Source organism: Camelus dromedarius, chromosome 15 (assembly GCF_036321535.1).
Source record: "Camelus dromedarius isolate mCamDro1 chromosome 15, mCamDro1.pat, whole genome shotgun sequence".
NCBI classification, from domain to species: Eukaryota; Metazoa; Chordata; class Mammalia; order Artiodactyla; family Camelidae; genus Camelus; species Camelus dromedarius.
Genome location: NC_087450.1, coordinates 22,264,797 through 23,247,702, shown reverse-complemented (window position 1 = coordinate 23,247,702; position 982,906 = coordinate 22,264,797). Strand labels below are relative to the sequence as shown.

The 982,906-nt window shown below is 36.2% G+C and overlaps 1 protein-coding gene, 2 long non-coding RNA genes and 3 pseudogenes across 4 annotated transcripts; 3 read left to right on the top strand and 3 right to left on the bottom strand.

Moving 5' to 3' along the window:
• The first annotated feature begins 6,171 nt into the window (after positions 1 to 6,171).
• On the top strand, positions 6,172 to 6,657 carry LOC105097258 (large ribosomal subunit protein eL21-like). The gene has a single exon (XM_064494228.1). The coding sequence runs from the start codon at positions 6,187 to 6,189 to the stop codon at positions 6,622 to 6,624; it is 438 nt and encodes a 145-aa protein (XP_064350298.1). The 5' UTR covers positions 6,172 to 6,186; the 3' UTR covers positions 6,625 to 6,657.
• Positions 6,658 to 142,714: 136,057 nt separating this feature from the next.
• Positions 142,715 to 407,673, top strand: LOC116157488 (uncharacterized). Of its 2 annotated transcripts, XR_010384173.1 has the most exons (5): positions 142,715 to 142,905; positions 144,195 to 144,285; positions 267,477 to 267,554; positions 358,331 to 358,403; positions 407,118 to 407,673. It is a non-coding gene; the product is annotated as an uncharacterized LOC116157488 (long non-coding RNA). The 2 variants fall into 2 exon arrangements; XR_004141589.2 differs by lacking the exon at positions 142,715 to 142,905 and having other exon boundaries at positions 144,091 to 144,285.
• On the bottom strand, positions 373,108 to 847,160 carry LOC105097232 (uncharacterized). The gene is made up of 6 exons (XR_837910.3): positions 847,005 to 847,160; positions 727,771 to 727,861; positions 454,553 to 454,739; positions 453,522 to 453,615; positions 374,357 to 374,480; positions 373,108 to 373,395 (listed from the first exon to the last, which is right to left on the bottom strand). It is a non-coding gene; the product is annotated as an uncharacterized LOC105097232 (long non-coding RNA).
• LOC105097233 (proteasome maturation protein-like) lies at positions 533,186 to 534,065 on the bottom strand (annotated as a pseudogene).
• Positions 555,644 to 591,411, bottom strand: LOC116157376 (large ribosomal subunit protein eL28-like; annotated as a pseudogene).
• An 11,839-nt stretch (positions 847,161 to 858,999) lies between the features above and the next one.
• LOC116157377 (lethal(2) giant larvae protein homolog 1-like) lies at positions 859,000 to 863,995 on the top strand (annotated as a pseudogene).
• Positions 863,996 to 982,906: the final 118,911 nt, after the last annotated feature.

The following is a 982,906-nucleotide window of genomic DNA, read 5'->3' as shown; positions in this document are numbered from 1 at the left end:
AATGGTAATAAATTATTTAATCTCAGTGTTTTCTTCAAAATGTTTTTCCTAAATTGAGTAGATTTCTAATAGTCACTAAATATCATAGTGCTCCTGTGTGATGACAATATACAGAAGACCCACTGTCTCCAATATAAACAAAGCATGTTGAAATACGCTCCTAATGAGGGATTTAACATTCAGAGATTCCTCAAGTCACACTATCTTCTGTTATAATGGAGCTAAACATTTAAAATGATACTTAAGAATATTTAAAAATAAGTTATTAAACCTTTCATATAGATTAAACTTCAATTACTTAGTAATCAAAAAGGAATATACTAGAGGGGAAATACTAAAGAAGTGGAAAACTCAGCCTCTGTATTTAAGCTTACACATTGTTGGGGGAAGATAATATACACATATGTCAAGACATAGATTGGAAAATATGCATATACACACATGTGCTCAGGCAAAGCACACACATACTTCCTGGAAATCACTAAGAAGACTGGAATAAGACTTCCTGTACTTAGCATTAGCCCATACTTTAAATGACATAGTAGATGGACAGCCCAGGACCTGAATCTTGCTAATGCCCAATATGTTTATCAATAAAAGCGAATGGCACCCTTCTCTTATATACCAGTTTGTTAGTTTATGACCTCATTTTCCCTAGAAAAGTTAATTTACATACCTTGGCAGAATAACTTTACCTGCCTTAAAGCTGACAGACTGACAATCAGAATCTAAGCTTTTAAAATGAATGCCTTAAGTTTCTAGTGCATGTTCAAGGCACTTGGAAAATTTAGATCTGTGACATCCAGCAAAATGCTTAGGTCAATGAACTTTTAATGAATGCTTGCCACTACCATATGAGTAAACACAGCTTTGGTTCCTGACTCATCATGCTGACTGTTCTCAAGAAATACATGGAACACTAGTATCTTGGATGCCAGTGGAAACTACCTTTATCCTTGAGATCGAGATAAGTTTGCTTCAAACATCCATGTCCATGATCTTGAGGAAGTGGTAAGCCTCCTAATGGCTTCTACTGATTTCCAGAGTTTTCACTCTGTGGTAAATTTGCTGTTGCCTCATCCCCCTTCACCTCAAGTGCAAACCAATCCTCCACTAGAAATCTTGTCACCTGTTCTTGGAAAGGATCTGCCTACTTCAGTCTGGCATATCAAAGTAAATGCTCAATGAGCTCATGAAGCCTTTAGGAGGAAACTCATATACTGACTTCAAAAAGAAAAATTTCTCCATCTCATTACACAATTAAAGGACAGTATATGAGGTAGAACTATATGAAATTATCAATATCTGACCATCTTTGGATTATAAAAGCACCAATTTCATATGGTTAAGATTTTTGGTAGGAATAATTACAAAAGAAGTTGGTGTTGTCATGTTGGGCTGCGGCAATGTCAAGTATGTGCAGCACTGAATAGAGGCCTTTGGCTTAGTGAGCCGACTTTGGGCGGGCAAGTTCAGCATCTGACTCTATAATTAGCTCCAGGCATTTGAACAGCTGAACCTCCACGAGCCTCAGTGTCCTGACATGCTGAATGGAGATAACATCTTGCCAAGTTATTGAAAGGGTCCTAATTGCCTCCCTAGTTTCCAAGTTCAATGACCTCGACAGTCCACAGGGAACAATGGCAAGTCCTTTAGGGCAAAGGAGCCTGGACCCATGAGCTGTGGCAATTTACACCACTGGGCTGGGAGAAGGGACTGCATCAACACTTAACCTACCACATAAAGAGATTCTAACTGCACGTACATACTTTCAAGGTCTGTTCTTTACATAACATTCAGCCTTCCACAGGCCTTGTCGTGACCAGTCACAGATCATGATTATGGGAGTGGAGAAAAAGGACATTTGTCTGAATTGCACACAGGAACAGTATGTTTGAAAAACAATTCCCACAACTATTTAACCCTATATTTGTTTTTCATGTCACTATAGACACATCTGAGAATAGTTTCACTTCAAAATAGCAGAATGAGTATCTGCTACAGCTTCCCCCTCTTGCCTTGAACCCTAAAAATGACTGAGGAGATACTTAATGAATTCATAATCCCAGTAGAACATTAAAAATAGTAGACTTAATGGACTGGCAGTTATGATGAATTCTTTAAAGAAAGGAGATGAACAGTATCTTGTTGAAAAATGGATCCATAATTCAAAGTATATGCTGGAGGGCATTATTTACAAAGGTGGCGTGGTGGCAAGGGTGTGCCAGACAAGGAAGAGTTTAACACATGTGTTGTGTGGGACCCTGGGATAACTGACAATAGCCAGACATTTTGACTCCTGCACGTAACTTCTCCCTCCTTGGGTCAGGCAGAGGAGGAGAGATAATCACTTCCAGGCTGGAATAGAGAGGAAGCATATCTGGATCAGAGACACGGTGCGAAGTCTTTGGATTGGTAACACCCAGATCCTTAGCTATTGACACAGCCTGTCTAGAAGTTTATCCCACCATCTCCTCTGCACTTAACTTACTTAATTTACAGAGGATGAAGTAGCTCCCCAAACCAGCATCCTGACCTGCTTCTTCAACCAAGTTGTAGAATAAACACAGCGGACTAATAAGGAAATTTCAATACCAAGATGGGTATACAACCGAACCTCATCCAACATTTCTCTCTCGCTTCACTTTCTTTCATTTCCTTCATCCTTCCCTCCTTCTCTTTCTTAGCTTTTTAATTGCCCTATTTTATACCAGTTTAAATGTTAAAGCTTCCTCAAAATCATTTGGAAATAAAGATAAATCAGTATAGTCTCACTTCATCGAGATTTAAGAATGTCCCTTTAAAACCCAAGATCCTCTCATTTTGCAGTAATGTTTCTCACAGTTTTGATGCCCAAGTTAAAATTCCATTTGGTCTTATTACCAAGAAGGTTTTTGTTTCCTAAACCAGAACCTTCAGTTTTCTAGATCCTGTTCTACAGTGATAGCATACAATATACATCATAATTGCCATGGCAACAACAGATTCATATGCTAATGAGGAGTGCAGTTTTATAGAAACACAAAGAACCTGGAATTAGCCTCTGATTCTAGGGGCCATTGCTGGGTATGGACTAGCCTGCGTGAGCTTAATATCGCATTTCAGAAAGGTCTTACTCAAATCTGTTTTCCCTTTGCAAAAATCTGGGTTAGGCAGGAACGGGTTTCTGACAGGCCGAGTAACAGTCTCCAGGGTATTTTTTCTTTAAACCATCGCCATTCCCCAGGCTCAGCCTAGCTCCACTACTCAGCAGTGAATACACTGACTGGCCACCCAAGATTCATTTTTCTCTTTTTTTCCAAGACGGTTTTCCTTTGCTTTAGAAAGACACTGCTCTTTCACACAGTCCAAGAGAAGTGGAAGAAGCTGTTTCGAACTCCAGAGCTGAATCCTGATGATTGTATAGCCTAGACTCAAAGTCCATCTTGGTAATCTTATTTTACTTGCTAATAATCGGTTCAGGAAGCCAATCTTCACCCAATCAGCACATTACCATGTATTGCTAAGTCCCAACTGTGGCAACATGACTTAGCAAGTCTCATCTAAGTTCCTGGGGAAGAAATTTTACTTCATGGGAAGGGGAGAGGTTATTTATGTTTTTTCTCTTGTTAGGTGTGCTAAGGAAGAGCTGTTTGCTGCATGCAGCCATGTAGACTGTCATTGAGAATTCGTCCTGAGGAGAAAGCATACACACGTCAAAGGGTAGGGCCAAGAGAATGCGGAGAAAGGGAGCTGAAACACTGACTATACCTTGTCTGGAATCCAACCCAGCTTCCAGACTCTCAGAGAGATCCAAATTTGCCCTATTGGTTTTGATTTGGGATTCTGTTACTGACTACCCAAAATCCTACTTAATAATACTACATACTTCAAATGTTATGAATTGAATATTTGGTCTGCTGATGTAGAAAACTGCAAGATAATTAAATAACTGATCCCTTTAACTACTATCACAAAAGAGAGGGTCTATGTTATCTCTATGTAACAGAGTAAAAAGAAATTGGCAAGATGGTGGAGTAAGAGGATGTGGAGCTTACCTCCTCCAACAAACACATCAAAAATACATCTACACATGGAACAATCCTCATGGAAAACTAACTGGAAACTGTCAGAAGGATTCCTATACAACCAATACTGTATGAAAGATACACACATAATTGGGTAGGATGAGAAGGAAAGCATTGGGTCAGGACCTGTGCCCCTGGCAGAGGACCAAGAGGAAAAGGAAGACTACACAGGCAAACACTTGCCCTGGGGAGTGAGCAAGTCAAACCACAGACTGGGTATCCCAGTCCTGGAGTCCTAGCTGTAGGAGACAAGCCCATTTGGCTGCCAGAAAAGCATTGGGACAGACAGAAAGACTGGAGAAGACTAGATTCCAGTTCTGAGGAGCACATACATGCTGGCTTGCCCCCCCAGGCATGGCAGAGAGAGGTCCCAGCTCAAGCCAAGTGAACGCTCCCACCCTGTCCACTCCATGCCGTAGTCTATCACTAGATCTGGGGTGGCCACAACAGGGGAAAAGATGCTACCAGGGGCAAAGTCTGAGCAAAGCCCCAGATGCCTATACAGGCAGAACACTGGACCTCTGTAAATGCATGAGCTCCACTTGCTTCAGAACCTCCCTCCTTTGGGGCACAGGCCCTAATGTGGGGAGAAGGGAAAACACACACTTAAAGGGAACAGAGCTAATTGAGCCCAAACCTCAGGTCTTCTATTTCAGCAACTTGGCAGTAGACTCCACTCCTGATAAGTCAGTTACAGCCACTGAGTAGAGAAGAAGTCTCGCCTCACACCCTTCCCTGGGCTCTAGCTCCTCTATCACCAGCCACACCCCCAACCAAGGTGAGAGCTGCCAGCACTCCCTGAGGAAAGACGTGACTGGCATCCACATCGAATTCAGCCCTGCCGCAAAGGCCCTGGGCACACAGTTTCCATAGGTATACTCCCACATAAGAACACCCCTTCAAGACCAAAATAGATAACTGTTTCACCTCAATTCATAGAGACAAAGAAAGTTAAACATGAAAAAGGAGAGGGACTACTCTCAACTGAAAAAGCAAGAGAAAACCTTTGAAAAAATAATGAAATAGAAATAAGCAATTTACCAAACAGATAATTCAAAATATTGGTAATAATAATGCTAACTGAATTAGGGAAGAAGACTGATCCAAACACAAATCATTTTAACATGGAACTAGAAATTATAAAGAGGACACAATCAGAAAGAGATTTATTCAGTATCTGAGATAAAAAGCCTGCTAGAAGCAATGAATATAGACTAAATGACACAGAAGAATGTATAAGTGATCTGGAAGACAGAATAATAGAAATCACCCATCAGAACAGCACACAGACAAATGAAAAAACATGAGTGCAACATATGAGATCTTTGAGATAACATCAAACATGCCAACATTTGTATTACAGAGGTTCCAGAAAGAAACAAGGGAGGTAAGACTTCTAAAAAGCTATTTGATGATTTATGGCTGAAAATTTCCCAAACTAGAAGGAAATAGACATCTGGGTACAGGGAAGCACAAAAGGTCCCAAACAAGATGAACCTCAACAGACCCACAAGTCATATCATAATTAAAATCGCCAAAGTTAAATATAAAAAGAGAATTCTAAAAGCAACAAGAGAAAGAGTCATATACAACGGGAACCCCATAAAGCTATCAGCTGATTTTTTGCAGGCCAGAAGCGAGTGGCATGATATATTCAAAGTCTTGAAAGGGAAAAACCTGCAACTCAGGATATTTTACCCAGGAAGATTATTATTTAGAATAGAAGGAGAGAGAAATAATTTCTTAGACAAGCAAAAACTATAAAGTAGGTACTAAATCTACCTTAAAAGAAATACTGAAGGGTCTTCTATAAATAGAAAAGAAGCAAGAATACATAGGAAAGGGAAAATCCCAAAAGGCAAATATATAGTAAGGACTGAGTATCACTTAAACCAACACACAGATTAAAAGACAAAAATCTGTAAAAGCAACAATAATGACAATAAACAGTTAAGACATATGCTTAAGATGTAAAATGTGACATCAAAAAGAAAAATTGGGGGAGGGGAGTAAAAATGTAGCTCTTTTAGAATGCATTTGAACTTACATGACTATCAGTTCAAAAACAACTGGAAAATTCCTTTCAGCCGGAACCACCATCTTGCAGTAATTCATCAAAATGATGAACACAAAGGGAAAGAGGAGGGGCACCTGCTACATGTTCTCGAGGCCTTTTAGGAAACATGGAGTTGTTCCTTTGGCCACATACATGCGAATCTGTAAGAAAGGTGATATTGTAGACATCAAGGGAACTGGTACTGTTCAAAAAGGAATGCCCCACAAATGTTACCATGGCAAAACTGGAAGAGTCTACAATGTTACCCAGCATGCTGTTGGCATTATTGTAAACAAACAAGTTAAGGGCAAGATTCTTGCCAAGAGAATTAATGTGCGTGTTGAGCATACTAAACGAGTGAGGGAAAATGATTACAAAAAGAAGGAAGCCAAAGAGAAAGGTACATGGGTTCAGCTGAAGCGCCAGCCTGCTCCACCCAGAGAAGCCCACTTTGTGAGAACCAATGGAAAGGAGCCTGAACTGTTGGAACCCATTCCTTAAGAATTCATGGCATGAAAGGTGTAAAGAAAATAAAAGACCTGCACTGTAAAAAACAAAAAACAAAAAACCTGGAAAATAAAGATTAAAATGGCAGTATGTACATACCTGTCAATAATTACTTTAGATTTCAATGGACTAAATGCTCAAATGTAAAGACAGAGCGGCAGATTGGGTTAAAAAAAAAAACCACGAACCTGAAATATGCCACCTACAAAAAACTCACTTTGGGGTGAAAGACACACAGACTCAAAGTGAGGAGAAGGAAAAAAGATATCAAGCAAAATGAAATGATAAGAAAGTGGGGATAGCAATACTTACATCAAACAAAATAGACTTTAAAACAAAAACTATAATAAAAGACAAAGAAGGACATTATATACTGATAAATGGATTAATACAGTAAGAGGCTATCACACTCATTAACTTATATGTGCAGAACACAGGTGCATGTAAATATACAAAGCAAATACTAACACATATAAAGGGAGAAACTGACAATACAATCATAGTAGGGGACTTTAAACACCACACTGACATCAATGGACAGCTCATCCAGATGGAAAAATCAATAAGACAACAGTAGTATTAAATGACACTACAGACCAGCTGGACTTAAGTGAGAGCTACAGGGTGTTAATTCCAAAAACAGCAGAATATACACTCTTTTCAGGTGAACATGGAACATTCTCCAGGATAGATAACATACTACGGCACAAAACAAGCCTCAATAAGTTTAGAAGGATAAAAATGAAATTAGAAATCAACACCAGAAAGAAAATGGGAAAAGAACAAACATGAGGACATTACATGCTACTAAAAAACCAATGGGTCAATGATGAAGTCAAACACATTTCAGAAAATACCTTGAGATGAAGAAAATGGAAACACTACAAAATCTATGGGATGCAGCAAAAGCAGTTTTAAGAGGGAGGTTCATAGAGATAACAGGCCTTCCTTAAGAAACAAGGAAAATCTCAAACAAACCACCTAAACTACCACCTAAAAGAATTAGAAAAACAAGAACAAAGAAAGAGAAAATCAGCAGAAGGAAGGAAATAATAAAGATCAGAAAGGAAATAAATGAAATACAAACAACAGAAAAGAAGAAACAAAGAGTTGGGTTTTTGATAAGCAAAACTGAAAACCATTTAGCCAGGCTGACCACAAAGAAAGAGAGAGGACTCAAATAAACAAAATAAGAAATGAAAGAGGAGACGTAACAAACAATGCCACAGAAATACAAAAAAATCCTAAGACAATACTATCAACATTTTATGCCTACAAATTAAAAAACGTAGAAGAAATGGACAAATTTCTACAAACATACAACCTTCCAAGACTGAGTCAAGAAGAAACAGATAATTTTAACAGATCAATCACTAGAAGTGAAGTTGAATTTATAATAATTTTAAAAAAAGTCCCAGGAAACAGACAACTTTACAGAGAAATTCTGACAGACATCTAAAGAACTAGTATCTATACTTCTCAAACTCTTCCAAAAATTGAAGAGGAAGGAACAATCCCAAATCATTCTATGAGGCCATGAGCACACTGATAATAAAACTAGACAAAGACACTACGAAAAAAATTTACAGGCCAGTATCTTTGATAAATATGGGTGTAAAATTCCTCAACAAAATATTAGCGAAATGAATCCAACAATACATGAAAAGGATCATACGCATTACAACCAATACTACAGAAATACAAAAAACCGTAAGACAATACTATGAACAACTATATGGAAACAAACTGGACAATTTAGAAGAAATAGACAAGTTTCTGGAAATATACAGTCCACCAAGACTGAATCAGGAAGAAATAGATCAACTGAACAGCCTAATCACTAAAAATGAAATAGAATCAGCAATGAAAAGCCTCCCACGAAACAAAAGTCCAGGACCATCTAGATGGCGTCACTGGGGAATTCTACCAAACATACAAAGAAGAACTCATACTGATGTTTCTCAAACTCTTCTAAAAGATTGAAAAGGAGGGAATACTCCCAAACTCATTCTTTGAAGCCACCATCACCCTGATACCAAAACCAGACAAAGACAATACCAAAAAAGAAAATTATAGGCCAATATCATTGATGAACATAGAAGCAAAAATCCTCAGCAAAATATCAGCAAACAGAATCCAACAACATCAACTACACATAAAAAAGATCATATACCATGATCAAGTTGGATTCATCCCAGGGACATAAGGATGGTACAACATACACGATCAATCAGTGTGATACAACACATTAACAAGAGAAAGGACAAAAATCATACGATCATCTCAACAGATGCAGAAAAAGTATTTGATAAAATTCAATACCTATTTATGATTTAAAAAAAACTCTTACCAAAGTGGGTATGGGGGGACATATCTCAACATAATAAATGCTACTTATGACAAACCCACAGCCAGCATAATACTCAATGGTGAAAAGCTGAAAGCCTTCCCACTAAAATCTGGGAACAAGACAAGGATGCCCACTCTCACCACTTCTATTCAACACAGTTTTGGAAGTCCTAGCCACAGCAATCAGGCAAGATAAAGAAATAAAAGGGATCCAAATTGGATGAGAAGAGGTAAAATTTCACTACATGTGGATGACATGGTACTATACAGAATGTAGTTTGGTGCAGCCATTATTGAAAACTATGAGATTCCTCAAAATACTAAAAATAGACTTACATATGATACAGCAGTCCTATTCCTGGGCATATATACAGAGGGAACCTTAATTTAGACAGATACATGTACTGCAATGTTCACAGCAGCACTACTTACAATAGCCAAGACACGGAAGCAACCTAAATGTCCACTGATAGATGACTGGATAAAGAAGTCGTGGTATAGTTATACAATGGAGTACTACTCAGCCATAAAAAATAATAAAATAATGCCATTTGCAGCAACATGGACGGACCTAGAGATTGTCATTTTAAGTGAAGCAGGTCAGAAAGAGAAAGAAAAATACCATATAATATCACTTTTATGTGGAATCTTAAAAAAAAAGAGACAGACTTATTTACAAAACAGAAATAGAAAACAAACTTATGGTTACTGGTAGGGAAGGGGGTGGGAAGGGATAAATTAGGAGTTTGAGATTTGCAGATACTAATATATATAAAATAGATAACAAATTCATACTGTATAGCACAGGGAACTATATTCAATATCTTGTAGTAACTTATGGTGAAAACAAATATATGTATGTTCAAGTATGAATGAAGCATTATGTTGTATACCAGAAATTGACACAACATTATAAACTGACTCTATATATATATGTGTTTTTGTGTGTGTGTGTGTGTGTGTGTGTGTGTGTGTGTATATATATATATATATATATATATATATATATATATATATATATATATATATAATGAATAAACAACCCTAAAATCTCCACACAAAAACTACTAGAGCTTGGGGGAGGGTATAGCTCAAGTGGTAGAGCGCATGCTTAGCATCCATAAGGTCCTGGGTTCAACCCCCAGGACTTCCTCTAAAAATAAATAGGTAAACCTAATTACCTCCCCCCTAAAAAATAAAAAAAATTTTAAAAAAGAAAACTACTAGAGCTAATAAAAGAATTCAGCAAGGTAGCACGATACAAGATTAACATATAGCAATCAGTTGCATTTCTTTACACTAACAATGAATTAGCAGGAAAAGAAAATAAAGAAACAATCCCTTTTAAAATTGCATCCAAAACAGTAAAATACTTAGGAATAAATCTGATCAAGGAGGTGAAAGAATTGTACATGGAGAACTACAAAACATTGATTAAGGAAATTAAAGATGACTTAAAGAAATGGGAAGATAGCCCATGCTCTTGGATTAGGAAGAGTCAATATTGTTAAAATGGCCATACTGCCCAAAGCAATCTACAGATTTAATGTGATCCCTATCAAATTACCCAGGACATTCTTCACAGAACTGTAACAAATAATCCTAAAATTTATATGGAATCACAAAAGACCCAGAGTTGCCAGAGAAATACTGAAGAAAAAGAACAAAGCTAGAGGAATAATCCTCCCAGACTTCAGACACTACTACAGAGCTACAGTAATCAAAACAGCATGGTATTGGCACAAAAAACGGACATATGGATCAATGGAACAGAATAGAGCCCAGAAATAAACTCAGAGACTTTTGGTCAATTAATCTTCAACAAAGGAGGCGAGAATATACAATGGAATAAAGACAGTCTCTTCAGCAAGTGGTGTTGAGAAAACTGGACAGCAACATGCAAATCAATAAAGTTAGAACACTCCCTCACTCTATACACAAAAATAAACTCAAAATGGCTTAAAGATTTAAATATAAGACATGACACTCTAAACTTCCTAGAAGAAAGCATAGACAAAACATTCTCTGACATAAATCTTAGCAATGTCCTCTTGGGGCAGCCTACCCAGGCAATGGAAATAAAAGGAAAAATGAACAGATAAGACCTAATTAAACCTGTAAGCTTTTGCACAGCAAAGGAAACCATAAGTAAAACAAAATAATAACCTATGAAATGGGAGAAAATATTTGCAAATGATGTGGCTGACAAAGGTTTAATTTCCACAATATATAAACTCATACAATTTAATAAGTAAAAAAATAAACCCAATCCAAAAATGGACAGAAGACCTAAACAAGCAGTTTTCCAAGGAAGATATATCAATGGCCAATAGGCACATGAAAAAAATGCTCAATACAGCTAATTATCAAAGAATGCAAATCGAAACTACAATGAGCTATCACAATAGCCAAGACATGGAAGCAACCTAAAAGTCTACTGACAGATGACTGGATAAAGAAACTGTAGTATATTTATACAATGAAATACTACTCAGTGATTAAAAAAAAGAATAATATAATGCCATTTATGGCCACATAGATGGTCCTGGAGATCTTCATTCTAAGCGAAGTAAGTCAGAAAGAGAAAGAAAAATACCATATATCACTCATATGTGGAATCTAAAAAAAAGAAAGAAAAAAGGACATTAATGAACTCCTCTACAAAACAGAAACAGACTCATAGACATAGTAAACGAACTTATAGTTACCAGGAGATAGAGCATGGGAAGGGATTAATTTGGTAGTTTGAGATTTGCAAATAATAACCATTATATATAAAAATAGATAAAAACCAGATTTCTTCTATATAGCATGGGGGACTATATTCAACACCTTGTAATAAACTTTAATGAAAAAGAATATGAAAACGAATACATGTATATATATATATATATATACACACACACACGACTGGGACATTATGCTATACACCAGAAAATCACACATTGTAACTGACTATACTTCAATTAATAAAAAAAGATTTTTAAAAAAGGATCATACATGATGATGAAGTTGGATTCATTTCAGGGTCACAAAAATGGTTCAACATATGCAAATCAGTCGATGTGATGTACCACCTTAATAAAGGGAAAGACCAAAAAAACTTGATTATCTCAATAAATACAGAAAAAGCATTTGACAAAATTCAGCATCTATTCACGATAAAAACTCTCACCAGGATGGGTACAATGGGAACAAATCTCAACATAATAAAGGCCATTTGAAACAAAACCCACACCCAGTCGTGCTCAAGAGTGAAAAACCTGAAAGCATTCCCAGTAAACTGAGGAACAAGACAAAGACGCCTACTCTCACTACTGCATTTAATATGGTATTGGAAGTCTTAGCCACAGCAATCAAATAATAAATAAAAAGTATCCAAATTGTAAAGGAAGAGGTAAAACTGTCACTATTTGCAGAAGACACAATACTCTATAGAAAGAATCCTAAAGTCACCACCCCCAAAACTATTAGAATAAATAAATTCAGCAAAGTAGCAGGATACAAAATTAATATACAGAAATATATTATTTCTTTATACTAATAATGAAATATCAGAAAGTAAAAAAAAAAAAAAAATTCCATTTAAAATTGTGTTAAAAAAATACCTAGGAACAAAGTTAACAAAGGAGGTGAAAGATTATACGCTGAAAACTGTAAAACATAAAGTAAACTGAAAATGATTCAAAGAAATGGAAAGATACCCCATGCTCTTGGATTGGAAGAATTAATATTGTTAAAATGTCCATACTACCCAATCTACAGATTTAATCTAAGCAATCTACAGATTTAATGCGATCCCTATGAAAATACCCATGGCATTTTACACAGAACTAGAATAATCCCAAAATTTATATGGAATCACAAAGGCTGCGAATTGGCAAAGCAATCTCAAGATAAAAGAACAAAGCTGGATGTATCTTGCTTCTAGAGTTCAGATTATACTACAGAAGCTACAGTGACCAACACAGTATCATACTGGCACAAAAACATATAAATCAATAGAAGAGAACAGAGCCCAGAAATACTCATGCACCTACAGTCAATTAATCTATGACAAAGAGGCAAGAATATACAATGAAGAAAATACAGTCTCTTCAACAAGTGGTGTTGGGAAAGCTGGGCACCCTGATGTAAATCAATGAAATTAGAACACTCTCTCATACCATATACAAAAGTAAACTTAGTCTAAATGGTTTAAAAACCTAAATACAAGACACAACATCATTAAATTCCTAGAAGAGAACACAGGCAAAACATTCTCTGACATAAATCACAACAATATTTTCTTAGTCTCCAGAGGTGAAAGAAATAAAAGCAAAAATAAACAAATGGGGCCTAATAAAATTTAAAAGCTTTTGCACAGCAAAAGAAACCATCAACAAAACTAAAAGACAACTTACGCAATGGGAGAAAATATTTACAAATGATGTAAACAACAAGGGATTAATATCCAAAATAAAAAAACAACTCATACAACTCAGTATCTAAAAACCAAACAACCCAATCAAGAAATTGACAGAAGACCTAAGTAGTCATTTTTCTCAAAGAAGACATACAGATGGCCAACAGGCACATGAAAAGATGGCTCAGCATCACTGATTATTTGAGAAATGCAAATAAAAACTACAATGAGATACCACCTCACACCAGTCAGAATGGCTAGTATCAAAAAGTCCACAAATAATAAATGCTAGAGAAGGTGTGGAGAAAAGGGAACCCTCCTACATTGTTGATAAGAATGTAACTTGGTCCAGTCACTATGCAGAACAGTATGGAGCTTCCTTAAAAAACTAAAAATAGACCTACCATATTCCAGTGATCCCACTTCTGTGTACAGATCTGGAAAAATGAAAACTCTAATTTGAGAAAATACATTCATTCACCTCAATGTTTATAGCAATGCATATGACTGGCTTAAGAAGAATTGGTATACAAATACAAAATGGAATATTACTCAGCCATAGAAAAGAATTAAATATTTCTGTTTTCAACAACATGGCTGGACCTAGAAAATATTATGCTTAACTAAATAGGAAGAGCAAGACAAATACTATATGATAGCACTGACAAGTGGAATTATAAAAAAAAATAATACAAATGGATCTATATACAAAAAGACTCACTGACACAGAAAACAAACTTACAGTTACTAAAGGGGAGGGGGAAGAGGGACAAATTAGGAGTATGGGATCAACAAATACAAGCTACTATATATACAACAGATAAGAAGAATTTACTACTGTATAGGACAGGAATATCTATTCAGTATCTGGTAACAACCTATGATGGAATATACTCTGCAAAAAAGAAAAATGGAATCACTATGCTGTACACCTGAAACTAACACAATATCATAAATCAACTATAATTAAATAAATAAATAATAACCCAGTCATAAAATGGGCAGAGGACCTGAATAAGCATTATTTCAAAGAATATATACAAATGACTACCATGCCCATGAAAAGATGCTCAGTGTCACTAATTATTACAGAAAGGCAAATCAAGACAACAATGAGCTATCACTTCAGACCTGTCAGAATGGCTATCACCAAGAAGTCTACAAATAACAAATGTCAGTGAGGATATGGAGAAATGAGAACACTTGTCCACTATTGGTGGGAATGTAAATTGGTGCAGCCACTATTGAAAGCAGTATGGAGGTTTCTCAAGAAACTAAAAATTGAACTACCATCTGATCCAACAATTCCACTCCTGGGTATATATCCAGAAAATATGAAAACATTAATTTGAAAATATCCTTTACCCCACTGTTCATAGCTGCACTGTTTACAATAGCCAAAACATGGAAGAAACCCAAGTGCCCATCAACAGACAACTGGATTAAGAAGTTGTGTGTGTGTGTGTGTATATATATTATATATGTATATGTGTATGTGTACACACACACACACACACACACACACACACACACACAATGGAGTATTATTCAGCCATAAAAAAGGATAAAATATTGTCATTTGCAGCAACATGGATGGACCTAGAGACTACTATGCTTAGTGAAATCAGATAATGAAAAATTCTGTATAATATCATTTATACATGGAATCTCAAAAATACAAATGAACTTATATGCTAAAGAGAAACAGCCTCACAGATATACAAGACAAACTTGTAGTTACTAAACAGGAGAGGAAGAGGGGAGTGGCTATATAGGGGTATGAGATTAACAGACACAAACTACTATGTGTAAAATTGATAACAAGCACTTACTGTGCAGCACAAGGAAGTATAGCCATTATCTTAAAATAACCTATAATGGAGTATAATCTGCAAAAATATTGAATCACTAAGCTGTACACCTAAAACCAGTACAGTATTTAAGTCAATTATACTTTGATAAAAAAAATTACAAGTAGAGCTTCATGGTATTCCTCATTCCTTTTGCTTCCCCACCCTCCTCACCATCTTATCTCCTGACCTTTCCATACTCCAATTCATCTGGGAGAAGAAATAAAACAATGCTGAGGCAGAATCTCAACAGTAAAAGACAACTGCTTGCAGCAATGCAGTAGGGAGAATGAGAGGCAGTGTTTCAGACCCAGCTATGCTAGGGGTTAAGGAGAGAGGGGAGGAGGAGATGGAGGGACCAGGACGGTATGCCCAGGCTGATGTGGATGAGAGAGGGCCACTGAGACGTTAAGAGAATCCTAGCAATTTTAGATTTTCCAAGAATAAAAGTAGACCAGAGATGTTAATAGAACTCTGGACTTTGAGTTTGCCAATTTTTCCAAATTATAAAATATTTCAAAGATTTAGTGAAAACAGAGGATGTTTTAACAAATGCTAACATTTTGCTAACATTTGATTCACTCTTACCAGAAAACATTTTTATAATACCTCTTTTGAACTTCCTTTCTTATTCATCTAGAGGCAATATCTGTTCCAGAGTTTGTATGTGTCCTTTCCATTCATAGTTTCATAACATAAATATGTGCATACATATAGAAAATTGTTCATGTATTTTGTACATTTACAGAAATGTCATCCCCCCATAACTTTTTCATTCAACATTTGAGATAGGTACATGTTAATTCATGAAGATCTAATTCATATTTTGAAATTGCTGCCTAATTTTTCATTGTAAGAATATACTGCGATTTATTATTACCCAAAGTATCGGTTAGGTTAGTTTAGATTATTTTGCTATTAAAGATTATTTTGCTATTATAAGTAATGCTCAATGAAAACTAGTGTGTATTTCTCTCTGTTCACCTGTGCCAGAGTTTCTAGAGTATACACATAGAAGTGAAATGGCTTGTTCACAGGGTGTAAATATCTCCAACTATAAGATATTGCCTGACTGTCCTCTGGAGTGGTTGTGCCTACTTACCAGTAGAGGAATCAAGGGATCTATTTCCCCATGTACTTAACGTTTGGCACATATGACCTTTTACAGTTTGTGCTGATCTGATAGATACAAAATTTTTAGTCTGCTTTACCTCTAATCGTGAGTGGTATTAATCATCATCATGTTTATCAGCCTATCAGTTTTCCTCTTGAAATCCCTGTACTTTAACCGTTTGTCTACTAGGTTTTTATTTTCTTTAGAGCTTTGAGGGTTATATGCATTACAGATATCTTCTCCAATTTTTTTCACGGTATTAAAATTCTTATAAAGAAGCCTTTAGTATTTATGTACTAATTTTTTTTGTATTCTCTTATGACTTTTGCTTTTTTGCACTTTAAGAAACTCTTCTTAAGGAGATAGGCCAAGATGGTGGAGTAGAAAAACTCTGAGCTCACCTCCTCTCACAGGCACACTAAAGTCACAACTATTTGCAGAACCACCACCAGTGAAAAAGACTAGACTCTATAGAAAAGATCTTCTGTAACTAAAGATACAAAGAAGGAACCACAATGAGACAAGCAGAAGGGGTGGAATCATGATATAATCAAGTCCCAAATTCCCTGGGTGGGCAACCACAAAATGGGAGAATATCTACAACTGCAGAGGTTCTCCCAAAGGAGTAAGAAGCCTGAGCCCCGTTTCAGGCTCCCTAGACCAAGGGTCATGCAACACAAAGAAGAGACCCCAGAGCATTTAGCTTTGAAGGCCAGTGGAGCTTTCAGGATTCCTAGAGGGCTGGAGGAAATAGAGACGATTGCTCTTAAAAGACAGACAGAATCTCACACCCTCTGAGACCCAGGGAAGATGTAGTAATTTGATAGGAACCTGGGTCAGACCTACCTGCTTATCTTGGAGTCAGGAGGAAACTGCAGTTCACCCTGGGGACACATATGCTGGTGGTAGCTATTTTGGGGAGCTTAGGAGCTCACCATGCGGACACAGGTGCTAACAAGAATCATTCTGGAATCCTCCCTCTAGTTAGTAGCCCCAGAACCCAGCTCTGCCCTGGCCCAACAGCCTGTAGGCACCAGTGCTGGGACACCTCAGACCAAACAACTGGGCATGAACACAGCCCCACCTACCAGCAGACAGGCTGCCTTAAGTCCCCCTGAGCCTAAAGCCATCCCTGGAAACATTCCTGCCCAAAAAAGGGCCCAAGACATGGCTACACACACCAGTGAGCAAGCACTAGAACATAAAATGTCACAGCCCTCCAGCCAGACACTCTGGGTCCCAGCTCTACCCACCAGTGGGCAGGCACCAACCCTGGCAACACCTGGATTCTGGCCCTGTCCTTCAGATAGCCTGCTCCAGCCTCAGGACCAGCCTTCTCCAACAGTGTGCAGACACTAGCTGCAAGAAAACCAAAGCCCTGCAGTCTGTGGACACGGCTCATCCGCCAGCAGGCCAGACCCTGCCCTGGTACCGGCTGAGCTCAGGTTTCATTCACCGTCAGGCCAATACAAGCTTCAAGACACCTGGGACACTGCAGCCAACTGTTTCAGGAAACAGCCCAACACACTAGTGATCTGACACCAGCCCTGGGCCCCTGGGCCATGCAACCAGACCCCAGGACCTGGTTCTGCCTGCCAGTAGGCTGGCACTAGCTCCAGAACCTAGATTCACCCACCGGTGGGTGAACAAAAGCCCTGGGGTCTCTGGGACCCTGACTTTGCCCCCCAAGTAACTCAGCAATAGCCCCAGGGATCCTGGGGTTCTAGTCAGCTACCTCCTGACCTGGTCCCACCAACAAGCAGCCAGTAGCCTCCACAGAATGCAGAACCTGGCAACCAACCAACCAGGAGCCAACCAAGCCTACCATGGTCAGTCCACATAGTCCGTCTGCCACAACAGAAAGACCTACACAGCCCTCATAGGGGAAATCCTTAGAGCATATAGCTCTGGTGACAAGAAGGGAGTGCACTGCTGGTATGCACAGGATGTCTCCTACAAAAGACCACTTCCCAAGGTTGCAAAATGTAACCAATGTACCAGACACATAAAAATGAAAACAAAAATTTAGGCAAAATGAGGTGAGAGAGGAGCATGTTCCAAATGAAGGAACAATATAAAATCCCAAAAGAAGGACTAAGTGAAGTGGAGATAGGCTATCTACCTGAGAAAAAGTTCAGGGTAGTAATTGTAAAGATGATCAAAGAACTCTTAAGAATAGATGCACAGAGATAGAACTTAGAAGTTTTTAACAGAATTAGAAAATATAAAAAACCACCAAACAGAGAGGAAGAATATAACTGAAATGAAAAACACACTAGAAGGAACAACAGTAGACTAAACTATACAGTGGGATGGTCAGCAAGCTGGAAGACAGAGTAGTGGAAATCACTGTACTGAACAAAAGAAAGATAAAAGAATAAGAAATGAGGACAGTTTGAGACTTCTGGGACAACATCAAACACATTAATATTCATATTACAGAAGGAAAAGTGAAAGAAAGAGACTGAAAATATAATTGAAGACATAATGGAAGAAAACTTCCCTAACCTGGAAAGGAAACAGACATCCTTGTCCAGGAAGCACAGAGAGTCCCATAAAGGATTAGCCCAAAGAGGAACACATTGAAACGTAATTAAAATAACAAAAATTAAAGATAAAGAGAATATTAAAAGCAGCAAGGGAAAAGCAACACATTATGTACAAGGGAATTTCCATGTCTATCAGCTGACTTTTCAGCAGAAACCGCAAGCTAGAAAGCAGTGGCACAATGTATGTAACATGAAAAAAAGGAAAACCTAAAACCAAGAACATTCTACCTAGCAAGGACCTCATTCATATTTGATTGAGAGATCAAAACAAGCAAAATCTAAGAGAATTCACCACCACCCAACTAGCTTTACAAGAAATGTTAAAGGAAATTCTCCAAGTGAAAAAGAAAAGGGCACAATGAGAAACATAAAATTTATGAAAAGAAAAGGCTCATTGGTAAAGGTAGGAAATCAAAGCACAAAGCTGGTAGGAAGGTTAAAAGTTAAAAGTAGTAAAATTGTCTGTATCCACAGAAAGCAGTTGAAGGATACAGAAAACAAATGTAAAATATGTTATCAAAAACAGTAATTGTGAGGGGAGGACAGAACAAATGCAGGATTGCTAAAATGCATTTGAAATTAAGAGTTCAGCAACTTAATCACATATATAGAGAGAGAGATGAATACACATACACACACACACACACACACACACACACACACACTGCTATATATAAACCTCACGGTAACCACAAACCAAAAATCTGTTACTAGATACACAAAAACCTAAAAGGGATCCAAACATAACACTAAAGACAGCCATCAAATCACAAGAAAACAAAAGAAGGAACCTACTAAAAAAGACCTGTAATAACAACCCCAAAACAATTAACAAAATGGCAATAAGAACACACATACCAATAATTACTTAAATGTAAATAGACTAGAGGACCAAAAGGACTTCCAATCAAAAGGCAGAGTGCCTGAATGGATACAAAACATGACCCATACATGCTGCCTACAAGAGACTCATTTCAGATCTAAGGACACACAGAGACTGAAGGTGAGACGATGGGAAAAGGTATTCCAGGCAAATGGAAATCAAAAGAAAACCAGAGTAGCAATATTTATATTAAACAAAATAAACTTTAAAATAAAGACTGTTACAAGAAACAAAGAAGGACATTACATAATGATCAAGGGATCAATCCAAGAAGATATAATAAATATAAATATATATGCACCCAACATAAGAGCTCCCAAATATGTAAAGCAAATATTCACAGACACAAAGGAAGAAACTGATAGTAACACAATAACAACAGGGGAATTTAACACCCCATTTATGTCAATGGACAGATCATCCAGACAGAAAATCAATAAGGAAACACTAGCATTTAATGACACATTAGATGAACTTAATAGATATACAATGATAGATCATTCCATCCCAAACCCACAGAATATATACATTCTTTTCAAATGCACATGGAATATTCTCTAGGACAGATCATACGCTAGGTCATAAAAGAAGCTTTGGTAAACTTAAGAAAATCGGAATCATATCAAGCATCTTTCTGACCACAACACTGTGAGACTAGAAATCAACTGTAAGAAAAAAACTGCAAAACAAAACAAAACAAAAACATTTGGAAGCTAAACAATATGCTCTTAGACAACCAATGGGTCACTGAAGAAATCAGGGAGAAAAATAAAAAGCACACCTAGAGACAAATGAAAAAGAAAACAACAACCCCAAATCTATGAGATGCTGCAAAAGTAGTTTTAAGAGGGAAGTTTAAAGTTATACTGGTTTACCTCAGGAAACAAGGAAAATTTCTAATAAACATAGCTTTACACCTAAAGGAGCCATAAAAGAAGAACAAACAAAACTCAAGTAGAAGGAAAGAAATCATAAAGATAATAAAATAGAAACTAAAAAACAAGAGAAAAGATCAATGAAACTAAGAGCTGGTTCTTTGAAAAGGGACACAAAATTGATAAACTTTTGACTAGAAAGTCAAGTCATCAAGAAAAAATGAGACAGCCCAAATCAATAAGACCAGAAATGAAAAACTAGAATTAAAACTGATACCACAGAAACACAGAGGACTGTATTTCTATGAGACTACTACAAACAATTATATGTCAATAAAATGCAAAATCTAGAAGAAATGGACAAATTCCTAGAAATGTAAAGTCTCCCAAAACTGAACCAGGAAGAAATAAATAGTAAGAATAGACTAATTACTAGTAATGAAATTGAACCAGTAACTTAAAACACTCCGAATATACAAAAATTCGGGACCAGATGGCTTCACAAGTGAATTCTACCAAACACTTAGAGGACAGATAACATTTATCCTTCTCAAACTATTCCACAAACTTGCAGAGGCAGAAAGATTTCCAAACTCATTCTATGAGGCCACCATCACCCTGACACCAAAACCAGACAAAGATATCACAGAAAAAGAAAATTACTGGCCAATATCACTGATGAATACAGATGCAAAAATCCTCAAAAAATATTGGCAAATCAAATCCAACACTACATTAAAAGGATCATACACCATGATTAAGTGGGTTTTATCCCAGGGATGCAAGGATTTTTTCAACATCCACAAAATCAATGTGATATACCACATTAACAAATTGAAGAATAAAACCCATATGCTCGTCTTAATAGATGCAGAAAAAGCTTTTGACAAAACTTAATATCCATTTACGATAAAAATTCTCCAGAAAGTGGACACAGGAAACATACCTCAACATAATAAAGGTCATATATGACAAGCCCACAGCTAACATCATACTCAATGGCGAAAAGTTGGAAGTGTTTCCTCTAAGATCAAGAACAAGACAAGGAAAAAAAAAAGAACAAGACAAGGATGCCCACTCTCGCCACTTGAAATCAACATAGTATTGGCAGTTCTAGTTACAGTAATGAGTCAAGAAAAAAGGAAGAAAGGAAGGAAGGAAGGAAGGAAGGAAGGAAGGAAGGAAGGAAGGAAGGAAGGAAGGAAAGGAATCCAAATTAGAAAAGAGGAAATAAACCTGTCATTGTTTGCAGAAGATATGCTATACATAGAAAATCCTAAAGATGGCAACAACAAACTACTAAGCTCATCAATAAATTAAATAAAGTTGCATGACACAAAATTAATATCTGTTCTATTTCTATACACTAACAATGAACTATCAGAAATTTATCAGAAAGATAAACTAAGGAAACAGTTCCATTTATAACTGCATTAAGAATATCTTGGAATAAACATATCTAAGGAGATAAAAGACCTGTACTTGGAAAACTGTAAGACACTGATGAAAGAAATTGAGAATGACACTAACAATGGAAAAATACATTGTGTTCATGGACTGGAAGAATTAATATTGTCAATATTGACCACACTACCCAAGGCAATTGACAGATTTAATGTAATCCCTATAAAAATACCAGAGGCATTTTTCACAGAATTAGAGCAAATACTTTTAAAATTTGTATGAAAACACAAAAGACCTCAGATAGCCAAAAGAATCTTGAGAAAGAAGAACAGAGCTGGAGGAATTACGCTCCCTGAATTGAGACTATATTGTATTATAAAGCAACAGTAATCAAAACAGTATACTTGCATAAAAATAGACACGTAGGTCAATGGAACAGACTAGAAAGCCCAGAAATAAGCTTACACACTTACAGTCATTTAACCTATGACAAAGGAGGTAAAAATATACAATGGAGAGATGATAAGTCTCTTCAATAAGTGGTGCTGGGAAGACCGGACAGTTACAGGTTGAAGAATGAAGTATTCTGTAACACTGTATATGAAAATAAACTCAAAATGGATTAAAGACCAAAATGTAAGACTGGAAACCATAAAACTCCTAGAATAAAACATAGGTAGAACACTCTGACATAAATCATAGCAGTATTTTTTTGGATCTGTCTTCTAAGACAAAGGAAAACAGGCAAAAATAAACAAATGTGACCTAATTAAACTTAACAGCTCTGCACAGCAAAGGAAACCATTACACACACACAGAAAAAGATAATCTACTGAATGGGAGAAAAAAATTGCAAGTGATATTGACTCATAAGAGATTAATATCCAAACTATATAAACAGCTCATAAAACTCAGTATCAAAAAAAAAAAACAATAAAAAGTAGGCAGAATATTTTGCCATTTGCAGCCCTTCATCCGCTTTTTTTTTTTCACTTCAGAAACCAGAATTTTATAACTGGCAGAGACATTTTCATTACATCAAAAACAACAAAAAATACCTAAAAATAAACTTAACCAAGGAGGTTACCTATACTCTGAAAACCGAAATGACACAAAGAAATGGAAAGATTTCTTGTGCTCTTGGACTGGAACAGTCTACACTATCAAAATGGCCACACCACCTAAAGCAATCCACAAATTCAACACAACCCCCATCAAAATACCTGGGACATTCCTCACAGAACTAGAACAAACAATTCCAAAATTTATAAGGAAACACAAAAGACCCCGAACAGCTAAAGCAATCTTTTGTAGGTCTCTCTCTCTCATTTTCCCCCCTTTCTTCCTTTTGTTCTCTTTTCTTATGGTTTGATGACTAGAGAAGGTCCTAACATTTGCTGTAAATCTGGTTTGGCCGGTGCTGAAATCTTTTAGCTTTCGTTTATCTGTGAAGCTTTTGATTTCTCCATCAAGTCTGAATGAGAGCCTTGCTGGATAGAGTATTCTTGGTTGTAAGTTTCCCCCTTTTCATCACTTGAAATATATCGTGCCACTCCCTTCTGGCCTGCAGAGTTTCTGCTGAAAAATCAGCTGATAACCTTATGGGAGTTCCCTTGTATGTTACCTGTTGCTTTTCTCTTGCTAATTTTAGTATTTTCTCCTTATTCTTAATTGCTGTCAATTTGATGACTATGTGCCTTGGTGTGTTCCTCTTTGGGTTGATTGTGTGTGGTACTCTCTGTGCTTCCTGGACTTGGGTGATTGTTTCCTTTCCCAAGATGGGAAAGTATTCAGTGATTCTCTCTCCAAAAATTTTCTCAGGTCCTTTCTGTCTCTCTTCTCTTTCTGGGACCCCTGTAATGTGAATATTAGTGTGCTTCATGTTGTCCCAGAGTTCTCTTAAACTATCCTCATTTCTTTTCATTCTTTTTTCTGTTCTGAAGTAGTGATTTCCACTAATCTGTCTTCTAGCTCACTGATCCGTTCTTCTGCCTCATTTAGTCTACTCTTGGTTCCTTCTAGTGTATTGTTCATTTCAGTGATTTTATTCTTCAACTCTGTTTGGGTTCTTTATATTTCCCAACTCTTGCTAAAAACTTCACTCTGTGCTCCTATACTCCTCTTGAGTTCTCTGAACATCTTGGCCATTATTGCTTCAAACTTTTTCTCCTCCCTCTTTTCTATGGGTGAGTTGTGTTCCATTACATATATGTGCCGCATCTTCATTGTCTATTCAGCTGTTGATGTGCACTTAGGATGCTTCCATGTCTTGGCAATTATAAATAATGTTGCTGTTAACAGCAGGGTGTATGTATCTTTTGGAATTAATTCTTATTTTGTGGTTGGCTTTATTCCTTTGACAACTATGTAAGTTTAAAAAGCTAAAGCTCTAAACATTCTTAGAACCAATGAACAGTATATATATGTAAGTGTTAAAAATATATGTGCAGTAAAAAAAAAAAAAGAGAGAAATGGGCTATCAAGCCATGAAATACATGGAAGAAACTTAGAAGACATATTACTAAATGAAAGAAGCCAGTCTGAAAAGGCTGCAAACTGTACAATTCCAACCAAATGACATTCTGGAAAAGGTACAGCTACAGAAACAATAGAAACATCATGGTTTCCAGGGGTTTAGGGAGAGAGAGGGAGGAATGAATAGATGGAGTACAAGGGATTTTTAGGGCAATGAAATTATTCTGTATGATACTATAGTGGTGGATACATGTCATTATGCATTTGTCAAAACCCACAGAATGTACAACATCAAGAGTGAACCCTAATGTAAACTAAGGACTTTGGTTGATAATAATGCGTCCATGTTGGTTCATTGATTGTACCAAATATGCCACACTGATAAGGGATGTTGAGGGTAGGGGAGTATATATGTGTGGATGGGGAAGGCTATGTGTGAAGTCTCTGTATTTTCTGCTAAATTCTGTTGTGAATCTGAAACTGCTCTAAAAAAATAAAGTCTATTTTTTTAAAAAGTGGGCAAAGACCTGAATAGACATTTTTTGAAAGACATAAAGATGGCCAACAGGCACATGAAAAGATGCTCAAATCATTAATCAGAGAAATGTAAATTAAAACTACAGTGAGACATCACCTCACACCAGTCAGAATGGCTATCAAAAAGAACACAAATAACAAATGTTGGTGAGATTGTGGAGAAAAGGGAACCCTTATACACTGTTGTTGGGAATGTATATTAGTGCAGCCACTGTGGAAAACAGTATGGAGGTTTCTCAAAAAAGTAAAAATAGAACTAACATCCATCCAGCAATTCCACTCCTGGGTATGTATTTGAAAAACCCACAAATCTGAAAAGATAATTGCACCCCTATGTTCACAGAAATGTTATTTACAATTGCCAACATGGAAGCAACCTAAGTGTCCCTCAACAGATAAACGGACAAAGAAAATGTGGTATATATATGCAATGGAATGCTACTCAGCCATAGAAAAAGAATGAAAAATTTGCCATTTCCATCAACATGGAAGGACTTGGAAGGTACTATATCAAATGAAATAAGTCATAGAAGACTATTGTATGATATTTATATGTGGAATCTAAAAAATAAACTAATGATAACAAAATGAACAGACCCAACAAACAAACTAGTGGTTATTAGTAGGGAAAGAAAAGGCAGGTGGGGTAAGATGGGGGTAGAGGACCGAGGTACAAACTACTATGTATAAAATAAGCTACAAGGATATATTGCACACTATAGGGAATATAGCCAAAGATTTTATAATAATTATAAATTGAAATAACCTTTAAATACTGTGAATCACTATGTTGTATACCTGGAACTTATTTAATATTACATATCAACTACACCTCAAAAAAGTCTTCTTACCCTGAAAATATAAAGCTCTCCTATGTATTCTAAACATTTTTGAATTGTGCTATTTATGTGTGTATCTAACCAGCTCTAATGTATTTTTGTGTAAATATAAGGTAGGTTATATAAAATATAAGGTAGGAATCAAATTTTATTTTCCATATTATACCAGAATCATTTACTGAACAGCCTATCTTTCTGCAGTTATTTGTAGTTCTACCTGCTATTTATCAAGTTTATATATTTATACAAGTGTATGTGAGTGCATGTGCTTCTGGTTTTTAGATCTTTATTCTGGTTCATTGATTTGTTTGTGCCAACATTTCACTATTGCTTTGAATACTGCACCCTCTACAAGGAGGGCTAGGAAAGACTGAAGAAAGAGGCAGTCACTACAGACTGGTAGGTGGTGGTATTAACAGCAACGGGAACTTACTTAGGAGGCTTGTCTTGGGCAGCTGCAAGACAAATAATCTCTTAAAATCTTCAAAGTTGATATAGAAGCCTTAATGGGGTTCAGTCACGTATATTGTCCAGATGGTCTCAATGACACACTGCTCTCTCATGGCTGTGGTTCTGAAAATAGCTTCCACTATGGGAATGGTGGATAGAATTTTCATGGGTACAGAACCTCCAATTGCCTGTGTCCAGCTTGTGGGTCAACCAGTGGTCATGTCTTCTGGATGACCTCTAACACTACTCCTCATGACTGGCTCTTACAATCTTACACAGGCCCCTCTTCCTCAATGTGCCCTGAGAGGCTAGCAAGGAGTTCCACTAGCATGAAAGTGGCTCATTTGGAAGCTATCTGGCACTGGAGGCAGACACCACAATAGTAATAGAGGCAAATGCAAGAGAAACATAGATTAAAATACTGTAACCTAAAAGAAGTAACAAGTAACAATTTGTTTCCACCAAGAGCCTCATGATCCAAACCACTAATCTATAAAATCCCTTAAACTGAAGGTTGGATCACTCAGGGCATTTGCTTATATAATTTAATAAAGATGACCCATTAACAGACTCAACAGATATGAATCTATTTGGATAATGGCACAGGTGACTCCTTGCAGGGCAGTAATAATGTCTAAGGCCATCCTATTCTGGAGGACAACTTTTCTCTGAACATGTCAGTGTTCAGTAAGGTCAGGCTTTGTTGGTTATTGTTTAAGGCTTGCTAGGTGAATATGCAAGGCTTTCTATGTACATATGCAATGATGTCCTCCAGGCCAATGGAGGGAAGAAAAACAGCGGTCAAGTGATCATACCAGTGTAAAACAGAATGTGTCCAGTCCACCTGACCTTGAGAGGAAGGTTTGCGGCTTCAGGAAGTTGACCTAGTAGTGTGTATCACACATGTTGTCAGGGGGAGGCAACACCATCAGGTGTGAGGGGATAGACTCAGGGTGGGATAGGCCAGACTGGGACCTCAACTTCTCCCTTCTTCCAAAGGTGCATGTTCCATCTCAGGTATAGTGCATTTCAACAGCTCTGGCTTGCAGCAGGACCATGCGACCCCAGTGGAGACTGAGTAGTTTCCCCTCACCCAGGGGTGAGAAGTAATTCACCCATCCTGATGGGAGGTCCCATTGCAAATTCCAGTAGATAATGCCCTTCCTAGGCATGATAGGACCTGGCATTCTCAGCAACATTCCATGTTGATCCACGGTGAGAGTTGGGGTTGTTTCCCATGACTTCCATACCTTTACAGCACTGAGTGTAGAGTGTAGTGACCCAGTACAGACAGGGGTTTCCAGTCTGGCATTTGGGGCAACAGGCTCTACTGGTTGATCATTCAAATGTATTAAAACCTGGGATAGTACTTTAGTCCACTGCACGAAGGTAGTTTTACCTGTTAGTAATTTTATCTACTGCTTTAATATTTCATTCTTTTCTGCCAACTCTGCCACTTGTAGGTTATAGAGGAGATAGAACCCCCGATCCCATTCAATGTCTTTTTTATTTTTATTTTTTTTGGCTTTATGGCCTTTGAAATGTGATCGCCAATCAATGTCTATTTGATGAGGGTATTCATACATGGTACTCAGCTCCTCTAATCCCCAGTGGTGGCAGCCTGGGTTCGGCCAGATGCAGTCTCCACGCAAACCAAGGCACATTTAGAACCTTCACTCAGAGGGAGAGGGCCAGTATAACCTGCCAATCCCTCCACTGTTGGGAACTCTGGTGGATGGCACCAGACTCCTTACTAGTTGCCTTGGCGGTTGTTTAGAACACACAGAATATACTATTACTGCATTAACCAAACCACTGTATTTCAAGGGCAATCTGGTATTCTTGGCAAAATGCCACTCACCCAGGTGCTATGACAGATGTTCTTTCTATTCACCAAGTCTGCTATATCTACTGAAGGGTCAGATGCTAGAGCTCATATCCAGCCTAGGGCATGTTTCTTGATTGCCAGGGAGTGTCAGTGCCTTCTGAGCTGGGATGTGTAAGACACTCAGGACTGCCTCAGGCTCTTGACCAAATGTCTTTCCACCAATGTCTTGAACCCACAAGGACTTATTTATGATTATTCACCCCTAAGCTTCCCATTGTACAAACCCTTTAAAATAGTCCAATATCAAGAGGTGACAAGATGGAAGAGTCTACCACAGCCCACCGTCTACCACAAATACACTGAGAATTACATCAACAAACCCACTGAATTGCACAGAACACCTACTGAACTCTGGCAGAATGTCTCTTCTTTGATATACAGGAGGATTCTCACAAAATCCAGTAAGAAAAAAAAAAAAGAAAATTGGTGTGGGACCCGTCCTGTGGGGAGGGAGCGGCAAAGGAAGAAAAGCACCCTCACACTGGGATGCATCCTCTCCAGCTTGGAGGTTAGCGGGGACAGAAGAGGAGCTTCTGAGGCTAGGAGGAGAAGGTAGCAGCCACTGGACAGACAGAACTAAAAGAAACTGCCACAGAGGGTCCCTGCGATCCCCAGCCCTAGGTGTGAGCCAGCAGGGATGAGCCGGGACTGGCTGCTGGAAATTGGCAGTGAGCCTGGGGAGAGGGCTGGGGCCCACTGCACAGAGGCAGCTTCAGGGGACTGGAGGGTGGTGTGAGCTCTGGTTGGGGGTGTGCACAGAACAGAACAGCCTGGAACCCTCATGAAAAAGCACTACTGCTGATGTGGGGAGGGGGGGCACAACGCAGCCACACCACAGCCCCTGTCTCCACTTGGCTCCACTGTTGGTGCGTTCTCCCAAGAAGAGAGGTGAAGCTTTGTCATAGCCATTGCTGCTGCAGGGAGGCAGGGCTGAAAGCTGAATCCATACCTAGGGCCCTGCAAATTCACAGGGACTGAGATTTGTTTATAGCCCCAAGCAGAGAGGGTGGATTTGCTCTGCTGGTGCCACTGGGACAAAAAGGCAGTGAACAGAGTTCTGGCACACTGTGGAGGCCAGTATGCGTATTTACAACAGGCCACCTTACCATACTGTATGCAGATGCAGGATTGGGGTCTGCACTGACCTTGTGGTGCACCACAGATTCAGGTGTGTGACTACACACTTGCTATGGCAGGTCCTAGTCTGACACTGTCAGATCTGCACTGAGGTTCTGGGAACCCAGAACCTGGGGGACACAAGAGTGAGTGGCTGACATTCCCACAGCTAAGGTGGGGACAAAGGCAGCACTTTGTAAGCTTGCATAACAAATGACAGACAACACCACAGAGGGCACTTCCCAGTGGACATCTTCTGTGGACGTATATTCGGCAACTCTTCTTCCCAGCTGAAGCACTCCAATCCTGCCTACCACACACCATAGCTCAGAAATGGGTCTAGAAGCCTCTATTCCAGCAACAGGGGAGCAGACTTGGCCCCTGTCAAGGCTGTGACAACCATAAAACAAAAAGGAGGCCCCGCTCAACAACAATCAGAGCAGACTCTGATCACCACAGCACCAACCACACCCCCAATCAAAGGGATAACAGCCAACACAGAAAGATGTGGCAACCATCTATACTAAGCACAGCGCTTGCAACAAAACTATTAGATGCACACAATCTACACAGGAAATCTCACACTAAATTAAAAAAAACAAAAAATAAAACAGCCCTACAAGGCCATAGTAGATAACTGGTACTCCTAAATCCATAGAGCCAGAGAAATATAAGTAAAATGAAGAAGCAGAGGAACCACTCCCAATTAAAAGAACAAGAGAAGTCCCCTGAAAGAGTGAACACTGAGATAGACCTCAACAGTCTGCTAGATTCTGACTTCAAAAAAAGGGGTGATAAAAGCACTGAAGGAAATAAGAGAGATTATGAATAGAGACAGAATACTATGAAAAGGAAATAAAAAGTATAAAGAGGAGTCAATTAAAAACAAAAAGCTCAATGGCTGAGATAAGAGCTGAGCTAAAGGCAGTCAAAAGCAGACTAGATAGAGCAGAGGAATGAGTAAGTGACTTAGAAAACAGGATAACAGAAGTCATCCAATCAGAACAACAGACAGAAAAATAAGTAGAAATCAGTTAAACCAATATAAGGGACCTATGGGATAATATAAACCTTGCCAACCTATGCATAATAAGGGTCCTAGAAGGAGAAGAAAGAGAAAAGGGGATTGAAAAGGTATTTGAAAAAATCATGACTGAAGACTTTCCAAACCTAAAAAAGGAAACAGATATCCAAGTACAGAAAGCAAAGAGGGTCTCAAACAAGAACCAAAAAAGACCTACATCAAGACATATTACAATTAAGATGGCCAAAGGTAAAGATAAAGAAATGATTCCAAAGGCTGCAAGAGAAAAACAAAGAGTCAGTTACAAGGGAACCCTCATAAGGCTTTCAGCTGATTTCTCTACACAAACACTGTTGGCCAGAAGGGAGTAGCAAAATATATTCAAAGTCCTGAATGAGAAAAAGCTGCAACCTAGTATATTCTACCCAGCAAGATTATCCTTTAGAATAGAGGGAGAGATAAAGAACTTCACAGACATGCAAAAATTAAACAAATTCAGCAATACTAAATCTATCCTAAGAGAAATACTGAAAGGTCTACTCTAAATAGAAAAGAAGCAGGAAGCTATAGAAATGAGAAGACCATAACTGGAAATGTGGTAACTACAATGAGTTGCAAGAGAATAAACATGAGGATGTTAAAAAAAAAAAAAAAAAAAAAAGACATGAAAATCATAAAAAGTGGGAGAGAGGAGCAAGAAAATGTATTTTTTCTCTTTCTTCTTTTTATTTCCTTCATTCTTTTTAGGATGTGTTTGAGCATACATGACTACCAGTCTAAAGCAAACAGATAATAATAATGGGCTAACATACTTAAAAAAAACAGGGTAACCACAAATCAAAAGCATAAAATAGTCCAAAAACCCAAAAGAAACAAAGCTAACACAAAAGAAAATTATCAAACCACAAAAAGAAAAACAAAAAGGAGAAGAAAGGAACAAAGAAGAAATATCAAATCATCTGGAAAACAAAGTTCAAAATGGCAACAAACACACATCTATCAATAATTACTATAAATATTAATGGACTAAATGTTCCAATCAAAAGACAAAGAGTGGCAGGTTGGATAATAAAACAAAAGCCTACAATATGCTGCCTACAAGAGTGAAGGACACACAGAGATTTAAAGTGAGGACTGAAAAAGATATTTCATGCAAATGGAAACAAGAAAGTGGGAGTAGCAATACTCATATCAGATGAAATAGACTTGAAAACAAAGGCATAAAGAAAGATAAAGTAGGACACTATATAATGATCAAAGGAGCAATACATGAGAATATTATACTTGTTAACACATATGCACTCAATATAGGAGCACCTAAATCTATAAAACAAGTATTAACAGACATAAAGGGAGAAATTAATGGGAATAAAATAATAGTAGGAGATTTTAACATCCCAGTAACATCATTGGACAATCTTCCAGACAAAAAGTCAGTAAGGCAACTGAGATACAAATGAAACAATAGAATAGTTGGACTTGGTTGATATTTTTAGGACTTTACATCCCCCAAAATAGAATGTACATTCTTTTCAAGTGCTCATGGGAACATTCTCGAGGATAGACCACATACTTGGGCACAAAAGAAGCCTTAACAAATTTAAGGGGACAGAAATAATTTCAAGCATCTTCTCTGACCACAATAGCATGAAACTAGAAATCAACCACAGAGAAACAATTGAGAAAAAAATGACAGCATAGAGATTAAACAACATGCTACTAAAAAAATCAATGAGTCAATGATGAAATCAAAGAAGAAATTAAAAAATACCTTGAGACAACAACAATGAAAACACAACCACACAAAATCAATGGGATGCAGCAAAAGCAATCCTACGAGGGAAGTTCATAAAGATGCAGTCCTTCCTCAAAAAAAAAACAAGAACAATTTCAAATAAACACCCTAACAAGAATTAGGAAAAGAAGAACAAACAAAACCTAAAATTAGTGTAAGGAAAGAAATAATAAAGACCAAGGAGGAAACAAATAAAATAGAGATTAAAAAAAAATACAAAAAAATCAATCAAACCAAGAGCTGGTTTTTTGGAAGAGTAAACAAAATTGACAAGCTTCTGGTCAGGCTCACCAAGAAGAATAAAGAGAGGACACAAACAAAATAAGAAATGAAAATGGAGAAATTACAACCAATACTACAGAAATATTAAAAAGTCATGAGAGAATACTATGAACAACTAAATGGCAATAAATTGGAAAATGTACAAGAAACAGACAAGTTTCTAGAAACATAGAGTCCTATTAAAATTGAATCAAGAAGAAATAGATCATTTGAACATACCAATTACTAGAAATGAAGCAGAATCAGCAATTAAAAACCTCCCCAAAAACAAAAGTCCAGGACCAGATGACTTCACTGGGGATCATACAAAGAGCTCATACCAATCCTTCTCAAACTCTTCCTAAAGATTAAAAAGGAGGGAATACTCCCAAACTCATTCTGTGAAACCACCATCACCCTGACAACAAAGCCAAAGACACTGCCAAAAAAGAAAGCTATAGGTCAATATTATTGATGAAAATAGAGGCAAAAATCCTCAACAAAACATTAGCAAACAGAATCCTACAACATATAAAAAAGGTCATACACCATGATCAATTTGGATTCATCCCAGGGACACAAGGATGGTTCAACATATGCAAATCAATCAACACCACATCAACAAGAGAAAAATCACTTCTCAATAGATACAGGAAAAGCATTTGATAAAATTCAACACCCATTTATGATAAGAACTCTAATCAAAGTGAGTATAGAGGGAACACATCTCAACATAATAAAAGCTATTTATGACAAACCTATAGCCAGTATAATACTCAATGTTGAAAAGTTGAAAGCCTTTCCACTAAAATGTGGAACAAGACAAGGATGCCTACACTCACCACTTCTATTTAATATAGTATTAGAAGTCCTAGCCATAGCAATTAGATGGAAAAAGAAATAAAAGAGATCCAAATTGGAAGATAAAGAGGTAAAATTGTCATTATATGCTGATGACATGATACTATATATAGAAAATCCTAAAGACTCCACACAAAAACTACCTTAGCTGATAAAAGAATTTTGTGAGGTAGCAGGGTAAAGATTAACATACAGAAATCAGTTGCATTTCTTTACACTAACAATGAAATATCAGAAAAGGAAAGTAAAGAAACAGTCCCTTTTAAAATCATAGCCAAAAAAACCAAAAACCAAAAAACAAAAAAACACTTAGGAGTAAATCTGACCAAGGAAGTGAAAGACTTATACTTGGAGAACTACAAAATATTGACTAAGGAAATTAAAGATGACTTAGAGAAATGGAAAGATATTCCATGCTCTTGGATTGGAAGAATTAATATTGTTAAAATGGCCACATTACCCAAAGCAACCTACAGATTTAATGTGATCGCTAACAAATTACCCAGGACATTCTTCATAGAACTAGAACAAATAATCTTAAAATTTATATGGAATCACAAAAGACCCAGAATTCCCAACGCAATACTGAAGAAAAAGAACAAAGCTGGAGGAATTACCCTCCCAGACTTCAGACAATATTACAGAGCTACAGTAATCAAAACAGCATGGTTTTGGCACAAAAACAGACACATGGATCAATGGAACAGAATAAAAAGCCCAGAAATAAACCCACAGACTTTTGGTCAACTAATCTTTGACAAAGGAGGCAAGAAATATAACAGAGCAAAGACAGTCTCTTCAGCAAATGGTGTTGGGAAAATTGGACAACAGCATGTAAGTCAATCAAGTTAGAAACATTCCCTCACTGCATGCACAAAAATAAACTCAAAATGGCTTAAAGACGTAAACATAAGACAAGACACTGTAAACTTCTTAGAAGAAAACACAGGCAAAACATTCTCTGACATAAATCTTAGCAATGTTCTCCTAGGGCAATCTACCCAGGCAATAGAAATAAAAACAAAAAAAAAACCAAATAGGACCTAATTAAACTTATAAGCTTCTGTACAGCAAAGGAAACCATTAACAAAACAAAAAGACAATCTAAAGAATGGGAGAAAATATTTACAAAAGAGGAGATTGACAAGGGCTTAATTTTCAGAATATATAAACAGTGCATACAACTTAACAAGAAAAAAACAACCCAATCCAAAAAAAGACAGAAGACCTAAACAAGCAATTCTCTAATGAATATATACAAATGGCTAATAGGCAGATGAAAAAAATGCCCAACATCACTAATTATCAGAGAAATGCAAATCAGAACTACAATGAGGTATCACCTTACACCAGTCAGAATGGCCATCATTCAGAAATCTACAAATGATAAATGCTGGAGAGGATGTGGAGAAAACCCTTCTACCTGCTTGTGGGAATGTAGTTCGCTGCAGCCATTATGGAAAACAGTATGGAGGTTCCTCAAAAGACTGAAAATAGACTTACTGTATGATCCAGCAATCCCACTCTTGGGCATATATCCAGAGAGAATCTTAATTCAAAAAGATACATGCACCCCAATGTTCACAGCAGCACTATTTACAATAGCTAAGACATGGAAACAAACAACAGATGACTAGATAAGGAAGTAATGGTATATTTGTACAATGAAATACTACTCAACCCTAAAGGAGAATAAAATAATGCCATTTGCAGCACCATGGATGGACCTGGAGTTTGTCATTCTAAGTGAAGTAAGCCAGAAAGAGAGAAAAATACCGTATGATATCACTTATATGTGGAATCTAAAAAAAAACAACAAAAAAGACGAACTTATTTACAAAACAGAAACAGACTCAGACATCAAAAACAAACTTATGGTTAGCAGGAGGGGAAGGGGGTGGGATGGGATAAACTGGGAGTTCAAGATTTGCAGATACTAATATATATAAAATAGATAAACAACAAGTTCATACTGTATAGCACAGGGAATTATATTCAGTATCTAGTAGTGACTTATGGTTAAGAAGAATATGAAAACAAATCTATGCATGTTCATGTATGACTGAAACATTATGTTGTACACCAGAAATTGACACATTATAAACTGACTATACTCTTTAATAAATAAATAAATAAAAACTCAAAGTCCACTGTCAGTACAATGCATTAATGGCCTGTGCTCCTGAGTGATCATCAGCCAAACTGCTCTGAGTTCAGCCTATTGGCTGCTGTGGTTCATTCCTGTTTCAATCCAGGTAGGGTCAGCAATGGGCAGTATAGCGACTGCAGTCCAGGTGGGCAGTTTGCCTCACCTAGACCCATCTGTATATGGGGCATCAGTGGAAATTTCCCCTACTCCCTTTCAATGGGCTGCAGGGGCTGCCACAGGAATAGGGGCAGGGACATTTGGGGGCTCTACTCTGCAGGGACTAGTAGCACCATTTCTAGAGATGGTGGGCTGGTGTAGAGTGCTCCTCTGCTATAAAACGGGAATGCCACTTCGTCAGCGTGGAAGTTTCGCCATGGCAGAGGTGGGTCAATGGAACACATTCTCAACCTACACCTTTAGAAGGGAAGTTCTTACCATGATATGCTTTTCCTTCCTGAGAGGCTCTACTGGCAGGAGTGCTGTGTACATGGCTAGGACTTATTTGCTCTATAGGGTGTATCAGTTTCTGCCCTCTTCCAGAACTGGGACCAAAATGCTAAGGGATGCTCTCCTTCTCTTGTCTCTGCCAATCCATACCTTCTGGAGTCACAGATACTTCTAACTCAAAGGGTAGTCCTGCTTGGGAGAGGCCCAGAGCGTTAATCTGTCTGTTTAGAATTTCTGCCTTATCAAAGGCAATTTGCTGTTCTATCCCCTAGTCCTACACATGCCCCCCCCTTTTTTTTTACCAGGAGGTACAAGGGATTAAGGCACTGTGCCAGTAGCGAATAAAAGTCCTCCAAAACCTCCAAATTGCTACAGAGGCTTATCCTCTTTTAATTCTTAGGATTTGGATAGGCTTGCACATTATCAATCACAACTTCTGAGATAATGTACATCTTATCCAACTCAATGATTCAACCCAAAACTTGATGGTGCTGACTGGGCCTTGAATTTTCCATGGGTTCACCACCCACTCTCTCCCTTACAGCTGTTCCAGCAAAGTATGCAGAGCGGCCTGTAGCAGAGGCAAGCCTTCACATGTTAACCTTGTATCAATGTAATGGGCCATTTTACTGACATGGGGAAGGAGAACAAGGACAAATTTTGGGCTGCCATCCAAGGCATGTTGTGGGGCTGTGCAGGCAGCCTTGGGGAAGCACCAGAAAGGTCCATTGTTGCCTGTCCCTTATGAAGGCAAAATGATCTTGTGACACAGCCACCAGGGACAGACTGAAATAAGCTTTTGCTAAGTTCAATACAGCATGGTACACTCCTAGTATCATGGCCAACATATCTAAGACGGTGGCAATGTTAGGCACAGCTCCGTGTATGGGAGCACTACCTTGTTCAGTTCTAGGTCGTCCAAGGTCACCTGTCATGAGCCATCTGACTTCTTGGCCAGCCATACCAGGTTGCTGAAAGCACTCTGGATAGGGTGTGCAATACCTGCCTACTTGGTGCAGTTCTTGGGTAGTTTCTCCTATTTCCTTATGTCCCTCAGACAATGTTTATTGTTTGACAGTTCAGATTTTTCATGAGGTCAGTAGAATTTACCGGTTCCCTGTTAGAATTTTCCCTCAGTATTGGTTTAAATATTCTACCCCACACAAGAAATGCACCTGTAGAGGTTTGCAGAGTTTGACCTTGTGGGGTTTTAATGCCCAGTATGTCCTCTGGTATTGGAGAGATAAAAAGTTGTATACTCATGGGGGAGAACACCCAATTTGCAGTGTCAAAGGGACCTTCCTGACAATAACCTTTTGCCCTCTGTAAGCGAAAATGGCAATGATGGGACTAGAAATATTCTGAGTTACTATACAAGCTTTTGGGGGGGGGGGGTAATTAGGGTTTTTTTTTTTTAAGTAGAGGTACTGGGGATTGAACCCAGAACCTTATGCATGCTCACTAAGCATGCGCTCTACCATTTAAGCTCAACATGAGGTTTTCAATTGCCTCCAATGGCCCTCACCTTGGGGCAATCTTGGCTTGCATCCTATATCCATAGTGGGATGTGGGAGGCACCCACTCTGAATAGGATGGGTTTCTGAAGCCTGGGCTGGAGCAGGTGAGGCATCAGGGATAGCAGGGTCAGGTGGGGCAGGTCTGAATTGTTGTTCAGGTTTTAAGGCTTTCCATAGGCTGACCAACACAGCGTTGGGTTGCCAGTTTACCTTTTCAGGTGAGGTCCTGCAGCAATGAGGTCAAACCACATTTGCTTCCAAGTTACTTTTAGAGTCCCCTACAGCAGATGGGATAGTCTTTTGGCTTTTGAGCTCCCTGTCTTGGGTCTTCCCCACAGTCTGTACTCGTTCACAGGATTTGTCAGTTTCCCCCAGATAAGCAATAGATTGCCTAAAGTCATCAGTGTCCTGCCCATGACTGAGCTCAGCATGGATATGGGTTTTCCATGCTAGGCTGTCATTCCTGCAGTGAATGTGGCCCAGTCGGATCAGGGCTTTCAAAGACAGGGCCATCTGTGCTGCTGTGTCATTCTCAACTCCTAAGAATTCGTTGTACCTCCTTAATAGATTTCCAAGGTCCCACATGCCCAAGGAGATCCCCTCACTGGGTCAAGCCGCCCTGCAGGCTGGAATAATCCAGTCTATGAAGGGGTGAATATCTTGAACTGCCCCACCCCACCACCAACCCCTGCTGGGGGCAGGGTAATTGGTGATGTTGCCCATTTTCTCTGTCTCCTACTGGGCATCCCACAGCTGCATTAACCATGCCCGGATACTTTCCCTGGCTTTTTGCTGGGCCTTGGCAGTTACATCAGTAAGCTCACTGGGAGTATATTCTCTCATCACGAACGTTTCCGGCTTTGGGGGCAGCCCTGCTGGCTGGGGTGGCTGTTCTGTGCTTTGGCTCTCCTTTCTACTAGCGGTCCACTAGCACAGGGCATTTCACCATTTTTGTCAAACACAACACCCTCCTCTTGGCTCTGCTCACTTTCCCAGAAATTTCACCTCCTGGCATCCCTATCAGGTTTTGTCACAAGCATTCAGACCTTAATCTGCTGCAGCTTGTGCCAACCTAGCTTTTAAAGAGGGCACACGAATGTCTCCAACTTATCTTGCTCTCCTACAGTGTCTGTCAGCCTCGACCTCCAGAATAGTGGACAACCCCACGTCCTTCTCTAACCACAGCTCTTCTTCCACCTCCAACTCCAGCCTCTAGCTGAGCACCAGTGACCACAGAACTGCCCACAGCAGAGCCCAGCCCTCTCTGCAGCCACGTGTTGCCCCTCTTTGCCGCAGTGCGCTCTGTGCATTTCCTCAAACAAGCGTGTTAGACCAGCTGGTGTTTTCAGGAAGTCCCTGGACTCACAAAGCAGTCCACAGGCATTTAAATACAGGCCACCCCTTCCCACACAGAGGTCAAAGGCCAACTCAGGATTTCCTCTATGGATGCCTCTTTCCCAAGACCTAATTCTCCCATCTCCTGGCTGACTTGACAACTGTTAGCTCACAAACTGGCTCCTGTACACGGAGGGCATGGAGAGAAGGGAGAAAGAGGCAGACCACGCCAGCCTGGTAGGTGGCAGGTTTAAAAAGCAAGGGAACTTACTTATGAAGCTTGCCCTGGGTGGCCGGAAGACGAGTAGATCTCTATACCCACCACCAGCATCTTGAGTTTATTTAGAGGACTTAACTGAGGTTCAATCATGTATGAGGCCCAGATGATTTCAATAACACATTACTCTCTCAAGACTGTGTCCTTGAAAATGGTTTCAGCTGTGGGAATTGTGGGCCAAAGGTATATTCCAAGGATAGGGGAGGGAAGGAGGGGTGGGGCTGCTTCTGATTGCCTGAGTCCAGCTCCTGGATTAATGGTCACACCCTCCCCACGTCCTCCTCCATCGCTGTTTTAATTACCTAATTACTATGTCTTTTGTGTCTTGATATCTTGTTCTTCTTTAGTCTTGACTATCTTTATCGTCCATATTGGTTTTAGAGATTAATTTATGAATTTTCATAAAAGTCCTGCTTCAAAGTTTGATGGGAAGTGAACTGGGTCTATCTATCCATCCATCTAGAATATTGAGTTTTTCTATCCATTAATCTTTAATTTATTCATACCCTTTTATAATGCTTTGCAGTTTCATTCATGGAGGTCTTACATATCTTCTGTTACATTTATTCCTAGATGCTCTATAGTTTTTGTTGATTTTGTGAATGGGGTCTTTTTTTCTATTACTTTTTTTTCCTATTTGGTTTATTACAGAGGTATGAGAACTTCTTATTTTCTTTTGTTGATGTTTTATCAAGTAAACCTGAGAATGGTTAATTTGTATATCCTGTTGAATCTCCAATGTAGACAATTATGTGATTATCTAGTGATAAGTTTGTTTCTCCAATTATAATTCTTATAGTTGTTCACTTTTAGCATAGTGATTAAGAGCTCAGTCTTTGAAATTAGACTGCCTGGGCTCTGACTCATTGTAGCTGTGTGACATGTAATCTTAATGAGCTTCATATTTCAGTATTCTCATCTGTATAATGGAGATAATATCTAATTTACATATTTTTGTGATGATTACATGTTATTATGTGTAAGTCACTGGAAACAGTGCTTTACACATAAATAAGCTTGCAATAAATAATACTATTATCATTACTATTATTTTTGTCATTGTTACGACAAAAGCAGCTGAAGTATTGTGTAGAAGTGGAACCTGGGATCACTGGCATCCTTGCATTTTTTTCCAAAAGAAAAAGTGCTGCTAAGCCAAAACTGTTTTTTGCCACGTAAGGGTATAAATTCTATGGCTTATTTAAGTGCTGGATCACATTTGAAATCCTTCCCTAAAAACACTCATGGCTTTCTAACAAATGCTCACCTGTAGGCATAGATGGATCATCATTTAAGTCAAAGGAAAGTGGTAGATCGTTCACCGTCATGAGAATAGATCAGTCTATTTACCTGCCTATTTGGCTTCCAAAGCATGTGGAGCTTTCTTCAACACACAGAAATTTGCTTCTCATATCCTGGCTGGAGAGTGTCATCTAATTTTTCTACCATCTAGCTCTTAATAAAAGCCTGAGAAAAGTTCCATTTAGGAAAAGTAAAGTACTCTCTATTTTTGGTAATTTAAAATTGTCAGTAAAACGAATCAGATCACCAGAGTTTGCCACATAAGCTTGGCTCACAGAATCATCTTCACTCAATTGTATTAAACATTTAACGAAGTACCATTTCACGAAATGATCATATGTTTACTGTAAAAATATTACCAGGTATAATGTCCACTGAACAAACAGGATCTCTCATAGACAATCCTAAGTAAAAAATTAAGTCTAAAATTTATAACTGGGAAATATTTGTCTCATATAATGAAGTAATGAGGTCTTTTCCATCTCTTCTTTGGTGTGTTTAGACTTACCAGGTTTGGCCTTTTGGCTGGCTGTCACGAAGTCCAGAGCCACATTTAGAAATTCAGTCATATAAACAGCACTAACCACAACTTGCATCTTTAAATTCCTACTGTTTTCTCAGTCCTTATTTTCCGTTTCTGATTTATTCATCTCCATTAACCATTCTAGTGTCTTCTTTTTGTAAGCTTATTGCCTATTTTTGAAAGAACAGTAGTATAAATCCAGGAACTTAAAAATGTAACCATCAGGCTTTATCAAATGTCTATCAGGCCACAGGAACAGCATTAAGGAAATTCTAAATCAACTACAATAAAAACAAATCAAAAATAGAATAACCCTGCCATGAACTAAGGAATCTTATCTCTTTTTTACCTTTACTTTTAATTTACTATGTGAATGTATCTTTCATCTAAAAATTGGAACAATTATACATATTTTAATTCAGTTAATTTGCATTTATGGCAGAACAGAGAAGTGACTGAGTTCAAAATCACCTGAATTACCTCTTCCTTTAGTGAGTCAAGTCAAACATAGTTCTCATTCTTTTCTCAGATGGCATGACTATTTCTAAAATGTTAGCATGAGGCTTTTATAAAAAAGATATCTTTGCAGACAATGTACATTGACTTTTTCCTCCCCAGGACTCTCTCCAACTCACAGCAGAACCCTCATTTCTTTCATCTTGAGCAGTTTCCTTAGCTCCCCAAGGGAAGATGGTGCAAGTTGGGGCCAAGGTCTCATGATAATGAACACATCTTTTTTCATGTTACAACTCAAAATTGACATTTATATTGAATGTAGTGTATTCAGATTGCAGAGGAAAAAGACAACTTGAAAAGAGATTAAAAAAACAAAGAATTCAAATTAGTTTGGCTTGGTAGTTAAAATTCTAGGCAGAATAGCAGAGAGAACTGACTCTTGATTTTTTCCTGTGTCCTTTTCCTCCATATTCTTTGCCTTAAAATTATTCAGGAAATCTACTTGCTGCAACTTGGTGTCTCAAGTGACTGACAGCTCCCAGTGAGAGAATCAGTCAGTTTCTTTTTGTTTTGATGAAGATGTGGATTAGTGCACACATTTTCTCTCCTGGACTGACTGCTCTAGTGACCTGAACCATTTGCTGAGGCCTTGCTTAGCAGACACGAGCAGCAACGGGGTGACTGGGCCTTGAACCAGGTGCCGTATCTTGCTGATGACATTCAAAGAATCTGATACTTTGAACATTGTTCAATTCATCATAATTATGAGGATGGAACTTAAGGGCAAGAATGACTAGGATAACCATGTACCCAGTGCAAGTGGTACCTACGTAGTGCCTTTCTTTATTCTATCTTTTCTTTTAAGGAAAATGGTCAGAGTTGAAAATATAAAGGCCCAGAAGGCTGAAAATTGACAAGCACATTCCTAAGGGCTTCTGTTTTTCAGCAGTAAGGCTTGCTTGTCTATCTTAGGTTAATTCACTAAATCTACTTAAAGTCAATAAAACACTGTGCCCTTTTAAAAAATTAAAAACATGTCACTAATTCACTAATTAATCTTGACCCTCTTGGTTTGTTCATTCATTCATTTAAAATCCAACATGTATTTGAATCTATGAGTCACTAATTAGGTTAGACACTAGGGATGCAGCGGTGTGGGCAATCCAGTCCTTCCACTTAGGCAGTTGATACACTACTGGGGAAAATAGATTTTGAACAGTAATTGTCCATGAATTGAGTAGAAAGTACAAGGTGCTGTGAAAGTTTACAATAAAATGTTTTAGGTTGAGTTTCCCACAAGAAGACTCTGGGACAAAGATTCTTGTGTTTGGAAAATGCTCTCTGGAGAAACCAGGAAAGAAATGGGGGGAGAGTAAAAAGAAGGGCGGATAAGCCAAGCAAGGGCCAATTTATGGAGGGTAACTTAGCCTGATGCTGCAAGGGAACTATGGAATGTAAACGTCCTGAGTCAAGGCAAGAAAGCTGAGCTGTCATCCTGACACACCGCCTGTCACCTGTAAAGGACTGGATGCAGAGGAAGGGTGTGGGCGTGTTGGTAAGAATGTAAATTACAGATACTTCCAGCTTTCTGTACTGGTAGAAAGTGGCTCTGGTAGCCTGAGGACAGTAGGTCACAGTAGAATGACAGGTGTAGCCCATGGGAGGCAAAATTGCATAAATGCTGGGAGCAGGGCAGACAGAAAAAATGAAGGGGTCGAAGGAGGATCTGGGCATAACATGAACACTTTCTATCAGTGTTGCACCCTTGTCTTGCTCTGATCATTTGCATCTAACATTAAGTATACCCCACCCTATCATAGCTGACATTTTTGACTCTGGCCCAAATGCTTGTTCAGTCTCTTTGAACTCTGTGGGTTTGTGTTTTCCTATTGGTATGTCTTGTAAATTTTTTTTTTTTGAAAGGTGGACATGATGCACTGGATAAAAGGCCTTTAGTAATGTAGTGGTAAGGTGTGGGGGGAGGGGAAGCATTCTATGATGCTTATGAGTCCTATAATTAGGTGTAAGTCTTATAATGAGCCTGCACCCCTAGACTGTGAATTTTACCAGTGCTTTTCATTTTTTTTCTTCCCTTGCATGAGACAGGATGGCTGGAGGGGATTGCAATTGTGTATTTCCCTTCCCGCAGATAGGCTGGACTCTGGTAAAATAGTTTCACCTGAGGGCAGGCCTTGTTAAGAATACCAGAATTCTCTGGCTTTCTTTTGCCCTCTCCTGTGGGAAGCATGAAGAGATTTTTCTCTGACATTCACTGTGAGGACCTGTAGAGCTCCTGGAGGTAAAACCTACAAAAGTGTTGGGCACCCCCATGACTGGGCCCCCGTGGGCTTTTAAATTCTCACATTTGGCCACGCTGAGCCTCCAGCAATTCATCAATTACAGGTCAGATGCTCCTACCCTGCGCTGGCTCGCATGGAGGTTACTGCTCGTAGGTTTCTTCTCTAGTAAGTTGTGATTCTGTATATTTGCCTGTCTGTCTCCCCAATTTGGGAGGGCAGTAGTTTGCCCTGTGATCTCAGTTCTCTGGTGGATCTAAGATGAGTTGTTGACTTTTTAGTCTGTTCAGCTTTTTACTTGTTGGAGTGGAGCAATGACTTCTAAGCTTCTTACATGCCAGACAAGAAAGCAGAAGTCCAAACCCCACTTTTTAATCAGAGTTTGATCTATTTAAGTCTAATTTCTGGCTACAGGTTTTCTGAGCAGGGACATGTCCAGCCTTCTAGTTGCTTATGTCAAACCCTTTCTCTCTCCCTCCCTCCATCAGCAAATCCCATGGTATTACCTTTCAAATATTTCTATTAACCCACCACTTATCATCTCCACAGCTACTTTTCTGGTCTGTGCTACCCTCACCTACATAATTGCAACTGATCTCAAGTGCCTTTTGAAAATCTCAACTGCAACATAACAGTTCAAGTTATTTAACATGGCAGACAGAGAAGCAAGCTATGCCTAAAAAAAAGGGTCAATGGGACTGAAATTAGATAAAACCTCTCCATCATCCAAAAGCAAAGAAACTAAACCGATAAACAACAACAAAAACAAAATCTCATAAAACCAATAAATGTCAAGAACAAAGGACAACAAGAATCCACCCCATGCTGCCATGGTCTGTTTTATCACAACTATTGTTGTAAACTCTTCTACAGAAAGTGAGTTTCATGGCAGTATGTCCAATTTCTAGCTTAAGACATGAACACATAAAAACACCAGAAACACCTTCCCCACCGAGCCATGGAAAAACATAAGAAATAAACAAAACATTATAACATGCATATAATTGATATGAGTACAAATAAGAAAGCAGAGCCTATGAAGCTATAAATTATTCTCATTTTTAAAATCAAGCAATTTATAGCAAAGTAAGTAGAAATTATTAAGTACTAATGCTTTAAAAAATACATAGCAGTCTAGTATCTTCCAATCAGCATCTGAAATTAAATACCCAAGGCATACTGACACTTTATATGCACGTATTAACTTATTATGTCAGTTCTGATTTCCTACAGAAAGACTTCAATCCTGAGTGAAAGATCAATGGCATCCAGTAGGGATTCTCTCTAATTACCATTTCTTTCATGGTCTAAAGGGACTCTTCTGACTGGAGAAGCAACTAACATTTTATTTTGACAGTTATTTGAATAATAATAAGTAATAGGAGGCTCTTGACACACTACGTTTATGGTTTTGGAGAACTTATCAGTTGAGAAATGCATTTTGTATAGCTTCAGTAGAATTCAGTGGGGCCACTACTTAGAAATAAAGGGGGTTATTAGAAGATATAAAAGCCACTTCATTTTACAGTGATGCTTTTGCTGGTGGATCACACTAGGGACTCCATTTCGTTACATTCCAGTCTTCTCACTGGGAGTGAACCATTTCTGTTTTCACTGGTAGGTCAAGCCTTCTGATCACTTTTCAATCCTAATTATTGTTATTATTTCTGGGGTGTGTGTGTGTGTGTGTGTGTGTGTGTTGTTCTGGAGGTCCCTAGCAGAACACATCAATTACTCCATGATGACAGATCCCACTGATACTTCTCAAGCCTGTCACCCAATGTACCGTTAAGGACTAAATCACAAACGTGAGGTAGAATTTGGCACTCTCTCTTGTTTTTGGCCTCTCTGTTACACAAAAGCAGCTTGCATTGAAGTTCAATTCCTCCTAAGAATTTGATCTTTCCTCTACTCTCCCCCCTCAACTGTCATAACCATAGGATTAGAGTGGACGGCAGCTGAGGCAGCAGGCAAAGGAGAGGAGACACTACACTACGCTTAAGACCTGGTTCATGTGTCAAGCTTTCCTTCTTCCCTTAGAAATGATGCCCTTCACCTGAGTCCATGGGCCCTGACTAGTTCTGAATGGACTGCAGTGGTTATACCAGCCTTGTGAATTCGTACAAACATTTTGTGGGTATATGAACTTATCTTGGGGCATTTCAAAATCCCTCAAAGGTCAATAATCATAACAAATTAGCTTTCTGTCACCTCAAGAAAATATGGCTAGTTTGTCCATCCCATCAGTTTTGCTGACATGCTGGGAATTCTCTGAATTCTACAAATTTTGGTCTAAACTGAAATGATTCTCCACTTCTACCTCCACCGCTAACACCATGTCCAAATTATTTGGCAGGCAGCTAGTTACAGCAGGAGATGATATCTGATGATGTTTTAGGAGTATTGCTTTGAGGATAGGCAGAACTGGACTTAACTCCCAACTCTACCACTTTCTAACTGACTAGCCTTGGGCAAGTTACATAGCATATCGAAGTCTAAGTTATAAAATGGATCTAAGAAGTATACGTATCTCATAGGGTGGTTGTGAAGAATGTTGGAAACACATGGAAAAATACACACTTAGAATAGATGTTAAAGTTCATGCTTCAGATTAAAAATAAGTACCTAAAAATATATTGATGGACTGATTGACTGAATCAGCCCTTATATCTCTTCCCTGCCTCTTACACATCCTCAATAATACTCAAAAGGCAGGAAGTAACAGCTGAAAACTGAATCCAGATAGAAAATGTCCCCTTGTACCTACAAAACTTTCCAAACCTCTGACATTAAGCAGAAAAAAAAAAAACTCTGAAAAATGAGGAAAAAGATATTTAGAAAGACATACTCAGGCTCTACCTGCCTTTAACAAACTCAGATTCTCCTAGATTAGGTTCCTGGTTACTTTACCATTTTGTATGCATAAAATATTATTAATAGTAGATTGTAAACACATTTAGAGCAAACATTGAGTTTTACTCTTTTTTTTTTTTGCAAGCAATCAAGCAAGCACATTGTCTTATATTAAGATTTAAATAATACCAAGTTCTGATGCTGTGGGAGGGACATGTAAGTATTAAATATTAATAAGTGTCAAAATATTTCTAGAACAAAAGTGAATGAGATCATGTTGGTAGTTAAGTCACTGCCTTTTAAAGATAGATCTCCTTTAAATGTCAGCATTATTGGGGAGCCCAGGTGTCTCTGTGTTTAAGAGACATGGAAGGAGATGAAGCTTTCCAGCTGGATGGTCCTGGTTTCCATATTCAACTGTTTAATGGGCACACTTCAGGCCAAGCACTAAACATCCTTGTGCTGGTGCCAGTGGCAGGTGTCTCACCCTAGCCACAGAATTCCACTGCACCCTCCATTCTGAGAAACGCTGACTGCAGAGAGTTGGCTCAGAGTAAAATGACAACCCTGCGATTAAGGAAGAAAACTATTTTCCAGTTGGAATGAACTGGGAGACTTTCTTCCACCGGACTGTTTCCACCAGCATGCTATATATGATTGCAACCTCTAAGTTGCCTCCTTTGTTACCATCAACTTCTTAGTCTATACATTAGTCACTCCCAGATCCTCACAGCTGTCTCTACAGACAAACCCACAGATGAGCTCAATCCCAGTTCCTAACTGAGGAAGGAAATACACTTATTAATATTTTAATACTTTATGTCCCTCCCACAGCATCAGAACTTGGTATTTAAATCTTAATACAAGACAATGTGCTTGGTTGCACAAAAAAAAAAAAAAAAAAAGTAAAACTCAATGTCCTATCCTACTTGGGCCCAGCCATAACCACTCCAGTCATGTGTCTCTGCAGTAGTCAGGTCCAGAGTTTCATTATACAGGGGCATGCCTTAGGACCTGTTCCACAGGGTCACATTTTTGCTTAGACTTCCCACTTTTGTTACCACATCTCCCTCTATAACTGAATGCCCTAACTGATGATTGGATTTTGGTTTAACAGTTTGTCCAAAATAGGTTTCCCTGTAATATATTTTGATACTATGGTGTAGAAATTCTGAGCACACTGGACTGGATTTGGACTAGAGATATAAATCAGATTAAGTTTCAGATTTTGTTTATTCAGGAGATTGGAAAACAAGGATTTTCCAGTTTTCTTCTATTTTAGTAAATTTACCTATTATATATGGGTTTGATTCTGTTTGAAGAGATTCACTAAAGATTTTGATAGGTAACATATAATGGTCCATGATAATACCACACGGTTCAGTTTAATTCAAATAGCTGGATGGGGACTTTCAACAGAGATGGTTAGAAACAACTCCCATTGGTCCTTCCTTGTTCTCTGGCCTCTACCTGCATCACAGATACATGACATCAAATTGTCAGGATGTGTCACATTCCAGATCAGACAGGCCTGGTACTAAGAGGCTATAAAGTCACAGAAGGCACACCTATGCCTTGAGAAATCAGTCTTCGAATAAAAAGAAACATGCTTTTTCTCTGGAGGGTTGCCTTCCTTTCAAAGAGCAAGTGCCTGATGTTCTTACAGTTTTGCTTTTTTGGTTAAATATTATGAGAAGATGTAAGACCTTTTTATGTTCATCAGAGAGCTCCACTCGTACTTCCAATGCTAGCCTAGATCGAAAGGCTGAATACCCCAGAGACAATAAGTATAACCATGGCAAGTGACTGCAGGGGTGTGAGAGTGTCACTCTCTGGAAAGCCACTGGTTGAGGGAAGTAATGCAGAGCAGGGCAGGAGCTGAGCCACCGTGTCTGCCACCTACCTCTTCAGATTGTCCTCTTGGCAGCAGATAAGGCATCAAGAGTGGAGACCCAGAGCACACAAGTCGCCATTCTCTGTTGCTTCCAACACCTAAGATCAAAAGGCAGGGGAGTCAGAGAATGTTTATCTAGGCCTTCCAGCCTGGCTTACGGTATATCTAGCCTTGAGGATTTCCTAGTGGAATATCATGGTTCTCAGCTTGAGTTAAGGATCAGAACTGAAAAAGCAGAAAGCTTTTTTTGGTTGTGATGTTGCTGATTTTATTCTGGTTCTTCTGGGAACCCACTTGCAGCAGGAAAGGTTGCTGCCGAAAATTAGGGATTCTTTAATGTTCACGTGCAGAAGAATCACCTGAGTAGTTTTTCAAAATGGGCTTCACCTCCAGAAATTCTGATCTGGCAGCTCTGGTTTGTGGCCCACAAATCTCTATTTTGGTGTAAGTACCCTGAGTAATTCTGACCTGACAGTCTAGAATCGGTTTGGAAAACACTGAGAAAGCAAAGCCTAAATGCTTATGGCTTCGCTGGTCTCATTTCACATGGTTTAGGCACTCATTCTGGAAAAGATACTTTTTTTTTTTTTTCAGGTATAGATAATGGAGGACATAGCTCTAGGGCTATCCCAAGAAGGCTATTTCCCTGCAAACTATCTTCTGACTCTCAGAATAAGCACAAGAGTGTGGCTCAATTGGGAATATCATGGCAGCAGGCTGGAGGAATGCAATTATAGCATGTTGTGTATTTTCTGGTACTGATTCAACTTCCTGAGGAGCTCTTCATCGCTGGATATGGAAAAGTGACCCGAAGTAGGAGTCAGGAGACTTACTCTCAGGTTCTTCAAATATGCGTGACGTTGAAAAAGTCACTTCACTTTTCTGAGTCCTGGTTTCCTCATACGTAAAGTTCAAAGATTGGTGTCGACTATTTTAAGATTCTTTTAAATTCTGTCATATGTATGTGAGTGTACCTTTATGAATTTTTCTATCTAAAAGAAAGAGTGAGCACCCTAATATTCTTACATTATTGCCATGTCATTCTTGTCATCATCATTTTCTTCCCCCCAAAAGAAACTGTATGGTGCTTAAGACGTCAAGAAAGTGACCTCACAGCTGACAGGGCAACAAAATCTATTTGTTTTACATTTAGCAAATCCTCCTTACCTATTTGATCTTTTATTTCCCTATTCCCACTTGATAACATACATAGTATTTTGTTCCTGTTTGGATGTGGTTATCACAATCTTATGTATTCAGAAGGTAGCAGAATATAGTGGGAAACAGCATAACATAATTGCTAAACATGTGGACTCTGGCCATAAAGACCAGATAGAGATTCCTGTTTCTGAAACTTAATGGCTATTTAAATGACGAACCACTCTAAGTTTAATTGCTTCATCTATAAAATGGGTATAATAGTAGTAACTATCAAGTAGAGTTGTTTTGAAACTTGAATGAGATTATGCTTGGAAGTAACTTAGAGCAATGCTCAGCACCTAGCAAGATCTCAATAAATAAAACACGTTTGTATACACCAGAGATTCTCAAAACTTGCTGTGCAGTAGAATCACCTGGGAAGTTTTTATTACACGGCAATGTCTGTGCTCCACCTGAAACTAATTAAGTCAGTACTTCTCAGGATGGAGTCAGGGCCGAGGTCTAGTCTGAAAGCTTCCCAGGTGATTCTATGTGTGTGGTAATGGTTGAGAGCCTCTGGTATTTACCAGAGGAATAGAGAAATCAGAGAGGAGACGATTCTTTTGGCTTCTCATGTACATATGACTACTAAGACACGGTCAGTACAGCTGATGACTTCCCCAAACACGCAGGAGAGAGACCTTTGGTAATCACTACAGTGTTAGTCTACACTACTAGTCCCTGGCTGGAGCCCCAGAGCCTGAACCACCAGCCGCCACCCCGCCTCCCCAAACATCCCCCAACCCCTCCGCCTTCTTGTTTAGCCGAGTGGAGCAAGGTGAGAGCACAATGAGCCGGCCCAGATTCTCGCCCAGCCGTCCCCAACACCCACCATGAACCACTTGGAGGGGGCCGCGGTGGGTGGAGGTGACTGTCAAGGCGGCCGGTGAGGAAGCGAACAAGTCGGCTGAGGCCTACCTGGAGAACCCAGAGGTGGAGGAGGAGAAGCAGCAGCACTCCGTGTGGGCCGGCCCCGTGCGGGCAGCACCGTTGAGGACCTCCGCGCCCAGCCCGGGGAGCAGCAGCAGGAGGAGGAGCAGAGCCGGGAATGCTTGGCGTGCTTGGCCAGCACAGAGACCGGCTTCCACAACCACACGGAAACGTGACTGCCGCGGCCCGTGACGGCTACGACGCAAAGCGCGCACGGGACCCCGCGGACGAATCATGTCTCTCACGTACGGCCCTGACGCTGAGAAGTGCATGGAGCAGGCGCCAGAGGAGCACGCGGAGGCCGAGCACGCAGAGGCCACGCCGAGCACGCAGAGGCCACGCCCCGCCGCGCACTGACCAATCACCTCCACTCGCTGGAGCAGGAGGAGCCGTGAATGCGCAGAGGCTTATGCGGGCGGCTGGGGGGTCTCCAGGAGCGCTGTAAGAGGAGGGCCGGGATGTGCCCAAGCTGGACGGTTAAAGGTCTGTGGGTGCTCGAGGAGGAATGCGACGAGGTCGTGGACCGTCAGGGGACTCTGGGCGCGCGGCTGCACCACTGTGACCAGAGCTCCGACTGCGAATCCGACAACCCTGAGGAGGCCGAGTTCGCGCCAAATCCGCGCTTGGATGGCTAAGAGCAGGAGGAGGACATCGACCAGATCGTCGCCGAGGTCAAGGAGAGTTATGTGCTCACAGGGCCTTGACAAGGTGGCCAAGGACATGCCGGAGGCCAAGCGTAACCTAGAGCATGCCCCCACCCTGGTCGGACAGTTCCGGGCTTCAGGCGCTGGTGAGGCAGCAGCGGGTGGCGGGCACTGCGGCGGGTGAGGCGGCGCAGTCAGTACAGCAAGGAGAAGAGGGATGCCATCTTGCTGGCCATTAAGGACATCAAGGAGGCCCTCGACGAGCTGAAAACCGGGACCATCCGTTCGCCTTACACCGCCGAAAAGCCCAAAGAGCCCATCTGGGTCATGCGCTGGGACGTTAGTCCCACCAGGGATTGTGGTGACCAGAGGCCAGTGGATGGAGATGCTCAGATGACGATACTGACTACAGAGGACACCCTGCGTTTGTTTGTGGGTCTGCCTGCCCTGCTAGACCAGGAGCTCCTTGGGCACAGGCAGGGATCTGGGCTTTCCCAGACACTGTCAGCACTTCCATGTTGAAAGAATGGCCCACATCAAACTCAAAACAAACAAGCAAGAAACCCCTAAAAACCTATTATGCAGTAGCAAGAAAAGAATACATGTTGGAGAGTCTATTTTAGCCTGTAGAGGCCAACATACTGTTCTGAGTTTTATGATCTCTGGTTTTGAGAGGATTTTTTAATGATCCTTCTGGTCCAGTTACTATTAAAAAACACAGCACAACAAAAAATAATCTAGCAAAGCTGTGAGTTATATAAGGAAGGTGACATTTTCCTGAGTGTGAGGGATGATGGGTTGGGGCCTCTTGGTGGTCTAGTATGGTTTTTCACTGTTTATTGGTCCTCTGGTCCAACTCGGAGCACAGAACAGGCCCAGCAATGTTGGCTTGATTCTTGGGGACTTTCCCTCCAGTGAGGGCCGTGAGGGGCCACTTTGGCAGCCATTACCTTGGGGAAAGCTCTGTTTCCAGGCTCAGACCTCCACTGCTGTGATCGTAACAGTTTTAAGCCTCAGTTTGTCTGAATGGATAAGACAAATGCCAGACTTCTCTAGAAACTAAGACTTGGCGGCCATTCTTTTCAAGAGCTCACCTTGGAGAGGATCCTGAAACTCTGACGTGAGTTCTGATAAATGAAGTGATAACGTTTTGGCTCACTCAGGTAAGATAGCTGCATACGTGATGTACTTGGATGGGCTCTGACCTTCTGCTATTTCTACAGGAGGCTCTAAACATTTCTGTCGCAGGCTCCAAGTTTATGCACTGAATCCTCATTGAGGAGTGGGATTTGAAGGCTGCACAGTACAGAGTGGAGGGACATAGGGTATTTATGGGCACAAGGAGAGCGAGGTGAGTGTTGGATAGTGTGTGGGCAGTGAGAAGACGGTAATTGCCTTGTGGGGACAGGATGGAGCAGGACTAGGGGGAAACCATAAAGCCACTTCACAGCTGATGAGTGGCTCTCTCGTTCTTATCTTCCCAGCAGCCCTTCCCCTCTTCTGACATCCAAATCAAATAGTGTTAGTGGGCCTGTCCCCATGCCTGACTGTTGATCCAGTGATAGGTCTGGAGGTCCAGATGTGACTCAGGGAGAGCCTATCAGAGTCATTTTGGCAATTGATACAAACAATCACAACCAGATGCCGACGATGACTCTGTGTCACCAGAAGGAGAGAGTATGCCTTACAAGGAAACAGACATGGGAGTAAAGAGATGAGAGAGGGAGGGAGAGCCCTGAGAATTTCTGTGGTTCTAAACCTGGCCCACCGCTTCTTCCCAGCAACGTGAGCCGTCACTTCCCTTTTTAGGCCAAGTTAGATGAATAGAGTTTCCATCACAGAAAGTTTCAGAACAGTCCATTTCACAATTTTGACAAGAACTGGCCCTCCACAGGGCAGTTAACAATAGAATTTTTTCCTCAGAATTATCTTGAATAGGCTGCCTTTCCTAACAGAAAAGTCCAGGAGCAGATGGTTCATCTAGAACTATTTGCTTTGTGGGCAGTTTTCTGTGGCCTACTCTTCACATTTGTCCTGCGTCTGGTGGATTGAAAGCTCCTCTTTGCATTCCGGATTTAGACCCAGAACACCTCACCTCAGGGCCTGACAGAGACCTTTTCCTACCCACTCATTCTTAGCTGCGGCAGTTCCCTCACTGAAATGCTGCCCTGTAGCTGGTGCTTGTATGGAAGGTGCAGGAGAGCAGATCAGGAATGGACCAGTCAGTGCATCTAGTGAGCAGACGCCTTCCCAGCCTGTTTTACGTCCTCTTCAGGGGAACCCAGTGCTGATGCTGGATCCAGGAACTTAAATAATCCAACAGGGGCATTTCTCTGGGGGTAGAGAGAGCTCTTCAGAAGGAGACATACTATAGATATTGTGGTTGGACAGAGATAGAAAGAGCTAATTGAGGAAGAGCACTGAAAACAGGTTTTAAAGGAATTTAACCCACCGCTTCACCAGCATCCTGGTGCCACAGTGGTTGTGCACGGCTCCTGGGGATTGATTTAGAGAGGCATGGTTTAGAAGGGGGAGTTTTCCAAGTTCTGTCCCGGAAGAGCCTTAGAGTAAATGTCAGGCTAAAAAGTGGTGCTTAACCTACTGGGCATATGCCATGTCTAAACAGATTTTGTTTGTCACAGCCAGGGAGGAGGTTGCTACTGCCATCAGTAGGTAGAGGCCAGAGATGAACTAAGCATCCTATAATTCACGGGACAGTCTCCCAAACGACCTGGTCCTAAATGTTAATTGTGCTGCAGTAGAGAAACTGAGCTGAAGCTATTGGTGACACCTGGGAGATGTGGGGAGCTCAAGGACAGAGAGATTCCCTTTACAGAGAGTCAGAGATAGGATCAATGTCAGGACCAAGAGAGAGTTTGTAGTTAAAGGAAGAAAGTGTTAAGGGAGTGCAGGTCAGGAACACAGAGGTCTCATGATAGCAGTGAGTTGTCTGTGTTGGTTGGTCTTGTGTGGGGAGGTTGAGTTTATTTAAAGGTCTGGAGTAGACTTTCATTGTTTCATGCACAGTTAACGAGCTAAAGTAATTCACTAGAGTCATTCAGTAAAGTAATTGAGGGCAAGGGCCACTTTTTCTTTCTTCCTGTATCTTTGGTGCCTAGCACAGACTAAACTGGATACGTTGCTGTTAATTGAAAGGAAATGAATGGAATGATATGTCACTCCTTCTGCAAAACATACATGCATTTTTACATATAAATATAAGGATATTTACATACGTGCATGCATATATATTATTTTGTGTACATACTTTGGAGGCATAAAATCTGAGTAACCACCTGTGCATGTACTATGAGACCTAGAGTAAATCATTTAAACTTTATAATCTTAGTTTATTCATAAGTATACAAAAAGATAATACTAATATTTATGTCGCAAGGATTTTCTTTAAACTTTAAAAAATTGAGATAAGTCACATGCCATTAATTTACCTTTCTAAAATGTACAATTCATTTGTTTTTAGTATACTGAAAAATATCACCACTAGCTAATTCAAGTACATTTTCATCACACCAAAGGAAACCCTGTACCCATTTACAGGGGCTAATGGGTCCCCTTCCCTGGAAACAACTAATCTACTTTATGTCTCTATAGATTTCCCTGTTTTGGACATTTCATGTGACCATAATCATACAGTATGTGGCCTTTGGTGTCTGGCTTCTTTCACTTAGTATAATATTTTCAAGGTTCATTGATATTATAGAACGTTATCAGTAATTCATTCCTTTTTTAAAGCTGAATAAAAATCCACAGAATGGATGTACCACATTTTGTTTATATAGTCATCAGTTGAAGGACATTTGTATTATTTTCAGTTTTGGGCTATTATGAATAATGCTGCTGTAAGCATTTGTGTACAAATTTTTGTGTGAACATATGTTTTCTATTCTTTCGGAATTCTAACTAGGAGTGGAATTAGTGGGTCATATGGTAACTATATTTAACCTTCCATGCAACTGAAAACCAATTTCCGAAGCAGCTGCACCTTCTTACATTCCCACCAGCAATCTAGGAAGGTTCTAATTTCTCCACATTCCTGACACTTTTTTGGTCTATCTTTTTGATTTTAGCCATCCTAGTGGGGATGAAGTGGCAGCTCAGTGTGGTTTTGATTTGCACTTCTCTAATGACAGATAATGTTGAGCATCATTTCACGTGCTTGTTGGTCATTTGTGTATCTTTGTTTGGAGAAATGTCTGTACAAGTCCTTTGCCTATTTTGTAATTGGTTTGCATTTTTGTCGTTGAGTTGTTGCATGTATTTTGGAGAAATTTATTTAAAAAAGAATAGTTGATATTCACAATGTGGTGTAGGAGTGACTTCAGTTGGTTTCAAGTTAGCAGAGAAGGCATATGGCCAAGGACACCATGTAGGATAGCCTCTTCTTGTTGGGCAGAGGTCACCAGCCAGCCTATAGATGGCTGCTTTTTGGGTCAAGGGTTGGTCTTGGTGCAAAAAGCTGTGGTCTTATGATCTAAAGCATGGAAATCTGTGTATGAAAATGAACCAGCTAATCTGTCTGAAGAAATGTTTTGAGTTGGTGGGTACTCGGGGTATAGGTCTGGAATAATGACAGTTTTGTGAGTTTTGATTTGCTCTATGAAGAGAATGGTACCCAGAGATATGAAGGATTTTGCTCAAAGTTATGCAAGATTTGGTATTAGAACCAGGCCTCCTGACCTCCCAGTTCAGTATTCATGTCATGTTGTCATACAATTTCTGCTTTACTTCAAGAAGATTTGATGAAAAAAACATTCTGGTTCATCAAGGAATTTGAATGGGCCTTTGGAGGTTGTTATAATAGAAGGTCTAGAACAGAGAATTTTTAAATTGTTGTTATTTGGGGCTAGATTTAATGCAAAGAAAATTTCATCAATTTCCTGAACAAAACAGTTACTCTGTGGCCAGAGACAAGTGTTTTTCATCCATAAAGGCTGTATGACTGGCCTCTCCCTGGGATTCCGGCATCTGTTCGGGCCACACCTTAACTTTTTGCCAGCCAGTTGGAGCTCACGGGGCCTGTCTTTCATCAGCCCTTCTCTTGTCCCAGATACAGAGGACAGGTAAAGCTGTCTTCCTCTGCCTTTTGCTGCAGAACTCTTAGGGGCTCTGACCACTAAAGGGATCTGAGGTTGGCTTGCCTCGAGGATACTAATTAATAACCCAGCACCCTCATCCTAGGTTTCATGACCTTCCCTGATTTAGGCTGCTTGAAGATTCGAACTTATGGCTTGACTTTTCATAGCCCCGAGAGGACACATGCTGTAGAAGAAAATGTGTGACCTGGAGTCAATTCTGTCACTTACTGTCTGGGTGTTTGGGGGGATGTTATTTTGCCCCTCTAAATCTTTCCAGTGGGGTAATATTGTGATGCTTAAACAAAATAATAATAACAAAAAGATGCTTAAAGAACCTAGAGATGGGTTTGGTATGTGTGTGTGACACAGTATTTTTTTCCCCATTCTTGTAAAACATCAGTTTGTGGGAAGTTTAATTCTCTCACCCATTTTCAAATGCAAAGTAAGGAAGCAGTTTAAGTGTTCAAATCTGCCCAGAATGAAAATATTTTCATTAGGTTTTTTCTTTGGTAATGATAATGATGACTCAGTATTGTCCTGGTGATGTTGGCAGTTTTCTGGCTGCCATCCAGGCTAGGCTAAGACCAGAGTACATCTATGGGAAGAAAGGAAGAGAAGATCAAAGCAGCTTAAATCTGTGATTTGATCAGGGATGGTAGTGAGAAATAAGAGAAGGCCCAGGGCTCAAGCCCAAGGACAACATTCCATCGCTCCTTCAGTAATTATTTATTGAGCACATCCTGTGGGCCAGAAGCAGGGTAGGTTTGGCACTGGAGCTTGAGTCACAAACACATAGTAGCTTGTGGTAGACTAATTGCTAAATTGATTCCATTTCCACTCCTCCCTGTATCCACACCTTTTGCAATGGGATCTTGCAGCTGCCCTCTTCCTGAACTCAAGAATATTTTTCCACCCCTTGAATCTGACTTGGCCTTGGGATGGGCTTAGGCCAACAAAATGCAGCAAAAGTGACGATGTGTAGTTACTCTCAAACCTAGGCTTCAAGGAGTCCTGCACCCACCCCTTGTTCTCTTGTAATCCTGCCTGGGCATTTTGTGCTGGGGGATGAGAGAGCACATGGAGAGAAACAAGGGATCCCGGCCCGTAGCCAGTGAACTTCCAGAGCAGAGCTGCTGACTGCAGATCCCTAAGGGATCAGCAGGGATCAGAAGAATTGTCCAGCGGCTTCTAGAGTAACAGGCTGTGATTTTTAAGCTACTGAGTTCTGATGTGGTTTATTATGCAGTGAGAGCAAACTGATCTAGAGTTCCTGACCTCAAGAAGCTTAGAATCCTCTAGATGCAGAAGCCAGATTCAGGTTTGCAGAACAAAATAACCCCCACCATGACCTCTCAGAAGACCATAGGAAGCCAAAGTACTTCCCCAATCCAGTGTTCAAGGGCCAGATTGTTAGGTGTGACCAAACCAAGGGAGCATGTGCAAGGTGAGTAAAGATTTACTCTTCCTTTATAGGGACGGAGGCAGAGAAGTGCCCTAAAAGACGGAAACGTTAGAGCATGTCACATTATTAAATTTAGCATGCACTTGATAATATTCTTGCAACCAGGTGGTGCCCGTGGGCATAATTTCAGAACTGTGGCTCAGGTCTCTTGAGCCTAGAAATTCCATGAAGTGAGTGCTGCTCTCTCTAGTGTAAGTCGGGCCTCAAGATCTGGAAACTTCCTTCATGAGCTTGCTCTAAGAATTTTGAGTGCTGTAGCAAGTTCTTCTTTGAAAGAAAACATTTTTAATTAAATTGTGCGGTAACATATTTTGATCCTCATGATAGTTCAATAAAAACATTGTCTACTCCAAATATGGCTCGATTTCCTAATAAAATGACAGATCCTGTGACTCCTCTGTAATTCATGGAGTTGAGTCAAGTAGATTTCCAGGTAGTATTCAAAGCCTCTTGTAGTACTATAGCTCTATTGTGATAAGCAAAATTCAGATAATAAGCAAGTGGCTGATTGAGGCTTGAGGAGATTTTCATTTTATGGGGATTTTCATTTTTAATAGTGTTTGTTGCTGAAGGATTTGGCCAATATACCAGCTTCAAGGCTCAGATTTTTCTTTCACCTGAATGTGAATTTGCTTTAAATTGTATTTAAATAATACACTTACTACTGCTATTACTACTGCTATTGGGCACATGCCTGCACTGTGCTGTTTATCCTTATAGTAAACTTTTGAAGTTGAAGTCATAGTATTATCCCTATTTTGCAGATGAGAAAATTGAGGTTTAGAAAAACTTAGAAAGTTGCTTAGAATGACAGAGATAATAAGAGTATAAACCTGTATGTGAAGTCAGGATTCCTGGTTCCAGGTCCAGTTTTCTTTTGTTGCTGTTTCTATAAAACAGAGATGGGATGTTTCTCTTACCATTCTCCAAAGGTGAAGGGAGGTCAAATTATATAAATGTTTTAAACTATCCATTTGAGTATAATGTATTATTAAATGAGCTTGACAAGAGACTTTAAAAGACACCATCAAGGAAAGAAAAGAGATGAGAGAGGAAAGAAGGAGTTCCTGATGGTGGAAAGAATAGGAAGCTACCAGACATTCAGTCACTCATTCATTCACTTGGCAGGTATTAATTGAACATTTATTATATGCTAAGAACTCCTCTAGTCACTGAGAATACAGTGAGGACTGAAAGAGACAGGGTCCCTGATTTTGTGAAACTTTCTAAATATGAGATCCATACTGTAAACAATTAAATAAGGAAGTTAGCAACTGTGGTAAGTTCTTTGAATAAAATGACTATAGTGATGTCTTAGAGACCAGTCGACGGTGGCCAATTGTGATAGTCAGAGATGACCACTTAGAGGAGGGGACACGTGAGCCCCCATAGAAATGTTTTTTCATGGTAAGAATAATGATAATGGCAGGGTTTTTTTTTTTTTTTAATACAACTTACCACTATCTTCTTCTTAAAGTCTTCTCCTCTTCATTTTTTGACTTCTTAGTTTCACACTTAACTGGAATTTCCTTCTATGTCAGCCACTTTTGCTGGTGAGGATGAGATCTTCCTCCACCCAACCTCAACCTATTGGTGAACTTTAGGAACATGTCCAGAACAGCACTCTTTAATTTCGCCCTCAAAACCGTCTTCCACATTTCAGAAAATGGCAGGGGAGCCCACTCCCTCACACATGGAGTCATTCTTGAGACTTCCATTCTTGAGACTGACCAAAACCACCACACTATTGATATCATTCACTAAAAGGTGGGTAGATTTCAGTCATGAAACCAGGGTATTTTACTTATTTATAATCCTCACTCTGACTTTAATGAGCTGAGTTTTTTCATTTCCTTTTCACAGTTAAGAAATCAGACTCAGAGAAGCTAAGCAATGCATTTAAGGTTGCACAGCTGGTAAGCACTAAAGCTAGATTTTATCCCAGTTTTTGTCATCATCTAAACTTGACACTCTTTCCAATATTACTATATATTTTCACTTGTTTCTATCTGCCAAAGTTTTCTAAAAATTTAGAACTTAATGGTTATCTGTGTAAGTGGTATACTAAATATATTTATATATAGACTCTTTTCACTTCTTTTCCAAGCTGAGATATTTTGAGGGTATTTTATCCACATGTTTTTATTTTCTGTTTCTTTATGTCAAATTACAAATGTCAGAAATAATTAAACAAATCAGGGATTGGCAAATTTTTCTGTAAAGAGCCAGATAGTAAATATTTCAATGCTTTGTGGACCATATGTCTCTGTAACAGCTATTCAATTCTGCTGCTCTAATGTGAAAACTTTCACAGATAATATACAAATGAATGATCCTTTCCATGTTCCAGTAAAACTGTATTGACACCAGAATTTGAATTTTTATAAATTTTCATGTGTCTTATAACAATCTTCTTTTTTCCCCCTATTTAAAAATGTAAAAATTACTCTTAGCTTGTGGGTTATACAAAAATAGGCAGTGGACCCAATTTAGCCTGTAGGTCATCATTTCTTACCCCTGAGCTAGATCAATATTCTGGAGATTCCAGGATGGTTTTGATTTTCTTAGTTTTTCTTAGAATTTCAAATGCTCCGGGATGTGTTTTGAAATCCCTAACTCACCAATTGAGTGGATTCAGAATTAAAGACACTTGATATCTCTTGAGCACAAATTACATTTGCTCTTCAGTTGTAAAAGGGGACAGAGCATTAGGGGGAAATATTTTAATGATTAAAATTCAATTATAGTACCATTTTCAGTGCCACCTACTGCTTAAAAGAGTCAGATCGATGAATTCACATTTATATAATGCCCTTCCCACAGAGTCTTTACCTTTCTAATAACACCTTTGAATATAAAATAAATGTCAATGAAAGTGAGTGAAATAAGAAGTGAGATGGCTACTAAAATGAAAAATGCCCACAGTGAAATCAGGTGGCGCTGGTGAAGTAAACTAAGACTCTTTTGGTCTTTACTTTTCATTGTTGGCAAGAATTTGACACTTGAACTGCAGACCTTCCCTCCAGATGTTTTTTTTAATCTACGTAATGGTATACCTTAATCTCTAAAGAAATAGTGAGAAAGGTCCTAGCTGAAATCCACTTCTGAACCCTAACAAGAGAACATTTTCTTCTATGTTTATGCAAAACACAGCATGATTCAGCCTGATAAGGTTTGAAGGGAAGGCAGCGTGGTTTACCACATGGAAGGTTTTCAACCTGAGGAACACCAAGAAATTGTGGGTCTGGTGGAGGCATGGGCGGCAGGGGCAGCTGCAGGGCCAGAGCTTTGCCTTCCAGTAGCTCTGAGGAACCCAGACATCCCCAGAGAGATGAAAGGAAGAAGAGAAAGACTTAAGAGGGAGCCCACGTCGGGATACCTGGTTCTCCCTGACATTATCAGGTGAGACCACGGAGGCCAGATACCCTGAGGACGAATGCCCGATGAGACTTTGTTTCATTCCAGAGGCTGGCACAGGGCTTCCAGGGTCAAAGATAGACAAGGAAGCACTATAATGACTAATGCTTGGATGAAGATTTTTACAGATAGATATTTGTGCACATCCTTGATTATTTCCTTATAAAATATTTCTGTAAGTAAATGTTTTGGAAGAAAGGATACATACACATTTGAGGTTTTATTTCAGAAGTGTTTTATAGGAAGATTGAATCCAATGTACATTCCCTGTAGCATAAGATAAGAGCATTTGCTTCTTCACACACTTTGTTACCCTTCCACACCCTTATTAACATGCACATGGTACCAGTGTTTATATATATATATGTAATTTATGTGTATTTATTATCATATATATTCATTATTCAGTACATATTATTTTACTATATGTTATATATATTTTACTATGTATGAGTATATGTATTATTTTAATTATCAGTTTAATAGGCAGTAAATGGAATTTTACTGCTTATACTATTTTTATATTTACTTTGGTTACTGGTGAGTTAGATTTTTTTCATATGATTATCAGTCATTTGTATTTCTTCTTTTATATATTCCTAGTCTGGTTCCTCTGATCACTTTCCTATTGTTTCATTAACTTAATTATTAACCTCTATGAGCTTTTATATGTTAAACTTACTAGCCCCTGTTTGTTTCATCTCTCATAATAAAATACATATATTTTATTTCTCCTAAATTCTCATTACATTTTTCTTTTCTTTATGGTTGTTTTTAGCTGTACATAAGTTTTAAAATGTATGTAGTAAAAATATCATACTTCTTCTTCGATTTCCTGCTCTGCTTTTAATCTTAAAAAGCCTTTTGTCAGCTTGAGAGAAGATATACATCACTTATATTTTATGTTATTTTATTAGATATATTTCCCCCTACTATTTAGCTCTTAAATCCATAAATTTACTTTATGACAGTGGATTGCCTTTCATTTGTATATAAGTAGTTTGCATTTGAATCTGCTCCATCTTTGGCGTCTTTCTTTTGTGTCTGTGTGCTGTCTGTCAGTGCTGTAGAGATATGCTGGCACTGCACTGTTTTCCATATTACTGAATTGTCACAATTTTTCCTTATTTGTTAAAACTGACTGGCTCCTTTACATTCCCCTGAAGTTGCAGTCTTGAAAGTGTAATCCCACATCCTTTCTCCCGCATTTTCCTCTGCTTAGCAGAGTGACTTGTGGAGTGGTTTTATTGACGCCCCCAGATCTGTCCCACGGAATGATGGAGTTGATGGGGATTCCCATCCTCTTTGGGGCATCTGCTTCCTGGAGCAGCCCCTATCCATCACCTTGACAGGCATGTGGATAAACCTCCAAGTGCCTAATGTTCTCTCCTCTATTTTAAGAGTTATATTTGTAAGGTTTTTATCACAGGAAGATAATTTGGAGGATGTTTAGATCTAGGTACCTATTTTTGTAGGTATAATTCTAAAAATGCACCCCACCCAAGATTTTCTGCCCTCAACCCTGTGACTGTGAATATATCACACCCATGAAAATGTCGTTATCTGTCAAAAGAGACTTTGAAGATATAATCAAAATACTAATTAACTGACTTTAGGGTTATTATTCTGGATTATCGGGTTGGGTCTAATCTCATTACATAAACCCTTTAAAAGTAGAGGGTTTTCTCTGACTGGCAGTAGAAGGGGAAGTCAGAGGTTTGAAGTATGAGGGAGATTTGATGCACAATTCTGGCTTTGAAGATGGGGGACCATGTGCTAAGGAATGCAAGTGGCTTTTAGGAGCTAAAAGCAATTCTCGACTGATGGCTAGCAAGGGAGTAGGGACCTCAACTTTACAATGGCAAGGAACTACATTCGGCCAATGATCTAAACAAGGCTGGAAGTGGGTTCTTCCTGTGGCCTCTAGTTTAGAGTGCAGCTTGTCTGACACCTTGATGCTGGCCTTGTGAGACCAATGCAGGCAACCACAGAAACTGGGAGATATTAAGTGGGGGTTGTTTTAAGTTTGTAAGTTTGTGGTAAGTTGTTTTGGCAATAATAGAAACCTCGTACAATACCCATTTGAGGGTTTTTATTTTCACAAAGGCACAGATGATACATCACAGTGGGTAGGGGGGTAGACTGTGATTTGGAACCCATGTCTTCTCCAAAGAGGGGTGACAGAGGGCCCCTTTTAGAAGCCCCAGCTATGAGCCCCAAGCTTTAAAGGTCCCTGACGAGCACAAACACTATTAATAATGGTCGGTGGACCTTCATTTATACTCTGTTCCAGGCCCCACAGGTGACCTGGGCAGGCTGGCACAGGGTTATGATGGGTCTGACCCACTTCCTGATATCCAACTGTACATTCTCATCATATAAAAGGAAAGTCAAAAACCATTCTTTTGGTAGCTATGTTTAATTAGGCTCCAGAAACTTTATTTGTGGGTTTCCTCCAAAAAGACTCCAGCCTAGGGTGTTAGCCTTTGATTTCTGGATGTCAGTGATGGTCTGGGAAACCAAATTAACTTAATGGGGATAATTAGTGTTTGTCAGGCTTCCTTAACTAGGCAGGGCATTGTTGCTTAAACTGATCCCAGGATAATGTTTTCCAGAGGGTGTTACTGTATAGTTTCTGACATTGAAGATTTTTAGCATCTGTGGTGTTCAGCCAGCTTTCAATTGTGGTAATGAAGGATGTAGTTAGTGGACCATAAGATGTTTCTCGTCAAGGACAAAGCACAGCATCACAGAACCTTTGCGCTGGAGCAGAGGTCACTTCACAGTTGTGGAAACTGAGGCTCAGAGAAGTTAAGTGATGCGGAGTAAGTCATACCACTGGTTACCAATACAGCAGAGGCTGAATGCCATTGTCCATCAGGCAGTGATTCACTGAGCGTTCTCCCATGCTCTGGACAGAAGGCATGTAGGGTTAGAGGCAACGCGAACAAATGAGCCGTAGGTCAGAGGTGATGTGAAAGGGAGTGTTATTTAGAGTCTGGTGTCACTTTCCACGCGATTACTTCAGCTCTGTCACTTGGATCGCCATAAAACCATCCGCTGATTTACCCTGGGCTTCTGGCCCTGTCTCATAAAGGCATTTTTGTAATTCTCACCCTAGATCATCCTCTGGGATGACAAATAACATCGATCATTAAAAATGACGTCTGCAATTTTGCAGCCAGGGAAGACGATCTTTTAAAGCTGTCAGTGAAACAAAGGGGATTTTAGGAGATGCTGATGCAGTCTCTTTAAAATCTTTGAAAGTTCTAAAGCATAAAGATGAACTGTCCATTTTGGAACGGAGGATTAATCGTGTGCTAAGGCCTGCCCCCCCAACACCTCGCTGTCAGTGGAGGTGAGGTTTGAGGCAACCAGGGTTCCCTTAATCATTAACTTGCTGAATGGCCTACCTAGGAGTCAGAGGAGTTAATGGGCTTCCTCCAGAGCTGGAAGAATGGAGGGCTAACAGGGAGATGGGGAAAAACTCGCTGTCTGTTATAGGAAGAGGAGGTGGGAGGCAAAGCCACACGGAGAGGTGAGGGAGACAGAGACACTCAAGAACACCACCTCTGCTCTGGGGCTGGTGGCTATTTAAGCAATGAAACCAACCCTGCATCACAGACCCTCAATTTTACAGAGGCTGAAGTCACCTTAATGACTGGTTATTGTCTCCTCTCTCCTTCATTACATTTTCCAGGACATCAAAATTGCTGAATTGTCAGCCATATCAATCTCTGCAAGTCTGTGAAATATAAAGGGGAAGAAAAGAAAAGAAATTTAGATGTTCATTTTCCAAAGGAAAAAAAAAAGGAGTGAGAAGATGAGAGGAGTGAGCTTGGTCCTTACGGCCTTTTCTCACCAGAGGCAGGGAGCTAATTAGTCTCAGTAAGCAGAAGCTCAGAGCACCGGGACTAATGAACAGACTTGCTCCCTCCAAGTGGAAAGCAGGAATCTTGGAAACAGCTGCAGAAGAGCTGAGGAGATGCGGTTGCCTGGCTCGGGAGGCGTGGTGGTGCACCTGAGGGACACGGGAAACTTGGGGGCCACGTACCTGAGTGAACTTTCTAGATGACTGGTGCAGTAGTGCAGACTCAATGCACATCACCCACACCAGTTTTGCATCTCCGTGCCAGTCCCAGATAGGCTACTTTATTTATCCCATCGGTTAGTTTTTAGAGGAAACTCTAACTGCAGCCATTGTTGCACCAGCGTCTGAGCAGCTGATGGATGACCTACATTGTCAGTCGCACTTGGTTCCTTGAAAGCTTCCCCTGATTTGATGTTTTCTTGTTCTGTTCTGCAGTGAATTGCAGGCTTGCTGCTGACCTCCTGCAGTCCTTGGGATTCCCAGGCTGGGGAGCAGGAAGGTGTGCAGTCAGCATGTCAGACTCTGGGGCAGAAGTCAGCACAAGGGGGTGGAATAATTTTCCTGTGCTATTGCTTGCTGAGTTGGCATTTAGTGTAAATACCTCCTGCTTCCAAGATATCTCTTCCATAATTACCAAGCATGATTCTATTTTCAGTGCAATAGCTGAGAGGGTGTAATTGGAAACCACAGAGGCAGATTATTTTCTCTTTCTTTAAGAGGCATTTTGCTATCATCACAGAATCTTTTGCTCCCCCCTACTCGTACCGTGTACTTCCCATGCTGAATAAGAACAAGTGCTAAGATTCTTTCTGCCTATAGGTTATATTGCTTAAAAACTGCAAAAGGAGGGAAACATGGTTAACCACGATGGCACCAACATTCCCTTCAGCTCGGCTAAATTTTAGACAGGTGTCTTCCTGACTGTAGGCCTCTGACCTCACTTTTCTTGGAGTATTTACTTTTAAAAACTTGAAATTGGAAGTTCTTTCTCTGCCTCTTAGAGATGTAAATCTTCTGCAGCCCTGGAATACCTTCCTCGAGGATCTGGGAGTCATTCCTTTGAAACACAATCAAGAAAGACAATGGCCCTATCTCCCAGTTTCTGAGGGAGGGTGAGTCTAACTTTGATTAGTGACAATTAGCAAACACTGAGGGCCAATCTTGTTGACCATTCTCCCCTCAACACCCTGCAGTACTTTCCCTCTAGCTAACACCACTACTTAAAAGCTTTTTTGTTTTAACAGAGTTGAGTGAATCTCTTTTCCCCGTTGAAATGATCCTTACCACAACAGCAATATTCTTGAATAAAAAGTGTTCCTTGCCTTCCTTTAACTTCAAGTTTAGCTGGATTCTGTACTGAAATATCTCTCTCCTATTGAAGTAGCTCGAATAAAACCTGTCTTGTCTTTTTAAACAAGCGTCAGATGGAATTTTTCTTTTCACATGGTGCACCTGGAATGTCACATTTCCTTTTGCATAATATAAAAAAGGCACACCTCAGATATTATTTGTTAACTTACGGAAACGGCCCTTGGCTAAGCCACCCAACTGCTATGAGTTAGGGATATTTATTTCTGATTAAAGAAATTACTTGCTCAAAAAATATCTACCGGGTTCCTACCATTACTAAGCACTGTACCTGCAATAGTGAGCAAAGATAGACATGTTTCCTGTTCTCACAGGATTTATTGTATGAGGGAAAAAATAATTAAATAACCACACAACTAAATATAAAATTGCAAATGTGAAAAGTGTGGTGAAGGGAAAGTATATGGTTTTATAAGAGCATGGGTTAGGGTGAAGATGATCTCATCAGGAAGGTCAAGATTTCCCTGAGGTAGTTAATTGAGTTTGAAAGAAGAGTGACAGGGTTGCCATATATGCAGGCAGAGGGGATATCATGTAAAAGGCCCCCTTTGAGAATTATGAGAAGAGAATTTGAGAAGGAAAGTCAATCAGGCTGGAGTGCAGACTCTGTGTTCATGTCAGTGATGGTTAATAATATCTGGTCTGGTCAGAGGTCAAATGCCAGTCCTGCCCAACCACTTCTCCCCACTGATGCACCTGGTTCCTTGAGAACTCTCTCCAGCCTTTGCTTTTTCTTTCTTTAATCAGTTCTTGACCCAGTTGGAGTCAGTTTTGTTCTCCATTCATCGCTGATGATTTGATATTTTAGATGATGTTCTGGTGACTCTGCATTTGACCCCTCATCTCCCATACCTCAGTTCTCTGTCACCAGGAGGCTGATTTTCCAAGTCTGCATCACCTAGGCTCCCTTGTTGATTTGTTGAGTTCACCTGATGCAAGTAGACAGGCAAGAGGAAAGAGAGGTTGGGTTTGAGTGATTGCTTTGTGCTGAGTTTCTAGAAGTAGTTATATCACTTCATCAGTACAGCTCCTATCCTATCAGGAAGGGACTAATTCCACTGAGCTTCTGTAGCACTGTTTTATCCTTTTACTTCTTCAAGCCTGGGTTGGTAATGGCTTCCAGCTATTGATGGGCTCTGGGTGCCTCAACACCCCCCTTTTTTTAGTGGTGCCTGTATATCTATGAATATTCCTTTTATTAAAGTTCTTGTGTTGTCTGAATTTGATTTTGTTTCCTTCTGGGATCCTCACTGACACAGATGATGTCACTAAAGCTATCTTTGTTTATGATGGTATTTCTCTCTTGCTCCACCTCTACATTGATAATTAGTCTTAATTATTTATATACTAGTCCCTGGTTCTTGGACAGATGCATCCTCACCACTCCATTTTCCTGCCTTGAAAAGGAGCACAGTGCTAGCCCGACTCGTGAGGGTTGTTTCAGGGTTAAATAAATAACTGAGTGACTGGAGATGAAGGGCTATGAAAGTACGAAAGTGTGAAATTAGATTGTAAAGCAGTACATGGCTGTGAAGGCAAGAGGCAGATTTAAGTGCTGAATGAAATACTGCAACACAAACTAGAATCTGTTCGTTCATAAAATGCTCTTGAGATTCCAGGAGAACCCAAGAGTCTATGGGATGTGATGTGAGACTCCCTTTCACAGTGAAACAATCTATATTTCAGGAAGCAGCACTAATATTTATAAAGAGGAATTGCTTTGTTCCTGAGGAGATGGAATTTTAGGGGGGGATGATGAGGCTCTGTTTATGGGTGCAGACTTGTCAGGAAAAACCAGAAGCAGCTACTTATGCTTGGCATATGGCAGAGAGCAAAGAGAAATCTAATGTAACCAAGGGTATCCTTTAGGTTAGGAGATGTCAGGGCTAAGAGGCCAGCATTCTGAGACCCTCAGAAGTTCCCCATCCAGTGGGTAAATACTGCACAGGTATTTGTGGCATGGGAAGGCCATGCCCTGAAATGTAAGTCTCTAGAGGGATGTAACGCTGTCCTTGTACATAAACCCATCAAAGGATGGCATGGAATCCCTCCAAGGGCTCTGGAAATGCAGAGCACATTTACCCACCTGCACTGACTGATGCTCCGTAATTTGGAGAACCTCTAGACTGTGGCCCGGTCCATGGATGCGGCCCTGGGGCAGAGAGGGATGTCACAGCCACCCAGCTCCCACTGTGCTGTGCCTGATACCTCTCTTTCCTATTCTCAGAGGGAGAAAGTGCAAGGTGATTCATTTTATCCTTGTCAGACACGTGCCCTCCCTGGCATAGGGGATGGAGAATACGCGTTTCAGTTACTTTAGTGGGAGGGAATGTCGAGGTTTTCTGAACTCAATTAAATACATTTACCAAGAGGCTTTGATTTTGACAGTTTTGAAAATGGTGATTAAAGTTTTGCTGTATACCTTCTTGCTTGATTTTGATCAATACTGTCTTATACATTCTTTTGCTCTTCTGCATCAGAAAGTAAGACAGGAAATCACTGAAAATTTTTCCATGGCTACTTTGTGTTGAAAAAGCTACTCTTTTGCCTCCGGGGGGAGGAAGAATGGAACTTGCAGGGAAAGTGTAATAATTCTAGGATAACTTCCCACCAGAAATAAGCAACCAAGATAGTGTGTTTCTCATGAGTAATTTTTTTAGGGAAACAAAGTTCCCTTCACTTTGATGAAGTGATGTTATAGCAAATGATGTGAATAACAATAGACTTTCTTTGTTAGTCAGCCATGTGGTCACTATTGGGAGACCACACAGTGCTGGGCACAGCGGTCTAACTCCACACTCTGGGATTAGTTCAAGCTTTTGTTTACAGCTTAATACTATAAAACTCCCAATATAGCCATCTGTCCTCAGGAAGCTCTTTGAGCTGAAGAGACCAAACTTCATAATGACACCACATTCCCAGCCTCCTTCTGATGGGATTCTTCCACAGCCTACTGAGAGAAGCATCCCTCAGGGGTCCTACAAGTCATTGTCTAGTTATTCTGCCAACTCCTTCATCATGAGGGCACCCCAGATTCACAGCAGGATAATTGCTCATTTCCCCCTTTCTTCTGTAAGATGACACTAGAACTTTACTTTCCTCATATTTTTCTATTTGAAAAAGACAAAACCACAAGCTATATCTCAAAAATCCAAGTAGCAGTTGACTCAACAGGTTCTATAATCAGAGTACTTGCCATGGACTCCTGACCTCACAACCTACTGGTTGTCTGACTTTGCTGAGAGGGAGCTGAATTATAGAAAATATATATTTTCAGTTTACTACAATCAAATTATGGCAGTCCCCTCACATATCCTCTAGATGAGCAGTTGCTTCTATTTTTCATGTATCAGAACATCACAATCAATTTTTCTTATGAATGTAAAGTCTTCTTGTCTCCTCCTCACCGGAGCCACATAATAGTGATATTAATAACATTAACAATAGCTAAACTTTATTGGACACTTACCATGTTTAAGGACCTCTGGAATTAACATAAATAATTTAAAGTAATCTTCTCAAGAATTCTATGAGGAAGATACTATCACTCCAGTTATCCAGGCAGAGAAACTGAAAGAGAAAAGCCCGCACAGGGGTTTGTACCACTAGGCCATTTGTCTCATGGAAGTCTTCCAGCTTCCAGGCCAGGGGTCTGGGATTCTTTTCCGGCGGCTGATCTCAGGCCAAGATTTAGTGACATTCAGACCCACCCCCTACCTTCCCCCAGGTCGTTACAGTGGGTACCACTGCTCCTATTTTATAGAGGGGAAATAAAATTGTATTAAAAAGATGAGACTTGTGCTTACATACTTTCCCCTTGGCCCTCAAAATGATTAAGAGTCCATTTATAGCATAAGGATAGAGTAAAAACTTGGACTCAGGTTTAAATTTGGAAACTCCAAATAGGGCTGTAACTACTTTTCCTAAAAATGAAGGAAACTTGGCAAGCACAAAATTAAATTTGTCCAGTCCCGGAAATAGCACCTTAGTTATGAGTGTGGCTCTCCACGAAAGCTCATAAATTAAATGGAAGCCTTCCAGCCCCACCCCCTACACACACACACGCACACACACACACACATACACAGTTTAAATCTAGTAGCTGAATTGGGAGCGTGTGTGTTACAGCGGCTACACCTGCATGGGGTGAGGCTGTGGGCGTCCTGGGACCCTCCCTGTCTGTGGTGGCTGAGGCCTCCCACCCCCTTGCCAGTGCTGGTGAGGAAGAACAGGCTTCGAGACTGTCCTGGGGGGAAGCTCAGTTTCACCCTGAACCTCCTGACTGTGTTTATGCACCTTACCTATGAGATGTTAAAAATCCTGGGAAGAGCATTCCTCAAGATCTTTTGAAGAAACTGTGGGGAGAGGATGAGTGAGCAATTGCCTTTTCTCTTTTTCTCCTCTTCTAAGGCCTCTTCTGTGTTCCTTTCAACTTCCAAAAGAATGACCATGTCGTGGGGTCATAGGGGGAATTCCACCAAACCTTGCCAATCAGTCCCCTTCTCCCTCCCTACGATGGTTCCATCACCGCTGAGTTGTCTGTTTAGTTTGGGTTCTGCTTCCAACCAGCCAGGTGTCCCTGGATAAATCACCAAATCTCTTTCCATGCCTCAGTTTCCCTGTATAATGCCCATGCAAAGCGCATCAGACTTGAAGTCATAGGATCCGTGCTCCTATCTCAGCTTTACCCCTTACTATCTCCCTGGTGTTGGACAAATCACCTTATCTCTTTGAGCCCCACCTTTCTTATCTGTATGTAAAGGAATAAGGAGCACTACATTCCACAGTTTTTATTGTTTTTATGAGGATTAAATGCAGGACACACACACACACATATACATATGTGTAAATATATATACACACACACCCACACATACACACAAAGATATATGTATACACACATGGATACGCACGTAAGGATATATACATGTACATACACACACATGTGATGCTCTTTGTGCACTGTAAAGTTCCACGTAGATATGAGATTGATACCACGTTTGTTGTTTGCGGACCTAGTGATGCCTACTCTGAGAGGCACAATGAGCTCTCCTGTTTTCTTCCCACTTCTTTGTTACAACTGTACTAAAGCTCGTGAAAATGGATCGAGAGCCAAGTTCCCTGGCTGCCCATTAAGTCAACAACCACCAGATTTTATTCCTTTCTCAGCTTTTTTGCTTCTCAGGGGATTCATGTAAGACAGAGGCATTAATATGACATAGATGGCTGTAAAAATGGCCCTCCCAGACCTCATAAAGGAACCCATGCTGGGACCCCATGCAACCTCAGTTCTCAAAGCTTAGGTTAGGATTTCTGTGTTGAACTTGTACCCAGCAATGCATTTTCATAAACAGAAATGAGAATTCTTTCTCGAAAGTGACAACATACTGTTAGAATGAAAAGAAACTAGAAGTGAGATTAAATAGAAGCTTAAATAGAAGGCTGTTTTCTTCCATCATGACTAGTAGGTAAGTGACACTTTAAACAGCACTTCCTAATGAAGAAGCTTCACCCAACTCCTCATCTTCTTCCTTTTCTCTTTTAGCTTTCCTTTTTTTCCCCTTCCTCCCTCCCTATCTTAGATACCTCTGCACTCACTTTTTAGGAAGGGCTATTGAGTACTGGGGGAAAACTTTGCCAAGGCAAACTGATTCTTCATTTTGATCCTGGCTAGCATCTCCCACTTGGCCCGCTTTTACAGTTAAAGACAAAAGCAAAAACAAAGCTGCTCCGGCTTTTTGCAGCAGGGATCCCGGTTGCAGGAATGAAAACTCCCTCCTCCTGCCCTCCTTTGTGATGGATGCCCTGCATGCCAGGCTACCCCTCTGTCTGCTCAGCTGCCCAGGCTTAGTGTCTTACTTTTGGGGAAGAACTGGCCTTCCTATATCTATTGTCTTTGATCCATTTGCAGACAGGTTTTGGGCTACTTGAGCTGCCAATCTCCCAGGCACCTTTTCTCCATTTATGCATGAAAAGAGCACAGAGAGATAAATCCCTCAAAGCATTTAAAGAGATTCTGATATTATGTCCCATCTGGAAACTGGGATTAGGGATCATTGCTAACGGCTCTCTTGAGTCTGAAAGGAACTCATGAGGTGGTTTCTAACTAGATCTCCCAACAACCCTCCCACTTGCCCAGGAAATGCCAGCATGCCCAACGTCTGGTCTCAGCAAAGCTGCACAATCACCAACTACTGTACGAGCACTAGTCTTCATCTTCTTCCTCAGAACATATCTCTCTCTATTATTACAAGTTATTGAGTGTAGTTCCCTGTGTTATACATTAAGACCTTGTTGTTTTTCTAGTTTATGTCCAGTAGTTTGTATCCGCTAATCCAAAACTCTTAATTCATCTCTCCCCCTGAGGATTTTCATTCTAAGTCTGATTTCAAATATGAAATTTAAACCTCTATTATAAATTTGTCTTTGTGACAGTTATTTCAGTAGAGAGGGGATGGGAGAAGGTTTTGAAGAGTAGGGGCACTCAGACAGTGCCTCAAGGGAGACAGTGAATGGAGGTAAAGTCTGTGTCAGTCTTCTTTATTGGAAAGTAATTTGATGCTGAAGGATGAGAGGTCTACTGTTGATAGGGGCTATTATCTCATTTTTCCTGTCAGACTACATGAGAGTTCCCCAAAGTATATTCCTTAGGGCACATGAGAAGCATTTTGGTCCAACGTTCTTGAGAAGCACTCAATACTGGTTCTCCTTTCCATAGATTCATAACGTGCTGGAGCCTGTCAGAAGTCCTGCACTAAAGAAAACAATTTAACCTAATATTTCCTCAAATGCTGTTCACAGAAAGCCTTCTTTCTATGATAAAAAAAAATATATATATAACACCCCCGGGATCAAGTGTTGGGACATGTTGGTTTGCATCATCTATTTCTAGGAGACTTAAACCATCCTCGGTTCAGGCTAGGGTCAAACAACCAGAATCATAATCTGTTACAGAGAAACACGAGGCAGAATTCTGGAATAGCATCAGACTGAGGATGGAAGCATAGCCTCCTCAGGGGTGAGGTCAGCTCAACCAATCACAGAGCTCCAGGGAAGAGGCCAGAACAAGCACCAGCATCTTGAGTGGTGTCAGCTCTACTCAAGAAGACGCACCTGAGACAAAGGCAGAGCTGTCTTCTGACACAAGCTCCTGGGGTGGGAGATGTCTGGCCTTCTCCACTGCCTTATTTCATGGGAGAGTGAAGAAATGCCTGCCGACCACAATTCCTTTTAAGGAATATGCAAAAACAGTAAGAAACGTACCAGTAGTAAACACAGCCTGTTCAGATGTCGCATGGTGTGGTAATCTTTACCACCCCTCTGCACCCCAGCCGAAACCTTATGAAAGTCTGCTGGTACATGTCTGGAACTGTGCTCTTTAGCCTCTATGAGTCATATGTTTATTTGGTATATGATTTGGGTGTTTGAGAAAGATTCTAGTGAGGCTACTGACAGCCAAACAACCTAAGTCCACACATACGAGCAGACTACGAACACACAAACACAGTCCATAACAGTTCCCATTCAAGGATCTGGGCAGGCGCACCATTCACGGATATGAATAGTATTTGGCCAGCGACCCGGGGGCTCTGTCCAGGTGGGCCTTTGCCATTGCCACTGGCATCTCTTTGTAGCTGGAACAGCCAAGCTTCCCCAGTGACCCTGCAGCACAGGGCTTTCCCGCGTGAAACGCCACTTGACCAGGATCTCAGATGATGAAGAACCCAGAGGGGTGATTCAGGGAGTGGGCTGAACTCAGCCTGAAGTTTTGTTCTTGTCTTTTAATGTTTAATAAGAGAATACTATGTGTTTTAAGAGCTCCATCAATGGCCTACAAGTAAAGCATGTGTCACTGGTCTCTAGTCCTTCCGGGCCTGGTATTTTTATGAACTGTGGTTGTGTTTGTGTATAAAGAGAATGTAAACTTCGCTGTTCCACATCTCGTGGGCTTGTTCTTATGATTTGTGATCTGTAGAGCTTAAGAGGAAAATCTGAGGTTGATATATTTGGGTATGTGTGAAAATACTCGTGTTTACAGATGGATACAGAGTTGTGCTGTGCTTGTGCTAGGAGTGGGAGAGAGTCTTGAGTGTGGAGTGAGGGTGCTTACAGTGATGTGTGCCCATGATATATCCTTGACCATCTATGTATACTACTTCATTTAGAACTAATTTTACAAAGTGGTAAAGTAGACCTAGAAAGATTAATAAATGTACCGAAAATTAAAGGCAATAGAAAGCAAAACTAGGGTTTGGACCTAGGACCGTGTGCTCCAAAGTCCATGCTCTGTCTCCTGCTTGGCACTGGACTGAATCAAGTTGGATGTCACTTTTTTATGCATTCAGGTCAGCAGGTGGTGGCTGTAGGTCCTTTTCTCGCCCTTGAGCAGCTCTGGCGGTTGAGCTGTTGTTCGTGGGCCGAATTGTCCCGAAAGCGTCAAGAGTAGCCCTGGGAACCTGAACCCGGCAGTGAGCCACTGCTCTGTTTTCTCTCTTGATGGGAGTCTCCTCATGTCGCTTCCACACATTCTAACTTTGCTGGACTGTGTCTTTATGCAGAACACTAATTCCCGGAGGGTCCTTGCTTTTAGACGTGGATGACGTGAAGATAAGAGATGACATCATTAACTGTGGTTTCTAATCCAGGGAAGATACGGAGCTCCAGAGGCAGAGGCTCAGCCTGGAGCTTTGAGCCTGGTCACATGGCTCCCCGCCTCCGCTTCTCACCTTTCTAACAGTATAAGGTGTTTTGAAGACTAAGCTCTTTGGCCCTGTGGTCTTGAGATTTTAGTGTCTGTTGATTTTCTTGGGGGAAGGATTCATGCGAGGGTAAGAGAATTTGGGGCATAGATTAGAGTTTAACAAATCATGGACCAGAAACGTCCTTTGAAGAAAGGTTCTGTTCAATTCAAAGAATTTGAGGTTGAGGCTGAGATATTTGACTTTAACTTGATTGGAAACAATGGACTGAAAACAAAGATGTTTTGGAATGTGGGGTTAAAGGAGAAAGGAACAAAATTTAAAATGTGAAATTATCATCGTTAAAATATCAGACTTTGTCCAGTGATTTGTCTGTTGCTTTTCTCTTAAGGGCTGGTGTGTTTCAGGCTTTGACTCTTAGTGTTTAGGATGAAATATTTGTTGAACATTCTTATTCACTGAGAAGGAAACTGGTCATGCTTTTTTTTACATTTTCATTTTAAAAGAAACTTCTCTGCCTAACACGGGTAACTTCTAACTGTGCTTCAAACTCCCAGAGGAGCTATTCACTCAGGAGAGAAAAAATACAGATGTGGTCTGAATATGGCCACTGGTCTGATTAATTTCCTATCATGTACATATTACTCCTGAGGGGACTGGCGTGATCACACTATCTGGATATGGGCTTTACTGTCTGATTGGAGTGCAATAATCTCTCTAAGTTCAAGCTGATTATAAAAAGGAGGCAGAAAATGGCATGAAATACCATGTGGCAAGTGTATAATTCCAAGAGGAAAGTGAGGAACTTTAAACACATCTCTGTATTTCCTTCCAAGGTGGGTTTACAATCCTACCCAGACCTACTAGGTAAGGCTTTTGTGAAGACACCTGGACCCTTGGCTTACTTTGCCCTTAACTATCATAGACAGATTGAGACCTCTAGATTTGAGGACCCTATTCCTCTCCCCACAGCGATTCTGATACCCAAAATGCATTCAAACTCCTGGTCTAAAGCTGGGTATAGTGTCATACCACAGAAGCAAACCCTGGATGGGAAAAGATTTTGCAAGGAGAGAAATGACTCCTTTGGAGGTTTGCTTTAATATTTCTGTGCTGGTTTCATTCATTCATTTGATATTCAAAGTTATACTTTTCCATTGCCACTGTATACCTTAGATTCTGATAAATGTTAGAGATTAAAATATTAACTAGATACTGATCCTAACCTCACAAGGTTAGGATAGATAAACTATTACCAAGCAGCATGATTCATTTACTGATAGAATTATTTACACTGTGCTTAGGTTCTACAAAAGAGGGGGCCAATAGACATAGTGACTAAGTTGGATCTTTGTTAAGATTTCATTAAAATATAAATGAAACAGAACCCATCAGATACAATTACAGACCAGTTCCCCCTTCTCATTCTCGATCTTTTCTCTATGTAGAGGAAACTGAGTCTGGAAGGACAAGTTAGAGTTAATCAAATACACCAGTGGAAGCAAGTATTATAGGCTACGGAAATGAGATATATTGGGCATGGAAGTGTGAGGGAGAATGGCTTATCTCAAAAACTCCACTAAGGTCAGTATGGCTACCAAGAATGGGAGCTTGATGGGGAGGTGGCAAACGTAGAGCTGCAGAGACAGATAATGAAGGATGTTCATGTTTGGGATGTCAATGATGGAGAGCCCCAGGGACATAGTAAAATTAAAAGAATGTCACAAACAGATTAATATTTTAGAAAGATTATTCTAGTAGTTGGGTAAAGGAGGAAGTGGAGGGGCACCACTGTCACGTTCTGGGTAGAGATATGAAGTCTCTCAGACAGTGGTCCTCTCCATCCTGGCTGCATATTTGCAACGCCTAGGGAGGTTTTAAAACCCTGATACTGGCCAGGACTGGTGAATTCTATCAAATATTTAAAGAAGCATTAATGTTAATCCTTCTCACACTCTTCAGAAAAAATTGAAGAGGAGGGCACACTCCCAAACTCATTTTACTAGGGCAGCATTATCCTGATATGGAAGAAATAAAATTATCTTTATTTGGAAAAGATAGGATCTTGTATATAGAAAATATATTTTAAAAATTCCTGTTTGTAAAATAAACACACAGAAATCAGCTGCATCTCTATATACTAACAATGGACTATGTGAATAAGAAATAAAGAAAACAATCTGATTCATAAAGCATTAAAAACAATAAACATTTAAGAATAAATTTAACCAAAGAAGTGAAAGATCTGTACAATGAAAACTATAAAATTTTGATGAAATAAATTGAAGAAGACATAAACAAGTGGAAAGATATCTTGTGTTCATACATCAGAAGAATTAATATTGTTAAAATGTCTATACTACCCAAAGCCATCTGTAGATTCAATACAATTCCTATCAAAATTCCAATGGCATTTTTCACAGAAATAGAAAAAATAATCCCAAAATTCTTATGGAACAACAAAAGACCCCAAATAGCCAAACACAAAAAACAAAAACAAACCATAAGAAAGAAGAACATAGCTGAAGGAATCGCATTTATTGATTTCAGACTACACTATGAAGATGTAGTAATCAAAACAGTATGACATTAGCATAAAAATAGATACATAGAACAATGGAGCAGAATAGATGCCCAGAAATAACCCCCTGTATATACAGTCAACTAATATTTGACAATGATGCCTATAATACTCAATGAGAAAAGGATAGTCTCTTCAATAAATGATATTAGGAAAACTGGATATTCACATGCAAAAGAGTAAAATTTTATCCCTATCTTACACCACTCACAAAAATTAACTCAAATGAGTTAAGGACCTAAATGTAAGATCTGAAACCATAAAACTCCTAGTAGAAAATATAAGGAAAGACATTGGTCTTGGAAATGATTTTTTTTAATAGAATACCAAAAGCATAAGAAACAAAAGCAAAAATCAACAATTGGTACCATATCATATTAAAAAGTTTCTGCACAGCAAAAGAAACAGTGAACAAAATTAAAAGACAACCTACTGAATGGGAGGAAAATATTTTCGAACCATGTATCTAATAAGAGGTTAGTATCCAAAATATATCAAGAATATACACAACTCAATGACAATAGCAACAACAACAAAACCCTTCAAACAATTCAATTAAAAACTAGGCAGAGGAACTGAATAGGTATTTTTCCAAGGAATACATACAAATGACCAACAGGTACATAAAAAGGTACTTAATATAACTAATCATCAGGGAACTACAAATCAAAGCCACAATGAGATATAAACTCAAACTTGTTAGAATGGCTATCATCAAAAAGACAAGAGACAGCATGTGTTGATGAGGATGTGGAGAAAAGGGAATCCTTGTGCACTATTGGTGGGAATGTAAATTGGTACAGCCACTATGGAAAACAGTATGGAGGGTCCTCAAAAAATTAAAAATAGAATTACCATATGACCAAGCATTCCCACTTGTGGTGTATATTCGAAGGAAATGAAAACATACCTGTACTCTCATGTTAATTGCAGCATTATTCACAAGAGCCAACCTTAACTGATTCCATTCAATGGATTAATAGATAAAGAAGATGTGGTATGCGTACACAGAATGGAATATTATTCAACCACGAGAAGGAAGGAAATCCAGTCATTTGCGACAATATGGATGAAACTCTAGGGCATTATGCTAAGTGAGATGAGTCAAACAGAGAAAGACAAATACTGTACTGTATCACTCATATGTGTAATCTAAAAAAGCTGAACTCATAGAAACACGGAGTGGATTGGTGGTTACCAGAGTATGGGGGATGGGGGCATTTGGGGAGATGTTGATCAAAAGTTACATACTGCAGTTAGAAGATGAATATGTTTTGGAGATCGAATGCACAGCATTGTGATTACAGTTAACAATTCTTAGTGTTATATACTTCAGAGTTGCTAAGAGACTAGATCTTAAATGTTCTCACCACAAAAAGAGAAATGATAATTATGTGACATGATGGAGGTGTTAGTTAATGCTCCAGTGGTAATCATACTGTAATATATTCATGTGCCAAATCAACATGTTGTATACCTTAAACTTACACAATGTTATGTATCAATTATATCCCAATAAAAAAGGTGTACAATGTAATGGTTTGATACATGTACATATTGCAAAACGATTATCACAAGTTAGTTAACACATCCATCAGCTCACATAGTTACAAATTTTTCTATGTTTTATGAGGACTTTTAAAATTTACACTCTTATATTTCAAATATACAATGCAGTATTAACTGTAGTCACCATACTGCACATTAGATCCCCAGAACTTATTCATCTTATAACTGGACCCTTTGACCACTTTCAACTATTTTCCCCACCCACTCCGACCCCTTGCCCCTGTCAATCACCGCTCTACTCTCAGTTTCTATGAATTCAGTTTTTTTAGATTCCACATATGAGATCATAACAGTATTTGTCTTTCTCTGTCTGACTTATTTTACTTATCAAAATGCCTTCAGATTTTATCCCTGTTGTCACAAATGACTGATTTCCTTATTACTAAATAATATTCTAAATAATTTCATATATATATGTATATGTATATGTATGTATGCCACATCTTCTTTATCCATTCATCCATCAATGGACACTTAGGTTGTTTCCATGTTGTGGCTAAGAAATACCACTTTTGTGCTGTTTTGCTCAATTTGGAATATTCTAGGTGAACAAATGCATCTCAAGACTTCTCCCTGAAGGGCTGCAGGGGACTGGCTAGTGAGAGCTGCAGGTCAGAAGCTGTTCTCAGAGGACAGTCCAGCCCCAGGCTGCATGACAACAGAATTTATTTCCCAGTGGTATAGACAGGCTTTGTTTTAGATGCAGGCCATATAGACTCTTCTGAAAAACTGTTAATGTATTTTTTTGAATCTCATACTTTAAACCATCACCAAATAACATAAATGACACAAATATTCACACTGACACTAATACATACAAGAATTTGTTGAGAAATTATTATGTGCCAGACTCTGGGATATGCATTTTACATGCACAATCTCCTTTAATTATCAAAATAACTCTATGAAGAAGAGTATTATTATTTACAGTTTTATAGCACAGACTGAGGTGTTGAAATGTTAGACATCTCAGGGTCACAAAGTCAGGGAGCTAGGACTGAATCTGGGAGCACGATCTCAGGGTTGGTAGTCGTCTTTTACTGCCTTTGCAAATATTGTGGAGTTTTCTTTCTTAGAAATCCAAATATCTGAGTTGACTTCCTTTTACTCCAGGTCAAAGTATTTATACCTAGATGACTAATGCCATGTGGACTGAGCTAATCATGTTGGGTCCTCGGTGCAGACCTGTGGGCACGAGGCCAGCACCAAGAGGCGTCCTGGCTCCCCATTCAGAGCTCCATACATTTGAGTCAAAGAAGATGCCTTCAGAGCACATGGGAAACTCCACATGTTAGGCTGGAGTTGGACTCAAGACCAATTAGGCCTTGAAATTAACCTATCCTAGAAGAGCACGTATCTTAAAGAGGCTCATTTTAGCCCAGAATCACAATGTTGCAGGGATATCCTAATTTTCACAACTTCAGATGGTTTAATTCTTCTAAGCAGTTTAAAAATGGTACTTTAAAGAGTCTTATAAAGCCTGGTGAAAGCTTGATGAAGAGAAGCATGGGTCAGTGTAAAAGTCTACGCTGGCGTTGACCACTCAAGTCAGTCCTGGATTTGAAGACCTGCTAAGAAGCTAGAAAGTAGACTCTAGGTCATGACAGAAATCTTCAGGCCTGTCCACGACACTTACTTTTTTCCTTCTAACATTTGAGCGTTTTATTACCCATCTCCTTCTATCCAGAGGCATGAATTGTTTCAGGGAAGCTGAAAATACACATGTGCTTAAAATAAAAGTCTCATCTACTTGGCTCATATCTGAAATTCCTCTAGCTTGAAGGGAGAAGATGAGGTAGGAGGGGAAGAGGTTCTCGGGTTGAGGGAAAGTCAGAATGAGGACATTAGAGAGGCTGCGAGAACAGGAGTGTAACGTATTAACAGTTTTGCTTGTTCATGATTTCATGCATTGACAATTTATCGTTCGGATAATGAACTTATATTGATTTTGAAGTGAGCCCTGCTTTAGTAGTCATAGGAGGAAAACCTTTGAAGAAAATGAATATTACCATGCCGATTGTAAGTGCAAGAGAAGCATCGATCAGCGAACTGATTAGAGTAGGCACTTTCGTTTTTATCAGAGTGAGTCTAGAGAACCCTTAGCAGTTAGTTGCCTTGCACTGACCTCAGCATCTAGCAGTGGTCTAAGTGACTCAGTTCCCCTCTGCATTCCTTCTTCTGTCATCTCTCCAAATAATGGGGTGATATGAGAAGGAACAAACAGCACTGTAGGCAAAAGCCCTGGAAGCAGGGCTCAACCTTCAAAATTTAATATACGGTATTATGTCACTAAGTCCATGACACTTAGTTAATCATTTTGAATGTGTATCTGAGCACATTGTACTAGCTTATCAGTGCCAGTGATGTAACTCTTGAGAGTAAGTTAAAAATAGCACATGGGCAATTATGCAGCCTTCACTGGACTGTGCATATTATCCTCAGATTGCCTGGCAGCATGCTGTCTTGGAACGATTCCAGAGAAGTCGTTTCTTTGTACTCTCTGCCATCAGAACATCCCAGAAAAGCGTGATTTCAGGATCTGGTAACATGATGCTGCTACTCTTACACAAAGCTCAGAGTTCATGGGATCCAGAGATAAGGTAGCCGAAACAAACTCTCAAAACATATTTCATTCAAAAAAGGGTGAATCTCTCTAGAATATGCCCGGGATTTACTTTTATATTGCTCAACTCCAAGGGAGAATATACTGAAAACACTTATGACCGTGCTATGAATGAAGAATGGTTCCAAGTGACTCAAATATCTGTTTCCAATTTCATAAATTCAGAGAAGTTCTCAAACCTCAAGTAGAATGAACAGATATCCACTCCAATTTTTCAGACCAGGGAGCTGGAGGCCACAAATAGCTCAAGGTTCTCTCTGGCCCAGTGAGCTGCTTGCATTTAATAAATGTTCAGTATTAAAAGCATCCAAATGTGTGCTGATCTGAAACAAACCTAGAATGCCTGCTTCTAATCTTTGCCTTTTCCTTCCGACATCGACTTGAGTGATTCTTTCTTGGCTTTCTCTGTCACGTAATGCTGGCACTAACCAAAATCTCACTTGAACTTGTTGGTGCACAAGGAATTCATCCAGAAACTTCCTCAATTTCTCAACCTGCAAAATGAGACACACATTTAAATATAGGATTTTAACTATCAAAAGTTTGAAATGCCTAATCATCCCTCTTTTCTCCAGTCTTAAAAATCACGTTATTTTATTTGTTGTCTTTTTAATCTAAAAGGAATATTTTTATATTTGAAGTCAATCAGTGGATTTTAAACATCTTTATTGAGTAACAATTTGCATACCAAAATATTCACCTACTTTACGTGTGCAATTCAGTGATTTTTAGTAATGTTACAGTTTTTCAAACATCCTCAAAATTTTAGGATACTTTTATTAACTTTATTGAAAAGATTCATCATGCCTATTTGAATTTTCTTGGCATCTTTGTAGGAAATCAATTGAACATAAATGTAAGGGTTTATTTCTGGGCTCCCAGTTGTATTTCATTGATTTATATGTCTATGCTCAGGCCAGTGCCACATAGTCTTGATTATAACAGCTTTGTAGTAAGTTTTGAAATCAGGAAGTATGAATTCTCCAACTTTTTTTCATTTTTAATATTATTTAGACTATTCTAGGTCTCTTGAAATTTCACATAAATATTAGGATCAGTTTGTCAGTTCTTAAAAAAAAGCAAGATTTTGACAGATTGCATTGAATTTACAGATCAATTTGGGAAGTATTTTCAACTTAATACTAAGTCATACAATCCATGAACATTGGATGTCTTTCCATGTAATTCAGTCTTCCGTAGTTTCTTTGTATGATATTTTATACTTTTCAGTATATATCTTATATTTCTTTTGTTAAATTTATTCCTAAAAATTTTATTCTTTTTGATGTTACTATAAATGAAATCAATTTCTTAATATTATTGTCAGATTGTTCATTGCTAGTGTATAGAAATACAGTTGTATTTGCACACTGATTTTTGTATTCTGGTATTTGCTGAACTATTTTATTAGTTATAATATTTATGTGCATGTCTTGTAATTTTTTATATATGAGATTGTGTCATCTGCAAATAGAGATAGTTTTATTTCTTCCTTTCCAATAGTGATTACTTTTATTTCTTTTCCCTGCCTAATTGCCCTTTTTAGAAACTCTAGTACAATGTTATATGGAAGTAGCAAGAGTGGACATCTTGTTCCTGATTTTAAGGGAAAAGCTCTTAATCTTTCACCATGAAGGATGATGTTAACTGTGGTTATTTTGTAGACATCCTTTATTAGGTTGAAGAAGTTTCTATTTTTGTTTTTTAAATAAAAAGATGCTGGATTTTTGTCAAATTTTTTTTCTGCGTCTATCGATATGAGTATGTGGTTTTGTCTTTTGTTCTATTAATATATTGTATTACACTAATTGATTTTTGTATGTTGAATCAACTTCACATTCCTGGGATAAAACTCATTTGGTTATGGTGTATAATCCTTTTTATATGTTGCTAGATTCAGTTTACTAGTAGTTTGTTGAAGATTTTTGCATCTATTTTCATGAGTTATTAGTCTTTTTTTTTTTTTAATTCTGTGTTTTTGAATTCTGTCCTTTTATAATGCATTGGAAAGTGTTTCCTCCTTTTCTATTTTTTGGAAGAGTTTGTGAAGTAGTAGCATTAATTCTTCTTTACATATTTGCTAGAATTCACTAGTGAAGACTTTTGGATGTGGGTATTTCTTTGTAGTAAATTCTTAAATTACACATTTAATCTCTTTATTTGTTATAGGTCCATTCAGGTCTTTTATTTCATTTTGAGATAGTTTGGTGGTTTTGGGCTTTCAAGGAATTTTTCCATTTCATATAAGTCATCAAATTTGTTGGTATATAATTCTTTGCATTATTCCTTTCTAAAGACCAGTAAATTATTCCTTTCTAAAAATCAAAGATTATTTCTGCAAGATCAATAATGGTGTTTCTGTTTCATTCCTGACTGGTAATGTGGGTCTTCTCTCTCTCTCTTTTTTTCCCCTGATCAGCTTAGGTAAACGTTCATCAGTTTTTATGGATCTTCTTAAAAATCCAACTTTTTGTGTCATTGATTTTCTAAATTGTTTTTCTATTTCATCTTTTTTGTGTTTTATTTGTGCTCTAATCTTTGTTATTTCCTTCCTTCTCATTTGTTTAGGTTTAGTTTGCTTTTTTTCCCTAGTTCTTCAGATGGATATTTAGTTTATTGATTGAAATCTTTCTTCTTTTTGTAATACAGGTGTTTACAACTATAAATTTCCTTATGAGGATTGCTTGAGTTGCATCTCATAAGTTTGATATGTTGCGTTTCATTTTAATTCATTTATTTTTTTTCTAATTTCCCTGTGACTTCTTTAACCCATTATTATTTAAGCTTGTGCTTTCTATATACTTCATCTTTTTATTACCTCTGTTCCTCCTTTACTGTCTTCTTTTGTATTAAGTGAATATTTTCTAGTGTAACATTTCAGTTCCTTTAATAATTTGTTATTTGTGGTAAATAAATAATGACACCAAGTGATATCCATGTCCAAATCCCTGGAACCTATGAATATGTTACTTTACATAGCCAGAGTTGAGGATCTTGAGGGTGGGAAGTTATCCTGGCTTATCTGAGTGAGTTCAGTGTAATCACAACAGTCCTTGCTACACCCCTCTTGTTCTTTCTGCTGGGGATGGGGAGGATTTTTAAGATCATATGCCTTCTCTTGATCCTGCAATCCCAGGCTGAGTGCTTAGAGCCTCGTATTTGTTTTTCCTGGAGCAGTGCTCTGAAATGCTCACGTCTGTGTGTCTCCTCCCAATCCTGCAGTCAGGCTGGCTTTCTGCACATGCTCAGTAGCCATCTGCAAAGGCTCATACTTGCTATCTGCAGAACACTCAGGGGGCTGGCTATGGGAAGTGGGAGAGGGTGGGAGGTGAGATATGGCACAGAGCATTAGAGGTACCAGTGGGACAGTTTACAGGTCCACAAGTGAGTCATCCCCAGTGGCTCATGGGCTGGTTTCTTGATGGAGTCTGCAATGCAGTTAATAGGACACATGGCCCTTTGTGGTTCCAAGCACTGGTTGCTGTAAGTCCTGCCTGCTCTCAGCATGCTGGGTGGGGTGAAAAGGAGGTGGGTCACTTTGGAAGTGTCCCACACAACTGGGGAAACTGGGCATTCAGTCACTGTGCTCTCACATTCCCTCGTGGGGCTGGTTGAGGGCTGAGGGGGTGTCTCTTGGCACTGAGCCATGCCACCTTGGGGGAGGAGTGACACAGGCAAAGTAAAACTTCTTTTTACCTTCTTCAGTGAGTCTGTTCTTTGATGTTTTTTTTTGCTCTAATGATGTGCTGAAACTTCTCTGCTGTGCTTCTGGACTCCTACAAATATGCTCTCATTTGGGGATGGTTGTCAAAATTGGTGCACTCTGGGGAGATGAAAATATAAAACTCTTCTGCCATCTTGCTGACATCATCTATACCAGTTTTTAAATATTTTGATTATCAGTCTCTAAGGTGGTGAAAATATGGTCTTGGACCCTGTGTTCAGGTTTCTTATTTTCTTTTCAGGTAACGTGGATTTTACCCTCTTCCTGATATTTTAGTTATTTGTTTATTAAGTTTAGCAGTTAAATTTGATGTAATCCAAAACCATGCCTGAAATTTAATAAAGTGATATTTGCCTTTTAAGCCAGGGAGTCTTCTTCATCACCCAAAGAGTGCCAGAGTTATGTCTTTCTCCCGCTGCTCCTATTGTGAAGGACAGTAGAATTTCATAGGAGGTGTTAACAATTCTAAACATAGTGCTAAAGAAATTCATTTTACTCCTCTGCTGGGAGGTGCTGGTGGGGGTAGGGAACCAATTAACAAGGAGAAAGGGGGCAATTATTAAGTGCATAAGTTTCCCAAATCAAATTAGCACTTAAACACAGAGGCACATGAACTTCTCATCTTTAGATATATCACAAGTTTCCTTTAAAAAATGCTGGGGGAAAAAAAAAGCTGCAGTGTCCCATACTGAGGAGATTTAATTTGTAAATGCAGGAGATTCCCATTCTTACTAGAAAAGTAAAACCCTATTAGTAAATTCAGTAAATTTGGTAAGTCTATTAAATTCAATCCATGTAACTACCCTTTTTTGTTTGCTTTCTCCCCTCTTCTTCTGTATGCATTAAAAAAAATGTTTATAGGTTCTCCTTTTGGGTATTTAACTCTTTCTCTGGTTTTGGAAAATTCCTTCAGAAGTTACTATAACATGAAGGCTCCTCTGATTAGATTACTCCTTTGTCACTTGCCTCTAAGTACTATTTTAACTTGAGCTGTCATTATAGAAGTCCTTGAGGATTTTCCATTCTTCCTTAAGTGTCTGCTCTTTGCTAGATATGTTTAAGTCTACATTACACAGTATCTTCCCTGCCCATCCCCAGGCTGCTTTGTTGTAGCTGGAAAATGCTTCCCAAATGACTGATGTAGGGCTGTTCCTACTGCTATAAATTTAATTAATCTCTGCTGTTGACATACTTTCTTCCATGCTTATAGTTAATGACTTTGTGCTGGATTGTAATAAATTTATAACTACATTTTAATTTTCTTTCTTGAGTTTTGGAAAGTTAAGGGCTCTCCTCTGTGAAGTTCAAATGCTTTCTGAGGACTCTGGGGCTGTGTCAGTGACACACAATGTGGTTATCTAGTTACAATTCCGAAAGTCTTGCAAATCAGGTCTCGAGATCCAATTGTCTTCTTTAGATATTTAAGTCATCTTGGCCAAAAAGCTCCATTTTTACCTTTCAAATAATCAATATCTGTCCATCCCTGTAATACAAATATCTGCAAAGAATATAGCTGCAAAGGGAACTTTTCTTACTAGCCCCTCATCCACTTCACTGCTGCAGCTACAAACTTTGGCTCAGTGTTTGGAGAAACCCTATTAGTCCTCCCTGCAGCATCCTGACTCTTGAACTACTCCTGTTCTCCCTCACTTCCAGTGCCGATTTTTCCCAGAAAACTGCATTGGTAGAAAAGGGGAAAGTGAAGACTGTATGACAGGGAGATACTGTCCATGTGCCACGAGGCATAACTTTTCTGAGCTCCTGTTCCTCCTCTTACTTGCCTCTATATGCCATCTGAAGGCTGGATTATCACCCATTATACAGCTCTCCCTCCCTGAACCATTCCTGTTCTTCACCCCATCATAAGCTCCCACCCAGTTTCTTAACACTCTGAGAGCCTGCTGTATTAATTAGTTGGGAACCGTTAAATTTGCAAATTAAAAACACCTTAAAGCAAACTGATAAATAGTGCTGGGTATTTAATTTACTGTCACAGAACTAAAGGTCCAGGAGTATATGGCTTCAGGCCAGTTTGATCCAAGTGCTCATATTCTGTCATTTCAGATATCTCTATAGTCTTATTACAATAGTCTTAAAATTTGACTAAGCAGGGTGCTTTCTCCTATTGAACACACAGAGGGAAAATAATTCACTTTTCCCTCAGTCACTGCCCTACAAGCTCATCTACCCTCCCCTGTGAGCAGGAAAATCTCCACACTCGTTGCTTAAAAGATGGGGAGGAAGTGTGTTTGGGACATGATGAGTTGGATTTCCAAATGCATTTTCTCACAGAAATCTTTTCCTTGTTTGCACTTACTTAAGTTCTGTCTTGTTCCCAAAATAATTTAAGGTGGAAAAGAAAGATTGTTGTACATGGCAGTGAGCTTCAAAGTGCTCCTGAAACAGTATTTCAGGTATTTTGTAAGTTAAATAGATTTCTGTAGATGGGCTGCCCAATGTCCAATCACCATTTTTGATATTTTCTCAAAGGGACCTCCGTCCCAAGTGAAGAATGATTTGCAGGTGGAATTTTTTAGCACAATCTGGTTAGACTCACAGGAAACAGCCTTAAATTCTTTTTCATGTCAATGGCTAGCTGAATTTCACTGGGAATTCTGTTAGATTTTCTTATTATGTTTGTGCAAATGCTTTATTGAATAAGCATTTGATCCCCTTTTTTCAAGCCCAATCCTTAGTCTAGATGAATCTTATTGTTCAGTTTTTTAGCTAGCTCATTACTTCAGTATTGGAATTTAATACATATACAACAGTATTGACTAATTTCTGCTAATGCCCACATACTTTCCCTCCCCAAATATAAAATATGCAAAATGTCCAAATAGCCTTAGGGCTCACCAGTCTGTGAAAATAATGAGTTCATGTTAGAATTTCTATTTAGACACTGTCCTACCTGCTCAAGCAGGAACTCAGCATCTCAGAAAATCCCCTTACTACTACCACTATACCCCCTGTAAAAGCATTCTTGGGAATTCCTAGGGAATATTCTCCTGCAGGTTAATAAAGTTATGTCCCCCCAAAATCCATTCTTCTACCAGATTTCTCAGTTTTAAGAGATTGACATCTGAAGCCAAACTATCTGAGTTTGAATACTGGTGCAACCATTTAGCTGTGTGTTCTTAGGCAAGTTGCTCACCTTCTCTGAACTTCAGTTTGTTATCTGGGAAGTGGAGATTGTTTTAAGGTTGAGGTGATGCATTTGGAGTGGCTGGAGAGCATCTGGCATGTGTTAAGTGCTCCATAAACATTAATCCCTTCTGTTACCCACAGTAGCTTCTGCTGCTGCTTCTCTGTTTTAAGGTTCTTGCCCTGAGTACTAAATACATGATTCTTGAAATCTGCAAATCCAGAGGCCGTCAGAAGAATCAGTGCCATTGTGTATTCATCACAGAAATGGAGAGAAAACTCCTGCTCACATTTGGCTCCAGTGCTATCCTTGGAGCTGGTTGGGGTCAAGGTCTCTTCTATTGCTCATCTCTCCTCCAGACTCTTGGGCATCAAAATTTACCTTTTGGCAGGCTCTCTTCACTTCATGAAAATCAGTCAGTAGGACCTGAAGCCTGAGTGGAGATTAGGGTCAGCACTGAGATCCGGTCCAGCCTGTGACAATTTCAGTGACCTCCCCCTCGTGTCTGTCATGAACTCTGCACATTGGAAGGAACCCTTTTCTCCATTATATTTTCTACCCATAACTTATCTTAGTTTTAGTTGTCCATGTATATTGAGTTAGTGTACTGAATTCATGTAATTCAAGTTAAAACCTCTTTGCACTTGTATAAATACTTCAGTTTATTTTGTTTTGTTAATCCTCAGTGGGTTCTGGGTTTTTGTTTTTTGGTTTTTTTTGCCTTCAGAAAATGGTATTTAAAAATAATTTAGTTAAGCAGAATAACTTAATTATTTTTGAAATAAAAGGAACAAATTTGGTAAATAAATTTTTAAAAACTATTCAAATGTTTTAATCTTAGAATAACTATTTTTGACTGATTTAGTATTTTATTTATTTTAAACCAGCTCCAAGGATATACAATATCTTATTTTAAAATTAAGATTGCTAGAACAATCTAGACCCCCATGAAATCTTTTAAATAGGTAACTAGCCCCTATGGAAAATATTTGGAAGCTGCTTCAATTTTTGATATCTTATAATTCAGAAAGGTAGGAGAGTGTAGTGTCATGACTATGTAAGAGGACTTGGGGTAGCTTACCAGATTTGAATCCTGGTTCTACTATATAGTACATGGGTATCTTGGGCAAGTTACTTAACCTCTCGGTACTTCAGTTTCCCCATCTGTAAAATGGGGATAGTAGTAGTTCAGATGTCATAGGATTGCTGTGAAAATTAAAACAGTTAATATATATCAAGTGGTCACAGTGCCTGGTAAATAAAAGCACTTAATAACCATTGGCTGTTATTATTAACTATGCCAAAAACAATGGACAAAAAGAACATTCTTTTGACTGACTGACTTAACATTTATTATGAGTCCAGCTGTTTTCCAGGAACTGTGCTAGATTAAGGACTACAAGGCAACTAAGATAAGATTCCTGCCCTCAAGGAACTAATAGTGTTGGATTCTAGAATTTTCAGATCATTGTTTCCTTTTAAACATTTCATTTTGGAGAATGTTCATGAATCTAGCTTATCAAAGAGATGGCTATTTTGAAAAGAAAAAAGGTATCTTTTTAATAAATGAGGAATTTTTAAAAAGTATATGCAATAATCATTATTTCTTTTTTTTTGGTTCAAAATATCTAGATTTCAGGCATAGATAGCTATTCAGATGAATAACTTTGATGAGATCAAGTGTCTAGGAAGAGTTAATGCAGCTGCAGAGAAAACTATGCTTTAATCTTCCTAGAATTCATTAAAATAATTTTAAAATTAGCCTTTTGAAGATAAATAATTTCCACTTAATGCAATATTTTATAATTAGCATTTTCACGTTTATTTAGCATTTCCATCCTTCAAAGGATAGTAAGGTTTATTTAAACTTGAGTGGTACAGCTAAGTTTAAATAACTAGGAACAATACTTTTCTATCTTTTGCATAAAAGTCATGTTCATTTCTTGAAATTCAACATCATCAAGAAGTCTTAAAATGATACAAATTGGGAAATAATTTAGTTTCCCAATTATTACTGAGATCTTATGAGAAAGACTGCTAGTCAATCTCTTGGGATAAATGGAAGTGAATTGACAGGAAAGGGTGCACACGTGAGTTTTGGAGAGAACCTGACCTTGTGTCAGTCTCTCAACCTTTCCTTCCTAACAGATGAATGTCATTTGCTGCGTCAGTGGTTTGAAGTCAATAACCATTGATTCTCTCCTTTGGGACCTCTTGTGCTTACAAAGGCGATATTTTAGAATGAGGACACAGTCTGCTGATGAGTAAGTGCGTATCTCTAATGATAATAGCAAGAAATTTTACTTTGAAGCTCTGAAATTCAAAAGAATTATTGCTGCTCTGTTCTTTTTAGTAGTTGCTGAACAATAATGGAACATAATTCCCAACTACACTGAAGGAAAAAAAGGTTACATCCAATAGGAATTTTAAAATGTTTGTGTTCTACAATATATCACTCTTGCTCTCTTTGGAGGGCAATTTCAAAATGCTGACCCTGGTATGAAACTTGGTAGAACAACACCTTTTCAAGTGAGCCTGTTCATTTATGTCTAGGTCAAAAAGATATACAGGAGTTTAGTTTTCAGCCCAGGTACATTCTCAGATGTGAAATGTGTTGTGCTATTTTAGTGTACCTTGCCTTTGGAGTCCTTACTCTACTATTTGGATGCTTGCTTTGCCTGGACGAGTTATAACATTGGCCTCATGGTTGGTTAAAATCAGCTTCCAAGTGTGATGCACAAGTGTTGGCCTTTTAATCACCACTTCTTTATTCTCTTATTCTTACATCTTTCTAGTTGCCGTATAGTATATAAGAAAAATCATGGAGAACTGGGGTAGCTCTTCAGTCTTTGGCATTGAGGTCTTAGTGGATTGCTGTTAAAGATAGCTGGGCTGGACAATTCATGGGTCTAATTCCACAAGGTAATGTTGCTTTCATCATTAAGGTGTGAATCTTGGTTCCAAGTAGGAGCTATTAGAGATGGTGGTGACCTCCAGCTGGGTTACAGGGACCTGGAGATATGGCCCATTGAATATGAGCTTGTTTGCTATAAAGTCTACTTTTACCTTTGGGTTATTTTTTTGCCAAGATGAAGAATGATTACTGTTGCTGAATGTAAAGTGTGTGTGAGTAACAGTTCTCCTTGCCCCAAAAGTACATTTTATAGTTCAGGGTAGAGTTAGTATTTAAATAGTTTGACCCTTACTCCTCATCCTTCCCCCCAAAACCCTCTGAAATTGAAACAAGCGCAATTAGCAAAAACCTAATTAGATGAGACAGCTACAGTATGCTTTGTAGCACCCTGTCAAAGCATTTGTCACACCATATTGTAACTTATCTTTTAATATGTCTGTCTTCCACTCCAGACTGTGACCTTCTTAAATCAGGGATTGTGTTTTACTGCTATTTCATCAGTGCCTGGATTAAGTTCTGTCATGTAGCAGATATTTAATATTTAATAAGTGAATGAACAAGTGAAAAATAAATGAATGAATGAGTAAATATGGAGTGGATCACTTTAAGAAATATTTTGTCACTGTGTACTGCAGAGATGTCTCCTAAATCCAATGAGAAAGCATGATGTTTCTCAATCTAATCAACAGTATATGAACAATAAGTGTAAAACATGCATATGGATGTTTAAAGAACCAGTTGCTTGAACCAAGAAGATAATACCGAAGAGCATGAATGTTTTTGGTTTGCAGCCATCATGGTTTTCAGATAGTTAAGTTTTATCCAAAGTGAATATATTTTCCTCTGTTATCAGAGTTGGTTTCTGAGTTTGGTTAATGTGAGTTTACTCCACAGAATCTGACCACCTTCTGAGAGACTGATAAAATTGAGAGCTGGATCAAGAAATCTCAGCTTAAAGACATGTCTGAGTAGCCAATGGGCATCTTTCAGATCTCTTATGTATTCTAGTTCAGAGTGTTTATAAACACACTAATTTTACAGGAGCCTTGTACGGTACTATTCATTTCAAATCAAATGAATCCAAAGAAATTTAGCTTGAGTTCAGATACATAATGGCATTAATAATAATTGGAAGCAAATTTCCAATAAATAGATATGGATACCTTTACTTCATTCATTGTAAGATTTAGTAATCTCATTGACTTTCCATTTTCTTAAGTGAAATGACCAGGTAATAAAACTTGATCTGGTTGATTTGATTGGTTTGGTGGTTAATTTTTGTATGTACATTTGAGGCTCTATAAGAGACTTGCTCAAGGTCAAAATAAAATTTGACTAGTTAGATGAACTATCTTTTTGAAAAAATTGTTTATCCCCGCTTGAGTCTTATAATGAGCATAGAGACATAAAACTCTGTTTAAGAGATAGTTGCCTCTTGAGGCCAATTCTGTTCCTTTGATAGAAAGGAAACCAACATATACTGAGCAACTGCTCTTCGCCAAATGGTATGTGAGATGAACAGATAGGACCAAATTGTGTGCTGATAGGCCTTCTATATCTGAGAGTAAGTGAGCACCATGCTATGCTTTCACAATAGGTTTCTCTGTGATTTCTCATATAATCCAAGTTTATTTATTATAGAAACACAAACATAGACATAAATATATACTGAGTATTTGCTATGTGTAATCCAGATTTCCAAGATTGCAAATCCTAAATTAAGCTATATAATTAATGCAGTCCTCATAAAATAGCAACATTTTGAGACACCTGACAAAATGATATTAAATTTAAGCAGAAAGCTTAAATATGTGACTTTGTTCTCAAATCCAGTAGAGCTGATATTATAGTTGGGAGAGACACAAATGTAAGCAGATGTATAAGTAAAATACATGTATAATTTTTAGGTAGTGAGGAGTAATGTCCAGAAAAATTAGGCACAGTAAGTGAATATGGAATGCTATTCGTGGGGCTTTAGTTTTAAATAAGGTCTACAGAGAATACCAATGAGATAAGTATTATTATTTTCATTTTGTAGAATAGAAATCTTACACTTCCAGGCTTTGTGAATGGCTATCTGAAATTCAGTATTGGTTCAACAAAAGTTTGATTTGGATATTTGAGATACTGAAATTGAACTCCAGCACAACCAACTTGAAATATAAAATCAAACCAACAAAATATAACAAATGTCTTTGATAACAATTCATGAAATCTTTACATTTAATAACTCACTGATCAAAAAGAAAATCAAAACCTTGATTGTGCAATGTTTATAAAATAATGAAAATAAAAACAATAAGTTTCAGAACCAATGGGATATACTTACAGTTCTGTATAGCACAGTTCCCATAATCTTAAACTCCTAAATAAGAAAGATTAACAAAGTGAATTAATTATTCAAATCAAGTTGTTGAAAAAGATGCACATAGAGAAAAAAACTAAATTTGTTATGAGTATCCTACATATTTTCTCTAATTCTATTTGAAAACCTAGACAAAATGATATTTTTTTCCAATTAAAAAACCTCATAAATACTAAAATTAACTTAAAAAGATGTAGGGAAACTAAACAGTCCCAAAATCCAAAGTGATAATTGAGAAAATTATTTTTTATTCTCCAGAAACATCATTCTCAGAAGACATTACAGATAAACTCTTCCAAATACTTTATAGAGTTTAGAAGGAAATAATTCTAATACTGTTAAATATTTTCTCTCATATAAAAAAGTTTAAATTGATACAAAATTTGACTAATGATAACAGAAAGGGAAAAACAAAAATGAACAACTTTATTAACCCATGGACACAAAAATGCAAAACAAATTATTGGCAAATAGATTAGAGTTATATGGAGAATGCCTTAACATTTGGAAAACTAGTGATAACATTTACCAAATTAAAAGATGGAGTAAAAAATACGATCAATTTAATAGATGATAAAAATGCAATTTTTTTAAAGCAATATGTATTTCAAATTAAAACTTTTAAAACTCTTTAATATGGAAATGGAATCTTCATTAGCATGTGATAAATACATGTGTTAATTCAAAAGCAAGCATCAGGCTTAATATTGAAACACTAAGATATTCCTGTTACATTCAGGAGAAATACAAAGATACTCTTTTACTTTGTTATCATTTATTATTTCTCTGGAAGTACAGCTACTAGATTCATCAGACAAAAATTAAATTTAGATGTATAAATATTGGGAAGTATGGGCTAATTTTAATTTTGCAAATGATAGCAGTATGAACCTGAAAGCCCTAAAATAATCAACTAAAAGCTGTTCTAGAAGTAACAGAGTAAAAATAAATAACCAAAAAGTTTTCTATATACAAAACTATCATTTTAGAAACACACAGTTTCTATATGTTCTCTATAACAAGTGGAATAAGAAAAGCAGTACTACAAAGAAATCTCACGAGAAGAGATTCCTGAAATGAAGAACTACATCTATGTGGGGAATGGACATGAAAATTTGGTATAGAATTCCTTACATGGATATATGTCCCTGTTAAGTTAATGAGTTTCAGGAATGAAGACATAATTGTTCAGGCACCAGAAAAAGCTAATCACTTCCAAAAGAGAAAAAATTCAGACAGACCTCAGACTTCCGTAGAGCAACATTCCACGCTGAACTATAAATGAGAATTGTCTGCATTGTGCTGTCCAGTATGATAGCCACTAACTATAAATGGCTGTTGAGCTCTGGAAATGTGGCTAGTTCAAACTGAGCCATGCTGTGAGTGAAAAATACATGCTGGATTTTGAAGACTTACTGTAAAAAATTTTTTAACTCTCATTAATCATGTTTTATGTTAAATACATATGAAATGATATTTAGACATATTGGGTTGAATAAAATATTGAAATTAAAAAATAAAAACATAATGGAATAAGATATTTAATATACAGCGTCTGCAAATAATTACCAATTTGTAGAACTTACGTGAGAAAAACAATCTTTTTTAAAGATAGTAAAGAAGAATTAAATTAAGAGAAATACTTTGGATAAGAACAATATATGTTTAAAATGTATATTTTCACAAATCTTTCAGCATGCCAGCAAGATTGCTTTCAAGAAAATTTGCAAAATGGTACTAGATTTCATCTGGAATGATAAAGAGTAAGGTTAAAATGAAGGATTGTAAATGAGAAGAGTAATGTGGAAAAATAAGCCCTACTGGATATTTACATAAAGTATAAATCTAGAGAACTTGTAAGAGTTTATTACTGATTTAAGAAAGGACTGAAGAGTATGGAAGTAAAAGTAAAAACTATATGAAATAGAGTTAATATATGATAAAGGTAGGATTCAAATAAATGGAGGGGGGAATTGATTATTTAATAAATGATGTTCAGTAAATTGACATAACATTTGGAGACCTAAAGTAAGATCACTACTCACTTCTTAAACTAAAATGAGTTTCAGATAAATCAAACATGACATAAAAAATAAAACCATGAAAGCAATGGAGTAAAACATTCGAATATTGCTGTAGTAAAGTAAAGGGCTTCTAAGCATGATACAAAATTTGGAGGTCATGAAGGGAGACTGATAAATTTAAGGACATAAAGATTAAATCCTTCAGTAAAACAAAATACTGAAGTCAAAGCATGAATGACAACCATGGAAAAAAGTAATTGGGAAAGCATATGAGAAAGGACTAATTTTATTTTTAGTAAAATATTCATAAATTAATAAGAAAAGGTAGCTCAGCCCTATAGAAATATGAACAAAAACATAAAGAGGTAATTTACTAGGATGACCATCACAACACATTTGTAACAAATACATGCACAAAAAATCTGGCAATAATCTAAATATCTATCAGTTATGATTCACACAAATAATAGAGCAATATTGCAAAAATTTTATTTAAAAATGAGATAGGTGTTTTTCTTTTTTGTTGAAGTATATTTGATTTAAAATGTGTTAGTTTCAGGTATACAGCAAAGTGACTCAGATATGTATATGAATATGTAGAGAGAGTTTCTTTTTCGGCTTCTTTTCCATTATAGGTTGTTGTTACAAGGCATTGAACATAGTTCCTTGTGCTATACAATGGGTCCTTGTTATTTATCTATTTTACACATAGCAGTGTGTATCTATTAATTCCAAACTCCTAATTTATTCTCCCTGCCACCTCACCTTTCCCCTTTGGTAACCATAAGTTTGTTTTCTATGTGAGTCTGTTTTGTAAATAAATTCATTTGTATCAAAAAGTGAGGTAGATTTTTTAACAAATATGGACAGATATCCAAACTACATTGTCATGTGAATAAGGGACCTATTCACAAGTATGCACAAATTTATTTTACTTGGGAAAAAGCAGGGAATTTCTAGCAGGATAACTCTATTAGCACCATTTGCAGTAATGCTCACTTAATGCAAAGTGTAATGGGTCTATTCTATAATAGTTGATTATTTCAAAAGTCATCAAATTAAATAGAATTTAAAGAGAAAAGAAAGGGGGCTATAAAGACTGCAGTGTACATAATTAAATACATTACATTGATTTCCTATAAAACTGATTTTGTGTTAGTTTTTAAGAGTATTATGTGAATTTAACATTTTGTTTTGAAGACAGGTGTTTTGAAATAATGGAATTCATTGTGTAACTTTCTAATAGACTCATATAAAACATGTAAAAGCTAAATTATTCAGTTTACTATTCCATTGGATTCCAATGCCATATTCTAAGTATAAAGAAACATCTTTAATTTAAAAACAGTGACCTTTTCAACTTACTGTGTTTTTTTTAGCTTCATGATAAATTTTCTATAGCTGTTCTTCTTGTAGAATAAAAGAATAGTTATCTTAAATCACTCCATAGTTGTACCTATTTCATTATAAGAAGAAAAATATATAGTATACTTTTTGAATTTCTGAAATTTTAATTTCTGAAGGTCTCTAGAGAAAAAAACTTTTTCTTTTGATACCTTGCCACTATCCATCTTTGTTTTCAAAATTTTAAAAAGATATAAATAATTCTCACTCCTTCCTTCTTTGTAGAAATATTTTTTAAAAATACTCTGCCTTCAAATACAAATCAAACATAAACCAGAGAAATAAAATGTATTCAACCACTGAATTAATAATACCATTGAATTAACAATAGTTTACTAAGACCTTGAAAATTAATTCAGCACCAAGCTTTTTATCCTTCCCCCACCTTTTTTTTCTCAGATCAGTTTTATATAGCCATAGTTTAATAAGCAAGTAGTTTCACAAAAGAAATTATTATTCTGATTCTGTTACTAACAGCAAAGCCTTAGGCAGTTTCAACCATTTTAAGTGGCTTCTGTTTTTCTACAAGTTTTTTGGAATCGGCTTATTATAACTAGGTAGGATGGCGCTATCCTTCCATTTTCTACCTAAAGAAATGGGAACCCAGTTCAGAAGTTACCACTCTGAGGTGAATCAGTGCAGGTGAATCAGTTCAGCAGGGTGGATGCTGGGATCCCTTCAGTTCTCCCAGTTTTCTCTCTGGTTTCAGATTAGCACAGATGCCTCCAACTTAAATCTATCACAATTCTTTATTTCAATTACAGAAATCTTGGAAATTGAATAAAAAATTTTAATGAAATAAAGTGAATGTAGTTACTTGAGAAAAAAAATCTTTTTTTGAAAGCTGTGACTGATTCTCTATTGCCAAGTTTTCCAAAGAACATGCATCTGTAAACAAATGTCTCCAGATGTTCAAAGGCTATGTGAAACAACTTGGTGGGAGAAATTAGTTTGCCAATATCAGAGTTAAAAAAAAAAATTGAACAGTTATGCTTTTTTTTTTTTTTACTAAAAATCTTTCCTATAGCTAATTTATATTCTAATTAGTATGGTGAATGTCCCAGATGAAAATATATCCCAGACTTATTTGACCATGGGAACTATGTTTTCCTCTGTGGAACATCTGTTCAGTAGAACAAATTTGGGTAATACTGATGAGCATACCTTCCATCATTTAAAAAAAAAAGAACTACCTTAATAATTTGACTTACAGCAAAATCTCCTGTAAAATAAATTTATACTTTAGAAAGTTAATCTACATTATCACCTTTTATTGGAATAAGAATAACGTATTTTATGATTTTAGTTAGAGGCTTCACAACTAACTGATAGAATCATTACAGCTTGGAGGTGCTTCTGTCAAGGACTCTGTTGGCCAAGTTGCTGTTCTGCATTTCTTTGATGAGAGCTTTGCTAATCATTAAAAGTGCTGAGCACAATGGCTGAGCCTTGTTATGGTCTGTAGGCTCTGTCCAAAATTTCAGCTATGGAGGCAGTCTGGATGTGACCGCTGGCTCTAGAAGTCATGCAATCTGCCCACCCACAGGCAGTGATTATTTTGGCTATGCAGTGAGCAGATGGAAAAAAAGAGAGAGAGAGATTTAGGCATTTTCATATGTGAATACTACGTGCTATTCACTCTCAGAAGGCTCTCTACAAGTACTATGATACCTGTAATAAATTTGAAGCCCTAAGCTCCTTTGTCACTGCTCCTGGTATTGTTAGGGAGTTTAAACTGTCACTATTCTTCGGGCCTGAGGTTTTCCTTAAATAGCCCATTTATTTAATGCTTATTTGAGAGAAATTTTTTTTAAATCTTTTCTATTTTTTTCCTCCCACATATTTAAAGTCAGCTTAACATTGTGAAGACTCTCAGGCAGTTGGGTTATTCTGTCATTTGGCAGCTTAGTTTTCTGCTTTTTATACATATCTGTTAAATTTAATGTCTAAATGATAGATTCTCTACCAGTATTTTATTATTTTACTCAAAAGATAATTCCACCGTGTTGTCATCTCAATTTCTATGATCTACCACTTTCAATATATGTCTCCAGAAAACTTCACTCTTAGCTGTGTCTTATATACAGCAAATGGGAGGTTGGTTCCTATTTGTAACATTTCCTAGATTCTAAAAACATCTTTGATATGAAGAGGAACAGAATTCCCATTATGATTCAAATAAACAGAAGGGATATAAACGATCTAAAGCAAGTCTGTAAGTTTAGTCGGTGACTGTCTATGTGATGGAATTTCAGGGATCTCGCAACACTAAAAAAAGTCTGTAAACAGTCTGTTCTATGTAATGGGGTTTCATCTGTTTGTTCTAAGCCGTTTGATCAATGTTAAAACGTGCACAGGATAGATATGCAAACATATACATTTAAGGATTTCAAGCAAATTGATTTAAGAGGAAGATTGAGTAGGGGAAGAAACGGAAGAGACTGCAGGAGGACTGGGGACACCTAATGTCAGGAACAGTGAGGAGGCTATGGAAGAGAGGGGCTGGGGACACCAGACCCAAACAGTTCCACTTTGTTAAGTGCCAGCTCTGCATATCTCACTTAAGTCTCCTGAAAAGGAAAACATGGCCAATACTGCTAATGTGGGTACACTGAAGAGCATATGGCTCCTACGTTGTCACTTTTTAGTCAGGAACACTTTAAATTTGGGGATAGGGTATGAGAAATACACTGGCTAATACACTGCTAAGCACCGCTCTTGGATCTTGGGCTTATTTTTACTGGAAGCTGGGCTGAAAGTCTGAACCCAGTTTTCCTGAGTTGTCTGAGGGGCTTGGGTTTTGGATTCTTTGAAGCTGAGATCTTTTCTCTCATCCAGAGGCTCTTCCCTTGGCTTCCCACTTAAAGTCTCTGCCCCTCGTCACTGAATTTCAGGGCTGTGTGTTCTAGGGGAGGTAGGCTGAGAGAAGGAGGCTGGAAGTGGTGGAAACTGAGGACTTTGAATCTGTGAGGCTTATTTTTTTGGAGGGGGCTGGGATTCTTGTGCTCCAACCCCATGGTGCCTGCCGCCATTCAGCCTTTATCAAGAACACTGGTGTGCTACTTACCACCAGGTCTTTCTGAGAGGAGGTCGGCGGAAACCCATGCTGTTCTTTCCCAAGCTTGAGCCTTTTGAACTTGCAGGTGTCTATGGATGGCATCAGAATTTTAGCTCCCTCATTTTCAGTTTAAATGTTCCACATCCCATGTGTCATGTTAATTCATTTTATTTGCAATGATCGTTTCTCCTCAAAAGAAAATCATTTAGGGCTGGATATACACAAACTAGGGTTGTAAGTTTTCTAGCAGGACATTTTAGTGACTTTATAACATCAGACTCATAGTACCTTAGGGGAAGGAACCTTTGAAATCATCCAGTCCTATTCATTTGGTTCAAAGATGAAGAGGCCGAGGTCTAGAGAGGTGAAGTGCCTTCTTGAGGGCATCAGAACTAGACAGGAACACAAATCTTTGAGCCCCAGCCCCGTGCTTTCCCAGCACCTCACACTGCCCTCGGTGCATCTTTGTACGGATTTACCCCACCTCAAATAAAAAGAAAATGTTTCCCTTAGAATACTCTAAACCATCAGTGCTTGTTATAAAGATTTAGTGCCACAAATCAAATTAAAATGTGCAAAACAATCACACTTCAGTAAAGATCAGCATTAGCTTGTTAACACATGAAACTACTGTAATTTATTTGCAATCTGAAAAAAAAAATTTAGAAAGTATTAAGGATGTAAAAAGTTGAAAGTCTACAAAATGCCAAGTTGTTTTGAAGAAATAGAAGGCAGGAATTCAAAGAGAATACATCTGCCTATGTCAGTCCCTGCTTACTCAGCTACCTGCCTACCCACCTGTTCCACTGGTGAGCTTATTCTCATGTGTCCCCTCCCTGCTCATTCTTAGCTTCACAGAGCCTTATGAAGCCAAGAGGTTATTGTCCAATAAAGTTCTACTCAGCGTGAACAAAGTAATTCTTTAATTAAACACACTGTCATGCTTATTTCATAGATTATCTTCATTTTTCTTTGATTTGATCTTCACTGCTTTCAAATCTTGAGGTGATTGATTCTCTTGGCTTTTTGCATCTGATTCAGAAGACGTTCATTCATCTTAAACCAGCTTACCTTGCCCAAGCTCTCTTCTCAATATGCTACGCTGAAGTGGCCTTGGGGCTTGAAATATCCTGGGTGAGGATATTTTGCATAGAGAGGACAAATAGATATAGCAGCATACTTTTAATTTTTTTAATTTATATCTTTCTAATCTAATATTCCATGTGGCAGGTTGGATTCCCTGGGAAAATATTCAGAATGAGATTACTTTGGGAGTTTATTGAGAGTGTTCTAGGGAACCAGACCTGTGAGAGGATGACGGGAATTCTCTGAGGGAAAAATTAGAAACAGGAGAGCTAGGCCTGTATACTCACATGTTTGGATGTGAGTTTCCTCCAGATACTGGAGGGTGGAGGTGTGACTTAGGATAGAGGCTCTCTTTAGCTTAGATAGCCCTCTTCAGCCCACGGTGAGGCTCAAAGATAAACTCAGCTGAAAGCCATCAGCTGCCAACACTTGCAGGAGGTGGGGAATGGGTGGTCAGTTGAGTCCTGAGGTTGATCTAGACAGGACAGCACAGCACCCACAATAGCGCACCGTTCGTGTTGCTGTAACTTTCATATAACGTGCTCTGGGAAAGCTCCCCCTGTATTCTCCTGGGCTTTTCCTAGAAAAATGACAAGAGAAGATTAGTGGGATGAGCTATAGCTCTAGCTGCTTCAGCTGGTCTCAAGGCTACAATTTACCGTTTCTCTTTTCTACGAGTCATTCTAGATTCCACTTAGGTTTGGCTAGCACCTCTTCATCCAAATGGCTTACTTGCGGGGATGACTCAGACTCTAATCTCTGTGGGTTCTGGGCCTCGGATAATATGTTCTTCACAGTATGTGGCTGTGAATTTGCCCATTTACAATCAAAACTGTGCCAGAGAGACACTGATAAAGTTCATCTGCGTGCCAGCACGTTCTTCCATACCTTCGTTCTATGACAGCAGTTGTACTTCTTCCTAATGATTAAGCCAGTTACCCCTGCCAGGATATAACTCCTTTCTTTGCCAACTGGTCTGTTAATACAAGAAACATGAAGTGAATGGGCAGCATCCCTAGCTTAATGTTCAATGGCAGTCTTGCTGTGTCCCATGGTGGAAGCATTCCTTTCTGGGAATCAGAAGTTTTAAACCTGCAGAGCACTGCATTGAGGGGAAGGGAAGCACACATTCCTCAGGTGGGTGGGTCGCTGAAAGTGAGAGTAAGCTGGGCCCCTCCTGTTTCCACCCTTTGTTTCCTGGATCCATGTTTCTACCTATGGGAAAGACAGCCCCATTAATAGGGCATTGATTTTGGGTATTATATAACATTCTGGAGGAAGAGCCCCCATTTTCCTGGGGTGATATGTACAAGCTGGTGCTTGAGCTGTGCTTGAGCTGGGCCATTCCATTGCTCTACGAGGTCAGCATCTTCCAGATGGCCCAGTAAGTGATAGCACCGGTGGATTCCTGGTCACCTGATCGTTACAAAGTACGTGGGATCCTGTGTCAGTGGATCAAACACTGCGTAAGCTCTTGGGGGAGTGAGGGGAGATAGGTCCTGTAGTCAGGAAAGGCAAACCCACACTTGCAAAGTATGCTGATTCCACTCAAGTTGAGTTACTGCTCCTTCCAGTGTGAAGAAAATCCAATCTGATCAACTAGTCAAATCTTTACTGGAGAGAACCTTTCAGTGTTCCTTTTTTGAAATCCTGGGGTTTGTTTTGGGGAAAAGAAATTTCAGCTGGGTATTTTCGACTTTTCTTGTGTTCTTATTTTAATTCTGCCACTTACAGCTCTGTAATGTTCTAGGCTAGTCACTTTTTGGGTTTTTTTTGACCTTAAGCTTTTATATTAGTCAGTGCATGATCTCTGCCCTGCTCCTTCATACAGTTATTGTGAAACACACAGACACTCTACTAATATGGAAGGGATAGTTTTATAGAGATATCGTGTCTAGGGATAAGAGAACAATGGGGAGAACTAGAGAAAAAAACAAAAAAAAAAACCTTTTTCCCCCTCTTTCAAACTGTGTCCCAATCTGCTTATTGTCATGATCATACACATTTTACAGAAAAATAAGGAAAATGCAACTCGTTAGTTTTGTTTCAAAACAAACAGAGGCTGTGCCTGCATAGCAACCAGCAAAAGATGGAGAAGGGCAGATTTCAGCTGATGGTCCAGATGCTTGCTGATACTCAGTGTAAACAAAGCCGCTGAGCGGTTGACTGACTCTCCCATTCATCACCGAGACGCCTGGCCTTGTGTGGACAAAATTGCAAGTTGATGATGGAGAGAGAAAAAAAAAAATCCATATAGACAGGAGAACAGAATTATACATAATTCCAGTCCTGTATGTTTGAATGTAAATGTCTCTCTCTGTACTCTCATAATAAATGTGAGTCTTAGGCAGCCTATTATACCAGCAGGGCAGCCATAAAGACAGTAGGGATATAAATGATGACAGGATAAACAGTCTTCCATTCTGTTGCAGATAATCAGAGGGGAGCCTTTTAAAATAGAGTATTCCATGAACCTTGCCAAGTTGGTGCGTCTGTACTTATTTCATCGTATGCTTTTTCAAACTGTGGTCTCTCCAGAAGGCATGTAAATCACCGCAATTACTAAAGGAGGAACCCATAGATCCCTGCTTCTTTTCACAGATCCTTGCTTTTTTTCATAGCATGAGAATGACAAGACTGGAAACCCCTCAGAATGTGACACCAATGAGTAAGAAAACTGACTTGAGGCTTTAATCAGTGCATCCAGCTTCCAGAGCAGGATGGGATGCTTGGGGGATTTGGGCTCATTTATATCCCCATGCAGTGAGGGGAACAAAACCCTAATATTTGTCTAAAGGGAGGAACACGTAAGCCTTCTCAGTCCCTCCTTTTTCTTCCTCTCCTCTTCTACTTCTGTAGACTTCTGGGAACTTTGGAAATGTGATTGCTTATTTAAAAAATTAATTTATCCAGGGTTATGATTAACCAGTTGTTGGACAGGCAATCTGTCTTTTCTTTTGAGGTCTTTCATCTGAGCTATATTTGCTATAAATATAAATTATTAGACACACATGTAATAACTTGAAGCACAATATAACTTTAGGTTGAGTATTTATTGATCATTCAGCATGTGCTTGTATATGTATTAGGCACCCAAGAACCTACCAAGAGCCTCAAGAAGTAGTTCCTGGTACTTGGCTGTCTCCTTCTCTCTCATTCAGTCCTCAACGTCCTGCAATATGACTTCTGCTCCTACAAGTTGGTTGAAATTTTTCTTGGCAAGGTCAGTGATGACCTCTTTGTTGATAAATTCAGTAGACAATCAGTCCTTACCATATTTGACCTCTCAGCAGCATTCCTTACCTTCTTGTTAGAAGCCTCTTCCCTGGCTTCTAACATACCATGCTACCTGGCTTTTCTACTACCTTTCTCTGGTGCCTCTGTTTTGATCCTTAGCATGTTTTTCCTTTCTCTGCCAATCCCTAAAATGTTGGTATTTTTCAGGATTCTTCTCTAGGCTTCCTCCTCTCCTTTTTCCTCCCTCCCCTCCTCTCTCTCCTCATCCTGTTCAACCTCCCTGAGTAATCAGAGCCATTCCAATGGCTCTGCAATCCCTAATCCCATATCTACAATACAGCTCCTTATACATCTGATTGTTCTTAAATTCATGCTTTCATCAGAATCCTCACATCTGGACACTATTCCACATATCAAATTCCCCCTTGAATAGTTTGACTTGGTTGTCTCCTAGGTACTTCTCTTACAGTGTAACCAAGGAAAAATTCATCATCTTCTCTCACAAATTTGACTCTCACCTGTTTTGCATTTTTTACGGAATGGCATTAAAATCCAATTCATATCATAAACTGGAAACAGGAGGGCACAGTTAACTCTTCTTTCTCTCAAAATCCATACGTTTGACTAATCACCAAGTTTTATGAAATTGAACTAGGAAACATTTTAAAACATATTCACATCTCTCCTTTCCTCTGCTAATACCCTAATCTGAGTCTCAACATTTATCCCTAGATTAGCTCCTCACTTAAGCATGCAAAATTTGGAAGAGAGGACAGATACAGTCATTTTTAGGAAGAAAGTCTCAATGTTAGCCAAACTGGAATAAGCAAGTCCCCACAGAATGAGCCACAGCATTTCTTCATGTTTCTCTTATGTTCACCTTTCCCATAGAGTTGGCTTCAGATGGAAATTTGAGAATCTCTTCCATCTGTGATTTCCTCTTCTCTTCTTTACTTTTCCAGCCTTATCTTTTGCTCCTCTCCAGCACCTTCAACTCAAGTGCCTTAAATTTCTTGAGGTTCTGATAATGGCACCTGTTTCTATTCTGAGTTGTTACCAAGTGCAAGCTTGTACTGCTCACCACATGAAAGGCCAATAAATTGAGGGATGTGTTGTTGGGGCAAGGAACAGTGACTTTATTTGGAAAATCAACAGACCAAGAAGATGGTGGACCGGTTTCCCAGAGAACCATCTTGCCTGAGTAAGAATTCCAGCTTCTTTTATACTAAAAGGGGAAGGAGTAAAGTCAGACATTTCCTGTTTCCCATCAGCGTCCAGAGGGGATGGATGTATTAATTTTCTCCTTCCTGCAGTCATTCACAGATGGGCCTGGTCAGGATGTTTCCTGTGAGCTAAACAAAGGTATTTTAGCTAAACACTGATTACCTCGTAGGCACAGTTCCTGGGATGGGCCATTATGTATAATTTAAGCTTATAGGCAACATTCCTTTAATGATTAACTTGTAGCAGAAGCAATAGAATACAAAGGTTAAAGTAAAAGAAACAGATCCAATATGGAGTCAGATATGTTCTCCCCTATTACGATTGACTGTAGATCCTTACTGTGTCATGGATGGAGAAATTTTCAGGTATTTCAGGTGCTTCAGACCATAAACTAGACAAATACACTTTTCTTTCATCAGCATTGAGTGCTTCTCCTGGCATAACTTTTCTGTATTCCTATACTATCCAAATCTTCCTGTCTCGTATTCAGAGGATGAGGGAAGGTGGTGTGACTTCAGTATTCTGTTCATGGTTCTGCTTGCCTCCTGTTTTTCCCCTGTTCAGTATTCTCTTCCCTTTGTAGTCAGCACAAGTCTTCTGAAAGGTAGGTTCAATCATATCACTTCCCTGCTTCACACTTCCATGGCATCCCGTTGCCATTAGGGTAACCATTAACCTCTTAAAATAGAACAGCTGTCTACTTCTTTTCATACTTTGTCACTTGCCACACCCTTCTTCTTTCTCCCAGCCCCAGCTACCCTGCATTCTTTCAAGCTCTGTGTCCTCTAGTTCTCTGTTGTCTCTAGTCCTTTGCACATGCTGTTCCCTCTGTCCCGATGCAGACCCTGGTTGGAGTCATTACAGTCTCGTTCTTTGGCTTTAAGTGTTCTTCCTCATCTTCAGTTCTCCTTCTTTCCACAAGTAGATAGATGAAAATGTGAATTAGAATCTCATATGGGTATTTGTTTAGATTCTGTTTTATGTTGTGTTTTGTCTATTGAATCTTCCCAATAGCAACAAACCTGAAATTGAATTCCTGGTTTCCTATGAATAAGCAAAGCACCTCCTGCTTAGGGAGTGCTTTTTTTCCCCCTGTGCTCAGTTGGCTGATGGTTGTCTTCAGATGGATGGCAGGATCTGATTTCCAGCTAGGGTCTTGCCAGGAGGTCTCCCAGCTGTGGGAGTAAAGCCGTAAAGATGCATATGGGGACAGCTGCAGTGAGCTGGGAACTGGTATTTCATTCTCAGTGTTGGTGCTATAGAGGTGTGACTGAGCGATTGTTTTAGCACAAGGAATTAAATATCTGTCAAGATACTCTGCAGCATTAGCATAGAAAAAAAATTCACTCCTAGGAGTTCTCTGGGCTTAGATTCAATGAGTAGTTATTGGCATCATTATTTAGCAGGAGAATTTCTATCAACAGATTTGATATTTCTTTGGTTCCTAACTTAAATTTTTTTTTTCTCCTGCTAGCAAGAAGGATGTTATTATCTGTTAGATTTGATGGTGGAAGCAAAGCAGAAGGAAGCAGAAAATATGACATCGTATTTAGGAAAGGAAACAATCCCAGGAGAAAGAATTGGGTAAACTTGATAGGTTTTCTAGTTTATCTTCCTGCGAAAGTATTCCTACGTCCCTAACCAATCGTGTTTTTGCTCTACCTTCTCTATGGTACGCCTTGAAAATCACTTTAATCCTTAAAGAAGCAGAGTTAGCACAATGGCTACAATTTTTACCAGCTTTATAACTGATTCTCATAATTCTTCCTAGAGTTATGATGGGTCTGAAGGAAATTGACAGCAGAAGACAAAATAAGAGACACCATTTTACATCTAGGAAATGGCTTATTTAAATCCTTACTTTTTTTTTTAAAGCCATGCTAACCTCTTTCTGAGGTGTTGAAACATAAAAAAAACGAAGTTTTTGCACGTGTGTGTATGTGTGTTTGTTTGTTTGTTTTGCTTAACCTTCATTTGAGAAGGTTTTAATGAATTCTTACCCCTCAGCAATGGGTATTTTTGAGTCCTGCTTGGTAGCATGGTATTACACGCATAGACTCTCAAAAACCTTAAGGTATCTGTTTACCAAGAAGCATCGAGTGATCCTCTAAGCTTCCATCCGGCTCCTGAGAGTTCTGCAGTGTTCAAGATTTATGTCCAATTTATGATTATATTACTCACATACTAAGCTAACATAGGCAATGAAGTCCGGGAGCATTAAGCATGTTCATTTAGGCAGTCATTTCTGTCTTATCTATTAGCAACATTTATTAGAGGGCTAAGCAAGTTGCTGAAATGAGACCGATTCTGGCTTAATTTTATTTCATTTCCCTTGTCTCCACTTAAGTAACGGGCATTAACTAGCAATGAATTGACCAGGCCTCTGGCTGAGGGATGGAAGGAGAAAGAAGAAAAGTAAATGGCTAGTTTCTTCCTGAGACTGGTCAGACCTCCTCTAGGTGATAGGCATTGGTTCTGTCTTTCTGGGAGAAGCTGAAGTTTTATCTGGAGAGCAGGGGAAAATACATAATAAGGGATAAATACCACATATTGTTTTTATTGCAGTTGAGACGGTCTTGATTGTTGTTACTGTGCTGCTTAGGCTCAGGACTGGAGGGCTGGGGGTACATGCAGCTTGGGAGTAGGAAGAAGCATCTGGCTCGCGTGTACACAGCATTATGCGAAAGTCTCGTATGCCCACACTTCAGACAATTCTGACAGCTGCTGGGACAAACTATTTTTCCAGTATAATTATACAAAGCCAAACAGTCAGCAGTTGTATATACCATTGTGAATTGTGTTCCAAATCTTATTCTCTCTGAGATACTCATTTTAATGAGCCAAAGATGCTCACTTAAAAAAAGACAAGGTTTTGCATGTAAGCAACTTCAAAGATGTTTTTATACTATCTAGTAGCATTACCATATTTCTTCCTGAACATATTTTGATTCCAAAGTTAGATTCTACTATAGCCAAAACTCAGGTCTTCAGTGTCAAAATGCTCTATTATAGTTAGTTCTTGAGAGCTTGTTGTCTTGATCCACCAGGAACAGACTAGATTTTGGGAATCATGGCAAATAGAATCTTTCATGATATTTGTCTTCGGTTTTTTGCAGGTTATACATTTCTAGGTGAATGAAATGACATGATGATAAAGATTTTGTTTCCGCTTAACTATTTGGAACCAAGGGTGCTATAAGGCAAAAGAGGCTCAAAAAATTGACACAGTCATTGAATCTATCTATCCATTAATTTTAGATTTTTTGCAAACTTCTCATTCTTTCTGCTGCCTTGTAGGAAGCACAAACCAGTGGCACAAATAACTAATGACAGAAGCTAAATGAGGTATCCTTTCCCTTAACGCTCATTGAGACCTGTGCACACCTGCATTGTAGCCATAACTTTGTTTTGTAATTGTGTGTGTCTTCCTTCGAGACTAGAAGTTGACATACTATGGTCTGCAGGCCAAATCCTGCCCATTCTTTTTTTTTTTAAATAAAGTTTTATTGCCACACAGCTCTATGAATCTCTTTGAGTATGTATTGTCCATGGCTGCTTTTGTGCTGCGGAGGCAGAGATGAATCATTACAACAGAGACTGTAAAGCAGCAAAGCCCAAAGGTGAGACCTCTGTGGGAAGGAAGCAAGAAGGATAAGCGTGGAATCTTCATAGATTCAAACCTGAATGCCTGCACTATCTGTGAGATTAAAGTCAGTGCCATAGAGCAGAGGGACTGAGTCACCTGCAAATTACATCAGTAGAAAGAGTTCCAGGAAGGACGCATGCTAGGGGCCACCATTGTAGAGGGCAGAGTCTTTGGGAGAAGACGAGAAAAGACTGCTTGCTTGGACTTTTTTGACCTCTCTTTTGGTAGCAGTGGTCATTAAAGGTCTGAGTGTGTCTTTTGCCAGACAGGGCTTAATTGAAGGCTAACCTGGGCCTTGGGAGTAGGGGTGAGGGTGGGATGGAAGGAAGCAAGAAGGCTGCTTGACTGTCTCAGGGCCCTTTGAATTCTAGACTGTTCAGCCTTGATGGGTAGGGAGCAGGTGAGGCTTTAGAACAGAAGCCCTGGCTGTGGTAATGACTGCACACTTGGCTGGTACAGATTCTGTGTCACCTCTTGGAATTCACACTGAGGCAGTGAGGATTTGGGTTTTGGGTGGTACTAACTGAGCCAGGGAAGCCCAAACATCTGCCAGAGCCAGCGGTAGGCAACCTTAACAGCCGGCAAACAACCTATAAATCCTGCCTGCCTCAAATTGCACTAACATAGCTTTTTTATCTAGTGGGTAGGAAATAAAAAAAATTTACCCACCGTATTAGCGTCCAGAAGTTTTTATGAGAAGAATAAAAAAATGACAGTGATCCAAGAAATATTGCAATATTGCAATCACTTATTAAAGGGGAATAATGTGCTTGCAGAAAATATTTAATAAAAAGAGTATCTAATGGGGTCACTGAGTTTACTGACTGTCTGTGATGAATACTCAGCCCCCTAACAAAATATTATAATTAATGTAGCTAAACATGTACACTAGTTAGCATATATAGCAGGATGGCTCATTGATTTGGCTCAGCATAGAATTTCATTTTCTATTATACATTTTTTTTCATTTTTTAAGATGAACTAGAATCCTAATATTATGAGTCTCAACTAGGAGGTTGAAGTATTATAATCAAATGATTTGATAGTCTCAAATAACCTAAAGCTATTCCCAGATTGTTTATTGATTCCTTCTGACTTATTTCCTGGCATTGTTATTCTTCTCATCTTCCACTGTCCCTCCAACCGGAGAGCACCACGGCCAGTGTATATTCACAAGTAAGCACTGAGAGTAGATGAGAAACCTGCAAAGCTCCATTCAGTTTCCAGGACACCAGAGTCAGAATCACTGTGCCAGGTTAGTCATTTACTAAAAGGCAAAACTGTTTTGCTTTGGATTCTCTTGTTACCACCTGAGGGGGTACATTGAAATCTTCTGAGCCCTTTGTTGTTCTCACTCGTTCTGTTTTTCTTGAATGATGAATGCACTAGGTTTGTTTTTATTACAGTTTTACTCAATAAACTCTGAAATTACAATATGGAAAACATATAATTACGGAAGCAAGCAAAGCAATAATCATTTTGTCCAAGACACCAAAAGCCTACAACTGTGGCAATTAGTGTGGCACACCTTGCTGAGATGGTATTTGCATAGTGTTAATGCCAAAGTGATGCTTCCGTGTGGCTCAACAGAATAGAAGGTATTATAATCCAAAATGACTTGCAAATGACAAGCTACAGAAAACCAGCAGGGTCTCTTAGGTGACCAGCAAATTTATGCATCTTCCCTTCTGAAATCACTTGCTTTAGTTTGTTTTTTTTTTTTTTCATTTGTTTAATCATCAGTGAATGACTTTCATAATATTTCTACCATGACTTTTTAAAGCACTGTTCGTTCTGATAAATGTCATATACTTCATTTTGTTCTCATAACATCTCTTTAAGGTGAATATGGAGATATTTTTGCTTTCAAATGGCTTCAGTGTTCTAGATAATTCAAATGATTTGCTGAAGACAGTCTGAAAGTGTTGTTATCACTGAGTGACATGAACTTGGCTTCTGGCTTCACATTTTTCCCCTTAGTGCAGGGAGAGTCACTGTTAGTCACTATTTACCTGCCTCTGAAGTTCTCTAGTTTCTCTTTCTCTCTCTCTTTTTTAATCCTAGCTCTACATAGATACAAGTTTGAAAATACTAAATTATATTTAGTCTCATTTTCACAATGTAAGTGAAGCCGATTATATCTGAATCCTTCTCGGCTTTGATTTAATTGCTTTTCAAAGTCTTGGAAAAATAAGATCTGCGTACATGAGAACCTTTCATTAGTAACAGCGATAGTTAACACTTAGGAGTCTACTGCATCCTGAATACTCTACTGAACCCTGTACGGAGGGAGGGCTGTATAGAATAGGAAACCTGAAGCTTAAAGACATTTGAATAATTTACTCAAGGTTACATAGCTGAGTAAGTGATAGAGCTAGGATTCAAACCCAGGCATTCTGGCTCTAGGGCCCTGATACTGCGTATGGCTTTGTTAGAGCTTGGTTGCAAGTTTTACATCTAAATGGATATGAATTTCTGTTTAACTAAATAGAAACTGGCATAGCAGACAGGTAAGAGGATGTATGGGCAGGTGGGGAGTACATGTGGTACCATGATGTGTTCCAGCCAAAGTGTGTAGAAGGAAGGGAGTGTCAGAGGGTTTCTACATATTTCTACAGAGCTCTTCTAAACTCCATGGTCATCTTGGAAAAAAACTGAAAGGAAAACAAAGAGAAGCTCTGTGGCCTCTGGATATCTTGTTTTTGTAATCCTAATTACAGAATATTGTGCTTTTGAGGGATTGATGTTGGTCTTCGAAGTTCTCCTTTCCCATCTCCACTGAAATGTGACCAATGTGATCACACCCAAGGGGCAGTTAGCCCCTTTGGTAAGTACCTGAAGTCTGCCTTTTGTTTTGACAAGGTCACATAAGTCTCAGTGGTAATTGCATTTCTATATAGACTTATAACCTATTTTCTTGTCTTTTCCATTATATTCCTCTTCTATTCTTGTGCTTTTCCCTAACACATTGTCGTGCAGATATACTAAACTGGAGCAAGGGCGTGAAAAGAATCCATAGGTCCTGTGTAGCCACCAGGATAACTAAAGCAGGCCAGCATGCTGGGGGTACTGGCCATAATGGAGCCATGGACCAGACCTATGGACATGAGACTGTTCATGCCTATCAAAGCACGGCCCAACGATGACGGTTCAGTGATTCCGTGCATGGAGAACAGTGTGTAAGAGCTCCATGCCTCACAGTCATTGAGACAGACTTACTTTAATGTCATTGGAAAAAGTAAATCAAAAGTATTCTAGGTGGTGGAAAAGGAATGACGTTTTTAAGAAATTCTGTTCATAGTGCCTTGCATACTGGTCAAACCAGGATACTAAACAAAAGTTCTGTTTCCAATTTCTAGGCTTACACAGCTGTTTGTATTGTCCTTGCCATAACATTTTCAACATGTAGTGGACCTCTCTCATATAAAAATTAAGCTGTCTAACTTCATCATGGGATCCTGTCTGAGCCCTGGAGCAATTCTGTAATTACCAGTTAGTAAAGGCTTGTCCTGCTGTGCACTTGTTTTTACCTGACCATAGGATTGTAAGAAACCAGAAAAATATAAAGCATCCCCAAATGATCCTGGTTTGATATTTACAAAGACAAATATGATATGATTGTTTCAAAGAAAGACACACTTTTAACCCTTTAAACAGCACTAGGATTTTTCACTATTCCAATTGAAGCCAAGAAGTGAAAATACCTACGACTTCTTATGTCAGTAGACCTTCATTCCTGGGGAGTTTTGTATAAATTATTTTTGACAACCTCAACCAGGGATTAAACTTCCTTCAAAGAATTTGCAAACCTTGCTTCATGTTTAAAAGCTAGAAATGGGTCTCTTTTTATTATGGGGACTGAAAAGTTTGGTTTACCTTGTACTCAATTAAAGCAAGATCTTTTATACAAACACATTGCTCTGTGATGATTTCTTACCCCTCTCCGTATTAGTGGTATTGTTTTGTATTGTACTATTTTGAGGAGATAATTTGATGTCTTATCTTTCAAGCTTCTGAAGATCTATTTTTATTTAGTTATCTGGCAGTCTAAAGTGGGGCCCTCGTCTAGGCAGTATGTATTTGTTACTGTAAGTTGTGTAGATCAGGTAATTAGTTTTTTTTAATAGAAATCTATTTATTTGGAACTTTTGTGGCTCTAGTTCTGGGGCATGAAAAGGATTAGTAGGAGCAGGGTCTACCCTTAACAAAATTGGAAAGTTCTAGAACTTCCTATTTAAATCCTTTAGCTTTATATTTCTTTTCTTATTCATTCAGTAGGGCCCCTTCTAGTCATTGAGATACATCAGTGAACAGAGATTTTTGTTGTGTCAGCTTCCTCATAAACTTTTTTTCACTTTTTGCCATCACTCCCTGTCTCTGTCCCTCTTTTGGGTTCACTATTCATAGAGCAGATATTTTTTGAGTATCTGTAATGTACTCAGTACTATCCTAGTCCTCCAATGGTCTAGTTGCTTTCTCAGATGCTTTTAGGGAAGGAGTTGCAATAAACCATATATTCTCAAATGTGAATTGAAGCCAATTTTACCTCTTTCTCTTCCAGGGATAATAACTCTGAAGTCTTACATGAGTGTAAAGGTACTGGATTTTACTAAGAGAATTTGGTGTTAATTAGGAGATGGCTAAATTATTGGTCTTAGAATCTACTGTTTAAGGGTGGGTGCATAGCCTCACTGATGAATAATCAGCTAATCAGAAGCTTGAGTGAATGGAATCTTAGGAGTCTTGCTCTGTTCCATTTGCTGGAAAAGCTGAGGCCACAGACATTTTGAATTGCCAAATGCCTCACATTAAATGTGTATCAAAACTCATATCAGAACCTGGCTTTTCTGGACTCTCAGTCTGATGTGTTTTACTCTACCTTGTTGGGTATGGGAAGAACCTAAAGCAGAATGAGTCTAGAGAGAACTAAAAGACTGAGAATTAGACCCACTCTGGAATTTGTAAGTGTTTGATGTAGACAAAAATATGGGAGACTTCATAGCTAGCTGCATTTAAGGGTATAAACAGCATTTACAGCAAGAATTGTGATGACCGACACTACTGATTGAAGACATCAAAAGAACAAACATGTTTTAGTTGTACCATGAAGATTTGGGTGAGATATAAAAAATTCCCTGATGTTAAATGTAGGAAAATATTTCTGGGGAAAAAGATGGATCTATATTTTTGAGAGATATTAAAAAAACCCCTAGATATTCACTTGTGTATGTGTGCCTCTGTGTGTGTGTGTGTTGTACACCTTCTGTTCAAATGCAAGGAAGAAAGCCCATTATATAAGTCAGGTGAAATTGGGGCTGGACTTAGAATCCAGCTAGCTTGTGGGATCCCTGAGTTGTGCAGAGCACAGCCTGAGTGAGAAGCACTGAGGCAGATCATAATTTGGCCAGAATAAATTTACCTTACGGCAGAGAATGGCTTCATGAGAGTGCTTCAGCGCTGATGTTCTAGGAAGGGCTCTCTGCCTGCATATTAAGAAGTAGTTTGGCAACGTACGTGATACTCAGCATCATTGACTCATGCCCTTTTATTTCAACTAAATTGAATAATCAGTGCTTAACATAAGGCCCTGCACACAGTGGGTTCTTGACAAATATTTGCTGAACAGAGGCTGTTCTTTGGTACAGTAGAGAGCTTTATTTCTCTCAATGAGTTGGTGAGAAGCAATGACAAGTCAGTGGCATGGAGTAAATTTTGGCTTCCTCTACTCTCTAGACAGTGTATTGGATTTCACCCCATGGGATGGCTGCCAAATTTCACTGCTCTGTTTGTCCTGGTAGCCTGGGCAGAAGCTGGGATGGCTGTGGCAGCAGAAACGTGAGACATAGACCTGGGGCCAGCCTGACTCAGTCAATATCTTCTTGCTCACACCTCAGAAATATTTCCTGTGTTAATGTCTTTGCACAGTCATGAAGGAAGGAAGGATATTTTTAAAAGAGTGACTTATTAGTATGAAATAGATGCCCAAGTGTGCTCTAGACTGGACCTAGTTTACACCAGAAGTTTCAAAACTGATTTATCTTGTTTTCCTGTTCTTGGATAATTGTGGGGAGGTGATTCCAAGACATTACGGATTTTTTTTTTTTTTTTTGGATATTGACAAGTCAATCTATCATTGAGTGTGTGACTTTGGAGAGCAGTAAGTAATTTTCCTGGGCTCACTGACTTTTAGGGATCTGACAAATATTTTCAGAACTGCCATATAAAGAAGATTGTATCTTTACAGACAGAAGGACATTTTGCAATTCCCCCACTCCCTGCTCCATCCCCATGAAGTGTTTTTGTTGTGCTTTTCTCATCCTTTTTTCTTCTTTTTATTTTATTTATCATGCAAATAGCACAAAATAACAAACCAGACATAAAAAACAAAGAAGGAAATATTACCACTCAATTATAGAAAATGTCTTAATTTTTCAGTTTTTCTTTATAGATTCTGTGTTTATACAAATACTACATAGTATTAATCAAGCTGTAGACAGAATTATGTCTTTCATTTTGTTCAATATTATGTATACTTTCCATGTTAAATGATTTTCATAAGTCATCATATTAGTGGTTATATTCTTTCAGTAGATATGTTATATTTTAAGACTTTCTCTATTGTTTGATACTTATTTCGAGAGTTTCCAAGTTCTTCTATGATTAAAATCACTGAAATGAATAATTTAACACAGGTAATTTTTTCCTTCTTTTAAAAGCAGCACAACATAGAGATGCTCTCTTTCCTAAAAAGATTTACATTTTAGTGGTGATTGACTTGAAATAAAACAAGTTGGGTAACAGTTGCTATAGCAGCTTCAAACAATGAGAGAATGACAATGGGGTATTCCTGTTGGGTCAGAATGTTTTTTTCTCAATGTATAAAGGAAGTGATGCTGTTACCAAGTCTTGAAAATGTGTTGATTTTAGCTAGGTGTATGAAAGCAGAGGGAATTCCAGACACAAGGAAGAGTATTTGTGTAAGGGCATGGAAGTCTAGTAAGTTCTGGAAACTTCAGTTGTTAGGAACAAGGCTTAGCTCCAGGGTTAAGGTGGGACAGGGAGGATGGAGAGCCTTGTGTGCCCAGCTTAGGAACTGGATACTGTCATGCAGGCAGTGATGGTGTTCCTCACAGTGATGGCTGTAAGTAGAGAAGAGATATAACATGATTTCTATGTTAGAAAGATCTTTTTGTCAGCCTTAAGGAGGAGATATTTGAGAATGACAAATTGTTGGAGGTAGAGAAACCTATATTAATGTTGATACTTCAGATAGGAAGTGAAAGGAGCTTTGGGCACATCGAGTTTTATGTGTTTGCAGACTCGGGAAAGAACTAAAGATTTTTAAGTCAATGGTCATTCATTCTTCCTAGTACCTTTTTGTATTTTAAAATTTTCAATTATATCATGAATTCAACAATTTTAAAACAGTTGAATGGTGATGTTTTTCCTTTTTTATTTTTTTTCTTTTGCATTGAAGTCTAGACAGGTTAATTAAGAGGGATTGAAAGGCTCAAGGTAGGGAGTCCGGCTAGGAAGCTATTATGATACAAGGATGACGTCTTGAGGGTCTGGAATAATGGGAGGAGCTGTGGGAATAGAAAAGAGGAGATGGATGTAAGAGTTACTACAGAGGTAAAATTTATATGTTTTCATAACTGTCAATATTAGGCAGGGCTGTTTGGAGGCTGAGGTTTTAGATAATGAGGGAAGGAAGAAAACTCACATTTTAAGCTTTTACCATATTTCAGGAAATTTCTAGATATTTTCATAGGTTCAATCATTCAAAAAATTTTCTTGAGCACCTGCTGTGAGCCCAACACTGTTCTATGGGCTTGGGATCTATTAGTGGACAAAGCAAAGATTCATGCCCTTGTGTATTTTACATTTTAGAGACAAATACAGATGATAAACAGGCAAAAAAAAAAAAAAAAATAACAGTGGTACATAGGTATATAGTACGTTAGAAGTCCATGTGATTGATATTCTCAGTTTTCTTCTCTAGGTTTATTACATCTTTTCCTCTTCCTGCTCAGAGCTCTGGAACTCTGAGTTTTACAGATGAATCAATGGGCTCTTTTGCCTTCAGACCTCCAATTAAGTTCAACCAAGGAGAGGCAACAAAAGGAAATCAGAGCCTGAGAGGAGAATGAGAGCTGTTCTTTTGGTCCACTAATGTTGATAATGGCTGGGCTTATCTAGCAACAGGCTCAGCTCCTGTAAGATGCTCTCTCCTACAGGTTTCTCAAGGTTCCAACAAACTACCTCTTCCTTCCTCACCGTTTTAGCCAAGAGTGGCACTAGAGTCTTGTTATTTCTAGCTTGATGTATTTCAACATTCATAGTTAACTTCCCTTTTATTTGCCCAACAGCCCCTTCACTCCCTTCCCCCCATTTGAGCATACCATTTGTTTTCTATCAGCTTTGACTGGTGTTAAGTGATAAGTACCAGGTTAAAAGAGAGAAAAAAAAATAGAGCATGGTAAGGATTGTCAAAAGGGAGAGGATAATTTGCTGTATTAAATAGGATGGTTATTTGGGTTTCATTAAAAATGTGAATTTTAAACAAAACCTAGAAGGATAAGAGTTGAAAGCATTATTCAAATGAATATCTGGCTTAGGATCATTTCATGCTGATGGAGCAACTATAAGAAAGGTGCTAAGAAGGTGCTGGTGTATCCTATTATGTTGAAGAAGCAACAGAAGACAGCGGGACTGGAGCATAGTGAGTGCGTTGGCTTGTAATAGTAGAAGATCAGAGACCATGCAGGAATTGAAAGTCATTGTAAATAATTTGGCTTTTACTCTGATACTGGGAGTCACGGCATAGTGTTGAATGAAGGAGTGTCACGATTTGACGTATTTTAACAGGATAGCTTGGATACCTAGTTAAGAATAGCTTCAGGAGGGGTGAGGGATTGAAGGGAGGAGACCCAGTTGGGGATGATCATAGTAGTTTTCTTGGAAAAATGATGGTGACTCTAACCCTGGTGATATCAGAGAAGGTGGTGCAAATTGGTCAGAGCCTAGGTACAATTTGGGGTATGAGAGATCAGGAAGAGTAAGAGATGACTTCAAGGTTTGTGTCTTGGACTGTTGGTAAGGTGGGCTTGTATCACCTCAGATGGAGTCAGGGGAGATCAGTTTGGTTTTGGACATGCAGAATTTGAAATGTGTAATTGATATCTCCAATTGGAAATCACAAGTAGGCAGATCTATGATCTGGAGTAATAAATTGGGAGTCATTGTGTAGATCGGTATTGTCCAATACCATAGCCATTCCCCACATGCACTAGTACATTTAAAGTGCTCCACAGACTCATGTGGTTAATAGTTATTATGTTAGATAGTGCACACATAGAATATTTCCACTAGAGAAGAACGTTATAATGTACAGAGATGATCTAGATGGTATTTCAAGTAATTAGGCTGGATGAAATTGTCAAAGGAGTAATAAGAGAAGAATAGAAAAGACAACCATGGGGCAATCAAATACTGAGGGATTAGACTGGAGTTGGAAGCACTACAGATTTGAAAAGGAGTGAACAACAGAGTATAAGGTAAATCAAAATGGTCTGATGAAAGTGTGTCGTTTCATTCTCATGAAAAAATTAGGAGGCATTAACTGTTTTCAGTATTATTTAGATGAGAAAACTGAGGCTCAGAGAATGAAAGTGCATGTTTTCTGTCATACAACTAGTTTTGGAAGAGTTGGGATTTGAGGCCAGAAAGTGTGGAAATCCTCCTTTCGGTGGGATCTAGCTGGCTGTATATATGATGATGGTTATTTCCAGCTGGTGTTTTCTCATCAAAGATGTCTATTCTGGTGCATTCCAGACATTGATTCAGGTCTCAAGGATCCATCTAAACATGTAGACTCTATTGACAACAACTGCCTCCAATTATGACCAGGTTCAATTCCACCCCAACTTGTTGTCATGCTTATTGAGAGAGAGTGTTTACTTTTTTTCCCTTCAGTTTTATTGAGATATAATTGCTATATAATACTGTATTAGTTTTAGGTGTGTAATACAACCGTTTGGTGAATGTATATATTGCAAAGTGATTACCACAATAAGTTCAGTTCACATCCATCATCTCACGTGGTCACAAATTTTTCTTCTCGAGATGAGTACTTTTAAGATCTACTCTTGTAGCAACTTTCAAATGTACAGTATAATATTGTTAATTATAGTCATCATGCTGTACATTATACCCCTGGAACTTATTATTCTCTCATAACTAGATGGTACCTTTTAAGCACCTTCACCCATATTGTTCACCTCCCACCACCTACCTCTATGAGTTGTTTTTTTTTTTTTAGATTTTACAGTAAGTGAGATGGTATTTCAAGTAATTAGACTAGATGAGTATTTGTCTTTTTCTGTTTGACTTATTTCGCTTACCATAATGCCTTCCTTTATGCATAAGGCCCATTAATATTGTCACAAATGGCAGAATTTCCTTCTCTTTTGTGTCTGAAAAATACTCCATTGTATATATGTATATATCACATTTTCTTTATCCATTCATCCATTGATGGACACTTCAGTTGTTTCCATGTCTTGGCTGTTGTGAGCAATGCTTCAATGAACATGGTGGGGAATACTTTTTCAAGATAGTGATTTTATTTCCCTTGGGTATATATCCAGAAGTTGAATTGCTGGATCATATGGTAGTTCTCTATTTTAAATTTTTTGAGGAACGACTATACTGTTTTCCACAGTGGCTGTACCAATTTACATTCCCACCAGTAGTGCACAAAGTTTCCCTTTCCTCTGCATGTCTTCACCAACACTTGTTATCTCTTGTCTTTTGATAATAGCCATTCTAAAAGATGTGAGGTGATAGCTCATTGTTTTTATTTGCATTTCCTTGATGATTAGTGATGTTGAGCCTCTTTTCATGTACCTGTTGGCCATCTGTATGTCTTCTTTGGAAAAATGTCTATTCAGCTCCTCTGCTCATTTTTAAATCAGATTGTTTGCCTTTTGCTATTGAGTTGTATGAGTTCTTTATATATTTTGGATATTAACACCTTACCAGCAGGTATTTGCTCCCATTCAGTAGGTTTCCTTTTCATTTTGTTCATAGTGTCCTTGGCTATGCAGATGCTTTTTAGTTTGATGTAGTCACCCTAGTTTATTTTTTGCTTTTGTTACCTTTGCTTTTGGTGTCAAATCAAAAATATTATTACCCAGACAATGTAAAGTGTCCAGGTTTGCTTTTGCATGGCCCACCTTCCCTAGGTTTGTCACATGAGGAAAAGAGGCTTACATCTTATTGACTCACAAAGTTTTAAGATTGCTACATAAAGGACTTACTGTGTTGTCCGATTTGGTATTTTTTATTATAGAACAATAGCATCATTTATGTCTTAGTTTGAGTTTCTTTTAAAGCACATCCTGAAATAAGGACTTGGATGCAAGTGGCTTGGGAGAAGATCGTGGGAAGCAGAAATGAGAGGGTGAGGACAATGAAGCAGAAAAGGGAGAAAAGCTAAAAACGGTTAGTTACCTCCATGGGCAAAGGGGTTTCCTCTATCTAGAGTCAGTCTGATTTCCTTGACTCCCACTAACCTTAGTTGAGAGTTGACCTTGGGAAAATTAACTTCCCATAATTCTGTGCTATGCTTATGCACAGTTTAAGCTGTGTTCTCAGTTTCTCCCTGAACCAGGAAAATTTGAGATGCTGCAGTTTGTGTTTGAGGTAGGACTCAGGCACTGTGCATGAAACTGTCCACTAAAGCCATGTAGAAATCAGGGGGGTGGGAGGGGCGTGAAGGACCTATTAGTGTGTAATACAGCTGGGAACTGGTGTAATTTGGCTGTTGGTAGTTAGTAATGAATATGGGATTACATTATCTTCCCTTAAAATAGTACTTGCTGTATGTAAATATACTGGCTCACACTATCATTTATTTATCTGTAAGACAAAATAATTATAAATATAAGTTGAAAAGAAACTTTCCAGGCTTTCAAATTAGACACATCACTTTGGAATCAGAGAAATTGAGTTATAGTCTTAGTTTTACTGCTTATTTGCTGTTGGACTTTGAGGAAGCTAGTTATTATTCTTGCACATACATCAGTATTGTAATCTGTACAATAGAGATAAACTTATTTACCTCATGGGATTATTGGAAGAGTTATACAACATGCACAAACCTAAACATACACACACATGTCAGGCATGGACCAGGTACTTAATAATTGCTGGTTGTCCTTTCTTTTGAAAAGTTGTATTCACTTAATTCATTTTTATTCCTGAACTCATTTTTTCCTTTTTGAATGTGAAGTGGAGACATGCTGGTTGGCATTAACAGTAAAAAAAAAAAAAAAAAAAAAAAAAAAAAGGATAAAAGTGATGTAAAATTCCATTAGATTAAATAAAGAATATTGAGCTTTCATGAATAATTTTGAATTTAAGTTATGGCAAAATGAAAAAACTATATGAACAAAGGAAAAATATCATCCTATCCAAATTTTGTACTAAAAAATTCATGCTGCAACCTATTTTTTCTTTTTATGAGGTTTAAAAAGATGCAAGAATATAACCAATCTACTTCTACTTTCCGTTTACTATAATGGGAATATTGTTGATTATAAACTTTGAATTTTCTATTAAATATCTTCTTATCTGCCTTGCTTTATTACACACTCATCCTTCATCTTTTGTTTGTTTGTTTGATTATGGCCTTATTATCTAGAGATGAAAAGAGAAGATAAATGCCAATAAGTCTAAATGTTGAAAGGTCAGGGTATTCACACACATACACTATTTCACTGTTCGGTATCTCTTTTGACTTTCAGATATCAGATTGATGTGCTATTTTCTCTTCTGAAGGCAATTTTTAAGATCATGAAAGTATGCAAAGGACATGAAAATGGGGCCTGGTTAATTCAGAATTGAGAGCATTTTCAGTTCATGGGCAGTGAGAAAGAATCAAAGTGCTGATTTCACTGGCTGTTTTTGTAACACTGCAGGTAATAAAAGCATCAACATAAATTCTGGGTTGGTTTTGTTCCCCACTGAAGTTTTGCTCTAGGGACTGATGGATCTCTTTGCATAGCTGTGTGAGTACTGTGTGGCCATTTGGCACAAATGGGAGCTTGGTCTTAGAAATCTTCACTTGTGAAGAATGGAATCAGCACAGGGGACAGAGTGGGTGTGGGTTAGGAAAGGAGGAGAAGAACTGGAGCTCTTCAGTCTGGGATGTTTCTGAATCGATATTTGCTGCTGTTGTCTGCCCAATATATTTCCATTTGGGTATCTGCTCCTTCTCTATCTCAGAATTTTGGTCAAACTGTCAAGTACCCGGACTTCTGTCCAAGAGAGTAGCTACTAGGGGTCCAACAATTGTAAAATCAGAGGCAATTAGAAAAAAAATTTGATAAATTTGACTATACAAAAGTTTTTCAAATGCATGAAAAAATCATAAGCAAAATCCAAGACATTTGATAAATTTGGAGAAAATATTTTCAAGATATATCACATATAAAGGGTTAATATCCCCAATACATGATAAAACTTGTGAAATTAGAAGGGGAAGAAAACCTTGTAGAAATTAGGAAGAAAGTATAACAAATAATTCACAATAAAAATAGCTTTTAAACATAAAAAGTTTCCAATTTCTCCACATCTTTGCCAACATTTACCTTTTATTGTTTTGATAATAGCCATGTTAACTGCTGTGAGATGATATCATTGTGGTTTCGATTTGCATTTCCCTAATGATTAATAACATTGAGTATCTTTTCACATACATATATTCATTTATATGTCTTTTTTGGAGAAATGTCTATTCAAGTTCTTTGTTTATTTTAAAATTATTATTGTTATTATTATCATCAGTATTACTATTGAGTTGTAGCAATGAGCCTGGAGGAGATTATGACAAGTGAAATAAATCAGTCACAGTAGGAAAAATACTGCATAATTTACTTATATGAGGAACCTAAAATAGTCAAATTCATAGAAGCAGAGAATAAAACAGTGGTTACCAGGGGCTGAGGGAGAGAGAAATGGGCAGTTGTTCAAAGAGTATGAATTTTCACTTATGTAAGATGAATTAGTTCTAGAGATCTGCTATTCAGCATAGTACCTGTGGTCAACAATACTGTAATGTGCGCTTAATAAAAGATCTACTCTCTTAACAAGTTTTTAAGTGTTCTTACCATAAAACACAGAACAAAACAGAACCAAAAAACCCAAAGGGACACAGAGAAATTTTTGGAGATGATGGATATGACTATTACTTTAATTGTGGTGATGGTTTCATGGGTGTATGCAAATGTCTAAACTCATCAAATTGTATACATTAAATATAAACAGTTTTTTGTACCTCAGTTATACCTCAGTAAACTTGTTTGAAAAACAATAAAGCAGAACAAAACAAACAAAAACATAAAAGACATTCAGCTTCAGGCATAATTAGAAAACTTAAAATTACACTGTGATACCAATGATCACCTTTTCCAATTGGTGAAAATTAAAAAATATGACCAGATTCTGTTGGCAAGGCTGTGAGTCAGCCAGCACTCTCATATATTGCTGGTGGGAATGCAGATGAATATAACTCTACAGGATGGGAATTTGGCAACATCTAACAAAACTATATATTCATCTACCTTTGGACTCAATTAATTTCACTTATAAGACTTTTCCTTGAAGATACACCTCCAATAATATAAAGATAACCATGCACAAAGTTATTCAGTATTGTTTGGAATTGCAAACTTTGAAAACATTAGAAATTGGTTAAATGAACCATGATACATTGGCACAATGGAGTGTAATGTACCTGTAAAAAGAAAAAAATGAGACAGCTCTCTAAAACTGCTATGTAGCAATTTGTAGGATATATTATCAAATTAAAAAAAAAACAGAACAAATATCCCTTCCAAGATACATTATTAAGTTAAAATTGGTATCTATACAAATTAGTAGGCTATCATTCATGTAAGAAAGGAAAATAAGAAAATATACATATATATACATGTATTTATTCACTTGAGCAAGAAGAAACACTGAAGACATAAAACAAACACTAATGATGTAGATCTTATAGAAAGTAGGTGAAAGTGACAAGGAGAGAAAGGGACAATTAAAACAGTGTAGAGGGATGACGCCAACACTTCTCTGAACATACCTTTTGCTTCACTTCTGACCTTTTGAAACCTATCAGTTTATCATACACTCAAAAAAAAAAAAAAGATTAAAATTAACTTGGATACAAGGAACTCAACAAGGGAAAAAACCCAGAACCAAATGGAACTATATATATTGCAGTAAATAGCATCACCACAGTGAGGGAGAGAAAGAGAAGAATTAACCCAAGTGACTTCGAACAATAGCATTTTGACGAATATACTCTTACGGCTAAAGATAAAAAGAACTGTATACAAATATTGAACTCCAGTTCGTAGAATTGTTTTTCATAAGTGTATAGGTAAGCAATTCTGAAGCTCTTTTGTGTGTATTCTAGAGTTAAGCAAATAAATAAATACATTGTGCATAATAAAAGCCAGATTTCTCACTATCCAAGAAAGAAGTTAGAGTTAAGGAGAGGAGGAAGGAGCTGGAATAAATCTTGTTGCTCTCAGAGCCCTTCAGCCAAAGACCACCAGGAACATTTCTATAATTGACTAGTTTGGTTTCTTTTTCCTTGCAGTGAGGGAGAACATGCTTTAGGGAACCATAGGGTGTCTCAGAGAATATTGGAAAGAACTATCATAGGATTTGGGCATTTGTTGGAGATGAACTGAGTGAACGTCAGAGGAAGTGGGGGTTCACTCTAGATTGGATGCTGTCAGAAAGGGAGGCTTTCCTCCCTTTCCATCTTTGGGTACCTTATTAATTGTATTTATAGGGAAGGCAGACTACAGTGAGGATAAATCTGTGATTGGAAAAGAAGTAGCAGCCGCTTCTGTCAGCTAGGAGAGATTTGGTATTTGGTGGGCGGCACAGGGACCTTGTTTTTGTCTCTGTTAGGAAAAATATTATGAAGTGGTCTTGTTTTGTTTCACTTTGTCATGGTCTCAGAGTAACCTTTTCCAATACTGGTATTCTGTGAGATGGCTTATGTTCAACAGGAGAGTAACGTGGCCTAGCTCTGAGTGCTGGGCAATTATCAGTAGATCAGAATTGGAGGAATCAGATGAACTCATGATTTATATGCCCCAGTATATATTTCTTAGCTCTGTCCCTGAAAGGGTCTAGAAGCAATGGCACAAAAGCACAAATGAGCACACCTCTCAACCACATCTTGGTTTCTAAATATTGATCTCCAACAAAAGAAATGAGATCCTTGGAAAAATGACTGATTCTGTGGCTGGAACAGAGAGATTGTGTGATGAGACTGGAACATAGTGTGGGGCCAGAAAGTAAGGAAATGCTCAGAAAATGATTGAGTTGTATCAAGAAGACACCGGAGCCAACTTGAAGTGACTCTCAGTGGCTGAATTGTAATCCATACAATAAAATAAGAATTGATGACACTTATTATTATACATAAATAATTGAATAAATAGATGGATAAATAAATGGAAGATAAAGATCTTCATTATTATTTAATCCAAATAAGCATAGAAGGAATGATAGAAATAGAAAACCACTATAGGATGTTTTCAGGCAAGAATCATCAATTAATGCTAAAATTAGTAATGAGAGAGAATATTTACAATCTCGAAGTATCTTCCCATAAGATACAGTGGGAAAGTTGTTACTTTACAGTGGAGAACGATGGAGGACACTACCAGTGATAAATAAATTGACATCATGTGTCTCCTAATATGATTCACTGAGAAGGACACACATCACTTTCCTGATACTTGTACAAAATATGTGTAAACTAAGTTCAATAATGAGAAAATAGTAGACAAACCCAAATTGAGGGACATTCTGCAAAATAATTGGTCAGTACTCCTTAAATGTATCAAGGTCATGAAAGACAAAGAAAGAATGAAGAATTAGTTCAGATTAAAGTAGACTAACAAGATATGACAAATACATATCTTCCTGAATCATTTTGGAAGAGGAAAAGCATATTAGTTATTAATTGGCAAAATTAGAAAGAGGTCTTCAGATTTGGTAATAGTATTTTACTAATATAATTTCCTTGGTTATTATTATTGTACTCTGGCCCTGAATGATGTAAATATTTGAGCAAATGCAGTCATTCACACACACACACACACACACACACACACATTTTTTGTTATTTTTGTAACTTTTTATTTTTAAAAGTACTTACAAATTAAAATTTTAAAAATGAGTTTGATTTCTGAACCTTTAAAATGGTAATCACCCTCCATAGTCTTTAGAAAACATTTTTACGCTTGCCACATGCTTGTCACATTTGTATGGAGCATTTTCTTGTAATGTTCATGGACACAATTTGAAGAAGAGAGCATATCTTCAGGAAGTGCTGTTACTCAGTAAACATTCATTTAAAAATTTAAGGTACTCTTAATATGAAAGAAATGGAAGTCTGCAGATATCATTAAATGATTTATATTATAGTCATCAAAGAGTCCTTCAAAATTACGTTAATAATTTTTTTAATAACATAGGGAAACCCTTTTTCTATGAAACAAAATTTTCCAACATACTGACAATAGATCCTTTTGAGTAAAGGTATGACAATTTTTTTAAATCTAAAACTTTATTTTCCACATTTTTATGGAGATATAATTTACAAATGCATAGTTATGTAACAACCATAGTCGAAGAACAGCTTGATCACTGCCAAAAATTCCCTTGTGCTGACCGTTGGTAGTCAACTCTTTTTCCCAAATCCCCTTCTGGCAACCACTTCTACCTCTATAGTTTTGACTTTTCCAGTATCTCATTTAAGTGGAACCATATAACATTTAGCCCTTTGAATTTGGCTTGTTTCACTTCACACAAAGTATTTGAGAATCATCCATATTGTTGCTTATATCAGGATCTCGTTCCATTTTATTGCTGAATAGTATTCATTGTATGGTTGTGAAGGAGGATTAATAAAAAGCTGCACTTAGGCTAACAGACTGCTTATTCTTATGCTTGCCCTTAAAAGGGTCAACTGACCTGACTGACTGGTTGCTCTCACAGTTCCAGGCCTATTGTTAAAACTAAAGCTATTGATCTTATTGATTCTACTTTATTCCAGTAATTGAAATTAATAATCAAGCTTGGTCTCTGAGTCCTTCTCCAAGGAGTCACAGGACTGTAACCTTACAAAATAGCCTGAATTACCAAGAAGATGACACCTTGAGTGCTTACGAGATAAAGAGATCTAACCGCTGGCCTCAGAAGAATTGGTCTCCTGGAGACATCATGTTGCCATTCTAAGTCTTCTGATGAGAAAATGATTCTGTTGCTTCTTATGAATGCTTTATTGTTTGAGCTATGGCTATATAACCACCCCACCCCATATCCAAGGTGGATTCACAGTTTTGAAGGTACTAGCGTGCTGTGAGTCCCCTTTGACTAGCAAAGCAATAAAATTGCCTCTTTTCTTCTAAGCTCTAAGACCTTGTCTCTGGGTTATTTGGCTTGTCAGGTACCGGGGCCGATCTTTCTGCAACAGTTAGTTGTATTACAGTTTATTCGTTCATTCATCACTCCAAGGACATTTGGATAGTTTCCAGTTTTATCTTATTATGAATACAGGCAGTATAAAAATTCGTGTAAAGTTTTTGTGTGTGTGCAAGAATTGCAGTGATGGTTAATTACGTCTTTAGGGCTTTCACCTTCCCTGTTGGTAACATTCATTCAGGATTCGATATCCTTCCTCACCCATTGACTCTCCATCAGCCAGGGCTCCCCATTAGCTCAGCTTGCCTGCGAGAAAATAAGTAAATCTGTTAAATTTGTGACCCCTTCCTGTGGACTGGTTTATCCAAATGCCTCAAAGTCCTTTCAGGAATACCATAAATACTATAGGTTACAAATTGTAGGCAGTATTTTATCCCACTCAGTAATCTCTTCTGCTTTGTTTATGGTTCTGGTGCTATTCAGTCAGATAATCACAATGACCTGGTCCTTCTGACTGCAATATCATTGCTGTCCAGGCTGTGACATTTAAATAAAGGTCTTATCACTATTCATCTATAAGCAAGCTCCTGACAGGTCCCCTCCTTAGCATGATATGCAAAGAGCTTCCCAGTCTGATACTATCTTTCCAACCTTATCTCTTGCCTTTGTAATCAGTGTATTCACATTCACAATATTGCTCTTTCCAGTTTCCTGTGCTTTTGGTCTTTGCATATGCTGTTGTCTATACCTATAATGCTTTCTTTTACTTTTCTAATAGGGTAATGCTTACTAATCTTTCATAATCCATCTTAAAAGCCTCCCTAAAGTTTTTTCTCTGTTCCCTCTATTCCCAACCTGGACAGGTTAAATCATTCTCTCTTTTCTCCAAAACATCTCACACATTTTGCCATTATCTTTTCAAATTCATCAAATTATATTTGGTTATTATGTCGCTTTTCCTCTAGTAGAAACCTAGCATAATTATTGAGATAAATTAAATGTTAAGTTGAATGAATACAAGTGAATGAATATATGAGACATAGGGGACATATTTTTGCTGGAGAAGACAATCTGCTACCACTCAAATGGGTACTATTACAAAATAGTCTACTCTGATTATGAGGATGACTGTTTGCACATAGCTTATATGACTTCTATGTTGTAAATAAATTTACTTTTAAATCTGAGTTCATTCTTGGTATGCATTTTTCCAAAGGCAACTTTGGGTTAAAAAAAAAACTCCATAAATTCTAAATTCTAAACCACATTCCTCTCAGTTAGTCTATAGCAGTGATATGAAATGGCTGTAGGGAACTGTTACCGATAGATGCAACCGGTGTTCCAGGTTCTTGTCTCGTCCCAGAAAGAATTCAGAGACAAGACTTAGAGGTTAAAAAAAGGTAAAGTGAAGATTTATTAAAGGATGGATAGTACACTCTCAGGGGAGAGCGGGCAGGCTCAGGTGAGCGGCTGCCCTGAGTTTCTTTGGCAAGTTAGTTACATAGGCTGTAAAAATGAACGGGCGGAATATTCATTGGGGAGGGAAGGGTTTGGGGTCATATTCCCTGATTATCATCCCAACTCCACCTTCCCAAAGGGAGGAGGGATTTTTGTCCTTATTTAGTCTGGATCGGAAGTGTCATGCCTTCGGTGCATGATGGGTACGTCTGATCTGTAAGGCTAATTTTATTGAAATGAGGGCATAATGAGCAAAAGGTTACATTCAGACACTAGAAATTCCTGCCTTTCTCACCTTTCTTTGTTCTTCTCCAGGCCACTTGTCATCCCAAAAGGCATAATCCCTTATCAGCCCCAAGGTTCCTGCTTTTCTTTCTCTACCCAAGGATCCCTGCTGCTTACATGATGTATGGTTTCCTGCATTTGGCCTGTGTCCCCCCTTTCTGCCCAATTCCTGCCATTTGGTCTGTGTTCCCCTTTCTCTAGCTATCTGCCTGCTCTAACAGAACTATACATTTAAATAGTGACTTAAGTTAGATGGTAAGAATAAGAAACTTTATTTCATGAGAGAAATGTGGTTTAGAATTTAGAATTTATAGAGTTTTTTTAAACCCAAAGTGTCTTTGGAAAAATGTTTTCATAAACATAAAGTTATATATATATATTTTTTAAATAATATTATTTATGTTATGTAACATTTCACTTTAAACATCATTTATGCTTTGGAATTTAAGTTACTGTGAAACTACCTGGAAAAAAACAAAAACACCCCATCAGACTCCAAGTGTTGACAGTCTTTTTCTTCTGTATAGTGACTATATTCTTACAGAAACTATATTCCTATGTTAGAAGTAGATGACACCATTCACGAGTCTGAAATTATAAGCCAGTACACCTCTAGGCATTTCTCAGGTGGAGAAACTGGAGGGTAATCACATTTGCACAACTTTATGTGCTATAAGCTTGACAGATTTGAGTGGACTGTACTGTTTTCTAAGAGATGATTTATATTCTTATCTTCAGGATACAGAGATCCTTACTCTGAACTGACTTTTTAAATGTTTAGCACCGTGTCGACTGAAATGCACAGCCTAAAAGTTGAGAGTTATGTTTTATTTGGCGGCATTTCTGAGGACTCAAACCCCTTCGAGCCCGGGATGACAGCCTCTCAGATCGCTCTGAGGGACTGCTCCACCGAAGAGGTTGGGGAGGAGCCAGGATATATAGGAGTTTTACAACAAAGACTAGGTAGTTGGAACATTAAAAGATTACTTGTTAACTAAAGAAAACCAGGCATCTCAAGTTACAGAATTTAGTGCTTTTCTGTGTATGGGGGGAAGCAAACGTTTGAGTTCATTGAATTCATTCCTTTGACAAGCATCTAGCTATCTAGTGCCAGTATCCTGTCCTTTCTTATGCTGAGTCCCCTCAGGGTGCATCATTGCAAGTGGTTACAGAGGCTGGGCGGCAGGCTTGTCTTCACTGGTGGGTGGTGGCAGCCATTGATGACTTGATGGCTTCAGCATTCCTTGTTTACTGATATGGCTCGCAGTATTTTTCGTTTACACACCAAAACAACAACTACATTTGTAAAATGTGCAAAGAGGAAAGCCAGGTTTGTTTAATGTCTTAAATGCTCTTCAGGTACTTAGAGAGACGAAGAATGCATTTTTCCATGTGTCTTTTTGTTTATGAAAGTCTTATTATTATGACTTTACATAGCACTGTTTATAAACGTTTCTGTGTGTGTTTGGAAGCGCCAGCGTGTACATTCAAGAAGATGCAGATGTTTGCATGTTGCTACAGAAATGTTAACGTTAAGTGCTGTCTTACCTTATTAGTCATCAGCTTCTGGATTTGTGTTTTTCTTTTCACAGTTGAACTTGTGATTGAGGCTGGAGAGGCATGAGGAATCCTTGTACAAAGTGAAGAAATGATAAAAATGCAATGGTTTAAACTGATGTTCACAATGTTGTGTGACACAATGGGGTGGCCGGTCAGTGAGCCAGTGACACGCGGGTTGGTAAAAGAATTTACCAGAGGTTAAGTATGTGAACGAAAATACTGCAACCATATCAGTAAACAAAGAATGCTGAAACCAAGTCATCAGCGGCTGCCGCCACCCCCCAGTGAGGACAGGCCTGCAGCCCAGCCTCTGCAGACACTCACAATGGTGCACTCTGAAGGGGACTCAGAATAAGAAAGGACAGGATACTGGCCCTAGATAGCTAGATGCTTGTCAAAGGAATGAATTCAATGAGCCCATGTTTGCTTCCTCCCATACATAGAAAAGCACTAAATTCTTTAACTTGAGATGCCTGGTTTTCTTTAGATAACAAATAATCTTTTATTGTTCCAACTACCTGGTCTTTGTTGCAAAGCTCCTGTATATCCTAGCTCCTCCCCTACCTCTTCAGAGCAGTCCCTCAGAGCCATCTGGGGGGGTGTCATCCTGGCTCAAGTCCTCCCGCCAAACAAAACATAACTCTCAACTTTTAGGCTGCGCATTTATTTCAGTTGACAAGTATAAGAATAGAAAGGAGTTTAGTAGGGGACCACTGTCATAGACAACCGCAGGCCACACAGGGGAGGGGCACCTGTGTGAGCGCTGAGGGCTGGTTATTGGGGTCTTTTATAAGGTCAGGTCGCAAGGTACCTGATCAGCTTGTGCACAAATCTCTGTCTGTAGGTGAGGTAATACGTTTGGGGTCTGTGAAGGGCCGTGGGGTTTGCCTCTGGTAAGGTAGGCATTACCTGGGGCTGTTAGTTTGTTAGGGGAAACACTTCCAGTAAAGAATGTACTTTATCTGAGAGCCCAGGAATGGGGGTCGCTGGACTTTGAAGGACGTCAGTGGGCCCAACACACAACACTTAACTCTTTAGGTTCTAAACCAAGCTTAGTCATAAATTTCTTATCCTTGAGGACTAGGTAAACATTTAATATGCCTCTTTTTTTTTTCTTTCCAGGGTATAGTTTGATCTTGATATTGACTGAAAAATATACCAAAATAAACTAAGGGAAAACAAATTTTTCTTTTTTTTTGGTCAGTCTCCTTTATATCCTCTATCTAAGAGGTTATGAAACCTAATTGTGTGTTTTCTATGCAATGATCATCATACTGAAAAATGAGACAGCCAGTCAGTCTGTGACACCTAACAGTCCAGTGATACACTGCAAAGGGAATTTTATATATGCCACGTTTTCTTTGCATTTTGAAGTCTGTATTTAAGAAACGAGACTTTAGTGTAGTCTCAGAGATGAGATCAAAAATGCCTCCAGGCCTCCTTAAAGTTTTAGTGATCTGAGAAGGTTTCTTAACTTTTCCTGCTGGTGTTAGTGTTTCAGCAAAGCCCCTGATTCTCGGGAGGTTCACTGACCCAGAGAAATGGAGACCAGACCCAGGGATTACACTTTCCATTTTTATTAAAAGTACTCTGTCCTTTCAGAGTCCCCCTAAATATTTGTGCACCAAGAGACCTTGGCAGACTGAAGCTCTCTAGAAGGATTTCACTGAGGAAGAGGCTGGAGATATATATTTTCATAGCAGATGGTGTTTGAAAGGATGTTCATTTTCTTCTGAAGCCTTAACATACATATTTACTTACTTAATATGAAGAAAACACTGCCACCTCATCCCCGGTGCAGAAATTAAATTCATATGGGAAAACTTTTTCTCCTATATTGAGAAAAGAGAATTAAATAGAAATGTCTCTGGGGCAGGGGACATTTTGATTCAAGTTCCTACTAAGGTATAAAAATAGTCTTTTCCCAAGAGCAGTTTTGGATGGATCAAAGAAAAGTAAAGAGAACTAGAGGACACCAGATGGAAGAAGGAAAACGTATCATAAAATTGGTGGGAATGGAGAGGAATGGGCTGAGAGGCTGGAGAACTTACAAGCCAGCTGTGAAGACCATTTTATATGTGTGTACTCTGGCCTTTTCACACTGCTTACACTTAAAGCTGGCTATCAACTTTGTCACTATAGCTATGGCTATTATTTAAATATTTGTGCCTCATAGATAGCTGGGAGTAGTTGCTAACTTGGTGCTAGACTGGGATGACTGTGGTCATTTTTCCCCTACATAGAACTTGGGCACACTAAAAAGAAATTATGCTTGAGGAGATCCTTCTAAGTGCTTGAATTTGCCATTCATGGGACAGTGGTACATACAATGCCTAGAACATTCACATTTCAGCTGACTTGGCAATTGACTAATTATACTTAAAGGTGGGGAATCATGATTCTTTTAGACCTCTTAGAGCCAAGTGGACATAATGGAAAGTTCCAGAAATCAGTTAATACATTTGAGACACGTAACATAAGAATAAAAAATGTATTTTAAAATTGTAACATAAAATACAGTAGGCTTGGTCCTATTGATGAGAAAGTCTTTATTCACAAAGTATCATTTAAATGGATGATTTTCAATTCTGTTCTCAGATTTTTTTTTTTGCAACTGAACAGTTAACTTTCTTTTCTGTCTTCTAAACATAGGAAATGCTACTTTCTGTACTGAGCCATAATCAGTACACATGTTAATGTGGACAAGGCACCACTCCCTGATCCGCTTTTCTTATTTTCCCTGGTCGCCTCAGCCGGCCACTTAAAGTTCTGACAATGAGAACAAATCTTCATTCCACATTTTTTCTTGAGTGTTTGCTATTTCCAAGGCACTATGCTAGATAATCCAAAAATAGCATATTCATGTTTTCTGAAAGCTGAGAGCTGGGAGGCGAGGCTAGTCAAAATATTCATAAATAACTTGGATTCATAAGCTGAACACAATACAGAACAATGAAATATTTACTGAGTATCTACCGTGTAATATATACTCTGCTAGGTGCTCTGGGTGATTAAAAAAACAAAATAAGTGGAGTCTGTGAACGAATGGGGGTGGGGGGATGGTGCATTCACACACATGAAACACAGACTGGTAGGAACCAAAATAAGTGAGTAGAATCTGATGAGAGGTCATCAGAGAGCTGGATTTATGGCAAATATGTAATGAATACTTAGAGATTGAAGAAAATTGGGGGTAATCAAGGACTGTGGAGTAGCTCTAGCTGGTGCTTTGAGAATGACAGTCTGGTCAAGCAGGGAAGGAGGAGGAAGCTCTCTGGGTACGGAAGGGACAGGAGCAGAGGTGAGGAATTAGGTGTGTGCTGGCATGACTGGAAATGAGAGAGGCTAAGGTAGGAGAAATACCAGCTGGGAGCAAGAAGACTTGGAAGTCAGGTAATTAGTACAAGGTCGTTCTGCTAAAAATAAATGGGCTTGGAATTTGAACCTGGAAAGTCTGACCCCGACTCCTTGGGCGGGAGGTGAGGCTGCACACATGAAAATTGTGGTCTTGAATTTGGGCTCAGTGATTTGACTATAATTTTGTAGATACCTGGGGAACGTATTAAATATTATTTTCTTGTCTTTCTACTATGAATATTAGGAGCTGCCTAATATTAAAGTTGTTCTCTTTTCCAATATTAGGGAAAGCGAACTCTGAATGCAGAGAACTCAGTGTACTGAAATGATGATCTTATAAATGGCCTCAAGAATTGGGAAGTAACTTTTTAACTTAAAATTCTCATATTCTGATTTATGATAAATAACATTACAATTGCGTGCTTTTATTGGGTTTCTGCTGAAGACTCTTAAGGTTCATAAGAGGAATACTTTTAAGCTGAGATATAACTTGTTTGAAGTTCTTAATATGTGGAAAACTTATTTGTAGAGTTTCAACTAAACCTAATAAGTAAGTGTGAGGGATTGATTTGTGTCCCTTCAAAGTTCTTATGTTGAATGAAGCCCTAACCCTGAATGTGACTGTATTTGGAGACAGGGCCTTTGAGGAGGTGATTAAGGCTAAATGAGGTTATAAGGATGGGACCCTAATCTGATAGGGTTCAGTGCCCTTAGAAGAAGAAGAAGTGACACCAGCGCTCACTCTCTGTCTCCTCTTGCACAAAGGAGACAGGCTGTGTGAGGACACAGTGAGAAGTTGTCTGTCTGCAAGCCAAGACTCACCAGAAACCAACCCTGATGATGCCTTGATCTTGAACATGGGGCCTCCAGAACAGTGAGGCATTATTAAGCCCTAACATAGAAAGCTCACCTTCATAGGCTGTCTGGATTGACATACTGTGAAACATCAGGAAGTCAGTTAACTGTCTTGGAAAGAGAACCCAATGTGAAAATTATGGACAATGTCACTTGGGGTGACGTATGTTTAAAAATAAATGTAATTACTGCCAATGAGAAAAAGTTGAAAACTGTTGGCCATTTTTTGTTTCATTTTGTTGTAGTTTATTAACACAAGCTTTAATGAACTCCTTTGGCAGTATTATTATTCTCCTGCTGCAGCTGACTAAAAATCTAGGGCAAATTCTAGCAATAATTGTGTTGAATCTCTTCAGGGAAAAGTGAGAGTGATAATACTTATTAAACTTTCCAATGGTTTGAGTTAGCAGAGTTTTTTTTCAAAGACTGAATAGTTTCACTTTTTGCTCATTTGAAGGCAAGCAAACCTGAGTCATCTGAACTGGAAAAAAGTTTCACTTTTCACAGGGAGAACTTAAAAAGGGAGAAATTATTTTGAAGAAGATGCAAATTCTTGGGTATCTGTGTGTCTAAGCTTACTTGGTAGCTCAGTGTTGGGTCATATGGCATCTTTCCTATTCTTGTATTTACAAATGCTGAAACTGTGCCTCAGTACCTCAATGAAGACATGACAACTTACACTTTTCCATAGTTTCTAAGACTCTGGGAAAAAAATCTAGGCTGTGCCCATAGTTAATAAAGCATTTTTTCCAGATCCATATAAAGCCATTTAAATCATTTGGGTTCTCATACAAAAATACAGAAAATTGAATGTCTTGCTCTATAGCATAGGTAATACATAAATTTGCAAGAAGACATAAATAATTTTATGCTGATATAGTCTTTTAATATTGCTAATTTCTTCTTTAATTTTCTCCCTCTTACATTTAAGATACATAAAATACCCAGATTGGTACAGAGATTTAAACCAAGCTTCAAATTGTGAGGAAAAAAAAAAAAGTTTTAAATTTGATTTCTGATACAGTTGGGGGTTATTCATTATACATTTCCAGATTTTATGTTATTTAAAATCACTTCTCTACATAGTCCTGGCTATTAATCTGTGTAATAACTTTGTCTGTCATACTATTGTAATCAGATCTTTTAGATTTATTTACTCTTTTATTTTGAAACATGTTTCCATTATTTTCATTCAAGTAAATTTTTTGGGTACCTGATAGGTACTTAGTAAAGTTCAACAATGAGTTCTAATTATTTCAAGGAAAACAGAACATTTAACAAGATTTTAAATATTCCTATAGGCAAAATGAGTCTTATAGTAAGCATATGTTGTTTTTGGCTGCTCAATATCCAAGGATCCAACCATCTTTCTTATGATGGGATAACCCTAACAGTAGTGGTAAGTGGGCCCTGCCTCTCACTACAGAAGTGAAAGGGGTAGATAATTCTTTGACTTCCTGGAAGCTAAAGTGTAGGCAAGTATCAGAGCCTGGCTAAGTGGACATTACAAATGGAACATTCAATATTAAGGGACTCATTCAAAGACAAAGGGAGTTGAGTTCACTCATGGAGTTGTCCTAGTGGGTTTTCAAGTGCAACAGAGTCCACTGCTAGATGGATGAGTGTCAGAGATGATGGTATCCATCCATACTGCTCCTATGTGCTATCTTGGCTGCACTCTGGTTTCCTTTATTTCTTCTCCTCCTTTACATCTTTCCAGTGTTTCTGTGAACTATCTACTATCCTTTTGGTAAATTGGTTTTCTGTTTAATTAGAGTGGATTTCAGATATTTGCAATCAAGGAGCCTATTACCTTCCATCATCAGGGATTATTATTATTTTAAATGCAGGTGAAGTTAACCAGAGTAGTAATAACTTTCATTTGTACAGCCCTCTAAAGGTATTTTTGAAGCACTTATACATACTTCTTTAATTTTATCCTAAGAAGATTACTATGAAATGGTCAGGAACTACTATCTCTAAATGATTAAGCTATGGCACAGAAAACTTAAATGACTTGCCAAAGGAAGGATATCTACTCAGGCATAGAAAAGAATTTATAGTCTAGATCACCTGACTCGCAACATCACATTTTCCCATATTTGTTTCACATTAGCTCATATCAGGATTATGCTAGTAAAAATCTTAAGAAACCTAAAAGAATAGCCTAGATACATTTTAACTCAGCAAGTATTTATTGAATGAATCTTTACTGTGCAGAATTTATTGTTAAAAAAGCAATAAAAACAAAATGATGAATCAGTTAATGAAGCTGTCCCTACTCTCTAGAGTCATCAAGGAGCTGGATCTTTACATAAATAACTTTTATACAATACTGACCGCAGAAGTGTTATGAGAGCACTGAAGAATCCCCCCCACCCTGGTGTGGAGAAGAGGCTGTTTGATCTGGCTTTCTAAAGATGAACTGAATTTTAGTAGGCATTTATGGGGTCTGAAAAATTTTTAAGGAATAAATTCTGAAAGGAACGAAAGAGCTAAGTGAAGAGTGTGTGGTAGGATTTGTTCAGGAAAAATCATGGAGTTGGTTTTGTAGCAACTTCGCAAAGAGTATGCCCTGAGTGAAGACAGTGGAGATGGGACTTCAGATTAGGTCATGGTGAGCCTTGAAAAGCCTTACTTTTAAAACTCATTCTCCAATGCAACAGTTTCAAGTAATCTCTAAGGAAGTGTTGACCTGAAACAGATCGACTGCCAGATATTTCTCCAGAAAAGATAGATTTATTTGGGACCAGCAGAGAATTGCAGTTTGGAATGTGCAACTGTGGCCAGCCACCTGCAAGTCCCTGCAGGCAAGGAAAGGAGAGCACTTTTATAGAGAGGACTAGGGAGTTGGGAGAGCTACAGGCAACAGAGTTCATGGCTTTTCATTGGCTGAGTCATTGCCAGCAAAGAAGAGGGGTCTCTCTTTCTGTTGGGCTCTCCAATCTTTGCAGGGTGTGAGAGAACCCCTGCTGACCTCCCAGCTCTATTTAATTGATGTTTCTGTTTATTCAGTTTTTATGAAGTTTGTTAAAATGAAGTTTCTCAGGTCTCATTTTCAGAAGTTCTGTTTATTCTGCCTGGAGTAGAGCCTAGAGTTTGATCTTAACAGTAACAAATGCAGGTGCTGCATAGTTGCTCCCCAGTGAGAAACGCTGACTTATGTTTTGTAATACATTGTCTTTATACCTGTAACCTCTGGTAGGTCTGAATGTATGAAAAAGGAGCAATGAAACAGTCTATCTTTACTGTTGCCTAATATCATTGCCGAATTTATTCACTCACTCAGGTGTGTTAATGGGTTCTGTCTAGGAGCTGGAGGTATGGTCAGGGACCAAACAAAGTGCCTGCAAGCATAGAGCTTGTGTCCTTGTTGGAGGCGAGGTAGAGATTGTCTTGTACCTTGTATCTTCATTATGAAGAGAAATAAGAAGAGGAGTTACATTGGTGGAGGGGTATTGTTTTCACAGCAGTGATCAGGAAGGGGCTCTCTGATGTGATATTTGAGTAAAGTCCTGAAGGACATGATGAGGGAGTCAATCTGGCTGAAGGAACAATAAATATGAAGACCCTGAAGAGGAATTTGTCGGGGAAAAACAAGAGTCCAAGAGGAGGAAAGAGGAAAGGTGTTAAAGAAAAGCACTTAAAGAGGTAGGGAATATCCGATCTTTTATGTCATGGTAAGGCGTTCATTGTATTCTTAGTATCATGGGAAGAGGATTTTGAGTAGATGATTTATTATTTTAAATGATCATGTTTGCTGCTCTGAGGAGAAGAGACGGTTGAGAAAGCTGTGTTGAGAGGTGAGGTGATGGTGGCCTAGACCAGGTTGGCCTAGACTACAATGCCTATAATGATGCTTCAACCCCTTTACATGATATATGTCTTCAAAATATGTTTATAGTGTTCTATGGTATTTTCCAACACCAATGAACAATTCTTGGATTCTCTGGACACTGATTATGTGCTACAATTCAAATCAATTCTGATACTAAATCCTCAGACCACAAGAATATCCTCACTTTAGATGCCAGTCACAACTATTGGGTCCCCAGGTTACCCACACTTTGTCCAACTTAGCTGCTAATCAGGGTTTCCACACCCACACCCACACCCCCTTCCCTGAATTCAATAATTTGCTAGAATGGCTCACAGAACTCAGGAAAACAGTTTACTTTCTATTACTGGTTAATTATAAAGGATACAACTCAGAAACAGCTGTTACCAAACCAAACTCTGGTCCACTCTCCCATCTGCAGCAGTCAATCTCCTGACACCCTATTGTAGTGAAGGAAAGATAATGTTTATTTCAGGGTGCTACACAAGGAGAACTAACAGTTCATGCTCAGAAGAGTGGAACTGCCTGGTGGCTTTCAGGGAAGGCTTTTAAAAGACAACATTTGGGGTGAGGGGTGCAGCTTGTGGACTTTTTTCTGATTGGTTGATGGTGAGGTAACAGGGTAATGTTTTGGGGATCTTAATCATCAACCTTCTGGTTCAAACCAGTCTGAAGTCTACATGCTTGTGGTCTAGCATGGAGTCACCATCCTCCACCTGGATGGGGGTCTTAGGTTCTACAGAACAACTCACAGATACCGTCAGATTATTATGTATATCCCTTGAGGAGGAACTAGGACTCTGTTTTGTCACTGAGCCATTGTTTAAGCTTTTCTTGCTTGACTGCTTTTCTTTTGTTTCAGTTTTCCCTCGCTTCCCTAATTAATGACTTCTTGAGTCTGCTCTTTGGAGCTCAGGGAAGGCCTAGAAGACTGAAGCCTTTTTCTACCAACAGAAACAGGGGATATGGAGGGGCTTTTGTAAGTGGGAGGGCCCTGCAGTGTCCTGCTTGGTTTCAATCTCCCCTTTCTTTGATATTCCTTAATCCTGAGGGAAACAGAGGTGGGACAAAAAAGGGAATAAAATTTTGGATAGAAAGGTTAATCATAAACTCATCAGGGGAACTCGGTTTTAGGGAGACTTGGTTTCACAGCCAAATGGTAGAGATGCATTGGGCAAGTTATAGGGGAAGATTCCCATGGGGAGGAGGGACTTCCCCTAAGGAAGTTAAAGCTTCCGTGCTGTTTCTAGACACAACACCCTCCCAATCTCTAGATGTGTTCACTGACTTGGTGGTTCTCTGAATGCTATCATTTAGGAGTTTTTACAGTGCTTCCATTACATAGCAATGATTGATTAAACCATTGGCTATTGGTGATTAAACCCAATCTCCAGCCCCTTTCCCAGAGATCTGAGGGTAGGGCTGTAAATTCCAATCCTCTAGTCACATGATTGGTTCCTCTGGCAACCACCCCCCATCCAGAAGCTATCTAGCCCCAACCACCACCTCCCAAGAGTCACTTCATTACCATACACTAAGGTATAGTTGAAAGGGGCTTGTTATGAATCACAAAAGATGTTCCCTTTACTCCATCACTCAGGAAATTCTAAGGACTTTAGAAAGTCTGTGTTAGGAACTGAGGAAAAAGACCAAAATATGTTTACTCTAAGTACAAATAGTGGTGGGATCATGCATTGGCTGAGGGCTAGCCTGCTTTGGGGGTACATTTCTGTAAATACTGTCCACAGTTCACTCTATGTAGACGACTGTTGTTGGGGAACACAACCGGGTGGCTGGTCGGTGAGCCAGCAACACTTGGGTTGGTAAAAGTATTTACCAGTGATAAAGTATGACAATAAAAAAGGGTCTTATTAGACTATGCTGCCATAGACAACTGTGGGCCACACGGACAAGAGGTGCCTGTGTAAGCCCTGAGGGCCAGTTGTTGGGATATTTCATAAGGTCGGGTCACAAGGTGCCTGATCGGCTTGTGCACAAGTCTCTGATTGGTTGTATGTACGGTAAGAAATTTAGGGTCTGTGAAGGGCAGTGGGGTTTAAGACTCTCATAAGGTGAGCTGAAACAAACCAGCCTGAGCTATTGTGAGATTAGGCATTACCTACGGCTATTAGTTTGTTAGGGGAAACACATCCAGTAAAGAATGTACTTTATCTGTTGCGGGATCACAGACAGACATCTGACAGCCCAGAAATGGGGGTCGTTGGACTTTGAAGGATGTCACTTGGGTGCGCCCACAACTATATACTAAAGAAAAGGAAAGTTTTAAACATTCCTATAAAAGGACACATTATAACTTCTATAACTTAAATTTTAAAATACATCCATCAGGAAATGTCATATTTACTCTAAATTTTTGCTGAAATCCAACCTACTGCTTTCTGTAGAACCATATGCTTGTTTTACAGGATCTAATAAAATGGTCTCAAAATTATGTTAGGATTTCATCTGCTTTACATGATAGTTCTATTTGTGGAATTAATGTCAATGCCAATTATATTAGAGAACTTGTCTCAAAATCACCAAAGAAAATTAAGATAGCCATAACATTTACAGAGCATGAAGGGCAATTTGACTTAAGCAACAATAGTAGTCACTGAATGTTAGGGTTTTTCAATAATGGTACTGAAATAAAATGTGTTGTTAAATGCTTTCCACATATGTGTTAATTGTAGAAATAGGTAAGCTTTCAAGACTGAGAGAATGGATAGAAATAAAGGCAATTGTGTACTTGCCAAAGATAATGATTTCAATTAACTTGAGAAACTATGATACAGTGTTTATTTACCACGTTGAAAAATGAAACCTCTAGTTTGGCGTTATCTATGGCACAAACCCAGTGATACGGGGCAAAGAGGGTTTAGTGTGACGCCTGTAGAATACTTACGAATTTATGGAAGAAAATTGTAGGATGGTTTTCAAGTTAGGCAATGTAACTTGTAATAGAACATTCTTTTCCCCGGGATAATAAAACTGGAAAGCGAAGATAAGAGCAAGATGCGGTCACACTAGTACTCCTGACTTTCCATCCTGGAGGCTGCGCGGTGCCGAGAGCAGGCGAGACTGCAGGGCTAGAGAGGCTGTTCACAGCCGAGCGGCCCCGGAGGCCGGAAGTGCCTGGTACCCAGCAGGCGTTGCAAACCTTTGGATCCGGTCTCCCACCTCCAGTCGTTCCGGACCTGTGTCAGAGTGGAGCCCAGCGCGTCAGGACCGTTCCTGGCGAGCAGCTTGGTATCTTCTCCGACACTCTGGGCGTGTGGCTCTGACGGCTTGTTATTCCGTCTCTAAGAGGTCGCCAGCAACCCGAAGAACAGGGATGAAAGGGTGCTTTCTCCGCTCCATGGTTCCAGGACACAGTCTGAAGCTGACTCGGGTATGAGGCTGCCTGCGGGCGTGAGGGGGTTTCACACCTGACTTAATCCATTGTGCTGGAAACAGACGAAGCAACCACGCCTGGATTATTCCAAACAACTTTTATTTCCTCAGTTTCTTCCTTAACCCTGTGGAACAAGAAGCTGCCGCTGAGGTGGGCGCAGTATAGGGGCTGCCTTCTTTTCTAGTCTCCTCCCCTCGATATAAAATACAGATGTAGGTATAGAGATATAGATGTAGATAGATAGATATTTCTTGTGGGGGAAAATACCTATGATTAATTTTAATCTAGTTAATGTGCAGTGAAAACTTGTTGTAAGGAACTCAATGTAAGTAGGTAATACGGATAAGAGCTCAGGTGCTGGAGTCTCGTGGTTTCTCAGTCATGGGTCTACAACTTATTAACTGTGCGACCTTAGGGAATGTTATGGACTGAATGTACTTGTCCCCTCAAAATTGGTATGTTGAAGCCCTAACTCCTACTGTGGCTGTGTTTGAGGATGAGACGTCTAAGGATGTACTTAAGTTTAAATGAGGTCCAAAGGGGCAGGCCTTAGTCCAATAAGGTTAGTGTGTGTGTCAGAAGAGACACCAGAAAGTTCTCTTTCCCTCTCCACCTCTCTCTCCTCTTTCCCTCCACAGAGCAAAATTCTTTTAATGTGTATTTTGACCTTTTTTGAAGGTGTGACTCAGATGTGACCCAACTGATGAATATTGTTTGATGTTTTCAAGGCTCTTAACTTGTACCCTAAATAACTGAATGCAAATTGTTAGTGAGACAATGACAAGAAGATAAAACAAAGAGTACAGAGTATATTGTCCATTTAATTATTTTAGCCCCAAACTTCAATATGAAATTTTGACTACAACCGGTTTGATTTTTTCTTTTTTTCGATGAGTTGATGTTTCAATGTCCTGGAGACAGAGATTGAGTTAATTTAGTAAAGCAAAGGTCAAGTCATTTATTTGTTGTCATAGAGGAGGAAATGAGTAATTGATTTGGTTAATATTATATTTTTTTAAACTGGTAATCCCTGTGAGTTTTAGACAAAACCTCAATGCAGTCAGGGGTGTTATTACTAGTTGATACTTCAACACATTGACGTAGATCATTGTATTGGCAAATTGCTTACTGCATTAGGTGGTTCTTTAATAAAATGGGACCTAGATTGAAAGTGGGTGTGCTTGTATGGGTTGATTGGAAATGGTTGGTGGGGAGGAGCCAGTTGTCTTCAGTTGTTTGACTGACTGAGCTAATAAAGTTCCTGTTTTTCCTAAAAAAATTCCTAGGTTGTTGCTGTTGCCTTTGAGGACAGGATGCAATTCTTGTAAGGAAATAAGAAGCCTGAGGATACAGAAAGAGTATTGATGAAAAGACAAGGTAGGTAAAACAGATTTCTCTGAAAAAAATATTTATTTTTATATAATTTCTCTCCCTCTTAATTACCAAGTCTGGTTAGTTAGAGGTAGAATAAGAAAAATTTGGAGAGAGAAAGTGGGTTAAGAGTTTCAGAGTCATCAATAAGTAAGTTGTGTGTGTCTGTTTGCATGTTTTACTGTAATCTTACAATTCTGGAGCTTAGTAGCAGGAAATTCTATAATGAATCATAGATATAGTAGTATTTTAATAGTATAAATTGTATTCTCATGATGCTTATAATAGAATAATAAAGTCTTCTAATGAGCACTAGAAAAATTCTAAATATTAAACCAAGTAATGAAAAACTGTAGTTTTAAAATAAAACAGTTTATAATACTGTAATTTATTTGACATCTTAATTAAATTATCTGAACTTAGTATTATAAGTTCAGTGTGTAATTAGATCATTCCTTTGCCTGAGAAAAAGATAATTCTTAAAAAGTTCTTTCTCACTTAAGTTATTATGAATAAAAGATACTAATGTACTTTATATGCACTTTATTAAGTCGTGCATAGGCAGGGGCAGAGAGAAAATCAGAAAACTTAAAAAAATGCATGCTAAAAAGTGATGCAAAAGTTGTTTTGTATTGAGTTCCCACCCATAAGTATCTGAGAGAGAATAAAAGTAACTAATATATCCACTTTTTAAATATTTCATTAAGAGTACTAGAAAGAAATGAAAAGACAAGAAACAACTTACTTCTTTGTAAACCGAGAGAGCATATTTGACTGCAAGCTTTTAGTATCTACAAAAGCTGTTTGAAGGTGGTATTAATATCCATTAATATTTCCCAAGCAAAGCAAGGCAAATCAATGGGAAAAATACTGCAGTTCAGAACATTTGGTAAAGCAGCTGTTTTCAAAGAGATATTGTAAGTCAATATCTTTATCAGTAATAAACATTAAAAAGAACAGAAAATACACTGAAGTTGTAAAATGTGAAATTCCTAGGAATAATCTCAACAAAAACATGTAAGACCATATGAGCAAATAAAAAACCTATGAAGGAAATAAATAAAATAATATTTTTTTCTCTTTTGTATCCCTAATGCTTTGAAGAGTGCTGGATTCATAGCCCATGAATAGTTGTTGAATAGCTGGTGAACCAACCTTGTGGAATATGTAGAAAATAGTTTGGGAAGTGCTTTCGTGATATAAAAATATCACAATGTTGACATTCAGTATATACGTATAATACATACAAACAGTGAATACATATGTGTATATATATGTGTGTGTGTGTTTACTATAAAATGAATATCCTTTTCAAGGTTGCATCAGCATTCTACATTAATAAAGGTATGTCATTCTAGTATTTAATCAAATAGTCAAGACATTGTTTTCTTTAGTCATTGATCCATCAGTCCACTGATCTTTTGATCTGTTGATCCATCCTTACATGCATACATATAATTAAGTTTTTTGACTTTTATAAATGTAATCTGGTATTATCAGTCTGTCTCAGTAAGGGAAACATAAATGGTAACCACAGAGAGAGTTGAAAAAAATAGAGTATTGCCATCAAAGTCTAGGAAAGGGAGAGTTTCAAGGAGCTGAGATGAGTCCATGAAATTGATACAGAAAGATTATGTCTTGGTAGTATTCTGTTGGTTTCATAGCTTAGGATGCTACTGATGAATTTCAAGATAAGTTTCAGTAGGTTCATTAGGTGCGAGCCAAATTCAGTTGAATTAAAGGTAAGTAGGGTGAGTTCAAAGTAAGGATTTGAAGATGTGGCATCCTTATCAGTACCACTCTTACAGCTGGGAAAGAGTGGCCTCTGCTCTCAGACCTACATTATTAAAGGACACACATATCACAAGCACATAGATTCTCAAGTTTGTTAAAGGACACATGAGCAGTACTGTTATCACAGATCTGTAACTCAGTGCTCAGGAACACAACCTAGTTGTGATAACCAAAAATATCTCTAGACATTGCCAGATATCTCCTGGAGGACAAAATTGCCTGGTTGAAAACCACTAGTTTCATCTTATGATGACCCTTGTTGTTAAATATTGTTCACCACTGAAATTACATGCCATACAATTATTTTACTGTCTTTTTGTATAAATTTTGTTTTTATTGGAGTTAATAACTGCATTGTATGTATGTCTTCGCTTCATTGTATACATAAATTCACTGACAGAGTTGTAAAATACCTCTTAATATATCATTTCAGTTTTCCTGCTCCAGTATGGACTGGTTGCTCTCTCAGTCAGATATACAACTGTCAGTTTGCAACTTCTCCTTGTCATACTAAGAATTTCTATACCTTCCTAATCTGATAAAGGCCATTTCTTGGATTCATATGTATGGGTTATAAATTGCCCTTGGCTGCTCATACATAAAAGACACCAAAACAACAGGCGCTTACACAAGCAATGAGTTGACTTTTTGCTGGTATGAAAGTAGCAGAGAGCTAGTTCTCTGCAGTTATGGTAGCTCCAAAGTCATCAAGGATCCTGGCTGCTTGTCTCTGTTACTCCATGCTCATGCATGGTTTGGATGGTCAAAAAACATCTGCTCCATCTCTGCTGTCACATCTGCACTCAAAGCAGGAAACGGGAGCAAGAGGTGGGGAGAAGAGAGGAAGGGTGCTTGTATAAAATTTGATTTGATTTTTGTATAAAATCTGGTGTTGGAAATAACGTTCCTTTAGATTAAAATGTTGAAACCATTCCCTCATTATCTCTGGCTGTCAGTGTTGCTATTGAAAAGTCACATATTATTCTGATTCCTTATTCTTTGTTACCATTTTTTTTCCTCCTCTGGTTGCTTTTAGCATCTTTCCTTTATCTTTACTGTTTTTAAATTTCGTGACAGTCACCTTGGTTTGGATTTTTTTCATTCATTGTGCTAGACACTTGGAAGATGTTTTCAATCTGGAAACTCAATTTCTTTTGGACAATTTTCTTGTAATATTTCCTTTTAAAATATTTTTCTCATTTAAAAATTAAAAAAAATTATTGGTGTATAGTTGACTCTTACAGTATAATATTTCTTTGATAATTTGCTCCCCTCTACTTTTTCTGTGCTTTGACTCTGAATGTTAGTGCTCTAATTAGTTGAATGTTGGAATACCTGGATTGATACAATGATTTTCTCTTTTTTTCTCCTTTGTTTTTCAGTTATTATCTTTTTGATTCTGTGTTTCTTTTTCTTTTTTTTTTTTTTTTTTTGGTTCTGTATTTCTGATAAATTTTTCCAATTTTATCTTCCAACCCTTCTCTTGAATTTCTTTTTTTTTTTTTTGCTGTCCAGTTATATATATATTTTTCTTGGTCTCTGTTTCTATTTTATAGCAATCTGCTTTTACATCACGATTTCAATAACTTCTCATTTCTCTGAGACCATTAACAATAAAGTATTCATACTTTCTTCAGCTTTCCAAGGTGCCTTTTTCCTGTTTACTTATTTTCTTTTCTGTTTTCATTAAGGAACATCCCTCAAATATCTTGTAATGCTTTGATAATCTCTTCTTTTTTAAAAGTGAGGTGCTTAACAGGTAACTGGAAGCTCTCTGTACAGAGTGTTTCATCTTCTTATAGCAATATTTGCTAGGAACTTTACCATTCTTTGGGAAAAGCCTAAAGTCAATATCTTTAGATATATATTTTTTCCAGTAGTATTTTTCTAATTTTGTAATATATGACTAATGTGGAGGATTTCCTATTCAAATTATTTTTAGGAATTACATTGCTTGACTTGTGAGGCACTGTGCAACATATTTTCTGCTATAAATTTAGTGATATGGCCTTATTATTTGGATTGTACTGACTGTACTGTAGTGCATTTCGCACTTTGCCTTAATTTAGCTCAGTATATGCCCATTAAGTGCAAGCCACTTCTCTGATCTCACAGTGTTTCAAATGCCGTATGGAAATAGTTGCTTTTGGTTTTTGATTATTTTGAAAGGCATCAGTGAAAAGCTGTGGTAAAATATAAGGTAGAATCCCTGCGTAAAGGAAATTACTCTGTTTCAGCTACCGTATCATGTGTCTTAAAGAAATGCTTACTCATATTATTAAAATGTATGTTGCATTGTATATCCCAAGTGTAGAAGACTTTTTTTGCGCCCTAATGAAATAGATTACACATAACCAGATAACAGCAATGAGATTTGGCTTTAAATTTTCAGATGTTAAGGAAAAGAAAAAAAAGAAGAAACGCAGAAAGTTTAACAACCTTTATTTGTATTTTTTGAGAAAAGGAAGATGTGAGAACAGTTTTTTTTCTGGCAAAAAAAAAAAAAAAGAGTGGAAATTTGTTTCTTGAGTCCTTGTACAGAGAACATCTAGGAATAAAATCTTCAAACCTAAAGAAACATTGTCCCAAACTAATGGTTCTTGTATCGACCTTTGATAGAGGCAAAGAACATTACATTAAGTTGTGCCTTAGTGAAAGCAATTCTTTGAAGGGCTGAGATAATGTGGTAAGTGTGCTTTACTGTCTGATGGTTTGATACAGGAATGGAGCTTAGGGAATCAGACAAAAGGATGTCAGCACATTCATTAGACTCCAGTATCATGAGTGAAGGGAAGCTTAAGATTCTATAAAATTTCGATAGGTATTCAGGAGTGTGAAATAATCATCATTATATCCCTGTAACTGAAATTCTTTATGGTGTTTATACTTTGTGATAGAGTCTCAGGTTTTCCTAGATTTGGGAAAAGATATCCATTTTTATTTTATTGCACACAGAAAAATTTATTCTTGTTGATATCCAGGAAGCTGAATAGTCAGAAAGTAGACGAATGAGTTGGATACATATATATATTCTTTTAAAATAACCTCCCAATTCAGAAGCATAGATTAAAAGACTTGTGGTTATGAATTTGTAGCATAATTACTATTTTCTTCCAAATTCAATGCTAAAAAATTTAGACAACTATCTTCATCTACTTGGACTGCCATAATGAAGTACCATACACTGCATGGCTTAAACAAAAGAAATTACTTTTATCACAGTTTTATAATCTAGATCAGGGTGTTGTATGGTTGGAGTCTGGTGAGTACTCTTTTCCTGACTTGTAGAAAGCTGCCTTTTTCCTGTGTTCTCACATGACAGAGATAGCAAGATCTCTAGTGTCTCTTCTTATAAGGGCACTAATTCCATACTGAAGGCCCCACCCTCTTTGCCTCCCTGAAACCTAATACCTCTGAAAGGCTCTGTCTTCAAATACCATTATATTGGGGGTTAGGGCTTCAACATATGAATTTGGGGTGATACTTTTCAGTCCATAGCAACAATATTACCTGACTTTCCATGTCGAGTATTCTAGGTGACTCTTCTAGATTTCCCAGCAACCAGTGTTTGCAAACCATGATATGTGGCCATCTGTCTGTCTGATTGAAAGTACCTGGGTTCATTCAGGAGGACTTATGCCTCCTACTTTGGCTGCCCCTCCCTGTTTTTTTTTTTTTTTTTTTTTTTTTTTTTTTTCCAGAAAGATCATAGCCAGCAGACTCATTGTTGAAGAAATCTGGGAATTTTTGAGAGAAAGTTAAGGATCAATGTAGAATTTCTAAACAGACCCTATATCAAACATACTTTCTTACCCACTTCCCATTAAACATAAAAAGAAATACATAAACTTATCATTCTAACTGGTTATTACATTTCTCTTTTACCTAAACATATGCATACATATAATGCAATATATGTAGAAAAATGTCCCCAATCCTTTTATTTTGCAGAGTTCATGTGAAACCACAAAAAAATGTAAAATTTATCACATTCCTTTGAACAGAATCTCAATTTTTAAAATTTCTTTGCCACTAACTTCAGGTGGATGCTAGAACTAAATACGTTAGGCATTGGCATCTGTATCTGTGAATGGCCATTTGTCCCCAGAAAAGGAGCTCAAATCATGTCAATAGGATTGACCACATGTAAATGTAATGCTTAGTCTTTGATGTAGAAAATAGAGTGGTAACTTTAAAATAGGCTTACATCACTTCACATTCTTAAAATACATTGTTTAAGTTCTTGAGACCAAAGCAGTGGAAGAGTGTGACTGGTTTCATTTCTATATGTGCTATCTGCAGACTAAAACAGTGTTTTGTTTTGTGGGTGGTAATAAATATGTCTTAGAATTCATGTACCTTATTGTTTGTGTTTATAAGAGCTAGTTAGGTTAGAAGAGTGAAGATTGATTTATATTCATCTGTAGGTGTCTCGTTGGGCTGTGAGTTCTCTGAGTGAAGGCTTTATAACATTTGACTCTGTGCCCCCAGAATAGTTTTTGCATGAAATAAGGACTCCATAAATGATTACTGACTGACTGAATAAACCTCTCCAAAATATCTGAACAACTACATAATTATGTTCAATGTTTTAGTTTGATTTAATGACCAATAGGGATAGCTCATGGTCAAATAAATTGATGTGCATCAAATTTAGAACAACTTACTTTGTTTTATAGCAACTTATTTTATAGTAACTTATTTTGTTTCTGTGACAATTACTTATAAGGCTTTCTATTCATCTGAATTAAAGACCAAACCCATACTTCAACCAAAATATTAGAGAAAGCTTTACTTTCTTGTTGCTAGTTTATTTTCTTTCTTTTATATTATTTTGAAGATTTTTGAAGATTACCCTGAACTCAAAAAGTATTTCCAACCTTATTGAAGATTCTGGATGGCAAGTCCTTGATTGAAAAATGCCAGTGGTGGTTAGTTAGTGTTGGCTATTTCTAATGCACTTGTAGAACATTAGAAACCTCAGGTTTCTTTTTAAAAATTACAAGTGCATTTTCACAGAAACTCTTAAAGATAGACCAAGATGATTACGAAGTCAAGGTCATTTTGCAAGGGTAAAATTCCTTATTGAATTCTAGTTAACCTGAGCATTCTGGTCAGATGCCAAGTCAGATAATTGCTTTATACTCTGGTAAATTTCCTTCCTGGGTTAGACTGCATTTACTTAATTTTCTGATTTCTTCTAGGGGTGAATAACTGGTAAATATTGGTGATGCTTTATCACAGACATGGTTGTAATCTGGTTATGTGAGAAGAGAGATATGTGTGAAAGTTGTAGAATTTTGTATCTTTTTTATGTTTCGTTTCTGGGAGTTAATGAATTCATGGCACTTCTTGGAGTTTATGAGTTCAGTTTGGTGGAGGAGGATTCAGAAAGAAATACCTTATTGCTTTATCTCAAAATGGAGAATTGGGGTTCCTGCAGATGAAATGCAGTAGTATATGATAGCAATATCATCATAGCAATTATTTATAAGCAAAGCCTAATCAACCATTTCTGCAGGTGTTAGTTGTGGCAATGTCAGGAGTAGATGAGGAGAGTTTATTAGGTGACTGAATAGTGCGGGCACCATTGCCTTGTGGTTAGAATGGGATTCACACAGCGTTGGTTTCAATTCCCAGTTCTCTCTCTTAGCAGCTGTGTTCTTTTCAACTTTTCAAGTTACGTTTCAGTGTCTTGCATGTAACAGTTTTACAATAAATAGAAGTTATTGTCATTAGCCAATAAACCACTAAGGTGCTTTTCTGAAATATTCATAGTTTTCCAATCAGTATTTGTCTTCAACATTTTTAGTTAATGTCAGACTGAGTGCTTTGTCGGGGTGAATTCTTTATTCTGTGATTTTTCCTATTCAATTAATCCGATATCCTTCATTTTTGGTTTACAAAGCAGAAGCCTCTAAGGGTTAGAGATACAAATGTTTGCATACTATATATTTATATTTTTGTTAGGTGTTTTAATAGAAGAAACATTGAAAAAAAAAAACCTCCTAACTGTAGGAATATGGCCATTCCTTCTACATTTTGGTCATATATTCAGGAAGATAGTTATGGTAGCTGATAGAGAAATTAATGGTCCCTGAGGTGCTGGTCTGTGTGTCTTGGAACATATTCAGATTTGCCGTATAGATTATACTGCCTGTTTAATTTTACATAATGGAGGCACAGGTGGGATTGAGTTTGAAGAGGAGTAAGATCCTGAGGTTTCTTACTCATCTTTTCATTTGCTGGGGAGTAGGAAGGCCATATATAAACCAATCAAGTCTAATAGATATGTTTGGTCTGGTCTATTCTTGAGATTATCTTGAACTTAAGTCTTTGATTCTGAGGTCAGAAATTCTAGCTTTGTTATTTATTACCTCTGTGACCTCCTATGAGTTACTGGAGTTCTCTGGACTTAGTGTCTTTATCTATAAAATGTAGTATGTTCCACATTGTTATAAGTTTTATCTGGAACTCTGTTACCTAGATCATGCAAGGAAAGTCTTGTTTTAATTCATAGTGCAAATTGTCTGTTCAAAAAATGATTGATGGTCTCTGAATCAAGTTTTTGAGACCTAAGAATGCAAAAAGGCAACTGAAAGTTGTTGAGTAAGCTCATACTGTGTATGAGATAGATGTTGGACAATTATTATATACGTTTATCTCATTTAATCCACCTAGCCATCATGTTGAGTAGGTCTCCTTATCTTCAGGTACCGGGGGTAACTAAGTCTTAGGCTAATTTAGTAGCTTGTTCAGTCACACAGCTAGAGGCTTATAATGCCAAAACTTTACTCAGATTATCTATTATCAGACACCAAATTCTATCCTCATGGAATGTATTATGTTCTTGGGTCTGTGTTCTTTGCTGCCACCAAAATACTTCATCATTTCCTACTGATTGATATTCCTTCTTATGCTGAACTTGTTTGTTTTACTTTAGCCTGCTTACCTGCTTGATTTAGGGTTTGTAAGTATGTATCTATCCATTTTAACTGTCAGGAAATCCATGCTATTGATTTTCTGGTTAGCAGATGTAGTAAAGAGGAATGTGATTTACACTGGTTATTTCACAGCATTATTGTTTAACTTCAAAAGTGAACACATTCATTTCATATGCATTTAATAAGTGAAAGATCAGTGGTCTCAGATTCATTGATATCTTCTCGAAAAAGCATCAAATATTACAGAGATTTACTAATATTTTTCTCATTAAATCACATATGAATTTATTCTATACAGAGGCAAGGCCTGCATATCTGTGGCAGAATCAGGCATGGCTGAAAGATGAAGTCATTCCTAGTTGCCAGGGAATATTAGTAATATGACTCCCAAGAGTGGAATTGCTGTTATCTCTGTGTCCACCTGCCAAAAGTCTCATGGAGAGGGCACAGAAAACTAGAAATTCTGCAGCTGCAATAATATGTCAGCTCCAGAATGATTTGAAATTGGAAAAAAAGCAGAATTATTGATTTTGAGATATTTTGATATGTCAGTTCCAGCCTTGACCAAATCCAATCTTTAATGAAAAATGGAGAATTCAGACACAAAGTAAGTTAAATTAATTTGTTGTTCTCCCTCCCATTTATAGCTAAATTTATATTTTCTATTTGAAGTTGGTGGAAAGGTAATGCAAAGCAAATATTTCATAAACTTAAGTAGATAAACCTATATACAGAATGCAACTAAGTTTGGTGTTTAAAACAATGTTTAAAAACCTTGAAAAGCTTTATTAAAGACTTAACATAGGCAACACAAAAATAAATTGCTTTTATATTTCAGGTTATAGATAGATTGAAAATAAAATTGCCAGTCATTCCAGAGTTTAAAGCTTCATGGATAGTGTTAAACCCGTGCTTGCCTCTTATTAAACAGAATTTATGTAACTTGGGAGAATACAAGTGTGCTCTTGGCTCTTTGGATGTGGTCCTTTTGGATTCCTGCCCTTTACCACTCATACACCCTGCCCAAATCGCAGCAAATAACCCTATGTCAGAAGGAAAACAGGAACTACTTAACATAAATTCTCTCAACTTTCTGCCCTACTACCCATTAATTTATCTACTTTTATATACTCCAGGTATAGAGGGAGAGGGCCAGGACTGGTTGTTTTCTGGTGCTCTGTGCCGCATCCTCTCCTGCTACCTGCCTCTAGTTCCTTATTACATCTTTTATCATTCGACCTCTTCTTTGGTATTAACCTCTCCCACTTCACTGGTTCCTTTTTTCAATTTATAAATACTCATTAATTCACCAGCTCTTTACTAAGAATCTGTTTGGTAACAAGCTCTTTTCTAGGCACTGGAGATATAGTACTATTTGAAATAGACAAAAATATCTGCTTCCATGGAAGTTAGATTCTGATGAGTGGAGAAAAGATTTAAAAAATAAATAAATAATATAAGCACATGATGGTAGGGACTAATGAAGAATTCACTACAAAATAAGGTAGTCTGGAAAGGCTTCACTGAGAAGGTGGTATTTATACAAAGGAAGCTAGAGTGTGGAACACGTAAATCTTGGGAGGAACATTTTAGCAGAGGAAACATGAAATAGAGAGGAGCATGCCTGCCATATGCAGAGAGCAACTAGGAGGTGGAGGTAACTTGAGCAGTCAGTGAAAGAAGGTGGTGCAGACTGTGCAGGGCATTTTTGGCAATTATATGAACTGTAAAATAATAAAAAAATATATAAATTATAAAGTAAGAGGGGAAATAGAATCATAAGAATGCTCAATTAATGTAAAAGCATGCAAAAAAGAAAATAAAAAAGAACAGATGGAATAAATAAATACAGCTAGAAAGCTGTAGATTTTACTGCAACCTATGAGTAATCACAAAGATGCTCTAAACCCCCCAAGTAAAAGACATACACTGTTAGATTGGGTGTAACAGAAAGACTCAATTCTATGCTCTCTACAGGGAGCCCATTTTAAAAATAGAAAAAAAAAAAGAATAAAATATTAGGATTGAAAAATATATACCATGCAAATAATAAAAAGAAAGCTAGAATTAAACTAGAAACAAATAATAGATTTGTACCCAAACCCCAAAAGTACCCAAAGCTCACAACCCTCTGTTGACTCACCTGTGATCACCTCTAGCTATGCTTCTACAACTCTCACATCCTATGGCTAAGGGTCAGCAGAGGACTATTACTGAGTCCTCTGATCCACTCCTCATTGGCTTTAGCTCTTAATTTCAGTCATGCTCCTGTATTTTTGACTTGAGATTCATCTTGATTTCCTTATCTTGATCCTTGGTATAATTTAGGACTTTGGATAAACCATACCATTGTCTCGTTTTGCTCTCCACTGCTGTGAGTGGGATGCCCCACACAACTGTGACCCCCAAACCCTCAAATTGCCACCCACATGCTTGATCCAGACCCATAATATTAACACTTGAAAGGTGTTACCCAGAAGAGTCAGTTACTCTCTAGTTTACGCTCTTAGTGTATCTTGCTCATAATTAAATGAAATAGAGTGTATAAAGAGTTTGTGCAATCCTCAGCATGTGGCAAGTTTGCAATAAATATTCGTTGTTAGTATTAATATAATTTTTTTTGTCTTTTTCTTGTGATTGTTATATTGCTATATTTGTTCTATTTTAATTTTTGGCTTTCTATTAAACTTGTTTAACTTTTGTATTTACCAGGCCCCAATTACTCAAAGTATAAAACTGGAGTTTTCTTCAGATTTCTCTGTTTTTTTTCAAGTCATTGATTAGTATAGAGTGTACCTCTTGAATGTCTATCATGTTTTTATCATCATCTCTGTTCCTATTGCTCCCATCTCTTTATGCCTTTCCTGAGCTAATGCAATGTTTTCCTAACTAGGTTCCTTTTCTTGAAGTCATCCCCTACCATAATTCCAGAAGTAGATATCCAAGATAGGATATGATCTCATGTGTAAGACACATTATCCATTCTCACTGGGAACGCCATGAATCCCGTCATTGTATCCTCCTTCTGAGTAACCAGTCTCACGTCTGATTATTTCATCAAATGCACTCATCAGTGCCACACTACTTGCAGTTCTTCCAAATTACTTACATCTTTTTGCTTTTGTACATATTTTTCCACAAGAAAGCTTTCCTGTTTGTTGGTGTGAATGCAGTGTAAATTCCTCCTCATTTCTAGAGCCTTCACTGATAGCTAACTCCCGTTCTGTCCTGTTTAGTAACAACACTCCAGATATCTCATTCTATGTGGTACTCCTTTTGGTACTTAACAAGTATATTACTGTTTTAAATGCCTGTGTCTATTTTCTCCTCTAGCTTTTGAGTTCCTTAAATTCAGGCATGGCTGGAATCTTATTAATCTGCTTCTCCAATTCTTTGTCCAACCCTGGACACATGGAAGGTTTAAATAAGAATGATTGAATAAATAGAGTGCAATAGAATGGGCTGAGCTAGTTTCAGTAATTTCCCATGAAACTTTCCAGACTTGTAATTCCATATGCTTTGAAATTAAGTGAAGACAAAGATCAACTTTTAAAATTTGTTCAGATTATCTAGATGTATAAAACAAACCAAATATTATGTAGTTTCTTCATTTTCAAAGAATTAAACTCATCAATAAATTCTTTGTCTGGATTTTCTAGCATTGTACCAAATGTAGTCTGTAGATATATGTGAGTTTAAATGTTTTTAAATATATGTACACATGATTTATTCTTTTACTTCCAAAAATTGGCAGAAATTTGAAATGGCTATCAATCTTTGGCTGTAAAAAAAATGCCTTCTGTGCATAAAATTGTAATTCTATACTTGTGAGTGTTGAAATCATTACAAAAGACTCTCTGTAGTAGATACAGTTATTATCTCTATTCTACACACAAAACAAAGTCCTGAAGATTTTAACAAATTTACTCGAAATCTCACAGTTGTTAAATAATGGAGCTGGAATTTCTATCCAGTCTTATGCTGGAGCTTGTTTTCTTTACCAATGTAGCCTATTTACCCCCTAAATTTCACAGAAAAAATATGAATAGTTAAAAAGCATATGAGCTAAATCATAGTTCAGTGTAACAACCTGGAATATTGTGGGCAGTACATGATTATTGCCCAAAGAATGGTAAAGACGAAGTCTTTGGGTTTATTTTGGTACTGTATAGTACTCTAAGACCACCTTCTATCTCTTCTCTTATAATGTGTCTCCTTTAAATACTCCCCACGCAACTCCAATTTGATAGCAAAGTCCAGAATTATGCAAATTTACTCAAAGAATTTTTCCTGTACACATTTTAAAAATGTACTGATTAAAGTTTTGCTTTTTTGGAATACATTCATACACTAATCCCCTGCTTGTATGTTTAAATCAGTTAGCCTACCCACTTGTGCATCAGGCTTAAAATGATAGCTTTTGTTGAATTTTTGCCAAGTAAATCAGTCTAAAGTTCTTAATATCTAGCAAATGAGTGCCAATCAAATAGCCTTACAGTAATAACAAATGTCTGGCTGTGACCTCTGAAAGACAGCTTTTTAATATATGTTCTTGCATTACATCTTCATTTTTTCCCTTATTTTAATGTTCCACTCCATGGTACCTTAGAAGTTCACAAAATTCCAAAGTAACTGCATTCAGTCTGAATGAATAGGATTCTGAAGATTGATGATGCAGCCATATGACTGTATAAAAGTGAAGTCATGTGATGATGATTTTCTTTGATTGTAAGAAAAAGGCTTTTTAGAAAATCAGTTGAGCATTTTTCCTCCCTGTTTCAATGTAGATCACTACTTTAGTTATAGCTTACATTAGGTTTTGTATAGAAAAAAAAAAAGGAAGTTTTGTTTAGAAGTGCTTTCCGTGGTTGATTTCAGTTGTACTGAAAGAACAACTTCAGTAGGAATAATTTTAACCCTAGCTTTCCCAAAGAATTAACAATTTAAAAATATAAATAACCTTCAAATAAGGGCATTAATTCCATGAGTATTTAGACTGGTGTAAACACTTTTAATTCAAGGTGAGTCTTTCTAGGAGAAATTGATTCAGATGGTTTCATGTATAGACTTCATAAAATCTGCAATACATATAAGGGCATAAGGCAGGAAAGAAGTAAGTCTCAGCCTTGTAAAATAACTTTTATTTGCAACACAAGATTTGAATACAGGTGGTGCAAATCCCCAAGCAAAAAGTGCACAGTCAAGTTTACAATTTTATGAAACCTCTTGACTGTTGGAGTTTATTTTGAACATCTCTGATTTGATTTTCCCTTTGTGAATCTGTTTACAGAGAGGCAAGAAGTCCTTGATGTGAGAAATTTGTTACTTTCCAAAATAGCTTAGTACATTTTAGATACGGTGGTGATTGCCTGATTGACTCCAATATCTGTTGTAATGTGCAATTTAATTTCTCTAGCACCCAGATTATATTAAACATTGAAAACTGCCATATTGTTTCAGAGTTTTTAAATAAAAAGGAGAACCTCATCCATAAGAATTTCTGAAGTGCATGTCCTTGCCTGTTAGGATGTAAATGTAGATGCAAACCCACTAATTTGTGAGTCACATGGCGATGGTTCTAATTCTGAGGATGTTACCTCTCTCAACTTTAGTTTTTTCGTTCCTAAAAGAGAAAAACATGCCTATATAATATGGCTGTTTTGAGTAAATTTAAAAAAAATGTCAAAGAGTGTTGCAGATTACCCTTATAATGCAAGTGTTAATCATCAGTCATTTTTCATAGTAAATATATAATTATCAAGTTAATCTTTGTTCAGCCAGAAAGTCATTTCTACTTTTCCTCTTAATATCTAGGTTTTCATTTGCTTATTAGCATCTAAGGAAATATTCCAAATCTGGTTAATTCACCCTTTTTCTGATTGAATGTTGGCACTTCACAATTGGTCGCTACTTACTTAATTCCAACTTTTGGAAACTCCCAAGCCTCAGTCATCTACTTGAGTAACTTCTGGTTGAGTTGAAACCTACATTTGAGACAACTGAGTGTTTTAAAAACACAAATTTCTTACAGATTTGGAAAGGAATCCCGAAGTCCGAGGGAGAATAATTTAATATTTGAGTTTGTCATCCTTTACTAGGATACCATCATTTAATAAAATATTTTAGAGTTGCTTTTTTGATGTAAAAGATTCTGCCACACATTAACAGATCCTAACATCTTTGTAATGGATTGCTATAAACAGCTTATGAAAAGAATACTACCAAAAGACATTTTTTAATTGATTTCTTTTTGATCTGGACATCAGTCGATGTCTATAATGAGACCTGCTATGTTAAAAAAATTATGGAAGAGTTGATTAACTATTGACAGAAGGTAATCCCAGATTACATGAAGAGTAAAGTCAAATTAGAGATGGCAGCTGAATTTAATAAATTTGAGAGCAGTTGGAAAAAACCACAATTTTATGAAAACATAATAGTCATCTTGAGGTCTCTAAAGCTGAGACAGTGTTTTAAAATGCTTTTATGTACTGTATTAAGCCTTACAGAACACAGTATTTATCAATTTTCTTATTTTATCAATTAATTGATTCTAAAGAAGAAAGCAAAAACCTACATTGTATTAGTTTTTGTGTCAGGAATGAAGAAAGTGCTATTTTAAAATTAGCTACATGTTTTCTGCATGTACATACAATTAAAAAGTGTTGATAATAAAATGTTGCAATATGAGCAGTTTTAATGCAGTGTATTTTTATTGTTCACTCATCAGAAATTCATCGCCAAGTAATATTGACTTATTGGGTCACATGAGCAAATTCTGAAGCTTTGAACTCCTTTGTATCTAAATGAGATGACATCTGTTGAGTTGGGTAGGAGAATTCTCTGGATGGTATTGCTGGGTTGCCTAGCAATCAGTCACGTGGTGTGTTTGGGGAATTAGGTAATGAACAAGAAGTCTGACAAGAGAGAAGCCACGAGATCTTTTACAAAGGCTAATTATATGTACATTAGCATCTGCTTTAACTTCTGCTTGAGTGTATAAAGTAATTGAAACTAGGCCAACAGTACTTTTGGATAAGCTTTACTATGGAGAAAGAGGGATCTGGCGACAGATGTATTGAGTTACTCATATGACACTTTTAGAAAATAAAGATCACGTTCTTAGTAGATTTCTGAGAATCCAGGAAGATATTCAGGTGTCTGTAATATGAATTGTAATTACCTTGGGTAATAACATTTGAAAAGATGTTCTTTGGCATTATTATCAGTAGAAAATTTCAATTCACATGTTTGATTACACTTAATTAAGCAAGTACAGGTGTAAATTAATTTTATTACGCTTACTTCAGTTCATTGCAATTCACAGATACTGTTTTCTACAAATTGAAAGTTTGTGGCAATTCTGTGCTGTCAGATGATGGTTAGCATTTTTTTGGGAATAAAAGTATTTTTTATAAAGGTAAATGTAATTGTTTTTTTTTTTAGGCATAGTGCTGTTGCATGCAGTAGACTACAGCAGAGTGTAAACGTAACTTTTATTCGCACATGGAAACCAGAAAGTTCTTGTGACTTGCTTTATTACCATATTTGCTTTATTGCAGTGGTCTGGAACCAAAGCCATAATATCTCCGAGGAAGGCCTGTATTTATGTCTTTAGATTATTATTCTCATCATATAGAGTCTTTTCCCAGAAATTTTGTGACTCCTTGATATAAAAAAGTTGTGTGACAAAAATACAGAAGCCATCTAACAAAATGCTACTTATTTTACTATTGCTTGTGTCTGAATTAGGTTAATGCTAAAATTCTTAGACTAGTTTCTTTTTTTTTTAACATTTTTTATTGATTTATAATCATTTTACAATGCTGTGTCAATTCCAGTGTAGAGCACAATTTTCCAGTTATACATGAACATACATATAATTCATTGTCAAATTTTTTTCGCTGTGAGCTACCACAAGATCTTGTATATATTTCCCTGTGCTGTACAGTATAATGTTGTTTATCTATTCTACATTTTGAAATCCCAGCCTATCCCTTCCCACCCGCTGCCCCCTTGGAAACCACAAGTTTGTATTTTATGTCTATGAGTCTGTTTCTGTTTGTATTTATGTTTTGTTTGTTTGTTTGTTTGTTTTAGATTCCACATATAAGCGATCTCATATGGTATTTTTCTTTCTCTTTCGGGCTTACTTCACTTAGAATGACATTCTCCAGGAACATCCATGTTGCTGCAAATGGTGTTATGTTGTCGGTTTTTATGGCTGAATAGTATTCCATTGTATAAATACGCCACATCTTCTTTATCCAGTCATCTGTTGATGGACATTTAGGCTATTTCCATGTCTTGGCTATTGTAAATAGTACTGCTATGAACACTGGGATGCAGGTGTCATTTTGAAGTAGGGTCCTTCTGGATATATGCCCAGGAGCAGGATTCCTGGGTCATACGTTAAGTCTGTTTCTAGTCTCTTGAGGAATCTCCATACAGTTTTCCACAGTGGCTGTACCAAACTGCGTTCCCACCAGCAGTGTAGGAGGGTTCCCTTTTCTCCAGAGCCTCTCCAGCATTTGTCATTTGTGGACTTCTGAATGATGGTCATTCTGACTGGTGTGACGTGATACCTCATTGTAGTTTTGATTTGCACTTCTCTGATAATTAGTGATATTCAGCATTTTTTCATATGCCTATTGATCATTTGTATTTTTCCCTTGGAGAATTGCTTGTTTAGGTCTTTTGTCCATTTTTGGATTGGGTTGTTTGTTTTCTTCTTATTAAGTCGTATGAGCTGCTTATATATTCTGGAGATCAAGCCTTTGTCGGTTTCATTTGCAAAAATTTTCTCCCATTCCGTAGGTTGTCTTTTTGTTTTACTTATGGTTTCCTTTGCTGTGCAGAAGCTTGTAAGTTTCATTAGGTCCCATTTGTTTATTCTTGCTTTTATTTCTATTGCTTGGGTAGACTGCCCTAGGAGAACATTTTTGAGATGTATGTCAGATAATGTTTTGCCTGTATTTTCTTCTAGGAGGTTTATTGTATCTTGTCTTATGTTTAAGTCTTTGATCCATTGTGAGTTTATTTTTGTGTATTGTATAAGGAAGTGTTCTAGCTTCATTGCTTTACATGCTGCTGTCCAGTTTTCCCAACACCATTTGCTGAAGAGACTGTCTTTATTCCATTGTATATTCTTGCCTCCTTTGTTGAAGATTAGTTGACCAAAAGTTTGTGGGTTTGTTTCTGGGCTCTCTGTTCTGTTCCATTGGTCCATACGTTTGTTTTGTACCAGTACCATGCTGTTTCTAGTACTGTAGCTCTATAGTATATTGTCTGAATACTGGGAGAGTTATTCCTCCAGCCTCTTTCTTTTTCTTCAGCAATGCTTTGGCAATTCTAGGTCTTTTGTGATTCCATATAAATTTTAGTGTGATTTGTTCTAGTTCTGTGAAATATGTCTTGGGTAATTTGATAGGGATTGCATTAAACCTGTAGATTGCCTTGGGCAGTTGACCATTTTAATAATACTGATTCTTCCAATTCAGGAACATGGGATATCTTTCCATTTTTTAAAATCGTCTTTAATTTCCTTCATCAATGGTTTATAGTTTTCTGTGTATAATTCTTTCACCTCCTTGGTTAGATTTATTCCTAGGTATTTTATTACTTTGGGTGCTATTTTAAATGTAATTGTTTTCCTATTTCTTTTTCTGTTGATTCATCGTTAGTGTAAAGAAATGCAACTGATTTTTGAACGTTAATCTTGTAACCTGCTACCTTGCTGAATTCTTCGATCAGCTCTAGTAGTTTTTGTGTGGACCTTTTATGGTTTTCTATATATAGTATCATGTCATCTGCATATAGTGACACTTTTACCTCTTCTTTTCCAATTTGGATCCCTTTTACTTCTCTCTCTTGCCTGATTGCTGTGGCTAGGACTTCCAAGACTATGTTGAATAGGAGTGGTGATAATGGGCAGCCTTGTCTTGTCTTAGATTTTAGTGGGAAGCTTTTGAGTTTTTTCACCATTGAGTACTACTCTGATAATACCTGTCATTTAATTGGTGTGTTCAGAACATCCATCTATAAAGTGATTTATTGATATGATTAGATTATTATCTACCATATGTGTAAATTTTAATTGTATTTGTTTTTACTTCTTTCCCCCTTCTTTTTCTGTCTTTTCTGGTTTTAAGTATTTTACATGATTCTATTTTATTTCCTCTCCTTAGTGTACCAATTATACTCTGTTTTATAATTACACTTAATTTTTAGAGCAGTTTTAGGTTTACAGAACAATTGAACAGAAAATACAAAGTTTTCATATACTTCCTTCCTCCCATCATTTCTCTTACTATTAGTGTATTGCATTGGTGTGGTATGTTTGTAACAGTTGGTTAACCAATATTGATGCATTATTATTAACTGAATCCATAGTTTACATTAGGGTTTACTCTTTGGTTGCACGTTCTATGAGTTTTGATAAATGCAGAATATTATGTATGTACCATTTTAGTATCTTACAGAGTAGTTTCACTTCCCTAAAAATTCTCTGCTCTCCACCTATTGCTCCCTCCCTTTTCTCTTTTCCTTCCCAACTCTCTTCCCCTGACACAGCTGAACTCTTGGCAACTGCCAGTCTTTTTACTGTCTCTATAGTTTTGCCTTTTCTGGAATGTAATATTGTTGAAATCATATACTGTGTAGCCTTTTCAGACTGGCAGCTTTTACTTAGCAATAGGCATTTGAGGTTTCTCCATGTCCTTTTGTGGCTTGATGACGTAGTTCCTTTTAATCATTGACTAATATTCCATTGTATGAATGTATCATAGTTTATTTATCCATTCAGTTATTGAATATGTGGAACAAACCTCACATGGTTGTGGTCTATCTATAATTATTTTTATATATTGTTATATTTGATTTGCTAATTTTTTTGAGGACTTTTGCATCTATGTTCATTACACTTTTTTTAATTCTTATTTTTATTGAAGTGTAGTCGATTTACAATGTTAAATTCATGTGTACAGCAAAGTGATTCAGTTATACATATACATATATATATGTTTCAGATTCTTTTCCATTACAGCTCATTACAAGAAATTGAATATAGTTCCCTGTGCTATACAATAGATCCTTGTTGTTTATCTATTTTATATATAGTAATGTATCTATTTTCTTTTTAAAAATATTTAGTGGTTGCCTTACAGGTTACAATATACAGTTTTAACTATAACCTAATTTCATTTTCAAATGACATTTGTACTGCTTTACATGTAATGCAGGTGTCTTAGAGTACTTCCTGTTCCTCCCTTCTGTCCTATGACCTTGCTGTAATTCATTTCATGTGTCCATATGCTTTGATCACTGAGTACATTGGTACTATTGTTTTTTTAAACAATTATCTTTTAAGTAAATTATGAATAGCAAAAATATAAGGTCTTTATTTTACCTCTTCATTTCACTACGTTGATTCACTATTCTGATCTATGTTATTCTTCTCCTTGAGGAACTTCTTTTAATATTCCTTGTAGGGAAGGACTGCTGTCAATAAATTCCTTGTTTTGTATTTGAGAAACTCTTGGTTTCTTCATTTTGGGAGGATAATTTCACTGGTTATATAATTCTAGGTTAGTGGGGTTTTTTTCCCTCAACATTTTCTTATTCCTTGCATGGTGGCTGGTGAAATATATGTACTATAATTGTTATCCTTGTTTCTCTAGAGATAAGATTCTCTCACCTTCCTTCTTTCATGATTTTCTGCTTGTCTTTTTTTCGTACAAATTGAATATGATATACCCAAGTGACTTTTTTTGTGTGAGTGTCTGTGTGTATTGCTTTGTATTTTTTGAGTTTCTTCTTGATCTTTGGTTTGGAGTGTGTTTGTAATTTTGGAAAATTCTGTTATATTGCTTCAGATATTTTTCTGCTAACTTCTCTCTTTATTCTCCTTCTGACATTCTGATTATGTATATGTTATCCTTTTGATATTGTCTCAGAGTTCTTGGATACTTTTTTTTTTAATTTTTTTTTTCTTTTTGCATTTTAATTTGGGCAGTTTCTCTTGACCTATCTTCAAGATTACCGATTCTTAATCAACAGAAGAAGAAAGTAAAGAAACAATCCCCTTTAAAATAGCACCCAAAGTAATAAAATATCTGGGAATAAATCTAACCAAGGAGGTGAAAGAATTATACACAGAAAACTATAAACCATTGATGAAGGAAATTAAAGAAGACTTTAAAAAATGGAAAGATATTCCATGCTCTTGGATTGGAAGAATCAATATTGTTAAAATGGTCACACTGCCCAAGGAAATCTACAGATTTAATGCAATCCCTATCCAATTACCCAGGACATATTTCACAGAACTAGAAAAAATCATAATAAAATTCATATGGAACCATCAAAGACCTAGAATTGCCAAAGCATTACTGAAGAGAAAGAAAGAGGCTGGAGGAATAACTCTCCCAGACTTCAGACAATACTATACAGCTACAGTCATCAAGACAGCATGGTATTGGTACCAAAACAGACATATAGACCAGTGGAACAGAATAGAGAGCCCAGAAATGAACCCACAAACTTTTGGTCAACTCATCTTTGACAAAGGAGGCAAGAATATACATTGGAATAAAGACAGTCTGTTCAGCAAATGGTGTTGGGAAAACTGGACAGCAGCATGTAAAATAATGAAGCTAGAACACTCCCTTACACCATATACAAAAATCAACTCAAAATGGATCAAAGACTTAAACATAAGACAAGATACAATAAACCTCCTAGAGGAAAACATAGGCAAAACATTATCTGACATACATTTCAAAAATTTTCTCCTAGAAGAAATAAAAGCAAGAATAAACAAATGGGACCTAATGAAACTTACAAGCTTCTGCACAGCAAAGGAAACCAGAAATAAAACAAGAAGAAAACCTACGGAATGGGAGAAAATTTTTGCAAGTGAAACCGACAAAGGCTTGATCTCCAGAATATATAAGCAGCTCATACGACTCAATAAGAAAAAAATAAACAACCCAATCCAAAAATGGGCAGAAGACCTAAACAAGCAATTCTCCAAGGAAGACATACAAATGATCAAAAAGCACATGAAAAAATGCTCAATATCACTAATTATCAGAGAAATGCAAATCAAAACTACAATGAGGTATCACCTCACACCAGTCAGAATGGCCGTCATTCAAAAATCCACAAATGACACATGCTGGAGAGGCTGTGGAGAAAGGGGAACCCTCCTACACTGCTGGTAGGAATGCAGTTTGGTGCAGCCACTATGGAAAACAGTGTGGAGATTCCTCAAAAGACTAGGAATAGACTTACCATATGACCCAGGAATCCCACTCCTGGGCTTGTATCCAGAAGGAAATCTACTTCAGGATGACACCTGCACCCCAATGTTCATAGCAGCACTATTTACAATAGCCAAAACATAGAAACAGCCTAAATGTCCATCAGCAGGTGACTGGATAAAGAAGAAGTGGTATATTTATACAATGGAATACTACTCAGCCATAAAAACCAACAACATAATGCCATTTGCAGCAACATGGATGCTCCTGGAGAATGTCATTCTAAGTGAAGTAAGCCAGAAAGAGAAAGAAAAATACCATATGAGATCGCTCATATGTGGAATCTAAAAAACAAAAACAAAAACAAACAAACAAACAAACAAAAACAAAGCGTAAATACAGGACAGAAATAGACTCACAGAGAGAGAATACAGACTTGTGGTTACCAGGGGGGTGGAGGGTGGGAAGGGATAGACTGGGATTTCAAAATTGTAGAATAGACTGCACTGTATAGCACAGGGAAATATCCACAAAATGTTATGATAACTCACAGAGAAAAAAATGTGACAATGAGTGTGTATATGTCCATGAATAACTGAAAAATTGTGCTGAACACTGGAATTTGACACAACATTGTAAAATGATTATAAATCAATAAAAAATGTTAAAAAAAAAAAAGATTACCGATTCTTTCCATATACTTGTCAAGTTTACTCATGAGCCCATCAAAGCATTCTTCATATTTGTTATAGTGTTTTATTTCTAGCATTTCCTTTTGGTTCTTCTTAAGAGTTTTCATGTCTCTGCTTACAATAACCGTCTGTTTCTGTATTTTGTCTACTTTTTCTATTAGAGTTCTTAACCGTTTAATAATATTTAACTCTCTTTGATAATCCCAACATCTAAGTGACATCTGGTCGGTTCTAGTTCTGGTGATTTCTTAAGTTTATTTAGACTGTGTTTTTCTTGCTTTTTTGACATGCTTTGTAGGGTTTTTGTTGTTGTTGTTGTTGTTAGATCCTAAACATGTTATACCAAATACTAGGAGTTGAGGCCTTGAGTGTGAGGAGTTATGATAATCTGGCTAGGAGTTGGGCTGTACTTACTGTTTTTTTGTGGCTACAGGTGCCTGGGACTTTGGTTTCCTTGAATCTCTTGACTGGACTTTTTAAAGAACTTCTCAGAGAGATTTGGTACCTTATTACCGTTTCCGCTGTAATTCACTGTTGCTATACTGGCTCTCTGTGGATGTGAGAGTAAGGTATTGGGGAGTGGAAATGTTCTATAATCGTCTCATTATATCTCAGGGTTTTAGTAGGTTCATGGGGCTGTGACCTTCACAAGTGTTTCTCAAGGAGTGTCGCTGCTGTTTATTTTCTCCACTCCCTACTCCTTCCTTTGGCAGAAACATTCTATTGGTTTCAATAGTAACCAGTCTATTTCCTTGAAGCCCTGAACCTGTTTGATAAATTTTTTTTCTTTAGTTGAGACAACAGGCAGGAAGGGTCTGAATTGGGTGGAATTCCCTCCTTCTAGCTGAAATAAACCTCTGGTGAAACCTTTTCACCTGGAGAGTAGGCCTTTGTTAAAGAGAAGTTTCTGGGCTTATTTCACAAATATTGTCTTCTCCCCCCTTGCCAAAGCCATAAGGGAATTTTTCTTGAATCCTCACTGTGAGAACCTAGTAAGATTCCTTGAGATAAAGCCCCCAAAAGTATGAGCACTCCTAAGATTGCAGCACTAAAATTGTCACTCTAAAGCTAGTCTACCCTAAGCCTCCAGAAATTCATAAAAATGACAGTTTAAATGTTCCTACTGAAATGTGGTTCCAGTAGCATCTTCTCCAGTTAGCAAATCTCTGTTCTGACTCTCTGTGTGGTCCTGTCTCTATCCAGATTTGGAAGTGGTAGTTTTTCATGAGACTTCAGATCTCTAATGTTTCCAAGAAAATTCATTGATTTTTCAGTTTTCTAGCTTTTATCTGGAGCAGTAACTTCTAAGCTCTTTACATGAAGCTGAAACTTGATGTCTTGTCATGCCATTTCTAGGGTGTCTTTGGATATTTGATTCCTCCTAGAATGCAGTTTCAAAATTACTCTTTAGAACTTACTTCAAATATCACTACCTCAATGAAATCTCCTTTGACTGTTTTTTTGCCCACTTTGCATCACTTAAGGGTTATTTGTGCTTTCTTGTGGCTCCCAAAATATCATCCAAAATATTAGAATGTATTTACTATAATACTTACTTTTTACTAATAAATATATTTGTCTCTTTTACTGTGACCGGTATATTTGATTTATATCTGTATTATAAGTGTTTAGAACACATGCCAGTACATAGTACACTCTCAGTAAATACTTGTTTAACAAGTAAATTCATGATTACAAATTATAGGGCTTAATTTTGTATGCCTCTCCATGTTTACAAAGTCAGCCTCTGCATGAATTTTGGTCTAATTAACCATAACCTGGTATAGCATGAGAAAGTTTCATGTACCTGTATATCTGCGTACTTTCCAACCAAAACCTTATAGCTAAATCGATAGACGCTTTAGGCTATGCCAAGTATTTGACATGAGGACAACTGAATTTATGTTCCTGTTCTTCATCCCACCTTAGGTGGTAGTCAGAAAGATAGAAAAATTATACAATGGAAGGTTTGATCTCAAGCAATTTAATGAAATGATGCGATTTTGAAACATGACATTTAATTATAATTTACAATGCAAGCTGCTATACAGCATATTGTTTTATGTAAAGCTCATTTTAAAAAAATGTGTACATCTCTCCCTAAGTGTAGTAGGACTTTGTTGTAAGGACTGTGTTATATCTTGTCTTCCTCCTCTAAAACACCAAATAGAGTGACAGGTGGACATTAGGCACTTGATGAGTCACTTTCATAACTGGACATTAATCAGTTAGCCTAATGTTCAAAGTAAACTTTTTTTTTGAATAGTATCATAAAATTATTACTGTAAATGCCATCTAAGATTTGATACTTTATTAGGTGTCTTTATGCAAAGTAAGGCATCCCCTCTGGCCAGCTAATCACTAGCTCTAAATAGAATGTCAGTTTCTGAACCTATACATCAGAGCATCAATTGGGAACATGAGACCATGACAGGTTTTACTGTAAAACACTGGATGTATTCCCCATGTACATATGTTCTTCAGTATTAAATTTCTCAATCGCTTTACAAATAAAAAACAGTGCTTTTAGTGGATCTGCCAAAAAAATGACAATTTGAATTATTTATGGATGATTTAGATCCTGGGGTAATTTCCTGCTTGAATATTTCATGTGATTGACTGTAAATATGAAAGGAGAGAGAATTGTTAGGCTGATTTTTCTCATTCTGAAACAAATCTGTGCTTTCATATTGTGTAATTTCCCTTAGGAATATCCCAGAAATAAATGGATTGGATTGCTACATAGAATGACTGGAAGCTGCAGTTGGATAATGTTTTAAATTTTTAATTATTTTTTATTGTTTTAATGTCTGCTTCTGTTTATCTCAGCTCCAGTATACATCACTCAGAACTGTCACTCATCTGTTTCCAGCAATTTAACAAGACTGATCACGTAGGAAAGGTTTATCAATAGTAGAACTTCATTTGAGCAGCGTTTATGATTGACTGATGCTCAGAAACAAGATGACCTCAATATACCAGTCTTAGTGTTATAAAATTTTCTAGCAATGAAAGATCAAAATAATATAAAGATGAAATAAAAATACTCTGAAGGGAGAAGAAAGCTTATTTGAACATAGAAAAGCAAAAGACTAATTTAGAAGCCTTCAAATCTCCTGGATTGGTCTGAGTCACAGTGTTAGGCAATAACTAATAATAGTAACATTCATTTTAGCTGAATTCAGGTGTACTTCCAGTTTCAGTCCTAGCTGTTTCTTAGTAATGGCTCAATTCAACCCTGTATCCTCTTTCACATTTTTTGAGCCAGGCCAGGTGGCTGGCTCGCCCTTCCTTCCTTCCTTCCTTCCTTCCTTCCTTTCTTCCTTCCTCCCTCCCTCCCTCCCTCCCTCTCTCCCTCCTTTCCTTCCTTCCTTCCTTCCTTGGATTAATTTAACTATTTGTTTAAAGAAATAGTCTGAAGACTATAGTTTATTGGTAGGAAAAATATAAAGCATATAGACTTTAAAGATTATTTTGTTTTGACTTTATAGTAAATAGCTTTATTCAAGTAACATGAGTAGTTTTATAGGGCTACTAGAGGAATGCATTCTGTGGAAATGTTGTTTTGTCTTCAAATCTGATCATATGTCCCTAACATCAAACAAAAAAAAAAGGTAATAAAAGAATGCAACTTGGGTTAAAGTTTTGTAGATTGCATCTGATTTATTGCAAAGTAAGTGCTTTTATTTACCTCTTCAAGGAAATGCTTGAGCAGGGTAGGAAAACTAATCTCTCTCTGTTTCTCTTTCTCTCTCTGTCATGGAAGCAAACAGTACATTAGCTTATTTTCTAAATAGAATCAACTAAGAAAATGTCTCATTTTATCCTGTAGGTGCAGTATTATTTTTTATTGCTCTAGTGTAATTTTCAGAAAGCTCCATTAATAAGAAGCCATCTGCATTTAGTCACAAGATCATTAATGGAGAGTTTTCTGGCATTGTAAGTTCTTTCTTAAGTGCATGATTTCTGATCAGCCTTTTCTGAGAGTAGGCACCACACTTTAAATTATTAGTGGGCTGTCATAGACATGTATCTCTTATCTTAATGCCCAGTTGAGAATCATGAACAGATATTGCAGAAATAGTTGTTGATAGAAGAACTTAACCAGACTCAGGAATGGATCACATTTAACATGGATTTAGGGAATCGAGGTGAATCTTGCAGTATTGCTCCTACTTATCCATCATTCCTACACATTACTTTTAGGTTAAGTCATTTTAGGCCTCTGATAACAGGCAAACCTGTTCTTCTAGGGCTAACTCATTGCTTTATGTCCTCTTTTAACAATATAGCAGTTTATCTGATTAGCTCCTGTCCTCTAGAAGATGGTTTTTCATACCAAGGGCTGTGATCTATTTCTAGTTTATAAAACCAGTTTAATGGATCTTGACTAGCATTTCTTTTTAAATAGGCTAGACTAGATCATGTCGATTTCAGAAAACAAATTAAAGGTAAATTATTGTTTTGTGAATGTTGAGTATTAATGACATATAAGTATCATTATTGTACCTGATGTTTCTTGAATGTTGACTATATGTCAGGCATTGCTATAAGTAATCTCCAAGGGTTAACTTACTTAGTGTTCCGAATGCTGCTTTAAGTTGCGTTACGTAGATAGTATTACTACTTCTGCTTTCCTGGTGAGAGAACGGAGGTACAGATATGCTTAGTAACTTGACCAACGTTGTTCAGCTTAGTAAGTGACAAACATGGGATTCAAATGTAGACTCTCCAACTATGAAGCTGTTAAACACTACAGTAAATTGCTTCCCATGTTAAGTGGGATTGAACCTAAAGAGAAATAAGAATTGTCAGCTTCAAATTTATTTTTAGAGATGACTACATACAGCCACATCCTCCTCTAAAATAAGTTTCAGACAATAGGCAGGCATACTGGATCGGGGCATTCAATACCTAACCCATTCAATATTGTAAATGAGTTTTTCACAGAAGGTTTTAAAACTGTCTACAGGTTAATGAGCTTGATACAATAGACTTGTAGACTTATAAAAGAATGGTACTGGCTGACTAGAGAGCTGTAAATTTAGCTCCTCTGAAGTTGACATGTTGTACAACTCAGACTTCCCAATGTATTGAGTTTTAAAATGACAATAAGATTTAGAAACATTTACTCGGATGCTTTTAACTTTCTTCACAAAGGCCCCAAGCTCATTAGAAATACAAACAAAACTCAAATCTTTCAAACTTCACCCAGATGAAGAAGGCTTTTTGCTGCTGATACAGCAACCTGAAGTGAAGAGGAAGTGATTTGTTTGATATTTTCCCTAAATTACACTGTACAAATTATGCTTCTATCTACTCTAATGCATCTATCCCTTGGGGAGTGCTAACAGGCAGCCAAGGCAAGCCAAGGTGAAGTGGCTGGAAGGTTTCGGTGCTGAATTCTTCAGCCTTTTGGGAGCTGATCTTGTCCATCTCTCTGACATGTGCTCTCTGCATATCAGAAAATGTTGTTGATCACATCAAAGCGTTCATGAATCCAGTGATTTTTTTCTTTACCAAATGTTCTGTTCTTTTTAGATCTTTGTCAGTGGTGTCACAGCTGAGTGAGCAATTCCTAGCTTCCTGAATTTCCCTTGAGAGCTAAACTGTCAACATCTATGTTCATCATGGAAACCTTCAACTTAAGAAAAATAATCTGATTTTAATCATGGTTTTATATGTAAAGTGAAGCTTCTATAGATCTTTCAGTTTTCTGAATTTGTCCCCTTGTGAGTTTAGTTAATGCAATTTTGCTAAATGATTATAAATCCCCAAAATGAAATTTTCCTTTTGTTTTGCTTTCTTCCTTCTTCCTTTCTTTCCCTTTGTCCTCACTTTCCTTTTCTCTTTCCTACCTTTATACCCACTCTCTTATTTACATTTTTGGTCATTACTTTCTTTCAACATTTATTGAAATACTGCTATGTGCCAGACATCATGGGTATAACTATGGATGCGAATGTCTTTGCCTATGAAAGACTCACATTGACCTCTTGCTATTTATTCTTAATCATGAAATAAGCAGCTTCCTTCATTCATTGCTTTTCGCAAGATCACTGCTGCCCATCCTCTGTCTCCTGCCCTCTCCATGTACTTGTCTGATTCATGCCAAAGTACTAGGAGTGTCTGGTTGGGTTTATTCTGTTTCACATGCCTGGAAATGACAGTTAGCTAGATTATAACTTTGATTTTGCTTCAGAGGAATGAAAATGAATCTAAGTTTAATAGAAGATACAATGAAGAAGAAAGAGGCTTGGAATTCAGTCCTGCAGAATGATGCTAGGGAGACAAAATTTCTGCTCATTAACCTAACGTGGTCCCTCATCCTCTGTCCAGTTGCTTGAGATCATAAATGTTCTAGTAGGAGTAAAAACTTTGGATGTGTATTTTTAAAATCTGTTGAATACGTTTGATGGGTTATATCGCCCCTTACCACACTTCACCCCTGTCCATTCTCTACATAGTCATTAGAGTTACATTTTAACATACAAATCTGATAATACTGCATCACTACTTAAAACCTTTTTGAGGCATCTGATTGCCCAAATATAAAAGGCAGCTTTGAATGTTAAGCCACTCATATTAAAGCCCTTGCAACCTCTGCAGTCTTCTATCTTGCTCATTTCTCCTCTTTTTGCATCACATGCACTCTATTCCCTGAAGGTTCCATGTAATTTCATACACTTACGTCTTTGCATACCTGCTTTCTCTATCTGGAATTTCCTGTTCTCTCCATTACTCATCTACCTGAGAGAGCCAGTCTCCTCTGATGATCTTTTTTGAATTTCCCAACTATAATTAATCAGTGACTTTTTGGTACTTCTGTATCTTGTAGTTCTTTTTTTTTTTATTTTTGCCCTTCTCATTTTGCTACATAATCACTTTATGTACATTTGCTTTTCTATTACACTGAGCTCCTTGAAGGTAGAGTTTCTGTTTGTTTTGTTTCTGTATCTGGTTGCCTTATCGAATACTTTATCCATCATTGGTAACCAATAAATGTTTGTATTTCTGTAATTAATTAATATAAATTTGTATATTCTGCTTATAGCTGGTTTCTTTTTTTGTCTATAACTATCTTTATTTTCCAAGAAAAATTAATAACAAGTTTTATAAATACTCACATACTGTTCTAAGTTACTTGCATTCCCTAGGATCCCAACTTGGACTGTCATATACTCCTCCTTATTGGTAGCCTAATGGACAATTAGTGTTCTGACCTAATACGTTAAGTGAAGTTGAAGTGAATGCTAACTAGATCAGTGAGCTAGTAGTCTACCCTTTATGGAATATCCCCATCTTTCAGCTACTCTTTATTAATTATCAAGCTGACAGATTTAAGTTAATGATGAAAAAGTCAATAGTCTATACACTTCTTTATGGTTTTTATTACTGTCATCGGTAACTCAAAATGTGTTTTCATATGCACAATCTCATTTAATCCTCAAAACTACCCTGTGGGTAGAATAGGGCAAATTTCACTTACAAAATTTCTAAGAAATTCTGCAACATGCAGAAGGACAAGGTTGTAATATGCCATCTAGTTGAGGCCTAGGGAAGGCTAGCTTGTCAGTTAGGTAGGTCTTCACATGGTGACATTAATTGCCTGGGAGAATCCTCTGTCTTCTAGGCTTTGGGTTTTTAAGCTTTGGGCTCAGAACACCGATGATCTGGTATGTGAAGAGGAAGATCAAATGCTCGTGGGCAGTCTCACATATATAAAACTTTCAGATTCTGATTCTGATGATTAAAACCAGAAGAATTTTTAAAAATTTTACATTGAAAATAAATAATCACTGAGATAGGATAAATCATATCTATTAGTTAGTGTACTTTCTTTGTGTAGACAAAGCTACATGAGTTTCAAAATTATAAACTGAAGTTAGCTTTTAAAACATTACTGAATCCAGACAAAGAGAATGCAAATATGTGCTTCACCCATTTCTCCACAGATAAAGCTGCCATTAGGACAAGAGAGGTCACATCCCTGAATATTTGGCTACATGGTCACTCTACTGTTGATTTCTTCTGTGCCAGTCTTTTTTTTTTTGTTTTGTTTTTGTTTTCAAGGCTGATTTTTTTTTTTTAATTGACATTCTCTGTATCAGTCAGGGTTCAGCCAAGATTTTAAAATCACTCCATGTATTGAAATAGAAGGAAATTTAAAACACTTAATTGTTCAGTAACATTCTGTGATCACAGAACGGAGAACCCAAATGAAGTATAACAGAGATTAGCACTAGAAGGAAATAGCTACCATTCCTAGGGCTAGGAGGCTACCTGTTTCCAGAATCAAGAAGTGAGATTCATCTTACGAGAGCCAAAAGCCCAGTTGGGGTGAGGTTTGGCTTATCAGAGCTGAGTCTCAAAGGGTGGACTATTTATCAAGGAGCTGTGGAAGCAGTAGAGTCACTGCAGAAAGATATTGCAGCTGGCAAAAAGAGAGAGTGGAAGAGATACAATTTCTCCCTTCCTCTCACCTTCTGACCTTCCTCCAGTGCTTTACAGTGCCTGGAACTACTTGGGAGCCAGACAGCAAGGGTGGAACTGATGACAAAATGGCACGGGTTAGCAAGTCTTCTTTCTTTAGACATGTTCAGACTTTAAATTTCACTAGCAGGAAATTTGCATAATTGACTCTGTTTGGGATTCTTCATTCTTTGCAAGTTTGATCAGACTGATATAGCTAGCATATTTTAGGACATCTATCAAAGAGTATTTTTTATTGAAGTATAGTTGATTTATAATATTACATTAGTTTCAGGTGTACAACAGTGATTCGAAATTTTTATAGATTTTACTCCGTCTTAAGTAATTATAAAATACTAGCTGTATTTCTTGTGCTGTACAATATATCTTTGTAGTTTATTTATTTTATACATAGTAGTATGTACTTCTTAATCCCCTACCCTTTTCTTGCCCCTTCCCCCTTTCCTTTCCCCACTGGTAACCACTGGTTTGTTCTCTGTATTCGTGAATCTGTTTCTTTTTGGTTGTGTTTAATAGTTGTATTTTTTTGATTCTCCATGTGAGTGGTAATATATAGTATTTGTCTTTTTCTGTCTGACTTATTTTACTAAGCATAATAACCCTCCAGATCCACCAATGTTGTTGCAAATGGCAAAATTTCATTCTTTATGGCTGAATAATATTCCATTACAGATACACACACACACACCACCTCTTTATATTTATATTCATATATTTATATTCATCTTTATATTTATATTCTTCTGTTGATGGACCTCTTTATATTCATCTGTTGGTGGACACTTAGGTTGCTTTCATATCTTGTCTACTGTAAATAATTTAGGGTGCATGTATCTATCTTTTTAAATTACTGTTTTTGTTTTCTTTGGATGTATATCCAGAAGTCTAATTGCTGGATCATATGGTAGTTCTATTTTTAGTTTTTTAAGGAATCTCCATACTATTTTTCATAGTGGTTATGCCAGTTTACATTCCTAGCAATGGTGTACTGGTGTTCTCTTTTCTCCAAATCCTCATCAGCATTTGTCACTTGTAGACTTTTGGGTTATAGCCATTCTGACAGGTGTGAGGTGGTATCTTATTGTAGTTCATTTGGATTTCTCTGATGATCAGTGATGTTGAGTATCTTTTCATGTGCCTTTTGGCCATCTGTATAGATTCTTTTAAAAAATGTCTATGCAGGTCTTCTGCCCGTTTTTAAAATCAGGGTTTTTTTTTTATATTGAGTTGTATGAACTTTTTATATATTTAGGATATTAACCCCTTATCAGTTATATCACTTGTAAATATTTTCTCCCATTCAGTAAGGTTGTCTTTTTGTTTTGTTAATAATTTTCTTTGTTGTGCAAAAGCTTTTAAGTTTAATTAGGTCTCATTTGTTAATTTTTACTTTTGTTTCCTTTGCTTAGGAGACAGATCCAAAAAATATCACTGCAGTTTACGTCAGAGGATGTTTTGCCTTTATTTTCTTATAGGAGTTTTATGATTTCCGGTCTTACATTTAGGTCTTTAATCCATTTTGAGTTTATTATTGTATATGGTATGAGGAAATGTTCTAATTTTACTCTTTTACATGTAGTTCTCTAGTTTTCCCAGTACCATTTATTGAAGAGACTGTCTCATCCCCATTGTCTATTCTTGCCCCCTTTGTCATAGATTAATTGACTATATTTACATGGGTTTATTTCTGAGCTCTCTATTATGTTCCATTGATCTGCGTGTCTGTTTTTGTGCCAGTGCCGTGCTGTTTTGACAAGATTGCTTTGGCTATTTGTGGTCTTTTGTGGTTCCACATAAATTTTAAGAATATTTGTTCTGGTTCTGTGAAAAATGTCATGGATATTTTGATAGGGATTGCATTTAATCTGTAGATTGCTTTGTGTAGTATGGACATTTTAACAATATTAATTTTTCCAGTCCATAAACATGGGATATCTTTCTATTTTCTTTTGTATCATCTTCAGTTTCCTTCCTCAGTGTTTTATAGTTTTCAGAGTGTAGGTTTTTCACTTCCTTGGTTAAGTTTGTTCCTAGGTATCTTATTCTTTTTAATGTGATTTTAAATGGGTTTTTTTTTTTCTTGGTTCCTCTGTGTGGTAGTTCATTATTAGTGTATAGAAAAGCAACAGATTTTTGTGTGTTAATCTTGTATCTTGCAACTTTACTGAATTCATTTATTAGTTCTAATAGTTTTTTGGTGGTGACTTCTATATAGAGAATTATATTATTGGCAAATAGTGACAGTTTTACCTCTTCCCTTCTGATTTAAATGCTAAGAAAATTTAAAGGCAATATACATAAGATTATGAGATTTAAAATACTGTTTCCTTCCCTAGTAGTGTATGTTTCCCAAACCTGAAAGAAATGCAACCCCCCTGCCCCTGGAGTCTGTGCATAAGTTTACATTCAAGAAAGGACCGTGCTTGTAGAATTGACATCCTGTTATCCTGGTAGTGGTAATGGATTCTGATGCCTTTATTAAAGTTCTAAGGAGGGATCGGAGGAGTATTAGTGGGAGAGCTGTGCAGCAGTTATTGTTGATCCAGACAGTTCGGGTCAACCTCCCTAGCTGACATAAGTGGTCCAACTGTGGGTATAATAGCCTCAATCCTCATGGATTAAAAGTGTACATTAAAGTTAATATTTTAGTGGGGCTATTGAATTCAAGGATGGAGTAAGGTGCTGCTTGTACATTAAGATTCCAGGAAATTCATAAAGAGCCCTAATGCTCTAACAATGGGAACTGTCACATTGCTCATGACCTTAATTGACATGCTTAGACATTTATTTCTTTGACAGTATTTTCTTCACTGATAGAATGAAAAAAATCCATATAGTATAATAATCATGATTTTTGAATATTCTTTAGTGAGAAAGCAAAAGAATAGCTTATTTATATGATGTTTTTAAGAAAAAAAAATCAGTGCCTCTTCTGACACTTAACATTATACCTTGTGGAAAGGGGGACATAATGTTTAATATTAGAACTGTCTGTGAAATCCTGGATGTGTATAATCACTTTACTTGTAAAAGATGGGCAAAATTACTTTGAAGATCACGTCTACTTGAGGTTGTGGATTGGGGGGAAGGGAAGGAGCATGGAACCTTAGAACAAAACTGGAGTGTGGTCCACAGACCATCTCCTTTTTGTTTTATCCAGGAAATTGGAGCTTTCACTAGAATGTAAATATACTAGGTCACTAAGCACACCAGTTAGCTCAGCTTACGTTTTACATGTAGGAAGACTTTCTCTGTAAAAGAGGCAACATGAGACTTTCAGTGTAGTGCAAGCTCTTAGCTCCTGGCGGACATCGTTTTGAGTAACATCATGTCAAGCAGTGTGAGAGAGCCAGGAAAAAGCAGTATCTGGGGGTGGGGGGGCAAGGGAAAGCACAGCCTGTGTCACTTTCAGTTAGCTCTAATCAGATGGGTTTCTTTATTCAGATTGTTAAAACTACAATCTATAACCTTCAATTATTGATTCTTATTCTGTCCTTCAGCCATGGGACTTAGTCTTCCCCACTTCTACCCCAGGCTAAAATCCTCAATTCCTTTCATCGTTCTCCATAATACTTGATATTCAGACCTTTTGTCATCATCTTCACCATGTTTAGAATGTAACATGTTTTATCAAGGTTGTACTCAAAATGATGAACTCATACTTGTTCTAGACACATACTAACTGGAATAGAGAACATGGGGACTATTTTTCCTGGATGCGGTGCCTCTACACCACAGCCCATGCTTTCATGTTTGTTGGTGATTACATCTCAATTCTTAACAAGAGTAAGTGTACAGTTAACCGAATCTCCATGCCTTTACACTTTTTTCATGTGAACTGGAGGTAACTTAGATTGCCATCATCTTATGAAGATAATAATAGGATTTATGCTTATGAAGCTGATGTTTTTAAACTTGCTTGCTTGATATTTCATTCCTTATTACTGACAAGTAGGTTACTTTGATCTGTCTTTCTGATCTATCATTTATCAACCATTCTGAGATGCTGGGGTATCGAATAAATTGTCTGCTTCAAGGTTCTATCAAGGCATTTAAACAAAGCATGTGGAATTATGTTACAAATACCTTATCTATTCCTTCAATGCTATAATGGGATTTATGTAATTGAAAATTCTTGCTTAGGGACTAAAAGCGTAGAATTTTTCATTAAAAATCAACTGCATATGTGAGCATTTATTCATTTACCCTTGTTTATGAATGTCATCAAATTGCAGAAGTTGTTTGCAAAAGAAGTTTCTGCATATTTTTGGAAAATGTTATTTCGCTTACTAAAATCTCAGTTTTATTTTATGTAAAACATAAGTTATAATATTCACTTTATAGGAATGTTTTGAAGATAAAATAATCTGTGATTAATAGTAATTTCAGTCCACAAATTTCCATTTGTGATAAATATCTTCTGTGATTAAGTTTAATTTGAAATCTGAGTCACCATTCATTGTACTAGTAAGAAAGGCAACATTAGTTATACTTGAGGTTTGTACAGATTAAAGAAGAGGGGGGATTTTAACGTGAATTTGAAGGAAGCAGAGCCTTACTTGGAATGATTGAACCAATCCGGTTGTGGCAGTTTAGATGATTCAAGAAGAAAGGAGAGCAGGCAGAAAAGATATTAGGTAGGAGAGGCCAAAGTGGGTTTGAAACTAGAACTTATTCTAGAGTGCTTGAAATATTGACTGTGCATTGAGAAGAAAAAAGGAGAAGAGTAAGATGGGAATGAACTTCCTTTCACAGCTGTTTAACCCCGACTACTCTAGGCTGAGTAGGGAGGTTCTAGTTCCTCTGCAGTTGAATGGTTGGGGGGAATGAAATTCTTTTGAGGAAGAAAGTGACACAGTTACCTTCATGTTTTTAATGGAACATAAAGATAATGGGAACAACTGTAGGCATGTTTGGAAAGGAGGTGCTTGAAGATAGGAAGCCCCATTAGGACACATTACAGTGGTCCAGGCAAGTGATGCAGAAGGCTTGGACTAGAGAAGTGATGGATAGAGCACGAAGGAGACAATACTGAAGGGAACCTGATGGGTTCTTTCTGATAGTAAAGCACTCTGAATAGAGATGCTCATCTTCATTTTTAGAGTCTATTCCTTCTCCCACTTCAGTAAACTGTCTTGCAGATAGCCTTTTGGCTCTCCTGGAGAGTCTGAGTCATGCCTTTTCTACCTCCTACCAATCTTCCTCTCTGGCCTGGAACAGCAGTTTTGTTTCTTAGTGAATGCAGCCATTAGGAGAAATTGACTTACAATCATTGTGTAATGGGAGTTAGCAAAATAAGTTTAACTTAAAGATATATTTGGAATATACAAGTTATTTTATGATCATTTTATGCCTTTATAATTTAAAAATCAGTAGCTAGATAAGGCTAAATAAGTATAAATGGCATTTGTATTTGTTATAGTTGAAGGTAACTAAATAATGTAATTGATTCTTATTAAGCTCTGAGATACGTAAACTAAATAAGGCTGTGAATGATGTTCCCTGGGTACTAGTATTAAAATTGATAGAAACCAGAAGAATATAAATGTAATATGCCATTAATTGTTTATAGGTTTTTAAAATCATATCTAAAATTTAAACAAGAATAAGACTTACAGATCACATCCTAGGATAGTCTCGTTTGATCCTCAGAACAAATGAGTGCTGGGAAGGCACATATTATTTTCCCAAACAGAGACTCTGAAGATTCTGAGTGAATTTTATAACCGTTTCCCAAGCTGGCCAGTAACAAATGAGAACTTTACATTGTGATTTGTTGTTTTCCATGTGTTTTGCACACTGCACTTTGCTACCTACGTTATTATATTAGTCAGGATACACTAAATTTCAATTATTTGCATCTATCTATCTACCTATCCATCTGTCATCTCACACTTGTTTATCAAGTGCCGGCTGGAGGCTCTGCTCTATGCTTTCTTCAATCCAGAACACCAGGCCAACAGATGAGCCCTGAGCTGGTGCATGGCTGGTTATCATGACAGAGGGAAAGAGAGTATGGCAAAGCTCATACATTTTGAAAGCTTCTACCCTGAGTGACACACAGCCTTAATGTCTCCATGCCATTGGTTGTAGTTTACATGCCAAGTAAATTACACAGTTACACCTCCCTTTAGGTGAGTAGGGATGTATGTCCTTCCATCTGTCCAGAAAGAGAGCTGGACAACTTGTAAACTTACTAATTACTTTCATAATTGTTAAAAGTCAAAATTGAAAAATTAATAAAAATTTAGAAAAAACATTTTTGTTTTAAATAAAACAATAAGTTTGGCTTTTACCCAGAGTTTACATATTAAATGATGGTTCTGTATATTTTTTAATGAGCATAATTTCTTAGCAACTTAGCATAGGAATTCCCAAAGTGAGAACTGTGTAAGACGGAACCTTTGAGATGCTCTGTGATCCAAGGTTATATACGTTTTGACACTCTATCTCCCATCACTTTCTTGGAGAGTCAGTTACTTTACTATTTAAAGCCCAAGAACTCTTGATGAAGTTCCAAACTCATTTGAAGACACCCCTCCTTGTGTTTGTGTGTGTGTGACATCCACTAGCATCCAGACAGCACAGGGCTCCTTGGGAAATGGTGCCCAAATCCTTCTTTAAGGTCTCCCTTTCCTTAATCCTCACATTCAGTGTGCCAGGAAGTCCACTCAGAATTATATTTTCCTGAGTTTTAGGCTCAAATATTGTGAAAAGTTTATTATAATAATCATCTTAGCCATGTGCCATACCAAGTGACTTAACTTTTTAGAACCTCAGATTCCTTGTTTATAAAATGGGTTTAATAGTTGCTGTGAGGATGGAAGAAACAACATGTAAAGACCTGACCCAGGAGGCATTTAGTTTTGATTTTTCTGTCTTCTCTTCCTTTCTGCTTCCACTTCCATATTGGGAAAATAAAAGAATGCAAATGATTTGCAGGGTTTTTTTTTTTTTTTTTTAACTTATTTAACTAAAATATTTTATTTGTGTGTTTCTTAAAGATAGCCAGCACAGTAGTGGTAGAATAAGCCACCACACACTTTAAGTTTGCTGACTTCTTGTAGGGAACGTTAGAAGCAGAGAGCACTGAGCCAGTGGAGTATGAAAGTCATGATCTCAGACACTAGCATGTGTCAAAGATAGTAAAAGCTAAAGGACTTTTGTCAGCAAGGCTGACTGCCACTTTCCATAATGAAGACGCATTTCTAAAACGTACCTTGAGTAGTTCCCCAGAGCAGGCAATCAGAAGCATCCCATTTCCTATTTAGATTTGCTCTACTCTAGTCTGTCTTTCCTGGTAACAAAAAGAGAGAAATATTTGTCAGGATAAGGATTACTTGTTAAAACTGATTTTTAAGTGGATTTACCTTAGGGGCATTTACAGAGTGAAGAGGCTCTATATGGGTCTTTGGGCTAGCATAACAGATAAAGGCAGCCACCAAAATAAATATAATGAAGCAAAGCAAAAATAATAAAAATAAAAATAAAATAATGAAGATGTTAGAAAATAAAAGCTTTTTTGCTGTACAATGTCCAGGGGGTGGGGAGCACTGCAAGACTATGTTGTTCTGGAATCAACTGTATATTTCCAAATCTGGCTCAGAAGCAGTTTATTCTGAGATGTAAGAAATTAGCCTATTTCCTCTTTATGCCATATCTGGGCCATGGAGACCGTGAAGGAGGAGACGGATAGTGAAACCCATTTAAGGACTGGGTTCCAAATCAGTCATCTACAAACCCGAGCAAAGAGTTTGGACCTCGTGTTCTCTTGTGCAATAAATTCATGCTAAATAATCTTATATTATAAGGTGAAGGTAAAAACTTCCTTACCTTTAAATGGGATAAACAGAGAGTGTGGGGTGTGTGTAGCAGGAAGTGGTGGGATGGGGATTGGGAAGAATAATGATATCTTTTCAGAAGTACCCGACTCTAGTTCTCTGAGGCCCAGTAGATGTGGGCCCTTCTTTCTTAGAGTTTTTGATTTTGTCCTTAAGTTATCCTTAGCAGTGGACCTCTGTTTCTTTCTTTATGCAAGAAAGCTTTCCCCTGACTGTGGTGTCCCCTGAAGGCGGACATCATCATCAGTTCTAGGGAGTCCGGGAGTGATTTTCTAATGCTAATTTTAGGCCTGTCCCCTGGAGCTGAAGGTTCATAGAGCCAAATATAGAGAAGACATCATTTCCACTCTGTAACATTGATGAAGAACACATCATAATAGCTGCAAATGATGAGAAAATGTGAACTTCTCCTCAACAGAAAAGGCTCCAAAACTACCATAGAAAGCACAAACTAAGAGATTTAGCATCTGGCTTGGTGACCTATTGATAATTGCCCATTTGTTTATTGTCTTATTTATTCCTCCATTTATCAGACATTGGCTAAGGTCTCCTATGTGCTCTTTAATGTAATGTAGGGAGAAATTCATTGCAAAAAAACATGCATTGCAGAGCCAGGCAGTCCTGGATCCCAGACCTGACTTTTTTTTTTTTTTTTTTTCTGGAAACTTATTTGCCACACTATGTCTTAGTTTTTCCACGTGTAAGAGGAAGAAATAAACATTGTAGCATACTCTTAGTGGATTAAGAGATATACTTAAAACCATGTAGCAAACAGTTGTATCACACAACACTAGCTAATTCCGTTTGCTTTTTGATGTCTTTCCTTATGATTCTGGAAATGATGCAGAAAGGCTGATATGGTTTCTGTCCTTGAGGAACTGATTGAAACTGGTGCTACTCAAAAAGCATGGAAAGACTTTCGAATAGGTTAGACCAGAAGCACTTAGCATAGGAACACCGAAATTATAGCATGTATATGAGGGGAGTAAACATGCCTGTCTTTTATGTAGTTTTGGAGTTACTGAAGCTTATCACAATTCCTGTCACTTAATGCTTTCCAGTAAATACTGAATGGATAAATGAGCCTGAAAGAAATATAGATCAAGCACTAAGTCATTTCTAATGAGGGAGAAATGATTTCTTATATATAAGGCATTGAGGTCAGGCACTTAGGACACAGATTCTAAGACTGGGAGTTGTGTGCAGAGATGTTATTAGAGATGATCTCAGGATTAACATGCACAGGAGAAGAGAAGAAAGCAGGACTGGGCAGGGAGAAGTTAGGCTGTGTGATACATTCATGGCAAAGGATTCAGTGAATCCACTGGGATCTCAGAAACTAGTACAAGGTTTTAGAATTTTCCTGAAACCCTCACATTGACTAGACATGTAGGCTACTCTTGAGAAGTGGATATAACCATTAGCTGAGGGAAAAATCATGATAGGACTGACAGCTGGGGGCGATCAGAGTGCAGGCTTTTCAGCAGTAAGGAAAATAGGTCTTTATTACTGACGGGGGTGGTCTGTGGGTGCGGTGGCGTGCACCACCGTCTACCCTCCTTCTGGTCAAGTCTACTTCTTCCTGTATATCGGAGAACAGCTATTCCAGCTGTTGGTTCACCTCTTTTCCTCTGGAAATTTATAATAGGAAGGTTAATGAGATGACTACAGACTCTGCTGCTATAGCTTTTCTTCACATGACAACTAATACTTGTCATCTTCTTCTAGCATCCATTCAGTCTTCACCTCAGCCTTAGCCAGAAACTCTGCTGCTCTCAGTGGCATACCTGCTGATGTGACTCAGAGTCTCATTTCTCATATCAAAACTATAATGAGGTACACTTTGTACCAGTCAGAAGGACCATCATTAAAAAGTCTACAAATAACAAATGCTGGAGAGGGTGCGGAGAAAAGGGAATCCTCCTACACCGTTAATGGGAACATAAATTGGTGCTGCCACTATGGAAAACACCCTGGAGGTTCCTTAAAAAAACTAAAAATAGACTTACCATATGATTCAGAAATCCCACTCCTGGGCATATATCCTTAGGAAACTCTAATTTGAAAATATACATGACTCCAGTGTTCATACCAGCACTATTTACAACAGCTAAAACATGGAAACAACCTAAATGTCCATGGACAGACAACTGAATAAAGAAGATGTGGTATATATGTGTGTGTGTGTATATTTTTTTTTTGCTGAGTGTATATATATATGTGTGTGTGTTCCATTGTGTGTGTGTGTATATATATCAGCAATAAAAATGAATGACCTAATGCCATTTGCAACAACATGGATGGACCTAGAGATTATCATACTAAGTGAAGTAAGTCAGAAAGAGAAAGTCAAATACTATATGATATCATTTGTATGTGGAATCTAAATATGACACAAATGAACTTATTTCCAAAACAGAAACAGATTCAGAGACATAGAAAACAAACTTACTGTTACTAAAGGGGAAAGAGGGTAGGGGAGGGATAGATTAGGAGTTCAGGATTAGCAGATACAAACCACTCTATATAAAATAGATAAAGAGAAAGGTTTTATTGTATAGCATAGGGAGCTATATTCAATGTCCTGTAATAAACCATAATGGAAAAGAATATGAAAAAGAATACATACATATGTATCACTGTGCTATCTACATTATAAATCAATATACTTTTAAAAAAAATATTGTTCCTGAGGGCTCTGAGCTTCTTGTCACCATGCCCTTCTTAGACTGTGGCTGCTTCGCTTTTCTATTTAATGTCAAAATTGGACAAGTAATTAACTAGAGAATCCCAAGTGGACTGCCTGAGTGTCAGATATATTCTTCTCTTACCCCATTACATAACAGCAGCCTTAGCTTCTCTTAATGATCTTTAAATTCTGCCAGAATAGTGACTCTTCTTGCCTGCTGGTCCTTTGGCATTATGTAGATCCTGACGTGCCTGCATAGCCAGCATATCTTAAAATTTTACACTTATTCTAAACCACCAGTGAATAGATTTGAAGGGAAGGAAAGTACAGATTTCCCAAGTGGACCACTCTGTTGTCCCTGAACCCAGGTATTCTATCTACTAAAGGCATGGCACCATGTGATGCCCACTGTTTACAGTATATAATAAATATTGGAAGATGGCATCCCTTCTTCACAGAGTTTGATCTTTGGCTGGTATCTCTGCTGTGCCTTCAGTAGGCTATTATATTGCTATGTCAGACTAGTAGCTTCAGGTTGGTAAGATTTTTTGATGGGACCAGGGGATCTCACAGTGATGTGCCCATTGTCCACCTCCTCTACTGTAAAGTGTGTTCTCTGATCTGATATGATGTTACATAGGATTCTGTGTCAGTGGGTAGAACACTTCATAAGCCCTTTGATGGTGGTGCAGGCTGATGGTAGCAAAAAGAAAATTCTTATGTGGATTGTGTCTATTCTAGCCAAATGAATCACCATCTCTTCCAGGGTGGAAGAAGTTCAATGAGGTTAACTTGCTCTCAAGTGAATGGTTGGCTTCCTTGGGGAATGGTCCTGGGTCAGGGAGTCATTATTCCATTATGTTCACTACATGGTACCACATGGCATCCTTTGAGCCCATATGGCACCCTCAGGTCCTTGTCTTGCTTCTGTATCTAGGAGAAAGAAGCACAGGGATATTTTCCAAGTCTGGGAACACAGCTTCCAAATTTCCAGTCCTCTTAAGTATGCTATGACAAGTCATCCCTTGTCTTCAAAAATGTAGGAAACATGTTGTCAAATAATCACTCCTCTCTTTCTATCCCAGTCTAGGAAAACTTTCCTCTCTCTTGCATATTTCTAGAACTCTTTTTCCTTTATCCCTTCTCCTTGAAGATATCTAGAAATATCCTCTCAGTGAGTTTATATCTAGACAAATAAAGGAATAGCTCTTGATTTCAAACTGCTTCTGATGTTGGCCCTGGAAAAAACAAGTTCCAAATGCAAGAAAATACTAAGGGCCTGGCTACCTTATTGGAGAGGGAGAAGGAAAAATACAGCAAACAAAGTTTATGTTTGACACATTGGGAAATATCAAGCTAAAGTAGTCCAGTGTTATAAATCCAACAGACAGGAGAGACTAAGGGAGAATAGTTTAGAGGGGTGAGATGACAGGCAAAAAAAGAATTTTAGGGGCAAAAAAATACCCTGAAGTTCACGGAACCCAACTCTTTCCATTACAAAAGGGTAATCTGAAGTTCAGAGCCAGAACCAAAGTCCAGGGCTCTTGATTACCAGCCCAATCTCCATTTCTGACTCTTACTTTCATGCTTTGGATGACTACTTTTTCTTGTTCAAACATTGGTGAAGAGAGATGTGCTGAGTTCTTGGCAGGTTGACTGTGAAATTCATGCTGCAACCAATTTAAGGTTTAGATTTTTTTCCTAAGAGCACGCTCCTATCAGACCACAAGGAACTGTGAGATATGATCTGCAGTCATAAATCAAACTGGAGATATTTAAAAAAGGCAGTGTTTGTATTGTGAAAATGAATGAATTGTAGTGCTATGTACTGACGAAAACCTCTTTTTCCCTTCCCCTTCCTTGCTGAAGCTGAAGGCAGCTGCATAATAAAAAGTGACCCTTTGAAGCCAGCAATGCCAGCTTCCCAAACTTGATAAGAATATTTAATTCCTTTATCACCAGACTAGGCTTAAAGGAAAGTATATTTCAGACATAAAGAGACCAGGCAAACGGTACTAGGGCTCTTTCTGTTTCTGCCCTACCTGCCAGCATTTTTGGCATGGCATCAAACAGCCCTGTGTACCCCAGCCCAGATACCTGTTGAGGGAATGGATATTTTAAAGAGGTTACCTTCAGTTTCAGTTAGCTGACTGATAAATGAAGACTGTGGGGCAATGTCATCTTCATTCTCATGTTAAAATGACAGCAAATATGTGAACATGCAAAGGTAGGTGTATGTAGTAAACTTTTGTGTTTCTTTGTCTACCCAGATTCCACTCCTGCTTCTTCTAATATTAGAACTGTAATTCCCTTTGAGGAAATTATGTCTTCTGCATTATGTGTAGTCTGAGTATTGCTCTCCATTGATATGCTCCATACAATCCTGATAAAATGGTCAATGCATAACTCAGGCTGAGGCAGAGAAACTCTCCAGAATTTTAATCTTCACTGGCATGATACAGGATGGAAAAATGAATGGAATTGATTCATGTAAGAGGCTGACTCATTCTAGCACAGCGTTACCTGATAGATATTTCTGCAGTCATGGAAATGTTACACCTCTGTGTGAGCTAAGTACAATAGCCATTCGCCACATGAGACTACTGAGCATAAAGTGTGGCTAGTGTCACTCAGTAACTGAATTTTTAGTTTTATTTAATTTTAATTAATTAAAATTTAAATAACCACACTTTTGTCGTAGCTCCTATATTGAAGAGCATGGCTCTAGGAGATCTCCCTGAAGAAATCGTGGGCTGGAACACACTATCTGGCTCCCCAGATCATATGGCTCTTTCTCTTTTTGAACCTGGTTCTTTGGTTATTTCTTTGGTTTTGTGAGCTACCTCAATCCAATTTGTTATAATAATTTCCTCCTTTTCCTAGTAGCTAGAAACAATTTTGTTTGCTTGCAACCAAAGAACTCTAAGGGCTTAAGTGGGGAAATTTACTAATTTACTGATGTATCAGTAAGTTAAATATCTGTGTATGTCAAGGACTGAGCTAGTCTTTGGGGATGAAAAGTTATAAATAGATATCATCCTCATCTTTCAGGAGCTGAGACTAATGAAGATAGAAATATAAATAGTAATAATGCAATGAGAGAAATCAAGTAGTTACAAAGAATTTTGGGGTCCCATGTTTCATTAATATAGTACAGTGGGTTGAATAGTGGTCTCCCCAAAAGTTAAGTCCACCTAGAATCTGTGAACATAACCTAATGTAGGTCTTTACAGATGTAATTAAGGATTTTAAGATGAGATTATCTTGGGTTTAGAGTAGACCTTAAATCCAGTGACACATGTACTTATAAATGACAGCCAGAGGAGAGACATAGGGAGGTGAGGGGAAGGCATTTGAAGATGGAGGAAGAGATTAGAGTTTTGCTACTACAAGCCAAGGAAATATCTAGAGCCACCAGAAGCTGGAAGAAGCAAGAATTGGTTCTCCCCTAGAACCTTCTGGGGTAGTATGGCCTTGCCAACACTTCGCTTTCAGACTTCTGGACTTAAGAATTATGAAATAGTATATTTAGTTTATTTTAAGCCATCAAGTTTGTGGTAATTTGTTATGACAGCTCTAGAAAATTAATGTATATAGTAAGATGTTCTGTTCCAGCTCTAGTACCAGAACACTGCCTAAACAGCCTTCTGGTTTGTCACTTGGATAGCCAACCTAGATTTCAGGGATGCTAGACCCTCTTCACTACTGCCACATGTTAAGTAGGCTTGTTCTGCAACATAGGTAGGACACATCCATCTTATCTTTGAGTCTTGTCATTTAATTGTAAGTCCCACGAGGGAAGAGATGTTTGTCCAGTTTGTTCACTGCTGTATTTCCAGCACCTAGAAGAGTGTCCAGCACACACTAAGTTTTAAATAGGTAGATAGATGATAGATAGATAGATAGATAGATAGATAGATAGATAGATAGATAGATAAAGTAAGTAAGTAGAATTTTTGCTGCTGGATCCTTCCACTGGACCTTGCCAAACTTTTCTTTCTCTTGCCACATCCACTTTCAGTATTAGTGCTAATCTTAGTAATGTTCAAGTTCACTCAAGTTCTTCCTGGGTGAATCATATTTAGACTGCTGATTACTACTTATCCAAAAGAAATACAACCATGGACTGACTTAGTCATCCCTACCCCAAGCCCAGATGGTCACTAGATTCTTCCACTCCTCTACCAAACCAAAATATCTTGAAAGGGGTAATAGCAAAGAGCATCTCTGGATCATATTGAAATAATCACATCTTGGTGAAAACTTAGGGATTTTTCCTGCTGTATTTAAGCAGATTGCTTTGATCAATATATTGTTGAACTAATGCCAAATTTATTTATTTTCTTAGACTTTCTACAACCTCAAGCATGATTTCAGAGTTATGTTATATCATGCTTTATCCTTCACATCACACAAGGTATACTTGAATTCCTGGCGCTTTTTTCTACAAAGAGATCTTCAGATTCTCATCAGATTTTATTGACTTTTTCACCACATACTTTTGATTGTATTTTTTTGCAGCTCATAAGGCATTTAAATAACTAGTTGTAATGGCTCACTGTGCAATGACTTGACACAGCAATAAGTTACAGCCTAATATTAAGAAAAAAAAGGTGTTTATAAAATAGATACAAACAAGCAATGGACAGTTCAATGGACAGGAGCCATTTAATGCAGGGGTAATCATTCTACTTCCCTCAATAGTCTACAGTACTGTAATGCCCAGTAAATGACTCAGTCATCAAAACAGACTTAGCTTTTATGCTTTGTATATTATATTTAAACTAGAGAGGTAGAAAATATGTATTTTTAAGACTGTCACAAACTCATTAATTAAAAAGAAATAGTACTTGAAATGGGAAATCTTGCTTATGGGGATAATCCCCTTAAGTATTCTTGCTGAGAAGGACTGGGAAGCTCCAGGAGCTCCAGGAACAACAGCAGGCCTGCCAGGTATGAAGACTGAAGGTTCTGAAGATGAAGAAATCAGGTTGTCATGTCAAACTGGAATATATACTATGATTTGAAACACAAGTAAGAGGTCATTGAAGGTATATGGGGGATTATCTCCAACCTGTTAGACGGATGGTTCCCTTCCCTCTCTCTCTCCCCTCATATCCCTCTCCCTCACACACACACACAAACACACATGTAGAAACATTCAGGACCCCATCTTTGGGGTTTATAGGGCCTGAAGCAACCTTGTTATATCCCTCTTTATCCTGGCACGAAGACAGCCTATCTGAGGTAGAGTTATGAAACCGTTTGTTCTTGATTTCAGCCCCTGTGGCTTCCATTGTACTTACAGGACCCATGCTGCCTCCTTTTCTCTCTCAAGGTACCCCTCTCCTCTATTGGATTCCGTGTATTATTTACAGTCATTCTTCAAATGCTACAATCTCTCCAACTCCAGTCTAAAAATAAAAGCTCTGATAGCATCAACCCAAGTTTACCTGAAACATATTTCATATTGACCCCATGATGTACTATCCCCAGTATTATTATCTTTACCTCTAATCATAGATTTGTCCCATTGAAAGAACCTCAGACAATAAAAGAAGAACTTGAACTCTTGAAAGAGATGGAAGATTTAAGTGTTAAGGAATTTCATATCAGCCAACTGGCTGAGAAACAAACATCAGTTTTGGGGTTAATATTGAGGCCTCTTGTCTTTAGCTGGATGTGTTAGAGCATTAGTTATTACTATTACTGTTATTACGGTGCTGACAGTGGCGGTGAGGGTAGAGTGATTACGTGGTTATGGTGTTAAGGAAAATTGTGGATGCGGATCTGACAAGGTCATCTTCTGCATTGGATGGTTTGGGATCTTTACTCCTTAAGAAGTTACATTCCTCTTCCACTGTGAGGAAAATACATAAGTACATATGATTAAATGAGAAATATTGGGAATTTTTATCCTCTCAGTTAGGTTCATGGCCTTAAAAGCCTTTGATCATATAACCATCTGTCACCATTCAAGCTGATAGGTGTTTGAAGTTTACTTTCTCATAAGGACTCAGTGCCATCTCTCGTGAGGCTGGCTTCCACTTCTGCCTAATTGATTTTTCACCTCTCATTTTTTCACCTTAGAGACATGATAGGGAAAACTGCTCTCTTCCCACAGAGTTACATTTTTAAATCGTTGTGATATAGCTATTTGTTAGATTTGAACTAGCCACTTCTCTCAGATATTTGTGGGTTGAAATAGTCTTCAACAATCCACTATAATATGGTAAGGAATTCCCTTCAGCTAAGGGTGATTCCTGTCCTCTTGTCACATCTTCAGTATCTTACAGAAAGTCTAGAGATATCAAGACTTTAGAAGATTTGTCAGCTGTTCCTACTACCAGAAACACAGGTTTCTCATCATAAATTGGCATACTATGTGATATGACTCCCAGGGTACTGTTCTGTCTTTAAAAGATAAAAAGTCATTAGATTTAGTGAAATCAAAACTGGAGAAAAAAATACTGTTTTCTTTCATTCCACCTGGCCTTCATGTATGGTTATCCAAAATTAATATTTTAAGTTTCTTATGTTGACACTTAATCTTAAACAGCAGAAGAGGGCTTAGTGGTTTGAGGCTTGGTATTCAGCTTTTCCCAGGTTTGCCTTTCACGAAAAATTCCATTATTGCTGCACTAAATGGAGCAATTTATGAAAAATTTAATCAAACTTCTTTCACAGAGGAAAAAGAATAAAGTCTTACTCTGTCATGTTGCACAAATGGTGTATTTTCTCTTTCTAAATAATTAGGCACCAGGGATACTTCTGAGTTGGTTTAGTGGAATGCAGATTGTGATTAAGCTAATATTTACTGAGCAAAAACTGCATGCCAGACTGCCACATTTTTTAATGATACTGTTTAATCACACGGTGTAATAACTATAGCTACAATATATAATTGCCAGCTACATGCCAGACAATTTTTGCTCATTTATTGATGTTGCCCAAAGCTATGCATTCAGTGCGTGCTGGAGATAAGATCTGATCTTCATTTTGGTTAGTTCCACAGCCTGTGCTCTAGTATTTCTGACCCAGGGCTGCCTGACCAAATAGGGTAGTTTGACTTTCCCTTGATTTGTACCACTCTCCTCTCATGATATCTCTCCCTGAATTTAATCTACCAGGAATTCTCCTAAAGCTGATTTACCCATTAAGATCATTAAAACACTCAACTGTTTAAGTGACTCTTCCTTGCAAAGATGCTCCTGAGAGGCTAACCTCTTAAGCCTTTCTTGGCTAAAAGTACAGGAGGATGAGATTTGAGCCAGGTCCTGGGACAGTGGGATGCAGGCAGAGTGACTGTAAGATGTGATGGTAGGTACTTGGCTCAGCAATGGAGAGAGTCATTACAGAAACAGCTGGAGAAATCCAAGGCAAGTCCCTGGTGCTTCATAATTTATAGAACAGTTCCTTTTCTGCTTTGCATGTAATCAGAACTGTTCCACCAAGATAACTTACAGGTCCTTGTTACAAGTTTATTATAATCTCTTCCTTTACTTTTCCTTTATTCTTTTAACTGTTCCCAGTTTATATGCCTCCTTTCATCAGTTTTGTTGCTTGAGGCTAGCTCTTGTAGGCATTCTGCACAAACTTTTAAACATGGCAATTTTCAATGGAGTACAATTGTTTGAAGTTAATAAGTTCTTCCAGGGAAAGCATTTTACAGTGTCTATCCAAGGTGACCATACATCTCATGATCCTACTTTTTATCATAGCAACTGAGGGTAAATGGGAGATATAACCCCCAGGAGATACTCATCTAGTAAAATACAGAACAAATGGGTAGGGTCCAAGAGAGTAACTGGAATGTGAATTCCAGAACCTCTTTTCATTTGTATAAGTTGGTGTTGGTAGTGGTGTTAGTTCTCTTAAAATCATTCCTGGTAAGAGAGCAAAACCATGTTTGAAATCTGGCTAGGTTAATTGCATGGAAAGTGTGGAGTTGGGCAATTGAGGACGAGAATATCAGAAAAGTGGAATCTATTTAATTAACAAGAATTTATTCAATATTTACTACATTCCTGGCACTGTTCCAGGCTGCATATTAAGCTAGTGCTATGGGACATACTGTAGTAACTTTGGGTTTTCTTTAGTGGCCCACTTCTCCCCCTACTGGTCCCCTTCCTCTCAGATGGTTTACTTTAAGAATTTTGATTTTGTTGTGTTTATCCAGAATTTTCTAAGGTATTGGTAAGAAATTATGGAGAAATACCTTTTAAGGGTATTTACAATTTTAAATAATTCTACAAGACCAGTTTGATCGATGGGAAGGACATTAGCTTTGGGATGAGATTGGCATTTTTTATCTCTACTTTACCATTCATATACTTCTGCCTTTTGATAAGTCATTTATCTTCGCTAATCCCAAATGTCTCCATCTATAAAATGGAGACAAACATCGTCTGGGTTGGTGTGAAAGGTGAAGATTAAATGAGATAATGTATGTATTGTACACAATGTGCAGTACCAAGTAAGGGCTCCATAAATAACCCTCACTGCTGTACTCTTCTATTTAAGTCACCCAGAACAGAGCTTAGAATACATTAAAATCACTGTAATTCTTATTCCACTTCTCTTCCTGTTAATATTCAAGACCTGAGTCTAGGGTTGGAATTTCTGTCCCTGTAACTGGGAGAAGTTGATGCAAATTTGGCTCAAAGGAAACAGGAGGAAAAGAAAGAGAAGTGAAAGGAACTTTCTGAGACTCTTCAAATCAAACCAGCTGTGACCTTAAATCCACTTCGAGTTAAGCTCTATTATGCTAGTGGAAGATTTCAAAAAGGCGGTTTTTCTTTCCTTTACTGTCTTAAAATGTGCCTGGGCAGAGAACAAACAGGCAACCTCTTGACTTTATTTTCTTAGCTGAAACCCACATACCTAGACCTCCAAATTTGACTAATAATATAGCTATGTTGTTTGGAGAAACTGTAATTTCTTTTCTTTATCAATAACTAAATTGTTTTCCCTCTCAACAACCTTCCATTGTTTAGTTGGAGGGTGGCAGGATGGGGGAGGGGCTCTTTTAGTCATTTCCTATTTCAAATATCATCTGTCCCTGTAATTTATATATACAGTCCCTACAGATTTTGCTTAGCACCCCAAGAAAAGAATGCTCAGGCTTTCAGATTTTAGTTCTTCCTTACAGTTGCAGCTTCCTTCCAAGATGGTAGCTGAGTATTTGGGAGTAGAAATATGACTTACGTGATGTCATGGAGGAGGGAAAGACTTAAGAGAACTTGGGGATAATGTGGTGTGGTTTTTCTGGTCTCGGGCACAGTATTTTCTTTCCTCCCTTGTTGCAGTTTGCTCATCTGTGTTGGTGGCTGGAGGACGTAGCTGATGTTAACTCACAGTCCTTTCTCCCTTCCAGGGTCAGCTTCATTCAGCCTTGCCTGAACCCCACCTTGTTCTGCAGACCCTTTTTAGATCTGGAGTGTCTCCCTGTCAGCCAGGCACCAGGAGTCTTCACTTCTCATCCAAGCCATTTTGTCTTACTCTTGGGATCCTCTCTATACGTTTTCTAACCAGACTCCCAGATATTCCTGGGTCCTGTCTATGCCTTATGGGTATCAGCCTGTGCACGATCATGGAATCGGAATGTGTTTTAGTGATTCACCATCCTAAGCCACCAGATTTACTTTTTACACTTGTGGCTATGAGACTTTCTCTTCTCAGAATTCCAGAGGAAGAGTGGATACCCTCAGTATCAGTATGATTACCTCATTAACTCTCCCTTTCGGAGCTGAAGACTGAAGAGGGGAAATTGAGACATGTGTCTCTATTTTCTCGCCTGACTTTCTCCCCTCTTCTTCTGCCCATGACCCCTAGGACCAATTGTGCAGGCTTTTCCTTATACCAAGTTTCAGTTTCATTATTGAGCCTAAATGAGGTTGAATATTTCACCCACTTTACAGGGAGAATTCTATAATGTGTCTTCTCATTTTAGCCTTTGATTTGTTAAATGATAGCTAAGGGAATAAAGCAATTTCTGTCTCTAAGAAACCTGCCTTTCGTGCCTATTGGTGTGCCCAAGAGGTGAAGTACTGACTCTACTGCTTGAGAACACTATGATTCATTTAAGTGGAAGGGTTCAATGTAACCGTGATAAAAGGGGAAGTTAAAATGCACTTAATGTATTTACAAAAAAAAAAAAAAATCTCCATCTCCTATTATGTCTTTGGTTTGAAAATCCAATGATTTTTCCATTGTGTGTGTCAATTAATTTTGAAAAATAAATCAATCACATATTATACTGGTATGTTAATGCATTTTTCCCTATTAATGCATAATCTCATGGAGACCAAGGACTGTGATGAAAAATGTGTCAGCACAGTGTTTGCTTTGTAATAGGTCTTCATTAAATATTTGTTGAGAGAATTAATACATGATAGCTTTTGCCAGGTCTATACTGGCCAAGGACTGTGATGATATCCCAAGAGGAAACATGTAAAACATAGCAACTGCTTTGATATGACATTTTCAGAGGCTTTCATTTGTTATTCTTTTACTATTGGGCATTGCTTGTGGCTTATTTTGTCCTTTTGCTTTTCCTACCTACCACTTCTCTTTGGTGAGAAGAAACATGCTTTTGGCAGTTGAAACCAAATCCAGTGTGTTTTTATTTCCTTTCCACTTTAGGCATTAAACTTTTCACAGTTTTTGAGTTTTGTTCTGGTAGTCTTTTGTTTCTGCAGTCAGCTTCAAGTCTGAAGGCAAATAATTGTGTAACTCATCTGTACAGCAGCTAACAAGTATCTGCTTTATATGAGCAAGCCCTACCCACTGCTAACTGGGGGCATAACAGAGATCATGTCTGTTATGCTGCAGCTTCAAAATGTCCCAAAGGAAAAGCAAAGTGCATCTGTAACAGCAAAGTTAGAAGAACAAAAGGAAATATACTACCACTTGTGAGCCGAAAGAGTTCCTGCTAGCATATCTGTTTCGAAAATCCTACTATTCATTTTAGACTGAGTCTGTATTTATCAAATATTCTAGATAACAGGAGACAAAAAATAAATTTTTTTCTGAATCATCAAAATAATTAAACTAGTGCATGATTACCTTGGCTTTCTACATATTATTTCCTTTTAATGAAACTGACCTAAGAGAATTGAAGGAATGAATAATTAAGTCATGTATTTATTCCGTAAAAATTTATTGGATGCCTAGTGTGTGCTGAATGCCCCTCTAGGAAGAGGGGATGCCAAAGTGGAAAAAAGAGACTCTGCCCTTAAGAAGCTTATTTTGTAGTGGAGGCAAATATAAAATAAAACGATTTATTATATGGAATCAAATTATTAAATAGTTACTGAATGTTTACTGTATCTCAGTGTTTGCATAGTGCCATAATACTTAAAAGTTGGTATACCCGTGTTTTTTTCCTTTAAAACTCAAGGTCTGTCTTAACTAAACCTAAGCTAAATGTGAGGGAATTAGAAAACCAATACAATTTGTACCATTTGTAACAAATATAAAAGGAATAAAGAGAACAGTATAGTCATCAGACTCTAATAATAATAATTTAATTTAATTTATTACATTTAATTTATTGCAGCTGTTCACATCAAGAGGCCATTTGCATTCATGAGAACTCAATAAGATTGGTGGGTCACATATGACTATCCCCATTTGTAGGAACAATATGAGACAAGGAAGGGTAGAGCAACTTGCGTGTGTCTTAAGGTTGATAATTAGTACCAGAGCTAGAACCATGGTGTTGGGCCCATACTCAGTATTTAGACAGGGCGAGGGGAGGGGAGGGTGTGCCAAGAGAGCCAGCAGTGACGATGGCACAGAGCTGGTTAAAATGGGGTATAAATGGAGTCTCAAGATACCAGGTTTTTCATGTTTTGGATCTGAAGAGATAAAAACCATGATCATTCCTAAAGACTCTTCTAACATCAACATATATTATTCCTTTCTAAAGAAATATCATTCCCATTACTTACTCTTCAAGTTTGATGGAACAGATTTTTCCGCTCAACGAAAGCGTAACTATTTTTGGAGAGCAGTTTTCTATTTCTGCAACTCTGATCTCTCTTTGAAACTTAAGTTCTGCCTCTCTTACTTTTTGAAGAACAATTTCACCTGAAGTTTTTATTTTACCTTCAAAGTATTATGTGTAAAGTAAGTTCATCATCATTCTTCTCAAATAAATTTCCTTTCAAAGTATGTTTGTGGACAGAATTATTCTCCCAGTTGCTAAGGATGAAAACTTTGAAGCCATTCTTGCTGCCTCCCTCTTTTTTATTCTCCCTTTTCTAAGAGCAGCCAATCACCAGTATCTTCTGCAATTGCTAATTAACTCCTTTTCCATTCCACTGTTCTCAGTCTAAAACAGAATTTTATTACTTCATTGTTTGGATGACTTTAATAACTTCATAGTTAATTTTCTCCATCCCTTTCAGTTCATCACACAAACCCAGATAGCAGAGTTAGTACACACACACACACACACACAACACACACACACACACACACATGATTATTATCAATCAAAAGTGATACAGAATAAAGAATGGCTATTAATGTGTCACTAGTCTTTTTTGTTGTATATTTGTCATAAGCAGAGGTATCATGTCTGTCTTGTTCACTACTTTATACCCAGCACCCAGAACAATGCTCATGGACATACTCTAAGATGACTTTCTTGCCTCATGGTATTTTGATCTGCCCCCCTTGACTGTGGACAGGACTTGTGACCTGCTTATAACCAATATAATATGGCAAGGAGGTGGAATGTCATTTCCACAGTTAACATGATATAAGATTGTAACTTCCGTCTTGCTAGCAGACTTTGATTATTGACTCTCCCATGCTGGCTTTTATAAAGTATGCTGCCACATGGATAGACCCACATGACAAGGAAATTAGGGTCATCTCTGGCTGACAGCCAGCAAGTTGCAAAGGCCTTTATCTGAGAGCTTATAAGCATCTGAACCCTATTGATAACCACATAAGCTTGAAAGCAGCAGATCCTTCTCCATTCAAGCCTTAGATGTGGCCCCAGCACTATTCAATGCCTTGATTGCAGTCTGATGAGAAACGCTGAAGCAGAGGACCCCAGCTAAGCCATGCTGGGGCTCTGGATCTGCAAAAATTGTGAGATAATAAATGTGTGTAGTTTGAGACTGATAAATTCATGGTAATTTGTTATGCAGCAATAAATAATGCAATGCCTTGTATCTATTCGATAGTTCATAAATACTTGTCAATTGAATATATGAATAGAATATTCTCTTTGTATCTTTATAAATGAGCATTCTATATAAATATTTAAATAAATATTACACAAAATGAAAAAAAAAAGTACTTCTTAACATTTAAGAAAACTTAATTTTAAAACTGGGACCTTCAGTCTCAGGGCATTTTCTTTCGTGTTGGGTAATTATGATGTGGTAAACGGAGTAGCTTCAGTTATTTCAGTTTTTGCTTTTGAATTCTGATTGTTGTTTAATGGCTAAAATCTCTGCTGTCATTGAACATGTTTAATTAAATGTGTGATCTATACTTTTACACACTAGTTAATTAAACCTATGTCTGTAGACATAAGGTGAACTCTCTTTTTATTTTCTCACAGAGACTTTGAAGTTCCAAAGCCGTTTTTGCCATAATTCTTAAGGATGCTTAATTAAATTTGTACTGTTTTCAAATATTCTCATTACCAATAGCATATTGCACTATAATGCTGGACATGCATAAAGAAAATCAAATTATAAATTGAAATGCTGCAAATATACATTAAAAATTAAATTCTATAGAAGTTACTTTAGCAAAGACTAATGACAGAAGATGTACCTTAATATTTCAGATTTTCTATAAATATTAAAAAAATCACAGTTCTCTTGGGAAGAAGAAAAGGTTTCAACACACTTAACATCTACAAAATATAGTGACATAGGAGGAGTACATATTTTTTATTATAAGTATTAAAGGAAAATATTCAGGAAGCAGTATGCTTACTACCAGGTTAGAAGTGGTAATTATTGTGTGGGCATCAGCTATTTCTGGAAATTTTGCAATAGCTTTAAATGACTGCTCCTCTGGCACTTAGGCAATTTTTTGTTTGCTTCTTCTCCTATTCCGATTTGTTTTCACTCTATCCCATCCCACCAAACCCTTGTGTTTTCCATTCTACCATTATTGTGATTGTGTTTAGAACCAATCATTTCACACAGAAGACAATTTTGAATCAATTAAATATGCCTTGAATTAAAAAATAAATGAAACGGAGGATGAGAGTGTATTTAGCAACAGTCCTTGTTAAAAAGAAATTCTTAGTTGAAACCCTAATTTCAAAATGTAACCTGGAAAGAAATAGTAAAATTGGACAGTATGTCATATTTGAGAATACAAATGGACAATTAAGCCTTTGTGTTTAACCATGATTAAAGGAAAACAAATACAAATTGCAAATTCAATTTTCAATCCAAGTAGTTGTTGACAATCTTTTTCTTTTTGGTTCAAATGAAGTAGAGGTGATACTTGACGGGAGGTAAACAGATTGGTCTCATGTAGCATTTTGTAGAGAGTGTGAATTGTATGGTCAACCAAGGACGTTATGTTTGACACAGAGAAACTAGGTTAGATTTCAAGAAAGAAGAGATTATTTAGAAAGTGGGACAGTTAGAGGAGAGTAGAAAATAAAAGAACCTCGGTCTTCCCTAGCTCTTAGTCTCTCATATCTTTTTAATTTTTAACAGCTTTATTGGAATAAATTTGATATACAAAAACTACATGTATTTAATGTGTACAATTTGATGAGTCTGCATATCTTGCAAACATCCATGATACCATGATGATCAGGGGACAGACATATCCAACACCTCCCAAAGTTTCCTTATGTCCCTTTGTTTCCTTTTTTTCCTGTTTTTGTTTGTTTGTTTTAACATGAGATCCACCGTCTGAACAGATTTGAACTATAAATACTGTATTACTAACTATAGACACTATTTTGTCAGCAGATATCTAGAACTTACTCATCTAGGATAACGGAAAACTTATTCCCTTCAAAAAGCAACACCCTTCTTCCCCCAACCCTCAGCTCCTGGTGACCACTGTTGTGTTCTCTGCTTTTATTAGTTTGACTATTTTATATTTTAGATAACTCATATAAATAAATCATGCAGTATTCCATTCTGTGACAGACTTATTTCATTTAGCATTATGTCATTTATCTATGTTGTCACAAGTGGCAGAATTTCCTTCTTTTTTTAAGGATAAATAATATTTCACTGTATGTATATACCATTTTTAAAATCCATTCATTTGTTGATGGGCAGTTGGGTGTTTCCACAACTTGGCTATTATGAATAATGCTGCAGTGAACATGGGAGTACAGATATCTCTTCAATATTCTGATTTCAATTCTTTTTGGCTTATACCAAGAAGTGGAATTGTTGGATCATATGGTAGTTCTATTTCTAGTATTTTTTATGAACCTACTATTGCTTTCCGCAGCTTCTGCACTATTTACCATTTCTTTTAGAACTAATACGCAAATTAAGTAGAGCTGCAGGATATAAACTCAACATGCAAAAATCAGTTGTGTTTCTGTCCATTAACAGTGATCCATTTCTTAATTCCTAAGAAAACAATCCCATTTACAATAGCATTAAAAAGAGTAAAATACTTCAGAATAAACTTAACTGAGGAAGTGAAAGACTTGTACACTGATAACTATAAAACATTGATGAAAGAAATAAAAGGAGACACAAATAAATAGAAAGACATCCTGCATTTATGGATTTAAGACTTAGTATTGTTAAAATGTCCAGACTACCCAAAGCATCTATAGATTCAAGCTGTCCCCATCAAAATCTCATTGGCATTTTTTAAAACAGAAATAGAAGAAAATACTAAAATTCATATGGAACCACAAAAGACACAGAATAGTCAAAGAAATATTGAACAAATCTGGACACATCACACTTCCTGGTTTCAAAATTTACTATAAAGTTACAGTATTTAAAACTGTATGGCTCTAGGATATAGAACAATGAAATAAAATAGAGAATGAAGAAAAAAATCCACCAATATACAGTCAATTAATCTTTGTCAAGAGTGTCAAGAACACACAATAGGAAAATTTGACAAATGGTGTTGGAAATACTGCATATTCATATACAAAAGAAGAAAAAGAAATTGGACCCACATCTTAGATCATTAACAAAAGCTAACTCAAAATGGATTAAAGATAAATGTAAGACCTGAAACTGTAAAACTCCTGAGAGGTAACATAGGGTAAAAACTTCTTGACATTGGTCTTGGCTATGATTTCCTTGGATATGACACCAAAAGCACAAGCAAGGAAAACAAAAATAGACACATGGAAATAAATCAAACTAAAAAGCATTTGCACAAACAGAAAACAATCAACAGAGTTAAAAAGCAACCTACAGAGTGGGAGAAAATATTTGCAAACCATATGTCTGATGAGTTAATTTCTAAAATATATAAGGAACTCCTCAAACTCAATAGCAGAAAAATCCCAAATAACCTGATTTTAAAATAGGCAAAGAACTTACACATTTCTCCAAAAAAAAAAAAAAAAAAAAAACAAACCCAAAAACAAAAAATGGCCAACAGGTGTATGAAGGTGTTCAATATCATTAATTATCAGGGAAATTAAATAAAAACTACAGTATCACCTCACAACTATTAGGATGGCTATTATTTTTAAAAGATGGCAAGTGTTGGTGAGAATGTGAAAAAATTGGATCCCTTGTACACTGCTGTGATTAATGGGAATGGCCATTGGCAAGACTAGGGCATGGAAGAACCATTTTATTCATATAACAAGTCCTAGAGTACTTCTGTGGTCCACGTTAACCAGATTGATAATCTTGAAGTTTCTAGTCTTTCTATTCCCTGAACTGATTCTACTGGGGGCCTCTCAATTATTAACAGATTTTATGTCCTAGTTTATGGCCAGGATAAAATTCATAGTTTTATTTTAACAGGTGACATCTGTTTACTTTTCTTTTGTTCATTCCCAGCTGGTGAACATTTGTTGAAGATCTTTCAGTGTGTAATTTCAGGTGAAACCTGATACTTCTTTAGGAAACATATCTATCCCAAGCCAATAAAAATAAGTAGTTATTAATTTTGTGATTCATTTTCATGGGCTTCATATTATGATCACTTTTTATAGAAAAAGATAAATGTAAATACAGTATTACTTTTGAGTTGCTTTTTTTTAATGGTGGGGATGAGTTGAAATAAGCTATGGAATATTAGAAACAGGACCTTAAAAATTTCTCAGTCCACTTACTTTGTTTATTGGGACAGGAAGGCTTTTAGTAGCCCAAATTAACTTAGTGAAAGAATCAGAATAATGTAAACACCTGTGTTAGAGCCCAAGTCGGCTATCCCCAGTCTCTGTCTCTTTCTATATTCTGATGTTCCTGTGGCCATCTGTGGGTTATTATCTTCATTGTCATACTTTTTAAAAGTACACGGTAGAGTACTACATCACCTTGTCAGGCATCCATTGATACACATTTGTATAAATAATGATTACTACTCTCAAACGATAGTATCCTTCCTTAGATCCAGGCAAGAGAGGCTCTCTGCCCTGGGCTCCACTCTAGAGGGTGCTGTTCTGGACTTCCTCTAACTAGGCTCCTTTCTACAGGACTTATACTTCTTGGCGATTCTGCTGTTAACTGAAACTCTAGAATTTCCTTCTCCAGTTCAGGGCCTGTATGGGCCTCTTCACTGGGAATGTCGCCCTTACAGTAGATGGCATGAATGACTCAAAGATGATCAAAGAGCAGCTGATTAATGGTTTTGTGGATGGAATTGGCTGAACAGACTGAGAATTCTATATGCATGCATGCTAGGGCTCTCAGTCTGTGGAACAGAGCTATGTGTGTGAAGAGATTGGAACAGGCAAGAATGTAAGTGCTGGGTACCCCCATGCTACCATATTTCAGCAGAATGAAGAGCTCAAGAATTGTAAACATGTACATGGATTAGTGGAATATTGGAAAGTATATTTATCAAAGCAAGAGAATATAATGTATTTTACATAACAGTTTACTAATTTGATTTTAAAAGATCTTTAGACATATGGTACGTCGGCTCCTATTTGTCCTTTCATCTTGAGCTGACAAATGTTAGGGGAAGAATTTACTTCTGAAGATTGGCTTTTGGCTCTAAAACTGGCAGAAATGCAATTTTGTATTCATGCTTAAAATTGTACCTATAACTTTGATATTATTAGAAGAATTTGAAAGGACAACCAGATTCAGCTGGGCCGAACTTGACTTTTGAGAAATTACAGAGTTTACTGGTACCCATGGCCATGTTCCAGGCAGATTTAGTGGGAGTATTCTTAGGCTGGTATAAAGTAAATTATAATAATAACCCTACTGTGACTGGAAAAAAAAGCTTTAAAGTACAAGTTATGGCATTCCTAATTCTTATAATGAAAATCAGGCCCAGGATCTGATTATAGGGTAGCAAAACTGCAAAGGAAAACTGAATTCACAGGCTCAACAGGTCTCCTGTGTTAAATTCAGAGTTGTGATTGTAAGTAGGATTCTCAAAACCAGATGGAGACATATGCAAGAACAAGCCTGAGAATATTAAATTCCCAAATCCCCCTGAATACTCAAAAGGTATTAAAAGCAGCCTTTCCCTTTTGCCGAAATAGCATGGCCTTCCCTTGCCCAGAGACACTGTATTGACTTCAGCTGAGACAAGTGCCTCATAAGATGACACTTATTCTCCTTGAGATCTGCTTCCACTCAGTCCTTCTAGGGCAATTATCAGGGACAAGTTTCTCAGTGTAGGCTCAGGAGAGAGATAAGGTCCCTGATCTTTAAGAAAGTATCCTGTCAATCAAAGGAATTGCAGGGTGTGGCAGGAACATACAGATCAGATGTAGAAGTAATTACGGAGGATGTCAGACCTGGAAAGCAGGATATTAGACTGGAAAGTACAATTTATTTACATGGTGGTTCTCACCCATGACTCAGATTTAAATGTCCTGACAAGCAAGTAGCCCTGGTGATTCGCCATGATGACTCTTTGAAGCTTAGGCATGAGGATTTAAAATAAATTAGGTATAGAGCTGAAGCAGATATCAGAGATTAAAAAGGTAAGAAAGTCAAAATGGACTTACTGGGAAGGATCTGATAGGGAAAGCCATTATCTGATAGGTTTTCCAGAAGTGCTCCCTAAAGGACACAATTCCGCCTCTAAGTTAATAGGAAATACACTGGTCAGTGGTGGGGAGGGGAGGCAGTGGAATTATCAGATATGAGGTGGACGCAATTGCCATAATTGGCATTGATGGACAGAATGGCAGTCAGGATGCCCAGGGCATAGGGATCTGTTGACAAAGGTTAGGAGATTATGAGTCCCAGGTGTGCAATAGATTGACAGTAGACCATGGCATTTCTTAATTTGTAGTAATAAAGAAAGTGACATTAGCCATTAAAATGGAAAATCATGTCCTCCCAATTTCCAGATTAAAACAATTCAGAAACTCAGGCTTCGTTGATTGAAGGAGATCCTAAATCCTCAACATCACCAAAAATATGTATAGTAAACAATCCATTGTTTTGTTCCCCAAAAGATCTGTGGCCTTTGTCAGGTGCCCTGGGAAGGGCAGTACCCAGACTTCTCAATGTGGGGTCTGAGCTGACACTGACACAGAATATCTGAAACAGCATCACAGTTTTCAGTTACAGAAGCCTATGGTGGACCATTTGTAGCAGTGAGTACCATAGCTTGTTTTACTAACTTCCTTGCCTGAAATCTTTTTGGATATTGTGTTTCTGTGACTTGTACTTCCTCTTCTGGAGAAGTGAGGTCATCTTATCTTCACAAAAATGGAGAGTAATTTTGCTGTATGGGAACCAGATAAAATGAGAGGGTACAAATGGATACGAGTGATGCAAGGAGTGGGCTGTATCGGACACCTTTCTAAGTACTACCTCAACTGCTTTTGACCTCGTCTGCCCCAATCTGTGGTCACTCACTTTACCCCGGGTGCTGTGATGACACTTCACATGGTATCTCCTTGTCTCACGCCTGTACTCTGTTTCTCTTGCCTCTCCCCTGGGGCTTCCTGGTTTCCACTGAGGTGTGAAATGCCAAAGAATATACTTGACACCTATACGTGTACAACCCTGAAGTTGAACTTTTGACTGAGATGAAGGGGGAGATTGGTAAATATGTTCTTAATACTTCTCCATCTGGACAGACTCTCTTAAAATGCAGTTGTAAATATGCCCTCTCAGAAGACAGACCTACTAGATCAAACAAAATCAGTTGTGCTAGATTTCGAACAGTGATCAGTTCTATAATACTTGCTTTCTTATTTATTCTCTTTCCTTCAGTATCTTATTCTCCATTTCCTACCCTCCTGCTTTCCTGGAATTTCTCTCACCAATAAAGTATTATTAACATATACATTTTTGCCTTAAGCTCTGTTTCTAGAAAAAGTAAGCTAATATACTATCCTATGCCTCAGACATATGTATCTACTTTTTATATCTGCACTGATTTTTATTCCTTTTGGAGGGGAGGTGATTATGCTTGATTATTTATTTATTTAATGGAGGCACTAGGGATTTAACCCAGGACCTCATGCATGTTAGGCATACACTCAACCACTCAGCTATAACCTCCTCTAATTTTTATTCTTATTTGAGTAGTAAAACTCCTGATCATAAAGTCTTAGTTCAGTGTGTTCTATAAAGTTTGATCCACTGAAGCAGAGTTAATTATTTTCTCCATGGTGTTAGAAACTTAACACATACATTTATAATTGTATTTATCATATATTTTATAGTGGTTTGTGTTGCTGATTAAACCATAATCTCCTTGAGAGCCATGTTTTATGCTTTTTTGGATTCCCAACATCATTAATGATCTCTGGGACATAGTATGTAATCATCATTTTTTATGGAATGAATTAATGAATTAATAAAAATTTGACATTACGACCATGTTATAGTTTAATGGTTTGTGTGAATGCAGAGAAATGTCTAAGAGCTGAAGATTTATACAGTCTTAAGCACCTATTATGTAATTATATGTATTTATTATGTAATTATATACATATGTTGAATGCCCCAAAATATCTTATTTACAGGTACGTTTTAAGCTACCTGTCTAGCTGTCTGTCTCCCACCTACCTATCTCTCTATTGTCAGGGTATACTGTCCCTTTGAAGATGAGAAAGAGAACAGACAAGTGCCATTGATAAAGCAATAGAATATGAGGTTACTTGGTCAAAGTCAAGACACTGTATGCTTTGAAGAGATGATTTTTATTGCTTTATTTAGGAAGTGAGCCTACATTACTCCTTTGTTTGGACCTGGTGTAGTTTGGTTCTGACAGAGACTTTGTTGTTATAATGGTCTCAATGTAGTACTTAAACTTAGAAATAGCAAGTCTGAGAAATGACATCATTTTCCCCAGTAACTGAGGTTAAAGAAATAAGAATAAAGAAATTTCATTTGACTCTTTAGATTCTTGCAGCTTCAAGTCAATACTGGATTCCTGGCACATATTAATTTATTCAAACATTTCCCTCTGACATACCTTTGCTCCAGCCTCCATAACCACCTAGTATAATTGTTATCATTCTGATTTGTAGGCCTCACCTCTCACTTCTATGCCACAGGCTACTTGCTAGTCCAAAGCCAGTCACTGCATAACTCCCATAGAGTAAAAGAAATGTCCACCCACTTACAGAGCTTCATCATTTATTGGCATATTTTGCTTCTCATCAGTCAGCTTTCTTTCAGATTTATCCCTCAGGCTTTTGCCTCCAAAATGCACCAAAAGTGGCATCAAATCCTGGGTACTTCAGTAGTACAAGAACTTGGGTGTCTGTGCTCTAGAAAACAGTTACCACTTATTACATTATTATAAATGTTCAGAAAGTATACAATAATAATTTTGTATCCAGTGGAAAATATACCATTAGCATGTAATTATTCCCTATTGAATTTATTTCTGATCTGAATGTATTATTTATGGGTGAGAATAAAGGGAGAAAATTATTCCTTGTTTTGGTTCAATTTACTTTATGATTTATCCAAACTACTTAATTTAGCTCTTATTTTTTTTGAGGACTGCACTTTGAAATAATGCATCCTGGAAAATATCTGCACTCTTTGTCCAGAACATTTATGTGGAATGAATTAAAACTGTTGAAGTCTTTATTGAATTCTTTCATTATCATGCATTTAAGCGATTTCTCAGTTCCTGTCAAGGTACCTAATATTCCTTATTCTGAGTTTGATGTAAAATGCCACAAAACAACTCTAGGAGAGAGTGGACAGTCTTCATACTGTCCGAGAGAAGAAATCCTCATTTATGATGAAAAAGCTATTTACTTTAGGTTTGTAAGCCCATCATCTGTCGTTTGCAATTTTCTATTAGTTATGACACTTTAAACAAAAGAAATATAAATAGATGGAAACAGAAAATCAATGAGTATGATCACTTTATTAATAAAAACTATTGTAAAAGGGGCCACATAAGTTTAGGAAAACAGAACTCAGAGTTGCATTTGAAGTCCTACAGGTTTTTGACTGCATTTCCCATGCTCGCAAATGCTGAAACAGTAACATTCTTGATGGCAGTGAACAAGAAATGCTTGATAAAGTAATCTACTTGCAAAACATGATCTAACCTTGTTCTGTTTTTCACACTGTCTTTGTATCTACACAGATAGAAGACTTTTTTGTGCTTCTCAGACAGATTAGGCCCCAGAAGGGAAGTGCATGGGCAAGCAATGAAAACAGCTTTGGAATTGGCTGGCTTGTTTGTGAGTTGCCCATTCTGACTACCATTGCTGTTAGGCTCAAATCTGATACTGGTGGTGAAATGAAAGGGTGAGGACATAGGGGTTGAGTTGGTAAAATTCAGTGGCAAAAAGAGGAAAGGGAGCATACATCCTTAAGGACAGCATGCTACTTCTGATCTTGGGTTTAGGATTGAACATCTCCCCCATTTCACAGATAAGATTAAACCAATTAAAAACATCAATATGCTCATTGCGGAGATTTTCTTACCTTTCTCTAGTGTATAACCTCCTACACTCCTTGTCTGTCATTTGTTGCTTTATACTAAGATGGAGCTTCTCAAAAGTGGCTCTATTGACATTTGGGGTGGATTAGTTCTTTTCTGGGGAAGTTGAGGCTGGGCTGTCTTTAGCATTATAAGCTATTTAATGGCAACTCTTGATTTTTATGTACTACATTCAGGTAACACAACTCTCTTCTTCCCTAGTTATGACAGCCAAAAATATCTCTAGACATTACCAAATATCCCTTGAGATATTTGCAAAATATCCCCCCAGATTGCCCCTTGTTGGGAACCACTGTACTAAAAGAATAAACAACTGCATTAAGTGTGGTGATCTAGCTGCTCTCCTCAAATCTCAGCTGCTCAACATGGTAAAAGTTTATATTCTGCTCAGTTTACCATCACATGCAATTATGCCTGGTCAGATGGCCTTACATAATGTAATTAAGGAAAATAAGCCCCCTACATTTCACAGATCTGTCTTCCTCGAGGGCTTTGAGTCCTTTTTATCCAGTGAATAGAAAAAAGAGCAGGGGAAAAGCTTGCCCAATTATTAACTACTTTGGATAGATATTGATATGCACACATATCTACTTAGATTCCATTGAGGAAAGTAGTCATCAGCATCACAAAGATGAACATAAACTGGGAAATCCAGTCCCTAGATAGGCAAGCACTTCAAAGCAATTATTCCACCTAAAAAAGAACAACATATAAGTATTTTGGGGAAAGCAGTGGTATGTCACTGACCATTTTTTGCTGCATAAACCTAAAATAGTTTTTTTTTTTTTCCTCCATGTACCTCCTGTTGGGGCTGCTGATAGATGTTTGAGAGAGTAACTAAACTGAGATGCCACTGGGCAGAAAATATTTTAAGATACCCTGAAGAGAAGGAAAAACAATCTTAGAAACCTACAGGCACTATAGTTCCACAATTTGACTAATGATAAACATGATTTTTGAGACATTTAAATATCTACCATGTTGCACATTCATTAAAAGAGAATTTATACAATATAGTGGGTTTAAAAGAACAGAAGTCTGAGTTTGGATTTTAACTCTATCTTTACTGGGTTGTGATTTGGGCAAGTCATTGAATTTTCCAGCATGCTTGTTTGGCATATGTAAAATAGTCATAAAAGCACTTATCTTAACATTCTTACAGGGGAGTCAAAGGAGAGTTATAAATATAACTTTATTTGAGAATCTCTTCATTCTAGCTAACTTCAAAGTATTATATTTATATCACACTACTTATTATGGGTTACTTTGGGGAGCTGGTGACTGATCACATATTGGTCCACTGTCCAGTAGAGAAAGGGATTCTGAATTACCTGAAGACAGGAAGGCTGAGAGGTGGCATGGCAATCTTGTGAGCCCAGTGAGCATTAGGACTTATTCATGGAGACCTCAGTTTAGGTTTATAAAAGGAGTCTCCTCTATGAGGTAGGGACTATAAAGACTTCTGTGACAATATTTGGACTATAATAAAGGTGAATTTTTACAGACCAGAGTATTCTCTAATGGAGAGTAACCACCAATTAGGTCTTGATTTTTGAACATTGGATGCCTCAGTAACATCTTTGTTACAGGGCTCTCAGGGGAACTATCCATGGTTCTGATATTCTGTTCTCACCTTTCTGCATCTAAGGGCCAGTATCTCTATTCTTTCTTTCTTTTCATTTTTTTTTACATTTTTTTGTTGATTAATAGTTATTTTACAATGTTGTGTCAAATTCTAGTGTAGAACACAATTTTTCAGTCATACATGAACATGTATATATTCATTGTCACATTTTTTTCTCTATGAGCTACCACAAGATCTTGTGTATTTTTCCCTGTGCTATACGTTATAATCTTGTTTATTTATTCTGCATTTTAAAATCCCAGTCTGTCCCTTCCCACCTCCCACCCCCTTGGCAACCACAAGTTTGTAAGTTTGTATTCTATGTCTATGACTCTGTTTCTGTTTTGTATTTATGGTGTTTTGTTTTGTTTTGTTTTGTTTTGTTTTGTTTTGTTTTGTTTTGTTTTTTAAATTCCTCATATAAGCGATCTCATATGGTATTTTTCTTTCTCTTTCGGGCTTACTTCACTTTGAATGACATTCTCCAGGAACATCCATGTTGCTGCAAATGGCGTTATGTTGTCAGTTTTTGTGGCTGAATAGTATTCCATCATATAAATATACCACATCTTCTTCATTCAGTCATCTGTTGACGGGCATTCAGGCTGTTTCCATGTCTTGGCCATTGTAAATAGTGATGCTATGAACATTGGGGTGCTGGTGTCATTTTGAAGTAGGACTCCTTCTGGATATATGCCCAGGAACAGGATTCCTGGGTCATATGGTAAGTCTATTCCTAGTCTTAAGGAGTCTCCATACTGTTTTCCACAGTGGCTTTTCTTGCTCCCCTCTCCCACTCTTAATGATTTAGATGTCTTCTTTTACAATTTTGTGTTTATTCTTTTTGTAATTCATGGCAGTTATCTCCTTTTCCAGTTATAATTTTCTCATTTTTGTAGCATCCTGCTTCTTTTCTATGGAGTAGATCTGTGAATATTTCTTTTAGCATGGGTTTAGTGTTGCTAAACTCTTTTAGTTTTTGCTTATCTGTGAAGTTCTTTATCTCTCCTTCTATTCTAAAAGATAGCCTTGCTGGATAGAGTATCCTAGGCTGCATCTTTTTTTCATTCAGGACTTTGAATATATCTTGCCACTCCCTTCTGGCCTGTAGTGTTTGTGTAGAGAAATCATCTGAGAGCCTTATGGGGGTTCCCTTGTAACTCACTCTTTGTTTTTCTCTTGCTGCCTTTAAGATCATTTCCTTATCCTTGACTCTGGCCATCTTAATGATGGTATGTCTTGATGTGGGTCTGTTTGGGCTCTTCCTGTTTGGACCCTCTGAGCCTCCTGTACTTGAATATCTGATTATTTCTTTAAGTTTGGGAAGTTTTCAGTCATGATTTCTTCCAATACCTTTTCAATCCCCTTTGTTCTTTCTTTCCCTTCTAGAACCTCTATTATGTGTAGATTGGCATGCTTTATATTATCCCATAGGTCCCTTATATTGTTTTCATTGTTTTTTATTTGTTTTTCTCTCAGCTGTTCTGATTGGGTGCTTTCTGTTGTCCTATCTTCTAGGTCACTTATTCGTTCTTCTGCATTATCTAGCCTGCTTCGTACAGCCTTTAGGTCAGCTCTCATCTCAGCAAATGAGTTTACTAATTCTACTTGGTTCTTCTTTATAGCTTCTATTTCATTTTTGACATATTTTATAACTCTAAACACTATTTCTTTTCGTTCCTTCAGTACTTTAATCAGTCTTTTTTTGAAATCTTGATCTAGTAGGCCATCAATGTCTATTTCCCTGATCGTGCTTTCAGGGGATTTCTCTTGATCTTTTAATTGGGAGTGGTTCGTCTGCTTCTTCATATTGCTCATATCTCTCTGGCACTGTGGTTTAAGGAGTATCAGTTATCTAGTTCACCTGGAGATGATGTGCTCTTAATGATTTTATTGGGAGGTCTTTGTGTCTTCGCTCTGTTTCGCGAACTCAGCTTGCTGTTTCCAGAGGCCCTCTATTGGCACTCTCATCTGTGCTGCTCCCAGTGGCTGTCGGCTAGCAGATTGTGCTCCCTCCTAACACTGGGTCAGGAGCTGAGCTCTTACCTGGTGGGTGGGTGGGTCACTCCCCTCCCAATGCTGCAGTCAGATGCTGTGCTCCAGAGAGGCAGGTGGGCGGATCATGCCCCCTCCCAGCACAGTGGTCAGGTGCTGTGTTCCTCACAGGAAGGCGGTTGGCCTCCCACCCTCTCCTGGTGCCGGTTGCTCCACTGCTTTGTGCAGCTGCCTGCTCTGCCTCGGATCAGCACCCTGAAGGCAGGCTTGGGGAAGACTGCGGAACAGCCCTGCCCCTGCTCTGTGCCAAATCTCAGCTCCTTGTTTGTCTTGGTGGCGCAAGTTCTCTGAGGTGCCAGGGAAGAAAGATCCTATCTGCCTCGGGCTGTAAACAAGTCTCAGTCCTGCCCAGGAGGTTGCGGAGCTCCCGGGTCTTGGCCACCGCCCCGGCGCTGCGCACAGGAGGAGATGGCGGCTGTGGCTGCGCCCCGCCTCTCTTCTTGCGAGATGCACCAGTAATGGCAGTGCAGGTCTGAGGAGACAAAGGTTATGGTGCCCCTCCCCCCAGGGCACACCAGCCGTGTTGCTTTGCTTTTTTTCACAATTTATGGGGGACCGAGGTGGTTCTGCTCTGTATCCCTTCCCAGCCATGGTGCAGCACCCTGCAGTCCCCTGGGACTGCCTCAGTGCAGCCGCCCCAGTCCTCTGCCTGGCTCGGGCAGCCTGTCCCGGCCCCAGCTGCTGGCTTGCGTCTCGGGCTGGGTGTTGTGGGGACCCTTTGTGCCCATTTAACTCAATTCTGTTAGTCAAGGGGTGCTTGGGGCAGATCTGAGCCTCGGAGGTTCTCCTTCTGTCCCGCTGGCCTCTCTGTTGGAGGGGGGGACCCAGCAAACAAGCGCCAGTCCTCCTTTGCCACTTCCCCCTGCAGTATAGGTCCCTCACTGTTTTGCTTTTTCTTTCTTTTTTCCTTTTCTCCTACCAGATTTTTGGCGTCTTTGACTTTCAAAGAGGGTGATGTTCTATCGGAGTTCCGCAGGTGCTCTGGTTGGCTGAGTAGGTCCGTAGATGTGAGTTTTGGTGTATTTGTGGGAGAGGGTGAGCTTCAAGCGTCCTTCTACTCTGCCATCTTGCTTCTGAAAGCCAGTATCTCTATTCTTGATACAATATTTGCCTTGAATATTGTCCTCCTGATTATAACTACCCTTAACATTTCTGTGCTCTAGACCAAAACTAATCTGTGAAACCATTCATATACTTTGAACAGTTTCCAACCTAATTCCATTAACTTTCATAAGTTAATGAGTTAAACAGCTGCCTGAATTAATCAATACCTAGCTTGATCTTCACATTCCCCAAATTTGCCCGAGATCTACCTTGATCTTCACATTTCCCAAATTTGCCTGAGACCTACATTCTGGCTTCAAACTGGATTCATTACACACACACACAGACACACACACACACGCACACACACACACACTCTCACACATTGCATATAGCCAAAGGTCGGAGAACTACTTTCATAAGGAATTGCAATAAATACAGTGTAATTCACACTAATTTTTATGGTGTGTGACTTTTTCAGTATTTAAGAAGAACCTGATTTTGAAACACAGATAAATATTAGTAATAGTTTGATATATTGTGTGAGCAGTGATTTAGTTGTAAATTAATATTTCTCCTGATTGTTCAGGTTTCTTATCTTAGCCAAGAATCCCTGTAGACTCATATAATACTTTTAACAGGTGATGAAATCACATAGCCTATTTTAATACTTACTATATTATCTCAGAGTAAATGCTCTACTCTGGTAATAAGGAAAGGAAAAATAAGAGGTCTGTTTTTAGCATTGTGGCTTGATTATTTTCTTCAATGCTCTTTAAGAATATCAATGTTTTATTTATGCCAAGCGCATGAAACACATTACCTGTACTAAGAAGAACTGTATTTTGCAGAGTTGATTCCTCTTAAAGAGTGAGTTTTAATAGCCAAGGGCACAAATAAACCAACTTGAGGAGTATTGATCAGGGAGAATTGCAGCATTGGAGCTGACTGGAAGGTGCACTTTTGCTACTCAATTAGAATCAACTCTACAGCTAAAAAAAAAAAAAAAAGAAAAAAAAAAGTAGGGAGAATCCTTAAAAATACAAAACAGAGCATACTAGGTTTCCTCTGTATGTGGCTAGAACCCATGATTGAATATGGAAGGGAAGAATACTACCTAAGTGATAGTAGCAAAACATATTCATTGACAATTACTGCTTTCATTTTTACCTTTTTTTTTTTAACTGGGTGCCATGTGAACATAGATAAAAATTATTTAAATTTTGGCCTCGTTTTCAGTGATTTAAATAGCAGACTCAACTTAAAGATAAAAATAATTTCAAGACACTAGGATGATTAGTTTAGTTTGACAATAGGCCTGTATTGTTGATTATACGCTTTGAGTTGTGCAGGTGCTTTCATTTCACATCTGGCAGTTTTATTGTTTACCCCATATATAATTGAAGTCCTATGGAAAAAATTATTGTTAAAGAATGACACTGCCACTTCTTAAAATCGTGTAGCATGTGGCCGTTTTCTTTCCTGCATATCTATGTTCTTTCCTAAATGTTCTTTAAGTCAGCACTTTCCAAACTTTAATGTGCATGTGAGCCATGTATGCATCTTGTTAAAATGCAAAATCTGATAGTAGGTTTGTAGTGGAGACTGAGATTCTGCATCTCTAACAAGCACCCAGGTAATGCTGACGCTGCTGATCTGCTGAATGTAGTAGTGAGGTGTCAGCCTATTATGCAACAGCTATTATGTATATAGCTGTTATAGTCTGCTATTTGACCTTCCTTTTTAAAGACCAATAGGGATGGTGAAATGTAATGATTAAGACCATGGGCTGCCGTGTCAGGTGATCTGAGTTTGACTTCCAGCTTTCATCTTTACTTAGCTGCGACCAAATTATTAATTCTTTCGAGCCTTGTTCCCCGTTATATAAAAAGTGGATAATGTCGGGTGCTATTGCATGAAATTCTTGTGTTGATTGCATGAGATAATGCTTATAAAGTACTTAGCTGGCTGATCAGCACATAGTAGGAACTCTAAAATATTAGGCACAATCATTTATATTTGCATTTATATGAAATTGAAGGGGCCTTTATAAATTCTGTAGTGTAGCCTTTTATTTTTGAAGCTTAGAATATTGAGACTAAGACAAACTGAATTTTCTCAGATCACTCAGCAAGTGCTGGTTAATAACCTAGATAGATAGCATATCAGAGGCAGGATCTGAGAGAAAACTTGGAAGGATTAAGACATTTGAAATAAAGCTCATTATTTTTGCAGATGTATTAGTCAAAAAATAAACCCAGCATATACCATATTAATAGATTTTTATATTTTTATGAATACACTTCTATTTTTTCAACCATCATTTTATTTGTGGTATTTCAAACACTTTATGATGTAGCTCATACAAATTTTAGAGCCGTTTTAGTAGAGAAACTCTTGAAGTGCAAACAGAAATTTATGACATACTTCTTCAACAGAATAATTGCTTGGCAGATATCATCAGATTCTTTTATACTTAAAAAAAACTCTTGTTCATCTTGAATTGGATGTCTATCACTGGCTGTAAGAATCAGGAGATACGCATTTTAATTCTATTTGTAACTCACTGATTGTGGATTCTTGGGTAAGCCAATTTATCCCTGGCTCAGTTTCATTAACTATAAAATATCTGTTTTTTCCTCCAAGCATCAAATACAGTACTGGGTGTTGATCAAAAATATACTGTTGGATTATCATCAATATGAGTTCGTTATTGTAATAACACATGTTCAGAAAATGACTAAGGCTGTCAATGACATAAGCACTTTTGTATAGGGAATCCTATGTCAGTGACTTCCATAGTGATAGAAAGTGAGGACCCATTTCTTTGTGTTAAAAACACTGAGAAATTGGGTAGCAGCTGTTGACACTGCACAAACTAAGTTAATCATACATGTGTAAACCTATGCATTTCCTTTAGGAAAAAAAGAGTACCCTACATCATTGTAAAACATGGTAACATTAACTTTATATCCAGCTGAATTTCTAAAAATGAACTTCAACATTATTACTGTGCAGATGCAAATTGTCTATGAGGCTTTCCAAAAGATTTTCTCAGGATTTGAGTTGGGGCTATATTTTTAAAAATTCTATGCTTTTATGTTTTTTCTCTCTCACAAAATGACATACAAATGCAGACATGAATGAACAGAAAAAAAAATGGTCTCAGTAAAGTGATACTTAACTTTTCATTAGAGATGAATTAATATCTATGGACTTACTTTTACCTCAGGTATGTCTTGACAGGAGATGTGTTTCAAAATTCTGGATTATCTGAGGGTTTTTTTTTTTTCCCCTGAGAATGTTTTTTCCAATGAAGATCAAGATTTATCTAATAAAAGTTTATTGTATATAAAGTTGGAAAAGCATAAAAAACTGTGATTTCTTTCCATTCCCTCAAGTAGAGGTGCCAGAACTCTTTAGGCAGCCTTGACTTGTTTGTTTCTGGAGCTGGTACATTAAAACTCCTTTACCTGTTAAGGATGCCATCTTTCAGCATTCTCCATGTGCCTGGTGCTATTAGTTCTTGAAGCCCCATCCCTTTCACAGTCATTTGTCCCTCTGTGAGTCACTTAAAAATAGCAGATACAGCTGTTGCTTTTACTTATAACTGTCCCAAGGTAACAGTTGGTGAAAGTGTAAAGAATATCTTTAGAGAAAATTTTGGCACTTGGAATAGAAAATACAATATCTTTCTAGGTCTACTTCTAAAAGAATGCTGCCATTCTGAATTAACACTTTTATTCAAAGTAAAGGACTGAAAGATGTCGTAGCCTCCTTGATTAAGCTCATTTCTTAATTTAGAAGATTGTTATTTTTAAAATAGTGTATAAAAATGTGCAGAGTGGTTATACCAGGGTTTTCTGAGTCTGTTTTAAAGTCTGTGAGAAAGGATGTACAGGAGTCTTCCTTGTTTACGAATATTCCCATAAACACATCAGCAGTCTGCCTAGGCCCTGGATAACATCTTCAAAGTTGCCTTAAACAAGCCTCAGACTGCATTGTCAATTAGGGAAATAATTTTTTTTTAACAAGTAAAAATAGGGTTTGCTTATTGCTCAATATGTGAAGTTGTCTGAAAAATATTCAGCAAAGATACAAAGTAAAAGAAAGCTTTTTTCATAAAGTACAAATTAAAATTAATTTTGCAATAATCACAAAATTTAGTTTATTGCTTAATATAGATATAGACCTTTTGATTTGAATCATAGGGAAAATCTGGGATGTTGTGTGTTTGAGCAGTCTCTCAGAGTACATGCCTGAAATTTAATAAACTTAGAAATAAAGGACCTCTCCCAACAAATCACTTTTATTTGACGCCTCAGAGTGAACACTGAGATCTGACAGATTTGAGGTTAGCATGTGAATGTGAAAAATACCAGTTTTGTAAGTGCATAGGGAAACATTGTTTTGCCACACAATGATGATCTATTGAAGAAAGTAACTACTGTACCAGAAAGACTTAGTTTCTTTGATGTATATATTCACTGGGGTCAGGACTTGACAGCTGATTCATTTAGGGAAAAATCACCATTAATACTGAAATTCTTAAACTTCAGCTGCAGTTGGCTTTTAGAGTCAAACATGGGCCCAATTTGAGCTAATATTAGTACAAAGACCCTACAGCTCTCACTGCCAGACTGCTTTACATAATCCATAAGAGCAGCTGTATAATTTGAATTTATTCTGGAAGTTGGCTTAGATCAGAAGTAATATCTGTCACATAAAAAATGGCTTGATAAGCTTCCTATGTTGCATGTTTGCGCAGCAATGATAGCTCATCATCTTGGAATTATCAGTGGAAGGGACTGGGTCCTCAAGACCTGCTCAATTAGTGTTTTCTTTTACAAGGCACTAAATCCCCTGGAAGGCAGGAGCTTACTACTCAAAGCAGATCCTGAGACAAAGCATTAAGTAATCATAACTCATAATAACAGATGCTGATATTAAGACATTATTATTTATTCTTTAGGGAGATACGTTTCAGAGATTTTTTTTTCCCCCTCACAGGCTCTGATTTTCACCTTGGCAAAGTGATGGTCTCTTCCCTGCCTGGGGTCTAACATCCTCCTGACTGGGAACTGATGTAATGAGGCAGGAAAAAAAGTCACACTGCTATTCCTGACTGGGGGTACTGTGGGCTCTGTTGACTCTACAGTCTCTTGACTGGTAGCTGTTAAAAGTGAGACCAGGTTTTCTACCATTCTTTTCACAGCTGGACTCTGACTTGAGATTCACAGAACAAATTGCAGGAGGTAACAACAACCAGGTCTTGCACTCCACGTACTGCCTTTACCTAAGGCAGCCATTTTGTCAACACCTACGTTTTACTTCTTCTGCGTACATAGGAGGGAAAAAATACAGTTGATCCCAAACGAGTTCATCAAAATTCAGAGGTAGTTGTCAAGAAAGTTAGTCTGTCAAAAAAAAAAAAGTAAGGAAAAGCTAGGGTAAGAGTTCATTTGCAAAATGAAAAATTGCCTCAACTTTCTCTTTCCAGGCAAATTTGTAATGTGCTGTTTTTCTTTGGCTTAAGGTACAGCATACCTTAAGCCAAAGTAGAGAATTAAAACAATTGTGTTAACTATCATAGGCAGTGAAATCAATTGGAGTTTTATAAGACACACACACACTGCTTTATTGTATATGCAATGTTGTATATTGCATATGTGTATTTCTAAAATATATTCCTATATAATGTATATATGTGTAGCTATAATTACTTCTTTATACCCACTTTATGTCCACATAGATCAATAACTTAATTTTGGCCTTTTGAATAATTAAGATGAGAGCTGCTATTTTAATGCATTTCTGGTTTGGGTTTGTTACTGCCATATTTATTTGCAAGTACTTTGTTTCCAGCTGGACAGTAGTTTTTGTTCATTCCTTTGTTGCACTCCCTTTATAAGTCAGGCCCAAAGGAATATATTCTTTAGTAAGCAACCAGCGCCACTCTGATTACAGATAAGCTAATTGATATTAAAAATTGAGGGAGACAAGGAGTGCTGCTCTGAGACTCTGCAGGCATTAGAGACACTGGTTGCCCCAGTTTCCCCTCTGAAGCTGCAGTTCCTTTGTCTGCCAGGCCTTGAGAGCAGGAGCAAGGTGAGTGAGGGACAGGGCTTATGTAAACACGTGAGACATAAATATTAATGTCAAAATCATAATGGTATAGAAGATGAACAATGGACTTGGAGTTCACTAGTCCAGTGTTTCTCAAAGTGTTGTCTGAGGCCTACCTGTCAGCATCAGCACTTCTCCTTACCGAGTCAGGCTCTGTGGGGTTGCGGGCCCAGGCTACAAGCACACCAGGCAGTTTTTACTACACACTAAGGTGTGCAAATCACTGATTCTAATCTAATATTCTTTCTAGGAGTATTGATTTAAATTAGTTACATCATCATCACTATCATCAGCATCATAATAGCCTGGATTTATTGAGAATTTACTCTGCAGGGCCCTGTGCTTTTCATGCTTTATCTTCTTTAATCTTCACAATAGTCCTATAAATTAGGATCATATAAGCTATTATAAGTAAAAAGAAACAGGCCTAGAGAACTGAGGAACTTTCCCAAGGTCACAGCAATTAGTAAGTGATAGAGACAGAATCTAATCCCTCTTCTGCATGACTGCAGAGCCTTTGCTTAAATACTTTGTAGGTAAAAATTTTAAATAAAAAGAATATTACTTTTTGTAGAGACTCAAAAATAGTGCAAATGAATAGGAAATGTTTCAGGGAAAAATAAAAATAACTCACATACGTGAAAGTTAGTCTGAATAGCATAATCTTATCTGGCCTGTTGTATTAACAGTAATATCGGAGTCAGCCACAGATTAGAAGAAATGTACATGGGCATGTGGAAAGTGGAATAAGAACAGCATAAGATGCCCTAAAATTTCCTAGGGAAGTTGGAATTTGCATAGGCAAATGTCAAACAAAGAACAGTGAAGGATCTTGTGGGTGATTAAGTAAAATATCTTTGGTCTCAAATTTTAACTTTTTTGTTTGTAAATCCATATTGCCTAATGCAGGGTATGCTATATAATAATATTCAAAATTATTGTTGAGTAAATTGAATTGGGTGTGAAATTGGAGAGTAAAAATTAACTGTGAGAAGCCATCTTGGTAGCTTTTCTATTATGATGTATTGATGGAGAAGCAGCTTCTTAGGACCTGTTATGCCAACAGTAAGACTACATCTTACTGAAGATTGTATTTAGGGAATGTGTGAATGAAACATTTTAAAATATAAAGGGGGATCAGGGAGATCATCATGAGATGATGCTAAGAGACTTTAAATGCATGCTTCATTAGTAAATGTTAATGTCAAAAAGTGGTCTATATTGAGATGGGCTAAGATCATAAGTTCAAAATTCAGTATGATGTGGGTGTTAATAACTTGGATGTTAAAGTCAGAAAGACCTAGTTTCAAATCATAGCACTCCACAGTCAAGTATGCACCAGGTCAACATACCTGACTTCCTCATTTATAAAATATGGATAGGAATACCTACATTATTGGTATGTGGGAGGGTGTGAATAATATAACATCTCAAAAGTCAAAATTATAGAAGTAAAAATATAAAAAGAAAATGGGACCATCTGATATTTTAGTCAACACAAGCACATTTGTGTGTATGTGTGTGTGTGTGTTTGTGTGTGTGTGTGTGTGTGTAAAACATGCTATATGATATTAGAAATATGTTGTTGCTACATGATACTGAACACCAGATGAAAAATTGGATGAAAATTAACCAATCATTTCTGATTATATAAACACCCAGATGTTTGGCATTAAATAGATAAAACATCTGGCTCGTGAACTGAAATTTTTACTTTTCAGATGCAAGCTGTGATGATACTACTTGGTGTATATTTTTATAAAAATAACAGGCTTATGAATCTGACAAAAGAAATGTATAAAGCTGGGAAAACATTTCAATTTTAGGTAGATTTTAATCTCACAATTAATTGTTACTTTCCAATTTCACACTGAATTCTATTTATTCAACAATAATTTTGAATCTTATTAGATAGCAAACCCCTGCACTAGACAATAGGGATTTTAAAATAAACTAACAAAAAACCACCCTGCCTGGAGATAGGACACTTTTGAAGGAAGGAAACACGTGTTTAATACAATAAAAATGTATCAATTAGCATTGAAGTAGCATCAGGGAGGCACAGGCACACAATAAAGGAGCCCCCCTCCCCTCTCCCAGCTAGAGGAAGTGGAGAGAAGGAGGGTCTGTGGGGACTGTCAAGAGGAAGACGATGTTGAAGTTGGGTAATAAAGACAGAGCTGTGTGCCAGGAGGATTGGGAGGTAAAACTAGGTTTTTCTGACTTAACATCTAAGCTATTAACACCTACATCATACTGAATTTTGGACTTATGACCTCAGCCTATCTCAATACAGATCACTTTTAATATTAGCATCTACTAATGAAGCATGCTTTCAAAGTCCACAGTCTTGTATACCTAATCTCCTCTTTAGTAAAATATGGATGGGGATACCTAGATTATTGTTATGTGAGAGGGTGTGAATGTCCTATATATAAGATCTCAAAAGTCAAAATTATGGAAGTAAAATATAAAAAGGAAAATGTCTTTTGACTTTCATACTAGTCTTTTAAGTGGCTGGTCCACTGTCTGTACTAAATATTCACCTTTACCAGTAAGAGTTTTTCTTTTATATATTTCTTATCTCTAGTTATGGTTTTTCTTCTCCACTTAAAGAAGACCTGTAACATTTCTTGTTAGGTTGATTTAGTGGTGATAAACTCTTTTAGTTTCCACATGTCTGGAAACTCTTTATCTCTCCTTCAATTCTGAATGATAACCTTGCCAAGTAGAATATTCTTGGTTGTTTTTTCCTTTCAGCATTTTAAATCTATTAGGCCACTCCCTTTTGGCCTGCAAAACTTCTGCTGAAAAATCAGCTGATAGCCTAATGAGGGTTCCCTTCTATGTAGCTCATTGTTTTTCTCTTGCTGCCTTTAGAATTCTCTCTTTCCCTTTGCCTTTTTTTTTTTCTTGTCAATTGTGATATGTCTACTGTGGATCTCTTTGGACTCATTTTGTTGGGAACTTTCTGTGCTGCATGAACCTGGATATCTGTTTCCTTCTCCAGGGTAGGAAAGTTTTCAACTATTATTTTTTCAAATAGCTTTTACCCCTCTTTTTCTCTCTTACCCTTCTGGGACACCTATACTGCAAATGTTAGCATACTTGATGTTGTCTCAGAGGTCCCTTAAATTATCCTCATATTTAAAAATCCTTTTTTTCTTTTTTAAATCTGTTTAGCTTGGGTGATTTCCACTACTCTTTGTTGGGTAGATTGTTTACCTCCATTTTGTTTGCCCTATTTCTGAGGTTTTGTCTTTGTTTGTGTCTTCATTTTGCCTATTCTCTGAGTTTATTTCTATATATCAGGTAGGTATGCTATGTCTCCTGACTATGGAGCAGTGGCCTTATGTAGGAGATTTCCTATGGGGCCCAGCAGCGTACTCCTTTCCCTTCTGTCCACTAGAGCCAGATGCTCCTGGGGTGTTCCCCTGTGGGCTGCATGCGTTCTTCTATTGTGTCAAGGCTGATTTTTTAGGTGCACTGCTAGGTGGAGCTGACTTCTGCTGCCTGCAAGGCCCTGCCTTGTGCTGTTGCTGTGGACATGTGAGCACACTACGTGAGGCCAGGCAGAGAACCACCAGAATAAAAGTAGGTGGAATGATTCTCAGGGCTGAAATGTGGTTGAGAATAGTTCTTGTTCTTACCAGCTAGAGAAAATACCTCATAATAGTTGAATATTGAATAGAGGAGTGAGGCCAAATTAAACCTAGAATAAAAATTGTTTTGGAGCTTCCTATCAAATCTTAAAAACAAGCTTTGAAAGTGTCAAATTGTTGTCGATTAACAGAAAACAGCACAAAAATGCAGTAAAAAAAAGAAGTAAAAATACATGTTCCATCACTAGGAAAAATGTTAGTCTGTAAAAACAGAACAGAAATTATAGAGATGATAAACTAGACAAGCATGTTTACTCCACATATTCAAGATGGCAGAAGAAAGCATGAAAAACAAGAAAGATAAAAATGACCAAATAGAACTTTTAGAGATGAAAAGTATGTCTAAAAGGAAAAATACACCTCATGGAATTAATAGTAGATTAAATACTACGAAAAACCAGGTTTGTAAAATTGAAGTAATAGATGCTGTTCAGAATGAAACAGAAAACTGACTGAAATAAAATGAACAGTGGAACGACATATGAGGTCTAATATATATATGCGATTGGAGTTTGAGAAAGGAGTTCATGGGGGAAACATTTAAAGATATGAAGGGTAAAATTTTATAAACTTGAAGACAGTGAGCCCAGAGAACCAAGAAGCTTAATAAAACCCCAAGTAGTAGAAAAAAAAAAAAGAAGAAAAAAAAATGGTGATGAAAACTACAGCAGGGCACATATAATCAAATTGCTTAGCAAGTGACAAAGAGAAAATCTTAAAACTACCTAGAAAAAAAGTTATGTACACAAGTTAAGATTGACAGTTTACTTCTTGTGAGAAATAGTACAAATGAAAGAAGATTTTCTTAAAACAGTTTTAATATATTAAAAGAAAAAAAGCTGGCAACTTATGATTGGATAATCGACAAAATATTTTTCAATATCAAAGGCAAAACAAGGACTTTTTTAGGCATATAAAGCTGAAAAAATTTACCAGCATCAGATCAGTACTGTAAGCAGAAAATCATTCCATCAGAAGGAAAAGAGATGGAAATCAGTATTGACAAGGGCACAGTAGAATAAATAACATTGGAAATGGTAACTATGTGAGTAAATATGAAAGGCTTTTTTCTTACTTTTAATACTCTTTGAAGGGTAATGGACTGTTGAAGGTAGTAGTTGGCAAGGTAAGTCCTATGGACCTAATATGTCCCTACAACCTGTTTTTTTATGGCTTGTGAGCTAAGAATAATTGTACATATTTAACAATAATAAGACATAAGCAAAAATGAAAGAAGTATGTGCAAAAGACTTCATGTGACCTACAGTGTCTAAAACATTTACTATATGGCCTTCTATTAAAAAGATTCCCAGTTTAAAGCAAAACTACTAATATATTGTGACATTTATACCATTTGGAAAAGCAAAATGTATGAAAATAACAGGACAAAGTCCAGGAGAGGGGGAATGGAATAACAATGCCACAAGATTTTTCTACTATCCTCTAAGTGATACAGTGTAACTTAAAGTTAGATTGTGAAAAGTTAATTGTATAAGTTAATGATAATTAATGATAAGGGAAACATAGATGAATAGTTAATAAGTCAGTAAAGAAGATACAGTGTTCTAGAAAGATAACCAGTTATTCCAGAAGATGATGTTGAAGAGGAAGGAGGATACAAAGATCAGAATAGCCAAATAAAAATGAAAGCAGGATGGTAGAACTAAACCTAAAAATATTAATAAATCACATTAAATATAAATGGTCATGACACCCTATTAAATGGCATATATGCCCCACATTGCATAAAAAAGCAAGATGCAAATATGTGTGGTATTCAGTAAGCCTTTTTCAAACATAAAGACACAAATGATTCAAAGTGAAATGATGGGAAAATGTACTCAAGGTTAAACTAATATAAAGAAAGCTGGAGTGACTATATTAATATGAGATGAAATTTAAAGCAAAGAATATTGCCATCAATAAAGTAGACATGTCTTTATTGATAAAGAGCATATAACAATCCTAAATATGTACCTAGTACCAAAATTTATAGATAAATGAAACAAAATTTAATAGAATTGAAAGGAGAAATGGACAAATTCCCAATTATGGTGAAATACTTATACTTGATAGGAACAAAACAAAAATAATTAAGGATTTAGAAGACTTGGACAAGATTATAAAGTTTAACTAATAAATAATTTTAGAACCTTCCACTCAGTAGTAGCAAAATACACATTCCTTTTAAATACACATAGAACTTTTACCAAGATAGATCATATCATGGTCATAAAGTATATCTCAATAAATTAAAAAGTATTCAAATCATGCAAAGTATACTGTATTACAAATATAGGATTAAGTTAGAAAACCATAAGGGAAAGAAATCTGGAAAATTCCCAAACAAAATAAAACAACATCTGTAAGTAAGACTTAGATCAAAATAAAAATCAGAAGGAAAATAGAACATATTTGGGACTGAATGAAATTGAAAACAAGACATATCAAAATTTGGGGGATGAAGTTAAAGTAATTTAGAAGTTAAAACACGTTAGTGTAAAAAAAAAAAAAAGAGTCTCAAATTGTGACCTAAGCTTTCTCCTTAAGACATTAGAAAAAGAAAAGTAAATTTAACCCAAAGTAAGCAGAATAAAGAAATAACAAAGATAAAAACAGAAATAAATAAAATGGAAAACTGAAAAGCAAGAGTGAAAAATCAATAAAATTGAAAGGTTTTTTTTGAGAATATCAAAAAACTTGATAAACATTTCAGTGATCTTGATCACAAGAAAGAAGATATATTACCAATACCAAGATGAGAAAAGGAGCAATGCTGTAGATCTTACAGACCTGAAGGGGATCGAAAGGGAAATTTATAAACAACTTTATACCAACAACTTGAAAACTTAAATGATATAGACAAATTTTGTGAAAGACACAAACTATCAGTTCTCACTCAAGAAGAAATAGGTAACCTGAATAGCCCTATATCTATTAGGGGATTTGAATTCATAGTTAAAAACTGTACCACACAGAAAGCTTCCAGTATCAAATAGCTTCACTGAGGAATTCTACCAATCATTAGAGGAAGCGACAATACCAACAATATTAGCACCTAGAACATTTGACACATGGTAATTATATAATAAATATTTATTGAATTGATAAATCTATTTTTAATATCTCTCTCTACATAGACATTTATTTATAGGCACAAAGCTATGTATGTGTGTTTCATATAGTTTTCATTTAGTGGCCAGTATTTAGTTAGACATTTCTATAGATCCAAAAGGGGTATACCTTAGATTCATTACTAAAATGCACACCTACAGAACATAAATTTTTGAATTTGAAAAAAGGAAGAGATTACACACTTGGCATCCCACTTTGCTCTTTCTGTATTATAAAACTGCCCTACATTCATTTCTGTACTACAGAAGTAATCATTTGTTATATGTGTATATGACATGTGTATGTATCTAGAACACTTCTTATTTATTATAATAAACCATACTGACTTTGCCATTTTCTTACCAACTGGCAGAATCACATCTGACCCAGATAGGAACATTGGCCCAATTGCATGGCACATTTAACAAAACAGTTTTATCGCCTTGTTATATTTTTGGACTCCAACAAAGGAGGTGTAATGATACTCACATAAATAATTTGTGGGATTTGATTATTTTGCTTTTTATCCCAGCCATGCTGTGCCTCAAAGTTTATCTATATAATAGCAACTGACTTGGTGTGACATTTTCTGAAACTTTCTTTTCTGTTTGTTTCAAAGCAACTCTTGCTAAGGTCATTTAAACAGATGTCAGTTTTAATAGAGCAAGGATATGTTCTCAGGGTGTATCTAAGAGATCAATTATAAATGTTCATTGAATTTTGTTGATTCTGAAAACTACCCATCTAAGTAAAAAATATTTATCATTTAATATAAATGAGAGCAAAGTTTGAGATGGGAAGGGGATTTGTGGATGGAAATTTCAGGAGTTCTGTCTAGGGAGATGTCCAATACTTAATATTTATTTTTAATGTAATATTAAAATAAAGAAACTTTTAATTGTATTCATTTCAAATATCAATAGTTTAGATTTAAAATTATAGTAAGTGTAAAATTGGATCTTTATATTTTTTAATTGTATAGGTTTGGTTAAGAAGAGAACAGAGGAAATGATAGTCTGCAAATTGAACTTGACCTCTTCTATTTGCTTTTGCTTTATGCTCAGATTTCCTAAGTTCTGCTTTTAAGAAGAAAGGTATATAATTATATAAAATTTATAAGAAAAATCATATACCTCTTCCTTCTAATAAAACTTTTAAAGAATGAAATAATGATAGGAATATTAGCACTAATATTAGCACTTTGATGAGCACTAGAGGATGAGATTGAAGCTGTAGTGCCTACATTATCTTATATGCTAAAACACTCATACATTATCAGCATATGTGGTAGGTTGCAATGATTGCCTCAATTATTTAAACTTCCATATTTCCCCGCCCTTTGCCAATTGGTTTCGCTATTCCTCTAAAAACAGGTAGCACCAGTTCTATTATACCTCTTCAATTGGGTAGGCTTTGTAACTTTATTTGGCCCATTTCATAACTTAAATCTGGGTTTGTGGCACTCTTGTTTTCATATTTGTTTACTCAAGCATTTTGGATTTGGACAGTTAAGTATTATTTTCTGTACTTTTATGGGTTTATGTCTTATTTTTTGTTCCATGTTGTACATCTTATCTTTTATTTCACAGCACAGGCCTAGCCCTGAGGGCTCAAGTGACAACCTTTTGTGGCCTCTGAATGATCAGTTGGTCATTGATATGTCTATTCCTATTTGGTTTTTCAGTGTATTTTTCTTTGTGATCTGAGGAATAGCCTTGAGCTCTTCTTTTTTTTTTTTTCTTCTCAATTTTGCTCTGTGTAAACCTGGAGAATTTGAATAAATGTGATTCACTTCGTAAGTATATAAGTATACCTAGAATGAATTGCATTTCTTTTATTCTCAAATCTTGATCATGATTTTGTGTTGAACTCACTGCTAATAGTGTATCTGGGTATGCAGATATAAAGTTGATGTGCCATAGAAACTCATCTCTCAGCCACAGGGTCACAATGATATAAATAAATGTAACAGCTGCATTGTTAAAAGTCAGGGCTCCAACATGGAAAGATGATAATAGAAGCTGTTTAAAATGGGGTCATGAAATATCAATTTAAAATGCTCGCTGTCAGATAGGCAACACTGCTGCTGCTTTCAGTCAGAGGAAAGCATATTGATAATATTCTCTATTTCCCATATATGTTTTCAACTTTGAGAGTGAGAGTTTGCATCAAAATCTCCAAAGGCATTTTCCCAAGATTTAGTAATTTCATTCCTCAGCCCTTTGAAAAATGACAGCAGCCAACTTCCACTGTGAACATTTAACCAAAGCATATTTTACCAGATTGGGTCATGTTTTTGAATAAGTAAGGCTTTTTATTTATTTATTCCATAAAGCACCTGTTAGTTTTTCTCTAGTAGCATAAGGTCATAGTCTAAGACTCTAAGATTTCCCAAAGATATAATTGAGAATAGCTGGGCCATCAAGCAGGTTGCTTTCCGAGGACAGCCTTGCATTGCTGGTCATTACAAAGTCAGCAAATGTGTTACTGTCTCTTTAAAGTAATGAGGCTTCTATGTGTCTACAATATGATACTCAGGCTTTTTCTTGTTTTTTTTTTTTTTTTTTTTTTAATTTCAGCTTTATTGAACCATAGTTGACAAATAAAATTGTAAGTTGTTGAAGTGTATGTTGTGGCAATTTGATATACATATACATTGTGAAAGGATTGCCCCCATCTAATTAAAACACATCTATCACCTCACATACTTATCTCTTTTTTGAGCACTTTTTAGTTCTACTCTCTTGGCAAATTTCAGTTGTACAATACAGAATTATCAACTATAGTCACCATGTTATACGTTAAACCCTCAGACCTTACTCATCTTACAGCTGAAAGTTTATATCCTTTTACCAGCCTCTCTCCCTGTTTCTAACCCCAGCAACCACTTTTCTACTATTTCTATGAGTTGGACTTTTTTTTTAGTTCCAGATATAAGTGATACTGATACTTAAGACTTTTTCAATCCTCAGTGAATGCTTTGATTACCTACCTTTCTTGGTTATTTAAAAACTTATTTATTGGCAATTTTCAAATTAATCATTTTGTAAACAACTGTTCATAAAAGCAGAATTTTCTCATGGTCATCTAGGTTTACAAAAATTTTGAGTGGCTCTGATCCGAAGTATTTGTCAGTAGTAAGCAATAATTCACTCGCTTACCTTAATTCCAATAAAGAAGCCTTCTTAGCTATGACCCAGTGTTGTCTAGCTGGCTAACTCCTAGTATCTAGTGAAAATAATTGTATGAAGTGGAGAAGCTGTGTCTTGGTGGCCAACAGCATTCTATGCCTGCTCTTACCCTCTCTTCTTGGTTTCCCAATTTTTTCATCCTCATATTGTGCTCAGAATCCTTCCTTTTGGTTGAAACTAGTATATCAAACTTGATTTTCAGAAAGCAGACATTAATTACCTCTACTAATTTTAGGCTGTAATCACTGGGGAAGGCCCTCCATATTAGCTTTTGAATTGGTTAGCATTTATACATATTTATTTTCCTCTTGGCCATTCTCACCATGATTATTGTCTATAGATTTTCAGAATTACCCTCTCTTCCAAAAGCCCCTCACTTTGTAACTGACTTCCTGCTGTTCTTGACTCAGGAGTGTTGAAGTCCCATATTTAAGTGGTGAAGCATTTGTTTGTGACAAACACCATATGTCAGAATTCTTGTACCTGTCGAAGAGAGGCCTTGCAGGACCTGACACGTGGCGTGTCTGCATATGGGTTGTTCTGGATGATCATTCGTAATGATTCTCAAAGGGAGTATGAGTAATTTACATATCAAAGGTCCTATGTCAGGGATGTATATTAAGTACTAAGCTCACCAGTATTACATTTTGGATCAGGGAACTTCTTCAGGGACCGTATCTCAATTTTTAAGGCATTTCTAGTAAAGACAACTTAAGTAAGTGCATTGGTAGACAGTGCCACCTTTTATATTTGAAGATGACTGCTGACTTAGAGTCAGATCTCATTCAGTCCTCATTATAATCCTGAGCCAAGTATTAGGACCCACATATTATGACTCAAGCACTGTCCAGCAGGCCACAGATCTGGTGTCCCATTATTTCACTTTGCCTCAGATATGACTCTCAGATACTAATTTATTAAACACCCATTGTGAATATATATCAGAGTGTTTGTGTGTGTGTGTGTGTGTGTGTGTGTGTGTGTGTGTGTGTGTGAATATAAAGCTGAGTAAAGAAAGATGTCTTGTGGTGGGGAAGTGCTTGCCGGTGGCCCTGTGATGTCTGAGTACATCACATCTGTTTAGGTGAGGTTGGCACCATAGACCACCTTTAAGAATCTAGCTCAGCATTTTCCAATATGTATTTTGGAGAACAAAACTAGTTTTTTTTGTTGTTGTGTTTGCTACTAGATTTCTCAGAACATTTGTTACTACTAATGTACATAGTCTACAGAGGAAAAAAACATATATTTTAACATTGCCCAAATTTATTTAGTCACACAATATCTTTTTGCACAGAGGCATAAAATGACTCATGGCTTTAGAGTTTAGGGCTTTGTGCAGTGCACTCCAGAAAACACTAATCTAAGTATTTTAAAACCTGGAGAAAACCCCTATTAAATTAGGAAGGAGGACGGTAGAGACAAAGTGTAATAGAGCCTCCGGGGAGGATCTTGGTTTTGCCTAAATATTATGTCTCACTGAGTGTGAAAGAGAAAATAAACTATCCTCACTTCAGCCACCATAATTGCTTTGGTAGAATCATGGTAACCTAGCAGCGTAGTCGCTTTTTAGTGTTTGAGTTTTGTTCACATTCACCATGTTGCTTATGGACCCCAGACCCACTACTGTTGTGACTTCCTTTACTTCCATATTGCTGATGTTTTATGTTTGAACTTCCAGTTTATTTCTCTTGATTTGCCCAACTTCTGACTTTTCTTCAGGTCTAGCAGGGTGGGGAGGATTAGCCCTTGTAGACGCCTGGCCCCCCATCTCACCTGTGCATTCTGGTTGCCCCTGTCCAGTCCCCCTAACACTCTAGACAAACCACATTTTGACATCTGGTTCTTTGGTTCTTTCTCTCCAATTCTTTTACCTTAGTCCACCTAACTTGATTCCAGCTCCTTCAGATCAAATGCTCATATTTAAGGCTTGACCCCTTTCATGTGGACTTTAATTTCCCTGTTGAGTTTAACTGCAAAGAGTAAAAGATAGAGAATGAAGTAGAAAAAGTTCTTTAAATGACTGTCTATATTTTCTTGATTAGCATATCAAGAGCCCTTTCTTCCCTAATAAAACTCCAAAATGATGGATTTAGTTGAGGGACAGGAATGCAGATGAGCACTTGTGAGGCGAGGGCAGTGGGAGTAAAACCAGAGGTGTGCTGCAGCTGGCTCCTTTTGGCCCACAGAGCCAACTGTTAGATTTCCATGAAATATGAAAGCTGGCCATTAAACTCAGCCATTATGAAAGATTAAATTATATAAACATAATTAAATAACTTATGTTAAAAACAAAGGTAATAAATACTCAAAACTTATCACTTCCTAATTATTTCATTGTATGTTACTATTATATATGATCAGGATTATTTATATGTATCATATATCCCTGGTAGAAATATTATACAATAGTATGCTCTTGTACATGTTCTCTCAATTCCATGGTTAGGTTAGTAACTTGAATTTGGCCATGGGGGTAGTATTCATGCCACAGAAATCAGCAAATATTGCACAACAAGGCTTAATTTATTGCTTTATTGATTATCTAGACCAGAAATTTGCAAATTGTTTTTTTACCTTTGTATCAATAAAACCATTTACCAAAACAGCAGGCTGCCCAGATCTGGCCCATCAGCCAAGGGTTGCTGATCTTAAGTCCAGGTTTTAGAAGACGATGCTAAAATGGTTATAATGCATTTTTAATTAGAAATATGTTATATCTGTATTCATTACATTGTGAATAGCACAAAAAATTCAGAAAATTTCCTAATATTTAAACTATTATGCCATTTGGCATGAAAGCTACTAGCATCCTTGATGAATGAATACCATTCTTATGTATGTCTTCTATGTTTCACTTTCTTGTTACTCATTAATGTACATGAAAATATCATCCAGTATTTAGGTCAGAACTATACTTGTTTATCAGTTACAATAATAGATTGGTTATGGACAGCAGAGTTTGGCAAAAACCAGCCAAAACCTGTGAGAATCGATTGGTTATGTGGACTTATATTATTTTTATTATTTGTAAATTGTGTGCTATACATCCTTTAAATTGGTAAAGGATTTTTGTACACGTATGCATATATGTATATTTTTTCTTAAAGAGTCTGTTGTTGAACGTTTATCAGTTTACCATAGAAAAGAAATCACATATGGGAGTAATTGATAGTAGCCACGGGAAAGAAAGAAGGTGTGCTTACCTTGGAGTACTCAGACAGAAAGGAAGAGGGTGCTTTGGAGAACATGAATTTGGCATGTTCTTGGACAAGGACTCAGCATTCCTCTGGATTGAGGTCGCGAGGGTAGGATCATTGCACTCTTAGCAGGCCAAGGTGAAATTATCACCATAAGAATGTTAACATACAAAGAAAACACCTAATGCCACACTTTGCCTTGAAGTAACTCATGTGTTGAGTAGAAGTTGAAATCCAGTATATGTACTATACCAGCATTTTCACTTAGTTTCAATGGGAAAAATACTCCACCTGTCTAACAAACAGCTTATATATTTTGGGAAAACATGTCTTTCATAAAATAATCTGAATTTTAAATGATTAAAACACACTGTTTCTCATGTACAGCATGCATTGGAGATTGCACTTTTACTTTCTTTTGTTATTATTGTCTTCAACACTGACTAACTTTTTAGAATCTACTTGTTAGAACATCCTTTTCTTTCCACAGCTTCAATTAAAATGTGGCGTGGCTATTTTTCAACGTTGCATTACACAGTGGCTCTAGGCTGTCTGCATGCTGATGATTCATGATGCATATTTACCTGGAAGCATAAATTTAATCCTGAGCCAACTTCCTTCCTCTGGTCTATTTTCCATAATGGTGTCTAGGATTGTGAGTTTAGGCATGTCTAGTTTATATTAATATTACTTAAAGCCTGAATTTAGGGAATTGTTCCTGTTGCCTAAAGGGATGTTATTTATCCTCAAATCAGATATCAGTGATTTTTCATTTTGATTGGGATTGTTGTTTAGATTACTCATCTGACATCTTTCCCTTCCTGTCTCACTCATATTTCGCCTTCATTATAAAGATTATTCAAAGTTGACTATGCTGCTATTCAACCATCCATCACAGTTGCTGGGCACGTTCCCAACATCTGATTATTAACTATCACTTTGCAAAACAGAGCCTATATATTTTTCCTTCTTCCAAACCTGCAATAATAGCATCTCTAATTCCAGAAGGAACCATTTGCTATTCTCCCGGTACAGTTTTTCACCTCGTATGTTGTTGCTAGGAGTTGGCAGTGGCAGCAGTCTAGCTCCTTGGCAGCTTGGTAAGAGCAGTTTAAGGAGTGTAAATGGTGTTTGTTTAAGGTGAACAAAATGAAGGATGTCTTATGCAGTGTTGTTTATAATGAAAATAAAAACTTTCTGTGCTAAATGCCTAGTTCAGTAAGCGACAGTGCATTCTAGTGAAACACTATAAAAATAAAAAAGAAAAAGGAAAAATAATCATGATATAATAGTGAAAATGATGGAGTTAAAATTATATGGACACACTAATCCCAATTTTATAAATATATGTTAAGTGTGTTTGTGTATTACTGATGAATAAAAAGATTGAAAGAGCATTGAATAATAATCATTATTTTCATTGAGTAATAGATTATGAGTGATTTTAATTTTCTTCTTTAGTTTTTTTTCTGTAGTTTTTCAAATTTCTGTAATGGTCGTGTCTATTTTTATAGTCAGAATTTAAAACATTATTACTATAAAAAAGGAAATTTCCAAAACCAAATAATAACAGCTGTCCCCCCTCCTCCACTGGCTGAAAAATAAGAGGAAGTCTGCTTAAATTACTCAGATTTTCTCTTGAGCATTCATGGAACCATGGATCCTTTATGATACAGAAAACCATTTTTTTCCTTGAGTCTTGAAGCAAGAATGAAAAGGAGGAATGAGGCAAAGATTATAAAATGTCTATGAGGCAAATGCTGTTGTACCACTTTAGCTCCTAACTGCATTTCATTGGTAAAATATCTGGAAGATGTGGGAACTTTGGTGATCAATATGAGTCATACCCATACTATCTAGCATTCTGGTTAAAACCTGGAAAAGGATAGGTCATAGTTCATCACCAACAAGAACCAAAAATTTCCAGTGGAAAGTCAGGAATATGCCTGGCATCCAGAGGTTAGTGCTCTGGGCCATGGTAGATTCCCTCCCATGGACTTGTCTTTTCCTGTTCCTCTCCCATGAATCCTACTTTATCCTACGTTAGGCTCAATCTGACAAATTGAGTTTTACACCCTCTCTTTTGAATCTGCATCACCAAGTCGCATTCCCTGATTGTTCACATTATTCAACATATAGTAAAGGGATAATGAGGCCATAAGAAGAGAAAGTGTCTCTTTTACTGAAGAGATAAATGTCATAGCATAACTTGTGCTCACTGTGATGTCAGAAAACCTCTTCAGAATAAGGTTTAGAACGGAGAGGGATGATGGGGATAAAAGGAATAGATGGAAATGGGATAGCGGTGAAGTAAAAATATCTCATCTGTCCACAGAGGATTGGGTGTCTCACTGTTTTACAGTTGGGGTGAATGGAGATCTGACCCATGTAGAAGCATTACTTCATGAAAATGGAGGTGAGAATGGCTATCTTCCATCCTAGGCTTTGACCCCAGACTCTTTTAGCCTTGACTTAACTCCTTTAGGATACCTGAATAATTCTTCCCTTATGAGAAATTTCTAGTCATTGCTAATTCTTCTTTTAAGAGTTATTTTGTTGTCTCTTGGGAGGCAGTGTATACATTTATTTCTCAAAGACTTTCTCTGTGAGAAGCATTTGGTATTATTAAGAACTCATTGCTGGACTCCTTATTTCCAGAAAGTTAAGATTCTTATTGATTTTACTACTGCAGCTAGATTGATTTTAAAAATCAAAATATCTTCTTGTTAATGCAAAGACTAATAATGATGAGTGAATCTAATGATTTTTTAGCAGATGGTCCTATACACAATGGTCTTGTACACCATTAAATCTCTAATGATAAAGGTGAGTGATGTGATAGTAAATAATGAAGGTGGGCTGTTTCTCCTCTTTATCCACATTCCAGTGTTATATTTTTTAAAAATGAAGGCAATCTCTGAGATAACATACAAGGAGATCCTTCTCTCTGGTCTTAGTTACTGCTCACCTGAAGGCTAGAATAAAAAAGCCATCTCATTTCCATTTGATCCAGCTGAGCTCACAGTGAGTGCTGGGTGTTGAACATGTCTCCCTTGTGACTCCAGTCAGGATTTTGGGAGTGTGTGTACCATCTAATGGTTTAAGCAATGATGTGGGCTCTGAAGTTACCATCTCACTGACCTTTACGTACATTCATGAAACAGATGAACAATGGGTCAGGATGGAGAGTTTTATACTCACTAGATCATAAAAATTTGAATGATGATTTGTTTCAACTGAGATGGAAAATAAAAAGCCAATCTATTTTTGACTAGTCCCACTCCTTTCATCATTACTAGCTCTCCTATTAACATCATTTGTGATTTTTATTCTGTATTTTGATTTTTTATTGTATATTGTGCAAGTGCAATTTTTAGGCTTAGCCTAGGGGTCCCACCTTCTCCACCTTTTCTGGTCTAAAGATCAATTTATTTTTCTTTAAAATTTCTTTGTTCCTATGCTTTCATCTCTTGAAATTTTATTGTTGTTTTGTTTAAAGAAATTCTCTTTAGTAATATTTTTATAAAAAGTCTAAATATTCTTAGTCCTATACATCCTTATGCATATTTTCATTCTGTTCTTATGCTTGAATACTGGTTTTAAGTTATTTTTCTTAGAATACTGAAGACATGATTTCATAGTTTTCTGGAGGCTGTTACTGACAAAAATTCTGATGACAGTTTGATGTTCACATGCCAGTAGATATTTTTTTTTTACTTTTTCTCCACAGAAAATGTTGACTTCTCTTCTATTTAAATTTTGGAAAATTCACCATAATATGTCTGTCAGTGCTGGTTTCTTTTGTACTCACACTATATTCAATCATCAGACTTGGGTTTTTATTTGACTTTATTTATTATTATTCCTTCCTGTCCATTTCCTTTGAATTTGTCATCCTGAAACACATAATTGATGGGCCTTGAAACTTCTGGATCTCACCTCTCTGTGTCTCGGCTTTTCTCTCATGTTTATCCTCCTACAGGGCTTGCCTCTGCTTATGATGGGGAGGGATGTGGTGCAGGGCCCAGTGTGTGCTTGGGTTTGCCTTCTAGTGTGAGAGCTTTCTGTCCCTCCAGAAGCTGTAAAATACCTAGGATAGCTGTGCTGCTTCTTTGGTGCCTGGGCTTCCTCCGTGTCTGAATTGATACTTCACAGAACTGCTTTAGTTATTAGGCAGCCATCCTTTTTGATTTTCTGTCTTTTTAGAGGCTACTCTTGCCTCTCAATGCCCGTGTAGACTGTGAGTCCCCCCTGGACAGATGGTCCACAGGCTTTCAGACAGCGGTTTTCAGGGCATCAGACTACGGGCAAAAGACACTGCTCTTATCCACTCTGCAGGTTGGAGACCAAGCTCTGTGAACTTGGCAGTGCTCAATGCAGTTCTTCTCTTGTTACCACAATGCCTGCCTCGTCGATCTGTGGGCTCCAGGCTTGGAATTTCTCTGATACTTCATTGGGCCTCTGATGTTTTAGGTCTATCTTTTTTACCCCTGCTTTTTCCTATCTGTGATGTGGGCTCTGAAGTTACCATCTCACTGGATCATATATATATATATTTTTATATATATATATATATTTATATATCTCCATTTTTTAAAATATTTTAAGTTGGAGGGGACATAGACATTTGGGCTCAGTTCAGTATTCAGACCATAAAAATTCTGAGACAGCAGGCTACATGCTCAATGAGGTTCTTCAGCCTCGCTGCCTGTTCAGAAGGCAAATCCCCAGTTGAGGATTTGCCCCCAACGTAATATGGACCATCTCTCTCCTTGGAGCTCCCTTCTCAGATCTACTACAAAACTTGGAAGCTCTCTAGAGTAAACAGAGAAACATCCAAGTTACAGTAAATGCTTTACTACCGTCTGGAACATACAGTTCTTTTCTGTAATACTTTTACACCTAATATCTTCTTTCACTCATATACTTCCTGAACTATGAAGTATTGCTAACTCTGTTTTGTGGCTGGGTGAACTGAGATACATCTTACATTTGTAAGAACCAGGGCAGGACTATAATTAGAACCCAAATAACCTAATCTGCTAGGTCAGTGGCTCTTACTGCTTTTGCAGAGTGTCACATATGATGGTGTAACCTCACATATTCACCACATCCCCCAGGTTTCCTGGCACTCTGATTTTATCATTTGAATAGCTGAGTGGCATCTCAGGGTCTGTTAATATTTGGACTAATATGAATTACTCTGTTTAAAAAGTGATAGTAAGCATTTACTGAGCACTCATTGTCAAGCAGGGTACTAGTGCTTCACAGGTATTAACTAAATCATCCTTACAGCCGTCAGTTGAGATAGGGGATGGTACTATCATCTTCATTTTATAGATGAAGAAGCTAAGAAAGAACGAGATTAAGTACTTCCCAAGGTTAGTCTCACTGCTGATTATGGGCAATGCCAGGACTCCAACCGTCTGACTCTAGAGCCCATGCTCTAAACCAGGGACTGGCGAACTAAAGCCTCTAGGCTCAATTGGACCAGCTACCTTGTTTTTGTTTTTGTTATTTTACTGCCCATGAACCAAGAATAGATTTTACATTTTTTAATTGATTATACTTTAAATGGTTATATTAGTAAGTATGTAATATCCTCAGTTTTGCTTCTTGGCCCCACAAAGCCTGAATCATTTACTCTCTGGCCCTTTAAAAAAATGTGTGCCATCTCCAGGGAGTTTAACCATCAGGCTGTAATTCACACATTCCTGCGTTTTATTATGAGTTACAATTAGTTGGGCATTACTCACTCTTAACAGGTTGAGACCGATAGTTAAGAAATGCTGCACTAAGATACACTATGGAGTCCAGACTGCATAAACAGGCAATTTGTAGCTTTTACTTTTTCTCCTGACCATTTCTTCCTCCCTCATAAATAAAGTCTTAATAGGCTGTGGTTTTTTTTTTTTTTAACTATTGGAATGAATTGTTCAAATTTCTCCTTCTCTAAATGTATCCAGTTTTTCGTAAGGAGTCAGAAAATAATTATGCAGAGACAGGAAATCTGAAAATAATTAAAAAAAACTGTGCTTCAGGAGCTCAGTTATTGTTTTCAGAGTCCATTTAGAAATTAATCTGGCAGCAGGAAGGCTCTGGAGAAGGAGATGAACATATGTCTGGCCTGAAAGCTGGAACAGGCTTTCTGTGTGGGCTTTGCAGGTAGGTCCATGCCAAATCCCACATTTTAATCATAGAAGTGCTTGCTAAATATGCAGTTAGGGCAAAAGAAATGATTTATAAAGAATCTTTTCAACATAATGTGTCACAGATCATAGTTTCTTGGAAAGATAATAGCTGTTTGGTGTTGGGGAGTCTAGACACTTATATATGGTTAAGTAAATTTGAAAAAAATTTGGTTAAGCAAAGTTAACAAGTTTTCTTGGTCAGAAGTTTTCCTAGAGGTCATAATATGCTAATGTCCATTATCAGTCCATAAGTAGAGTATGCAGCATACAGTGTTTTCTACATTTACTAGATGATGAACATTTTTGTTTGTTTGTTTGGTTTTAATCAAATAACTTGTGCTCCAGGGAACACAGTTTGGGAAACACCGGGAAACATAGTGACTTGCTCTTTTCCACATTCGAAGTTTTTACTGCCTAGTGAATCAGTGCCAGTTGATAGAGTCAGAGCACCATTCCTTCTGGATATCACGGAACAATATTTATAAATCCTCATTCTCCCATTCCTCTTTCTTATTTTAGATGCCATGCAAACTACCAGCCCTCTGTGTGCATTTGACATTATATCATTCTTTTCCATTCCAACATTTTTTATAACCACAAAATTTTCAAGTTGACAAATCATTCCTCATTGCTTTTCTTCTTGATTTAACTGCCTTGTGCACACTCAAGGAGTTACCTTAATCTAATCAGCTGGTTCTCTCTAAATCACAATGTAAAATACTGACAGTTAATTTTTACCAAGGTGTTGAGTTTCTGCTAACTTAGATCTCAGAGGCCTTCTGTAAACCAGTATTTAGATTGGAAGGTTTATGACACATTGCAGGGAGGTAAAAAACTTTTTGTCAACTGACCACTTGTTCATCTATAACATAAAGGGCCATGCAAGGCAAATTGGCAGCTCTTACTTTTGAAGTTCTATTTTACATTCTACCCAGGGATTGTACAAAATAGATTTTGATGGCTTCCTTTTTTAAAAGAAAGTTACTGAATTCTCTAAATAAAGATCAGTACCATCTACCCTGACAACCTTTGGCAATCCTGTCCCACCCCAGTGTGGCAGAAATCAGCATTCCCTGTTTACAGTGGGGCTCCAAAAACCATAGCAATTTCCTTGTGCACATCAATTTCTCCTTGCGGTGGGCAGCCTGTCGCTATAATCAGATCTGTCAGCTCTTTGCAAAAGAATTGGAAAGTGTCCTTACTCATGTGGAAATCTAACAGTGACTTGTTGTCACTCCCTCTTGGCGGCACAGCCCCAGGCTGTCAGCGTGGTGTCCGGTGTCATACAGTTTCATTGGGTAGGGTCCTTGCCTGGGGAGAAGCTGTTCAACTGGGCCACTTTGCTCACTCTTGCAGAATTCATGATCTAACCACTGCCTTCCATCTCATGATTGACTTTAAGAAAATGAGGTTGCCAAGTCCTGCTTGTTATAGTCTGTCATAACTAGTACAAATTCTAGCATCATAATTCACATAATGAAAACCAATTAATGAAAACAATCCAGCTATTGGTAATACATCCATTATGATTTCCTTGTACCATGAAAAATGTGGTACCCTGTTGTAGTGAATTTTTATCCTATGTCTCTACATTCTAATTAGAGATTGTACCAAATGACAGGGGTAAGTTTCTTTTAAAAGAAATTCAAAATACATCCCAGGCAGTCATTTTCTTAAGCATTAGCTGGCAACTAATTGATTTTTAAGTTTTTTCTATTCAGCTCCATTACACTTTACAGCTCAGTATATTTTGTACCCTCTCACATTTTATAGAAACAAGATACCTGATTTCTAGCTTTTTAGCAGAATTGTTCAGCAAGTATATCAATTCCTGTTAATATAGTTGTTAAATATTGAGATCATGCTGCATGTTAAATGAAATCAATTTTCAAAGTAAATTAAATCTCAAAATGAAGGTGGGTGTATCTTTCCACATGAAGGAAGAAATGCAAAGAGAGTTGCATGTATAATCAGATCTTGGGGAAATAAACTGGATTGTCTATGGGACAGGTGTATTATGATGCAACAATCTTTTCTTTCTCAAAAAGCCTTAAAAAGTAAAATCTGTCTAGTACAAGTTCAAACATGGAAGGCAAAGATAGAGATTTTGAGAATATAGTGATTTTTGTCTGTCAGTCGGCTGTTTTTGCTTTAAAAGAACATCTATATTGGTCTACAGTTGAGTAAAACCAGATTCCTAATTCATTTCTTCCAACCAGGAGAGAAAAATGGGCTTAAAGTAAGTAATATCTAAAAAGCAATTTTTACACTTTAATTAGCTGGTTCTAGCTATAGTTGGATGGACAGGATTCAAATACAACTTTTAAGATACTGAATGCTGTAGTCTTCTATTAAACTCACATTGTCTGTTGCACTCCTAAAAAGTAGGTTTAAACCTTATATCCATTATTTCTCTCTTCCTTCCCCAGTTTTCTTTTCTATGTAGAGAAAACCAAAAGTAAGAAAAACTTCTTACTTGTGCAGTGTGAAATAATAGGATAACCCACCATTGTTTTCTATTTCAGTGTGGCAATAAATCAAATGATTATGCATTACATAGGTTACAGATGATGGGATATGTGAAAACCATCTTATGTGTAATTCATATGCTCATTGAACAAGATTGTACAAAAAAAGCTGACATTCTTACTAGTTCTGTGAAGTGGTGGGGTAGCTTAACGGAGGCCTCATCCAAATGTCTGGAATCAGGCTAGGGTTGACACTTAAATTAGACATATGCTTTTGACCACATCACTTAAACTCTCCTAGCCTTCTGTTCTCATTAGAGTGGAACAAGGAAATTTACTCAATAAGAGATATGTCTGTTCTACCTTGAACAGCAGAATGTTAGAATTACCTAGGACCGTAGTTACCATCTGTCTAATGCTCTTATTTTTACAGAAGAGGAAGCGGGCCTGAAAATATACAGTGACTTTTACAAGAACTCAGATTTCTACCATAATATGACCATTCCTGTAATCTGGGTATCTTGCTGCTCAGTTTAATGATTTTTCTGTCTATACTGCACTGTCTTCTGTCTTCGAAGATCACAGGAAATTGTGTACATTAAAGTGCTTTATAAATTTTAATATGTAAAATATAAATGTATAGAACGATTATCTCCAGACTGATATCAGAGCATGGGAATACCTCCCTAATTATGCTGATTTATAATCCTCTGTCTGGAAAACTTTTGGGTATCAGCATCTTAGAAGTCCAAAGTCTTAATCTTTTTGATTGTCTCTGTAAAACAGAACTGGTAAATTAAAAACAAAGTTATCAAAACAACAATTCTAGATCCTTTAAAATTGGGCCCCTTGGAAAACCAATCAAAGCTGTTTGATAAAGGTAAATACCCTTAAATACGCATAAACCAGCCTCTCCTTTCATTGTTGACAACTCAGGCTAGATATATAACTTGTATATTGCTGTGTGCCTTGTAGGAGACAGATTTTTATTGCAAGGCAAGTCACATCACTGCCAACATTTATAGCTGCTCTGTCACTGTAGGAGTGACAGGCTGACACCTCCCAGATGCCTGAATTTTTCCCCCAGTGTTAATAAACAATTGGGGGTGAGGGTGTAGGAATGAGGTGAAATAATATTACTGTCCAGGCAGTTAATGCTAAAGAAACATTTAGATAAAGGAGGAGCTGTCTTGAGCATGTAAATAGATATCCAAAGGCAACATTTAAGATTGAGAGTCTAACATCTCTTTAGAGGCCCCTCCTTAGCGGGGAAAGATTTGAGTCTCTTTGGTTGCTGATCCTTTGTGTACTGCCAAAGACGATACCCCCTCTTTCCTGTCATTGACTTATTTTGGCTCAGTTAAGGGTTTGGGAATAAGAGTTTTAATCTTATATTGAGATATATAACTGCTGGATCGTACAGCTGCTTCATTGTCTTCTGAATGTGTTTAAGATTTCCTCCTCACAAATGTTTCAGTGAGAGTTGGGTTTATTTTTGTATTGCTAAATGTTTTATTATATATGTAAATGAAATTTTGGTCAAGAAAATTAGAATGGAAATATTTTAAGGTATGTAAAGCTCTTAATCCATCAAATTATTTTGGAAATAAAAAGATCTTCCCTCCTGTGTGCTTATTGTTTGCCCAAAATTATATATACCTTACATAAATACCACAAATGTGCTCGCAGAGACTTAACACTGTCCAAAATTCATTTTTTATAGACTTTAAAAAAACTCCCACATACTCTCTTGCATATAATAAAATATTCTGTACTTCCACAGACATCTATTATCTGCTTTTCATCTGTATTGCCTTTTAGTGGTATCTAGAATTATCAACTAGATTAAGTATTGCTTTTCTTTACTCTGTAACAGCAGCAGAAGAGCTTTTAATTTACAAATTAAATGTACATGCATTTATCTTTTCTTCTTTTTTTAGCCAAACTCTGTTGACAGTGCCTATTAAGAGTTTACTTTTCTGAACCCAATTATCTTGTTAGGAAGATACTCTTAGATTTCTGAGCTATATTGATGAGATTTGAAATAGTACACTCCTTGCCTCTTACTGGTGGCAGGGACAGTCTTTAAGCAGAACTGTCCAGTTTAGTGTCTCTGATTAATATATTTCAGTAAGTTTCCCTCTGGGTGTGTTAAGTCTTTTAGAGGAAAAGTATAAGTGTTTAAAAACACTTGGATAAAGAATACTCATATATATATGTGTATGTGTATATATATATATATATATATATATTATATACACACACACACAGGCAAATCGCTGGCCTTCAGTCTGGTACAGAAACAGTTTGGGGCTGTGCCACTTTTGGTTTATGGCTGTGAACACCTATTGTCTGCGAATCACTATGCTGACTAACGCTATTTGAATTGATGAAATGTTTGCTTGCTTGGTTGATTAGACCAGTCTTATTTTAATCTGATACCTTTGGAAGGTCTATAAACTCTTGAGTTGGTGGGCTCAGATTAGTATTAGTATTAGTGCTTTGGGAACTTATGAAAGTACAGATTAGAAATTTGTTGGGAAGGGGCAAGATATTCACCTTCCAAATGCATTGTGAATGAGATTTCTGTTTTTTGTTTGTTTGTTTTATTTTTATGATTTGTCCTTCACTTTTCCCTGGATCATTACATCTTATTCTAATTAAACTTCCTTCTTCATTCAGGGTCCACACCCATAAAATCAATTAAGCAAATTAAAATGAATTATTCCTTATCGTATCTGAATAAGGTAAGGGGTGAGTTTTCTCATGATTGATTCTTCTCAGGATTTATAAGTACTCATCCCAGATTTATTTCAGAAGCAAATAAACAAATTAGTGTATAATCGAAAAGCATTTAACGGAATCCCGTGGAGAATTTCTGAGTTTCATGGCGTCTTAATTTTTAAATTTCATTCCACAAACCTCCATAGAAGGGCCGCTTGAGCCCTGATACGAACGTGTTGGGTGTTTTATTTGATGCTGGCCCTGTCCTCAGGAGGGACTGGGGATCCACAGACAGAAAACGAAATCACCTCTAGAGCCAAGGCTGCAAAACTGCGTGAGATGATTGTGGTATTACAGATGGTGTGTCTTTATTTTGTGGATAAAGAAACTAAGAATTGATGTTATTTATTGTAAGCCCTTAAAAGGAGGGGAAAGAAGCTCTTATATAATGATGACTAATGCACTGTAAAAACGGTTATTTTGGCATAATGGTGATGTGTTGTTCCTTTGCAGTTTTGTCATAGTTTCCGAGCTATTAGATAAGTATGTCAGCAAAGTTGCATTTGCTTTTACTTTCAAAAAAACTTAAAGCAGCTCATTATTTGTGTTCCATTTTCTATGTCTTCAATGAAAATGATGTCACCAGCACTTAATTATTTACAATTGTACCACCATCTTCACAGTCACCCAAGTGAACTCTTGAAGCCAGTCTGGTCTGCTTCAGCAGACTGTGGAAACCTGTTATCTCCTCTGAGATTCCTTTTGCATCTGCCCCCTTTTCTGTATCATCACTGCACCCACATTCTTCAAACCCCATCTTCTCTCGGCTGGGGAGTGCAACAGGCCCATTGCTCTCTCCTTGTCTTGGATCTGCCCCCACTCCCATTCATACCCCCATGAGCACTTCACTCCTCCCCATACAAAGTTCTCTGTCCCCCTTAATCTTCAGCCTAAACTCCTCGAAAGCCATTCAAGCTTCATTCAGTAGCTCAGCTCTCCAGTTGCATCTTTCACTATTTATTCCTTCCTACTTTTAGATTTAGAGTTTTTGAACTATTTATAGTTTCAAGATTCTATCTGGTTTCTGTGTCTTTTCTCAGGCTGCTCCCTCTCCCTGAAACACTCTTCTCCAGCCCCTTGGTTTCATGCCCCATTGACCCTGCTGACTTTTATTCATTTTTCAAAACTCTCCCTGAGAAGAGATGAATCACTCCCTCTTCTGAACTGAGGTCTCTAACTTGGTGCTTAGGAGCCAGACTGCTTAACACCATCTTTCAGGAGCTGTGTTACCTTGAATACGTTATTTTCTTTCCCTGTGCCTTAACCGAGACCTCATATTTAAAATAATAGTAAGTGTCTCCATCATTGGATAGTTATCGGGATTCAGTAAAAAAAATAGAAAGAGTACTTGTTATACAGTAAGGGCTCAATAAATATATCTATTATTATTATTATTATTAATTACCAAGTTATATATTCAGTTATTATCACATTTCATCCTGCATTATAAATTATTTCTTGATACTTCAGTATCTCACATACTTTAATGGGGACTTTGAAAGCAAACACAGCATTTTAGTCATCCTTACATCTTCAAAAGTTTCTCTAAGTCCAGTAACATAGTAGACAGTAGGTATGAAGTACTTCAGAAAGAACAAAATACTGCGTATGTGGCAATATCATTCTCCCATGAGAAAGAAAGCACAAGGAAGACTCATGAGCGATGAATTAAGAAGAGTTAAATTTGATATTGGTTTAGATTTTAACATGTACCTTGTTTAGGCAAACATCAGAGTATGATTACATTTTCAAGTTAAGTGCCTCAAATGGTGGAAACACAGAGTGTTCCATAATTTACATTTTCTGTTGGCTAACACGCAAAGCCCATCAACTCTCGCAAGGAACTCCAACTTTTTAATATGAAGTCCCTGCTGTGCCACTAAATGCCTGGCGCCCTGCATCCCTTCTGCTAGGGCTACACTCCTGCTATCACTGGTGCATTGGACACATTGCCCCATAAGTCTGCATGTGTGAATCCATGGGATCATTCCCCCAAAACCCATACACCCTTCTAAGTTTTCATCCTCCTACCAGAATATCCATAGCCCCCAGAAGCTTCTAGGGCCTTGGTAATGGCGTCGGGCCTCAATTTTTCGGAGTCCTTCTCTTCAACAATAAACGTAGTCTGTACTTGAAGTAGGATTGCTTGGTGACAGGAACCACACTAGAATTCCAAATAACTGAGTTAAAATGATCTTTTAAAAATAATTTGCAAATTGAGCACAGTCTACCTTGCTAAATCCATGGGAACTGATAATTGAGAATAGATTGTACATTTCTTCAGACTGTACCTTTTTTTGTAAACTCGTAAGAACCAGAAGAGCACAGGATCTTCTTCAGATGCATTTTTGAAAACTTTGTGCATTGTCCATGGAAAAGTGTAAAACATTTTAAATACATGATTGAGCTAAGATTCTGTTTGACAAGACAGGAAGAAGAGACACGGGATTAGGGATTAAAATGAAAGTAACACGATTATAAACAGCAACCATGAAACTACAGAAGAAAAGCTGGGCACTCTGAGCTGATATATAGCTCAATTCACGTGTCTCAGTGGTCCTTTTGAGACTGAAAATTGTCAGAGACTATGAGATTGAGAATAAAGTCAGAGCCTACTTCAAATGAGGCTCTTTATAAGTGCATTAAAGGAGGGATGCAGGGAAAATGGCTTGATGCAGCAGCTCTAAGAATGAGTATTTACTGCATAATTTACAAAACACACTGATTTTAGTGGGGTTATTTGGTTTTAGTGAAAATGAAAGGCGAAGGCTTTTTAATAGTAATAATAATGATAATAGCAATAAAAATAAAAACATCCTGACGGTGTTTTAATAGCATCTATGTTTTTTCTGTAACTCCAGGAAGAAGAGCTAATGATGTACATGTAACTTTATCATGTTAAATGAGAAAAACAAAAACGAAACAACTGAAAATTAGCTATTGGCCTGTGGCACATTCCTGAATATCATGCTGTTTTTGGACTTCGCCGCAGGGAGGGAGATATATTACTTTGGGTATGAAAGACTGTCCAGTGCATTAGCTATGACAGGATTACATAGACAGGTATTCAACTGAAAATAGGAAATTTTGCATACATAGTGGGCTTTGTTTCATAATCAATTGCTGCAATTTTCTGGCTCTGTTATGATATGAAGTTCCAGTATGAATGTGAGGCAAATGCTATGAGTAGGTAAAAAAAAAAAAAAGACTCCTGTTGACAGTAAGTACAAGATAACATATGAAACTGGGGGTGCACATACCACATGGCTGGTTAATCTTCAAGGCTCATTTCATGTCAAAAAGCAGAGCCAAGTGAGAACAGCCCCTTCCAAATCCAGACAGCCACACAAAAGCCAACAATCCAATGCAGCATTATCTCATCAAGCAAAGCTGTTTCCCCCTGATCAGTCTTGAGTAAAATAAAATGATGTTCATTTTTAAAAAAATACAAGATTGGTGAAATTCAAGAAAAATGTTGACATATATTCAGCCTACACCATTGCTTCCTTAGCATGAGCTGTTTTCAGGAAAAACTGCAATTGACACTAATTAACACTAATTACTCATCTTAGTCTCATTCTCTGAGTTTTTCTGGCCTTACCAATATGTACTGTTCAAGTTCAATACTTATTTGAGGACTAGAGAAGTTTTTCAGCTCAGTTCTAATACATGCTACTTTCTAATCAGTGTCAGAAGGAAAAGGAAGTACAAATGGGCTGTGGTCATATAACAACTGAAGTATGCCTAGGCCTCAGGATAGGTTATAAACTTATTAAAGACTTACTGATTTATTATGGAATTTATTCCAGCATCAATTTCTGTGTCAGCATAGTTATTATAAGTAGACAACATTGACGCTATTATTACTGCTACTGTCCTTTTTATAGGTACTATCTCTGATACTATCCTATTATTATTGATACTAGCTGTATAGTATCTTTCCTTTATGGTACTCTCTGTATTTAAAACCATAAGTGACTCCTACTTGCCCACTGAGTTAAGAATAAGTTTTCCAACTTAGGGATTAGAAGCTCCACAAAAAACACAGTTCCATCCTCCCTCTCCAGCCTTATTTTCTTTAATTCCCTTGTTATACCCTGGGCCCCCCGCTAACTAGACCAGTCATGACTCCCAGCTTACATTCTAACTAATGCATTTTCTTGGTTTTAAATATATTTTCATCATGTAAATACTTACATGTGATTACAGCAGGCACAGCTTTCTGGTTTATACCTAAGCACATTCTCCTGGAAGCTGCGTACTTAAGTCTCTCTGAATTTTGTAACTCATTTTCTGCTTAACTTTAATATTGTATCATGGTTTCCATCATGCACCTAATAAGGACTGCTGAATCAGAACTGACCATTTGACAGCCACAGTGGGGACTTAGGGCTTTCTGGGAAATTTTGTCACAGCGTCTGCTATTCAGTTCCCAAGAGGCCGTTCCAATCTATATCGGCCTATAAACATGGCTTTTTCTCTGCCATGATCCAAACCTGGTCTAGTTTGAAACTTTATGACAACTTTCATAGACAAGGATTTAATGTAATAGAAACTTATAATTTTGTCGTCTTACCATTTAGTGTTTGTTCCTTCTTCTCTCAGATCTTTTCCACAAGATACAGCAGATCTGTGTTTCTGGAGATCTTCTTTAATTTAAACCCTATTCAAGCTCTAACTCAGTTTTACTGTCTGTGTTTAGTAAATTCATTACACTATATTCTTAACACAATCAATACATCAAATTTTTTGTTGTTGTTTAATAGGATTAGTCACTGGGCCTTTGTACACATGCTGCACTCTAGCCCCTACCGAAGTTAAACCCTTGTGTGGCTAAAGGTGTATGACACCGAAGAGCAAACATATATGTTACAAATATCCATATGTATAATGTCCTGGCAAAAAAAATTTTGATTCACACAGCAGATTCTGTTGAATGACTTCTGTGGATGGGGAGCATAAAGGGGCAGGAGTTTATACACACCGATTCCTCAAGAGTGACAGGTAAAGTTGACATACCCTGAGAACCAGTTGGTGGTACAGCAGAAGTGAATGATGTAAGTGATAGTCTTTTCTTTTCCTTCCTCCTTTACTCTAAACACAGAGAAATAAATAATCACTGTGTTGAAAACCTGCGAACACATTCTGTGTTCTTGAGATATCATTGCATTTTATGACTGAACTTAGGCTGTTCACCATGTGCATACTTTTAAGGTGGTGGAGCTCTGTATGAATTAATTCACCTCCAAGGTGGCTAAACAACAAGAGTTTAGAGCATCCCCTCTCCAAGATACAGAAAGGATAGCTTTTTGGGAACACTTTATTCCCACAGGACTGGTTTACTTTTTTTTGAGTATTCGGACCTTAATGCTCTGTGAGAAAGAAATTGCTTTGGAGAGAAACAGTATGAGATGGTGAATCAGTGTGAGGTGGTTTCAGGCAAGGGGATAAGCAAGGTAATAGCCTCCTTTATCATTAATATTTATTCAGAAAGCCATTCAGAGTGTTATAATCAATGTCTGCCATAACCCTCCAAAAAACAGAAAAAAAGAGGAATTATGGCATGGAGAACTTCCCTACAGAGAGATTGCCTGTTCTTTTGAAGAGTTCTGATCCTTCAAGTGAGTTCCCACCAGTACAATCCAACAGCTCCCAGGACATTTCTAACAATTTTCTGGGTGGCAGTTTACATTTATCAACAATTGCTATGAAAACTCAAAATCGAGCAAAGCATAAAACTAGAGATATAATACCCACTAGACTGATCAATAACCATAGGGACTATAGCTTCATGCTTTTCCTTCCCAAACACACATACGCATTTTAGGAGAAAAGTTAATAAAACTGTGGGGATTGGAAAAGTTCTTCAGAATAGGAATAAATTATATCCTGACTATGGAGGCAAAAGGGTGTAAGGGTGCAGGGGGGCTGACTTGACATACACGGATGTGTCCAAGCACATCCCAACAAGTTAAGGATCACATTAAACAGAGCTTGGTAACGTTCTCTCAGGTAGGTGTTATTATTACTGAAAAGGAAAGAGATGGGTGCTCAGGGCAAGTCAGCCTCTTGGCAGAACCTCACAATATTGGAACACAGGAAAGAATCTTATATTAACTTTATTGTCCCAGAAATTCGGTTTTGCCAGGGCACACAGTTCAGTCACGTTTAGGGAGACTGACAGAAGCTAACCAAAGTTTAAGGAAAAGAACATGGAAGGTAGCCCAGTCAAAGGATTTACAAAAGGCACATGGAGCTTATACATTTTTAAACACCTGTATTTCTGAAATATGTGCACTGGTTATGCTTTGAAAGAACAAATGTGTGCAAAGATTATTTTACCAGGTGAAAGAGAGGGCCTGTTCACTGCTTTGCCATCTTTCCTACTGTGAAATTATGGTGCCATCAGAATTTGAAGTGGCTAGTTTCCTAGGCCAGGTACAAACTTTCTTATAAAGTTTGCTAGGAGAAGACTTAAAAGGCAATTTTCTTTCCACTTTGATATTCAAATGAGCAATGTACAGACGTCAGCTGTTCTCTCCCTTTCTCTAATAAGATGGCAGGAAATGAGTTTGGTGATTTTTTTTTTTACACTGTTGATTATCTAAAATACTGGAATTTGCAGTCCTTTAAGTTTCCCTTTGAGCAGCCATGAAATTAGCCATGTTTTGCCTGTGTATAAGGCAGTATCTTTATTGTCCATTAGCTTTGGTTTCCATCAGCAGCTATTGCTGTTTTGGGGATGTGGCTGTCCCTAAGCCCTGATGGGGCCCAGGCCTGTGAGTTCTGAGTCTCTGAGATGCTGGTTGTGCTAGAATAAGCTGGGGAGCCTGGCAGACCTGCCAGTTCACTTGCAGAGCCTCGGCAGTTCACTCTTGTCTCTGTGAGACAGAACATTCCGTGTTGGTACAAGGCCAAGGAGCCCACAGCTGTGACTGATCAGCTGGTGTGTTCCCTTAGGCTTTTCCAGAGAAACTGAGGTGGGTGGAAGTGTGCATATTGAAAATTTGGGTACAGATTTTATGTTTCGCAGTGTTCTCTGGCTTAGAGATAAGGACAAAGTAAGAAAGCATGTTCTTTCCCTTTTCTGGGACAGCATCACCCTGGACATAGAGAGGGGAACAGATTTTAGTCTTTTTCTTGGGTTCAGAAAAGTTTTATTTGTGAGGTTTTTTTTTTTTTTAATGTTTTTGTCACTGTTTCAAATAACTGTTCTTAAAGTTCTGTGGGAGTTTTGCTTATCTTGGCAGATTCAATGTCAGAAGGCATATATCAAGCTTGATAGCAACTCAAAAATAGCGAGACCCAAAATGTTTGAACTTTCTTCTAAGTGACATCTCTTAATAATGCGACACATTTAGAAATATGGTTATAAGGTTTTCATACTCATCCTAGGAATGCAATATTTCTGTGGGATATGGAGAACAGAAATCAAGCAGTTTTCCTAAGCTGAGGATTTATATATTGCTTTTAAAGTAATTTTTTATCCCCAAGAAAATGTAATAGGAATAGCAGAATTGTGGGACCCCCATAGAGGTGGTGTCTGGGCAAATATATCTTCATTTGTTAAGTTGTTTACATGTTTATAGCAAACCTCTCTCTCAGCAGCGAGGAGAGAATCCCTACTCAACCAAATTGTGCCTTTGCACAATTATTCTTAATGTCCAAGTAAGCAAAAGGAAGTTGCATATTCATTTCAAATTTATTATTTGGCTTACTGTGACTAGAGACATACTTAACTATGATGTTTCAAATCCATGGATTATTTTTTAAAAGTTTTGCCAATTTTTTTAGAAATGTGGAAAAAAAACAACTGGGAAAATAGGAAAAGTACTGAGCTATGAAAGACAGGATAGGGAGAAGTAGAAGGAGGAGAAAATGAGAGATTGTTCTCTGTAGTTAATTAATGCATTTGTCTAAGACGAAGTAAAAAAAAGTGGTTTCCCTTAAGCACGTAAAAGGTGCCCAGATTTTATCTAATATTAAAAATCACGGCATGTGTCAGAAGGCTGTCAGGACTCTGAGATAATATTAACTTTCATTTCCTGGCAGTGCTCTGCCACTACTGATTTTACGTTTAACAGAGTCCATTTCTTCATCTTGCCTTCAGAGTCTCTGAATTTAAGATTTATTGATCTGGTGTCAGTCAAATATGTTTTATTTTCTGAGTCCTTGCCTCACCTCACTGTCTGTAGCCCCTGGAAGACAGGACACTGTTAACACTGGTGAATGTGTGTGAAAGCTTGGCAAGGGAGGGAGGAAAGATTTAGCTGGGGGTCAGCGTGAATGGAGCATTAGTGCTAACTGAGGGAGTTCTAGGTCATGGAACTTCTTGGTCATGGTTCTTCGCCTACAGAGAGAGTGGATGTGGCCAGAAGGAGATCCTCTAAAGCAGCACAGGCATCAGAAGATAGAACTAGTGGCTACCCTGCTGGGGAAAAGGACAGCTTTTTGCAGGGGGGTGGGGGGTGATAGTGCAATATTAGCATTTAATGAAAAAAGTGAACATAATTTATTTAACAAAATTATCAAATCTTAATGTTTTCAAATACTAACATTTGAACAAAATGTATCCAGTGTGAAGTTATGAAAAAATATAAAAGTTAAACAAAAATGTCATAAATATAAATTACTAGCTACTAAGTGACATCTCTAGACTCTGCTGTTTGTTTGGACTCCATTCCTCTCCATCCTGGGAGTAGTGAGGTTACTCTGACATGTAACCTCCCATGGGATCTGTCCATTTGATCTTCAGCATCTTCCTGTCATTTAGCTCCCCCGAGTGGAGTTGTCACCAATATTGCCTCTGGGTAGCTCATCTGCTCTGGCTGGAGAGTCTGGTTTTATTTCTTTACTCGCCATCACCAAAGAAGTGCTCGTGGCCTTAGTCTCTTCTCTTCCTTCTCAACTGAGGCATCTGTGCAATACACTCCTCCAGCCTGCAGCATCCCAGGCTTTTTGTGGGGGGCTGCAGTGAGGTTGGGGGAAGGATATCAAATGTTGCAGGAGCTTAGTGACAAAGAATGGTAGGAATGGCTTGCAGTGAGGATGTCAGGAAAGAGGATGGGACGGGAAGCGGAAGAGGAGGCCATTAGAGACAGAGATAAAAACGGCCAGCTAAGTTGCTGACCAGTGCCTCAAACATTTGCATGACCACAACAAAAGTACCAGTGTTTTGGGTTTTTAAAAATAGCTGGGTAAAAGGTGGTGGTTTTCGATCTTGGCTGCACACTGGGAAGCTTACTTAGAAATACCAAGGTTTGGGTCGCACTCTCCAATAGATACTGATTTAATTGTTCTGAGTTGTGGCTTTTAAGATTCTTAAAAATCTTCCTGAGAGAGTTCCAACATGCAGTCAGTGTTAAGAATTGCAGTGCTAAGTGAATACTAGGATTTTGAAAATCAGTATTAAACTGATAAATGAAAAGTACAGATGTACCTTTATTTCAGCCAAAGGGATACAGGCTTATCTTTAAGGAGCATCTTCAGGTGCCAGGCATGGTGCTGAGTACTATTACCTTTTTTATTTTTACAGTAATACTGTAAAGTAAGAAGAATCAATCCAGTTTAAGGTGAAGAAAGTGAGGCTTAGGGAGAAGTAATTTGCACAAAGTGACACTATGTGGAGGTGAAGCCAGCAGCTCGAACTCAATCCTAGGTCTACACAATCTTTTTTCTTACCTTTCCTTTAAGACACAGTTGTAAACTGTAGCTTATCACAGATTGACTGAAGACCTGCATTCTTTTGTGCCTTATATCTAGGGATAAGAAATGAAATCTGTAGGTTCTAACCACTATAATCTATAAGGTTGTTCAAAATCAGGAGTCACCAAATGACCCTATGTTTGTTTTTGTGTGGCTTGTGAGGTAATAATAGTTTTTACATTTTTAAATGATTGGAAAAAGTTAAAGAAGGATATTTCATGGCTCATAAAAATGAGATGAGATTCAGAATTTGGTGACCACAGGTAAAGTTTTATTGGAACACAGCCGCACTTATTGGTTATGTTTTATCTGTGGCTGCTTTCACACTGCAATGGCAGGGCTGAGCACTGGTGACGGAGACCATATGGCCAGCACGGCCTGAAGTATTTACTATTTAGCCCTTTACAAAACAAGTTTGTTGGCTTCTGCTCTAAAGTAAAACCTGACAGAAAAATCTTAATGACCAAAACTGACAGTGGAGAGAATAAAAAAATGTATAACAATATAAAACCATTTACAAGGCTCTTGGAAGGTATAAGCTACCCTAGTGCATTTAAGTATTGGTTTAAAAATCATTAAATGGCCCTGGGATTTGGTGTTGATATAAATGTGAAGCAAAAGCACCATGAACCATTATTCACAGAAGATTAGTCATGGGAAAAGGTAAAACTTTTATAAATGATGTCACTAGCAACTCAGAATTAAGTGTAATAACTCCATTCATTTTTAGCTTTACTTATAAATTAAGTAAATCACTGCATAATTCTGTTACTATTTTTGCCGTAAATTCCCCCCCCACCACCAAATTTCTACTTTTTAACATATTGGTGTATTCATCAGTGTTTTCAGAATGTACAAATTCAGTAATATTTGCTGTAGCAACTTATCAGAGTTTCTCAAAGTACCTTCCTTAGATCACATGCATCCAAATCATCTAGGATGCTTGTTTCAAATACAGATACCAGGGTCCCAGGCCAGACCTACTGATTAAGAACTTCTGAGAGCAGGATTCTGCCTTTCTACAAGCTCCCAAGGTGAATCTCATGCACCCTGTGGAGTGAAAGCCCATGCTACATCATGGGTGATTATATTCAGTTATACTAAGAACACAGATTTAGAGGAGCAGGCAAGCAGGGTGTAGAGACTCCTGCAGGGAAGTGGAGCAGTATCAGGATCCTGTATTCCCAGGGTGTATGATCAAAAGCAAATATGGAAACCATCTTGCTAATAAGAAGTAGATTCATCCAAGTGGACAGAGAAATAATAGAAATGAGGAAGCTCATTAAACGAATGAAGGCTGGGATGGATTGCTGCTAGTTTTTTTTTTTTTTTTTTTTCCTGCTTTATCAGAATATGATTGATCTAAGAGCCATTTCCCATCCTGGCATCCCTTCTTCATCCTAGAAATGGCCAAGTGTGCCAAACCTTCTGTTTGTTCATTCAGATCTATTCGCCATCCCTTTCCATCCACCCTGTCCTCTGTCTGGGCAGGCTGACCTGTTCAGACTGCATCAGGAGGGTCCCCTGCCTTGTGGTTTCTAGTTGAGGCTGTCAGTGGGGTGCCTCAGAAGGAGATCAGAGACAGGGAGGGGAGTGAGGCCCCCTCATTGTGTAACCCATCTGGCTAGTCTTTGGACTGAGTGTCATTGGTTCTGCTCAAGGTGGCTTTTTCTACATAATACTCCACTGCCAGGCTCTGTTACATGTGTTTGCCTTGTCACTTTGGGTCTGAGGGCAGTACTGACTCCATGGTTGCAAGCCTCAGGTTAACTGCAGAATCCTTTATGTTTCTACAACCTGTCCACATATTTATTTTAAACCCTCTTTGAATTATTGTGGTTTGACTATAACATCTGTTTTCTGTTTGGACCCTGCTGAAACAGCAACCAGATGTCTATAGGCAGGATCCAGAAGGAGAGAGGGCATCATCTCCTTGGTGAGCAAAGGTTTAGTTCATCAAGTATGACAAGTTCCTTGCCTCAGAGACCTCACACATACTCTAACCCCTGCCTAAGACCCTATTCTCTCCACCTGTTTGTCTGGCTAACTCTGGATCATTTTTAAAATGTCACCTTGAATGTCAACTTCTAAGAGATTCCTCAAATGGTTCCCTCAAACTAATTTAGTTCCCCCTGCTATACCTTCTCATAATATGCTTTATTTTTCCTTAGTTGTACTTATGCATATTATAAGTCATTTATCTTATATTATCTTTGGTCATCTCTCACACTGGATTATGATCTCCAGGAGGGCTCTGATGATTTTGTGTTTAACACTTGCTCTTTGCAAGTGCTTATTTGATTTTTGTTGAATATGTGAATGAGTAAAATATGGCTATCCTAGCAAATTCCACTGTTACCCCTTCCCCCTGAGAAAGATTGTGGCATATAAACTGCACATATACAGCATGCTATTTTCCGTACCTCAGTAAACCCACACCCTTTCACGTGACCAATTATGCTAGTGCCCACAAGAAAGTCTAAGTTTCAGGTGAATGGCTCTACTTGTCTCCAAAAAGCTTGCCTATTTTATGAAACATTTGCTGTAAGAAAGGAGGCAGAAAACTATGAAACAAACTGTCAATAATTGACAAAGTAACAATAAATCATACAAAGCAAGAACAATTGCATGGTAAGTATAGGACTGGTGCTGGATTAAGCTCAGTGAGTGTGCATTTACTTTACATTTTCCTAAATGATGAGAAAAAGATCCACTGGGTCCCCACATTCTAATTTCTGTGTGGGATTTCATATCTTGCAATGTTTTGTAAATAAAGATTAAATTCCACCCTTTTCTTTAAAACAAAACAAAACAAACACTTCCATTCTTTCCTTCTCTCCGGAGTATTTCTAATCAGAGGCATTAGCAGACATCTACTTACAATAAAAGATTTCTCCTTAGAGAATCAGGGTGCCAGAAGTTTTTAGATGATACATTTGACAAAGCTTGACAAAGCTGCAAGTTTTCATTTACTGTGATAGTCTCTTTTGAGAACTTAGTTACATTTTCTCGATGAGTAGCCTGGATTAAATGAAGAGGGGAAAAAAATGAATCACTCCAAATATTTGGAGATAGACTAACTAGTAAGAATTCCTCTTGATGATGCTTCATTTATTTTCTCCATTCCAGCACCTTATCATGTGTGGATTTTAGTTTCTTTGTAGCCTAAGTCTTTGGAGAACACAGATGTGAATAAGTAAGTTACCCCTACAGCTCCATATCCGTCTTTCTTTAATTTGCATTCCCGATTTCATCCATTCACTGTCTCCAAGCCATTTAATTTTTCTCTTCATGGAACAAAATGTCCCATCTCCAAGGACTCATCTCTTTCTCTTCCTGAAGGACTGCAGTCAGTGCAGTTTCTCTTGCCAGCTGCCACCTCATGCTGAGAAATCATGCAGATAACTACCCTTCTCCAAGTCATCTCAAGCCCAGAGAACCTCTTTCGGCATTGCACCAAATACCACTGTGAAGAAAAAGAAAATCTATCAGAATCTTCCTGCATTTCAGTCTGGGCTGACCTTCATCCCTTGTGAGTAACTTCAGGGATCAAGAAGAAAACTATTTAGGTCCTGTCTACTAATTTGCTAATACTTAGAATTCCTTTGTTAAAGACTTAAATTCAGCTTAGTATTATAGACCCTGTTCAAAAACAATTTCCCTCTGTGAGATAACACTAGTACATTGTTCATTGACATTTCAGTGTGAATAAGATTGCCATTTTGCATTTTGAAAGTAGATTTCCAAAGGAGTAAAGGGCAAGAAAACATGAGGACCTTATATTAAGCACAAAGAGGAGCAGAAGGGGGACACTTGGACTCTCAATATAAGCAGCATCTGCTTTTGCTTCCATATGTCCCTTAACTTCAGTCTCAATTTCAACTAACTGTTGTTACATTTTATCAAGTATTGAAGGTATTCCAAATAAAATAATATGCAGTGAATTTTCTCTGACTATGGCCGAGCCAGAGAAATACCTACTTCATTATTAATTGTTCAAGGTATGCATATGTTACAGAATATAAAAATGCATGTGTTCTAGACTTGTCATTATTCATATTTTTTTCTTAACATGAGTTAAAACAGTATATAGATTCAGCATTACCCAAAGCAGTAGGATTTATAGACATGTAAGAATACAACAATAGTATATGTTATTTTGTAGTTACCCTTCAGAAAGTGCAAACAGGGACATTTATTAAGCACTTCAAAATTTGTATCTCCATCTAGTGGTTACTGATGGAAATAACATGTTTTTAAATTGATATTTTATGCATGGGGAAAAGATAAATTGAAAAGTTCTTGGTCATTTTTTGTGTGTTACCAATTCAGTTATATTTTGATATGGAATGGAAAGTCCAAAGTAAAGCTAGACATGCAGTAGGCAAAGGGAAGCCACGTACTGTTCTACAACCCATGAGCAGTGGAGTGGGCAGAAATTATTCAGGGTGGGGCAAGCCAAGAAATCTTATAGGACAAAAGGATGAGTGGTTTGTTTTGAACATGAGGAAGCGGGTCAGGGAATTACTCCCACTTGTTCTTTTTTTCTGAGAACATCACCTGATGGTCATCCTTCTCCATGGCTTCAGAGTCGATCTCCTTGGTGACAAAGAATGTTTCTGAGAGAAGTCATTTTTGGGATACAAAAAAATTCCCTGGTTTCCTTAAGTGTCTCATTTGAAATCCTAGTGAGTGGAAATATCAATAAAATTTTGTCGTAAACTGATATAAGCACAAAGAATATCTGCTTCCAGACTCTGAGGCCGCCAAGGAGAAACAGTTGAGAGAACAACTTGTTCAAAATGTGTTTAAGTTCCCTGTCCCAAATTTTCCCAGAGCCCTTCTTATGTGAATTCCTTCCCCTGTAGGGTGGAACAAGTTCCTGAAAGAGATTACTGGAGTTATTTTTTTAATATATAAAAGAAAGACAAACCTGTTCCCATTTTATCTTTTTTATGTGATAAAAGAAAGGATTGTTTAGGTTTATCAGATATCATAGAACTTGCATCCCTCTATGGATGGGGAAACATAGTAAGTCTAATAAACTGACCGATCATAACATTTATAGATTCACTTAATTTATATAAAATTTCATACTGTTTATTGTGAGTCGCTTCAGTGCTGGAAAAATCTAATAGAGACCTTACGTATGCAGTTCCTTCGACTTTGCTTGTGCTTGCAAAAGACAATAACCTGAGAAAGCCATTCCTCGAAGAACTTATCCCAAATCCCATGGACAGCTAGGACAATTTATATTTTCTAATTTAGTTTTGAATTTCTGGCTTGAACTCAATTTTGATTCTTGACCTGAGCTTGCTTATAGTCACTTATAGTACAGTAGTGATAGTGACAATACCCTAATTTTCCTTTGAATAATATTTTTATTCACTCATTTATTCTGATTTGATTAAAATAATTATTTCTGGATTCAAATGGCTTTTGGCTTTAGCACATAGTTTTCTGTCTGTGCTTTCATTTAATAAGTGCTCATTTATCATGTTATACTACCATGTCTGGAGTTAGGTGCTGGGGACACAATCATAATTGTGGACCAGGTGGGAGAGACTTTGTAGGAGTTGCTTCTTCAAAAATATCTATGTGAAGTGCCAAAACTACAACAACCCATGACATAATTAATGTTTACTCTGATGACTTTTTACCTTCTTTTTAGTTTTGGAAAGATTTCTGCAGGGAGCTAGCTCTATACCTTTTCAGTCATAACTGAACCCTCCCTGCAGGTCTCTGCCTGTTATAAAAGCAGTGTCCTTCCGCCATCTCTTACCTACCCAATTCTGTCCTTTTGAGGGTAGCTCACATTGTCACAAAGCACACCCATAGGCCTGAGCCTAAGCAGAACTATTTTGGGGGTTATAGAGTGAGCTTGAGCACTTAGGTTGGGGTGTCCCCATTGCAACTGAGAGGCCCCCTGCAGGGCTGGACAGAGCCTGGTCAGGAAGTAAGAGGGTGTGAGCTGCAGCTCCCAGTGCTGTCAGGTAGAGGATCATGTGAAGGTAGGAGGACAGAAGAGGTTTGTCAGTCTAGTAGCTCTAGTGACAGCTTTTAAATATTTAGATACATTTTATGTTGACTCCATTCATTGTCTGGCCCCAGCCGAGGTTAGGATGGGCCTGGTAACTGCTGCCCGCGTGCCGCCTCTGCTCTGCCCCCGCTCTTCTGGGCGCCCCTGCCTCTCCCCAGCTCCCCTGGCACTGCTCCTCCTCCCTGGCTGCTCTGCTGCTGCTTCTCTGGCACCAGGGCCTTTCCTGCTGTTCCTCTTAGAAGGTTCAAGAATCCTCCTGTTACAAAGGCTGTTTGGGAAGCACGCTCTGCTCCCAGTTTGTCTTTAATGTTATCTTGCAGAGGTGAACCAGGCTGTACTGCATGTGCTCTTATTTTGAAAGAGGCAGTGAGTGAAATACCTCTTTCTGGTTTTATATACAGACTTCACAGGACTCAGATATGAGTCTAGTAAAGACAAGAGACATATTCCCATGACAAGAGAGTATTATCCTGTGAGGAGATCAAAGTTAAGTAATTTGCCTAATGACATACAGAAGTAAGTGACAGAATTATGCTTAAATCTGTGTTTCTAATTGCAAATCTAGGGCTCTGGATGTGATACTAGGCTAGCACTTGGTTTCATTTCATCCACACTTAATTACTTTCTTTTAAATTATTCTCTAATTGTTTTACTCATGTTTATTTGCCTTGTCTCTTAAGACTGTAAACATCTGAAGGCAAAGTCAAACATTGTCAGGGCATTATATCTCCCAGAGCACATAGGATAATGCTCAGAAAATAGTAGATGCTCAGAATAAATTACTGGATAGCATAAGCTTGGTCTTTGTGTTACTAATCTGCTCTATCAAAGACAAAAAAGTCTTCAGTGAGGAAAACCTAACTCAAGTCCCTGCAACACTACTTACTATTTGTGAGATCTTGGACACATTGGTTAATCTAAGGCTTTATTTCTTCATCTCTAAAATGGGCATGGTAAAAAAAAAATTACCTAGTGGAATGATTATGATAATTCAATGGTATAACAGGTAAAGCACAGAAAACATAATATGCTCTTAATATACTAGCTAGCCCTATCCTCATCATCATTTTCTAATAAAATTTCAGAAATCACTTTGCAGGTAATATTTTGCCATTTTACCAAGAAGTCAATTTGCCTAAAAATCAGGGACAAGAATCTGCTTTAAGACTGGTAAATGTGTTAGCAACCAGCTGTCTCATTAACTTCATTAACTTCATGAATATTTTAATGAAGTTTACAGCTCCAGTAGATCTATTTCTTCATTAACATCAGCTGTAAAAACTTAGCAGATACCTGGGAGATGATACAGATTGTCCAGTGGCTCATGGAGAGCTCAGGCATAATCATTTCTGGATGGAGTGGGCATGGGTGTCAGATGGGCTGAGTCGGCATGAACAGGAGAACCAGAGCCACTGCTTCTGCTCAGCCACTCATTTTTACAAAGACATTCAGCACCACTCAGGGGCATTATCTGCAGCTCTGGGTCCCACACTTACTGTTCTTTAGTAAGCCCATTCTCACACAACAAAAAATAAACCATGCTCCTCTCTTACATAAGAACTAGTCCTTGTTTTCCTCTTTTTGAGGAAAAAGTTTCAAAAGCTCTTTTTATTGTAAATGGGATCCACTGGGGTCCATATTACTACCTCATCATAACCCTAGAAATCAACACTTGTATAGCACCTCATAGTCTTAAAAAAAGAAAGCACCATTTAAAGATAAATTGTCCCATATTTCCACTGTTCTCCCCATTGTATACAACTCAGTGCTACATACATGCTATGCAAACCAGAGCAGGCAGATCTTCCCTCAGACTGCTCCCCATTATGCTTGCTTATCCCCCACCAAGAGTAGAATTCCTCTGCCGACAGGCCACCTGCCAGTTGGAGAAACCTATTTAAAGAATTGATTGCAGTTCAAGGCCTATCTTTCAGCTCCAGCTCTAGATGGTTTATTGTGCAAAATAAAAAGCTTGGGTATTCAGCCAACGGAGAAAGTAGAAACCTCTTTGTTTGTTGACGGAAATAAAATGTGTCTTGTCATAGATGGTGATATCACATATTAATCACCCCTGCTGGGGAACAGGGGCCCTCTGGAGCCGTGTGCCGTAAATATTGATGTGATCACCCTGAACTGGCAGGACGCCTGGGGAGCCAGGAGAGGTCTACATAAAAGGATTTGCATGAAGGTGCACTCAACTGCTTTCCACTGTCCTATTTTTCTGCTTTGAAATCTGTGTATCTCCAATCTGATTGCTTCCCCATTCAGCCTCCCAGAGTTTGAAAAACCTTTCCAGATATTCCAGGAGTAAGGTTGAATCCCCTCCCTCTTTTCAAGAAGAATACAAAATCTTTTTTTATCTTTTACACTTTATATGGTTTTTGACAGAAATCACAGCTTCCCCCAGCTGGCTGCCTATCCGGGGGACTGAAAGGTTGTCTGGCATCGGCTGCTGGTGATGAAATGTCCAGGCTATTTCAGCTGTAGGGGCAGAATTTTATGCTGTGATATTATTTTCTGTTCAGGGGACACTTTCCAATAATCAAGTTGACAGTCCTTCTTAAAGTTACATGCCGACCAGAAGAAAATTGCTCTGTTTCTGAAGACTGAACAAATGCTGATGCTCACAATGGCAAAGTGCCAGTTATCTTGTGGCATATTTGTTGTTGTTTCACTGCTGTTTACAGATCCTTGCCAATCACAAGCCATAGTCTGAATTGTGACCAGACTGAAGTCGAATATAGAGTCCCTTCATTGAATTATAAGGATGTATTCAGCAACCTGCACTGTGTATGATTTCTGCAATAATATGTTTTATTTCTTTTTATCTAACAGATATTTACTGAGTATCCAGTATATGTCAGGCACTATTCTGGGTACTGTGGATGGAGGGTTAAGCAAATGGGGCAGACAGACAAGGTTCTCTGCTGTCAATTTCTGTTCTCATAGTAGGACCTCCCAAAAGACAAATAAACAAGGAACACATCAGTTAAAGAGACTATTCAGAACCTTGAAGTAGAATGGGAAACTGGGTGGTTACTGTGGATGGGGTAGTCAGCAGTAGTCTGAAGTGTAAATTTTTGAAAGCTACCAGCAGATTACAGATGGTGTGAGAGATTGTCCCAAGCAGAATGTGTAACTCATGCAAAGGTTTTAATGCAGCAATGTTAGGCCCTTTTGAGGAACAGTTTGGTCAATACTTTTGAATATTTTATAATATTAAATGACAAGAGAGGCAAATCTGACTGAAGGTATGTAAAAAGAGAATGCAAAAGAAATTGGGTGGAAGCAATTCTTTAAGAATATTTCACAAAAAAAAATAACTGTAAGCTCTTCAACAAAAGCCTGGACAACTAGGACCAAGAGCAGATGACGAGGCCACCCAGTCTTATCTCAGATGAGAATTCTGTTGGTAAGAGAAATTCCAACACATCCTCTATCTCAAAAGGCTCTCCTGGCACCCTTAGTTTGGATGATAGTTCCCCTCATCTGTATTTGTTCTTAGTGCTTGGCATAATAGTTAATAAATATTGAGTGCTCAGATTTTACAGATGAAGTCACTGAGTAATCCATTGTGAAAAACTTGATTCCTTACCCCAAGTTGGAAATCTAGACTAGCTAGAAAGCTGTGTAGAATGTCCTGTCCTGATCTTTATCGCTTTTGCCATTCTGAAGAACTTGGAGAGAGACCTTTAAGGCAGAAGGAGGGATATGATTCAGAATTTTGCTTAAAATTGATCTAGACCTTTATTTTTCAATATTTGCAGATGAACACCTTATGAAAAATGCCAGTGAATAGTAGTAACTAGGCTAACTTAATTTGTCTTTTTTTTTTTTTTGTGATCTCATAAATATGCTTAGTCCAGGAAAACTAAAGATTTTTTTACAATGTAGAGTAAAGCATGCTTCAGATTACTCTCTCAGGGAAACATACATTTAAAAATAGGTCAGATTGACTAAATTTGTCTGACTTTTTTACATAGGGGGATTTTATGCGCAGTAAATTTTTGGGTTTAGATGTTTTCCTGGAACCTAATCTATCACATTCCCCCCAAATTTCTGCATGGAACATGAGGGTTATCCTTGGGAAATTTCTTTTTAGAAATGGTCTGGGAAATGCAATTAGGCTTTTTTCAGTGGGGAAGTAGCTCAGGAAATTTTCTGTATTCAGCGTTTGAAAATGACTACTAAAAAAAGTTCTTATATTTAAATGACAATTGACAGCTTAAGAAAGACAGGTTGGATCCCTGTGCCTATCTTCAGAAGCTTAAAGTTAAAGAGATCAAGTAATTCTGACTGAAAGCCATATTAAAAAAATCTGGCTAATGTGGGAAATAGATTATAGAGTCTGATCACAGGCTTTATGCAGAAATTGGATTTCATATATATAACGTGAATTGCACAAAGCAATCTATCCAACAGGGGAAGAATCTGACAGTACTTAGAGATTTCATTTGGAAGGGTTTGAAAACATTGGGTATTTCAGTTTATTTTAAGTGACAGATGAATTGGAGAAGCTAAATATTTGATATCAAGGATTTTTTAATTGAACAATTATATTAAATTATTTAAAAACTTTCTCAAGCAACTTTGGCAAAGCTGTAGGGCTTTGAATCAATTCTGTTCTTTGCAGAGCATTCTGTTTCTATTCTGGATTGGTGAGACATTGAATGTTTGTGAATATTTCTGATCTCTACTGAATTTTGATTGAAAAAGAGTAATAGACATTTTGATACTATGTTTTTTTTCCCCCCCTTGGGTCTTTTGGCCTTTCCAAAATAGAACTGTCGATTGAATTAAATCTTTCACTGAATACTTTCTAGTTCAAGAGCTTATATTTGAAGAAGCATGACAAAATGAGTAAAACAAGGTCCCTGCTCTTAAGTTATTCAGTCTAGGGGTAGAGGCATCTTTCTATTGCCTATTGATTATCACTATCTGAAATTTCTGTATCTTCTCAAGTTTATTCTGTCCCAAACTGAATTTAATTCCCCTCTTGGTTCACATTAGTGATGAAATATAGACTGAAATATAGAAGTCATTCTTGAAGCCTCTTTTTATCAACCCTTCACACTCAGTCATCAAATTCTTTCAATCTGTCTCTTCAATATGTCTTAAACTTTGTTTTTATTCTCATGTCTAAGGACATAGTTATTGCTCTGAATTATAAAAATAGTCTCCTAAATAATTTCTGTGTACATGTATGTATATAAGTATAAAGTTATCAACTATCTTTTCTTAAAATGTTTTGTCCTCATTTTAACTAAATTTTTATTATTGTTCACTTGAGAAATAATGCTTGATTATGATGCAAATTTAAATAGGAATATAAATAATAATGACTCCAATTTCTTAAATGATTATGAGGCTCATGTGGTGTTCCCATGGCTTTATGCACATTCTTTCATTCATTCTCACAATAATCATGTCAGGTGAGTACTATTTTGTATCTGCAGTATAAAGTTAAGCATATGATATTTAAAGGTTTACTTTTTACAATAAAATATAATTTTTTATGAAAATAGTTTTTATTTTTCTTAGTTCTCAAGTGAAGTATTTGACTCTTTTAGACTAATTCTAATGTATTGCTTGATTGATTAATTGAAAGTTAGCTGAAATGCAAAGTCAGTCAACCTGTGTTTGACAGTGGCTGCCTTTGATAGATTCTTTTCCCTGATTATGTCTGTCATTAGAAAGATACTCTGACAACAGTTATACAATGTTTTATTGAATATTCTACCACATGGCAGGTATTCCCTAAGTTTTTGGTCAGTAAATGAAGCTGAAAGACTAGTTGATATGCTGTTATATAGGTCAGGAGTGATGAGAATTAAGAGAGAGTGGAATTTTATATGAAAAGGAGAAGGCAGATATTATGGGCCTATAGAGATAAAGTGATCAAAATTTGGTGATAAAAGGAAGTGCCCAAGGAACTCTGGAACTTTAAAAGCAACTAGGAGAATAGTAATGTTGCTGGTACAGCAGGATGATGATTTTCACAGGCATCTGAAATTGATAGAAGCTTTGAATGTTTGAGTCCAATAATACAATAGTTTCGTCTGTTTATTTTGTTCATTTTTGAAGTGATTATTCTTTATTTCAAGAAATTAATGCAGGTTTCTCCTAGTTGTGTCATACTTTCTAAATAACTTCCAGTCCCCATCCCACTATCAGTATCTATTAAAGGAAAGTCTCTTGTAAAAATAATTTAGACTAGCATGCTTTTTTCTTACAGGCATTAATACTTTAAACAGACGTTTTGATTGCAGAATTGTATTAGTGTGTACAGCTTAAACCAACACGCATTTATTATCTCAGAGTACAGCTTAACTGGGTCCTTTGCTTAGGGTATCATGGCCCACAATCAGTTGTTGTCCAGGTGCTCTGATATTGGGTGTGTATTTATTTACATTTGATGAATCCTCTTGATGAATTTACCCCTTTATCATATATAATGACCTTATTTGCCTCTTGTGACAGTTTTAAACTTAAAGTCTGTTCTGTGTGATAAGTTTAACTCCCCTACTCACTTTTTGCTTTTTCTATCCCTTCGTTTTGAGCCTATGTATATCCTTAAAGCTGAAGTGAATGTCTAGAAGGCAGCATATAGTTGGGTCTTGTCTTCTTGTTTTTTAATCCATTCAGCCACTCTATGCCTTTTGACTTGAGGATTTAATACATTTACATTTAAAGTAATTACTTACAGTTAGGGACTTAACTAATGTCATCTTATTATTTTATGGCTGTTTTGCAGTTTTCTTGTTCCTTTCTTCTTTTGCTGTCTTTCTTTGTGAATTGATGGTTTTCCAAAGTGAAATGCTTTGATTCCCTTCTCTTTATCTTTTATCTGTCAGTTGCAGGTTTTGCCTTGTGCTTAACCACGAGACTTGCATAAAACATCTTATGGTTATAATAGTCTGTTTTAAGCTAATAAGTTAACTTTAATCACATATGAAAAAAATCTACCCTTATACTCTCTCCTCACATTTTGTTTGGTGTCCTGTTTTACCTCTTTTTGTATTGTCTATTCATTAAAATTATTGTAGCTGTATTTATTTTAATTTTGTTCTTTAAACGTTTTTTATTAGTTAAATGATTAACAACACCATTTTACAGTATTAGAGTATTTGAATTTGATAATATACTTACGTTTATCAGTATGTTTTATGTTTTCATATCATTTCATGTTACTAATTAGAGTCCTTTCATTTCAGCTTGAAGAACACCTTTCATCATCTTGTAAGAAACGTCTAATGGTGATAAACTCCATTCTTGAAAGACAACTTTTCCAGGTAAAATATTCTTGTTTGGTAATTTTTTCTTTCAACAATTTGACTCTATTAATCTCACTCTCTCCTGGCCTGCTGGGTTTCTGCTGAGAAATCCATTGATTTATTTATGGGGTTTCCCTTATATATGAATTAATTTTTCTCTTGTTAACATTTCTTTCTTTCTTTTTTTTTTTAACATTTTTTAATTGAGTAATAGTCATTTTACAATGTTGTGTCAAATTCCAGTGTAGAGCACAATTTTGCAGTTATACATGAACGTACATATATTCATTGTCACTTTTTTTTTGGTGAGCTACCACAAGATCTTGTATATACTTCCCTGTACTATACAGTATAATCTTGTTTATCTATGCTACATTTTGAAATCCCAGTCTGTCCCTTCCCACCCCCCGCCCTCTAACATTTTTTTCTTCGTGTTTGATTTTAGACAGTTTTATTATAAAGTGTTTGGAAAAGATTGTTTTGGGTCAAAATTTTGGCATGACCTGTTGGCTTTATGAACTTGAAGATCCAGATTTCTCCCTGGGTATAGGAAGTTCTCAGCCATTATTTCTTTAAATAAGCTTTGTGCTTTATTTTTCCTCTCTTCTCATACTGGGACTGCAGTGATGTATAGATTGTTTCTTTTAGTGGCATTCCATAATTAAAGTAGGCTTTTTTTAATCATTTAATTTTTATTGTTGTTCTTCTGACTAGATGGCTTAAGATGATTGTCTTCTATTTCACTAATTCTTTCATCTGCTTGGTTGAGTCTATTGTTGAAGACTAATGCATTCTTCAGTTCAATCAATGTATTTTTCAATTCTAGGATTTCTAGTTTTAATGGTTTTTATTTTTTTGTTGTTCAACTTCTCATTTTGTTCATTCATTGTTTTCCTAGTTTTATTTAGTTGTCTACCTGTGTTTTCTTGTACACTGAATTTCCTTAAGAGGATTATTCTGAATTTTTTTCAGACAGTTCAGAGATCTCCATTTCTTTGAAGTCACTCATGGGTTTTATTAGTTTCCTTTGGTGGTGTCATGTTTCTTTGATTATTCATAATCCTGTGGCCTTGCATTGGTGCCTGCACTTTTGAGGAAACAGACACCTCTTCCAGTCTTTACAGATTGACTTTGATAGGCAGAGAGCCCTTCACCAGGCAGCCTGTCAAGAGATTCTGGGTGGACTGTCTGGTGATGTCCACAGGTAGGCTTGCTGCTAGTGTCCTTGGGTGGGCAGGTCTGGTGCCTGAGTCGGCAAGTGGGCAGGCCTATTTTTTGTGCACACAGGGACCATCATGGTGCCTGGACCCTTGTGGATGGGACTAGCCCTTGAACCTATGGTGATAGGTCTGGGACCTGGGTCTTCACGGGCAGGCTTAGATCGTGGGTCCACAGGGCCAGTCAGGACACAGGGACCATTGGGGTGGGCCTGGAATTTGGACTTACTTCTCTCTCCTTCTCCTATGGGGAGAGTATCTCTCTGTGTGTTGGGCTGCCAGGGCTTAGGAAGGGGTTATGAGAATAATGTGAATCTATCTTTCCTACCTCCTTGATACATCTTTTCTAATTTCTGTGCTACACTCAGGTGCTGTAATTCCTTACCTGGAATTCTTGGCTCTCATAAAATTATTTTTGCGTGTCGATAGTTGTTTAAGTTGATGTTTCTGGGGATAGGACAAGCTTTAGGAATTCCTGTGCTGCCATTTTGCTGAGATTGCTCTCCGCATATTTTAGTTCCTGTTCTTCAATCTCAGATATTATTTCCAAGTATGGTTAAAAAAGTAAGCTAGCTAACCAGAGCCAAAACAAATAAGCAAACAAGCAAATAAATAAACACAACAGAATCTCAAGCCATTAGGAGAGTCAAATCCAGAAGAAGCAGAAGTGTAGTGTGTAAAGGCAACAGGACCCAGTGAAGTATTTATCATCTCAAAGTCTTTTGATGCTTTCCTGCAATCTCCAGTTTTTTCACGGGTATGTTTTTATCAATGCAACTTGGTCCATGAAACAGGAAAAAGCGAAGATGTCCCTTGGAAAGATAACTGTCTGCTCATTAGGTGTTTAATTTAAAAAAAAGTTTTATATTATCTTTCTTTTGCATTTGATTGCTGAGTAATTGAGTTGTGAGGAGATATATTATTGAGTGAGGAGGAGAATCATGTGAGAACAATCACAGATCCTTTGCCTGAAATTTCTTTTCTTTTTTGATAAATGCCTTCAGTCCTCATAAAGAGTCTTGTAGTGGTGAATTTCAAAATTTCTAGTTGTGCTTTGATTTATTAAGGTAGTAACATGAGAAAAATCAAGTTGTAAAGATGTTATAGAAAAATTTACCAGTTAGGATTTCCTTTTGTTTACCTGTTTAGAAGAAAGATTTGTGATATTTAATTATCAACTGAAAATGCTATCTACTGATCCATTAGTTAGGCATGCAACTCTCACCCTTTTTATCAAGTTTAAATAAAACAGACCCAAACTATTTTTATTTGATCTGAAAAATAATATTGCAAATCCTGTCTAGAATCTTTGAAAACTGATTGAGGCTGTATTTATGTAACTCATGGTGTATACAAAGATTATGGACTTATACAGATAGCAGCTTTGGAAGGATTATTTTAATTTAGAAGTGTCACACTTACGAATGAATCACTTGATGGCTGAACTTATGATATGACTAACACATTATTTGCTAAGTATTCAACTTTGTGTTTGTGTATGAATAGATAGGTTAAAATTTTATTTAATAGTGAATATAGTTGTTTGGATAATATTTTCAATCTCTCCTTACTAAGGATTGATGACATCCTTAGATACATTAGGTCCAGAAAATATTTCTGTCATGGTCCTGAGTATGTCATGTTTTGATGTTCTGAGTTGATGTTATCTCAAGAAAGTTATTCTGAGTTTCCACCCTGATAGAGGTTATGTTGAGGGAGCCATTGCAGATTGTATTCAGTCTCTTTTTGAAGGTTCTCAGCTGTATTCCTATGATCCTACCTACTGTTTTGCCTAATTTTCTTTTTTTAAGGTGTTTGAGATGTTAGAATACAAGGAATTTTTGTTTTGTTTTGTTTAGTGTATTCTTCGCAAAAGGCTATGTATGACTGCCCTAGAAAGTAATCATTTCTCTGTGCTGTTCAGACAGACATTCCAGGCTACAGATTGTGTTCTCATTATTTTGGAGGAAAAGAATGACTTCTAGGTTGCATGTTCTGAAAACAGTGGGTTGCAATATTCATGAAACATTAAATCAATATTCCCTCCAGTTTTACTATTGAAGTACCAGGTAAACTATTATTTACCTGGTTCATTCCAATGTGCTTGTGAGATGACATCTACAGGATTTGTAAGTTTTTTAAACTAAAGAGGAAAATTGTATCAGTATTCATAAGTGCTATGAAATGAGGCAATGTGAAGACAAGATCTGGGCGTTTGAATATATACACCAGAATTCATTCCTTCTCCTCACTCTGTTCATTTCCGTATACCTAGATCCCTATTCTTCCTCTGTACCTGACGTCTTTTCTTTTATCTTGACTGTTCTCCCTTCTACTTCTCACAATAATTAGATAACATGTAGCTCTCTGGCCCCAGATTTAAAATTTAATAATTTTGTTATTTTCATCTCTTACATCCTGTTTAGTAATTTTACTTTAGGAGATAGTACTGAAAATAATCCCTTCAAGTTGACATGCTAGTAATAGCATTATACTTTGAGTTTTTTTTTTTTTTTTGAATTGTTGACTTTTAAAACTAAAAACTAAAATGTTTAATTTAATTAACCAATTAATTTAATTTAACAATTTAATAAATTGTTTTAATCTAAGTGATATTTTTTGTAACAGAGGGGTCATATTGGCTCCATAGTAAGTCAAATATAGATAATGATAATAAGTTAACAATCCTTTACCTGTAGGATATCTGCTTAATTTATAGTAGTCTGGAGAAGTAGCTCAATGCCTTAATCTTCCTCTTTTTAAATAATTGCTTGGTGTCATGTTCCATTAAACCCCTGCAATGTGAATTTGAGCTCTAATAATAAATAATAGAAATAGAAAATAATAATGAGATATAGATAAAATCTTACTATTTTAGCAAAGGTATGTTACGTGAACTTCTAAATTTTCATATTTTATAAGGAATGTACTCTATATAGAATTTACAGTGGATGCCTTTAATTATATCGAATGGATCCTGAAGTTAAATGTGAAAACTGTGGAAATAGCATAACATGATTAGTTATTAACATTAATTGAGCTCTCATTATGTGAGATGCATGGTACAAAAGAAATAGAAATTCAGATGCAGGCTTCCTTGCAAACTAATCATCTAATCGGGAGATAGAACTCGTAAAAAATTGTACCCAATCCTGAATTTCCATGCCTAGATATCAAAGGACTAATGTTATTAAACTTCATATTTGTATAATACTTTGAAATGTATAATCTGTTCTCAAATATGATATCTCTTAAGATCCCTTAGGATACTGTGAGAACTACAGGGTGTGGTAAAAGAGCATGAACATTGGTTTCAAATGGAGCTGCTTCTAAATCCTGCTCTGCCTCTTAGAGATGGAAACATCTCTGTGCTTCTGTTTCCTCATTTGTATAATGGGGCTAATACCATGCCTTTTAGTGCTGATTTGAGGGTCATAGGAAATGATATCAGATGCTCCTTGTAAGATGGTAACCATTCAGTAGGTGACCAAAAAACATGTGCTCGTCTCATTATCCTTATTTTGCAGATGAGGAAACTGAAACCTTTGCTTGGGACCAGGTCCTTGGTCTCCTGAACAAGATCAAGGGGCCCTGTTCATTATACCGCATTGTTAGGATTGTCATGTGTGCTTAGTGTTCTGAAGGCTCACTGGAAAGAGCACCTTAATTCTGAGATTTATCAGTTCTTGTTATTGATCTGCTCTAGAGATTTTGCATCCCAGTGCTCACTTTGATAAAGATTACCTTATTTGATAAATTAAAATGTATGTATCTTTTGTTCCCCATCCACAGATCAGTTTTTTGGCACTTGACAAAGTGTTTGATTCTTTCAGCAACACTATGAGGTCCACAGATTACGTTGTATCTTGTATATCTTATACAAATTCATAAGTATCATTGCCAATGTCTCTACCATGTATCAAAGGGAGTTGACAAGGAGTGGAGGTGACTAGAGAAAAATAATAAAATCAGTGGGAAGGTAGTAGGGCCTTACAAAGGTCAAACACAGAGAAAAAAATATCAAGAAAAATATGTGGGTATGTGTATTGGCCAAGGCCATGAATATGCCCAAATTAGTCAAGAAACACACCAACTTAATGGAAGATGTGGAGCTAACCATACATACACAAAGTGTGGGCATGTGACCTGCCTGGGCACATTCCCTAATTTGATATATTTCTTTGGAAGACCCAATGTGTTACTGATACAGAAGCCTACTTACTGACCTTAAGGGAGTTTTAAGAAATATAACATTAGCTTTATATACCTTTATCATCCTTATCAAATGTGTTTTGTGTAGATATACTACCTTTTTCCTGGATATCTTTGGGACAGATATATTGAATAATACTGCAGTGAGATTTGTCCAAGTTCTCTAGGTTTTAAGAAGATGGTGTCTGTCTCTAAAGTTATTAGAAAAATGATCGCTTTTGTTCATGCCTGATTACTGTATATGGGAACTAGAAAGAAAAAGAAAAAAAAATTCTAGAAATAAAATTGTCTTCCTACATAGGCAGCTGGAAGGGAGACTTCCCACCTACAAATGTCTTCTTTAGAATACTTACAAGACTTTTTCTAAAATGTAATATAGCAATGTCTTTGTAGAGTTTTCCATTGGATTTTAAGTGAACAGAAGTCAGGGAACTACTGAAGAATAAACAGATTTTTCTCCTTAAAGTGAAAATTCTTTCCATTGTTTTGGCTTGTCTCCATTCATGGGCTGCGAGGTTTGTAGTTCTAGCTTCTTAGCAAACTTACTTTGAGAAACAGCTAGATCCACAGTCTCTCTGTGCAGTAGATATTCAGCTGTATATTTCTCCAGATGACCAGTGCTTTGAAGAAAGCTAAAATATTTTTGAAGCTCAGATGCTCACCTGGGAATATCTGAGATTCTGAAGATTTAATAGCAATGAGATATTCCCCGAAACTCTTAAAGTAGAAAAGTAGAGATATTTTTTAGATATGTGCTGAGTTTATGAAAATAAATATAGTTCTTTGCAGTATAGCAGTCATATCTAAACACCATAGGATATTGAGCTAGAATAACCTAGAGATCATTTATTTTAACTCCTGTTATCACAAATGATGAATGTGAGACTCAAAACGGTGAAGGTGAAGGTGCAAAGTTATATAACTAGTTATTGGTCATAACCACAAATGAGTCATAATCATATCTCAGGCTGTTTCTTTTTCAGTGTATGATGCCTTATGCACACCTCTCTTTGAAAATAGGTATTTAGCCCAGAAGAAGAATTTCCTTAGAAGTCTAATTATGTGAGGATTACAAGTCTAAGAGATAGGGATAGCTCAGTGTCAACTCATTGATCTGGTGCAGAGTCTCAATGAGTGTAATTGCTATACAATTACAGAATCATCAGATACCAGTATTAGGTCTTTTCATCTTAATTATTTGTAGACAAGGTATTTTATTTTCCTCTTCATATACAGACATGACCTAAAAAGCCCCTTACTTTTTATACTTCTTTAAAAAATTCCAGATAGAGATTCGGTTTTCTCACTGGCATCATTCTATGGAAAACTCATTTTAACCATTGAGAAATAAAGTGGCTTTATTCCAGCCACCTTGATGTCCCCTGCTGGGACCTTCCCAAATACCAGAATCACATAGAGCCTGAAATCAATTATGGTTGACATAGGTATCATGTTGTAATCAGACTATATAATTAAACAGTTTAATTAACATTGCTTCATAATGTTTGCTAACAATGAAACCAAGTGGTAGCTGGATTCTTTCAAGAAGCATTTAGTACAATTCTGGCAAACTGAGGAGAACTTAGATGCAAATAAAAATCACAGTCTTTTCACTTTGCATTTTCAGCACATGCCACCTTGTACTTTATTTATCTCATACATTTTTTGTTGAAATTTGCTAGGATATGCAGATAAATTAGTTAGAGATTGAACTATAAAGAAAAGAATATAGATTGGAAACGTGAATTAATGTGAAAGACTTACTTTAGAATTCATACTTTAAATATCCATGTTCAAGTTCTTTTTTGAATGAGTTCTGTTTTATATGCAAATTAGTGTTTCTATGTGACAGTTTGATTTTATAAATTATGATATGACTTTGCCTCTTTGATTCTTAGTTTTCCCATCTGTAACATGGAGATTGTGATAATTCCAACATCTCTAGAGTGTTAGATAAAAAAACAAACAAAAACTATGTACTTGAAAACATTTTGTATGTTTTCAGAATACTTAGGTATATATTTATGATTACGTACTATTAAGGAAGCAATTTGATGAAATGATAGCTAGTTTTACCTCCCACTCCCAAATTCTACAGCACCCACTCTGTATCATCTAACACATCAGCACTTCCTTAAGGAGCCAGTCTGTTTGTCTCAGGCCAGTGGACTTACTTTTCTCTTGTCTTCTACCCGCTGTAGCATGTTAATTAAAACACTGATCATTATTTATTTTTGCATTTCCCTGCACGTGTCTAGCTCAATGCCTGGCACTCATTCAGTGAATAATCTTGTTGCTTCCAAACCAAGGAAGTTTATACTGCTCTGTAGCTATCTTTGTATAGCATATTATGAAGAGCCAATACATTCGCTGATCAAGTTATTTAAAACCTTACTTCTAAGGTCAAATTCTTAGTCACTTCTCCATCCACCAATTTTTACTATTTTTCAAAAAAAAAAAAAAAATGGAAGCAGGAAACATCACTGAGCAGTCAAGGAATGGGTCGATGACTGTAAACGTTTCCTCTCTCTACTCCTGATAACTTGGTAGCAGCTCTCAGTTCTTAACTGTGTATTGGCCAAGTGTTGAAATGTCTCTGTTGTTGAATTTATGAAGCAAATCTTGGTTTTCATCTCTTCACACCCGATCACCCACATCCACTAAATAGAATGACAGTAGTTACCATGTATCTACTTCCTTGTAAGAACCTTTAAGATTGTCTTTGCAAAGTATTTTGAGGCCATTAAGAGAGAGATACTCCAAATATATACTGGTATTTTCTCTTCCTAAATTTCATTGCTCATCTTAAAAGTTAACGTTTTCTTTTTGGCATTGTTGGGGATAGTATTATAAACTAGCAGACAACTTTTCAGTACCATGTTGTCAAGCCCCCATGCTCTTTTATTGAAGGAAGAGGAAAGCATCTAAATTTGTTGAAATATTGACTTCGTTCTCAGTAAAGTTCAAATGTCTACAATGTTGTCTCTGAAAGCATAATACGGAAACAGCACAACACTCTTTAGAAGATAAAGTCATTCAGAGCAGCAACTCACAGGCGTCAATGGTAGTCTCCTCTCAGAGCTCAGATGCTCCTTTGTTATTAATATGAGGGTTCTTGTTCTCAGCCTAACCATTTTCCTCTGGGGCTCTTTGGAAGAGAAGGTAAAGTTTCTCACATGCTTTGCTAGCCAGGATAAGCCAGATAAAAAAGAAAACACAGGCAATTTTCCTGGCACCATTCCCATTATCTCAGTTATAATGTAGGTATTTATGGTTCACATGGCCTCAGTGCCTCTTAGTCTTCTAACAACACCCCTCACTATGTTTCCCTCCTCCATCTTTTTCTTCCAATAAGAAGTCTAATCTTTTACAACAGCTTCTCAGAAACTTTCACTGACACTCCCTGCCTGCATATAAAATCTGAACATCTTAGCCAGGCATCCAAACCCCTCCATGGGTTGACCCTAACTTACTTCCTGGCCATAAGTCTCATTTTTACGTTAGGTGAATGGGTGTTCTCCACAAACTATTCTACTCAATGCTTATTTAAACTGTTCTTTAATTTTCCATGTTGTATATTTTTGCTGTTTTCCAGCCTCTGCTTTTCCTGTCACCAGAATTATAGGCCTTGTTAAAATCCCTCTTTTTCAACCAAGCTAGAGGGGAAGTGGCCCCTATATTTGTGACAGTTTAGTACCACCCTTTAGTATAGCCTCTATTGTTAGTATTGTGATTGTTTCTGTATGTGTCTTACATCTACTGTACCAGAAACTCCATAGGGCAGAGTATTTGGATCAAGCATCCTTATCAGCCTCACAAGGTCATAGTCCTAGTCTGTGCTTGAATATGCATTTACTTGAAGATGCCTAACAGTATTTATTGTACCACTATGGTTAGTGTTGCAGGCCTTGCACCAGAAATTTTGAATATGTTCTTTTATTAATTTAATAACTCTTCATGATGATACTGCAAGGTAACTACTTTTACTATTAATTTTTTAAAAAGGGGGAATCAAACTAAGACCCAAGAAGAAAATGAAGTGACTTGCCAAGGTCATAGAGTCAGAGTGTCTGGGACAGAGTTTTGAACAGGTTTGTCTCACTCTGGGAACTTCATCTCACTAATGCTTAGGCAGGGATTCTAACATTAAAAACAAAATAAAAAACAAAAGCAAAATCATTTGTGCAAAGCCTGTCACACTGGTTTGTGAGACTAGAACCCCCCAAACTCCTCAGACAACTTGAGTATGAGAAATATCCAGAAATTGAAACATTTCAAGAATCATCCCTTGTCACAGATTGTATGTATGTACTAAGATATATTTAGGGTTGGCTGTAAACCAACTTGTAAGTGAGGAAAAGATTGTGTTCTACATGCTTATATGTCATTTGCTGGGGCATGGCCTGACTTACATGAGTCTCTCCGAAATTTCTCAGTCTGCTTTATATGGTTCCCTGGGAGCCCAAGTTCAGAGCCAATTTCTGAGCCAGTGTCAATCAAAGCTGGCCCTCTGGGTCTTAGAATTCTGTCACCTGTCTTAGATCTAGTAACTGGGTTGTAATTGCTAACTCTGAAATTATTTCCATGTCCCTTTTGCTGTCAGGCTAAGTCTTGGTACATCTGAAACTGAAAGCGATGTCTTTCACAGGAATACAGCAAATGCCTAATAAATACATAATAAGTCTCATAGTCATCAGAAGATGAAAATTAAAAACGAAAATAAGAGACCATTTTACACCCAGTGACTAGATTGGCAAAAATTAAAATACTTAGCGACTGAATGTTAGTGAGGATATAGAAAATATGTACACTCTTGGACAGAGTAAATAAATCTTTATGTTGGTATAAACAGTTTGAAAATATGTTGGCCTTAGCTTGTAAAACTAAGTATGGACATTCATTATAACTAAGCAGTTCCACTTGTTAGTATATGATGTTTTCAAACTTTTGTGAACCAGACCCACATTACATTGTACACTGTGATCCCACTACTATCATAAATATATAAATATACATGTTTATAGGTATATAGAAGTAACTGAAACCAATTTTTATGGAATTACATTTCTATTCTGTTCTTTTTAAAAACATGAAAAACTGTTGATAGTAACTATATTGATTTCATTAGGAAGTGATTCATGGTATGAAAAGTCTCACCTCACAGAAACTCTTGCGCATATACATCAGTGGCAATCAAAAAAAAAATTCCAGGGAAATTCACTGAAGCAAATATAAAAATAAAATTTTGGAAACAACTCATAAGTTGACTCATATTGACAGGAGAATAGAAAAATACATAGTTGTATAGCATAATGAAATAAATTCATCAGTAAAAATGAATGAACTACTATGTACATTAACTTGTATGAATCTTAGAAATATATTATGTGAAATGAGTGATTTCAGGTTACTACATACAGTATTATTACTTTTGTTAACTGCAAAACAGCAAGATAGAAGGATTTATAGTGTATGGAAAAATACACTGAAGGTAAATCTCTGAAAAAGTGGAAGCCAGTTGCCTTGGTAGAAATGGGGCTATGGTAGAGTAGACAAAACTGAAACTGGAAAAAGTACACAGGAGTTTCAATAGTGTTTTTAATATTCTAGCTTTTAAGCTAGGTAATGAATTGACGGATGTTTATCCTATACTATATAAGATGTACGTGTGTGTTTGTGTGTATGTTTTGTATGTATCAACATCACATGATACAAATTTAACACAAAAAATGTTTCTTGTTGCCCATGGCGACAGCAGATAAGCCCAAAAGAAAATATGAAGCAGAGGTATTTTATTTTTAGTTACTGACTTAATGGTCAGTATAGGCCATCTAATTAAAAATGACACAAAGTGCTACTCCCATAGGAATATTGCATATCTGTATGAAAATGAGGGAACACATATTCTTTGGTGTATTTTATCTGTTTCCTGCTTTACAATACTTTTAATAAAATGCCATTACAAAAGAAAATCTCATATATTATCTCAAATGCTCTGAAGTTCTTATATTTTACAATTAAAACAATATTTATTGGTTTTTACTAATTCTTGGGGGGAACTGGAAGATACTCTGTTAAGACTGACCTTTATTTGCTTCTTAGCTATAGCTGAGTTGCGAACCTCTGGGTTATTAATTATTAGTAAAGATTTTGCATGTCATTAGGTTCATCCTGTTCTCAAAAGCCTTTTACTTCAGAAAATCAGTTCTTCTCTCTTTTGAACTGTAATGTTGGTATGAGTAGGTAGGTTTTGTGAACATCTGGGGTGCATTTTGTCTTAATAATAACTAACTGTGGTATTTTGAGAACTAGTGCTGTTAAGTGTGACATTTGAGGCTAATTCTCTTCTCCTTCAATAAGTTATTTTTTGGTGTGAATTAGTAATGTGAACTGCACAAAGTGAAGAAGAGATTTAGCAGTCTTCTAACTAATTCAATCTATGTAGACTATCTGTAAAATAAAATAAAATCTACTTTCCTTATAGAAATTCACTTTATGTAACCTTGGATGTTTTTCTAACAGTTGTTACTTGAAACCAATGTGGATGATGTATAAAAGCAGAGTGTATATCAGTTATTTAGAACTTAAAGCAGAAAAGTTATCATCTTAAATGTATATGGCACTTCACACTTTCCAAAGTACTTTTTTCTTTATCTCATATGTTACTTGAAGGAAGGGTACAAATAATGCTAGAATTGTAGGTTAGTTTTCAGTATTACCCTTACAAAGATAATTTAACTTATAATGGAATTACTTTGTGAGGAAATTTTACCCCTGTGAGTAGTATACCATAATTTTAGATCACTATGTGGAATGATGTGTGATTCATCCACATTAAAAGGTAATTAGCTTTTGTTTTATAGTTTTAATGGGAAATTGCAGCATGAATTTTGTTTCTGTCTTGCTAGGAATGTAATTGGTTACTTTGAAAATTGAAAATTTTCCCCTACCTCACATTAAAAATGAAAAATTTCCCCTGCCTCACATAGTAATAGTAAAGATATTGCTAAAGAGAGCTGGTCCACAATTTGAAATAAGCTAGTTGTAGAATATCCTAAAATAGGTAATACTTGTTTATTCTTCCATCTTCCCTCTTGAAACTGTTCTTCAATTTTACCTTTTGGGTAAAAATTATGTTTGTTTAACGAGTGTTTAAATAAGGAGTGTGGCTACTGCTTAAGATACATAATGTAGGAAAATAATGGAAGGCATTAAACAAAAAACCCAAGAAGCTCTGTGAGCTTTGTACAGGATAAATACTAAAACAAAGACAAACAAACAAACAAAAAAACAAATAAGAGAAAAGAAACACTACCAACACATCATAGTCAGACTGCTAAAGGCCAACAAGAAAGAGAAAATCTTGAAGGTATCCAGGGAAAAGTCACATTACATAGAGAAGAATAAAGGCAACAACAGAAATTTTAGAAAAAAAAAATAGTGAGGATGACTGGGAAGAAATGATGAAAGCATCGGTGAGTTGTAGGACAACTTAAAGAAACCTTAAAAATGTGTAATTACAAAGGAGTGTCAAAGGAGGTTGGGGATTCGGACAAAAATTGTTTGAAGAAAAAAAGGGCTAGATTTTTTTTTCTAAATTTGCTGAAAATTATAAAACCGTAGATCCAAGATGCGCAAAAACTAGGAACATGAGTAAAATTATACAGCAATATTCATAATTACATTGATTAAAATCAGTTATAAAGAAAAAAATATTTACAAAAACTACAGGGAGAAAAGGCTAAAGGAACAAAGACATGAATGGCTGCAGACTTCTCATTGGAAACAGTGCAAGGGAAAGAACAGTGGAGTGACATCTTTATGGGCTGAAAGAAAAAAATCTGGTCATCATGGTTTTAGATCCAGTAATACTACTCTCAAAACTGAAGTGAGTGATGTCATCAGGGGTGGCAGAGCAAGGTCTTCCAAAAATCTACCTCTCATAAAAGAAATGAGTACACTGGCAAAATTTGTCAAAATAAAAATTTTCAGATCTCTGGAAATTAACCTAAGTCTTTCAAAAATCTGACAAGTGTTTATTCAAGAAAAATAGCTAAATCTTGGTAAGAATAGTTAGATTTGTGGTATTTAAACTTGTCCTATTGCCATACCCCTCTCCCAGCTCCAAAGCTGTTTTGAAAATCAGCCATTCCGTAATCATCGATATAAGCAGAAGGTTAGTAACAACTGGACAGGGCAGAGAAGGTTTAGAGCTTCCAAAATCACCTTTCTTAGTAGAGCATTGTAGTTATTTGTACTGTCTGGCAGTTCTTTGGAAGCACTCATGTACAGGATTTCTCTTTGTTTGACCTTACTTATACTTGCTCTGAGTGAAGAGTCCTTTCCCTGGGGGCATTTGTCAATGGCAGTTGTTTTATATCATAGCTGCCAGAGGTAGTGGTAATAGTTGGGGTAAACAATAGCTCAAAAAGAAAAACTTTAAAAACTTTAAAAGGAAAATCAGGGCAATGTGGTATTAGTGGGATTAAAAATCTCAAATGGGTTCCAGGGAATCTAAAAGACCACAACACCTGCCCAGAGCTGTGTGTATGCCTAGAGAAGACTAGAGAAGACCCTAAACTCTCAAGAAGACCTTGAGATTTCTTGCAGAAGCTGAAAGTGAAGACTAAGGCAGAGTTATGAGCTGTTTGTCTGAGCACTGATGTTGTATCCCAACACATACAAAGAATCCATCAGCAAAGGCTGTGAGACCTACTGGTTCCAGTTATTTAAAAAAGTTCTGTGCACTGATTAGCTGAGCTGATGAAATTAAATAAAAATTATGGATTTAAAAGGTATAATCAGTGAAATAAAAGTGGGACTCAACATTTGAGCTTGCAGGGGAAAAAAAAAAACCAGTAAAATCTGTTTGGTCAATTGAAATAATCTAATCTGAGGTGCAGAAAGAATAAAGAATGAGGAAAATGAACAATGACCTGTGGGACACAATCGGGGGTCCCAAGATATACATAATGAAGAGTATGTGTAAGAGAAGAAGGGAAAAAGGCAGAAAGGATATTTGAAGAAGTAATGCCTGCAAGCTTTTCAACCTTCATGGAAAACACTAATAAACATATTGAAGAGGCTTAACAAACTATACTTAAAAAATTCAAGTTAATCTACATAGAAGCATCAAAATAAAACTTTTAAAGACAAAGAGTGAATCTTAAAAGCAGCAAGAGAGGAGTGACTCAATATGTAGAGGGGATTTTCAATAAGATTAACTGCTAATTTCTCATCAGAATCTGTGGAAGAACAAAAGCAGTGGGTGGGCATGTTCAAAGTGCTGAAAGAAAAAAAAAACTGTCAGTCAAATATTCTTTAAACAGTAAAACTGTCCTTCAAAAATGAAGGGAGAAATTAACCCATTCCCATATAAACAATTACTGAGAGATTTGGGTACTAGAAGACAATCTACAAAAAATACAAAATTAAAAAAATTTGTGCTTCAAAGTATACCCTCAAAAGAGTGAAAAGATGATCCACAGAAAGGGGAAAATACTTACAAAGCACAAACATGATAAGGGACTAGTCTCAAACAATTTAACAAACTCTTAAAATTCAACAGCAAAAACATGAATAACCCAACTTAAAAATGGACAAAGGATTTGAATAGATATTTCTCTAAATAAGATATAGAAGTGTCCAGTAAGCACACAAAATAGTAAGGATGATTTGTCATTAGGGAAATACAAAGCAAAACCCCAGTGAGATACTACTTCACACCCACTAGGATAACTGGAACAAAAGAGATAGATAATAACAAGTATTGGTGAGTATATAGAGAAATTGGACCCTCATACATTGCTGATGAAATATAAAATGATCCAAGTGCTTTGAGTAACAGTTAAGTAGTTTTCCAAAGTGTGATACTTAGGATGACCATATGACCCAGCAATTCCACTCCTAGTTGTATCCTCAAAAGAAGTGGAAACATATTTCCTTATAAATACTTTCACAGAAGTGTCTGTAATAGCATTATTCATAATAGCTAAAAAGTGGAAATAATCTCAATGCTCATTAATTGATAAATGGATAAACAATATTAATGTTTAACTGTATATTTTGATCTAAACTGTTTCAAACACTTGTTTGTCATCTTTCTATTTCTACTAATACTGGTGGGTGTTACTAATACTTCATATTGTTTTAATTTACATTCCTCTGACTAATGATTTTTCTCTTGTTTTTCTTTTCTTATTGATCATTTATATATATATATCTTTCGAGAATCGCATGTTCAAGTCTTTAGCCCATTTTTACACTGAGTTTTCTGTGTTTTCCTTTGTAATAGTCTTTAAAAATTATATATTCTGGATACAAATTTTCTATCAGTTGTTTATTGCAAATATCCTCTTCCAGTGTGCGCCTTACTTCTTCTCTTCTCTAATGATACATTTTCATGAGGTTGCAGTGTAGTCTTATTTATTCATTTTTGTCATATGGTTAGGGCATTTTTGATATATCTAGTTCTGCCTGTAAAGTGCCATTAAGTCTATATAGGTACCCCCACTATTCCTGACTCAAAGCCTTCTAAATTAAAACTGGAGAGAAAGTGGAGTGATGTTTGTCCTGCTCTTTGGTCACCCAAAATGTTTTTCTTTTATTGGATATCATACATAAAGAAAAATACACAATAAAGATGATGTTCAGTAAATTATCACATGAAAATACCTGATCAGCATTGTTGGCAGTAAAGTGAAAATTACAAGAACGCCAGGAGCCCCTAACATACATCCTCCAGGTTATTAAACTCACTATTCCATCAGCAATTTGTGAAATTTCTGGTTGCTCTACATCTTCAGGGATATGTATTATTGTCAGTCTTTTTTTGTGTTAGCCATTCCAGTGAGTATGTGGTGGCATGATATTGTGGTATTAATTTAGAGAGAATATATAGTGAAATTTGACCTCATAACTTTCTTGGTACTTCAAACCTAATTCTCTGGATATCCCAGAGATTCTGAAAATTGCCAAATATCATGAATCTGTTTAATTTCTATTTAAACTATTTAGAGTGTTTTCTGTTGTTTGCAGCTAAGAATTCTGTTCATATTGAGGTGTTTCAGCTCTTGTTCAGAAGAATTCCATCATCCACTGTATTCTTCCAAGTGAGACCATGAATCATTTTAATTCTATTCTATTTTATTTTATTCTAGTCTATTCTACAATAACACCAAGCCATGCTTAGAAAAAAATACAAAAAATACATGATTCATCTATACCCACTGTGTAGCAGCATTATTACAAATGTAATCTTTTCATCTGTATTAAAATACTTATTAACAAACTGCTAGAGTCAAAGCAAAGTATTTGCTGGAAAAACTAAACTCATAAGGGGAACATGCTGAATATAAGTATTGTAATCTTTGTTTCTTACCCTGGTTTCAGCAAAGAATTTAATGATGTTTCTCCCTTATGAAAAAAAAATATTCTCTGATAGGATTATTAATGAGCTGATGTATAATGGAAAAACATGGAGGGGGAGGGAAGAAAATTCGAGGAAAACTGAACAAAGGCAAGAGCCTTGCAAAGATTCTGTGGTGTAAGGGACATAAATTATTCTAGAACTCAGAGAAGCCAATGTGTCTAGAATGCAGAGAACTGAGAGGACCGTGATGTTAAGATGAGGCATAGTAGAAGCAAGACCTTACAGGCCCTGAAAGGCCATGTATCCATGGTCAAAATTCCAGGGATTTTGGTCTTCATTGTAAACTCAGTAGGAAGCCAATGGATTATTTTAATAAAGAGATGGTTGTATGATCTGATAAAGTTAGGTTTATAATTTTTAAATGACTGTCTATAGGGCAAACAGTTATTGGAAGGGGTAAGAGTAGACATAGGGAAGCCAGTTAAAAGGCTATTGCAGTAGTGTAGGAGAGGGCAGTGTAGGAGAGGCACTGTGGTGGCTTTCAATAGGGTGGTGGTAGCGGGAGAGGAAAGAAAGGAACAGAGATGGCATAAATTCTGGATGAAGAGCCAACAGGATGGACTACTGGATTGGACTTGAAGGGAAAAAAAGGACTCCAGAATACCTCCTGAGTTTCTGACTTGTATAATTGATAGTTGTTGATAGAAGTTGATAGTGTTCACTGACATAGAGAACACTAAGAAAGAGAAGAGCAGATTTGGATATGGCTCATTAAGTTATCCCAGTAGAAAGGCCATATAGAGATTGGAACATAGAGTCCTGAAGCTCTGAAGAATGGTCTAGCCTAGAGATTAAATTTTGAGAATCATCAGTACATGAATGGTAATCAAAGCCTTCAGTGGGGATGAGATTCCATGGAGAGAAAAGTTTTGAATTGTAACAGAGAAGGGATAAGTCTGAGTTTTGAGTTACCAAGAGAATACAAGGGGACAAGTCTGTAAAAATGATAAAGGAGAGCATAGCATCATGTACATCAATGAAAGAGAATCTTATAAGTGAGAGTGATGAGCAGTATTGAATACTACTGAGAAGTCAAGAAAAAGAAAGACTGTAAAATGGCACCTTTCTGCTGATAGTATGTGTAGAGTTAAAATGATCTATTGTTCACGTCAAAGTGTAAGGGTGCTTTAGTCCATACTTGCTTAGTGGTAAAGAGAGGAAATGTATATTCCTGTGCAGAACATTCTGAAGTGTTATTAGTTTTCTGGGGCAAATGTGGGGATACAACTGGTGACCTTGGGAAACATTTCCACGGAAAAAAGGCTAGAAAGTAGCCTTGGAGGTACTGACTGGCACTAGCGCTAAATTAGATTTCTCCTGCTGTTTCATTCTCAGCATGTTCTCCATGGCAACCAAGTTTAAATGGTTCTACTAGGTGAACAGGTCAATACAATTACAGCCATTTGTCTTATTACTCTTATTTGTCATATTAGAAAGCCCACGTTTTAGTTTGGTAGCCTATTAAGATTTGGTCAAATTTCTTGTAATCATTTTAATTCAAGCTTTTAAAACTAATTTTGCAAGCAAGGAAAAAATATATCTTAAAACTAAATTTGAATGAGGAACAATTTTCACCATATAAATTAGGAATCAAGTTTTGAATAGAAGAATATAATGAATTTTAACTATAAAAACATATTACGTCTCACTGGAGAACACAGAGGGCTAGATTAAAAAGCTGTACAAATCAAATAGTAATTAGAAGTAAAACACATGACTTTGTGAAGCTCAGCACACTCTTGTAAATCTATTTTTTCTTATTAAAGACAATTTAAAAAATCAGTGAATCATTAAACTGAAAACATAAACGTAACATGTTTTATTTGTGAAAGATAGTATCATTCATTTTAATCTTCACACATACTACCCAATACTGAAGCAAAAAATCCCTATGTAATATTTTGACTGACAAAGTGGAGATGGTTATCCTAAACTATCAGGCAATGGACTTCAGGCAGTGGAGTTGCAAATTACATGATCATTCATGCAAACCTATAAGATGGTACTAAAACCTGGCACAGGTCCTTTTTTAGCCCATGTACTTTGCTATGTGTGGTGTGACATAAGAGATATTTTTTCTGTCACTATTTGTGTGTCAACAATTTTAGCCAAGTGTTAAAATGATTTGGTTTTGATTTTGAGGAACAAAATAATTGTAAGAGTCCAGTATTTGTTAATTTATAATTAAAAAATGCCTTCTTGAGATTTTTTTTTAGTTTTTTCTAAACTGAATATTCTATTTGTAATGAAAATAAAAATATCAACTTTTCAACTCAATTTAATTTTAGGTCTCAAGAAAAATACAGGCTGAAATTGCAGCTTTAGAAATCATGTGCAATTAATGGATCACAAAACTGAAAAAGAATTAAAGCCTAAGTATTCATTAAATATTTACTACATTTCAGGGTTTTATTTGATTAGCTGATGTTGATTTCAGGGAAAGATAATACAAGTTCAGATTTATATCTGCCCTGAGCTACTGATTATTGTGGATCATTTGTTCTGAGCATCATCTGAGTTTGCAGATGTTTAACTGCTCCTCCAGCATTTGTGACAAAACAAAGTAAGATTGCTTGCTCATGGAAGCAAACAATTTGGCACAAAGTTTCTATTTTAAGCTAATGGATTCCACTTGGGACAGTGGTGCTCTAAGTTGCTGGGAGAACCAAACACTTGACCCACCAAAGACTTCAATACAGTTTTTTGGTATAGATTTTTTTTTTTTTATTGAATGAAAGATTCTTTAAATTCTGTAGTTAAAATTTTCAAAAGTTGCACACACATGATTTCATATAATTCCATAATAACTCCTTTTATCCCCACCCCTATATTTCCCCTCCTCCCTTCCCTTTCCCTGCCGGTAATCACTATTTTGTTCTCTATATTTGTGATTCTGCTTCTTTTCTGTTTTGTTAATTAGTTTGTTGTGTTTTTTAGATTCCACATATAAGTGATATTATACAGTATATCCGAAAAAGAAAAAACAAGAGCACTAATTCAAAAAGATAATATGCCCCAATGTTCATAGCAGCATTGTTTACAATTGCCAGTGTATGTAGGCAACCTAAGTGTCCATCAACATATGATTGGATAAAGAGAAGATTTTATCTCACACACACACACACACACACACACACACACACACACACACACACACACACACACACACACTATGGAATACTACTCCAGCTGTAAAAAAGAATGAAATTTTCCCATTTGCAGCAACATGGATGGACTTGGAGGGCGTTAGGCTAAGTGAGATAAGTCAGACAGAGAAAGGCAAATACTGTTAAGATGTTAGTATTTTGCAAATCCTATCAGGGAGAGATTTCTATGTTTCTGGAAGACTGTGAAGATGGCTGGCCAGACTTAATATCTCCTCCTCCATTTCATTATATCCTACTGTTTCAAATTATGCTGTTAACACAAGCCGAAAACTCACATGATTACGACTTGGTGAAAGTTTTTTGGTTTTAAAGTACCTCTTTTTCGCTCTTGCTCTCTCGCGCGCGCGCGTGCTCTCTCTCTCTCTCTCACACACATACATGCACTATGTACATGTACCATAGATTCTGTGAGCTTTATTCTACCACTAATTTGGGCACATTAGCAGAATAGACAAATATTAGAAGCATTGGAACTAACAATAAAAATTGAAGTGGGGGGAGAATGTTGTTCACCTTGTATGTTTTCTTTTTATATTGCTTCATGGTCTATGATTAGGTGAAGCAGAATGAAAGATATTAACATTGAATTAAAGTTTATATAAAACATATATCAACAAATATATATAATATAAATAATATGGATACATAAAATATATCTAATAAATATACATGTATATAAAACTCATATAAAATATAAATCAATAAAATTTATATAAAGTTTAAATATATAGTTTATTTAAAACACATATTTTAAAGTGTACAGTTTATTTCACAGTTGCACATGTATCACCAAATCAATTGTAAAACATTTCATTGCTTCAGAAACAAACTCCAGATCTCTATGCCATTCCCTCTCCCTCCACCTTCGCAGTCTTCTGACAACCACTAATCTTCTTTATATCCTACAGATTTTACAGTTCTAGATATTTCATATGAATGGAATCATATCATATCATATGTGGTCTGGCCTTTTATAACTGGCTTCTTTCACTTAGCATAATGTTTTTAAGGTTCATTCATCTTGTAGCCTTTATTAGGATTTCATTCATTTTTATGATTGAATAACATTCTACTGTATGGATATACCACATTTTATTTATTCATTTATCAGTTGATGGACATTTAGGTTTTTTCCTCATCTTTTGGCTGTTATGAAAAATGCATCCATGAACATTCACATACAAGATTTTACATGGATGCATGTTTTAAATTTTCTTGAATGTATATACCTAAATGTGGGATTTATGGATCCTATGGTAGCTTTTTTATTTTTAATTGTTTGAGGAACTGCCAGACTGTTTTCCAAAGTGGCTGAAACATTTTACATTCCTGTCATGAGGGTTAAAAGCTTTAATTTCTCCACTTCCTCCCCAGCCAGTATGTTGTAATATCTGTCTTTCTGACTAGAGTCATCCTGGTAGGTGTAAAGGCAATCGTTATGTTTGATTGTATATACTACCCTGCTTATTTTAAGTTGGGTCAAAGTTAAACTCTTAATATTAAATACAATCCTGCTTTATTTTTCTTGTGTTTAATTTTTTAAAATTTTTAATGAATGCCATTAGTTTACAGACTAATTTTTTTTAATGTTTGAGTAAATATTTTTTGCTTTATCCCATTACCAGGAATATTCAGTGGACTGCTATTATGGATCACATGTTTGTGTCCCACCCAAATTCATATTTTGAAATCTTAATCCCCAGCGTGATCATACTTGGAGATGGAACCTTTGGGAGATAATTAGGTCATAATGATGGAGCCTTCATCCGTCATAACTGAATTAGAGCCCTTATGAGAAGAGACGCTAGAGAGCGCTCTCTCTCTCTCTCTGTCTGTCTGTCTCTCTCTCTCTTTTTGCCCCGCCTTCCCTCCTTCTCCACCACATGAGGACATAGCCTGGAAGAGAGCTCTCCTCAGGAATCAAATCAGCCTACTCCTGACCCCTTGATCTTGAATTTCCAAGCCTCTAGAACTGTGAGAAATAAATTCTTGTGTTTAAGCCACCCAGTAGTTGGATTTTTAAAATAGCAATCTGAACCATCTAAGACAACTATAGTAAATTTATTTTTCTAGAATAATAGTAGTTGTAGTTTGGTGTTACTCCATGTGCTCTGTGTAACAGTAGGTCTAAATTTGACAATGGGTAAGAGAAATTTTAGAATCTCCCTATAGTCTAAAAATAGCAGTGAACTTAAGACAGACAGAAGTTTACTTGGGGAAAGACTTGTGTATATGTGTGTCTAGGGGTAAGGGCAGGGTAAGTATTTTCTTGTTAGGAATTATCTCCAAGAATAAATTAATGTATCAGTTATAACACATTCTACTTAGACTCTATTTTGACCCATTCAAATACATGCCTTTTGAAGGTGTGAGGAGACATTTCTTTCATGGGGTGATAAGAGTGCAGATTACATCCTAACAATAACCAATTGTCAAATAAGGGGATGAATATGTTTAGAAGAGGCATTTCAAAAACAGGTTACAATCCCAAGTCCAACCCTTTTATGATAATATTAAAATAAAGTTTAGTGAAGAATTCCATTGAAGATTGATAATAAAAAGAATGACAGTTTCTAGGGAGGAAATAAATTGGTACTGTTTTTCTTTTATATTTCATGTTTATCAAAAGGATGACATAAATTTCAAATGCTAGGGATATTTTATAATCAATTAAAACAACTGTTTACTTTAAACTAAGGTATTTTATATAGCATGCATAGGAAATATACATTATTTTTCTCTTCTGACTATGATCATAAAGTACTTTAGTAAGAGAAGACTTCTTCGTGTGATACAACTCCCACAGTAACAAGAAAACTATGCTTTCCACTAAAGTTCAATGTTTATTGATAATAATTAACATCAAAATGACCACAGAAAGACTATACACATCATTTGCTTTATTTACTCTTTAAAATCACCTTAATAATTTCATCCACAGTATTTGGATTATATTTGAGGCACATTAGAATATTTTAATGTAATTTACATTGCAAGTAAAAGAAATTCCACCGTCTGGTCTTATGTGTATATATCTAATAAGTTCAAGGCAATTTTTCTACTCCACCTTCCCTTTCCTTCCCTCCATCCCAACCTCCCTTACTCCTATTGAGTTTATTCTAGTTGAGAGAAAAGATAATTAAAATATTTAACAAATAAATATGAACATATACATAAAGTAAGGAAGGAGATGAAGGCTGCAGGAGGGTTTTGAACTAATTAATAATAACATCTAGTCTGTGTTTGAAAGATATCACTCTAGTTGCTTTGCAGAACGTAGATTGTGGGGGTAATTGTGGAAGCAAGATGCCTGCTGAGAAGTTATTGCAAGAATTCAATTGAGAAATGCTGATGTTTTGGACTAGAGTGTAGGCAGTAGGGTTAGTGGGAAGAATAGTATATTTTGGCTACAGGAAGAGAAAATGAAGAGTCAAAGTTGGCCTGTATGCTGGTGTGGTGATGTTATGGTTATTTTGTGCGAGGGTAAAAAACCAAAACAAAACAAAAACCTGATGCTATATCTACTATGTGGACAAAGAAAGGAATATGGGTAATTTTCCAGTTGTAGAAGATTATCATAGAATTAACTCAATGGGTATGTGATAAACATCAGGTGATGTCCAGTGGTTGTATGATTTTTGTCAGCTCACATTTATTTTCACATTTCCCTGTACATTTTCATAGTTTTCTGAAGGCAAACAGAAAGCAGATTAAGCAGGAACTTTGTAGAAATGCCACTAGACTCACTCATTTTGGTATTTCTGTAGTAGACATTAGAACACCCTCTGCCAAAACCATGCAGGATCCAACACATTGAGTTCAAGATGATGGAAGCCATTTCAACATGTGCCAAAATGATAGCTTTCTGGAAGCAGAATTGAATGGAAGTATCTTAAACTGACCATTGGTTTTAGAAAGTGAAAGAAATGTCATGTTACGTATAACTGTGTCTTCTTTACAATTTATAATGTAATGAATGTTTAACTAATGGTTAAATTGTCAAATATTAAAAAACTGCAAGATTTGTATAAATTCCATTGTTCATGGAATATTTTATTGGAACAAAACTTTGCTTTCAGTGAACTTGAAATTTTAAAAAATGTGACATCCTGAGTGCTTCCTTAAGCAATGTTACTAAATATAACAGAAATAGTCTTGCTTTTAGACGTTTGCAATCTCTTGCTGCTGACTACTGCATTATTTTGAAAGTTAGAAACTAGAATAAGGGTAGAAATAAGCAAAAATAAACTACAAGGCTCAAGTTCTCCTGCCTTGAGGAGTCCAGATAACAAATGTCTGGGTTAATTACCTTTTATTTAGAGTGAGATCCAGGATTTTACAAGGTTCCCCTCTTGAAGTATTTCTGATGTTTCCATGTAATATCCCACATTCCATAGGTATTGCTAGCTCTATACTAGGTAACAAAGTACCAAAACTTTGTATGTTTTTGTAAATAAAGTTTTATTGGAATGCAGCCACTGATAGTCATTTAGAATGTTGACAAAGACATTATGACCCAGAAAACCAATGTTTCCTATCTGGCCTTTATAGAACAAGTTTACTGATCTGTGGGCTATACCATGGATCCAGGCCTCCCTGCTCTGCTTCTGCTGTTGTCTTCTCACCTCTCCAGAACTGAGCAGTTGTCTCTGGACTTCACCGTGCTAGAGGCAAGAACCCCAGACCTGAGATCCAGAAATGTGGCTAAGACCAAATAGTGATACTTAACAAAGATGCATGAAGCCAAGTTAGGATGTTGGCTTATGAGAAAGGAGGGCAGTGACAGCGGGTAATATTCTTTTTCCTGATCTGAGTGTTGGCTGCATAGGTATGCTTGGTTTGTGAGAATTCATTGAGTTGCACACTTAAGATATATAGATAACACAGTTTAACAGAAAGTTGAAACTAAGTACCGAGAGCTTATGTATAAGATGAAGAATTATAGAACTGACAAATACAAATTTCAAGCAGGGTTATATTTTACTCAGTCATGGGCCATGCTTCTCTGGTTTGGATGCCCCTGCAACTCTTTTATTGGAGGCAACTTTTTAAACTTAGTATATTAAAAAATTACTAATTTAAGTATGCCTTTGCTGATATGGTAATCTCATTAGGCATGGGCCATGCTTCACTCTTTGAGATGCCCTTCTTTCTCATTCTCCTTAGCTCAGAGCTGGGAGCCCCACTCAGTTGTACAGAAGCTCCCATATGCCCTTTACCCAAATCCAGACTCCTCCCTCCCTGCTTTTCCCAAAGAAAGGAAGCAAAGTTTTCACCTCCATTCAACCTCATAATAATCCCTACAGTGATACAAGGGTAATTACAGTGAATTCAGGCTCTCACATTATTGTGCAGAATTATTGTCTGATTGTCTTGAACGTCCATTCTGAATAAAATTTACCTTTAACATGAAATAACTAAAATGCCTGTAAAAGCACTCTCCCCACCCAGGAAAGAGAAAGTCAGAGCGTCATTGACCTCTGTGATGGTATTTCATCCATACCCTGAGCATATGTTTTCTAATGTCCACTTTGATAGCCTTAAAATACCAGTTTGCTCATCATGAGAAACTCATGGATCTTTCAGAAAATGGTCAGTGGAGTGTTAACATAAATTTAAGAAACAACACTCCATCTTTTATGATGCATTGCTTCTTGCTTTGTGTGAGAACCTGTGCCTGGGCGGCTTTATAGAAAAGTTATACTAAGCAGGTACCTATTCTAGGGTGCAGTACCCAAAAACATTCTTAACAAGAACCACTGTGTTTGGGTGTAAAATAGTTACTTAGAAGCATACACACTGATGAAAACAGCACTTGGCTACTATGGCCACAGTTTAAACTGAGATAGTTTCCCAGCTGCTACTGTTGAAAAATGAAAACCAAATTACCCTGACAAACTAAGAAACAAACACAAATACTTTGGTATACTTAAAATGATAACTGTTCACTCTGAGTCTGTCTCCCTTGAGTGCCTCTTGGTTCACTCAAATTTAAATCTATGGAAGCTGGATCATGAACCCTCACTGATCCTTGCACTCAGGAATCGCTCCAGGTGCCTCTGCCTTTTCCCTCCTCCGCAACCCCCTCCCCCACACATACTATTTATTAAGAACTTGTCCTTCCTTAATCCCTCCTAACTTTCCATCATCCTGGTTTTGAATGAGTTGTCTTGGATTTAAGGGCTTTACCTGGGGTGCTTCCCTGGGACGCTGTTTCCAGTAATCGTTAGCTGCCCTCACACTTGAGCCTACAGACCTGAGGTGAGTTACTGGCCTAGAGGTTTTCTTTAAACACCAAGTAGTGTTTTTGTTTGCTTGTTTGTTTTTATTTTGTTTTTTAAGGGAGTTCGGAAAGCTGACATTGCTGCTTGAATCTTCATCTCATATTGCCTCTAACAAAGCTGTTAATTGTTGTCTTTGTAAATGGCTATTCTTCCCGGCAGGTTGCTTAGAACTAGAGTTAACGCTGTAAAATAAAGCACTTTTACATTTATAGATATAATCCTCATAGTCTAAGGAGCCCTGTTCAGTGTGGATTTAGATTTTGGGCAAGAGCTGCAAGTGACGTATCATTCTGTAAGTAAGATAAAGGCATTGCTTATGTTCTCCTAATTATTAACACCTGTGCTAGCAGTAGCAGCTAAAAGTGTGCATGAAACAGTCTCCACTCACAAAGGTCTCAGGCTAGGTTGCTGTCTGGTTGGAATCCTAGGAGGGCTATGATGAAGCAAGCAACTTGTCCCAGTTTTCCCAAGACTGAGGGATTTCCCAGGACATGGACTTTCAGTAGTAAAACCAGGAGTCCGAGGTAGGAACAGCTGGTCACCCTGCCGAAGAGATTTGTTTACTTTCTTCAAAACTTTCTCTAAAAGGAGATTCTAAAATCTGTGGGAAAATGTAATATAAAGGATGTTTTAGGATAGAGCCAAATTAAGTCTGTCTGGCTGTAATCACCCCAGGGATCGACTTTTTCTATAATGACTTTGGAAGCCATATGGTTTTTATTGCAACAACTCAACTCATGCCATTGTAGCATGAAAGCAGCCATAGATAATACATAAATTAACATGTGTGCCTCTGTTCCAAGAAACTTTACTTACAAAAATATGCCATGGCTGGATTTGGCCAACTGGCTATAGTTTGCTTACCCTGGAACCAAACCCTTCTTATTTTAAAATTGTTTCCCATATATAGTCACCATATATGTCCATATATATTTAGGTATATACAAACAAATGTCACTATTTGGTTTACAAGGGTTATCAATATTGTTGCCATCCTAGCTCTTTATAGAAGATGGGTCATAGAATTTAAATTTTGCAAATAAAATATAGGAACATGTAGAATATAGGGTTACTATATTAAAATTATTGTGCTAGTCTAATCTCTAGGATCATTTTTAGCTTTACCTCTTACAATATTCTGATGTATTATTTATTTACATAGAAGTGTGAGAAGGAAGAACTGTAAATGGAGGCTAAATTAACAATAAACAGTTGACCCTTGAACAACCCAGATTTGAACTGCATGGGTCCACTTAGATGTGGAAATAACCTAAATGTACATCTACACATTGTGGATAAAGAAAGAAATGATATATACACACAATGGAATATTATTCAGCCTTAAAAAAGGAAATCCTGTCTGTAACAACATGGATGAACCTTGAGGACATTACACTAAGTGAAATAAACCAGTGACAGAAAGGCAAATACTGTATGCTTCTGCTTACATGAAGTACCTAAAACAGTCAAATTCCTAGAAGCAGAGAATGTAATAGTGGTTGCCAAAGGCTAGAGGTTAGGGAATTAAGGGGTTGTTTTCAAAGGATATAAAGTTTCAATTATGTCAGATGAATAAATTCTTGAGATGTCCTGTGCAACATAGTGCCTATAGTTAACAATTTCATTTTGTGCACTTTAAAAGTTTGTTAAGAGGGTAGGTCTCATCTTAAGTCTCTTATCACAAAACAACACAAGATGAAACAAAACAAAACAACAAAGCAAAGGGACACAAGGAAACTCTGGGAGATGTTGGATATGTCTGTTACCTTAATTACAGTGATGGTATCACAAGTGTTTGCCCACATTCAAATGCATCAAATTGTACACGTTAAATTTGTGCAGTTCTTTGTGTATCAATCTATCTCAATGAAGCTTTTTTAAAAAAAAAACTAAAAATTGACCATCTTTCAGATTGCAGGTCAAATGTTGCTTCTTTAGACCATTCTTCCCTGACCTCCCTGAATAGGTCAAACTCCCTATTTTAGAGTCTCACATCACAATGTTTCTTGCCTTTTTTTTTTTTTTTAAAGCATTTGTCATAGCTACAGGTTTGTGATATTTTACTTGATACTATAATTTTTTTCTTTTTCATGAGCCTATATGCTTCATACCTTTTAAAATTGAAGTATAGTTGCTTTATAGTATTATGTTAAATTTTAGGTATACAGCATAGTGATTCAGTATTTTTGCAGATTATAATTTGTTATAGATTATTATAAGATAATGGGTATGATTACCTGTGGTATATAGTTAATCCATGTTGCTTATCTATTTTATACATAGTAGTTTTGATACTGTAATTTTTAAGGGGTGTCTGTCTGCCCCTCTATGTTATAAACTCTAACAACACAAGTTCTCTAACTGGTTTTGCTCACCACTTTATACCCAGAAAGTAGCACGGTACCTAATACAGTGAGCATTTAATCAGTCGTTGAATAAAGGGATACTGAATGAGGGAATAAAGAGATGAATGAAATTTTAATTTGAAAGAAATAAGAAACCAAATTGTTAAGAGTAAGGGAGGATTTCTTTTGGTACAATCAGTATTAGGAGAAATTTTGAAAGAAGGAATTCTGGCTTGTCACTGCTATGTAAACATTTAAAAATTTGTGTTGGAGATACAGCTGGCTAAGATTATCTTTGCTTTTTAATTATAGTGCACATTAATAGAGAAACATGCATTAGTATATAAAATGATTCAGATCCATAATGGGTTTTTACTATGATAATGTTTAGTGGTGTAGAGAATTTAAGCCTAACTTCCCATTTCCATAGTACTGTATTATTTGCTGATCAAGATATTGACAACCAGTTTCATGATTAAAACTTAATCTTGTTTTCATTTGCTGCAGCTGCTGTTAGCATTTTTTCTTCACAGATATGAATGTTATATAAAGTATTACTTTTCTGTAATAACGGGGAGATTAAAGCTGTTTCTGTATTCAATATGAAGCTGAAGTTGGGATTCACTATGGATTATCAATCACTATGTGCGTGTGTCAGTTAAAGGCAATTTGCATTCAGAAAGTTGTCTTTCTCTTTCCTTGAGACTGTCATGAAATAGGGCCAGAAAAATGTGCATCCAGCTAAGAGAAACGATGATAGAGGATCTATGGACCTTATTCTAAAAGGTCCTCACAAAACTGCCTAAAGAACTGCAGTGAAAAATAATCAAAACAGCTGAGGGTTTTGCTTGATTTTTCTCTGTTGATGTTTCTAGCAATCATGACATCTGTTCAAATGCTTGGCTACTGAGCTAAATTTAAGAAGAGCTGGACTTCAATTTTGTTTAAGTCGTTAAAAGTCCATCTAGGCCAGTGTTTCTCACTCTTGGTTACACACTGGAATCACCTGGGGACCTTCAACAACCACCAATGCTGGGAACTACCCCTCAGGACTGGCTTAATTGATTTGAGATGTGACCTGGGCAGCAGGAGTTTTGAAAACTCCCCAGGTGATTCTAATGTGCAGCCAAGATAAAAGCCATTGATGCAGGACAGTTCAGACTAGGAAGGACTTAAGAGAAATCTGAAAAAACAGGCTCCTCTTTGTATGATGCTGATTTGCCTTTTTATTTCTTTATAACTATTATTCAAGGAGTGATCCCCAGATTAGCAGCATAGGTATTACATGAAGGCATTTAGAAACGTAGACTCCCAGACCTACCAAATCAGAATCTATATTTTAATAGGATCCTCAAGTGTTTAAAATGAACATTAAAGTTTGAGAAATATGTGTTTATAGTACATTTATTTATTTATTTATTTTTGCTTTGCTCCTTCCAGCAAAAGCAAGGAGCCTTCTTGTCTTCTGCTACTAAACGGACATCAGATATGACGGGAATGGCTGGCCATTCTTTTTTTTTCCAAAAATAGCTGATCATTTATATTGTCTCCCAAGGCTTCTAAGTCAGAAATTCATGTCCAGTCTGCACATTCTGAATTTCTTTGAATATAGAAATATACTTCTAATTATGAAAAAATATCCTTTTATATGTAATTTCAAAAAAATAACCTACTAGTTTTTATTAGGCATAGTTTCCTTGGTGGTGAGTATAAGATCGTATGTTAAAGCATTTAAATATGTATTGCAAGTTCTGGTCCATGCTTTTGCTGAAAAATATTTCAGGAATTCAATGACATTTTATTCTGAAGACTGATGTTTCAAAGATAAAATGCTTTTGAATGCTTTTAATATTTTATCCTGTTTTGAACTTTCAACAAAGAACATTCTCTCAGCTCAGTGTTATCTGTGAAGAATGCTTTGGAGCTTTCAGATACCCTTCTGTTGTAGAAATAGGGTAATTTGTATCTATCTAAGTGGATGGTTTTGTTATTTAAGTCAGTCCTGTAGTAGAAACATTGTGGTGCAGCTTTATCCGTCTTTACAAATTATAGTTTAATGAACCAATAATAATACATTTTAAGTAGTTCTGTCTCTCTCTTTTTTTTTGTCTCTTTTGTTTTTGAATTAATTGTAGAGCAGTTTCTTGTATGCTGAATCAGCACTTGTTATTAGTACTGATCCCCGCCTAAGTTGACATTTCATCTACTCCATTCTCTTTCCTTAACAGAACAGTATGACTGTACTCTATAGTATAAATTGATAGGAGTAACATGGTGACATGGAACAAGCTTGCCTGGTATGTATGCTGCAGTGACAAAAATGAATTGGTTCATCATCAGGAATGATGATGTGGTGTCGAATTCCCAACCGTGTGGTTTTCTCACACATCTTGTGACATTTTGCTGTAGTCTGTTCATAGCTAAGTTGGTGTTTTTTCAGTAGTGTAGTGCTACTGGAAATTATTTTCTGTAATTAAATTTGTCATGCATGGTAAGGAGATGCAGGGGCCTTTTGGAAAAGGAAAACCTTTGGCAGACTTGTTTTGACTTTGACACTAAGCTTATTTAGTGTGAAATAAAGTCAGCATGGACATGGTAAGATTGACCAGTCAGCATGGATATGAGGATTGAACTCCCTCACTAGAAGGGATTTTCACATAACGATATAACATGATACCATATTCTTAATTCCCTGACCATTATTTCCTCCTATATTATGCCACATCAGAAGTGGAACTCTCTCAGTTTCATGATTTGTAGAACATGGTGTTCATGCTGCTCAACCCTTTTAACAACTTCCTTCTTTATCATGCTTTAGAACCTTCACTCTCTTCTGATTTTCACCCTTTAAGTCACACATGAATTCGTGCTCTCTGCCTGGCCTCTTGGACCGTTGATTCATTCGGATGTTGGACCAAGGCTTTTCAATTTTGCCAGTTTACCTAAACCAGCTTGTTGTGCTACAACCCCTAGAATCCCCCAGGCTAGAGCTTCTTGACCTCAGATTCCTTTTAGTCTTGGAGGAGGAATTGGACCCAATATGATCTCTGCAGATTTTGGATCTTGTGCTTGTCTTGAGTTAATGGCTAAAGCTCAAGAAATGAAGCACTAACATTGGATCTTGGGATGGTTTCCTCTTTAGGTAGAGCTCAGGTTGCATTCCTGGCCCTACTGATGTGAAACGCAGTGAGATGAACCACTTTTCAGAGCCTGTCTAGGCCTTGTGAAAATGCTAAGCCATGTATGTGATGAAAAGATGAGCAGGACCGCTGCGGATTTTAAGTTTCATCATGATTTAATAGCAAGTCATTGTAAATTCCCTGGACTTGGCTCGCCTAGTAAACATTTACTTTAAGGGAGAGAACTGTTTCTGATTTTTGTAGGGAACTACTCTTTTCTGTTTGCTGAAGTCTTTGTTTAGTATTTCACCCTACCCCAGTCCAGACTTAGAGCTGAGGGCAGGGATTTGGGGTGTTTCTATTCAAGTGTGTGAACCTAATGGCCCTCAAACTCATGTCTGCTTGGAAGCTGGTTCTGGAAGCCACACTAGGAAAGGGAACTCTTATCATCACATCCACCTTTAATTTTGGAAATGCTACCTCCCCAAAAGCCAGATACCTCATTAGAGTGTGATCTGGCCTAGGATAATTATAGTGAGCCAAAAGCTCAGCTCACACCAGGTTCTGCTACATCGGCTTAAGCCAATAGAAGCACTTTATGTAGTTAGCAGGTATATCAGTGCTCATGATTATAGGACCTGAAAATTCAGAGCACCTTAGGGCAATTTTCATTTGTTTTAAATGTAATATTTAACTGAGCACTTACTATGCCAGGTACTGTCTTAGTCACTTTGCGTATATTATTGTGCTTAATCTTTACAGCTAAGTTGCAATGTTTACTTTATCCTCTTTGCATATGAGGAGATTCAGGCTTAGAAATGTCACACAACCAGTTAAAAGTTTATTTAAGTATTACCTGATGGAACTAGTATTTGATTCAAGAGTTGTCTGATTTCAGAGCCCTAGTTCTTAACCACTGTGTGGTTCTGTACACCAGGAAGAGCTTAGGAGGCCTCCTCTAAGATGGAATGTGAAAAACAAGCTCACTTGGAAAAGCTTGCATCAAAATATTTCACTTGTCCATAGAACATTTTTAAAACATTGAAGACTACCTGCAGAGATTTCTGGTGATAATACATCATTGCCTATGACAATTGGTCCTTGGTCACAGTTTCAAATAACTTGAGAGGCTGCTGCCCATTCGTTCATCCTTTACATGTTACTGGAATATTGTTTATCCAGATCTCATCTCCAAGCTATCTGGCTCAAATATTGGCAAGACTGCCCCAGTGTTGGTTGGCACCTCATTGGATATAACCCATTTTATCTTCTCTGTTGACCCACCAAATTGTCATTCCACTTATCAGTAAGACCTTCTATTACCACATAGTTTTAGATATCAGATGTCTAACTACAGTTTTTCTGATTTGACATTCTGAGGCCCTTATCACTGATTAATGACTGCAAGTATACCAGCTAGACACTTGATACTGAGAGGGCCTTAGGTAATAGTGTAGAGTTTCTATAGTAAGACTTTCTCATTATTTCTCACTATGCCTACATTCAGAAAACTTACTTTCAGAGAAACTCAAGCTTTTATTCCCAGTATCCCTGACCTGATATCTCATCAACCTGTTAGTATGTGGGGAACTATTGCCTGGTCAGAAGTTATCTACAGTATGCAAAGAGGAAGTTTGAAATGTGGGCTAATAGGTAGCATGACTTGTGTCCATGGTTTCTCAGTGAGATGCTCTGTGACCAAGTAGAGTCTCTGTTTTTAGTGTAGGTACAAATACTGTCCACCCACAAAGAAAGGTGAAGGTTCCTTGATCTCCATCACATATTCTCTCCTTATTAAGGTAAGAAATCACAAACATTTGGTGCATTTGTCATGGCTTTCTCTTCTTGTGTCCATGAGAGTAATAGCTAATCAATCGTGGTACTGTATCACCCTGAACTTGGCTGTAACCTCTCATTCTTCACCAGCTCACATTCTTCATCAAGAGCTTCTAGCAATTGATAGGGATTAGCATATAAGGTGAAAACTCCTTACCATTCCCTGCCATTTCAGAGTGATGAGATAGATTTGGCTGTCTCCCCTCGTCTTTATTTCAGTTTTGCTATCTCTTAGTCTAGCTCTTCTATTTTACTTGCTGCAGCTCAGCCTTCTTCCCTTCCAGACTCCTGCTGTAGTCTGCATCATGTGGATTTCAGTGACCATGCCCTTCTCTCCCAGTTATCCGGAGTTACAATCAGAAATCTAGTAACCACTACATATGTCTCCCAGACCAAAAGGATTTTATAGTAAAAAATCATTTTCATAAACTCAATATGACTAAAGCTATCAGTAAAATGAAATAAAAAAGAGATACTTCATGAATTTAGAATGAGAGCAAAATAAGAATGAACAGCAAAGCTAATCAAGAGAGAAAATGATTGAGGCCAACATACATGAGAAACTGTTATGATGTGCTGTTGCTGAGATGTCTTCTTTTTTTCTTTTATTCATAAAGTAATAATTATTATATTGTCTAATTAATTCCTTCCTAAAATCATCTTGTATTAAATAATAAACTTTTTCCTGAGTTAGCTTTATTCTCTCTCCATCTTACTGGAAGAAATGGTTAGGAGAGTATAAAGGCTGAAGTAATTTAAAAAATTCGATTTTCTTTAGTTAAATTACTCTCTGATTATTTTCACTAAGGTTCCCTCAAATAAACAGGTTCAGATGTTCTATTCAAATCTTCTCACTATGCAAGTAGGCTCCAAAATATCTATCTTACCTAAACTTTACTTTCAGTATTTCTTGTTTTCATAGATACAAAGGAAATCAAAAGAAATCTTTCACTGAATCTTTTGACTTATTTTTTTAGGACTGAAATTTCCTTTCAAAAAGATACTATTTCAATGATGTTTCATGTCTTCACTGTGAATGAAAGGTCAAATAGAAAAAAAACCAAACTGTTTTGTTGTGATCTTTCAGAAGTACATATTTTTGTATGCTCCTCCTGGCAGATTCTTTCAGTTTCAATGAGGATAATTTGGAGTTTTATTTAATTGGTGCACTGGAACGTATTTCTCAAAATTAGGCTCAGAACCAGTCAGATCAAATTGATTGGATCTTAGACTTTAGAAATGTGAAAATTTCTCTGAAAAAAATGTTATAAAAACGTATGCCTATTTTAAATGTAATGGCTTCATTTACATAAATAGATGTTATTTATCAAGTAGAAATTTAGTCTAACTTTTTTTCATTAAGTGACTTTAAAAATAGTATGCATAGGTTATGATTTAGGTTACAGGGACTTGTCTGTTTTTGTTTCATTCTATCATTTTATTTATCATCTATAAACAAAGACTAATTTCACTTTCGTCAAATCTCAGAATGCTAGAAGTATCAGATAAAGGCTACTCCTTAATCGCTTGATTAAATTATTGAAGAAACATGCTGGTGTCTCTTTAATCACAAGAGACACATTACTTGTTAAGAAGCAAAAGAAGGTAGAAACAAGATTGGGAAGTGGAATAAATGTTCTTGTGGCAGTAACAGTTTTAGGGATTAAACTAAATTGGATAAATTTACTACTTGTATTATGCCACTAATGTGATGTTTCTGTATGGATATGTTCATGCAGTGCATTATGTAGTTACATATAAGGCTCTAAGTGAGCCTATGCATAAGAACCTTTGTTCTTTTCGTACTTATTTTTATGGAATGAGAACAGTAGTTTCAAAAGAAGTGAAAAATAATCTGATGACCCTTAGTAACCTAAGTATATCATTTTTTTTCTTCTGTTCTTTCTGCCTGTTAGGATTATAACAAGGTTAAAATGTAACCAAGCAACCAAGCATGTCTTTCAGTAGATGAATGGATAAACTGTGATACACACTTCCAGACAATGGAATATTATTTAGCACTAAAAGAAAATAAGCTAAAAAGCCATGAAAAGACATGAGGAATCTTAAATGCATATTACTAAGTAAAATAAGCCAATCTTCACAGCCTACCTACTGTATAATTCCAACTATAGTACATTCTGAGAAGCAAAACTCTGGAGACAGTAAAAAGATCAGAGGTCAGGAAAGAGGGAGAGATGAATAGGCAGAGCAGAGAGAATTTTTAGAGCAGTGAAACTATTCTGTGTGGTATGACAATAGTAGATTCATGTCATCATACTTTTGTCCAAAGCCATAGAATGTACACCAAGAAACTTACAGTAAACTGTGGATTTTGAGTAATAATGATGTATCCTTGTAGGTTCATTAATTGTAGCAAATGTACATTTCTTGTGGGTCATGTTGATGGTGGGGGTCTATGCATGCCCAGACGGGGATAAAGGAGTATATGAGAACTCTGTACTTTCTGCTCAGCTTTTCTGGGAACCTAAAACTGTTATAAAAAATGAAGTATAAAAGAAAAAGAAATTAAATGTAACCAGTTAATATTATCATACCTAGGAAGCCTGGACATAGTTACAGTGGTCATATTTTTAGAAAGAATTATATGGACCTGTGGCTTATCAAAGAATTGTTTTCTCATTTGTGAACTCATTTATGGGCAAAGGATACACTTTAAGTTATATTATGTCTGACTTGCTAAGCCATTTATATAGAATTGAATACTATTTCAAAAATATCTACATACATATATAGTTATAGATCAATTAACACAACATTCGAATTATTATTTTATAATTAATATGCTATAAATATTGATATATCATCTTACTATTATCTGAAGAACTCAATTTACCTAGAACTATTTATGCTTATTTTCTTCAATTTATATTTGTCCTTCAGTAGGATTTCCTGGAGAGACTTAACAGTCTCCATGGCCATTTCCTTTTCTGATGCATCCAAACTGTTTTAGTTAATTAAATGTAGGCTTTAAATTTCCCTGATTGTACTTGGTAGAGCAAATATCTGTATATTTTTCATTATCAGTGAGATGGATTTTCATGATAATGAATAAAACAAACACTTTCTGTTATCTTTGACCTATAGATGCATTCTTTGACTTAATTGGTTGCCAAGTTCTCATTAAGCTGTCTTAAAGGCACTGTAAATATTTTGATGTGACACCTTGGAAAAAACATAATGTCTTGTTCATATCTTTCCATTAAGAATTTCTCCTCTATACACCCAACCCAAACTATCTGAGATGATTGATCATTAATAATCAGGTTTTATCTTCTAAACATTATTGTGTCCTGATATGTGTTCTATGGGCCTCAGATATTAATAGATAGTATATGGAAATATTATGTCATCAAGTATATCTTGAAAATACTGAATTAGGTAGTTTCTTTTTTTCTGGGTTCTTCAGGTCCTTTAATTTGCTAATGGGCAAAATAAATCTCCAAGCCAGAATAGTACAGTGTATTTTACCTAAGTGTCATTTTTCTTTTTGGAAGAGCATCCTGCAGGGTGAGTATATCATGGATACACTTTAGAAAATGTTCATCTAGAATATCCAGATAATTAATGCAGATGTTACTTAACTGTTTCACCATTTCTAAGTTACAGTGAATTGTTTTTGACAATTTTCCATCTGCAATTGAGTAGTAAAGTCTCAGAGAAATTTTCTTCTCCTGAATCATAATACAAGCAGAACAGTCCCCAAATCACTTTTTTAAAACTGATTTGATCTGTATCTGTTTTATAAATTATGAATTATAATAGAAAACTGGTTTATGAAACATAACATATATTACACCCTGATGTTTTCAGAAATTTTCACAAGAGTTGGCATTCTCAACTGATTAAAAAAAAACTCAAGAGAGAGTGGAAAATTATTCTCTTAAGAAGAAGCTATTAGCCTCAAAAATGATGTCCAATTTATCATAATTGGTTTGCCCTGTTCTTCTACAAAAGGGAGATTCTAGTGTCATCACAAATACTCTAAAAGCTTGAAAAATCTATGTTTATGATTTTTTTTAACTGAAAGAATAGCAGATGCATTATTAATACTATTATGGGGAACTCTAATCTCTTTCACTCTAAACTTGAAAAAAAGGGATTCTGAAGTTCAACTATTATAATCTATCCACAAGTGATATTATCAGCCATATATGAGAGGGAAATAAGAAAATTTAAGTAAGTGGTCAAAGTGTCTAGAAACGGTCAATACTTTTTATTACAACCGGTACCAAGATGAAGTGACCTCGTTATAATCTCCAGAGGACACGCTGACATACCATTTAAATTTAAATGTATTTATGTGGAAAAATATCCAATTTTTCACCAGTTTGGTGAAAAACTATATTTTTGCAATTGAGTTTTAGCCTATAGAGTGACCCAAAGTGAACTGCTTATCAGGGGTTCCTGGGGAGATTATGAAAGTTAAAAATACGAGTGCCTCACATTTGGAGATTCTGTTTTAGTAGGTTTGGAATGGGTCTCCCAAATTTATATTTTTAACCAAATCCTTAATGGATCTTTATATAGCCAGCCTTGTGCTGTAAAAGCCTGAAGAGCCAGAAGTGAGCAGCATTTATCTGTCAGTAACTGGAGGAGAGACCATGAATCTGGTGAACATGGATATAGTCACAGGAAAATCATAATCTGTGTGTCAGGAATAATCAATCAAGTTGCCAGAGAACTCAACTTTCCTTTATTAAAGCCTTCAGTTTACTAATTCAATATACTAAATTTTCAGATAACAGGAAAGTTTCATCTTGGTTGTCACATGAGTACTGTGATTAACTCAAAGTCATATTATCCATCACCGAATAATGAACTCAGTTAACTTGATTCATTGACTCTAGACCTGACAACAATAGAACCTGCACTATCAGAGAGCCTAACCCTGTGTGAGAACAAATCCATCAAGAAAATGACACTATGGGGCTCCTGCCTTGTCATGAGGGGAGAAAAATTTCAGCTCCCTCACCCCATCCTAATCCTTTGTCTACCATCCTCTCCTAGATATCAGATCACAGTTGGGTTCCCTGAAAAGCAAAGTAAGATGAAGACATTGGAAGAAAAACTAATAATAATTGGGAAAATTATTTCCATTATTGGAGCTGTTATTGTTGTTGTTGTTATCATTATAGGTTCTCCTAGTTGTTGATTGGGCAGATCTTGCCCCTTTTGCTCTTTGTAGCTGTACATAAACACTAAAGTATACAGAATGCAGTAGAAGGGTGGCGTATTTTTTTTTTTTAATCAGTTTTGTTATTTCCTTTTTGCGTTAGCCGTTGGGCCAGATTATTGATCTTGACTAACAAATCAAAATGGATTAGCTTGCTCTTGAATCTTAAGAGGCTTCTCTGGCAGTCTCTTAATATTTCACAGAGACATATCATAGAGCTGTGATGGACCTCCAAAGCCCTATTCCAATTCAGTGCTCATTTCTGTTGCTGTTTTCCTCTTTCTCCACATCTACTGCTAAGTCTCATTTCCCCAGTCTCTTGCCATAGATTGCTTGTCTGTAATGAAGCTCCATCTTAGAAATGTCAAATGTTAAAGAGGGGGAAAAACATGGTAGAGTTGGCCATTGAAATTCCTGGGGGTCTCACATTCATAAAGCACACAGATTTTGCAAATTCATCAACTAAACTTTGAATTAAAGTTTCTGTGGTCTTCTGGCTCTTGTCTCTGGGCAACTCTATGTCTTATTTTTCTGTTCTTTCATTAAATTGAGATTATTTCACTATATAATATAATAGTGAATTTTTGGAGAGGTTCATATATTTCTATAAGACAAATAATCCAAGTCAAGTTTTAACCTTTAAAATTTTAGTTGGAAAATAGAAAATGAATCATTAACTTAAGAGAATATTTTAAGGTAAATATTTTGTTTTCACTGATATATTATCAAATTCCAAGGAAAAGATTTTACTTGTAAAAAATGGATTAAATATGCAGACTATCCACCAAATGTTCTGCTTTATACTTGTCTCTTTGATAATTTGATAATGAATAAACATTGAGGCATTTAACCACATAATTAATATGTATACTTTACTTTTACTCCAATCCTGTCATCTTATCAGAAGATAAAATGAATAATATTCTTAGTACCAGACTTTGCCTGAGGAACAAATTGGTGCTAGAATATGTTTGAGAGAAAGAAGATGAAGTAAAAGTAATCTGAAGGAAAGATTTCTAACTGTTCAATTCTATCCCAGCATAAAGATATTCTATTTATATTTTTAGAAACACTATAAAACGAAAGCAAAACCAAACAAAAAGACCACTGTAATTTACTTTTTAGCTTGTAAGTGACTTTATTTTTTAGCTTGTAAGTGACTTGAGAAGAATACTGTTTTTTTCCACTTAAACATCAATTAAACATACTTTAACCACTTGCTTGTGACCTGCTTGTGTGAGTTACTAGGTGTTGTTATCCATTTCATCCTATGTTAAGAGAGTACTTAAAATATTCCTTTTAAATGTGAGAAAATAAAAGACAAGATACTCAATAAATTCCCCTTTCTTACACAGCTAGCTGTGTAGCTGCATAGACATACACAAGGTCTTCTGTAGATGAGGTCTCATGGCCAGAATTTTTGGCTTCCAGAATCCATGCTTTTTACTCTATACAACATCTTTCAATTACATTGTAATACAGTTGGTGTGGAAAGGCACATAATTCATTTATTCATCTAACATTCATTGATTATTCTCCAAAAGCTTAGCACTGTCCTAGGTAATTTGGGGGAATCACAAAATAAGACAATGAGGACCTACCTTCAAGTTATAGATATCTATAAAAACAGAAGGAGAAATGAATATAAGTGAATAGGTGCCTATTTTACTTACCAGTGATACCCAACTGCTTTTGATGTCTTTCTGGTGATTGTTTCCCAGAATGTTAAGCAATCCATCTCACATCTCTCCACTTGCCCCTGATTTTGCAGTTGTGGTGACAATAGCTAAGTACAGCACTTGATTAAATTATCAGGGTGGCTAACTCTTGTAACAAACAACTCTAAACTCTTGTGGATTAAGACAATGCAACACAAATTCATTTCTTGTGGCAGCATATAAAACAAGTTGAGGGGACGATGGGGAGAGAGAAGCATAGTGAGCATTCTGCTTTAATCACTCAGGGACTCAGTGTCTTTCCTTTTGTGGTGTTATCTTCTCTAGGTGACCTGTAAAATTGAACCTGAATGAGGAGAAAGGATGATGCAGAAAAGATTTTTATGGGGTTACTTTTCATTAACATACCATTTGTTGGAATGTAGTTGCATGGCCCAAAATAAATGCAAGGAGTTGGAAAATGTACATTAACTGAGTTTCCAGTAGGAAGATAGGGTGACTCTATGAATACACAAACATTGACTCTGCCACAAATACTTTTGCCCCATTGTTAATTTAAGAGGTTTAACAGAAAATAATACCTAAAATGAAAGTCAAAAATTAGTTTTGTAGGGTATTTGTGGGCACGGAGAAATCCTGGAGTTCTCATCTTTGAAAAATCCGTACACCCCAATTCTATTCTCTCATATACCCTGTCTTCTGATACTTTATTTCTCACATAATCTGAGGCAGGTGTCCGGGAGAATTTACATCTCTGTTAGTCTCTCCGAGTTCCCTAAAATGTACTTCAAGACTGAGGTTCAGAGGTCTTCAGGGATCCTCTTTTATTTCTGTCTCAGAGAAAGTGACAGATCTGTCCAGTGATACTGTCTGTCACTTACTCATTTTTTTAAAAAATCTGTGTTCAGTGTCTACTCTGTACTATGAATTAAGGCTGAAGGGATTATACACACACACACACACACACACATACACACACACATATATTTCTCTATAGAGGAAATACTCTTCCCACTTCCACTCCCAGTACAAACGATTCTGGCGCCTCCACTTAGAACCTTCTGTGATGCCCCTATCCTGCAATAGCAATTGTGTGTTGAGACTTTACCAGCTTTATAGGATGGAGAAAATCATATGAACCCTCTCTGAAGTCTCCAGGGAGAGAAAAAAAATTGATCTCTGTTGATGAATAGGAGTCTTTTTGTTTTCCTTTGTGCTTAACACTTTCACTGTCTTCATCAGAAAGTTAAATCCTATTTAAGTTGGGCTTCCCTGTGGCTTTTCTGACCACGCAAATCTCTTGTACCCCTTTCTATCTGTTCCTAAATAAAAATTGCTACACATTTTATAAGAAATGGCATGAGTAATACGTTGATATAGTTCTGTTGACACTCAACTAGGAAATCATTCTAGAAGTAAATAAGGATGTGTTCATTTAATGCCATAAGGTGCTTTAAACAAGGAAGAAGGAAATAAACTGTGGGTTAAATACCTCAGTCCTGTAGTAGTCAAGGCCAACACTTTGCAGAGAAAATTATAATTATGTTTCAAGAGAGCTATAGCCAATTGGTGTGAAGCTGGCTAATATTGATGCCAACTGTAAGTCAAGAGTTGATTAACAATTTGAAGAATTACTTTTAATTTTTGTTTTATTCCTAGAACATTAAAAATTTAGATTCTTCAAGCAATGATTAACTTGATTAAGGTGTTAATAGCCAAAATACGCATTAATTTTATTTCTAGTTCTGAAATATAAGGATGTAATTTTCTAGCAGGCTTATGAAATTTAAGCATGGTTGAAGTTATAATGGACACTAATGACATGTAATCAAGGCTGAGTCTGTTAGCTAAATAAACAATTTTAATTCCTGTTTGAAGTGTAAACAGAGTGTAATTCATGAATTTAATTTGGTCCCTACTTGGATTCTGGCTGACATTTTGTCTTTATCCTAGCTATTAGCATGGTGAAAATGTTTTCAAATGTTTTTCTGTTTTGTTTTTGTTTTGGAAATTTTTTTTCTGGTTGTAGGGACTCTTTCTTTAAAACTTTTCATAAGTCATTGAAATATTTTATTTGACAGGGTAACTGTGACCCACACTCCAAGCAGTAGTTTTAAAACCTTCAAAGTAAAAGATGTTCCATTCAGCAAATTTAACATCAAACACAAAGATTAGAAAAATCTGCTTCATCCACTGTGTTTTGGGGTAGAGCCTGAATAACCCATCAACCAAGAGCTTTAGGAAACATATTTTCCTCTGGAATAAGTGACTGTCATTTTGTGTCACAATATATTAAATCATTCCTTCATCTGTGATACCAGATGAACTTCCTTTGTTGAACCAAATATCAAGAATTTGATTCACTGCCCTTCTAATAAATATTCTACATAAATATGATTCTTTATCTCGTAAATAACGAAAACCCTATCCAAGGTGGCATCAACAGTTTAATTGGCTCACGTAACTGAACCATCCAGAGATAAAACATGGGACTAAATTTGTTTAACACATTTGCAAGGCTGAGACCCCATTTCTCTATGCTCATTCCTCCCAGGGTTGCTGGCTTTGTGCTCTGGGGGCCTCTTTCAAGGTATCTAGATGACTGCTAGTTTCAGGGCAACAGAATTTTGTGTTTATGTTCACTAGGAGGGGAAAGGGGGTCGCTTTAACCCAGCCAAAATGGGGTGCTATGTTTTATGCTATTTGGGCCAAAACAGGAAACTGCGATGAATTTAGGCTGAATTTATTATCCATCCCTAAAGCAGTAACTGCTAAGAGAAGTAACTGAGTCACCTTGAGTTCTGGGTAATCAGTTCTTAAATGGTAAAAGAGGGTCTGAATAGAACATTAAGAATACCAGCACACATCTAACAAGTGCTTCATTTTCTGGCTACTTCTGAATTTGATGCATTCTGTTCTTAGAATAACAATGCTAGAATTCTGCCCATAATGTCAAAAGTAATTTTACTATAAATCCTAAATGGGACAGAGCCCCCACATTAGTCTGATGTCCACTGAACTTTACTAACTATTAATTTTTAAGGTACACAGCTTGTGTAGCTTTCAGGTTGAAGAATGATATCATAACACCAAAAATACACACAAAAAATACATATCTTTCCTCTTAATAAAGTAAGAGAAAATGTAAAGGAAATCAGATATTGCATGAAACTTTGGAAATTTTTAGAAGCAAATGTTCTTGTTCCTCAGGGAATAGCAGTGGGAGGAGCCAGAAGAATTTGATTGTTAGAAAGCAAACCAGCTCTAGTGTTAAAGTGGCATAACATTTTCATTGTACTTTTGGAAATAATTTTATCTTGCCTTGAAAATGTAAAATGTTTAAATTTTTTATACACTTTTAAACTTTCATGTTGTGGGTGTGCTGGAAATAAATCTTCAGAGGTATTTCAAAGGCAATTAAGTAGAGTTTATGAAAAACTATTAAAATTATAACATTTGATCCTATTTAAGACTCTGCAACACATAAGAACAGGGGATAAGATGTGAAAAAAAAAGATGTGTCTTCTGGTGAACAAAATAGGAGGCCATAATAATTAAGAGGAAAATAGGAATATGTTGTTACCAGATAGATCATAGGCATTCCTAAAATAGTGACATTTTGCAAGGATTACATGAAAGTCTAGAGAGGCAAACCTTCCTTGGAGTACAGTTAATCACACATGACACGACTTTGTTCTTTGTCTTCCCTAAGTGTAAGTACACACAGTGAATTTATACTACCCACTCTGTCATTCCTTACTTACCATGTGGATAAATATGTAAAATGTTGCTAATATTCAAAGTGCTCAGGGAGTGTCGGAAATCTGCATCATTATAAATTGTTAGTGTGAGTGTAGCTTCATACGGATTTTCCTGAGAATGACTTTAATACATATAAAGATTTAAAAATGCATGTACCATGCAGTTCCACTTCCAGAGATTCCTGGAGTGGTAATTGGAAAATGAATGTGAAAAATATAGAGAAGATGTTCAGCAAAGCTTGGCTTATAAGCATGAAGAAATGAAAATAACCCATGCAATAAAATAACTGTTACAGTTAAATGATGATGTAGTTCAATATTTATTGGAATAGAAAGGTGCTAAATGGTTTATCTACATTGATGAATGGATTTAATGTGATCTCCAACCAAAAATTCCAATAAAAAGTAAAAATATAACGTGAGCTAAAATTTTTTAAATGAAGAATAATTAGAAGGTACTAGTCTTGCCACATATAAGCACAGAAAAGAAAGAGAGAAAGGAAGAAAGAGAGAGGAAGGAAGGAAGAAAGGAAGGGAGGGAGAGGAATAAAAAAAAGCTGAGACACTGAGTACTTACTTTACTTACTGCATTAGTTTCATGTTGCTGCATAACAAACCACCCTGAGATTTGGGGGCTTTAAAGCACAATCATTTATTATGACTCCTGAGTCATGACAATGGCCTAATTTCAGCTGGTCTCTCTAAAGAGACTGTGGATTGGATGGTTCTAGAATAATCTAGACCATCCTCATCTGAGACAGCTGAGTTGGTCTGGGTGTATTCATCCTCTGCTGGGACAGGTGGACTAGGCTGGCTGTCCTGGCTGTCCTTGTGGCAACGACAGAGTAAAGTAAAACAGCAGAAATGCAGAAGTCTTCTTGAGGCCAAGACTCAGAATTTGACACCATAATTTCTGACACTTACTGTTAGCCCAAAGTAAGTCACAAAGGCTGCTCACAGGAAATAATATAGGGATTACAGAGTTATAGACTGAAGGGCATGGATAAAGGGTGAAGAACTGGGGCCTTAATACAATCTATGAAAAAACCCATGCAACAAATTACATATTTTTGTAATGTAGAGAGACTTCTTATATACATCAACAAAGGGTTAATTATTCAAAAAAAATGTGCAAAGAATAAGAAAATGCAGTTCATACAAAAAGGGAATACAAAAGTCTTATAAATGTATAAATTCCATTAATAAACCTCAACCTCATTTATAATTAAAATAATGCATATTAAGATAATGAGATACTTTTTCTTACATCCAAGAGACTGATGAAGTTTAAAGTTTTGGTATTAGATTGCGTTGGCCAGGGTGTGAAGATCCACAAACGTTCCCATTTCCTTTTGTAGAAATCTAATTAAGACTTCAGTGGAAGATAATTTGGTAATATTCATCATAATATGAAATGGTGTGTTTTTTAAAAATGGTTTTACTTTTAAGTACATGCTCTCTGATTATACAGGTATACATGAATAGATATATGAAGGGGAATGTTAAGTGTTTAAGAGCAAAACATGAAACAATTCAAATATTCATCAATATGTTCATGCTTACATACCATATGGTGATTAATTTAGTAGTATACCTTGCAAGCATTGTTAATGAAATAAATCTGTATATTGTTTTCTGAGGTTTCTTTGTGTTTTAAAAAAGAATTTCAGTTTAAATTGAAGGTATCTGAAATTGGAAATAGTTTTCCTTTTACTATGTAAATGTTTATACTGTTGATGTTTTACCATGCATAATTGAAAATGACCATAAAGAAGCAGTGTGCATGGCGAATTACTTAGTAAAGCAGTGAGTGAACAAAGCATTATTTAAGTACCAGCCTTTTTCTGCAAAATTATATATGCAAAGACATATGCACATAGAAAAGGCTGGAAGGTTGTTCACCAGATAATTAAAAGCAGTTTTAATGAAATGTCATGTGATATTTACATTTTTCCTGTACATCATGTTTTTATTTTTATTTTTCAAAGAGCATATGTTAACCTTCTAGCGAAAAGTTTTGTTTATTTTTTAAAAGGATATATTTTAAAATCTAAATCCACAAATGGGGAACCGTTGAATATACTCCTTTAATGGTCATTTAACAAAATTTCAGTGCCTGATCACTCTGTACCAGGAAGTGTTCTAGATGCTGCAACTGCATAATTTTAAGGAACTACTGTTTTAGGAAGGGAGTTAGACAGTGAACAACAGAAAAGAAAATGAAGGAGTAATATAGTTTCATATGGTGATTAATACATTTCAACACTTAAGAAACCACCCAATTTGCTTCTGCCTTCCCCCCCCCAGTTTTTGAGACAAATCTCTGCTCTGTCAGCCATTTGCACCTACAACTTGCTCTAACATTGTTTATTAATTGACTGTCTACTTTATGAAAGGCATTATGCTAGGTGCTGAGGATATGACCTTTAATGAAATATGTATTACCTCATGGTGTTAATGTCCTCCCTTGATGTAGCAGGCAGTTTTTTCTGTTACGTTTCTCAAAAGAGGAATTTGACCAGATCAGTGGTTCTCAAATAGGGGATATAAGAGTATTTAAGCATCATTTGGGAATTTTATCAAAGTACACATGGCAGACTTACACCTCCTTACTTTCCTAGACCCACACCATTCTTCTGGATCTGAATCAATGGGAGCAGTATGTGTGAGTGGATCCTAAATTTTAAACACTCCCCAGATGACTGTGATATAATTCCCTAATTGGAAACCACTGATTGTGATCATCAATATGGTCCATTTGCGCTCCAAAATAGGACATTGTTTTAGCTTATTGAGGCAGCCAGTGGGAAAAAAAGGAAAAAAATAAGTATAAAATTTGTATCTATGTCTTGGTTAGATAATAAATAATTTCTTTGAAAATAGTAGTTGGAATTACTCCTCCAAGAACTGTCAAGTATGTTTCTTCTTTTTTTTAAATTGAAGTATAGTTAGTTAACAATGTTGTGTCAGTGTCCAGTGTACAGCAGGGTGTTTCAGTCATCCATATACATACAATAGTCCTTTTCATATTATTTTTCATTATGGGTTACTACCAGATATTGAATATAGTTCCCTGTGCTATACAGATGAAACTTGTTGCTTATCTATTTTATATATAGTAGTTAGTATGTTTCTTTATGTTCAGAAATAATGCTGCTGACCACTAGAAGCAAATGTGACTTCAAAGTCCTTGAGCAGAGGGAACAAGACTTTCTCTTTGCATGTAAAGCTAGGGGCAGAACAACTTCCTGGTTCAGAAGAGTCGATGGGAAGATGATCATTGTTGGTTTCATCATTTGTATCATGAAGATAAAGCTACCAGTTGAGTTACTGGTTTACTGAAGCACAGTTTTGGTCACAGTTCTTGCCCACAAATATGGGCAGCTTTGGAGTTTCACTTTTCCAGAAATGAGAGAGATGAGGAGGGGTGGGGAAGGGGGAGGTAGAAGGAAGAAGGAGTTGGGGGGAGGGGAAAGAGGGAAGGGAGAGTCATGGACTAAGTGCACCTCACTGTCGAATTTCATGGGTTATCTTCAGTCCGTCGGCAAACATTGAATATCTACTGTGTGTTCAATGTTTAATTCAGTTCATTGCCCTCTTTTCTTTGCCTTTGTCTGTCCTGCCTGGGTCTGGCAGCACTTTGGACCCTGAGTTCCAGGGCACATGGTGATGTTAGAGAGAGTGGTGACCTGGAAGATGCCTGGGACCCTGAAACCTCTGTGTAACCACCTCTAATTCCAGAATATTCATCTCTGGGCTCTTATTTAAGAGAGAAATACATTTCTACTTGCTAATTTGGTACTATTCAGGTTTTCTTTTATGTACAGTTATACTAAATCCTCAGTGATAGAGATACTTATATATGTATGTAAAGGAACCATGACAGACAGTTTTTGGTTTGTAAATCTAAATGGCATTTTCACAGGAAACTCTTCTTATCCAAGAGAGGCTCTCAAATTTTATGGTTAAGTTAAAAAAAAAAAAAAAAACCTACACACATTCAGCAATGATTAAACAATAGCAGAAGTATTTTCATGTAAAGATGAGGCTAAAGAAATAAAATTCAAAAAATAGAACGGTCTATAAAACTTTATTATGTAGTAATAAGAATAGCAATGATAATTCTAACATTAAAATTTTAAAGAAAAATATTTACAGTTGAGTATTAAATATATAAACATTTATATCACTAAAATAAACAATGCAGGGTTGCAAAAATCTATTAGCAGCATTTGCTTTATGAATTAGTTTAGTGTTGGATTAAGGACAAGATTTTTCCACCTAATGCTGTTTCTCATTCTTAGATAACTATTAATAGGTCACCTTTCTAATAGAATGGTCCTGGTTGTCTGCTAAGTATTTTAATGTGTTGTGATTAATTTGCTTGGACAGAGAAGTAGAGTAAAACAAAAACCCCAGCATTGAAATGGGATGAGATGTTGAGAGATGTGGGATTGTTAGTCAGACATGGAGGTGTCTTATTTTGACACAAAGCTCTCTGTCTAACCATTCTGAAGGGATAATAAAGCACAAAGCATGTGGTCTGGAGTCCTTGACAGGAGGGACACTGTTTGATTAATGAGATGTGATGTATAGTTGATTGATTTTAGAGCACATTTGGTGGTTTTCACAAGTGATCCATCTTAATTTTGGATATATTATCAATATACTCAGCAAATGTCATTGGCGATGCCTGTTACAATAGACGTGTTTTTCTTATGAAAAGTCTTAATTTTTGCCATAATTCATTATTTGTGTCTAGTTCAGACCCAGTTTTATGTAATTTCCCATAAATATTGGTCTTGATAGCAATACAGAGAAGAAACTCTTTTACTACTATCCTATCTTTGTTAATATTAAATCTAAATACTGCTATATAGTAACAGTACATAATTGAATCCGTCACATACTATGTTAGATTAGTTACAAATTATATGGGATTTTTTTGTATATCTGAGGGCTTGCTTCTGGACTATTCTGTTCCTTTGGTTAATCTGCATCAGTGCAGTACTAAGTTAATACAGTGTAATAGTAATAATTGATATCTGATAAGACAAGGAACTTACTGCTTTGCTTCCTATTAAATACTCAGGCTCCTTTAGGAAAGTTGATTTCCCACATTAATTACAGAATCAGCATTTTTAATTCCTCCCCCAAAAGTGATTTCTTAAAAACTAGAATTATCACTAATTTGTAGATCAATTTTTGAAGGAATGGTGTCTTTCTAATTGTAAATATTTTAATCCACGAGTAAAATACATAGATGCATTGATTTAGGTGTTCTTTAATGGTTTTCAATAAAATTTAATCATTTGATCCATAAAGTCATTGTGTATCTTTTTTCCAGATTTATTTCTGGATATGTTATATTTTGGTTGTTTAAGTTATATTTTCTATCTATTTATTTGTAGTGTAGAGAAATATAATTATTTTTGTAGTTTGATTTTGTATTCAAAATTTGCTAGTCTCTCTTACTAATTCTAATATATCTAAATTTTGGGGGGCCAGCTATGTAGAGCAAGGATTATAAACTCCAGCCTCTGGACCAAATTCTACCTGTTCTTTATTTTGTAAATGAAGCTTTATTGAAACACAAGCACACTCATTTGTTTATATATTATTTATGGCCATCTGCATGATACAGATTTGAATAGTTGTAACAGAGACTACAGGGACAGCAAAGCCTAAAATATTTACTGGCTTGCCTTTTATATAAAATGTTTGCTAACCTCTGATGTAGACAATAATATTCACTCCCCTGCCTCCCCAAAAAAGACACACAAACATGTTTTCTTTATAATCTTTACACCTTAATTATTCTTAATATAATGGTAGGGCATCTAATATGGTATTGAATTGAAAGTGTTCATATTGGGTAAATTTGCCTTGTTCTTACACTATACAGAATTGCCTTCACCATCTTGTCATCAAGTATGCCTTAATACAACTACCTAGGTTGTTACCGAAAAATCGGCCTCTGTACCCTGAAAGACAAATTCAAACTCGGAGACAGAGTCCTTGGGAGCAGTGGAAAAGAGCAGCTTTATCGCTTTGCCAGGCAAATGGGAGTCACAGCAGGCTAAAGCCTCAAAGTCTATGAACCCATTTGGGACTGGGGTTGAGGTTTTGTAAAAAAAAACACCATTCTTCTCTCTGTTTCTAAGAGTTCGGCCTTTTAGATTCCACATACAAGTGATACAGAGTTTTTATCTTTATCTGTCTGACTTATCTCAGTTAGCATGATGCCCTCAAGGTCCATCCATTTTATTGAAAGTGGCAAGGTTTTCTTATTTTTTCATGGCTGAGTAATATTTTGCTATGACTATAAAATATAAATAAATCAATATCTCACACCTTCTTTATCTCTTTATCTGTTGACCAATACTTAGGTAGTTTATATATCTTTACAAATGTGAATAATGCTGCAAAGAACATGGGAGTGCAGATCTCTCCTGTTTTCATTTTCCGTAGATGTATACCCAGAACTGTGACTGCTAGCTCATTTGATAGCTCTATTTTTAATTTTTTGAGAAACCTTCATACTGTTTTCCATAATGACTGCACCACTTTACATCACCACCGACAGTGCACAAGGATTCCCTTTTCTCCACATCCTTGCCAACACTCGTTACCTCTTATCTTTTTGGTGATAGCCATTCTAACAGGTGTGAGGTGATACCTCATTGTGGTTTTGATTTGTATTCCCCTAATAATTAGTCATGTTGAACACCTTTTCATGTACCTGTGGGCCATTTGTATGTCTTGTTTAGAAAATGTCTACTCAGTTCCTCTGCCAATTTTTAAAATCAGGTATGTATGTATATATGTACGTATGTATGTATTTGCTATTGAGTTGCATGAGTTCTTTATATCTTTTGGGTATTAATCCTTTATCAGATATATGATTTAAAAATATTTTCTCCCATTCTGTAGATTGCCTTTTCATTTTGTTAATGATTTTATTTGCTATGCAGAAGCTTTTTGGTTTAATGTAGTCACACTTGCTTTTGTTTTTGTTGCTAAAGCCAGTGTCAAAGAGCTTACCCCTGTTTTCTTCTAGGAATTTTATGGTCTTAAATTCTTAGGTCTTAAATTTCAGTCTTTAATCCAATTTGAGTTGATTTTTGTGTATGGTATAAAGTAGGAGTCCAGTTTCACTTTTTGCATGTGGCTGTCAATTTTTCCAACATAATTATTGAAGAGACTGTCCTTTCCCCGTTGTATATTCTTGGCTCCTTTGTTGTAAATCAATTAAAAGCATATGCAGAGGTTTATTTCTAGGCTTTCTGTTTTCTTTTATTGATCTGTAGGTCTGGTTTTATGACAATCTATGTATCTGGTTTTGATAATTATAGTTTGTGATATGGTTGGAAGTCAGGAAGTATGCTTCCAGCTTTGTCCTTCCTTATCATGATTGCTTTGGTTATTCTGGGTCTTTCATGGTTACATAAGCATTTTAGGATTGATTTCTATTTCTGTGGAAAATGGCATTAGATATTTGATAGGGTTTGCATCAAATCTGTAGATTGTTTTGGGTACTTTGAAATTTTAACATTATATTTTACCAATCTGTGAGCACAGAATATTTTTCCAGTTCAGTTTCTTTTTCTCAGCTTTTCACATTGCAGTATTACTTAAGCTGTGGACTTCTCATATATGGCCTTTATTATGTTGAGGTATAGTCTCTCTATACCCCCATTGTTGTGAGTGAATGATACTCATTTTGTTGTGATGTGTAATACTCATTCACTTGCAGATGTTGAACCACCCTTTCATTCTTGGAATAAATCTCTGTGATCATGATGTATGATCCTTTTAGTGTACTGCTAAATTTGCTAATATTTTGTTGAAGATTTTTGCATCTTTGTCCATCAGGGATACTGACCTGTATTTTCTTTTCTTGTAGATTTTTGTCTGGTTTTCGTTCCAGGCTAATGCTGGCCTTTTAAATGAGTATGGAAGTGCACACTTCTCTTTTATTTTCTGGAAGAGCTTGAGAAGAACTGGTGTTAATTCTTTTTCAAATGTTTGGTGGAATTCATTTGTGAAGCCATGTGGTCGTGGATTTTCTTTGTTCAGACCTTTTAATTACTGATTCAATCTTACTAGTAATTAATCTCTTCAGATTTTCTGTTTCTTCATCATTGAGTCTTGGTAGTTTGTATGTTTTTAAGAATTAATCCATTTCATCCAGGTTGTTCATTTTTTCTAGTTCATAGTAGTCTCTTATGATTGTTTGCATTTCTGTAATATCAATTGTAATGTCTCTTTTTTCATTTCTACTTTTATTTATTTGAGTCCTCTCTCTTTTTTCTTGGCAAGTCTTACTAAAGGTTTGTCTAATTTTATCATCTTTTCCAAAACCAGCTCTTACTCTCATTGATCTTTTCCATTTTCATTTTAGTCTTCATTTCATTTATTTCTGCTCTGATTTTTGTTATTTAGTTCCTTCAACAAACTTTGGGCTTCATTTGTTCTTTTTCTAGTTCCTTTAGTGCACAGATGCAGAATAAAGAATAAAAAAGCAAGGGAAAGACAAGCAAACATATATCTAAACACTTCAAAGCCTATGAATAATTTAATTAAAATTTTGATTAGACAGATTGTCAGTGTCCTCCTTTGTAAATTCATGCTGTCAGTTATTTTTTATCACCAAACAACATGGGACAGAACTTCTAGCTATAACTATGTTAATCTTTAATGAGCATCACAAAATAATGAATCATACACATATTTTTAAAAATATGCCATCTTAGAATTTAATATCTTAAAACTTTGTCCATGGTTTCTTAAATTATGTACACCATCATACAGTTATCAACAATATATCTTCACCGTTTCTCAAATGAGCTTGTTAAACACAAAGTAAGATACTGTTTTAATCTCTAAATGTATAAAATTTATTCTAAAATTTATAACTACCTCTACACAATATCCAATATTCAGCATTAATTGATGCAGCAAATCAAATACATTGTGTAAAATGATTTTTTCAGGGAAATCTTGTTGAAGGTGTGCATTATAATTGGTACAAGAATATATTTAGAGCAATTCAAACATAATTTAAAAATAGACAAGTAGAATTACATTATAATGGTAGGCTATCCTACTCCATTAGACATCTCTAGTAACCACATAGACAAGAATCATAAAGGATTGTTATGCTATGAATTCTAGTACACTTACGATTTTTGAAAACAATTCAAACTTACAAGGTCATCCTATAACTCTAACAAACCAGTTCACCTTATACTATTCTTTTCCAAATAATCATGCATCTGGAATGTTTTATGGATTGTAGAAGGGTAGCAGTACTATTTCAGTCAGAAAGAAAAATCTCACACACATGAAAGAAACCTAACATTTTAAGTTATCAGAGTTAACAATGGTTATAAATGAAGTCTGTTCAAATTTTCAGGAAAATAAAATGGAAACTAATTTTATTTTTATTTTACTCTTTTGATTTTTTATAAAATAATGACTAGGAAGTTGCTTCATTTCTGCCTAAGCAATAAAATGTTTAGAGTTAAGAAATTGTCTGGTGAATTCATAATCATAGACAGATAACAAGGTAATTTATGTAAAAATGTTGAGAGACTAGATATACAAATGGACAATGGCCAGACTATATCTGAAAACAGAATTCTGGTCACAATCTGCAGCAACCTGACTTGTAAAGAAGTCAGACTATCTCTTGTAACAATCCAGGAAACCGAACAATAACCCTTGTAATGATTTGTGCCCAAGTCCAGGACTTAACAAATGATAACCACCTTAAGTTTTGTACCAGCTTTCAACTGGGACCAACGAGAGAAAGTCCAATATCCACCTCTTACCAATCACACATAGGATGCCCCACTTCAGGTTAGCCCATTTTTAGTTTCCCCATGCCAACTGTCTCCAACTAAGTTATACCCTAAATTCTCCCCTTTTTTACACAGTATGAAGCTTTCTGATTACTCTGCTTGTCTTTCAGTCTTTGCCAAATGCATGGGATGGTGTCTGACTCTCTTGCTATAGGAAGCTCTAAGTAAATAGCCTTTGCTTGTTCTCGTTTGGTCAGTCTTTATAACCACAGTGTAATTTACACAATTGTCTGATTTGTGAAAGAATTTATAACATACATATCAGACTTCTCTAATGAAGATAAATATGAATTAGTTATTGTGTATACCATTGTTAACCCATGTGGTTACCAATAAAACTTACTGATTCAAAGATTTTAAACAAGATTGTCATCATTTAGGCTAGGATTTCTTGAGTACTGGCTAGAAGCGTATCTCTGAGATAATACAAAGGACTGCCTTGTTAAATCAGACTCATATGATCAGAGACCTTACCCAATATTAAGCTTTAATTATGGTTTCAAGGATACAAACAATCAAGAGATGAAAAAAGTAGAAAGACATCTACTTTTTACTTTGAAATATCTTTGAAAACATGTTTTTATTGAGGTAGTTACTTTTCATTCATATTTTATATATAATTAGATGACTCCATACAATAAGATTTAAAAAAAACTGTCTAATTTCTGACTTTATTTTTATAATATTGTTAGAAAAATAGTACCAAGCACAAGGAAACTGTATTAGTGAAATATGATTAGAATCTGTCATTGACTGTCTTATTCTAATCTTTATCACTATTTGAGGCATCTTCTCTCCCCAGACCCTTCCTGTGTGAACATCTATGGAACTATAACTGTAGCTGTGTTCTTAGAATTACCCATTAGCCTTTGTAATTCAACTCTTTAAGACCAGTGACTTCATTCTTTCAATATGGTAAGTTCTGGGACCCTATCTACTTTTGTTCTTTTCAAATGAGGCTTAGCAGAGCATGTTGGCCTTTTTTGACCAGGTGATAATTAACTTCTATTTCTGTCTAGGATTCTTTCTATTCAGACATTTTACATTTCTGAATTTCTGTAATCAACACATTAAGTGAACTTAAAATGTTGATAGCAGAAATGCCTCTATGTTTCCCTTCAGAAAGTAACATTGTTCTAAAAGAGGGCTGCCAGTGTGTCCCAGGCTTCCAAAAAGGGTTTAGACACAGGACGACATTATCTGAAGCAAGTTAGGATTAAAACCCTTTTTTTTTAATGAGAAAAAAATAATATGAATGCAAAGAACCTCAAAGGCTGTCTATCCAAAATCTCTAACTTTGGGAAGAAAGAAACAGAGATTCAGAGAGATTTCACAGGTTGGACAACATACCAGCTCTCTTAGTCCTGTCCTGAAACTGCTGCTTTATGTGTTCAAACTATTTAGTAAGCAGCTTCCCATGGTGGAGACAGATCGCCTAATTGTCTTCCATGTCCAAAATGGATGTGGACATTGTCAGGGAAACTCAGGTAATTCCAGTGATCTTTAATTAGCTGTCTCTACAGATCCAAGTTAGTTTCATATTGTAACATTTCCCAGGCAGGATGCCAGGATCAGAAAAATAAAGCAAAGTCTTCATTATATATGACAGTGAACTACGGAAGTAACAATGACAGCTTGAAAAGAGTAAGTACCTGCATACACAGAAGCAATGGCATGGAATACACTGAACATGATTTTTTTACAGTGCATTTCAAACAATTGCTTTCCAGAGTGGTATTTTGTCTTTTCTTTCTTAAAATAAAAGGAGATACAATTCTGAATGGCTATGGAAAGCTTTATGACACTCAATTATTATTGAAGAGTTTATTTTTTATTCAATGAAGAGTAGTTCTACGTAATTATCAGTCTTATTGCACAGATATATGTCTACATCAGAAGAATTCAGACATTTTTATTCAAAGCAAACATCTAGGGCTATTTGAATTCTAAAGTTTGCAAAGTTATGTATGCCAAACAACACTAACAGTATTAGAAATAATTCATCATAGTTAACATTTTTCTTCTACTCTTCATTTCAACATATAAGATAGAGCACAGAAATTAATATTGTTACAAATGTAACATTTTCAGTAACTCAAAGGTTAAAAAAAATTGGCAATAAAAATAAACATGTGCAAAGGAACAATAGGTAATGAACCCCTCTCCTACTATAAGTTTACAGATCATGCTGTTTATCTCGTAAAAAATAACTGTTTACTAATTTGGGAAGTACCAAATCTGTCTAAAGCATAGACAAATATTCACTCTATAAAATAAAACAAATAACTGATCAATCTTTTTAGCCTCCACATAATGGTATTTTGTGTCTTAATATTTCTCCCAAATCATAAAACACCTAAAAATGGTATGTTATAAAATGTTATTCAGAAGATACAGTTCTTTCAAGAGCAATAATTTAATTTTCTTAAATCAGTTGTTCTGCTCTGAAACTATTGTCCTAAATGAAAAAAGTAAGATTATATAAATCTTATAAGTAGATCATTGGTGTCCCCATGTTTTTCATGATTTCATCATTGGAATGCATTTCACAGCTGTTACATGCAGTGTATGTATATGTAAAGAGCACTACATTTGCTACTATTTCTTCCACTCTACATGACAAATTCATTTCACATCTCTTCAACTAGTGTAAGTGTTTTTATAAACTGTAAAAAAAAATTGTGTGAAAGTAATTTTGAGAGCTTCAGCATAGTTTCCATGGCTACATAAAACACTTTACTGGTGTAGATATAATCTAGAAAATTTCAGTTGTTGACTTTTATTCACATTATTTATTTGAGCTGAATTACCAAGAATTATACTCTGAATATTTAACAGGACATAGTTTAACAAGTCCATGTAATCTATGTATCATACTTTTTTGGATACTTTAAATCTATAAAATCTTTCCTTTTTTTCCTTTCATTTCTTTTCTTTCTTTTCCCATTCCCGTCTTCCTTCCTTCATTTTTTCCTTCCTTCCTTTCTTCTTTCCTTCCACCTGGTAATTGAATTGTAAAATGTTGGGGAAAGTCAAACATTAAATGATTGATTTCTACAACTGATGTCTTGAGAGTGTGGTCAACAGTATTTCTGTTATAGATCTGATCTGTTTATTGCAGAACAGTTTAGCAGTTGTGTATGAAAGGACTCTGTTCTGCTCTAAGATCACTTCCAGGCTTCTCTTCATTTTCACGTATATCTTCAGAGATTTATGCATTTATGTTTGAAGAAGCAAAACGGACCTAAATTAGTACAGAATAAATGGTGTCTTACTGATGCCAATATCAGGAGATGAGCAACCAGTCTAGTACTACAGGTCAAGTTAAGGAAAGAACTAAAGTAAAACTTCATTTTTGCAAATTAATTTTGTTGAATATGTCAATTCAACTACTATTTGCTTATCTAGAACAAGGTGTATGGATTGGGACAGGGGCCTTTAGTTGGATGTAGCACACTGCAGCACCCTGATAAACTACTTGGCCTCAAGGCATTGTCTGCCAGTGCCTAGGATGTTGAGAAAAAGAAAAGCCACCATACTGCACAGTTAAGAAGCATTTCACTTAACATGAAGAAGGAATCCTGAAGCCAAAGTGACTGGAACATTTCAGGAAAGGAGATTTGAGACTATCTAGTTGTTTGCTGGTAGGGAGAGAAAGAGGGAGAACAGAAAAGTCTAAGGCAATAGTCCCCAAACATGTTTACCTGTTAGCATCACGTAGGGAGCTTTAAAATGATACATATTCCCCAGTCCCACACCAGACAAATTCAGTTCCAGTTTCTGAGGTGAGTCCCTGGATTAGTCTTTTAAAAAGTCTACCTAAATGACTGTAATATGCAGCAAAAACTAAAAACAGCTTTGAGCTCTGTGGCCAAAAGTGATATCGCATCTATTCATGGTATAGGATGTATACTTTGGTCATTAGTAATTTGACATTGCTTTATTAGTGCATTTCATTTAGTTTGTTTTGCCGTGTTTTGTTTCTGCAAGTGACTTTTTTTTTATAACATCTGGATGGATAAGTGTATATTTGACTCTAAGTAACTAACCTTCGTGTAATTTGTTGACTTTGTTGCCCTACTATAACAGTTGTATTTAATTAAGTTACAGTGGTTTAATGGTGTCTTACAGGTATCATATATCTAAGTTACCCACAAACTTCTCCACACCGTCATAATCAATGGAGTCCAGAAAAATAGTTTATTTAGGATGTAATGTAATTTGTAATTACCTCTTTGAATAATTAGAGCTTCCTTATGGGGTGGGCATGAAGGGGTTATAGATGTGTCACAAGGTGTTGATCCCCTCTGCTCCCTTAAAGACAGAGTTGAGTTCAGGTGCCTAGAAATGGCTGACCTTATATCTCTGTCTGTAAATAACTTTAAGTCTCTTTCAGAGACAGTCTGATAAGAGACATCTAAAAACAAAACCCATGGTCAACAGGTACAAACAGAATGAACGAATTAGCTACCATCCTCTTGTATAATTAGCAAAACCAAAGAGATGCTCTCCCACCTGAACATCTACTGGAGTTGCAACTACCTAGCGCTCAGCTGCACAGGGAGTATAATGGGCCTTATGAGAGCAATCAAGGAAGCAAGCACTGTGTGCAGGCTAAGCAAGACTGACAGGGAAGGTGGCAGTGAGGCAGGGTGGAGCTCCTGCCAGGTACGGGGCTTGGCAGCAGCCAACTTTAATCTCATTTCACATGTATTAAATATGTGTTGTGTATGTGCACACATGTATGTGTTTATGTATTTGTATATAAGAAAATATACTGTTTTTCCCACTGGGGTTCCTAAAGAAGCCTCCAAATTCCCTTCAGTTTGCATTAGTTTACCATAAGACTATTACCACTTTCTTTGCCATGACTGAAAAAAATGGGAAGCACCAATATAGTTTAATGTTAAATCTATCAGAAGCACTATGAACAATACAGATTGTCACAGTCAAGGTGATAGGGTTATTGTATTCCTTGGCTATCATTTCATAGAGTATATTTCCAACTTACTTCATCTTCTTTCTACTACAAAACCACTCATCTTTGACTTTTGGAGGACCAATAAACTCAGCAACTTGCAGATCTTTGGTTTTAATAGGGATACAATTTAAAAAGAGTATATCAAATTCATCTTAGGAGACACAGAATTAAGTATTATGTGGTAACATGTTATATGTTAATTATAATACACATTATAATATATTATATGATATAAATATAATTAAATATATAATGAATTGGAAGGAATATTCTGAAGTGACTAGATGTTTGAAGGCAAGACAGTAAGCAACCAGAAATTAGACTACTACTTTCAGTGCTATTTGTGATTCTCAAAGTCATCTAAGTTTTAACTGACAATTATAGAAACCTTTTCTGAGCCAACTTGGAGTAGACTATTAATCAGTATTTGTCTTAGAAGATTTTTATAATAACTTAAAAAATAACTATAGAAGGAATAACTAAGAGAACTCCATTCACTTACAATTCAACTCAATTCAGCAGATATTTATGGTCTGTTAAGGGAATAGAACATGGAATGTTTCAAAGCCTTGATAACATCATTTGCTAAACATACTATGAATTGGATTATACAAGGAATTGTATAATAGGTAGGACAATGATTTATTTTTCCCAGACTTATATTTCCCACTTGGGAGACAGAAATAAGTCTAGTAAAATAAAACTGAAAGCAGATAAAGCCTTTTATTGCTTTCTAAGTATATTCTTAGTTTCTTTATTTCTCTACAGAGATTGGCCTATTATTGTCTACACAATCTAAAGTTTCCTCAGTTATGTCACTTAAGACCTAAACCTCCACAAAATGAATACATACTCATTTGGCTTTGTGCCTTCTCGTTTTGTGCCTAATCTCCTTCTCTGACTCCTCAGTTATGACCTTACTATTTAAGGGGTCTTATCTAGCCACACTAGCTTTGAGGTGAGGACACACTACTAGTCATATGCTCTTTAGTTTGAGACAGTATGCTCATTTTACCATTGGTATTTATATTTTAAAATCTATCTTCAAAAATGAAAGTGTCATAGATACAGAGAACAAACAGGTGGTTGCCAGAAAGGGTGAGAGAAATAGGTGAGGGAAACTAAGAAGTTCAAACTTCCAAGTACAAAAGAAATGAGTCACGGGTAAGAAGCGTACAGTGTAGGGAATGAAGTCAATAATAACCTAATATCTTTGTATGGTGACAGATAGTAACTAGGCTTATCATGGTGATCATTTTGAAATGTATAGAAATATTGAATCACAGTGTTGTACACCAGGAACCAACGTAGGGTTGTAGGTCAATTATACTTCAAGAATAAACAAACTCGTAGAAAAAGAAATTAAATTTGTGGTTACCTGAAGCAGGAGGTGGGGGAGGTGGAATTGAATGAAGTCAATCAAAGGGTACATATACATACTTCCAGTTAGAAGATAAATAAGTCCTAGGGATGTAATACAACATGATAAATATAATCAACACTGCTGTATAGATGAAAGTTGTTAGGAGAGTGAGTCCTGGGAGTTCTCATTACAAGGAAATTATTTTTTTCTTTCTTTTTTTTTTTTTTTTGTGTGTGTCTATATGGGATGATGGATGTTTACTAAACTTACATGGCAATCATTTCATGACGTATGTTACTCAAATCATTATGCTGTACGCCTTAAACTTATACAGTGCTTTATGTCAATTATATTCCAGTAAAACTAGAAGGGAAAAATGAGAGAATGTAGAATATACTCTTTAAAGGACTTACATAGTTTAAAAAATGAATTTAAAAATTCTTGTAAAGGGCTTTCTTTGAATTTAAATTCATGGTTATCTTGGTTCAACAATTCAGAAAAATAGAAAAGCACATATTTATCCAAGAAATATCTGATCAGAGGTTATTATTTAAGAGTAAAGTATTAGAAGCTACAAGTTATAAATAGTATATATAACTTATGATCAGTTTAAGTTACACATTTCAATAAATACTATTTTGTAATCTTCGAAATTATTCATTGTTCATTGTTTTAATTAAATTGTTCATTGATTTAATTAAAATAAAACATATTACTCATGTAAAAATCCTGTAAGTTACTTTGTAAAGAGTCAAGTGTTCTTCCTGCCAAATATTATTTTCAAAGAACCATCATTTTTCAAACTGCTTTACAACATTCCACATATTTTGCTAATGCAAGGATTATTATTCTTCCAGTAAGTACATTTTGATGAGACAGAAACCAGATGTAGACACTATTATTTCCTAAAGCAACGTATTTCCAGACTCTTAAAGAGATCCATGAGTTCCTGATATATGAGAAGCAAGTTATTTATACTAAAGACCTCAAGAACATTATAAAATACTTAATAATTTTCAGTTTTGCAAATAAAATTAACTTGCTAATGGTTTCCTATTAATCATTTTGTCTCCACAAAAATATACAGTGAATAACGTGTAAGTTGAATGTGCTATATGCTCCTTGGTAAGAGAAATAAAAGATACAATTAGAGAATCTAAAAATTAGCAGCATTGTTGTTCTATTAGTTTGCTACGTAAAACAAAATCACATGTAAAGTAAATCTTGGGTATTACTGAAGACTCAGACAGTAGCTTTAATAATGTATACAGGTTTTGTTTGTTTTTGTTTTTGTCTTCATGATGATTATAAATCAAGTGATCTTTTAAATTCGTATACAACTGAGCCAGTCAATTCTCCTCAGGTAGCTAGGAAATACTATTACTCATTGATCAAAGCTTTCAGCAAATCTTAACTGCTTGTCAACTGTTCAACAGCTGATTTCATCAGTTATTTTTCAGCTGAAGATAAACGTGCATTCCTTCTGCATTACTCATCCAGTTAAGAGTGCATTTTTCATTGCATTTTTAAAAAGATTCACTCTTTCAGATGTGAGCAATGTAATTCAGTCATTGAAGGTATATTGCCTTTTCAATGCATTGGAAATAATAGCCTTTAATTATTTACAAATATTTAACTAGATTTCAAAATAATTTTCCCAATAGATTTTTTAAAATTCTAAAACATGATTCTCCCCAATGATTTTTTAAAAATACTTATTCTAAGCACAATGGAGAGCTTAAAAATTATCTGTGTGATTAAAAATATTTAGAAGCATGTTTTATTTGGATACTTAATGCCAAAGTAGTATTTTTACCTGAATTATCTAGATAGTAACATTAATTATTTATTATTCTCTAGCCACAGTCTACCTCCATGATGGGAATAAGTTGTCTGTTGCACAGATGAACATGTGCATATTTTTCTACACAGTTTTTCAAAATCTAATAAATAGCATAATCATTCTTTTCATGTAAGCCAAGCATACTCTAAAATTGCATGTCGTTCCCAAAGCAATAATTGAATTAATTATTTTATCTGAAACTGTTGGGTTAAGACATATAGAGTAATGATGCTTTATACAATATATATCTGCACATAATATCAATATAAAGCCAATTAAGAAATGAAATTCCTATGCTCTGTGGTTTCTTTTTTAAAAGCCCATGCCCCTGTGACATACGATCTTTCTTTAAATATGGTGTGGATGTATTTCTATCACCATTTCAATGCCACAGTAAATTTAACATCATCCCATGGTTGACATCATGAAATTACAGAACAACATAGTGCCATAGATCAGAGATGGATGGCAAAGAAACTGTCTAAACATAAAATCCGATATTCTTTTCCAAATTTAAGACAAGGCTTAAATGACTAAGTATTCCCTTGTGAGGCTTATAAGCATTTTTCCAGGGCATGTGGTCCAGTGTTCTCAGAGGCATGGGTGATGCTTTTGTGCTTGTCTTCTGTGGTGAAATCAAGAAGTTTGCGTAAGTTATTTTATTTTGACTGAGATTTCCTTGAATCCTGGGAGTCTTAAATAATAGGAGCAATAACAATTAAACCACCTCCTCTACATTTTGTGAATAGGCTTTGGGCTAGGACACTCCCTTACTGCTTGGCCCAGACCATTTACGATTCTGACTCAGCATTCACTTCTTCTTGCACTGAGACTGGATTAGCCAGTAGTGAAATCTTAGGGTCTTCTTGGTTCTTTTTTTAAAGCAAGTACCCTGTCCTAAGCATGCCCTGTGGCTCTCTTACACTCAAGTGCTTTGAATGTCCTCCATAACTCCACAAAGAAATTCTCTCCTGGGCTTTTCCTCAGAGGATTTAGAAGGCCTACTGTGTGTCTCAACCATAATCTTTTGCCCAAGCAAGCATGGATGTTTTGATCGCTTACAGTATTTTTGGACAATACCCACAATGTATCCTCCCTTCATGGGTTCTGAGTTAGATGAAACAGTAACAGGAAACTTGCATCAATCCTTCAGGTCCCCAGACATCTTAAAACAAACGCAATACTTTGCAAATAAGATTTGTTTGGCTCCCTCTGGACCCAAGGACCAGAGTCTCACATTGGAAACATGGGCTGCCATCTTCAAGACTTCTGTAGGGCTGGGTAGGGGATGGAGAAAGCAGATTCTTTCTACATTTAGATTTTTAAGTGAGATTTTTCTTGATTTGGTATCCTTTTGATTACTGTGAACTTTTGACTGTTTCCAGATTTGACAAAATTGTTTTAACCAGTTTCTGGTTGTTTTCTTGATGTTTCTGTGAGTGAATAATGGGAGTTTGGAGCTACCTGCTCTGCCATTTTGCAGACAGCTATTATTATTATTTGAACTATTGTCTCAGTTGGGAAAACCCCCTGGAACTTACTGTCCCTCAATCTCTCTATTTTATTCCTATTTATTAGTCTCCTGCTGTATTTATTTCCCTCATTACCCAGATTAAGTTTAATATTGCATGATTTCAACCACTTTTTCCAAATATCCTAAATTCCCTTTCTCTATTCCCTTTCTATATTATACTTTTATTCTTACTGCTTTTGCAATTGCCCAGCTATGGATGAAACCAGGCAATTGCTTTCTCTTTTCCAAATGTGGGTTTCTGGCTCTGACCAGAACACCACTGAACTGTTTGAAATTGCTGTTAATTCCTGGTCTAACCTCAGTTGGATTCCAACACTGCTCTGCTACCTTCCTGTGTTTCTCTAGTTTGTTTGCTTTCTCATTATCTACCTTTTACATTTTTCTTAACATCGTTTCTTCTTCCCCCTTGCCCTCATTAATTACTTTTTTTTTTCACCTAACAAAGAAAATAGATATCATCAGGTAGCAAGATGTTGACTATTGTACACTTGGTCCATAAAGCAGATTACATTTGCACCCATCATGTACTTTTTCCTGCTAACAAAATCAAAAATGTTTCCTTTTTCCCATCCAAGGCTAAATCTTCTACATCTGCAGCCCTTCTTCATATATCTTAGTGACTCTGACTCTGTGTTGTTAATTACCTACTTGATTTGCCTAAGCCAGCTTATACTGGCTCACGACAACTGATGGATGAATTTTAAAGAATTTGGTCATGTTCATTGGACATGATAAAGAAATAAGCTTCTGCTTGGTAACTGTATTTATCTTAGCACTGGGTTTATAATTACTTTTAATTAAGTATGTTATTTATTTTCATTATCTAAAATTAAACAGTAAATATAACATTATTACTGTCCCTAAGAAAATCTCTAAATATGTGAAAGAGATTAAGAGCTGAACTTGAATGAACATTACAAATACGTGTGATCTTGAATAATCATGAAGCATTTCGTAGTTTTAGATTGTGTAGGATTTTAGTATTCATTGAAAAAGATCTGCGTGTAAGTGAACCCATACAGTTAAAACCTGTGTTGTTCGAGGATCAACTGTAAATAGATAGATAGATATAGACATATTTGTTTTTTTCTTTTAAAAGGGAAACTAGCTTTAAAACAATGATATCCTATATATATTCTGAGTTTACTGTATGTTTTAAGTGCTTTGAAACTTTGTATGCTCATTGAGGCAGAGATCCCCAAATTCTATCTATTCTTTCCTAGTAACAGTATGATGATCTTTTTCAGTACAGCAATGTGTCCAGTTAAAAAAAAAAATCACCATTTCTGAAGTTCCTTTGCAGCAAGGTGTAATGATGTGACCAAATTCTAGCAAATAACTTAAGCAGAAATTGTGTGGGACTTTAGAAAAGCTAGAATGGTGGAACTAGAAAGAGTAAAGGAGCTCCAGAAAGTAATCTCTTTTTTCCCTAGACTTTCTGTGTATCTAGGGACTGAAAGAAGAATGTCCTCCCTCTTTTTGTAATTTTTCAAAAGCATTAAACATTAGATCCCATTTATGAGAATTTTGCACTGAAAAAATAGAGGAGTGGAAACTGAGTAATTATCTTCCTCCCATATCATATATTTTCCTTCTCCTGTTAATTTTTAACCAGTATACTGGCTAAGATGCAGTGTTTTAATGATGAGATATTTTGTGTGGTTTTGGTTCACATATCCATTCAACAGAACCAAACATTTTAAGGTTTTAATTTTTTGGATGGTGACCAAATTATGTTTATATTAAATTAGATCAGACTCTTTTTGATTTATATATTTTCTAATTTATGTCCCATTTTATTTTAAAAAGAATACAAATGACTTACAAATAAGTGTAAAATGTAGCAACATGAAGTAAATTTAAATAAACTTAGGAAAATGAATAAAGAATAAATTAGATTAAAGAAGGCCTGGGAACCAGAGCATGACTAGTTTCCAATATCCCTGGCATCAACTCAGATGAACTTGCAAGGAGCAGCCTGTATGTTTGAGGATACATTCTTGAAAATACAACAGGAAGAGGGAAAAATAATACCTAAATATTTAATATCTATATTGATGTTGTCCAATGAAATAGCCACATGTGATTTAGACACTTGATATGTGTGTGGCTAGTCCAAATTGAACAGTCCTACATATAAGATATACTCTAAATTTCAGACCTAGAATAAAAAAGAATGTAAATATTTCATTAAGCTTTATAGACATTACATATTTAATGATAATGTTTTTAAATATTATATTAAATAAAATATATTATTAAAATTAATTTTATCTTTTTTTTCATTTTGAGTGGATACTAAATATTTAAAATTACACAGGTGGCTTGCAATTGCAATTCATTTTATTTCTTTAGGGCAGCACTGGTCCATATAGTAAAACAACTTTATTACTCTAGGAAATTACCTCTATACCTAATGCAGGCAGTCCTCACTTTGCATAGTTTTTGTATGCCTGATTTCAGTGTCCATTATTTTAGTTTAGTTAACTAATACTAGTCCTCCAACAGCATGATCCAAATTTTAGTTACTATGAAATATTAACTATGAGTTACTGCATAAAGCATCAACTTCACTGATAGCTATTCACCCCACAAACATCTGTGTATATCATGTTCAGTGACCAATCATGACACTTCCTGCTCAGCCTTTTGATGATTGGTTACTGCACATCTGTTTCCAGACAGCTTGCCCAGACAGTAAAGCATGTACTTGTGTTGCCTTGCCTCTAAGTGATAACCCATGTGACAGTTTACAAAGTGAATAATCAAAAGACAGAGTAGGCCAACAAAGGTGAAACTGCAGTAAATAAACAAAAAATGGTAACGTTGCAAGTGAAATTTTAATGAAATGTATATGGAGTCATTAAAAAAAAATGGCTGGTTATGGAAATGCTGGCACTGCCATCATTTGAGAAATCTAGTTAGGCAGTCAGAGGAACTTAGTGAAGGCCGACTTACAGACATAAATGAGGAAACTGGTTGGGATGAAAAGGATGCAGAGGAAGTGTTGCTGTCAAAACTTCACACTAATGGAACTTTCTAAAATTATTTTACAATGCTGAAAGCAAAGCATAAAGAGGAATATGTGTTGGAAGCTGATGCAAACTTAGAAAGTAATATATGACAGTTTGCCAAGGCGTATGAAATGTGCTTGCTCCCCATCCTAAGTTATAAGGTGAGAGGAAGGCAAACACTTCAACTACTCTTGATAAGTTTTTTTTTTTACAAAGAGGTAAAACATACCAATTTTCAATGTTTCTAATGGTTTAAATTCTAGTATACTTAATATTAGTTTTACTAATTTTTAAAATTTCCTATATATTTACCCTTAAGACTAAGAACATTTTAATGTTTTGGCAAAAAACTTTAAAGGTTACAGAACAATAAAAAAATTCTATGTTGATTATTAAGAGAGCTTTGCACAGTTCTAGCTTTAATGGTCATTTTTACAGTCCTGCCATCAGGCAAAGTGAGGGCTATCTGTGTTAAGATCAGAGAGAAATATTTTCTGAGGTTTCTAATAGAAATGTTATTTTAATGTTATTAAAGGCATCTTAATTCTTTACAGTAAAGTCAGTGACCAGATCTACTGGATTGTTTTTTGTAACACTCACCAAAGTGCTCAATGGCATCAATGTAACAAGGGAGTTCCTTGATTGGACACTGTGATGAGATCCAGGGTGTAGCTAGCTCACTGATCTTTAGCTCTTTATTCAGTGATAGATTTAGAAGTGGATTATCAATTCTTATAAGGCAAATTTTATGAACGTAATTTATTTCTAAGCATAAAAATGGGAGCAGCAGAGAGTTCAGGATTATGTTCTAAAAGATATACTTCTGCTGGAATATTCTGCTGTAAGTGAAGTACAAAGTGCCTTATGTTTTAACAACCAGTAGAATAATACAATTATTAAATTAGATTAGCTATTAAACCAGTTAGAGGAATATTGATGGTTTTAAAAGGTGTGCGTATGCTGAGAACTGACCTTTCATGTCAGTTTTTCTTTCTTGGTCTGAAATGCTGAGCCAGCCAAGTAAGATTTGGTGTCAAGACAATGGTGTAGGTCTGTGAGTACTGCTCGTATTTGTTTTTGTTTGTTTGTTTAAGACCCTGGTGAGTATCCCTTAATATTGGTAAAACTGAGCACTATCTGGAGTATTTATTGGTTTCACAGCTCATTTTTCCATAGAGAATTACTTTACCTCAGCATGTTAGATTATATCTGAAAGTTATCTTCTCCCCCTTGCCATTAACTTTTCCCTTTATTGGCTATGGAAAGTTTTCCATTTTCAATATTTTGACATGAATTCACTCATAGGACCTTTACATGAACAATGTGAGATAGGGTGAGTATTTTTATTACCCTTTGTCAGATGAAGACAGTGAGACCACAGGGAATAGTGTGACTATTTGTGACGTCCATGAGAATACACCTGGCAGATTTCCAACTGCTGGGAGCTTAACTGACCGAGGACCCGAGCTTCTTCCTCTGAAATCCATCACGGGAATGCTAAGGAAGGCTCATTCCTAGGTAACGTGAGACTCCTCAGAATAGCTGGCTGTGGTTTGACGACTCTCAATGACAGTCTGGGGCGCTTTCACCCACCCTTGCTCCCCTCTCTCATTGTCTAATGGCTTTCTCAGCCTTTCCAGCCCCTGCCCCATTTTCTTTCCTGCAGGTATTTCCACTAATAAAATTAGATCAGGAAGAGCTTCTTAGCTGACTTTCAGAAGGTGAACTCTTGCTGGCTTTCAGAAACACAAATGCAAACAAAGAAACTTGATATTGGAGATTACAGCTTGCTGTATCAGCAAAATGCAGTGTTTCAGGAGCTCAGAGGGAAACCATTGCAACTATCACACTCTGTTTACTTCACATCTACCTGCTGGAGGAGAATAATGGCTTCTTTCCCTCTTGAACATTTCACATTTCTTAAGAGGGTTTCTTATTGGTGTAACTAAACTAGAACCCATTAGGCAAAGGAGCCTAGGAAATGGGGTCCAGCCCCTGACATGTAGGAAAAGTGTAGAAGGTGGGGTTTGGTGTTAAGGACATATACATGATAACTTTGGTATTCATAGTTAGAAATAATTCAGGAAGTGTTGCTGAAGACAAATTTTTTTTAGCTTGACGTACTTTAATTTCTTCCCTGCCATTTTATTGTAGATTTTGTTCTTTAAACTTGACTCAAGATGGGTCACTGAAATTCCTTAAAATATGACTTATCTAAAGTTCAGCATCCTTTTATTACCCAAATGTTTATCTTTCATTTACATGCATTTTTTAAAGTTTTTTTATTAAAATTTTTATTTTAATTAAAAGGTAATTTTAGAGTCACGTGCACTTGTAAGAAATAACAGAGATCTCTTATACCTTTACTTGGTTTCCCCCGATGGTGACATCTTTTTTTTTTTTTTTTTTAATTGAAGTATAGTCAGTTTGGAATATATCAGTTTCTGGTGTACAGCATAATGTTTCAGTTATACATATATATATATATACTCATTTTCATATTCTTTTTCATTATAGGTTACTACAAGATACTGAATATAGTTCCCTGTGGTATACAGAAAAAACTCACTTACGTATTTTATAAATAATAGTTAATATTTGCAGATCTCAAACACACAATTTATCCATTCCTACCTTGTTTCCCCCTGGTAACCATAAGTTCATTCACCATGTCTGTGAGTCTGTTTCTGTTTTGTAGATAAGTTCATTATTGTCTTATTTTTTCTTTTTTTAGATTCCACATATGAATGGTATCATTTGGTATTTTTCTTTTTCTTTCTGGCTTACTTCACTTAGAATGATGATCTCCAGGTCTATCCATGTTGCTGTAAATGGCATTATTTTATTCTTTTTTATGGCTGAGTAGTATTCCATTGTATACTGCAGCTTCTTTATCCAGTCCTCTGTCGGTGGATATTTAGGTTGTTTCCACATTGACATCCATTCTTTTCTAGCTTCCATAGGCTCTATAAGTGACTGTTGTGCTAATATAGGAGTAGATGGGGTTAGAGAGAGCTTCTTTGTATTTTATAAGGCAAGCGGTGTTTATTTTTCCAATTTTTCTTTGTGTTTTACTAACCTTTTTTCTGGGTGTGTGAAATGGTGGTAATGAATACTTGAACATTTAATCTTTTACTGATATCTTAGTTAAGGAAAAAAAAATTAGAGCATGGTCCTTATCCTTAATGGTACAGTACTTTGCAATTTCTCTTTTTATCAAATCCCCAGACTGACTCTCCTGTTCAAAGATTCGTTTAATTACCGAACATGTGCTGCCTTTAAGTAATTTATTATTCTAGTCTCTGGGAATATAGTGGTGAATAAGACAAAATGTCCCCTGCTCTTGTGGAACTTTAATTTCTAGTGACAAGAACTATCTATAGTTAAATTAAATGAAAAAAGAAAGGTAATTTCAGACAACAATAAGCTCTATTAATAAAATAAAACATGAAAGAGAGAATTGCTGGGTCTGAGCACAGCATAGTTAAGAACACTGAGCTGAAGAGTTGTATTTATTTGTGACCTGGAAGAAAAGAAGTTTCTGACTACTAAGGGACGGTACATTCTACACAAAGGAAGCAGCATATGCAAACATCTTAATGCATATTTCCTGGCAGAAGAGAACATGATGCATTTAGGAATGAAAAAGGTCAATATGACTGTATCAGAAAGGGACAAGAGAGAGTTAAGAGAGTTATGAAGAATGAATTTGGACAATCAAATCAGAACCTGTAGGGTTCTGTAACCATGTGGAGTTTGTATTTTATTCTAAGAGCAAGTGCGCATCATTATAGCAGTGAAAACAGAAGTGTTAACATGTTCTAATTTGCGGCTTTAAATAAAAAAATAGGACTAAAATAAGTAATCCATGTTTTTTTAATCCAACTTTTATTTTATGTAACTGCTACATTTAAAAAACATTTATTAATCATTTAAACCAATATAATGAGCATTTTATAATGGGCTTTGGTTGTATTATTTTTACTAATACATATAGTACTCTCTCACAAAAGTATTTTAAAAATCTGATGGTTTATTTTTTTTCTGATTTGCAAAACAGTGTGCTAAAATTAGAAGACTACAACAATAATGAAAGTTTAATTGTTGCTTGTAAACTGCTTGAATATTAAAGATGTATTGATTACTTGTCCTGGAAGTCTCAACAACGATCCAGACTGATATAAGTCCTTTGTGAATGATCTTTGTAAGAAAAAAATTACAAAGTGATAAGAGGTAGAGAACAGGGAAAGTGCTACAGCAGGGAAGGGGAGGCAGTAAGCACTTCATGAAGAAATCCATCAGATAACATAACAGAGTTCGGCACCGGATATTACTTGTATTAGCCTGCTGGAGCTTTCCCATCAGAGAGCTTTCCCACAGAAACCCCAGCCCAGAACATAAGGATACAAACTCTTCCAAAAGCCTTTGTGCCAGTGACTTGAGTGAAGGACTCAGGGTCATGAACTTTGGCCCCTCCCCCCACTGTAGACGGCACTCCCCTTGCACAGCCCATCTCCCTGAGTTTATGTCCACTCAGCAGTACAGTTTCTGTGCCGAAAGTACTTCCTTCCAGCACATTATACAAAACAAATATTCAACATATGAAAAATGTTAAGTCCCTCCAGAGGAAGATGAATAGCAATAAATATTAGCATCCTCTTTTCTAGACTTAAGTTTAAGAAGCAAGGTTGGCAGGCAGACAACTGCAATGCTGAGACTTCAGAAGCATTTTCTGGCTGAGCTAAAGAAACTTCCATTTAATGACTTCACTTTCACACTTCCTTTTCCTGTACTCTTTCAGAATGTGTTTTAATTTATTCAATCAGAATTGTTGAATGTCTGTTTTATGGGGGACAATTTGTTTTCAGCATTGAGTTGCATATACAGTAAGCTGAAGTTAAGTATGTATGTGTTTGTGAGTTTCTGAGTGCCAGTGTATTTATTATCAGGGTGACATATCTACTCATTTATTATTTTCTCTTCTGCAGCAATTTATTTTTCTTTTCTAGAACAGTTTGTTTAAAAGGTGAAATGCTGTATTATTAGAACTATTTTATGAAAAATAATATATAGCTTATACAAATTGCATTTTGATTTGGAACAAGAATAAAATTCTACCTAAATAATTTGATTTCCTTTTAAAATGAGTATTATATGAACTGAAAAGCTTACCTTTCTTACTTAGCATTTATTAAAGATAAATGCATGTTAAATTTTTTGTTTCAGGTGTGTAACTACCCCCATTCCAGTACCAGTATTGTCCCATTAAACACCTAGCGTATAAATAAAAGAGGGTTACCACTAATTTCACTACCAGAGACAGCATGTATACAACTGGATAGAAATCTCAGATCTTAAACCATGTCTCACTGAAAACATAACTTAAAACCCTAACATTACATATAGCCCCTAAACATTTTGCTCTTCTTTCTGGCCAAAAGTCATACTTTCAGTATTGAATGTTTAACCAGGGGTCTTTTCTACTTCTGAGATATAATCTCTTAGACAAGGTATTTGACTTCCTGCATCAGTCTTGCTTCTTCCTTTAGAATATAAATAATAATGCTTGCCATCAGTCTGTCTTAGCCATATAAGTTGTCTTCTTATAAAAAAGCTTGAAAGCAAGTCTCATGGAGCGGTGGATTAAAAGGCACAATTCTCAGAGGAAAACATTGGCAATTTTTTAATGATGGCTTTAAAAGAAAGCACAACAAATTATTTCTTACCAAAACCTAAGATTTTTATTTACACATGTCCTGCATATAAGCAAGATTTCTAGAATTTAGTGGTGTATGTGAAACACAAAAATACGATTTAAAAATTATGTGAATAACGATTGTCATACTTTAAATATCAGACATTGTTCTGGCGTTATTAAAAGAACTGCAAAGCCAGAGTGGGTAAAAAGCCTTTGATTGCTTCTGCAGTGGTTTCATTTTAAATACCATGTGCTATTAAATTAAATTATGAGGAACAAGAATAGGATGTTAGTGGAGGGCAGTTTGGGATGGCATGGTAAGCACCTTTGATGCCCTCATAAAAACACAAAGCAATGTTGGATAGAATTTAATGGAAAATTAAGAAGACATAGCTGAGCTCAAAACAAGGATACATCTCCAGAGATCAGAAATGGAAAAGAGAAACAAATCAGTATGTGATGCTGAAGCCACACCCAGCTTGGCAGGAGCTTTTCCCGGCAGAAAGTGGAAACCGAAAGTGCTCCAAGTCAAGTCTGACTCAGGACCAAGCCCTTTGCTTGCATCCAGAACTGAGATCAATTCCCCAGATGTATAAAATAACAAAAATAATGAAGTATTGTTTTTCACCTAATACCCTGATCTACAGCTTTATTAGAAATGGTGAAGCTAGGGAAGCGAAGGATGGTGATGAGAAACAAAATCAAGCCACTCTCTAGTTCAGCAAATTGACCAATGACTTCTCCAATGAAACAAGGATGAAGTTTTGAAATACCATTGTAAGAATTGGCTATAGACAGGGGACACTGCGGGCTGGATGCAGGCAACTCTAAAGCTACTGGATAATAGGTGAGCACAGAAGAGGAGAAGAAGTCGGGGCGGGGGGGGAGAGGGAGAGAGAGAACAGTGAAAGCTTACTACTCAAAATAAACACGCACACCAAGATTCCAAAGTAAAGGGATAATCAGTCAATCAATCAATTTCAAAAATGAAAGAACACCAACAGAATCAACAATATGAATTTGAAGTTACTCCAGATATAATTAATTTTAGGAGACAGTATGTTTAAAAAATAAACTTAAATAACATACTTAAGATGTTCACATATGAAGACATAATCTCTAATTAAAATTTAAAAAGGTGATAAAATAACCATTAGACCTGAAGAATGGATAAATTAAAAGATAATACTGTATAAATCACCCAGAATGAAGAAAATAATAAAGATAGAAATGTGATAGAGCAGTTAAAATACATACTAATAAGAGAAACAGAAGGTAGAAATGAATAAATAGAAGAAAACAGTATTTGCTTTACACTGTCTAAATAATAAAAATACTAACATTGTATAGTGACAGTTCAAGAAAATAAATTATATATGAACTTCATTTTTAAGCATTAAGTTTTAAGTAAACTACTTGTAAATAGAATTCAGTAATATATTTTAAAAGTACATTATTACTTCACATCAGAAATTCAAAGATTAGTCAACCTTAGAAAATGTATTGAAGAAATTCACAGTTATGGTTGGGCAATTCACAGAAATGGAAACCTGAATGAATAATAAATATTTAAAACAATGCTCAACTTCACGAGTAATCACGGAAATGAATTTTTTTTTAAAGTAACATTTCAAATCATTAGATTGGCCAAAATTGAATTATACCTAAGTGTTGTAACAATGGAGAGAAAGAAGAATTTTCATATATATATATATTTTTTTTTTTTGGTGGGAAATAAATAAATCTTACAAAAATAATGTTTAAGAGAAAAAGAAGTTTAGGAGGGAAAATGTGCTGCCTGTCACAATTTATTTAAAGTTTGGAAACTTCAAATACTGTTGTATGTAGACTAGGTATAGATATGTTTTATTGTAGAAGTATAAAACCTACATGGGAGGAGAGCAGAGGAATTGGATTAGAGAGGGAGGTTAATTGTGTTTGTAATATTCTACTTCTTTTAAAATGACAAAAAGCGCATGTGAGAAATACTATGATAAAGCTAAGTGCTCCTCACATTGTCTTCTGTAATTTTCTGTATGGTTGAATTATTTCATTTATTTTAAAGGTCAGGTGTGTGAATTGGGAAAAAAATCAGATTTTAATGAAAAATGAGTTAAATAAAGCATAAAATAGATGAAGACTGGAAAATCATTTTCTGCCAAGTTAGAGTAACATGGTTCCTCCAGTTTCATGCTTTACAGCTAAATAGATTTTTATTTCTTCTTCTTGCCTTATTATAGTAGCTAGAAATTCTGGTCCTATGTTGAATAAGAGTGGTGAGAGCAGAATCTTTGCATGGGTCCTGATGTTAGAAAGAAAGCATAATATGAATGCTAGCTCTTTTGTTATTGTCCCACAGGTCCCTGAGACTCTGTTTTTTTCATTTTGTTTTGTTTTGTTTTTCAATTTTCTCCCTGTTCAAATTGGGTAAATTTTATTGATCTGTCCTCCAGGTCACTGATTCTATCCTCTGTCATCTCTACTCTACCGTTAAGCCCATTCATTGAGTTTTATTTTGGTTATTGTATTTTAAGTCCTATAATTTCCAGTTGGATGGAAACTGTTCTTCAACAAACAAATGGTTAAACAGGCTGTGGTACATCCATATCATGAAATATTGCTCATCAATTAAAAAAAATTCACTATTGATACATGCAACAGTTTGATGTATCTCCGGGGAATTATGCTGAGTGAAAAAAGCTAATCTCAAAAGTTTTTATATATATATAGTTATTGAAAATTATAGCCATGGAGAACTATTTCAGTGGTTGCCAGAGTTAGGGAAGCCAGGGAGAGAGAGCTATGACTGTAAAATGGTAGCAGGAGTAATCCATGTATTAGAACTGGTTGTATCTTGATCGTGGTGGTGTTCACCCAAATCTACACATGTGATAGAATTGCATAGAACTAAATATACACACATATACCAAGGTTTAAAGTAAATCTAGTAAAGATGAACACATGACAATCTAAAACTTGTCCACGAAAATCCTTCAGTAGAGTACTACATGCTGCTAAGTATAACCCTACATAAGACAGTTTGTTGGTGAAGTCTACAGCCTTCAGCTCTCAGCTTTGAAAGGTAGGAGTAGGACAAAAAATAGTTTGTTGTTCTATATAATGAAGTAAGAAAAATTTTAGAAATTTATGGATTGATAAAGAAAAAGAAGGTGAGACAGAATCAGCGAAAAGTGATTGGTTGAGAGAATATGTAAGGAGTTGAGAGAGGGAAATCACAAAATAGAAGCATTTTTGGAGACTCAAAAATGAGGCAAGAGGCAGAGTGAGAAGTTTCTGATGGTAAGTATGTAAATAGACTCCCCTGACTTAATTTCAAGTTGTTTCCTGGCTCTCTCTCTACACACTGACTACTTCCTACCTGCTGCCCTGCCGGTTCCTCCTGCCTTTATATAATCTGCACTGAGTGACTAGTGTTTGGGGCAGGAGCAGGACAAGAAAAAGTAATTTATTCTGTAAGTGGGTTCATTCAGTGTCCTCAACAAAAAGGTCAGACTACACACACGCACACACGCACGCACGCACGCACGTGCGTGCGCAATTCAGTAGAAGGAGGAAATCAACCAGAGAATCTCCGCATATTTTGTTTTGATGATGTGTGTGTATCTGAATGTGTAGAAGGAATTTTATTTAAATATTATGGAACAGGGTGATCCCAGCAGGCTGAAAGAATCCAGATGCTTGATAATCCTATAGTCACACCTTGCAGATTTTCATACGAATCTTCCAGTTCCAGCCCCAACCCAACCCCCCGCTTCCCTCCCGAGTAGAACACCTCATGTATTGTTAACTAGTGGTGCACTGGCAGGGAAGATGGAGAAACAGGGCTTTCCATTGTGACGGACTCCAACTCAGCCTTGTGAATTCGAGGTAGCTTTTGAAGTAGAATACAACACCATGAGCATGAACTTTTCTAGAGGATTCTGGCTTACTAGTGATCTGGACATCAAAAATAGCACTCAAATCCTTATTTTGCTATTTAGGGAAAGAGGTGAAGGTCAGCAAGAGTTGAAGGGTTTACTGTGTGGCCCTCCTCAATAGATCTGCAAGTGCAAATCTCAAAAAACTATCAGGATATTTCAGGCTAGAGAATTAAAGGGAAAGCAAGATATGGCTCCATCTTGGTACTATATAAATAAGAGTCTACTGAAAATCTCCCTGTTTGGATTGACTCTTCCCTCCATGGAAATACTGATTAAAGCGTAGAGGAAATAAAGATGACAGGGAAGAATGACTTGTTTTGGAAAATTTTAGGGACGCTGAAAGAGGTATCTTCAATAGGAGCTAAGAGAAAATCTAAGACATACACAGTCTTTTGCCTCTGTCAGAAAAAGCTTGTGTTTGAAGTACAGTTAGAAAAATTCCTGGGAAGCATGTTAAGACTCTCAAAAGAATTTGTGTGTAAGGTGGGTGTGTACTTTATGGTTTAAAAAGAACACTCTCAGTTTAGGTAGAAAGTCTCTCAGACATCTTTAGATTTCCTCGCTTTTGAGTCTCCAAAGGTTTTCTGCTGCATCATTTTTCTCTCTACTACTTTAAGACAGTGGTTTTAAAACTGTGATTTGAAGAGCTCTAGGAGTCTATGCAGGTCCCTCAGTGCTGAGCACACACAGTACAAGAGAGAGGCAGCGAGCACCACACCATTCTACCAGAGCAGGTCTGCTCCAGTAGCTTTATTTGTTTATGCTTCTAGGCATCGTTTTCTTTTGACTGAAAAAAATGAAGTTTGAAAACAAATGTACTGGCAAATCCCTAGATCTTTAACAGTAACGTTAGAAAAAAATGTGTCAATATGCTTTGCTATAAAAATGATATTCATCTATAATATATCTTACTGGAAGCTATACAGTAAGATGAGAGTCCACATTTCAAAATGTGAGGAGGAAAAATGATTTCATAAGTAAGCTGATAAAAGCAAATACTAGGTCTGAAGCTTAATCTGGAATTTGTATTTCTTATAGCTTATCAGTTTTGATTCAACTAATGGAAGACTGGAGAAAAAATGCATTAGGTTTGATATAACACTTAATAAATCCACAAATCCAATCAAGGCCCATACTGAAATAGTAATGTTTTATTAGTAAAAATATAACAATACAAATTAATAGTGTTTTAGGTATACTTAAAGCTATGTTAGCCTTCTTAATGTTATTCCTGTATATGAAATCAGGACAAATGGTCAGGGGTGTTTATCATGAGTATAGCTTTGTATCCGGTAAAAGGAGCTCTAAAATTTGGGTAGATCTTGTGAGAGAAGTGTGTTCAATTGACTTTTGAAGTGAATACTTTCAAAATGCCAAAGAAGAAGAACTGTTTCCAGAATATAAGGATTATAATCCCATTGTACTCCAGCCTAGCCAGAACACTACTAAAATCTTATATATTGTGCTTGATCACATAATTTAAGAAGATCATTGACAAACTGAAACATGATCCGAGGATAATTGACAAGTTCATAAAGCATCCTAGGACAATGGACTACCAGGTCATCTGATGGGCATTAGAAAGGATTTCAGTGGAAAGCTTAGTCAAGAGAAGCCTTGAAAGATGGTCGTAGAAATTCTGTCTCTTTTCAGTCATAATAGACGACTGTAAGAGAATTAAACGTATTAGCCAGAAGACAAAAATAAGACTAACAATTGAAAGTTTTATCAAGAAAATTATCTGATAATACAAAATTTATGAACAGATGTGTTAAAAAGTAGAATGTGCTCCCTCCTGAAGTCCTACATTTCTTTTCATAGATACACACAAAGTACTAAATTTGAGATTTTTATCTGTCCAAAATGTTGGAGAGGAATTCCTATCTTGGAAATGGTTTGTCCTAGATAAATTCAAAGTCCTTTCTAACTCTAAATTTATATAAATTGTGACTATCATTCTTTGAGAAGTGCTTTTTAAATATTTTAGGACTCTTTATAATCCAAGATTTTTAAAAGCCTCTGTTATGTTACATGCATTAAGCATGCATTTTATTTACCTTATCCTATCTCATGCCATTCTCATGTCCATTCATTTAGTAAATATTTCTTGAACACTGTCTGCCTGCTAACTATGCTAGTAGGCACTAGGCTGATACACGCGGGGCTCAGGTGCCAGTTATTTGGGAAAGACTTGACAGGGAATAGTGATGCTGGACTAAGGAAGAGTGAAATGGAAGACTAAATCTACACAGCACATAGGAGTGCATTGTACAGGTAGACACCTGGGACTGATCCCACTGGGACCTCTGAAGACCCCGAAGAATGTATTTCAGAATCATCTCCCCAGGAGACAGAATTGCAGAGAATTTATCCACAGGATCCAATCTCTCATTGGTCAAGCATTGCCCCATGACAAGCCATCACCCTCATGTGTATCCGAACCATACTTGCATTAAAGCCTGGCAGATTTCATCAGCGTTTTAGTCATGCAATCAGAGAAGCCTCAGGGCAGAAAGCAAAAGATCCACAGTGCAGCTGATGGGAAGTGCTCCCAGTACACCTGTGTGGAGCTAGCTGCCGTGGCTGTGGCTGGATGAAGTGCTGGCCCAGAGGACAGTGGGTAATCTATGAGAGGAATCTGAGTCCATGCTTACCCCTGATTCAGCTCTTATACATGGTAAGAATTTAGTCCTTTTACTTTGCTGTTTCTCTACTCCTTCCTTCTCTCTTTCATATCTCTTAAGAGGAAAATATCCTCAGATTTTCTTTAGGAAGAAAATTTGTGTGAACTGGTCTAGCCTCTGTCTACGAATGGAGCTCAGGGCCACTCTGGCACATCTAAGGCCCAGGCAGAAACTTTGAAATGACTACTTAAAGCCCACTACTTGAAGCTGTAGGCAAATCATCTTGCTATTTGCGATATGCAGCATAGATGTGTGGGTGGGTGCTGGGGATGTTTGTCTTTTCATTTACGTGAAAAATGAAATAAGAATACTGGAGGTGTGTAGAAGAAAAAATAAGTTGACATTATAGATTCAATATGGATGGGCACTTTTAGATATCTTAAAAGAAAAAAAATATTATCAGAAACATAACCACATCCAGAAATTGCCAGTCTTTTGTTTGTGCCATTGGAATGTTATAGTCCCAACTGTGACTCTTAAAAATATAAACATTGTCGTCTTTTGTTGTATTTTGGCTAAAGAGAAGTTTAGATGTTTCTTGTAGAAACTATTTGTGGATTCTGAGGGAGAAAAATGTGCAGCCATTTGTCTTGCTGATATTCTGTAGTTTAAAATAGTTTGCAATAATTTTAAAAAGAGAGAACAAAACTAAATTACTATCACTTACTTCCTGTTAGGAATTTATTATTTAAAGAAATAACTTGCAACTATGAAATCAGAATTTTCCTTCATTTTTGAAAAAAATTACAAGTTGACTTCCGGAATTTTTTAAAATGTACTCTTCATGTGTCATGTTAATCATGGGTGACCTTTCAGAGCCTGCAGATGTATCGGTGACATTCATACATACATTTCTTATAAAAGGTCAGGACAGAATTCCTTTTTCTGCTTACTTTTGAATGGAAAGATAATAATTTCTAAGAATCATTATCAGAACTGCTATTTCTAGCAAGATGCATTAGAGAATCACTCAGGTGTTTTCATGTTTAAAGTATATCTGAGTTCATACAGGAAAGAAGCAAATGTTTTGTGAAATCCTCAGAGAGGTCCATAGGGTAGAGGAAGAAAGAGAGGAAAAGCATGAGCAGGAGATGGAATGTGCTGACTCTGCACAGAATAAAGTCACTAGAAGCAAAAAGAGGAGACAGAATTTAATTTAAGTACCATTCTTATGGTGTGTGTTCACGGAGCCCCGTCTCTGAATAGGCATCATACTGCGTTGTAATCTTTGGATTAATTTTCAGAATTTCAGTCCATATTGTTAGACGTGAGACACTAGAGGGGTTGGAAAAATGGCTAATTCATTTTATCAGAGTGTATGATAATTGTCTGTTTGACGTAAGGAAACTACGGTGCCTTTGGCTATTTTTCAGGCATGAAGAATAAGCATGAAGTCATCAAACCTGTTTTAAAAAGCCTCTAAAAATAGAGTAATGAAAAATTATAAAGCCAGTTTTCAACACTTTTTGGAAGATCACCATGTTTCAAATGAATAATGTCAGACTGGTCTGTTTCCATTTTGTGAAAAAGGAAAAAAATCTTTCTTTTTAATGTGGAGAGAAGTTGTTGAAAGTTTGTTACTGCAGACAAAATTCCTTTCTAGACATTTGGCTTTTTATGGAGGAGGGGGAGTGCAGCGTTTGTGGTGAGAGTAGTATTGGGTAGTGTTATCTAAATGTTATTTTTAAACGGGTTATTGTTTTAATCAAAGGCTTTAATAATTCAATAGAGAACATACATATTAAATATATTGATAACACCAGGTGAAGAAGCCTCAAGTCCTAGAGAAAAAAATTAAGATATTTAATTGACATTGCAGAAGTCTATAGAAAGGTTATGTTTCAGTAGAATAAAACACAGGGAAGTGAGAATGTTTGCCTAGAGAAAGTAGCCAAATAAAAAATGAAAAATAATTCCTCCGACCTGGTACAGCAAGAACAGTTTCTATGGAAATAGAACAAAAGGTGATTCTATCACAAACATAGAGCCTTGTGCGCCAAGATAATTAAAGAGGGTGCAGGAGCCCATTTGACCTGGCATATTAAATACCTTTAAATATCCTCTCCTCACAGCAGCCAGAGAGATGTATTAAAGTCCTCTAATAAATGTCTATGGAATTTAAAATAAAACCTTCACATCACAGGCTACCTTACCAAGCCCCGCAAGATCTGGTCCTGCCAGCCTCTCTCATAAACGCCTCCACTTTCATTGCTTATACAGCTCCAGCCTCACCAGCCTCTTGGCTCGTTAGAAAACAAAGTCTTTTCAACTTAGAGCTTTTCCTCTTGATACTTCTCCTTAATAAGCTCTTCATAAAGGAGATTTTTGCTCCTTGTCTTCATTCTGGTCTGTGCCTAAATGTTACTTTCTTAGAAGACCTTTCCTAACCACATGTTTAACAACTCCCCTACCCCTACGCCATCCCACCCTCTACCTATTATCCTGTTTTATTTTCTTCATTATATATATCCGTATCTAATGCTATATTAAGTGGCTTGAATTTCCCAATAAAAATCCAAGCTCCATACCCACCGGTAACTTTTCTTTTATTCCCCTCTCTTCTCCTGTCATTCAGAATGTGGTTGACATCATATAGGACAAAAAAAAAAAAATGTTGAAGGCATGACCATTTGTAAATTAGCCATTTAGAGAAAATGAAAGCTCAAGAAGAGAAATCTCCCTTCCTGCCATGAAACTATCTGTATGGGTTTTAATGTATTGAAATGAGTTCTTGAGGGACATTAAGGAAGCATAATGAATGTTGAGTTCATTTAAGATGATTTATTAAATGAAAAGGTATAGATTAGGTGCACTCTTTTTATTTCCTTCTTGGATTTACTTGTGATTTTGTTTTCTCAGACCCACCCATCTCCCAGAGAAAAGCCCTATTTATCTTCTTTTATCCTGAAGTCCATTTAAAATGTCCAAGATTATGGTTAAAAAAAATAGGGACTTTCTTTCAATTTTTAAAAATTTGTATGGAATTATTTTGGAATAAAACATTAAGTTGAAGTCATTTGTGACATTTCAGTTTAATATTAAAAGAAAGACTTTTTGTCATGGTAAAAACATCCCTTTTAAATGTATCACGTTATGGATATCAAACAGTAAAACACAAGAACATTATGAACGCAAGTTCTGATGAAATAACTCATGATAATCTTTTATCTTTAAGCCATTTTTCTGCATAGGTTTTAAGGCACACATTTAATAGGAATAGAAAACTGTTCACTTAGGAAATTAGAAAAAGACTCCTTTTCAGTATCAGGATACTAAGAATTCTAGTTCTCTATGGATTGCACTATTTGTTGGAAAGTTACATAGAAAAGAGCGTCCCTGCACTGTTCTACCACTGTGAGTATCGGTATTCTTGATGGTATGCCAGAATTTGTTAAAGCTGATTTAGTCCAGGCTGTATTCTGTTTGAGTTCAAGACTGTATCTTCTACTAGTGGAATCTACATGAAACTTAGTAGATCTGTTTTCTAATTTATTTTTGTAAGGATATACATTTCAAGATATTGATTGCTTAAAAATCTAATAAATGTTTTTCAAACAGAATTTATATTCTGGATTAAAGTAGGTATTACCTGCTGTTGCAACCTATACTACCAGTAAAACTGAAAGTAAGTGACATATCATAGTTCATTTTAATATAGTAGTAATTTACACTTCCATTCTCAGTAAGCTTGTATGTAACAACCACCAAGGACATTTACAATAATGAGAGAGTTAGTGAAATCATATACTAAGAATTATTATTGAAGGGGCTGAAAAGCTTCTTAGCCCCAGTCAGTGATGCATAAAGGAGTTGTCTGCCTGCCTTTTACAATTTCAAAGTGGAATCTTTTAGCTAATGTTTCTTTCATCCTTTTAGGCCTTGCAACCTTCATGCATTTATTTTCTCAAATTTTATGTGAATATAAACTGTATCTCTTCCATAATACATGGCTTTAGTACCATTTGACTTTAGCTTATTTTGTTCTTTCTTTTTCTTTTCTTTTTTCTTTTATTTATTTATTATTATTTTTTCTAATGGCAAAGAACCTTCAAAAGCAGCAAGCATCCCTTGATTATTTCTAGCTATCCATGCAGATTTCTCTGGTCACACACTGAGAAAACCCCATAATTACAGGATATTTATGACAGCAGCACTGCTATTTCAAGGAATTACATTATAGTTCACACTAAAAATAAAAGGGCAACACATTTTACATGCTGGTAGCTGGTTTCCCTTGATAGATGCACTTGCTTTTTCTATAGACTTAAATTTATCCTTCACCATCTGCTCCTCAAGTATTCCAGAAAAATACAATATTGCATCTGAATTCCCTTGAAAGTAAGTTATTCTTCCTCCCTATAGGTTTCTTTGTCGGGTTCATAGTCTTACCTGCATACAAATGCCCGATATTTGGGGAGCTCTCGTAATTTTGTACTTCAATTTAGAGAAAACTCAGGAGGGCACCTAGTCAGTCACTCCGGTAATGGCTGGGCATGATTGACAAGATGACGGAGGCATTGTGGCTTGTAAAATGTAAATGGTGGCTTGTAAAAAAGTTATTGCTGAAGCAGCTATATGGTTTTTATTTGTTTTTCTTTATTCATTTATTCAGTCTTTCAACAAAAATCCATTAAAATAGTTTTTCTTAAAACCCTTTGGAAAGAATTGTACAAATCCAACTTACATACAATAAGTCAGCGTGTTTGTTGCCATCATTTGCAGGAGGCTTACAGGACACCTATACCCTCTCTACCTAATGCAGTTTCCCAGTCCAGGTGGTACAAACTAAAACATTGGTCCTTTGGTTTCTTTTAGAAGAGTCCTTTAAGAAAAAGCCAAACCCATAAGTAGCTATGTTAATTCTTTTTATGTGAGGAATTTCCTAAACAATAGGGCTTCAGGGCAGGCATAAGGTCCTTATCCTTGGAAAGGAGGAGAGAGGCAGGAGAATTAGATTCCGAATACTGGGAGCGCTGGACCTTGTATGTAGTCTACAGTCAATAGACATTTGTTGAGTGAATATGAGAGGTAAACAAAAAACTGTTAAGATAAATCTGCCCTATTATAAGATATCGCCCTGAGGTAGTCTTTTTTCTAGGCATTCTCATTTTTACTTTGACTTTCAAATTCAACTGAAGTCCTACTTCTTTTCAGTCACTGGACTCTATCTTAAGAAAGAAGATGCTTCATCTGCATTTGATATTGATAACCTCCCAGGGGTCTCAAAGCAGTATCATACCAATCTTGATGTGAAAACAACTAAGGAATTTCCTGTGTATAATTAATTAGTCCTAAAACACTTCCACATTAAAAAATTAACCAGAGTTTACTAAAAAGTTTGCAGACACTTAGAAATGGTGCAGTTTGTGTCTCAAATTGGTGAATGGCTGAGCAGGTGAAGGAGTTTGCATTTGACCTGATTATCTAGGGATCAGATGAACCTGTTAAACTTCCCTGATTGTTCATTTGTGAAATAGTAAGTTCAGAATTGATGTCGCTGGAGTCACCTTTCTCACTCTGTGACTCTGACTGCAGCTCTCTTCTCCGTGGGCATAGAACAGGCAAGTGTTCAGAGGCAGAAGAGAGGAAGGACTCAAAAGCTCCCCACTGTGACTTTTGGCCTAAAGTCATGTGAGAAGGGTTCCAACAAGTGACCCTGATTGTTGACCTCACTTCCTTGCAAGTACATCACAGAGAGAATCGTACTTTACCAAGGGCATTGTTTTAGTTGAGAACAATTGCCATATTTGGCACTTAGTGTTTTTCTTTTCTTTGCTTATTTTTGTATAGCAAATTGGAAAAAAGCCCCACAGTTTTATTTTCGCATTATTTTCTCAAAGGATCTGTTTAGAATTATAATTTTAAGGCTGAATGAGACCTCCAAAGCAAGCTAGTCTTTTTCTAATACATAAATCCCTTCTTGCAGCATCCACTAAAATGATGTATCAGCTCAGGTACTTTAAATGACTTGGAACTTACTGCCTCATCAAACATCTCATTCCACTTTAGCAGCTTTGAATGTAAGAAAGTTTTTTTTTTTTTTCTTGAGTTGAAATCTGTGTCCCTCACCCCTCTGTAACCTGAACTCATTAGTCCTAATTTTGCTTTCTGGAAGTACACAGAAAAAATAAGCTCTCATCTTCTTGATAGCCTCTTACATATATTAAACTATCTACTATATACTAACAGGGTCCTTTTGAAATAATCATTCCAAGTTTATTCAACCATTTTTTCTTTTAGAATTCACAGATATGCAAGTTTTTAAGAAATAGAAGGAATTTTAGAAATCATCTGGTCTGTTTTTTTCTACAAAGACACTTATATCAGATACTAATGCTGGAGAGGATAAGAGTACAAAGTGCACAGTAAGATCTAGGCCTTTCGTTCAGTCTCATTATCCTTGTGATTCCAGAACTTAGGACTCCTCTTCCTGGAGTTCTGTGAAGGGAGCCCCAGGTTAAATCTGGTGGCTCTTTTTTTAAAATCTTTCTTTCCTCAAAGATTTTATCAAAGAAGCCTTATTACTTTTATTTTAGAAACACTGACATAGTAAGAATTTTAATCTAAACTTGGCCTGAAATACGAGGTTTCAAATACTTTCAGACTTTTCAAAGGGCAGCTGCTATGTATGGACTGAATTGTGTCCCCTCAAATTTATATATTGAAGCTGTCACACCCAATGTGATAATATGAGTACTTGAAGATGGGGGCTTTGGGAGGTAAGAAGGTTAAGAGGTTGAGAAGATGTCATGAGAGTAGGCTTCATGGTGTGATCATTGCCCTTTATTTCAAGAGACACCAAAGAACATTTGTTCTCTCATATTCTTTCTCTCTCTTTTTTTTTCCTCTCTCTCTTTTTCTCTTTTTTCTCCTCCCCCTCCTCCTTCTTCATCTTTCCCACTATCTCTTTCTCTCTCTCTCTCTCATCATGTGAGAACAACTAGAAACTGACCATGCTGACCTGGCATCCTGATCTAGGACTTCAAGCCTCCAGAACTATAAGAGTGTAAACTTTTGTGGTTTAAGCCACTATAGTATTTTTTTTATGGAAACCTGAGCCGACTGAAATAGCAGCTTTGGTCTAGGCCAGTTGCTCTCAGGCAAAGGCGATTTGGCAATATCTGAACCCATTTTTGATTATCACAATTTGGCAATGCTACTAGGATCTAGTGGGGAGGAGCAAGGGATGCTGCTAAACGTTCTATAATGCACGGGAGCGGTACCCACAACAAAGAATTGTTTGCCCCAAAATGTCAATAGTAGTGGGGTTGAGAAACTCTGGACTTGGTTACCAGTCGGGGTACCTCCATGGAAAGTTTGTTATTCATCACCATTTGTTATACATCTTTTAAGTGCAGCATATGAAACACTGTCATAAGAGGAATTGCCTTTCTAAAATAAAGGAGGCTAGATGATTTTTCTCTTTTCACCAACTCTGTAGCAGTTTATTATGATCTCAAAATAGATATCTTGTTCTTATTTCAACAGGATCTTTGTCGTCCTGTGAATTAGGTTGATTATCTAATGTCTCAAATAATTGCAGATAACAGGACCTTTAACCCTGAAGCTGTCTTTCAGATACTGCTTGTATAAGTCAGGGTTACCCAGAAACAGAACCAATAGGATGTGTAGATATAAATATAGATGTATAAAAAGTGATTTATTTTAAAGGAATTAGCTCACACAGTTACGGAGGCTAGCAAGTCCAAAATCTGTAGGCTAGGCGAGCAGGCTGGAGATCCAGCCGAAAGCAGTTGCAGTTTAAGTCCAGAGGCCATCAAGCTGCGGAATTCCTTCTTGCTTCTCACTGAGGGGGAGGTACAGTCTTTTGTTCTATTCAGGCCTTCGACTGGCTACCCACATTGTGGAGACCAATCTGCTTTACTCAAAGCCTACCAATTTTAATGTAAATCTTATCCAAATCACCCTTACAGAATTATCCAGGATAATGTTTGATTAAATATCTGTCCCTGTGGCCTAGCCAAGTTGACACAAAAAATTAACAATCACAGTGCCTCTTTCCTAGTTGTGTTGTACCCCGTCCTGTGCTCACTCTGGACCTCTTTAAAAGTGTGTAGAAGAGGCAGTGACGCATAAGATGGTGACAGTCTCTACAAAGAACTTACTTTCCAACCGCTGCGGTGGCTTGTGATTTAACCCTTGTAGAGGTAGATGGCAAGTGCCAGTTTGTAGTTGAAAGTCCATTTGGTACCTGATTCCATGTTTTATTTTGCATTTATTTCTGACCTGCCTTTGTTCTCATGCTGGAGAAGACAACAAGGCTCGCCTGTGCTGGGGGAGGGGGTTCTCACCGAGGCCAAAAGGTCCACCTCAGCCTGTAGATAACCCCAAGGACTCTCTGACCCTTGACCTGAGATCCAGTGGACTTCCTTCAGTGAGCAGTGATTTGGGTAGGAGATTTCTAGGAGTGGAAAGCGTAAAAATCACCTTTTACTTGTGCCCTCATGAGTAATAATGTTTCACTTTATTCCCTTACAGAGGTTTGATTTTATTGGCTAAGATGGTGTTAATGTTTTCCTCAACTTGACTGAACTTTAGGGAGGTGTTGTCCTCTCTATATTCCTCTGACCTGCCTTTTCTTAGAGCATTTACTTCAGAAAATTTGCAGTTGTAAGTTATTTCTCTGCCACATTGAAGTGTATGCTAAGTAAAATGAGTCAGACACAGAAAGATAAATACAAAACAATTCTTATCTCATGAGAAATCTAAAATAGTCAAGCTCATAAAGTAGAAAGTAGAACGTGGAGGTTGGTATACCTAACTTTTGTACATAATTTATATTTGATGTTTTAGATGATATAATTCCAAATCTTTATCTGAATTAAAAGAAAAATACAGAAAAAATATATCAGGGATAGAAAGGATGATCAAAATGTCAGCTGGTATCACTGATATTTTCTGGTATCACCCTCTTAGATGGGCTAGTTATGATTCTCAACCTTGGAGAAGTGGCCCTCTGTGGGAGATGTCCTGTGCATCCCAGCAGTACACTCCTCTTTTGTCACCCGAGGGGCAGGGTCGAGCTGGTCCCAATGTAGAATTTGGCCTGTGCTTTTGGATTCCTTCCACAGGCTTGGGGCTGTTTTTTTCTTACTTCTGGTATCTGCCCCCTGGTGGATGAGGCTGGGCTAGAGGCTTATGCAGGTTTCCTGGCAGGAGGGGTTGGTGTCTGCCCACTGCTGGATAAAGCTTGGCCTGGACCTCTGGTGGGTAAGGCCCTGCCTAGAGGCGTTTGCGGCTCAGAAAGTGTGCTGATGGGTGAGGCTGTGTTTCCACCCACTATGTTGTTTGGCCTGAGGGTTCCCAGCCCTTACTAAAGCCTACAGGCTGTTGGGTGGGGCTGGGTCTTGGGTGTTATTAATCCAATCAAGTTGTCAGCCTCCAGGGAAGCTCATGTAGATGAACACTCCCAGAATGTCCATCACCAGCTTCTATGTCCCCTGGGTGAGCTGCAGCAGTCCCCTAACTACCCAGGAGAACTTCCAAAACCAGCAGGCAGGTCTGGCCCAGGTTCCTATGCAGTCACTGTCTCTGCCCCTGGACCTGGTGCACTCAAGATCCCGTGCACGCTTCCCAAGAGAATTAAGTCTCTGTCTCTCCCAGTCCTGTGAGGCTCCTGAAGTTAAGCCCCACTTGCCTTCAAAACCAGATGTCCTGGGGTCTTCTCCTCCCTACTGCTGGAACCCTGGTCTGGGGAGCCTGACATGGGGCTCAGAACTCTCACTCCTGTGGGAGCGCCTCTGTGACTTAATTGTTCTTCAGCTTTTAGGTTGCTCACCCAGAGGGCATGGGGTCCGACTATATTGTGAGCCCACCCCTCCTACCTTCCTGTTGTGGTTCTGTCTCAATGTTTCCGGTTGAAGCAGATACTTTTTGCTAGACTCCAGTCTATTTTCTTGATGGCTGTTCAGAAGTCGGTTGTGGTTTTGTTGTAGTTGCAAGGAGAGGTGAGTTCTTGGGCCTACTACTCTGCCATCTTGATTCAATCTCTAGTATCACCCTCTTAGAGACAGGGCTTAGTTCCATGGTCAAATGGCCCTACAGCTCTCTTACTTTACTTATAAGGTATGGAATAAGACATCTAAGGGAAGACTTATATGTCTAATATATAACGTATGTGATCCCATTCCAAGCAATTGAAGTTTTTTAAATGGCTGTAATATAACCCTAATGAATTAGTACCCAAGTCATCGCTCTTATCCCCTGGAATTCTCTAAAACCAAATGCATTGCTTTTCTATTCTTGTCAAACATTTTTGTCAAAAGTTATACACTTCAAGAGCTTATCTCCTTCGGTTTATTTTAAATGCGGTGAAAAAAATCAGTGGTTTCCGAGTTAGTTGTCTATTAGAATCAGCTAAGGAGATTTTAAAAATGCTGACTTGGGGGCTTCTTTGTAACTGTGGACAGTAGCAGCTGCAGAGCTACCCAATTCCCTACATTTTCTTCCCAAATTGCAAAAAACATTTCATGTGTGTTCAAACATTCACAATTACATAGCAAATTTTTCTGGTTGGATATATGTTCTAAACAACTGTGTTCCTTAGAACAACACACACACACACCCCACCTACAAGAGTAGGAACATTTTTTAATGGTTACTCAAATTCCCATTTTATGAGAAAAAAAATTGTTGGTTATATATAGAAAGTTCACTTCCTTTCAGTCCTTTGTGTTCTTGAGGTGTGGTATTTGTATAGTGGTCTGAAATTTTAAGTGTACAATACAGCGAGCTCGACAAGTAGCGCCCATGTAACGCAAACTCTTAATGAAGATAGAGCGTTTTCATTACCGCACACACACACACAAATCCCTTACCCCTGAGGCTGCTGTTGTTCTGGATTTTTTTTCACCATGGATTAGATTTGCCTGTTCCAGAACTTCATAAAAATGGAATCATACAATATATACTCTTTTTTGTTTGCTTTTGCTCAGCATAAATTTGATATTCATCTATATTATGTCATATAACACTAATCCTTCCCTTTTTATTTTTGGATACTATTCTATTTTTAGAATATAACTCAATTTTTAGTATCCATTCTCCTTTTGATGGGCATTTGAGTTATATCCATCTTGGGGCTATTATGAACAGCCTCGATAGACATTCAGATGTAAGTTTGTTTGTTTGTCTTTATGGACAATTAATTTTTATTTTTCTTGAGTGTGGAGTTTTTGGGTCATATTGTAAGTGTATATTTAAGATGACAAGAAACTGCTAAACATGTTGCCAAAGTGGTTTTACTGTTTTTATATTCTTGTCATCATTATATCAGAGTTCCAACTGCTGCACATTTTTGCCAAAATATCTAACTGGCAGTCATTTTAAATTTAGCGTTTCTTTCTGGTGTGTACTGGTATCACACTGTGGTTTAATTAGCATTTCCCTGATAACTAAAGATATTATGCATCTTTATGTGTTTCTTAACTATTCATGTGTCTTTTGAAATGTCTTATTTAATTCTTTCCCGTTTTAATTTTTTTTTTTATTATTGTTGTAGGAGTACTTTGTATATTTGTGACTCAAGTTCTTTGTCAGGTATATTTTTTCTAAATGTTTTCCTCCCAGGTGATTTACACATTTATGTTCTTATTTTTTCTCTAGGTCGTGTTAAAAGTTCAGACTTACTCAGAATCATATAACAGAACTCTCCTTGAACTCTCTGAAGCAAAAGAAGGTGAGTTTGGGGGATTTACTGTAGAAATATAACAATATATTACAAACTAAAAAAAAGAGAGATACTATCAGGCCTCAGGAAAGAACTAGAACAATAGACCGTATGCCAAATGGTTAACTGTTTCCTGTTTCTGTCATCACATCTCTGACTAATTCTCTTTTTCTGCCTCCTTCTTCTGTTTATAAGAATCATTGTGATTACCTTGGGCATATCGACATATGCTAGGGTAACGTTTTTGACTTAAAGTTAGTTGGTTACACCCTTAATTCTACCTGCAAACCCAATTCCCTTTTGCTGTATAACATAACATGTTCATTCACGTGTTCCAGGAATTAAGATATGGGCATCTTTGCGGGAGTCATTCTGCATATCACAAATGAATTTCTCTTCTCTAAGACGAGAGTGCTAATAATTAAATGCCTCAAAGTATGTAGTTGATTATAGTAATATCTATATTCAGTCTTAATGAATTTTCATACTGCCTTTGAGTAAAGGCAGATTTATATAGAGAGATATATACTGCATAGTGTGTAGGCTGATTCAAAAGGTAAGAGGAAAGGCCACGAGGTGTGAGGGTTGGGTGCTCAGATTAGAGTAAAATTAGGTACATACTCCATAGACAGTGTTGGCCATCTCCAAAGAGGAGGGAGAGAGAAAGGTGGCCAAATTATTTTTAAAAGATGGCATAGATAATAACTGCCCAAAGGAGGCAGGATTTGAGCCCAAGTTAGGTTAACTCTTGTGTTCACAGTCTAGTAATTATATTAGACTCTTCTACAGCAAGATAGTTCAGATTCATTTGGTTCATTTTATGAAGTACTTGAGAAATTAAAATTCCAGAAAGTATTTAAATATAATGAAACTAGAAGTAGTGGTATAAGACATATGTGTGTGGGGGGGCATAAATTGGCTGTCCTGTGACTGAGGTACACCTCTTTGGGAAGCGCTAGTCTATGCAGTGGGGAAATATGGCTGCTGCTGTTGCATCTGGACTCTGGCAAGGTCTTCCGCCCTTGAAATTTCTCCTATAAGAAGCAAAGCCTGTGAAGATAGAGAAAGTTGAAAATGTAAATCAGCTGGGAGGGAGAAAATGTCCATGTTCTAGAATAGAAATGCCTCCTTCCAAAGCTCTTCTGACAGCTACTGTGGAAAGCCTCAGGTGGGACTCAGGGTCCTGTTTAGGAGCTGGAAGGGAATCCCTTGCAGGGAATACAAAGGTGAGGAAAGGTAAGGTCATCAAAACTCAAGGAAAATGTCACAGTTTTACATTTTTTGTTGTTGTTGTACTTATATATCTGTTTTTTCTAATAGATCATTTAAAATCTTGTGCCTTTTAAAAATGGTAAAAGAGGAAGTGTGCCTTTTATTTAGCATGGATATAAAATATTTGATATTGTTTATTCAATGTAAAACAGTTTTCAAATTCTTCAAGCTGTATGAACCACATCTATTGAAACCTTTTGCATTAATTTCCTTCCATGGGCCCCTTCATCCTCCAACCTAGAAATAAACAGCCTTATCTCCTAGTTCCTTAACGTTTTGCCAGAATATACTACATTTTTCTTCATATATTGATCATCTGTTGAAAATAATGGGAACATCCCAATGGTTTTCCCTTCAAGGGTGTGAGAAAAAATAGCTGTAATTTTTCTTAATTGATTACTTGGAGCAATGATACTAATTCACTGAAAATGGCACTTGCTGCTTCAAAATGATGTCATTAATGGGAAAGGAGCTGCCCCGGCCCCCTCCACCGTGTTCCCCATCACTGTCATCACCACGTAAATACAGCCCTTTGTCCCAAGTGCCCTGCGTCTCTCCTATGCCCACTCTGGCGCCAACACAACATTCTGAGCCTACTTTCTTGAGTTCATTCTCAGTAAGTCTTCAGACTAAAAAATTATATTATGAGTCCAGGTATGATGTTGGTTTTGTAAAATAGTTGTGCTTTAACCATAACTTTGAAAGCAGCTTTTAAAAAAGTGGCAATTATTGAATTATTGAAAATGTATGCATTCCTACAAAATTATATTTAAGTAAGTTAATTTCAGATCTTTGTTTTAGAAATTCTGTATTATAAATACAGAGATACCCAAGTCCTAAAATTTCATCACAGGACAAATGAATGTTCCATTAATGATTTGGAAATCTTACACTTTTATAAAGTCATAAAGATAAAATTTCTCTGACCTATGCCCAATGATATAAAAATCGAGCAATAATTTAGAAGATAATACTCTTTGATTCTTAATCAAAAATTTCCTCCTTGTGGAGCAAGAATGTAAAAGCAATTATGAAATCTAGTTTTCAACAGTCCAGTTATTTCATCTAGACTTGTATTTATTATAGGTAACTTTCATATGATGCATATATCTTAGCTCCATCTTTAAATCTGTACAACTCAAGATAACCCTTTATATTGACACTACAGGATCATATATCTTTTATTCACATTTTCTTAAGCTTCTTAATTACAGTGTATTCACTGTAATGTAAAGAAGTTTTCTCATCTTAAGCTTTTAGGAAAAAAATATGACATACAGAAGATATATTCACTTTATTGTAGTTACTCATCACTACCATATGTGGCTTCTGGGGTCACTTTGGTAGTTCATGGTGCATTTTTCCACATCATTTTATATTATGAGGAAGAATGTGCACAGATGTGCATCCATTCCAAAAACTAATTCATAATCCACAGATTATAGGAGGAGGCTGAATTGAAATTAAAATTTCTTATAGAATACAGATGCAGATTTCTTATTTAGAGATGTCTAGGTAAAATAAAATATATCAGCAAAAGTATGATTATTCCACATCTCTTTTCTAGAGGCAACTCTTGATACTTTTTCTAATTATCTGTCTCCTTGTCTAGTTTTTTTAAATTTAAATCTTCAAACATCCCATTATTTAGCTTTTAAATAAGGTCTCCTCTGCTACTGAGTCAGCTTTGCCTCCTTCAAAATTCAATCTGATTAGTTTGCCTGTTTTTATTCTGAGATCATATTAGGAGCTTTAAACTGAGTTTTAACCTTATTCTGAATTCTTACTCTGAATTATTCTGAGCTCACTTTGAGACTTTGAGTAAGGACATTTTCACAGGATGATTCTGGAAATAGTGTTGCTGTGTGTGATGTTAATATTCTAGAATATAAATTAGACTTTGGGGACTCTTGAATGTTTGGTAATTTGAATTTGCATTTTTCTTTCACAGAGATGGATAACTGCCCCAATATCATAAACCATCTCAGAGTCAATAAGTTTATTTCACTGCCAGTCTTTGTACATTTGACATATATTTTGCATCTTATTATAAGATAGGCAGGTTTTTAGTTGTAAGTTGTAATGATCATGTTTGTCTCTGTGATATGTCAGGATTTCCAAAAAATAGAGCTTTGAAACAGACTAATTATCATTTTTTAAAATAAATGTACACAGATTGGAGATAGCCAGTCCTGAGAATTGTACATTTTGGATATAATGACAGGATTTGCCTTCTGCCAAGACAGATAATATTTCACAAACAAGACTAAACATTTCAATAAGTTGATGTTTGAACCTCACTGTTAAATCTTCTGTGACGACAACTGAATTAGTATTTTAGTGTCCAAACAGGCAAATGATAATAGTATTCTCTCCTGTTCAAACAGGATTGTAAGCTGAATAAAAATATTAGTTAACAGTTCTGGGTTCTATTGAGAGAATGAAGGCACATCACGGAGAGAGGACAAAGAACTCAAATGGTCACAAGCACAACCTATCTTTTTATTGATTAGCAAGAAGTGCCCACCAAAGACCATTGGCTTTTTAAATCAGAACAGAGCAGTAGACAAGGTTCTGGAGTAACCTTACATGGAATCACTGCCTATCAGAGATACAACTTTTCATACAGATTCCATCCCACAGTAGACTGTGCATTTAAATCTGCCCAAGAGCCCCAGAGACAGTGACTCAGTTCCATGACCTGCTAGCTTAAATGTTGTCTCACTTGATCTTCACTGGTTTTCCAATTTCAGGCTTATATATTCCTGTTTATTAATTCTTTTACTAAGCTGGGAGACTTTTGGAAGAGAAACATAGTAATGAATGTGTATCTTTAAAGTATAAGACACAAAAATTATTAGTACAAACTGTACAGATGAGAAACCCAAGAGTAAGGAAATTCAAAGAACTTGCTCAAAATCACAGATTATGGAAATATGAATTTAAATTCAGTTGTATGTATTATCAAGGAACGGATATTCCTTATATGCCAGCATAGCCAGAAAAACTTGTGACACAGAAAACCATATCCTGCTCAAATCTTCAGTCTGTGGCATTCATTCACTATACAATTTTATGTGATCACATTTCAGAAACATATGGACTAAAACAGAAAGGCATTTTAACTTCACATCAATACTCTATGTTTTTCTACAAAGGAAAACAATGCTATGTTACTGAGGGTGATATAAGATTGTGAATAATAAATAGCTGAAGATAATGGTTTTAGAAGATTGTGAGTTCTTTGAAATCTCTTCTGCAATCCAAGAGTAAGCCTAAATTCCAAGATGACTGAATAAAGTTTATTTTAGAGCATTCATATTTTAAGACAGTATTATAAGGTTTTCATGAGTTTTTTATTGTGATTTACTCTTAACATCAATTGACATAAGTGTGCAAAATAGCAAATTTTTATTAATTCAAATGTAAGTTGATGAATGAGTCATTGAACTGTTTCCAAGACTCCACCTTGAAGGCCTATCAACCTACAATATACATTCCCATTAGTGGTGGTATTAATTATGCTGAGCCAGTTATATATATATAACTGTGACTACAGATGAATTTCAATATACAAAACTCTTCTCAAGGGCTTTAGTGGTATTAACATTTTTTGATTTTTGTTGTCATGTATGTTAGTGCATTTTTGTGAGTGATTCTTGTATTTAGTCCTGTTGAGAACTGACATAAGCTAATTTGGGCAGTCATGGTTATCTGGTTCTTCTTTCTAGGTAAGTATTGGTAGCCTCTTATGATTTGAAATAGAACTCTTTGTCCACAATGTTTCAATTAAATTATGTGCCAGGATGAATTCTACCACACATATAAATGTTTAATTTGTTGTAAGTTTGTTGAATTTCCAACTTTGAAGAGTTTTGGGCTGTGAAATCGCCATATCTATATGTGTTCTTTGTTTTTCTATATTTCTGGAAAATCCTCATATTTTTAGCCCATCTTATTTCTACTAATAAAATCATTTTTATCATCCTTATGCTAATTAACTAACTATCCTGCTCTTCTGTTATCTATGGTTGATGTTTGTTTTGGGTGTTCATAGACTCCTAACTGTACTCTTTAAATTGCTCTTGACCTTGAAGTGTGTATTTTGAGTAGATTATGTCAAATGTTAACTAACCACCACTAGGACATTCATTAAAGTGGATTCATGCATAAAGGCACATACATACACATACCCTACAATATCCATGCTTCAAATAAATTACAGATAATATAAAACACCTTGGGAAGAAGTCTCTTCTTTAAAATGAGGAGAAGTTTTGGGTATCCTTTTAAGCTACATATTTTGGAAGTTTCTCAAAGTTTCTAAAATAAGTATGGCAGCTTCCTCTAGTTTCCTGATGTGCTACAGATCTTTTTCTGTTATATACCTTTGGATATTTTAAGTTATCCTGTTATATAATTTCAATTTCCTTGACTTTTGAAGATAATCTACTAATATTGAGTATCTACTGTGTGTCTGTGGGTCTACTCATATGAGTCATGTCACTATTTACATTTTCAAAATGACCAACTTAACATATTAATTTAAAATTTCTAGATCAAAGCATTTATTTTAAATCATCTTGATCCTACAAAAATGATATATATTCATATATACAAATATATATATATAAACATATACACACAAAATAACTCATAAAATATTTATAAAATATTTTAGAAACATTTATGTCATACTTAAAATTTTAGATATATATTTATATATTTTATATAAGTATAAATTATATCCTTACAAATTATATATATATACTTTAAATATTCAAAAATGCTAAAATTCAATTAGGCTTATCTAATATATTATAATTATATATAACCATTTTTAAAAGTGCCTATGTGATTTTTTTAATTCAATAAACAAATTTGAATGCTAAGTTTGTCCAACTTAAAAATCTGTATGATAGAAAAATAATGTAGCATATATTGTCTAGTTTATAAAAACAGTATTGCTACTATAATGGATAATTCAAAGTATTCGGGAGAAAACATAATATTTTTGTCTCACATATAAAGTGTTAAACAGATATAATCCATATGTGTCCATATATTTGTCTATACCTATCTATCACCTGTCTCTTAATCATTTCTGTTAATGAATAACTGACTGCTCCATAATCCTTTCTCCATTTCCCATATTTCACTGAAGGTGCTAAGTGAGATGCTCTCTTTCCCAGTTATGGGAGACCATGTGATTGAATTCTCGCTGATGTGATACAGGAAAAGCTTTGGCTTATCTGATAAAAAGAATAGATGGAGCTAGTACTGCCCTTCCTCCTTCTTAACTCACCACCTTTAATGGACGTGTTATCTTAGAGGCTGAACCAACTATCTTGCTAAAATTAAGAGAAAAACATAGGACAAGAAAAAGTCAGTATGCTAGTAACAGTGGCACAGAAAGATAGAAGCCAAGGCCTTGATGATGTTAAGTAGCTGAACAAATGCCAGTAACTCCCTTGCCTCTGGACATCAAGCTTTGGGTTTAAGTCGTCAGTTACTTGCAGCTATAGTCATTACAGTTGATTGTGTGTGTGTGTGTGTGTATAACTTATAATTTCTCCAAAAAGCTTTATGCCTTTGTAATTTGATTTTTTTCTTCAGCTAGATTACTAATTATAATAAACTAAGTTTAACTAAAACTTAATTTTTATAGAGCAGTCTTAGGTTCACAGAGAAATTGAACAGAAGGCTCAGACTTCCCTCATACCACCTGTCCCCACACATGCATAGACTCCTCCATTATCAAAATGATGAATTGATGAATCTACATTGACACATCAGAAAATCAGTTAATTTTGATTGACATCTGAATGACCATAAGACTAATTTATACTGAATATTATAGTTTAAAATAATCTTATTTTTTTGTTGTTCTATTTCTGGATATAAGATCTTTTCACTAAATTTCTAACAATTATTGCCTAGGCAGTAATTGCAAGACTATTTATCTGTCCCTCTGCTCTAAATCTAAATATTTGTTTGGCTGCATAAGTTAAATCAATTTTTTTTTTCTTTTTTCACTGAAAGAACACATTAGCCTACTATAGAATTAGTCTTGGACAGAAAAAAAAATGGGGATATTTTTCCTCCCAACAATCATAGAATTTTTGTATACATCTATAGAACTGAGCAGCAGGCATCATTAGGTGACTTCAGCTGGCCTAGAAATACAGAGTAATAAGAGAGTATCTGTATTGAGTATATGAGTATATCCATAAGAAAAACTTAACATCACAACATGCAAAATGATGCCCAGTGAATGATTCTTCTGGACCTTATATACTTACTGGCTTCTTGTTTTCATTGAAAGAGATGTAAAAGCATCATTTTCCATTGTTCTTCATGTTCTTTTTAACCTACTCAGCGCTTCCTTATTGTAAATCATCCATCCATCTAGGAAACAAGTTTACATAGGCTCACAACCACCAAAATCAAGGGGAATGGGAAATTCCCAACTACCTTTTCACTTCTCCCGATGATGCACAGAGAAAGAAAAACAGCTTCTAATGTACAAGCCCCATTTAAACTTTCATTGTGTCTCATAAAAGCTATACATGATTGAGTGAAAAATATTAAATGGCAGTTGAATTCTTTGCCAAAATCCTATGTATCACAGATTAAACCCTTTGGGGAGAGTGATTCTAACAGTGCTTTGTACCCAATATTTAAGGAAGTGGAAGTAAAGAACAGTGCTTGGTTTTCTGATGTTTTATTAAAAAATCGCCATAAGTTGCACTAAAACAATTATTGCTTCTTCCTCACCCTAAAGGGACAAGTTACTGAATGTAATAAGTAGCTCAGTTCTCTATTTGAGACACATTGTAAATTGGTGCTTATGATTTTTTAAAATTATCATTAGTCGAAATTGTCTCAACAGCCGTCTTTAAAGACTTGGCTCTTGCAAAGGCAGTGATTCATGCTCAGTTATGAAGCTCAAACACAGTACATTTACTACCTAAAATATTTCTTTGCCAAACAGAGGCTGATGCATTGAGCCAGTTGTCAGAGTAATAACAATCAAATAAAAATGAGTGAGGAATAGAGGAGTTCTGCTTGTTTGTTTGCTTTGCCCTAAAACATTATTTAGGTTCTTTTTCTCTCAGAAAGAAGCACTTCCATTGTCTTTACCTTGCAGTCATCTTTTCCAGGATTATCATAAAACAAGTATTATTGATTACTGGCTTCCTTTTTTGTTGGTGTGTATTGACCACAAAAATAAACTTCAATTCCGTGTGGTGCAGTCACTAACTTAATTAATTAAGGCATTAATTAAGGATTCTGGGAAGGAATTAAAGTATTACATTTTAGTAGTATGTGTTACTATTTTTAGTGTTCACATGTCAATGTTAAAAGCTGAAAAAGAAGTGTATATATGTGTATGTGTGTGTGCGTGTGCGTATAGGTACTTATAATAAATTTATTATAGCCCCAAATCATATTAGTTATCAATTGCTATTATAAATAATAAAAGTAAATCACTTTAACAGCATGCTTCACATAGCAATATACAGAGATCTCATGGATTTACTTTGTGAATGTAGACAGCTTTGAAAATTGGTATGATATGCTTTGGGATTCCATATATTCATCTAACAGAGTGGCTTACTTCTAATTAAATTACAAGCTTCTTATTTATGCTTCTTGTTATTCTATAAAGTATTTTTAGAAAGTGCATGGATTAATCAATTAACACAGTGTTTCTCTTATTCCAAATGCATTATTAGTTGTTTCACTGAGTTTAAGAAGCACTATAAAGTGAACTCGTAGAATTAAGCATGACTTTACATCTAAACAAACTGTATTGTGTTAGATCAATTCAGTTATATAACTACCTAATGTAATGATGAGAACTGGGCTAAGTCCTATGGGGGAAATTAAGAAAAGCGAAACCTGTTCTTGGTAATTTATTAGTTAACTGAAGAGAGCAGAAATTACCTAAGAAACTGTATGATAAGTTGTAGAATATGGTGCCAAATGAGAAGAGATATTTGGTAGCACTGATCTCCCACCAACTACTCTTGTGTACTCATGCGAATCTTAATCCAAGATTGCTGGATTTTATTTATCATATGGCTCTATCCCACTTACACCTACACTACATTCCCCCAAGAGATCTAAAACAAAGGTTTTAATAGGTTAATTAGGGAAAACAGGATTATTTATAAAGGGTAAAAAAGATGAAAAAAACCCCACTTCATTGTTTGTTCTCTTTACACTAAGAATATATATCTATAAATGAATCACTATGCTGTACACCAGAAATTAACAAAACATTGTAAATCGACTGTGCTTGAATTAAAAAAAAAAAAGAATGTAGTTGGGAGGGAACTGAAATTCAGTGGAGGTGGGAGGATCCCAGGTGGCTGATCTCAGGAGGTGAAAATAGTGACTGTGATTACGATTGCAGGCACCAGGATAGGTGGGATAGTTAGAACTCTGTTGAACCACTGAAGATCTCTGCCTAGATCAACTGTTCGTGGGGTTCTTAAGAGTGAAACTGTTATGTCTCTAAGGTCTTAACCTGATTTACATAACCAAAACTCTCCAGATATGGCAAACTAAAGAATAGGTCTGAGATAGCAAACCTGAGAATTATGGATCCTCAACCACTTTTCGACCTGAGGTAGTCCATCAACTGAGCCTTGTGTGAAGACAGAACTACCTGTTTTGGAAGATGGATCTCAATAGAACACTACAAATACATATAATGAATTTCTCCCTAGCCTTCCTCAGAGTTGCCTAGAGCCATTTTCCTGGCAAACTGTGTCCTAGGAAAGCTGTACCTTAGTGTCTTCATCAGTAAAACGAAGTAATTATGGTCACTATCATATAAATTGCTTTGAGGATTAAGGAAAATATAATACCTCTGAAGTACATAGACTGATACTTGGTTCATAATAAGAGTTTAATGATGTTAGTCATCATTATTAAAATTCAACTTTTTACAACTGTTCTTCTCCTCAGGAAATGTGCCATATTTGTATTTTAGGAGTTTTTGCTGTTAGCTATAAAAAAGAATGATTATTTAAAGGCAAGTTGAAGCACCAAAATGGGCCAGTGTGGAAGTTGTGTGATGGATGTTTTTAAAAGTCCCTCAAATTGTCCCCTGTTTAATTAGAACTATGCTTTCCTTGAACTTATGATTGTCCCTGTAGATAAAGCTTTGTCTCAGAAGAGGTAATCACCCTCCTCTAAAATTCAGTAGCACTTCTTTTGTATCACTAATTGCATTGCATTATAGTTAGCTGCTTCTGTGTATGCTTCCCCTGAAGATGAGCTCCTTATGATCCAAGGGAAAATGTTACAGGAGACTTGGGGGCAGGAAATCGGAATAAACATCTACACTCCTCCATTTAATGGCCTTTGCATTTTACCTTGCAAATACCATTTTCCTTATATTTCAAGTGGAAATAACAATATAATCCAAGTCCCTCTCTGTTAGCCTTACATTGTTATGTGGTGAAATGGTAAGAGCCTGAGATTCAGAGTCAGCCCTCTCAAGTTTGAACTCAGCCCAGCCATCACCGTCAGTGTGACCTAGCTGATTTATCCACACTCCCAGTGTTTCTGTTTCCTCCTCTCCAATGCAAGGTTAATATGAGGATTAAGAGGACCAATTCGTACAAAGCACTGAGAGCAATGCCTAGCACGTAGTGATTGCTCAGTATATGTTAAATTACTAGTGAAAAAATCAATTAATATACACATAAATGTTTCATAAACTGCTAATACAGATATTCATTATTAGGACGAACTGCTTTAAAATGTGAATAAATGAACAAGTTAATTAATGAACAACTCTTTTTACTTTAACTATATGATATGTATTAATTTGTATACATATATACATATATTTTTTTTAAACCAGAGAAGATTAATGTATTTACAGGTCAATTCTGCTTTCATAACTGTTTAAGACTGAAATGGTGAGCTACAACTTCACATTTGGAATAAGTTAAAGATGGTTACATCTAGCCTTAAAAAAGCCTGCTATCCCTCAGGGTGTCCTTGACTTGGACAGTCAGGGTCTGGGTTTACAATAGGCGAGAACCGGTCCTCTCCTCACCGTATGCTCTCTTGCCAGTTGTTATAACAGCCACTACTGCCCCTTCCCATAGTTCTGAGGCAAGAAACATTCTCTCTCTCTCTGTGTTTTTATATAGTTGAATGCAGTGGTTTTTCTTCCTTAAAAAATAACATTTGTTTAACATGCCTGATGTTTTAGAAAGAAATTTAACACAACAGTAAAAGTGTCCTTACAGGTTAATATTTATATTTTTAGAAAATCATTCCTTTAAAAAACACTCCATTTTTCTGTTCTTGAAGACTGTATGTTGTTTAAGTAATTTGCAATATAACACTGAAGTGGTGTTTTATATGCAACTTAAATAACTTTTTATGTTTTATTCCATGATTTTATATAGTGCCCTACTGACATTTGCCATCCATATCTGAAATTCCATATTATTGCTGGCTTCATAGATTGCAGCAATAAAATAGTATGCAAGATTGAACATTTACCACAAATCTCAAAAACCTGCAGGAGGAAATGGGCTCCGAAATGTAATGTTTTAAAATGACTTAGTGAAGCAGGGATTTCAGTAAATTTCATTTGCTCAAAAACTGCTAAAATTGCCCAGCACTTAGAATAATAAATAGAACTAGACATTTGTAATTAATACCTAACTTTAAAATAATTCAGAGCATTGTTATTTTATGTAAATGCCTTTGAAATATAAATATATCTTGTTCTAATGGAGCTTATGATTTTTAAAAATCCTAATTTAATTTTCTTTATATTTACTTTTATTAAAAATACTCAAAAATGTAATGAATTACATTATCAATTAACAATATAATCATGAGACCATATTATGTATCTGTAGTCTCCTTCTTAAATGCTTTCTTAATAATACTTTTTTGTCAGTCTACAGAAATATGCTTATAGGTCTTACCAAAAACCCAGAAACCAAAAAACCCAGAAAGATCTCTAAAAATACCATAAAGTGCAACAAACTAAACAGAATTGGCTTATTCTGAATCTTTCCAAATGATGGTTTCCAGGTTTGCAACTGGGACTTTTTGTTTTAATAGTCAAATCCTTCCTTTATATATATATTTTTCTTGAATTTATCATTTACAAAACAAATTCTTATCTCCACAGCCAGACTATTAAGTCTGACTATTAAGGTACTCAGAGGAATAAGAGGTCATCGAGTGGAGTACTGCTAATGTTGCTTTTTGGGATAAATGTTGTGTCTGGAATTCTTTTTGGAGCAGGCAAAGTAAAAATAACTAAAGCATAGATGAAAGTAAATGACAAAAATACACAAGTGCTGTTTTAGACTAAATATGAGTCTATATTTACTTGTTCTTACCTCTCATCTGAAACTGATGAAAACTAGATCATATTCAAAGACCCTTTCAATTTTAAAATAAAAAGTTTTCAGAATATTCCTACATCACAAACTGTTTAAATTAGACTTTGGAGCTTGGTGGTATTAAAGATCTAATTTGACTCATGTGTTAACCAGCTTCCAAGATGGTCCCCAGTGGTTTACACTTCTTGGTAGTCACATCTTTGTGTATCCCCTCCCACATTGTACCAGCTTTGGTCTGTGTGACCAACATAGCACAGCTGAAGTGATGATGCTATGTCATTTCTGAGATTAGATTTTTAAAGCATGGTGGCTTCTCTCTTGGGCATGCTCGCTAAGTTCCTCTCTTGGGTCACTCAGTCTGGAGGAGGTGATCTGCCAGATCCTGAGTGAGCCTTTGAAAAGGTCCATATGGTGTATAACTAAACTTTGCTGCTAACAGTCGCATGAGTGGATTTAGAAACAGATCCTCTAGCCCCAACCAACTATGGCCCTACCTGTTAGCTTGGCTACAAACTCATGAGAGCTTCTGAGCCAGAACTACCCACTTGAGCCTTTCCCAGATTCCTGACCCTCAGAAAATGTGTGAGGTAATAACTTTTTAAGTGTCTGTGTTTGGGGTGATTTGTTATACAGCACTAGGTAAGTAATACAACTCACAAAGGAAAAAACAAGGCCCCAAATTTCACACCCTTCATAGCAAATCAGGATCAGTGAACTGGCCATGGATAATTAAATGGCTTAAGGCCCACAAGCAAATCATTTTGCTCTAAAAGGAAATGTTTCTCATATGCATATAAAAGTATTTGATCTATATTCTTAATCTCATGCAACAGCCCTCTGGGAAAGCCTCTCTGAGATGATCCTGGGATCTCCTATATTCCCTGGTCCCACTGTGTACACATACACATTTATCCCAATTACATAAATTATTCTTTGTTTATCTTCTTCATTTCTAGATTGAAATTTCTTGAGGACAGGGACTTTCTTTTTATCAATTGTAATTCCTGTTATATAGTAGTTACTTAATATACATCAGTCAAATAAATACATGTCTGAATTACCATACTGTAGTTATCCTAAGATCCAAGCAAGAAATAAAAATCGTTTTAAAGTAAAAGGAAATTGTCATCATAAGCACAGTTTAGACAAAAAGAAATTGGACAGTCTTAAAGGATATTTTCCAGACCCACTGTCTGTTAACAGTTGCAGCCCCCAGGTTCCATGCCTCCTTGCTCCAGAGGGTCCTGAATGCATGCTAACAAAACTTGTCTATTTTCTGCTTATCTCTCCCTGCCACTCTTCTCTTGATACATTTCCTTAGCTCTAAACTTGTGATTCAAGATTGCATTTCAAGGACCCCCCCCCCATGCCAATCCACATTTTAAATTGAAATACCTTAGAAGCAGAACTACATATACACATCCCTAGCTGGGCTATCTAGCAGTGTTGGTGTGAACCATTAATGAGTCCTTTTTGCTTCTCACCCCGGAACCCCTGGATTACACATCTGTTGGCAGGCACCTTGGTATACAGATCACCTGAAGCCACTGCACCAGGAAACAGAACCTCCACATTTGCCAAATATGTGGCCAGACGAATCATTTTGCCTGAAATTCTAAGGAAATCACGGGAAATAAATGGGAAGTTCAAAATAAATTGACATTTTATTTTATTTAGATAGAAATATCATTTCTGGTATTTCAGATTGAGTCATCATTGACTATTAGCAAGGCTGGGTCTTAATATCTATTTGATTTAATAATTGATTAAATACTTGTATTTATATTCTACCATCTTCTTTTCCTAAAGAGTTGCAGGTTTCCTAACTTAAAGTGAGCAGATAACATTTGTGTTTCAGTTAATGGCTGATTTGTGTGTTGGATGCAAAGATTCCACCAGTGATTTATTTCATTAAGTCAGTAATCATTTCAGCTGCAATAACCTTCAGTCACAGGCAGCTAATGCTGCAATAATGATTTCTGAGAAAGCTAATGCTAGAAGCCTCTAGCCATATTTGCAAATAAGTCCATGTATCATGATGTTCAAAGATTGATCCAGGGAGCACAAGTCTTTGGTGACTTTTGCAGCATAGCTTGCAGACAGTAATTTTTAGAGAGCGTAAAGATTGATTAAGGAGAAGAGAAACTAATCACAGATTCCTCCAGTCTTATAGTTTTAAAAGACTATGAAAGATGATGGTGTGCATACCATACAACTACGATTATCTTAAATTAGCTCACTTAAGGCCAAAGTAGTAATGTCAACTATCAGGTTTTATTTTTATTTTATTTCACATATCTAAAATCAGTGTTGGCGGAAGTAGGTCACTCATTCTGAAAGACAAATGGAAGACAGAAAATTATACAGAAGTTATTTTCAAAGTACTGCAGACTCATTGGCATTACGTATAAAAATTCCTCTCCAGTCAATTATCTGATAATGACGTGGATAAGCATTTGGCTAAAAGTAGAGTGAATGCCTTTTTAAAGAAAAATACAAATAAGCCGGCATTTCCCAGACCCTCTTTGCTTTAAATAATAACCAAAATATGTTAGTACTTCTAAATTAAAAGTCACAGATTTTCTCTTCAAAGCTCAATTACTATCAGCATTTTTTATTATTAATATTTTGAATACTATGAAAATAAACACTTTTTTCCCCTTAGTTTAACAATGACCAAAGCTTGTAGATTAAGGCAAATGAAGGTCTGTTTCAGTGGGTTTTTGAAATCAGCTTTAGTGTCTGAGCTACTTTTTGCATTTGTGTCTGTATGTTTTTATGCGCATAGTTTTTCATTTTAAAAGTGGAAAATTGCTTCATCTGTAACACTTAACATAGCATTGAGAATGAATCCATGGTATTGAAAAAATGAGGTCATCTGGATGCTAATGACTTGCAAACTCGTATTTGTTCCAAAACTGTTCTCTGAACTTCATACAAGCAACTACCTACTTGGCATTTCCACTCTGATGCTTAAAGCCATTCCAAACTCAAAATATCCAAAATAAAACACATGTTCTCCCTGTCCACCTCTCTCCTTCTCTAATCAAAGCTGTCAAACAACTATTACGGCCTCTTAAGTGTTCCCTCAGCATACACTCATGCTCTCTTCCAATTCTTCCACTTCCTGCTGTCTGAGCTATCTTTTCAAGATGCAAATCCGATTATGCAATCAGTTCAGAAAACTCACTGAAGTTTGAGACCTGTTTCTTGATTATTCTTAGATTCTTTTACTTTTAATTGGTAACTGGAGATAAAGAAATCATACATGAAAGTTCAGGAAAGCAAGCTTACCTTTTTTCCTCCTTCTTTCTTCATCTTTTGGCTCATAAAGGAGAGTCAGTGATGGGTGGGAAGGACCTTGCTCATAGATGAGACCAGGCTTCACAGTCTCCCTCTCTGGCAGAAGCTAGTACATCTTAAGGAAGACAAGGAAAATAAAAGAGGTAGTCTCAAAGCTTGATGGTCCTCAAGACTTTGGGTCATTGTCCAATCAAGGGAGAGATAACCTTGCCTTAAGCTGGTCTTAGTGGTGTTAGCAGAGACCAGGGTACATATTCTCAGTGGGTTAAAGGATCTCCATAGATGAGGCACAGTGTTTCTTTGATTGTGAGGCTATCTGCTGTAGCCAAAGTTCAAGAAGTTTTTGCTGGATATTCCTAGCTTCTTGACTCTAATCTTCATATGACTAATTAGTGATAATTCTCACTTCCTCAATTTTATGCCCAGAGGCGTCTATTAATTAGTTAATAGTCTGAGTGCAAGTTTAAGGGGGTCTTTTTACCTGACGTGAAAAGTAGCCAGCAAGCCAGCACCGGTCTTTCCTCCACTGATTATTATAATACTCAATACTTAAATTACCTTTAGGACAAGGAGAAGAAAAATCCTACCATAGTTTATAATACCCTTGGCCTTTTAAAATTTCTAAACAGTTTTATGCTTCTTTTAGTCTCAGAGCTTGCAAATGTCGTACTATGTGTGAAGTACCCTCTACCTTCATCTAGTTAATGTATCCTTCAGGTCTCAGGTTTAGTGTCATTTCCTCATCCAAGATGAGGTCCTATTTCTGCATTACCTGTGTCAGTGAACTCTTCTACTGCAAAACATTCACTGCTGTGTTTATACTTGTGATAATTTAATTGATTTACATCCCTACTATTAGAATGTAAGTTTCATGTGGCCATAGGTCACATATATTATGTGTGTAGTGCCTTATACACAGTGTGCTCAATGAATGTTTGTTAAGTGGATCAATTCATTTAAATAAGAGAACAAAAATAAATCTTATAAATCTGTAAACATACATAACAAATGCAAAAGTATAATTTTACATAGGTATTGGTTATAGGCAGTTAGATACTGGAACAATAAATGTCTTTGTTATATATCATTTAAAAAATATACCTTATTAGAATATAATAGAAAAAGAAATGGGATTATCAGAATTGTGCAAATAAAGTATTGTGCACCCTAATATTAATTTCAATTTGTAGGGTTAATAGTAACTATTTTTAATGTCTAGAAATTGAATATATTATAAGAATGAGACAAAATCAACTGTTTTCGAAATGTGTATGATATCAGTAAGTCTCCATTACACAGGTTTCACCAGGGGCTGAAGTGAATGAAGGCATTTATGCCATTTTAAGTGTACTGATAGAGGACTCCAGTCAGGACTCAGCTTCATTTCAGCACTATTTCTCCTTCCTCCAATGAAAAAAAAAATTGAATAAAGATATATAGAGTATTTGAAAATCTAATCCATCTACACTCTTTCAGTTGTATCATAGCTGAAGCCAAAAGGAATTTTGACAAATAGCATGTTTCCCCCTGCTTTTCTCCGTGTGTTAATAAGCAGGATTTCTTTTACAACACAATTAAAGCTTATTTCACAACATAACCAAATGTTCACAAGGATTCTGAGGTAAGATTTAATGTCAAAGAAAGCCATTGTCCAGTGCAAAATCAATGACCTGGTCAAGTTAAAGACATATTTTAAACCCAATTATGTTGGATGGCAAGTCTAATGAGACCATTCAACACTATTATCGTATTAGACATAAATTCAACCACCAGCGTCAAACATCATTAGTTTTAATTGCTTGGGGATTTAGAAATTCATTTTTATGAAATATTGTTTTGTTGAATACTGGGAAGATTTTTTTCACTTATTTCCCATAATTACCATTAGGAAAAGTATAAAATTGTTGCATCTACTATATTATAGAAAATTTTAAAACCATGGCACAACTATGCCAAGAAATTAAAGTCTAAAAAAACATAAAATGAGCTTGAAGAAGAAGTTGAATGCTGTAGTAGAGATGATGAAATTATTTGGTTACTATATAATATGAGAGAAAACATTTAGATTCAAATATACAACCTGGATTAATAGATTTAGGATAATGCCTATTTTTTGGCAGGTGTTCAATAATAATTGAAATGAACATCACAGATGTTACAATATTTTTGTCTTTTAATATTAAAATCATTTAATTCTGCCTAGCCTGTAGCATAGCACTTTGGTGTTTTATCAAGAAAATTATATTATAAGAAATCATGTGTTGTATCAGTTTAGAATTTGACCAAATTACCTATACCTGGAATATCCTGATAATTTAAAAGTATTTAAATTATTCTTTGCCTGTGATATTTATTTTGCCTGTGATATACTTTGCGTATATAAAGATAGAGAACTATAGATTTTTCATTTCTTGCCTTTTGAGTTTGCATAATGCTCAGATCTATTAGTCTCTTTTATCTTACTCTTTTCTATGTGCTTCGTAGGTAATAGCATTCAATTTACTTTTAGGAAGAGCTATAAATTATGTAACAATTCCTGCCTACCCCCTTTTTACTACTAAACTAGACCTTTTTCCACCTCAGCAGGAAACGATATTGTGTTATGACAGAGTGGTGTGTGAAAATAAAATATATGGACTTTGGTTTTTGAACTCCAAACCCACCATTTTAGAAGGGTAAAGAGGCTGACATCTGAGCACAATATATTCTCTCATTGCCAGTGACCATTACCTCCCATTACAAAATGAGGTTGTCCTAGGTTCCATTATAAATTTTCTTCAGTGTTTGTAACTCAGCTATAAAACAGGCTCTGAGACAGAAACTCAACATGGGGATTCAGCTCTGGGGTGCTTTATTTTAATTCTAGTTTAGTTTAAGTTGGATAGCTATTTTGCAATAACAGGAGAGTAGTGGGGGGAAAAAAAGTAAATATGGCAATGTAGCATGTCTGTTTCTGCATTCCTGTAGCTAGGAAATTAATTTTTTTCTAAAATGCAGGTTTTTTTCGGATTGTTAGTTGGAGACACAATTGTATTGTTTAAAGGAGAGATATTAAAAATCATTGAATAGGCAAGAAACTAACACTCCAACACACTTAGATGAAAAATAACTAGTGTCTTCCTGTAGGCATTTATTTATTTTTAAGATTAACAAGTCCGCATGTAGCCACTGTCAACTTATCAGGTAGATAAATATTTTTTACTAAAATAATTTTAAATGCATAAAGTTGGTAACTTAGTAGAATGCAAAATGTTTGTTTATATAAATTTTCAGTTTTTTACAGATAAAGCCAATTCAATATTTAGGCTGAAGGCTAAGGTTATTCAAACTATGTAATTCAGTACCAATTTTCAGTAAATAGTTATAATATATAATATAAATTTGTATTTATGGATTTATATCTCTCCAATTTTATATCTGTGTTGGAGTTATCAACTTCAAGAGAATAATTATACAAATTACAAGAATAAAAACTGCAAAGTGTAATATAGTTTCTTTTTCACCATGTGGTTGGTTGTCCATTTTTGCAAACAAGATACATAAGTTGTACAACAAGTTGTTGACTTTTCTCTTTCTAGTCTCTTGAAGGAGTTTATGTAAGATTGATATTTATTCATAAATGTTTGGTAGAACTTTTTGTGAAATCATCAGCTTTGGAGTTTTCTTTGTGGAGAATTTTGATTGATTGGTTTCTTTGTTTCTACTAAGGATTTAATTTCCTTAATGATTATGAGAGAATTAAGATTTCCTACTTTTGGTGAATTTGTTAAATGTATTTTTGTTGGATTGATAGAAAAAAAGAGTTAACAAAGAGATTACTTAAATTGATTTTCTGTCAAGAAAATATTCTGTTGTAGATCAAAGTTTCACCTAGCAGGTATGACCAATTAAATCTTGGGACACTATTCTCAGTGCCAACTAGGAATTATTATCATAAATCAGTTATTTGTAGCACTTAAAGATTGCTGTAAACAAAAAGAAATGGTATGTATAGACCTAAAATGACAATTTTGAGGGAAGGCAGCTATGTAGAAGCAAGTTGGAGCTAGGTTGTATGATTGTTTAAAACCCATTTATTTGAGACATTTTAGGCATTCTTTAACAAATATGATGTATAAGTATTTAAAACTCTTGATAACTATAGATTAAAGGTTCTCATCCATAGATGAACAGTAGGGTCACCTATGGATGCTTTTAAAAAAATATGGATGCACAGTCTAAACCAATTAAATGAGCATCTTAGGGGTTGAGGCCTGCCATCTGTGTTTTGTAGAAGCTCCAGACAGTAATAAAATAAAGAGAAGTCTGAGAACTATTGATACACATGGACTGGTAAATGACTGCTGTCAAGACAAAATGCATCGGTTGAGATACCATGTTTTTGTTACTGAACTATGACACGTTCAAAGTAAAGTATGGGATTGAAATATGATTTTCATGTTTCATCAGTATTGTTACTGAGCACCTTCTCTTACCTGAGACTATTCAAGACACTAGGAACAAGGCAGTAAACAGTCAACTTTCTGGTCTTATGGAGTATACAGTTGGGTTGTGGCAAAGGAGGAGGAGCAAATAAGAAAATTCAAATATTTATAAGTGTTGTTTGGGTGAAGGGATAGACATTGTACATGGAAGGTCAGGGGAGCCCTCTCTGGGAGTTAATATCTTCTGTTTAAGGGACGGGAAAGAGAGGCTGTGATGGGATTATAGCAAGGGAAGATGGCACAACAGTAAGTAGAAGTCTCCTCATAGCAGGTCTTGTAGTTGAAGCCAATGAGTTTAGATTTTTTCATTCAGAGCTTTTAACCCAGGGGAGTATATAGTTTGATTTACACGAAAAGAATGGGGGCCATCCTGGGCATAAAGTGAAGAATAAATTGAAGATGAATCAGAGAGGAAGCAAGGAGACTAGGTGAGAAGGTGTTCATGTGCTCACAGAATAGGTGGTTTTGACTTGGATTAGAGTGAAAGCGTGGAAAGAGGTGGGAAGATAAAGAAACGTTTTGGGAGTTTGACCTTACAGGACTTGCTGAAGAATGTCATACCAGGACTGAGAGAAAGAAAGGAATACATAATGACTTCTAAATTTTTATCTTCAGCAACAGGATAGGCACTAAGGTGATGAAGACTGAAGGAGGGGACAATTATGTGAAGAAGATGAAATACGGAGTATAATTTTGTTTTGCCAGTGTCAAGCTTGATATTCCTAATAGAAATCCAAACAAAGATGTCTGGTAGTCATTGGACATGCAGGTCTAGAGTTTGTTCAAATAACAAAGACAAGCCTGAAGTAGAAGTTTTTGAGTCAAATATATTGTGATAATTATGGCAGACTCCCACTAAGTAAAAGAATGAAAGTTATGGAGAACCTGTTGAGTCCCAGAGACTGTAATGAGTGGGTTGCTGCCCAGAGAATCTGGGGTTGTCTTAGAAGAAAAATAGGTCTTAGGAAGAGTTTGGATGTACATAGAAGTCAGAAGTCAGGAAAAGTTTGGAGGGAGTTGTCAAGAAGCAGAAAGATTAGGCAAAACAATGAGTCCTAACTCAGCAAACAGAAAAATTGAGTAAATAACTCTGTGTATAGTCTGGACAGCATTTCTGTTGGAGCTTTTATCTTTCTGATAGAGCTGGAATAAATTCTGGAAATCATGTCCCAAAAGAGAACTAGGGAAGCTGACCAACTGGTTTATTAACTAAATTAATGTAGCCAGAAATAAGGATAGATATTGACAAGATACTTTGGAAACTGAAAAAAGTTGGGCTAATCAGATATTCCAGATAAAGATTTAACTTTCCACTTCACAAAATTCTGTAGATTCAGTTAAATGCAGTAATATAGTTGATTTTGCTGACCAATCAAAAAAGTACTTTCCTTGGAGGAAAACTATTTACCAAACCTGGAAATATACATATATACATACATATACAATATATAGACATATACAAATATGTGTATCAGCAAGTGATCCTAGAACTAGTAAACAATGCAAACAAAAAAATGCAGCAGAGCAGTTAAGTAAAATTAAATTTTCTGTGCAACTTGAACTCATGGGCATGTAAAGTCTACTGTATTTTCCCCAAGCTGTGTTTTTATGTCCCTAAAGTGAACAAAGATTCTATTATAGAGTATGTCTGTGATAGTAAAGGGAGTAAAATATTTTATACAAATAAATATGTGAGGGAAGTCCTTTGGATCTGAGGTTTTGTATTGTTTCTGGCATGATTTCTTTATATAACAAAGAAGCCATCTGTAGACATCTGATTGGTTTCTACGTTCTTAACAACAGCAAAAAGCTTAATGTTTTTCGCACATTTGCAGTGTTCTTGTATTTCAGATTCAACACTTGTGAATTGCACAGAATGTGTTGCATCATCAGAAAATATTCAAAGTAGGAAAATTTCTGCTTTACATATAGGCAGGTGACTATAGTTTTGAGGAAATGTTGGTATTTGCCTATCAGGCCAGTTTGGGAGATCAAAACTTACCTGGATTTTTGTTTAATTTTCAGAAAATACAATATAATATTCAGTTAGTGTTTGTGTATTGTCTACACAGATAAATAATGAAATTAATTTTTATGTGTCAGCAAACACAAGAAAAGTAAAAAAAAAAAAAAGTACTTATTTTTGGTGTGATGTAAACTCAGCTGTTAAGAGGGTATATTGTCTATGTGGAAAATAGATAAGCTGTTGGTTTCTTATTTCCTGCCTCTTAGTCATTAGGGCTGGCATTACATGCAAGGAAGAAGAAAGTGAGGTACAAAATTCATGTTACTCAGCTTTTCTTGTAGGTCACAGTTACAGTAAAAGGTATAAGAGCCAAAAGAAAGCTTGATTAAAAACTTCCCATCTGAGATTAGAGTTGTCTTAGATTTCTCTTAAGCCTATTTCATGACCCAATAACTAACAACCCTTATATGTGTGATCTCTTGTATTTTATTACTAACATAATTTAAATATGGCTGTGTTGGCAAATGTAGAAATACCCATTTACTTCATCGTAGTGTGAGTGGGTTCTAAAGTCAGATGTAACCGTTGTAGCATCTGGTAAGAAACAGAGCTGGAAAGTAAGCAGATAACCATATGCAGGTACTAGAGTACCTGATTCAGGAAGTGACTGGCATTACAGAAAGCTAATGGAGGACTGCTCTGTGTGTGATATCCAGTATCTACTCAAAAAGAAAGGAAGGAAGGAAAGAAGGCAAGAAGAAATGACTACTTCTACCTATTTAGATATTTTGGCTAGAATATATCTCCAAATCATTAGATACTGTATTAATTTTTCAATAAGTAATTTTGAGCTGTGTGTTGTAGGCACTCTTAGTCACTTTCCCATTAGCTGCTACATCCATTACCTCCTTCCAGTAGAATGTAACTTTAATGTGTCCAGCCCCACATAATGTACCACAGCTGGACAAAGACAATCACAGTGTTGTTCTACCCCTTTGACAGATAGTCAATTTTCCAGACTCCTTTTCTGCTACCACCAGCCACGTGAACCATTCTCTCCAATGAGACTTCGCATAATCTCTTGGGATAGGGGTCTTCTTTAAGAAATGTTATGTTCCTAAAAAAGAGACAGATGTGATAGATAGGCACCTACCTTCACTCTTTTACTGCTTTGATTGTGGAAATGATGCCTGCATATTCAGTAGCCATCCTGAGCATACAAGGTAATAGCAGACAAGTGGATATGAGCTAAGTTAAGCAAAGCAGAAAAAAAGAGCTCTGACAACTAAAATAATGCTTGCAGCATTTTACCTCCAGACTTTTATTATAAGTGAAGTATAGTTTAAGGACTATGAGTTGAATATTCTGTTAATGTATCTAGTTGAATTTCGGATATATTCTGGCAGAATTATTTTTAAGAATATGTGTAGAACTCTTTGATTCCAAAATTCTACCCAGTTCCACTTGGGTAATGTTGAAAGAGAAACAGTCATCCTATGTTTGAGTTACTTTGATTCATAATATCCAATGAAATCATGACACACTCATCAGTTTCTGGTCCTGTGATTATATTAGGTTCAGTTTCATTAAACATAGCTGTTTCCTCTGCACTATAAAGTAGAATCTAGAATTGGTTTATTTATTTGCCAAGATAAACCCTTATTTTTTTTATTAGAAGAAATAGTTGTGTTTTTTTCTGTGAAAAATAATGACTGTTACTTTCATTGTGTTATGTGATTATAGTAATGCCTTTGATGATACTTGAATATTGCTGTGGGATTTTAAAAATATATCAGTATTTTTTTTAGAAGAGGTAGAATCAGGAATACATCCTGAAATTTCATCTGGCTTCAAAGATGCTCAGAGAACTTCTTTAGAGATGGGCCTGAAATCACATCATAAAACAAAGAAATAAACATGTATATTTACACATACCACATTTTCTTCATTCATTCATTCATTGATGGGCACAGGTTGTTTCCATATCTTAGCTATTGTAATAATGTGCAGTGAACATGGGAGTACAAATATCTCTTTGAGATAATGATTTCTTTCCTTTGGATATATACTCAGAAGTGGGAAAATGGGAATGCTGGTTCATATAGCAATTCTAGTTTTAATTTCTTGAGGAACTTCTCATAATCTTTCATATAGTAGCTATACCAGTTTATATTCCCACCCACAGTGTACGAGGTTCCTCTTTTCTCTAATCCTTGCCGGCATTTGGTATCTCTTGTCTTTCTGGTAACAGCCATTCTAACAGGTGTGAGGTAGTGTCTCATGGTTTTAATCTGCATTTTCCAAGTGACTAGTGATGTTGAGCATCTTTTCACGTACCTGTTGGCCATCTATCTGGATCCTTTGCCCATTTTTAAATCAGGTTCTTTGTTGTTTTGCTATTGAGTTGAATGTATTCTTTATTTTGAATGTTAACCCCTTTTTGGATATATGGTGTGCAGGTATTTTCTCCCATTTGATAGGCTGGTTGTCTTTTCATTTTGTTGATATGTTTCCTTCATCGTACAGAGGCCTTTTTGTTTGATGTAGCTTCACTTGTTTATTTTTGCTTTTGTTACCTTTGCTTTTGGTGTCAGATTCAAGACCAATGTCAAGGATTTATCCCCTAGGGTTTTTTCCTAGGAGTTTTACGGTTTCAGATCCTGAGGATGAAGTTGAGTTCCCTCTTAATCAATTGTATGGCACTAAACTGGGAGTGGGGTTTATGGCAAGAGCGTGCCTTTTCTACCTGTTTCAATGTGGGCATTTTCTCATTCACCCTGTCAAAAGCAGCTTCAAAAGTTTAACAGATAATTTGAGCAAACATTGATTCAAATTAGCACTAAATGGGAATTGGTTAGGAGTGCTCCACTGACAAGATAACGGCAAGAATTTATATAGAGAAAACTCAGAAAAAAACAAGGAAATTGACTGGCTATAGTTTAAGTGGTCGCCTTCTCTGGGAAAGCCTAGTTGGCTGTTTGTCATTGGTTGTCCTTAAGTTTTGATTTCTTAACCTTGAGACATTTACAGGCTTAGGCTTTGTGGAGCTTAAGTAGGGGACACATCACAACTCATTCTGAAATGCCAGTATTACCTGCATGCTAAGATATGACAGTCACCTCAGTCTGAGGGTCTCTTTGTTAATTAATTTAACAAACCAGTACATGGGAGCCCCTCAGCTAGTTTCTGAATGTCTTTAGAGGGAATTACTCCTTGAATAGCTGTGTCTGTGGGAGCAGGGGAGCTCAAGAGCCTCCTGTGTCACCATTTTAGCTGACCTCCACTCTAATTATTTTTTATTTTTCATGTTGCCAGCTTTGGTTTGCTATAATTGTTTTTAGAGATACTGGTCTACAGTTTTCTTGTGATACCTTTGTCTAAGTTTTGTATCAGGCTGATACTGGCATTATAGAATGAGTTGTGATGTGTCCCCTCCTCTTCTACTTTTTGGAAGAGTTTGTAATTATCCAGCCTAGAACTCAATAAACCCCTTTAGTATGCAAGCTCAAGCTTTTCTTCAGATAAGGGAGATTTTCTTCTGTATTGTTTCTAAGCATTGGCTTTTCTTCATCTATTCCTATTTATTCTGATTTTATACATTGGGGCCTATTACTATGTGTCTCAGTATTTCCTTCATGATTTTCCTTTCATTGCTTTACTTTGAAATACTTCTTCTTCTTGATCTTCCTGGTCACTAGTGAAGAACTTCTCTTCTTTAATTCATGTAATCATTTTGCTTTATTTTTCAAAAACATTTTTATCTTCAGGAAATCTGAAAAACTGGGTCACTTTACTTAGTCACAAGGAGAATATGGTTTTGGTTTTATTCAACCATTTTGAAAGCAATTTTTATACATGAATGTTCTTCTAAGAGCTAAGGATGAAAATACAATAGGTAATGAAACAGATTTCTGTGAGTGCCTAACTTAATGGGGGGAGGGTATCTCTGAACTTAAAAAATTTAAAAGGCAAAAAAGAACAATTTATGTAAGAATCTATAGCAATCTTGTGAAGTTTGGCATTTTGTGATGAGATCCAACATAGCATGTAAAAAGCCTAGAGGCTTTCTGTTCTTAAATTTCTATGAGACCAAGTTTGGGAATGCTAGCTTCCCCTCAACACATAGAATAGGGCTGAGTTTCCCTCATTTGATTCTTTAGTGGTCATTGGGAAAAAAAAAAAAAGATTCCAGAGCATGCTTGTACCACTATCTTATGCTCTAATTATCAGATTTTAATCTGAATATATATATAGTATGTATGTATGTATGTGTGTATGTATGTATGTTTCACATATGAATGTCCTCAATGTCATCATTAGTCTATTTCAGTGCAGTTCAGTGCATGCGTTGGTTACTGATAAATGTGTTTATGTTGAAAAAAAAAATTCCAGCCTACAAAAAATTACCAGTGTTTATGAAAGAGTAATTTACTTTTGCTTATTATCGTTTTTTAAAGAACTTTAAAAATTAGTTTTATCTGCTCAATAACATGGAGAAATATTTGTTTAATTTTTCAGACAATATGACACTTAAAACCTTACTGCACATAAACTCCTTGTCAGAATGGTATTAAAGCACATGCTATAAGAGCAAATGCTATTAAAATGAACATAAGGAAGAAATACAAGAAAAATGACACATTGAGGACTCTAAAACTCTCTGTTCTCACACAAATCATACTTGATAGCCAAACTTATTTCTTTCAATTAGTTTAATGTAATTCCACACACAAAAGATGCTGTAGCACTGAATTTAGTCTATATTTACTTACTTGAGCAATATGATATGATATAACTTTATGATTAAAATCAGAGCCTCCAGTTACACAGTGGAAATCGGTAATGTGGTTTTAAAGATACTGAAAAAGCTGATACCACTTGCCATCTCTTAAAAGAAAGACCCTTTTACTCCCCACTGAGTATGAACAACACAGGTCAGTCTACTGTCACATTCTGATATACAAAATGTGGAAGGGACAAGCAAGTACTTGGATCTTATTTACACAGAGCAGATGACTAATTTATTCACACCATTCTGACTTTGTTGGTTCTTTCCATGTATGCTTGTTTATATATATTATTTTCTTCTATTTCATCTGAGTTTAATTGCTTTTCTTTGACTAACTTCTTGAGATGGGTATTAAAATCTGATTTTCAGATTTTTTTCTTTCTAATATGTGTACTTAATGCTATCAGTTTCCCTCTAAGTATGTTTGTGGCTGAATGCCACACATATATACATTTTACTTTCATTATCAGTCATTAAGATATTTTAATTTTTTATTAAAATTATTTTAAACCATGTTATTTGAAAATATATTCATTAATTTTGGAAAGAAAGTTGTATCTGTACTACTGATGTCTAGCTCAATTCATCTGTGGTTTGAGAACATATTTACAATCTAATTCTTAAAAATTATTTAAATTTATGCTATGTTTAAGGATATAATCAATTTTATAAATTTTTCTTTTGTAGTTTCAGAGAATATATATATATATATATATTGTAGTTATGGTTACAGAGTTACATATATGTCAAATAGGTTAAATGTTTTTACTTCTGTTTTTAAAAATATTATATTCCTTTAATGCTTTTTTATTAAGTTGTGATGAGTGCATTATTTATAAAATTAGAATGTTGTAACATCCCAGTGTATTGACATTTATTATTTGGACATGTCACTCTTTGTCTGCTTATCTCCTATTAGTGAAGCTACACTTCTTTTGATTGGAGTTTCATGTCTCTTACTGTCAACTTTTCTGTATCCATCTAGTCAAGGTGTATCATTTTTTCCCTCATTTTTTCATGGAAGTATAGTTGATTTACAATGTTGTATTAGTTTCTGGTGTACAGCATAGTGATTCAGTTATACATATATAATATATATATTCTTTTTCATATTCCTTTTCATAGGGTGCATCATTTTTAAGCACCATGCTGTTGGATTTCTACTGGATTCCCTACTTGACAGTCTTTAATTGGCTTAATATTTAATTATTTTGTATTACATGAATCATTTTTATCTAAATCTATTTTGTTTTAATATTGGTTTTTATCTTTTATTTATTTTGTGTTTCTTCATTACCTTCTCTCTTTTGAAGTATTAATTACTATTTATCATTGCATTTCCACCCCAATTAATATATTAGTAAATCATTCTACCAATATTCTTTCAGAGATTGTTCTAGATATTGAGTGTTTATCTTTGCTTTATTCAAGTATAATATAATTTAGGATTTTACCACATTCTAGACAATGTAAAGAAAGATCTTTAAAAATGGAGCACCATTTAATATTCTAATATTTGTGCTATTATCGTATTTTAATTTCTTTTATATTGTAACCAGCATACAGATTATTAGTTTTATTATTATTTCAATACAACCACATATTTGAGTTTGTGTTGCTGATCATCCCTTTTGCATCTCCAATTTTTTTTTCAGGGATAATTTTTTCTGAAGTATTTCTTTTCAATGAGAGTTTGGTAGTTATTAATTAGCTCATTGTTGTTGTTTTGGAATTTTTAAAATTTTAATAACATTTTCCATGAATATAGCATCTTTGTTGTTAATTTCTTTTTGCACTTTGATGATGTTATTTCATTTTATTTTGGCTTCCATATTTTATATTAACATGTAAATTCTTAGACTTATTGTTGCTATCTTGAAGGTAATTCATCTTTATTTCCCTAGTGTCTTAATTTTTTTCTGTATTTTTCATCACTTTCTATGATGTGATTGGTTTGATTTATTTATTTTCTCTATCTTTGTCTTCATAGTACTTCTTGCATATATGCTTGTTATTTTTGTTGAATTTCAAAAATAGTCAGTCATTATGTGTTTTATTATGGTTCTGGCCCTCTCTCCACTTTCTCTCCTTCTTGACACGTTTTCATGGTGTCTCTTGTGTCTCTTATTCTGTTTTCTGTATTTCCCATCCTTTTTTTCTCTGAAAATTTCAATCTGAATATTTTTTGTCCTACAGATTGTCTAGTTCATTTATTCTTTCTTGAGCTGTGTCTAATCTGGATTTATACCTATCTAATTAAGTTTTAGATAAGTTTTCCATTACGTTCCTGTTGTAGTTTTCAGGTTCCTATTAAGTTTTCCATTCTGTCATTATAGATCATGTTCATAACTTCAATCATGGTCTGGATCTCCTATAGATTCTTTTCGTCTATTCAGTCAATTTTTGTTTTTATGTATGACTGCTTTTTTAACAACTTTATTGAAATGTAGTTCACATTCCATTTAAAGCATATAATTTAGTAGGCTTAGTATATTTACAGAGTTGTGCAACTATCACTGCATCTACTTTTAGAACAATTTCATCACTCCAAAAATAGAAACTATAATTAGTGGATATGGACTCATTAACAAGACTACAGTTGGTCTTTGAACAACGTGGGTCCACTTACATGAGGATTGTTTTCAATAAACATGTACTACAATACTACAGAATTCATGGTTGGCTGAATCTATGAACATGAAACCACAAATATAGAGGGCCAACTGTAAAGCTATATATGGATTTTCAACTGTGCAAGGGTCAGTGCCCCTAACTCCTGTGTTGTTCAAAAGTCAGCTGTAATTTTTTTCAGTTTCAATTTGTTATGTATGAACATTTGTATAGACAACCTAAGACTCTCAATGACATTAGCCCCCTCCATAAAGATCTGAGGTTGAAATCATGTAGTAAATTTCCATCATTTTGCAGCTGAAGACAGTCAGACATCCGTGGTACATAGATGAAATGACCAGTCCGAGATTCTGCTCTAGCTATTGACAGAAGCAGAATGAAAGGCTCATTTGTTTTAGTTCTAATCCACAGATCCAGATAAAATATACAGTATATAAAGAAAGAATAAATATCAAATGAAAGAAATTAGAATATGTAACTGTATTAAGGATGTGAAAATGCATTGTTTTGGGACTATAAAAACCAGTATATCTATTTTTTGTTTCTTTTTTTTTTCTTTTGTTTTTTACTTTAATATTTTGGCACTTAACGTTAAATTTCTTTTTTTACTGTATTATATTTCACTGGCTTAAGAATTCATTTTATAGTCACAGAAATTACATACCTACTTTCACAGTGGACAGTTTTATTAGGCATGGTTAATACAAATTTGAGTTGTAATTTTAACTTTGAGAGTACATATAAATATGAAAGGAATAATTAATTCATTAAAAGCAAACTTAATGTCAATTATGTTTTTCCTTGCAAGTCTAGATATAAAATACATCATCTTTTGCGAAATGACTATGCATTCAATAAAATGACTGTGCATTCTGGTAAAGTAGTAGTAACTTGTTCTGGTACGAAATAAGGTCAGGTGAAAATTTTTACATAATCAAGAATTTAATGCAGTATCTTCATTTCCACAGAACAAATATATTAAAATATCTTGTCATGTTAAGATAAAATATGCTTTTATTTTACAATTGGTGCAATCTGTAGAGAAAACTGACATGAACAAGCAGATAGTATTAAAGTTACAGAGCATGTTATTGAATTAGAAGTAAATAGCTATGCTTACAAATAAGTTATGCTAGAAAATTCAGCTACCACAGAATTTAGAATAATGAAGTTATATTTTAGACTGACTTAAATCGAGTCCTGATATATTATGTAAATAATTAAGAATATATAAATGTTAATAGTTCTAAAACCTATGAGATTATAGACTGAGGTATAAATTTCTATCACTCTTTGATATTGTTACCATTGCTGTGGAAATTTTTAAAATTCATAATTCATTGTGCACATTATGCTTTGATTCTTTTAAATCTTTTGGTCTTCAGTTAGTGAAGTCTATTTTCTGTAAATATGTATGTCAACAACAAAATTTTAATGATTTCTACTTAGTTAAAATTACAATAATTATTTTATTATTGTGGTAGGCAGAATTCTAAGCTGATCCCCATGATTTTTGTTCCTTCAAGTTAAGCCCCTGATTAGGTTATATTACACGGCAAAAGGATCTTGCAGATGTAATTAAAGTTTAATCAGTTGACTCTGAGTTAATCAGAAGGGAGATTATCCAGGCCAGCCTAACCTAATCACCCAAGCCCTTAAAAAGGAGGTTTTTGTTGGTTGTTTATCAAAATTAGATAGATTCAAAAAATAAGAGAGGAAGGATTTCCACTGCTCTGATGGAGGGGGCGGCCACTGGGCAAAGACCTGAGAGCAGCCTCAGAGGCAAGGGCTGTCCCTAGGTGACAACTAGCAAGAAAATGAAGACTCCAATCCTATGACCATAAAGTAATGACTCTGTTAACAACCTGAGGAATGAACATGACATTTTTCCAATGCCTCAGGATGAGAACTCAGAGCAGCTGAAACCTGAGTGTCAATTTGTCATACCCTGAGCAGAGAACCTAGTCATACATGGCTTGGAATTCTAATCTACTGAAACTATGAGATAATAAATAGGTGTTGTCATAAGCTGCTGAGTTTGTGGTATTTTGTTATGCAACAGTAGACAACTAATACAATCAGTAAAATTTGCTGCTGGGTTGATGAAAATCCCTTATGCATTCAAAGAGACGAGTTTCAGAGCATTGACTCTGTTGGCTAGTTTAGAGTACTGGGTTGTCTGCAGATAGGATAAGTGAGGAGCTTAGTGTGTGATGGAATGGGGCCCCGAGGAGGCTTTCCCTGAGTCCTGATTCTGTTTGAATCCTCACATTAATATAAATAAATGATTTAGAGAATTATAGCATATAGAATCTTCCTGGGAAAATTCTTGGAAGCAGAAATTAGCTTTATAGTCGTTAATTGGTGGGAAGTTATTACAGACTAGAAGCAGCAGCTTTTTCTATGGGCAGTTCCTGAGTAAAGAGAGAAAGGAGATCTTTTAAGAACTTAAAACACCAAAAATAATGAATCCAAATCTGGTTGAGAAGTGAGAGGCCCAAAGAGAGTGAGTTTAAAGAAGTTGATAGGGAAAACTTCCTATTACTTTCTATAACTGTTACAGAAAGAAAGTGCCAAAGCCAAACAGAAGACGAGGAAGAAGTATTTTGGTTATATTTAACAGAGACTTGTAGCACCTCAGTGAAAATAAGTAGTTAATGGGAGTTTTTTTTCAGGCACTATAGTAGATGCAGGGATAATACTTTGGGAGTAAACTAACTCTTGAGTTACACCTGTAGGTGATACTATAACACAGGTGTATACCAGCATAGTCTTGAATAGCTCCATTATCTTGGCAAATGGGAAATATAATGTATGTATCTTTATAATATAATATACATGCAAAATGTAGATAATATTTGCTAATATTTAAAACTATAAACATCTCAATACAACTCAATACCAAAAACAAACAACCCAGTCAAAAAATGGGCAGAATACCTGAATAGACATTTTTTTCCAAAGAAGATATATAGATGGCCAACAGGCACATGAAAAGATGCTCAGCATCACTAATCAGAGAAATTGGAATCAAAACCACATTGAGTTGTCTGTCACCTCACGCTTGTCAGAATGGCTATTATCAAAAAGTCTACAATAACAAATATTGGTGAGGATGTGGAGAGAAGGGAGCCTTTCTACAATGTTGGTGGGAATGTAAATTGGTGCGGCCACTGTGGAGAACTGTGGCAGTTCCTCAAAAAGCTAAAAAATAGAACTACCATATGATTCAGCAATTCTACTCCTAGTTAGAAAAAGGAAAAAGGAAAACTTTAATTTAAAAAGATATATGCACCCCAATGTTCATAGCAGCACTGCTTACAATAGCCAAGATATAGAAACAACCCACGTGTCCATCAACAGACATATGGATAAAAATGAGCGAATATTACTCAGTCATTAAAAAGTGGAATTCTGCCCTTTGCAACAACGTGTATGGACCTAGAGAATACAATGCTTGATGAGCTAAGTAAGACAGAGAAATAAAAATTCTGTATGATACCACTTTTATGTGGAATCTGAAAAATAAAACAAATGTATATAGAAAAATAGAAACAGACTCACAGATACGGAAAACAAACTAGTGGTTACCAGTGGGGAGAGGCAAGGATGGAGGGGCAAGATAGGGGTATGAGATTAAGACTACAAACTACCATCTGTAGATAAGCAAAATAGATAAGCAACAAGGATATACTGGATAGCACAGGGAATTATAGCCATTTTTTTAAATAACTTTTAGCCAATTAGCCATTATTTTGTAATAACTTTTAGTGGAGTATAATGTATAAAAATAATGAATCACTATGCTGTACACCAGAAATTAATGTTATAAGTCAGCTATACCTCAATAATGTTTTTAATTAAAATATTTTAAAACCTCATTTGCATTCTTTTTAAAACCTCATTTGCATTCTGATTCTGTTTTATTTCATTCATTTTCTTTCTTACTCTCTGATCTTACTATGCAAGTCAGAAGAATTTACTTAAATATCCTACTAGTTATGTCTTTGGAATAACATTAACTATCATTCTTATTTTCTGGCTTTAAAGTTTCTTTGGACTGTGTTTTCTCGTTCATCTTATATTTGATTGATTTGAATATACAACTAATATTGTCTTTTTTTTTCCTTTAATAAGGAAAGCATTTATAAGACTGGACTTTATTTGGAGTAAATTTTGACTGTATACAACAAAGATTGAGATACATCTTTATTATTATTATTATCAGATATAATTTTCACTTCCTTTTTGGTATAATCATTAATCTGCAGAACTGTTGAAAAGTTACAGCAGTAAAGGTAAAGTTCAAATTAAGACTTGTTGACAAGGATAAAACAGATATGCAATCATCTGGGCAAAAAAAGCATTTCAGGTGTAACTACTGCCAAGGTCCTAACGTGGAAAGAACTTGGTAGTATAGAAACAGAACTAAAGGTATACAATGTGTTCACAGTCCCTAAATAAAGTCAGGTTTTTTCACCCTATACCTAAACCTTTGCACCAATATCTATTCCAATTTTGTGTACTTCTTGAAGGAATGTGGAAATAAGCTCAACAAAATAAATTCAATTTCTTATTGAACAGACAGAGAGACAAGGCCATTAAGATGGATCATAGTAAACATGTTTAAGGGAAAACTTGCTCTCTTCTGCTAAGGCACAATCAGGTAAAAAAAAAAAAAAATCATCTCCCTAGTTAGCCTAGAAGCTTTCATCAAAATGTAAAAATATAAATAAAATCTGTTTGATAAGGGATGATCTGAAAAGGAGGAACCTGATTATTGAATTTTATTGTTAAGTAGGATTGATTTTTGCCAACTACTCCGAGTAAGTTTCTTCAATGCTAATCTTCATCACCACACAATAAAACAAACCCATTTTGATGTAGTAGATATAGACACCATCTTGCATCCCATCAAAAATATAAAAAAAATAGAATTAAACTTTATTTATATTTTACTCTTTTCTTTCTTGGCAACAGAGGATGATAAATTTTTAGAATAAACATTTGGTTCAATTCATCAGCGTATGTGTTCAAAAGATTCTAGTTGTCTCTTTGACTACTTGTTGACCCTAATTCTAAGGAAAACACAGTGCTTAAATGTGTAGTGGACTAATCTCTCAAAACCTGAAAATCAAATGCTTTTTTCAAGAAAACTCAGGAAGTATAAAGTCACTACCTCTTGCATTGGTTTCCTAGGCTGCTGTAAAAAACTACCACAAACTGAGTGACTTAAAAAAAAAAGAAAATTTTATTCTCACAGACTTCTGGTGGCTAAAAATCTGAAAGCAAGGTGTTGGAAAGGTCATTTCCTTTACAGGGGCTCTGAGGGATAGTCTTCCATGCTGCTCACCTAACTCCTGGCAGTTGACACTAATCATTGGTATTCCTTAGCTTTTAAACTGCATGTGTCCAAACTCTGCCTCTGTCATCACATGACATTCTTCTTGTGTGAGTCTGTGTCCAAATTCCCCTCTTATTATAAGGACTTCAATCATTGGATTTAGGGACCATCTTAATCCAGTATAGCCTAATCTTAACTTGATTTACATCTGCAAAAAGCCTATCCTTAAATTAGATTACATTCATCTAGTGAATATGATCTAATTTAGATCAGGGGTTAGGCTTAAACATACCTTTTTGGGGGACACAATTCAACCCATTTAAATTTAGTCCATTTAACCTACAACTTAACTTCTCTCAGCAATTGTATTAGTCATGGCTTTCCAAAGAAACATATATGTATGGAATGAATTTGTAGCTGAAAAAAATTTATTTAGGGCTAGCTGTAAGGCCTTGTCAGGTTATAGTTAGGAATTTAAACATGGTTTTGTGAGCATCAGCTATTTATAGCAAGGAAGCTATTTGTATCAGCTAAGCATTTTTTGAAATGTAGCTGTTTTGAAATGTGGAGGATATATTGAGGACATTAGTGGTTGGTGTCAGGGAAAATTGTTAGAAGGTTATTTCTGTGGTCATTCAAGAACAGTTGAGGGGCTGAGCTATTGGAGTAGGTGTGAGAATGTGAGATAAGATAAATAGGAGTGATCTCCTTCATGAGCCATTAAATTTCATGTGAAGAATCAAATGCCTATTTAAACATTAGGTAATAGATGAAGCATCCCCAAAATTGTTGACAAAGAAGGTAAACTTCATCATTCAATAAATGTTAAGCACCTTCTTTCTACGAAGCATTTCACAATGACAGGATCTAATGTTGTGATAGTGTCACAATATTTACTCCATCTCCATTTTCACCTTCTTCTAACCTGCCTTCAGCACAACAATGACAAAAGCATTGGCAGAGGATTTTAAGCTCTGTACTGGAAGCCTTCTGGGATGCTCAGGATAGAGCAGACTGAGAGAGGTGAGGTAAAACAACTAAAGTATTTTGCTGACCATCCCTCTTCAAAAGAGGGTTCATTGAAAGGTGAAATTAAAATCATTTTTTAAACAATGTCTTCTGGTTGCTATGTAAAATGATGATATTACAAATGAATTAGTCAACTTCAGACAAATGCTTACACTATCATTTAAAAATTCTTTGAAAAGTGATAAATCATGGGTACCTTTAAGACAGCTGTAGCCTTCTAACCTTAAAAATCTATGACTTGTTGCTAATTGGTACTGACAATTTCTAACTATACCTCTGACTCTACTCTTCAGCTATTCAATGAGAATTGAGATTTTTCAGTAATGACCTCTTCATTTCCTCATTTCCCTAGATCTTCTTTTAGCACAAGTTCTCCATTTTAGCTGAGTTATATTTCCAGATTTTTATCTATATTAAATTGTATGCCTTTTTCCTCTACAAGAGTATTAACCCAGATATATTTGTATGCAGTTATACTTCTCTTTGTTAGCTGTCTTTTCCACTTAGTCCCTTTATTTAAATTTTAAAGTTATAATTTCATTAGTATGTTTTAATTAATTGGCTTTAATATCTACTGTGAGGCTCTAGCAACTTTCTCTGCATTGTTTCAGAAGTTTCTTACTATTATCATTGCTGAATGTTTCACAGTTTAATATTTCCCAATGATTCATTATATATTTGATATTTTAAGAGTCTATAAAATATAAGACATAAATGTAAAAAGAAAATTTCAGTTTATGGAGTCACATACAGTAGGGGTGTTAGAGATGTCCCTGATGTCTGTATTGAGCTGATTGAGGGGTCTATGAGACTGGCTGAGGGATCCCTTTTCAATACCCGATCTCACATGCCTCTAGTTGTGCATTTTAAAATTACACACATGACTCATTGTGCATTCTGTGTTTAAGCATCGTTGTCACTGGCTCCTAAAGTTCTGCAGTAGCACTGAGATCTGCCTTACAATTTAAACATCAGGCAGTCTAGCTTTCTCTCCAGTCGCTCCTCCGCCCTCTCTTCCAGGGCTTCCCTTTCAGCACTTTCTATGTGGTACTTTATTACATTAGCAACAGGAAGCTAATACAGACGCTGGTACCTGGAAATGGGGTGCTGCTGTAACAAATGCCCAAAAATGTGGAAGTCACTTTTAAAATGGGTATTAGGTAGAGGCTCGAAGTTTGAGGAGCATTAAAAGAAAAGCCTAGATTTCCTTGAACAGACTGTTAGTATAAATATGGGCATTAAAGGGGATGCTAGTGAGGTCTCAGAAGAGTCAAGAGGCATAGTAGGGAAAACCTGTGTTGTCTTAGAGAATACTTAAATTATCATGAACAGACTGTTGGCAAAATATGGACATTAAAGCCACTGATGGTAAGAGTTCAAAAGGAAACAAAGAAATGTCACTGGAAACTGGAGGAAAGGCTATTCTTGCTATATAATGGCAGGACATTTAACTGAATTGTTATCTTACAGTTGGGTAGACAGTTGAAGTTGTAAGTGATGCACCTGAATATTTAGCTGAAGAGATTTCCAAGTAAAGTATTGGAGGTGTGGCTTGGTTTCTTTTTTCTATACTAAGAAGTGAAAGGAAAGATATAATTTGAGGGATGAACTGGTAAGCAAAAATGAGCCAAACCTGCCTCAGGACTTGATCTGGGAAATTCTCATATTATTCAGATTTCAAAAAATGCTAATATTAAGGATTCATTATCAGGAAAGCATCCTCTGGAAATAAAGCCAAGGGTGTGGCCAGACAACATTTTGCTATTGCCTGTAACGGATCAAAATGTCATAGTAACAAATCACATAGAGGGCTTTTTTAATAGCTTATGCATATAAGCCATGGATTTCCTAAGTTATCTGAACAGAAGTCAGTAGTGATAAGATTGTCCAGAAAGATCTGTGGAGAAGACTCTCGTCTAGCAGAATGAATCCCCATGACATATGAGGGAGACTATCAAGGTCCTTGGGAATGTAATACCAGCAGAAATGCTCCCTGCTTGTACTTAAAGGACAGGAGAGGAGACGCAACTACAAAAGCAGAAGTGAGAATGATCTAACTACAAGCCAAAAAATGTCGACAGCCTCTAGAGGCTGGAAAAGGCAAAGAAGAGATTCTCTCCAGAGCCTCCAGAAAGAACGAACTTTGCTAACACCTTGATGTTAGCCCAATAAGACTGATTTTGTACTTTTGATTTTCATGAATGTATGATAAGTGTGTGTGTGTGTGTGTGTGTGTGTGTAGGGGGGAGTTACTCATTTTGTTAAAGCAGCAATAGAAATATAGATTTGATTGTTACAGATTTGATTCCTTTGGAATCATTACTACATAATTGGATGAAGAAAGGTATGAATGGATCCTTTTTGGGTAAGGGTGCTGGGAAAAATACATTGCAAACAATTATTTTTATATAATGGCAGCAGGTGCTTTTGCCAGGTTATTGTCAAGAATGTTTAATCCTTGTTAGAATGTCAGCTACCTTTCTTATTCTTACTGTTTTCTCCGGCACCTCAAAGCACCAGTGTCTGGCCATGTGAGGCACACATAAATAGTCATCGACTGGAATATGTGAATGAGTGAATAAAATAATGAATGAATGAGTGAACTGTTCATTATATCTTAAATTTTATTTTAATATTTTGCCTTAGCACAATATTTTCATTGTTGGTTATCTTTAATGACCTTATATATTAAATAGAGTTCTATAATAATTAGTTGCCTCAACATTTTCCCCCTGTACTTGATCCTCCTTCCAGCTTATTCTTTCTAAAAGAAAGCTCAGAATATCACTTTCTTGCACAGTAACCTGGAGATCTAATGACTTAGCCATTAATAATACGCCATCTAAGGCCCTTTGACTCTAGGGTCACTATATTTTTCTAGCTAAACTCACTATTTCCTTACAAATACTCTATTCCAAATACTGCTTCCTTACCTTGAACTTCCCCACTCCATCTCATCTACTTGGAATGTTTTTTTTCCCTATCACTACCACCTCTACCTGTCAAAATTTCCTTTAAGCTGCCTTTCTTAATCCCTTCAAAAGACATCTTTTTCTTCTTTGAACTTTTTGTACTTGTAATAATAATAATTTGTGTGTCGTTTCTCCATATTACCTTCTCTTCTTTAGCTGGTAAGCTTCTTAGGAAGAGGAACCATACTTTTCTCAGTTTATCTTCTGGGAGTACTTAGAACAGTATGGTACTGGACATAAAAAAGTTCAATCCTGGGCACATCCATTTATTACAAGAATCTAAATTCTACAAATTTCTTAGTTTATAATTATCCCCCCTTCGTCTCTGTGTGTGAGTGTCTTCGCGTGCACATGCGTGTGCAGGGTTATGGCAAAGGAAGCAATTCTGGAAATAATTGAGAGTTTAAATTTTCTTTAAGCTTGTAATGAACATTTGGTGAGGTGAGACCTTCATTTCATACTCCTATTTTATCAAAATGAATTTCAAGTATTTTAGAAATTCTGGATTTATCCATGTAGCCATCATACCAAATTTCATGTAGTTAGTTCTAGACCAAACAGGGCATACTGAATCTTATCCAAAATAAGGTATTACACTGGATAGTCTTCATGAAAATAAAGAAAATCTCTATACTTGTTAAACTATGGCTAATTTGATTGGAATTTCAAAAAAATACTCTAAAGTAGGAATCTTGGTGTTACTGGTTGGAACTCAAGATACTGAAATAATTTAAGTATGTAGATTTTGGCAAACTCTAGGGATTACTTATTTATGTATTTACTTTTAAAATTTATGAAGTCTTATTAAATCTACTCTGTTCACATGATCTCTCAGAAATTTAGCACTAAGCACTTTTTTCTTTCTGCCTCAAAGTACTTTGATAGCAGTCATTTGTAAGAATAGTCTATAAATACTGACTTCTTAACAGGGCATCTTATTGAAAACCATGACTTTTTATATAGAAGGACTTTAAAAAGAATCAAATTTGATCTTTTCATCTTTCTAGTGAAAGTTTTCCACTGTCAGCTGGCCCCAACAGCCTATTTCATTAAAGATACTGTGAATAATAGTGAATATGGTTTAATAATAATAAAATAACCATCCCAGTATCTATTAAAGTAAATTTTCATTCCTTCAGGTCTTATCAAATAATTTGGATTCCAGATTAATTTAGTTAGGTACTATATTGACATTTGCCTTATCTTTTGTTACCCAAAATGGCTGTTAGAAAAAGAATTAATGGAAAGCCAATGTAGAAAAAGAAGGAGTAATTTTATATATTGTCTTCAAGCACACAAAAAAACTTGCATAGGAAATTCTCAGGCCCTTATAATGGGAATTTACAAGTGGACTATTGAAGTCTGACAGCATTCTGAGTGATGATTCTTTCTGTTTTCTTTGTATGAGGCAGCTCCAAAACAATAAATCACACACACATTGTTCAACATTCTGACAAATTTAAACTGTCACATTATTGTGACTCATCTGGAAATTTTATTTGATTTATAATACTGATGGATGCATCATTTTGTAAACATTAGTTTTTCTGCAGGGAAATTATAGGAAGGAGATAGCCTTTGTTTATGTCTGTTTAGGCCCCTTAAAAGCTCTTTGACCTTGGCCAAATTCTTTTATTTATCTGGACTCACTTTTCTCATCTGTAAAACATCTATTTCCTTCTAGATATTAGTTGCCTAATTTGAAGTAAACTAAAATTGTTTGAAGCTTTCCTGAATCCCTGTATTTATTATCAGAAACTGTGTAGAGGTTCTGTATTCTTTAAATATTTGTACTGTCTTGTGTACACTTTACTTCCCTTTTAAATAAACCATAGTAGGAAAAAACTCCAAAGCATTTGTAGTTCTTTGCCAGTGTCTTAATCCAGTGGTAAGACAAATATTAAATGCAGAATATTGAGGTTCTGTGGTATAACAAGGTATACCATATCCCTATGAGTAAGGGAAATGATCTAACAGGGTGGGTGACTGTTAATAAATACCTGTATTCTCTTTACATTAACAACATATTCCTTCAAAAATGACTATATTTCTATGTGAAAAAATTCAAGTAAAAATAGTAGTAAGTGAAAAGGATCATATGAGATGGCACATGCGTTACGGGCACTAGCCCTGTGTGGGTTATTACTGTGTCTTATTCCTATTTGACTGATGAAGATATTGGGGTTGAGAGAACCCAAATGCACTGCTCAGCATCACTTAGCTAAAAAGTGGGCACCTTGTTGCCCATGCTTTTATCACTGTGTTATAACACTGCCCAAGATATGTATTGGCAGGAAAAAAAAAGTAAAATATTGTGTATTTTGGATGATGGATGGAGCGCTTTGTTAAAGAGACAGACTTATTCTGCATCTCCTTGGCACTTTCTGTAATAAATCTTTCCATTTTGTAATAAAATTTCTATTGTCTCATGTTTTAAAATACTACTTTTCTAAGACTGAAATTTAAGAAAAGATCGCCACCTTGAGTGATTTACCTGCAGAAAAATAGTTCTCTTCAGTGTTAATCAGTGATCACACATGTAAATACATACCAGTCTCTTCAGTTTATTAATTTAATTATGTAAAATGAAATATTCTGTTTTGCCCATTCATGTTAGGAATCTGTTTACTCACATTAAAAGAAATTCATACATAGTTAGAACTTACTTTTTAAGTAGAAGAGAAGAAATATGTTTGCTAGAGTGCTGATAAATTCACAAGATACGTTCTTCAGTGTTTGCTATTTTACAGTTCAAATAAGTAAAAAATTGGCACGATTAAACAAAACATATAAATAAAAGAATTTTACTATCATTTTTCTTAGATTTTCACTATTTTTTAAGTCGTGAGCTTCCTTTTATGGCATGGCACTAGCCCTGAGACTGAGAGATGGAACATTGTTGTTTTGTTATATTAATTCTGCTATCTGTTAAATTAATAATTAGCACTTATAGCTTTGAAATATGTATTCCACATTAGAGCTTTTGTAATTTTTTTGATTTAGAACCATATCTTTATGGAGCCCATCAATATTATGCTGTGTATATGTGTGTGTGTGTGTGTGTGTGTGTGTGTGTGTGTGTGTGTGTGTGTGTGTGTGTGTATCCCAAGGAATGACTGTGGAAAACAGTCATTTATTATAAAAATATATATTACTCTTACTTCAGACTGAAGTACCCTTCTTCTTCTAAAAGCAGGCCACAGCCAATAACTGCTTGAGTCAAGAGCCTGGTCATTTGGGCAAAATGTGGGCCATTTCTATTTTAGCTCCACAGCTCCCTGTAGGGTTGGCTGAATCCACAGGACCTGCATTGTAACACATTTCTCCCTTGACCCTAATAATCATTCCACACATTCAACTCTGCCTAAGATTCTTCTTTCCTGGAGAATACTCCAACTTGCAACACAGATCAGAGAGCTGAGGGAACTCAGAGAAGACAAGCATTGTAGAACACACACACACACACATAAAATTATTTATCCTCCTTTTGTCTATCTGTCACATCATATTGTTTGGCATTAACTCTTTTTTTCCTTCACGTTTCCCTAATTATAAATCATGTGGCAAACAAGGACCTACTGTGTAGCACAGGGACTATATTCAATAGCTTATAATGGAAAAGAATCTGAAAAAGAATATATATATATATATATATATATATATATATATATATATATATATATATATATATAACTGAATCCCTCTGCTGTACATCTGAAACTATCACAATATTGTAAATCGACTATACTTCAATTAAAAAATCATGTTATAATAAATACTCTTATGTAAATTTTGTGCATGAGAGTTCCTCTTTTAGTAGCTCCTAGGACAATTTTGATTAGTACAAAATTGAATCATGTTTATAATTTTGAAAAGTAGAACAATTAAATACATCTTTATTTGTGGATAGAAAAGCTGTATTTTTAATATAAACTGGTCCAATAAAGTGTCTTTTATTGAACAAAAACCAAAGGCTAAATAATATTCAATTTATTAGAATAGGTTTTGTGAATTAGAGTAGATATTAAATTAATCATGGGCTTTTCATCCAGGAGCTTCATTTTGGGAAGAGTATAGAATTTCATAAACCTGATCTCTCTTGCCTTCACTTATTTGTACTCCATTTTTTTCAAAGTAATTAATGAGTCTTGGAAATCATAAAATATTAAGGCAAAAGTTTTTCAAACTTTTGAGATAATTCTACCCTATTAAAATTTTTCTAACAAACAACTCATAATTGGCTTTACTAGTTTTTATTGTCATCTGTAATACTGAAGCAGACACTTTAAAACCAAATTTAACTATGCTAATTTACTTTTCTGGATGATCTGTAATGCCTGGAATTGTTGGGTTTTTATGGCCCGGAATGTTGTCTGTGTAGGTAAATGTTCTAAGTGAGCTTGAGAAGAATGTATATCCTACTGTGGTTGGAGTATTCTATAAATATGAATTAGATCAAGTATATTGATAGTTCTGTTCACCTGTATACTTCCTGACTTTCTGGATGTTCATTCTATCAATTACTGACAGAGGTATAGTGAAGTCTCTTATTATAATATTGCATTTGTTTATTTCTTCCAGTTCTACTAGCTTTTGCCTCATGTTTGTTGATGGTCTGTTGTTATGTTGTCATACACACACACATATACACACACACACACACACACAATGTTTAGGATTGTTGTCTCTTCTAAGAGATTTGATCCTTTATCATTATCATTATATAATGTCTCTCTTTATAACTGATAATTTCCCTTATTCTGAGGTCTGTTTTATCTGAAATTAATTATTCTAGCTTTTTACTAATTTCATTAGTGTTAGCAGGGTATATATTTCTCCATCTTCTTACTTTTATTCTATCTAAACATTTATACTTAAAGTGGATTTCTTGTAGACAATATAGTTGAGTCTTATTTTTTATAATCCATTCTGACAGTATTTGTCTTTTATTTGCTATATTTATATGAATCATACTGAATACGATTACTGATATATTTGGATTGATACCTATCTAGTTTTCTATTTATTGCATTTATTCTTTGGTCTTACCCCTCCCTCCCTTCTCTGGTTTAAACTGAGCATTTTATATGTTTTCATTATATCTCCTTGATTAGCATTTAAATTACATTTCTTATAATAATAAATTTAGTGCTTGCCCTGGAATTTCTGTTATGCACTTAGACTAATCAAAGTCCCTCTGCAAATAACACTACTATTTGCTTATTTTTTTCCTCCCGTTCCTTCTGACATTGGTGCAATGCATTTCACTTCTCCAACAGTAAGTGTTTTTACTATTATTACTTTAAACAGCTAACTTTCAGATCAATTAAGAATAAAAATATTTATTTTACTTTCATTTTTCTTTCTACAATATTTTTAAACATCAGTTTCTGATCTATATCATTTTCCTTCTCTCTGAAGAACTTCTTTTAACATTTCTTACAGAGTAGGTTTGCTAGTGATAAATTCTGCCAATTTTTGATTGTCTGAGAATCTATTTCTACATCACTTTTGAAAGATAATTTCACTGGACATAGATTCTACATTGATGATTTAAAAAAAAAACACTTTAAATATTTTATGTCACACTCTTTTTACTTGTGTGGTTTCTGAAGGGACCCTTCTGTAACTCTTGTCTTTATTCCTTGAAGCGTATGAGTTTCCTAGGGTTGCCATTACACATCACCATACTCTGGGTTGCTTAAAACAACAGGAAATTTTTTCTCATAGTTGTGAGGGCTAGACGAATGGAAACAAGGCATGAGCAGAGTTGGTTCTTTCTTAAAGCTCTGAGGTGGAAACCATCCTATGCCTCTCTTCTAACTTCTGGTAAGTGACAGCGGTTTTTGAAATTCTTTGGTTTATAGATGCACCGCTTCAATCTCTGCCTCCAGCTTCACATGGTGTTCTTTCCTCTGTGAGTCTGTGACCCAGTTTTCTTCTTATGAGGATATCACTCATTGGCTTAGGCCTCACCCTAATCCAGTATGACCCCACTTTAACCTGATTATGCCTGCAAAGACCCTATTTCAAAATAAGCTCACAATAATAGGTACCAGGAATCAAGACTTCAGCGTATCTTCTGGGAGGACACAGTACAGCTCACAGCAGTAGGTGAAATGTCCTCCCCTTTAGCATTATTCAAAATGTTTTCTTTGTCTTTGGGTTTTGCTTTTTGAATAGGATGTAACAGGTATAGATTTCTGTTCCTTCTTTATTGTTTTATTTTGTATTTATATTGCTCAATGTTTTCTGAGCTTCCTGAATCTGTAGTTTAGTGTGTATGACTAGTTTTAAAAAAATTCTTTGTCAGTATTACTTCAAGTATTTCTTTTACTCTGTTCTCTATTTTCCTTCTCGTATTTCTGGTATTCCAATTGTATATACATTTTGAAAATTTTCCACAATTCTCAGATGATCTGTTCTTCCCTCTTCCCCTCCCCCCACCATTCTCTCTATATATGAGTTTGGAAAGTTTCTATTGACTAGTCTACTCTTAGTCTCCAGAAAGTCATTTAAATACCATTTAAATGTTCTTATCAGTTTATGGCTGCAGTGACTTCTGCTTTAGACAAGCACAGCTAAGCTGTGACTTTCAATTTATCTGTCTTTTTAGATATCATGGTGGTGGGCAATTTGCCCTGCAGCCTCATTTCTCTGATGGTTCCAGAAAAGTTTACTGATTTTTAGTTTAATTTTTTTCTTGTTTTGAAGATTGGACTATGACTTCTAAGCTCTTTATATAGTGGAGCTGAAACTGGATGTCTCCACTTTTTTTTTTCTCTCATAAAACATTTTGTATTGCTTACTTGGATCTCTTTGAGTACTCAGTATTTGAAGTATATAGCATTGCTATCTTGCTCTTACAACAATTCAGTTATCAATGGAAACATATTCTTTCACATATTAATCTGCTTTTTCTTCTCTTGGTTCCCACATTCCCTTAAATATATTTGTTGCTCTATATGTATTCATTAGTTTAAGTCAAACTCTTCATATTGCTCAAGTTTTTAAGCTCAAAGTGAGCAGTGAAAATTGGAAAGTATGTTTGTTCCAGCCGGCCATGTATTTTCTGCTGATGTAAAGGAAGGGCAACTCCCTCATGTAATTCTCATCCCATGCAGAAGTATACACCCAAACCCAACAGCAAAAAATATCATGAATACAAAATGCTAAAAGCCAGACCATCGCAGGAGCTCGGTAGGAATACTTACTAGCATAATTACTAACCAGCATTTTGAAATTCTCACCAACATAACATGTAAATAAAATGAGTGTCATTATAAAATTGTTAACAGAAAGAAATTATTATTACATTATAAACTTTTAACTAATTACACCTCAGTAGGTATTATGATTATATAATCATATAATCCTCTAGAAGATAGCAAGTTACTAAAATTAAACAGAGAAATTGATGTCAGATAGAAATAAGATAAATACACAAAAACAATAGTTTTATCTTTTTGTGTGTCTACTTAAAATAGCCAACTGGACATGGAAAAATAACTTCACTCACAGTAGCACTAAAAGCTATTAATATGTAAGTGTAAAAGAAGCAAGATAGATCTAAAAGTGCTAAATGGTAAAAGCTATATATGATTTTACTAATGAAAGTGAGGACTTCAACAAGTAAAACAATATAATACATTCCTACTAGGGAGGACTCGGTATCATCAAAATAGCAATGTCTAAATTAACACATGTAAGTAATGCATTTGCAATTAAAACCAAACAAATGTATGCATTTAACAATATGATTCTAAAGTGCATATTTCAAAAGAAGTATAAAAAATTAAGAAAATGATAAAAATGAATAGTTATGAGAGGGCTGGTCTTAAAAGATATCAACGTTTAAGTCATGGCCAATTTAATCAAAAGTTTGGCTCAGAAACTAGCAAATAGATCAAATATTTATTCATTGCCAGAGGAACAAAATAGACAATCTATAATTTCTCTGTGGGAATCCAATGTGAACACATACTGAATTTAATCTTGTAAAAATTCATTTAATAAATGATATTGGAACAATTGGCTATCTAATTGATAGGATAGAAAGTTGGACTCCTAAAAGTTTTAAATAAAAAAATTAGAATGTAACTCCTTTAGTAAACTAGAAACCCCTTACGCCTGTGAAGGCATGATAGACATATTATATTACCAGCCCTCTCCCAAAACTGTGTATGACAGATGCTGCAATAAATAAACAAGAAAACTGAGACTGACAAAATAACTACAGTGTCTATGAAATCCTATGAATTAATAAGAAACAATGAAAAAAGGGAAAATTATATAAAAAGACAATATCAGAATAGTCAAAATATACTTGAGAAGATGCTCGATTTCTCCACTAGTCAGGGAAATGCAAATTAAATCTATAATTACATTTGTAAAGCCACTAGATTGTCAAGTGCATTATTGCTGAGTGTTAGCAGGATATGAAAAAAACGTATCATATACATTCCTGATATGAACAAAAACTGTTACTCTCTGGAAAAGGCAGGAAAAATACTTCTATATGTTTTATATTGGCATAATAGAAGGAAAGATATGCTGATTTCTAAATAAGATTACAATGTCACTTTGATTTTCTGGCTTCAATCAGATCAAGGCATCCCTCATTTATAGTCCTTAGTTAAGAAGATGACTAAAATAGGAGTCTCCTAAGGAATCTTAGTAAGAATAAATAAGAGTACAGACTTGGCAAACCACTTCTGTAAGATATAATACACAATATGGATTTTGATAGTCTGTAGATGTGTAGAAAGCCATTATATAAAGCTTGGTTGAAGACTGATTATATTGTTTAATCCAGAATAATAACGCTAGAAATTGTGTTCAGTAAAATGCAATATAGTTCAAACGATAATAGTTTTAGCTCTAGCTGTGATGAAAACCCCACTTTCTTTCAATATAGACATTTAACAAAAACAAACACTACCATTCTGTATATTTTGAAATACACATTAGTGTGCTCTGTGTCACTTGTGTGCACATTTTCTAAAGTTGATGGAGAAAATGATTTTATGTTCTGTGGAACACAAAGCACAAAGTGAGTGAGTAGTGCAACTAAGAGTCTTATTTAAGTTCCTTTTCCATCTGTAGGGAGACAGAAGAGAGTTGAATTAACTGACTTGAATAAGGTAAAATACAGCAATTGCAATATGTCATAAAAGAACAAGGAAAGTAAGGATCAAGGAATTTGCCTCCTATTGGCAAAGCGAAAATTAAAATAAGGAAATAAGTTTAAATAAGGGCAATATGATGATAGAGCAGGTAAAGAAATCCTCAGGCTGTTAAGTGAATGGGTGCTGGGCGAGTGGAAGACAGTTTTAGTAATTCCTGCCTTCTGGTATTCACACTCTGATGCAGCTCTCTCCCCTTGAGTGTGGGGTGGACATAGTGATTTACTTCTAATGAACAGAATACAGAAAAACTGATTTACCTGTGTTTGATGATTAAGTTAAAAATCATGACTTCTTTTTACTAGTATTCTCTCTTATGTTGGCTCGCTCGCTCTCTCTCCCTCTCTCTCAGTTTCCTCATTTTGATCAAGAGGGCTGTCATTCTGAAACAGTCCATGTGGCAAAGAATTTATGGCAGCTTAGAGCCAACAACTTGGAAGGAACTGAGGCCTCTCAGTCCATCAACCCACAAGAAATGGAATCCTGCCTGGGTTCTCTTGGAAGAATTTTCCCCAACTGAATCTTGAGCTGAGTGTGGTCCTGGGCTGAGATGTTGATTGCAGGCTTGCAAGAGACCCTGAAGCTAAGGAACCAGGTGAGCCATGCTTGGATTCCTGACCCATAGAAAACATGAAACTAAATGTGTGTTGTTTAAGCCATAAGATTTAGAGTAACTTGTTATGCAGCAATAGGTATGTAATATAGTATGTGCTCTTAGTTAAATATAAGGGGAATTATTATGACATGATTTATGAAAGCTTCATGAAGAAAAAGAATGAGCTGAATCTAAAAGGGAGAATAGTATTAGTTGTTGTCCAGTTAAACTTGGCACATTTTTAAAATGGCCATGATTAGCTGAAAATAATACTTGGAAGAGCTAAAAGAAGACAAGCATTAATTGGAATGAAATGAAGGGGACTGAAAGCAAGAAAAGTTTAGCAATTAAGAAAAGATAGGGAAATCATAAGATTTTTCAAAATGAGAGGGAGATGGAGAGAAAGAGGAGGAGGGCAACGGAGAAGGCAGAGGGAGAGGGGAGAGAGGGAAAGGTAGGGGAGAAAGCATTAGATGTGGATATCTTAATTTCCATATGTATGGCTTTTAAAACATTTTCTAATTTAGCCATAAAAATAGGTATTTGGGTTACTATGAATGGTGAGCAGTTTATTTGAAATTAAACATCATTAAATAGGATTCTGAAGTGTGTGTGTGTATGTGTGTGTGCTTGTGTGTTTCACAGATGCTATGTTATGAAAATATTCAAGGTATTTTAGTCCAGAAATCCTGAAAGATTCAAGAGGAATCCAGAAATACTTGTGAGTGGTTCCTCTATACTCCATTCCACTTTCACGAGTGTAAAACACTCATGTAAGCTCGCTCTGTGACTAGTGTAAAGCACTATGCTTTGTTTTCAGACACTGAAAAGAATGTCTTCATGGTGACTATCTATACACTTCAGTGGTGGGACACCAGAAAAACCAGACTCTGAGGATACAAATGTGTGCAATTTATTGATTGAAATTATAAGCATCTATATTAATTCATCTGTTTTCCTGCTCCAGTCTTTTCATGCTGTTACATAGTTAACAAAAGATGATCTCTAGGTGGTCAATAACATCTACTCTAAAAGGCTGTGCTGTAAAGATCCATAATCTTACCTCACTAATCTACCTAATTTTGTTGTTCCAACTGTATTTCAAGCAGCAGTGATCTTTGCCTACTTTCAGACTACTCTGCCTTCAGTTAGCAAGGCAGCCATGTGGATCAGGGCTGCGCACTCCAGACAAAAGGTAAGAATCACTTGGCGTATCCATCAATGTAATAACTCAAAGACTTCCTTTCCAGATATTCTGATTCTGAAAATCAGTATGGGGACCCAGAATTTTACACTAGATGGTACTTACAATTAAAGGAGTTTAAGCAACACTTAGGAAGATGATCAGGAAGAAGAAAAATAACAGCAGTTGTCATCAGAAAAATGTGTGTATCCTTTAGCTGAATCTTAGAAATCCAGATTATAACATATTACAATGAAATAAGAGTTGGAGTAATTTCTGAAATTTTATGCTTCTTAAACTTTGAATTTTAAAACAGAAGAGCATTTTAAAAACAGATTATTGTATCACTTTTATGGTCTCTGTGGAAATCTAAGAAAAAAACTGATTAGTAAAGGTTAGCATCTCAGAAGAAGTTTTCAATAAGCAGTAGAGCAGAAATAAGCAAATAAAGAATAGTCTCTCTGGATTGGAGACCTAAGTATTACCTTTATTTTTGGTAGAGGCCAAGGTAGAGCATATAACCAAGTGGCCCCCACTCGGCACTGAATCAAGCAGGCACACCCTGGGAAGAGCCACCTCTGCAGGAATAATAACTAGTGCTTTCTCCAAGTGGAAGGTAGACCTGGTTCTATTCATATCATTCCTAGTTTGTTCTCAAATTTACAAATCAGGTCAATGACTGCTTCTCTTTAGGAAAAGACTGAGGAAAGGGGCAGGGAGGCCATGAAGGAGTTTAGGAGCAATCTCTCCTAGGGGACACCAGGAGGAGGGGGGAAAACGTTCCCTTAAAAGTAAACACATGGAAACTAGTCAATATCTTTACTTAGACCTTTGGATTATCTCTTTTAAGTGTTTTTTAAATCATGATTTCTTCAACTCCTACACCCTCTTACTAATTATGAAACATTAATTCTGAAATTTCAGCCAGCCATAAGGACATAATTATACACACAAAGTGAGCATAACCTGCTAATTAAGATAAAATTATGTGACTGAACTAGTGTCCCTATTATTATCTCAGTGATCCAGTCTAACAATGTGTATTATTGCATTTTGTACTGTATTAATATGCATAGAAGACAGAGGGTCAAGGAGTCTGTAAGGAATGAATCAAAGCCAGAATCTCAAGGAGACAAGAGGATTTAGAAATTATCCTAGAGAGTCTACAGAAGAGGCACTGTGCAGACTTTGTAGTGGAAACAAAGAGAAGGAAATTATTTACCAGCCACAACTCATTGAAATACTTGGAATACTCAGAAAATATAGAGTAGTTCTTTGACAGGGCATGAGGATAGAAGGTAGAGGTGATGGGAGGAAGGCTTAAGAGGAGTTGAAGCCCCCTCTTAATGTGTTGAGGACAGAAGACTGGAGTGTTTATGACAACCTTAGGAATGATTTCTTCATTGTGTGGGCTAGTGTCTTTAAACTGTTCTTTTCCCCATGAGCACTTATTTGTAAAAGTTTTAAGACTATAACCCTAATCATTACGTTTACATCTGTATGTTTATAGATAGAGATATCAAATTATATAATATCATCAAATTGCCTGATTAATTGTTTTCAGTAAAGTTTAATATAGAACCTTGGATTTTCTGCTAGGTAATTAGAATTAGGAAAGTTGATAGAAACTAATAGGCTAATAACAATGGCTGGTTTGTATAGAGTAAAATATTTGACTATCCTAATCTAAATCCTTTGTCAAAAAGCTATCTAAAATGCATAAATTTAAATACATATACATATAGTAAGGAGAGTTACTTTCTTCCATGATAACGGATAAGTGATTTGTTTCTGTCCCTTTGACTCTCTCTTATACTTCACATGCAATGTATTGTAGTAACTATTTGTAATGGCACACTCGTACCTTGGTCCATGCGTGGTCCATTTTAATTTATCTAGTTAATTACTTAAAATGCTGTAAAGCACCTTCAAACATATCACTAAAATTTAGCTCTTTTATGTGAGTTTTGCCACCTAATAGCTTAATACTTATCATCTAAATGGAAGGCTGAATCAGGTTGCTGACTGCTACCAGCGTAATTGTTATACGTTAGAAGAAAATGTTCTTTACTTTTTCACACTGATAACATTTACTTCTTAAAAATTGAACACTCACTTACTTAGTGGCCACATGCCTTCTCTGCAATTATTTTTTAAGTCTACTCTATTTTTAAAAACTAAATGCTAATACTGTAACATCAGAGGATTTAATTTATATTCATGGAGATTCATACATAATCACATTGATTACTTCTACTTAACACATTAAATAACTTGTTGACTGGCATAAAGTCTTCAAATGCTCAACATGAAAAATGACCAAATGAGATATTTTTCGAGTTAAGGAGTTGAAAAAAATCATGTAACTTGCTTCAATTTGGGGGGCTAATAAACCTGTGATAGCTGTTTCATTTATTATTTTGTCTTTTCAATGAAGACATAACACGTCCATGTTTTTCTCTCAAATACAGTAATCAAACTTTCTTCATTCTCATTTCATTTTATTGTTAAAGAATCTGGAAGCTACCCATAACATAAAGCATTGAGAGCAAACCGTTTCAAATAATTTGTTCTTTGAGAATTTATTTTTTATCTTTTCCAACTCCAATTTTTTTGTCCTTGCTTCGTTTTTTAAAAAACTTTTTTGTGATGCTAGTAGCAAGTTCAGTTTCAGAATCAATTTTTTAATATATGTTTTAATATAAACATAGATTAGAATTTGCTTTAAGAATAATTTAGAATAAGGTAGTTGTAAATTGGGTTATATTCCAAACTCATTTAACTTTTCTATACCCTTCTAACGTTGGGAGAGGCTGTGTCAACTAACTCTATGACATAATGGATAGTGACCCAATTTAGTAGACAAATTGGCCTATAAAAGAAGGAGAGGGGAATAGAAATCAAGTGCATAGGTTCTGACATTTAAATATAACTGCTATTTCAACGTGTAACATTGTAAATGTAGTAGATAATATTCCAATGCACATAGAGTATTCAAAGTTTTCTAAGTGTTTGCTTTGGTAATTTGGTAACCTCTCCTCTTTCTCAGTAATGAGGTGAACATTTCAGGCTTAACCAGTACGTAACTGAGACAGATACTAACTGTATGGGCAAGCCAAGGGGAAGGAAGCAGTTTGGCCTTTGTAAGGGCAAGCCAGAAGAGGCATCATAGAACTTTAGTACTCAAACTGGTTGTAAATGATGAACATAAAACAATAGATGGAGGTAAAAAGAAATAAATATGCAAAATCCCAGGGGAATAACAGAGCATGACGTATTAGGGAAATTTTGAGAATTTGAGTAAAGCTTTATAATATGTCTCTGCTAGAAATGCTACATGCCCACTCCAGCGACCCTTCTGCTCCTGTGGAATCTTCCTGAATGATCAAAAGAATTGGGTTAACAGTTACTGCAGGCATTAACAGTGAATGAAAGTATCTCCTAAAGTTGGATATTACATAATATGTGGCATCAACTGGACCTGATGCCCTCACTGGGGCTAACTTAATCTGGGGTTAATGCATCTTTAGGTGAGACCAACAAGAGAAAGAATACTGTTATTCTTGTTGCAGATCCAGAAACTATAGTGAAAATCTGAGGTGTTGTTAAACACTCAACCTCCTTTTACATCTCAACTGGATCCTGAAGAAAATTGCAGTCCCTGGGGTTTCAGTTTATCTCATGAGCTGGTAAGTTAGTCTGTTGGTGCTGCTTCACGGATGCAGGAGAAGGCATGAGACTCCTGGGTCAGGGGTAAAGGACTTTATCACTCACAGCAGCATGAGCACCATATTTGCATCGGTTCTTCTTTTTCCACTCATCCACTGGAGCCAATGCAAGGGGGCCCAAATAGATGCTGCATGTGCAATGAGTTGCACTACAGGAGAAAAACACGGAGCTTGGAGAATTTACCAACTTAAGGCAACCACAAGTGGTAAGCAAGCCTGCCCTTTGTCCCAAAGAAAGATATGACCTCATCCCTCAGGGCTGCTTGCTGTAAACACAGTCCTGAGAAACGGCTTAGGTATGATGCTGTCAGGGCTTTGCATGCTTGGTAACACCTACTAAGACTTGTAGGAGTGTGACAGGTTTTGGAGACAAAAACATAAGTAAGATTGTGGAAGTAAGTCCACATCTGGAAGGTCACCCCATGAAAGACTGTTCTACTTTCATTCCTTTATTTAGTTAGTTTTGCAAAAATAAAATGTCCCTGGATTTCTCAGTGTTTCCATAAAATCCCTTAGCCTCCTGAGACATGGAAACATTTTACTCTTCACATATCATGAGAACTAGAGCTATCGCTGTTTATCTTGTAAATTGTTTCATCTAATAGGATAATAAAACTCTATTTCCCCAAGAGAGCCAAGGGTGGGCCTGGACTGGGTCCCTAGGTTCAGCTGCAGGCTGCCCTGGCGGCTGGAACATTCTCTCCCCAGGTACATACTGACATTTCAGTAGGAAAAAATCCCCAGATAGAGGGGGCAATCTGGTTCTTAGAGAGATTTTTATTTGTATACCAAAGGATTGGAGGCCTTTTCAAAAACCTTCTCAGGAAGGGAGGGAGAGAGCTGCATCCTCCTTTATAAGCAGAGAAAAACTGTCTTACTTCCACTCTCACCTGTGGATGGTTGGGCTGCTTATGTAGGAAAAAATTCTATCAGCTCTTTTCATGTCACCTGATGATAGGGGTAAAAGAATCAATGTATTTATCATTTACTGTGAGTTGACAGAAAAATCTGTCTGTAAGCCAGAATATCTCCTATGAGCAGTTCAGGGAAAATCAATAAAGGTAAATATTTTAAAAACCAACATTAGTCAGTTTTCAACAAATATCTATTGATCATCAATTATACGCCACACTTGGTTTTAAGGCCAAAGATAAATTAGAACTAAAAGGAGCATATTCCCTAACATGGGGTTTGTAGTTTAGTCAAAAGATGTCCAGTGAGCAAAAATGACACTAAAAATGGACTATTATCTATTCTTATGAATGCTACAAAAATAAATATAAAAGTGAATCAGGTTGTTGTGAAGGATAATGGGGAAAATCCAACTTAGATTACTATAAGGCAAGGCTTCTCTTAGAAATTACTTCACAGCACTAATATATATTAATAAAGAAATACATCCATGCACTCTTTTCTCTCCTCCCTCTTCTAGTTTGAGCACTACTTTATCCTAGTGCCTAGGACAAGGCCTTGAACATAGTAGAAAGTTAGGAAATATTTCTGAAATGATGAGTAAATCACTGAATGAAAAAAAGCCATTTAGTCATTCAACGTGAGCCCTAAAGTGTAGCAGTTAGTCAGGCCAAGATTGGAGGGGAAAGCATTCCAGATAGGGAAAAAGCGTGTTGAAAAACCTTGGGGAAGGAGTAAACAGGACCTTATTGGCCATGTTAAGGATTTTGTATTTAACTCAAGAGTGATCATAATAAATTATACATTTTAACAAGGGTACAAGAGGATGCAATTTATATATTTTTAAAATGTATACAGGCCATTAAGTGGACAGCGGATTTTCTGAGAGCAAGAAGAAGTAGGAAAGTCATTTCGGAAGTTCTCCATTAGGCCCTGGTTGACAGGAGAGGAAGGTGACAGTGGACAGGGAAATAAGTGAGCATACTGAAGAGAAGACTCCTACATGGAGTCAGTGAGAATTGCTGATGGGACTGAGGAAGAAGTTGGCATCACCAGTGTTAAGTATAGAAGACAGGAATCTGCTGAAATGTGAATGTGTGGTATAGTTCATTGAGCTTTGAAAGGACTACTCAAGAATACATCCAGCCTTAAAATTAAATCCATTGAAAAAAGTAAAATGTAAGAAGCAATGGAGAACACATTAATCAGCAAAATATCGTACAAATGCTTATTACTACCTATAATATGTGGCTTATTTTGTAGGTGTTTTTTAACATGCTGAAACTAAATTTTCAGAAAACAATGATTTGCAAGATGGCAATGGAAGTATTTTAAGGTTAGTTAAGCATAAGATCCCTTGGTGAAAAACTTTGGATTATGCCAGAAATACATATAGTTTAAATATGTATGTTGAAATTTTAATTACTAAAAATAAAACCTGTAATACCCAAACCAACAGATGAAGTTAAAAAAAAAAAAAAAGGAAAGTGAAAAGAGAGAGCTAAGATTCAAATGATTTAGAAATGTTCAAGGCTAAATGGGAAGATAATTTTGCATAAACAAGAAAAGGATATACATGAGGATAAGACAAGGTTACAAGATTTGAAAGCACAATTTACTATCTTCTCAAGGGCAATAAATACCAATTTGAATTATTAACAACTTCTTTAAAAAGTGCAATTAGTTAATTGAAAAAGTATATAAAGATACTGTGTTTTAACATATGTGAAATCTACTAATTTCTGATCACTAGCTTTATAAAAACAGTGTATGGTTTGGGATTTTGCTCTTAATAGGGACTCCACATCACAATTGAAAGAAAATGCTGTACCTGCAGGATGAAAGAAAAGAGGTGATGTTTGCTTTCTTAGCCTTCAAATGGGAAACCAAAGAACTGGAGACTGAGAGAAAGAGACACAGAGAGACTTCACCATATCTGAACAAGAAATACTGCTCTGTTCCCATCAAACCCAGACACAATAGAGAAAATCATAACCTTGATAGACTCATTTGCTCTAATTGCAAACTAGACACTTTTACAGATACAATAGGAACACAAAAGATCCTCCATGTCATGGAAGAGGGTGTTGCCAACAATTCTGTTAGTACACTCATTAGAAGGACACAAGTCCTTAGTATCTTTTTCATGATTGTATCCTTTTGCTCATTCCTTCACCAAGTTATGAGTCCCAAATTTGTTTCAACCTCATCCCACATTTGAGCCTAACTATTTTAAATGATAATAACCAGGTAGCTTGTGATTACCTTGTGCTTTAAATTACTTTATAATGAATTTATATTTTTCACACAGTCCTAAGAGGCAAGTCAGTGTGCATACAATCTCTATTCTACAGATGAGAAAATGATGACCTGGAGGGGTGAAATGTCTCTCCTATGTCTACAAGTCCTAGGAGGGGAAAAATCAGGGCAGGTCTCTGATTCCCTAACATCAAATTTGGTTCTCTTTCTGTTAAAACAAAGTACATTTTATACAATATCACATGATTAACTTGAACTATAAAGTTGCTTTGGTTAAAGTGATTTATAAAATAAAGGACTTAGAGCGTAATTACATGATTATAGTTTTATATTAATAAAACCACACTATGAAGAGTAGATTTGATTTAAAATTAGTACTTATGGAGATGTGCATTAATAAAATATTTTAATAATAAACATGAATAAGAGCTAAGGGAGTGAATTCAGCATATGGAGACACTTGTTCTTAGAAACCTGATTAGCTCTAAGGATACTAAATCTTATCACTGGGTAGAGTTCTGCTAGTAAAAACTGAAGATTTCTTTCCTAGTCTCTGTGCTTCATGTAATTTGGTTCTTAATACCCTCAAAACACAGATCAGTGTTAAAACAAATGAGTGTTGGCATCAGCAACTGTTGCCCAGGACCTGGGCCATGCAGGTACCTAAGCATTCAGTATCTGCTGACATGCCTTTCCTTTTCCTAGTCTCCAAGGGCTACCGGGACAGGGGATGAACTCCCTCAGTTCTCATCCTTACCTTACCCTGACTCTCCTGTGGTTCAAACTGACAAGAAGCTTTGAAAGGACAAATTTTTTTTTTCCCTACAAACTCTCTAGAGTACCGATTCACAAACCTGATTGTAGCAGCAGAATCTCCAGTGAGCTATCTGGAAACACAGATGTGTAGTCCCCACATTGACACACTGACTTACTAGTGCTAGCATGTGCTTTGGGCACCTCTGTTGGTTTAAAAACCCTCAGAATGATTTGGTTCTCAGGATGGGAACAACTATTGCACTGTCAAACATCAGCTTAGGGGGCTGGGGACTGACTCTCTTACCCTGTCTTTTAATTTCTAGATTCTTAGCCTGTCACTTTAGAAATACTCCAATCCCAAAGGAGAGATAGCAGTTTTTGTTAAACAAAACTCAGGGCATTCTCTGGGCCATGTTTTCATATCAGATGCAGTTAATGTTCCTGACAGGAAACACCTCATCATGGCATTGTCTACCTACTGCCTAGAACACAACCAGTCAGGTTTTACATTTTCTTATTTCTTTTCAGCTTAATTGAGAAGCTAATTTGGACAAGGTTCAAATTATGAAAAAATATGATTTCTATCACTCCCTTTTTCTGTATGTCTCAGAATGTCCAGTAGTAAAAAAAGAGTCACCACTAAACATGCCAATGATTCTGAGTATTCACATCTATCTTCTTTTACCTTTGGGATGTATTTCCTTTCAGGCCCCTTCTGTCCTTGAGAATAGGATTCCTACAATTTAAATACCGGTTGGGAGGAGGTAGCAGTCTGCTTAAGCCTGAAGCCTAAGCCATGTACCTAGTTTTAAATGAGAGCCAGGTGTAGGAGTTGTGGGGTTCAAGAGCAGTGAAACACAAAGTCTTACTTTGATTCTGTCATTCCTACAGTAACCTCTAAAATGCAAAAAGAATTTCTATTTTCCGTAACTGGAAAAATACAGACAGTTGTGGGTAAGAGATCTTTAAAAATTTATACCCACCTGTAGTTTTGATACATATTTAATATATTTTATTGGATTTCACAATGCTGCAGTTTATTTTATTAAAGATTCATTCATAATATCCCTCCAAGATTTTCTCAAGCACGGTAAGATATAAACTTCATGGAAGGAGAGATTATTGTGAGATTTGTTTGTGGCTGCATGGCCAGTGCACACAACACTGTGCCTGACACATCACAGATGCAAAGTAACTGTCCATGGCATGACTGAATGATGGCATCTAAATAAAAAGCTTTCAGAACCTTGGCTGTAAGCCGCATGGGTCCCCAGTCCTTGTTATTATTAATTTCCTTCATCTTCAGCCATTTTAAATATTTTTGAATGCCCTTTAAACTTAATAGAATTACTCAGAAAGTTGTCTTTATTTTCCCTGATAGCACCCATTCTCACTGTCCAGTGTTGGTTCTGTGTTTGCAAATGATCTAGGTTATTCTGAATAATATGAATAGTGCATACATAAGTGTAACTCACTGTGTCTATCCACAGTCCTTATCTTTTCTGACCTTTCCTCGTTAATAGCATGGTAAAGGTGTAAGAATTAGAAGGTTAAGCAGCTGGCAAATGAGGTCACATAAACATTTAGAGCAGAATTTTGCTAGTTCCATTAACGACCACCTCTGAGTAGGCTGTATTTCAGATACTCACTTGGGAAGTTCCCTCCACTTTGTATGCTTGGAGGTGTCTTTGGCCACCTCAGTTTGATTATGGGACTTTGGCACTACTGCCTTTGTGATGCAGTTCCTTCCACTGCTAAAAGACATCGTCATCTTTCTAGGGCACTATCCGTCATATATTCACCCCAGTAGCTCATTCTCTCATGGCTTCTTCCCATCCTTCTCAGCCAGAGTTCTGATGCTTCCTATTCTTTGGAGGAACTGACTAGAAGCAAGTTATACCTCTCTAAATTGTGCTCATTTAGCCCATTATCTGTGTTTAGCTCCCAAGGTCCAAAATTCTCTAATCTTACTATAACTCACTCACTCCCAAGTGCATGTGTTTACCACCAGGATAGCAAACTGGGGACACATCAGGAACAATCACCACTAAACATGCTGTCAGTGATGCACTTTACTGCAGTTTCCTTGTAACACTGGGACGGTCCTCTTCCAGGGCATTTTTTTTCTGTGTTTTATCAAAATAAATGTTCTGTTGCAAACCCCTATATCTTCAGACATGACTGAGATTCTTATCATTAGATTCTCCATAGTCCCCATGAGGGGCAGGGTACGTATTTCTCTCTATATGTAGATATTTATCTCTTATATGTACATGCCTATCTCTGTGTATCTATGACTCTATGAATTTATCTATTATCTGTCATGTATCTATCTGATCTGTCGTCTAATCTATCATCCATCTATCTGTAACTATTTCCTCCTTAGGAAGACTTGCCTTATTAGTTTTGTGTCACTGCTGACCCAAAGTAATCTGACTTCCATTGGAGATTTATGTTGAATGCAACTTCTGTAAAAGTTCTTGTCCAGCATGTCCTTAAAAAAAAATTTTTTTCAGTGAGCTCTCCATTGAACTTAATCTAAACACCAAGAAAGAAAAAAATGGCATTTAAGCCATTTAGAGTCTGAAATACATTTTTCTTATTTAACATACAAGTGTTTTGATATATCTCAAGTTTTGTTATTTCATTTCTTAATCTTTTTATTAGGAATTACTTTCACGGAAGGATTACTGATATAAACTAATCATGGCAATGATAATATAGAGATTAATTTTATATATTCACATTCCCTTGTATGAGCTAATAAGATAAAATTTTCATACAGTTGATTTTTTTTCAACTTTATTCTCGAGTATGACTCAGTAAATCTGATTTATAGGGCAATTATGCAAAACTCTTTATTATCACTTTGGATTAAGAGTGCTCTAGGAAATTATCTAATAAAATGGTGATTAAGCCCCAGCATCTCCTCCAAATGAGAGCTCTGGTCTTTATTCATTCTTATTCTATGCCCTATGCATAGGGTTTCAGTGACGTCTGGGAAATTTTCTCTTGGGCCCTAAATGACTATCTCTATGAAACAACAACAAAAACTAGCGGCTGCCAAAGCTTTGAAATCCATTACTCTGTAATGAAATCCATTACAATCCCTCATCTGATGTATTTGACATCTAACTTTTAGAAACCATCAAACATATGGACAATAAAGTATCCTGCAGAATTTTTCTCTGTTATTAATCTCAAATCATAGCAGAGGGTTTAGACAAATGTGCATGTATCTGGACTTCTAGAACTCAAGAGATGACTAACTAAGGAAAGTGGGACTGAGATTTGCTTCCACTCAGTGTAAGCCAACTCAATTAGCCATCTTCTAATTGTGTTTTTACCTCTGGAAGACTCTGGGACAAATGGCTTGGCCTGTGAAGAGATCTTTTGGAAGGCCACATTACTCAGGATTTTACGCATATGAAACCTCCTTTTTGTTTGCATATCTTTTAAAATAATTTTTAAATGTATGTACCCACTGATATATTTTAAGATGACTGAAAATGTTTTATTAAAAATTTAAATAGCAAGAATAGATTTATAATTTGAAACTATACCAATCTTTTAAAAAATATTCTGTGACATAAAAATGCTATTATTTATGGCTTACTATTATTGACTTAAATGTATATAAATGTTTTAATAATAAAATATTTTACAGTGCTCATTTTTCTTCTTTAACATATTTAGTTTACACTTAGTCCACAGAAGTTTATTCTAATCTGATTTTATTTTGAGCTTGAAAATCATCTTTTATCATCCTATTCTATTCCTTTGCAACAAGAACATATATATAAACTTGAATTCTGTATATTATTTTGTATGACCCAAAGTTCTAAATGTTACGATTTTCTTGTGAATTTCATCATTGAATATTAGAACACATCTCATTAAACAACAGAAATATGTAACATTTTTTCAAGATAATTATTTAACATAAAAGTGAAATTTTACTAGAAGTGCATCTCTTTATGAGGTAGATGGAGAGTTATAAAAATTGATTAAATTTATCTGTGGACAGATGTTAATTTTTTATTGACTATCACATGACTAAATATTAATTTTTATATTTCTTTCATTATTATAAACTTTGAAAGTCTTATTAACATAAATCATTAGATAAGAATAGAAAGAAGTTGTTCATATGCCAAATATCACATAGTGATTAGTCATCAAAAATTATTTTTAATTAGGTAGATGCTGAGAGCTCAGTTAAGCCCTTAATCAATTTTGTTGAAAATAAAACATTGAAACAACCTACCTTGCAAAATAATTTGTTAATCATTAGAGTTATTTACTTTCTCAACATTCACAGCAATGTTTCTAATAATTCTTTTTTGGCAGTTAAAAAAGAAGCCCTCAGAAAGAATTCATACCATGTCTTGACAGTAGGCACATTCTCAGGCAGAACAGTTTTAGGAAAGAGACATAGAGGAGTTGAAATTTTTGAGTTTAAGTTACTTAAATCTCTTCATGCCCATGAACTCAATGGATGCCTGCAACCACATTTAAAACTAGTGAAGCAGAGAACTGACCTGAAAGGATTTCTTGATTTCAGGCTTATAAACTCTGAATTAAGTGAGGCAGGAAAAAATCCCCAGAGCCATGAGGACTGGCAAAAGATTCTATTTAGGTTTTGGCTATTTACACTTTTCTAAAAAAAACTGTTGCCTTATATGTTCCTCAGACCAAGGGAACATACTGATTCTTGACAATGCACTTCTAATAACCCTGCTCAATGTCACCTGTAACTGTCTGTACATAAGCTAAAACACTACAAAACGTTACTTTTTTATATAATTAAGCTCAGTAATACTAAATTCCACATTTGATTTTCCCTTGCCTTAGAACAGGTAGTAGGAGCAAAGAGTTTAAAAATGAAAGAGAGAGAGAGAGAGAGAGAGGGAGAGAGAGAGAGAGAGAGAGAGAGAGAGAGAGAGAGAGAGAGAATCAATTGTTTTCTCTTAGCCAGTATAAATGTAGCCTCAAAATGCTAATGATATTTCATAGGCAAGTTCATGAGCTTTTATGTATTTTTTAAAACAGACTTTATTTTGTGGAGTAGTTTTAGGTTCACAGTTAAGTAAAAAGTACAGCTGACCTTGAACAACAGGGGTTTGAACTGCATGGGTCCACTTAAATGTGGATTTTTTTTTTTTTCATAGTAAACAGGACAGTACTGTATAATCTGCTGTGGAAACTCTAAGAAGGGAGGGCCAACTGTAAAGTTATAGATGGAAGGCAGTGCCCCTAACCCCAAGGTTACTCAAGGGTCAACTGTACAGAGATTTTCCATACCCACGTCCTTATAAATGAATAGCCTCCTGTATTGTTAACATCCCCCATCACATTGGGACATTAGTTACAATCAGTGAACCTACACTGACACCCAAAGTTCATAGTCTGCGTTAAGGTTTATTCTTGGCTTCTAAATTCTATGGGTTTGGACAAATATAGGGGACATGTATCCACTGTAATAGCATCATAAAGAGTAGTTTCATTGCCTTGAAAATCCTCTGTGGTCCACCGATTAATCCTTTCTCACAAACCCTAGCATCCATTGCTCTTTTTTACTGTCTACCTTTTCCAGAATGTCATATTTGGAATCATGTAGTGTGTAGCCTTTCCAGATTGGCTTCTTTGACTTTGTATTATGCTTTATGATTCCTCTACGTCTTTTTATGTCGTAATAGCTCATTTCTTTTTAACACCAAATGATACTCCATTGTCTAGATGTACCACAGTTTATCCATTCACCTACTGAAGGACATCATGTTTGCTTCTCAGTTTTGGCAATTATGAATAAAACTGCTGTAAATATCCACGTGCAGGTTTTTGTGTGGTTATAAGTTTTCAACTCCTTTGGAAAATTACCAAGGAACGTGACTGCTGGATTGTAAAGTAAGAGTAAATTTAATTTTGTAAGAAACTTCCAAACTGTCTTGCACACTGGCCGTAACAATTCTGCATTCCCACCAGCAATGTAGTATCCGAGTTCCTGTTGCTCTTCATCCTTGCCAGTATTTATTGTCGTCAGTGTCCCACATTTTGGAGATTCTAAGAGTTGTGTAATAGTATGTCATTGTTCTTTTAGTTTGCATTTCCCTGAAGATAGTGATGTAAGGCATCTTTTCATGTATTTATTTGCCATCTATGTATCTTCTTGGTGAGATGTCTCTTAAGGTCTTTGACTCATTTTTTAATAGAGTTTGTTTTACTTTTATTGAGTTATGTGTTTTTTGTTTATTCTGCATAATAGTATTTTACCAGATATGTCTTCTTCAAATATTTTATTCTAGGCTGTGGCCTGTCTTTTTATTCTCTTGACAATGTCTTTTGCATAGCAGAGTTTTTGAAATTTGAATGAAGCCACGCTTATCAGTTATTTCTTTAATAGATTATGCCCTTGTTGTTGTAGCTAAAGTCATCACTGTAGCTAAGGTCATTCCAGTCTTCTTATATGTTATCTCATAGGAGTTTTATAGTTTTACATCTTACATTTAGGTCTGTGGTCTATTTTGAGTTAATTTTTGTGACTAATATAAGTTCTGCATCTAGATTTATGTACATGCACAAGCGGATGTCCATTTCTTCCAGCACTGTTTGTTGCAAAGACTTCCTTTGCTCCATTGTACTACCTTTGATCTTTTGTTAAAGATCAGTTGACTATATTTATGTGGGTCTATGTCTAGGACTTCTGTTCTGATTCCTTGATCTATCCATCTCTTCCTTTGCCAGTATTATAATGGTTTGAATACAATAGCTTTAGAGTTAAGTCCTGAAGTCAGGTAGTGTCAGTCCTCAACTTTTCTCTTATACTTTAATATTGTGTTGGCTATTCTGGGTCTTTTGCCTCCTGATATAAACTTTAGAATCATTTTGTCAATATCTACAAAATAACTTGCTGTGGTTTTGATTGGGGTTGAATTGAATCTTTAGCTCAAGTCAGGAAGAACTCACATCTTGACAATGTTGAGTTCTTATCCAGGAACATGGATTATCTCTCCATTTACTTAGTTTTTCTTTAATATCTTCCATCAGAATTTTATAGTTGTCCATGTTGTACATATTTTGTTAGTTTTATACCTAAGTATTTTATTTTGGAAGGTGCTAAAGAAAGTGCTACTGCATTTTTAATTTTAAATTCCGCTTGTTCATTGCTGGTTTAAAGCAATGGACTTTTGTATATTAACCTTGTATCCCACAACCTTGCTGTCATCCGGTATTAGGTTTTTTTGGTCAATTCTTTCAGATTGTCTACATAAAAAAGCACATCTTCTGCAAAGTTTTATTTTTGATTTCCCAATTTGTATGCATTGTATTCCATTTTTGAGTCTTACGGCTTCCAGTACCATGTTGAGAAGCAGGGATGACAAAACATCCTTGCCTTGTTTCTGTTTTAGTGGGAAAGCTTTCAGTTTCCTGTCATTCAGTATGATGTTAGCTGTAGATTTTTGTAGATATATTTATCAAATTGAGGAAGCTCCCCTGTGTTCTTGGTTTACTGAGAGTTTTTATCATAAATTTGTGTTGGATTTTGTCAAGTGCTTTTTTGCATCTGTTGATGTGAACATGTGATTTATCTTCATTAGCTTGTTAATGTAGTGGATTATGGTAGTTGATGTTCAAATGTTGAAATGCTTGCAATACCTGGGATAAATCACACTTGATTGTGTATATGTTTATATGTTGTTGGATTCTATTTGCTAATATTTTGTTGAGGACATTTTCATCTGTTTTCATGAGACATGCAGTTCAAGAGTTCAAGGCAGGTTAACTGGCAACAAATTACCTTTTGTCTGTCAGAAGAACTCTTTATTTATCCTTCATTTTTAAAGGATAGTTTTGCAGGGTACATTATTCTAGGTTGGTAGGTTTTTATCTCAGAATGTTAACTATTCCACTCCACTTTCTTCTTGCTTTCATGGTTTCTAAGGAGAATTCAGATTTAATTCTTATCTTCGCCACTCTGTAGGTAAGGTCTTTTTTCTCTCTAATTTCTTTCAGGACTTTTTCTTTATCCTTGATATTTTGTAGTTTATATGATATGTCTAGGTGTAATTTTTGGGGGGGGCCTCTATCCTGCTTGTTATTCTTTAGACTTCCTGGATCTGTAGTTTGGTTTCTGGCATTCATTTGGGGAAATCCTCAGTCATTATTCTTTCAAACATATCTACTGTTCCTTCTCCCTTTCTTCTTCTGATACTCCCACCACATGTATGTTATAACTTTTGTAGTTTTCCCATAAGTCTTGGATATTTTGTTCTGTTGTTGGTAGATTTTTTTCAGTCTTTTTTTCTCTTTGCTTTTCAGTTTTGGAGATTTCTATTGAGATAGTCTCAAGCTCAGAGATTCTTTCTTCAACTGTGTCCAGTCTACTAATAGGTCATCAAAGTCATTCTTTATTTCTATACAGTGTTTTTGATCTCTAGTATGTTTTTATTTTTGTTCTTTCCTAGAATTTCCATCTCTCTACTTCCACTGCCCTTTTCTTACATGCTGTCTTTATCCATTTGAGCCCTTAGCATATTCATCATAGTTGTTTTAAAATCCCAGTTGGATAAGTCCAACATCACTGTCATATCTGAGTCTGGTTTTGATGCTTGCTCTGTCTCTTCAAACTGTATTTTTAGTTGTTTAGTATGCCTTGTAATTTTATTTTAATAGTTGGACATGATGTATTGGGTAAAAGGAACTGTTGTACATATGCCTTCCTTCGTAATGTGCTGTTAAGATATGGGGGAAAGAGAAGCATTCTATAGTCCTTTGATTAGGTCTCAGTCTTTTAGTAAGCCTATACCTCTAGACTGTGAACTTCACATGTGATTCTCATTTTCCCACCCCTGCTCATGTGAGACAATGGCTAGAGTAGACTGGAGCTGGGTATTTACTTTCCTCCATGTGGATGGCTGGAGACAGTTGGAGCTGGATATTTACCTTCCTTGAGGTCATTAAGGTTCTAATAAAATCCCAGCAAGCTAGGCTCTGGTTAAATAGCTCCTCCTGAGGGCAGGCCTTGTTAAGAACAGAATGCTCTGGTGTATTCATAGTTCCTTTTACCCTCCCTCTTCCAGAAGCAGAAAGGGATTTTTCTGCTATTTGCTGTAAGAATCTGCTAGAGCTCCAGGAAGTAAAACACAGAAGTTTGCATACCCCTCGTCCCGCCCCTCCCCCTGCCCCGGCTGGGTTCCTCTGGAGTTTTTATCTCAGATTTGTCCACACTGAGCCTCCAGCAACTCGTCAGTTAAGAGTTCAGGTTTCCCTATCCTGGCACCTGATCCCGTGCAAGTTTTTGCTGGGGGGTTTCTGCTCTGGTAAGTTGTGATGCTCTGTATTTGCCTGTTCCTCTCTCCAGTTTGAGGGGGCGGGACGCTGTTGGCCCTGTGACCTCACTCTCTAACATATCTAAGAATTATTAACTTTTCTGTTTGTTCAGCTTTTTATTTGTTAGGTAGGGTGGTGACTCCTAAGCTTCTTCCATGCTGGACAGGAAATTCAAAATCCTTTTAATTTTTTATTCCCTTTTAAGATTAAAAAAAAATCTGAGTCTAATTATAGATAAAAAGGAAAAATTGTGTTTTATATTCAGGAGATATATGTATATGTATATATTTCATGGAATTTCTAATTAGAAAACAAATAAAATAAACATCATAGGAAACTTTAAATTTGGAGCTACTTCAGAAACACCTCTAACCCTTGAAGGGTAGAGCAAAGACATCTAACTCATGCTGCCTGTGCCATTTTGCCTCTAACATCTGTTTCTTTATCAAGAAGGTTCATCTACAGAAGAAATCTAAAAGATAAAAGTGAGTAATAAAAGATAATGTTTTATACTGATAACCTATTGCTCAGATTTATTGTTAAAAGTGCTAACAGGGCATAAGAAACCTGCAGATAACTCCAAGTGAAATGGATGATCTTTACACACTTTGACCAAACCTATTTAAAGAGAGAATTGAATTCGGCAGGATGGGGTATATATAATTGCTCTTTGGAGCACAATTCATCTTATCTAATAGTGCAGTTAATTCTATAGCAATCCCTTAGCCATAATCAGTGTTGAGTATTCCAGAAATCCCAGTCTCCTATGCATAATTCAAGAAAACAAACCAGTACTTTTAGATTGTCTTTAGTGTAAAAATCTAGATCTAAATTTGCTGTTGTAAACTCAGTGCTCCCCCTTCACTGATATATGAGAGATATATTTGTCTACAATTCAAGGACTAGGTGGTTTAACCTTTACTTTCCTGCTTTATGATTTTATAATACTTCTTTTTACAAATACCAATATCAAGTGTAGGTGGACAATCCAGATGCTGCTGCCACTCCCTTGTGTTTGGCACCTGGCTTCACATAGTTCTGTCATTCCCACATCACTATAAGATGCCAGAGCTAAGAAACCAGGTGGGCCAACCACTCATCAGTTTCCATCTGGGGATGGGATTTTGTTTTTTCTTGTACATTTCTCATTGTCAGTGTTTCTCACGTGCCCAAGGCCACAATGTCCATCAGGATGATTGCTTTGTTTTCACTCTAGAAGTGCAGTTCTTAACCTCAGTGGAGCTTTAACAAGTGCTCATGCCCCACTTCCAGATTCTGATCATTGGTCTGGAGTGTGTCTTAGCCACTATAAGTTTGTAAAGCTCTCCAGGACATTTGAATGCACTCAACAAAGTTGAGAACCACTGATCTAGAAGACTCTAGAAGGTATGAGGAAGAGAGGTATTGTGTTACTATTTCTTAAAGAAACTATAGTTTTATACTTGCAAAAAATGTCCAATTTTCAAGCACAGGGAATTATTGAAAGATGCTTACTGTTTTCCCCACAAATTCAAGTGGAGAGGAACTATTCCGTCTTAGAAAGTGTTCACTCTCTGACCTCACTGTAATAGCAGTCATTGATTATAACTGCCATATACAAGGCCGACTAATATGTTATATTCTGGCCTACTGGGGCTTTTGAAATCCCTACAAAAACAGTATATGAGAGAAAGTTGTTTCAAATGCTACTGAACATTTTAAACAGCATTTTTGAAACAAAGATAGAATGTGGTGTGACACACATAGATGTGTGAATAATGATATGAAACAGTAAAATTCTTTGCTAATAGGTTTGTTGGATATGATCAAGGGCTGAGGAGATTTATGAAGAGATTTTAATCAAATAGTTTTTATTGTAGTTTCATTCATGTGCTAAACATACCCAGTTCTAATCGGTGTGGATGCCGCATGATGATGTCCTTAAATAACAGATGTAGGTGCATACAGGGCACGTGGCTGACCAAATGATGAGCCCGAGGAACAATAAAACTATATGATGAGTTTGAGACCCACCTGGGCCTAGGCACCCTTCCTGTCTTAAGAGAAAAATTCCTAAGTGGGAGAACTTCGACTTCTGATCTTTTTTGTAAGAGAGATTCAAAGAGCAGACAAATGTCATGTAGGAACGTTGATTAATATAGCAATGCTAATTGTGACCGCATTATCTAGTTTTCACCTAGAGAACCCTGCAATGTGGAGACATAGGGCATAGTAGTGAGGTATTTTGATTGGGAGTTTGGATACAAGAAAGGTCAGAATGCAGGACAGACTTCAGAGAGTCCTAGATGTTACCTGACTGCAGCAGGCAGAGCGGGGAGCAGCGGGGAGAACGTCAAGGAGGATGAGAAGGAACTCAGGGATCTGAGCAAGCTAATCTCAGAATAAGAGCTAGGGGTACAGAGGTGGAGCGAAGGAAAGGAAAGAATAACCTCCTACTTTATGTTTAAAGGTAGCAATGTATTGGGAGCGGGGGGTGGGGGGGACAGAATGTAAAAACTCACTACCTAATAATTCCTGGAACCCACTGAGGCTTTTAATAATGAGTAAGAGTTTTATGACAAAGAGAGAGAGAAACAATATGGCACTTCTCAGAAGTAGTTGACTTGGGGTTAGAAAAAATTACACTTTACCGCAATTCAAAGTGACTTTTCCTCTCTTTGAACCAACTCTAGCCCCTCCTTGCCTGCTTATCAATTCTTATCCTAACATCTATTCCCAGATGATACTGGATCCCCAGTCTAAACCGTGCTCTCCTCGAGAGCAGTGGCATCTCATTCACCTTTTATTTCCCTGGTCTTTACATAGTCCCTGATGTATGAAAGGCTTTCAGTAAATACTGAGATTAACTGCACTGAAAGAACCCTGTCTGCACCTTGATCTCCTCTTTTTCCAAGCTGAGTAACATTAGGCAGAATCATTGTTTGCCCATGTAAGCGCAGACTGTGGGAGAGCCTCAAGCAATGCACTGTCAATTCCGCAGAGAGCCAGCATTTTGGTTACCAACTGCATTTGCATCTATTAATGCAAGATGGCCTAATTAAAGTAGCAAATTTGTTTGAAAGCATAGTAAAGTAATAGCCATGAATAATCCTTTTGCTTCCTGTCATAATGATAGAGAGAAAAGGAGAAACCATTTTTATCTCCTGAGATAAAATGCTTGATCTCAGTGTCAGTGGTTTCATGTATTAAAAATCTTGACATTAATATTGAAAAAGAACATTGAATCTATTAGTAATCTGGACCACAGGAGAACTTCCAAGTTGCTGCTAAATACATGGCATGTTTTCATAATTCTAATCAGCTAAACTGCTTAAGTGAGCGATACTGTTTAAATTAGAAAATTGAAATTTTGAATTATTTTTCTGCAAATTTGCTACTGCTTTCTTGAGAAAGCTGAATTCGTGTTGGCTGCCAAAATTCTTCATAGCCACTGATTGTGTGCTGTTTATAATCAATTTGTAATTTTCCTAGCTGCTTCCAGTAAGATACTAATGCAATCAAACTTAAACTGTTTTCTTTCCCATTCATTTCTCATCCTGGGTCAGGCTATAAAGCTCTTTTATTAAAATAAGCCAAGTTGTTTAACTGCATATATGTAAGTTTGGAAATCCCATCCTAAGATAGTAAAGAGATTTTTTTTTTTGAATTGGGACTTCATTATCTATATGATGTACAATGAGGTATTTATTGTTGATATACTTTTATGTTCTAGCACGTTTGTACTAGGCAGGATGTAGGTAAGGGGTATAGAATAAAGTCTCTGACATTTACAGACTGACTTGGGAGACAATAATACATGTACAAAGACCAATAATATAAAACAACATACTCTCAAAAGAGTACCAGAGGCCGTCATTTCTCAAGAGGAGTGGTTTTCACTGAGGTGCTGGGGTCATGTCAGAGTACACAGGATTAGAGAGCAGGGTAAGTGGTGAGAAGGCAGTAACATGTAAACTCTTCTCCCCTTCAGGTGACTCTGATCCTACCCCTTACTCAAAAGTAGAGAGCTATTGTAAAAACAGTTTAGTAAGAGGGAATTCTCATTTATGTTGAAAAGACCCAAGTATAAAATTAGAGAATTTGATGTATTCGAGTAGAAATTCTTAGGACTAGAAAGTAGGCAGATGGAAAACTGAAGGACAGGTCATTCTGGCTGCAGGAGGGAAAAAAAAAAAAAAGGAAAATGAAAAACAAAACAGCAACAACAAAACTAAGAAGAAACCTTTGGGTATGGTTATGACCTGGAATAATTGAGCAGGGGAAGGCTAATAAAAATGATGAAAGTAGTCTGAAACACATGGATTTACAGTATTTTGATATTCAAAGATCCGAAGAGGCTTTGTCTCAAAAATAATCCTGTGAAGACCTAGATAGTAATGGTGGAGCTCTGAGTATCAGACATCACCGAGAGTAGACTGGAGCGAGGACTTTTTTCTTAGATGTGACTAGAGCAATTCAGACTTCCTTGATGGTCATCAGAGATTCCACATTTAGTATCAAGAGAAGCCCCAAAACTGACTTCAGACTGTGTCCCACCATCTGTGATAACTAATGGAGGTTCTGGCTTCACCATTCTATGCAGCTAATGGATCACACCAGTTAAACAGCTTCTCATTCAGTCAAACAAATGGTCTAATTGAATCTGATGCAAAAACTTACGTCTTACCAAACATCTTTTTGGTTTAAGCCTCATTTGTCAGATCAAAATACAATGATCCCCGTAACTGAGTAAACAAAACTGACTTCATCGGTCATTGGGTGGGAAGAGCTACTAAACTAAGGAAACAAGTTTTGTGGGTCTCCCCGAGCAGAACCGTAAAGGGCTCGCTTAGGGTTTCACAGCAGTGGTGCTACTGACTTTTTGGACAAGATAATTTCATTGTGAGTGTGTGAGTGAGTGAGTGAGTGAGTGAGTGAGTGAGTGAGTGAGTGTGTGTGTGTGTGTGTGTGTGTGTGTGTGTGTGTGTGTGTGTGTGTAAGAGGTGTCCTATATGTCGTAGGATGCTGAGCAGTAACTCTGGCCTCTACTCACTAAATGTGTGTTACCCAGGCAACTAGAGTGTGACAATCAAAACTGTCTCCTGATGTTTGCAAATGCTCCCTCACAGATAAAATCACCCCTGGTTGACAATCACTGGGCAAGATAAAGGAAAAAGAGAACACCAATCTAGCAACGTTCTGAGTTTACGTCTTTCATTGACCTATGAAGCAGATTGTAAACATTTTTCTACAAATGACCTCTATATGATTTAAGTCTCAAAAGGGAAGATACCGTTCTCAGAGCGGTCCAGGATGATATGAATAAGTCTCTGACAGCCATTTGGAAGTGCATGAGAGAGGCTTAACTGTTTTTTTTTCTTTAACAGCCCACTTTATGGCCCTCTATTGTCCTTAAAAGTACCGAAGAGGTCAACAGTGGGTTATGTGCTAATAGCTTCCAGGTCTTCACCACGTATACATTAGTCGAACAGATGTTCTATGAAGTGGATTTAGATGAGTGTTCTGGTTCAGTCTGAGCAGAGCAGAAGCAGTTTATTTTCCTTTTGTTGAAGAATGAGTTTTTGTGCCATCTGACAAGAAAGCTGTTATGCAGCATCATTTAACACTGGAGCCCAGACATCTGAAGATGTGAGATGAATAAGAATAGCTGCAGTCATGTAGGATGGAACGAAGAAGACCCTTCAGAGCCAGCACTGATGACTCCCTGATCCTGACTAGGAGAACAGGTCCCAGAGACCCCCAGTGTCTGCGTTTCATAACCAGGGCGCTCTTTCCTTTAACTTGCATATGGATTATTCAGCTGTTCCTGCAGTATTGCTCAATGTGCAGCAGGAAGCGTGAGCAATAGCATATACTCTTCCTCGGCATACCAGCAGGAAAGTGGGGCCAGTCTGTTTTCCAGGAGCACCTAGGCCAATGGACCCAGTCTAGGTTGTTGTGCTTGTTGGGCTTATGCTGTGGTATAGATCATCACAAGCCAGTATTAGAGTAACTTTTGGATTGGTGGCTTTCCTTTAATATCCTGGATTTTCCTATGCATATGTAACAGCATCATCTTGATGAGATAAGGAAATACGGTATAAAAGTTAATATAATATGCAAAACTGACATTATGAATTTCTCCACTGTTTGAAATGATGTCATGATAAATCTCAATATTATAAAAGGATTTCTGGATGTGTCTGATTTAAATGAAGTCTTTTCATGAAAGGTGAGGTGGCTTAGTATGAGATATCAGCTGCAAATCTGATTTAATTCCATCCTATTCTTATATACTGATACAAATTTGCATATGCAATATATTTGCACGTCACCATAGGCACTGTGGAAATTAGTAGAACTTGTTGATCCACAGCGTCCTCCCTTCTTGCATAGATAGATAGATAGACAGACAGACAGACGGACAGACAGATAATCTTTAACCTCCCCCCTAGTTTCCTGCATCCAGTCACTCATCCTGGCCAGCCTAAATAAGAACTACAGCTAATAGCTATCTTCTCCTAAATTTTATCTCTGTCTTGTTTACCTTCCTCCTTTTAAAGCCATAGTACCCTAATCTAAATTTTCTTGCTCCATCATGCACGAACTCCCCCTACATCTTCTGTCTCTTCCTTAAGTGGCCTGTCACCTCACATTAACAGATACTTGACTTTTCTCCCTTGAAGACATTTCCCATTGGGACTCTAATGGAAAGAATCTCATTCACTTCTTTGAACTAATGCAGAACTTTATTGTTGCCCATCTAAATTTCTGATTTGGGTATTAGTTCATTTACACCATGGTTTCCACATTCTTGTTTTACTCACATCCAAACTTCAATGAATAAATCTATTTTAGCAACACTTTGTATGAAAGGAAAAAAAGTTCTACCAGTTTTTTATTACAAGTTTAATAGTAGCAACAGTATGGAATTGGTACCTCCATAAAGCTAATTTGTTTGGAGATGGCAAAAATAGACAGACGGTGTAGCATAATAGGGAGATTTTAGCTTCCAATTTATGTTGAATTTCAACGTCTAAAGTTGCTTAAGCTCTGGCAACCACACTTTAAAGAACAGATGTCAAAACCTCAAGACTGTAGAGAGCAGGCAAGCCAGAGTGGTGGATATATCTGGAAAGTATGTCGAATAAGGAAGATATTATTGTATTCAAGGGTTATGATTTTTATATTTAGCTATATTTCTATATAAAGTTTAGACATGTAATTCTGTATATAAGTAGCAAAGAGAACTATGAATAGTTGGGAATAAAAGAAGAAACCGGATCAAGGGCAGGAAGGAATCGGAAGGTGGCTAAGAATAACAAGCACTTAGAAAAAGAGTCCAACAAGGAGCTCCATTATCGTGGATCAACTACACACAAGAAGAGGAGAGTTTATAACACAGATTCAGTGTCTCCTGTTCCGCAAGTCGGAGCCTCTGGATGACTGCGCTTGCAACAGTGCATTGCCAGTGAGTCACACTGACTAAGGGACAGCATTCTTTGGACAATGCTTAATAGGTTAAGCAGGAATCTGGGGAGGTACCAAAAGAGAAGTTGGAAGTGAAGAGAAAAATAAACAAAAGGAAAGTCCTCCTAGACTGTGTGCTAATGACTGGAGCCTGTGGTTGGACTGAGCCTTATTACTTACTTCAAATTCCAGGTCATGGTATAAATCAAGCATTTTCAGCAGAAGAGTTGAAGAAATGAGCAGTGTTCAACTATGAGAACAGAAGATATTAAAAGCTACCATCAAAACTAAAGGTCTGTCATAAAGAAATCAGATTAGACCATCCTTAGACCCATTCAGTGGATTTCCCTGCTCTAAGCCATGTGATTTAGGAGGCCCTGCAAATCACATACACACAAAATAAACGTTTTAGAGCTATTCAGGCACCTCTGTCCCTCAGAATCTCACATGCAGTGCTGCACAGCTCAACCCACAGCCAGACATTTGTTTTGTGACTAATTCTTTCAGGCCTCTAGGAAATTCTTCACATTTCTTGCCCTGTATCTTCAAAACAAAAGGCAACTGTGGCTGAAGGTTTTGAAGGTTTAGATTGTGCTACTAACCCCTTTGTAAGTCACTGCTTTGAACTAAAAAATGAATGTCAGCTGTGGAAACATTTGAGTAAGAGCAGAAAAAAATGGAAACATTTGTGTAAGAGCAGAAAAAAAATTAACTTGTGATTCCTTCTTCTCCAATAGCAAGAATACAATGAAGTCTTACAGAATGAAGTCTCTTTGGCTGGTTGTGCTAAGCACTTTTTTGCCTGCTAATTTTTCCAGTCTGTTGTTCCAGAGATAGTCATCAAAATAAAACAACTAGATTGATTTTAGACAAGATACAAAATGCAATAGGAAAAAAAAAGTGAAACAAGGGTGATCTTCAAATAAAGAGTGAATCATGGTCTTGGGCAGAAACCAAAGTTTAAATTTACACTATTCACATTACTTGGTATAAAATCTTATTTACTTTAAAAAATATCAGTAAAGGTTAGCAAAAAAAGTTAACAGATCTGAGTGGGAAAAAATGCAATATGTGTAACATTCCAATAAAAAATAAGACAATTAGAACAAGGAAATGAACACCATCCCCAGGACTATGAAGAATAAGATTAATGTACAAATAATCTCAACAGTGATTTCTATAGAGACTATTTTCCGGCAAGTATAGATCAAAGTATATGAAGAGAAATTGGAACAAATTGGGCACCATACTGCTATTTTCATTTTCTTTATAGTATCCTAGCATTGAAATTTTGAAAGAAGAATGCAAGCAATAATCTATGGAACTATATGCTGCTTTAAGAAGTGGTGAAAACAGCAATCTGAGAGAGCAATTTATAAGATGGAATTAACATGTTTTGTAATATTTTCTGGGATGGTGATGCTTTACTGTTTGCTATCCCATTGCAATATTTGAACATACTATTTAAAAGCTATAATTTCCTTTTTAACATCACTTTCAATTTAATAATTTTATTAGCAATTCTAATGACTGCTGCTGAGGAGGCTACAATTTTCCATATTGATTACAAAATAACTAAGAACTATTAATAACTCAGTATTGGGAGCTGAGGGTAGTGGGAGGAGATTATCTAAAAAGGGGCATGAGGGAACGTCTCAAGAGTGATGGAAATATCAAATAACTTCATTATTTTGGTAGTTACACGACTTTAAACATTTGTTGAACTCATCAACTATACACTTAAAAAAAGTGTAGCACATTTTGTAAAGTAAACCTCTATAAAATTGCAACATCTATTCTTTGAGCTCTAATATAAAATCATAATAATATACCTTTATTTCAAAAAGTGATCTAAAGACCATTTGATTGTTTTTAAAGTTGTCTAATGTGGTATTACTGTCTAGAAAACAAAAATACGTTAAAATTGTGATTATAACAATAGTTAATGATGTGGTTAAAATGAAGGCAAAGATTACATAGAATAAATATAATTTATGGATTATTTCCACCTTAACTTACTAATCATCCAAAAACTACTGACCCATCAATAATTAGATATCCAGAGAAACATAATGAAATTAAGTTTACTTATAGCTTACATTTTGCTGTCTTTCAGTCCACTAAAAATGGTATCTTAATACATAAATTTCCATTTTTCCATTATGTAGACATTTTTCAGAAACAGAAAACTGAAAATATTCTATGTATCAATTGTGCTAGTTTGACTGTAACTTTTACACAAAAAGTATGCGATCCTTCATGTGCTCTGTTGTTTCACAGGTCCCACAAAATAAGGAGACGAGGGTCCGAGGCTATTTATTAATGAAGCTATTCACCTTAATATAATCTGTGAGGCTATTTACTAGTGAAGTAGTTTCAGTTCCAACATAAAAAAGAACATGTTAGCCATTAGTGCTGCCCCAAACCAGAAACGACAAACTCTTTAGGTTGAATATGCCCTGTCACTCGGAAGATTCAAGTTCAGGTTGAACAGTTACCAAAGAAAGATGTTTTAGATTTCTTGCATTAGAGTATGGTGGATAAATGGCATAGAATACGTTAAACACCAAACGACCTTCTGAATACATTGATATTTACTGTTTATTGATTACTAGATACTGTGGTAAGCACCTCTTAGATATTAATTCATTTAAGTTTTACAAATTTTAAGGAAGCCCAGTCTGAGAGAAATTAAATGATTTTCCCAAGATTAGCCTGCCAGGATATTCAGAATCTGGATTTGACTTCTGGTCTATAAGCTCCATCAACCATGCTATATTGTTCATTACATAATACTGCCTTTCATTTATTTATTGTTTTTAAAAGGATGTTTCCTCTAGAAGACATTGTAGCATCCTGTCAATGCCTTGCTATATCCTCTGAGTACTCACCTATTCCCTACATTCCAACCCACCTTTTAGCACATCTTCCAACGTCCAGCACCTGCAACTTTTTGCCAGAGGACTCTCTCTGACCCAGGAATTAGCTCTGCATACACAGGCGGAAGATTAGAATTACCAGGGAACTGACGTTCCTTGGGAACAGCCTCCTGGCCAATGACTGATGGGTCTTATATGGTAAACACCCTACCATTTAACACCTCTACTGGGAAAATTCTGACGTATGTGCTTCCAAAGTTCCCCAGCAGAACTGAGCTTCCTTCAATTTACTTGGAAAATTATACCTTAATTTATGTCATATAATACAATATGTTCTATAAAATGTATTATAAATATATAGGCTTGATATCTTAATAGAAAAATATATTAACTGGTCAATTCATATCATACAGTTCCCAACTAGAAACCTAAGTAAAGCTGCAGTGCTTCAAGTTATTAATTTCCTATTGCCAGTCTACAGTGTGTTCAGAATTATTCAACGTAAGATTTCAAATGATTCAATCTAACATTACCACAAAAAAAATTTTATCTTAAAGAAGTTAAAGGTAGCTTAATGGAAAAATGTTTGAAAATACAAAATTGGCAATAATTGTAAATAGGTCTTCCATCTAAATTTTTAAGCCATAGTCTAAAATATAATAATAATAGAATGATAGCCATTCTTTTGTACTATAGGTATTGCATTTCAGGTAGTAAAGTATTTTAAGATGTTTATTTCTTATTTGCATAAAATTATTTCCCTTTCAAATCTTCAGTATTAACTAACTCTACATATTTATCAAGTAATCATTAAATTTTAGAATAAATGAAATAGCTTATAGTGCCTAGTGTAGTGCGTGGTACAAGTTAGTGCCGGACAAGCATTACTTTCCTTCTCCCATTTCTGTTGATTATTTTTATTGTCAGTAAATAAAAATTTAAAAAAAAAGAACTGCAGTTAGAAAATGAGATTATGTAATAAAGCTCATTTGAATCAAATTATCTTTATATTTATATGCTCAGGGAAGTCGAAAAGAGAGGTACTGAAAGAATCGGAGGATTGTTGCACTGGACCCCGTAACTTCTCATTTTCCTAAAGGAGAAGATTTAAGATCCGCAGCTCTCAGGAGGTCTAGACCACGGCATAGGGACCCCCGGTGGCTCCGTGAAATGTGGATTTGTTGGGAGGACACACAACATTCTGATCCTTCCATTCTCAGTGTTCACCAGCCCACTTCCATGCTGAAAAGCGATGTCTCTAAGCTAAAACTAGGTATTTATCTGTTTTTCATTAGACATTTTAAAATGTATCCTTTTAATGCGTAGTCTTTTAATTGCTCATTTATCCACTTTCTATAAGCATGTTTGGAGCAGTCACCTTGGGGTTTAGCCCAGTGTTTTACATGAGACTTATATGCTGTATTTTGGGAACACTAATTCTGTGGTATGTTAATAGAATCACGAGAAACCACAAGATTCTGTGGACACGTAAGTTTGGAAGTGCTGTGATACACAAATTCAGCCAGTCTGTTATTTAGTAGTGGTAATGGCTGAGAGAAAGACAGAAAACCTCCGCAAGAGGTGGGGGGTGGGGGACAAAAAAGAAAGAAAAAGAACCAGCAGTGAATAAGAATCTTAAGACTTGTGGGCCTCATACCGTATCTGCATATCTTGGGAAACCTATACTAATGCTTGAGCATAAGCTTTAGCATAATGTGGTAATTATCTCAGTTTTAACTTTTTATTAATGAAGAAAATAGAAGAGTGAAAAAAAATTATTCACCCTATGGAGTATACCTGGTGAAAAGATGACTAACAAAATTGCAGGTTGTAGCTCCATGTCCTCCGAATTCGACAAAACTAAGTTGGAAAGCCAAATCCTAACATTGCTACCTTGATAATAAATCCTGAGAGTATATGTGAAAATGGTATGAAGATAAGGAGATGATAGAGAAGTGTTTATAAAATTTAAACATCAGGCAAATAGAAGGGGTGATTATGAAATTTGGGAATAAGAATACTAATATATCTTTAAATTAAAAGGAGAATAACTCTTAAAAAATAACCATAGAGCTACCTAGGAAAAACTCTCACTACATAATACGGCATTTAACCTAAGAAGTGTATACTTTTTAAGACATTTGCAGGATTTGAATGTTAATTGTTTTCATGAATGTTTCATGTAATGAATATTCATGTTTAAGCAACTTTGGAAAGGAAATACAGGGGATAAAATCAGGCAGGATGTCATTTATTCTACCCCACATAATTCCATGCTCCATGATTGGAAGGAATTAGAAATGCATGAACTTGACTTACTCCTGTTGGTAGGAAGATCTCAACCACTTTTCCAGAGTGAATACTTTGTATATGTCCTGGCTCCAGAGCAGGTAAACACCGCACGTTGAGGAAAGTTACACTGCCCCAAAGAAAATGAATTTCCTCATCTAATACTCCTTTCTATCAGCTTTTAAAAGTTTATAGAGTAAGCTATCCAAACCATCTCACAGGAAATTATTTATGGCAGTTATTTTGTTTCTAGTTGTCACTCTATGAATATTACTAAAATTGAATGAAAGCGGTAATTGTTAAAAGAACACTCTGACTTGATTTCAAAGTATCACAAATGTTGATACCCACAAGAAATCAAAGTACTACACGCATGTTGTGAAAAATCAGAAGGAAGGGCTGCTTCTACCTAGTCCTTGCTAATTCTTTGGTATTACTAATTGGTGTTAAGCTCTTCCTTGCCTATAATGTTGAGTGATTTAACCCTTAGAATCTATGTCTCCACTCCAATCACACACACGCACACGCACACGCACACGCACACATGCACACTTGAACCTGCACCTTTCCCCAAAGTGAGAGAAAGGAAATACACATTCTCTAAGATAATAAGAGAAAGACTAGACTCTCTATAATAGAATATTTTTTGAAGCATTAAAAATTTAAAAAAGCTAAAAGGTTTATATCTATAGAAAATGATTTTAAATATAGTATATGTGAATAAAACCAATGAATGAAAGTTGGTTGAGTGTTTTCTTTGAAGTTTGGAAAAATCTGCCTACTAGTAGTATAGAGGTGAAGATTAAGAAACTAAGATAGCATTTGAAAAAGAACAGTAGGTTGATTAATAAGGAAAAAATACAGGCACACAAGAAGAGTACTGGCTAGACTGAACTGACTTTTTCCTCTAAATCTGAGAGAGCAGAGCAATAAAATGAACCACTCTTTCAGTTATTATTACTCCATCGTTATCACTACTAAATGCTGTTAATGTAAACAGAACAAACAAAATCTCAGCCCAAAATGATTCTACTTACTGTAATTTTCATAATTAAAACAAGGAAGTCACTCTATGCACTGAGTGCATCACATAATTTATCATTTAGTCTGCACAGCAACTCTGTTAGGCAGTCTTCTTACCTGCTTTCAGGGGAACCCTGAGGTGACTTAAGATTCCTAGTCTCTCATCATTTGGAAGATTAAAGATATTTGAGATATTTGTTTATTGCCTGTTTGTGGTGGTACATTCAATGAATCAATTTAAAAAGAAGGTGAAAGCTTATGCTCCTGAATGATTTTCTGTGGATGTGAGACTTAAAGTTGATAGAAATGAGAAAGTACAAAATAATAACAGTAATAAGCACATAAAATAGGTTTACATATTTAAAATTCACAACACAATGGTATCCTCATTTTACAGATGAGAAAGCTGAGGCAGAGAATTAAGCCTAGAAGTCAAGCAAGATTAAGGAGATTTTAAAAAATCAGTGAACAATTTGAATCTTCCAGAAACAGATATTTAACCTATCAAACTGGATTTTTCAAGTTACAGATAACCTCAGGAACATGTAAAATTCTAGAAAGCACCAGTATCAAATTTCCCCAGAATTGGAAGAGTATCTCCTGGGAAAGCACTCCCACTTTGCACACTGAGCCCTTTGGCTTCAGCTAGCTAAATGTGGAGGTGCTGTGCACTGCCCTGGAAACACAGCTATGAACTTCTCTGACTTTGCTACACACAAAAAGGTCACATGGGATCAAAAAGCATTACTTTGCCTGAGATGAACTTTTCGTCTTTCTGGTTATTTTTTAAGGGGCCCATTTCTTCAGAATGGAGTATTTATGATAGCTGTAGGAACAAGGAGATTTAGAACACAGTGTTTCACATCTTTCTCTGTTATTTAGAGGATGGTGTCAGAGCAATAGTATATAATGAAAACTGAAACAAATGGTCTATTCCACTGGGCCTACATATGTTCATATTCTGTGGAGCTATGTGAAGGCAACATACGACATTGTCATATCCTCAGATTTCTTCTTTACCTTCCCAATTTCACCGCTGCACATTGTTACCAAACAACAACAACAACAACAACAACAACAAAACAGGTAGAGTGCTATCCTAAAAAAGAATGGAGGAGATCATTTAAAATATAAAGAAGTAATAACAATGCCATAAACTGAAGAAATTACAGGAGGTGAAAACTGGCAAATGTCCACTAAACTGTAGTATGATATCATTAGTGATTTTGAAGACCGTAAAATCAGTGAATACAAAGACTGAGGAGAAAACGAGAGAAAATAAAAAGATAGATAACAAATGTACATTCTTTAAAATAATTTTGGTCAGGGGTGGTCAGAGCCCTAGCTAGAATGGGTAATAACAGTGAGTGCAGTGTTGTTTGTTTCATGTTGGGAGAGAGTTGAGCACAGAAGGCACGGAAGCTACTGGAAGGAGACACTGGTGGAGACAGAGAAAGGGAAGCAATGGGGTGTGATCCTTAGCAGAGGCACAGGGTAAGCTTTGGATGGAAGGAGGGGCATTATTTCCAAGGAAACCAAAATAAAGCAAAGAAAGGCTGATTGGATGAAATGTACAGGGATGTTCATAAAGTGAGAGGATTTAAGGGACTTCACACCTAAAGGACTCCATAGCCATTAGGAAATAGGAGCCAAGGACATCTGCTGAGAGTGGGAGGGTGAGGTGGCAGGGCTGAAGGAGTGGCAATAATACAAATACCAGTTGAAAGGAAAATTTCCTAAAAAATATGAGCACACAACTGAGGCTGGAGATAATGTAGGTGTAACAGTTTCAGGACAAACAATTGATCTTTCCTTCAGGACTTAGCAATGTGAGTGTAGGGACTGGAGAGATGAACAGTTGGATTTATACAAGGTTGTTACTTTTCTGGGATTATCCAAGTGGGTAAGTCATTTTCAATAATGTGTGGTAATTTGATATCGAAAATGAATGAGAAAATAAATTCAAAGTATCTGCAGCTTTGGTTGCTGTTGCCGGGATCTGGGTCAGGGGTTGTGTTGGAGGGGCATCCCTGGCCTCTGAAATCACACCTTCCGTGCATCTGTGTAACTAACAAGCCAGAATCGCAGAGTGGTTACTCGCATGGACGCTGTAATCAGAACACTTGGTTTCCAGCCTTGACTGACACAGCTGTGTAGTATTTCCAGCTGTGTAATAGAGGATCAGTTTCTAAGTTGTTCAATTTCTATGTCTTTAAAATGGAAATAAAGTAATTGTGCAAACCTCATGAAGATCCCTTGACCTAATACCTACAATAGTGCCTGCCTGGTCACATTAAGCATTCTCTAAATGTTGGTACTAGTTAGACTCAATGACAGCCCCTTCCTCAAATTCAATGCAATCTCCAAATGATGAAAGCAGAGAGTTAAACATATGCAAGGAATGAAGCCAAGACATAATTATTTTATTTTTCTATTAATGTTATAAATAATACATGAAGTATTCAATCTCTCAATTCCATTAACTACTGAATGTGGATAAGATTCAGTGTTAATTTTTTAAAAGCAGTTAGTTTGCTCCACTAGTGACAGAACCTATTAACTTATTGCCACTTATTCCATTTCTTTATACATGGACAAAATCTTAATTCAACTCTGAATATAGCTGTTTCAATAGCTAAGAGAGTAGCTTTATCGCCAACTCATTAGAAGATCACTTTTTTAAATTCCCTGCTGAAATATGATATTTTAAAGACAAAGGGTCTGCTAGGTAGAGCAGAGTACAGAAATTTGAAGAGAATGCTTTTTTTTCTCTAATCAGAGGTAATGGGGTGCTTAACTGAAGATGACTGGCAGATCCTTATACACACACTCATGGGACAAGGGAACAAGCATTCAATTCCTAAATGCCCAATGCTCCCTTCTGTTTCACTGGACTACTAGTCTTGGAGAAGCACACGGGTGTAAGGTTGAGTTCAGGAGGCAAACTTGCACAGAGATTATAATCAGATGTCCTGTTCCGAGAAACTGGACATGTTAGAAATGTAGAAATCACAGGCCCCATTTTAAACCTATCAAAAGAGTTCTGCGTTTCAACAGGGGGATCCACACACACATTCATGTTTGAGAAGCACCGCCTGGTGAAGACGTTCACGTTCTCTGGCAAAATGAAGACTGACCTAAGGTCTCAGCATGCTGCCTTTTCTATGCCTTTGTTCCTGACCAACTAGAACATCTGTGAAAGCAGATCTGGGAACTTGAGAACAAGTCTGGAAGGCACTCTGCCCCTACCTGCCTCCACGTCCCCTCTCCTTTCCCACGTCTGAGTGAAAAAGATTCTGTGTTCACGTACCTCCTGACCTTGCTTCTCCTCAGAAAGTGATGGATTTTTGGTTGAAGAAATAGGATGCTCATGTTGTGGGTACCAGCACAGCTCATCAATTTTAGCAACCACGGATTTTGAAAACAAAATCATAAAATATGTCTGAACATACAGTTAGCAGACCACGGATAAATTTTCCTATGACAAAAGCATTTTTTAAACCTACACATTTGTCCAAGGTGATATGTACTTTATCGATAAAGACAGTTGTTGTGTCAGGTTGTCACACTAAGCTGATTTAAGGGAACAAGAAGGGATGAGACAACACAGCCCAAACATACTTGTTCAGTGCTATGAATTAAGTATTCCTTGTTTTATTTGTTTCACTGGCTTATAAAATCTTAACATTTAGGAGAGACAAGGGAATAATGAATTTGTTTCTCAGACCAAGATTTAAAATGAGGTTTGAGTCTGAAGCTGCACTCAATTATCTTTGATGTCTTTTTAAATAATAAATCAACTCTTTACTTTGAAAGTTTTTGATAAAACTAAAATCTTACAATTGAATGTGAATGAATTTTTTCTTCGTGAAGTCTAAGTGGCAAATGTCTGAAATAACATTTCAGTGATGTATTTAAATGATAGTCCCTGAAGACTAGGGTCTTTAAATATAGCAAATTGTAGATTTCCCATTACTATATACCATATCAATTTCTAGAACCACATTCATTCTCTGTATTACTATGGAGATGAATTGAACATTTTTTCAGAAAACAACCCATTGTTCTTGCCTTGGTATTTCTTCTGTGGATTAATTTCCATCTTAAAATTTACTTTGAAGTATGAGGTTAAGGAGCAAGTTGAGAAATGCAAAGAAAGCCAGAGTGAGATGCTGCAAAAAATAGCATGATTATGAATAAACTGTAGCAGTTAATCTGCAGTTTTGTTATCCTGTCTATTGAGACTTTAAACAGTATTAGATAATCAGACCTCGGGGATTCGAGAATTATTTGAGGCTTGAGGTTAAATGTTCACATTATAAGGGTAATTCAGTCACTGTTTCATATATATGTATATGTGTATGTATAAATACCTTTACATACATATCTATCTTTGTATCTGAATGTATTAACAGTTCACCAGCCACTGAGAAGCAGCAGCAGTGCTTCTCAGCCCTGAAAGAAATGCAGTGTCCAGGCCATCCCAGCCCAAGTGAATTAGAAATATTTAGGGATGTGGCCAGTGTATCATTATGAAAACCAAACAAACAAAATACTCTCCAACCCTCATGCTACTAGCAGTTAGGGTTGAGATCTACTTCCATCACTCTGAGGACACTCATGGGTTAGTATTTGATGTATATAAAATGGAATCCAAACTATGAATTTCGAAAAAAGAAAACTGTACTTACTTCTTATACACAATCTCAGGGTATAGATTTCAAATAGGTAAAAAAAAATCATCTTAAGACACTGTGATCATAAAATCTCCAGTTGACTGAAACACTGGTTTAATATAGGAAAAATGTGTCCTGATGAAATATAAGGACACCTTTCTTTCAGGGGAGAACACAAATGCATTGTTTCTCACTCCTATTAGTGCAACTGAGATTTTATTGCCTTTTAAACTTTATATAGGGGAGAATATAGTCTTGTAAACATCCTTCTAAGAAAATCAGAATACAACTTTCAGCTTGGATAGCTCCATTCACAACACAAATATATAACGAGTTCAGAATATGAAAACGGATTGTTATATTTTGTTTGATGTGATGGTCATTAACTAAAACATCATTAACTTTTTTCTTATAATGCTCAATTTTAAAATATTTCAGCGAATTTCATACTAAAGCCTTTTATATGGCACTGAGCTGACTTATTATCTATGTTTATGGCTTAGTGACCTGTCCCATGTTCCTGAGGAGGCACTAGAAAATACATAGGTACTTGGTCTATTAGTTTACCAAATATTTTTGGAAATGTAGCTTCCCTGAGGTAGCTTCTCTGTGGCTTCTTTATTGATATTCATAGCAAAGGAAATACACATATTTGCAAATAGATATAGACCCCAAATAAATCAATATGCTTTTTTTTTTCTAATTTAAGAAATTTGCTTTGAGAATTTAGAAAGGCAAAGAAGCAAGAACCCCACTGGAACAAGTTTCTTTTTAAGACTGTAGTTTGTACATTCTACTTCAACCAAGTAGCTTATAAGAGTTTCACTTGTTTTGAATGACTTGAAGATAATATCTAATGTTAGGTAGGGAATACAAGGATTATTTTTATTTTTAAATGAGTAACTGCAGAATCTAATGCCTCTAGTTTAATGTAAAATATATAGGAAAAGAAAATGCTTTTTTAAAATATAAAAACAGGAATGACTAATACATGTTCAGATGAAAAGGTGTATACATATATATATATATATTCATCCTTCTCATATACGTGTGTGTATATATATGTGTGTGCGTGTGTGTGTATATGTATATGTGTGTGTGTGTGTGTAAAAATACACACACACACACACATCCCATTTTATCTGAATGTATTAACAATTCACCAGCTGCTGAGAAACAGCAGATACTGGGAAAGTAAGCAATGACCAAGAAGGTGAGAACACACCACCACTGCAGAAGCCAGTGAGGATCCTGTAAGCTCTACCATATATCAGAGACCCCCTATGGAAGGAGAAGGGAAAGGGCCAGAAAACAGATTTAAAATCAAGAATCTGAGCTATCCAAAAGAATCTTCCCAATCCACAGAGACCGAAACATGACTATTTGCCAAGTTTAAGTTGAATTTAAACTATATCTACCTACCTCCAGAGGGTGAGGGGCTGGGAGGGAGGATTGTAAGGGTAAAAACTGCAGCTGTAGGAAATAAAAATACACGTGAGTGTGTACAGTGAGTGAATTTCCTATATATCTGTAATTGCAGTTGTCCTTCCAGACTTCAGCTTCTGTTAAAGTCTTAGTCATGAAAAAACTGTAAGGTAGCTAAAAGTTGTTCCAATTTATTTCTTGTAGCTAATCATTTCACAAGTGGACTTTTATCACTTGAGAACAAGTAGTAGAGGTGACATATTTGTGTTTTACTGCCATAGCAACAGTGCTTCTCTTGAGACAAGGGCAATGTATTTTTGGTTCCTTGTTCTGAAATCATATGTTTACAAACATACAGCTTTATGATGATGTTTTTCAGTTTAATTGCCTCAAGCAACGTGCTGTGGACACTGTGTATGTTACCCAGATAGCCTTATCAGGATTGAAGGATTTTTTCACCCAGTTTGGGGGAATTCTGCTTTTAAATAACCTTCCACTGGCAATCCTTTGGACATTGTCCTCAGCTAAAGAAAGCCTTCTTATTGAAGGTCATCTCCCCATTCCAGGCACTGGTTAATACAAGGATTTAAGATTTGGTTTGTTACCCTAGCTTATGACAACTCTGAATATCCATGCCAATTTCAGAGCTTGCAAGAGGTTAGTCAGAGCCCAACTTCGCCTTCTACCCAAACCTGATTCTTTTCCATTCTCCTCAGGCATTAATTCTAAGAACACTGCCTACTGAACTTCCTACATGAAAAAAATCTTCTTAGAGTATGCTTTATGAGTAACTTGTCCTGCAATGTTTGTATCTAGTAAAGAACATGGACTGGATCATTTGCTACCCAGCCCATGGTGAGGATCCAAATCATTTGGGGTAGGTGGAACTCGGATAGCTTCTGTATAAGTGAAATTGTTAAAAATTTTATTGGTGGTGAACTGGAGAACTAAACTGATTGATGGAAATGTACCAGCAGGTGCAATATAGCAAATGTTTGAGAAATATGGGAGAAGTAGTATTATAAGGATAGTGGGGTTCGATGACTATTGCTGGGGGTTATGATGCTCTGGAGAAAGCAAATGAAGGTCTGGGGGTTATTACTTGTCAATTAGAATCTAACTATAAAAGCTAGAGGGGCTCCTTGTCACTATATAACGGCCCTCCTTCCAAGATACTAAGCTCAGGACCAGGACAAGGGAAAAACGGGGAGAAGTAGCCCAGCTCCAGGGTATGTTAAACCTAGACAAATCTGATATGCCAAGTTTAGAGCCCTGACTGGGAAAAAAACAGGATCCTGAGATATAGTATCTTCTGGGTTCATGTCCTTGAAAATCTTGATTCCCCAGAATCCTTTGAACTCTTTGGATCCCAAGAACTTACCCACTGCTATTTGTTAGAAGTTAGTGTTCCCATTTGTATTAAAGAGAACCTCTCCTAAGACACCATATGGTCTCCTCAGAATCTGAATTTCCTTTTCCTTTTAGAAAATAGTTCAATACTAGAGTTATTTCACACCGTAATCTGGCCACGGAAGTGACAGGCTTGCAAAGGGAGAAAGGGACTCTCTTACATCACAAGAATCTGCAGGACGAAACCAACCATCCTTGGAAAGGAACTGGGAAAATATTATAGAACTAAATTCAGAGAGAATATACAATTACATAATGTAGAGTTTATTGATGCAGGGGAATTGTTTTTGGAAAATATTCTGGAAAAACATTCTCAGAAAGACTGAAGGAAATGGTGTTAGTATTTTCTAGGATATCTCCCAGATGCTTGAAGAAAATGGCCAAGAATAAATGAAAGGATTGCTATGGCAAATGACAGTCAAAGAAGAAATGGTTCAGAGAAAGGGGCATACAAGAGTGGATATATGATGGAAGGTTGAAAAAACTAACAGAAGAATATGTTCTTCAGGAGGGCCAGGAAGATACTATATCTAACAAAGTAATAAAAATATGCCCATTAGAGAGAACAGTCTTAGAGCCTACAGTCTAAATGTAAGCTAGGATTCATGGGAGGAAGATGTTGAGAAATGGTCTCATTGATAGGAATGGGGATTGTACGTTCCCAAAATAATGAGGTCCAGGTGATGATTCTTAACAGTTTAAAGTAAGGTTGGCTCACTGATTCTCATGGATGGCAAGGTTGGGATGACAACAGAAGAGCATGGCAAGCAGAGAACCATAGATATGGCTCATATAACACAGTTTTCTTGGGATCAAGATAGATGTGCACCCATTGAGGGTATTGTTCAATCTCTTCAACAACAATAACAACAATACATCAAGGAAGGATGATCAAGGGAGGTGACTTAAGGCAGCCATTTCAACAAAATGTCTCAATCTCTTGTTCAATATCTAGATGTGAGCCAGTTTTCCAGCTCTGAACTCACTGAATGAAGGACAGACTTGATCCCCAAGAGGCAGTATCCAGCAGCACTCCAGCTGTAATGATTACCTCATCTTTTCCCAAAGAGACCTCCAGCCATTTACTTGAATAACCATACTTTGGGGGAAAAGGACTACCCAAACATTCTGAGGATTGCTGCACACAAGAGCTAAAGAAGATATTAATACTCAAGACCACAAATCATCTTCATAGTCTCCCTGTGAGGGTGAGAACACACAGATGCCAGGTAATAAATTATGTCCTAGGATAAGTCAGCTCAAAATGTGTCCACTGGTTCCAAGACTCACCTGTGGTCCTGCCCTTAACTGCCAAATTTGTAATGTCGGTAAACATTCTTGACAATTAGCACAATTCTTCTATTAGTTCCTTGGCCTATAAGATACAATTATGGTGGCAAAGGCAAAATGGAAGCCTCCGACACATCCCCCTGTCACCAACTCAGAGAAGATGGTGACAATATTCCAGGTGAAATGGCAGAGATAGGTACCACCTTAAAGATATGAAGGAAGAAGAGGCTGCATCTTCTTAATATCTGTATTTAGTTCAGCAGGCTTGTACCAAAAAACAGACAGAGCCTGGAAATTATTAGAGACTATTACAACTCAACCAAGAAGTGGCCCCAGTTAAACCTACTGTGGAAGACATGATATCTTGGCTAGAGAAGATTGTTATCATCTCATATAGATGGTATTTAGCCACTTATCTCCCAAACATGTTCTTTTCCATCTCTATCAGAAAGGAAGAACAGAAACAGTTAATATTCATTTGGAATGGATAGCAGTATTCATTTTTGGTTTTGGAGCAGAGCATTGCTAACTCGCCCATCCTCTGTTATAATATGGTCTGAGGAAATCCAGACCGTGTGTTCGTCCTGTAGAACATCAAAGCAGTTCACTATGTTGATGACATCATGCTGATAAACCTATATAAACAGGAAGTGGCAAGAAGAAAGAAGGCTCGGTAAGACACGTGTGATCCAGAAGGTGGGAGATAAGCCCTGTGATGACTCATGGGTTTGCTATCAGTGAATTTGTAGGGGACTGGTGGTCTGGAGCATGTTGGAACATTGCTTCTCAAGTACGGGTCAGATCATTTCATCTCACACCCCAACACAAATAAGTTCAATCCCTGATAGGTTTATAGGTTTAGTTAGGTTATGGAGGCAGCATATTCTACACCTGTTAGCATATTCTGTGGCTAAATCATATATATATATACCTGGTGACACGAAAAGCTTCCAACTTTGAATGAGACCCATAGGACAAAGTGGATTCTAAGCATAAGTAGTATCTGTGGTAGAAAGAGATATCATGTGGAGTTTATAGCATTTCCCAACATAAACAATATAAACTAAGGATTCTGGAGAAATATCATGCCATCTGCATCCAACTTTTAATAAAAATTTTAATTTATATTAATTTTAATATAAATTCATTTATATTATATATTTTCATATAAATACATATCCAGATCTGGATGTAGCTACATAAATATACCTATACCAATAATCATATCTGTATACCTATGTCTTGCAGGCTGTGTCTGACCCCTACTAAAGGTATTTTTAAAATCCCGATTCATGTTCAAAACTCCTCTAGTGTAGCATTGCTGCCACACTTGAGAACATTTTAAAGGTCTTTAGAAGCAGTTAGTTCAAAGTGTGCACTCACATAAAGACTAACGGTTTATTAGAAAACCCAAACATTCAGGTACTTCTGAAGACCTTGTGCATAAGATGACCAAATTATCTTTTTTCCCTTTCTTTCTTTCTTTTTTTAAGTCCAGAGGACTCAAATCTCCATGGCGTTTTAATTCAGATGAAGTGAATCTTGGTTCTTTAATGATGGTTGCTCAGCCATCTCCTAGATACCTAGATACGGTCCTTCTACAAGCAAAATATACACTATTTCCTAGGTAACAGCCCCACCTTTTGGATCAATAGCTTGACTTACTAGTAGACCTTGAGATTGTGTATCTTATCTGCCTTTTCTCCGTAGTTTTTTTTTTTTTTCCCCTACATCTCTGATTGTCTCGTGACACAAAAGCCATCTACCCTTCATTTCTTCAGCAGTCCTTCCAGTGCTGGATCTGGAACGTGTGTCGGTACCATGTGAGAACTAGCTTCCCTTTCAAGTCAAAGAAGGATTATTAATCATGAACACAGTTTGCTGAAACCTGCTGCTTGCAGGGTGAGGAGGGATGTTTGTTTGCCATCATGGGAAAGTTTTCTTACCCCACAGCCTTTCACAATGAGTTAAACAACCCTTAATGCAGCAAAGAAAATGACTAAAAAGCACACGAAGTGGGAATGATCAGTCAGCTACACTCTTCTTCCAAACAGCTGTTTGCATTACACGAAAATAACTTAAATAAACATTCCAGAGATTTTTCTCAGCCTTCAAACTTACCGTTCTCATTCCCTATCCAAAATGAAATCTTTTTTTCTGTGCCGTATTTCAACTGTTTGAGAAATAGATACTTGGGTAGTGAAAATATTCCAAGATAATTTCCTTGATACCTCTGGAGAGTCTCCTATTCCTCTCTAATTTGGAGTCCTTTTATTTCTTTTTGTTGTCTGATTGCTGTGGCTAGGCATTCCAACACTGTGTTAAATAGAAGTAGTGAGGGTGGGCATTCTTGTCTTATTCCTGATTTTAGAGGAAAGGCTTTCAGCTTTTCACCATTGAGTGTGATGTTACATGTAAATTTGTGGTAAATGACTTTATTATGCTGAACTATGTTCCCTCTGTACCCACTTAGATGAGAGTTTTTATCATGAATGGATGTTGAATTTTGTCAAGTGCTTTTTCTGCATCTATTAAGATGATCATATATTTTTATTCTTCAATATGTTAATGTGATGTATCACACTGACTGATTTATGAATATTGAACCAGCCCCATTTCTCTGGGATAAATCCCACTTGATCATGGTGTATGATCCTTTTAATGTATTGTTGAATTTGGCTTACTAATATTTTATTGAGGATTTTTACATCTATGTTCATCAATGATACTGGTCTGTAATTTATTTTTTTTTGTGGTGTCTTTTTCTGGTTTTGGTATGAGGGTGATCCTGGCTTCATAAATTGAGTTTGGAAATATTCCTTCCTCTACAATTTTTTAGAATAACCTGAGAAGGATGGGTGTCAATTCTTTGTCAAACGTTTGGTAGAATTCACCTGTGAAGCTGTCTAGTGCTGGGCTTTTGTTTGTTGGGAGTTTTTAAATTATTATTATTACTGATTCAATTCATTACTGGTAATTTGTCTGTTCATATTTTCTGTTTCTTCCTGGTTCATTCTTGTTATATACATATATAGATATATTTAAAATTTTTCACAAGTAATCACTTTTAAAAGGACCCTTGGATTATTCTGTGCTTACCAAATAATCCAGGATAATCCTCCCATCTCAAAACCATTAACTTTATTACTTCTGACGTCCCAATTGCCATGTAAAGTCACACATTCGTAGGCTCTGGAGATTAGTTTATGAGCATCTTTGGAGTCCATTATGTTGCCTCCCATCCCCTATTCAGTATTTCGAGATGAGTAGCGTTTGACCTGGCTACACATGAGAAAGATGTATAGAGTTTTAAAAATACCCGTTTTGGAGCCCATCTCTAGAGGCTCTGGTTTAACTGGTTTAGAGTCAAGGCCCAAGGATCCGTATTTTTTTTAAAGACTCCCAGTTTCACCCTATGTGAAGCACCATGTCCATTATACAGTATATAATGATTCTCAAATTCTCTGCCCTGGCTGTAATTCCCAAGAAGAAATTGTATTCAAATATAATTCAGTTTGACCTCAATTACTCATTTATTCTACCCATTCTCACAAAAGTTAATCCCCCTTCAACGTGCCAAGGTAAACTCAGAATTTCCATATGCCCTTTGTTAAAAATATTAATCTTCACACCTAGTTTGGCCCCATCGCCTCTGCAAACTTTTCTTTGTAGACTCTCTCCCAAGTATTATCTTTCTCTTCTGAGTTTCTACTTAGTTACTATTTATACCTATTAGTACTGCTTGCTTGACTCGAAGCAAGTTGCTTACATCGCCGCTTTGACACCTTACAAGAAATGACTTGTATCTTGGATTGCTTTTCTGTACTTCGTGAACAGAGGCACCTGTCATTCTGGGTGTGGATATTTGTTGCCACAGAACATGGCTCACTTTCCTAAAATATCAATTTCCCTGAACATTGGGGAAGAGTATTAATGGTAATAATAAATTTCATAAAAGATGATTAAAATTTAAATTATTTAAAATAAAATCAGCATTGCATCAAAACCAAAAGGAATAGTGATCTGAACATATGTTTTTCAGACTCCGTGGTGTTTGTGATGAATACTATTCAGTCTGTAGAGAAACCTTTTGAAGAAAAAATGAGAATTGGCAAGGTAACTTCTATTCCTAGATTATGGGATAACAAGTGTAGAAAGCAGGGTGTCTAGAGAGCCCACAAACAACAGCAGAGAGGGACTTTGGTCAAATGAAAAATTGCAAAATAGTAATTTCTTACTGGACAGAGACTCAGTGGGGATCGTCAGGAGAGTAGGGAACAAGTGCTCTCAACCCTTAGGCGCCTACCTGCCTGTCTGTCTCACCCTCACCTTTTTGTCTCCCCCCCCCATTTCACGTGTCTCTTCTCTCCACTGAAAGATACTGCTCCCTTTTCCTTCAAAATATTCTTAAAAGACATGAAAGTTGTTTGTTGATAGGCAATCTCTGCTTTCATCCCTGCAACCCAAATGTCCTTGGGGAAAATAACAAACAAGACAAAATGATGGCTACATTTTTAGTAAAGGGAAAGAAAAATGTACACAAATTAAAGTCTCAATAAACTTTGTGCCTACACATTATATAAAACACTTCTTGTCAATAATACTCTCAGGTAAGTATCATTATGAGATACAAACTGCTCGGTCCCCAAACATTTAGTGAGTCTAAATATAAATGAACCCATTTATGGAAAGCTAGCTTTGTGACCTGGGTCACTTCTCTGAGCCTCAAATTTTTCACTTATAAAATAAATATGTTAGACCAGGTGATCTCTTAGGACACTTCCAAGGCCCAAATCTACCTGTATGCTATTGAAACTAGGTGAAGAAAAACAACTGAGTGGAAATGAAACCATGTGAAGAAAAACAGCTCAGTGGAAACAGCGACTTACACAAGATTTAACTTACTTCTTCCAGAGATTCTTCATTTTAGCAGGTTTTATGTCATGATGGGAACAGATGCTGTTTGACTTTGTGATTTGAGTTTAACTGATTTACAGGCTTACGGGGCCCTGCAGCGAGTGGCTTCTTCTTTAAGCAGGAGAGAATTGCTACTCTGCATCTTTAAATTCTCTGATATGAAATTATGCTTATGTATCATGCTGAAATTATAATTGTCTTTCTGATTTTCCTAAGGACCCACCCTTGGCCTGCTTTTCCTCTGTTCACTCTTGTCAAACCCTTTCCTGGAATCCTCCATCACCTCCTTTTAGAAAACTCTAAAGGGTGTCTGTCCACACCCTTTTCCTGAGTTCATCCTGTGGTTCCATCTACTTGCTGGACATCTCCACTTTTATAATCCATAAGGACTAAAACTCAAAATGTCAAAAATAGATTCACTTTGTTTCCCGTTATTCGACTGTGTCATCTTTCTGTGATTATCATTTGCATCGTCTCGGTTACTAAGTCTGGAAAACTGCTGTCATGTCAGAATTCTGCCTTTCTCATGCCTCTCTGTGACTAACACAATTGCTAGGAGCTCTGAAGAGAGATGGCCTGGGTTCAAATTTCACCTCCCCTGGCTCCCTAGCCACGTGTTCTTGGGCCTCACTTACCTCTCTCTGCAGTGGGTTCACAGTGCTTCTCTTAGGCTTGTCACGAAGATAAGGTTAAATAATGTATGTGGAGTTCTTGGCACAGAGTCATCACCTAATAAATGAAAATGATGATCATAGTTGAATTCCAGATGCCTCAATATTTTTCTCAACCCTCCATTCTCACTTGCATTCAGATAACCTGAACTTTCTTTGCCTCTAACATAACCTTTTCCCTGATTCTCTTTTTTTGTCATTTTGACCCCCTATTTATCATACCAGTCTCTGGCTTCCCACTTTATACAGAATAGCTTTCCATTTCTGATTTTCTATTGAATGAAATCAACATTCTTTAGTCTAGCATGCAAGAACACTTGTGATCTAGACCAATGTTCTTTTCCAAATTTATTTGTTACATTTCTATTACCTGTAACTTAAATCCAAACAACTTTAAATGTCTACTTTCTTTCCACGGTGCTATGTAAATTTCCCACATTCTTATTCTCTCTTGCATGTTCTCCCTGCCAGTATCTCCATACCCATGATGGAGCTCAAGTCTTAGGTCTTTATTCCCTCATCATCTGGGAGTCTTATGGAGTGCCTCATTTTTCATCTTCACAATGTTGTGGTATCTGTATTTTCTTTACTAGGGGGTCTGGATCTCAAACATGATTAAGTTATTTATCTCTTTAGTAACGTAAGATCTGGGACTCAAATCCAGAGCTTACGAATTGAAATCCAGATTCTTTCTTTCTTTCTTTCTTTCCTTTCTTTCCTTTCTTTCTTTCTTTCCTTTCTTTCCTTTCTTTCTTTCTTTCTTTCTTAATTCCTGCAACCCACGGAGGGTAGATGGAGTGCATTCAAATTCAGCAAAACAATGTGACAAACCTGTATCTGATACCTCGAAAAAGCCTGATCCATGGGTCCTACTCTGATTCATGCTATTTTTAAACAAAACAGTGAATTCAGTTTGCCAGGACTGAGTATCAGCCTCTACATGCCGCTCACGTTACCCCCGACGAGGAAGAACGGCCCCTCTGCAGGCTTCTCACCAGAGCGTCACAAGCCTGGGATGTAGAATCCACGCTGCCAACTCGCATAGAGGAATTGTGTTGTTCCTCTATAATTTGTTGACTTTCTCCCTGGAGTCTGTTATCTCTGGATGATTTTAGTCTTGAAAAGAAGACAGAGGCAGCAGCAGGCGTATGAATGTTTGTTGACAAATGCTGCTTTCTTGTTCTGTAACACACACACAAAAAAATACATAATTGACAGTTGCATTTTGCAATACTATGAAAAGAATTATTCTTGTTTAAGAGTAGAGAATATTGAGAAATTAAAAAAATATTGATTAAGAGTTTCTTAATCTGGGTGAGACAGGCAATAATTTACTAATGAATTTGACCTGCTATATTTAAAATTATTTATTTTATTTGGTTGCCAAAAGAGCTGAAGTATGAGTTACAGCTGTATTTATGCAATTTTTCTGTCTGTTCTAAATGTAGAAAATAAAATTAATTTATGTTAACTTTATATAAATTATATATTATTTATGAATTTATTATCAAAGAAAGTAATTAAAATTCAGTGTAAAATTGAGCAAGGTCAATTAATAATTTGGGAATATCAAAAGCAGAGACAGATTAATGCTTCACAAAGCCTGTGTACTAAAATACCTGTAAAGGACAGAAAAATATAAAATTGCAAAAGACTGGGGGGGAATCAACCAAAAGTAAACATACTAGCAAATAGTTCACCAGGTAGGAGATGTACAGAACTATAGAATTTAAAATCAGAAGCAGTGGGAAATACTTGTTTTGCTCCTGAGTAGACTCAAAATTGCAAAAATTGAAGCAGTCTTACTAGGAAACTCACAGCTTCCTTCACCTTCTGTCTCCCAGCTGAGAGTCCTAGAATTATCGATGACAAGAGAACTGAAAAACCATCCCTCTCCCTCGTTTTCGTTCAGTAAGAACAATATCCTTTTCTCTACCTCCCCATTTCACATCCATCAAAAGCTCTACATGGGTTTTCATCTCTGGATTGCAGCAAACACACATAAACACACACAAGTGTTAAATTAAGTATAGGTATATAGTGTTACTCATATTTTGGAGGGAGGGGGGACATGAAATGCTGTGTTTTTTTTTTTTTAAGTTTCCTAGTTTGGAAAGAATAGAGAAATAAAATTGATAGTAGTACATAATGGGAAATGTAGTTTTTGTGTGATCTGGGCCACTTTTTAGTGATCAAATCTATCAGAAAAGAACTTTGCTGAAACAAGCAAAAGTACTGTAGTTGAAATCTGTTTAATAGCACTGGTTTTGAAATCTATCTTATCCTTAAATTTTCTATATTCTAAGGTGAATTGGGAATAATGCCTATTTACAGGTTAATAGTGACCAAGGCTGAAGGGAAGCCTAGTTCTTCACTTGATAGCAAACATGGGTCTGTTATAGTCCTCAGATTGTTCAACAATCAGTAAACAAATAAATAAAATAATCCAAAGTGAAACATATGAAACATACTTCAGGACCAAGAAATATTTAATACCATCCTTGATAGCTCAAATAATAAAAATGCCACTGAAAATTATTTTTCAATAAGAAACCAAAAAAAAAAAAAAAGAATTGATTTTGTAGTCTCAGTATGATGCACTTGTACATGAACCACAAATGACACTTGCTTAGAACTGTGCCTGGAACATGGTAAGCATTCAGAGAATTGTAACTATTGTTACTAGAAACAAACAAGACATTACATAATGTGAAAAGAGTCAAACCATCATGAAAGTCTAGCTATCATGAGCACATGTGCACCTAACAGAAGCCAAAAATATGAAGCAAAAACTCATGGAAATAAAACATGGAATACACAATTCAATGATAATACTTGAAAACTTCAAAACCCCACTTTCAATAATGGAATACATGTTAGTGGTCCCAAACAGATGCATAAAGCAGCTTAGCTGGTAGTGGGAAAGTGGGTTAATAGAGTAGAGGTTCTTCACGATTTCCTGTTCTGAGAGAAACAATACTAGCTTTAATTAGGACTGAAAAAGAAACCACACACTGCAAAATAATAACTAGGGAGGTGATCTCTTTCCTCTAATATAATGATACCATTTGAAGAGAGCCACAGTAGATTAACAGTTTTTACCCCTTTTATTCACTCCTTCCCAGTGGTGAGTTTGAGGATATGTGTTAGACATGACAGTGCCCTTCAAATACGTCCACGTTCTAATCCCTGGAACTCGTGAGTATGTTCCCTTATATGTCAAAAGACACTTTTCAGATATGATTATTTTAAGGATCTTGAGATGGGAAGATTATCCTGGATTATCCAAGAGATCAGAGTAATCACAGGGTCCTCATAAAAGGCAACCAAGAGGTGTCAAAGAGGGAGCAGACAATGTGATGAGAGAGGCAGAGGATGGAATGATGAACTTTCGAAGCTGAAGGAAAGGGGCCGCAAGCGAAGGCATGCAGCTGGCTCGCAGAAGCTGGAAAAGGCAGGGACGTGTGTTGTCCCTAGAGCCTTCACAAGGAACGTAGTCTTGCCGACACCTGGATTCTAGGACCTCTGAACTCCAGAACTGTAAGATAACAAATAGGGGATGAAGTATTCAGCTAATAAGTTTGTGATGATCTTTACAGAAATAAGAAGCTAATTCAGGAAGATTGTATCATGTCTGTCCCTTCTCTCTGTTCTTTTTACCTCTTTGTGATCTGCCTTCCTGCAGAGAACATATGTTCTGTTCTGCTCTTTTAATGAAATTTATTTTTCAGGCAGATGACCCTGGAAATCATTGATTTTTAAATCCTGCCAGGGACAGTGATTAGATAAGTATGTCCAATTTAGGGTTAAAATATTATCGATACTATTTGGCTAACAGACTTAATGCCATGTTCTTCAACACAGGCATTGTAAGTAACAAGTTGATTTTTCGTACATATCCATTTGACTCCAGTATCTGTTTCTCACTTTGTTTCCAATTCAGAAGGGTGAAAAATGATGCCATCTATTTCAGCTCTCTCAAACTCCTGCAGTAACCTCACTGGTTAGCTAACTGTTAACATAGTTGGTGACCTTGAGCAAGTGACTCAAACTATCCATGTCTTTGTCCTTATCTCTAAAATATGACTAATAATTTCTTGCATCTTAGAGTTGTTACAATGGTGAAATACATTGATGTTTGTAAAGTACTTAAATTAGTGCCCGCCATACAGAAAGTACTCCATCAATGCTGACTACCTGCTCTTAGACTGTAAAGTCTTAGAGAGCTTCTTTAATAACTATCTTTTATAGGCTTATATCATAACACATGAACTAAGTCCTCAGTAAACAAGACTGAAAGATGATTCCCTTTAGCACTCAGTAGTTCTAAATAGCTAAATCTCTCAGAAATGCTTTTATTTTATAAAATGTTTCAAATACATCTCTTCCCACCTGCCAATTTAGCTCACTTGAGTGGAAAAGGAAACTCAAAAAGTATCAAGCCTGAAGGAATATTATCCAATTTTTATTTCCTCTTCACTACCATCAGTGCTCAGTCTGACTTAAAAATAATGATTCACTGGAATCATGGCCATAGTTACTTTCAGCTTTGAGTATGCAGTGGGGGAAAAAGCAGGAAAAAAACTAAACCTAGCTAAGAAAGCATACCAGAAGAAAATATTTTGGAAAGAGGACAAACCAAGGTTTTCAGATAGCCATCAGCTGCTTTATGTTCTTAAATATCAAATAATACATTTTAAAAATCAGTTATCTGCTTAAACGATAGAAATGTTTTTCTTTTTCTGCCTTATGTTTACTGACATATCAATTTGAAGATCATGAGGTAGAGGTAATATCTTAATCACTGGAATTATGATTTTAACGTATTATTGAACACAGTGTGACAGACAGAATGTTTATGTCGGGCAAATATAGCTAAAGCTGTTCAAGAGCAGAGTGCCTCAAAACAGTGCAATTGCTCTGGATAGCTGTCTCTTTGCATAAAAATCATAGATGATTATCAACCTTCTCTGTCCTTGTCATGCTGACACTACCGATAGCATAATATTAATAATATACACATTGTAGATCTTGAGGTTGTTTGAGAGTGAATTACAGACCTGGAAGGACCTCACAGGGTCATCCTAAGTACAGCTGTTCTTTTATGTCATCTCGAGCCCTTGCCTTAGGAAAAGCTTTCCAAACAACTTCTATTTCTCTTGTTTGATAGAAGGTCAGGAAATAAGCAGGGTTCTCTCTACGTATCTGTTAACAGAACTCTGGATCCTGTTTTACAGCTAAAAATTTAACTTATTTTGACAGCTTTTTCAACATAAGTTTAGGAATTTATTTATTAGATACTCTAGAAAGGATGCTATTATCCAGTGATTGTTTAACATAATCTTTTTCATATTTTATTTCAGTACAACAAATTTTAAGAGACTAACCAGATTTGAGATGGCACTGGAATTTTTTGTTTCACTGAAAATTCATTTGAATAAGAGACTGTGTGTATGTATGTATCCCCTCCTCCAAAATAGTACAGTACCAGTATTTACTAAAGCAGAAATCAAACTAAGATACTTAAGATGAAGAATTTTCTCACTGATGCAAAGTAACAAAACAATCTAAGATTGTTGGTGGTAGTTGACTGACATGTCTCTATATTTGGCTAACTGATGGGAATATTGGTAGATGGGATAAATTAATGATAAATGGCAATCTTCTTCCTCTGTTGAGTGACTCAAATCCTCTTCCTCAGTTTTGAGCAGTTGCAAAATACATTAGAACAATTTTCCCTCCTTTTCTCATCTATCAACTTCACTCACACATCTAATGCTTGAGAAATACAGCAATTCCCAATGTATCTGTGAAGTCAATGTTGCGTCAACATCCATATGATAAACTGGACAGGTGACTTGTGAGCAGGATCTGAAGACTACAAGGTGGAACATCTCTTTGTTGAAATAAACTTGCACTTATGCATGGTGAATTCTACTCTGGTTAAAATCATTATGTTTAACTGATGGTAAGAAATATATGATGGCTCAAATGAGTTATGTTATCTAAAGTAATATTTTTCCTCAGCTTTACTCTTCTTTTTGTTCAACATACTTTTGACTCAAACCTTTTCACTTTAAGTCAGTTTCCTGCAGCTGGTGTTCGTAAGAGATTTTCTAACTTTTTATATTGTTTTAAAGTCTTTTTATAATTTACATGTAGTTGGCATGGAGTAGTTTATCACAAACTTCAGAGGCACAGCAAGTTTGTTGAACTTTCACTTTAATCAAGATACATTTACTCATGAGAATCAGGAAGAAATCCTGAAGGTAGTTGTCTACGGAGTTGGGAGGTTTCTTTCAGGTATCATTTGACTGTTTAAATCTAGCAGGTTTGCATAACTAATCCCACTCTTGCTATAACAGGCTTAGATTATGAAGGAGTTTTATGGAAAGCTATTGGAAACTGTTTTCACCACAGCTGAAAGAAACATTCCAAATCTCTGCCTTTATATGACTGCGAAAAAAATAAAAATAAATAATAATAATATGGGCTAGTTCATTCATTGATTCAGTAGCTAGTAAAGACTGCATCTGTATAATTGCAGAATTTGCAAATAAGAAATCTCATTTTCTTATACTGACTCCAATTCACCCTGACTGATTCCTAAATCAGTCTTCCTCTTCACCAGATGCCTGCCACCTTATTGCCATATATGTCCCAATCAGCTGGTATTTACATTTTAGACTCGTAAATCCTTGACAGCATTTTATCAATGTATTGCAGGTAGCATGGTGCAATGTGAACCTTAGGATTATCTAGAATGACTAACTTCACCTTATGACACGGCCTCTCCTAACTCTCCTTTCTGTGTATTTAATGTAGCTACTCTTCCATGTTATTGAGCCCCTTGGTCCCCTAATCTATCCTTTTTCCTCAGTCTAATGCCCATCCCTTTTTAAAAACCCATTTTCTCCCTGCTAACTTTCACATACTGACTAATCCATCCAGCTCCCATTGGTAATCATTCAACCCAGTACGCTCTGTTCCCTTGCTTGCATGTGTTTTATGCAGGACTTCCTTTGAAAATTACAAACCTGAAACAGTCTACACTTCAATTTCCACATTTTGAGAAATCTCAGATCTAGCGCTTGATCAAACTATATCCATGAATTTCCAGACCTTTATTTTCATTTTCCCAGTGAACAGTCCCACCTTTATGTTTCACAGACATTGAGAAATCAACATATTCAAAATGTTTCCCCTCCATACCGTCTTCTCTTACATCTCTACCTTTGGTTAAGGGAAGGAAGCATTCCCAGTTGTAACTGACCACAAAGTACTACCTATCACAATAAACTCTTATTAAAGAAATGGCATTTTAGAGCCTCTGTTTATGTGTTTACGTATAATTTATTCCAGTTGAATTTGCCATTCAAGCCCTTATAATACTTGTGACATTATACAAATATTCTGAAATGTATGTCATATGTTTCCAATGAATAATAGCAGTAATTCAAGCAATTTAATATTATATATTGCTTAGAAATAAGAGTAAGGAATTGCATTTAAATAAGAAAGTCAGTTATATTAAGGAGACTCCCAAATCATTACCATCTTCTTGACTTTGCATAACATATTTATCATAGATATTATTTACATTTTTCTTTTATAATACAATTCTAGAAGAGAGGCTTTACACTGAAATACATTCATTTTCTAGAAAAAGTGTGTATCGATTTTGACAAACCAGTCTGAGACATGTTCAGAATTTTAAATAACAAATAATATTTTTTCTAAGCATTTATAAAAAAATACATCTCTCAAGTCTCATTCTCCTTGCTGAAGATTAGTCTTCGAAGAAGAGAGAATACTCCTCCCTAAAATAATAATTTTGTATTTTTAATTTACTTCATATTTTGATTAATAATCCCATAAGTTAAAAAAATTAAATCAGCTTTTATCTTTAAAAAGAAAGCTATAAAATTTTATATATATATAAAATATATATATAATCTATAAGATATATATATATATACACACACACACACCCCCCAAATATAATGATTAACTGCTGTCATATCAAACTTAGAAAATCTTTTAACTCTCATTCCATTAATACAAATGCAGGAAGCAATAAAACTCTCAAGGACTTTAAGTTTTTGCCTTTTAATTTTCCTTATGTTCTGTGACTTTAATATCCTACATCATTTTATGAAAGAACTGTGTCCCCTAAATCATTTTTCAGATATTTTACTTCTAATGAAAAGGCGCATAGCTATCATTTAACAATAGCTTGAAGGTATGGTAACTCAGATCATGGGCAGTAAAGTTGAAAGCGGTAACATCTGTTAATTTCCATATATATGTTAGGCACATAGTGCTTAAGATACACGACAGTGATCCCTTTGAGTTCTTGAATTTTGTGTCATTCACTGAAACAACCTAACACTGATTTGTGCAACACTGTTTAATCTACTAGAAACAGCCTATTTTCTTTCCATGATGGATGCTTTCCTTCCAATACAATTTCTGAGCTTCAAACAGGAAACATAATGTTGCCCTGGATGCTATCTTATGTTCTAGAAAAAGCAAATGATGCTAAATTCATGTCCAGAAATGGTACAACAGTACGACTATCATGTAAGGACCCTGTGTATTCAGTCAGCCAGCTGGCTTTGCTGTTCACTAGCAGGGTGACCTTTGGCAAGTTGCTTAACTTCTTAACTTAAAATTGGGATAGAGGAAGAAATGACGGCTAAGTAGGAGGATGGGGAGTCATCTCCCCCCATGAATACATCAAATATGTATCTACATGTGGAACAATTCTCACTGAAAACTAACTGGAAACTGGCAGAAAGACTCAGGTACATTCAAGGCTGTAAGAAAGCTGCAAAAGGAATCAGGTGAGAGAAGTGATCAGGTTGGAACCTGTGTCCTTGGGACGGGACTCAGAGGAAAAGGGAGAAACACAGGTAGAGTCACCCTGGGGCGCCCCAGTCCTGGGTCTCACACAGGTAAGACGAACACACTTGTCTGGTTGGGCAGCCACAGGGACTAACAGGAGGGCTGTGGGAAGCCCGGACTCTCCTTGTGAGGAGCTGGCTGTTGCGAGACAGGGCAGAGGGCAGAAGGAGGTCTGCCCTAGAGGCGGCCAATTTCTCATGACTGCGAAGGCACAAGCCCCCAGCCTGAGCTGAGCAAATGCTCCAGCCCTGCTTACTTCACCTTGCAGCTCCCCAATGGAGTGATGCTGCCACAACGAGAGAGCGAGCTTGACCGTGAGACAAAGAGACAACTTAGACCCAGGGCTGCACCTGAGTGTGGCTAGGGCAGTCACTGCTGACCCTTACACAGGCAGCACATTGGGGTGGTCCCAATCTCCGACAGCAGCTGGACCACCGTAGTCCACACCCTGTTACATGCCAAGAGACCACACAGGCCCCGCCTGCCCTGCGAGGTGGCTCCACTACGGGGCAGGGGCAGGTGCAGCAGAGGCTGGGGGTAGTCATCGGCTGTGAGGGACAAAGGAGACTGAGAGGAGCGGGGGCTGCCAATGCTGGCACGTGAACAGGCAGCACATCAGGGCAGCCTAGATCTCTATATGCGTCCAGCCACAGTAGCCCATGCTCTGTCATGAGCCAAGAACCTGTAGGGACCCTCTTGCTTCATCATTGCTCCCCTCTGGAGCAAAGGGTACTCGTGCAGGGACAGGGGAGAGCACACACTTAAAAGTGAACAGAGCCAGCTCAGACCCAACCCTCAGGGAGGGCTTCGGCTCCAGCAACTTAGGGTCTGATCTCACCCTCAATAGGGTATTGACAGCCCCTGAGCAGAGGGGAAGACCCTTCTTCCACCTGACTCAGGCCATAGCCCCTCCATCTCCAGCCTCACCTCCTATTAAGGTGATAATTGCCATCACACCCTGAGGAACAAGATACCTTCTGTTCATATCAAATCCAGCTCTCCCACCAAAACCACTGGGCAAACACAATTGTATAAGAATACTTTCACATAAGGACATCACTTCAAAGCCACAACAGGTAACTATTTCACCTAAAAATTTATATGGAACTACGAAAGATCCTGAATTGCCAAAGCAATCTTGAGAAAAAAGAACAAAGCTGGAGGTATTTCACTTCCTGACTTCAATTACAGAGCTACAGGAACCCAACCGCATGGTACTGGCACAAACACACACACACAGATCAAAGGAACAGAACAGAGAGCCCAGGAATAACTCACACACCAATGGTTAGTTAATTCATGACAAAGGAGGCAAGAATGTTCAATGGAGAAAAGACAGTTCATTTACCTGGGAAATAATTTGCTGGGAAAACTGGACAGCTACATGCAAAAAGAATGAGATTAAAATATTTTCTCATACCATATACAAAAATAAACTCAAAATAGATTAAAAATCTAGATGTAAGACCTGAAACCATAAAACTCTTGGAAAAGAATATAGAACAAATGGACAAGCTTTTGCACAACAAAGGAAACCATCAGCAAAATGAAAAGACAAAAAGACAACCTATGGAATGGGAGAAAATATTTGTAAATATGACTGATAAAAGGTTAATATTGAAAAAATGTAAACAGCTCATACAACTAAAATTTAAAAAACAACCTAATTAAAAAACAAGCAGAAGACTTGAATAGACATTTTTCCAAAGAAGATATACAAATGGCCAACAGGTACATGAAAAGATGCTCTACATTGCTAATTATTAGTAAAATACAAGTCAGAACCACAATATGATACACCTGTCAGAATGGCTATCATCAAATATTTACAAATAACAGATATTGGCAAGGATGTGGAGAAAGGGAACTCTGGTACAGTGCTGGTCAGAACGTAGTTTGGTGCAGCCACCATGGAAAACAATATGGAGGTTTCTCAAAAAACTAAAAATAGAACTAACATATGATCCAGCAACTCCACTCCTGGGTATATATTTGAAAAAGATGAAAACATTTATTGAAAAAGATACATGCACCCTAATGTTCAAAGAAGCCTTATTTACTATAGCCAAGATAAGTGCCCATCAGCAGATGAATGGATAAAGAAGATGTGGTATACACACACACACACACACACAATGGAATATTAGTCATAAAAAAGAATGAAATTCTGCCATTTGCAACAATGTGGATGGACCTGGAGAGTATTATGCTAAGTGAAATAAGTCAGACAGAGAAAGACAAATACTGTATGTTGTCACTTATATATGGATTCTAAAACATAAAACAAACAAGTTTATATAAATAAACAGAAACTAACTCACAGATATAGAAAACAAACTAGTGGGTTATGAGTAGGGAGAAAGGTGGGAGGGGCAGGTTGAGGGAATTCAGAGTTAGGAACTACTATGTATAAATTAGATAAGCAACAAGGATATATTTTACAGCACAGTGAAATACAGCCATTTTTAAATAATTTTAAATGGAGTATAATCTATAAAAATATTGAATCACAAAAATTAATTCAAATATAATTGAATAAAATCGAGATAATAGTATTCATTTCATAATCTTGTAAGAATTAATGTGTTTATATAAACTGTTTAGAATAATGCAGAGCACATAATGCTTAATAAATATTAGTTAATACTAAATTTTAAAATCTTTATAAAGGAAAAAAATGAGCCATGTATATATATTTCAACTTACGTAATTTCTCATTTGCCCCACTCTAACAGCCAAGCAGCCCACTTGAGGAGATATGAGTGTCCGGATTTTTTTGAACATGTTGCTGTTGTTGTTTGGTGGGGGTAGGGGAGGAGTGGGAGTAGGTAGAGCTGAGAAGACTACATCTTACTGGTGACCCTAAGAAGTAACTTTAAATTAGATGATTCAGCTCAAAATGCTTCTTTCCAACACGCATAAATTGTGGGCAATGACTCTATTCTTCATCTATATTTCTTTCAGAACAAGCTTTGTTTTTTTATTCTTTTCTAGCTTGTAAATAAACCAAACCGGTTAGAGAAGAGGGTGGAATAATTATCCACAGATCAAGCCAGGAATAGTATTATCACAAGTTGTCTGTGAATGGGCTGTCTAAATTACCCCAGGAAATTTACAGCTCAGCTCATGGTCCTAGGTACAGATGGTAACACACTGAATGGCTAAAAAAAGGAGATTATGGACTGCAAATGGTGGCTTCCGTATCTAAAGCTAGGAGTGAAATACAGGGTGGACAATGAAAGGCAGTTCAAGGCATAATTTGTGGATCGGTAGGAGTAAGATAATGGTGTCGTTTAAGTCAACACATTTTACTCACCAAGTGCTAAACTAACTCCTTTATTGCCTTCAGCTTTAGTAGATTAAAGTCCTTATCTCCTATATGACAGTATCTCCTATATGACAAAGCATAGAATCAAAAGCTCCTCAAGTTAAACTGTAAAATCTGCCACTGTCAAGGAAAAAAAACAGACGATCCAAGCAAAAGTGCACAGTGCTTGATAATGTTAAAATAATTAAACAAGGAAGCTATTAGCGTGAGGTAGCTGTTAATGCCGTGGAATCTTGTACATGATTAGATGTATAGTAATAGTGTGTTCTCCACTTATTTATGCCTGTTTAATTCCAATGTTTTTGATGTATTAGTGCAGCCAAGAATATTTCCATTAACATTCCAGTAGATTGTATCATATATACTGGATTTCAAGTTGACTATATTTTGAACCTATTGTAACAGCTTTATTGAGACATAATTTACTTGCCATTTAATTTACCCATTTAAACTGTATAAATCAGTGATTATTAGTATATTCACAGATATGTACAAGTATCACCACAGTTAGTTTTAGAACATCTTAGTCACCTTAAAAAACAAAATCCATACCATATAGTTATTCTCTCGCCATTTATTCTGTCGTATCATCAACCCTAAGCCACCACTGTCTCTACAGATTTGCCTCCTCTGGGCTTTGTACATAAATGGAATAATATGATATGCGGGCTTCCATGACTGGCTTCTCTCTCTCAGCCTAATGTTTTCAAAGTTCATCCACATTATAGCATGTATCAGTGACCCATTGCTTTTTCATGGAATTATATATTCCATTGTATGGATCTACATTTTTTTATATCTATAAATTAATGGGCATTTAGATTGTTTACACTTTTTGACTATTAGAAATAATACTGCTATAAGCATTTATTACAAGTTTTGGGTGGACATACATTTTTATGTCTCCTAGGTGTATATGCAAAGGAATGGAATTGTTGGGTCATATGGTCATTTTATGTTTAACCATTAGAAGAACTGCCAGAGTGTTTCCCAAAATGGTTGCGCTATTTTACATTTCAACCAGCAGAGCTTGAGAGTTCCAATTTCTCTATATCCTCACTAAAATTTATTATTTGAAATTTTGAGTTTAGCCATCCTATTGCATGTCAAGTGGCATCTCATTGTGAATTTGGTTAGCACTTCTCTGATGACTAATGATGTCTAGCATCTCTTCATATGCTCTGTGTCTTATTATAGACATTATAAGAGATGTCTATGCAGATCCTTTGCTCATTTTTAAACTGAATTGTGTATCTTTTTTATATTTAAATGTGAGAGGTTTTTTTTTTATATATTCTAACTGCAAGTCCTTTAACAGACATATTATTTGTAACTATTTTCTCCCATCCTGTAGGTGGTCTTTTAATAGTGTTCATTGAAGCAGTAAAGTTTTAATTTTGATAAATTCCAACTTCTCTATTTTTTTGTTGTTGTTCTTTAAAAGCTCAAAAGTTTCATCCCTATGTTTTCTTCTAAGAGTTGTAGTTTTAGCTCTCACATTGGGGCTTTTGAGTTAATTTTTGTGTATGGCGTGAGGTAAAGGGGTCCAATTTCATTCTCTGGCATGTGGTTTTCCAACTGTCCCATTACCATTTTTTGAAAAGATCATTTTTTCCCCCATTGAATTCTGGTAGGACCCATAGACACATGCTTATTAATGAGATCTCAATCCTATTTAATTGATCTTTAAGTCTATTTTCATGCCAGTACCACACTGGCAAGCATCACTATCCTGACTAATACTTCTCTGCAGTAAGTTTTGAAATAGGAAAATGTGAGTTTTCTTATTTCGTTCTTTATCAGGATTGTTTTGACTATTCCAAGTCTCTTGTAATTCCATGTGAATTTTAAAACCAGGTGATCAATTTCTGTAACAAATCCAGCTGACTGGTTGGATTACTTTGGTGAAGTTTATTTCTCCCATGCAGTATAAAAGTCTTTGACATTGTTTCTCAGGGGACATAGCGTTGGGTATGCCCCCAGTCACTTTGGGATAACATCGCCTTCAGCAAGACTCTTTTCTTATCCAGACCCATCTGTTAAGTGGTACTAATTACTGGCTCGTTGTCTATCGTTCACAACAATGCTGTGGAACAAAAGTTGTTCAGACCAATTCAATCAAACTCAGACTCTTTTAAAGAGATAGTCTTTTGGTTAGTGTTTGATATTTGTCTTCACCCATAAAGGCTTCTCCCTGCTGTTTCTTTCCTCATTTGTCTCTTGCAGATAAGCCTGCCTACAGCCTATATCCTCAGTGAATCGATCTCATCCCTGTCTTTCATGACAGTCTCCACTATTTTTGACTGCCCTTAGATTTAAACTTCTCCAAATTCTGTTGCAAATTAAGTTACTTTCTTTAAAAAGAGATTAAGAGCTCTCTGCAATATGGCCTGTGCTTCCCTGGGCAAAAACTTTGGGCCATGGCTCTCATGCTGAGGGTGGGAGAATGGTACACTTCTCTCTGAGTGACACTCAATTTAGGAACAGGACATTTTGTTGGAGTGGGAGAGCATCAACTCCAGGTCTCCTTTGCTTCCCACTCCTGATGTGGAATTCCTGCTCCATAAGTCAAGGCAAGAGAGAATAGGACCCTAGTCACCTCAGTGCTGTCTCATCCATGGTAGAACCTTTATCTCATAAGTGAGGACTGGGTGGGAGAAGACATCCCCCAGTATCGCTGTTCCACATTTCTAGAACTAAACTTCAAAAATAAGTAGCTAGGGGCAGCAGGAGAAAATATGATGTCTAGGTTCTTCTAAATAGTCCTCTAACTAGGACCTGTAGGTAGTGGGGGCTCTTATGTGCTTGGCTGTGTCAGTATGGAGTTCGAGTTTCCATCTCACTCACCTGAGAGAGGGGAGAGACGGAGTGAGTCTTAGTTCAACAATCACAGACTCTTACTCTTCTTACTGAGCTTTAGCAGATTTTCTTGAATACATATTTCTTTATTTGTTATATGTCCTTAAGACCATTTCCAGAGATTTTAATGGTTGGGATTTTACTTTTAATAATTTTCACCAGTTTCACTGCAGAGCATGTCCACGGAGCTCCTCACATTGCCAGACTAGAAATCCTTTCAAGTTTTGAGTTTTGTACTAACAGAAAGTCTATAAGGAATGCATTGAAAATACTGTTTGCAGACTGACGCATTATATTACTTAATATTGTTTAAAAATGTGATTTAGATAACCTTTTTCTATCAAGAATTTTAAAATTGTTGTTGTATTTTCCTTTATTGTGAATTTAATATTAATATCATAATTGAACATGAGCCAAGAGATGTTCTAGCATTTTTGTTGCATATTGTTTTATAGCATGAAGTAGTTGCTATTAAGTTTTGAATATATTACTACTACTCAATTTCAAAATATATGTCAATACTTTTCATACAAATACTGAAAATTACCTGGATACTTTAAAATAAAATAAGTCCCTGCTCTGCCTCCTTTTTAAAAATAACCTACCTAGTTCAGAATTTCCCAAACAGAAATCCTATTATGGTCACTGAACAATTTCCAATGTTTCAAAAATAATTTAGCTACCTAATAACAGCATCAGGTTGCTTTGCTTTGGGATACAATTATTTTAATTAAGCTTACACATAGAAGTTATTGAAAAAAGAAAGGAGATCAGCTTAGCTATTAAGAATATTATTCCCATTTCTGAAATTCATTGTGTGGTAGGGAACAGTAAGGAAAGAAATATTTGTCTTGTCTATCATCTTAATTTTCTCCTTATGTTTTCTCCTATTGTTGAAAAAATATATTTATACAATGAAGAATGCAGGTTTTTCTAGTTCCTCCTGCCTTACTTTTACAAAATATATATATATTTTAAACATAATTTGTATTTATTGAGAAATTTGGTACTAAAGAGTCAAGAGAGAAATGAGATTTTTAAAAAATATAACCACTTAAAAATAAGATTTTATAACCATTTGCATTTCTCTTCAAATAATGCAGTTTGGAGAAAAACTTGGCAAGTACTTCTTGCGGAGATGACTGCATTCTTTTTCCTGCTGATTTTATATTTCAGTGGGAATTTTATTAGTATTCTTTGGGAGAAAGTGATGGGGGGGGTCTGAAATGATTAACTGATATATTCTGGTGTCAAAAAGGGAACTGAAATCAGATGATTTTTACTTTAAAATAATCTGCCGGAGAAGGATTTATCATTCTCTGGAGATACTCTCTCCAGAGAATCCAGATGTGTCAATATTTGAAACTGGAAGTGTGTTCTCCTAATCTATCTTAAGGGATATATTTAGTGGATTCATTTTCTCCCCTTTTTATACAAATTACGTTTTTTGAACTTTCACTCTCATCTATATTTCTACTAAATTATTTATAATTAATTTTCATAGGAAAAATGATTGTTGATTACTATTTTCCTTCCTGTCCTGTCATCATTTTAATTCACTTTACTGTTAGTTCCAGGTGACTGGTACTTGTTTACTTAAGAAGAGCTTGCCTCCTAAGGATTTAGTTGTTTCTTAGTCTAGATTAATATCAGCACTAATCGATAATTAATGTGGAAATTACTTACAATTAATAAAATTCCTATTATTTTTCTATTCAATCACGTCCTTACCATTTCTTGAAATATTGATCCTAACTTAGTTGCTATAAATATACCCACAGTGCACGTGTGCACACACATGAGCTTTGTCTCATTGCATTTATGGAAATGTTCCAAAGCTATAGAATTTTAAAAAGTTACCATACTATTTTCAGAGTCCCCTGAAATTAAATATACAGGTTTTCAAGATGACTTTCTTTGATGCACGAACACCCCAGGAAATTTATATTAATATTAATATCCAGATATTAAAATATTTGCTATCTTCAGTTACACTTGCTAAAATTATAATGACTGTCAATCACTTAAGGAGTGATGTAATTCAGAGGTGATCCAGCATTCAAAGTGATGAACCTTTTCTCACAAATGTTAAGTAAAAATGTTTCAGTAGCAGCAAATAGGCATCACTGGAGTGTGTGAGCAGGTGTTATAACAGGACCATAGCTTACAGTTCATTTCAAAATAGAAAGTTACTTCTTAAAAATAATGTCCCCAGCTGTATTGGGCTCTTAGCTGCAGTGCTTTATCCTACATTCTCCTGCATTCAAATACATCATGTGTCTGCATTTAACCTGACTTTGGTACTTCCAAGATAATTATTTCCAAAACAAGCACGCACAGAGCTCTGTGATCAGGACATCAGGCTGCACACTGATTTAAGGTAGGTAGTCTTCTCTGAAGAAGCTTATTTGACAGAAAAACAGGCTATGTATAATCACAGTCTACAAAAAAAAGGCAGTGCCACTGACACTAACATTCATAATAAAAGTTATCATTTGTAGTATATTCTAAATATTTTACAAAGAATATTTAATACAATTCAATAACACATCTAGGTACATATTATAATACCCATTTTATAACTGAGAAAACTAGAGTTCAGAAAGATAAAAATAAGCTACTTAAATTCACACAACTAAGAAATTGCAGAACCTGAATTTAAATTCACTGTATTTCTCTCTATATACACTGCCATTCAGAGCAGAGTTCCGGTTTCTCCACTCTTTGTTTTACAATTCCTTTACTATCCCTGAAAATATTCCTGCCTTTCTTTTGAAAAATATAATGCCACTCTGAGGCAAATGCTATAAAACATCTTCCCGGTTTTCTCCCACATTCCCAATAGGTTTATCACTTTTGCGTGATATGCTTCTTTCACATCACACACCTGCCTAATTTATTTTCCACTGAATACCAGTGATGCCTTCTTCTTAGGACTCTTAACTAGCAGGACTGTAAGTCCACGGTACAACATCAAGTTAAGTAATTTACAACTAGTCATCTGAAACCCTGGGCTCTCTTAAAATACATGTTGATCTTGTGTTCCAAAGTGTGTTTTAGAAAACAAAATTACCATTTCCACATAGTCTACCACAGCACTATTGTCCTTCCTTCCTGCTGCCTTTCACATTAGCCTCTTCCTTCACATTCCTACTGCCACCACCTCTTTTAGACAATTGTTACGTAAAACATGGATAGTGACAATTGTTATGCAACTAGATTCTATTCATTTCTAGTTTCTTCTCAATGCAGTCCACCTCTGAACACTCTGTCAAGGCAGTCTTCCTGCAGTAACTTGAGGCGATCAGCAATATTCTATGTCTGTATTATCTCCAGCCTAACATCTAATCTCCTTCACTTGGTAGCAGATAAAAATTCAAATATTCAGTTAACATAAAAGAAAAAGTAAATGTCCATTAAAAAAGCAGAAATGAGAGGGAGTAGAAAAAACTTCTGGTTGAAATAAAAATCTGTGCCCTATTTTTGAAGCATAATAAACAAAATTTAGCAAATAATCAAAGTACAAAGCATTAGACCAAGATTCTTATAGACTGAATTGTGTCCCCTCCTTCAAATTCATATTTTGAAGTCCTAACCTCCAGTGCCTCAGATTATATTTCAAGATAAAGTCTTTAAGAAATAATTAAAATAAAATGAAGTCATCAGGATGGACCCTAATCCAGTATGAGTTATGTCCTTATGAGACAATGGGGTTAGGACACAGACACATACAAGAGGAAGACCACATGAAGACACAAGGAAAAGATGGCTATTTACAAGCCATGGAGAGAGGGCTGAGAAGAAACCTTCCCTGTTCTTGAACTTACAGCTACCAGAATTGTGAGAAATACGTATTTTTTGTTTCAGCTACCCAGACTATGGTTCCTTTTTATGGCAGCCTTAATAAATTAATACTAATGTTCACCTTGAAGGAGTTTATTATACAGAAAGACAAACCTGAGAGAAGACAAATGTGTTCACGATTGCCAACTGAGTACCAAGTGTAGTATTTTTAAAAAATATAAAATACTCCAAATACGCCTTTTTTGAAGTTAATCTTAAAGAGATACATTAGGTTGCCGCTATAAATAGAAAGAATGGAATATATGGAAAGGGATTTATTTTTGTTAATGGAAAAAACAAGCTTCAGAATAATACAAAAAATCTTAATTGCATACATTACAATAATAAAACACCTTCTAAAGTGATTTTGATTAATTTATTTGCATATTCTCTTGTGAAGGAAAAACTGGGCTGGTCTGACAAGATAACTCACAGGTCTAGGAATGTGAGAGAGAGGCTGGGCTGGGCTAACAAGTCTAAGTATTGGAATACTGATCTGAGTTCTGCTAGACTAACTTGTAAATCTAGGTTAATTAGTGTTGGTTTGCTGTTTATGTATTTTTGCTAGCCAGCTGGATTTTCAAAGATACATATCTGGCTTTGGAATGTTGGTTTGCTGCCTCCCCGCCTCCACTTTTGTGATGATGCTGCTGCTAAAGCTGTTCCATGCCTATTGGCCAAATACCCCAAGCTTGTACTTTACCCTATAAAACCTCATGTGCACATCTTGAAGGTGCTCAGAGCTTCGGAGCAGAAGCCCCTTCTGAGCCCGCCGGCGTAATACATCTGAGTACTCCAACCCTCCGAGTGGTGCTTGTTTCTTGACTGGCCTGTCGTTTCCATAACACTCTTGGACATCACAGTTTTTTAACAATGCCATATCTTATAATTCATTTCAAATTAGAAATTTACTTTTTAAAAATTGTGTCTTTCAAATGAATTGTTTCCCTTTTTAGCCTCTAGGAAGTTTGTTTTATTTGTTCTTACTGGTTATATGCTCTTGCTGGTTACATGTTTTTATTATACATAATCTTTCAAGTGACCTTAGATAAATTTTTCATTATTTTATAACCTTTTCCAAGTATTTTATTCCTCTACTCTTACGGTTTTTATTTTGACCAAAATTAACTTATTTTCCTTCTTAATCCTGAAATTACCCTGCCTTCTTCTACTGGGAAGATGTTAATTGAAAAGTTGAACATAACCTGAGGAAAATTGGAAGCACATGGCTGTTTTATTGCATTATCGACACTGTGTGTGATTTCTGAGTTACTGGTGCAATCAAAAAACATTAAGCAACTTGTTTATTTCCTTGATTCTAAACTGAGCACTGTAAGCTCCCCGAGGATGAAGACTCTATCTTTACTACCTTATGTCTAGCACCTTAAACAATGCTGGATATATGATTGAATAAATGAAGAAATAAATAAATTTTGTAGATATTTTCCACAAAGTTGACTAAGCAAATACTATATGCTTAGGACTAATATAGTTGATGTAGAAATATTTTTAAAGCAGTTTTTATAATTTTAAGAAAACAATTTTCTACCTCAATTGGGAGATATTTTTAATAGATATGAAAAAATAGTTGAGAAACTTAAAAGGGAAAAATAGGTCATTGAGGCTATGAGTGCTGAAGGACCTTGGTGTACAAACTGTGGTCCATGGAGCAGCAACACCAGCATCACTAAGGAGGTTGTCAGAAATGCAGCATCTCAGGCTGTATCCCAGACCTACAGAAATAGAACCTGTCTTTTCATAAGATCGGGTGATTTCTGTGCACATTCATATTTATGAAGTACTCCTAACAGATATTAAATAAGTGTAGATATTCAAAATGTGCCCAAGAGAGTTAGGAAAGACCTGATATGGAAGGGACTCGGTGAAGTCATGTAACTATAAAGTTACGAAGAATAACAGACATGCTCCTGAACTCTAAGAACTTTCTAAACATGAACTGAAATTGTACAGAATGAGTGTTTTTTCTTATAGTTGATTCATTTTAAACAGTTTATTTATATTCATTGAAAATAAAAAAAAAATAATTATCCTGGTTCCATGCTTTTAATGCTTGACCCATCTATTCCAATATCCTGAATACTCCCTTATCTGAAGCTTTTTTAATTGATCTGAAGAGCAGTCAGACATCATTTAGGATTGCATCAACTGAGTGGTGCAATTAGTTGATGTGAAATTAATGAAGAAGCAATAGAAGCAACATACAAGGAGAGGATTGATGGCCTTAAGTTTGGCACAGGTAAGTTATTAGCTCCAAGTCCCCTGAAACTATTAATTGCCCATTTATTTTCCTGAACATATACTAGATGGAAGTAGCATTATGTTTCTAGTTGCGCATTTGTTTGAGGCACTTGAATCAGAATAATTTGAAAAAGGCATAAAATGTAGATAAAATCATAGCTAAGTGTAATTTTTGACTAATCGTATTCCTGTATTCATATCATCTTCTAACAGATTAAATAATTTTCACAAATGACCTTAACACTGATGACCATTTAAGAAGCCTCTGCTTACTGGTTTAAAGATAGCATAAGGTGTTAAAAACAATTTAGCCGATTATTGATTAACTGAGAATTGATGCTATTTTAGCTGCATATGGTGGAGGCTCAGCATTTCATAAAGCCAGTATCAACTACACGTGTTAATTGTGGAAAATAATGAACAGGTAACACAAAATCAAGAATAATCCAAAATCCCTGTAGACTTGTCATCAAAATGCAATGAATGATTTTTCAAATCTGTCTTGCCTTTGCAATTTCCTTCTGTAAAGTCGTATTAAAATGAAAATTTAATTTCTAATCAATACAACATGATGGTTGGTTACTAGAATTATATAAGGAATGCCTTGCTACATAGGATAGAGAAGTTAATTTAGGGTAGAAATGTTTGATTATTATAATAACTACCTTAAAATTTTATAATTATGTTTATGCATGTTTATAGATTTAATCTCTGATACAAGATTTTGACTGATAGAAATCACACTGAGATTCTGCAAGAATGTGATGACCTTGAAAAACAAAAGTGCCAGTTATTTTACCAGCAAAATGAGTTTAGTCAGGAATAGCAGAGAATTGCCCTTTGGGACACTATTGCAAACCACTGCAAATCATAGGAAAATCCTAAGTACAGAAGAGCAATGTTTGCTTTCACAGAGGAGAAATGAAATTGGGAGGGGCTGTTTCAAAGAGTCCAGGGGGGTGACAGCTTCTCATTGGCTAGGCTGTTGCTGGGCAAAGAGAAGCAAATCCTTCCTCCTGCTGGGGTCTGAGTGGTAGTGCAGGAGAGCTCCCTCTTTACGGCTCCTCAACTTTATTTTAAATGTTTCTTTTATTTATTTTCATAAATGTTACTCTTAAACAGGGTGTATGATTCCTGAATATGCTTTATGCTTTAGAAGAAAGTGATTTGTAATAAAGACATTTTTAAATGAGGTTTCCCAAACATTCCATAGTTAATACTTCATGTTTCCTTATGAATATACCATTTTTTCTTTAGACTACAGTTTTTAAAGTTTAACTACTGTCATTATAAATGAAGATTGTTTTGATTTATTATAGCTTCTCCCTATACAATGAGTTTATAACAGATACTGGGATTTGAGACTTTTTTTAAAGATACATATGTTTTGGTTTTCTGTTCTAGATTTTTGTCATTATACAATAATTATTACTTCTTAATTGGGTATTTTACATTTAAATGGAATTGTACTTAACCTCTGGCATTTAACTCTCTGTTACTATATTGAAAGAGCAAGTATTAACTTTCCAAGCACTCATCAATCTGCCTTCCTGTAGTTGATATTGAATTGTATTATGTCATGACAGCAGAAATAATATGTTAATGATTAACCATGAAGCATCTAATTAAAAAACTAAGTCCAAAAGTAAGCTCATTTTAATATCAATCTTTTTTTTAAAGCAAAACTTGAGATGAAAAACAAACTGAGCATGATATTATAAATTACCTTGCCCTGCCCATTTGCTTTAATATTTACATTTAAAATTCAATGACTTTTCATTTTGAAAAACTAGAGTGGGCTCACCTACATAACCCAATGCTGGTGATGCCACAGAAGTAAGAGAAGTCTCCGGTATCCCAGAATCTAACAACAATTAAAAAGGGCAGGGGGCAGAGAAGAATCCCCTTAGGAAACAGAATGTGTGGAAGATAATAGTAGCTTAGAAAAAGGAGAAAATGTAACAGATGGAAAAGGGCATGCAAACACTTCCCTTTCCTCTCTGTTGGTTTGTTCCACATTGTCTACTTCATTGCCTAATTACAGGTTAAGAAAGCAGCAATGCCGGGCCAGACAGCCAGGCTGACAGGGAAACATCAGGGCATCCTGGGATCCTAGCATCACTATAATCATATGTGTGAGTAGCTGGCCCATGCCTGAAAGTTTGCTTTTCTACATCCTCCTTGGCTTGAAACAAAATGCAACCTTTATCCTTTATCTGGAGCTTTCCTCTCACCCCATTTCTTAAACACCAGGAAGAGAGGCTAGGTCATAGGGTTCATTGCTTTCCCTGATATAACATTGTTGGTCATGAAAGCTGAAAATTGCAAGGAAATATGAGGTGAGGATGGAAAATAATGTGTCACCAGTGAAATTTCAAGCTCTATGGAAGACAAGTAAGAAACAAAGTAATATAGAGTACCCTATCAAACAGTGTGGGGCAAAACTTATGTTCTAACACTATTGTAATGTGTAATCGCAGTGTAATGGGAGTGATGGGAAGGGAAGGGAAGGCAGCTGAGACAATATGATACAATGGAAGCAATACAATGTGATGCATTACCATGCTGGCTATGTTGGTATATCCACTTACCCTCCATAACTTCTTGCTCAACTTAAGAGGACAAAAATGGCATTTTGTGTCTCTGATGTCAGTGTCAGATAAGACCCCATATCAAACAGTCCTCAAAATGTTTTCAGACTCTGGCAAATGGCTGCAGGTATTGGTGGAAGCATTAGAGCATGCATTTTCAATGAATGCGATAGTACCTCAAGGTGACAACAATTGGTTCTTGGCAGTGGGGGAAGGGACTGCAAAAAATTCTTACACTTAAAATGTATGTGTATAAAGAACAGATACACATGCAACTAGGGCCACCTGTGTCACTGGTGATGCCCTGTTGAGGTGGGAAGCCCCATGAAAAAGACAGCAGGATCCCCAGGCAGGGCCACTACCCTCCTGCCAGCACCATCTGGTTCCCTGACCCTGCGGCATTATCTCACTTTTTAAACTCTGAAACAGCTTACTTTTAGGAAAGCAGAACTTATCCCTAAGATTCTATTGGTTCCCTGAGTTAACTCTTGATTGGTCCATTTCTACAAAGCTTGTTCCTAATTAGTCACCTTTGTTATACCTTATTTGCATATGATGTTACAAAATATTGCAAAGTCTAGACTGATAGCCTATAAAAGCCTGTGTAAACCTACAGACAGGGTCCAGAGCTTGGAGTGTTAACTCCTCTGGGCCCACTAGCATAATAAACCTGAGTTCTCCAACCCTCTGAGTGCTGCTTGGTCTCTTGCCCAGATCCAGGTTGCTGTCACAACTGAGCTATAACACTGAGCTATAATACTGAGCTGTAACACACTTTGCTGCAACGCTGTGCTAAATGAACATGCAAAGCTCCTTATTCAAAAAGTAGGGGAAAAGTGCCACTAACAACACTAAAATATATGGCTTTTTCCTTTCATCTGCAATCTAGCTCTCTACTTGTCAAGGTGTTTATTTGCTATTTAATGTTATTCAAAGTAAAGAAAAATTAAACATTTAAATTTGGGGATAAATTTTTCCATCCATTTTCCAGCCAACATGAGGAAGTAACTAAATAAAACTTCATGAATAAAGGCATCTGTTGTGAAATTATTTGTAATAGTGAAAACAAACAAAATGTCCAACCAGAAGAGAATGGTTAAATAAATTTTTATACTCACATTATGTTAACCATTGAAAGGTATGTTTATACAGAGGTAGTTATGAGAAAGTACTTGATGAAATTAATAATAATAGATAATAATTATGTAAAAATATTATCCGAACTATGAACAAATATACACCCTAGCTCCTGGCAGAAATAAATACTGAACCTCTCTGCGTGAAGTATCCTCAATTCAGACTCTTCAGTGCTCCAACAAATCGATTCAATAAACTATGAACTAGAAAAGAATTACAAAATGCAGGAGCTAACCAGCAACCATGAGTAAGAGTATTTCAGATCTAGTAACTTCCACATATAAAGGGTAAAAAACTACCTTGGGTATCTTTGAAGAAACAACAAAGTAAATAAATGGTGACTGACAAATAAGAAAACATTAAAAATGATAAAAAAAATTTTTGATAAGGAACCAAATAGAACTTCTGGAGTAAAAACGTGATACACAACACATGACATAATGATACGTAACGCAAAGTAAAAGAGTGCATATTCAAATGCTGCTGAAGAATGAATAAACTACATGACAGAGCTGAATTTTAGACGGTATGCTCTCTCAAGGTGGTCCTTTATTTCCAACAGTCTACATGCTTCATATTTGAATTGGAAAGCAGAGGAGTGGATTCTGCAAACATCCACTTGAATAGGATTGACTACATCTGGACTCATATGAAGATTTTCTGAAATACTCCTTTCTTTGGTCCTGATGGTTTTATTTCAAGATTTCTCTTCCTTTTGTGCTATGGACAGAACTGATATGAAGAGCTGTTCTGTTTATATTAGTGTCCTGCACTAATGTATTCTCATTGCCTGGGGCCTTGTTTTGAGCCAATATGGATGTCAAAATTGATTCTGTCAAAGAACGCCTTTAGAGGAGTTCATGGTGACCTCCACATGGAATATGAAAGTACACGGCGTTGTCCAGGCAAACTCCTAGAACTGTAGGGTTGGAATGTAAAGAACAAGTAAGTCTGCAGTGTAAGCAACAGTTACTCCTTTAGTTTTGAAATGCAGATCTCTGAACCACAACATGCCGTGTCGGTAACAAGGGTGTCTTCACTTTTTCACATGTTCAATAGAAGGCTTGAATGAAATAGTCAGACGATCTAGAACAGTCCTGACACATGGTATTTGCCTCTCAAAAATAATGAACAGCACCTTCTGACCCTAAACACAGAATTAATTCAAACTTCCATAATAGAAACAAAATAAAGGAGGGAAAAAACTAACATTTATGGAGTACATCCTCTGTGCCCAGAACTGTGACAGATGTTTTATTGTTTATTTCATTTTAGCTCCACAAAGGCCTTAAAGGTAATAGTATTTTACACTTGGTAAAAAGAAGACTTAAAAGTAAATAAGGTAATAAGTAACAGAGAGCTGGAGTCTATGACTCTGATACAATACTGTGTGATTTTAAACATTAAAAAGTCCACAAACAATAAATGCTGGAGAGAATGTGGAGAAAAGGGAATCCTCCTGCGTTGTTGGTGAAAATTTAACTTGGTGCAGCCATATGGAAGACAGTATAGAGATTCCTTAAAAAACTAAAAATAGAGTTACCATATGATCCAGCAATCCCACTCATGGGCACATACCTGGCAAAAACTCTAATTTGAAAAGATACATGCACCTCAGTGTTCATAGCAGCACTAATTACAATAGCCGAGACATGGAAGAACCTAAATGCCCATCAACAGATTATTGACTAAAGAAGACATGGAATACTACTCAGCCATAAAATGAATGCAGTAATGCCATTTGCAGCAACATGGGTGGACCTAGAGATTATCATACTAAGTGAAGTAAGTCAGACACAGAAAAACAAAGATCATATGATATCACATATGTAGAGTCTAAAAAATAATACAAATGAACTTATTTATAAAACAGAAACAGACTTATAGAGAAAACAAATTCATGGTTACCAAAGCAGAATGGGGTGGGGAAGGATAAATTAGGAGCTTGAGATTAGCAGATACAAACTACTATATATAAAACAGATAAACAACAAGGTCCTACTATATAGCACAGACAACTATATTAGAAATCTTATAATAAACTATAATGAAAAAGAATATATATATGTATAACTGAATCACTGTGCTGTACACCTGAAAATAATACAATATTGTAAATCAACTATACTTCAATAAAAAATACAAAAATAAATACAAATTTAAAAAATTTCATAGTACTGCTATGAACATTGGGGTGCATGTATCTTTTCTTATTAGAAAGTCACACAGGCACCAGGAAAGGCACTCAATAGAATTACCTTTATTATATCTTATATTGGATACTCTAGCCATCTTATTAAGGCAAAAATTAATTAAAATTATCATAACTATTTGAAAAGAAAAATGAAATTATTATTACATAGAGACAATCTGATTTTAAAAGATCAAAGTCTTTGAACAAGGAATTCTAGTGCTAAGATTTTATTATTTTGGAAAACTTGCATACTGAATATAAGTAGAAGATCAAAGATTATCATTTTAGCATTGTTCATAGCAGTGAAAAATTGAGAAACATGTAAATGTTAGTTACCAGAGTATTTGGCAAGTAACATTAAATTTTGTAATTGGTTCAGTAAAAACAAGTGGAAAGATTAAATGAGCAGTTTCATTGAAATACCATGCAAAGGGTATCATCTCATTATCAGATGCATTCATGTGTGTGTTTGTGTGTGCAGTGCATGCAGGGGAGTTAAATAAAACACTCCAAGAAGATGCATGTCAAACAGTGGGTAGAGGGTAACTCTGGTAAGGAGAGCAGTCATTCACATATTTGGAGAGAGGCAGGAGTTAAACAGAGGCTTCCCTCCTTTGCACTACAACAAATTATAAAAAAAGTATATGTTCAAATAGTAATTCCTTTTTTTTTTTGAAAAGGAGGCACATAAAGTAAAGAAAATAATGAAAAGCAAAGAAAGCAGATAACAATATAAAAAAGAAAAATATAAATTAAAAGGCCAACAATTATATTAAAGATGAGTAATCTCACTAGTAATGAGAAACATATAAATTAAAACAGTGTTGATATATACTGTTCACCTAAAACATTTTCACCCTTAAAATAGGTGGGTAAGAAAGAAGAAAACTAGATGATCTGAACCATTGTCTGTAAGAGGATAAACTGGTCCAATTTCCTTTGAAAAATTATTTGGTAATATCCATAAAAATTAAAGAAAAAAGTATACCATTTTAGTAGCAAACACATTTTTAGAAGGTTTTCCTACACATACGCAGAAAGACACATGTAAAGAGATACTGAGTATCACCATTGATAAGAGTGAACAAGAAAATGCTTACAAGTTGGGGAATAGTTAAATACACTGAGCAATATTTAGTTCACTTAAAAGTTAGCAGCAATTATGAGATATAAGTATGAGGGAGCTCCAACTATACTAACATTAAAGATTATCCAGATACTTGTTAGGTTAGGGGGGAAAAAAAGCATGACCCCAATTGTATTAAAAATGTTAACTAAAACTGTGTATATTCACATACACTCCTATTGATTTTGATGCATTGGGAAACACTATCATTAGCAGTGTTTATTGCTGAAGGGGTGAGTTGGGTTGAGAAAGAATGAAGCAGTTCCATCACTTTTTCCAGTATCAAATTTTACATTGTTTACTTTTATTAGGATTTATTCTTCCATTATACGGAGAATTAAAAATAATCAAAATAAAATTGCAATATAATCTCATAGAGAAAAAAATAACATATACATTGATAGGTAGCTGAGTTTTTCTTGCATTCTGGGTGCAAACATATACTTTTAAGCATTTTCCTCCCCATGAATCCAAATGCTTCATCTCCATTTTTAAAATACACTACTCATTTATTTTAACTTCCTTCCCCCACAGTGTGGCACTTCCCTCTGATACTAATTTCCTCCACTTATGTTTTTCTTCAGTTTAAGAAGGTGCAAGAAACAGAAAGAAAAGAAAGTGACAGGCAGGTAAAAAGACGTGAGCAGAATCTGAGACTATCCTAGTAGAAGCCATGACATTCCTGGGTTGGAGACAAGGGACTTTATTAGTCATAACAGTAGGATTATTAAGTGTATTAGTTTCTTGTGTCATTTCCCTGGGAAATGCAGAGGGCCAAGTAACACCTGTACATACAGCAGGTTACCCTACAGGAAAGGAACCCTGAATTTACAATAGAAATATATTATAAATGATCAGTTAACACACCTGACACTATTTGTGTCTGCCAAGGTTTCTTACTATACAAACATGTTTGAAAAGTAGCTTGGAACAAAAAAGAAAGTCAGTGCCTCTCCTTGCAAGGCATATGTGCTGAAATATAAAAGATGAAAAAGCTAGTCATTTTGAAGAGTTGCTGTCTGAGACTGTTGCAAGGGTCTGTCATGTTACTAAACTGTAGACGCATGTTTCTCATAATATCTTGTACTACTTAAATGGGTGAACTTTGATAGTATTTTAACAGAGGTTTAGAAATACACAGAGAAGGAAACTAATTATGGAAATTCTTAAGAGATGGGTAGAGGGGGGAAGTTTACTGAAATTTAAGACGAGGGGCAATTCACTCTTAGTAGTGAAAAAAAATCGTAAGACAATACTTTTAGGTAGAAATAAAAAAATATTTGGGGAAAATGAATTATATTACTCTGTATTTTGTGAGACTGCACTAAGAGGTTGAGAAGGAAAGGGTTAACAACATTTTCTTTTAAACTCAGTCTTCCTTTCTCCTGGAAAATTAGTTAATTCCAGGGCTGTATTTAGGAAAAGATGCATATTTTCAGAAACCTGGAAGACACCATCTTCACCAAGTGGGCAAGGTTTACATCACCAGAACATCATTACTTATTATGCACCTCCTAATAGATGCACTGAGAAGGGCACAACTTCATTTCTGTGATAACTCACTGAAAACACACATGCTTAATCCAGTCGTGAAAAAGCATCAGCCAAATCCAGATCATGAGACATTTCACAAAATAACTGACTAGCCCTCTTCAAAAGTTTCAAGGTCATGATAGACAAGGAAAGATTAAGGAACTGCCATGACTGGAAAAAACTAAGAAGATGTAATAATACAGAAACCTGGATTGGATCCTGAAAGAGAACAATATTATTCAGAAAATTGATAAATCCTGAATAAAGACTGTATTTTAGTCAATAATACTGCACTAATGATTAATTCTTAGTTTTGTTAGTTATACTGTGGTTACGTAAGTTATCAGGAACAGGCGAAATGAGAGTACATGAGAACTCTCTGTACTATTTTTTTGCTTCTTCTGTAAATCTAAACTTCTTTCAAAAAATATTGATATATGAAACCAAGAGGATAAATGAGAAAACTAAGCCATAATTTCATGTATATTGGAACATCTTGGTAGATTATTAAATTAATGCCCCTCGATGAATCATACCTCCCAGTATCCACACCTTCACACATTGACTCAAGCCTCGGCCATGTGATTTGGTGTGGCCAATGACAAATCAGCAAACATGAGGCAAGCAGAGGCTTGGTAAATACTTGAGCATTGGTATCTGAACTCCCAGAACTCTGCTAACACCACGTACTCCAGCAGGCTATTCTGCTGGAGGGGCCGGGTGGAGGAGAATGAGGCACCACAGACAGCAAGCAGAGGTAACCATCAGACATGTGAGTGAGACTCTCCTGGAAGACCCAGCCCCAGTCAAGTTACCAGATGACAACAGCTACAAGAGAGACCCCAGACAAGACCAGCAGAAGTACCACCCAGCTGATTCCAGCCCAATAACTTGTGTTTGTCTTAAGAGATAGATATAGATATTATTCATTCTGGCAACTGCTCAACTATGTGCATAACTTGATGTATCATTTGGGTTGAATAGAGTGAATATAGTAAGCAACAGTTTGTTTTTTTTTTTAACATGGATATGCACCAGTTTTAGTCTAACATATTTAAAGTCAGATTAATGGTCATAGTGTCTTAGATGTCCTGTACTGTGGGGATTTTCTGTCCTCTACTTCTGAATAGTGAAGGTGAATGACATCTCTAAACAATGGACCACTTCTGGTAGATGTCTGTAATCAGTAGGTGTAGGAAGAAAAGCTCATCTCTGTGAACAGGAAATAGTGTCTGTTTGGCTGTTGTCTACCTGCACTTATAGCTGCTCTTCTTTATTCAGTGCAAGCCTCTTGTTATAAAAGGCATGATAAATTAATGGAGTATTCAGAGCTATTTCTTAAAGATGTGGCCTCTTGATTGTAACAACAACAAAAACAAGTTATGACAAATTTGCAGGCTTTGGTCAATATTTTATTCTGGATTCACAAAATCTATGAGCTAAAACCCCTACCTGCAAATATTTCCAATTGTTTAGTCTCTTCTTATAATAACTGTGCAAGGTTTCTCTGACAAGCTCTGATTCAGGGAAATAAATGAGGTGGGTTTCTTTCAAGAAGCACAGACAGCTCACAGCCTCTAAGTTCAGCTCTCAGGTATTTGGATTGTTGCTCTTTTAACCCTGTGCCTCTCTTGGTCAGTATCAGTATCATCAGCTCTTCTTGGAGGGGAAGCCCTTGGATTCCCCTGAAGCCCAGATCTCAGGAAGAAAACATCAGGTTCTTGGGTCATAAGTCATCTGTCTTTAAAGACACGGAGAACTATGCTTGGATGCTTCCCTCAGGCCTTCCTAAGATAGATTCCTTTGTTACCAACTACTCTTTTCTTTTCATTTTAAATGTGTTTTTTTCTTTGAGAGCTGTTACCATGCTGATACAGAAATAATAAAAGAGGAAAATAAATTGTAAATCACTTTTTTTTTTTCAAAATGATGTTTCAAATGCTGCATTCTTTCAATAAAGAAATCTTATTTGATAATGTGTATATGGAGTAAAAGTCAAATATAAGCCCACCACTATTTGCAGATGATGTGGTACTGTACATTGAAAATCCCAATCTACAAATACATTATAATAATTAAGAAGATAATTTGGCAAAATCGTGGGATACAAGGCCGATATACAAACATATACCAACTGAACTGACTATAAACTAGCAACAGAAGTTTTGAAAATGAGATATTAAATGATACTATTTAAGATAGCTTCAAAAATTATCAAATGCAAAACCACAGTGAAATACTATCACACATTCATTACAATTTAAAACAAACAAAAACATCAAACATTGGTGAGGATGTGGAACAACTAGAACTCTCACAGCTGCTGGCTGGAGAGTAAGTGTGAGAACAAATCTGGAAATAGTTTTGGTGATGTCTTGTAAACTAGTCATCTTTTCTATTCCCTTATAAAGCCCACTTCTAAATACTGACCCAATAAAAATTAAATTATATGTCCATACAAAGGCTTGGGCTAGAACGTGCATAGCAACTTAATTCATAATAGTGCAAAACTGGAAATATCCCTAAGCAGGAGAATGGATAAACAATGGAATATTGCTAAGCAATAAAAAAAGAGCAAGCTAATAGTATACAGAATAAGAAACAATATGTCCAATATAACTTTAGTTTAAAGATGCCAGGCACGAAACAGTGCCTAATGTATGATTCCATTTATATGTGTATAAATGTATATATGTATAAAAAATAAAAAAGTGTTTGCCTCAGGATGATTAACTGGGAAGAGGCAAAGAGTATATTCATAGGGTGATGGAAATATTCTGTTTCTTGTTAGGATTGTGGTTTATACCAAATGTAAAATTTATCTAAAAAAAGAACGGTTTAAAAAAAAAAAAAACCTCTTGAACTTTAGTCAGAAGTTAATAGGTTTGCTTTATACACTGGTATGGACTAGAAATTCTGAAGACATCTCCTCCATATTTTAATTTGATTAAATAAGGAAATACGTTGAGGATAACGGTAGACAAGACTTTACTACTGGACAAGGGAGTTACACATATAGAAAAGGGGAAAACTACATAATGTATTTCTTTGGTGTCTAAATATTATTTTTCACTACAGGAAATCGAATCAGGATTCCTTGGAGAAAAAAGCCTGATTCAAAGATGGCACAGGGAAAATGCAGAATGTGCCTAGAAGCCTTTTATTTTTAAAAAGCAACTATTTAGAACTAGTATGATAAAGACTAAGCAAGACCTCTACAAAAAAACTACAAAATATCACTCAGAGACAGATAAAGAGACCTAAACAAATGGGAGGGCATAACATGATCAAAAGATTGAGCAAGTTAATATTAAAAACATTCCAATTGTTAAAATATTTATTATAAATTCAATAAACTCACAATAAAAATTTCAGGAGTCTGTGTCTATACCTGTGTGTGTGTTTTGTGTGAGTGTTCGCATTTGTATGCATGTAAATTCTGAAACTTATTTGGAAATACAGAAGACCAAGAATAGCTGAGACAATCTTTAAAGAACAGTAAGTTGAAAAATTTATACAACCAAATATCAAAGATCATCATGAGGCTGTAGTTGTTAAGATGACATGGCTTTGGTGTGAGGACAGAATAGACACTGGACTTGTACAGACTCTGTTATCTTGTACAGACCTAGTTATCTATGGAATTTAATTTTAACATAAGTGACAATGAATTAGAATGAGGAAATGACTTTTTCTCAGAAATTACGCTGAGACAACTGGATATCCATTTCGAAAAAACATCTCACAGCATACACAAAAAAATAATCACAGTTAGATTGTGAACCTACATATCAAAGGTAAAAAAAAAGTTTCTAGAAGAAAATATAGGAAACTTACCATCTCACAGTATGTAAACATTTCTTAAACAGTAAACAAGTGCAGTAATAAAAGAATAAATTAAATTTCATTAAAATTGAAACCTTTTGTTCTTCAAAAGTTTTTTTATCAACCAAAAAGGCCAGCTATAAGGTGGAAGAATATTTTTGCAATATATTTGTTTCACCAAGAATTTAAATAATACACACAAGTTCTTATAAATCAATGTAAAACAATAAGCCCAATTTAGAGAATTGGCAAAAATATTTAATGGGAACTGCAAAAAATCTAAATGGCCATGAAAGATATGAAAAGATGCTCAACTCCATTACTCATCATTACAGTGTGAATCATGAGCTGTCACCACATAACCACAAGAATATCGAAAATGCTAAAGAATGACAATATCAAGTGGTGTAAAGAAAGACAAATTTATACTTTCACAGACTCTTCGGGGATATGTAAACAGGTGCAATCACTTTGGAAATCTATTTGGCAATATATAATAAAGCTGAACAGAGGTTATTTTAAAACCCAACAATTAAACCTCTGGAAATATGTTCATGAATGCACTGAAAGACATGTATAAGAATGTTCATAGAAATTTTTGCAGCACCCATAAGTGTAGCAAAGATAAATAAGTTGTGTTATAGTAATATACTGAACACTACTTAGCCATAAAATTATAGATTTCTATGCACAACAATGTTCTTGAGTGAAAACTCAGATACAGAAGTGTACATATTGTATGATTTCATTTTATAAGATTCAGAAATTGGGAAAAAGCTACAGTAAGGGAAGTCCCATGAGTGATTACCTTTTTTTTTAAGGACTTGGAAATGCATTAGAAATTTCTGTGCTGCTTATACGATTTGATTTTGATCTAGGTGCTGGTTACATAGATGTTTTCACTCTGTAAAAAATTATATATGCTGAACTTATGATTTGCAGACTTTTCTGTACATGTTATACTTCAGTGCAACTTTACTTCAAATAAAATGTCCACCAAAAAACTGTCAGGACCAAAAAGCAATAGAGTAAAGTTGTAGGATATAGTATCAATACACAAAATGTGTGTGTGTGTGTGTGTGTGTGTATGTATCATATGTATCAATATATCATATGTATCACATTAAATACATATATATATAAATGGAATATTTTTCAGCCATTAAAAAAATGAAATCTTGCCTTTTGTCACAACATGGATGGAACTTGAGAGCATTACACTAAGTGAAATAAGTCAGACAGAGAAAGACAAATATCGTACGACCTCACTGATACGTGGGATCTAAAAACAACAGCTGCTGCAGCACCAACAGCAAAACCCACGGATACGGAGAACAGACTGGAGGCAGGGGATGTGGGGAGTGCTACGTGGGTGAAGAGATTTAAAAATTATGAACTTTCAGCTATAAAAAAGATCACAGGATGTAATGTACAGCATGGTTCTACAGTTCATAATACTGTAATGTATATTTGAAAGTTGCTAAAAGATCTTAAAGCTTCTCATCACCAGAAAAACATGCATAACTGTGCTTGGTGAGGAATATTAACTATACTTATTGTGATGATCATTGTACAATACATACAAATATCGAAACATTTGTTGTACACTTGAAACGAATACAATGCTATATGTTAATCATATCACAATAAAAAGAAATCTTAAAAACAAACAAAATGTCCACAACTTCCCACCCCCAATGAAATATTCTTGTTTGGGGCTGGACTTTTGTATGGGAAATAGCTTCAAGAAGATATGTCTCAGCAATTAGAAACAGGATAATGAAGGAATGGGAGAAAATATTTCCAAAAGATGAAACAAAGGCTTGATCTCCAGAATATATAAACAGCTCATACAACATAGTAAGAAAAAAAAACAAACAACCCAGTCCAAAAGTGGGCAGAAGACTTAAACAAACAATTCTCCAATGAAGACATATGAATGACCAATAGGCACATGAAAAAATGCTCAGTTTCACTAATTATCAGAGAAATGCAAATCAAAACTACAATCAGGTATTACCTCACACCAGTCAGAATGGCCGTCATTCAAAAGTCCACAAATGACAAATGCTGGAGAGGCTGTGGAGAAGAGGGAACCCTACTACACTGTTGGTGGGAATGCAGTTCGGTGCAACCACTGAGGAAAACAGTATTGAGATTCCTCAAAAGGTTAAAAATAGACTTACCATATGACCCAGTAATCCCACTCCTGGGCACATATCCAGAAGGAACCCTAATTCAAAAAGACACCAGCACTCCAAAGTTCATAGCAGCACTATTTACAATAGCCAAGACATGGAAACAACCTAAATGTCCATCGACAGATGACTGGATAAAGAAGCTGTGGTATATTTATACAAGGGAATACTATTCAGCCATAAAAAACAACAGCATAATGCCATTTGCAGCAAGATGGATGTCCCTGAAGAATGGCATTCTAAATGAAGCCAGAAAAAGAAAGAAATATACCGTATGATACCACTCATGTGGAACAAAAAAGAAAAAAAAAAGAAGAAGAAGAAGGCAAATGAACTTAAATACAAAACAGAAACAGACTCATAGACATAGAATACAAACTTGTGGTTGCCCGGGGGGAGAGAGGAGGGAAAGGAGAGACTATGAGTTTGAGATTTGTAGATACTGACAGGTATATATAGAATAAACAAGTTTATACTGTATAGCACAGGGAAATATGTTCAGGATCTTGCAGTAGCTCATGGTGAAAAGAATATGAAAATGAATCCATGTATATTCACATATGACTGAAAAATTGTGCTGTACACCAGAAATTGACACAACATTGTAAACTGACTATAACTCAATAAAAATTTTTAAAAAGAGGATTAAAAAATAAAAAATATAAGGCAAAAACACACACACACACAAAAAGAAACAGGATAATGAAAAAACCCACAAAAGGTGCTTCCTTGCATTAGACACCTCCAGAAACTGGTTCTTTGTTGAGTAAACCAACTTGTATATTCACTCTGTCACAATCATCTAGTGCTTCACTGCTTCTGAACAAACACTGAGCCATCGCTCTGTAAAGTGCACATCCCCTTTCTTTTTCTTTGGCATAGCAGTTTCAGGGAGTTCTAGCTTAAACGACCATTTTAGATCCCATCCCGTCCATACAGGATTCACTTATTTCACTAATCAGAAACAATACTGACCTCTGAAATTTCTTATTCATAGTCTTCTGACCAATGAATTTCATAATGAATTATGCTTTTGTTGTCACATACTATACTGGTTTCTTGAATTGCTCTTTGCATTTTTATTGTCGTTTAATATTTTGCTCGTCTAATATTGTACCCTCAAGTAGAGATTGTTAACTTCTTAAAGAGAGGACTCCATCTGGAAATCATTCATGTTCCTCATCGTAGCTCATATTGAGGGAAAGGGGATTCCTTGAAAGGATGTCAGGTGAACCCTCGAATGTACAAAATCTGAATTACAGTTCAGGCGAGAAATGCAAATTAAATAAGATGCAATTTCTTATATTTCCAAGTTTCTCATCTAATTAGGGAATGTTTTAACTAACAGTATGTCTCTCTCGACCTTTCTGCCTCTCTCCTTCTCTCTTCCACACACACACACACACACGTGTATATAAAATATGTAAAATAATACACTATAAAAATTCCTCCTGTGAATTAGATATATACCAAACTTCAACCAAAATCTTATCATCTTCAGCATCTTCTGAAATACAACTTTGATCCCACATCTATGAACTTTCTTACTTTCCTACACGCCCTATAATGATGGACAAATAGAAATGAAAGCACACAGCTCCCCCTTCATTGCTTAATGAAGTCAACATATTCAACAACCAGTTTTTGAGGCAGAGACATCAGGTGCAGCTTGTAGGTCTGTTTCAGGGCTGGCTGTTGATTGAAACTTGAAGGATGAGACTTCAAACTGAACACTGGGAGAGAGAACTGATTTATGTTACCTCATCAAAAGACAAACAAGGTGAGATTTTTGTCATTAATGAGACATAGGCTGAGTCCCTTTTCAAACTAAGCTGCAAAATATTTGTAAGTGTTAATGAAACTATTTTAATAATTTTTTAGAGTTGCAAATGTATTTATCTATCAAGATCTAAGTTAACTGAAGCCTCACTTGGAAATATGATTTTCTAAAATCCTGCATTCTAGAATTCAGATCTTAGCTGCTCTGTGTATATACAAATAATAAAGAATAGCCTAGCTTTCCAACTCTTTTTAGTTTTTCTTCCTTCAGCAAAGAGAAAGTGACAATCTCCTCTCTTTCCTACTCATTAGTCATAGTATATGACTGGAAATATTCAACTGCTTTGCCCATTTGGTTGTAGCCCAAAATGCTAACGTTGAGCTTTCTGCTTCCCAATAAGATCAAAACTATTTTTAGATTCCTAAATTAGATGAAATATTTTTTACAAAGTAATCACAGAGCTACAATAGGAAAACAAAAAATATTCTGAATTTCATGGGGACTCAAAGGTTTATAAGATAATCAGCACCAGAGTTAAAACATCTTAGGAGAAAAATTGGTTGGGATGGTGTAGAACTCACCTCCCCTCCATGAACACATCAAAAATACATCTACATGTGGAAAAATTCTCACTGAATACTACTGGAAACTGGCAGGAAGATTCCTGTACAACCAAGGCTGTAAGAAAGATCCACACAGAATCAGGTAGGAAGGGAAGAAAAGTGATCAGGTTGGGACCTGTGCCCCAGGGAGGGGACTCAGAGGAAAAGGGAGATTACAAGGGGAAAGATCCTCCTCAGAGAATGAGCCACATGTTGGGCACGCAGGTCCAAGCAGGGAAGACAGGCCCCCTTGGCAGGCTGGAGGGTCGGTGGGACCAACAGGAGGGCTGAGGGAAGCCTAGACTGGGCTCAGGAGGAGTGTGCACCCTGAGCAGGGCAGAGAGAGCAGACTGACACTGCACGTGGCTGACTGGTTCCCCACGACTGCCTCGGCATGTGCCCCACCTGAGCTGAGTGACAGCCCAACCCCACTTACTTCATGCCACAGCTCCACGTTGGAGTGAGGGCGCCACGGCCAACGAAAGAGCTCAGCCTGGAGGCACAAGATGGCTTAGAACCTAAACGTCTAAGCAGGGCGTGGGGAAGCCATTACTGGACCTTAAACATGCTTGTATCAGAAGCACTTACATCAGAAGTTGCCCTGACCTCTGTCTGTGCCTGGATCCCTGGAGCCTGAGCTCCATCATGCTGAGAGCACACATGGACCCCTCTTGCTCCAGCCCTGCTCCCTTCTAGGGAAGGGCACTGGTGCTGAGAGGGAGGAGCACATACTGAAAGGGAACAGAGCCAGCATGAACCCAACCCTCAGGGCTGTAAGTCAACCCTAGACTTGACCTCTGTATCATACTCAGTTTCATGCTTGGCGGCTTGAGCATAAATTCCACTTTACACCTGCAGGTGCTCAAGTTCCCCAAAATTATCCAGCATCTTCTTGGCTTTTAAAACTTGTTTAAGTAGCCATTCTGTCTTCACTTAGCCCTTTCTTCTATAGTCAAAGCATCCATACTAACTTCAGTGATTACTCATAGGCCACACGATGTAAGGACTTGATGGACTAAGATTATCTCACAGAGCTGGAGCTCACAGGAATAAGGTCCAGAGACAAATTGACATTTTCTGTAATCCTTGCAGTTCCAACCCAGATTTTCAGAAAAGGATTGATGCCTCACAAAATGATTTTACAAAGAAAAAAAAAATTAAGTTTCAGGATATTAATGTCTTCAAGCAGAGTTAAATATATATTTAGTTAACAATACTATGGATACTTTTTTGAACTTCATGGAAACCGAATCTAATACTGAACTTACAAAAAGTCTCTATATTTTTTAATGGTTTGACACAAATCCATAAAACACTTTAAAAAGTTTCATATAAAGGCAGTTCAATGTGTCTACAAATGCTATGATTCTTTATTGAACCAAATATGATTATTTGCAAATAATTTTAGTTATGGCTTCTTTCAATGTGACACATATTAATTTAATTATCTAAGTCTAATTTTTCCCCTAAGTTAGAATCTATTAAGTGAACACATTATATGGTAATAGCATTGTTTCACAGACCATTGTAGAGAATCTTTGTTCTTTGTCTGAGAGTAGTCTCAGGAAGGATTAAACTTGGTTTGCCAAAAGGCATATAAATAGAACATGAACTATAAGGTTATGCTGACAAGCATCCATGACCTCTTGCAGTAGACACCAGCAGATGATATAAACCTTAAAAATTATACTTTCATGGGGCCTTCGAAATAAACTCTTTTAGTTTAGGTGAGAAGTCTGGGGCTCAACATGATTAAGTTGTATAATAAAAAGACAAGCATCAAATTTTTTGAAACAATTCTTTCTAGACTTGGTTTCCAAAACATTTCCATGCATCACCTCTTCTAAGAATTTTGAAGTTTTATAACTGAATGTAGATATCTTCAAGCTAAGGAGTGTAATTTGTATCCAGAGGTGGCAAAATCACACAGGAAAAAATATCAGTGAACTTCAATTCAGAAAAGTCATGTATTCATTCTGCCTTTACAAGAATTACTATGACCCTGTGAGGGTAATTTCATCTCATCTGCCTTTATTACTTTGTGTGTAAAATAAAACCATTGCACCTGAGGTGCTTTCCAGTTGCATGTTTTTAAAATGTTCTTGAGATGCCATTCCAAATTAGCAAAAAATCAATGAGGGAGAAATAACATCTTACAAGATGGAAATATAAACCTAAACTGTAGTGTGATGATTCTTTGTTCAAGTAACATTCTCGGCTAATCAAAGGAAAACAAATTTTCCTTATGATTGCCTTTCTTTGTTGCATCCACTTAGATATTAATCTAAGAAAGTCCTATGAGTCTATATTTTTAATCTTCTTTCATATATCTGACCTTTAATATGTTTCTTTTTTTCCTAATTTTCCTGAAGAGAAAGTCACTGAATTTATAAATTAACATGAGGACATGTGCAATTGAATGTGCTTTTCCATTTTCAGTAACCTTTTCCTGGTAAGTGCATTAAAGTGCATTGTCAGTGAGGCTTAGGAGCCACTCAGGAGAGTCAGTGAGTCCAGGAATTTACAAAAGGTCATAGATTTTATTGAGATTCACTTGACAGTTTGTTTTTCTTACTTTGAAACTGCTCCATAAAACTCACTGTTGTTAGTAAAATGGTTTGTCATAGATTAATTTATACAGCGTGGATCTTTAGATCTAATGATTTATCATTGCAATTGAAATCATTTTACCATTAAAATCAAGTGGGAAAATCATATTTCATTATTAAGGATAATAACTCCAGTAAGAGGAGACATGTCCAGAGGATGCCAAAAACAGGAAAGAAGTCAACTATATTCTAAGTGGATCTAATTATTTATTTAGCCTAACATGATCCCAGGGTACTAATTTAATTTTTTTTTTTTTACTTAAATCAACTGCTTGATTGGGTCAGCCATCATTTTAAAGATAAATATATAATGCTTTAAATGAATAAAATGTATCAACCTTTTTGGGGGGTTGTAAACCAAATTCACATTTATTTTAAAATCTAGAAAAATGATCTAGCTTAACTTTCTGTATACTCTCTTATGAGCTTCCTAAAGTTGGTTGAGTATTTTAGTTCATCAAACTTGCAACTTTCAACAAACTTTTTACAATTTAAAAATTAAAAAAAAAAATAGCTATCATTAATCACATTGTGAAGTTTCATAAACCATTAAATTTATGGCCAAAAAGATATTTTATTATTGAGTCAGTATTGAAATTTAAAAATCATATTTCATTTAAAATGCTTATTTATTCTTAACATCCTATAGCTAAATTTAGTTAGCACCTTCATTAACAGAGCTCAATTTACAATTTTAAATCTTCATTAGTGGCGCTAATTAGAGCCTGAATTCCTCAGAGATATTGTAAAAATGTCTGTAGGGGTGTCCTTTTGAAGAGAGTGTTAGCTTTGCTGACCCTTTCCTATAATTTTTAGAAATCCACATTTCTTTGAAACAGTTCATTCTATGAATCAAAAGAGAAGAGTAAATCTCTCTCAGAAATTCATTTAATTTGATTTTAATAGTTCTGTTAAAATTTTAACTGTTTTAACAGATCATAAGCTTTTCATGATTAATTTATTGAGAAAATTTCTATTAAAAAGCTCTTTCATTCTCCCTCACATCAGTGTAATCAATAATAAAAACAGTTAATGCTAATCAATGTTCTAGGCTCATCTCTCTCCCTTTCTCTCTCTCTAAATCTATACATAAAGATTACACCATTCTAGAAAGTACGTAAGTTTATTATATTTAATGTAAGATACCATTGTATCATTGGTTGTAAGACCTAAGATATACCATTTCTATGTGTCACTAAGGAAGAAACAAATCTGACATAGAAACTATTACATTAATTGTGAGCTACAGCAAAGGCATTAGAAAATGAAAAATGTGCACTTTACAATCAGTGATAGTATTTATCATTCCCATTTTACACATAAAGTAACTCTATGAGGAACAGCAGGATTATGTCACTTGTGTAACAGCACAGAGATAGAGAGTGATGGAGCTGAGGTCTAGCTTCAGGGTCGCCAGACATCAACTACCTTACGCTTTCTCAGGTACAAAAAGAACCTAGTTTAACCCTAGGTCAGGAGTCCAAAATGTCTGGAAGAGAACAATGGGGCCAAATCTGTCTGTGCTGTGATAGAAATGGTTCTAGTATCTGAAGTTTTAAAATCACAAACAAAGTATTTTTCAGATTTCACATTTTAAAAATTGAGTTTTAGGTATAATCAGCTATTAAAAGATATTCTGTGTCAATTAAAAGTGTTTAATATGGTTGATGAGATAAAATTTTATTTAAATGAAGTGGGGAAATTACTGACCAAGCTAGCAGGACAGGACATATATTTATGATGTAATTTTGGTAAAAATACATATATATGCACATATATACATATACGTGCAGATAAGTCTCTAGAAGGATATTTATAGTAGCGTGCTGGTAAAACGGCTTAGAGCTGGGGGGAGGGGGCTGCAGACTTGATTTATAGCACTTGCTGGTTATCATGGTGTAAATACTCCCACCATGGCAATCAGCCCTATGGTAATCAACACAACTCCAACGGGACATCACTGAAACCATAATTGGGCAAAGATGTGCATAAGTAAGTCTGGGGACACCAGGACCCGGGTCCAGCACACCTCTGGTTATGTACTAAACTAAGGTGTTAAGTGTGGTGATCTCTGGGTAGAAGAAATATAAAGATTTCATTTTTCTGCTTTTATTTTGCTTATCTACAATTTCATTTATTTTGTAAGGGAAGTATGTTACTACTGTTTGTGTGTGTGTGCGTGTGTGTGCGCGTGCGCGCACGAATCAGGAGAGGACTTTGCCTCCTTAACTCTCCTTGGCCTAGAGTGTGATGGCATTACATTATAAATCAAGGAATTAGAATCATTGTATCTGAGAAATATTGTCTTAATGAGGCAGGGGGTGGTTATAACATCCTCAAAAATATTTCCTGATAAAAAAAACTATTCAAAATAGCTCAAAAAAAATCTAAAAAGAAGTCAAAGGGGTATTATTTTGTGGTCCAGGCTTAAGAAATGTATCAAGGAGTTTATTTCTGGGCATTGAAATACTCCTGCCCCCTGCATGACATGTATTCATAAAGTGCTTTTTAAGAGTATTTCTAATCTTTTCCCTTTGTATGGTACAATAAAGTAACAAATACTCAAGAAGAATATGGAAAAATAATCTTCACAATTTAAAAATATATTCAGTCAACCAAACCAATCGTGGGTTGGGTATTTCACCACTAACTTGTGAAAAAATGTGAAACATGTATGACTCACATTTCCCCAGGTCTATTCCCAGGACCTTATAATCCTAATTTTGAAAAAGCCTTGAAAATTAGCATGAGGCTTAGCCTTAAGACTAAAATATTATTGACCTAAAGCAGCTTTTTTCAAGTAAATATTTTAAATCCAAATGGAAATGTATCTCCATAACCTACTTTATCACCAACAGAAGAGTTACTGCTGTGATCGGGGGTCACCCTCAAAAAGGTAGTATCATATGTACTGGACAGATCAATTCAGAACTTCAAAAATCCATCTTAAAACATTGGTTAAAAAGTCTGTCTTAAGTACCATTTTTATGAAATGGGTTTTTCTTCCTAAATCTCTGCAGTGTGGTAGTAAAAGAACATCTATTTCATTGTTTAGCATTTACATGTGTAAAGCCTTTTCTGAATTTATAGCCTTTTGCCAAATTAAAGGTAGAATTTAAAAACTATTTCTATTATTCGTTTCCATTATGAACCTGTGCATATATCTACACCATGTTCTCATCATAAATATGGAGATGAATTAAATGTACTTAAAGATACGGAATATTAAAAGAATATGCTTCAGGAACTTTGAAGATTAAGATTCTCTCATCATTGAGTGAATTTATTTCCAGGGAAAAGATTTTATATGTGTAATCTAAAAGAAAATAGGAATATATACAAATTATGCACCCTAAGTAATGCATTTTAGCAAAGGGAAGAACAATAAATATTTAATAAAAATGCAAATATGAAGCCAGGCAAGGTGGTATTTCAGCAATAATTTTAACCTATAGAGTTCACGTCAAGAATTAGTTCTTTAACAATTCATCCTCATATCAGAAATGGTGGTGGAAGTGGAGAGGACTTCAGGAGTGGGAAGGGAAGAAATAGATAAAAATGACTTATTTGTCTGTGGCCAGTGAGTTACTTCCTGCCTTTCATCCCTCCAGATTAGTCTTGTCGGTTGGATTTCTGTTGTTTTATTCCAGAGGCACAATGCCCGACAATTTTTACTGTATAAGAAGCACGGTGTTACCATGATCCCTACATTATATAGTCAGTTACTCTTGTCACAAACAAGTAGAGAATACTAATTATTTCTTTACTGAAACAGAGCCTTCGAACTGAAAGTAGCAACCTTAGTTTTAGCTCAGTGAGTGGGGTGAGCGGAGAGATCCTGCATTGCATTTTAAGACAACAGGACAATGAGAAAATGACTACAAAGTCCAAGACACAGACAGTGAGTTCTGTTTGTGTTGGTTTTGTTTTACTATAAGTAAAACATTAAATGGGTATTCTACACTAATGAGGGGGCTAGATGCAGTTAGGTGTTTACTCTAAAAGAGTGCAGTTATTACAGAGAAAATATAAGAAATTTAAAATTAATTATTACTTAAGTGTTTTTTTTTTTGAATGATTTGTATTTATCTTTTCCAAATATCTGGTCACTTCCTGTTTGTAAAAAAGTCTTTGTAAAAGTAAATTAAATTACTATACAAAACTGACAGTCTCACTTTGTAAAATTGATTGTCCTCAGCCAATGTGTTCTTAGAGAATATATAAATAGAATTGCTTATATATCATTAATTTCATCATATTCAGAATAATTCCATTACTTTTTTAAAAATAAAAATTAATTTTGGTTCTGTTTTTGATTAATAGTAATTTTAAAAGGTGTTGATATGATAGACTACCCAGTATTCTATGTAGTAATGTAGTAATCAAATTTAAAACTTGATTTACTATTAGCTTTTCCCTTAGGCTTGTGACTGCAGGGAATAATGACTGACAGTTGACTTCTTTTGGGTATCTCTGTCTTGTGCATCTTTTTCAGACTCTCTGGAGAGGGTGTGGAGAAAAGGAAACCCTCCTACACTGTTGGTGGAAATGTAGTTTGATGCAGCCATTATGGAAAACAGTATGGAGATGCCTCAAAAAACTAAAAATAAACTTGCCATATGATCCAGCAATCTCACTCTTGGGCATATATCCAGAGGGAACTCTAATTTGGGAAGATAACATGCACCTCAGTGTTCATAGCAGGACCATTTACAATAGCCAAGACATGGAAACAATCTAAATGTCCAGCGACAGATGACTGGATAAAGAAGTTGTGGTATACTTCTACAATGGAATACTATTCAGCCATAAAAAAGAATAAAATAGTATCATTTGCAGCAACAGGATAGACCTGAAGATCGTCATTCTAAGGGAAGTAAGCCAGAAAGAAAAAGAAAAATCCCATATGACATTCCTCACATGTGGAATTTTCTTCTTTTTTAATCCCGTTTTCTCTCACTTTTCTTGTCACTTCACTTGTATACTCTGTCCACCATGCCAAATGCCAACATTTACATGACTGTCTGAGTTTCAAGTGATGAGAGCTAGGTCAATAAACCTCTGCTCTCTCCAGCAAGCCCACCTCTATATTAATGTTGAAAGAAGTAACAAACATTTTTACGAAACAAATAAAAGAATTTCCTAAAATATAAGGCTTCCTGAAAAATCATACTGGAAAAGAAAAAATAAAATGTGTCTTGTTACAATTTTTTAAAAAATAAGCCACTTTTTGCTGATGGAAAATTAAATATTTTTGAAAGATTATAATGCTAACGATCTCAAAATGCTTATTATGACAATGGTGATTTACACTGACAATGAATCTACCACTTCTAGGCTGGAAGCAAGGGTCAGATGGGAGAGGTGATTATAAGGCCCTAGGGGTCATTTACTCTAACCTTTTAATGTCTAATGAGATATTACTGAGGCAGTTCAAATATCTAAGATAAAAACAAATTGGTTTATGCCATATCCAAAGTTGGTAAAGAGAAACCAACTAGATAGTTCTTAAAGGAATTAACTCCTTTTATATAGCCACACTCAGTCAAGGTCACTTTTTTTAGTAAATTTCTGAATTTTTCCCACTCCACAAATCTATTCTGCCTCTCCAGTATAGTATTTGCATTTCTCAAAAATCATCAGGGGAAATTTGGAATTTATGAGTTTTGGAAAGAAATGTATCTCCCATATATTCCTAAGAAACTGGTTCTGAATAAACTTCAATTCCCTTTGCAGTTTCACTTTTTTTAGAAAATATCTGGGAAAAACTATTCAGTCACATTTTACTTTTTTACAGCATTCACACTTTTGCTTTGTCTACTGGCAAAAAAATGCACAAAATGAGAGCTGTGAGTTTCAGTTTTATTTGGGCAATTACTGAAGACTGTAGCCCAGGAGATAGCCCAAGCTCTGAAGAACTGTTCAAAAGAAGTGTGTGTGTGTGCGCGCGCGCGTGTGTGTATGTGTGTTGGGAGGGGTGGGAGAGGGTATATATGACTTTGGCAAAGGGGTACGTGCAGTCAAGCACGCATCTTGGTAGAAGGTTACTGCTAGTCAGGAGGAACAGATATCCCAGTTAGCGATTTTACGGCTGGTCTGTGTGTCAAGATGCAAGAATCCAGGTTCATAAATATTTTCTCCTCAAATGTTTCTAACTATGTACGGTACAGTTTTGCCTGTTTTCCCAGAGCACACACAGAATGCCTCATCCTGATCTTGGCTTTGAATTCCTTTCGGGGTGTCTGCAGTGGCTAATGACTTGACTCTTACAGAACTGGATGGGAGGCAACATTTTTTGTTTTACAGTTTCTACAAACTATGTACACAGAAACTTCCTTGAGAAATAGTTCTACAGATTTCTTAGCTATTTTCCATTTTGAGGAGATAGTAGAAAAAAGATTTCCTAAAGAACACAGGGCAGTCAAAGGACGTTCAGAGGAAAATGAACAACTGTGATGCATTTTGCAAGTGCTAATAGTTGGCAAGCACAAGTAGCAGCTTAGAATTCACACCTATTTGTTTTTCTATGAAAGTTTTAAAAAGGAGACAAGAGAAAAGGAAAAATCTGACTTGTGGACACAAAAAGAATGAGAAAAGGAGGATGTTTAAGTATGAAAAGATTTGTCTCTCTCATAATTTAATCTCAGACATTCCAAAAAATGCAAGACATTATTTTAAATAAATGCTATTTGTTTTCATGACATTTAATGGACTTGAGTATGCTTGTGTGGAAACATACTGTCAGAGAGGAAGAAATTTTCCTCTGCCCTTCTAGGTTCTTCTGACTGGACTAACTAAGAATTCAATTGACAAGAGACAGATTAATAGGAGAAAATCAAACAAATTTAATAGCATGTTTACATGGGAGAGACCCAGGAAAACAGTAATTCACCAAAATGACTGAAACCATCACCTTAAATATCATCTTCAGCTAAAGACAAAGGATGTTGCAGGTAAATGGTTTGCGACTTCTAAGGGGAGAAAGGCAATTCACATAAGGATGGAAAAGCAGACGTTTGGTAAATAAATGTTTGCTGGGTCATGTGGAGACAATGGGACACAGAGAGGAATTTTAACAGACGTTGCTAAATCCCCCCCGTCTATACACCTAGTTCATATTAGAGTTATCTATGGTCATAGCTCCCTTCCTGGCACAAGTCCTCTATGTTCTTCGAGGCAGTTGGGGGGGTGGTCGGAGTGTCTTCCTGAGTCTTTCTCTGGGCCTTGATTTCAGCTCAAACTAATCTGCACACAGAGACATTCTGGGGCGGCAAATCTGGTTCCCCGGCAGTTCTCTGTCTCCTCTAATCAAAATATTTTAGTTTGTCAAATTATTACTCCTAAGGATCAAATACTACACACATACCTTTTTCATGAAAAGGCCAGGTTTCTATATTTAAAACACCACTAAAAGTCATCAAAATTTGATTTTGAATATTTGATTCTTTTCAATACTTTAAAGTTAAGATACTAAAGAAACATTTGTACTTAACATTTTCTTTAAAAACTCCTTATTTTTCTGACTTCGAGAATATTATTCTGTGATATCTGTATTTTTAAAAGATGAGTCAGCTGTCCTATGCTTAGAATTTTATCATCTCCTGAAAACTGAAAGTACATTTTATTCAATGCAGTGTTTCTGCAATGACTGGTGTAAGTGGGTTCCAGGGTTATCCTAAGAATTATGTTTAAATTTAAACCTGTAGTGATGGAGAATTTTATAGCTGTACCAGGTTTCTTAACATTCCCCAGTATCTGATTTGGGCTAAGGACTCAAATTGAATTTCACAGTTTGGTAAGAAACATTTGGCTAATGTAGAGGAAAAAATTAGTAAATACTCACTTAAATTAGCCTGAGTCTTATCGCATCCTTGGTTTCCCATGAAGCTGAGCATGACAAAGGACTGTCCATTCTTCCTGCTCCCAGTTTCATTCATGACAGATACAGAGCAGGGAGAGAACTGCACTGGGGTCAAGGGAGACATTTTTTGGTCTCAACACCAACTGAAATTTTCTAACTTTGCTTAGGCCTCTGTTGTTTCTATGAAAAATACTAATTCCAGGCCACACAAGCCCAGTTGTTCTGTATAGTGTTAACTAGTTTCATACTGAGCGTTGTAAATGACAAACCAGCACAATCTTTGAGCTATAGAAATACATTTCTTAATTCTCTGACTGCTGTAGAAAGAAAAGTGATGAGGGAAGGGATTTAAATAGTGTTGATGTCACTTCCTTGGCATTTCAAATGAATATAGAGTCACATACAAATTATTTTAAATCCTTATTATCATATCTGAATTCCATGTAAGATCTCTGATAATTTCTGAAGATAAGACTCAGGACTGTGCTTTCAAGCTGCTAAATTGTTGTGATAATAGAGATTTTCATTAAGCCTGGGAAGGTTTTAGTGAGGCAGGCACTCTGTAGAAATACTGTAGATGAGAACTAGGGTGAGATACTACCCTGATGGCTTATTGAGTGCAGTTTAAGTAAATTAATCATTGCTGCTGCCACTGACATGATAAAGTTGTTTGGCACAAATAAGGGCATATATAAAATCGATGGGCAATTTCTTTGGAATTACAATTGAGATGGGATGAGCTGCCAAGATTCCTTTTATGGAGCAATCTCACAAGTGTTCTCTTGGGCTGAAATTCTTGTCAGATGATGTTAAACTGAGGCTCTGCTACTTGTTTAAAACATGCACATCTAGAGCACACACCAGCTGAAAGCAGCCAGGAGATGTCAGATTCTGTCCCTAATTATTTAAAACAGAGTCAATTCAAATAATGGAGAAAGACCCCTGGAGTGGGAATTAGAAGTCTTGATTTATTATATCAGCTGGATCTGTATCATTCAATGTGTGATATCTGCTAGGTCTTCAAACCTGTTTGGGCCCCACTCTCTCATTGAGAAAAGTTCATTTAAGTCAGTGATTTTCCACCTTACAGTCTGTTGTGGGTTGAACTATGCCCCCAAAATTATATATGTAAGTCCTAAACCCTATTACCTCAGAATGTGATCTTTTTTTGGAGGGTGAGGTAATTAGGCTTATTTATTTATTTTAATGAAGGTACTAGGGATTGAACCTAGGACTTCATGCATGCTAAGCATGTGCTCTACCACTGAGCTATATCCTCCCTCTCCAGAATGTGATCTCATTTGGAAACAGGTCTTTGTAGATATAATTAGTTAAGTTAGGATGAGATCATACTGGAGTAAGGTGGGCCAATACAATGGTTTAAATCTGGAATGGCAGTGAAAAATGGGACAACTAGTTACTCAGGAGTTGCAAAAAGATGTCAGTAAAATACCAATTCTACTATGATAAATTAAGATCAAGTTTTATAAAAAGCATGACTTAACTAGTCTTTTACTAGAGATAGCACAAATTTTAAAAAGTGTTTTGGGGATTATACTTACTTTAATTACTAAATAATCACAAGTCATATAATTTTTTTTTTTTTTTTGATGGGAGAAAAATCCCAGTATATTTAGGCAAAGAAAGAACTACACTGTGGTAGGCTGAATAACGGTCTCCAAAGTTATCCAGGTTCTGAAACTTGGAACTGGTGAATTTTATTTTCATGGCAATTGGGACTTTGCAGATATGATTAAATAAAGGATCCTGAGAAGTTAATCATGGATTATCTCATTGGGCCCTCAGTGTCACCACAAGTGTCCTTATATAAGGACTAAAGAGGGAGATTTAACTATGAAAGAGGTATAGGAAATGTGATGACTGAATAAGAGATTGGTGTGATGCAAGAAAGAGGTTATCGGCCCAGAAATGCAGGAATCTTCCAGAAGCTAGAAAAAGGGAAAAAAAAAACAGATTCTCCTCTCAGAGCCTCCAGAAGGGACCAGTACTGCTGACACGCTGACTTCAGCCCAGTGGAACTGACTCCAGATTTTTGACCTCCAAAACTGTACAGTAATAAATGTGTTCTTTTAAGCCACTAAAAGTCACAACAACGATAGGAAAGTAATAACTACAGCATTTCTCACACTCTTCTCCCTGAATTGGGATTCTCTTCCCATCCTATATAATTCCCTCTTCCTCTAAGGCAATACAGGCAACCTTCAGCCAGTTGACTCCAATTCTTTCCAACCCAGTGAGTTGCTTAAGAATAAATGATTCACTAATAAATAAGGCAGACTTTTGTCTTTGCTCTACTGTAAAGGAGGCAATTTTCCACTTATTTAACCCAAAGTAATGAGGGTAGATGCATACTGTGTACATCATGAATAACCAGGAGGACTATGAATAAGAAATACGAATGTCATCGATACACTCAATATACACGGACAACCTGCTACCATTAAAACTATCACTTAGGTGGAATGGTTTTGTGAAACCTTTTGAATCATAATTCTTATATTAGGTGTTGTACAAACAGAAGCTTTAAACTTATCTAAGTAATTGGAAATATATTCACTGAAATAATAATGTTCGTTCCCTTTTCCAACCTAAAAGTAAAAATTCCATGCACTTTAAGAGATCCCGATACATTTGGAATCAGCAAAAAGCACAGGTTATCTATTTGGTGATTGTCATTAATGGGAGTCAAATTAGTTACATGAATAAATGTCCAAAAAAATTAAAAGCTATTTTCTGGCTCGACTCTCATTCTTGTTGAAATGAGACATAATTCTCTTGAGAAAAGATAAAAGGAGATCAATTTTCTTTGAGGAATTCAAGGTCATGTTATAATATTGTGAAATTTTTTTTAATGAAGGGAACAATTTTATTCTATTATTATATCACCACATTATGCTAGTAAAATGACAAAATATGAAGAAAGAACAGATCAAATGGATAAAAACCCATGATAAAGAGAACATTTAAAAAACAGGAAGAGGGAAAAAGACACATTACATACAGGGTAAGACATAAAGACTGCAAACTTCTTGGGAACAAAGCAAGTCAGAAGTCAATGAAACAGTATTTTTCAAGTGATAAAAACTGCCACACAAACTCAACAAACCTTCTCTAAAGCATTTGCAAGTCTTTTGAAAATCTTTTGAAGGGAATATAAAGGAAATTTTTCTCCAGCAGACCTATATTATAAGAAATGTTAAAAGAAGTTCCTTATGTGGAAAGCAAATGATAGCAGATGGAAACTGGTTCTATACATGAATGAACAGTTCTGGAAATGGTAAACACAGGAAAAACAGAAGACAATTGTATTTTCATTTGATTTCCTTAAAAGATAACTAACAGTTGAAAGCAAAATAGCAACATAACATCTGTTTTATAACATATGGAGAAGTAGAAGGTATGAGGATAATAATACAAAAGATGGAAGAGGGTACAGAAAGAATGTTGCTAAAAGTTTATCACAGTATCCTCTAAAGACTACTATTCTACTCCATGTAGAGGAGAATGTGACAATTCAAGTATATTTATTGTAAGCATTAGAAAAGTTCTAAGTCACTATAAGTACACCTTAAATTAACACATTGTATGTCAAATATATTTCAATAAGAAAGAAAAATCACTAAAAATAAAACATAGTACTAACAGTCCAATAATGAAGGCAAAACTGAATACTAAAAATAATACTCAAAGGGGAAGGGTATAGCTCATATAGTGCATGCTTAGCATGCATGACGTCCTGGATTCAATCTTCAGTACCTCCATTCAAATAAATGAATAAATAAATAAAAATAATACTCAAAAGAAGATAGGAAAAGAAAAAGAACAAGGAATAGATGGTCTATGTAGAAAATTAATAACAAGAGAGTGGCCTTCAACCCAAATATATTAATAATTACATGAAATTAAAATGGTCTAAATACTGCTAATAAAATTTTTTGTCAGAGTTTTTTTTTAAAGAAACAAAAACCATTCTATATGCTTTTACAGAAAACATGCTTTAAATAAAAGGATACAAATAAATTATAATTAAAAGAATATAAAATGATACATAATACAAACACTAATCATGAGTTAGCTGGAATGGCTTCATAAATATTACTCCAAGTAGATCTCAGAAAAAAGAATATTATTAAGGATAAAGAGACATTTTATAACGTTAAAGCATTTATTGATCAAAAAGAAATAGCAATTCTAGACGTGTATGGTTTTGATAATATGTCAAAGTACAAGTAGAAAACTAAGAAAACTAAGGAAGAAACAAATGAATCTGCAATTAGTACTGGAGATTACAATTCTTCTCTCAACAATTAAAAAAAAAGTTGATACAAATTTAGTAAGAGAATACAAGACCTAAATAGAACTGTCAACCACATGGACCTGATTAGTATTTTTAGACCAAAATTCTCAACTATAGCAAAATATACATTCCTTTCAGGTGAACATATAACGTTTACTAGGAAATATCATAACTCGTTCTCAATAAGCAAAACAAATCTCAATAAATACAGACCAAAATAGAGCTAAACTATAGTTATAGTTAACAAAAAGACCCCTAGAAAATCTCCAAATATTTGGAGATAGAAAAATCACTTGTATGAAAGCCCATGGATCAAAGTAGAGGCCACTAAGGATATTAGAAAATAGGTTGAATTGAACAGTATTAAAACACAAACACCAAAATTGTGAGATGAAATTAACACAGTGATTAGAGGGAAATTCGTAACTCAAAATATTTACACTGGGAACCATAAAGGTCTAAATCAATCATCTAAATAGCTCCCATATGTAACTGGAAAAGGAAGAACAAATAAAACTTTAGGAAATGAAAAAATAAAGTTAAAAATGGAAATCATAAAGTGGCAGACAAAAAACCAATGAAACAAAAGCTGTTTTTTAAAGATATTGATAAATATCTACCTAGACTAAGAGAAGATCCGAAAGACCATTATCAAGATTAAAATTAGAACATCAATGTAAATTATAAAGATGAGGGAATATTTAGAAGGTATTAACAATTTCATGATAAAGTGAGATATTGAGATAATCAAAAGAAACAAGGAAAACAAAATATGAGTAACAAAGAACATCGGGAAACAAGAAAAAACAAGATGATGTATTTAAACCCAAACATATCAGTAATTTCATAAAGAAATATGGTCTAATTCATCAAGATTTGGCAATAGATATGAAATAGAAACATTTTTGGAAAGACTGCCTTACTAAAACTTCTTCAAGAATAAATGCAAATATCAATGGCCTATAAGTATATTAAAGATATTGAAGTACAACTAAAGACCTTGGAGAAAAGTCAACCCCAAACTCAGACATCTTTATGAGAAATTTCTGCCACACGTTTACAGGAAAGATAACACTAATCCTACCAAAAATCTTTTGGAAAAAAAGAACGGGAGGACGTTTTCTAACTTATTTTCATAGGCCAGCATTATCCTAATGCCAACACCAGGCAAAGACATTATCAGAAAAGAAAATTATTAACTTACTTATTCATGAACATAGATTCAAATATCTTTAGCAAAATAATAGCAAATTGAATCCAGCCATGTGGAATTAATCTTAGCAATGAAAGGTCAGTTTGACAGAAAACTGCATCAATTTAATTTACCACATTAACAGAATAAAGGAGAAAAAACATATGATAATTTCAACTGATGCAGAGAAATCATTTATCAAAATTATAAACCTATTTATGATAAAAAGTCTCAGAAAACTAGAAAAAAACAAAAGGCATCTACCAAGAAAAACTACTGAACAACTGCTTAATGATAAAACACTGAAAGCTTTGTCTCTGTGGCTGAGAGTAAGGCAGCTGGATGGAAATTCACTTGAAAAAACAACAGTAACAACTCTGATCTTTACCTCTTGTCAGAACCCTCCCCCACAAAACTTCTAAATCATTTGAAAGTATACTAAGTTAAAACTATAAAACTTCTATTAGGAAACACAGGATATTATTTTTGCAAAATCAGGTCCGTTTGTTAAACTGTAAAAGATAAATTGAATATCAAAATTTAAATTTCTGCTCTTTGAAAACCAGTATTAAAAAGTTAAAAAGCAGGAATCTACAATATTTATTTCAGAAGGACTGGTATCCAAAAATACATATGTATGTGTATATACATATATAAATATATATATATATATCAATTTATATATATTTACCTTCTACCACTCAAAAATAGAAAATCAAGCAATTCAATTAAAATTGGTCAAAAAGACAATCAAGAGATATTATGAAGAGATTTTTACAAGGATACAACTGTTCTACACACTGATTCTTGTATTGATTACATAACTGTATGCCTTTGTCAAAACTCATTGAACACTATAGAGAAGCAAGTAAATTTTACTGTATGTAAATGTATCAATATATTTGAATAGATACTTGCAAAAAGAGTTATGTAGGCCAACAAGCACATGAAAAAATGCTCAACACAATTATAATTAGGAAAATTCAAGTTAAAACCAACATACTCCTACTACATGACTAAAATTAAAAAGACTAAAAACACCTAGTGTCGTCAAAAATGTTGTGAAGCAACTGCAATTTTCATTCACTGCCACTAAAGTGGTACAACCACTTTAGAAAACAGGCAGTTTCACATTAAATTGCATATACACTTACCACGTCACACAGCAGTTCAATGCATGTGTATTTACTCAAGAGAATGAAATTAAATTAAAACCTATGTTCGTGGAAATTGTTAGACTTAAATAAGCACAGCACCTTTATTCATAATGGCCCCAAACTGAAAGTAACTCAATGTCCATGGACTAGTGAGTGGACAAAAAAATTTTGGTATATTCATATAATGGTATTCAACTCAGCAGTCCCCAGAAACAAGCTGCTAGATATGCACACCCTGTTTGAGCTGCTAAAACATGCAAGTGGAAGCCAGATGCAAAGGAGTCCATACTGTAAAATCCCATCTGTGTGTTATGAGAAATAGAGAAACTAAATTGTAGTGATACAAAGCAGATTAGTGATTTCTGGGAGGCCAGTGGTGGGGGAGCAGGGTATGAAGTGGGGATTGCAAAGTTCTCAAGAAAACTCTCTGGAGTGATGAAAATATTCTGTATCCTGATGCAGTGATGGTTATAGGAGTGTAAACTTTTGTCAAAACTCATCAAACTGTATGCTTAACGCAAACACATTATATTGTACGTATATTCTATACCTTAGTGATATTGATTCAAATAGCATTTTTGCATGCTTTATATGCTTAAATAGAAATATCTATACAAATATGCAAAAGATATAAAGAACCAAAATGCTATTTGAATCAATATTATTGAGGTATATAATACATATTTCTAACAGAAAAATTAATTAGTCCTTTACACTTAATGACACTGAAACTTTACTTCTAACCTTGTTAATTTGATTTTCAGTATTTTCATATGGAAACTTCGAACAATTTCGAATCTCTTATCTACTACTTTTTGCTTCCTTCTTCTTCTGTAGCACAGGGAACTATGAATGATGTTTAACTGAAGTGCTTTCTGCATGGGCTCCAGCAAATAACCACCCAAGACAAAAGTGTGACTGGGTGTGAGCCTTCAAATGTTTCACTGGATGAAATAGCATAAACAAGTTCTGTCGTAAGGGAAGTTTGTATTCACTGGATAAAATCGGGTATGGAGTTTTTCACATGTCAATACTATTGTCTTAAAGGAAAGCCAGATAAACAGACCTATAAAGTCCTCAGGAAATCCTGTGGACAGCTTTGTTTTGAGCAGCACATTGAGATCTTTTAAGCTGTTTTCATTGACATATTCTTCCCCAACATTTACTTTATTGAGTCGAAGCCCTATTGAAACTGGATGGGAGTCAGTGCATCCTGACGAGTGAAAAGCAGTAAGAAAAAAGAGGTATGGCAACGGAAGAGGGTGATGGCAGCCAGGCAACCACCTGTCATGAGTATTTGAGATTTTTTTTTCCCAATGATTTCAGCCTGTTGAAGGCATCTATGCTTGCACATGCACTGAGACATATGTGTTCAATTGCTAGTTTTGTTTTTAGAAAGTATTCTAACATTGGAATAAACACATCACGGATTTAGTGACTGGAGAGCAACAAAAAAAAAAAAAAAGGAAAGGAAAAGTCAGAATTGTGCTTGTTTAGGGGTGTAGGTGATTTTTTAACATTATGGAGATAAATTTAGATATGAACACCTATGTGAGAGAAAATTTAAAAACCAAACAAATAAGCACAGTAGACACACACACACACACACACACACACACACACACACACACAAACAACAAAAAATTAGGCAGGTCTTGCTTCTAGGAAAATATGGGTATTTTAAAACCCACTTAAATCCATTCACCTATTTTGATGGAAAAATAGATGAAATTTTAAAGATAAGCAAAATCTTGCATCAGTCCTAGATGCTACTGAAGAGATACATCCAAATGCACAAATTGGGGGAAACATTTGCTGCATGCAGTGCAGAGTCAATCAGATCCAAGAAGATTTTACAGAAAATATTTGTCAAAGAGTGACCTAGCCTTCTGGGAAAGAAAAAAAAATTGAAGGAGATTTTGAACAAGACAAACACTGAGGATTGCAGGGATAAGTACCAAAGATGGAGAAGGGCTGAGATAATGACAGAAACTTGCTGTAATTTGTAAAGGGGCGTCATGGTGGGTCAAAGGAGCTCAGAGAGTGTAAATATCACAGGTGGCAACGAGGATGCCATTTCAAAGTGAGTAGGTGCTGGTAGACTTTGATCCAATATGAAGTCCCACAGAACGGTTAGCACCCTGCCAGGGCTATTTCTTGGGGGTGGCAGCTTTGGAGTTGTGTTTCCCTAGGACCAAGTAGTGTCATCTACACAAGCACAATGCCTTAAAAGAGGCCAAAGATACGCCGGACCCAGAACTGCTTCCCTTTTTTTTTTTTTCTTTTCTGCTCAAGACAAGCCCCATGCCTTTGCTTCATGCCTGAAGCAGGGCAAGCAAGCATGATATCACCATTCCTATCACATTATAAAACAATCACCCCAAGAGAGAGCTCTACTTTCTTCACAATACTGGCATCCCTCCCAGGCAACCAGACCTGGCAGGTGGAAATGTAAACTCGATGCAACATTTAGTGTATTTATACTGACTCAACAAGCATCTGGAAACACAAAAGTAAGCATCAGCTTAAAATCCGGGAGCAAGAATGCTGTATGTACTTTCAGTTTTAATTTACCTCCCCTGACTACACTCTGTGTAGACCTCAAATGCTTTCCAAGGTGAAGCCACCTAAAAAACATCTCTGCTGTTGAACTAACAAGAACGAACAAATCATCAAGGAAAATGCTGACAAATCTGATTCATTAAAACTTGAAACTTTTGCAATAAAAAAGACACCATAAAAAAAAGATAAACCAGAAAAGGATTTGTACATTGAATTTTAAAACTCTTCTAAATCCTTTACAAGAAGGCCTTAATGTTTTTCATTCGCCTCAGCTTGACTAAAGTTTAAACGGGTTTCTTCCTGACTGTCCTTTTACACAGAACCACATCCATAACATCCTCAGGCATTTTCCACTAGTTTATTGCAGAGCTTAAAAACTCTTCCCATTTTTGTTTCAGTGGAATTGAGTTCCATTACTTTCTTCTAGGGCAATAAGTCTTGAACAAAGTCTTTCTTACCTGTTTAACTTGTCCAGTGAAATTTCTCATTTGCAGATCAGTAAGAAAAAATTAAATATGCAATAGGAAATGGTCAAATGACTTCCTCCAAAGAAGTGTGAATTGCTAATAATTATTTGAAATGACGCTCAATTCCAATAGGGAAACGCAGATTCAAAAGACAGTGGCATATAATTTAACAGTCATAAGGTTAGCAAAATTTTAAAAGTCTGTGGATATAAGTAACATGCACAGTTGATTTTAGGGTAAACAGATACAATTACATTAAGAGTAATTTTACAATATTAGCTTAAGGTGAAGAAGCCCATATTCTAAGGCCTAGCAATTCCACTAGTAGGTATGGACACTAGAGAAAGTCTCACAGACATGAAATGTGGACAAGAAAAAATGTACAAGGAGATTTACTGAAGCACTGCTGACAATATACCAAAAATGGAAAAATCTAAACACATATCAATAGAAAAATGGATTTCATACATCCATAGGTATGAGTATTATACTGTAGTTTGAATCAGCTACATTTACTAACATGGAGAGTTTGCAGCACATAAGAAGGACTGAAAAAAAGTAAGGATGATTGCATGATAATAAATACATGAATTTTAAAAATCTGCCCAGCCATATTAAATAATATTTGCAGATATATACATACAATGTAAAACTATAAAAAGCATTTTAGAAAATTACAACCACTGAATTTGTTACAGTAGTTATTTAACATTGGTAAAGCAGAGTGAGAAATAAGAGGTTTCAATGATCTTATGTAAATAAATGAAAATGACCTAAATGACCTTGGTATAGAAAGAAAATCAGCTACCATTACTTACAAGTGGCAGAGATTCAAAGGAACAGAGAGGAGTGGGAAAGATTTATAGTAGGAAAAAGAGAGGGCTTTAGGAATGCCCTGATTGGAAGTTGTTGGCATAGGGAAGCTGGGGGAAAGCTAAGTAAAATCGGGACACCCTATGTAACTATTTAGGGAACTATATTTGACTTTTTCCAGTTTGTCCTAAATTGGATGTGGAGACATAAATTGGGAAGCTGTCAGGTTTTCATCAAATCCTGGCTATTTGGAGCCCCTTGCTACAGGAGTTATTATTTGTCTCCCTGGACTGGTTGCGGCAGATGGTGGTTTGGCTTTGTGGGCTGGTTGCTGAAGGTTGTGGGTTAGAGTTGTATTTTTATATATGGTCTGACCATTGTCCGTTTGTCTATACAGTCTATCAACCTGTAAAGTTTTATTTATTACGGAAGACTCACCCTATTCATAGAGGACAAAATGTAATTTCATGGACAAATACTTAAAGTGACAAGAAGTATAATTTCATATTAATAAAAAAATAAAATCTAAAATTAAGATATTATCACCATGTATATTTTGGTATTTGGGGGAAATTGCTGAAGGTTATCACTTATATGCTTGTACATATAAGTACAATTCCTAGGCTAAAACTCTACATGTGTTTCTAAAATGTGGATTCTCAAAACATATAGCTCAAGACATTTTTGGTATTCATAATGCACACTATTATGTGATTAAAAATAAAATTTTATTAAGATAGATTTTCGTAACTGAGCACTGTAATTGGGGCTGGACAATGCAAGTAATGTTATTATGTTTATCAACATTCATTTCCTTTTTTCTTTTATCTTTAATATTTATGGTCAGAAATTTTTTATATCAACTGTTTTGAATAGCTGATAGCTGTTAGACAAATGATTGTTTTGGCCCTTAGCTAGTATAGTATGGGTGTTGATTTATAGTAGTAACTTTTGTGAAAAGAGAAACATAATTCTGGTGTAAAAATTGCTATTTTTAGGAGCCAAAGTTATCTATTTATAAAATTGATGTTTCTTTGAAAGAAGTCTTATTATTATCAAGCTGAGAAACAAGTATAACTTCATATCTGGTAGAGCATTATAGTCCATTTTGATTTCTTACTTGATTTTATTTTGATGTTGTAAACTTTCCTTAGAGGAGAAATAGCAGGGGTTGTTATTGAGGAAATAATTACATCTTATAGAGGAGCTGATTGATTTGAGGAAGTGGCATGAGGATTTACCAATGGTTTGGCTTTTTTTTTTTTTTTCTTATAATCTATCTCTGATACTTGGTATGACTGAAAAGATAACCGTAGATGATTGCTACTAGGATCTTGTGAATTTTTGTTGGTTCCATTTTTAAGGGGACAGTGCCCTAGTCATCCAAATGGTATTAACAGGGATTGAAAATTATCTCCTTCCCTCTTACTCAGCTTCAAAATCAGGTCAGGTTGTTCTGTAAATGAAAACCCAACTGAAGCAGTTTCTCTTATCTTCTTCTTTGGCTAATCAGGATCTAGACTTCAAAGCTAAAAATGTAGTCTTTTTCAGGAGCAATACAATCAGTGCAGACAAAAGTAAAACCCACAGATCATCTTTTTCAAACTTTGAAACTAAAATGAAAAGGCCCATTTAAATTCCATGGATGGTGAGATGTCATACTAATCATAGAAATGTGACCCATGGGTATAATTTTCTCTGATATGTTTGTTTTAAGAGGAGTTGGCTTAGTCATGCAGTCATTAAACTGAGATAACTTGAATGCATTTTGTTTTAATAAAGGCTGTATATACTTGCGGCAGGCCCATTCAAAAGTCACAACACATTTCCATGAATATGTGTCCTTTATATGATAGAGCTGGTCAGCAACAACCTTCTAAAATCTGTTTTAAAGAGCAGTTTACATCCCGGTGCATCACGGCTGAGCACTTGCCTTAGAAATCTAAAGACTGACCACATTTCTATTTTATCCTCCATGTAGAAAAAGAGAGAGATTTTTTCATTAATATGAGAGCATTTTTTAAATCTCGGGAATATGAGAGAAATAATACTTCAAAACATGCCTGTGTCCTCAAGAACCTCAGGTTCAGCATGGAAGACAAATTCATAAATTCATGATTCATAAACTGTATAAGATAGTATTGTAAGTACTATCCCAGAGTTTATGGTACCACAGATAAGGAAATAATCAACTCTCTAGTAGAATTGATTAAAGCATTGCAGGAAAAGCAATTTTTAATATGAATTTGGAATTATGAAAAAGAGCACAACAGACAAAGGTAATGGAGAAAAAAAAAAAAGAAGAACCTTTAGGCAGAGGCAAGAAAGTCCTCCAGAAAGCATGAAAGGACACTGTGTATTTGAGGAAGTTCAGATAGGCTGGGGCATAGAACCTAAATTGAAGATAAATTGTGATAGACCTTCCCTGACAAGATAGAAAATATGAATATTGGCTTGTAGGCAATGAGCAGCCAATAAACGTGACCATATTAATAATTTTTTTATTTTTTTTAATAAATAAAAGTTCACATATGTCAACTCAAAAATTATATTACATGATAAGAAACATACTTTTATAACTTTTTTTAAAAAATGTGTAAATACAGCAGGGAAACTCCAGGGAATCAAACCTTGGGTTTGAATTTCACAACCAAGAAGGCATTCAGTTTCTTCACAATTATAAGTCTACTCCAACAGGAAACCTCGCATTGAGAATTCTCAGAGATCCCCTGGAAGTAGCTGATCTTTGAAAGCAGACAGCTGATCCAAGATTTAGGAACAAGTGAATGACTTCAAATAGTAAATGGCTTCTGCCCAAAATGTGGGACTAACAGCTCATACCTAATTCCTGTTTTCTCTCCGATATGCTTGATTATAAACATTCTCCTTCTGATTTTCTACAGACCTCTGGTTGTTGTCCACTCATAGTGATGCTTTTTCTCTTTACTTCTTTCTTTACTATAATTGTTCATTTAGAACATTCTCATTCCAATGCCACTGCCTTCAGTCTTACTGCAGCTGAATTTGCCATCTATCACAAGTCCCTAATGATAAATAAAAAAACCTCTGGGCAATGCTGGACTCATCAAATGAGACCATAAAGAATTACACCCAATAGCATTTCTACCTTCACTTAACATGGACAAATGATGCTAAAATAATAAAACCACCGCTTTGTTAGGGTCTCTCTCCCCCAGAAAAAGAACATACTATTAAAATCTATTGATCAGACCACAGGGAATTCTAAATTTGAATTCAACAATCTTCAGAGAACAATGGGCAAACAGTTGCCATCTGGAAAAACTAACAGAGGTCATATATGTAAGCCCAGCTAATGTAAGGCCTTGATTCCAATCTTGCATTGTGAATAATTTTTTTTCTATTAAAAAATGGAAAATTTCCAGATCATATATGAAAATAGAACTCTGTCCTATAATTTCTGCAGCAACCAATACAGGAAGCCAAATCTTCCTTATGCAGCAGTCAGCTCACACTAGTCAGGATTTGTTCAATAACTGATAGCTTTTTGGCCCTGTCTCTGTTCTGAGACCAAGCAGACAACTGAATATGCTTCCCAAACCAATTATATCAGTTGCTTTGCTTCTAAATAGAATAATTCCAGCTTCTCCAGGCCAACAATCTTCAGACCATATGTAAATCCTTCCCTTTCTTTTATTCTACCTTACATTTGAGTCTCTGCCAGACACAAGAGATGGTGGCTGATTCCCTTGCTATATGAAGCGCTAAACAAACAGCCTCAGCTTGTCCTCATCTGAATGGTCTTTTATTTACACAAGACCTTTATTCAAAATTTCAAAATTTAAACGGGATGAAAATTGTTTCTGACACTGTAAACCCACATATGGAAAAAGATACAAAATATCAGAATTAAACCTTTGAATGGACTTAGAGAAATCTATTGAATAAAAGGTATAGTGTTTTATTTGTTAGAATTGCATACTTTTCTATAAATATTACATATTCATGCACAAATCGTATGTTGGACTCTCCTTACCAGTATTTTGAAGCTATACATATGAATACAATATATATATATACACATCTCTGTGTACTGCATGGTCACTTGGTAAAAATCATCCTATTTGTTCATGGATGGCTTTTCCAAATTTATTTAGCTTCTCTCTCCCTGATAAGTGTTTACAAAAATTACAAGTAGAAATAAAATTTAAAACTTTAAAAAGAAAAAGCTTAGAGGCATAAAATATTATTTCTTTCATGGGTTTGTTTATTCACTTAGTTTTTATTTATTTCCACCATTTTCTAAGAATTCTGCTTGTTTCTAAAATAGAAAGGCAAAAAGACATGGCCCTGAACTCAATACCACCAGTCTTCAGTGAGAGACCTGTGTATATAATGAAACATCTAGCAGTATGAAAATTCCATTGTATAAAAAGGGAGTACACACAATTGTACGTACTAATTAAATGTACTAACGTACTAAAAGAGCACATCGAGGGATGGTATACTTTTCCCACAACATCAAAGATGGCTTCATAAAAGGATTGGTATTTGAGTTCCATCCTTAAAGATACAGTAGGAGTTTCTAGTTGGAGAACAGAGAGTATGACTAGATTTTGCACACAGTGGAGGTAGGAGAAAACCAGTGCTTTCAGTGAGAAGTGAGTATGCCAGTGTGACTACACATAATAACATGGTGGGGAATGTGGGAAACCTAGTCTAGGAAAATATGTTTGAGTCTGAATTATGAAGGGCCTCACGTGCTGAATTAACACTTTATCTTAAAGGAAATATGGAGTCATTAATGTTTTTGAAGCAGGATACAACACAATCATATTTCTCTCTCAGAATATACTGCTGGGGGGACGGTATAGCTCAGTGGTAGGGTGTTCACTTAGCATGCAAGAGGTCTTGGGTTCAATTCCCCAGTACCACCATTACAAATAAATAAAGAAAAATTTTTAAAAATATATACTGATAAAATTGAATAGTGATTAGTAATATAGAATTTGAGAGATGTCAATTTATAGCTGCAGTAGGCAGATATATAATGGTCCCCCAAAGATACTTATGTTCTAATCTTTAGAATCTGTGAATATGTTAGGTTACACAGCAAGAGGTAACTAAGCTTGCCAATGAGCTGACCTTAAATAATAAAAGATTATACTGGATTACGCAGATGGGCCAATGTAATCACAAGCTCCTTTAAATGTGGAAGAAGGAAGCAGATGAGTTAGTGTTAGAATGAATGCAATGTAAGAGAGACTTGACTGGCCATTACTGGCTTGGAAGTTGGAAGGGGGCATAAACTGAAGGATAAGGGCAGTTTCTACAGACTTGAAAAGGCAATTACTTCAGAGTCTCCAGGAAAACCCAACCAACATCTTGATTTTAGCCCACTGAGACCCAATTTGCACTTCTAACCTCCAAAACTATAATACATATGGTATTGTTTTAAGTCACTAAGTTTGTGATAACTTGTTAAATTGGTAATAGGAAACTAATACACGATCCCATGTGTAGATAGGTGTGACCTTTGATAAATTACTCAACTTTCTATTTCCCCAATTGTAATACAACATAAGAATGTTATTCCATTTATCTTCCAGGAAAATTGAAATAATTACTATGCCTATTCTTGGTGTTAAATAAATAATAGGAGGGAACAGAAGTAGTAGTAACTGTAGCATTATCTTTATCTTCATCATCATTGAACATTCTGTGAATTATATTTATATTGGTAAAATAAGAAAAATCTATAAGTTTTTCAATAGATCTTATGAGACTGAAGTAGGTTCTAAACAAAGGTAGTACTGGTGGGGTTGGTGAGAAGAGAGAGATCTGAGAAGTATTTTGGGGAAGAATCAAAGACTTTTGACAGGTTAGAAACGGATGTAAAATGTAGACGGAAGACCTTTATCTTTTCTCTTGGGTGACTGAGTGTATTTCACAAATAGCAAAGCGGTTGAATAAATCATGCCACAGTCTGATACGTGAGCACCTGTGTAACTCAGGCTGAGAGCCATATGAGAGGCTGTTTCAAATGCAGTCTTTTTCTACCTTCCGAACGTATTAAAGACATGAAAAAATTCTGTCCTGACTTCCAAGAAGAACTGATCCAGCATCAGGTAAGCCCTGCTGTCCACTGTACATATGCTGCAAGATCTTCAATGGCATCTTAAAGTCTATTTAATAACTCCATTAACACCTTTTTCTCTCTGGTAGCCTGACTGCCCACATCTTTAATAAAATGCTTGTCCACACGATGATCACACTGCTTCTGCTAGTTTTAGGTGCCTGAATTAATTATCTTCCCCAAATAGCTTCCTTTTTAACCTAGGGTTTGAACAGCAGAGTTTCTTTGTTGCTATGGATTCTAGGCACACAACATTTTGTCAACCCTTGAACCTAATCTCCTTCCCACTAACAGTTGCTCAAGCAAACGTCTTCCTTTACTTCATTTCTCTGTTAATAGACAAATACTTAAATATTGAGAACATATCTGGAATCCTGCTGAAATTAATCCTTGGACTTCTGCTGATTTTCATCAGTATAAATGATCTAGAGAAACAAAATGACTGTGAACTAGCTGGAATTACTAATCAGCCAAAATCACAGGGGAGGAGAGTAGAGGAAGCTACTGCCAAACACAGGTGGGGTTCACTACGCCCTGTAGCCGAGAGGGCATGTGGTAAACAAGACATGAAAGGCAGCCTTGTGAAGAGCTCCGCACGTTGGGCCTAAATGATTAAGAAATAAGTAGCGCCAATCAGTTGAATTGCGTGACGTCTGGAGCGTAATTATGGTTCCGTCACTCCAGAAGGGTGTGAACTGTGTGAAGCTTCAATTAGACCAGTAAAAAGGATAAGACCCACTAATACGGCACACTTAGAAACAGGTTTGCATTTCAACTTAACTTTCATAAAAAAGTACTGATGAAAGAATTGAGGTATCAGGATTTTTGTGTGTGTGCGTGTGTGTGCGCGTGTGCGCGTGCGTGTGCACATGCACACCCTTATATGTTTGGAGTTAAAAGGGTACCATTTTATAAGTTTTGACACATGTATACACCCATGTAACTAGCAGTCCATAAAATATATATATATACATGTATTTCCATCAACCTAGAAAGTGTTCTTGAGTCCCCTTAAATCTCCTTATCTCCATAGGAAACCATAGTTCCTATTTCTACCTCCGCAGATTAGTATGGAATGATCCAGAATTTCATATATATGGAATCCTACAGTGTGTATTCTCGGTTTGGCTACTTCTACTCTGCTTTTGGCTTCTGAGATTCACGCATATACTGTTGAGTTTAATCAGCATTTCATATCACAATTTGTTTATCCATTCTCTGATGAGGGACACTTAGACTGCTCCTAGTTTGGGGCTATTCTTAAAAAAAAATAAAAACCCTCTATGAACTTTCTTGCACAAATTGTCTTTTTTAGGATATATGTTTTGATTTATGTTATAATCAGGTCATAGAGTTGGAAAATATTTAACACTATAAAAAATAGCCCAAAATGTTGACAAAGTAGTTGTACTAATTTATATTCCTATAAGCAAGACCGAGAGTTCCAACTAATCCATGTCCTTGCCAACATTTTGTGTTGCAAGTTTTTACATTTTAACGCTTCTACTTGGTGTGAAATGATTTCTCGTTTTTAAATTTAATTGTACGCCTATGAAGACTAAACGTGTTAAGCACCTTTTCCCTTGCTTTGGGGCCATAAGTCTTTTGGTCAATATAATTACATTATTTGTGATTTCATTATTTATTAAAAGGGAGGAAAAATATATATGCAATAGTTTGTCAGATAAAAATATTGCAATATTTCTTCTAGTTTATAATTTTCATTTTCATATTCTTAACAATGTCTTTAGACAGAAGGAATTTTAAGTATATTTACTTTTTTTCTTCTTCTAAACAGTGCTTTTCTCATTGTAAGAAATCCTTGCCTATCCAAGGTCACAAAGGTATTCTCTTATAGAGGCTTTCTTCCAGAAGTTTTAGATTTAATTTGTGTTTAGGTCTATGACATATCAGGAATTAAATTTTGCTTGTGATATTATGATTTTTTTTTTCATTTTTCCCCTTAAGTTTATCTAATTTTCCCATTCACATCTGTTGAACAGACTTCTCTTTCAACTGGTTTGGCACCCAGGTAGGAAAAAAATTAATCAACAAGATACATTCTGGCCTATTTCTGGGGCCTCTATTCTGTTCTATTCACCACTTTGTCCTTACGCTAACTACTCCAAGTAAATTTACCTTCGTAGTGTAAGCCCTCCAACTTTAATATTATTTTCAAATATGCATATAAAAGGTTTCTTCTTTCCTTTGTTTTCTCTTTTATATAAATTCTAGAAACAACTTAATTTCTGTTTTTTAAAAAAAGCTACTTTGGGTTTTTATTGAGATTGTGTTGAATCTACAGATCAGTTTACAGAGACCAGCATCTTACTACTTAGTCCACCAGTCCACAAACATGGCATATCTCTTTATTTGCATGTCTTCTTCAATTTTTTCTAGTAATGATTTGTGTCGTTTTCCACGTAGAAATTTCACACGTTTAAAAATTTATCCCCACTATGTCTGCAAGTTTGTTTCTGTTTTGTAGATGAGTTCATTAGTGTCCTCTTTTTCCTTTCTTTTCTTTTTTTTTTTTTAGATTCCAGGTATGAGTGATATCATATGGTATTTTTCTTTCTCTTTGTCACTTCACTTAGAATGATGATCTCCAGGTCCATCCATGTGGTTGCAAGCAGCAAAATGTCATTCGTTTTCATGGCTGTAATATTACATTGTATAAATATGTCACATCTTCTTTATCCATGCATTTGTTTGTTGATGGACACAGGTTGCTTCCATATCTTGGCTATTATAAATAATGCTGCTGTGAACACTGGGGTGCATGCATCTAAACACTAAAAAAAGTTCATACATTTGAATCTCTCTTATTAACTGCATGTACATGTATAGTTATTGTTTCCTAATGAATTAAAAATTTCCCTTTCTATCTCTGGAAGAACACATTTTGAGGCTCACTTTGTTGTTATTTAACATAGACACAGCAGTTGCCTGTCTTAAGTATGATGTGTGTATGGTGTATCTGTTATTTTCCAATCTGTCTTTGGTTTTATATTAATGTATGCATTTTTTTAATAGGATGGAGTTAGGTCCCTCTTGTCAAGTCTGATAATCTATGGCTTTTAATTGGAATGTTTGGCACATTTACATTTTAATTACTTATTGATACATGTGTGTTGTTATCATTTTGCTACTTCTTGCTGATGTTTGTCTCTCTGATTTTTGTTTCTCTCTTCTGCTTTCCTTGACTTCTTTTGGGATAATTGGACGTTAGTATTCATATAGTATTTCATGTTAATTTATCAATTTATTTTTAGCTATACTCATTCATTATATTATTTATTGGTTGGCCTAGATATTACAATATTAATTCTTAACTCCTCACAGCCTTCTTAGAGTTAATATTGTATCACATTATATAAAATACAAAAATCTTAAATCAGTATCATTCCCATTTAATCTTCTCCAGTTTTTTGTGCTGTTTTGACACATACTTTGCAGCAGAAAGCAAGCTATCTTTTAAAAATTAGATAGATAGTCTTTTATGTTTATCCACATATCTACCATTCTCAAGAGCTTTTTGGTCAATCCTCAAAATCTTATTTTCCATTTGATGTTATTTTTCTTCATCCTGAAAACCTTCGTGTATCATTTTTTATAGTGCAGTTCTGCTAGTAGCAGCTTTTAACCTTTCATTTATCTGAAAATATCTTTATTTGGGCTTCAATTTTGAAACATAGTTTTACTTGTTATACATTCTTCTTTGATAGTTTTTATGCTTTTCATCCCCTTTAAAGATACCATTCCATTTCTTCCAGCCTCCATTGTTACTAATGAGAAGGCAGCCATAGTTTTTACCCTGTTCTTTATATGTGACATGTCTTTTTATTCTTTTTATTCTGGCTGTTTTCAAGATCGATCGATCGATCAATTGATCGATCAATCTCTCTCTCTCTCTCTCTCTCTCTTTCTCTCACTCTCAGCTTTCAGTAATTTGCTTATGATACGTTGAGGTGTTATGTTATTTATACTGCCCAGGGTTTGCTGGGCACCTTGGATTCTTATGCTTATGATTTTACTGAATTTGAGAAAGTTTTGGACATTTGTTTTGTTTCTTCAAATACTTCTCTATGCTAATGTTTTCCCTCTTTCCTTATGGATTCCAATTACAGTATAGATGTGTTTACTAACTGATATTCTCCCATGAGTTAGAGAGGCTCTGTTTAGTTTTTCCTATTTTTTTTTTCAGATTGCATATTTTTATCTGCTTTTGTTTTGTACATTCTGTTCATTTTTGCTTTGTTTTGCTGATTTTGGACTCGTTAATTTTGTTAATTCAGTTAATTTTGGACCTATTGTTAATAACAGATCCTTTGTTTTGTCCATTCTGTTAATTTATTTAATGTACTTTTCAGTTTCTGGTATTTGGCTCTTTTTTTACAATGCCCTTATCTCTCTTTTTTTGACATTTGATGGGCTCTTTAAACACTGAGGTCTTCCATTCTTCTTTAACTCCAGGAAGTTTATCTTGCATTTCTTACAGTATTTCTTCCTGTGAATTTTAAAAACTTTTTTCACTTTTCTTTTAAGATTTTCAATATTCTTTTACTTCCTTGTTTCCTTGTGGAACAGTTTCTCAATCTAATCTCATTACCACTAACTCAGATGTGTCTGTCTCTTCCCTGCATCTACTCTGTTTATTATTCCTACCATTAAATTTTCATTCTCATATTTTTTACCTGACCCTTTGTGTTTTATATTGTCAATATTGTCTATCTCCTTTAATAGAATTCTTATGTTGTCTTTTCTGCTTAATTTTAGTTATTGATCTATATATTCTGATGTTTCTGCTTCCAATACACCCTATTCCTTCAAACCATTAGAGAGATTCAGCATTTGGGTAAACAAAGTTTTCTTAGGTTGAGCTTTACCAACCCTAGTTGTCTGGAGCAGAGTGAGGGATACTCAGTCCTAACTGTTTAACCAAACTCCATACTCCAGCAAGATTTTTCCAAAAATGCTGGCAATCGAGCAAGTTTCTGCAGGAAAGTGGAAGAGGAAAAATACCTTATGGTATATTGGAGAAGAATAATAACTGAACTGAACTAGCTTTTTGCAATTTATGTTTTCAATATCCACCAAGCAAACTTCTGCACCAAACTGGAGCATTCAAATTCCAGCTCAAAAGAGCTTTCTCTCCCTCGGAGAACTTCTGTTGGTTGTGATGTTGCTTTCTGGATTCTATGTTTCCTTCTATAATTTCTCTAGGGTTAATTCTGGGGAAATAAGTAGCTACTCATTCTAATTCTTATTCCTAGCAAGTATCAGATCTATCATTACATATCTTTACACTAAAACTGGCACATTTCCTGTAATATAATAGATATATAATAAATGCTTTCCAGTGAGGAAGTAGAATTCCTTTTTCATCTTGCTTCTCAGGGGTTTTGACTTCCTGAGATTTTTCTTTTTTTCCCAGTTCTACACTTCCTACTCAATTCAAGCCTCCCTCAAGCTTAGCACACAGTTTCTGAGCTAGGTTCCTAAATTTTACACATATTATGCTTGCCTCACTAGTTTTATAGCACACGATTTACTAAATTTATTCTCTCGGGCTTATATAGAGGAACGAATTACTTTAGCTAGAGAAAATGTGATTTTAATCAGTTAGGTCAATTGATTGCTTACGTTGAGCTTTGTGACAGAGTAAAATTGATATTTATTGTTAATTGTCAAAAACTGCATTCAGGACCAGGGAGTAAAATGTAGGTTTGCTGCATCTATATGTGTGTGGAAGTGGCAGTTAAAGAAGACAAGACTCATGTATCTGATGTTCCTTGACATTAATTTATGAAAGGATAGTTGCCTCTAATATATTAACAGCTCAGAGTGTCAGAAACTATATTTTTAAATTCTTAATTATGAAATACCCATAAAAAATTAAATGCTGTAAAAATAATAATTTTGAAAAACACCTGCATACTCAGACAGGTTAAGACTTTAAAAATTATATTATTTAGATGTTCCTTATATTATTCTTCCCAATTTATCTCCTTAACTATCCACTCCATGTTAAGCTGTATCCTAACTTCAGTGTCTTTGTGCTACTTTACAGTTTTCCACATATTTGTGCATCTTGAAGCAATATTGTGTTTAATTTTGAAGCTTACAAAATTTAAACTAATGCAATCATATCGTAAGTATTATTGTATAAGTTGCAACCTTAGGTTAACATTATATTTTTTATAATTCCTATCAATGCAATACTTCTGGGTTTTTTTTTTCATTTTTACTGGAGTAGACTGTTTTCTTATATAAATGTATTATTTATTTATGTTTGATTATTTATAGACATTTAGTTAGTTAACTAATATTTAGTTAAAATGGACAATACTACTTAAAATACTCCTTTATGTGTCTTCCATATAAACATAAGAATTTTTCTAGGGAGAACTCCTAGGTCATAAGCTATCTTCATATTCTACTGAAACAATTATTCCATGGTTTTCTATACTGGCTTCTGATCTCCCAAGTCATCTCACATGTCTTTATTCTCAGTCTAGAATGACCCAAATGAATCATTAAACAGAACTCACTCCTTATCACTCTTAATCACTTATGCTATTCCCAAATCAGAGTTCTATCAGAGAGAAGTACTGCATAATTAGATATGATTCTAAAAAAATCAATGCATGGCTAATTTGATCATTTTGGCATTCTTTATAACAAATATTCTTCACTGCCCAATTTATCCAGTTATAGCAATTGATTCTGATAACATAGACAGCTAAATTAGATTCTTAAATATGTCTAAATGCTTCAATCACATTTCTCTTCCATGGACACATAGACATCTGGTCTCTATAAAGCAGAACAGAATGAGTATTTTTACATTAGTACAAGATCATAATTTTTTATGGGTTTTCACAATGAAGGAAGATACCTGCTGGCAAAGAGATTTTCCACCTAGATGTCTATCATTTGCACGGAAGGTTTATGGGGGAGAGAAAGTTATTTTCACGTGTTGTTTAGGAGATCTTTCAGCCTGGTTTTTTGTCTCCTCTTATTATATTACATGCTCAATGTATATTTCTCTGAATATTATTCGTATAGCATATTAATACCATAAATCCCTTATCTCATAACTCATTAAATTTGAAGGTTCACGACTGGATTAACAATATCTTCAAGAGGAAGTAAAAAAAATTATGTATACACATTTTAACTACCCCCAGATTGTATATTTTTATCCACAAAATTACATATTCCTTTTTTCTTCAGTAGTCTAATTTAAGTTTCAGTGTAAGCCTTGCTTACATTTAGAGCATAAAGATTCTATTGTTCTGAGCATATTTTATGTGTCTATTGGCCATCTGCATTTCCTCTTTGGAAAAATGTCTATTCAGTTCTTCTGCCCACATTTTAATTAGGTTGTTCATTTGTTGTTGTTGTTGAGTTATATTAGCTGTTTATATATATTGGATATTAACCCCTATCAGTCATATCATTTATAAACATTTTCTCTCATTCAGTAGGTTATCTTTTCATTTTATTGATTTTTTTGTTTTTTGGGGTTTTTTGCTGTGCAAAAGCTTTTAAGTTTAATTAGGTCCTGTTTGTTTATTTTTGCTTTTATTTCCTTTGCTTTAGGAGACAAATCCAAAAAAATGTTGCTACAATTAATGACAGAGAGTGTTCTGCCTATGTTTTCCCCTAGGAGTTTTATAGGTAGGAGGGGCAGACTCACAATATAATCAAGTCCCACACCCTCTGGGTAGGAGACCTACAAACTGGAGAATAATTATATTGCAGAGGTTCTCCCCCAGGAGTGAGTTCTGAGCCCCATGTCAGGCTCCCCAGCCCGGGAGCCCTGCACTGGGAAGCCTAGCTCCCAGATCATTAGCATTGCTAATCATCAGGGAAATGCAAATCAAAATCACAATGAGATATTACCTCACACCTGTCAGAAAGGCTACCATCAAAAAGGATACAAGTAACAAATGTTGGTAAAAATATGGAGAAAAGAGAACCCTCCTACACAGTTAGTAGGAATGTAAACTGGTGCAGCCACTGTGGAAAAAAACCAAGAACAGAACTACCATATCACTGAGCAATTCCACTGCCCAGGTATATCTGAAAGAAACAAAAATGAAAAAGATACATGCACCCCAATGTTCACAGCAGAATTATTTACAATGATCAAGCTATGGAAGCAACTTAGTGTCCATCAACAAATGAATAGATGGAATACTACTCAACCGTAAAAAGAATGAAATATTGCCATTTGCAACAACTTGGATGGATTTGGAGAGTATTATGCTTAGTGAAATAAGTCAGACAGAGAAAGGCAAATACTGTATGATATCACTTATGTGTGGAATCTAAAAAATACAACAAACTAGTGAATATAACAAAAAAAAAAAAAAGCTGAGGGGTGGATTAGCTCAGTGCTAGAGTGCATGCTTAGCATTCATGGAATTCAATCTCCAGTACCTCCATTAAAAAAAAAAAGAGAAGCACACATGTTGTGCTTCTGTGTATACTAAAAAAAAATAAAAGTGTAGTCACTGGTACAGAGAGCAAACCGTGGTTACCAGTAGAGAGAGGGAATGGGAGAGGGGCAACAGAGGGGCAGGGGATCAAGAGGTACAAACTATTATGTATAAAGTAAGCTACAAGGACATACTGTACAATATGGGAAATATATCCAATATTTTATAATAACTATAAATGGAGTATAACTTAAAATTTTTGAATCACTATATTGTACATTTGTAACATATAAAATTGCACATCAACTATACTTCGATAAAAAAAATTCTATTGTTCTATATTTGGCCATTATTGGACACCACATTTATCAAAATACGTGCATGCATACAGATTCTTATTATAAAGGTCAGCAAAATATTGCCTGTGGACCAAATGTGACATATCATCTGGTTTTGTAAATAAAGTTTTATTGGAACATAGTAACACCTATTCATTAACATATTCTCTATGGTTGTGTTGGCATTTTAATACAGAGTTGAGAAGACAGAAGCCATACGGCCAACGAAGCCTAAAATATTTACTATCTAGTTCTTATAAAAAAAAAAAAAAGTTGATGCTGCCTGCATTAGTATATCAGGATTGACAATATAATTTCAAAGAATACTGGAAAAAATGGAATTGTTTCTGAATTTCCCTCTTAATCTTGTTGCTTTCTTTCATTTGCTCATTTAACTTTCTCCCCTTAATTTATGAATCTCTGGATGTTAAACTGGCCTTCTTAGAAACTAGTGGGATTTTGATTGATAGATGTTTGGAATCTGATTAATATTTGGTTTCAGCACTGAGGTAGTCATTTGAGCTGTACACCAAGTATTCTGATTCTTTCCCCCTGGGCATGTAGCAGGAGTACAATTCTTCGCTGGCTTGAAATGAGGTAAAGCAATGTAACATGGGTTGGCCAATAAAATATGAATGGAAATAAGACATAATTTTTTTGGACAGAAGTATAATATTCCCAAATTTATTTTTTCCCCGCTACTAGGGCACTCAAATGGCCACTAAAGTCAGAGCCTCTTTGCTGATAGGTAGAGATAAGGAGTGAGAAATAAGCTTTGTTGTTTTAAGCCATTGAGATGCTGAGACAGTTCACTACCAGAAGCATAGCCATATTTATCTTGATTAATACAAAAACTGGTTCAAGATGTGGGATGTTGCCACTGCAGGGAATGGTGGTTGGTGAGACAACAGTTTATAGAGAATGGGAGGATGGTGATCAGTGACAAGCAACAATAAAACACTTGGTAAAACTCTCACCTATAGTAATTTGAGTGGTAGACAATGTACCAATGAGCTTACAGCTTTAGGTGAAGAGACTGGAAAACAGTATGTTAATATTATAAATTGGTGATTAGAGGAGTCCTTTGACAATATAATAACAGATACTGTAAATTCAGAAAGTAAATGGTCAATTTTCAAACAGTATTGAAAGAGAATAGAAGAAAATCCAGAGATGTAGAGTTTAAAGAGTTAGTAGGAAAAAAAAAAAAGGCTTTTGAGCAGTAAGTCAAATAAAATGCAAATAAAAGTCAAATAAGTCTAATAAAATTCAGCCAGCATCACAGTAAAAGTAGATGAAATCTTTAAATGTCACACTTAATCACCCAGTGTTAGTCAAAACCTCTTCCATGGGTTTAGTTGTTTCCGAGTTAGTCTTTTGAATCTGACAAAATTGTTCAGAGAAAAAAAAGACTAAACGTACAACTGGCCGTGTAATCTTGATAGGAAAGGAGTGTCACTTCTGGGAAGAAGACTCATGGGTCAGTGCATTTCACAACATCCTGTCTTCCTGACCTCAGTAACCGCAGATTACATATGTCTAAAATGAGTCTCCATCATCCTGGGTCCCTAAATGACTACTGAGTAGAAGCCCTTCCTGATTCACAAAATACAGGTAAGATGAGAGTGGTCAACTTTATTAAGCAACTGAGACTGTGGATTTTCTTTGTTTCTTCACCATAACACAGCCTATCCTGACTCCAATCATTGCTTATCTTAGAAAGTTTATTACCTAACCTAAAACACACAGTGATTCCCATTGCCTTAATTGAATACAAGAAATGATAAGTAATCCAGAATATCATAATTTTATCTGAATACTGCATCATGGTGTAATTAAAAAAAACATTTCAAATAACAATTGTCAATGTGCTTTAGACAAAAATGTCCAGGAATGCATGTGCAGTTATGCAAGTTGGGTTTATTATCATTTATTATCAATGAGGAAGAACACACACATGGAGGACAGTGGTGTCTCAGTAAGAAGTTGTTAAAAAATACTTATTACAGGATTTAGGCTTTGGTTAGTGATTTGGGGGAGGGTCTACAGTAGCAGGATATGCTTTAGGTTGGATGCTGTCAGAAAGCAGGGGCAATTCTACGAAAAGTTATCTCAATAAATTCTATCTATGGGAAGAAAAAATTAAAGAGAAGATAAGGTTGTCATTGGTAAAGTAGCAGTTAATCATTTTGGTCAAGAAAGGAAGCATTTGGTATTTTCTGAGTTGCACAGTGACTGTTTCTGTTTGTGCTTGGACAAAATTATGAAGTGGTCTTGCTTTGTCTCACTTATCTTGGCCTCAGAGTAACTTTGAGATTAAAACTCTGTGAAATTTTTTTATATCTAATAGAATAACATAGCCTAGATGTAAGTGCAAGGACATTTTTTTGAATGTCATAGATTGCTCTTTTCTTTTTCTTTTTCAACCTGAAAATACAAATTCAAGTTTGAGATACCGTTTGATATCACCAAGAAGATAAGTTAACTGTGGTTCTAATAGGATAAGAAATATTTTTCATACATGGTTTAAGTGTCCACATGTATAAATAAGATGACTATATTACAGAATATTCTTTTTTATGGAATGGGAACGTTTTCCCCTTCAAATGTATTTCTCCTCCAGTCTTTCCTGTCTCAGTAAATGGCATCTCCATTTACCCTATTGCTTATGCCAAAAACTTTACAGTTATTCTGTTTTCTTTCATTTCCTCACTCTACACATACAGTCTATCCATCATCAAATGCTGCTGGTTCTACCTTCCAAATATATTCCAAATGTCACTGTTTTTCATCACCTGTTATCATTTGGCCCATCAGTTCTCAACTATACTGCCATAATACGTTTTCTGACCTTCCTGCTTCAACAAGAGGAAGCAGGGGAGAGAGGGGGAGGAAAGAGAGAGAAAGAGAGAATATAAAATAGAAAAAATAAGGAAAGACTATTTCTAGTTGGTTACCTAAGGTATTGGGGAATTAGGTTGAAGCATTTTAGTATATAAAGTGCATGCTTTAATATACATAGTCTTATAAACTTGATTTTAATTGAATAATACTTTAATAATTACAAAACACAATTAAATTGAAATGTAATCACCAAACAAAATTTTTAAAGGACTTTTCCTATTCACATCTATTGGAAAGTTCATAAAACAATGACAACCTGGTAGCAAAGAATATTTTTAGTGCCCATACTTTGGTCTCATATCATTTTCCTATAAAATGAACCAAAGTTCTTTTAAAGTGCCAGTGACTGTGTAATGTCTGCATGGAAGCTTTTTTCTTGGATAGCGAAAAAAGAGATCTCAAACTCACTGCTAGGGTCGTGCCAAAGGACTCAGTAGTAATTGAAGAGTCTCACTCTGGGTGAAGATGGGGAAATTTGAGCATCAAAAAAGGTTCTTTAAATACCTAAAATACATTTAAATACACCAGTTCATCATGATGCTAAAAAACGCTAAGTGCTCATTGTTTGAATATTCTGGTAAATTGACTCATTATGATGTGAAGTAAATTTAAAAAATTAAATATATATCCTACCATTTTCTACCATAACTGTGTTTTTGGTTTTTGTTTTTGATAATCACACAGCAGACAAAAGAGAGAGAATTTCAGATAATAAAATAATAGGATAAATAAACTTATATTATCATTCTATATACTCTAATGAATCAATCTAGGTATTAATCAACAATTACTGTTAACATCAGAAAACAAGAAAAACAGATATTATGTGCCTCATTTTAGATAAACACAACACTATTATCTATGAAATAGCATTTTTAGAAAAAGAGAAATTGATAAATCTGAATTACTTCAAGCCTCCAGTTCTAATCTATATAAACATACATGAGAGCGTTGGTTTGCATATTTGGGAATTTACCAGGTGAAATCTGAAACTGGCCCCTATACAGGGAAGGGAGGAAGAGATCTGAGAATGAGGCAGAGCACTCCAGATGGGTAGGTGGTAGGTTTAATAAGCAAGGGGACTTAGTTACCAGGTTTGTCCTGGGCAGCTGCAAGACGAGTAGATCTTCACATTCACCCACTAGAATCTGAAAAGTTTATTTAGAGGCTTTAACAGGGTTCAGTCATGTACACTGTCCAGATGGTCTCAGAAATACATTTCTCTCTCAAAGCTGTGTCTTTGAAAACAGCTCCAGCTGTGGGAACAGTGGGTGGAACCTACATTTAAGGACAAAGGAGGGGTGAGGAGACTCTGATTGCCCAGCGCCAGCTCGCAGGTAACTGCTGGTCACATCCTCTCAATAACTCTTCCAACAAAGAGAGAAGAGCATGTTAAAGGACACATGAGGGATGCAACCAGCAAAAAGTGAACTACAGGATACGGCTGATCTTGTTTCTGATTCAACGAATAAGCTTCAAATAATACAGAAAAAGAGAAAGATGGAGAGAAACAGAAACTGTGCCCTCTAACTAACAAGGCCCATCAGGTGAAACAAGATGACATACTGAGAACACCCAGCTTGTTCTGCAGAGTACCAGAGAAACCCCAGATAAGGAGACAACTTGCTGACAGTCCCTGACTAAGCCTCACACACAGGAGCACTGAGGAACTAGAATGACATAGTGAACTTTAGACGTGACAGGACAAAAACCCACTGCGTGTTGCATAAGGAACCCTGCTGAATTTGCACATGCAACCCATGATGCGGTATGGAGAACAGTCACACCTGCACAGAGAGTTCCTGAAACTTGCAATTTGCTTTCCACCAATCATCTCTGGGCCTCCTCCCCGCTTGCTCCCTGCTTCCATGATAAATCCCCCCATTCAAATCTTATCCAAGAGACAGATCTGGTCACTGGCCTCCCTGCTTGGGTGCCCTGAAATAAAGCCTTTTCTCTCTGCAAAAGATCGTTGCCTTGATATTTGGTCTATCCATTGTGCAGAAGCCAAGGAGTCACTTGCTCTGCTATAAAACCTTTAGAACCTAGTTGGTTCCTGATTTTAAAAAAAGAAATTGTAAAAATAATTGTGGTATTTGTGAGAAATTGGAAAAACTTAAACAATGATCAAATCTTTTCTGATATTAAGAATTTATTGTTGAATTTTTAGAATAATAATGATATCATGGGTATCTTTAAAAGAAGCTATTAACTTTCAGAGAAACATACTGAAATATTTACAGAAGAAATAATACAGCCTATATCTGCTCAGAAATGATAAGAGGAAGTAGGTAGGTGTATAAATGAACACATGATTCCAGGTATTGATTACTGTTGATGATGGGTAATGGTGAAGAACTTGACTATGTTCTTCTTTATATTTCTATATATGGTTAAATTTTTCTACAATAAATAATTTAAAATAAATATAAAACCAAAGCAACATAATATAAAATATATAAGTAAAGTTTATGAGATAAGAAAACTCAATTGTGTTCCTTTAGTTATCAGGTCATTTGCTAAGTGTTTTGAATTTAAAATTAGACAAAATGTCATATTTGAGGTTTCATGCCTTTAGTATATTTTTTGTTGGTAGAGCTGTTTTCACAGCAGTAGAATTTACATTTTTTGGCAAAACTTCTCATGTGTCAGTACTTTTCATGTTGTACACATCAAATTACAATAAAAGGACAACTATAAACAAGATGCAGTTCCTTAACTATTTTTAACAGCCCAACTATATCATAGTAAGCCAAATCTATATTCCACCATCAAGTGGGGTTCTTTCATTACTTCAGTATGATGGATCATTAAGAGTATCTTAAAAACCAGTAGTTTCATCATTACCGCTCAAAACCCAGTGGAAGAATTGAGCTAGGAAAAAAATGGAAGATCCTGAGCATGCTGCATCACTTCAAATTCCATTTGTAATTTTTGTAGTGCAAATAGACTCTGAATGTTTCTTAATGTGGATAAATTCATTTTATTTAGGTTGAGCATTTTATTTTGGTATATTAGTCAGCTGGGGCTGCCATAAAAAATACTACCAACTGGGTGGTCTAAACAACAGACATTTATTTTCCCAAATTCTGAAGGTTAGAAGTTTGAAATCAAGATGCTGGCAGGACTGGTTTCTCCTAAGGCCTCTGTCCTTGGCTCACAGACAGCTGCGTTCTGTGTCCTCACACGGCCTTTGTGCTTGCACATGTCTGGTGTCTCTTCCTCTTCTTATAGGGATTTAAGTCACTGGATCAGGGCCCTTATGACCCATTTAATCCGAATTACCTCCTTAAAGGCCCTGTCTCCAAATGTAGTCACCCTGGGAGCTAGAAATTCAGTATACGAATTTGGGGGATACAATTCAGTATACAATAAGCTGAAACTTTTTTCTAATAATTCAAGATGATGCCTAGGAAAAAGTTAGTTTTTCACACAAGAAAAACCTTTCTAAAGATCATGATTTTCAAAAGGTCCAATGGCTAAAAGTTCAGTAACTGAAACACTATCCTTTAGCTGAGATCTAAGTCCTCCAGCATCCATTTTTCAGCCTGCTCTGCACACAGCCTCTCAGCCCACTGATGTCAGCCAGCCACTCACTTCTAACTTAGGGGGTTGATTCTCCACATCTGTTGGCATATGTTTTTTTAAAAATGTGCACGGATTTGTGGTCAAAATATTTAAAAGTTACAGACAGCAAATAAACATATGACAAGATGCATTAGGGAAATGCAAATTAAAGCAACAAGGAGATACCACTGTACACCTACCAGAAAAGCTAAAATCCAGACCACTGACAACACCAGATGCTGATGAAGTACGGAGCATCAGGAATTTTCATTCGTTTCTGGTGAGAATGCAAAATGGTACATTCACTTTGGATGACAGTTTGGTGGCTTCTTACAAAACTAAACATATACTCTTATCATCCAACCCAACAAATGCACTCCTTGGTATTTACCCAAAAGAATTAAAAACATATATCCACACAAAAAACCTGCACATGAATGTTTACTGCAGCTTTATTCATAATTGCCAAAACATGGAAGTGACCAAGATGTCTATCAGTAGGTGAATGGATAAACTGTGGTACATCCAGACAATGGAAAATTATTTAGCACTAAAAAGAAATGAGCTATCAAGGCATTAAAAGACATGGAGGAAACTTACATGCATATTACTAAGTGAAAGAAGCCAATCAGAAAAAGTTACATAACGTATGATTCCAACTATGTGATATTCAGGAAGAAAGAGACAAAACTATGGAGATTTTTCAGTGGTTGCCAGGGCTTAAGAGGAAGGAAGACATGACTAGGCAAAGTACAGAGTATTTTTAGGGTAGTGAAAATATTCTGTATGATATCATAATGATGTATACATGTCATTATGCATTTGTCAAAACCCATAGAATGTACAACACAAAGAGTGAATCCTAATGTAAACTATGGACTTGGGTAAATATGATGTATCAATGTAGCTTCACTAATTATAACAAATACACCATTTTGGTGAGGGGTGTTGTTAATGGGGGAAGCTATATATGCGTGGTATATGGGAAATCTCCATACCTTCTGCTTGATTTTGCTGTGAGCATAAAACTGTTTTTTTTTAAAAAGGCTGTTAAAATAATTAAAAATTTTAAAAGTTTTAAAAATCTGAATCCCATCCCTTTTATTTACTGTATGATTTTGAACAAATTAATTAGTATCTATGAATTACCTATATAGTCCAATATACCTAAAATATATCTATCTATAAGATGGAATGATAAAAGTAATTTAATTTCAGAATTATTAAGGATAATTAAAAATGAAACAATTAAGATTTTATAAAATGCTTTCAAATACTGATTTATACTAAATTGATGGGAGACTTTTGGCTCAAACATCAGTAAGAAACAAACACTATAGATAGGAGGCCATTTATTTCTTTATACTACTTCTCTAAGGGAGATCATAGAAATATTTATTTCTACTAATTATAGATTCTCAAAATCTATATATAAGTTCTATGTTTATAATAAGCCTTCTCAATTTAAGAAAATATCCCTGTTTTGATGAAGCAATACATATTCATGGGACAAATTTCAAACTTAAGTAAATCTCATACAGAGAAAAGAAATTCCTCCTACTTCCATCTTCATCCAAGTTCTATCCCTGGAAGTAAGCACTGTTCCCAACGCCTTGCACAGATTTACACAAATGCCCCATACATTATACACAATGAACGAGAGTGCTGGATTCTAGAGCTGTTACTAATCATGTTGAATAATCATTGTACAGATACTAGCCAATGAGAATGGATTTGGGCCTTAGCACTAGTCAGGGTCCTGAGGTCCCCTTATTACTACAGTTGCCCAAGGCCAGTAGGTTAATAAGTGGGTGATGTTAGGGTAGGAGCTACGCAGTCATTACCTAAACTCTGTGCTAGGTTTGTGGTGCTTATAAAAGAGTAAAAAGGAAAAGTAGTGGTGTAGAATGAGAGTTGATAAAGGTACATATTATGTTATCTATTTCGTAGCTTTTGCAGAAAAAAAATTTTTTTTGTATCACAGATGTTATACTTAAGGTGTGTGAATATATATATATATATATGTGTGTATATATATACACACATATATATATTCTATTTAGGTAATCTAGTTTCATCAGTAAGAAATTGGTAAAATATTTTCACTTAAAAATAACTAATTTGCCAGAGCAAGGTATTAGCTCCTTTACATATCTTTCCCCAAATTTTCAAAACATCATTTCTAATAAATTCATAAACTCATTGTATAAAGAAACTGATGCTTAGAGTGATTAAGAAGTTGCCCAGAGCCGTGAGCTAGGATTTATCCCACATCTATGGGATTGTGATTTGGAAAACTAAAAGTTTTTAATTTGACTAATCAGCTTTATTAATGCTGAGTCTCTGAGTAAAGATTTAATTTATTCTCATACCTAAAATTAGAATTTTTTAATCTCTAAGAAGTTTTACTTTGATTTTCTTTGTTCCCTATACCCATCTTTCTCCCTGGCCCTCTCCCTAAACCTCCTAAAAATTGTCATTTTCTAGGATTTCAGGATGAGACTCTCTGTACAATCACATTTTTCACCTTTTCTAACTTTAGAAACGGTCAATGAGAATTTTAGACAGCTTTTCTTCAGATTCAATTTTGATCATATACAAGACTCAATCAGCCTTCTCAGGTCCTTTCATGAACAGGCTCAGAAGTAAGGCACGTTAGGTTTGATGTATTTCAAGTCTCATATAATGCACTGTTCACTTTCAAATGTCTTCATGCACAGCTATTCTCTTTCTATACCTCAAAGCCAAGAGAGGCATTCCTCTAAAAGAATTTCCCAACCTACCACCATTAATTCCATATGAATATGTTGAGGAGATAATAGAGAGAAATCCCCAAAGGAAACACCACTCGCACAGGCTAAAGCAAAAGAAAATATCAGGTCACATTTGTCTTCTTTTCTTTCACTGACTTATCATTAAGCACAGATATTGAAGGGAAAAAAAAAACCCCTAAGAGACAATATGTGATTTCAGAGCTTTCTGCCTTTCAAATAACTTATACTAATTGGTGTGCCCATAGACAGTACGATACAACGGAAATCATAGTGGCTGGATGAGCTCCAACTCTCACTGACTAACGGATGATCCTAGGCATCCATTCACTAGTCTCCAGATTCAATTTCCATAAAACCATCCTAATATCTATTGGGGCTACTTAGAAGCTTCAGTGATACATATAAAATGTTTCATAAACTGCAAAGCACATAAAATGGAGAGTATATTATTGCTGAGAAAGGTATGTTTTTTGGTAAGAAAGTTTTGCCACAAAACCTCATTCCTTGTTCACTGCACTTACGGATCAACTCATTTTTATTTTTAACATTTTGTGTACTTTCCTTTCCAATCTTTATTTGAATTTTACATCATAACATCCACAGTCATGGGAAAGTAAAATAAAGAGAACACATTAGCCTGATTGATAGCTGGAGATTGACACGTCTCATTGTCAGTTTGGTAGAGCTGCACGTGGATCCCAGCTCAAAATTTGAAATCTCCCTCAGAAATTGTGTGCTAACTTAAATCGAATTGCAATATATTTTCATAACTTTGTGATCTGGTTGAATTTGGTGCATCTGAGGTGCCAATTAAAGTTGAATCCAGGCCCTGTCATTTTAGATGTCCCATGCCTGCGACCAATGGTACAGTGGTGTCATTTTGCAGTATTCTCAGTTGGTACACGAAACTATCTGTGATTATGGGTCATCTGATAGTAAAATGTCATGATATTCTTAACAACACTGATGATAAATATACTCCTAAAAAAGATAAGATACCTCAAGTCTGAGAATTGTGTTATATAGGAGAATATAGGATTTGAAATTAAGTGCAAATCATTCAGGATTATTTCCACTGAAATTCTAAGCTCCGTAATAAATTTTGTTTTCTCTCAGTTTAGGTAATCTGTACTTTTTTCAGAAATAGATTTTAAACGAGTAAAGTGTTTCACCTTCTTGTAAGTTATATACATATATATATGTGTGTGTGTGTGTGTGTGTATGCATATACACATATATATGCACACATATATTTTTCCAGAGAGGGGAAAATATTTGTAAAGCTCATCAAATAGTAATTATCTAAAAATTTTACTTGCCCTGCCTTATAACTTCTAAATGATGTCTAATGTCTATAATTTTCTACAGTTTTCTGATATACCTGTTGTTACTCATAGTAATGTCATTAATTGAGACAGTCATGAATATAGTCTTGACACTGGAATGCAACTTTTTTCTTCTTTCATTGATGCAAAAAACATGTTCATCAACTAGCATTTTAATGTTGGGAACTAAGATATTAAAGGCCTTTGGTACTAACATATTCACATCGTATTCTTGATTTTCTCACTGAAAGGATGAGAACCCTAAACTTTTAGTAACTAATAGAGTCCCTCACATTAACACAGCAACCTATAATTACATTCTGAAGTAAGAATGTGCCCTGTTTCAGGTCTTAACCATCTCCTTCCTCTGATACATCAGAAGTTCAGAGATTTTTTTTTTCCTTTACAAATGAAGTTAAATAGTTCCCATGATGGATTTCTATCACCTTTTTGAGTTTTATTTGCCATTGCAAATCTCTCACCCTGAGTCACATTCACACATGCATTTAGTGTTTCTGTAAAGTTTCTGGGATTTTCATTCTGGAAAGTATTAGTCTGAAGATGACTCATAGCAAGTACTCCATGTCTCTGACTTGAACTCTCAACAATAACATCTCTAAAAGGGCTGCTTAGACCAGACCTTGGCTCCTCAACATTATTCTCCAATAAAAGGAGTTAGTTTTCCCAGGAAAACGGCCAATGTCAGAGCTGGGGCACAGAAATGTACAACTTGACACTGGAACATCTTGAGTTGGCAATAAATAAGAACATACACAAAAAACAAATAGAAGGCATGTTGAAAGAACACAAGAGCCAACTGAAAGGAGCTTCCAATGGCTAAATCTGGCATAAATTTAGCAAAAAAACAATGATAATATTGGATTACAAGAAACAGAATAAAACAAATATATATTAATCCATACTAATATAAATGAATGAACGAATAAATGAATAGATAGTTACATAAATACAGGAGAAAAAATGGTTCTTTGTGTATAGGAAATTCCAATTAACAAATGTAGGAGGAATAAACAAAATAGAAATTTACCATTAGATGAGTACTACCATAATAGCTGTGGGAGGCAAGACTATCTATGGATACTAAAATAGGTGAAGGAGAGCATGATGAGAAACAGGATATCTGGATATTCTTAAAGTATCTCCTCATTAGAGACATGTGAATTACAAAAGAAGAGTTATAACTTTTACAGTGAAAAAAAAATGGTCGACACTTTAGCCACGTGATCAAAGCTAGTATTACCATCAATAAGACGCAGTGACCATATGCCCTTCCTGAAGTGGTGCACAGACAAGAATATATTATTTCTGTGGTGCTCTTGCCAAAAATGTATAACCTCAACCTAATCATGAGAAAACACTGCACAAACCCAAACTGAGAGCTATTCTATACATAACTGGCCTAGAGTCTTCAAAAATGTCAAAGTTATGAAAGACAAAAAGAAAAGAAAGAAAAAACAAAAAGACTGAAGAAATGAGGAATTGTCCCAGATTAAAGGAAAGTAACACAGAATGAAAATTAAACAGTGTGAGATCCACAATTGGATCCTGAATCAGAAAAAGCCCATTAGTGGGAAAAATGGCAATATTCAAGAAATGTCAGTGTATTATTTAATAGTACTGTATCAAAGTTAATTTCTCCTTTTTGATAGCTTTATAATGTTTTTTTAAGACATTAACATTAGGAAAAGCTGGGTGAATATATAAAGGAATTCCCTTTATTATGTTTGCAACTATTCATAAGTCTAAAATTATTTCAAAATAAAATTAAAAAAATAAACGTCTGCTTTTGAAGGTTTCCCTCCAAAACCTCTACAGTTGAGACAGGATATTGAAAGATACCTTAAGAAACTAGATCCTCTGAGATGATCTTTTCAATCTCAAGTAATATGAGGAGAACCTTGTAAAAGAGAAAAAATATCTGAAGTTTATTAATACATTCTTGTTCTCTACTTCCGAAATGCTGTACTGAGATTGTTCAATACCATCTTTGGAAACCAGACTTTGAACCATTACTCTTCTGGCTGTTCCTCTGGCTGCCTGAAACAGGCTGGAAGTCCATTGAGTCTCCAAGTCTCGTTGGACACTATCATACCGCCTAGCAGTGTCCTTGGAGCATGTCTCCCGCTCCCCTTGTGAGTGTCTCCATTTAGTTCCTGGAGTATCTTTGGGTGTAAAATGTTCCCCAAAGGAGAGGTGCAAACAAAATTGTATTTGTGTGCCCATGTCATGTTACCATTGGGCTTCGTGTTTTCATTCCCCAAACACATTTAAATAGACTTTCCACATAGGCAGCTTTCTAAATAAAATACGTATTAAAACATTTAAAAGCTCAGGTCAGAAATACCTCAATAGAATCTGGTATTTAAATAAATTACATTTGTTTGTTTTTTCTTGCCAGGAACCCCTAAAGAAGACGTGTTCAGGGATAGTATGCTCATCTCTGCTTTACATCCTTATCTCTTCCCAACAACCAACTACTTCAAAAAGCACTTGCTAGAATAAAGTATGTGATACCTACAGTGCCTGGTGGCCTGACTCCTACAACCATATCTAAACAGAGTTCTGTTACAGCAGTTTCATTAGGAAAAATTCTTGATGTTTCCTGATGTTTCTACCCTTTTTCTCATTAAAGGGTAATCTTTTATAAGATATATTTGTATTTAAGTATATATTCATATAAATTCATGTATATATGCACATTTATATATATATACATGTATATATCATATGTCATAAATATCTTATATTAAAGCAACTGTATAGTCACCTCATGCTCTAAAATCCTTTTAAAAGCCCCTCTTTTGTTTAGGATAAAGTTTAAACTATTTACGAACTTCACAATCTGTCTTTGACCTTTCTCTTTTACTTTAACTATTAGTAAACGCCTACATAAAATTTGTAATTTAGCTTTCTCCATTCATAGTTTACATAATTCCAGTTCTATTTATTTTTAACATTTACAAGACATCTTTCTACCAACTTCTCCCTTCTCTCCATTTATTTTTTCTTTGAGAATTGGGCAGATTTAATACAACTAACTCCATGAAGACTGATGAATTCCAGTCCTTTTTTAACTGCTTTTTTCAAACTACTTCACTTTTAAAAATGTGGTTAAAGACACATACAACACATGATGTGAAATATACCGTCTTAAATTTTTAAGTGTGCAGGACAGTAGTGTTAACTAAAGCACTGTTGTACAGCAGATCTCCTTTTACAAAACTTGTTTGTCTTCTTGGCATCTTCTTTCGTGTGTTTGTTCAAATTTTTTGCCCATACTTTAAGTTTTAAATAATCTCAGTCCTCATTTTAAATATGAACTTAATTTGAAGCCTTAAATCCTTAAAAAATAATCATATACACTTTCAGTACCTTTTTCAGTGTCATAATTAATCTAGATATTTTAAAATCTCAGTTCCAATGCTTCCTAAAATGCTATCACATCCAACAAAGGTACGTGTGTGTGCGCGCGCGCGCGCACGCACATGTGTGCATGTGAAGTTTTAAATAAATGTGATGGAAATTAAGTAACAAAGAGCAGATTTTAGCCCCTTGAGTGCAGAAGAGTGAGTTATGATTTTCCTTTACTGTTACTTATTATTTAAATGAAACAAAATAATAGCTAGTTTTAACTTTAACAGCACCTATTATAATATGTTATAGATGTAAAAGAACTGAAAAGAGAAGTTGATGGACTCTCTAAAAAAAACTAATTGCAATGGCTGCCTAGTGTACTTGAAAGAACAAAGAAACCAAATAGCCGGAGGATATTTTACCATTGGTAGGACTACCTTTTATTCATTGTTGTATTCTTAACAACTAACAGAGTCCTTGGACACAGTAGATAGGTAGTCAGCTAGCATTTGTGGAATGAATGGACAAATTTCAGAAAGACTAGAACCAAAGCAAGATATAAAAAGATAAGAGAAAGCAGAGAGAAAAAGAAAGGGTGGTGAGAGGGTGAGAGAGAGAGAGAGAGAGAGAGAGAGAGAGAGAGAGAGAGAGAGAGAGAGAGAGAGAGAGAGACTGATTTAATCCTAGCATCAGCATCCTTCCTGCTTCCCAGAGCTAAACTTGTGTGCTTATCACACTCTCTGCACTCAAACACATCTCAACTTTCAAGGCCAGTCCTGATATGAAGCAGAAAGTGTTGAACAGCCCTTCCTCCATAGCTTGAATGGGCACCATCATTCTTATAGATTATCTGACTCTAATATGCATCTTAATTCTGATCATTGGATTTCTCCTTCATACTCAAGGCCCAGCCTCATGCCAACAGCCACTCGTAATTGCGCCAGCTCTCATCTGCTTTTCTGCCTTAGCTAGTGTTTCTGATGTCTGGTTCCATTATTCCCCTCGTACTCCTGACTCTTTAGAATTGAACTCTGTTGTTCTTTCAAGTCTTTTGGATCAGAACCTGCTCTGTACCCCAGCAGGTTTCTGTAGTCCAGTTACAGAAGTGGTAGGAGTTTTGTTTAGCTGTCTCCATTTCTAAGAACAGTTGACCCTTGAACAGCACAAGTTTGAACTGTTCACATCCACTTACGTGTGGATTTTTTTCTATAGTAAATTCTACAATACTACACAATCCACAGTTGGGTGAAATCAGGGATTCAAACTCTTAGATAAAGAGGGTCGACTACAAATAATAGGTGGATTTTTGATTGTGCAGAGGGTGTGCGGCTCTAGTTCCCATGTTGTTCAAGGGTCAACTGCACACATTTCTAGCTATTGTTAGCAATATCCCTCTACCACTCCCTCCTCATTGCCAGCTGGTTGCTGGAATTGCATTCTGCTTTTACCTGACGCTTTTATATTAATATTAAACTAATATTAATATTAAACTAATATTCTATGGTCAAAGGCTACAGCTCTCACCCTTGATGTCCATAATCAATTAACGGATGTAGTTCCAGGTCTCTCACCCTTTATTTCTGCTCAAAATTATAGTAAATAACTGGGCCAAGCTCTACCCATCCCACAGTGATTTAACATTCACATTCCCGAAGAAAAATTTTACACGTTGAAATCTTAATAAGTAATACAACACAGTGAAAAAGAGCATCAGCTTTGTAGTCAGACAAGCCCATTTCTAAATCCTCCCTCATGACCCGTAGTAGAGAGAATAATGGCCCCCCACGATGTTCACATCCTAATCCCCAGAACCTATGAGCATGAGATGTTACAAGCCAAAGGAGAATTAAGGTAGTAGATGGAATTAAGGTTGCTAATCATCTCACTTCGTGATAGGGAGATTAGCCTGGATTATCTGGGTGGACCAATATAATGATCTTTATAAGTGAATCAGAGTCTGAAGTGTTAGTGTCAGAATGATGTGATGTGAGAAAGACTCAGTCAACCATTACAGGTTTTGAAGACCAAAGAGGGCCAAGGATGTGAATGCCTATACACACTGGGAAAAGCAAGGCAATGGATTATTTCTTAGAAGAATGACACCAGAAAGGAAAGCAGCCCTATGGTCATCTTGATTTTTAGCTCAGTAAGACTGATCCTGGACTCCTGATTTACTGACCTGTAAGATAATGAATTTGTGTTGTTGCCAGACACTAAGTTTGTGTGACTTAGCGGCAAAAAGAAACTAATAACCAAATTACGAACTGTGTAGCTATGAGCAAGTTACTCAATGATGCTGAGCTCCAATTCCCTCATTTAAATAGGGCTGTTAATTTGGTTGATAACACTGTGTAATAAAACTGAAATTTGCTAAGAGAGTAGAACTTAAATCTACTTGCAAGTAAACAAGAGATAAATATGTGAGGTGATGGATATTAATTAACTAGATGAGAGAAATCTTTTCAAAATGTATTTGTATATCAATTCATCATGATGTAGACTTTAAATACCTTACAATTTATTTGTCAAGTATACCCAATAAAGCTAGGAAAAAAAAAAAAACAAACCCAGGGCTTTTAGAGAAAATAGCTGTAGAAAAAAAGGAACTTTATAAACAAACAAACAAATAAATAAATACTGTTAATACTATGTTTCATTAAATCTGTACTCCATTATTAGTAATTAGACATAAACAGATAAAACACTATTTATAAATGAATAAAATAACTGCCAATCTAACCTTGGTACAAAGCTTTCATCACATTTTGTATTTTTGTTTTATACACATTTAAAGAGTTCTCTTAGACTTATTTACATTTAGATTTTATCATATATCACTCTTGTGCATACACAAAACTTAACTATAAAAAATAGTTAAGTTACTACTAAAACATTGTCACTTTCAATGTCTAATTTTTCTGAACTGTTTTACAAGTCTGAGTCATAGATGTGCATGCTTTATCAAAAATATTGTTCTTTCTGCCATCAAGAACATTTATAATGTGGCCTTACTTCAATAGGCTTCAAGTTTTTCTTCCAGTCCACTAGTACCCACATATAAGTTTTAATGTGCACATGTAGGCAAGTCAGGATTGCCATCTGACCAAACAGGGATTGCAAAATGCAAACTGATTTGGAGATTTATGGCCTAAACACAAAGGTATAAAGACTTCAGATTTTTAAATATATTTCTCTTTCTGAATGCTGGTTTAGTGTATTTTCATTCCCAGTTATGTTTTTCTTAGTTTCATAAATCCTCATGCACTCAACAGTGTAATAGTCAACAAAGGAAATTCGGAAAAGAAGGCTAATTCTTAATTTTTAAAGTGGCTAAGAATAATTAATGTGGATAGAAGATCAAAATTAGAATTATTTTTAAATCTATATGTATATCTATCTTTTTATATACACACACATATATATATTTGTATGTATAAACTTATAGAGAGAGATATATGTGTTTACACATATATATCAATAGATAACATAGATATAATGATAGAGATATTGATATCAGGATATTTTTGTTCTCTTTCCATGCAAAACCAGTGAAAAATGAAGAGACATACTTGAAGATAAGCAGTATTTCACAGTCAATTGCTCTCTTTTATTCAATTTGATAACTATGTGATTTAGCCACATTGTGTTTGTTCTTAAGTTTTTTAGGGTCTCTGTTGAATCAGATGCGTGCAGAAATAAGACACATGAATTTATGAAAGAAACATATTGATTGAAGTTGGCAAGTGTGTCAGAGCAGAGAAGCACTTTTGAAAATAACTAGCTAGAAGAAAAAAATTGAATTAAAGAGTTATATAAGCACGTATTTTCTTTATTCTTTTTTTTTTTTATCACTTACAGGTTTTCTGAGTGTATATAAAATAGTGGTCATATTAGGGACATACTTTTTTTTTAATAGAAATCATAGTTCCAACTAAGGAAGAGTTGAAAATTAGTTTATTTACATATTTGTGATAGAAAGTTAGTTTCAAACCATTTTCTCCTCATATAAACAAAAATTGAGAATTGCTGAATTATTAAGTATAATTGGAATAGTGATTAAAATTAAAGTTAAAATTCACAAAAACTATCTTGTTTTACCCTTATTAGCATGAAATCTCAGAATTACACAAACTCTCTCAAAATATTTTCTTGTTTAGCCAGCCAATTAGAATTATGGTTAACTCATCTAAGACAAAATAAACTTCAAAGAGATGATACGCTGGAAAAAGTTCAATAGATGTTTAAAAACTGTAGAAAATCTATACTTATCAGAGTACATGTTCACAAGATTTTAGGTAAGTAAAATCAATTTTAACTCACCAAAGAAGAGTTTAAATAAAAATTTCAGTATATTTTCTGCTTACTTCCGAGATAATCTCCTAAAAGATTAAAATATTTTCCACAATGGATGTAACTCTTCCATGGTAATTACATCTATCATTTTAAAATAAGCACCCCTACAAAAAGGAGAATGGGAATGAGCAAGCAACACATAAAATACAGAAGATAAATGCAAATACAGATTTAAAATATGGTTCATTTTCACTTGGTTATTTATTGATGTTTGACTGCATTGAAAATACTATTCCTCGATCTACCATTTGGTTTTGTAAGAAATTTATCAACAGAAACCTCAATTAAATAAAGTCAGGAGACCAGAAGGGGGCCCTCTCATGCTCTGTGATGATAGCGGAACCCAACAGGAAAAAGGCTCCTTTTCTTAGCAACATTTCAGCCCAAGAAAAGCCATGTACTCTGTTTACCTCAGCCCTTCCAAATCCCTTATAGAAAAATTCTTATATATTTTAATTGTTGATATTCTATACATAATTTGAAGTACAAACATACTTACCATTGCTTGGGTAAAATTTTGTAACAATTATGATTTTAAAGGCTGCTAATGATATATAATAAACATGGATAATTAGCTTTTAAATGTTTATAGAAAAATAAATTACCAGACTATATAAAAGTTGAGAGAACATTAACATTTTAAAGAATGTTACACATATTTTTGAGCCAATAAATGTAAAAAAGTAGAAAATTTTATTCATAAAATGTGAAAAACTATAAGGCAGAATATGAGCATTATATTATATAAAAATTCTTGCAGAATCTCTGGTATGCTACCATTCAAAATATGAACAAATAATTTTTAAAAATTTTACTTTAACTTTTCAAAATAAAACCTTATATGAGAAATTCTACATTGAAAAAAATCCTAAATTTATGCCACAGTTTAAAATAAAAATATTTAAATGCAAAAATATATATATATTGACAGTATGAGGAAAAAACTATTTTTAAAAAAATGAGATGCCCAAAAAAAATCCCGCTTACATCTATTTTAGTGAAATAGAGCCATTATTGTCTTACAGCACAAGTGCAGTATATTTAATTTAGCAGCACAATACACTGAGTTTTTATTTTTGTTGCATAGTAATGCAACATTTTAAAAGTTGATTACAAATTTTTAGTAATAAAATTATAAAACTTATAAATATTGTTGATATAAATTTTGATAATATTTTATTCTTTTATTTCAGAGTTCATTCTATCAGTGGATGATACTTGACTTCACACTAAACTTCAGTGAAATGTTTCTAACTATAAGCTTTTGGTGTTTGGCCAACATGTGCATTTGGTGCCAAAAATACGGTGCATTGTCTTTCAAACAAAAAATGAAGTTATTGAGGGAGATGAGCAAAGATTCTCTGATACCTTGAGGTAAGAAGTTTAAATTTGCTCTACCTTCTATGAAGAGCAGTTTGGGAAAGTGTGCTTAAAACAAAGCTATACTAAACTTGAAACATGAATACAAGTTGAAAGAAGAATACACTATGAAATAAGTTATGCAGATAATTATTCTCTAGGAATTTATCTAAACATAGTTATTATTTGATTTATGCAAACATATGAGTATAAGAAAATATTAAAAAGTACATTGAAAGGCTAGTCTTTATAGTCCAAAAATCAAACATAAAAACAAAATTTTTAAAAAACCGTATTAGTCAACAAAACAACACCGTGCAGTCATTAAAAATGGAAGAATTTTCATTAAATAAAATAATGTTTCCAATACACTAAGATGACAAAATACATTAAAAATAGTATGTACAGGACAGTGTCATTTTTATAGTTCTATTAGATAGCTATCTAATTATTAGTAATAATTAGATAATTATTAGTAATACTCCATTTCACTCAAACTATTTCTTATTGGATGAATATTATACCAATCTCCACCTATAAGGTAGTTACAGTTCTACTGGCTTCTGAGGAAAATATTAAGATACATTCTTACTTAAATCTAGAATCTGATTTATACAGCACCACTGATGAAATTCATTCTGCCCTGAAAAACTATGCCTCCAGAAAACCAGAAAACAATTTCTTTGTAAATTCCATTGGTGCTGCGTTCCTACATCAATAAGATCTTGAAGACAGAATTTTCTCATATAAAATTTTCAGTTTCAGTATGTGCTTCATTTGGTGACCACATATCTAAGATTGTCAATATTATCACCAAGGGGACACCAAATCACATAGCTGAATAACTTTATAGAAACTTCTCATATCTTGGAGAAAATGAAAAGAATATCTTCAGGTTGTATGGTAAGGGTCAGAAAGTCTCAAAGATAAATAAAAGCTACTTCAGTTCCATCTTTGTAAAGAAGAAAAATCAAACACTTTACTCCAATTCAGCCAAGAGTAGGAACATATGTGATAGTTTATAAACTTAACAGCAATTTCTCTAATAGCATGTTTTGACTTCATGAAGTACAAAAGCTCCATGTGAATCAAACAATCAAAATGTAGTACAATGACAGATGAAGATGACAAACATTTTTATATACATATTCACAATTTATGTCAAAAATGGCATCTGGGAAATTATACCCATTAGAATAAAAAGATGATATCCTAAAAACACACAATGTAGACCAGACTTAGATAAGTGGGGTCTTTTGCCTGTATGTTCCCCAAAGGACTGATCTTGCTACATATAGTTTATTTATTGGTTTAATTGCAACTCGTGTTACCTTCCAAACAGTTCTTTTAGTCACTATGTTGGTTGAACAAAAGAAACATAACTTCCAAAAATACACTGTATACTTTATTTACTTATAAATTATTTCTGTTGTCAAAATTTTATTGGAATAGAAACCCTCTGGTAAAATAGTTGAGTTTCTTATAAGGCATCTGTTCAGCCCCAGAACGTTAATGAAAAACTTCTTGGGAGGGTTCAGGGAAAATAATCTCAAATATGTACTCTAAGCTTTTAGAAACCTGAAGCAGCCTTTTATTTTAGGAGAGTAGAAAAATAATGACAGATAATAAACTGTGCCTACTTATTCGCACAACCAAAGAATTCAACAGCAAGGGATCTCTCCTTGGCTTTATATGCAAAAAACCTGCTTTAACTATATCCCTCCTCACTAAATAAACTAGCAGTTTAATCATCAGGTTGATAATTCAGACCTCAGGGAAAACACAGGAAAACACCTAATAATTAGTTCTATTAAATTAAATAAATGAACACTCATATTTTAGTGGTATTTTCCTTAATACAGTATTATAACAAACAGACATTTTAACCTCTATGCCAAAGATAAGTAGGTGGAAACATGCCTAGAATAATGACTTTACAGAATAAAAGGCTCTGGTTTCTTTAATTATATAAGAAAGGTGAGAGAGATTTAAAAAAATTTTTTTGTTTGTAAAGTTATCACTTCTCTGTAATATTTCACTTATTCACTGGAGAACACTACTTTTCCCCCAACAAAATGTATTCTGACCCCAAAATCTTCATATTCTAAAAAATGGTTTCATAGAAACAGTTTGCCAGCATGTTCACTGTGTTTTGTTCTCCAAACTTATCCAGATGGAAACAGAGTAATACAAAAAACTTTCACTTGTTGATCCATAAGTGTAATTATAAAATTCCATCAGCAAATTAAAATTCTGGGAAAATATTTATTTTAGAAAACGATCTGTGTGTCCTTAGGTATTTGCAAAAAAAAAAATGTTTGAGTAAATTGATAACCCTTTCCTTCGGCAAATTTAATTCCTGTAAGTCCCAGGAAAAGTTGAAACATTAAAAGAACAAACTTGTCTTTAATTTTTGTATTAACATATGTATTAATTAGGTTTTGCCATATGATAATACTATATAACAAAAACCCTAATATCACAGTGGCTTATAATACCACATTAATTTCACACTAACATATCTTCTGGTTAGCTGCAATTCAATTGATTTGTTCTGAGCTTGGACAGGCCAGGTGACATTATCAACCTTGGGCTGGGTTCAGGTCTGCTTCACATGCAGTCATTCTCTACTCCAACTGAAAGGAGCAATGGATACATGGGGGTGACCTCTTCTCCCATTGCCATGCCTCCCAAAGTCTCAGCTCAAAGCTGGCACACTGTCACCACTGATCACATCCACCGGCCACAACCAGACATTCAGCCAATCATTGTGAGTCCAGGAGGTGGAAGAGAAGGCAGTGAATACTTGCTGAACAGTAGTCTAAGCTACTACAATGTGGATGAGTTAGTTCAAATTCTCTACTAGAGGAAGATAAAATGATAGATTCTACCTCTGTGACCAATATTCAGCAAGTCTGAGGGGAAATGACACAATTGAGCACTTTGCCTATTCAAAGACTTACACTTTGCTGGGGTGCAGAAAATAGCATTAAAGCATTAAAATACAATCATCTCTTCTATTTGCCAAATGGTCTTGGAAATTTAAAGTGATATTAATGATAACAAAGTCAGAGCCAAAGTAATGCTCAATGTTCTTCTTAATTAGAAAAAGGCTTGTCATAATTTCATTGTCAAAATACAAAAATGAATAAAATTGCAGAGGCTAGCATAATTTCTCTGTTCTTCAATCTAAACCTTTTTATTTTCATCGTTATTTTTTAAAAAAAATAAGAAAAATGACACCTATGTTATGATATTTGTTAATTCAAGTTTAGTTAACTGTATAACATTTCTGGTTGATAAATGCAGTGATGAAACATATTTTTATTTTCCATTATAGAGATCAAACACTTGGCCCTTCTGCAAGGTCCAAGTGCAATTCCTTTTTTTTTTTTTCTTTTTCTCTCCCTCTCCCTGGCATTAGGTCAATATGGCCTATTAGTATTCAAGGTAAAAAGATGATTCCAAATAGAGAATGACAAAGTTAAAGTTGTTTCCTGACTTCATTATTCATAATGTTTTTAATCACTAAAATACTGTTTTCTATTTAGAATGCTAAGCCACCTTCTACAGCATGCTACTTGATTTTATTAACTGATACACATCTTGCTGGATGATTTTGTACTTAATCCCCCTTCTATAACCAGCTAATATTCCACTTCCTCCACTAAGCTTTTTCCCGATACAGTGACCTACAGTGATCTCACCTGTCTCTGACATCTTTTGGCTTTTGTCAACACTATTATTTTTCTTGGGTGCTTATGTGTGTATGTGTTATTCTTTCAAGCAGAAAGACTGGTTATCTAGTGCTACTTAACTACTAGCAAAAACAGTAACAGTTATTTATCAGTCTTATCTGCTATCTTTCTGGAGTTAACGACCCCAGCTAGGCAGTTGACCTATGGGGTCTTTCATGCAGTTGTAATCTGACAGTACCCTGGGCTGAAGTCATCTCAAAAGCCACCTCAGTTAAGTGTCTGGAGGCTGAAGCTTGCCGCAAGTGAGAATCTCACTGGGAGCTCTCAGCCAGAACACCTACATGTGCTTTCTTGATGTGTCTGGGATTTCCACACTTCGTGGCAGCTGGATCCCAAGTGTGGATGTCTCAGGCAGAAAGGCAGGTGGAAGCTGTGTTTTCATTTATTAACCAGTCTCAGAAGTCACACGCCTAGACCTCATTTTAAAATGACATTCTAACCTTATCTCCTTGCCCTACATTGCTTATACCTCCTACCCAAAGGGGCAGGGCTAATAAAAATTCTGATTAATAGATAAATGAAGTCAATGTTTTGATTCGTGTAATTATATTTGCCTAAGGCTTATGTTACTCTTTCAATGTCTATAATTTTCCATAGTTAGCTTTTTAATTAACAAAGACACATTATAAAATGAAATTTAATTGGGTATTTTCCTTTACTCAGCTTTAATAATTAAAACAGAGAAGCTGAAAAAAAACAGATTTGAATCCCATTATGAAGCAGATACCAGCTCCATGATTAACAAGGCCGTATAGAATTTGTCAGGATATAACGGAAAGCTGTACTCTGAATTATACTTAGAGATAAAATTTAACATTCAGAATAATCAAATTCTCTGGAAAAACTAAGGACTTTGGTTTTATGGCAGTTCAACTTATTAACTGGCTTTCAAATATTAAGTAGACATTTTAATTTAGATCACTTGTGGATATAATGTACTTTCCATCAAGTTCAAGGTCCTCACATGCATTTATGTCTGTTGTTCACAGCTCTGGGGTCCTGGATGAGACAGTAAGTGGGGGCTAAAGCTCATTCCGTTCTCTGTCTGCCAAGTCATATACCTTTAGCACCAGGCTGTTCAGTGTACGTTTATGAGGTGCTCTTCTGGATTTGCATTAAAATGACACCATATGGGTTAGTGGAGCCCCTGGTATGAGACGTGTTGTCACAGGAATTTTCCTCAAAGGAAATGGTGTCATAGAAAGGCTACTACAGTCCTGGCATAACAAACAGAGGCAGTTTGGATCTTGGCTCTGCCACGGACAGTACTGTGACTTTGAGAAAGTGATCCAACCTCTCTGAGCCTTAGCCTCCTCACAAATAAAGTGGAATGTCAGTTCCTATCTTCCAGAGCTGATGTGAGGAGTGGAACTAATCCATGAGAAGCATGAAGTACAGTGCCTCATAGAGCAGAAATTACTGAAATAGCACCCATGATAAATTCTAAGAGGAGTGTTGTCTTAGTGTTTTAATCCTTGGTTCTGTGTTTGGTTTTTTGATAGATACAGAACTCTATAATTTGATTTTAGGCACATAAATCACTGGTTAAAGTCACAGTAAGAAGAAAAAAAGAAAGAAGTATGTTATAATTCAGTTCAGGAAAAACAATCTTGAACCAAATATTCATAAATATTTGTGTCAGAATTAATCAGTTTGGATTTTCAAAAATTAGTTTCCTAATTTTCTATATATAGTCAGCACTCGGCATCTGCAACAGATTGGTTCCAGAACCGCCCCAAAATACCCAAATCCTTGGATGCTCAAGTCCTTTATATACAATGGCATAGTATTTGTATATAAATTATACCCATCCTCCTGTATACTCTGTCATCTCTAGATTACTTATAATACCCAATGCAATGTAATGTTATGCAGATAGTTGTAAATACAATGTCAATGTTATGTAAATAGTTGCCAGAGCATGGAAATTTCAAGTATTGTTTTTTGGAACTTTCTGGAATTGTTTTCTTTTGACTATTTTTTCTGCAGTTGGTTAAATCTGCTGGTGCTGAACCCATGGACATTGGAGGCTGGCTGTAATTTTCAAAATCTAGCTTCCTGCCACAGAAAGAATGATAAGATCACATCCTATGATAACTTCATCTAGGTAAGCACCTTGCCCAGTGGCAGGATCCAGTTAGATCCTGGTTTGACCTCACTCTTGATTAACTACACCTTGCTACAAATGCAACAGATTCATCAGAAGGATGACTCACGGTTAAAAATAAAGTTAAAATAATAGCATAGATAAGATATATGCTTCTACTGCGTACAGGTAAAAAAAAAAAACTCTCAAGTGTGTGTTTGGAACATAATCTGACTGAATCGTTGCCTTTTTCAATGATGCACCTCTAATTATCCCTGTGGCTTCAAATTTTAATTAGGACTATTTCACAATGGAAAATGACATGATTATCTGTTTCTTAATAAACAAGAGGTGATTTAAAATATTCTTCAAACAAATATAAGCATGCTTCATAGACAACCACAATTTAAATAGTTTCACAATGCAGCCCCCAAAATATAGAGTCCTTACCAAAGCATTTAAGTACTGTCTTATCTCTTCTAGCTCATCTTGTGTGCTTGTTTCCCTTGCTTATGTGCTATGGTCACGCCAATCTTTCAGATCTTCAAAGGTATGCAGCCGTAGGACCCCTGTACAAGCTGTTCCCTCTTTCACTAATGCACTTCCTCCTATACTTTGCATATATCATGTCTCAACTTAAATCTCCATTCATGAAGATGCCTTCCCTGACACAGGGTTAACAAGTCAATCACTGTGAGCTTTTGTCATAACTCTCATTGCAAACAGAAAGCATGTATTTACTCTCTGATTACTTGTGTTTTCCCATGCCTCTTCCCACTAAGCCATATTTGTTACCTTCATTTGTCTAGTGCCAAGCAAACAGCAGGTCCCTCATAAATGTCTGTCACATGAATATACAAATAAGAGGATACAAAACTGTAAAAGTTTGAATATGTACAAATTAACACAAATGAAGGTTTGGAGAAAAATCTTCACAAATAAATACAGCATTCATATGGAAGAAAAATCTGAAAATAGATGAATGTTTCAAAAATAATGAACCATGAATCTCATCAAAGAAAGTAAAGTAATAAATGCCACATAACCAACTATGCATATGTATGGCTCTCATGACATCATTGTTTAAAGTAATAAAAAAATTAAAATTTACTTAAATGGTTAATTTAATCTGTAAAACATTTAATGCAAAGAATCATACCCCACCATTAAGAATGGGTGGAGATTTGGGTTTCTTATCAGGGAGAGTTGTTCAGGATGTATTTATAACTGAAAATCTAGAGTATAACCATTGTGCCTCATACAATTCCACTGAAGGGATTAGGGGCAAGACTGACAAGAATAGGAAATATGTTTGAACAATAGGACTATAGGTGATTTTTCATTCTTTATCGATTTTTGCTTGCTTTCTGTTTTCTAGAATTTTCTATGAATACTGGATGAGAGAGAGAAATTGATTTTAGCCCTGTATGCCTTTGGCACATCTCTTTTTGCTACCGTGCTTTTCTGCACAATCCCTTTAGATGTGTGTCTTCTCTACCAAGGCATTTTACCAAGTATACTGAGGCGCAATGTTTACCCTCAAGGACCTGATAGTCATATCGCTGATAAAGCCATATAAGGGATTCATGTGCAATGAATCCAAGATCTCTGATACACAGGCAGTGAGAGAACAGAGTCTCTCTGAAGAACAGTGCTTAGTTTCTCAGATAACTTCCTCCATCCCCTACTTCTTACTCGACGATAGTGGTGCCTTTCTCTTTGGCTCAGCAATACCTCCGGATTTGCCACCGAAGGACCTCAAGCACATCTTCCTCATTTAGTACCACAGACTCTTCTAAGTCCCATTTTCCACCCCCTCCCCTTGGCTTTGCTCCCGAGAATACTTCTTTGCCTTCAACCCATAGTCATTCTAATGTTAATGGGCCCCCAAGCAAGTTCTTCTGTAAGATACCAGCTTCTCCTGGATGACTGCCCCAGGGAAAACAAGGGTGGCTGAGAAAACAGCCTCACAGCTCTACCAGTGAAAGCATGAAGCAGTAACACCTTTGATGTAATGAAGCAGAACCTCTGACTGGACAGGAGAAACTTTCCAGGAGGCCCCTTCCCAGAGCCACAAATTAGAAGGCAAGGAAGCTGTCATTTATTAGATGTGCCTCTCCCCCTCTCTAGTCTTTACAATCAATATAATAAGCTTTAAAATGTGAATATTCCTTTTTAAAATTAAAAGAAAGTATCGCTCTCACAGCTGTTCGCTGAAAAGACATTAAGAGGAAATAATCTTGTGGTTATATTAGCTTCCTTAATTCCAGCACTAAGCTAATTATCTATCATCCCCTTCTGTGAGACAGGAAAGAGAAAGCTGCTGTAAGACAGCAGGGAGGGTCCAAAACACGAAGATGCAGAACTGCAGTACTGCGGCATCACTGACGTGAGCACGGCAGACTAGCTGGCCTTGTATGCTAAGGCTTCTTCACAATCCAAATCCAACTTTGCTCTGGCTGTAGTTTACAATGACCAGGTGGCTTTTTTTTTTTTTTTTTTTTGAGAAAAACTGGCTGACATCTTTGTTGCTTTGGAGGGCAGTGGCGGAGGGCTGTGCTCAAGAGCTCTTGGTGGAGCCCGTCTGCCTCCTCTTCACCATCACTACTTCTGCTGTGCTGGATGGCGCTGGCTCCATGGGTGGAGACCCCGCTCAGATCCCAGAGCTACTTGATTTTGCAGATAATGTGCTGGATGCTGCTGAGGGTGGCAGAGGAGTTCTTGTTGATGGTGGTCTGCGGGTAGGAGGTGGCGGGCTTTGCCGGCCGGATCTCCGCTTCACCACCACAAGGCCACTTTTGCACACCACAGTCTTGCGGTAAATCAGCCAGTTGCAACGTGAGGAATTGTGGGCCTTCGGATTACTGAGGTAGTGCCCTATGTCTGCTTGTTCTTCTTGACCAGGAAATTGGAGCAATTCCACATGACCATTCATCGCAGATGCGGGGACACGGTGACAGCTCCTTTTCCGGCAGCAGCCAGAGAAGGAGAGAGATTAAATGTTGATAAGGATATGTATGGGTCTTGTGGCCAGTGTAATTTGCAGGACAGGGACAATAGTCCTAAGGTTTCTGGTCAGTTAGCATCCCATTAGGGTTGACAGTAAAATACTGGATGCCCAATTACTTTTGAATTTCAGGTAAGTGACAAGTAAGTTTTGTACTGTACAAATACTGCATGGACATACTTACACTAAGTAATTATTTATTATTTACCTGAAATTTGAATTGAACAGGTTATCCTGTGTTTTTAAGTGCTAAATCGGCAGCCTATATCTAATTCACTGGCCTTGTCGAGGAAATTGGGCGTGGAGAATGCTGGAGATCCCTGTCTAACAAGACAGAGTTGTCGGCCTTACTCTCTTTCTCAAATCCTACCCTCCTCAACCCCCCAAAAAATACATTAGCCTTACTTCCAACCTCATTCTCAGGAGCTGGCAGGGGACTGGAACCAATAACAGGACATCCTCATCCATGTTACTGCTATGAAAGTTACAGCAGAGTTTTACGAAATAAACAACTGGTGATCCCAGAAGCACAGGAGCAAAGGGTACTGCTGAAAGAAAGGCTCCACTTAAAATTAAAGCTAAGTATGCTCCATTTCTTTTTATTGTGCTTATAGTTCCTTATATATTCTTTCATTCAAAAATAAAATGGCTAAAGTCCCTTCAAGTCACTTAGCAGTTTAATATCAAGATATTATTTAATATTCTAAAAGGTAATCTTAACTGCAGGATGTGTGATAACCACAAAGCCTGTAAAACATATCTAGATTATACAAGTGAATTTGTTCAGGTAAACTTGAAATGAGATCACTAGCCTGGCAGTAATCAAATGCTACTACACCGGAATCGAAAGCACCAGCATCCATACACACTCTGTGTGCTCCTTTTTAAAGCATTTAAATCTTTGGTCTAACTTGCTCCTTGAAGACCTGCTTATAATAAATGGTGCTTGAAATTTTATCCAAGTCTTATCCATAGTATATGAAACTCCAGTCTTCTCCCAAGACTTAGACCTAAGTTTGTTTTTTGTTTTTTTTTAAGTTAGGAGATTTTCTAAGGATAAGCAAAGGATACCTATGTTATCTCCTGCTTCTCTCTTCTTCCATCTCCCAATAATTCTCAGAAATGGAAATTGGCTTTTTATGATTTCCTTCTATAGGAGAGGTGTTCTTGACATTTTAGGCAAATGGATATCTTGCCTACACTGTGGCTCAAACTATGAAATGGTTCTTCATTGTTTGATTCTAGATGCTCTTCAAAGAAAAGGTAAAAAAGAAGAATTTGGAAAGTCTACCCAAGGACAAAAATGCCACTATTTATACTTTTTAATACCACTATATTTTTCCATACATTCTCTTCTTAATAAGCCCTATTTCTTTTATAAATCTTCATTTCCTCCAAAAGTCACAGATGTCTCAGACAGAAAGGCGCCAAGGTTAAAATTTCACAAAAGCAAGTAAGAAAATCACATTAAGGATTTTTAAAAGTCACGGCTGATACAGCATCAGGGAAGAGAAGAAAATTTTTAAACAGTTAAAAAAAGCTATTTGTGAGGGCTTTAAAGAGACAGCAGACTTCCTAATTGGCAGCAGTGTGTCCATGAACTGCAAGCTTAACCCCCCGTCTCCCCTACCTTGGACATGCTGTGGACTTAGAAATAAATGTATTTGCAAACTACCTTTTAGAACTTAAACCACTTTGGGAGTAGATGGACTTCTACATTTAATAATGTAAACAATCTTTAAAACAAATCCAACATATAAATTCCTATCACGTCTACTTTGAGAACCGTGGCTTTATTCTGACAAAAAAGAGTCAAAGTTATAATCTACTCAAAAGAAAATCAAATACTCAGAGAGGAAAAGGATAGAAGTAAAAATTTAATAGTGTTTCACTGAACAGCTGTACCAATTCTGAAACTTTTCTCAATATATTCAAACGAGAATCTCATTAACAAGGCAAAGGATTCTGGGAAGATAAGTGGATCGTAAAATAAAGCAATTTCAAGAAACAATCCACAATTAAGCTGCCATATGTGTTCCCTCTGTATGAGTGATACACAATACATAATGAGGTAAGGGCTACGAACATTTCAGAGACTTTCTATTTTTACCATGAAAGTCTTCCAGACGGTCTAAGGGTTTTGAAAAATATCAACTTCTCTTGAAAGTTTTCTTTGTTGGCTTTGAGAAAGATATTCCTTCATTGCTAGGCATTGACTCATGTGATGAATTACTGTCACATCTGTTTTCCCTTTTTAAGTTCAAGCAAAGGAAAAGAGTGACAAATTCTAATTGGTGAAACAAAGGATCAGATTTAACCCATGTATTTCAAATTTGTCCCTAGATGACTTTTGACTACAAGTGAAAGTAAACTTTTGCAATTATGGAGAGTCTTGCTGGGCCTCTATCCACTCCACAAGTGTTTCCAGCCCTCCACCTACTCAACAGATGTATATTAAGTGCTTACTGTGAGCCAGGAATGCTTACAGCGACAAGGAATGGAAGACCAACATTTTACTTCATAGGACAATCCACCCAACATTATCAGAATACACCTTCTTCTTAAACACACGCGGAAAAAAAAAACAGCAAAAAAATTCCCTGCTATCATAGAGATCCCTGGGGGATGGGGGTGTGGATGGACAACACATGACTTATCTGGGAAAATGAAAGAAGTAAGGGAGATAGTGTTGTTGATGGGTGGCAGGGCAGGTGCTCTGAGTGCAGTTTTAAGTATGATGGAAAAGGAAGGCTGCACTGAGAAAAAAGCTTGTGCAAAGAGACCTGAATTATGTGAGTGAACAATCCACACAGATATCTGAGGGAAGAATGTACCTGACAGACGAGACAGGAAGTACAAAATCCTTGAGGTGGTGTGCGCCAAATGCTGGAGCAGAAGTGAAAAACAGGAATTCCTGGACGTCGTTAGCGGGAACATAAATGTTACAGTCACTCTGTCAAAAGTCTTTTGTTTCTTTATAAATCTAAGTGTATATCTTCCCTATATAACAATTCTCATCCTAGATATTGACCAAGAGAAACAGAAACATACGTCCACAAAAGGATTTGTATAAGAATGTTCAAAGCAGCTTCATCCATAACAAAGCAAAACTGGAGAGAACACATATGTCCATCAACTGGTGAATGGATAAAAATAATCTGTGGTTTATTCATACAGTGAAATACTATAGTAATAAAATGAACAGCTATTGACACATGCAAGAACATAAATGAAACTCAAAATATGCTGAGTAAAAGAAGCCTTGTCCAAATTATTTCATTTATTTTGAGTTCTAGAACAAGAAAACACATCTCTAAGGTAGGAATTAGAACAGTGATTGTTATTGGAGAAAGGGGTTAGAGGCTGACTGGGAATTCTTCTGTGCTGATGGTAACATTTTATGTCTTGATAGGAGTTTAGGTTACACAGTCGTATGCAGTTGTCAAAGCTCTCTGAAAGGTATATTTATAACTTTTGTATTTCCTTGTGGGTTAACTTCACATCAAAAGAGAACATTTTTAAAATGCTAATCAGATAACTGACATCAAGCTAATGATATTCATGCCGAAGTGTTTAGGCGTAAAGGGTGCTGGTGTCTGCAACTCTGAAGTTTATGTAAAACAAGATGAATGATGGATCAATAGCCAGATGAACGGAGTATGTGGTATGTATAGAAACATTCATGGAAGAATCTAGTTTGCGGATGCAGAGGTTTTCAAGGTAAAAATTCTTCCAACTTTTATGTAAATCTGATATTTTCAAAATAAAATATTGAGGTACTTGCATGGTGCCTTGTGGAAGTTCTCCTCGGGCTCATTGGGCTAGAAGAACTTTCCAGCTGCTCCACGATCACAGTGGATGCACATAAGGGCAGGGAACTGGGGAGTTACCGGCCCAGAAAGGGACGGGGCAGAAACTCAGAAGTTTGTGCTCAAAGAAGGCCATCCAAAAACTGCATTCACCCTGTTCATCTACTCAGTTGAGCAATGTGGTTTGGCACCAGAACCAGGGTGGGGAGTTGTTAATAACTAGTCATCCTCCATCCCTCCTGGATGCCTCAAGGAAGACCAAGCAGATTTGTCACTTTCACCACTGCCAGTCATTTTTCTAAGACCTCTAACATGCACTAAGGCATCTCACCTCCAGAGTAACTCTATATAGTAAGTACAGATACCTACAGGCAGACAGAGGCACAGAAAGGTAAAGGAACGTGCCGAAACCTGTAAAGCTAGGAAGTCGTAGAGTCAGACTTCAAACTCAGGTGGTCTGGCCTCAGATTCTTGGCCCTTCATGGCAACTCTAAGCTTCTTTGAAGTTGAGATACTCACAAGTACTAATCACTCTTCCAGGCCCATTTCACAAGTCTTTTCTTGAAATCTTCATTACAAACTTGCTGGATAGGTATGGTATTTTCACACACACACACACACACACACACACACACACACACACACATAAACACACACACACGCACATACACACACACACACGCATCCCTTTTTTTTTTTTAGTGAGGGAAAGAAATCTCCTCAAAGTTGCTCAAGTGGAGGAACTGAGAATCCAATGCACATCCTTTAATTTATTATTATTATTGCTTTTTATTTTCTTTATCTGCCACTTAGTTATTCAACAACTATTTATTGCACACATATTCTGAGCTGAGGATACCAGGATAATAACCAAATATGGCTCTTGGAGCTCAGAATGCAACAGGGGAAAGAGATAATGTAGAAGCAACAGGATGAGAGAATTTCAACACGCAGTATGTGCCATAAGCACGTGAAATGGGATTAGACACTGGGTGGTATCTGAGGGATGGGCAGATTTAGCTGGTTTGGGCAGGCAAGTCCTCTTGGAAACAATAACTTTCAAGCTATGGCCTGAGAGATGAAAAGGAACTAGCCTATGTGAAGAAATTAGAGGAGAATGTTCCAGGCAGAGGGACCAGCAAGGACTACGTCCTGGAGGGCAGGAAAGAACCTGGGGTGTTCAAGGAATGGGAGGAGGTCCGGGGGTCTGGGACATAATGTGTATGGCAGGAGTCAGCGAGGGATGGGGAGGGGTGAGTCTCAGGGATATGACGGATGAGGGTATGAAGTGGCTGTGGTTTTAATCTGTTTTTCCCTAATGATTAATGATATTGAGCATATAATGCTCATTGGTCATTAGAATATTTTTTGTGACGTATCTTTTGCGAATATTTTGAAGTCTTGCCAATATTTTAAATTGGATTGTTTGCCCTTCTTGTCACTGAGTTGTAGTTTCTTTTTATATTCTGCAAGTTCTTTTCAAGTACATAAAAATGTTAAGGTTTTCTCATAGTCTGTGGTTTGCTTATTCATTTCCTTAATGGTGTCTTTTGAAGAACAAATGTTTTAATTTTAGTAAGTCCAATTTACCAGTTTCTTTTTCCTTTTAAGTGTAGTATATTTTGTATGCAGGCTAAAAAATATTTATCTAACCCAAAGTCATAGAGATACATTCTTATGTTTTCTTCTATAAGTTCAGAGCTTTAGCTTTTTTCTTTTGGTCTGTAATCCTGCTTTAATTAATTTTTATAGGTAGAAATCAATGTTTCTTTCATTTATCTTTTGGCATTATGGCTATCCAGATGTTTTAGCATCCTTTGTTGAAAAATATTTCCTACTCTGTTTTTCTCGAAACTCTTTTCTCTAATTTCTAAATATAGATGTTCTTCAAGAATTAATAATAATCCCTCTATTATTACACTCTATTCTTATATGTTTTTGCCTTTTCCCATGATTTTCAATGAAATCTAAATACTGATGTTATCTAAATATATATGGGCACATGAATACTTTCCCCTGGGTCTCCAGATAAATTAGTTCAACTGTCTATTTGACATCATCCTTCAAATGTTTCAAAGACATCTTAAACTTAACATAACCAAAACCAGTCTTAATTTCCGCAATTACAGAACTGCTCCAACCATGAGTTTTCCTCCTATCCACAAATATCATCACCACGCTCTCAGAAACCTAGGAATTATGCTTAATTCATTTCTTTCCTTATTGTCCTCAGCCAATAACAGTATATCTTCAAATTCTTTCTCCCAAATCATCTGAAGCCCAACCACTTTTTAAGATCTGCCCTGCTGTCTCTTCAATACGCACACACGACTACTCTCACTGGACCGCTACAGCCGCCTGTTAACTGGCTCTCATACTCACTCCTGCCCCATCTCTAATCCATTTCTCTCAAAGCAGCAAAAGTGATCATTTAAAAATATACATTGTATTATGTAATTCCCTTGTCTAGAATTTTTCAATAACTTTTACTCAATAAATACGTATTAAGCATTTGTTGTGTGTCAAGCATTGTTCAAAGCACTAGGGATATAATGGTAATTACAAAAAGGCATGGTTCCTAACTTAGTTAAATTTACATCCATCCATTCTCACACACACACATACCCTTATAAAATGTTAGCTTTCACAAATATATAGGAGAGTAAAAACAGTGTGCTATGAATGCCTTCATAGGAATTTTATATGGTTAGGAAACAAAGCCAGGTTCCTTGGGATACTGATTATTTAGCACAAATTATCTAAAAAACAAGAACCCAGGCAGAAAGCTATGCATGTAAATGTGCAGATTTAAGGTATGCTAAGGCATGACAAGGACACGAAGACGGAAGGACAGACAATTAGGACAGAAAGCAAAAGAGAGCAAGATGAGTTTTGAGGAAAAGGAATGAGCCAAACTTGCAGGCTTTGTGAAGTAGTGTTTCTTTCTTCCTGTAGAGGGTATATTGAGAAGTGAACAGAGTAAATGTGCACAGAGCTTTGGAAGGTTTCGGCAATGATCTAGAGAAAGTGGGATGGTAGCTCTTTCCTGCTTCAGAACCCGAACACTTACTGCCTGAAATGGTCTCCTCTACTTACCAGGTCTCAGATTAAATGTTCCCTCTTAAATGGAGGCCTTCCCTGACCACAAAGAAAGTAAAATGCTTCTCGCTCAGACCCATTATTTTCTATCATCACTTTGATGCTTCCTTCCCAGGATTTTCACATTTTGTAATTAGCATTTCTTGTTTATTGGTTTATTTCTCTCTCCAGCACTAGAATGTTTACACCAGGAGGATCAGGAGCCATGTCTGTCTCTTTTTGCCAGCTTGTAAATTATCACCACATGTGCCAGCAGCTGCTTCATGGTTGTACTCAAAAATGTTAATCGAATGAAGCAGTATGACCATCTTCAACATGTTAGCAGCTTTCCCCTCTTCATGCCACTTTAGTTCAAGTATGCTCAGTTACACCTTTCATCAACTGCCCCACACCTACATGTCACGTGCTGGGCAAGTTGTTAGGGATGGAATAATGACTTCCGAGACCACGTGCTGTCTACTAATGATTTAGAGCAAGGGTTCTGGAACCAGTCTGCCTGGATCTGGACTTCAGTTATTCTACTTCTCAACTGTGCGATGTTGGGAAATTTACTTGACATCTCTGGATCTCAGCCATCTGCCAAATGGTGATATTAAGAGTTCCTCATAGCAATGTGTAAGAATTAAAAGCCACTTGTGATTTTCAGCTATTATTCATCCTACTGGGCAAAGCAGAAGTTTAAATCAAATTACTGGTTTATTACAAATGTGATATGTGTCAAGAAGGAGAATTACAGGATACATGAGAATACACAAGAGATTGACAATGTTTATTATTATATAACTAGCAGTTCTGCTATTAAGAGGAAAGTAAAAGAAAAACCTGACTTATTTCATATTCAGGTTCATCCAGCCAATGCATGTTAAGTAGCTGAGTTGAAGAATGCTCTGAAGTCTCAAGTAAAAATTCTACTGTCCTGAAAACAAGGTAATTGCTGAGTGTGTGTTTATGTGTATGTAGTAATCTCATATATCAGATTTCACATATATCTGTATAGCTTATTTATTGGCAAATATTGCTGTATACTCAAGCACTAAGTGACTTAAAATAACAATCATGAATTCTCACTAATCCTGGGTCCACTGGGAGGTTGGCTGATCTAGGCTGGGCTTCGTTGGGGTAGCTCTGTACCTCATGTGTGTCTTTCTCTTCTGTAAACAATAGTCTAGTCAAAGAGTTTTTCTCATGGCTAGGGCAGAAGCTACTCATGCAGACAGAATCCCACATGAACTCTGAAGCAGCAAGTTGTCACTAATGCATCATTTTTTTTTGGAAGAGAAGGTCTCAGGGCTGAGCTCAAAGTTAAGGAGTAGGTAAATAAACTCCACCCTTTTATGGAAAGAGCTGCAAAGTATATGGCAAGTGACTTGGATACAGGAGGGATGAAGAATAGGGGCTTGGATACAGGGAAGAATGAAGAATAATTCAATTTACCAAACCTGCTCAGTTTGTTTTTCATGTTTCTTGTACAGAGGCAGGAATGCTGAATGTGGATTTGACAAAGAAAGATATATGGGACAACATACACCATTCTATCATGTGAGAGTTTATGTGTGATTGTAAGTAGACTTTTAATTAAAATAGACGGATAGGAAGAATTAAAAAGAAAGACAAGGCAATATTTTTTTCTTTGAAATTTAAGATAAATGCCACTAGTTCTAGCAACTATTTTGTAGGTATATGACAGAATAAAGAAATGAAGCATCTTATGTAACTTATGATGATCCTTTTACAAAATGGTCCCTTATTGCACAGGGTATTTTTAGTAAGATAAAGCTATTTTTCTTTTTTTTTCCTTATCCCAACTCAAGTGCTATTTCTTATGGGATTACTCTGGGCAGCCAAGTATTTTATAGTTTGATGGTGCCCTTGCAGGACCTTTTCTTACATAAAAGACACTTTTAGAAAAATAGTTTTATTCTGTATTCTGTAATTGCCTCGATTTCTGGCTGGTTTTTCCCAGGCTGTGCAAAGAAATCTAATCAAGTTTAGAAACTGAATTATGTTCTCTAGCTTCTATCCTAAAATGTCTACTTTCCTGTTTTCTTCATTTGAGAGTACTTTTTTTTTTAAAAAAAAACCTAATTTTCCCAGTTTCTATATCTCCTTTAACTTACAAAACCACTGTATAAGACAGTACATTAATATGTGAATTTTAGTATAAAAACTTACCAAAGTAGGGTTATTCTAATGTCTTCCCTCCCCTAAGAACAACTGCTTTATGTAACATATCAAAAGGAAAAGAAAAATTTCTAGATGATGTTTTAATTCTGTTACAATGCCCAACTGTCCAAAAATAAGAGAGAAACACCCACTCTGAAAAGCCCTTGCTTTAGGAGGAGGTAGTAAATCTTAAATGTTTAAGCCTTTCTCTTCTTTCTAGTCCTCCATTGTTTTGCAAAGCCCCTCATTCTAAGGTCTCAGAGAACTCAACGTGACTAAATTCTATCAACATGAAGCATAGAATTACAGTCAAGAAGGGACTTGAGAGTTCACTTACTCTACTTCTTTTGTTTAATTTAAGAAGAAAAACTGAGTTGAGGGGAGAGGGGATCAAGTCTGTCAAGAAAAGACCTAGGGCTGTGGCCACAGACAGCCATAGACACAAATAACCATTTTTACCTCTCAGTCTGTGTGGCTTGGAACAAATAAGCTAGTTCATTTCAGTTTCCCTGTCTGCCAAATGGGGATAGTAACAACTCCCTTGAAGTGCAATTGTGAGGATTAAATGAGAAAGCATATATTCAAAGAACCTTGGCTATCATAGATCCTCCCTAAGGGCATATAGCTAGTTAGTTTCAGATATGAGAAACCAGAAATTCTTCACTTCCAGTCCGGCTACCTTTCCCATCGTGTCTATGTTCACCCTGTTCAAGGGGTGTACAGTTTATTGGTAACATAGGAGTCACATGTAGAACTCTTAAACCACCACTTACACAGATTGTACACTATGAGAGATTAAAGAGAGACTTGCAAGTGTCTGTAAAAAAATGAGCTGAGATACCAGTGCCAATAATAGACATTCCTGGTGTGTGAAGACTGTAAGTGAGCATATTGAGATCTCTCTCCTTCTCCCTCCTTCTCTCTCTCATGCACGCTCCCGATCATGACAACACATATTTCCACAGTTTGTCATGTGTGTCATATTTTAACATATCAGGATTATATGAAAAAGAAATGAATGAAATCCTAAAAGACAAAAATCCAAGAGTTTTTTTTTTTTTCTTTCTTTCTCTCATTCCCTTATGCAGCTAGAGTTTTTCAATTCAGAGTGTTTTGACATCCCAGTAATGACTGTAATTTCCTGTTAGGGCAAACACCTCGCAGAGTTGATTCTGTTGCAGACCTAAAATGAGGTGCTATTCATGATAAGTTCACTTAGTGATAAGTGAATTTCCATTGAAGAACATTTGAAAGAGAGATTCACAGCTCTCTTTCACTAGTTTCTGTGCAACCAAAGCTATAACCAAAACTCATTCATGTCTAGCACCCGTCAGGTTTCTTTGGCTTGATACATTTCATCAGACATTAGAAAGTGTTTTTCACCCCTGTAACATTGCACCACGGCTCTATATCGTAAGGCCCTCTTTATAGAAGTATTTATTAAACACTTTCTCTATACCAAACGCTCTGCTAGGAACTTTACAGATGTCATCCAATTTAATCCTCACAACAGGCAGAAGAGTTAAACATCATGATGCTCATTTTACAAAGTGATGACAGTTTTAAAGAGCTCTAATATCTTATTCTAGTTGATAGAAGTTGTGATGTGAATTGACCTTTATCAGATGCCAAAGCCCATGCACAGAGATTGAGTTCCTAAGGAAATGTTATCATTTACTGAATGCTTATAAACTGCCAAGCATTGGGAGAAAAATTTCACAGATGATCTCATTCATACATGAGCTTCATCTAATAGGAGGTCTACACTCCTCGACATTTTGTGAACTGAAATACCCCTAGTGATTACACAAATCACAGTCATCATCGCCTACCAATGTTATGTTTTATTAAACCCTATTCACAAAGAGAATTTACTTGCAGATCAATGTAATTTAGCTGTTTTCTAATCTGCAGTCATTTTAAGAATTTACTTTTAAAAATTTATATATACATACCTACTTAAATCTTTAATAAATGCATAAAAACATGTATCTTGGATATTTTATCATACTTTTTTCATTTTCTACATGGAAATCTTTTTCTCTTCTTCCCTCATCCTACACAGCTCACTACCCCACCCAAAACCCAACTACTGCTAGCCCATATAGCCCGTGTTTTCCAGAAAATATATGAACGTATAATATATATGTATCTATGTGTCTAAGTACATTGTCATTTTTCTCATTCCCATATTTTCCCCATCAAATATTATGTATTTGTTCTTATAAATTTTAAAACATATTTTCCACTTAGGAAAATTATTTTATTTTATATATTCATACCAATCAGTGCCAAATAATTGTGATTCTGACATTTTGGCCCAATTTCTGATTTTAATTGAAGCGGACCTAGAGATTTGTATTTGGAACAGTATTTGCTGCTATTGTTGGTAAATAACCTTTCTTACAGTTGAGTAAGCCCCACTTTTCTGTTGTACTTAATTTTTTTAACTTAGAAATGTTTTGCTGAATTTTATCAAATGCCTCTTCAATATCGATATTTTTAATCTTTTTAATGTGATTTGTCTTCACATTCCAGGTACGTCTTTGGACTTCTTATTTTCTTAATGAGTCAACTAATGGGTCCCTTAAGTGAGAAATAGAATCTTCCCTTGGTATCCATGTAGGATTGGTTCCAGGACCCACTGTCTATACCAAAATCCGTGGATGGTCAAGTCCCATGTTTGCTCCTCCAATTCATGATTTTGCATCCATGGATTCAACCAACCATGGATGGTGTAGTACTGCATGTATTTACTGAAAAAAAATCCTTTATAAAAGTGGACTTGCACGGTTCAAATCCCTGTGCAAAGGTCAATTGTGAAGAATGGTGTTTTTAAGTCGTTAAGTAACTTTTCATGAAAAGTAGCCCTATTTTCCTTTGCAATCAAAGGACAATTGCAACTAAGCAACTTGGAACATGACACTTTCATTTTTGGCAAATAATACAGAAAATAGTTACTAATCAGCTGAGTTGCTTCTGGCTTCACCCCTGCCCCAAAGGGGAACTCGTCATTCTTCCAAACTCCTTGCTCTTATTTCTACTGTAGCTTTTAGTACAATATACTTTAAAGTATATGCTAGTATATTTACATCTCACAATAAAATGTGTATCTTTAGGGGTAAAATTCTTTCTTTTTCTGTATGTCAGTGCCTTAGCACAGTGCCAAGCACATCAGAGCTCTTCAATAAATAGTTGTTGAACAGAGCTTTTAATTTATTAGCCCCTGTCTCTAGAATGACAGAATGAGATAGAAATGCTGAATAAACTAAAGTGCACCTTTGATGACTGCTTTCTTACAAGTTAAGTCTTTTCGAAGAGAGTTTCAAAGTTAACTCATTCTCTAAGGAATTAAGAATGTTGTTCTGGTGACAAGGAAAAATTTGCTGTAATTCTGGCTGAGCCATAATGAATTCTGTACCATCTGTTAAGGATTAAAACGAAATAGAAAAGCAAGGAGTGGTAAGTGTACTTAGATTATAGATCTAATCAATAACATGTTCAATTTACTTAAAATGTCTGTAATATAAAATTTTAACTGCTGTTTTATATTTAGAAACCTCAGCAACCTCTCTCAGTAAGCAGTGCTCAATGTCTCCTCAAAAAGAGGCAGGATTATAGGAAGTTAAGATGGGGTGAGCCAAATCACAAAAGAGCCAGTGCATTTTACTGGATCTATACAGTCTGGTGATGTGATGTCAATCACTGGAATCTTTCTATTGACAGGCAGGTTATATTTTGTACATAAAGGAAATGAGGTCTTGTATAATTCAGATATTTCCTAGGATTTTATCCCAATCCTTTATGTATTTTTTTAAAAAAACTGGATTCTGTAGTTCTACCACTAAAATTTAATTTAAAATAAGTTTATTTGGAATGTCCTTCTAGAGTCATCTGTGAAATTCACAAATTTAAATATTAATAAAGTCATAAAATTTCCTTCTACCACTCTAGACTGAATAGTTCACATGGTTTACGCATTGCACCCCCCACACATCCCAAGGCTCTGTCCTTCAGAAGCTTGAAATCCTTGGAGAAACACACAAACACATACAAAATCCGATTTTATATTCTAAAGACAAATCTTTTTCTCTTCTATTTTGATATCTCTTTGAGACAGAGCAAAAGCAGAAAGTATTCCTTGATTTGCTGCAGATAACCCAAAACAAATTAACAAAAAGTTTAAATGCCTAAACACACACCTACATTCCTAAACCATATCCTTTTTCCAAACACCCAAAATATCACTCCAAAATTGCAGAAATCATTCATTCACTCACTGATTTATTCCATCATTATTTTTGAGTATCTATTATATACCAGGAACTATTTGAAAAGCTAAAAATACAGTGATGAACAAAACAAGTCCAAAATCAAAGAGTTTACATTCTAGAGAAAGAAAGATAGTCTGAATATTTAAAATTAAATATATATATATAGCCATGTTCAAAACTAAGGTAAAAATTTACGTGCACAAGAGCACTGACCTACTGTGGCAACCAGGGACAAAACACAGACATCCACGGTACTGCAGCACTGGAGGCAAGTAGCAAGGGACCAAGACTACTTTACAAGAGGAATTGAAGAAAAAAGAAGACTCATTTATTTTGAAGGCTTGAATACTTCCTGAGCTTTTATCGCTATTGCTGTTCGGATGCTCAAATCTTCCTATACAGGCAGGTGAGGGCGCGGTGATCCTTCAAGCAGGTTGGCATAAAGTTGGTGCTTGGTCTCAGAGCAAATTCAAAGCCCCACTGATGATGATTCACATCAAATTAAGGAAAGGAAAAGAGACGCCTAATCCAGGCATTCCCCTGACTAACCTCCTCTACACTTCAGATGTCTTACAACTGATTCAGAGTGAGCACATTTCCTGCCTTATGAAAAGTCTGATATTTATGGTATTATTTTTCTGTTAAGAGGAGAGTTTGGATGTTATGTGTTGTATGTGATTTTTCTGCTATAGGTGGACAGTTCAGATACAAATGTCTCCCATCGTTTTACAACCAAACACGGGATTTATTTTCTCACTAGAAGAAAGATCATTTGCTAACAGCATTAAGGAAGAAAACTAGATGTACAAGGATGACCTGCCATAAGCTGGTGAGGAAAGCACAGCAAAGAAATTTATCGAAGGCCTATCAAGCAGTGGTGGAGGGGGTAACCGAGATCTGCTTCCATCATCTGACTTTAATGACTTTGTATTTTATCTTAAAACTCACCTGCTTATGTGGGAGATGTTAATAAAAAAAAAAAAAACCAACATTACGGATTTGGCATAATTAAATCCTTCCATCAGCGATGCATTATAGCTGTGTTCTCCGTCTCCTGGACTGAGGCCCTAGCAGTTATTTAAAATATCCCTTAAAATAAATCTCTTGAGTTTTAGATATTAGTTTAAATCTCAAGCTTAGCAAATCATGTGGTTCCTCCTTCCAAGCACAGGAGGGGATCAGTTTTACATAAGACTTGGTATCAGATATACTGACAATCAGATTGCATGCCTTAATAAGTCTGGATGTTATAAACATGAAAGAATGTCCCAGGGTACATTCTATTTCTACCAAAAATCTAATGAACATATTGATATGGAGCAGACACAGGTTGAAAGGACAAATGGTATAGGAGACACATCTATGGACCAGACACGTCCAACCTTGAAGTTGCTTATGATCTAATGATGGAAATTCAACATAAACACATGAAAAGTTATATTACAATTATCTTAGTAGGCTTGACAATACAGACCAATCTTGACTGATTCCCCCCAAAAAAAGCCAAACTAACAACTCTGTTTTAGGGGCTCAGTAGCATTTTACAGTTTTACTGAACTTTCTCAGTATGTCTCCTTCTAAGTACACGTTGATAAAGTTTCCAAAGGAAAGCGTTGCTAATTCTATGAGAATGTCCTGTGTATGACTCACTCAAAGCACTGGGCATAGTTAGAAGATGACAGATTTCCATTACCAACAGCTGTTGAAGCTCTTGCTATATAGTCCCTCGTTAGACATCTCATCCCAACAGCAATTATATTATAGCTTCTTTGACTGTAGCAGGTGCCACAGCATGTGGGGCACATTGGTACTGTTCGCTGATCTGATCCCATTTGCTGGCAAGGTAAGTTGTTTTCCCAGTTCTTTGAGTCAGCTAACTCGTCAGGGGCCTCCGATGAGCCGCTAGGGATGCATGATCCTCTTGAAAATGCCTGCTGTGATGAGTACTCACTGGAGACCTGAGACTAGCTTACAAAATACTATCTATAAACTGCCTTCCATATGGAGGAATGGGAGGTGGAAGAGAAACATTACTCCCCCATTAACACTGTCTACAGAAACGTGTTATGCAAGAGGCTTTGGGCTTTCCTGCTCGTTCCCATGTGAACTCTGATTCAGAAGAGCATGCCTTGAATATACCCTCTTCGAGCTAAAGAGGTTATAGGACAAGTCCTCACATAAAACAATAACAAGATGACTAGTAAGTCACATTTCTCTAAATTTCTTTGTATGTTTTGGCACGCTCCACATTTTCACATTAGTAATAATCTCACATTCACAGGCATCAAAAGATAATACTTTTCAGCTTTCAAACTGATGGGCTTGGTGCTGCTTTCCATAATTACTGCATTCCTATCTTTGGATTTACATTTTGTTCAGAGTCAACATTTTCTTCAAATTGTTAAATAGCTCATCAGGAGGATGTCTCAGAGGTATTGACCAAAGTCAAAAAAATCAAAATAGAGAAAAATAGCAAGAGTTTGCTTATCTATCCATTCTTTCTTCATTCATTTAGTAGATATTTTTGTGTATATTTACTATGCTCCAGAAGCTTATGTTCAGTGCTGTAGATAGTAAGTACAACTAGCCTGGGATCTGCCATCACAGAACTTAAATGTTTGGAGAAAAATTTTAGACAGTGATACTAGACAAGAAATTACGGTAAAGGCACCATGTCCCAACAGTGGGGCGGTGATGAAATACTGGGAGGAACAGAAGCATAGAGCATGGAGATTTTCTATGGAATAAAAACCAGATGGAACCACATTTTCAGAGTTGCAGAATTTGGTTCACATTTGCCAGATATGAAGAATTCAGGCTGATTCCCAGGAAAAATCTATGGGACTCTTTGGGGCCTTGGCAAAGAAGATGTGCCTTCACAGAAAAGAGCTTATTAATTATGAAGAGCCCTGCCACAGCACTTAGGGAGGAAGCAACCTTATGGATAGAGTAGGAGAAGCACTGAGCAGATTGCTAAAGCTATCACAGAAAAGTTCTCCCTAATACCAACATCTCAAAGGATGGGATTGAAATTTTCTGACAGGCAACACAAACCGTCACAGTGGGTTATATATTATCACAGACAGCTTGTTCACCTGGTTTCAATTAGACTTTCCAATTATGTGAACAAATAAATACAATTTTATAAGATTTATCTTATTTTAAGAGATGAATAGTGATATAAGAAAGAAAAAAAGGCCTTGGAAACTAAGAAGCAGTGACTTTAACCCAGGAGAATAATGAAGAGATATCCTACATAAACATCTGTGCATCAACCAAGAAAGCAACATATCCCATTTATAGCAGAGTATTCTGTGGGGAAAAATTTTAAGAAAAGGTTTGCACACGATAAATCACATTTCCAATATAGCAGAATACCTTAGTGTTATGAAAAAGGTAAACATTCTATAAAAGACAAAAGAAAGTGTAAACAGAAGTGTAATGGGAAAAACAAATCTATAAAAGTGGTTCCAGGTACATATATAAGCCAACTAATTTCTGACATGCTTTTCACTTAAGAAACATTTATCAAACTTTGACTATGTACTTACAATTCTAGGAAGGTGATTGTATTGATGAACAAGATAGACAAGGTCCCTACCCTACTGAAGTTCATACTCTAGAAAAGGAAAATACATATTAAACACATGAAAATAAATGCAATCAATTCAAACAGTAATAAATGTTATGAATACACTTTTAGTGTTAGCTTAACGGGATAGAGAGTTTATAAAGAGATGGGTGTCACCTTAGATGGAGTGGTCAGAAAGGCTTCTCTGTGGAGAATGAAGAATGAGAAGAAACCAACCAAGCTATAGTCTGGAGAAGGAGTAATACAGGAGGAGAGAAAAGCTGAAGCAAAGGCGTAAGGCAGTGATGACGTCGGCATATGCTAAGAACAGAAAGAACAATCATTGAGGCCAGCATGTAAGGGAAAAGGAGAGAATTGTATGAGTTTAGGTCACAAAGGAGGACAGGTGCTGGATTAATGTCAGGCTGTGGCCAGAAGTCTGTAGGCTGTTCCACGGTGAATGTCAAGCAATTGCAGGGTGTTATGTTTGGGAGCGATACAATATGATAAGTACATTCAAAGCATCACTCACATTCCCGTATGTATAACAGAATTCGGGGGCAAGAGAGAAGCACAAGACCAGTGGTACATCTGCTACACCAGACCATGTAATTTGTACCAGGTTGGCAAAGTGTAAATGAAAAACAGAAGTGATATTAAGCATATATTTTTAAGGCAAAATTATCATATATTTTATCTGTTAAAATTGTGACCCAGTGATTTATTAAAACAATATAGTTTTTTTTCCTATTCTAAACTAAGACAGCTTCTCTTTAAAACGTAAAATATCTCATTTAAATATTGCTTCCTTTTGGTATTTTCACATCTGTTTCCTTACTCTTCCCACATAACACTCTTTCCTAATTTTAAAGACATGTTCATTCATAATTCTGTTAATTAGTGTCATTCAAGTTGAAAAAATAGATATATTCAGGTTACTTTGGGTCATATAAAAATATACAACATTCTTGTGTAAAATATATAAAAATATACATAAAAATATGCCCCAAGTTGGCCAAGCAGCTGCAGACAGTTCTTATAAATGCCTAGAATAGCTACATCTTTCCTTGTTATAACTGCAAGCCTCCTGACCCAAGTGCAGATCTGGAGACACAATTGCCATGTCATCCAATAAGATACGGATATTTGCTTAAACTGTCTTTATTGCTTGAATCTGGGGTTAACTATTCCCCCAGCTCCAATCTCCATCTTTTTATACCATTGAGAATCAGAATCCCCTTTTTTTAAGTTTAAAAATTTATTTATTTATTTATTTATTTATTTATTTATTTATTTATTTATTTATTTATTTTAGGGGGAGGTAGTTAGATTTACTTATTTATGTATTTTTAGAGGGGGTACTGGGGATTGAACCCAGGACCTTGTGTATGCTAACATGGAGGTTATAATTTATATTGAAAAAAGAAACTTCCGGGCGTGGGTCAAGGCAATAGCCTAATTGGAATGAGTATCAGAGTGTGATAAGAAACGGGAGACAATGTGAGTGGAAAATCCTTCCTAGGGATTTTGCTGTGAAGGGCATCAAAGGGATGAGACCTCAAATTAGTAATGGCGTTAATAGAAAGGGGCTTTTTTTTCTCTTCTTTCTAAAATGAGAGAAACAGAAAGTTTCTATATAGACAGGACTGATTCATTGGAGAGAGAAAAATTTGACAACGTAGGAGAGGAAGTGGGCGCAGGGGATCTTTTAAAATATATTCTTGACTAGGATTGAGAAAATTTGATCTAGTGTACAAGTGGAAGAAAAGACTTTAGAAGAGAGAGTGGATGGTTTATCGGTCCATCTGTGGTCAAGGCAGGAAGGCCCTGTTGTTGGATCACTAGGTGGGCAGACATAGTTGTGGGACTCTATCCGGATCTCTGCTGATTGCTTCAGTTTTCTCAGTGAAGTTGTCAGTAAAGTCATCAGAGAGTGAGGAGGGGGGTTGTGAAATTAGCATTTAGGAGAGCAGGAGAATGAGTGAAAATACAGTGTGATTCTCTGGTCATTTGAGGTTCATGGTCACGAATTTTAAGTGAGACCAACAGGTTTGATTATATTTCTTTCCCCAGCCATGTTTATCTGTACAACTACCTCCAAAATTCTGAAGAAAAATTCTTTCCAATCTAGAGTTCTATGTATTTCTAAATTCTCCATTATGAAATCAGGGTGAGATAATAAATAATTTCAAACATACAAGGTTTCAAAAAAGTTACCCTCATGCGCATATTCACGGAAAGTTACTGACTGTGCCCCACCAAGATGAGGATATAAACTGGGAAAAAGAAAGACAAGAGATAACAGGAAACAGAAAATCAAACAGGACTGAGCTGAAGGGAATCACTAAACGCAGGTGAAGGGAGAGTCGAGCATGACAGCTGAGCGTCTACTATAGAGGACAGCCAGGTAACATTAGAAGAGGCACCTGTGCAGGAAGATGAAAGGAACAGAATATGTAAAATAACTAAACGTCCTCAGAGCAGATTCAGGAAACGGGCAAAGAGTTAGTTACTGAGGAGCACATACAAGTCATGACAATTACTAGCTCCCAGTAAAATAAAAAAGTAGTTCCAGGAGGGAAATGCAATTATCGTTGGTTAACTGGTTCACCTGTGAGTAGTGTTTACATTATTATACTAATGCAAATGCTGAACAGTATCTTTAAAATTATGCATACAGTATTAGGGAGGGGATAGGAAGAGCATTCACGTGTGGAGGGGCTAGCAATGGGAAAGCTAAAAATATCGAAATCCTTACATAAAGGGAAAGGTCAGCTAACGATGACTAAAACTAAAAAAAAATCAAGATGCTGCAATACAAGCATTTTATTTAAACATTAAGATCGATATCAAAATGATTAATCAACAGAGATGAAAGTCGCTGTCTGTGGAGTGGGAACAGGGGAAATGGTCATCAAATTTCTTTGGTCCCAATAAATGATGTAGGGCCATTTTGCTGTTCATTTCATGCATAAGTCTGTTAAAGAAAAAACAAGAAGAACAGCACACACAGAGGTAATAGCATGCTCGAAAGAAATGGCAAGTAGCTATTTACTATTCTCACTATAGCTAGAGGGTAGATGCATGCAGTGATGGTTAAGGGGAAAAAAGAAGGGAATGTAGGTTTTCAGAAAGAATGCCAAGCTAAGAAATTCTGACTTTATTCAAGAGAATATAAGGAAGCACTGAAAGTAGTGAAGAAAGACAATCATAAAATCAGATTTCTGCAAAGATGAGGCTGTCTGTCTCCTTTCAGGCCACTTGTATCTGTTCCATTCCCATCTTCCTCACCTTTGCCTATTTCTCTTTCTGTCACTTCTCAAGTCTCATTTTTCTTCTCTAGGGTGTGTGTGTGCATGTGTGTGTGTGTGCATGCACTATACTACCTGTATATGCATTGCATGTATTTTTTTCTGAAAATGAATACATGGCTATGGTCTTTACATATGTAAAAGATACGTGTAAAGCATTTCATAATTTTATGGAGAAAGATAATAAAATTGCATTTTACACTGTGGGTATTTATATTTCTCTCTGGGTCAGTCTTTGATGTAAAATATATTGTCTAAAAATGCTGTCTAAGCCCTAAACTGGGGTGTTTTAGAAAAACAGGAAGATCTAACATTCTTGTTTTAAAGCATTCCTGATGCAATAAGCCAATGCTAAGATACTTTAGTGGGGTCTAAAATGAGAGCTAATACACAGCCCTTGGCCAACGCTCCAGCATAAAACCCAAACTGAGGGATCCAGCCATCTGAGTCCCAGTCAGTAAAGAATCTTAAGTTCACAATGTTGCCCCAAAAGGATAACTGATAGAAAAGCTGCGATAAAGCCCAGCAACAACTGCCGTTGAGAGTCGATGCCTCTGGGTCTCTGCTGACACTGAATCTGGACCAAGAATATGGAAGTCCTGAAGTTTGACAATCTTATGTCAAATATAAGGTATGTTCTTCTTGAATAGTGATACAATTGTTGAAGGACTATGCCACAGCAAGAACTGAGTTTTCTTGATCACGTGAAACCCTTTCTTGCACAAACCATAGTATCCACAGCTCTGGGCCCTACCAGGGACTCTGGGACCCAGGGCCCCTCACACTCACTCCATTTCTTCACCCTCTATGGCCACTTTATTCATACTAAGACACTGTATCATTGGCTACTTCAAACATGAACTTAATCTCAATATACATGTGTGTGTGTTGTGTGTATTAGGGCACATGTATATGGTTTCTTCCCACTAGTTCATAGCTCTTCCAAAATTTTGTAGAAAATGCCTTCAGTGGAGAGCAAGAGCCTTCTTCGGCTGTTCATGCTACAGTGAACTGGGGTGTAGCTGTGGGGATCTAGGAACCCCCCCATGCCTTCTCATCCACTCTGCCTTTCCACTGAAGACTGGGAACCACATATTTCTTCCTCCTCATCAAGTAGCCTAAGAAAAGCCTAAGAAATACCACAAAGCATATACTTTGGGGGGCTGAGGAAAGCAGCCTCTAAGCTCAGATGTGGTCCTCTGGCCTCTACTTCAACTGAAGAAACATGGAATGGGCCGACAGACTCTTTGCCCCAAAGCATCTTTCTGACAGGAACAATCCGCATGACCCTGTCCCGATATTCTCGGAAATGCTAACCCCCGTTTATTAATTCATAAACCTCAATGCAAGAATAGGAGAATGAATGCATTTTAAAATGAATTTGTATTCAGTATCGAAATAAAGAGTCACAGTAAGTCTCAGGCTGCCAATAGCACACATTCACAGTGTGAACTATGAGTAATAATCTTCTTTTGGGGAAAACTTATTAAGATTCAAAGTATTAAGCTGATTTTCTATTTTAATATGCACATGTGCAATAACAGAATTATAATTTTAACACACAAAAATATTCCCCAGAGTACTACCCAGTAGAATTCAGAGAGCCTTTACTTTTAGCTGGAAAAACTGAATTTTTTGGGGTGCTGTGCTAAGAAAATCTGGACTCACTGAACAGTCGCTTTCTGCAACACCCAGAAATTTACTTCCTAGGAGATTTGCCCTGGTGTCCAAAGGACTGGTGCTGAATTCTATGCAAAGACCCAAAGGGTGTAAACTTGTTCATGTCATTTTTTGGGAAAATTTTTTTGAAAACTTTGGTTTTTAAAGAAACTTTATTTTTTGAAGTATGCAAAACAGTGTAAGCAAAGGAATTTTAACTAGCAGATGAGTTCAAATATGTGAATGTGGTAGGTGGAATAACTCCCTTACCCCACATAGAAGTTTACGTCCTAATGTAAACTTCTTCTTTCTCTAGAACCTGTGTAGATGCTCAAAAGACTCTGCAAACATGATGATGTTAAGGATCTTGAGATGGCAAGATTATCCTGGATTATCTGGGTGGGCCTATTTAATCATAAGGCTCCTCATAAGAAGGAAGCATGGGCATCAGAGAAGATGTGAAGATGGAGGCAGATATGAGAGAGAGAGAAATAGAGAGATCTGAAGATGCTATGCTGTTGACCTTGACAATGAGGGAAGGGATCACAGCCAGGAGAACGCAAGGACATGATTCTCTCCTAGAACCCCCAGAAGGAAACACACTCTTGCTTTTAGTACTTGATTTTAGTACTTCTGATTAGCAGGACAGTAAGGTAAGTTTGTGTTGCTATGTCATTAAGTTTGTTGAAATTCATTATGGTAGCAATAGGACACCAATATAATGTGTAAAAAAAAAAGCGGGGGGTCCAAGAAAAATATCATAAACTTTTCCTGTGAACAATCAAACCGCAATGTTGCTCAGGCTTGAGACTCTAAGTGGAAACTTGGTCAGTCAGAATCTGTTGGCCACCACTGTGCCTGACATAGAAGAGACACTAATACATAACTCTAATGTGTAAACTAACTAATAAAATACAAATAAATTATAGCCATGCACATTGAGTTTAAATAAAGAATACTTAACTTCTTACTTTTCAAAAATGCAGTCTCCACGAAGGAAAATATGTCTTCAAACGAAAAAATCTAGTGTCCTCTAGATCTGCTGACCTTGCTCAGCGTCTCTTATGAGTAAATGAGTGATTATTTGAAGGTACAGAGAGAAGACATAGCAACGTGAATTTGTTCCATTTTCCCTTCCCTTCAGCTTTGCATACACTGTACATTTTCAGCCTAGGAACCACACAAATAGTCGAAGGTGGCATGAAGGTTGTAGCAAGCATATTTTTCAGAGGAGTATATTTTTGCATCTGAAATTAGCCATAGCTTAGCAACGCCAGCTTCCAAAACATTTATACCCAGTGAAGAGCTGCATATGTCATTGTGCTCTACGTACCGAAACAGTGCCAAGCAGGGGTGCCCGACGGGGTGGAAATGGGGAGATCTCAAAACACGCTTATTTTCTTGTTATTACTGCTGTTTAAAATCGTTATTTTCAATTGAGAGCATCACACCTTTAACATGAGTTCAACACTGTGGAAAGGAGATGTTCTTCTGTTTAACTTTAGATGGTGCCTATTACCATTGGGATCATTATGATTGTTACCAAAGAGTAGCTTCCAAACTGAAAAATCAGGTGCTCCAGCATCATCTCCTGAACCCAGTGAAACGCCCCCTTCCTCTCAAGTCCTCAAAGGGCCACCACATACTTTCTGTTTCCCTCCCGAATTCCCCTACGTAGTGTGGGGCGCAGGTATTCAAGCCAGTTTAGGGCACAGAGTAGCTTCTGCTCCATCTTTCTCCTCAGGCAACCTGAGAGGAGGATTTGATCTATTTTCTCCTCCACAGGGACTTAGCTCTTAGTGCTGACATCCAGATACCTCTTTCTTCCCCTCACTGGAGATGACCTGGCTTATTAAAAATCATATGCAAAGTAGCTGGGAAAACCTGCCAAGCCGATTACGATGAACAGTAGCAGCACCTAAATATCAATCATGGCACAAATCCCTTCTGTTAAAAGGTCAGAGAGTCGCCGTTGTCTGCCTGCAGAGGAGGCTTTCATAGCTGCAGGGTCAAAGCTGGAGGACATTGGGACATCCCAAAAGCTTTCCTGGGAATGTTTTCATACCTTCTTCCCGGTTTACCCATCTGTTGTCTGTGACTAAGATCATAACAGCCTCTTAAAATACAAAAAGTATATCTAGTCCATCAAGTGCACCCTGTTCTGAAAGGAGTGGGAGGCTTCCCTTATGAGAGAAAGGAAATTAAAAAGCCAATTTTCTAGGTAGAGAAACTAACCAGAGAATTCTGAATGGCTGGCCAGGTGAGTGGACCAAACTACCTGCTACCCTGGGAACACGCAGGCTCCGAATTCTGATTTGCTCTCCTATCTACCCAATTTGTTGGTGACCAGTGACCACATTGTGCATTTTCCCAAAACCCAAGGATTTCATTCCAAAACCCTGAAGTACAGCTGCTTTGTTCGGCCAGCTGGGGTTCTCAGGGTGTGGCTGCCCTCTGGTGGTAGCTGCCTTCCTCACACCCAAATGTAATTTTTTCTCTCACCCTGTTTCAGTGCAGAAAGCCAGGGGGCTGACCTGTTCTTGCTAGTGTTTCGTAGGCTGCTGCAACCTGGGCAGCCTTCTGGGGTGAGGGAATCATTGACTTTGAGCTGCACTTTTCTACCTCAATATGTCTCCTGATACCCTGCTAACAAAAGACATTTATCATTTCCTCTTTGCATTCTCTTTTCCAGACTAAGGGTATCTCAGGTCAGGGTGAATCCAGGTCCCTCATCACCTAGCTGCCTTTGTGGGGTTTTCCAGTATCCCTTCTAAAAGGTGACAAGTAGAACTGGATATCTGACCCAGCTGCAATCAAAGCAACACAAAGCAGCACTGGGGTGCTACTGGTCCCAGGCATCTGGACTTGCAACTCACACTAGGGATGGCCCAGGGGCTCTCCTCTGCTCCCCAGGCCTGTCGCTCCAGCCTATCATTTGCACTTCGTACTGCCAATCAAACGTCTCTCACCTGGGTGGCCTGCGCCCACCTCACATTCTGTAATATAAAATCAAACTAATTTTCCCCAAGCCTGTCCCCCCTCCTCCTGTGTGCAGTGCCTTGGATAAAGGTCTACCACCTCAGCTCCACAGCTGTCCCCCTCTGGCTCCATCACCACTGCCCTAATTATATCTGATATGCATACCAGAAAGTGAAACCCCCCTGCTTAAACAAATATTCTCTGTCTACAGAAAAAAACCCAAACTCTTTGGCAAGGCACCCTGGGCCCTTTATAATCTGCACCATCGTATGAACCATCCCCCAAGTATACCACCCATTTCTCCCTTCATTTATCTGTCCTTCAGCCTGGTGAATTTCTACCTACCCAGCTCTAAAACTCCATTCTGAATAATAGCTCCATTGTGAAAAAATGTCCCAGGTTCATCAACAATACAGCAGAACTGACTCTCATCCTGGGCTCATCGCATTTGTTGATTCTGTACTTACAGGGCTTATTATCTTGTGTCCAGGTTTCGTATAAACCCTCTCAGACTTGTGAGACTCTTAAGATTCCTGGATTGCAAACTCATCTTATAAAATTTTGTAAATATAACACCAAGCATAGTGTTGGATATTTGGTGGGTGCTTGAAACTGTTTTGTGAATTAAATCCAAATATCAGAACAACTTAAAATGACACAAGCTTTTTTAAATGTTGCAGTTATATTTGTGGTCAATTAAAAAGTCCACCTGTTATGTTTTCACCTAACCTAGTACAAAGTCAAATCTCCATTTCCTGTAGTTGTGTAGTTGATTTATTTGGCAGAGAGGAAGAGAGTAACCCACCAATGGCCAACATTCAATGTTTGGGTCCATCTGTGGACCTGGGTTTCAGTCTGAGTTTGGTGATTAAGAAGGCAGTCTCTGAAGTTAAATGTCTACACTCAAACACCAATTTTTTCATTAGACTTTGGGCATGTTTTTTAAATCTGTAAAACTGGAATAAATAAAGAAATTACTTACCAAGATATTTGCAAGGATGCATTGGAATAATCTATGAAAAGGATTTATATAGTGCCTAGCACATAGTAACTGCTCTATAAATGCGAGCTGCAGCAATAATTAGCATCCATATATCCCATGTCGATATGCATGCTTATTATACATAAAATTCCACAAAGAAAATAATGTGCTTCATTGTGTGTAAATACCTTGATGAGAAAAGAATTCTACTGAGAATTTCTTGATTTTATGAGTGTTGCTAATTTGGCTTAATTCACTGTAGAAATAAATGCTGTCTCTTACTCGTGAAAACAAATCCTTACAGGATGCCCACGTTAATAAGTAAATAATGTAGGATGTTGAGCCACTGCTTTATGGGAGCTAAGTTCCAGGGAGTTATATTGCAGCTTGGTAAACAAATAATTTCCTCCACTGGAATCCAGTGCTGAAGAACCTAGAAAATTATTGTTCCCAGGTTGAAGTAGGATATTTCATTATTCCTCTTGCATATATGGATACTGCAATTTTTTAATGCAGCAAAAGATCACTGGGATGTGCCTAGTCACTCTGTACCTCAGTCTCCTTACACGTAAAATGGGGATCATAATAGTAGAAGCTGCCTCATAGAGATGTTTTGAGGATTAAATGAGTTAATATATTAAAGTCTTAAAACAAGTTACTGGTCTAAGAGACAATGAGTATTAACTATTAGTTTCATAATAAATATACTTATGGAAATAAAAAGATTACCCTCAGGAAATCCACAACAGATGGATACAGAGGCATCGAGTGAAAAAAAAAAAAAAAAAAAGAATAAAGCCATAGAAAAAAACCCATAAAACCAGAACGCTTTGCACTGGCCCCTACAAGAACATTGGCTATGGGAATTCTACCGCAGTAACGATGGCACCAGACATGGCTAGTCAACATATGTTTAAGAAGTAAACTTTACACAGAGAATTTGTACATTTTGGAGTTTAAAATGTGTACAATGCTCAGTCTGCTTTCCTCTTATCTTGAAAAACACAAGCAATAATTCTCCCCAAAAAATGCATTTGTTCTCCTAATTGATCAAGAATTCACTGAAGTCCTGTACTAAGTGTGAAATTATAGAGGCAGATATATTCATAATGTATAGTCCCATCACCAGTAGCTTATATTCTTTGCAACCATCAAATTACCTACAGGGTAGAATCCTTTAGTATTTCCCTTTGCATCCTGGAAGTTATTCTGAATTGGCTGATCAGAAACTCCTAGGATGCTTGCTGAAGATACTCTGTTCTGAGAGCCCACTCCAGACCTACTGACCGGAATTCTCAAAAAGTAGTCTAGCAATCTGTACACCCAACAAACATCCCAGGAATTCTGGTTCCCATTTGATTTGGGAGCCATCACTTGCATGCCTGGTAAAAGCTTCTGCACAAAACAGGCACTAGCTAGGAAGCAGTTTAGAATTTGAAGACAGAAATTCGTCCTTCAACTTCTGGCTCTATTATTTGCCAGGAGGGCAAGTTTGGACACTGACATCTTCAAAAATCATCAATTTCCTCAACTGCGAAATGGAACTAATCGTACCTATCTTATAGGGTTACTATGAAGATTAAACAAAATCAAAATCAAAGTACAAAACACAGTGCCTAACACAAAGTGTATGAGTAATAAACAGCCCTTTATAGAGGTAGTAAGTATCATTTTCAGTAAATACAGTTGGAATGGATATAATTTGCATGATATAATTGCCCCATTAAATGGCATTGAAAAGAGTCTTTAAATGTTTTTCTTCTTGTTCCCAGGAATCCTGTAAAGAGAGCTGGACTCACTCAGTATTTATGCTCTTTGCCTACCCCTGTCAGCACTAACGTCAATGCCATGATGTTTCGTAGATTGCAGCTAGGGTGGCACTTTTGGAAGACTCTTCTTTGGGGGGGGTAAGGTAATTAGATTTGTTTGTTTGTTTGTTTGTTTGTTTGTCTGTTTGTTTAATGGAGGTACCAGGGACTGAACCCAGGACCTCGTGCATGTGAATCACGCGCTCTACTACTCAGCTGTACACTCTCCCCAAAGAAGACTCTTCTTGTCTGTCCTTGTGCAGAGAGTGGGACTAGGACATTTGTATTTTGACAATGATATTTTTGGAGGGGATGCTTTAAAATAAATTGCAGATCAAAGCATTTTGTAAGAATGCTGACGTACTTGAAATATTCTTTAAAATTGGATAGGACTCCTAGGAGAAGAGGAGGAGAAAGTACCAATGAGAGATTAGGTCTTCACTCCGAGTAGCCTGTTTTCATTTATTGACCCAGCCTAAGGCACCTTGCATTACCCATTTAAAAATGTCCCATCTGCATTTTAAAACAAGAAAAAAAAAAAAGACCTAATAAAATGTGAGTTTCTCAATGATAACAATGCACCGCACTTATCAACCTCCCACTGTTTAGTTGCCTTTGAAACTTAGAATCCCAGAGAATATTGATCCCATCAAGTTATACAGAAGAAGATAGTTTACATAATGAAGTTGGCTGTTTTATATTCACACTAGATAAAAGCATCAATTAAGGTATCAACTAAACTGTCCACACAGAGTCCTTATCATGAAATATCAGCATTTTCAAGATCATTGAATTTCAGATTTTATCATTGTGCACTGAAATTAAAATAAAAGGCAGGTGTAATCTCTTACTTCATTTGAGCATTGAAGGAAGAAACTATCCATAAGTAATGTGTAACCTTCCAAAATAAGCAGTCAAAAATCTGTACCAGACACGAAGAGACTGGCCATGGAGCTGTGGAGATGCAGGCAGTGTGGGGCTGAGGGTATCGGACTTGGACAGAACTGAGTTTCTACCTAGTGTGTACCACTTGCCACCTAATGTGTCTTTAGGCAAACTACTTAATTTCTCTGGACATCAGGATTTGTTGTTGTTGTTTTGTTTTTTTGCCTGTCAGTCTGTCAAATGAGCAAAAAATTATGGTGCAGGATTATTGTAAATAATATAGAATATATTATACTTTTCAACAGTGCCTGACATACAACATGTGCAGTAAATGGTAGCTATTGTTGCCTCAAACCAAATGTCAACATAGATAATAACCTTCATAAAAATAATGGAGAATATACCAATATTCCTAAACCAATATTGAGCACCTATGGTTTTAGGTATCCATAGGAGGAGCTATTATTGAGTATATTTATGGAAACATTACCACTACTCAATTGCACATGATCATTTAGGTGGATAGTGTATTTCTACAAAAAGAAATCTTTACTGTCATTGTATTTAAGCTTCTACACTATTGCAGGTACAGCCCTGGGGATTGTGGATACAATGATACAACCACAGACTGTCCTTGTTGAGTTTACAGTCAAGTACAGAAGATAGATTATGATAATAAATAAGTAAACATAAGTGCAATAATTACAAATCCTGTACTTCTGTGACCCCACACCCCCTAGAATTGGTGGATACTCTGAGATCCAAAATTTCAAGACTTGGCTGACTTTGGTCCTAGGGTTCTGTTTTGTTTTGTTTTGTTTTTTAATAGCAATATGGATTCTGGAGCATGGAACTCATTCTATTACTACTGAGCTAAGTAAGATTGGATTTAATTATTTATATGTAATTTCTAAGAAATTCAATGTTCAATTTTCAAAACTGAATGAATCATTAGTGCTTCAGTGAACTGTATTTAGTATTTATTAATTAGGTTTCAAATACATAATATATAAATTCTTAACTCAATGTGCATATTTTCCCAGAATTACAGTCTGATAAATTTGAGAAACTAATCGCAGTCGAGTCCTCATCACAATCTGCTCCCTGGTATTCTCTTTAGAATGATGACAATAGCAATGCAACTGCCTCACAGTTTTCTGAGTCCACTTCTATTTTGTAGCAAAAAAAAAAAAGTATTTGAAGAACACCATAAACAACAGAGAATTGTTGAGTGTGTAAAAGAGACATAATTTAGATTTCCAACAGTTATGAGCACTTCCTGAGGAAATGATAATTAACTTGAACCCTAAAGAATTAATCATTTTGACTCATGGTGAAGGGAGGAGTGTTTCTCACAACAGGAACATTGCAGTAATGGTATTAAATTAAACCAAAGTGTGTTCAGGCATTTTGAGAATGTGGTTGGAGAGAAGGACAGTGGAGTTGGCTGAGGCCAGATTATGTAGCATCTTGAAAGATGTTACGGACCCTAACCTAAGTGCTCAGAGGATGGATCGCATGGGTCACACAGCCTAAGCAAAGTTCTGCTGTAATAACAAACAAATCCCAAAGTGCCAGTGACAATCAAAACAATAGCGTGGTTTGGGGCTCACATTAAATGTCACAGCTCCACTGGGCCTCTTAACTTCTCCATCCCAGGACCACAGCTGAAGGAGAAGCCTTGCTACCCATATGGCCAAGATGAAAAGAGTGATGACAAGTTCCCTCAAAAACTCTTAAAAGTTTCTTCAGAAGTGGCACGTATCACATCACTTCTACTCACATCTCATAGTCCAAAACAATTCGCATGGCTAAGCCTGATCACAGCAGAGTCAAAACCAAAATCCCTGCAGAGGAAGCCCTAGTGGAGAGGGGCAGAAAGTATTTTTGAGCAATAATAAAGTATACCACAGAGCAGGGGACTGAGAAGGGTCAGCTTATATTTCTGAAAGATCAGTAACTTAAGGATAAAGAGGAAATTAAAGGACACTAAAATCACAAGTGGGGCAGCCAACGAGGAGTTCGTTGTAGGACTGAAGGTTAGAGAAAACAGTCACTTTAACCGAGGTGGCAGCGGAGGGAAGAAGCAAGCTGGATAGACGCAGGCTACACTTTGGCAACAGAAGAGACAGGATGACTTTGTTTCAAAACTGAATACCAGTGACACATGAATGACGTTAGCTCAGGGGTTTTGGACTTGATGGTATTTACCATTTATAACATACAAAAGGAGAAAGAAGTGAACTTAGAACCAAATGCAAGAATTATCTTAGTAGAAATGTTCACTCAGTAACCTAGGGAGTGGGTGGCCACTCTCTGCCTCCCTTGCCCTTGTTACAATGAAAGAGCATCGTCTAGAATCCAAGCTATTTAACCATGATAGACCTCAATTCCTTCAGTTTTCAAATTGAAACTATATCACCTACCCTTCTTAATTCAGAGGTCTAAAAAGTTTCACATACAAAATCTTCGACTTTCAAGAATGATTTCTCTCGATGAACCACTTCAAAGAATAAATGACAGTTTCCTAAGGAGGGGCATTCAACTTGGTATCAGAAGATTCTGATTTAATTTTGGCTGTGACTTTTATCTATTTATCTTGAAAAATATTTTAAGTACCCCTTATAATAACATAACCTTAGAAAAACTATTTAATTTTTCAGAACATCAATGTTATCAGCATCAAAAGTAAAATATTAATTACTTGCTTGCTGTTATGAGAATTAAATGAGATGAAGACTTACAGTCCTGGTTCAGGATCAGTTGAGTCTGAATGGCCTGCAATTATCAGATTGTGTAATGTTTAATTAACCTTTTTTATTTTGAGGTAATTGTAGGTTCATATTTTGTTGTAAGAAATAATTCAGAGAGATTTACATTTACCCGGTTTCCTCCCAATAGTGACATCTTCTAACATGAAGATACAACGTACCAGCCAAGATACTGACATTGACTCAGTTGAGATACAGAACATTTTCATCATCACAAAAATCCTTCATGTGTCTCTTTTATAACCACACGTACTTCCCTCTCACACTAGCCCTACTTTGATCCCTGACAAGCACTAATTATGTTTTCCATTTCTATAAATTTATCTTTTATGGAATGCTATAAAAATGGAATCATAACTTACATAACTTTGAAGGATTAGTTTTTTCACTCAGCATGACTCTGGAGATTCGTCCAGGCTGTTGTGTATATCAATATTTATTCCTTTTTCTTGCAGAGTAGTATGCCATGATATAGACGTCTTGTCGTTTATTTAATCATTCACTCATTGAAAAATTTCTGGGTTGTTTCCAGTTTGGGGCTATTAGAACAAAGCTGCATAAATACTCATGAACACATTTCTGAGTGAACATAAATTTTCATTTCTCTGGGATACATGTCTAGAAGTGCAAATTATGGGGTATGAGGGCTATCGTAGTTGCATTTAAAAAAAAAACTATAAAACTCTGCAGAGTGGCTGTATGATTTTACATGCCCACTGGCAATGTATGGATAATCCAGTTTTCCTTCATCCTTTTCAACATATGGTGATGTCACTTTTGTTTAAGCTGTTCTGAGAGGTGTACAGTGATAGCTCACTGTGGTTTTAATTTGTCTTTCCCTAATGGCTAATGATGCTGAACATCTTTCCATGAGCTAATTTGCCATCTGAATATTCTTTACAGGAAAGTATTTCTTTGAGATTTTTGCTCATTTTCTAATTAGATTTTTTTTTTAGTTTTGTGAGTTCTTTATATATTCTAGGCATTAGTCTTTTGTTGGACGGTTGGTTTGCAAATATATTCTTCCACTCTAGTTTGTCAAGTCATCCTCTTACTGAGATCTTTCATGGAACAAAAAGTTTTTAATTCTGATAAAGTCCAGTTCATCAGTTTTTCCTCTTATGGATCATGTTTTTGTTGTCAAGCTTTAAAACTCTTTGCCAATCCTTAAGTTCCCCAAGATTTTATCCAGTTCTTTTAAGCTTTGTAGTTTTTCACCTATATATCAAATTTGAGAATTGGTATCTTTACTATATTTACTCTTCCAATACATGAATACCTCTTGTCTCTCACTATATTCAGACATTCCTTGATTTATCTCATCAGCATTTTGTAGTTTTTAGCATGTAAATCCTGTACAGTTTTTGTTAGATTTTTACCTAAGTATTCCATTTTGTGAGCAATTAAGTATATTTTTATTTCAGTATTCATATGTTCATTTCTAGTATATTGAAATATAATTGATTTGATTTTTGTATGTTGATTTTGTATTCAGCAACCTTACTGAATTTAATGATTGGTTCTAGGAGTTGTTGTTGTTATTATTATTATTATGATGATTTCCTTGGAGTTTTCTACATAGACATACCATCTGCAAATAGGGACAATTTTATTCCCTTATTTCTGATCTGTATGCCTTTTTATTTTCTTTCCTTTCCTGTTGCACCGGCTAGACTTTCCATCGTTATGTTGAACAAGAATGATGAGAACAGACATCCTTGCTCTGTTCCTGATCTTAGAGAAAAGCATTCAGCCTTTCACCACTAAGTATGTTAGTTGACGGTTTTCTATCAAGTTGCAGAAGTCCCCCTCTACTCCTATTTTTCTAGTAGTTTTTTTTTTTTAATCATGAATGGGTATTGGATTTTTTAAAATTAGTTTTTCTCCATCAGTTGATACAATCATGTGATTTTTCTTCTTTAGCCTGTTAGTGTAGTGGATTTCACTGACTGATTTTTGAATACTGAACTAATCTCACACCCCAGGAAGAAAGCTCACTTGGTCATGGCACATACGTCTTGTTTTATATTGTTGAATTCTATTTGCTAATATTTCAAAGGGTTTTTGCATTTATTCATAAAAGATATAGGCCTGCTGTTTGTTTGGTTATGTACTGTTTTTTGTCTGATTTTCATATTAGAATAATACTAGCATCATACAATGAAATAGAAAGTGATACTCCTTTTCTGTTTTCTGGAAGAAATTGTGTATAACTGGTGTTAATTATTCTTTAAATGTTTGCCAGAATTCTCAGTGAAACTCCTGGGCCTGGTGAATTCCTTGGGGGAACTTCTAAATGATGAATTAAATTCCCTTAATAGTTATAAAGTTATTCAAATGATCTAGTTCATATTGTGTCAGTGCGGTATTTTGTGTTTTTCAAGTAATTGGTCTTTTTCATTTCATCCAAGTTGTCAAACTGATGTGTGCAGAGTTGTATATAGTATTCCCTTATTATCCTTTTAACATCTAAAGGCCTGTTGTGATTTCCCCCATTTAATTTCTGACAATGATAATTTATGTCTTCTCTCTTTTTCTCTTTGTCAATCTTGTCAGAGATTTGTCAACTTTATTGATCTTTTCAAACAGCCAAATTTTTGTTTTATTGACTTTTCTCTATTGCTTTCCTGTTTTCAATTTTATTGGTTTCCAGGTTTATATTATTTCCTCCCTCTGCCTGCTTTGGATTTATTTTGTTCTTCTTTTTTCATGTTCTTGAGGGAGGAGCTTAGATTACTGATTGAGCCTTTTCCTGTTTTTAATTGTGTGCATTGAATTCTATAACATCCCTCTCAGCACTGCTTTAGCTGTGTACCACAGATTATAATATGCTGTATTTTCATTTTGGTTGAGTTCACTACTGTGTGAATTCTCTCCTTCCCAATAGGCCTCCAGTGATGCTCAGAGAAATTAAGTGATTTTCCCAAAGCCACCTAGGTAGCAAGTGGCACAGATCAGATTGGAACTCACCTAGTTGAAAGCCTTGGCTCCTAAAATCTATTCTTCACCTTTCCCTAGAGCTCTGTGGCCGGTCCCCAGGCATGTAGTACAGATATGATGGCCTCCCTGCTGATTACTTCCTCCCACACGGCCTCCATCATGATGTCATTTAGGTGTGCATTCCTGAGGGTCCTGAGTCTCCACTAGGTCTCCTCTGACACCTCCCCAGTGGGGAAAGTGGGAGATGCCTCATTACTGCTGCCTCTCTTCTCTGGCCCTTTGACTTGAGACACCAAGCTTTTGTTGGTGTTTCTTTTACCAGTGCCTGATGGTCTTTTCAAAGCCAGCTCCTTCTGCCTCGAGTCTGAGAGCCATATGAGGCAAAAATAAAACCCAATGAGCTGACACAGTGTTGCTCCTTTCTTCCTGATGTCCATAGTCTGCTCCCTTCTCTTCACCTCTCAGAACCTTCCTATGCTTGTTTTGTTTATAATACCCAGGATTTTTACTCATATATAACAGGAGAAATAGGGAAGATATACATCTCCTTCATCATCTTGAAAGCAGAAGTCCATATTGTACCAATTCTCAAAATTTTAATGCACACATTTTTCTTTAGAATAAACAAACATTTTTGAGAGTAGCATGTGTTCACTTACATTAAATTAGTGAGAACAGTATTTTCTACACAGGAGACCAGATTCCAGGTCACCTAAATTCATATTGATGGTTCTAACCAGCTGTTTTTCAGCGATAAGAAGCATTTTGTTGCAAGTGTGTCAACCAGACTTATACTTTATTTCAGGATATGAAGAAAGAATTTCACTAAAGAAAATACTTGGCATGGAGAAAATTATAGAGCAGCTATTCAAACACTGACTTGGAGCTGATGGTGTAAGGATATTCTGGCTGTGAAAAACCAGAGCCATTTGGTCAAACCCACAGATTAAAGTGCACTTGCATCCTGCAGTCTTCTCGGAGTCAGCTGCGTTTGTGAGACTGGGCGGTTTAGTGACAAACGGCAGAGCCATCGCTGCCCTAATTTGAAAGCAGTTGATGGCTTCCACTGTTAAGAGCCATTATCACAAAATGATGCAACACTTATCACAGCAGCTGCTGCCAACACCCCCCTTCTCTCACATCCCATGCTATGTGAATTCCAGGTGACGGATATCAGATTGTTTTCAGTGAGAACTGGTTGACATGTTCTGATAGAAAACAGATCCCCTTGTTCCTCTCCAGATAGGAAGGGTCTCCCCATTCCATATAACTGAAGGTCTGACAGAGAATTCCGGTTTCAAGCAAGGGTTATTCAGCAACAGACACAGCAAATCACCTCACCTTCCCTGTTAGCCTGGGTACATCGTCAGCAAGATGACCAGATTTAACAAATGAAAGTGCAGGACATCCAGTTAAACCTGAATTTCAAATAAAACAATAATTTTTTAGTGTAAGTATATCCCAAATACAGCATGAGAGAAACTGGAACAAAAAAGTGTCTGTTGTTTATCTGAAATCCAAATTTAACTAGGATCTTATATTTTATCTGGCAACCAGACCTCAAAATCCTTCTTAACACTGCATTTCAGGTAACTCTTATCAATCTGTTGCGATTTGCCGGTTGCATAAACCATAGAGGGGATCAGAAGTATAGAAAAGAGGGGACAAGTAGGGGTTTTAGAGCAGGGAGTGACATAAAGAATGTATGTCTAAGAAATGAGGCACTGGCAGTATCTTGTCTATAAGAGTAAAGCAATTTTTCTGTTTCCTACTCGCAGCAAAATTACTGAATAGTTTCCAGTTACATGTTAATCACTTAAACATTATTATTAAAGACCAAGTTTCTGTGTGTGACTGTGTTGCTTCTCTAATATAGAGGTTCACAAAGAATAATTCCCTAGACCAGCACCGTCAGCATCACCTGTGAGATTCTTAGAAATGCAAATTATCAGGTCCTTTCCTTCCCCAATCCCAAGACCTCCTAAATCAGATATTCTGGAGCGAGGGCCCAGGAATCTAGGCCTAAAAGCCTTCTGGGAAATTCTGGTACACTCAAAGATACACCCAAGTCCTAACCCCCCAGAACCAGGAATGTGACCTTATTTGGAAATACGGTCTTTGCAGATATCATTAGGGTTCTTGAGATAAGGTCATCTTGCATGAAGGGTGGGCCCTAAATCCAATGACTGGCATCCTTATGAGAGAAAGAAAAGGGAGATTTGACACCTGGAGAAAGAAAAAGAAGGCCATGTGAAGATAGCTGCTATTAAAGAACAAAATTCAGCCAAGTAAGTTTGAAGATCTAACTGGCTCTGTTAGGCAATTCGTGAATCAGGCAGCAACCCATCCGGCAACCAGAAGGTGCTCCGAAGAACTGCATAAAACGGAGTTTTTATAGGAAGAAAAGTGAGGCAACAGAGTGATTAGCAAAAGAAAAGAAAGGATTATTTTAGGTCAGGACATTTGTAGGGGCGGGGTGGGGGGGGTAGGAATGGCAACGGCTTTATCTTGCAGATTGCTTCTTCATCCTCTAAGGGAGGGAGAGGGCCTACCTACAGATGACCTCTCTGGTGCTGACCAGAACACTCCGGGCTGGACAGGACTACACTCCTGCTGAAGACCAAAACTAGAGCTAAGTCTTGGTTTGCTGTTGTGGGGGTCATTTGCATCCTGTTATTTCAATTTCTTTTGTTTTAACAACGCAGAGATTGGACTTACACAACGTCAAGCCAAGGAATGCCCAGGGCTGCTGGCAGCCATCGAGGCGAGGAGAGAGGCACCCAAGGATTCGCCCTCTGAGGGGGAGGGAGATTCTGCCTCCAGAGGGAATCAACTCAAGAGGCACCTTAATTTTGGACTTTTTCGGCCTTCAGAACTGTGAGTACAGATATTTCCTGTCTTTTAAGCCTCCAAGTGTGTGGTGATTTGTTATGGCAACCCTGCAGACTAATCCAGAGGGAACTGAGGAACCTAGCGATGTCGCATGAGCCTGAACAGGTAACCAGGCGTCAGATCATGAAGATTTGTATGTTATGTGCTCAGCAGCCTGGACGTTTTCAGACATTGCAGTGTAAGCCCTGACCGTTGTTTTTACTTTTATTTTTTTTTTTTTGCCAATGCAAGCGCCTGGCTTAACTTTGATTGCCCAGGTAGCCACTTCAAATAGATATCCGCTTCGAAGATGGCTATCTCGGGTAAACACATGGCCAGCCACAGGGCTGGACAAAGCCCAGCCACCTCCCCGCCCAGTTTTACAGCTCCTGATTGGTATCTATAACCGACCTTTTGGGGCTACTTGTTTTTTTCTTTCTCTTCCCACAGTTTAAATTCCCACTCTTATGTTTTAAATTCACCAAGAAAGAGTGAGCCCAGGGGACCTTAGGTCCCCCACCCTCAACCCTAATAAAAGCAGGACCCCAGACCTGCACTCTCTCTCTCTCTACCTGTGACCTGGCTCTGGCCCCAGGTGTGCCGTGTAATTTCCAGGACTTGTAAGTAATAAACCCTTTTTCAAAGTTTCCTGATGGTTATTGCTGAAGTGCACCTTGCAGTCATAATAAGAACGCTAAGGGCTGGTCTAGTCACAAAATTGGCCATCCATAGCCTGAGATGGGTGCACAACAGACGGGCTGTGATCTGTTGATCACACTGATGATCTCTGAGGAGGGAGACGAATGATCAGATCTGAGTATTAGATTGTTTCGGTGGTAGAATGGAAATGAAAGAAAAACTGATAAAGAAGCTATCTTAACAGTTCAAATGGGAAAAGTCAGTTAAGTTTACTGGCTTCAGGGATAGAGAGAAGAGAGAAAGGATATGAGGGATAAATAATAGGATGGACAGGACGTGTGCTTCTTAAATATGAAATGTGAGAAGGCAGGAAAATTTTGTATTCCTATCACAAGTACTATTTTGTATGCTAATATTATCACTTAGTGATATAATAGGGAACTTAAAGCAATGCTTTTAAATATTATTATATAATATCACTTAATAATTGAATTATAAACCATCATAGAGATGAACTATGATTTGTATAACCAAATTCTTATTTTTCTCAATTTTTAAATGTCTCATAAAAGCAATATTGCAGTTAATATTGTTGAATACATATTTTCACACTTTTCTAATTATTTCATTATTTCCTTAGAATAAATTCACAGATTGAATAAAATATAAGTAGATTTTAGAGTTTTTTTTTTAACATATTGCCATTTTGCCCTCTTGATAGTTTTGTTTCTTTTTATTATTTAAACATCCTCCAGCCATGCAGGACAGAGGCTATATATTTATTCTCTCCCAGAGTATTGACATTCTGAAAAATTACATATCTCCGATAGGCAAGAGATGACACAAATTGCTGTTGTATTTACATTGCTCTACTTAGCATTAGACTGAGTAGTTTTGCATGGTGTTCACCGACTTTTTGCACGTCTTCCTTCTCCTGGTATGCCCTGTGCTCATTTTGCTGTTGGGACTTCCTTCCATTGATTCTGAAGAAAGTTACTACATATCAAGTATTATGATTCTTTGTCAACAATTCTTACGCATATTTCCCTATCATTTTAGTTTTGTTTTTTATTTTTATGCTCTGCCATGGACTGAACATTTGTGCCCCTAAAATTTATATGCTGAAATGCTCAGTTCCCAGTGAGGGATGGTTTTTAGAGACTGCACCTTTGGGAGGTAATTAGAGGAGCCCTTATGAATGGAATCAGTGCCCTTATAAGAGAGGCCCCTGAGGACTCCCTCACCCCGTCCACAATGTGAGGACCCAGCAAGAAGCTGGCCATCCGTGAACCAGGCTTTGACCTTGGACTTCCCAGCCTCCAAAACAGTGAGAAGTAAGAGTCTGTTATTTGAGCCACCCAGTCTACGGTATTTTTGTTATAAAGCGGCCTGAGTGGACTAAGACATGCTCTCTTTCGATTCACAAAAATATTCAATCTTTTTTGTAATTTAATCTATCGATATTTTCCCCTATGGATGATGCCTTGCACGCCAAGGAAGTTTTCTTTACTCTAAAACTTTGTGAACATTTTGGTGTATGTTCTTTTAATACTTCGACTTTTTATGTAAACAGTTAATTCATCTTAAATTTATTCAGAAAAAAAAATATAAAATACTGATCTGCATTCCCTCTTCTTGTCATGTACTTAGCTACTGAATCAACACCACATTTGAAGCCACAACAGGTTTGAATAACGGCTAAAATTACCCACCAGAAGAGAGAAACCCTATTTACTGTGAAAGTGATTCTCTTATTTCTCAGTAGTAAGATGGAACGGTTGTGGATGAAAGCCTGATTTGAGTTGATTCACAACAAACGGCAGGGAGGCTTGGAAATAAAAATGGGAACAATTCTTTTGAAGAGTTTTGCTTTATGCTGCAGCAGAGAAATATGGTACAGCTGGAAGAAGTGCAGACAGAACTTATAAATTCTTTTAAATAATTCTTCACACAGCTTTTTTTTTTTTTTTTCTGGAGGTTGGATGAACAATTCTAAATGAGAGACATGGATACACATTGAAAGATAATGGCTCTTGTCATCAATGTAGTCTCTCTTCCTCTTCAAGATCCCATGGGAAGGATTGTAAAAATGCAAAAAACACATAGATCCACAGTACTGCAAAAAGTATAGAACTATGTCATTTCCAGGGGAGGTAGTTTGACAAATTTCTGGACTCCACACAAGCTCCGATCTTCCCGGTGTGGCTATGAAAAAAGAGTGACCATGAGTGGCTCCAAGGAGTTTTTTCAGGGCAGCAAACTGGGTGGATAAGAGAATGATGATCTACATGGATGGCTGGAGCCCTCAATCCCATTTACCTATCATTTTGCAAGACTTATCTGGTTCTCTGGAGTGATGAAACAAATGATTGGAATAGAGAAGAAAGGCAAAATCTGAGATACAGCTGAACTTTGCAAACATCTGGTGGTAGGGATACTAGACAAAATACAAAAAAAAAAAAAATACAGGGTGTGTGAATTTCAGATATACAACAGAGTAAGTATTTCCAAAATATTTCATGTAACATACACACATAACATGAGTAATGTTGTTAACATTTAACAAGCCATCCTTTATTTTTATTTACTAAATCCAGAAACTCTACTTAGCAAAGTCAACTTGGCAAATTTGGAGGTCCTGCCCTGTCATCTTAGAGGAAAGTCTGCATGACAATGAAATGATGCATTTACCCCTACTGTAAGTCAACTATGATTCAATTTAAAAGAAGAAGAAGAAACCTATCAAACACAAAGGAAATCTTCACCAGCTAACTGGTCAACCAGTACTTAATTAATAAATATAAATGGTGAAACAAGGATCAACAACATTTGAGGAAAAGCAAAACAGAAAAACCATGATGAGAAGCAAAATAAGAACTGGCCTTAATAATACAGGCAGCAGAAGAAAATGTAAAAAAGAGTTCTAAAATTTCCCTTGACATAATTATTATCACTAGTGATGAAACAGACTATTCATCACTAACAACATAATAAAATATCCCAAAAAAAAAAAAAAAAAAACCTGAGGGAAAAAACCCACTGGATTTGCTGATTAGAATAAATCCTCAATTTCAAAAGATACAACAAAGATCTTTTTGATATTAACAAGTTGATTATATCTTTTAGATGAGAAAAATAGTTATGCCTTATTTTGAAAACACATTAACAATTTGAAATCATCCTTATAAATATCAAAATAGCTTGACATAGAGAAGTTTCTAGATAATTTGCCATAAAAATCACCAAGATATCAAATAGTTTTGCTTTTTTAATGTCTGTTTTCATGTATAGATGCATCTCTCTCTATATATACATATATATGGATACATATATAGAGATACATATTTATCTATCTAGATAGGTAAATCCTCTTTTGATGACATTACAGCTCTTAAAAAAAATAACTATCATTGGGTGGGAAAACATTATTTTGCACAAAAACATAAAATATAGTTTGTATTAATATATTGATATTTTTACAGAAATGCTAGTTGTAGGATATTTTAAAAGTTAAAGAATAAATATTTGAATGTTATTGAGAGGATTCTTTAAAATATAGCTAAACTTAGGTTTAATTAAAAAATAAGAAAAGAAGACCAGTATATGCTTTTCCTGTGGTTTCTTCTATGACAATATAAGCACCATGAGGGCACAGATTATTACTTCCTTTCATTCACTGCTGTATCCCAAGTACACAGAATAGTACCAGGATCTAGTTAAGTTGCTCAATACACATTTGGTGGGTGAATGAATGAATGAATGAATCACTATTTAAAGTGATTTATTTAGTTAATCCACTTGAAGAAAATTACTACCTTCAATTCCTCAATCAGCCAAGAAAAATACAGACCAGACTTAGATCTAACCTATTCAGCAAAAGTGGAATTCTGTCATGAAATTATAATCATAAACTTCATGTTTCCAACCACCACACTTTAAGTTCCCTTAGAGAGGGGAGTCGGAGGTACAGTAAAATCAGGAAGAAGCAGCAAACCAGTTAGGGGATTCTCTTCACTAGCTCTCTGAAGTTTATCATCCTCGAGCAATTTACCTGGGGTCCAGTAACCATGCGACTCCTGGTGAAAGGATGCAGGATGCACCCACACTTCATGAGCCACAGTGGCTCCATTCATTGGCTGTTAATGGACCACTGGTGCCTCCAAGCTCCTTACTGCCCTTTGTTAACACGGCTTCATGTCTGCTTCTCTTTCTTACTAAAAGGTCGGGTCTTGGAAAATCACTGAAGTTTGTTGATGGGGACTTTTCTTTTAGGATAAAAGAATATAGTTTCCCAGATGCTAACTGGGCTTGAAAGTAGAAACAAAGTTTAGAGAACAGAGAAGTAACACGTGTTTGATGTTTATTCCGACAACATTATATGTAAATGATTCTCTTAACAGGTTAATGTTTGGTAAGGTCCTCAGGTCCAGAGCTCAGTTTTGCAGCACTTGGAATTCTATGCTGTTAATATTCCAGAGAGACGATGGAGGTGTTATTAATTTTTTACACTAGCCTATTGTGCAGTTTATATAGTTTTTCAGACAAGAAAGTGATACTTGTACTTTGTAAAATACAGGGAATCAGAAATAAAATATAAAAATTGCATAAAGCATATATACTATAATATACTAACCACTTTAAATGTGTAACATCTTTCTGAGCTTTTCTTTCCTTGAAAAACATTTTTTAAAATGTCATAGTTCTAAAAAAAAAATAAAATAAAATAAAATAAAATGTCATAGTTCTAGCGAGAGAAATACTACAGACAGTTTCTTCCCCTTCTTCAAGGTAGGATTTTATGAGTTCCGGTGGAATACTGACTGGTTCTGTTTACAGAATCTCTCCCAAAGTGGAACCAAATCTATGAATTCTGTTTTTTTTTTTATATGCATGCAGGGGAGGAATTTTCTCTAAATTATCAAACAAGAAAAAAGTGACATGGAAATTTTTCTTTCATACTAAAACAACTTCCTTTGTCTCCCAGTCCTTCTCTCTACAAATGGCTCATGGAAACTTAGAAGATGCTGAAGAATTGTTGACAAAACGCCATTTCTTTTGCCCTAATTCTATATATTTTTTTCTTTCAACACACAAAATTTGAGTTTAATAATCTTCAGTATCAAAGGATGATGTATAAGTTTGGGCAAATCAACCTGCTTTACTTTCCAAATTGCTTTCAGAAACCTGATTTTTATTTTTAAAGCTAAATTCACATGCTTAAAGGGTAAAGAATGAAAGAGATAGAGGTGAGAGGGAGGGAGAAAGGAGCAAACTGAAGGTACATCCTATCGATTACATCACGGCACAAATTCTATTTTATTGCTTTGAAAATAGTGACATCTAGTGGATTCAACGTATTAATACATGATGCCTCGGTGTCAGAATTCATTGCCATTGTAAAAAAAAAAGTGTAATTATATAGACAGAAAATCATGAGGATTTTCTAGCAATCAAAATTCAACGATCCACTTTCAGATATCTGTTCATCTGCTAATAAAAGTTCCACGCAGAAAGTGACTTTAGTTTGAAAATCGCAAATATTGTCAAATAAGGAAAAATATTACCAGTTTAGCCTTGAGGAAGGTTAAACAAGGGCGCAGATTCTGAGGCTGCTTAGCCTAGGTAGATTATGAGAACAGACCTCTTTCAGCATTTTCTGCCCATAGTTACATTACAGTATTTGCCAACCACAAATTAATACAACATATATTTGCTTCCCATTTGATTTCCAGCGCATCTGTCTACAACACACACTTTGATTATGAATTAATCGAAGTAATGGTATAAACCTCTAGATGAACAGTGACTGTTTTGCTTGCATTACAATTCTTCATCACACCTGCTATGGAGACTACTAATCTATGTTTGGCACTCTGCCTTTTACAAAGCAGTAATAGTGTTGCCATTTTATAGTAAGTAAAGCAAATCCCAAAATATTTAAGTAAATTAGCTAAACCAACAAAAGCAACTTCAACAAGAGAGCCAATGAGTCCAAGGGGACAGACCACCTCCTTTCCCCACTATCCTCCCCTATGGAAATTCCAGGGCAAAAAAACAGCCGACACAATGCGGGCTCCTGGAATACAAGGAAATAATCCCAATTTAGATGGAATCCAGAGACAAAAGGGAATTATAACGGTATCGACAGCCATCACTACCATTTATGGAGTACCTTCTTCCGCAAATACTAATCTAAGAAATAATTACTCAGTTAATAGAGGAGGCATTTGCAGGACCTAGAGATTAAATAACTTAGCTAAGGTCATGACGCTAGCACCCTCACAGTAAAACTACTGTGTCCTTCTGTCAGCACAGGGAACAGCCAGTACCACATAAACCCAGAGTTTTAAAATAGAAGTTTCTCACTTGTATAATTGTTCAGTTTCAATTAAGCAATTTTAGATTTTAAAAAGTATTCTATTTCGATTTGTTCCTTAATGCTGCTGCTATTTTTAAAGCAAGATCTGCTGAAGAGAGAACTAGAATTGGAATCAGAAGACTGATAACTGATGTATTAAAATCATGACGATACCCATAAGTTGGATTTCTTACTCCTTATCTGACCAGTTCCTTAAGAGACACACACACACACATACACACACACTCACATACACCCCGCAGGCATAATTTTTCATTTGCCTAATTTCTTCCTAAGTAGGAAGAATGCCATTTTTTAAAGTACATTTGTTTCTTTGAGTTAAACATGGGATATTAAACTCAGGCAGTACAATATGTACAGAGTAATAGGAATAATATAAAAGAGGTACAGGGCAAGTTACCAAACACCAACAAATTCACAGTATTATCGGAGTCAAAGGGCTTACACACCTTATATTTGACTTAATTTTCAAATTTTCTTAAGGCTTATCCTAATCATTTCCTTTATTACTTCTGTGTCGGGAAGGATGCTGTTAGGAGGAAAAAGGCAGCACATTCTACTTCAGTGATGTGAGAATCGTTTAAAAAGATAATTGGCAAAATTTGGACGGAGCATGGAAACAAAAAGGAATAGTACAGTTAGGAAGCACAGGGGAACTTTTAGCTCTTTAGCCTGAAGGAGGAGGGGAGGGAGCAGTAACTGGAACCTGGAGAGAGAGACAGAGGGACAGTGACAGACGCAGAAAGTACTGCCACATACCTGGTGGAAATGGCCAAGTGACCTGGCCAGATAGAGGTGACCTCTCAGGGAAGAAACTGGGAATACAAACCAATCTCTGGTCCCCGCCATTGCTCAGCACGGCTGGTCACAACCAGGAGACAGGGAGCACGACTGGCCAGAGGCGTCTGCTCATGCCATTCATATAACTCAGCTTTCCAGGCAGCATGGGGAAGAGGGGAGAGCGGATCCAGAAGGATAGATGAGACAGATCTGCCCCACCTTCCCACGGCACTTGTGCGTTCTACTCGGGGGTGTGCTGGGGCTGGGATTGTGCACACCTCTTCCCAACTCCACTTCCAGTGACTTCACATTGCTGCCTTGAAATTGGCCATGGTGGGAGTATTTACAACATGAAAATCTGCAGATATGACAAATGAAGCATTTTCATTTTTCTCCTGGGTTGCTGTTTGTTAAAAAACGACAAGAACACCACTGGTTCTGCTCATTGTAGCCCTTCAGATATATATTTGTTACAGATGTTCCAAAGCAACTTGATTGTTTTTAATGCATGAAAGATATTTTATAAAAAAGGAAATGCAATGTCTGGTAAATGTGTATTTCCCCAATTTTTATAGGTTGAAAGAGTGGGAGAGTAAGATTGATACTGTCATTCATAGCCATTGATTGTGACCAAAGCAAATATCTAACAATGGAAGTCTAAATTAAATTATAATACAGACATACCATGGAATACTATTTAGTGGTTAAGAACATATAAAGAAACTCTCTATACACTAGTATGCAGAGATGTCCAAGATGTATTGAAGTATTGTTAACTGAGAGTGACAAGAGGCAGAATTTTATCTGTCATGTCATTTATCATATATCATCACTCTCTGCGACTATAAGCACAAATTTATTACATTTATAAAAAGAAATATTGGAAGGATAAACCAAAGACTAACAAAAATGGATACCTATGGGGCTAGGGAAGGAATGAATGCAGAGGATGGTGATAAAAGTAAGAATTTTCTGGATAAACTTAATATATGTTTTTGGTCATAAAGCCTTTTAAAAAAGCTAATTCCTAAAAATTGAAACCAGACAGAAATAAGTGGATCTAATTGTACCTCAAGCTGATAAGATGACACAGATAAAAGGATTTTTTAAAAAGTGGCTTCTGAACACAGCCTTAGGAAATACATTTTAAGGGAAAAACAGAGCTGAAAGAATCTTAAACTTCATCAAGTGCTCTAACTACTTGTAATGATATTTTATTACTTCGAAAATATTTTGAATATAATGAAATGCAATGCAAAAAAGAAGTATGTTAATGTTGTTAACATAATGTTGAAAAGGTATTCAGTTATAAGAAAAAAAAGATAAAAGCATAAAATAAAATGATGTTATATAATGTTAAATTTGCGTTGGCGATATCAAAATGAATTTATGATATTTTCCCTTTTAACTTATGTTATTGGAAAGCCTGAGAAGCAATGACAATCTAGCACCCTAAATATCCTTCCTCTCTTTAGAAACAGGACTCCTTTGCAGATTCCATGCCCGGAACAGGAAGCATCAGGATGACCCAGGGTATTGAGTCATGACAGAAAGTAAGGACATTTGTTGGGAAAGACAGTTGTTCGACTCCTCACCCAGCCACATAAAAATGAGCCTTGCGCTAGAAAACTTCCTTACCAAGAGATAAGGAGCCCTCATGGTCTGTGTGGGATTATCTTTCTCTGTTTCAGACTCAATATAAGCTCCATTGTCTTGTTCAAGCATGTGTCTCATATGGCATCTGGCCAAGCACCTATGATATCACTTCACAGGTGTTGGGAAGTGAAGAGGGGAGAACAGGGTCCTTCACCCACAGCTTAAAAGGGGTCCATGTAGACCATCACCCCGTGTCAGCTGAGGGAGGTGACCTGCTGGCCAGGGGGGAGCCAGTGTCCACTACTGGAGCTCATCTTGCCCCATCTCTTCTCTATGTGAGTAAAACTGTTTCACTGTAAAACTGTGAGTCATGTCTTTCTTGGTGACCTGAGCCATGGAGTGGTTTGACTTCCGGGATTGCTGCTCCTAGTGGAGTGGGATTCCTCCCTGGAGGCAATAACTATTGCCATCAGCTTGACAAAGTTGTCAACACAGAGGAACCAGTATGAAGGACTCTCATGTGCCAAAGAGGGGACAACTTGAGCCTCAAAAAAACAATGAATGCAATGAATAAACACTCACTAAATATATTTTTTAAGTCAATTTGTGTTGATACTCAATTTTGATAGAGAAATCCAACCAAAAACAATGACAACAATTAAGAAATTTGGAAATAACCTGGGCACCAACACTTAGTGTGAAGATTGCAAATTAAAAGGAAATAAATAAGCATTTAGTCTATCTTTCCTTGTATGGACTGTTAAAATGAAGAAAAAAAAATCCATACAGAAGACTTCCTATTATAATAAAGAATATGAAAGAATTTTTTAAATGACAACTTTGCAAACTTTAATGAAATAACTGATTCAGGCAGCAATCATTAGTTAAACAAATTAATGAAGAACTTTACAATAATTGGACCCATTGATCAATGTCAGTACCATTAAAAAATATGAAGACCTTCTGATGTGATTTCAGATGAAGCTTTGCCAATAGTAAAGTGTTCTTGCCCAAAGAGTTGAACCTGAAACTAATAAAGCCTTTTGCGAGAACCCTGTTTTATAAGGAAACATAGGGAATAAAGGAATGTGTTAAACAGTGTGGAGGCAAACAAACGTATTCACATTTGGAATGTGGGACATTTATAAGACAAATAACCTAGTTTCTACAATGTTAATGCTATTTTACATAAAAGTGAAAGAGAAATGGCCAAAAGATTTTAATAGACACTTCATCAAAGAAGATACAAAAATGGCACAGAAACGCATGAAGAGATGTGCAGCGTCATTAGTAACCAGAGAAACATAAATTAAAACCACAGTGAGAGGACCTTGGCCAAGATGGTGGAGTAGGAAGACCCTGAGCTCACCTCGTCTCACAGACACTTCCAAATTACAGCCATTTGTGGAGCCACTAGAGGCGAGAAAGACCAGAATCTAACAGAAATGATCTCCTACCACTAAAGTGATAAAGAAAGAACCCCAACAAGACAGGTAAGAGGGTAAAGTCGGAGTAGAGTCAAGACCCACTGGGCGCCCCCTCCCCAAACGGGAGATAATTACAATTGCAGAGACTGAGTCCCATATCAGGCTCCCCAGCCCAGGGGTCCCGCAGTAGAAAGATGAGCCGCCATAATGTTTGGATTTGAAGGCTGGTGGGGCTTACTTTCAGGAGACACAGAGGCAGTGGTAAGTAGAGACTCCACCCTTAAAGGGCACACACAAAATCTCACGTGCTCCAGGATCCAGGGCAAGAGCAGTCATTTAAAAGGAGCCTGAGTCAGACCTACCTGTTGATCTTGGAGAGTCTCCCAGAGAGGCACCAGGTAGCTCACCATGAGGAGCTCACTCTCAAAACAGATACTGCTGGCAGCTCACTCTACCACGTGGTGCTGGCAAGCCCTATTTTGGAATCTCTCCCTAGCTCATTAGTACCCTGATCCAGCCTCACCCACCAGCAGGCGGACTGCCTGAAGATTTCCTGAGCCTTTAGCCACTCCAGTACATGGCCCTGTCCACCAAAGGGACCGCGACCTGGCCCCCACACATCAGTACACAGGCACTAGCCCCAGGATCCCCAGGGCCCTACACCAGAGACCCTGGCACCCAGCTTCAATCACCAGTGAGCCAGTACTATCTCCAGGATCCCTTGGGCCCCAGCCACAATCACCAGCAGGCTAAGACCAGCTATGAGACCCCCTGGGCCCCTCAGCCAGCTGCACTGACGTAAATTGTAGCAATTGGTTTCAGATCTGTCTCCCAAGGCAAAGGAACAAAAAGCAAAATTAAACAAATAAGAACATAATTAAACTTAAAAGTTTTTGCAAAGCAAAGGAAGCCATCAACAAAATGATGAGACAACCTACTGAATGGGAGAAAACATTTGCAAATGATGTGACCAATAAGGGGTTAATATCCAAAATATCTAAACAGCTCATACACCTCAATATCAAAAAAAAATATACAACCTGATTAAAAATGGGCAGAAGACCTGAAAAGACAATTTTCTAAAGAAGACAACAGGCATATCAAAAGATGTCCCACATCACTAATCAACAGAGAAATGCAAATCAAAACCACAGAGAGATATCACCTCATACCTGTTAGAATGGCTATCATCATAAAGACCACAAATAACAAACATCGGCGAGGATATGGAGAAAAGGGAATCCTTGTACATTGTTGGTGGGAATGTAAAATGACGCAGCCAGTATGGAAAACAGTATGGAGGTTCCTCAAAATACTAAAAATAGGACTACCATATGATCCAGCAATTCCACTCCTGGGCATGCATGTGAAGAAAACAAAAATCACTAATTTGCAAAGATGCATGCACCCCAATGTTCATAGCTGCATTATTTACAATAGCCAAGATATGGAAGTTACATAAGTGTCCATCAATAGATGAATGGATAAAGATGATGTCACACACACACACACACACACACACACACACACAAAATACTACTTAGCCATGAAAAAGAATGAAATTTTGCCATTTGCATCAATATGGATGGACTTGGAGGGCATTAGTGAAATGTCATACAGAGAAAGACAAATACTGTATGATATCACTCATATGTGGAATCTAAAATATAAAAAAAAAATAGTGAATGTAACAAAAAGTAACAGTCTCACAGATACCGAGAACAACCTAGTGGTTGCCAGCGGAAAGAGAGAAGGGAGGAGGGGCAAAATGAGGTAGAGGATTAAGAGATACAGATTTCCACGTATAAAACAAATATGCTACAAGGGTATATTGTACAGCAAAGGGACTAGAGCCAATATGTTATAATAACCTTAAATGAGATATAATCTATAAAAAATATGAATCACTATGTTGTAATCCTGAAGCTAATATAATTCATACATGGCATATACTTAGAACTTGGAATATATGACATAGGACACTGAGTTTTCTTGTCAAGGTCTATCAAACAGAAGAAGCAACCCGGAAAAACATGGTATAAGGAATGCCCCTTCTTGCCCCTTTTTTTTTTAATATGAATTGTCATATGGGAGGTGGACTCAGCTGGGGAGAAAATCTATGTTGCTACTATATTTCGGGCTTTCCTTCCACATCTGCATCAGAAGGGCTGTGACACTGCCTGAATCTCACAGCAAGGGGTTTGTCATGAATCTCCAGAGATAGTTTCTGGCCAGATGAATTCTTCCTCCTTCAGCAGTTGTGTTTTGTTGGTTTGTAAGTTATCCAGATCCCCCATGTCCTGATAGCACTAACAATGCAGATACTCTTTGTAATTTTTCTTGGAAATTATCTTGTGACTTAACTGAAGGTAAATCTACTTGAAGAGGTAAAATGGTTTTTATTTACCTAAGGGTTTTTCTAGAAAAAGAGTTATAAATTAAATATATTGTGATGAAAATTGTATCTTTTCTGCATTTGATGATTTTTTTTTTTTTTTTTGGTTTGATTCAAAAAAACAGTAGGAGGAACTGAATTTTCCATGCTGCCTTAACAAGAACTTTTACTTCCTCCTGCTTCCTACATTTTGGACATTTCACTGCTTATTAGAATCTTAGAGTCTCCACCAAGAATAATGAAGAGGTTAGAAATAAAGATTTTGGCTGGTGGAAAGGACTGTCACAATGATTGATGCAGTGACTAACAAAAGCTTACCAAGTATATAGAAATTTTCTTATTATAATGTCTCCTTATGACTCAGAGTTAGCTAAGTTCTGGTTATGTATACAGAGACACTTGTTGTGATTACATGTCAGGAATCGTCATAATTCACAAGTGATTTTCTTTGTGTAAAATGTCTAATATTATTTACTTTATGGTGAAGTTTTTTGTTTCATATGTATCAAAGATTTTCAGTTTCTGAGGATCTTCAATATCCAGTGATGCTTGTCATCATGTCTGGTCCTTTCCCATGCTAAAAATAAGTTTGGTTGGCTTGAACAAAGATTCACTGTATTCTAAAACTGAGTGTTCCCACTTAGGTAAAAAACCAACCAGCAAGAATGTGCTTTTGAATTTAAAAAACGTATGCTAAAGTTAACTCTCCTAGAAACATTATAGAATATTCTTAATTTATAGATATAAGCCAGAAAAGGGATTGGCAATACAGTAGTCAGCCAATCAATCATTAGGTAGCTTATATTTTTCTTAAATTTATTTATAAAAAGGAAAGCAAAACCCTAAAGGAACAAAATTGAAGGAATACAGAAGGAGGTGGACAGAAGATTAGATAAACGAGACTCTAGTGAAGAACCATCAGATGACTCCATTAAAATCTGAAGTTTGTATAATTCATGATGGGGGAAATTTTCTTTTAATTATTAAAAGTACAAAGGTCATCTACAAATGAGGCAAGACCTCACCTTCTCCCACTCAACTACGACCAAACTGGTTTGAAGAGATTCAGTTTCAAGAAAGTGCATGTTTACATGATTGCATTTTTTCAAGGGGTCCCAAAAGCCTCCCCTTCTCACCATACCAGAAAAAAAGCCCCACTTGTTCGTTATCCATAAAATATGTACCATAAAATAACTTCATCCTTTCTTTAGTCAAGTAGGACAAGTTTAATAGACAAGGCAGAAATTGAGATGAGGAAGAGGATGTATCAAGATTTGGTAAATGGCAGAAGCCTGGTGAAAAGACAGGACCCTGTTCCTAGTGAAAAGGCTGAAACAAATAGGCAAAGATGGCATGGACCTGAGTTCACTCAAACAGAGAAGCATACGTGTAGGCTGGGGTGGAGAGGATGTTTAGTCCCATGGGACTGCCTGTTTCCCCCTACCTCCTTCCTTCTGCCTGAGGCTTTCTCCAGCCTCATCACCAACCCTCTCATTTGGAAACTTTCAGATGTCTCTAGAGAACAAAGAAACAGTTGCTATATTTCTCACTCTGGTTGGAGTGACCAGCCGTCTCTTACCTGAGACTCAGCTCTGCAGACTCCTTCCATTAGTTCTAACGGAACATTTTGTTTGCATCTACTTTGTTCGGTTATAGGAACAATCCCTGGATCTGCCATCTTACGCACTAGCATTAAATTACTCATGAAGTCTTATTAATACTACATTCTGAATATTTCTTGAATCTACATGAATTTTTCCATTCCCATTACCACCACAGTGGTGCAGGCCACCATCATCTTTCACCTGGATTTCATCACTATCCTGCTAACTGACTCCTCTTTGTTTTATTAATGTTAACAGTATTTTATTGACATATAAATTACCTGCAGTGAAATATATAAATATTAAGTGTATATCTTGATGCATTTGACAAGTGTAAAGATACATATAACAATGTATATGTGAAGACATAGAACAATGTGTCAAATAGAATCAAATGCCACACATGTAACTTTTAAATTTTCTAGTAGTCCCATAAAAAAGTAAAACAGGAAACAGATGAAAGTAATTTTAATAACATGTTTCATTTAAAACAATATATCCCCAATTTTGTCACTTTAGCGCATTATCAGTTAAAATACATTGAGATCTTTTATATTGTTTTTATATTAAGTCTTTGAAATCCAATATCTATTTTTCACTTATAATGCATCTCAGTTCAGACTAGCCACATTTCAAGTGCTCAATGATCACATGCATCTAATTGCTACCATATATGTCAATGTCTATCATAGAACATGTCTCTCACCCCAGAAAATTCCCTACGCCCTACATTCATCATTCCATTGTCCTACAATTCAAACACCATTCTAATTTCTATCTCCTTAGAATAGTTTGACTATGCCTGAAGTTTACATAAATGGAATTATAATCATTCTTTTATATTTGATTTTTTTCCCTCAGAGTCTGCAAGAATCACCCATGTTATTGCATGAATTGGGAATTTGTTCTTTTTATTGCTAAATAGTACAGGCATACCTTGGAGACGTTATGGGTTCCATTCCACACTGCCGCAATAAAGCAAATACCATGAAAAAGGCAAGTCACACAACTTTTTTGGTTTCCTAGTTAATATAAAAGTTATTACGCTTACACTGTACCATACTCTATTAAGTGGGCAATAATAGCATTATGTCTAAAAAACAACATACATACCTTAATTAAAAATATTTTATTGCTGAAAAATGTTAACCATCACCTGAGACTTCAGGGAGTCATAATCTTTTCGCTGGTAGAAGGTTTCAAATATTGTGAGAATTACCAAAATAGACACAGAGGCATGAAGTGAGGAAATGCTGTTGGAAAAATGATGCCAATAGACATACTCAATGCAGGGTTTCCATAAACCTTCAATTTGAAAAAAATATAGTATCTATGAAGCTCAGTAAAGTGCAATAAAATGATGTGTTTCATTGTACAAAGTAACACTGTTAGCTTATCCTTTCTCATGTTGATAAAGATTTAGGTTATTTTTAGTGTTTGGCTCTTATGATCCAGATGCTATGAATATTTTTGTACATTCTTAATGAACATATACATTCATTAAAGTACATATACATTCATTAAAGTACATATACCAAGAAAAGGAAATACCAAGGGTATTCTGGAAGACTTTTAACTTTCTAAGAAACTGCTAAGCAGTTTCCATGGTGCACACACTATTTTCCATTACCACTAACAGCACACTTGCATCCTACTTGTACTTGGCCATCCTCTCCAATATTTAGCATAGATTTAGTATTTTACTATTCTTCATTTAAGTCATTCTAGTGAGGGTGTAGTCACATCTTATTGTAGTTTAAATTTGCATTTTCCCCATGATTGGTGGCCCCCAGCACATTTCCATAGGCACTGTGGACATTCTTACATAAGATTTGGTGAAACACCTGTTCAAGTCTTTTTCTTTCCCATATTTTAGTCATTTTTCCTTTAATTATTAAGTTGTAGGTATTCTTTGTGTAGTCTTAATTATGAGTCCTTTGTCAGGTATATGTTTTGAGAATATTTTCTCCCAGTCCATGGCTTGATTTCAACCTTCTTCATACTGTTTTTGATAAGCAAGAATTTTCAATATCAATGAAAATCAATTTACCATTTGTTTCTTTTTTGATTAGTTCCTCTTGAGCCTTCCTAAGAAATCTTTGACTAACCCTAAACTTGTGAAAATATTTTCTTCTAGCTGTATAATTTAAATATTATTACCATTAGGTCTATGAGCCACTGCCCATCATGCTTCATATGAGGAAAGAATCAATGTTTATTCTTTCCATGTGATCATCTAGTTGCCCCAGCACTTTACTGAGAATCTCCTTTCTCAGACCGAAATTGTTTAACTCCTTTGGCAAAAGCATATGTGTAGATTGCATATACGTAGATATGGACATAGAACGTCTGTTTTGTGCCACGGATGTATTTTTAATCATAACTCCAAAATCATGACTTAATTATTGTTGTTTTACAATATGTTGTGAAATTTGGTAGTAAACCCCTCCAAATTTGTATTTCTTCAAGATTGTTTTGACCAGTCAAGAGACACATAATGTGGACTTTATTTCAACATACATTTTAGAATCTTTGTATCAGTTTCTATAGTATTGTCCTGTTTTGGGGGTAGTTAAATTATAGGTGGATCATTTTATCCTGTTCAGACTTGTTTTCTAGCTTTCAGGGTGAGATTATGTCAAATTTCCACTTAGTTGTTGGACAAAGAACTTGTTAAATGAGTGCAAAGTAGTCTTAGAGTGTGATCTTTACTATTTGGGGATTTCAACTGAATACCTGGCTTAATTATTAAGGTGTCTGTAACTTCTGAGGTCAGAACTCCAACATCTTCCTGGCACTTCGTGATCTTTGTGTGATCAGGAATCTCACTCAGCTGTCTGCCCCTCATCAGCAGTTCCATGGCCTTATGCCTTGTGGAAATTCACCTTGCATCCCGAGGACCAGAGAACCCCTTTACAAATTTCAAATCCTCTTCTACTGTGGTTATTTCATTCTGTCAACATACCCCACAAATTCTAGGCATGTATGCAGCCCCAAAACACCAAACTGTCTTACTCTGCCCAGTGAGAATTCCCCTTTCTGCTTTCGAGTATCATGCGTTGGACATTTCCTCTGGCAGAAATCTGAAGGAATCCAAAAATTACTTACGTGGGGGGTTTTTTGTTCTGTTTTTTCATTAAGGATCTCAGCCTTACGCTGACTGGTGTCCAATGCCTAAAAATATTTGTTTTACATAACTGGTCTACCTCTATAGTTGTTTAGGTAAGAAGTTAAGTCTAATGCTGGCTTCTCTGACAAGACTGGAATAAGAAGTGCTCCAACACTTTGTTCTCTTTCAATTCATTTTTCATACGCAGCCAAAATGATCCGCCTGAAGTACAAATCTAATCACATTATTACCACCCTAAAATAATTGTCAATGGCTGCTTATTATCTTTGTAGTGAAATCCATACCCATAATGTACCTTTAAATTCCCTGAATAATATGACCTCTGCTCACCTGCCTACCCTAATTCTCACCTCTCTCTGTCTCACAAATTTCTTTGTTGTAACTGCACTACAATGTATTCCTCTCTCATTTCTAGATCTTCATATATACTAGTCCTTCCTCTTGGAAAACTAATTTCCCTTCTTTTTCGAGAGAGCTCTTATATACCATTTAAGATAGCACCTTTAGCTGGCACTCCTTTCCCCACCTCCGGAATAGGGTTGAACCCTGAACTAAAATGCTATCTAAACTCCTTATAATTCTGCCACTACAGCATTTATCCCACATTTTGTGTATATTTCTTTCATCATCTGTCTTCACCACCAGCTTGGTGAAGGCATTGCCACAGCTCTCTAATTTATGCCTGTGCTCCTAAAACTTCTCATAAGACCTGACACCCGGTGCACATTCAACAAGTACATCTTACATAAGTGATCAAGTAATCTGCTCCTTTCTGTGTGCCTTTCGGAGTAGATGTCTTAACTATTTATCTTGGGTGAAAATAACTGAAAGTTAATTTTTAAAAGTGTTTGTAAATACTTATTATTGTTCCAAGTGTGTTCTAGGTGGTATGAAGTTTCTCAAGGAAGTACCGGTACAGGTTTATCACTTAAAGGGGCAGGCAATTCACAAAGCATTTTGAAGGAAATATAAAAAGATGCCATAGAGTTTTATAGGTAATATTGTGCTTTGTCAATGTTCAGATTTCTAGTATCAGTTTTTCACTTAAGTAATTTTCATAGTTTGAAAATCTTCTGACATTTTCTTTAGTTCCCTTTGAAAAGATTTCCTTTCAGAGTTGTGAAATTCTTATTCACACACAAAAGTTATCTTTAGGAACAAGAAGGTCAGGACCATGGAGTTTCTCCACTCCTTTCCCACCACAGGTGTAGAATTCACAAACCAATTTAATAGCTTAATAAAAGATTGACTCCTTTTCTCTTCCTCTAAATCCCCTCAAGAAAGTCGAAAACATATTTTCCAGATTTAATGCCCATCGGAAAAATAGTAGTTAGAGTTGAAATCCTAGAATTTCATCTGTAATCGCTGGAACTGGGCTCTACTTTGAAAAATGGGAAACTGAGGATTCTGATATGAAAAGACTTGGGGCAATACTCTGAAAGGGAAGATCTCCCATAAGGATGTACGGTTTTGATTTCTTGGGGAAAAAAACTGATACTGGGCTAAGGCATGCCACTCATGACAGAGTGTAGCAGGTTATAGGGTACATTGCCTTGATTTTGATGATTTAAGGGGAAAGAGAGCCTGTGTCCCTCAGCTCCACGAAGTCTGCCACCATGAAGTTTCCAGAAGGTGGTAGGACAAATCTGCCCTTCTTTGGGAAATTGGAAAAGTGCTCAAGAGGAACTTTCTTGTTCCAAATGAGAAGAAACAAGGTCGCCTTTCTTCTAGACAAGTGACTATTTCCTTCCAAAAAACCACAGGTGCACAGAATCATGATAAAAATAGAAAATTATATATTAACCTCTTTTTGAAGCTTCCAAAGACCCAGAAGGGGAAAATGTGAGGAGCCTTAACTAAAAAACATACTGAAGCTCTATAAATTCTCTCAGTTCCGGGCAATATATAATGCTAGGGAACGGTTGGGGGTGGTGGGTAGGAATTGTTCTGGGTCCTTTCTGACCAGAAAAAGCAACTGCATTTCTGTCAGAGGACACAGCAATTGCAGGAAAAGTCATGCAGACCCTCTGCAGACAGGACCAGCCTGTACCAGAGAGAACTCTTAGTACAGGAAAGTCCAGATTCCCAACTCCATGAGACTTTGGGGGACCCAAGCACATCGCGGGTTGGCAGACATTCAGGTGCTGGGCTCGTTAGGCAAAATTACTCCCAGCTGTTTCTACTAAAGATGGTCTATTGGACATACATGTGTACCTCTATGTTCTTCCTAAATGCCATGAAATGACCAAAAGGGTATGAAATCAATCCCCAAGTACAAACAAAACAAAAAAGCTGAAGAGGAAGGTGGAAGCTACCCAGTTTTGGAACTGGAAAACAAAAGGGCAAGGTGGTACCTGACTGAACAGACCAAATAGAAAATAAAAACAGAGTAGGCAAAGAGCTACAGAAAAAGCAAGCCAACTTGCACTACAGAAGACCAAAGTTTAGAATTTGGAGACACCAATAAGTTTTGAAAGTAAAGATTCATTTGGGGATGAAAGCCCCACAGTGGGCAAGAGATTCCACGTGTTTCGCAGACAATCCTTTCCATGCTACATAAAACAGTGTTTGGCATGTAGTAGGCATTTGGCAAATATTCATTGAAGAAACAGATTAATGAACACAAGTCTGCAAAATAAGAGCAACTAGACCCCTACAATCTGATAGGACAATAGGTTTCATTACTGAGGAGGTAGCACCCAGGGAGTCTGGGTTTAGAGACACCAGATAGCTCAGTGGGTGGGGGGTGAAGACTAAATCAGAGTCTATATACTGAATTATGGGACCCCCAGTCCCTTTCGGCTTGGCCCCAGAACCTTGATGCCAGCTTTATATTCACCGGGAAGAATACTAGAGGATTCTTTTCTAGGAAAACAATCCTAACAGAGAGACCTTCAGATGCTGACAAGAGTCCCTAAATAAACATTTCTCCACAATAAATCCCAGCACCTGTTTCTCTCCTTCTCGCTCGCTCTCTCTCCCTCTCTAATTCTCTCTCTCTCTCTCTCTCAGATATGTGCTATTTGATAGACTCATGGATCACCAATCACTTGAGGAAAGTCCCTAAGAAAACTGACAAATATCAAAATCAACAAATAGAAAAAATTACACTTGAACAATATAGACAGTGTGGAAGGCTAAATAGAATCATGAGGGGAAAAAAAGCTGTATGACACCGAGAGAGAGAAGTGAAGTTACTGCTTCCCTAAGAGACAGTCACAGAAAAGTGGAACATTGAGACAAGAGTGCCCTTGAAAAAGATAAATATGACAAAGGAAAGCAGAAATTCAGAAGTTTTGGAAAATAAAACTGAGCACATCTCCAAAGACCAAAAACACAGAGAAATAGAAACTTCAAGAGAAAATAATTCAAAAGGTGACCTAAGAATTCTAGTTTACAAATAAAAGAAGTTCTAGAACAGAGGGAGAAAAAAGAACAGGACAAAATTGCAGAATATAATTGTTGAAGAAATAATTCAAAAAAAATCCACTTTTTTTGGTTTTGTTTTGTTTTGGGTTGTTTTTTTTTTTTTTTTTTTTTTTGCCAAGTGAATGAAGAATAAGCCACACCAAGACTTCTACACGAAACTTCAGAACCCTGCGTAGAAAGAGATGACCCTACACCCTTCTAGAGAAAACTGCAGGTCACTGAGAAAACATCAGGAGTTAGAACTGTGTCAGAATTCCCCAAACAAAACAGAAACAAACAAAGAAAAACAAACATTTACCCTGGAAACTAGAAAATAAGAAATTAATGTTCTCAAAGTTTTGAGGAAATAATTCATTTTCAACCTAGAAATTCTTTTTAGCCAGGTTATCACATCTCAAACAAATAAAAACACTCAAACACCTTTTCTTTGAAAGATTCTAAACAATCTGTTCCTCAAATGAAGGCATAAAACAGACAATATAGGATAGAATCCAGAGGATACAACACTGGAAAGGGTGTGGAAAATGTTCAGGGTAGCTGGGCAGCAGGCCCAGGGGGCCATGGATCCAAATTTAAGTGGAAGAACAGGGGTTGTTTAAAAAGAAGAGGAAATGTAACTGACAGATAACCTCCTGTGTTTGAATACACCGAGAGATTTTCTGAGTCTAGGGATGTCTGAGAATTTAGGGATGATTTACTGATAGGTACATAGAAACCTGTGTAAAGTTTAAAAAGAGACATTTATTAAGTCCAGAAAAAGCAACATTTATACAAGAAATAAAATAGCATAATGTCCAAGTCCTCCTGAGCCATAAATATGTCTCATCTGCAAATAATATTTATACAATCATAACAGTGTACACACTGAGTATTGATCATATTTCAAGCCAAATGTGAAATATGAAATGACTCTGCTGGTTGGGTGGGGAAGGGAATGTGTGCTTGTGTGTTTAGGAGGACAGTTTAAGAAGCTTTATCCTCATCCTGTACAGTAGAAAAGAAATAGGCATCATATAGAGTTAACTGAAAAAGAAATATGCCCGTAAGTATGCTATGTGGAAATAAGAAAACACCATGCAAGTATATCTTTGATAAAAATAAATTTGAATTTAAAGACTTCACCAATCCTTTTGACATAAATTCTAAAAAGCTAAACACATATTTAACACAGTTCTGTTGCCTAAATTCAACTTATTTTATTGTCATCTAGTGGTACCAGCCAACTTTTTAGTTAAAGCTGAAATGATCTGATGGCATTAAGGGATGTCCCCGAGGTTCCTGACCAAGACGCGACACAGACACACACCCACAAACACTTGCTGAATATGCAAGGAAAACATTTTAGAGAAGTAAACAAGAACTCATAAACCTGACCGATTTCTGGAAGAGAGAATGGGATTCTGGGCTTCAGAGAGAGTTGTGTTTCACTATATACTTTTTGCAGTTTGGATTTTTTTGTTTACTATGTGTTACTTTAAATAAGGCTTTCCTTTTTCAAATTATAGACAGCTTAAGAGAAAAAATTAATGCACCCCAAAATACATAATCATTTTCATTTCTTTTTCCCATCTATGACTATTTAATACATATTTTGGTATAATTGCAAATCTATTACAGATTACTTTTGAAGGTTATGTTTGTGGCCAATGCACAAAACAACCAGTCTGAAAGAAAACTTTGTAAATTCATCAAACTCTGTGCATTTCCTCTTTTTCCCAACTTCTAAATCCTCTGAAGACATGTCTGCATATTTGTTTATAGTATTGTAATCTAATTTTTTACAGACTGTTCCAAAAGTCACGTTTTTACATATTCTGCCTGTTACATCGGGTCTATGCAATGCTCTATTATGTGGCTGCACAGGGTCTCCTTTAACTGTTCTCCCACCTCAAACTGACTTTTAAAAACCCATCTGCTCAATTTCAGCCCTGCAGCTTGCGTCCTGTCTTCTGTCAGTTTACCGGTAGGTGGTGCTGGAGAGCAGCTGTAAATTGGTTTTTAGACAACTGCAAGGGATCTGTGCTCTAACAACGCGCTTTCTGAAAAGCGATGGTACGGAGCCCAATCAGGGAAGTAGTTCCAACTGTTTTCTCGGTAGTGAACTTGGGTTTTTCACTACTCCATCCGTATTCTCTTATAGTCTTCCTCTTGCGAGCAATTCCAGACACATTTTCAAGATGACTGCCTGGAATTAGGGTTATTGTCCGTGGTCCTGTCGGGGAGGAGAGACACAGCTCCAGCAAGGGCCCCACGTCTTGATCACGCACCCGCCTCCGCCTCACCACAGCGCTCCTCTGCGCTGCGTCCCGCCAAGCTTTCAACCATCAGGCGCCGACAAGCCCGGTCCTGAGTCCTTCGCACAAATCATCCCAAAACACTTCTCACCGCAACCGTATCAGATTTGCATTATTATCCACCTGTGTAGAGGAGGAAACTGAGGCCTGGGGCAGACAAGTGACTTGTTTAAACTCCAATCAATGGACTGCAAAAGAAAGAATCCAGCACCTGCAGCCAGAGACAGTTTGGAAATCTGGCTCTTTCGCGGACTAACTGCTCATCTCTGGCAAGGATTTAACGTCACCAAACATGTGTTTACTGGTCTATAAAATGGTAATAATGATGTGTGTCTCCCTGAGTTATCTTGATATTAAATGAGAAAACATAACTATGGTTCCTAATAGAATTGCAGGCTCAACATAAAAACATTGCCAAGACAAAGCATAAACAACAACAATCACCAAAAACAATCACCAATTAATATTCCTCTTCTCCCTTCCTGACTCAAATGCCCTCCAGACACCAGTGCCCTTCCCCTCCCTTCTAATATTCAGAGCTCTTACCCCTATACCACCCTCAACATTTCTCTGTCTTCAATCTGCAGTACTGCATAGCCTTTCTCATTCTGGATTAATTGCCACTTTCCAGGAGAAACCAGAGGCCATCATTTTAATCACATGATACCTTTTCTCCAAAGGTGTTCCACATTCCCCCAGGACCAACATTTAAGGGGAAGTAACGTGTCTGATGTGTGGTCCTGCCCTTTAAATTCAGGCGAGTGTTCCATCTTTACTGGCTACTGCAAGGTAAAGAACAGGGTCACATTTTTTTCTTTTTGCTTTTTTTGTGGGGAGAGGAGGGGTAACTCTTTCAGCTGTTTCTCCTCAAAGGAGTTGCTTTTATGTGATATTTATAGTTCCCTCCCCCCACAACTGACCCCCTGTTAGTGTTGGCTTGCCTTCCATGTCTTAGTAGAAGGCTCACCCCCATCATTTGTATCTGTTTCCTTATCACTGAAGCAGATCAATGCATTGTAGGTTAATATTTTTCAATGTTGAAGCAGGATATGCGGCCAATAACTTTAACAACTCATTCACCTTCTAGGGTCCACTTTTGAAGAGTCTGTTTACAGTGGTCCATGTGTTGCTGGCCATTAGCCAATTTATTGGCAAATAAGCTCTTTACAGTAAGGCAGTTTACATCTACATTCTGAAAAGCAAGGAGGTGTTTTATTTTTCCCTTTCTTCTCTAAGTCCCCATGGACTATGCCCTGGCTATTGCCGTGTGCAGCTGCCTTGTGCAATTTTAATGGGCTCTGAAAACTGTAGATTGTACGATAATTTTTAACTAGGTTAAATTTGAACATCTTTGGCTATTGGTACTTTTGTTTATTCGTCTGTGAATACTGGCAGCTAAAACGTGGACCACCTGTCATTAAGCCGTTGGAAACAGGAAAAATTAGTCCCATGTGGAAACAGCCAACATTTTCACAAAATTAACTAATCTTTCTTTTATAATTGAGACAACCTTTTTAGCATGTCCAACTGCAGGTATCAAAACAAGGCGGCAGGTTTAGAACTAAATAGTACCTTCTGGCTTCCTAACATGTGTGACAACTACACCAACTAGCATGCTACAAACCCCTAGATTCCTGGGCCTCCAGAGTTAGGACTAAAGAGCCAACATGGGACAAACTGGATCTGACTGATTCAGGAGCACAGATTTAACTCAGAGGACCCTGAGGGGAGCCACTAAGTGATGGAGTACGTCTGGTAGTTGAAAGTATCTTTCTCTAAGTGATGGCTGCTTTGTGTATGAGTTGGGAGACATTTACTCGTGGCTCCAGGATTACTCAGCACACCACACCTGACCTAGGGATCTGGTCATGCTTTTGCCATTTTAGCAAATGCATTCCCCAAGACAAGGTGTGGTGGGAAATTTATGACGCTATGTCTTTAACTGATTATTGATTCCTGCTGTTGGGTTGCTGTTAGTCTTGTCCTCAGTGTGACAAGGCAAGTCCGGTGTGTGGTTTTGGCCCGAACACCACCACAACCACCACTGGAAAAGTACCTTGCTATAGAGGGACAACTATCGGAGTTATTAGAGTTTGCCCTACACACTCACGTTGTATAGTTAAGTTATATGTTGAATTTTCTTTGATCATGTATAGGATATACCCACCTCAGGGTAGACCAAGGGATATGTGATAGTTTTGTGAATAATCTCTGATCCAGAAGATCAACTCGAAATAGTGTAACACTGACCACAAGTTTTAGAAACGGAACATCTCAATTTGCATACTGCTTCACCATCTTACTGTATAATTTTAGGAAAGTTATTTAACCTCCTTGTGACCATGTTTTCTTACCTGTAAAATGGGGAAAATAGCTAACATCCCATTGTATTCTTTTTTAATTTTTTTAGAATTTTTTGTGGGGGTGGGGGATTAGGTTTATTTGTCTATTTATTTATTAATGGAGGCACTGGGGCTTGAACCCAGGACCTCATGCATACTAAGCACACACTCTACTAATTGAGCTATACTCTCCCTCACCTCATGGTATTCTTTTGAAGAGGAAATGAGTTAAAATTTAAAGCATATTATGTGTGGCACATAATGAATTTTTTAAAATGCTAGCTATTATAAACTGACTGAATCAAATATGTTCTTTTAAGGGAGTGGAAGGGATCTATGAAACTATCTCATCAAGCTGCAAACAGTGAAATTTCTGAAAAGCTGGTGTTACTTCACATGTGTCACCCATGTTTCCCTATGGTTCTTACAAGCAACTAGAAACACTAATAAGAGTTTTACTTCGAGCCCTGTTCCAGGTCTCAGGCTCCAGGAATTTTGGTTCAGGATTCCAACATTCCCCTCCCCCCCAAAAAGTTTGTCTACAAAAGGTTAAAAAAAAAAAAAGACCTAAAAGCCTACTTTATACACATAACACCTATATCTATAATAAAACCAAACTACATAAAAACCATTAGAATAAGTAAGTGTGTTGAGTGAGGTCACTGGATAGTCTGTTTCTATTGTTGGCTGCAGCTAGAAAAAGCTGAAAAAGACAATTTACTATAGCATCAGCATATCAAATATCTACATATAAATCTACTAAAAACATGTAAAACCTATAGAAACTTAATTGAGAGAAACTTTAGAAGACCTAATAAATATATTTATATACCACGTTTATGGTTTGGAAGACTCACTGTTGCCAAGATGCTGATTCTATTTTGGTGTCCAGGAATCAGCCTGCAACACAGACCTGCCAAAGGGCAGTCTCCTGTCACTTGCCACTTTAACTCGTTGGACTTTTCCAGCCTGCCGCTGAATTCTTCCACCATTGCCTTGGTAGCACCTCATAGCAAGGGTTTATTAGATACCCCTCCAGAGCACTTTATGACAAAACAAGTCTCTTTCTACATCCCCGCTGAACTGTCACAGAACAAATGCTTGCCATTTCAAAAAATTGCTAATTTCCTATTAACTCTCAACCTCATAACCCAACTCTACAAAACCTAGATTTTCACAAAGATGAACCATTGATCTATGAACAGCCCTGCCCATATCACAGAGAGCAACAAGTGGAATCTGAAGTGGAATCACTGAATTCCAAAGAGAATCTAGGGGAATCAGAGGCCAGGATCTGAACAAGAGTGTAAGACTTACTCCCTGTAAGCCATGCTAAAAATCCACACTCCGGCTGTTCCTTTAAAGTAAGCAATAAATACAACTCCTCCTGGCCTTCAGTAAACCTCTATGACTGATTTTTCTCTGCTTCATTTTACATTTGCTCTAACTGCCCTGGTTGCTGGCTTCATGATGTCTTATTGCCCATTGATTGCTCACCTCCAGATTTCCTTTCTGGCTTCCTCCTCCCAGAGCTTCTACCCTGGCTCTGGTATTTCCCACTGTTTTGGGAAAGAAAATTCTCTCCATTGTCTCTGGTGATAGCAAAATCTACCTGGGCCACCCAGTCCCTCAAATCATAAAATCATGATAGATGGGAAATGAATGGGACATAACCTAGAATAAATACAGAAGACTGGGGGGGGGGACATAAAAATTTATTTCAGAAAGCTAAACCTTATTTTAGGGAAAGCTTGAAAAAAATTATCAATGATAACCACAGGGTGTCTGGAGCATTGTTCAAAGCAAGAAAAAAGCAGGAATAGATAATCACACTGCTGGGAAGCAGGGATTAAAAAGATGACAAAAGGAAAGCAAAACTACTCTGTGTTTTCCCTGAAGGAGAATAATCTCCAAGCTGCAAAAAGAGAACAAACAGGTTTAAGAGGAAACTGAAACTCAGAGAGGTAAGGAGGTAGTGAGAGAGCCCCCAGAGACCTTAAGTGGATTTTTGTCTCTAGACTAAGATGAATTGCATCCTAAGCACTGGGAAAACTTGCAGTTGTGATTGCCTGAATGTTGCCAGTGAGGTTTAAGAATCATAGGAGATGGCAGGAGTCCTACAAGACAGAATATGAACCACATCCTGAACAGAAATAAAAATACTGGCTCTGCAGACTACAGATTAGATATAGCTAGATGCCATAACCTCTTGGATTTCTATAACCAGAGTAGTTAAAAAAAGACTGAAACCTATTACTTGAATTGTGCCTCACATACTAAAAATTTCTAGCATATACATGAACACATTTCATCATCACAACATCCCTTTATGCAAGAAGAGCATTATTATTCTCGATTTTGGTAGTGGTTGTTGTTTACCAATATGGAAACTGACATTTTGGAGAGATTGACATACTTAGCATGAGATAACATGATACTATCTGCCAGTACTATTTTTATTACAACTCTCCAGCCCTCTCCAAGTTCCATTTTGATATTGGAGTGCTGTTATAAATCATCTGTTTTTCAATTGCATCTAAAGAGAGTTGATTAAAGATCAAATTAACAGTAGAGACAGTCTTTCAGAGTTGACAGCACACATTTTATATATACCATATGCAAAAGATATATATTAAAAGACAACTTTGTGCAAAATATGTCTTTTTAAAACTCACTATCTTCAGGCAAATCAAAAAGGAAAGGAAATAACCCAAATAAAAACCTGGGCAAATGGCAAGTTAGTATATAAAAGATTATTAACAAGCATGTAAATGCAAATTAAAACAAAAATATCAGATGGATAATGATTAGAAAGCATTACATTTCACCTTGCTGGCAAGGATGTAAAGAAATAAAAACCCCTGACATACTGGAAGTGGTTGTGTGGAATTGTTCCTGCTTTCCAGTGGGCAATCTGGTAACGTACCCCCAAATTTTAATTTGTATATAATTCAATTCACTTCTGGAACTATCCTACTTCTGAAATTTTATCTTAAGGGGGGTAGTGTAAGTACATGAAGATGTATATCCCTGTAAGGATGGGCCATATAATGGAAAAAATTTGGAAACAGCTTAACTGTCGATGAGTAATAAATGAATTACAATATATGCATACACTGGAATAAAATACATACATTCAAAAGGGCAGGAGTATTTAGTACATTTGAAAATAGAAAATGTATATAATATGTATGTTAATTTAATGTAGATAATATAATACTATTTATATAAAATATGTGCATTAAACTTCTGGAAAGGTAAAAAATAGTTAGTTATGGTTACACATGAGGGCAGAATTTCTGAGAAATTTTGGTTGCACTGAACAGACTTTAAAGATTTTTTTAACCATGATATTTGTTTTAAGTGATATTACCATTTGAAAGCAAGAGTTAATGTAACTATTGTAGGACTGCAAGATTCTGTACTTGACTCTTCTCCTAAATAGCACTTTAACCAGATTAATAAAGTCACAAAAAAATCTCGTTATCAATTTTTGGTTGAATCAAGACCCAAAGGGCCAACTCACAGATAAGAAGATTTAATTATAAAGATTATTTCAAGTTGGAGGATAAGACAAAATCCCAAAAAAAGACAATAAATGTATTAACTTAAGAGATGATTAAGAACAGAAGTAAGAATGAGAGATTGTACCATCCTCATCTGAAAAACCCTATGTATTTTAATTAGTGATGAGCGAACAGCAAGATTTACTTGCTAAGTTGAACTTCCTAGTGAAATGTAAGACTATAGTAAGGAGAAAACAGTGTCTGGATCTAGGGAGGTAAATCACATTTTAAAATACACACTGCTAAACATATGTAGAAACAACATGAAGATGGGGGCTTGTTTTCTCCCCTTGTATGCCTCAATCAATACCCAGAATAATTCCTGATACAACATAGACACTAAATAAATATCTGGTGAATGAACAAAATCAGGAGCAGCAAAAGTACTGTATTCTCAATTAAATACCACATTTGAAGAGGGAATTTCTCCAGTTAAAACATGTTGGGGTTATGAAAAATATAGAAACCATGTGGCATGAGATGTGCTTAAAAGGCTGGAAAGGCTCCAATTTCTATCTAAAAAGGCAAAAAGGGATGGACACATGGTAGCTGTCTTGTCTTCAAGGATCTGAAGGACTGCACTAACTCTGTATGTCACCACAGGGCAGAATACCGACAAGAGCTTTGGATTTATGAAGACATATATCCCACATGAATATAAGTTAAAATTTTCTAAAACTCATGGTTGTCTAAAACTATCAATATTAAGCTCTTCGTCCCTGCCAGTATTCAAACATCACTTCTAGGAAAAGGATACTTATGATATTTTTGCACAGTGTGGAAGTTTGCATGATAACTAAATCCCTTCTCACTCTACCTACTGAAAAGCATTGCATTTCGTGTTTCTTATCTCAGCTGAAATAATGCTAAACCATCAGAAATGGGCTTCAAGGCAATACATTTACACTTCCGATCTTGCCCCTCCTTTTAGCAAAACTATCGTAATAGCTCTCTAACCCTTTAGTAATAATGAAATTGATGTCACAAGAAGAGACCCCTCCACCTCCCATAAAATTTCACAGGCCTATGACTATGCACTAGCACATGCACACTTGCGCGCGTGCACGCACACACACACACACACACACACACACAGAACAATAGTTGTCTTTTATTGAGTGGTATTTACAATGTCGCTTAAATTAGTTTTAGAGACCAAATCATGATGATGTGCCAGCTCTGGTATTAGAATCCTTTCATTAATCAGAAAAATTATTCATCATTTGAATTAAAAAATCTAATAAATCAATTCCACTCTAGGTGGAGTCCATCGTTTTGAGTAGCAGTGACTACAGAAAATTATGGGTTTATGTCTTGCCTGGGAACCTCGTAAGTCACAAGTACAATACACTTAAGGCACTTTGAGGCCTCTCAAGTAAGATGTATGAAGCTATTACTCATCACAATCCGTGAAGCAGTTGTACTATGGCTTTTAATGGTAATTTTGTAAATATTTCAAATTTTTATTTTTAAGAAGAATCATTAAATTCAATGCTATGTGATACATATATGCACAGACACACACACATCCTACAGCTATCTATTTCCCCCATGATTTCTTTGAAAGCAGCATTAGAGGAAATGACATTTACGTGGAACTGCAGAGAACAAGACAGTAAAGGACACTAAGTTGCTAACAGTTCAGTTTCTCCTCGGGTTGTATTTTAATGATTTCTAACACCCCTATGAATTATTTTCATCTGCAGGCCAATTTGTTTTACTTTAATAGTGTTTGGTTTCTTTTCATCCTTTTTAAATCACCCAATTTAAATTTATGAAAAGTTCTTGATGTAAAGCATGAGTCTGGGTGTCAGGGATATCAGGATGCTGGTCCTGGTTGCCACCCTGCTGCTCAGGAAGGCTGTGACCTTGAGCAGAGCACACGCCCTCTGCTGCTCAATCCCTCATCAATAAAACAATGCCACTGGATGGCTGGATCACTGAGGTCTTTTCCAGCACACTCTCTATCGGCGCCTGTTTAAACAAGAAATAATTTAGGATTTGATTGACAACCTAGGTCAACATTATGTACTAAGGACATGAAAAACATTTAAAAGCCTCTCTTGTGAGGTTGGATATCTCCGTTAAGAGTTCCCCAGACACAGATTCTGAGTCAAGGATTCTTGCAAAAGTGATTCATTAGGAAAAATAATAGGCACATGAGGAAGTGGGATAAGGAAGGGATGAATGGAAGTCAAGCAAGAGTGTAGAACTAAGCAAAGTCGCACAGGGTATAGTAACTTTGGCTCAATCCCAAATGGGAGCATCAGAAACGGAGGAGATTGTGGCCTTAATCGGGAACAAAAGAGATGGAGTATTCAGACTCCGAGCATCTCTACTAGCCCGAGGGCAACCTTCACAAAAAGAGGTAGAATCTGGCTGCGGGGAGTGAACGCAATCAGGGAATTGAAACACACTGAAAGGGTAAAGGGCTCTAGAAGGACATGAGTGGAGGAAGCAAAGGTCAGGAGGGTCAGCCTCCATCTCCACCCCCTCCAAATGGCATGTAAGGAAAGCACACCACCTTCTTTTCCCCCAAAACATTACACTTATTACACATTTAATAAAGGTATCTGAGAACCTGCAGATGACAAATGACATGAGGTACCATGATGAGGCGCAGTATGGGAATGAAACGAGGGGTTCATTATAAAATAAGACGTGAAAGAAGGCCTATATGAGATAGTGACATTTAAGCTGAGACCTAAAACAGCCAGATAAGGAATGCAGGGGGTGGGCTGGGGAGAGTATTCAGACAGAAAGACAAAATCAAAGATCTGAAATAGTGGCTGGAGAGTTGTGAGCAAGACAGAGAGGAATGAATTTCAAGAGGTAGTTGAGAGTAAAGCTTCTTATACCATGTGAAGGTTTTTACATTTTATTATCAGTGTAATGGGAAAGCATTAAACAGAGGATAGAAACAGGAGACAGACATCTTGAAAATAACACTCTGATTTCTGGGTAGAGAACGAATCAGAAAAGGAGGAAGAATAGGAATGGAAAAACGTGTTAGGAAGTGATTAGAGTATTAGGTCTCATGGAAGAAGATGGATAGTTGAACTAGAAAGATATTAGTAAATATGGAAAGAATTATTTCTTCTCACGAACCCAAATTTAAATCTCAAGAACTACTTTTCCAAACCAATCGTAAGAATAAAAATAAATGATGAGGACACCTGATCATTAATATGAGAAGACAGAGGTAACTGTGACTTTTAATAGTCAAGACACAGTCTTAGCCTTTTTCTGGTTGGAGCCATGGGAAAAGGGAAGCAGAAATAAGGGTTGGCCATGGTACTTCAAGAGCAACGCCCTGGGCCAATTCACACATAATCCTACAGAGGCAAGAAGAAAAGCGAGCAATACCTAAGACAGCAAAAAAATGGTGTCGCCTACTCCTCGGGAAGAAGAAAAAAAAAAAAAAGAAAAGCTACATATATTTTATAAACATAGTTAAATTAAATTAAAAGGGAGGAGAATATAGAAGAAAATGCCACTCTCAAGGGATGACTTAGCATAAGTTCCTGTTAGGAAATCAAATCAGATGATCAACTCCTTCTCCCTCCTATCATACTTGTGTGTGTACCTGTGGGAGGGTGAGGATGATGGTAGAAAAAGGGTACATGAAGTTGTAGAATTCTGAGTCAATTGTATCCTCTGGAAATATATATAATAAAGACAACCATGGGATTCTATCATTGAAGGACAAAGAATGGACCCCTCAATGATTCTGGGAAGATCAAGGAAGACAACAGAAATAGGAAAATCCTGTACTAAATCCTGGAAGTGAGAGGGAGCTTGGCTTCTCAGGGGAAGTAGGGGTATATAGTTGAAATCCAGGATTTGAAAGAGGTATGCACAGGTTTGGGAAATAAGAACGACTTAGGCACAAGAAGCTTTACATGACGTGCTAAGGAGGTTGACACTGACTTGACGGTAGATCCACTGAAGAATGTGTAGCACTAAACAGCATGGCCACATTTGCATATTAGAAAAATCATGCTGGGAGGAATGTCAAGACTAAATTTAAAGGGTAACCACTTACGAGGCTCTTCTAGTAATCTGGGCAAGAGAAGACAAATCCTAAATGAAAGCAGCAGCAGAGAACACGGAGGCAAGAGGATGGAAGCTAAAGAAGTTTAGGCAAGTGAAATCAACGCTACTTGATGACTGGCGATCACAGCAAGTGAGGAAAAGAATGAACAGCAATCAAGGGGTGAAAACCAACGGTCTGACTCAAGCAACTGGGAGAAGGGTGACAATTCTTTGAGAGAGAAAGAAAATAAGAATAAGAAAGACAAAGGAGATAAAATTTGAGAACAAGAAAAAAATTATCCAGAGGAGTCCCAAGGGTTAATTTCCAATGAAACAACTTCCGGAGGGTTGAACTACTACACATACTACGCATGTCAGTCATACAAGTTCTGTACATATTAAATTTTAGGGTTGTCTTCAGTTACAGCTACTAAGCCACAAGCTACTTCAGGGACATTTATACGAAAGTATGAAATACATGACTGAAAAATTAAAAATTCACATAGGAATGTAAATTCATGTATTGTTTCACAACAAATTCTATTTCCCTGGGTTTCTCCACTGATAAAAGCAGACACCACTAAATATAAAGTGAAAAAGCTGCTAGAGTTATGAGGGGTTGTTTTAATCAGGTGTCCTTTTTCGACAAATATTTCCATGGGTCTCCATTCCTGGTATGAATTCCTTAATTGACTTAGGCAAGTGTGTCTTTACTCTTGACTTAAGTGATTTTGATCAATGAAGATATGTCTTCTGAAGCAGAATTGCAAATCGTGGATCTGGCCCATAAAGTAGCTAATCAGGGAATTCCAATAGTTGATTTATTATGGCCATTGCAAAGGAGGAAAGCATATTGCTAATAAACAGCAATTAGCCACATGTTTTAGGCCGAGTGGAGACTATCACTCACTCTAAAGAGTTTTTGAACTTTGAATTATCTACATCTTATACACTCACTTTGGCAGGTAATTATTTTTCAAAATCATTTGTCATAATGTTCACGTACATGAACACTTTTCCTTCTCTTTGTCATAGGAAGTTTGACCCAATCCAGCACTCATATTGATCTAAGTAATTTTTTCCACTTATCACTGAGCCCAGATATGGTTCTAAATCAGGCAGTCTGGGGAAGACAACATGGTTCTCGAGGCATCTGCCAATGGTGATGAGCTAAGACTCAAACCTGTACTGAATTTAGGAAGCCAGGCCTAAATCTGAGCTAGAAATGTCACAAGTCTGCGGCAAAGAACTTCCCAAGGGAGTTCTTCAGAGCTGATACTTGTGCCCTAGCCATTCTTCAAAATATTTTTAACTTTGTAAACTTCAATGAAACTGAACCTTTATACACTGTCAAAACAGAGATATATACTTACTGAAGTATCAATTTGAGCTAAAACTTAGATGAGGCTGCCAAATAAATCAACATAGTCTTGTAAAGACAGCTAGCTCAAATAATTAACAATAGAAAATTAGAATTGTCTGAAAATGGAATAATGGGCCTTAAAACATTGTGAGCTTTCTGTCACTGAAGGCATTCAAGTGAAGACCAAATATCCACCAATCAGAAATGTTGTAGAAGGCACCATGCACTGTTTAAAGAACTGTTTAAAGTATGCCCTCTGGGGCTCCTTTCAATATTCAGTGGCTATAATTCTAGGGAAATGATGGATGAAAAATATTACCTAACAGGGTTATTTTAAATCACCTATATTTTTAAACAAGGTGGCACATCATTTGAGGTGGCTCTTGGCCACAAGCACCTGCTAAACCTCTAGCAAAAATAGAATAAATTAGTTATTTGGTAGCTGATAGAATGGAATCTGGAGAAAACAAGCTTGGGTAGACCAAGGAAGTTTAGGTAATGACAACCACAACCAAGTTCAGACCAAAGGTCTAGTCTGATGAGAATGATGTTTTTGGTACTACAGCCACCCATCCGACCGAACCCAGCCATCATGGAATACTTAAAACCAAGGCTATCTGCCAATCCTGTTGCTGACACTTATCTCACAGGACTCTGTAAAACTCTTGCAAATAAATTCTTTCCCTTCTTTTTGCATCACTCCCTCCAGAGTTTAAGCTTTGGTTGGAACATCAATCTGCAAAGAATCAGGTACTTAGACTCGACCTACTAACAGGTAGAGAGAGAAAGAATTTGTGCTCCTTTGGCTAAATAGTGAAGATTCTTCCAAAAGGGGAAGGGAGTTTGGATTTTGATCAGTCAAAATAAAGGTAAATATTGACTCCAAAGATTTTATTGAACGCTTTAATATTTAATGTTGTGTGTCTTTATAATGTTGGTGAGTCTCCGATCCATGGGAGAGAAGAAAGGATTTTGTGACTTCCATGTATTTTGCTTTACCTGCAAACTTTCTTATTCTATCTCCTAGAAGTATTTCTTGGAGCACTACTCTAGTTTCTCAGTAGAATACACTAGTAGATACACCATTCATCATGGCCTATCCTATACTTTTATTTTATCTGCATAGAACAAAGTAATCAATCAAAAAAAATAGATGCCTCTCCTCAATTCATGGTTTCCAATTAATTACAGGTTTCTTGGGAAATGCCAGGATTGCTTATGGCCCGTTGTTAATGATCTGAGGCCGCCTATTCTGCTAAATGTTAACTGTGGTATGGAAATGTGATGGTGTCTGCATTAGAGTTCACTAATCAAAATAATTATACCCACACTGCACATTTCACATGCCTTCACTTAAATAGGATCAAGTATCATTTAATACGAACCCTTTACATAAAGCTACATTCTCAAGAGGCCCCCTGCAAATTGATGAGCTCAGTGTCTCTTACAGAAAGAGCATTTGTATAGGTGTGAAGGTCTATTTGTTTGTAATGCTGGCATATATGTTACCACGCAGGACTCCACCCACCCCTGTAATCCCAGAGTAACAGAGACAACAGAGACCAGGATGCTTGCCTTATTTTGGGGAGCCTTATTGAAAAAGTAATTGATAAAATTCAGGTCAAATTCAGTTAACTCATTCCCACACTACACTCATACCCTCAATCCAGTGACTAGAATAGCCTTTATCCCACAAGAGGAACAGGGTGTTCTTAGAAGAGACTGGAGGAGCAAGTTTCACCCATAATTTAGAGGTATTTTTCTTTGGGGCTTTCAGCCAGTGACATTTTCTTCACCTTTGTTCTCCTACCATCTTGTGATACAAAGCACATGCTAATGAGAACTAGAAGCTTCCTGGCACTAGTACTGAGGTTGTTACCCTGATTTGTATCATGTCTTCATCATCAAGCAGCATCCATCTTTCCACAGGTTGGACAAATAACAAATAACATAAATACTACACATCAAACAGAAGAAACGTAAAGTATCCTTGCTCTTACTTGCCAACTTCACTATGCTCACAAAAGGAGGCTATAAACATATTCAAGAGCAGAAAGGAACACTGGCTATCACTGGATGGTACCATTCATCGTTTTTTAAATGTAGGATATTCAACACTTGAAAATTCGGGGGACAGTGAAAAAAGAAATGTGATCAAAGACAGGCTACCTCTAATATAAAATCTGAAAAGTCTAACTAGTATCTGCTTTTTAAAACCTCAAGAGAAACTATGTGATAACCATAAGCTGCTATCTTCAATAAGTAGCATAAAGTTTAAGCAGCTCACAGCTTCAAAGAATATCTGAAAATTTCTATTAATATGTGTGTGTTAGTCCAGGTCCTCTGAGAAGCAGATGCCAAGTTGAGGTAAGTGTTCAAGGATTTTATGAGGGGAAATGTGTATGTGTGAGAGAAAATGGGGCAACAGCAGGAAAGGCTGGGTGAACCATCAGACAACCATGTAAGTCTGACTCCAGCAAAGAAGAGACAGCGGGAAGGTTGGGCGAAACACTTCAGGACACTTTACAGTCTAAGGAGGGGTCAGCAGGGCTCTCGGGGGGGGGGGGGGTCTGGAACCAAAGTTTTCCTGTCCCAGGAATGCCCCGCGTTACTATCCCTGCCACTCTCGGTCATTGTGGGAATACTCATGGATTTCAGAGCACAGAATTGTGAACCTTCTTTCAAACATTCCTACCAATGTTTGCCTATAGAATGAGATGAATTTTCTGTGCCATTAAAATGGATCAAAGGCAAAAAGCTTATTAGAATCCCCCTTACACAATCTAGTCTTGGTATAGAGGCTGGTAAGAAATCTGGATAATTGCTAATAGTTTTGTCAGTTTCCCTCTATCACTGCCCAATCTCTGTAATTGGATTCATTTCCAGACATTTTGAAAGTCACCTGTATTTTAGCTTTGACTTTCTTTCACCTACTTACTCCTCAACTGTCTACAATACGTTCAACTTTCTATAGCAACTGTTCTTTTGAAAGTTTTTGTCAACCATTTCACTACCAAATACAATGTTAGTTTTTAAAATATGGATGATTTCTAATGGACTAATGCTCCCTGAAGCATCTGAGTTTTGCAGGCCTCTGTTTATCTCTTAAGTATTTTTTCACTTTGACTGCTGATTATTTCCATTTCCAAATCCTAAACAGACCTGTCTACAATTGAACTATTTTTGCAGCACCTGACATATCTTTGCAAGTATTTTCTAGACATTTTTCCACGGAGGCTTTCAAAAGCACTTTAAATGGAACATGTCCAAAATCCAATAACTTCTCTTCTACTTTTGTATTTTAGGTAATGGCATCACTTGTGAGCTATGTTTTAAAACATATTTTATCATTTTGAGTTTTCTGCTCTTACATCCCTCCTGAGGCTAAATAAAATGATTCAAATTTGCCCTGAATGTTAGTCAACAGATAAAGCAGTATATTCATTTTTCATATTTTAGAAGTGTATATTTGTCCAATTATTAAAAATATATTTTATGTATATTAACTATATTCAAAACAAAAAATTGAAAAAGTACAAATTCAATATATGTTATTAGATTTTTCACAATCTTTTAATATTTTATATTACGCTACCTCAACACAGATATAACCTATTGGGTAAAAGCCTAGAAAAGTAATCAGTGGATCATATTGAATAAACAATTTTGCTACAACGTTCTGTCAAAAGAATAAAACCAGTACCTTCCATAAATAATGTATATGAGTGTTCGTTTTCCATCTAATTGTGTAATAAATGTTTTTAAAAATTTGTATACATTAATATTTATTTCCATTTGGTAAATTCCAATAAGTGAAATAATAAACTGGGATTTTGTTTTCAAATACATAGAAAATTCACATCACCAGGGAAATGCAAATCAAAACCACAATACGATATCAGCTTACGCCTGTTAATGGCTATTAGCAAAAAGACAAGAAATAACAATTGCTGGCAAAGATGTGGAGAAAAGGGAACCCTTGTGCGCTACTGATGGGAATGTAAATTGGTTATGCCACTGTGGTAGCCAGTATGGAGGTTCTTCAAAAAATTAAAAATTGAACTGCCATGTGATTCAGCAATTCCAACTCTAGATATCTATTCAAAGGAAAAGAAGACATGAACTCAAAAAGTTATCTGCATCCCCTTGTTCACTGCAGCGTTATTTACAATAGACAAGACAATGAAACAACTTAAGTGTTTACTGATAAAATGAATGGATAAAGAAAATGTAATGTATATATTACATATATATATTATATATTATATGAATTTTAATAAGCCACAGAAGAGGGTATCCTGCCATTTGCAACAACATGGATGGACCTTAAGGGCATTATACTAAGTGAAATAGAGAAAGACAAATACTGCGCAGTATCAATTATATGTAAAATCTGAAATAAACAAACTCATAGTTATAAAGAACAGACTGGTGGTTACCAGAGGTGGGAAGTGAAGGGTACGGGAAGTGGGTGAGGTGGTCAAATGGTACAAAATTCCAAAATGAAGATAAGTAAGTCCTAGAAATACATAAGCGTACCTTGGAGATTCCCTGAGTGTGGTCCCAGACCACTTCAATATACCAAATATTCCAATAAAGCCAGTCATATGAATTTTTTAGTTTCCCAGTGCATCTAAAGGTTTTGTTTACACTATACTGTAGTCTAGCATTAGGTCTTAAAAAAAACAACGTCCATACGTTAATTTAAAAATATTGCTTAAAAATGATAACCATCATCAAAGCTTTCAGTGAGTTGTAACATTTTTTGCTGGTAGAGGCTCTTGCCTCTATGTTGATGGCTGCTGACTGATCAGGGTGGTGGCTGCTGAAGGTTAGAGTGGCTGTGACAATTTCTTAAAATAAGATAGCAATAAAGGCTGCTGATCAATGGACTCTTCCTTTCAAGAACAATTAATCTGTAGTGTGCAATGTTGTTTGATAGCATTTCACCCACAGTAGAACTTCTTTCAAAATGAAGTCAGTCCTCTCAAACTCTGCTGCTGCTTCGTCAACTAAGTTTATATAATGTTCTAAGTCCTTTGTTGTAATTTCAACAATCTTCCCAGCATCTTTACCAGGAGTAAACTGCATTACAAAAAAAAAAAAAAAAAACCAAAAAACACTTTTTCTGCTCATCCATAACAAGCAATTCCTCATCCATTAATTTCTTATTATGAGATTGCAACAATTCAGTCATGTCTTTAGGCTCCACTTCTAATTTTAGTTCTCTTGCTATTTCTACCACATCTGCAGTTACTTCCTCTGCCGAAGTCTTGAACCCCTCAAAGTCATCCATGAGAGCTGTAATAAACTTCTTCCAAATTCCTGTTCATGCTGATATTTTGACCTCTTACATGAATCACAAATATTCTTAGCTGCATCTAGAATGGTGAATTCTTTCCAGAAGGTTTTCAATTGACCCAGATCCGTCAGAGAAATCAGTCTTTGGAAGCTATAGCCTTACAAAACATATTTCTTAAAGAATAAGAGTTGAAAGTCAAACTTACTCCTTGATCCATGGGTTGCAGAATGGATGCGTTAGCAGGCACAGAAATATTAATCTCATTGCACATCCCCATCAGAGCTCTCGGGCGACCAGGTGCATTGTCACTGGGCAGCAGTATTCTAAAAGGAATCTTCTGTTTTCTGAGCAGCGGGTCTCAACAGTGAGCTTAAAATATTCAATAAGCCACATTATAAACAGATGTGCTGTCACCCAAGTTTTGTTTTTCCATCGACAGAGCACAGGCAGAGTAGGTTTTGCATAATTCTTAAGGGCCCTAGGATTTTCAGAATGGTAATGAGCATTGGCTTCAACTTAGTCATCAGATGCACTGGCCCCTAACAAAGAGTCAGCTTGTCCTTTTGAAACTTTGAAGCCAGGCACTGATTTCTCCTCTCTAGCTAGTCCTGATGGCATCTTCTTCCAATAGAAGGCTGTTTCATCTACATTGAAAATCTGCTCTTTAGTCTGGCCACCTTCTTTAGTGATCTGAGCTGGATGCTCTGGGCCACTTGCTACAGCTTCTACATCAGCACTTGCTGCTTCACCTTGCACTTTTATGTTATGAAGATGGCTTCTTTCCTTAAAAGTCATGAACCAACCTCTGCTAACTTCAAACTTTTCTTCTTCATAGAAGTGAAGACAATTAGAGAGTTAGAGCCTTGCTCTGGATTAGGCTGTGGCTTAAAGGAAAGTTGTCAACATAAGCCCTGTTCTACTTTAAAAAGAAGTATTTATCATCTTGTAACCTTCCATATAATAGACCATCACAGTATCTCATATACTTAGACTAGGCAAGATATCTTTAAATAATAGCTCTATATTTTTGACTAACTTAGGTTTATTTAATTCATTGATCTGACATAGAATGTTTGTGATAGACTGTTTTATTTTAGACGGCCATGCAAGCATTGAGTCGTGGGCTTGTTGCTCATGATCTTCACATTAGTCAAAGAAGAGGTGGAAGAAGAAACAGGCATGAGGCACTGCATCATCAGGACCTAATTCAGCATCATTTCATGCAGTGATTATCTCCTTGGCACCAAACTAGCTGTTTTTTTTTCAAGTGGTCTTCTTTCAAATGCTCACCTTTGAAGATCCTCCCTAGATAGTTTAGCGTGATGGTATTTAGCAAATACTTCACTGCTGACAATAATAACCTCCAGCTCACGCTGCTAAACCCACTGTCAGTTCCTGCCTCTTAAGATCTCTGTCTAATCTGCAACCTATAATTACTATAATTATTTAATGAATGAGAGATTTTCTGTATCAACTGACTCCCAATCATTAATTAAAACCAATAAAATTTATATTTGTTTGGATTGTATCCTTTCCTACTTTTCTCTATAACTCACGTAAAACATTATCATTGCTGGCATTTGTTTTCACCATGCTTCTAGACACTGTATATGACATAAAATAGCAGAAAAATAAGCCAGATAAGAGCAAGAGCATTTTTTCCCACACTTCATTAGTACCCTAGTAATAATTCACACGTGCTATTAGAATTTGAACCCAAGTTAATTAACAAAAATATTCCAAAGTTATGCTGCTGTCTGTTGCATCTGCAACTGATTGTCATCTGCAAGTAAACACATACAAACCAAGGAAAAATCACAATAAATCTAAGTAGACAGGTACAAGCAAATTAGACTATGAAAGCAGCATGTCTCTTTGCTTAAATATCTTTCACAAATCCAGGAGAGATGTGCTTGAATTTAACATAGTTGGGTTTGCTATTTCCCTACATTTTAATGTGTGAATAACTGCATTTACCGCTGACTCTACTATTCCAGCTAAACAAAGTCATTTATTAAGCCATTAGAATCTATGAATCACAGGAATTGGAAATAATCTGGCAATATTAGTTTTATATTTGGCTAAATCATTTTTTCTGGTTCCCTTTTTGAGATGGTACCAGTGAGATGGGGTTCGAAATGTTGACACAATTTAAAAATTGAAATGGATGACCCAGAAAGTCTCTTATCACCTCTCTCTTTTGGTTTGTTCTTGTTTTGATTTCTTATTGCTGTTTCTTGTTCATAACTTCAGCAGTGTGCCCTTCAAAAATTCATATGCTGAGGTCCTAACCCCAGTACCTCAGAATTTGACTGTATTTAGAAACAGGGTCTTTAAAGAGGTAATTGAGTTAAAATTAAAATAGGTCATATGGTTGGGCCCTAATTAAATGTAACTGTTGTCGTTATAACAAGAGGAGATTAGGACGGAGAGACACAAAAAAGAAAGACTGAAGACACAGGGAGAAGATGGCCATCCACAAGCCAAAGACAGAGCCCTCAGAAGAAATCAACCATTCTGAAACTTTCTTCTCAGACTTCTAACTTCCAAAATTGTAAGAAAATAAATGTCTATTGTTTGAGCTGCTCATTCTTTGGTACTTGATCATGGCAGCTCTAGAAACCTAATACAAGCAGCTGTAAAATATTTTTCCATGATTATCCCTGAAAACCTAAAAACAAGTATCTGGTGCTCAGGGAAGCAGACTTCGTTCATATTCACTTAACTGAGTAGCATAAGGCATATATTGCTTTTGTTTTGAGAAAAAAACAACCACCTTAAAATAGCATTGACAAGAATTCAAAGCACAAGGCAGAGAGTCTTGGTTTCTTGTCCAGTAGCCATTCTTTCTGTCTTCTGTAGGGAGCTCCAATCGTTCTCAGAGCAGTAGTGTGACTAGCAATGAACATGTGATCCAGTTCTGACAAATGATACCAAAGAGTAAATCTGGTAGGTAGATTTTACAGAAAATCTATTTTCACGTAGCAAAACAAGCTGGCAGTTGTATTCTTTACTCGTCCCTCCTTCTGTCTGCCTAGAATATGAACATAATTCCTGGAGGCAGAGAAGCCATTTTGAAACAATGAAAAAATAAATACCATATGAAAAGTATAATGGGGCAGGAATTTTAAAAGATTCTTGGACCTTTGCTTAGCAGCTGTACCAATCTTGAACTAACTGCCTCCAGATTTCTCATAATGTGAGAAAAGTGAACCTCTATTTGGTTGAGCTATTTTGGTTAGGTTTCTGTTACACGTAGTCAAACATAATTCAAACTGATACAGAGAGTTTGACTAGACAAGACCACTGTAGAGGATCTTAGAGCATAAATTGTGATTAGCTGTGTTGATCAAAGCATTGAGCTACTGGTATTTAATACTGAATTGAATATAGAAAATGTTTAGCTTTATGCTGAGAAATGCTATATAAATTAGCAACTGTGGATATAACTTTTGTTAACTCTTTCTTACTGTTTTCAAAAAGGAACTAAATGTAAGGCATGCGTTCAAGGAATATATACAAACGGGCAAATGCTAAAATGCATTGTATGGTCAGGGCTGTGGCAGCAGCATTTTCACTAAAGGAAAGTCACAATGGCACGGTCTGGTGCCAATGCCATTTTATTCAGAATTACATGGACAATGGAATTTAGAAAATATAGGCAAATACAATACAACTTAATTGAAATATTACATTTTATACTTTCAAATAATTTATATTCACTTGCTAATGTAAATATTTAATTTCCCACAAGTTATAGTAAATTTCCATTCAGTTCTCATTCAGCATTTTTGAATATTGATTAAAGTGTGTGTATGTATGTGTATGTGTGTATATGCATTTATGTATAAAAATAAACCATATGTGGCTCTATGTATGTATAATATCCTTACATTTAAAGGGAAGGAGGAAATGCACTGGAAGGAAAGGAATAGAAAAATATACTTCTCCAAAAATAACACATTTGATATATTTTCCTTTAATCTATGTAAACATTTTACATAATTATAATAGAAAATTAAATTTTGAAGAGTTAATTGCTGAATACTGAAGCAAAATAAATTATATAAACCAAACTTTGTACTAACTTGGCAGTATCACCACACAGAGAGGAAAATTTCCAATGAATATGAAGAAATACTTTAACTGAATAATCCTAGCACGAAATTTCTGAAGGATAAAAATAAAAGAAATTTAAATTTGAAATTGCTTTCAGTAATTACAGTGTTTGTAATAATGTTGATGTTATATGAGTCTGTAACATGCATATTGCAGAATATAAGCAAATAATTACTTTAGTAACACTGAAATCCAATGAGATTAAGAGATAAGATCAAAGAGGTTAAGAAAAGCCCTACACTCATGAGTTTGAATTAATTTTATGAATTATTACTCAATTGCTAATATATTACATAATTAAATGAGATACAATGTATTTTATATTTATAAAATAAATAAAAATTACTTCTTAGTTCTGAAAACTAAAAAAGATCTAGAAACCAAAACTAATCCAAGGGCAATGAAAAATCCTAGTGATTAAATTATAGTTTCTAAGCACCATATCACACAACAGGGAATAAGAATCTTTTGCACAGTACAGGTCCCACTAACATCAGAAATTTTTTAGGATGAACCCAAAGATTTTTTCATACTAGACAGCAAGAAAGTTAACAAGGATTATTAATGTCATGTTAAAATACCCAGGAGACAACTTGAAGAGGTTTCTATTGGACAAAGATAAAACAATCTAACCATGAGTAAAAACATAACTGCAATATTTTGAAACACATCAAATACATTTAAGTATATTTAGTATCATCCACCATCCATTCATTAGAAAAAAGATAGTAATCTTTTTTGGAGGTGTCTGAACAAATAAATTAATTTTTTAATTGGCATATAAAGGGAACATATCAAGCATATATTCTTTCCTATATAACCAGTACTTTTCAAAAATGAAATAATTTATAAGGTATGGATCTCCTTATAAAATTATTCTTAAGGCGGAAAAGACCTGTACCTGGAAAACTATAAGACACTGATGAAAGAAACTAAAGATGACCAAACAGATGGAAAGATATACAATGTTCATAGATGGGAAGACTTAACATTGTTAAAATGAACATACTACCCAAGGCCATCTATAAATTTAATGCAATCACTACCAAAATACCAATGGCATTTTTTGCTGAACTAGAACATATAATTTTAAAATTATATGGAAACCCAAAAGACCCTACATAACCAAAACACTCTTGAGAAGGAAGAACAGAGATGGAAGTATCATACTTCCTGACTTCAGACTATACTACAGAGCTACAGTAATCAAAGCAGTATGGTATTGGCACAAAAACAGACATATATGGATTAATGGAACAGAATAGAAAGCCCAGAAATAAACCCACCCATTTATGGTCAATTAACCTATGACAAAGAAGGCAAGAATATACAATGGAGAAAAGACAGTCTCTTTTATCAGTGGTGCTGAGAAAACTGGACAGCTACATATAAAAGAATAAAATTAGAACATTTTCTCATAACATACAAAAATAAAATCAAAATGAATTTATGACCTAAATGTAAGACTGGAAACCATAAAGCTCCTTAAAGAAAACATAACTTAAACACTCTTTGATATAAATTGTGGCAATGTTTTTCTTTAGCCTGTCTCCTAAGGCAAAGGAAACAAAAGCAAACATAAATAAATGGGAACTAATGAAACTTAAAAGCTTTTGCACAGCAATGGAAACCATCAACAAAATGAAAAGATAATCTACTGAATGGGAGAAAATATTTGCAAATGATATGACGGATAAGAGGTGAATATCCAAAATATATAAACAGCTCTTAAAACTCAGTATCAAAAAAATACCCAATTAAAAAATGGGCAGAAGACCTGAAAAGACATTTTTCCAAAGCAGACATACAACAGGTACATGAAAAGATGCTCAACCTCATTAATCAACAGAGAAATATAAATCAAAGAAATGCAAATCAGAGAAATGTATCACCTCACCCCTGTCAGAATGGTTATCATCAAAAAGGCCACAAATAACAAATGTGGAGGAAGGGAGATAAGGGCACTCTCTTGAACTGTTGGTGGGAATGTAAATTGGTGTAGCCACTATTGGAAAAAGTATGGAGGTTCCTCAAGAAACTAAAAATAGAATTACCATATGATTCAGCAATTCCACTCCTGGGCATGCATGTGAAGAAAGAAGTTATTTCTGTGTGTACACCTCTCTCCAGTGTTCTTGCAATTGCTACCAGTCAATCCACTTGGGACCGCAGGCAGATGGGGTCACGTATTAAAAGCATCTGCACCGTAATACATTGGGGATGTCATCAATCCTCAAGCCAGCAAGCAACAATGATTTACTTCCTAGGCATGTGGTTGTACCTGTATCTTCTAGATTCTCTTTTCATGAAACATTACATAAGGAGAAGTCCTAGCTAATGTTCTGTTATGGATGCTCTTACTCTCTCTTACCTTCAGTAGCCAAACTCCTGGCCATATCAGCCTGTTTTCTTACCTAGAACCTGGTAGGCTGGTGGCTTTATGCTGCTTACCACTTTCAGTTTCTATATCATGGAGGTATTTATCTTACCTTTGAGCATGACTACACCTTTTAGATTTCCTCATTCTACATAGTGTCTATATGTCATATGTGTAGAGCAGAGGAGGTGCCTTAGAGAATTTATAATGGCATCATGACCAAAAAATCTTAATCTTATTTTTTTTTTACTCAACAATACGTTATGAACACCTCTTCATTTTACTTACACTCAATATTTTTAATACATACATATTATATCATCTTTAGGAGCTGAAGAATATGCCAAAGTATGGATATACCACTGTTATTTAACATATTTTACACTGATGAATAGTTAGCTTACTTAAAATATTTTTCTATTACAGATAATATTACAATGAACATGTACAAACATATACCTTTGCCTTCCTGTCAGATTCTGTTGGAAAATTTTCCTTTAATGGATGTGCAAAGTTATTAGGAAAGTAGCAAATGTCCCTAGGGATAGATAAAGTGACTATGAACATCTGATTTAAATGTGGCCACAACCTAAACCCAGTTAGATAATTTCTGACTCCATGCCTTCCATAAGCAAACTGTACAGTCATAATCCGCTAATATTTCTCTTCCATCTATCCAACTCACCACAAAGCCACCAACTCAATTAGAATTAGAATTACAAATGGCTGTATATGACAGGGAAAACCAAAACAAGAATGATTTAAACAACATAGTTTATTTCTCATTCTCTCATATAAAATTATTCCTTGTTTGATATGATGTTCCACTTTATGAAGTTTTTGGACTCGGCTTTTTCCAATTCACTGTTTCACCATCTCTAGGATATGGCCCTTGACCTCCCAGTCCTGTACGATTGTTAGAGGTCCAGCCATCTGCCTCATAATCAGGAAACAGGATGGAGGATAGAATTAAAAAGTGTCAATGGGAATGCACCAAGGCTTGGAAGATTTCTTAGAAGCCCACACAAACTGTGTCCACTTACATATCATTTGGCAGAAGGTGCACATGGCAAATTGATAAGATACTGAGAAATGGAATCTTTATTCAGCTTGGCATGTGCCTCCCTAAAAACTGGAGGCTGCACTACCAAGGAAGAAAAGGAAGAACAGATATTAGATTAGACATATACTAGGTTAATCTCTTCCATATGCCTAAGCAAAAATCCTGAGTATAAAAGCTTTAATCAGTGAATTAGTCCCTCAATCAAGGGCCTTTTAGCAGACTGAAACTGCTCCACAGTGTTATATGTCAGAAGGGAGGAGCCACTGATACACAGGTGTCCAAAACTGTTTTTCTGTAATGTCTCAGTTTTTCATCAAATCTTAAGAGATGATTTCCTTATGCTCCAAAATAGGGAATACTGACTTATTCATGCAATGCCTTTGAATTACCTCTACTTGACGTAGACGGTTAAAAAATGATGATAAATTCCTTGTGTTTTTCAACAATGTAACTAATGTTTTGATTGCCTACAGCCAACATGTAGCACTGTTTCTGGTTAAAACAGACAAACACAATATACATTCTTTGAACAAAAGTATAAGACACACGAGGGTCTTAGAAGTGACTAAAAGAAGGGAGGGTGGAATCTGCTGGATCATTTGCATGCTGGAGAATCATCTTCCACTGGTGCCCAAGCAGTAAATTTGTGGTAAGGGAGTCCAGTGGCAGGAAAGCAAGAAATGAGAAACAGAAGTCAGGTTCTAATGAGGAACACATCAAAAATAGCATGGTGGGGGCACAGAGTGAGAAAACGCATTCAGTCCAGTCAAGATAAAGATGGAATAAGATGGAGATGAAGAGAAATAAATGAAACAGGTAGCAGTTGAGGAAATCTGAAATGGAAAGTGAGTCTTGACCATGATTTCCAGAGGGACAGGAAGATGGTGCGGAGGGTCGTTGAGGGTCAGCCTGTACATATTTAGCCAGTTATAATAAGGGAAAATTGCTTCCTCATTACAAGGCTGGGAATGATGTTGATCATTTTTTTCTCCCTTTTAGATAACTGCATGGAGGTTATAATTGGTATGAGGACACATGAGCAGCACAGTTCAGACCCTCACTCAATGGGAAACCCTAGAGGCATGTGCCAAGCTGGATGATAATGACAGTTGTGACTATCAAATCATGCAGCCAGCCTTTCCAAGGAGATGGAGGTCGACCCCAGAGACCGGATGGGTTACATCTAGGTCTCCAAGGAGAGGAGTGAAGAACTCTCTTTCAGAATTGGCTGTAAAAATGACAAGTTTATTTAACAGGTGTGAAGAAGGTGAAAAGACATATATATATATATATATATATAGTGGAATAATTTTAAAGATAAAAATTATTCTTTCAGAGGAGATTAGGAAAATGATTCCTAGAGACTTGACATTGTATTTAATAGGAATTTCCCTAGTTCATTATAAATATCTTATTTTCTGGTCTATTCTTATTGTATGAACCAAGAACCAAAATGGGGCGTCCTTCTTTACTCAAATGTCTAAAACTTTTAGTAAAAACATAGACAAGTGTAGTTCTTAAGCATAAAACAAAAGATCTGTGGTATCTGTAAGTAGTCTGGTTGCTATTAAGATTTTATCAGGAGATTAATATAAACAAAACATTTGCATCATAAAGAAACAACTTCACAATGAGAGAAACTTCTTTTTGGCTTTATGATAATTTATCTAAACTGTTTAAGTCAAATTAGCTTATATAAAGTGCTTCCAATGTTTTTCACAAAGTAAACTCCAGACACACAACTATACAAGGTTCTGATAGAAACCACCCTGGTTTGTTGCTGCTCTCAGAGATTTGGACCTCGATTAGCCGACGTACAGAAGCTGGCTTGATCCCAATGGGTTGTCTTGCCAGATCACACTAACAGCTGAAACATTCGGAAAAGAGTCACCAAAAAATTTCACCTCCTAAAGGGTGAAATTCTCTTATAATCCATGTGTCTTTTCGTTATGTAACATCTTGGCTCTAAAGATGAAACTCAGCACTGAATTCCTGGGGAGATGTGGCTTGTCCACACTGTTCATGGTTATCTATCACTTTTCCTTTTTACAGCACAGAGATTAGCCATTGGAGCTCCCAAATGCCTAACACTAATACCATTGGATTTGGTAAATCTCTACAGAACTCAGTAAAATAATATTTCATATGCAGAAATCTATTAGGGTCCTGAACATTTGGGGAATACTCAAACTTCAGTTTATATGGCTTTCCACTAATCTTAAAGTTAAGGATGTTTGACTTCTTAATTAATGCCTGCTCGCTCAGCAGACATCCTAAACTGGAGTGAGACTGTCTCTTTGTCTATGTTACACAATATTTTATGGCTCGAAAAAAAAAAATGAGTACTGATTTGCTGCAATCTAACTTGCTTACAAATCCTCACATGAGTACCTGGCACTCTGATTTGTCTTTCAACAGATTTGTCTCTTTGGGGATACCAAAATTATTGCAGGTACTTTGGTGCAGTACAGTAGCTTTTTAAATATCCCTCTTAGATGAAGGTAAAGCTTGATGAATGCCATTGCTTCTCCTCACAAACATTTACTGCAGGCCTACTTTGGCTGGGCATGCTGTTAGGTCCTACAGACCGTCTGGGGAGGCATAGGACATGTTTCCCTTCTGGGTGGGACTTGCAATCTGCTGGGGGAGATGGGAATGTGCACAGAGGGAAGGAACAATGAAATAGGGCATCTGTAGGGGATCCAGTGGGACACACAGGGTCCACAGGAAGCAGAGGTCACTGAGAACCAAAGGTGGAGTCGGGTCTGCAAAGATCTGAAGGAGAGTCTAGAACTCACCTGAAGTCTTAAAGCAAGGCAGAGCTTTGAGGAGAGCTGATAAGAGAGGAGACCATTTCAAGATCTGCATGAGAAGAACGGGATGTACCAGCCATCTTCAAGGAATGGTGAAGAGTTATTCTTGGGATGGTCATAGAACATGGTCCTTGGGATCGGAGGACATTTGAAAAATCTAATATACCTTCTCTAGGGGCTTCAAATAAAGTGAAAAAGAAGGGATGTTGTCTGTGTTTACGGGTTGGGAAGATGCAGTGTGCAGTGCCCACCACGGAACATGACGCAGGGTATATTAAGGCAGGCAGAAAAGTTGGCTAAAAGGTGGACACACCTGAATGTAAAGGGCAGAAAGATTATGAGAATAAGGGAGAGGATGCCAACCAGGTTGACCTTCAGAAAGGTTCCATACAATAGATATGCATGCAAGTGTGAGTAGGTTGCCCATTAAGGAAATCATTAGCTCTCCTGGACATTTGGCAGCTCGTATAGAAAATATTTGGTCACCCACTAAACACCATTTAAAAAAAAGTGTGGTTTCAGAATGTTTGATTATAATATTATAGTAATTATTTCCTATCTAAGTAGTGGTAACTTGTCAGGAATCAAGTATCTGCTTAATTCAATAATACCAGCTTTTATACAAAAAGCTCAAAATATAGCTACATTTCATTTTTATTTATTTATTTTTACGAATCTTCTTTGGAGCACAAATAATGATGGATTTAGTGACCTCTAAATGAGAACATTTATGGCAACTGGATAAGAAAAATTTTGGTAATATACTTTAAACGAAGAGTTTGATTTTACTTAAGAAGTCACCTCATCTCATGGAATCAGATTTCATTAACCATTAATGATGGATTAATTCTTAGGACATTCCTAAACACACTGATATTCCTTTGTCCATCTGAGTCACTATCTTACTCAGAAGCTAGCCAGACACTACAGAGGCTAAAGGTAACAAAATGGCCTGTCTTTGGGATTAGGGTTACATCCACTGAGACAGGACGTACTTGATTCCCAGTGAAAGCAGAATTAGATTCAAACATTTAAAAATTCATTGTTCAGCTCCTTGTATGCTTACTGGAGAGCAAAACGTCTGTCACAGAAATGAGTATGAAACTAAACTTTCTTGCATCGTATAAGATTATTTTCTCAGCAGTATCTGCACATTACAAGACTAAAAAGCTTGCAAATAGAGGGGAAAAGTTGTACCGATGTATTAACATGAAAAATTATTAAATTATAATTTAAACCTCACTTAACTCATTTAAAGATCTGTTTAAAAATTCTGCAGGACCATTTAAACCTACAAAGTATAACGTCAACTGCTTTTAATAAAGCAAGATGATTTGAAAGATAGCCAATTACTAACATGTGTGTGATTAGCAGAGCTGCTAGCAGGGTTAGGCTTGACTCCGACATCCCTTTCTGAATTGCTATAGCTCTTGTTATTCCTGAATACTTTCAACCTGTTTCTCCCTCTCTTGTTCAAATCATCCCTGAATCATCACCTTGATATCTTCTTTTGTAGGTGACTCAAGTCCCATCCCTTCTTTGGTGTCAATCTCAGTCCTTACCTCCTCCAGGAAACTTTTCAAGATGCTCCCCAGGCAAGCAGCTGGAACAGAGCCTGTGTGGCCTGCAAAGCTGATTTGCAATCTCGCCATTTTCCAGAGCAAGGTCCAGAACCTGTCTTTCCTACTTCCTCTGTACCATTAAATTTTCACTTAGTTATCTTTGATATTCCATGTATTACTCTAACAATTTATTGATTCACCTGAAAATAAATAAATACTGCACCATCTACATGTCCAAGGATTTAAAGAAGATAAGAAATATAAATTACCATTTTCCCTATTTTGAATACAAATAATCCAAAATTTCTAAAAAGTAAAAACACTGAAGCTGATTCCGGGATACTCCAGTACGTTCCTCTCCAGAGAAAATGAAAACATACTAGGTTTTTGTTTTTGTTTTTATATATGAAAATCAGCACCTGGCTTGTCATTTTAGAGCAGGTGGCAAACAAGTCCCATGAACCAAATCCAGCCCACCACCTATTTCTGTAAGTAGAGTTTTATTGGAACATATCCACATGTATACATTTTCCTATTGTCTATGGCTGAGTTTGTGCTACAGCAGCAGAATTAAGTACTCACAACAGAGACTGTACGGCCTGGAAAACCCTATTTACAATCTGGCCACTTATAAAATTTGTCAGCCCCTTTTCCATGGCAAGGTAGGAACCACTGTAGATCTTTTTAGCTTTTGGTGTCTAAACATCATTCACTGATTAAAAAAAAAAAAGAACCAGGGATACTTGGAGAAGTGGTTGAAGCTCTGTGGCAGGGAAAACACAGGATGAGCTTGGAGCATTATATGGTGGCAGTAAAAGGATGGGGCCATATGTCAAAAGGACACAGTAGCCTGCCTGAAAGAACTCCCAACGGTCACAATTTGTGGTGCAAAATAAGTAATGATAGTATTGTATTATAACCCATAGAATAAAAATTGTAAAGTCATAAATGAGTCCACACAGATATAAGTACATAAGTAAATAAATAAATGTAGAAGAAAGTAGGGAAACAGAAAATCACTAGTAGAATGCCATAATATAAATGTTGCAGAAAAGATCCACCAACGGATGTTGAAATTAGTGAGTAAAAAACTGAAGGAGAAACAGCATATTTGCAGGATTGTAAAGCACTTCCCCTAAGATATTTATTCATTTCAAATAGAAAAATAATCACAGTAGAGAAACCCAGCAGACACCACCTTCACCAAGCGATCAAGGTTAACATCATCAGTAAAAAGATATATGGACCATTTAACCCTTTGATGAGATGCACTGAGAAGTGCATGCCACCTCTGTGGTATTCTCACTAAAAATGCAACCTCAGTCTAGTCAGCAGAAAGTTATCAGACAAACCCAAAATGAGTGACAGTCTACAAAATAAGTAACAAGTACTCTTCAAAAATGCCAAGGTCACGAAGGACAAAGAAAGAAAGATGAACTGTCACAGGTTGGAGGATATTAAGCAGACAACAAATACATGCAATGTGGCATCCTATATTGTATCCTGGACTAGAAGAAAGGCATAGTGGAAAACTGGTGAAAGATGAACAGAGTCTTTAGCAAATTAATAGTGTTATTACAATGCTAGTTTCTTAGTCTGTATCATTGTGTTAAGAGTTACAGAAAATATTAAAGTTAGTGGAAACAGGGTAAAGGTCATGCAGGAATCCTGTGTACATTTTTGTAAATTTTCTGTAAGTCTAAAATTATTTCAAAAGAAAAAAGAAAAAGCATAGTTTTCTGATTAAGGGAATAGAAATCCAATGTTTTATCTTTTTTAATGACAAGAGTCCCAGGTGATAATATTTAGATCAATAGCGTAAAATTCCCAGAAACTTATTTCTGTGTCTGCGGAACTGTTTCTAGGTAGAAGGCGTTTATTTGACTTCCACAGACTCACAGAGGTTTAGCTAGGAAGGCAGGAGAAATGGTAATTGAATTAAGGGGAGAAGGGTGTGACAGGATCAGGTCAGACTGGATGGCTCTCGTCCCCGGGTCCTTGAAGCCAGATACTCTGGGCTTGTCCTGACTGCATGAAGACCGCCCGCCAGAGATGGAGCAGCTGGAGGAAGGCTGGACTTCGGAGGCTGTAGGAATCTTTCTCCTTCCCTTTCCCCTAGAGAAGAGGAATGTTCTCTCTCTTGTGCCCCAGAGAAGGGCCTAGAGTATGTGTATGGCTTACGGAAATCACTGTTACTATTTTAGGGGCATATCTTATGTGAGAATCTTATGTACAGAAAGTGAGAATGTGTCATATGCTGAAACACTAATTTGAAAAGGGAAAGACCCCTTACCCTATACTAAAAGATAAATTCTTATATATAAACTATATGATTTTTTTCTCTATATATACTAAAACTGGAAACAGTTTTGAAGCAAAACACATTATACTTACTTCAATCATTTGGCCAACACTCTACTAGTCACTATTGAAAAAACATATTTTTAAAGAACACTATCTCTGTCCTCAAAATGTTCGCCATCTTTTGAGGCAACAAATAAACTCTTAAGAAAAAAGAAAAATTAAGTAAAAAAGTATAACAATGAATACAAATGGAATAGACATCTAGAAAGAGGAAGATACCTGTAAAAGGGAGCATTCAGCATTGATGTCATGGGAAGGTCAGAATTAAGCTGCTCTTTGAAAGAGGTTATAATAATATTACCAAAATGTTGGCTTTATTTTAAGGATCAAGTAAGATACTGCAGGAAAGAAACTTAAGGGCCTTCCTTACAAAATACATTTTAAAATGTCCAGGTAAATTAAAAGCCTAAAGGTGAAAAATACCATTTTAAATTATTGGAATAAAATATGAGAAAATACCCTACTGTACAAGACACAAAAGGCAAAAAAGGAAAAAAAAATTCCCAAAAGGAAAAAAAATACATTCAGCTAAATCAAAAAATTAATTTCTTGATTAAAAAACTCCATAAACAGGGAAAAAATCAAACAACAGATTAAGAGAAGACACTGGCAATTAACTGAAGCGAGAAAAATTACAATAAATAATATGTATTATTATACCTCAATGAAAAGATAATATATAAGTGATTCAGGAGGCCTATGAGCCTGAGTGAAAAATAAATGTACTTTTTTTAATCATCATTAAGCTCTAATTGAAATTTTAGCTACTTCTTTTTACTATAAATGTAGGCAACAATCCAGAATGGCATGAGTCATACCTGAGACTGTTAAAATTAAGAGTTAACAAATTTTTTTCATGGAACATTACAGTTGCTGCAGACATCCAGAAATACTGTTTACTCTCATCACTTCTTCTAATTAGAGCAGCACAGATTCACTACCAGGTCTTATTATTTAATGTATTAATGAAAAAAGAAATGCTTTACTACATTATAATTAGTGTCTTAATACTTTGCTAGATAAACTTTAATATAATTGAGTTTCTTTGTAATCCTATGTGTATTTAGGAAAACTGAAAATTTACCCTGAAAAGGAGACCATTACCTTTACCAGGCTACAACGGGCCTCTGGCACGACAGAGGTTAAGAACCACTGAACTACGTTGGCATGAAGAGCACATTACAAACAATGGTAGGAGAAAACGGCTAGTGTCAAAATGACATCTGTATAACATGGTATGATTTGTGTGGGTTTTGTGAAACTCGCTTTAAATAATACTATATATTTTTCATGAAATCATATTCATCCATAAGAATCTCTATAAATATAAGCTATTACAATAAATTCATGACATTTTTGCCTCTGAGAATGGGCGAGATGAATAGGACATAAGAGGGTGGCTAAGAAAAGACTTCATATTAGCAGTAACATATTCTTTCTTTTATGTAAAGAAAATGAAAGAAAACATGTCACTTTTAAAAACTATGGATGTTGGGTTATGGATTATATTGGTGGTTGTGCTTCTGAATTTTTTTTAAGATCTCAAAATTTTAATAAACTCAGACAGCAATTCAAAATAAGATGTACTATCTTAAAGAACTTTGCACAGTTTCTAATATTATAAACATTTTATAGCTCTTAGGCATTTCTATTGTTGCTATCAAATTTTTTTTAAGTTTTTGGAAAACAAAAGTGGAAAAGATTGGTTTTCCAGGTGGAGAAAAGTGCACGAGCAAAGGCACACTGAGCAGGATCATGTGGAGAGTTAATGCGGTGTTGTTAGCGGCGTCAGAGCAATCCTCATGCTGGAAGCGCTTCCATGAACTACTGGTCTTTCTGGTTCATGACCCAGAACATACGGCCCTGAATTTCCAATAATTAGTAATATGGGGAAAAAAAAAAAAAAAAAAAAAAAACCAGCCCTGGGAGATCTGGAAGCCCAGGACAGTCCTTGGTGATCTGATGCTTATTGGGCACCTGGGCTTCTTAGTGAGGGTCTGCGGGGTAAGGCAGTGCTGGTGCCAACTGGGGAGGAAACTCATCAAACAGTCTTTCTCACCAAACACGAGCTGCCATCCTCGAAAGTACTTCTGGCAGAGGATGGAGGATCCTGGAGCAGGATGTTGCGTAGCAAAACAAACTCATTTAGAGAAGGCCTTGTATAAAAAGCACTTATTTGGATGCAGAATACAGATGCATTCCAGTGTATGTTAGTTAGTGAAGGTCTCAAAAATAGTCACTCCATTTTCCTTCCTTCCTTCCTTCCTTCCTTCCTTCCTTCCTTCCTTCCTTCCTTCCTTCCTCCCTCCCTTCCTTCCTTCTTTTCTTTCCTTGTTGCAGGTTGTTTCTCAAACAAGCATGCCAAAGAAGAGAGGTTTGCAATTAAATAGGATAGGAAATACTATATAATTTATTCTCCTCATGGAGAATTACAATATTGATACGAAGATTAAAGACTCTGAGGAGTCATGTTTCCTTCCTCAACCGAGCATCTCTCTCCAACTGGTTATGAACATCTCACAGAACTCCTGTTCTAAGGAGATCATTTTGGAACTATTTTTCTAAATGTTTCAAAAAAAAAATCAAAACAACTTCAGCTATTTTTTTTGCGGAGGGGGAGGAGAAATTTCATAAACATCCAGTTTACGCTTGAAGTGTGACACCAAAAGATGATGACAAATATATTAGAGCACATAAAGCTGGATGAATTTCCAAGGCAGCAGGTTATCTCAGAGGTCTGATCATTGTCAAAAGTCTCTTTATGGTTTATGGTCCTGTCAGAAACCCTCAGTTTTCCCATATGTACATATATGGTACTCTTTCCTTCCCAGTTAATTGTGCTATAAATAATTTCTTCTTATCTGCATATCGATTACAAGGTAATGAATGCCACTTCATATTATGCAAAATACAAATCAAGCTCTAGACCCCATGAGATAATTTTCTTGGCCAAACTCCCAGGCCCTGTACTTGGGATGAACTTCAATTGTGTCTCTAGGGTTAGTGCGTGTTATGTTTCTAAGTGATGATCTGTTTATTTCCTGCCACATTTGCAAGCTGTCTTTTCCTCAAATGTACCATTAAGCTGTATATTAAGATTTTTTAAGGTGTTCAATTCACTTTATTTTCATAAATGTTCTTTATTCAAATTTATCTCAATGTACAATTTGTTCATACCTCATCTCTCTAGAGAGATTTGAGGTTATACTTTCCCCACAGGGGGCTTGCAGGAAAAAAATAGCAGTAAAATTCACAGTTGACAAAGCCATATTTTCTTCTTTAACATGCTTGCTCCAATGAAAATAATGGCTTGCTTGCAGATGAACCAAAGAGACTTCTCATTCACTGACTTTCCTCTTTGTATAAAGTCACATACCTATGTCAGTTCTTTTTGGATAAGCTAGCAGAGTTTCCTCCTTTTTAAAATAAAACTTGGGGTGTCAATTTCACATTGGAAATTTATTTGATATCAGTAAGAGAAATATTTCCATCTGAAAGATATTATCTTTAAGATTGAGTCAGGTTCCATGCTGAGAAAAGGATCGAGGAGATATAACAACTGTTGAAGAAGTGAAACTCAATGTGTAAAATATTTTCAAACATAGAAGCAGCCTACAGAGAAGGTGAAAGATTGGAAAGAGCATTTCTTTCGACAATTTTGAATAGCTGTATCTTTATTTCAGTGCGGAAATGCTCTGTACATTTGCTTAAGAGTCATTTCTCCCAACATCAGTGCTTAAATAATTTCCTCCTGAAGTATAAAGATAGGCAGTAAAAATTATATTTGTAACATTAAACTCAACTGTTTTATCCTGAAATTCAAACCACATGTGACTCAATGGAATTTCAATTATTTTATCTGAGTTCTAGGAATTTTCTTGTGGTTACCAGACTCCTTGATCTTTTTTTCCCTAGACACAAAATTATAAATTTAACAACAACAAAAAAATTCACGCCTCAAATCCATCAAGGCCTATGCAGATGGAAAACTTTGAAAATAGTAGGTTTGGAGACAGAACATGTTTTCAATCACTCTATAAATCACACCCCATTGCTGTTCAGGAGATGGGTATCAGCAATATTGTTAAATGAGAAGAAAGTCTTAATTGCAGGATCCCTCTGCAAGACCATATTTTACACCCATCTCCTGAGACAGCACTTGGCTTCTGACAGAGGACCCAATACACCTGAGCCATGAATGATTTCCTTCTGACATAAGCCAAAGAAGATGAAATACTGTGAAATGTAAACCCAAAGGATATTCAAAACACATAATCACTGCAGGAAAAATACTTTAATATTTTATTAAACTGAGGATCCACAAATGTGACAGAAACTTTTATATTTTCACGGTTGAGCTCAATTGCATCCTTGTGGTTTTTGGTGCTCTCATTAAAACACATTGTTGAAACTTACAACTATTTTCATCTCCTTTTATTCTGTTTAACTATAAAGATTTCAGGCTCTAATTGTCTTTTGCTCTCTTGACCTTGGGTTGGTAGAGCTAGAAAACATGTTTCTACGAAGAGCATAATAAATTTTAAAGACTATACTGGTATTATTTCTCTTGCCCAGTGTTGAAAATGGATTTTTCAAAACGTCATAGGATTAGTGAGTTTTTCTCCTATCTACTTTCTTTTTATTGTGTGTCTTTCATGTTTTAATATTTTAATATAGTTCATTCAGTTACTCAGGGAATAATTGCCTGGGCTGTCCTTTTATTCATGGCTTCTTAAAATAATAAATTTGCATTTCAAATATCGTATTTTTATTATTTGTAAAAACCCATAGCTTGCTTGATAATCAGCAATGCTTGTATGCTAGGAAATTTTTATATTTTTAAATTTTATATACTTGTATCTTTAAATACGTGTATTTGACCTTGAAGGAGAAATCTGGCAATATTTCCAACTTAATCTTGATTTTTTTTCTAATATTTCTAATGTGTGTCACTAAATTTTCCAAAGATAATTCGAAATCAGAGATAATTCACAAAGCATTACTTCTTTTTCCAGCATCTATTCTTCTAAGATGTATCTTCTAAATAGTACATTGCATGATCTGAGCCTTTCACCCACTCTACTTAGTCTTCATTCAAGGTGCTAACAAGCAGTAGCAGAGACGACAGTTACTGCTAAAGAAGTGACCCCACGAACATCAGGCTGGAAAATGTCTTCCAGACTTTACTGCAAGTCTTAGAGCCACACAGGGATAATTCAGAAAATGAAGTAGTTGTATGCCCAGTAAGGCACCTCATGGAATGAAGTTACTCGGTGCGGGCTGTACCATTGGAAACAGAAGGCGGGGAGATGAGGGCTTTAGAAGACTCCATTCTCTAGGAGCTGTGATCCTGGCCAGCAGCCAGTCTCTCCTTTCCCGACATTCCGGTGCAGTCGAAGGATTTTACACTGCCTTATTTTTTTGTTTGTTTATATTGTCGGTAAAAGACAGTAGGGTTGAACTGACTAAATCAAATTCTTCTATGTGAGTCTTGGAAAGCTACTTACCAGCTCTAAAACTTGGCTTTTTTAATGTGAAAAATGGAGAAATTAATATTACCTCATTTTTAAAGTTGTTGTAAAGAATAAATGAGTTAATCCGTATTAGTTGTACATGGACAGTACTTGTAAAATCTTATCTATTATTTATTTCCAAAAATAACATTAAATTCTCTGAGCTGTTCCATCTTTTTTTACCAGTAAAGTGGGGTTAGTAATGTCAATTCTATATATTGTTCTATAGATTGAATGACCTAAAACAGTATTAGTAAGTGCTCAGGGAAAGTTAGTTCCTTGCCTTTCCTCTAGAGTAAGGGTGAAATTCAAGACTTTGCTTGAGTATATAGAAGGGATATACAACTTTGCTATACATCTCAATTACGTATTTTTAAAAATCAATCCTGCAGTCTAGCTTTTGTTTTTAATAGCTCTGTCTCCAGAAAAATTGTACAACTGAAAAACTGACAGCCTTTTTGCTGTTGTTGTTTTCTGGCTTTGACAATCCTCTTAGGGATTGTCGCTCACTCTTGGGGTCTGTCCTCAGTATCCATCATGGTCAGCCCTCAATATGAGAATTTCCTTATTTAGAAAACAGATGTTGTTAAAATATGAGGAAAAGAACAGAAAATTCAAAAAGTCGTTAAACAAAGGTCAAAATCACGTTTGAACTAGTTGTCTATACAACCTGAGCACATCACTGCTGAAGGACAGGCATGGAGCCAAGTGGTCCGTGTGCTGGAGAAGGACCTGGGTACCAGGGCACCATCCCAGCTCCACCACTGCCAGCCCGGACTTGGACAAGCTGCTTCAGCCCCTTTCACAGGCACTTTCCCGACCCTCACATGGGACAATCAGATTTGCCTCGCAGGATTGTTCTGAGGGTCAAATACGAACTACGCAGTAATTAAGTAGGATGAAATGGTACACTATCAAGATAAATCTGCTGGAAAGAAAGACAAAGGGAAGGTGCACAGGAAGGCAACAAGGCAAGACAGGCCTTGGAAAGCAAACGTTGAAGAAAATTAAAGTACCCCAACTCATTAAATAGGCACTGCTTTCCAGAGTCCATCTCTGTCTTTCATACTTTCCTCCCTCTGTGCTAAGCAGAGGCATGGTCGAGCCCCTCCCCTCCCTGCAGGCCCTATGTCGCAATCCCACCTGCAGTGTATTTTCAGACTATCTCTATAAACATTTCAGTGTGAAGAATGAAGCCGACCTAATTGGGGGAAACATGAAGAAAAAGGGGCAGATGATTATTCTAACTTGAGAATGTTCAAAATGCCAACAGAGCCAATATTGGATATTTTTAATAAGCTCTAATTATATAATACATTTGTGTGGCACAATTTAATTTATTGGGAAACTTTTTATTCGATCTTTTTTAATGTGAAAGCAAAATCTCCACTATGTTGCCATAATACAATAAATACAATTTTCCAAACCAGAAACCATGGCAACAGTTTTTAATAATAGAATATGATTGGCTGCATATGAAAAAATAAAACCACATCCTAAATAATTAAATTGTTTCTCAATATAAAATAATAATATCTCAACCATTCTCATGTTTTTGTTTGTACAACATGATACGCTGTTTCAGTCTGTAGGGAAGTCTATAATTACCAGACTATCTTTTCATAAACTACATTCTTTTTGTCACTAATCCATGAATTAAAATGATAATTCAAAGAAAATGACCTGTCTGAAAATGAGAAACCTGAGAATTAGGTCCTTTACAATGAATTCTTTTTATGTTGGTCCATCCAATTGAGTACATTTTCTATGATTTTCGAGGAAGGGTTTTATAGTTTTAAAAGGGGTCAAGGCAGGAACAGTGATTTAAATACGATGCTGTCAATTTGGCCTCACATATCTGCATTCATATATCCCAGGAGATTATATAAACAGGCGAGGGCTTTTCATTGACACAATGTCGGTTCAAGCAACAAAAATCTGCTGAAAGGAGAAAATTTTAATTCAAGCATCCAGATGTTTTAGCTTCCTGGTGGGCATTTGGCATCACTGCAACAAAACATCTGCATGGCTAAAATTGCTCCCTTTTCCACTGCATTGTTTGGCAGGACCTTCCAGAAAGCAGACCATAGTGGAATCACTTTACCAAGTTCCAAGTCAGAATTCAAACCGAATTTCCTATATGCTGTTCAAATGTCTCGTGGAATAAGGTTAGGGGAATACATAAATAGATAAATGACTGGATAACAGTAAATGAATGAATAATTCATACACATGAAAGGTTCAGGCAAGTGATATTCACACATATGGTCCTGCTAAGTAAAAAAGAAATTCCTGTATCCAAATATAGCATCTGTGCCAGAACTGGTGAATAACGTTTTATTTCTCCAAAGATCACTATGATATCACTTGGTCTGCCAAATTCTACTAGTTATAGCCTAGTCATTAGTGGCAAAGTCAGAGATGGTAGTAATGATTTTGACCCTAGAAATTTCAATCCTATTTTCAATGAGTGACTCAGAGGAAGGCATGTGCTGCTCTTCAATGTCTTGAATATGACATATTTGAGTTGCTGTTCAGAATATATTTCTCAAAATCATGTGTGCTGTTAATAAATATTTATGGGGAGTGTAAGAGTATGTTCACATATTTCTCAGCATGTTGTGATCCATCTTGTAGTTTCAGCATAGATTCTGTTGTACAACAGAGTGTTTAATTTTCATAAGGGTACTGACCTGACCAGTAAAACCAATCTTCTTGTCAAGAATACTAGAACTCTCTTTTTATAATAAATGTTTACATTTTTAAAGACTTCTCTTTGAGCATCCCAACTATTACAGAGCTCTCTCCCAAACTGTATATTTACACTAGAACCAGTCATGTAAGACTTTGTTCCAAGTAACTGCATACTGTACTTCTTTTAGACGGCTTACTTAGCATCTATTACCAACTCAACTTGGCCACACAGTGAGGAAGAAAATGTGCACTTTATTATAAAAGTAGAGAAGAAGCATGAATATACCATAAGCTGTCCACAAAAGAAACAAGACTGTTACCGGATGTGTATTTTGCTGACCAGTACCTGATTTGCGTGTGCATTTCTGGTGAGAGTGGATAAATGAGGGAATACTGATTTAACATTTCAACGGCTCTATTCATTCTGGCTTTGATTATAAAAATATAGCAAAGAACACAGCTAATCCATTCCGCCTGTCACACATCCACTTTAAGCTTAGCCCAAGAAATCCCAAAGTTTATCCTGTGAAACTCAAAGACTTTAAAGATTTCAGTACTACAGGGTAAGCTTTCATTTAGAATGAATTTCAATTCATACCTTTCACAATTATTTTATTAAAATAAAATTATATTTAAATACATTTAAAGTACTGATAATTTCATTTTTTACCAATTCCTTAAGTTTGTTTAAAAGGTGATTATAGCCATATGATTTCAGAGGTCATTCATATACAATTGCAGAGTAAAATAATCCTCTGAGTTACATCTAATGCAATATCCTTAATGTATCCTAAGATATGGATGAATGATAGTTACCATGGGTAAGTGATCAGTATTTTAGAAATAATAGTAAAACTCTCACAAATAAAAAATAAAAACCTCAAATGAAATTGCATTATTCTGCTTTTAAAGAATAGGAAAGTATAATGTAATTATTTAGGAAAATTAAAAATTTATATATTTAGAGAATTTGTTTCAGAAGCATAAATTTATCATTCATTACAAAAAGCACATTTCTGTTTATGATGTGCATTATTTATATAATATGAGAATATAAATAGTACTTTCATATTTTGCCCAAATGCTTAAATTTTAAGCAATCAATATATGTACTATTGTATACCTTTGAGATAATTTCTTGAATATTACTTGTGTTGTCTCCTTTCACTAGAAAATACTGACCTGAAGAAATTCCTCATTTATTTTTTTTCCTCTTTCCTATTTACAATCAGCTTTAAGTGAGAAATCATTCTAGGAATTCATACTTTAATGTGGCAAAAAAGGGAAAAGTTATAAAATACTTTGGGGGTTAAAATCTGTATCCTGATCAGTAAATTTTACAACCTAAAGTGAGTCCCTGTGGTATCATTTATTACTGCTAAAATGATTGGAACTGGGGGCCCATGACACTATTACCTGTTTCTGTAGATTTATTGAAAATTAGCAATTCCATTTATATCTATGAGATTTCAGGGATTACACTGTTATAGACCAGAAAATTGATAGATTTATGAGTCTAGTGAATCTAGTTGTACTGACTAATACAGCAACAGAGAAAATTTAGGGGTTTGTACTCCTAAAGGAGTTAACCTTTGGATAAAGAAACATTTTTCAAGTAGAATGTGAGAAATTATTGGATCCATAAATTGTCACTGCTGCAAAGTTGAAAAAAGAGAGAGAAAGAAAGAGGAAACCAACAGCACAAGTTTAACTTGGTAACAAAAGTTACCCAAAACAATCTGTACTATGACTGGGTTTGCTAATATTGTTCATGGGGTATTGATGGCTGAACTACAGTATTCCTTCGTTCTAGGTTTTTCTCTTTGACTGTCTTGCTTCAAACAGTAGGACACGGCCTGTGGGGATTTGCATAACACCTTGAATCACAGATTACACATCACGTATTCCCCCTAATCCTTAGCCCTATCCCTGGCACAAAGTGGACACATAATAAATGATTATTGCTTGTTGTTGTTGATAACTCAAATAAATATATGTTGACTGCCTGTGATTTACGCTCATACCAGAGATGCCAGCTCAGCTTTCAAATAATTGCATGGAGATGACCTGCCTTCCCTGGAACTTGACCACATTCTTCTATGCTAGAAAGTGGCCATATGGTCTATGTCTTTGCAACTTTATTAGACATAAAAGTTTATTAAATTATAGTCCAATGGCACATACTCGTTAAATGTCCTTACTACGTTGTTCCTTGTTTTATCATTATTATTTTTAAACAAGCAACACACACACATATAAGTACCTTATAGTAGAGCTGATATTTAACTTGTTCACACAGCATGGATGTACTGGCTGTTGGCAGCCAGCATCTGTTCTGACAGGTACAGGCCCATGCTGAATCAGTGGTTAGGTGTTTAGAATACCCTTTCCGGTTTTAAAGAGTAGTAAAGAAATACCAAAGAAATATAGTGTAATCCCTACCATCAAAAACACTAAAGTTGTAAGTAAAAAAATTTACACACATATGTATACATACACACATATAAATATATACACATATATGAACACATGTATGTTTGTATGTTGATACACATACACAAACAAAGAAATAGGCTTGGTAGTAGAAATTTCAGGGCATCACCTGACAACGGGGTAGATATCCTGGAAGTAATGGGGCTTGATTTGAATCTTGAAAGTTAATGAGGTTTTCTTAAAGGGGGCTGAGTGAGGGGAATGTTTCAAGCAGTGAGAACTCCTAGTTTAATGTATGCAGGTCATAATGGAAAAAATGTTTTTTTTTCTTTTGATTGTATAATGGAGAAGAACTAGCAGAAATTAATGTGAGGGTAATCCAAGAGGAAAGAGAGTAATTTAGTAGTTAACAATATACCTCTAGTTGTCAACCTGACAGCTGAATTATGTGTCGAAAAATTTAGACAAACCTTTTTAAGCATTTCTGATCACTGTCATGGAACAATGACATGTATAGTTTCAACAAGATGCATGTAGAATTTAAATATGGAGCATTTAAACAAGATGCATCCAATTATATTCTGCTACCATACAGCCTCCTTACTTCCTGCAAATATCCTGTGGAAGAAGTTAAACTGGGGTATTCAGACTTAGTTTATTTACCATTTATATCCCTTACAAAATTCTTTTTAGATTGATACTGAGATTTGACAAATGACAGCCTGTAGGAAAAAATAAGAATGAACCCACTAGTTCCATAAATGCCTTTTCGAAACAAAGTCTACATAATTTCTTCTCTTTTCATTAAAATTCACAACATGAAAGTCAATTTTTGTTTACTTAATAACAGATGAAAATTGTTTTTTAAGGTCTTTACATGCCAGCGTATTGCCTTCTCCCTGGTCTAATACTAAATGACAGCCCCGTATTGAGCAATTTTAAACCAGGTCTTCGATTTATGGTGGACATGTCAAAATTTGCAATAAATGAAATAGATATTTAATGACACCTAATGTGTAGCGATGCAGCATAATATTGGGGGTTTGGCTTAGAAAAGACTTGCAAACATTAGGCCAGCAGAGCAGAGCAGCTGAAAGTTTAGCATAATTCCATAAGATATTAAGTTACAGAAAGAGCTCATAACGAAAAGATCAAGAAAATAATACATTTACTTGAGAATGTGAAAATTACCTTGGAACTTACTTTGCTATCTGAATTCCATCTTGTAACATGCCAAAAGTGTTTGGAGCTTAAGTTTTTTTTTTTTTATTCTTTCTGTTTAGTAGAGGTTCTTAAGTTTCAAGAGAATAAACACTTATTTCTGTGCAAGCATACTTCTGAATTTAAGAGAATACACAAGTACTCTAAATAACCGTCAGAGTATTAATATATCTATCAACAGTCTAACACTACGCATATAACCCTATGATAAAATATCCTTCAGTCTATGGAGTTAATGGATTTATTATCTTTAGTTAAAAGTGTGTGTATGCGCATGTACATACACATACTTATATTTGAAAAATATAATAAAACATAAAAATAACTAATAATTACATTAATCACCAATAGCCACTGTTACTATTTTAATGTGTCTCATTACAGTGTTTGGTTTATATATATACATAACTGAGTTTTTTCCCTACAAATGGAATTTTTAAACATTTGGGAAACTCTAACAAGGGTTTACAGCAACCTCTATACCCTTAATCAAGAACAGTCTTGTTTTATATGGACATCATCCTTCTGGAGGGAGTGAATGTAAGTGAAACAGCAGGAGAGGAAAGGAGCATTTGCCCAGCAGATTAGATCAACTACAAATGTGCTTACAAATAAGAGCACAAGAGGTCTCAGAAAGGAGGAATAGACAGCTGGAGAGTTAAGATATTGATAAACAGATCTGTTGTTTTGACCAAATAGAAATCAATGTATAAGTAATTCAGTGGAGAAGAGTGTTTAGGTCAGAAAAATTTGCTGGAACAGTTTTTATTCGGAAGAAAGATCTTATCTTACTCAGTTCAGGTTAAAAGGCTGGGTCTGGCCAGATTAACCCTCCATGAGATGACTGAGAAAGGATTTTCTTTCCTTTTTTTTTTTTTTTTTTTTTTGAAGGTGGCACAGTTGATGGGATGGGGTGTCAGAAGAAGCAAAAAGAAGGAAGAGAAGATAGAACTAGGAGTTTGCCAAACATCATGTTACCATTTTATTTTATTTTTTAAGGAATTAGATTTTTTTTTTTTTTTTAGTTTTTTTTCTCCCCTGGTGGGGGCAGGTAATTAGGTTTATTTATTTATTCCTAAAGAAGGTCCTAGGGATTGAGCCCAGGACCTCATGTATGCTAAGTATGTGCTCTACCACTTGAGCTATACCTTCCTACCATCAAGTTATAATTTTAAATCCTCCCTATAGTTTCTCCTCTCCAGCACTCCCTGCCCACCAGTCTTCAACACAGACTATCAGAAAACACAAATATTAGCTGTGAATGAGCTTCTTGTTGAAATCAAAGAAAGCAATGTGATCTAAGTCCAGGTGGTTCAGGATAAAAGGGGAATACAGTTGAAGAGTATAATGAAGTAAGATGTAGAATCTCAGAGAAAGCAAGCAGAAGGCTTCTGGACTCCCATGGAGCCATGGACACAGACTTGAGTCAAGTTTTACTGGCTCTCTGAGGGACAGAATGGCCCTTGCTGAATGTAGGTCATGCATTTATACTGATTCATACCCTATGTTGTTCATAAAACGTATCTATTATGCCATTAACATTTTCACAAACACGTTTTATTGTCTCTATATTATTATGATAAAGAATTATAGCTTTTACTTCCATTCCTTTCTATTTGTTTCCAGTCTTTTGCAATTTTAAATAAAACTCTTCACAGAACTTATACGCAAATTAGGCAAGCAACTGTTATTATCTCAGTGGGATGGAAGAATACCTAATCTTGGATTAAAAAATTTAATGTTTATAAGTTATGATGATATACATTGCCAAATATCTTTGAAATAATTTGTATTAATTTCCAGTGTCACTAGAAGAATACAAATGTATCCGTTCCATTATACCATTGCCAGCACTATTCTGTTTTAAAAGCATTTTACTCTTTTAACATTAAACAAATTGTCTATGGAGATACATTTGAGGTACTTTAGAATAGTTCCAACCCTCCCCTTTTTTAATGTGGAATTAGGAGTTATCAAAGCAAATCTAGAAAACAGACAAAATCGATCATTTGAGCCAGGAAGCAGTCATTAATTAGGGTTAAGGCATATCCATTACTTTTGTTTTATATGAATGAGAGTTTCATATCCTCCTGAGAGAAAACCGAGACTCAGCAGAGGTCTCAAAAGGAGACTGAGATGGGGGAAATGTGGTTTACTAGTAAATGAGATGTAATGCAGTATCACGAAAGCCATGTGGCCACTGCATGGACTAAGCTGAGATGCTAACATAACAAAACAGCTGAGCAGACCATTGATACTGACTCAGATCAGACAGAACACATTCTTCTGGGCGCCATTTGCTTTGGAAATCATCCATCAAGGGGATCAAAGAGGTAAAGGAAAGTAAGTAATTCTGAAGACAGGCAGGCTGCAAAAATAAACCATGGGGCATGCGTTTTTCTGTTATAGGGAGTGATAAAAGGCCAGAAAATGTCCTGCAGGGGCTATTAGAGGAACCATAAGGCAATATTGATCAGTGTGGTCCTAGGGCTTCCAATCAGGGCAATATTGTGACTTAAAGAAAACAGGCGTTCCAGGGAAGAGAATTTGTGGGTACTCAGAACAGTGTTAGATGGAACTATTTCTGGCCCACAGAGAATCCTTCTGTATATGTAATTCTCTCCCAAGCTACTTGTACCATATGAGGTGGAAATCAGACAGGATATGGACCTCCTTGTAGGGTTTAATCAGTTTGGATACAGCCAAGCCCATGTGGTAATAAACCTCCAGGTGTCTGCCACAAGAAGCTACATATGAGATTATAACACAGAAATTATAAAAATCAATACACATCTTAGAGTTCAGAATCCTACTTTCAAATTGCACACAACTTGGAAACTAATCCCTGTTGTAATGCACAAAGCAAAACAACAGGAGGAACACTCACCTGCATACACTATTGGCAGGATATCGGACAGTTTAGACTACAGGAGAGCAGAGAGAAAGAGAGAAGAAGAACGAAGAAAGAGGGGAAAACATTTGTTTCCTATAGACTAAGATTATTGCCTCTTTTTTCAGTGGTAGGATGTTGTAAATAGTAGCAACTCACCCATTTCTTATATACTCCCAGAGACCTCAACAGAAAACAGGAAGATTGAAAATCTGAGAGCCCTTAAGTAGAACTTATCTTCTCAGACCAGATCAATATCTCCATTTCAATTTCTGGAAATGTTTGGGGATGAAGTTAGAACCTCCCATTTTGCACATAAGCCTCCATTCCTCATTTTCAAGGCTCAGCACTGAGGATCTGGTGAAGAAAAGAAACTTCACATTCACCCTGGATATCCTGCTGGGAGATGTGTGTGGAGGTGCTGCTGGACCACATATCAACCAACATATGTAAAGAAAGAGAGAGAGGCTCTGAGTATATAATTTTTTCCTGATTCGTATCTATTTTGTACCATTCTTGCCTATGTCTGGAACTAAGTTTTAATGGCCCCTGCATCCTAAGATATGGAGAGATAAAGAGAACTTTTATTTTTATTAGCCACTGAACATTCCCTATACAGTTGAAGCTAAGAATGAATAATCTGTGTATTCCTTAAAGAGAATGCATTATTTCTAAAGGGTTAACCTCATATTGCATAAATAATTTTGTCAGTGTACAAATGCTTCTAAACACACCAAGATGGAATATCTCTCTCCTTCTCTAATACATGCCCTCTGACAAGGAACACATGGGCTCTTACTCCCTAATGCCTTGATCAAATACACTTTGATAAGGTTAGAACAAATACATCGCTGAAGGACATTATTCTTCTAACCGCAGATAAACACATACGGGCAACTCAAAGCTATTTGGTCAACCTTTTTTCCTTATCAATGTTTTAGGGCCACTGAAACACCATAACCAATCTGACAGCATGAAAACATTATGGATTTGCTGGATAAGAGGATAACCCATGTCAGGACAAAGTTAAAATATCTGCTTCTCCTTCATTTTGATTAATCACTGATTATTTTCTCTTCATTCTTACATCTCTGATTAGATTTTAACAAATTAAGTTGTTAGGACTGCGAAACATTTCACTGCTGTTCATTCTTTAGGATTATAGTATAGGTGCTATGCTGAGGAAAACTGGGAAAAACTGACCTTCTCTATTCATTCATATCGTATGGGAAATTTCTCTCCCAATGACACACGTGACTGCAAAGACTGACGTAGGACCCAGGGTCACTTCCTTGCTGCACATACATGTAAACACATCATTGTCTCAGGGCTCTGGACAGTATTCCTTAAGCTTAGTGCTGTTTGTAATTCTGCTTCTGAGAGTCTTAATATGCTTCAAATTTAGGTCCCCGAAGGCTTCATCCCACTTTTAATTGGCAGTTACACCCTACCAGCTAGTCTAGCAGCAGCCAAAGTTTCCAGTAAGGCCATTTTCTAAGAACCTGTGGATACGCTGAGCTCAGTGACATCAAGTTCCCAGCGCTGATTATCTGCCCAGTTTGGAACCTTGAGTTTGATCGTTGTGCTACACACACCCACTTTACAGCTCTTATAATTATCATCATCTATTTTGCCTTTCAGTATAACTGAGTATTTTTGTTTTCTGAATGTGGAAAAACGTACACTCTTTACTACAACATTTAGTAGAAGGAAAGTAGGTCCATCCAAGAGGTAGGCTGGATCTGGGGGTATGCTGGAACCAACTCAAATTATTATAGAAATGTCAGGAATGTTGTGAGCCTACTGTTGAAACATTGGTGGCTTAAAATCAGCTATGGTGGGAACATTTACATGGAAATCAGCAAATGCTCTACATCAAGACTGCCTTCCCCCTGAGCTGGTTGTTAAATATTTGCCTATATACCACTATCTAGAGAACTAGAGTCTTACAGGTGTGGTAATGTATTTAGATTATAAATTTGATGGAGAACTATGGGAGGGCTGTGTCCATGTCAGACAACAGTCTCTGATTAGTGCATTAAGAACAGGCTGTGGTGTGGCAAGAGTGGAAGTATAGAAACCTTTCAAAAAGCTTTTTGCAGTTGTTACTCAAAAGTACCCAGCTGAATAAAACCAGAATCTCAATCTTCCAATTATTCATAAATGAGGCATCTGGGGCAGATTTATACGACCTTATCAGAGCTGCCTGGAAACAGACCTTTGATAGCAACGGCAGTGACTCCAAGAAAGCCATGGCTTTGGATGGCTGAGAACTGCTCATGTGTCTCTTTTCAAGTTATTGGTAGAGTCCATTTGCTGATTCTTAGTAGACATTATTAGCCTACTGATAAACTTTGGGTCCCAAAATAATTGTTTTAAATACATATTTTACTCCTGATGAAATTTTTAAGTACATCAATGCTACAATGTGTCCCAAAACTCCCAAAGGAGATGCTCAAACATTCATAACACTGAGACAAGGTAAAGGGAAAACAAGGAGGGAGCCTAGTTTCTCAAGTTACCTCCAAGGTCTCACTTTCTTCTTCCTGAACTGCTCCTTTGGGTAAAGAGAAATGGAGGAAAGGAGAAGGAAATTGAATATAACAAAATTTCCAAATCCAGCCTGGGGGATTGGAGCCATCCAAAGAACCAAAGAAATTCCTCCTCTTGAAGAATTTCTCAAGCATCAGCAATGTTTGGTTAACTGTCTACTGTAGTATTTTTTTTTAACATTTTTTACATTGAGTGATAGTCATTTTACAATGTTGTGTCTACTGTAGTGGTTTTTAACTATCAGATGTTGTGTACATCTCATGGCTAAATGCATCAAGCTTACCTGTGATGACTAGTAGCAGAGGAGGTAATGTGCTGCTGTTTGTTTTATTTTGTTTTTCTGTTAAAACAGAGGAGTCAGTCAGGGTGCTGACATCTCTCTCTGGAAGAAAAATACTGTCTTTTTTTCTTTTTAGATAAACCTTTTGGCTGAAGTATATCATATATACATCTCACTAATTATTCATGCACTGTAACTAGCATTAAACTCAAGAATGTTACCAGCATCTCAGGAAGCCCCACTTTATGGTCCAAAAGTAATCACTGTCCTAGCTTAGAGCACTCAACATCATACTGTTGTGTACCAATGTATCCCCCATCCTCATTGCTTTAGAATAATCCACTGTAAGAATATGCCGAAAGTATTTAATCCGTTATAACGTCTATTGACATTTGGGCCACTTACTATAGTTATCTATTATATAAGTAATACTGCTGTGAACACTCTTTTAAATGTCTTTTGAGGAACAACTATACGTATTTCCTCTGGGCATGTACCTAGAAGTGGAACCAATGTGTCTTAAGTGTACACAAGATAAACTTTGGTATATGTTGCCAAATAGATCTCAAGAATATCTTCACCATTTACACACAACCAGCTGTGTAAGAAAACCCCAGCTGCTCTCCGTCCTAACCAATATTTGGTATTATCAATCCTTTCATTTTAATGCTATTCTGGTGTATATGTAATGGTATATTTTGTCATTTATATATACATTTCCCTGATGATTAATAAGCAATTGTTTCTAACTTTTCTGGCTATGTAGCTATCTTCCTTTGTGAAGTGCCTGTTGAAATCTTTTGAAAATTTTTCTATTGAGTGATTTTTTTTTTTTACTGATTTGTTCAAGTTCTTCATTTTTCCTAAATATGAGTCTTTTGTCCTGTGTGACATACTTTTTCACTATTTTAGTTATGCCATTTGATAAACAGAAGGTTTTCATTTTTAATGTAGTACAATTCATCTTTTTTTTTTCTTTATAGTGAGTATTTCTGTGTCCAGTTTAAGAAAATCTTGTATACCTCAAGGTCATGCAGATGCTCAACTCATAGAGGCTGACTGGTTTATCATTTAGACTGGTGATCCAACCAGAATCCACAGTTGTTTATGCTGTGAAGTATAGGTCAAGGTAAATTTTTCCTAGATAATTATCTAATTTTCCCAGGGCCATGTATTGAAAAGGTCATTCTTTTCCCCGTTTCACAGCCTTAATCACAAATCAGTTAGCATATTTGTGGGGGTCTGCTTCCAGCTGAGACGTTGTGCTAATTGTTTGTCTTCTGGCTTCCAATGTTTCTCTCCATAATTCCTTCTTCTCCAGCATCTTAACCCAAATAGCTCCAAGGAGATGGTTGTCATATTTCATCCAAATTCTCTAGCTCTTTTCCATAGACACATTGTCTGCCACAAGCATGAATGTGCCTGAAGCAGAAGTCTGCAAAGTTATTATTATTCTCTTACTTTAAAAACTGAGCCCTTCAGGAACTTAAAAGTAATACTTCAATTGCCAGAAAATTCACATTGTGACAACAACTCAGAAAGAATACAACCTGGGTTTCCACTTGACTTCAAATTCCTTGTGTTGCATTGTAACTAATGTATGTTTGCCACTTATTAAAAATTAATTAAAATGTGTTAAAAATAAAATTAAATTCACGAAACACCTTATTTATTCATTTATATACTTCAGGAATGCCAAAAGTAAAGGCTAATTTTAAAAGACGGTGAGTAAAATTGAGAATTTCAAATGCACTTAATAAAGAGGCATTATTTCTGAAACATATAAGTGTATTTCAGGAAAAAGGCTGACTTCAAGCATCACTGTGACATAAGAAATATGAATTTGGAAGTATAGAACTGACCAAACTATACCTTAAGGTTACTTGATGTTATTAAATCTGGAGCTAATCTATTACTATGCACAGTGACTGAAACTTGGCTCCTGGCTCTCAGGAGAGTAGAATTATATACAGTTAAGGAAAACAAAAACAAAAACAAAAACAAAAACCTTCCAGCCTTTAAAACGGTATGCAACAGTCAGGATCCCAATAGGAAATAAGTGGTGCACTTAAATTAAAATAAGTCAAGGACAGATTATTTACAAAGACATTCTTTGTGGGTGTAGGAGACCAGAAGGATAGTGCAGTAAGCTGAGATTAGTAGCCATAAAACTGTTGTAACTTCTTAGATATAAAGAGAAAGAGAAACCATTACCAGAACCAGAAGAAAAGAGGCATACAGACAAGGCCACCTTGAGAGGAACAGTCATCTTAGTTGGAGGGGTTAAAAAAAAAAAGACTTCAAATACCCTAAATGCCTTGTATCAGAGAAGTAAAACTGGTTCTAAAGACTTAAAATTAAATTCTGACTTTAAAGTTCCAGAAAGGAACTTTTGGCATCGTAGTCCTTTCCAAATAATGGAAACCAAGCCAAGAAAACTCTGTAGAGAGAGAGTTTTCCCTACAGGGAAATAAACACCCAGAATACCCTGACCTGAATCTCCTTGTCTCCCGCCAGCCCCCTATTGACCAAACCCAACCAGAGTCAGAAGGCATGGGAAGCCACTGTTGTATATCCATACAGATCAATTGCTCTCCAGATGCGAGGCAACGTAGGATAGAGAGGCAGAGGAGTGGGAGATACCTAAACAAAAGAGATTTGGAGTTTTAACTTTGGTATCATACCTTTACCTTCTTGGCTCTTCTGCAGGTTTAATTATTCTGTGTTAAAATATAATTTCAAATCAATTAGACTTTGGATCGTTAAGCAGATTAGGTTCAGATAGATGATGAGTACTTAACTCTACAGTAAGAATAAATGTGTATTTTGTGTGATCTGGAATGAGTTTTAGGGGAGAGGCAAGGGATATAGATCCATCAGAAAGACTCCTCAGAAGGTTCTATTACAACATTTATGGAAATAAAAGGGCATAATTAATTCAACTGGGAACATTTTTGAATCCTTTAAAAACCATTTGGCATTGCTATTCCCTATAAGGAAAACTAGATTAAAGAAACCAGTAATTAAAATAGAGAGCTTCAGATACGCTTAATGGAGACGTTCTTTACTGAAATACTAGGAATAATATTGGCTTGAAGCATTACAGTGATTTAAGAAATAAGAAGTCAGAAGCACAGAGCTGACTAAGGTGGAGTATTTATAGACAGTTTTTGGATGTAAATCAAAACTCTACCAGGAAGGTTTAGAGAGGAATGGGTACTTTATTAGGTAAGGTTCAATCTACAACTGTGAGTCAATTGAAAGTTAATAGCAGCTTTGTTAAAGGTCATAGATAAATGGCTACTGTAGTTTTAATGAATATTTTATTCATGTCACCTTTAAATTAGTTAAATTTGGAAAGAGTAATGATGTAATGCCAAAGGCTCCTTCCTGGAACATTAAAAGAAAAATTTAATTTTAAGGCTTTAGTACCAGTTTTAGTTCTCTGATACAAGGTTTTAAGATATTCGGAGTCTTTTTTTTTTTTTTAACATTCATTGCATGTTAGAATTTGTTTCTTGAATGTTTTACACAAATAATATAGCAGAAAGAGCAGGGAATTTATAATAATATAGGACTCATTTTAAATCAAAACTCCATCATTTATTACCCTAGCAAAATTAGGGCAAATCATTAAAATCATTTCTTTGAGCCTCAGTTTTCTGAGAAATGCGAAATATTCAAATTTGGGGGCATTAAGTAGATAGGCTTTTTAAATGTATCATTTACCCCCTCCAGTTTTGAATAGAATACTGAGCTTCTTTTGGAATATTCTTAAAGAATAGACCTTCTTTTGTGTAGTTCAATAGCCAGCAAATCTAATAAAATAAAGAGATAGACCCAAGGAATTCTCCTTGTAAACAGTATGATATTGAGCATTACAAAATTGAAACCCATAAACTATGAGGGCCAGTTTCATTAGAGAGGATACAGGAGAGCTACACTCAGAGAGAAAATAAAGGTGGCATTTCTAGATAAGACTTTCAGACGTTACGGGGAAGGAGCTGAACAGAAGAGGTCTGAAACTGTGGAGACAAGCCCAGCCTCAGAGTCATGACTCAGAAACAGGTATCAGGGACGAGAAATTGGAAAACAGGATGAGGTAAACGGAGCTAGGTCAATGGATCAAGAATAGGTTGGGGAATCCAATTTACTCAGGTGCATGGAGGAAATGTGCCTTAGATCAATTTAAAAGGACAGATGAGTGGTCACACTGTGCAGTGTCGGATAGGTCTTGTGCTGTAACAACAAGATGCCCTAAAGAGCAATGAAAATGTGGAAATATTTGTATTGCTTCCCGTAGTAGTCAGAGACTGAAGCTTTTTTAAATAAGGCTTGTAAGGCATTTGGGGGGTCAGATAATATTATTATTACTTAAATGTAAATTGAAAATGCTCTTGTCAGTTACCCACATATTATATATTGCCTGTCACCTAAAATTGGTAGATGCCTTTAGATTTTTTATTCATGACACTGGATTAAGATAAAACACCAACTTGTTCAAATCCAAAAAAAAATTAAAAAAAAACTGACAGATGCCTTTTAAAAAGTAACTTTTCAAATAAAATATAAACTATTAAATAACTGCCTGACTACTTAAAAAACAAACTCATAGTTTGAAAGTCTGATAAAAATTGACTTGTTCTAAACATCATAACTCATGTTCATTTGTCTAAAGTGTTAGTAAAGCATGATTCAAAAGCACATTACACATAAAATGAATTTGTTTTCTATTTGTAATTAATTGCCTTTGGAATTACCAGACTAGAAAATAACCAATGATTTCCTTTTATTAATTTATTTTTCTACTAAGGTAACATTTATTTATAACATTTTATAAGTTTTGTGTATATAAAATTATATTTCTACTTCCATATACCCTACAGTATACCAAAAATTCAGTTTCCATCCATCACCATGCATTTGATCCCCCTTACTCATTTCACCCTCTGCCCTACCACTCCTCCTCTGGTAACCACTACTCTGTTCTCTGTATTTACATGTTTGTTTTGGTTTAGTTTTATTTGTTCAGTTATTTTCTTTTTTGTTGTTGTTTGTTCATTAGCTTTTTGTATTACACATAGGTGAAATCATACAGTATATGTCTTTCTTCATCTGACTTACTTCACTTGGTATAATACCCTGAAAGTCCACCCATATTGTTGCAAATGGCAAATCTCCATCTTTTTTATGGCTGGGTAGTATCCCATTGTATACGTACACCACATTTTCTTTATCCATTCATCCATTGATGGGCATTTAGATTATTTCCATAACTTAGCTATTGAAATGATGCCATGATAAACACAGAGGTGTATGTATTTTTGAATTAATATTTTCATATTCTTTGAATAAACAGCTAGATAATATGGTGTTCTATTCTTACATTTTTGAGGAATCTCCATACTGTCTTCTATAGTGGCTATACCAATTTACATTCCCACCAACAGTATATGAGAGTTGCCTTTTCTCCACATCCTCACCAACACCTATTATTTCCTGTCTTTTTGGTAATAGCCATTCTGACAGGTATGAGCTGAGATCTCATTGTGGTTTTGATTTGCACATCCCTAATAATTAGTTATGTCGAACATCTTTTCTTGTGCTTGTTGGCCATCAGTATGTCTTCTTTGAGAATATGTCTATTCAGCTCCTTTGCCCATTTTTTAATTGTGTTGTTTGGTTTTTGTTGTTAGTTGTATAGAAATGCAACAAGTTTTTGGTATGTTTGATTTGTGAGTTGCAATTTTATTATATTTGTTTATTTTTTCTGATAGATTTTTGGTGGTGTTTAGGATTTTCTATATATAAAATCATGTCATCTGCAAATAGTGACAATTTTATGCACCTTTTATTTCCTTTTCTTGCTTAGTTGCTCTGGCTAGGACTTCCAATACTATGTTGAATGATAGTGATGAGAGTGGGCATCCTTATTCCTGACCTCAGAGGGACAGCTTTCAATTTTTCACAACTTAGTATAATGTTAGATGTGCATTTGTCATATATGGCCTTTACTATGTTGAGGTACATCACTTCTATACCTACCTTATTGGGAGTTTTTTTTTTTATCATAAATGAGTGTTCAATCTTGTCAAATGATTGTACTGCATCTACTGAGATAATCATATATTTTTATCCTTCATTTGTTAATACAGTATAGCACATCGGTTGATTTGTGGATGTTGAACCAGCCTTGCACCCCTGGAATAAGTACCACTTGGACATGATGTATGGTCCTTTTGATGTACTGGCAAAACCAAGACAAATGGCCAAGTCTCATGTCAACAAGTTAGGGATGTAGATGATCCCACCAGGAAATACTGCAAGTCACATGGGAACCAAAAGCAGTGTCACGAACATGTGACTGGATGGAGAAAAAATAATTAGAAATAATAATGTAAACTGTCACGTTACTTTAAGCTACTGAGTTTGTTTCTTCAGCATAACATGGCTCATCCTTTCAAATGCAATTTATTCTAAAACCTCAAACAGAAGGCATCAATCTATCAATTAAGAGCTATTTATTGATTACCTGCTTTTTATCTAACAAAGACAGATGTCAAAGAATTTTAAATGCCTGCCTTTAACACCTTAACAGTAAGCATAGATACATTTACATCAAGCTGAATTCAACCTTATTTCCAACATATCAAGAAATGATAGTGTATCAAAAGGTCTCTGGAATACTTCAGTAAACATTATTTAGCACATAATAAAGTTCCTGAAATTGTGAATACTTTTTGTTGGATGAATAACGGTAAATGAAATTAGCAAGCTCTATATTACTTATCACCAATATATTAAGAGCTCAGTTTGATTAGGAATATATCATCTCATTATTAAGAATGCTTTAAATCCATATATCTTCCTCTCTATCTAATGAAGACCTAGGTTAATTACCAGTCTGTCAAAAGATAATGTGATACTCTAGAAAGTGTTACAAAAAATGACTAGTAGAGCTATGAACCACCCTGAGAAATCTTGTGACAGAAAGAAATTAACTCAGGCCATTTGTACACTGTAGGCAGTAAGAAGTTCAGAAATAATTAAATGACTAAAATCAAGTAAAGTCTTCAGACTTGCCTAGTTAAATGGTATCTATAGAATTAATCAAAATGGTTCTTTAATGATCCACACTCCCACTGTACTTAGTCTCCAATTCCTATTCCCAGATTTGGTCTGTGTAATACCAGAAAGAGTTTACTCACTCCTTCATTCCTTCATTAGAATCTAAGTACTGCATACTCCCTGTATGTCAAGCACTGAAAATAAATAAGAGATTATGACATCCATCATCCTGCCCTTGTGGAGCTAATGTGGAAGACATTCAGGATATTCTGCTTCATTCTTGTTTTTGAAGGCAAGCTATTTCATGTATTTTCAGGAGGAAAATATAGTTCTAATTAATTCACAAAAAAGTGAACATAAGAATGATTTTTAACCAAACAAAATGAGTTGAACTCAGCATGCCTTTCTTACATTTTGAATAGCAGAGAGTTTGAGACTATATTGGTTTTATATTTTCAAGTTTAGGGTGCCATTTCAACTACTAAGAATTATGTGAGCTTCTCTAACTGTCCACAATGAAAATAGAAAAGCTTTACTATTAGGTCAAAAACATGAGGTGGTCTGAATAAAAAGTATAAATCAAACACCAAAGAGGCTAATATATTAATAAGATCAGCAAAGTGAAATAACGTGACCATTTTCTTTCAAACCTATTAAACTGTTTAATGTGTAGAGAATTAGGGACTTATTGGTGGTTTTAACTGGTTTATATGAATTATCAAATATTTTTTAAAAATCCACAAAATAGTACCAAGGCTTAGCCTACTTACGTTGACCCAATCACACACAAATTCTAACTACTGACATATATTTATAACCTCATTTACCTAGCGGTCATTTACCTGGATTTATTATTCAGAAGAACTACCTGCTTTCTAAGAACTACCTGCTTTCTCAGTCTTGCCCTCTCCATTACCACATTTTTTTTTAATGTAAAATATAACATACATTAAAATACATTAAACGTTTTAGTAAACACAACTAAGAACCCCAGCTTACGGAACTGGAGAGTTGAGAGTTGGGCTAATGTGAGACCACACACTATACCTGCTCACAAGACAGATGCTGGACTTCATATTAAATAAATACTCCAACACATTGTTCCTGGGTGTTCAGAATCATCCCATTCATTAGGAGGTGGAGCAACAGTATTGTATAACAGAAGAAGTACCACAAGACTTGAATTTCTCTTCCAGCAAAATTAGAAATATGTTCACTGAGTCACAGTTTCTAAATTTCAAAAATAGGGATAAATAAGGTAAAATGTGAATAATGACTCTTAACTTCACAGTCACTGTGAAGGAATACAGATGGAGATAAAGGAGGAGATAAAAATTCAGATATAGATCCTCAAATATAAAGTGAAATTCTCATTATCATAAAAATGGACATATTTGAGAGCAGGGTTGGGACTTAACAGGCTCAGAAAGCATTAAGATGTGTACATAGAAACACTGAGTTTGAACCTAAACCAATTATCTACTTGGTAGGAAAAATCACTTCAAAATGAGATTTTCATTTGGAAGGTTATGGATATTTAAAGTATCTAGAGAGCTCAGGTTGAATAAAAAAAACTTTAAGGACTTGCTTTGAGGAGTTTTCTTCTCTCTGAATTAAGCTCTGAGTGAAACATGTGGTTCTTTCTGCTGGATGAACTTCACCTCAAAGACAGCAAAACTTCTGTGAAATACAGCATAATTTTAGCCTACTTATTTCACAGATTATAGGAAACCATCTGGACATTCTTTTTCCTGGAAATCCTTAAAAATTGGGTCCTCATGAAACGAGAGTCCTTTGTCGGTGAGTAAATCAGAAGAATGAGGATGAAAGGGCCTTTAATGATGGTCCTACTTTTGTTCCTTGTTCATCCCACATATTTCCACTGCTAGGGGAACTCTGAGGTACATTAAGGTCCAGATTTTGTACAGTAGTTAGCTGTATACTTAGTTATCAGTCATTTAAAATATCAGGTAAACAGATCAATGTACTTCTGTACATTTTGAGGTGATTAAATTTTAGCTTTCAGTAAATATATGTGGAGGTAGATAGGTAGATAAAATATTACAGGACACAATCTTTGCTAACTACTATGTGTGTGTGCATGTGTAAGAAGCAACACACAATATTTAAGAAACATAAATACTGAGTTTAATTTTTTTAAAAACTGTAGAACTCAGTTTAAAAAGCAAGGTTTTGGCTTTGATTTTTAATTCCATGGTATCAGTTATTCAGTTTTATATTTCTCATTAATTTTTCACTGTTAAAATCACTGCCCAGATTTACTGTAATTCATTTTATCAGATGTGAAAGTCATATGGAATTCAATTTAGTAAGTGCTTAAATTCATCAAATTAAGAAATTTATGTTTGGACACAGTTTTTCATCTCCTTTATTTTCACAACTACCAACAAACCCTCCCTACTAATATACACATGCCTTGGTATACCTTTCTATAATACTAAGCATAAGATCTGAAACCATAAAATTCCTAGAAGAAAACAGATAGAAAATGCTCATGACATTGGTCTTGGCAATGATTCTCTGGACATAACACCAAAAGCACAAACAACAAAAGCAAAAATCAACAAGTGGGACTACATGAAACTAAAAGGCTTCTGCACAGCAAAAGTTAACAACCAACAAAATAAAAAGGTAACCTATGGAAAGAGAGAAAATATTTACAAATCATATATCTGATAAAAGGTTAATATCCACAATATATAAGGAACTCATACAACTTAATAGGAAAAAACAAAACAAACAAAAAAAACCCCATAATCTGATTTTAAAATGAGCAAAGAAACTCAATAGACTTTTTTTTCCAAAGAAGACACACTGATAGACAACTAGTACATTAAAAGCTACTCAGCATCACTAGTTATCAAGGAAATGCAAATCAAGTTATGAGATATCAACTCATACCCCTCAAATGGCTATCATTAAAAAGACAAGAGACAAGTGTTGACAAGGATGTGGAGAAAAGAGAATACTTGGGCATTGCTGGTGGGAATGAAAATTAGTTAGCCATTATGGCAAACAGTATGGAAATTTCTCAAAAATTAAGAACAGTACTACCATATGATCCAGCAATTCCACTTCTGGATATACATCCAAAGGAAATGAAATCACTGCCTCAAAAAGGTATCTGCATTCCCATGTTTATTGAAGCACTATTTACAATAGCCAAGACATGGAAACCACTTAAGTGTTCACCAACAGATGTATGAATAAAGAAGATACGGTGTGTGTGTGGAATATTATTTATCCATAAAAAGAAGGAAATTCTGCCATTTGTGACAACATGGATCAATCACAAGGGCATGATGCTAAGTGAAATAAGTCAGACAAAAAGATAAATACTGTATGATCCTACTTATATGTAGAATCTAAAAAATCAAACTCATAGAAACAATGAATAGACTGGTGGTTGACAGAGGCAGGAGGTGGGGACGTTGGCAAAATGGGTGAAGGTTCTTAAAAGGTACAAATTTCCAGTTATAAGAAATAAATTCTGGAGATTTAATCGGCAGCATGGTTACTACATGCATAGTTAACAATAATGTATTGTATCTTTGAAAGTTTATAAGAGAATAAACAGATCTTGAGAGTTCTCATCAGAAGAAAACAATTTTGTAAATATGTGAGGTGACAGATGTTTACTGGACTTATTATGACACTCATTTTGAAATGTATACATAAACCATTATACTGCGTACCTTAAATTAATACTATGTTATATGTCAGTTATACCTCAATAGAACTAGGGAAAATATTAAAACTAGACAACCATATGATTCAGTATTCTCACTTATGGGTATACATCCAAAGGAAGACCAAAGGAAGACTCTCTGCAGAGTAGAATGGTGGTCACCAAGGTCTGGGAGATTGAAGAAATGGGGAGATGTTGGTCCAAGGGTACAAACTTCCTGTAATCAAATGCGTAAGTTCTGAAGATCTGATGTACAGCATGGTATACTTTAATTCTTTAGACCCGGTTTCCTTTAGTTTATTGAACATATCTATAATGGCTGACTTAAAGTCTTTGTCCCATATGGTAAACAGAATAATGCCCCTCCCCAAAGATGTCCACTCTTAAATCACTGGAATCCATGTATATGTTACCTATCCTACATTGTTAAAAGGACTTTGTAGATGTGATTAAGTTCATAGACTTTAAGACTGGAAAATTACCCTAGATTATTTGGGTAGTCCAGATCTATTCACATAAGAATTTAAAAGCAGAAAGCCTTTCCTGGCTGCAGTCAGAAAGAGCTGCAGATATGGAAGAAGGATAGAGAGACACAAGTGTTCAGAACTCCACCCTCCATTACTAGTTTTGAAGATAGATGACTGTGGGTGGCCTCTAGAAGCAGGAAAAGGTAAGGAAATGGAATATCCCAAGGGGCTCCAGAAAAAAATTCAGTCCTGCTGACTCCTTGATTTCAGCCCAGTGATGCACATCACACTTCTGACCTACAAAGCTGCAAGATAATAAATTTATATTGTTTTAAGTCACTTTGTTTTTAGTAATTTGTTATGTCAGCAAGAGAAAAACAATGCATCTAATAAATCTAACATCTGTGCTTTCTCAAGGACAGTTTCTATTGATAGTTTTGTGTGTGTGTGTTTGTGTAAACCATACTTGTCTGTCTCTATGTGTGTATCACATTTTTTTTTAATTAGACATTTCAAATAATATAATGTGACAAGTCTGGAAATCAGATCAAGGATTTGTTGTTGCTGTTGTTGTTTCTGTCTAGTTTTGTTTTGTTGTTGTTGTAATCTATTTATTTAGTGACATTCCTGGACTACTCATGCAAAGTCTGTATTTCCTGTTATGTGCAGCCACTCAAGCCTCTGGTTAGCTTCACATTCAGTTTAATAATTAGACAGAGATTTCTTTACATCTTTTTAACCAGAAAGTCTTTCACCCTTTGTCAAAAAGCCTTTTTGTGCTCTGGGGCACAGCTTCAGTGCAAATTTATACTCTGCCCTGACCTTCACTTGAAAGGCCCCAAGGCTGACCAGAGGTGAGGGATTTGGTCTTTCCTAATCTTGGGTCTTTCTTTAGCATGCCTGCAGCCCTGCACAGATGCACAAGCCTATGCATGCATATGGCGTTCTAGATTTGAAGAACACATTGGAACTTTCCAAAGTCTCCTATGGGCGTTTCATTCTACAGATTTTTAAAAAATTTTTTGTTTACCACTTACTTGCCCCAACTGGTATCACCACCTAGGTGAACAACAACATTAATTAATTGCTGCTGATTGACAGATAAATGCCCTGGGAATACAATCCCTTTCCAGTGAATGTTACACTGCTGGTTTTCAAGGATCATGGAATTAGTGAGAAGGAAACAGAAACAGGGCAAGTTAAAATGCCACAAATCCCAATATTCTTCCTGAAATGCAGTCCTTTTGTTGAATAAACTCTCTTTGGGTTTTTCAAATCCTTTAGTTTATTTCCAGAATTCTGAAAAGGCTGATTGCCAATGTTTTTATTGCTTTTAGTGAGAAGCAGATTTTCAGAGGTCCTGACTCCACTGCTGTGGAAGTTCTTCCCCTTTTAAGTGCTGTTTTTCCAATTACTCTGTTAAGTCTAAAATTATTTCAAAATACTAAGTTAAATTACATACACATATATATGTAAATAAAGATATTTATGAAGAAAATAACAAAATATGATTTGTGAAAAAAAATATTTTTATCCATTGGGTTTATCCCCAAATATAACTTCAGGATATTATAGTGTTATATAATGACATTTCATCTTTTTCATTTTGACCTTAAGTATACTTACATACATGTAGGAATACTTAAGTTAGCAAAGTATAATGGGAGCACGCATGTAAGTGAAATTGAGAAGACTATCCATAATATTATTTTGGATCAGCAATACGTAAGAAAACAGAGACCTGATTCTGTTAGTCCTAATTCATATTTGGATTTATAAATCTCTTCTGTAAGCCTCACAGGAAATGACAAAAGGTGTATTAAATTTATTCTCCAGCATATTGATTACGTCTCTTTGATTTCCCCAGTTTTCTAAGATGTAACATGTTATTGTCTTGAATACTTACTATTTTTTTAAAAAATGGTTATTTCGTCACTATGAAGGATTAAATAATACCTTCCTATTTATGGCTCAAGGATTAGAAAAAAGAAATAATTATTTAAAAGATAAAAATATCCTTATTCCTTAGGGAGTTTTCCCGAACAAAAGGGAAATTCAGATGAATTCTCGTATAGGGAGAATATGTAGCTTTTGCAGTACATCCTATTTCACTTCATCATATGTATCTTTGATCGGATGTTGTTACTGTGTATTCCTTAAGGGAACCAGAAAAATTTCGGTGTTTTACATTTTACAAAGCGAAACCTGTCTGCAGAGAAATCTTGAGAAAGGAAGAGCCAGTCTCAAGAGCAGCTGCAGAAATGATGCCTAATTAAGTTTTCACACACAGATTAAAAGGATATGCTGATCCTTCGCCTGCACTCAGTGAGCATTTGTAAAGCAACTTAGGCAATCAGAATTTATAAAGTATTGAGAGGTTCTCTTAAATTCTACCTGTTGCTGCTCCAAGTGGCGTGGTGGCAGCATGTGACATAACGATGCTCAGCCTGGGCACAGACAGAAGCCACCTGGGCATCTTTTAAAAACAGCTCTGGTGCCCACGTTCTCCCCATTCATCAGACTTTGACTTAATGGATATGCTCTGGCATCAGGGTCTTTAAAGCTCCCCACATACTACTAGGACGCAGCGATACTCATCTAGAGCAGTAGTTCTTCACCTTTACTGTGCATACGAATCACCTGGGGTCATTCTGAAATGCAGATTCTGATCTAGTAGGGCTGAACTGAGTCCTCATAAGGCACATTTTTTAACAAGGTCCTAGGTGACGCCCAAGCTGCTGGTGCGTGGATCACTCTGCATAGCCTGATATAGAAATTAAAAGGAACATCAGAAATAAAGTCCATAAACATAGGCTACTCACTTTAGAAAGCTAGTAACTCAAAGTACATTTGAGTTGTGCCTCAGAAAAAAAGAGAGATCAGCGATTTCTACTGGAGTCCTCGCTCCTCCCTGTCAGAAGGCTCTTCCCCAGCCTCCGCTGACTTCCTGCCACGGGGAAACTCGTCTCTTCCTCAACCACAGTTCAGGAAACCCTACCCTCCAAAATGAGTCTGACTTCCCAGCCCTTTTTTAGAACTCCTTTTAAATTCCATGCAGTTAAATACTGAATTTTCTTTCATTTTTGCCATTATAAATTTTGTAAGAGCAAGGACAACATCTCATATTTCTTCTAGCAAAGGGTAAAGACAACAAGGCTCAAAAATAAGTGTTAATTAAATAGCGCTCATATATACCTCAGGTAGTATATAGATACTGGGAAGCACTTGGCCTAAGAAGTTAGGTTGTTAGAAAAATAAATGGTTTACATATTCTGCTGCTTGACTTATATACAATGTGGATATGATTAAAATACTATGCTACAAGCCTTACAAAAACAGGAACACATGGCATCAGCTGCCTGCTGAATTTTTCTTCAACATCTCTTGGACACTGAATACCCGTACAACATACATCCTGTACCAGCAAAAGGCTTGAAAATGAAGGCATCAGAAAAGTCTTTATGGGCCCTGGAATCTCTTGCATCCATTAACTGACACATTAAGTTCTCTTTTCTGAGCGTCATACCTTCAGCTTTCATGCCACAACCTTATTAAAATGCAGATACCAATGGAGGGGGAAACATCTCAAAAATGTATTATTAGTAATCTGCCCATAAGTAGGAATGAGGAATTTGAGATCCAGTTTGATAGAAGTCTAGGAATACAGAAGAGAGAGCACCTGTCGTAATTCTGTACCTCATGTCCCCCAAATTGATTCTTGCCAGGTTAATTAAAGCTCCCATTGAAACATTATCTCAGGATAAATCAAAATTACTCTATTCATGTGGTTAGAATGTGCACACTATGTACACAGCTCTGCAGGAAAATTATACTATAATGAAAATATTCTCCAAAAAAAAGCCGGGGGGAGGTACTCAAATTAGGAGATACAATGAGAGAAAGTAAGAAAATGAATTTATAAGTACTAGGCAGAATTACTGTAATAAGTGTATTGTAAAGGCAAAGTCAGTACGTATTTCTCTCTTTGAAGAAGTTAAATGCTGCTTCTTCCAAAGCAGGAGTCCGTGGGAATAACATGGCCATCCATCCCAGCGATGCATTCCAGAGTTGGTCACATTTAGGAGATTTTAATAGTAATTTTCTAGATATGCTTTGGCACACAGGAAACATAGTGTAATTTTTAACTATGTAAAGCATTAACATTAACTTTTCTGCAAAGATCAATTCGATAAAGGTGCTACATTCAATTCGTATTTAAGCCATCTCCAAATTGAACCCAGCTCGATTATTCTTTTTGAGTTTTTCCTATTGATGATGTCTAAAACTCCAAAAGGGGAAGATATTAAGTGCAAAACACCTAAATAATACACACACAAACAGAACCTAAGTCAACAACTTACACAGTTAAAAATAAACACAAATAAGAGAGTTTCAGAAACCCACTACAATCAAAAACCTACTACACCTATGAAACCACCACTCCATCAAGACAGAGTACAATTCCATTTCCATCCATCATAGTCAGTTCTTCCTTCTGCCCCTACCCCAGTCAGTAGATCTCCTTTTTATTTCTATATATTAATTTGCCTTTTCCAGAATTTTATTATACATTTGTCAGAAGTCATCATATTGTACACTTCAAATGGATGCAGTTTGTAGTATATACATTATTCTTCAAAGAAATTGATAAAATGAATACTAGGACAAGTATTCTTTTCTTAAGGTTTTAAAAAGTTTAAGCTTTTTTAAACTGTAGTATAGTTGATTTACAATGTTGTGTTAGTTTCTGGTGTACAGCACAGTGATTCAGTTATACACACACACATATTCTTTTTCATATTCTTTATCATTATAGGTTATTACAAGATATTGAATATACTTCCCTGCGCTAAACAGTAGGACCTTGTTGTTTATCTATTTTATGTATAGTAGTTGGTATCTGCAAATCCCAAACTCCTAATTTATCCACCCCCCCCCAATTATTTACAAAATAAAAAGACTCACAGACATAGAAGGTTAAGCTTTTTGATCAAAGACCTGTTCACTGAGTCCCATGATGTCACACGGGTCTACCTCACTATCTCCTTCTCAAGAGTGAAGAAAGCCTTGGAAAAGAATGATTGATGAATCTCTAGAAATACTACTCGGCCTGTTTTGGAAGCTAGCAGAGACATCAAAGGATTGACAGAATTAGCTTAGTATCCCCAAGGCAATTCTGTCTCTGTGTCTGTCTCTGTGTGCTTACTCAATTTAAATATGAGTAAGTGCAAACAAATTGTTACAATTTTTTCCATGCGGCTTCCTGGACAAGCTAGTATACTAAACATACTCTCAAATCCTTCCTTCCTACTCTGAAATTTTAAAAATATGTATATTAGAGGAACTATTAAGTCCTCTAATTTAAGAGCCTGGTTAAAAATAATCCCAGGAAAGTGCCATCCAAATCAGCATTAAGAGAGCAAGCTCTCCTTGTGATTTTCTTGCCTAAAAATGTTGCCATAACATTAGACCTCAGTGCCTTACTTTATCTTCGCTGGTACGAAAGTTCTCACAGAAGTATTGCTTGAAGTTGCTATCTCCAGATATCCCATGAGGGTTTAATCATCACACAGTCTTTTCATTAAAAGGTAGAACAGATTTGCCTCGGAATGATGCATCAGAGTATTATAGGAAGACGCAGAAGAGGAATTAGGGTTATCCCAAAGCCTTCTGGAATCACAGCAAGCAGCATCGCAAAAAGGTCCATGAGACTATAGATTAACCTCAATTTGTGCAGGAGCTAGTTCTAAATGGTAAGCAAATCAAACTCTATTTTTAATACTAGATAATCTAAAATTACCCCAGGATGAATCCTTTGGTTAATCAAAAAATCACTTTGAACTTTAATTGCTTTGGAATGCCACAGTTTCAGATTACTTTCTTAAAATAGGCTCCCATTTACAAAGATTTGTGTTTTCTCTCTCTCCCCCTCCCACTCTCCCTCTTATTTTTATCTTCAATACTATCATCTTCACTTAGCATTCATTTGTTGGCCACATTTTTGCCAAGAAACAGAAAGAAAAACATGGTCTTTTGAAGAGCCAAATCTTGGGAAGTAAGAGTTGATAAATCTCGTTTCATTATGATGAAACACCTTTGATATCTTGACATTTAGTGCTCACACTAAATTCTTCTGAAATATATCACTAATCTCCTTGGAGTCCTCATGTGGCATACTGGTATGTCAAGGAAGCAAATATTGCAAAGTTGCCAAAAGACCAATTTCAATCTAATTAGGACTTGCACTGCTTCAGTGGAGGCTACATAAACACCCTGTTAATATTCACAGCAGCAGCTTTGTCAATAACTCCCCCAGAATCTTCAAATTTATAACAGAAATCAGCAAACTATTGATTTGCTGACACTGATAGATCTACCCAGATTTACTGACTCCTTTCTCTCGCCTCTGCCCCAATAGAGGGTACAAATGCCAGTTGCTCTAATCGGCTCCTAAACACTGAAGGATCATTATTAAAGTATGGCTGGCATCCCTGATCATTAATTATAATCTTGTGCACATATGCAGTGTGATTGCAGGAAATAATCAGCTTTGTCTGCCAAATTGGCAACATTTAGAAACTAATTTGTTATGACACAGCATCAAAGATATTTAAACAACAAACTCAAGGCTCTGCTGCTCTGCATACATTGTTATAATATCCAATAACATCATTAAAACATAGTTAACATATCCAGAGGGAAGTGGTATGTATCCTTGAATTTCCATTCAAGTGGAATTATCAAAAACAATTTTAACGTACTCCCAATCTTACAGTCGCGTGTTGGGGATGCCCCTCCAGACTGACGGTCATTTAGGGGGCTGCCTGGAAGAGCAGCTGTCAGCCTAGTGTAATTAAGTGGGCACTAGAAGGATGATCCAAAGTGTGCTCAAGGCAGAGATTAGACAGGATTGCTAGTTTTCTGTTTGGGATACACTAGAATTCACTGATCTACTTAATTCTTCAGAGGCTGAATCACAGCAGCAGACCCCTCACACTTGGGTGCATCATCATGAAGTAGAGGAAGCAGTTTTAAGGAAGCTATGCTCATCCCACACCCGATGCTGGCCCATTCACTTCAGAGTGAGAACCTTCAAATTGTGGACATTGAGACGCACACTGCATGTCTCCCTCCCTCCCCTAACCCCTCACTCTGGACAGCCACACAACTGTTCTGAGCCCATGTTCCCGTCGTGGCTACTCAGGGGACTTTTGATTCAGTGTCTTTCTGCCATCATTTCCTTTTATCCCCCTCAGCAGAACCAAGCCCAAGCCCCGTGCCCCATCCTTCTGCCAAGCTCCCTCTCTTCAGCCTCCTAACACCTCCCAAATACACACACATGTATATGTCCTTCATGCCTTTTGCATATGAAAATATAGATTAAAATGTTTTTTTTATAATAGTTTCTAAGAATTCCAATTACTTCTAGAAATATTAGTACTGGTTCTTTTTTTGTACCCCTAAAAGCAGTTAAATACAAAAAAGCTGTGCCAATAATATGCCTTTACAAAGGGAAAGTCCTGAGTATTTGCTGGGGCAACTTCGCCCCGCCCCCATCCTGAGTGGGAGTACACTTTGGCCTCTTTCTACACTATTATTCACTCCATCTGGGTTGAGGGTGTCATTCTGGGCGGAATAGACAAGGCTTATGTAGCCAGGACCCTGCCTCCTGCCTTTTGAGGCTACACTGCTCACAGAGCAGCTATTTATTCTCCCCTGTTCTCCCAGGGCAAGCTCTTCGCCATCTCCACCAGCTGGGCCTGCCCAAGTCGAGCGATGCCTGTCATGTGCTGGTAAGTCTATCTAAACTTGGAGCTTGTTTAGCAGGTTCATTTGGCCCTCAAACCAAGCTAAGTCCTCCAACTTAGCAGTTGCCAATGATAAAAGTGACATTCTGAGCTCTGTTGGCCATCCTTTTGTTCTATTTTTTAATTTTTCTGAATCTTGGCAAGGAAGCAGGATGCTGTTTCCTTGTAAAGATTACAACATTTGCTATATTGTCCGTAAAAAATAAAAGCCAAACAGTAGAATTTGGGGGAACACAATATGTAGTAGAGAAACTTCTAGTAAGGCTAGGCTGCGGCTGTCTAGGACCGCCTCCTACCATGTGCTAAATCTGCCTAATAGCCATATCCTCCAACTTGTATCTTATTAGTAAAGAAGCTGACACTTTTTCTTTTCTTCAACTTTTTCAGAACTTGGGTAGGAAAAAGCTTTAGAAGAGTATGAGTTAAAATAACAGGAAGGTAGGAAAAAAAATCACTGAAATAGAATGTGACTTAATCAAATGGTTTCTGTTTCTTCACTGAAATAATGAAGGTACAGAGAATTAGACGAAACATACTCTGTTTCACGACACACACCATCTATACTTGGTTTGTTAGTTAGGTTATGCTTAATAAGGTACTAAGTGCCTGCTTCTTCCCAGTCTCCTTTGCTGAATCCTCTTCTCGTCCCACCCTAAGAACCACTAAGGTGTGAATCCATGCTATCCTTTTTCTATATTCACTTACTATGTGGCCTCACCCAATTCACTGACTTCAAATAGCAGCTAAATGTGTGCCTTGACCTCTCACTTAAAATCCATACTTACATACCAAATGCCCACACAATACTCCCGTACAGCTAAGGGATATTTTCAACTTAACATATACATAACTGACTTCCAGATCTTCCTGCTTAGATCTGCTCCACATGCCTTGTGAGGAAACCTACATGAAGGCATCCATGGGAAGGGACCAGTGGAGGAGAACCAAGCCCCACCCCCACCAAGCTCTCAGCCTTAGCCAACTGTCAGACCTCGGAGGGTGGCCTTGCAAAACCAGCCAGGCCCCAGCTGACTGTCAACCCACTACCTAAGTATGAGTGAGCTCAGCAACCACCCTGGAGCAGCCAAGAGGTCCAGCTGAGCTCAAGTGGCCAACACACAGAACTCTGAACAAACTAGCGGTGGTTGTTTTATTGCTGGTTACTAAGTATTCTGATAGTTTTCTGAAATAGCAATAAATACTTGATATACTTGGAGACATAAGGTTTATAAGTCACTCATCTAGTCAAAGGCTTTTGGTGACTTCTCACCACGGTTAGAACGAAATCTAAAGTCTGTGCCATGACTGTAGTTTCCAAGACCTTTACATGTGGTGTCTGGCTCTCACCTTACCTCTCAGTACCTTCCATCACCCACCAGGCCCCAAGTCATCCAGGCCTCCGTGTGGTTCCACAAAAGAAGCAAGGCACCTTCCACCTCAGACCTTGTCCACAGCTCTTCTCTCCCCTTGGTGAGAAGAATTCTCTTTTGCTAAATATGAGTCTCGTTTACTTCTGCACCACACCTATGTCTTTGTTAAGATATCACCTCCTTGGAGAGGTCTTTCCTGATCACCCCATCTAAACCAAAACAAGAACAAAACGCAAAAAAGCCCTGGCACTCTGTCCTCTTACTCTGCTTTACTTTTCTTCATCACATGTATCCTTACCTGCTATCACATGAGACTGTACGTGTTTGCTTGGTGTTTATTATTTACCTCCCCCAAGAGAATCTGGGCTCAATAAGAGAAAACATGTTTACTGTTATTTTCTCAGCATCTAGAGCAGCACCTGGCATGTGCTGATCGTGCGAAGAAATGGATTGTGTGGCTTGGCTGGAGCACAGGAGTGCTGGGAAACAGGCCTTAAATAGGTAGGAAGATTGCAAGTGTGATACGGAGAAAGGTCCTGGACACTGTTGGTGGTCTGCCCCTCCTCCTCCCAGTTCTGTGCATCCGTCCCCTAGCCTGCATGCTTTGGCTTGCACCTGAAACCTTTTTCTGAGGATGTCTCTTGGGTTCTTTTAGGGACTTTGACTGTACAGGAGAAGGCCAGAAATACCGGGAGTTTGTCTCTCCCAGGATGTCACATAGCCAATGACTGACCAGGAATATAAAGCCAGCCCATCTCCCCTGCCTCAAGGTAGAATAAACTTTGAGGTGTAATGTACACTTCAGAGCTCCTGTGACATCCAGTTGACGTTGAGATGTCACCTGAACTCATCCATGCCTTTGCTTGGATCTTCCCCTGTCCATGTCCTGTTTCCTACACTTCATGACCAATTTCTCCAGGGAGCATTTCCTTAGGTAATCGGCTGCACACGAAACCTCTTCCCACAGTCTGCTTCTAGGAAACTCAAGCTAAGGAAAGCGTTTTATGAACAATGGAAAGTCATTTATGGAAAAATATTAATGGCAAGTATTTAATTAGTGCTCAGTGCTTAGTCCTATGCTTTTAACATATTTTATCTCTTTTAATCCTCGCAACCCTATTATTATGCCATTTTAGTGTAAAAAGTTTTGTGTTTAAGAAATTTATTCAAGCAGCAGTATCTATGATAATAAACTGGAGGCAGAGAGGCCAGTGAGGAGGTTACTGCAGTCGTGTAGGCAAGAGATAAGGAGGATTTGAATTTTGTCATCAGCAATAGGAATAGGAAGGCAGCCACCAGACTCTAAGGAAACAGAATTTGGGATTGGCCTGCCCATAAGTAGAGAGCCCCTCAAATTCTCTTCCCCTTAGTTTTCTCAATTGTAAAGCAATGGCTTTGGGGGGAAAAAAGCTATCTCAAGAGTTCTTTCCTTTTAGGAAATCTGGAAAGATATGGGGCATGAAGTCCTTGAAAGTGAACTAAAATTTCCTCTGACCCCTCACAGCAAGGCACAGAGGAGACAATATGGGTTGTAGGACTGGTCACACTCAAGTGAAGAGTCATGTTTGGATTTTTTTTCCCAGCTATTTGACTCTAGATAACTTAAACTTGTTGAGCTTCAGCATTCCTTACCTGCAAAATGGGAATAATGTGTACCTTACAGGTAAGGCTTAGAATTCTCTGTACAATACTCACAAGGTGCCTGGCACACAAGGAGCACTCAGTCATTTGTAGCTTTTTCTCATCCTCATTTCATTAAGTCTAATTTCCTCCAGCTCAAAAAGTTTTAATAAAAGTCCTCATTATATTTTGATCTTTTGTTTTATTAGAAGAATTAGAACAAATCTCTTTCCCCAAATTTTATTGTAAAATAAAATGTATAAATTATATTATGAATTAAACAGGATTTTGTATGCTGGCCTGGGAGACACACTATCATTTTTCAAAACTGCATCGACATGCTATAAATTTACTGATGGGATCAAAGATCCATAAATATACTTTCATGAAGGAAAATGCTGCATGAGACAGTTTTCATGAGGTTCTGATGAAATATTGCTTACTTACAAAAACAAGGAGGAAGTAAAAAAAAAAAAAGATAAGAAGTACAGGAAAGAAAATGAGAGAGTAAACTCTCGACCAGGAAAATTACAATATTGAGTCTTCTAACTCTAGAACATGGTATAGCTATTTATTAAGTCTTTAATTTCTCTCAGCAATGTTTTGAGGTTTTCAGTGTAAAGGATCTGCATACCTTACATTAGGTTTATTTGTAACAGTTAAATACTTTCTGATGCTGTTGTAAATGGTATTTTTTAAAATTTCATTATCTAATGTAATGTTTGGTTAGTCTAAAAAAATTATCATAGATTTCTGTATATTAACCTTGATTCTAGAAAACTTTACTAAATTAACTTATTAACTGCAATAGTTTGTATAGTCTTAGGATTTTATATGTACACAGTCATGTTAACCGAACTCACAGTTTTATGTCTTTCTTTGTAACTTTTATTTCTCTTTTGTCTTATTGCACTAAGATGTTTAGTACAAAGTTAAGTATAACTTACAATGGTGGGCATACTTACTCTGTACCCAAAGCTTAGCTTTGTCAAAAAAACACATGCACAGAATTATGCATGGCTTGTCTTTTCCATTTTGTCTTTTTTCGACTAAAAAGTCATCAAGGGGGAACAGCCATCCGTAAGGAATGTGGAGCAGGGACAGAAGGAGCCCGGTTCTTTAGTGGCATAGATGAGTTTCCTGTCTAGTCCTCATATGCCTGACCTGAAACTTACTTCTTTACCATTGAGCTTCTAATATTTAATGCCAAACTCTAAACTAGCTGGAAGAGATCACATTTATATAAAGTGAATTCAAACTGGGCATAAGAAAAAGCGATGGAGAGAAAATACATTAAAAAGTTACCAAGTAGTTATCCCTGGCTTGCAAAAATATGGTTGATGCCTTTTCCTCTGAATTCATTATAATTCAGAAATAAAAGGCCTCACCTGTCTTTTGGCCCAGCCATGTCATGCATGCACATTCTGAGAGTGCTTTACCTCAGATCATTACACCATTACCATAAGCCTTTCATTCTCTGTCCTGGGAACCAAGCATGCAAGGTGTTACACTCTTGGGGTGAATCTTGAACCCATAAGAGAAGGAAGCCATTTGACAAATGATTCCCCCTTTTCTCCCCTGATGGATTGTCCTGAGACAGCATCTGCGGCTCCTTGGAGAACTTTGCTGTGGGATTAAGCGATCTGTCGCACTTGGGAGTGGTCAACTAGATAAGGCATCATCATTTTGTCTTCCCTCCTTTCCTGTTTCACTGCCTCGTCCCTCACTCCTGCTCCCTAGGATTACACTCTCCAATAAAGTAGCAGCACACAAATTCTCTGCTTCAGTCTCCACTTTCTGGGAAACCCAAGCTAAAACAACATATTTCTGTCTTTGTGTTTGTAATCATTCACAGATATCACCAAGTCAAGTGATGATCTGGAAAATCTATTTTGCTATTAATTTTCAAAAAAATCCCCTCACACAATCTTTTTATTTTAAATATCAAACATCTCTTCCCATCCTTTAAACTAGTCATGTCTATTCAGAAAGGAACAAAAAAAAAATCCCTATACTTAATCAGAGAACACACCCTTTAAAAACACGCAGTCCTTTTACATTCCTTCAGGAATTATCTGGGTCATATTTTCATTTGAAAAGCCCGGGTGCACCAAGAAGCTTAGGTAATAGCACACCTACAAGTCTAACTGGTTACAAACTTCCCTTTCTAGCTTGTAAGATTAGATGTTTTTCTTGCCATTTCTTTTCTTATCAATTGCGTTATGAGATCTACGTGACAAATTTTAAATGTTTAATACTCATCACATCCAATAAATACATAATTTATCTTTTAAATAAAAAATTTAGATTGGTATAGTTTGAATTCTTCTAATTGAAATCAATCTATGAATAAAATATTTGTTATAGAGCAATACGTTTTAAAAATTATTTTTCAGTTGCATACATGATAGGCTTTATTTATAGGCCTGAAAAAAGTGTGAAAAAATATGCTTAAAAATACACTTTAAAAACTGTGCTCCTTCATATTGATTTGGAAGCGTGACCCTCAGTTATGTGAGAGGTTTTCAGATGAGCAATAACCAAAGCAGTAAATGATGGCAAATAATTTCACTAGAGGTGAGCATTAAATAAAATAAATAAAAAGCTTGGTTGAAATGGATATTTTTGCTTCAAATACTTTGCTTTAATATTTCTCAGTCTTTCACTGAGTCTTTACTGAGTCTGAATTTTACCTAATTATTTGCTTATTTTAGTTAAAAATGTTATTATCTTATTAAGATGAAAAGCCAAGCAGGAAGAATAATACTTTAAATCATAACACTTATATATCACCATAACAAAATATCACCATAAAGTCAACAAGCCTATTGAATATTTATTAAATGCATTTTATGTGCCAGGATTGAATACTTTATATGAATTAGTTCATTTGTTTCTCATCACGGTCTTACAAAACAGGTGTAATTATTTTTCCCATTTTATAGGTAAAGAAAATAAGGTCAACAACATCATAGTTAAGTGCCCAAAAGTCACATGGTTAAGAAATAACAGAATTGAAATTTGTACTCAAGGTATCTGACTTTATGCTAAAAATTAGTAAGATTTTTAAAATAATGAATTGCTGAGTGCATTCATTCTTTCCCAGTAGCAATCGATGTGACATGCTTCAACAGTTTCTCAAATGCCAGGGATATCATCTGGATATTCCTGTTTAACAGGTAGAGAATCCATATTATCTTTCAGGTGATAAACTCAACCCCTAGGTTATGGAAATTTTCTAATAGAGAGACTTGAAAGCACCAGGCAAGGGTTCTAAAGACAAGAACACCATCTTGGTTTTCAGAGTAGACACATTTTCAGGCCACAGATTTGTTCCAAAATGTTTCTATTACTCAAAATGTTTTGTAAACCTCTTTGGGAACTACCTTTAGGACTAGTTTCTAAGCTGCAAGATAAACTCATAACTATTCTTTTTTTTTTTCCCACTTAAATCAGAAGGATACCACAACGCTTCAACGTCTATCTAATCTATAAGGCTTCACCGCAAAATAAATTCTGTTCTCGAGAATAAAATCGTACCACCACTAAAGATAATTAAAAGAATGTATGATAAGTCCTAGGAACTCCAAACTATTTTAAGGAAAATCGGTGGCTACTGAGGTGAAATAAAACTACTGTTTTGGGATTCATAAGATATCTGATGATATTTTAAAATATACACATATTTTTTTGCAGTTAACCCTTGACTGCATTAGAGTGAGCAAATTTTGAGATCCATTCAGCGTAGAGCTGAAAGACTGGGAGAAGTGAGAGCTTGAGGAGAGGACCCAGGGTAGGTGTTTGGTGAAGTATGTTTAGCCTGATGCACAGCGTCCTGAGGGTTATTTAGGAATTATCAGGTGGGTTCTGTGATAATTTTCCCTCCTGGCTTGTTTCAAAAGGTGATTCATGGGCTGATATCTGCTCCACAGTATGGTTTCTGTCACAGAGATATTTTTAGTCAACGGAGAAGTCTCACCTGGATGCAGTGTTCATTAATAGTCTTTTGACAAGGTAAAGAAATTAGGCCTAACTAACATTTAGCTGCTCTCTAAGAAGTAATATTTTCTATATAGATTTTTATTCCTATATGTACCGGCCCCTTACCCATCCTTGTAAGACGTGGAGGCGGGAAGGCATCATCCCAGGGAAGGGCAGGGAAGGAAAATTAGAGCTGGCAAGGAAAAAGACTTAAATTGTGTGATTGCTGCACCGTTCTTAACATAATAACTGTTTGCTTGAGAAGACTGTACTTCATCACGATGTCTAGTTTAGTCAAAGCAGTTTGTGCAACAATTTCCTACATTCTCCCATATTTCTCAGAACATACAGTTCCAGATTACTGAAATTGCATTCGGGAACGCAGTTTTGTGCAAACGATTTCACTAGTCAATTGCTATCATCAACCACTGAAGCAACGATAATGTTAATCTTTTCCCTATATTGTACACCATTTCCTAGCATTCTGTTTACATTAATACATTTTAGAACATTTGAGCACAACTATGTATTGCGGGGTTTTGTGGCTATCGGGTCATTAGTGACAAACATTCCTTAATTACCTACCCACCTTAAAGTTTGAAATGTAAAACGAACTGAGTCATTTGAGTATATAAAGTAGAAGATGCTTCCATAGATTGGACACAACTTAAAGCTTCTCCTTAGGAAATGCTCACAGCTTCTGAATGAGTAACAAATGTTTTTTTCCTTTGTTCTGCATAATAGAAATAATGTGTGAAATTAAAGTGAGCGCTTTCTCAAAACAAAAACTGAACACATATAAATCTGCTGTACACATTTCAGCTTTGGCCTTTGTGCTTTTAACATTTTCCTTTCCTATTTGACTGTGCATAATAAACAGTGAGAAACGTACAAAGCCATTAATTATCTCTAAACAAGGACAGTCCTTAATGTTGATACTTGAGTTGTTTCACTGTTTCAAGAGAGAAGTTTGAACTTTGCTATAGAAATGGGTAATTATTTACAATTTTTTACTCATGCTGTTATTTTTTTCTTTCTTAAAGTCTGTTAGTGGGGTTTTAGGCCATCCTCAAATGCAGATCTGAGGTACTTGACAAGAAACAGAGACATGAACTGTATATTTTGTTGACTATAGAGAATTTTCTCTTCCTTGGTTTGATTGATCATATGGGAAAAATGATCTGCATGAATAGACTATAGACTTACATTTTTGTACTGTATTAAAAACAGCCAGCTTAAAGGGGAAAAATAGCCCTTAAAAGTTACTTATTTCATACAAACAGCTACAGAGTAAAATATGTATCATATACAAATAGTTTAATGTAATCACTGAAACACTGTATGGTTCAGAACGTAAATATGGACAAAGTCAGGTTGACATTCAAGTTGCACTGCTGAAATATCCTAATTTTGCAGCAAATTAGGACGTGAATAATCTTAAATGGATTTGTATTCATTTATGGAGTTTCTAATGACACTAACTCTCTGCAGTCCTTCTGGAGTACTATATGTATTTAATTCCCTTATATAGTCCTAAAATATGAGAGACACAATATTCTCTGTATTATCTTCTGTTTTCCTGGTAAAATAAGTTCCATTAACTATTTTTTTTAATAATGAAGCTAAATGGATAATGTCCTAACTATGGAATTTTATCCAAAACCTATCAGTGGTGGAAAGTATTTACAGCACACATTTTAATGAAGTAAGAAAACATTCTTCACTGGCATAGACACTCAGATTAGCTAGAGTGTGCAGTATAACTTGGCCTGGCAGTCAGTTCACGTAAAAAGGACTTTGGAGGAACAACTGGAAGGGCGATACATTCTTCAAGAGGCCTACCTACCATTTCAACATTCAACTTGGCATAGGGGAAATAGAATGACACCCCAAGTCATTCTAAACGCTAAAGAAGTTCAAGTCAGTTTCTATACATACTCTAATACAAAGATAAACTACAAACACTTTAGCTTTTACATTCTAATATAGGATTACTCTGATCACACACGCTATACACTTTCTGGCATATTGTCATTATTGATCACAACACGGCCTCTTGTGTTTTGCCCTCTTGTTGTCCATCCCACTCTTTCAACCATTTCTTAGGCACAAGTCTTGCACACTTAATACGCACCCTTTCTATTCACCTTCCAATTTTAATTGACATAAACTGCATCCATTAACAACATATAGTATAGTTTTGACAAACAGACAGTAAAATGATATTTGACTCTACATATCCTTATGTACCTTACTTTAATCATTCAATGCTGTGTTTCTGAGATGCATCTATATTGACATACATCAGACCACCTGGGAGTGAACTGACTTGATATTGGCTCACACAAATAGTTGTGTAAGTTTATTTATTTGTGTACATGTGCCCCAACTGGACAGAAAACCAATTAAGGAGTCAAAAAAAAAATCAGCCAGACTAGTTTTTGGTATTGAGGGATGATAATCAAAGGCTGATTAATTCACCCAGAAACAATCAATTTAGGTCAAACAACTAGTTGATGGAATTTCTGTCTCAAGTAAATGGTTGGTAAGACCTTTACGAAGGGCTTAGAGCTTTGTTCCATCTTTGCTGCCCAGTAAAAAGTCCGTTAGAATATGACTTGATATTTAACTGGAAGTCATTAGTCTTCTTAGAATCCACTTGCCAAGCTCTTAGTATTTTTATTAATATTTATAACATTGATATTTCAAGGATAACATTTTAAATCAACAAAAGGACAGAGACCTTGACGCTGCATTGTGTCGCACTAAGCAACGCAGGTGTCAGTGATTCAAGTCTCTAATTAGCATAATGTCAATATGCAGTCTGTCCCATCCAGTGACTCTTTGCTTTTAGAAATCCCACTTTCTGTAAATTTACATCTTCCAATGCTAAGGGTTTCCTTATAGTGAAAACAATAAGTCCGTTCTTTACATAAGAAGTAAGTACTTCACTTCTAAATACTCGTCTGAGAAAAAAGACTCATGCAGCTTCCTTTTATAAGCATTGGGTGGCATTTAAATGAATCATAGTCAGGTATTTTATAAAAATAATGGATATAAGTAGTAAACAAATTTTTAATTAATTCAAACAAACAAGGTACCAGTGATTAATAACAGTTAATTTCAATTTAATGTTTTGGTGACTGGTATCCAAGAGATGGATTTGTTTAGTTGCTTGGTCGTGAGTACCTGTACAAGCCTTGCTTTTCCTGATGAAAAGCCTAAGATATCGAGTCTTCAGGAGCATTGGGATTATATACAGTCATCTAGGGGGATTTTCAAATCACACCTATTTCCTACATTTACTTTGGAAGATATATTCTTTTGCATTTGACAAAGAAATGGGTATAATGGGTGTATTTTTAAGTATCTACAATATGTAATAGGGCAAACTCTAAATCTAGGTAATACACTGTAAATAAGAAATTCTTAGGCCTATTTTACCCATGAAGAAACAGAACCAGGGAAGAGAGTAACTTGTTCCAGTTCCGACAAGGAGGCTCTGAACCAGGGTTGAACTAAGGCCTTTGTGACTCCAGAGCTGATCAGTTTCCCTTTGTATTCCTCAATTCCCACATTTGAGGAAACGGTTCCATCTACAATAAACTAAGCCTTGAGACACATCTGAAGCTTGGAAATCAGCCCTTGAAAGAAGGAAACAAGTCAACCTTCAATTTGCCCTCTGAAATTGGCCGGGTATCAAAATCACCTTGTTGAAAAAGGATGTGGGGTAAGATTATAATTTCACTGCTGAGACTATGGGACTCTTGGGCAGGCAGCGGCAACAGGTCGTTTAAACGTTCTGGTTCCTTAAGTTTCACTCAGTTCAACTTTACATCAAACATTGAATGAAAACCTGGTTACTCTTATTTACTGATGGCTCAAACTCCCAAGTAGAGATCTCACTTTTTCTTTGGATGGGGCAGAAGCTATTCTGATTACCAACTGTTGTTATCAAAGCAGAACAATTTAGCATAAGCGTGTTAGCATAAGTTTATGCTGGCTGTAATTTGTCACAGGGTGACAACGCATTATAGGTAACACAGTAGTGAGCGGAATGTGTCTTTGAAAAAGGAGCCTCTTACTTAGATTGGGGAAAATCACATAAAACTGGGCAACATTATGTGAGCATGGCAAGGGAAGCTTTTTGATTTACGACATTATGTTACACACTTGGGGATATTTTAGGATAAAAAGGGGTATCAAAAATTGAATTCCTTTTTCTTTATTACAGGTACGGCTACAAGACAATATTCACTAGGTGGGATCCTCAGAACCCATTTACAACTGCTATACTTTCTGAAGATAAGGCAATTGTCTCGGATATGCATTCATCACAGGCCTACTGTAACTAATAGGCACTGATGATGGCTTTTCTGAAAAACTGCAGAATGTCAAATGGGAGCCGCTTCTACTTTACAAATATACAAGGCTCAAAATTCAAAGGAAAACATACATAAGGCAATGTTTATTATCTGTCCTCTCAATTACAAATGTCTAAGGTACTCATGTAACCCAGTGTTTATCTATTTTTACAAATATATGCTGTTACTCAAAAAGTGACACCAAGACATACTGTCTATATATCTAATGCAAAAAGTGGAAAAGTCAGTTAAAGGTACTTATGTTACCTTTCTGTTTAGGTTTTTCAGCCTGAACAAAAACATTTCTCCGGCTATGAATTCACTGTGACAGCATTAGGAAGAGAATTGTACCTTGCTGAATTTTGAAATTTTACTGAGATCAAAAGTAAAAATATATTCTGTGCTCTGTATTTTTATTACATTAATTTTATTTTAAAAATAACTACTAGAATTTTTTCTAATACTCAGATATAAAACACACACACAGATGCAATGGCATGCCACAATCTATACATTCTAGTAGTTATTTTTAACTGTGTGTGTGTTTTATATCTGCGTATTAGAAAAAATTCTAGTAAATCTTATATTTAAAAAGAAAATCATGAAGAATGTAGTAATGGCAAAGCTTCTGAAATTCTTCAAATCCCCATATCAGAATGAGCAGAGGAACTAGATAGTAAAACCAGAAAAACCCACTGGCAACATTTATAAGAAAACATAGCTGAAAAAATTCTCTTTCTTGACCTGGGTGGTAGTTATAAGGTTTTTACTTGAAATAAACCATTAAACTACACTTTTGTTTAGTGTGGTTTTCTGGATCTGTGTTTTATTTTATAACAAAGATTTAAAACAAAATAAAAATGTATTAATATCCAACTGATGTTTTATACTAATTTTATTTTAAAATAATTCATCTCACTGTAAAAAAATAATTGGATGAAGCACATAATTACATAAGGTATCTTTGTGAATTCCTAGTAATTTAAAGAAGTAACCTATTGTTTTGTTAGATTATGGCTCTCATACCTACAAGTTAGGAATGAAAAACAGATTCAATTTAAAGCAGGCATTGACAAAATCAAATAACAGCTTAAAAAAAAAAATTAGTATCTACCGGAAGCTGACAATGTGGGAGGTGCAAGAATGACTGGAGATTTCACTGTGGTGGGGCTGCCATCTTGATCCTCAGTACCAGAAACTAAGCTTCCACTCGCTCAGGCTGAGATGAGGGCAGGCATGAATCATGCCAAAGAGGCTGCTACTGTAGAAATCACGTCCAATCCTTCCGGTCACTTCACTGGGTAAAGTGTCACCATGAGCAGAAAGCCAATCCTCCATAATGATGATTTACAACTGGAAAGTGGCTTTAGGACAGATTTACTGTTGTCCTATTCACACCACTCTGTTCTATCACCAAAAAACATTTTTCCTGTAAAAAGCAATGTTAGGAAAGGACATATACATCAGAGCATGTTAATAAACCCCTTTTCTTATTTCCTTCAAGTAAAGTGACCAGTTAGAAAAGAAAAAAGGGGAATTGCACACTCAGAGTGAATAAAATATTGAAGACATCCAAACCTTGTACAGGAGAGAATAAATATTTCAGCAAATACTCAAGTCACTAGACTTATTTATTATTTTGAAATCTCAAGGTACAGTGATAATTACAAGATCGACACATCTTCAGAGAGTGCAAATAAATATGCATTTTTTTCTTGTTCTCAAGCCCAATGAGTCTACAAATACTAAATAATAATAGCTCCCACATATTGGTCACTTCCTACATATCAGGCCATGTGCTAAGGGCTATACATAGGATTATCATTTAACCTTCAAAAAAAAAGTCTAGAAAACTAGAGCTTAGAAGAGTTAACTGAGTTGATCAAAGTTATATAGCTTCTTTTTTTTTGTTACTGTGGTAACAATTCTTTCATTATTGTTGAGTAATGTGATTTTTTTATTGAAGTATAGTTGATTTGCAATGCTGTGTTAGTTTCTGGTGTACAGCATAGTGATTCTGTTTTATATATATGTATATATAATATAATATAATTATATATATATATATATATATATTTAGCTTATTTTCTTAACCAATATACTAATAAAAAAGAGATGTTAAGATGATGCATTTCAGCCATGACTCAAAGACGATCCTTCCACAAAAAGGACTAAATAGAAAATTTGATTTAATTACCACCCCCCCAAAAAACCTTAAATAAATAAATAAACAAACAAATAAATAAATAATAAAAAGTGGTGAACTTCGAAAAAAATCTGATAAAAAATTATCCAGTGAAAATTGTTCAAAGCAGGCATTCAACATCTAGTTGGTAACAACTTCACACACACAAGTATGTGAGTGACTCCATGGACCATGTAAGCCTTCTACAAGAAGGGGCCCACATGGTTCCTTTAAGATCTGTCCAAGAGGACTACCCAGAGAGAGAAACTAGAGAAACTAGAGGTAAGACTGGATTCCTAAGAGCAGAGGAAGGAGTCAGTCATCAAACCAGAACAGAAATGTATCTGACCTTTCCAAAGGAACTCCCAGGGGAAAATCCTCAGAAATAGGGGAATTCTCCAAGGAAGCCATGAAATGCTCAGGACAGAGGTAGGGATAGGAATAGGGATGGGGGAGGGCACAGGGAGAGACTGCCAGCTTGAACACCCACAACTCCCAGAAGCACCAGCATCAGGTCGTGACTGTGCCAGTGCAGCAGCACCTTCTGTGTCACTTTTGATCTCCTCCTTCTCCAGGCACCAACCCCAAGTGCTCAGAAACAGCTGCGCTGAGCAGGCTGGTGGAAGGAACATACAAGCTGAGATGGGGTCAGAGAGAAGATGCCAAGTCCCTTGTCCTTGCGGTAATCTCCCCACCTGTGGCGGGGGGAGGGGTCTAAATTTTAAACAAATCTCCAGGTTTTGAGTATTACCTGTTTTTGATGGTATGAATCGTGCTTACTGCTGAACTGAGCCCGGGTTCTGTGACTGAACTTGTCTCTAAGATGTTTTATGATTTAAGAATAAAGAGAACTGCTGTGGGGCCCCAGAGAAAGAAAAAGCCCCAGAGATAAATTTAAATGGAGAGAGGATATTAATACAAAGTTGTTTTAGGATTACACCCCCTGAGTTTCACTTGCTCAGCACAGGAGCTGCACTGACATCTGTGCTTCTGGCCAAGTGTGGACCCCAAGACTTGTCCATGTAGCGATTATTTTTGCCATCCCATTATTGCCCCTATATGCCTCACATATAACCCCTCTTTTTGCTCAGAAAATTCACAGCTGACACAGTTATCATTCACCTGCCAAAATGGTGTTTAAAGGAGGCTGACTTACAGTACTTGTTTTCAGGGAGCTATTTTTACTGTGAAGACACAAGCCTTCTCTGAGTCGCCTACAAAATGTCATCCTTATCACAACTCAGTGGAAGTTGTGCTTTTCCATTATATGCATCACTTATGTGGAATTTATTTACTGGCTCTTATTCCAATTTTGATCCCACATACATATTTCGTCTTTATCACATAGACGTGTTCTATCTTTCCCAAATTAGATGGCATTCTCTTTGAGGGCAGGTACTCACACGTGTTCTTTTCCAAATTAATCTATAGCATCTGATAGAACTTTACTCATAAGGGCTCAAGAAGTAAGTCATGTCTGGAAACATTAGTTATAAGTGAGCAAACCATGCTCCATTTTGCAACCTCAAACATTTGTTTCTACTTCTGTATCAGCTGAATGCAGAACAAACCACTGTTTACCTTTATGCTAAAGGAAAGATTTCAAATAAAGCCTCATTTAGCTGTGTGCTTTGATTTAAAGCCTGTCACCTGTATATCAATAATCCTTCACGTGAAACTTCTGGAATGTGGAAGAGAAGGCAGTAAAGGACAGGAGAATAAAACTGAGTCTCATACTAGGAATTTACTGGTTAATAGTTTTTCCCTCAAAGGAGGGCAGATGCTCATATTTATATATTGCACATAAATTTACAATGTGACAGAAAAATAATCCTACTTGCACATTTATTTTTAATTTTGTTCAGTGTGCTTTGAGCTTCCTAAGCCAATTTCCAACAGTCATGTCCCTGCTAATGTTATGAGTGATGGTTGTCAGCCTTAAGCTTGCCTTATTACAGAGATCCTACCCGTGGTTTCTCTGCCCTGGTTGGCCCTCTGAGAAACAGAAACCTACAACTACCATTTATTAATTCCTTTTCATTCAACTGTTTATTCCACAAATGTATTTGAGCACATCCTCGGTCCCAGGCACTGTACCTTTAAAGTTCCAGAACTGCATTCCCCACACAGCTGTAGCCATTTTGAACACTATGCTCACCAGAGCATTGTCTCCATTTTCCTAAGAGACTGAACATCAAGTGATGGGATTGGAATGAGCCCCAATGAACACTGACACCTCCCCACATAACTCCTGCTAGAGTATTGCTTTTCTTTTATATTTGGCTCATCTTCGGCCCAAAACTCAACAACTACTTCAAGTTAAAGAAACATGATAGCAAAACTATCCACAAAACCAACTACGCTTCTTGGTTGCTTGTTATTTTGATAGAGCATTTGAACCTTGTGTACTGATACCAGTCGGCAGTGCAAGGGAGACTGGAGGAGGTTGGGGCAACATAATAGTAGATGAGAAAATAGAGCCAGAGTAGCGGAAACCAGCATGATCCTTTTGCAGCCCCCTCGGTTAATGAATATTCAAAAAGTTGAAATCTGCAATTATTTTGCCTTCACTCCATCTCACCTCAAAGTAAAGGGGAAAAAAATCAATACTGAAGAGACAAGAATTATCTCAAGAAGTAAATTCACAGTAAACAGTCTGCATCAAGTAAGGACAACGTGAATAAATGAGTTCTTTTGTTGGACAAAAGAAAACATAACACAACACTCCTTGAACTTAACTGGGATAGATAAAATACGAAGCTTTAAGTTCTGTGGAATAAATATGAGCAAGAAGAAAAGGAAAACTGAAAAAGTGTGGGAGCTCAAAAAGGTAAAGTAAAAGCAGGCCTTGTTCTAGGAAGGAGAGAATTTGGGAGTTAGTGCTTGAAGGAAGTGATGAATGTGTATAAGAGAAGGGGCAGTCGAGATGCCATGGAGGTGGGAATTAAGACCAAGCCACAGCAGCCTATAGTCTGGCTAGGCTGGAGCAGAGTCTAGATAAGGACAAATGGAATCAGAAAATTACATGTGGTCAACAAAGTCCAGGATTGGCACAAAGCATCATACCACCCTTAGACAGGAAATACAGCATACAGGTGGCAGAGAGAAAAAAACTGTTTCTTAAACAAAGTTTTATCCATACGGATCTCTATATAGGTGCCCATTTTCCAGGTGGCATAGCTATTGATTTGCAAGTACACCTCAGTCTTTTTTCAGAATCTCCCAGTAGTGGGTGTGAAGTAAGAGAGGCAAAGGGAAAGATACGTTAGCTTTTAGAGGTAATAAGAGAGTTGGATTCCTTATAAAGAAGAAATCATTTTTATTTCACCCCAACTTATTATTTTAGTATCAACTTATTATCTTCTTGAAATAGCCACATTGTCTTGCATAAAAAGAAAGCATAAAGAACTAGTGTAACAATTACAAATAGCAATTGGTTTTAACCCCACTCCCATTTTAATGACCAACCAAGTTTCTCTTGCATTCATGCCCTCAGTCTGCAATATCGCACAACTTGTGGGCATCATTTCCCATGTGACAGGTATTCATTTTCATTGTGAAGAAAATCAAGAAATAATCACTGATTTAATCAGATAGTGAAATTAGATTAGACCTTACAAGCCAGATATTTTCAGCCAGGTACTGACTTCTTGGTAGTCAGTACTTACGATTTATGGCTTATGACTGCTTTTATAAAACAAGAAAATGTAAACCATGTGAGAAACAATTCATTTCTTTATAGTTGAGCTGCATAACCCTTTGCCTCTGGAGATATTTACTATGTTGACATCTTCCTAAAAATTAATGATGATACCCCATTAAGTTTATTTCATGTAACTGCTGCAACATTATAGAACATATCACTATAAGCAAAAAATTGCTACTAATAAAACAATACTCTGCCATGAGGAATTAGGTTTCCTATAAGAATATAAGGTGTACACCAGACCAGATTGAGCTAGTTGGTAATAAATGCCCAAGTTGGATATAAAATACCTTGGTGATGGTCCCTTTTTTTTTTTCCAGAATTTCACTATATTATTAAAAATTACCATTCTTTATATCTTATCTGGTTATATTTGACTATTCTGTCTCAATATGGGACAAAGATGACTAAAAACAAATTTTGAAAAAAAATTACTTGGCTGTAAGTGATTATTTCTGGGTCATATGGGCCAGATAGTAGGGTTAATGACACCAGAGTCTGGACCCACTGTAGAGTCCTTTCCTGATGTAAGCCACACCCAGAGGTGGCAGCTTTCCATGTCATTTGGTAGATGAATATTCTACCAAAGTGTAGAATAAACTGCCTCCATATCTCAAAGACGTTTACGAAGAGTTGTTTTTCCTTCTTCGTGGTGGGATCTGGGAAATCTAATAATACATACTTTAGTTTGGAGGGAATGTTCTAGCATGTCCCAGATCACTCAACTTCTATAAAGTTCACTAATGTGATAGGTCCTTGAACCTTAATAGGCTTTTCTCTCACTCTCTGGGGCACATATGTATCACGAATGACATGAACATACTCGCCACAACTTGCTCATCTGAACCGTTTAACATGAGATCATTGGGCTATAAGAGAGGACAGAAGAGTTAACATCATCCCTGGGCAAGTCTGTAAATGTGTACTATTGGCTAGTCTATTTGAGTGGGCTCTCACACAGAATTTAGTCAGCAAGGGGTTTCCGGTCTTACATAATATATCCACGCTAGCCACTTCCTTAAGGCTTTTGATACCATCTTCCACCAACTACCACAGCAATTCTGTCATTTCTAGTTTACTTAGGGCAGACTACTTCTTTCCCCAAGTGACCAGTAACATAGAAACACTGCCTCACAGGGTCCTTGAAGGGTGGGAAATCCTTTATCACAGGAAAGCGTTCCCAACTCAGTAAACTCTCAATTGTCCAAATTTACATTCTTCTCCTTGATCCAGCATTCTCACATCCAGGCAAAACATACTTACCTGGATCCCACCAATACAACTTTGACTACGTCTTTCAGATCTTTCCATGTAAAAATTCCTTTTATCTGTTGGAAAACCCAGAACTTTCCCCAATAAATGCTGCATTTTCATCCTAACTATTGGTCTTGTGGCCAAGAGAGGAGGTAAGGGTAAATCCTGGGTGGGGAGAGGGTCCATCTTGCTTTATTAGACAAGGTTTTTGGCACTTTATTTAAAGAAGTGTGGAGTGGGACACTTCTACAGATCCAGAATACCCATTCGGGGGATATGTGGTTCAATATTGCCAAAGGATTTGATTCAGATATCCAATCCCAAGGCTCAGAACCCCTTTCCTTCCCAACCAGAGTCAGAGCACAGCAAACTTGCCAGATTGAGAACTCAATCTTCTAAGAAGCTCTGTTACCTTTTTAATTAAGTCCTAGGCATTATCTTCAGCTTTTTCTATCCTCTGGCTGCAAGAAACAGTATCCTTTTGCCCACTTTGAAGGAGCCTTTCTGACTTTTACTGTTTACATTAAGTTGGTGATAAATCACTCCTCGTATTTCTTTCTCCAAAGTATAGCTTATACTCCTTAAGAGTTACAGGATTCCATATTCCATATAATTACTACATACCCTGAAGTTCTCAGGCCCCTACAATACTGCACTGCCAATGAACTTCTTTCCTGATTTTCCATGCCAGTCCACCACTGGTGAGAGTTCTAACCACTGCACTACAAAGGCATTCCAGAGGCTATCTGTACTCCACCCAGCACCAGTGATGGTGCCCTCATTAACAACCGTTCATCGATGACCTAGTTCCAACATCCCAATTTAACATCTGGATTTATTCCTCAGTGCACTCTAGGGAACAACTGTCTTGGATCAGGTGCCCTAAGAAATGGGCTCAGACACAGATCTGCATGCAGGAATTTTACTGGGGAGTGTTCTAACAAAAACAACAACCACAACACCTGTGAGGGAATGTCAGTTGCAGGACTGGGCGAGAAAAAAAAGTTGAACTGAGATGCAGCTGCAACAGAGGCTTTAAAGCTCATTCCACCAGGAGCTCAGAAGCTGAGAGGGCTCTTCAGAGGTACCCCCAGATTGAGGCAAGGGGATAAGCCCATGTCCTGTCATGTTGGCCAGTCATTTTATGTAGTCTCAGAATGTAACTGGCCTTTACAACAGCCACACTGGGTGTAAGATGACAAGGAAGTCAAAGCTAAAAACTGTCAACCAAGTTCAAAGGAGAAAACAAAGACCTTGGGAGATATTTAAGGCTGAGAAAATTAATCTCATGTGCCCTTTAAAAATTTTTCTTGAGGAAGCTTTTCAAAACAGAAAAGAGAAGATGTAAGATTCTAGCCCTAGAGAACATCAGAGAAAATTCAGAGATGAGAGATGAGCCACTGTCGGTACCAAACTGTAGTTCAGATCTGTGGTTCCTCCACAGTTACAAAGCCATCTCACTCTTGGTCATTGGAAGGACCAATGTGGAACTTTAATAAAATACTTCCTATTTGTAAATGTTTAATATTCCTAATGAAGACGTTACTTGTTCATTTAAATGTAAAAGCAAATGCAAATACTAATAGAGAAAAATGGTCAAAGGACATAAATTAGGTTCATGAACAAAAATATAAATGTTTACTAAATATGAAATGTTAAAACCTGTCAAGTTTTTTAAAAATATAAATTTTTTAAAACAACGAGACATCACTTGGGTCTGATTTTCAAAGATTAAAAAGACTGAAAACACTTAGTGTTATGAAGGTGACCAGATATGGGTCTTCCCAGGCACTGCTGCTAAGGGTGCAAATGCTGTTAATAATCCCGGAGGGTGAGTAAGTTTAACAAAGTGCGAACCCCTTGAGTCAGCAATCAGCCGCGGGGATATTCATGGTAATTCTGTTTGTAATAGCAAGAAATGAGAAATAGCGTAATAACCAAAAAGAGGGATGAATACATAAATTATTCTATAGAATTACAAGATAAATACTATACTGCTAATAACAAAGGCATTGTAGAAAAATAAGTAATGTCATAGTAATAGCTGGTATTCTATTTTTAAGAAAACAAGATTATTGAGTAATAAGTAGTTTGTAGACCAATAATGTAATTGTATATACTATGGGGTTTCTATTCTGCACATAGGACTGAGAAGGTTTCATACGCATGCTTGTGTGTAGGGAGAGATGACTGGAAAAAGAAGTCAGGAAAAGAATGTCTGGGGGAAAAAAGTTGAGGACTCAGGCATAAACCAATTTAATTCCACCTTGTGACAAGGGAATATGCAAGCATGAAGGCAGTATCTTACTAGTGAATTTTTGTCTTTTGGTTTGGCTAATGAGCAAAGATGACTGATTCTGTGATATTCTTGGGGTAAAAAAGTTGCTATTTTGGCCCCAAGTGACACAGTTGAGGAGACAACTGTCTCATTTAAACACAGATCCCAGCCTCGCCTTGGCACCCTGGGGATTGACGACTTCCATTTGTTTACAAACCCATTCAATTTACAAGCATTTATTGAGCCACGACTTCATGACAGTCCCTGGTTATGCTGCTGGGAATATAAAAGTGAATAAAACATATTTTCCGCTTTTGGACAAGAAACAATTACCAGGTAAAAAAAATATATATATAATATATAATATAGCTATATAAAATATATTATATAATTATAATATATATTATATACAGTCATATTATATTATATATAACTATACCATGTTATATTAAATACCATAATATGTAAAAACATTGTATAGTAGATTCTAACATATTATATAGTGATACATAATGAAAAATATCATGAAAAAATAAATTGGAGAGGAACAGTATGGTAGTAAAGGGCCAGATTTAGTGGTAGAACACAGGGAAATTTTAAGAGATTTGAATGAAGAGAGAGAGAGTGAGCCCTACAGATACCTGGAGAACATGCCAGCCTGAGGGGAAAATACAGGTGAAGGAGACCTTGGCAGCCGGGGGAACTGTGCAGAGACTGGGGCTAAAGGGCACAAACCACGAGAGGAAGCAGAGGGACTCAGAGCGGAAGCCTCGTGAAAGCAAGTGAAATGATCTTATGCGGGTTTAAAGAAAAAAAAAAATCATTCTCCCTGTTTTGTGCAGAATAAAAAGCAGGGAGACTAAGGTGCTCTTAAATCCAGAGGTGATGCCAGATTATATTAGAGGGGTCAGGATTTACCTAGAGTTTGTATTATGAAAGAAGGAGGAAAAAAAAATCAGTGATGTCAATCCAGGTTTTGGCCTGGGCTGTCAGAAGAACAAAATCCCAAAAGAAAACCTATGGCCTCGTCATTTCCATGAAGGCCACCATCAGCAGCGATAACACTAAAACACCCTAAAATGAACTTCTCAGGCCCAGACACCAGATCAGAACCTAAGTAAGAGAGGAAAACATGGTAGATGCATCATGCTGGTACCTGCTGACAGACTGGTTTGTGAACAATTGTAAGGAACCTTTTGGAGGCTTTTACAACAGAGCAGTTTGGGGAAAAGTGTGCTTAGGTTTTGTGGTCTAGTACAGAGATAGACAGATACATAAATGGATGGATGGATAGATGAAAGAGGGAAAGATTGTACAGAGAAAGGTGGAGAGAAACTGTGTGTGCATGGATAAAAAGCAAAAGAGAGAATAAGAATAAATACATTCTAAAATGTTAATGGTGGATGTTTTTTGTTTACATTTTTCCTCAGTGCCCAGGTATTAATATTATTAAGTAAGATAAAAGGAAAATGTATCATTTTAAAAAGCAGAGGTGGAGAGAAGAGTGGCCTTGCCTCGTCCCACATCTCCTAGGAGAATTAAATCACTCTTTCACGTTCCCATATAACTCAATAATCCCTTGCTCTTTTATGTGGACACCAAGGCCTAGTAGCAAAATGAATGCAACCATCATTCCAAGAAAGGGCCCTAAAATTGGAAAAGCATCCCTGCATTATTCTGTCTAAAATTTTTAAAATCCTCTGATTCTCAAGAGTCTGTCAGTTGTGACATTTAATGTCTCTACTTCGTCTTGGATGTACCATTCTCTTCCTCCAAGTACACAGGTTGTCTGGCCTGCGTCGGAGGCCAGTGAGCCACAAGGGAAGCAGGGCAATACTCAGTTCTCAGAACACAAGTGCGTGGGCATCAGAGGGGTGGCTGTAGCACGTGTTAGCAGCCACCCAGTTAAACTCAAGGTGAAGAAGAACAAAAAGAAAGCCTAGCCCAGGGAGTCACTCCTGCTATGTCTACTACCTCTCACTTTGCTATTGGACAGTTGGGTACAGAGCTCTGAGAGTTAAGGAAAACAGGCCTGTTTTCAGTAAAAAGAAACCAGAAAGCCACAGGTGGAATTTGTTTCACACTCTCTCTCCCAGTAGAACCATCAGGCTGTCCCTTGTGGGGCAACACATAGGAGCCAAGGGTCCTTGTGAGTCTACAACTGGGGTGGTGGGTCTACAGCCGGGGTGCGGACTCTCCCAGGCCCGGAGAGGATGACAACATGCCCAGAAACATGGGGATGTCTTTGTTGTTGTCTTCCTTACAGGACTTTTTGAACCTACTAGAAGAGCTGGAAAATGTTATTCTCATTTATATAAATGTATATTTCTGAAGCCCTGCAATGTTATTTGTTTCAGTGATTTTCTTTCACTAGCAATGAAATCCATGGGTTGATTATAGGCTATGTCTGTAACAAAATTGAAAGGATTTCTTTTTATCCATTTTGCATTTGTATGCCTTTTCAGTTCCATCCGGAGTCCCCCTCGGTTCTATTCTGGGAGCAAGGCGAGTAACAGTTTCAGCTTTTCATTTGTAAGAAGAAAATCTCCACAGGTTGAAGGGTTCACTGGATACTTAAATTGATACCCTCATTGTGGTTATATTAAACTATGCAAATCTCTCCATAATGCAACATGAAAATGCATTTTAAAAGCACATGCCAATGTATAGAGAGTCTTAGGTTTTACTCATCTTAGGAAGCACATAATATTCTTAACAGCTGGTCACATTTATATGAAATTTGAACACGCTTTGCATGGAGGTTATAGTTGATAATGTTACCTTATTCCACAGTCTTTTGAACCTGTCTTATCTCTTTCTGCCAAAATGGTGATCTGGAAAGCTAAAGGTAATATAGATTTTACTTAAATCACTATGGAAACTCAATAATTGCTGAGAAAAATAACCTTACTAATAAATTGGGTATTTTGTGGGCGAAAGAGTGCTTTTAAACCTACAGGCAAAGTTGGTAAATTAATTAAGACTCAATATTTATTCCAAGCAACCTGATGACTCTTCTCTTTGCTCCCTGAGGGAGAGGACCGTGCATTAGTCTATTTTACCGGACTGCCTAGATTACTAATTGCTTAAGAAATAATAATTATATAGATTATTGGATGGACAAATGAATGGTACAGACAGAGTACAATGAAATCATGAATGATTTAGGGATAGGATGATGAATGAGTGATGAGTACTTGTGAATCCAGCACATCATAGTTTTCAGTGTAGAAGATCATTCTTTTCTCGCTCCCTTATCTAGGGAAGAAGGTAAAAGGCACAGAAAGACATCTCAGTCCTGATTGGGAAAATCCTTAGTCTTATCAATCTCCCAGGGATCTCAAGCGAGTGTTCAAGCAAATATTTAACACCAGTCCCAAAGCAACAAATGAGGAATACCCCTCAAAATGATATGGTTTGGGTAAAAAAAAGTAATTAGTTGGATAATCCAAATAAAAGACCATTGTTAGCTATCAGTCAAAAGAGGGAGGGAAGAGAAGGATGAAGGAGAGAAAACAGGGGTCTTCTGAGGAAACACCTAAAAACAGAATTACATATGAGAAAAAGCTCTGTGGTTACAGGAGAATACATTTCTTCACTACTCGTAAGTTAGAGTTTTAAACAGCTGAACACTTTAAGACCATGTGTGTTTACTTTTTCTCTCCTCATAGGCAAACACAACAAAACAAAATGTTCTTTCTTCGTAAAATAAATTCTAACCTTGGGATCTTGTGATGTTTTACAGGAGGCGATGAGAGTTGACAAAGTTAAAATATACAGTTCAGAGACTTTAGAGGTTCAAAAATGATTGGTTCTTTGGGAACGGTACCTCCTAAATGAACCACCATTTAATTGGAAACAGAAAATGTCATTGTTAAAAGTTACAACAGACCTGCTCCTCTAGGCACGTGTGTTCAAGTGTTATTCGCACATACTTAGCAGGCTCTCTGGTGAGCTTGGTGTGGCCGTGTCCCTGCCCCCCTTCCTCCCTTGGCATGTGGCATGTACTTGAGCTATAAATCTGTCCTTAAAATTTTAAAACCTAAGCGTCATGTTCATAATAATAGCTCCTTTATTTCCACATTTACTGGGTGAGAGAAAGTAGGTCTTCAAAATAGTGAAACCAAAGCATAGTATTGATTACTTCATATACAAACCTTATTCTTTTATTTCAAGCAAAATCTAAATGTTTTACAAAGGGAAGTCCTGCAGACATCGGTGGTCAATTGGCAGAAGATCAATCAGAGAGAAACAGGGATATTTAAATGGCAGCAAACCAATAGCAGGTGAGGTTTTTGTAATTTGTTGGGGTTTTTTGTTTGTTTTTTTCAGGGAGGAATTACAGAGCAAGGAACAAAGAGAACATCAGGTCTTAAACTTTAAACTCTGGGCTGAAATCATGGGATCTCAATCACATCACAGTGTCTCCCCTTGTTCCAGATATCCATTGCTGCATAACAACCATTCCAAAATTTACTGGAGTAAAACTATAAGCATTTCATGATGCCCACAATTTTGTGGATCAGGGATTTGAGTGAGGCACAGTGTGGAATGGCTAATCTTTGCTGCACAAGGTCTGGGGTCTCAGCTAAGGTGGCTTGGGTGGCTGAAGTTGGCTGGGCCTTTTCAACTGGGTCACTTCTTTGGGGTCTTGGTCCAGCCTAGTAAGTGGCTTCACTGATTCCACTTAAGTGGGGCTTCTTACATAGAGGCTGGCTGCCCCAAGAACAAACATTTTAAGAGCAGTTTGACCTAGTCTTAGAAATTCTAGAACATCACTTCTACCCCCAATCTATTGGTCAACCAAATCACTAAGACAAGATCAGATTCAAGAAGATGCACATCTCAAATGGAAAAGTAAGATATGTGGCCATCTTCAATGTACCACACCCCTCCCTCACAGTATAATCCCATACAATTTTTAAAGCTTTATAACATTCTTTTGTTTTAATTGTTTTTAAGGTAGAAGAAAAATATGTGGCATAATCAAACCAAAAGATTCATTACCTTCCATTTTAAGAATATTCTCACCCTGATGGTTCCTACTGAAATGGGGAAAAGATAATTATTGGTAAGGCTGGTTGTCTAGTCAACATGTTTACTTTACAAGATATAAGTATAAATACGATGGAACGCAAAATCAAGTGTATAAATCTAGCATATTTTAATCCACCTAAAAATGTAAAGATCATTATTCTACGGTAATTGTGACCTTCCAACTTTCTATGTTTTCCCTCATTCAGAACGCTCTGGGCTTATCTAGTAAAAGGGTCTGTAATTTCTTCTTTTAGGATGTATCTTTTAGGATGTATCTAAATGTGCTGTGATTAAAGGGGTTGTGCCTCAAATGTGTTCTAATTCAGCTGTATCCGTGATTTTTGCAATTGGGCTCTTATGAACTCTGACAATAAGTAAAAGCTTGCATGGAAATTATACATATTGAGCTTTTAGTCTGTGCCAGGAAATATTTTAAGCACTTAATACCTATTAATTTATTTAAATCTCAAAAATGGCTCTAGGAGGTGAATAGTGGTATTACCTCCATTTAACAAATAAGATTTCTAAAACACAGCAAAGACCTTGCCTAAGACCACAAAGCCAACAACAGGCAGTTCTGGGATTCAAATTCAGACAACTGGCTTTCCCCATTGTTCTAACCACCATGGTACACTGGGTAAGCTGTTCGGGTATTCCCAAAAGTTACAGCTGGAGACAAAATGACCTAATTTCTTTCGCTGTGATGTGTTCTGTATCTAAAATTCTGAGGGACAAATTCCTTACTTTGTCTCTGTAACCTAAAACCAGTCACAGACAGAAAATATAATACAGTACATTTTGTATTGTTTCTAAGTAAGGGAGTAGTGAGACAAGTATTAGGTTTTTTGGCCATCTGTACTTAGAGCCACCTGACCTGGATTTAGCATTAAAATCCTGCTGGGCATTAGGGACCCATTCATGCTAGATATTGTTATTTATATTCAGTTTCTCCAAGAAATGAAGAATAATCCTCATAAATAAGTGTCGAGGATTTTAAGAGCCTACACTTTCTGTTGACATATACACACAACGGAAGGCACGGGTCACTGTATTGAGCTAAAAGCACAAGGTGACTTTGACCATTTCTAGTGCGTCCCTGGACAGATCCCCGTTATCATTAGCAGACTACGCGTATAGAAGGGCAACTCTCAAATGGATGATTTTAGTAGAAGATTAAATAAAGCGCCATCGGATACAGTTCTAGATGACCGGGTAATGGACCAGACTGCACGAATGTCAGTATTAGCGTGGGCCTTTCAGTAGGTGCAGAAGTGTTTGTCATCTCCCCTTCTGAGAAGATGCAAGAAAAGTAACAACAGAGTGAAAATCAGGAAAGCCACATCAGGACAGACATTGGCCAAAGACTGAATGGGAAACCAGAGACGTGTAGACGCAGGGCATGGAGAGCAGTGAGGGTGAACAGGGAACTCTCACGATTTGGGGGTTCTGAGAACAGTAGGAGGGTTCTCTGTGATCATCTTGCCTATTGTCATTTGTCACATCATCAGAGGGCAGGTGTGGGGCTTTCCCAAAGTCCATAGGCTCCTATAATTAATTGCTCCAGAACTACATCCCTCAGAGGGCCCTGTGGGACAGCTGAGAGATGCTAGCGTGGCATCTTTAGTGGTAACTTTCGTGGCAACCTTAGAACAAGGCCATAATGCTTTAGAAGGCTAATCTTAATCATCATTAATATTTATGTCTGGTGAGTTACTTTCCTTGAACAGAAAACCAGATCTAAACATCTAGGACCTTCTCTTCCTGGGTCAAAAAAAAAACAAACAAAAAAAACAAAAACAAAAACAAAAACAAACCTCTGGATAAAACAACTCTCTAACATCCCTTTCTGAGATAAGAATTCTCATTTTTCTAATTTTCTCTTTGGGCTTGAGCCTTCTTGGTGTACACCTCATGGAGCTTCAAAACTTTCATAATCAAGTCTTATCCACTCAGCTGAAGAGTAAATAGGGGCTTAGGCTCACTCATTATAAATTCAGTTAATACTGGAATTCTGGAAGCTGCAGCCTCTTTGGGGAACCTAAGTGGGTAGAATGCATATATTTCACTTTGTGCCTTTTATTTTCTGAGTTTAAAAATAAAGAACTTACTTTTTATACTGCTTTATTTTAGCCTCTCTAAGATAACTTGAACCATTTTCTTTGCCCTTTTATTGAAGCCAATGGGGCATTGCAAATTATCATTGTACTACTGAGTCAGTAATAGCCACAGAGTTTTAAAAAGCATTATTAAAGGAACTAATCTGAATGCACATCAACTACTCTTCTCATTTGAATAATACGGCCATGTAATTTTTTAAACTGTATTAAAATGCCCAGTTTAAATTACAGAATACAGTTCCATTTATGAGGCTCTAATGGGAGTGTCTGCAGCAGGATTTGGTTTTTATAATGCTTCGGAAATAAATTACAAAAGAAAATAATTAATAAACAAATTCTTAACCAAGATTTTAAATTTATGTGCTGATGGAATTTCTTTAAAAGTATTATATTTCAAAGATTATCACAATTTTCTATGCATTCTAGCCACAGCAGAGCGGGGTCTCTTTTCTCTGTTGCTTCAACAATCCCCAAACAGGAGAAGACAACAATAACCAGCATGTATTTGCTTCATTTAGATGGGTGGTACTATGCCCTGTGCTTTAAATTATCTTAGTTAGTCTTCCAAACAACCCTGAAATGAATTACTTGTATCTCTCTCTGCTTTATACTCACCTACCCGTCCCACCACTTAAATGTCACCCTAATCCTCGGGGTAACCTTGAATGCTAAGAAACAGTTTGAACTCTATTCTGAAGTCACCAGGTTGATAGTAAAAGTTTGGGGATTCTGTAGTGATACAACCAGAACAGAGCTCCAGGAGGATAAATCTGAGATTCAACAGTCAGACGCAATTTCGACTGCAGGGACCGTTAGGTAGAAAGCCCAACAAGGGCCATTGCAATGGTTGAATTATGACATAATGAGCCCTGCAACTCTGGGAGAGGGAGGACAAGGGAGGAAGCAGTGACGAATGAACTATGGGGGCATTAGTGCCTGGACCGGAGGGGCCTGTGAAAGAGAGAAGGCTAGATGAATGGACTCTGTAATGAAAGGTGAGAGTGTTAACAGAAATAGTGTGGATGAGTAAGACAGAAGATGGCGGTGAGACTACTTTTAGATACACTGGTGTAAAGTTGTTGTAAAACCTGCAGGTAGAAAGGCCTGGCTTTCCTTTTTGACCAGAAGAGTGAAATGAAAACACTGTTACTTATGAAGGCAAATCAGGGAAGGAAAAAGGGAAAGACAAAGAGAGGAGGGAAGAGATGTGGGTGACAGGGGACTGTCTCCTACTTTACTATGTACAAGGGAAGGGTCTCCATCTTTTCTGCACTGTCAGAGCATCTGCTGTTCAAAAAGAAAAAAAAAAAAAAGGGATGTGACTTTATCAAATCACCCAGTAGGACGGCCCTTTCAACAAATCAAATGAATAATTAAAACTCTCTGGAAACCACAGTCAGAGGGGCACAGAACACTCCTTATCATTTACTTTAACCACATACATCCGCATCAGTTCAAAATAAAAAAAGAAGAAAGGGAAGGAGGGAAGGAGGGAGGGAGGGGAGGGAAAAAAAGGAAGAAAGAAAACAACAGGAAAGAAAGAAAAACCTGTTTTCCTTTGGCTTTGCTGCGAAATTAGTGGCAAATTGGATTTGTTAACTCTTGTGGAGTTCACAGTAGGGCTTAGGAGAAAGCACATAATTTGCATATTTCTTTCCCATGTGTGTAGATATCTAATCTTTCAGTACACTGCCACTTATTTTTATGTTTTCTACTAATTGATACTCAGGATGATACTGAAATGGGCAAGGTTACTTGATTACAATTCAATATCTATTTTTAAGGCATTCCTTTAGTAAGATACCTATGGGGTAAGTAGGATCCCTTGATTGCTGCTGGGTTTCCCACACAGACAGGTGACACGTACACCTACTCAAAAGAAAACCAGACCCCACCTTCACCTCAGGCTTCTTTCCTCCAGGGACCCTCTGTGACTATGAGGAATGTCTGGTTTCTTGGCAGAACTACTTTTTTCTTTCCCATCCAAGATACAGATTTCCAATGCTCTGTTTTCTTTGGTACTTTGTATGTCTTAGAATGAAATTACCAGCTTCTGGAGCCATTTTGAAACTCACTGTCAAATATTAACATTTTGAGATTGGTGAACAACCACAAATATTTACCCAGCAGCTATCGAATCCTTTGCACCTTCTAAACACGATGATGTGATAAAGAAAGCTCATTCGATCCAATTCTGCAATTTTTTGTCTGCTTGGGTTTCCTAATATAAATTTAAATGTCGATTATGTAGGCACTAAAATGAGATTAAAATGAAGCAAAGACCAGAGTAACTATGCAGAGAACTTAGACCTCAAATGCAGGTGTTTGAGGCAAAAGTGAGAGTGATCTTTTATTCCCAGAAGGTTCAGTGGTTTTTGGAGTTTTTTTTTTTTTTTTTTTTTTTTGAAGTGATCTAAGAATACTCTCAACTTTTCTGCATACCACCTGAATGACTATCTCATCGGTGGGCTCATTCAGGTATCCAGTTTTTTTCCTCAACTATGAACTCCCCTCATGAAAAAAACAGAGTGACAGGATAGAATTTAAATATTTCTTTCTCTGAGAAAGTTCTGCATAGGCAGCATGGAATGGTGGAAAGAACACTAGTACGGGAATTCTTTTTTAAAAAAGCTGAATATTAATCCCAGCTCTGCCCTACAAGCAGTTCGTCATTGTTCATCCCCTCAGCAAACACCTGTTGAGCACCTGTAATATTGCAGGCATTGTGTTAAGCTCTGGAGGTGGGAAGATGTAAAAACAGTTCCTAACACTAGGAAAAGTGGATGTGCACTCGGGTGCTATTCACTGCGTTGAGCTTTAGAGTGAAGATACACACACACAGACACAGGAATGAGATAAAGCCCCTCAAAGACTGTCCCTGAAGAAAGAGGGAACATTTTGGCTGAGATCTAAAAAGAGAGTAGAGGTCTTAATATCTTCCCTCCCATCATCTGTAAAATGAGAGGCATGTGTTTCTCCTACGACTGTTTCAAGGGGGTTATTCTGCATAACACACAAGTCAAGGGACCTAGTCCAAGGTCTGGCACTGAGTTGGTTCTTCCATAACTTTCCTTTTCGCTAATCTGGCTGAGAAGTCTCTGTGTTCAGTCCACTTACGCATTTTCTATAGCTTTCTTCCCATCTGAAACGGACTTTGATAAAGTCCAATGGAAGATTCTAAGTTTCCCTGATGTTTTGCTTTGAGTTTTTCTAGTTAGTTGGTATGTATACCTCTTCCGCCTCCCCCAGCCAGACAGTAAGTTGCTACAGGACCAAGCCCACACCATATGCTTCCTTAGTATCCCCCTTACTGCTTAGCATGATGCCTGTACACAGTAGGAGTTTGATTAGCGCTTAAGAAGGAAGAAAAGCAGGGGCAGGAATGAGGCTTGTTCTCAAACTGTATTGAACTGGATCAACAAGTTGACTAGATGTAAATAGCAAACAACAACAAATGTTTCAAAGCTGAAAACATGTTATGACCAGCAAACAGTAACACTCAGCCTGAAAAACGAATTCTCTGTTGACTGCCATTTTTGCTGATTGGGATCTTTAAAAGTCAGACTTCTTAGCATGCAGGTTTACAATTATGCTCTGAGCTCCGAGCCTTGTAATGTCCTGTCATTTTACCTCTAGGGACTTATGTCTGACTCTAGCTAGTAAGTGCCTGTAGGGCAGAATGGCAGTGCCGTTCTTTCGTGTTTCACCAGCAGATGATGGTGGTATTATTATTTCCACAATCAGTGTGGTGATGGTTGTTTGAACCTCATCACGTCTAATAGAGAAAAAAATAAAGGAATATTTGAAAACTCCATGTATCGTGTTTAGCATCATTATTGCCATCTTTATGGCAAGCGCTTTGACATTTAAGTGAGTTTCCATTTACAATATTGCCACCATAATCTCCTCATTTTGTAATTGCTTTTGGATACTTATAAGGTTTAATTTCTGATATTACCTCTCAATAAAAAAAAAGAAGTCATGTATTAGATTTATGGAAAATTATCCTGGGGATTTTAGATTGTTACTTTAACGTTGGAAGAGCTCAGTACAGCAGTAGGTCCTTCTGTCAGCAGCTATGGCCTGCATGAGTTACACGAATTTCTTGGGCTATACAGCTGTGGGAACTAATTGTATTCTGGGGGTAGCAACTCCTGTCTTGGGGTTGTAGAATAAATGCATAATGAAGTATTCTGAAATAAGCAGCTTATCTGGCTCCCTCTGACTCTGGAGTGGAGACAGGACATCTGCCCCAGCGCACTTTCCCCTTCTGGAGCCCTGACAGAGAGCACCACTCAAGTGTGGGGTTTCCACTTGCTGGCAGCATGTCAGCCAACTAAGGAATACATTTGAGAGGGCAGCCAACCAAGACAGTGCCATCTGACAGCTTTGTTCCCACGTGATGGATTGGCCAGGAGATTAGCAAGGCAGAGATCAGACATGGTCTAAACATCCAGCTGTAGGACTTGGTGTTTAGGAAGGGGAAAAATTTCTTCTGTTTGGCCAATGGATTGGAACCCAATATAGAGACAGGTTTTTTTTCCCCCCTTTCAAAAACATTCTTAAATTAACATTATAATGGTTTCTGAGCAGCCTTACGAAGCCTAGATCTTTCTTCCAACTGAAACCATTCTGCTTCATCATCTATATCCACTGCAAAAAAACTATGTCCAAGCCCCTGCAATGCTATAGGGTTCTCCTGAGGATAGCTTACTCGTCTTTTGTATCTAATGATCCATACTTAGCTACTTCCCGGGCCTAATATGAGTATTATCTTAACTTACCAAAAGCTGAGTTAGTTGGTATTCAGTTTATTCTGGATCATAAAATATGACTTCTGAGGACACCAAAAATAAGGAGTCGAAGGCAGAAATCTGAATAACTAAGACTTTTTTCTTCTTGCATAGTTCTGCAGTAAGTCCTATAGAGTTTTTCCCTGCAATCTGGCTTCTCTCTGCATGACAATCTGTGTGCTCAGTTCTGTAAATAGGAATGTTATGGATCAAACAAGTTATGTAAATACACCTTTGCTTTCAATGTTGAGAAACTAAATTTAACAAACTTTGGGAAGGAACAAAAGAGGAGGTGTGTGACATGATGAAGTAAAAGAAATGTTCCTAAATGAATAAAAATCAAGTAACTATTTGCCTAAAACAGGATATCCACAGCAATTTGGGAGCCTGGACCATGATGAACTTCAATAAATCAATTTGTTTGCCTGACTTGAGCATCTGATACCTGTTAGACGTTAGAAGAAATCTAGCAAGACAATGGAAGAAACAACGTAATGTTGCCAGTTAGTAGTTTTCTAACAGCCTTGGAGTTTTAAAAAAATCATTCCTGCTTTTCAGTTAATATTTTAAGGATTATAAGTATAATCTGTTGATCATCTATTCAATAATTTACATGTAGATCATAGTGAAAACGTTCTGCAACTACCGTTGAGACGGGGTATCTTTACATTTCAGTGAAAAACTAAAGAAAAACCCTGCAGCTTTCAGCTGTCAGTTCAGAGGAAGTTTCCTTGAGTTTCTGAGGCCGGCAGACGACTATCTCCTCTGCCTGTCCATTTCTATAGCAGCTTTGTTGTGTTTCATGATGATAGTCTCACCCCCTTGAGACGAGCCATAGGAAAGCTACAATAGAAGCATTATTTGTATTGTTTGGTTTTGTATGAGACACACATTGGGAAACCACTACTTCATGGAACAGCATTTGCAGGAGGTCTCCAGGGGGCACCTCTTACCAATCTCGCTGTCTCAACCCAAGGCTGAATGACAATAAAGAATGGGAAAAATTAAAAGGAAAGGTGCTTTAATTGAACCTGTATTTGTGGAAATGTGATATAAACCTAGAAAACACCTTTCTTAGTTCCTGGAATGAGAAAGAGGGCTTCTCCAGAGACCGGCTGCAATGAGAGCCAAATCATTACAGGATAAAACAAATGCCCCCCATTAGCTGAAGATGTACTTCAAAAATTCTTCTTCGAGAAAATGTTTATTCTTCCACCGACAAATAAAATAAGGTAATGGAAAAATATAAAATAAAACAGAGAAAGATCTAAAACAAGTCAACAAATTTTCTCAGTAAAAGGCCTTCCAGGGCACAACTACTCAGCTCTGCAGTTACAGCGAGAATGGAGCCACCGGTAACAATGTGAGCAAGTGGGCATGGCGATGTTTCAGTCAAATTTTATTTATAAGAGGGTTTGACCCAGGGAGCTACAGTTTACTGACCACTGATCTATTTTCCAATCCAGCTCCTCACTCTAAAGTTGAGGAAAGCCTAAAGTAAGTAAGTGAGTCATCAGGTCTAAAATTCAGGTCTTCTGAGGTTGAGTCTTTTCCCACAGTGTCATGGTCACAATGCTCCCATGTCAAATGATGCTTGCAAAATTGGGAGGTTAACACAGAACACCTGGGAGGTCTGCTGCCTCTGAGTATTTATTCCTCCAGAACCATGTGAGGAATATCATCCTCTCCCCACTTACTAACAAAATGACTTGCAGCTTAGGTGTGGTGGAAAAAAAGAGTGTATTTGGAATCAAAAGTTTTGAATGTGCACCATCATGGGTCTGATTCACCAGCGGTGTGTGCTCGGGCACATCAGGATGTTCATGGCTTTCATTTTCCTTATCTCTAAGTGTCAATATTTAACTCAACAGGAATCTTGTCAGGATCAAATGAGAAAATTTGCCTAAATAGCCTTTATTAATTACAGAGGACTACTAAAATTGAGCTATGTCAATATATCAATAAAATATAGAGTTAAATGAATGGCTGCCTTCAGGTAAGCTGTGATCAATGGATTATGGGATGGGTTGTGATAGGCAAACACAAGTCCCATGTGTGCATAAAACACTTGCTTTTACGCTACTTAACACCTCCAGATTATAGCACTTAGTCTTGATAAGCACACTTGTAAATATATTATAAAGAGTGTAATAAACTGTATCTCCAATCATGGGGGTGTCAAGATAGAATACTAATTTTTTAAAAAACTACTAAAATTATACACTCTGTTAGGTTAAAGAATAAATAGCCTTTTTATATTTGAAAGAACGTCTGTCACTATGCCTCTCAACTTGGGGCACAAATCAGTAGTCCTATATTCACAAATTACTTGCTGAACCAGGGTGTGTAGGAAACTTCCTAGGGCTGGCTGATAAGAATTTCCGAATGCTTCTGGCCCCTCATAGTTCACAAACATTTGCTTCTCTAAGGTCACAGTCATACCAGAGCATGGCTCACTTCCTTGAGAGGTGCTCTATAAGGACGTTGTGGGATAGTGAAAGAAAGGACAGCATTGCTCTATGACCTGTTTTTGGTTGTCTCTTTGTGCTGATTGTGATAACTTGCTTTAGGGAGCATTCTAGAGTCTATTGATTTGTTTGCTTTGATTCAACAGTCTTTTTAGAGCTACTCTTATCGTTCATTTTTGTTCTGTAACACCAAAAAAGACATCAAATCTATTATAATTAAAAACAAACTTTTTTTTTTGAAGAAATATTTTTACTGCCCATTGCTTCCAATAGTGTCTGAAATCTACTGGCCTAAACATTATGGGTCATTGCAATTCTGAAAGCCAGTCAACTCCCAGCCTGACCCAATCACAATCAGTCTAGAGGCATCCTCGGTATGTGAAGTCTGTAAGGATGGGGAAGTGGTGCTAGGGAAAAAGGAGGGAGTGGAAGGCAAAGCAGAAAAGGCATGGAAGACACCCTATATTCACTCAAGCCCAGCAACATCTGTAAGACAGAGCACAAATTCATGGAACCATGTATAACACACTGGAGTAAAGAGCCCTGGTCTACTTCCAAATATACCACTAATGTTCTGGGTGCCTTTGTGCAAATCACTTTACTCTCTGGGTCTCCATTTCCTCGCCCTTACTTGTAGAGAGTATGAACTGCATATCCAGTCTCCTACCTTTACTGTTTTACAGATTCATGACTCCAGGTATTTCCATAGGGATTTAGTAGAATCGTTACATAAAGTAAAATGGGGAGCTTCTCCTCTGCACATCACAGTGTGAGAAAAGCGAGTGCTTGGGCTTACTGCCCTGAGTCCTGCAGTCTCTTCCTTAACACAGACCTGAGCTATCTAATGACTCTATAATGAATATACAGAGGCTCAGGCTGGATTTATTGAGAGTTGTCTTTCCCAGAGCTTCCTTCATTCCAAAGAAGAGATAACCCCTTCTTGGTGCCTGGAACTATGTTCCCGCCTCTCCCATCTCTAATGGAATGTTCTAGGTAAAATGCTGTGTGTGCTCTGATTGCCTGTGCAGTGGGGTTTGCAGACAAAATACTGACCTTGTTAAATCATGAACCTCGAAAAGCAGTCCATGAAAAACAGTATAGTTTATATTTAGAATCATGGCTTTATATCTTATAGATAACAGATTATCCAGATGAAATACATCTTTATGTCAATGAAGAAAGCAACAGATGATGTGTACTTACGCGGTTTATTACATAATCTAAACACTCGGAAACTGGAATAGACTCATCATCAAACAACCCTTATCGAGCAGTGGTTCTCAACTCTGATCCACAATACAATCAGGTTTTAATCTTCACAAGGACCAGGGTCCCTCCCCTCACAATTAAATTGGGACCTTGTGCTTAAAAATAGATCAAGAAAAACATTTGTAGGCCCCTCACTTTCCATACATAAGTCTTCCTTCCCTCATTAGCACATATTCCAGTAGGGGAATACATTTGATTTCATTTTTCAAGTTTTCATTGAATTATAAGGAGCTCGGAAGGACATGGCCACTGGCAATTATCATTTTTGGAAGGATGATGTTGCCTGAAAAAAAGGCAGTCGTGGAAGCTGCTCCAGGTGGCCTCTGAGACCTCCGGAGATTGCCTCACTTCTCACCAACCCGTGTTTTACCATCTGTAAAAAGAAGGCAACGTTTGCCTTTGACCACCCCAGAAGAATGATCTGAGTAAAAATATAATTAAACATGTGAGTTCCTAGGAGTCCTTTTCATAAGGAAGGCATGATGTTAAAATTAAGACATCGTGATACTTACTGTGGTTGTCACTATGACTGTTACTTCCCTGTTGTACTACAATGTCCCTGTCACTCTGTTAACAATCTTCTTGGGACCAAAAGTGACAGGTGTAAAATGAATTTTTTTTAATGTCATACTTGCTTTGTCTTATGAAGAAAAGTCTATGAGGACCTCAGAGAAGGCCAAGAATACAGAAATTCCTGTAAGCCAAGTCCCTGGAACCTCAGATCCACTGCACACACTCATTATTTCAGTTTCTCCACCCCTTCAATTACCATGTCGTTTCATTCAAATATAATGTAAAGCTTCAGCTGATTTAAATAGTGTTATAAAACACTGGAGGGGCTCTCTTAGAGCACTCAATTGTGCCAGCCTTCCCAGAAACCAGAACTGTCTCTATCTTGCTTCTAGAGGACAAGCCCCGTTTCACATCTGCCTCTTAGAGAGTCATGTTTATGTACACAGTAGTAAATGTTGCTGTGCCACTGGACGACTCTATTTTCAGAGTCTGAAGCCCTTTTTTCCTTCTAGGTACAATGAGAGAAAACTGGACTAACTGATGTCTACAGTCCTCCCACTTCAGTTACGTATGTAACTATTTCCAAAAAAAAAACCCAATATGGTGCTTTGAAAAGCTGAACTATGTGACTTCAAAATTCAGTTTGAAGAACAAACCAATGTCACTGGCTAAAATAGCAAAGAAACCTTTGAATAGTTTAAAAGTGTGTATGGGAACATGTGGGCCTTCTCCTGCCAAATAGTATAAGACATAGGAAAAATTTACAACAATGCTAGGGATTTTCACACTGGCCCAAAAGTCACAAAATGGAATAGAATAAAAAGTAAAAAAAAAAAAAAAAACAAAACAGCTTAACGTTTATGAAAGACTCAATGAGAAAACAGTCAAGATAGGAACTATCTTGTAATTGAAATGTTTATCCATTGCTAATTGTTACTCACAGTGTACGGAAAAATATGTTTGTATTTTTACATTAAAAAAAGTATTGCTTATGCATGCTACGGTTATCTCCTTTTGTTTAAACATACTTATTACTAGGGGTATTAGTACTGGTTTTAGTATTATTCTGCATTGATTAGAACTTTCAGAATTATGATGGATAATGGAGGTGACAGAAAGCATTCTTCCGACTTTTCTACTAAGTGGATATTGGCTGTTAGTTTTAAACACACATTTTTATTCTGTAAAAGAGGCATCATATTTCTAGTTTATTGAAAGTATTTTTTGATTCATAAGTATATGTTGCATTTATAAATGCCTCTTCTTCATTTATCGGAGAATTTTCACAAGTTTTTTTTTTTTCCTTATGACCATATGATGTGATGAATCATGATCATAGATCATATCCTTAAATTACTAGACTAGGCTGTATTTGGTATAGATTTTATTTAAAATAATTAGAATCTGATCACCCTGCATTTCACATTTTGGCATCTGTATTTGTAAGTGAAATTGGTTTATGGTTTTTGTGTGTGTGTCATTCTTGTTACATGCTAGTCAAAATATTAAGGCTGTCTGTTTCTTAAACTGGTACTGGGCCTATTATCTAGCTGAACAGGCAATTAAACAGCATAAACTATATTCCTGAAGTCCACTTGAATTGGAAAATTATAGTTCAACTGTTAGGACTCTTGAATACAATGAATAAGGACATATTTTAAATTTCTTTGTACAGATAAAACTCTGAGAACTATAGCTGTGTCAATATAATATCGAATAATTTGTGTATTTGGAAATTCAAATTTGTCATTCAGATCATCAGCTCTATGTATTACATATCAACAAGGAAAATTAGATTGATTTTCTTTTTCATTAAGTAAATTACCGACAGAATGAATTCCATGAAAAAACTCAAGGGAGAACAAATTTCGGTAAAAACTGTCATTTTATAAGAACATTTCTGTGTAGTAGAAATTAATGGTCATTTTTCATATGTTGACTAAAGTAAAATAGTAGGAAGTACATGGGACATGGTGTTAAAAGATCTGGGTTCAAGTTAAAAACTGCAAACTTGTCGTAGGATACAAAACCAACATGCAAAAATCAACTGCATTTCTATACCCTAACAATGAACAATACAAAAAGAAAATTAAGAAAACAGTCTCATTTATGATAGCATCTAAAAGAATAAAATATTTAGGAATAAACTTACCCAAGGAGACAAAGAGTGTTAAAATGTCAGTACTGCTCAAAGAAATCTATAGATTCAATGCAACCTCTATCAGAATCCCAATGATTTTTTTTGCATAAATAGAAAAATTCAACCTAAAACTCATGGAGTCTCAAAGGATCTCAAATAGTCAAGCTTGAAAATGAACAAAATTGGAGGGTGCACACTTTCAGATTCCAAAACTTCAAACAAAGCTGCAGTAATCAATACAATGTAGTACCACCATAAAGACTGACATGTAGACCAATGGATAGAGTAGAGAGCTCAGAAATAAACCCTCATATATACGGTCAAATTATTTTCAGTAAGTGTGCCAAGACCACTCAATGGGAAAGGATAGTCTTTTCAACAAATAATGTTAGGAAAACCGGATTATCTCCATGCAAAAAAAAAGAGAAAAAAATGAAGTTCAATGTTTAACTTACATTACATACAAAAATTAACTCCAAATAGATCAAACACCTAAATGAAAGAACTAAAACTATAAAACCCTTAGAAGAAAATACAGGAGAAAAGTTTCATGACATTGGGTTTCTTGGATTTGAGACCAAAAGCACAGACAATGAAAGAAAAAAAAAAGATAAATTAGACTTCATCAAAATGTAAAACAAAAATTGTGCATCAAAGGACACTATCAACAGAGTAAAAGAGAAAATAATTGCACGTCATATATATTATAAGGGATTAATATCCAGAACATATAAAGAACTCATGCAACTTAACAACAAAAGAAAACCCAATTAAGAAATAGTTAAAGGACTTGAAGCGACATTTCTCCACAGAAGATATATAGATGATCAATAAGCACATGAAAAGATTCTGAACTTCACTAATCATTAGGAAAATGCAAATAAAAAACAGGAGATACCTCATATATACTGAAATGGGTATTGGAATGGGTACTATCCAAAAAAAAAAGAAGAAGAAGGAGAGGGAGGACAAGAAGGAGGAGGAGCGGGGGAGGAGGAGGAGGAGGAAGAGGAGGAGGAGAAGAAGAAGAAAAAGAAGAAAAAGAAGAAAACAAGGGTTGGCAAGGATGTGGAGAAATTAGAGCCCTGTGCTTTGTTGGTGGGAATGTTAAATGGTGTGGCCACTGCAAAAAATAGCGGTGGTTCATCAAAAAATTACACATAGTATTACTAAATGATTCAGCAACCCTACTTCGTGTATATACCCAAAGTAACTGAAAGCAGAAATGCAAACAGATGTTTGCGTCATAGCAGTGCTATTCACAACAGTCAAAAGGAGAAAATATTCCAAAGGTCCATCAAGGAGTGACTAGATCAACAAAATGCGGCATAGCCACACAATGGAAAATCATTCAGCCTTAGAAATGAATGAAATTCTAACACACGCTACAATATGAATGAATTTTGAAGACATTTCGCTAAGTGAAATGATCTAGACATGAGAGGACAAATACTGGGCAATTTCACTTATATGAAGTGCCTAGAATAGTCTAATTCATAGAGACAAAAAAAATAAAATGGTGGTTACGAACGACTGGAAGAAAGGGGAATAGGTGTTATTGTTTAACGGGTACTGAGTTTCAGTTTGGGAGGAAGAAAAAGCGCTGGAGGTGGATGGCAGTGATGGTTACTCAACAATGTGAATGTACTTAATGCCGCTGAAATGTACACCTAAAAATGGTTAAAATGGTAAATTTTATATTATGGATATTTTACCACACACACACAAAAACTACTCTAAACTGCTTGAGGCCAGGGATTATGTCTTATTTCTCTCTACACAAAACACTGTCCACACATCAGGGGCCCTGGAGTCAATGGACCAGGGTTTGACAGCCAGCTTTTTCACTACTGTCTATTTGACTAGTTATTAGTAACTTCTCAAAGCCTCTATTTCCACATCTATCAAATGACGTCTATAATAGTATCTACCTTTTGGATTGATGTGAAAAATAAATAAGCAATGCATTAACACACACACACACAACTACAGTGATCGCAAATGGGAGGCATTAAGTAACTGTTCACTATTACTCTTATCCTAGAGCTCAGCACAAAAGCCGACACAGTTCTCACCTCTGAGACCACTTGGATGACTGGGTATGACTTTGGACTTGATTTTCTGTCTATAAAGTGGGAACTATGTAGCCTACATCACGGGGTCGCCGTGATGCTTAAATGAGATGATGAGAAAGTGCTTGTAAATTATAGGACCATATGAAAGTAAGACATTTCACCGCACAGTGTTAAAATACATTAGAAAGTAAAGCGAGAAACAGTTTTAAAATATACTTGAATTTGCCACAAAGAACATTTTTCAACATCTATTTTAAATGTAAAAACACATTTCAAAAGGAAATACGCAGAAACCTCCAAATCTGAAATAACAATATTGAAGCCTCCCAGACATCTAGGGAAAGTCTGATCACACGCACAAACACATATTTCATGGTGGCACTTACGGTCGTGAAAAAAAAGCCAAATACCTATCATTTTGAAACAGCTGTTTATGTCACACCTCATGACCAGGAAAAGCGACCTTCCACGTGGGTTCTAGCCTGGCTGCATGCTCAGCCTCAATGAAATTTCCTTGAAAAAGCCAAAGGCCCCACAGTTGAGTGAGACCAGATGCTTAGTGATCCACTGAGGGCAGCTGGTTTTCTAAGGGAGCATTCTGGAGGTGTTGGGTACCTGGAGGAAAGGGCTGGCAAGAAGAGCCCGGCTGGACGTGCACCTTCTTCTCCAGGGCAGCAGAGGGCGCTCCGACTCCACGAGAGACAGACGCTTTACCTACCTGGCCTCAGAGATGCGTGAACTCCAGGCCAGCAGTTCACACAACCAAATTCCACTGAAAACATATTTCCATTCCCTGAGAATGACCCGCACACTCAAAAGGAGTAACTGGAGTCTTGGTGAAGGGAAATTGTGCGGCTCACCAGACAGCAGGCTGCCTCAGGCCTCACCACCTCCTCCACCCTTCTTGTGTTCCAAGGAGGGTTGAAAATGTCTGTGGCTGGAATTGTGAAGGAGCAACCGAGCCCTCCCACGGTTCATAAGCCCAAAACAAGCTTCGCTAAGGAATATTAAGTTACGGCCAAGTAGCTTCGAGCCAGCAGCCTGGCCGAGCATTCAGCATTCCCACCCGGTCTCAGTAAAAGTCACACAGGTCGAGGGGGTCGGCCCCGAGGGCTCACGGTGCCCTGTCAGCACAGGTTTAGGCAACACATACAAAAGCAGTGACCCCAGGAGCTTTGCCCAAATAAACAGTCATCTTCCTTCAAATGGGTATGTGTAGAAATTTCTGAGGCTAACTCACAACTTTGCTACCTCCTAATGAGGTGTGCTGAGAAACTGCAAAACCACCTAAGAATGTAATAAAGAGAAAAGGTTTCGTAATGTTGCCACCCTTTTCTCCTTGACCCCTTATTCAGTCAGCCATTCAGGTGGCCCTAATTTAAGTAAGGGAAAAACCCAAATAAAAAAATTAATTTTTTTGGTCAAATTCTCTTCATTCCATTCATATTGCTTAGGAGCCCAGGTGATTCTCTCCAAGGGCATGCAGTGAGGACTTCCTTTTCTCTGTTTCCAGCTCTCCCTGGTCTTTCCCCCTCATCCTCACCCTGTTTTTGTCATCCAAACTCCCTCAGCAACATGATATGCATTCTTTCCAGATCAGCCAAGCATCACAAGGAAATTAAACAACCATTCAGATTTGAATCTATGTGAACGAAAACGCCATCAAAGTCACCTTGCTTCTGTGGCTTTGGCAAAACTGGTGAAATTTACATTGATGGAAACTCATCATGTCCTTCTTTCAGCGACTTAACACGCTTCACAAAAGATGCGTGTGGAATATATAACAGATGATTAGCTCACACTGGGCACTGGGCCTTATGTGTCTTGATAGCAAGGCCCCTCCAATGGGCCTTCAAATGATCAAAACCAGGTTCGAACCATGGCTGTGGTACTTTCTTAAGTATGTTACCTAGAGTATTTTACTTCACTTCTCTGAACTTCCATATTCTCAGACAGAAAAATTTTAAAAGAAACCATCTTAAAAAAATAGGAACAATCTGGATTCATACTGAGTACTCATATTTCAACAACAACCCTGGATGCACAGTAAGCAGGACATTCTCCTTTTGACTAAAACAATGAGTTAAATGGTATGCAAACTTTCTAAAACTCAGGCTTGACAAATGTTACTTACAGTTAAAGCACGTGCATGCTCCTGGCCTGCGAGATGTTCAAAGTCTTCATATAAGTCTCCGTTTCAGGACAGGACACACAATGTCAGCAAGCTGCATGGAGGAGCAGAGAGTAGATATATTTAGCCACAAATGATCGCCCTTTTTCCTGAAAACTCCAGAAAAGTCTTCTATCTATTCAGAAAATGTTTGGGTGTCTCTGAAAAATGGACAGACAGGCCAAAGGAAAACTGACAACAACCTGACTTGAGATTTGTGTAGAATCTTTATGTAGGAGGCTCTCTAAATCACACGGCACATCGAGGTTTCTTCCCAAACAGTATATTGATCAGTTGCAAACAAACTGTGGTCTTTCAAACAGTGTGTTCCGTTATCATTGTGGACCCAGCAGTTTCAGATTCCATAATTGAGAGTTACACAGTCTCCAGGAATTGATATTCAGAATAAGACTTTTTAGTCTGAAGCTGCATAATGATAGATGGTTGCTTGCTGGGAAAAAATAGTACATTTCAAGTTTCCATATTCTTGCCGGGGAAAGAGCACCTTTCATATTCTTTCAGGAGAGAAAAATATTTCCATTTATCACACCAGTTTAGAAGACCTAATTCTAGAAATGTCATGGTGAGAGTTCCTTCTTTGCTGGGGATGGCAACTCAAGACTAAACAAACAATTGTAAACCCACCTCTTCATTCCTGCAAAATCATTTGTTCTGTATTATATACAGCACTGTTATTCTGTCTTTAATGCTCAATTTTTGAATTAGGAAAAATTATAACATCAAGAAGGTATCACCTTATTTTCCATGACAGGTCATGATATGCTTGTATCCTCTTAAATGAAAGTAAACGCAGACTTCTTGGTCTTATTTACTACTTTTTAAAGTAGAGGTCAACTGACTTTCACTAATTTCATTTCATTAGTATTATTTGGAAAATATCATTAATGATATATCTGCTCTTTTCCTCTCTGGAAAAAAATAAATATACTTCAAGTTTCATTCAAATATAAATCCTGAGGTTCGTCTTTAAGTTTTCATAAGATATTTGGAGATATATTTAAAAAATAAACTCTCTAATTAACTAATTATGGTACCAACATCTCTTACCCTACTGTCCTTTTTTTTTTTTAACAGAGATTCTCAGATTTAGTGATTTTTTTAATCAAAATAGACTTTCTGATTCACATCTCATTAAATAAGATTTTGGAAGAAAAGACATTGTGCAAAGTTCTGGAATGTGTAGAACTACAGAGATTGTTCCCAAAGCAGCTTCCTAAGCTAAACATACTCAGTCAGTTTAGTAAGACACAGATCTGTTACCTACCGCACCAAGACTACACAGGAAATGTCCTGCCCTCTCAGGTAGGCATGTTTGCAGAGGCTGTCTACTGCTTATGACACAGGAAACAGTTCGGTTTACTGGTTCTATATGCATGTGCTATTTTAAAAAGCATTATTTCCAGTATTTATTAAAATATCATGTGACTAAAATTGTGGGTGTAGCTCCTCTGGGATGCCTTGAGAGACTACATCAATCTAACCTTTACCTTTTCTTCTCTCAAATTCTATAATGGGGTATCATGCAGTTTGGCATTTCAAATTTCCTTCTAACTATCATACACATTGATTTATACTTTACAAAGATTATGTATTCTTGGTGGACACAACAGACCCACAAAATTATGCTCACTCTCTCATATATATAAACTAATATATGTATATGTATATACACACATATAATTTATCTTATGTATGTATTTTCTTTAAAAAGGGACAAGCATAAAATACAAACTCTGAAACCACTTTTTTATAATAAATTGTTTTAGGAAAGTTTATTGAATATGAACAAGACTTTCTGGGATCACAGTGATTCTGTGAGGATATTAACATAAAGAAATCATGAAGAGTTATTTAACCACAATTATTTTTTTCACTTCTCAGCCTATACATACACACACACATAAACACTTGGCACTAACAGAGAAAAAGGGGATCATCCTGCTTTCCTATCACATCCTGAAAGGAGGAACTTTACACATTTAAAAATTATAATTATTTGAGTATAATTATAAATTTTCAGTGCTGTCTCTGGTAACATCTAGAAAACTACGAAGGTGATGATCTTGAAACCAAGTGAAATAAAACACATACATTAAGAAGCCGAGAGAACTAAGTTTTGAAATTAACAAAATTCCTTGATAAAGTTTGCAGGATCCAGTATATATGATTTCAAGTGATGATCATCTCTAGAATAATCTTAATTTTGTGGGAATACATGAAACGCATTTACAGTTTTATTTTATTAACCTTGACATATTTGTTTTATTATTTTAGAGTAAAAGAATATGGTACTAGTGAAGGTAGAAGGTTTTCTTTTTTGTAATTTAAAAATTGTGTAAAATGTCTCAAGGAGATCCTAAAGATATATAAAAACAGATAAAGATATTCTTACCTAAATTAAGTGGCCAATTAGTTAATAACGCATCTTTACCTTTCAAATTCAGTAAATGGAATATTTGTCTGATTTGCTTCACATTGAAGAGATAGTGAAGAAGAAGAGCATAATGAATTACACAATAATTTTTTTACATGGTGAATTTACAACTGCAAGTGTTTTTGAAGAGCACTATGTGAAGATTAGGGAATTCTATGTTAAGAACTGAATGGCAAGTACTGTGCACCAAGGCAGAAGAAAATCAATCTGTATGAAATACATTTGGCTAAGAAATAGAGGTGGGAGTGAAACTGAAGTATGGAGAGTCAAACAGTTTTGACCTCAAACGTACACTTTATTGGCGCCCCTCCTCCAAATATATATACATCATCACCGTCACATTTTTATTTTACTGTTACCTAAATCCATGTTGAAATTCACGTTTCAAACACGGGCGATTTTGCAAGAGGCTGATGATTCCCTGAAATAAACATGACTGGTGGCTCTTTTTTACCCAGCAGTCTCCTTTATCGCTCTAGAGAAGGAAAGTCGACAGACTTTGTATCTGCAGTGTAATTAGCGTGTGAAGGCAGGATCATAATGAAAGCAAAATTTACATTATTATAGGCATGGGATTGTTTGCTCACACTAACTGGAATAAAAAGTGAATTCCACTATGTACATGCAAAGATTTATTCAATCCGTTTTCTAATATTTTCCCTCCAGAAAAGCAAGAGTGTGATTAGCAAGCCGAAACAACTGAAAACTGTTCCTGAATGAAGAGTTCCCATCCTGTCTCAGTGGGATCAAAATGAAAGGGTCCAAAACAAACCCCATGCAGGTTGTGTGGCTACCACAAACCGTGCAACTGGTTTCTACTGCCATGTTGTAATTCAACTGTATTCAGGAGAAGTTAGTTACACATTGTTCTTAGCAATAATACCACTAATAATCCTGTCAATCAAAAGTCCTGAACTCAAAGCTCTTTGTTGGGTCCCATCATCAAAGATGCGTTGCAGGTGAAGAATTATTGATAGCCAGATGCAGAGACTAAATCTTCAGATGCTTTGGCCTAAGGTCATGAAGAGGAGGGAAGAAAAATAAATGCTGCTCTCATCTAGCAACAATGGATTTGCAAGAATTTGAAACAAAACTTTCCTTCCAGCTACCACTTTCATGTCAGAGAAATAAAATACATGGATAAAATTTTAAAGCTTTGTGTGTCTAACCCGTTCTGACCCCTTTTACATTCATTTATTAGTAATAATAACTATGATAATAATGCTTATGCCCAGGACTGGAATGAGGGTTAATTAGTTAACATTTATAAAGCTTTCTGAAAAGGGAAAGTACTATTTAAACACTAAAGATAGTCTCTTCTCCTTTCACCCTTTACTTTCATTTCCTTCTTTTAATCATGGATCAGTTCGTTCCTCCTTCTGTCTGGCTCATTTTTTCAATGGTTATATTTTCTACTGTTTTTTTTCATTCTGTTCTTGCCCTTGGGTCCACATGGGTCCCTGTCACTCTCACACTTGGACCTTGTCTTTGTTCGTCTCCCCTCCTGTGCGTTAGGCACCTGTTTCTCATTTTCATGTCATCTCTCTAGTTGTCCTTTATCCACTCCTCACTCTCTTTCATCTTTTGCCTGTGTATTTCTCTTCCTCGTTGTCCTCATTATTGGAAGCATCAGGGAAATATTACAGCTGATAGAACTTTTGACTAAAGTTTATCCCCACGTTATGGGCTACTGAAACCAAGAATTAGATAAATCCAATTGGTTGTCCCCAGTCCTTTCCTACTCGATGGCAAACTCCATGACATCATAGACTGTGATCATCTGGAATAGCTTCCCCCTTGTATCATGCAAAATCTCAATACAGGATTATTTTCAATGAATCCTTCCACTCTATAACATCCTGACAACCTGTGATCTCTCAAAGACTTCATGATACTATGAGTTTTCAAAAGGCTTATCATAGGGCGTAAGTATTGTGTCAGGTTTCAGCTGGTCTCATGTATGTATTTCCCATTGTACATGCAACCTCTACAGGCTTATTGGCCAACAATAAAAAGATTGGAATTATCAATTTATCATCTCCCTTCTAAAAGGAAGAGTGTAGAAGTAAAACAGCTGTCTCCTTAGGCCTACCCAAGGAATTCAGTGGTAGTTATAAGGATCAAGTGATTTAAAATTCTGTATTTTAATGATACATTTCAAAAGAGTCTATTGTTTAAGAGACCTTACTCGGATTTTAGAAATAGGATGCCAAGCTGAAGATCTATTCAGTTTATAAGTTCAGAACTCAACTAGTTAACTCCTAGTTATTCTCATTCATCATAGTCCCTCTATCTACTTATATAGATTGTTAACTGCATAATCTAATTAAATCACTTAAACAGGGCTGTATTCTTGCTCCAGTGCTTTTGGGGCTTTCAAATTACTTATAAAGCTTAAAGCTTACCAGCTAAAACCCACAAAATCATTCCTCAGCTTACATTTTCAAGTTGAAATGTTTAGTAAACATATACTATGTGCTATATTAGGTCAGCTGGCCCACATTTTCCCATGTGTCTGCCTCATGGAGAACATAGGAGTACAAGCTCTTGTATCTAAAGCTGAAACATCCAGCAGAACTCTTGTTGCCTACTGCCCAGTTGTTAACCGGTCTCACAAGCTCTGTGTTTTCCAGTCTCTGTGCAATTTCATCCATCCAATGTGACCCTGCTACCCTTCTCTATCATTTTTTAAAAAAAAACCTTTACCAGCACATTTGAAATGATTATTCATTCTATGACAATTATTACCCTGGACACTTATTTTGATGATTGTATTTGCTCAACAGATACACATCAACTCCTACCACGTTCAGAGAATTGTGCTAAGTTTTGTAGGAGCCATGGAAACGTATGAACTAGTTGCTACCCTTAAAGATATTTATCTTCTCAGTAACCAAGTAAGAAGGTGATAAGGAACAATGAAAGCCATCAACTAAATATTATAGGTGTACAGATGAAGAAGGAAACATTTTCAGCAGGTCGTGAGCAGGCAGAGTTTGCACTGGGTGTGTGGAGAGAACCAAGGTAATCCAATGAGGAAGACATGAGGCTGCTGTGCCCAAGAAGACAGGGTTGGGGCTGCACACATCCCTTAGAGAGCCACAAGTTTACATTTTATGGTTTTACAAACCTTCAGCAAGAGGAAAAAAATCAATCAATTAATAGCTAAAGAAGGTGGAAGACTGTTTTAAGCAGATGTATTAGTTATCTAATGCAGTATAACAAATGATCTCAGAATTCCATGACTTAAAGCAACAAACTTTCATTGATTATCTCACAGTTTCTGTGCGTTAGGAATCTGGGTGCAGTTTAGTTCAATGTCTCTGACTCAAGGTATCTCATTAGACTGCAGTCAAGCTGTTGGCTGGAGCTGCAGTCTCATCTGAAAGTTTTCACTTCCAAGATCATTCACATGGATATTACTTAGCCTTAGTCCACTGCTATGTGGTTCTTTCCATGGGGATACCTTATGACAAGGCACCTCAGGGTGAGAGATATAAGAGAGACAGAGACAAATACAGAAAGCAAGTTGACCGGAGGCAGAAAGTCAATATTTATAATCTAATCTCAGAGTTGACATCATGCAAGTTCTGCCATATTCTTTTCATTATAATAAATTCACTAAATCCAGCCCACACCCAGGTGAGGGGGTTATACAAGGGTATGAACACTAGGAGGTAGGGATCACTGGGGCCATGTTTAGAGACAGCCTTCCACAGCAATGAAAATAATACAGTGAAAAGGCATCAAGCAAAATACCTCATGGGCATTTAAGAAACAGCAAGCAGTCCAAGGACACTAGAGACATATCAAAAGAATATAGAGAGCTGTGATATTGTTGAACAGTCTGACTTTATGGCACTACCGAAGAACCGTTGAAAATACTTTTAAGAACACTATGATCCATGATATTTTTAGAAAATTCAACTCATTTTAGAAGTATATTTTAGAATTTTAGAAAAATTCAACTACTTATAGAAGAAGCATAAATTTGAGGGAGGAACCTCTGAATAAAGGAGTACCAGTTAAGACACTTAGCATAATAGCTCAAACATTAGAGCCATTCAAAATAAGAATTATTTTGAACTATAAAACTTTATTATATAATGTTTTATGCATAATATACAGCTTGTCTGTCTACTGAGACTAAATTTTAGACAGTTACAGGCTATGCTTTTGTTTCCTCATTGTGTCTAACACAGTGCACCTAGTCAATGCTGCATACATATTAAAGGAAAACTAAAAAAGAGCAAGAAAAGGATCGTGAGAAAGTAGTATTCCAGAAGGAAGAAGAATTTCCTGAAAGAGTTGATTGGTTTTCTCAAAATAACACAAAGAATTTGAGTTGGAAATGAAAAGAGATGCCTAGACATACAAAGTGAAAGATCTTTTCAAAAGAAGGATCAGTGGGGAGATAACGTAGAACCTGACCATAGTGAACAAATGCTGAACTGGAGGAACCAGGATAGACTTGGTCTTCAGGAAGTTTGGTGGCACTGGAAGAAACAAAAGTATGATAGTAACCAAGGGAAACTGTGGTTGAAGTAAAAGCTTGAGCACATTTGGGGGGGGGGGGGGCGCTGGAAGGAAACAGTGGACGGGGAAGAATTTAAAACTAGTGAGAGAAGAAAGACTTTATGGTGCTAAGTCTCAGAACAGACAGAAGGAATGCGGTTTGGTTTGGTTCGGTTTTTAAATGCACAGATGGTGGCATTAATCATGGGAAGACACAGGAACAACTCTTCCTCCAAAAGACAGGGGGAAAATGTGTGTGATATGTGAGAAAGCATTTTTAATCTACATGGTCCCATAACAAAGTCTCTGCTATCAAAAAAGTGATCAAAATTATTATAAGGACCATGCTATATTCTGGTTTGTAGGTCACAAGTAGAGATAACCTAAGGGCACCATTAGGTATATGCATGTGACAGAAACTGAATCCACAACAGACTCTGTTGTCTAATATTTTTGCTTTATTTCAAATACTTTTGCCTGATGGGACCTCATGGAAAACCTATTCTCATAAAATAAACAAAGTAGTCATAGAGGTTTATGTTAACATTAGGTCAAGTGACTTTAAAAGAATGTGCTTTTTTCCCTGGATCATCAAAAATTCTATCTAATGAATATCTCAGCTCCTACAATATGAAATGCATCAAGTTAGAAAACGTAGGAGAGACAAACACAAGAAAAAGGAGTTCTTGCCTTTGAAGAGGTCACAATAGAGGAAAGAAGATGAGAAGCACGCAAACCCCTCTGAGACAAGAGCAGACGGCATAGGCTTGTTAGTGACAAAACCCGCGGGAATCCAGAGAAGGAGGTGAAGGTGGACAGGAAGCCTTCCTGAAAGAGGTTACAAGTTACCTGGGATTGTCAAGACAAAAGGGTGGCTTAAGATATTTAAGAGAAACAAGGAAGAGAAAGAACATTCTTGTGTGAGGTTAACAACATGGATAAAAACATAAAGGTGGGAGATTACAGAAAATGTTCAGAGAAAATCAAGTATCTCAATTAGCTCAAGGGCAGGAGCAGGAGGGGAAGAACTGGAGACAAACCTGGGACTTTGGGGCTGTAATAAATTGTTTTAATCAGTGAATCAAGAGAAGAAGATCTATGTTTTCTATGTTTTAAGAACCTCAATCTAGCAGTAATAAGCTTTGGAGTCAGTAGAAAAAAATACAAAGGTTCCAGTTAGGAGCATTTGTAATGCTCCAAACAAATAGCATCGGTGGGATGTGTGAGGCATTAGAAGGTGAAATCAAAAGGATAAAGCAAATGACTGCATGTGGGGATGAGAGGGAGAGCCAAGAATGACTCCAAAGGTTTTCGGCTTTGTTTCCTATGGTGCCAAAAATTCTTAGAGTTTGGAAGATGGACCGTCTCCAAGAATAGCAATTTAAGCGCAGTACAGAGCAGACTTGGAAGTCAATGCATACCTCAGAAAATTCACTCTTTGAACCCAAGAGTTAGATAATGGTCTAAGTGGGAGGGACAAGCCACAGGGTTTTAAAAATCTGCAAAGGATAAAATCAACAAAACTATTTGCAGTATTAGCTCCATCAAAAGATCATGAGAAGCAAGAGAGGGAGAAATACCAGTCTAGCGGTATCACACTACAGAGGCTGCAACCAGCAGAATGCTAGTGCTAGGGAATGAACTACTCAGTAGGTACCCATGGCAAAGTGTAGGCAGAATCCATGAAGAAAAAAAGGACATTTTGCCAGAACATTCTGCATCATTCATTTCTTAATAAAATAATTCCTCCAGCCATCAACTATTAACTCTTCAGAATCAAGCACCTTGATGAGAAACGCTAAAACATCTTCACCTTGTTCCTAATCAGGGGGAACTTTACAGCATCAAACCAGAAAGAAACTTGAAATTATAACAAACACAGGTCAGGGTAAGATATATCACATAACTCCCTGGTAAAGGATGCAGCAAACAGACGCTCTGTCCTATCATTCTGCACTTCGAAGTACAAAGACGCATCTCAAATGAGACCCTAAGTTTTCTTGTCTTTTGTATTCTATTTTCTTCTTTTCCTTAATTCAGCAAAGCTACTACACAGGCGCTTACTGATATTAGAGACATGTGTCTCTTAAGCCAATGGTATATGAATTACAGCAGTAAATGGCTTTGAAAGTGCCTCGAAAGCAAACTATGGAAATTCCCACCCCACTCTCCCAAGAGAATACGACGAGCAGTCATTATGTTTGTGAATTCAGAGGATGCTACCCCACTGTTCAGAGACAGTATGTATATAACTGTTTGTCTCTTTCTCTCTTTGAAGTATTTTTTTAAAATGTGAAACCTTAGACATATTCAAGGACAGTTTGCCAGGTTAGTCAAGAACACTACTATATCTAAATATGCACTAGGTCATAAATCTTCTATACCTTGGCTCTGCATATATGACACATGTCCCCTCTTCCTCCCTTGTGGTCACTTGCTCAGAGACAACAGAGGTCTATGAAAGTACAGTGCTTCCCTCACAGGTAATATTTCACACGTAACTCTTTGCAGCTACCAACACATCAAGGTAATGGAGATGTTGTCTGGAAGGGAGCTTAATCCTAGTTGTTTTAAATATACTGATTTGGATTAAATAAGAAAATTCCCTTATATATTTATTAGTATAATAATGCTATCTACATGTTTCTAGATTTTGTTACGTTTTCTAAGAGCAAATGAATGATTCTCTAAATTCTTCAGGCATTTGGTTCAACTTGCCTGTTTGACATTAATTAGTGCTAAAATAATCTCTCTCGGCTGTCCTGTAGAAAGCACGCAAAAGTGAAAAATCAGCCAGGATGACAAACAAAACAAAACAAAACACAACAGCAGCAACAACAACAACAATAACAACAAAAAAATACTTGCCTCCATTCTGAGCAGAAAAGTCTGTCATTAAAAGAAGGTTCAAGGGGGTTACAGTCTCACAGTCTTTAAGGCATTAGTCTACTCTGACTCCCTTTGCCTGGCAAAGCAAAAAAGCTGTTCTTTTCTAATTCTCAAAAATAGAAGTTTCAACATTTAGACTACCCAAAGCTTATTTCTTTTTCTCATAGCAAAGAAGACACACATATTATGAACATTGACCACATTACCTGTAGAATTGAAAGGAAATATTTATTTGGGGCTTTTTCCCACAATACTTATAAAACAAATGTAGATCCTTTGGGTTTGCCTGAATACACCAGAGAAAATGACATTTTCAATATGCCAAGCAATTCAGTAAAAAGGGGACTTCCAAACTATGGGTGCCCTTCACAGTTTCTAAAAGTATAATCAGAAAAAGATGAGAAAAATGAATGCAGAGTTATTACTTCTAATATTTCCCCATTTCACTGAATTATAGTGTCCACTCAAAAAGAAGCTCTCATTTCTCATGTTTCCTACATTTTTAGTATTTCTCGTTCTCAAGAGTTTGGTGCATGTTGATCAGTTGGAAGTAATAGAAGTCAGCTTTGGTTAATGTAAAGCAAAAATGAATTTATTAGAAGGATATGTGGAGGCTCATGGAATTGATGGGCCAATTAAAGAATTACTGGGCAAAGTCTATAGGAACCATAAGAGGTAGGTGGGCAGGTCATCAGAGACCACCACCATGTCACACTACAGGGGTGGTCTTGACTTCACTCCAGCACCATGGTCAGGCCCCCAACAGGCTCAATATCTTTATGTCATCACCCAGATTCAAAATCCCAGGTTAGAGCATCCAGTTGGTGGCACCTCAGACATGTCACTAAGAATGGGGAGATGCTGGACCTTACAAGTGTCTTCAGTGAGAAGTGAGATTCTGCCCACTAAGACTCACAGAGAGGAGGAATTCAATCTATGGAGGCTGGAGCTTCACATATTGGACAAACAAAAAACATGGCAATATCCATTATGTATGCTACAAGGAGAATTATGCTCTCTACACATTACCTAATTATATCTCCATGCAGTAAGGATATTGATTTTTTTTTAATTTGGAGAATGGGGTAGGGGGAAATAGATTGAATGCTCTTTTTTGAAACTTCATTATCAAATAAGGTATAGATTGATCAATGTTTTTCTATCCTGTGAAGCCCAGAAGGAGAAAGTATTTCCTTCCATCTTTTTTTAACCCCTTCTCTTTAAAAAGCATCATTATATTTATTAGTAAATGCCATTTTAACACTAAAACTAATGCAACATAAAGCTACTGCCATGAAGAAGTTACTTTTAGCAAAACACTGTTCAAACTGATTTACATGCATTAATTCATTGATCTGTATTGACTCATTTTATTTGGCGGAGTTTCTAAAGGTTTTTCTGAAATCACTTTTGAGAGAGTAAGTTCAGGTAAAGTTACTAGCAACCACAGGCTTCTTCAAAGGCTGAAAGAACTACCCAAATATCCCACATTAAAACTCGTTCTTAAAAATCTGTATCATTTTCTAAAAAACTGAAGAAGGGGTGATTCTTACTTCATAATGCACCTTTATTACCCTAATTCAAACATTATTATAGTGTAACCAAGATAACCTAATAAAAGACATAAATGCAATTTTTCTACACAAAGCATTCTCAGTAAAATTACAAACAGTAACTGGAAAAAAATTCAGGCTGGAAATGTTTAGGGCAAAGGGGATTCAATAGGCTAAAATTATTACCAGTTTTTTTTAAAATCACCACCATTATGTCAAATAACTATGGACTTTGAACTGTAGTCCACATCGTCTATGACAGAGATAACCCAAATCACATATAGTCCTAAAGCATAGGAAACTGGTTGCCTACGCGATACCCATGATCTCCCTTGTCATTCACCAAACGAACTCCAGAATCTACCCAGCTAGAAGAAAACATTTCCCAGCCTCACCATGAATTACAGGCAGCAAGCATGGGGTGGTGCTCTAGGAACATCGTTTATAAAGGGCTAGCTTTTTGACCTTCCCTTAGTCCAACATTTTGGCCCTTTTGGCCCTTTGCCCCTCTTTCTCCTACTTCCTGCCTGGAACACAGAGGTAATGATTAGACCTCTAACAGTCAATGGTAGGGTGTAAGGTGACATTGAGGCCTGAAGCCATGAGCTAAAGATGACAGAGCAGAAAGACAGAAGGAGACTGGATCCCTGAAGATGGGATGGAGACACTATAACTACCTTGGACTACAACTTCTGCTCTTCTTTAATATAAATTCTATCTTTCCTGAGTCAATCTAATTTGAATTTTCTGTTACAATGCTAAACACAATCCTAAACTGGTCCAACTTCCTCCTTATTTTAGCTTGATGTTATAGATGGATATATTTTGTACAATGCATATGAAAGAGTTCTAGTAATGGTGATTTGATACCTGTCTGACAGCTTACCATTGAAAATGTTTTCCACACACATTATCCCCACTTTTTAAGGGAATTAAAGATAAGTGAGATTAAACGACTTCAAAGTGATGAAGCATACAACGAAGCACTAGATATACCAGAATAATATTATTGGACATCTTTTCTCATCTTTCTATTACTTTCTTTCCTCTAATTAAAGCTGCACAGAAAAGGGTTAACTTACTTTTATATTTTTTCTTATATGTAGAAAAACTTTCCAACTTACATGTTTAGTTACTTATTACTGTTGGAAATTAGCTGTTGGGATTAAAACATGTTCTCTAAACTCCATAAATTTAGATTCCAATTCAATGTCCTCTAATTTAATATAAAAAATTCACTTTTTTAAGACTCCCTCTACCCATATCTCCCACCCCCTTGGCCCCCATCTCTGTAAACCACCAATCTCTTTGTTCTCTGTACCTATGAGCTTGAAAAAGTTTTTGGGGGAATTTGTTTTGGTTTTTGTTTAGATTCCACATATAAGAGAGATCACACAGTATTTGTCTTTCTCTGACTGACTTATTTCACCTAGCATCATAGCCTCCAGGTACACCCATGTTGATACAAACGGAAAGATTTTTTATGACTAAATAAGATTCCATTGTACAAACACACACACATATACACATACATTCCACATTTTCTTTATCTGTTCATCCATCAATGGACACTTAGCTTGTTTCCATATCTTGGCTACTGAAACTCTAATAACCTAAGAAGTGGTAATGTCAGGTGAAATTATCCCCATTTGACAGATGGTGTAACAATGTCAGATGTTATCTGATTTGCTCGGAAGTATCGCGCTAGTAAGTAAAATATCTCTGATTTAAATTCAGTCTTCAAACTCAGATTCCATCTCTTTCCACTGTATCACACTGCTTTATCTATGAGGATTTTGTTTTTACAGATATTACATTCCTTAAAATAGACAGACATTCTACCTGTAACAAGTAAATTCATTCACTTATTCTTCATATTAACAACTCCTTCTATTGAGAAAAGATTCCATTCATAACTCAATGGCTGTGGGCCAATGAGAAGCACAAGTGTGAAGATGATTCACTGGATGGCCCAAATTCTCTACCAAATTCATTTTAGAAAACCATGGGAACATCATTTTGGAAAATTTCAGTTGTCTGATACTGGGATCCAAAATAAGTGAGCCAAAGAGATACAATGTGGGTAGAAGGAATTATTAAATGAGAAGGAAAAGTGAAAGTCTTATAGGTCCATGACTGATTGGAGATACAGAGTAAAAGAGTTTGTTTGGTTGGCTGAATATTAAATAATGGTGGGATTTTAGTGTAAATCATTTATATAACTAACCACATAATCTAAGCTTACTACTTTTTGCTTTCATTTTTCTCTAAATCAAAAAGCTCTAGCAAACACATTGAAGTGTGCACTGTGCAGTTTTGCAAGTGTCAACTAATTACATTTTCATCTATCCGTTGGTAGTAGGGAAAGGGTCACCACTGCCTGTAATATATGAGAAAGGCAAAGAATGGACCCCAGATTCAAACTAAAAAGACTAAAATGGAACTGGTGACTGGCCTAGCTGAACTGAATTTTTTCTGCATAAGTAAAACTAATTTTAGAAATTAAGACACATAAAACAAAGAGTAAATTTTACCCACCAAAGAATCAAATATAGTAAACCAATAAGAGGTTGGACTTTGATGTCAGGCAGACCTAGGAGAGCATCCTGACCCTGCTACCAACTGGCTCTGTGCCCTTAGAGAAATCATATAACCTTGAAGACACTCTTGCTTTCTTCACTTATCAAGTGAGAATGATGAGTGTCTCAAAAGTTGCTGTGAGGAGTCAAGGAGATAATGCCATTGTAAGGTGGCTACTAAATACAGTAAGTGCTATAAAAAATGTAGCATTATTATTAATTTTTAGATAGATCATAATTAAAATTTTTTCCAATGTCTCGAAATCTTCTCATACATCTCTTAGGTGAAAAAGGGTACAATTTACTCAAAAGATCTCTGAAGGGCACTGCCGTTATCAGTTCATTTGTGTATGTACATGTATGAGTATATGCACTGGTGTGCCCCAAACATCTTGATCAAAAGAATCTGGGGTTTGTTTGTTTGTTTTTGATGTGTAAGTTTGGACCAAATGATAGGCTAAAAATAGACTATATTCTTCTTTGTCTGAAACGTACATATTATTTTGGCTGCAAGAGCAGGTAATACCAAAATGGGATTTCTGTATTGAAATCTATCTTGTTGAACCATCATCTCTTGAAGTACAGAAAGGGTGATTTCGTACGATAAATAGCCTTAAAGAAGAATGAGATCAAATTCTGAATTCTAAGAGATATTTCATCTTCTATATATCTTGATTTCAACAGGGCTGGCAAACATCAGATTTGAGTTAGGAAAATGCAGCAAATATTCTTTATTCTCCCATCCTTTGGTCCACCTCACCAGACAAATGTTGGAAGTGTGTATGTACTGAGGACAGGGGCACATGAGGGTGAATAATGGCATATAAAATGCCTTTTGACCCGTAGCTGGATTTTCATTAAGGTTGTAGTGTTGCTTCTTGGAGTCATTCTCAATTATCTGGTTGACACGTTATATATCCTGTCAAACTACAATCTCCTAGTACACAAACTGTTTCCTGAATCCTGTGTGAAGTTTACCACTGGAAGTCCTCACTCCTTAATGCCTAGCTAAATGGTGCCTTTGCAATAAACACTGATGCAGCTGCTTCCGAGAAGCATCTCAGCACGAAGTGACTCCCCTTTGCTGTTACGTTTTAACTGCTGGCTTGGAAGCACTGGTATTTCAATAAGAACTAAGTCAAAAATTAAAAACTCATTAATTCACAATACACCTTTGCAGCGTATGAGGCAGTTTGGACAAAACAGAAGTCTACCTATGAGGAAAAAGTTGACTACAGGAATTGATATTGCAAACAGGAGGCCAGGAGAGATATTTAAGAGAATTTAAGTCAAGCCTTCAGAAGAATAGATAGGCTAATTACAAATATTTTAAAATCTTTTCATGAAAATCCTTTTAAGGATTTTTAAAATTATATGACTATTCTAGATTGATGTCATCCCACGTTCTCAAAAATATTAATGCCGCATGTCTTATAAAATTTTAAATAATGAAGACTGTTTTACCCCAGGTTAATCTGAATTTTTATAATTTTTTAAAAGAAATAGGCAAAACAACCTTTTATAACTGATCAAATATTAAGTTTCACATACATGGAGATATTTATTGTATCCTGTGAAAAATATGCATATATACACACACACATATGCATATACAGACTTAAGTACATAGATACATATACAGAGACACACATATATGCACACATATGCTGCTTGTTTCATTCATTGGATGAATCAAAAAACACATCAGGGTCCCACAATCACTGGAGGAACTGAATGCAAACATCAAAGAATATTTTACTGGCAAAAACAAGTAGACAAAAACTCCATCTAGAATAAACATATATTGTAGCCAAAAAAATTTTATAATATTTTGGCAGGCGTCTGTAAAATACACACTGGGAAGGTAAGTCCACCCATCTTTTTAGAAAAATACACAGGAGAACCAAATGCACACCAGAAAAGCAAAGTCCTGGAATCCAGAACAGGATTTGAGGAGGGGCAAAGGATCACAAATCCCAGAGACTCTTTTACATATATTTTGATGTTTTTCTTTTGTGTACAGTATTGATGAGTGTGTCATGTGCTCATTGAGAAGCCAGCCCTCGGTAATTGTCAGGGATCTTCATTCTGAGTGCAGACTCCACTGGAAATTAATTGCTTCGGTGCAATCTGAACCACATCATAAATGTCATGTAGAAGTTGCAGGGAGTGAGGAGGCAGTGACAGCTCAATCCACACTGTTTCATTTAAAGGTGGGTAAAACACACTGCGACAGAAGTGCTCTTCATCAATAATTTAGTCCACAGTGTAAAGCCAAGCCGTGCCAAAGATGCCAGGGGAGCCGCTGCCTCCCTGGTTTTAATGACACCAGCAGGGAGGGGTTGAGGGGCCAGCTCAAATCAACATTCACTGCACATCTGGGCATGTCGGCAGATGAAGATATCAAGGACTGAGCTGACAGGACAAAGGGTTGAAAAAAGAAGTGTAACCTAGAAAACCTTTACTTTGAATTCTTTGTATAAATTCAAGGGAGATGACAGTTCCTAAGGTCATCTTATATAATAAAACTTCAGTTATCTACATAGAGAATTTTAACCCTTTCTACCACATAATCAAAGAAGATGAAAGTTTAGTTTCTAATGTTCACTTTAAGACTCTAACACATTCCTGTTTGTTCCCCCCAAAAGACTTCTTCGACGAATCAAATGTTAACAGGAATTGCCTGATTTCATCTTGTGAACCCTAATTCAGCTCCTCAGAAGCCCCACTACAGCTGGGGGTTAGTCAAAGTTCCTATTAAACTAGAGGAGTTGAATTTCTTGACTATTTCACAATGATTGCCAGTAACTCAAAATTTAGCTGGGAGGCTCCCGTTGTAATAACACAAAAGAAATAACGTTAAATGGCACGACCATCCTTTCCTTACTGTGTTTACTTTTAAAAAAATAAAGGAGGGTGGTGTGTATGTGTTTACTACTTGAAGAGTGCTATTTCTGGGATTCTAATGCAGAAGTAGATAGGGCTTGAAAAATGGGGATTATGTGAATTATAAGACTGGAGATTTTGTCCTGATCCTTGGTGGACACCAGGCATTCCCGGGCTGGTACTCTTGGAACCCGAGGCCAAATTCAATTATCTTGTCCTATGTTTTGTATATTTTGAGGACATCACAGCCTCACAAGGGGCTGACTGGATTCCTCCACTAAGGAGGTTTAGTCCTCAATGAAGGAAATTTACTGAGGTTCCATTTCCCCCTAATGGCTTTTCACTCCAAAAACTGAAGTTAGTAGTAACATTATTAATGCTAATCAGATTTAAGAGTTTAAATTTTTTCACTATAGAAATGAAGAATAAAAGATGAGCAGTATATGTAATTTACAAAGAAAAAAACATGAGATGAGCATAAAATGAATTTAGAATTTAATGTTTGGATATTATTTAATCCTTTTTAGGTGATTAGTATTCAGATGATTATTATCCAAATTCTAGAATGCGTGAGGAAACAGCAGCCACACTAGTTTCAAAGTGTGAGTTTACAGGAAGTATGTTTTAAGTTAATAAATCCAAATGTCCAATAATTCCTAGGCATGGCAGGTCCATCTTGAAGCCAGGGTAGGATAGAAAATATGTAATACAAATCTAAAAAGTGAAAAGACAAATGAACTTAGATATAAAACAGAAACAGACTCACAGACATAGAAAACAAACTTATGGTTACCAGGGGGGAAGGGAGTGGGAAGGGATAAATCGGGAGTTTGAGATTTGCAGATACTGACTTGGTATATATAAAATAGATAAACAAGTTTATACTGCATAGCATAGGGAAACTATATTCAATATCTTGTAGTAGCTTACGGTGAAAAAGAATGTGAAAATGAACATATGCATATTCATGTATGACTGAAGCAATGTGCTATACACCATAAATTGCTACAACATTGTAAACTGACTATACTTCAAAATAAAAAAAAAAAGAAGAAAATGTATGTAACACAATTTAAAACATTTTGAAATGCTATTTATGAATCAGTGTATCCACTGAGAGCTACACAAGTTTGGGGTCACGACACATGAAATTTAAACCATTACTGCAGATCACTTTACAGTGTAGCCCTCTCTTCCACATGTCTGTAACTAGGAAAGGTTATAGATCTCACTATTAATCTGCCGATTTCTTCTATAAACTTAAAAAGAAGACTGCCAACAACCTGAAAGATGGACAGGTAGGTAGGTAATGCTAAAGGATTTCGATCTGACAGATTAACACAACCCAACCCAACCCAACCCAAGCCTGAGAGGGGTTTTCCTTATTGGAGGGAAATCCCAGGTGGCCTGTGAAAGGTCTTACCAGAAAGAAAAGTAATTTTGATATCAAATCTACATGTGAAGTGTATAATAAAGAGTCTGTAATTAGGTCAATCATTGTCAAAACTGAAACTTTGTATAAGCACATGTCAAATTTCCCATTTTAGGTGCTAATAAAATGGAGTTAATCAATAAAAATCACATTTTTCAGCCAAAAAATGTATCCCACCACATTTGGCTTTCCTCATTGCATTACTTTGGTTAAAACAGAATTGTTCAATGCCATTTTTTTAAAGACAAAAACATTCTCATATCCCAAGAAAATACAAGGAGGAGACTATTGTATTAGAAAGTATTAAGTTGAACCGTAGAAATAGCTGATAGTCAACTGTTTTTTACCTACAAAAATGCAGTTTCATATGGCTCAACCTAATAATTCTTTACTTTTTAACAGCTGATTTAAGTAAAAACTCTGATGGGTATTTAAATATTTGCTAAAATCATCCATTCAACAACACTTAAAAATTCTTGAAGCTCTCCTATATACTAAACATTGTTATTTGGTCCTAGATTTGAAAAAAAAAAAAGCAACTAGTAATGAAAATGCTTGCTTCATAGGGACAAATTGAGAGAAATGGGGAAATGTGTTGAGTTTAATGCTAAGATATTTGGAGTTGTGTTAAATGACAATAAGAAGAATCTTTGAAATTATATCAGTATACAGAAAATAAAATTTTAGTGATAATAATTTTTTTATATTTATATTTTTCATGTTCATTAAAGCAATATCATAAAACCAACTTGTAGAAAACTGCCACAACTTGCTAGCAGCAAGAAAGACCAAGGGAGAAGATACTCATGTAGGCTGTATGAGCCAAACACGGAATGCCAGGTGTCACAAACACTAAATCTGTGTCCACTTTACAAATAGAAGATGCTCATCTCTCTCCACATTCACATGTATACGTCCCTTGAACTCCAGATGGAAATGAATGTTATAATTATCACCGGACTGTTGTATTCTTAAATGGGAACAGAAGATAATCGTGCTGGAGTGTCACATCCAAAGAATGGCTGCTTTTAAAAAGCCCATTAAACAATATTATTCAATTTAAATGGCAGCATTATCAGAAGGGCTTTGATAGTGTTGCCACCAATTGTGTCCTCTTGATTTACAACTTTCTTTGAGGGCTTAGGCAACATGAGCTGTTTAAAGCACCTTTTAAGAAAGCTCTTAATTTCTTTCTGACTTTGAATATCCTCTTTTCACTGGAGAGCCGAATGAAACCTGTAGCTCTGATTGGAATGAACTTAGATTATACAGAAGGCCTGCCCTACAATTATACATGTGCCGAGATTAAAACTCAGAGACACTGGTAGTCCATAGTACAAGGCCTAAGTGGTAGGTAATAGAACTTCCATTCAAAGCTACAGAAAAAAAATAGAATGAGTGCAGCCTTTGTACGGAGCAGAGAAAGTACCTCAGAGGAGCTGATTTCTTACAGAGAATTTACTGCGGAAAAGTCACAGCCATTTCAACAAACCTTGGGGTCTGTGTGTATGTATGTATGTATGTATGTATGTATGTATGTATGTGTGTGTGTGTGTGTGTGTGTGTGTATATGTTTATTTCATATAAATGTTTACCGAAACATATGACTGCACATTACTGTTGGTAGCAGACATTTTTAAATTAAATCTTTATTAAGAGCATGATGAAATATGCCAGAACTTCCTCCTAAACACCGAGTTGTTTCTTATAACTAGGGTGAGCGACTCTCCTCTGTACCATTTCCGCGTCAACCAGCTGGAGTTAGTCCTTAAACCTCTGCCAGCTCCAAGCCTTAGGTGTCGGTATTTAATTGTGTAATGACAAAAGAATGACAAACTGATAATGTCCGTTGATCCCTTAGTATAAAATTCACAACTTTAATATGACTAAAAGAGAAAAAGTACTTAAAAAGCCAAAAGTTTTACTTTACGTTTATATCACGTAAGGTTTCTATGAAATTACAAATTAATCCTATCTTTATATTACTTACAAAAGCTAATAAAGGGTCCTAAACCTAGGGAGACTATATAATAATTATTTCATGCCATGTAGCACATACATAATAGATATTAATTATTAGCCTTTAATTATTGCTGTTGGTGGAATTTATGATGGTAGAGCACTAGGAAGAAGAACTCCTAGTGTAACAGGAGTAAATAATAGGAATAATAGGAGTAATAACTATTATAAGCAATAATTTTATGATTCAATATGAATGTCTCCAACAGATAAATAGGATATTTAAAGACATCTTTTCCAATGTGCAGATTTTTTTTTTTAGCTAGCTATTTGAACACTAAAACAACCATCTAGACAAGAATGAATGAAGCAAATAACGTCATTCTAAACAATCATTTTTTCTTCATTTAAACCCAATCTCCATGCAGAATCACAAGACTCATCTAAGAGAAGACGTGCCCACCAGGCCTGGTAGTGATGAGAGGTAATCCCACACTGGTCCCACCAACGAGGCATCTACCCCACATGCCAGTAGATTTAATTCGCCATAAAGTTAAATAGCTCCTGCAAGAGGGCACCATTCACCTGGACAGCTCTTCCTTGCCATCTTCCCATAGAGTGAAATGGCAATAAACTGTCATGGCCATGAGGAGGTGGGGTAGGGTGGGGAAGAGGACTTGTTCTTAGGAAGGAAAAGAAAGGGGGTAATTAAAAGAGGGTAAATATCTGAAGTCTCAGCTGCCTTGACCAGTCTGTGAGATCCAGAAGAATGGAAGGAGATCTTACAGAAAGGTCAGGGGAGGGCATCATGTGGGTAAGGGGAGGGTTCCTGAGAAGAGTCATGGAAGCAACATTCCAAACAGGCTTTTTTTTTTTAATTCACTTGAGTTTGCACAATATGTTTCTTGAAAGAGTTTGAAGCCCAATATATAAAAAGCTGACTATTTATATATTTGATTCCCTAAAAGCAATTAGGAATACAAAGCAGATGGTCCAGCATTGTAGATTTCCCTTTTCATATTGCTTAAACACTAGAGATCAATAAGTCTAATATAAACAGATGATTTCCATAGCAGGGTTTATAATTAGCTGGCACTGAATGTGTCCAAACTCTAAAATAATTAGCAGAAGCATGTGGCACACCATTAAAACCTTGTGGCTTGTCTGCATTTACATTTATAATTATTAAAGTTAATTATGATGCTTGTGGTGTGGTTCCAAGCTCCTTTACAACTTAGATTAAATATTTTTTTAATCCCATAACTTCCTTTCTAACCTTCCTCGGGCCTCTGGAAAACAGTGAAATCAGACCACGCTAGGAATGTACAGCTGCCATTTTTTTGCTCCAAAGAATAAATTCTGACTTTATCATGAAAGATGGGCTCTTCTTAAAGAGCTGGCAGCTCTCTCAACTGATGACAATATTTCAATCTTGAATTTTAATTTGTTCATAATGGTGGGGATAGGCAAGATAACAATGCTCACAAGTCTGCAGAGTGAAAGCTGTCATTTCGAGAGCTGAATGAATGGCAAGCCAGGGCCAATACGGTCTCCTCGATTTGTTACATAGTAATAGAGAATTTTAAATAACATACTTACACAATGTTCTTGATTCAAGGTCTAAAGATACTTTCCATTCTCTTAGAGTGCAGGTAACATTTCACAGAAATGGGAGCAAGCAGCCCATCTTTATTCTTAAAGCTCACATCGCCTAAAACCATCATTTAATAAAGCCCTCCCTCGTGTTAAGAGCCCTGGGTACAAGAAGTAGAAAACAGGGACTGTCTTCTCAGTCAGAACTATGACAGTCCCGGGCTCACCACCAGTCATGCTAAAACATCAAGAGCTGATTTCTTTAAAATTTCCATCAACAAATATGCTGATGTTTCTGCAGACCTTCTACTCTGGTATCCTCTGCTGTCATTGCAAAAACTGGCCAGTGTTCCTAACAGGAATCTTGTTAAACCCGGAGATTCATAATCTCTAGTCAAGAATATTTTGTGAGCATTTGTGCCCTGTACCCTATGCAATGCATCAGGTCGAAGTTAAAGAGGTAGTCCTTGACCTATTTACAAGTCAGTAAATCAGAAAAGGAATATTAAATTCCTTATCTTCTACATTTGCTCATAGATACCTCTGCTACTATATTCAAGTTATCTACCATTAACCAGTGCAAGGTATGCACTTTCTTTATAAAAGAACCCATTGACTCACAGGGTTTAAAGTGATGTGTCTTCTACTGCTCTCCTCTTGCTAGAATTTTACATAAATTCCATGTGGAGCTAGCATTCTACAAAAAAAAAAAAAAAAAAAAAAAAAAAACTTTTCTGCTATTCCACTTTTCAGATAATTTCTATTAGATTTTCACATGGGTTTAAATATAGCACTCTTGTTCACCTATAAGTTGTAAAACATATCTCTATAAAATATCTAACTACCAGCTTCATTTTTCCCCCACAGCAGAGAGGTTTTTTTTTTAATAGAAATGGCCACATTTTCATCATGAAGAAAAATCCTTCATTTCATCACTTCTCCTGATGCATCATGTAGAGGTAAGAAATTAAAATATACTTTATTCAAACTATTAATATTAGCATGAAAGAAATTCTTGTTAATTTCTTCACTAGTAAAATATGTAGATATAAAGACACTCTAATTTTAATGTAGCAGATTAAAAAGGGAATGATGTAGTATCTGCACAGTGATTTTTAAATTACAAATTATTTTAATAAAACTTAAATGATTACATCCAATGACATTTATGGTCATTACTGGCTAAGAGAGGACTCGAAGAGAAGGAAAGAAGGAAGATGGAATGAGATGGGTCAAAGTTAGGAAAACCTCAAGAATGGAAGAAAAAGAAAAGATGCAGGAGATCACAGAAGGGGTCATGGAGAAAATTAAGATTGTGGAATCCATCTATTAGAAGTATCTGTCTAGTGGAAAAAAGGTCATGCATATCCCCCATGCCCATCCTCATATCTTCAAGATCTACCCTGAGTTTTTCAGGATCCAATGTGAAATAATCTCCCCCAGAGCAAATCTTATTCATACAATGCCCTTGGAAATACAATAGAAGTAATAAATTTGAGAACTCTTGTTTTAACTATCATGTGCTATGCTACAGTTAGTATGTCTGTGTGCTTGGCTCCTCAAAATCTGTGCTCCTCAGAATTTCCTCTGAAGACACCTGTATGTAGCAAGCTGTTAGTCATGTATTATTTTTCCTAGAAGAATTCAATTCTCATAACAATCCTTCTTTAATGAAATAACTCAGAGAGATAAACAAAAGCAATTTTTTTAAAGTTCTTCTAAATAAGATAAGGGAAAGTGTTTATACGAGACCTTGTGATATGATGTTACAATTCCCTACAATAATCCGATGTCATCATTCACACAATTTAATTATAAGAACATGAACTATGCCATTCTTCATCAGCATTACCAATACATTACACTTTCTGGCTGTCTCCTGTGTTTAGGGCAGCTTGTTAGATGCTGGAATCGTTAAGATTAACCTCAAGTGACTCATGGCCCCTTTGGGGACGTGCAAGATTTTACAAGCAACAATACAAGGCAAGACCTGCTTTGTGAAAAATGCATCCTACAAACCATACTTAGTAGACATTCAGAAAAGATAGCAGTCACCGAGGAAGCCCTCACCAAAATAATGAAACTTAAAATACGTTTTTATAGAAGGACGACTTCAAAAAGCTCAGTCTAGGATACTGAGATAGGATATTCCAGCTCCCCCCCCCCCCAAATATGAGTTAAGGCAGAGAATATATTCAGAGAAGAAAGAAACAAGCCAGTGTGGAGAAGTAGGTAGATGTCACCTTGTATGAGGTCTCCACAGAGTTCGTATTTCAGTCATCAGGTGACAGAAAACCTTGAAAAAAATTTTTTTTGTGTGCAGGGTCTGTTTGGGTTCTTTTTCCTCACTCTGTACATTATCTAAAAAAATCAGCCCAATTTTAAACTCCATTTTTCCCCATGTCAGTATATCCTTGGCCTATAGAGAATCAAACTAAGGTCACATCCCTCTGAAGCCCAAGTGTTTTCATTTCTCAAAACACCAATAAAAAAACAACATACATACTCCTCTCTCAGAAAACCCACATTCTTCTCCCAGACTATTTAAGTCTACTCCATGTCCATGACACACTTTCTGGCCCACACGTAGGTTTCCTCTGGCTCGGGCCAGACCAGGAGATGTCTGGAATGTGACAAGGTAGTCTGAGCCTGCCAGGTCTCTTCTGTTAGCAAATTTATTTTCTTCTCTTAGACGGATGATAAAAATGTCACGGTGTGATGCTTTAGCAGGCCCAGGAGCTCCCACCTACAGCTGTGGGGCTTGAGTGGGACCTGAAGCCAAGAATGCCAGAAGGAGCACAGACAGCCCTCCACCGTCGCTGCTCCTCCTGCATTGCTCATTCTCCTGCTAAATGATGCAATGGGACCCCCTCAGGGACTCTGAGTCTGATCATGTTTTTCTTGCTATTTTTTTAACTTCCATCTTCCCTTCACTAAAGCAGCCCAAACTGCTGAATTTTTCATGAAACAGATAATATCGTTGTACACAAGATAATGGCACTCAAATATATCCAACTGCTTGTTAGCTCTGACGACATTGATTGCAATTCTACTGAAAGAATATTTACCAAAAAGTGATTTTTTTTTGCTGCTTTTGTGGTATGAAAAATGCACATTTTCGTAAGGAAACTATAGAGGGACCCATATACATACATAAGCTAAGAGGGGAAAATGAACTGAGAAATTAAGCAGCAGTCCCTGGGGCTCATCCAAGAACAACAGTTTACTTTTTCTCAAAGATGGATTTGAAATCCAGATGAGTGTTATGACTCAGTGATTCTGTTCTTCCATCAACTCAAGAACGGATGGCAGGAAACTGCTTTTCACTGCTATGATAGACAGGGCCCCGGCAGTCCCTCCAGAGGCTGGCAAGTACTGAGTCCTGCCATTCACCACAGTGGGATGGATGGCAGTGAGTGGGTAGAGCAGGATGGGAGAAAAGGACCCCTACCTCTGGCTTCTCCCAGTCTCTATGAGCGTTGGAGTGACAGGAAAGAAGGAAATATCAGAAGCAAAGGAAGAAAAATGCAAGGCAAAGGAAGTGTGTCCTTCCCATCTGTCTTTTCGTGGACTGGAATTTGGTCTCTGATCCTAGAATGGGTGATCCCCAACCTGATTCAGACAGGAAGAGCTCACTAACTTTTTGCACGATCTCATTCAAAGGAAAAGTTTTTTTCTGTCTGCATCATGAGACGTTACTCAAGAATTCCTTAACACTATCGACTTCTGTCCTCCTATTCATAAATGATGCACTTATTCATGTGTTTGCTTTGCTTTTCTAATTGCCATTCTCAGCTTCAGAAGTCAAATGCAAAACTAATTCAGCGTGTTGGTATATGTGTAACCATTATGTCATAAGATGTTGTTTTCTCTGCACTTTTTCTTTGTCCTGTTCAACCACAGTCATTTCATATTAACTGGTTTGGATTCTTATTTGAATAATTGCTAAGACATTCTCTAACTGGCATGAGATTTTTAATTGAATGTTCAATTAATTCAATTACCCCTAGCTTCCCTAAATTCTAGACAATTACCCCTAGCATCTTTAAATTCTAGACAAAGATGTTTTTACCCAGTGTGTAAAGCAAACAGCAAGTTTATTTCAGTCCATGTTGTCTTCAATCTTCTAAACCAAAAGGGAGTGACACACTGCAGGGACCCAAGCATTTGCCGACCAAAAAGCTCTATTACTCTTCAATACTTACAAGATTTGTAGACAGAAATTTCTTCGGACTTTCAGGAAATGTTTTAAAGGCTCAGTCAAAAATTCTTTCATTAATAAGATGTAATTTTAGTGACAACCTTAAAAAGCCGCTACAATAAGCACACACATCCTTCTTTTGAATGATATCCAGGGTGGGCAAGACTAAGTGGGTGTGATGTTATGAGTACGTTTTATGCAGTGTTATTTTCTTGGACCAAGGGATAAGTCCAACTTCCTGGGGATCTGGGATGATTTCTTCTACGTGCCCCATGCCATACCTAGAACCTGGTGTGAACCCAGTAAAACGACGACAAATGAAATCAAAATGTACAGTCTTCCTTCATTATTTTTGGTATGTATTTCAAGTCATTGCTGAATCAGAAACTGCTGTGATCATAAATTCCTTTTCTTCTTAAAACATGTTTTATCATTTGTGCAACAGAGAGGTACACAAATTATGCCAAGGCTTGATATTTTTTAAAATGATAAATGTTTTTGTATATCCTTCTGTATTTTCAAAACAAGTTGAAATTCTACTTAGAAATTACTCATTGATCTGAGGTGTTTCTTCTTTCTTCCTTTTTAGTAGAATTAATGTAATAAAAACCATATGGCACATGGATATATGACCCCCTCAACCCCCATGTAACACATATTCTTGTTACATTAATGGACACACTGAAGACCAACCAAGATGAGAGAAGACCCTGTGATACTGTTTCAAAATTTCCCCTCAGATAAGTCTGTCTCTTGATGTTGGATCTAGTTCAAATAACTACCACTTTTCCATGCCACTGCTTTAGCTAGTCTTTGCATAGTAAGTTATACTTATTTCTAACAACTAAATAAGCTGTCACAATCTCGAAACCAGAGAACAAAGGCATTGCATTAAAAATAAAATGACCTAATTTTAAATATCAATGAATAATAAGTTATATAGACGCACCTTATTCAAACATTCTTCTAGAGGTTAAATTACCAAAAATTAACTAATTAGGAAGGAAGATGGGTGGGATGACTGTCTATCTTGACTCCATCATATGGGATGAAAGAAAAAACTGCATCTTTTGTGGTTTTCTAATAAACTCTGAAGTACCTTTTAGAGAATCAAAAAGTATTAGCAACAACAACAAACAGCCCCATTATCAGCCAATGGCTCTCCTTTATACACTATAGTATATAAAATATTCTCCGGCATTTTCACTTTTCCCCATGTAATGAGAATTGTACATTTTAGTCTGGATTAGACATACATTTAGAGTTTCAATTCTGATCTATCATCTCCCACAACTGTTTCTACAATTCCTTACAACCCAGGCAGGATAACCAATGCACTGCATTCTACTTGCTGTCTCTATCCTTGTAAGCCTGACCCAAGTACAGTGATTTTCCCTAATTACGTGTAACTACTTTTATGTAAGTGCAAAAACACTAGATCCAGGTCCTTTTAGAACATGTGGGATAATTGCTCATATGTCCTGCAAGTTCCTAAATACCAGCCCCTGGGAAAAAAAGAGAGAGAGAGAGAATAATTATTTAGCGTCTACTTCAGACACAGCTGTGATAAGGGATGTGGTGAGGAAGAACATACAGTTGTTACTCTCAGGGAGCTTATAATTTAAAACAATAAACAAGAACAAGTAACAGTATAATATAAATGAAACAGGCACCATAACACAATATATACTTATGTTCCAATGCTATGGATTTCAGAGGAAGAAGTTAACTGGGGCAGGATTGGTCAGGAAAGGCTGTACTCAGAGACCATAACAAGGAACAATTTGAATTGATAAACAGGTCAGAAGAAAGAAAGAGAAGAAAGGGAAAGGAGGGAGGGAGGAAGGAAGGAAAAGGAGAGGGAAAGAAACCTCAGAAATCACACAGACCAACTTCCTCTTGTTACATACAACACGGAGGACAACACGGAGAGTCAGAGCATAGACGCTACCTTAACTTAGAAAGTCAACAGAGACAGAAGTGATAGAAATGCAAAGAGAATTCAAGCTCCAGCTACCAAGGCAGTGGCATTATCCTTCCCCCTACCAGACAAAACTGAATTTTTCTCCAATTGCCAGAAACCAACCTCATTCAAGAAAAGCAGACAAGGGGGCCCTAAGAGCAATAAACGACAGCCTTTGAGGGGAGTCGGCAAACTTTCCCTGTGAAAGGCCAGTTAGTACAATTTTACACTTTGCAGGCCATATGATCTCTATAACTCAAGTCTGCCTTTCTGTGTGAAAGCAGCCAGAGACAATATGTGCATCAATAAATGTAAGAGTTCCAATAAAACTTTATTTGCAAACACAGGAGGCAATCTGGATTTGGTCCACGAGCTATAGTTGGCCAGCCCTTGTTTTATGAGTATGAGAAATGAAAAATAAGAGATAGATGAAAATTAAATTCATCCCAATTACACAGCTAGAAACAATTGCACGTAAACCCAGTTCTGTCAGTGTATGGGCACTTAACCCTTCTCTTTTTCTCTTAGAAACTAGGGCAATGTCTTACCTGATCTCTCAAGATTTTTTGTTCATAAAAGCTTTCAGAATTAAAAAGACACATTAATTACCATTCTACTAGAAAGTGGAGGGAATTTTTGGCTCATAACCCAGATTTTTCAGTAGGTAATAGCTGGGTAAGCAGCAAATTGGTACTCCAGAAATTAAGCTGATAAAATCAAAGTTTGCAGAAGAGTTAAATTCTGAACCTAATTTACATGTCTTACTATAATATTTGTAGTATTTGCTTGACTTTTGTAACCCCCCAATTCTGATTAATTTTACCTATTATTTTGGCCCTGCAGACTCCTGAAACTTTTCTTACACGTTTCCAAAGAAAGTCAGAAACCTACTCAGAGAGGGTTTCATTTCCTTAAGGGAATGCAGTGTTCCATCTTCCACCAGCAGGAAGGTTACTAAAAGCAGCATATATTAATGATACTATGCTGAATTTCAGAAACAGATTTACATTATATAGAACTTAGGATGGCTCAAAGGAAAAAAAATAGTAATATAATGCTCACCTGCAGGTCTCAACTCTGTAACTACTATCTCTCAACCTCTCTGATAAGCTTCAGCTTTAAAAAAGTCTGTGGCCAAATGTATTATATATTTAAAGTTTGCAATTAATCACAGATATGTCTTCTATCACAAAAAATAAATTATACAAAGTTGAGTTTTATAATTCTACAATCCTTTCTTCTGAAAGATTTACAGATAATGTGATGGACTAAGGAGAGCCTAGTACGGAAAAGTACATCCTGCTCCGTGAGTGCTGACCCATGGTCATTCTCTTGGCCTCCTCATTTTCTTCATTCGTCCTCAAGGCTGAACTGGTTGGAATCACTTTGAACAGAGGTTCATCAAGATCACTGGCCCCGTGGCTAAGGGTACAGTGTTCCAAGACCAAAACTTGGATGAGGGAATTTCAAGTTGCTAGAGAGTAATTTTTCTTCGAGTGTTTAGATAGCCCTGAGAGCCAAAGCCAGAGTAACTAAGGAAAGTAGGAGACTTGGAATTGGGAGAGACAAAACCCAGGCTGGGACAAAACAAGGGAATATGTCTCCAGCTGCTTTTAAGTGGCTCCTGGGGTGGGAGGGCATCCGGGTTTGGAGAGTATATAAAACAGTTGTGAAGGACGTGATGTGTACACTATACATAAAGGCTCTCTCTTCCAAAGAAATTAAATAACTTTCTAAGGTCCTCTGCAATTCATGCCTTTTAGGAAATTATATGTTTTTTTTCCCACATGCACGCATCAGTATGGAATGCAGTCAGAACACAAAAAAAATTATTACACTTAATATATTTTAAAAGCTAAAATCAAGAGCAAAAAAGAATTTGGATGCCAGAATTAATATCTAAAATATTCTGAAAAATTATAAGTCAGGTTGTTGATATTATAACATGTCCTGGAATTACATAAATCATAATATATTATCAGTCCAATATATGAATCCAGCACAAAATGTATGTGATTTTATTTTTTCTGCCAAAGCAAAGCTGGATACACTGTCCGTCCTCTGCTTTATAGTTAAAAAAAAAAAAAATTCTATGCTTTTCAAGAAGGCATTGAAACAGAGTGTGTACTCATCTGGAAAATCCTCAGGCCTCCACCAAGGAGTCCCTATTGCTATTCAAACCCTTATGATAATCTAATCTAGAGAGAGATTTTTCTTAATGAATGAAAATGGCTTCGAATGACTAAAAACCTATGTTAAATTAGCACCCTGTTAACTTAATACAAATAGCATCTTAAGCCGACCAAAATTAAATGATCACTAAGAAAGATTATTTTGAGCCTTACCGGTCCTTATCTAACTAAAAGAGAATTTTTATTTCAAGTGATATATAAATATCATTTAACTTATCTGATGATCAAACTTTAAGCAATCTGACCTACCAAGAACACTAATTCAAATACAGAAATTAGTTTAAAAAAAAAAATTCCCTGAATGGCAAATTGTGATTAAAAAAAAATCCTTACACTCCTGCTCTGCTCAGGTAACCTGAAGCAGCCTACATAACTGGATATAAAATAAAGCTGGGGGCGGGACTCTGGGAAAGCAGTGAGATGCTGCAGGTACCATCGGACGGAAAAGACAGAACCAAGCAAAGCAGGCAGAACCAGAGAAGCAAAATAATGTGACACTATTTGTGTAGCAGTAAAATGTCCTTTGATGGAAATCCAAAGTCTTTAACTCCTAGCTTAAGAAGACGTATTTTAGGAAACAAGTGAAGAAAGACAGTGGTTCTCAAACTCAGCATGTATCAGTCACTCGGAGGGCTTCTTACGAACAGACTGCTGGGCTCACCCCAAGTTTCTGATTCAGTAGTTCATAGGCGAGATCCAAGAACTTGCATTTCTAACAAGTTTTCATGCCATGCTGATGCTGCTTTTCTGAGAACTGCCCTTTGAGAACCACTGATCTAGGGTCCAACACTTCATTCTTTAGTGAAGAACCAGAAAAACAGAGAGAGAAACAAAGGAACTCACTCAAAACGAGACAATGTTAGCCAAAGGGAGATCCCTAAATCGACCTATTTAGAGGCTCACCCTAAAGCACTCAGCTGTAAGTTACCATCCTGTTCGTTCAAACCCCATTTTTTCACACAAATAACTAAATTCCCCTGGAACATGTTCTTCAAAGCATGTAGAACATTCCTAAAATCAGGAGCCCACTTTTTTTTCATAATGCATAGCATTATTACCTAAATCTAAGATGCGGCAGCAACCTGTAAGTATGCACTTGCTTTATGAACTGGTTAACAGGATATGATCTCCTTTAAAGCTATTTATAAATCAGGCTTTTTGTTTGTTTGTGGAATTGGGTTTTTTTGGGGGGGGGGTGCAGGGGATGGTTCTGTGTTTAAGTTAGTAAATTTAAGCACATTTAAAATGTACAAAAGGGACTTCTATTTAAAGGAATCTTACAGAAAACCCTTTTCTAATGTGAATAATTATTGCACACAAATTTCTCTCTCTGATAAGCTGGATTTTCATGCACCACTTTTGGCAAAAACAAACTTGTCAACACACTGCTCTAAAGATTTCAGATTTGGAAAATTGCTTTCACCTTTTTATTTCTCTCTTGAGGTAATTCTACTTCGAGTTAGCCACATCAGTCAAATCTTCACATGTGTTGCTTTTAATTTCTTTTCATCCTTGAGAAAATGAAAGTATCAAGAGATTCTTCCTTTAGAGTGTAGGGCTTGTTTGAAACTCCAGTGCTCCAAGCAATGCCCTAAGTAGGTCAAATTTCCAAGCTGTAATTTCGGCAGACAAATTTGCTTGATTCCCCAAGACAAAACAAAAGAGCATACTTAATGCAAGAGAGTTTCAACTGTCCAATCTTGACCTTCAAGGTGTTTGTGGTCTAACCCAACCCAAGCCAACCACCCACGACATGCTAACATTAGCTTTAGCAGGAATACTCCTTCCAGAATTCCATATTATCCTTACAAGTTTCTCCATTCTGAAGGTCTTCTATTCAGCAATTTATGTTCTATCCATCCATCTTCAAGTCCAACTCTACAAGGTCTTCCCCAAACACTCCCCCTCCCCATAATCTCCATTTTCCACATTCCTCCTGAACAGACTTTCTATATGGCTTATTATGGCACAAGAGCGCACCCTATCTGGTGAAGGGATTTAACTATTTTCTAGTCTGCTTTTTATTCTTTACTACATAATCAGGTCTTAGATATTAAGAAGTATATCTTATTCAGCACGGGTCTCAACAGTAGTTACTCAACACACAATTCTTCAATCTTCTATGAACAAGTATTCTTCCAACGCCGACTAGAGTCCTCATATTCCAGTCTGGTTAACCTTCAAATGAGCTCTGTAAAGTGGTTCATCTGAGAAAATTTTAGATCTTCTTGAGATTGCTTCACTCAGCAAGAAATACTTGGGCCACCCCTTTGCCACGGCACAAGGGGAACAAAGTAATAACACGTGCTAGCTGTGCTCCTCTGACGAGTCTTCTCTATGAGATCAATGTCCATGCATGTCTCCACTGAAAGCATTTTGTGCTCCAAGTAATTGGGAGTGTCTACAGTGATAAAACAACGGGCTCTGATACTATAAAATGGGCGTTATATCTCTCCACACACAGACCAGTGTTCAGTGTGATATTTAATCTGATAAAACACCCCAACAGAGAAAATTCCACAACACAGCATTACCTAGCACGACAGTTAAGAGTCTGCACTTCAGAAACAGAGATGTAGATTTTACTGGTGGTTTAACTTTGGACCAGTTACAATCCATCCTTGGATGCCAAAGGTGAAAAAGGGATCTGAATGACCTCTGCACAGGCTGCTTTAAAGAATCAACCATAGATAATGTCTGCAAAGAACTTAGCAGTATCTGACACAAAACAAGCATTTAATGAGCAGTGGTTGTAGTTGATACTAATGAGATTTTAGCCAAGCAAACTCAGCTCCCGAATACAGACCACTGAGCCAAAAAGAAAGGTGGCAAAACAAGTCACTAACTACAGGTATTTATTCTGTTAATCACAAGCCACTGAGTCGCCCCGTCTTAGAGGCAACAAGAAACCCTGTTGTTGATTTTTGAAAGACAAAAAAAAAAAAAAAAAATGCCCTATGAGAAAGATGGAGAGGGTGTACCCTCCCACTGAGAGGGCTGCTGAGCAAATAGGGCCTCCATGAACGACCAAGTGTGTTTCCAACAGGACCCAGAGCGACAGCTTTCATTTTCTTCCCTTTTTCCTTTTAATTTTTTTCCTCGCCTGATTTGCTCTTTCCCCCTCTCTCACTAGCCCTAATCAATGCAGCAGGTCAGGTTGAAAGAATGGGCAGCCTCAGAGCCACATGCATTTAAACCACTTTAATGCAAATATTGATCGGAACAGCATAGACACAGGCTGGACTGCATTTTTTTAATGGGCAGGCTTTTTTTTTCCTGGGGCTGCACTACCCATGATAAAACAGACCACCATACATCAGAATTCCACCATCTTCCATGTCCAGGAATGAGCAAGTAAATCTACAAGGTGGGCCACATTCAACGCAAAGCTTGTGAGCCTCCCAAGCAGGTGTCTCCGTGGTCCACGGGACCACTTTCTTCCCTAGGCGCACTTCCCTCCTCATAGTTTCTAGATGAGCTATGTTGGTGCAGACAGAGGCAGGATATCAGAATGGGTGTGGTACACTGTGTCACAAGACTAGTTGGGTAACTAGTGTCCCTAATTATGCATAAATGCCTAATTCCTATGTCCACAAGATTTGCCAAGCGTTGTCTCAGAAAGCCGGTGTCCAAGACATATTTAGCAACAGACTCCAAGTCAGAGCTGAAATCCAAAGGGACAGATGAAGGGCAGGAAGGAATTCTAAGGGCCACTTTGAAATTTGATACTAAAAGATCTGATACCCTATCTGTAGGCATTTTTAGGTTGGACTGGAGGGGGAAAAAAAAGAAAGGAAAGAAAGGAGAAAAAAAAAACTTGTTTGTGCAAAGGAAGCCTGCTTGGCCTATTGCCAGGGAAGGAGGCATCACAAACTGGGTAGGGTCTGAAAGCAACACAAGCCAAGCAAAAACCGAAGAAAGGAGGGGAAACAACTCAACTGAAAAGCCCCAAATGAACACCAGTTGCTTCAAAGCCACGCGAGTCGCTTTCAGATGTTTTTTAATTCTATTTTTTCCGTGGGTCTGTGGTTGCCGTTGCTGTTGCCTGTTATAACTCGAAAGGAAAATCAAACGTGCCACCTTCACTGGGACGGCTGATGGAAAGAGAAGATCATCACGACCTTTGTCACCACGCGAGGAAGCTTTTCTGCCTCTTCCCCAGATCTCAGCCGGCTACCACGTCTTCATGCAAAGGGGGAAATGTCATCATAAAGAGGGACAAGCAAGATGTGTACACCCCGGTGGACAGAATGTTCTCTGTGGGCTTATCAGCCTAAAAGAGAGAGATAACTGGAGGTGAAGGGGACACAGAGTGGTATGCAAAGTGGGAGGGAAGCAAGACGGAATGAAGCCTTTGACCTTGGAAGAGCTGAGTGCTGGAGGGAGGAGGGGGCAGAGGAGGGAGAGCTGAGTGAGGAATTCCTCGCTGTAATATATTCGGGTAAAAATGGGGCTGTCATCTTGAGCTACAAGTTAGAAAGTTATTACTTTTAATATGCCACTACCTTAGGCCTATACTGTTATGTAAAAGAAAAATAACCTTGTGTGACAGTTTAACATTGATCGATGTGCCTGCCAAATGCAAAGAGATAAATAAGCAGGTGATGAATAAACAGCACTTCAAGTAAAGACATTACGCTGCATGCATAAAACGGCGCCAGGCACCTAGGAGCTGTGGGTGGCCGAAGGTTGGCCATTTCATGCCCACTCAGTAAAGCAGACTCAATCGCTTCCAATATTTTCTGTTAAAAAGCAAGCTTAATGAGCCAATTTCACAAGCCCAGAGAAACTGATTATTATCTCTGAGTTCCAACAGAGTTGGTTGTTTTCCAAGAGCCAGGTTTTTTTTTCCTTGACGGGATAAAAACCTTTTTTAAAAAGAGAGAGAGAGGGAGAAAGAGAGCAAGAGAGAAAGGGAGAGAGAGGAAGAGAGGGAGCCACAGAGCCAACCGGAGGGCACAGAAAGCCGGCTCACAGGGGCGAGGTGGCCACTAGATGGCAGTGTTACCCCGCAGTCAGCTCCCCGGACGAGGCTCGGACCTGGTCAGGAGGATTCGGCTGAAAGATGGGACGGTAAATAAAGCTGAAAGCAGCTGCCTGAAGAGTTCATACCCTACCCTCCGCCCTCCTCGGACCCTTTGTCCACAATTATTCCATCTTCCAGCTCGTACAAGGCGAAGAGACAAAAGGGGCAGTCCCCGAATGGCCTCCTGCCCGCTAACAGCCCAAGGCTCTGATTACTCTTCTATGCAGCCGCGTTTCACGAAGTACAGGGGTCCTTTACCACGTAAGGCCCAGTCCTTCCTGGTGTTTTTCACCGGGAGGGGTTTCCAATCGCTGAAGCTCTCACAGGGCTAAGCATGTGGCTACCACAAGGGGCTTAAATCTCAGGACGATGTAGCGATTTAGCTTTTCACCGTTTACTTTGGGGCTGATTGCTTTTTTTTTTTTTTTTTTTTTTTTTTTTTTTGCCTCTTTCTCTTGCACACTCTATTTTGCACTTCTAGTAAAAAGAGTGAAAAGAGGAATTCAGCCTCAAAGGTATATACGGCCTGGAGAAAAGACTAGGAGTGGGGAGCAGGAGAGAGGAACCCTCCCCCTTAGGAAGCCAGCTGTCCTTCAAACTGCATGATTTGGGGTCTTGCTTCAGCTACACGACAACATGGTGAAAGTCACAGAAGCAAAGGGTTATTTTCACCAACTGCAGCCATTCAGTCGCCACTGGGAGGGAAGACCCAGTAACTAGACCCCAGCATATAATTAACTCAGATATTAAAAACAAAAAAGAAAATTGAAATGAACTGTTGTTAGGTTCTAAATGGAGATGCAAGTTAATTATTTATGAATATTCATAGAAAACTTGAACAGTTTCCAAACTTGGCCTTTAGTTTCTCATCAGTTAACCAAGTAATTGATGGAAGGGTTTTTTTTGTAAGATAAATTTTAGATGTGCAACAGAGCTATCAAACTCATCAAGATTTTTGGATTTCGTCTTCTGATCAATCAAAAGGGAATGGACTTGGTTACAGACAAAAACATAATTGTCCTCTCTTATCTTTTACTTCTAGTCACCCGTAAGAGAAAAATGAAATGATACTCAGCAAAGATGGGTCAATCATGGGAAAGAAAATTGGGATATTTGAGGAACTTTCAGGAGAAGGCGATAAAATCCAACTTTCTGTGTGTGGATGGGGGAGGGATGGGGGAATGGGGGAGGGAGGAGGGGGCGGGCATAGAAATGAAGCTAGTAAGAATGAGAACTTATTATAGGTAATCATGGCCACTACTCTCACTCAGTTACTCTGAACCCCCTAGATGTCGCCAGGTTTCACTTCAACCTTCTAACCCCTGCCCCCCCTCCCTCACCAAGGCATCTGGCACACTCTCCGCATTTAAACCTCTTCCACCCCACTGTCAGGGAGCCAGCCCGACCTTTCTGAAAAAGTCAGTTCTCCAACCAGGGAAAAACCTTATCTCTGCTGAAACATTAACCAACAGTTGCACTGGGTTTTCCATCAACTGCAGAACTTTGTGCCTAAAGTCTAACCAGATATTCATTAGAGCCACTCAAAAGAAAAGTCAAAATCACACATAAACCTGGCACTTCGGTTAAGTCTTCCCTTAAAAATAAAATGCAGCAAATAAAATACAAGGATTAAAAGGAATGTGTGCCAACCCGTATCAGAAATCTGTCATTTTGGCAATTTAATTCACCAACAAAAGTCCTGTCCTATTCTATGGCAGGCACTGTGCTGGGTGCTGGAGACAGGGTTCAAAGGCTCATGTGTGGTCCTCAGGGAGCTCACTGGCCGGTGGTTCAGACATAGGGATAGAACAGAGACCCACATGGTGCCCAGAGGTAGGCCCCTTGATCAAACTCGGGAGGTCCTGAAGGCTATTACTGTTGGGAGTGAGTTGGGGGAGGGTAAATTGGTTTTCCAGTACTTCCCTTAACAAATTACCATAAACCAGTTGTCTTAAAATGACAGTTTGGGAGGCTAGGCAGTCTGTAATCCAGGTGTTGGTTGGCCAGGAGAGAGAAACTATCCCAGGTCTCTCCCCCGGCTTCCGGTGTTGCAACAATCTTTGGCATCCTCTGCCTTGCAGATACAATCACTCCAATCTCTGCCTCTGTCATCAGAAGGCCTTCTCCCCTGCTTTTCTCTCTTTTTCTTATAAGGACATCAGTCTTGTTGGATTTAGGGGACCACTCTAATCCAGTATGATTTCATCTTTATTAATTACATCTGCAAAGACCTGATTTCCTAACAAGGTAACATCCTGAGGTTCCTGGTGAACATGAATTTGTGTGTGTTGGGGGGTGGGGGGCGGAGATACAATTCAACCCAGTACAGAGGACATTTCAGGCAAGGAAGCCAGAAGCCACAGAATATCCTGAGAATTGTAAATGGTACCTTGCAGTTACAGAATAAGATACAAGGGAAATGTAGAAAAAGTTAAATTTGAAAAGGGAGGCTGAAATGGATCAAAAAAGATTTCATGTGAGATATTAAGGAGCTTAACTATTGCACTGAAAGGTGGCTAAAAAAAATACATGGGTTTTAAGTAGGTAAATATTCAAAACACACTCTGGCAGGAGTATAGATATTTGGAAAGAAGCAACATTAGAATCAAGGATACCAGTTGGGGTGGTGTTGCAATAATGCAAGATGAGGTTCTAAAATAAGGCAGTACCAATGGGGACAAAAGGAGGAAATACAGTTGAGTTCTTTTTTAAAATTAATAAATTAAAATTGACAGAATTTTAAATGGGTCGGATTGACAAAATATATGTTGTTGAAGAGTGAAGATGTCGAAAGCTGAGAGGGGTCCTGACTTGACCCAGAATTCTGGCCTGAGCAAGGAAGTTGATCATTAAATCTTTAAGCAAAGTCAGAAAAAGTCTTTTAAAAAGAAACAGACTCAAACACATTGAAAATTGGTTCAGTTTTGTGTATTTTGAATACACACATATACACACACACACACACACCCCTACATATATATAGATGTATGTACAAGAGAGGCTGGGATGGAAATACAAATAGATTTGCATGAAGAGCCCTCAAATGAGATGGGGCAGGTGCTCCCGGAGGGGTGGGAGGAAATGCAGAAGGAGAGGAGAGAGCTGGAAGGAAGGAAGGGTTCTCAGTGGCGAATGCAGAGAAGACGTTACCCTAGGACTGAAGATACTCAAAGAGAAAGGAATGGATGAGAGGCTATCTAGACAGTGAGTGAGCCCTGCTTCCCCACCCTTGGCTATAAAGGGCAAAGGAGAACAGAGTGGTGGGAATGGGAATACTGGAAAATAAAAGAGTGTGTCATTGAAGGATGGGCTGGTGTTTTGCTTGCTTGCTGAAAGAAAGAGTGAGTTAAGCATTTTTATATATAGCTATGAAAAATCCTGTAGAGAGGGAGAGGATAAAGAAACAAGTGAAAGAAGGGATAATCAAGAATGTAAGACAAAAGGGGAAGAGGGGATCGCTCAGTGGTAGAGCACGTGCTTAGCATGCACAAGGTCCCGGGTTCAATCCCCAGTACCCCCGGTAATTAATAAATAAACAAACAAACAAACAAAACCTAATCCCCCCCACCCCCGAAAAGCAAACAAAGAATGCAAGACAACGGTGCTCCAGCACAGGAACTGGGCCACTTTCTATGTCTCTGAAATAAGCCCACCCATCAGACCTGGGCTACCTATCTCCCAGAATCGATGGGAGGAGAGCAGGAGATCATGATGTGAAATCAGTTTGAAAAACCAAATTGGACTGGAACAAATGCAGAGTTATTATTTAAATGACAGTGTTTTCAGCGATGATGTCTTAAATGTGTGGTAGTTTTTGTTTTTATTAAGTTGGAAACTAGAACTGTCAACACAGGCCTCCACTCTCCCCTGTCAGAGTGTGGTGTGTTGGTGTGGACACTGTGAGGCTCTCCTTGTCTGAACCCATCCCACATAGGAAGATTTTCCTGCAGGGAAAGAGAGAGCATTTGGAGATTTGGCGCACTGCAATATTCCTCCTTTGTCCAACACAGAAATCATGGCATGTGATGCCAAAACTGTACTTTCCAAAAAACCCATCATAGATGTATGTTCCCTAGATTTTTATCAGCTAGATCAAGGTTTCCCAAATCTATCCAGAGGTGCAGTGCCTTTCCCTCCTTGTGGCATGTTAGCAATTTCTACTCTGACCTATGCATGGAAAACACCAACACAAAACTTGATGGGTAACTAAGGTGAGATGCTCACCCTTTTCCAAGATCTCTAAATAATGAAGATACAGCTACAGACAGCGACTTGACCCACTGAAGAGATTATGAAGAGGGAGAAAAAGAGCAGTGTTTCCACTCCTGATAGAACACTTCATTAAAAACAATCCTCAATAAATATTGAAACAAAAGTACTTCTCTCTCGTTTATCACCAACCCACTCATCTTTTACTCATTGATATGTTCAATGACCAGTGTGTTTGCAGTACTTATAAGTCCTCATGTTCTGCCGTAAGTGGTCAGAAAGATGATCACAGAACAAGATCCTTAACTGCAATAAATAGAACACTACACATTTAAGGCATGCCAGCCAAGGGGCTGTGACATTAAGCCAAATGAGGCCAAAATTCAATTCAATTCAGAGATTAAAAAAGAAAAAAAGGAAGCATTAAGCTAATCGTTGGCTGTTTTTCTTCCCCCAGGGTGTGAAATGTATATGCTGATATTAATGTGACTAGGAAGAGCGTTTGTATGGAAATACCAAAGGAAAGCCAGTGTGATACACATGATTCTTACCAATCCCAAAGCAGCAGAAGTTCCTATCTGCTTCATCAAGGTTCAAAACATTTTAAAACATACTCCACGTCGTTCAAATCGATTCTCGGCTTTCTGTGTAAATTTGGGGAAAAGTTATTTCTGAGATCTAAGATTTAAACTAAGAAATAAAGACATGAAGGTCACAGAACTGCCAAAGTGCAGATACAGTGTATGACAGGCAGCTGCAGCCCCAATGACGCGTTAATCTTACATATTCCGTATGTGAGTACAGGGAAACTCCACTGCTGCTCTATTTGGAAAACTGTAACAGTGGACGTAATTAGAAAGAGAAAAGTAAAGTAACTTAAGAGTATCCACAAAGCACATAATTTTCAGAAAAAGCAAAAACACACAATAGGCTTGCTACTTGAGTTTCTCAAATGGAGACGTCTACTTGAAATCTTGAATTACAAGAGGTATAAATTTCTCCATAATATTAGGAACAACTGCCCATGATTTTTTTTTAATCAATAAAGTGAGCAGATGCCATTTTCACATTATTTTTATAGAATTATTAGAACAGGAATAAATAAATTGATTGGTCAAGCGACTACCCTTATATTGGGATAAAGACTACAATTAAAGAGAAATCTCTGTGAAGGGTCATAATAAGATAATATCTTGGTTAATATATTTAAGAAGACAAACTTACAGCCCTGCCAGTATGCTGTTACACTCTCCTACATAAATACCACGATTCTGTCTGTGAAGCACACTGGTATGAAGTGCCAAGATTTCCATATTTAATGTATTCCAAAAAAGCCCAGATTAAAATATATTAATGTATTAATACTTTATAGGAATATACATATGTAATGTATATAAAATATGTGTGTGCATATACATGTACCCCCCTCCCTGGTGGTTAGGAGGAAAGGCTGTGGCTTTTTTTGTTCTGAATAGCCAGGGTGATAGCCTAGCACATAGTAGGTGCTCGACAAAGTCTTATAGAGTGAGAAGAACAAAGTGCCGGCAGGGAGAAGTCACTGCCCCCACGCTAGGCACCCCACTCATCTTTCTGGACCCGCCCTGAGACAGCCAGTTAACCCTTCTCATCAGTTAGCAGATTCCACCCTGCACACATTACCGCAGGTACCTTAATACATATCCCTTGAGAGTTAAACAACAAAAATAGAAACAAATACAACCCTAATCGATAAGTATATCTTTCTTTAAAAAATTAATTATACTTGAAGTGTAGTTGATATACAATGTTGTGTTAAGTTTCAGGTGTAGAACAAAGCGATTCAGTTATATACATGCACATTCTATTTCAGATTCTTTCCCATTATATGTTATTACAAGATATTAAATATAGTTCCCTGTGCTACACAGTAGGTCCATGTTGTTTATCTATTTTATATATATTACTGTCTATAGGTTAATCCCAAACTCCTAATTTATCCCTCCCCACTGACTCCTTTCCCCTTTGGTAACCGTAGTTTGTTTTCTATGTCTGTGAATCTATCTCTGATTTGTAAATAAGTTCATTTGTACCATTTTTTTTAGATTCCACATATAAGTAATATCATGTGTCTGACTTACTTCACTTAATGTGATAATCTCTAGGTCCATCCTAGGTTGCTGCGAATGGCATTATTTCATTCTTTCTTATGGCTGAGTAATATTGCATTATATATATATATATATACACATATGTATGTATATACATATATATGTATATATATACATACATACACCATATCTTCTTTATCCATTCCTCTGTCTATGGACATTTAGGTTGCTTCCATATCTTGGCTATTGTAAATACTGCTGTTATGAGCATTGGGGTGTATGTATCTTCTCAAATTAGAGTCTTCTCCAGATATATGCCCAGGAGTGGGATTGCTGGATCACAGGGTAACTCTATTTTTAGTTTTTTAAGGAACCTCCATACTGTTCTCCATAGTGGCTGCACTAATTTACATTCCCAGCAACAGTGTAGGAGGGGGTTCCCTTTTCTCCACCCCCCCGGGATTGATCACTTGTGGACTTTTTAATAATGACCATTCTGACCAGTCTGAGGTGATACATCATTGTAATTTTGATTTGCATTTCTCTGATAACCAGTGATGCTGAGCATCTTTTCATGTGCCTGTTGGCCATCTGTACATCTTCTTTGGAGAAATATCTATTTAGGTCTTCTGTCCATTTTTTTATTGGGTTATTTGGGTTTTTTTTTTTTTTTTGGTTTTGGTTTTTTTTTTTTGCTATTAAGCTGTGTGAGCTATTTGTATATTTTGGAAATTAATCCTTTGTCTGTTGCATCATTTGCAAATATTTTCTCCATTTCATAGATTATATTTTCATTTTGTTTACGGTTTCCTTTGAGTGCAAAAGCTTTTAAGTTTAATTAGGTCCCATTCATTTATTTTTGCTTTTATTTTCATTACTCCAGAAGATGAATCCAAAAAAGAATTGCTGTGATTTATGTCAAAGAGTGTTCCACCTATGTTTTCCTCTAGGAGTTTTAGGGTATCTGATCTTAATTATGTCTTTAATCAATTTTGAGTTTATTTTAGTAGATAGTGTTAGAGAACATTCTAATTTTCTTCTTTGTTTCTTTCAAGAATTAAGCTCCCTGACTTCAGACTATACTGAAAGCTAACAGTAATTAAAACAGTATGATACTGGCACAAAAGCAGACACACACATAGACTGATGGAACAGGATAGAAAGCCCAGAAATAAACCCATGCACTATGGTCAATTAATCAATGACAAAGGAAGCAAGAATACACAATGGAGAAAAGACAGTCTCTTCAATGAGTGGTGCTGGGAAAACTGGACAGCCTCATGTAAAAGATGAGTATCTTAATTGGTGGCATCAAAGAATCTGTGCTGTTACACTGGGTAAGAGTATAGAGCTAGGTGGTCCTTAGCCCCTTCAGATGTCCTGTGCACACTCGACCTCTCTCAACGATGCACCTATCCAGGAAACTCAGGAGGAAAGGGATGGGATCACACTATTTCTCAGGCAGCACTGTGGACTGAGCTATTGTTTACCACTTCATTTCTTCCTAAATCAAGAAATGTTAAGTTTCAAACTTTATTTTAGTCCCTTTGATGAGAGTATTTTGGAAACTGGACAACAAGTATCAAAAGAATAGATTGTATGACTTTTTTTTTTTTTGCTTTCATATCATAGAATACCAAAATGTCATTATATTTTGACCCTGAGGAAATACACATCCTAACAAAAGGGTCAGATTTCCACACAGCGCCAGGACATTGACCTTAGCTCGAAGTTACATGCTGCTGAACTTTATGTCTCTATTTCCTCACCTATAAAACAGATACCTATGTAAGTAAACCTCGAGTATGTATTGAGGATTGCAAGAATAATGTTTATAGCTTCATCCAGGTATTCTGTATATGTTAGGCTCCTTCTCCTTGATCTTTTCTCATTAAAAAGAAAAAAACAATTTTACGCTTCTCTGCTTCCTTAAACAAGATATAAACAACAAAACATCTTCCTTGACTTCTCCCAGCCAAGTGATATTAATACATAATTTTATAACATAACCATGAAATAGTGCTTTGTGAATATTTTTAAAAACTTACTCATATAGAATATACAAAATTTTGGTTTTCATCATTTATGGAGAATAGTTTTCTAAAGTATATTTGTCTTTTCTCTCATTTTTAATGAAATTATAAACCTGATAACCAAATATATGCATATTACAGAAATTTTTAAAATACACAAAAAAGCACAAAGAAAAAAATTAAAATCACCTATAATCCTCTCACTCAGCAATAATTACTACTAATTTGGGGTCTTTATTTCCATTCTAAGAATTTAAATGTGATAATTCTCTGCAAGCTGCTTTGTAATCTTTTTACTTTTATTAATATTTTATGAACATTTTGAAACCCTGAATAGTCTCAAATATTCTATGTAATATACAATAGAAAGATCATTTTAGTGGCTGCCTGTTATTTTATTTCCTGGATATACCATAAATTATTTAATTGAACTTATATGGTTAAACATTTAGGGATGTTGTTGTTTTTAAGCAAGATTGATATATTGAACCAAAATGTACCCATGACCCAGCTTCAACCATTATCAACTCATGGTCAGTCTTATTTCATCTATACACTCATCCATTCCCAACTTAACCTTTAAAAGAACTTTTTAAAAAAACATAACCAATATACTGTCATCATACCTCAAAAAATTAATAATAATTCTTTCATATCATCAAATACCCAGTGTTCACAAATCCTTGATATCCCCTGCTTCCTTCCTTTCCTTTCTCCCCCCTCCAAATTGCTCAAATCAACACCCAAATAAGTCCGCATGCTGCAAATGGTCAGTATGTCTCTTTTAATCATTAGATTCCTCTCCATCTCTTTTTTTTTTTAATTCACTTGCAACTTATGTTAGGGGAAAAACAGGAAAAATAATTCCACAGATTTAGTGTATTTCTTGGGTCCTGGATTTTGCTGATTGCATTATGATCAGTGTCATTTAACATGTTCCTTTATCAACTATATTTCCTAGAAATAGGTACTTACACCTACTGAGGTTCCATGTTTTGGCACTAATATTTCATAGGTGGTATGGTGTGCTGCCATCAGGTGGTACATAATATTGAACTATCTGTCTTTTACTGATGTTAGCAACCACTGATTTATCAACACCTAGGTCTATTAATCAGTATTATAAAATGGTGATATTCTAATTCTAATAGTTTTGCCAATATAAATAACATACAACAGCTAAAATATTACAGTTAAGTATTTGTTCACATCTATGTGCACATTACATAAGAAAAATTCCTAAAAATTAAATATTTGAGTCAAAGTAAATTTACATTTAGAAACTTACATTACCATACATATTGTACAACTTACTGCTCTCCAGGAAAGTTATAACTAACGTTCATCCCAATGTTGGGTTATTATTGTTTTAAACATTTCTGTTAATTTACCAAAATTAAGAAACTCATTGTGGTTTACTTTGCAATATTTTGCTTATCAATAGGATTAAGCATGTTTTCCTTAAACTTGAATTTGTATTTCTTCTTTTGTGAACTGTCAGTTCTTGCTCTTTGACAAATTTTTCTGTTGGGTGACTATCTTTTTCTTTTTTACTTTTTTTTTTTTCCTGGTTTCTTAAATATATTTACTTAAGTGTTATGGAAACATGATCTCTGATGAGTAGCAGTAGTGTGCTATGTAAGGACTCCATGTACCTGTAACATCCAATTATTCTCTGAGCCATGTTTGCCCAGCCTAACATTTTATTCAAGACCCTGGTCAAGAATGGCAAAGCAGACATCTGCAAAACATGCTGACTGACCGTGACTGACAAACTATTTTAGGAACAGTATTTTAATTTGTTACAATGAGGGACCGAGCTAACTGGTCTGGTCTACCTCTATACTCAGCAAACGATTTTCATTAAACCACAAAACAATTTATTTTTCAATAGCATTATGCTTCAAGAACACAGAACGTTATATAGACTAAACAGAATAGGACCTAAAAAAAAAAATCCCTGTACCACCATATAAAAATTATAGATTCATTTATCTCTTGGCTTTGCAAATTTTCTTTTCCCCCCAAAGAAAGATAGCAATAAGTATTTTTCTTATGATGTACTTAAAAGGTAATAAGGAGGATATCACAGTTGAATCACTATAGATGTAGAGGATGACTACTGTCATTTAAGCGTCTTGTAGCTAAACATGCCACGTGCCTTGGAACAGGCTCAGGTGCTCAAATAAACACCCACAGAAGCAGTCATGTGCGTTCAGTCCAATTTTCCAAGCACATTTTTCTGAAGAAGGGAGTTAAAAATAATTAAAAGTCTAGGACTGACATATTAGACTTGATGTCACATAAGATGCCAAATCTAAAATTGAAAATTTTAACAATATATAGTAGGAGAAACAGAATGTTAAGCCTCCATAGGTGGGGAAAACACTTAGAACTGAATGAGATAGCTATAAAATACAATTAAGTCCCTGCCACATCAGTATTCACATATGCGCCTTAGGACCATGCAAATGGAATTAATCAGCACTCAGGTCATTTAGTTACAAGTGGTGGCTAAACTCAATGGTTTTCCAGTTTCAAGCATTCATAACGCACCATGGAGACAATATGGTATCTGATAAAGAACAGAAAAGCAAGGAAAAAGGGAGAGAAGGAAAAAAGGATAAGAATAGAGGGAGAAAGAGCTATAAAAAGGGAGGAAGACTTGCTGAGAAAATAACTTTCATTTTAGAGAAAACCATCTCTCAATTATAATTAAATAATCACAATGTTTGTTTCATTATAATCATCCTCATAACTGTCTTTTTAGTTAAAATCCAAAAAAGTTCACTTTGGACTTTTAAGATAATCCTCATGTAATGTTTAAATAAACCCAAATATTTCACATTAATTTCCTTAATAGGTTAGAGACTGACACAACTGACAATGTAGTCAAAATTCTAAGCTATTTCAAAAATAAAAATAAATCCTTACCTCCCTGAAAATGAAAAATCTTCCTCAAGGACAGTTATTTTGAATCATGTCCTATCAAATCTGCTGAGAAGGGTGTGTGATCTTGGGCACTGTTTAAGCTGGCTAAACTTTGTAAGAACGGGTGTAGGTAACATTCAGGCTTCCCTCATAAAGCTACTTTAAAGATTAAATAAAATAATGCACGTAGATACCTTCATACAGTGACTGACACAGATGTGCTCAGTGAACATTATTCATTGCTGTTATTGTGATGGTGATCACCATCATATCATCCAAAGTGTTTTAAAAGCTTTACATCAAACGAGTTTTCCATAAAAATACTTGACCTATAGAAAAACTTCTGCTCACCTGGCAAGAGTGCCTTACTATTCAGTACATATGTTTTAAAACAGGTGTTTTAATAGTGGCCATAGAGTAAAATCAGTAGTTCTCAATGGGGGAATGATTTTGCCCCCCAGGGGACATTTGTCAATGTCTGGAGACATGTTTGCTTGTCAAAAAGCAATGGCTGGGCACTCAAGAGTTGTTGCTACTGGCATCTAGTGGATAGAGGCAGGAACCTACAGTGCACAGGGCAGCCCCCAGCAACAGAGAACCACTGCTCCCAAATGTTAATAGTGCCAAGGGTGCGAAACCAGGCAGTGGAGTCAACGTATCAGAAAAGAAACATTCAGGCCTTCACCAAAACAAATAATTTTTTAAATCTCTTAAGTATTTTCCTAATTTATATTTAACTGCCATTGGATTCAGACCAAATTTACACAAACTTACTTGATGAAACAGGAGTAGTAAGACCCACAGACTCACAAAGCTTAGTTTCATAATCATAGTTAAATAATTGCCCACTTAAGTATCCATGAATTTATCATTCTTTTCTTAAACAATCTCGTGGTTTATTTATACTTTTTGGGGAAATTCTTAAGAGGCAATAGCAATTTCTTACATTTGATGTTTTAATGTCAGGAATGTATATTTTTGTCTTAATGATTTCAATAGGAGAAAAAGTGCACTGTGAGTACATGTTAGCCATATGGAAAAGACAATGAGGTTTAGTAATTAAAACTGAAAAGGTAAAGAACTATGCCGTAATTAGAACACTGATTAATCAGCTGATAATTTTATCTTGATTAATGCTGCTGGTTCCTCTTCTTATTGACCTAGGGAAGGTAGGTTTAGACCAATTAAATATAAATTATTCCCATTTTTTCACATTCTGGGCAGCTTCTAGTATTCTAAGTTATACTGCATTTAAGAAGTACTATTGAAATGCTTTTACTAAATTGGGCAGCTCAACAAAAACAGAATTAGGTTTATGTTCCAAACATGCTGATGCTTTTATCTAAGGCTAAATTATACAGACATGGTTTATTTCAACATTATCCAGGGAATATTAAAATTAAAATAAATTGCTATTGTAAAAAAAAATCCTCTGATAACATTCAAACAGTTAACAAACAAGTAGATTCCTTATTTGTCTTACCATGTCTAACATTCTGAGAAATTAAAAGAACTGAAGTTAAAGAATACAAGTAATTGTTACCGCAGGGCCTCACTTCATGGAACCCTGTGACTATGCCGGCTAACAGAAAAATATCATTCTAGTATTAAGGAGATACATTCATTAATTCTTAGCCAGTTTTCCCCCTTTTTTTTTTCTCATATTTTTCCGGCTTTATTGAGATATAATCAACATATAATAGCATTGTGTAAGTTTAAGGTATATGGTGTGATGATCTGATAAATGTGTATGATGCAAAATACTTACCACAACAAGGGTAGTTAACAAAGCCATCAACTTAGTTACCAATTTTTGCATGTGTGGTGAGAATGTTTAAGACCTACTCTCTTAGCAACTTTCAAGTATATAATATTTAACTATAGTCATCATATTGTACAAAAGGTAACCTTTTCTCCACATCTTCACAAACACTTGTTATTTTGCCTTTTTGATGATAGCCATTCTAACAGGGTTAAGGTGATATCTCTTGTGATTTTGGTTTGAATTTCTCTGAGGATTGTTTGGGTTTGCATTTTATGTATTTTAAGTGAAACCATATTGGACACAATTTATGCTTTGGTTTGTCCATTTGATATTATGCTTTTTAGATTTAATTGTGATGATGAATGTACTTGTAGCATATTCATTTGCACTGCTGTACTATACTGCATTTCATGAAAATATCAAAATTCATTTAACCATTCTACTGTCAATGGACATCTGGGATACTTTCCACTTTCTTGCTATTATAAACAAGGTATCTGTGCATGTTCTTTTACCTGTCTTCAGGTGTACACATACAGCATATCTTTTGGGTACGTACTGCTCCATGATAGGAAATTTGCATGTTCCACTTTATTATATAATACAGATTGATTTCTAAAGTGGTTTTAACTGTTTTAACCATTTTCATTCCCAAATACAGTGGATGAGAGTTCCTACTGCTCCACATTCCTATCAACACAAGATATATATATATATATATATATTTTTTTTTAACTCTTACCAATCTGGTGACTGTGAATGCTATCTCATTTTCATTTCAATATGTATACTGTAATAATATGTAAAATATGTAATAAAGTCAAACATCTTTCCTTTTGTTTACTTGCAAGTCATGCATCATTTAATGAGAAGTACAAATTCAAGTCATTTGTCCATCTTTTCTTCGGCATTATTTGGCTTTTAAAAATAAATTTGTAGAATATCTTTGTATATTATGGATACTATCCTTTGCCAATGCATATATGTTTTTAGTACATTCTTCCCACTTTTGGTCTATTTTCACTTTTCTAACATCTATTGATTTTCATGATTTTTGTGAAATAAAATTTGCCTTTGTAGTTTGCTAATTCTGTTTTTTCATTAAGAAATCTTTCCTAAACCAAGGGCTTAAATATATTCTCCTATATCATTTTCTAAAATATTAGAAATTGCTTTTCACATTTAAGATTTTTAATGCATGGAACTGATCTTTGCATATGGTATGAAACAGGAGTGAGATTAAGGAAAATATTTCTTTTTTCCCAGATTGACAAGGAGTTGGTCTATTTGTCTAAACTTGTTAAAACAACAAATATCTTAATCTAACTTCATAATAAGAATTAATATCTGGTGGGGCATGTCCTCCAACCTTGTCCTTCCTCAGGCATATCTTGGCTCTTCTTGCCCTTGATTTTCACACACATTTTAAAATCACATTGTCCAGGTCCTTACCCCTGACCAAAAAATGATGATAAAGCTTTCTAAATTTCACCACTAAATAGAGGGCTGTTTTGTTTTGTTTTGTTTTTTTCCAGAAATTCTGTCTGGTTGAGAAAGTTTCTTTTTCATCTTCTTTGCTAAGAAATTTTATCATTATTTCCTATTAAATTGTGTCAGGGAAGTTTTCAGATCAATATGATGACCTATTGTTTTCTGATCCTGTGCCAATCTTACATTCCTATTAAAACAAATTTGCTTACCATATAATGTTTATTCATTACGTGATTCATTCCACTAATACTGTAAATTTTTTAAGTTCTTGGTGAAATTGGTCTACAATTGTTTTTTTTTTTTTAAACACTGTTGTCTCAAAAATATAAGTTAAGTAGTAGAGTGTTTTTTCTCTCATCTAAAAGAATAAGACTGGAATTTTCAGTTGCTTAAACCTTTAGTGAAATATTTAAACAAAATGATGGGGTACTGGTGATTTTTGAGAAAGTAACTACTGATACAATTTTTAATGGATATAGAGCATTTGTATGTTCTATTTTGGTTTTTTCTTTTTTTTTGGTAATTTACGTTAGGAATTTAATGTTGTCTCAAGTTTGGCAGCAAAGAGATGTTACTAATGTCCTATTATCTTTTTAAAAACTGATGATTTTTTTCATTCTCTAATCATTTTTCAGATGCATTCAATCCATTTTGTCTTTTAACTGAAAGTTTAGTTTATCCATGTTATAATTACATATACATTCTTTTAGTTGGTGTGCTTCCTATTTATCCCTTTTTTTCTGTTCTTTTTTTTTTTTTAACCTATTTGACTTTTAGACTGATTTTTTTGGTATTAATTGATATTTCCCATGCTTTAATTTTCTCTATAATCATTTGAGAGCTACACATGTATTTTATTTTTTAGTGGTTGCCTTATTAATTTTAAGAAGTATACTTAATTTAAAGCCTGAAGATAGCCAATCTTTTAAAATTCTTCCAAAACTCTGTAAGAACCCTGGAATATTTTAACTCCAATCACTTCCTCCAGACAAATACTACTCTGATAATAATATTTCAGTTAGTTATCCCTTCAAATTTGACTTGTACTATATAGTCCCTGTTTGTTTAGATTTTTCCACACAGAATTTCTCTCTTAGACTTTTCAAATATGATCAATCTCCTTCCTAAAGGACCTATTTTAGACTTCCCTTTGGGAAGGGACTGTTGGTGGTAAACTCTCTCAGCTCATTTTTCTAAAATTTTCTTAACGTTTTTGAAGTTTTCTAGATATATAATTCTAGATGGTTATTTTCTGAATGTAGTTTAAAGGCACAATTCCATACTTTCTTTCACCTTCCATTGTTGATTGCAATTTCAATGCAGTCAAACACCTTTCCTTTGTGTGTCAACTGTTTTTACTCACTGAGTGCCTTTTTATACACTTCCTGCTACATCGGTGTTCTGCAGGTTCTAGTTTGAGACTTCTAGGTTTGTATTTAATTTTATTTAACTTTGAGACTTCTATATCTGAAAATAAGTGTTTTCCATCAATTCTGGATATTCTTTACCATTATTTCTCTAAGCCATGACTCTTTCCATTCTGTTTTTCTCTTCTGGGAGTCCAGTTAGAAATATGTGGTACTTTTCCCCTTATTATACATCTTCTATATTTTTTAACCCTTTATCTTCCTGCGCCAACATTCTGGATAGTTTCCTCAGATATTCCAGTTCCCTAATACTTCTTTTATCATCTCTTGAAATTTTTCTATAATTGTGATTATACTGTTAACGTCATGTTTCAAATCTCATTCATCATTTTATAGTTCTTTTTCATATTTACCTACCCATCTTTTAATTTTAAACATATTTGTATAATTTTTTTATTTTATATTTGTATAAATTCATTATCTGAAATCTTTTCAGATTTAATATTGTTATGCCTTGCTTCTGTTGGCTCTCCTTCATGGTGATTTATTTCCTTGCATTTGTGTATGAATTTTAATTTTTGCTTATGCAATCTCCTCCCTTGTAAGTTTATCTTTCAGAATTCTTTTAGTCTTGAGTTGAAAGTAATTTCCTTCAAAGTGGACTTCTGTTTACCTCCATGAAGTCCCAGGCCATTAAATGAGGTCCTATTTTAAAATAAATTCTTTGCATGAGGTTTTCCTGTTTGTTTGGTTTGTGTTTCCACAAAGGATATATTAATTCCAGTCCAAATGAGCCCAGCTTGTGCTATGAAGTCTCAGAGATGTCCTCCCACCTCTCATCAAAGTTTATATAGAAAATTCCTCCTGTTTTTGAAAGTTTATTTCTAATTCACTCTTAAACTGAAAGTGTAGGTTACCAGAGCCCTGCAATTGGCTCTCAAAAGACCTCCTGACTTATGTGGGCAGTAGATTTGTTTCAGTCCCATGCACTTTGCAAAAACATTCAAATCAAAGATCAAGACCACTAGTTGTGCAAAGGCCTCCTAGACAAAGATCAACTTTAGTACTAGCCTGCCTTTCTGGATTCCCACCATCACATTATTTTTGGATTCTGAGGAAACCAAACTGTCTTGCTAGCTCTGCAATGCAATTTGAAATTTTTATTTTACATTTAAATTGAAATGTTTTCACTGGCGGCATGGTTCAGGGTATCTAGTCAACATATTATTAGAAGGATGGTCAAGATTCTCTTTTCTTTCCACTGGCTCATATAATAAATCCCCCAAATATTTGCCAGATGAATATTGGTTGAATGGGTGAAGGAGTGGATGGCCCAATAATCGCTCCTCCACACCATCCCTCAATACCAAGGGTCGGTATTTTTCTGTAAAAAGCCAGATTGTACATATTATAGGCTTTACAATCCATACGGTCTATATCTCAACAGCCAAACTGTCTTTTTAGTGCAAAAGCAGCCATAGACAATACCTATACGAATGAGCATGGGGGTGTTCCCATAAAAGAAAGAAGAAGAAAAAAAAAGATCGAAAGAAATCTGTGCATTATCTAAGTAAATAATGGTGAACTCCCACTGGCACAGGAAAAACTCTACCTAGGCATAGGAGTAATGTCTTGAGAAACAAAAGTACTATGGACATTTCTCTGAAGTAGACAGACATGGTGACTCTCCACTCTACACACGAACTTCCTAGGCAATCGAAGGCACTGAGAGGATACAACCATCTTTCCAGGTGCCCTCTGAGAGCACGCATTCCAAAAATCTGTCCAGTAATCTCTCATCAGTGGTAAAGCCGGTATGGGGAGCTATATGTCATCAGCTATATTGTATACACTTTTTTCAAAGAAAAGAATATACACTCTAATATTAGAGAAAGAGTGTGAATTCTATTACTTTGGGTTGGCTATAATGCATGCCCTTGAACTGGGCAACACTTAAGGTGATTCTCAGACGGCAAAATTGAGATTAAAAAGGTTTCTCACTTGAAAATGACCCTTTTGGTGCTTCGCAAAAGGGAACCCTATATATTTAGCACTAAATATCTTTGTAAGAGGCAAGGCGCCCCACAGAGTCATGCTTTAATGGTTTGATCATTAACCTAGCGTTGGCCTCTCAAAAATTTTAGTTATAAAACTGTAAAATATAAGAAAAGGTTCAGAGTCTATAAAGTAGCATTTTCCTGTAATATCAATAACCATAAATAATAGCAACAATTCATCTTCATGGATGGCCAAAAATCTAAACATGACAAATACATCCCAAAGGATTATGTTACCTTTGCAGCTAATAATCTAGGAGAATAAGTGCTCAAAGTATTGGTTAGGGACGGCTGTTCTTTTAAGACATGTTGGTCAACTTTGTCTGGACTCCATATGATATTTGCTAGTCTGAGGAAAGAAAACTATGAACCACTCTTCTAATGCAATAGTACTCAAGCAGAGTTTAAACATTTTATATCAAATACAAAGCTGTGTCTGAGTTCCCAGACAGGGCAGAAATGGGGTCAAGCCTATCTGTGAAATCTGGGCTAGCAGGCAAGCACTGCCCTAAGCTGTGTCTCCCTGCTTCTCCCCAAACAGTCTTTGGCAGAAATGAAACACAAAAACCTAAAGCCTTGCACTACTCTCTCTAGATCTAGATAACTCACAGTTATCATATACGTCATTACCTTCAGATATTATAGGGTCCTATGTTTCATAACATTTAATTTCTAAAATTCTCACCAAAAAAAGAGGATAAATTTAAAAAACTAATTATGGATTGATATGGTGATAAAGGTGATATATTCTTATGCAATAGTGTTATTATAATATTATGATATATCATATTTTTATTTTATTTTTAACTTTAGTTACATTAAGCAAGTAAAGTACACAAAAGATTGCAAAAATAAAAAACAGCAGGCGTGAATCCTTCTTATAAGCATATCGTAGACTTTTTAAATGGTTTTGTATCACTTCCACATTTTCTACGTGGAACATGATTTACTGTTATAATTCACTGTACACAGACAATGAATGAGGTCAGCGTTTAAGGTCCAAGTTGGCTTTCAGTTTACCAACATGCAGCTCTGGGGTGGTTCTCACCTTTGTGGGCCTTGTCCATCTATTGGGGAATCCATCCCCCAGCTCCAGCTCTGGCTCCTTGTATCCCTTGTCTTTCAAAACAAATCCCTCATCTGACCCACCGGGCTCTTCTCAACCTGTTGTGTCACCAAACCCATGACAACAGTTCCAGAAAACCTTAATGCTAACTGTATACTTCTCCTTCTCAGAAAGGAAGCCAACAAAAGAGGTTCTTAAGAGATGCACTGTCCTATTTCTTGCTAACTTACACCAGGGGAAGGGGATCATTACTGAAAAAGGAGTTTGGGTGGCGGGCAAAGTGTATAGTTCCATATGGTTGATTGTGGCTCAGTATGTTTACTCGTTAATGATGCTTATCAATTTCTTAATACTGGGAACTCACAACCACGTAAGGCTCAAGAAGTGGTTATGTGTATTGTATGTGAACTGCATCTCCATAAAGTTGAAAGGAAAAAAGAAAAGACTTTATTACAAGGGGTGTCAGGTGAAGACCAGCAGCACTGCATCTATTTCTCCTGGAACGAACTCCCCTAACCTAATCTAAATCTACGAGTTATCATGATCTTTTAAAGTCCAGATAGTGGACTCCACTTGATCCTCAGAACATGTTTACCCATTTCACTGTATTGTAATTTAACTACTTCATGTGTTTTACCTATTTATTTATGGAGAATTAGAGATGTCAATACAAGATTTTTCAAACTTTGCCACTCAAACAGGAGACTGAACTAGCACACTGATTTCACCTGGGAGCTTGATAAAAATGCAAAATCTCAGGCCCCAGACAAAACCTACTGAATCAAAATCTGCACTCCTGAAAAGGATCTAAGTGATTAAAATGTACTGTGATGCTAGGGCATTGATACTCTTTCAAACTGAAACACTTGCAAGACTAGTAATAAGCTAGTATCAGTAAAATGGAGTGGAGAGAATTGTGTAAACTACATTAACTAGAAAAAGCCAACTCAGGCATCCTGGAATGCCTCTTCACCAGCCTATTGATTATTAACTTCGCATTGTAAGTTCCCTAATAACAGGAAGTCACTTTTTGTGATATTGTGATTTGTAATAAATGTATATTTGGTCTTCATCCCACTTCTGGCACAGAACTCCTAAAGCTTAAAATTCTTTAAGTAAGGAAAGTGATCAAGGTATCTTTTGTTATGTTAATAAAGCGACTTTAGGAATGTTGACAGCTCACCTAAAGAAGGGGGCTGATTACCAGAAGAACCAACCTCATCCCCCTTGACCTCTCAAGGGGAGAGGGGATGGAGGTTCAATCAGTCGCCAATGGTCAATGATTTGATCAATCGTGGCTATATAATAGAGCCTCCATAAAGTCCCAACAGCTGGGGTTTGAAGAGTGAGTTGAGACTTGGGGAGAATGGAGGAGGCATGGGTTCCCTTTCCACATACCTTGCGCTATGCTTCTTTTTCATCTAGTTGTACTTGGGTTGTGTCCTTTTATAATGAATCAGTCATCTAGTATGTAAAATGCTTCTCTGAGTTGTGTGAGCCACTCTAGCAAATTAATTGAACCTGTGGAGGAGTTTTGTGGGAACCTCTAATTTATAGTCAGTCAGTCAGAAGTATAGGGTAACACATCGGACTTATGATAGGCATCTGCAGTTGGAGGGGATCGTTAAAACCTCCAATTTTCACCAGAAGCACAGGCAACAACCTGGGCTTGCCACTGGCATCTGCAGTGTGTGTGTTAGGGGTTGAGGTGGGGTGCCAAAGTCTTGTAGGACTGAGCCCTTATTCTGTGGAATCTAACTCTATCTGGGTAGAGGGTCAGAACTAATTTGAATTCTCAGACACCATACTGGTGTCTGAAAATTACTAGGTGTTGTATGGGAAGCCCCCACCCCAACACAAACACACACACACACACACACACACATTGGAATTGGGTCCAGAAACCCGTATAAGACCTTTCATAGCAGTTATTATATGCCTTCAATTTACTTATTTAGTAACTGTTGAATGGCTCCCCTTCCTTCCTTCAGCTTCTGAAATTTTCTTACCTAATCAATATAGATCTGCTCCTCTAAAAATCAAAGCAATATCTTCTACTTTAATTTGACCTTCTAAACTTAAATGTTCAGGAACAAAATTTCCTCCCAGAACAAAAACTCAGATAAGTTGCTAAAATAGCATATTGATAATTATTTAACCCAGAATAATTCAGCTCTGTATATAAAAGCAGTAACATTAAAAATAAAATCTTAACACAATTCAATTCTTCCAATCAGTCTATTTTTTAATACTAAGATAGAAGTCAGTGGGAGGTAATATTCACAATATAATCCTTTCACAGAAATTATTTTAATTAAAAACCAGGTGGTCCTGAGTTTTCCTCTAAGGCTCTACACTAAAAAATTCCATTGATCATGCTTTCCATAATGAAAGATTTAACTATCAACCTAGAGAAAAATGGCATAGATGAATCAAAATATCCTCTCATTTTTGTTACTATAATCCTGGTATCTGGTAGGCGTATTCATAATCATGACAATGAAAGTAGAAATCATATGAGAAAAATTGGCTAATTAAAAATTTTTTAAAAGTATCCGTATTTCAAAAACCTATATTATCAAAAGGCGTATTTATCTTAAATCCAAATAGAACTTAAAAATCAATACTGAGAAGATTAATATGTCAATAGAAAATGAGTGGATTAGGAAATTCACAAAAGAAGAGTGTCTATAAAAAATCAGAAAAAAATTTCATCACTCTAGTCAAAAAATGCAAAGTAAAAGCATAATATTGCCACTCTTTTTAACTTCTATAAAAACGTTAACTATATTGGCCAGTGCTTGTAAGAATGTGAGAACAATTACTTTTGATGCATTGCTGATGGAAAGGTAAAAGTTAAAGTCTTTCTGAGGAATAGTTTGGCAACATGCAACAAAAACCTGCAATATTTGCCAATAGCAAATTCAATCTTTCAAAATTTGCCCTTAGAAAATAATCTGATCTGTACAATGGTGTTTAGTGTGTCACTGTTGGAACTGTTAACAACCTAAATGCCCGGTATGAAGGCTTGGCTGAATAAGCCATGGTACATCCACACATTGTAATACTATGCAAAGCGTTAGTATGTTGTAGAAGAAGAATATGTAACAACATGGGAAAACACTAAAAATATATCAAATTGGAAAAAATTAAAAGTAACATGTGCAGTATGATCTCTTTTAGAAAAAAAAATCACGATATATCACATTTATGTATGAGCAAATGAATGGCTAAGTAAATAGATATAAAAGTAAGAATATGGATGAATAAATGAATAGGTCAATTAATAGATGGACGTATGATAGATCACAAAGACTGCAAAAATATCCACCAAATATTCACCAAAATATAAGTTTGGCTAATTTTGAGTGGTACGGTTATGGGTAAGAATCTGTGATTTCAAATTAAGCTGAATTTTTTTTTTTTACTATGTTAGAAATCTTTCATGAAGCATCTAAAAGCTGTACTTGTTCCTTTTTTTAAAAAAGCATTTTATGTATTAACTTCCATGAGGTCTTTGACCATAAAGATACAAAATTTCTGACACAGTTGCTGCTAATAGTTTTTCTTGGGTTTTTAAACCAGATTTGTTGTTGTTGTTGTCATTCAGAAATTATTAATTTTTTTCACTGTAGTCAAATCTATGGCTTTTCCCTTTGTGATTTTTTTCATTATTTTATATGCTTAAACTATTCATCATTACTAAATCAGAGAATCAACCCCATTTTTTACAGTTCCTAGAGATCTCATTTTTATTTTACAGTTCTTTTTAACTCATCTGTAATTTATACTGGCATATGATATGAGGTGAGACTAGGTGTAATTTTTTTACACATGTTAAATCATCGTCCCTGGGCCACATCTTAGATAGGCCATCCTTCCACTGATTTATGATACCAACTCGATAAAGTCTTATGTACTTGAATCTGTCTTGATTTCCTTCTTTTCCATTGTTTTTGTCAAAATGACACTGTCTTTAGTATTGTAGCTTTATAACTTAAAAGATAATTTTACTGGCTGTTTGCCCCTGTTCATTCTTAGAATTAAACACTAGATTTACTGTGGCAAATAAAAAAAGAAAAACTTACTCTGATTTTTATTAGGTGATATCAATTCTAAGAATTAATAGAGGATAAATAGATATCTTTTAATATATTTCATCTTCATTTGATAAAACTGTCTTTTAGGTCTCAGCAAACTTTATCATTTTAATTATATAGTTCCCCTAGGTTTTTTTCTTGTTAATGTTACATCAAGACATTTTACATTTTCATGGTATCTTAAGTGGGACTTTTTGTTATATATTTTTCTAACTTCTTAGAAACATGAAAGCAGTTAACTCAAAGAAATTATTCTAAAAAGGTATTTTAAAATCAATTCTGACACACATAATTTGGAGCCAATAAATAAGTTATGAATTTTTCACAAGGACAATGATGAAATAATCCAAAGTAGAGCATGGAAAATAAATAAGCAAAATAGCCGCTTATCTGCATTCAATAAAAGAGGTAAATTAATATTCTTTCACAGATTTCCTTTCCTTAGAGATATTCTCAAAATAAAATTCAAAATCCATCTTTTCAAAAATCATCAGACAGCACATATATAAAAATTCCCACAGAAAGATTTCCATTTAAAATTGGATGATACCATAATGTTCTAGTTTACAAGAATCACATTTAAAAAGCACAGTGTATTGAAACAGTTAATCAATTTTCTGGATCACACACTATTAAGAATAATTCTCCTGGCTAGGCAGTGGGGTTGGGGTTAGGGAGAAGGCAAGAATGCCCTCCCTCTGTGTAGCATGAATGGAGCAATAGCTCCTAAGGGGAGAGCTTAATTCCCTGGGACTCAACCCTACTATACGACAGATGTGGGGATTCCTGTGATGCAAATTGCCAGGGAGGATTTAGGCCAGACTAAGAAGATATCTATTATAGAAGAGTAAGATACAAGAATTCCTTGGGGATCTGGGGGCACTCAAATACTCAGAATTACCCCTGGTTGCTGAGATTTTGACACAGAAACATCCATAGTGCATGGTCCTTAGAAAACATAGTCTGACTTTCTAGAGAACTAAAAATAAATCTAATGTAAAAGATACGCACGTTTGGGCATCTGTTGGATATACTGAGAACAGGTACTAGGAATACTTACAATTAACTCCAAACCAAAATACGAAGGAGCTGAAGATATAAACGAATCTCAGGTTTGAGGAAATGTTTAAGTCAGTATTTAAACCAACTAGTTCCCCCACAAAACCAAGATGTTTGTAGAATATAGAATATTAACTAACAAACAACCCCTGAATTTTCATACTAACACTTAAAAAACTTTGTATACTGTGTTCCTTTATCTTTGATCTTAACAACTGTAGTATACTAAGCATAATTCTATTGTTACTACAATGAACTTTGTAAAAGTAATTTTGAATTGTTTTGGACACCAGCTTGTTTCATCATTCAACTTTTCTCCTTTAAATATAAAAATAATTCTAGTTTCTATACTTTATATACAATATTTTTAAGGTAAAATTTAACAATCTGGGTTAATATTATTAACTGAGCATAGAAATAGGGGGAAATGACACTGATTTTCAAAACTGTTGGTAAACGATAACCAAAAATATCCAAATTCTCTAGCTTCATTATTTAATCTATTATCTGCATCTCTAAGTCTTTCTTCAATAAAAGAACACCAGATTTAAAATCAAAAGTATCCAATGTGTGTTTTTATGGGAAAACATGACATGAAAAAATAACTTCAATTCAACAGAAAACTCTACAATGAACTAAAAGTAAATTTCCCAAGAAGTTGGATTAATTCATGATTTCAATACCAACTATATTTCAGCTTGTAGTATCATATCGTTTATTTATAAAGTGACAAAACTGAGAAGCTTGTATAGAAATTTGATTTGTCCTCAAACACAGAACTCAACAAAGTAAATCATGAGAAGATAAGTACACATTAACCAAAGTTTAAAGAGCATCTTATAACCATTTTCTGAAATAAGAGTTGACTCATAAGGTATGGTTCTTTGATAAAAGAGAATATAAAGCTATGCAACTCATTAACATTCAGTTTGATTGTTATATAAACTCTTTGGTGAAAAGCATTCTTACTTAGCCAAGTAATTATTCTGAAGTAGTAACTTAGCCTTAGAGAAAAAAATCAGAGTCCCAGCACATATTGAAATGAAACACTCTTATATGGAAAAGAATAGGCCAATAGAGATGATGATGATTCTCATTTACACTAGATTTTTAAAAAAGGATTTTAACAAAGTGACTACTTGTCCTTTTAACACCCAGGGAACAAAGCCAGAAATCTGAGAACAGTTAGTGCTATAAAAAAAAAAAAGTTAGAAAAATCACCAAGTCTGACAAATGTAAGTAGATACTGGGTTAAATAAAAGTGGCTTCTTTAACAGACAATGGTACATTGTTCTCTAAGCTCTCTAATGAGGCAGAGAACAAAAACAGAGCCATTTTAGGAAATGACAGGGCTGACTTGTATTGTGATCCTTCAGTTGTTGAAGATACATGAAAATTTATTTTAAAATCTAGTTGCTAAAAAATCAGGTTGTCATTATTTTTAAACTCTGCAATCCTATCTGTAATTTCGATGATACTAAACACATCAATAAAACTAAGTCAGATGTAACTTTCAAATGTTATATTCCTAGCTATCAGAAGATAAAGGCAAAACCAACTATTAACATGCTCACTCAAGACTCTGGTCTACTTATAAGTTCATATTTTTGGATTTTAGTTCCCTTTACCAAACACTAAAAGAAAGCAAGAGATGAAAATATGTTTGTTGCCTTCAAAAGAACAAGGTTACAAAGAACAGAATATATGAAAAAAATTAAAAGATAATCCAATTCAGTAGATACACTAGTAATAATAAAGTTGGTAAAACAGAAGTAAATTATTGCAATAGGAAAAAAATGTTGAAAAGAAAATATATTCACTCACTACAATGGCTGAAACTAAAAAGACTAACACCACCAAGTGTTGGTGAAGATGATACACAACTGGAACATTCCTGTGTTTCTGGTGAGAAGGCAAAATACCACAGCCACTCCCGAAAACAGTATAATTTTTTAAAACAAAAACCTGAACATATATGTACCATGTGACCATGCAATCCTATTACTATATATTTACCCAAGAGAAATTAAAACAGGTTCACACCAAAAATCTGCATGCAAATTTTTCCAGTGGCTTTATTCATGGTCACAAAAACTGGAAAGAACAAAAAAAGATCATCAAGAGACAAATGGATAAACAAATTATGGTGTATCTATATAGTGCGATATCATGAAAAGATCCACTGATTCACACAACAGCATGAAGGAAATTTAAAAACACTGCACTAAGTGAAAGAAGACAGACACAAAAGAGCACACATTGTATGATTTTATTGATACAAAATTCTTAAAAAAGGCAAAATTCTAGTCAAAGAAAGAAGATCAATGGTTGCTGGGGACCAGGGCCAGAGAATGAAAGAAGGAAACTGACCTCAAAAGAGTAGTAGAGACATTTTTGGGGGGTGATGGAAATGTTCAATATCATGATTGTGGTGGAGGTTACATACCTAAGTATATTTGTCAAAACTCACTGAATCATGTAATCAAAATTAATAAATTTCACTGTATGTAAATAATAACTCAATTAAGCTGATTTTCATAAGTAATACAAAAGAAAATTTTTAATCTTATGTATAAAATTTCTAATCAGTATTTGCCTTTAAAAGAGGATAACTGATGAAACATTTAGAGAAAGAAAAGAAAAATCAACAATGCAATTGTTGATCAATAAACCTATGTGATACTGTGGATGAACGGCTAAACACACTGACTTGGCTTTATAATGGAGATATTATTATTAAGAGTTGCTCCCCTCACCCCCCCCCAAAAAAAAACACAGAGTCATGGTGCTGTACGAGGGAAAAAGCTGTTTTCAACTTGGATCCCACTCATGAAGTTACTCATTATTTCTCTACCACAGGATACAAATTATAAACTTCATCATGGTAGGATGGAAAAGAACACTGGTAGGAGAGAAAACAGATATAGGATGGAACACTCAGCTTAGAGAAAGAAAGATAGAGAGGCAACAAAGATAAATCATTATTTGGGTTAACAACCTATATTTTGTGGGGCTTGTTGAAAGCAGCACATATGAGTGTAACTCTATTAAAAAGAAAAGTTATCTGAAATTAATTTTAATTAAATAAAATGAAAACAACAACAAAAAGAAAACTGTGTGGAAAAAAATCCCATGAAAGATTCTAAAAATAAGAAGCAATCAGCAAGGAACAAGAATGATGCGGAACATGCAGCCAGATTGATTAAACTTTTCCAGAAGTTTCATACTGTATGTGGTATATCAATTTTCAACATTTATCCCTTTGAATATGCTAAAACAAATGTATAATAAAACGCATGAAGTTCTCATTAAAGCATATATATTCACTTATTCTCAAGCAGTTCTGTCACCAAATGTACATTACTGGACTATATACTAAGGTGAAGAGTAGGAAAATCTTCTGTAAAAAGTCTCTCTGGGCTTTAAGAAGCAGTCATATGGATCAAATGACTATTAGAGAAGTTGAGGAATGAGAAAAAATCTGAACTGATCAGTAAAATTTTACAATAAAAAATAAACAAGTATACATATATATGCACGGCACGACCTGTGTGTATGTGTGTGTGTGTAATGTCCTTGCTCCTTGAGTTTCGTAAAGTTTTTAACAAAGTTCTGAAAATACTATAGCTAAAAACAGTCAAACATGCTAAGCCAATAATTTTATGTAGTATTTTCCATGTCACTTAGTTTTTAATGCCTTATAACTTATAAAATAATTTGTTATAATAGATTAATTATTAGTACATTAGACTGATAATCTGCAAGGATTCAGTTCTCAATGAATGATGTCAACAGTGCACGTATGAAATTTAAATAAAATTTGGTAAAATAATAATGCTGTAAAATAGATGATTAGCTAATAGAATGGAAAAGACAGGTGGAGCAAAAGGAATACAATTGAAGAAGCTAGTAGTAAATTGGAGTAGAAAATGCAAGAAAATACAATACAAGGGAAAATATTTAGCAAATTCTATTCCTACAAAATTAGGAATCCTTAACTAATGAAGGGAAATCCTTAAAAACAATTATTTGTAAGAAAACACAGTCCAAGATCACCAGCCGTATGAATAAGTGGGAAATATTTTCATCATTCAGAAAGTGTACAAGGAAAATCTTACTCTTAAGTAGGTAAAGCACACATTTAAATTATTTATTAGAATAAAACCCAGTTCTGTAGAGATTAAAGGCAATAACTTGATTTTAATGATATGTATTTAATATAGAGCTTTTCCTGTGAACTGAAGGAACTGTAGAGCTTTGCTAAAATGAATGAAATACTGAACAAAACCCCTCAATCCTGGGTAGATATACAACCCAAATATGGCTGAAAAAACAGATACATATTTTACAGAATTTGTATTCTACCCAAAGAAAAAAAAATTATGGTGGAGATGTAAGTAAATAGGTTCAAGTTCTGACACATAACCAATACCAAGAAACCATCACTTAGTTTTCAAGAGGGCGATCATTCTTCTTCCAAACGGAAACACTGACAGCAGGGTCATCAAAGTGGCTTTCTTACCCACACCAACTATCGGAAGAGGAACAACAGAAAACAACAGAACATGTCTTACTTCAACTCTCCATGCAACTGCATGACATTGCTCCAGGCTGGGAATTAAGTGAAATACTTGGTACCCAAAGTGTTTCTCATCCAGTGCATTTTGGATTTGACAACTCATGATTCCTTCCAAATTCTTCTCCACATTTTTCACTTCCACCCCTAGGGTTCTTCCAAATCACGTGTTACCCAGACCACAACCTACAGCTACAAGATAACCATCTGTTTTCCTTCCTTTTCCAACAGCAGCAATACTCATTCCCTTCTCTCACGTTGTCAGAGTAGACGCTCTCCATTAAAAGCACCATGTGGTTCTACAGTATTGTTCAAAGGGTCGGTGGTCTCATTTCCTAACGACATCCATCTTTCTCTCTAGTTCTTACAAAAATTGGAGTAAAAATCATAGGAAGAAATTAGAAAATGCTTCGCTCCTGGAAAACTGCACATTTAATTCCTACACCTCTGCATCCCCAACTACTTCTTCTCACATCCATTTGTTCTACCTCTACACTCGTCAATCTTACAAATGCAACAGCGGGCATACACGGCCCTCTTCTAAAAGCAACAAGGAGACTGCCCTTTTTCAAAATTATTCTGTACTGTTCGGTGGCCACAGTAGCACTTTTCACAGTTGGGATTATTCTCCACATTGTTGTATCCAGTCAAAGCCACTCAAGAATTCCTATGGTCCCAGCAGCACTAAAAATACATAACAGCCTCCTTACAATAATGGCTGTGAATCACAGCATTCCTCGGCTGACATAAGTAGTTAAAATAGTTGGGGGAAAAAAAAAGTTAAATAAAACTTTTTTAAAAGTTCAAGTAAAAAAAAAAAATGAAAAGGGGGTTGAAAAGGACTCCCCTACCGTCTAACAATATTAAAGTCTGTCTCAAATTTACAAACGTCCTCAGCAACATCAAATGCCGCAGCTTCAAACACACGCGCCAGCTTCAAGCCCGACAGCTTCAAATGCCGCAGCTTCAAACACGCGCGGCAGCTTCAAACGCGCCAGCTTCAAACAGCCTTGGGGCAGCCATCTTGCACACGCTCCAAGGAGCACAACCTCAGGGCCCTTAGGCGGCCACCCCATCCCAGAGGCCACACAGAGGCTTTGTTGGGGGAAAAATGGGAAGAAGAAGAAGGAAAAAAAAAAAAAAAAAAAAAGACGAAGAAGAAGAAGACAAAAGATAATTTGCAGACGTTAAATTAGCCCATAGAGGGAGCTCACAGAGCCCCATAATTTCACAGTAATTGGAACCTCCTGTAATTTAAAATGTAGCCCCGTCATTTGTGAGAGAGAGCCTCCGGGGGTCAAAGGGAGCGTGTCTTCCTTCATACCGATCTCTGCAGGCCTATGAAATGCAATTCCATTTAGACCCCCCTTGACCGTGTGTTTTGTTATCGCAACAAAAAGATGATGATTCTTGGCTACACGTTCTCCAAAACCAGCCCAGAAATTAAAGTGGCTCGTCTATGTGTGCTGTTCGGGTGAATCCAACTGAATAAAGACCATAATAAGAATAAAGTTCCAACAATTAGGATTGTCATGGCAATAACCTAAATGTCCCCCATTCACGGCGTTCGGTTTAGAAAGCTATGTGCTCTCTTTCAACCTTGACTAGAGATACTCTTGTGGCTATCCATTTCTCTCACTGTCTAGAGTCCTTAAACCAGGCATGCTGCAATGTGCCTTCAGACAAAAGGATAAAACTGGAAAACGAAATGATATAATGGCAGAGAGCTTTTTCAATAAAACATGAGAGGAACAAAATTCCAAAATTCTGTGGAAAGAAATGCTGAGGAGAAGGGACACTCAAAAATAAAAGAAACATCTAGCTGTGCAGTTGAAAGTGGAAATCTATTATCTGCTCTTGTGAAACCAATTTTGAAAGGAAACAATAGTTTACATTTATGTAATTCTTTAATATTTAGAAACTATGTAAAACTGGTTTCTGAAAACATTTAACCTTTGAAGTAAAGTGTCTATCTTAGAGTAAACACAAATCAAGACTGTGAAGGAAGCTCAAAAGGTAGGGCTTAATCAAGAATTCAACATAGGTGGGTTTCATTCGATTTGGGATACTCAATTAGGTGTTAGAAAAACGTATCTACTTCATTTAAATTGTTAACTGGCACGCTTGTATGTTATTACTGTTTCTCTGTAATATACCTGCTTGTTTGGGGGTTATTATTGTATAACCCGCACTGTTTCCTGCAATCTGTAGTGTAAAAATATATCACCAAATTTGAGGATTAAAGTGATGTTTTAAAATTACAGATACTATATCAAAAACTATTAAAAGGCAAACCATATATGTGGGAAATCATTTACCTGAAGATGTGGAGCAGAGCTTGATTTCAAACCTATGGTAATTACACCTAGCCAAGATTCCATGTCAGGAATAAAAAAGTATCTGAATTTTATCTAAATCTGCCTCCCTACTCAACAATCTCCTCACTGTTTTATGTATTTCCTGTCTTAGAAATGCCTCACTTTTCTGATATGGGTGATAGCCAGATCCTTGATTTCCATCTCCCATTTCAGACTCAACTTAAAAAAAAGTCAAAAGCCTTGTAAATGTGATTCATCAGTAACAAGACACAAGCTGAGGTGTTTCTGGGCATTTACAGCAAAACAAACTTGGGGGAAGCTCACTAGGTGTGGCAGGAATTTGGACTACCAGGAAACTCATGCTGAGCACGATGGGAAAGGAGAGACTCAAAAGGAGAATGCTCAAGATTTAAGATCTCAAAACCACGTGTGGTATTACAGATTGTGAAATCATTCACCAGTAATGGCATATACTTGCCGTGGAACTATAAAGACTTGTCAGCTACATGTCGGTTAAGTTCATGAAAGCTAGGGGATAACTTCACCAAGCGTGAGCATCTATTTTCAAGTAGTTAAGGCTATGCATTACAGAAAGCAACAGCTGATAAATCATCTTAAAGTTACTAATGATCATGACTAGGAAAAAAGAAATGCTTGTTTGCTGTTTAAAAAAATTGATACCTGGACAGTTTGTTACTTGGCAATGAGAAAGTTAGCAATCAAGGGCCTTCTTCCAATGGGGGAAAAATAAGAAAAAGTGAATGTAGCATTTTCATTCCTAACTTCTAGATTTAGAAGAAATTTCAAGAGTCCTAATATAATATAATTTCTTTATTATAAGCCTGCCTATCACCTGACACATACTCCAAAGCTAAACAATATTGAGTGGGAAACAGAATAAATAAGCGTACTAAAAGATGGTACTTCTCTTTTTTATCCATCCCTAACATTAACAAAGGATACAATCAAATTATAGAAATTTTAAAAAGTAACACATAGGTTTCACTTTGAATTCTGACCAAGCTTAGTATCTAATGGTAGAAGATACACACGCTATAGGTGGCTACTGACTTTTACCCTAACAGAACAAACAATACATTATTTCTGATATTTTTATAGTAACAATAAAAAATAAAAAGTAAAATTATAATTATCTGAAATGATTTCAGACCTGAATGATTTCTTTACATTTTAAAAAATTAACTGAAGGTTATTAGTAACTCTTTTTTATGGCTCAGTTTCCTTGTTTAAAATCTTTTTAAAAATATGACTGTTCCTATTACCTACAGAGTTTCTGGACATGTTAATTGAGGCCCTTTTAGTCTCATAAACTCATAAATATGATTGTAATTATACAAAAGTAGTCTACATATCGATGAACAGAAGACCAGGCTAAGACCAGGCTATACAGATAAATGTATCTGGCTCCATAAAACTTATTTTTTCATGAATCTTTGTGGTTCTTGCTATGTTTTTCATCTCATCAAAAGCACCTATAATAGTTGAGAGTTCTGGCTTGTTCAAGTGTACACAAGACATACACTCTGAAAAAGACTGTGAGAACTTTGTGATATACCTCCTACATGCCATCTGATCTGATGTCTAATCAGCTTTCTAATCATCCAATTTCCAGAATAGAGAAACTAAAGATCAAAATTTTTACTATAAAACAGAAAACAAATTAGAAAATAGATGTAGTTATCTGTAAATCTCACCAAAGAACAGCATACCTTTCTCTAAAGTAAGAATTAAATGACTGATGACATATGGAAATTAATACAAAGATCATTCGCTAGTTACTATAAAACTTTTGACAGCATTCTACAGGAGTAATATCCCCGCACAAATATATTTAGTTGGCATATCAAAGATATCTTCTGTAGGTTATTTATATTTGCAGACATTTATAGGCAAATAATAGTGAAAGAATAAATGTAAATTTTTGCAGGATTAACCATTAAAACGCATTAACATAAAGAGGTTTCCTTACTCTACCATTGGAAATCCTGAGATAAGTGTGTATAGCATTCCTTAATTAAATTATAGAAGATTGTAATTTTTTCTACAATTGCCAAGCTAAAACACCCTGAATATACTTCTAAACAAAACAGAAATGACATCCTTCAAACCAAAGAGTAGGGGGAAAACGTTTGATAACAAATGGAATACTTTCCTTGGTGAGGGGCAGAGTATGTGAATATGTAATATTACACCAATTTTTCTTCCTTCCAAATACTATGAATCTTGGCCTTTTAAATGTAGTGTAGCCATATAATTTATCATCCAAATCTGCACCTTTTGAGAGCACAAAGTGTGCACTAGTATTAATTACTTCTAGCATGAGCAAACCAGGCTGTATGTTTGCCCCAGTCATACCATGACAATTTGAAAGAGCTGTTCTCTGCGAGGAGGTCTGGCTAACACTGCACATATCTTGGAAAAGGAGTTATTTGAGGACTTCTCTGAAAAATAAAACCTGGAGCCAATTTAATAAGCATAAGTTATAACAGACTCTGAAGTTAACAGGTTGAGGACTTGAACTTCTTCAGATTTACAGAAGCGGCTAAGCTTCATGTATATCAAAACATCTTTCAACATCTGTCAGCTCCACTGTAATTAATTACTAGAGATAAATGAAAAATCAAACATTCAGGCCTAGTATGTGGCTGTAATTTCTCACCCGTAAAGAAAGGATTACACTGGCCTATAAAGATGCTTGCGTGTGTGTGTGTGTGTGTGTGTGTGTCAATGTTATCAATGAGCCTATATATATATATATGTATATTTTTTTTTAAACCAACTAATGGGAATCTACTTTGTTATAAGTAACTCATGAGTTGAAACATGCTCTTTGGGCTTAACCATTTCAGAACATCTGTTAAATGTAAGTACAAAATGGAAATTGCTTAACAAACTATGCAGTAAGATAGCTACAATTTTGTTTTCCCTTCGTCAAGGGAAAATAAAATAAATTTTCCATCAGTCACAACAAGAGCTAGAGGGAATGATTATTCAAAATACAGTAGCACCTACATTTCTCCAAATATTCCCCAAGACATAGCATTTGTGCTGAGTATTCAATAATTTCCTCAAGCTGTACACCTGAAAAATATATGTCTCAAGTCTCGTGTTCATAATCTGGTAGACAACCACATGTGTTCACAGCCCATATCTTTGAAACAATTATTCTCTTGGGTATGCAAATGTACTGGCCTTGCAACATGTTTATTCAAAAGAGTGGGAAGAATGTTTCTTATGTGAGCATCTGCAGGTTTCCACTGGAAATCTGCATATAACAATATATTTCCCCATGAATTCATTTTTTAAAAAAGACAGTTATGCATCTTTTTAAGGCTTTACCAACAGTTAACAAAACTCATTTTAGTAACACATTTTTAATCAAAAAAGGCACATGAAAGAAACAAAATTCAAGTATGTACACTAGGACTCAGTACCTGGTTTATTGCTGAGATTTTTGCATGACCTAAAGACACAAAAATCCAAATATCTCGGTGTTCCTAACCTACCAGCCTTTTCACTATACCCTAGCCACATCCTATCCCACTGCTGATTCTGTAGCCTCACAATTATTCAGCTATTTTCACTTTTCATTATCAACCTGCTCACCTGCCCCTGGCACAGGTAAATTTAAAACTGTTAAAAATATTTTTAAACATTCAAAAGATCCATCATCATAGTAAAATACATTAACATACATGTATTGGAAATGTATACCAAAGTACACAGTATATAATATTCCAGAGATAATGATATTAAATGCTATAAACATACAAATGCTAAAGTTTATTGATTGGGTGTAATGGATATATAAAGTGATATATTCAGACAAAAAGAAATTCAATAAATTCCCAAAGTACACCTCGCAAGGGCGTATTTTCTCTTCCCAATACGTTAAAAGCAAAAAGACAGGGAACTTCTATTTCCAGTAATGATGAATAATTTAATTTAGACCAAACCTTCCAATGATAAAAAATGAAAATGCTAGATAAGATATTTCAAAATCCCTTTAAAGTCATTCAAGAGTTAACAAATTGGTCAAAAACTGCAGGCACAAACCTAAGGGTGGGGAAGAAGAAAACACAGAGATAAAAATTGTACACATGAGCACCGAGCTGCTTACACCTTTAGGGCTTATGCCAATTTTCCAACATACATTATGGGCAGAGAAGGGAGACAGTCAAGGCCTAGGACCTGCCCATAGTAGGGAATCTGAGAGGAGACTCCCTGACATTAATATGGGACACAAAGGATTGAGCATCTAATATAAAAGTGATTCATAAGCAATGCCTTGTAGGTCCTAGGAGAAAAACTGTGAGAAAAGGCAGAGAAGTTAAAGGAGTATTCATGAATAAATGTTGCCCGTGGCCAGCCTTCCTGTAGATTTGTTTTCTAGAGGTTTCTATGAACTTCAAATTTTATTTTGGGTTAAGAGTGCCTTCCACTAGTCACATTCGCATGGACTAGTTAGAAGCAAATGTAAATCTTCTTGGGTGGAATGTGCCTCAAAAAAATGTACTTTTCTCAAGGACAAATGCAATACACAGGTGAAAGTAACAAGGCACAAAAAGAAATGGAGCAGTAGGAGCCAAAACCAACAAAAAGAGCAGACAGTAGAAACAGATGTACATCAGATACTGAAATTATCAGACACAGTTTATGAAGCGGCTGCACATATTATGTTCAAAGAAATAAAAGACATACTAGGAAATACCTGTCAGGAATAGAAAGCTAAAATATACAAGTTACGAATTTATCCACTAATAGCACATGGCATTGTTTCACACCAATTCTCTCAGTGAAAACAATTACACAATCTGAGCCAACTTATTTTTTAAATACCAGTTTTAAGTCACTGGAGAGATACTAAGATTCTAGGAAGAAAAGGAAAGCCCATAGAGGTGAGTCCTGTATCTGGGACTGCTTCTATCAAGGTAATGGTAAATTTCATGCAGTGTGAGAGATATATTAACAGATGTACACATCTGAAAAGACACAATTTAGAGGTCAGGAGGAGCTGCCCTGGTATGAACCCAGGCTTCAGTACGGATTTTTAGAAGTTGCACCATAAAAGTAAATAAAAATTGGAAAAAACAAGTCCTCACAGGTACTGAAGCCCAGATTCAAACTACTTTAATTTCAGATTGAATTAAAGTTAAGATTCTACAATGCTAATCTCTCTACCCTAACTGCCTGTCAAAAGTAAAGGTAAATGTATCTGGACAATGAGAACATCACCTAGAGATTATAGGTATGTTAATATAGTCATATACAATTTTCAACACTTAATCAAATAACCAGGCATGGAAAAAAATTAAGATGTAACTGGAAATTTAGGGGGAAAAAAAGACTATACAAAGGATCCATAGGGAACTAGGTAGTGAACCTAACAGACACAGAATTTAAAATAACTGTAATAACTCTGAATTAAATGCTAATATTGAGGATGTGGATGGAAAACTGGTAATCTATAACTACAAAAAAGAATCAACTAGAAATTCTAGAGCTAACTTGAAAATAAGAACTCAATAAATAGGCTTAACAAAAGTTGAGATAAAGCTGAAAGAGATGACTGTAAACTGGAAAATAAGTTAGAAGAAAATATTAAGATTAAATTCTGAAAAAAGTGAAGGATAGAAAATCCAAATGGAGCACGAGACAAATGGGACATGCTGAAAATGTCAGTTTCAGAAGGAGGAGTGAGTTAGAAGAAATATATGAAGAGATAATGGCTGAAATTTTTCAAGAATTGATAAAACTATTACAAGGAACAGATATAAGTCAAACTATAAGTTCCAAAAAGGATAAATATGGATAAAGCAACACCTTAGCATATTAACATAATGCTATATAGTAATACTTACTATGAAAGCCAAAACAAAAAGGTAAATCTAAAAGCAGCTGGCATATTATGTTTAAGAAAAAAAGAATGACAGTTATCTTTTCAGTAGAAATTATGTCAGCCAGAAAAAAATAAAGTAAAATAGAATGGTATCTTGAGAATGCTGGCAGAAAAAAAAAAAAACCAGAACTACCAACCTAGAATTCTATAGCCACTGAAAATATAAGCAAAGTGAAGGTATTTTCACAAAAATAAAAGCTGACAGATTAAACTCAATAGTTAAATTTTAAAGAGGGTTCTGCAATTAGAAAAAAAATTTTTAAATGATGTCAGATGGGACTCAGAGAGGCAAGAAGGTGTTTAGAGCAATCAATAGGGAAAATACTTGGATAAATCTAATTGAACATTGTCTGATGAACAACAATAATGCTATTTGGCGAGGTCAAAACTTTACAATTAAATATATTACAATAGTGGATATCAGAAGAAAAATTATTTGTACTTTGGTGCAATCAACTTAATATGAGGGAAATTTATTTAAATAATAAAAATACTTTAAAAGAAGGCAAAGAATTAGTGAAAAGAAACACAGAAACAGAAAAATTTAAAACAAAGCAGAAAACTGGTAAATATAAATACATATATATCCTATATTACATTAAAAACTGGTACACTGTCACATTAAATATAAAAAGTAAAATCCAAAATATTTTTATATTAAGAGTAATACTACAAATATAAGGATATAAAATGTGAAAGTATAAGAATGGGAAAGATATCCTAAGTAAAGAAACACTAAAGAAACCTAGTGTAGCTTTATTAATAATAGCCAAAGCATACTTTAAGGTCAGAAGCATTAATAGAGATTAAGAAAAACCTTTCATAATAATAAAAGTTTCGATTCTAAATTTATATACTATATGAAAAGCTAAAGAAAAAATTGACATTTCCAAAAAGGAAAAAGAGACAAATTTACAACTATAGTGAGAGATTTGAAGAAATCTCTCTTAATAAGTAATAGAGCAAGTTGAAATAAAAAGCATTAAAGAGATAGATTTGAACAAGACAATAAACTTGACCAAATGGACATACAGAACAATACACCAAACAACCTTGCCGAATACACATTTTCAAGTACACATTATATAACTGTTAAAACTAGCCAAATTCTAATCCATAATGAAAGATGCAACAATATTCAAAGGATTTCAATCTTAAAGAATATATGAGCTAATCACCAAAATGGAATTAAGCTATAAATTAATATAAAAAAGATTAAAAGAAATCCATACAAATGTACATATATGGATACAAATTAATAAATATAGTACTAAATAACCTGAGTCAAAGATGAAATCAAATAGAAATTAGAAAGTATTTTGAACTGAATGATAATCAAAAGTAGGAAGAAGCAATTAAAGCCATGCTTAGAGAAATTTTATAACTTTAAAAGAAAGTTTAAGAGAAAGGCTAAAATCAATGTTCAAACATACTTGCAAAGAAATTAAAGAACAGTAAATAAACACACAAAAAAGGTAAGAAGGAAATAATAAATATAAGACGAGAAATTAGTGAACTAGGAAAAAAACGTAGTACAGAAGAAATGTACAAAGTCAAAATTTAGTTCTTTGAAAAGAATTTAAAACTAGTAACCCCCTGGTAGACTGATTTTCTTAATCATTCCTAAAGAGAAAAAATACAAAAAGCCAATATTAAGAATGAATATGTGAACATTATTAATGACTATAAACCTCAGTTCATAAGAGGACATGTGAACAACTTTACAGCACAGGCTGGTAACTATGACCTGCAGGCCAAATCCAGCCCACTGGCCGTTTTTATACACCCATGAGCTAAGAATGGTTTAGATATTCTTAAGTGGTTGAAAAATATAAGAGTAATATATTATGATATGTGAAAATCGTTTGAAATTCAAATTTCAGTGTCTATAAATAAAGTTTTATTGAGAAACAATTATACTTTATTACATATTATCTATGGCCGCTTTCAGGCTACAAGGGTCTCCAGTGGTTGCAACAGAGACAGTATAGCCTGCAAAGCTCAAAATATTTTACTATCTGACCATTTATAGAAAAAGTCTTATCATTCTCAAATGATATGGTTATACATATAGAAAATTCAAAAGCATTCACAGATAAATTAACTGAATCAATCAATAAATTTAGCAACTTTGGTGACTCCATGGTCAATAAAAAATCAATAATATTTCTATATAAAAACAACAATATTAGAAAAATGAAGTTTTAAAATAATACATCTTTGCAATAGCATTGAAATTTTCAATACCCAAAATTAAACATAGTGAAAACTTCACAAACCTTCAAAAAATTAGAGTACTCAAATATAGGGAGGGATATAACATGTTAATAGATAACAGTTTTTTTAAAAATCAGTTTACAAATCAATAGACAGATGCAAAATAATCCTAATCAACAACAGAGCACCATTTTTATGAAAAACAAAGACAATGTTAAAGAATAAAGTGAGAAGAGTTTCTCTGCTAGACATCAAGACATTATAAATAAACAATAATTAATATTGTGGCATTGATATAAGAAAAAATAAACAGACCAATGAAGTGGATTAAAGAGTCCAGAAACACTCAATATGTGGATATCTGATTTATGACAAGGGTGTTACTATAGAACAATAGGAAGAGACAAGTCCTTTTAATAAATGATATTGGATCAAATGGTATCTTAACAGAAACAAAAGCAATGAACTTTTGTTTACAGCAATGAATGCATAAATACTTTTGAATGAATCTCAAAAAGGACAACAACTAAATAATTAAAATGCTTCTGGTCTTCTTAAAATAATTAGATGGCTAACAAGAATAAAGAATTATCAGGCTGAATTTAGAAAGTGTTAGATATACAGAGAGGAAAGCACAGCACTCAGAGCTCTTAGCCATAGGGTCATTTGCCTATTGACAGAGGTGCAATATTTGAATAAACAATGGTTAAAAATTTGAATTTCCTGATATGATGAAAGACATCAACCCACATATTCAAGAAGCTCAATGACCCACAGTAGGATAAGTAAAAGGAAAACCATACCTGGGCATATTATAGTCAAGCTGCTGAAAGCCAAAACAGAGAATCTCAAAAGTAGTCAGAGCATGAGATGGGGATAGGGGCAGGGTGAGGGGTGGTACTGTTGTTCAGAGGATGACAATAAAAATGAGAGCCTACTTTTCAACACTGGCCATAAAAAACAGACAGCAATGAAATGACATTGTTATAGTCTCCATAAATAAAATGTCAACCTAAAATTCTATACTCAGCAAAAATTTCTTTCAAAACCGAAAAGAAAATAAAGACATTCTCAGAGAAATTACCGTCAGTGCATTTACACTACAAGAAAAACAAAAGGAAATTCCTTAAATTAAGAAGATGACCCCATATGGAAGAACAGATGTAGGAGATGTGAACAACATGATTAATCAAACTGTTTTAATATATATAGAGAGAGAGATTATTTCTAACTGCAGAATATGCAGTTTTTTCAAGTCTGTAAGAGAATTTTTAACACATAGAACATATTCTGGACCATAAAGCAAGTCTCAACACACTACAAAAACTGAAGTTATAAATTATATAATTTCTGATGACCTTAGAATTAGGTTAGAAACAAATATCTAAATGCTTACAAATTAAGCAACATAATTCTACATAACCATAGGTTCTACAGGCCCACATCTTACAGACCTATGTCTCTAAAACCTGTAAAACCACATGTACTAAAACTTTACTAAGAAAAAAAAGAAAACTTTAGAAGTCACGTGACTCTTAGAGAACTTAAATCCATAATTAAATACCTATCCACAAAAATTCTAAGTCCAGACATTTTTACCTCAGTGTTTAATTAATCATTTAGAAAGAATAACACTAAGACAACACAAATTATTTCAAGAAAGTGGGGAAAATGCCAAAGATTTTCATGTTGGATTTTTAACAAAAATGATATGACATTTATAAGAGACAAGCCACAGATCTTTAAAAAATAAAAAAGTTGATGGTAACAATAGTGCTGCAATATAAAAAGAAAAATATATGCCTGTGAATACTAATTAAAGTAAAACTGGTATATGGATAATAATACCAAAGTAGATTTTTCGATATAAAGCATCCGTAGAGCTAAAGGACATGTTACAATAAAAAAATCAATCCACAAATAATTTTTTAATAATTCTAAATGTGTATCCAGAAAATAATATAGCTTCCAAATACAGCACACAAACTAAAAATTGACCAGACTCAATTAAGAAATAGAAAGCTCTATGACTCAACATTGTAAAATGACTATAACTCAATAAAAAAAGTTAAAAAATAAAAATAAATAAATTTTTAAAAATGCTAATCTCAGAGAAAAAAAAGAAATAGAAAGCTCTATAGTTATGGGAGGAGGATTTACTACTCTTTTTGCAGTAACTTATAGAACTATCAGGAAAAGAATTAGTAGGAATATGGAATATTTTAGCATGATGGTTACCCTGACCAAATGGACATTTATAGAAAAATGTACCAAAAATACAGGTACCATGAAACATATCTATTAAAATTGATGATATGGTGACCATTCAGCTGATTTTAAAAGCTGATTTATCAAGGATTAAAATGATACTTTTGACTTCAGGAGAATTAAGCTAAAATGAGTAGAAAATGATAACTTGAAATATTCCCAAATGTTTGGAAACTAAGAAAATTCTTCTAAATAATGGTCAAAAACAATTGAAACTTAAATATATTTCATAGAGCCACAGTAAATATGCTACATATTAAATTTTGTGGGATGCAGCTAAAGCTATACTAAATAAACATTAAAACCTTACAGGTATGCACATACTAGAAAATTTTAAAAACTTTAAAATCAATTATCTATCAAAAGAGGTTAGAAAAAAAAGCAAGCAAAGCTAGAAGAAAATAAAAATAACAAAGCCATAAAAATAAGGGCAGAAATTACTAAAAGATACAACAGCTTGCAATAGAAAAAGACCAAAAATCTGTGGTAGGCTGAATAATGGCCTCTAAAGATAAAATACTGGGCTCTTAATCCCTGCAACCTTTGGATGTTACCTCATGAGGTAAAAGGGACTCTAGATGTAACTAAATTAAGGATCTTGGGAATGGCAGATAACATAAAGATAAAAAATCATATTCATGTCTCAATAGATACAGAAAATCGTTAGCTAAAGTTCAAAAATAGACATTATTAAAACTAATAAATTTGATAAGTTCCTACTTAGTGTAAAAGGGAAATGAGGAAAAACAAAATACGTACGTATTGGGGAAAAATCATAAAAATATCATTATTCATTAACATAATCATATTTATTAAAAATGGAAACCATTTATTTCATTATAATAAATAATTGTTCACAAATTTTAATGATTTATATTGATAGTACTATCTATTTTAAAATTAAATATTATACATATTAAACATTGATATTGGTTATTAATTATGATTCCATTCAGGTGCTGAATATAGAATCAATATACAGAATTCAGTTTTTTCTATGTGCCAATAATAAACAATTATTTTAAAATGAACATTTTTAAATGATACAAGTTAAAATGGCATAAAAACTCATCTAAAACATAGAAATCATCCTACAAAACACTGATGAGAGAAATCTTTAGAAGGTTTTAAAAATGTTTGGGATATAACATTTTAGTAAAGGGTTGGAAATGATAAGACAAACTAGAAGAATAATTATGAAAGTCTAGGACTTCATGTGAGCAAAGCAGGCTATAAACCTTCAGTAATAAAAACTGTGGTATTACTCCAAAGACAGACACACAGACTATAGAACAAAATATAGAGACCAGAACAAATTCATAAACATACCCACACATACACAATCACTTGATTTGTGAAAAAGGTAATAGAGCCTGTATAAAACAGTGTAGTTGGAAAGAATGATCTTTTAAATTATTGGCACTAAGTCAAAGAGAGAATATTAGAAATATGAAGCATGATTCATATACCTATTGTGAAAGATAAAACAGTAAAATCTCTGTAACTTAACACAGGACACATGTTACTAGTATTTTCTACACAGGACACAAAAAGGCCAACTATAAAGGAAAAGATGAATAAACTGGACTGTGTTTAAAATGACAAATTCATTGCAGCTAAAGACACCATTAAAAAAGTAAAATTATCTGCTACACAAGAAAAGAATATACACACATCTGAAATACACACATCTATCCTGAATTCAGTTCATTTAAATAATTCCTATATTCACTAAATAAAAAAGAGAAAAGAACAGAAAACTCTGCAAGTAGCTTGAAGGGCACTTCACAAATGAAAGCATCAAGATGACCAACAATCATGTGAAAACGACTTCATTATTCATCTGAGAAATATAAATGAATACCACAGAGAGGGACCACTATACAACCTTCAGAATGACTACAGTTAGAAAACACCGGTAATTCAAAGTGATGGTGAGTTGTGAAACAACTGGAGCTCTCATACTCTGCCGATGGCAGCTACACACTGGTACAACTACTTTGGAAAACTAACTGGTTGTATCTAGCTGGGTACGCATGCCACATGGTCCAACAGCTTCTCTCTCAGGTCTATCAGAATGCATACTTATGTGCACCAAAAGGCATGTACTCTAGTGTTCACTGCCTCACAGTTTGTCAAAAACTGGAAACAGACAAATAACCATCCAGAGTACATACAGACATGCAAATATACAAGAGAATAATAAACAGCTTTGATAATGAACAAAATATTGTTGTATACAACCACATCAGTGAATTTCATAAACATAATGTTGAGCAAAATTAGGTAGACAAAAGAATACCTAACAGATGAATCATTTACATAAGATTCAAACACAGGCATAAACTAGAGGTTTAGGGTAATGCCATAATAATTTAGAGCGTTTTAGTGTTAGAAGTCAGACAGTGGTTACGTTTGGAGGGATAGGGTACAGTTACAAGATAGGGCATGTAGGAAGCTTCTGGGGCCATTGATACCACTCTATTTCTTGACTATGTTGTGGCCACATGTGTGCTTCTTCTTGTAAGAATTTATTGAGTTGTAAGAAGTCATTGAGCCATTAATGATTTGTACACTGTGTATGTTCTACTTCAAAAAACAATTACCATAAGCAAAAGGAAATAATATCTCTTCATGATCTCTGATTTGGAAAATGTTAATTCTGATGATGTGCATTATTTTGAATTTCCTATCTATTTATTCATTCAATACATATTTATACAGCAACTGAAAATCATATTGTTAGAATCTTCCCCTTGTTACTAAAATATTCTTTGAAACTTATTTTTAATGGCTGCATGATATATCAAAATATGTATAATTTTATAGTATATTTACTTTTTTTTAAAACTACTGAGCATTTGCATGGTTTACAATTCTACACTATTATAAATAGCACTAAGATGAATATCCTTGTACTTTAATTTCTGACAATCCACAAAAACATACATTTACTGGTCTTGAAGTGTATGAGCACTTTTTTTCCATATTATTGTACAGAAAATGTGTACTGCTCTCCAGTCCTATAGACTTTCAATAGTTTTTCCACAGAGGTTGCAAAACAGTGACATTCGTGATGTGGAATGCATTTTCCAAACACCTTCGTAGACAGATCCTCAAAAAGGGTAGCCATTGGTCTTCACTGTGTGAAATTAAAACTAGCCCAGATTCCCAATTATCATCCTTGAGCTGCAAAAAGATTTTAATGTACATAATTTGCATCAAGGGACAGTCATGGTACAAGTGACCCATTGTATAGAAAGAACATGGATTGTAAGGAAAGCCAGACCCATTTTAATCCTAGCCTTGCCACTTGCTATTCCTTTGAGTTGGTAAGTGATTTCAGCCATTTGAACCTTAATTTCCACCCCTGTAAAAGAGGATAATCATAAATACTATGCACGATTGCTGTGAACACTATGTGATACAGTATATACAGAGAACCTAGGATTGTGTCTAGAACAGTTGTTATTCAATAAATGGGTTTTTTTTCTCTTCACAATTATGATATGCTTTCAATTATCCATAATAATGGGTCAAATGGCACAGATAATTCTAAAATTTTATATCATACCAGACTTTTTACTACTGATGATAAAATATAAAGGAGCTGATTTATTTCACTTTCTCCACCTATTCCTGCCCTCCTAGCCAAAGTAAGGAAACTGGATAACACAAATGGCAGAATCCATCTATAAATAATTAAGAGCTGGTCTTGGGTCTTATTTTATGATCAAAAATCTGAATCATTATGAAATTAAAAGCCCCTTTGCAAGTTGTGTTTTCATTTGGCCTTTAATAAGTAACTTTCAGATGTCTTGCTTTTTTTAAAAGGGCCTTTAAAAATCATATCAGAGGTTAGGAAAGGGTTCCACTGAGCAATAATTTTTTTTCCATGTGAGCACCATCGTTAAGACAATTACCACTGATCACCTTTTAATGATATTTCAAAACCACTTGACTATTTTTAAAAGGGTCACACAAAGCTACATAACTTAAAACGCTGAAAGGCACAAATGGAACTTTTGCATTTGTTCAGACATGTACCAGGTTTTAGTTCCTACAGGCTCACAGACGGTTTTCTCCTTAGCAGTTTGCCAAATGTATTTTAGAATGTCCAAAATTTAAAATGTTGATGTATGTGAACCAACTACATAATGAAAGAATCCATGCACCATTAAAATGATAATGTGAATCACTCTTTAGTTCCCTCAGATATGCTAAGTGCAAAGAAGTAGATCACATGGAGGCGATCAGAAAGGTAAAAAGGTAGTATTTTGAGTGAAAAAGGCAGGTAAACTTCCCCTGGCAACACTGACTTGCTTTTGTTCTTTCTTTTTTTTTAAGAGGATTATTCTTTTCCTTTTTGTTGCAAATATCAAATTATGACCATGGAATATGTATAACAAGCTACAATGCAATTGCTGATTATTCAGAGCCTAATCACAGTTTGTGTTTTACCCCAGCCATTTGCTTCTACTCTCCCTGCCTGCTGCCTGCCTTTTGCCATTTCACTGCTTGTTAGTCTTTGGCCAGAGTATCCCAGAAAAAAGGCATTTAAAAAAAAAAGAGTTGGGGGGAGGCAGTCCAAACCATTTGAACTTCTTCCAGTTTTGTCTAAAGTTCCTGGAAGAAGAGTGAAGGGTGCAGGTTCACAAAATATTCTTAGATTATCTTCAACTTTCCCGTATATTTTCCCAACTCTCCACATCCATCCTGCCATCGTATTAATACTGTAGAAATATTCATTTTATGGACTTCTGCCTTTCAGAAAGGAAGATGGCTGTTTGTCTTAAGAAAAAGAGTCTATCATATTTTGATTTTACATATTAAGAGCCAGAATATCTTGTGTTCAAGATGTTCTTGTGTGTTCTGGTCACAACCTCCAATCTGTGTGTGTGTGTGTGTGTGTGTGTGTGTGTGTGTGTGTGTGTGTGTGTGTGTGTGTGTGTGTGTGTATGGAGAGGGTGCTTCTCCACACCAACAAGCAGTTCTCCGACACCAGCAGAGCATCCAAGAATTCAACTCAATTTTAACACTATCTACGTGAGATAGATTCATATTCCACAAGTCAAGGGCTCAGTCCTACAAGACTGCCTCTTCCACCCCATTTGATTCACCAGTTGCAAGCCCAGGCTGTTACCTGTGCTTCTGACATACCACCCACTGATCAGAGGTTCCACAACCTCTCCTTGGCCTCAATTAACTCACCAGAGAGGCTCACAGAGCTCAGGAAACCCGTTTACTCAGTAGATTATTGGTTTATGATAAAAGGATACAACTCAGGAACAGCCAGATGGAAGAGATGCTGAGGGCAATGTACAAGCGAAGGAGTGAGGGGCTTCCATGTTCTCTTTAGGCTTGCTATTCTCCTGAAACCTCCAAGTGTTCACCAGCCCAGAAGCTCTTTGAACTCTGTCCTTTGGGGTTCTGATGGAGGCTTCCTTACGTTGGTGTGACTGATCAAATCATTGGTCACTGGCAACTGATTTAGCCCCTCTCCTTCCCAAAGATCAGGAGGTATGGGACTAAAATCACCTACTTGGTTCCTCTGGTGACCAGCCCTCACCCTTAGGTAATCTAGGGGCATTCCAAAAGTCACCTCACTGACATAACAAAACACATATTTATCATTCTCATTACTTACGAAATTCCAAAGGTTTTAGGAGCTGTATGCCAGAAACTGGATGACGACCAAATATATATTTCATATTATAAATCATCATATCACAGTGCCCTAGAAGCAAATGATCACTGTTATTTCCCGCTCAGTCACTGAAACATATTGCATATTTCTTGACTACTTCAGGACTCATCTTTCTCTCATGGAAAAACAATTATCATTATCAACTACCCTGTCTACTTCTCAAAAGTCATTCACAATGGCTGGCCAAGATAACAGAAATGCTCTTTGAAAAAGTAACCTAAACTCCCCATGTAAATGAGTAAATGTGGACAAATAATAATTGTTCTTATGAAAAAGGGATAGTGAAATAATAACTGAATTTGGAACTCACTGAGCTTGGGTTCAAATCTGAGTCCTGGCACTATGTATGTGACCTTGGACAAGTTTTTAAATATTTCTTAATCTCCATTTCCTTGTCTGTAATGAAGATGATGATAATGCTAACTAACTGCTAGTGAGGATTCAGAGCAGCTAGAACTCTCATACGTTGCTGGTAGGAGGGCAAAATGATTTAGCACTGCAGAAAGACAGTTTGGCAGTTTCTTATAAAGTTCAATATACACTTACAACATAATCCAGCAAAGCCACTACTAGGTATTTATTCCCCCATAGTCAAAACTTACATTCACAAAAACCTGTATGTGAATATTTACAGCAAGTTTATTCATAATCACCAAATCCCAGAAACAACCCAGGTGTTCTTCAGCCAGTGAAGAGGTAATCAAACTGTGGTACATCCATATACTAGAATACCTCTCAGCAATAAAGAGGAACAAACTGTGGATTCACACAACGTTGATGACCCTTAAATACATTTGGCTAAATGAAAGAAGCCATATTCAAAACCATACCTATTATTACATGTATGTGACATGCTAAAGGGCAAAATTATAAGGATGAAAAATCAGCATCAAGGATACAAGGTCGTGGGAGGAGTATTTTACCAAGAGGCAGCATGAGGGTGTGTCGAGGGTGACGAGACTATTCTGTATCATGACGGCAGTGATGGATAAACAGCTCCATTCATTTTTCAAAACTCATAGACTCATAAGTACAACAAAGAATGCGTAATGTAAAATTTAAAAACTCAACCAGCATGTAGGGGAACCCAAAATGAAATAAAAACTAAGGAATGAACTATGTTACAAATAAATAACATAACCACAAGGAATGTGGAGGAAAAGAAAAGAATTAACTTTAATTACTTTGGCAAATCATATTTTAGCTGATATTATAAGGCTAAAGTCAAAAGATACTCTACCCAAACAGCATACTCTAATTAGAAAATATATATTTCATGGGCGAATGGATCAACCAATCCAGAACTAGCTGATATGTATACTGAAGTTGATTAAATAGACAAATGTAATATACTGACAGCCAGATTTGTGACTGTCAGAGAAAGGAGTTGCAAATATGGAAGAGAGAAGGCTAGCCTGAACCTTGCGCCATTGGATTGGAACTGGAAGTATAAGTACAGTGTCATAAATACATATGCAGATAAATACAGAAATAAAAATCTATGTATATATAGGCATGTACTATTCATCTAATTTCTAGCTCTGTCTGCTGAGAAGTACTTGAAGCAATGGTACCCCAGTAGCTATGAGTATATCTAGTATCCAGATCTTGGTTTCTGAACACTGTTTTTCAGCAAAAGAAACCATGACTTCTTGGTGAAGTGGTTTATTCTGGGTCTGGATGAAGAAAATTAAAGATAAGTCTAGAGCATCTTGTGGTGCCAACAAAGTAAGGAAGTGCTCAAAAAAGACAGAAACATGTTGAAAGGGTGCAAGCACCAGCATGAAAGCTGGGACAACTTGAGCAACAGAATAAAAATGATAGTATTGGATTAACACTCATGGAAGAGAGTATCCATGAGCAAGCACATAAATAAATAGGTGGGAACAAAAAGAAATAAGGAAGAAGGGACAGCTCTTCTTTACAAAATAATTGCAACTTATAAGAACAGAAAGAATGTAGAAATAGAAAAATCGTCATCAGGAAATCACAATAGTAACTGTTACAAGCAAAATTTACCAATAGATTCAAAGATTAGTGGATAAAATCTTGAGGGGAAACAGGATATTTGAATGGCCTCTAAGAACATTCCCCAAGGTATCTTTAATTATAATGGGGAAATAGTAACTTCATAGTGGAAAACTCAGACGACACCATCTTTAAGGCCACTGTAATAAGAAACGTAGTATCACGAATCTCCTGATACGATACAATGAGAAGGGAATATGACTTCTGCAGTACCCTTGCCAAAAATGGATGACTTTAATTATGATAAAACGTCAATCACAAGTTGAGGCACATTCTACAAAATAACTGACCAGAGTACTCTTCAAAAGCGTAAAGGTCACAAAGACAAGGAAAGGCTGAGGAACTGTCATATATTGGAAGAGACTAAGACATTACAACTACTTGTGTTATGGGATTTTGAATTGGATTCTGGAAGAAAAAAAAAGGAAAAGAATTTTAATAAAAACTAATGATTTATTTTGTAGTAACCTATAATGAAAAAGAATATAAAAATGAATTTATGTATGTATATATATGACTGAAATATTAAGCTGTACACCAGAAATTGACACAGCATTGTAAACTGACTATAATTCAATTTTTTAAGTGAAAATGTAAAAAAAAAAAATATGAACAGTCTGTAGATTAGCCAATATTATTACACCAATGTTGATTTCTTAGTTTTAATGACTGTACGACAGTTATGTGGGATATTAACATTAGGGAAAGATGCGTGGAGAGTATAAAGAAATTCTACACTATTTTTGCAACTTGTCTGGAAGTCTAAAATTATTTCAAAATAAAAACTTTAAAAATTATTTTGAGTAATCAGGGAAGTGCACCATCCCATCAATTGAGAACGGCCGAACATCATTTTGAACTATTGAAGAATTATTTTGGTATACGACATACACTAAGTAGAAATGAATTTTAAAAGATAATGTTGTCTTGTTCTCATACCACCTGACACTAATGATCTTTGGCAGTCTTATTTGGGTATTTCTTGCAAATGTTAAGATCTCATTCTGACATTTACAAATCAATGTCCTAACACTGTTTGAGCACGGGAACAGTATTAACTTATTCTAGTTGCTCTTTTAGACAGGAAAGATAGGAATGAATTATAGATCTGAAGTCAAACCCAATAATATGTTCATTTACCTGGATTTAAAATGAAGAAAATATCAACTATTCAAGGATTTTTTTTTTGGAAAAACGTATTTATCCAAATGGATGGATATTCTTGGCAATAAATTTTTAAAAATAAGAGTCAATGCTACCAATATGGTTGGTAGGACCAGCCATATTTTTTTTAATCAATACATCCTCACATACAGTCATTTCAGGGTTATTTCATTGCCACGATATGGGGAACAATACATTTGCTATATTTCGTCGACTCAGTTCTTTCCCACACTTGATCTTTTAGGTATGATTTTTTTTTAAGTTCAGTAAAGATAACAGTTGTGTGTTCTGTAAAACAGAACACTGGAGAAGACATACAAAAGACATGTGACCTCAACAGCTCCATCTATTATTTGCAGGTATGTATTTTCCACAAAAATTTTAAGGGCAAGCATTTTTTCCTTATTTTTTAACCAAGTTTTATACTTCCATCATAAGTGCATTTTCCCACCTTGACTCAAACTCCACATGAAATTTAATTTGATGGTCCCTGTAAAATATACAGCTTTATCATGATTTTACCAATTTCAGTCTTCCCACTAGATGAAAACCAAGGCATAATATCTCTACCATTACCAATGAGAGGGATTTTTGGATGGACAAAATTAAGAGTTTAAGATCTCTATCATCTATTCACCTACAGCCTTTTGAAGAAAAATATGTGATTTGTTGAGTTTATCAGGATATCCAAAACCAGCTATGTCTCCTGAATTTTACAAGCATTTCACAAGTTTTTCCATTTTGAATCAACAGTCACACATAGACACTTCCAACTAGAAAACCTCACTTGTCTTCTTTCATTGTAGAAATAAACATAGCTATTGTTCTTTTGCTGGCATGCTCTGAGTCAGACATAAATCAGAATTTGTTAGTAGCAATGAATCTCTGATACGCTGATAATTGACACTGCAGCAATGGTCAAATTGCATTCAAATCCCTTATACGAAGTTAATTTGAGACAGCAAAAGTACAGAAAGTAGGAGTTACAAGAAATGCCTAGAATTTCTCAGCAAGGTATGTTCTGCAGTCAGTATACCAGGTAAAACACCATTTATCAAATATTTATTACACCATGTTAAAGTAAAAGTGCCACAGTAAGGCACAAAGTTATTAAACGTCAGTAATGAACTATATAACATCAACAAAAACTTACTTAAATCCATGTTTATTAAAATGATAAACATTTTCTATAGCTTAAATCTGTCCTATGGAATATAACTGTAAGCATTCATGGAGTTGAATGACAAAGGAGGTCATGAAAAAGATTAAAAAATAATGTATTAATAGTAATAGCACAATTATCTACTGAGCGAATAAATCAGTAGCGTATCTGGTGGTTACTCCATCGGGCCCTTTAGATTCCCTAATCTTCACAATGGACTTAGGCAAGTGCAGTATTACCTTTATTTTACACATGAAGAAAATGAGACTCAGAACTTAAGTGATTTGCCCAAAGCCACACAATTAGTAACTGTCTGGCTTCCAAATCATCATGCTTAGACTTTCACAAATCGGTGTCTCTAGAGCTTCTACTGTTGTTGAGAACTCGTGGGAAAAACATGCTAGGGCCCTACCAGGGGCATTCGCAGTACTGATGGCCTGCAGTGTTTCTGGCTGCAGAGTGTGAATGCAGCATCCACATTTCAGAGGAAGTAAAAGATTACTTTAGCGAGTTTATTCCTAGAATCCCAAAGCTTGCCTTATGAACACTATACATTTAGGTTCTGGTTCTTAACTCTTCTCCTTCCAGAGCTTAAGTCTCTGCAGAGGCGTACGATGGGACATTCTTCCCCGTTCTCCCCCATTTGTGTACTCAGCACTGCCTCACAGTGCTGGAGATCCCCCCTTCTTTCTGAACTTCACTCAGTCACACACACACACACACACAATCTTACACATAAACCCATTCAAACAAATTCCTAGAATGATTACCAGCACACCAGTTCTATAATTAGACAAACTTCAAATTGAATTTGAGATTATCATGAATACACCCTGCCATCTTAAACTGGACAGCCCCTATTTCTCTTTCAGAACCACTGTGAACGCTTTCCTGATATCTACCAAGCACAACTGGTCAGTCCTGTGTCCTTTGATACTATCTATAGTCTCTATATCATCTTTTATTCTAATGACTTACTTAAGTTTCTATTTTCTTTTATAGATTCTGATCTCCTTAAGGTTATAGACCATTTTTTATTCAAGTAGCACAGAGCTAGCCTCCCTACCACAGTCCCTGGCTTCACAAAATGAATAGATGAAATAATTCATTACAGAAGCCACTCAAAAAATTAGTCTTGATATTCCATTTAAAATCTTTGGTTTTGGCCCTATAGTAGTTAAAAGAAAGATTGCAGTTTTGGTGCACTCACTCGCCAAGATCTAACTGGTGAGTTTGAGCTTAATATAACTTAAGTGAGTTCAGTTATGTTCAGAAACATTTACTGAGTGGCTACATCGCCGAGAATATTAGTATAAGATTCAGAAACAAAAACATTACATAAGAGCTAAGATGACTTAATGGCATAACAAAGATTAAAGCAACATGCCATGGAAATTTAGAAGTGACAGGTTTGATTCACAAAGATTTCTCGGAAAAGGTAGATCTTGAACTATGTTTCTGAAGTGAGGAAGAAAGACATAAAAAGGGAGGTAAAAATTAGAGCAAAAGCCCAAAGATTGATGAGTAGGTGCAGTAAGCAAGAAATAACAGAGACCAAAATAGCTGCTATTTAGGGTATGTGGTTTAGGTGTGGAGAAGGAAGGTGGCTTGGAAAATGATGCCAGAAATATGGGAAAGGACAATTGTGGAAATCATTGATTAAAGCATTTCTATTATTTATATACTGAGGAAGGCAAAGGTTTTTTTTTTGAAGAGAATGACCCATTATTTCAGAAAGCTAACACAGCAGTAGATAGCTTTCAACAACCTTCTCATCCTTTGGATGTGTATACTGATAATAAATGCAGTGTCAGTGACCCTTTCCTTGAGGCACGTTCGTCCATCTATTCATCTCCCTCCAAGGCAGCTAATATCAAAACAGAGTCTCTGAGTCTCTCCTTTTCCTCAAGATCCATTTGGAACAGTTGGTTGCTTATTCATTATTGGAGCATTATTATTTATCCAACTCTGGGAGACAAGTTTAAAAATCGCATAAATAGGTCTTATTTGATTCTAAATCGCATCACTGAGATTTACCTCTTCATCTCCCAAAAAGGAGAAATAATCAACAACATTCTTCAAAAGAAGTGTTATCCCAAGTTTAGTACCTGCTCCCCTTTCCTTACCTCCAAGAGGAAATGGCCATAAAAATTACTTTAAAGCTTTATGTAGGGATTAGTCTAAGAATCTAGTCAAAATTAAGGTCTGGGCTAAGTCCCTAAAAAGGAAAAGAAAGAAAAATATAGAGAAATGTTAGATGTATAGATTAGAGTTAGAGAGACTAGTCAAAATTAATATTAATTATAAAAAGTGAGTTGAATCTGAACTGTCTAGATGCAACTACCAAAAGCAGAGAGAGAGAAGTGCATGAATACATTGCTATACTACAAGGTCCAGCAGAGAATAAAGGAACCCATGAATAATAAAAAATAAATGTAAGAGAGAAGAGACAAACCAGGAAGGTAACAGGAGTTTTGCAAAGGGAGCAGTAAATATCACGATGCACTAGAGAAAGAAATCCTCCAAGGTAAGCATTAAGAAAAGAAGCACTTGCTTTCCCCAGAACGCTGATGCTATGTGTGACTCATGGTCAGCTCATGGTCATGCCACAAGAGCCATAATAGCTTCGTGTGGTCAACCACTACTAATCCATTTCCTAAACTTTTCCTTAATGGTCAACTCCAAAATCAAAAGCCATGTCCTTACTAAGATACCTCTAGCATCATGATTATCATGTTAAGTGCCACTTAAATAAAATCAAATACCAGTTTCTATTATGTTATTCTCCTTCTTAGTGACTTCTTCAAAAAAGAAAAAGGAAGGGCAAGAAGAAGAGTCCCTTATAAATGTTCTATCACAAATGGGTAAGTGTCCTTAATAGTCTTTGATAGATAAGAGGTAGATGCCGGAAAAAAAATCTCTAGCTAGGCACTATCTTTTTATGAGTGTCTCTACTCACAAATCACCCATTGCTCCCCTTCTTCCCCCAAGTCCCTTATGGCACAAGTTTCCCCAGGTATCACTGGAAATCTCAACACAAATGAAAACAGAATTAACTCTTGTATTAGTAGGAGTACACAGCAAAGTTAGAAGCCTGGTCTGACTGTTCAGTTGGGCTAGCAAGGTCACTGAGAAAGACTAGGTCTTGCTTGGGTTGGCACCAGCTGAGCTGGCAAGCAACATAAACTATAGGTGAGAGTAGATCAGTGTTGTGCAGAGTCCCAGAGGACAGGCAGCCGGATGGCTCTGCCACGCCAGATGACCAGCCATGGACATAACTCTAAATAAGGAACTGTGTTTGTCAGCCTTCCCCAGAGATACTGAAATCAATGGTCCATGGACAAGCCGACCGAACTGTCATTAAAGCAGATGGAAGCTAGAGTTCCCTTACTCTCCAGCCTTCAGTCTAAGTTATTCTTTGGGTTAGTTAGACCTGAAACTCTGAACTGTCCACATCTTCTGCTCAAGTTCATCTGACTTCCAGGGGGGAAAAATTCTCAAAAGTAAATTTAATTGAAAATATTTGATGAATTTAAGTAGAATTTCTGTGGTCTTCTGCTCCACACACATATGTATCCCTCAAAAATCTCCATCTCTTTCAGCACCACCAATACCTGTTCATCATCTTTCTGGATGTGATTAGTTAGTTAAATTTTAATCATTCATTTGTCTAGGATACCGTAAAGCTGGAATATCCTTTTCTGAATTTCAGTGCTAAAGAAAGAACATCTGTCCTTGACTGGAGGGAACCAAGCCTATATCTCACGTGATGAAAACTCTGATGAAACCCTGATACTCTGAGATATAGACTCATCTTCCTATAACCAGATACGACCTTTAAGGACATAACTGACATGGCAGCTAGAGATCACAGCATACCCACTAAGGCTGACTCCACTGTTATGCTGAATATTTTAGATTCTTTGTTGTCTTTAAGATGTTGCTAAGAAATCATCTCATTATTTATTTTTATTAATGGATAGTAATCAGTATCAATAAAATATTCTCTAAGGAAATTTTTGAAATTTTTAGCTTTGCAAGTATACCTTTTAGACCTTAGGAAAGCAAAAATAAGGAATGAGTATCCTTTTAGGAGACATGAGTAGATAAGTAGCATCTGGTTGAGGAATAGCTCTAGAAATTTCAAAAATAGACCCTCACATAGGAATATTCCCTTAAAAAATAATACCTGGAATTTCACATATAGTTTTTAGATCGTCTCGTTTGACTAAAGGAAATAATTTGGAGTTCCTAGAGGAGGTCTGTCAGATTTTACATGAATTTTTAGACCTCTCTAATAATCTGCTCTTTCAGATTGTTCTAAAATCATTTCCAATATCTTCCCTAATCCTTCCTCACTCATAGGTTCAACCCTTTCCCAGTATTCTAAATAGTTCACATCACTAACATGGTAAAATGATTGAAATATACTTTGATAGAAATAAGAGATGATATATTATATTGACTTTTAAGAAATAGCCAGTTTATAGGTCAAAAAGTTTGAATATTGACATTTCACATGAGTCAATTGAGTATATTCATTCATGTATATGTATATCTATATCTATAGGTATATGGTCAAAACAGTCATTTCGTAGATCCAAATTGGTAAATAACAAGTAAGTTTATGTTTCAACTATACATATGTTTATATCTTCAAATGTAAAAGACTGAGGATTTTTTCAGATTAGTAGAATTATTACTTGAAATTCATAGTAAATTTTTTTATCCTTCAACAAATATGATAAAATAGCATGCATTGTAGCAAGGTTGACTACTTGATTGTGATATGGCACTACATTTATAAAAAAATGTTACCATTAGAGAAGACTGGGTAAAAGGTGCATGAGACCTCCCTGTACATTTTGTTTTCACTTTCTTGTGAATCTATAATGACTTTTTAAAAATTTTAAATGTACTATAAATATTTCAGAAACTTTAAGTGAAATTTAAAGCAACTTTTCATTGTCAGAATTCTTATTCTTGCCCTTTCAACGTACAGAAAGACATTTGCACATAGGTATTTTAGATTAAAATACATGCACATTTGTGTGTCTACCTACATGTAGAGAAAAATCTAGTAATGTGTTCCTTATAGTTGTAATTTATTTGCACAAAAGTTATCAAGTGTTACTCTGAAAGACCTATACTTTGAAAGATAAGGAGACATTTGGAGTTCAGATGAACACATGTGAGTTTATATTCCACAAATTAATAATAACAGTAACAATCATCATCATCATAATTATAATAGGAAACTGGTTAAATCTAGACAAGGATTAGCCCATTTAAAAAAAAACCCAAAAACTTTAAAGTTTATTTTGGAATTCTAAATTCCCTAATTATCAGACAAAATGCCCTCTGCTCTAGAGATGCCTAGAGTAAAACTTTACACTGTATAAAAAATATTTTTCCTCAGTATTCAGGCTATCTCATAGAATATTATGTAATAATCCATCCAAAAGAAATGATTCTAGTGTGTTTAATGTGAAAAGAAAACTAAATCTTGAAAACTTTGAGGAACTCATCACAAGGAATGAGCAAGAAAACACTATCAGTGACTACATGATTTGTTCATTCATAAAATGAATGTTATATGCAACCTCATTGAAATCAGACCATTTGCAAAGAACCAAAAATTTGGAATCAAAATTAATAAAATCTCCTAAAACTTAAGACAAGAGAGACCTTATTTTTCAGCCATCATACCAATTCTGTGCCTGTCTTTCCTAGTCAGCATTACCAATGGCTTTCTTGTGTGGTCCAGTAGTTATTTAGTTGTCTGAGGAGAGTAATTAAAAATGTTGAAGATTTCTAGTTTTTATGGTCACGTTTCTGATTATTCATGGAGGTTACAGAATGTCCAGAATAAAAAAGTCATTTGTAACTTATTATATAGCAATAAATAAGCAGTAATATTTACCAGCATATGACATTCAGTTTCTTCAAGGAAAATATAGGGATAGACTACTATTATCCACTTAGCATAAACACTTTGGCAAACTGGAATAGAATCTGCTTATATTGTTCTAATCTTGTATACTCAACCTTCACTTGGAGGTCACTGGGAGCTCCAAATGAGGAAGAGGAGAGGGAAATTCCCAGAGCAGAGTCCTCTAACGGTATGGCTATATACATTACTGCACTCCAGGGGAAACTCTCAGTCTGGTTGTAGTTCTAGTAAAAAATGTTCCATTGGAAGCATTCATGAATTCAAGCTTCTAACAACTTTAATGACAACCATTTAATGAATATGAGGTCATGCGAATTTCAACAATTAATATGTATCCCTCTAAAAGTCTTAAAATCTTAGCCAAATGCCCAAATGGAATTTGGTGCTTTTTTTTTTTTCTGATAAGACGTTCTCTAAGAACGTTCTTTCTCAGCAAATGACAAAATATATTTTTGAACATGGAGATGTTTGTATTTTTTCCAATTGATTGTTAATTTTCCTTGAGTTCTGAAATTCACTAAATTAAAGGTAATTTGCTACAAAATAAAAACCAATATGTAAAACCAATTAATTTTTATAACAGAAGGATTAAACATTTCTTTTACTCTGAGAAGAATGAGTCCCAGAGACATTAAATCATTAATCCCAAGTTAAGCATAACTACAAAAATATAGGTCTTCCAAATCCTAGTCTAATACTCTTCCAAATTCATCACTCATATCAGTTCATTAATGGCGTGCCTGTGAGATATCAGCCAAACAAGATATCACATTTTAAAGTCAAATCCAAGTTATGACATATATTTGAAATTTTTAAAAAGCAATTTAAAAATAGTCTATAATTCAGATGTTTGACTCTAAAAAACTATTCATCTGTTACTGGATTTCACAAATATAAAATATCAATAAAATAAAAATAGAAAAATCAAGATCAGGGAAAATACAACTATAAAACCAGGGAAAATAGCAACATGAAATTCAAACCATTGTCTCAAATCTTTTATGGAACAAGGAAGTAAAGCTAAACAAACAAACAAAAAACAATGACAAATAAGGAGAACACAACTGCAATAGTTATGTTCAAATTTGTCTCAGAGCTTAAGGGAATTCAAGGTTAAATGAGAAAATAACCAATTATGATTCTCATTAGCAGAAAGGCAGAGCCTAGCCTCATGGAAAACAAAACTTTTCTTAACAGTATATTCTAAAAGATATAAAAATAACAACACCACAAATATTTATCACTTATTCATATACAAGGCCACTAAGTAGAAAACACTTTCAACACTGTCTTTAATGCAAATCCAATAGTGTCATGTGAATCTTATACTGGACTCTCTTAGGCACCTCTTGGCAGTGGTATTTTCTCAGACTTTGTTTTTGATGACCTTAACTATTCTGAGAAGCTCTGCTTATATATTTATCAGGATGCTGTATTACTCAGAGTGCTTCAGAGAAATAGAACGAACAGGATGTGTATGGAAAGACATTTCTTTTAAGGAACTGGCTTTCACCATTATGGAGACTAGCAAGTCCAAAATCTGCAGGGTGGGCAGCAGGCTGGAGACCCAGGGAAGGAGCAAACACTGCAACTCAAGCTGGAGAGCCAGTGTTGCAGATGAAGTTGGAAGGTGGTCTGGCTGGGGAATTTCCTCTTGCTTGGGAGGTTAGCTTTTTGTTCCATTCAGGCCTTCGACTAACTGGATAAGGTCCACGACATTAGGGAAGGTCATCTGCTTTTCTCAAAATCCACTGATTTAAATGTAAATCTTACCCAAGTTACCTTCGCAGAAACATCCAGAATAGGCCCCATCAAACTGACACATATAATTAACAGTCAAAAATACCTAAAACTTGAAATGTATCTGATGTTTTTCTTATGATAAGATGGAGATTATGAGTTATTGGGAAGAACACCAGAGGTAAAATGCCATTTTCATCATATCATATGCATATATACTATCAACATGATTTATGATTGCTGATGCTGGTCTTGATCACCTGACTGAGGTATTGTTTGTCAGATTTTTCCCCTTTCCATACCATACTCCTGTCTTTCTTTGACTTACCCTCACCAATGTTTTGGGATTGCTTTTTGTTTTTGTCTTGATTACTTCCTTACTTTCTGGCATTACAAGATACTCCAGGCTCACCATCTCAAGTATATTTCCTACCCTGGTCCTAGAATCAGACATTTCTCCAAGAAGCCTTAGTTCCTTTTATTTAAAAAAAAAAAATGGTATTAGAAACCAAGATCTGGGCAGTAGGTACATTCATGATTAATGGGGTGGCTATTTCTTTCACACTTTCTCAGCAGACAGAGCAAACAATATAGGTACCTATATTCACCTGTATACATAAACAAAGCTATAAATATGTCAATATCTAACTATCTATCTCTGCCTTAAGCTAAACATGAGTCCACGCTAATATCTTCAACCCTAATCCATTACCATATGGGTTATTCTAGCTTCCTCCTCTTGCTAATCTGTGAATTCCCACTCCAATAGTAAGAAACCTGGCTTGCACCATCTGCTGTCCATTCACTTAATTGTTGCATTTGAGTATGCAGGCTGAGCACTATCAGAATTGTTAACCCATACCCCCATGGGAAATAACGTTGTCAACTAGAGTAAAGTGCTTAGGTGCAGTCTTGTTTGCCTTGAGACTTACAGGATCCACTTACTTCAAAAGACAATTTATGGATGTGCCACAGTGTGTGGACACATCCATAAATTGTCTTTTGAACTAGACACTGTGTGTATCCATATACTTCATAAAGATAAAGCTTTTGACAAAATTCAATATCAATTTATGATAAAAATGCTCCAGAAAATGTGTATAGGGGGAATACCTCAACATAATAAAGTCCATATCTGACAAACCCTCTGCCAACATGATACTCAATGGTGAAAGGAGAAAATGTTTCTTCTAAAGTCAGGAATAAGACAAAGATGTCCATCCCTGCCACTCGTATTTAAGACAGTATTGGAAGTCCTAGCCACACAGACAAGAAAAAGAAATCCAAATTGAATAAGAAGTAAAACTGTCACTATTTGCAGATGAAATAATATTATACATAGAAAACTCTAAAGATTCCACCAATATACTAATAATAAATAAATTCAATAAACCTTCAGGATACAAAATTAATATACAGAAATATGTTTTGTTTTTATACACTGACAACAAGCTACCAAAAAGAAGTTAAGAAAACAATCCTTATTATTACATCAAAAACAATCAAATAGATAAGAATAAATCTAACAAGAGAGTAAAAGGTCTATATTTTAAAAACTATAAGACATTAATGAAAGAAATTGAAGACAAACAAATGGAAAGATATTACCATACTTGTGGATTGGAAGAATTAATATTATTAAATTGTCCATGCACCCAAGGCAGTTTACAAATTCAGTGCAATCCCTATCAAAATACCAATGGCATTTGTCACAGAACTAAAACAATCCTAAAATTTGTACAGACCCATAAAAGACCCCAAATAGCCTAAGAAATCTTGATAAAAAAGAACAAAACTGAAGGTATTACACTCCTTAATATAAAACTATATTACAAAGTTACAGTCATCAAAACAGCATGGTACTGGCACAAAAACAGACACACAGATCAATGGGACAGAATAGAGAGCCCAAAATTAAATCTTTTCTTATATGGTCAATTAATCTATCACAAAGGAGGCAAAAATATACAATGGAGAAAATACAGACACTTCAATAAATGATGGTGAAAAAAACTGGACAGCTACATGCAAAAGAATGAAACTGGACCACTGTATCACACCATACACAAAAATAAACACAAAATGGATTAAAGGCTTGAATGCAAGACGTGACACCATAAAACTCCTAGAAAAAACATAAGCAGTATGCTTTTTGACATTGGTCTTAGCAATATATTTTTGGATCTGTCTCCTCAGGCAAGGGAAACAAATGCAAGAACAAATGGGACCACATCAAACTAAAAAACCTTTTCACAGCAAAGAAAACCATCAACAAAATGAAGAGCCAGCCCACTGAATAGAAGGTATTTGCAAATAATATATCCAGTAAGGGGTTAATATCCAAAATATATAAAGAACTCATATAAATTGATATTTTTTAAAAAATACGATTTAAAAATAGGCAAAGGACCCAAACAGACATTTTTTCCAAAGAAGATATACAGATTGGCAACAGACACCTGAATAGAATTCAGCATCACTAATCATCAGGAAAATGCAGATCAAAACCACAATGAGATGTCACCTTATACCTGTCAGAAGGGCTATCATCACAAAGGCAACAAATAAGTGTGGGCAAAGATGTGGAGAAATGAGAACCCTTGCACAGTGCTGATAAGAATGTAAATTGGTGCAGCTACTACAGAAGACTGAAGTTTCCTCAAAAAAAAAAAAGTAACAACTATATGATACAGCAATTTTACTGGGCTATTTATCCAAAGAAAACAAAAACACAAATTCAAAAAGATATATGCACTCTTATGTTGACTGCAGTATTATTTACAATAACCAAAATATGGAAGTAACGTAAGTGTCCATCCACCAATAGATGAAATGATAAAGGAGATGTGGAATACAGGTTAAATGAAATATTACTCTGCCATAAAAAGAATGAAATCTTGACATTTGCAATAACATGGGTAGCCCTTCAGGGTATTATCTAAATGAAGTAAGTCAGAGACAGAAAGACAAATACTGTATGATCTCACTTGCAAGTGAAATTTTAAAAACAGAACAAATAAACAAGACAAAATGGAAACAAACACATAGATACAGAGAAAAAATGCATGGCTGCCAGTGGGGAAAAGGGTGTGGGATGGGAAAAATAGGTAAAGGGAATTAAGAGGTACAAAATTCCAGTTATACAATAGTCACAGTGATGTAATTACAACGTTAAGTGATGTCATGAATAATACTGTAATAACTGTGTATGAGGACATACAATTACTAGACTTATCATGGTGATCATTTCATAATGTATTTAAATATCAAATCACTATGTAGTACACCTGAAACTAGAATATCATATGCCAACTTTATTTCAATGAAAAAAAGAAAATTACAGAAAATAGAGAAATGGGCAAAAGATTAAAGAGGTACTAAACAAAAGAATTTGTCCAAATGGCTAAGAATAAAATGAAAGGGTATTCAAAAATGATTAGTTATCAGAGAAATGCCAATTAAAGTCACAATGCTATGTAATTATACACCCATGAAAATGGCTAAAATTAAAAGGATTAACAATATCAAGTGTTGCAAGTATGCTAAATAATTGGAATTCTCCAGTACTGTTGATGGCTACATGAATATATTAAATTTATAAAAATCTTCTGAATTGTGTAATTAAGATTTCCATATTTCAGCATATATATAGTAAGTTATACTTAATTATAAAGGTTTATAACATTTATCAACGGTAGAATGATTATGTTTTTAATATTAATACTTCCCATCCAAAGCATCATATATATTTCCATTTGTTCCAAAGTTTTTTCATGATTAAGATTTCTTTTCTTCCCCACGAAGGTATTTTATTACTTAAAACATTAATTTAATATAGAACATTTGCCTGAATGGAAGATTGTCACCTCAGAAGATGCGTTGTAGGGATCAACATACAACTTTAATTCATCAAATTGGCTTTCTCCTCACTTATTCTATTTTATGCAAAAAATAGTATAAAAAACGTGCAAATTCCTCACTTGAGATAATGAACAAATTTTAAGATGGCCTAAAAACTGATAAAGTTCTTAATTCAGAAAATTTCAATAAAACTCAGATTTAATTATATGAATTTCCAAATAGATTTAAACCAATCAGGCTGCTCATAAACTTGTTAAACAGCATTATAAATTTGCAGAAATGACTATGGGGGAGCTAATTAATTTTATACAGTATAGAAGCTCAAAAATAAAAAGAAAATCACCTGAGTAAACTCCATCATACTTAAATAACAGAGAGAACCATTCATGCCCACCTTTCATAAACATTGAGAAGGCAAGGAAGAGAAGATGGTTGAAGCAGTTGAATCTAACCCTGTTGTTCCGGGTGTAGAATTGTGAAAAGAAATAATATGTACACCTTAAATAAGTGGCACACACACACACACACACACACACCCTATTTAAACAAGAACTTAAACTCCCAAAAGATATCACATTAATGTAAGCATCACCAGAATGCTATAGACAAATATGGAAATCAAACAAGCAATAATTTTTTAATTCAGGAATTTTTAGATCCCAATAATTGTTTAATCAATGGGAAAAAATGCCATATATTTCAAAGCAAATAGCTTCCCACCAAAATTTAGAAGAGTCTATATATTCTATGAAGCACTGTAATTGAGACCAATTCAAGAAACAGGTAATGTCACTGGGAGCTCCTCAAGGGCAGGGACCACGGATCATTCATCCCAGTGCACACTGTAGGACGTGGCACACACCAGCTACCCAGTTAATGTTTACTGACTGAGTAAAGGTGACGTCATAAGAAAGCAACTAAAAAAGCTATGAGGAACTGGAGATGAGAAACTGTGTTCTACCGGATGAGCTTACTAATTCCATGATCAGGTTGGAGTGCTTCTATTACTTAGGCTGCCTCTAATCCTGCTCTTAAGAACTGGAAGTCAAGCCAAAACATCAAATATTGGCAAACTGATCACCCACTCAGTTCAGAATGAGTTTTTAAACATTTGTTAAAAAAAAATTGATTTCCTTCAAATTACAACAGAGAGCAAAATGTACATTCCTTCCTCGCAGACAAATAGGTGCCTATTAAAAGATCATGTAAGTTTAACCAGGTTTTGATTTTTAAAATCGATAATATTAGAGTTAGAGGCCTAAGGTCTGTTTCAAGGGCTTCAAAGTCCCCTTCCTTTATAGTTTATAAGATGCTCAAGTAAGAACCTTACTGTGTGGAATAGAATAGGAGAAAACATCCAGCAGAAGCTAGTTCTTATGAAAAAGGCTCAAATGCCATTAAGTGATTTACTGTACTAATCCCATAAACTGATCTGGAATTAGCTTTTTGGAAGGTGAATAGGGCAGATTCATGTCCTAGTCGAATGCTTCAAGCTAGGAATCCATTTGGACATACTCTATTCTTTCTTTTCTTTTGAGTGCAAGAGCCACTTGAACTTGGCTCAGTGAGAATCTAGAAGAGTTGCCTTGAGTCCACGTCTCTTCCACTTGCTCTTATCTTCAAACAGAAGCTACTGTCCAGGAGCCCCAGAGCCCCAGAGAGCATTGGTGATGAAGTTAGGCCATGTCAGTGGCTTAAACACTGGAGACCTGATCTGCCAGGATAATAAAGTACGTGGCCTCTTTTAAGGATAACTTTTCTTTTTTTGATATGTTCTATTATTCTAGGAACTACCAAATTTGTAAAATATGAAACTTGCAAACTTTTCATAGTATTATAAAGTGGTAAACCCAGGCATCTCAGGTGTGGAAAAAGCAAAGAGAAAGAAGACAATCTCTGCAGGACTGTGGTCTGCATGTTCCACGTTTTTTATACATTTATGTTCAAAAATACCAACTTGGACATTTTACTCTTTTATTTTCATTTTCTTGAGTTTGAAAAGTTCCTGATTTTTAAGAATCCTCTATGGAAATGCAAAAATATCACCTGACTAGCAAATTTAATGCCCTTGTCAGCTAACTTCCAGGTGTCATATCAGAATGCCAAAAAATAAGATATAGAGGCATGATGTGTTATACCAAGAACAAGGGAACCAAGGGGCTGGGAAAAACTTGTTGCCTACAAAAATTGGAAAATAAGGTCTAATTTTTTTTCCCTTTACTTGAACCTAAAGTCATGTTAACGCTGATCCCAGTGAAAAGTTAGTCCCAAGTACACTGATCTAGAGGCAAGAAAATAACTTTCAAAACTAGTCTTTTCCATGTTCTACCCTCCTCCCGCCTGTCTAACCCTAATGACTGTTCCATAAGAATAACTAGCAACAGCCCTATCTTACTGCTTTCATAATATAGTATATAACATACACTGTTGTACATGTTTGTTTATAAAAGGCTAATTTTTACATTGTCTAGGAAAGAGCCTCTAGTGTAAAAACAATATTCTCAAGAATAAGCATCACAAATAGAAGAACGCTACTCAAAGTACAGTTATAGTGAAATAAATTCAGGACTGGGGTAGTATTATCTACTCACAGTTCTAAACAAAGCTGAATCACTGTATCTTCACAATTAATGAATGTCTGAGGAAAGAAGCACCTTTGCAGGGATTTGGGGACAACCACATTCAAATATAAGAATCATTTCTCCATTTTATTTCAAAATAACCATTCCCATCATACTTAAAGTGCGTTTTAAATGTATGTTATCTGACAGGCTGGCTATGTCTTCTCTTAAGTATTGCTGCAGTAAGAATATTGACGGGGGAAAACTACTTGGGAGGCTGTTAACAACCCTGTAAGGGAAACTATCAAATCATATTTCCACCTCTCCCATTATTTTTTGTAATGAATTTAACCCCTTATTTTACCTATTAGTTCTTCATTCCTCATATTTCAAACTCTACTAATAAGAAGGCTGATGTATATTAACCATTTGAGAAATATTTTTACCTATCCTTTACTATCTATACTCCGTATCTGGATATTCTGAATGAAAGAATGAAATAAAACGTTTTAACCTATTCTTTTCTCTTCTATACTTAATATCTGGATATTCTGAATTAAAGTATGAAAGAGAACCAATCAGTATATACCTACTTAAGCTATTGTCTTAAAGACCTCAGGAATCAAATAAAACGCCGACTCTACTCTTTAGCATTCATACTTTATGCATCTGTGCCATGCAAAATAATTTTAACAGAATTTTACGGTAAACCAAAAGGAGATACAAATAAGAGATGGGGCAGGTGGTCAAGGATAGTAACATGGTAAGGAAATCAATGACTTTGACCTTAGAAACACATAAAAACTAAGCTAGGTAGCCACAGGACAGTTTTGTATAGGATAATTTTTATAACAGTGATGAATCAGTACACCAAATACTCAAGTATGTCTCTATATCTTCAATTTAAGTAAACTTCAGTTTGGAGCCCTATTCTATTTATAAAAGTAACTTTTTGATATTTATGATGCTTAATATTTACTTGGGTTAAAAATATTTAACCTAAATTATTTTCTATAATTATATTTTAATACATGACAATTCTTATATTATTTATTGTATTTTTTAGATTCTAAACAATAATCAAAAATAAAAGTAAGTGTTGACATAAGTTGAGGAGTCACAATTCTGACTACTATAAATCCATTCATAGTTGGTATGGAAACTGCTCACTTACCGTAGTATTCAGTTACCTCAAACAGGGATCAGGAAACTACGGTTCATGGACCAAATCCAGCTCATGGCCTGTTTTTGTATGGCCTGTGAGCTAAGAATGGTTTTTACATTCTTAAAGGGAAAAAGGCAGAGGAGGAGGAAGATGAGCAGAAGGAGAAATAAAGAGGAGGCAGGGATTGTATGTGGTCCACAAAGCCTAAAATATTTACTGAATAATGAATGTCCTTCACAGAAAATGTTTTCTGACCTAAACCTAGATTATCACCTTCTCCCAATAATCAGGGGGAAAAAAAGCCTTTGTGCTAATAACTATGAACATAATATATCCATTCTGGCCACCAAGTAAAAGTTCAAACACACCAACATGGACAAGTTTGTAGATCTGCAGTTGCTGTTGATTTTTAGGACTTGTAGGCTCTGCCACTAATTCACTTGTGGTATCAAAAATACCTTTTTAAAAGAGATTTCAGATATCCTTCCCACTTGGTGTAGGAGACCAAGAAGAAGAGTTTTGAGCTCAATCGGGACAGCATGAAAGGGAAGCGAAAGTTTCAAAAAGGAGAAAAAAGTCAACAGCCTTAAACAGCACAGAAATCAGATATTGGGAGCCAAGAGAAGGATATTAGAGCTGCTTATTCAGTCATTAGCCACATCAGAAGCACACTTTACCAGAGGAGACTGGGGTTAGGTTGCAAAGGGTTAATGAAATGAGTATTAATTAAAATATTTGTTTTAATTTCATAAATTACAACATTCTCTCTGAAAGAAACAGGACTTAAATTAAAGGACTCTTTGAATTTTCATCCCACTGAAATTGTGTTAAATAGCTTACTCTAGTAGCAAAAGAACCACAATTTGGGGGAAAGCAAGACCACTCAGGTACAGCCTTAGGCTTAACAATCAGAGTTCTCCATTTCCAAATGAGGACTATCCCCAGTAGCCACAGAAAATGATTCAAAAGCCAATTACTTCAGTGTGCCTCTGTCCCCTACTTGGTCTGATTTGTGGTGAAAGCTAAGCACAGAGGGAAAATGACAAATAAAACGTTCACTGTCTCTGTAAAATACCCTCACATTACCAGAGGATAATCCTGCTTCTTTGAACTAGCTAAAAACTGACCTTCCCCAGCTCAAAACTGCCTGTAAGAGTCCCAGGACAGGTTGTTCTGACATTCTTTTAACATCATCTCATCATCACAGCCAAAACTAATCACAAGAATATTACCCGTTGACAGGTGCATTTATTCTGTCAATTAAATCAGATGGTTAAATCGAAATGTGCCCCAAATCTCTCTTGTTTGCATTATCCATATTGGCGTTTCTTGGCCGTGGTTCACTGCTCGCTGGAAGTCGTCCAGCCCCCACAGAGTCACTTTGCAATATTGTGCCAGCAAGTTTCCATGCTCTGCAGCAGCCGCTCCGGCGAGGCCAGAACAGCACTACAGGACTGACCTGGAATGTTATATTGCTTCACTAAGATTTATTAAAAAATGGAAGGAGGGAGACTTAGATCAATGTTTTTGGAATGGAAGAGGATATATCACCTCATGGCTAAACACAGGTGACATGCGGGCAATGAAGCGAAGATGCTAAAGACAGTCAGTGGAAAAGGTTCAAGGAAGGACAAAACCAGCTGTATGCCTCCAGCTTCCAGTCGCTTCTCTAAAACTCCCTTCCACCAGAGTGACCAAACAAAAGCCTGAAGACTGACTCCTTCTAACTGCAAGACCATTTCCCCAAGAAGATTTGAAAATATACCCATAACGAGCAATGGAGCCTAAATGGTGAACCATGTTCCTGTATTCCTAGAATCGGGAGAGAGTTTACACAACATTTTGGCCACAATCGCCAATCACAATGAGGCACATTAAGGACAGGTCTAGGATTTAAGTCTCTGATGTACAGCTGAAGTGCCAGGGTATTTTGGCTCCCATTTCAAAATCCTTGCTTTTTTCAGCCAGTGTCACCACCGAAGCATAGCTATAAAGATGCCTGCTTTTTTGTAGGATGCATTTGAAAAGCAAATAGTTCTGCTTTGAGGAGTATGAATAGAAAACACAAAAATGAAATGGAGAGGTAATGAGTGAAGAAAAATCTAGGGTGTGAACAAGAGTTGACATGTTAGATTATAATGGTAGCATCACTGGAGAATGTCATGTCCTCTAAAGGTATATTTGGACACAAGTGCAAATTTCATTCTGAGCATTATCTACCTGAAAGGCCCTAATGGCCTCTTGGAAACATTCCAGACTGTCAAATAAACACACACATAGACTACTCTTTTAAAGCTCACGATTGCATTATCTCACACAAATAGAAAGTTCTCAATTTCTGTGAACTGTATTTAGCTTTTATGTCTATGCACATTATCCACCCAAGGAGTTGAGATGATTTTCCACAATGTTCGGGCTAAATACAGTCACTGGGTTTTGTTTGTTTATTTGTTTGTTTTTGTCAACCTTTTTACCTTTAAAGCATGGCATGAGATTTTAGCTACTCAACTCTCATTGATTCTAATAGTTCAGTCCCTATATACCACTTAAAGAGTTTAGATCTATGATTTATCTTTGAGACAGTTACAGTCAATCAGCTAAATATCTATTCTGGCCAATTTGTAAGGCAGGTATTCTATCCACTTGAGAGAAGCTATTTTAGCCTATTTTGTAAATCTTTATTTGAGCACTTCTAAAAAAAAAAAAAACACATATTGTATACCCAAGAGAATGATTTGATCTCCAGTTTAGCTAATTAGCATTTAGGACATGGATTGCATATAATAAAAACAGATATTAAGATTGTCAGGGAAAAATAGCTACCAAACGTGCACACTAACCAGTTTGGAGGATTTATCATCCAAGAGTTCTGCAATATCACTGCCAGTTCAGCAAGACTGAGCTGCTCCCTGCTGAAGAGGAGGAATGGGAGAAGGATTCCAAAGGACCAGATGCAGAGCACGGCTTAGTCTACATTTTACATAATTATTTCTCAACAATGCAATCAATAATCAAATAGGATCTATTTCCTAGAGTCTACTATACAATTCTTTTTAATGTGAAAGCAATGGTAAAAATGTCTCTCAGATATTCCCAGGCCAGGCTAATTTAAGAGCCACAGCAGAAGAGCCATGTCTAAAGTCAGACATGAGTGCTCAAGGAAAATTTACTTGAGCAAGTACAATTTACTGTAGGCTTTTTCTGTTTCAGGTATTGTGTGAAGTACTCTGCATGTATTATCTTATTTAATATTTGCAACAAATCTATGAAGTATGATTATACCCATTTAACAGATGAGGAAACTAGGACTCTAAGAGTATCAGTAACTTAACCATAGTATGTAAGTAAAGAAGCCAGGATTCAAGTTCAAGTTCTTACGACTCCAAAGCCTGAACACAAAAACTCTATTCTACCGTTATCCTTGACCATGCTTGGCGTATCCAGATAGGATGGAGTTCATTGATTGTATCATAAATCGCTTAAAATTTTGCTAAGATGCAGAAAGATATAGTCCCTCTGCATGAGGAAATTATTCCCGATAATTTAAGAATTCAAATTCTAACTCATTATTAGAGAGAGAGAAAATGAGGGGAGGGGGGAGGGAGGGAAGAAGAGAGAAAAGGAAAGAAAGTAATGTTATAGAAAGCTGAGACTCTAAAACTTAGCCACAATTCTGATTTTGATCATTTTGTAGAAGACTGAGATCTACCCAAATCCTTTCTTCTTGCCATTAAAACCTTGATAATTTTCAAGATGTGTCACACATATATTCAAGTAGGAAAAAAATGGTTGCACATGATTTCAAATCTATTAAAAATTCAGACTCTAATAAATGTTTAATTTCTCAGGAGGTTCTTGGTTACTAATTTGGGGTATTCTATTAGGATATATATGTTCTACTTTATCCTACCATACTTTAATCTTTATATATACACATTGTAATAGGTTTAATTAACAGTATATAAATAATATATCTGTTAGTTGAGATGAAAATAAGAAATCCCAGGGTTGTCTCAATCTTTTAAAAGTCAACCAAAGCTACTTATTCAGAGTATCTTCTTGTCTTGGGTTCCCAATCCTGGGTACTCTCTCATGAATATACTCTGCTTAAGTGGATTCCAGCCCTGAAGTGGATCCAGCTCTAATACAACTCTCAAGAATGTTTGACTTCTGCCCTTTCCTGGGCTCAATCTTGGTGGAAACATTTTCAATTCCTCAAGGTTGGCTGCATTACTTTGTAGCACACCCTTAGTTTAAAAAGAAAAAAAAAAAATTCAATTCCTTTCTCCTGCTTCATATTTCTTTTGTCCTTCTCCAGAGTGGGAAGCCACTACCCTATTTTTTAAAGTACTCAAATAAAATTTGCCTTATATTCACTCAAATGGTGGTGCTAAGATCTCGTTGTCAGCCAACACCATCAAATGCTCCCCTAATTCTACACATCGAAATCTTCTCTACAGTTCAGAACTTATTTCAATTTCTACCTCTTCCATCAGTCTCCCTTACAGAGACTTTCCATAATGACCTCTTTAGGTAAATGATCTTCCATAACTTCTACTTTTTCTAACCAGTCATGGCCATCTCTGTCTATACCATGTATTCTGACATTCAGCTGGGTACAATTCGAAGTCTGGAATGGCTCTGTGCTCACCTGTCTCCCCAAAATACAAATCTCTCCATGACAGTCATAAACTGAGAGCAGACTTTGTTTTATATTTCTTTCTTACGCTTTAATTCAGGATCCCAGGGAAAAAATATGTAAGTCCTCAAAAATTTACCAAATATGTTTCTAGCATGTTGTGAATACAGTGGTGACACACACAAAAAAATTGTTGAATTCAAATACAATCCTATCACTTCTGTTGATTCAATTTTCAAGATCCAGCTTCTTGAAGAAATCTCTTCCATCTTCTGATTATTGGCCAACAGGGAAGAAAAATTTGTTAAAAGCCAACAACTTTACATTTGAATGACTAATTTATGTAGGTATTCATACTACCACAACCCTCTAAGAGCCTTGGATCCCTAGAGGTTAAGCTGTCACTAAAGAAGCTACAGAAATGTGAGATGGGATCACCTAAAGTGAGCTTCTCTGTTCTGGCTCTGATTTATCCAGTATTAGTTTTGAATGTGGTTGACAACAGATATTGGAAGCTGGCTTAAGTGAGTATATATAAAACCCTTGCCAGTGGTTCTTATCCTTTTGAAAAGCTTATCAGTCCCATTAAGAACTTGATGAAAGCTGTGAGTTTAAAAAATGCAACAGCAAACACTAGAATTCCTAAAACATGGCCCATGCTTGAATCAATTTACATGAACCTACTCAACTTACACTTGACTTTTATTCCTAAAGCCAACTAGGCATCACATCAATGTCTATGAAATAGGAGAAGGGAGACCCCTGGAATATGGTCAGATTTTTCAGATTCCATCCCATTTGAGTCTTTTTTTCTTTGGGTTGAGCCTCGTTACCGTTAATTAGTGACTTCACTTGGGAGCAAATGGTTATCAACCATCTGACTTCCAATTGTCGGGAGAGTTCTGATTTAAAGAAATTTTTAAATGAATGGATGGTAAATTTTGGACTACCTGTGCTCCCCAAAGCGCTTGGCATATGACTAAGCAAATATACTAGCCCAACAAATCCACCTTTCCAAATGAATGGGCCTGACTCCAGAAAACACAAATCTTATAAGGTTGCCTGGACTGCCAGCTGCCTCAATTTTAGCACAACGATTTAATGTATTTTAAATAAATGTAACATAAGGAAAAAATGCTTTGTACAAATTGGTCATCTGTTGTTTTTCTGGCTGGCACCATGATTTATGTAATATATCAGTAGAAAGACATCTCTCTATCTGTCTCTTGGATAACAAAGTACATATGCAAGTTTCTTTATAGTGCTTTAACCCCCTGATGACTAGAAAGGTCCTACTGACAATTCATTTCTTATGTAGCATCTAAGTAAGTTAAAGATGCTGTCAAATATTTGAGTATTTTATTCTTTGCTTGTTCTGCTCTCCTTATCCTGTATACCACCATGTTCCACACACTCAAGGCTACAGAATTATTTTTCTCATTGTGTACAAAAGTTAGCACTCAAGATTTGGGTGATATCCATCTCTACTCAAGCTAGCATTAACTAAATTTTCATTATATCTCAAATTAGTCTTTATTTAGTGCTAATTATAAGGGCCACATGTGTATATTTACTTTCTACTCTTTTTCTCCTCAAGGAAAAAATAGAAATAATATATTCCTCCAGTTTAACGAAGCATAATGCAATTCTTGTGTTTTTGGTAGTGTACCAACACCAGGGATGACATCAGCACAAATCACTGGAGCATGAACAATTGTTTTTAACCTATTTTGGATCACACACAGATATTGTGAAAATCTCACAAAAACTTGGAACCCTCTCCCCAGAGCAATGTATATTTGCTCTTACATAAAATTTTGCATAACATTTCAAGAGGTTCACAAGCCAGGAGAACAGAACAATATGATTTTGTATGTCTTTCAAAGATAAAGCATTGTTTTAGCTCTCTAATTAATCCCACAGGAATAACATGGTGGATTTGTGTTGTAGCTTGCTTGTAACAATTGTTTCTGGGCTAGTTAGCTTTTTTTTTTTTTTTTTTTTTTTTTTGGAGCTAATGAGGAAGGGGGTCATAGGTTCAATTCATTTAGGGGTCAGTTGGTTGTCATACAAAGAAAAGGCCTTTGCCATATTGGTGGCCCGCCATCTTGCAAATTTATGCATTTTTCTTGCCAATGAGAGAATGGATGGCTAAGAACAAATTATCATTGCTTCTGGGAGGAAAACTCACAAGTGCTTTTCCTTGTTTCGGGTATATCAATAATTTTATAATTATTGGAAGCAGCAGTATGTTATAGAAAGAGGATGAGGGCCAAGAGACCAGAACCAAAGTCTGCCAAGAACTAAGTGACTCTGTGGCTTTAAGCAAGTTATTTGGCTTCTCTAGGTTTGTTTTCTCATTAAAGAAAAGGGCCAGGCTAGGTAATTAGAAAGATTTTTAACTAAAAAATTCTAATATTAAGGATCAACCTTTAAGAAAAGGACAAGAATTGCACATAGTAGCAAAAACAAAAGTACATACAAAATGGGGAACCCCTGACAGTATTCAAATGATTTATCAGTAAAACAAAGTTCCCAGAGTGAAGCACTCTTATACTTGTCATTGGTTACAGATAAACTTAATCCACAACAATACTACTTATTAACTTACAGTTGACCACCATGAATTCACACAAGATACACACACACACACACACACACACATATTTGGTGTTGAAGTCTATGCTTCTTAGCTCCTAAGGAAGAAAATACACATGCACCAGGAATTTAAAAAGAGAAGAATGTGACTTTTTAAATATTTAAAAAAATTTTAAATTCTTAGTTGGTTTAAGCAGAAAGGAGCAGGAGGAGATCCTAAAAGGAACCAGTCTCTTCCATCAGTCAGAAAAATTAGATGTTTTTTCTGCATAGGCTGATGAAGTAAACTACAGATTAAAGCATATAATTATTCAACTTTTCACTGCTCATGATAAAAACACTACCTATCTTTGCAACTTATCTGTATTTCATTTTTTATAGGCAACACACTACACACACATACACACATTAGATAGACACTAAGTCATGTTTCACGGTTTTGGATTCGGGGGGAGCTTTGTAACACCAAAAATGCCTCTATTTTCATTTGTTTTATAGTCTGCTAATTTGGCTACAGAGCTAATGCCCATTTAAGGGAATATGGTGTGGAACAACTGTGCAGCAATATTAAGTGAGGAAGCCATATGTTTTGTAGCCCCACCATACTGTCTGTGCCTGCCCCTCACCCTTTGTGGATTAGCTTTTTCATCAGATAGGCCTACAGTGGGTAGAATGCCTTTTTTTTTTTTTTTTTTACAGGTGTTTGGTGGCGATCACATGCAAAATAAAGATTTCTAAGGGGAGTGAGGCTGTGTAAAACATCCAGAAATAGCAACTTGTTTTCACTTAAGATGCAATCCGCAGAGGTCTGCTTCAGACTCTTAATTTATAGCATTATCTTTATATATCATAAGTGATTGCCTGCCCCTAGATAGCTGACACAGGGCCCAGAATTTTCCGAGCTGTCTGGTCTTGATCATGTTATAGTTTATCAAGAAAAGTATTAGAAGCAAACTTGTTACACCACTAGATTGTGACCAAGACTGAAAATATATTCCACTGAAGAGAGCGCCTCACGTCAAATTCCGAAAAAGGGTACACTTTCTAGTGAGGAGATTAAAATGTAATGAACTATTAAATACATCTACAATACAAAACCCCTTTCTGCAAGTTGTCATCACAGTCTCTTGTGATCTGCTGTGTTTTGGGTACCACCTATAACACTGCAGCAATAGGCAGAAACATACAATAAAGTCAAGAGGGCCCTCAACTAAGCAGAAGGTTAAACATGGACACCGACAACTCCCATCATATGAAATTATATTATCGTGGTCTCCTTGGGCTCGACAGGATTCACTTCCAGACTCATTTGCTGCCCAAATTAAAGTGTAGGTGCATGTGGCCTCAAAGAGAAAATCAAACAAGAGAGAGGGTATAAAAACAATACAAGTGGAGAAGCATGAGGTTTATATTTTTATGCTAATATGCTGGTAAGAAAAGGGCTCCATTTGGGGAGCAATAAAGAAAAGGGCGGGGGGAAGGCTGTGAGCAGATCTCAGTAAAAAACACAGAGGCTTTCTATGCAGATGGGGGATTTAAAAGAAGTAAAATGATAACCACATAGTCAAGAGACTAGAAAAGAGACCTTGATGTTTGATAGTTGTAATAACCTGCAGAGTGCTCTAATGGCTCGGGGATCAGGTGCAGAGCTACAGCAATAACGAGAACTGAATAATTATCTCGGCCGTATCTGTAGCACCAAAGTCCCAGCGTATGAGCTATATAAGGAGGCTTCTGCTGCCTCTCCAAGATTTCCTGAAATGTTAAATCACTGATTTGGGAGCACTTCCAGCATTAGTACTGCCCAGTTAGAAAGAAATAAAGCCCAGAATTCTCCTGTGGCAGTTCTAATGTCTTTGTTAATTATGAATTATGGGTAAACATGCAGACTCACAGAGGTCACGGCTGTCAGCAACAATAGTTTTCAAGAAGGATTTTTACGAGGGTCTTTTTCACTCCAACATAATGTCCATTTTATATACATAAACAGAGCCAGGCATACAAAAAATGGTGTTTGCTTTTTAGGGGAGTTATAGATTTTTTTTTTCCTCTTTTGCTCCCTCCCCCTCCCCTGGTGTAGAGGCATGTAGCCACAGCCGGAGCAGAGCAGTGCCTGACTAGAGTTCTCCTCTGTGACTGACAACAGCTGCACCATTCCAAGGACTAGGCAGAAAGAGTCGCTGGGGCTGAGGCTGGTTTAATGATCGGACACTGAAAACCACCTCTTTCTTGTTAAGAGAGTAAGCGGCCAGTTGGGTAACCCATCAGCAGTGGTCACCTTCCACATACAGTGGAAAAACAAAAGCTGCATACAGTATGCTTGATTAACCTCACTGAAATGGAAATGCCAATTGCAAATCTATCCCAAGAGTGTATATAAACAGGATTAAAATTATATTATGTGTGGATCCAGCCCAACCAAAGCAACTGGCACAAAATCATTTTAATTAGGTGGTAGCGGCTGTAACTCATTCAACTTTGGCGTCGATTCTCTTTGTCCCATCAAAGAACTTCTGGGCCTTTCTATAAGGCAGTGTCAGTGTGGAATAAAGGAGATGATTAGTGGTCAGCAAATCACTCTCGTGCCTCAGCTTCACGCATGACAGGCCTGCACGCTGACGGGGGGTTAAGCAGTGCCATGAGATCAAAATTTGATTAGAATATTCAGAAAATCTGTGACAGTCTTTGTACCTTTTTCCAGGTGGATGATGCATGTGGAAAGATGGCTTGGCAAATTTTACCATGCTGACCTTCAAACTTTCAAATAATGTTAGCATTAGTCCTCACGTTGGAGGCTATTTTCTTTGTATCAAGCAAACCTAGGAATTATATTAACGTCTGGATAGAGGAGAACTAGATGTCAGTGTCAGGCCCACTTCATTTCTCTTTCTGCCCTTTCCTCTCCTGGTCCATTTAAATAACATTTTCTCATCATGGGGCCTATGAGCCCGTTCCAGGTGCTAGCTCAGAACAGATGTCACCTTTGTTACTTGAACTGACTTTTAAGATGAAGGCCAAGCAAGGTTAATCATAGCCCAGGTCGCATAAGAGAAGACCCACTGTAAAGAAACTTTCTCCTTCAGTTGTACAGAGACCACAGACATGAGATGAAATCCAAGGCCCAGAAAGCACACGGGTAATTCCAATAACCAGAAGATGGTTCTGCCCAGTCCAAGCGCTTCCCAACAATTCAGTCTCACTGTACACACCTGAGTGACTTGCATGCTCTTCCATTTTAAGGAACCTCACCCTGTTTTCAAATGTTTTCCTAGTAGAAGCAGAGTTAGAGGAGCCTTCTCAACCCATTCAGAAAGGTACATAAAGAAGAATCTCAAAGACATTGCTCCCAATCCCCAGCTCTCCCCTCAACATCCCAAAGGCCTAGGTGAGCCCCACATTCTTCTCTGCCCTGCTAAAGAGACAAGGCAACTATGGAAAGGACACATTTCTTTTACGAGAACTCAAGAAATTTAGGAAACCAACAGATTGAATATCTACCATGGAACAGCCAGTGCCTTCCCAATTATCCCTTGTCCCTCCAGCAGGGGGTTCCTGAACCCTCGGGGGCTTTGAGATAGCACCTATACCTGGGCCTCACCCCCAAAGATACTGATGGAAGTGGATATACAGTCAACACATAGTTGTCATTATTACTAACATAACCAGTTAGATAACAAAGTGAATTAACCAATCAGTAAAAAAGAGGAAAGCCATCCCTGGATTTAACTGGAAATTCCTTTAAAAATTTATATGGAGATATATAAATCATTTTTTTTAACTTAGAGGATAATGACTTATAGAAAGTCTGACCATAAACACCTTCAAGTTCTGGGGCAGCTGAGTGAACACAAACCAGATTATTCTAATAGGCAAAAATGTAGAAGTGGGAAGACAGAAAACTGAATTCAGTGTGAAGGCTGGGAAAAAGTTTAAGCCTCCTTAAGTGACACAGGAGAAATGTGGTTTGGCTTTCTTGAGAAACCACGTGAACAGTAAAGAAAGTGGTGATGAGTGAAAAAAAAATCCAAAGTAGCAGATAGAATGAACTACCCTATTGATTTTTGAATAGGGAAAAATAAATTGTTCAACAGAGTCCATAAACCAATTCTCATTTTGTAATTTCTTAATTCTGTTTGGATTAAGAAACCAAATCATGTCTCCAAAGAACAGAGTAAGTTTTACAGTGTGCTAACAATAAATCTTGCTGCGTTTTTTTAAGTGTTTAATTTTAAAAATCATTTATGCACCAGATTACCAGGACTCAGAGAAACTCAGGAGTCAGGAGGAAAAAGGTGGGGTTGATTTGGAGCTTGGCAATGGCTATCATGAGGACAGCGATTTGACCCACTCAAATATCTGCTTGAATCAAGCTTCTATTTTCTCTCAACTCTCATTTTCACTTTTGCCTTTTAATGTTGCCTGAATCTATTCCAAGTGTCCTTTGCCATGGCAACACCTGCAGGTGAAGGCCCTGCTCCTCGCTGCCAGCCTCGCCAGTGATGAAGAGGCAACTAATCACTGCACAAGGAGAGGAATGCAATCTCCAAGACACCCATGAACAATCTGAGTACCAGGGTGTCCCTGAAGCACCCTCTTCTCACAGGTGTTTAACCTGTTTAGCCATATACCAGGAAAAGGGAAAGTAAACAAAGACCCTCCCTTTCTCTGTTGTTTGCATTTTATCACTCATCTCCCCTAGACTGATGCATTTTCTAAATTCATATTAACAGCCCCAAGGTATCAAAGTTGTTTCAGGAGCTCATCATAGGGTCCCAAGGGGACCCATGAGGATGTGAGGCTGGCTCCAAAGCTATCCTTGAGGTGCCAAGAGACAACGGCCAGGGTCAAGGTGTCTGACATTCGTGCCTTCCAGGCCTCTGCCAATCATTCCCCATTTCTGAAAAGACTCTTATTCAGAGATGTTTTCAGTCACATCACCTTTGCTTCTTATTCATACCGTCCATAAAAATAGAATTCTACTCACTTCTGTTTTTGACGTTACAGCCTTTCAATCCAGGCTCTTAAAGCACTCCATGAACCTTGACTCGATGCCAAGTACTGCCTTTCTCCCCATTCTCCCAATGGACAAACAGGCACACGTGGGTCAAGAATGTGACCCAATGTCTGCTTCAAATGAGTCAACACCAAGGCTAGGAAGAGGTCTGAAGAGCCCTGAAGAGCTGATGTTCTAACCACCCACTCACCCAGCCTCTCTTTGTCAGTGATTATTTCTACAAATCTTTATATACCTTGGCAGGTCAAGGAGACCACATGTGGCAAAGTAGTACTGTTACCTGTTAAGACTTGTTGCAAAGTATTCCAGGTAATTTAAAGTCTGTGTAAACTTGCTATTTCTTTTCGCCTACAAAGTTGACATAATATTCTCTAAAGTTTGCAATAAGTGGGCCTGACTCTTACTTGGATTGGGAAAGACAATGAAAGGACTTGAGCTTTCTGTCAGGCCTGAAAATCTAAATTCACTTGAGCTTTCTGTCAGGCCTGAAAATCTAAATTCACAGAAAATCTACGTCCAACTGCTCTGCTTTCAGGAAGCCCCTTCTATGAACATAGCTGTCAATGACATTATACTAATTACTCCACCAAATGGTAAATCAAAAATTTCAACAGGAAGTTTTGCTTTGGAATCTCTGGGGTCAAAGGTCACATAGGCAGGTGGCAATCATCAGTCTCATGAATCATTTCAATAGCCAAAGAATGTTACCAGTGGCCACCAACTCCTCTTCGCTCTATCCCCTGTGCCCGTGAAACCTGTTTGACTACCTTCTCTCAGCTCCCTGACATAGTCAATTCCTTTTTTAGTTGTTGGGACCATTTTCTGTTAACCCAGGATTGATTCTCTATGCACTTTCAGATCTTGTTTTAAGAATCCATGATTCATAACAAAAAAACAACCTAATAAAAAAGATGAGCGAAACACCTAAATAGACATTTCTCCAAAGAAGACATACAGATTGCCAACAGGCACATGAAAAGATGCTCAACATCACTAATTATCAGAGAAACGCAAATCAAAACTACAATGTGGTATCACCTCACACCAGTCAGAATGGCCATCACCAAAAATCCCCAAACAATAAATGCTGGAGATGGTGTGGAGAGAAGGGAACCCTCCTGCATTGCTGGTGGGAATGTAAATTGGTGCAGCCACTATGGAACACAGTATGGAGACTCTTTAAAAAACTAAAAACAAGAGTTACTGTATGATCCAGCAATCCCACTCCTGGCATACATCCAGAGAAAACTCTAATTTGAAAAGACAAATGCACCCTAATATTCACAGCAGCACTATCTACAATAGACAAGACATGGAAGCAACTTAAATGTCCATCGACAGATGACAGGATAAAGAAGCTGTGGTATATTTATACACTGGAATACTACTCAGCCATAAAAAATAATAAAATAATGCCATTTGCAGCAACATGGATAGATTTGGAGATTATTGTTCTAAGTGAAGTAAGTCAGAAAGAGAAAGAAAAATACCACATATCACTTACACGTGGAATCTAAAAAGATGACACAAATGAACTTATTTACAAAACAGAAACAGATTGACAGACATAGGAAATAAACTTATGGGGGAAAGGGTGAGGAGGGATAGATTACGAGTCTGGGGTTAGCAGATACAAACTACTATATGTGAAATAGATAAACAAGGTCCTTCTGTATATATAGCAAGGAAACTATATTCAATATCTTATAATAACCTATAATGAAGAAGAATATGAAAAAGAATATATATGTGTAACTGGGTCACAATGCTGGACACCAGAAACTAACACATTATAAATCACCTAAACTTCAATAATAAATAAATAAATAAAAAGAATCCATGATTCAGTCCTGACCACTAGTCCTGTCAGTTCTGCCTCCTTAATACTTCACAAACCCTTCAAGTCCTTCCTTATAATTGTACCTGAACTACACTAGACTTTAATCTTCTCTAAGTCAAAGATTTTTGCCTGTTTTCTTCACTAATATCATTCAAGCACTGAGAAGAGTGTCTGGTACAGGTAAGCACACAAAATACAGGGTAAATGGATGAATGAATGAACTAATAGAATTTCATAAGTGAATGAGTGAGTTAACTAACAATTTCAACACTCTTAAAGCTAGACTCCCTGGCCCCAGCTTCATACCTCTCCTATCCCATCTCCACACCAAAGCCAGAGTACAACTTCTAAAATACACATCTAAAATACCGCATGATGTTAGCTCCCAAATGAATTATGAAAACATCTACATGTAAGACAAAGATATAAACAGATGCCATATTAAAGACAATGTAAAAACTGAATTTAATTTTTGTTTCCCAAATTATCTATTTAAGCTATGTATATTAAGTATAAGAGAAATTCAAAATAATGAGTTTGAAAAATACATACACACAGAAATTCCAGGATTTTCCCACAACCAATAGATTACCACTTAGGAGATGCCTAGTATTTTTCACATAGGATTGTAGTTTAGTTTTTCCATGTCTGCTTCTCCTAGATTGTGAGCTAGTTGAGGACAAGAACAGAGACCTGAGTTAAGACTTGTAAATCTTTAGATTTAAATGGAGTAGTCTGATGTCGTGTGAGTACTTAATGAATACATAATGGGTATTTCTTGTATTCAGTAAGGATATGCCATTTGGGTAGAATGTAAGAGAGAGTAGTAGTGTAGTGTCAGCTTTTACGGAAATTTGAGCTGATTCCAAAAGCTTCCAGTTGAAGTACAAATTCATGCCTCCATATTTTCCAGAGTTCCAACTGTAGTGCCTTATACATAAAAGATGCCCAAGTGAATATGTGTTGATCTCTACATCTTAAGGGAACGTACACATGGCAATTCTTTTTCTAGCAACTTGATTGATAGGCTTTTAGATTAAAAGATGCAGATGACCGAAGTGGAGGTTTGGGAATTACTCGAATGTTGGTCTCCACAAGCAGAGCCCACTGTCCAGAGCTATCAACACTTGTGTTAAAAATCGGAAACTAAGAAGACATCAGTCACAGAAAAACCACAGCTAATTCCACAAAACACAGCTACAAATAGTTAATATTTATCCTGTTGGAAAGAATTTAGATCCACCATTTCAGCCACACTAAGACTGACAGATTAAAGATACAATACCCCAAAGTATTTCCTTGGTAAACAGACAAGGACTAGAAAGTCTTTAACCCTAAGCCGTAATTCTTTTAAATTTCTACAAGCTGGATCTCCACCCAGCTGTCTAATACTGAAAGCTGAATGTTCAAAACTGCAGCTTTAGTTCAGTAATTGCTTAATTTTTCATTGCAGTGCCTCTTCATGGATGTAAAATGGATGGATTTTGCTTTTAAAAAATAAATACTTCTTTTTTCTTGTAGCTTTTTTTTTTTAAGTGTAATTATTTTTGTGACAAATATAATTGTACTCCATATTGAAAGCTAACCCAGTGGGGAAATAATCCTGCACAATTACAGAAAGTTTTAATAAAAGACTGATAAGTAAAGTTTTGAATTTTTAATGCATTCTGCAGGCGGTTGAGTGCCTTTTGCCATCTCTGTCACTTATCATTAAAGCTGTGTGAAAGGGAGGCCTACCTGCTCTGTTTGACTTGATTGGCAAAAGTGTACCCTGACAAATAAATGTGAAACAGACAAAAGTCAAAATGAAAAAAAAAAAAAAAAAAAAACCCTAAAACCAGTCACAGTTTCATAGCTAATTTAACATTAATGCCTCCCCTTTACCCACAAAAATTTCTTTGTATTTAATATTCTGTTCTTACCTACTTATTAGCCTACCATTGTGAATGTTAAATTCCTATATAGCATACAGCAATAATTCATTTCTACAAAAGCACATCCCATTTCCAGGGCATGCTTTTTGGCTTAATTTGAAAAAATTACCCTTGTTTGACAGAGAAAACACTTTCAAACACTCATAACCTATGCATTTATGTGTGGGCAAAATATGAAGACTACAGTGTATCTAAGCTTTCTGTGATGAAGGCTTCCTGAACTTGCTCCCAGGTTCCAGTGTGAAGTCCTCCTACTGGTGTATCATTCTAATGTGTGTTTATTTGCCCTAGATTCTGCTAGACCCTAAACCACCCACCAAAATCATTTTTAGTCTCTTCAGGTTGATGTCCAGTAAGCATCGACAGCCTGTGCCCTAGTGCGCCATCCACAGACAGGGAGGTCTGAGGGCTGCGCGTTCAGCCCCCACTGCCCTCTTTAAACTGGCACGGACAGTCTCGTGGCAAACATCAAACTGTCACTTGGTTTCATGTGTCTGCTGCCTAATAAGTTTATTTTGGATCAGACTGAGTTGCCAGCATATGCTCAAGATAAAATGTTCAAATGATGCAAAGTGGGATTTTCAAATTATGATCCCGAGCACTTTTTTTTTTTCTCCTTACCCACTTACATGTAATCTAAAAATAAATACCCAGGCTCCACCAGGATGTGACAACTTCAGCAAACAAAATTGAAAATAGCTGCCTTACAATAGTCTCTCCCTCCAAATGAAACAGGGGAAAATACACCTTTAGAGAAAAATACAGCGCCCGTTAAGGAACAGACGAGCTACTCACAGCAGGTTTGTGAAGAGAGGCACAAGGACATAAACAGCTCAGGATGGGTATCAAGCAAGGGAAAAACCAGCCAGCAATCACTGTGCTGAATCCCGGAAGGGGCGCAGGGAAGTGGTCACAGGTGATTGTCATGTGTGATAATTATTATTACTGTACACCTGCTCCTCCGCACTAATTAACTTTGGATATGCAAATCAATCCTATTGCATCATGCCCCTGCTCTCCTCCCCTACAGATAAGAAGATGTTCAGCTGCTGGATTTAATTAGGATAATGAACGCCAGGCCCACGGTGGCTTGGCAGGGGAGGTGGGGGGGAAGCTGTGACTGACCTTTTCTCCCAAAACGTTGACATTTTCTAAGGCTTCTGAGCACTCGAAGTCACCTCCATGGCTGGGACATTGATAGGAGCGGATTGATGAGGTGTCATTAGAGGAGAGACGCCGTGGCCCCAGTGTTTGCTGGGAGAATACAGCAGGTGTTCTGACAAGGACACACACCATCACTGTTATTTGCCAAACAATTCTCTTGATTCACTAAAGTCAAGCATGCCAGCATTTCTTTATAAAAAGAAAACAAGGCTGTTTTTCATAACCACCCAGAGGAGAGGTCATCACTAAACTGCATTTCTGAATTACTTTTCATTTCGCATCAATATAGCAAAAAGGTTTCTATCATTCCTCTCCCCTCACATCCTCCTTCCTTCTGCAACCCCCAATCTGCTCCACCCCCAGCCCTGCCCAGGATCCTCCTGGCATGTCAGCGGAAAACGTTACGTGTTGTTAAGCTAAAAAGGGTTAAGTTTGTTCGTATTAATCCCTAGAATTCCACTCCTATAACATAAGGTAAGACAAGGGCTTCTGTAATTAAATGGAAAGAGAGGGCAGAACAGCATCATCTTGTTTGGATATCTGGTCTGCTTGTTTATCAAAAAATTGTTTTCAATTATGTATATACATACATATATAAGCCTTATTTGAATTTCAAATTCAAAGACATGCATACAAAATAATACCGAGAAACATAGGCTGTAATACAATTCTGTTTTTCTCTCTCTGATCATTTACTCGGCTTCAACTTTTTAGCCATCTGTGTGTGGAGCCTTTCCTGCATTTTCCGTTCTGACAATGGAGTTTTATGTAGTAATAAAATAATACCATATTAGATCTCGCTTTTTATCTGCTCTCTTCTTAATGTGTTAAATTCTAATAGAAGAATAACTTTAGGAAAGTAGCCAATTTCACAAAGAGGTGAAATAAAAGCCCTTTGGGGTAGCAGAAAAATCAAGCTGATCAGAGCCCAACAGGAAGGCAATGCTAGAGTTCTATTTCTAAAGTAAGGCAGAAAGCATTCAAAAATTAACCAGGATTTAAAGAAAAGATGAGGGATCATTCCGTTTCTCTAATCATGACAGGTTGCACATTGCATGAGGTTTCTTCTAAAAAATCACAATTTTGTGATAGGTTACTTCTTTTTTTTTTTGCATCCAAGGGATGATTCACTAATCTTTTTCTCTGAAAAATTTCATTAATAACATAGGATATTATAAATACTGTGCTATATTCAAATAATATGTTCAGAGGCTAGAGACATTTAAATTGATCCCCCCGCCACTCCAGTATTTAAAAAAAAATCAGGTAGTCAAAACTGGAATCTAGTCTTCTGATATAAAGGAAAATAACAAATCCAAGGGAAAATGGTTCTCTTTTTTTCTGTGAGGTGTTGCAAAATGTTGGAATTAAGTAATCAGGGTTTGTCTTTTATAGCAAGATACTTGAATGCTATAGGTTACAGCTGGTTGCAATATTCCTTGTTTTCTGATCCTATTCCTTTCATAATGAGGTTTCAGCAAACACTAACTGTTAACATTTGGCAAGGCACAGTTTTAGAGATTCCACACATGGACTATGAGCTTGGAGCCGAGTGTGTCCTATAAAATGGAGGTGAGCTTCGTGCATTTGCTTGTGTGACTGTGATTTCTTTTTCCAGATCAATCATTTTGCTATGTGCTTATTAATGACTATTTTACTTAGACTCCCTTAACTACTTCTACTGGTTCTTTCTCCCTCTTGCTCCTTGCTTTTCTCTCAAGCATTTCTCTTCAGCTCCACACCTTCCATCATAAAGCTCCCACAGCTGTATGTAGAACCATTTTGGGGAGCTCTGTCTCCTCCTTCTGTCTTCAGTACTCATTTCTCTGTGACAGGCTGTGCAGCTGATTTCATTAAGAAAGTATGAAAAGTACTTTTCATTCACACGTTTGTTGGAGTTTTTATTAGAAACCTTCTTTGTTGTCCATCTCATCAATAGAGAGAAAGAGCTGCTGAACCAAGAACCTAGACTCAGCATTTCTGGGGAAGCAGTCTGACTGCCAAGAGCAGATGAGTTTAAGGTTCCTTCCTTCCTTGACTACAGACTCCTCCAGCCCCGGACTCCTTGGAGCTGGGGCATCAGCTCTTCCGCTCATCCCTGTGCTTGGTGCAAAAGGGAGAGAAGGTCACCGCCACCCCAACCTCATGGCATGGAGTTACAGTAGAGGTTTACATCTAGAGAAGAGCGCTAATGAAGTCAGAACGAAAGGAATTAGGACTCAAAAGCTTTACTCCCAAGTCACAGCATTAATTAGGAAGGTTCACTTAAACAACTCATTCGCGAGGCTTCTCCCTCTGTTGTATCTTCCAGCAGTTTTGGAAGAACTTCCCTAGGCAAGTTCCTTTTTTGATGTCTCACAACCATTTCACTTATAAAATGAGGACAACAGCACCCCACAGAGTTTTGGAGAAGATTAAATGAGATAATAATTTATATGTTGTTCACAATGCTCAGCTCTGAATAAACGTAAGAAACATTGCCACGGTGTCCAATAGTAATAGTATATACTATCAAAATAGTGTATATATATGTAGATATATATATGATTAAATTGATCTGGGGTATTTTTTGGAACTACTGTTGTATCTCATTAGGGAGTTGTGAGCTTTTTAAGCTATTGTTTGTAAAATCCTTTTGCACCTCTATTTGCACACAGCACGTTGTATATTTCTGTTGGAACAGAGGAAATAAATACTTATTTATATGTAAGCATCATCTTTTTCCTACCAAAGAGAACATAATAGCTAGAAAGCCAGATACAAACAGAAAAATGGAATATTAGGACACTGTGATCTTTGCACATGAACTTTGAATTTAAGGGCATATATCTTAAATTCTTCAATTCGAGACTCTGAGACTGTCTACTGAACTTTATGAATAGAATTCTTTGGGTATTCTAGACACTATCTATATATATATGTAATTTAAGCTCAGTAATACAACCTATTGATTGTTTGCTTTGATTTTTATTTTTGCTATCTGACCAAATAAAGCAGAAACAGATGGCTTTTCTGACTTACACTATTTTAAGCTACAAATATGTTGCCCACTTTTGAGCCTATGGAGTTAATCTGAAATCTGTCACACGATAAAATTAAATCTTTATTTTATATTAGGTTTATAAAATAGGTTTATAAAATAGATTATATTTGGATTATATTTAGGGTCTGAAGACCCAGGCTTAGCTCTGAACCCACTATGGACCTCCTATGAATCACTTCACCTTGCTGAATCTCAGCTCTCATCTGTGAAGTAAGTTTGACTAGATCAGAATTTCTCAGTCTTCAGTGTGCATACTAATATCCTAGAGATTTTGATAAAAGAAAGTGTGATCAGCAGGTCTGCAGTCAGGCCAGGCATTCTGCATCTCTACGTCTCCGAGGTGAGGCCGGTGCTGCCACACTTTGAGCGGCAAAGGGCTGGAAAAATTCTTGGACAAAGGCTGTATAATTTGGGGTGTCTACAAGATTATTCACGGGAAAGCATGTCATGATGGCCCCAAACAGGCATCAAGCAGAGACAATTACTAACATGGGTATAGTGCTTTACAGTCATCAGACTGTGTTCCCATCCATTTAGTCATCATGGGATTCCTAAGAGGACCCTAAACTCAGAGAAGTTGAATCCCTGGCTCAAGATCACACAGTCATATTGTCGATACATGGCAAAGCCCAAGATAAAACAGAGAGACTGATCTCCAACTAGCTGTGCACACACACCACCAAGTCTTCCTCGGTCACTTTTGCATTCAACAGGCCCCCCAAAATGCATGAAGCCAAAAAAGACCTAACAGCCTAATTTGGTTTCATACACAGCCATATGTTTATGCATTTATTTGAAGTTACCTAAATATTGGTAAAATCATGTGTTTACCTATTAGAGACAACCTAAGGCTTCTACATTTTTTTTCATACCTTTCCATTATTTTTCTGCTGCAACCTATTCATCAAATACCGAAAAGCTTCTCAGGCCAGCATGTACATTTCCAGTTTCAACTGCTACAGTACATGAGTTCTAGATCTTAAAGGCCAGAAAGCATCTATTTGACTAAAGAGCTATAAGGCAGCCATAAAAATTATGGATCACAGAAATAAGCAATTAGTGTTATCTTCAATTGCTTTATTGGCAGTATTCACTCGTTAGAATAGAGGCAGCCGTAAAACAGATTGCAACATACTGTATAACAGCATATGGGATTTTACATTATAATGCTATTCTCTGCCAAGAAGTCATATTTTCATTTGAATCCATGGAACAGATTATCACAGGGTTTCCAGCATTAGAAGTAGATGACCCTCACTTTTTTAGTAGTTGTTGTTAAAAGGCAATTCCTGAAGTTATGACTAACTCAAAATAAGTGCGATGGTGAATGGGGCTGTGCTACATGCCTGCATTCTGAGCCACTGGAGACTGGGCATGGCAAGGAGTTACAGTGGATAATAAAGTCAATCTCTAACGTGGTGGATAGAGGGAGAGTTGAGGGTTTGTCAGTCTTCCAAACCAGCTGGCGTCAATTCTGGAGGAAGCAGCTCACCCGCCCATCTCATCACAGCTGAAGTGCCACAAAAGACACCATGAGCACAGGGGACAGAAATAAAACCATAGGGATAATAATACAGAAAAGAACAGGATCATTATTTAACACTGGGAGATGTCTTCTTGACATCTACTCCGCCATGTTTACAGAATGTGTGTGGGAGCATGTTTATACACTGCGGATAACGTATACGTAGACCTTCAAATACACACACCCTGGAATGTGTTTCAACAGACTAAGCTCCTAGGAATCACCCAGGGGCCTCGAGTCTTTAAAAGTTCCCCCATCCCCTCATGCATTTTAACAAGTTTCAAGATGGCACACCTGGGAATAGGGCGAAATGCCCACTCTCTTGTTTCAACAGTGAAGTTGGAAAAAGAGTAGGGAAAAGTACATCGAACAGATTTTCTTTCCAAGATCAGCCTGTTATACAGCAAGTGAAAGGCTCTGAAAGGCAGGATTGCTGTAAAGGAAGCTTGTGTGGTTTCAGATTAGAAGTCATATTGTTGCACTCACAGTTGATCAAATAAATATTAATCACCAAATGTATTTATGTCACTTCTCAAGCGATTGCAATATATTTCAAATGTGTTTTTAAATGGTGGATAAAACACACTGGGAGGGCAAAAAAAAAATTTCTCCTTTTATAGAACCTCAGATACTAAGGATCTAGAAGGCATATGTAGTAATTTACCAGAACAAAGAAATATGTTTGAATTAGTTTCTGGGTGTTTTCTGATATTTATTCAGATCTAGTGAAATCCAAATAATCTGATAATGTCTTCATAGTCTATGTACAATGATATGTTAAAAGTTGACTTTAATCTTACATAGTATTTCAGTGAATTAGCATATTGACTTAAGTAATTTTTCTAGTCTTAGGTCTGTAAAATGACAAAATTGTAAAAAAAAAATTAACTGTAAAGAAAAAAAACCCTTATAATTTTGGAAAAGTATACTAAATGATTACAAAGGCAGTAATAATGCAAAACAAAGTATAAAAAAGCTGCCCCTTTCTATATTCCTTGAAGTAATATTTTCAATCCTTGATTTCCACATTTCTGTATTTAAGGACTTTTCCTTTTATTCATAAAAGGATTTGGTTAAAAAAAAAGTAATTAGGCTAAAAATACAAGCATTTTGCAACCTAGTCCTGCCTATGCTATTTACTAGCCCATTTGGCCGGTGTATATTGATATAACACTTAAATTCTGCATCAGCTGTCATGGATGTATTTGTAAAGTTGCATAATGACCATAATACCTGTAGCATCCTTCCAAATTCAGCTTGAGAAAAAAATTTAAGTATATCTCAAGTGGTTAGAGTAATTTCTCATGAATGACTACCTTGTCTTATTTTTAGAGTGAGGAAAGCTGGTAGTTTTCCAGGAACCAAACAAGTGGGCCCTTTTAAAAACTTGAAATGGAAACAGGAATCAAGACGGTGGCTAGTTTATACTCTGAGAAAAAGCATGCTGGCAGACTGAGGGTGTTTCCAGTGTCTAATATACAGTAAAACATCTGCCTTTTGGTTCAGCGGCATTTTTCTCACTAGCCCATCAATTTTCCTTATTTGGCAACTCTTGTGGCCTTGGCCTTGTGACTGAGGCAACCTTATTATACACAAATGTTGAGAAGCAAGTTTTCTTTGGATCTGTAAGGTAGCAAACTCAAGGGACTATGTATTTTTAAAATGTCAATGAGTAGGTGAGTGTGTTTCACCAAATACAGTCTCACTTGAGTCAGACAACAGTAACGCCAAAGGCTAATGGAGAAAATGGTTTTTGACATATTTATCTTGCCATGCAATAATGTTACTTAATTCAGCATTGTTCAGAACAAATCAATGATGAATAGTATCTTACCATATAATGACTAGTTTTTCCTTTCCTTGCAATAAAGCATTTAAGAAAAAAAAAAAAATCCCAAGCATCTCAAATAGCCTGTGCTTTGCTGCAAAAAATAGATTGTGACGAGAGTAACTCTTCCAATCAATTATGCAGCATGGTTTTAAGTGAGGAAAAAATTCAACATGCGTATCACTTCAAAATATACACATATATCTATATGCACAAACTTCATAAATTTTGAAGGGTTACGAAGCATATATTTTGCTACACCAAAAGCTCTGACTGTTAAATTGATTGCAACAAAACTATAATTTCTTTTTTCTGAAAAACCCGAGCAATATGAATCTTACTGGGATTATTTAAACACAGTGGTATGGATACACATCTATATGTGTGTGGGTATAAACAGCAAGATTTCTAAAAATTCTCTTCAGTAGGCTCGGCAGCAACTCCTCTCCTCTAATTAAAATATTGCCCTGAAATTATCTCCTTTAAAAGTGACGATAGTAAATAAATATATTTCAATACTACACACGTGGATTCTGAACCCATTCTGCATAAGAGGTCACTTAATATTGTTCACTCCTGTTATACACATGCAAGGTTCATGAATGGTCTCCCTTAAGAGCACCTTTTTAAAGAATGATGTACTACAGTAGCCACAAGAATGTGAATTAGAATATGTGTGTGTGTGTATAGATACATATATATATATATATGTATACACATATATACATACTTTTTAATTTTGGCTGAATTCAGGAATGAGTCTGGGATAAAATAATCGATCTGTCCCAGAGCAACAGATTGCAGTTAGAGATTGCCAACAAATCGCAAGCAACAGTAGGTAATGACTAATTGTAATAGGAATGAGGGAACAGAGGGTGGGGATTGTTTCCGAAAAGGTAACTGAAAAAACACTCTTTCCCAAACGGAAACAAACAGTTTTGCTTTGGTATTTGTTATTGTTAAATGAAACACAAGCACAGCACCTTCCCTCTTCTCAATAATTCCTAGTGATGGTGAACAGTTTGACGATTTCTAAGAGATCTGTGAATTTTCCATCACAGGCTGCCTTTTCTGTTCCTCTATTTCTATTAATACGAATATTCTATGAGGCACTTTTGAGGTTTCTCAATGAATTATTATTTTACACTCTTTGGAGCTGCACAACCTAAGACTTAATAGAAAACCTTGACTATGACTCCCACATTGTAGTAATGAGTCTACATAATTCTTTTCTAAAAAAAAGGAAAAAGGATTTATGAAGATTTACAAGGTCCAAGAAACAGAATGGCAAGAACCATCATATCCATCTCTTTTATTGATTAGAATGCTGTAATTTTTAATTATCTATTCAATCTTACCTCCTCAGATTTTTATGAAATACTTTTTTTCTAATTATCAATGTACACAAACAAAAATTTGTTTCTAACAGAAACTTAACCTTCTAAAACTGTAATCTATGAAACAGCTTGGAGCTTGAGGTGCTGAAAGGATTTAAACTCTGCGCGAAGGTTCAAAGGCCTTGGGGACTTTCCCTAAGTTTCACATCAATGCATTGAGGATCAACAAGATGTTCTGTGTAGTTGAAATATAAGAATTTTGTGGCTCCCTGTAACTGTAGTGATGACAAAGCACATTGGGTCCAATGTAATAACATATTTTAAAGGTCTCTTATTGTGTTTAAACTTAAATATTTAATTTCAACCAACACACTGTGGTGAGAACGCCCATGTACTTATTCCAAATGTAAAAATAACGATTCCTTAACTTGAGGATATAGACTGTTATCCCAGTCTTTAGATGATACAACCCATTTTGCCTCACTGCTACTTTAACTACTAAATCCTCTGCTTTCTACATGTTGAACCTCAGAATCCATGTCTACTTAATATCTGCATCAAATATTCTTTATCTCCTCCTAATTCAAGGAAGAAATAAGTGGAGGAAGATAAGGACTGCCCTTCTTTCTTAAATGGACATTGATAGATGTCCCTAAGATAGTTTCTCAACAAACTCAACGCTTTCTCTGCTGGAGAAGAGAAGAGCAGTTCTAGAAGGTAAGTTCAAAAATTAGCCCGTACGGTAAGAACATGGAAAAGAGAAAGTATCAATTGCAGAAATAGAGTATCAGGACCAAATTAGATGGGAGAAGGATGAAAAACAATGATGAACAGTGAACTATAGATCACTGTAGCAATATACACAAGGAAAGAGGCAAAGCTAAGGGCAATGAGATGGCACAAGAGCGGCATGAACCCTGTGAGAGGGACCAGGAAAAATAAAACCAAAAAAAAAGAAGTAATGTCATAACAGAAATCCATAAATCACGAACAGAAAATCAGAATTATACTCAACTAAGCCCAGACTAAATCCTGGTTGATAAGGGTCATAAGCTTAGAATTTCCCATCTGTTCCCAAGAAGCTTATACATATAACTGGTATGCACCTAAACCATTCTTTTGTTTCCAAGGGTCAGAATATTTTGAACAAAAACAGACATCAACATCTTAATAATTGAAAGTCTGCTAAAGCTATTTATATTTATCGTGAAACTGTTTGAACCTCCCAATGGGGTGAACTGCAGACAACTTCATATTCCAGATTTCAACACAAGTGCATTAGTCTCCCATTATGACCCATGTCCTTTACATCCAAACACAGAAGGGCCCAGCCACTCCACAGCGGTAATCCTCTAGCCAGCATTTACATCTCGGGTGATGACAGAGACACTGTAGTGAGGGACTCTGAGCATAAAAAGCCAAATGCCAGTGTTCTAGCTGTTACCCAGTTTACTAGACACAGAAGAAACTGCCAGTCATTTTCAGGGACTGGTGAAACATGACCTGAGGTGGACTCATTCAATCATCCAATCATTTGTTTATTCATTCAGCCAATAACTATCAAACACATACTCCCCACGTTCCAGGTACCCAACAATCCTCCAGACTTGGTGCCTTAATATTGTAATATCACACATATTTGGGGGAAAATAACCCATTTCCCAAAAGTAACAACTTTAAAACTTGAATTATCACCTCTTTTCCCCTTGCTCTATGTTTGACCTTTCATGCAGGTCATATTCATAACGATTTAATACATTTGAGTAATTTCAGATGGCTCCTTATGCTCACATATAACTACTTCATTTATAGTCAAGTTATAACATGTGAGCGTACATGAAGCATTGTTTTCTTAAAATAAAAATATTCCTGGATATAGTTCACCTTAATGTGAGTAAAATAACCCTTCAACCCCATCACCAAAGGAAAGAAACGCTAGCATGAAAGCCCTGGATTATTAGGGATAGCCAAGAGTAAGGCCCTGAAAAGAGCAGAGGGACAAATGGGAAACCAGCACTGGCACCACTACCTCTTGACGGCGTCCACGGCTCTCTTCTCTTCTGCTCCAGGATTGCATAAATTAAAATACTTCCGATCTGAGTGAACTGGTTATTCCTTTTATTTGTCTTGCCCAAGTTGCAAAGAGATTTTTCCATAATTTCATTCTAGAATTTGATGTCTAATCCTTTCAATTCACGATTTTATGGATTTCAACCAAAATAAGGACTCTCCTGCTTTGTTTTCTGTCTGCAGACACTCTGATATATTACCACCTTGCGGGCCCAGAGGACACGCTGCCCTAAGTGTGCCCCTCTCTTCACTGTCTCTGGGCTCACTGCTACTCTGTTGAGGGGTTTTAACCAGAACTGCATATTCTGTTATAGCTACATTCACGTTCACACATACAAATCTATATCACATATTTCCAACATATAGTAAAATCACTATTTATACATACACCCACAAAAAATGTTTTACTCATAAAATCAACTTAAAGTGATTCAAAGGGTTTGGTCCACATCATTATTTCATGTGTTACGATAAACAGGTAACTAATGTCCTTTTGCTCCATGATAAGTCAACCATAAGCAGTATCTGTGGCAGATTTTGGCTAATAAACTCCAAGATAACAAATACATACCTCACAAAAACCTGGCTACATTCAATATTTTGATGCATATGAAGAATTAGCATGTTAGCCAATTTTTTTTCTAAAATGAGCTTGTTTATAAACGTTAGTCGTTGATTAAATAATTGTTTTAAAAAATGACCATTCCTTTGGAAGGCCTACATAAAAAAACAAAAGAAATAAAACCTCAGATTTAGTCACTCCAGGCCAAAATTTGAACTTTCCTTTGAGCTGTATAGATTCTGACAGGATCTTGGTGTAAATGAGCATTTCCTGGGAACAATTATCCAAGCAACCCCCACCTGTTTCCCTTCACCACCTCAAAATCATAGCTGGTGAATTCAAACCACAAGGGAAAGTGGCTGATGGTCTCTGGGTTACTCCTGAGAGCTACTCTCACAGTATTCCTAGGTGGCCCCTCGCTTTTCCAAGAGGGGACAGTGGCTCTTGAACCACATTCTGTGCGCGTGTGGTTCCTCCCCATTTGTACTGCAGCATATCCGACTTCTCCACTCTAAGAAGCTGTCCTTAGCCACCGCGACCTCGATTCCTGCAGGTGACAGTATGGCTTTCTGCTGATTTATTAAAAATCTCCCACTTTATGGCTCCTGTGTACTCTCTGGAGTGCGATCATGTGACCAGTATAATGACAATCTGTCTCCCTGCTAACATTTCTCTACTTTGGTTATTTGTTTGATAAAGTGAGGAGCTTCCCTTTTGTTGCCCTTCATCAGAGCTTAATGTCTTTACTTTGGGATCAATATACTTTATGAATAATTTTATTTCCTTCTATTTTTATGGTCTTTTCTCCTCATTATCATACAGAGTTTATTAGCTGGTGCTGTCAGTATCTTTACCCTGTCATATGTTCCTGAGGTACAGTAAATATCACTTGTGTTGTAATTAATATGCACACCCTCTGCAGTAATTAAAGTACAGACCCCTTCAACCAGCTGAGCTTCCTACACTAATTCCACCTTATCTTCATAATGAACTTATTGTAATCTGAAACTACTACTGAATATTGTTCAGTAAGGCTAAAAGAATGAAATCTAACGAGATGCAATAATATTTGTGAACATGTTAATATAAAAAATGAATTTAATTAGTCTAAATCTAATTAAATTTCCCATACAATTAAAAGCCTCCCCTTCCTTCCATTTTTTAAAAACTAACGAATGCCAAATTATTGCCCTTTCAGTTATTCCTACAAAGAAGCCAACTGGACAAATACTTTTTCCCCCATAAGATACACACAGCAAAACCTAGAGGCACCAGAAATTGGATAGTGACCAATAGAGAAATAGCTGAGTCCCTTTAAGGAACTACTCTCTGAAATAAGGACTTGCAAGAGTTTAGACAAATCAAAACTCTGACCTTTCTTGAAAAAAGAGAGAGAAACTCAAGCAAAATAGTTTAACAAATCAATCTGCCAATAAAAAAAAATAGGTTTTTAAAACATCTAATACCAAATGTACACTGCAAGTTGCATTAAGGCACAGTCCCTGTCCCCAAGGAGCTTATATTTAATGAAAGAAATACATATTTCAATTCAGCAAAATTTGCTGGGCATCTTCTGGAAATAACACAGACAATGAACATCACAGAATTTCTAAGCAGTGTGAAAAAGGAACGTCTAGCACTAAGCTTGCACCTTGAGAGACTAGTGAGAGAACATTTGGGGCAGGACACTAACTGCTGCACGTGTTCAGTTTTGCTGGAGGAGAAAGCCTGTGTGATTTAGGAAAAAAATAGACACAAAAGACTAATTGGCACAAAGAAGGAATACGGTAAGGAACTGTATACATAGTTAATATTATACTTATATTGTCAGAAAACACTTCAACAAGGAAAGTGCTTTAAGGGCAGACCCACCATAGGCAGAGAGCTGGCAAAAGAGCCCGCAAATTGGATGACGGGTCAGGCGTGATCACCGCAATAATGCCAGGGAATGGAATTATTTCAAAGTGGAAAGAATTTACCAACAGGGTAGAACACTGCTTTTTAATTATTCACAGTAATGACGTGGATCTAGGAATGAAAGAAGTCATTTCCAAGATTGTAGACTGAACTAAATTAGCAGGCAGTGCAGCACTGAAGACTGATAAAACACACACACACATCTAAATATGTCAGCTTAAGAATGTAAAAGTGGTTTAGCGGTCAAAACACCTGTCAATTAGGACAACACATTTACTCCCACAGTTGTTTTCTTGTTTTCTTTAAAAACTATCCCTGTTATAAGACATGTTACCTACTGGATTACTTGGGAGGAAGTAACCAAGTGATGTTATGTTTGCAATACTGGAATCCAAACACCACCTAATCTGGCACTCACAGAGCAATGATGGATTGGCTCCCCAAGAAAATCAACAACTACTCTCCTCCTGGACTTGATATAAACTTAATTGGGAAAGAATAGAGAGGCATTTAGAGAAGCATCCATGCAACAGTCTCTGTAAAATTATCAGTGGTCTTGCTTTTAGACGTGAGATGTCCTTTGGCAGCACTGCTTAGCCATTCCCCACCCACCACCGCTAACACCACACATTGATTCTTTCACTTCCCTGTCCTCTATTTCATCCTGAGCCTCTAGTTTGAAACTGCATTTCTTTTTCTTAATCCATTAAATATAGAGAATTTGGGAACCTAGAATCATCTCATGCTATTCCCTAATACAGTAAAATGAAGAAAATTTAAATTGTATGAAAGTTACACCAATTAGAAGGCAATGAGTCCTAAGTAGAAATGTGACAGTCTAGGAAGTTATCCTAAAAAGCAAACTTCTGAGATCTCTTCTCAACATAGAGCTTCAGTGATGAAAACAAATATTATATTGAGATGGATTGCTCAAGCTATGCATTTCAAATCAAACAAGCTAAAAGTTAGGCATTCTCTAGTAGAGTGCTCACTGTATTTTAAGGAAGATTTAAATGTACTTCAGGAGGGCAGCATGGAGAAAATGGAATGATACTGATACCAAAAATAAATTACAAAGAAAATCTGGGCTGTTCTGCTGCTAAAAAATAAAACTAAAACAGATGTTGACATCTACTGAATAGTGAATATGTTCCTTAATGTGGATCCTGATCATCAAAAGGGAACCTACTCAGAAAGAAATCTGATAGGAAAGAGTGGAGACCCTAAAAGATAGACTTTTAAAATTCCTGAAAAGTTTTGGTTAGGCTTTGCCACTGAAAGTCATTGAATCCAGAATGTCAGCCCATTTTCACTGATGACAAGGCAAGTGTGTACCAGCAGGGGTATGTGTGTCTGCACTCGTGTGTGTATGCACTCGTATATATAAGAAAGTAAAAATTCAAGCTCACAATATTAAGTAACGTGAAATTTCCTCTGGTATACTCTTTCAATATATTTACTGAAAACACATCTATTTGCATGTGTTCAATGTAAGCTTTGTGTTCAGTTCACTGTAGTACCTGAACCTAATGCTGAAGAATGGTTTCAAAGGGCAGGAAAAAGTTCTAAAAATCAGCAGCAGTCTTGCTCATTAGTGTGTCTGCATCAGTTTTGAAAACTGTTCATGTGAAGGATGGGCTTGGCTTTGGAGCAAATATTTTGTGACTCAATTTATTTTGTACGCTTGGCATAGTGTGGGAGCAATCCTAATGTTTATGGATTATTGCACTAACTTAGAAATTATAGTGTAATATTTGTAATTCAAAGGGAGCTTTCTTGCAAAGCAGATGTACTAATATTTGCTCAATGGTGAGGTCAGTGACAATGTCTAGGAACCTAAATAGAACACAGATGTCAACTCTAAGAAGTTGTGTGTGTGTGCTGGGGTGGTCAATTTCAAACCTCCATTTGGTGATATACTCTTGATTCAATACCAGCTTTTTGGCAGGTTGTGTTCTTAAGGGAAATGTCAGTTAAGAAGGGTTTTGTTATGAGTCTCATCGTGTCTTTTCTAGCCCCTCTGGTCAGTTTGTTTATGTACTGGACCATCAATGCCTTAACATTACGCAATTGAAACAAAGAATAAAACAGGGCAACTAAATAATAAATGAGATGGGAAACAGCATTCTAGAACACTTACATGAAAGACACCCTTGAAGGAAACCATTGATGATAAAGTTGAATAACTGCGAAAACTAAGCTATTCTCATTCTGTGTGTATACACATTATATGTGTTTGCATGTAAAATATATATTATATATATTCTTTAATAATTTAAGACTATTGACTTTGGGATAAAATGCAAATAGCAACATTTACGTCTCTCTTATTTTCACAATTACTGAGAGGAATTAGATAATATATATAAAACCTTTTAATCTATTAAACGTTAGAACTGTCATAATTTTCTTCACAGTGATCACTTCCCTTTGGTTTTAAATGCCCTAACTGTATTACCAGGTGTAAAAGCAAAACCAAAAACTCCAGTTTGCCTTCCTTTTTTTTTTTTTTTTTGAGCTTACTAAATGAGATTCTAAAATTAAATTTCAATGGTTTGCAAAACTCTCAAATTAAGGCAGAAGTGATTAAAGACACTTTTAGCTACACCTGCTCAACTGCTCCTTCAATGAGAAAATGACTTAGAAATTGCAATTGGTAGATACAACAATATTGAACTAAGAGATGTTTCAGTACAGATAGCCCAGGTAGAATCCATCTTTAATACTCTAATTCCTCCACCTTTCTCCATACCTAACTTCTGTTTCAAATAAAGAACACGCCCACCTGCTCACTGAGTGGCCCAGCGTGTTTGGATGCGGCTGTTTAGTCATGCATTGTGAAAAGGCATGCTTAAGGGTTAGAAAAAAAATTCTCTCGCATGCAGTCAGCATTAAGACAAAGTGTTTCTATCCACTATTACCTGTTCAGCCCACGTCGCCAATGTCCCCGCCAAGCCATGGGTCTGCATCGTGAGCGCCAGCGAGCAGCAGAGCTCCCAGCCAGTCTCCTGCACAACGCCCGAGCTGGCCCATCACTGATACCAGAACTCAGCCTGGGAGCCATCGCAGCAAAGGCTGCTGCTGACTGGCCATGAAGACAGCATTGTGCGGTTCTGGGACGCCTCCGGTGTGGCACCCTAGCCATCCTGCAAGCTGAGCACTGCTGGCCTCTTCAGAGACACTCCAGGCACACCAACAGCCTGGCTCAGGCCGCGGAGGGACCATTGGTTACCCTTCTGCAAGATGGGCTACTTCTACCCCTGCAGCGATGATCCTCTGCCCGGTGAGCAGAAGGTGGCGCTCTGCGAGCACATAGCCCAAATGGTGGCAGCCGGCACTGCAGGTCAGGTGCCGGTGCCGGAGTTGAGCTGGGAGCCTTCGGAGCAGGCGGTAAGCACGGCCAGCGGGCCTTCCTCCAGTACCGTGAGGGCTTCACGTGGAAGGAGTCTGAGCCGCTGAGCTCGCGCCCTGGACGCTGCCCTCGCCTCTGGCTTCCAGCCTATGTGGTGTGCTGGTTCAGTGCCTGTCGCCCCGCTGTCTCTGTGGTCTCTCAACACTCCGAGCGCAGCTTCGTGGCCTATGGCACCAGTCACAGCTTTGGCCTCTTTGTCCGCTGGCGCGAGAGCCCTGGTCTGGCCAAGCACACCCTTCACACCAATGACTCCCTGGCCATGCAGGGGCCCCTCTCCAGGGTGAAGTCACTCACAGAGTCGCTGCTTTGGTCTTTCCTGCGCACCCGGAAGAGCTCCAACGCGGGCTCGGCGGCGTGTGGACGCTCTCTGGCCGTACGGGGGAGGCATCTGAGGAGGAGGCGGCGCTGGCGCACGGAGGCGGGGCTGACGTCCCGAGCGCGCCCGCGTTCAGTCCCGCGTTGTTCGCGCGCAGCCGCTCTTGGCCTGACCTATGTACGAGGCTTCACAGGCCGCGGCGCAGGTGCAGGACTTGAAGGGCCGTCACACAGGGCTCAACGCACCTGTGGAGCAGGTTAAGGTGTTCACGCTGCCCACGGTGAGTGCCAAGCCAAGTTTAAGATGATGGCCCAGGAGGAGTGTTGCATGCGCAAGGTAGCATTGGTCACAGTTGCCAGTGTGGCTTGCAGGGACTATGCCAGGGCCTGCCTGGCCTGCCTCCGTGAACTGGGCAATGACCACGTCTTCTCGGTGCCTGGCCTGCAGCCCCAGGTGTACTACTTCTATAGCTGGTAGGAGGACTTCCTCAGAATCACCTCCTGGGTCTTAAGGTGCCACTGCCAAGGCCTTTGCCTGATTTCCCCATCGGAGTTGAACGCTTCTCCCAAAGTGTCCAGAACGTCACAGAGCCACCCAGCTTTCTGGACGTTAGCTGGCGCCGTAATGCCTCATGTGCCAGCTAAGTCTCCCAGAATTGCTGAAGCTGGGCCAGGCTAATGGGAACCCAGGCATCATCCTGGCCCCAGGAAGCTGCAGTGGATGCCCTGATTCTGCCTGCAGCAAAGTAGCTAACACTTTAGAGCCTCCTGAGCCATGTTCTCACCCATGTCCTCCAACGTGGCCACCAGTTGACAGCGCTACGCTGCACACATCAGGGGATGTCGTGGTGAAGGATTTTCTGAGCTCTGCAGAGAATCTGAGAAGAACCTGAGAACGCTGGCAGAAGACAAGGCTTTAGTGTTAGCCATCCTGATCAAATAAGGAAGGCTAGCAACCTGGCCACCAACTGCTCTGCTTGGATCTGGGATCAAGGACCCCTGGCTCTTGTCTGGCCCTTCACATGGACACATACCTGCTAACTTGCAGGCTTTAGTGGAACCTGCCAACCCTGGCTCCAGAGTGTGGACTCAGCCCAGAGCCTCTGAGGCAGATTCAGACTGGCCCTTCCTACAGGCAGTTGGCTACTCTGGAGCCCAGGTACCAAGGGGAGAGGACAGGTGAGGTTAGCAGCCCATGCCACCTCCCACTCCACACACTGCCCTTTCCCACCTCCCTTTGCAAAGACAATTTTTCTAATGCCTGTACTGGCTGGACAGTCATTTTAAAACTGTTTTGGCACTCCTGGAGAGGGTCCCCACCCACAGTCTAGGGCCCAAGTGTGTGTGTGTGTGTAGGAGGAGAGGATGGGTTTCCCTGCAGATGATACCTTGGGGTTCTTTTCTGTCATTTTTAAAATTAGCAGTTTTAATATTAAAAATTCAGATTTTTAATATTGAAAATGAAAGCATTTAAGATCTCTTAAAGGGGAGAAAAAACAGTACCAATAGAATGAACCAGAACAAATATTTTAATTATCATTCTATTTTACATGATTCTCTATACCCAGCATTGTTACTCAGAATGTTACATGGGAAAGGAATCAGATACTCATTTTTAGCTAAAACATTAGGGAGTTTATGCCTGAATTTTGTAAGTGATAAGGTTACCCATGTGCCTTTGAGAAAATGCTGAGAAACTTTTCTGGTTCTCAGACAGAAAATATAAGTTGTGAACTTCTTTAATGGCTATGCCTTCCAAAGTAGAACGAAGGGAAAGAGTTATTGAGGTAACTAAAACAAAGCAAGAAATACTGTAGAAAAACAAAAAAATATTTCTCCCCAGGTCTGAATCTAGCAGCTCAGAACACATGAAGGAGATGAATGAACTGAAAAGGTATTTGCAGCCGAAGAGATAGATGCTGAGCTATTATTTCTTGTGATGCTATGAGATATTTATAACAACAACAACAACAAAAAAAAAACCTCTTGAGAATAAAATCAGCATCCAGTTCCTCAGCAGCAAACAACAACCTTCAGACTCCACTAGCAATATTATACCTTAAACATTAGTGCATGTTTAAATATTTTAATGACGGCTTAAATAAAATTTTGTTTTATTTATCAGCTGTGTCTACATTCACATGCTATTTTCAGAATATTCCCTTTAATAATCAGCGTTCCCTGTAACTACAGTAATAAAGGTAAACTTAGAGCAAAATATTTTCTTTTCAGACTGCTTCCCTGTCCTAAAATGCTAATCAAATCATAGCATATAAAAACCTTTAAGTTTTAAGTGTGGTACTTAATTTTTAAAGAGAAAATATTAAAAGTGGGTTTTTTTAGTAATGAAATTTTTTATACTTCAGAGTATCATGGAGTCCACCTTGAAAGCATGCTCTCTTACCTTTCTCGTTTAAAAAAATAATAATAGACATACAGAAAGGGCTTGACATTTCCCTTTGTGAGCTGTAAGTTCCAGAAATCAGAGGACATTACTGGAACATCTGTTATTTCACATTTTCCACTGAATGGCTTTCATGGTCACATGGTCAGGAGACAATTACCACAATCCTCTCAGTCATTAGGGGCTTTGCAGTTTATACTACAGGCTTTCAGTGTTTTTACTCTCTCTTGGTATTGGTGCATACAAAATGACAAGAAGTGAATTAAGCTTCTCTGGGGCACCAAGTAGAATCATGTTGGCCTGAAATAATTCATGTATCTCACAAAACTCGTGGAGAGAGATTCTTTGCCTGTGAAATAAAACAAAACCCATTTAGTTGTAACCCTCATGCAACATTTTGGTAAAATCAAATCTGAGACATAATCTTTATCAAATAAGACTCTGTTTTCTATGCCATATGAAAGCAACTTGTTGACAAGTGAAAACTAAAATATTGATGTGGTAAGTTTTTGTCTTGGTTTGCTTTTAGGGATTGCTTGCGTTGTGTGTATGCTTGTTTGTCTTTGTTTCAGTTTGGTTGTTGTTGTTGTTATATGATACCAAAGAATTGATTTGATAGATTAATTTTGGGTTGGAGTGACTAAATTAAATATGTTGTGTCATTTGCAAATGTTTAGCACACAGCTTATAGACGGTCTAAAAGGGGAATTGACACATGAAAAGATATGAATTTAGGAGAACTACTATACAAAACTGAGTAGAAATTAAGGGGTTCATAAATAATCTATGCTGACTTCTGATTCCAAATCTTCTGAATTTTTTTTCAGATTTCATGACATATTCAAAAAAAAAAAAGGCAACATGGAATGTTGTATAAGAACATTATTCTTAAAACTAACATCAGCATCATTATGGTGATTTAGTTTTCTACAGATGGCCATGACACTACCTCCTCCCTTCTTAAATGAGGTTTTAATACTGTTCACATCAAAAGCTGAGGTCTGTTGCCCTCCCTTTAAAATGGGCTGGCTCCATGACTTTTTTGACTAACAGGTTATGGCATTTATGAAGCTACTGATTTTTGTGGCTAGATCATTAAGGGCCACGAAGCTTCTGCTTAGTTAACTAAAATACTTGTGGAAATTCTGTACAAAGCCCAAAGGCTACCATGCTATGAGGAAACCTAAACCCACCCAAAAGGAGAAACCACAGGGAGGCCCTGGACCACAAGAAAAGAGATGTCTAGGCAGCCCCCAGCTGCTTGCTCCAATAATAACTCTAGCCCCTGCCTAACTGCAGCCCCAGGAAAGGCACTGAGCCACAACCACCCAGCTGAACCCCTTCTAAATCCAACCACAGGAACCATGAGAAATAACAAAGCAATAGTTGTTTTAAACCAAAAATCTGGGGTAATTAATTTATTTATAGAGTATTAATTTAGTAAGTAAATATTTCTGAAAGTCCACTCTGTGCTAGGTAATATTTTGAGTACTGAATCCTGCAGAGATTTCTCCCTCTACAAAGGAGTTTAATGAACCCGTTTATCCTCTGTGCTTCCATGGCTCTTTAGAGTGGTAAAATAGCACTTATTTCTTTAGTCCATATTGTATGAGTTATAGACATGTTTGATTATAAACTTCTAAATTCAGAATCTGGGTCTCAGTTCATTTTGTTTCCCTCTGTAGTGTGTAGAGCACACACAAATGTTCAGTGACTGATACATAGCACCCATTTGGATAAGGAAGTTCAATACAAGGAAGTGACACCATTAACCCCCTTGGTACAAATTAAAAACTGAAGTTTTCATACATGACTTCTTTATAATAGCTGAAGTTTTCAACGGGAGAAAAAGAAGTACTTTTTTAAGGATTTGTGTATGTGATCATTGCTATGAAGCTACTTACTATAACAGTCAAAAAGGAAAGCACTTTTCAAATATCTTAGTTGTTAATAAATAAGCCTTAAGTTACTAAAATAACTATCCCATAAGCTAATTTTTTTTAGTTGTCAAATAGTCTGTTTCCACAGCTATAGATCATTTTGTTCTAATTGAAGCCTAAAACTGAAAAGCGGTATGATAAAAAGTGATGTCCATGCCTCCTGCTTACAATCTTCCTTCCCACCACTAGTCTATGCTGTTGCACTAAGTACCGAATGCTCATTCAGCGTCCATAGGCATGTTGAAAGGATTAACTTTTGTTTAAGATTTTTAGCTCAGATGGAAAAAAGTCAAATGCCTGATTGTTTCCTCAAATTTGAAGCAAACAATTTAAAAACAATTCTGTTCACAAAAATATATATTTTAATTCATAAATTTAAGTTTTAAAAATCTTTGTCAATTCAGAGAAATCTTTTTTTTTTTTTTTTGGAACCTCCCTTTCTAATTTTGAATAGAAGCAATCCAATCCTCATAGTTGTGATTTCTTAAAATGTTCAGCTTTTGTTAACTTCTCACAATGTTCAGTTTTTGTTATGGTTTCTTAAAATGGTCAGTTTTTGATAACTTCTCCAACTGGGGTCTTTTGACCCAGTTTGATCTACATTTAATGATCAAATGAATTTCCAAATCCCATGAATTCTACCCCATCACTGCTTTTCCTACCTAACCCATTTTCTTCTCTTTCTATTTGTATAGTTCAGAACCTTGATGTCTAAAAATTAACTAAAAGTACAGGTAAACATTTATTGAGGTCTTATCTGTTTGAGGCCTTGTGCTCAAGGCTTCATATATGCTACTCTGTTTAAACATCACATTAACATGATTGAATAGATTATAAAATTATTCCTATTTTACAGCTAAGCAAATCTTGGAAGACTTGCAGAACTAAGTAATCTCCTAAAGTCATAATCAGGAGTGCTGGAACCAGCATGCACATTAGAGAGTGGGATCCAGAGCCCAGTTTTCTATCCTACTTCTCTAAGTCATGGCTGGATAGGACTTTAAAATCTAGCCCTCTCCCCATTTGATTCTTCATTCTCCCTTAACATTCCTACAAGCTGTCATGAGCCTATGTTGGAACATCTCCACTGACTGTCGTAATAGTCTTCTATCAACTCCAATCAGCCTCTGCTCTGTACCAGGCTAATTGTTATCAAAAGCTTTTTGTTATAATCTCCCCTGTCCTCAAATAAACAACTCACATTTCTAAATGAAGCAACTATGACCACTTCAGATATCCTAAACTCCTGCCAAATCTAGCTGTTTGACTCTTCAGTTCACAACCTGTATCCAGAATCCTACTTCGATGGTTGTCCTCATGGATAATATCCTATGTCCTCCATCCTAGAATATGGTCCCCATTGACTCTATCTCTGCATACCTCTATCCTTCCCATCCTTCTAGAGCCTCTTAAAATTGACACAACTTTTGCCACACATTGTTTTCTACAGTGTATTATAATTACATGACAGAGAAAGTTAAAAACTCAGCAGCTGTGACTTTGCCTATCCTCAACTAATCTATTTTGAGAATAGTCACAATTTCATCTTAATGTCTCTGTAAGAAACTTGCAGTGTTTTAGTATAAAATATAATCAAGAAATTTGATGGATGCATACACGCATGCATGCATGCATATGTGGATAGATGGATGAAAGCATTAAAAACAAAATGAGTTCCCTTGTTTCTGCATATATAAGTAATGCTTCAAAAATGTTTGAATTCAAATGACTGGCTCTTAATAAACCCTTTAGAAGCCTTTACACTACCATATTGTTACCAATTCAACCAAGTGTTGTCAAACTGCACTTAACAGGGTTTTAATTAATTGAACCAAATATTTGACCAGATTTAAAGTGTCATCTTTCAAAGTAGTTTTTAATAAAACCGTGCTTCATGGAGTTTGTTGCTTAAATTCATTTGATTTAGTATAAAGCAAACATCTCGTGAACCTTAAAACTGTAATGTGTTCAACATTTTAGGAAATATTTTTTAATTTGCAAATATAGAATGCACACCTATTATAAACTGAAATACTGAGTGTAAACTAACAGTCATCAGAGGTTATACATGATGGTCAAGAGGAAGAAAACTATGCACCCTTTTACTATAATTTGTGGTGATTTGCATTTGTAAAAAAAAAAGCCAATAGAAATAGTATGAGTGTATATGTGTTTTTCCTTCTTAAAGAGAGAAACATATATCCCAAAACAGTGCTTAATTAAAAAAACAGACTAGTTAATTCATGATGCAAAAAAAAAATTTAGATTCCAAACTGAAATATTATAGAAATAATTAGCCTTTGGTAAAACTCACTGTCAAGTGGAAGTCCATTTTTAATCATGAAATACATTTTTTCTGTGCTATTTTAGCTTTGTTTTAATTTGCTATTTAGCAGTGCCCTGAAATATTAATAATTTGTTTAATAAATTCCTTCTAACTCTTAATAGATTTTTAATGAAGAAATCTATCTTAGAGATCTGTGTGAGAATTGATATTACATACTTTCTGAAAGCGTTAAATTATTGACCTCCTGAATAGTTTCATTAGAACCTCTATCCTTTGCTTGCTGTCATCTGTGTTCAGATCTTCTTAGAAATTTTATGAAATGTAAAAACCGTTGACCCTATAAACCATAATAACAAGTCTTTGAGAAATGGGAAGGAAAATGTTTCATCCACAGAGTCAATTGACAAAAAATTAAAAAGTTTTACTCCAGATTATAGTGTTAAATCATTTGTAATTAGCCGGATGAGTAAACAAGCCCATAATACTTAAGACTCTGGATGAATTTAGAAGAAAACAGTTCCACAGGGGTTCCATTATAGGTCTCTTTTGTACAAAACATGGACCTAGATATCCCGACAGGGTTACCTACATGCCAGGGCTGTAATAGCTCCAGATAAATCCCTTTCTCCATGCTGATTTTCAGCACACAGGAAGGTCTGCTCTGGAGTTTGACAGAGTTAAGGTGCATTTTATCAGAATCGCTAGGGTGCTGACACCCCTGTTCTCTTCTCTTCTGGATTATGACAATAAAGCACAATGCTCAGCTTCAGAAATAGGTTCATTTGGAGATACAGGAAATTTATGGCACTTTCGTACCTCCATCCATGTATGCCGCCAAGACAAATTTATATAGGGATTATCTCTGTAGATTTTGGAGACAAAGTGGTTAGTGAAAAGCCCATGGGCTTTATGGTCGGTCAGCTCTAGGTTTGATCCCTGGCTTCTCCATTTACTGGTTATTTGATTTTTGATAATCTGTGTAATTTCTCTGAATCTGTTTCTTTATAATGTTACCAAACTTACAGGATTGAGGGGAGAGATTAAATGAGGTAAAGCATATATGATTTTAAATGTTTGTTACCAAACCCAACACATAATAAATGCCAGTGACTATGGTGGTGGAGGTGGTTAAATTCTCGGTGGGTTCTAAAGCCAGTCCTTCCCTATGGACAAGGATGGAGGACTGTAAATGAAACACATTGGGAAGTTCCCCAGTGGATGTCATTCTCTTATACCTCAATGGTTAATTCAGTATTGAGATTCAAACTCAGGTTTGGTTTCAAGTCTATCAGTCATGGTCCAGGACCAGGGAGGGTGCAGACTAGCACTATATCTCTGCCCTGAATGTTCAGTGAGAGCCAATGAGAAATGGACAGTATGTGAGAATGACAATCCGACTGGGTCCAACAGACCTGGGGTTTTTTATACTTATTTTTGGTTGGTTTGTTTTGTAACATTTCCCAACAGAGAAACCTTGGGAAATCTCCTTGAATTTTCTACATCTCCATTTCCTCATCAGTGAAATATAAAAATAATGACAGGTCCTTAATTCACAACAGTTAATTTATGCCCATATATATGTCATGGTGCTAGCAACATAGCTTGGATTAGGAGTCCTAGAGAGACTCTAGACCCTATACAATATACTTCTTGTGGCCCTGTTTCAGAGTTCCCCAAGCAGAGTTCCCAAGTTTCCCTGAACTTTTGTCCTTAGAGATGTTCTGAGAAAAAGAATAATCAAAGAGTTCCATGGTCAAATATAGATGGGAAACACTAAACTTTTTACTCTTTATTAGAGAGTCACAATTAATCCTGGCATATTAAAAGCCTTGTAGATATCATTCAGGATTCTGTGAACATTTAATTCTGGGCAAACTGGACTTAAATCTGAAAACCGAATCAGACCGAAATCTGATTACTGTGGGGAGCATCAGGGGATGTTACTATTGTACTTCTTAGGACCTAGCCACACAGCAAGTCTTTTCAGGTGTAAGATGTAGTACTACTCACTGGAGGTGCAGTGGTTTATACGACATACACCTACTCTCCTTGAAGAGTGTTTGACACATAATAGGCCCTTGGTAAACATTCACTAAATATATGAACAAACTAAGGCAAGGACTTTTACCAGACCCTACAAAAAGGCCTGGGTTTAAATTACAAAATGAAGAGAAGACTATGCAGGTTTTACTAATGTTTACTATTAATTGACTTAAGTATACATCAAATAGTTTCAATCAAAATTTTAGTCAGGTTCTAATTTGCCAGTTTTATAGAAAAGAATTAAGGATGAGGCTAGCAAAAGAGCTAGTCAACTTTTGAATTAAAAAAAACCCTGCAATTTTGGTATAGGTCTATAGGGGAACAAAACATGTAACTTATCTAGAGAAGTCAGACATCTAGGATCATATTTGAGTAAAAAGACATGGCCAACGTGGAGCCCAGGGTGTTGCAGGGAAACATCTGCATTAGAAGTCTCAATTACTGCTTGGAGAACAGGTTGGAGTCCATCAGAGGGGTGGCAAGGACAATTCCCATGAGGAATACTTTTTTCAATAGGGAAGACTAAAGTTTGGAGGCAGAGAGCAATGAACCAGAATGGGAGAAGCCCAGATGTGGGAGAGAAAAGCAGGGGCAAAGTCCAGTGTAGAACCAGAGAGGAATTCAGAGAGGAGCTGAGGTCACATTTGATGTACACCAAGACAGTTTGTATGAAGGCTTCCTTATGGTTCAGTTGGATATTAGTAATTTGAGTGAAGAGCAGCAGCTTTTGTTACAGTAATATTTTATGTCAGCCAAGTAACTTCTGGCTTACTGAAAAAATCATGAGAAATAATTCATTCACACACATCACTTAGATCGGGGACTGACCCTTGGGAATATTCTAAGATCATCATAAAGTGGCCTGGATACACAGGATTTGGGTGAGGAGACCTAAGGTTCAATTTTGGCGCTTTCACTTATTTCCAGTTATGTGACTGGAAATAGGTAAATCATTATGCCTAGTGAGCTTTAAACACTCAACTGGTTGAAAATAGATATTTTGTAGAGATTATGTGATGGTTAAATTATGTGTCTATAGAAGTGATTAACTCATTGCCGACCACATATTACACACTAAAAAGGTCATTTTCCAAATATTGCAGTGTCCAAAGATTATATCAGCAAATTATTTTATTTGATAGAACTAAGCCAGCATAGCTGTATCTCTTTTTCTCTGTTTTCAGTGAAAATTTATCTGCCCACCAAATTACAAGGAAATCAAGTTGAAAAGGAGAGCAGTTTGGTGAAATAACTAGAGATCTCCCTGACTTTAAAGGTTGCTATCCCCTTTAATCAAACTATATTGCACGCAAATATTTCTGAAACTTGAAATGAACTGAAACTTTACTATGTCATCCAGTGTTCTTGTCTGTTTGGTATAAGTTTATTCTTATATTGAAATGTTAGGATAAGACTTACTTTTTAAATTCTGTGATACTTCAGAGAGACATATTCAATGTTAGGCTCCCAAAGGGAATTTTTTTTCACACCAAACCTTAAAAGTATAAAGTATAATGGTATGTAATCTTGCCTTTAACAAGACCCAGGTATGCACATCTTTGTTATTTTTTCTTCTTACACATTTTTTCTTAAAATATTGTTTCTACATCATATTTCAATTTAAAGATGAAAAAGGCTTTTAGTAGTGCCCAATAATATTTATATGTGAGTATGTAATAAGGCAATAGTTGAATGAGTCATGCTAAAATGTAACCACAAAAAAGTTATTAGCTTACCTATATAAATGCCAACAAAAATAATTAATGTTAATTTCTTTTTCTTAAGTCAAACACAAAATTGTTTAATTAAGTAGGTTAGATCAATTTAATACATTAAAGAGAAAAAATTCCAACTTTTAAAAAATATGCATTGTATTGAATGTTAGTGTTTTTTAAATTAGAGAGTATTTTCTTCTAAAACTGAACATCCTCTGACCTTTAGTTGCATTAAATATGTGCAAACAATTAAATACTTGTGTGCTGGTTAAATACGTATGTATTAAATGTGAGGCTCTGGGGTCAGACAGCTCAAATCCTAACATTTACTATTTGTGGTACTTAACCTCTGTTTGGCTTAGATTTTTTCACCTGAAAACATGGAAATAATCTCATAAAATCTCAACATAAGTAGTATAAAGTTCTTTATCTCAGGACATAGCACATAGTAAGACTTCAGTTAATGTTAACTCTATAAATAGATAATATATTATAAACTCTATAAATAAATAGTAGTAACAACAGAACTCTATCCCAATTCTTTTTTCTAACCTATATGATTTTTAAATAATTTAAAATATATTAGGACCTAGACCTGGCCTAAAGTATCTCATTAAGCTTAATTATAGATGACCTCTGCTTTGGGTCTTTTATAAATGTATTTTTCACAATTGGTTTCAGCCTGGTACCTTCTCTTCTTAGGTAAAACTTCTTCATCCAAATATCTGAAAAGATGCTAAATGACTCAGGTAAAACTTCTCAGTTAAGGTCATTTTAATTACAGCTGCAACAACAGATGTATATATATATATATAGTCATTAATAAAAGTGTAATTTGTAGCTGTATCCCTCTGAAAGTTAAGCCAGAAAATTATAGATTATATTGAGTCATGAAAAGAAACACTGCTCTCTGTCAGATGCTCTATTATTAAAAAATGTCATCCCTTATGAATTTCATAAATAGCAAACTCAAGAACAGAGTAACCATTTTAAAAAGTCTGGAGGGGATTCCATAACAACATTTAAATGCATTACTACTCAAACAATTTGATTGGATTATAAAATATTTAAAACTGCAGCTGTAGTTGTGGTGTTTACTGTTGATTATTTTGATTTCAGGATCTTCACACATACAAGGTACAAGTTTACAGAAGTATTTATGTTTCACTGACAAATCACTGCCGTATAAAATGAACTGTACATAATATGTATTTAGATTAAAAAGGCAAAATTGGAAATAGCAAAATAAAATCATAGTTACTTAAAGTTTTATCTCTAAACAAGAATAGTCAGCTCAAAACCCCAAATGCCAATTACATGTTCCAATTGAAAATGATATTATTAATAACTAAGCAAAATACATTGACATGAATTCTGATTATCATCAAGCTTTACAGTAACTCACCACACATGATTCTATACAAATCTAAAAACACTTTGGAATATGAACACATTTATAACCTAACAAATCTGAAGTAATAGTTCTATTATTTTGTTTCTGAAGATGAGGCCCAGTATTACCTAAAGGGTTTTTGCTTTAAGGTGACAAGTTTCATCAACATACACTATCATTATCTATTTAAAGAAATCCAGTGAATGGACTAAAGAAATACAAAATATATACATAGGTGCTTAATAGGACGGTTAAAAGAAATATGAAAAAAAAGAATGCAGCTGAAAAGATTTTCACTGTACCTAACGTCACTTTCTTTCCAAGATAGAAAAATGGGACAACGATGACCAAACATTCTGCTGAAGAAAGATAAATGCCAGTTTCTGAAGGTTTATCATACAGTTATCTATGATAAGCTCTATTTGTCACTGGAAGTTATAGAGCAGCATTGATGACTCAAACAACCAGTAAGACCCCCTTCCCTGAGATGGGGGAATACCTCCACAGCAAGATTTCAATCTTGAGACCATCCCTCAAAGAGCCATAGTCTTGTAAGCACCTGACTGTAACTCCATGTTGCCTGTAAATTCTGAATATTCACTCTATCAATCCACCCTCCTTAGACCGATGCTGATAATAATAACAAAGCATTATACCAAAAACTTTTGTATTTATGATATTGTTTAATGGACAAAAATTAAAAAAAAAAAAAAAAAACTCTTTGCGCTCACTATTCTTATCTGACAAATAAAGAGAAAAGTGACACTCAGCTAATTAAATATCTTGCCCAAGGTGGCACAGTTCATATCTGGGGAAGCTTAGATCATGTGTTTTATTGAACCTGGGAAGGATAGAACCTTTTGCCAAAGTGAGGAGTGACCCTCTGGCTTTGAAGCTGAACCCATGCAAGTTCAAATCCTAGCTCCATCACTTGAGTTCTCTGAGCCTCTGTTTCTTCAGTGTAAAATAAGGATCCCAGTAGTCCCTGCTTCATAACGCTACTGTAAAGATCAAATGAACTAATGTGTGTAAAATATTGTGTTAGAAACCTAAATAGATGAGGAGAAAGCAAAACAAGCATAGGCAGTGATGATTTTCACGTGAGAATCTCCAGAGCACATTCAACTAGTTGGCGAATCTTTAGGTCCTAGTTAGGGATATAGTTATTATCCACTAAAATTAAGTTGGGGGTCGTTTGAGCCTTAATGTGATTAATAATCCAGTCACCTAGATAGATTAGAGAAAGAAAATACCAACGACATGGGAGAGAATTGATTGAAATGTAAGAAATGATGGGTAGAGAGAGGATAAGGGAAAGACATGTTAATACAAGCCCCTCTCCCTCTTTCACTTGATTAGCTTCCTCTCTCTTGCCTCCACTTCTTCCTTTTCCACTTGTGATACAAATGGAGGTAGCTCAGGCTAGGAATTCAGATAATCCAAATTAAAGACCAGTTATTCACAGGGTAACCTCAATTAATATTGCTGAACCTTAATATATTCATCTGCAAAACAAAGGTAATAACACCTGTCTGTATGCCTCATCATGCACGTGAGAACAATTTATTATGTATGTGTATATATCTGTGTGCGTTTTATTATGTAAAACTTGGCATTCTAGACGCCTACTATGGACTTTTGGCTGGTTTTCTGCCTTAGACCAATTTATTAGTGAAATTTTTGGAATCCTTGAACGTTTAATTTTGGATAACGATATCTAGATATTTAAAAATTATTCCAGGTTGGCATACTGAATTTCTTATCTTCACATTATTTTTACATTACCTTTTTGACAAATAGAATTTTGATATAGCTTTATTTTAATGGCTAGGGAAAGGGTTGGTTGTGAATGTTTTAGAGTTATAAGTGCACCCTTTATGTTTTACATGCAATCCTATGAGATAGAGATCTTGCATATGATAAAATTTCCCTATAAGTAGTGAGATGGACTCATGAGTCACACATGAAAATTAATCTTGTTATTTTATAATCATACCAAGCAACTGTCCTTTAAATTCGTAATCTAGAAAATATAGGTAACAAATATAATTTGGCAAGTTTGGTAATTTCAGAGGTGAATGTAGACTTTGAGCTCTATTGACTGAAGTTGAAAATTAGACCACCAGATTTCAACTACCCAGCAGTAATTAATTCCAGCATGTGAAGCTTAATTAAAGAAAAACAAAATATATCGCAAATTGTCGAAAAGGAAAGCCACCAACTGATGACACAGGACTATTTAAATATATTAAAGAAATGGTGCAGTATGTTAAGCATGTAATTCCGCCAAAATTCTCCCAGCTTTATTTTGTCTTCCTTTCCATATCCTTGGCTCTCAAAAATTCATTCTCAGTTCTTTGGCAAAAGAGACTGGAAGAGACCAGAAGGAGGAGAGGGGGAGTGGACAGCTCATGCTAATGCCACTCTTGATTTCATATTTTTGTGAAAAAATCCTACTTTGTGAATATAAAATATAGTTCATTTCTTATCCTGAGAGTTACCCTGGCATATGGCTCAATTGGAAACATCAAGGTTTTTAGTTCTTTTTTAAATGGCTTGCCTCTTTTCCAGACTTTTCTTCAGATGTATTGTCAATGCCACTTTTAGAGTCTATCACCCGTGAACTGGTAAAATCCTCTTCACTTTCTGGCCAAGAAGGTCCTGACCATGAAAGTAGGTGAATAGTGAATAGAACAAGTCTGGGAGTCAGAGCATCCATCCAAGCAGTTTCTTTTTCAGGGATGGCCCATCTCCTTCTTGTTTCCCAGAGAGAAAACTCTTTCCTACTTTATCTTCTTTCGTTGAGTTAAATAATCCAAAGATATCTTTTGAACTCTGTAATTACGCTCTGAGGCCTATGTACCCAATTGAAGTTCCAGTCCAATCTGAGTCTTCTTGATAAAATACAAGGCCAAGTAACTTACCTGCAATAACAGTCTTGTATATCTGAGGCCTTTCAAAAGCAATGTTGGGCTGGTGTAGTAATGACACGACTAGAATAGTCAATTCCTTCCAGTTGAATGTGGACTGTAGAGAAATAATAATACCTTGTAATACTACCCATCCTGGATAAAGTTTTTAGTTTCAAAAGTATGGAAATACTTATCCAGTTTCATTCATCATGACTGCTCTACATTAGTACAGGCTAGAGTTAACTGAGTGCATTGAATTATTGGATAACATCAGATCCTGCCCAAAGAGGGAAAGAGAGATAGCTTGAAAGTATGTATCAAATAGAAAGTTTTAAGTATGAAATAAAAGTTAAAAGTAAAAGAAAACTGGAAGGAAGTAAATAGTTTGTTCTTTAAATAATTTTTTCCTGAGCGGGTATAAATATATAAGAAAGATTATTTCTTGTTTGCAAAGCTAAAAAAGATTTCAAGGATACTTTATAAAAGTGACTTTCGACTTCTGGCTGGCTGTAATTTCTGAGGCCTGAGGCAATTGTCAGTCACTTTTTCAAATTGGAGAATACAGTAATAGTTTTAAGAGGTAGCTCTACTTCAGCTCAATATGTGTATTCTAAATCTAAATATCGCTTGTAAACAATATACATAGAATTTCATGTGGCAAAAAAAATTACAAGTTATAAAAATTCATTTACAATCAGAAGCATATAAATGTCTGCATCTAGACTTTTTGAAGGACTGTGCAAGGTTGTATTTTTCCTTAGCAAACTCTTCATCTATTTTCCATTTTTCTTACCTGGCAGGCAGCTAAGGGCTACAGAGTCAAATAATGAAGTTGTCTTTCATTTGGATATAGTTTATTAATGGCAAAACACTAATCCATTAATCAACTTAAAACAAGTCAGCAAGTTTATAAAAAAAAAATTGGTGTCTCCTTTAGTAATAGAGATCACATGCCTCTTAAAACGGATCCATTATCTCCATGGGTTTCCCAGCTGAAGTTAAAAATCTAAAAATGATTTTCATTCATTTCTCATTAATATGCAAAATTATTCAAATTAGATAGTAATTAACCATCTACTCAGTAGAAAACCTTTTCATGTTAATTTATGATAAACTCAGTTGCTGCTTTGATTGAGATTGATTTTGGGTGTTGAGAATCTATCATGAATACAAAAAAGCACCTGAAAAAATATTTTTAAACACCTAACTTACAGCTCAGCTAATTACGTGGTAACTGTGTTCACAGAATGTTCCAAAGAGAGGCTTATGGAATCAAGACCAGAGCTGAGGAAGCTGTGCATACACTCTTTCGTGTGTTTATGGTAAATTTCATCTGAAAGCACAGTGTCTTTGGATACCTCAGTTTAGCTGATTCATATTGTTTGGGGATTTATCATTGTTTAATTCAGCTGACATAACTCTCGTTGAGACTTCCTGGACAAGACAAAATTTCAGTAAGTAAAGAACGATGGAAATTTTTACATGTTATCGAGATCAGTTGATTTCACGGGGTACTTTGCACAGCGAACTCAGTGTGGTTTGTAAACAGACTTCAGTTTTACTTTCTGCAGGTGAGAGACAGACCTCAGTTGTAGATGATGAAAGGGTGATTACCATGTGCTTGTCAGGCCAGTGGAAGTCATTTTCATTCTCAACAACAAAAGCTGGAGTTGAGTATCGGTGACCACAGGGTATGCAACTGAATCTAAACACTGAAGACTGCTATTCAAAACGTTGCTCCCTGGGAGTAACAAAACCACAGGGACACAGCTAGTGACCTTCTGCTAGCACTTTTTAAAAATACACAAAGGAAAACACCTACTACATTCAGTACCTATTTGGTTGCAGAGATCAACTATGGGTGAGAATTCCTGTAGCAATAGATAAAAAGGAAAATCTAACTCTGGCTGAGTATAGATGGCTCCCTCAATCATCCATTTAAAAGCACGTTATTGTGGGATCACAGTAGTACACACTACATTTGGCAAGCGTTCTACCTGAGGTTTATATTTGTATGCAATCATATTTCAGACATTATATCATTTGCTCCTCTGCTGGGTATGCTGGACACATATTATACTCATTTTTCCAGATAAAGAACTTGAGATCTGAGCAGTGTAACTGTCAACAAGTTAAATGAAGAGGGACTAAGAATGGTGTTTCTTCTACTTTTTTATTTCCAGCTACCCAGTGTTTTTCAAAATGCCTCCCAAAGATGATCTACGTCAGCGTACCAAGGGTACTTCTAAAAGATGCCAGTTGTCATACCCCTTCTCAGCTGGGCTGTGTTAGCCTTTGGAGAAGCAATCTAGGTATTTCCATTTCTAAACTAGCTGCTCAGGTGATTCTTATGCACACAAACAGACACAATTTTAAATGCACTGCCTCTAACTCTGCCTCACAAAACAGTTGATCTCCGACCCCTGCCGAGTGTATACTATACCTTCAGGGAATGGGGCAAATGTGGACTGTGATACCCTCACGTGGATTCTCCTGGGGATTTTCTGACATAGTGAAATATAGGGTAATTAGTAAAATATCCTGAAAACATTGTTCTGAATCTTTCCAGCAATGTCTGAGATGGGTAATTATAGAATAATGAGCATAAGCCTAAACCAAGAAAAATCTGCATTCAAAAAGCAACACCTTGAAAATTTTTGAAAGGTGCCTCCACAAAACCAAGTGGTGAAATGACTGAAATTTGAAGCTAGTTCCCATAGGGTACAGTAAGCGCCCACCATAGACAATATGCAAGCACGTTCTTTCTGATAGGATTCTGAAACAACAGAATTAGCCGTAAGCTAAGAGCTGCCATGATTTATGTTTTATAATAGCCCCTCCTTTGCATTTCCTGGTCAGCGTTCTGGATGATTGTTCCATTTAGCACACATCCTCTAGTTTGTTTCTTTCTCTTCAAGTCTATTTTACATTTTCCTGTACTGAACTGCGTTTGCCATCTGCTGATCCAATTACTTATACAATCCAAATCCTTTTGAGTCTGATTGTTTTGTTCCTCATTATTTGCTCAGCCTCCAGTTTTAGTATCCTCTGTAAACTCTAAAATCTTGTTTTCAATACCTCATCTGAATTACTTATATACAATACAACCCAATTAGCTCAAACTTTAGGTTTTCCTAAGGCTACTTGTGTCTGAAGGGATTTAGATTAGTTGAGTGGATTTGGATCCTAAGAAAGCCCTGACAATTCACTCATCTAAGGACAGCTGATCCATTAGGAATTGAGCCATCCTCTTTAAGTGGGAAAGAATCAAAAAGCAGGAAAGAAACAGATTCTAAAATGGTACTATATGTAATAACAATATTATCATCATTGTCATCATCATCTTTATTATTGTTACCAATTACTATTATCTCATCACATGTTTATTATGTTCCCATTGTAAGACCATCTCTGTGTAAAACAATAATCTACCCAAAGACTAGAAATTGAGGCCACGGGCCAAAAAAAATAAGCTTTAACTGCCCAGTTTACTCCGCATTTACATCTGTTTTGGTAAATTCTTTTTTTTTTAAATCACATCTGTCCTTTATTTGGTATCTTACCATAGTTTCTCTTAAACCCTATAGGCTGATTTTTCCAGCATATTACCTAGCAAATAATGGTAGGTTTAGGAACATTAAATGGCTCAAAATATGTTTGCATATTTAGTTTTGCTTAAAAAAAAACCCTTTCTGAAGCACACAATTAGTAAGCAGTAGAGAGAAGTCCCTGTTTCAATAGAGTATGCAAAACAAAATGATTCGACTTTTATTCATTGCTCTCTGAACTGTTCTTTCTCCTCATCCAGTGAATGTCCATCATCTTTTAATATTCAGTTCAAAGGTTACTTCCCTTGTGGAATCTTCCCTGACCCCCTCCCTGAGGCAAAAGTCTGCACTCCTGTATTTCTCTTCTCATCGTACTTATTAATTTCTTCTGCAGCACGTGATATATTTTATATTGTTCCTTTCTTAGATCCCCAGAGGGATCATTAAATATTGATTGGGTGATTGAATGAATGAATGAATGAATATTAAGCACTCAATTAAAAGTTTATGAAAATTGAGTTGTTAGTTACCCAGCTCTGCCTTCAACTCTGACCAGTTAGGTCGTGCTGAAACTCTCTCAAGCACTTGCTGGGATAGCACCGCCTGCTGCTCTATTCCACACTCTGCTCCGCTGGCCTCCCTCTCCTCACCTGATCACACTTCTGGCAGAAGTATCTGCCCCACCCCAGTAGGATTCCTGGTTTCAAGTTCTTCCCTCCATGCAGGGGGCCCTGCTGTGATTAAAAAAAAAAAAATCCATCCTCTTTGGGCACTTCAACACAGCATGGGTGAAAGACGGCTTCAGGGTTTTCAGGGTTAGCATGAGGAGAAGAAACCTGGATCACTGCCGAAGTGATAGAATTGAAAACGCTCTACTGAATCTTGCAATCAGAAAAACAGGAAGTCTCAGATACTTCATGGCTCTCAGGACTCCCCATGATCTGTTTTTGAATGCTATTGGAAATACGAAAGCCAGGAGGTAAACAGGCCCAATGGCTTTGCATCCCATTCAAAGACCTGCACAGCAGCACATGGGGGTCAAGGTTTTCCTCTTCAGGAACAACAGCAGACATATGTAAGAGATCCATACTTTCTCTACTCTTCCCAGCCCTGAGGAGTGACTAACCCCCGATAGCTTCTGCACCTCCTAACAATTCTGACATTTAGCGGGTGATGCTTCTCCTACTATTGTTTCTTTCTTTAATGTACACTTGCCAACTCCAACTCACCGAGATTTTAAACCTTAAATGTTGCTCTTCTCCTCTTCCCAAGGCTTTAGCGCACACTGACTTGTCTATAATAGATGTTCAATGAATGTTTATTGATAAAGTACATTTATTTTATCTCAACAAATATTTACTGAGATGCCGAACTGCATACTTTGAGGAGAAGCCTAAGCAAGGCAGAGTTTTTAAAGTCTTCGAAGAACATTAACTCAGTTAAAAAAAATTAAGTACATAGGAGCAATTTGTACAAGGTGATAGGAGACTTAAAAGGAAGGAATCCAGGGTAATTTTTGTGGTCGAAACTGCCCTTTCTAGACAACAAGATACCACGTAATGCATCATCAGGTTGATGCTTATTATAGTAACAGCTCATTCTTACTTTATCTGAATATTAACATTTATTATAGACTTTTGTGGATTTCACTTCCTTTAGATTACCTCCATCTAGTAGCTGGAAAAGAACCTCTATGATAGTCTTTAGCTCTGATAAAAAGCAATTATCACATGCCCAGGAGAATATATCCAATTAATGGAGGCAAGAAGAGAGATGCCTGTATATAAACCTGAAGATCATGGGTCTCTGAGCTCTTTTTTCTTTTCTTTTCTTTTTTTTGGTCTGGTCTTTCTTTTCTCCTTTCGAATTTCCTTATGACTCTGCAAAAAGAACCAGCTTTCTCTCCTTTCAGAGACTGCTCCCTGGTTAGGCTAACTTTCCTTGCTAATAACAATTCCTTATTCAAAGATGCCATAAGTGGGACATGATATTTTAGAACCTTCAGGGCATGAGCAATGCAGGCAGAGCAAGCCGAGAACAAGCAAGAGAGAGGCCTGAAACTGCACTGGCAGTGGGGTCTGGAAGATAAGTCGAGGAGAGGAGGGAACAGCAGAGGAGAAAGCAACTTGTGTCCTAACAGAGTGTGGATGTTTGGACCCAATTCTCTTAGTTTTATTGGCTCATGATCAATATTTTCAAAAACAGCTTTGCACCACTTTACCTAAGTCTCTGTTTTGTGCCTTTTATTCTTGAAGTTTCATTTCCCATGAATGATTTCCAGATTTCAGTACTTCCATTATATTCTCCAAAGTAAGGTATAATTTTTATATGTAAACATGTATTGATCCCCCTCAGAATCAATTCTTGTTTTGTAAAGGGCTTCCCTTCCATTTTCCTTCTATGCTATTATTATTCCTCTGTCATCTCCAGTTGCCTCTTTGTATAATGAAACAGATTTATTATTTTCCATACCGGATATATATTTTGTATAAAAAGTATATATAGTATATTCACATGTTCCAAATAAATTAAGACACATGGCTCCACAAATAACATTTTATTTGGGTTGCAAATTTTTTTTATAAAGTGTCATATAGTGCCATAAAAATAAAATAATAATTATTTGTGCATACAAAGAGTTGCCTTTATTGAAAAAGAATAAAATTATGTGAAAGTAAATACATATTTCAGCAAAACTATAAATATATCAGTTCCAATAATGTTGCATTTTATTTTATCTTTCATCAACTATTGAAGTTGATGGCATATTTTCTGTTCACACATGCTTGAAATTGGGTAACTCAATAATATTTAATTCTTCTTAAAGGTCTGTGAACATCTCTTGGAAATGGTCAGAATAATTAATTTGGATTATCAAGAAATAGCTTACTCTTTTATTGGCCATGGACCATTGATAACTTTTTTGACGTGCACACTGGTTAATCAGTAAAAATGTTCACTGCATCTTTTATAATTGACAGTGAGATGCTGAGATTGTACCTTTTCTTCATACTTGAAATACTAATTATTCTCAAAATAGAAATCTTACAGTACATTTGGATATCTTATACTTTCAGAAACATACTCCACTTGGATCATTGTTCACACTGAAAAATATTCTTGCACAAAATGGAAAAAAAAATATCGTCCAAAACTTTCCACAAAGTCCTTCTTCTTTCTTCCCTTCCTTCTTATATCATTTTCCACACACTCATTCATGGTTAGTTCCTTTGAAAGAACATTATTAAGTATCTCTACTAGTTACTGGGATTAAAGAAACAAGACAAAATTTCTGCCCTCAAGAGGTTTCAGAGGGCACAATGAAACAGAATAAAGCTAATTACACTATTTCACATAGAAATTAAATTTGTATCCTAGACTTTACCTGTAGCCTGCTCTTATAAAAAAAAAAAAACAAAATAAAAATTACCAGCAAGAAAGGTATTGATAACATTTTATACAATTTATTATACAGATCTTAGAAAGAAACACAACCAGGCCATCTGATCTAAATGCCTCTTAAGGCCAAATACTGATTCTGATTCCCTGCAATAATGACTCTTCAAAGTCAAAATTCAGGTTTAATACAAAACTTCTTCCTGTCTAGTTAACTAGAGAAACTTCAGACTCGCTCCACTGTAAGAAATCTGATTACTAAAATGTCACAAAAAGTATGGATAACCCTGTGGATCACAAGAAATTTGTCCTCTAAACTAAGAAATCAGGTAATTATATTAAATGAAACTGTCAGTGGCCTCAAATAGTCAGTTCCCAAATTTTAATGTTGAGAAACAAATTAAGGGTGACGTAAAGGTTTTGCACAAATTTTGATACTATGTTTTTTTTTTATAGATCATCCGATATTAGAAGCAGGATGGCTGAACTGGACATACACTGTGTTTTAATTTGACCTACCATGAGTGCTGCATAGAAATAATAAAAAACACTCTTGCTTTAGAAACATATGTGTATCATATTAAGAAAGGAAAGGGAATACTGAAGCTGGTCTTTTTTACACATTATAAAGGTATTTCTCAAACCACCTTTCTGACACATTTGTCTGTATCGATTAGATGCTGTTAGACTGACATTGCTTGACCTGTCTAAATCTATCAATTCTAAGCTGTTGATGCCTGATTCCCAGGATATTTTAGCACCTAGCCTAAATATGAATATTATTCATAAGCCTTTTTACTAAAGAGATCAATAATTATGTGCATATTAAATTTGCATTATTACTGTTGTTAATGGTGCCCTTTAACTGGCCATAGATTACACTCTTCTGCTTAGGCTGCCATAGATGATAAACATTTCATTAGCAACAGTTAGAATGTACACACGGGGTACCATATCCCCAAGAGTGTACATGTGAATTATAAGGGATCTGTTCCATGTTAGGGTAGAGTACATATTCCTTGTAGTTTTCATTGTATTTCCACTCTGGGTGCCACAAACCCTACTATTAAATGTGTTTTGCCCACTTAAAAACTGCTTTGTGGGGATGGCATGTCTTAATTGTTCCCAAGACAATGCATAATGCACTACTGTGATGGGCCTTCAGTTAAACTAATAGGCAGGCAAGTCGCTGCCTGGTTTCAGCAGATTTTAAAGCACTAATGAAACACACTGTACTTAAAAAAAAAAAAAAACAAACTTGTTATCAGGGGAAGAAAAATAAGATTCCAGAAGAGCTTTTCCATATTTTAGTTTTTACAAATAAAAAAAGGCAACACATGCATTTTACTGAGTGACTGTAAAGCTTCTATTGTCTTCTATACATAATATATTTTAGTTCCAAGAACAGAGAGATATTGGTGCCAAATTTTCTAATGCAACTAATTTGTGCATAAAAATTATGCAGAGGAAGACAAAAATCAGCTAGTTGCCCTTACAAATCAGGCAGTTGTGCATGTAAAACAGGTAATGGCATATTTTGCACCAGCAATTACCTTTCTTGCACCTGTGAGTGCCTCTTTTGCATATGTAAGTAGGTCCCTGTTTATTGCATTTAAAGCTGCCACCTCAGCTTCTTTAGGTAAACTTTATGTTTTTACTAAATGTCACTCTGAAACAAAAAGGGGGGGCCCTTTCTATGGCAGGTTTATGTGTATGTGTGCATGTGTGTGCCTGTGTGTACGTGTGTGCCTGTGTGTCTGCTTTTTAAATAACTGTAAAATTGATGCTAACTGCATTTGATTTTAACTACTGTACCTTGCAGGGCTGTGTTCAGTGATATAACATATTTCATTTTGGTTTTATGACATAAATGTCTCAATGTCCTGCTATTGAGACATATCAATCAAATCAAAGGTTCTAATTCAATACTATGCCAGTGCCAGGATGAGAGGGAAAATGGTACCTCAGTTCACACTCAACTGACGCAGAATGTCTTCACGGTCAGTAACAGGCTCTGGCTCAGACCTCTCCCAGATCCATTATTTGAGGGTTCGTAAAGTGGGATGTGACCCTTCTGACAGTTCTGTAGGTTTTCCCCCCTTACCTATGTGTATATATGTATAGATAAAACGGTTACTTGCATGAAAAAGGGAAACTATCAAATCACTTCCATAGGACAATTTTAGATAAGCATTATAAGCAATTAAAATCCACCATGTTTCAAGGACAGCTCACAGCTTTTGATAAACTGAAACAAATCCAAATCCATTTTCATAATCCCACTGCATGTAATAGCTAGTCATTCTGAAACTATACAACTGAATGCGTGAATATATCTCACTGGCCTGTTATTTATCATTAAATATCCAAGAGGGCATACAAAATGTGATCAGTCCAGCAGACCACACCACTAGGCATGAATCTCAGCAGCAAAATTTCAGGCAAGAGTATCCAATAGGATTTCATTACTTGCTAACTTTATGGTAAATAGCACACTATGTTTGTCAATCCTCATACCAGCCAACTGTAGGAGGAAAGTTTACAGTCACAGGTATAGATTTTAGATCTAAGAGTGAGGAGGTCTGTTTCAAAATCAAGATAGGGAAAGTCTTACTGCACTCCTGAGGCTCTAGAAAGAGCCCCCAGAAGTTGTGACATGATTATGTAATGATCACAGAATGTCTGGCCTTTTCATAAGGACACATTTTGCCTTAGACACATTGTCCTTTGTTAAGTATAATGAAAGACAAGCATATCATACTGTGATTTAGAAGCTGGTTGTTTAAAGTCCAAGGGGATGATAAGCTTGAGACCACCAGACAACAAAAGGGAAGAAAGCAACAGAGCGAGCTCTTTCCTCCCTCCAGACTATCTTCTCACCAAGCCGTAGAGGTTAAAGAAATAATAATTTTCTACGTGTACTGGGTCACTCCTCCAAACCAGGGGTTGGCAAACTTTTCCTGTAAAAAGCCAGGTAGTAAACATTTGTGGGCGTGGGGGGCCAGATGGTGGCAACAACTCAACTCTGCTATTGTAGCAAAAAGCAACTGTAGACAATACGGAAATGAAGTGGGGTGGCTGTGTTCAATAAAATTTTATTTACAAAAAGAGGCAATGGGCCAGATTGACTTGTGGGCTATAGTTTGCTGACACCTGCTCTAAATGAAAAAACAAAATTAAAAAAGCTGTTATGAGTTTGCACAATACCAACGTATGTAAAGTTAATGGGTGATGTTTGCCAATGTCAACATTCATGTCTTCCTTCTTAATCATCCTTCTGCAAATGTCTCATGGAGGTGTTTACAGCAAGAGTCATGTGTGGGGTCCTTGACTCCAGGTTTCCTTTCCTTTCCTACTCAGTAGTATACCCCTTATTCCGACAGTTAACACTAGGGAAAGTATCGTGTGTGTGTGTGTGTGTGTGTGTGTGCGCGCGCACGCACATGTGTGGAGGATGGTGGGTAACATACAGTAGGCACAGCACATTAGCCATAGGTAAGCAAAGAACGTAAAGCAAAGAAATTCGTGAATGCTTTTAAGAGTATTTGTATTAACAGGTGTTTGAAAAGGATACACTTTAATTCATTAATCCATGCATTAGGTAAACAAGTAAAACAGCAAACAAGTTACCTCTTCCCTGTTCCTTTTTTCAAAGATGAAGGAGGAAGAAGAGGAAGGGAGGAGGGGAGGTCACCATGCCCACCAGGTACCAGGTACTGTGTTCAGTGTTTTTCATGCATTTATTCTAGCAAATGTATTTCCAGCAAAACTCCTGTGAATTAGGCTCTTTTGCTAAAGCCAGTTTACACGTGAGGAAACTGAGGCTCAGCAAGGGTTCAGTAACTTGCTTAAGATCACCCAACTCATCAGTGATAGCAGGCATATGCCGGAAATGCCTGATCAGTATTTATATGGAAAAGCATTTCTTAGCAGCATAATATGACTTCACCAACTCATGTATCAAATTTAAAAGCCAAGAAATATTAAGTAAAGCAAAAAAAAAAAAAAAAAAAAAAAAAAAAACCAAAGACCCATAATTTCTACTTTGAAAAATATTGTATTGACTATAATTTCTCTTGGATACTCTTTATATCCTGAATTATAAGCAAACCCATAATATAAGTATGCATGTGGCTCCTCAAACTTTCAACTTTGAGATTTCCCCCAGTAAGTCCATTGGTTGCACTCTGACTATGATGTTTTGCTTAGGCTAGAGCCTATGAACTGTCATCATATTTACCAGTATAAGGTCTGGTACATAATAGCCACTCTTCTGGAAAATAATATGTTTGTATATGTGTGTGCATATATATGTACTTATATATATATGCATAATATATACATGGTGTGTATATATGTATATACAGTGTGTGTGTGTATAAACTCCCCTAACCCAACATAATTACTATATCCTGCCAATCAGTTCTGTAACGTATGCTGAGTTCTATATGCCAAATCCTGCTCGTGTCATTCACCTTCCTGGAATTATCTTTCCTTCATCCTAGTTCTCTTCATAGATTCTGACCAATGAATGGAAACAATACATGGCTCCTAAGCTTCTGCTCAAAATTTATATTATGATTTCTACTCATATTTCATTGTTCAAAGCTAGAGGCAGGGACAGAGATGTAGACTCCTCTGGAAAAAATCACTGCATGCCCCATGGCACTGGGCAGGAATGTCTAATTCTCTCATCTGAAAAGGGAGAACGAGTGTTTGAGAAGAGTATAAAGACCTCTCAGAGCAAAGAAATTTTGGCTAAGAAATGTAGAAGCACATCAGAAATTTAAGTTTAATTGTCACTGCTACAATCCACACTTCCTGTCACCCAATATCCATTTTCTTCCTTCTTCCTAAATAAAAAATACATTCAATGCCTCTCCAAGGAAGACATTCCAAAGTCCCATGAAGTCACTGCATCCAATTCAAAGTTCAGGAGAACCAGGATTCTCCATCTGGTCCAGACTTGGTTTTCATTTGTCTAGAGACATATGTACTAAAAGGAAAAAAATAAATTTTAAAACCCTTTATTATCCAAGCCCTCACTGCACCACCCCACCACCAACACAGGAAAGTAGGAACAGTAACAAGATAAACAATTCAAAATAGAAGAATGGTGTGCTATTTTGTTAGGGCTGCCACAATAAAATACTACTAACTGGCTGGTTTAAACAATGGAAAGTAATTTTCTCACAGTACTGGAGGCTACAAACCTAAGACCAAGGTGTCAGACCCCTCTCCTTGGCTTACGTTCAGCCACCTTTTTATTATGTCCTCACCTGGCCTTTATACTATGTCTGTGTGTAAACATCCTTGGTGTCTCTGTGTTCAAACCTCTTCTTATAAGGACACTAGTCAAATTGGATGAGGGCCCACTCTAATGGTTTCAGTCTAAATTAATTACCTCTTTAAAGGCCCTGTCTCCAAACATAGTCGCATTCTAAAGTACTGGGGCTTAGTGCTTCAACATATGAATTTGGTGGCCTACACAATTCAGCCCATATTAAATGGGGAACACACAGCAGTCACTAATCTAGAGGCCTCCTGTCCTGGCAGTAGGGAGGTTATTTGACTAGACCCTGATTCTACTCTGAAAGGAAATTCTTTGCCTGTTGTTCTCTGTGGCCCCTCAGGCTACCTGCATAAGGTTCTCCCCATTATTTTCCTTGACTACCTCTTTAATAATCATACAGGAAGGGGGCCTCCTTGGTAGCCATGCTGATTTCCAGCCCACCTCTTGCTTCCATAAGATATGGGCCCAGAGGTTGTTTTAAATTTCAAATAGTCAAAGGCTTTTAAAATCTGAGGTCAAGATTTTATTGGCAATACATTTCTCTTAAAAATTTACCAGGCTTGTAATCTTTCTGTTCTAGTATTAGATGCCTGCCAGTTTAATACTCAAATCTATTTTTAAGATACTGTTCTCAGATTTACTTTATTTCCTAACTTTGTAATCTCTATAGCTTCCTCTTTCTCTCTTTGTCTCATCTATCTCTCTCTGTCTCTCCCTATGGTAAGCAGAATTCCAATATGGCCTCCAAGATACTACCCTGTGTAAAGGTCCTGGATAATATCCTCCCCTTGAGTGTGAATGAGATGTCTAAATATGACTATCATGGACGTCACTTCTGAGATTAAGTTATGTTGCATGGTAAAGGTCAAGGAATTTTTATAGTTATGATTATAGTCCCTAATAAATTGACTTTGTGTTAATCAAATAGAAGATTAACCTGGGTGAGTCTGACCTAATCAGTTGAGCCTTTAGAAGGAGTTTAACTCTCTCACCCTCTGGCTGCAGCTGGTGCGTAAGAAAAGTCATGGCCATTCTCCAGCTCCAGGCCTATGCCAACACGCATGCACAAACAAGGCACTCTACTGCTGCATTGACAAAGCCCATGGGTGCACACAGTCATTTTTCTATTACCTTTGTGAAGCAAGACAGCAAGCCCCACACCCTACACTCACTAGATGCCTAGCAAAAGTCAGTAAGGCACACAGTCCACAGAGGGTATACCCCTTGATCCCCCAGCCCTGGTTGTGATGGGGGCTGGCATTTCTGACAGGTCTCAGTACACCCTCAACATCAGGGGCATATCAAGAATAAATCAGGCAATATAGACCACTACAAAGATTCAAGAGACAACATAGAGCTAGGGTAGGGCTGAAAAAGAAGGATTATCACCTAAATGAGGCCACTCCTTCAAAACTGAGAGAGGTAGCAGTTTTGCCTAATGTGTGGAAACAAACACAGAAAGCTAAGCAAAATGAGGAAACAGAGAAATATGTTCCAAATAAAAGAATATGACAAAACCTTAGGAAAAAACTTTGATGCTCACTGAACTTGGGAAAATAAATAAATACAGTGAGAACATCAACAAAGAGATAGAAGATATAAGAAAGAACCAATCAGAGCTGAAGAATACAATAACTGAAAAAAAATACACTATATGGAATCAACGGTAGATTAAATGATACAGAAGAACAAATCAGCAACCTGGAAGAGAGGATAGTGGAAATCACCAATTCAGAGCAGCAAAAAGAAAAAAAAAATTTTTTTTAATGAGGATAATTCCAGGGGTTCCTGCGACCACATCAAGCATCTTAATTCATATTGCAAGGGTCCCAGAAAGAGAAGAGAGGGAGAGAGACAGAAAACTTATTTGAAGAAATAATGGCTCAAAACTTCCTTAACATGGAAAAAGAAACACATTCAGTTCCAGGAATTAGAGTCCCAAACAGGATGAACCCAAAGAGATGCACACCAAGACACATTATAATTAAAATCAAGGGTTAAAGAGAGAATTCTAAAAACAGCAAGAGGAAAATAACAAGTTACATATAAGACAACCCCCATAAGACTATCAGTGGATATTTCAGCAGAAACTTTGTAGGCCAGAAGTGAGTGGCATAATATATTCAAAGTTTTGAAAGGAAAAAAATTAGCAACCAAAAATACTCTACCTAGCAAGATTATCATCAGAATTGAAGGAGAGGTAGATTTTCCCTGGTGAGCAAAAGCTGAAGGAATCCTTCACCTCTAAACTGACCTTACAAAAAATGTTAAATGTACTTCTTTAAAGTGAAAAAGAAAAGGTCATAGCTAGAAATAAGTACACATATGAAAGAACAAATCTCACTGGAAAATGAAAATATATGGTAAAGGTAGTGGATCAACCACTTATAAAGCTAATGTGAAGGTTAGAAGAAAAAAGTAGTAAAATCAACTATAACTATAATAAGTAGTTGAGGGATACATAAAGTAAAAAGATGTAAAATATGATGTAAAAAACATAAAACTTGTGTGCTGGGGGATAAAAATGAGTGCTTTTAGAATGCTTTTGTACTTGGGCAACTATCAACTTAAAATGGACTATATTTAGATCCTTGTAAATGAACCCCATGGTATCACAAACCAAAAACCTGTAATAGACATACAAAAAAGAATCCAAACATAACACTGAGAAAAATCATCAGACCACAAGGGAAGAGAACAAAAGAATAAAGGAATAGAGAGGACCTACAAAAACAAAACAAAACAAAACAAAACAAACAAAAAAAAAAACCAAAAAACAAAAACCAGCAAACATTTCCAAAATGGCCATAAGTATGGACCTTCAATAATTAATTTAAATGTAAATGGACTAAATTCCCCAATCAAAAGACATAGGGTGGCTGAATGGGTAAAAAAACAAGACCCATGTATATGTGCCTATAAGAGACTCATTTCAGATTTATAGATACACACAGACTGAAAGTCAAAAGATGGAAAAAGATATTCCATGCAAATAGAAATGAAAAAAAAAGTTGAGATACCAATACTTATATCATAAAGTAAACTTTACAACAAAGAGTGTAACAAAAGCCAAAGAAAGGCATTATATAATGATGAAAGGATCAGTCCAACATGAAGACAAACCATTTGTAAATTTTTATGCACCCAACATAGGATCATCTAAATATACAAAGCAAATATTAACAGACATAAAGGTAGAATTTGACAGTAATACAAAAATACAGGAGATTTTAAATGGCATATGTATGTGTGTGTGTCTGTGTGTGTGTGTATATATACATATACATATACATATACATATACACATATACATATATATATAAAAAACACATTCCATCCATAAACTGCAGAATACATATTCTTTTCAAGTGCAAATGGAATATTCTCCAGGATAGATTACATGATAGGCCTCAAAACAAGTCTTGATAAATTTAAGCTAATAAAGGGTTAATATCCAAAATATATAAAGAGCTTATACTACTTAATATCAAAAAGAAAAACAACCTGATTAAAAAATAGGCAGAGGACCTGAACAGACATTTTTCCAAAGAAGGCACAGGAAATGATATTCAATATTACTAATCATCAAAGAAATGCATATCAGAATCACAGAGAGATATCATCTCACACCTGTCAGAATGGCAATTACCAAAAGACAAAAAATAACAAATGTTAGTGAGGATGTGGAAAAGGGGGAACCTGCGTGACCTGTTGGTGAAAATATAAACTTGAGCAATTACTACGGAAAACACTATGGAGGTTCCTCAAAAAATTAAAAATAGAACCTCCATATGATCTACCAATTCCACTTCTGAGTATTTGGCTTCCCCCCAAACCCATTAATTTGAAAAGATACCTGCACCCCAATGTTCATAGTAGTACTATTTACAATAGCCAAGATATAGAAGCAACCTAAGTATCCACCAACAGATGAATGGATAAAGATGATGTGGTGTATATATACGCAATGGGATATTACTCAGCCATAATAAAGAATAAAATCTTACCATTTTGTAACAACATGGATGAATCTAGAAGGTATTATACTAAGAGAAATAAGTCAGACAGAGAAAAAAATTTTACATATGCTTTCATTTGTATGTGAAATCTAAAAACAAACAAAAAAACAGATTGAAATTGAAACAGACTAATAGATACAAACTGGTAATTGCCAGAGGGGAAGGGGGTCAGGGGACAGGCAAAAGAGGTAGAGTGGATGAAGAGGTACAAACCCCCAATTACAAAATGTCATGGGAATGTATAAAACAGCACAGAGAATACAGTTAATAATATAATGAATTTGCATGGAGACAGATGGTAACAAGATTTATTGTGACCAATTCAAAATGTATATAAAATTGAATTACTGTGATGTACACCTGAAACTAATAGATTACATGTCAATTACATGTCAATAGAAAATGTATAACTTGAATCAAGAAGTCTACATGTCAGAAACTTGAAGCAGCCATTTTTTGGAAAGATAATGTATTAGTTTTCTACTGCTCTGCAACAAATTACCACACTCTTAAAAGCTTAAAAGTACTCCCATAACTTTATAGTATGTAAATTGTATCTCAGTAAAGCTGTTAAAAATCCCCAAATAGCTATTTGTCTCATATTTTCCATGGGTCAGGAGCCTGGACATGGTTTAGCTGGATTGTTTGTTCAGTGTCTCACAAAGCTGCAGTCAAGGTATCATCTGGGCATGTGGTCTCATCTGATGTTGGGGGACTCTTCCAAGCTCACATGGCATTGGTAGAATTAGTCTCCTTGCATCTGTAGAACTCAGAGCAATACCCTTCTTCAGAGCCAGCAAGAGAAAGTCTCTGCTGCTTCAAGTGTCTGACATGTAGACTTCTTGATTCAAGTATACATTTTTTTACTGACACATAATTGACATATAATCTATTAGTTTCAGGTGTACATCATAGTAATTCAATTTTATATACATTTTGAATTGGTCACCATAATAAATCTAGTTACCATCTGTCTCCATGCAAATTTATTATAAGGCTTTTATAATGGATTGGAAAGGCTCAACGTTATTTTGATTTTTGATCCTAGTTATTTTATCTAGCTGGTAGCATTTATTGGACATTTGATCCTCAAAACCTTTATTAATATCGCTTTTTACTGATTGGGTTCTAGGACCAATAGGCTTTTCCAACCCTGCAAAGCCAACATTTCTGAACCCTGTATTTCCTTTCATTCCTGCTACAAACAGAACAATTCTCTTGTGAGCCAACTCCTTAGAAAACCTCACCACACGTACTCAACAGTAACCAAAATGCTCTGATGTTTTCTTTTCCAGTACCTTGCCTTGGACACTTGCATAGTCTGCTTCTGAAACTACAAGGATGATGGTTTTATCAAATGCTTTGTCGCTGTAGAACAAAGATTACCATTTTTTCCAGCCTCCAATATCTGTCTCTTGATTGTTAATAGAACCTGTTTTAGATTTTTGTGATGGCAGCCCCCCACTTCTGTTAACAATTTCTGAATTGGTCATGAAAGGCTAGACTAAATGCAAAAATCTCAGAGGTTTAATACAAAAGTCTTATTTTTGTTTTTGTCCACTTAAAATCCATTAGGGGTTACAATTATTCTATGTTATAATTTCACTGTCCAGAACTTATGGGCATTGCAATCACCATAGAAGAGGAAGAAAGAGATGGAGGAGTGTATTGGTTCTTAACTGCATTGACCTGCAAGTTAACAAATTTCACTTCTACTCACAGTCTATTGAATAGACCTAGTCATACAGCCCTGATCTAAAAGAAAGTAAAACCGGGAGGTAAGAGGGCAGTTGGAATACTTGGTGATCACAGTCTCTGCCATAGGAGGGTTTAAACATCCATGCTCTATATACGTTTCTAATTAATCAGTCTCATTGTTGATTCCATGTAAGAATTAGGAGAGAAAGCAGGGGCTTTAAAAAAAAAAATCAAAGCAAGCAGAGCAGAACCAAGGTACCAACAGGAGAAAGGAGAAAAGCCTAAGGGGAGAAGAATAAGAAAAAGGAGAGAGTCAGTTTACCTTTATTTTGTTAAAGCCCTTTGAGGCAAACTTGTTTCCTTCAGGAATTGAACATCTCCTTTGTCTCCCCAAAGAGTCCCTGTAGTGACCTGATTTCCTTCCATACACTAAAGAATTATTGAAAAATTCAAAGCATGCTTCACTTAAGCACAGTGGTACAGGTTAATTTGATGTACCAGTATAAAGTTTTATAGATTCACCTACGTGTACTGCTACACATGTGAAGTATGAGATAGCATGCCACAGCTGAACAATAGCATTTATAAGATAAGATAAATAACTGCTACAGAGATTTTTTGTGTGTGCATAGTTTGATAAGTATCAACATTGAACTTTCAGTGAATCACAGAGGCTCTACATTGGACATTTCTCTTCAGATAATACCAATTGAACCTCTCCTTTAGAGATTATGGCTCACTTTAGTAAACTCCTAGGCTCAGATTGGATCAAAACAGTGTCAAAAATCTGGAGGAATAAGTGAGAAAAAGGAATTAAATATCCTAATGCTGTCTTTAAATAATTGAATACAAGTATTTGAATATTTACAAAGTGCAGCTATTTTACTAACTTTTTTGATTCTCCATTTGGCATTCATTATAGGGGCAAAGTCTAAATACGATATTACATAGACAATGTTTTATTAAGTTGCGTGATAGCTTGCTTCGGTACAAAAGATCATTTTACTGGAATTCAGGATTATAAGATTCTAGCTGAAAAACTATAATTAATTAGTTGTATAAACTCTAGCATGTCACTTCACTTTCTCTGGTCCTGACTTCCCTCATCCTGAAGATTAAAATATTAGTGCCTCTCATGCTTTGTCCCAAGGGCCTAAGAGTGTATCTGTGGTAAGCCAAATAATGAGTTTCCAAAGATGGAACCTATGAGTATGTTACTTTTCATGACAAAGGGCTTTACATATGTAACTGAGGTTAGGAACCTTAAGACAGGGTGAATAGCCTGCATTACCCAGATGGGCCAAATTAGTCACATGAGCCCTGAAAAGCTCTTGGAACTTTCAGCAGCTAGAGCGGGAAGAAGCAAGTGAGACGTCGCAGAAGGGAAGTCAGGAAGATTCCAGCTGTGGGGAGGATTTGACCGACCTTTGCTTGAGGCTGGGCCAGGAGTACATGGAAGAGCATGCAGATACATGTAGCATACAGATAGCATGTAGAAGCAAAGACTAGCCCTTGGCTGACATTCAGCAAGGAGGACCCCAGCTCTACAATTAAAAATAAAGGAATTCCACCCATGACCAGATTTGTTCCAGAGCCTCCTGACAAGAGCTCAGCCACCCAACGCCTTGGTTTTAACTTTATGAAACTCGGAGCAGAGAAACAAGTATAGCTACTCTGGACTTCTGACCTACAGAACTCTGAGATACTAAATGAGTGGTGTTTTAAGTCACCGTATTTGTGATTATTTGTTAGGATAACAATAGAAAGCTAACACAATCCACTGCACACAGGAATGTTTCTGAAATCTCATATACTAGTCAAAAAATTATGTAAATTTTCCATGTAACAGGATATAAAAGTAGTGTTTAACTCCAAAATAATGTCTTAAATTCCCACTGATTAAAAAAATATATTTATTATGGACCATATCTTATAATACATTTCAAAAATACTGTACCTTTGAGTAACCCAAGCTCCTCATTGTACCAGACAAGATGATGAATCCTAGTTTGAGAAATAAACAATTAAATGGTCCTCAAGGTCATTCCCAGTGCTATTATTTTAATGTGATTTGTGGTTTATGATTTATTAATATTAAAATTATGTAGAAACTAAAAGATAAATGCAAACACAATATGGTTTACTTACAACACAGAGCAGGGAATTGCAGGCTATAATTTCAGGGTAATTCAGCCAAACAACAAAGGAATTTACATTATGGCCCACTTGCAAGCAATGTTTAGCCTTACCAAGTATCTTAGCCATGTGGAGGTTATGTTACTCCAGATTGTCTGATCTGAGCTACACCCAGACGCTAGCATGGTCCCATACCCAGTCAAACAGGGAATATTGTTTAATGTAAGATGGAAAATAGCAGTAATGTGGCCAAGGCACACATTATGCTCCTGGACTACCAATTATAGCAAATTTTGCTTTAATGTGATGTTAAATGAAAACCTAGCAATATGTAAGCTTAATAACAGCAAAATTATTCCATGTTGGTTGTGTCTATAGCTCTAACTGTTCATCTGTGGTATGGAGAAAAAAGGTTAGTATAAAATGAAAAGAAGCATCTTAAACCAAGTATGCAATAATGATTTGACATAACAATACAAGTTATTATAATAAATTATTTGGATCAGTAGTTCTTATTATATTTAGACCAACTTAAGAGGTGCAAAAGACACTACAGCCCACTACTCACCTGTTTGCAATATCCAGGTGACTAGGGTTTGGTGTTAACAAGTTACCAGTCTACAATCATGTATGAAGGGTAGAAGATTATGCATGCATCTGTCTTAGCAACTGGGATATTATTTATTCATCTCTGCACTCAAACTCATACATATCTTAAAATCCAGATGTAGATACAAAATATTATTGATTAAAATATGCATTCTAGAGTTAACCAGACAACTCCCACCAAAATACAGTAATTATAATAAAGCTGTATTTTATTATTAAGTAATTGAAAAAAGAAAAAAACCAACTATTAGGAGACATGAACAACTCAAGGAAGCTGTCTTTTCTGCTATTTGCAGAAACTCCAACTTTTTATGTGTGCACATACAAAAAAAAAATTGCAGCATTGCATGTATGATGCACCAGAAGATGTCTTCATATAATTCTGAATCAAATTCTCAATAAGTACTATTAATGTGAAATTTTAGTAACTTTATAGTTTACTAAATAATAGGTAAGAGTATGTTTTTAAAAAAGCCTGTGGAATTGCTTGAATTGTCATTGACCCATAAGAAACAGAGAAAATAATTGTGTTTATTGATTTGGGTTTTTTTCTCCATTAAGAGAGCCTTGATTATCAGTTAATTGGTGTTTCATGGGCCAAATTTTGAGAATCGAAATTCATATTCAAGAAAACATCAAATAGTTACAACCAAGGTAGAGTTGTTAAAAACCAAAGAATTCTAAACCAAGAATTCCAAAGTCTAACATGAATACTTTGTCCAACCAAATTCATGAAAGTCCTAGATTCTGTAGAAACTTCTGTAAAATTGCTACAGTAAGAATTCCAGTGGCAAGATTCACACGTGTGTACTACAGCTGAGGGTGCCTGAGAGATTTAATCATCTTAATTGCCTACAGCCAGGCTATTCTGATCTTGAGTAGGAGGAAATTTGTAAATAATAAAATAATAATGCCTAATCTTCACGTAGAAGTCCTCTTCATGAAGCAGCAATAGACATGCCCCCTTCAATTTTTTCTTGGCGCTAAATAATCACACCTCACTGGTGAGCACCAACATAGAAATGTTAAAAAGAAAATTTATCATAGTAAAGAATTTCAGGCTTTAAAGTAAATTTTTTAAAATTTTAGCATGTATCAGTATCTTTCTAAAACTAGTTCCTGCATCACTGCCAGGAAACTGGCATTTATTAGGTGAACAAGAACAGATGGTCATAATACGTAAATAAGTATCACTCATATCAAAGATGTCATGATTTTCTGAGGAACCAAACAGAAGTGGGTCAAGAAATCTTAAAAATAGAACTATATGGAATGATTCTCCAATTTAAGATCAGGTACTGTAAGACTCCTAGAGGAAAGTATAGGCAGAAGACTCTTGAACATAAATTGCAGCAATAATTTTTTTTATCTATCTCCTAGAGTAATGAAATAAAAACAAAAATTAAAAAATGGTACCTAATTAAACTTAAAAGCTTTTTACATTAATGGTTATGTAATATGCTGTCAGAGATCACCAAAGATTTTCTAAAATTTTATACATATATATGTATAATAATAATTTTATATTACAATATTGATTACATATAATCAATAACATAGATACCCTAGGACATGTCTCATGGAATCATCTCAGCTACACAAATTTATGAGTGATGTCCTACCCTGATCTTTACAACTACCCAGCCTAACACATTGTAGACGCCTGGAAGGGGAAAATGCTTTTATTTATTAATTACTCATCTCCTAAGTTATAGAGCTGCTCAAATAGTATTGAGAGCAATTTTGCTGTTCTTCCTACATATAAATTATGAAGTAACTTTCAGTTACCTAAGACAATCAATACAATGCCTATCAAATTACCAATGGCATTTTTCACAGAATTAGAACAAAAATTTTTTAGATCTGTGTGGAAACACAAAAGACCCTGAATAGCCAAAGCAGTCTTGAGAAAGAAGAATGGAGCTGGAGGTATTGGGCTCCCTGACTTCAGACTATTCCACAGACCTACAGTAATCAAAACAGTATGGCACCAGGACAAAAACAGACACATAGATCAATGGAACTGGATAGAAAGACCAGAAATAAACCCACACAGTTATGGTCAATTAATCTCTGACAAAGGAGGTAAGAATATACAATGGAGAAAAGATAGCCTAATCAGTAAGTGGTGCTGGGAAAACCAGACAGCTACATGTAAAAGAATGAAAATAGAACATTCTCTAACACCAAATACAAAAATAAACTCAGAAAGGATTAAAGACCTAAATTTAAGATCAGGTACTGTAAGACTCCTAGAGGAAAGTATAGGCAGAAGACTCTTGAACATAAATTGCAGCAATAATTTTTTTTATCTATCTCCTAGAGTAATGAAATAAAAACAAAAATTAAAAAATGGTACCTAATTAAACTTAAAAGCTTTTACACAGAAAAGGAAACCATAAACAAAATGAAAAGACAGCCTATGGAATGGGAGAAAACATTTGTAAATGATGCAACTGTTAAGAGATTACCTTTCAAAATATACAAAGAGCTCATATAGCTCAATATGAAGAAAGCAAACAAACAAACAATCAAAAAATGGACAGAAGACCTAAATAGACATTTCTCCAAAGAAGACATCCAGATGGCCAACAGGTGCATGAAAAGGTGTTCAATATTGCTAATTATTAGAGAAATACAAATCAAAACTACAGTGAAGTATCACCTCATACCAGTCAGAATGGTCATCATCAAAAAGTCTACAAATAATAAATGCTGGAAATGGTGTGGAGAAAAAGGAACCCTTCTATATTGTTGGTGAGAATGTAAATTGGTGCAGCCAGTATTTGAAGTTTCCTTAAAAAACTAAAAGTAGAGTTACCATGTGATCCAGCAATCTCACTCCTGGGCATATATCTGGAGAAAACTCTAATTTGAAAAGATACATGCACCTCAGTATTCACAGAAACACTATATACAATAGCCAAGACATGGACAAAGAAGATGTGGTGTATATATGCAATGGAATATTACTCAGCCATAAAAAAGAATGAAATAATGTCATTTACAGTTACATGGATGGACCTAGAGATTATCATATTAAGTGAAGTAATTCAGACAGAGAAAAACAAATATCATATGATATCACTTATGTGTGTAATCTAAAAAAAAATGATACAAATGAATTTATTTACAAAAGAAAAACAGACTCACAGACAGGGAAAACAATCTTTACCAAAGGGGAAATCAATGCAAATCTACTTCAATTACAAAAAAAAAAAAAAAAAAAAAAAAAAAAAGCATCAAGTGAGAAAAGAGTAACAAGCAGAAAGGGAAACTGATGAAGTAAAGCACAGTAGAAAGAGCCAGTAAAGGGAGGCTAGAAAGTGGCATTTGTCCAGAAGGAATTCACTGGTGGCCTTACACAGGACAGTTGTGAAAGAGTGTAATAATGGAAGTAAAATTGCAAAGCATTAGGAAGGAGTTAGTGGAGAGGACATGGAAGTATTTGTTTTAAATAGTACAATAAACAGCTTGATTGACGTTTCCTTCTCAGGGAGGAAAAGGGATTCAGTGATAGCTGGAAACATTGTGATGAGTGGTTCCTACAAAAATAGAAAGGCTGTGCTAAAGCTTAAAATGCTAGAAAGAAAGAAATATAAAAGGAGGGAGAAATTGCTGATGCCAGAAAGGGGAGGGAAATGCTTTGGCTCCTCCCTCAGAAGGGAAGAAACGAGGAGAACATAAATGACAGTTTTTAGCACTTTAATGATGGGCATAGAGCTGAAAGATGCCAAAGAGAGGAGATGGCAAGAGTGAAAGAAAAAAAGTTACATCTTGATATATTTTAATCTATTAATTGTAATATTAAACTGTGATTTTTCAAAGTTAAGTTTCATTTTGATTCAACAAATATTCAACAAACATTTTACAAACAGCATGTGCCAAGCATTTTGCTAGGTACGCAACATTGTTTACAAGGCAGACACACACACACAAAAACAAATTAAAATAACATTTGTGTGAGTATTCCATATATATGACTTCATTTGCACCTCAAAATAACCTCAAGGGAAAGAGAGAGTAGATGTTAATCTATTCTACAGATGAGGAAACTGAAAAAGAAATAGTGTGACAGTCTACTATTGCATCGTTAATTGAGACCCAGACCCAAGACGTCCAGGTGGGAACTGGGGCCATCTCCACTGAAATCTAAAAACCTGCAGTGGACTTGTCTGTGGATATGTTTTCCTTACTTGTTCTCTGACCCCTTGGACCTTGACGAACAAGTCAATGATACCTTCACCAACTTCATTTTCTGAACTTCTCATCAGATGTTGTTGGATGACACAGTCTGTTATTACCTTCCCCAAGGACAGAGTGATGTGTGACCATGACAGCTTCATGCAAATTATATCCAAGCTGCTCAGAGCTTAAAAACTTAAGCTATAAAAAGGTATGGGGGAGGAGTGAACAGAATAACTCTTTTTTAAAGTTTATCAAGAGGATAATCCAGAAACTAAGAGAATTACATATTTATTTCACCACCTCTGTTGCCAGTTTTTACTTGCTTATAAAGAAAAAGAGAGAGTTTGCTTTATCTTTTATCTGATTTGTTGAAATTGATGCTGCTTACTTTTGTCTAGGTTGTAAATAACTATTTTCTCTGTAGAGGATCATTTTGAACGTTTGTCACAACTTTCCTTTATGATGGATTTGCCTCTCCCTTGCTCATTGTCCCATGTCTATATATGGACTCTAACTATTGATAAGACATTTTCCTTGTGATTCATTAGTCCAGGAATGAACTGGATAGTTCTAGCAAGGAAGAAAGGGAAATTATTTTTGAATCTATCCCAAGAAATATGGCAATTATTATTATATTTGAAGAAAATATTAGAATTGCAGTTGTATACTAAAAATATACTTTAATGCATCTTAAGGAAGTCACATAGTTCCTGTAGTTCATATTCAAATGCAGTTTATTTTGTTTATTTTCACACCATTTCTGTGATGTTGGAAGGTGGGATGTAATCCTCATTTATAGGTAAAGAAAGTAATATGAGGAGTGACTTGTTGGCAGCCACAGTGACAGAGGAAGATATTTCCACCAAAAGGCCCAGAGAGTAGAAGGAGAAAAGAAATTAGAGGGGAAAAAAATGTTTTCTGATTATAAATTCTATTAATTGTACATTACAATAAAATACAGTGGACTAGTATCACTGCCATAATCTGAATTTGTTTATAAGCAAAAGGATTCTCCAGAGAGACTGGATGGAAATTATTATCATAAGGAAGATAATAACAGATAACACTACATAAGATAATGTAAATTCAAGTCTTTCCATGTAAGACCTTTCATTCTATGTTCTCCCATCCTCCCCCATCCTACCTTCATGCTATCCCATCACCCAATACTTGTTTCAGTGTTCAAAACACAAGGACTCAGCAAAATTCACCTGTTTGACTGTATTTGTATTCTATCTTCTCTTTACTAATTTAAGGGCTTCTGGTCATGGAGTTCCATTTTCTTGGCTAGACATATAGTGGAGTTGTCAACACTAGACTGAAAATAATTATGCAACACCCATTTTTACCCAAATTGTGCACTGTCTATTCTAAAAACCTTGAACCATTGAAGAAAGTAACTAAAACGACTTCTTTAGTGATTCATTCTATTCACAATGAGTTTTAAACAGAGGAAAGGGTCTTCAGAATGGACAGAGAGGTTAATATCACTTAATCCAATCCCTTCAGTTTAAAGATGAGGGAATGAAGGTACAGATAGATTAAATGGCCTGTTCAATTTTTAATGGAATTTCTTTAATAAGTGCATATCATTTTTAAAGATATAATTGACATATAATACTGTGTAAGTTTAAGATGTACAACGTGTTGATTTGATACATTTATATATTGCAATATAGTTACCACCATAGTGTTAGCTAACATCTCCATTATGTCACATGACTATCATTTCTTTTTTGTGGTGAAAACATTTATGATCTAGTCTTTTAGCAATTTTGAAGTATATGATACAGTATTGTTAACTATAATCTGTACTGTGATAATCTCCGCAAGTTGCTAATCTTCTAACTGCAAATTTATACCCTTGGAGCAACCTCTTCCCAATTCTTCCAACTACCAGTCCTTGGCAACCACCATTCTATTCTCCATCTCTACAAGTTCAGTTTTTTAACAGTCTACATATAAGTGATATTATACAGTATTTTTGTATTTCTCTGCCTGACTTATGTCACTTAACATAATGCCCTCAAGGGCCATTCATGCTGTTGCAAATGGCAGGATTTTTTTCTTTCTCATCAAAGCTATTCAATTAGTACCAGAATTAATTCAAGAAGTTGTTTCTTTACTTCTACTAGTCTAGTGTTTGGTTTTTTTTTTCCATTCTACTAAAGCAGAGTCTTCTATATGTCATTTTTTTCTTGAGCGAAGTAACTTAGCTTTTCCTTTTTGAGGAAAATGTTTTACAAGTTACTAAAAGTAAACACACTAAAAGTACGAAGTCTCTCTCTTACCTTTTTCCTAGTGCTATTGAGTTCAGAGTTACAATATTATGATCATGCTTATAGGCTCAATTTCCTAGTCATAATCTGTGTATCTCAAGGCCCACCTATATATCTTAAAATTATGAGCTTGATGTGATTCTCAGTATGTAAGGGTGAGTAGACAGTGCCTACTGAAAGTGCCATTAATTTTCTGCACAAAGGACAGCATATGTAAAGATTAAATCTCACAGAGAAAAGAAATTGTGCACTGCCTATGTTTGGAACTTACATATATTATTGGAAATGTTAAATTAACCTGATCCTTCCTCCCAGATAAGATACATGGAGATAGCAGACTCTCAAAGGTGTTTTAGAATATATTTACCAAGACTGGGTCATAGGGTGAGGAATGTGATCTATAAGGTTTGGAGAAGAACATCTCACGGTCCAAAATGGAATAGAAAATATTAGAAGTAAAAATGAAAAGCCTTGTCTTAACCTTGTCTCCTGCACAGAGTAAACGTCACTTAATACGATTTGAAGCAGATTATACTTCACAACTATCATGTAGTCTTAAGTACCTAATAATACAATCTTTGACACCATGTGTGAAAATGAGGCATATAATAAGAGGCCTGTATATCCAAACAATTTTAGAATATGAATTTATTATAAATGTGAAGCTTCTGTATTAGATCAAAATACGTGAAGACACATGAACTTATTTCTACCATTGAAATGATAGCAAGATATAAAAATAAGAATGAATCAGTAATCATAAGACAACCTGACAGAAAAAAATACTGTCATCATAGTTAAAGTATTTCTGAAAGACACAATGCAGATGGAATTTAACTGAAGCAAAACCCAGCAGTTCTGAAGAACCAGAGATACACACAGAGTAAAAAGCTAATTTTCCCACATAACGCAAGACTCCAAACCATAAAAGAACATCTCCTCTACTAAAACAAAAAAAAATTTAAAGGTTACTATGAGAAAGAAGAAATCAGAATTCTTTGACATTAGAAATATTAGTATCAATTTGTAGGCAAAAATAATAAAAGGGCTAAATTTTTTTTTTACTAATTATGCTAAAGAAAAAGGACCTGGAATATCAACTTGGATATTCCCAAAATTCAGAGTAAAAAGACAAAAATAAACTTGTGAGAGACAGGTGTGAGAAAATACTTATCAGAAGTAATTTTTAGAAGCAGAAACATGAAGAAGTAAAGAAATAGGGAAATGGTAGAAGCACATTTCCCTGAACTAAAAAGGCCATCTGTCAATTAGAAAAGAGCCTACTGATTGCTCTAGAAGAATAAAGATGGAGTCTTTTAAAAAGGTATCAACAACATCGGTAAGAAAAAAATATCACAAGTTTCAAAAAAAAAAAAAAGGAAGTTGCTTGCAAGGAATAACAAACAGACTTTCAGATGTCTTCTTGGTTTAGATATGGAAAAATAAAAGAGCGCTGCCCAAAGGAGAAAATTGCCAAACCCAAGATTCTGTATTAAAAAAAAAAACTACCATTCAAATATAAGGGCAAAGAATGCATTTTAAGGATTAATAAGCTTCAGATATTTTACTATCTATGCTCCCTCTGCAGTTCTCAAGAATGTTCTCCAGCTAAGTGAAAATTAAATTCTAGGAAGTAGAAATCTAAAATATAAAAACTTGTGATGAACACAGAGACTGTGAAACTAACTGATGATAATATGATGGTGAATATAATTTATTAGATAAAAAGATTTGTAGACCAAGTTAGGTATAATATTAAGAAAAGCGACCAGGAGATAATTCAGTCTGATTTTAACCCAGTTGTTTGTGATGGAAAATGTGAGAGGAAAGCATTAAATTACAATAAAGGCCCTATCTGGCTAAAAGGAAAGGCTACACATGCTGATTATTTTCTGAACTTTTATGGGAAATATAAGTTTCAATGTTTGTTTAAATCTGGAATGCAATCAGCTATATCAGTTGAGAGAGGCTAAGGCAATGTTGTGGTAAAAGCCCAAAATTTCAAGGGCATAAGCATAATAACAGTCATTCAGGAACCCAGGCTCCATCATCCCTGAAGCCATCCTATCAAGATGAGACATGGAGTTTCACGGCTGCAGATGCAGAGAGCATGGAAGGAAAGAGAGAGAAGGGGAGCGTGGGCAACCACATACTAGCTCCCAAACTCTACAGCTCATAAGCAAAAGATGTTGCTGCTGCTCAGATTTCACTGGCCAGATCAGGTCACAGCATCGTGCCCACCTTCAAAAAGGCAAGGAAATATAATCTCCCCTATTTACAGGAAGGACATGTCAGTGACCACTACTGACATCTCCCACAATCGTAGACTAGAAATTGAAGGTAGAACTTCCAAAATGCTATAAGAAATACAATAAATGAAATAAAATGTCATTAATCTGCTGAAAATGTGGAAAGAAAAAGGGAAACAACAAGGAAAATGGGAAAACACGTGACATGTCAGAAATAACACCAATGTTAATGTGAAAGAGAGATATGCCCCCAGTAAAAGATAATCATACTCAAATGGCTTACTATTTCACTGAATAGAAGTCAGTGAGATCTTCTGTATGAGAAGTCCAGGTAAAATGGCACCAAAGGTAAAAATGAACGGATGTGAAAAATAATAGAAGTACGATAAGATGGAAAGAGTAAGGGAAGAAGGAAAGGAAGGGGAGGAAGAAAAGAAAGAAAGCAGGATTGGTAACATTTGACATCAGACAAATTTGAATGCGTGGCAGAATGAGCTAAAGGAAATTGAGTTGACTCATACTGAGAAGAGATAAAAATCTACCAAGACTCTATGAAAGCTATGATATTTAATACACCATTCAGCAAACAATCAAAACATAAGAGGCAAAACAAGTAGAATTTGACATAACTAGAAGGAAACAGATGATGACAGCTCAAGGACACACAAAGAGTAATGATATAGAGAATTTGGGTGACATAATCCACATCCCCGATATGTGTGTGCCTGAGTGCATGTGTGTAATATCTCATATTAATACTCAGAAAAATGCAGAGACTTAATTTCCTTCTAAAAAGGGCAAAATAATAAAGAAGGAAAAAACCACAATATTAAAGAAATTTCAATAACTCCTCATGCCCAAAGTGAAAGCTAGAAATATTGTTAAAGGTAGCATTATGCTTTTATAACGTGTCTCAACTGCGGTTTGTCAGTCAAAAAGATTGACATGAGATTTACATGGTAGCTCCATATATTTGCATATTCTCATTGTGATTTTTTGTTTTGAGTATTTGGGAGACACCTCTCATTTAGTCCGTATAGGGGTTTTTAAAAATTACTTATTAATGTATTACTCTTATTTGGGGGGAAACCAATTAACAAGTCCATTAGATTTTCTATATGAATATGTCTTCATTATTTTACTAGTCAGTTAGTCTTATTATATTTAGAAGACACAGTATTCCAGGTAATCATCATCATCATTACCTTATTTTCTAAATTAAAAATTTTGCTTTAAAATGGAAGTTCATCACTCAGGCTATGTCGAAAGTGAACTGACAAGGCCAAAAATATAAATGCCTACAGGACAAGACAGATGAGTGATGCAGGTGGTAAGAACTCTGGAAAACTGGAGTGCAGGTGTCTCAGCTTAGAGGGGAAAGGCGACAACTTCATGGCTCCAGCGAGTTGTCATCATGGAGGAATTGTCACCATCGAGGAATTCAGACCCGTGCAACCACATTTTCTAACATACCAAGGGAAACTGGAATAGTTTGAAACCCGGCAGTTCTGGGTCTTTAGATGGACATGTTTATCTCCAGGCAATAACAGGCAAGAGTTTACAATTAGTACAGAGAATGCAGGATAGAAAGGCCACTGCCATCACCTTTTAACTAGTTAACCTGCCTGACACTTACATCATACCTATTCATTTTCTACAGCTTGACAGAGTGACATTTTGAAAACTCAAATTTCATGAAGTCCTTCCTATTTATAGCCTTGCAATGACTTCCTCCTACTGCAGGAACAAAGACCAACACCTTCATGTGCCCCATGGTTTTCATGGTCTGCACTCTGCCTTCTGCCCCAGCCTTATCTCTGACCTCTCTCCATCTGGTTCAGTGTGCTCAAACTTACTGGCTCCTTTCAGCTTACCAGATATTTTCTCCTTTTCGCATAATATTATTCCTGGAAGCTGCTAGTTGCCACCCTATCCCTCGAATAATCTCCCAATTAATAGCCATACATCCTTCAGATCACAGCCCAAACATCACTCCCTTAGGGAATGCTTCCTGGAGACACTGTCTTACTGGTACCCCATTACGTGCTCTCACACACCTGTGTGTTTTTTCATTCCGAAGCACTTATTACAATTTGAGTTTAATAGTCTCTTCCTTAGCCTATGAGCATTGGGAGATAAGGAATGTGTCTCTTTTGTCTACCATTATCAGTGCAGTGCCTAGCACAGTGCCTAGAAAATAGTGTGCCTGAACTAAATAATTGATGACTGAAAGACCAATTGAGCTGCAATGGGAATAAGAATGAATGGTTTTTATTAGCTTTTATGGATGATTTTTTCCTCTATGTCTGTAATGAAATAATTAAAGACAGAAGAGACTGTTTAGAAGGCAAAAGTTAAAATGTCATTTGGAAAAAGGACAGATATCTTTCGGGCAAGTGTCTTACCTTTGGGAAGATTTTATTAGATGTTCTAAATAAGGGTTATGACTGGGAAATTTTTCCAGAGAGATGAATTTAGATTAATGTAGAAATAACCTTAAGACTAAGAGTGTCATGCTCTTGCTGTTAATAATAAACATATCATTCAACATATAACAATAGATTTTAAAAAAGAAATGAACATCCTGTAGCATTAATGGCATTATTTGTTAAGAATTGCATTCATTTATTTTGCACTAGGATTCCTTCCAGGATGCCCTAATGGGCCATGAAGCAGTAAACATTTAGATTTGAATAAGCACTCTCGCCTCTATCTGCCCCTTTAATTCCTTTCTTATTTTCTGTGTTTGAGTCTGACTCTTTATTCACTTCCTCATTTGAACACCCACATCTATCAAGTTTGGGAAATCCACTCTTTCTCTTCCTCGAGGCCTTCAGATGAAGAATCACACTTAATTCTACTTCCAGGTACATCTCAGAGTGTAGACACATGGAGTCTTTGTGCTCTGGTTGGAGAAGGAAGTAGGCACTTCAAGAATATCAGCAGCAATTTTCCAATGAGAAGAATATTCTTGATACTTTAGAAATGAAGCTTTCAGAAACCAATTCTCCCCAACTAGCTACTCCTCTATAAAAACAGTTTTAAAATCTTTGCTATTGTGTTATTTATTTTAAGCACTGGTATTTCAAACATTAAAATGTCATTTGGGATCTTCTCTGTACATTGTGTCTTCAGCGTGTAGCTCTCAGGCCTGTTATGTTTGAGAAAAACCAGATCATCATGTACTTTATTCTGCTAAATAGATTGAAAGCGTTCAAGTTGAATCCTCAGGAAGTTATTCTCCCAGTTCATAGATGACTTAGTAGAAGGATGTGAAAAAAAAAAAAAAAGATAGGAAAACTGTCAGTTCTATTGATGGTCTTTAATTCATACCTGTAGTTTCCAGGGTAACTTTCGTTGATAGCCTCTTTGAACTGAAGTAAGACTGAAGTCACATGCTACTCAGAAGGCCTATACAGTGAGAAAGAGTTGACGAAACTCTTACCATCTCTTCCAGAGAATGACTGTGAAGAAAAATAGTCATTAGAATTTTCACCAGTGCTTTGAAAATTCTTTTTCTCTTGTAAAAGATAAATCTGAAGTGTACATAAGTAATATGTAGGTACCACACATTAATCATAAGTAATCATCATATTTCAGGATTCCACAACAGACACCAACATTAGATTGCTTTTCTAGCAAAAGTGAAGGATTTGTATGACCCACCCAACGCTTTCTCTGAGCACAAATTATAACATGTGCCAAATCACCTGGATAGGATGAGGCTATGATTAGTGACCATACAACAAAAGAGAGGACTCCAGGAGAATTCAGCTTGTGGTTTCCATCTCATTTTCATGACATTTATTCTAAAAACCAAAATGGTGAGCACCATCTGCTTGCCTCTTACCGACTGAAATAGTGAATGTAGCCCTGAATCATGCCGGATCATTTTTTTCCCAGAATTTTTTCCAAAATTGTGTATGCTAGGACTCTCCGGTACTAGAAACTGTTATCAGCTCCTTTCCAACACCCAAATGGAATGGTCTCAAAACAACTTGACATTAATAAAAGAGACAGGAAAACATTTGAAATAGCAGAACACCATCAATACCAAGTTCCCAATCCATTTTACAGAGAGACCAACAAAAGACTGAGCCTTTTCATCTTCTACTTCATGTAATTTTGCCTTCAGATGGAGAAGTTGAGGCAACATAAATCTACTCTCATTGATATTGCCTGCACCAGTGGTACAAGCATCAGACCTGCTCAGAACACAGGAGGTTCCCAGGCACACAGACGTTGACATGATTGTCCCCCTGCTTCTGTGTAAGCACGCTTAGAATTCCACCTACCTCAGGTCTACGTTAGGCCCTTACTTCTCTTTGTGCAATTATCACTTTATTACAAATTAATAAAACCAGATTTTACTAAGAGCAGCTAAGGTAAAACCTAGATGACTGATTTTTTAATTTTGTTTTTACTGTCCTTGCACTTTTGGCTCTAGTTTAGGTCCAGAGACTGATTTGACCTTGGATTACTTATTTCTGAAAAATGATGAAATCTGTTTGTCAGGTTTATTTTACTATCTTTCAGAAACAGAAATCAAATGTTTATCTTCATCTAAGCTGGGACCAAAAGTTTCTGTGATGAATACCTAATGTCATTTTTTTTTACGTTACTCTTCTGGTCCCATTTCCTTTCATAGCTACCACACACATATATATGCAAACACAATTTTATTACATCAAAAGAATATTTGAAACCAGATTTTTGCAAATTTTGTCTCCAACATTAAAAATGATAACTGATTGCCATTTCCCCTTATTGTGATGCTTTTTCGTTCTAGAATGCAATAAATTCCATTTACAGTTGACTCTATTGGTACCCTATGCTTTGAGGGCTAATTATTGATTCCTGCAGCATCAAGATAGTATTCAGAGACAAAAATAAATGAAAAATGTATTCAATGGACAGACCACACCCTGCAGCTATCTCAGAAGTGAATATCACTGGTCACAAAGGAAAATGGGTGAGAGAGTATAAATATCTCAGTAATACTAACACTTACGGATGGAAAAGGAGTCTCAGGCGAAGGGCGTACAGATGATAGAGCAGTTGTACCACCTTTTTGTTCAAAGGACACCACACTTTATTAGCTGACAATTTATAAAGTTTAGCTGTAGTTTCAGAATCAATCATACTGATGTTGCTATATGTCTGGATATGTGTAGCCTATTTCTACCTGGAAATCTCTTATTCTTACATTCTGTCTGCAAAGCCAAGTTTCAGAAATAGTTGCCATCCATCCTTTTTTTTTTTTTAAGGAAAAATTCATTATGATTAAAAATTTACTGTACTGGTTAGAGAAAAAGTTTCTGAAATGCAGAAAGTAGAACAAATTTGGATTGCCTGCCTTTGAGTTCATACAATTAGTCCAGAAACTGGATCTTAAATGACACAAGGCAATTTTCATAGTTTAAAGAGAGAAGAACTGTAAATCTGGTTTATCACATTCTTATAATTCTTTCAGAAACATGTGAGGAAATGTGAGGACCACTGTGAATCGAACAATAATCATAAAATTAGGAACAAAAGGATCAGACAGAACAAAGCCTTTTTTTTTCCTTCTTTTTTTCTCCTTTCTTTTTTAGGATTCTAAATCACATACAAAACATTTGTTCTGCTCCAGCTCTTTGTGAACTAATTGGCTCTCCTGGAGGGATACGTAATTGTACCTGACTACACAAGCTGTCCCGAAGCTCCCTTGGAAAGCTCCAGTAAGCTTCTAGTGTTAGCAGCCATCAAGGATTTCACAGGTCAGGCATCGGATCGATACAGCTAAAAGCAGCAGGGACTGTAATGTCGACAGCAGGTTTCAGAAAGCGCTGCAAGTGCCAGTTTGTTCCTCTTCATGCAGAAGCTCAAGACAGCTTAATTAACCCTTGGAAAATACAATTTATCCAGAGGCTTGGCAGGTCCCTACCAGGCCTTATTGGGGAACTGATAGGAGAGATACTGTAGCTGGCAGCGCTGAGTTCCCATTTCCCCCTTTAATGCTGTTTCAGTTAGGATGCAAAGAAAACATGATTTTCGGTGGATGTGTTCATCCTGTCCTGAAGAGCATGTGATAGGAGGCAGCTATAGAGGGGGGTTTGTTAGAACTCACGTGTGACTTCACCAGGAGCAAGACCGGTGCAGGCATTGATCATCTGAGTCCTGGGGTGAGGACGTGGTGGTGGGGTGTGCATATATGTGTGCATGTGTGTGAAAAAGAATTAGATGTGTGTGTGTAAATTAGATGGGTGAGGATCATGTATGTGTGTATGACGTGTGTGTGTGGCAGGGGAGCAAAAGCATTTTTTCACTGATGTAAATGCGTCTGTGACCTTATTTAAAGATACCCTCATTGTCTGTTTTTCTTGTCTTCAATATGACACATTCAAGAGAAAACAGATCTGGAAATATTTTATGACTCCCCCAAATACTTCATTTGGGAAGGCCAGACACCTGCTGGGGTAACAGTGGGAAAGAAGTTCGTGTGTCCTATGTTGTACTCAGACTGTCATCTCCAGAGGTGCCCACTGTGCACGGGGCTTCTCCCCTCATACATTTCTTCCAGGCTAAGGCAAGCTGCTGGGGAGACATAAATGAAGCTGCCCAGATACAGAAAATATTTAAACTTAGTGGGGCTTGAGGAATTGTGGCCACATGAATGGTCTAGTGCATTCACTTAAATGGATTATATCTACTTGTATTCCCATTCACATTAGCTACATTTTTTAATTTGTATCATTTCAATTAATTCATATACAAGTATTTTGCTAGGTTCATATCTATGGTCATTAGTGAGAGTTCATGGTGTTCAGGTTCCAGAACAGTGAACTCCTGCACGGTGGCAGAGTGGATAGATGTTGTCTCCCTTCTGTGGCTCATTTCCATTTATGATCCAAAGCAAAGTAAATTGAAGTGGAAGAAATAAAATTAAATACAGATTAAATGTGCATAGGATGGTGGTATATTTTAGACCAGGATCCAATTATGATCTTTTAAAAATAACTTATAGCAAATATAACACACACAGAGTAAAAACAATCATATTAGATGAGAGGCAAGGGCCCTGTACTCTTTGCCCATCACCAGTCTTTGTCCCCAGAGTGGCAACATGCTACCACTTCTGTTTTGGAACTTCTATTGGTACCAGCACGTATTTATTCAACAAGTGCACACTGAACTATTACTATGTGCCAGGCAACTTTTTAGACCTAGGTGAAAGGAGAAAGGAAGGAAGGAAGGAAAGGAGGAAGGGAAAGAGAGAGGGAGGGAGAGAGAGAAAGAAAGAGAGAGAGGAAGGAAGGAAGGGAGGGAGGGACAGAGAGAAGGGAAGAAAGAAAAGAGAGAGAGAGAAAAGAAGGAAGAAACAGGAACTACACCAAAAGTTTATTTAGTAATGTGGGTAGACAAAAGACAACCAAATAAAAACATGTATGTAATATTTCAGGAAGTGAGTATAAAGAAACTTTGAGCAGGGTAAGAATATAGAGTTGAGTTGTTATCATTATCATTCCTTCTAGCATAGTCAGGGAAGGTTTCTCAAAAAAGTGACATTTGAGGAAAATTTGAAAGAAAAGAGTAGTGTTCATGTAGCTATCTGGAGGAAGAGCTGTCCAGACAAAAGCAGCATGTGCAGAGGCCCTGAGGTTGGAGCATGTTCTCCTGACCACAGGTGAACAAGGAGGGCTTTGTAGTTGAAGTAAATTGTACATGGGAGAACAAAGCAGGATGTTAAGTCACAGATAAAGTCAGGGCAAGGCCTGACAGGTCTTTCCAAGGGTCACATAGCTAGTAAGTGCAGAGCTGGGATTTGAACACAAGAATCACTGCATGTTTCTTAACACCATGCTATACTGACCCCCACAAACTATAGTTTTGTTTTACACGTGATATGCAGTCATCTGAGCTCTCTCCCTGCTGTACACCCCGCTGTTCTGATTAATCAAGAGTTGACTGTAATTCCAAATTAATAGACGTACTAACGGATCAGCAAAGATGGTCTTATCTCCACCTGAAAACAGACATCAGTGCTTTCCAGTTGCATGTAGAGAGTAGTGACAGGCTTCATCAAGAATTAAATATATATCTTCTAATAAAACTTCCAAAAGGCTTGTTCATAGCAGCACTATTTACAATAGCCAAGACATGGAAACAGCCTAAATGTCCATCAACAGATGACTGGATAAAGATGATGTGGTATATTTATACAGTGGAATACTATTCAGCCATAAAAAATGACAACATAATGCCATTTGCAGCAACATGGATGTTTCTGGAGAATGTCATTCTAAGTGAAGTAAGCCAGAAAGAGAAAGAAAAATACCTTATGAGGTCGCTCATGTGTGGAATCTAAAAAAATAAAGAAAGAAAGAAGGAACATAAATACAAAACAGAAACAGACTCATAAACATAGAATACAAACTTGTGATTGCCAAGGGGGTGAGGGGTGGGAAGGGATAGACTGGGAGTTCAAAATTTGTAGATACTGACAGGCATATGTAGAATAAATAAACAAGATTATACTATATAGCACAGGGAAATATATACAAGATCTTGGGGGAAAAAAACTTCCAAAAGGCTGAATACTGACCCAGCCCTTGACCAGTGATACTGGAAAGGACCTCAGAGATTAACTAATCAACCCCCTTCATTCTATAGACAAAAAGAAAAAGAGATCTAAGTTGGTTAATAGTTTCCTTTTCAAACTCAGAAAAGTAAACCAGGAGGGAGGTGATCACTGATTTAGGAAAGTCTCCTTTACACCTTCTCTTTCTGACTAACTCTGTGCCAATCCTCCCCTTCAACCTCCATTTCTGATATTATTTTAGTCTCATTATGAATTTTTAAGATTTCTTATGGCAGGATATAAGTAAAAGAGAATAGATGACATCCCTAAACCTTATTTTCATTTCACTGTCATTCTTTTCTTCAAAGTATTTCACTGGTGCGGCTAGCAAACAAAAGGATAATTTACACACGTGAACTTCACTTCCTTTCTAAGCCCTTGTGCCATGAAGTTCAACAAAATGGCTGAGCAGTGAAGGGGAGGGAAGGGCGGGCAGTGCAGGGCTGGAGGCATATCACTAACTCACCAGTCAGGTGACCTATTTGCCGTGTGAAGTGATTTTTGAACAAGTCGCTTACCCAGGCTAAGCTCTAGATTCCTCATGTGCAAATTGAGAGTTTGAATAGATGATCTCGAAGTCTCTGTCAGCATTAAAGGTTTTAAAGTCATGCCATCAAAGGACCAGCACCTAGCTGTCACAACTTGTCCCCAAAAGCCATGTACCATTCCCCTACTGCTGAGATTTCTGTGCATTTCAAACAACCACCATTCAGATCGTGGCAGGCACTCCTAATTAGCACTTTATTAAAGCTCAGCTCATGTGTCTGTAGTCCGTTCTTCAAGACAACTTAAAAGGAATCAGAATTTGTGGGCTCTTCATTCCCTATCAAAAGCGCATTTCCAAGGTGGATTTAGGCAATAGTGCTTTTCCAAACCATGATTGTATCCTAATGTAAAAACTGCAAATACATTTCCTTCTCCATGTTTGGCAAATCCTTAAATGACCTCATATTTTAGCACCATTATATAATACACAAAGGAAGATGCATTTTCTGTGAACTTACACACATAAATAGGATTTTAAAAAATTCTTGACACATTACCGTATGCTGCATGCTTTTTATGGATTACAAAAGAACAGAAGACTAATATACTAACTGAAGTTTAAGAATTTCTCAACATCATCTGAGTTTCTATGGCATCTACTCCATTTCATCACACATTCAAATGCCAGTCCTTTAACAGCGTCCTCAAAGTATTTATATGTTGACAGCATTTGAACAAGATTTTTTAATATTTTGTTTTTACAAACAATCAATGCTAATATGTCTGAATTACAAAGATGAGAGAATGTCAGATTTATTGACAGCTGTTGCATATTCACATTACAGTTACTGCAATGTTTTTATGATCAAACTGGAAGTAACAGAATTAGCAAATACATCTGTTTGTTTAATGACATTCCCAATATAGATTTGTGCTCTAAGAACTATTTAAAGTATGACAATACTATCTAAAATATCACCCATATCTTTCTTCAGTTTTTACCTGGCTTCATTTTTCTTCATAGGCTTACTACTATCTGAAATTATGCTATAAATATATATCTATACTTGTTAACTGTCACTAGTATGTGAGTTCCATGAATGTGGAAAGCTTGACTCTAATCACTGTATCTCCATATATACAAAAGTGCTCAGCACATAGTAGATACAAAGTACATATTTGTTGAATAAATAAATAAATTTTGGATAATGTTTATGTTTTTGTAAACACATGTATGTATAACATTAAGTTGATATGTTAGGCATATGCCCAATTATAGGTATATAGTATATTTTTTAAATTAAAATGTCTTTTAAGGCTGATAATTATACCAATATAATAAACACACAAAGATGAGATTGGATATTTGCAAAGTCATCTTAAAGAGACAAAAATTCTGTCTTCAAAGCTAAGTGTAAGTCCTGGAGATCTTCATTTGCCCAGTCTCGTTCCAAAAATATTTATTGGGGAAATAGCTAAATCTTTCATAATAACACATTCAAGAAAATGGTGTATTAAAAAAACTGGAATAAAAAGAAGTAAAAGTATAGAAAAATAAGAGCCAGAAATTTCAGAGTTGGTAATCTGCCAGTCAGCCATGCACAGGGACCAGAACAACTGGGGCACCAGTAAGTAAGACAGGTGTTTTCTCAAGCCTCACTCACTATCATAGTCCTTTTCTCTCATTCCAACCTTACAGAGCAGTCCTTTGACTTCCAATTGGCTTCTTGATGAGGAGCGAGGGCCTTCCCTGTTCAGCAAATACTAGCATTACCCTGTCCAGAAAGGGGATCTCTGATAATAGATTAGTGAACTGTGTTTCTGGTTTAGACATGACCTTTATTAGTGTAAGTTCATCATGAGAGAGTACCCCACTCTCAGTATATGATAGGATCCCTTCCATGAGATTCTAAGGCTGAGATCCAGACTCCAGATTAAGGTGGTAAATTTCATATAATCTTATAATCTACCCTCTGTAGCCAAAGTCAGAGGGAAGATGGAATAATTACATATGATAAAAGATATATAAAATGTATATACACACATATGCAAATTATGTTTATATATATGTATATGTGTGTATACATGTATACATTTATGCCAAAAATGTTAATTATATGACTATATTATGTTTCCCTAAAATCAGAACTTTTTGAAATGAATTTTTTTCTATTAATATAAGAAATATTACATAGTTGCAAGAAAAGTATCAAGTAAAAACCACAATGAAAAAATATATACACAGATATTAAAGAATTATTTAATTAAATAGGACCCTGGCTGTTTATTAAAAAGGACCCTGGCTTGAATGCTTTATGAATTAATGTTTTAATCTTCAAGGAATACATTTTTCTTTTAATGTAGACATGTCTTTGAGCATAGAGAAAATATGAAGTAGACATAAATTTAATATTAAAAACAGTTGAAATGATAAAAGAGGGAAATTAAAGAAAATCTCACATGTAAACATACAAAAATGCTTAAAATATTAGCAATTTCAAATCTTTAGTTTTTAATTATTATTAAACTTAACTTTAATTAAAATGTTATTATATAATAAATGTCTTAAAATTTTATCATAAAATATAATACATCTATTTAAATCCATTACTAAATTTTAGCAAATATCAACTCATGACCAACCAATCCAGCTTCCTCTGTAATCCCACTCTGTGCTTTCTTCTACTACCATGATTGAATTACCCTGAAGCCATTCCCAGGCTTTGGTTTATTTCATCTCTAAATGTTTCATAAGTCTTTTTTAACTAGTAGATTTTTCTCTTCCTCTTTGTTTTTCCTGCAATTTATTTGTTAAAGAGACTATAGAGCTTTCCACATTCCGTACTCTGCTGATTGTGTCCCTGTGGTATCATTTATATGTCCCTCTATTCCACTTTTCTGTAGGCTGGTGGTAAGGTATAGAGTCTTTGTGTTGGGGTCCCCAAGACCACCTTCAGGTTCAGTGATTCACTAGACAAATTCACAGGACTCAGCAAGATCATCAAACTCGCAGCTATGATTTATTACAGAAAAAGAATACAAAGAAAAGTCGACAAAGGGAAAAGGTACATGGGGCTAGGTCCAAAGAAATCCAGGTGCAAGCTTGCAAGAGCTCTCTCTCCCCGTGGAATCACACAGTACTCACATAGCAACAAGTGACAATACACATAAAATGTCCCACATAGGGAAGCCCACTAGAAACTCAGTGTTTAAGGTTTTTACTGGGGGCTGGTCATATGGGCACCCTCTAAGGTGCATAACACAATTCAAGACTTCCAGAAAGAAAGGATGTTAAGCATAAACCACATTGTTCAAACCACATTGTTTAGGGACAGTGAGGCATTCTAATGAGGGAATGGTACTAACTCTTGAAATTCAAGTTTCCAGATACTGGTCCAAGGACCAACCTTACAAGGAGGACTTTCCGAGGATAAGGCAACTTGGGCCTCCAAATTTAATTATTCTCTATGCAGTTTTGATATAATTTATATATGTATATATATATATATATTTGCAATACTACAGTATAAGTAGAATCTTCCTCCAGAAAGCTCATAATTCCTGCTTCTGTTCATTTTTTATGGTGTTATCATCCATTTATAATCAATGCTTAAATTCATTATTTCACTTGGTATTGAAAAAATATGACATTCTAATTCTATCCTTTATTTTCTCATTTATTATTTGGAGCATTTATCTTAAGAGAAGCCTTTTCCTAAAAAAGAAAGTCACAGAGTTCATTTCACATAGAAATGGCAAAATGAATGCTTAAATTCGTTCTTTAGCAATCTCAAAGGTGATCAGTGAGATTTTTAAAAAATTATTATTATATACTTACGTATTTAAACATATTGCATCTGTTCCAACTCATTTCAGTTATTCTTATTGCTGCTTAAATTGAATTGTTTTTGACCAATAAGAGATTCTTCAGGTTGGCTCTTGAGTTCTGCAGTTTATTTTTTATTTTTATTTTTTAAGGTTCCCTTACTTTCTGGTTTAGACACAGTTTTCCAGGATTATTTTTTATTTTTCCTGCCTCAGACATGAATTCAGCCATTTCTTTAAGGAGCCTTGCTTTGTTTACTGGAAATTGGTACTTAGAGACTACACTTTGGGCGTGTGGGTACTTATTACTATTGGGCTATTTCATTGCTTCTAGGCTTTTCAGTGGACAAATCTAGAAAATACGCTTTTTTGTTTGACTTTTTGTTTTGTTTTAAGATAAAAAACATGTAACATAATATCAATATGTAACTCAAATGTAGAATTTGAGTCTTTAATTCCCATAATCTTATGTCTATTTCTCTTCTCTCTTATATCAAAACTTATAGTTCCTATTGACTTTAATATACTTAATTGTTTTATCCTATTACACACATCCTACCTACTTACTACATACAGAGCAACAACACCATGAGTTCATTACCAAAAACAGTTTAATTTTTTTCTGTTGTGTTGGTTTTTAGGATATAATCCACTAAGAAAGTTCAGTTGATGTACTGTATTTCAAAGTGTCTTGCATTAATTCTTCCCTGGGTGGTTATACCATCAATTTAATACAGAGGTAGTTTCATTTATTTCAATTTAATTTTGTTTTTAACTTAATTTTTTCATTTTGGTTTCGTTTTGATATTTATGTAAAATACATTTATGATTACAAAGTCAAATCTATAAAAGAAGGTATATAACTTTTTCATCTTCAATATCTCTGATCTTATTCCCTTTCTCTGACCTATAGATAATTATACACAGTTTTCTCCACTCATTTTTCTTTTTTATTTAAAAACATATACTGGGAATTATTCCATTTATATATGTAAAAATATTCCTCATTTCTTTTTACAGCTACATATTTCCATTGTATAAATGCACACTAGTTCATATTCAATCAGGTACCAATTGATGAGTGCTTGGGTTCTTTCAAGTTTTACCTCTATAAATAACTCTAGTGAATAGCCTTGTACATATGTCTTCCGTATTTTTCCAGAGTATCTTTGGGATACATTCTTAGAAATGAGCTTTCTAGGTCAAAGCATAAACGCTTATGTAGTTTTGCCAGATATTGCCAAATGTTACTCCTCGGGGGCTGTACCATTTTGTACTACCCCAAGCAATATATAAGAATGCCTTTTTTCCCATAGCCTTGCCAACAATTGTCGAACTTTTGGATTTTTGCCAAGATGACAGGGGAAAATTTATAACTCAGTGTAATTTTAGTTGGCATTTCTCTTACTATTAATAGATTTGAACATCTTTTCATATCTTTAAGGACCAAGCAAATATAAGTGCAAAATATATTTAAAAAATAACATCCTATTAACAAGTAAATTTATTCCACATTAACAAATATTGATTAATAAGAAACAAATTACTATAGTATTTAATACAAATGTATCAAATTTAAATATATTTACTCAAAATAGGTTGAAAAGCATTTGCGCATATGTCATTCAATACCCATTTCCTAAAGGGTTTTTTAGCTTTTAAAATTTGAATTTCCATGTAACAAGTTCTCCTCACATATCTACTTCTCTTACCTCCTCACTTCTCAATAAAATAAAAGGAAGAGAAATACAAAATAATAATTGTCTAGTAGCACTGTAAAACTATAACTAGACCATCAAAGAAATAGTAAATTTTAGGATTTTCTGGAAGACAACATGCAGATATGATTAATATTTCAAAGGAGCATGTTGGTTCCAAGGGCTGAAATTCCAAAATAAAGTAAGAAAGAATTTAACTCTCAGAGAAGTTCTCATTTCTCGGCAAATACCTATTCCTAAAAGTCACAGAGGAACCTCTATATTCAGACTAGCTGCAGTCAAGAGGTAGAGAAGGGAAAAAAATAATGTCACTATGAAAACTGTTCTTCCTCAAGGAAGAACCCATTTTAGATCTGATAGGGATTTATGAGGAAGAAATATTTAAGTACCTGAAACTGTATGATGAGAGGGAGCCAGACAAGCAAAGATGCCAAGAAAAAGATATAGAGGTGGAGGGGAGGAGGTGGAGAGGAGATGAAGTATTCCAGAAAATCAAAGTATCATATGCAAAGGCTCTGAGGAACAAAGTAAGTGTGTTCTACAGAATAAAAGGACACTGGGTAAGGGAAAAGTAACAAGTTTATATTTTATTCAAGTGTGATAAAAAGCCATATAAAAATTTTATATTTATTTAAAACTTTTTTTCTACTATGAAGAAAATGGGATCAGAGGAGGAACTGATAGAACTTTGATGATAAAGGGATATTTTATAATACCTTTCTTTCAGAAATTATCAGATCAAATATATACAGAACATTTAATTAATCATAAAATTCTCTTAATTAATTAATATACTGATAATTCTATAACCAACTAACATAGAATAAACATACTTTTCAAATTTCCGTGGGATTTTTTTTTTTACCAGTTGTCTATAAACTAAGACCCGTAACAAAATACCATTAAAGTGAAGAAAGCAGATGGGCCATATTTCTTATTACATTTAAAAGAACAAGGAATTAAATACAAAATATAAATCGAATCTTTTGGAAATAGAAAAGAATTACTTATAAAAATCACTTAGAAGTACAGACTCTTCAGAACTCAATGAAGAATTACTATCATATCAAATTCTGTGGGATAAAGGCAAAAACCACCTTAGAGAAAATTCATAGCTCTATATTCTTTATTGTCAAATAAGAAACAGTGAAATTTTTTAAAGGAAACAGCCACTCATGAAACTAGAAAACAAATAACAAAATTAATGAAAAAGTAGGTAGTTAAGGAATTAATAAAGATAAAGGCAGAAAATAATGAATTGCAATCCACACTGAAAGATATAACAGTCAACCCTTACTTGGTGAACAATGGCACCAAAAAATATAAAGCAAAATCTATTACATGTACCAGAAATTAAATACTTTTAGTGAAAAAATTGAACATCCATCAGATTTGAGATATCAAAATTAAGACACTGATAAAGAAATTTTAAATAACATAGTTTATAAGATTTATTTACCTCAATTACACAAAATGTCATAAATTATAGAGAGAATGTATGTTATTTATATATTATGTTCCACAAATTATTTGCAAAATATGTTATATTTTAGGCCAAACTGCTAAGATTTTGAAAAGTGGAATTTGTGCAAGCAATAATCTCTAATCACAATAAGAAAAATGCACTGCTATCAAGAAATTAATAATAGCAAAGTCATATTTTTTAAACCAAGGTATTCTAGATAAGATCAGTAGCTGAGCTGAAGCTTTAGCTCATTCTCAAAATTAACCATGCTCCAAATACATAAAAGTGTTGAGCAAAATCAGTGATAGTACATTTCTTAGAAGCAACAATAAGTGCAGAAACATAATGAAGCAGTGCCTTTTCGTTCTAAGATTAAAAGAAAAAGGCCAAGCTAGATTTTTATATGCTCTGTTTATTAGTGTTCTACTGCAGCCATAACAAGTTGCCACCAACTCTGAGGCTTAAATCAACACAAATTTATTACCTTACAGTTCTTGGCTCATAAAGTCCTTCCTGCATCTTTAAGACAGTAATATTACATCTCTTTAACCTTTCTTTCATATTTGCTTCTTCTAACCACCTTGTAAGGACTCATTTGATTAGATTGAACCCACCTGGATAATCCAGGTACTTTTCCAATCTCAAGATCTTCAGCCTTAATCACATCTACAAAGTCCCTTTTTCCACATAATATATTCATAAATTCCAGGGATTGGGACATAGCAGTCTTTGGAAAGCCATTTTGCTGACTACCACACACCCTGCCAAGCGATCATATAAGTATAAAGAAAGTAAAAAAAAAAAAAAAAACAACAACAACAACAACAAAACCACATAGAGGAAAACCACTAATAATATAGGATTCTAGATTGACAGTATTTGCCCCGCCTTTAATCCTTTCTGTTTTGGCATTCCTTGCTGCTGCTGTAAAGTTTACTGTCAAGAAGAAAGTAGAACTGGAGAGGAAAGTATATGTAATACTATACAAAATCATGCTGAGCAGTCAGAAAAGTCTTGACTGAAATAATTATTGTGATAATAACCATCATGATGAAAATTTGGAAGGTCAAATGGAGTGACACTATGATAATATTAAAGAAGAAAAGGTGAATTTTTTAGAAAAAGTATTCTAAAGTTCTGGTTGTTTTTTTTTTTTTTTTCTGGAATATGTTAAATCCTATATTCCTCCATTAGCTGGTAATTGAGGTGACAATCAGCAGTCCCTTACTTCTCTGATCATAAGGTAATACACAATCAGCCAAAGATAAAGTCATGAGTCTTAATATAATAGCTTAGGTGGAGCTGAATTATGGCATGGGGAGATGAGGACCGTTAAAACATGAACTAAGGTATGTTTAAAATTTCAAGAGTTTATTTGAGCAAAATTCTATTCAAATGGGGCAGCACTAAGTGAGAAGTTGGTTTGGAGCATTCTGCAAACAGGAGCTGGGCATACAGAGAAGGCGCGGAAGCAGACAGAGGAAATTATTTGATTGGCTACAGCTTAAAGCCTAGGTGGCTGTGATTGGTTGTCCTTAGCGTTTAGGTTTCTTCCTTAACCTTGAGGCATTTATAGGCTTAGATTTTGGTTTGCTTACAAAACCCTCCACAGCATTAGAGCCATCTCAGTCTAATGGCCTCCTTGTTTAATTAATTTAACAGGGAACATCAGAAGAGATCACTGGGGTTGCCACGGGACTCCTGCTTGGATGATACTCTAAGGTAGGAGCTGGCTAAATTTTTCTTTAAAATGTGTAAATATTATCCACACAGTCCATACTGTTTTGGTCAAAGCTACTCATTCTGCAGCGATAGCACTAAAACAGCCGCAGACAAGGTGTCAATGCGTTGTCTAAATGTATTCTTTAGAGCCTTTTATTAAAAGTGCAAATGAACGTAATTGTTCCACATGTATCGTTGAAGAACAGGGAGGACTCTCTAGGCTACATACATATGTACATAAGAGCAAGAACAACTTGATATCACAACCTAACAAAAAGAAAATAAACAAACAAATCTGCAGTACAGCCCCATGGATCACTATAAGTGCAAAACAAAACAAAACTTTCCTAAATAAAATGTTAACAAAGCGCTTTAAGTGTATTAGGAGAAAATTACTCAGTGACCAAGTATATCATTTCTAGAATATAGCAGTGAGAAATATGACAATATAATTTATCTCTGGTAAAATAATAAAAATCACATAATTGCGTTAAGTGCTAAAAGGCATTATATTAATAGTTAACCACGCCAAGCATTTTTTTAAAGTTTGATTAAACTTTCTTACAAAACTAGAAAAGGAAGGATCCTTGTTTAACATAATAAAGTCTATTTAAACCCAGTATACCCCAGGAGTGACACACTGAATTAAATCTCTTTAATGTCAGGGAAGGATACAGATGGCTCCGGACAATATTTAACATTGTCCTTAAAGTCAGTCAGTCCGACTAGATGAGGACGATAATGACACATACATTTTAAAAAAGAGATCTTTTCTTTTTTAGTTAACAGTATTATTTATCATAAAAACCCCAAGGAAAACAACTAAAAGCCATTCATATTATTAAAAGAAATCATTATAAAATAAACATCTAAAATTTAATAGCTCTCCTGCCTGTCAACAAAAGTAAGCTGGGAGATACAATTTAAAGTCAGAAAAAAGGCATAACATTTAGGAACACTTTTAAAAGATAAAAATACATGGGACATATATAAAGAAAACTAAAACATTTTATTACATTTTCTCAAAGTTAATCAAGAAGTCATTTTAAGTCATTAAAATGTCACGTTAAGTCATATGTGTGTTATTTTATGTTCTTATTTTCTGTATATTTGAAGCACATAAAATAAGAAATCTCTGTGGATAACGAGCTAGCTAGGCAAAAACTGAGCAAAACTCTATCTCTGATAGAGGAAGTCACTTAAAAATGATTTTACATCTATCCAATAAAATATTATACAGAAAATCAAATTCACATTATCAAATATCATTTAATAACATAGAAATAATATGGAAAATTAAAGTAATATCTTCTTCTTACTTACATAATCAGGGAAAAAGACAATACATTTTCATTAGAAAATATATCAATGGAAAAAAAGATGATTTAGTCAGCCAGTGGGATTGGAGCAATTGCCTGTTTTCAAAAAGTCAATTTCAAATTTCATTTTATACCTCACTTTAAGATAAATTGTATATTCAGCAAATTATAAAATCTAGGAGGTGAAACTATCATAAAAGTTTTGAAAACATGTAAAATTATCAGAAAGGAAAGGATTATATAAGCTTAAAGGTGAGGGAAAATAATCACAGAAAAGTGAACAAATTGACTATGTAAAATATTTTAAGTATCACATGATTTAACCAAAATAAAAACTGGAAAAACCATGCAGTGAACATAACAAGGGTTAATAACTTTATAACAGAAAAGAAAAATCATACAGTTGTTAGTTAAACACTAAGACCTGCTTAATCCTTCAGGCAAAGCAAGTAGGTAACACAGTAAGTAGCAAATTCACAAAATTGAGTCAACTATTTAATAAATACATGGAAATGATCAACTTGCTATCAATTAAGCAAATGGAAATTTGAATAGTAAAAATATAGTTTATTAAATTATCAGGTAGTTTTCAAATATGAATATGCTGTCAGGCAACTGTATAATGATATTAATAACATCCATCATTTGAGATAGATATGTAAATTAGAATTTTTCAGTTAGAAAGCTATTTGAGTGTGCAAATAAAGAGTTTCAAGAATATTCAACACTTCGAGTCAAAAAATCCACTTTTGAGAAGTATCTAAGGCAGTACTCCTAAATGCAGAAAACATATTAAAAAATATGTTTATTTCAGAGTTATTCACAAAACACTAGAAGCAACCCAAAGGTCAACTAAAATCACAATACCAGACAAATTGGCAGAACTGGAAATGTAGGCCCAATTTTTAAAGGAAAAAAAAAACAGTTGAAAATATATATCAAAACACGGTCAACATGACACTGCTTCTTATAATTTAGTCAAGAAGCATATATTAACAATGATTTGTGCTGCAGTGATAGCAAATAGATGTAGCAAATAAGGAAGGGAAACTTAATTACTCTTGGATCTCTCATATAAATCCTGGAAGAATAGGTGGAAAGAGAAATTTCATTGATGCATAACAGACCCCCAAATGGTCACATTTAAGAGTTAAATTTTGATTTGATTAAAAGATGGATTTCTGCAATTCAGTTATGTAACCCAGAAGTTTCAAGGTTAATAGAATTTTTATTGATATCTATACATAGCAGCCAGGATTCCTTTTTTTATGACATATTTCAAATATCCAGAACAGGAGAATGAGTACTATTACAAACATGTGTAAACTCAACACTTGAAATGAATAAACATATTTTGACACATTGTCTATAGATATTTTTAAAAGAAAATATGACAGACACAGCTGGAATTTCACACTATTCTTCAATTCTGTTCTCCCTCCCCAGAGTCAACGACTATCCTGATGTTGGGTTTTCTTTCCAAATTTGTTGTGATATTTTCCTGCAGGTCTAGTATATCAAATAACCATGAACTTCCAAGAGATTTTTAGATTTGACTAATTAAGATCCACAAAATAGGGCTTCAGAGGTTTTATTTAAATTATGTTCAATTTATTGCTTAATTGGAAAAGAATTAACTATTTTTCACATCTTTTTATTCATGAATACAGCCTATTTCATCATTTATTTGTCTCCTTTTGTGTACTTTAAAATAATCTGGTATTCTTTTATAATTTTTACCATTATAATCATAGATATTTTTATTACATTTGATGTTAGATTACTTTTAGGCTTTCTTCTTGTTATGGAACTGCTTTTTCTTAATATTTTCCTGTGGGCCTATTACTAGTTCATAGAATAATTTTAATGTTTTTGTGATTGGTCTCATAAACAATTACCCTGCTGATCTTTCTTACTAGTTTAACTGATTTGTCTAGATTCTCTTAGATTTTATATCTTACTAGAAATTATACCAGTTATTTCTTTTTCTTCTATTTCATTGTTTAAAACCTTCAGTAAACCAGTGAACAGAGATTGTAAAAATAGGCACATTAGTGAGAATTTAAGTTCAACAAATATAGCAGAGATTGTTTTTAAAATTAGAACAAAATTTGAAATGTAAATAAAATAGAATACCTGCAGGAACTGGTATAGACACTGTGGAGTCAGAGACCAACGTGATTGTGTCTAGTTGCTCTGCCATTTTTAGGATGTTTTTCTCATCCAGATGTTCCGGGATGCTTCACAGCTACGTGTCCAGCTCAGTAGGCAGGAAAGCTTGAGTCAAAAATGAGATGTGCTCACTTCCTTTAAAGACACATCCTAAAAGTTATACACATTACTTCCCAAACACTTCCAACATGGACATACTTAAATCATTTACCAGGGAGATTGGGCCATATAGGCAGTCATAAGCCCGCTTCAGAAATGAGTGGTTTGCATTACTGTAGAAGAGAGAACAGATACCAGAGGCATCCTAGTCTCATGGGCTTCAAAGAAACTGCTTTTAACATTGTACCCTCTTAATTATATTTAAAGAAGTTACGTACTACAACTAGTTATTTTACCTGTTGCTAAATACTTCAGCTGTACCTATTGAGATGATCACATTTTTTATAATTTGCTAATGTGGGAGATTTCATTGATAAATATAATGTTAAATATTTCTTGCATTCCTATAGTAAGCCATACTTATGCAAAGTAAATTATTTTAAAAATTCCTGAATTTGACTTGCAAGCATTTTGTTTATGATTTAGCTTCTGTTTTGTTAAGTGTAACGAATCTTTAGTTTTATTTCTGTGTATTGCCTTTATCTGGTTTTAGTGTTGAGCTTATGCTAAAATCAAAACTTAGGTTAAGTAGCCTATGTCTCTTAATGTGTTTTCTGAAATTCTGTGAGTTATGCATTACTGATTACTTGAAAATTTAGTAAAATTTACAGAACAATTTCAACTTGGTTCCTGTGGCACTAGGAGGTAGGAGGGGAGGACATTTTACCAGTTCAGTTTCTTGTTTTCTGTTGTGCCTTAAGAAATGTTGGAATTTATATTTTTTTCTAAAGTAGTCTCCATTTATTTTAGGTTTTAAAATGCATTGGCTGTTAAGTTGTTCTAGTATTTTCATATGCTTTTTTTCCAATTCTGAGAAAGCTGTGTTTATGTTGCTCTTTTATTCTATATAATCCATTTGTACCTTCTCTCTCTCTTCTTTTTCCTTGATCAGTTTTGTCAGTAGTTTTGAATTATTTTCTAAAATAATCTATTTAACGTGATAAATTACCCTCTGGGTATCTCACACAAATTTTAACATGGGGTGCTTTCATTGTTGTTTGCTTCTAAATATTTTATAAGGTAAATTATAAAGCCATGTTTAACCTTTGAATTATTTAGAGGTTTTTTTTTTTTTTTTGGTTTGTTTTCAATCATGTGCTTTTGGATATCTCTTCATATTTGATTTCTAATTATATTGCATTAAGGTTAGGCCATGTGATTCATATGGTATCATGTCTTTGAAAGTTATTGAGACTTTTTAGTAGCTTAATATATTGCCAATATTTATACTTTTTAATGTACATTTGAATAGAATGTACATTCTTTGAGGGGGCAGTATCTGTAGATGTCGACAAGATTGAACTTTTAATAATATTTAAAAATCTTCTATACACAAATTATTTTAGATTTCTGGTATCTAACAATTTTTTAGATAGAACTGGCAGAAATATCCTCTGTAACAGTGGAGAAACTGGGCAGACACTATCTTAACCAACTTATCAAAGTTAACATCATTTGTGATGAAACATACCACATCATATGTCTCCTGAAATGAAGCACTGAGAAGAACACAAGATCACTTCTGTGATATTCTTGCTGAAATATGTTGTAAAACCTCAATCTAATCATGAGAAAACATCAGACAAATCTAAATTGAGAGGTATTCTACATATAATTGATCAGTATTCTTTGAAAATGTCAAGGTCATAAAAGACAAAGAAAGACTGAAGAATTATCTCAAATTGGAGGAGACCAAGACATGGGATCTTTGATTGGATCCTGGACCAGAAATGGACAATAGTGGGATAACTGAAAAATTTTACCTAATATATTAGGTAGTAGTATTTATCACTGCTAATCACCAGTTTGATCATTGTACTATGGTTAGATAAGGTGTTAACATTTGAGGAAGATGAATAAAGATTATATGGGAACTCTGAAATATTTTTGTAAATCAAAAATTACTCCAACAAAAAAGGTTAGCAATCTTTTCACTACAATTATGGACTTTTGCATTGTACCTCATAATTATATAGGCCTTTGCTTTATGTATCTTCAGATATTATGGTTAACTAAATATAGGATATTGACCTGTATCTTTCAGGTGGATAATCACTGCATAGTCTCTTTATTTTTATTCTGTCCTCATCTGTCTAGTCAGGATTTCATCAGGAAGGAAAAACCACACTATATAGAGACTATGTTGCACAAATGTTGGAGGGTTGAAAGAATTTGAGGTAGCCCAGAGATAATAATTGTGAGAAGCAGGTACTATCTTTAGAACTGAGGGTGCAAAAGGTGGGGGTGATGGGCTTCCTAGGACCTATAAGCTCAGAGAAGCTACTGCATGGAGATGCTGCTCTGACCACTAAGAGAAGAGGCAGGACAAGACTGGTTCTGGGGGCACTGAAAGGAGCTGAAAGCTGAAGCTGATGATGGAGCAAGGACAGAAAAAAGAATAGGAAATCCCTTATCCTTTTCACGCTCTAGTGCTGTTTATCGACACAACTTAATGACAATCAGCTGTAAAAAACAGCTGTAAAAAACAACTGGGAAATATAGCTTGTAGAATCCGGGTCCCAGCATCACAGAGCAAAGTATGCAAGAACAAGTTTGGAGTTCAGAGATGATAGACAAATACTTGATACACCCACTAATGCTTTCCTTCAAATCTAGATTTACCAGTTAAACTTACAACACCAGCTTTCTTTTAATACTTGCCGGATATACCTTTATCTGTAATTTTTTTTTTCATTTTCTTCCATCCGAATACATTTCTCTTTTAGAAGGAAAGTTTATTTTATAAACATTTAATGTTATTTCTGATATGTGTCCAATCTTTTTAAAATTTTACTTTTCATCTTTTTATTTACCATATCTTTTACTATATCTAACTTTTTCTTCCCACCTTCTGTTAGATTTATCAGATTTTATTTATGCCCTCAATATTGCTCCAGGGATCTGGAAAGTTTACCTTTTGTTTCTATTAGTCACCTTCTCCAATTCTAAAATGCATACTTATTCTAAGCCTACTCTACCTGTCTAAAGTTCTATCCTCTTAAATCATAGAAGAAATTTAGAATATTCTAGCTTCATACACTTTTTCCAATAGTCCATATGATCACTGTTTTCTCCTTTTTTCAGAAATTCTTTCCTTAAATGAGTCTTTCATTTTTACAAAGTAATACGGTTATCAGTTTCTCTGCTTCTTATTTCCTCATGTCCCTATGACATGTTTCTGTTCTGGATTCAATTTCTGCCTTGTAATTGTTCTTTCTTTGATTTTTATTTGTTATCTTCTCAGTGATTTTTCCCCATATCTCATATCTTCTAATTCACTAAGTTTCTTTTCATCTGTATTTAATTTGTTTAACCTTTTAATTTCAACTATCATATTTTTACTTTCTAGAATTTCTATTTGGCAGATTGTTAAGACTACCCACTTTAAATAAAGGGATACCACTACAAACATTAAACATAGAGTAAGGAGATACTATGAACAACTCTGCCAATAAATTTGGCAACCTAGATCAAATGGACAAATAATTTTAAACATACACATTGTCAAAGCTTACTCAAGAATAAATGGAAAAGCTACAAGCTGGTATATATATTAAAGATATTAATTTGTAGCTACAAATCTTCTAAGAAAATTACAGACTCAGATGGCTCCACTGACAAATTCTACCAAACAATTAAGAAATAAATAATATCAACTCTGCACAATCTCTTTCGTGATACAGAAGAGAACATTTACTCACTTATTTTATGAGGCCAGCCAAGTCATACAAATAGATTACGAGAAAATTACAAACCAGTGTTCCTCATGAACATAGGTACAAATATCCTCAACAAAATACTAGAGAATTAAATCTAGCAATGTAGAGAAAAGACCAAACATCACAATCAAATGAGACTTATCCCAGGAGTGCAAGTCTGGCTAAACATTATAAATCAATCATTGTAATTCACCACATCAATAGAGTAAAAATGAAAAAAAAAAAAAAAAAAGATACTAACATCTCAGTAGCTGCAGAAAAAGAAATCACTAAAATTCAACATTCAAAGTGATTAAATAACAATAACAACAAAAACAACAAACTCTCTCCAAATTCATAACTGAAGGGAATTTCTTTATTTCCTTAATCTGATAATGGACATCTCCAAAAACATCTACAGCTAACATCACATGTACTAGTGAAACAATGAATGATTTCCCCCTAAGATCAGAAATAAAGTGAGGATGTTCTACTTCATCCCCCCCTATTCAAAGTCATACTGAAGGTATGGGAATCCCTCATTTGTTATTGGTAGGAATGCAAATTATCACAGCCTCTTTGGAAGATGTTTGGAAGTTTCTTACAAAGTTAAACATGCACTTATCATATGACCCAGCTCTTTTAGATGACCCAACAGCCCAACCTCTAGGTATCTATCCAAGTGAAATGGCAATTTATGTTCACACCAAAACCTATACGTAAATACTTAAAACATCTATATTCATAATTGCAAAACCTGGAAGAAATTCATCTGTCCTTCAGCTGGGGAATGGACAAAAATAATGTGGCATCTCCATAAAATGGAAAAATATTTAGTAATAAAAACGAACTCCTGACATATGCAACAACATGAATGAATCTCAGATGCATCAGGCTGAGCAAAAGAAGCTACACTCAAAGGCTATACACACCATATAACTTCATTTACATGACAGTCTGGAAAAACCAAAACTGCTGGGACAAAAAACAGATCAGTTGTTATCAGGGCCTGGGGTTGAAAGGAGGGGCTGACTACAAAGGAGGATCTGGAAAATATTTGGAGGCAAAGGAACTATTTTATATCTTGCTTATGTTAGTGGTGGCTACACAGCTGTACATATTTGCCAAAACTTGTAGAACTGTATGCCAAAAAGAGTGAATTTTACTGCCATCAACTATAATTTACAAATTTTTAGAATTCCCACTCTCTTGTCATACTGTCTTACTTAAACTTTATGTTTTCTCTTCTTTCTGTTATGTCCCTTACATTTTTGACATACTTATATTAAAATCTCTTTATGTTATGATTTCTACTTCTTGAGATATTTTATCTTCAGCAGTGGTTCAATTTTTCTTAATGACTTTACCTATGGTTCTACCACCTAATGTAATGTAATGTAGTCAGTGTGAATTTGGACCCCATAGTCATTCAAAACACAGACAGGGGTTGTATATTCTAGCGCTTGACTTTTCCCACCAAAGGCACTAGAAAATGCTGGTTTATCATTGCTTCTCAGCTAGCAGATTTTTCCTGTGTTCAACTTCCTGAGCACAGCAACCCTTTGTAGCTCAGTTTCAGTACCCCAGTTTGCACAGATTCAATTCTCATCACCTTTGCCTATAGATATTAAAACCCAGGCATCAAGGTCCTGAGACCTCCCGTGAGACATTCAGTTTCTGTAACCACTTACTATTCTACCTGATTTCAGTCTTTGTTTCTGACAGCTAAGTTTTCCATTTCTTGGATTCACATTGAAATATGCTTTTAAATTATTTTATTTTTTTCCTAACATTGTCTGTGCTTGGAATAGAAAGTGATTGGGTGGTATGTCACATCACTTACGGCTGTCATCTTGACTGAAAGTCTTACAGGAATATTTCCTAACATACAATTCTAGCATCACCTTTTTTTTTTTTTTTCATACACAAAAAAATGAGTTGGAACACTGAGTTAGTTGTACATTTTGAAAAAGAAATGTTCACCTTGATTTTAGATATTTTATATTTTAATTACCTGTTACATGACCTGAATTTTCTACTAAATACTTCATGTTTTAGTAAAAGTTTTATTGTTGTTTACATATTGAATGTTATATTATCTGTAATATATTAGTAACCCATTCAGGTAGATTCATGACTTAACCAATAGGGTCACTGATTTAATCAATAAACAGCTAAGACGGCTTTATAACCCACCCTCAGAGCTCAAGAAAACCTGAAAGTTGAGATATATGAAGTATCCACATAATGAATGCATTCTTATTTCTTTCAGAGAGTTCAGATTTGTAAATAAAATTATCCAATTTTAAATAGAAAGCAGTTTTAAACAATGTTTATCTCCTGTTTGTTTTAAGAAAAATGTTATACTTCTGAAATAATTTATAGAGCTGCCAAAGGATAGATAAGTTAATAATACTGTATAATAGATCACTGGATTTAGAACATCTAACTGGAAAAGCTGGAAATGAGAAGTTTAAAGTTCAAGGAGGTCTGAAATCTAACAAGCTTAATCAAAGGAAAAGATGTGAAATGTTCACAAAAAGGAGTCTGCAAAGCCACACACACAGAAAGACTCTGCCAGTGTGGGAAAAGAATGGCAACTTTTTCCTATTAAGAAAAAATAAAAATAGGTCACATTGTTGACCTTGGCCATCCTCTAGCATAGTCATGTCACAGTCACAACACAGAGCATAACATAAATGGCCAAGGGGCTCTCAACATGTGAGAACAATTTCTGAAAAGGGGGTAGGAAATCAATTCATACTAATTTTAACTCCCTCTTGTTTCTGCAAAGCCTCATCTTGATTTCTTGGTGAACTTTAACACTCTTAGACTCCTTGACACTGTTCAGTTTTCACACAGTTCCCCTTAGACTACAAAAGAGATCACTGGACCATAGACAGTGCAACAGATAAACATGACCTATCTTGTACTAAAAATGAGTATCTCATACTGAGCTGAAAAGAGAGAATTATACAGGGTAAATATGTGCCAGGTGATAGGACTAGAGCACAGGCAGAAGGGCATTAAGATTTACCTTTCAAAATGGCACAGCAACTCTTTATACTCATCATCAAAAACTTCCATCAGAAGACATCTCTAAGTCTAATATTAAAGTAAACTTCACTCCAATATATCATATATCACTGACTAGGGTTGCACAATAGCTCACACATCTACCAACCACTCAGTCAGTCAAAGAAAAAACACTCATTAACTATAAAATCTTATCTGTATTTTACTGAGCACTATTGTGAAAATAAGAAATGTATGGAGAATATCTTACATTTCAATAACACTTTGTTATTTATAAAATACTTTGATTGCTGTTAGCATGGGAGAAACTCACAGTATCTAGTATCTTCCTCGCATTTTTTCCTCATTGTAATAGATACACGCACACCAGATTAAACAAAAGAGAAGTAGAGAACACAAACCATATGCTAAGTGTATGAAGAGGGAAGAGTTGGAAAGAGGAATTTTATGAATTTTTCTGTCTGTAGGGATGGATGGAAAAAAAAATACATGCTTGACTATCCCAAAATCCACTTCCTGAAACAGCATAGCATAGATTACCTGAAAAAAGACTTTACCTCCTATTCTCAGATTCTAACATAAAGACACAGAGCCTGTATTTACCAGTAAACTGGTGAACATTCTTCAACTGTAAGAGGCAAGCCTTCTGAGTTTGACAAATTTTACCAGTAACCCTTCCCTTCACCAGTGCCTCTGTTTACACATTCATTTAGGCGCTTGAGTTTTTTAATATTCGCTATAGTTCTACATTTTTATTGTAGTGGTAGTTACGTTACTATATGCATTTGCCAAATAAAGAACCATACCTTTTTTTTTTTAAAGGGTGAATTTTAATCTATGTATATTATATCTTAGTTAAAAAATAAAATATGTACAATATGATAAGGAGTGACGGGAGGCGGGGCACTGATATGTAAAATCTGGATAGACTTACCTGAGAAAAAGCACTATAAATAAGTATAGAGACAGATGAACGCTGGGGAGCCAACAAAGTCTACGGAAGTAAACTCTACTCATCCCATAGCATTTACCAAAGTAGCGCCCAAAGAGTGTGAATAGACATATAAAAATAACATATTCCTTGAAAGTAAGTTTAGCAAAGTCTGATTTTAAGAAGAGAGATTAACAAGCTTCTTTGTTCCAGGACCTTTCCAGGTGCTTCATAGTGCACTTCCAGGCGGAGAAAGTAGTACATTTTATTTTCTAAAATTATTTAACCTTTGAACACTTTTAACATGTGTGAAATTCTCTCGCAGTCCAATGGCCACCAGAGATTGATTTGACCCTCCAAAATAGTTAAAGGCCCTGAAATTAAAACTGCTGTGGAACAACAGACCGGTTTAGAGACTGTAAAATACTGACTTTCAAATCATGGACAGATCTAGGTGCAAATTTTCTCAGAGCTAAAATATCCAGTTAAGAGGACTAAAGATACAGATGTGTGTAGGCATGCACACCTGTCTAGATGTCCCTGAGTTCAAGGATAGACAACAAATATATATGTAAATATATGTTACATTAAAATACATAAATATTTATATGTATAAAAAATACTGAAACATAAGAAAAAACTTGGAATAAAAGCATATCACTGAAATTGCTTCCTACACAAAACATGAGAATACTTTTTTAAACATTTATTTGATGTAGCAAAAAAAATCTAAGCTGAGTTCTATGAAGCAGAAGCAGGGAGTTATGAGAGAGCGATATTGTGAGGCGGAACTGGGCAAAAGAATGGGCCTGGCTACAAAATAAGCAAAGAAACAAATAACTTTAAAAAGTGACAACAGAATAAAAATTAATGATTGCATCAGGAAAGCCAAGATTGTCATAAGAGAAAACCAAATCAATAAAATGAGGACAAACTCAAAAGGTTCTCTAAGCATTAGAAGAAATGGATAATGAGACGTATTGGCGTAGCATCCAAAATTCATTACAAGCTGACCTCTGCCTGACTCCTCCTTTTACCACCATCTCAACCCCTTCACTTACCACTGCCCACACTTTAGCCTTAAATGATTACTTACAACTCCCTGAGTGTGATGCCACCCTTTCATTACCCTAATTTAAGAACTACGGAGTGAAAATGCCAACTCAAATTTCAGTTCTAATTACTAGCCTTATGATCTTGAAAAAATTATTTTTCTATGCCTCAGGTACTCCGACTGTAAAATAGGGATCATTCCTCAGCTTTTAATGTTTGTCCTCTTCTGTTCCAAATAGCTAAATCCTACTCTTTCTTTAAATCTCAACTCAGGGTTTACTGTCATTCCCTGGTCTTCTAGTCTGCATTACTAAAAGGCACCTGGTTTTCTAAAACAAGGTCTATGTCGCTACTATTTTATCTTCTAGCATCTAAAAGAGAGTACATGAAAAGCTCCAATAAATATCTATTGAAAGTGCAAATATATGAATAAATGAGATTAACAAAATAGCAGAAGAATGCTAAATTTCAGTCAAAACAACAAGACATTAGTCTAGCTTAAGACAGTAAGAATTACTAGCTAAGGAGAAGTTTATGAAGAAAAGATATTGGGCACCCTTTAAGAGCCTGTTTTCAATCAAAAGCTAATGGTCTCAGGGTTGCTCAGTAATTTCTTGATTTAGATAAAAATTGTACTAGAAATCCTCCGTGTTCCATTCCAACTCTTAAATTTTGGGAGACTCTGGTTTTTAACAGATTTGGTTTTATGGAGAAAATGAAATTTGAAATGAGCATTAGAGAATGGGTTGCATTTGAATAGTAAAAGGAGGAAGGGCCTTCCAGCTTAGGGAACAACACGCACGGAGGCACGACTATGTCAGTTGTCTTACAGTGAAAGGGAGATGAGTCAGTGAATTTAAATACAAAAAATAGTTAAAATTCCATAGCTGCTGACAGAATTCACTACTGTTTATTTATGATCTGCTATGTTTTGACTACCTGGAGAGACATCATAGTGTGATAGTTAAATTCATATTCTCTGAAGCCAGTCTGCCTGCTTTCTGATCTCACTTCTGACACTTACACAAATAGTCTTGGACAAAGTTTTAAGACTCTTAGTGCCTTAATTTACTCATCTACAAAATGAGTACAGTAAAAGTACTGACCTCACAAAGTGATTCTAATAGTTAATTTAGTACACGCAAGTCACTTGGAACAGTGACTAGCACATTTGAGTGCTTGATAAATATTATCGTTTAATTTAAGAACATGAGACATTCCCATGAAAGTTAGATACATGTCTTTCAACATTTAGCATAATTAAACTCAATCTTTTCTAATTCAGAATTATAGTGGCTCACTGTCATTTTAAGACAGGGTCCAGCAATAACAACACAATCTTATTTAGGATAGCATGGTGCTTAACATCATGAAAGTCAAAGGAAGACTAATTCCTCTGAGAACACCCCATTTGTTCTCATCGACAGCATTCAGAAATCCCCAAGACCATTGCATTAGAATTAGATTGTGTTAATCAATGGATTATTCCTGAAAGCAATAAATCCCTAGAAGAAGTGAGAAGGAAGGAAGGGAGGGAGGATGGGAGGAAGAGGAAAAAGAAAACAGAAAGAGGAAAAGGAGTTTAGACCTTATCCCTCCTCAACCTGGAAATAAACATGAAGCAGGAACTGTTTAAACACTCTAAAAACTTCTCTCTAAATCACACTGCACATGAGTCATTGCTTTTGTTTGTTGCCTTAGACCAGACTCATTCAGTGAAGTTACTGAAATATTAATCTGATCTGTGATTTGGAAAATGTTTCTCAATAAAAATATTCAAAAGCCTGACTGCTTCTCAGCTCTCAGATGAATTAAGATTTAACTCTGACATGAATTGAACCTCTCTCTGGGGATGCTTCTCTTTACGGGGGCTGAGATCACAGAGTTCATCCTTCCCGCACTGGCGGCTCTTTGATTTTTGTCGGGGAGGCCTGACACCAGAGCGCAATGCATAGCAACGTGAGGGTACATCTCCCATGTTCCCTAATGAAAAGCTAGCCTGGAGAGTGGGGGTAGGTTGGAGGGTAAATTTCAAAGAGGGGAAAGGTCAGTTCTTGGTCAAAGTCTGAAGAGCTTATGGAAGAAAGAAAACTTCGAAAATAAAGCATTAACATAAATTACTGAGCACAGGCTTTCAAGTTCTATAGAAAGAGATGAAGCAATGCTACCACGATAAAGGCTCTCCTTTTTAAAGGATGTGTCCATCTTTGTCCTCTTCTTATTGCTTCAGAAAATTATCAGAAATGTCGGTAGATGATTCTGTTTGAGTTTCTTAAAGATAACTTTACAGGCATTGAAATTTAAAGAGATCCCACCTCTTTAAATCAGAAAGGTGTTAAGGTCATGGTTAGCTTTCTGGAAAGAAAATAAAATCTAACTTTCCCAGGAGAGTAGCTTTTACTAATTGAGGGGGAAATAGTTAAGTTGACATAACGTAAAACGCCTCAGTTCAAAGATATAAGGACAAAAGTCAGTTTCAGTTATCTGGTAAATTTAATAATCTGTAAGTAAACTAGATCATTATTTTCCCAAAGTAAATACTGGGGGAGGGGCTGTAGTCTACATAGTTTGAAGGGATGAAATAAATGGCCAGTCTCCATTTTCTACTATTGTCCCACCAGGATGTGTGATAGAAGGCCAAAAATACTCAGAAGGATCAGAAACAAAAACTCAGCTAAGCAGAAAAGATGTGGCAAATACTTCAGATCTTTGCAGGCGAGAAGTCAGGCGTAGTGGCTTTGGTCTCCAGACCCCTTTTGAAGACCCCTTCCAAAGACCATGTATATGGATTACATATTTCAATATTTGTTCTTTTAGAAATTAAACCTGAAAAATGTCTGTATAGTTATTCATTTAAAAACAATAGCAGTAAACTTATCTATGTTAATATAACATGCATTTTTACCAAAATTCCCTATATTTTCCCACACACAAAAAAATTTTTGAGAAGAGTGACATTATCTTACACTTCTGCAAATCTCTTTTAATATCTGGCTTAATAAAGGCAGCTGAATTCTCTCTGCTTCTGTATTCCATCTGTTGTGATATCTTAATTTTAATTAAAAATATCAAGAAAATCTGGTCTCACACAGAAATGTAGTAGGAAAAGGGTGAAGCATTTTAACAACCTTTTCAGATAAATTTGAGTACTCTTCTCTGATAGTACACTAATATCTGACAAGTCATAGCTTCTCAAAGTTAAGCTGCAATGTAAAATCTGAGACCACATCAATGGACTTTCCACACTCTGCTACACTGATATGAAACTTCGAATGGGGCTTTCATCCATGTATGATTTGTAACATCACGCATTTGTCATTTGGAAAATATTAGTTTGCTGAGTTATGCAGATCTTCCATTACAAAATACATTTTAACAGTCACATTCATTAATATCACCCCTAATCTCAGCAAAAAAATACTTCAACTATTGAGAAGCTGTCAAGCTCACAGTAGTGGAAAGGAGTTTTCCAAAAACTTAATTTGTGCTTGAAAGTTTAAATTTTATTATTGGTGACAAATACTAGAAGTGGTTTCCTTAAAGAGATACTTTCACTCCATTCATTATCGAGAAAATAATTGCCAAATACCCAAGTCTACATAATCATGGTTTTTCTGTCAATCATTCTTTCAAATAAAAATGAAGCTCCGTGAAAAATAAGTGTCTAGTTCAGCTCACTCAAATACTCACATAAGTTCTTTTGCCCAAGAGAAGTTTCAGTATGTAGCAAAAATGCTTTATGCATACTTCCTGCCTTGTCATACAATATTAAAAAGAGGTGTACTCAAGGGTCAAGATTTAATACTGTAGTTAGTTTTATTTTTCATCAGTAACATGCTATGTGAAATTAGCTTTTTTAAAAACTGTGAGTCTAGCTTGGCACTACTGCCTGGATTCATGCTAAGGTCCCAACAGTTTTATCCACCGTCTTTGCTTTTTCACCCTCCGTGCAAATGCCAATACAAGGAAACAAGCAAAGTAATGTCTTAGTGTTGTTACAAAATATTTTCTTTTATTATATGTTTCAGGTATAGAGCATTAAAATTCGACATCTGTACACACTACAAAGGGATCATAAGCACAAGTCTAGTTACCATTCATCAACAGACAGCTGACCCCCTTCATCCATTTTGACCAGCCCCCAACTCCTTTCCTCTCTAGTGAACATTAATCTTATTCTCTGAGTCTGTGAGTTTGTTTTTGTTTTATTCGTTTGGTTGGTTTATTGGTTTTTTTTGGTTCCACATATGGGTGAAATCATAAGGTATTTGTCATTCTCTGACTGATTTATTTCATTTAGCATAATAAACTTCAAGTTCCATGCATGTTGTTGCAAGTGAAGGATTTTATTCTTTTTTATGGCTGGGTAATATTCTATTGCATGCACACACACACACACACACACACACACACACACACACATATATCATATCTTCTTTATCCATTCATCTATCAATGGATACTTAGGTTGTTTCCATCTCTTGACTATTACCTCACAAAGCATCTAAAATGTCTTGTGGACTCTAAAAGGTCCAGAAATCATACTTTAAAAACTGATGAAATAAAAGTTGGCTAAAGCCCAGAGAATAAGCAAGTACTATGAGAGGCTGTAATAAGAGCAGGGGGAAAATCTCCTGACTTTCTTCTTTTAATACAGATCAATTAGGGAGGGAAATTGGGGGACGATAGGAGTTTGTCACATCCTACGGGAAGGCAAACATGTGCAGCCAACCTTTTTAAATCTGTGTCTTAAGTGGAAAGAGGAAGAATTAGCTACAACTGATTGGATATAACTATATCCACAAGGTCTAGGAAGAATTTAAGCCCAAATTAGAACAGGAAATCTCTGAACTCTAGGAGGAATGTCTTTTAAAAAAGAGAGAGAAATTCTAAGCAACAGACAGAATGAAAAACAAGCTAGTAATATGATAAAGATGGCTAGCATGTTCTTGACTCAATAAGAAAAGAAAGACAACTCCAGGCTTTAGACAACAAACAAACAAATAAACGATACAGGAAATCCTGATCCAAATAAGATGCAAACAAAGTAAGATATGATTTGAGCAATCGATGGAAGGAAAGGAGAAAGAAGCCATTTTATTGATGCCAGGAAATTCCTCTTTTAAGTTGCTCAGAGATTCTGACTTTGGATTTGTAGAGAAGGAAATATTTGCATAGCTATAATGATATAAATACTGTTTACTCATTATAATATATGTATATAGCTATATATAATTTTGTCTTTAGGTTAATTATACATATATATTTCACCTAAATATATAATTATATATATGTTATTTACACACATATGTGAAAATATATATATATATATATATATATATATATATATATATATATATATATATAACTGAAAGACAAAACACAGATTTCAATATGGTTGCAGAACAAGATGTAAATGTTATCAATATTATGGAGGGAGGGCAGAAGAATGGTAGAAGCCTTAAGAATATCTTCAGTAATGGGGAGTCAAGAGATGCAATTGAACATTAACAGAATGAGAAATACAGGGAGACTTTAAGTATCTAAGTAAAGTATTATTCAACATTATAAAATTAAAGTTAAGAGATTTAGAAAATCATACAACTATCACAAGTTGGGAAAAGTAGGAGAGACAGGTATTGTGAATGAGCTAAATTTTCTTTGGTAGTGCTGACTCAAGAGATAATGACTGGGACATTGTGCTATAAACCAGAAATTGACATATTGTAATAGACTATACTTCAATAATAAAAAAAGATAATATTTAACTATGACAAATCCAAAGAATAGGATATAAATTATATTTAGACAGCCTTACTATTAAAAATATTTGATAATTAATATGGCATGGACACATAATGATCAGATCAGAATTCTATATATTCACGATGGAGGCTGACTAGGACACACTGACTATGTATCATCTCTGTTTTTAAAAAAGAATTAAGGAAGTAACAACTGGAAGAAATAAAGATAGAAGCAGGCCAGGTAGGAAATTATTGCTTTTTATTAAAAGCCTTTCTGTGCTATTTTAATTTTTACTGTATGCATGTATTACTTTGATGAGAAATAATATTAATATATAAAAAAGATTTTTTCATCCTATTACTAGTTAGGACCATTTAAATATTCTGTTATTCTCTTTAAAGTCTATCAGCAGTTGATATCCAGTAGAAATAAATTTAATAAAACATAATGGTAAACATTTCCGTGGTTTGGTAACGGATTTTTTAATGTATCCTCATATATTTTCTCAAGGATATATAATGGAGTTACTTCAAGTTTTAATTTAGGAGATAATTCATAATTTTATTTCTTTTTCATGATGACGGGGAAGCAATGGCAAGTATCCTAAAACATACAGCTTATCTCTAGGGCACATTCCTTTAAAAGTTATCAATGCTTTTAAACAGTAGGAGATTCCCCTTACCAAAATTAAAGATGATGTTGGGAATTTTACTTTACTTTAATGAATGGGCCCCAAAGAACCATAACTTATATCTATATGGCACAATTAACTACTCTTTCTGTTCTTTAGATCACCACAGAGAACAGGAGGCCTACATTAATTACTAGAAGATGTATTTCGAGGACATTGCTTTACTTGAATTTATGAGTAGTACAATTAGTCACAGATATTGTTGGCTACAAGAAATAAGTCCGTGAAAAATAGTCTCCCAAATAACATAGATGCCTGTGCTAAGAATTATTTGCATGTTGGACTAATTCAGTCTTCAGGTATATAAAGTCAGTAAAGGAAATTATGTAGGTAAAAGTTATCAAAAAAAAAAATTACGTGCAATTTCCATGCTTCAAAACTTAGAATTTTGTAAACTTTTGTGTACATCAATCAATATGAAAGAATGTTTATATTATTGGTCAGTTGTTACATTACAAGGCATGAGAGATGTGGGAAGTGGACAAGTCAGGGTCCCAGAATGCTTGGGTTCATTGGAAGAGGACCTGACACAGAACAGTTTTGAAGTTATAGTCCATTTAACCAACACCTCCATCTTAAATCAACTTCCTCACTGTAATATAGCAATATCTTTATGTAGTATTTTGGATCTCCAGGGTCAAATAAAATAGCATTTCGGGTCACATGGCATTCTCCTTTTGTATGTTTCAAGCATTCAAGTTGTAGTTCCTTCTTTACTTTTGTTTATTATTTAATGTTTATAGATCCTATGCAATATAAATGTAATATTTATCCACAGTTTAGTCATACATATCAGAAATAGTGGAATTTCTGCATGTATGCATGTAATGTAACTCTGTCAGAAATGGAAACGAAGTCTTACTAAAGTGAGCAATGTTGAATTATTCAAATCAAATAGCTTCCTGTTTGTACACATATGTCTACAACAATCTAATCAACAGCACAGATACAAAGTTAATAATTCAAAGCTTTGGTTATCTTTAATCAAATAGGTGGACTTTGGAGGCTATAAATGTCATATATACGTAAATGTATAAAGTATATAGATATATAAAAGTCTGAGGGAATATTAGTAGAGGCCTGTATGTTATTTAAAGTACTGATTAAGTCTTGTTGTATGTTAAAACCATGAGTTCTAGCAAGCATCTGGAGGAAGGTACCAAAATTAGTCTTTAAATTTAGTATAAGTAGTTAAAGCAACGAGGTTACATAAGTCATCTGTACTGAAGCATTTGTTTCTCTCCTATAGTATTAAAGTATTTGAAGCAGAGTTCTTAAGGGTCTTAGGACATAACAAATGAATGTGTATTAAAAACTGTTTTAAGCCATATTATTTCTACCTAAGAAAGCAAATTTAATGCACTAGCTTCTTCCCCATTCATTCAATTATTTATTCATCCTTCATCTTATAAATATTTATTGAGCTCCCTGCTCTTAAACTACTGTAGAGAAGGCAGAGACATAAAACCTACGGCCATAATACTGGGTGGTAAGTGCTCTGGGTTATTTACCAAGTTAGGCCACTCATGAGAACAAATAAGTTAATTACAAAAAGTCCCTCAATAATATTACTTCCAAAGTAACTGGGTTTAAAAATAAAAAGTTGCCTACATTAGGCTTCATTATACCGTAAAAGAACTGGCGAGTGGAAAACTCTAGAATTATTATATTTACATTAACGAAAATTAGGCAAGATGCCTATCTTCTTAACGTTATATTCTTTTAATGGACACCCATTCTTCATCTTTTCTCTTCAGTTATAGAAATACTTGAAAGGCATTATAACAGGTTCATTTTAATAAGAGAGAGGACAATCATACAGAAAATGACTAAATTATTCTCAGTTTAGGATTTCGCTCTTTATTTATTTATTTATTTATTTATTTTTGCCTCAGGCTTTGGGGACATTAAGGCCATGTTATAAATCCTGGTCACTGCTTTTTCTAAAGAGCAAAAATGAGAGTTTATTAGCATCTCAGTGGTTGCCTCAATAATGACAAAACAGTTGCTCATTACTGCTCATTAGTTTCATATTAGATTCATTTGCAATAGCAATACATCTTCTATTCATAGTCGATTGCAAAACACCCGATATGATTTGACACCTGCTGTACAATAGAATTCATTAGATAGTAATAATACAAATAGAAATTCAGGAGCTGGACTTCTATTGCCTCTCTGATGGCTCTGTACAGGAAAGGGCCTCTGAAATCATCTTGGCTAGAATAAGATAAATATGCACAGCAGATAATCAAGGTTTTCAAATACTGAATTCTCTGTTTTTCTGCTACAACGACGTTCCATATACACAACGTAATATTTTAATGAGTGGCATAATTTCCAAAATAATAAAGCACTTCCTATTACACAGATGAAATGAAATGTTATTCTAAAGAACCATATTGAATAAGAAACAAGCCTGAAATCTCTGTTTTAAAGCTGCAAGATAAACTAAATTTGTTTTTATATATTTCATATTTTTCATACATTTATGCCTTAATCCATGAAAGGAATCAAGTTTCAAAATGTACCTAATCATTATTTCTGATATTCAATTATATCTGTTTACTTGAACTCCTGTGGCTATTGCTATGTCACTGCATATAGTAAAGGAAGAGACTTTCAAATATTATTCTTTTGTTTAGATACATGTCACCTAAATCACCTGAATGCAGCGCACAAATTAGAAATGAAATGACTGCTCCTGCTTACCAGAAGTGCTTCAGGGAAATCTAAAGTGCTTTGCTTCAGGTAAGAAAGTCAATTGTTAATTTTGTTATATTTCCATAGAAAAAAATTTTAAAAAGCTACATTAACCAATTCCTAAAATATATAAATCATGAGAGATCTTATACTGTTCCATTTCACAACCATTTTGAGATATCCACAATATTCCAGGGGTTATGAGGCCATGATATGCATACTTTTTTGCAACTAGAATTTAACAATGCTTTGCAAATTTCCATCAGATTATAAACTCCGAAGAATCTCAATAATGGCTGAATTGCTACCACATGGCATAGACCTGGAACGTGGTGGGAACCCAATAAATATTTGTTGAATGAATTAATAAATGAGTACTGTGAGAAATATAACAGAGGACAAGAATATTTAATTGCCCCTTAGTTGCTTATAACTCTGGTAGAGAACCAAGAGAATTGAGACATTTTTAAGTAAAATAAATCAGTATTTTACAATGTGTGAGAATGGATTATGGGGACCATACCTACTTAGAGAAGACAAAAAAATGAGAGATCAACATAGGTCGATATCACAGGGGATTCTTTTGTTAGTTAATTATAGCTTCCAAGATCTGAAGGATGAGCTGAATTTGGATAGGTGGAAGCTGGGAAGCAAATACTTTAGGGCAGGGAAAAAAATTGGCCTAAGTTTAGAGGCAGAAGTGAGCATAGGAAAAAATATTGATTCTACAATAGCTATTTTACAATCTATTTAAAGTTTGTAAATAAGGTATTTTGACATGCGCGCTGCCTCTTCAGACATCAGAATACAGTGGTCCCCCTTATTCAAGGTTTTGCTTTCCATAGTTTTAGTTACCTGCTGATCTGAAAATATTAAGATGGAAAATTTCAGAAATAAACAATTCATAGGTTTTAAATTGCATGTCATTCTGTGTAGCATGATGAAATCTCACACTGTCCCACTCCATCCAGCCCAGGCTGTGAATCATACCTCTGTCCAGTGTATCCCACCAGTTAGTCTCTTAGTAACTACCTGGATTAGCAGATTGACTGTCAAGGTATCACAGTGCCTGTGTTGAAGTAACCCTTATTTTATTAAATAATGGCCCCAACGTGCAAGAGTAGTGACACTGGCAATCCCAACTTGGCAAAGAGAAGCCTGTAAAAGTGCTTCCTTTAAGTGAAAACGTGAAAGTTCTTGACTTAATGAGGAGAGAAAAATGATTTTATGCTGAGATTGATAAAATCTACAGTAAAAACGAATCTTCTATCTGTTAAATTATAAGAAGAAAAAAGAAATTTGTGCCAGTTTCGCTATAACATCTCAAAATGCAAGTTACAGGCACAGTGTGTGATAAGTGCTTGGTAAAGATGGAAAAGGCATGGAATTTGTACAATAAGATTTCTTGAGAGAGAGAGAGGGAGATGCCACATTCGCATAACTTTTATTACAGTATATTATTATAATTGTTTTCTTTTCTTATTAGTTATTGTGTTAATCTCTTGCTGTGCCTAATTTATGAATTATGTATGTAGGGTTCAGTACTATCCGTGGTTTCAAGGCATCCACAGTGGGTCTTAGAACATATCCCCTGTGGATAAGGGGGTTCTACTGTAAGGTTGTTTCAGTTGTTGAAACATGCTTCATTTTGTATCCTGAAATGAGTCTACTAGAATCACAAAATAGAAGGTTTTCAAGCAGACCTGTAGGAAGAAAGCCAAGTCAAAGAGTCATAATGCAAGTAAACTCACACCACTTAAATACAATAGCCTTAGAGATTAAGTAAATTAGAATGCATAAAATGAGTTAATAATCATAGTTCTTGTAACATGTTTACAATTTTCCATAGCAAATGTATGTAAACAAATTTTATAATAATCAAAGCCTTGAGCGTTACTTCTTATAAAAGACAATACAGTTCTTTTACAATAAAGAGCAGTAGATCACGGAAGACCTTGTTTTGTAAAAAGCAAAAACTACCCAGAAATTCACTTTTATAATGACTAAATACAGACTGTGTATAACTACTAGTTATGTAACCTCACTGTCTAATAACTATTTATACTTTATTTCTTAATTCTAACTGATTAGAAACTATATTTCAACACTTTTTCTGATCTGGCCTTCACACGACCTGGCTAATTCTTTTTTTTTTTTAATTCATGGATATCTTTCAATATTCTCCATTATTCTTTAAAATATTAGTTATAGAAATACAGAGATTCCAGATTTAGCAAATACAAATATAGGATCCCCACTCTAATTTGAATTTCAGATAAACAACAAATAATTTTAGCATAACTACAATTTGGTGTAAGTATAACAATAATTTTATAGTGTTAATTTTATAGTGTTGAATATATGTCCCAGATATTGCATGGGACATTCTTATGCTAAAAATTATTTGTTGTTTACCTGAAATTCAAATTTAACTGAATGTTCTATATTTTATCTAGAGATGCTAGTCTAAATCAGTCTAAATCATCAACATCAATTGTTTCAGCAAACTTCTTTTCTTCTTATCAAATACCATGTTGTCTTGTGGTTTGTGATTTCAGCTATAATTCTAATCCAGGCTAAATCAAGATAATTGGGACTTACACGTTTCTATTTGCACAAAATTATGTTACACAATAAATTGTTAACTTTAACAGGTTAGATCATGTCACTGAGCCCTTCTTTGTAGATTGGATTCTTAGGGCTACTTTTATCTTTGCCCTATTTAGACCAGATATTCAACATTCCTAATTCTAGACTGCCATCTTTCATACGTGTGAAAAGACATTTTCTCTTCATGTTACTTCAAAGATTAAAAGCTTTTGTAACCTACTCAGAAGTGTATGTTTAATAGTCAAAAAATTAACTGTCCTCTTTTCTTCTGTTCATTTTCAGTCTCTCTTTCTGTCTCGCTCTCTCTCTTTTTCTTTCACACACACATGAACACACACATTTCCTGACCCACCACATACCTATGGGAATACAATAAACTTGTGACAATTTCAACCATGTTAGTGTTTGAAGCCACAGAAGTATTAAGTTACTGTGTATATTATCTGAAGATAAGATATGATTTTATAAATTGATTTTAAAAATTTTTATTACTCAGCAGATCAATGGAAAATGAGTGAATCTGTTTTTCAAGATTTGCAAATGAATCCTTTACCAAAGATTTTATTAGGATGGCAATTGACTCTTTTCAAATTTGCAATTGTAATGATTTTGGCCTGTGAAACAAAAGTGAGCGACATTTGAAGTAAAGAAGTTAGAACATGAGCTTCACAAACAACCAGAGAGATATACTCTTGATTAGGCATGTGTCATTTGTACTGAATTTTATTCATAAAAAATATTTTATTCCTTTAATATTCCTCAATAATGGTTGATTGCCTTTAATTTTGTCTTCTATCCCAAAAAAAGTAATATTCAAAGCAAAGAATGTAAATGTTTCTAACTCTTTTACATATGTGATTGTGATAGGCTAAATTTTAATAGGCTACACAAAGTTTCTTTTACCTAAACATTTATCTGGGTGCTTTCACTGAATCAAACAAGTAAAACAAACATTTTACTTTGGGAAACATCAAAATATCTGAAGCTGACCAGGGACTATTGGGACATATACTAGTTCTTCCAGTCCAGTGGAAGACTGTTTCAAAACCGTGTTAAATAATTGCCTGTCAAGTTCTCAGCAGTTACAGTGAATGTAAAGACTTAAAGACTAGTTAGCTGGTCACTATTCTAATTCTGGAGACCAGTTAGTTGGCCATTTAGTCTCATTTCACAGTTGAAAGGCAAAGAAACGTATAAACATTCAAGCATTAACATTCATTCGGTGAATAAAAGGTTTGCAGTTTTACTGGTCATCTAGAAAATATTCAGCAAGAACTGTCTAATATATTGTATTATGTTTGAGATGTCTTTATAATTAGCCAGATCAGTGTATAGGGATTTAGATGCAAAAACTATTTTGACAGAAAATTGGGCTTACATAGGGATTAATTTAATAAGAGAAACAATATCTAAGAAGATAAAGATATTAATGTATTCAAAATGGATTGCTTTTCATTAAAATATGGATTTTTTTTTTCCTTGCAAAGGTAATAAAAACCCATGGTAGGAAATTTGAAAACCATAGAAAATGTACAGATTAAAATTAAAATAATTTCTTACTCCAACATTTTTTTAGAAAGCTTTTACCTTTTGATATATTTGTTACTAGTCTTTGAAACATTAATTTTTTTTGCAAAATTGAGGTCATATTGGATGTTGTTTTTCATAATAAGATAATTAAATGTAAAAATCAATAGGTGAAATTAAAAGCAAATTAACTGAATAAAAGTTAAGATGCAAAATAATCTAGTGAAATGATATAAACATCTAGTAAGAAGAAAAAATATAAAACATACAAAAGAGGAATTTAAAAACTTGGAAGAACAACTGAAAAGGTCAATAACAACATTCAAAAAGATAGAAGGCAAACATTCTTCCAGAGTTGTTGCAAACATCAAAACGCAGTTTAAGAATGCCAGTCAATCTTAAACAGAATTAAAATTCATACTCACAACCCTATATATCATAGGTAAACAAAAGAAAAACATATTTTAAGAGAAGATTTCAAAATTATCTGGGGATGGTACTGAAAAAATTGATTAGGGAGTTCCATTTCCAGTAATTGGGAAGTTGGATTTTTTGACCAGTCTTCCTCTGAGAACAACTAGGAAATTTGAACAAAAGGAAAAATCTGTTTCAAATCATTAGAAGCTAGCAGGCATTGAAAATTTATGTGACAAAGATAGAAAACTAAAAAGAAATTTAGAGAGCGGAACCACGCATTTGGGGCTGCTTTCCCCTGAGACGTTTATACTGATTCTAGAAAAACTGATCCAGCTGAGTAACTGGGCAGAGCTTTCATTGGACTTGTGAAGACATAGAGAAAAATTGGTACATGTGGTCTGCAAAAATAGGGAAGCTGGGGAACTGGAAAGTTTACTGGGCCACAAACAAGGAGTAAGGATGAGTCAGATCAATCTTCCTTTATAGAAACTGAAGCTCAGTTTTGAATAAGCCTAACATTTGACTGACGTGAGGTAATCCAAGATTGTTATTTATTTCTACTAGCTTCCTACCAGAAGCAAATACAAATCTTCTGCAGAATATAGCAACATTTTTTCCTATATCTCAAATTATCTTAATATTTGTCACTCAATCAATAACAGGTATATATATGAAGAAATAGGTAGGATTGGGCAGAGAAGGGGATTTTCACTTCAGTCACAGCAAAGCCTCTAGGACTGGTGCAGCGCATGGAAGTTGTGCACACTGAGGCAAAGGGGCCAGGTCTTTGTGTTCCCACATGAGCTGGTTATGTGATGTAGGCTGTCCCCAAAAGGGAGCATGGTCTTAGGTGAGATTGCATCCTTTGACTGAGAAATTCCAGGAGTTGTGAGCCATCATCAACCAAAAGTGCCAGCAACTGGTGAACTGCATCCCTCTGTCCTAAAGGAAAGATATAGAGAGTCTCCCATAGCATCCATTACACCCAGTCCCCAGACTGTCCTTTGTTGAAACTGACCTAGAATTTTAGCTTTAAAGTTTATATAAAATTGACCTCATATGACCTTTAGCTCACAAGATGGATTGTAATTAGACTAAACCTGTCAGCAGAATCCCAGCAAACTTCCTTGCCACTATATTTAGTCATAGGATGGACATATCAGCAAATAGTATTACCTTACCAAAATAATTTCTTTGAGGTGACCAAAGTCACCACAGATGGTTCAATCAGAGCAAAGACCAAAACTATCTTTCAGTCAGTCTCTCTCCTTCTCTCAACATAAACAAGGAAACACATATCCCTCTGAGCTGCTGGCAGCCATAGATATATATATATACATATATATATGTATATATATATATATACATATATATATATATATATACACATCAGTATCTATCTATCTATCTATCTGTCATCTATCTATCTATATTTGGATTAGGAAAACTAGCCATGGGGGCACTAAAGTATATAAGCTTTAGTTAGTTAGCAGTAGAGAGCAGGGATCAGGATAAAGCTGACACCTCAGAAAGAAGCAGAGATGTGGAAAAAGTCAGGTTCTGAGGTGCCGGTGGACTTCTGGATAAAAACAATACTCTCACTATGAAGACTATTTCTGCCCTTAGGTGAGCTAAAAATTTCTCATATTGTTTAAGCCAGTTTGAACTGTTCTTTGATCACTTGGAAAGTAAAGGGTTACTGAGACATCTGACATGGAGACACCTATTCATATTTCTTGCTAAAGTTTCTGTTAATGTGCAACCATGTCTTTCTGTAAAAATACTTTTTCAGCTCGTTCTTGTAAACTTCTATAGAGTCAAATATTTCCTTGTTTTCATTTGTCTTGTCCTCTATTCTAATGCTATCCACACTTATACATTATACCCCGTTAGTAAAAAAAAAAAAAAAAAAAAAAAAAAAAGAGCTAACAGCTTACTAAGTGGATTGAACTGTCAAAGTGGACTCTGGCTAATAATGGATATTAACCAAGTTATAACCAAACTTTACTAATGCTTCAAAGGATACAGGCAAGAGCTGGCACAGAGGTAGCACATCTTTCTAGAAAAGGCCAAATCCTTTAGCTTACAGTTTTCAAAAGTATCACTTTTTCCTGAATTAGCAACATTTGGGTTAAGATAACAAATTCTGAAGAATGCATGTGGAAACATCTTTCTCAAAGAAGCCATTTCAATTTTTGTTGTTCTCCAGTTTTATACTCAGTTGCACAGATAAAGCATATCTATGTTACCATATCCCATTTTCTGGCAAGCCAAATTACAGGTTGATTATAATAAATAGTCTGCACAGATATAGCATTTTCCAGATAGGCATTCTTCAGTATCTTTCCCCTAATAAATATCATGAGCAGGTTTTACAAGGAGTTCTGGCCAAAGTGGTCAGAGTAGGTTAGGAGTAAGTCACAGCTGGGCTTGCTTTACATCACAAAATACCTCTATTTATTTATTAAAATCATGTATATGTACTATATCATAAGTGTATGCAAAGGCAAAAAATTAGAAGGCACAAATAAGGATGTAATAAACATTTAAAATACTATTTTTACAAATTTAGAGCAAAAGTTTTTATGCCCAGTCTAAAATATTATTTATAAAATTTAAAATAATGAGACATTTTTAGTGCAGCAATATCATTGATTATGTCTCACTGATTTGGAAATTTTTGATTTAAGACTTTCTGATACAGTGTCTCTAAGATCTAAGTTTTGAATACTTGCTGTCAATGGCTAACATAACTAAAAATAATTACATTCAAAGATAGACGATCCAAGTGGGTAAGTGCTGAATTAGCTGTGCTTACTGCTCTGTAATATTCACTTTCAAATTCCCGTCAACTAAGTTTTTCTTTTGTTAAAATTTGGTTTCAGTTAAAATGTTAACAGATTTCAAAATGCACTGAAACGCCTCAGATGGAAGATTTTTAACTAGGATAGAAAATTTTGTTTCCAAGTTTTTTGAGTATGGAGACATGTGAGTTTTTATCAATAATACGTTTACATCATTATCAACCACACACAAACACACAACACATCATGATGGAAATATTTCCATATATTCATATTCAAAATCTTTTCTCCTTATCGTGAGTTTAAAAAAAACCTTACTTTTTCACTTGTTGAGAGAAGTCACTTCCATGAAGGAACAAGTTAAGAGGATTATTTTTTCTGGAATATATACCAACTAGCAGTCCTCTGACAGCCATTTGTCTTCATAGAAAATCTGGAATGCTTGTCTTTTTATAAAAGAAAAATCTCTAGCTCGTGTTCAAAACCAACAGTTCTCTTCAGTATTCTGTCAGAAGGTAACCAGTACGAAAGTTTATCATAGCGACTTCTCAAGTCCTGAAAAAAATAGCCTATGATTTAGGAAAATGCAATCTGTGAGTCTATTTAACTGGGCACGTAATACATTGTGTGGGCACATATACACATTGCTATATGCAAAAATAAAAACAAAAACAAAAAACCTGCCAATCTCTCAGGCTGTACATGGAGCTTTCTCTCCTCCTTTCTCTTTGTACCACTTGTACTGAATGTCATCCGTGATTGTGTGCTATACTAACAGATAGAAGCCACCAGTGTCATCTGTACAGTAACTATTGGTAACGATTGATTTATTATTTATTTTTAGTTTGAAAATAATATAATTAATAGATCTACTATGTCTTCTTACACCTCAGTTGATCGTTTTGTTTTCACATCGCCTGTGATGTTCCCACCTTGAGTTATATGCACGTCTTATATAATTGCTAATTTGATTTCCTGCAGGGTCAGTTTTGATCACTGCTGCTCTTTGTGTGTCATCTGACAGACCACTCCATTTTCATCTCATTCCTGTAGGCCATAGTTTATTGAAATTGTAAAGAGTACAACAGAGATACTTACTAAAATATTTTTCCTTAAGTAAGTAGTGTTTAGATATGCTTTGCCCATTGTGTTTAGGTTCATGTTTTACTTATACTGTATGAGAGAGTATGTTCATTGATTCCTCATGTTGATTTTTTTTTCTTTCTGATTCACTCCTCCTTTAATGAGGAGCAACCAGTCTATCCAGGACTACAGGTTGTTGACAATGTGACTACGTATAGTAAATTTTCTCCTACTTAGTGTCCACTGGGATGCTGCCAAAATTCTCCTCTCATATCTTAATCTGGAGAACAATAGATATATGCAGAGTACCCTAAAATTTGTGGTTTCTAGCAGATGCTTATCTGGTCCAACTGAGACAGGACTGTTTTGTTTACCTCCACTAGCTGGTTCCTTTACAATAAGGAGGCAGTCTGGTGGCTAGTGTAATAGTGGACTGTCTTAAATAATACTGCCTGGGTTCAAATCCAGCTTTACAACCTATCAGAGGTGTGACCTTGGCCAAATCACTTTACTCGTCTCTGCCTTAGTGTCTCTAAAATAGAGATGATAATCTTTACCTCAGTGTTGCAATTCTGTGGCAAATGAGTGAGTGAGTGTTCATTTATGTTTGGATCTACTTTTTTACTAAAAATGCCAGATGAAAATAAAAATCTCTATAGAGTACCAATTCCCTGTTTTTCCTATGTCTACTCTTACAGCTGACTTAATATCCAGGCATTATGGGCCCCACCTATCCCTGTTCATCCCTGGGCTATTTTACATTAGTCTGTAACTTTCAGACACTCAATGCATAATGGAATTTAGAGTGTTGGTCAACTTTGCTTGCCCCAGCAAGGGAATAACGACCACTCTTTGATTGAACATAGACCTGTGTTTCTGATATGGGGATAGGGGACACGGGTAGGGGGCCCTCTCCCATCTCCTACCTGCCTGTCCAAGCAGTCCTTCTGGAGGCCCAGACGTGGTGCCCATCTTTCTCAGTCTGAGACTTTTGCATAATTAATACTTTCAGAGTTTGCCAACTCTATGTATCCCTCCCATTCACACCTTCTAACATATTATGTTAATTGTGTCCTGTCTGCCTCTGCCCTAGCTAGAATATCTCTAAAAAGGCAGGACATTTTCTCTGTATGTTTACCTAAACAGTGCCTGGCCCAGAATAGGCCCTCAAGGGGCCTATTTAACACATTAATCACTTTATTTGCAGTATAATGGTGACTCTACAAGTCTTCCTTTGTTTTCAGTGGGGAACTCCATCACACAAAGCTTAGCTGACCATCATAACTTGGAAGTCAAGTGCATTATTTTAAGAGCCAATCATGTAGTCTTTCTCCAATGCGTATCAGTGTTTTAAAATATATATTTAACAGCCCAGGGCATTTCTTTGGTAATGTCAGAGGAGACAATTGAAGTCACTGAATTTGCATTAAGAGCGGCAACTTTCTGTCAAACGACAGCTGCCTTAGGGCAAGGACAAGCCTTCAGCAATGTTGGCTAGACCCGATGAAAAACCTGATTGGGCTCAGACCTTGCTCTACGTATATCATCCAATGAAATTGGCTTTGGTTAGTGGTATTCAGGACGTTCCTTTTTTGGATTTCTTCCAATTCCTTTCAGTTCTAAAGTTCTGCCTCTATTTATGATGATTCCAACTGCCAGTCAAAAAGCTTCTATCTAAAGCTGCTAGCTGAGAAGATACCTGAGCTTGAATTTCTTTTAATAAGTTTCATAAACAATGATTTAATGTCATTCATCTAATACGTCATATTAAATATGGAAGAAAGACACAATGTGCTTTTCCCTCTTGATACATTTTTTCCTTCCTAATACTAGCCCTTAAATTGCTAAGATAGTAAGAGAGGTGTTCATGGCATTCATGCCTCCTGATATTTCACTTTTGGGCCTTGTTCCTATACTGGGAGATTAAAACCAGTTCAACAAAATGAAGTTGTAATAGTTGAAATCCAGAGGTTCTCATTGCTATGCCACAGATTCAAATCCACAATGTCATTTGCTGTTACATAAATGCTATTACTTGAACTAAATATTGCTTGCTACATGGAGAAGAATATTTGTCTGTGATTTTCCAACAGCAATTTTCTAATTCTCTGATACCAACTGGGTGTCATACAATTCAGTCCTATTCTGACACTAACTACCCAGAGTTAGCATCAGACTTCATAGGTTTAAGGGCTGCACTCACTGCAGACACCAGTCACAATTCCTGGGTCCCACGGTTCCCTGCACTTCTGTCAGACTTGGCTAAAAATCAAGAGCTCTCACAACCCACCCCCACCCTCATCTTCAATAATTATTAGAACGATTTATAGAACTCAGGAAATCAGTGTACTTGGGAATACTAGTTTATTATAAAGGATACAACTCAGCCAGATGGATGAGATGCACAGGGCAAGGTATGAGGAGGCAGAGCTTTCATGCCTTCCCCAGGAGTGCCACCCTCCCAGCACGCTGATGCGTTTACCAACACGAAGCTCCCTGAATCTCCTGTTTGTGAGTTTTTTAAGGTCTCATTCCTTAGACCTGCTTGATTAAATTGTAGGTCATTGGTGATTGAGCTCTATTCCCAGCCACTCTCCCCTCCAACATGGTGGCCAGTCTCTCCCTTAAAACTCTCTATGGGCCACCTTGAGTCACCTCATTAACATAAACTCACAGTGGAAAAGAACTCATTATTATCAATAACAAAATACACTCTAGTCACCTAGAAAATTCAAAGGGTTTTAGGAGGTCTGTACCAGGATCCAGGGATAAAAACCAAATATATTTTCATTATACAATACTAGGTAAGTCATATTTACTGACAAAGATATTTTGCATATTATATCTAAGTAATATGAAGTATTGTAGCTAACATTAGGTATCCAGGTACTTTTAATGAGAAAAATAAGGTTTAAGTCTTCTGGTATATTTTAAAGTGTCAATAACTTCGTTAAACATTCCAGTATCTGAAAATTCAAACTGTGAAAGGTTTTCAGATCATTTAGGGGGACATAGGCTTATGGAGAAGAATAATCTTTCAAAAAAAAAAAAGTAAATTTTTTATTTAGAATGGTGTCTGTTTTCTATTTTTTAAAATAAATTATTTTAATTCCAGTTTTAGATGAATAAAATTAACACCCCCCAAAAAAATCAAGAAGCAAAATAATTATTAAAAAAATTTTTTTTTGGTGGGGGAGGTAATTAAGTTTATTTATTTATTTTTAGAGGAAGTACTGGGGATTGAACCTAGGACCTCATGCATGCTAAGCACATTCTCTACTACCGAGCAAAACCCTCCCTTCCCCCCCAAAAATTAGAACCCCTGTTCTTTAAATGTCAACACATTTGAATGGTGAAATATGAAAATAGACATAGTATAAAAAAATCTTTAAATATAATAATCAAAGTTTGATCATCACCACAAGATAACCTGTGTAAATGCACTTGCAGAAGGCATTTATGTAACTTCCAGCCACATTTACTTGTATCTGTTCTTTGCATTTACTAAGGCATTAAAGATGCATAATGAGAGAGCAGTGGGAGAATACTTGGTTTGGATAATATATTTACATATTGTGGTTGCTAATACACTATGTGATGTGAAATAAACAAATAGGTTAAAATGTTCTTCCAGTGGTAAACTTGTAAAGAATTTAATTTCAATTATCTAAACATTTTTTAATATGTAATTCCCCTCCAATATGTTAAAAATAAGTAATGGTTGCTAAAGAATTTTTTTTTTTTATTCTTATTTTGTACTGAAGTGTAGTCGATTTACAATGTTAGTATCAGGTAGACAGCAAAGTGATTCAGTTATACATATACATACATATGTATATATTTTTTCATTTTCTTTTCCATTATGGCTCAGTACAAGAAACTGAACATAGTTCTCTGTGCTATACAGCAGGTCCTTGTTGTTTATCTATTTTATATATAATAATGTGTATCTGTTAACTCAAACTCCTAATTTGTCCGTCTCCTGCCCTTTCTCCCTTGATAATCATAGTTTTTTTTTTTCCTATGTCCGTGAGTCTATTTCTGGTTTATAGCTAAAATTTGTACTTTTTTTTTTCGGATTCCACATACAAGTGACATCATATGATATTTGTATTTCTCTGTCTGATTTATTTCACTTGATATGATAATGTCTAGGTCCATCCATGTTACTGAAAATGGCATTATTTCATTCTTTTTTTATGGCTGAGTAATATTCCATTGTGTATATATACCCCATCTTCTTTATCCATTCATCTGTCAATGGACAGTTACGTTGTGTCCACACATCTTGGCTATTGTAAATAGTGCTGCTGTGAACATTGGGGTGAATGTATTTTTTTGAATTATATATGCCCAGAGTGGGATTGCTGGATCCTATGGTAAGCATATTTTTAGTTTTTTTTAAAGAACCTCCATACTGTCCTCCATAGTGGCTGCACCAATTTACATTCCCGCCAACAGTGTAGGAGGGACCTTTTTTTCCACACCCTCTCCAGCATTTATTATTGTAGTGATGGCCTTTTAAGTGATGGCCTTTCTGACTGGTGTGAGGTGATACTTCATTTGTAGTTTTGATTTGCATTTCTCTAATACTTAGCGGTACTGAACATCTTTTCATGTGCCTTTTGGCCATCTGTAAGTCATCTTTGAAGAAATGTCTATTTAGGTCTGCCCAATTTTTTATTAGGTTGCTTGTTTTTTGATATTAAGCTGTATGAGCTGTTTGTATATTTTGGATATTAGTCCCTTGTCAGTTGCATCATTTGCAAATATTTTCTCCCATTCTGTAGGTTGTCTTTCTGTTTTGTTGATGGTATCCTTAGCTGTGCAAAAGCTTTTAAGTTTAATTAGGTTCCATTTGTTTATTTTTGCTTTTATTCCTGTTACTCTAGAGGCTGGACAACCACATGTAAAAGAATGAAATTAGAACATTCTCTAACACCATGCACAAAATTAAACTCAAAATGGATTAAAGACCTAAATGTAAGACAGGATACTATAAAGCTCCTAGAGGAAAACACAGGCAGAACATTCTTTGACATAAATCAGAGCAATATCTTTTTTCAAACCAGTACCTAGAGTAATGGAAATTGTTTTGTAAAAAGAGACAGATACAATACTTTGCTCAGTACAAACTGATAAAATTTTTCATATTATTTTTATATTGAACTGCAGTATTTTCTCAAACTACTCAAATTTCGCACATATTATAGGTTAATCCTTTATCAATACTTCCATAAGTTAGTAGAAATATCACCTAGAAAATAACATCCCAATGTTTCTGTTTTCTCATAGCAGGGATTTAATAGCAGCTCTTCTTAGCAGAGATAATTCTTTGCTAATTGGTTCATCTTATCAGTTTTTAAATTGATATATATACTAAAAATTTGCACACAAACTTGGGAACATACTACTTTGCAGTTGCTCTAACCAGTGTCCTTTTCTATCTACTTAAAGAGATAAACCATCAAATCTATACAACATATATTGGACAACAGCCATTCAAATTATCAATACTACGTGGTCAAGGATAATTCCAATTAATACAGTGTCCTTTCTGCTGTATTTAAATATCTATCTCAATTCCTGTTATGAGGTTTTCTTTGATTACTGGTTCTCTGTTTACTCCTTTTTCCTTTTCTAGAATTACTCTGTGGGTTCTTGGGTTACATTGCTTAGCTCTACCATTTACAAATCTTTGATCTTTGGGCAAGTTGCTTAAATGTTTTGTACTTCTGTTTCCTCAACTGTAAAATGGAGAGCATACTGGCATTCATCTTATAGTGTTGTTGTAAGGATACCATCTCTTATTGCACATAAAGGATTAAAACTCTGGCACATAATGAGTTCAACTTACATTAATTATTACTAATAGTATTTTAATCATTGTCCTGTAGAACTTCTAATTTACAGATTCTCCATTGGGTTTTAATTTTGAGTAGACTTTGCACCTAAATGCAATCTTTTTAAAATTTCTCAATTGCTGCATTTGTAGAGATGCCACATTTTCTAGACTCTTGTAGGGAGTACAAACTAGAGAGTTTTAAAAATTTGCTCCTGTTTCTTGGAAAAAAGTCTGTTTTATTTCCCCCGGAGGACATTTGTTTTATTTCCTCACAATAGTTTTCCTCCCCTGAACTACTAAATATTTCCTTTCACCTGGTGATTTTTTTTGTTTGTTTGTTCAACTTTATAGAGTGAGACACATTCAGTTGGGGAAGTTGATATGGGATCAGCCAGCAATTATGTGGGTTTCATTTCTAAGTTTTAATTCTAGTCAAAGGAGAAAAGAAAACCTCTTCATTTCCTGTAGTTTTATTTTGCTGGACCTGAGAGTCCCAAGTGCCTGCTGTGAGCAGTACAAGAGCTTCTGGGGAGGCAGGCACCTGACAGAAAATTTTCTGGTTTGGTAAGAGGGTTTCTTTTCCACAGTTGTTGAACGACCCCAAATTAGCTGAGCACCCGTCCCTGCCTTCTCCACCTGACATAACGGATCTCGCCGGTGGTCTGCTGTGTCAGTGCCGACCCCAGCCAGTTCTCTGGCCCTCTAGTTTTTGCCCTCTGTTCACTACCAGAGGGGACTCAATCCCCAGCTTCTGTTCAGAGATTGGATTTTGCAGAGGAGGCATAAGGCAATCCTGTCTTCCGATTTCACAGGTGGACTTTTTTCGTCATAAGTGCGTTAGCAGAGGCTAGTTTTTCTGGCTCTCCATTTGCTCCCATCTGCAAGAGATTTTGTTGGGTCATTCCTTTAGCATGGGCCTCTTACGGCCTTCTTTCTTGTTATACAACACTGTTAATGATTTTTTAAAAAAAATTATCCCATCATTTACATTTCTTTGATCAATTCCTTGTAATTTAGGGAAATGTTAAATATATGGGCTCACATTACTGTCCTGAAATGCAGATCTCCTGTTTGTTTGTTTGTTTTTAATGGAAGATCCTTACTTTTTCAAAGCACTAACATTAGTGGATAAATGGAGCCAGATTTGAAGTATGTGATTAAATACGTAATACACCTCCTCGAAAAAAATCAGTTACTTTATTTCTTGTTAATTATAGTAAAGCCACTCTCTTGGGTTTGTTGTTGAATTTCTGTTAAACAAATAAATAAGCCAGATAACGTGAAATTTTAAAGCTGCTACTTGATAATTATATGAAAATATTCATAGAACATGTTTCCTCAGGGTAGATGAGAGACAACAAATATGTAGAAGAAGATAATCTCCCTTGAATATTAGAAAATATATTTTTAAGACTAAAACCTTTAAACTCATTAAGTCCAGTTCTTCAATGAGAAAAAAATTTTACTTGGTCCATCTTACTTTGTAAATTCTAAAAGATTTTCATTTTATAAATCATGTATATTAGTGTTTTTCTTCTGTCTAAAATTCATGTTCCATTTTCCAACAAATATTTGTCAGGATCTTATGTTTCTAAAATTTACATTTCAAAAGGTTTTTTTTCATTTATGAATATAACACAATATTGTAATGTTGAACTATACTTTTTTCCCCCCCAGATTATAACACTCCTGCAGAAATTCTGATATGCCCTCCAGGCTACTTAAGTGTATACAACTGACTTCTTTCTAATTCCTCTGAATAAAAATCCTGGTCTACATGGAGACACTGCATCTAAACCTTTGTTATGTTTATTTATTTTTATAGCAGAAATATGGTCTGGCTAAGAATCAAACTCTGATATTTCCTTTTAATTCTCCTCTGTGTGATCTAGGCGTCTCTGACCACTTCCAGACCTGAGGGTACAGATGAGAGGTCCTCCCTATTCTGCAGGTTTTATTCCATCTGCCTGAAATGTAGGACTTCAGCCCTGCCTAGTCTACACCCTCATTCAATCCCAATAACCTCTACATATCCACAGGTTATGTGCCCCCTTGTGTGGGAAGCTTTCCTGAACCACCAAGCTTGGCTTCTATTACCTGTATATGCTCATATATGCTCATCACTGTTACAGTCCTTTTCACACAGTGTTGAAAATGCCTCTTTAAATGCCTTTCCTGCCAAATAAATAAACTCAGAAGACAAGAGCTATGCCTTCCTCAAATTGTATTTAAAATACCAAGCATAACATCCACGCTCAAAAATATTTGTGGAATTAATGACTAGATAATGTTACCGTGTTAAACATGAGGACACTAAAGAGAAAATTTGAACACTGCTATCATAAAGCTGGCAACACGAAGAATATCACTATTAGTACTTTAATGTGGGAGTAATATATGCTTTAAGGCTAATCAGTAAGTATCTCTGAGTTTATTTTCTAAGACTTCAGCAGTCGTCATGTAAATGACAACATTATGTAATGATGACATGAGTTAAAATTTAGCCATGACTCCTGTTCATACTAGGTTTTCACAGCAAATGTGCCATAGAGAAATGAGACAATTATCCAGGAAACTGAGGTATGTGATGGGGATGGAAAGCTTTGACCTAAATGACAATGAGTATATGATTTAATCCAGCTTTGATTTTTTCAATTGTGACAGAAAAAAGAAGTAGCATTCTTGTTATTCCAGAATCTTTCAGGCTTCCTAGCCTCCTAGTTCTAGTGCAGACTCTCCTTTTAAACAAGTGCTTTGCAGTCTTGGCAGCAGATGAGCATGACCTGTGGGATTCTGTTCATAAAGCCACACCTCTGAGGAGGACCGGGCATCTAAGGGCTCCTCAAAAGTACACTAATTCCTTTAATACTTAAAGAGTAAATGGATATTATTTTAAGAAATAGAAAATTGAGTATATTATACAAAATTATAGTTACAGAGGAATAACCAGAGGAACTGGCAAAACTGTATGCCTTCAACTTTTCAAACAGCTCAAACTTTCAGAATGAAAAGACAAATATACATGCAAAACAAAGAAACACAGCTCACTAGGGGTGGATTAAAAAGAAACATTAAAAATAAACCAAACAAGCATCAAACAAGGTGACATAACTAAGAGTAAACATGTCAAAACATGTGGAAGGTCTATACACAGAAAATATTAAAATGCTACTTAAGGGCATTGTTTGAAATAGTAAAACACAGAAGGCTAATTAAGTAATGATCAACAAAGACCTGGTCAAATTAGGTGAGGTACTTCCATATAACTGAATGCTACATAGCCATTACAAACAGCAAATTCACCTTTTTCTTTGTACTGATATGGAGCAATTGCCAGGATATACTGTTAAGTGACAAAGCTAAGGTACAGAGTATTGTGCAAAGTATACTATTATTGGTGTGATAAGCAGAAAAGTTAACGTCCTATGTAATTATATGTTTGTAAAGTACAATATAAATATATTACATATATTATATGCTTAAATTTGAATAGAATTTTGGGAAAGGCTCATAGGAACTGGTGGTTGCTTCTGAGGAGTAGAGTTTGGGGCAAGAGTTAAGAGTGGCTTTCCTTTGTATAATTTGTTGTACAACTGAATGTTTTTTTTAATGTGCATGTATTATCTTTTCAGTTTTTTTAAATAATAAGGTAAAATCTCTGAAGTAATTCTGCTACTTAAGGTTAAAAACCACTGGTCTAGTATAAACATTTTAGACCTTAAAAATCCACTGTGTAGCAGAAGTTCTTAACCTTTTCTGTGCCATAGGCCTCTTTGACAGTCCAGAAGAGTTTTGGACCCATTCCTCATAAATTTTTTTATATTTTTAAGTAGATAAAATAAAATAAAGCACATAGGAGCAGCAAGGAAATAAGATCTATTAAAAGTAGTTATCAAATATTTTAAAACTTAGAACTCACAGTGGATCAGACTTTTGTGGGAGTGATGAACATAAATGGTATTTTGAGATGTCTATAACTGCTCTATTATGATATGAAAACATCTTTAATTTCTTTTGGTGGAAAAATCGTAAGTAATGCTAATACTACTTAGTTTGTTATATAATTACAGGATATCCTAGATTCCAGTGAAAATAAAGATGTGATTTTTTCCCCTCCCTTCCAAGTTCTCGGATTGCTCCTAAGGTCTATCCAGGAATTCACTGAGTGTCTATGGACTCTAAATTAGGAACCTTTTCTTTATAAATATTCCCTGGGCTTACCTTCTTTCAGATTCAAAAAAAAACCCTTAATACAGATCTTTGTCATAGGGGTTTCAGATGAGTAGCTAATGTGTTAACTGTAACATTTTTCTTAATTCCAACTTATAAATATGCTTGGAATAGTAATTTTTCCCTAAGATATTGCAGTCAACAAGTTAGAGATATTGCAAAAATTTTGTTTGAGTTTATGCTAATGTATGAAATGAAAAATACATCATCAGATACCCAGTGACTCCTTTGCATGTAGACATCTGTTAATATTGATTGTAGCCTTTTTTTTTAAATAATTGAACTTCTTCTCTTTTATCTAACCTATCCTAAAATTAGTGAGTGTAAGTTTTTAACATTTACTTTACTTTTAAGCATAGGACTCAGCCAGTAACAGCTTGTATACCTCTCCACACCATGACGGATGGCTACTGAAACCTACATTTTCATTTGACTTTATGTAGCATCACATTTTTCAGCGTGGGGTATGTGATTGAAAGAAATTGCTCAAATTTCAATGCCTGTGCCTTTTAAACAATCGTTGCTTCTTCCTTTTGTCTCGGCTGTCAAAGCTATTAATACTTCGAAGCCTCTTTAAGTTGCAAAATGTCCACTTGAAAACCTTAATCAGTCAGAAAGTGTGTAAATTATACCTTCATGCTATCCATATTGAGTACCCATTACTCCTGGACATAGCACATTAACTGACTCATTAGCTACTGCAAACCATATGGACGTGGGTTTGGGTGGGTCATTTCAATAATATCCTGAGGTGAGTTTCCTAATTATTGCAATTATGTGATCTCAATCATGAGGCCAGGCTCACAAAATAGTGTCAGTGCCTTTAGAATGAGTGTCAGTGCACCCAGACAATGACTGAGAGGAGCAACAAGCTCTTTGGTTGTTATAAGTCCCTTGATACCCAAAAAGTAATTACTTGAAAAGTTCTGAGAAAATGCCAGAAACTGTCTGAGAATCAAGTAAGCATGGAATGTTGCAGTGGGCTTGACAATCATGACTAGATGGGCCACAGCCGGAAGTGGGAAAACTTGAATAGCTTAATGTTGATGCTGTTTAGACATTATGTTCCTAATACAAATCTCAAATAGTATTTTAAGCAATGGGTAGATTTTTTTTTTTTTTTAAAAAGGAGTGAGAAAAGAGCAAGTGTAAAAATTATGTTGTCTATAAGAAATTCTGTGATGATATCAGAAACCAAAGGTTGGAGGTTAGAAGTTCATATACTGGAGGTGGAGGGAGAGAGCAAGAGTTTTTTTTTTCAAATAACTGAAAGATTTTTATTGCAAAATATACATGAGTTATTATTTTAAAGTGTACAGTTTTGTGGCACTTAAGTGCATTCACGTTGTTCTGCAACCATCACCACCATCCACCTCCAGAACTTTTCATCTTGCAAAACTGAAACTCTGTACCCATTAAACAATGACTCCCCATTCCCTCTTCCTCTGGGCCTCTGGCAACTCCCCTTCTACTTTCTGCCTCTATGAATTTGACTATGCTAGGTACCTCATGTAAGTGTAATCATACAATAATCTTCATTTGTGACTGGCCTATGTCACTTGGCATATCTTCAAGGTTCATTTGTGTCAAAATTTTCCTCCTTTTTTAAGGCTGAATAATATTCCTGTATATATATGTAATATTCCTGTGATATATATATATATATATAAAATCACTGGAGATATATATATATATATATATAGATATATATATATATATATATATATATATATATCACATTGTTTATTCATTCATCTGTTAATGGACACTTGGGTTGCTTCCACCTTTTAGCTATTAAATATGAAACAGAGGAAATCCCCAAAGCTTACCACTTCCTTTCATCTTTTTGGTTTCTTTACATAGCAGCCAAACATTAGAAGTCAGAAGTTTCTGTTCCTAGGGCTCTAAGCTATATATGAAAAAATTAGCACAATCAGAGCTGCTCAGGTGGGAAACCTGGGGACAATGCCTCAACACTGCAACAAAATCAGCACAGAAGCTTTGGAGGGGAGTGGTCATGCTCAGGTGGATATAAATAAACAAACTGTTGAAATATGGAGGTTTACTGGCAAAAGGAAAGAAGTCTGTAATCCCACAGTTGAATACAAATGATGAACAGATAACTAGTTAGTAAGAAATATTTTAAATACTTAAAATCTAGAGACACAAGAGCAATTTCTGAAATAAACATACATTTAGGCTGAAAGTGTGGTCAGTGTGAGGAAGTCAGATTTGGCAAGCACCATTGATACTTGTGAATAGCTTAACAATTCTGGACAGATATTTCCAGTTTAGAGGTTGAAATAACAGGCTTAGAAATCAGAATAAATCAGAGGAGTCAGAGGTGAGTATAGCTCAGTAGTAGAGTGCATGCTTAGCATGCATGAGGTTCTAGGTTCAATCCCCAGTATCTCCATTAAAACAAACAAACCGAATTACCTCTCCCCCCAAAAAAATTTTTAAAAAAAGAAATTAGAATAAGTCAGGAATTAGTAGTAATTTCTGTGTGTGTGTGTTTCATTTTTCATTCTGTTAGAAGAATTAAAGCACTTGATAGAGTGTAATATCACTTGGCAGTGGGAATCTCAATTCAGTGGATGTATGTTTTCAATAGTTGGTACATGGAGAAGACTCTCCCATTGGCATTAACCATTCTAAGTTTATTTTGGTCAGGAAGATAATCATGGCCTTCTTAATATTTTATTTGGGATTGTTTGTTCTTCTAAAATTACACCTGTCCAACTTTATTCCTAGCTAGCCTATTCATAGATCCCACTGAAGCAATTTATTACCTAAGTAAGGGCCAAATACCCTGAAGACGTTTTATTTCAAGGTTTTGATGCTCTCATAAAGACCTGACTCATAAAATACTAACTAAGCTCTGATGATGTTACACAGTATTTGGGTAATGGTGCATGCTGACGGTGCTGAATTTAGTTGCTTAATATGACAGTAATTCCATGAAAAGGATCAATAATTTTTGGAAATACGGGTTATCTAAAGAGCTTCAAATATAAGGGGAAAAACCTTTACTAGGAACTAAATGTAAGGCGATGGACCTTGTTTTATCTACCAAAGAGTTAGTTTGTAGAATAAAGGCAGAAAGACTGGGTAGTAAGCCCTCTCTTCTGGACAAAAGTCACCTCATATGGCCACAGTCTAACTGAGCCACCCTTGTCCTTAACCCCATGTTGCACAGAACGTTGTATGAAGTGTGGTAGAGTGGTGAAGAGTACAGTGCAGCTAGACTGCCCGGGTTCAAATTCTGCCTCTGCTGCTTTCAAGTTCTGTGTTCTTAGGCAAGTAACTAAACTGCTCAGATCCTCAGGTCCACTTACTGTAAAATAGGAACAATAATATACATAATCTCATTTTTTAAACTAGTAAATGAGTTAATACCTATAAAGCAATTAGAAGAGGGTCCAGGGCATATTAATAGCTCAGTATGTGGTTAAGCCATTATTATTGCTCTCACTGTGGCTTCCTTCATTCATTTGACTTTCCAACAAGAATTCAAAAACCAGTTTTTAGAGAAAGCCCACATTGAAGAATCAGACAAAGGAAGAAAATCAGAGGCTAATTTTTTAATTAAAATATTTGTATATTTCAATCACTTCTAAATCTTTTATCTAACTTCACGTTCATTGCTCAGGGCTGTTATGTGAATTCTGCTCATGCATAAGTCATGCCTTATCTTATTACCTGTCTTAGAGCAGAGGGACAGCCAGGAACAGTGGCATGAGCTTTTCTTCCAGGGACAGAATGAATCCTCTAACTGGACTAAAGATGCCCTTCTACTTTGGAATCTCTATTGTGGCATTTTTCGAGGTTGGTTCAGTTTACCAGAGCAGGGATGCCAGTTGGGTGGCTTTTGTGGAAAAGGTAAGCTTCTGCTGGAGACACTCAAAAATCTTTCACCTGACCTTTGCGGATCACTGGTTGCTGTATTAGCCTTTCCAAGTAGTGCCTCCTTTATCTAGCTTTTGCTCCCATACTTCTAGTCCCTTTTCATATAATTTATAAGGGGTACAAAGCATTCATCAGTTTGTAATGGTCCCTGTGATTTCAGCATAGATGACTACTTTTCATGCATTAAATAGTGTTCTGTAAAACTATGTGTAAATGAAATAAAATGTGACTCTGCTGGGGGATTTTAATACTTCAGCTATTGCAAGTCTTCCTTCTTTCAATGTACTCTATCTCACTTGTTCCATTACATCATGGAGATGTGCTTAGCACGTTTTCACTTCCAAGAGAATAATGGAAAGTCTTTCAATTAATTGCTGAGAGTATTGGAGTGTCTATTACGTAAAACTGAGTGTTGCCAGTGAGACCAGTGGCATGTATGTGAAAGAGAAAGGGGGAGGGGAGGGAAGGAGGGGGACAGTTTAATATGTAATTTAATATGTAATTAATTTCTTTAGCATGAAAATGTTTTATATATTTAGCTCAGGAAAGTTGATATGACTGCTGAACACTATAGATCCACAGCACTCTTTCTATGGATATGAAACCATGAAAAATAGATTTTTAAAGTATTTGAAGGTCATGAATGAAGCTTGTCAGTATTGGCATGTGCTATATGTAGAAGAGTGAGTATGGTTCTGTTTAATTTGTAGAATGCATTGACCTTAATGGAATAAAAAAGACCATTTAGTAATTTTTTATAGACTTGTGACAAAAGGGAAATATTTCTTTGTTGACTGCTGAAGAAATATAAATATAAAAATTTTAGTGGATTTCAGCTAACCTATGGCTGATAGTTTTAAACTTTTATTTAAATAAAGTTATAATTAGATAATAACATTCTGTTAAAATTAAAGGTGCCTTTCCCTTTTTCATCTTTTCCCTTCCTAATTGTCTAGTACCTCTATCGCCTTATATTCCAAAATTAAGGACACCAGTTCAGAATGCCCAGTAAGGCAGCAGAATGAGAAAAACCTACTAGAGGCCAGTGAGAACCCAGGGTATGATATAAGGAAGGACAAATACCTCCCCATCCAGCTCCATGAACGTAAATCAAATCCCACAGGATTTAAATTGCACCCAGGGAAAGACAACAGGAATGGGTAGTGGTGAGACAACTTCTGTACAGTGAGAACAGCAGCTATGGTTGATAGTGTCACCTCAAAAATGACAGAATGTAAATCCAAAGGAGTCTTTTAAACAGCAGGAGACTAGGTTTCCCCTACTTAACAAACTTATGGTTTTTGTTTGGGTCATGTGTTAGTTATTAGTGGCAGTGATGGAGGGATTGGTAGAGAGGGTATAAAAGGGATTGGTGGATTTGTACATCTGAGTCAATGTGTACAAATATTGATTCTAATATAGACAGAAATATTGACAGAATTTTCTTACCGGTGTTTCAAATTAGAAAAATTATATTGGCTCCACCTACAAAACTGATAGATATAAGTATCCAACATGAGACCAAAAGAGAGGATAGTAGAAATGGTCACCTAAATAAAGAGGGAAAAACCCACGCTGTCTGTCCTCTGAACAAAAAATGTGCTTGTATTTCCATGATTTTGGCCAGTATTTTAAGAGAAGTCAGGGGCTGGGGGAGGGTATAGGTCAGTGGTAGAGCACATGCTTAGCATGCATGAGGTCCTGGGTTCAATCCCCAGTACCTCCATTAAAATAAACAAACAAACAAACAAACAAACCTAATTACCCCCTCCTCAAAAAATAAATAAATACAAAGTAAAAGAGAAGTCTTATGAAGAAGAATTTGATTTGGCTAACTGACATAGTTTTAGCAAAATGTGATCAATACTACAGTATTCATCTATCTGGAGGAGAAGGGAAATCCCATGGCTGGGGTTTGGTTCAAATGAAGAACTGCCCAGTAAGGAAGACACTGACTGTCTGTTATTAAGTGGAGCTTGAACAGTCTCATAATCTGGGTCTTAAATCTAGATGCAAAATGTCTCAATACTGCATCTGGACTCACCAATTATTTTTAAGATTCAGAGCAGAGGAAATTGTTTTTATCTTGGGACTTCTATTGATTTGGGTTTAGTACTTTGTACTCCAGGGTTCCCATAAAGAGGGGACTCTTTTAAGAGCAACAACCAGTAATATCATTTCCTGGTCTTGTCTGTAGTTCCTGTTTACCATAGCTCTATAACGAGGGTTAGGAATATACAAAAAGGGAAGCAGCTCCTTCCAAATAGTAATCCAATAGAATAGTTTCTGGGTTCTTGAAACTCTTGACAGTTACACTGAAACACTTAGCAATTTGATCTCTTTTGAAAAATACCTGCAGACCTTCTGGAAGATGAAAGACCTAACTGCAGTTTAGTCATTCAGTAATTCCAAACATGCTAGCTGAGAAGTCTATTCAGTAAATTCCCTTAAAAGCCTAAAGAGCTCTATGGAAACGGATTAACTATTTTCTATTTCTTTTACAAACCAAACAGAGGGAAAAAATAAAAGGCAAACCTCCAGACATGAAGTGATCTACGTAATCTGCATCTCCAATTTTCCTCCACCTTCAATATTTTTTTTAACCTATTTTGCCCACTTCTACCATTATTGTCTGTCTTAGGCCAGTTTCCTCACCACTGGACTTAAGCTCTCAGAGGTCTCTGATTTTCCCCTCTGATGTTGCATTTTGTTTTGCATTGATTCAAGTAGAAACTCACTTTTACAAAACAGACTTTTACTAACCTTTAAGGGAAAGTTAAATGATTATATATTAACCAATGGAGACTTAACCAAGAGCTAGTAGTATGGCGGGCACAGCTTGCAAGATCTTCTCCTATTTCTTTTCTTAGCCACAATCTTTTCTCATGACCAGATTTAATTATTCAGATTGCTAGCCTAAGGCAGACATAGGCTGCTTCCCTTGTCATATTGATGTTCTTACGAGGTTTTGTTTGTTTATTTGTTTTTGATTTTGTATCAGAATGGCCACTTTAGCTCTGGGCTCTGTTGATCTCTTGATCTATAGTTATCGTTGACTATTGACTGTTACCTTTTATAGTCATCTAACTTTTCTTGAGTATCTGGATGAAGAAGTCATCTTCCTATGTGGCCCCTAATGATGCTCCTGATGTTATGAAAAAAACATCCCACACAGCACTTTTCATTGTTATTTGCCCTTATTTGAATATTATTTGAGCTGTAGTCATTAGTCTGGTCCTCTAGTCCAAACATGTGAGTGATCAGACCTTCAGATGGTTCTAGCCCTCAGGCTGTCAGTCATCCCCAGCCTGCAAATCATCCTAGCAGGGGCAGGCCATCCTCTCTAAGCTCCTGACACACAGAATATGTGAACCTAAAAGTTTAGCCATGGTTTTCTGCCCTGAAGTTTGGAGTGTTTGTCATTGTAAATGGTAACTGAAGCAACTGGGGTTATAAATTTTGGAGTTCACAACACATACATTGCATTTAAAACTTTGGGACCAGATGGAATAAAAGATGCTCAGTGTCTGTACCCTGAGTAGAGGCTTAGCTGAGACAGATTAAGCAAAGTAGATTTAGGAGAAATAGCCAGTGGTCTAGAAGGAGCACCAGGAGAGTGTTGGTGTCATGAAAGTCCAAGGAAGAGGACTGAGATTGGAAGGGAAACAGTTTTTGGTGATGCAACCAAGAGTATGGTTGCTGATTTGCTCTCTTTCCTCAGAGTGACTGACTTCAGTTGATTTGACTTCAACAATGGACTTCAGTAGGAATGGAGAAAAAAAAAACATTGAAATTGAGACATCAAATAAAGAAAAATTTTAAATACATTTTGAAATGATATTTAAAACAATTATTTAGACTTCATATCATTAATGGTTACCACCAGTATCTTCCTAACTGTAATTCCATAATTTACATGCAATCCAAATGGTAACCAGGCGCTTCCGACTCTTTCAAGAAAACAAAAAGAACTCAAGGCCTGTTCCTAAAATTTCTATGGATTTTCAGGGGCTTGTGTTCTCATGGCTGCATCTGGTCTGTTGTTTCTTCATTTGCCATTTCAGTTTTGAGTCACATCTACTCAGGTATGGAACATGGACTCTTCAGTTTACATACTCACTCAAACAAACTAAAAAAAAAAAAAAAAAAAAAAAAATGGGAAGAAGGTAGAAGAGGAGTTGAAATCATAGCAACCCAAGCAACATTGAGTGAAACCGTGGACATTATCATTCTTGAGTGGTCCGTGGTCCATCCTACAACCAGTGTCTCCACAGTGATCTCTTACCCCATCCAACATCTAGCTTCATACCATTTCTCTTGTTGATCTCTTTTCCACATTTTGTCTTGCTTCTCCTCTTTTACTCTTGGAAAACTCCAAGAACTTCACATTTTTCTTAATTCTATAGAGCAATTTTTCCCTTCAAGTTGTCCAGCAAATGAAGTTCTCTTCCAAAGGAGGTGGTATGGTTATGAATAGATAGAAATGAAACTCTGTTCTTACTTTTGACTTATTTTTAATGTTTTTTTTTTCTTCCAGGTTTTTAGTTACTTTATTCAAGAAGGTTTGTTGGTATATGTTCTGACTTTTACATATTTGAAGGTATCTCTATTCTTGTCATCATACATAAGAATAACTTGGCTGTGTTTCGCATTCTTAAGTCACAGTCATTTTATTTACAACTCTGTGGTTGACACTCTTTTTTCTTCTTTTATTTAGCGTCTTAGAGAAGAATCTTTGAGGCCCATTTAATTTTTCAGGTGAGTAGATTTTTGTCCTGCTATATTAGCCTGGTTTCCCCTGTCTTTAAATTTTTTAATGTTTGTTTTGAATTCTAAAATATTTATGTTTATCTTCTACATAACTAATGTTGCCTTTTCTCATGTAACAAATTGGGTTACTTTCATCTTTGGTTTATAACTTAGAATTATGTTATTTATTTCTTTTTCTTTGGTCCAAAATTAAATTTTTCTTTATTCTCAGAAAGCTTTGTGGTAATCAGAATAAGGACACACTACCCCCACATCTCACCTAAGATGTTCCCATTCTCATCCCTGGAAACTGGGAATATGTTACTTTACATGCAAAAGGAACTTTGCATATGTGATGATGTTAAGGATCCTGAGAAGGGATCATCTTGGATTGTCTGGGTGAGCTCAGTGTATAACCAAGGGTCTCTATGAAAGTGATAGAAGGGTCAGAGCCAGAGAGAGATACTGGAAGATGCTTCACTACTCGCTTTGAAGATGGAGCATGGGACCACAAGCCAAAGACTGCAGACAGCCTGTAGAAGCTAGAAAAGTCAAGAAATGGATTCTCCCCTACAGTGTCTAAAGGAGCACACCCAACTGTCATCTTGATTTTAGGATTCTAATCTCCAGCCCTGCTGGAGAATAAATTTGTATTGTTTAAGTCACAATTTTGTGGTTCTGTATTAAACAGTAACAGGAAATTAATACACACTGTCCTTAGCTTCATAATTTAAAATGTCCTCTTTAATTTTTATCGTACATATGAATCAAAATTTTGTAGAATGGTTTTCTGTTTATTGTAGTAATTTCATTTTTTTTAAAAAGGTAGTTTTGATTTGGCAAAAAAAGGGATGTAGTCTAAAGTATAGGCTCTTTCCTTAAGGATGGTAATTTTTCTTAGTTTGGTCATCCACAGAGGGCTAGTTTTGTTTTATGGCTAAATCGAAATAAATATGGTTCTGTTAACTGGACAGGATTTTCTTACTAGTATCTCTCCTGTCTAGATCAAGTGATAAATGGAAAAAGTTAAAATCTAATAGTGTAACTCTGATGTCGTCCCAAATCTCAAGATTTTTGAAATAATTCTTACCTGTATCATAGAAATGAAGTAACTCAGGCTCCTATCCAATGCAAGTGAAGATAGTGTAGTTGTTTCCCAAATAATTTCTGAGGTCTAGGTAAGTGCTTACAGATTTTAGTAACTGTTTGCCATTTCCCACCAGGGATCATTTAGAGTATGATTACTTAGTATCAAGAGTAATTTTAAAATGTAGATAATATCATGTCATTCTCTTGTTTAAATTCTGCAGTGGCTCCTCATTTCACTTAGGAAAAAGACAAAAATCTTTAAACTCACAAACTTTGGCTTTATCTGTCCTGTGCCTACCTCTCTAGGATCATCTGTTGCTGTCATCTCTCACTGTCCTTTTAGGACCTTAAATACATCAAGTTTTTTCCTACCTCAGGACTTTGCATAAATCCTTTCCTCCATGAAATGTTTTTTTTTCCCCACCCCTTCTGCCTACTAACAACGCTTCATCCTTCAGGTCTCATTTAAAGTGTCATTCCCGCAAAGGTTTCCCGTGACCTTGCCTGCCAGTTAAAATTAGCTCCTACTGTTACAGCTTCTAATAGAATCCTATAAATTTTCTCAGTGATTATTTAATGCCTGTCCCTCCAAAAGGCTATAAGTTTGGAGAAGGCAAAGACTATGTCTTTTGTTACAGTCTGTCTCCAGAGCCAAGCCCGAGTCATATTTGAGTAAGTGAATGAATCTGAATTGCTGTTTCTGGCTTCTCCATGGTGATTTCTGGCCATTTCATTTCACTCTCTGTTCTATTCCATTAATCTGTCTTAGCCTCAGAGCATGAACAGCATCTCTCATTCTTGTTTTTCAGTCCCTGAGTCAGTGCTAAAGGAAGGCTGATGGCAGGTTTGTTTTTATTTTTAAACTTCATTTATTCATTCAAAATATTTGTGCTAGGCACTATTCTAAATATTTAGCAGTTCCTTCTTGGTGTGGAGAACACGATGCCAGCTCATTGCTCCATGAGGCTTGTGGTACCCTTAATATGCTCCAGATTTTTTTGGTCCATATACTTGAGGTTATGCTCCTGAAGATGTAATGCCTGGGTTTCAGGTTTAACCCTAATACCTCCAAAGTCCAGAGGGTGGTGGTATTCATTGGCCAGTGTTTGCTTTACTGCATCGTGGGTATATTGCCCTTTGCCTTCCTTTAATACAATTCTACCTGTACTACTTTTAACAGAAAGGCATCAATGTTTCTTGCATATGGCCAGTATTCATCTTTGCTTTCTGGTGCTAAAGTGGATTTTTTTTTCCTTCTTTCCCATTTAAAAAATATTGCATTGGGCATTGCAGTCAGAATTGGAATGCCGGGAGATAAAAGTTTGCCCTTGTCATTATCTTGTGCAGAAGCTGCCAATGATTTCTTCACCAGACTATGGTCTCCTTACTTGCTATCCTGTCTGTTGTATATTTATCAGTTTATTTTTGTTATGGGTAGGAGCTGCATTCTAGGAAATTATTATGTATATTAAAAACTCAGGAGTATTCATATAGTATGAAATATCCTGTAATAGATTGTCCAGATAGCTTCAGAGGAAGGATTTCATGACTCCAGTCACATTTGCATTTCATAGTTGATTGAGTACCTTGTGAAATGAATGAACACTGTCATGAATACTTCACACTGCTGATTCACTCCAGTGTATTGGCATTTGAATGTTCATCACCCCTATCAAATCAATTCAGCATTACTAACTTCACTTCTAAGGAATGGGTTTTTGCAGGCTCCTTCTCTGTAACTTGGAGGAAGAGAAGAGAGAAAGCTCCATGAGGTATGAAAGAGTGCTAGAATCCCTCCATTGTATAAGTGAATTCCAGCGGTATCAGATGAAGCCCAACCGCATACGTGTGCAAATATGAAACACTAAGGTGTGGATAACATTCAGATATAAAATGAGATCACTGTCCTCACACAGAGTTTTTTTGAACTATATCATTGGAGAATAATCTTGGAAAGAAGAACTTCGAACACTAGTTATGGCTGTAATCCATTAGAATGACTTCGTAAGAGTGGCTTATAAATATCCTCTTAAACATACTTGAATAAGAATAATTTTTCTCTTATATGCCTGAGACAGCTAAATAAAGCATAGTCTTTCCAGAGCTGAGGCAACACAATATATCATTAATTTTATCCAATTGTTTCCTGAAGAGGCCCCAATTAAATGAGTTTTTTCCACCTAATATTTTTATTAACAGAACGTAGAATATAAGCAACATTATAGTTCATCTTCCACCAAGAAAAGGGAGTTTATTTTATATAATAGTATTATGTTGGACCCTTTATATTTAAAAAAAAGAGAATGTATATCCCTTAAAACTATAAAGTCTCTACATTCAACTGGGTGTCTAATTACCTTCCCTTAGGACTTTTTTTAAAAGAACAAATATGATCAGGCAATGAATGTATCATTAGTTTCATTTTATAGAAGTAACACTTATGCATTTTTCTTTGTCATGGAAAGTAAAACATTTCAGAGGTCTAAAACAAAATATTAATCTACTCCCACCTTTCTTAGTCTACATCCTGAGATAACCCAGTGTAATCAGTATCAGGGTGATGTCTATCTTTTACATCATTTTCTATGTTTATACAAATAAAATTAATATAACAATATATTGTGATGTGAAAATATCCAAGACAGTATTAAAATAAATTAAATCTATTATAAGATCACTGTAATCAAAAGAATATGGTATTGGCTGAGGAAAAGACCTTTTACATACACACTACCTATATTCTGTGAGGCTATAATACATGGGCAGTTAGTGTTAGCCAGGTCTCCAGTGAGTGTCCATTGTCTATAGCAGTGCTGTCCAACATAAAAACTGTCTACGGTAATGGAAATATTCTGTAACCTGTTCTATCCAATAGCGTAGCTACTAGTTACCTGTAGCTATTGGGCACTTGAAACATGGCTCATGAAACTAAGGGACTGAATTGTTAATTGTACTTAATTTCAATTAATTAAAGTGTAAATGTTCACAAGTGGTTTGTGGCTACCATATGGAACATGCACAGCTCTCTAATGTAAAATCCAAACTCCTTATCAAGCATTTAAGATCCTCCATAATTTTATCTCAGACAACCTGAGATCAAGGCCTCTAGAGCCTTAGAATAAAAACTGTAAGAGTCGGGGCTGGGAATACTTGAAAGGAACGCCTGAAAGCATGGCCCATGCGACACAGGGGAAAACCATTCTTACCTCTGCTTTCAATACGTCATCAGTTCCCTTCTTCCTGAAAGCACAGCTTCTGCTTAAAAATCATTGGGCCAGTTCCTCTTCCTCCTTTTCCAGCTCATATTTTTGATTATTGCAGGCATGTAAGTTAGGGAGGAAGAGGATGTAAAATGTGAATATAGTCTTATGATTAATTAACCTTTTATGTTGCTTGTGTTAGGGAACGGACAGGGTAGGACTAACACAACTTTTGGCTAACTAGTATTAGATTTTACCATGCTCAGTCGTTTGGGAGATAATTTGATACATATTTACTGCCAATTGTTTGGCCTCAGGGCCAATTATTATCTCTGGGAAAGATTTTATGGAGCCTGTTGACATACTGACAAGTGAAATAAAAAATTTTTTTTTGTATCCTTGTCTTTCATTTATATGGACAATCAAGAATTAGGTCTTTTAGACAAAGAAGTTCATACTGGGTAATGGTCTTGTATGTAAAGAATGCAAAGAGCATAGCTATTTCCTCTGATTGTTTATCTGATAGCTTTGAGGTTCCATTTATCTGAATACTATTATTTTCAAAATTTCTATGTCAGTAACTGCTTAGCTCTCCAGGGATTGTGCGTTTATGAGTGCAAATGGCCTCCTGATTTTTATAAAACAAAACCAGCTTCTTTGGCAGGGAAAATGTTTCCAATGAAGTGATCTCCCTTTCTCACATTAAATAACAAAGATTAGATTTTTCTGAATGTTTTGTCTATGCAACATCTTTAACACTTTAATTGATTTGAAATGATCTTGGCCTTGTGAAGTATGCTCACTCAATGGTTAGGTTTTTTCCTCTTTCCTTTGAACCAGCATAAGCATTTCTACAGCACCTATTTCTTTGAAAAGCAGAACCCATACCATACCTACAAGTTGGCACATGGCCAAGAAAGTCCTTTTGTGTGTGTGTGTTTGTGGTGTATCATTCGTGGTTTGTAAGATCTATCAAAATAGTGTTGTTTGAAAATCTTGTTTTCCCTATTTTTTTTCTTCTGATGCCTCATACTTCAGTGCTTTCATGTCTAGATTCTCTTTTCTTTCTTGTTTCTCATCCTGTTCATTCAGAAGTTGTTCTTTCACTAGTTCCAAAATTTGTATTTCTATATTCTGTCAGTTTTCATCTTGAAACATACACACAGCAATATGCTCTGAATCATAAAATTCTGCATTAAATCCCAACCCTTAAGAAAACCCATGTATTCTCAATACAGATTTACCTGTACTTCTGTTGCCATTTTTATTTATTACAAATTTATTAACATTTTAAATTCATTAGTGCTTGAAACTTTATCTGTTAGGAACATTTTGGCTGTAAGAAACATAAAAACTGATGCTAAATGGCGTAAACAATAAGGATACCTGACACCCCATGGATGACTATGAAAGGTAAGGTGGCTGAATGAATAGTTCAATAAGGGTCTCAAGGACTCAAGTTCCTATCTTTCTCTTCAGCCATTCTTTTCTTTTAAGTCAGTTTTATTGAGGCATGACTTACAAATAATACAATTCATAAATTTTAATTGTATAATTAAATGAGTTTTTACAAATGTATAATCATGTAATCACTGCCACAGTTGAAGAATGAAACATTTCTGTCATTCTGAAAAGTTCCATTAATGTCTTTGTAGCCAATCCCATCCTCCCAGCCCAGTCCCTGGCAATTTCAATGGAATTATACAGTATGTACTCTTTTGTGTCTTCTTTCCTTCAAGAAGCATCATGCTTTTGAGATTCATCAAGGTTGTTGCTTGTATCAATACTTTGTTCCTTTTTATTGCTGAGTGGTAGTCCATTGCATAGGAGATACGTTGCATACCACAATGTGTACACCCATTCACTAGCTGATGGAAATTTGAGTTCTTTCCAGCTGTTGGCTATTACATAGGAATATGTTAGAAACATTTACATCATTCACATACAAGTCCTTGTGTAGACATAGGTTTACATTTCTCTTGGGTAAATACTTAGAACATGAATACTGGGTCATATGCTAATTATATGTTTAACATTATAAGAAACTGACAGTTTTCCAAAGTAGCTGTACCATTTTGGATCCCCATCAGCAGTGTAATAGAGTTCCAGTTACTCCACATACTTACTAAAACTTGATATGCAAGTGCTTTGTGAAGAGCAAAAAATTTTACTTTTTATGAAATTAATTACCAATTTTTTCTTTTGGGCTTTCAGCTCCGCCCCTCCCCCAGGTACATTCTAATTACACAAACTCAAAGATTACCAAGACTTGCCAAATCCAAGATCATAAAGACTTTATTCTAGATTTTCTTCCAAAAATTTTATAGTTTAAACTCTTACATTTAGATTTAGGTTTATGATCAATTTTAAGTTAATTTTTATGTGGGTATGAGTTAAGGGTTGAGGTTCTGTTCTTTCTTTCTACATATATATAATAGACAGACAGACAGACAAATAGATCGATAGTTTAAGTGTTCTAACTTTATTTGTTGGATGTTCTGCAGTTTCTGGTGTATTAGATTTGTACTTTGTTCTATATTCATGATCACAAGATGACTGAGGAAATTCTAGGCAGAAGAGACCATCTCTTTATAGAAGTGTACAGGAAACTTTTTTCACCTCTTATTACCTACACTTCATACATGCCTACTTCATACATCTAAACCAATCACTGGAAAAGGGAATGGTACCACCATGATTCATTTATTCTTTTAAAAAGAAAATAGTATGTTTTCTATATGCATTCTAGGGGCTGGGACTACAGTAGTGATTAAAACAGTAAAATATGTTGCCTGCTCTCATGGAGCATACAATTTACTGAGGAATATTGTGTGTCTATTTTCAGAATAAATACGTAATCTATATAATATGTTGTTTTACAGTATTAAGCACTAGGAGGGAAAAAGGAAAAGGGGCTAGGAAGTATTGTGGGTATAAAATTTTAGATAGGATAAGGAAAGGTCTCACTGACTTGACTTTTGAATAGAGACCTGAAGAAGGTGATAAAGCAGGAGATACAGATATGGGATTGAAGAGTGGTCCAGGCAGAATGAAAAGTGCTGAAGTCCTGAGAACAGCAAGGAGGCCCCAGTGGTTGGAAAGAATAATAGGAATGGGGGAGGTGCAGAACATTTGGATTATTGTAGGCAAGTCAGTCTCAACCAGCAATGATTTTTAGCAAAATTTACAAATTTTAGTAATGTCTGGGGGACATTTCTGGTTGTCATAACTTGGGAGGAGTGGTACTGCAGAGGCCCAGGGTTCTGGTAAATAACCTATAATGCACAGGAGAATCCACCTTTTGACCATCCTTCCCTTCTAACAAGGAATTATCTGGCCCAAATGTTAATAGTGCCAAGGTTGAAAAACACTGTTTTAGGTTATAGTAAAGACCGGCTAACAGTGAGTGAATTAGTATTTTGAGTTTGTGAAGTATTTTGAGCAGAGGAGAGATCTAAGCTTTTAAAAGAGGTCATGTGGCTATTTTTTACAGATAGACTGAAGATAGGCAGAAGGGTAGGAAATAGGATAGCATTTAGGAGGGTACTACGAGTATCTAGAAAAGATGTGGGTTTTAGACCAGGATGATAGCAGTAGGGGTGGTAGAAAGTGATGGATTCTGGATATATTTTGAAGGTTGACCTAACAGGATTTACCAGATTCCATGGACTAAATATTTGTGGCCTCCTAAAACGTGTATGTTGAAATGTAATCCCCAATGTGATGGTATTTGGAGGTAGGGACATTGGGAGGTAACTGAGTCATGAACTTCCCAGCCTCAGAACTGTGTGAAATACACTTCTGCTGTTGATAAATGACCTGGCCTATGGTATTCTGGTATAGCAGCCAGAAAGGGCTATGACGCTAACATATTGGTATAGGTATGAAAGAGAGGAGCCACGTACGACCCTTGAAAAGTAATGTTCTGCCTGATGCTGGAGCTGAATCTTCCCAAAGAAAGTAACCTGGGGAAGTGGGTAGAAACCTGAACCAATTTGGTATGGGAGATTTAATGCCCATATAAATGTTTGGATAGGCAATCAATAGCGTTTATTATACACACACACACACATCCTATGGAAATAAGAATGAATGTTGTTAGGTTAGTAAATGACAACTTTAAGGGTGGGATTATTCTATATATAGACTGTTGAGTTTCTTTAAAATGCTTTTATATCCACAGCATGAGTGCTTTTTAAGAAATGTCTTCTCATGCCATCTTTCATTTGGTGACATTTTGATAGATGTAGGAAATCCTAAAACCTTATTCTGTCAAAGTCATTACAGGATTTTGATTTTCTTCTCAGCATTTGCATCCCAAGCAATTACTGACTTCCTATATAAGATGTTGATGTATTGTTTAATAATTGCTTTCTAACATTTGTTTTCTCTACCCTGAAATATTATAAGCTCATTACGAGTCCTTATTATATATTTGAAAACTACTTATTTCTTTCAGTTATCATAGTATTCTTATAACTAATAACTTGATGGAGACGCCTCCCCTTAACCGAACTCTACTTAGGCTCCCCTGAACTCTTTTTAAATAGGCCTTGACTTTTGGACTTCCATGTTCTCTCTACATTGTCCAGTTTTAGCAAATATCCTTTTAAGTTTAGCCAGAGTTCACCATCCTCCATCTCTAATCCAGTTCCTCATCCTCCACCTCCCCTAGTATGACATATGATTAGCCTGGCCTGCCTTCAACAAGAATTCTGTTAGCTCAATTTAGCCAGAATTCTCTCCTCACCCCTGATATTTCTTCTTAGTAATTTTCCATCTACTGGCCCCCAACCTACTCCTTGAGTATAAACTCCTACTTTTCTTTGTTGTCTTTGGAGTTGAGCATAGCTCTTTTTCCTATTGTTAAGTTTGTAATAAAGTCTTCCCTACCATTTTGAAAAATGTCACAATAATGTTTTTCCTTAACAGAGCT

Bases quoted from the DNA above. Each gene is read 5' to 3' on its own strand.
- LOC105097258 (XM_064494228.1), top strand. From the start codon at position 6,187: ATGATGAACACAAAGGGAAAGAGGAGGGGCACCTGCTACATGTTCTCG.